Source organism: Drosophila sulfurigaster, chromosome 2L (assembly GCF_023558435.1).
Source record: "Drosophila sulfurigaster albostrigata strain 15112-1811.04 chromosome 2L, ASM2355843v2, whole genome shotgun sequence".
Lineage (NCBI taxonomy): Eukaryota > Metazoa > Arthropoda > Insecta > Diptera > Drosophilidae > Drosophila > Drosophila sulfurigaster.
In genome coordinates, this window is record NC_084881.1 from 8796051 (window position 1) to 9934399 (window position 1138349).

Genomic DNA, 1138349 nt, shown 5'->3' on the forward strand with positions numbered 1-1138349 from the left:
TTTGAAATCATTTTTTCTCTCTTGCTGCAACCGGAAAAGTTCTAAGGTTAAACAATATTTCTTAATTTACTTTTCGCACTCGGCGTTCAACACTTTTCCTCACATTACTAATTAGTTACCATAAAATTGTAGCCCCAAAACGAAAATCACATTTAATTATTTATCTCCTAAAAGTTTGTTGAACGAGCCAAAAAAAACAAAAATTAAATAAATTATGCAACAACTGTCATTAATAAAGTCGAGCGAAAAAAAATCCCACAATGAATGAAGGTCAGCATAAAGCAGCATAAATGCAACAAAAAAAAAAAAAAAACTAAAAAATCAACAGCAAAAGCAGCAACAAAATTAAAGTTGCATTTTGTGTTGAAATACCAGTTTTTGTATTTGGTGAGCTGCACTTGAAATAAAAACTCGAAAATAAGTGAAAAACGACGAAAAGTAAAAGCCAGATTGCATCAAAATATACCCTGCATTTAATTTGTCTTTGGCTTTACTATTCTTGATAAATTTATATTTTTATTTAATATAGTTTTAAATACATTTTATTCCATTCACAAATTCAATAATGTGTTTTATCGAATGTTTACAGGGTATACAATATGGCTTCCACTGCGGAGTTTATTTAGCTTTTGGCAAACGAATCGTAAAATGATTTAATCAATGCGCCAAGCCCCAAGCATAGTTCGACACCTTTTTTAAGTCTTCGATTCGAGTGACGCACTTTGTTGATGTTGTTTACAATTTTCCGCCAACTTTTCAATTGCATTATTCGAAACTAATATTGCGCATATTATTGTTCGGTATCTGGTATTTGTTCTCTTATGTCAAAAGCAATTGAAGTGCGTTTTTTTTTTGTGCAAAAGTTCATAGTAATATTTCTAGCTCAGGGAATTTTCATATTTTCCATACGCAGAGTAGTTGTTTTAGGGCGTGGCAGAGTCGCCCAAGTTTCGCTTGTAATTAATCGCTGTGTGTGCAGCAATTTATGAGATTTTCATGAAATTTTGATGCTGTTTGAGTTATGTGTGGGTTGCTCTGAAAATTTTTAGCTTTAGCATTGAAGTGCGTAAAAAAACGAAACACGTGTGTCTATAAATTTTCATTCAATTCATGCATGTGTGTGTGTGTGTGTGTATGTATAAAGTGGCTATATATCAATTACAGTCACAACAAATTGTGTGACAATTAAAAATTGGCATGCGTTCAGGTGTAAGCATTTGCATATGCCATGAGAGCGGCTTAGCTTAAGAGTCTAACAAACAATTTATTCATTTACTAACATTTCGTAGGATGGCATCTATAATTAAGAGATTTATCTAAAACAACAGCATTAAAAGTTTTGTGACTCAAAATAATTTTATTCAGTTGAAGTGAGCGATTAAAATACGTTCGTCTGAATGCATTTTTCAAATTTCGATTATTGCATTAATCTTGTAATTTATTTCATTTGATTAGGTTCATTTCTGGAAAAAAAAACTAAACACTAAATAAATACTATTATTAATGTAGTAAATGTAATGTTTGGTTATAGAGATAACCTTTGATTAGTTAAGATGTGGAATATTTGATAATAATAGTTAATAGTGTTATTTGGTACCGACAATAAAAACTATAGTTTTCATGATTCCTTAACATTTGATTGCAATCTGATAAAATTGTATCTTATGTATATACCTTAAGAGATATTTTTGCAAGGGCAAAAAACACCTTTGTTGCTGCTTTGACGATGATATATAGTATTTTGCACTATGTAGTATATTTTGAATGTAGTACTATATCAATACACCAAATATATAATTTGGTATATTTTTAATTTTTTGTGATATATTAATTTAGAATATTTTAAAATGAATTCCATACTGTTTTGTTTTTATTCACAATTGATAGCTGATATCTCAGCACACTCGACTGTAGCTTTCATACTTGTTATGACTGATGATCAACTTCTCATGTCTGCTGCTCTACTTCTGGCCACTGTTGATACCGATAGCTTAGTGCCTAACGACTTGCTAATGCCAACCGATATCTATCGACTAGCCTCCACCTCTATTACATAATTATTAAGTAGTGACTGTTTTTCTTTAGGTCATAATTCTATATCTATAAATAATGATATTAAATATTTATATTCAAATAGAAGTGTAATCGAATTTCAGTATTTAACAATTTATATTCTAGATGTTCACATTGTAAATTTAAGGTAAAATTTTAAGGTCATGGCTTCAAAATCACAGCAATCACACAATAATTATTCTTCTTGTTTTTGATTGGCATATTTAATAAGTCTCTGGCATTAGTTAAATGTAGTGCTAAAATAATAAACTCTCCGTAACCCAAAGTGACGCTTGCCATACACAAGTTTTGTGTATCTTTCTATCAAAAGCAAACACAATCCTTTCAGTTATTATTAGCACTCGGCAGATGGCAAACACTTTGCCGCAGCCGCCGCCAGACGGAGTCTGCCACAAAACCGGCAAAAGTGGCAAAAGTGGCAAAAGTGGCAAAAGTGGCAAAAGTAAAACAGAAAACAAAAAACAAAACCCACAGCAGACTCAATTCAGACATGTGTGTACGTATCTTAAATTTGTGTATGAGAATTTCTCCATCTTGTTTTCCTACCTTTTCCCTTGTTTCACACCCACTTATTAGTTCAGTGTAAATATTTGCATTTTAGCTTCGGTTCTTTTACAGTTGTTGTTTGAGTAAAAACTTAAAAAAAATGGATTGTTGCTAGGCATTGCTTTCAAATTTTATGGGAAAATCGAAAATTGGCAAAATTGCATAAATCTGGAAAGTGGTGCTAAAGAAAATTGGGCGAAATAATTCAGCAGCTTGTCGCCAATCTGTGAAAACTCTTTCAAAATCGCATTAAAGAACCTGAGCAAATATTGATTGTTTACAATCAAACAAAACGAGTAGCTAATAAATATACAACTACTGCTTGAATATTGTTTACAATTATAAGCACTACCACTAGATTATTTATGAATGAATACTCATAAATACTAAACAGATTCAAATCGATTCGTGCTGTGTTTCGCTTTGAGAGCAATTCACAATCATTTCGATTAGCGGGAACAATTGACATTATTCACTTTGGCTTCAGCAACGACAACAACATGGCCATCAAAGACAAACTATCCTGAAATATTTATTGTATGTTTTTATTGTTGTTGTTGTTGCTGTTGTTACGGCGAGGTCAGCGGCACATAAACATGTCATAAATCATCGGTGAAATGTGCGAGTTAAATGGAGGCGCGTGCTTCGGATTAAAGCCAAGTGACTGTGGAAAATCGAAGGGAAATGAAAGTGAGCAGGAAATGTGCTTTATTTATTGTGACATCTCTGAGATATCTATGGCTAGTTTTGGGCATCCCTTTGGAAATTACTTTTGCCATCGCTGGACTTCCCAACTCTGCATCTCATTCTACTTTTTGGCACTCATGACATGGCCAGTTTCTTTCATTCACTTTTTTTATTTTTGGGCAATTTAAAGAGCATTGCCAAAAATTCCAAAAGCTGTCAACAGTTTCATTAATTACATGCAGCAAGTGTTGAGAAATGGGCGTGGTAACTGTCAAATTTGTCATTCATCAGTTGCGCTTTGTGCTTGGCCCTCGATTCGTTCTGCCCTTTGTTTCTGACAGCTACATCATCACCAACAGCAGCAAGAGCAACAGCAGCAGCAACAAATCCACAAAGAATGGGCCACTAACTAGCTCACAGGGATGGAGGATGATAAACTTCAAAATTGTCAACGGCTTTTTATGTTAGAAGTGCAAACATTTGTATTTGGTTGCTTATGATAAAAGTTTAAAAGACAAGAGCTAGACAATGATATAATTTTTGTGAGAGCTGAATTTCGTATTTCCAAAATAGAAGAAACGTATTTCCCTTTTAATATTTATATATTTAATATTTAATTATTTTCAATATTTAATATTTTTCAACCTTAACAACACACCACATTTACATTCAATTCAAGATCAAAAATAAAAAAAGAAATCCACGTGTGATCAGCTCATAGAACCTTTAATAAAATTGTCGATATATGAATTGATATTTTTAGTTGTTTGAATAATGAAATTTAAACACCTCGCTTAACTGCCTCAACCAAATAGATACAGCAATGAATTGATTGTATTCTTTCACAATGATCTATAATTACTGTTTAAAAATGAATTCAACAAATACTATTTTTAATTAATTGTGAGTAGCTGTTAACTGTTAATGGCTCAAAACGAAGTGGCCCTTAAAGGCGAACGATAAATATTTTTCCCTTAGTTTAAATGCTACAAATTTGTAATTTGGGGGAAAAGTAAATTCCGCTCTTTTATTTTAGCAGCAGTTTTATTTTACTACCTGACTAAAATGCGGAAAATATGCCGCTAAATTGAATTAGCTATAGACGTTAAGTTGGAATGGTGTTAATAGGGAAAACTTAAGCTCCATACTGGTATATTTTCCACGAAAGCTTATTCTCAGCCCATATTCTTTTTTTGCTAGTATATTATATAAATAATTTGACTTCAATTTAGTATTGCATTGTGAAAAAAAAACATTTATTACCAAACTTATGACGCAACAAGTTTCTGAATTTAAATTTTGTTTATAGAGTTTCGCTGAAAATGAATGAATGAATATATGCCTCCAAATTAAAAACTTTGTTACAGTTAAGTGAAAAAACGGCTGGTAATCGGGATGTTAATAAAATTGCTAAGAATATTCATTCTTAGACTCGCTTTCGGCACCGTCATTTATACAATAGTTTTATTAGGTAGTCTTTCATAACTTGGTTAAGTAAACGTAGCATTTATTTACCTACTTAAAATGCACAGAGTAGCAAAGTTAATGCTGCAGTAAGTAACCGACTGCATTTATTGCGTATACGCAACTAATGACAGACATTTCAATCATTTCGTTGCGCCAACTGACAGACAGCATCAATCACAGATAAACTGAGAACTTTTGAAAAGTAAACTTTGAAACCTTAAACAAACTTCATGCGCGATAACAAAGTGAATCGACGCCAAAACGAAGCTGCAAAACCAACAAATTGCAAACACAATGAAATGCAACTGAAGCAGAAAGTGAATGTAAATCAAATGAAATAAAATAAAATACAGATACAAATACAAAGCAAAGACAACACACAAAAAGTGAGCGAACTAACGGCGGCGGCGACACAGCGGCAATCGTGCAAAGAAACAACAACAACGACAACCACAATAATAATACAACGGGCGGCTGCGGCAACAACAACAACGAGAGCAGAAAATCATGAGCGAGAAACGAATTGCGCACAAAACTGTCATCAAATGACAAATGCTTGACAGCATCAATCAGCAACTGCTGCAGCAGCGACAGCGACAGCAACGGCAACAGCAACAGCGGCAGAGACTGCGACTGCGACAGCGACAGCGAGTGTGACTGAGTGGAGAACAGAGACGATGGCAGCGCATTGCCGGCGCCGCCGCCAACTGCGCAGCGACGCCGGCAAAGCAGCAGCAACAGCAACAACAGCGATCGGGTTACAATTGCTGCTGCTCTCAGCATTGCTGTCCGTGCTCGCCACAGCAATGTCGACGTCGATGGCGACGTCGTTAAATGCGACGTCGTCCAGCACTCAGAATGCTGCTCACAATGAAACCAAAGAATATCGAAGCACGGCAAAGCAACAACTTAGCGAAATTAGTGTCAATATTGTGTCAAGCACGCCCACAGCCACGCCCATTGGCATAAGGGAGAACGTAATGCTGCCCTCATCGGATCCAGAGCGAGAGGCGCAAATTCTTTACGAGAAGTCACTGCAGGAGTATCACGGCGCTCAGCGTGCCATCGAGACAGTCACACTCTCAGCTGGCGACGGCGACGCCGACGTCGACAGCAACGTCAGCGGCAATGGCAGCAAGAGTTCAGCACAACGCAACCTGCACAGCGTCTGCGAGCTGTGGCTGCAGAAGCATTGCCATTGCACCGGCAGCTTGGAGAATCTCAAATTGAGCTGTCGCAGCATAGGAATTCTCGCTGTCCCAGTCAACTTACCCAGCGAGGTGTTGCAGCTGTGAGTACCCTTTGAATATTCATATTTACACTTCAAGTTTCCCCTCGCATTCATCGAGACTTGGTTTGCCCCTAGGGTAAAAATAAGTTAGTGAGCAACCTCATTTTAGTTCGGAATTTTTCATTTCCACGTGCATAATATTTGGCCTATATTCTAGTAAACATTTTAAAGCTTGGGGAAATTAACACAAGTAAGAAATCTATATATAATTAAAAACGTGTTTATTTCTATAAAATTACTTTTAAGAAGATTTAATCGCAACCAAAGTTGCTGGCAATAATTTTTAGTTGCTTGCAATAGCTTTTAATCTTTCATTAGTTAGGTAGCCAAATCATTAAACCGTAGTATTCATATCATATTCACTCTGAAGATTATAAAAAAACCTACATATGCTGGACGCATAGAACTGTAAAAGTTCTAAATATTAAAAGATATAAAATAAGCCTTAGATAAAAGAAATTAAAGTAAATAATGAATTTTGACTTTTAGCTAAAATTCGAATTAAACAATTAATGTAGTAATTTTTTCTATATTTACTTACACATTTTTCAAAAAGTGTAATAATATTACCAAGAAATTTTAACTGTGAAATAATAGAACTAATATGTTAATATAAACATGTTTTAGAGAAAGTATATTAACTAAGTAGCCATAATCCATAAATTTTAACAACGTTCGACAAAGATGATTTTTCGCTTTTTAAGGTAGTTCCTTTAGGCAAATATGTATAATGCATTTCTTATATATTTCATACTAAAGCAATATAATTATAGTAATCTGTTTAAATCCTATAACAGCAACAATTTATCCCAACTTATGTAGGGTAGATAGAAGTAACATATTTATATCATATCATCTCTATAGATTTTTAGATATATTTACCTATTTTGGATATTTACTATATTTAGGTCGTTACGTACGTAATAATGCTCCTTACCCTTTTTCTAAAAGATAAAAGAAATGTTGCAATAAAAGGGAGCTCAATGGAATTTATACTAAAAATATGACTTTTCACTTTTGGCTCAATGTAAGTTTAATTGCAACCAAATGAAATATGTTATGATTTATAAATTTTTTTATTAAATTTCATTAGTGGGTTAATAAATCCAACTCATAAATAAAATTACCATTGATTTAAAAAAAAAAATGAATTTTTAAAATAGGTTCTTACAAATGTATTATTAGACCTTTTATTCTTGACGATATTCATTAATTTATAGGACTGTTTTGAATTTTTGAGAGTGAGAAAGACAGATTCAAAATCAATCAATCTTGACAACTTTTGACTCATAAGGCAAATATGTGTAATGCATAAACAACTTACATAGATCTTTTATATATTATAATTAGAACAACATATTTAAATTGTGTTTTAATGAATATTACATTAGTACATACGTACATTAGCAAAACAAAACTTTGTTACCAATTATTAAATGAATTCTACCTTTTCCAAGTCAATGAATCTAATCATGATTTCTGACAGCTATTTACCCCTCACTTTGATTGAACTCAAGGAAACAATGTGGAACACATTCCCATGCGTTCATAATCATTCGCATCCATTGGCAATATTAAATGATTAAACGTTTGCATTATTAAGCGATTATCAGATGATAAAATTGAGCAGTTTGTTGCGTGAATTCCTCGTTTTTCCCCATTCGTATAATTACAAGTCAATTTCGCAGTGTTTCGAATCTGTTTTCGGTTCTGTTTTGGCATGCGGTTTAATCTAATTACACATACGCCACGTTGTGCGGAGTTTCACAATCGTCGTTCGCCGTCGCGTCGCTTGGAGTTTTCTTGTGTATGTAAGTCACGTTTTCTTGCCGCCGCAGACCTCTCAAAGGAGTTAGCCCCCATTTTGGTGGCCAAGCAGCGCCAAACTTGCCCATTGATTAATGGCCAAAGCGAGTTGGCCATAAATAAATAAAAAAAAATTATTTATTAATTAACGCATCGCCCAGAGACAAGTCATCAGCTATCAAACAGCTGCAAAATATGTGCTGCATTATTCAAAGTTTTCAATTCCAATTGTTTGGGCCGCGCTGTTCATCTTCATTTTTTTGCCATTTTCTTCGCTTTAGGGCAAGTTCAATATTTCTTTTTTTTTTGTATGTACGTTGATGCCATTTACGTTTTTGATTGATGGCTTACAGAAAAGTTTAGCCATGTTTGGCAACATTTAGGATTCATTTTGTATTCAAGAGTCTGTTGATATATTTTATTTCAGTTGTAAGAAGCTTATTGAAATTGATAGATGACATTGAGTGAGAGCCGATAAACTTATTAATTTTATTAAGCCTATTTTCCTCTTTATTATTTTCTTTGTGACAGTGACTTGGGCAACAATAACATCACCAGGCTGGAGGCCAATTCATTTTTCATGGTGCCACATTTAGAAGAGCTGTAAGTATGCGTTAATATTAAGAATAAGAATATAGACTTTGGTATCTTTATATTTCACAATAATATAAATTAAATGAAAATTAAACTGTTAGTATAAATAATATTTAAAACCTAAACTTGGCTATTATAAATCTTAATAGTTTTCCACCTCGAAGAGCTGACTCGAAGCTGTTAAATCCGTATAATTAATGAGCAGGGTTGTTATATTAAGCTTCTGCTATTTAGCTTCCCAGCTCTGGCCGAGTATTGTTTAAGCTACCCAATTCACGTAATGTTTTTACATGCCACAAAGCCTCATCCCCTTCCTTTTCCGTTTTTAATCTGTATACTAAGCATCTAGTGATTGTTGAAAACACACAAAGTTATGTGAAAAGCGAAACAAAAGCAAAACAAAGGCGACAACAACATGCAAAAAAACAGAAAAAAAGAAAGAAAAAAACTTTCATTGTTGCCTGTCATGAGCGCTGCGACTCATTATTCAATTTCACAGCAACCTCCCAGCCACACCCCTAACCCAAAAAAAAAAAAAACGAAAGCGAAAAAAATGAAATCACAGTGGTCAGTCAGCTGTAGCTGATGAGGATGGGAATGAGGATAGAGTCGGGGGGATAGTCAGGATTGCTGCAACGGCAACGGCAACAGCAGCAGTTGGGGTAATATAAATTACTTGATTACGTTGTATATTTCAGCGACTTTGCAGGATTAATTACTCAGGCTGTTATCCTTGCAATTTCCTGCACTTTAGCTTAGCGTCTAAAGACTTTCGACTTCGACTTCTTGCGCGCAACTGTTGACCAAGGGAAGGTTTTTATTTGCAGAACTTTGTCCGACAATAGCATCATTAATATGGATCCCTACACGTTTTATGGACTCGCCAAATTGAAACGTTTAAGTTTGCAAAACTGCGGCCTTAAATCGTTGGCTCCGCATTCATTTCAAGGACTCGGCCAGCTTGTCAGCCTGTGAGTATGCAACACAAGTCGAACTGCCAAACGTATCTGTAAGTGTGTGTGTATGTGTGTGTGTCTGTCTGTCTGTCTGTGTGTTTGTGTGTGCGTGAGTGTGTTTTAATGTTTGCTTTTAAGCGTATGAAACAGCGAAGGATGCGCCCGAAGTCGAAACAGACGCCTGCAGGATCAATTAGTACGCTTGCTGCCATTTAGTTTGTTGGCTTCACACACATCAACACCCAACACTCCCACACTCTCACACACACACCCACACACACACATATTCGCACACGCACCAGCACAAGCAAACTTAAGAGGACTTGCAAGCACTTGCCAGCAATTACACGCTATTTTGCTCATACTTTTCGCTTTCCCTTTTTCTCTTTTTTCTTTTACTCATTTCAAATTGCAAATCGTTTAAAAAAATATGAACAAAAAATACACACACACACACCCTTACTCACTCACACAACACTCGACCCCAATTGTAAAATGGGGGAAAACCCTGACGGAACTCAGTCAATTGAACGGCAACGCCTTGGTCAGTTTGGATGGCAATTGTTTGGGCAACCTGCTGAAACTGCGCTCCTTGCGCCTTGAGGGGAACCTCTTCTATCGCATTCCAACAAACGCTCTGGCCGGACTTAGAACACTCGAAGCACTGTGAGAGTTTTTTCCTTTTATCATTTCTATATTTCTAGCATTTTGCATGCTTAAAGAACTATTCCAAAATAATCCACAGACAAATTGGCAATGCTTTGTTATGAAAATTTATTGCCCTCTAATTATGCATATTACGTATTCTTCCATTTTGGTTGTTAACTATACAAATCCTTATTTGCTGCATAATTTTCCATGTGTAATTAGCAAATTTGACTTCAGTGTTGAAATGTGTATTTTATGTGCGGTTTGGTTACAAATGTTTTTGGGGTCTAATCGAAATGCATGCGCTTAATGAATCATGTGAAATGTATAATATTTAATGCAATGACAAGGGGTTGACAATTGCTTTAAATCGTATGGTGGAATTTAATTTAACCTGCATTTCATTTTCTGCTCAATTGAACAAATTTGTAATGTGAGAACTGCTGCGGAATGCAATTAATTATCATTAATATGATGTGTTGCTTTTCTCAACAGTTCTTTAGTATTTATTAACTGAGTAAACATTCATCGTTTTAAGTAAAATAAAAATTTAATTGCAATTTACTGATAACTGAAACCAAAAGTAATTCTAATTCTTTAAATAAAATTTCATTTTGTATAATATTTTCAGCATTTTTCACTCACTTTTATTCTAAGATAAATGTAACTTCCATTTTATTTTCTGAACAATTAAATTCAACTTTTTGTAACACTAAGAACTGCAGCGGAATACAATTAATTATTATTATCATAATGATGTGTTGCTTTCCTAATGAATTCTCTAGGATTTATTAACTGATAAAGCATAAATCATGTTATTCTTAATACATATCATATAATAATTTACGATTGATTGAAGTACTTCTTCTAATTCATTAAACTACATTTAACACTTGCCAATATTTTTAATACTTTTCACTCTCTCTAACATTATATTAAAGCTGGATTTTATTTTTTGCCCAATTGAATGAACTATTTTGTGACATGAAAATCGCTGCGAAATGCATTTAATTATAATTAATACAATATATTGGTTTTTTATGCGTTGTTTAATATTGATTAACTTAAAAGCAGTCATCAAATTAATATTAATTTAAATTATTAAATGAAGTAGCAAATACTTATAATAATTTTGAGCAATATTTTAAACAATCTTTATTTTCTCTATTCGAACATGAAAATAAGTATACGCACAGTTTACTATAAGCACTTGCTCAAGAATACTAACTATGACTTCCTAATAGTTTTGATATGATAATTCAACATTAATTTAATGCGCATGTTTTTAACGTACTTTGAACTCGTTCAACAAACTCATTTACAATTTTTATCCATAATTCAGGAATTTGTACTTTCTCATCTACTCTATAAAAAAAATAAAACGTATTACAGATCTAAAGATTTTGGCCATTAAATTGTGCAATTACTCATAATTTTTCTTCTCTCCACTTTCGTTCGTAATGCGACCTCATTAACAATTTCGGAACCAACAGCAATTTGGGCAGCAATTTGTTGACAATAATAAACGATGACGATTTTCCAAGGATGCCAAACTTGATCGTGCTGTAAGTGATAGTCCATCTATAAAGATGGACTCTGTTTAGTAGTTAATATTATGCGAAATTACTCTTACTTGTATTTTTTGTCTTTTTGTTTGCAGTTTACTGAAGCGAAATCAAATCATGAAAATCTCTGCGGGCGCTCTTAAGAATTTAACGGCTTTAAAAGTTCTGTAAGTAACTAAAGCAATAACAAATACTTTAAGAACTTCACACACTTGCCCATACACACATATATACACACATGACTTGACAGGACACGACAGGATGGTAGAGAGCAGGACAGACGACCCACGGCGCGACCTACAAAATGCAATTGATATCAAAGAGAAATTGAATTCAATGACTCTTGAATGCTCTAAGATGTGTTATTAAAACAAAACAAACCTATGGCATATACTAAGAGAAAAGGCTACTTATTTCCCTATTTTAAAAACGCAGAAATAATAAGGAATTGAAAGATCATTTTATCATTTGGCTTCACTGTTCCAATAATTACAAACAATTTGTTTGAAGTCAAAGTTTGCAAATTAAAATATTTAGAAATTTCAATTCGTATGAACATTATATTTGTTTGTTTTTCAAAACAAATATTTTGTTTTAAAAATAAGAATATCCATCCGCAAATCATCGTTATTTTATAGAGTATATATTGAATGTGCCGCTGCACCGCAAACTTCTTTTGAAACTTTTAATACTCGAATCTTCCTCAAGGGAGTAAACACAAGCAGAAGTTGAAGTGCAAGTGGAAATGGTGTTTATCCGTTTCTTTTCCATTCGTTTTTCTTTTTTCGGGGCATAGCTCGAATAAATTTCAATTTTGCAACAAAGCGGAGAAAACTTGTTGTATTTTTTTTTTTTTAACTTTACTTTGCGACAGCTTAAATTGTCGTCGTTGTGACGCCGCTGCTGACATCGCTGCCGCCGTCGCCGTCGCTGTCGCTGTTTACCGCAAATTTTTGGTTTTTGCGTTGCATACTTTGGGGGGTGCGCATAAAATTCGCTTAACTTCAGATGCAACGAGGGCTGTAGACGATGACAAATATGCAAATTTATGTTGTGGCTGACTGACGCGTTAGTCAAACTAAACAGACAAACCTCAAGATACCAGGGGATAAGCAAACGCATGCAACCTCTGAAGACGAAGTATGCATCAAGTGAAAGTGAAAAACTTTCGCCGTGCAACGCGTAAATCTGTGTTGAAAAGTATAAAGAAATTTACCGTATGCATTCGCTGAAGATTTATGAGTATCCACCGTCCTCCAATCTTCCCCCCCGCGCTAGTGTGGCGTGTCTGTTATGTGTTCTCCAAGTGAAAGTTAGGAAAGTTTTGTTTTATGCCAGGCACGCACATTGCTGAAAAGGGAAATGGACACGCTCAGGGATAGACAGCGTAAACATAAAATTCTTTTAAGGGTTTATATGGATATCAATTGATTAATTTCGATTATTGAAATTAAAGAATATTTATATATTTATTTAAAGGTATCGGAAGGGCTCACAAAAATATAATTGGTACGATTGAAAAAGTAGAGTTTTGAATGTTGTTATTAAATAAGTTCACTTCAAATAAACAAAATCTAATTTCAAATTAAATAATTTCGAAATTAATAAGTTTTACATAAAATGAATAAACCCAAAATCAACAAGTAAAAAGCTACAGTCGAGAGTTCTCGACTTTCAGATGCACACTATCCATTTTCATTACAAATATATTCTACAAATATACCAAAAAAAATATGTCAAAGGCTATATTTGGTATAGCAATCATATACCATAGTGTACGAAATATACCAACAATATAAAGTATATTAATATACTAAAAAATTAAATATCCCAAAGGCTATATTTGGTATAGAAATATTACCATATCATATTTAAAATATACCTATAGTACAAGATTTACCATTACATACAAAATATACCATATATACTAAACTCAAAATATATGTTACAATAGAGATCAAACTATACCAGAAATGGTATGTATTAACGTGTTTTTCTTTGTAAATGACTTTTAGGTAGAATTTAAATTAATTTTAACTCTATCGGAAACTAACGTTTTATTTTAATAAATGAACAAATAATAAAATAGATAGCAAACATGATAACTAAACATGTATAATACAAATTAATGAATAAATATGTTATTTAACTAAAATAACAAAATCATAATTTGGAAACTAGAAGGTACTGAATAAATTCAATAAGCACAAAAGCAAATACGATAAAACAAATGTAAGGTTATTATTAAAAGGAATTTAAAATAATCACCTAAGATATTCAGATTTAATAAGTTGACCACTTGACTGAAATGGCTTCGAACGTATTTTGCTTTTATCGAACACCCTCACGTATAATTGAAATCAATGCACTTTGTGGGAAACTAAACTTTATTTTCATACATAAATTTGCATGGCACACACAGTTGGTGTCCCAGAATCAGATCCAATCAGAATTCTGTACCCCGGCTACGTGCGAACACGTACGGACTGACCCTCGAAATAACCGCAATGTGAGACACATGCAAATACGCTCTTTGAGTTGTTCATGCAGTGCACAGAAGCGAAACCGAAGCGAGTATAAAAAATCGCAATATTTATAAGCGAATTTTGAAATGTGCTTCAATAATATATTGAATATATTTTTGTATATTTGTTTTCTTTGCAGGGAATTGGATGATAATTTGATAAGCAGCTTGCCAGAGGGACTCAGCAAATTGACACAACTGCAAGAGCTGTAAGTATTCATTGCACAGGTGTTGCTCAAAGATTAGCAGCACACAATGACCTCAACGAGGGGGTCGGGGTGGTGGCCAGGAGAAGTCAAGAGAAGGGGGAAGAAAATATCGTTTTCACTTTAGCTGGCAGCACAACATTTGCTACTTTGTCAGGCGGCAAACAAGCGGAAACCAAAAATCATAACGCATCATTACTTTGTGAATTTACGACGAACCCCGCGACGCTCTCTTTCTCTCTGCTAAGTCCCCCCCTTCCATCCGGTGTGATTGCAGTTGCCTTTGACTAGTTCCACATCCTGCAGCCATTGCAGTTGCAACTCTTTTTCTTCTACTTGCTTGGATACAGTTGCTTTGTCACTCACTTTGTGTCGTTAGCACAACAATGTCTCCGTGTGCAAGGATTAAAAAAGTTCACAATGTCTTGCGAGCTTGCTTTCTGATGTGGAATACGTTAGATCAATCGCAGTCTTTTCAATAAAGATTCAATTTCAAGTTCATAGTTTTGCTCAATTGAAAATTACATAGAAAAAATTCATAAAATCACTCGCAGTCTTCTTATTACAGAATCCACTTCAGTTTCATAGTTTTCCTGAATCAATTTCAATTTCATAGTTTTGCTGAATCAAATATAGAAAAGCCAAAAGCAACAAAATGTTATTTAATAACAATAATTTATAGTAGTAACACTATTCTTTAAATATTTGTTAAAATATCAAAATACATTTTTGATTTAATATTTAGAGTATAAAAAATTCGTTTGTTCGCCAGTAATATTTGAAATCTAAGTAGTCGTGGCTACATTTTGTTTTTGCCACGCACTTCCTGCGAGTGGCAGCTGCGGCAACTGGCGACTGTCATTGGAATCGTTGACATCGTTGCAAGTTTTTTGCCTTGCAACGTTTCTCAAATGTCTCCCCAAGGAAATTCAATTTCTGGTAAACAGGATAATTATGAGCATGTTAAATGTTGCGATAAAAGCCACGCTGCGTTGCACTCACCATCCAGCCGAGCCATTGCATATCCCATGATTGGGGAATTAAACTAGTAAATAAATTCGCTACTTTTGCTCTGCTGTTGTTGAGAAGAGACTTGCACTTTTTTTTCGTTGTGATGTGGTTTTTCCCGCTGCTAGAAAAACAAATTTAAAAGGATTAAAAACATTTTGTAATGCTCGCAGTTGGCAGTTTGTTGATTGCCAACAAAGTTAACTGTTTCTTCGAGGGCAACCAAAGGAAAATAAACAGACAGAGTCGAAGCAACAAATTAAACCGATAAATACAGAGATTTCGCAGAAGTTTGCACAAATTAAGCAAAATTAAAGACACCACTTAAATACATTGTTAATTGAGAGATTAAGATGGTTGCAACAATATCTTAAAATGAACTAATGTACGAGTATAGTAAAAGTTAAGTTTTTGTTACCTTAAAGAGTTCACTCTTGGCCCTTCAAACTTCTCCATTGCCTTGAGCATTTCCTGAATGTTGGCCAAGAAAAACCAAAAGACGATAACAAAATGTTAGCCCAAAAATATACACTGATTTTATGCGTGGCAGTTGTCACATGTCCTCGACTTGGTGCCTCGCCAACTTGACTCTCAAATGCAGCTGCCACGGAGTGGCACTTGAGAACAGAGTGTGCAACTTAGAAATATATGTTTATATGCCATAGATGTTTAGATATTAACCCTGATTGTACTACAGCTCCATGACCAGCAATCGCCTGCGCTGGATAAATGATACGGAACTACCCAGAAGCATGCAGATCCTGGACTTTAGAGCCAATCCTTTGTCCACCATCACCAACGGCGCCTTTCGTGGCATGACCAAGCTGAGAAAACTGTAAGTTGAATATATGAATTTGTATAATGTACTATAACGATTTCATCGAGCAGTATATTGTCCGATGTGCGCACCCTGAGAAACTTCCCGGAACTGGAGGCCTGTCATGCCTTGGAGATCCTCAAGTTGGACCGAGCTGGCATTCAGGATGTGCCAGCAAAACTGTGTCGTCAAACGCCAAGACTGAAGAGTTTGTAAGCATCAATTAAATTACCTATTTTTTATATTTTTCTTTTGTATGCATCTTTTTTGATTAACTTTTTTATTTTAATTATTCCTTATTGTTTAAGAAAGATTCTAAGCTTTAAATTGTTTTATAAATCATACAAACATCATTTAACTTAATTTTATACCAACTATAAAACTTAAATTTAAATTATAAAGCGTTAATTGGATAAATTTGTATTTTATTTTTGTATATCAATTTTAAAAAATTTAATTATTCAAATTTTTATATTAGATCAGTTTCAGTTTTACTGTCGCGTCTTTAGAGTTTACTTTAATAAATAAAATTAAACTAATATCTAATTAATTCATTTTTGAATTTCATTTAGAGAACTTAAAACCAATTCCTTGAAAAGCATCCCAAATTTAAATAGCTGCAGAGACTTAAGGCTGTTGTAAGTATGATTTCTATATAGTGTGGAACGACTTATTAATTTTTAATTTATATTTACTAGAGATTTATCGAGTAATCAAATCGAATCACTGCAAGGACGACCATTTTTCGGGCTGAAACAACTGCACGATCTGTTGCTTTCCTACAATCGCATCAAGTCCTTGCCACAGGATGCCTTTCAGGGCATTCCCAAGTTGCAATTGCTGTAAGGCCAACAAAATTTACTAAAACCATTATTAACTGCTTGCTTTATTTACCAGTGATCTGGAGGGCAATGAGATTGCCTTTATACATAAGGACGCCTTTGCAGTGTTTACAGCTCTGGAGGATCTCAACTTGGGCAACAACATCTTTCCACATCTGCCTGAGGCAGGCCTCAGTGCTCTGCTCCATCTGAAGACGTTCAACAATCCGAAACTACGTGAATTCCCACCGCCCGAAACTTTTCCGCGAATTCAGACATTGATTCTCTCCTATGCCTATCATTGCTGTGCCTTCCTCCCTTTGGTCGCCATGTCGGCGCAGCGCAAGACGTCCCAGGTGCAGGAGGCGGTGCTCTTTCCCTCCGATGCAGATTTCGATATGACTCTTTGGAACACCACCATGATGAACATCTGGCCACAAATGTGTGCGTATCCTATCAATCACATAGTACTTTTTAGAAGTTTTAAAGTTTATTTATTTAGCAAACTTTTTTAGAAATACATTAAAAGATCTTGATTTATAATTAGTCTAAGATATGTTCCGAAGGTATCGTGTCTATGTATTCTTGCAGAAGAATTGAAATTCTTTAAGAATAAATCCTAATGAACTATGAAATTTTAGATGTCAAGGAATTATTTGTTTGATTCAGATCTGAATAAAATAGGGAAGTTCGCTTTTAATCTAAAAGAATCTGTTTTAGTCAGAATAGTAAGGACACTTACAACACTGGTCCTAGATACTTCATTGTAGATGAGAGAATTTTGGAATAGACTTCGACACAAAAAATTATCCTGCAATGTTTCAGATACAGCTCTTAGATAACCATCTAGTGAGAAAACAATTATTATAATCTTGCAGTTTTGTAGTTAGTCTACTAGTAGCTCTCATTTTTTTTTATATTATAACACATTTTGCATTATAGACAAGTTCGTTATATAAATAATATTTCATACGTTACTAATGCGATCAGCATTCAGCAATTAAATAAAATAATAGCATGATTTATAAATGAAAAAAAATTACTCCAAGAACCTTCCTTCCTCATTGTCTCTAATACACTTCCGTATTTATTCATTTTTCATGCAGATAATCTGAGCAAGCAGCTGGGCGCCAGCTCACACGAGCTGTGGGATTCACCCAACTACATGACCAACTACAAGTTCAACGAAGATCTGCAACAACTGCCAACGGGCAGCCAGTCGCCCAGCAGTTACATGGAAGACTACTTTGAGAGTCATGACGTGAGTGCACCCGGCACAGGCTTTGGCTTTGGCACAGGTCTCTTCAGTGGCATCTCAGCGGATGATCTGCAGCCTGGATCGGTGCAGTGTCTGCCCATGCCTGGTCCCTTTTTTGCCTTGTGCCGATCTCTTCGATTGGTGGACACTGCGCTGTGGAGTTTGGGTTGTCTTCCTTCTCGCACTGCTTGGCAATGGCACGGTGGTCTTTGTGCTCGTCTGCTCGAGATCCAAGATGGATGTGCCGCGATTTCTGGTCTGCAATCTGGCTGCTGCTGACTTCTTTATGGGCATCTATTTGGGCATTCTGGCCATTGTCGATGCCGCCACCTTGGGTGAGTTTCGCATGTTCGCCATTCCCTGGCAGATGTCGCTGCTCTGCCAGCTGGCTGGCTTTCTGGCAGTACTCAGCTCCGAGCTGTCCGTCTACACGCTGGCAGTGATTACGCTGGAGCGCAACTATGCCATCACCCATGCGATACACTTGAACAAGCGCCTCTCGCTGCGTCAGGCGGGCTACATCATGAGTGTGGGCTGGATCTTTGCTCTGATGATGGCTTTGCTGCCACTCTTGGGTGTCTCCGACTATCGAAAGTTTGCCGTCTGCTTGCCCTTTGAGACGACAACGGGACCGGCGAGTTTAACATATGTGATTAGTCTGATGTTCATCAATGGCTGCGCCTTTCTTACACTCATGGGCTGTTACCTCAAGATGTATTGGGCCATTCGGGGCAGTCAGGCCTGGAACACGAATGACTCGAGGATTGCCAAGCGTATGGCTTTGCTGGTGTTCACGGACTTTCTCTGCTGGTCGCCTATTGCCTTCTTCTCGATTACAGCCATCTTTGGACTGCAGTTGATTTCGCTGGAGCAGGCCAAGATATTCACCGTGTTTGTTCTGCCGTTGAACAGCTGCTGCAATCCGTTTCTGTATGCCATCATGACCAAGCAGTTCAAGAAGGATTGCGTCACACTCTGCAAGCACTTCGAGGAGACACGCGTGGGTGGCACAACGGCAGCGCGTGCCGCACGTGGCAAGCGAGGCGTCGAGTTGCCGCCACCTCTGTTGCCAGCCGCAGCCGTTGCTCATCCGCCCGGTTGCCGCTGCCTGCGCATGCTGCCCAGCGAGATGCCCAATTGGCATAAGATGGAGCAGACACCAACGCTCTGGCAACGCCTCAAACGTCTCTGCTGCGGCCAGCGTAGCAGACGCAAGCAGCGCCGTCAGCCGCAGCAGCGACGTCAACGTGCCTACACCGCAGCGGCGGCGAATCCGTATCAATATCAATTCGCTGAGCTACGACAACAGCGCAAGAATCGCGCCAGCTCCATTTCCAGTGAGAACTTCTGCAGCTCACGCAGCTCCAGCTGGCGACATGGCGCCAACTCATCGACGCCAGCACCGCAGTCGAACTGCAGCATGCCGCTGAAGCTAATGGATCCCAGTCAGGGACATACGCACGGTCGGCGACGGCACTCGGCCTGGCTGATCACCAGAAAGACGTCCCAGGACTCCAATCTGTCCAGTTCGCGAAACGATTCCTCCGCCTCAGCCACAACGGCCAGCACCTCCACATTCCGCTTGTCGCGCTCCAGTGCCGGCAGCAGCACTCCCCTGCCCTCGATTATAGGTGAGAATAATATTTTTAATACGAGTACTCTACATATTAAGTTGTATATTCGATTAACCATGTCGTATGCGTAATTTTCTTCAAAATCCATTTTTTAATGACAAAGTTGTCTCATTAAATTTGAAACGAATGCAGACTATTATTAATTTATAATACGTAAAGGTTTCGTAATATTTAACCATAAAATATGCGATAACCCATGTTGTATGCGAAATATTTTTTAATGTAAATTTTTTTGCGACATTTCATAAAATGTATTCCTATTTTGACTTTTTTGACTAAGCAAGTCGTAAGCATAATTTCAATATAATTTGTATTACTTGAAATTTCAACGAAATTAAGTCTGTTAATTTGAAATTGCAGCAATATATATAAATAAACATTATGCTACAAAAACTGTTATTCGTTGCAAGCATAATAAATTAGAGAAGCAAGCGATTGTAATTCTTTTATCTTTAACTTTAAAAAACGGAAAGTTAAACTAATTAGCATTATTTTGTAATATTTAGTATTCAATAATCCGATTGTAAATTGAACTTTACAATTTGTATTCATTTTCTTAGGCACAAGTGATGTGAAGAACTAATTATTATATAAGAAGAATTCTGACATAGTTTAACATAATTATTCTTCTCGGTTATTTGAATTGTGTAAATTAATTTGTGTTTATTATTATTTGATTTTGTATTGGTTATCTGCAACCTGCTGACTTTATACAATATAATTTAGAATATACGCATATTTTTGTATTTTTCGAAGTCATTAATTTACAAGAAATAGTCATTGAATCAGAATATTTATTTATGTCCTTTCAGCTCACAATGGGAAGCAGCAACACGAAACACTGAACAAGCCGCGCTTGGTGCGCCAGGAAGCTGTGCAGGAGGAGGAGGATTCATCTCCTCCACGATTGGGTGTGAGATTTTTGCCCACAATTCCCTCTGCGGCAGATAGTTCGGTCATCATGGAAGACGGCGACTCGGCCAATGCCGCAGCTGGAGGAGCAGCATTTCTGGGCATGCCACTGCCTGGTGTCTCTAGTGGATTTCTGGTGACGCCACCAGCTCAGCTGCAGCCGGATAAGCCGCCACCAGCGCCTAATGATGCACCACCGTGACCAGACAATGGTCAAGGATTTTGGGGCAGCTGGTGGCGAAAAGGAAGGCAACCTGGAGCGGAAACCTTTCTTTAAATGGGGGATGTCAATGGGTAACAGAAAGCTCACTGTGTTCATAGATTGTATTCGTTTGGTTTGGGTAAAAAGAGAACCAGAAATATTTTGGGGACATAGTGTAATATCGAGAAAGGCCAAGACAAAGAGTTGCAAAATGCAGCTAAACAAATAAGAGTTAGTATTAAGTAGTCAATTGGTTGGATTCGAGTCGGAGAATGAGAATTCCATGTGAATCCAATTGTTGCTGTAATCTAAGAATGCGAAACAACCGAACAAATGATTTTCGGCAAAAGAGTATTACGAGTATGTACTACATAGTAAATGTATGTAACTTATTACTAGGTTAGATTATCTATAGTCTTATATATATACTCCATATATCTAGCATAGTTTAGCATAGTTTACATGTCTATATATTTCGATATACAAATGCAAATGCTAAGCATTTCTCGAGTTGCAGCTCGAAATAAATAGAAAAAGAAAATAGTTCTATATAAAGAAAAAGATTAAAACGAAACGATATGAAAGCAAGCCATACAAATTATTAAAGTTAATCTATTTACAGTAAATATGATTGATTTATTTTTAATATTAATAGTGGAGCAGTCGCATTACGATTGGTTGCTGAAGGCACGTACTATAGTTCAATTTTGAATGAAATAATATAAATTGAAATAGGTGAGTGATGAAGGTTATATGATTCAACTGATGTGACTGTGTTGTCCCTTATTAAGAACAATTATCGCTTTATTTCTCAATTATTTGGTTCGGTTATACCACTTCTTATATCCGCTACCCATATAATAAATTATTTTTACTAATTTACTGCAATCGAGCCTTAGATGATTTGGCTGGCAATCTGGTATACTTAATATATTTTGTACTATATCGCATATTTACAAATATAATTATATATGTTTTCAGCATTTTGTCCTATTTCCTATTTTCGGTATATTTTGAGAAATATTCATTCGTACTAAATATAATATATTTGGGTTCATTTCATATTATTGAACATCCTCAAATATCTCACATATCAGAACTTTGATACAAAAATTCATGACGATGGAGGGCTAAAAGGAAGTTGATCCTGGTAATAAATTATTTTATTTTCAAATAAATTATAAATTATGCTGGATAATACACTTTATTTTCATATATTTAAAGAATTTTTATGAAGTTAACTTTGTTTTTTTTCATATATTTTTCAGGTCAATAGCTTTGGAATGTTACAACTTAATAAATGTCTCAATTAATTTATTTTATTTTCATTGTCAAGAAAGTAGAAAGTATTTTACAATCACATCAGCTGTTTAGTTATTGTGTACTTATGTCTATGAAGCGTTTTAACATACAAGATATTTATTGCTTAAGGGCAATCTAGAGAGTTGCTCAATCTCCCAAACCGATCTCCTGGTTGTCGTTCGATTGCTCCTCGCTGGCTGCCAGACAAACACCATAGCTAGGATTCTCGATGAGATGCACACGATGCTTGTCGCTCTCCACTCGTCGCCGCTGTTGTACATGCCGCATCAATAGCAGTGGCAGCATCACAAGCACCACACACAGCAACACAGCACCGCCCAGCATTGTCCAGCAGGAGAGGCCAGCAGCTCCACCCGTGGACAGAGCACGATATGGACGCTGCTCACAGATGTCGGGAGCAACACAGACGCTACCGCTGTCGCACTCCTCGTCACAGACGGGAGCACATTCGTTGAGGCTGCCTGGGATGAGGCTGTAGCCAAAGAGGCAGCTGCACTCATTGGGACGCAGGCACTCGGCATTGATGCAACGCTCCTTGCACTGTGCGTTGCACAGATGAGGTTCACTTGAGTTGGTCACCACATAGCCAGCACTGCACTCGCATTGTCCTGGCGCCACACAGCGGCCGTTGACACAGGCGGGACGACAAGTTGGTGTGCAGAGGTAAGGATTCTTGGTATCCTCGTAGCCTGGCAAACACTCGCACTGATTGGGCTCCACACACTTGCCATATTGGCACGTGGAGGCGCAGTACGGTTCGCAGACGTTGTTAGAGAATTCACGCTTAGTATAGCCCTCGTAGCAGACACAACTACCGCCGGTATCGTAACCGACGCAGCGACTGTTGATGCACTTCTGGGGACAGTTGGGTTCACAGGCACCACTGGGCCAGCGCTTGGCGAAGCCGGGATTGCATTTGCAGATCTCGGGCGCAATACAATGGCCGCCGATGCCACAGCTCTCCGAGCAGATGGGCTCACAGACATAGGGATCGGTTGGACTAGGTCGATAGCCGGTAAAGCAGCGGCAACGATTCGGCGCCACGCAGCTGCCATGGACACACTTGCGACTGCAGCTGGCCGCGCAGTAGAACGACGTCAGAGCTTCGTAGCCCGCTAGACAAGAGCAGACGCCCGGACTGCTGCAGATGCCATTATAGCAGGACTTCGGGCACTGCGGCTCACATTCCCTCAGGCTGCCATTGATGGGCGCATAGCCCTCGTCGCACTGACAGAGGTCGGGCGCCGTGCAGCGTGCATTGTTGCCACACGCCGGATTGCAGACAGCTGTGCAACGATGTGGCGCCAGTTTAATGTATCCCGCATGGCATTCACAACGTCCGGGAGCATTACAGAAACCATTCTCGCATCCTAGGCGACAGCTCGGCACGCAGACGGAATGCGAACCATTGAGCGGCACATGTCCCTCGTGGCAGCGACAGAGATTGGGCGCCACACAGGTGCCATTGACGCAGCCAGGCTGGCAGTTGGGTTCACAGCCCTCGGAGATGCGACCATCCTTGTGGGAGTAGCCCAGATTGCAGGCACAGCGTTCAGGCTCCAGGCACAGGCCATTGCGACAGCCACTGCTGCAAACGGGATCACAGCTATAAGGTCGATCCAGTCGTGCCTCATAGCCTGGATGGCAACCACACTCATTCGGACCCACGCAGTCGCCATGCTCGCATTTTTCCTCACAGATGGGCAAGCACTTGGCCAGTGTCTCGTTGCGTTGATAGCCCACGTGGCATTCGCATTTGCCCGGTGCCACGCAGTGGCCATTGCTGCAATCCACGCTGCAGATGGGCTCACAGAAGGTCTGGCTATCGGGGCGGAATCGATAGCCTTCCAGGCACTCGCAGACATCCACCGAAGTGCAACGTCCATTGATGCAGGGCTCGCTGCACTGCGCCTCGCAGATACTCTGATTTCTATGGTTGTTGTAGCCATCGCCACAGTGGCAAACTCCCGGAGCAATGCATCTGCCGGACGTTCCGCAACCGGTGCACTTGGGTCGACACTGCTCACTGAAAAGATCAACGAAACAAGTTGGAGAAATAACTCGGCAAAATAGCACATTGTGTGCTTACTTACCTAGCGTCATCAATGCGTTCGTAGCCCTCACAGCAGACCAAATCTATGGACATGTAAGTCTGCAAAATCCAGAAAAATACTTATTAAAAGGTTTATTAAGTTTTCTTCATTTTTATTATTATTATTTTGAATTTTTATTGTAATGTTTATCAGCAGACTGTTCGTATTTGTCATTCAAATAAATATTTTTAATAATCTTTCTGAAAATACACATATGTAAGAGCGCTCCTAATAAAATCTTTTAAAATAAAAAACATTCATTCCAACATTGAAAGCAATGCAACTGCACTTGCAAAGTGCTCGTGGGTCAAGTTGAATCCACAACAATCTTGAAAGTCGCTCTTATTAGCAGCATTGCAGCACTGCTGATAAGTAATATATAATTGTTTTATTTGTTGTATCTTTATTCACATGCAAAGGCAAATTGAAAATAAATAACAAATAAACTGAAGTACAATATAATATGATTACTTTGCTCATTTAAAATAGATAATAGCCCGAAAAGGCATGGGAACATTACTAAACTTTCTATTCAAAACATTGTTTAAAATTTGGTTTTACACATTACAACCTTAAAAAATTGTTTATATATATTTTGCATTCAATGAAACTAATTTTAAAAGTAAACTTTAATCACAACAAGCGGTAGAAATTTAAAATGCTATCAACATAATAATAAATTATATTATATTATATAAATTATATTATATTTTATCGTAAAACAGAAAAAGTTCCGAATATCAATCTTAGCTCTAAATATAATGCTTATCTAAAGCTTTAAGAATAACATTAACTTATTTTTAAAATTGTTTCATTTTATGTTATTTTCACTGCAGTGCACTGTAAAAAGAATCGCACGAGACAAATTTCGCCATGGAATTACCCATATATTTAAAAAAAAATTTTAACATTTATATACATACAACTCAGGCCATGGTTTATAGATTCTGTAATTTTCCTGCTAAATTCAAATTAGATTTACAAATCTTTGTGTTGTGAAATATTTTGTTTTTTATATCCTCTTTTTATAATAAGATATAATATTGACAATAATTGTTACATATGACAAAACAAAAAACTAAATTAAAATAAATCAACATTTGTCTATCAAGTATATAGTATATATAGTATTCTGGTGATTTTAACCATAAAAAATTTATTTTGGTTTTCGTTGATTTATCTCATATTGCTTTAGCTATACACAAAAAACGTGTAAATGTAATAACTTATATCTTATTGTATCTCAAACAACTCTTAAAAAAATAATAAATGCTTTTGGTTTCTCATACGTCATTTAAATATTAAATTATTCCCAGCTCTCTTATATATTGGATCTTATACGCATTACTCTGTATATTTTATGAAAAATGCAAACGAAATTGGAAATTTTTATTTGTGTTGCATGTGTCACAGCAATTCAATTCATTATATAAACGTAAATACCTTTAATGACGTTCAAAAATAAATTTTGAAAATTGAGCTTATCAGCCGGCAATACATACCTCTTTGACGGGTCGCACAACCAAAGCTCCACAGTCGTGGGTGCAATTACTCATGCTCTGATATTTTCGCATAGTCAATAAGTTGATCCTTACTTTGGCAACACTTTGAATTTGGGTGAGGTTATCACTTGAGGAAGATTCACAGAATATCGATATAATCGACAGATTACTTACGGCACGCGTTCGACACAGGCATCGATTTGAAGCCAAAGCAGTCCCGAACTCGCTAAGCATATTAATATCACTCGCCACATGGCTAGGAACTCGGAGAACTCACACCACTCGATCGAAGACACAAATTACAAATGAACTGGCAAATGAGGTTCCGATTGGAGCACAAGGCAGAGAATAGGACGGACTTGAAAACATCTTATCAGCGTACAGTAGATACCGCATATAAGCAAGAATAAAAGCAGCATCAACATGTGTTTGTTGAACCCACCATGAAGCAAGACAAGACAACTTCTCCAACAAGCTGCTGATTATGATAAGTTGAGGTCCTTAACATTGAAAATGACATATGAGTTTTAAGATTTCGCTTATCAACCGGTGTCATATATATACATATGTATGTACGTAAAACAAGATTTTTCATCTAATATAAAATTGTCTTGTATTTTCATTTTTATATATACAAATGTCTATAGTCTTCTGTATAAGAAAAAAACCTTTATTTTTAATTATATTTTCAAATCTCTTTCATTAATTTAATTCCATTTAATTTCACAAAGAGTTTTAATTAGCTTTCATTTGTGATTCATAACATGACTACCCTTATTCAAAGCTTTAATCAAAGATTAACTCAATACGTGAATAAGTCCAGTATGTGAAGGAACTTATTGCGGTAGATGCCATGACGTATTTGGACTCTGGAAGTGCTTAAAAGGCTGCCGTAACGCTTGAAATAAATCAGTTTTATATCGGACTACGATAGAAAATTTTGCATGATGGCGCAGAGAAATCGTGTATTTCTCTTCCTTTTTCTGATCCAGCTCTACGTGAGTATCAGCAAGTGCGAGGAGAATAATTCGTGGTGTTTGCCCGATACGGCTATCGAAAACATTACGGAATCTGTGACTGTGGATCACGTTCAAATATTACCAAATGGAATAACAATTACGATTCAAGTGAAGGAAAAAAAATGAAGTTCAAAAGGTAACAATTATTGACAAATAACCGATATTGCTGTGGAATAACTAAAGAATCCTCCTATACAGGCTTTACAAAGGTATAATTCCACTAACTGTAGACCCAAGTGCTCTCCAATTTGTGTTGGGCATTCCACTTGTCAACGAATAACTCATATCAGTCCTCCACAATGTATATGTGACAAGGGCTACTCAGGCAATGGTTGTTTACCACAATGTGAAAAAAACAACTTGTGGCAAAAATACTGTGTGCAACAGTCCAGGAAATTGTGACTGCCTATTGGGATACGTGAGATCGACAGACAATACGACAAACTGCGTTCCTGTATGTCATAATCCGTGTGGAAAATTTCAAAGCTGCGTCGGACCGAACGTCTGTAATTGCACTACAGATTACAAGAAAGATTCACTGGGCCACTGTCATCCAATCTGTAGTAAGAGCTGTAATATTACAAATTTTGAAGTGTGCGTAAAACCAAACGATTGCCAATGTGTCGAGGGTTATGCTAGGGTAGAAAACAAGTGCCAACCTCAATGTCCTCAAAAATGTGGCCTTCATCAAAAATGTGTCAAACCAGAAGTCTGCCTATGCGAAACTAACTACAAATTCGACTATCTTGGAGTCTGTCAGCCAATTTGTTTGGAGGAATGCGGCAAGAACGAAGAGTGTATAAAACCTGGCAATTGCACTTGCAAAGTGGGCTATTGGAAAAATAATAAAACGGAAACGTGTGAGCCTTCCTGCTCGAAAGGCTGCCCAAAACACGGTACCTGTGATGAACCCGAAAAGTGTAAGTGTAATGATGGCTATCAGATGTCCATCTCCGGAAGCTGTGAACCCAAGTGCAATAGCTGTGGCAATTACACGTATTGTGAAGAACCTGAAAAATGTCTTTGCCTCGATGGTTACCATCGACCAACGCCAAGCAGTGATCACTGTGTGCCCACTTGCAAAAATGAGTGTGGACCCCATGCCGAATGCACCAGTCCAAACAACTGCGATTGCCATCCTGGTTACAAGAAGAACGCAACTGGTGAGTGTTTACCTATATGTGCGCCAGAGTGTGAGGAGTTCAGCTATTGCATTAGTCCTGGGACGTGCGCCTGCAAAGATGGTTATCGGGGCGAGGGCAATTATTGTACGCCAATTTGCAGCAACGAGTGTGGAGACAACAGCTACTGTGCCCAGCCAGAGAAATGCGAGTGTTTTCCCGGCTATAATGCCGATGATCAGGATAATCTCAACTGTTCCAGCCCGACTGCCATGTGGATACTCATATTCCTTGGCGTGGTTACAGTTATTGCTCTCATTTGGCTTATTTCATTCATTGTCTATGTTTTCACCAGACGTTGTAAAAAACCCAGCCAATCTAATGAAAAAGACATCGATGGCTCAGATATGCGAAATGTGAATTTGGGTCAAATCGACACCAGCCCCGAAGGCATTGACAACAGCTCCTATTTTTAAACTTGCATAGCATATGTACATATGTAAAATTCAGTACGTACTACAGTTCTCATTGACATCATTTCTATTATAGCAAAAGTATATGTATTGCGCTATACTTACTCTTTATTCACCGCAATGATTCACAAAAACATATATGAAATAAAAACCTCAACTAAATGTGGTGTATTGCAATTAGAAATCATAAATTATATTTATTTGTATTTTATTTTATTAAATTAATCACAGACTTAGCAATGGATTACACTGCTATAATTATTTTTAACAACTGCTGAAACTCTTTCCAAATGTTTATAATTATGTAACAAAACCCTAAGAACATAAAATTTTGCTCACAATAAAATCCACTTTAAAATTTTGGTATGCTATTTTTTACTTATATTTGTATGTTCAAATAAACAATACTATTTGGACAGTTTTTTTAATGTTGAAAAAATACAAACACACAAGTAAATAAATAGTTCACAAAAATAAATGATTCACCATGCGATCATTGGATTTTGTAATATATAATTTAAAAACAATCTCATCACCATTAGAAAGGGATTAATATTTGTTTTTGTTATTTTTATAGCCTCTATCTTAAAGGTTTTCAAACTTTAAGGCAATTGAAATTGTTTCTATCATAAATAACATACAATCCTATAACGTTTTTTTTTATTAACATCAAAAATCATACAGAAACCAAATATAATACTACAGAAATAATAAATTATCACGGAATAATTGATCAAAGGCAAAACAAATTTAATTCTAGAATATGTTCCAGTTGCATGATGTTATTCAGCCTTAAACTTTTAGTTTAATGAATAGTTTTATGACTAATCAGCAAGAGTAGTGACTCAAGTGCATTCCAATAAGCGGAGATTAGAATCCAGATCGATTGCTAATTTGTAAATTTCAAATATCGCAAGCAGCTTCGCGAGCTCTACTTTATCGTATATGTTTATGGTACATACATATGTAAATACTCCGTATGTGCATTTAGTATGTATACATACTATGTCTGGATTATGTGCGTAGCTATCTTTTCTGTTTATGTAATGTAACATACTTGCTATTATCTTAAATTGAATAGCACAATTGGAGTTTTTTGGTTGTTTTGTTTGGTTGTCTTCAAAATTTTCCATTCAGTTAATATTAAATTCTAGGCACATATGCATAAGATAAGAAAACCGACACTAAAATATATTACATAATATTAGTTTCTCGAGCATAATGCACTGATAAAGTGGTGAAATGCAGTCCAAGGTCGTTTTCCCTGGAAATCAAGTATATTAATATTAAAACTGTAAAAAACATAGAAAAAATAATTTTCATCTATCTTCTTCAAATTATATGATTTACTTTTCATATCGCATTTATTCGGAATAAAATAATATTATATTATTTTTAATATTTTACGCATCAAGAATTCGCTCTGGCATTCCTAAACAGAGTAAAGTCTTATCAAGTCGTTTTTAGCTAAAATCTTTCAACGAGAGAGCTGAGCGGATGTCTACTTACAGAAACAAAACTCGCTCAGACTCTATTCTTCAGTTTAGTTTAAAACGCGCTATAGAGCTGTTGAAATCTAGTGAAATGAAAAAAAATATACATTTCTGTATTAGCTTTCTTATTTTTTGCAATTATTTTGCAATAATAAATGCATATGGACATGTTTGCCTTAGACGAGACCAAGTAACATATATGGATGAAGAGCTTGCATATGAAAACGTGCCATACCGAGAAAAAACTTGGTATGGAGGTTATGTTACTAAATCCAGACTTCAATTTAAGTGGGTTCCAAAGGTAAATTTACAAACCGAATCTGAAACATATAAGAAAAGTTGAGTGTGAATGACTGTGAGATATCCGCTATCCATGTTAAATCAAAGCAAAATAGTGCGGTATTTATTTTAAAATATACCGAATTAATGGACTGCAAATGTGTCATAGAGTGTCAGATTGTCAGTTAAAGCGAATTATACCCAAAGTAGTGCGGTATTAATTTAAATATATACTTAATAAATATTCTGCAAAAACAATAAAAATATACCAATAAACTTGATATATTGATATAGTACAACATTCAAAATATAACAAGATGGCAAATAAATTAGATTGTCAGTCAAAGCAATTAAGACCCCTAGTAACCATGTAGGTGGTTTTCCTGATACAAATGTATTTTTTTTAATAACTTATAAAATTTTTATCTGATCGCAAAATTTCAGATATCATAAAGACTACTATGTAATGTAAATACAATGCATATGGGCTCTAAAAAATTTCAAAAAAGTTGTATCGCTATTTCTTATACTCTCTGAGATTTAGATGTTCATACAGACAGACAAACACACGAACATAGCTACATTGTCTCGGTAGTTGACACTGATCAAGAATATATATACGTTATTGTATCGAGATGCCTTCTGTTTATTACAGACCTGAAGCAAAAGTTATACCGTCTGGGTAGCGGGTATAATAATGTACAGAAATTTAAACAAAAGCTGATGCAATTCAAAACGGCAACTGTATTCCTGATAAACATCAATAGTCTATCTAACTTAGCCATGTCCGATGTCCGTCTGACTGTGTAAGATTTCAAAACTAAGAGTTACAAACACAAAATGCGAAGTTATTAACTCTATACTCTTAATGTACCCAGAATAAGATAAGCACAAGAAGGAATATTTGTAGAATAACGTAATAAATTGGGAATTATTAGAAGTTAAAAGATTATAAAAGCATTGGATACTACACTGCGTCAAATCGTCTCGTAGTCAAGCTGTAGAGACGTAAACTGAACGAGGAAGTTGTAACTTCCGGAATTGAAAACAAATAAGAAAGCTATAGTCGAGTGTACTCGACTCGTGAAATACCCGCTACCCATTTTGAATAAAAGCAATATAGTTTGCTGTATTATTCTTAAAATGTATCAAATGGTATATTTGGTATATCGATATAGTACCGCATTCAAAATATACCATAGACGGCACAATATAGTAGGCGTTTTTGTCCATACAAAAGTATTTCTTTAATAGCTTCGACAATTTTTATTTGATCACATTGTATATTGTATAATATATACCGCAGCTTTAGCTTTAAAATTACGAAATTTATTCGATTTTTTTGATTTGCGGGGCGGAAGGGGGCGTGGCAACAATTTGAAACAAACTTGACAAACAAATGCTGTCGAAACAAAGTTATAGGACAGACGAACAGACGGACATGGCTAGATCGTCTCGGCTGTTGATGCTGAACAAGAATATATATACTTTATGGGGTCGGAGATGCCTCTTTATACCTGTTACGTACATTTCCTGCCAGCACAAAGTTATAATACCCTATGGGTAGCGGGTATAATGAGTAATGCGCAATTGCTTCTGTTCATATCCGATATATTCATTTGCACACTTTTTCTTGCAGATCAAATATAAATTTCAAAACTATTATTACTGCTGTGAGGAATATGAAAACATTGAAGTAACGTGTCCCGAGAATAGTTTTTGCTCGACCATATTTGTCAAATGTATGTGCAATGTTGGCTATTCTGGAGATAACTGTACGTTGATCGATTGCGATAATTGCGGGGCGAACATGCACTGCTACTCGCCCAATAAGTGTAAATGCAACACAGGTTACCACAAGATCTATGACGACGATGTCGATTGTGTACCCGAATGCAACCCGCGATGTGGAGCTCATAGCGTCTGCTCCTCTCCCAACAATTGCGAGTGTGAAGTGGGCTACAAGGCGGTTGCGAACGGATACAACTCAACCGATTGTCGTCCAATCTGTGCTGAGGAATGTGGGCCACACAGCAGTTGCACTAGGCCTGGTAAATGTGAATGTGATGAGGGTTGGCATATGACGGATGGCAAATGCCAGCCAGTCTGCAGTTTGAGCTGCCAAGAGCACAGCATTTGTAAGGCTCCGGAATTCTGCGAATGTGTCGAAGGCTACCAGCAGAGGGAACCAGATGTCTGTGTCCCAAGCTGTCCCAAGGGATGCGCCGCCTTTGCTAGGTGTGTGTCGCCCAACCAATGTGAATGCTATGATGGCTATGAGATCACTGCAGAATCAGCGCAAGAGTGTGTGCCAAAGTGTATGCAAGGCTGTCCAAATGGTCGATGCATTGCACCTGAAAAGTGTGCCTGCAACTCTGGCTACCTAATGGGCCCCCAAAGCAGCTGCGAGCCCCAATGCAACCCTGCCTGCCAACACGGGATCTGCACCGGTCCCGACACCTGTGAGTGTGAAGCTGGCTATCGGTTCGCTGCGAACTCTCAACATATTTGTGAGCCGATCTGTGAGCCAAGATGCCAAAATGCCGCCTGCTTGGCACCCCAGATCTGCATCTGTGATATGCACTACGAAATGGACATGTCTGCACCTGGACACGTCTGCAAGCCGAGCTGCCAACTCGAGTGTGTGAATGGCACATGTGTGTCGCCAGATGTGTGCAACTGCTTGCCGGGATACACTGGTCCTACTGTCGAGGGTAACTCCTCCATTTGCCGACCTCACTGCAGCGGAGGTTGTGAAAACGGTGTCTGCACTGCACCCGACACTTGTGTGTGCTTTGCTGGCTACGAGAGCAGCTCGCAGGGATGTCAACGAGTCACGACTAGCAGAACTTTTACTACTTTCATCTCCACCACCACCAGTGATACGCCTCCCTCAGATACTACCGAAGATCTATCCGAATATTGCTCGAGCAGCTGCAAATGCTGGACTGAGCAATCAACTGAGAACGGTGTTAACACTTCGACCAAGTGCTTTAGCAAGTGCATGGATGACTTTGAGAAGGCATGCCTGCATCCCTCCAAGTGTCGCTGCAATAAGTCAACAGGACAGCTACACTGTGATGTCGATGGCTCCAGTGAACTGCGAACGTTTTTCTGTTCTGAGATTATACCAAGAGATGATTTGTCCACCAAGGAAGCTGCCTTAAACGCTTCGACGTCCGACTTAAGCGTTATCAACTGGCCGACAGTCCTAGTTTGGTGTGTTGCCATTACCGTCCTCTTGGCAATGATCTCGACTGTCGCCTATCTCTATCTTAGGCAAGAGGGCCAACAACCTGCACTTTACTCTGCCATTGAGAATGGGAGATTTGAGAATGTGCAGCAAGCAATTGATTAATTAAATATTATTATAAATAATAACAATAATATATATTTTATAACTGTTTTATTTACTGCAAGTTTAACACTAATAAATCATACGTTATCCTGTAAATGTTTTAGTCTCCTTAAACAGGCACACATATCGTCGAATGCTCGTGGTATGTGAAACCGGGATCGCAGATGCATCGATTGCGACTCACGCAGATTCCATTATTGCATTTTCTGGAGGATATATAACATTGAATTAATTATACATAATAATCGTCGTCTAATAAATTCATTTTGATGGTAATTAGATAAATTTAGAATGTCATCATTAGTAAAACTCTAAGACTACTGAGGATACACTCTTTCAATATTATTTGTAACAGAGGTGATAGATAACCCTAGAGCAATATCTAACAAACCTTTGGCAAGCAATTATAGAATTTTCGGATTAGATGACCTAGGCAAAACTAGATGTGAAAATATATGTCAGACATTTAAATTGGTAAAATTTTCTTCCTATTGCAGTTGTAATTCTTGTCAAAATACTGCGCTGTGCCGATTAGTATATGGCATAAATGATTGTTTGTGCTTAACGAATACTCACTGATAGCAATCGGTCTGACAGACGCCATCCTTGAGCGTGTAGCCCGCTCCGCAGTCGCAGATGTTGTTGTCCCGGCAAAGGCCTCCAATGCCACAGTCGGGATCACAGACGGGCTGGCAGCCATTATTGTCGGTCAGCTGATAGCCCTTCGCACAGCTGCAGGTCTCCGGCTCGGTGCAATTGTGGCGTCCGTTGTTGCTGCAGCCGCTGCTGCAGATGGGACGACAGAAGCGACGCGTTTCGTCCAACGTATAGCCCGGATCGCATTGGCAACTGCCGTCAAGGAAGCAACGACCATTCTGACAGCCCAACGGGCAGGCAAAGACACAGTCTCCATTATCATTCTTCACGAATCCCTCGAAGCAATCGCACTCGCCGGGCATACGACATACCCCGTTCAGGCAGCCACAAATCGGACGACAAACAGTAACGCCGAGATGCCGTATGGCAATGGTGCCGGTGCAACAGACCTCAATGTTGGCCAGCTTGTTGGCCATATCTGATGATATGATATTTGCCAACGGATACTTGTTCACCATATCGACCCTAAGCAGAGTAAAATATAAATATCACATCTAAAGTGTACGAATCGTACTTACGGCACCCAAATGCGGCACCTGTGATGCTCACGATCCGTGACTGACTCGTGAGCACGCACCAAGTACTCACGACTCAGCGGCTGCTGTTGGTCATTGTCCACTTGGTTGTAGTTTCCGCCTGGTCGCTGATAAGGCGTCTGTGGGGGCAGCTGCTGCCTATTGCCGTTGCCGCCACCTGAATAGTATCGAGATTCTTGTCCCGCTCCTCGCCGATTGTCATAACGCTGCTCGTACTCCGAGTAGCTGGTCACATTCAGAGCAATGCTGGCCAGGCACAGCATTATCATTAGCCACTGACAACGCAAATTCAGTGCGCACATTTCCACATACCAATCTCAACACAGTTGTTGCTCGCGAATCACTCGCTAAATTCAAACTAAATTCTTATGTTCCGCTGCTGTTCCACTGCCCTAATAATTCCAAAAGCCGCTTATCAGTTGTTTTCTGTTCCACATTCAAAGCATTTCGGAAATACTTACTATATACATATTATACAAATGCCTCGATCCTCTCAGCAAACAACCTTGCGAAAGCCGAGCAGTAGTTTCTTGAGTAAAGAGAGCGCAATTTACTTATTTATGTTAATAGTTAAAGTATTTATTTTTTATTTTGTTAATTGTTAATAATTTATCAAAATTATTGATAAGTAGTAGAGCTAGTACAATACATTACAATGATTATTTATTACTACGCAGAAATAAAATTAAAATTAATTCGAAGTGCACACTAAATTGCCTAATTTCTATTCAACTTTCAATGCAATGATTTTTATATGGAATTTGAGGAATATTACTACAAAATTATGGCAACATATTAACAATTTTATTTATTTATTTTTTTGTTATCATCCTGAATATACAACTTAGAGATGGAAAAGTATGCCGTTATTTAATATTTCTTCTCCTATAATATATAGTAATGTACATAAAATAAAATAAGAAACATATTTCGAAATTTTGATATCTTCAAACTGTTTCGTTTGATCGCATAGTTCTTCTCTTTATTTCCGTCTCTCTCTCTCTTCTCTCTCTCTCTCTCTCTCTCTCTCTCTCTCTGTCCATCTCTTATTCTGACACTCTTTTTTTCTTCTCCTTTCCTCACAGCCAGAATGTTGAAGTACTCTTAATTCGAGTGGTACGCAGCCTCTTGCTAATAATTCTTTAATTTAAAGCCCGTCCTCTTATCGCTGTTTTCCTCCCAGAGCACATTGGGCCGGATTGCCGATTTGGTGGCATAAAGTCCAAAATTTTATGGGAGAAAATCTTAAATTTAATTTTATATATTTAAACAAGATATTTAAACTAGATTGAAAGTATCAATAAATATTTTTTTTCAAAAATGCAGCCCTGCAATTTTTACAAATGTTTAAAATGAGGTGATTGAACACCTGATTTTTGTGACAAAATTGACGGTAAACTTTTGGTGACTTTGTGCGCTTGGCAAATCCAAACGAAAGAAAAATTATATATTTTGTAAAATGGATATTGAAGTTGGAGGTATGTAAATTAAGAATAATAAACACAGTTTGTGTGATAATTTGTTAAACGTTATATATGTATACTGTTTTGTGTTGTTCAAAGAAAACAAAAATCCAACAAAAGTATTCGTCTTGTGTAGACAAAAAAAAACTGTTCTGCGTATTTGTGCGGTGTGTAATTTATATTAATCATTCCCGACTTCGGCTGTCGACATTGTCAACTACAAAAAAGCGTGACAATCGCTCATCCTGTGAAAGCGATTGTTATTTGTGAGTTTAAAATAACATACTACAACTTAACAGGTCTAAATACTCAACGAAAAGTATAAGGCATTTAGTGTATAGCTGCTTGCCTTTAGATATCTTAAGCGCTAGGTAACAGTCAAGTTAATGTAATAGTTTAGAAATGAATATAGAACCACCTACGTTTAGATAAAATAAATTTCCTAGTAACAGGCACACATATTGTGGATTGCTCGTGGTATGTAAAGCCGGGATCGCAGATGCATCGATTGCGGCTCACGCAGATTCCATTATTGCATTTTCTGGAGGAAATATGAAATTGAATAAATTGTATATAATCGCTTACTAAAATTATTTTGATAGTAAAACTCTTAAACTATTAAAAATTGGCTTTGTCATTTAACTTTGGATAATATTTGTAACATAATAGCGGCGATGGATAAACCTAAAGTAATATCGGGAAAACATTTAGCAAGCATTTCAAGAATTTTGGGATTATTTGACCTAGGCAAAACTGTATTGGTAGACTCAAGCCGCGGCATAAATAAATACATTAGAAATAATATACTTTAGGGAACACTTTTATTTTTAACACATGGACACCATTTGAAAACAAGTAAAAAAGCTAGTGTACTCGACTTCCAAGTCGAGACACGACCCGCTACGCATTTTCAATAAAACTGTACTATACCCCAAAAAATACTAAAATATACAAATTAATATATCGATATACATATAGAGTAAAATATCATATAGAGTAAAATATATAGCGGACTGTCAGTCAAAGCATCTAAAGCCCTAGTAGGCTTTTTAGACCCGCTACCAATAGGGTATTATAAGTTTGTGTCGGCAGGAAATATATGTAACAGGTTGAAGGAGGCATCTGCGACCCTATAAAGTATATATATTCTTGATCAGCGCCCCCTGGCGACTCTCCGCAGGTACACACTGAAGCCTTTGGATGTAAACCACAGCCACTACAGTACTCGTCGGAGGGCCACAACCCCGCGAACTTTGTCCATCCTGGCACGAGTCGATCAGTCAGCGTAGCACAGCATCCCACTCCACGTGGTCAAATGCTCCTTTGAAGTCCACGAAGATTTCGAGTACATATCTTGCCGGCCTGGTGTCGACAGTACTCCTACAAATACAAATTGCCATCGGCTGACCATGATACCCTCATGCACCTTACCAATAACTGGTAGCAGACATATACCACGATAAGAGCCAGGATCGCTCCTGTCCTTATCGGGCCCCTTAAGCAGTGGCACAACGCGTGGGTGTTTCCACTTAGAAGGAAAATGTTCTTCGACTAAACAGCGGGAATACAACGCTCTAAGATGCTGAGGAATAGCACACCATACCTCCTTGCATATCACTCCAGTGATGCCGTCCATGATGCCGTTCGTACTCATCGAGTATAAGCCGATGCACATCTGGGAAGGCAATCGTGGCATGTTACGACTGGCTCGTACATTCAACCATAGGGACATCCGCAGGACAGTAGCAAGTCGCTGTCACGACGACGAGTATTCTGTAGCCGCCGCCTCAGTCTTCTGACCTCTCGGCGCTTCGTACGGTATTTGTCGGTATTCCACCAGACCACTTTCCGAACGACTCTCGGCTGCCTGCGTCTAGTGAACGCGTTGCAGACATCTGGTCGTCAATGGACATCTCCGTGTAGTTCTGCGGGAATTCCTCAAGCTTGCATACAAGCTCACCGCGGAACGACTGCCGACGGGCAATGAAGAAGTTTCAGGACAGAACAGGAGCATCGCTCTCGACACAGATCAGGTTGTGGTTACTGAGGTCCCACTCGTCCACTCTTCAGTCATATTTGGCCCACATAGACGTTGGATCCACTTAGTCAGCAGCTCACCATGTGGGTGGTTCAAGTCGCCACCAGCACGCTCGAGGGATTTACTGAACCACACTACGTTCGCATCCAAGCCAAAGAAAACCGGACTTCTACCAGCAAGTAGTACCACGGAATCTAAGTACGCAATGTACGGCTCCAACTCAGTGTTGGCAATATACGGAGCTCAGAAAGATTGAGTGAAATCTTCCAGTGACACTCACGCATACGCCAAAGTCCGTGATGACCAACTCAATCGGTATGCAGAAGGCATCCGGGTCCGCCAAAAAGATGGCAGCCTTCGAACGCCGATCAAAAAACACGCATCCCGGACGGAATGCCCGTAATGCGGTGGAATCTGTGGATAAACGGTTCCTGCACCAAAGCGAACATGTGGCGGGAGTCTCGCACCCAAACTATAAGTTTAATGGTAGCGGTTCGACCTTGACCACAATTAGCTTGATGAAGCTAAACATCTTTGCATTTAGCTCGCACCCTCGCTAAGGACGCACAATATATTGAGCATATCTCCGACAGCATATAATGCCACGGGGCTTGCACATTTCGACGCAACATGGCCGGTCTGCCCGCATTGACGGCATACTTCGCTTTTCAAGTGCCATCTTAGAGACTATAAGAGATAGAGATATAATGACAGTATTTGTTATATTGTCACGTATATCAAGTTTGTTTCAAATTGTTGCGTAATTTAAAAGCTAGAGTCTCGAATTTTGGTATATACAATAATAACTATAGTCTTTGTGATTCCTGGTTGCGATCAGCTAAAAATTGTCGAAGATATTAAGGAAATACTTTTGTATGGGCAAAAACGCCTACTTACTAGGGGCTTAGTTGCTTTGGCTGACAATCTGCTATATTTTGCAGTATTTGATATATTTGGAATGTGGTACTATATGGATTTGTCAAATATACCATTTGGTATATGTTTAGTAGTTTTTAAATATATTATTTTGGTACATTATCAGAAAAATACTGCATTATTTTGCTTTTATTCAAAATGGGTAGCGGATATCTGACAGTCGAGCACACTCGACTGCAGCTTTCTTACTTGTTTGCAATACAAAAGCATCTTTTAAAGAACTTCTACAATTTTTATCTGATTTTAGGGAGTCAAAAACTCCAGAGTATAAAAAAAAACTCTTATTATACGATTATTTTGATTCGAAGAAGTGGGCGTTGCCGAAAATTTTATCAGCGTGCAAAAGTTACAAATGTCATTGGAAAAAAAATAATAGCTTTATATCTTATAGTCTCTGAGATCTAAGTGTTCATACGGACAGATGGATACCCTCACAGATAAACAGACGGACACGGCTATACCGTCTAGGCTGTTTTTGTCGATCAAGAATATTGTGACAGCAATCGCATAATATTATTGCTGAACTGATAAGTGCTTACCTGCTTACACAAAAGAATCTTCTGATTCCTAAAAATCTATTAATTAAATCGAAATGGACTAATATATAGCAGGCGTTTAAATAAGGTAAATTGAATTTAGTTTTCTCCGTAGTGCACTTAATTGTAGTTGGAAGTATCGTTTTTTTGTGCGGATTAGTATATAACTTAAATGACTGTCTGTGCTTAGCGAATACTCACTGATAGCAACCGGCCTGACAGACGCCATCCTTGAGCGTGTAGCCCGCTCCGCAGTCACAGATGTTGTTGTCCCGGCAAAGGCCTCCAATGCCACAGTCGGGATCACAGACGGGCTGGCAGCCATTATTGTCGGTCAGCTGATAGCCCTTCGCACAGCTGCAAGTCTCCGGCTCGGTGCAATTGTGGCGTCCGTTGTTGCTGCAGCCGCTGCTGCAGATGGGACGACAGAAGCGACGCGTTTCATCCAACGTATAGCCCGGATCGCATTGGCAACTGCCGTCAAGGAAGCAACGACCATTCTGACAGCCCAACGGGCAGGCAAAGACACAGTCTCCATTGTCGTTCTTCACGAATCCCTCGAAGCAATCGCACTCGCCGGGCATGCGACAAACACCGTTCAGGCAGCCACAAATCGGACGACAAACAGTAACGCCGAGATGCCGTATGGCAATGGTGCCGGTGCAACAGACCTCAATGTTGGCCAGCTTGTTGGCCATATCTGATGATATTATATTTGCCAACGGATACTTGTTCACCATATCGACCCTAAGCAGAGTATAACATAAATATCACATCTAAAGTGTACGAATCGTACTTACGGCACCCAAATGCGGCACCTGTGATGCTCACGATCCGTGACTGACTCGTGAGCACGCACCAAGTACTCACGACTCAGCGGCTGCTGTTGGTCATTGTCCACTTGGTTGTAGTTTCCGCCTAGTCGCTGATAAGGCGTCTGTGGGGGCAGCTGCTGCCTATTGCCGTTGCCGCCACCTGAATAGTATCGAGATTCTTGTCCCGCTCCTCGCCGATTGTCATAACGCTGCTCGTACTCCGAGTAGCTGGTCACATTCAGAGCAATGCTGGCTAGGCACAGCATTATCATTAGCCACTGACAACGCAAGTTCAGTGAGCACATTTCCACATACCAATCTCAACACAGTTGTTGCTCGCGAATCACTCGCTAAATTGAAACTAAATTCTTATGTTCCGCCACTGTTCGACTGCCCTAATAATTCCAAAAGCCGCTTATCAGGTGTTTTCTGTTCCACAGTCAAAGCATTTCGGAAATACTTACTATATACATATGCCTCGATCCTCTCAGCAAACAACCTTGCGAAAGCCGAGTACAGAGAACGCAATTTGCTTATTTAATAGTGAAGGTATTTATTTTTTATTTTTGTTTGCGATATATTTTTATGTATATGTATATATATATATATATATATATATATATATATTACTACGCAGAAAATAAAACTAAAATTAATTCGAAGTGCACACTAAATTGCCTAATTTATACACAATCTTCAATGCAATGATTTTTATGAGAAGTTTAAAGAAGATTATTACAAAATTATGGCGACATTAAATATATGTTATCATTCTGCATATACAACTTAGAGATGGTAAAGTATGCCGTTATTTAATATTTCTTTATTTTGACAAAGCAGTATTCTAGCTTTTTTTTATTTCAAATGAAATTTTTAATACAAATCAATTTCTTTGCTTATTTATTTTTTTAAGTCATTTGTATCATTCGTAATTTAGAATTTTATATAAATTTCCAGATATATATTCAACTTTGATATTTTTAAACTGTTTCATTACATCTCATATGCAGTTCTATTCATAAGATGTGAGTCTTCTCCTATAATATATAGTAATGTACATAAAATAAAATAATAAACATATTTCGAAATTTGATGTCTTCAAACTTCTTCGCCTAGTTCTTCTCTTTATTTCCGTCTCTCTCTTTTTCACTCTGTCCATCTCTTATTCTATCACTATTTCGTATTCTTCTCCTCTCCTCACAGGCAGCATGTTCGAAGTACTCTTAATTCGAGTGGTACGCAGCCTCTCGCTAATAATGCTTTAATTAAAAGCCCGTCCTCTTATCGCTGTTTTCCTCCCAGAGCAGCGATTAGGCGCTGACCCGTTTCTCTAACTTGCCTGTCGCCGGAACAACAGTAAACAACTGCGAGTTGAACGTTGCAGAGCGGCAACGTTGCGTACGAGTTAAAACAGAAAAAGGAAAAAGTAGTATTAGAAATGGGAAAATTGCTACATAAGCTGGCCATACAGGTCAGTTTGATGTTGATGTTCATCTGCCTGATGCAAGCCTTGGACTTTCACGAGCAGCAGTTGCAGCAACAGACGCTGGACGAGCAGCTGCGCCTGCAACACCAGCAACAGATGCAGCAACAGCAGCGCGAGCAGCAGCTGCTACTGCGTCACGCCTCCACGACAACAACACGTAAACCCTATGTGATACCCCAAGGTCTGTCGCTGCCACAACGCGGAATAAATCCGCCGAAATGTTTCCGGGAAGTGCCGTAAGTCGAGACGCATGTGAAGACGAACGATAACTACTATAACATGGTGTCTATGGTTAGTGCTGTGTTCTTTCAGTACGACAAGGATGTGAAAATCGTTGGCAACAGCACCATCGATCGGTACTTCAATGTGATCGAGGTCTGCTGCAAGGGCTGGCGGCGTTACGAGTATGATTGGAGCAGATGTGTTCCGGATTGCGGCGATCGTTGCCAGGAGAATGGTTTTTGCTTGCCAGGCGGTCGCTGTCAGTGCTTCAATGACTTTGTGCTCAACTATCGCAACAATTGTGTGCCCACCTGTCCGCTAGGCTGTCCCCATGGCCAGTGCTTTTTGAATGGCACTTGCAGATGCGACAAGGGCTTCGAGCTGGACGGCTCGAAACGCTTCTGCCAGCCACAGTGCAACACCACTTGTGGCCACAACGAGATCTGCATGGAGCCCGGCAAATGTGTCTGTGCCGAGGGCTATGCCAGAGGATTGCGTGAATCCGATTCCCTGGGCTGCCAGCCCATGTGTATTCCCGACTGCGGTTATGGACATTGTGTAGCACCAAATCAATGCGAATGCTTTCCGAACTACAAAAAGCGTGAAAATCGCTCATCCTGTGAAAGCGATTGTTATTAGTGAGTTTAAAATAACATTCTATAACTAAACAGGTTTAAATACTCAATGAAAAGTATAAGGTATTTGGTGTAGAGCTGCTTGCCTTTAGATATATTAAGCGCTAGGCAACATTCAGGTTTAAAAATGAAAACAGAAGCAGCAACGTGTATATAACATAAATGCCCCAGTAACAAAGTGCTTTAAAAAGAATAGAAAGCTACAAAGATTTATGTACAAAATATTTTTCAAACCAATAGAAAATTGGTTTTGTTGACTGAGAACAGCAACTTATTTGTTTTGTGGCATTATGTGAAATAGATCAATTTAAATGTTTTAAAGAGGACCAAATCATCAGTATTAAAATATTAATTCGTAAAGAAAACGTCCGCCACTCAGACAGACTGACAAATATAATACAAAGACCATAACAACTTTGAATTTACTATTTATATTGCATTTTATGCTAGTTATATTTTATCTTACCAAGGATATTCTCTCATCCTTTTATTGAATATTGTTTTGTTTTAAGAGTAATTTCCGCATAGTTAACATAAAATGGAAAATCTTCAGTTCCAAAAAAAGTAATTTGTAAAAAAAACTTCAATCCCATAAAGAAACAGACAAATGGACTCACGTATATCAATATTTACAGCACATCAAAAATATTTGCTTATTAGTAATTTGTTAATTTGATTAAGTCATATATAATTTACCTTATTAACAACACACTACTGATATTAATTGTCTTCATCCTCTTCATTTAGTCGATGTGAGAATGGCTTCTGTGCAAATCGCACAACCTGTGTGTGTCAAAATGGCTATCGATACGATCAGAACACGACCAGCTGCCTGCCGGACTGTGGAGACGACTGTGAAAATGGGGTTTGCATTTCCCCGGGAAATTGTCGCTGCTTCAATGGCTATGTGAGGAATCGACAGCGTTGTGAGGCGGTCTGTGATCGTGGCTGCGGCTTCTATGGCCGATGCATTGCACCCAATGTGTGCGGTTGTGCCGTTGTTCCAGGCCCCTTCAGCAGCTACCAGAGATGCGAAAATGGCTATTGCAATGCCGAGGGACACTGTCGCTGTGTGGTGGGCAAGACTCGATTCATTGACATGTGCATGTCCCCGGATGCGGTTACCACATATGCTGCCATGAATCCGCCGCGGGTGAATGCCTCGTTGATGCACGAGTTCGATCTTCTGCTGGGCAGGCACTTTACACTGGGTGGCGTCGACATGTATCACTCTTCCATGTGGTGGGTGTAATGTGGAGCGATAAGCTATAAACTATAAATGTAAATCCAAATACGCATAATTAATATTTACGTTTTCGAAGTCAAGCATAAAAGAAAACGTTGTCTTGAAATTGAAATACAAACTAAAACAATATACAGCGCTTGTTATCAGCATCCCAACAGCATTGGCGTAGCTGAAAGGGCGACAGCTCGCAGTCAAGTGTAATCCCCTCTTGTGCGACACCACTGCCCAAAAATATACTCGTTATTATCTAGCCACGAGTCTACATCAGTTCAGTTTCTTCTCTATAAATGCTGCGTCTACAGCGACAACAGTTCAGTTTAAAACGCGAACGCGACAGTTTTACAGACAGACAGAGAAATGGTCGCGCCATATACATTAATCGGACTGCTGATCGGCTGTCTAGCATTGGAATTACCTTGGCAGACACATGGCCAATTCTGGAAGAACTCGCAGAATCAACATCAGAGCTGGGAGCGGGAGATGATTGCATTACGCGATTCGGGAATTTGCTACAAGACTCAAGTGTAGATACCGTCCAAAGAACTATACATCTACATCAAAGCATTCCTCTCAAGATCATAATTTTGCAGTGTTGAGACCTTAAATCCCGAGCTCAGACAACGACAAATCTCCTACTGCTGTGACGGTTATCGCAATCGGGGCACCTCGAAAATACTCAAATGCGAGCCCATCTGTGAGGAGGATTGCTCCAATGGTGTCTGTATTGCACCTGGAAACTGTGAGTGTGCTCCAGGATTTTATAGAGAGCTGGCTCGTTGCCGCATATATGGCGACTAACATTGACCGCGAATAGTAAACTATTTAAATATATATAATAAAATTAAAGTCTGCTATCGAACATTTATTTTTGTGTTGTTGGAATACAAACCCAGAACTATACTTAGCAAGTGTATTCTTGACTTTCGTGATACCACGAGAGCCGGCATTGCTCATTGCTTTTTATTCTTATTGAATAAAGTTTTCACAACAGTCTCCAACATTGAAATTTAAAAATTTTGATTTGGAGTATACAAAACAAAGGGCATAGAAAAAATTTCAAATTTTAATTCATAATAAATTATTCAAATGTATTTGACTAATGCGATCACGATTAGATATTGGACACAGCAGGTCGATAGAATTAAAACATTATGCGTAGTAACTGCAAATGAAAATTAAACTTAGATCAATTAACATTATGTAGTAATTCACTTCTTAAGCTACTGAGCAATTTTGATGTAGGTGATTAAACAGCTTGATAATTTTAACATAACCGCACAGTGGTTGGTTTTTGTAAAATCCATTGTGAAAATCAAATATTTTACTTACCGAACTCGACAAAACCTTTAATGCAGTTAAATTCGTTAAGCTAATTAAATGTTTAAGTTTTCACACAATCATTTAATCTATTTACGATAATTTCATAGTTAAACAATTCATTAATGTTTTGAAAAGTGAACAAAAATACCGAAAAGCTGCATGGTAGGCCTAAAAACATTTGTTCTTAAAACATAAAATTTTTTACTAAAGTTTTTATATAGGTACCGATTGGGTAGAATGGTATTATAACTTTATGTCTACAGGAAATGTGTGTAACCTCTTAAAATATATATTTTTTTTAAAATATACATATTTTTAGTGTTTCGCCAATCCTACTTCTGTACTCGAAATTAGAAAAAAATCGAAGAGCCATCCTAATTTTAAAGTTACATACATACAATAACACTTACAGTATTTATGATAAAAATATAAATCTCAGAAGCTATAATGTACTGCAATAAATGGCTGCTGCTGTCTGTCTTTGTTGTTTTGTTTGCGAGTCTGGTATATTTAACTCTAAACTAATTCAACTCTAACTCTAAACTAATGAATAAAACATAATATTATTGTTATTGCTACAAGTTTTTAAATAAGGTAAAGTAAAATCTATGCTTAATAAATTGATAATAATTGATAACTTTATTAAAATGCCCCCACACGATTAATTAATAGAGTCAAAATTTCAATAGGATGAATGAAATGATAAATAATGTTTATTTATTAATTAATATTCGCCGACATTTTTATTGCTGATTATTATTTTATTGAACGACTTAATATAATATAATGAATACAAAATGAGTAATATATTTAATATATCGAAAACAGTCATTACCTTCACTTCTCCCTCATGATATTATTTTTTATTTAGTATTAAAATTAACATCTTAATCAATCGCCAAGAAAGAATATCTCACAAATAAAATGGTAAATTATCGACATTTACTCACTCATCGAATTCTCGGAATAAAACATAAACAAAAAAGATTAAACTTTTGACAGGTTGAGTCCAGCTTGTCAGCATCGAAAATAAAGCTTATGAGCAAACGAGAGAGCGTAGGTTGTGCCCTCTGGGGCAATGAAAACAACAAACAATAATTCCAAAGAAACATCTGATGAGAGAGTAACCTTCGTTTTATTGATAGACATATTGCGAGGTGCTGATTAGAAGCTGAGCTCTGAGCTCTAGCTGGAAACTAGAGGCTGGAGCCGTTTTGCGACTGGTTTGAGCATTTAAATTATTGTTTTGAATCTGCTTTGCGTTTAGTTAAACTGCAGCAGCTGTGAAGTTCAGACGTGTGCAGTTCATCAATTTGAATTCGTTATTTATAACCTCTCTCCAAAGGCAACATCAGGCATGAGGTCATCGTGGCAGCTGTTCATCGCATTAGCGGTGCTATCAACACTTTGCAGCATCGCCCAAGCCCAGTACAAGACGGCAGGCATCAAGACCCGGCAACCTCCGCCACCGTCAGCCAATCTGCAGTACTTTGGCAACGCTACCGAGCAGCATCAATATACAAACTATGGCAGCTACAGTTCCGGTTATGTGCCTGCAGAGACGTATCAAGGCGGCAGCTTCAATCAGTACAACGGACACTATGTGCAGCCTGTGATCCCTGTAACTCCTGCACCACAAATTCTGGATGAGACGGCGCTGTTCATTAACAAAACTCGTTCGGCCATGGCCAGTGGCATCTGCTATAAGGAAGTTCCGTAAGTCAAGGGGAGGAGGAGGGCGGGGGAAACCCCATTGCATAAGCTTCGGTAATTATCTCAGTGTGTTTTGAGGCAATTGAAAATAAGCCAGTGACACATTGAACTAACGACCTCGACATCCTCAGTGGCTTGATAATGAAATGCGTCTTGAAATTCAATTCAATGTGCGATTACAATTAATATACAAGTATGAATGTGCTCTTGTATGTGTAATACACATTGTGTATGCATTTCAGTTTGAATGTGATATATTTTGGTGCGATTAATTTGACGCAGACTTAGAATCAGAATCAGACTCAGGCCTAGAGCAACAAGAAAACTGTTAATAATATGAAGCTGCAATGCACTACAATGAACTTATTTCCATTGAAGTGAACTCATATAAGTTTTTAAATTTATATCTTGAAATATTTTCTATTAACTCTCTCAAAATTAAATTTTTTTTGAAAATAAGTAGCGAATATCTCACAGACGCGCAGACTCGACTGTATTTATAACCGTTACCCCTTCTTGCCACGCCCGAACATCGGCAAAAATCGAATAACAAGAATAATTTTTAAGCCAATTCGAATATTGGTACATACTATAGTAAATATAGTATTTCTTATTCTTGAGATCGGATGATAATTGTAGAAGGTATTTAAGAAATACTTTTGTATGGTAAATAACGCTTACTGTAATAGGGTATTAGCTGATTTTGTTGACAATCTGGTATATTTTAATCTGTAAAGCTCACTTCGAATGGAGAACTACATCGATATACCAAATATGCTCTTTTGTATATTTGAGTATTTTTTGGTGCATTATTTGGTATATTCGTATAATAATAGCTCACTACTTTTGTTTATTGGGTAGGGGTTGTCTCACAGTCGAGCATACCCGACTGTATCTATCTTACTTCTTTTTTACTTGTTCTGTTTTAGCTTGGAGAATGTCAAATTTTGAATTTGTAACTTTTTTTTTTAGTAGTGTGTCTTCAGATCAAAAGGTTCATTTTCCACTCGTTTTCGATCACACGTAGTTATGGCAAATTATATATATATATAAGTCTTTCTTCATTTTTGTCGTTTTTTGATTTATTTCTAATTTTGTAGAACTGCCTCATTGCTGCATGGATCGCGGGACAACTACGTTGGCAATGGCACAACTCCCGACAAGAGCCGCATTCAAGTTTGCTGCGAGGGATACGAACGCAATCCGCACATCTATCGTCGCTGTGAGCCAGTTTGCGCTGACGATTGTCCCAACGGGATCTGCACGGCACCTAATACCTGTGTCTGCATACCGGGACACGTGAGGAACGTGGAGGGTAAATGCATCTCCACCTGTCCCCTGGGTTGTGGCAATGGCGTGTGCGATGAGCAGAATCAATGTCGCTGTCATGAGGGCTACACCTTAGATCCCGTTAGCCAGAAGTACTGTCTGCCCGAGTGCAAGCCAGGCTGTGCCCATGGCCATTGTGTGGCACCCAATAAATGCGACTGTCTGCCCGGCTATCGGCAAGCAGCCGATGGCAGTTGTGCTCCCGTCTGCGAACAGTGCGAGAACGGACAGTGCACGGCTCCAGGAGTCTGCAGCTGTAACACTGGCTACTTGAAGGTCGAGGGACGTTGCGAACCCATTTGCGAAAAGTAAGTTGATCAACTTAATATCCGATAATGCTGCTAATGAATGTCTTCAACAGACCCTGCCAAAATGGGCGTTGCACTGCGCCCAACACCTGTGAGTGCCAGCCAGGCAATGAATGGGATCACAAGAGTGGCCAGTGTGTGCCCCACTGTGATATTCCTTGCCTGAATGGTGTCTGCATTGGCCAAAACAAATGCGAGTGCAAACCTGGCTACATTCTCGACGAGCTACAGCGCAACATTTGCCAACCACACTGTCCACAAGGTTGCCCCAATGGCTTCTGCAGTGCGCCCAACTTCTGCATCTGCCAGCCGGGATTCATCAAGAGCGGCATCAAAGGACGTCAGAGCTGTCAGCGCGTTTAATATGCATTTTATTTATAATTGAAGTCGATCTGTGTCTATGTCTCATTCCCAAATCAAATTAAACAGACGTCCAATCAGTGCATTAAATTCGTATTTCAGTTCTTCACTTCGCTCTCGCCGCCGTTCCAAGCTACTTAGATGATGTTCAATGTGCTGTGGCTGCAGACAGCGACCAACGAAGTTGACTTGTCCAGTTGGACACTGGCAATGGCCATTGGCATCACAGCTGCCCAGCTGGCAGAGCTGATTATCAGGAACACAGCCACACACATTGGGTGCCAGGCATTTGCCATATTCGCCACAAGATCTAAAAGTAAAGCAGCTCATTAGTATCGATCCTAGGGAAATCTTTTGAAAATTTGTAGTTCACTTCCTGATTAAGAGAAAGGCACTAGAAATTGTTTGAAAGTTATTTGGAACTGAACTACCATTCAGTCTATCTTACCTTTAAAAGACATAATTAATTTGAAGTTGCAATGATGACTGTGGAGTGAATTTGAGGACTTAGCTTTTATACTAGCAATTCATATAGACTTTAGAAGTTTATTTAATAACCAATTCACTAAACTGACCACTGTGGTAGTATTGTTTTAGTTATTATTTCGAATTAATAGTGGTATTTCAAATGCAAGATTTTGGTCTCAAAAAAATTAACTATGATTTACTTTTAAAAGCTTCTTATATTATATACTGAAATCATTATTTTTAATCTAACTCATTTTGGGCATAAACCTTCAATACTTTGTGATGTGTGATTTTTTTGAGTCTCTCTAAAAATGTTGCAATAAAGTTACTTTTCGACTGATTTTACTGAAATCACTCTTTTTTAAATTAACTCTTTTTGGACATTAACTGTCAATTCTTTGTTGTACTTCTAGTTAGTACAACTTAAGCTTATATGTTAGTTCTTTAAGACTCACCGCTCGCACTTTGGTACACAGCTGCTGCCGCGCAGCTCGTAGCCCTCGAAGCAGCGACAGACACCAGGAGCCATGCACACTCCGTTGCCCCGGCCACAGTTGTCCTGGCACTCGGGCAAGCAGCTGGTGGTGTTGACATCATAGCGATAACCCTCTCGGCAATGGCACTTGTAGCGTGACTCGCAGAAACCATTCTCGCAATTGCTTTAAAATATTAATAGTAAGGTCAGAAGTTAGTTGTTTTTATAAATTCGAACTGGTTGCACTCACATGTAACACTCGGCCTCGCAGACATTGCGCTGAGGTCGCTTTATAAAACCTGGAAAGCATTCGCATTGATTGGGCGCCACACATTTGCCGTATCCACAGTCTGGGGCACAGATCGGTTGACAGCCCAATTGCGCAGTACGACGATAGCCAGTCAGACAATCGCATTGACCAGGAGCCACACATTCCTCATGTGTGCCACAGGCGGTGGGACACTCGGGACGGCAGAAGAGACGCGTCTCGGCATCGAGCACATAGCCCAGCTTGCAAACACAGGTGCCATTGAGATAGCATCGTCCATGCTGACAGGCGATGGGGCAGGTGTGAATGCATGCACCCTGATCATTTCGCACGAACTCTGCGAAGCACTCGCAATATCCGGGAGCACGGCAGAAGCCATTGTGACAGTTGTCTGGCGAGCTGTGGCTACAATCTGGCACACAGTGCTCCGAATACGGATCTGGGCGATAGCCATCACAGCAGACCTCAATGCGATGATAATAAATCGTAGAGCCATTGCCACGCACAGGTGAATTCTTCAGTGTCTGAAAGAAGATTGCACTAAGGCGTACGAAATTCTTTTGAACTCCGAAAAAGATTAAAACATTGTTACTTACGGCAGCTCACGCTGGCACAAATGCTGCTGCTGCTGGCGCTGTCGTATTTGACTGAGTGATTCGAACTCTCCCTGAACGTGTATATCCCCATAGAGCTCCGCTTCCGCTGCTGATCGCGATGTCGATGTCGCTGCCGTTACCTCTGCCAGAGCTAACGTCAACGTTAGCAGCGCTGTTGAAACGCTCCAATTACAACGCATTCTGTGTTGTTTCTTGAGCAACTCAAGATTACGGCTCTTGGAAGCGGAGCCCTTATCAGTATCACGCTTCACACACTGGCTCTCAGACTCTTCATCTCTTAAGTCTCTCGATTGGCAAAGCTCATATTATATATACATATAATATATTAAGTGTTCAGAGAAAAATGTCTCTTTCCCCTAAATGTCTGTGGAAGTTGTCGGTGACATCCAGCTTCACATTCATATTATTCAAAATATATTAATAATAAAATTATTGCATGAGCAAAAATTTGCAATGCGGGTGATTAACCACGATTCTGACCTGTCAAAAGCCAAACAAATTAAAAAGTTTATCCCAAATACGATGTAAGATTTATAGCGAGACCAATTGCTAATTTACCTCGGTATTGCTGAAGATTTTATTAAGCACAATGGAATTTCAAATGAAGTGCTTCGAACATATTGTTGTCATTGTTGACACTTCACATCTTGATCGAAATTTCAATTGCAAATTCAACTAAAATGTGGTAAAATCAGGAAAATACTAAGGATGCATTTAACATACAAAGAAGGCAATCTCCGCGAAGAAGATGTCATCGAATGCCTTAAAAATATATGTGATGCCATATGTGGATACAATCAGATATTCAGCCTTAAAATATTTAGGATTATTTTAAATAAATGTGTGTTATTTTACAAAATCTACACTTTGTATTTATATTATTTATAAGTTCGTTTAAAAACATTCATGAATTACATCAAATTGCAATACTTTGTGACTTTAACCAAAACCCTTAAGATTTCAATATATGTTCCCAACGCTTACGCATAATATAAAGTAAAGATCTTTTCACTGAATATTTTAAATTTCTAAAAATATCTCAATCAACCACATTTTCCACAAATTCACAATTACTTTAATTCAGTACACATAATCAAATTGATGATGCAGCACTGACAGCAAATGCACCTAAGAGTGAACAATATAGATATCAAGGTTATATTTAACCAAAATATATCTATATATAAAATTAAAACATGAGTAACAAATTGCAATGCGGGTCTCAAACCACCATTTTGGTATGCAAATGCCTTGCGTACCTAATTTGATGGCGAAGGGTGCAGGGATGAGCGACAGCAGTAAACAGGAATGAAAGAAATAGAAAGGGCACAATATGAATAACCATTCGACATTAGAACGTATCTCTTACGATGCAATCATTTGTGATTCCACCCAGTTTCCCATGATCCTGCAAAGCCAATTACCACCATCCTCATCTAAGCGGCGTATTGTTAGAAAAACAATTTCCACATTCATTATAAATTAAATACATAAACAAACGATAATACTGAGCTGAAAAGAAAACATTAACGAATTTATAATCCACAATAATGAGAAATGTTATAGCTAAATTATTTGAATTAAAATTGTAAACGTTAATGGAGAAATACTTTTGTGTGGCAAAAATTGCCGACTGAAATCGAATCTTAGCTGCTTTAGCTGACAATCTGGAATGTTTAGTACTATATGGTATATTTTGAATGTAGTACTATATCATTGTACTAAAAACAGCTTATTTAGTATTTTGTGATGTATAAATTTTGTATATTTGTTAGCGTGTAGTTCAGTTTGTTTAGTTCGTTTAGTTTTTTTAAGTCCTTTATGCTCACACATAAATATCTACATAACAGAATACAAGTAACATAAGAATTTATAATAACACTAAATATTTATTAACAATTTTACTTCTAACATAAATAAACATATATTTAATAAATACAGTAGAATCCGGTTATAAAGACTCCGCTTATAGTGTTCATCCGGTTATTGTGACGAAAACTCGATGTCTTGCTTGGTCCCCAAACAACTTATATGAAAGGACCTTCGTTTAGTACGTCTCCGCTTTTAACGACAAACCGCCTATACCGACGAAATTTTTCACAATTCAACCGGATATAGCGACGAAAAAAATACAACGAAATAATACCAACAATTTTAAGCATCAAACGACTCTGTTAGAAATTTATGCATAAAATAAACGTAAAGTCGTCGGTCTCTATAATCGGATTCAACTGTAAATTACATTACCCAAAACCGAGGGGCAAGAGAGTTCACATTTGCCACAAAATAACTTTTGCCTACTTTTAGGCAAAACATAAATTCAAGCGGCCTGCCTATCCAGTTTGCTAGAGCGACCATGTATGTACACATATATGACAATTTTGGTTTTATTAAATACATTGCATTTAAAACGTCAATATGATATGTAATTTTACTAATTATTGTCGGCCTCTGCATTATATTCAAAAGCTAAATTAAAATCATTTAATATTGTTTATTTTGTTTTCTGCATATTTCATATATCTATCATATCAAATGCAGCTAACGTTCAATTACTGATTACTAAGAACATATTAACATACTGCTTAGTGCATAAAACTATAATCTTCATTCCTATTCATTCCGTTTGTTCCTCGCGCCAGATTCATTCATCGAATGGGCAACTCAAGATGACAGCTCAAGTTAATGAAACTCCTTTTTTTCTTTTATTTTCTATATATGTATATAGTAGCAAATTGCGAAACCAGGTCATTCATTTGACTCGAGCGTATAATAACTACGTGAAAAATATTTAATCAAAATGTAATAAGCACATGACTTAAAGCAGATGCAGAATTTCTCTGCGGTTCCTAAGCCCCTATATAATTTCTAACTTAGGTGACTAGCATTTTTATGGTGTAAGATTCATATACCAGCACAATTGAAAACAACATAAATAGCGAAACCATTTGGTAATTCATCTCAGTATTGTGAAAGACTTTTTTCAAAGACCGGCGATTAAAAAACGAAAAAACGAAACATGAAAGTGAAATGGAACAAATCGGGACTCTTCTGTTTATTGATGTCATTTGTGGTCTTAACTATTGGAGCAGACGAGACTCCAAGTGCGGAAGAGAACCCAACAGAAATGGCGTGTGAGGAAACATGTGGTGGAAATCAGACCCAATTTGAGGACTGCTCATGTGGCTGTGAAAATGGATTTCACATAGATGAACAAGAATATTCTTGCGTAAAAGATATTTGTGATCCTTTATGTGAGGGCAAGGGAGTGGAATGTCGACGGAATGAATGCGTTTGTCAAGAAGGTTATTCTATTAAGGGTGGAGAGCCTGGAGCCCCTAACTGCGTTTTGAATACAACAACACAAACCGAACAAATGTTAGAAACAATACCTGCGTTGGAAACAATACCTACTCTCACTACTAATAGTACAAATGTAACATCACCAGCTACTCCCACAACTCAAAACCCAACGACAACAACTACAACATCAATGCCTACTATATCTACTACCACGACTACGAAGGCAACAAATGTAACATCACAAGCTACTCCCACAACTCAAAACCCAACGACAACAACTACAACATCAATGCCTACTATATCTACTACCACGACTACGAAGGCAACCTCACTTACCCCAACTAGTCAAGGCACGCCAACAATACATACCACAATCACCCAGGAGACGAATCTAACGATAAGTTATCACGTAACTTATCTCGAAGATACTTCCCAAACATTCCAATAATGAAATAAATTCAACTTAATTTATTAGTTTTGTTGGTTTAAAATAAATACAATAGATTAAACAAATCTCGCATATAATAATTATACATATTATCGATCAAACTCACCGATTCATTCTCAAAACCCGTATTTCTATAAATTGTTACGATATTAATCATTTATAAGAAACGTAATTCGTGTACATTGTACTATAGATCAGCGAATAAAAAAATAAATAAAATGAAGTGGTGCTAACCGGGATACTCTTGTTTATTGTTGTCATTTGTGGTCTTGACTATTGGAGCAGACGAGATTCCAACGATTCCAAACTGGTATCATGATCATGGGCACTTCTGCTTGGATTACTCTCGCCTGCCGCAAATCCCGCAAGGTTCAGCTGAGGCTGATGCTCCTGCGACACACTGCCACCATTCGTGATCACATGTATGACCTCGGGAGTTGGCACGCCAGCCGCTGCGGCTGTGTGTAAGTTCTCCAAGAGGGCATTGCTCGACTCGTGTAGAATGATCTTGGGCGTGTGTGAGGCTTCCTGAACGGGCTGCTTGATCAGTATCACCTCGGGCAGCGGACTAGGCGAGGCCTGGTCAAGGCCTCCCACCTCCTGCATGGTGCCAATGCGCTTGGCAATGCTATTGATATTGTGCGTAAGGTTCGCCATGGTCGAGTTGATAGTCTCCAGCACCACATGGCTGACATTCAAGGCACCCACCACATGATCCTGGATGGCACAGTCTCTCAGCACAGTCGCATGCCTTGCGGCATCCGATATATCCGATAATGCTGCTAATGCATGTCTTCAATAAACCCTGCCAAAGTGGGCGTTGCACTGCGCCCAACACCTGTGAGTGCCAGGCAGGCAATGAATGGGATCACAAGAGTGGCCAGTGTGTGCCCCACTGTGATATTCCTTGCCTGAATGGTGTCTGCATTGGCCAAAACAAATGCGAGTGCAAACCTGGCTACATTCTCGACGAGCTACAGCGCAACATTTGCCAACCACACTGTCCACAAGGTTGCCCCAATGGCTTCTGCAGTGCGCCCAACTTCTGCATCTGCCAGCCGGGATTCATCAAGAGCGGCATCAAAGGACGTCAGAGCTGTCAGCGCGTTTAATATGCATTTTATTTATAATTGAAGTCGATCTGTGTCTATGTCTCATTCCCAAATCAAATTAAACAGACGTCCAATCAGTGCATTAAATTCGTATTTCAGTTCTTCACTTCGCTCTCGCCGCCGTTCCAAGCTACTTAGATGATGTTCAATGTGCTGTGGCTGCAGACAGCGACCAACGAAGTTGACTTGTCCAGTTGGACACTGGCAATGGCCATTGGCATCACAGCTGCCCAGCTGGCAGAGCTGATTATCAGGAACACAGCCACACACATTGGGTGCCAGGCATTTGCCATATTCGCCACAAGATCTAAAAGTAAAGCAGCTCATTAGTATCGATCCTAGGGAAATCTTTTGAAAATTTGTAGTTCACTTCCTGATTAAGAGAAAGGCACTAGAAATTGTTTGAAAGTTTTTGGAACTGAACTACCATTCAGTCTATCTTACCTTTAAAAGACATAATTAAGTGAATTTGAGGACTTATTAGATTTTATACTAGCAATTCATAAAGACTTTAGAAGTTTATTTAATAACCAATTCACTAAACTGACCACTCTGCTAGTATTCTTTTAGTTATTATTTTGAATTAATAGTGGTATTCAAAATGCAAAATTTTGGTCTCAAAAATGCACTATCAGTTACTTTTAAAAGCTTCTTATATTATATACTGAAATCATTATTTTTAATCTAACTCATTTAGGGCATAAACTGTCAATACTTTGTGATGTGTGATTTTTTGTGTCTCTCAAAAATGTTGCAATAAAGTTACTTTTCAACTGATTTTTCTGAAATCACTCTTTTTAAATTAACTCTTTTGGACATTAACTGTCAATTCTTTGTTGTACTTCTAGTTAGTACAACTTAAGCTTATATGTTAGTTCTTTAAGACTCACCGCTCGCACTTTGGTACACAGCTGCTGCCGTGAAGCTCGTAGCCCTCGAAGCAGCGACAGACACCAGGAGCCATGCACACTCCGTTGCCCCGGCCACAGTTGTCCTGGCACTCGGGCAAGCAGCTGGTGGTGTTGACATCATAGCGATAACCCTCTCGGCAATGGCACTTGTAGCGTGACTCGCAGAAACCATTCTCGCAATTGCTTTAAAATATTAATAGTAAGGTCAGAAGTTAGTTGTTTTTATAAATTCGAACTGGTTGCACTCACATGTAACACTCGGCCTCGCAGACATTGCGCTGAGGTCGCTTTATAAAACCTGGAAAGCATTCGCATTGATTGGGCGCCACACATTTGCCGTATCCACAGTCTGGGGCACAGATCGGTTGACAGCCCAATTGCGCAGTACGACGATAGCCAGTCAGACAATCGCATTGACCAGGAGCCACACATTCCTCATGTGTGCCACAGGCGGTGGGACACTCGGGACGGCAGAAGAGACGCGTCTCGGCATCGAGCACATAGCCCAGCTTGCAAACACAGGTGCCATTGAGATAGCATCGTCCATGCTGACAGGCGATGGGGCAGGTGTGAATGCATGCACCCTGATCATTTCGCACGAACTCTGCGAAGCACTCGCAATATCCGGGAGCACGGCAGAAGCCATTGTGACAGTTGTCTGGCGAGCTGTGGCTACAATCTGGCACACAGTGCTCCGAATACGGATCTGGGCGATAGCCATCACAGCAGACCTCAATGCGATGATAATAAATCGTAGAGCCATTGCCACGCACAGGTGAATTCTTCAGTGTCTGAAAGAAGATTGCACTAAGGCGTACGAAATTCTTTTGAACTCCGAAAATGATTAAAACATTGTTACTTACGGCAGCTCACGCTGGCACAAATGCTGCTGCTGCTGGCGCTGTCGTATTTGACTGAGTGATTCGAACTCTCCCTGAACGTGTATATCCCCATAGAGCTCCGCTTCCGCTGCTGATCGCGATGTCGATGTCGCTGCCGTTACCTCTGCCAGAGCTAACGTCAACGTTAGCAGCGCTGTTGAAACGCTCCAATTACAACGCATTCTGTGTTGTTTCTTGAGCAACTCAAGATTACGGCTCTTGGAAGCGGAGCCCTTATCAGTATCACGCTTCACACACTGGCTCTCAGACTCTTCATCTCTTAAGTCTCTCGATTGGCAAAGCTCATATTATATATACATATAATATATTAAGTGTTCAGAGAAAAGTCTCTCTTTCCCTAAAATGTCTGTGGAAGTTGTCGGTGACATCCAGCTTCACATTCATATTATTCAAAATATATTAATAATAAAATTATTGCATGAGCAAAAATTTGCAATGCGGGTGATTAACCACGATTCTGACCTGTCAAAAGCCAAACAAATTAAAAAGTTTATCCCAAATACGATGTAAGATTTATAGCGAGACCAATTGCTAATTTACCTCGGTATTGCTTTTTATTTTTAATTTTATTAAACACAATGGAATTTCAAATGAAGTGCTTCGAACATATTGTTGTCATTGTTGACACTTCACATCTTGATCGAAATTTCAATTGCAAATTCAACTAAAATGTGGTAAAATCAGGAAAATACTAAGGATGCATTTAACATACAAAGAAGGCAATCTCCGCGAAGAAGATGTCATCGAATGCCTTAAAAATATATGTGATGCCATATGTGGATACAATCAGATATTCAGTCAGCTGGGCCAAAATCGGATGGACAATATCGATATCAAGGTTATATTTAGGTTATATCAAGGTTATATTTAACCAAAATATATCTATATATAAAAATTAGCTCATGACTTAAAACATGAGTAACAAATTGCAATGCGGGTCTCATTTTGGTATGCAAATGCCTTGCGTACCTAATTAGATGGCGAAGGGTGAAGGGATGAGCGACAGCAGTAAACAGGAATGAAAGAAATAGAAAGGGCACAATATGAATAACCATTCGACATTAGAACGTATCTCTTACGATGCAATCATTTGTGATTCCACCCAGTTTCCCATGATCCTGCAAAGCCAATTACAACCATCCTGATCTAAGCGGCGTATTGTTCCAAATTAGAAAAACAATTTCTACATTCATTATAAATTAAATACATAAACAAACGATAAGAAAAGAAAACATTAACGAATTTATAATCCACAATAATGAGAAATATTATAGCTAAAAATTATTTGAATTAAAGTTGTAAACGTTATTGGAGAAATACTTTTGTGTGGCAAAAATTGCCGACTGAAATCGAATCTTAGCTGCTTTAGCTGACAATCTGGAATGTTTAGTACTATATGGTATATTTTGAATGTAGTACTATATCATTGTACTAAAAACAGCTTATTTAGTATTTTGTGATGTATAAATTTTGTATATTTGTTAGCGTGTAGTTCAGTTTGTTTAGTTCGTTTAGTTTTTTTAAGTCCTTTATGCTCACACATAAATATCTACATAACAGAATACAAGTAACATAAGAATTTATAATAACACTAAATATTTATTAACAATTTTACTTCTAACATAAATAAACATATATTTAATAAATACAGTAGAATCCGGTTATAAAGACTCCGCTTATAGTGTTCATCCGGTTATTGTGACGAAAACTCGATGTCTTGCTTGGTCCCCAAACAAACTTATATGAAAGGACCTGCGTTGAGTACGTCTCCACTTTTAGCGACAAACCGCTTATACCGACGAAATTTTTCACAATTCAACCGGATATAGCGACGAAAAAAAAATACAACGAAATAATGCCAACAATTTTAAGCATCAAACGACTCTGTTAGAAATTTATGCATAAAATAAACGTAAAGTCGTCGGTCTCTTGAATGTCGCTATAATCGGATTCTACTGTAAATTACATTACCAAAACCGTGGGGCAAGCGAGTTCACATTTGCCACAAAATAACTTTTGCCTACTTTTAGGCAAAAAAAAAAATTCCAAGCGGCCTGCCTATCCAGTTTGCTAGAGCGACCATGTATGTACACATATATGACAATTTTGGTTTTATTAAATACATTGCATTTAAAACGTCAATATGATATGTAATTTTACTAATTATTGTCGGCCTCTGCATTATATTCAAAAGCTAAATTAAAATCATTTAATATTGTTTATTTTGTTTTCTGCATATTTCATATATCTATCATATCAAATGCAGCTAACGTTCAATTACTGATTACTAAGAACATATTAACATACTGCTTAGTGCATAAAACTATAATCTTCATTCCTATTCATTCCGTTTGTTCCTCGCGCCAGATTCATTCATCAAATGGGCAACTCAACAGCTCAAGTTAATGAAACTCCTTTTTTTCTTTTATTTTCTATATATGTATATAGTAGCAAATTGCGAAACCAGGTCATTCATTTGACTCGAGCGTATAATAACTACGTGAAAAATATTTAATCAAAATGTAATAAGCACATGACTTAAAGCAGATGCAGAATTTCTCTGCGGTTCCTAAGCCCCTATATAATTTCTAACTTAGGTGACTAGCATTTTTATGGTGTAAGATTCATATACCAGCACAATTGAAAACAACATAAATAGCGAAACCATTTGGTAATTCATCTCAGTATTGTGAAAGACTTTTCAAAGACCGGCGATTAAAACGAAAAACGAAACATGAAAGTGAAATGGAACAAATCGGGACTCTTCTGTTTATTGATGTCATTTGTGGTCTTAACTATTGGAGCAGACGAGACTCCAAGTGCGGAAGAGAACCCAACAGAAATGGCGTGTGAGGAAACATGTGGTGGAAATCAGACCCAATTTGAGGACTGCTCATGTGGCTGTGAAAATGGATTTCACATAGATGAACAAGAATATTCTTGCGTAAAAGATATTTGTGATCCTTTATGTGAGGGCAAGGGAGTGGAATGTCGACGGAATGAATGCGTTTGTCAAGAAGGTTATTCTATTAAGGGTGGGGAGCCTGGAGCCCTAACTGCGTTTTGAATACAACAACACAAACCGAACAAATGTTAGAAACAATACCTGCGTTGGAAACAATACCTACTCTCACTACTAATAGTACAAATGTAACATCACCAGCTACTCCCACAACTCAAAACCCAACGACAACAACTACAACATCAATGCCTACTATATCTACTACCACGACTACGAAGGCAACAAATGTAACATCACAAGCTACTCCCACAACTCAAAACCCAACGACAACAACTACAACATCAATGCCTACTATATCTACTACCACGACTACGAAGGCAACCTCACTTACCCCAACTAGTCAAGGCACGCCAACAATACATCAAAACAATACCACAATCACCCAGGAGACGAATCTTACGAAAAAGCATAAAACACAAAAATATGTAATGGGTGCATGGGAAATCACCGGAATTATCATACTTGTAGCTTGTCTGGTTGGAGCTATAGGATACGCGTGCTATAAGACTAGACATCGGGGATCTCTTAGAATCGCCACATCAACTGAATTATAAGTTATCATGTAACTTATCTCGAAGATACTTCCTAAACATTCGAATAATGAAATAAATTCAACTTAATTTATTGGTTTTGTTGGTTTAAAATAAATACAATAGATTAAACAAATCTCGCATATAATAATTATACATATTACCGATCAAACTCACCGATTCAGTCTCAAAACCCGTATTTCTATAAATTGTTACGATATTAATCATTTATAAGGAACGGAATTCGTGTACATTGTATTTATAAAGATTAAGATTCATATACCACCACAATTGTAAAGCTATATAAAGAGCGAGACCATTTGCCTATTCATCTCAGTACTGTGAAAGACTTTTTCAAAGATCAGCGAAAAAAAAAAACAAAAAAATGAAGTGGTGCTAACCGGGATACTCCTGTTTATTGTTGTCATTTGTGGTCTTGACTATTGGAGCAGACGAGATTCCAAGTGCATAACAGCAACTCATACAAATGAACTATTTGGAAACCTGTAGTGGAAATCCGACCCCATTTGAGGACTGCACATGTGACTGTGAAAATGGATTTCATAAAGATAAACAAGAAATTTATTGCGTAAAAAGTATTTGTGGTCCCTCATGAGATGAAGATGGTTTGATATGTGTAATGGGTGAATGTGTTTTTGATTAAAACTATTCTAATTATGGTATTCCTGGATGAACCAAACGATTTTAGCAATACCCGCTCATCCCACCGACAACACAACAACAACACCTGTTCCCACTACTAAGAACATAACAACAACAAGTACATAAGCACCACATATTTCCATAACTAACATAAAAGCACAGCAACAACACCTTTTACCACAAATATATCTATGTGATATAAAAATATATAGTACATTGAATCACTTTGAGTCGCCCCATCAAACACATAATTTATCTCGAAGATAGCTTCCTATACATTCAAATATTGAAATAAAAAATACTTCATTTATTAGCTTAGTTGGTTTAATAGAAATACAATAATTTGAAAAATATATTATATGTACATATTATCGATCAAACTTATGATCGACTCATTCTCACAGCCCGTATTTCTATAAATTGTTACTATATTAATCATTTATTTGAAACAAAACCCGTATGCATTGTATTTATAAAAGCTGAACTTGAAACAGCGGCGCGTAGTCGCCATCAAAACTCAAAAGCAGGCATAACATACAATTGTCAAAAATGGCATATGGGATTTTTTACTGCTTCACTGTACTCCTTGTACTAATCCTGAAGGCTAACGCCCAAGTTTTGATGGGTAACGATACAACTATTCCATCGGCGATAAGCACTCCGCATCACGACACAACATCAATACATAACTACTCTTCTGCAACAAAGTCAACCAAAACAACGACCATCAGTCCAATATTATCAACCTTTGAGCCAAGGCCAACCTCCAGACGTCATACAACAAAATTGAGCGGATGGGCAATCACAGAGATTGTAATTTTACTGGCGTGTTTTATTGGCTTCGGAATATTTATCTTTTGCCAAAACCGAAGACGAAGGAGGTTTCTAAGGACACCGTATATGGAAATCTGACGATATTGTACTATTCAAAGTTATCATAATTTTTGTCACAATTATTAGTATTTGATAAAGGTAAATATAGATAATTATTTAATATTGGTAATTCGTTTATTATTGGCAACTGATCATAAATTAAACTTATTTATATCTTACCCGAAAAAAGGAAAGTTCAATATACATAAGTTTACAGATTATTTTTCTCTCCTTATTATTCATACTGAGCCAAAACAAAATAAAACATTATTCTTGAAAAATGTAAATCAGCGGAAATGTATGTATCGGCTGCTGACGCTTAATCAATGATGGCAATTCATCACTCCTTTCTTAGACTATAGTATTTGACGAAATACTTTAATTAAATTGCTGCAAATTTATTTAACACCGGTTGTTCTCCAACTGCATGACTTAAGAAAATTTGAGTGGGAGTTTTGGCAAATTAAACCTTATATCACGATCAAAATTTTGGGTTCCAGCTCTTGCCATTTGAGTCAGCAAACAAAGATTTTCATATAGATGTATTATAAAATTAAACAAACGAATAAATGTTATTTTTGTTTATTGTACATGTACATATATATAATAATATAGTTTTCAAAAGGTATATATTATATGTATGGCGAATGTAATCCAAAACTACTTTTCAATTTAATGACAATTTTAAGAGATAATTGGAAAAGTATTAAAAAATTCCTTTGTGGCAATGACAAACTCACAAGTGGGCAATCTTTTGTGTTGTAATCTGGTTTGGTACCTGTAGAAACTTTGAATCTTGTGGTGGAATTATTAAGTGGGAAACATGAGAGTTTGGCGCATGTTGCTGTTGATGTTGTTGTGGATGGTGATTTGACTGCCGCTGCATCAATGGGGGCGGTAGATAGGCGGCTGCTATGGTGGAATGCTGGTAGCGTATTTGCGAGGTATGTGGTTGGTGAGGTTGGTGCTGCTGCTGCTGCTGATGATGGTAATGTTGATGTTGATGTGGGTGTTGATGTTGATGTTGCAGTTGCTGGAAGTGTTGCTGCTGCTGCTGCTGTTGCTGATGATATCGTATCTCGTCATAAAGATGCGAGTCGAGGCTGCCTTTGCGCGACTTTGGCGAGATTACCGAATAGAGTGACTCTTTCCTGGCATAGGCATATGGCGGTGTTCTAATTGATGAGTTATTACTAGGTGTATCATACAGTTCCGGTTGAGAAACTGCAAGAATTTCTTAAGAATTAGTTTGAATGATTATCTACGAGGCCAATACGATAAATAACTTGATAGTCTTAATAAGTTTATTATTCATTAAGAATTCTCAGATTAGTCATCGAATCGCCCTCGCAACAGCCGGGCGACACTTACATACCCTCATTCGGTAGAGTCTGGTTAATGGCATTTGCAGCTGGAGGTTTTGGCAGTGGTCCGTGAAATATTTTTCCCATAGCGCCAGACTCGCTAATCACAACTTCGGGATTGGTATTGTGGGGGTGAGTTGAAAGCGTGCCATTCGCATTATAGATGACAGCCTCCTTCTGGAGATGTTGTCGTCGATAGACATAAAGGAAGCCGAGCACAATGACAGTCATCAGCACAAGAAGTATGACGATCATTGTGCTCAGCAAACTGGTATCATGATCATGGGCACTTCTGCTTGGATTACTCTCGCCTGCCGCAAATCCCGCAAGGTTCAGCTGAGGCTGATGCTCCTGCGACACACTGCCACCATTCGTGATCACATGTATGACCTCGGGAGTTGGCACGCCAGCCGCTGCGGCTGTGTGTAAGTTCTCCAAGAGGGCATTGCTCGACTCGTGCAGAATGATCTTGGGCGTGTGTGAGGCTTCCTGAACGGGCTGCTTGATCAGTATCACCTCGGGCAGCGGACTAGGCGAGGCCTGGTCAAGGCCTCCCACCTCCTGCATGCTGCCAATGCGCTTGGCAATGCTATTGATATTGTGCGTAAGGTTCGCCATGGTCGAGTTGATGGTCTCCAGCACCACATGGCTGACATTCAAGGCACCCACCACATGATCCTGGCGTATGCACTCGCCAGTCTGAGGATGGCACAGTCTCTCAGCACATTCGCATGCCTTGCGGCACATGACGCCATGTGTGCCCGGCGGACAAGGCTGTTCACAGCTGAAAGTTCACTTTATTCAGTAAATGAATCAATCAAAAATTGAGCGCTTTACTCACAATTGCCCCGCCCAGCCAGCGATGCAATGACAGACGCCAGTTTTGTTGTCACAGACCGCATCGTTTCGACATTGGCACGGATTCTTACAGTCCAATCCCCAGCGATCGTGATCGCAGCCTGTAAAAATCATGAACTGGCAAATCAAATGAGACAATTGGCTGTAAGTGGCGGAGTACTCACGTTGAGTGCAGTGCTTGCCCGTGTAGCCTTCTTCGCAACTGCAGATATCGGGCATAAGGCAACTGCCACGCCCACAGCCCCCCCGACAAATGGGCTTGCAACTGGCTTGGCTGTCCGAGAGATTGCCCTCATAGCCTTGACAGCAAAAGCGAACAGTGCGCGTTTTGTTCAGTTTCTAAAATAAAACATAAATGAATGTGGAAGTGAGTAATATGCTAAGAGTGACAAGTATTTTGATAGAGAGAGAGAGAGAGTGAGAGAGAAAAAGGGAAAGGGAAAGAGAGAGAAAAAAAGATAAATACATAAAATAATGAGAACAGCAATGTCTGAAATTTCTTTGTGTTAAGCATAAAAGGGTATACCAGGGCTAAAAGATTCTGATGTGCGTCTTTGAAGAGACACCGTAGATTGAAAAGTATTCATAAAACTACTAATAAATAAAAAAAACATATTCAATTGTGTGCCACACCCACTTTCGCCCCTGCAAATCGATAAAAATCGAAAAAAAAACATAATTTTTAAGCCCTCAGTTGAAAATTAATGAAGCGTATGTTATTATAATATTTTATTTCATGGGCTTTATTCTCATTCAATAAATAATCAACATCTCCAAATGAAAACAGCGGACTTTCAAATAATGATTCATATAGTTTATGGAAAACATAATATCTGTAGAAGACTTGTGGTCATTATATTTATAGTATATATTTCTTATGAATTTTTGAATTCCACTACAGTGTTATCAATTCGAATTTCCTGTTGCAAGCTTCAAATTCATAAGCAACTTGAGAGCATATCTCAATATTGTTAGTTAAGTACAAGCAGTTTGTGGATTCGGACGTCGTAGACGACAAGAATTTTTAGAAATGAATATCAACAAAATTACGTGCAATATATTTTCGAGTGTAATTTACGGGGCTTTGATGCTGATGTTTACTTGCGTATCCTCCCAGCTGGTGGAAGTCATGATGATCGAGGCGACAACTCAAGCAAAATCATCTTATGAAACAGAAGAAACCACACAAGTCACCGATGTAACACAACTAACAACCGTTGCACCTCCTCCAGAGATGCATAGATGGGAGAACACTTTTCTAATCCTTGCGCTTTCTATACTTCCAGTTGGAGTCTTCATATATGTGATTTGTAAATTGATAAATAGTCGCGCTTATGATGTGCAATCAGCGTAACGTGTTTAATTTTGTATAATAATTGCACTTAATTCCAAAACAAATTATATTATAAAATTATGTCTCATAAAAAATTTAAAATTTAAACTTAAATAAAAGTGAAATTTGTTCAATATTTTGCATTCCGTTAAATAAATGTAAAACTCATTTTATGTACAATAACAAGTAAGAAAGCTACAATCGAGTGTACTCGACTGTGAGATACCCGCTACCCATTTTAAATAAAAGCAATAAATTTTGCGGTATTATTTTCAAAATATACCAAATGTATTTCATGTAGTACCGCATTCAAAATATACCTTAGACGGCACAATATACCAGATTGTCAGCCAAAGCAACTAAAACCCCTAGTAAGTAGGCGTTTTTGGCCATACAAAAGTATTTCTTTTTTTATCTGATCGCAACCAAATTCTTAGGAATCATAACTACTATAGTTATTATTGTATACACCAAAATCCGCAACTCTAGCTTTTAAATTACGCTTGTTATTCGATTTTTTTTTATTTGCGGGGGCGGAAGTGGGCGTGGCAAAATTTTGAAACAAACTTGATCTGCGTGCAAACATAACAAATGCTGTCGAAAAAAAATTATAGCTCTATCTCTTATAGTCTCTGTGATCCAGTGTTTCATACGGACGGACGGACAGACGGACATGGCTATATCGTCTCGGCTGTTGACGCTGATCAAGAATATATATACTTTATAGGGTCGGAGATACCTCCTTCTACCTGTTACATACATTTCCTGCCGGCACAAAGTTATAATACCCTTCTACCCTATGGGTAGCGGGTATAAAAAGAAAAGAATTGGTTTGTGCTTTTAAAAAATAAAATAATTGGGAAAGCTTCAGTCGATTGTGTTCGACTATGAAATACACGCTACCCATTTTTAATAAAACCATATTCTAAAGGTATACTAAAAAAATAATAAAATACACTAAACGCGTAAATAGTTTATACTACATATACCTTAGAGTTGGCTTTATTTCCCATACAAAAATTTTTCTTAAATAACTTAAATAACAAGAATTGTAAAAATTATAGCTGTTATTGTATGTATAAAAAATCGCAACTGTACTTGCAAAATTACGCTTGGTTTTCGATGGTGCGGAAGTGATCAGCGTGCAAACATAACAAGAGTTGTCGAAAAAAGTTATATCTCTATGTCTTATATTCTCTGAGATCTAGGTGTTAATACGGACAGTCGAACAGACAGAGAGAAATGTGTATTTTTTTTCCTGTTACGGGCTTTTCTAAGATTGCAAGATTGTAAGATTTGAACTGAAAATGTTTTTTACTTTTTGTTTTTAAACAATTTACAAGTACATAAATTTCATATTTTTTACCTTTTATTTAATATGCAACAATTAATTTGTTTTCTATTTTTGTTTGGCTTATCGGAATAGACAATATATGTACATATATTATAATTACGAATACTTTCGTCATTTGCGATTTATTATTTATTTAAATACTCCTAGAGGTATGCTAATAGTTGACTATTTAAATAGTGCGCCCGAAAGTATGCCATATATTTTTTATTATTATGACGTAGCATTCATATATTCATTGCGCAATAAAAATACGTTTAATGTTTTACTTATTTTTATTGCGGAGTGAATATATGAATGCTACGTCATAATAATTAAAAATATATGGCATACTTTTAAAATTGATACTAAATTTTCATGCTTGCACTTTATGCAGTTTGTGATGCGATGCTTCATATTTGAAAAAGATTTGTAAGTCGATGACAGTCTATGCTCATGCTTATGAGTTTTCAAACCATTATGAAATGTAATTAGTAAGCATCCTACCTATTAGCAATGCTAAAAGTATTTGCGGGAATGTGCGAAACATAAATTAAAGACAGTTGGCATTATTTTGCACATTTATTTCATTTGTAAAATTAACAAAATAATATAAAAAATTAATTAAACTGAATTAATTATTAAGAATAATAAACTCAACTTATTTTTCTAGATCAATATCATTCCTCAAATGAACTGAGTAAGGAGCTGTTCTGCTTCCGATGTCCACAATTCAAAATCAGCATTACGCTAATCGTAAGGAATGTCACTTTACAATCACAATTTTCATATTATTAAATTTTCTTCATATGCTATCATCTTAATCATCAATTTTGACATCAGAGCTGATGCGGAAAATCTAATAATCAACTGAGAGCACTCCGTTGATGCTACATACGAATATTCCCTTCCAAGCAATTCAATGTCAATTTACTGGCTCTCATTGAACTTTGTAACGCTGCTCAATTCTTGAGATTTACAAAAGTCAAAGCGCTGATTATAATAAAGCTGAGACCCACAGGGCGAGCCCACAGCCACAGTCATGCACTCACACAAAGACTCAGACATTCATAAATAGTCCACCCCTTGAGTTGCCAATTTAATTGAATAACTGAATGCGAACAGCTTCTCACAATCATTTGCAGTGTTCATACCAAAGCATTCCCGGCTTTCATTCACTACTCGTATAATCCCGCCCAACTTACGCATTGTTCTGTCAGATACTGATGAATTTGTATCCGTGGCCGTTGTTGTTGTGCCTCAGTCTGTGTTTGTCACAGCATAAATTAATAAGGCGGAAATTTTAATATAAACACAGATATTCGATTCGAATTTTTCATTTCTTTTTTTTCTTTGTACTGTTTTTCCTGCTATCGCTGTTTTGCATTCGGTGGAAGCATAATTAAGTGCAGCCTTTTGTCAAATGTTCACCATAAATATGACAAATACTTCATACTCAGTACTCGACTGGTAATTGAATATACGTTGAGCAATGGTTTACATCTACATAAGCGACTCAAATTACGACCACAACTCATATAGCTTCCAGCTCTCTTCTTCCTCGCCCTCTCTCCTTCTCGATCAGTCACCATCTCTCCTTCTCTCTCTTTCTATCTGTCAGTCAATCAATCATCTGATTTAGAAATTTATCTCTTAGGCGCCGGGGTAGGTTTTTTTTATGTAATTCACTTGATTTGAAAATCTTTTTTGGAAAATCTTTCGGCACTTTAAGCGACGCGTCGTTGCAAATTTGAAGACAGAAACTTGTTTTATTTTCCAACTCGTAAATGGCTTTTCGACACTGTATCATTTTGCTGTTGTTGTAATTTTCATGTTAATTAATTAAACGTAATTGGCAATTAGCAGAGGCATTTACTGTGCAAATATTTCGTTGCAAAAATCTAACACTAAAAACATGAATTTCTCACCACATATTTGGGACGCACCTAGAAAAACTGGGATAGTGTAATTTAGTTGGCAAAACAATTAGATTGTAAGTTATTTAATTTCCATTGCAGTGTCTGCTGCTCTACTTTGAAATCTAAATCAATTTAATTGCGTTGACTTTTGTTAGTTATATTTTTCAAGATTCCGTGACCACTCCAGGAAAAAACCCAATGATGAAATCTTAAATACTTAAATTATGAAATTAATGTTTATCAAGCTAAGCAGCCCCAAACACACGCACATGCACATGTCCACCATTTGCACAAATAATTAGAGCCGAAACTGTAAACTAAGCTAAAACTGGCTGCATCTTATGGCCACTTTGTGCCGCACGCTGCGGTGATGCAATCGAAAGTGTGTCAACAGCTTCGAATGCGACGACGACTGCAACTTCGACTTCGACTTCGACTTCAACTTGGGACTGCAACAACGACAGCAACTTCAACACTAACTGCCCCAAAACTCCTTGCTAGTGGAGCACTTAATTGTGCTGTTGGCCTGCCTGCGCATACATGCTGGATTTTCCGCTTTTCATTTGCACTTTCCGTCACTGACACCATGACATAATTATTATTTTTTTTAGTCTATCCAAATAAAAATATAAAAACCAGCCATACCTGATTAGGCACCACACAGTCAACCGGATTCGGACCATATTTGCTATTCACTTGTTTTTCTCGATTTTTCTCGCTTTTTTACTCACTTCAAAAGTGTTTACTCTCATCTTTGAGTTGACAGTATTTTCATACTATAAAAAATAGAGCAAGCATTTACTATAGCTTAATAATGGGGTTAGTGGGTGCCTAATATAGGGGTATAAAAATACGATTTATTTACCAGGAAAAGCCTCCATTCAGTATTATAAATCACACATTTGGCAGCGCTTTGAAAATGCAATATGCATATCGCGTATACGACGAGGGCGCCCAAAAGTTCATACAACTTTTGGCAGCCAAGGACGTTACCTGCCGCTTTATTTTCGTGGGTCAAAACCGGTCGCAATTATTGAAGTTTCAATGGTTTTTTCACACACACACACAAACACACAGCTGCGACTTCCGTTCTGTGTATTATGGAGTTTCCTCTCAGCGCGCTTGCGCAACTTTTTCATCATAAGTTTTGTTTCTTTTGGTTTGACAGAACCCATAAAATATACTTAAAATATGAGAAAAAAATAATCAAAGGCAGCCATCGAATGTTGCCAATTTAATGGAATAGCTCGACGATCGGCTTCCTGGTTGAGCAAATGAAATCAGGTTTGTGGGGCAAGTGGCCAAGACTTGGTAAATGGCCACTGCGAAGGTGTTGCCAGTAGTGAGGAGGATGACGCAATAGCTACCCGCTAAGGCAGAGCCGGTAGTTAAGCAGTTAAGCAGTGAAACACATGCTGCCAGCTTAGGTAGATTAACTATATAGTAATAGTAATAATACTCACCTGCATCCTCATCACCTCGCGCATTTCCGTCTTGAACGAGGAGCATCGCGGCGGTATATCCAAGCACCAGCTAGATGTACGAACTCGCACCGGCTGCACCTCCGGCACCTGAATCACCTCCTCATAGGGTTCCTCGCGTGTGCAAATATTGCCCGCAGCCTGTATCGATGGCAAGGCCATAGCTGTAGGGCCCATCTCCTTGAGATATGTGTTAACTCGCAAGCTGCTGTTCTGAGAGCAAATGCAGCTCAGTTGCCAGAGAAACAACAACAGTAAGATTTGCAACTGTTTCATATTTACAATAGTTTTATAATTTCAATGCTGGAGTCACTTAATCACTGGCTAGCAAGTTGCATTCATTTCACAAATATTTATTTTCAACTTAATTTATTTGTATTTGGATTTGTATACATATGTTACTTCACTTTCTTGAACTTTCGCTGACTTTCTAAGCTGCTCTGATTCTTTCCGCTCGACTTGCGTTGCGTGTGCGTTGATTGCGCGACTCTCATAAAGACTGTTTGATCCCGCAGCTCAGTCGCATGTTCCTTCTCCAAAAACTCAGTAAACAGTAAACAAACACACACACACACACACTCAGAAATTATAAAAAAAATAAGTTGTCATTGCAAATTGTCGACGGCGACGACACTTTTTTGTCGAGCTAATGAAGGCCGTCGTACGCTTGGCGGGTCTGAGGCGGCGACAGGGCGGAAGTACGCAATGCACAGTTAAATTCTACAATGAAAGTGAAATGCGAGACACACACGCACAAACTCTACACTACAGCTGCACTCAACTCTACACAACGATCGAGTTACGTTTACCCCCGCCCCATCACCCTGCCAGACAGACGATGATTGCATCTAATTGAAATGTTGATAATGTCCTTAACATGCTGATGCAGTTGTCGTTGCTGCGAGGTAAACGCGCTTTTGTTTTTTATACCCAGTAGTCAATGATTAGCAAGGTGTAATGTGTTTGTGCCCAAGCAGTTGTTTGATAAATCATCTTTTGACTTTGACATTAACAATAAAATTAAAATAACATTTTTTATGTAAAATTAGAGTATGACATTATTGTCAAATGTATAACTTATAGAGTTCGGGTATATTAAAGTCGGACACACTACCGTTCAACTTTCTTACTTATTTTTATGTTTAATCTCATTACTACGCTTTTCTGTTGCTGGCATAACTGTCATATTGAAGAAAGAAACGTGGGAGAAAGTTAAGCCTAAGTTAATCTAATTTTTTTGACATATGCGAATTAATGCGAAATTAAGAAATGAATCTACATTACTTTCGATTAAACTTGAAAAACTTTTAATTTTAAAATTATATTTTAAGAAATTTTGTTTCAAATTTGAGGCTTTTCATAAATCAGTCCATAACCAGATAATAGCAATAAAAAAAAAACAATTAAATTTAATTTAACGAAATATTTATTCGAAATATGACTACTTTATAAACTCATTTTTTTAATTATATATAAAGAATGAAATGGACTAATATTCTTGTATATTTATCTAACATAGAACTAACATGGAAGACCGGTTACTTCTAGTTACATTCAAAGTGATTTCTCTCCACTTTCAGGCTATTAATTAAGATGTAATTTCCTTATCCGGTGCTTAACAATCTGTCAAATTTAATGCTCACATAAATAGTATTTTAACTCCAAGTAAATATTGTCACGAAGTCAAATTATTTGAGGAATGGCTCATAATAATAATTATACCTTCTAAATTTGTATTTTACCTACTAAAATTAAACATTAGAGTATTAAATTGTTTATTATCTTTTTTTATTCATATTCCTTAACATTGAGTAAGAGTTTACTAAGCAATTGAGTTAAGTTGTACTAATGATAATAATGATATAATATATTTTACCATACACACACAATCAGACGCACAAATAATAAAGCTAGCTCGTAGATGGTAATCGACTTGTAAACAAAGTGCGAACTCTGCCATCAGACGGACAAAGAACTTGCTCTGCACTCACTTTACTAAAGTGTCTGATTTCTTAGACAAACTTTAGAACAATGACACTGAGTTGAACACTGTCTCTTTGCCCCTTGTATGCTGGTCTGCCCCCTCGGTCAAGTGAAGTTGTACCAAGCCCCATGACACAACGCGCTGAGCCGTTGATTATCTTGTTTACACTGAAGTTGCAGTTTGCAGTTGCAGCCCAAGTCGTTTTATGCTTTTTTTGCAATTTATTAAATCAAAAACGAAAAGCGAAACCAGTTGAGAGAAAACAAAAAGCAACAGCGAATGCAGTCGAAGCGGTTTGTTTATTATTTTTATTATTTGATTAAATTATGAACCAACAACAACAACAACAGCAACCACAGTCGAAATGTGCGTGCGACGCTGGTGTTCCAATGACCCGCATCAACGCAGTCCCATCTCTCCGCTCCCCAGCTGTTCACAATCCCCCTTTTGTCCAGGGAAACCCCAGCAAACAGGTTTTGCTTAGGGTGCCGCCAATTTGTTTTTTGTTTATGTGTGTGTTTAGTTTTTTTTTTATTGGATTTAGAATTGTTTTTGGCATTGATTCAAGTTCAACACGGCCAGAAATCAGCGATATGTGCAACTTGAATTTTAGCGGAAATTAATATATTACAACAAAAATAAGTGCATTTGACTGTTAAGCTTAGACTGATTAAAGTTAGACTGTTAGCAACCACAGTCCAATCGTGAGGATCAGCATTATAATACTGCCCTCTGATCTGCTCACTCCATTATAGTAGCCACCAAATATCTGCAGTCCGGCCGTTTCGATGCTACGCTTACAGTAATCGCCATCATAATTCCAGCCCACATATTCATTCGTTCGCAGCGATTCCAGGCGCAGCCATTCCTCCAAGGGTGCAAAGTACTCTCTCAGTGCACTTCCGTCCAAGCGGCCCTCGCCCAACGTCTCCTCCAACACCTCTTGCCAAGGCTGTGAAGCGCCCTTCGACATAAGGTTTCTGCAAAAAGAAATAATATATAATTGTATATGGATTTGATCTGCTTTAATCATACTTCTTAATTTAATTAATGATTGATTAGGTTTGATTTGTTTCCTATTTAATTATTATTTTTAAAGTGTCTTGGTTAGTTTTAATGCATTGCCTAAATTCAAATATTTTCTCCATTTGTTTGACTTTGAAATCAGTTAGCTTAGTTATTAATTATTTAATTGTAATTGTAAAATATAAGATTATATTGATTTTATTTAATTGCAATGTTAGTTTAAATTTAGTGTCTAAGCTGATTCAATTTTTACTTAGCAAAAGAGTAAGTTGTTTTTTTGCTACTTCTAATATTGGATTTTAAATTCTCTTTAAATAAGTTTATTAAATTAGTGGGGTTTTTAATTAATTAATTTTAGTTTTTGCTAGGATTGGTTTGGCTATATTTAATTAAAAATACAATATCTTATCCTAATAATTTCAATGAAAATAACATCAAATTATTTTAATTTTTTCTTTATTTGATTTCCAAACGAAAGATTTTATTTATAATTTTTAATCATGGATAAATTGATGAATTGACTTAATAATGAATGGATTGGTGTAATTTAATTACTAAGTTGCTTTTGTTATAATTTCTTTGTAATGACTTATTTTAATATCTTATTTACACGCCATATTTATATGTTATATTATATTTAACTGTTTTGATTAGTTTAAGATTATATTTTATTTTGCAACTGGTATATTGTTAATACCATATTTAAATAAGTTCACAACTTACTTGAGTATATTGCCTGCGGCTGGCTGCCGATAGATGTCGCATTTGTGCAATGGTTTTCTCGGATCGTTGGGCACATATTGACCAGCGGCAAGGCACATACGTCTATAAAGCTGAAATTGCAGCACCGTGGAGAAAAAGTATCTGCAAGATACAAACATGATATGGTATACGGTTAAAATGACATGACTTTTAGAATGGCAACGGTCACGCTTAATGATTATATGTATATATAATACATACATATATATATATATATGGCACAATGGTTGGGTAAAAATTGTCAATTGTTCTGGGTGAGAGTTGATCGACTGCAGCCAAGTACAAACTTGTTGGGCTCCACATAGTGGCTCAAGGTCGAGCCACAATTGCAACTAAACCGTAGCAACCATTGCAGTCAATATTAAAGTTGATTTTTGCATTTCGCAACCACGCAAAAGTCTGCTTTATTATCCGGTAATTGCAATTCGCTAAGCTCACTTTCATTTAATCACATTTGTAACCAAGGTATCCAATTACACTTCGACAAAATTCTTTGCTTTACCAAGTCTCAGTATTCAAACAATTAAATGAGACAGATAATAATAGATTATTAAGAAAAATAATAAGTTCCAATAACTTCACTATTTAATTCAGTTTCTTTTATCATTAGATTCATATTTTTGCTATATAAAAATAATTTAACATTTTCTTGAATAGATTTATTTACATTTTAACTGCGCTTTATGAGCATCTTTTGCAAAGCTGAACTTGAAGATAAAAATAAATTTCAGGGTCGTTGATGGTGGCGTTTTGTAGCCAGCTCCGAGATTTGATATTTTTATAAATTAATAAATTTGTCGAGTCACTTCTAAATTGATCGCTGATTATTATGCAATGTTTGGTACATTGTCAAAACAAGTTGACTATTGTGTGATCCAGAACAAGTTCAACTAATATATTTTGTTGACGATTTTGAAATTCAATCAGCTGATCGATTTTTGATAAGTTTATTGTCGCTTCAGTTAAACAATGAATGGTAAAATGCTGATGATCTTAAAGCCAGTTATTTTCAGAACTTAAAAGATTCTAATAATGTTGACATAACAAAAGTGCAAAATGGTAGTTTCTATGATTGTTCTACCAGGGGATTCACCTATTTAACTCGTTCTTGATTATAAGGTATACATTTTATATATTGTAACTAATTCCAAAATCCAAATTTTGTCAAAGCTGTATAATGACATAATGTAGGAAGAAACATATACTTTATACTAATGAATTTGAAATTCAATCAGCTTTTTCATTGTATTTTTACTAAGCAATGAATACTGATGATCTTAAAGACATAATTTTTTTAAATGTAACCGATTTGAATAATTCTTGCATAATAAAGGTTCAGGTAGGTAGCAAATATGGTTAACGTTCCAGGGGATTCACCATTTTCAACAGTTATTTTAAGAATTTGAACAAAAATGATAAATTTTATAATAAATGCCTATGCTTTAAAAGAACGCAGAATTTAGATTGAAATTAATAAGTTTATTTTATAGTTTAACAATGCAAAATAGAATATTGATAATCTCAAAGACATTGATCTCAAGAAAAATAAAAGATTTTATTAATGCCAAAATGTTGTTCATGGGGATTCACAATTTTAACCAGTTCTTGTAGACATTTTAAAGATAATACATTTTGTAATGTATACATATGTTTTAAAAAACCTACATTTTGTCAGAGCCGGTTCTTTTTGATAGTCCAGAAATAAACAGTTAATTGTTTGCAAATTGAAAATGATTTCAAAATGAAAGTATAATGAAACGGCACATTGATTAGGATAACATGTTATTGTGTGCTAACTTTTATTACTTGTTTACTTCATGAAATAATTTTGAACAAGAGCACGTTTGTTGTGCTTCTTAGGCAACAGGTTTGCGGTCTAAATCTTTTGATTGGAGATTTTAAAAAGAGAACTAATTGCTGTGCACGTGCAAATGGCAACAGTTTGGTCACAAAGATCTTTTATTTACCAAGTTACCCAATGAATGTCTTTGAGCTGCGCTCAACAGCACTGAACTGAGTCTGAACTGCAGCGAACCATTCATTAGCAGTGTGCAGTTTAACGACATTGCTCATACGCCCCGCGGCACCGAAGCACCGAAGCAGCTGAATAATTGGAGCCGTTTTGTGAATGGCTTTAGAGAATTAAAGATTTTTCAAATATTTCCCATTGCAGAACGCGACGCGAAACACATGTTTCATGTCCAAGCAGAAAACAGAAAACAGTTGAAAGAATTTTCGCAACACTTAATTTTAGCACAAAACAGCAAAAAAATTGGACTAATTGCCGGCAATGTTCGGCTGTGGATCGTTTGTGCCGATCGTTTTTACCAAGCCACCGAGCTGCCTGACTGACTGATTTACTGGACGTGAACTGGTTACCCCAGTCGGCCAGACCCAGCCATAGTCAGTCTTGTTTTTGATTGAATGATTGAGTGGCACCGGCAACAGTCGACACAACAACACAGACAGAGTCCAAGTTGCTCTGCCAACGATGCAGAAGCAACATCAGCAGCCACTGCAGCGGCATCAACAACAACAGCTGCCGTGTCTCCGTCGCCGTCGCCGTCGCCGTCGCCTAATCCCTGTTATTGGGTCATGTCTGAGACATAGTCTCAGTCACAATTTCAGTCTCGAATTCGGTCTCGATCGGAGAGTCTCTGGGAAAATGTGGCGACGATGTGGCAATTGCTGCCAAGTGCCAAAAACATAACACACCACACAATGTTACTCTTGCTCTTGCTGTAGTTGTTGCTATAGTTGTTGTAGATGATGTTAATGTTGCCGTTGTTGTTGTGGTTGTTGTTGCTGATGCTGATGCACTTAATGGCACTTTGGCACGTTGTTGCTGTTTCTCGACATGATCGAACATTGTGAAAAGTGTGCATTAAAAATATTTGCGTTTTTGTTTCTCTTTTTCTCTCTTGCAACATTCTCATTGGCAAATATTTCGGGAATGTGTGAAATACAAATATGAAACGATTTGATTGGGCGATAAATACGCAGAGTTATCGACGACAATCAATTTCTGCACAAAAAGTCAAGTAAAACGACCTCCAAGTGGAGATCAAGAAAAGAAGATAGAGGGAAAAACAAATTCAGAGTAAAATGACCTCCAATCAATGAAGCTCAATTAATTTTCTACTTTTCGAAAACTGCAATTATTTCTGTTCAAGAAATACTATTAAATTACCTTAAGGTTTTCCCCTGGATTTTTCACAATTTCATTACGAAATCAGAAATTATTACCAAAATTGACAAATGTCAAGGTCAAGTCATAAACTAGGCAAAAAAAAAAAACAACAACAAATTAAAATTTTCGCTTTGTCAAGCACAACAATGGGAAAAGCAACAAGTAACTACTACAACAACATCGCAGACAAAGACAAACGAAAAATCTTGTCAAAGCCAAAAAAAAAACAGAAACTTACATGACCAAAAATTATTGGCCCAGCATTTGACCATTTGAATTTTGTCAGACGCGTCTAGCGAAACGTTTGAATGCATTCACTGAATGTTTGGACAGTGATCAACGTTCGGTGGCTGCCTGCATTGGACATTGAACCACATTTGTGTCTCGCAGTGGACGGCCAAGTGACCACAGCAAGTGGTAGAGCAATCGAAATGACCTTAACGTGCTCACATTAACGTGACATTCACAACAACATACAGTGAACAAACATATTTGATCTGAATCTGATATACGACGAGTGGAGCTATACTCGTAAAATGCATAAACTGTAGTAACTAGCATCTGAACATTTATGAGACCATAAAAGTTAAAGGCACGATTTAAGCAGCTACTAGAAGTTGATGTCAACAGCTGAGAATTCGTTTATTGGAGAGTTTCAAATTTTAAATATATTTCTATATTCGATTTTAATTGTTAATATAAGAATTCTAATTAATAAACTAATTAATTTTCAAGATTGAAATTCTTTTCAAATGCAAGTTGAACTATTTATAGTTTATTATTAAATACAAGTAAGAAACAAATGAGTGGCACAACTAGTATTGCACTTTAAGAGAATTAGATCAAGTTCGATTTTGTATTTTTAGTTTACCTGCGATCTAAACGTATCTTGACTGCCTTCAGCGCAATACATAGCATAGCATGAGATCAGGTCGTTTGTTTGCTTGGCTTCGATTGAGGCGAATGACTAAGTTGCTTATTATTGATTTATGCGCACGGATCTTGGCACGGATCTCGCCAATAATAGAGAACTCTATGACGTTATGAGCTTGGCTCAAATTAAATGTTAATTAGCTGGCAAAACGGATCTAGCACAGTGACAATACATTAATTAATGACATAATTAGGAGCAGAACAAAGTGTTTTTTTGCTTAGTTGGCTGGCAATGATTTTGTGTCGCAGTTGTTGCCGAATCGGAATTCAAGCTCGAACTCGAGTGTAAAATCAAAAACGAAACACCGAAGCTGAAACTGAAAGTGCATTCAAGTTGTTGCATTGTGCAACGCACCGCATCGAACAACACCAACTATTTATGGCCAAAACAAAAACCGGCCCCAACTTCTTGTCTGTGACTGCATCCGCAATGTTTCTAAGCGGCTGCCAAACGGCGGCGGCCAACGCAAAACTAACTCAACTCAAAAAAGCCATCAAAACCAAAAAAAACTTACTATAAAACGATGTCTAAAGGAAGCTGTGCTCTATTTTTCCATTCAGTGACTATATTGCCGTTGTTGTTGTGGCTGCAGCTGGTTTTTTTTTTGTTTTGTTTTGCACGCCTATGGCGCTTAAATGATTTGCGGATGGCCACGAAAAAGCGCACAAATGGCCAACAGGGCGTATACTTAATACCTACCATATATACACATGGACTGGCCGATCGTTTTGCCTGCGCTGCAACGTTTTGGCATTTTGACATATCAAGTGAAAAACTTTACCGATTTCCGACAAGCGACCAGTTTCGTTTGTTTTTATTGTTGTTTTTGTTCGTTTTGAATGTGCATATATTAAAATAAAGAAAAAAATTAAAATAAATCGAAAAGGTGTTTTTTAATTAAGGCATGGAAAAGCCGTAAATAACAAAGGGCTAATTGACGGGTCCCTTCACTTCAGCCGTCTTGACTACATGTAAGGGCAACTTAGCGATGCTAAAAGGATTTCCTGTTCTATAGAAACAATTAAAGCTTGACTTAACACTTAATTCATTTAAATTCGATTCATGCATAAATATAAATTTGTGTGGCGCTAAAATACAGAAGCGATAAACTAAAAGCTTATTGAATAATCAAAATTCATCTTGGAAGATTTTTGACACGATAAAGATATAAATAAATACTTTTATTTACAAAGTTTATCCCTCTGAGTTATTTTTTTTCATAACAAAATGTGAAAATCAAAATCAATTTTCAAGTATTTTTATATTATTTCGAATATTTCGAAAATAATTGCAGTAATTATATCGGAAATCGAAAAAAATCATCGATTTTTAGTATATATGATTATAAATCATGTTTGATGATTCCTAAAAATTTAGATATCAGATAAAAATATTGTATGGGTAAAACGCCTACTTACTACGGGTATTAATTGCTTTGGCTGACAATCTGGAATATTTTGAGTTTAGTACTATATAAATATAGTATGGTATATTTTTAGTAGTTTACGTATATTTGGTATATTTTAAAATAAGTACCTCACTGTTTCACTTTTATGCAATATAGGTACCGGGTATCTCGCAGTCGAGTACCCTCGAAAAATCTTTCAATCAACTTTTTTTTGTAAAAATTAGCATTAGTTTCTTTGGGTTATTTAAATCGACATTTTTTCAAACGAAATTTATAATTTAAATCCTATTCGCTTATGAAAAATATTTTTAAACAAATCACGTTATATATTTTGCTCCTATTCGAAAATTTCTTATGTTTGTAGATTTTACATATTTAAAATTCGCAATGATGATTTAGGATCCACTTCTTTTTAGCCCAAGCAACTCAGCAGCTTTTTGTATACAACTAGTTGATTTTGTCAACTGATACACACTTTTTCCACACTTTACCAAATTCTCAGACTGTGTGGTAAGCTGCGTCGTCTGCTTGCAATCTTAAGCGATCTGCATACATAAATGTAGCCTATATACGATCCTCTATCTATGTTAGACCAACTGTAGTACAATTGTGTGAATATCGCATGACAAACTGAGGCAGCAAACAAAGACTGTGCGCCTCTTGCCAGCTGCCTATCTGTCTGGCAGTTTGTTTGGTTTGCTTGTCAGTCTTGTGGCTGTAATAATCCATAATTATATTAGCTAATTTGAGGCCTTCTTTTCGCATATTGAATTTCAAATAAAACCAATCGGTCTAAACAAGTGGTTGGGCCTTCCAAAAGACCCGCAAAACAAACATATAGCATACAAGCACACATACTAAATGAACAGACAATTGCTCATAAATCAGCAGGTAACAAATGCTCTTGTGCTGGTAAACCCAAGTGGTGGAGGGGCGGCAATGGGAAGGGGTTGGGGAGGGGACGGTTTACTCCATTGCAGTGCAGTTATTGTTGTCGTTATAATCAATGAATTACGTCGCATCGGCTGCATCGGTTGACCACAATTTATGGCGATGGCAAACATGAGAATCCGAAATGCGAAGCACAAAAAACTGCCAATGCAACTTGCAACTGCAGCAGCCACACGAGTGTGTGGCACCACCACGAAGAGCGGGGGGGACATAAGGGGAGTGGCTAGTAGTGGCTGTAACTAGCACTCGCCTCGGCTTTTATGTTGCAATCCGGAGCATGCAACAAAGCGCCCAAGTCGCATGCCAAGTCACAGCCAAGCAACCTCCACAACGAACCGCCTCCGCCTTCGTCTCCTTCTTCTTCTGCTTCTTCTTCTTCACCTCCAACTCCACTTGCACCTCGATCTCTGCCACAACCATCAGCAGCAGCAGCAGCAGCAGCTCCGCCTCCATCTCCTGCCAAGCAACAGCCCCAAACGCCAGCATCTCTCAATTGTAACTCGCATCTGTTGGGTTCGTTGTCTGACAGAATCGTAACGTTTGTCGCTGTTTTTGTTGTTTCTATTGCTGTTGCTGTTTGCCGCATTTGTTGTTGTTGCGGGCAGCTGCACTGGTTGCTTGACTTGGTTAACTTGGTTCCATCTGGTCGAACATAGAAAACGACACATTTTGCAAAAGTAAAAGTTGACCACTTTGTCCAGTTGTGCCTTAAAGTGGATGCTACCAACGGCCAACGGCCAACGGCCAACGGCCAACGGCGCAGCACTTCTTGCAACATGCAACAATAAACTGAACTCCATTTGCAGCAAACCAATCAAGAACCAGAACTTGCTTTAATCCTATTATTAGTTAAATGCCGCTCATAAATTTACAATTCAATTGATCCGAAATAAACACCTACCAAGACTAAGATATTTGTATCTACAAATTGCAATACAAAAAAACAGATTGTAAACACAAAAAATTGTCAAAATTATAAACGGTCATCAACGAGTCTCAACACTAATTATAAGCAATAAAATTTAATTTAAGACAACAAAAGAATTAAACGAGATCTAAAGCGGATTTAAATGCTAAAACACCTTCATAAAATGTTCCAATTAAATTAAACAGTATTAAACTACATATGTTGAAAAAGAATAATGATAATTCAGGCATCTCAGCAAATTTGTTTATTGAAACTTGTTAATTGTTTTTTTGAAATCCAATCAGTCGAAATCAAAATTGATTAAATTCAATCGATCCTCAGAGTTTTAAGAATACAAAATCATTTGAATTTGGAAAGTTGTTTAATGTACTAAAAGTGTGTGTGTGTGACAAACAAGGTTGTCTAAAAGTCCAAGTCCATTATAGAATCGTCTGAAAAACACACAATAGAAAATGCAAATCGATGTTTGCGGAATATTAAGTTAAAGTTGGGCGCCAATATTCCCAACAGGTTTCATTTTGCTCGTGTGTCGCCTCAAATAGATCACAATTTTGTTTTTCTTGCCAGCAATTGCCAAATCGCAGCCATCCATCTGATATGTAATCTGACTTGAGCGACCCATAAAGGCCTTTCACTTTTGCGGCAACTCTCACGCATTGCAAATACTTCGTACCCCACCGAATACACCGCCTGCCAGGGGTTGCCTCAACAGTCAACTCCAGTAGCTACTTATGTCTGTTTGATTTCCAGATTTGTTGCAACATTGTGATTTAAATTAGAAACACGATCTCTCCGCTATGCCTGCCACATGATTATGTGTTGCCTATGCAATCGCAATCGCAATTGCGGCAAACACAATGAAACGCAATTCAAAGCATCCAAAAAGTGCGTGAAGTGCGCAATAGGCTATTGGATTTCCCTATCGATAGATCCCAAGCAATATGCCGCTCTTATCGCATTTCCCACAGCTTTCGTTTCCAATTTTCCCGGTGAGGAAGTCGAAACCTATTTGCCAAACACTCGCAAAAATTCAGCAGTGGGTTTCAAATTAATAAAAAACTTAATTTATATTTTTTAAATCTTTCTGCAATATTTATTTCAACGAATTATTTAATTCAGCAATATTAACAAAAATTATAATTATAATTATCTTAATCATATTCTCTCAGTGTCGATGATAAAGTCATAATTAATAATTGAAAGCATTTCCACAACTGTCATCTGCGGTTTCGCAACCCACATTATGCAATGCGTGTTTTGCATATCGAAATCAGATGAGAAATGTGGGAAACAAACCAAGCTATGCAACAATATCACACACAAAAGAAGAGCATAAATTAATGCTTTCATTTGAATAATTGGCACATTCTAATTTATACTTTATTTTGATAATTATAGAAGTCTGGCACAATAAATCTGCCAGGGCATGAAAATAAATGTAATCGTATTCGAGACAATATGATTTTATGGAGGATTCTTTGGGTTTTGCCCGGTTGAGTGCTATTCGAAATCAGGTTTCCCAATGTCAAAAACCTGATAGAACCCCAATTAAAAACTGTTCACAATAATCTTATGACATTTCTTAAGATACGAGTATTCTTTCAAAATATAAAAAGGAGACAAACACACAAACAGAAAAAAAAGAAAGAAATAATAAATCTAATAAATAAGTTATTTTTCTGGAATTCCCCAAAGCACACATTGTTTCACTTACCGAAAGTAATTTATTGCAAACGAAAACATTTTTAATGACTCTTAAGTTGATCAATTTCGAAAAATCATGATATTCTTCTGCTCGCCTCACTACCACAATCAAAGCTCACCAGATCTTGCGCTGGTATTAGTGCAATGCATTTGTAGTGGTAAGCGCTTCCGCTGAAAACTTTCCGAGCCCACGCACACTCTCAAAGCTCACCAATACCAACGCAACTCTCGCGAGCTTTGCAGAGAGTCAGACAGAGTGAGAGCGAGAAAGAGAGAAAGAGAGGGAGAGGAGCAAAGCGTCTCTCGGCTTTTGCGACTTCGGCTGTGGTTGCCGCTGCGGCTGCGCTTTTGAAAGCTTTTACGACGACGCTCTATTAACTTGGCTAGCTGTGCTTGGCGGCGTTTTCAGTTTCGTTTTGACACAAAAACTCTTTGGGGGTATAAAAGTGCGCCACTGACCACAGACAGCATCCAGTCAAAGGTTTGGAATCGTGTGTGATTCTACAATCCTTAAACAGTTGATTTCAATATTATTTCTGAGTTGCTCGTAAGTGTTGGCAAATGTTTCAAGTCTTTCTCTATTTACAAGTTTCTGTGCAAAATTTTAAAGTTAAATGAAAAATAGTTTTGTGATATACGATCTAAAAAAAAAATAAATAATAAATATTGAATAATAAACGCAAAAATATATAGTTCAAATTGTGTGCACAGTTTTAAATGAAAAATATATATCAAACAGTTATTAACATGCAAACTATTTTTTTTATTTACAGCCTTGGCAAGTCCCAACACACTTCACAATGAAAGTTTTCGTAAGTAACAATAACAATTCCATTTGTTTTTTTTTTCTGAATCAATTATGTGTAAATATTTTCATTGAGAATCATAGAAAAAGAATTTCAGAATAACTGATTTAAATGTGAGAAATATTGAATTGTAATCAAATGAATATCCATTGAAGTCAGTTCCCACATAGATTAAATATGACATGCACAGACCTTCTAATCCATCATAATAATCATATGCACTATATTTCTACATATATTGCAAGTCTTCGGATCGGGTGCTTGACCGATCTACTCACTTCCTATATACGCTAATTGCATAATGTCTTTGCCGAAATACAAAAACAAAGAGTAAATGATAAACTTCAACTTGAACAAATCAAATCAATGGCTAATTGTCTTTGGCTCTCTATAAATGATGATCATTGCATTATGATTGCCATCCACGTTTAATAGCAATCAAACTAAGCCAACTAGCTAATCAATTAAATTGGCAACAACAAATATGATAGAAAAACTGCGGTGAATGCATCCACAACAGCAGCTGGTCATGCGTGACGTCTGCGGCGCACATTTTGTCATGTCTGGGGCAGTCACAGCTACAGCTGAAGCTTGGAACGCATTACGCATGCGGAGCACATATCAATTTCACTTGACCATTTGAAAGCGAAGTAAACAGTAAACAGTAAACCGACAATGTTATAGCCAAGTGGGCGGCATATCGCTGAAATAACTTTCTAATGCGATTACCTAATCAATTTACATGTGTAGTGACATAACTTGTAGGCCATTGCACTAGAACCAAACGCATTTCAGCCAATTGCAATTACCCATTTAACCTGAATGCATTGTCCGTCTAGATCTGCTTAGCCGCTCTGCTGGTGGCCTCAGCCTGCGCCAGCAAGACCGAGGAGGAGAAGGTCCCACTGGAGAAGAAGCTGGACAAGCGCGGTCTGCTTGATCTCGGCTATGGCTATGGCCATGCTGGTCTCGATGTTGGCCACATTGGTCACGGCTCCCTTGCCGGTGGTCTGACCGGCTACGGTCACTCTGCCCCCGCCGCCGTTGCTGTGGGACACAGCGGTCCTGCCATCGCCTATGGTCACAGCGCTCCCGCCGTTGCCGTCCAAGCTCACGCCGTGCCCGCCCCCTATGTGATCAGCAAGCAGGCTGATGTGCACAAGACCATCACCATCACCAAGGGCATCCCAGTGCCCGTGCATGTCGATCGCCCCTACCCCGTTGTGCATGAGAAGCGCGTGCCCGTTGAGGTTAAGGTGCCCGTGCCCCAGCCCTATGAGGTGATCAGGAAGGTCGCTGTCCCCGTCAAGGAATACGTCAAGGTGCCCGTCCCAGTGCCACAGCCCTACGAAGTCATCCGTCACGAGAAGGTGCCAATCCATGTGCCCGTCGACCGTCCAGTGCCCGTTGAGGTGCCCAAGCCATACCCCGTCCCCGTCGAGAAGCCCTACCCCGTCTACGTAGAGAAGGTGCAGAAGGTGCCCGTGCACATCCCCGTCGACCGTCCATACCCCGTCTACGTCAAGGTGCCCGTTGTCTCGCACTCCGTGGTGAAGCACGCACCTTCCGTTGCCGTCAGCAGCATCCCCGTCAGCCACTACCCCGTCAGCAGCATCGGTCATGACGCCACCGTCTACGCCGACCATGGTGGTTACCACAAGTAGAGCGGGAGCGAATTCAAATGGAGCAAACGGGATTCACAAGAAATGAGCCGAATCAAATTTAGCAACATTTTTTCAATTCTATCCAAAAAAAACAAAGAAAGATAAAAACGAAAACAAAAAAATGAAACTTCTCACACGGTCTCTGCGCTCCCCCCCTAAAAAAAACACACTTTCCAAGAAGTTATATTTAGTAGAACTTCCACCCTGCCACTCTGTTAGCTCTTAAGAAAACCCAAGGAAGAACAACAAAACCTTTTGTAAATTATTTCCAAGTAACCATCAAATGGGACATTGTTATGTTTGGAATTACACTTTAGGATAAAACGCGGCTAAATGTTTATAAAAGAATCTCAATTTTTATAATCATCTTAGCTGTTGCTGTTTATCAGTGATCGGTTTCGTCATACAATGAATGAAAAGCATAGAACAACAACAAATATGTAAAAATCTATTAAGAAATAAAATTGTAAAAAAAATAATTTCAACGTCTTACTTTATTCACGGTTAACAAGCAGCTCTACTCCGTAGAAAAAAAATCAATTAGCCAGAAAAGAGATAAAAAATAATATTTCAAAAAGCTACTAAGAATGGTTTTCTACATTAAGAGATTTGTAGTATCTTTGAATACTACCAACAGAAAATTAAATCATGCACCAGTCAAGCTTCAATATTGCTGTTGCTCGTTATGCCCTATTTCCTAGGAGAATCTTTTTTTAGCGAAAATAAATGTATAAGCCTTTTCCGATTTTTACATCATTTTATTTTGAATAAGATGCAGTATTTATTTATGTATCCAGTTACTTCCATAACAATAAAATATTTTTAGTTCAGCAGTTTTGGATAAAATATTAAACAAGTAAGATAGCAACGGTCGAGCGGGCTCGACTGTCAGATATCCGATACCCATTTTCAATAAAATCTTATTCTGAAAAATATACCAAATTTATACCGTACAAATACTAAAACACACCAAACTCTATATTTATAGTACTACATTTAAAAAAAACTAAATTTCGTTTGCTATTAGATTTTTTTCGATTTTCAAGGGCGAAAGTGGGCGTAGTAAAAAATTTAAAACAAACTTTATCTATACCAATATAACATCTGCTGTCGAAAAAAAATGATATCTCCATTTCGTATAGTCTCTGATATCTGTATAGGTCTTCATAGTACGGCTGCCATAACATCCCTGGATGTTGGCGTTGATTAAGAATATATATACTTCATGGAATCGGAGATACTTCCTTTTACCTGTGATATTTATGTATTTTCTGCAGACAAAGTTATATTACCCTTCAACACTATGGGTTTGGGACTCATAAATATCCATGAAGATGTAAAAATGAAGCCAAAAATATAACCAAGAATCTTATTTTTAATATTCATCAAATTTCAGTGAGAAACTGAGTGTCTCGATTATTAGAAAACAACAATTTAAAATTTAATATGTGATATGTTATTATTGGTTATTAAAAATCAAAAATCTTATTTTCATTTATATATAATGACACATTACTTAGCTTAAGATGGAGTTTGGCATTTATGTTGAAACTCTTAGATTAATGTAATATTAAAATCATTCAAAAATTTCTTATAACATTTATTTAAATTACCTTCTTGTCAAAGAGGAAAGAAAAGACCCCCACAATTATTTAATTTGATAAATAGTTCGGAGAAATAAACATCTAGGTTCTAAATTGCAGTCGGTAAAGACAACAAACAGATGACAATATGTGTGTAGATGCAAGTCTAAATACTATCTAGAGCATTTAATTTAATGACTTGGATGGCATTTGATTTGATTAAATTTTTAATGTACCTTAATTTATAGATCATAAATTGTGTTTTATATGTCGCAAAATTGCGAATTGAACTGCAGAAGCCGCTCTCCAATTCATAAAGCGGACAATCTAAAGTGAGCTGTGGATTGACCCAGTTTTCTGGTAGATTGCAGGAACTGCATGTCATTGGCATTGAGGGACAATAGCGAAACGATCCATAACTCATTACGCTGGCTGCAAAGTGTCCGTCCAAGTGCCATATAAATGACACAGGGCAACAGCTAAGATATCTTGAAATAAGATACGATTTATCTGACAGATGCACGTACAAGGCCACCAGCCAGACTTACAGACTTACAGACAGACAGATAGACAGATCCCGGCCTGTCAGATGCGCACATGTCAACTCTGTTTGCAACTGTGTTTACAAGAGGAGTTCAACTAAAGGTCAGTCTCTAAGCGCTCGTAAATAATTTAATAACAACAAATGCACAAAAACGAAACAAATTAAAACCAGAGCAACACGGACAATTGATATGTCACTTAAAGCATCTTGGGTTTTTTCTTTCCCAACTTGAAAATACCAAAATTTCAACTTTCAAAAAAAGCAACAAACAAACCAAACTGCAGCGCGCTGTGGCAAGTTCTAAGAGCGAAAGGCAAACATCACTTTTAATTGACCATAAAAACCACTAAAATAAAAATTGTTTTGTTTGCTGGTTTGATTTTGATGAATTGAATCGTTTAACATTTTAGGACTATTTTGCATTTTCCACTTGGTTTTTTGGGTTTTTCAAACAGCAATTAGAAGATGGAACATTAAGAGCACAAAAACATATTTCAAATAAAAAAAAAACAAAATAAAAACAAAACCAAAAACCGGTTCATTTGGACCGTTTTAATGGGCGGTATAAAAAAGCTTTTGTAAGCGCGTTGACCATATATCAAACATCTGCTATGGGTTGATTTGTTTTACGTTGGGATCTGTGGCGCATCTCATCTTGGGGCCAAAGCCCCCGCAAGTCACCTTTCAGTATGCTCAAGGACATTGCTGACGGAACTAAAACAACTTTCTAATAAAAAAGTCGTCTCGGATCTCTCTGATTTAATTTTCTTTTCGATACGTTACGATTCTGATTCTGATTCGGATTCTGATTCGGATTCTTGTTTTTCAGCTCAAAGAGCTGCAGAACATACATGATACAACAATCCACACTACAGCACACTACAGACTAGAGAACAGAACCAGTTACCAGGCGAAAGAATTACGAGTAATAATAATATCTACTCAAGGTCATCGGCTTTACAAGGCGCGCGCAAATAAAGAGGCGTGGCAAAGCTTGTGTGCAGTTTGTGTGTCTACAGCTTGTTTACCAATGCACTTTTCTATAAGTATTATTAATACATTTCAATTTTCGTTTGCCATCATTTGTTACAAATTGTGCAAACTGCAAATTGTTGCTGCAGGTTCCAAGTGTCTCGTAGGTGTTGCCACTTGAATTTTCTTGCAGCTTGTGCAACCGCTGGGCAATTATCAAGCGGATCTCTCAATGAAACTTAATCGCTCTAATGTCATTTTGTAGGGTTCAATTATAACAAATTAAATCGAGCACAAGAATGCTGCACGTAATTAAATACAATAATTATTAACAATTTGCTCAGCAGGCGAACTTTTAACGTAGACAAGAACATGAATGCCAAGTGCGGACTAAGTTAACAATATCTTAATTATATTGTTGAGAAAATAATCATTTATATTCTGATTTTTCAAGATAAAAACTATACATTTATAAATTATAAAAAGAGTATTCAAAGTGATTCCTTTCATATTATTAACAAACATGCAAATATTACTTTTGTTTTTAGTACTACTTTTCAAGTTATATTTCTAGTCATACTATTTTAAATTCAGAGAATTAAGGGTTCTCAAACTGATTTGTAATGATTTTAACTATAGCAGCAATTAGAAATACTTATAACTTCACAAGCAGAGTTCAATTTTTGTGGCATTTAATCGAGTCAACGACTTCAATTGCTCCATAAAAAATGCATAAAAAGAAACATGCAAAATAAAAAAAAAAAAAAAAAAAAAAAACGATATGAAAAGCAGTTTACAGTACAACTTGCTGGCCAATTCAAGCATTAAAGCCAAATGCAGGGCAGCCAAAGAATCCCAAAGACGACACACGTATGTTATGTTGTGCATGATGATGGACACAAGGAGGAAAGGGAGGAGGAGAGAGGTTAGTCAGGGATTTCCAGATTGCCACAGTTGCCGCTAGCTGCTTGGACGAGCACGACGGCGACGAATTGCTGCAAATGCTTTCGGAGGCTGATTTCGATATCATTTTGGTTGAGTTTTGGTTTCTGTATCGAGTCGTATGAGTCGAAACTGGTGCAACTTGTACTAAAGCTATGGCGTTTTAGCTGCCAACTGACGCGAATTCGATGCATTTTTTAGCCAAAAACGAAGCCAAACTCATTTCGCAATCAAACTACAACAACAGCAGCAGCAACAATAACAATAACAACAACAACACTCTTGCTTCAATTGGATGGACAACTTGGCGTCGGTGACGGAGTCGGCGGTGACCTCCAAAACTAGCTGTCTAGATCAGTTCATTGCTTGTATAGTCGCTCATTAGAGCAAAATGTGCAACGTCTCTCTGGGCTTTTTCTCAGACAGTCAACAACCACAACAACAACTACAACGACAACGACATGGACAAAATAAAATCAAAAAGATAAAACAGACCAAATACACAAAAAAAAACAAAAACAAAAATAAAAAAAAATAAAGCAAAAAACGAAATTGCGAAAAATTACATTTTGAGTTTTTCCATTTGCCGTCGACGTTGCCGTTGCTGTTGTCGTTGCCTTTGCCGTAGTCTCTGTCATTTTGAGGCAATTAATTAATTTCAACAAATATGCGTACACCCCCAACCTGCCCTCGTTTACCAAGCAAGATTTTATGGCAAAAATATTGTTTTAATTGCCCCTTTAGTTGCCGCAATTTGTTGCTTGTCTCTTCAGCATTTTGGGTGGCCTCATGCCGCAGTCATCGATGCAGAGAGAAATCGGACACAATGTACCATATGTTATACTCCTTGACTTAACCTAAGGGCTTGCCGATTTTCTTATTGATTTATGTCTGCATTAAGCGTTTCATTAAAGTATGTTATGATCGAAATTGAGCGAAGGAAACTTCGATTATGATAATTAACAAGTATATCATAATAATTGAGGCAGCAGCAAAATCAATTTTATTTCAGCTTCAATTCAGTTAGTCTTTAGGATAGCATTTAATACAAACAAAATTCAACAACATAATAATAAAAGTATAGCTCCATTATTTCTGAGTCATTTCAAAACGAAGTCAGTTGAATTTCTGAATCTTAATGCGTGACCTCTTGCTGGCTATAAAACCCTTGTCCTCCCACCGAAGTACGAGAGTATGCGAACTATCGGCTATGAAGCGTGGCACATCAGCATAAATATTTCTCATCGCATGCATTTAAATTGCAACAATTAAAGTAGCTACCGCATCGCATCACAGTGGGTTTTATTATGCAATTGGCCATTTGACCATTTGGCATGGCATTTTTCGCCGCAGTTTTGCACTGTCCGTATCCCGCCATGCAATATGAATTATAGCTCCAAATTGCAGCATTTTCTCACCGGGGTGTGTCTTGGGTGAAATCGAAACACACGAAGCACACACACATCTAGCTTGAAGGGGGCACATCGGAGAGCCTCAGATCCTTTCACCTGCTAAGCGAAACAAAAGACTTAGGCAACGAACTCGATTTACTTATTTGGCTTTTATTTGTATTATTTTATATTGAAAGTATTTTGCGACGCTCTCCAAATGCAGTAGCACTCCCTGAAAGTGTTCTCTATCAGAAAGCACTTAAATAATTGACTATTGTAGTGTTACGCCTTTTCAGGGCATAACCAAAAGCAATGCAACAACATCGAAAACAACGGCTAAAAAAACAGCGCATTTGTAGAGTAATTGAATGCGACATATCTCAAAAACATCTCTGGCAAATACAACATAAATAGCCAGGCGAATGGTTTGCAGCTTCCCAAATGCGGCAGGCATTTGACTGCTAACTGTTTACCGCTGCCTACCACCGATTTGCCGCCGCAGCCGCAGTCGCAACCACTGCCGCTGACTCTGCCGCAGTTGTTCCACTGCTAGCAGCTGTCCGCGTTGGCGAAGTCGCAAATGTTGCATAATTTCAGTTTTCTTCGACTTCGTCGTGGCTAAGTTGCATGTGTTGCTTCTGTTGTTGTTGTTGTTGTTGTTGTTGTTGCTGTTGTTATTGTTGTTGCTGTTGCTTGTGTGCTGCTGCTTTGGAAGTCACCCAGTTAGTGTGTCACTGTGGCATTTGAGTTAGGCCATTGAATAGTTGTTTTTGTTGTTGGCGCTGTTGTCGGTATTGTTATTGTCGCTATTGGGCCTTTGTGTGTCTGAAAATTTGGATATTAGTAATTTGATATTCCACATTGTCATGCATGTTGTTATTGTTATTGTACCTATTGTTGTTGTGGTTGTGAAAATCAAATAAAATGATTTCGTTAAATTATATATTTATTTGTCTTCAGCTGTAAATGGGTGTGGCACTCCGATTTTACAATTTTAAAACTTAAATGCATTGATTACAAATAGAATGCTGATTACTAAAATTACAAAATTACATTATCGAAATCTGCTGAAATCGAATAAGTTAAACTTTTTGCTAAAATGAGAACAGAATGAAATTATTTGTAGAATGAACAAATTTATCGAGGTTAAGCTCGAGCTCAACTAGTTAATTTTATTCAAATAAATATCTGATCTATAGAAAACGAAATTTGCGCAGATTTGAAATAAAGATTAGAAATTCGAGAATAGGATTGGTATAAAAAACCATTTAAAGAATACATCGCAGATTAATGACATAATAAGAATTTAAATTTCAATCAAGATACCATTCCAAAACATTTTTAAAAAAGGGAAGTTTAATAAAACCTAAGATATGATGTCTTAAAGTTGGCTACAAATTATGAAATTATAACTTTATATGTGCGCACAAGTAAGTACTTAAAATAGAGTGAGATTTAAGCAGATCTTCAAAATCAGCTCCTGAGTCGTTAAATACTACACAGATTCATTAAAGAAATCATTGATTTGATATTTTTATTTTAATTAGAATCGACTACTTGAATTAAGAGTTGAACTATAAATATTCATTTTTATTGGGTGTCTTGTCTATTAATGCCAAAAGTTTGATCAGCTTCTATTCGTTTTTATTTCTTTGTTGATTCGTGTAATTTTGAATGTGTTTATTGTGTTTCTTCAGTGACAAGAGTGTTGCACCATAAAGACAATAATTTAAATTCAAGTTACTGCAACTTTGGTGCTAATAATAAGAGCAGAGCAGATGTGGTTCCCACACACCTCATATATGTGTGTAACACAACATTCAACACAAACAACAGTCGAGCAAACGACATAATTCCCATAGCAAAGGTTTTGTTCGTTTCTAATTTTTGTTTTTCTCTCTTTTTGCATTTTTTATCCAATTTGGTATATTTTTTCGTGATCTTATTGTTTCATTTTTGCGCTAATTGCTGCGCAGTTTTCTCGACATGAAGTGGACAGCAAAAGCAAAGGCAACGACAGCAACTGAATGAAATGATTAATGCATTATTTTATATTGTCAAACACGAGTGAAGTACAACACGACATGAAAAAAAAGGATTATATTAAGAACTTAGCTAACAATGACAGATTTGACTAAGCTTTTAATAATTTAATTAAAGTTATTTAACGAAATAAAAAGTAAATATTTTAACCCAAAATAAATCACATTATTTATTCATATTCAATTCAACCCGTTTTCAATTAAACAGAAAAATCAATATATAACCCCAAATTATATTTATATAAATTTGGCTTATATTATTTATACACAAATTATACTTAATTCACTCTTAATTGTTTGGGCGTTATTAAATAATTCTGAATTCAAATATAATGTCAAGTTTGTTTGGCAAGCATTAAACCCGTCCGCAACAAATCCTCATTTATTTTGTTTCTTTTTATCAAAACTTGCTTCTCAGCAGACTCTGGGCAATTTGTGTGTTACTTGAAGTGCAAATGTGGGCGTTAGGTGGGCGTGTCAGCCAGTTCTTTGAATCATTTGCCGCCACACGAATGCCGCAGGCCGCTGTGTAGTATTCTGTCGAGCCTCAAGTCTGGTTCCGTGTGCACCTCGTGTAGGTGTAGTTGTTGCTTTTGCTTTGCAGTTGAAGCCTGGCATTGTGTTGCCTATTAGCAAGTTGGATATTTCAAGGTCTTCCAAGCCGTGCCCCTCGCCAATTGCATGGAAAATGTCAAATGGATAAAAATTGTATTTTTCTTATTTTGTGTGTATTTTTTTCCTAACTTCGGTTGTTTGTATTTAATGTACAAGCATTTTCCCAAAACATTAAATGAAAATTTAAGTGCGAAAAGTGTTACGGAGTAAACAAAGGTCAGCTACCGTTTATTGCGTTGGGTGTTGAGGTCAAAGCGTAATAATAATAACAGTAATAACGACAACAAATTGGGTTAACAGTGGCTCGAAGATCCGCAGCGTTAACAATGAAATCAAAATTTTTACTTTGCCTGACCTTTTCGTGCAATTATCAAAAATATCCAAGTTGATGGAAAAAATGTATAAAAATGTAAGAGAGTAGTTGTTGTTTTGTTTGGTTTTTATGTAAACAACTTTTTTCTGACCGTTTTCTTAAAAACTAAGTAAACGTGCACAGTTCAAAATGTGGCCAAATTAAATGTCGAAGGTTTTGCACGACTGTCTCGAAGCTCGAAGCTTGTGGCCCGGCGTTTCAATTGACAAATACTATCCGTACCTACCTCAACTAACCTCGACTGGCTCCAACCTAAGCACTAATTCAGCCAACAGAAGAAATCTTCCACCAGTCAGTCAGGCCACCACAAAATTTAGGCCAAATTGTGTCGCTTGAGTTGAATTGTCGACGTCTTTAATTTTGATAAATTTTACTGATTTCTTTCCACTGATTACCCAAATGACCCTGACGCAAGTAATACGAATATACAGGTAACTGCAAGTACTAACCTAAATGGTCAAATTAATCGTTCCCATTTTGTTAGTATTTTTAACTCTTTTTTTTATGAGTCGTATTAAGTGCAAAGTTTTGTATTTAATATAGTTTTTAACGAATTAATTAAATCACTAAGTAGAGTGAAATAAATATATTATACAAACATAAGAAAAATAAATATTTTATAGAATATTTTATACACTTGTTTTTTTTTAATTAATGCATAAAATATTCATTGCTCACAGTCATTCTATACTTAAACTTATCCAAAACTTCATGCTACTGTCATTAAAGTGCAATTAGTTGACTAGCAAAAAAAAATAAAAAAGTTGCTCTACTAAAAAGTAAAATTAATCACTTTTTCAACATAGCTCCACGATTGTGCATTTGAAACATGTTCGGCACTCAAAAATCAATTGCAAAGTTTAAAACATGCGACAAAAATGCAACAAATGAGGCATGAAAAGCAGGCAACAAAAAATCCTCAACGATTGACAAATGCGAAGCATCTTAAAGTGGAGCACATGCAATGAGAGATTGCTCATATCTTTCGACTACAGACCTACATATCCGAGACTATATTAAAAGCAATTTTTTTTTTTACCAATTTAACGCGATGAAAAAATTGGCAGACTCATCGATTAAATGGCAAATGACAAATGCTTAGCACAGAGCCAATAAATTGATGGGTTAAAAAAACGGACAGACTTGAAGTCGAAATCTGTTCAACATACTTAATGGCAACATTTATTATTTAGCAATACCTCTTAATCACCGACTGCGTAAAGTATATTTGTCTTAAAACGAAACTGAACACAAACCCTATATGAATGAATGCGAATCATTTCACAGAGTATCTGACAGTTGCATACACTCAAAAGTTGCTCAGCTTTTAATTGTTCTCCAATAAACAATAGCAACACCGAATTGGAATGTATTTTTCGGCAATAATTTATGGTCTCATGACACGTAAAACACGTAAAATCTTTTTAGTATAAGCAGAACCGCATTTTATACTTTTTAACAAATTTGTGCAATATTTGCAGAAGGTTATTTCTGTTTTTATATTTTTTCTAGATCAAAGCGATAAAAATGCATAAAATCAGAATTTAAGCTGTCCTCCCACTCAGCCAGCTATTATGAATAACATAAGTCTAATACATTACTTCAATGAAATATTGTCATACAGTTGTCTTGTGACTTTATTATGATGATAAAAATAAATACAGTAAAAAATAAATCAACATATTGCTACGAATTTTGATTCACACTCAAACTTCATTGGAATCCATTTGCAATTCCAATCGCTTTGTGAAATAAACAAAAAACAAAATCCAACAAACTTGTGGAAATGTTTGAATTGAAATGAAGCAAACAACCAAAATTTCTAAATAAAGAAATGCGACTATAATAAAAAAAAAACACGAAGCAAAAACAAATAAAGAAAAAAAGAAATCATGTTTTATGCTTCAAAATTTGTTTACTCGTCTTTAGAACTGGTTCACCTCAACACAGCCAGCAGACATTAGGTATTAATTATAAAGTTCCCTGGCAGGCGACAAGTTTTCAGTCTGAATATTCCAATCATACTTAACTCAGCTAATGGCCCGTTGATATTTTATGCAAATGCCGTGCTCTGCATTTAGACAGCGTCTGACTACATAATTGGACGTTCGCATAATCACACCAACGATATTAGAATATCCATAAATTTATCAAATTAAAGAATATGATAAATAAAAACAAATAGAGTGCAAAACAATATAGACCCGTTCTGGTTGTAGCTTTGAATATGAAATACCCTTACTTAAAATAAACTGGAAGCAATTAAATAGATTTTAACTGATTCCACAGAGTAAGAAAACAAGTTACCCTCTATCTATTTTTAATAAGAGCAAAACCGTGTGGTATAATTCTTAAAATATACCATATAAATATACCGCAAATATACTGATACATAACGAAGACAATATATGTTGTATATTAATATTGTTCTACGTTTAAAATATACCATATACTGTAAAATATACCAGATTATCAGCCAAAGAAACTAAGAACCGATTGCAGTAGGCGTTTATAATCTCTAAGCTCTAGGTGGTCATCTGATCAAGAATATATATTCTTTATGGAGTCGAATATGACTCCTTCTGCCTTTTACTTACATTTCCTGCCTTCTAATACACTTCTCACCTATGGGTGGCGGGTGTACAAATTATAACACCATCGAAGAGGCAATTAGGAGTAATCAATTAATGAGTAAAGCTAAATTTATTGATTGATGAATATTCAACATATTTTTAATTCCACGATTTATACTGGTATCATCCATATTATCAAACACAGCAATTCAAATGATCTGAATATATGGCACTATAATTTAATTTGAATTTGCATATGGATCTGAGGTTCCTACGATTGATTTTAAAAACAAGAACGTTACTTTGCACAGAATTTTAGTGTTTTCGTTTAAAATTCGCGCGTGTGCGAAATGAAAGTTAAGCAATAAGAAATATGTAAAAAAAGACAACATTTATAGTAGATATAATGAAACCCCCACACAAAAACATAAAATCCACATAAACTTGAACTTGAATTTAATGTTGGGCCTTAACCGCTACGTTTCCCTTCACTTTGCGTATTTATTATGCCATCTAGAGTTGTTGATTTTCTTCTTCTTCTCCATCTTCTTCTTGATCTTCTTCATGGTTTCAATGCTTTTTTTTGGGGTCATCAGCTTGATGCATCGTTCTTTCAATGCGTTTGACTTGGCCACAAAAGAGGCCTCACAATGCCCAGCCAAGACAAAAGCCTCATTTTTGATCTGTTTGATAATGTGGTTCAACTTTGCTACTCTACTCAAAATGAGCCACATAATGATAATGATAATGATGATGATCGACCTTCGCCTTCAACTGCACATTACAATGCACAGCGCTCTAATGGCGTCTAACGTCTTTAGTATTAATCACAATAATTTCGAGAAAAATGTCCGTAAATCTGAGGTTCAGTATGTTTCTGTTCCGTTTATTTCAAATCTTTCCATCTCTCTCCTTCATTGTGTTTTGGCCTCTCGGCACTCTTTGTTCACACGTTCCATTTATGTACATATATAGTATAGCCACTGACCGGTTAGTCTTATACTGCAAGTACCGACTTATGTATTTCCTATGCACATTAAAATGTCAAGTTGCACATTCAAACACACAAGCAAGCAAAAATTGAGGTACACAAAACATTTAATCATTGCACCTACAATTCGAAATTTGCTTCGCCAAAGCAAAATCTAAGATCAAAAGTTCAGTCACGAAACCAACCGAACCCAGCCGAACTCTGCACAGAACTCACAGACCAAGCGGCGCATGTTTTTCTCAAAACCAAAAAACAAAAACCAAATTAATTTTGGATTCTGCTAGTGCAACTTATTTCACTCAGTCCCAAAACATCAACATAAGCTATTATTCATTTAACACTAAAAATACTTTTTATTTTATTTATTTACATTATTTTTATACTTTCAAATAATAACACTTTTAATAATAAACAATCTATCACTTTTTCGCTGATTTAAAATACAATAATATATTATTTATATTTATTAAATTGCTATTTTTCTTTATGACTTTGAATGAGTTCCCACTTTTAATATTTTTTTTAACACATTTAAATTTTTCTCGATTTAGGTGGAATATTATGTTAATTTTTAAAAGTGTATTCAGCACCACTAATACTAATTTTAATATTAATAAAAGCAAATTATAGATTTACTTGGAATTAATATTAAAACTTATTTTTTTGATTATAAAAAATGTATTTTGGCTGTTAAATCGCTGAGAGTGTTTTTTGTATCTCATGCCCCCAGTTGACTACTAAGTACTTGGTACCATTAAAAGTTAGGAGACCTGCCAACTGATACGAATGCACACGCACACACTCGCACCCTCACATGTACTGTATATGGCAAGCAGCTCACACGTATTGCTCGTATACACACATAGTATCCGTGTGAGTTGCGCGATCAGTTCGCGTAGATGCCGAAAGCTCACACCGATTGCCTGCTCAGCATTTCCTTTTGGCATAGAGAGCGGGTGCGCTTAAAGAGCGAGAGCGCGCCTGTTTCGTAGAAGAAAGACAGAGAGGGAGAAGGAGAGAGAGCGAGCTTTTGGTCTGCGTTATGGACTAATGCGGCTGCGTGAATGATCTCGACATCGACGTCGACGGCCATTGCAGAAATCGCAAAGCAGCATCAAAGCTGTCGGCATCGGCATATAAAAGCTTGCAATGTCTGTGCAAAATTATTCAGTTAACAGTTGTGGGTTGGTTGAGACATACACACCCCGGCCAAAGTTGAGTTGAGTGCGCCTGTCTAGGAGTTATAACAAAAAAAAAGTGCAAAATGAAATCCATGGTATGTTGTGCTTAAGCGTACTAAATATCAATTCCCAATATAATAATATAACATCACAATCGCAACTGTTGAAAGTTCTTAAAGTGCTTGCATCAAAAATAAATAAAAACTTCTTAAAATGTAACGAAGATTAAAGTGCTGTCAACTGAAACTTTAATAATCATTTTGTGCTAGTAAATTGTGTTCCCAAAAGTTCTAGAATAAAGTTAATTTCTTTGTATAGGAAATTTAAAAACATAACCCGCGATATTATAAAGCGTACAAGCTAAAGATGTAAAATTTATACATTTCAAAAGAATTTGTATTTTCTTAAAGTTCTGAACTTAAAAAAAATTATTTTGTAAAGTTTAGAATTATACTTAACTAATCATGGTTGAAAAAGAGCACTCACACATATTTATTTATTAGACAATTTGAACAATCAAGTAATATTCAATTTCATTTACATACACTTCCTAAACAAAGTTGCAATTAACTGTGAGAAATTTGCAATGCGCATACGCAGCTTGGTATACAATTCGAGTTCTTGTACATCACGTATGCGCCACATTGCACACGATTTGCCATCAAATTGAACTTGGCGCACTGCCGAGCAATTGCTTGGCTTCACTTGATTCGATTCGACTAGGCTTGGCGTTGCTTTGCTTTGCATGGCTTGTCTTGTCTTGTCTTGTCTCGACTTGGCTTTGCATAGCATGCCAGTTCACTTTCAACATTGCATAATTGTCATATTCGTAATTATGGACACAGCAGACGGAAGTGCTGCCGGTGTTGTATAACCGACTAATACGGCTGTCTAACCCACTTTGGTAACATTTTCAATTGCAGCTTATTTTTGGCCTATTGGCTGTGTTCGTGTTGGCTGCCAACGCCAGCGAGGAGGCCAAGAAAGTTGAGGTTGCCGCTGAGAGCAGCGCGACAGCCGAGAAGAAGCAGGAGAAGCGCGGCATCGGCCATTTGGGCTACGGCTATGGTCCATCATCGATCGGTGGTGGTGCCATTCTGAGCACTGGACACGCTGCCATCGCTGCCCCAGTTGCTGTGGCACCCGCTGTCGCCCATCTGCCCACTCAGGTGCACACCAACACCGTGATCAAGACCGTCCAGGTGCCCTACCAGGTGGAGCGTCATGTGCCCTACCCAGTTGAGAAGACCGTCACCTACCCAGTTAAGGTGCCAGTGCCACAGCCCTACCCAGTCGAGAAGATCGTCCACTACCAGGTGAAGGAGATCGTCAAGGTGCCCGTCGAAGTGCCCCAGCCCTACCCAGTCGAGAAGGTCGTCAAGGTCCCAGTCAAGATCCCAGTCGATCGTCCATACACCGTCCATGTGCCCAAGCCATACCCCGTGCCCGTTGAGAAGCCAGTGCCCTACACCGTCGAGAAGCGTGTGATCCAGAAGGTCCCCATCCATGTGGATCGCCCAGTCCCCTATGAGGTGAAAGTGCCCGTTCCCGTGCACGTTGAGAGCCACGTGAAGCCCGCTGTTGCCATCACCCACACCGTTGCCGCCGCCCCAGCTGTCTACAGCCACGGCATCTCTGGTCATGGTATCTCCGGTCATGGCATCTCTGGCCCCGGTATCTCATACGGCAGCACTGGTCACGGTATCTCTGGCCATGGCATCTCCTCGTACGGCATCTCCAGCCACGGCGGTTACCTCCACAAAAAGTAGATCAATTTAACGCACACACACAATCGAGGGCCATCTACAATGAAATCGGGTGAAGGCGAGCACAACAACATCCTCTCGAAATTATCCACTTCAAAAAAAAACAAACGAAGCCAAACTGGAACACAACCCTAACCCGAATCCGCACCCTCAATGTACGACTTACAATTTAGTTTTTAGTTTGTGATACCAACCGAAATTCTAGGAGGAAGCAACAATCGAGCGACAATTCCGACAAGGGATTCCGTCTAGACGGAACCCTCTGGAAGCTTGCCAACAATCCCAAAATCGCATTCGTTTGTTATGCTTATGTGTATTATATCACTCGCCCTCTTATGTACAGTTCTTTCTAGACAGAAAAACAAAAATTAGTTGCTCCTTCGACTTTTTCATGTCAATTTCTATTCTATGAAATTTTTGTACATATTTAATAATGTAAATAAAAAGAAAATTAATGAAAAACTGTGATCTCTTCTTTCAAATGAATGCATTTAATTATATGCATATGCATTATTGGGGTCAATGATTACGAGATTAATACGAATGTAATTGTCAGAGAAGAAAAAAAAGAATAACTGGAAAATTTCACGCTAAGATCTTAATAAATCCTATTTTTTTGGTTTTTAAGTAAAACTTCTGCTTTACAAATGCTTTATCTGAGTTTGATTAATATGCATTTTAGATGAAAAAATGTTTTTTATAACTGATCAGATGTTTTTTCAACTCTTTTAATAATTGTAGAGGTATGAACTGGTACTAAAAATATCAACATAATATATTGTAAAATACTGATATATACTAAAGGCCACATTTGGTATACTGATATACTATTACCGTCAAAGTATATAGAGTTGAAATACATATATACAGATTATCATTCAAATCAGATAGAACCCGATTGTCGCAACCGTTTTTTTGGCATATAAAATTATTCCTTAAATTAATTTTACAATTTCCATCTGACCACAAACATTGCTGTCATAAAAATACAAGATACTACTTTTATCACAGCGTCCAATATATGTTTGATATTCAATTTTTTTCAACTTGCAGGGGTTGAAGTGGGATTTGCAAAAGTCTAAAACAAACTTGATCTGCGTGCATACATTTGCTGAAAGCACAAAGTTAGAATACTCTTTTACCATACGCATAGAGAGTATAATAAACATCAGCAGATCCAATTCTGTTACTGAAGTCAGACTTAAATATCTGAATATGATTATCAGGTCACACGATAGCAGCCGATTTTAGATTATTTACTTTTAAAATAAAAGCACTAACTACTTTTTTTAAATTGGTATAACTTTGCTTTTGCAAATCCAAGCTTTGGAAAGCTCTCGCTGAATCTTTCAAAAAAGCTCGTAATTGACAGCCCTCACATTTTAACAAAGCTTTTTGGTAAATTCACAAATACAGTGTTCCTAGATGTATGCAACAGATTTTTAATAAATGAATATCAAAATATAATAATATTAATTCGATAAGCCTAATACTATGCAACTTTACGTACAGATGTCAGCTGTGTATATTAATATATAATTTTTTAACAATTTCCACTCATCTGTAGAGCTTAGTTGGACTTATCAACTCACTTATACTCACAAGACTATCAAGTACCAAGAGAATGCTATTATTATATCCATTTCAGTTCAGTTTCAAGTCCATCCACGCGAGGAACGTGAAAATATTATTGGCACACCCGAAAATGTTTCGTTTTCTTATTGTGATATGGTTTATTCTTTTGCCTAGTGCACTATTGCAAACTGAAAATCCATACATATGTGAAGAAACTGTAACGGTTGAGTACACTGCCAGAGAACGTTTGCCAGTGGAGGCCTATGGATCATTTGCAGAAAGTTTTAGGAAATATGGTATTCAAGGTGCAATGCAAGATGTGGTCAGTAAGCATGATGAGTTAGATACAATTATTTTGGAATAAGAAATTTTTGTGTGTTAATATATAGTTGAAAACGAGGCTGGAGGTCCATAAAGTTTGCTGCCCGGGGTATGAGGACACAAATCCATTGAATCTAAGCTGCCAGGCGATTTCAACGACCACAACAGAGTCGTCTGACTTTTATGATGAAACAACTACAATTAATGAACTGTTCCAAAGTTTCACCAGAGAGCAAACAGGATTCGATCAATGGGTTTGTAGTGTACCAAAACCTTATCAGGCTTTAGAAGGCACTGATTGTCCGTGATCGAGCTTGGTAGGTTGCGTATTCTTGCTATGCTCGGTTCTAGCTCGTCGGATTGGTCGGGGTTCTTCCTCACTCGATCACTTGCGGCTACGCTAACACATGCAAATAGTTAATACGCAGACGGAATATACAAAAAGCTTTATAGGAATCAAAAAGAACAATAAAAAGAGTTTTCGCGCCGACACACGCTTTAGTGGAGTTTTCTTCTAAGAAATTACCTAGTAGAGGAATCTAGATGTTGAGTTCCTCATCTCTACCCTCCCGACCATGGTAACTTTCGATTTTTTTTTTATAAGTTACCCCTACTTTAAATTATATTTAAGTTTTCTATATATTCGACATCTTCCCTTCGTTTACTCGACAGACCATATTAAGCAAAATTAGCAAAACATTATTTCATTAATCACTTCATGTGAAATTTTAATTAATAAAGAATTCATGATACTCCGTTTGTTACATACATATGTGATATGATTACTAATATTTACAAAATTAATTCAAGTCTGAGACGTACTCGTGATAATTTCATTTGATTAACAATTAGGCACATTTATATAATCATTTGTGTCATTAAAGTTACCTTTTGTAACTTCTACTTGTTTAAGTTAACTTACTCAGATGTCGTTTTTCTTACGGTCGTGGTACCATGACGAAGATGAGTGACGATGATAATGTTGTGTTGATAATGATATAATACTATATGAGAAAATATACAGATAATTAATATAAATGTACCAAAATTAGAATTCTTTCATTTTTTTGTCGTATCCACGAGTATGCCTCAACAATTTTTCATTAGAATTATTAATTTTACGTTTACAAATTTAATACAAAATAACTAGAAGATACAGACAATGTAATTCGTGAAACTTCTCAGCAAATCATAGCAGCATGCAGAAAGATTGATACAATATAAATGAACTTATTGTTGTTGCATTGTGGATTGTGGTACTGTTGTTGTACTATGCACTACTCATCCAGTGTATTCTTGGTTTTCAGGCGTATGTGCCTGTATGTGCTCCACTAATATTCAAATCAAACTTGGCCGTGATCTCGGGTGTATGTCGGGGACGGTCAGAATCACAGTCTTTTGGTACTCCGTTGGGCAGCCAATCTGGTTGTGATCTCCGACCAAATTTGTGCACCCAATATATAGTTGTTCACTAGGGCCACACGGCGCTCTATAGTTGTAATAGAGGTTGAATGGACCATTAGTGGCCCACAGAGGCTACCATCCGCCAGTGCCGAGCTCGATGAGCCGAATTTCTGGGGATTCTATGCCTTTATTGGAGAGATATGGTTAGAAACTACACTGACAATTAATTCCACTTCATACCTGTATTAATTATGAAATTTATCACTGCACTGTTTATATATTTATTTATATATAGACGTCTATCCTCACATATATTCTCACTTGGGGTCGATCTGGTATTTTTCCACTGCCAGATTATATAATTCGCAGATTCACGTGGGATTATAAAATTCGGTGGCCGACAGACAATAAATACGTCAGCTTTGACTAATTGCTTTTTCTCTAATGCTAAGCTCGCTTCACTTTCGACTGTACTCCACTGCACCGCATGGTAAGCCGAGCTTTTGCAAGAGCTTTGCGAAGACAGTGATAAGCAAGTGCAGATAGTGAGATGACTAAGTTAGGGTGCGTCAATATTTAGAACAGCAAAAAAAGTTGGGAAATTTGGAACTTCTTTTATTACAATATATTTTTCGCTCACTACACACCCCCACCCCAGATAATGGCACAGGGTATACCCGAAGAGACATTATCGATATCGCCTTACTATTGTGATTTCTTAATTCTTATATCTTTTAAATGAAATGTACCAAGTTTTTTCCCATTTAGATCTGCTAACTCATAATAATAAGAACTACGTTTCTGGATTACTTTTGCCTGAATAAATAAAGGTGCCAACTTTGAACTAAATCTTTTTCCAGCATTACTTTGAGTGAAATTCCTGGCAAAAACTACGTCCCCAGTATTTAGTTGAACATTTCTGCTTCTTAAGTTGTACCTATTGGCATTCTCTTCATGAACTTGACTTATTTTATTTTTCGCGTCTTGTCGAGCCAATTGTAAAGCATCAGGTGACTGGATTGCAACGTCATCACATAAAAGATCCAAATTACGAAGCAAAGTATAATCTTTTCCATTTAAGATCATATTTTGACCGAAAGCTAAGAAATATGGTGAGTAACCAGTGCTTCGATGCATGGTTGCTCTTAGCGCTCCGCTAATGGCACTTAGATTTGCATCCCAATTAGTATGATCATTACCAATATAAGCACGAATGGCTGCTAAAACTGACCGATTCAATCGCTCGCTTGCGTTAGCCTGAGGCGAATAGATGGCTGTACAACGATGTGTTATACCAAACTTGGTTAGGAATGCTTCGAATAAACTAGACTTAAATTGTGACCCGTTATCTGTTAAGAGGACTTCTGGAACTCCAAATGTGTAAAATATATTATTCTCAAGATAACTACAAATTCTGGGAGCCGTAAACTTCTTAAGTGGAGAAAGAAAATGAAATTTGGTATGGTGGTCTACTAGGACTAACAATCCTATGTTTCCGGACTTTGTTCGGGGATATGGACCTAACAAATCAAGATATAATTTCTGGAATGGCCGGTCCGATGTCATAGGTTTCCCCATAGGCGGTCTTAGTACTACATTAGGAGCTTTTGTGCTGTGACACACATTACACTTTGATATATAATTCCGTATTTGGCTAACCATTCGTGGCCAAAATAGGTATCGTTTTAATTTCTCTACTGTTTTGCCATGCCACAATGTGCTGAGCCTGGTGCGTCATGAGCTTGATATAGAACTCCCTGAACAAGTCCTGCGGGAACCCATAATTTCCATACATGGTCGTTTTATACTCACTGCCTTTGTTAAAATCTGTTCGTTTATACACATATCCGTCTACAACTTTAAGGTCAGGTAGTTTGGTTTGATTCAGCTGGATTTTCTCGATCAAGTTCAAGTATTCAACAGATTTAAACTGATCTGCTTGTAAATTCACTATTGGATTAACGATATCGAATTCCTCTACAGATGGTTCATTGCGACGTGAAAGAGCGTCGGCAACCACGTTCTCAGAACCTCGTCTGTGTATAATGGAGAAAGAAAAAGCTTGTAACTTCATTGACCAACGAGCCAGTCTTCCGGATAAATCCTTCTGCCTCATCAGCCACTGCAAAGATGCATGGTCTGTGATTACAAGAAAATCTTGTCCCTCAATATAAGAACGAAACTTCTTTATTCCTTTCAAAACGGCAAGACACTCCAGTTCGGTTACGGAATAGTTACGCTGGGCTTTTGATAGTTTTTCGGACATGAATGCTATTGGTAGCTCGATCCCATCTCGTTCTTGTGCTAAAACACAACCAATTCCGTATGAACTAGCGTCACACAACAAAATAAACTTTTTTGAAAAATCAGGTGTTATTAATATTGGTGCTCCTGTTAGACAATTCTTGAGTGCAATAAAAGCTTTGTTGGCATCTTCATTCCAACTAATCGTTTTCTTCCCTTTCAACAACTCAGTCAGTGGAAAACTAATGGTGGCATAATTTTCGACAAATCGTCGATACCATCCAGTTAGACCCAAAATCGACGCAACTGTTTTATAGAGGATGGAATGGGAAAATCTGTGATAGAATTAATTTTATCTGGATCTGTCATTATCCTGCCTTGTCCTATGATAAACCCAAGATACTTAATTTCGCGCATACAAAATTTTGATTTACCCACATTGATAGTAAGATTAGCTTTACGTAAACATAACGCTATTTCTTGTAGTAGAATAAGATGCGAATCAAAATCATCCGATAAGATAAGTAAGTCATCTAGATATACAAAAACTCTAGTTCGGAGATGTGAAGGTATAACTTGATCCATAAGTCGACAAAGTGTTTGAGCTGCATTACACAACCCGAATGGCATCATTTTATATTGATAGAGGACGATTTGGAATGGTAAAGGCGGTGTATTGCCGTGAGGGCTCATCGAGTGGAATTTGCCAGTAAGCATGCTTCATATCCAATCCCGTAATAAAACTAGCTGGCGGCAATCTACTTAGTATGCCGTCTATATGTGGTAGTGGATAAGCATCTCGCCTTGTTACTTTATTTATCTCCCGCGAATCAAGACATAGTCTACACTTGTCTCCTTTCTTTACTAACACACAGTTACTGCTCCACGGACTGTTGGAGACTTCGATAACATCTAAAGCTAGCATGTTATCAACTTCTGCAAACATTAATTTTTCAATAGCTGGTGAGACCGGCCAATGCCGTTGCTTGATGGGCCTAGTTCCTTCTACCTCTATTGAGTGTTTAATTAGACTAGTGCGTCCCAGACCCTCTTTTGTAAATGACGGAAACATTTCAATCATGGCCTGAAGACGTTTTTCTTCTTCTACAGATAATTTATGAAATTTTGGTTGTTCATCTTGAGCATCAGACGACCCAACATCAAGTTCACATATCTCAGTTTGAGCTCTTATTTTATCAATCAATCCAAACTTCTTCCAGAAATCTATTCCCAGATAAACATTCTGTTTTAAATCAGGAATGATAAACAATTCCAAACTATCAGATTTCTCACGATATCTCACTTCAGTTATAAGTTTTCCAACCACATTACTTTTAGTTCCATTAGCCGTTAGAATGGCTCCTGAACACTTTTTAGATTTGTTATTTGCTAATAATTCTGCTGCTGCTGTTCCACCTGCGCAACTTATTGTCGCTCCGGAATCTAATAAAGCTAAATATGGTTTACCTTCAATGGTTACTTCAGAATAAAGTCGTTCATCCGAACTCAAAATAATGGATGAAATTATTTTCTTACGATTAGCTCGAATGGTTTTCCAATATAGTCTTAAACGTTTAGTTGACCGTTTAGGTTTATGATTAAGTTTAATAAAATCTAAACTTGCGAATATTCTTTCACGAAACTCTTTACAGAAGGTTTCCCAAGTGAAGTTGTCATGGTTACGATGGAACTTCCAATACCAGTCACTTGCTTTGCCATTAAACAATAAATGTAGATGATCACACAAAACTTTATAATCTCTATTAAGATTTTGATCTGTAAGAGATCGAACTCGATAGATAAATTCGTCCATATGTATACATTGTTTTGACCCGTCAAACTTAATTCTCCAATTTTGAATAATGTTCGATACCTTTTCTGGAGGTATACTAGAATAAGATTCAGATCTGGGTACGCTGTTTCTATCCTGATTTGTATTGACTGCTGGACTATTGTTTCTGACTTGACTAGGGTAAGAGTCTTGTTGGGGTGGTATACTGGACTGAACTGAAGATAAATGTTCATTAACTTCAAGTTTTTTGGATATAAAAGATGTTAATTCTTCCATCATTTGCGCTTGTTGAACTGCCATACTTGCTTGGATATAGTTAGCTATTTCTACTTGAGACATTGGCTCTACCAACCGTCTTGTGGATGATCTGGTGGTCATACCTGAATAAGTAGTAGTTGCTCGGCCTCTACCTCTATAATTCTTAGCTTTAGATTGCCTTTGCAAGCTATCATTAGCTACTTCAGATTCGTTTGCACTTGCTGGTAACGAAGCCGCTGCATTTAGTTCTACTGATAAGTTGTTATTTGAATAACTCAAAACATTGAGAGTACAATTTGTACTACAAGTTGGACAAGCCGTTTTTTCTCTTATGGCTTCACGAATACAATTTGCATGGAACTTATGGTTACAAGGAGTCTTAGCTACAAGTTCTGTATCTACTAAAACCTCATTGCAAATACCACAAAATGGGCTTTGATCTCGCAAAGTCGCTTGAATATTATCGGTGCTGCGTTCGAGTGGCATTTTGAATAAAAATTTATCAAAATCATATAAACATTAGGTCTGTCTTTCAACGTAATGGAATCTGTACGAATATAATTAACTAGGCGTAATTTGTTAAGAAGGAAATCCCCTTATTGTAACTAAAGGCTATTTTAAGTTTGTGATATAATTAATCATGATGGACATAATCTGATATAAACTGAATTATGTAATCCTTATCATGACGATCCTTTTTATTTAAATACATTACAGTCTTTCTTGAAATCTAAATCAGTAAGTTCACCACTAGATCTTCTTGGTCGTGCACCCCGAAGAACTAAGTGCCATCGTTGGATCCAAAGTGTGATTCTAGAGTACTACTATTGAAATATCATCCAAGAATATACTATCATGAATGAACGCAAAGCTTTATAATAGTGAAAGATTAAAGAATGTGCACCAGAAGTCTCTAGATCTGTTTTGGTCGATAAATTACTGAGTAGTAACTTACATCGCATATTCCTAAACCAGATTCTAAAACACTTCCATATGAACCTCAAAAATCCAGTCCTATTATAATTAAGCTATTTGAATTTTGGATGGAATAGATGAGTGAATGTGGGATATTTATGTTTTTCTTGCTCGGGTCCCACGCTTGGGCGCCAATTTTACTATGTGTAGTGTACCAAAACCTTATCAGGCTTTAGAAGGCACTGATTGTCCGTGATCGAGCTTGGTAGGTTGCGTATTCTTGCTATGCTCGGTTCTAGCTCGTCGGATTGGTCGGGGTTCTTCCTCACTCGATCACTTGCGGCTACGCTAACACATGCAAATAGTTAATACGCAGACGGAATATACAAAAAAAAAGAAAGCTTTATAGGAATCAAAAAGAACAATAAAAAGAGTTTTCGCGCCGACACACGCTTTAGTGGAGTTTTCTTCTAAGAAATTACCTAGTAGAGGAATCTAGATGTTGAGTTCCTCATCTCTACCCTCCCGACCATGGTAACTTTCGATTTTTTTTTTTTATAAGTTACCCCTACTTTAAATTATATTTAAGTTTTCTATATATTCGACATCTTCCCTTCGTTTACTCGACAGACCATATTAAGCAAAATTAGCAAAACATTATTTCATTAATCACTTCATGTGAAATTTTAATTAATAAAGAATTCATGATACTCCGTTTGTTACATACATATGTGATATGATTACTAATATTTACAAAATTAATTCAAGTCTGAGACGTACTCGTGATAATTTCATTTGATTAACAATTAGGCACATTTATATAATCATTTGTGTCATTAAAGTTACCTTTTGTAACTTCTACTTGTTTAAGTTAACTTACTCAGATGTCGTTTTTCTTACGGTCGTGGTACCATGACGAAGATGAGTGACGATGATAATGTTGTGTTGATAATGATATAATACTATATGAGAAAATATACAGATAATTAATATAAATGTACCAAAATTAGAATTCTTTCATTTTTTTGTCGTATCCACGAGTATGCCTCAACAATTTTTCATTAGAATTATTAATTTTACGTTTACAAATTTAATACAAAATAACTAGAAGATACAGACAATGTAATTCGTGAAACTTCTCAGCAAATCATAGCAGCATGCAGAAAGATTGATACAATATAAATGAACTTATTGTTGTTGCATTGTGGATTGTGGTACTGTTGTTGTACTATGCACTACTCATCCAGTGTATTCTTGGTTTTCAGGCGTATGTGCCTGTATGTGCTCCACTAATATTCAAATCAAACTTGGCCGTGATCTCGGGTGTATGTCGGGGACGGTCAGAATCACAGTCTTTTGGTACTCCGTTGGGCAGCCAATCTGGTTGTGATCTCCGACCAAATTTGTGCACCCAATATATAGTTGTTCACTAGGGCCACACGGCGCTCTATAGTTGTAATAGAGGTTGAATGGACCATTAGTGGCCCACAGAGGCTACCATCCGCCAGTGCCGAGCTCGATGAGCCGAATTTCTGGGGATTCTATGCCTTTATTGGAGAGATATGGTTAGAAACTACACTGACAATTAATTCCACTTCATACCTGTATTAATTATGAAATTTATCACTGCACTGTTTATATATTTATTTATATATAGACGTCTATCCTCACATATATTCTCACTTGGGGTCGATCTGGTATTTTTCCATTGCCAGATTATATAATTCGCAGATTCACGTGGGATTATAAAATTCGGTGGCCGACAGACAATAAATACGTCAGCTTTGACTAATTGCTTTTTCTCTAATGCTAAGCTCGCTTCACTTTCGACTGTACTCCACTGCACCGCATGGTAAGCCGAGCTTTTGCAAGAGCTTTGCGAAGACAGTGATAAGCAAGTGCAGATAGTGAGATGACTAAGTTAGGGTGCGTCAATATTTAGAACAGCAAAAAAAAAGTTGGGAAATTTGGAACTTCTTTTATTACAATATATTTTTCGCTCACTACAGGTTATAATATGTGGTGCTCTCTTAGTTGCCACTGCCTTCGTAGCTCTAACATTGTTGACTTGGCACTATATAAAACAAAAAAGGTTGCGCAGGGCTATGGAAGGAAACGACGTTGGCAATGAACTTGATGCACGCACTGCTTTATTTGCTGAGACATAGAATTTTGAGAACTATAAAATAAATTTAACAAATAAATTTTTACAAACTTTCCAGTAAATAATATATATTATATTTTGAATTCGGCGCAATTGAATAATTAGTATCATGCAAACTATGTAGTTTCATTACAAATGTAATTCATGCATGAATCATCGCTCATTGTTGATAGCAAGAGTATATTTTATAAATACACATATGTATACACACATATATATGCAAGATATCTTATGTTATATAGTACATTCTAGAAGGCAATGAAGCCGCACAGCTCCGTATTGGCAACTGAGAAATTTAGTTACTCGTACATTGAGTATGCATTATTGCAATCATCGTTGATTATTTAACGCTAAAAATGTCAAAGGTCTGGATATTCATTTCATTTAATCTATTAGTGAACTGCATAAATTGTGCAAAAGATCCTCATATGTGCGTCAAAGACGTCGAAGATGTTGTAAGAAATAAAATTTAATTAACATCGCTTTAATTTTAAATAATTTCTGACTGCAGACTAAAACACAATTAAAGTCCCAAGAGGAATGCTGCGAAGGGTATGTGGCATCCTCTATAGAGGGCGAGGGCTGCCAGCCTGTTCAATACCTGAATAGTGAAGAAGAGCTTGAAGAAGATGAAGGCTCAGTCGAGTCTATTTTCGATATATCTGCGACAATTGCTAATTGTGTTCCACTAAGCAAGTGTTCTCTTGCGTTGCTTTGTGTGCTTATTATGTTTAATTAAATTTGCATTTTCCATTCGGGAATTCCCAGAAGTGATTTATATTTGGCATTGTGTTTAATGAGACAAGTAATTAAAGAATTTGTAATCCCATTTGAGTTATAATTTTTTCGAACTAATATTTTTATACCCGCCAGCATTAAAAGCCGAGACTATCTAGCCATGTCCGTCTGTCCGTCTGTGTGTCCGTCCGTCTGTTCGTACGAACACATAGATCTTAGAAACTATAAGATATAGAGCTATAATTTTTTTCGACAGCATTTGTTATGTTTGTACGCACATCAATAAAACCGAAAATCAATAAAATCGAATAACAAGCGTAATTTTCAAGCTACAGCTGCGAATTTTGGTGTAAACAGTCCGGGTGTAATTTTAAAATATACCAAATTACCTTAATTTACTACAAATATACCGAAGAATATATTTGGTATATGTATGTACTAATACATGCAAGAAACTCTGACCTGTAGTAAGTAGGCGTCTTTACCTATACAAAAATATTTCGTAAATAACTTCTACTATAATATTATCTGATTGAAACCAAATTTTCAGAATATAGAATATTGTTATTATTATTATATACCAATTTTTGTCAATTTGCGGGGTCAGAGGTGCGCTTGACAAAAAATTTGAAACAATCTTGAAATGAAAACGAGTATTGCAAATTAAACGTATTCGCAATTATCGAATTGCACATACATATGGGTAATTGACGGAATTTGTCCCTTGCGAGACTTTTTACAGTGCACTGCAGTGAAAATAACAAACCGAAACAATTTTAAAAATAAGTGAATGGTTTTCTTAAAGCATTAGATAAGCACTATATTTAGAGCTAAGATTGATTTTAGGAACTTGTTCTGTTTTACGATAAAATATATGAATTCATTCATTTTTTTGGTTTTGCGAAGAAAGAAAATTCAAAAACCATTCTTAGCTCTAATTAAAGTACTTATCTAGAGCTAAAAAAAAACCTTTTTCTTATTTTTAAAATTGTTTCAGTTTATGTTATTTTCAATGTAAAGGGTCTCGCACGGGACAAATTCCGTCATGGAATTACCCATATGTTTTTAAATAGGGTTCACGCGATAATGCCCAATGGAATAACAACACGTAAGTACGCAGCCAAAAAGTTTAATCACCATTCGAAGGAATTTTAATATCATTATTATAGTAACTTTGACACTTTAAGAGAGCTATGAGATAATTGTTTTCTATAGAACTGATTATTTTTGTACGCAGATCAAGTTTGTTTTAGATTTTTACTATCAACATTATTGCATTTTCAACAGTGTAATGTCGCACATGGATGCTATCGCACTGTGCGTTATTATATATATACTATTTTGTGCATAATAGGCTCAAGATGCCGGACATATATATAGTATAATAGAAATCTGTAAAGCGAGTCTTCTTTTAGGCATAACCTAATCATTACATTCTGAAAGTGCTACAGTTCGGCTCTTCATTTCTAGTAAAAAGCAGAATACGTCAAATATATTTCGGATTTCGACTTCTAGTTGCCGGTGCCCTGCTTTTACTAATAAGAAACGACGTTGGCAATGAACTTGATGTACGCACTGCTTTATTTGCTGAGCCATAGAATTTTGAGAACGATAAAATAATTTTAACAAATAAATTTTTACAAACTTTCCAGGAAATAACGAACTCATATTTTGAATTCTGCGCCATTGAATATTAAGTATTAAGCAAACTATGTGGTTTTATTATAAATGTAATTCATAAATGAATCAGCGTTCATTGTTGATAGCAAGAATTTATTTTATAAATACACATATACACACATACATACATATATACTACAAATCTTAAGTTATATAGTACATTCTAGAAGGCAATGAAGCCGCACAGCTCCGTTGTGGAACTGAGAAATTTAGTTACATTGAGAATGCATTATTGCAATCATCGTTGATTATTTAACGCTAAAAATGTCAAAGGTCTGGATATTCATTTCATTTAATCTATTAGTGAACTGCATAAATTGTGCAAAAGATCCTCATATGTGCGTCAAAGACGTCGAAGATGTTGTAAGAAATAAAATTTAATTAACATCGCTTTAATTTTAAATAATTTCTGACTGCAGACTAAAACACAATTAAAGTCCCAAGAGGAATGCTGCGAAGGGTATGTGGCATCCTCTATAGAGGGCGAGGGCTGCCAGCCTGTTCAATACCTGAATAGTGAAGAAGAGCTTGAAGAAGATGAAGGTTCAGTCGAGCCTTTTTTTGATATATCTGCGACAATGACTAATTGTGTTCCACTAAGCAAGTGTTCTCTTGCGTTGCTTTCTGTGCTTATTATGTTTAATTAAATTGCACAATATTTTCCATTCGGGAATTCCCAGAAGTGATTTATATTTGGTGCTATGTTTAATGAGTATTATGATTATTGAGATAATTATAGAATTTGCAATCTCATTGGCGTTTTCTTTTTTTCTAAGTAATATTTGTTGTAAACTAATATTGTACTCTTACAACCAAGCTATTCAATCAATTAAAGTAAATTCCGTAGAAGTTCAACCATTTCAATTGCTTACATACTTATGTAAATATGTAATTTAAATAAATTCCAAGAAAATGAACACACTACTCAATACATGCTCTCTTTATTTTTCAATCTGTGCTCATTGCTATACTATGTATATGATAAGAGTAAATAATATAAGTATGTATGTGTATATGTACGAATTTCATGATAAGCATGAGATTTATAGTAAAGTGAGATTTTCAAACCATTCAAAATCGTCAGCGCAATAGTTCGGGTGTACATTTTCTGTAACGGAATATATAGAATACATTCCAGTGATGTGGCGCAAGGAATGTCAAATATATTTCGGATGTCTTCTACTAGTTGGAGGATGCTTTGCTCTTCCTAACCCACTAGCAGCCCCCACCGATATTGAGACTTCCGACGAAAATACAGCAATTAACGAAACTACGCCTTGTTTAGTCGAAAAAGATCCAAATTTGTGCACCAAGGAAGAGGATGTGGATTTGGATAGCTCAGAGAGTCTACAAAAACTAAGGGAAGCCTTTAAGGAATTTAATATAACATTGCCCAGTGAGCTTTCGGTTAGTATTAAAATGTTTTTACTATAAAAGAACAATACTAATTGCAATTTCTTATCAATAGGATGACGTAAGAACAAGAACATTTTGCTGTGCCGGCTATAAGAGACAAAGCAATCTTGAACTATGTCAACCTATCTGCTCTCCCAAATGCGGGAGAAACCGTTATTGCTCTAAGCCAAATGTATGTGAGTGCGCAACAGGATACGAAGAAGTTAATGGCACTTGTCGCAGACTCTGTGCTTCGAACTGCAGCGCAACTAGCAACTGTGCAGATGGAAAATATTGTGACTGCAAGGAGGGATTCCAGATGTTAGATGGAGATTGTTTGACCAGTGAGGAAATAGAGTTGACAATTGAAGATCCGAATCTATGTACGAAAACTATCGAAGTTGAGATAAATTGTAGTTTACCAACCACTTGGCTTTCAATGAAACAAGAGTTCGATGATCTAAATATTCCATTTCCCAATGACTTATATGTGAGTACAATTGAATTCAAAGATCAAGTCTGACTGATAAGTTATCGCCATTCAATATTTACAGATAATCAAGAAAACAGAAATACAGAAATTTTGTTGCGAGGGCTACGAGAAGCACGAAGGGAAACACTTGTGCCAACCTGTGTGTCCTGCAAACTGTGGTGAGCATAGTTTCTGTGGTGAATCAGGCTTGTGTGAATGTGAGCTCAACTATCAAGTGACATCGACTGGAAATTGTATCAAGAATCCTGTCGACTTCCTATCAAACGATCCGCATTTATGCAAAACGAATAAGACTGTGACCTATGTGGATCAGAGTAACTTAAACACTTTATTGACAACTCCAAAGGCAGCAAAGAATCTGGTAACTAATTAACAATTGTAAATCATTCGTAAACTTTATTATTCCATTTCAATTAGATCCGAAGCAAAGTAGAAACTCTGTTGAGATGCTGCCATGGCTACGAGCAAATCACAAATGGCGGTCTTTGCGAGCCAGTATACCACGAAAAGCAATGCATGGATGGCTATCAAAAGGATAAATATGGAAACTGTGAGCCAATTTGCACACCCACTTGCCCACAAGATAGCAGCTGTATCAGGCCAGAAGAGTGTCAGTGTAATGTTGGCTACTTTAACAGTACCAGCTTGGACAACGAATTCACGTGTGAGCCCATCTGCTTGGAGGATATTCCCGAGAATAGTGTCTGTGTGCGGCCCGAGCAATGGGAGTGTGACACTGGCTATATCAAGCTCCGCACGGCCGATAGGAAAGCTTTCCGCTGTTCTCCGCATTGTGAGGAAACTTGCCCCGAATTTTCCAAGTGCGTTTCCCCCGATATTTGCAAATGTCTTCCGGGATACTCTGAAACTAATGTAGAAGACACTAATAATACCAATAACTACCGAATAGTTTGTGCTCTTGAGAATGAAGTAAAAAATAATGTTGAAGTAGAAGATAGTACGGCAAGCCTTGACGAAGGCGAAGGCTCATATAGAGTTGGAAAATGATTTTAAAAATATTTTGCAGGCAAAAATAATAATACCACTAATTTCTTTTTTCTTTGTCTATTGCTGTTGCCCCTCCTCAAAATGAAAATGTTGTAACATAAAGGTTTTCTCATTTTTGCCATTTGCATTTCATTTTTTTTTTAAATTGATTAAAAATAAAATTTCTATGACATTGTTGCACTTTCTTCACTGTAAGAAATATAAACTGACTGATGGAAATGCTTCTATGTATGATGCAAGTGTCAACACAAAAGACGCATCATTCAAACATCCTTTTAGGTGTGAAAAAGTAAACAAACTTAGAAGAGAAGAAGAAGCGTATAAAAAGCGATAGAAACGAATTAACAGTAAACTGGAAAGTTCAACCTGACCATTTTATTTAACATTTCTCAAATGTAGAACCTTCCAGTTATATTATTCTGCTCTGCAAAAATGTGAAGTATTTTGGTAATACTATTGGCTTTTTGAGTGACGTAAGCTAGTCTCAAAGCTAGCTTAGCTAAAAGCAAACCGAAGTTTATTAATATACAAAATGTAATCCAAACGTAGAGAGGTAAACATACGAGTAGATAAAATAGAATACAATATTGCACATTGTCAACCAAAGTCACTAAGGCTGGACTGTCGTAGCCAATTATGTTTCAAATAATGCATACTCTCCTGAATCTATAGAAATGATCTGTGTTCGCCAATATTCGTGAAATAACACCAGTAGAAGACTTTTAAAATCGACCATAATTGAAATAAGCTTGAATATTGTTGTAATTAAAAAATTGGTGTTCGATATATTTGTTTAAAAGCAACGTATATGTAATGCCAAACATGCACATCGTATGTTCTATTCCAAAGATGAACTCTGTTAATGTAAGCTACTCTGTTATGTTAAGTCAATCAATATTAAAACGTTGCACAAACCATACGAAGTGGTAACAATAAACTCGAATAATTTGAATTTAATAATTAAAGCACAACAGCAAACCAAGCATTCAGTGAGTGGCCAAAGTTGAACGATTATCGTAAATGCAGGCTCAATCATTACTTTGCAAAAAAAAAACTGGAATAGCTTCTTGTCCTCACACATACTCGCATATCTGAACACAACTCGCACATAATATCTCATAATTAAGCTAAAAGCGAAACCAAAACATGCAAAAACTTTTAGCATTATGTAAGATTTAATGCAAGCGGAAAGCATTGAAAGTCAATGAGATCAACACCCAAATGCATCATCATTAATCGCAATGACAAATGGTATCAACAAATAAAAAATAAGACAAATTTTTAATAAAAGACAAACACACAAAAAGTGTTACAAGTTCGTTGCCAAAGTTTTTCGTTTCTGGCTGCTGCCAGAACCTGTTGAGCTGACCAACAGGCAAAGCATTGATCTTGTCCTTTACTTGCACACAATTTACGCAGAGTCCGTTTAATTTTTATTTTTTGTTTGTATGGATGGCATGTGGCAAGCGGCAAGCTGCAAACAGAGAATGGCACGACCCAAAAGTAAGAAATTAAAGAAAAATCCAAACAAGAGTCAAAGCTAAAGCAAAGTGAATGCAACAACTGCTTCGCAGAGACGCAATCAATTAGCGGCTGTGCGATGACGTCGACAACGTTGACGACGCGTCGTCGTCGAAGTTGAGGCAAACGTCGACGTCGACGTCGACGCTGAAGCTGACGCTAGCGTTGGCGCTAAAGCCGCTGCCACATGTGGCGGTTGCGTCATGGCGCCAAGCAGACCGTCTAGCGGTAATTGACTTGCAATTTCTTTTGCAGCAACTTTTCGGTTGCAAAGAAATTTGCCAAATATGTTGCAATAGTTGCCAATCCGACAAAGCAGCCGCAGAGAGTGAGGACTGGGATACTGAGCGTTGTGAAGTATGCGGCTAATTTATCAGCATTTATCATGAGGTAGTTTTCTTAACCATTAAAGTACAATGGGAATAGCTTTAACATTTCTTAAAAAGACACAGAGAATAAACAAAAGCCTTGAAAGAAAAAAATATAAAATATTTATAGAATTTAAAGGTTGAATTGATGTTTCAAATGTATTAATACATAAAAGATGACTTTCAAATGTGCAAATGTTTCCAAAAATTGCACAAGCTACAAAATAATACACAGTTACTGCTAATTATCAGAAGTCTTAAATATATTATATATATATAGTAACACACCAAGTTCGTCATTAAACATATGCAAGTTAAGTTCACCTCACTTAATCAACTTTATTTACGGACTTGCAAATTTATGATTTTAATTATAGTTTTTGGTTTTCTTCGGTGGCCTGATTTCCTATCATTTATTATAAAAAAAAAACTCGCAACTTCAGCTCGATGCCAATTTAAATGCATTTTTAATGTATTCATTTTTGCTTTCTTAATGCTCTTTTGCTTCACTTGTTGCACTAGCTTTTTGAGTCGCGAAGAGGAAGTAGGTAATCACTTTTTATCAATTTTATTTTGATTTAAGCTTATGAGAGAAAATCATAAATTTAATCGATGTCTTTTGGATGCATATTATTTATTCAATCAAGCAATTAACACACATTCAGCGGCATTTTGCAATTCTCCTCAATATTTCACGTTTTCTATAAATATAACTGTGCAAATCTTTTTTAACAAAAAGTTATTATTATTATTTTTTGTGACTTGAGCAATAACTTAATTATTTCATGTTTTATTTGTGCTTTTGGTTAATTTACAAACATTTTAGTGCTGCCTAATTACAGCTCGCTCTATATTTTTACCCCTATAGAGGGTAGTTTAAGTTATTTCAAAAACAAGTAAGAAAGCTACAGTCGAGTGTGCTCGACTACCATTTTGAGCAAAAGTACAACAGTGCGGCATTACTCTTAAAATATACCGAATTAATATACCCCCAAAATACTAAAATATACCAAAGACTACAATTGGTGTATTGATATAGTAAAACATTCAAAATATATAAATACACACATAGAGTACAAATATCAAATTGTTAGCAACGCTAGAAAAACCCGTAGAAAGTAAGCTGGTTATGTTTTTCATATAAGTTATTCAGTTCTTGTAAATAAACAACTCTTTTGGCACCTCTCGCTGCAAGTTAGTCGTACAATGAACGGCTTCTACGCCTCAGTGCGGCTAAAAGCGGCAACCAAAAAAAAAAAGAGAAACAATGCCGAAGACAAAGACTACCAAATAGATTTACAAAATGTACAACGAGAGTCGACTTCATAGCATAATGTTTATTCAATTTACGCAATTTACACCAAAAACAGCAACACTAACAGCAACAAAACTTTGGCTGGCATTTGATTGCCAACTGTCTTGGTATTGTTGTAATTATGAGTCAAGAAAAGGAAAAACCGTATAAAAAACTGTAACGATATTTGCTACGAGTAAATTATTAAAATGATTTGCCAGCAATGACCAAACAACAAATCACCAAGAAGTTGCTAAATATAGTACACTTAGTTTCTTCTAATTTTAGACGCAAATTACACGATGTGTAGTAAGTCAATAGGTCAAGCTGCACGTCCCCCTCTGCTCTGTTACCCGGAAAATCGACCCCTCAGCAGTTACAACTTGTGACCAGCTCTCGAGACTGGCGCGAGACTGGCACAGCTGCAGATCTCCTGAGGCGGAATTATTACTATGATAATAAATAGTTTTTTGACTGGTTTTTCTGGCTTGAGTTTGGGCGCAAAAATTTGCATAGATTTGCAGTTGGCTGTGACTACGGGATTAGGCCAATGACCAACGGCCAACGGCGAACAGCCAAACAGGTAAACAGTTAATTAGTTAAATAGATAACAACCAAAAGTTGACTTCCTTGTTTATCATCTGGGCCAGCCTTAAGAGATCTGTAAATAGATCACAACCACAACACACACAGATTAAGTGGACTTCATGCTCTGTTACTCAGCTACTCAGCTGATCAATCGCCACACAAACTTGGCTTAATCAATTGGGCGCAGCATTCAACGGCGCGTGACAATTTGGCCAAGTTAACCACAATCATCGCACAATGGCAGCGAGTGGGTCATAAAACCAAGACGACGCACCGCAAGAGTTCAAATGCTTTTGCCATTGACCTCTTTTTTCGTTAACCACCAGTTTTAGACCTTAGCTGAGAAGTGTTAAGACTAGAGATATCTATCTGTCTGTCTGTCTGGTCATTCAATTGCCGTGATTATCACTTTCAAATCACAAACAAATCAAATCAGTGACTTTTACATGCTTCAATGTCATGAAAAGGCTGCTGATTGAAAGGGCTGCGATTACGATTACGATTGCAGTTTACAATTTGTAACTTGTTTGCTCGCTCACTCAATTGTTCAGTCAGTTTTCCCATTAAACATTAATTAAGGGGCAAGCTTTACCTTATGTTGAGGTTTCGAAATTGATATTGCAGTTAAATTTTGGAAAAGGTAAAAAAAAAATATGTGAGAAGAAAAACAGAAAAACCAAATTATAAAGAAAATGTTTTATTTTAAAACAATAAACATTAATCCTATATATGACAATAATTAAATATAAATAAATAAATAAAGCTTAAACACTGCCACAAACTGATTATATCCACCCAAATTAAATGCACAGGGTCTCAGAAGAAATATCTGCAGAATATGGAAACTAAAAGTATGTATTTTTCTGTAATTTTCCGTGGGTAGAAACCTTCCAAAAACCACACAAAGTGCAACTAACTAAATAAGTAGAGAGAGACAATTACTTGGCCACATTTTGCAGTCACTTAGCCATGCTAACAACCGCAACAGCCAAGACAATCCACAAGAGCGACACAAGCGACAGGCAATGACCTTGACCAGAAATGCAATGAACCCTGTAGAGTTTTACCCTAAAAAGCAAAAGTATATATTTCTTCGATATATGTAAATCTTCATCGTACTCTTACACATGAAAAGAAAATAAACTTAAACGTTAATGTTAACGTCAAAGACGAAACTACCGAAACATAAACAGTTACAAGCCTGACTGAACAGAGGCCTTTATAAGTGGCACATAAAATGTCATAATTGTCAGTTTTCTGTTTTTTTTTGACTGACTTAAAGGCCTCGTCGGGCCCATTTGCGAGATCATCTGACATCAATGGGAACGAAGTGGAATGGAATGCGCATGTCGAATCACGTCCAAGTCACGTCTCACACAAAGTAAATTGTTACACAAATCATCAAAATGGCTAACAAAAAACTGATATAAAAAGCGGCAACACTTAAATGAAAATGCAAATGCAAATGCGAATTGAAGACGCCTCCAATGATGATTAATCGACACCTGCTTCATCTATGACACCTTTGTTGACGTCCCAAGCAAGTCTTGGAAATTGACCAAAAATATAAAACTACATTTAAAAATATGAAACAATTTATGTAAAGCTACGTTTATCGATACATAAATAAGACAAGGTCAGGTCGCTGAAAAGATGATAAAAATAAAAAAGCCTGACAATGCATTCAAATAAACAAAAGTTATAAAGTTATACTATGCGAGTGTGTGTAAATGTGTGTGTGCATATAATATGCGCAAGTTTTATAAATAATTCAAGGAAGTGTGTAATTGTAATGTTGGATTTAAGACAATGGCGCTTATAACTAAGCACTCGATGTCGGTCCGTCTATCAAAACAAACAGTCGATGGCGCCCCCGTGCAAACTTATGACATAATCAGCTGGAGCGTCTAACGGTGGCAGCCTCCAATAGCTCACCATCTCTCCCTCTCTCTCTCTCTGTTCGTATGTTTTGCGCTCTCTCTCTTTCTTTGGCATAGATTATATTGAACACAATGTGGTCAAGACATGCAAGCAATGCGAATGAAACTAAATCGAAAGTTGCATGCAACAGCACAGCAGAGCACAGCAGCAACATCAACAACAACAACTCGTAACAACCTCGCGTAGAGTCGTCTCACATACAGGTATGAGTGTGTCATGAGTGTGTATGAGTAAACCCACCAGACCCATTGACATAATAACGAGGAAGGTAACCAAAGTCTTCGTATTCGTCTTCTTCTTCTTCTTCGACAGCAACTGGGGCGTCAATTACACGACCCACAATATGAAATTGAAACGAGTTGCCGCTGCCCCAAACTTGTTGCCAGTGTCTTAGGTTATGGTTACTGACCGCACAACAAGCCCACACCATACATACACACTTACACACTTACCAACTCTATGACACAATACACAATCAAATGACCGAGTGACACACTCACTTGGTTGACAAACGTTTTCCCCATTTTTGGCCACTTGCTTTCCTGACTCGCGTATTGCGACTGCGACCAACTCAGGTAAGAGGGAGTTGGGCCTGGCCAAGTCCGACCAGGTCTGGTCTGGTCAAGTGAATGTGCACATGAATACAAAAGTAAAAGGACAGCATTACGAATTGGCCTTTTGTCAGTTGACAGATGACAGAGGACAGCTGACTGCAGGCAAAAATGTGCATAGGATTGGCCGAAAGTCGTGCTGTGAATACTGATAATAACTCTCGAAGAGAAATGCATTTCAGCTGAAAAACTAAAAAGCCAAAGCTTTGGTTTCTACAATTTTTCTAAGAATTGCATAATTTTTAAAAATGACAATTTAAGAGCATAAATTTTGTTAGTTATTGAAATGTATTTCAAAAATTTTAGTTTAGTTAGCTTTTAATGACAATGATTTGTAGAGATTTAAGAATCCTTTTATTGAGCTGTAACTTAGATTGTTAATAAAATATGTATTTTGGAAAATCTTCAAGAGTTTAGGAATTTTATATTTAAAAAAACTCGATTTTATGCCAAATACAGTTTAGAATTGGTATTTTAAGAGATGTGTTATATACAGCAACAAATGTTGTTAAAATAACGGAAGAAATTCCGTATTGAAATTAAACATTTTCCAATAAATTTAGTACAATTAATTAGCAGGCAATTAACATTTTCTCAAAGCCGAAACAGTGCTAAAGTTGAAGCCTCATGGCATCACATCTGGCACATTTAGGTATTATTCAATTACCCACACAAAAAACAAATGTGGTTTATTGCTATTGGGGATTGTTGTGGCTATAAGTCAATGCTCGTAAAAGACTTAAGAAACCACAGAAAAATAAAAATAACTGCAACAACAAACGGCAACGGCAGCTGGCAAGTGGCGGTAGTCGAATTAAACAGCAAAATGGCACGCATCCATAGAGCTGCCTTTCCCCCCTCGTCGCGACTCGTCGCGCAGCGTTCGGTTGTTGCAATTGCTGCATTTGGCGTCGCTTGCCACTTGGCTGCGTCGAGTTCGCGCCTCCGAAATTCAAGCAACCAACCGATCCAACCACCTAACCAGCCAACAAGCAAACGATCCAACCAAGTAACCAAAGTAACCATCCAACGAAAACCGACGCGACGACTCGAATGACGACAACAGCAACAACTTCGACCGCGACTGCGACTGCGACTTCGACTTCGACTATGACTACGACAACGAACCATTCACCATTCGCTTCATGTGTTTTGGGACTATTGCGATTATTATTATACTATAGCTTTTGTTGTTATCTTTGCCTTTGTTGTTGCTGTCGTTGTTGTGGAGCTCGGCTTTGGCATCGCTCGTCGGCACAATCATTTAGCCACCGGACTTAAGAGTATAAAAGTTCGGGCAGGCGCTGCAGTTGGCATCATTAAACCGTTAACCATCGAGCAGTGTAGAGTGGTACGGAACGTGTAGAGTTCAGTTCGATTCCCCTCAAAAAACATCTGTATATATTGTCGACGGGACACAGTTTCGACGGATTCCCTCAACTAACAAGTGCAGCGTCAAGGATATTACGCCAGCAACATGAAGTTGATGGTATGTATGATATAAAGGATCCCAGTGAAGTGAAGTGCCTTGAAGTGATCATTAAGAACTTTAAAAAAGAATCAGAGTATAACTCGCAAGTTGAAAAGTGCATGAATAAATAAACAATTTCGTAGTGCATCTGCACAATAATCTAAATATTAGCAACGAAAAAATAATTCCAAAATTTGAATCTTAAGCTGTTCGTCTTTTCTGTGAGATTAAAACTGATCGTCAAAAACTAAAACATATTCGGTTTTATTTATTAAAAATATTCGTTTCTTCAACCTTTCAGCGTACAGCGACAACGCTCGCTCTAGTGCTGTTGCTTGCAACAAGCTATGCACAGGCAGAGGAAGAGAAGAGTGCCGCTGTGGAAAAGAAAGAAGCTGAGCCTGTAGAGAAGAAGGCTGAGGAAGCTGCTAGTGAGGATACCACAAAATCGAAACGTGGACTACATCACTATGAGGATTACCATCATCATCATGTGCCACACTTCCCTATCCATGAGGAGAAGACTCTGACAGTCATTAAGAAGGTGCCAGTCCCAGTGCCCATCGAAAAGATTGTCCATGTGCCCGTTGAGAAACACGTCCATGTGCCCGTGAAAGTCAAGGTGCCCAAGCCCTATCCAGTGGTCAAGCACGTTCCCTATGAGGTTAAGGAGATCGTGAAGGTGCCTTATGAAGTTCCAGCGCCATATCCCGTCGAAAAGAAGATTCCTGTGCCAGTCCATGTGCCCTACGATCGTCCTGTGCCCGTCAAGGTATAGTCACCTCTACTCTAAGGTAAAAAGAAATCGTTCTAATTCTCCAAGATCTATCTTTACTTCAGGTTCATGTGCCCGCTCCTTACCCAGTCGAGAAGAAGGTTCATGTCCCAGTGAAGGTTCATGTTCCAGCTCCCTACCCAGTTGAGAAAATTGTCCACTACAAGGTTGAGAAGCACGTACATGTCGACAAGCCCTACCCCGTTGAAAAGGTCGTTCACTACCCCGTCAAGGTGCCCGTTGAGAAGCCTGTGCCCTACCACGTGGATAAGCCAGTGCCACACTATGTTGACAAGCCAGTGCCTGTGCCAGTGATCAAGAAGGTGCCAGTCCCAGTTCATGTGCCCTATGACCGTCCAGTGCCCGTCCATGTCGACAAACCAGTGCCTTATGAAGTGAAAATCCACGTTCCCCAACCTTACCCCGTGATCAAGGAAGTACCAGTCAAGGTTGAGAAACACGTTCCGTACCCCGTGAAAGTCCCAGTGGAGAAGCCCGTCCATGTCCACATTGAAAAGCACGTCCCAGAGTATCACGAGAAGCATGTGACCTACAAGGAGCCTGAGTTTGTGCACAAGCACATTGAGGAAGAGCATCATCATCATCATGAGCCCATCCATCACTCATCCCATTCATATTCGGCTCCCATTGAGGAACATCATGAACATGAGCATGAGGTGGAGCATGACTTTAACTATCATGATTATCATTCATATCACGGTTACTAAAATGGTGAAATGAATTTCTTTCTCTCACTTCTCTTTGCAGCATTGAAAAGCGTAAGCGTAGCGGTTATGAATGGATCAAAATCTAACTAAATTTCCATTTCCTTCACAAACATACTCTTAGAAACATTTCTAACATATTCCATATCATACCATATGCCTACCATTCCAATTCCACATTGCTATGTAGAACGTGATAACGATAGAGATTCAGATATCAATTTTAATAACGACTAACGTGACGACGAACTTAGTTTTTACTTTATACACTCAACGAACTCTCTTTTAACTTAGACTAAGCCATAAAAACAAAACCAGAAAGGATTCGAAAACATGAGAATGATACAAGGATGACGATTAACAAGATACCATAACACATTTGGGCCGCACAGCCCACATATAGAAACAAGACCTAGACCAACGTAATAACAACATTATCAACAATAACAACAACAACAACATGATAGGCAAAACACACATACACATGAGAAACCTCTAAAGGATCAATCTTGGATGTTGTGCTGTACGACCTAGACTCTGGGTGCAACTGACGTGGTTGCTGCTGCTGTTTTGTCCTCCAGCTGCGGCTTCTCCTCCTTCTGCTCTGGTCCACCGACTTGTGCACCCGTTTGACTGTTCGACTTGGTTCGATTTTATTTGATTTGAGATGATTTGCGTTGATTATGTTTCGATAGATGAAATGGTTGTAATATATTCAGATCTCATCGATGATCTGGATAGCGTGTGATATAAGACTTCTGTTAGTGTTTAAGTGTTTACTCGATAAGAACGAAGATGTAAGAAGATGGAAGGCAGTGCGGTTGAGCCTAGCCTAGCCTATTTAAGTCAGTTTGTACTCGTAAACGAACGTATTGTATTATTTGTAATATTGTTTGCTATTTAGTTTGTAACTCAACCATATCTATAGTGTTGCTTATTGTAAAAAGCAATTGAAACGGATTTATAAAAAGTACTTAGTTTACCAAATATTTTTGTCTCTGTAAAAAAAGAAAACACCCTCACAAGAAAATCAATAATGATAATGAAGCTGATGAATGTTATTGTAATATTAAAAACTGAAAACCAAGTGATCAAACATAAAACAACTTTTGATTTATTTCTTTCATCCTTGGGATTAGCCAAAAAATTTTAATAAAAAGCATTGCTCTGAATATGACAAACAAATGTTAAAATATAAAAACTAAAATATCAAATATTAGTGAAATCTATCCAATAAATTTCTGATATTGAACTTTGGAAATTTAATACAAGTCATAAGACATTATTTATAAATTAGAAGGCTTTGATGTTCGAGCACATATTCTGAAGGTTTTTTAAATATTTAAAAAATAAGCTAGAATTTTCAAATACATTGATGATAAATAATAAAAGCAACTTGGGAAAATACTCTACTCGGTCAATTGCATAATTAATCGTTTTATCATTTCATAATTAAATCAGAGGAAGTTTGGACTCGTTTCATTAATTCATTTAATAAAAGTCAGAAAACCTACCAGAGCATTTGATATGCTACCCATAAGGTAAAAGGTATTAAAACTTTGTGCCCCCAGGAAATATATGTCATAGGCAGGAGGATCTCCTACCCTTGAATACCTAGATCGCATAGACTATAAGAAAATATATAATTTTTTTTCGACAGTTTGCTTGAAATGTATGTCACACCCACTTCCGCCTCCGCAAATCGAATATAGTAGTATATCAATATACCAACCATATATGGCCTATGGCGCATTTTTGTAGTATATTAATTTGGTATGATTTATTAAAATGTCGCACTGTTTTGATTTTATTTTTGAGTAACGGGTATGTCACAGTCGACCACACTTGATTGTAGCTTTTTAGCTTATTTTTATTCGGTTTCCTTTCGACCGGTCCGGAAAATTTACAAAGTGAGATAAGCAGGATGTGGCAATTTTTCATGTAATTTAAAAAAAACTCAAAAGAAACTTTCTTTAGCGATAAATTAAATTAAAAAAACTTTAGTCGATATTCAATATTTTAGTCTCAATTTATATTGCAAGCTATTTTCTTGACTATTAGAGATAAAACTATAATTTTTAGACCTGAAGGGTCATATAACGTGGTACCTACTTGAAATTTCATCTCCGATCTTATGAGGTATATACATATATTCTTGATCACCATCAACAGATTAACCGTTTATCGGTCTATCTGTCTGCCTGTCCGTTTGTCAGTCTGACCGTATGAAACACCTCAGAAACATCTCAGAGATTATAAGAAATAAATATTGACAGCACTTGTTATTTTTTCTCGCATATCAAGTTTGTTTTATATTTTTTCTGACACCCTCTCAGGCCCTCTTAAATCGAAAACAAATCAAGTAGCAAAAGGTAGCTAGAATCACGATAACAACAGTAGTTTTGATTCCTGATTCTTGGTAACGATCAGATACAAATTGCAAAAGGTGGTTAGAAATAATTGTATAAACAATATTCACTATGGGCAAAAAGTGCCAAATTGCGGCATTTTTACCATTTTTGAAGATAGAAACATGAAACTTTGTACATATACCTAAAAAATAAAGATATCATTTTGGGTTTTTCCTTTTTCAATTGGACCACGCCTTCCTTCCCGCGCACCGTGAGGTTATAATTTTCGATTTTTTTTCTAAAAATTTGTTTTAAAATATTTTAATATAATATATTTAATAAAATTTAACTAAATTTATTAAATTAATTTATTTTTAGCAACTTCGTTCATTATTGTCTACACATGCCCATGTTAATGGAAGCTCAATATCAAAAATTGCTAAAATGCTAATTTTCACTTTAACCTTGGTCCTGCCCCAGTAAACGTCAAGCGTTTACGACCAGGCTTTTCGCTTAATAACATTGAGTTTTTCCGTAAATCGGGAAAAATTGTTAACCACTATTTGATTTTTAACAGATTAGTTAATAACATTCAGCTTAAAAAATTGCCTCGACCGGTCTAAACGCACAAGTTACACTCCACAGAAACACAGATACATTTGTTAGCAGGGACCTAAAAACATACCAACAAAACATGCACGATTGGACACATGTACTAAAAATTTAGTGCCAATAATTAATATTACATACCTTGACGATTAAATTCCATATTCAAGCTTTTTTGATTGATTAAATATTTGAAAATAAAACTGACAGAAAAAATCACAAATTTTCCCGCCAATTTTTTTTTTTTAAGGGGCCAGACCATAGTCTTTAAATATGGGCGAATAATAAATTGATAACGAAGTCTACAAATTTTTAAAAATATTTTTGAATATTTTTGAAGTATTCTAATTCGAAAAAGAAAGCCAATTTAATAATACGGAACACAAAAAAAATGTAAAAATGTCGCAATTGCGGACTTTTTGCCCATATTGCAATGACTGCAGCAATCAGGTCGTATCTACTTTGGTTCACAATCTATGGTATATTTTAAATGTGTGAAATGAATAATACTACAATCTTTTAATTTTACTAAAAAATGGGTAACAGGTATCTCACAGTCGAGCACACTCGACTTTCTTACTTATTTTTCGTTGAAAACTGGTGACCCTGAATTATTATGAGTGCTGCAAAGTTCATTGATCGGTCTGTTTGTTGCTTTTACAAATAAAGCAAGAAACTTTCAAAGAAGTTGGTTGTCTTTCACCAAATTGTGGAAAATATAAAATAATAAATTATTTCGCCGTGGCTGCCGGAATTGCATATTCTAAATTTCAAAACGAATTACTCATACGATCCCATGGATCGACAAGGTTTATTTTCACAATTCTTTGGTTCTTTGACTACCTTCTTAAAACTAACATGATTAACAAACAATTGTCGCTTAGTCTATTATATTCTGTTTAACTTTTGTTCAGTTCTAATTCGTCGATCTCTTATAAGATATCAGTAAAAACTTGGAAATGTATAAGATTTTCAGTGAAGTAAACACTAATACACGCAATTCTAAAAATTATAAATAAAATTATATCACGATTGGATAATTGATGCAGATGTTATTCAAGTAAGCTGTCTACGTAATGCGGTGGCAGCGGAAGCAGAAAAAGAAGCAGTATTAACTTCACAATTCGAATTTCGAAGCGTTTTGCAGCTTATTCGTTCGCGTGTTTAAATATGTATTTTGTGTGTATGTTTGTGCGAATACTTGTTAGGGTAGTCGAGAGTGCTCGACTTGTTATACGATAGCTAATGTTGTTATTGCTTTCGCTACTGTCACTTTTGCTGTTATTTCACTTGGTACATTCATTCACTGGTCTTTAGAGTATATAAGTTCGGGCAGACAATGTAGTTGGCATCATTAAACCGTTAACCATCGAACAGTGTAGAGTGGTACGGATCGTGTAGAGAGTTTACTTCGATTCCCTTCCAAAACAACTGCATCAACTATCGACGGACACAGTTTCGACGGATTTCCTTTAAAATTTCATTTGCTAAGGATATTGCACCAGCAACATGAAATTAATGGTAGGTATTAAGGATTCCAGTGAAGTGTAGTGCCTTGAAGTGATAACAAAGAACTTCACCCAAAACAAGTTCAAATGGGACTTTTAAAAGTGAAAAGATTTAAAGTTACGAATCATTATAAATTATGTACAAATCGAGTGTTTCGTTTTTCCAATATGAAATAAGTGATCCCCAATGTGAGGAATTCCACACAAGAAAGCAAACGTCGTAAATTTATTTTCTCTGAACTTTCAGCGTACAGCGACAACGCTCGCTCTAGTGCTGTTGCTTGCAACAAGCTATGCACAGGCAGAGGAAGAGAAGAGTGCCGCTGTGGAAAAGAAAGAAGCTGAGCCTGTAGAGAAGAAGGCTGAGTAGTGAGGATACCACAAAATCGAAACGTGGACTACATCACTATGAGGATTACCATCATCATCATGTGCCACACTTCCCCATCCATGAGGAGAAGACTCTGACAGTCATTAAGAAGGTGCCAGTTCCAGTGCCCGTTGAAAAAATTGTCCATGTGCCCGTTGAAAAACACGTCCATGTGCCCGTGAAAGTCAAGGTGCCCAAGCCCTATCCAGTGATCAAGCATGTTCCCTATGAGGTTAAGGAGATCGTGAAGGTGCCTTATGAAGTTCCAGCGCCATATCCCGTCGAAAAGAAGATTCCTGTGCCAGTTCATGTGCACTACGATCGCCCTGTGCCCGTCAAGGTAAAACATCTTTTCTAACGTACAAAAGAAATGATTCTAACTCTCCAGTCCATTAGGTTCATGTGCCCGCTCCATACCCCGTTGAAAAGAAGGTTCATGTCCCAGTGAAGGTTCATGTTCCAGCTCCCTACCCAGTTGAAAAGATTGTCCACTACAATGTAGAGAAGAAAGTGCATGTCGACAAACCCTACCCCGTCGAGAAGATCGTTCACTACGCTGTGAAGGTTCCAGTTGAGAAACCAGTTCCTTATCACGTGGATAAGCCAGTGCCACATTATGTTGACAAGCCAGTGCCCGTAGAGGTCATCAAAAAGGTTCCAGTTGCTGTTCACGTTCCATATGACCGTCCAGTGCCTGTCCATGTCGATAAGCCAGTGCCTTATGAGGTTAAAATTCACGTGCCCCAACCTTACCCCGTGATCAAGGAAGTACCAGTCAAGGTTGAGAAGAAAGTTCCGTACCCAGTGAAAATTCCAGTCGAAAAGCCAGTTCATGTTCCAATTGAGAAACACGTCCCAGAGTATCACGAGAAGCATGTGACCTACAAGGAACCCGAGTTTGTGCATAAGCACATCGAGGAGGAGGAGCATGATTCTCATTCTCATCATCATCATCATCATGAGCCCATCCATCACTCATCCCATTCATATGCGACTCCTATTGAGGAACATCATGAACATGAGCATGAGGTGGAGCATGACTACCACGATTATCATTCAGATCACGGTTACTAAAATGGTGAAATGAACTTCTTTCTCTCACTTCTCTTTGCAGCATTGAAAAGCGTAAGCGTAGCGGTTATGAATGGATCAAAATCTAACTAAATTTCCATTTCCTTCACAAACATACTCTTAGAAACATTTCTAACATATTCCATATCATACCATATGCCTACCATTCCAATTCCACATTGCTATGTAGAACGTGATAACGATAGAGATTCAGATATCAATTTTAATAACGACTAACGTGACGACGAACTTAGTTTTTACTTTATACACTCAACGAACTCTCTCTTAACTTAGACTAAGCCATAAAAACAAAACCAGAAAGGATTCGAAAACATGAGAATGAACAAGGATGACGATTAACTAGACTTTATGAACAAGATACCATAACACATTTGGGCCGCACAGCCCACATATAGAAACAAGACCTAGACCCACGTAATAACAACATTATGAACAATAACAACAACATGATAGGCAACACACACATACACATGAGAAACCTCTAAAGGATCAATCTTGGATGTTGTGCTGTTCGACCTAGACTCTGGGTGCAACTGACGTGGTTGCTGCTGCTGTTTTGTCCTCCAGCTGCGGCTTCTCCTCCTTCTGCTCTGGTCCACCGACTTGTGCACCCGTTTGACTGTTCGACTTGGTTCGATTTTATTTGATTTGAGATGATTTGCGTTGATTATGTTTCGATAGATGAAATGGTTGTAATATATTCAGATCTCAACGATGATCTGAATAGCGTGTGATATAAGACTTCTGTTAGTGTTTAAGTGTTTACTCGATAAGAACGAAGATGTAAGAAGATGGAAGGCAGTGCGGTTGAGCCTAGCCTAGCCTATTTAAGTCAGTTTGTACTCGTAAACGAACGTATTGTATTATTTGTAATATTGTTTGCTATTTAGTTTGTAACTCAACCATATCTATAGTGTTGCTTATTGTAAAAAAGCAATTGAAACGGATTTATAAAAAGTACTTAATTTATCGTATATTTGTCTATATACAATAAACAAAACACAAAACGAAAGTCAAAGGCGATTTGAAGCTAATAAATTTTAACAATAAAATCGAGTGATAAAAACAAAACAACAAATGAATGAATTATTTATTTATATAATAGTGGGCGGCAACTACTCAAGAAAGACATTAATATTGGCTATTGTCTTAATTTAAATTCATTAATATCAAATCCAACTGAATTTGTTACTAATACAGTTTCCAAAAAATTCAACTATGAATGTAGGTATTTTTATTTAATCTTTGGAATTTTCGAAATTTATGTTTAAGTTTTCTTATCTACAACAAATGAAAAAGAAAACATATTCACATGAAGTTTACTTTAGAGATTGACGTGTTTGTTGAGTTTCCCACCGCGTTTTTCTCTGTTTGACAGTGTTTATCCACAAGTGAAAACGTGCAACGTCATGCTAACTGAAATCAAGTCATTTGGCATTACCCATAAACGGCTTATCTAATTTTCAAATGAGGTAAACATTGCCTGGCATTCATAATTGCATATTCAAAAGTCTCTCGCCCACTGAGCGAGAGGCAGGCAACATGTTTATTACATTTGCCACACTATGATCATTTCGCTTTCCATGACACAACAACTGCAACATAAGAGGCAGCAACAACAAGAAGAACAAAAACAACAACAGCAACGACAACCCGCTGACGGCACTGGCGTCCATTTCCTAGCGTTTATTTTGTGGTCTGGCATTACTTTTTATTAGCACCGACGATTTGTGTGGTTCGTATGCTTGTCAATTACTACAATATACCCTGTAGTCAAGCATTGCATTAAAATGGTCATTATAAATTTGTGTAGTCACGGTGATTTTGGCATTAGTGAAATACAAAAGAATGCTCGTACTTTAAAGTTGTATGATTCCTTAATCTTTTTCTTTTCGTTAATTACGGAAATCATGTATATTATTTAAATTTGTAGAGTTCAATAAATCAAATATGTAAGCTAGAATTAAATAATGGTATTAATAACTATACATTCAGTTGTTTATTTAATTAAAGAGTTTTGACATGAAATAAAGCGTAACATTTACTTACAATATAAAATATCTAAAAATGTTCAGTGCAATCATCTGATATTCAGAAATTAAACCATTTTTGCCAATACGAATATACAAAATATTTGTGCAACTCTACAGAGTATTTAATAACCAAGTAATCGCTTTGTTGCAGCAAGCTCAGTAGTGCCTATGGCACTGTGAGCTGGGGAGTATAAAGATTAGGTTTCAATTTGCATTTCGGTTCCATTGAAGCGGTGCTGCAATTTTGGTACGAGCAGTAAGTGGGGCATAGATTTATCACGTTTTTCTTAGTCGGTTTGTAGGACATGTGCTCCTAACCGATATTTCAGACGAGGCGCATGCAAAACGTGTTGTGAAATGAAATGAAAAGTGTGCAGAGAGCTCAGCAGACTTGGACACCAATACAGTTCCCCAGTTTAGCTCTGAGCTCCGCTTTAACTGTACCAGTGACTGCGACTGCGACTGAGAGTACGACTGCGATTGTGGCTCTGGTCTTTATTACCATATCTAGGCTAACTCTCTTGGTGGCTTTTGTTTATGTAACTGTAGCATTTGCAGTTTATGGATTATGCAATAAATAATCAACACACTCACTAACAATAGGCCAGCGAGTGTTGTAATTTCCCCCCGCGAAAGAATGGACAGCCATAAAAGGCTAGCTAATGGTTTCATGTCTGGCTAATTAAAAGATTACAGCTCGCCCATATAAAAGGGGATTACAATTGAAGTTTTCATTTAGATTTTCCACCATCTTGTTTTCACTACACCTTGAAAGAACTCCAAACTAAGCGATGCAAATGCAAAACGCAATCTATTGGTAAAATCTTATGCAATTTGCCCCAGTGCGACTGTCATAACACTCAAAGCCCTGTCTTACATTTTAAATAGACGATAGACGTTTTGTGCCAACAAAATGAACAAAAAAAACTGCAGGCAACGAGCTGCGAATGAAATGAAAATAAGAAAAGAAAAAATAAATACAATACTCATAGTACCATAGAAAACATTGTTCCAACTGGTCAACGGCGGCATGGTCAGCGTTAATGGGCGAGTCGAGTCATTGACACCAACAGAAAACGATGGTGCCATTGCTCCAGTCGGCAACGCTTTGTGGTGACATAGATTTGCATTTGTATTCGCCGGAAAAATGTGTGTTTACATACCCTATAGCCACAGCAAATGGGTATGAAATATGTTAAACAATAATTTGTTAGAAAGAGAGTTTTGAGTTTAGACACGAACAGATCTTTTTTATATATTTGGGTACCCTATTTTTTAATAATTCAGTGTTCTCTCTTTTTGTAAGCAATTTAGCAATGACAATGTGTAGTGTAAGTAGTGTATTTCTTATTGTTTTTAATACAACTTGAATTTTTATAACGCACATTACTTAGTTGCTGCACATGTTTTTCCATTTAAGGACATCTTTCTTTAAGATATCCGCTAGTTGATCAAATCCACTTCTTGCCCTGCTACTCGCTCTCTTTCTGTCTCTCTCCAATTTAATGGGTCAGTTTTGCCAGATAGATAGCCTGCATGGGAGACAATTCGATATATGTATGACTTTTCGTAACAGTTTCTGTTTTGGCTTATTTAAATGATGTCAGAGCTGCGCCGAGTGAAACAGAGTCGAGAGTCGAACCAGTCCCCAGCCATGTGGAAAGTGAATGCGGGAAATATCTTGAACATGTAAGTTTTCTATTTCATTTTCTTTCGTTTCCAGCCAAACATGTGTGTGTCTTTTACCGTCCGTTCGTCTGTCCGTCCGTCCGTCCGTCTGTCTGTCTGACCGTCTGTCTTGTCTATTGGATTGGTCATTATGTGCAGTCAGTGGGCCAACTTTGTGGCCACATTGGCTTGCCGTCTCAGCAATTCGAATATTACGACGCGTAATCGACGCCAATTTAATAGAAAATACTAAAAATGAGTGTGTTTTTTTTTTTGTGTTTGCTATAAGTGTGTGTCTGAGTGTTTGAATTGTAATCGAAAGTAGCGAAATTAATAACATGCTTTATTTGTTTGCTTTTTAATTGCTGCATTTGCGTTATGTGGCAAATTAGATAAGTAAGCAACGATTCATGCGGTAATACATTTAATATGTAATCAAAACTCCTTTACATGTAATACGACTTTGAATTTAACAAGCATCAATTGTTCAAAGTCTCAACATACGCAAAATGTAAGTACAGATAAAATAAATGTACTGTAAAGTCTTGCAAATGCATTTAAGTACTCGTAGTAAATTTTAATCCTATACAACTACATATCATATAACAAAATACTACATCCTTTGAGAAAGCCTATTATATGTAGGGTATAACTTTAATAAGTTTAGAAAGTTTAATATGATCGAGGTCATGATTTCAATCCGCTAATTAATCATTAGCAGTTTGTTTCTTATAAAATACTTTTTACAAAATTCAGATTGTACAGAATTTGATAAACAGAATTATGTTGTATAAAAAATCTGTTTCAAATTTAATACTGAAAATGAAAAGCAGTCCATGATTTTAAAAACCACTTTAAAATAATTTATGGTAGGTAATTAATGATTGAATATTGAATAAGATATTTACGCAAAAAAGTTGTACTCACTTAACATATGGTATATTAGCGGGAATATGATACTTCGCACCCAAGTCAAAGTCCTGCTCGGAACGTAGAACAGGTGGCTTTATGCCAGCATATCTTTCACTGCAAATAAGAAGGGCTTTAATAAGTTGCGACAACATTGAAAATAAGTCTAAGTATTATCACCGTAAATTCCAATAGTGACAGTTCATAATTCGCTTGTTCACGTTGCCGCTGAAGATGTCGTACCGCCAGTTATCCAAGGTTAAGGCAAAGGGTAGAAATGCAATCTAAACATCCAATACACAATGAGTATTTAATTATTAAGACCTTCTAAAACTTGCCTTGTCAATGGCCATTGTGAACAAATAGTTAATATCGTAGCTGGACTCATCCAAAGAGCGTTGAAGCAGCCCTAAGGTCTGCAAATGCTTCGGTGTGGAAACTGAGAGACCAATCGCATCGCCCACCGCCTGATGGAAGGCGGGATTAGCGCCATTGCGAAAGATCTTGGGCAGATGGCGGTACTGCAGGAAGTACTGAATATGTGCCATCTCATGGTGCACACTGATCAGACTGCGCTGATTGATATCTGTGCAGATCTTGACGCGAAAATCGTGACGATTGCAAAAGTCCCAGGCCGAAGGTTCGCACAGAACACGCCTATCGAGTGGCTGTTCAAATACGGAATTTCTATAGAATTCCGGACCCACAGCGGACATATTGATCGAAGTAAAGAACTCCTCGGCCAGCTGGAACATCAGCAGCGGTGTGAAGCCCTGCTCCACCATGCGAGGCGTCACATCAATCAGCTTTCGACCCGGATAGGGTATTATAATGTCCAATACATTCGACCAGGACTGACCGTACATATTGCCCAATATATGCAAGGGAATCGGAGCAATGCGATTAATCCGATCAGGACCATAATAATCCCTCAGCTTGCGACGCACATACGAATGAAGTAGCTCATAAAGCGGACGAATCTGTTCCCAAACAATATCCATATCCTGTCGAAAGTTACCCGATTCATAGGCCAAATACCAGTACTCGCCTCCGTTGGTAACATCTGTGAATTATCTCGTATTATTTAAAGGCACTTCTCCAGTTGCCGCAAAGAGTAACTCACTGTTTACATAGGCCACCTCCTGCATCACATCGATCAGCTGTTCGTAGTTGTCGCGCATGCCACGCCCAGCTTTGCGGTGATACTCCACCCAAGTGTGCTGCAGCTCATCCCAATCTCTGCTCTTGGCCATAATGTCCTTCAAGTTGGGTATGTAATGCAAATCACACTGGAAAGGCTGTTGATACGCACAAATGCTGGCTCCATTATACAGGAAGAGCATTTCATTCAAAAGTCGATTGTACTGAAATTATAGTTTTTATTTATATTGATTTGTATTTTATTAGAACTAAAACATACTCTATCGAGAACATCTAGTGGCAGCGCATTGGGTCCCACTTCCGATTGCAGCATCAGTTGTCGATATAGTCGTCTATCGAATATGAGATCTTTGTTGATATGCTTCGACTGTTCAGCTGTTATGCGCTGATACTCCACATAACGTTGCTGGGCATTCAGCTATAATGAATTTAGTAAAAAATATAAAAATACATATAAAGAAAAAGTGTCGTTGAGATTACCATTAACGAATAAGCCGAATGATATTATCAAAAATATTACATTTGTTTGTTATTTTTACACTTAAAAAAAAAAAAAGAATGGGAAACATTTGTTTGAGTATTTGTGAATCACTTGTATGATCTATAGGATTTTCAATTTTCGCTTTCAATTTACAAAACTACAAAAAAATTAAAATATTGAAATAGCAGTTGTTAATTAATTTAAAAGAAGTAAGAAAGCTTTAGTCGAGTGTGCTTTACTGTGGCAAGTCCTATAGCGATCTATATTTCATAGGTTAAGTTTAGTTTACAACTAAAATAGGTATAAATTTAAAAACGAATGTTTTAGCCAGAAATTTATGAATGATTTTATAAAAATGTAATTCATGTCTAAATACAATTTTGTTTGAATTTACAAATATATTATATATACATAATTGGGTTTATTCGTCGCGAGTGTCATGAATCCAGTCCCAGAAACAATTGATTAAGGTTATCTAGACGATTGTATAGTCTAGAGAGTCCAGAGCTCAGAGTTAGTTCAAATAAAATATTGAACTAAAATGCTCCTCAATTTCTCAAGTATGTCGGTTGTGAACATTTTTGTAAATATTTTTTTGAAATATTTTATTTTGTTTATTTATAGTTCTTCCCGGACAAGCATCATTCAGTTGAATCGAACCCTAATCCGAATCAGCATCAATAGAACCCATAAATTGGTTTCTCATGGAGTCTTTTCGTAAAGAGTCGGGAAAAGACACTTATTTGCAGACAACGAGAAACGGTCAACAGTTATTTGCGAGCTCTGATTTTGATTCATTCTGAATAAAAATTGGTATGATGAAACAATTGTGTGAATAATACTAATTAAATTGAAGATTGATTTCAGAGCTATTCTTCGAGCTGTAATCTGTTGATCAGATGCTTACCAAGCCTGTGACGTCGCGCTTTTAATTCTAACGCAAGCCTCTTCAGAGCTCTGGGAGAATGGTCAGCTATCATGGTGACGTTTCGTGGGGGTCTTACAAGAGTTTTTATGTCGCGTATTAGCTGCCGTAAAATTTTAAGAACTCGAGTTGATAGACTTGTCATTGTCCTTTTTATGTATTGGCATGCATACAGAATTGCCAAAAAAACACTTCTCCATTACACCTTTTAAAGAGAAATTATAACTTTTGCAATTCTTTCGAAGCCGTCTATTATTTCCATAGTATTAGGGTTTTATTTTTAATAATTTGAACAACAAATAGACGATTGTTTATTTTATTTGAATTCATACAACAAATAATTTTATAAATATAATAATAATTTAATTTTATAAATATAATAATTTCTATGAATGTCTATGAATGTGTTTCTAGAATAAACAATCGTCTATATAACCTTACTAAGATTATGTTTGCAAAGGTATCTGAGTTATTTTACAATATTACTTAAACTTCATTTCGAGTTGTCATTGAATTTGATAGATCTAGGTGTCTTTATACCCGCTACCCATAGGGTAGAAGGGTATTATAACTTTGTGCCGTCAGGAAATGTATGTAACAGGTAGAAGGAACCATCTCCGACCCTATAAAGTATATATACATATTATTATCTCATATAACTTGTTTTTATTTTATGTCATAGCTTCGCTGAGATTGCTCATAGAAATTCTTAGAAATTCTTTCCATGACTGTCTCTTCTTTGAGTGTAATTGAATTATGAGTAACAACAAATTTAGCAATTAATTTTGAAATAATACTAGGTGGGCTGAAAAGTAACCTCCTTGACCACCTAAATGCGCTGCTATCGCAAAAATTATTGTCGTTCCTTATAGTCCATTCATATTTAGGTACCCATGTTGAAATTCAGAGCGATACAGCCCTTAGTTATGTTTTGACAGCTGATAATTTTTGATGTGTTTGACACCATGTTGACCATGGAAGAAAACGATTTTCGTTTCCTCATAAAACATTATTTTTTGAGAGGCAAAACAGCGACGGAAACTAAAGAAAAGTTGGATAAATACTATGCGGCTCATGCTCCTTCAGATTACACCGCGAAATATTGGTTACGAGATTTTCTTGGTGGCCGAACCTCCACTACCGATGAAGTCCGCAGTGGCAGGCCCTCCGAAGAGGTTACACAGGAAAATGTCAAAAAAAACATGAAATGGTATTGGCTGACCAGAAAATAAAAATCCGCGAGCTAGCAGAGGCCACAAGGATTAATAATGAGCGTACAGGACATATTTTGAGCGAGATTTTGCACATGAAAAAATTATCCTGCCGTTGGGTGCCGCGTTTGCTGAATCCAGACCAAAAATACGAAAGTGAGAACCATGGCTAAAATCAACGATTTAGGACTCCAAGTGCTTCCCCATTCACCTTATTCACCCGATTTGGCTCCTTCGGACTATTACCTCTTCCCAAACCTCAAAAAATGGCTCATCAATAAAAAATTCAGCTCGCGGGAGGAAATTATCGATGCTGCAGAGGAGTATTTACAGACCTTCCGGAGAATTGCTTTTCAGATGGGATCAAAAAGTTGGAAAATCGCTGGAATAAGTGTATCGACCTAAAAGGAGACTACATTGAATAAAAAAAAAGAAAAAATAAAAAACATTTTTTCATCTCCAAGGAGCTTACTTTTCAACCCATCTAGTATGTTGCAAATGGTAAATAATTAAAATAAACACATAAACAAATTGAATGCTGAAATTCAGGGGAATATATTCATATCGGTTGTCTACAATATAGCTGACTAATTTCGACAATAATTTATCGTTTCATTAATATCTTAAATTGAGTGTTAAAGGACTCTTTACCATCGTCTGTTTGAAGATTTTTGGGGAATCCTCTCCCTGATTGAAATATTTTCTCCATGGCCTCAGCAACGTCTTTTGCATTTTTAGACTTTATTGCTTCCCCCCCCATTCAAATTTTTTTGAGAATGTGTCTATCACTGTTAGCATGTAGTGATACCCATTGTTTGAGTGTGCATACTTCCCCATTTCAACCAAGTCAGCTTGCCATAATTCGTTTATTCCTTTGTTATGACTCTACGTCTAAGAAAATGCTTACGTGAAGGATGCTTAGAATACAGTGCAATGAGATTCAATGAAATTAAAGTCTCATTTAAGACTTAAACGCGACAAGCGTTTTTAATTTTTCTTTAAAAATAACCAAATTATCCTGAAGATTCACAACTTTACAAGACCTGGATACCGGCTGCAGCGTTGTATAAAAGCGTATATCGAACTTCTTGCGCCCTGCAAAATACTTCATAAAAGTCTAAATGTCTGAGAGTACAATAAGAGTACTTTGACATTGGCATGTCTGCCTGGGAACATCGTCAGGCAAACGACCTTCAGCAGCCAACTTTGTTGTGTGAGTGTTGTAAGTGTGTGCGTGTGTGTGTGTGTCTTACACGTTGTATCTATTTGCGATGTCAAGAAAATTGTCGAGTTGCACACGAATTAATCTGAGGCTGATGAGAATACACTCAACAGTGAGCACACAGTCATGTTTTTAAAAGATCGCGTGCCACTTCACCACAATCCCAACTCCAATTACGATTGCAATAACAATATTTCAAGGGTGTTTAGCCCGACTTTAACTTAATGTAACCCACTCACCGCTTCCGACTGGGTAAAATCGTTAACATTTGTCTCGAAATTCCATTGAGCCGCCACATTGGCGGTGCACTCCAGGGAGCCTTTTTGATCAGTTTCGACTAGAAGATTACGCAACTTTTCCAATTCCTGCTGATAGCGACGATCCTGTTGATAGCGCTGACGATCTGCGAACTGCTGATTCAGATTAAATCTATCCTGATTGGGCAAATAGGGATTCTCGAAACGATTGCGTTGATTCACATTCACAAATTCCACATTCGGATTGTTGTTGTAGTTGTACTGATCATTCACCCTTCCATCGATTCTATAATTATTATTATTCAGATTGTTGAAATCGTTGTAATTGCGATCAGTGCTCGATGTGGGACCATAGTTGTGATTCGCATATCGATTGGCATCCCCGCCACTAAATGGTGAGTCATTGACGCGATCACTGAAGTTCAAACGGGGCGTGGGATAGGCGTAACCCAAACGCATACGTTCGTCATAGGTCTGACCGTACTGCAAACGAGAAAGCGATCAGTAGTCAGTCATATATAGGACATATCTATATAAAACACACCCTAAAATCGTCCAGTCCATCATCACTATTACTGCTACTGCCTCCTCCGCCCCCATCATCCGCATAGGGCGGTCCATAGCGTTGGCTACGATCGCGATCAGCTCGCAGCTGAGCGGGCGTGGTTGCCACATTGGGCGTGTAGCCATTGTAGAAGATCTCCGGCTGTGGCGTTGGCAGCTGGAGTTGTGGATTGCCACAGACTAGAGCCAGCGTCCACATTGTGGAGCACATGAAAATGAGTCCATTCCACATGTTTTGCTAATCCAACAATTGAGATCTAGATAGTATATACTTAGCACTGTCAAGGTCGACTCGCACTGCTTATTAAATCTTTCACAAGCAATTAACAATTTTAATTACAGTTCGCTGCAACACGATTATATAATGCCAAGCTGAAAGTGCGGATCAGCTGTAGAATAAAAGACTTCACTTCACTAGAAAAGAATATTCACTTGATCTTCAAAATAAAGAATAATTGAAAGTGAATTTCATTAACATTTATCTTGCTGGCTTTTCTTTGTAACACTTTTCAACACTGTTAGAGCACTTGCTTTTAATACCGTTTGGGACTTTTCGGAGCCCACATACACCCACGTAACGTCACGGAACGCGTCTAAAACTCTACTGAGTTGAGTTTAAGAATTTTTATTTTCGAAATTACTTTGTGACTTTTTTTCGACTTGAAAATGAATTCAAATTTCAACAACGTCGCACTTGCAGTCGCGGTCTAAGTCACCGACGCAGTCGCAGTCGCAGTCGCCGTCAACGCAATGCCCGATGCTTCTATATGTTGTATGAGATAATCGCAATTAGCACTCGTTGCGCTGCCTCTGCTGACGTCGACGTCGAAGCTGGCGACACACTGTTGTCAACAAGCGAGAAATCAACCATAAGCTTGGGAACAACAATGGTGTCCATGTGTGAGTGTGAGTGTGTGTGCATGTAAATGTTTTGCATGCTTGCAATTATAAGGGAGGGTGAGGGCGCCATAGACAACAACAAGTACACGAATACGTCAACGAATACTCACACTCATACACGTACACAGTCATGTGTACTAATCAGTCAAAAAAAAAGGTTTCAACCGCATAATAATAGTGACTGTGAGAAAGTCACTGTAAACCACTCTTAACTGAGTGAATACTTTTGGATAATAGAAAAGATGAACTGCAAATGAATGCCGGCTCCAAGATCTGAAATGAGTTACAATATTCGTAGTGAACGAGCTGAGTGTAATGGACAGTAAATCGAAAACTAACAGAGTTCTTTATATTGTTATGGCAAATATGGAATAGCATAAATATATGTATATATATAAATTTTTTTTTGTGTTTTTTAGAAGTATAGTAACTATGCGGAAAATGCATGCTCATATGGATATATGTATATTCGTATATATTAATTAGTATTTGCTTAGTCTAAATACAGCATATGTAAATAAATACCACATATGCATATATGATTCATGTAATATACTAATTAGTATAACAAACAAAAGATAGATTGTACATGTGTAAAAAAGTAGATTTACATAACAATAAGATGTCTGCCATCATCATCAACAAATAACAGTTGCATCTACTGAACTACTGAATTTGTCACAAAATAATTAAGATGATCCAAACTTTTAATATCCTACGAAAGTAAGTACTTGATTTGATTAATTTGTTTTCCATAAAACTACAGCGAATAGCAAAGTGAAATTAAAAATAAGTTAAATATTACAGTCTTTTTGTAATTATAAAAGTATACACTTAAATAACTTTTCATTAGGACTTAGCATTAATTGAGTAAGTTTAAGCGAATCCAGCTAATTCGTGTCGTTAACATATTGAAGCAATTTCTCATCACCTTCGTGTGTGACTGTGACTGTGACCATATATAATATCGCACAATATCGTATAATGCTTCAATGAGTTTGCGAAACTAATTTTCCTAATGCGCCAGCGTTAAGCACTGTCGCGCAGTCGCTGTTAATGCTAGCGTCGACGTCAGCGTCGGCGTCGCAGTCACTGGCCGCATCGTTGCTGCTGCGCATGCGTTCCACTGCGATGCAAAGCACCCGCAACAGTTCCCCCACACCCTCACACTTGCCATAATGTCTGGTGGGGCTCTTGGAATGTTTGTTGTAGTCACTCTTGACCTAGCCGCATGTGAAAAATGCTTTGACTCATGCTCTGCTGAGATAGAGGAGAATTGAGGCGGGTTAATTGATGAATATGCAGGTAAGATTTGCTTGAAAGATAAGGAGAGTGCGAGTGAGATGGTGATAGATAGAACTGTCTCTGAGGTGCTAACTGGAGGAGTCATGACTCGCCAGTGAGTACTCGGTCTTGGCATACTGATTGATAGCTTGATTGTCGCATCGAGCATGCAAAATTAACCAGCTTAATTAAAAACGAGATTACTTGACTACAACATACTCAGCACACAGTTTTTGACATCATGTCATTCAAAAGATATAATAAATATCTACATAAACAATTTATTATAATATTAATAATTATATAAATACATTAAAGATTACTTATTTAATATATATATTTTTTAATTGTTTTAACTTTGTGCATAATACTTGCTTTAATATTTTTATATTATTTCAATATTTATTAAATTCAAATTTTTCAAAGTAATTATAATCTTATTGATGTATTAAATAATATTGCAATATTATTATGACCATAAACCATATAGATCAGTCAAGCATTATTTCCATCTGAACGAGTCCAGGGTATTGAAAAAGATGTGATTCAGCGTATAATTAGTTCGGAATTGAGATAGGGTTGTGTCTCGGAAATGAGCTCTGTCTTGGAAATGAGCTCATAAATAAGCGCTAGCTTTATGATGTGGTTGAAGTAATTCTATATAAACGTATTTATAGCTGCAACAATTCTACAAGTCGCATTACTTATTTTCTCTTATTTTTGTTGAGGAACTTGAAAGTCAAGGTCAAATACAAAGTACTTGGGATGGTGGTATACTAAATGCGAAGACAGTAAGTGACCAGAAGCCATTGCAAACCGTGGGAAAATCAATTTTCATAAGGTGTCTGTAACTAATTGAGCTGTGTCTATGAATGAATAATTTGAGTACCCGTTACGCCCCTACCTTGTACACCCAATTGGCATGGGGCAGTCAACAATAATTTACTTTAACTTTTTACTTTGTTCTAACAATTAGTTGTCGAGTGAAGCACCTCCGAGAATCAACAACAACAATGAATTGCATTTTAATTACAGCTTATATATTTTTATTTTTGTTTTAGATTCTTTCCGGTTGTTTTTCGTTTTGCATTTTGCACAACTTAATTGTCTTATTTCAAAGTGAACTACTAAAATATTTTTTGAGTCCTGATACTTACTAATTCAAATTCCATTTAACTAATCTAAATTCCATTATGGCATTAATTATGCAACACAGAAATAAGGCTTAAGAAGAAAACTGTATTACTGTTAAATAATAAAAACAGCAATTAGCATTTCTTATATGGTGATTTTAATTATAATTGTTTGAAATGCTCTTTTCAGTTATCATTGGGTTGAGATAAAAATAGTTCATAGAAATTAGCATTTGACAGTATTATTTATAACATACTGAAAGTTTACATTCTTCAATTTTTTCCAATTTTTGTAATAACTTTATCTTAAAATATACACTTTGTTATTTCGTTATACCAAACACTTTTTTGAAGCTTTTTTTATTGCAGAGTTTCGTTATTTTATAAATCATTAAATCAAAAATAATTATTTGTACGAACTTAATATATATGTATATGTTTTAAGCATTGATTTTGAGAATTGTGAATTGGTAAATAAAAAAAAATGTTTCTATAAAATTTATAAAAAGATAGGTTTAACTTACACTGCAAGAAATTTGAACTTCTAGGCCAATTTGATCCATCTTATTACTCTGGCTTATATTTTTTCAACTTGCCTTAGACAGCCATAAAGTGCTCGACTATGATTGCGTTGAGTGTGTTGGTATGACTATTAACCAATTTTGTTAAGTTATTGTATGAAATAATTGTGTCGCGCTCTTCAAAATGTTCAAGTAGAATCATTGTTCTGGTTACGTGTTTGAACATCGTATGCTGCGAATATGCTTTTATCTATTTTTTTATTATTTAGAATAATGATAACGTTATGGAATAAGAATTATAAGCTAGAGTTGCTTCATGTGGTTGACTATAGACTAAAAACAGATGGGCAAAAATCGTATCTTCTAAATTGAAATTCAATTGAAGTTGTACATAAATAATTGCATACTTTTCTGCTGAACTTCGTTAAGCGATTTTTGTAGCATACTTTCGGGCGAAACTAATTATAACTAAATCCAGCCAATCTCTACATTATTTTGACGATTCTGTTGTATCAGCCAATCGTGTAGAGGTTGAAAATATGTCAAAAGCCCATCCATGTTAATTTCTTTAGTACCTATAAGCTGTTGCAAAACTTTCTCGTAGTGCAACGATGAGCCCAGCGACATGGCATGAAATATACTTGGACCTAACTCACGCTGATCTGATAAATCGCAGAGATCCAATGGCGTGTGCACAGAACCCTCCACATACTGACCAGTCTTACTACAGAAGTGTTTGTAGAGTTGAAACTGCAGCACAGTGCTTAAGAATTGGCTGCGAATATGAAAGAAATTTTTAGAATATATCTGGTGTTATTTAAAAGATTGCTTACCTTGTGTACTGATCATCTACCTCCATGAGAAGCTTGGCGGGCACATCGAACTGTTCATTGCTGCGTCTACGTGGAGCTGTGGCTCCAGTGTACAACTCAGTCAGTCTCCAGTAGGCTTCATTATCGTCCGCCTTGATGTGTCCGCTCAGCACTTCTACTCTATAGCGATCCAGCACATAGAAAACGGGCAGCAGAAAGATAACCCTCAATCCCTGCAGATACAAACGATTCAGGCGAGCAGGAAGATCCAACCATTTCTTGTTGCGGAGCAAGCCAAGCTTACGCAGATATCGAGGAGAGGAGGCAGCAAGAGAGAAGCATTTTCCTAGAGCATCACGAAAGTTGGGAAAAGGTTCCTCCCGTAACAGCGTGGGTTGAGCTGCGGATGCTTGGTAATACTGTAGATCAGACTGTGCCTCAAACATGCTGAAGAAACGCTCCTCGTCATTAAGTGGACAGTAGCTAAAGTTGACACTGGACACGGTGTAGAATCTCCAAGCCTTATGCCAGCATTCATCCTCGTTGTGGGCAGCCACAGTCTGTGCATTAGACCATAGTGCACTGTTCAATATGAAGCATGTCAAATAAAACTGTAGGCGATTTATATTATAATTTACCTCTGCAATTGGGGCAACCCCAGTCCGTGAAAGTACTCTGCCACATTCCAAAATACACGCTGGGTTGTGCTCATGCCACGTCGATGCAATGCCTCTGTTATATTGGCGAGTCCCCACTCTGGAGATGGCATATCCTTAAACCAATCAGTCCGAGGACGTCTAAAAGCATTGCCCAAAAAGATCTCAGCTAGGTGCTGAGGATAAGGACGTCCTCTTGGCACAATCTGCTCGCCATGCATCTTTCTAAGCGCAGCACGCACATGAGCATGAAACTGTAGAAATAAAGGACGCAGTGTGGCCATCATGTCATTTAATAGCTTCATAACTTGGTCACCATTCATCTCCAGTTGTCGGAACCAAAAATCCTCGGCATGGACAAAACCATTGAGCTTAGCCGACTTCTTATACAACTCCATGAAGGTGACAAACTGATACCGCTTGGACAGACCTGCAGCTCGTCGCCATTCCAACCAATAGTACTCAATCTCCTCCAGATTCGTAGACTCCTGCACCAACTTCTGAACATCTGGTATAAGTCTTAATGAACAATTAGTTGTTTGTCTATAGGCGCACAGCTTAACTCTTTGAGAGCTGTTACTCAAGTTGGCTGCCAGAGCATAAAGCTGATTCACTTCTACGTCACCAAGTGCCTCGTAACCCACCTGAGGAATACGCTCCAGCTGACGTCGCTGCAGTGCATCTCCCACATGCAATCGCTTATACTTGGCCACTCGAGAGTGCTGACTCTTCACATAGCTGAGCAGCTTCTCATTGGCTAAACTTGCTTGGAGAAGTGCTGTGGAATCGCTCTTTCCACTTAGCTCGCTTTTCATCAGGGCCAAAATTTCCTCATCGTAATTAGCGCCAAGCTGCTGATTAATCTCTGACAGAAATATAGCCAAGTTGCTATCACTCATGGGATTGGCCAGCACTGAAGCCAACCCAAGCTAGAGAGAAAGAGGTTTTGTGTAAGAATCATGATTTTTGTTTACTCCAGAAACCGCCTATTTTATTGATTGTATAATATAACTTATCTGTTTAGCTATTCAATTAATAAGTTAAACCCGTCACATAATTATTGTAAATCTTTTTTCAATCTCTCAACCTTTTGACCTTTGAGATAGAGCTAACAATATTGGTAAGAAGCCGAGGCTATAAGACCATGTCTGTCTGTCCGTATGATCTCAAAGATTTTAAGAGCTAGAGCTAGAATTGTTTTTCGCCAACACGGCAGTTTGTTTCAAATATTTAGCACATCCACTTCCGCATATTATTTGCTATAATTTAAAAACAACACCACACTGTTTTGCTATTTAAAATAAATTTGCGGGTATCTCTCAGTCGAGCACACTCGACTGTAACTTTCTTGTTTTTCATTCATATATTGTCTTCAACTAATTACTGAATTTAACCGATTTGTTGCTTTACTTACAAAAATTATCAGAACTGTGAGCATTTCTCCACTCAGTTTGAGGATTTAAGATTCGCGACACGTAATAAAATTTGAAGCTAAGATAAAAACGTTGAAAGCATGCGAAGCTCTCGAAAGCAACTGAGAAACTGACAAAAAAAACCTAGCTTCAAGAAAGATACCAATAGAAAACTGAAAATGGAATTGGCAATTTGTAATTGTAATGTGTCCCACTTAATAAGAACAACGAGTTTTGATTGTAAAATGGCTTTTAATACACTTCAAAGCAAGGGAAGAAGCTATAATTCGTGAACCAACGAACTTCTAGGAAATTGTCATTTCCTAGTCATTTCCCATTACGACGACACGCATTCTGCGAATTTAAATAAAATCAAATGTTAGAGAATATTTAAAGGATTATATATGATTACTTACTGTCGGATGCGGTCCAGCCAATATGCACATTATTCTTGATGTTCTCGGCCTCGAGCCAGACGCGAAGAGGTTCAAAGAACTCGGCGATTGCCTTGCCGCTCATAATACGTTCACCATTGAAGGCCTCCAGTGCATCGGGCCAGGGCTTCGAAGCACCCAAAGAGAGCATACTCCTGTTGAGAGCAAGTTAATTAATTCAATTGCACTAAGTGAAATTTTGTCGTACTTACTGGAATGCGGCACCAGCTGCTGCACTGCCATAGATATCACAGTTGTCCAAGGGCAAATCGGGATTTGTGGCATCGTATTGACCAGCCTTGATGCAAGCGGACTTGTAGAATTGGAATTGGATGATGAATGAAACAAGATATCTATAAAATAGAAAAAGATATTAAGACCCACTACAAATACTCAAAATCTGTTTTACTTACCTCAAGTATTCTACATCAGCTGAAATGTGATATTTGGCTGGAGGATCAAAATCCTCCTCGGAACGCACAACTGGGGGTTCAATTCCGGAGTATTCCTCGCGCAGCTTCCAGAAGGCGCAGTTCCAGTTGGCTTTGTCCACCTCACCTCGGAACAACGACCAACGATACTTGTCTAGGGTGAAGGCGAAAGGCAAAAATACAATCTTATCTAGCGCAGTCAGGAATAGCTGATTGATACGGGCCTCCTCATCGAGCACAAAGTTCTTCAACAGTCCAATCTTTTCCAGATGCCTTGGTGTCGACACAGACAACGAAAGCACGTCACCAACAGCCTCATGGAAACCTGGATTGGCGCCAGCGCGATACACAAATGGCTGATGTTGATACTGAAGGTAGTATTGGATGTGACCCTGTTCGTGGTGCACGGTGAAAAATTGACTTTGAGTAACCGTAGTGCACTGCTTGATGCGAACATCGTCCGTAAGGTAAAAGTCCCAGGCGCTGGCATGGCAGATCAAATCCCGACCATCAGCGGGCTTCTCAATGATCGACTTATCCCAGAAAGGTCTTTAAGCAGAAATCATTTCATTATTTTAAACACCTGAGGTCATCGAGAGTCTCGAGCTTACTGTGGCAATTTGGTTAGGTTCATGGAGGTGAAGAAATCATCGGCCATTTGGAACATCTTAAGTGGAGTGTACCCTTGATTGATCATTTCGCTGGTTACATCCACGAGCGGCTTATCGGGGAAAGGTGTCACCAACGAAGCAATATTCGACCATTGTTGTGCCCACATATTGCCCAACAGATGCATGGGCAATGGACCCTTCTCAGAAACGACATCATCGCCGTAATGCTGCCTTAGGCGGTAGCGTACATAGCCATGGATTTGCTCATAGAGTGGACGAATCTCGGCGAAAATATCATCCAACTGTTTCTCGAAAGTATCATCCTCATATTCATCCAGCCAGAGTTCAGCACCAGAAGTGAAATCTAAGTAAAGGAGTTATCATTATGTACTAGTTTGAGAAGGAATATATGAACCCTGCCTATAACTATTTGGCGCATACTTTTGGAACTTTAATAAATATATTTTTTTATTTTAAGCTATATATTTTAAATTGAACCAAATAAAATTACATTTTTTTAATAATTCGATTAAGATAATAGCAAGTAAAAAAGCCACAGTCGAGCCCACTCCTCATTTTGAATAAAGGCAAAAAAGTGCTGTATTATTCCTTAAATGTACTTGACTGTTGACGCTGACCATACTTTATGGAGTCGGAGATGCGTCTTTCTGCCTATTACATGTATTATTATGAATCTTTTGACGACATTAGGAAGCGAACTTCCATATTCCTTCAGGTATATTACTACTAGTTTTATTGTGCACTTACTATTCAGTATGGCTGCCTTTGTATTCAACTCAACGTAACGCTCGAATTCGGAACGCACAGGTGTTCCAGCCTTATCGTAGAACTGCACCCAATAGTACTTTAGTTCTTCGGGGTCGCGGCTTGTCTGGATGACTTCCTCGATTTCGGGTTCAAGTGCCAAATCACATTTCGTGTTATCTTTGTAGTCACACACCTTGACTTTAGCATAGTTGGAGTCCATAGCTGAAATGGTCTCCAGGAACTCAGCATAATCGGCCTCAGTCAAAGCGGCATATCCGAGTTTGGAGAGCGATTTGAACTGACGCTTAATATCCTCAGATTGATAGGTGCGCCAACTGAACTTTTGTATATCGGAAGATACTTCCTTCATGAACTTTGCCAGCTCAGCGGAAAGCTCGTTCTTATTCTTATCGTTCTCATCGGTGATGTTGGAAGCATAGGCCCATGAAGCTTCTGTCACAACATTGGTGCGCTTTGCAATCTCCTTATTCAAATTTTCCAAATACTCCTTAGCTTGAATCTCCTCCTTGACTAGAGCTTGCGTAAGCTACAATTCAAAGAGATAGTTAGATGAAAACTTCCCTAAATTGTGGCATATAACATAACTTACCGCAAATGTTGCCACAAGGGCTAACAGTAAAAGTTTCATGCTTCCGAACAACTTTCAACTGGAAGAAAACATTTTTAATTTTGACAAGTTTAGAAATAGAAATAAAACTGGTGGCGCTGATATTTACTTCTATAGTGAAACAGTAAAGTACATCAGCACAAAATTCATTAAGATGACTCTGAGGTCAATTTTGACAGATCTCGATCTTGGGTATAATCATTATACAACTTGTTCTTATTTTCTTCGCCCATATGTAGATCAAAGTAGAGAAAGTAGGGAATTTGTCCAGTTTCACAATCAATTGAATGACATTATTAATATTTCGGACAAGCCGATAAGCAAGTACTACTTTAAGTAATTATAGTTCAAAGCTTGTGCCGATAAGCATTTTAACACTACATAAGTGAAGTGTAAGTATGTATATATTTTTTAAATTGGTTAAACATTTGTCGACATATTTCCAATAATGAGTTACAGATAAATCTGTGAGGTGCTATATTAATGATTTATGGATCATATAATTTAAGTACGTGCATAAAATTGGAAGCAAACACATCAAATTGAAAATCTGTCATTAATTTTTATACTTCGATTTTAAAACTTTTTTTTTATAAATGCTTTTACATAATGCTATTCATATTTATTCATAAGCTGTCGAATGGAAAGTTTTATAAGCTTTAAACGGCTCGATGAGATGGCAAATATTTGTTAATTGCTCGAAAGAGCAGGAAAAATCTTTAAAGTAGTTAATTAAAGTGTAATGCTAGTTGAGCACTTGACTAGCGACAACCCGGGACTCTATCAATATCGAAACACTAATCAGGACTATAAATAATTGCTGATAAGCGGGAAACTCCTGAAGAATCCGTTCACTATTTACTGATACTTTCATGGGGTAAAACGATAAGATTTCAATCAGATTATCGTTAAAAGTGAATTGAATCATATGAAGAACGATAAAAAGAATAAAAGGTTTTGCAGTAGTTACTTTAAATTTATAAACCGATTATCATGGCAATTGTGTTCAGTAAATTGAAACAAAAATATTAATTAATTAATTAGAAAATCGTGCTTATTTCCAAGTGCAACGACTCATTTCAAATTTTTATGACAGTAAAATTAAAACAAAAAACTAATATACATAATAACAAGTAAGAAAGTTACAGTCGAGTGTGCTCGACTGTGAGACACCCGCTACCCATTTTGAATAAAAGCAAAATATTGCGGTATTTTTATACCCGGGTAGAAGGGTATTATAACTTTGTGCCGGCAGGAAATGTATGTATGTAACAGGTAGAACGAGGCATCTCCGACTCTATAAAGTATATATATATATTGTTGATCAGCGTCAACAGCCGAGACGATCTAGCCATGTCCGTCTGTCCGTCCGTCCGTATGAAACACTGGATCTCAGAGACTATAAGATATAGAAGTATAATTTCGACTAAACACAAAAATACTAAAAATATACCAAATGGTATATTTGTTGTATCAATATAGTACCACATTAAAAATATACCATAGACGGCATAATATACCAGATTGTCGGCCAAAGCAACTAAAACCCCTTGTAAGTAGGCGTTTTTGCCCATGCAAAAGTATTTGTTTAATAACTTCCACAATTTTTGTATGATCGCAACCAAATTTTCAGGAATCACAGTTACCATAGTTATTATTGTACATACCAAAATTTGCAGCTCGCTTGTTATTCGATTTTTTTTTTATTTGCGGGGGCTGAAGTATGCGTGGCAAAAATTTGAAACAAACTTGATTTGCGTGCAAACATGACACATCTCTTATAGTCTCTGAGATCCAGTGTTTCATACGGACAGACGGACAGACACACAGACGGACCGACGGACATGAGTAGATCGTCTCGGCTGTTCACGCTGATCATGAATATATATACTTTATAGGGTCGGAGATGCCTCTTTCTACCTGTTACGTACATTTCCTGCCGGCACAAAGTTATAAAACCCTTCTACCCTATGGGTAGCGGGTATAAAAACAACAACATAAACATACCTAATTGATATGCGGCGACGATAGAGCCGCAAACGATCTTGAACGAACGGCGCGCAAAATAAAACTGAAACTGTTGTAAATTCGGTGCTCTCGGCCAGACGAATTGTTCGCGATACGACTGCCAATAAACTGAATGCAGTCGGCAGTCGTCAGTCGCCGAAAGTGCTGTTAGATAAAAATGAAAACCCTGGCGTCTACCTTAGACGAACCTTGGACGCACTCAAACCTAAACTACAAACCGAGCGAGTAATATTCGACAATTCATAAAATTGAAAGACGCAGGCTAACCAGCTGCTGTTGCCAATTTGTAATTGTAATGTATTCCACTTAATAAGAACAACGATTTATGATTGTTAAATGTCTTTTAATACTTCACACTACAAAATAAAGAAATAAGGCATACTTTATTGAACAACGAACTTCGGGGAAATTCGTTGGGACATTTCCCATTACGACGACACGCATTCTGTGAATTGAAAGAAAATTAGATGTTAGAGAATATCTAAAGGAATATATATAATATGATTACTTACTGTCGGATGCGGTCCAGCCAATATGCACATTATTCTTGATGTTCTCGGCCTCGAGCCAGACGCGAAGAGGTTCAAAGAACTCGGCGATTGCCTTGCCGCTCATAATACGCTCACCATTGAAGGCCTCCAGTGCATCGGGCCAGGGCTTCGAAGCACCCAAAGAGAGCATGCTCCTGTTGAGAGCAAGTTAATTAATTCAATTGCACCAAGTGAAATTTTGTCGTACTTACTGGAAAGCGGCACCAGCTGCTGCACTGCCGTAGATATCACAGTTGTCCAAGGGCAAATCGGGATTTGTGGCATCGTATTGACCAGCCTTGATGCAAGCGGACTTGTAGAATTGGAATTGGATGATGAATGAAACAAGATATCTATAAAATAGAAAAAGATGTTAAGATCCACTACAAATACTCAAAATCTGTTTTATAGTACTTACCTCAAGTATTCCACATCAGCTGAAATGTGATATTTGGCTGGAGGATCAAAGTCCTTCTCGGAACGCACAACTGGGGGTTCAATTCCGGAGTATTCATCGCGCAGCTTCCAGAAGGCGCAGTTCCAGTTGGCTTTGTCCACCTCACCTCGGAACAATGACCAACGATACTTGTCCAGGGTGAACGCGAAAGGCAAAAATACAATCTTATCGAGCGCGGTCCGGAACAGCTGATTGATACGGGCCTCCTCATCGAGCACAAAGTTCTTTAACAGTCCAATTTTCTCCAGATGCCTTGGTGTCGACACAGACAGCGAAAGCACGTCGCCAACAGCCTCATGGAAACCGGGATTGGCGCCAGCGCGATACACAAATGGCTGATGTTGATACTGAAGGTAGTATTGGATGTGACCCTGTTCGTGGTGCACGGTGAAAAGCTGACTTTGGGTAACCGTAGTGCACTGCTTGATGCGAACATCATCCGTAAGGTAAAAGTCCCAGGCGCTGGCATGGCAGATCAAATCACGACCATCAGCGGGCTTCTCAATGATCGACTTGTCCCAGAAAGGTCTATAAGCAGAAATCATTTCATTATTTTAAAAACCTGAGATCATCGAGAGTCTCGAGCTTACTGTGGCAATTTGGTTAGGTTCATTGAGGTGAAGAAATCATCGGCCATTTGGAACATCTTAAGTGGAGTGTACCCTTGATTGATCATTTCGCTGGTTACATCCACAAGCGGTTTATCGGGGAAAGGTGTCACCAACGAAGCAATATTCGCCCATTTTTGTGCCCACATATTGCCCAATAGATGCATAGGCAATGGACCCTTTTCAGACACGACATCATCACCGTAATGCTGCCTTAGGCGGTAGCGCACATAGCCATGGATTTGTTCATAGAGTGGACGAATCTCGGCGAAAATATCATCCAACTGTTTCTCGAAAGTATCATCCTCATATTCATCCAGCCAGAGTTCAGCACCAGAAGTGAAATCTAAGTAAAGGAGTTATCATTATGTACTAGTTTGAGAAGGAATATATGAACCCTGCCTATAACTATTTGGCGCATACTTTTGGAACTTTAATAAATATATTTTTTATTTTAAGCTATATATTTTAAATTGAACCAAATAAAATTACATTTTTTTAATAATTCGATTAAGATAATAGCAAGTAAAAAAGCCACAGTCGAGCCCACTCCTCATTTTGAATAAAGGCAAAAAGTGCTGTATTATTCCTTAAATATACTTGACTGTTGACGCTGACCATACTTTATGGAGTCGGAGATGCGTCTTTCTGCCTATTACATGTATTATTATGAATCTTTTGACGACATTAGGAAGCGAACTTCCATATTCCTTCAGGTATATTACTACTAGTTTTATTGTGCACTTACTATTCAGTATGGCTGCCTTTGTATTCAACTCAACGTAACGCTCGAATTCGGAACGCACAGGTGTTCCAGCCTTATCGTAGAACTGCACCCAATAGTACTTTAGTTCTTCGGGGTCGCGGCTTGTCTGGATGACTTCCTCGATTTCGGGTTCAAGTGCCAAATCACATTTCGTGTTATCTTTGTAGTCACACACCTTGACTTTAGCATAGTTGGAGTCCATAGCTGAAATGGTCTCCAGGAACTCAGCATAATCGGCCTCAGTCAAAGCGGCATATCCGAGTTTGGAGAGCGATTTGAACTGACGCTTAATATCCTCAGATTGATAGGTGCGCCAACTGAACTTTTGTATATCGGAAGATACTTCCTTCATGAACTTTGCCAGCTCAGCGGAAAGCTCGTTCTTATTCTTATCGTTCTCATCGGTGATGTTGGAAGCATAGGCCCATGAAGCTTCTGTCACAACATTGGTGCGCTTTGCAATCTCCTTATTCAAATTTTCCAAATACTCCTTAGCTTGAATCTCCTCCTTGACTAGAGCTTGCGTAAGCTACAATTCAAAGAGATAGTTAGATGAAAACTTCCCTAAATTGTGGCATATAACATAACTTACCGCAAATGTTGCCACAAGGGCTAACAGTAAAACCTTCATGCTTCCGAACAACTTTCAACTGAAAGTAATCATTTTTAACTTTTATCAGTTTAGAAATAGACATTAAACTGGTGACGCTGATATTTACTTCAATAGTGGAATATTAAAATATATCAGCACAAAAATCATTAAGATGACTCTGAGGTTAATTTTGACAGATCTCCATTTTGGGTATAATCATTATTCAACTTGTTCTAATTTCCTTCGCCCATATGTAGATCAAAGTAGAGAAATGCAATTTGACCAGTTGCATAATCAGTTGAATGACATTATTAATACTATTACGGACAAGCCGATAAGCAAGTACTACTTTAAGTAATTATAGTTTAAAACCTGTGCCGATAAGCATTTTTAGGTTATATAAGTGAAGTGCAAGTACATATTTTTTTAAATTGGTTAAACATTTGTCGATATATTTCCGATAATGAGTTACAGAGAAATCTGTGAGGTGCTAAATTAATGATTTATGGATCATCTTATACATAATGCTATACAGACTTATTCATGGGCTGTCGAATGGAAAGTTTTATAAGTTTTAATCTGCTCGATGAGATGGCAAATATTTGTTAATTGTTCGAAAGAGCAGGAGAAGTCTTTAAAATATTTAAGTATACTGTAATGTTAGTTTAGCACTTGACTAGCGACAACCCGGGATTATATCTATATCGAAACACATATCAGGATTGTAAACAATTGCTGATAAGCGGGAATAAACTACCGAAGAATTCGTTCACTATTTACTGATATTTCCATGGGGCAAAACGATAAGATTTCAATCGGATTATCGTTAAAAGTCAATTGAATCATATGAAGAACGATAAAAAAGAATAAATTTTTGAAGTAGTCACTTTAAATTTAGAAACCGATTGTCATGGCAATTGAGTGTACAGTATATTGAAACAAAAGCATTAATTAATTAATTACAAAATCGTGCTTATTTGTGAGTGCAACGTCTTATTTCAAGTTCTTATGACAATCAAATTAAAAGAAAAAACTAATATACAGAATAAAAACAAAAACATAAACGTACCTAATTGATATGCAGCAACGATAGAGCCGCAAACGATCTTGAACGAACAGCGCGCAAAATGAAACTGAAACTGTTGTAATTTCGGTGCCTTAATTTTATAGAAATGAGTAGCTCTCGGCCAGACGAATTGTTCGCGATGCCGACTGCCGATAAACTGAATGCAGTCGGCAGTCGTCAGTCGCCGAAAGTGCTGTTAGATAAAAATTAAAACCCTGCCGTCTACCTCAGACGAACCTTGGACGCACTCAAGTCGAACTCAATATTACAAAACACAAACCGAGCGAGTAATATTCGACCATTCATAAAATTGAAAGACGCAGGCTAACCAGCTGCTGTTGCACCTAGAACCGTTGGCAATTAGTAATTGTAATGTATTTCACATAATAAGAACAACAGTTTTGATTGTTAAATGTCTTTTAATACTTCACACTACAAAATAAAGAAATAAGGCATACTTTATTGAACAACGAACTTCGGGGAAATTGGTTGGGACATTTCCCATTACGACGACACGCATTCTGTGAATTGAAAGAAAATTAGATGTTAGAGAATATCTTAAGGAATATATATGATTACTTACTGTCGGATGCGGTCCAGCCAATATGCACATTATTCTTGATGTTCTCGGCCTCGAGCCAGACGCGAAGAGGTTCAAAGAACTCGGCGATTGCCTTGCCGCTCATAATACGTTCACCATTGAAGGCCTCCAGTGCATCGGGCCAGGGCTTCGAAGCACCCAAAGAGAGCATGCTCCTGTTGAGAGCATATTAATTAATTCAATTGCACCAAGTGAAATTTTGTAGTACTTACTGGAATGCGGCACCAGCTGCTGCACTGCCATAGATATCACAGTTGTCCAAGGGCAAATCGGGATTTGTGGCATCGTATTGACCAGCCTTGATGCAAGCGGACTTGTAGAATTGGAATTGGATGATGAATGAAACAAGATATCTATAAAATAGAAAAAGATGTTAAGATCCACTACAAATACTCAAAATCTGTTTTATAGTACTTACCTCAAGTATTCTACATCAGCTGAAATGTGATATTTGGCTGGAGGATCAAAGTCCTTCTCGGAACGCACAACTGGGGGTTCAATTCCGGAGTATTCCTCGCGCAGCTTCCAGAAGGCGCAGTTCCAGTTGGCTTTGTCCACCTCACCTCGGAACAACGACCAACGATACTTGTCTAGGGTGAAGGCGAAAGGCAAAAATACAATCTTATCGAGCGCAGTCAGGAATAGCTGATTGATACGGGCCTCCTCATCGAGCACAAAGTTCTTCAACAGTCCAATCTTCTCCAGATGCCTTGGTGTCGACACAGACAGCGAAAGCACATCGCCAACAGCCTCATGGAAACCGGGATTGGCGCCAGTGCGATACACAAATGGCTGATGTTGATACTGCAGGAAGTATTGAATGTGACCCTGTTCGTGGTGCACGGTGAAAAATTGACTTTGAGTAACCGTAGTACACTGCTTGATGCGCACATCGTCCGTAAGGTAGAAATCCCAGGCGCTGGCATGGCAGATCAGATCCCGACCATCAGCGGGCTTCTCAATGATCGACTTATCCCAGAAAGCTCTATAAACAGAAATCATTTTCTCACTATATTAAAGACCCGAATTTGTAAAGCATCTTAAGCTTACTGTGGCAACTTGGTTAGGTTCATTGAGGTGAAGAAATCATCGGCCATTTGGAACATCTTAAGTGGAGTGTACCCTTGATTGATCATTTCGCTGGTTACATCCACGAGCGGCTTATCGGGGAAAGGTGAGACCAACGAAGCAATATCCGACCATTGTTGTGCCCACATATTGCCCAACAGATGCATGGGCAATGGACCCTTCTCAGAAACGACATCATCACCGTAATGCTTCCTTAGGCGGTAGCGTACATAGCCATGGATTTGTTCATAGAGTGGACGAATCTCGGCGAAAATATCATCTAACTGTTTCTCGAAAGTATCATCCTCATATTCATCCAGCCAGAGTTCAGCACCGGATGTGAAATCTAAGTAAAGAAGTTATAAGGAATGGATATAACTATTTAGAGCATTCTTTAAAAACTACGATATGACTTAATTAAACTAAAAATGTAAAAGCTACGCAATTTCTTAAGACTTTATGAGGACTACCGAATGAAATATAATTATGCCCGCTAGTGTGGAAGGGTATTATAACGCTGTGACAGTATATATGTATATAAAGTATATATGTACATATATTCTCCATGAGCATCAACATTCGAGAAAATATAGCTATATCTGTTTGTCCGTATGAACACCTCCTATAAGAGATGGAGCTATAATTTTTAGACAGCATTAATTTTGCACGCAGATCAAGTTTGTTTAAAGTTTTTGCCACGCCCACAAGCGAATTTTGGTATAGACAATAATAACTATAGTATTTATGATTCCTGAGAAAATACCAAATTAATTTACCTCAAAAATACTTAAAAAAATATATTCGAAATACTATATTTGGTATATTGATATAGTACTAAATTCAACATAACATATACCATAAATTACAAAATATACCAGATTACCCTCTTGGTAAATAGGCGCTTTTGCCCATACAAAAGTATTTCTTGAATAACTTCTACACTTTCCAGTACTCTTACTATTCACAACTATTAGTATTGTATGTACCGCTTACGCTTGTCATTCGATTTTTGTCAATTTGCGGAAATGGGCTTTTTTAAATATTTGAAACAAACTTCGTCTGTGTGCAAAACTAACAATGATGTCGAATTATAGAATATAGCTGAGATCTGAGATCCAATGTTTCAGACGGACAAACATACAAACGGACATGCCTATATCGTTTCGGCTGTTGACGCTGATCAATACTGATATAACATATATAGTATGGGGTCGGAGATGCGTCTTTCTGACTATTACATACAGTCTTATAAGTCTTTCCACGACTTTAGGAAGCGAACTTTCATATTCCTTCAAGTTTATTGTGCACTTACTATTCAGTTTTGCTGCTTTTGTATTCAACTCAACGTAACGCTCGAATTCGGAACGCACGGATGTTCCAGCCTTATCGTAGAATTGCACCCAATAGTACTTCAGTTCTTCGGGGTCGCGACTTGTCTGGATGACTTCCTCGATTTCGGGTTCAAGTGCCAAATCACATTTCGTGTTATTTTTGTAGTCACACACTTTGACTTTAGCATAGTTGGATTCCATAGCGGAAATAGTCTCCAGGAACTGAGCGTAGTCGGCCTCGGACAACGCGGCATATCCGAGTTTGGAGAGCGATTTGAACTGACGCTTAATATCCTCAGATTGATAGGTCCGCCAACTGAACTTTTGTATATCGGAAGATACTTCCTTCATGAACTTCGCCAGCTCAGCGGATACCTCGTTCTTCTTCTTTTCGTTCTCATCGTTGATGTTGGAAGCATAGGCCCATGAAGCTTCTGTTTCCACATTGGTACGCTTTGCGAGCTCCTTATTCAAATTTTCTAAATACTCCTTGGCCTGAATCTCCTCTTTGACCAGAGCTTGCGTGAGCTACAAATCCCAGAGATAGTTAGACGAAAACTTTCCAAAATGATTGCAAATAACTTACCGCAAATGTAGCCACAAGGGCTAACAGTAAAACCTTCATGCTTCTGAACAACTTTCAACTGGAAGAAAACATTTTTAATTTTGATCAGTTTAGAAATAGAAATAAAACTGGTGACGTTGATCTTTAGTTCTATATTTAGAGTGAAAAATAAAAGTATCTCAGCACAAAATTGATTAAGATGACTCTGAGGTCAATTTCGACAGATCTCCATCTCGGGTATAATCATTATTCAACTTGTTCTTATTTGATTTGCCCATATGTAGGACAAAGTAAAGAAATGCAATTTGCCCAGTTGCACAATCAGTCTGATGTGCACATTTCCAGGTATTATTAATAAGTCGCAAGCCGATAAGCAAGTACTACTTGAAGTAATTATAGTTTAAAACTTGTGTCGATAAGTATTTTTATTTTATATAAGTGAGTACAAATATATGTTTTTTAAATTGTTTAGACAGAGAAATCTGTGAGGTGCTATATTAATGATTTATGGATCACATAATTCAAGTACGTACTTAAAATTGCAAACAAACACATGAAATTGAAAATGTGTAATTAATATTAATACCTTGATTCAAAGAAAATTCTTATGAGCTGTCGAATGGAAAGTTTTATAAGTTTTAATCAGCTCGACGAGAGGCCAAATATTTATTATTTGTTCGAGACACCAGGAGAAGTCTTTAAAATATTAAAGTATACTGTAATGTTAGTTTAGCACTTGACTAGCGACAACACGGGATTAAATGTATATCAAAACACATGTCAGGATCATAAACAATTGCCGATAAGCTGGAATAATCTACCGAAGAATTCGTTCACTATTTACTGATACTTTCATGGGGCAAGATGATAAGATTTAAATCTAATTATCATCGAAAGTGAATTCAATCATATGAGTAACGAACAATAGATTATATAGTATTGGATTAGTTACTTTAATTTTAGAAAACGATTGTCATGGCAATTAAGTGTTCAGTAAATTGAAATAAAAGCACAAATTAACAAGGCAGCGCGTAGCAAGCAATGACGATTTCGCATTAATTAATTAATTACAAAATCGTGCTTATTTGCGAGTGCAACGACTCACTTCAAGTTCTTATGACGATAAAATAACAAAAAAAAAAACAATAATATAAAAAATAAAAACAACAACATAAACGTACCTAATTGATACGCTGCAACGATAGAGCCGCAAACGATCTTGAACGAACCGCGCGCGAATTGAAACTGAAATTGTTGGAATCTTGGTGCGTGAGTTTTATAGCAGCCGAGTGGTTGACTGGCTCTCGGCCAGACGATATGGATCACCTATAACGAATTGATTGCGACGTGACTGCCGATGAACTGAATGTAGTCGGCAGTCGTCAGAGTGCGCCGAGAGTGCTGTCAGATAAAAATTAAAACCCGATCAATATTTATTGCCGATGCGCGCACCTAAGTGAAAAAGAACTCGCACAGCGCAGCTGCCGCCTACCTAAGACGCACCTGGGACGCACCTATACCTAAGCTGGGTTTATGCTCATTACTATGCCTGACACACTTCGATGATAAGTTGTGTGTTGGTCAAAAACGAAGAAAGGTGATAATTTTATATGAACATAATAAAAATATCTATATACATATGTATATGTACATAAATACATTCATACAACAAGAGTTCTGTCGCACCGTGCTGATTGCTATACCTGATGCCCATGCCTATAAAATAATTATATACAAATGTTGCAAATTTACGATTGAGTGATTCGTTCAACTCTATAAATTTATTGATAATATCTGTCATCTTTGTTCCATAGAAATATCATTATTTTTATTATTAAATCTGTAGAATAGTCAAATAACTAAAATTACAGTTGTACGTACATACATACATACATACAAATTTAAAAAGTAAAATAAATTTAGAAATAACATACATATAATATAATATAACATAAAAACACAGATACACACTTGTAATAACTCAATATTACAAAGCTACAAACCGAGCGAGAAATATTCGGCAATTCATCAATTTGAAAAACGCGCGCGTTCCAGCTGCCAATAAATATTAACCAGCACTGCTGTAACCTATCGATAACCGCCTATCGAACTAATAACCTTTTTAACACTGGCAGTGATTCACACATGTTTACGCGCTAGTTCGTTTTCTGCGTCAGTCACATCTAGAGCGCTTCATAATTAATAGGTAACGTAAGCAAATATGTATTAAATATTGAATTTACGTCTGTGATCGATTCGCGACGGAAGCATTCCGCAAGATCCCCAATCACATCAGCTGTGAACCAGTTCCGTTTGCAACGCATGGAAATCGCGGTCTGACCGTTCAATGTCACTTTGTTGTTAACAAAGAAGGGAAAAGCGTCGCAAAACGTGAAATATCTGCAGTCTTAAAACTATATAAAACTGATAAAGGTAATGCAAATCACGACTGTAAAACATCTATTTACGTACAATCAACAGTCGCGCGCAACACAAGCAACAACAATACCCGAGAAGTGCGTGAAAGTGCAAAAAAAAACAACAACACAAAAGTATGTGTATTTCGCCAGCAGTGTAAAAAGAGACTTGCATAGAAAATGCCAGAGCAGCGCAGAAGGCAGCAGCCAGTTTAATTGATTATTCAATACGCAATACATATGTATATATGTGTATGTGTATACAACATATGCGAGCATCTTTGTGTGTGTGTGTACAACAAACACGCGTTGTCAGCATTTTTGGCATCAAAAACAAGCTGCAAATTTCTGAGTAAATAAAATTCGTCAGCCCAAGAAAATACCAGCAACAATAAATAGATTGTAAAATAATAACAAAAACAAAAAACCCACTAGAAAAAAAAGAACTGTACTGAATCAGCTGGAAAGTTTTCGAGTTCGTTGCGTCTTTGTTATTGTTGTCAGTCAGTTGTAGTTGATATATTTCTTATTATTTTTTATTTTTTTGTAGTGTCTAACACTTCGACCATGGAGTCAACACTAAGTTCCGGCGGCTCAAACGCTTCCAGCGAGTGCGCCGTTGACACGGGCGGCGGCAGCATCGGCAGCAAAAGTCGCTGCCGCACTTTAGAAGCAACGCTCTGCAGCGTCGTCCATCACAATGGATCGCAATCGAGCAACGGGAACGCATCCTTAAGCCAGGAGGTTAAGGATCTCTATCGGTATAATGCAAAACACTTTCAATACTCTAATATGTTAGCTAATTCTGTTTTAATTTCTATAGCACCTTATACACCGTCTCCAAGCAGCTGGACGATGCCAAGCGAAATGTGCAGAACATTGGTCAACTGTTCCAGCACGACATCGAGGAGAAACGCGCCAATCTAGTGCAGCTATGCAAGCAGATCATATTCAAGGTAATAGTCGGGTAAACAAAGGGTATTGAACATACAGTACACTGTGAATAAGAGTGATGCACTTATCTGCAATGAGCAATTATAATATATTGTTTTTCAATTTGAAATATATAGTTTTGTTAGGCCCAAATTGAGAACTTACCTAAAAATCGTTCATGTAAAACAAAAAAATCGGAGGCATCAAAATTTGCAATACGGTATAATCTCGACAATTGCACCGAATTGTACTTTTTGCATACTTGCATAAATTCAAATTAAATCAGATCCAAAAAAATGTTTAATTTTTCCTTTCAAAGATGGGTGCAATTGTGATAATTATACTTTTAATCTATAATCCGAAATTGGCAATTAAAAAGGCTTTACAGCGAATAAACTCAATTTTGTCATTCAAATGCAATTGTAATTGTCTTTGATAAGGAGCTTACAAAAAAAACAGTATTCCATATGAAAACTGAGTTCATTAATCCGCATATTTTTAAACAAATCCATAGGATGAAAGGTACTAATTCAAAAATTTTAATGCAATTTGTTGCAAAATACTTTTTGTAGGCACTTTGATATTTATTCATAGATTTCAGCATTGTCACTGTTGCATATTATCAATTTATACTGTACTCTATTAATGCTTTATCATCTCGCTTAATACGATAAGATGAGATATACTTTCCCATGACGTCATAGAATCGTTATCTTATATTCTTGTCGTTTCTATTGTCTTATTTTTGACCTAGGGATACCATGGGGACAGTGCATGTTAGGCACATGTAGGACATACCCTAAACGCATAAAAGTACAATGTATATCGGTTGTCTGAAAAGTTATTTTATTGTGTGCCAAGTGTATTTGTGCTGTATGTACATATAACAATACTGTAAATGATCTCTTCTTTTTTAGGACTATCAATCGGTGGGCAAAAAAGGTGCGCGAGGTGATGTGGCGACGTGGATACTACGAGTTCATCGCTTTTGTGAAGAAGCATTCGCATAAGCAGGGCATGGATGAAGAGCAAATGCAGAAATTGGAACGCTTCTTATGCGCCGGCATCTTCAACTACAAACGACTTTCGGCCAAAATGGAGGAGATCTATGATTTGGATTTAAAGTATCTTATTGATTTCTCCATCATCAGCGAAGGCTACATTAGCGATTTTATTGGCGACTCTTCGGCTGTGGGCCAGGAGGTGGAGCCATCGGGAGCCGGAGCTGTCGATAAGAGTCTGGAGGCCGTGTCCTTTGCTTTGGACACCATACACTCATCGCTTCTTAGCTTGGGTGATTTGCATCGCTATTTTCTGGACTTTCGCATTGACAGCCAGCTGAGTTTGAGCATCAGCAAGGAGCAGGTGGCAAAGTATTATTTGGAAGCATTCAAACTGAATCCGGCCATTGGCATGGCTCAAAATCAGCTGGGAACCCTCTACTATGGCCAAAACTATGATTTGGACTCAACTTATCACTATCTGTACTCTTTGGTGTGCATTATTCCATTCGAGCTGAGTGAAAACAATTTGAACAAATTGTTTGCCAAGCACACCGAGTATCTGGAGCAAATGGATCCTGCTAAAGTGGATTTCAACATTGAGGATTTCTATGCACGTTTCTATTTGATTGTGGACATATTCTTCTTTGACAAGGAAGTGCCCGATTTCAATTCCCTGTGCCATTGCGTGCTCATCGATTTGCGCAAGATTCTCTGCGCCCAAATGCTGCGTGTGCCCGAATCAAGCATCTTTAAAATCATCTCCATACTATTCTTTTGCCTCTCCAAACTCAAGATGATTAATTCGCCCAAGGTCTATTCATTGCACGCCTTTCTGGTGGCCGCCTGCTCCGATCTTATGGATGCCTGCATTGTCAACATCGAGCAAATGATTTTGGCTCGTGCCGCAGACAATGAGAAATTCCAGACAGAGTACGAGCAGCGTTTCCAGGAATTCGATACAACAGTGCGCAAGTCACGCAATGAGTATAAGAACTGGCTGGCCGCTGTAGGCGAATGCGAACGAAAGGACAAAAAACTAATGGCCAGACCACATTCTGTCAAGGATTGCAGCACAGACTCACGCGATTCACAGCACTCGGCCGATGATGGCGGCGCCAAGACACAGGAAGCCACTGATACTGATAAACTTGGAGGCGGCGAACCCATCTCTACACGCTCTAGCGATGAAGCCAAGGAGAGCGATCTCAAGACACCGCTCTCCTGCAAAAGCAAGCGTCGCGGCATGCGTCTACGGCGTCGTCGTCGCAAGATTGCCCAATCGGATGATAGCTCGTGCTACGACAGCGAAAGCGACATGGACACTGATTTCTATAGCGATGAGGAGGACTACACCGATCTGAGCTCCAACTTCGATACTGATTTCAGTGACATTGATGTCGCCGAGCCCGATGAGGCGCCAATTGGTGAGTTAACTCTAATCTAGTTTCTTTGTTGATTTCTCTCTTATCAAATAATGTTTGTCTGAAGCAGACTATGCCAAGAAGGAACGTGCTGGACGCCAGCAAGCAGGTGCTGATAACTATTCAGATGGCGAGGATGTGGTAATTGAGGAGGTGCGACTTGTCTATCCAGATGAACTAGAACGTCGCCCTAACTCCCAAGAAATCGATTCTGAGGGATTGTTGCGGAGCTTCGAAGTGCTACAGTTGAATTTCAAGAGCGCCGAGGATCCTTTGGCTAATTTGGCAGCTGCAGCTGGCACGGCATCGCTGGCCCCAGATGCCGGCATTGATGGAGCTCAAGTACCACCGGTTACCATCTCGGAGCCGCCAAAGAAACTAGTGTATCGCAACAAGTACACCAAGATTAATCCCAACATCATTATCGATTGTCTGCACAATGAGCCCACCATTCGAGCGCTGAAGATGCTCTTCGACTGGCTCCGCATCAATCCAGAGATATTGATTGGTTGCTATCACTCGAATCCCGAATTTGTGCACAAGATCATGAAGTTGCTGAACTACTGCAACATTGATGTGTTCACACGCAAGGTTTACTTTGAACGCGATCTGCTGACCACCAGCAATGTGCGAGAGGCGCTCGTCGAGCTTTTCGATGTGCGCGCCAATGTCCCACTCACCGAGGACTTTGCTTTTAAGAACTTCGACATCTTCCAGAGCACTCAAATCACCCTTGACTGGGAGACTATCATAAGGGAGCGTGTAACGCCACAGGAAGAATCCATATTGCGCATCTTCAAGATGGTTGATTTCGGTTTCTTTATCTGCAAACAGAAGAAGTTTAACTATCGCTTCTGTGTCAAGACGCGTCGCTTCACCGAGAATCAGAAGAAGAAACGCGAAGAGAAGAAGGGCGGCTGCTCCCGACGTCGCGAACGTCGCACGGCTCCAAAAACCACACGCAAACGCAACGAGGGACGCACACGTCGGTACTCGGATCGCAAGAATGGCATCGTGCGCAAGAGCTACACCAGCAACGAGGAGAAGGACACCGTCGAGGAGTGCCGCAAGGTACCACGCAAGGGCTATCTACGCAATCGGAATGCGGAGAAGGCAGCTGCTGTGATTGCCAGTGCAACAGGCACATCGGTGGCTGGCGGCACCTCAGCTTCAGCCTCGACTACGACAAATAGCGTCATTGAGAAACTGAATCTGCAGTCGAGCAGCGGCGCCGATGAGGAACGCTCCGAGGCCATGTCCAAGAAATGTGAAATTATGGGCAAGCTCTGGCTGCAAAACGAGGTCGAAACCCTCGAGGAGGAACTACGTGACAGTCCCGCACACGTCGTGATGTCGCCGTTTGTTGTTGTAGACGCCAAGGCATTGACAGAATACAACGGTATTGTGAAGTCCCTAGTAAGGACCAAAAAGTGTATTGTTCTCATCCCCAATGCTGGTGAGTAATAAAATGAATGGTGTCTCATTTTTGCTAGTGACTAAATAAGAATTTTCTGTTTCTATTAGTGCTCAACGAGCTGGACGAGCTAAAGAAGCGCAGCGAGAATGTGCGTCACGTCATACGCTGGCTGGAGCAGGAGTTTAAGCATGGCAATCGCCATCTGCGCGCCCAGCGCGACAATGAGAGTCAGCCGCTATCGCTGCTCAAGATCTCACGCAAAATGGGTAAGAGTTGGCGGAGATAAAAGTTAAAACAGAGTAATTAATGTTCTTGAAATTCCCACAGATCGTGATGCATCAGTATTTTTAAAAATAGCACAGTTCTGCAATCATCTTGTAGCCAATCACGCCGATCCGCATGTGAGTGAGCTGCAAAAGAACGTGGTCACATATCTATCAGGAGATAATCTACATGAGAAGAACCGTCAGCAGCAGAACTTCAGTTACACCGGCATTCTCGACTCCATACCCGTTCGCTATGCCCAAATCCAAAGCTTCTATGCCAAGTTTAAGGCCAACAAAAAATGAGTGACGACCAGAAGCGGACGCTAGGTGGCAAATGCAAGGCAACTGCAGATGCAAATTATGCAAGGATGCAAGCGTGTGTTCTCTGTACAACCACAAAAAACGACATGGAGTTCCAAGTTAACGAAGTTTCTCTCAAGACGCGACCAGCGGGCAACGGCAACCAAATCAACCAACCAGCGATCGCTGAACCACCTCAAACAAAGTGGGTTGTTTGTCTGTTTGTTGTTTGTTTGACTGTTGTTGTGATAGAAGCAGCAGCAGTCGCAGCAGCAGTTGTTGTTGTGGTTGTGGATAATTTTCACCAACAATCAATTAAAAAAACAAAAAGCAATCATAAGCAGCATCAACAACAACAACATCAGAGAACAACATCATAATAACATCAAATCAGCAACAAATCGTACAACAAACTGAACAACCAACCCATCAATAGGGGTCCGTCTCATGCGGCAGCAGCATTGCGTGGAATTTGCTTGTGTTGTTATGTTAGAAAACAAAAATCAAAAATGAAAAAAAAATCGTTCACTTTTAACTCAAATGGCAACAACGATGACGACTCAGCTAACGTATAATGGAATCACGGTCAACAAACAGAAAAAAGAAAAAAATAATGAAAACGGAAAAAAACACACAAAAAAAAAAATACTACGGAAAATCAAATCAAAGAAGAAATTGTTCATGATACAACTTTATCAACTAACATAACCTCCAGAGCTTAGCAAAGAAAGGTTAACGAACAAATCCAAACAAGGAGCTCATGGAGAGAACGGAGATTATGTCTAATCTAGCTTTCCCTCCCGCACAGCCCCTCTTGCAGCGCATACATTTTAGCTTTCTTTGTAGAGCGCGCTTTCCTCAAACTAATAATTCTTTTTCCGGAGAATATTTTCAATTGGGAAAACTCGTAATTGCATGGAACGGTTCAATAGTTCTCCATTCGCCCTCATCGTGTTATTTTGTTCTATCTTAACTTTTGACGTCGGAGAATTCATTCGTTTTTGCCCAACTCTACACAATTCAAATCTATATAACACGTATATAACAATTTAATCTCTAAAAATTCATTGCAAAAACTTTGTCGGATAAATGTGTGTAATAAGTATTATCAACCAAGAAGCGATGTAATCAATTTTCTTACATCACATTTTACATTTTTTCAATTTTTCAGAAACTACATTGTAATACCATTCTGATTTATGAACTAATAAAAAAAAACACCCGGCAAACAAATTACGCGTCTTTTATTTACCAAGATAAATAACATGAGAATGCAAAGGATTTTTTCTAGCAGGCAATATTCTTTCAATTGCCCGAATTTAAAAAAAAGGAATAAAAAGTATCCCTGTTATTTGCAAAACTAAACGACTCTTCGAATATGCTTTGTCCAAGTCATATAACTTATCAAATTGAGTTGATTAAAAGTCAAGACCTGTCTGACGGAGTTAACACAAAATTAAACTTTTAAAATTTCTTCTAATTTCGATGTTTATAGAACTTTCGTCCTTTAAAATGTTCCTTGCCCACTCCTTAAAACAAACATTCGAAATTTTTTAGCTGCAATTGTCTTATATGTTCATAAGGCAAAATATTTCTAATATTTTAAAGGATATAACCAAGTTATTGCTTATGAAGGTATTAAATAAATACGCCCTCCTTTTAGTAAGTTTAAACAGTTTTTTTTTTAATTTTAATCAATTTTTATTTGTTGTTTTTTGGGGTGTTTTTGTTTGTGTTTTATATATTTGTGCCTGTTTGCTTTTAATCCAATTTAATTGATTTTTGTCACTTTCTGTTGTGTTTCGTGTTTCAAATGGTACAAATAGCGTACACAATAGGTATTTAGGGGTGTATACATATATGTATATATATAATTTGTTATGTATAGAGATTTTATAACTATATTGTATAATTGGTTTGAAATACTTTCAAGTGTTGCTACATAGTATATCATATATATTTTGTTTGCCAATTCTTTATAACTGTTCTGATCTAATGCGATCCTCAGACAACAAATGTTCAAAGAGAGTTAATTATTTTGTTTACATTCAGTTTTGTTTTCTTTCTGTTTTTGTATTTTGGAATTTTGATAGCAAAATTAAGTTAAGCGTGTTTTGACCGATTATCAAGCAATTTCAACTTTGTATATATATATTTATATATTCATATTGTTTATTTATAGTGTAATAAGTGGTTTTTGGCTTTAGTCTTAGTTTCACTATGTTTATACGTATATTGATCTCTTGCCTCAGTTGAGTAAATAATTATATCTACTCACATACAATATTTATATATAGACTGATGACAAATGAGACTGTTCAAACTGTAATAATTAAAAGGGGGTGCTTACATAATTACTTAAACTGTTGTTTTGCAAACGACATTAAAATAAAAACCTGCACACATTTAAAAACAATAATAAAAGTAATAATAGGTCGTAATAATACATAATACGAAAATAATAAATTAATAAAAAACTTGAGATTACAACAAGACTGTACAGATTGTGCTTATGCATAGATGCAACTAAAAATGTAGAAACTTATGTGAATTTCCATTCAACGCTGGCCAAATAATTTGCACATTTTCAATAAAAACTATTAACTAATCGACACTGACATCGACTATTCATCTTTTTCCTTATTTTTTTGCTTTTTTAAACATTTCTATACACAGAATGAATATTACCATTGCGAATTTAAACTAATTACAGACAACATATTAAACATTTGAAATCAATTGTACAATTAAATACACAATACAAATTCATACAGCTCTTTTCTTTGAAATTCAACTAATCTCTCCCCTTAGATGACACCCGATACAGATTTCTCATACGGTGTGCCCAGCGTATCCCGTCTCCTTGGCAGCGTACCGCTGGCCGTAAGTGGCGCCGATTCCGGACAACCCAAACCAACCAGTAATTCAACCAGTGCCGTCGTATCCTCCACATTGTATTGTGGAGCCGGAATGCCACCGTTTGCCGCAGCCGACGGCGCTGGAGTCGGCGCCGGAGCCGGAGTGCCAGCTGCCAGCGCAGCAGCCGCCTTCATCGACTTGGCCGTGGCCAACGATTGCGCTGCCCGTGCATATGCCAGACAGGTGCGTCCCTCATGGTCGGTGTGCTTAATGTTTGCACCGTTCTGCAATTGCAAATACAATTAGTGAAATGCGCTTTGAGAGCATTGTAAATATGAACTTACCCAGACGAGCAGCTGGGCAATGGCCAGATTGCCAATGGCACAAGCCAGCAAGAGAGGAGTACGCACATCCCGTGTGCTCACATTGGCATTGGTCACCTCCGACTGACAGTTGGCCAATATCGACACAATCGACTTGATGTCCGCTCGAATCACCGCTTCGATGAGCTGCTGTCCTGGCGAGGCTGCGTTCGCATGATTTCCACTGCCTAGAGGCGTGAGGAACTCCTTCGCCTCGTACTTGCTGCGTATCCAGCGCTCCTTCTCCTCGTGATTGGCCAGTGCAGTGGGCTTGACGCGCTGTCGCGTATTCGCTTCCCATACCGAGTTGGCCAAACTATTGCCAATCGCCAGCATGACGCTTAGATGCGGCGCACTAAATGGAGAAAGAAATATGTTACGCATTGTCCTTGTGAGAATATACAAACAACTTTTTACTTACGGCCAATCATCCAGACCCAGAGAGCGCACCTTGGAGATGTGCGAGCCGAGATTGCGATGTATGCCAGAGCACTCAATGCACATGAGCACGCCCAGATTCAAGCTGGCCCATTCGGGATCTGCAAAATAAGTTAAAACCAGAAATTAGTATTTCATGTCAAGTCCGATTAATGCTCCTTTTCACTTACTGGGTGCACCACAGTCCACGCAGTGTCCATTGCCGGGTACACGTTGTCTTATAGCCACCATAGCTGCCAGCTCGGTGCTGGTTGCCTGCTTCGTCTTGCTGCTTTCGATGCTCTGCAGACTCTTGAAGATCTCCTGCTCGACGGCAGCGACCCACTCATCGCGCTCCTCGGAATTGGCGGCCTCAAAGTGCCATTGCTTCGAGTCCAGCGAGACAATGTAGAACTCATAGCCATCATTGTCATCCGCCTCGTTCGCCTTGACACTGCTGCTCTTCATGCGACGATGTCGCTTCTTCACATTGGGAGTTTGCGCTTCCAATTTACTGTTGGCCGTTGGCGCCTCACCAGCTATGAACGTCTGTGAATTGGAATTGGACATGGCAATGCCCTCGTCACCGCTGGTCTGCTGTGAGCTATTCGATTTCAATGGCTCTGCGCCAGCGCCGGCGCCCAACAGCGACAACTTCTCGTTCAGCTTACGCTGATTATCCTTGGCCAGCGTGAGGCAACCGAATCCCTCGTTGAGTGTGCCCTGTGCCCGCTGACCGTTGGCCAACAGTGAACTGGTCAATGCGCTGTTAGTGATGATGGACTTGGAGCCTCGCGGCTTCTGGCCAGGCACCTTGACAGTCACATACTGTAATGGTATCTCCTTGCCGTGCACATCGTCCATATAGTCATGCAGTGAGGGATAATAGCTGAGTCTGCCATCAGCGCAGATCGTCACATACTTCTTCTTCCACTCCTTGTTGAGCGACTTGCTGGAACGCTTGTACAAATAGCCCTGCTTGATGGGTATGGAGCGTCCACTGCCCAGTTCGCTGCTCTTCGGCTCCTTGTCGTTCTTCTTCGACGAGCTGGGTATAAAGAGATTTGAGCGCCGTCGACTCTTACGGCTTGTCGTGGGCGTTGAAGTGGGCGTCGGCAACTCCTTGCCAGGTGGCGGCGCCAAGTCACGAGGATCGCGCAGTTGCACTTGCGAGCAATCGCCTTGCAGCGACAACTGTTGTTGCTGCTGCTGATGAAGCTGCTGCTGTTGCTGTTGTTGTTGCTGCTGTGGTGCTGCTGCAGCAGCTGGATTGTATTTGGTAATGTTGTTGTTCTCATTAGTGGCCATTGAGGCGCCCGACGACGACGCCGCCGACGCCGACTGCAGTGACCAGAGCTTCTGCTCCGCCTGTGCGAAATCTGCGCTCATCCGCAACGGCAACTGCTGCTGCGCCCGCTGTCCGTTCGTTGGCGCCTGGTACGAGGCCAGACCCAGGCGAGAACCTTGCGGCGTCGTTGGACGCGGCGGCTGCATAGCCGGCGGAAGCGGCAGACGCTGTGAGAGTATCTTCTGACAAGCTGTGAAGAGAATTAGGAATCATGTAAATGATGACCAATGATGCTTATCCCTTAGCTTTACTTACCATCCTGAAAGACGCGCTCCACATTCAGGCCGTAAGTGGCGCAGGTTTCGTAGTAGGAGCAACGCTTCAGATCGCTGGCCAATTTCCGAGCACGTGTGTCATCGATAACACGAGGATTGCGCTCACTGATGGCGTCTGTGGCGAGTAGAGAATGAAATGAGATTAGAAGAATTCAGATTACCTTAAGTACAAGAGACAAGCTCAATAAAAAAAGTAAATACGTCAGGAAATGCTTCATTTAAGTAAACAAAAAAATATTATCATTTAATGATCGGATAATGGACAATTAATTGTTGATTTTTAAAGTTGACTAAGAAAGAGAAGTATGAAAATTAATTTGAAAATAAATATAAAAATAAAAATGGAAAATTTTTACTTTAAAATTGTAATATAGAGAAGTCAATCCTTAACTTTTGCGGTTTTCTTAATAATAATAATTCTATTCGAATTAATCTTAAAATTTTGTTTTGGGTATTTTGCTGACGTATCTTAAGTTTTAAATTGTTTTTGGTTAAACTTACCCTGTGTGCCCACCAATATCATGGGTATGTCCTGTCCATTGCGAAAATGCGCCATTTTGGTATAATAATTGTAGACGGTGTTGAAGCTGCCTTCGTTCTCCAGGCTGAACACAAAGATTACCGCATCCACCCAGCCAGCGAACTGAAAGTAAGACAAACACAAAAAAACGAACTCAGTTAAATAAGCCAAAAGAACGAACACACACACACACAGAAAGAGAGAAGAATGAAACCAAAACAAAACAAAAGCGCCTTTAAAATGCACACGAAAATATGAGGAAAAAAGGATTAAATCGAAAACACAAAACTTTTGGCCGCGAGTCCTTGACTTTGTGAGTCGCCGTTGCAAGGCGACGCAGTCGAAGGACGACGCGACGTGAGGAGTAAACAAATTGCGGCGTCTGGCAGCGGGCAGCACAAAAGGCGGAAGCGCGCTTAACAATGGACATGCACAACAAGGATCTCTGGCCAAAGGCAGTGGCGGGCGACACAAGGCGAAGGATCAAGGAGCAGGAGCAGTAGCAAGGAGCTAGGAGGGGACAACAGCAGCACGTCTCGACACACACTTGAGAAAGTCGCTAATGAAGCACTTGAATCCTTTGGCAGGACCCGTTGCCGTGTGCTAAACTTTTAATGATTTTTGTACAACTCAAACGCACACATTCTCCACTCTAAAACACACACACTCACACACACTCACACACACACACACACATACAGACACATAGGCAATTGCAGGATAATGAACTTTTAGATGGCATGTAAACAGTGGCTTTTGTGTGTGTGTTTACTGCGCAGGATTCAGATGTCCTGGCAACAAACTATCGATTGAATTCGATTCAATTTGAAAGCCATTTTAATTATGCATTCAAATCCAAAACAACTCACTCGCAATATATTCAACTAATTCACAATAAATTATTTATATAGTTTTCGGTTATCCTTCGTCGAGTTCTGCAACAGGATTGTGCGATGCGATGCGAAGCACACGAAATAAATGCCGCCCGCCTGCTTTGCCAGTCGACAAACAACTGGCGCTTTTCTCAGTTGTCGTTATCCTGCCGTCGTTGTCCTGCGACGCGTCGCTGCTCACAGACACAGTGGGTGGTTCAACAGACGGCGGGCGGTGGGTGGTTGGGCTGTGTTTTGGGTGGTTGTCGTTGCCGCTTTTTTATGATTTGTTGTGAAAAAGTATGCAGAGGAAACAGGAAAGCAACGGCAAAAAAAAGTTGCAGCAAATGCAGCGCCAAACGGCGGCGACACGGGAAGCTCACAAACACAGTCACAATCACACACACACACACACTCAGTTACACTTGGAAGGAGACACATGCTTGACAACAATACATTTCAATTGCGGGGCGAAAGAGAAGCCAGCACAATGCTGTTCAGCCAAATAGAAACAAACAATGAAGCAACTTCAAACTGGGTTAAGAACCATTTCAAGTGTCTCCTCGAAAGCCTTAAAATCAATCTAAAAGGCTTTAGATACAGGTTGAAAATAGTTACGCCAGGATTATAGACTTAAACCTAAATTAATAAAGAAATTCTGAGCGAAAAAGACGCTGAAAATGAGAACAACTTCATAAGAATTCAGAAAAAAAAATATATTTTTTATAACAAAAGCGGACTATATTGAAAATTATTTCAATTACCAATGAAATATTGAGAAAAGATCGAAGTTTAAATGAGAAACTTCACGAAATATTAGATCACAAATGGAAATTTATTAACATAATTTAATTTTCAATCGAACTGCGAAATTGAATATTGTTCATGGTTTAAAAATTGTTATTTGTTTTTATACATTCAAATATTTTCATATATGTACTGTATTACTTTTTTTGTATTACTATTGAAATTTAAATTCCTATTTGAACGCTTCTAACAGCATGAACTGCACTGTTTAGTATGTGGCTCTATCCCCAAAAAATATGTAAGAAAAATTGTGCAGAATTGACAACTGTCGCTAGTCGCATGCAATATTGTCGTGCCGTATATGGTAATGATATCCTGTCTCAGCCAGAAAGCAAATAAAAACAAAAACATAACAAAATGCGACTGAGTGGCGTCGCCTTGCCATTGAGTGATTTCATCCAAAGTTGCGAGTTTGTTTTTTACTGTACTGTTCGTATTTTCTTGTACCCTGTAAGCGCATTTGACAAAGTCTAGTTTAAGATACCCTCATAATATTGAGTGCTTTCTATGATGAAAGATAACCTTATGAACTTCTCTACTCTTCAGGCTTGGAGGCTTTACTTGTGCCAAATTAACTACAGAGTATGTCAAAGTTTGGCATTTTAAGCCTCAAAATTCTTGAGCGGGTTTTTTTTCTTGCCGTCTGAGGGGGTGGCTGGCTTCACATGGGGTTGCTGGAAAACTGAGGGTTATTTTTGCAATGAAATATGGTTTATTGTGTTGCATAAAGACGTCGAATGACAGAAGTTAGCCAAGAAAGTGACATAAAATTAGTTAAATCGCGAGAGAAACGTTTTGCGGATGACAACTGTAACAAAAAGTGGGGAGAATCTCAGCCAGACGCGCAAACAGAGAGAGAGAGAGTTAGTTAGCGAGGGAGAAAGGGAGCAATCCACATAATCACCCCGCCACAGATTGACAAGCATTGTTATGCAATAACACAAGAAGCTGCCTGCATATCAAGGGCCCTTAAAACTGTTGTGGTGTGACTCTAAAACTGTTTGCGGACTGTGCTACTCAAACTGCAAAGTGCTCGAATATTCCGCTACAAAATTGGGTCAATCACATGCTTGACTTGCACAAATATTAACAACAATAATTAAAAAGGGAAAATTATCAAAAATTAGAATTTAAATAAAATACGCAAAAGGCTTTCGGCATTAGTCAACTGCTGAGCCAAGGGATGTATAGACTAGGTATTATGGCATATTATTATGGGATTTGCGAGGGTCGCGTCGCGTGTCAGCCACATTTTTTTTACTTTTTTTACATTGTTGTCGAGAAGAGCAACCCCTACCCCCCGCCCGAGTCTGTAATACACCCTAACCTATAAAGCGAACCGCAAATAAAAAAAAATGTAGAAGAGGAATGTGTAAAAAAGCGAAAGCAGCTTAAAAATTATAATCCACACTTTCACCCTTTTAAGCCATCGGTGCCGCCTGTCGCCGGGGGGCGAGAGGGATTCAGAGACTGTCAAATAAACAGGGTACATAGAAGTTTGTGCAAATATTGTGTCCGGATTGCGAATTCAAAGGAATCATTGCGCACATTCCATGCAACAAATGCGGAACAAAAGCTTCAAGCGCCGATCAATGAGTCAACAAATTGTTTGCCGTCGAAAAACGGTCCATAGAAATGCAAATAGCTCGAAGAAAACTTTGCTTTAATTGCACACGGGTTTAGTGTGCGAAGATTGCGAATGCAATAAACTAGGGGTTGCACAGGAGGGGGTGCGGTATGAGGGATAGATGAGCTGAACTTTAACCTATTGAGTGGCGAAATTGTATTGGCCAAGTTTGTCGCATCACATAATGTCATAACGGTAAACAGACCTTTGGCTAGACGATAAAAAAAAGTGTTGCAACAAAAGTTATTTGGCCCGAGGCCAGTTCATCCCCAGCCCCCCAGTTGTTGCCTTGCCAAAGGTCGAAGTTCGATTGAGTGACTCAGCCTGCAAAACCTGCTGTTGGAGCCCAGACGATTGAAGGGAGTGGAGTGGAGGGGAAATCCCCAGTAGCCGAGGCCAAAGGCAACAACATTGTGGCAAGTTTGAATGCGAAAACTGCCAGCACAGCAAAAATTTCGCCATCTAGAAAAAGTTAATAATTGGCAAAATGCGACAAATGGAAAGTTCTGCAGTGAATTGGCCAGAGTTGCCACAGTTACCAGACAAAGTAGCAGCAAAGTAAATAAGATATCAGTGGCTAAGAAAACACTTAGAGCATAAATCACTTAATTTTTATAACTAAACAAAGTCGAAACCTATTCCCTTATTTATTGCAGTGTACAAACAAAAAAATGAAAGGAAAAAAAACCTGCAGCTTAACAACCCTCAAAGTTCTCTTGGCATCCCCAACTGTTCTTTTTTTTTTTTGCTGCGCCCCCCTTGTGATCCCGTGTTGACCTCAATTCAAATATTTACAAGATGATAAGGGAAAATATATTTGTACACACAACAGGAAAAACTTTTTCCCACTACAAAGTGCTACCGTTGCCTCCAGCACCAGCTCCAGCTCCAATTCCTGCTACACCTCCATTCACAAACACGGGCAATACATCATTTTACCATTTCATGCATATTTGATGAATTAAGATTGGGGTAGAATGTTCACATAGCATTACATATGTACCATACATACTACACATGTCTGTCGCGAGTCTTACCTGCATTTCTGGAGCGCCGCCCTCGTCGCGTATCAGCAATAAATAGCTTTGACCATCGATAAAGACCTCCTTCTTGAAGCGTCCTCCCTCAGGCGACTCCTCTTGCATATAGGAACCGGTGAGATAACGATGCACCAGGGCCGATTTACCCGAATTCAGAGAGCCAACGATGCCCAGCCTCAAATCGGGCACCGAACGCGAAATTGTCCATTCCTGACTGTTCACAAAGGAATCTGTAATTGAGGTTGGGTAGAAGAAATCAAATCGTCATTAGTGAAAACAGTTTTCACAACTAGTTCGACACGTAATTAGCGAGATTCAAAACTCGTTTCATCTTCATGTCATCTTTGACCTAGAATAGTTGTGCCGGGCAAAAGTTTTTCGAGCCCTCCGCCATCCCAGGCACCCATCATTAGTGATTCTTCTTATGCAAATGTAGTTGAGAACCTACTACAGATATGATGTGTACGCCATATGTATAACATACATATATCATTAGTGTAGTCCTTGCCTCGCACTGCATTTTGATTGACAGCTTTGGAAGCTACTTTTCGGTTTTGAGTCTTGAGTTTTCGGCAATTGTTTTGCTTGTCTTCGGGGTATCTCTTGCTCTCGTCTTGAGGGTTGTGCAAAAACTTTGAAATTGCCAGTTGCTTGAACACTTTTCTGATTTAAATTAGCTTAGCTTATTGTTGAACCGAGTCGTTCAATCAAAACTAAGATCTACAGTCAGCTGTCTGCCGTCTGGCTTCTGATTACGAAGCATTCAAGGTCAGATTAAATTAGCGGCAACTGTTGCCAGGAAATTAAGCTGAGGCACCAGCACAGCTGTCGGTGTATTGGTGAGCTTTTGAGAAGCTGCACCCAATCGTCTTATTGGATGCAGAGCTTTCAGTCTGTATGTGATTTATCTGTGTGAAAGCTGTTCGCATCTTTTTTTCTTATTCTCACTCTCTTTTTTCCATCATTTTAATTTTTAGACAAATTTCCTACCAAATTTATTGCTCACTTCATGCCCAAAATGTGTAACTAAGTGTTAAACCCAAAATAAAAACACTATAAAAATGCCACTTTGTATGCTCGTAAATCTCGAGAGCAAAGTCCAAACCCAAGCCATTAGAATACGAGTGCCACGATCAATTTCAATTTCAGTGAAGGGCTCAACCCACCAAAGCCACCTCCCCTCTCCTCTTTGAAGATAGCCCAAGGCGTTGGGCAGTTTGTTGTTAGGTCGAAAGGAGTGACAATAGAAGGAGCTGTGATCCTTTTTTTTTTGACTGACCAGTTGTCGGTGCAAGTCGTGTGATGATTTACTAGGCAGCAAGGACACGTGAAAATTGCTCTATTATGAGTTGTTAAGAGTTGCCTGAGTAAACAGTGAAAGGGAGACTTGGACATGGATCGACATGGATATGGACAACGTCTCGAGGGTGACACTGAGAACTTGTTCCAGCTTGTTAATGGACTTCACAAGACAAGACATGCAGAGAGCGGGCTGAGTTGTACTTCGACTTGAGTTGCGACTCCTTGTATGGACAGTGAAGATTCGGTAACAAGTTGAACTGGTTTCAAGCGCTTCACTCGCCTTGACCATAGCACAAAATTACAAATTAAAACGAAATAAATATGCCTTTTGTTATATAATGCAATCCAGAAAAAAAGCATTGCAAATGCAGAGAATAGAAGGAAAATACTTTGTGAAACTGATATGCCTAAGGCAGTAGAAGAAGGCAGCAAAAAATTAGCGCGGTTTTGCAATTTGCATGGCCATAAAATGAAATGAAATCAAATCAAACATGGCCGGCAACTGGTTTCTGCAGATAGTAGAACCTAACCCCAAATTGTAACAAATTCTTCTTCAAAGCGAAATACTTGGCAATGCCGGTCGTCTAATTAATGAGTATCTCAGCCTCGCTCTAGGCGCTTAAAGTTACAAGCCGAAGACAAAACCGTCAGTTACAAATGCGTCTTTAAGTTTGACTAATGATGTCAAATGTCTGGAAGGGGGATCAACAAAAAAAAAAAAAAAAAAAGTTGATCGGCTTATGTGTAAAGTTCAAACCGCCAGCCAGTCAGCCGGAGGTGTAAAGATAAGATAACCCCCCAACCCTGGCTGTAACTCTCTGCCTCACTCTCCTCTCTTACTTCATTTATCTGTGTTCGTAACGATCGTAACTCAAACTCATGTCAAATGTCGCCATCGTTGTCACAATTCCCAAACTAATTACGTATGCAAACGAGCCTCGTTCTTCGACCCAAGACTGCTTTTGATTTTCCAAAAAAAAAAAAAAAATGGAAAACTTCTTTGCGCCTTCTCGATTTGGACTTGGTTTTGGAGAACAGGGAGAAAGTGCACTGAAGAAAGGGTTGTTGGCCCAGTTTGTTTTTGTTTGTTTGTTTACTGCTATTTACCATATATCCCATTTACGATTACAATTCCTATTCTTCGTTTTTCACTCTCTCAGGGATTTGCCTCTTGATGTGGGTTAAGCATTTTAATTAGCGCACAATGTGAACATTTTTATCTTTTCTACTTCATTTTCGACATCTTTTATGCCTTTCTTTCAAAATTCCATTGCAGCTATCATTGACCTTATGACCCGAGTTATCATCAAGTAGCTGGCTTAGTTTTATTGCTGGCAGCTGAAAATAACTCTATTTGATTACCATTGGAAGCGTGCCACGATTAAGGATCAGATACTATACGAAAAGGACCTGAAAAATGTCGTAAATTTTATAACCGTTTTGTGGTCAACGGTAGCCCAAAAACATGAACATTTTGTATCTGTCCAGTTGGCAGTTTTTACGATCGCCCACCACAAACACAGCTTGTGGCAGAACACAGTTAATTTTGAAGAGCTGTCAGGCTGTTGAAATGATCAGGTAAATGCAAAAGAATACTAAGTAGAGAGAGATAAACGAGGTATTTTAAAGTGTTTAGCGACATTCACCTTGACGAGCATTTAAAATGCAGCCTTGCAACGGGTTCCCTCTCTCATTAGTAAGCTGAATGCGAATGCATTTACGCTAATTAGAGAGACCACAGTGAATGCTGTGAATTCTATTGATATTTCCCATACACTATAGAAATATTCCATGCATGTTTTGATACTTTTGGCAAAATAATAGGTTTTTAATAAGCCATAACCATAAGCCATGGCAAATTTACTTTCGGTATGGAATTGTGAATTTCATATCCACATATAAATCATATGAGTAGTAGAGGTTGTATTTGCATGGACCAAGCCCACAAGAACCTATGATAATATTTAGGTAGGCTGACCGTGTCGACATCTCGGCACAGTGGACTGTCCGAATAGAACAATAAATCAGATGGGAACACACAATGATCTCTCTGAGTAGGGCCTGAGTCTGAGCCTGAGCCTCAGTCTTAGCATTTCTTTTGGATTTCTTTCATTTTCGGTGTTGGCGTTATTGTAGGATGCAGCACATCTGCTCCACAATCTGATTTACTTTCTTTGTGTGCTGCCACGAGAGTAAGAGAGTGAGAGAGAGAGAGAAAGAGATCACGGAAACTGGTGGCAAAAAGCAAGCAAAAACGGTAGTTGAAAGCAGATTTTTCATTCCCAAAATGTGAGACAAAGGCAAAGAAAATTAGCCAAAGCCCAAAAAAGGAGCAGAGGGCGATCACACAAACAAGATTAAGACGGGGCAAACACATGACGAGGAACAAAAAGAATCGAAGAGAAAGAGACCAAAAAAGGCAGAAAGGTAAATCAACAACTGCTCTGCAGAAGTAAATTCTTTAGTGTTAATAATAATAATAACCTATTTAATATAGTTCAGTGAATAACTCAATTTTTAGAGAGAGAATTTAACAATTTAATGATAGTCTAAGTAATCACATAGAACTGAAGTATACGAAATCATACCACTAACAAAAAAAAGAATATTACCATTCATATTCTTGGGAAAAGTGAACGAATTCGCAATTCTTGAAACCTTTTCGATAAGATACAAATGTATAATCATCTCGAAGTTACAGTATGAATTCTTTTACATTTAAAAGTGATAAGATTGTGTTATTTTACTAGGAAATTGTTGAACTCAAAATGAACATGGTAGAACATTTTTTTAGTTGATAATTGCTTTAGCAAAGCTGACATTATTTGGGTCGAAACATGAATACTTCAAGTAGTAATAATTTCAAATACATCAAAAATTATAAGAGCGAGAGAGTCAAGGAAAGGGTGTGGACTGCTCATCCAACTGTTGTCTATTGGAAAAGTTCTGCACGAATGAATGCGACACCTTCAAGGTTCGGTCACGCAACGTTCTCAGCGTGTTGCCAGATACAAAATGTATCTGACAGCTACGTCACGTGTCACGTGCAGGAATCCCATATGTATTGTACATATGAATATTAAATTCATCAAAGGGTAGAGTGGAAGGAATAGATACTTGCTATGACTTCATCCGTCAACTATTTTGCGTTGTATTTAAGAACTTCTGAACTGACACAGAAATGAACGCATCATTAGCAAAATAATACGAAGCATAAACAAACAAACATATGAATGAGTGAATGAACCATCGAGTAAGTGAGTGTAAGTGAATAGTTTCGAGTGGGGGGGCGTTAAACATGTGTTGAATTTTGATAAATTGAATTGAATATGCGGCGCGCCAAACCGCTCGCTTCCCAATTGCCTTTAATTCGTTGTCCAAACACAGCTGAAGGTTGTGAATGATGCCACATACCAAACGAACACACACACACACACACAGAGAAGCGTGTGGTTGTGTGCGTGTTAAGTGGCTCTACATCCTGATTTGAGAAAGATCAGCATAGACCACACCCCTTTGAACTGGCAGGGTCAATTGGAAAGGGTTAGTTCAGAAGATGCGAGATGCGCTCTCTCACTGCTCATTGGTCCAAGGAATAAAGATTTACGAGCTCAGGTACAAGTTTAGGCGATATCGCCACAACAATTTATGCATCGCAAACCTGAAGGTCTTGCACTCCATTTTTGGCAAACTGGAAATACTATAAAATGTGAACACATAAAAAAAAGCAGAAATTAGCTGCCCAATATGCGCATATGGCATTTGTTTCTGCTTCGCTTTTTTATCAGCCAACAACAGTCAATTCCAATTTGTGACTGTATGGCAACTCATTTATCATATAACAGATTTTGTAGAAAAAATAATAATAAAAAAGAATTGAATTGCGAAACACGACAAACGGAAACCAGAAAATAAATTAAACAAAAAAAGAAAGAAATAAACAACTTTAGTTATCAGCACTTAAGACACCTTCGGTGGGGAGTTTTCTTATCAATTTTCATATAAGCTACAACTTTTACTACGACTTCAACAACAGTCGCCCCATTCCCCACCATTCCCGTTGCTTGTCCCTCGCTCTGTCTCTATGCTCTCTCTCTCTTTTTTCATTTCAATTACGTGCAATTAGCAAATTGTTTCAGCACATGAAAAATGACACGCAAATGCGCCACAAAAGTATCTTGAACTGTCGAACAAGTCTATGAGAAGGAATGCATAAAGATAAATAAGAAAAACTAACGAGCTTGCTCGACTCTAACACACGCTGTGCTCAAATCGATTTGTTAAGTAATAAATTGAAGCTTGCACTCAAAATGTTGTAAATTTTCCATAATTGAAAGTTTATGTGCATTCGCAATAGGCTTTTTTAGGACTTTAGATATGTATTGTAACGTTGAAAGTAATAAAAAATCTATGATTCACTTAATTTAATCTAATCAAACGGTTGAGGAATCTTATCGGAGCTGCATTTCTTCATACGAAGCCAATGACCAGACCTTGCTCAATACCAAGGAAACACAAAAACGATTAAATGTCAAATTTATGACACAGATCAGTTTACAATGATCAAAAAAATACATTTTCTACCTATTTTTTTCTTGATATTTTTTGTGTTCTCTTCCACTTTCTCCCAAGCACAAATGATGATGGTAGAAGTGAGAAAAAAAAGGACACCGGGTAGAGAGATGAGGTGAGTCAATCAAACGATATGACAATGGTGGATAGAAAGCAAGTGAGCAGCACGAGAATAAAAAGTCAAAGCAGGCGTTTTACTTGGTGGTGGTGGTTGACGATGATTCTTCTTCTTCTTCATCATCGTTCCCAGTAGCATCTCCAGAAGTTGCAACTGCTGAACTCTATTAAATATGACATATTTATGAAGTGCCAGCTGTGTACAATGGAAAAACTGCAATGGGAAATGCACAGCAAAAATGGTAGGAAAAGTGCTGCGATTATTTCTTTCACTTCATCTTTTCTTCTTTTTGGCTGCCCAGCGAGAGTTGTGTATTTGATTTTTCTTGGGATTTTCACTGCACGCGTCCTATGCAGCTGCAGCCCGTGCCTCTAACTGTCGGAGGGAGTGTCGGTCTGTCTGTCCATAACTGTGATTCTATGCCTCTACACCTACCCTTACCCCTGCCCCTGGTCCTGAGATTGTGATTGCTTCTGGGCCCTGCCTCTAGCCAAATGGCAAACGTATTTATATTTCATATTTATGATCATAATCATCTTCATTTGATTGCTTGTGGTTATCCTCTGCTCACACATCGAATTCAGAATCAATGCCAGCTTAGCAACCACATTTTAAGGATCAAAACATTCGATTCTAATATTTGCTTAAATTATGATTTTTGATGATTTTGAAATATGAAATTGCATAACTTTTTCAATAATATAGTTTTTATATTTCTGATATTTCTTGATTTATTTTAATCATCCATTTTTAGCACTATTTATTTCTTGTTTACTTCTTGGAACTACAAAATGTTTATAACACTCAGCAGCTAAATTTCTGTTAACTTTTGCAATTGTCTTTGAGATGTCGTGACTGCTCCGAGTTCGCACAAAATGAAATAAATTCAAGCCAATTAATCGATTTTCACGGTCAGCAGCTAATTAAGCAGCGTCTTACACGTATTTCGTAAAGCAGCTGGATCAACTGACCAGCTGACTTTTCTTTCTGCTCGCTTTCTTAGCTCTGGCGAAGCGAAACAAATCTTTAAATTGCTTACTTTTACTTTCCGCATTTTGCCGCCAACCGCAGCGGGACTCTGCGAAACTCTATCGAGAAGCATTTGCTTGCTTGGTTGGTTGGTTGGTTGGTTGGTCAGTCAGTCAGTTTGTTCGCTTGACCTTTCTATAGAAATCGGAGCGCCTCTCTTGTGTGCAAAATTATGATGCCCATTGTTCCTGCACTCGTTCATTACATTCTTATTTATGGGCACGGTGCTGGGACCGGCGAGGTTTCGACTATACATAGATGCCCATAAACAAGATCGTGTGGCAGCTAGTTAGTTAGTTGGCCGAAAAGCTGAATAACCAAAAAAAAATAGATTGATTGTCAGTTATCCTCAGAGTGAATTAAATTAGCGGTAGTTACGTTATTTCCCCTCCTCGGTTGTCTTCAAGTTGTCTGCCAAAACGTCTGTCGTGTTGAAGAGTTGAATTTTTGAGGCTGTTTTTGTTGTTGGCCACAATCCCAATCGGGCCATGTCTCTGTCTTTTGCGGTTCAATGACTTTCAGCTCATTACACTGTTGCTGTTGTTGTTGTTGTGGTTGTTGTTGCTGGTTTAGCAGAGCTTACGTAGGCACCTACTACGACAGACAGTAAGTAACTGCTATCAGTCATACGCCAATGCATGTCTGCTGCCAAGCTATTGAATTACACTCTCCAACAAGCATGCGGATTGAACTTGAGAAGACGCTACAACTAAATACAGATTCTTGAGGCTTCTATTACCTAGCACAATGATAGCTATTGTCAGCGCTTGAATTCGAGACTTTTACTTAAATGTGGCTAATAACTTTGTGTCATAAACACGTCCAGGCCATAAAATAAAACAGGCTTAAAGATATTCGATAAATTCTTAAGGGATTTCTAAGTTCTCAACAAACCTTTTAAATTGTAATGTGCTATTTTGTATCTCTCGGATCTTTAGTGTATTAACAATACTTAATTAGCAAGCCCGCAGGATAGTGTAGATTTCACACACACACACACACACTGTCATAACTGCCCACCAAAGAGGAGAGCAACCGAAAATGCGAAACAACAACCGCAATAACCACTTGAACCGGTTATGTTGTAAGATTCATGTAAGTTCCCCAGAAGAGAATCACTTGAGTGTGACTGAACCTTAGCACACACACAGAGTCATATATGCACACATACCATACATATACAATCATGTATATGATGCCTAACTTAATGATCGACACTTGGGCTTTATGTTTAAGAACCTTGGATACTATTTTATTGGCTATAGTGTTTCAGGGCGTCGGACTGCAACGTCACATTAGAATTACAATGGACAGTTAAGAGCTGAATGGCATCGAACTTCCGCTTTTCGATTTCCCAAATAGGGGCAGAGACATATAGTGGAGAGAGTTGGAGTGAGAGGGAGTTTGGACTTTTGGGATTTGTCCAATGTTCAAAGCCCAAAACAATAGAGCTCGACCCAAAGGGCCAGAACCGAATATGGTCAACAAGTGTGCAACGCATTTACATTATTCACTATTCACTATTCACTATCAAACTATTCACTATTCAATGCTGATCGTTTCTTGCTTGCCGAATGCGAGCTTCAATAGGTAATACAATAAAAAAAACTGGCGGCTTATTTGGTAGGAAAATCCCCGCCAACTTCTGGCCATAGCTCTACAACTGGAACTGGAACGGGACTGCGATTGCCTTTGGGATGGATTCGATGAGGTGAGGGGCAGTTGGTAGTGCACTTGGTGGTGGATATTTTTTTGTCATGGACATCAAACAAGTGTCTCTCCATCGAGTTGGCAACGGAAGCGGCGCTTGAAACGTGTCGTTTGGTCAACTCATTTGCATATATAGTATATGTATATTTCTTTTCCTCCCTCCCCATTTCAGTTTCTCATTTTCTATGGCAATTTTTCATTAGAGTAAGGAAAATGCATTTAAATTTCATTTCCATTTGACAGGTTTTTCACGTCTTCCATTCAAATGATTTAATTGAAAATACGCAAAGTGTTTGAAAAACTGTCTAAATAAATTTAAATATTGAAGATGTACAACTGACTGACTGACGTGGGATAGAATGAGGGCTATTCGTATTTCGTATTCCTCTGATTGCTGGGAAAATTCAAGACGAAATTTTCTTACCCAAAATTTGTTTACTATTTTGGATTTCGTCACACTCGAAAGCGCAGCTTTGCATATTCCGAGGGTTAGCCGAGTGGGTGCTATCAAATGTTCGACTAATTGGTTTGAAAATTTGTTATGAATTGCCTGAAAAGCAACAGGAAGACGCATAGATCAACCGTTCTCTTGAGATCTGTTTCCTAGCTACGCTTCAGCGATCTTTCTTAGTTGACAGGCGGAAAATTCTCACGGTTTAAACTACAACCAGTTGGAAATTGAAATCTAGAATAGCGATTAAGATACTTTAACTATATTATAATAATCAAAATGAAGAATGCATTTTTATTAAACTTTTTGGAGCAGCTGAAAAGCAAAGTAACCAAATTTCAAGACAGTTCTCATATCATATATCATCAGTTTTGGCACCGTTAGACTTTCCAACAACCAGCCCCAATAATTATGACTTGCATCTTAACTAAACGACCTCAATGATAAAGACTTTAAAAATTGGTCAAGTACTTATTAAAATTATCATATCTGCCATTTATGAAAGATCACACAAAACTTCATTAATTATAGCAACGAAAGAGAAAAAGATAATTACAGGTCTAGATCGAAAGGTGCATTTACTTTCGGTTTTGAGAGGCGGCGCGTGCGATGAGCAAAGTAGAAAAAGAAGAATAATAAAAAGATAAAGATATGGGCAGAACAAAGAAAAACAGAAACATATTTAACACCATTTGGTAAACGCTGTCGCAATCGTTGGACATATTTGGAAGTGCGCCCAACTATAGAACCATATAAAGAAGCGTCACAGTCGCAGTCAGTCGTCCCGTCCCGTCTCGTCTTGTTTGTATCTTGGCCGTGAAGTCAATGATTAATGATGCTCGAGTTGAACTCGCTTCTGAAGTCGCGGCGCTCAATCGATCGATTGTTCTGTAAGCGTGCCTAATAGATGAACCTGGTCTAGAGGCCTCAACTTGATTCGTAAACGAATCTATAGTAATTTAGTCGCACTTTTGGCATGACTCAAGTCTGTGAGTTGAGCTGTGCCCAAACACAGTGCGCCGTAAAAGGCAACTACCACACTATGTTTTTCTTTGCTTATTTTTGTGATTTAGTGGGCGTTTTTGTTTAATTGGCGTGGGCTGATCATTAATTCAGCTTAGCAAGACTCTTTTCTACTCAAATTCTCAGTGAGATCACGAAAATTTGTAGAGTTTAATTAAGGGCACGCGTGAGTTTTAATATGAGGAAGTTTTGGTTCGCCAGAGGTCATTCTGTAGGCGATGAGAATATTGACGGACGGACGGACGGACGAACGGACAAGTGAAATTTATTTTGTTAAACTATGATTAAAGCAATTATAATGCAATTACAACTATAAAACATGTCTGAAAGTTCCGCAATTCCGTGGATTTCACTTTTCCACAAAATTTCACAGATTTCCTATAGTTTAGCGACCTCTTCTATAATTTATACACGCAATCCAAGTGAAACTTGTACAAGTACATGACCAGAGTTCAGCATTTATTGCCATGATCTCACACACGATCATGTAGACGCTGTTCATGTTGATAGTGATAATGATGGTGATGGTGATGGTGATGATGATGAGCAATACAGCGAGTCATCTGAATGATCCCATGATCTGCTTCTGCCACATACATACTATGTGTACCCAGTTTGTATATTATAATATGCATAAACAATTGCGTATTATTTTAATTATTTTACATTTGTTCGCTCAATTTTATTTGGCAACGTTCTACGAAATCTTCTTCTTGATAAATTATCTTCCTCTTTTCTTCTGTTCGCGCAAAATGTGCTAAGTAAATGCTTGTTTTTGTACTCGGTTTTCTGGTTTGCCAACTAAATGTTTTTCCAAAAAGCTGCGCAGAGTGCACAAGTAACAAAGACGAAAAAAAAAAACTAAATAAAATTTAAGCTTTAAAAGCAGCAACAACAAAGAAATAATTAAATAAACAAATGCAAAAAAAAAACATAAAAAAAAACTGTGTGGGGAGGTAATAAAGCAAGCAAGATTTAAATTTTCAAGGTACCGAATATTGAATACCCTTCTTCGCATTGCTTTAAGTAGCTAAATATTACTCATATCTACCCAATTTTTATAGATCTTCATTAACATATTAAGACTTAACTGGTCAACTGATTTTATTAAATTTAAAACAATAAATATCTCAATGCGTCACACATTCCGTGGTAATTTCATAACGCCCTTTGTGAGTGTAAGCGAATAAAATAAAAGCTTTATTTAAAGTGTTGCTACCTTTCAGTCATATCATCGTACGTAAATCTAAGATCCATTTCCATGTTAGAACGTCAGCGAAGCGTCAAGGTCTTTGAAAAGTCAACAAGCTGCAGGAAATTGGAGCACATTTCGTATATCGAGATACTGTGTGAAATCTTTGTTATACTCGTATACGTTTATATACTTGCCCGATATTTGCCTAGACAGATATAGACAGCACCTACTATACATTATCTGACAGCAGTCGCATACTGTCATGCTTATCAGTACAGTTTTGTGTCGCTCGACTGAATATGAATGCGGATTTTTTTTATTTAATTAACTATTTATGGAGCAGGCCAAGTGAATGAACGCTAATAAATGAAAAAAAATACTATTTGTTTATACGCGCCTATGTTATCATATCAAAGCGTCTTCGACCATTGCAAGAGGTGCAATCTCAGATCAAGAGCCGTACAACAATGGAATAGAATCTTATATACATATTGTTATATATGGAATATCTTAATGAGCTTGGCGAATGTCGTGAAATTCGCAATTTGCGATAGTGTATAAAGATTAATGGGGTCTGGGGAGGTCAGATTGAAAATAGATGGTGACATAAGAGCAAGAAATAGCCAATGAAAGGCTGAGAATATCGAACAGGTAAAGTGTTAAACCTGATGAAATTATTTAAGACAATTTCGAAAAAATTGTTATAGCTGTATAATGAAGAGGAATTACCGGATTCTCTCAATCTTGATTTCAGTTATACTTAAATTTTTGGCAAGCTAAAATGTATTATATTATGGCCGAGTATACTAAGAATTATTAAATAAAGTTTATTATAGTGCAATGCAGTTCTATTTATAATTTGTTCATGCGCAATCTTTTGCTTATTAATTCAATCTTTGACATCAGCTAGCAACGGTGTCGTTAAAGCTTGTTCCACGTCACTTTACAATCTATTTTTCCATATTTCATCATTCTCACCTAACACCAGTCAAGCCCTTTAATATAAGAAGGGTTCATCTCTATAGTATATCTTGTAGTTTTATACATTTTACTGTTTGTCTTTGACGTCATTAGCTGACATTGATTGTCGCGTAGTACCTGCAAAATATTTCAAGGTTTACGGCTATTGCCCGCATTGTGCGAGAATCGATAATTGCATGCTAAGTGCTACTGGAAGAAGCCAAAAAGTGAGTCAATGTTACACGGGTTGACAATCAGAGCAATTTCTACTGCACACTCATTTACAATAGTTGGTGAAGGGTATTTATTTTTGGTTCCTTTGTCAAATGAAAACTTTCGCCTTTTTCGGCCCTTTCACTTGATTTGCAATTCGACAAAAGCATGGCAAATTATCATTATCATTGTTATTGCGATTGGCTGATCAAAAAGCTCTTTTGACAAAATGTTGTCAAATCTCTGCCATTTGTTGGCCAAATTTTGACATAACAGCTCTCGGAACTGAGGAAGTGTCAGAGTGAAAGAAACTATGTCAAATTGCATTATAATTATCATTGTCTTTGGTTGCTGTTTCTCCCTTTTGTTTTTTTCGGGTTTTGTTGCCAAACTTTGGCATATGACACGCAAAGTGCCACTTTTTGATGGAGGTTTCCAAACAATATCTATAGACAATATATTTTTTGGGCAACTCTTTCGGTATTAATATAGTTTTTTGCGCAAGGTCATCAGCAGTTGATTTTACATTTTGGGCACAATTAAAAATTGCATAAATGAGCTTGAGACTTAATGAAGACAACTTTTTTAGTTGAGTTTGTTTAAGACCAAATTATAAAATAAGTAGTAAATGAAAACTATGTTAAGTGTCGATTTCAGGGCTACCAGCTCTTATGCGATGTAACCTAATGACATTAGAGGGGTCTTTCGAGTTATGAGTATTAAATTTTAAACGATCTTAAACGAAAAAGTTCACACTCTAGTGGAGTTAAAGGTGAAGCTTCGTTTTGAATTATGTAAAAGATAATAAAAGTTGTCAGGTGCATATAGATGCAATTACTTAAAACTTAAACACAATTGGGTCAGTTTATATATGGAGTATTCCTGTAGAGTTCAATAACGGAGCGGACTTAACAATAAAAGCTTAACTAGTGTGTGTTTTTTAGCTGTAATCCGTCTAGGCACGCATTAAGCTCAGCAGGTCGCATTTACATCGACACTGTACCTCACCTGATTTGCGTTTCTCGCGATCCGGCACCACTAAGCTTTTGGCGCGTTTTACTCTCAGAGAGCGGCGTCGAATGGAGCGCAGGAAAGCTTCTGGCATCCTCGAGAAGCGTTGTGGTGTCTCTGGAGCTTTGGTGCGCTCCGGCAGAAAGAAGTTTTTAACAGCTAGCATGGTGATGATGATGACGATAATCACTAACAAATCGCTTTGCGCCTTCTCTTTTTTTGCCTCCTTCCTGCACTTTAATGTGCTATTATTTTTGTTGTTATTGCACGTGTTGGCAATGAAAAACTGTTTGCAGCTCTAGCTGTTGCTATTTTTACTTTGTGTCTGTTTTTGTTTTGCAAGTGATTTTATTTTTGTGTAATCCTTTTCGTTGTTTGTTGTTCTTTTACTTGCTGCTATGCACTTATTTATTTATTTTGCTTTGCACTTATTGGCTTCCTCGGCAACATTCTTGCAACTTGTTTGGCTTTGTTTTGCATTTTAAAATTTTGTTTATGACTAATGTCGGTTTTATGTTGAATCCATTTGATTGTTGCTATTGTTTAGTCACTTTGCTTTGTATATCTGGCGAAGCCAAAATTTTATATGCACATGGTAAGTATTTTTATAGCTGACGACATTGGTGCGTGGCTTTGCCAATATATTATTTTATTGATGTCAATATTTTGATTGCCAAAAGAAAAAAAAACTTGAGTTAACCCGTCCAAAATTACGCGAAATGTACGCGATACGCTAAACCGAGAAGCGGCAAAAAATAAAACAGCGTCATACGTCTACACTGTACGCTGGTTGAAACCGAACTGTTGGGAAGTTTTAGCAGAGCACACATAAAAGCGGCAGCAACAGCTCTCTCTGCAAACTGTTGTCTGTTAATGCGGGCAGAAGGTAAATTTTACAGAGCTCTGTTAGCTCTTGCATTTCCAAGCGCTGTTAGCGATGTGAGAGCCGGCTTCTATTCTTTAACAGATGGCTGTAAACTGGAGCATGTTAGACACAGCTCGGATATCATGTAAACACAACAAACCAACTGGACAGCAGCTGTGTTAGTTCAGCACGTGCTGTTAACAGCTGCAAATGACCCAAAGGACAGGTAAGACCAATAATAAGAGCATAAGGAATGTTTTCTTGTTTTTATATACTCAAATATAATATTTTTTTATCTACTGCTTTAAGCTCGTAACTTTATATGGGAACTTCCGTCGCATTTATGGCGGAAGCGATGCCGAATTGCAACTGCTGATACTCTGAGTAGTCTGGGGATTTTTCTTAAAACGCAGTTATCCGAGGAATTTCAGACTGCGGCTGATTCATTGGAAGCCAATAATAAATTATACATTTTTATAAACTTTTTATCAACTGCACAAAAAAGTGACGGATGCGCCTATGCGGCTGATAAGCGCAACAACAGTCGCAACAGGCTGCTTAACATATCACTGTTAAAATTTCCCTTCTCACTTGTGGCTATTGAGAGCCAGAGAAGAGAGAGTGTAGCGAGAAGGAGTGGTGATGAGACTGCGTCAGTAAAGCATACGGAAATCAAAATGCAATAATAAACATTTGTTGCCGTTGCTGCGGTTGTTGTTTTTGTTGTAGAGAGGTAATAATCAACTGGCTGCTGTGATGATGATAATAATAATGATAATATGCCATGGATGTGGGGGAAACCGAACCCTGCTGCATGTCTGCAGCATTTGTGGTTGTCGTTGTTAGTCGGGGTTTCGGTTAGTGGGCCGCTTGGGAGCAACCTCAACTGCTGTTGCTGCTGTTGTTGTTTTTCTTTTTGTTTTTGCATTTTATTTGTGCAATGCAAAAATTCACTTCCTATAGAGACGAACAAATATGAACGGACACAGCCGCGAGTCGAACATGTGCCATTATATATTACTATGAACAACAATAATTTGTCGCTCGTTATTGTTGTTGTTGTTGTTGCTTCGGCTTGTTAACGAGATTTATGCAATGCTGAGATAATTTACGAAAGTCTATTGAGCAAAATATATGGCGGAAAAAGGCGTCAAATACCGCATTAATTGAAAATTGATTTTCAAAAGTTATGTGCAGCTTACGTAGGGCGACAGTTTCGGTATTGTATAAGCCCAAAGATAAATGTTAGAATTATATTACCGCGAGCCTATAGATAACCTTATCTTTACAGCTAAGATAATTATTCAGGAAATACTAGTTAGAAAAGATTCTTACATTTTAACGTAAAGTGAACTAATTTTGTTATAATGAGGTTGCAAATTTTGATTTTATCTAACCTTACTAAAAAATAGTTAGTAACACATTTGACTGCGTTATAATGGGTTGCTATATCAACAGAAAAATACATTTTAAGAAACATTTAATATAGCATCCTTTAAACAAATTTCAAATTTCTGCTTTATATGGTATACATAACTGCTATAAAAAAAGATTTCGCAACATAAATCTGTATATACTTTTTTAATAAACTTATGTATTTCAAGTTCAGCTGTTAATAAAACTTTCGTTTACTTTATAAGTTGTTATATCAAGGGATCTCACAATCGCTATCTATATAAATAGAGATTTTTTGTGGACAATAGGAATGACTTTATAAACTTATCGTAAAATGAGTTCTTATCACTTATCTAACATTAATGTGTAGAGCGACTCATTTGGGGTTTCATAATAAATGCAAATCTAGAGATGACTGTAAATTCAGTTGAGATTACAAAACGCGATAAACGCGCAAAATACTATGGAGAGCAATCGGATCGTATGCGACACGTGAACTGCATTATGTGCTCGATAATTTGATACGCTCGCCACACTTATCGAGGCCACACGACGCACCAGACGCGTCACGACCACGAACACGAGACGAGACGGAACGGAACGAGACGGAATGAGACGAGACGAGACCATCCCAAGCAGGGACACACTTTGCGACTTAATTAGACGACATCGTTTGAAGACAGAGAAGGAAGGAGTATGGGAGAGAGCGAAAGCGAAAGCGAGAGCGACTGAAGTCACACGCGAATTTGCAATGGAACTTGAAAATTGTCGCTAGTTGTCGTTTCATAGTTTTGATATTTCAGTGACGAGGGTGGTTGGATGGGTATCCCCCTTTTGGAAAATTAGTTGTGAAAAACAACAGCACTCGGGTGTGGCTACCGTTCATTTCGTTTTTATGGAATTTTAATGGAATTTCTAATCAACCTGCAGCAGACACAGCAGAAACACAGCAACTTTAAGGGAGCGCCGACACTTCCCGCTCCCGTCAAGACTTGCCCAGATTTGGCCAGACAAATGTTGCACATTGCGTTATAAATGAGATGACTTTGGGGTTGCAATGTGGGTGGTTGTTGTTTGCCACGCAACACCCATCCACCCACACACATAGCGGGGGCGGCGAGCGAGGGGAGCGAGGGGAGCATGTGCGACACTTTCCCTTTTTCAATTGAGCTACTACAAGCACTTCGCAGTCGCTGGTTTTTCCACAGAAATCATCGTGACCAAAATAAAAGAAACTTAAATGACGTTCATAAAAAAAATTGCTGTGCTTTTTAAGGGTTAAAAGCTCAAGTGCCGCTAGAACTAACAGTGATGCAGCCCACCCTCGTTTGTGGCTAATTACGTGAGCTACTTGACTTGAGGGTGCGCTCGATACTCGCTACTTGACTCTCCTACCCCCCACCCCTGGCAACTCCCCTAGCAATTTTAATTGCATGTCTATATGTGTGTGTGTGTATGTTTAACAAATTAGACTTCCCTTGAGCTTTGGTCACTTAATACTAGAAGGCGTTGCCTAACCACCAAAAGTTGTAACCACCACAAAAACCCACCCACCCATCGCATCCCTTCCCTTCCCGTCCCGTCCCTTGGTCACTTGATACTTTTGTATCAAATGCATGTCGTTTCCCCGCCCGCCTTTTGCATTTGTTCCCCTCGCACAATTTCCGCAACTGTTGCTCAAATATTTGCAAGCTTTATTAGTTCATCATTTGACTTTAACACTCTCAAATTTACTCGCTCACTCTCAGTCAATTTCTCTGTTTCTGGCAACCGCAATTTGTCATATTCTTTGCTGGGGGATGAACTCTATAACTTAACTGTAGGACAAGCAATTTTATTTGATTTAGTTGCCCAGTATGTAAGCGGAAATTGAAAACTTAGTAAGGTGTTTCCGAGCGGGCGGTGAAAACAATTGAAGAGTCCGAGTCAAGCGTACGCCTCATTTGTATTAACATCTAGCGGAGAAAGTTTTATGGGTCAGTCCGAACATTGCATAGAACACGGTGAATGAGTGTATTCAAATATTCATCACACATGTCTCTGCTGTGCTGTGCGGAAACACAGATGATTCATGAGTTGTTCCAAAATCGCACTTGATGATTATTCATGGTATTTATAATGGTGAGCGAACTGTAAACAGACTCTCTTCATTTAAACCCAGCGAATAATTTTGCATTGCGTATCTGGGTTTTCCGAGAAAAACTTGAAAACTGCTTGAACTGTCATTAAAATATAAATATGCAAAGACAATTTAATTTATCGCGCAGATTTGCGTAGAACGGAAAATAGTTCAACTGATGCCCCAGATACTTGTGTGAATATCAATTCAATCAATCAATGTCAAAATATGGATTTCCAATAAACAAAATTTGTATCTGTTAAATGTGAGTATGAGAATCTGAGTACTTACTTCTTAAGCCTAAAACTAGATATTTAAAGTAAATTCTTTAATTATTTACCAGCTGATTTCATGTTAGGATTTCCCTTTCAGTTTTCTCATTTTTCAAACAGAATTTTAAATCAGATCAGTTTCTGAATATGATTGCATCTTAAAACACTTATTACACATAATAAATATTTGCATATCAAATAAAACAGTCCATTTAATTTTTAGTTTTACATTCATAATTCCATGGCTTAAATAGAGCAGCAACATAATCGCATTCTTACGCAGATATGATGGCAACAACAACAGATTCCACTAGAAACCAATTTCGGGCTCATTCAATTCGATGCGATTCATGAGCTCAACCAACTAATTTCATATTCATAATTTTGTATAGTAATTTCCATAACATGGAGAGTCGAGTCATCATCGAGTCATCGGTGCCATATTCACCCCAATCGTCAATTACAAGCGCATTAGTTCTCACGCCCAAATGGGATTAAATCTTATGGGGCAACCCTTTCCTTTTCCTTTGGGTTTGCCATAATTAATAATTCATAATTCGCAAAAATCTAAAAACGGCGACGATGAAAATTGCAACTTCAATTTTCGATGGACCTAGCAAAATGCATAAAATATTACGTAGGACATTTATTCGCCAATTTGTTTTAATGAAGCGTAAAACGCTCCGAGAAACATGAACAACTTAAAATCCATGAAATTGGACAGCGTAAAGGGCGAAAGAGTTTGCAAAAAAAAAAAAGAATAAAAAGAAAGAATGTAAGGAGAAAGGCCAAAGACAAGACTGAGTCGATTTGCAGAATGTGCAACAATGAGAGTTGACATAATTATTAGAGGTAAGTCAAGGCAAAGGGGCGCGGAGATGGCGACAAGTCAAACCCCTCGACTCGTATGAACTTTGCGGAAAATGGTCGATGTTACTCTTGCTTAATAAACGCTTTGATATACTCTGTAACTAATGACCGAATGGGGTAGATATTGATATACATATATCACAGTAAATATCAAATAAAATGTTTAAATATTATAGATGAGGTATTACAATGAACTATACTTAAAAGTAATGATATTTTAGAATAGAAATTCTAAAATCAGCACATATTATATATATGTATATTAAAATTTACGAGGCACCTGCTAGTCCATCAATATCTTCCACACAATTATTACTCGCTTTATTTTCTGCATTTTGCACTTTAAACGCAAATTGAGTTGATTAATTGAAATGTGTAGACTCTGGGGATGCGTAGGAGCGACAGCGGGGAATTGGAGAGTTAGGATCTGGGCTCGGGGAGGGGAACACTGAGGACTGGAGAAGGGCCAATTGCGTGGCCAAAGGGCAAAATTGCAGACGGCAGAAAATCAATAATTTTAATGGGACCCCAGCCCGCATTTGCTCCCCACTCTTGTGCATACATTTATGTATGTATATGTGTTGATGTGTCTGCTTGTCAATGCAAATATGTTAAGTACCGAGTACGACAAACTCCCCAAAAATGTGGAGCACATCTTCCTCGCTCTCATTCTCCCTGTCTGTGACAGCTTCAACTTTGAGGGAGGTTGTTGGTGCCTCGAGCGTATTTGGTGCGGCAGTCAAATTGGATTTAATTTTCAAAAGAGGCTACAGTAAAAAGATAAAATGAAGTTGTCTCCGGGGAATGCGATGCTCAAATACCCTAACATAAATAATTGTGCATAAGAATGTGGAAAACACAAATTCAATTTGCACCTATAAAGGAAATCAAAAGGTATTTCTCAAGGCAAAAGAGTCCTCGAAATATTTTCAGATTTTTAAAAGTGTTTGTTTTACGAGTATGAACATCAACAATTTGTTTTATGAGAAAATTATAAAAAGTTAAATAAATTTGAGATTCTTCAAGTATCAAATATATATTTACATTTAATATTCAATTATAACCCACCCAAATAATTATATATGAAGCCCTAAGGCATCTTTCATATCAAATTGATGGAACTGAAAAATTAAAAGAGTACAAGTTGTGACGTTAAATACAATTTGCTTTTAGATGCAGCAGTCGACGATGAAAATCGCTGGCAAGTCAAAATATAAGAAAACGGAGGAAAACAAATTAAAGTAAAATTATGATGACGAGTATTTAAAATGAAACAATTAAATTATATATATTCTCGCTCGCAATTATTCGGATACGCAAAGCCAAGAGCACAGCTGACGCAAATTCTATCTATAAATTGCCCCCACAGGGTCAGTGGGTGAGAGCATGGGGGGGGGGGGTAGCAAGCGGGGTGAGGAAGATGATGGGGAGCCGAATTGCAGCTTGTTTTTCACTTGAATTTTTTTTGCTTATTTGTGTTTATTTATTTGTCTTATGCTCTTTGTGTTTTCCTCTCTCTTTCACTCTTTCTCGTTTTTAGTACTTAAATAACAGAGCACAATTGTGGCGTTACAAAATATTCTGGATTATTGCCGATAGATTTGTGGTCGATTCGAGTATCTCAATTGGAATTGTGAAATTATGCAATAAGCGATAGATGACATATCATATCGGGGGCTGCTATAATTAGATCGAAGCAATTGCCAGTGATAATCGAGTTAAGCCAATTGAATATTCTGTTTCCATTGAGCATCGATCTGCATTGATCAATTTGAATTGTATCAATCTAGTTCTAGTCGAAAAAACATCATTCAGGTCAACTCGTTTAGGTGCTGCCGTCATTCAGTCCCTTTCACTTTCACTACAAAATGTTGTAATTAATATTTCAACATTTTTTTCACTTTTTTTTTAGGGATGATTCCACAGATCATAGGCACGCTCGAGTAATTTTTCTTTAGCACGCAAGGTCAGAGTTCAAATTAGAAATAAGTAAGTAGAGGCAAAAAATAAAAAGAGAAAATGAAATACATGAAATATAAATGTTGCAATTTTTGCATTCTTTTCATCCCATTTTTAGCAAGGGGTGGAACTGAAAATCTTTCCAAATCTTTGCGATTCTTAGGGTTTCGCTTCTTTCCTTAAATGCCGTGCAAAATGTAATATTGATCAAAAGCGATTTTGACATTTTTTTTTGCGCAATTTTTTTAAGTCATTTTATGTGGTGTTGTGCCTTTGGTGTGACGGTTTTATGATCGCATTACCCAAGATTATCAGCATCAATTTCGCATACTCCTTATTCCCAGGGCATTTGATGCGCCTGTCATTTAATAATTTCGCAAGAATTTATGTAAGTGCAACTTTATGGCATGTAGCATAATTCGTTGTGCCAAATTGTATGAAGTGAATGGAACCAAAGAGTTGCCCACATCCATGAGTTAATGACGCAAAAGTGTGTGACTTATTGATACTCTAGACTTTACTAAACTAAAAATAGTATATTCAATATTCCAAAATTTAAAAGACAATCTTTATACTAAGTATAAGTGTATTTAAAACCCCAGAAGAATTGCTTCACAAATGTTTAGCAATATTTTGAGCTCATGTTTGAGTCAGCGTTTAATAATGATATCAGCCACAACTAAGCGATCAATTAAATGCGCAAATAATATATTTATACTTAGTCATTCGATGAGCAACGGTTGATGTAATCATGCTTACCTGCAATGAAATAAACAAAAAGAGAAGAGAAAGGAAAAGTTAGAGACACTCAAGGCAGGTGAAAAAGAATTAAAAGATCATGATTAAACAGAATTTTAAGATAAATTTAACCTACTTAAAATGTATTCCACATAATGCGGCATTATAAAGTGACTTTGTGTGATTAATTGCGCCTGCAGCTGAACACAAATGAATATCCAACAGTTTTAAACGAAAATCAAATATATCACGGAAAATATACCCCAACAAATTTGCCCATGTCGAGACCTAAATCAACACGAAAATTGCAAACAAATTGCAAGAAAATCGCAATATTTCATGTGAAAGTCGAACGAAACTGAAATTTTTGGCCTCAAGATCGAATGAAATTTGTTTGCCAAATCAATCAATTGGCCAAAAGAGAAGAAAGAAATGCGAGCAGGGTAAAAGTGGAAGCGAAAGAACCGTTCTCTGCCTGATCTTGCGGCATTTTTCAATGTCAAGTTACTCGGTTCGTGTGCGGATATTTGACATTAATCTTGCGACCAGTCCAAGGATTTCACGCAAGGCTAACGCATTAGATTGCGCAGAACCCCCTCGCCATCAGCTGATAAGGATATGCGATAGGGGCATAGAAATTATATCGAACAGTCTATTTTCTATTTTTGTAAAACTCACCCCCACTCTACGATGAAAATGCTACTGGAGAGGCATTTGCAGGACATGTGACGCGTGTCCTCGGCACATTCTAACCTGTAATTGTGGTTTTGCCATAGACAAATCGTTGGAAATTAACTAATTATATTAGCAGCAGCAGCAAACTGGCTTCAGTTGCTCTTCCCCACCACACAGGCATAATTAAAATAATTGAAATTGAAAAAAAGGACGACGGCCAACAAAAAAAAAGACAATTAAACAATCAAATTTATACGGCATTAAAAAACGCAGCAACAGCAACAACGACAACAATTCGCAGGACGAACTGTCAGTGCTAACCGAGGAGGACAATAGAGTTCTGGGTTCCAGATAAGCCAGTCAAACGGGTTGCCATTATGCTAACCCATTCAAGGATAACCCCCGCGCGAATTCGGTATTTAATACGCTATCCTATAAAGCGAGGTAGCTTCGCTATGTTGTTATATATAGTTGTGTAGATAGGTGTATAAATATATATAATAAAGATATAAATGTAAGGATTAAAATTGATTTATGTGATAGTTACAAATATATAGATAGATGTATACTTAGATATTCATTCCAATAATTCAATAGCATAAAGTGTCCTTCTATATACTCTCAAAACTAACTTACATGACAATATATACGTTTTAAAAAAAAAAAACAACCTTTGACAAATTTGGAGATATTGGTAAGTAAATATTAATGGCTGTACCCATAGAGAACATATTTGATATTATACATACATAAGTATATGGATTTCTGTAAAAATATGAAGATGACTTTAAATATAAGTCAAAATCTTTACAATAAAGAAGAAAAGTAGAATTGAGGAAACATGTCTATCAAGTTGTAGATATATCGATGTACGTTTTAATAGCTATGAAATCATATACAACTATATGTTATACACATCCTTTTAGAGTATACACTATTCGATTTTCTGTTTCAATGCATTCACTCAATTTGTGATTTGCTTGATGGACAGATATACAATGCATGTCCTGCAGCAGGACATAGTCGACGCGCGTCGCGACTCATTTCATTAGCAGTGCAAAGCAAATAATATGCAACTGACTGCAGGACTCGCCCGAGTTGCTCAAGTGTGCTCATTAGTTGGCCTGCAAGCTGAAAGGGGTAAGAGGTTAGGGGTTGGGGTAGCAATAGAGCTAGCTGGTGCCATATCAAAAAGGGGTTGGCCAACTGGCTGCTCAGCTTGTTCGTTAGAAATTACGAATGCAGCTCGCGTTCTTTTTTTTGGCCAGAGCATCGCCTCGGGATGTGCTGCCCCCGTCCACTTTCGCTTCCCCTAACTCTGTCCATCCATCTGATAATACAAAGCTCATATCTTGATGTTATGAAATTTTATGAAAAAAGAAAAACATTTAGCGGCCACACAACTCTAGTTGCTAAGCAGACAAAAAAAAAAGAACGAAATGCAGGGCAGCATCCGATGTCCAGGTTGAGGTCCTTCCTAAGAGGTCCGTTTTCCATTTAGCATTTCCCACTCCCCACTCTCGCTCTCTCTCGTACATGTTTGCATAAACGGCCCCTACTTCAAAGTGCTGCTGATGTTGTTGTTATGGGTGGTTCAACTGCTCGGTGGATGCTTCAGTGGGTTTTTGTTACACACTCGTATTTTTATTTGGGTTGGCCAGCTGCTGGATTAAAGCATCGCATCATTGTGATATGATGTGTGATGTGATGTGTCGGGGCAAGTGATGAAAAAAGTTGTTAGCTATCGCTATCATGGTTAGCTCATGTTTTGCTTATTACAGCTGCTGCTGACCATACACACTGCACCACATAACCTTTCCCTTTCCCATTCCCGTTTCCTTCCCCCGACTTCAGCCACGTGCTGATGGTGTAGTCAAATGGAAAGCCAACTAATTGTCTGAGTGCTCGGGACACTGCGAATGCTTGGTGTAGTTATAATAATAATGGCGAACCCTCAATGTGATAATACATATGCTAATGCCGGGATCATCTCGACATACTTTCAAAATATGCTCTACTTACATTTTATGCAGCTATAATATGGAATTCATGATGCACTTTATGAAACTTAAATGCTTAGAATTTAATCCGTGGGTAGAATCATAAGGTACAATACAAAGTGACGAATTGTATATGAGGATTATATTCTTATTGTTATTATTATTGTATTGTATTATTATTAGTATTATTATTATTAGATACGTGTGGTATTCTATACATTTAAAGCAACTTCTTGTCGATAATATATTCAGTTTAGACAATATTAAATTATAACGCTCCATCAAACAATCCTTAATTTAAAGGTTTAGATATATAAATAGATATATAAATTTTGTATATTTCAGAATTTTAGAGATATATTTATTTGATATATACTTTAAAATTAATACCGCTTTCATATTGTTTTGCTTGCATTACAATTATATAAAGAGTATTTCATAGCATAATTATTATGAAAGCATATGAAACTTAATTCGGAACATAAGTCATATTTAAAGGAATTCCTATATCTTTATATTAGATATTTCTTAAGATCCACTCATTCGTAATCCCCTTTAAAGAACAAATAAATAGAACTCAAGTCCCGCTCTTATTACGCATTCGTTATGCCCGCGATAGCGATTAAAATAATTTCTATATAGACGAAGCTGTCAAATGGCATATTGACAAATGACATTAGGCTTGATAGCCATTAAGTGCAGCCGCCGACACTCAACGGTCAGTTGAGACATCAATCAAACTAGGGTAGTATGAAATGCTATATAAAAAAGAGTTCCCCTCTCCCTTCTTACCATGTCGATCGTTGCACTGCGAAGGGTTCGCGTGAGCAACGAGACAAAAAAAAATATAAATAAAACGGAAAGCTTAAAAAGTCGAATGCAACGCGACAACAAGGAAGGATTTCAGCAGTTGACCGCTGGTCAAACGGTAGCAGGAAGCAAGTGAGAGGAGGGGGAGGGAGGAGAGCAGTCAGATCGCTGTTGCAACCCTAAAAGTGCATTAAGTGCACGGGCATTTAAACTGTCTGCGCCTGCGCGTCGCTAGATCGCCAAATCCTGCCGCAGGATACGCGAGCGGGTCAGCGTTATGTGGGGTGGTGGTCGAGGGAGGGGAAGGGGGAGGGGTGGTAGTTCATTAAAATGCGAGCGTTGTAATGAGCAAAATGCACTGTAATGAAATTAAAGTGAACACGCGACATGCGTCAGAGGCAGAAGCAGACAGACTGCCCGCTGGTTGCATGCAACATCCACCATCCCTGCAACAGCAGCAGCAACGTCAAGTGCCGCGCTATTTTGTTGCACCTTGACTTTTATTATTAATTTTGTTCCTCTTTTGCCTTTCTGCATTCATTTTTTTGCATAGCCCGCATAATTGGCAAATTTGCGCATTGAAGAAGTGTTCCAGTAAATGAAAGCGCACTCATTAGTTCGAGTTTGTTTAGCGAGCACAAAGCGCGATTCGTGCTATGCCAAAAGTATAACACAATGAAGAAAAAGTATGCGAAACTGCTCGACTAGTAGAGACCCTGTAAAAATACATTTTTAGAGTATTAAAAGCTACATTTATAGAACACCTTGAGTCTATGAATCGTAAAATATTTTAAAATTTATATTCTGAGTTGAAGTATCATGATTTTAATTGTTGAAATAAAACTATATAATAAATTTGTCATAGCCAGCTGTGCTAGATTCTGGGATTAAAACTTCAATATATTTTATGTTACCCAACATCAACATCAAAATCAGAAACAATATATTCGTTATTGGTGTATATAAACTGCATTAAATGATTTTTGAATTTTCGATCATTAATTCATTTTGCTCACCTAATTCAAATCTATAAATGGATCGGAATATGTCATAAAATGTTCAATTCACAATTTCCAAAACTTTGGAAGCTAAAGCTATTTCTATTTCTGAGTTAGGATACTCCACTCAGACAAACTTGTATCGGGATACTTAAATCATACTCTTATATACCCCACATAGTGCAATAGTTTTCCTTTTGTTTGTAATGTTTATGCATTACAGGGTGTGGAAACAGGATGCTACGTGCCTGCGGCGTAAGGATGTGGGCTTTAGCCTGTGGAATGTATGCAGAGCATATCAAAATTATGACAAGCTTAGAACAATCAAAGTGTCAAATAAATATGTCAAGTTTATGATGCACAGCGATTGCCACTAATCTGTCAACAAAGGTGAGAGCTCCGAAGCTGCTGCTTCTGCTGTTGCTTTGTCGCATATCCTGTTTCCTGTTTTGGTCATTACAACGCCAAGGGGTTGTTGCTACACCAGACAAACTCATTCACTGACTGAATGGCTGACTGGCTGACTGACTGACTTACTGACCGCTCGTCAGCCCCTGGGCCGGCTGTCATAATTAAAATATGACGCGTGTCCATGTCTCGTGCAAGCCAAGCCGAAACAATTGCACTCGGAGCAGCGGGTAGCTGGACGGACAGAGCGTGCTGCATGCCGCACGGTAGGCGGCAGCTTCGGTAGTTGCCACCATTCGACACGCAAAGCATTCCACACCAGGCCAAGTCTGGTGTGGCCAGCTGAATGGCCCTGGCGTCGTCCTTCTGCCAGGACATGTGCCGCAACTTAAGGGCCAAAACTTCAGCGTGTTAAATGTGCATGCATAGATGATCCTGTCCACAGATATATGCATGTGTTTGTATCCATTACATAGAGGCTAAAGCGGTCATTGTCCTGGCTAGAGCCAGGACGACTGCAGCTAATTGCTTGGCATTTGCCAATTATACAGTTCCTCCAAGGAAATTAACTCAAATCACGTGAATAGTGGAAGCAAAGAATGACTGGAAAATGCCTGAAAATGCTATCTATGAATGGCTTAGACTAATTTAGATATTCACAAAGGTCGTAATTGGATCAATTACAAGCATACCAACTGAAAAGTAGAACAATTTAAATATGAAAATGTCAGGCTATGATGGTATTTATTCCAATCCGTTTGCTATTGTTAGCACATGCTTTATGACGGTGTATAGTTTTTACGTTATGATTTGTTTATATTGAAGCCTAGAGAATATTTATAAATATTTTTAAAGTTTGCGCAGTCTGATCAACACAGACAGATTTTTAAAAAAAATTTTAACTTTCAAGATAAAAAAATATATATAAATAGGAATTAAGGAATAAAGTCAATAGAACAAATCTTTATACCTGAACAAAATTAGAATTAAAGTGAAAGATGACATGTAATACTCCGAAACTTTTAACATAATATTTGCGAGATATTATCTAAACTACTTGTCAAACTCGATTCAGCTTATAAGGCATATGGTAAGATGTATTTCCATTCTTCTCCACTGCCTATTTAACCCATCTTTTGTGTCAAATTATCTCCTTCGTTTGGCCACAGTTCATAAAAAGTTTAATTGCCATTTTCACGGATCATTTTATATGTCCTGATCAATAAGAGAACGAATCGTCTCAGTTATCAACGATTCAATGCAACAGCTGTGATGCGAATGGATAAATATCTTCAACATTTCATAGAAGAAATATTTAAGAAGAAGAAGAAGAAATATTTCGTGGCTGCTCGTAAACCTTATCCGCCCCAAATTGAGGGTGTGACTGAAAGGAAAAAGAAATAATAAAAACGAGAGAAGCCGATTCATTTAAGCTAATTTGTCTGACGTCGGGATGTGACAAGGATTGAGGGAGTTGAGAGGGAGCTGAAAGGCAGATGAGGAGCAGTTGCCATTGTCAGATGCATTCAATGGGACGACAGCTTTGCGAAAACAAACCGCCGACCCACTTTCTTATACAATGCTAGCCCATTGCATGGCAGGACATTCAGGACATTCAGGACATTGAGGACACACAGTAAATGTAACACTGCAGGCGCATCAATGTAGAGCAAAACTCATTTAGAGTAGCTGCTGTTGCTATTGCTGATGTTGACTGTCTGTCGCTGTTATCCTTTTAATGCAGAACGAAGCGAAGCCTATTTCAGGATAGCACAGGACATACATGAAATGATGCGCAAACAAGCAAGCAGCACATGCAATTTCTCATTTGACGTCGACGACAACATTTCATCAAAGTAGGTTGAATACAACATTTCCAAGGAACACAAAAGTTGTGTTGATAGATTGCCGTAGGCATTTTGGATGAGAAGGCGCGCACTCGCTACCAGGATTCAGGACTCGAGAGGCAATATCTGTATGTGCTTCTGTGTGTGTGTGTGTGTGTGTGTGTGTGTGTGTGTGTGTGTGTGTGTGTGTGTGTGTGTGTGCAGGTGTTGGCCTCATTGCCAAATCCTTTTAGCTCTGGCACAAACCAAAAACGTTGACAGCCAACTAATTACTTGCGAAAGCAGTGCTAAAGGGATTTCTGCACAACTCAAACGATGGCTCAACAATCGCCCAAAAAATGGCCACCACAGGACCGGAATTTCCAGCAAGTCAATGAATGACAGTTGACATGTTAGATGTTGTATAAGGTCCGGCAGGTAGTCGCCCAACGATAAATCCTGAACAACTGAACTGACATTCTGTCACTGTCAACCAACAAACGAAAAAGAAAATCAAAACCAAAAACAACACCGCTGAAAGAAGCGCAAAAGTGCCATCAGGTTGTGTGAGGATTACTGTGCCCAGAGGAGGACTAAAGCGGTTAGCAGTAGCATTGATGACGAAAGCTGTAATGATTAATCTTTAACCTTAATTTGTAAAACTAAATCTATACAGATTATTAATATTACTATTAACTTAGAATAACGTCAGAATTTCTGAATAAAAGTAAGCAATGATAAACTCTCTAACATTTAAAACTGTTTAAATAAAACTATCTCATGAATTATAACAATAAATATAAATATATTTATATATGTATATACCATTAAAATGTTTCTTATTTAAAATTTGTTTTTGATTTCCGCATGAAAGATTATCACATACATTTGTATTTTATGAATATTGTAAATACGATGCTGATAAACTCAGAGCTTGAAAGATTTCTTATTCAATAAATTTCTGTAATTGACTTATTTAGAATTCGAATGGAATCATATAATATTTTACGGTTTTCATCGACATGCTCAAACAAATGTTGCGTTTATAATTTCAATAACTCCTTTGCAGCATTGGGATCCTCTTTGCCAAAGCCAAAATCCTCTAATAACGGTTACAAACAAACTCGCAAACTATTCACACACACGCACACTCAGAATCCAATCCCAGCCAATCCAAAACTAAACAAAATGAAATCCTTTAAGGAGACCCCAAACAACAAGAATTTGGGAAATGCCAGGTTGACGAGAGGAAGGAAGTTGAAAACCAGAAATTGCAAGATATAGGCTACTTTCGTGTCGAAGAAAAAGACAAATACCGAACGAAAATAGTTAATCCTTTCACTGCATAAAATTGCAAAGGATGCCGAAAAGGATGCCTTTGGTCGGAACAAGCCTGCGAATTTGTCAAAGAGTTGTGCAAACATCGCAGCAAAGAGGAAAAAGAATACATAAAAAAAAAAACAGAGCAACAACAAATCGAATGCAATCAAAATTAAAGCGCTTTAGCTGTGACAACAGCCGGGGCAAAACAATCGGGAGTAGACGAGGGTGAGGGAGAGCAAGGACACAGGCAATCCTTAAAGGATTTTTTTTATTTTTCGCACAAAGGGCATAGCCCCTTGTGTCGGGTCCAATGTCCTTCCGACAATTTAAGCGAATTAAATCAAAAGTTTTGCTGAGACGCTATTGATTTAGGTTGCGCCTTGAGCTGCAGCGAATAAATCGAAGGAAGGAACGAGGAGCAAGGATGTAGAGCGTCTCCTGCTGCGTCTTCAGCGGGAAATAGAAAAAAGCGGAGCACGACGAAACACGCAAACAAAAACAAAAATACGACACTCGAAGCGTTTAACTTTGGCTTAAGTGTTTGCCAAGACGTGCCCCGGGAGGTGTCTTACCCCTTTGCCCCCTGCCCCCTGTCCCTTGCCCCGTTTTACCTGACAACATGCAACGTTGCATATCCTTGTGCTGGCTGCGGTAAAGCGGCCGCAGTTCCAAATATCCCTCCAAGTGTCATCGACACTTGTGCCGGCTGCTTAAGGGTTGCCCCAGCAACAGCGTCGGGATGTGGCAAGCATAGCGCGCTCTGTGTTGCAAGCACCAAATGTGTCGCTTAAGTGCTAATAATTGTGCCCTCGCACAGTTGGCGGTCGACCCAAAAGAATCCCGATTCCTTAACATTCAGGTTCTGGAACGTTGGAAAAACCTGGAGACCTGCCTGCGGGATATGCAAAGCGCTCGGAACTCGAGCATTTAGCATTTTAGCATTTTGGCCCCGGGCAAAGAGAGAAGGCAGAACCTGAAAATTTTGTGAACTCCACCCGTTAAATGTTTGACAACAGGCTCTATTGATCTTATTCAAGGGCGTCAACGAACTGATATTATGCCCCGAAGGCGTACGATTTACATGCTATGAAAAGGCGTCGCGAGTTTTCTTAATTTGAGGTTGCATTTACATAACTGCATAAACAGGTCAAAATATACGTAAAGGGTAAATAAACAATACTTGAAGATGACGCAAGGCATAAATCTTTAAATGAGAAAAAAGGAATTACCGAAACCAAACAAACAAAATCCGTGGACGGGATAAAATTAAGGAAACGGAATATTAAAATAATGCATATGATATAATAATCAGTTGAGTGTTAAGCTCTTTCAAAAAAATTCTCTTTGCAACAACTGTTTTATTTTCTGTACATCTTTCTTTATCTTGGAATTTATTTACAATTATTCTATTAGATTGATACCCCTATTTATAGTATTATATAATTATATTTAATTTTTCTTAAGTATGAAGAGAATGAATTCACTTGGAAAAAATATGAAGTTTTTTAAAACTAGTTGAGTCGTATATATCATTCCAATTTCTTAATTTTGTAAATATATGTACATCGATATTTTAACAGATAAATATATTTTTTTAACTTTTAGTAAACTTACAACTTTATCAATTTTTTAATTCATGAATTAGCGGCATTACATTTAAGGTAGAAATAGACCTCATCATTATTGATAGAAGCAATTTCATTATCAAAAAAATTTGATAAGATTTTCCATAATTTTGCTCTATTTTTCCCACAGTTTTTGAGCATAAGTTATGCGAGGACGTCAACAATCGAGCTAAGAACATCAAATTACCCTAAACTAACGCGCAGTAATGAGACTCGATGAATGATTAATGAAACAAATGTGATGTCAACTCTCAAAGTGTGAACTCAGTGCCAGCAAGTTCAATTCATTGACCAGAATTCTAGAGCGAATTAATGTTTGATCCAGGCAAAAAATATTGCGGTTATCCGCATACTGAGGACACTCCATTCATTAGTTGCCAAAAAAAAAGAGAGAGGAAGGAGAGAAAATCATCATTAGCTGCAGCTTCGTAGGGGCATGATTAATGACTTGTGGTATGTGTCCTGTGTGGCAAGGACATGCGGCAATGCATGTTGCTCTCAAGTGCAACAAGCATCAAGCCACTGAACCACTGAACCGTTACAGATAAATCATACGTGCATATGTGGTAGGCATCAGCTTTTCATCTTTCATCTTTTGCAACGATCGCAAAAACCGCAAATTGATTGAGTTTTGATGACGTCACAAAATGTCTTTTTTTTTATCTATGAAATTGTACAGTTTGAAGATGCATTTTTTTTTCATTATGATTTTTTTTTTTTTGTTCTTTATCAATGTGCTCTCATCTAAAAAATTACCTTCAAGTAATTTGTGTTGTCTCTTGGCATTGATCGCATTCAGTTTTTTTTTTCTTACAGTTTTCTATGATTTATTTCGAAAGTGCGTGGACAATTGTTGTCTTACCCTGCGACAGAAACAGATCGATTACTGTAGCCATTGTTATAGTTGTTGCGGTTGTCTTTTATGACACTGAAACAGAACCCTAATCGGATCTGATATGGGCGAGGCAATCATACAAAACTGCTTAAAGTTCAGTCAAGCGATAGCTCTAAGAAAAAACCTCAAGAACTAACCAGATTTCTTTAATCGAGGATATCTAATGAAGGGAAAACCTTGTCGCAAACCTCTTTAACTCTCCTAAAGATAAGATCTACAATAAGATCATGAAATTTAAATCTCTAAATACTTACTAAAATAAATCTCATCGACTTATGCGCAATTCATTCACTAACCTAAAAAAAGTAACCTTACTAAAGTAAATCTCTTCGATGTACTCGCAATTCTCTTTGAATCTATCAATACCCAAGATAATTAAAGCAATTAATATACAATCCGGCTGGGAATCAGTACTACTACATTACGAAACTCTAAGATGACAATCTTTTGTACATGGCATAAGATCAACAAACATGCTGAGGGAAATCCTGTGAAGATCCGCTTGACTCCTAAGTCCTGCAAGCCGAAAGCTAAACTCAATTTGAAGGAACTTTAATTACAGTAATTATTCAAGCGTAACAGACAGATTCTGTCGCCGACGGAGACGTTGACGATGACGGCGAGAGGATTACATCGACGAGGCTGGCTGGCGTGTTACAAATCCAGGATTTAACATATGTAGATCACCGTCAGGGGTACACAATTTTTTTCTGTCTATTTTTTCCTTCTTTTCTTCAGACAGCAACATGTTTTTTTTGTTTTTGCTTCATCTTAGGTGTGTGTGTCTTTGGCTTGCAGCTTGAGGAACCACAGGAACAATGCCGTAGCATAAAACAGCATCCTTATGAGATTAAAAATGCAAATCAGGCCGAAGGCAGCCGCAGGAAAATATGATGAGCCAAAAGGAAACATCGAATGACGTTGCAGTTGAGGAAAATTGTAATTGTTGTCAGTCAGTCAGTCACTTCTGCCTGCTTGCCTGCCTGCCTGCCGTTTGTTCTATCTGTCTGTTTGCCCAAAACATGACAGCTTCATGTACGATCAGGAGATGCAGCTGCGCTTGCTCCCTTCTCGACTTGGTCTGAAGTAGATCCTCAATTCTTGGCGGTTTCTCGCCTACCGCCAGCTCAACATTTTTATGCACTTTTGCATTGATTTCATTAGCATTTTCAATGAGGAATTTTCCCCTCTTTGTTTTTTTTGCCTTCTGCAGAATTTTGAGTTTTTTTTTTAGCAGCCGTTTGCATGATTTGACATAATTTTGATGAATTATTTTAGCTGGCTTTGGTTTTAGCTGGCGGTTTGTTGCCGCTGCCTCTGACAACCGTTAATAACTATATTCCGCTATGGTTGTAGCGAATAATATTAAATAACCACAATGGGAATTGATTTTAAATGTACAGTCGTTCGATATTTATTTGAAAGCGAAACCATAAATACACACATTTTACGTTTTAATATTTTACAAGCAATGAGCAAAAAGTGGGAATGTTAAAGATAAAAAATGTGCTAAACTTAAGTGAAAAATCTTCGATTCAAATCCATTAAACTTTCGGAGAACATTTTTTATTTATTATTAAACAATAGAAAAGATTTTCTGTAAAATTTTCAAGGTAAAAAGAAAATCATTTTTTTTTAAATTACAATTATTTCTGTTTGAAATTCGATAGTAAAAATTGATAGTGTTATGGTAAGCTATAAAAAAAATGGCAACCGTATGACAATGAAAAATCTACACCAGATAGTTCGAAGTATAAAAGATATTTTTAGCAATTTGCAGAGCCCAGTTGCGCTCCGTTAATCCCATAAATCCCCAAACAAATGGCACTAATTAAACATAAAATTAACAAAACATTGCCAACAATTCGACGACAATTGTTGATCCTGTTTCCCATTTCGATTCCGACCCGTAGACCGTCCAACCTTGAGGACGTCACAAGGTAACCCCTTAACCCAATACAGATGCCGGCTTAAACAATGGCGCCTAAAGGGTTAAAGGTGTAAACATTTGACAAAAGTGTCACATCAAATCGTAGCCCGATTTCTTAAGACATCTGTCCATGTGGTGTGGTGATCTGGGCCTTCCCGGTGGTGGCTGAAGGATAACCCGTACACACAATCGCACGGGATATGCAGAAATATGGAATATGTAGTATTGTCATGCTAATGGAAGCAACAAACATCGTGCAAGTGTGTATCTATAGCTCTGGTTTGACATCTGTCAAAAGTCTAATAAGTCATATACAATGTTTGTAAGAGCGCCCCCTGCATACCAAGGCAAGGATTAACGGAGCGATTGAACTGTAATTGTATAGACCGATTGATTGATTGATTGATGGGCCAACTCAGTATAGAATATGATACTGTATTAATGTGAAGCTTGTGCAGCTGCTTGAGTTAAAAAGCTAGACACCTACTCAGTGGCTGAAAGCTATTTTACTCGCACTTCAGTTCACTGGAATTTTGCAGAAAATTTCTCAATTAAAAGGCGCAACAGAGCAGCAAATTGATTGATACTCGCAGCCAGGAGGAGGCAATCAAATTCAATCAGCTGTCTATCAAAATCGCTGGGAAACGAAAACCAGACTCCGAAATGGGATAAGCCCAAGCTACAGATATTTTGCTTTAAAACGCAAGTGGCAGGAGACTCGGATTCCGATTCAAGACGAAGCGAAGCGAGCTCAAGTCGAAAAGTGTAATCCTGTCGCAACTTTTTCAACCCCCCGACCCAAATTTGAAATGCGCAATTTTCAGCTTGACTTGTCGCGTGAAACAAATTTCGGGCGCAAGGAGAAAGGTAAAAGGATACAGGAGACACATGTCAAACTTAATTGAAAAAAACACAAGGCGCCAACATCCTTGCTGCATCCTTTAGCTGGGCTGTTCATTTACAGGACGACGCACCTATTGGGAAAATTGCGCGGCTCAATTACAAAAGCAACAACAACAAGTAAGAAAGCTACAGTCGAGTGTGCTCGACTGTGAAATATCCGCTACCCATTTTGAATAAAAGCAATATATTGCGGTAATAATCTCAAAATATTAAAAATAAATATGCATGTATTTTCGATCGGAATTTGAACTCCAGCACCACCGACCGTGTGGTTAAAAAAAAAAAAGTTTGTACTTCGAGCGGGTTCGAACCCGGGCACCACAACATACGCGGCTTGCACTCTACCACCTGAGCTATCGCATTGCTTAAGAACCCTTAGGCTGATGTCAGATGATGCGCGCGAGAAGCGAAGCGAAGCGATGCGAGAAGCGATGAGCAAAGCGAGAAGATGTCAGAGTGAGAGCTTTGCGAGAAGCGAGTTACATTGTTATTTTGTAAGGTTTGAAAATAAACGGTAATTAAATCAAAGAATGCAAGAAAACAATCGTACGCTCTGAGAGAGTTGAAGCGATAAAGCAGGTTGCAAACTGCTCTCTCGCTTTGCTCTCGCTTTCTCGCTTGAACTCGCAACTCGCTTCGCTCTCACTCTGACATCTTTCGAGCGATTGCATATGAAAAAGGTTGCAATGGTTTATCGCTCGTTCTCGCCCAATATTATCGCATCGCTTCTCGCTCGCACTCTGACATCAGCCTTATGCATACAGATGCTAATATAGACGAGCATGTATATACGTATACGCATACATACAATACATACATAGCAGGCGGTTTTGCTCATACAAAATATTTCTTTAACAAAATCCACAATTTTTATTTATAATTGTTGTAAATACGATTAAAAAAAAACTTGTACCCCGAGCGGACTCGAACCCGAGTCCCCGACTACCACAGCAGTAATAAGCTTGCACTCTACCAATAGAGCTATCGCAGTGTCTCTTCCATACATATACAAATATAGAGGCGAGCATGTATATACGTATACGCATACATACAACACATACATAGAAAGCGTTTTTGCCCTCCATTTGCACTCCATTCATTAGTTGCCAAAAAAAAAGAGAGAGGAAGGAGAGAAAATCATCATTAGCTGCAGCTTCGTAGGGGCATGATTAATGACTTGTGGTATGTGTCCTGTGTGGCAAGGACATGCGGCAATGCATGTTGCTCTCAAGTGCAACAAGCATCAAGCCACTGAACCACTGAACCGTTACAGATAAATCATACGTGCATATGTGGTAGGCATCAGCTTTTCATCTTTCATCTTTTGCAACGATCGCAAAAACCGCAAATTGATTGAGTTTTGATGACGTCACAAAATGTCTTTTTTTTTATCTATGAAATTGTACAGTTTGAAGATGCATTTTTTTTTCATTATGATTTTTTTTTTTTTTTTCTTTATCAATGTGCTCTCATCTAAAAAATTACCTTCAAGTAATTTGTGTTGTCTCTTGGCATTGATCGCATTCAGTTTTTTTTTTTCTTACAGTTTTCTATGATTTATTTCGAAAGTGCGTGGACAATTGTTGTCTTACCCTGCGACAGAAACAGATCGATTACTGTAGCCATTGTTATAGTTGTTGCGGTTGTCTTTTATGACACTGAAACAGAACCCTAATCGGATCTGATATGGGCGAGGCAATCATACAAAACTGCTTAAAGTTCAGTCAAGCGATAGCTCTAAGAAAAAACCTCAAGAACTAACCAGATTTCTTTAATCGAGGATATCTAATGAAGGGGAAAACCTTGTCGCAAACCTCTTTAACTCTCCTAAAGATAAGATCTACAATAAGATCATGAAATTTAAATCTCTAAATACTTACTAAAATAAATCTCATCGACTTATGCGCAATTCATTCACTAACCTAAAAAGTAACCTTACTAAAGTAAATCTCTTCGATGTACTCGCAATTCTCTTTGAATCTATCAATACCCAAGATAATTAAAGCAATTAATATACAATCCGGCTGGGAATCAGTACTACTACATTACGAAACTCTAAGATGACAATCTTTTGTACATGGCATAAGATCAACAAACATGCTGAGGGAAATCCTGTGAAGATCCGCTTGACTCCTAAGTCCTGCAAGCCGAAAGCTAAACTCAATTTGAAGGAACTTTAATTACAGTAATTATTCAAGCGTAACAGACAGATTCTGTCGCCGACGGAGACGATGACGATGACGGCGAGAGGATTACATCGACGAGGCTGGCTGGCGTGTTACAAATCCAGGATTTAACATATGTAGATCACCGTCAGGGGTACACAATTTTTTTCTGTCTATTTTTTCCTTCTTTTCTTCAGACAGCAACATGTTTTTTTTGTTTTTGCTTCATCTTAGGTGTGTGTGTCTTTGGCTTGCAGCTTGAGGAACCACAGGAACAATGCCGTAGCATAAAACAGCATCCTTATGAGATTAAAATGCAAATCAGGCCGAAGGCAGCCGCAGGAAAATATGATGAGCCAAAAGGAAACATCGAATGACGTTGCAGTTGAGGAAAATTGTAATTGTTGTCAGTCAGTCAGTCACTTCTGCCTGCTTGCCTGCCTGCCTGCCGTTTGTTCTATCTGTCTGTTTGCCCAAAACATGACAGCTTCATGTACGATCAGGAGATGCAGCTGCGCTTGCTCCTTCTCGACTTGGTCTGAAGTAGATCCTCAATTCTTGGCGGTTTCTCGCCTACCGCCAGCTCAACATTTTATGCACTTTTGCATTGATTTCATTAGCATTTTCAATGAGGAATTTTCCCTCTTTGTTTTTTTTGCCTTCTGCAGAATTTTGAGTTTTTTAGCAGCCGTTTGCATGATTTGACATAATTTTGATGAATTATTTTAGCTGGCTTTGGTTTTAGCTGGCGGTTTGTTGCCGCTGCCTCTGACAACCGTTAATAACTATATTCCGCTATGGTTGTAGCGAATAATATTAAATAACCACAATGGGAATTGATTTTAAATGTACAGTCGTTCGATATTTATTTGAAAGCGAAACCATAAATACACACATTTTACGTTTTAATATTTTACAAGCAATGAGCAAAAAGTGGGAATGTTAAAGATAAAAAATGTGCTAAACTTAAGTGAAAAATCTTCGATTCAAATCCATTAAACTTTCGGAGAACATTTTTTATTTATTATTAAACAATAGAAAAGATTTTCTGTAAAAATTTTCAAGGTAAAAAGAAAATCATTTTTTTTTAAATTACAATTATTTCTGTTTGAAATTCGATAGTAAAATTGATAGTGTTATGGTAAGCTATAAAAAAAATGGCAACCGTATGACAATGAAAAATCTACACCAGATAGTTCGAAGTATAAAAGATATTTTTAGCAATTTGCAGAGCCCAGTTGCGCTCCGTTAATCCCATAAATCCCCAAACAAATGGCACTAATTAAACATAAAATTAACAAAACATTGCCAACAATTCGACGACAATTGTTGATCCCGTTTCCCATTTCGATTCCGACCCCGTAGACCGTCCAACCTTGAGGACGTCACAAGGTAACCCCTTAACCCAATACAGATGCCGGCTTAAACAATGGCGCCTAAAGGGTTAAAGGTGTAAACATTTGACAAAAGTGTCACATCAAATCGTAGCCCGATTTCTTAAGACATCTGTCCATGTGGTGTGGTGATCTGGGCCTTCCCGGTGGTGGCTGAAGGATAACCCGTACACACAATCGCACGGGATATGCAGAAATATGGAATATGTAGTATTGTCATGCTAATGGAAGCAACAAACATCGTGCAAGTGTGTATCTATAGCTCTGGTTTGACATCTGTCAAAAGTCTAATAAGTCATATACAATGTTTGTAAGAGCGCCCCCTGCATACCAAGGCAAGGATTAACGGAGCGATTGAACTGTAATTGTATAGACCGATTGATTGATTGATTGATGGGCCAACTCAGTATAGAATATGATACTGTATTAATGTGAAGCTTGTGCAGCTGCTTGAGTTAAAAAGCTAGACACCTACTCAGTGGCTGAAAGCTATTTTACTCGCACTTCAGTTCACTGGAATTTTGCAGAAAATTTCTCAATTAAAAGGCGCAACAGAGCAGCAAATTGATTGATACTCGCAGCCAGGGAGGAGGCAATCAAATTCAATCAGCTGTCTATCAAAATCGCTGGGAAACGAAAACCAGACTCCGAAATGGGATAAGCCCAAGCTACAGATATTTTGCTTTAAAACGCAAGTGGCAGGAGACTCGGATTCCGATTCAAGACGAAGCGAAGCGAGCTCAAGTCGAAAAGTGTAATCCTGTCGCAACTTTTCAACCCCCGACCCAAATTTGAAATGCGCAATTTTCAGCTTGACTTGTCGCGTGAAACAAATTTCGGGCGCAAGGAGAAAGGTAAAAGGATACAGGAGACACATGTCAAACTTAATTGAAAAAAACACAAGGCGCCAACATCCTTGCTGCATCCTTTAGCTGGGCTGTTCATTTACAGGACGACGCACCTATTGGGAAAATTGCGCGGCTCAATTACAAAAGCAACAACAACAAGTAAGAAAGCTACAGTCGAGTGTGCTCGACTGTGAAATATCCGCTACCCATTTTGAATAAAAGCAATATATTGCGGTAATAATCTCAAAATATTAAAAATAAATATGCATGTATTTTCGATCGGAATTTGAACTCCAGCACCACCGACCGTGTGGTTAAAAAAAAGTTTGTACTTCGAGCGGGTTCGAACCCGGGCACCACAACATACGCGGCTTGCACTCTACCACCTGAGCTATCGCATTGCTTAAGAACCCTTAGGCTGATGTCAGATGATGCGCGCGAGAAGCGAAGCGAAGCGATGCGAGAAGCGATGAGCAAAAAGCGAGAAGATGTCAGAGTGAGAGCTTTGCGAGAAGCGAGTTACATTGTTATTTTGTAAGGTTTGAAAATAAACGGTAATTAAATCAAAGAATGCAAGAAAACAATCGTACGCTCTGAGAGAGTTGAAGCGATAAAGCAGGTTGCAAACTGCTCTCTCGCTTTGCTCTCGCTTTCTCGCTTGAACTCGCAACTCGCTTCGCTCTCACTCTGACATCTTTCGAGCGATTGCATATGAAAAAGGTTGCAATGGTTTATCGCTCGTTCTCGCCCAATATTATCGCATCGCTTCTCGCTCGCACTCTGACATCAGCCTTATGCATACAGATGCTAATATAGACGAGCATGTATATACGTATACGCATACATACAATACATACATAGCAGGCGGTTTTGCTCATACAAAATATTTCTTTAACAAAATCCACAATTTTTATTTATAATTGTTGTAAATACGATTAAAAAAAAAAAATTGTACCCCGAGCGGACTCGAACCCGAGTCCCCCGACTACCACAGCAGTAATAAGCTTGCACTCTACCAATAGAGCTATCGCAGTGTCTCTTCCATACATATACAAATATAGAGGCGAGCATGTATATACGTATACGCATACATACAACACATACATAGAAAGCGTTTTTGCCCATACAAAACTATTTCTTTAATAACTTCTACAATTTTTATCTGATCGCAACCAAATTTTCAGGAATCATAAATGCTATAGTTATTATTGTATATACCAAAATTCGTAATTCTAGCTTTACAATTACGCTTGTTATTCGATTTTTTTGATTTGCGGGGCGGAAGTGGGCGTGGCAAAATTTGAAACAAACTTGATCTGCGTGCAAACATAACAAATGCTGTCGAAAAAAAATTATAGCTCTATCTCTTATAGTCTCTGAGATCTAGGTGTTCATACGGACAGACGGACAGACGGACAGACGGACAGACACACAGACGGACAGACGGACATGGCTAGATCGTCTCGGCTGTTGACACTGATCAAGAATATATATACTTTATAGGGTCGGAGATGCCTCCTTCTACCTGTTACATACATTTCCTGCCGGCACAAAGTTATAATACCCTTCTACCCTATGGGTAGCGGGTATAAAAACAAAAATTGTACAAAATAAAAAGAGCACAACGCGAATCCTTGGCGAGGTTGCCTGGACTCGCCTTTTCCTTCACCGTTGACTTGGCGCACACAATTGCCGTGAGGCCCAAAAAGGAGCTACTACGTTTCAAATTAAAACTCATTTAATGCGCAACAAGGGCAACAACTTTTTTACTGCGTTGGTAAAAATGCTTTAAATAAACACAGCACATCCAGAACTCAATTTCATCTCACATGTTCAACTTTTTGATTTATGTTTGTGCGCCATATTGTTAAGATCCTGCATCCTTTACTCCACTCCTTTCCCGTCTTCGTTCGCGTATCGCTAATGAATCGTAATTTTCTCTGTTTAACAATTGCTGCATTCAAGTGCCTCAGTCATAAATTTTAAATTATTCGCGAAAACCCTTTTTATGGCACTCTTAACCATATCGCATACAAGTAAGTACACAGGGATTTCAGTTTGCAGAATAATAAGGACCTCAAGTACACGAGCTGCATGCAAATATTTACGACTTTTTGTTTCGACAAACTGAAAGTTGTCGTCTAAAGTTTTCAATTAACATTGCCTCAGCCGAAGGAAAGTCAAAGGAAAAGCTCACGAAGGATGCTTGAAAGCACAACCGCAGGCAATTTCAACCTAATCCTTAGGTCGGTTGCAGCGAATTATAGCGATTAAAATGAACTAAAAGGGTTGTACAACTAAAGTTTTAAGAAGTTCCCTTGAATCGTCTTAAAAACGAAGCCAGAAGCTTCTTTACTTAACTGCCTTTAATTCTTACTGACGATGAATTAGAAAGTAGTGAAAGAAGTGTAAAATAAACCTTAATATAATTGGGAAACTAGAGCCAGTCTTAGACTGTAAGATTCAGCAAAACAGATTTGAAATCGCTTTGTAAATATTCTTGATTATTAAGGGTACACAAGTTTACCATTTTAAATATTACTAAATTACCCACACAATAACACTGTAATCAATACCTTAGTAAAACTAATGTTTTTGGTGTAAGTTGCCTCTGCCTTACCCTGGTTTTGCTAGATAAATTAAACTTTTGTGGAGTATACAAACATCCCTTGCAAGGATTTTAGCTTGAACAAACTTTTTAACTAGTGACATATGCAAACTACGCAACCGACCTAAACAATTTGTGGCCCAAACAAGAATCGAGGCTAATCAAACTAGGCCAACTAGCTGCCAGGGGTTCTGTAAGATGGGGAGCTAAACCGCAAGCCGTAAGAGCGAAAGTATTGACCGAGTTTGTAATGATTTGAGGGGTTTCGGAAAATTGCATCGTAAATGTCAACAAAATGGACATAAACAAAAAAAATAAATAAAAAGGAAAAGCGAAACTTTGCTGGCAATGTAATGGGAAATAGCAAAACGCTCAAGGCTCCCAAGTTGAATGGGCCGAGGCCGCAAGGACATGGAAATCTCAGCAGAAGGAAAACAATGCACAATGCACAAGAGACTGTTAGTCTGTTCGTTAGATCGTAAAACTTCGATGTTGGACAATGGCAACGCCGCAGGATGGCTCAGATGTTTGTGGCTGAGCACGTACTCATAAAAGGACATTTGGCTGAGTGTATGTGCGGTGTCCTGGCATTCTCTCTGTGCATTATGACAGCCTCAAGTCCGAGCCAAGGTGCAAGGTGTGTGCGCAATTGTATGTGTGTGCAAAAGGACTCATAAATTGCAAATGAAATGAGCCAAAACGAATTCGAATCGTACAGCAACAATTTTGTGAGAAGCCAACAATAAGAATAAGCGATTACAGCAACAGGATCAAGAGAATGCTCTTCGGCTGAGCTGCACGATTTGCACTAATTAACAACAAATAATGATATTATTATATCTTCTAGTTTAACAAATAACACAAAAAAGTTGTTGGATAGGACAGCAAAATGAAGAAAAAACATCTGCCACAGACACGGCTGGTCCGAGTCTGGTTTTTAACGGGTGACGCAAAATCCACAGTTGAGGCTAGAAAGTGTTGAGCCAAAGGACCACCCGTTGTACTCCTGCTGTGCCAGGACTCGTGCATTGGTTTGAACTCTCCAGCAGCAGGCCAGTCGACCAGAATGTCGGCCAATGAATTGAGATGTCCCGCTGGCGCTCACGGCGACACTTAAATCCGATTATGGATTCTATTTTCATTTCTTTTTTTTCTATAACCTTCCCCTTGCTTGCTAGGCTCGCTTTCATATGCACATATTATGACCGATAATTTATGGTAAAAGCGATTAGAACGATTCGAATAATGCAATAAATTGATAAGTTTTCAGCATTTTCCTGATGACACAATACCCCGAATATGTTTAGTTTACTTACTCATTGATTAGTGCTTATGATAATAGATTTGCAATCTTATCACGCTTACCTGCAAAATGCAAATGAAAAGGAATTTGAGTATTTGGAGTTAATTATAGTAAGTGGCAAACAATAGTGGCGGTAATCTATAAGTTAAGATTAGTTAAGTTTTCTGAGGAAACAATTTGTTAAGTAGCATTATGATTTAAATATATATAAGGCTGGGAAACTTGGGGAGATAATAATTAATGATAATGCCCCTTTCTTCATTCTTATCTGACAAGCTTTTAAAAGGCGGAAGTCTTGAATGAGACATTCAGAAATTTAATTGAGCTACGAGTTAAGCAAAAGCATAAAAAACACGTTGATTTTTCAAGTGTCTTAACTTTTAAAATGGATTGAAGATAATTGTGATGCGAATTTAAAGGACTCTTGGGAAATTAGTATAAAAACTAATATTTTCTACAACTGTTAAATATGCTCTGTTGCTATCAAGGAGCCGATAAAGAGAATATTCCCAATATGCCCCAGAATTTCTATCAAGCTTTCCCCAATAAGGAACACAGAAAGAATATATTGTACTGCAATGATTAAAAAAAAATCTAATACATTGAACTTATATGAATAGTTGAACAATTTATTGATAACAAACGAACACTAGATTAGACGTTGACAGCGCCCTTAACAGATAGGTTCAACGGGAATTATGCCCTTGACAAGGCCCAGAATGATAGCAGTTATCTCATACCAAGCAACATTGTCAAGCACAGCATTCATAGGAGGTACGATCAGTTGCTCCATTATCTCCGAAATCTCTGTGGGATTATCATTGATCAGCAACTCGAGGAAATCTTCGATAATTTTGTTGAACACCTTTGAAACAATTTGAGATTTGCCCAAGATGCCTGTGATGCGAGATGAAGCTTTACCGAGCTGCCAATCCACCTTCCAGCTTTTGATGTAAGTGCTATGCGTAATTGCAGCAGGACGGATGATAAAGCTGCCATTGGCACGAAGATCAGTCAATTCCACGTCGAACACACCATCACCCCACAAGGACATATCGGAGCCAAAGAGACGCGATAAAATATTCAGCTTATAGTTAGAGCTGCTTATTTGAATGCGAGGAAAAGTCATGTCGAACTTGATGGTGTGCCGAATATTACTCCACTGCAGTTGGAAGAACTCGAAACCATCTAGACCAACAATCGAGAGATCCGTAAAATTGCCCTGACAACTACAAGTCACAAAAAGAGATAAGTCAAATAAATATTGCACCCAATGATGCTGTTTCTCTTACCGCAGACTATCTGTGTTGATGTCAATGGGCTTGAAAGCCGCCTGAGCTGGAGCCAAGATCGGTATGCCACGATCTGGATAGCCACATTGCATCTGCAGGCGAAGGAACTCGGTTAGCTCACGCAGATCATCATCGAAGAGAGTGGCAGTGCCCAAGGAGGAGCAAAGCAATAAACTAAGGACCAACAACGAACTGCGCATGGTGATCAATAAACTAAGACTGTTGGAAACCCCATCGCACATTAGACCAGCCATAGAACGATTAGAAATTCAAGTGGCTGTTCAAATGATTAGATAGGATTAGCACAGGTGTTGTGCATTGATAGCACCGGTTATCGTTTAGCAAACAACTTATCTTAGCTGCCTGAAAGTAGACTAGACTTAGCAATGGACTAACAAGAGAAGAGGACAACAAGACATCAAGAGCAATAAATAGTTTCACAAACGAACCCGGAAAACAAAAGAGATTACTGCTTCGTTATGAACAAGAAAAACGAAGTATAAAATACTTGATATAATTCAAAATATGATATAAGAAGGGATTGTTTTGAAAACTGATAATGCTTATTTCAAACAATCATAAGAATATGTTAAGAATTGTCTTTAACTTCCCGTTTGTGAAAAATACTTTTGAAAAATTCTATTCATAAGACAATTGCAATTGTATATTGTCAAAAAGTAACTTTCAATTAGTTAAAAAAAAATTTGATTATGTTAGTAAACAAGTCATTTCAAGAAAAGACTATTGAGAAAATTCAATAAAATTCAAATGGGACACTAAAGGATATCCCAATAACAACAACCACTTGCTTAAAGTATCGTAAGATTTTCATCATGAAGATATGAAATTCTTAAAAATAAAATTCGTGATTTCTAGTGAAAAAACTCGTTGGACTTTATTAAGTAAATCATTGTTTGTACTTAAGCCCATGGATCAGCTGGTGCCACACAGTCTACGACAATTGGGTCATCCTCACTTTCGCCATCGCTGCTGGCCAAGATCAGATCAACCAATGTCCAGAAGTCCTTGCCCTTAAGCATCTTGTTGACGCGTGGCACAATCGTATCCTCAATAAGATCTGAGATGCTATCCTGATTGTTGTTGATCGCCGCAACCACAGTTTTCTCCAGCTGGCGATTGATGGCGCCATTGATCTTGCCATTGCCCATGAAACCGGTGATGTCCGACTCGACGGCATCCAATCCAATGGTTGTCTTCAGCGACGTAATCTTGGCCGAGCCCCACAGCACGGGCAGCTTGTACTTCAACACACCGCTAATACGCAAATTGATCAGATCGAAGAGCAAAGAGCCAGAGCCCTCATACTCGACAGAAAGACCCAGCTGACGCAGCGCATCGATCAGAGTATCAGTCTCGTACTTCTGGGCGGTGGTATCGATGTTGTTGAACAGGAAATCAAAGGTGATCTTTGATGTGATCACATTCAATTTGAACTTGCTGATCTTGAAGTCATCCAGACCCTCGATCTTAAGACGGAACACATGGTTGATGGTCTCAAAGATGCCCTTCTTCAGGTCCAAGTTCGCCTCATTGATTCTAAGTGGGGCCAATGGAGGAATACCCAAACCGGGCCAGCCGCAGACCATTTGCTTTTGCAGTTTGCGGATCATGCGACGTGCCTGCCACGACACAATAAACTGGGGAGCAACTGCGAAAGTAAAACCCTCATTTAATGCCAAGAACTGCAACTGTGAATTGCTTGAGCTCACCTTCAACCAGACCATCTTCGGGCTCAGCAAATAACTCAATGTCGCCATTCTCATCGGCAAATTGCAGCAGACGCTGCTCGATGGGATGGGATGGCTGCAAAGTGCCGGCGGCACACACGGCCACCAAAGCGGCCAAAACTACTAGAAAACGCATGTTGATTTGTTTATGGTAAACCTCAACCAGCTACTGAATGGCCAACCAATCGAGTAGCACCTTTTATAGGCGCACAATCAAGTGGCCTGCAAAGCGTGATAAGACTTGGGGGGTAGGCTAGATAATAAAATCGATTGGATGGTTGGAAAGGTCTAATTAAAAGTCAGATCGTTAAATCGCTACACCTGCTTTTGTTTTATTGACAATTCAGAATTGACAGTCGTCCCCATTGTCCCCTCACTGAATGGCCAACCAGGGGGCCGGTGTGGGAGTGCACTTCTTGGAGGAGTTGGTCAACATGCCCAGGAGATACCAGACCTTATGACCCTTGAGTTTTTCATTCACCAATGGGACAAAGATGCTCTCGATTTTAGCGCTAATCTGCTTTTGACGTCCATTCACAAAGGCAGGCACCTCGTACTCAATGATATCGTTAATCATTTCGTTGATCCTTCCATTGCCCAGAATGCCACCAATGTGCGAAGTGACGCCACCAAGGCCCACAACACACTCAAAGTTGTAGATCTTAATGCTGCCAAAGATGAAGGGCATCTTATATTTGAACTGACCCTGAATCGATAGGTTCTCCAACGAGAAGGAGAGTGGTCCAGTGCCCTCATAACGCACCGACAATCCCAACTCCTTGAGCAGATCAATCAAGGTGTCTGTGTTGAGCACATGCGCGCTGGCTTTCAGCTCCTTGAAGTTGAAGTGGTACTTAACCTTCTTGCTGAAGGTATAGCTGACCTTCATCTTCTTGATCTCCATGGTCTCCAAGCCATCGAAGCGGAAGCGCAAGAACTGCACCAAAGAACTACAGATAATAGAAATAGTTCTTGTAAATCGTGTAAGTGAGACACCTGCACTTATGTAACTCACTCGACAACAGATTGGGCCAGGTGGATGGAAAGATCGGCATTGGTGTAGGGAGCAAGTGGAGGAATGCCATATTCAGGAAAGCCGCAGGGCAGCTGTTCCATCAGATTCTTCACCGCCTTCTTAGCCTGCGAGTTCAATATCAAACCATGCTCATCGGGCTTCACAGCTAACCAAGTCGCAAAAGGGGATTAATGCTATCTGGGATTTATTGGGGGGGAAATTTAAACTTACGAGTGGTTTCGACCTTTTCAACGAAACGGTTCCACTGCTCCTCGGTGAGGAAGTGTACCTCGTAGGCAGCAGTATACGCCAAAAGGGCCACAAAAACATAGACGATAGCTTTCATTGTTACACGTTGAAGCTGATCTATGCAGTTGAAGTAAGCGGCTTTTATAGCCAAAATGACTAGTCGGACTAGACGCTGATAATTTCATTAATAATTTATATCATGCTCTCGAGTTGATTATTTGGAACGACGGTAATCGCCCCATCGTATTATATATAGGGCTATAGAGGTAGTGCAAAACACTTGGAGCACTTGTTTAGCAATCCATTAAGTGGCTTAATCTTTAACCAATTGCCCAATCCGCATGTCGCCATGATTTATTTTCAAATATATGATATGGAATGTCACTGCAATCATAGTCAAATTTAAAACCAAAAAAATTCTTCAACACATTTTACTGCGTCAAAACCACAAACAGGTGTTTCAAGATCCCCCACAGAGTTCACGCGATGGTCGCTTGGATCACGCGGTCCTTTGGCAGCAGTATTAATCTTGCCAGACATTATTATTTATTATTTTACGAACTCGCTCCTCAAGTATTATAAATAATGTAACGTGATCAAAACCTAATCATAGCTAACTCTTTTTAAGATTATTTAAAACCCTATTTTAAAAAAAAAAGTAAATATCATTTAATGAAGGGAAAACTAATTGCATCGAAGTTTGTATCTCTTTAAAAATATTCCCAAATTAGTATAATTTAATATTAGTGAGATTGAAGCTGCCTTTTTATCACAAGAGTTATAGTATATTCTTCCCTAGGTATAATTTATCCTAGGTTAATTTATTATTACCAAAGAAAGCCCATTTGATTTATTAGAGCAAAAGAGTGATTGACAAAATAAAATATTTTTCTTAAGTACATAATTTTAGCCTGAGATCGCAGCGCATTGTTGAGTCGATGCAATAAATAATCGAAAAATTTTATAAATACATTCACTTACAAGTGGGCAAAATATGATTATAAATCACACTCAAGTAGCATAGCTAATCCATCTTAAATTCTATAATTAAAAGCTATTTCTGGTCAAACAAAGATACTGTAAATCACAAAGGTAAATTTGACGATAACATTGGATTAAAGAATTCGCTAGTGATACCCCCCGCGGAAAGGCACGTCTTTATCGATTAAAAACTTTGTACCCAAAGAATGAGCTTCAATTGACATTGTCAACATCTAATGCATTGATTTTTATAACTCATGTGAAATCTCTTTAGTTTCCTTTTGCCGTATTTAATTATATATTTATTTTTCATACACACATGTACATATTTCACCTTTCTCAATATTTTTTTGGACAAAACTTGAATCAAGACAAGGTCTTAATTAAAAATTGATTTGACTTTCGCCATTCGAAATTGGCCATTTAAACGGATTCACCAGCGCTAGAGAGTCGAGATAAGACAGAAAACCCGTAGTCAATACCCGTAGTCAATAAAATTATCAAATGTGAAGCAAGTGTTCGGTTTCTTGTGGTTGTTGGTATTGTTCTTGGCTCGTTATCACATCGCACCTCAAGGGGTCTATAAAAGCCAGCTGGACGATTAGTATAAATACCGGTGGCACCTGTTTGGTTAATGAGACTTTTCAGTCAGTAGTCAAAGAACATGAAACGCTTTGTCGCTCTTCTGGCACTCGTTGCCATCGCAAATGCTGCCTCTGTGGGCGAACCCATTGGTAAGTGAATCGAGAGAGAAGAGAGGAAGAGTTTCAATCATGTATAGCCTAACACTTCCGCTCTTCTTGACCCCATTTAGATTCGGCGTCCATCTCCAGCACGGTTGTGGATCTTATCGAGGGCATTCGCGACCAGATGCCATGCGGCTTCCCTGGCCTTGGCATTCCGCCAATTGCCCCCCTTAGAATCGATCACAAGAACATCGATATCGATACTGAAGCTTTAAGAATGAAGGGTAGCATCGACCATTTCCGTCTCAATGGCCTCAACGATTTCGATATCGATGAGATGAAGATCAATGCCATCACCAGCAGGGTCACCTACAAGTTCAGCTTCCGTAACGTGAATGTCGACACCAAATACGACTTGGAGGTGTTGTTGAAGAAATTCGGTTTCACCATCAATCTCATTGGTGCCGGTCAAGCCAAATTCGCCATCAAGGATATGGTCATCTGGGGCACACTGAGATACTCCCTGGGCGTTCTCTCTGGCAAGTTGAAGCTTAGGTCTCTGGAGGTGCGCACCCATCTGGGTGAGGTCGATTCCGAGATCGAGGGCATCCTTGGCGATGGCGGCATCAACGAGAAGATGAACGAATATTTGGCCGAGATCGTTGAGACAACCATCAATGAGAACGAGGATCTGATCGCTGAGACCATTGAGTCTGTTGCTTTGCCCGTTGTTAACAATGTTTTGGATGAAGTCAGCATTGCTGATATCATCTCTGGCAGCGGTGGTGATGGCGAAGGCGGTGAGAAGGAGGTCTGCATTCCCCCAGAGTTGGAATGGTAAACAATGTGAAAGATCATTTTGATTAAAGTCATTTTAAACGAAAAATAAAACATGTATTTTTCACTTTATTGGAAACTCTTTTTGGGGACAACTTTTGGTGGTTGTACTGTAAGAGCTTTTTAAGCTTAAATAATTTGGGAATTTCTATTAAGGATTGAGCAGTTTATTTAGCCAAATAAGGCTAAATTAAGGATTTGCTTTCGACTATATGAAGTTGTTGGGATATTCGACCCTCTTAGCGATGTTCCACTGTTTGAGCTTTGGGAGCTTTAAAGCTTTGAAGCTTTGGTCCCCTGCTGTTTTTGCTGGTCCCTTGCAGGGTTGAATCTATAAACTTTCTGCTAATCTTAAGCAGTTATTATTTATCAGCTGATTGTCAATAATCGCATAAAGAAATATGTGACAACCGTGTATATATAATTTTTATAGTTCATCTGGGCTATATAAGAGCTATGGACTGGACTCCCAAGTGGGCAGTCTTGCTTAGTACTTCAAGGTAATACTATCAACAGCAAACACTAGAAATGAAGTTCCTGTCGCTACTCGTGATTATCGCAGCCCTTGCTGCTTGTCAAGGAGCTGAAGTGGCCGAAAGTCTGGATGGTAAGTGTATACACAATATTATATAGAAAACCCGGATGTAATTGCAAGTGCTTTTGCAGCTCAACAGCGTTCTGTAAGCAGCATTATTGTTGATACTCTGGAAGCCCTCAAAGTGAAAATGGAAGATGGCTGGCCAGAATATGGCATTCCTAGTCTTGCTCCTCTTGAGATTTCCCACAAGGACCTTAATTATGCGACTGGCGAGGTTTTCGCAAAAGGCGAATTTGATGATATTGTTGTAAGAGGACTCAACGAATTCGAAATTAAGTCCATGGAGTACAGTCTCCTGTTCAGTCGTATCAGGTACGAGTTTGTCTTTGCCAGCCTGAACGTCAGTACACAGTACAAGGCTGATGTCGGCGCTGGTTATCATTTGGCACGTGATGGTGGTGCATTTCTTGCCTTGGAGAATCTTAGGATCACCGGACAGGTCAGATACTCAACGGGTATTGTGGGAAGCAACAACAATTTCCGCATCAGGGACCTTCAGGTGAACATTTCTGTGGACAACGTGGTGTCGAACATAGAAAATCTTTCGAAATATCGCATCATGAATCGCAAACTTAACCAGATTGTTGAGGAGTTCATCGATCTGACAATCAATGAAAATACTGAACTGATCGCCGATTGGATTGATAGCACAGTGACGCCCATTTGCAATGAATTAATTGGAGATCGTTCACTCAGCGATCTGTTGGGTCTCATTACTGGAGGTGGCAGTAATTAGATTTTTACACCTGTGACATTAATAATAACTGCGAAATATTACTCTATTTTACCTGGCTATCACTCAAAAATACCACTTAGTGTGGCCATAAAACACATGTGCAGAAAGCAATCATAAAGTGGCTTAATCTAATCACTCAGATTAGCTTAAAGTTCGGGACTTTTAACACACTATTAGCGAAATATAATCGTTTATAGAACGTGACTGTAAACGCAAATAACTCATTGTATCAACTTTTAATTTATTAATATGACATTGTCGGGAAATGCAGTTTCATTCATAACTATAAACCCTAGGAACTAGGAACATATATAATATATACACTAAAAAATTATATCGTTACTCCTAAAAGTATGCACGACAATATGTTATTGTCTTACACGTACAAACTATTTGTTACAGCCCAAAAGTATGCAATGCTTTTTTAGAATGTCTATATACTGGCGAATGGTGGCGTATTTTAAATAGTTGGTCTACAACTAAAGCTTTTCATAAACTTTCTCAGTATAATAATAAAAAAATGAATTTAACTAAATAAGCACTTCATATTTATAATATTCTAATATGTCAAAGCAAACAGCAAACATCCCCTTTGAACAAACTGCATATATGTTGCATACTTTTGTGCAGCCTCAGATTTAGCTGCCAATAAGACTTCAATCCAATCAGAATATCATTTTGATAGAATCACATCTCCTTATCAGATAGGCCGAAACCCAGACAACCTAATGGTTGCGGTTGACCTCGACTTGACGCTGTCTGAGGGGTAGCATTTTAGAAACGTGCCAAAAATCATAATAATTAAACTAATAATTTGAGGCTGCGACGCAATTTCAACCACAATATCATGAGATCACTTTTTGAATATTAACATGAATGAAACTCAATGCGAGAAGAAATTGATAAGGTGTTTTATTTTTATTTTTTTGTATACGCTTTACCCTATATGAGGGGCATGCAGAAGGGTATTTTATTTAAAATATTATTTGCTGTCATATGATTTTAGATCTGTTCAGGAAAGTACGGGGTATTTTTCTGGCTGTTCAAAACACTTTCATGTTTGCTGAGTAAAAGCCTCATAGAGCTGATAAGCCTGCTGCAAACATTCGACAGTCATAAGATCAGATTCCTAGTGTCAAGTCAGTTTCAAATTATCAATCGATTGCTCAAGACGTACTTTACAAATTTCTGAAAAACAACATGTTGTTTAAATATTTTCCATTCATTTTACTCTGGGCTCAGGTGAGTTGCCGTCAAGAGCATCTCGACTATATTCGGAATTTAAGAAAAATATACATTTTCACAGTGCCTGTTGGCAGCGCCCACACGTGAAGCAGTTTCGGCAGCAGCACAACATCAGCTGGAGCAGGAGGCACAAGCTGAGACGCTTAATTTGTTGAATTCGCTATTCCGGGCACAAATCGCCTACTTTAGCGGCGTGCGAGCGAAGCTTGCACCAACTACAAAACGTGCCCGTGACATTGAGGTCTATGTGACGCGTTTGAATGAGGCGATTGCAGAGCCGGATCTTGACAAGAAGAATGCCATGTGGCTCAACATATTCGAGCAGGTAATTACTCGATCTCTACCAAACATATTTGGAGTTAGCACTATGTTAATATCTATATTTGTATCTCATTTACAGTTCAGTAAATCGCCGCTATTGCTCAACAAAGCGGAGGAAACGGGACTTAGCAATGCTGAGTATCAGGTGTTGCTGACTGATGCCAAGCTGCAGGAGATAACAAAAAGTTACATTCGTGATGTGTCCACCTATTTCTTTAAGATGGCCAGAATCAGCGGCAAAGTTGTCGAGAACGGCATCGATGATTACTTCGCACAAACCAATGTAAGACGACACCAATAAATTGTTTAAAATTTCATTCAAAATTATGTGTTCTAAGTGCTTAATGGAGCTGAGAACATATCGATAACAAGCCACACCGATAGAAAGTTCGATTAGCATTCAATGATTTTCAAACTGTAACCGAAATGAAAGCAAGCTAGCGATTATAACTTAATTTGTATAAACTATCAATTATCTCAATTATTTATCTCGCTTATGCTATTAACACCTCAATCTAAACAATACTCAAACTGTAGAAAATTTCGATTATATCATTAGCGTGTCGTTCAACGATATATTCATATATATGTAAGTATGGTTTACACTAGAAACTGCGGAAATGATGCTCTTCGGCCTCCCACACGTTTATCACAGTTTCCATTCATGGCAAACTGAGGGGGGGAGGGAGGGGAGAATGAGAAATAAACAGCAAACAAAAAAAATGACGATAAATTTCTATAGCTGTCAACTCTCACGATTTGTGAATCATCATCAAAAGCATTCAACAAATTCAATTTGGGCACATTTGTGACTTAATTGCGCACAAGGCAAATTCTTTTCAGTTTTTTTTTTGTTTCATTTCTTTTCGTTTATTGTAATTCCAATTTATCTTTTCTTTTATTTTTTTGTCGAGCTGGGTCAAAAATTTGCAATAACAAAGTTGTGCAATTTCTATAAAAATAGCTAAGCTAAGCAAAGTGCAAGGTATTTTTAATGCAATTTGTGTTAAAAATAAAATGGGCAAATAGTCAGAAAGGGGTGGGGATGGGGAGTCAGCTGGGGAGGGGCACCAGACGAGGGACACGCATGCCTAACTCGCTGTCTACGTCGATGCTGGTGCGGCTGCGACACACATGTTGTGTTGTTGTCGCCGGTCGCTGATATTTGAAATCAACGCATTTGCCCCCAAGCTCCTCCAGCTCACTCTGAGCTCGCAGTTGATGCCACATCGCATGCTGCGCATTCGAGCGTGTCGCCTCAACAATTGCCACTTCCGAATGCCCGACTCCACTCCAAAAAACACGAAAACCAAAAACAACTATGCGAATGACATCCACTGGAATCTCGGTTAATTTGTTTAAAATACATTTTATCAATATTATTGTACAATTAAAAAAGAGACACAAATAAAGTCAGTCATAAAGACAACAATTGGCGATAAGCAACAAACAGAGATTGCCAATAAAATTAACAACATTTTCAACAGACAGTCCCAACCAGCGAATATCAGCACCCCGAACTTAAAATGTTCTATATTAATATTTTATGAATTCCATTTAATAAAGCATCGGCTATAATATACTTTTTTACTAATTAAAGTCAATAATTATATTGCCAAGACCTCTTTTCAAAATTAAACGAATTAAGCACATGAAGCTTTAGATTCATAAAAACTAGAATTATTTCAATCATTCTATTAACAGTTTTAATTGTTATTATTTAATAAATAATGATAATTAGTTTTCAAACTCAAATTTACAAATACTATACAGTATATGTATGAGCCCATATTATACATAAATATAAGTGCTCGAGATATTTTGCAAATTCTGTAGAATTAAATACTTGAGGCACTTAGTCGATGAATATGATAATGAAATGCGAATTTTTTATTATTTGTATTTCTTCAATAAAGCTTTGCATTGTCGAACCGAATAATATACGTTTTTAATGAAAGCTAATAGCTAAGAAATTCCACACATTTATTTTCAATTTCAAGTAAACAAAATCGTCTTCAAATAAGTCAAGTTTCTTAAATAAAAATAATTACATAAACTTCAATACATTTGATAACTAGTGGAACTGCTGCGTAGGTTGACAAACCAATTTGTCAGTATTGCACACATTAATTATATACTTATAAGTAAACTAGCTATGAATATTTAATACTTTCAGGTTTTACAAATGTTTTATAAATCGTCCGATAGGTTTTTACCCTATTCGTGTTACCTTTCAATGTTTAGGGTAGAGTAAACACAGTCTATGGCGGCTAATTGCAAAAGTACTTATTTTGATGGGGGGCCACTGTGCCGTAGATAAGAGAGGAAATTTGTTTCTGGCTACCGCCTTGGGCATTGTTTTTATTTGTGTATAGTAGCTAGGCTCTTTGGTGGCTTTTACAATAAACTGAAAGACAAACAAATTTACAAATAGATTGTTGAGGTGTGTGTCGTCCATTAATCTATAATGATGCTATTCATATGCTGATATCATCTGCCATAATGTGAAACGATTTCTTTTGTCATTGTGTGCTGAAGGTCATAGAACTTAACTAATTCTATTTTTGTGACTTTCAAAGCATTTTTTTTTTTCATACCTAAAGGTAAGTTTGCCACAAAATGAAATGCGAAAATATTTGGATTTTATTACGGTAACTAACCGTAACTATCTAAAAAATGAGCTTAACTTATGAGATGTCTTATAATTATTTTGTGTTCCACATCAACCCTTTAAAAACAAAAAAAATCTAATATTTGGTTAAGTAACGTTTGCACCAGAATTTGAATTTCAAGTTGACCTGGGTAATATATATTTTATTTAGAATAGAATACTGAAATTCTAAGGTTAATGGAATCAATTCTTAGCAACCATTTCTTATGCAAATCGCCTAAGTATCGTTCAATTTTCAAGGCATTCCCCAGTTGCTTCATCATGTATGAATATGTTTATGTGTGTCTATGTGTCTGTGTATTTACTATTCTGCCATGCACAGTTATTTGACCCTATTGACCACGTAGCGCCAAAAACTTTTGATTATTAAAATGGCAATTGGAACACGAATTGCGTGAATCGATCCATCATCGTTTCTTTCCTTCGTTGCCATCGATTAGTTTCAATGCCAATAAGAAAGTCGCGTGCAAAACTAAAACGGTTTATATCATATTTATTGCTCTCATTCTTGTTATTGTTGTTGCTGTATCTGTTGCTTTGGGGTATCTGGTTTGTCGATAAGCACACAAAAATCATGTTGAACAACACGAACTACAACAACAAAAGGCAGACTGACAATTTTTGTTTACATTTTGGCGTTGTTGTAGTTGTTGTCGACAGATTTTCTAATAAACCATTTAGAACCGGTTTTTCTTTATTTCTTCTTTTTTTTTGTTTTTGTGAACGGTTTCGGCTTTTGGTTTTTTGCTTTTGCCTTGCTACCACGAAGAAGAGGAAGAAGCAGCGAGAGCATCAAATTTCATGCTGCACACATACATACACGCATGCCGTACACAAACATAAACGCACACAGCCGCAGAGACGAAAAGCTTGTTTTATACAAAATTGAAGCTCTTTCTTTTTAGGGACCAAGCAACAACTGCTAGCGAATAACGGCAAGAAACAAGAGGCAACACTTTCAATAGCCTTCTGCCTGGACAAGGGTTAGATTTTTGGTCATAGATTAGCATAAAGCACACACTCAAATTACTCATACACAAAAGGAAATCAGCGCACACATATACGTAGGTACACAAATGTAGGTAACAAAAGCAAACCACAATGCACAATAACAATAACAATGTGCGCACACACACACATTGTATGCACTTTTCGTTCGCACTCTCTCACTCTTGCTTTAACTCTTTGCTGTCTCTGTTTATGGCACACGCACACAAAAACACACTCGCACTCACCTTCAATGCAAACGACGTGATCGCGTATCTGTTGAGCAATCTGGGCGTCCGGCAGCGGCAGCAAATCGATTAAATCGTAAATAGCATAAATCGATGGATGGACGCTTTCAAAGCGCTGTATCTCCTGGCGTATGGCCAGCGAATTGCTTATCAGTGGCTGGGGCGGCTGCGCTACCAAAATCGAATTCCCAGTCGACGCAGCAGCAGCAGCGCCCGCAGTCGACGTCGACGTCAACTGAGCTTGGGTGATAGTGGGCGTATGATTCTGACGCTGCTGCTGCTGGTGCTGGGGAGGTGTCGGCGTTGCTGTCAACTGTAAATGCGACGGCAGATGATGGTGATGATGATTCTGAAGTTGATTTTGAAGTTGTTGTTGGTGTTGCAATTGCTGGAGATGGGACATCGACGCGTGCGGATGATAATTACTCATTTTAAGTGCGTTGGCGAGCACTCGAAACTTAGCTAACGTTTTTAATTAACTTAAATTGCTTGATTGCTTTTACTTTTGCTTTTGCTTTTGCTTAAGATGCCGATAGAGCCCAACAAAAAAAAACGTAAACTAAACGCGCACACACATACACATACACACACACTTGCACGTACACGCACTCGCAATGGCACAATTTTCTGTCAGACCGATGACACTGTGGAACAACATATTTGCCATAGAGCAATCATTATTAATAACAACAGTGACGAGTTTATGCAACGAATACTGTAAACTTTACACTTGTTCCACATATAAATCACGAATTTTAAATCGCATTCTTTTCGATGAATTCTTGTTTTTGTTGTCTTAAAGAGCGACGAGCAGCTCGGTACTTGAAGCAGTTTTATATTTACACCTGTGTCGGAGTGTGACCATAAGCTATATTTCTAAAATATACCATTTAACGCCAATGGCATATACCAAAAGTACAGAACACTCGATAATTGCATATGGTTACACTTCCATCGAGATTGCAAGCATTTCAAAAAAAGGTTGGTTATCTTACTGATCAGATTTCCATAAAAATAATTATTTTCAGATAAATTCGAGATCGAAAAACTAATAACGGTATTATGTTATGAATATGAAACTGTACTACCATTTTAAAAGCTCAAAAATTGCAAAACAGCACTTAACGTTCTTTTCAGAATTTACATACCGAAAAATGTATATTATACAAATTAAATATATATATATACCAAAATATAAATAAAAAATTATCCTCCACCTACTAGCCTTATTTTCAGTAAAATAAAATTTGTTTAAATCGTTTATTAAAAAGTAATTAATTATTTATTTTCAATGCTAACATTATAGTTTCGCCATGCACAAAATTTCACCACTAACAAAATCTACTCAAAATACCAATGTTGTTTAAAAGTATCGAGTACTTTGTGTTTGCCGCAGCGCATGTCGTAATAATAATAAATTAAAAGCAAATATCAATTAAAATATCATAACCATGGCACAAAGCAGGCTCGAAAAGATTGGTACCATCTTCACCAGGTGAGTTGAAGCCCTGAGCAATGCACCCCACCTACTACTTCCCTGCTTTCATAGAATTCAGGGTCTGTTGCGAGGAGGCGCAATGAAAGCGGAGGACAAACCCATTTGGTATGATGTCTATGCAGCATTTCCGCCCAAACTGGAGCCGCGTTATGACCGCCCAGCATCCAATTTGCCCATACGCAGAATTTTTTACGCAGAGGATGTAGTGCGAGCGTAAGTTAATCACTCTTTCCTGCTAATGTGCAACTAATCAAAATCCATTTTGCATATAGAAAACTTCATAAGCAAAACAGACCCAACGAAACAATTTCATTAACGGATCACAGGCGCAACACGCAATCTCAGCAGTTTGTGCAGCTCTACGAGAATCTAAGATCACAGGGTGCGCTGGATGAGCAACGTATCTATGAAACCACACTCGATTTGCTGGCCGAGCAACGACAACAACTGCGATCTGAAGAGAGAGCAGACGATAATTTGGGAACATTACCTAATGATGAGCTGGAGACCAACAAGAGCTCGTTGCTCAATGATTTCCAGCAAGCAGAGGAGCAGCAGACAACGACTCCAACTTCAACTCCCGGCAAAGCGAAAAAGGAAGGCGTAGGCATTAACATAGACAGTTTATTCAAAGATTAGACTTGTGATTTCTATGGTGAACTTAATATACATTTCTAATGTGCTGTTGTTAAACCGCCAATGCATCGTTTTGCGATTCGTGACTGAGTTGTGTCTGTAGATTGGAAAGTTTATTCTTCAGCACCTGGACACCCATTATGACAATATTTTCGGGTTTTAATGCTCCTGATGACTCCACATTGAAAAAGAACTTGTTGGCCTTTGCTTCCCAATTATATGGCGCTTCAAATTGATCATCCTCCAGTTCAGTGTGCTCGCTTTTGGGCCACTCATCGGGCTTGGGAAAGAGTGTATGACGCATAGAATTATCGGGATCGTATTCAAAGCAAACACCCGCTGTGGGATTCCACTTGGCATGCTCCTTGCCAAAGCCCTTTTTAGCATAAGCGCGCAGCTTAAGTTCTTGTCCCTTGCGCAGTTTTATAATGAGAATTTCGTCCGTACTCTCGCCGTACTCGTTGTCTTCCTCGCCTTGGTTACGTGACGTTACAGGCAGCACTTTGGCATTGCTGGACTTCAGATCGGCGGTGGTTACATGACGTGTTTGCTCCTCATTACATTTGACATCCAGAGTAAATTCCACACTGCACTCTGGGCAAAAGTCCAGGCAGATGCAATCACGAGTGTACTGCAACCGCTCGACCACATCATCGGATATGAGGGGAATGAGGCCAATGCGATGAGCGAGGAACTCGTCGGACAACACAGTTGAGTTGGCCTCAAGTTGTACCCAGTCGATGGCCAGTGTTGGTGTCTCGGCAATGAAAACGCGGCGCAAACTGTTCGCTACACTCAGTTCGGTATCCTCAAGCACAAACTTGACATTGTCGTCTGTCAGCTCGTTGATTTGCACAGACGGTTGATTTGCATACGGCATTTTTATTAGAAATTAACCAAAATAAACACAAAACAGCGCTAAAATGCTGTAAACCGGGTAGAGTTGATTTTCTCACAGCTATCGACTGCATGCAAACTTATCAGAAACTGAATTTCAGACGATTAATAGTGTTATGGATTTAAAGCGCCTTGCAACACTAAATTTCTTTAGTGTCTACTTTATCTGCGATTACATTATCTGCAGTAATCGATTTGCTCGCCATCGTTTCAAAAAGTCGATTAATATCGCTATAGGTTTGCTCTCGTATATTAACGCTTTGCAATACTGCAAAAGTGTCCAAAATGTTGCGAATTGTTTTTACGCGTTTTTATTGCAAAATTGCAGCTGAAAATATTATTAAATCATCAACGTCTATTAATCAAAAGCAACTAGATTTTACGAAACTAAATCATACCACAAAAGTGCCACAGTCGCCGGTTCCAACGGCATTTCCAGACACCAGCAACAACGAACTTGAAATCGACACTAAAACTATTCAACTGTTAGAGCGTTTGTCTTTAGTGGATCTGGACAGTGAACAGGCGCTGGTTACGCTCAAGAGCAGCATCCAATTTGCGGACAAGATTGCGCATATCAACACTCAAGGCGTGCGTCCTTTGTATACGGTGCTGGAGACGCAACAGTTGCAGTTACGCAACGACGAAGTGAGTGAAGGAAATTGCCGGGAACAGTTGCTAAAAATTGCCAAGGTGACAGACGAGGATTACTACGTGTCGCCGCCGGGCAACATACCGCTGGAACAATAGTAATGTCGACACGTCTCAGCCGCTGCCTCAAAGCTATGCAAACTGTTGGCTTCTGGCGCAGCACAGAGAATGGAAAGATTCCCAGTTTGGAACTGCTGCATCATGGTACTGTTTATGCCAATCAGCTGCAACACCATTGGCTAAGCATGCGGCAGCTGGCTGTTAACTTTGACCACATTGAACACACTACAGAAATGATTGATCAGTCACGTTTCTCCTTTACCCATTCCAAGCAATTTCGAGAACAGTTTCAACAACTTCGGCAATCGTATCCCAGCAAGGCTAAATGTCCCACACTGATAAAGCATCAAAAGAGCATGCCATATAATTCAAAATCAAATACAATCTTTCAGCATCAAAGCAACGTCACACAACTAATTACAGACTTCTTTGTGGAGCCGCATCGTGGCATAGAGCACTTTTACAATCTGCAGCGCGAGAGCAAAATCTGGTGGATGCGCTACTCCTCAAATCCCAGTCGTTATGCAATTGTGCCTTACGATTGTCATTCAGACCCAGAGCATTGTCAGGCCATTGATATTAAAGCTGGCTTCGGGGAAGCAGGCGAAGTGACTGTGGAACAGCTCAGTTTGGTGCCGCTGCCCGCTGGAAACGATTTCGAATTACCCGATGCACGCACTACCAAAATGCAGCTGCCAATGGTGATACGCTCTGTCATCGAACTGGAACCAGCCACCTGTGGTAAACTAATTTAATCTTTCTTTATGTATAATTTATAAAGGATTAGATTTTTGATTAGGAGTAATGGAATTACTATGGCATTTCTCAAACTCGATTTTCGTTAGTCAAACAGGAATATAATTCTTATTACCACGAATCGCAAACTGCAAATATTTATTATGGTTGCGATTCTCAACTAAACCTAAACTAAATGCGGCTTACGAAAAATTGATAATTCGGGATTTTTATAATTAGCCTTTTCAGTAAATAATAACGTTTTTTTTTTTAGAAAATTTATAATAAATTAAAAGTAATCATTACGTTTTAGTAAAAACAATGAAAATCGTTAATAACAATTGCAGGTTCTTTTTGAACAAGTCGTCTAAAGGATTAAATTTAAGTTACGGATTTATCTACATCATAATTAATATATTCATAATGCTTAAGTTTCAAAAAGACACTAACATACGTGATTTTAAGATGCCAGCAAAGGCTTAAAATACAGTTGTATCAATCCTTTACATTCCTTCCATTTGATGATTCTCCAAGATGAAGGCCTAAAAGATAGCTTCAGTTGTGGATGCTTGAAATACTGACGCATCAACTGTTCATTTTTGTAAGTGTTATAACAATTGAATATTACAGGCTGCAAACGATTGTTCAGTGTATTCTTCATTGCAGTCCGATCAAGTTCAAAAAAATTTTCGCATAGCTCCATACCCGATATATTTAGAATTTTTAGCGATGGGCATTTGGCAACAATTCGCCAAAGTTCCTTCTCACTAAGCCAGCTCTGAAAGTCTATGAAATCCAATCGCTCCAGCTGCTTTAAATTGTCAATCAGTTTACAAATTTTTTCAATGGAGAAATGAACTCTTGCCAGTGTCAAATGGCGCAAGTTGCTCGCCTTGCGCAGCCTGGAAATGTAATATACATTATTTATGTCACTAAGGGTCATCCTATAAACATCCTTGCCACGATTCTCCAGCAGCTCAACTGCAATGACTTCGTGGCGAGCATGATGATTAGTTAGGATAATCGAAAGTTTGTATAGCTTGGGCAACGCCTTGATTTGATCATAAATACCAGGCCAACGAAAATAATGATACAGGTGCAGTTTTTCCAGCATTTTACACTGTGTAAGCTCTTTAAAACTAACTTGGGTTTTATAGTCTGAGAACCAATTGATCAAGTTCAGTTCGCGCAACTGAGTCCATTTTGACAGTAGGCCACAGTGAAAATCACCATGAGGCGATACACAAAGTAGCCCAGGAAAGAGATTTGACATTATTTCTAAAGCTTCGTCAGCGTCATGTTTAGAACCATGCGATGGAACTAATAAGTATTTCAGTGTTCTCATACTGGGAAATGTGTAATTTTTCCATAGTTTTAGAAACTTCAGTGTAACCCATTGTAATTTCAATTCCTGCACGGTTTCACTAATGTTGGAGAGAAATATATCCAACATCTCCGGCATCTCCTCAAACCTCTCAATGTTATATTCATCCAATTCGAAGTAACGCTGATGCTCCCAGGAAAATATCACATTTGTATACAAGCGATTTGAATGGTTGTTAGAGGCCTCACAAAGCGCTATTTGATCGTTAAGCTTTAAATATTTTATTATAATTAACTGACAGTCACTATTGAGTTCGTCCAACATCGTGATATATTTAATTGTCTGTCGATTCCAAAAGTTTTGATTAAAATGAAAATGTTCTGTAAAGATTGTAGCTCACAAATAACTGTTCGCTCTTTGTTGTCTATTAATAAAACTCGCTTACTCAGCTCAACCCCTATACACCATTTAGGTAACCGTATATAGAGCCCAACTCTCAAAGATGAGTATCACAAAAATGTGCGATATTCGCGATTGTGAAAATGAGGGAGGTACAATCAAATGTGTTTGATATAACAATATAACATAACTTTCAAAATATACAATTTCATAAACCCGACAAACGAATTGTAGCTTCATCTCTTAGTCTCTGAGATCAGACAGGCGGACATGTCTATATCGACTCGGCTGTTGACGCTCATCAATATTTACATAAATATGTATTCTTCAGACTTTAATGTAGCACTTATTGAGTTTGTACTGTATATGGAATAATAATTAGTAGATGCTTTATATTTGCAGCCCTTTTATTGGACGGCTGCGACCATGGCAGAGAATCGCGTTCGCTTCTACTGAATCGAGTGCTGGCGCCTTATCAATGTGGCATTGTGGCAATGCAAAAGACTGAGAAATCCTCAACAGAGCTGCATGATCTTTGCGCTCACATGGTGGACGTTCTACAGAGTGCCCGACTACGTCTTCATTTTATTGACAATCAAGGCTACAGTTTGGCCAAGAATAAAGAACAAATGACACAACAGCTGGAACAATCCGATTGCCTAGGAGTCCCATATATGTTGCTGTTAGATGAGCGACATTCGCTTACCAATGGACTGATGCAATTGCGCAGCCGCGACACGCAGCTGGCAGAGATGATACACATTAGTGATTTACCAGACTATTTGTTAAATATATTTAGAAGCTTTTAAATTAATTAAATTCAAATTGTTGGCTACATAAAGTCACAGAGATATTGCCGCACATTGAAGCCAACGACTTTGCCAATGTAGAGTACAAACTCCAGTCCAACGGTACACTGTAACTTGGCGGAACCATCCATAATATTTTGCTCGCCAGAGACAAAGCTGAGCAGCTTCAAATGCACCAGCGTTGAAATCTGTGACAGCAGATTGCAAGTGAGACCCACTTTCTCATCGAGTATGGCATAGAAAATAGCCAATAGGCGATCAATGCTAAAGGATTTGGGTCCCAGGGTGGTGGACATCTTTTCGGCATTCTATGATGAGAAGAGAGAACTTATTGTGAGTTATATTATGAGCGTTTCTGGGTAATCATCATCTAAAACGATGATTATATATGATGCATAATATATTTGTAAGAAGAAACTTTTTTATAGTGTTATTTTGGTCGTTAAGTAATAATGATTAAAGCCAAAAATATATAAATAACAAGTAAGAAAGCTGCAGTCGAGTGCACTCGACTGTGAGATACCCGCTACCCATTTTGAATAAAAGAAATATATTTTGCGATAATTTTCTCAAAATATACCGAATATACTGCAAAAATACTAAAAATATACCAAATAGTATATTTGGTATATTGATATAGTACCGCATTCAAAATATACCATAGACGGCACAATATACCAGATTTGTCATCTAAAGCAACTAAGACCCTAGTAAGTAGGCGTGTTTGCCCATACAAAAGTATTTCTTTAATAACTTCGACAATTTTTATCTGATCGCAACCAAATTTTCAGGAATCATAACTACTATAGTTATTATTATATATACCAAAATTCGCAACTCTAGCTTTAAAATTACGCTTGTTATTCGATTTTTTTTTGATTTGCGGGGGCGGAAGAGGGCGTGGCAAAAATTTGAAACAAACTTGATCTGCGTGCAAACATAACAAATGCTGTCGAAAAAAAATTATAGCTCTATCTCTTATAGTCTCTGAGATCTAGGTGTTCATACGGACGGACGGACAGACACACAGACGGACAGACGGACATGGCTAGATCGTCTCGGCTGTTAACGCTGATCAAGAATATATATACTTTATAGGGTCGGAGATGGCTCCTTCTACCTGTTACATACATTTCCTGCCGGCACAAAGTTATAATACCCTTCTACCCTATGGGTAGCGGGTATAATAAAAAATGATAATGATTTGTGCCAAGTCTATTTTAAAATATTCATGTCCCCCTCTTTTAAGTAAAGAGAAGAGAATCATTTACCTTGGCTCTGGCGTTGACAGTCTGCATTCGCTTGCGCTGCTTGCCATGATGCTTTACAAAGAGTCGCTTATCCTGCTTGGCCGAGTTGTGACTGGCGAGAAAGGCGGCAATCAGTAGATATTTTCCATAGTAGGGCAGCTCTAATGACTGCGCTAACTTTCGTACACTTTGATCCTCCATGACGGTCTCACCCAGCAGCGGCTTCTCAATGCGCATATAGATCTGTGTGAGGGCCGCACGCAATGGACCAGCTATGTGTCGCCAGAGACGCGACACATCCGTGCACTCTACGCTCCCATCGAGAACCGGTTCCATGTAGATGCCAAAGCATTTGCGTGCCGTCAGACGTAATTCAGGCACATCACGGCAAGCCTTGTAGAAGACGCTAAGAAACAGATTCAGATAATTATTATAAAAATCTGGCGTCATGGCTGCCTCACAAATGTCCAGTCGCTGCTGCTGCTGTTGCTCCTGTGATTGTTGCTGTAGCAGTTGTTGACGCATTTGATCAAAGTCGGTGCTGAGAATGCGCAACGTTTCCGCCTTGTTATATTGACCCAAGTGAAGCGTGATAATCTCACTCAGTCCCGTCTTGTTGTAATACTTCTCAAAGGGCAGCTGGGAGAGCAGTAGCACACACACATTCAGACTGGTTAGCTGCTGTAGTCGCATCAACACGGGAAGCACATTCGCGTCCATGTCCCGCAATCGTTCCGCATTGTCGATGGCAATAAGAAAGCCATGCGTTCCTGCCGTGTGTAAACAACGCAATTGTTCCACAAATTCCAGCATATTGTCGGCCGGCGACTGTTGCACCGCCAACGAATCCAGAACATTCTCTATCATGATCTTGGTCGTATAACATTCTATGGCATTTAGCTGTGCAATGCGTACTTTTTGCTGCTTCTGGCATTGTTTCAGGAAGCTGTTGATTAATGTTGTTTTGCCTGTCCCACTGTGGCCGAAAACATAGATTACAGGTGGATAGGCCTCTTCACAGTCGCCAATAAGTTCGCCCAAAGTCGTTATAGCTGTTTCGCGACACGGAAATTGTGTCTCCAACGCTGCACAGATTTGCTCCATTTGTTTATGTTTGGCAACAAGAAAACTACTGTAGCAGCTGGAAGTATTGCGCGGCAAAATCAAGGGCTGCACTGTATATGTATAAGCATCAATCGAACAGGCCCGCTATCGATTATTAGAAGGGATACACGAAAAAAAACCTATCGAGCCGGTGTCTCTTAGTGACTTGCACAACACTGCTGGCTGACCCAAAGACGCGGTTTGCAGCTACACAACACAGGCTGGCTTCTCCACCAAAGGTGATTAATTTCTGCATTTTACATGTTTGCTGAAACGCTTGAAAAAATTCTGCGTGTTTTACTTTTTGTGAATTGACGCAGGTAAAGCGGAACAACGACGTTCAACTCTAGCTTAATCGTGTAGACGGCCCAGAGTCCGCGATTAAAACTAGCCAACATCAAACAAAACGACGCCTCCTCGAAAAAAACAACACAAAAACAACGCCCAATTGTTCAACGTGTGTGGTAAAAAGTTGTGCGGCATTTAGTTAATACCTTTTAACCCAATTTTGCGCTATGGCCGAAAAGTATACCTTTGGCACCTCGCTGGCTTCCATAACGTGCCACGCCTGGAACAAGGATCGCACGCGTGAGTAGCAAATGACCTCTTTTTTATTTGTTTGTTAATCGAGTGACTCATTTTTGGTTGACTCAGAAATCGCTTTATCACCGAATAACCATGAGATTCATATCTATCGTCGCGACGGCAGTAGCTGGAAACTGACTGATGTGCTGAATCAACACGACTTGCGTGTCATGGGCATCGATTGGGCCAAGAATACCAATCGCATCGTTAGTTGTGCCGCCGATCGCAATGCGTATGTTTGGACCCAAGGCGACGATGGCAAATGGAAACCAACGCTTGTCCTGTTGCGTATCAATCGCGCCGCCACCTGCGTTAAGTGGTCACCGGCTGAGAATAAGTTTGCCGTTGGCTCGGGCGCTCGCCTAATATCAGTCTGTTACTTTGAGTCCGAGAACGATTGGTGGGTCTCCAAGCACATTAAGAAGCCCATACGCTCCACGGTAACGTCGCTGGACTGGCATCCCAATAATGTGCTGCTCGTGGCTGGCTCCACGGACTATAAGGTGCGGGTGTTTTCTGCCTTCATCAAGGACATTGAGGAACCACCATCACCTACGCCGTGGGGGAATCGCAAGCCCCTGGGCCAGTTGATGGCCGAGTTTAGGAACTCGCTCACATCTGGCGGCGGTTGGATTAACAATGTGAGCTTTTCCAGCGATGGCAACAAAGTGTGCTGGGTGGGCCACGACAGCTGTGTGAGCATTGCCGACGCCACCAATGGCAACGCTGTTATACGCTGCCGCACCGGCTATTTGCCTTTCCTCTCCTGCGAATGGGTGTCGCCCACCTCAGTGGTCGTCGCCGGTTACAGTTGTGTTCCGCTGCTGTACAGTTTGACTTCGGACAATAAGCTGGTGTTGAGTGGCAAACTGGACAAGTCAGAGAAACGAGAGGCTAGCGGCATAACAGCTATGAGCATCTTTCAATCGATGGATCGCAATATGCGAACGGAGAATACGGACACTGTTGTGGATTCTATACATCAGAATGCCATTACGAGCATGAGACTGTATGCTGGTGAGAAGGACAGTGCTAGCAAGGTGTCCACATCAGGTGTCGATGGTCAGCTGGTTATTTGGAATGTGGAACAGGGCGGCATCAATGGCGGCATGAGAAATCTGCAAATTTAAATGTAACTTCTGTTGTGTGTCTCGCTTGTTGGATCCGCTTGTTGTGTCAGCCGGCAAATCCTTGTTATTTGTTTAAAACAAAACTTTGTGAGTTGCAGGCTTGGCAGGAGTGGGGGATGCACAGTATTTTTGCCAAATTGTTTTCGAAAATCGCTCTTAAACCAATTGTGTATCGCGTATGAAAGCTTTTTATATATATTAATTTTTTATTCAAATAACTAAGGAGATTATGTTCTATCTTCCCCCCATTTCATCACAAAAGTCTGTGTATGTGTTTTTAATATGTCTAATCAATTGCAACAAGTGAAACTATTTTATTTGATGAATCTGAATTCTATTTTTGGGGCTTGGTTTGGGGGACTAGTTTAAAAATCAGTTGATCGCTATTCAATGCGAGTACGAGCATCGATAACAATACTTGCTTCAAGTAATGATGAAATTAATTTGTACTTGTACTCACTTATCGATAATTATGGCTAGCTCGATAAATGTTTACTTTTTGCTGCGCGCTGAGTTTTGTGTGTAAATATTTTAAAATTATGACTGAAATTGCGGACTAACAATGCGTCTGTTACGCTGTTATGCTACCAAAGTTGGCCGCGACCATTATGCTAGCAGCACCACTAAAGTGTTTCGCAAATTGCCCAGCAAAAACAACAAACCAAAACCAAAGCCCAAACATGCGCAACAAGCTGATGAGGAATATGCCGAAAATCTAGTAAAAGTGCAGATGATATCGCAGAATTTACATAGACAAATCTTTCCCCAGGCCTCGCGACAATACAGCGATGTGCAGAAGGCAGCTGCCAATCTGTACAACGCGGAACTAAAGCGACACGGCATTGATGTAGCAAGCACATCGTGCATGCCGGATGTGCAGCTAAAGCTGCCGCAATTGCGCGGCCCGAACATTGAGCAGCATTTCCATGCTATTGCCAAGGAACAAGTGCAGCCCTACGAGGCGCTGCTGCATCCACTTGTGGCCTGCAATAAACTGCCCGCCAAACCCAAGCGTTGGGCCTTCTATGCCGGCTGGACAGCATACGATCCAACGGATGGGAGCGCGACTCCAGTGCAGGAACCGTTGGAGCACGGTCTCGTGTTCGATGTGGAAGTGTGTGTGCGTGAGGGCAGCACCCCAGTGCTGGCCACAGCTGTCAGCACCAAGCGATGGTATTGTTGGGTAAGTCCCAGACTAACGAAGCATCGACTAAATGTACCATCCATGGATCCCATCGATGTGGATCATAACAACGAACGACCGCATTACTGTTTAGACGAACTCATTTCCCTGGGTCGCGATGAGCCGTCTCTGATTGTGGGTCACAATGTCTCATACGATAGAGCGCGATTGCGGGAGCAGTATTTGATTGAGGATACGGGCACACGCTTTGTGGATACCATGTCGCTGCATATGTGCGTCAGCGGCGTCACTAGCTATCAGCGTGCCATGCTCAAATCGAAAAAGGAGCCGGCTGTAGAGGATCTCGAATGGTTGGAGCAGAGTTCGCTCAACAGTTTGGTAGATGTGCATCGTTTGTATTGCGGCGGCGACGAATTGTCCAAGGAACCGCGCAACATCTTTGTGGAGGGCACGCTGGATCAGGTGCGCCAGCACTTCCAGTCGTTGGTTAATTACTGCGCTGGTGACGTAGAGGCAACACATCGAGTGTTGCGCGTGCTTTATCCACTCTATGCTGAACGCTTTCCACATCCCGTTACTATGGCGGGCATGCTAGAAATGGGTTCCGCCTATCTGCCCGTAAACTCCAACTGGGAGCGCTATATCCGTGATGCACAGCTAACCTATGAGGATCTCAGTATTGAAGCGAAATATCATTTGGGTCGTCGAGCAGAAGAAGCTTGTGCCCTACTCCATGATGAGCAATATCGTGAGCATCTTTGGCTGTGGGATGAGGACTGGAGCGTACAGACGCTCAAACTAAAGCAGCCGCCCAAGCGTAAGCCATTACCTAGCGTGGAGTTGCAGCATCGTGATCTCAGCACAAAGCAACGGCAGCTGCAACAGAAGTTTCAACATCTCTACGATCAACGCGCCTTGTTGCCAGCGCGTCGTCCCTTGTTGCCCGGCTATCCGCAATGGTACCGCAAGTTATGCCGCAAGCCTCCCTCAGTTTACAGCGAGGATGAGCCGCTGGCTGACGAGGAGGAAGAGCTTTGGACGCCGGGTGCCAGTGAAATTAGTACTGGCATGCAGATTGCTCCTAAGTTATTGTCGCTTTGCTGGGAGGGCTATCCCCTGCACTACAAGCGGGAGCATGGCTGGGGATTTCTGGTACCATTTCGAAGTGATTCAATCTCCGCGCACACTAAACTGCCCATCGATCAGCTGCTTGAGCGCTGTGCCATCCCAGAATTTGCTCGGCAATTTGCTTCGGAGGAACACAGCGAGCTGGCCATGGATATGCTGCCCCAACAAATTGACGAGCAGCTGGGCAAGCGGCAGCACTACAAAAAAATTTCGCAACGTCAGCAACGACTTGAGGAAAACTACAAAGGTAAGTTGAGATTGAGGCACATCTTCAACTTTATAAAGTAAATACTATTCATTTTCAGGCTCCGGAGTCTGGTGTAACCAGGTGCTAGATGACATCTGCTTTTTCCTCAAGCTTCCCCACAAGAACGGACCGTCGTTTCGGGTGGGCAACCCGCTGTCTAAGGACTTTCTCAACAAGTTCTCGGAGCATACGTTGAGTAGTGGAGATCCCACTTGCCAGGGGGCGTCGCGGGTCATTGAGATTGCTCGCATGATGTCCTACTGGCGCAATAATCGTGATCGTATTCTTAATCAAATGGTTGTTTGGCTGCAGCCAGAGGAGCTGCCTACGGCACTGGCTTCGCATGCTCAGCGAATTGCCTATGGCGCCATTTGTCCGCAGGTTGTCGTGGCTGGCACCTTGACGCGTCGCGCTATGGAATCCACCTGGATGACAGCGTCCAATTCACGCGCCAATCGCATTGGCTCCGAGTTGCGTGCCATGGTTCAAGCCCCGCCAGGTTATAAGCTCGTCGGTGCAGACGTGGACTCTCAAGAGCTATGGATAGCCTCAGTGCTGGGTGACTCCTATGCGCATGGCGAGCATGGTGCCACGCCTTTGGGCTGGATGACCCTCAGCGGCAGCAAGGCCAATGGCAGCGACATGCATTCCATCACCGCCAAAGTGGTGGGTATCTCTCGTGATCAGGCTAAAGTGATAAACTATGCACGCATCTATGGAGCTGGACAACAATTTGCCGAGACTCTGCTGCAACAATTCAATCCCTCGCTAAGCGCCAGCGAAGCCAAGGCCAAGGCTATGAAGATGTTTGCGGCCACAAAGGGCAAACGTGTCTATCGGCTCCGAGAAGAGTTCCACGACGAACTGGATGACAGAGCGTATGTATTCATAACACCCAATATTATTCACAGATTAATCACTGTTATTGTTCTAACAGCTACAGCAGCTATGAGGCCAATCGCCTGGCAATGCAACGTCAACGTTCGATTGGCGAGGTGTTTCATCGTCCAAGCTGGCAGGGTGGCACGGAGAGTGCTATGTTCAATCGGCTGGAGGAGATTGCCACACGTAAGCAGCCCGAGACGCCGTTTCTCGGCTGCCGCTTGAGCCGTGCCTTGGAGTCGCAGGATCAGGAGCAACGATTTCTGCCCACTCGTGTCAATTGGGTGGTGCAAAGTGGCGCCGTTGACTTTCTGCACTTGATGTTGGTGAGCATGCGTTGGCTGCTCGGACCTCACGCGCGTTTCTGTTTGAGTTTTCACGATGAACTGCGCTATCTTGTCAAGGATGATGTAGCTCCGAAAGCCGCGCTGGCCATGCACATTACCAATTTGCTGACACGCTCCTTTTGTGCCTCTCGCATTGGACTCACCGATCTGCCCATGTCCGTTGCCTTTTTCTCGTCCGTCGAAGTGGACACCGTATTGCGCAAAGAGTGCACCATGGACTGCCAGACGCCCTCAAATCCACATGGCCTTAAAATTGGCTACGGCATTGCGCCCGGTCAGAGTCTTAGCATAAATGAGGCCATCGAGAAGGCAGGAGGTTCTGATGTCAGTCAATGGGAATGGCTCAAAGAAGAGTCAAATTAAACGAAGAACTGAGGAGTTTATTTGTTTGTTACGATTTGGTACAACTAATTTCTAAAATGTAAACATGTGGACCCAATAGATTGTGAAAGACTATAAGTTTTCAATATATATATTATATATAAGTATTTTAGTGCACTTTGTAGTGAAATAACTTGTATGCTGCTTACGAGTGTGATTAATTATCTTGCTTTCTCTTTTGTTGAAGTGTTTCAGTTGCAGTTGAAATAATTTGTTTTGAAATTTTTGAGGAAATGATTGCATTTTAAGTTTTTAAATATATTTCCTAACTTTAATGAATTTTGTTTTTATACTTTGTGACTCTATGAAATACTGAATATTGAAAAGTGCTATATTAATTTGGTAATTCATTTAATGTGAAAGAATAATAATAATAGCAGTGTATGACTATTGTCAACAAATATTCGCAATCGAAGTCTTTGAGGTGGTATGCAAAAAACTTAATAGACCCTCGAGGTTTTAAGTCTAAGTCCTTTTACAATTAAAGGAAGGAATATAATCTTCTTCCGACAAATATTCTGTGATGTTCCACTTAACAGAACGAACGAATTGCATAAAATATCCTGCTTCAAAAATAAAACAGCTGGTTAATTAATCTATACAATCTAAATATTTATTATTGTATCACCTTAAAATACTAATATTTGCATTACGATGTATTGTGATGATCGCGATAAGTTAATACCGGTTACAATTCCATTGTATGCTATGTACATAATATGCCTAAGAAGAATGTTCTTAATACATCAAAAAGTCGCCTTCGAACAGCGATGCAGCACTACAATTTTTGTCCCAGGGTTTCGATCTCGTTGAGGAAATAGAGCATATCGGATTCATCGAGGCAGGAGTTCTGCAGCACCAGGCGGAAGAAGTTGGGCAGCTTGCGCAGCGGCTGATATGTGATCATCATCGAACCCTTCTTAATCATCGCCTCCTTGATCTTGGGCGCCACCTTATGCAGCTTGTCGTAGAACTCCTGATTGCGTTCCATTTGCCTGAGACTGGGCGGCACATACCAAAACGTGATGTTGGTGCATTCCGGGTGATCGAGGACCAGCTCGAAACCAGGACGCTCACGCAGCTTTGCGGTAAAGAACTCGGCCATGCTAAAGACCTGCTCCACATGCGCCGTGAATCCTTCGCTGCCTTTGGCCTTCCACATGAACCAAAACTTGAAAACATCCGCACGACGACCACACTGAATGTGCTTGTCGCCCGTATCAAAGGAGGTGTCGTAGAACTTATCCTTCTGGAACAAGTACGCGGCATTTGTCGAGTGACATTGGCCGAGAATCTGTGCGTGACGCGTGAGGAAGGTGGAGCACTGCTGGGACGCCGATAGCAGCTTGTGGGGATTCCAAGTGACCGAATCAGCGCTAAGCAATAGAATTATTTAAAATTATTTTAAGTCTTGCAATCAGTTTATTCCCACTTCAACTTACAGTTCAATTCCGTTGAGCAACTGACGATACTTCTTTGACATGAGTGCACCACCGCCCCAAGCAGCGTCCACATGCATCCACATGTTGTGCTTTCGGCACAGCTCCGAGATGCCCACCAACTCATCAAAGGCGCCCAGCACTGTGGTGCCAGCTGTGGCCGATACCATCAGTGGCTGCCAGTTGTTCTCCAGACACAACTGAATCTGCGCCTCCAGATCGCTGAGTCGCATCTTGCCCAACTCATTGGTGGCTATCTTGCGCACATGCTCGCTGCCAAAGCCCATGAACATGGCTAGCTTCTCCACGGAGTAGTGCGCATCCTCTGAGGTGAAAATTATTAAGGGCTTCGCATTAAAGAGTCCGTTTTTCTATGAAATTAAAGAGAATGCAGCATAACAATTAAAGTGCTATCAATGAAAAAGAGTCGCTTAAGTTGATTAAAAAATAGTAAATTAATATGGAAGTAACCGAATAACTTAACGCTTACAACGCTTATAAATAATAATTGAAAAATTGAAATAATATACTATATAATAGAAGCAAACAAATATCAGCTCGTATGCATGTTTTTAGATCAAATAAGAATAAAAGAGCATTACGAATTAATCGTCAATGTAAACAAAAATCGTTTTAAAATTTGATGAAATCTAATGATTATTTGAGTTTGAAAACTTATAATAAAAAAATATAAAAATTAGGCTCAAATTGTCGTTCTCTGTACGATAAAATTCCCATTTAAGTACAAAGAATAAATAAGTTTAAAACGAATAATTATCTACAATGGCTGCTTAAGTCATAAAAGTATTATGAAACTTTCAAATAGAACGTATACGCCACGTAGTCAGCAAAAATAAACCATTTTAAAATATTGATGAAACTCTGAAAAACACATTAAGTATGTGTCAAGTATGACATTAAGTATTCGTCACAAAATACATGAGTTAATAAAAACTAATTATGAATTGAAACTGGTCATTATTGGTATTGCGTATACGCCATGTAGTGTCGCAAAAAAAAGTAAGCGTCACAATGAACTACCTTGGAATTGAAATTAGTTAATAATTAGTTATAAGAAACATGTTACTACTCGCACAAATGCGAATGAGAACAAGACTGTACTCTAACAAGTTGTCTGTTACGATATCCGAGTTCGCCTCTAGGTCGCTTGCATTGTGCTTCCGCTTTGTTTGGCTTCAAACAGCAAAAAACACACACATACACACACAGAGTGACAGACAGGCAGATAGACAAACTAGCGCACAGATATGAACCAAAGCAGCAGCGTCAAGTGGTTTGGCCTTCGCTCGGCATGGTGCTTACCTTGGACTCGGGCGCATATTTGTAGCGTGCACAGCTGATTGCATAACCGTTGGCTATCGAACCGCCTGGGCAGAAGATGCCATCGCCATGTCCGTTGTCCGGGAAGCCCACAATGCGTCGCATCTCGGCCAGCACCTGCTCTTCCATGAGTGTAAACACTGGCGCCACCTCGTATGTGTACACACTGGGATTGAGAGCATCCGTTAGCCATTGGCCAATGAGGGCATAGGGATCGACGCCCGAGTACAACTGATTGATGAAATATGGATGTCCTGTCTTCACCGAGAAGCGTATGGTTTCGCGAAGCAGCTTACGCAGCTTGTCCTGCGACTCTGGCTTGTCTCGCAGCTCGAAATCAAAGAGCTGACGCAGCTCGGTGGGCTCATGCCATTCCACCACCTTGGAGGAGCGATTGGTGCCCTGGAACACGGCCAGCTGTATAATCTCATCGACGCAGGCGCGTATGAAACCTTCGAATTCAGCTGCTGGATGACTGGCCACAAAACTGGACAAACCATTAGCACTGCAATTGTTATTGTTGTTGTTCTTGATGCTGATGTTATTATTATTATTATTATTATTATTGTTGCTGTTGCCGTTGGTGGTCAACATTTTGGCTGGTGTGTCGAACTCGACTGCGGCCGGTTGCATTGATGCTGCTGCTGCGCCATCGATCACAGCTGCATCACTCGATGACGACGTGCTTAGGGCCAATGTCTTGGTCACACTTGCCAAATCATCAACGTTCGCATTGTATGGCTTATATATAGACTTCTTGAAGTGATGGGTGGGAAATGTTTCACTGGCCAGCATTTTGTTGGCACCACTAAATCTTGTGGCTGATCTCTTGAACTGAATGCTAAAATGATCTTGAATGAATTTCCTCTCAGACTGCTTGCTGCTTCGCCTCTGTATAACTGTTGATCCTGGCAATATGTTGCACAATGTTTCTGAATCGGATTCTGATTCTGAAGTTCACAACCGAACTGAACAAATTGTTGTGGTTCTTGCCGCTTTTATAAAAGCTGCCGTTCTCTCTCTCTCTCTCACTCTCTGCCTCTGCCTCAAAGTAAACGCAATGCGACTTACATAAAGACAATGCCGACGCTCTCCCATGACGAGAGAATTAAGATCGCCAACCCGAGCGGTTCTCGGCAGTTTGTTTTTGTTTGGTTTGTTTGTTTGTTTTTTTTTATTATTATTTCAATCATATGGGAAAGTTAAGCGACACCTGCATCCCCATCCCATCTTAGCAGTATCATAATTATCGAGTGAGAGGCTCTTTGCAGGCTCAAGATTAATGCTAATGATCACCAGCTTTTTTATCTTAAGCTAAAGATAACTTCAAGTATGCATACTATATATTGTAAAAGGGGCGTGTTCTGTTGTTTACTTTCCAACCATATCAAATATCTGTAGAATTGTGATTTTTTCCTGTAAATGGCTAATTAAAATTAATTAGAAAATATTTATTTAATTGAGGGAAATAAACACATTCATAAATTAAAGAATTATTGTGAAATTCGTAGTGTATTTCATAGCAAGCCAATGCTTAAAGACAGCTACTTTACTCTCTAAAATGTGAACGTAATTTCATTTGTTCAACACGCGCTGCGACAGCGCGGGGAATTTCAGGTTGATTCACCAGCGATTATTTCGAATCAGTTTTGGTTGTGGGGATTGTTAAAGAAGATACATTTTTGTGATTGGGGGAATTCGCCAATTATATTTGTTATTTTGCCGACTGGCTAAATGATGTGCTCATGTAAGACCATTATGCAGTTGACCAATTTAATTTGCTAATTATGCGAGATGCTATTGCCTTCGAAGAGGTAAATTTGAATTGTTGTTGTTGTTGTGATTTCTCTCTCATTTGCAACAATCAGCAGCAGAAACAATTAAATGCAAATTCATTGAATAATTTCAGCAATTGCTGTGGGTGTTTCTTTTTCAATTTTTAATTTTGTTTGTCTCTTTTATTATTTTTTGAATGGCAGTTAATTGCACAACTGAAATGTGAAGACGGTAAACATCTGAAACTCTCGAGCTGTGAGCAAATCGTTGGCTTAGGTCGTGACTAGATGGTGTGAATTAAGAAGTTGGTCAAGACTATTGGAGAAATGCAATCAAGAAGCAATCAATTCTACTCAATTTAGTACTTAGCTAACCTTCAGCATTATATATACATATGTATGTATATGGTAGTCAACAACTTTCTCTGACTGTGCAACATGCAATAAATCAATGCGGAAGAATTTTATTCGTTATTTATAAGAATGCTATTGCTAGAAACAGATTTCATTTATGTAGTATCTGTTAAGATGCTGCACCCACAAGTTAAGGAACTGATCTTGGGCAATGGCCTTGACTGTCTGTCTGTCTGCATTTCAATTCAATTTCTCTATAAATAAAAGCGAAATTACATCCAAGAAATTATTTCTCGCTTACGTTAATTCTCTACATAATTATATTTATTATTCAGAATTCTTTTGAATGCGATTACTCAACAAATTTTCCATTAAACATACAATATCCTCGACGCGTGGTTGTCATGTTCAGTTGTTGCCAATTATATAATTTAGGTTATTCAACCTTCTACCTGTTGGAAAGGCTAAAAGAACAGCAGGTGCTTCACCAGAACTGCATTAAAAAAAATAATAAGTGCACAATAAAAATTGCAACATTTTATTTCTTTAGAAACGCACTTGCAACACCCTAACCACACCTTGCCTGATATTAATAAACTTCAATTTCCGTTAGGGTTTAATCATTAAAATATTTCATATATAAATTTGTGAAAATGAAATTTTTAATGAAAAATGTTTGTATATCTATTATAGCCACGTTACATATTCCGTTAGGAAATTGCAATACTCTCTCTAATGAATGAATGAAGATCAAAAGCAAAACCTGCCTTCGTTTGTTGCAAAAATAAATGTCTCAAAATGCACGAAAAACCAGTTCAAGCAGCAATCAACCAAAATTCAGGAAGCATTTGAGCGACGTCATCGACAACTCGGTTGGCTGTCTGTCTGAAAAGCGAAAGGAAACGAACGAAGCAACATAGTAAGTATAATTGCAATGCAGTACAACAATATAGAGACAACAATTAGCACAATCGCTATTAATGAGGCCTCTTTCGCTATGCCCCCCCAACTCCATATCGCCCTTCTGTGCTCTATGGAACTAGCAATACAACTTGGACGGTGGCTTTCCTATTTCCAACTAATTAACCATAAAGATTTATGTTAACAAATGTCTACGAATGCCTTTCAAAGTGCCTACTGCCAGGTGTTCCGGCCAGTTTGCGGTTAGCCACATTTGGTCAAGCTTTAGTTAGCTATTTATCTGGTTAATGGCACAGTTTTGTCTTAAATTTTTGATGGTTCGACAAGGTCGTTGGCCAACAGCTCAAAGAATATAATACCGCATGAAAATCGTATCAAATGGCAAAGACCACGAATCAAAACAAAACAAAATGATAAATAAAAAATAAATTCTGATAATCAAAGAGATCATTTAACCGTGGTAACTTTATTTCGAATGAAGGAAGCATGATAAAAAATTATAACAATCCTGTACAACTGCAATCTCAATTTGATATATAGTAAATCGGTGCGAATGTCTAACAATAGTGTTATACTTTATTGTTTTTACGCTCTACGATCATTACAATGTTCTTGATATTTACAATTGTTTATAATATAATTAATATAATAACATAAATTTGCATTTTGCTTTGAGTTTCGAATAATAAAAATCGGTCAGATTTAACTCGGTCCATATCTCATTTGAATACACACACAAACATATACACTTCTTATTTGTTTCATTTTGTATCTCTCGTTCAGTTATATCCTATGCTGCCGCCCCACGTTTCAACGTATCTTGGCATTGTTTTGTATTTTCCATTTTGTTTTTGTCCTATCACACATCGCCAGGCAATAAATATTATTCTTGGTTTGTACTTGGGTAAAGAAACATCGTACCTTTATCTGCAAAATGCAATTCAGTTAGAATTATTTACAATTGAATTTGAGAGATGCTGACTTACCTGGATTGTTGTAGAAGTTTGCGCTTAGACTAGGTTTTGGTGGAAGTTTGGGTGTGCCCTCGTGGCTCGTATTAATCGGAAAGAATTCCTTTGGGGACGAGCGTCTATTTGGGAGCTGTGATGGATGATGTTGAGTGTGTGGATGTGAATGCGTATGCGTATGATGCGTTTGGTGATGATGTTGTTGCTGTAGCTGTTGCGAATGGTGGTGATGATGATGATGTGTTTGTTGTTGTTGCTGCTGTGCAAAAATCACTGGCTGTTGCTGCTGCTGTTGTTGTTGCTGCTGTGATCTGAGACGCGCTTGATGCGGATAACTGCTCGACGTGCTGTTTTCAATTGTGCTGGGAATGTACGGGGACATGGGCGTCATTGGTGTCATCGGTGATGTGGTTGTGGAGGAGCTTAACGCCGGTGAGATCGACTGCGGTGGCTGCTGCTGTTGCAGTTGCTGCTCATCGCTAGCTATTCCAATGGATGCTATCGTTGACGCCGACGAATGCGAGGCATTGATTAGCGTTGAAGCTATGGCATTGGTTGAGCTCAATGCCGTTGCTGTGGCAGCAGCGGCTGTTGTTGCACCAACCCCCAGCGATGGTTGTTTTGCCGAATTGCGGCGTATCATAATACTGCTCGTGTTAGGCAGCAAAAGACTGCTGCTTTTACCCACAAACTCTCTTGGCTGACGTCCATAGCCCGCTGCCATGGAATGATTGAGTCGAGGCGGTATTGGCGGCGGACTCAGTTCGCCATCGCGTGGCGGAAGCTGCAAGGGATGAGCACAAAAAATAATTCCAATGCCAACTTGATTTACGCATCATACTTACAGTGGGTGCATCGGGAGCCTGTTGTTTTTGCGCCATGTCGGCGCAACTTTCGGTGCGCTCCTTGCGGCGCGGTGGTAGTGGTGGTGGAACTGCTCTATACTCTAGCGTGGCTGTTGGCACATTGACGTGCGGCGATATGGGCACCGCACCCGTCTGGCCCTGCTCGCTGTTATAATAGAAACCACCAAGCTGTGGACTTACATCGCCCAGGCCACCGCCAATGAGTGTCACAGTGCTGGCAATGCTGTGCGTGGGACTGTACTGCATCTGCATCTGCGGAGCACGTCCATGGAATGGTGAACGATTGCCTGCTGGTGGCGGTTGCGGAACTGCCTCGTGACGTGGACTTATCATCAATTTGGGAAGCGGCGATGGCGGCAGCACATCCGATACATCAGAGCTCACATAAAAATCGTTCACATTGCCCCAACTGCTGTTAGCAGCTGCTGTTGCTGCCGTTGCTAGTGGAAGCTGCTGCTCTGATAGTGCTGGACTAAAGTTATCCGTTGCCGCAATGTTATTGTTGTGCGTCCACACGTGCGCCGCTGGCTTTCGGGGCAAGTGCGGCGCCGGCGCCACCTCACCATTGTCTGTCGTCCGATGCAATGAAATGCCACTCCATGTGCTGCCGCCATTGCGCTCCGGTATGATGACGGGTGCAAACACAGAATACGCATGCGGGTTGTGTTGTGGACTTTGATCCCCGACACCTACGCTGGACGCTGCTGATGCTGTTGATGATGTTGACGCCGTTGGCTGTTCAACGTTGATCGGCGCATTGTTGGACAGCTTGTTGCTGTTGTTGTTCTGGTTGTGACGTCGCGGCTTTATGCCCGGCGATTTAAGCGGAATGTTCGGCCACTTACGGGGCTGAAAACAATACGAAAATGAATTTCAAATGACTAAATTGTTTGCAGATTATGGTAAAACTTACAAATTTGGGCACCGTCTTGCAGGAGCGCGGCTCAATGCGTAGACTCTCATTGTAGAGATAGTCGGACATTTCCTTGTCAGAACGTCCATTGAAGGGATCGAGTTGCTCAAAAAAGTGCCGTATGGTTGGCTCCTCGTTGAGGCAATATGGTTGATTCTGATACTGCTGTATCTCACCAATGATTTCCGAAACTTTTCGTCGTTTCGAGAAGTTTATCAACTCCGTATTGGTCAACAGATCTGGATTGCCCTCCTCCAGATGCAGTATATGTGTTAGGTAACGACCAAAGAATGGCACACAGGGCGGATTAATGGAACGCAAGCGTTCCTGGTATTTTTTTAAATGGTCTTCGCTCAGTTCTCGACACTCGTCCAGGAACTTGCGATGCCGCTCCGGCAGACCATTAAATGTGGCACGCAGCCGAAACACCGCTGCCGTGCCCATGGCTGCGACTATCGACAGGATGCCATTAAAATTGTTTAGCTCCAGCATCACCATCATCACCTCAATAGAGCGCTGCATGATGGCCAAGCGCTCATCAAAATTCTCTGCTTCCATGATGGACTTCTCAATCCAACGCGTCACATTTGTAGTGTGCTTCATGATCTTCAGCAGATTAGGACTTTTCAACTCTTTGTCCTTCTTGGTCCACGGCGAGCCGACCAGTTCCGATGGCTTCACATTCTTGTACATCTCGAACTCCAATAGTGTTAGCTGACGCGCCGCCTCAAGTGGATGCAATGTCAGTAGCGTAATCTCATCTTCTGGCACATTTAAATGAAACTCAATCGGCGGCGGATCATGACCGTAGGCATAGACAATCTTCTTATTGCTTTGTTTGTTCTGCAAATGGACAACGAAAACAATTGAGCAAATGTGTCTATTATTATATATTATATATAAGTTACCTTGCGATCAACAATTTTGCGCACGGAGTCGACCCATTTACGCATGGATTTGCTGTTGACATCGTTTAGGAAATGCAACAGTCTGTCCAGTAGTGTCGGATCCTTCTCAAAATCATAGAAATGATGGTCCACCCAGTGTCGCAATACGTTTAATACACGAAATTGCACCGGCTGTACAAACTCCTTGCGATATCGTTTCCAATCCTCGCGCTGCGAGTTCTTCAACATCTTGTCGCTATCCACTGTCGCCGCCGTTGTGGTGCCATCCTTGTCAAGATCATTGCCGCCACTGCTGCCAATCGAGGGCTGCTCTTGATACACCAAACTAGGCTCTGGTATCTCAAAGCGTTCGATTAGCAGCGTCAGCAGCTGCTGAGGGGAACAAAAGTAACGATATGTGGTAAGAAAAGTTCGCACAAATGTGGGGTCCGCATAGATGTGATAGGTGAGACGTTCAATTAATTTACAGAGCGTTGCACCCTTTATCATCGGCACCACACCACTGTCCCTATCCTCGAGCACAATATTCTCGGCACTGTCGGGGATAGCGAATTTATAAATTTCAGGACTGGGCATGCGCAACGGATGCTTTCGTTCAATGTCCTGCAGTATGCTGTCCAAAATCCGATCAAGCATTGATTTCGTATTCACCATAATTAGATCTGCCATAAAATTGTTTTTATCCTGTGCACTTTGCGCTGACAATACAATTGCTGGATGCATGCGTGTTGTGAGCTCAAAGCTGTGCTTCAGTTCCTCGGTATCCGCGCGATCACAAATCTCCACACGTCGCATAAAGAACTTCTCCTTCAGACGATACTCGTAGGCAGTGGCGCCCGCTGATGGCGTTTGTTTCTTGGTATTCGCTTTGCAAAGCACCATGAGACCATCGAAAAGAAACACCTTTCGTTCACTCCAAATGCGTTTGCCGGATCCGAGTTTACTCAACGAGTCCTCTGTGTTTGTATAAATGGTATGTGTTATTAGTAATTGTCTTTGCCAATCGGAAAACAGAACTTACCGCGTATGAACTCGTTGCAATTCAGACCAACATCCTTGTCGTCCCAATGTTCGACTTTCATCTGCAGCTCGCGTGTGCGTTCAATTGCCATTTGACGTCGCACACGTCCGCTAACTGGCACCGGCATGGGCAGATTGGCCATGACTTTCTCAAGATCGCGATGCAGCGGATGCAGTAGTCCCTGCACTTGGGCAAAACTCTCGATGTCGTCCTGTGATGTACTGAGATCCATGAGGTGTTTGATATAATCAAAATAGACAAATGCGTGGCAGATGGGCACCAGCAACAGCTTGGGCAAATAATACTTGACCGCCTCCCGGAAACCATGACCCGCTGACATAAGCGAAGGTGCCTTGAAGATTAAAATTATATACATTAAGGTTAGCTTCGTTTCAGATATTGATAGAAATTATACACTACTTACATTGGGATTAGCCAGGAGACTACTTAAAGCATCGCGTGCTGCTTGCGAGGTCACATCGTAGGCATACTTTTTGTACACATCGAACTCTTCGGCCTCAGCGAGCTCCTCAAAGCAGCTCGCGACACACGGCGCATTCTGTTCCTGCGACATCTCAATCACATCCTCGAGAGAGCCCAGCAGTGTCACCGTCACCTCGTAGATGTCCATAATATTTGAGAAGATCGGTTCGAGTTCCTTTGGGTCGCGTGCTATCTTCACCAGTTCCTCGCGAAACACACGAATAATCATGTGCAGATCTCGCTGATATTGCTTCTCATCGTTGATCAGCTCCTTCACCGTTTCCTCGTATGTAGCGCTTGCCCTTTGCGTCGGCAACGATAGTGGACTGGGCAGCATATTGCATTTCAGTTGCTCGCTGCTCTGGTCCAGCATGTCCAACATGTCGAGGACACGTTCGGCATTCATGACCACCTCCAGATCCTCTTTGACAATCTCACAGTGCGAGATATTGCACACATATTCGGCAGCCATCTTAAGTATATCGCTGGAGATACACTCAAGCACCGCCACCAAATAGGCCGAAACAGAGTTATCGATTTTATACTGTAGCACATCCTTTTGCAGGAGCGTATGCACCCGTTCCGTGGGTAGCAGAGATTTACGTTTCTTGGAATTTATCACCTCGTTGGCCTCCTTGAGGGCCCATTGCACGATAGGCACGGGAAAAGATTTGTTTACCTTTTCCTCCACATCTTGAACCGAATGTGGCAACGGTTTGGTGCATAATTTGGCCAGCAGGCGCACGCAGAGATTCTCCACATAGAGCAATGCATCTTCCTTGGCCGTGACGTTAGGATTCACTTGCTCCAGCACCTTGCGCAACGATGGAATGAACAGTCCTCGCCAGCGTGCAGCGTTTTCGATTTTTGTAAAGTCATAACCACCATCGGAGGAGCTCTGCATGGATGCGGCAGATGAAACGCCAACGCTAATCCCATGGCTGCCACCGCTGGAAAACATTTCTGCACTCCACACACACAGGCACACGCACACGCGCTACTCACATACACTCGCTCACACGCTCATGCACTCGGACAGTTACACGCACACACACTCTCTTGTTATTAGTCAACAGAAACTTCGTCGTCGTTGGGCAGCATTTTAAGCGGTGTGTTTATCCGTTTTTTGCCTATATTCTTACGCAGCGCACTTCTTAATTGCAATCGAAACAAACAAAAACAAACTTTGTTTTCACATGCTATACACACAATTTTTTCAATATATTTTCTCTGCAAATTCTGCTTACAACGACGTTAAGTTAGCTGCACAATTGCTTGTTAGTGCTGGTTAACGAACAAAAAGGCATATTCGATAATGATTTAATACCGATTCTCGATAACACATTTGAATATGTCCAAATTTAAATTTATAAACTTACATAAACAGATTCATAGAGTATTTATATGTTATATAATTGGTTACAAGTGTAATATTAAATATTATTCTTTATTTATGTGATTTGGCCAAACAATTTGCTCAATCCATTTGCGATAGTATGAAACTCTGGTGTGCAGAGTACGAGCACCTTCTTTGTCACAACTATTTCCCTTTATAATGATGCCCATGACCGAAAAAAGGCAATTCGTATGATTAGGATCAGAGCCAAAAGTTGGACCGCCAGAGTCGCCAGAACAAACATCTTTGCCAGTTTTACCATTTGGCCCTGTACAGAATTGAAGAGTTTCATTCAATACCGTGTAGGGCATAAACTTGCATTTAGTAATTTCGTGTGTCATTAAAGTTGTTTGCAACAATTCACTTGATTCCTTCCCTTCATTGGTTCTACCAAAACCAGCAGCCCTAAATTCTGTGATATCCTCTCTACTTGATGTGGGCAAGCAAGCTGGCCGAATTTTAAAAGTGCTAAAATCTGCTGGTCTTTCCATTTCCAATATAGCAATATCATTCAATGAATGATTGTAGTTAGGATGTTTTGTTATAATTTTTACATTAAATCGATTACTATCATTTATTTCTGTTTTATTATGGGCACCCAAGAGAACTGACATCTCTCTAGAAAATTAATATTAACTTTTATTATATTCTTAATTATTGTATTCTTAAAAGACTTACTTTATGGTTTTGTTGAAACCATCTACACAATGCGCTGCAGTCAAAATAAACTTTGTGTCAATCAACGCCCCACCGCATATCCATTCCCAACTCTTAGTTTGTTTTCCATTTGTTTTGTTTCTTGTTTGAAGTGAAGCGATAAACGGAATTGAGTGTGGATCTACTGGTTTGCCATCTGCGACCAATCCTGTCTCATTACACAAATCTTTCAGTTTTGAAAATTCTGTACATTCTGATGAAAAAAGAAAGAAAGCAATATTACATGATGACACAGTGCTCAACTATGAGGTGCACACCCCTTTATTAGAAAGTAGAAAAAAATAATTATACCTACTACCCATAGGAGAGAAGGGTATTTTAACTTTATGCCGAAATATATGTAAGTAACAGGCAGATATATTCTTAATCGGCGTGTTTAATATTGTTACCAAAAATTGGATTTGCAAGTTACAAACTTACTTCTTTCTGAGATTGTGGGTTGTCGAGGACTCGGGCAGCAATAGTAGTCTTCATTTGGCAAAGCACAAAGCTGTAAGCTGCTTTTATCTTTATAGTAGCGTATAACTTTAAGTGCATATTCACATTCAGTTACATATAAGCAATTACATTCAGTTTCAGCAGAATTACTTGACCAAACAATTATGCTAAAATTCATTATAATTAATATTGTAATTACATACACAATTTTGCAAAAGCTCATTTTAATTAGATTAGGATTATTGATGTTATTATAAATTGTATTTAAATTTTTTTTCTTGCTTTGATTAAAATGGTCGAGTTATTGAAGGAACAAACTATCTTAATCAACCGAACTAGCACGAATGAGAGTTACTGAATTCAATTTTTGATCAGTTGTCGTGAAATAATTATGGGCGTTTCATATAGAGTATTATCAGGCCTTTCTTGCACTTGCCTATTCGGCATTTAGGCACTCGGCTTGTACACACTTGTGTCTTGCCGGTGGTTGTTCTTCGTGCAACCGATCATTTTTGCACTAATGACGAAATGGCTTCTGTTCAAATTCTGAAAAACACCCAAGTGTCTTGCTCAGACACCCAAGTGTTTTGCTCAGACACTCGAGTATTTGAACAAATACTCGCCATGGAATTACCCATATGTAACATTACTATTACCTTCTATCCGTATGAAACTCTTGATATGAGAGACTATAAAAGATAAAACATATATATTTTTTTTTATATCCAACCCGCTAATCGACAAAAAATCAATTAGCAAACGTTATTTTGAACCTAGAGAGCTGATCCAAAAACAACTATAGTATTTGTGACTCCTTAAAATTTGCTAGCGATCAGAAGAACATTTTAGAAGAATTGACAAAATACTTTCGTTTGACAAAAAACGCCTACTGCAATTGGATCTTAGCTTCGGCTGACAATCTGGTACATATATTTTGTACTCTTTGTTATATTTGGAATATAGTACAATATCCACATGCCAAATATAGCCTTCAGTATATGTTAGTATTTAGCGGTATATTTTTATAAAAGGGTTTTATTGAAAATGTTTATATATTGCGCCACTTAATTTATATTTATAACATATATATATTTATTAATATGATATTTCAAACCAATGTACAGTTATGAATTCTTCTCATTGGGCCATACAATACTCTCAATCCATTCGCGATAATACCAAACTCTAGTATGAAACGTATGAGGATCATCGACATTGCAGAAATTCCCTTCGGAAACGATTCCCATTACCGCATAAAGGCAATCATTGCGACCAGGATATTCTATGAATATTGGACCACCAGAGTCACCAGGACAAACATCGCCACCAGTTCTTCCGTTCGGCGCTGCGCAGAATTGAAGAGTTTCATTTAACTGGGTATCTTCCGTAAGACGGCAGTTTTCAATTGGCTTTGTCATTAAAGTTGTCTGCAATAATGCACTTGGGAAATCGCGCCCATTGGTTGTACCAAAACCAGCAGCCCTAAATTCTTTAATTTCCTTTCCACTTGATGTAGGCAAGCAAGCAGGTCGAATTCTAGGCGTTCTAATGTCTGCAGCACTTCCCAGTTCCAGAAGAGCAATGTCACCAAATGGACTATTGAAATAATCCTCGTGTATTTTGATTGTTACATTAAATCGTCCATAATCGTTCCTTTCTGTTGTTTCGGTTATATTATGAGCTCCTAAGAGGACAGTAATTTCTCTGCAAGATATTACGATTAATACTATTTTAGGAAAACAAATCGTACTTACGTTGTTGCTGTATCGATATTTTCAAAGCAATGCGCTGCAGTCAAAACAAACTTCGGATCAATCAATGTCCCACCGCATTTCCATTCCCAAGGAGATTTTTCATCAGATTTGTCTCTCATTTGAATTGAGGCGATAAATGATATTTCATTCGGCTCTACAGGTTTTCCTCTGTTGATCAAATGATGCTCCTTACAAAAGTTTTCAATTTGCGAAAATTCTTTGCATTCTGATGGAAAAACGATAGTAATAAACACAGATTACTTAACCTTTTTTTTAACTACTACCAATTAATCAATAACGCAATTAGTTCTTAAGCTTTAATTACAAAATATTTTAAATTGTTGTGTTTGGGTTTTAAAAAATACCTCATTTTTTTTCTAAATGTTGGCTCCAAAAATTTGTGCTTTTTGAGACGTGTTTAACCTAAATGGTGTAAACAAGTAAGAAAGCTACAGTCGAGTGTACTCGACTGTGATATACTAAAAAAAAATGGCAAATTATATATTTGGTATAATTATGTCGATTGATATTGATTCAAGATATACCATAAAATGCAAAATATACCAGATTGTATGCCAAATCAACTAACACCTCTAGAAAGTAGGCGTTTTTGTCCATAAAAAAGTATTTCTTTAATAACTTCGGCAATTTCTATCTTCCAAATTTTCAGGAATCACCTTTCATACCTTTCTATCCTATGGGTAGCGTGTATAAAAATACCGACTTATTTCGGAGATTGCTAATTTTTTTTATTGTTTCGAGCAGCAATAGTAGACTCCCATTCAAGTCTACGCTGGCACATCGCATGACTTTATTTTCGTATGATCTCTAGATACATACTATATACGAGTACATACATATGTATCTAAGTAAAGCATCACATTGGTATGCAGTGATATTCAGATTCATTAGAAATGGTTGAGTCAATAATTATAATTGTATATATGTACATATAAATTTAGTCACATACACGTAATGGGATATCATTTTGAAAATGCCTAAATCCAACATCCGATCTCTTCTAGTTGGTTTGATAATACCTGGGCTTTAACAATATTGGTTTTAATTTTAATTGTATTACTTTTTGTATTTTTGTTACCAAAATTGGATTCGCAAGTTACAAACATACTTCTTTCTGAAATTGTGGTTTTTATAGGACTCGGGCAGCAATAGAAGTCTGCACTTGGCAAAGCGCAAGGCTGTAAGATCCTTAGATCTTTGTAGAAGTATTTAGCTTTAGATACATAATCACATTCACTTTCATGTATGCAATTACATGAAGTTTCACTTAAGCAAACAACAGTTTTGCTAAAAATACTTGAGTCAATAATTAGAATTATTATAATGGTATATGTAAATTTTCGATATTCCATTTTGTTTAGAGTATTGATACTATAAAGGATGTAATTTTTCTTAAAATGATAAGCGATCAACTTTTTTCTTTAACTAACGACTTAATAACACCAACTGGCGTTACAAATGCAGTGACTATCATTTTATAGAATCTCTCGGGCGTGTCTATGCAATCGGGTTGTATGAGGGCTTTCTCAGGAATAGTAGATGAGAATTAAAATTTAAGATTGATTTCTCAAGCATCACATTCGCTGAGCTATTTAGCCCCCCTAATAATTGGCCATTTGAAAATCTGGAAAAATTGGCCCTGAGGAATGTGTTTGTGCATTTTAAAGTTTTTGCCTCTGCATAAAAAACATGGATGTTATTGAACGCAATTAAAAAATTATAATTTCAGTAGTTACACCGGCTGTTTCTGGAACAGCCCTCGCGTGTTTTTTTTAATTTATTATTTATTAAGTTGTTGTTGCAATAAATATGAGCAACTAAAGTTATCTTTCCAGTAAGGTGCCCCGTTGCTTTTTCTGGGGGGGCTGAGCAATATCCGGTTTAAAATTAGCACCTAGATCTGACAGCTTGCCCCCTTTGCGCTGAAGCTGTTTCTCAATAATTCGAGCATTATTCGCGTAACTGTCAGCAATTTCTCGCTAAAAAAAAAACAATTGTATAATAAGTTAACAACATTTTCATCTGGGCAAAGTTCCACTTACCGCCTCAATTTCGTCTTCTTCCTCATCTATAGTGGACACAGTAACAGAACTAAACTTGCCCATATTTTTTGTATGACGGGTCACCATAACCTTCTTGCCGCTGGCATCCACTATGCCCGAATCATCGACATTTGCAGTCGCTGTCGCGCTTGCCCCTCCACTTGGAGCAACAACTGTAGTTGTTGTGGGGTTACTCTTTGTTTCAGCAGCCAGAAGCTGGGCCAAGGGATGTTCGCCTTTATTGCGCACAAGTGCATTGCTCATTACGAAAGTAATTTGGGAGTCATTGTTATGTCGGTAGTATAATGGTAGATTGCAGCTACGACACTGTAAAACACATAGGCAATATTGTAAAGAATATATACATATTTTTTTTTAAATTTTAAAACCCACTTTATAGCGATATTGTTTCTCAATTCCTTTCTCTTTGCGACGAATATAAATTATTTGCGGTGCTGGGTTGAATGTCAATTTGTTGGCGTGGTCATTGGTATCAATAACTCGCGCATTATCCACTTCGCGCAAAGGCAATTGAGTAATAGCGCAATCTAAATAAAAAATAAATTTATTAATAAAATATTTGTATTGGCATTTTAATATTGAGACGTACCCAATATTAATGACATTTTACCACATAAACAGTAGTAAATGTTTAGCGGTTTTTCCTCATTATATTCCTCTTGATCTTTTGTGTCAGAACAAACAATACTTCGTGAGACTACTTTCGGCATGCCTTTTTTTGTTAAAGTTACAGAATTGTTTTGTATTTTGCAACTACAATTGTTTTTTTTTAATATTGTGTTCAGACCAGATGGGTTGTTGTGTTATCGATTCATCGAAAGTCACCATGCAACACAGGGTGTCTGTTTGTGCCATACTAATCAAAACAGGCATGACTTATATTAAATTGTGTATTATATATAATATTTATGAATAAGAAAAATTTCTATATAATTTATATAAATATATATTTTTTATAACAATGGGATGGTATATTTTCGGCTACACAGTCTGGCACCGATTTGAGATCGGTTTTAATCGATTCTTTGTTAAGTTATTTACGAACTCACTTCCATCTCTATTGTTTCTAATGTGCTCTCAAGTTGACAACAAACCAACTGTGCAACAGATTGCACAATTATGTTACAACAAATTCCGCGAATTACCAAAAACCGGCAAACCCACAAATGGACAATGGACAGTATTATCAGGAGTAGTGCAGTACAATAGACGAACACAAACCAGTAAAGTAGTGTCTCTGGCAACGGGGTAACTATTTAAATTTGTTGCTATACTCGTAAAGTTGATATATTTTATAGAATTCTGAATTAAAAAATATATAGAACCAAATGCATTGGCCGCACTAAACTTTGTGCCAGTGGATTCATATTAAATGACTCCCATGCCGAAGTACTCGCCAGACGTGCGTTTCTCCGGTATTTATACTACGAATTACTGAAAGCCGCCAAGCAACATAGACAACCACAGGATAAGGTCGACGAAACAATATTCAGCTGGAAGTCAGATTCAGTTTATTTTATGCTCGACAAGGAACTAGAGTTTCATTTTCTAAGCACACAAACGCCTTGCGGGGATGCGTGCATAGTAGATGAATCTATGGAATCATTACCAAAACGACAACGACTTGACGTTGATAACAGGGATAATGACTCTGAAACTGGAATGCCATTGTGTGACAGCAATTCAGTTTTTACGGGCGCAAAACTGATAAATCAGGACGTAAAGACCGGTGATGATTGCATGCTTCAAACACCGGCGGCTTTACGCACCAAGCCAGGTCGTGGTGAACGTACGCTGTCCATGTCCTGCAGCGATAAGTTATCCCGCTGGAATGTGATCGGTATTCAAGGAGCGCTGCTTGATATGCTGATTGACAAGCCCATCTACTTCAGTAGTTACAATTTTAGCTGTAGCTACGCACATATTGACAGCCTAAAACGAGCCATTTACCAACGATGGCGTGGTAAAAACTGTCCTCAAAGGTGCTGCCCTCCTCAAGAGCCACTGATTCGAGTTGATGCGACGCAAAAATTCGAGTACGCACAACGAGCAGATTGGCAGCCATCACCGAGTGGTTTGATTTGGTCTCAAATGCCAGAATTATTGCGGTAAGCTGTATTAACTTCACAACTTTTTACCGAAGGTGTATTACAACAGTACTAATTTCTTTAGGCCTTTTGAAATTGCGGTCAATGGCAAACGCCAAGGCGTTACTAAGAAGCAGTTGTCCACTCCACAAGCCGCATGTGCAGTTAGTAAATATAAGTTACTCCACGGATTTCTAGATATTCTGCACTGCTGCAGCGAGTTGCGTGAAAAGTTGCAGCTGCAATTGGCTGATCTGGACAGTTTGTCATATGCAAAGTGTAAAAAAATGGCTGTAGATTATCAATTGGCATGGTCACAATTGAAATCTGAGTACTTCCAACAATGGACCCAAAAGCCGAACGATCTGCAAGAATTTACTAAGCACGCAGCGTGAAAATGTTGTCCTTCCCCCAATAGACAACAAATTTCTGATGAAGTATATTTGAGTTTGATTCAAAGTACGCCATCGCAGACGCTCAATGTAATCCATCCATCTAGTGAAGTTAGAGTAAGCGAATCAAAATGCAAGCTCGTTAAGTTTACCCTTAAATGGACTATACGATCTGGAGTTCGCCTCGATAGACTCACTTCGCGTATGCACACCTAATCTAAGAGCACACAAAACTAAATTAAATAAACTTATATTTTGTTATAAACGTTCAATCTTCTGCTTTACTATTCTGTTCTTATGATCCTATGAGTTAATGGTAGGCACTGCTAGCAAAACCAAAATTGATATTTTCCATACAGCCTAGTCAAAAATCTTGAGATCTATTAGATATATAGTATATTCAAATTCTGCAGTCTGATGCCCGAGTACATCATATTGATTAACCTACCCAGCGATAATTATTAAGAACGTGGCTCAATCGCAAGAAAAGAGAAGATTCAATAATAAAACTAAAGTATAAAAAAATGTATTTATGTTCTCCAAATTTATATATGAAATCAACGTACAGTTTCCGATTATTTGAGGTTTCTATATTTTTATATTTAGCGTGTTCGTATGGAATGGATGATTAAGTAAAAAGAAATAATAAATATTACTGGCACTCTGATAGGTGATGTCATTAACACTGTGGCATTAGGATCGAGCATTACTCTATTTGAACTCCAAGTGAAATGTATCGCTATAAACTTGTTACGGTGTTGCTTCTTCAAATCATGTTGCCATTGGCACTGGTTGAAAGTAAGTTTTTCTAATGTTCACAAACCTTTACTTAGATTGATTTTGTTTAAATTTTCCATAGGCTCTAATTTTAGCACTAGAGTAGAGTACAAGGAAGTCAATACAGTGCCAAGTACTTTGCATAAAAACCTGGAGCCTTTCAAATTAATCGGACGCAATTCTTATTACATAGCAAAAGATAAAGTAAATTGGTTTCAAGCTGCACAGAAATGTCGCAATCTAAGCAGCAACCTTATTAACTTAGCAAATGACGAAGAACGTCTGTTCATAAGTTTGTATCTCAATGAGACTGAGAAGTATTGGTTGGATCTTAATAACCTCGGCCAGGAGGATTATATTTCGATTAGCACGGGATCGCATCCTGTTTATGTCAAATGGATCGATAATGCCATGAAAGTGGATGACGAAAGAAAGTGCGTGGCATTAGTAAGTGATTCTCAAGAGAATGGGTTTGTTATGAAAAACGTGGAGTGCTTAGAAAAGAGTCGATTCATATGCCAACTAAAGTCTCCTCGCACCATTTCCATTTTGGTTTGGTGATAAGTTGTGTAAATTAATGAATAATGCAAACATATATAATTCCTTTGATTGTATACTGATCACATGTGAATTTATGGCCTTCATTAAAAATTGTATGTTTTTACTGTATTCTTTCTATTTGTTTTATCTGACAGCAATTCGAGTGTCTACTTAATTTGATTTTTAACAGTTTAAATTAGGAATTCCTGATCACGAGCTATATCGCCATGCTGATTCAAACTATGGTTACTTAATATGTCAGTGATGACTGTTCCATATGTTTAATTATATATTTTTATTAGTAACACCAGCCTTAATCAATATTTAAAGCAATTCAAAACAATATATAAATGTTTAGTATAGTAAGACTGTTTATGACAAAAAAAGTTCATCCTATAAAGAAAATTAAAGAAAATAAATCAAGATTTTAATAATAATTTTGCAGAGTTGAAAATAACGAAGGACAAACATTATATTGTCATAATATTTAAAATGACGTCACAAATAAAATTTTAAGCAAGGGTATTCATTCCATATTTCCAACAAAAACATATTAGAAAGTGTAATTAAAATGGTTTTAAAATTGTTGAATAATATTTGTAGTACTTTTCCTTATGATTGCTAAATGGGAATAAAATAAAAAACTCTTTTATAAATCTTATATCTGTGGATTTTAATAAGTTTGGTAAAATTAATTCTTTTTCTATATAAATTATATGTATATACATATTCTTTGAATCTTTTTCTGTCATTTAGTTCTATTCATACTTTTATGTATGTATGTATCTGTCTTATTTATTTTTAGAAGTTCTGTTTTCTTTTTTATTCATTTCATTACTTGCTTATAAGACCAACAAAGTGTATAATATTAACAAATTAAAAAATTTCTTAAAATCTCAAATTGAAACACTTGGCCAGCATAGTTGATTCCTGAGATTCGAATTTTTTGAACCACCCGAAAGTATGCAGTTAAAATTGGTGCTATTAAGTATGCAATTTCAATACAATTGGAAATAGTTCAAGAACCTTCGAAGAGGAGTGATTAGGTGCTCCTCTATGTTCAATCAATATAGATAGCATATAAAAATAATTTGGGTATTTCTGGCTATTGTTGTTGACTTCAGAAGTGAGAGAGAGAGAGAGAGAGAGAGAGTTTAGACAGTCTGCTGCAAATATTAATATAACGAAAACAGAAGCAGTACGTCTGAGATAGGTCAAAGATAACAAGATAGTTGCGATTAGCTCTATCTGCAAATTCGCCCATCTCGTAATCAGTTGAAAGAAAAAATAAAATAAATAAATACTGTTTTTCATATGCAACATCTAAACGTAATATATTTATTTTGTAATACCGTAAAGTGTAATACACATTAATCTAATTGTCATTATTTAGCAAATGTTTAACAAACAAACGTACAGATACAAGATACATGTTACACATACAATTATACAAGCAGATACTTAATAAAGAGGTACAAGTGTTTGTTATAAAGTAATAAGAACTAAAACGAGACTAACAATTTGGATCATCGGCATCGAGTGCCTCCCATCCATCTATATAAGGTGCACGCTGTGATATACTAAGCATACGACTTGAATCCAATCACTTTTGACCATCCGTTCTATCCAAGAAATCCATTGCTCCATCCTCAGTGTCCACCAATTTCACGAAGCTCGCGTTTGCCTAGCGGCAGAGGAGGGCGGAAATTGTTGATCACCTTGCCGTTGAACTCGTTGCAAGGACACTCCTCCTTGACGTCATAGGCATTGAGATTGCGCATGGCATTCAATTGATCGTCCGACACCTGAATGGGTGTCTTGAACACAATCCAGATGACGCACTCAGAGCATGGGGGCGTCGTCAAGGAGCCCTCATAAGTCCAGTAGGTGTGGACATCGGGCAGCAGCTTGCCAGGATCACAGCCCTGGGGCAGGGTGACCCGATCACCCTTGTGCAGCACAAACTGCAGCAGGCTGGTCACAGTGTCCAGCTCAGCATGATGATCACCCGGCTGCAGGAACACGCCCAATACAGCGAGACCATCGGGAGCGGCGGCTGCTTCTCCGAAAGACTTATACTTGGTGGTATTCCAGTGAACCAGATGCAGTTCGCCGGCATAGGAGACACCATCGACTGTGTGCTCCGACCCCTTGGAGTCCTGGCAGCCCCAGTGGCAATGGAACTGTTCCAGCTTAAAGATCTGATCGCCCAATGGTCCACCAGTCAATTCCGAATTGGCACCATTCACATCCACGCGCCAGCAATAGCCTGCAATCGATATAATCATTGGGAATAAGCCAAATGCTGTGCATGGAATTATCTAGTACTATTTACCGGGATTGACCAGACTCTTGGTGTCTTCTGGTACATACTTCCACTTGAGGGGAGCGACCTTGAGGTCGCTACCCTTGGTGGCGGTGGAGGGTGTTATATCCACCGGCGATTGACGATGACCGGATGCCTGTGGATAGTCTTTGGCCCAGTGTGCGGGTCCTGGAATTAAGCAAAGTTCGTAAACTATTATTAGCCAGCAATTTAACTAAATGTCATTTCATTTTGGAGCAAATCAATTGACTAACTTCTATTGAAGGCTACAATCTGTAATTACTAATCACCTTTTCACTCAAGTGTTTTATCATTTGGACTTTATTAATAACAACCGATTTGTCATTAAACAAAGCAAAGTAAATAAAACAAACCACAATTTTCCTGATTATTTACTCAATTTATGGTGGTGACATGAAAGTGAAGTCATGGAAGATAAATCACATTATATATTATATATAAATTCTTTAGGTTACAAATGAGTAACTTTGGATGCGGGATGTGTAAAAAGTTGACTCACAAAATTACGAGTTTCGCCTAGATCTAGGTGTTCAAACGGACAGACAGACATGGCTATATCGTCTCGGTCTGATCAATTTATGGTTTCCGAGATGCCTTCTTCTGCCTGGAGGCACAAAGTTATAATACCCATCTACCCTATGGATAGCAGATATAAAAATTACTCCAAGCTCATTCGTAATATGATTTTGGATTTGTATCTGATCCCTATCAATACAAAAAATACTTAAACTTGCATTTATTTAACTCAATAGTTGGGTGACTGTTTTAATCTATTTCAAGGATTAGCTAATCAGTTTTAATTTAATTAATGTTTAGGCCATAATCTCGATATTTGGTATGTGGTTTCTTTTTTATATTTTGAATAATAATGAAATTTAAACATAAATTTATATAGCCCTTTATATTCTTCTCCTAAAAATGTTACTTATAGTATGACCTTAATATTGCGTTAACAATTTCAGCCAAAAACTAATTTGAGTAAAATAAAAATGTATATTTATTTTCAATAATTATTGGTATTTTAAGAGAAAGGTTTACGAAAAACACAAAAAAATATATAATTGACTGAGGGTAATAAAATATATTACAATTAGTTAGTGGATTTTACGAGCCTCGCAATCGTTTGCTTGCATAAACTTGTTCTTAAGTCTATAGGCATAAAGATAGTCGGGGATTGTAAAAGTGTTTTAATGCCGTTGCAAATATTGCATAAATAACTTTTACTTGTAAAAGCGACAATAGAGGCATTTTATCTAGTCAACCAGCTGCGCAAGCAATCGCTTGATCTTATTTGCGCTGTTTGCTGCATTTGCTTTTTGTTGTTGTTTAATTATTGTTGTCGTGTGGAGCTGCAACAGCTACAACCGCAAGAACAAATAGAAACAAATGTTGACTGCGGGCGTATCGCGTCACGTGCCGATCTACAGAATCACACATAAGTTATTGGGGCGGGGGAGGAGGAAGGTGGAAGGTGGAAGGCGAGTCATGTGATAGGATCGTCGCACTGACGCACACACGAGATAAACCGCAAAAGAAGCCACCAAGCCAACCCACATACCGTGGGGTTAAAAGGGGGTTATGAGTTGCGGCCAACGAAAAGGAAAAAGTATCTTTCGAATGTTAAGGTTGCACCTGCCTTATCTATCTATCTATCTATCTACCTAGCTTGAAATACATTTTGATCTTTGACACATGATAAATCATTAGAGCCCAAGCTATGGTCTTAAGGTGTCTTTGCACATTTAATGTCTGCGATTTTAAATCCCAGCGAAATTGATAAATCAAATAAATAGTCATGTGCATTGCATTTTTCTTATCAATATCGATTTCTTTGCTCTCTTTGCTCTTCCTCTTCCTCATTGGTTATGTAATTAAGTGAAAGACTGTCAATTCGGCTAAAGAATTATAGGAGAGTTGTGCAGGCAATTTGAGCATGTGACACACAAATTGATAGCGTCAATAAATACAAACTGTCTTTCGTTTTATATGCGTGCATATATCAAGTATACGCCACGATCGAGAATCCGCACAATCCTTTCTGTAATTTAGCGAGTTTGTGCAAATTTCCGCCCAGTAATAAAGCTGATGATTTATAACAATATTTTGCCAGCTTACGAAGTTAATGAAGCTGTCATTTTCTCCACTGCTTTGTTGGTTCTTCATTTACTCATTTTTATCATATTTATCTACTCTGCCTTTTTCGCTCGAGTTTTTTTTTTCTTTTTTGACTGCAGCCACAGACAAATATTTTGCCAAGTTTGTTGTTGACGTTTACTGGTGATTCTAAAGATCCAGCGTCAACGTTCGCTCAACAGATAAAAAGATTGTTAAATAAATACAGCCGGATGAAATTCTAGCATTCTAACTGCCAGCAATTAAATACTCTATTGGGAATATATAGAATAGTAAAGAAATTTAAGTTTAAATTATATTAATCTAAAGCTAAAACTGCAATGGAAACATATTCTTAAAAAGAGAGACTTACAAAGTCGTTGAATGTATTACCGAGTGGAAATACCCGCCTATTGTAGTGAATACAATTATAATAATTGTCAACTGAACTTGGACACTTGTGCAAAGCAGCTGGAGGAAATTCACGTGCCAGAAATTTACGATTGTAATAAAAACCAAAAATCATAGGAAGCATATGGGAGAAATGTAGGAAGCTCTAATGGATTAGCACATAAATATTATATTTGCACTAAGCACATATAAATAGTAGAACTGTCGTTAATATTTAAACATATTGCGACAATACACGCTTCATAAACAATTGCAACATTTAGCACTTCAATTAGAGCAAAAAAGCTGCAATTAACGACTGATCAGTTGCGATAAAATCGAAATGGTTTTTAAATTGAATTACTGCAAATAACAAAATAACCCGCTCTTAATATGGCATTCGAAATACACACCATATATGTATGCATAGAATAGTATATAGAGTAAACAGTGGAACAGCCGAGACAGACAACAGCTTGTTAAATCGGAAAACTTGTTTTGTTTTGCGTTTATTTTTCCAGACACCAGGAAATAAGCGAGTGCTAGCTTTGGAAATTTCATTAGAATTTATGCAAGATTCCTCTTTCATGCACTCTCGTTTCCATTCCGCAAAACATCAACAAACGGAAAGCCAACGACGGAAATATACCCTATAAATGAGTATATAAAACGAGATTTTAAAATGCGCTAACTTTATCGTTTATGGTCTGTATCTGCGATCAGCCAGACAAAGTTTATGATGTCGCACAACTTTTGATGGCATTTCACGACGTTTAAATGAGCTGAGGGTATACGGTGCGTATAAGTATTACAGCTCATGTGTCATCCATTAAGATTTGTGAATAAAATATTCGAGCTATTAAACAAACAAAACTGGGCAGACAAATTATTACGATGCATCTCCAAGCTCTCCATTAGCATTTACGAATTTACGATTCGATGAGCGAGCCTTGCATGATAATAACTAATAGATATACTAATATATAAGAATTTTATATAAGTGTCATCATGAGTTTTTTGCGTGCCTCTCATGTGCCAATCGCATCACATCGCATCGGATCGGATCGGGTCGGGGCGTAAGGAAATGCATGCTAATTGGGCCTTCAGATGAATGAGCAACTCGAACAATGAACTGAGACGAAAATGGAATATTCAAGTTGGGACACTAGTATTCTCACTCGAAATGATACCTCCTACTATAGTATAACTGGTATTGCATAAGCAACCCTCTTGCATAATGCCAGCGACAGACACTGGGAAGCCCCAACACTGCCAGCTTAAGCTGGTAGACAACGTTTATCGAACACTTCATGGCCAGTACAATTTCGACGTAACCCTTTTGACCAATTTGTTTATGGCTAATTATTTGTTTGCATGTGAAAATTGTCGGTCATAAACCGGACGAGGAGGCCCAGGAATAGAATTGCCATAAATACTATTGTAAATAAATAAAACTTTTGCGAATAATTCTATTGTAAATTCGATCAAATTGTCACGTACGAAGCACACAATTTGTGGTGTGGCTGCTTGGAATGCCAATCTGCAGGCGAAAATTTTCCAAATCATAAATTTGATTGTTTTTCTCATTTTCAAGCAAGTTTGCTTATAAATTAAATGTATATTTTTATCGCACCGCGCCAGGCAAGAAATTATATAAAAATATTATGAAAATAACATTTTCTCACACCTCCGGAGAGATCTTTGATCAGCTATCAGCTATCGAGAAAGGAAGATTGGGCATAGTATATTATATACAACATATATCTTGAACGCGTCAATAAGTTTATCAACGATTTGAATAATCTTTTGTAATGCTGAAAAGGGAATCACTCTGTAGAAATATGACTATCTAATTCATACATGGCATTAAGAAGTGAGTGTGGAATATAATGAGATAAAAAATAATGATTCAGATTTCTATATGAATTTGTACATTTTTAAGAGCTGGTGTGCAAAGTCTGTGAATCACAAGAGAAAGGAAATTTTAAGTAAAAGATAAGGCAGTTGGCAAAGAGAACAATCAGTTAATTAAAGTATACATCTAAGGTATTTTTAAATAAAATATAAATACACCCAGTTTTTAGTCATAATGATTAGAAATATATCAAACATCGCACAATTCCCCTGTGACTTCTTTGTAGATAAGCAAAAAGACAGGGGTAAAGTATGCTTTATAGGTAGTAAGTTAGTAATAATAGAATACAATTTATAGGACTTTGTATTATCAGCGGATGAAAGTAACGCGTCTTTAATGAAATTTGATTGATTTACAAAATATAAACACGCGAGTTTTAATCTGAAATTCTAGTATAAGCGTGTCTGCAGGTTTGACAGGGGCAGAGGTGTGTGTCTGTGTGTGTGAATTGAAATGCTTTGATTAGAAAGATCACATAATCTTGATGTGTGTCTAGTATAATAAACAATATAGTATATACTGCTACCTATATATGAGTTTATACTATATACGAGTATACATATAGAAATACTCAATTTAGGAACACTTATGCTTAATGTAAAAAACACTCAAGCGTTGAGTGGGCCATAAATATGAATGTGTTATACTTGGTATGGAGTACTGTCTTCTGATAACAGTGGAAGCAAAATAGATTGAGGAGAGCGGCGAGGGGAAGCGCCCGCATTGGAAAGTTTCCGTCGCAGACAAATCAAATCAATCAACGCAATCAGCTCCATTTAAACAAATCAAAACGAATTGCCAAAAATGTGAAGTCGATTTCGTAGATGCAAACATTTCTTTTATGATCGAGCTCACATATCATTTTATTGAACGATAAGTGAAGTAAAATGAATATATCATGTGACGTTAAATGAGTCCAGGGATGGGCAGAGACACAAAGGCAGGGTTTTTTGTAAGTTGTTTTTTTTTTTGTTTTGTTTGCAGCAGAACATTTGACAGGCTGTGAGCCATGACAATAATACAGTATTTGACTTTGGAACCGGTCTTTAATGCGTCCTTAAGAACCGAACATGCACTTGACCAGCGTCGCATAAGTAAATGAACTGCCTTCAAAAGCCACCATATATCAAAGGTTTGTGTGAGAGAGAGAGAGAGAGAGAGGGAAGGCGAAATGAAAACGAAAACGCGAAACGAAGTCAACGATATTAATGCGAAATAAACACTAAAGGCAGACAAAAGAATTGAGAGTATTAACGAATGGTCGATACACTAGTTAAGAAACTATTAGAATTTAGATTGGAAAAAATTCTCTTTTTAAAGAGCTTATTAATGTTGGGAATTTGAAGGTTGCAATTGTGTTCTTTCAATGCAAATTTGCTAATAATTACGAATAAAAATGTTGAATACGCTAATTAATAGCCTTTTAATTGGCTTAAATATATTTATGATGCAATAACATGAAAATATTTATTTTATGTGCTTTCATATTTTTTTTGCTAATATATGAAGAACAGGCCAATGTACTAACTATAATATTTTAAATAAGATTAAATTGGATTTGCTTTAAAAAAGACTTTTTATGAGAGTTGTTAATATCTACTCGGAATAAATTTGTATACTACAAAATTTGCCAATAAATGCGTAATAACCCGTGCCAGAAGTGTAGCGTTAAAGAGAACTCGGAACTGGTTTCAATGCGATCGGTTTTTGTCTGGCTCTCTTTGGGACTGGTTTAATGGGAAGCACCCGCAACAACTAGCGTCTAGTGGAGATCACGAGACACAGCTCGTGCTAAGCGGCGACTGCTGGAACACAACTCTGCTCTCTTCACCTCTCCAGAGACAGAGCCAGCCCCAGAGTCAGAGCTATACGATTTAATTATGGCTGTCGCATATTTATGAACACCCAACGAACGTGCCGATGTCTCTATATAAAACTCTTGACTGTCGTTGGTGTATTACATATACGATTATGTTTGTGGTTGTGTGTTGGGTGTTTGGGTGTGCGAGTTTTGTGGAGTGGCGATTCGATGATGCATATAATTGAACGCGCCAAGCGTCATTTGCGAGCAAACTGTGCTTGATTCAATTAACTGCGAATGTTCCCACTGAGAACATGAAGCTGGGAACTGGGAGCTGAGAACTGAGAACTGGGAGTTGAAGCTGCGACCCGGTATTAACCAGTGTGAACCCAACAAAAACAAATTACGAAAACAAAAATAAGGAACCAAAATTTGCCACAGCTGAGTAATCAATGATATGGCAATTACTTAAAATTTAGTCACTCCACTACCTCTCTCTGCCTTTCAGTGGGGAAGATAATGACTCGGCTGACTTAAGCAATTGTTTCATTTTTTTTACACGTTTCTCAACTGAGAAATAAAAAAAGTTACTCGCCTGCTCGCATATATAGTATATCTTATCGTTTTGCAAAAATTCATTAGAAACCTTGCTCTCTGTCTGCGGCCATAAATGCCGATGACGTATTTGATTCATCAAACAAACAAACAAGCACAATGCAAGTGCTGCCTGTTATCTATTAGATAACATGTGTATTCAATCAAGACTCGCCTCAATTGACCAGCAAACATTACATAGCACAACATTGCAGCATTACAGCATTGCAGCATTTGTATGCAACAAGCTGCACGTACTTGCAGATCACAGCACCCTTCAGCACTGATCGAACCTGTCCCAATCTGGCTTGACAAAAAAAAACTTTCCCAAAACACGCACGCTGCGCTTGCGTGAATTCGTTTCTTGTTTGTAAACAAAAACTTTTTTGGGTTAAGCACAAAACAAAACCGAAGATTGTATGCACTACTACGCATATGTTTTTAGAGAATTTGTTTTTAACTCATGGTTGAATGCGATCATTGAACTTGATTTCAAATAGCGAAATAGCTAATGAAATTCCGATTTGTATTTCACAAATGTATTTACTTTATTTGATCACTAACACTATTTCCTAAGTCAGCTACTTACCATTCTCTTCGGTGTAACCCCAGTGGTGGCTCATCTTAAGAATTGATCTTTGGTTGTCTATTTAACGTAAGACTTTTGCTGTTGCACTCGCGGTTTCTGGCACGCGTTTGAGTTTCGTGTAGAACGTTACGGCTCGTTTTATACAGAACCCGGGAAACTTGGTTGCTTGTTACCTTTCACGTTTATGGGGAAAATGGGAATGGGAGCGCGTCTGCTTAGTTAGTCCGCTGGCCGTAGACTGCTCGACTCGAGGTAGCGTCGCTGACTTCGAAGCCGTTGCGCCAACTGAAAAGTAATAAACACAAAAAAAAAACACGCACCTAAACCGTCAGAGAGGCAAGAGAGCGCAAAGAGCGAGCGGGAGAAAGAGAGAAAGACGAAAGAGAGCGCGTCAATTGGAAGCGACAACAACAAACAAGAACGACGACGACAACAACAACAAATAATAAGCGCGATGAGTGAGCAGCGGCAACAAAATGAACTTAAACTACAGTTGAACCTCGTTGAGAGCAGCGTTTTGTATGGTGAGGGGGTATTTGGGGGGTCGCTCGGCTTTGAGTAGTGGCCGAGTGTTAAAAATACTGTTGACAGTTCAATAGCTCACCCCACCATGGCTGGCTACACCTCCCCTCAATGCTCAACGCACAAAACAGCGCGTTAATTGCCCTGTGCACTGTGGCGCAATACATTGCGTATACGCAATGTCTACAATATACGAAAATTAGAACGCCCTGCGATCGATAACAGTTATCGGTACTGTCAACAGTTAACAGTTCATTGTTAACAGTCACTGATAATTGCAATTGTAAATTGCATTATATTTTCCCTTTGGGCCTCACTGTGCTAAACAAATTGTCTAAGCACGACGTATAATTTATTGTTGAACTTTAGTGCATTGTTTTTTGCTATTTGTGTTGTTGTTATTCTTGCGCGATCACACACACAAGCAGACGTTGTAAGAGAACAAGCGAGAGATGACAAGTTAATCTCGGACTGGAAATAGGAAGAGGGCTTAACCACACAATTGGCATGGGGATGATGTTTTTGCTGAAAACAGGCCGCAAAGGTGCGAGGGAAATAGGGGATCACAAAATGCTGCTGTGCCTCAATTTTCATCAACGATGCTGACAACGTTTATTGCATTAGACCGATCCGCACACGTTGTTGCCGTAGACAGTTTAGCGAGTTAAACCAAATTTGCCGCTAATTGAAATTTTGTATAATTTTCACTGGCTTTGTTTCTGGGCTTTTTGTTTTGTTTTTTTGCTCATATGATAAATCTCTATATAAATACATAGCGTCGTGTGACTGCCATAATAGGATTGTATAAGGGACCCGTTCCATGACCGCACCACACTGCGTATGCGCAATTAATTTAAGCGTGCGAAATTACATTTCCCAATTGTTTGCTTTAGACTCAATTCTATAGACTTATTTTTTCAATTAAGAACAGCGACAATTTTTTTTTATTTGCACTTTGCGCACTTTTATCTCTAGTTTCGAACTCACGTGAGCAGGCCGTCGCCAACTTCATTACATTTCCGTAATTGCGATGCCGTGATTCAAAATTGCATTGGGCGGAGGGGTTAACGTATTTTCGACATTCTGACATTTGTTCGCACTTTCTGAAAAAAAAAACTGAAGGTCAGTCAGTTGCATTTAAATGGAATTTAATTTCATTAGATTCTTATCTCAATTTATGGCATTTAAGTGAGGAAACGCTCTCCAGACAGTTCCTGGCAGAGATCGGGTCATGAACTCTCTCATGGACGCATTATTCGTTAACTAATCACTTGCGCTGATAACGAAAAATAAATAAACCAGCATCTGACTCTGTGTGTTTGGATCTAAAAGCCTGCACTACTGTGTTTATTTGTTTCTCATTTGTTTTGTCTCGTTGTTTTCTTTTTAGATAAACACGCGTGCCTAGCGACTGTTTTTGGCTTAACATCCGACACGGTTAGGCTTTACAAATTATGATATGAATTATCTTTTATGTCGAATAACCCAGAGAACCTCAACAACGAGCATATATAGTAAAATAATCCTACTTTGAAAGAGGTTAATAAATTGTCAGGCAATGGCTAAAAACATATCTTATCTCAACTCTGAACAACTAACCTAAAAGTTGTTGAGGACTTTCGCATGACTATTACTCATTGTTGCTCATTTTACAAAATCATATTAAAGATTATTTTTAGATTATCTGAATTTTAATTATTTTATCAGTTAAGCTTGTCTGTAGAAAAACAAAATTAAAATATTCCTCAAGGAAAAAATATTTTGGTTGAGTCAAAAGGCAAAAAAAAACTAATGCGAATAACATCTGATACACGCATATCTTTTTAACAGATACTAAAAAAGCAGAGAGAAATAAAAATGTTATAATTTAAACTGTTATTAATCAGGATAAAATATGATCTGCAAAACTTCTCAAGTCTTGAAATTTAAATGATTTTTTAGTTCATCCCTTGCGATATTCTGATGTGCTGCAGTAAATTTCTGGTTTTTTTCTTAAATTGATCATGCAGAAAAAAACCGTTCGCTGGCAATTAGCACATCACGAAACCTCATGATTTCAATGGCCACAAGGCGTTAAAGAGTGAGAGCCTGATTAAGTTCCAATGAAATTGACATATTAACAAGATTTATTAGCACAAGACTCAAAATTTGAAATTCACACATTCCCTCGCTTCCCCTACTACTTTCGACTAATAAGTAACACAACACGTCATTCATTCATTCCTATCTATTTTTGCGGTTAGTTAGCAAGCAACAGAGCAACTTTGAAAGAAGAAAGGAATAACAAACATATTGATGGATGTTATGAGAAGACTTTTAACAAACACGTTCAAGGTCCAACACACAAGCATCTCAACACCAAGAATTTTATGTGTATAATGCGAAGTATATGAAACCATTCCTCGCTGCAAATCGTACGTTCCAAGATCCATTAAAATAGACATCATGCGGAATACTTATGAGCAGACATTTGCAGAGGCGAATTAAATGCTTTTTATTAGATTTTATAAATAAATTTCGGGCTATTGGGCTGGACTGGACTCTGCTCTGCTTCTTTAATTAAATTCATTCAAAATTGGCAACAGCCCTCATCGACTATATAGTCGTACGATTATTCAGCCACCACAACCCCAACCACAACCGCCTGCTCCTAGACTCCTCTTGATTCGCGTACGTATACTTAATATAAGCGTACGAGTGAATTTCTTTATTTATTTATTATAATACATGCGACGCACACATCTTGAGCATCATAAAAAAAGATATAAATTAGCGCCCAAAGATCAGCAAAACACACTTAAAACATATGATATTCACTCGACGTAAGTGATTGACTATTTAATACCCTCCACAATGGCTGCGAATGCTACAAGTATAAATAAAGATGTTGTAATGACACTGATCTACAGGCAAATGTCCTACAACTATAGTTACGAAATATTAAATCAGGTATTTGTACTTTAAATAAATACTTACTGAAATAAATTCATAAATTCTACTACAATTAAATGAGTTTCGTGTTTCCACCCTTCTCTATACATTATAGTATAAATGTTATTAAAATCCAATATTAAATCCTTTTATTGAGACCGTATTTCTATGTGTCATTTTCAATTTATTTTTATTTTGATTTTTATTTGTTCTTTAGTGTTCTTTTTATTTATAACGAACAAGATTGAATGAGCAATCAAACGAAACTACATTAATTAATAGACTTACTATATTTTACGAATATTCGTTGTAGGCCTTTGAGTCATATTAGAGAAATGTTTCAATAAATATAAGAAAACAAAGTTGCAAGTCTTATTGTTGTAATAGATATATTTGAAATATATAATTTGATTTAAATTAAAACTAGCAATATACAGGCTAAAGATTAGCATAGGTTTATTATTATTTATACTACACAATAATAGATAGATAATAATAGATTTAGTAGTGAATAATCAAATAAATGGTTACACCAATAATTTTCATTTTTATTATTTTCTTTTGCCAAATTCAGAACGAAAAACCGAAAAAAATATAGATCATACAGGTGACACTCACACTCACAAATACTCACATATTAAAGCCTTTCACGCGTACGCACACACACACACACACACATTTAGTGTGGGTGCAACGATGCGTGCGTGTGCGTAAACATTATATAAAACAACAACACTTTGTTTAACCTATAAACATTACAATTGCATATGTATGTATATGTATATATAAATATATAATAAAAATATAAACTCTGCTTTCGGAGGCCAATGGGAAAAGCAAGATAACAATAAAGCCAAGATATATACTATATGCATGTACATCGGAGTATATATACGTAACTAAAACGGTGCTAATTGGAGATGTACGTGTGTGGGAACGGGGGCAGATGATCGATCGTAACGGTAACATTAACGTTAACGGAGGCGGGGTCATCAAACGGGGCGTGACTGGTAAGTGGAGCGCCTTGACTATTTCATATTCACACTGACGTTCATTATATTGAATACTGGACCGATGCGCATAAACACGCGTCTAAGGACACTTCTCAGTTCGGGCTTCAGGTCAAAGCACATCATGTCGCAGAGCAGGCTGTAATAGTTCGAGACATGTGTGGCAAACTGCAAGCGATGATAGATTATTAGTCTTTAAAAGTCATCAAATCATTTAATTAGTACTCACCCGGTCGTCAGACATCTTCAACAACCGCGTCAAGATAAGTAACAGTAGCGATGTCCAGGCATCGCGATGCGCCTCGCTCTGCAGACTCAGATAATAGCCCAGCGCCTCTTTGCATACCTGCACCAACTCCTGCTCGATGCCCGGCCAGTCACTGCGACGATTCTCGTCGCCGTACATTTTGAAAAAGATGCGCAGCACACAGGCCAACGATGCGGTCTCCTGCTTGAGCAGATTGGGTTTTACCGAACCCTTGAAGCCGGCACGCCACAGTAGATTGCGCTGATCCTGATCGGCGTTGAAGCGTTTAGCAAAACGATGCGATTGCATCAGACACTCAGCGAGTGTGAACAGTTGTCGAGTGCGCAAATATCCATACATGCCCTGCTCCTCACGCTGGCAATCCAGCTGCAATTGCTGCGATTGCGTCGAACCACCACGACTACCACTGAGATCGGCTGCAGCCTGAGCCAATGTCTCGGCATCCTCCTTGCGCGATGTCGCTGGGAAGAACACAATGTTGTCCATCGTCTGTATCAGCTCCAACTGCACCACACATTTGATGTGCAACGCCTCAAAGTGATTGTGTGCCAGTGCCATAACTGGAGGCTCCTGTGCACTGTTATTGGAATGTGGAGTGGTTGAGGCGCGTCGAGGCTGCTGTTGCTGCTGAAGCTGTTCGTTGCCCTTTGTGGGACGCCAGTGGAGCAGCTCCTTGGGCAGCGTTGCATTGAAAATGTCCAATATGCACTGACATGTTTTGTCCCAGGTGACCTCATTGAACTTGAAGCCATTCGAAATGACCAGATTCTCAAGGCAATTGGTGCCGGAGCGTGCGAGTTGTTCATTGTTCTGCTGGACACACCAGTGCAGCTGAGCGAACAGCTCCTCGAGCAGCAAATGACCAAGCACATCAAAGTATTGCGTGAACACATCAATGATGGCATACAGTGCATGATTGCAAGTCGTAGTCATCCATTCAGATTTCTCGGTCACATGCTCAGGCAGCTTCATGTTGTCAAAGATGCGGAAAATCACATTGAACAGATCCTTCCACCAGTTGGGCTTAAAGCTATCGCCGTGCGTCTTAACAATCTCAAACAACACAGTGAGACCGCGCGTGCGCACATCCAGCTTGCAGCGATTGACCACGCAGGAGAGAGAGAAGAGCATTGGGAACCAGCCGCGAACCCAAACACGATCCTCCTCGGCCACAGAAGCATCGTTCTCCATGCCCGCATGCTCGGCAAACAATTGCGGAGCATCGTGAACACATTGGGCGCAATTGCGCACAAGTCGTATAGCCTCCATGCTAGTGTCCGGAAAGCGGGCATTGCACGCAAACTCCGACAGACACTTAACGGCATCCTGAAAAGAGTCTACCATGACGGCAAACTGTCGCCGATAGAGATCGCCAATGATTTTGCCGGTTGTCTGGAACGCCAACTCAACAATTGGCTCCTCGTGGTCACCAGCAGCCAGATGGAAGATGGAAAAAATGTTCTTCCAACCGGAACGAATGTTGTGCGCCTGTAATAAAGATTTCCACATATATCTATGGCTTGCCAAGAGAGATTCTTATCTTACCTGGGAGTTGACCATCTGAGCAATGCAACGCACCACCATGTCGCGTATTGCCGGCGAGTTATTCTTCTTCATGATGTGCTCAAAGGGACGCAAGAAATCCTTTTGAAAACGAAAGTTGCTGAATTCACCCTTCTCCATAAACTTCATCGAAAGCTGACGCAATGAATCCAGCGCAAAGAATGCAATCTCCTCGTTGCTATTACAGCCAACCGTATTAAAATGCTCGCCAAGCACTTGCCAGATGCGGGACCATTGCAATCGAATACGCTCCATGTTGTAGTAACTAATCTCGACGATCTTCTGCAGAGAGAACATACGTGGTTGGGTCTGCTGGAGCTCATCCACTGATACTTGGCATAATGCCTTTACAAAGTCCACAATGGCATCGCCATCGAGACGCATGGAGCCGGTAAAGATGCGATCCACGGCCACCACAACGCTCTGGCTGCTTGTCTCGCCAATGTGCTCCTTGACGCTGGGATTAAGTGTATCCTTGAGCGTGGTCTGTGCTCCTGATAGAAACTGCGGCCGCACTCCAGTGCCAATCAACTGTGCCAGCTCCAATTGGCTGATGCATTTGACAATGTCCAGCCAGCTGCTGCCCAAGTAATTGCCATCCGTATGGGCGACCATAATCAGCGTCTTGATGGTGTCAATGTTCTTGGCCTTCATCTCATTGATGGGCGAGTTGGCGTTCAATAAGGTGAAACGCGCCAAAGCCTGCACGTAAGCATCTCGCTCCAGCGACATGTGAAAGATGCAGGCGATGCGTATGGCGCAACGTATGCCGTCCAAGCAAAGCGTTGCAATCTCTGGATCGTCGCAGTCTTGAAGACCTACAGAGAAGGCAGCCAGAAACGGTGTCCATGCCATTTTGAACATGGGTCGTACATGTTCCAAGTGCTTAGCTGATGTGAATGGCGATTTGACATGTGAAACCGACTGCATTAGATTGGTGGCCGTCAGCGAGATCACCTCCATTTCCATATTCCAAAGCAGCTTGCGTCGCTTCTCCGTTATGAAGGGCTGTTTGCCAACTGGCTTTGGTGCCATTAGCATTGTAGTATTGTTCTTCATTTTGATTTCATGCTCGGCGATTTCATCATAAATGGATGATAAGTATTCCTCGGGCAGATCGTCCTTGCTATCGCCAATGCCGCGATTCATTTTGATGTATTGCTCCTTGGTCATTTTATGCTTTACCTGCGGCGAATGCAGATCCGTTGTCAACATAATGATGCTAAAGGCGAGCACATAAACAGTATCAGCCATTTGGAATAACTGATTCTGTGGATTACATTCGCAGTATCTGCTCGCAAATTTCTCCATTAGCCGATCAATCTTTTGCGCCTCGCCGGGCAATCGAAATTCCTCGAGCAGAATGCGCAATGCGGCCACCACCTCCAGTTGCCGAAAGTCAAAGGCATCAATGTAGGCGCACATTACCTCCTTTGAGTGATCATCGTTCTCGCCCAGATAGTTGCCAATGACGGTTTTGTCGAGGCGCTCATCTTCATGCAGCCAACGCGCGATATCTTGACAAGTGCTGCCCAGCAGCTGTTTCTCCTGCAAAAATTGCACACCCTTCTGTGGCTTGCGATTGAACAGCTCAATGCCCGTTTCCATCACCTCTTTGCGCATCTTGCGTTCTTCGAGTGCCTCGGGTAAATCCAACAGCTCTTGATTCTTGGCGCTACCATAAGAGTTGAGGCTGTGACTCGAGCCACCGTGAGTTGAGCGCAGGCTCGAATTATGCGCAGATAGCGAGTCCACATTGTCAGTGACCTGCGAGTCCTGTGTCGGTGACTGCAGGGCTTGCACCTGAAAAATAATTGCATCGATTATGGCTCGGTTCTTTTTGCAAAACTACAATATTACATACTTGCAAAGCAGGCGCTGGCATATTGGGATTCACGTACAGATCCTTGCTCCATTCGACCATACACTTTAATATGGAGACGAGACATTCCAAGCCACGTATACGCATTGATTTCTCCTGCATAGGATTGGCACCGAGTTCCAGTGCTTGTCGTCCCTGGGCAATTTTGGATAAATCATTGACCAGCCGCTCGAATAAGTTAGCAGCAGAAAAATCGCAATCGTAATTCACATAAATGTCCACCACAGACTGGGCATCGGCGCAAATGCGTGTCAGAGCCTGTATGACCATCCATTTGTGCTCGAATGAACTAGAGCTGGCCTCCAGAATATTAAGAAAGATTTCCTTGAAGAAGACCTCAATCTGGCGCTTCAGATGAACCTTAAAGTTTGACAGGAGTGCCACAAATATAGAAAGCGACAACTCAAAAACTTCGGCCACCAGACTAACGCCATTGTTGGACAGTGCCACACATAGGTATTGCTTGATGGCCATGATGAACATCTCGTTGGAACGGAAGACAGGCCCAGCATTCTGCAGTATAAGCAGCAATAGATGCAGTGACAACACTTTCGATCGCAGCTCATGCGACTTAGGATCCGGCTGACCTTCGGGCAACGGCTTCATGGATAGCTTGCACAAGGCGCGGAACACCAAGAAGGCGTCTTTTTGCAGGATGTGTGTAAATTTAGCCGTTACTATGGCATCATTCTCGCTATGGAGCTCCACGCTGTCGTGATCCGAATGCGAGGAATCCACCGAGCCATTGCCATTCACAGTGGGCTCCACCTCGGCTAGTTCCTCAGCCGTACTCTGCTCTTTCATGGCCTCATTGAAAGCAGCTGTAATATAAGGAATAATTTAAGATTTCAATTCAAAAATCGATATTGCAAAACCTAACTGCGCTAATAAAATTAAATTTTAAGCATATCGATATTTTTGCATTACATTCTTATCGCAATGAAGCGTAATCGATTAGTCACCTGTTATTATCTCAGCCAGTAGCTCAGAGGCAATTGCTTCATCACTGTCCGCTCCTTCGGTCGTCACTGCCGGCATATCCTCCGTGTTGTCCGGACTGTTGATGCCACCATTTAATGCCGCCACCGTTGTGGGAGTTGGTGTTGCTGCCACCTCGTATACTTGATTCTCCATGCGCGCAAAGATCACATTCAACATTTGGGTGAGCGTCGCTCGTGCTGTCGTTTGATTCACCAGATTACGGCTAGACAAATATATGTCATAGCAGGTGCGCACTGCCTGCAGCAGGGTAAACTCATGGATTTCAACATGCTGTGACGTCACGACCGTAAGCAGTGCCTTGATGATCTGCAGTTGAACTCCCTCGTCCGTCTGGGGGCCATTGAAGCAGCCATAGATGGTAATAACAATGCGATCGATCAGCAAATGTCCTGGATTCGCCGAGTCTTGAATGGCACCCGTCAAATGTCCATAAGCAATGAGTTTCTGCAGGCAATCCAAAGCGGTGACCACAATGCGCGGTGAGCGACTCTTACAGGCGAGTTCGAAGGGTAGAAAATAGGTTTCTGCATTGATGATGCTCGCAGCATCATTTTTGGGCAACGGTAGCGCTGCGCAGGGCAGCTCATTGCCCTCGGCGATTTGGCCGGCTTGGATGAGCTCTGCTTTGATCTGTTCAAGCGCTGTGTCGCAGGACTTTTTCAGCTGCGAGTGATGTGAACGCCGTATGTCCTTATCGGCAAGGATTTTTTCTAAAGCACGCACAATAAACATTTCCTTAGTTTTCGTGGAGTTACTTTGCATATTGTATGCAACTCCAAGGTCGTTCTATACTTTTGTTTTGTTGTTGCTGTTCTCGTTGATGTCTTCCTCTTTTACTAATTACAGTCTTGGTGAAGTGGTGAGACGGCGACGGCGTTTGTGGATAGCGATTGTCAATGGTGTGATGGTCACTTTCGCGCTGCTGCAAAACGACGACAACGGAACCACAACAAACAGGGCGTGTGTTTTGTTGCTGTATGTTGGGTTGTGTTGCTTAGCTCGATTGCTACACTGGTCGGCACCCACTGTGTGTTATTTGATTGTTATATGTTTTTGCATATTGCAATTGTTTAAATTTTCCACATCAAATATGCTTAAAAAAATACAATGCGTGAAAAAACGTCATCAGTGCTGAACAACATTGCCAGACTGTTTGGACATCGATAATCGATTGCGATTGGAATGATGCAGTCGATAATATACTTAATTCATTTATCAAACTATCTACAGCTATACATCAACTCATTGGTTATTAGTCAAAAAAATTAGTTTCAAAACTTTCGAATCGCGATTATTATTTGTAGCTGCATGACTATACAATTACCCAGGGCTACAACACAGCTACAACCAGGGCGTACTGCATGCCTGATAAGAACCCGCAACTTACAGTTTGATGTATATTGAACAATTTAATTCCAAAATTGAAAATCTCTCAATTATCGTTATGTATTTTTTTTATTTGTAATACTATTTAGATCATGTTAAAATAAAAATTGCCTATATTTATAAAAACATATATTCACTATAATTTCCATTCTTCTTGAGTGCAATCCGACATAAGCAACACATTATTCATGTGCTCGCTCATTAATTTTTTATGTTGTGCCAGCACTTCAGCGCCAGAGGCTGTAAAAAAGACGGGCCGGTGGAATCGCTGATGCAGGAATATGCAGATATTTCTTGGATAGACTGTGCAGAAATGGATGGAATTGGGCAAGATCCTTCCACAAGAGCAATGGTTCTGTTTGCAAACTGCTGATATTCGCACAGAAATAGCTGGAGATCTCATCCTGATTCTCTTGCTCACCAATCATGGTGATTTGCTTATGCTTTTCCTGTGAAAATGCTCTATAAGCAGACCAAATATCATAGCCATCCGTTGTGGTTTCATCATCCGAATCGTCAGCCGTTGTTTCAACTTTCTCTTCATACAGATTGTACAAATGTGTCATATATTTAGCCATCAATGACGCACTCTGAAACGGCATATTTCGAAAACGTGGATCTAGTAAACTTGACATGGCCAACATCATATTTTTCTCCAATCCGTCAAAACACTCTTCCAACTGCTTGATCACAAACAATCGCATTTCATATGCGATTTGATGTTGTTGTTGATTAACATTCTCCGGCTGCTTCAGTTCGTTAAGAATTGTGTATAATATGGGCAGAGCGTTACTAGCACAGGGATACGAAGATATACTCGAACCACACACCTGTCGCACAGCACTGGCCAATGGGCCCAACACACTTAGCAACTCCAAAGCCAGCTCGATTTCATCATTATTCAAGGCAGGTGTCGTTGCATCAATTGTCGACAATTCGGAATTCGGATTCTGTAATTTGTGCGATGTATGCGTAGTATGACGCACATACAGTTCAAGCATCTCGTAGCTGCTTATAGCACGCCCATTAACATCCAGCTTTACATGTGTCGTCGTTAAGCTGTTACTCAATTGGTGGGCAACACGGCGACGCACCTTATCGCATAGTTCACTGAACTCTTGGCGTTGTACCACAGATTCCAGAATCGTTTCCAGTAACTGCGCAAAGCAAGGCACATGCCGTTGACTGCCCAGCAATGTGGCAACTGCATTTTCCAGCATTCGGTTGCTCCGACTGACGATGCACATAATTTTTGACTTGTTGATCTCAAAACGCTGACAAATGCGTTCCAAGCGCTCCACAATACTGCTGGTATTGTACTGCATGGGCAGTGCTTGTACTGAAAGTGTCCGCGACCTCCGATGTACTCCCTCATGGTAATGTGCAGCTACCTCCAGATAAGATAGCTCTGCAGTGCTGTTGGCTTGATTGATGTTGCAGCTTAGCGAAAGTGTTTGCATGTTACCCAATTGCTGTCGCATTTGTGTCGTATGCAGCTCTGCTTTCTGCGCGATGCGTGTGCCCAGTTGCTTAATGCTAGGCAGCTGGAAAGATGGGCAGAGCACTTGGGTGAAGCGCTTGAAACCCTCGCCTTTAATGATATCTAATGGCTGTTTATCGCGGCACACAAAGTAGGCGAGGTTATCATGGTAAACGCTACTGTACACACTTTGACAGTCGCTGTAAAGAAAGTAATTGCTTAGCTCAGTTTACAACTTAGCATGATTGATAAGTGCTTACTTTATATCGTCCAACTCTGGCAAAAAAGTCTTCATGTTGCTCATGCTGTTGATCGCTTTGATACTGCGCCTCTTTTGGCTCAAATTCAATTATGTCTGCCGCACTTACAGTCTCGGCTGCTGATTCTGTTTCTGCTGTGGTCCAATTGGCATATGTTTCTTCATTCACAACGCTCTCCACCGCAGCGTGTGCTTCGGCATCCACAAACTCAATCATGTTCACATCCATGTCGCCCACTGGGTCAGAATTATGTTCACGCTTTGGCTCGGACTTAACCTTAATGGATGCATATTTTAATATCTTTTTGCCCCGTGTTTTAAGGGGCATTGAGTCCCTTTTCAACATTCCCCCGCACTACAATCGACTGGTGATCATTAACATCTCTGCAATTAAAAACGCAACGTTTAGTAGAATCTAATGCGGCCGATAGACGCGAGATTATGGCCTTGGGGTCTTACATGGTAGGATGGGTTTTCATGTGCTTCATCAGGTTGGAGGTGTTTCCACTGGTTTTGATAATCTTTTCGCATAGGAGGCATTGTGCTGTCTGAAGATCCAATTTATCGTAATATTTCCAAATTTTGCTACGCGCCATTTATGTTGTTTATTTATGCGTCTACGTGCAGTGTGGCCGCAAGCTGCATTACAAAATATACCAAGAAGTACCATTGCTATTAATGAATATATAATTTTTTTTTGTCAATGTGGCCATAAGTAGATTAAATATTTCACTTCAGTCAGTGTGCTACATTTTCTTGCAAAATACAAATAAGCCAATTCCATGAGTAGAAAAATATACAAAATATTCCCAGTTATTTTGGTTTTGTGACAATAAGAAGTAGGCGAAAGTAATTGGCTTACAAAAACTGGTACCTGCATTGGTAAATGGTGGAAATGTAATAACAGAGCATGAGACATAATTTTATGATGTGTTATCAGTAACCTGCGGCCATCTTAAGGTAACTACAATACAATGTATGTAAGTTGTGAAAATACAAATCTCTTACTGACATTTATAATTTTATTCGTACTTGTCATGTATATATGTACATATATATGTGTGTTATTACGCGCCAATGAGAAGTTATCGATTGTAAAATCGATGTTTCGATGTTTTCAATACTTAAGCAATCGATGTTTCTCTTGTCACTATCGAAGCTTATCAAAACTTTCTCGTACAAACTACATACATAGTGTACGAAATAAAATAATGGTTTGCAAAATTTAACAAATGAAAATTTTCACCATAGAAATTATTATCCCCATGGGTCGGGTGGTAACTTAAAACTCAAAAAAAAAGAAATTATTATCGCCAAAGTCAGAATTTTTTTTGGCAAGTCCTCATGGCTTTCTTCAATCAAGAATAAACACTTACATTATTTATTGATTGTTACCGTTTTCAATATCCCTTTAGAGAAAAGTAGAAATGTCTGTAATAACTTCTCTTCACACCGTCAACCAACTTGTATTGTATAAGTAATAATTCAAATATGTAATTAAAATATAAATTAAACATCTGAAGCCATTAGTAGATAATCTGGTAAACAATAATTTTTAAAATATTTAAGCACTGAAGTCTTCATCTACTTCGAATGTATTTAATACTGTCAAACAAAAATATGCTTTGCTTACGTGTTCATACTTTTAAATGACTTCACATGAGACCAAAATAAGATTACCTGGAAGTTTTAAGCTTTATCGGTATCTATTGCCCTTGCTATGTTTAAATTGAACATACATACATACATATGTATATATGTATTTATATAAATACGTTTCAGGGAACAATGATACATAAATGATAAATAACGACTTTCTCGTATATGTTAAATATATTGTATGAAATATATGATTTAATGCAAAAATGTATATGTATATGCAAAAGGACTCACAAATCCTTACAAATAATGTTAATTAGAATTAGAATACTTGCGGGCAGAATCAAACGTACTCCACTATCGACTCTGCCCGCTGGGATGATTTTTGTTTTTCGAATTTCAAAAATATGTCTTCCAGTGTGCACTCATTCACAGAGTAATACTCAACAAGTTCACTTAATTCATCAGCTTGATAGTCTTTCATTATTTTAAATACATTCGACCATATTATTTGCTCATTGGTTTTCACAAAATATGTTAATGTTCCCGCATGACTTTCACGTAAATCCAAGTTCTCGAAATGGTTCTTTAAAGTGTTGGTTATCTTTAAAGTGTTGGTCTCCGTTTCAGTATCAATTTTCATTTTCAGTTTAATGGTAAATCCACTTAACCTTTTTAGGGCGCAAATATTGTTGACACATTTGAATTTGCCATCAGCCATAATAGCCAAACGATTGCAGAGCTCCTCGCATTCATCCATACTGAAAGAAACATGATTTTAACTGTACTTAACATCACAAGACATGCACTCACCTGTGCGATGTGAGCACCACAGTTCTATCCTTGTCCTGGAAATCTTTGATACATTGCCACAAAAAGCGTCGTGATATGGGATCGACCCCCGTTGTTGGCTCATCCAAGAGAACTAATGATGGAGCACCGATCATGGCCATAGCTGCCAGAAGTTTACGCTTCGTGCCTCCCGAATAATTGCGCACCTGGACATGCTGATATTTCTGCAGGTTCATTTTTTGCAACCAGAATTGCACATTAGAATCCACTCCAGACATATCATTCTTATTTGTACTCAGACCACGCAACAATGCCATATAATGCAGACACTGCTGCGCAGTCATGAATTTGTTCAGTGCGTCGTACTGCGGACAGTAGCCAAATTGTTGACGATAAGTCACCTCATTCTGTTTTATATCAATGCCATCTATCTGTATCTGACCCTTGTCGATTACCGAATTTGCGGTAATCATTTGAAACGTGCTTGTTTTGCCCGCACCATTCACACCGAGCAGACCAAAGCATTCCCCTCGCTCAACAACAAATCCAAGACCATTGACAGCCGGTTTTCCAGCATAACTCTTACGCAGATCGTTGACAATCAGTGGATATTCTTGCACCGTCCTTTGTCCTTCATTTAACAGCTGCTTGGCGCGCTTCTCCTCTCGCACGCAGTCATCAAGGCAATCCATTGCCAATTGGGGATCAATGCTAGTCACAGTGCCACTTTTCGGCGGTTTTGTACATGATTGACACTGTAAGAAATCCCATATCCGCTGGCAATGATACATATTCTCTAGAATAATCACAAAGAAAGACATGACGGCGGTGCATACAAAAAGCGCATATACAAAAAATATGCCGGTGGGTTCCATAACTGCCTTCGAGGAATGGCTTCTCCGTGATATAAAATTCTCATTTATGATTCGCAATTGATGATTCAAATTGAAGTCGGGAAGGAAACGTAAGAAACCAATTTCTGTGGCGTGCTGTTTCATTGCTTGTAAATTTCCGGATGTGATCAGCGGTGCAATTTCTGAAAGCATATAAAAAATAATAAACTCCAGATACGGGCTTGGCAGACGTTCGAGTACTCACGAGAGATGATAAGCATAAGCAGTAGATATGTTGATATGGTTGATATGGATTTGAAGCTATTGCCTAAAGCATATAAAATGGGTAGATAGCTGCAGCCGTAGAAGAATATGCTAAGTACTATACTCTGAAGATCTTCGGTCTTGTAGAGCTCTGCGGGCATTATCAACTGCTGTATTAGAAACAATGCCACACAGAGTGTGCCATGCATGATAACGTCAAAGGCAAATGTGGAGAACCAAAAATTATAACGCGACATAGCTTGCAACTGCCGGAAGCCATTAGCATTCTCTCGGAAGGGCAAGGAAATGTAGTAAAACATGCTGAAGAACATTGCAGCTGATACAACGACAGCGTAGTACTCCAGTCGCCCCGAACTGACGTCGGCAATAAAGCGCCTAATGGGCACGTACACCGTCTGTATATATATGTCTTTTCGGGAACTAGACACCTGCAGTATGCACGTGTTCACCATATTGATAAGCATGACGGTGCTGTGGTATCGATTTGTAGCGTACAATATCGTTAAGCTGGCTCTGTCCCCGGTATCTTCTATGGCAACTAACCCAATTGTATCTTCCAGAAATGCAGGTAAATTCTCTTGTTGCAACTGCAAGAGTTCATCATTAATGGCTTCTGACGATGATGCACCATCCAGATTGCTACGCAGCGTTAAAGTTTTCGCATTGAGACCATTCTGTTCTATAAACTGGCGTAGGCGCTGCTCCATTGCGTCGTGATGACCCGTCGGATTGTAGATGTAAACACTGCCCGCGCGCATCTGTTTCAGATTTAAAGGCAATACGTCATCATTAGTGACTATGGACATCGCGTGCATTTGTAGAATGACTCCACAGACGAGCAGCAATGGTAGGCTTAACTGTAAAAAAAAAACCAAATTTAATATTTCAATCGTTAGACTGACCCTTTTTCGTGTTTTTAAATTACTCGGCTGCTAGTGGAATTTGTAAGTTAAAAGGTTTACAAGTGGTCATTACATTTTTCAAAAAGCCGAATAAAAATAATGCCTGTTACATACAATATAGGGGTGAATAATGAATCATGGGTAGATGCATATACATGCACTTGTTATTTATCAACAAAAAGGGGTGCTTATCACAAGTACAGTTGTGCATACTAACCATACAACTAGCATATCGCCATTCGTTGAATAAAAAGGTAAATTTTTTGTAGAAAACCGCGGACCACAACTGTCTCCAATTGGGTTGATTGTGTACCAGGCGTTTATATGGCACGGTTAGCAGTGGTCCATCATTACGTATTCCAATATCTGGGGTATCCACTTGATCTGTTTCGCCAGCACAACTAAAATTCATATGCATTTTAAATAATCGAATAATTGTAATAAATGAGATTTGTGGAAATTGTAACCTACTTCAGAAATACAGTTTCCAATGTGGTATCCGTAATCGAGATTGTTTCGATGCCCAACATAACTCTATTCGATTCCAAACAGTGTAACATTTCATGGAATTTCGATTGATAATCATATGGCAGACATATGTTAACCGTAGGCTTTACAACGCTCTAATAAGTTGGAAAATTATTAAGAATTGATGACTTAATTTTGTTATTCATTAAATAAGTAACCTGCACACAAGCATTGGGTATGAAACGTCTGATTATTTCCAATGTTTCATTTTCCTGGAATTTCGTTTCGTGGGCTTCTAGCTTCAAGCGATATCCGCTGCCTAGTCTGCGTTTCAATTGCAATGGCGTACCGTTTGCCTGTAGTTTTCCATTGGCTAGAATACAGATGGTATCGCCCAGTACTTCTGCCTCTTCCATGTAATGTGTAGTCACCAATATAGCCTTCTCTTTGCGCAATGTGAGCAATATATCCCACAGTTCGCGACGTGATTCAATGTCTAGACCAGAAGATGGTTCGTCTAGAATTACAATTCTGCAAATAGAAACAAAAATATTTTGGAATTTTCAATTGCACATAGGAAAACAACATCAATTTACTTTGTATGGCCTGCGATCGCAATACCAAGCGATAGACGCCTTTTCATGCCGCCCGACAGATGTTCACCATACTGGTCTGCCTTCTCGGTCAGTTTAAGTTTTTCTAACTTAATTTTGGCCCACTCTCGGGCCTCGGAACGCTTGGCACCGCGGAGCTGGGCAAAAAACTCGAGATGTTGCTGGCATGTCATATAGCTCATAAAGACACTGTGTTGCGGACAAAAGCCAATTAGATGACGATACGAAGACACATCTCGTTCGCTGCAAACAACAATTTTACCCGAATCTTTTGGCACAAGTCCTGTAAACAGATTGAAGATTACGTTTAAGCAAATAAGGAAACATTTATTATCATCTTACCCATTATCATGTTCATCATGGTCGTCTTACCGGCACCATTATGCCCCAACAATACGGTGATCTCTTTGTTATTGATTGTCATATTTAAATGGTCTGCAATTTGAGTTTCGCGTTTGCTTGTCTGGAATCTTTTGCAGAGATCACTGATGATGATAGCTTGAGTGCCACGTGGTGATGTCGTATATTCATTTCGCTGCCTTTTCTTGTAAGTATCGGGCTATGAATAAACAAAATATTAGCTTTCATTTGCGAATTTTTAAAAATGTGCGCCACTTACATTTAAGAAAAAGAACAATGGGCGTTTAAGGCCGCCAGGACCAGGAAAAACACAAACAAGGTAGTTGTAAAGCACTGCATAAAGAATTGTCTGGAATATCAGAACAATATACACAGAAAAAAGACGACTCGAATCGTCTTTGATAACATGAAATAGATCAGCGCCGGTGAAGTGGCGATCTGTAAGTTATAAAAGTAAATTTTAGAAAGTCTTTAAAACTGCTTTGTAGTATCTACTTACGTTTGTTACTGAAGGTCTGAAAGATATCAAGACCTTCCAGGAATGAGTTGGTACAGAACAAATAGAATGCCAGCTTAGTTAACCAGCTACGGACAAAGCTAAACACATACGGAATGATGAGCAACATTAATCCACCAATTTTGGCGTAAAACACTGTAAAACCAATATATGAAATATATGCTTCAATTTTTTCTATCATTGACATAACTTACCAGAGTGAAAGCAAACGGATATTAGATATGCATACGACATGTTGGCAATAATATACAACAAATACAGAATAAATATATAAGGAAAACTGACCAGGCCCAAGGCCGCGTATTTCCACGACAATATCATAGTTGCCGCAAGGAATATACAGTAGTAGAAAAAGCGCATAAGGAAAAAGGTCAGGCCATTCAAAAAGCTCATGGGAGTGACAAGATTGAGAAATTCTTTGAGACCATTCTGTTTTTCCTCGACAAAGGGCACAACAAATGTGCTGAGCAATAAGACACTAAACAATATGCTCATCAGTGTGCCGCAGTTGTTGAGACGATAGCTATCCGAATTGCTAACCTCCAGATTAGCCATTGCTCCCAGCCGCACATCATAATTTGTAGTCATTCCACGATTCTCCACATACAGTTGATCAATTGCTAACTGCAGCGTAAGGAAACCAGATCGTATATATTCATCACTATCTGCAAGACAAAGAAAGATATTATAAACAAAAAACAAAGGAAATTATATAAATGAGTACCTTTCTGGTGATTGATTTCATCGTCATTAACGAATCGTTTCTTTGGCGAAGTTCGCATTTGATTCGAACTCAAGCTGTATTTAAAGGGTCCTTCTGTCGCTGTGTCGGGAACTTCTTTGAAATCAATAGAGAAGCATCTAGCTCTACAATCCTCCTCCATGTCCGCTTGCATCTCTGAGCTGCTGTTGTATCCTTTAAAACCTGCAATGCATTTAAAAAATATAGAATTAATTTTTATAAATTTAATTTAATCTTATACGTACTTGCTGCCTGTATTGAGAACCGTGCTCCCAATTCCTCAATTATCAATCTCTCATTATCATTGTTGGGCGCATAATATATCCAGTCATAATTTCCTTGGGGAAAGTAGTCCATCAGGTCATGCTAAAAATAAAGTAAACAAAACAAAATTTTGTTACCAATTGTGCCGAATACAATACACTAATGAGATTAACAAAAGATTGGCATATTAATGAGCTTCAATCAGTTGTACACATGTACATATGTACATATGTATGTACAAAGTCAAACAAACAATAATAAGTAAATATATGTATGCTGATAAAGTATTCGTAGATAATGCAACAGCTTAGTGCATTAGACTTACAAAGTTTTTTTGTTTCGTAGTTTTCCATTCGTAATTGAACTGGACTGTTTGTCCAGTGCAAATATGCGAAAATTACAAGAATCCATCCCAATAGAACGATAAACAATGATATTTTATTATATGACAAATACAGCCAGTTCTTGCGCCAGAACACATAAAATAACGGACTGCAACTACAAGCCATTTTGTTTTAAATTGTTAATTAAGTACATCACTCATTTTTCAGACATAACAAGGCGTAACCTGCTGTAGATATTTTTATACACTGCAGACAATGAACTTATCGAAAGAAATCGAATAGTTACTATATATATCGAATAGTTACTATACGTTGTAAATGTCAAATGAGGATGCGCAACTAGCACCCTCATTTGACATTTTCAACGACTATAATAGAGGGTTATACTTGAAGAATTTAAAACCCGGCTTCAAGTAATTATTAGTTGTAGTAAGTAGCGATTTTTTGAAAATTAAGTTTAATTTCTATTTATTTTTCTCAATTGCACATTTATTAATTATTCGATAAATATCGATTTCAAACTGCCGTTTTTTTCCGGCAAATTTCACTGAACTGGTTCAAAACAAACCTTACTGTTAACAAATTATTACGTATTATTTATTTATTAGTAGATGAGTAGATATAATTTTTTTGTGCACTCTATTTTCATTATTATGTTTTCATTAACTTTCAAGAAGATGGTTAAAAAAAGAAACAGGATGGATGATGGAAAAAATTATATAAATCATATAGAAATAAGAAACAATATTTGTGTTACTAGAAAAAGTCTACCGCTAATTAGACAATGAGAGCGAAAAGAAATAAAAATGCCGTTGTTGCATTGAAAATCCAAATTTATTTTTGATAAGAGAAGCTTTGAACATTCAATATACAAACATACATACATATGTACATCATTATTAATGTTGAATATGAATTTGACTTAAATCCGTGTGTACCGTCATACATATGTATGTATGTTTGTCTTATGGAACTATTCGATTAATAATATCGATTTATTTAGCAAGCAATTTTGGTACATTCTGTTGTGAAATATAGTATATTCCTAAATTAAAATTGCGGTCACGCTCGCTCCAAAATAGAAAATAAACAAAAATGAGCAATAAATCAACATTATTTCCTATAAACCTCGATAAACTGTCCGCCAAAGAACGTCACAACTATATTCTTAGTCATTTTGTGCTGCCCACAGCAGCTGAAACTGAATCACGTAAACACAAGCGAGATATTGACGTTATACGGGAGAACCATCGATTTCTCTGGAATGAAGAGGATGAAGACATTGACACATTAACCTGGGAGCAGCGACTGGCATTACGCTATTATCGTAAGCTCTTCAAAGAATACTGCATTGCGGACCTCACACGCTACAAGGAGAATAAAATTGCCTTGCGTTGGCGCACCGAACAGGAAGTTGTCACAGGTTTGGGACAATTCCAATGCGGCAGTCGACATTGTGGAGAGCGCGAAGGTTTGCGCAGCTGGGAAGTTAACTTCAAATACCTTGAAAATGGGGCTCCTCAAAATGCATTAGTGAAGGTAAAAAAACGAACATATATAATTATAATAATTAGGGAATGTAATGAAGTTGAGTACTTTTTGGGAGCCACTTTTTCTGTTTTAAAAATTCAATTAATGTCTTACATACATAGGTACGTCTGTGTCCAATACATACGGAGCAACTAAACTATCGTACAAAGAAAAAAGAACACAAACGCCAACGACGACGGGAGAGGGAAGAACGTAGAGCCGAAAGAAAGCACAAAAAGCGAAAGTTAAATGAAGATGATGTGTCGAGCGAAGAACTGGAAGAGCAACAAACGCAACCCTCAGAAGATGCCTCAAATGATGACGAGCCAACTGTAACCTCGAAAAACAGCGACGAAGTTGCAGATGATCAAATCTGGAGTAAGCAACTGGATATGAGCAAAGAGCAGCCATCGCGAGAACAGGAATTCGAGCGTTATCTAGAAGATTTGCTGATGTAAATGAAAGAGCAGGCTTTGGTTTTGGAAAGAAGAACTGTTGTAAACACAATAGCACTTTTATATATTTATTATTTGGAGCTTTTGCTCTTCTCTAAACTATGGCTGAAGGATGGCCCATCACTTCAGACCAATCCCGCATTGACCTTTCCTTGTCTTGTACATAATAAGTATAGATACATACAAACATTTACATTTATACAATACACAAAAGTTTAAAGTTAAATACCAACACCAAAAAAAGTAGAGTTAAACTGGACATTGTAAGGCTGTGTGACGTTTGTTGTTTTAGAAACAGTTACGAATACGATTGGACTCTCGCTAGTTAAAAACTAAATGTGTAGCATCATTTATTGACTTTTTTTAGTTCGTTGCTGTGTTGTGCTATAGTAATTCCTTCTCATCCTTTTATTGTTGGGCCTGCGGCAAAAGTTCTGCAAAAGCCTTTGGCGGTTTGAAGCCACTCACTTCGGTGAAGACCAGCTCTTTCCACTTTTCCACTGGCAGCTCGTTCTCCTCGAAACTTTGATCGTACAACGTCGATGTGGCCTCATCGCTGGGATCATGCCATTTCTCCATATACGGATGAGCCAGTGCCTGCTCAGCCGTAATACGTTTCTCTGCATCCAATTCCAGCATTTTCTCCAGCAAATCAATGGCCAGTGGATTGGCACCACGGAACACATCACGGAAACTGCGGCGCGGCATCACCGGCAATGAACGAATGTAGGTGCGAGCGCTCTCTGAGGATATCTTGTTCATAAACTCATCGTTGGGTGTTCCCAGCACCTCCATGATCAGGTTGAGCTGATGTATGTGATCGGTGCCTGGAAAAAGAGTACGTCCAGTCAACAGCTCAGCCATAATACAGCCCACCGACCAAATGTCCACTGTCTGATTGTAGTGCATCCAGTTAAGCATGATTTCGGGTGCCCGATACCAACGCGTAGCCACATAACCCGTCATTTCACTCTCAGCTGGACGTGCCAGACCGAAATCTAGGATGCGCAGCTCACAATCCTCGTTCACAGCCAGATTGGAAGGCTTCAGATCACGATGGATAACACCAGCGCTGTGTATATACTTGAGACCTCGCAGGATCTGATAGACCAGGAATTGCACATGCTCATCGGAGAGTTTTTGCGTGCGTATAATGTTATTAAGATCGGCATCCATCAGATGCGTCACCATATAGACCTGCTGAAACTGTTCCAATGAATCAGCTGGCTGACCAGGGTGGAATACATCTAGCAGACCAATCACATTCTCGTGATCCATATGCTTCAGTAGGCGTAGCTCGCGATAGGTGCGTTTGGCGTGCACTGCAGATTGAAAGGGGCGGGCTAACTTCTTAATCGCCACCTTTGTGCTGGTGCCTCGCACTAGTGCTTTGCACACCTGACCATAAGCACCTTGTCCCACTGGCTGCAGGTTCTGGTATGTTTCGGGTATTTCCCATTCAGTGCGGTTTATGTCAAGCTTGTAGAACTTCGGCATTTTTCGTTGTTCTTGTTGCTGTGATTATCTTGGATCGCACTGAATTTTGGATTATATTTTTCTTTATTTCACGAAGGAATGCTTCTTCTTTTAGTGATGTAAAAAGCATCGATCAAAAATATTCTATTCATCGATGGCCAACAATCGATTTTCGTATATATTCTATGTATCGACATTAGTCGATATTTGGAGGTAACAGCTGGTTGGCGCGAGCTTTCGCTACAGTTTGTAAACTTTGCATCGCCCACTGTATCAGCTGGAGGGAGAACAGCTTTTCAGTCAGTTTCAATCGGTCGTTTGTTAACGCTACAGCATAAGCGCGGTCTACGCTTCTTTGTGTCTTGGCGTTTTTTGCACGAGTTTTTTCCTTACGTATTTATTCATTGACAAAAACTCAAGCTGCGCTTCGTATGTGTGTGTGAGTGCGCGCGTTGGTGAGGCCGCCTTTGTGTGTGTATTTGCAGCTCAGGCTCTGTGTTGATTTGTGTGCAGAATACATTTTTTGCAAATATTCATATGTATATAAAGAATAAATGGAAAATAAGTGAATAACCCAAATACATATATACAATTTTTCTTAATACAAACTTGCCTAGCATCTTACGTTAAAAGTGCAAAAGTTTTCAATTTATATTTACCTAAAACGTTACGTAGAAAGAAAAGTTGTGATCGATAACCGTCAAAGGAATAGAACGAACGAACTTCAAAAACCGTTGCTTAAAGAAGAAAATGGCCACGACTGCGGCTGCCGTGGCAGCGACAAGTGTTGTTGTATTAGATCGTGGCAATAATACGACATGCACAATCAACTTGCATGGTAAGTGATCATTGATCTGTGTGCGTGTGTGTCAAAAAAAAAAAAATAATTAATCATAATTAAGTGAGAAACACAATAAAATTTTGGCAGTAAATTCATATCTTCAGTTTGGGAGCTTTTTGAAAAGTTGTTGGCGTTATTTTTAGCGCATGATTAGCAATGTTTTTGTTTCTGCTTTTTTTGTTTTATTTTGCCAACTAAATTGGTTAAGCGTTTTATGGACTTTCGTTTTATAAGATAGAGCTTCACAGCGCCCCACAACTTGATTGAGCTTCGTTCGCTGACGTTCGACAATTTTGCGCGCGACCTCTAGAGGTTATCATGAGTACTACGAAAGCCAAACAACCTTGTTAACCTTGTTAATATGCGTTTGTTTTGTGGCAGTATCATTGTTGTGTTCTGAAATCAGTAAATAGTCCGGTTAAGTGGCCACGTAACCAGTCAGCAGCCAGTATCTTATCAGTGCTGTCCCAATGATCTCTTTTGGGATATAAGCAACTAGCCAAATCGCCTCTGAGAGATCGTCAGTCAAGTCTTTGCGGCTCCTACTCAACCAACTACTACGACACATTTCGATTAGGCGTTATATACTTGCATGTGTATGTCTGATCGCATGTATGTGTGTGTTTCGTATGTTTTATGTACAGAGCGCACTTTCAACAATTACGACTCGTTCGGTTCGTTCGCTGCCCACGTTGCGTTTGAGCAACAGTCAGAGACACATTTGCCACCACAAAAAAACAACAACAACAACAACAACAAAAATAATACAACAAAAAGAGACACCAGGCAAATTCAATCGCGACTCCGACAAGTTTTCGAGTGCGCTTTGCCTTAGTACAACGCAACTTTACCCACCTTTTTGATTTCCTCTATTTTATCTGTCTTTCTTTGTTTTGCTTAATATTCAAAACTCAAAATTTTTGCTAGGCAAAAACTTTAAATTGTAAACCAGGCTTGGGCCAAAACAGGCCTCGTCTAACGCCCACAACAAACCAAACCGTGTGTGTTGCACCCACCCAATAGTCAATGGCTACAGAGCTCTAACTGTACTGGAGCTGAAGCTGGAGATTGCGCTAAAGCTGGAATACTCAAACGTCTTGTGTGTTTCAGTTTCCCGTCAGTCAGCCAGTTTACTTACAGCCAAGACTCTCTACACTTATATTTATGTGGGTTAGAAGCGAATACATACATACATATGTATGTGTCTAATTTGAATCCATGTGTTTACTAAGTGCGTCATTGGTTCAAACTTTATCGCTGATTTGCATTTGAATCATTCACTTGCTTAATCTATATAACAGAATTGTTCAATGTAATGCTAAAGTCAATGTTTAACTAACAGCTAATTATCTGAAAGCGTTATAAATATTTAAGCTGATATTAAAATAAACACTAAACACTAATAACACTAAAACAACTTTTTGCGATCTTTAGAACTTGAAATTTATTGACTCCAAGGTTAGTCGAACTTCTGCTTTAGGCATGCATCATCAAAAAACCAAAACCTTGCATTCTAAAGTGAAATACAGAGAATGAATGAATGAATTATGCGCTTAAAGCAGAAATCGAAAACTTAAAAAAAAAAAAACAAAGCAAAAAAGAAAAAATTATAAAATAAAAACTACGAAAATTAAGAAAATGTGGAATGAAATTAAACACATTTAAAAAAACTATTCTTAATTAGTATTTTCTTAAATAAAGTGAATATATGTATTTTGAATAAAATAAGTTTCATAAATTATGCAATCAAATACATTTATTTTTTAATATACGAAAATGCGGTATAATAAAATCAATGATACCGATAAAATATGCGAAAACCAAGGATAAAATTTCGTTATTTATATTAAAATACTTATTTTCAATAATATAGTTAATTCAGTTAATTTAAAATACTAAAGTTAATAAAATGAATTTTATATAAAAAATTTAATGAAATATCTTTTTAACAGGTGCGACAGTTGTGTCCTGGCGTGTGAATAATCAGGAACAGTTGTTTGTGAGGTAAGCGAATTAAGGCACTTTTAAATATAACGCATACGCCACAGTGACGCGCGCTCTTTAAGCTCAAAGCGCAGCGTCCACAACAGTTTGAAGCGCTTGTTGAAGCTAAAGCTGCAGCGAAGCAACCAACTTACGCAAGTCCACGGTAACTAACGGCATGCAACCTAAAAAGTGTTTTGCTAAAACTTTTCAACGGACTCGCACAAATACGAGAGCTGGCCACAAAGGATGCCTTGCCAAGAGGGTAATAGGGGAGGGCAATGGTGGGTAGGTGAGTGTAGGCAACTAGCCAGTCTTTGCCATTCTGTTTGGCGGCAAAATGTTTTTGTATGATGCGCCAACAAAAACACGACAGCATCAGCAACAACAACAACGTGAAACCAACGAACCGCACCAAGAGACCCAGCACAAAAAAAGCAACGAGAGAGCAAAGGAAAGAGCGAGAGAGTTTGGAGAGAGAGCTTGCTGCATATGCACTATCAAACAGGCAGGCAGGCAGGCTGATAGGGAGCGTGAGAGTGAGACGAGCGGTCGTACAATGGACAGTGGACTGGGCAACTTGTGTTTCTCCCATTGAGGGCCGTTGTTTTCACTGTTTTGCTGCCTACGTCGTCCTCCTATACAACAGCAACAACACGCACTCACACACACTAACAACAACAGCAACAACAACAATCCAAACAATGTGCTGGTTTTTATGAATGGAGTTTTTGGCGCGGCATCTAGATCGATAAATCCCGACTACGACTACATGATGTTCCATGTACCGAATACGTTGTGCGAACAGTGGTGTAGATTTTATATGTGGCCGGCAAACAACAGTTGGGCCACAGTTGGTGCTGAACGTGTCTTGGCATTGACAATGCCTTTTTTTGTTTAGTTTTTTCTTAAAGACAAATACTATTGTTCTATTTAATACCCTGTATCTAAGGAGTTAGATTAAATTGAGGTTTGCAATATTTACAAATTTTTTTCGAATATTTTAAACATATTAGTTTAAGTGGTTTTTAAGAACATTCGACTACACATAATTTAGTTAATACACAATTACTGGATTTATAAAAGACTAATTTAGTATTCTGCTGAGAAAGAAATGTGGAATATTCAATTATTGCAGGTATTTAAAAGTGTATTTGTTGTAAATATTAAATATTGTCCAAAACATGCTTGTGATAAATATCTTTAAAATGAATACCTTAGAGAACGTTGTAAAATTCTCATTGGGAATGCATCTTACAAATTATATATTGTTATATTGTATTATTACAGAGTTCAGTTTAGAATAATATACATATATTTCTGATTTTACAGAGTATTGTACAGTCTAGCAATTAAGTTATGCCTTTTTTCTTACTAATTTTCCTTGCTTTGCGACGAGTTTTTCTCAACTTTTCGTCTGTTTGTCCGAATGTTCGTTGCCTGCTTTTCCTTGTAGCTGTCGTTATTGTTGTCGTTGTTGTTGTTGCTGCGCCCAGTTGGCAATTGCCGTCTCATTGGCATTTGGAAACCCGGCAACAGCGACGAGGAACTTTGAAATGTTGCACAAAAACCGCCCGTGAGTTGAGTTTTGCGGCAAAAACCAGGAGCACTTTTTGTGTGTGCGGTGCGGCTTGTGGAGCCAAAGGAACTCCAACGTGTGCCAACAACTGTGACCAGACTTCAAGCTAGGCAGCAACCAAAACCGAAACAGCGACAGCAGCAGAAATTGAAATTGAATTTCAAACAGAAGCACCAACAGAAACAGAAACAGTTGCAGAAGTTAAAAACGGATTGCTAATGCTTAAAGAGCTGCCACAATAAAAGCCACTTGGATGAATTCCACACAAACTGAACGGAGCTGTCCAAAATGTCATGTGACCAAGTGATCTGATCCGATGTTGCATGTGCAACATCTTGACCAAGCACTGCAACCTGACAATATTAATGACACAATTGCCCAGCCCAGCCCAGACACACAAAAGGGAGATGGCCAGGTCAGAGCAGGAGCCACTTGATGGATGCGTCGGCAAATTAGCGCACACACAAGACATAAGTATAAAAAAAACACACACAATAAAAAACATCATGGAAAGAGGACAACCTAAAGACGAAACTGACGAATCATCGAGCAAAAAGTGGGCAATTGCCAGACACTTTTTTGTGCCTTGCACCGAGAACCGAGAGTTCTTTCGTTCCTTCAAAAATATCTGAATGTCTGCTTGAGTTTTTCTGGCCAGGCTTGCAAAATATTTAGTCAGCTCAAAAGCTTTGCCTGCCAGTTGTCAGTTTCTTAGAGAGAGGGTCTCCACAACCAACAATGTCCAAGACAATCCCCAATCCCTGGCAAAGCCCAATCTGCGACAGACCCTTTCCTCTTTTTCCAAATATTAATCGAGTATTTCGCTCTTTGCAGCAAACTGGCATCGTTTGATGGCAAGAAGGCGATACGCGGTGGCATACCCTTTGTCTTTCGTAAGTTTCTTATTGCTGCCTTTTCATACTCGAGTCCAAACAGTAGCTCATCTTTCCATACATCTAGCTCAATTTGGCGCTTGGTCATTTGGCCCCCAACATGGATTTGCGAGAATCACACGATGGCATTTGGATCGGGCCCCAGAGCGTCTTCACAATGGCGATGTCGAGGCGATATTTTCACTAATGGATAACGAGTTTACACGCTCCATATGGAACTATCAGTAGGACCACAAAAGTCGATAGTATTTCTAGTAATAATCTAATATTGAAATTGTTTAAATTCCTATAGATTCCGTATTACTTATCGCCTGATTCTGCGCGAGAAGGAGCTGCACTTTCACATTGGCGTCTACAATCCCAGCAAAGATCTAAGTTTTACCTTCAATATGCTACTGCACACCTATCTGAAGGTGCCCGATGTTCGTCGATGCCAGATAACAGGACTGCAGGGCTGTCACTTCATTGACAAAACCCGTGAGGGCGCCTTATATCAGGTAAAGTTGTACAGTTGTAAATAGTATGTTTGTTTAGATTTGCAATAATTATTTTTTAATCAGGAGGGCCGCGAGGTGGTTACGGTCAACGAGTGGACAGACCGCATCTATCAGCACACACCACAGGAGCATGTGATTACCAATGTGGTTTCTGGGCGCAAGATGAGGCTGCACAAATACAATTTTCCTGATACGGGTAAGTTATATAAGTTAGTAATTAATACTCTTCATAGAGAATGAATTTTGAATTTAAATTTAATTCATGAATTTAATTTCGAAATCGTTTCTGAATTAAAAATTAAGAAGTGTGATTTACACCTACATATGTATAATTATATAATTTATTTTTAAAATTTTGCTGAAAAGGAAGGGGCACTTATTATGCTTCAAAATGAAAATATATTCAATTCTAAATAGGCTTGATATTAAATTATTATTAATTGGTTGCCTTATTAAGCGGTGTTAAATACACATTTTTAATATCTGCTAAAAATTTCCTAACATAATTAGTGTTGATGCTTAAATATCTCATCAAATTATACAAATATTCGTTATGCAGTAATTTGGAATCCCTGGATCGATCGCTCGAGGGAAATGAGCGACTTTGGTGATGATGAATTCCCAAACATGCTGTGCGTGGAAGCTGGCAATGTCAGTGCCCCGGTTATATTATTGCCTGGCACTGCATTTGAGGCCAGCCAGATACTTCAGGTATTTATTACATAATTACTTTAAGTTTTAAAGTTTTAAGTGCAAATTAAATCAAACCAACAACCAGCTGGCAAAGTGCCCATACTATAAGCCACCAAAAGATCGTTTAGTGAATATTAATCAGAATACCGTTGGCGAGTCGTATCACTCGACTTCACATACGACTGGATCATTTATTGATATCGTTTCCGAAGTGCAACGCCGACAAATGCCATTTGATTAAGAACTTCAATATCAAATCTGTCAAAATGCTGTGATTAAATTGTAAATTTTTTGAATGCATAGATTATCATCGAGGGAAATGTGAGTCGTAAAACAAAAAGGAATCGCTAGCGTTTAAGGAATCGGAACCCACTGAGGTAAACCGATTCAAGCACTTGAAACTGAAGTCCCCGACAGAAAGAGAAAGATAAAGGAGATGGATATGAAGTCAGATCAGCAGCAATTTAAACAGATTTGTTTTGGATTTAGTTATTAATATGTAAATTTTAAGTAACAATCATTCCGACTAGCAATATTGAATGAGCCCAAAAGTTGTAAACCTATGTACCACTAGTAACTCTTATGTTAAATAAATGCTCACATTAAATGGGTTCGTGTCGTGTCCAAACAAAACAAAATACAAATGAAAACATTAAAGATAATTCGCCCTCTCAATACGTACATATGTAAATGTGCATTCACTTACTTAAATAAATGATTAGATATTATATCTAGGCTTCAGATTATATGTCAATGTGTATACGATTTGATCTATTTAGATATTTTACAAGTTAGTCTAAAGCGTTTCTGTGTAAAATACTACAAAACAAAACTCAAATAAATGAATTAACTTTTACTTTGTCATAGTTTTAGTTAACTAATTGCAATAGCAAATACAATCACAAACAAATACAATCTTTATGGGTTTCTAGACACCTCGCCTATCTTCGCGACGGATCCAAAATGGGGCAAATGTATCCATAATCATTAGCATACCGTAACTGACATTCGACATGATCTTCTGCTTATCGGATTCTTGGCGTTTCTATGAGAATAATTATTTCAAAATAATATCAAGTCGATTAAACTGAATGCTGCTTACTTGATAATAGCTATTCCAAAATCCAGAGGAAACTACTTCAATAAATAATAATGCAAATACAAAGGAAACCAGCACAAATATAATGCGCATTGTGATGTCTTGCAGTGCTGAGCTTGGGTGTGTCTAGCTGATTTAAACAAAGCTGAGCTTGAAACCATCTGTTCAGATATTAATTCCATACACTGCTAAGCAACTGCTGACGAGCTGTTATCAACATTTTTTTTTGTAAGTTTCGCTCGCTCTCGCATTCGCAGTCGGACGTGTTTTTTTTCTTCCCTCTTAAATTTGTGATTTTTCATTAAATTTCATATTTATTTACAATTATTATAACATTAATTTTACTCTCTCACTTGTATTTAACTACTGATCGTTAAATCGCTGTGTGCTTTCGTGTATTTAGTAAATTATTATCATTTTTCTAAAAATATAACAACAAATTGTGTGGTCAAACTTTGCTTTGCTTTGTTAGCAAAACAATTCTGTTTTCGTTGCCGCTGCACTTTGTTTTTGTATTTTTGTTTACTTTCGCGCTCTTCTTTTTTCACTTGCTTTTCTTTGCGCTCAACGCTGTTACAATAGTTAACTCTCCCTCTCTTGGTGTTGTTGTTGGCTATCATCTATCTTGCGTCGCGCTCGACCCGCGCTTTACTCTCAGTGCTTGTGCTTTGTGCTCTCAACGCTCTTTAGAATAGTAACTCTCCCTCTCTTGGTGTTGTAGTTGCCTACCTATCTTGCGTCTCGCTCGACCTGTGCATACTCTCTGTGTTTTGTGCTCTTCGTAAGTACAGATCATATTAGTTTGCAAATAATTTACCTATTTTGATTTATTTCTTTTTTTTTTTAATTGGTTTAATAATCTTTGTTTTAGCAACATGTTGGTCTGCTATAACAAGAAATGCCGGGTGCCAGTTGGTGCCAAAATGGGTTTTGTTTGTTGCTGGTTATGCGACAACGTTGCACATGAAAAATGTGCTGGCTTTAACGGCCGTATTGTTGATTTGATTTCGGCCAAGTCTGGTTTGAGATGGACTTGTGAACATTGTAGGGACTCTGAACGCGATATTGCTGGGTTTATACGGCAGACGCGAACTGGTTTTAAAGATATATTGGCGGGCTTTAAAAACTCTCCGATAGCTTTTCTGCTTTGGATTCTGGGTTTAAGAGTATGAAGCTCTTGACCGAGTCTCCGAAGCGTAAAAGGCCAATACGCGTCTGTCGATTACCCCAATCGAGCTTTCTGTCCCAGTTGATGTTCCAAGCTTATCTGTACCACCTGCTGGGGAATTAATGTCGTTTAGTTCTCCGTCCCCTCAACCTTCGGTAGCTCTGGATGTTCCAGATCATGACATTACGTCATTAAGATTGGAGTCGCCGGCTCCGGCTTCGATTTTGTTGCCGACTGAGATGGAGACGGTTGAAGAAATTCAACCATCACCATCCTCTGTTGAGATCGTTAGTGCTGTAACGATACAAGAATCGCCTCCAGCTCCTACCTCTGTTGTCCGCAATACATTAGTTGCAGTGCCGCCTCTTAAGCAGATTTTCGTTTCAAGGCTTTCCCCTGATACGACATCTGATGATGTTCGGGCTTATATTAAGTCCAAATCCCAAGCCAGGGTTAAAGTAGATAAATTTAATTTCTCGTATGAACGGGAGATTTCATCTTTTAAAATAAGTGTTCCCGCTGAACAATTTAGCATGATGTGCAGTAAAGAGTTTTGGCCGGAACACCTATTAGTTAAAGAATTTGTTGCGAAAAGAAAAATCGGTCTCCGGTTTCTCTTCCTGGTAGTGGCAAGAATTTGATTGCAAAGCCTTCTTCTATGTCTGTCAGTTCAAAAAACTAACATCCTCTTTACTTCTTGGCTATCAGAATGTAAGAGGTATTTGTAGTAAACTTACTGACCTATATTTAAATAGTGTATCTTTCCCTTTCAATGTCATTGCCTTTACTGAAACGTGGTCAAAAAATGACATCCTTGATACGGAAATCTTTTCTAGTAGATTTTCCGTATACAGACGTGACCGCAAGGTACGTCGCGGTGGTGGGGTTTTAATCGCAGTAGATGCTCAATTAAATTCAGAATTGATTGATCACACTTCTGACATTGAGCTAGTGGCTGTTAGATTATCCTTTGGTAGTTTAAACATTTTTATTTCTTGCTCATATATCCCTCCTGCTTCAGATGATGCTTTATATTTAGCTCATTTTTCTATTATTAATGACATTTCTAATATGCTTTCTGATCGGGATCACTTTATTGTCCTTGGTGATTTTAATATAGCTGGGGTGTCATGGCTTTCAGCCGAGAATATAAATGGACTTTCCCCCTCTGTATCCCATGTTTTTATTGATAGTCTCTTCGGGGTATCATTGTCTCAGATTAATGATATTCCAAATTGCTTAAACAGGTCTCTAGATCTTATTTTTGTTTTAGACCCAGATTCATGTTCTCTATCGAGAATATCTCCTATATCTTCCCTGAAGACCCTTACCATCCCACTTTAGAAATTACGTTGGAGTTCCCATTTATTGCGTCAGAATCGAGTGTACGTTGTGGTGAGCTTTCTCGTTGTTTTCGGAAAACCGATTTTGAGAAACTTTCTCTGCTTATATCTCGAACTGACTGGTCCCAACTTTCTTTGTTTACAAACTTGGATATAGCGGTGGAATTTTTTATTCTACTTTAAACTCGCTATTTGATGCTTGTGCTCCATCAAGTATTCCACATTTGTCTGATAAACCCTTATGGTTTACCAAGAAATTATCGAATTTAAAAAATCGTAAGTCGAGACTTTACAAAAATTCAAAGGAACTGGCTCTTCCTTTGATTTTCTGCGTTATTCTGTTGCACAAGCTGCTTTTCGCACTCATAACAATGAGTGTTATAATAATTATTTGAGTAGGTGCAGAATAAGATTTCAGCGTGATCCAAAGCGATTTTACGACTTCGTTAACTCGAAGCGTAGATCCGCGTCATCACCAGCATTTATGTCTTTGGAAAATATGACAGTATCTAATGGTCATGATGTTGCCGATTTATTTGCGGACTTTTTCCAAACGACATATTCTGTCCCAAGTTCTCAGAATTCCTTTTCTTATCCTTATCAGTTAAATTCATCTAATTGTATTTTTGGTCCTTTAATTACTGAAAACTCTATTTTAACGGAACTATTGGCTATAAAACCTGTTTTTCGGCTGGTCGGATGGAGTACCTAGTTGTGTGCTAAGGTATTGTGCTGGTAGTATCTGTAAACCGCTTTTTAAATTGTTTGAATTATCCGTTAACTCATGTTCTTTTCCTAAAATCTGGAAAAATCATACATTATACCTATCCTAAAAAAGGGAGCAAATCTAAAGTTCAAAATTATCGCGGTATATCTAAATTGTCTGCGATTCCGAAAGCATTTGAAAAATTATAACTTCTCAACTGCAACATCTGTGTAAATCTATAATTTCACCTTACCAACATGGGTTTGTGAAGTCTAGATCCACTTCTACTAACTTATTGGAGTTCTCTTCTATTGTAATTAAAGGATTCGAGAATAAAATGCAAACGGATGTCATTTATACCGATTTTAGTAAAGCTTTTGACTCTGTTAATCATCACCTTTTACTGTATAAGCTTAATGTTTTAGGGTTTCCTCATAGCCTAATTGAGTGGATATCCTCATACCTTTCCAACAGAATTCAGAATGTTTATTTTAATGGTTTTGTATCTAAATGTGTTCAAGTCACTTCTGGTGTGCCCCAGGGCAGTCATTTGGGTCCTCTATTGTTCACTTTGTTCATAAATGATCTTCCTTCTGTTATTGAGCATTCCGTGTACTTATGTACGCCGATGACGTTAAGCTTTGCCTGACATTTAATGATAGTCTTGCGAGCTCACTGTTACAATGTGACCTTAATCGTCTAGAATCTTGGTGCAGAGTAAATATGTTACATCTGAACTGCAATAAGTGTAAGTTTATGACCTTTTGTAGGGGTTCTTCCCAGTTAAATAACTATATGTTATATGATACTCCTCTTGAGCGAATTGAAGGTGTGAATGACTTAGGGTTCTGCTTGATGCAAAACTAAAATTCGATAAACATATTCTGTCTGCTGTAAATAGGGCCATGGGTGTTTTGGGATTTATAAAACGCTGGTCGAAAGAGTTCAATGATCCCTACATCACTAAGACTTTATACGTCTCACTGGTTCGTCCTATCCTTGAGTACGGATCTCTTGTCTGGAATCCCCAGTACGGGGTTTATCAAGATAGGATTGAATCGGTGCAGAAACAATTTTATTATTTGCTCTTCGTAGTTTAAATTGGAATCCTAATATTAGATTACCACCGTATCGAAGTAGACTTTTATTACTAAACCTTCCTTCTCTTTCTGACCGTAGAACTATGCAAGGTGCTGTTTTTATACAGAGACTAATTAATGGTGAAATAGACTCTTTGGAGCTGTTAAGTCAAATTAGTTTTGCAGTTCCTGTCAGGATCACTAGGAATTTTCTTCCTCTTGTCATTTCACGTAGATCTACTAACTTTGCTTGCCATAATCCCTTCCGTATTCTGTGTGTGAACTATAATAATCTCAATAACGTAGTTTGCTCTAGTAAATCTATTCCTTTGCTTAAAACCTTATTATTAGCTTATTTATCGAGTATTTAATTGTTATTTATTCTATTATACACTTATTCTAACATATTTTTAATCTAAATTAATTAGCTGTCCAGCGTCTTTTAATATTTATTCGCGGTTTTCGTTTAATGCATGCTGTTTACAAATTTATTTTGTTTTGTCCGCGCGTCAACAAGCCCGTGCTTGGTATCGCTGGGCCACTTGATGGTACTGCCGTTAGTACGTCAACGTCCAAATAAATAAATAAATAATGCTGATAAAATCAGGCTAACATTAATCGAAACAATGTTAATTTTACTTTAATCACTTATTTGCCATTTATACTTAGCTTATTTTATTAGATTTCTCGTATTTATGTTTTAGCTTATAGATTAGGATTTTTACATACATATATAAATTAGGCATTTCTAGAATGTATCCTAACGCAATGCACTCGAGACATGAGTGATCCCCAAGGAAATGAAATACTATTGTAGCGTAGTAATTGAGTGTTTTGTTGGGAAAAGCACAGCAGACGGATAAAAGGAAAATTTTAGCACGATTTTGTTGATCGGAAAGTAGAAGGAGGAGCTGAAGGTAGAACAGAATATTACACATGGCCTTTGGCTGATTTTTTTTGGGGCTTGGTACATTTGCTTTTATAATGCTAGGCTGTCATATATAAATATTTATAATATAGGCAATAAGTATTACGATCAAATGATATATTGCGGGGATAGTTTGGCGTGCAGCGTTTTGTAAATAAGAAGCTTCTCTAATCGATCTTCACAGCACCATAGATTTTCAGTATGAAAACGTAAGCAGCAAAGAAGCCAATAGATCCAGTCAATAGCCAGAACGTAAGCACCATTAGACCTGTAATTGGTTTTTTAAATATTAGCAATTGAATCAATGCCAAATAGTAATGAGGACCCACCTGTATAACCCAAGTAGAGCAATGTGGGTATAAATTCTGTAATCTCCAGTTTGGTAAAGAAGTAAAATATGCTATAGAAAAGCACATAAACAGCTGAGCCGCCCGATACGATAAAGCTGCGCCACCACCAACGATAGTCCTACAAAGATCAAGAGTAAGTTGTACACACATTGACATGCATGAGGACAATTCCATTTTACCTCTCCACACAGTTGAAAGTATGTCATGACAATTGAGATTTGCGCGCAGCTGACTACAAGAATGCAAAAGACCAAAAACAAAAATCCAAATAGATAATAGAATTGATTCTGCCAAATGGCCGTAAAGACAAAGAAAAGCTCGATAAAAACCGCTCCAAATGGTAAAATGCCAGCCATTAGAGTGCTATAAAAATGAAAGAATAAAAGTTTCATTATTGATTCAACTGTAAAGAATAAAACAAACTTACCTCAATGCGGCATTCATGTACCATTGTTGAGCGGGCACCTGTCGTGGAATCATGTTGGTGCGCACGGGATGCTGATACGGCTGTTTGCGATAGCCCAGATAGAAGCCAAGGTAAACAAGTGGCACTGAAATGCCAAACCAAAGCAACAACAGCGAGATCATTGTAGTAAAGGGAACAGCACCACTTGATGACTTGTCCCAAATGAAAAAGTTTAGAAAGAAGCCAGTGCTAAAATAAGATTCGACATAAATCAAATTATTTAAATAAATTTGAAATATAACTTACCCAAAAACAATACCCGGGTACAAAGTAGCTGTAAGAAAGGCCGCACGCTTCCACTCGCGTCCCTTCATCGTCTTGTAGAGTCGTGCAGCATAGTAGCCAGCAATAGTGCCCATAAACACATACATGAAGATGCCAGAGGTCATCAGAGCGCCACGTGACGAAGGCGACAGCATGCCCAGCATGGCAAAGAAGATGGTTATCATGGCCATGAAGAAGATTTGAATGCCGCTGCCAATGATGGCCGAGAAAAGTCTTGTGTTCTTGGGCGGACGGAATACATCACCATGCACCAATTTCCAGCCGGTCTCTTCAAGCGTATCTTCGATGTTGTCGTCTGTGTTGTAGCGAGCAATGTCGCGACGCAGCGTACGAATCATGATCATGGTCAGTATGCCAGACAGGAAGAAGACGACGACCAGCGAATTGATGATGCTAAACCAATGGATCTGTACGTCACGCATGCCCAGGTAGATGTCCCAGCGTGAGGCCCAGCTCACTTTGGACTCCTTCCACACCACAGAGTAGGTGAAATACAGTTTGGTTTCGCCCGAGGGATTTACAAGCTGTGGTCGCGGATTATCCGGAAAATTGCAAGTGTCATCCTCAAATTTGAGCTCCTTGTGATTGACAGAGCCTGTGACAACTTCAAAGCCAACCACACGATACTTATCCTTAGTGTACATGTGATAGGACAGAATAAACTTCAAATGATTGTTGATATAAATATTGTCACCATCTACTTGGCCTAATCGATAGCCATGCTCATAAGTAATATCATTGGGATTGTTGGCGCTCACAATCCGTGTTGCCACCGGCAGATTATCGACCAGTAGATGGACATAGTATTCATGTTGTATGCGTTCCGCTACCGTCGCCGAATCCTCTTTGGTCCAAGTGATAGGCAAATCTTTTTGATTGCACAGCAGTTTGCAGTTAATATTCTCTGCCATTTGCACCTCGTAGGGTGTGTTAACAATTCGATCGCCACGCAGCACTTCACCGAGATTCTCCGACTTAAAGATAAGTGTGCCATTCTTGGGGTAACAAAACCGTAGCGAATAATACTGATATGGCAGCTGTGTGCGGCTGCTCGTCATTTTTACCGCCTTCACATCGATTTTTTGGCCTCGCACAAATTCTACGGGTGCCACGCCGGGCACATAGAAGCAATCGACAATGATGACGCTGCTGCCGAACAGCGCCAGCACTAGCAACAGCAGCCTAGGCGCCCACTACAAAAAAGAAGCAAACAAACAAGAAAGAACATAAACAAACAATACACATAAAGAAAGCCACATCAAGAACGAAGAATGTCAATTGATTGCGTGTCTCTTTGCATACGCTTCGCTCAGTCAGCCGCGGTTTCCATCAATGTATTTTAATAATTGAGCGAACTTGTCTCCATGTCGCATTGCAGCGATAACTTCAAACTTACCAGCATAGTTGGATGCGGGGCTGTGTCTTAAATGATATGCACTAAATGTATATAATAAACTAAAAATTTGCCAATTACAAAACTAGCTAATATTCTTTTACGCTTGTTCTCCTTTAAAGGTGGAGATATACCGATTACACTATCGATGCATCTCAACTTTCGAAACAATATTAAACATCGATATTTTCATAAGTCAAATATCGATGTAAATATTTGTGTTTGTATAAGTTATTCAAACATTTGTCATGCACATGGGCATCAATGAAGCAACTTTACGTAACTGCGCACAAATCCCAAAATATCCGTTTTAAAGCCGGATATACAAAAATACATTGGTTTCATCGGGCTATCATAGTAAAAGAGGAAAAACATCGATGGGTCTATCGATGATTTGCTTGAGTATACTTCAAACTGTACAGTTTTATTTTTCGGACACTCGATACAACGATAGTTTAGCAATAGAATATTCCACATAATTTTAAATGATTACTCAAACACTATTTTTAAAAATATGTCATTTATAAATACGGGTGCAGGTATGTATCACTACATTAGGTCATATGATTTTAACTTTGTGCACCAATTTATTTTATTTTCTTAATATGCATTTAACGGACAATTTTTGAATGTAAATATGGCAGAGATTTCACAAAAATATGAATGCTTACTCTGAATCGGCTGATACGACAATTATGCTCTTTTGTTAACATTGCATACAATAATAATACTAAAAATAATAAAAGAAGAAAGCAATTCTATTATTTCTGAATTTAAGACCGTATGACAATATAATAATGTTTAAGTTAATTCAAAAATACTCTTAGGGCTTAGGGTCAAATTCAAGGTACTCCTCGTGCTATTCCTCGTTCGATTTAATCAAAATTCTCAGCGATAAACTGCTATCATCAGTTCCAGAAATCCAGCTGTTCCAAAAGCCGTAATCAATCAGCTCAAGCTTTTTGTTTTTAACTAATATTTCCGGCTTCTGAAAAATGCATGAAAACATGAGATAAAGAAATAGGATTTAAATGGAATTGAATTGCAAAAGACACAAAATTGAAACGAGTCTATTAAAAATTACACATAAATATTGGTTTTAAGTAAACGAAAGTCAACTTTTCAAAATTCGCGCGTACAGCGCCATTATATTGTTTTTAAAGCTTTTAGTATAATTTGGGAAAAGAAATATTATTTTTAGTGTATGGCACATGCGGCCACACTGATGCACAGTTTGGCGAGTCTGCAAGAAGCAAAAGAAATATGTGTTGTCTCAAATAGTGTTTAATTACTGCAAATCTCATTAACTTTAGCTTATTTTTGTTTCTGTTTATTAAAAAAGCAACACAAACAATTTTCTAATTTGCTATACGCGTTGGGGAGTGACGTACACATTCAATTCTTAACATTTTGCACACAGTTTGTTGATGTTGTTGTTGTTCCACTTGTTTTGAGAATTGTGCAAGGACGTTGTTGGTGGGACGCTGTCGTGCTTGTCCTCGAATGCGAAGAAGGCGCAACAATTAGAACGCGCAACAAGGCGGGTGAGTGCGTGTCTATCTCTGTGTGTGTACGAGTGTATGGGAAAATCAATAATAGTCAAAAAACTGCATACAAAGCAGCGTCACTTGTACGTGTGCGTAACTTTGTAACTTCGTGTGTGTATGTGTGTGTGAATGCTAATGTCTGTGTGTGTCTGCTGTACGGAAGTATGTGTGTGGGTGTAGGTGTTTAGTACTAATAAACTTTCTTTTTCTACAACAGACAACAATAGAGAGAAATACCAAAAATACCAAAACGTAGCAATCGTAATATGGACAATGCAGCAACAACAACAGCCGCAGCAGCAGTCGAAGCTGCCGCCGATGATAATGACAGCGACAATGATGTAGTCACCGATTTTCTAAACTCGAATTGCAACAGCAACGGCGACGTGTCAGCTAAAGTAGTCAATGGAGCTAGTGCAATCATTACCAATGGCAAAATTCTAGGCTCGACACCGCGCGCTACAGTTGAAAGCCAAAACTACTGTATACCTGTTATAAACGCGCCTCCTCCGACGTCTGTTGTGCCCGGCAACAACAATAACAACAGTAGCAACATTAATAGTATTAGCAACAGCAACAACAACAATATGAACATGATACCCACCATTAATGTTACGCCTCATAGTCCCGCCTCGGCATCCAAATACAATAATATCTTCGAGGATACACTCAGTCAACTGCAAAACATTCGTGAGACGGTGCAACAAATGAAGAACTCGACCAGTCAACAGCATCATGATGGTTTGGCAAACAGCTATGGCCTTCTTAGTGCTGCCATCTTAAGCGCCTCGTTGCCGGATCTCAGCAACGCGGGCAATGGCAGTGGCAACGTGGGTGTCATGTGGTCAGCGGCACCGCAGCAGTGTCTTCTGCTGCACACGGATCGTCGCAAGTCCTGGACAGCTGTGGATGATGCCAGCGCCACAGGCGGCGATTGCACTAACAAGAGCGTCAGTCTCTCGAGCCTGGACAGCGAGGAACAGGAAACCATACGAGTCACCGAGCAGCGTCGTCGTTCAGCACGCAACAGCACTGGCGGTAAGTAGAAGCTTGAAGTTTAGGTTGCTAGCTAATGGCAAGAGTTGGACCAGGGCACAGTGGGTTCCATTTGCTGCCAGATATGTGTATATTTGAAAAAGATAATATCTTGCGAACACCAAAAAAAGAGAGGACCACCGGAGCACATTCGGTAATCTCTCAATTTCTTCGAAAAAAGGTTTGTCGAGCAATTGGGATCGCCTCTAACAACAGATTCAGTGAAGTTGTATAGATATAGTATGTATATAGACTACAGTTCTTCTCTGATTCCTTATTGCAAATCGTTGTGGGTTCGGTTTATGGCGACTGTAAAATCACAGCTAATTAACAGTATACAACAAACACGGCGGGTGTCTTTTAACTTGACATTGCAAATGCAACTAAAGTGTAGGGGGAGAAAACGGAGAGTGATGATGATGAGATCAGTTGAGACTGTTTATTGAATAAGCTGGTTCTGGTCTTTGGTTGTATACAACTTTGAAACGAAAAGTGGTTCTGCCCACGCTGCTGCTTAAAAATGCAAACAATGCAGCGAATTTGAAAACAAATGGGGTTTACTTGTTGATGCAAGAGACAATTTGACGATGATAGAAGATTCTAGAAGAAGAACGCTTTAATTTTAGTTTTTTTATAGTTTAGTTTTGTTGTTGGTTTCGCACCAAAATTGTAAGGTATATTTCAGACCAAATAAACTAAAACTTAACTTGTGGTTAAATTGAATTTAAAAAAAATATGCCAAACAAAAAAAATCCCTTAAATTATTTCAACCATTTCAAAATTATAATAGTTTATTTTTATTATAATATTTTAGTGTATCATATAGATCGAATAGTTTTGAATAGTAAAAATAAATAATGATACATGTTAAGTTTGGAAAATTAAAAGCTTACACAAAGTGGTTTAATAAGATGATTAAAATTGTGTTGACTCCATTAATATAATATTTACTTGATTACAATAGCAAATAGGTAATCATGTTAAAAATTTATTAAATTTCTTCGGACGAAAAATTATTGTTACGTCCATTTTTATATTAATTCGGTTTTTTTTTTTAATGATTTTTTACGGTTTTTAGATAATGATCGACAAAAACCATATCATATGTATGTAAGAATAATTATAGAAGCATAGACAAAACAATTACCTTATAAAAATAAAATAATTTTAGTGGCGAATAGATAAAAGCAAAGTCTGGTGATCATAATTAAAGAGAACCTTTTTGTTTATTTTTTTTTTTTAATATCAACTATAAACGGTCAAAATAGTAAATTGTGTATGTTTATAAACAAAAGGTACTTTCCAGCGACCTCTCCGATATAATCTACACATTTTGTGTTTATGTAAAGAAATGTTAAAATAAACACACAAGAGATTCCATTGTGCCAACATGCCGCATCAATTTGAGGCAATTGTGAGTAGGGGATACGTGCCGAAGTTAGTTTCGATTACGATAAGAAATTCCACAAGAGCCCCGGTTCCGTGTATTTGTGTTATCAGTGAGTCGATGGCATTGGCAAGTCCAAGAGGCAACTCACCGTCTAATGCAATAGTTAGTTAACAAGTGTCTAACGCTCTTTATTTTCGCTTGCAGGCATTTCGACGCATTCACTCAACGAGGCAGAGTTGGCACGAGACTTCGAGCGGATTGCAGCCAAGAGGAGTCTGGCCACAGAGATCATCAGTCGGATACCGTTGCAAAAGAGCATCTCGACATCGTCGATCATCGCCAAGGAGGACATCAAGGCGCTTGCTCGACATCTCACGGATAGCGAGGATGAGAATCAGAGTCTGTTGCGTTCGCATGCCAAAATCGAGGTCTACGATCACGTAGAGAAGCGTCCCAAGCGCGGTTCCCTCTTCTTTCGTAAAAAGAAACCCAAGGCCAAGACGAAGTCTCTGGTGGGCGGTGTGCAGCTAAACGCCTGTGACATGGACGCCCATCTCGAGAGTAGCGGCAAGTTGCATGGCAAGAAGTTGTCGGCAGCGGGTCAAGACTATTGCGATGGCTCCGAGGCGCTACAGTTGCAGCTTCAGCACCTGAGCCATCAGCAGGAGGAGCAACAGCCACTGATACGGGCCGCCGAACTGCAGTTCCTCAATGAGCCACCGATTGAGGCTCAAGATTTGGGCGCAGATCCAGCGTTGGGCATCGTGCTGCTGGAGCCCGATTCCTGGACACCGAATGTGCCCAAGGAGCAGCTGAAAACACTGAAGGAGTTGCAAATCAAGCGACAGGAACACATCTATGAGTTCATCATGACCGAGAAACATCACTGCCAGACGCTCATCGTAATGCGTAAGGTGTTCGTGGAGAGTCTGGAGCGTCATTTTCCCGCTCTCAACATACACAGCATGTTTCCCCGCTTGCAGCAGCTGACGGAACTGCACACCTGCTTTCTGCGCCAGCTGCGACAGAAGCAGCGCGAGAATCTCGTTGTGGACAGCATTGCGGACATTCTGCTCGAGTTCTTTTCGCAGGAGCAGGCGCAATGTTTGCGTCTTGCCTACGGCGAATTTTGTGCGAATCATCGCAGCGCGCTGGAACAGTTTAAGCAGTGTTTGGCCGAGCCAAGCTTTGCGGAGTGGTATAAGCACTGTCTGCAGAATCCGTTGCTCAAGAAAAAGGGCATTCCAGAGTGCATACTCTTTGTGACACAGCGTCTCACCAAATATCCGCTGCTCATCGAACCACTGCTGAAGAGCGCACGCGACAATAAACTAGAGACGGACAAGCTGCAACATGCTTTAAACTTGGTCAAGTCGCTGCTGGTTGATGTCGATGCCTGTGTGGCGGAAAAGGAGTTGCGCGAGCGTCAGCTGGAGATTTATGCGCGAGTCGATGCCAAATCCTTTGCGATCTACAAAAATAAACCTTTTCGCAAAACAGAACTGGGCGTGGAGTCGCGTCGACGTCTGAAATTCGATGGACTCGCCACGCTTATGCAGGGACGTGCCAAAACGCAGCTGGTGCTTGTCGTCGTGCTCACCGATTGCTTGTGCTTCCTTAGCGAGAATTCGGCGCACAACAAGTACGCCTTCTTTACGCCCGAGCACAAGGCGGGTGTCGTGCCGCTGCAGAAGTTGTTGATACGCGAGAAAGCGGGCACCGAATCCCGTGGCATTTATATCATCAGCTCCAATCCTGATTTTCCCGAGATGTACGAACTGAAGGTGCAAACGCCCAAGGACAAACAGACCTGGATACAAACCATACGCCAGGCGGTGCTCGATTGCCCGGCCACCGATATTATTGAGGCGGAGGCTTTGACGGCCGAGGAGAAGCTGCGCATTGGTGTCAATAAGCGAGAGACGATCGAGAAGATGCGACAGAAGGACATCGAGCAGGCGCTGCTGCTCGAGGAGAAACTTATGCTGCAGTTCAATCTGCTGAAGCAACAGCAACCGTTTAGCGGCGACATCAACACCAACAATGCCAACGGCAATGCAGCCAATTTTCTGGCCGCCTTCGGCTCGTACAAGGAGCTGGTGAGCACCGACTGTGACACTGCCGAGCTGTGGCGACGTGTGCTCAACACAGTGCAGGACATTAGCCAGCTGGCGGCGAGCATTTACAGCGCCTCCACAGGGCTGCCCGTCTCCCGCACCGTCAGCAGCGTGGGCGAGAAACAGAGCGTGCTCTATGCGTCGCCCACGCTGCCGAAGCGTGCGGAAACCTTTGCTGGTTTCGATGAGAAGCGCGGCAAACTGGGAGGACGCGAGACGGCGGCCAGCAAGCTGAATACGTTGCAGGTGTTGACGCCACGACTGCAGGAGCTGGAGGAGAAGCGTGAACTTAAGACGCCTGCAACAGAGAGAGAGCGAGAGCCGCCACAAGCGCAACCGCAGCAGCTGCAGCTGCATGCGAGCACGCTGCCAGCGAACAGCAAAGAGCACAACTATGCAGTGTTGCAGGTGTCGCACCATCTACACACGCTGCTTTGCATCATCTCGCAGCAGATGACCTGCATCCAGAGTCTACAGCTGCAGTTGGCGCTGTATCGTGAGAGTCCGCGCAACAGCAGCGGTGGCGGTGGCAGCGGCTCAACGGGCTATACACACAAGGACCAGCTGGAGGAGCTGCGTAATTTGCAGGACAAGCTGCAGGAGGAGAAGACCGCCTGGTTGCGTCAAAAGCAACAGCAGCTCGACGAGTTGACCGAAATGAAGGCTCAGCAGTTGCAGCTGCAGCAGCAAATCAAGGCCGAGCAGGAGGATGTGCGCCAGCAGCGTGAGCAGCTCTATCGCAAAATGGAGCTGCTCTCCAGCCAGGGATTGCTGCTCTCGCCAAGCACACCGCTGCCCACTCTGGCGCCGGCCATGGCTCCCGTCGCTGTGCCCGAGGATGCCTACGAGCTGGACACGCCAACTGGTGGCGCCGCAACACCCACAACAACAACGACAGCAGCCGCCGCTTCAACGATTGATCGACGCAAGGAAAAATGGCTGAGTGGCAGCTCCAATTGCAAGACGCCGCCCGTGCATTTGCTGAGCGCCAACAATGCGCCTAAAGCGAATTCAACGCTGGTCAAACAGAAGCTGCCCATGAAGCTATCGTCGCTGTCCTCTGGTGCACGTGTCGACAAATCCGCCAGCTTCAACAACAGCTCCAACAACGGAGCTTCACCTGCCACCGCAGGTAGTGCGGGCGTTCAACAAATGTTTCCCCTTAAGCTGGCCGATAAGCAGCGACAGACAACCGTGGTGACCCCTACGCCGCAACATGCACGCACAGGCAGCTCGCCGGCTATCATCCAGCAATCGACAACCACACCTTCCACCACGGGCAGCACGCCTAGCGTTGCACGTGCCGAGTCGCAAGCGCATTACTCAACCTATGCTTCCGCTCAGCAGCGTCAAAACCAGACGCCCACTAGCAGTCGAGTGCAACAATCGACAGGAGCGACAGGAGGAGTTCGTAGTGGGCAGGCGCCACGGGCCAAACCCGAGGAGGAGGAGATCTACTTCTGACGCAAGTTCACGCCAGAGGTTGAAATCTAAACTCAAAAAAAGAAAACAAATAACATTCCAATGCAGCTCAATAATGCAGCACGATTTGCCTGAAAGTTCCCTCTATAAGTTTAAAGTTAATTTTTTATCGTCTTACGCGATAATTTTTACTAATTTACGTACTGACTTATTTTTTATTTATTGACTATGCTTATCAGCATAAAGCATGTGTAGTATCTATGGCAGGTTTAAACAACATAGCTTTAAAACCAACTGGAATTTTGAGCAACAGATTAACAAACAACTAATGACTAAATAATAGACAAGCTATAGTGAGTGTGCTCGACTGTGAGATACCCGATACCCTAATCTGGACAATATCTTAAACGTGTAACAGAAAAAAGAAAGTCTGATCAACAGAATTTACGACAGAATAATAATTTTCATATTAATTTTCTGATCATATTTAAACGGAACGCATTTAAATTATCGCATACTATACATTTTAATAAGATGATAAACGTTATCATTACATGAAATTCGTTTTCTCCGTGTCTAGCGATATTCCGAAAAATACTTTATCTACCTCTGACCTATTAGAGTATTATTATCTAATTGGACAGTTTTAGGTCTAATAGTCTCTGAGATTTAAGTATTATTGTAAATGGACAGACGGAAAGACAGTCAATCATATCGACACTTTGGCTACCGGGTATAAAAATACCATAAAAAGGTATTTAAGAGTAATAAATGCTTATTTATTGTGCTTAACTAAACTAAAGACTTAACAATGTAACAACATAGTATTTAATGCAGTAATCTTTCGCTAAGTTACGCAGCTCTTTTGGCATAATTCGAAATTCAGATTTGTTGAGGGCAACTAGGCAAATTGTGCTGCAATCCCAAGGCATCTCAAAGCGTGCAGTCAAAGTTTGAGTGCTCGTCCATAAACTTAAGTAATTCCAAGTCTGTGTTTATCAATACTGTATGTGTATGTATGTTATGTACTTAAAACAACGTTCCATTTTTCATCTCAAGTATCTCAAAGATGTGTGTTCGCCTTCCATAAGCTAAAACGACGACGATAACGACAACGACTTACATATGTAACTGAGTTTTGTTAGTGTGTTCGCAAATGCATTTCCCTTTTTCGCGTTTAAAACTTCAAAATAGACAAAACAAGTATGTAATAATCACATGCGTAGCTTAAATGTTCTTAACGTAAATCTTAACTATTTATTCACTCGATGTATTTATTAATTAAATATCTTTAACGTGGAAGCTTTTTCCTAAATAACATTTCATGATTTTAAACAAACTTCCAAAACTGAAACGACTATGTGTGTATGAGTGTAAAACGAAACAAAAGAAAAACAAAGGCATATTTATATGTTATATATATAAAATCGAAACGTATACATAATATTAGATAAGATAATGTACTGTATGGCAGTTTAAAGGACATGGATTTTCTTCTTTTTTATTTCCTGTTCAAAAGCATTACGAACATGTCCTTTGAAATCCGTTACGCCTAATGGCAGTTTATTTTATCTTTAACAACGCACCCATGCATTATTGTATTATTTTTTATACATAAACATAAAACATGGGTCGCACTTTACGATATCGTATATACAGTATATACAAAATGTGTACCTTATTTTACATATCTTTTTTTCGCGCTACAAATGCTTGTAACCCAAACCCTGGAAGGATTGGACTATATAACCAACTGATATCTGTTGCTCGCTCCAATAAATGTTTAAATTATATTTACTGAAGTCTGCTCTTTCCGTTTTTCATTCAGCAGTCGAAATCGTTCTTACGTGGACACTTGTTCCTTGTATGTCCCTCCTCTCGACACAATCCACAGCGACGTCCTTGTCGATTGCCATTTGTTGTAGCTGGTGCTGCTCTTGCGCCTGTTGTTGCCGACGAGCGACCTTGTTGCTGATTGCCTGCAAAAGATAGAAAGGGTTTAATGCATTTTCTAGGCCTATCACATGGTTAAATGCTTACCCTGATTCTCATCAGTGTCGGCCCACTGGAAGAAGCCACAGCTTTTTTCTCGATTGGCACAGGAATAAAAAGGTCGTCCTTTATTTGGCGTTTCCTTGCGCACAATAAGACTGATGGCAGGTTTGCCGCAATTGCATTGAACATTGTTGGAGTTAGCTGCTGGTCGTTTGGGACTTTGCGTAATGGTCACTGTGCTGCTGGAATTGGAACGCATTTTGGTCCCGCCAAAGCTAGAAGTTATATTCGAGTTGTTGCCACGACTTGTAGCGGCGGATTTTGTGGCGTTGTTACGGTTGGGTTGTGAATTGTTCCAGCTAGAAGTATTGTTTTTGCTGCTGCCCCATGAGTTGGTTTCGGTAGCGTTATTACTGCCCCAATTTGCATTAGAGCTCCCCCCTTTTTGATTTGCTGCTCCGCCTGTGCCCCAACTAGAGGCGTTATGGCTATAATCCTGTGATGTTCTTGATGTCGGTACTGCAGCTCCAGCGCTGCCCCAGGATATAGTTTCGTTCGAAGCGCTGCCTCGACGATTTGCAGCACCGTTTGATCCCCACATCTCAGAATCCTCTGATCCTCTAGACCTTTGCTGCGCAGCTCGACCTGTGCCCCATCCTGACGAGCTATTACCACTGCCCCACGCATCAGAATCTTGCGAAGTTCCCCAGGAATTGTTATTGCGATTTGCTGCTCCAGCCGTTCCCCATGTATCTTTGTCTTGGGAATCTCGTGTTCTTGCTTGTGCTGCTGCTCCACTGTTAGCCACTCGTGTAGGATTATCGCCTGATGTAGCGGGCGGCTGCTCATCAGCCCACTGGAAGAACTTGCACTGTTGTTGCTTGGGACATTTGTAAAACTGTCGTCCTTGATTGGGACCAGCAGAACGTGTCGTGAGCTGAAGCGCTGGCTGATGACAGCCACTGCAAAGAACCGCGCTAGGAGCAACTGCGTCTGGCATTGAAGCATCGCTGAGCCGCACGCGTTTGGGCGCTGGCTGTGCCTCAGCGGCAGCACGCGCTTGTCTGCCCCACACCATTGGCACCTCGTCGGCCTCGTATTTTTTTTTCATCCATTGAGTTAAGCTGTCGTCTAAGTTCTGCGGCTCGCCTGCTGGTGGGGGTGAGGGAGGTGGTTGCGGATTGCTGCCACCTGCGTTAACCAGCGCCTCGAAGTCAGCATCATCATCGGCTGCAAAGGCGGCGGCAATATCGTCGTCCAGCTCAGCTGCTGGCAGCGGATTCGTTTCGACAACTGAAGCGGCCGCAAGCATCTGCTCTTCGAAACCATCGTTGCTGTCAAAGAAGCCATCCAGACTGGCAGTTCTTGAGCTAGCGGCTCCCGTGAAGTAGCTTCTGATACCACCAGTTCCAGTTGTAGCTTCAGTTTTGCTATTTCGCTTCATTCTGCTGGCCGTGACTCCACCTGCAGCTTTCTTTGTGGTTTTGCTTGCAGTGTTGCCTTTTGACTTTGAGGCCTTTGAAGCGCCGTCGCCACCAGCACCTCCACCAGCCGTGCCCCAGCCACTGACAGTCGCTCCACCACCTGCTCTAGAGCCACCGCCACCTGGTCCAGGACCTGGTCCACTACCAGCGCCGTTCGTCTGAGCCACAATGCGTCCCACCCGCTTCACCTGATCCAGATTGATGTTGAAGGTGCTGCGAAACAACTCGTCACACCGAAGGCAATTCTTGTACCAGCCACTGGGTGCATTAAACAGTCCGCGATAGTAGGGCGTGTTGAAGCGGAATTTGAGCATGTGATAACCCTCACCACATTGAGCACAGCACTCGTCTAGCACTTGGTAATCCTTGCACTCCTCGGGTAGCCACACTACGTTCTTGCAGTCGGGGAAATTGAGGCATCCAATAAAGAAGCTGCCCGGATTCTTTTTGGGCTTCAGTGCCAATGGCGCCATATCACATTTGGGGCACTGGAACAACTCGCGTATCATGCTGCCGTTTGCTTCGGGTGCACTGTCATTTGCGGGCGTGGCCACGGGAGTTTCATTCAAGCGTTGCGATATCTTCGCATCCATGGCGGTAATTTTGTCGGTGATCTGCTGATAGGCCTGCTTATACTTGGCCACTTGTTCGCGCAGCACCTGCTTGGGATCCTTTTCACCCAAACAAATCCGTTTCAAGTCCGCCTCGAATTCAGCACGCAGCTGCGGTTTGGCCAGAGCCAGCTCCATGGCATCATAGCCCTCATACAAGCCCATGCCAATGACACCGGGAATGAGGGCGCCCTTGTCTACGACGCCAATGTATCCGCGTTCCTTGATAGTGTTTATGTGCTCAGCATGCGTGGCATCGGTGCCAATGCCATGCTTCTCCATCAACGCTATCAGATCGGCTTCGGTGAGCAAAGGTGGTGCTGTTGTGGCGCCCTCATGCAGCATAATCTCGGTGGGTTCAAAGCGCTGACCCTGTTTATAGTCGTGAATCTGCTTAGCACTCCACTTGTCATACACATAGACATCCAAGTAGTTGCGCTCGTGAATAACCAAGCCGTTGGCACTGAACTTCTCGCCCGCAATGTCAATATTGACAATGGTCTCCGAACCAACGGCATCTTTGCTGACACAGGCGAGAAAGTGTCGCACAACCAGTTCATAGACACGAGCCTCGTTGCCCTGCAGATCTATAAGGCATATAATAATAAATGAGATAATTTAATATAAAGTGTGCACAACTCACTTGTCACCATCTTTGTGGGATGTATCGGAGGATGCGCCTGATCCGATTTGTTACCATTGCGCGGATTTGGACCCCATTCCAGCACGCGACGCGCAAACGCGCCCCAAGCTTCGTGCTCCGTCTGCTGCTCGACAAGTGGTGCTAGCGCAAATTCCTTGGAGAACTGATTCGTCTCGGTACGTGGATAGCTTATTAAGCCTTTGCTGTACAGCTTTTCAGCTATCGTCATTGTTTCCTTAGCCGAGAGTTTTAGTTTACGCGATCCCAGTTTTTCCATTTCCACCGTATCCAGGGGTGTGGGTCGCCACTTGTGCTTGGGTTTTACGGTGACGCTCTCAACGGTGGCACGCGGCTCCGGCTCCGCCAGGCACAGCAGCAGATAGTTCTCACACGCCTCCTTATCAAACAGTCGATTGCGAGCCCAATTGAACTCCACGGTCAGCTCTTCGATGGTGTGCAGCACTGCGGTGAAATTAACATTAAAAACAATTAAGAACGCCATCTAAATATCAAGTAGCTACCTCTTATCTTCCAGAAAGCCTCTGATACGAACGCTTCGATCTCCTTGTAGCGCTCGGCCACAAAGCCTAGCGTGGGTATCTGACAGCTGCCATAGGATATGAGCTTGTCGGCTATCTTCTCGGGAAACAAACGTTGCAAACGCAGCGTCTGAAACCGTGTGATGGCTGCTCCAGTGCGTAGATCCAGTTCGGTACGCACATCGACAGCATCGCTCTGCCTTTTGTCCGGCTCGCCAAGTTGCTGCAACGCACGTCGAACTGCGGGTGTCGTAATCTCTGAGAAACTGGCACGGTAGATGGTCAAATTGGGCTTGATGGCGCGACAAACTTCGATGATCTCGTAGCCAATATTTTCGCCCTCGCGATCGCAATCCGTCCAAATGATCAAGCCTTGGCAGCCGCGTATTTCACGTTCCAGCGTCCTCTTAATGCCCTGATAGTCCTCGCCGACGGTTTTGCGAATTGGGGCATCGAAGAGCGAACGTGGATCAACGTTGCGCCAGTTGCGATATGAGACGAGAAACTCCAGCTGCATCAAATGACCCGAGACGGAAGTCATAACCATTTTGGCATTGCGACCCCGCACTTGAGCTTCGAAGTCATAAATTTTGTTGTACACCGAGTAGCCTTCACGCTGCAATAAAGATTAGTTAATGATAAGCCGGATATGACCACAAATACAACTTGTTGCTTACTCGATGTGCAGCTCCATTGGATAAAAGGCCAGCGATGGTTTTGGCTGCATCGTTCTTTTCGGCCACATTGAGAAATTTCATTTCTTTATTCCTGATAGTTTTAGTGCTGTGAAAGTAACGCGAACACTTTGTATACCGCAAACATTTTAAGAGACTAAACATTAATGAATTGGTCAACAATCGATGGAATTATGATTTATTCCCGCCACAAGCAACATATTCGTTGGAGATGGCAAAACCATGAAAGTAGCTTATCAAACGATTGAAAAAGTTTATCGATTGGTTGGAAAATCTACATCGACAAAGTAATCGATATAGTCAAATAGAGTTTATCGTCGCAATCTAATTTAAAAAAAGAAGTAAACAAGGACCGATTACCAGCTGTTAGCCGTCTGATCTTTGTACTTTAATTGATTTCTTCAAAGCTCGATCGAAATTGCTGAATTTACTATATCAACATGGCCTCAGCAATGAAGTATTATTACGATCTGCTGTCTCCGCCTTCGCGTGCGCTTTGGATTGCACTAAAATTGGCCAAAACCCCATTCGAAGATTGCCCCGTGGCATTGCGCAAGCAGGAACAGCTATCCGAGGAGTACAAGAGCATTAATCGCTTCCAAAAAGTGCCTGCATTGGTCGACGGCAGCTTCCATTTGTCCGAAAGTGTTGCTATGGTTCGCTATTTGGCCGATACGAAGCAACTCACGGAACAACTGTATCCAAAGTCCATTCAAGATCGAGCCCGCATGGATGAGTATCTGGAATGGCAACACATTAACTTGAGATTACCTTGCAATCTGTATTTTCGGGATGGATGGTTATTTCCCATCAATGGCATTACACCAAAGCCAAAGCCAGAAGAGCTTGAGAGCTATATCACTAATGTTAACAATAGTTTGGAATTACTTGAACATTTCTGGTTGGACCAAAACTTCTTGATTGGCTCGCATCTGACGGTGGCGGATTTGTTCAGCTCCTCTGATATTGAGCAACTCAAGCTTTGCCAGTACACGGTGGATGAGCAGAAGTTTCCCAAAGTGGCAAAATGGTTGGATCGTGTACGTGACGCTTCCCAGCCTTATCATGATAAAGCATATGCATTCCTTCAAAGAAAATCCAAGGCGACTGCTCAGTCCAAGCTATAAGCTGCAACTCAACCTCCGAATGGCTGCCTAAATGTTAACATTCTATTATGTTATAAATACTATAGCTTGTCATCTTCTCGCACCTAGAATTGAATATATTCAATATAATGTCAATTTAAACGATTTGACATTAATACGAGCTTTGAAAATGATTCGCTTGGAAGTCAAAATAATATTATGTCGATGCAATATAACACTGTCAAAATTTTGTGTTCAATATAATTTTAAAAAATTAAAATTTTTTGTTTTTGTATATTAGCGAAATAATAATGAAGCAAGGGAACGAGTTCCGATTAATCTCAAACTCAGCTCGAATTTCAGTTTATACGAGTTTGAAACCTGTTTCACTTAGATCTGATATAATAGTATTGTTATCTTACCATATTTATATCTGCATCTAAAATTATATACATGTATTTATATATGACTCTTGAAAGAGTAAGCAAAGGAACGTTTTAGTATTATGTACTTTGCTTTCCACAATATTGATTTAACAACCGGACCCTGGGGGATCAAGTTCTGATAACGTAATTGTTATCACATCAATCTTATCGCCAGAAATGCGGCAATGTGCCACTAGATTTGTTTTCACTTTCCACATTGCAAATAAAACAATTTTGTATTTTATGTGAAATTAAAAGCAAATACGAAACTATTTACTTTATTTTTTATACTCTCTATATAACTTGCTCTTGTATTCACGTTGCTATGTTTTTTGTTTGTTTTTACTTTGATTTGTTTTGTTTTACCATTTTTTTGTTTAGTAATTTTTTGTTTGTTTTTCGTTTTTTGTTTTCTTTTTGTTTTGTTTGTTTGTTTAACTGAACATAAAGGATAGCAGGGGAAAAAATTGTAAATACAAAGAAGTACCTAATATAAGATGCTTAATCAATGCATTAGCTGCATTTTTAACACACGCATAATTGTGTAGCTGTTGTTGGTGTTGATTTTGATCCAGATTCCTCTCTCATGTTCTCTTCTGTTGGTGTTGCTTATTGTTGCTCCTGTAATTATTTATGGACTATAAATGGGCGCTTAGTCTAAACCCTAAATCCATTCGTTTATCGAATGCGATATACAATTGTATAAGCATATACAATACATACAAATATATAACTTATATTCGGTAAATATTAGTAATAGTAAGAGCGTTTAATTTAAGACCATTACGGTTGAATTTCCTTTAGGATTAGCAGTAGAACTGCACACAAACAGTTGCAAATCTCCATTCTTTTTTTTGAGGGGCATGCTGTTTTTTGCCTTTTTGTTTACAATGTTAGCGCTTGTTTTTTGTGTTTTGTTTGTTTTGTGGATGCGTTGTATACAATTAACAATGTTACTTTTGTTTTGCATACGCGCAGTTTTAGATATAGAATAACAACAAATAGAAATACAATAATGCTTTGCCTTTGCCTAACGATTATGAGCCACATCGAGCTTGCCACCCCGCACTAGGAGGAGCGCGGCGGGGCGTTGCATCAACGGCGCCAGGAACGATCTTCAGACTCCTCGTCCTCCTCTTCATCCTCCAGACGAAGCTCTGGCAGTGTATCGCTTCCCAACAGCGACTCACTTTCGCTTACCGACTGCATCAATTGCTTCGGATTGTCACCAGAAGCATTCGAAAGAGGTGAAATAATAGAGCTGGCCAACTTATCCGCCGGTGCGCCCATTGGTACAGCTGCTGGCTTCGTCACTACAGGTGCCCAGGATATCTATTTACAGACATCAAAGTGTTATTAGTAATTCAAACTAATCTCACGAGCCTTTTCTTACCTGCAGACGCTTGTCTTTATAGATTTTGCCACGGAGCACAGCTTGTTCCGCATTGATGCGTGTGGCATATGAGAGTATCAATTGTGGAATTTCACGGTCAACATCGTGCTTAGATATCTCGCCGAAATGCTGCAATCATTTTATATGATTATTTAATTATAAGTTGTATATACATACTTAGTTAGTTACTTATATATGTATGATATTGCAAACATGTGTTTATTCTTAGAGTTTGCGGTAGTATTTTTTGTATTAATTTTGTTATTTTTGCAACACTTGTATGTTGTGTATTGCATATTTACCTTAAAGTGACCCAGCACAAAATCGGCCTCTTCAGCGGCAAAACCGGTAACGACAATTGCTTTGGGCCGTCGATCTACGCGGGTGGATCCTTCGGGGAAAGTGGCACGCTTTCGTGCACCTCCTCCGGCTGGTTTTGTGCCACCGCCGCCGGCGGTACCAAGAGGTCCGCCTCCTGTGCCGGAGAGCGTGCGCTGCAGCTCCTCAAAAGCCGCTTCTGTATGGCAGTTGTATCATTACCCTCCTGCTGCTGAGCAATCAGCTCCAGTTCCATGTCGAGCAGCTCCTTCTTCTGTTGCTCTTTGGTTTTCTCTTAACGGCCTGCGGTTGCAGTTGTTGCTGCTGCTGTTGTTGTTGCTGTTGAATTTGCGCCTGCAACTGATCCTGATCGGCATGCACATCCTTGCGCAACTTGTCAATGGTCGCCTGTAGCACTTTGATCGTCTCCAGCGTCGGTGCACGTTGCACATCCTGCAGATCCATGCGTTCGACTAGTTCCAGTGCTGTTTTCATTTGTTTCACATAGCTCTGCAGCAACTCCTGCTTCCGCTTACGCAGTCCATTGGCTAGCTGATGCATCGCCTTCTGCTGCTCCTCCTGTTTCTTCCGTATACTCGCTGCATTTGCTGCAGGTGTCAGTCCACGTGCAGCAGCACCATTCGCTGCCGCGTTGCCCGCTGCCGCTGCGCTCGTATTGAGCTTTAACCGCATCGAAGCTGGCGCTGCTGTGCTGGCCAAAGCTTGATCGGAGGATGTGGGCGTAATGCCTGCTGCGTTGTTGTTCGTGCTGCCTGCCTCGCCAAGAGGCGTGGTCAGATTGCCATTATTACTGATCTTGGCGCTATCTGCATTCGGCGTTGGCACTGCGGGCACATTATGCAAATGATATTGACTCTTGCGATTCACATTCAAATTGCCCGCCTCGTTGTTGTTGGCGTTGCTGTTGCCAACGCCGCCAACGCCACCGCTGCTGTTGTTGTCGTTGTGCCAGAAGACTTTGATGAAACGATTGTTGAGCACCGCCTCGGTGCTGCGATAGGCAACATTCGCTTCCGCATGCGTGGAGAAGGTCACAATAGCTGCCTCGGGATCTCCCTCATATGACACTTGTATGTTAACGATTTTGCCAAACTTGGCGAAATGGTTGTTCAGATGGGCAATAGTATTCAGGCCACGCGGCACCTTGCGGAGTTCTAGCGAGCTGTTGTGCTGCTGCATATTAGGATTGACGCGGGGTCCTAGACGGCTGTTGATGGGCACTTTGCGCATTTTACTGGGCACATCGGCAATGGCCACGCTATCCTCCAGCTCGAAGCGGCGTTTGCCCATCTCGGCAGGAATGCCCCCAGCAATGCCGCCGGCACCACCATCCATCACCGGAATGGGAATAAGTTGACGTTGCAGAGGTGTTGTGACCGCTGTGGGATTGAAGGGAAATGGCATCATTGGCGGCGGTGCAGGCACCGGCGGAACCTGGCCGGGTTGGCGTGAATAATCCGCTGGATTAGGCACACCCAGCGGTGCACAGGCGCGCACATTGCCACTGAACGGATTGATACTGCTCTGACCCGGTTGAGGTGGTCCAGGCAACGGTGGTTGGCTGCCAGCTCCGGCGCCTGCTACGCCCGGCACGCCAGCTGGACCGCCTCGTGCCCAAATCTCTGGGGCATCGGGATTGTACTCGCGCATAGACATCATCAGTGCCGAATTGTTAATACCCTCAAAGACAACAGGGTTTATGCCATGGTCCCAAGGACAAGTCTCGCCCCGCACACAATAGCCCTTCTCGTCGAAGTCACGACAACGTTGACGCACTGGCGCCACAGAATGCACCACTGGCGGCGGCACTGGAACTGCAGCGCCCGCTGCAGAAGCTGAGGAACCGGCAATGGGTTCCACATTGTTGCCACGACGCGTGTTGCGTGATTCCGGGGAATTGGAGCGACTGCGCGGCGAGTGTCGTCCCTTGTTGCCTCCAAAGCGTTGACCGCGTTCATCCATGTTGCTATTGCTGTTGTTACTGTTGCCAATGCGACGTCTGTCAAAGCTGCTGTTGTTGCTATTGTTGTTGTTATTGTTGTTGTTGCGTCTATGTCGCTGATCACTAGCACCACCTGGTGGCGATTTGTTGCGAAACTGTCGCTGACTCTTTTCGCGCTCATTAACACGACGATCCCGTGAACGCGAGCGCCTAAACGAGCGATCATTGGATCGAGAGCGGGAACGTGAACGGGACCGCAAGGAAGCGCGACGGCGGCGACTATCACGCGGCTGATTCTCCTTGTCTGCGGGATAGGCACCACCAGCAGGATTGCTGCCACCGGAACTACGCATAGGCGGGCTAGCGCTGCGCACAAAGCCGCCAGCTACCGCACCGCTGCTGCTGCTGCCGCTGTGGTGATGATGATGCGTGATCTGCTGTTGTTGATGGCTGCTATAAGAGTCTTTGGTTTTGTGCTGCCAAGCAAAGTTAAGTTTATTAATATAATTGTCTGAGAAAGAGAGATAAGAAAAGACTTACATCGAAGGCTGGTTTGGTGTTGTGTGTCCCTGTTGTGCTTTGTGGTGCATCTGTGGCAGTCGCTGAGACACTGTTACCTGGCATCGAAGACTGTGATTCGGACGCGGGCTCTCTACTGCTTTCGTTATTCTGTTGCTGCTGATTGCCATCGGGCTTTATCACATTATCTTTTGGCGGGGGTGGGGGCGGTGATGAAGCTGCAGCCAATACAGCCTCAAGATCAGCAATACCATCCAGGTCATGCTCCAATTCCAGTTCGGCAACACTAGAAGACGCCGCGGCCATGGATGCTGGCATTGGTGCGGGATTCGTTAGATACTCCTCGCTAGCAATGGCATCAAACAGGCGATCAACGAAACGTGTCGTTTCCTCAGAGAGAAACACATCCAATTGCTCGATCATGATGCGTTTGAGATCTTTATCCGATTTATCTTTTTTTCAGCAACGCAATCACGTAACGCGCCAAAGCCGAGGAGTCAGCATCGCAGCTGAATTAAATAAATATAAGAAAATTAAATTTAATTTAATTCAAAGTCGAATTCAAATATCGATAGTCCCATTTCGTAACTTGCGTTTGTATCGCAACTTTAGTTATCGATAATCTCGATTAATACTTACAGCGGCTCGAGCACAACGCTCAGCCAATCCTTGAGCTTATCCGAGTTCTCTAATATCATTTTATTGAATAGCCGCAAATGTTGTTGCTGATCTGCCTTTGCGTTGATCTGCGTTCTTCTTCCCTTTCTCAGAGCTGTTGCTGCTGCTGTTGTTGTTATGTGTAGGGGGGCCAAAAATATACTTATTTTTAATATGACCTCTGCTGCTGCTTGCGCCGTCTCTGTCTAACCACCACTGGGCGGGGGGTTTGTTTCGAGTTTACTGCTTTTATGATATATGTACAATATTAGCTAGAATGCCTGCAAATAAACACAAGAACAACACAATAAATTGATTAGCACTGGGATTTTTTTTTGGGCCATGAAGGTACTGTTTCTTCTTATATTATAGCTCCCTTATCATACGCACTTTATTAAAGGAAGGGCACAACTGCTGTAAATATTTTCTATCAAATTGCTTACAATTTATGTATTACTCAATTCGGTCTGATATCTGCAAAATATTGATGTAATTTTAGCAATTTGACAGCAGCTGGCTTAAACAAACATACACACACAAACGTACTTCGTTAGCGTGACAGCCCTCGCTTGTTGTATATTATTCCAATAAGAAAGTTTCTCGATTTTGCTACCCGATACTTTTGCTTGCGTACGAATGGCTACACAACACACACACGCACATGCACTCATACTCTCATACACAGAAACGCACACATGCAAAGCGTACACCCAAATTTTTGCGCTCAAATTTCGCCTACTTATCGTAGTTTGTTTTAGTTGTTAATACAGTTTTCACATACCTTATGCACTAAATTTAACTTATGCAATAGTCTTTTACAATAAATTACAGTTTAATATAGTTATTTTTGTATTTTTCACTGCACTATATGCTGCGCGCAAGGTTGCTTGCTAGACGAGTTGGCTGCATATCGCACACATACACTGTCTTGATAGCACACAATTATCGATATCGTTAGCGACGCTGCGTACTCGACAAAAGTAGTGCCACCTCTAATATAAACACGCGCCCAGTTGTCGTGCTTAGATTGAGTTTTTGTTTAATTTCGTTTGCTCTTGAAATACTTTGGATAATGTGTAGTATTGGCGAAGATGACTTTGGTGACGAGGGTGCCACGCATGCAATGCCAACTGGTTCAACAGCAACGGGCACTGTCCTCGGCTCTGGTATTTGCAACAAGTGTGGCGTTAATTCCAATGAACTCTACAAATTAAACTTTCGTGCTGCCGAATGTCAGGATTGTTTCCTGAATTATGCCAGGCACAAGTTCCGTGCTGCTTTGGGCGCTGCTAAGTTGCTACCGCGTAATGCCGAAGTGTTGCTTCATATCGATGGCAGCGCTGAGTCTTTGGTGTTGCTAGATATGCTGCACTTTGCTCAAACTCAAAACACGTTTAAGCGACTGCATTGCAATGCCCAAGTGATCTATGTGGACATCAACGATCCGGCATGCGACCCGCTGCCATCGCTACTCGCTCTTCAGATTCGCTATGCACCTTTTCAATTTTATATTGTACAACTTGGAGCTGATCCAAGTAGCGTGCGGCTGCTTCATGATTACATTGTAACCTCGGAGATTGCTGCCCCCAAGCAGCTGCGCAGTTTGACGGCTCATCAGGATTATGAGCAGCAGCAGCGCAAAGCACTCATTGGCGCTGTGGCCGCTCAATTGCAATGCTCACATATATTTGAGCCAAGTATAAGCACAACGCTTGCCGCTCAACTGTTGACTTCAGTGGCTCTGGGTCGCGGCGGCAGTGTGGCTTTGGATGTTGCGCTACTGGACGACCGTCTGCCAGATGGAGTCAAGCTACTACGACCTCTCAAGGATCTCAACGAACAGGAAGTGCAATTCTATATGCATGCCAAGCTTTTGGAACCTTTCGGAAGCGGCATTCAAGAGTCATCATCATATGCCAGTCTGCAGAATCTAACTAGAGCATTTGTAGACAATCTGCAGCAGAACTATGCATCTACAGTATCCACCGTGTTTCGCACTGGTGATAAAATGGCCATCAACCAACAGACAAAAGATGAAACCCTCTCCACATGCAAACTATGCAAATCCGTTCTAGATTCGGGACTTTCGGATACGTTGCTGGCTATTGAATACTCACGGGCTGTTTCCGAGATGGGCGCGGCACTGCAGCTTAAGAATAATGTAGAGGAATTAGAGCAGAGTGCCGCAATGCGCTTGAAATCAAGCGACGAATTGTGCCACGCTTGTCGAAATATAAAAGCAGAGCTAAATAGTGATAGTTTACTGACTTTGTTTTGACAAATCTATGTACATATGTATATTATAGACCATATGTATATATATACTATAGATGTAATTTATATCGCAAACAGTCTATGTAAGCTTGACCTTCGGTTAACATGAAATCTTATTGTCTTTTTAATGCTCGAACCCGATTTAGAAAATTGACAACAGTAAAGAACCACATTAAAAAAAAAAAACAAATTTGATAACTAAATTTGAAAATCATAAACAATTATGTCTTTGTGAAATTTGAACAGTTCAATTACATTTATTGTATTAGCATAACTGCTAACTGAAGTTTGTTATCAAAAAATGAGGCTTTAATTTATTTCTTTATTGAAATATTACTGCACGGCTTGAATGCTCAATGCTGCCTATAATTTATACACAGCACTGCTCCTATAATGTGATCTGGTTTTTCCAAGTATACGTCTATTTTTTGATGTATGTGTAAAGGTTATGAGCACAAAAAAAAAAAACATCAGGAATTAAACCACAATGTTATACATAACGGAATTAATAGTAATTTTAGGATAACTACCTAAATGTTTACTGCCCCGTTACGCTGAATATTTACACACAAACTTTTGTGAATTACTGCCTTAATGACTGAACTGTAAAATGCATCTTAAATGGTTAGAGCTAAAAGTGGTGAAGAGTGTAAAAAGTTTTACAATTTAGCTAGCTGAGTGTTGACCAGAGCTTGAATTGGCAAATGCTCATCAACTGGTTGTATATTGCATGCCAAATCGACTCGATGAAAATCGTAAATGATATAACGATGATAGTGCTTTGCACGTCGATTAACTTCCTTAATGGAATCCGGTAATATGATTGACTCCGTATAATTTTGCGGCTGGTCCAGGTAAAGCTCATCGCCGGGCAAAACGCCAAACAAACATCCATCACAGCGGTAATAAATTGGTTGAAACAGCGTTGAACCACGACTGCTCCGTTGACTAGCAAATTGTAGCAGCTGCTTCCAATTCTGCATGTTCATGAGTCTTGCTGTCTCATAGAGCAGCATAAATGGCAGCCAAATGATGGATTCTTGTGACTGTCGCCAGCAGTCGCCTGGATGCAGCCAATGAACCGATGCCACTTCAGTGGGTTCGGGTAGCAGTGGTACATTGCTCGACTCCAAGGCTGCAAAATAATATACCAAATCGTATTTCCTCGTTGCCGAGGCGGGAGTACGCCAAACAGACCATTCGCTTAAGGCCCAGAGATCAGGTATGACGTCTAAGTAACGGCACAGTTGCAAAAACTGTTTTGCATCTTGATGAACGCGGTGTTGCCACAGCTCACGGTCAAATGGCTGTAGCAGAACATGAGCTGCATGGGTAGTGTTCGTCAAATTCTTTACAGAACATCGGGGCTGGCAGAGAAGAATACCAACTTCCTCGAAAGCTTCACGCAGGGCAGTGAGACGCAAAGAGATGTCGCGCGTAAAATTTCGACCTTGAGTCATGAGCTCTGGTCTCTCAGAGGTTTGGGAACTATGTAGCAACTCCAGTTGGAAGTCTTGGACGCCAGAGCTGTGTAGATAATCCAACCAATCGTTGGATTCATCTGCCTCGAGGTCAAAGACGCCGCCAGGAAAGACGCAGTGATTGAGGGCAAAAGATGTGCGTTCCGTGCGCTTTATTAACAAAACCTGTTGAGTATAAATCAGATATGTAATTTTGTTTTGTTTTTGTTGTACTTTTTATTTCTTACGCTATAATCATATTGTTCGCTGTCTGGAAATGTCTGTTTGCCAGCTAGGATTAAACTAGCCGATGGCCTATAATCCTTGATGCTTGTCATATTGTCAACTAAACTTGTCTCATCTGGTCTTTGAATCCATTTCAAACAACATTTTTTTTCACCTTTGCACCCGCAAAATATCGTGAGTTCAAAACAGCTGCTCAATTTGAACTGATAACATTTGGCTTTGCAATCGATAGCTTGTGTCAGCGTGATCGATAAGCTTGTGTGACCTATCGATGTTAGTTGCTGTTTTTGTTATCTAAAGAGACGATGGCAAAACAAGTCACAACCAAATTACGTCAATCCGCAAGTTTGATACTCCTGGCAAAGGACAAAAACGCTGTTCCGTCTACTCCCACTTACGACTACAATGTTTGTGTATATTGATTAAATGTGTAAGATGTTGGATAAATATTTGTCTCCATTGCAGGCGCTGCTGCTCCAGAGGCAATCAAAGTCCAGTTTTATGCCGGATTCATCCGTTTTTCCTGGTGGCGTTTGTGAAGCAACCGATGCTTCACCAGCTTGGTTAAAACATTTTGAGCGCCATGATGTTGGCGCTGCTAAATTGAAAGAGTTCTGTCAGACGACACAAATTGATGCCTTGAACCCGAATGATCAGACTCTAAATACGTAAGTTGATTAGTACTTATTTAAATGATTGACAATACCCGATTTTTAAAGGGTTGATATTGCAACTTTGTAAGAAAAGGAAATGAATGGCACTGGAAAAAGTAATTATCGCATCTAAACTATTCATATATACTTATGTAGACTCAAAACTCGGGATAGTTTAGCCGAGTCGGTCTGACTGTTTTGTTAAAGGTAAAGGTAATTTGTTGCCATTATTATCCTTATATCCTACCAGAACAATTTAGTTTTTTAATTTAACAGCTCTGTTATTTAGCATTTGACGCTCTTTTACTTAATAGTCTCATCAGGCTTACATTACAGTTTTAGGTGCACTGAACATGGTAGCAGATTCCAATCATTCAACCTCCTCAAATTATATTTTATATTATAAATTAACCTTATTTCCCACTTAATAAGGGAACATATAATTTGAAATCTTTATACATAAACAAATTTTTTTGTTTTAACAAATTTCCAAATTTAAATAGGGAAAATATTTGAAATAATTATATTTTGTATCTATCTTTATTTTAACCATTACAAAGTAAATAAATAGTTTTTTCTTTACAGAGTCCTGTCGCTGCGCTTAACTGCCCTGCGAGAGACCTTTGAGGAAATGGGCATCTTATTGTGTCGAGATAGCAAAACTTGGACCAATACAGACGGATATGCGAGCTTCAATGAGCAGTTTGATCGTAAGCATTGGCAACATGCGGTGCATAATGATCCCAGCAAGTTTCTAACGCTTTGCGAAGAGCTTGACGTATTACCCGATGTATGGTCACTGCATGAATGGTGTGCTTGGCGCACACCATCGACATTCAAGGCGCGCTTTCAAACCGCCTTCTATCTGACTGCGCTCAAAGAGCAGCCAAATGTATTAAGTGAGGTCAATGAAGTTAAATACTATTATGTAAGTATAAAAATTGAGAATTGAGCAAAATTTTTCAAATGAGCTAATTAATGTTGATAATTGCATTCTTATCTTCTACACATGCGCTGCAATGCGCTATTAAAATTTTTTTTACGTACAACACTGGCATAACTTTTTGCTGTGCTGATAAATGATTAAAAATAAACAGCTGATGTACGTTTAGCTTAAACCTTTCTTTTTGATCTTATAATATTTTTTTGTTAGGTTCATAAGATATGCATATAAAAAATATTATTTTATGTATAAATATGCAATGATTTAAAGCAAATTCATACAAATTATGCAATTGTATATTAATGTTGGTGCAAATTATCGACTTTTTCCTATACTAAGCCACTATTATTAATTTTATTTGCTTTTGTTGTAGTGGCATTCGCCCTTGGACTATCTGCAGAGCGCATTAAGAAAGGAGATTTGGCTGCCACCACCACAATTCTATGAGCTATCGCGATTCCTCAACTTTAAATCGCTGGAGCAGCTGCGTCAGTTTGCCCAGAAGCGCGAAGTGAAAGGATGTGTGCTCATACATCCTGTGATGTACAAGTGCACCGATGGTATGGTGCATTTGCTGCCTGGTGACGATAAGTATCCCGAGAATCCTGATGTCACCTCGGAAAAGATCGAAACCGGACTGTCCACTGCAGCTTTTCGAGCGCTAGCCAAAAATCTGCATCGCTCAGAGCATAAAAATCAACACGAGTCGCAACTGTTGATAAACTTTGATCCATCAGATGGACAGGTTAATCCCATAGATCCTCACACGCTATAAATGTGATATTGAATGACTCGAGGGATGTTCGAAACAACCACTTTTATTAATATGTAAATACAAACTTTACATGATATATTATTGTGAGGCTAAACATGAAAGTGCATTTATTAGTTTAAAAATCAAAACGTAATTGTTGTTAGATTAAATAAATGAAATTTTGTTGTAGATGAAATAGAGGCGACTACTTCTGATCCTTGCCGTACCACAGCTGGTATAGATAGGAAGCTTCCTCAGCATTAGAGTTGGAATAATCGCTGCCATATTCGGAGTTCGATGATGAAGATGAAGATGACTTGGATGGTTCCTTGCGGCTATAAGCACAAAGATAGGAATACTAAAAATACTGCAATGTGGAAGAAAAATTTGAAACATACCCATACTCGGGAGCGTATCTGGGCTCAGCGTAGGAGTCTTCGTGTTGCTTGGGCTCAGCATAGGAGTCTTCGTGTTGCTTGGGCTCACCATAGGAGTCTTCGTATTGCTTGGGCTCATGGTAGGGTTCCGGGGCTGGATGACGCTGACACTTCTTGCATTCCTCCAGGCCACGTTCGATGTTTTTCTGAGTGCTCAGCAACACGCCCAGTTTATTGTCAATCTGCCAGGTGGTGGAGCCCACCTGATGCACTGTTTCACTAATGGCGGACAATTGCAGCTGCTGCGAGACATTCAACGAGCGTACTCCCTGCTCAAGGAGCTGAACCTTATTTGCTGTAATGCCAGTCAAAGCGGCAAGCTCATCCAAGTATCCGATCTTATTCTCAATGTGCTTCTGTGAATTCTCCAATTTCTTGGCTGCTTGGTTCAAGTTCACCAACTCCTTGAGCACCGACTGCTTAAGTACACTATCCAGTCCATCAAGATGATCATGCACAGACTTGGCCACATTATTCAGATCAGCTTCGTATTTGTTTTGATTGGCATCCACCTGGATCAACACCTGTTTGATCTCCTGTTGCGTCCTACTGAGTCCAAGGATGGCGCGATCTGTGCGATCCTCAGCTGATTTAATGTTGTTCGTCAAATTTTTGACGCCCTGTGCCGTCGACTTGAAATTGTCTGCGGTGAGCTTCTCCAGCTTCTTCAGGTCATCCTCGATGTGCTCAATTTCGGACAGATCTCTGGCAATGGCCTTCAACTTGTTTTCAATGCCCTTTTGGGTGTTGCTAATGGTGTGCGTATTCCTGTCCAAGATGTCTAGTTTCTTGCTGTTGTCTTCCAAAATACGAATGATTTTGGGATCGCTGACACCCTTTTCAGGAGCCTTAGTTGTCCTTGGCGGTAGGATCTGAGGGAGATTGAATATTCAATTTATTAACATGTTATTTATTATCCAGGATTTAATGAGCTGAACCTCAATGAGCTCCTCCTCCTGAGCAAAGGCTGCACCAGCGCTAAGGCAGATGATGAGTACGAATAGTTGGGTTTTCATGGTTGGACTGTGACTGTGATTCCAGAACTGTCTTTTGGTGTCATGGGTTACAGTTTAAATAGTCAAAACGATCGTCGCATGGCACGTGTCAGGTCGACTTTAGGCTAATCAGTGCACCCAAGTGGCTTGTGGCCAAGTGGTCTATAAATATACTTTATACTCCATTTGATGATAGTTAGAAGAACGGTTTCTGACCCAGTTTAATTCGTCATTATCACATGTGCGCCAAGCTATCAAATCTTGTGGTTGATGATGTAGTATCATCATTTAAGACCCAATCTCAATTTGACCTTTTGTCTTATCTAATTAAAGTGGTTCAACGACATTTTGGACTGAGCTTGAAACGTGCAAATATTTTTTGAGTCACGTCTGAGCATTCTTAGATGATAAAGCTATAAATAGTGTTCGTAGTTTCGTAGCGCCTCTTTTTGGTCAAAGCAATCGTGCAAAATTATGAAAATTTCGAAATTTCTGACTGAAATCCAAAAAAACAAAAATGTCTAAGCTTAATGAAAATTCTCAAGTCAACTACGTCAGCTTCGTTAGTTGTTGGTTTCCGACTTCAATAGAATTGTTCATTCAAAAATTTTTGATTTTATATATTTGTTTAGAGTTATTAAAAAATTTATTGAAAAGACTCAAAGAATATTCCCAATATTGGAAAATTTTTCAGTTATAAACCTGTTAATTTTGACTTTCATTGTATTTATTTATTTATTTACATGTCAATTATTTTACAAAATAATATAATAACTAAAAGAAGGGAGTGCTAGCAACTAAGGCCATCGACTAAACTTTCATTCAATAATTCAATAATGTATATACAATATTCAATATACAAGTATATTGCATTTACATATACAAGTATTTCTTTAAAAACTTCGACAATTTTTATCTGATCGCAACCAAATTTTCAGAAATCACAAAGACTATAGTTATTATTTTATATACACTAGCTTGGAAAGTACGCTTGTTATTCGAGTTTTGTCAATTTTTAGGGGCGAAAGTGGGCGTAATAAAAATTTGAAACTAACTTGATCTGCCTGCAAAAATAACAAGTGATGTCGAAAAATATGTATAGCTCTATCTCTCATAGTCTCTGAGATCTAGGTGTTCATACGGACAGACAGACAGATCGTCTCGGCTGTTAACGCTGATCAAGAATATATGTACTTTATAGGGTCAGATATGCCTCCTTATGCCTGTTACATACATTTCCTGCCGGCACAAACTATGAAAGGGTTAAAAACACGTATGAATCCGACAAAATTATAATGAGATTCCATGAAATCAGCATAGTTCCACGGTCATGTGGTTACTTCATGCTAACCTACATGCATTGTAGAAAAATATACATAAGTTGTTCTTATGTGTTTATTAATTGTAAAAATATTAAATATTATGTTTATTAACTAATTTCCAATTTTGATCCACTTTCGAACTGCAGTTTAAAGCGCTTACCGACACATTTTATTAAAAAGATTATACATAATAGATACCTTTTTTTCCCTTCCAATATAATATTGCTATTTATTTTTATTTTATTTATTGCTCTAACCAATTACTTAAGACTTTATTGCTTTAATATTACAATAAAATGAAATGCTTAGAATAGATTGTTTTTTCCACCATTGCAATCGCATTTCTTGAGTTCTATTTTTTATTAACTAAGCTCTGTTACAATTTGCCTTCATTTCATATTTCATATACTTAGTAAGTTTGACATTAGCCTTAATTGTTCACAAATTCCGAAAGTGAAGTGAAGGATTTGTAAATATTTGACTTTTTGACTCTATTTGTTGAAATAGAATTTGAATTACTTAGCCAGATAATTTCCATTGATACAAGTTTGTTTCTAGATATTTTACACTTTGTTAAATATTTATTTAATGATGGAAAATTTGGCTAAAAAGGGAAATATAAATTAGTTTTAGAAGAGAATTCAAATTGACTTCATTTGCCCTGAAGTGAAGGAGCTTTAATAGCTGTCTGCTTGGGCGTCAACGCTATACCAGGATATGGCTTGGCCGGGCTTGGAACCCTTTTGCTGATATTCTTGGCGGGAATGGGATTGTGGTGGTGGGGCTTCATAGCTAGCTGCTGGCGCATAGTGACTTGGATTGGGTGACTGTTGCTGAGCACAAGGTTTGGAGTTGGGTGCTGGTCGTTTACGTCCTGCTCCAGATTGCTTAGGCTTGGGAGATGGTGCTGGGGCTGCGGCGTAGCTTTCCCAGGGCAGCGGTTGTTGCCAGGACACTGCATGACCAGGTTCGGGCTTAGCTGGACTGGCTCCATAATTTCTATTGGCAGGTTTTGGTTTCGACTGAGGAGCATTTGCATAAGCACTCGCATAAAAGGAGCTGGAACCTGATAACAGAATAGAAGGCTTAGTTGTGTTAAATAAATGTAAGTGTTCAGAACGTACTTTGCTGACTCGGCTCCTTTATGCTCCAGGCCTGCACTAGATCCACCTGCTTGCCAGCTTGGTTTCTAGCATGCACCTTGGTTGTCTGAGGCTCATAGGACTCATCATAAGAAACGGGTATATCGGGAATGCTAAAGGGTGGTGGCGAGTGCTTTTGGCATGCTTCCAAGTCCAATTCAATGCGTTTCTGGGATATAATCAGTTCACGCAAAGCGCTCTCAATGTGCCACGAGCTGAGTGGCTTCAATTGCTTCACAGCCGAGGACAGTGCAATGAGTCCTGTGTGCTGGGTGCGATTCAGGCTGCGCAGTTGCTCGCCCAGAGTGTTGAGCTTGCTGTTCGTATCGTCGCTGACGTCCTTTATGCGTTCGAGACCCTTCAGTTCTACCTCAACGTTGATCTGCGACGTTTCCAGACTATCGAAGGAGCATTGCAGTCCATTGAGCTGCGGCAGCACAGCGCGTGTAATCAGTTTCGTCAGCTCCAAGATGTTGTTGTCAATGCGGCGAGCATTGAGCAGCACGTGCTTCTGGTAGGCTTCCATCTTCTGCTCTAAACTGACGATTTGTTGCTTAGTCGACAACTGCAATTGCGCTAGTCCAAAGAGATCCTTGGACAAACGTTCGGTATAGCCTTCTGCCTTGTGTGTTATATTGTGCAAAGCCTCCAACACTACAATAGATTGTACATCCAGAAACTCGTTGAGCTTGGCCAAGAGAACGTCCACATTTTTGATGGCAACTATCCAGACTTGTTGTTTTTCAATGTCCTCTTTAATACGTTTATTAGTGGCATCGACGTGGCTCATTAGCACCTGAGTGTCGGCCAAATGCTTGTTATTCTCCGTTAGAAGCTCCTCAATTTGATGCACGTCGCTTGCACCAATGCTGCCGGCGCAGAAAATGCATGCCAACGAGATGATTGTTGCAAATAGTTTCATGTTACTATTGTTGCTTTGGAAGATGTAAGTTGAATTGTTGTAAATTTGCATTTACTGCCCCTTTAAATACTTGCATCGTACCGTTCCGGTCGCTTCTTTGGCACGTGGTTGTACGCTTCTCAACCTATCTGCTAAAACCATTTTTTTTGTTTATGTTGCTCAAAGCTTCGTTATTAATTTGGTTGTTTTTGTGTTTTGGTTTTTATCGTAGTATTCGCTGCTTTTGCCATTTGCCGTTGTGCACGACTTTGAAACGGCGGCAGTGTTGATAAACGCATGTGTTCAGCTTAGGAACAACAAGTACCGATAAAGTGTGTACCGATAGCCGATTAGTTGTTTTAATTTTTTTGCTGTCAGCTGTAATCAACCATTCAGCTGTTTAAGGCAGTCACAGGTACACAGGGTGGAAAACTATTGTTCTAGAAAGAACACATATTGTGCATAAATAAATGCAAGACTATATGTGCGTGAATTTTCGAGTGACGACATTTAAAGAGACTTAATTTACATCTTATAAATAAGCAAAACGCACAAAACGAAACGAAACTCCAGCGAAACGTGTCCAAAGTTCGTTAATCAACAGTGTGGGAAGCAGTAAAAGAAAGTAATCTACAAATATGGACACGCAAAACACAATTGAGACTGATGCAACAGTCGAGGAATCTTCATCATTTCTGGCAGCGGCATTTCGCGAAATCTTCTACAGTCCCATGAACCTTGCTCTGCTTTCCATCATCGTCTTCTTGGTCTATAAAATAGTGCGTGATCGCACAGAAGGTCCCGGGGCTCGCGACTTGTCTCAGCAACAGGCGGAACCAGAATTACCAAAGTTGAGACGTGACTTTACGATCAAGGAGCTGCGACCCTATGATGGCAATCAACCGGATGGTCGCGTCTTGGTTGCTGTGAATGGTAATGTCTATGACGTCACAAAGGGAAAACGTTTCTATGGTCCTGGCGGACCATATGCTACATTCGCCGGACGCGATGCATCGCGTAATTTAGCCACATTCAGTGTGGTGGCCAATGAGAAGGATGAGTACGATGATCTGAGTGATCTGGGCGCCATGGAAATGGATTCAGTGCGTGATTGGGATATGCAGTTCAAGGAAAAATACGATTATGTGGGCAAGTTGCTGCGTAACGGTGAGCAGCCTACTGACTATGATAACGAGAACGATGATGATGATGATGTGCCGCCCGTCGCTGCTGATGACAAGAAAAAAAGATTAGAGTGGTGGAAAGCATAGCTGTTGTAACGATGATTGGGCACAAAGCCGACTTGAAATCGGTATATCGAACACAGCTTTGCAATCAACATAGTTGCATTCCCCACCACATCCTCCAACAATACACCACACACTGATAACACACCACAGCCTTCCTCTTCTCACCATACACATAATTATACACACGAAATGGAACAGGCAACCTGTAAAAACATTTAGCAATTTAACGGAAAACTAAACTAAGATTTATACATGTACTAAAGACCAAAAACTATTGTTGGTATGAAAATCTAATTTGTGCACCATTTAAAAAAAAGAAACCTAATCAAAATTGTATACATAAAAAGAGTACTTCTTTTCCACAGGCATGATTATTATTATTGTTAGCCCGAAGGTTTAAATACACGTACATGTATATGAATATGGTGTTGATTACAAAATAAATATATATTTGGGAAGTATGTGTGCAATTTGAATTATTTGTTGTTGCTATTAAGTGTAAGCAAATGTGTCAAGTTCACCTCTGGTTAGCTATTATCATTTCGTAATCGCATTGAATAATAATCGTAAAGTTATCGATAAGCTATCGGATTTGGCTTTATGGCCCACACAACGCAATTGTTTAACTGCTGCAGTTGGCAAATGTTTATTTCTGATTTTGTTGCTGCTTAAATAAGAAATATATTTAAAAATACAATATGGCATCTGTTACAAAATATCGCACATCGGCGAGTCTCATTTTGGTTGCGCCGCCATCAACGGCATCAGGTAGCAACGATTATAATGTAAGTAGAATCAACAGGTGAAACTGACAACAAATCTGATCTTTGATCTCTTCAACAGCTGCTTATGCTGAAACGTAGCGATGCCACGGCCATAGTACAAAATCAGTGCGTTTTCCCTGGCGGCATGTTGGACATCGTTGGCGATGAAAGCGTTGCTTGGCTGGAATACTTCGATCAATTTGGTGTCCCAGAAGTTGCACTGCGTCGTTTGGTGCTAATCAGTGATCATCGACCTGGATTGTTGGCGCCCCAGGGCAACGGTTGCTATGATCGTTTCTTTAAACGTACAAAAATTTGGGCACGGTCAGTTCAAGGTACAAACCACGTATCGTACAGATAGCGTCTAATCATTATGCTACTTGCATTAGAGAGATAATACTACGTTTAACTGCACTGCGTGAATGCTTCGAGGAAGTTGGAATTCTTTTGTGTCGGACACGAGAGCAACTGGCGCATCTTAATGATGATCATCTGTTGGCGCAGTTCCAGCAAAACTTTGATCGGGACGCGTGGCAACGACGTGTTCATAACAAACCCAGCGAATTTCTTGATCTGTGTCGGGAATTAAAAGTGGTTCCAGATTTGTGGGCACTACAGGAGTGGTCTGCTTGGGCTAGTCCAGCTATTATCAAAAAAGGGCAAGTTGTTATACCACAATGCTAAGTTAATAAGCACTGTCATACAGCACTTCATGTTTCTGTTACCTAAACCGTTTTATCACAATGCTAAATTTACAAATTGAGTACAATTTTTGGTGATAAAAAAATAATGGCAGAACAAAATTGGTTTTGTCTAAAATATTATTCATAATAATTTTCTTATCTTTCTTAAATTTTCAGTGGAACTTTTTTTCTTATTATGAGCCTTGAACTTTCTATTTTGCAGCCATGAGACGGCTTTCTTTATGGCTTTTGTGAATACTCAACCTAGTCTACATGTGGAACCCTCTGAAGTCAAAGATTGCCTGGTAAAAATATGAACTTTCAGTATTGCACGATTTAGTCTAAATTTAAATTTTAATTTAGTGGAACACACCCAAGGAACTGTTAACTCTATATCACCATGGAGAGCTGTGGTTTTTGCCACCACAAATCTATGAACTGTCGCGTCTGCTGGGCATTGAAGATTATAAGAAACTTCACGCGTTCGCTGTTCAGCGTAGTAAGCTGGGAGCTACTTTGTTTTTACCTGTCGTTTATAGTTGCAGCGATAGCATGGTTTATGCGCTGCCAGGTGAGTTATATGCTCGTTTTAAAGATTAATTACTGATATTATTACTTTTTTGCAGGTGACGAGTTTTATGTGCCTGAGCCGCATTTGGTCAGCGATGTAATTAGTTTTCCAGGGACAGCTTCTGATCTTAGATCCCGTTCCAAGCGTATACATCGTTATGAGTATAAAAACCAGACGGCTATGGAACTGTATTTAAATTTCGAAGCCCCAAATGGACATTTGGCTCCCCAGAAGTTTTCTTTCGAGTTGCATAAGCTTTAAACGGCTGTAGTGCATTTAAAAAAAAAACTGTTTTTTAGTATTTTTTATTTTCAAGAAATATTGTTATTGATGATTAAAAAGTTAGAACGTTTAAGACTTAAAACTCACAAGCGTGATATTTAAAATGCTTACTTTAACTCAATACGTGTTCATTAGAATTATCTCTAAAACCAAGATAAAAATATTTATTAAATCAAGAATAGTGTTAATTTACCTCAGTAGCATAACATTTTTAATTGTATAATACTAATCATATTGTAATAGGGTCTATTGCATTCCTTTTTAGTCAAATGTTTTAAGTTAATTAAAAATGTCTGTTGCAATATAATATGAAATATAAAAAAGGTTAAAGCAGCTGAAATGTTTTCTAGAATTGTAAATTTTAAATGTATTGACCATGATTAGATATATAATTCGATGTCTTAGCAAAATTTTTGAAATGTTGCTAAAAATGTCGCTGGCAATACAATTTTGTACGAATTATTTCTATTTATCCCTCGACTTCGGTCCATCCATTATTTAAGCTTCATTGCGAGGTCGGTCATTGGCGTCCAATGCGAATGCGACCGCTGCTTAGCATAGATAAGAAAGTCTTAATGTGACCCATAAACGGCGAGTGCTTTAAATTATTCCCTGAAATGATTTTAAGCGGATTTGTGTGTTTCGCGCGTCGCTCATCAAATCAAAGAATTTGATAAGCTTTTAATTAAAAGAAAAATGTAGTTTAAGTGAGAATCATAAGTTAGCTTCAAACCAGAAACTGCCGAAAGGATGAGTTCCTCAAAGTCCACTTCAACACGCTGTTGTCTGCTGCACATCAAAAGCGCAAAAAGCAAGCCTATGCATATTCAGATTAAGATTGGAGTGGGATACAGCTGAAGGGCAACTGCTGAGTGGAGTGTACTGCGTGAAACCGCAAATCAGACCGAGCACATAATTTCATCCCATTAAGAATGCATTTAAATCACTTTGCGGTCCCCAACCCACCACCCACCGTCCAAGGCAATGCTGCCGCCACCTGCCGTGTGACTTTGTGCGCTTTACTGACGGCAATCCGCCGCTTCTTGCCTTGTTCCTTTCCATGCTAAACCCAGTCGGAATTGATCTGCTGATAACAAACTTTACACTCTACTGTATTTTCAACAAATAGGTACCAGTAGTAAATATCAAAACTTCAATTTTATCTTTATTAAATTAATTTTTACTTTCAAATCTTTATTTCATTACTTCAATTTTAAAAATACTTTTAGTTGAACATAATACAGATTTAATAATATAATATGAGGACATAACTTATCAGTGACTTTTCATAGGACACATACGCTACGATGTCCAATAGTCGACGCGCTGTCCTCCTCATGTCATGGCATGAAATACAATTGGGTTTGCTTGCTTGCTGTTTCTCTACTTCCCCTTGCCATTCGTTTAAAAATCAAAATTTCAGCGAGCTTCCCCCACAGTGCTTGGTGTGCGTGCTTGGGTAACTGTTTGTTGTGCATTGTGTCGGCGTCCAACCCTCCCAAGCAGATGCAGGCAAAGATGAAAATGTCCGGTGTTGGGGGGTGTTGTCTGTGTCGGTAACAATTACTTCGTTTAATTTAACCTTTTGTGGCTTTTCCGGCGTTTATTGTTCCTTGAGCTCTTCTGAGATCTGCTCATTTAATATCGATTAATTATTATGTTCCCAGCCAACAACAGCAAGAAGTAATCATTATCAAGCAATTATCGTTGGGGCACACTATTCTGATTAGGTGGCAATGCCACCTGTAAGTGGACGTAAATCTGGTCATAAATTAGAAAATAAATTAAAATATGCGACAAACGTCGTGCTGCAGCCAAGCAAGGCAAATGAGTTATGAGCACCTCTAGTTGAAGTTGGTAGCTTCTAAAGCCGCTTAAAATGTAATAATAAGACGCACGCCTCGCTTGGCAAATTTATTTTGGGGGGAGGGGCGACAGGTTGGGGCAACCATCTTGATTTATGTATGCAAGCATCGCAGGTACCTTGAAAGACAAGGAGACTTAAGACAACCCAACTGCCTTAGCTTCCCCCAGCCCCACGTTGTAATTGAATTTTGAGCTCATTTTCATTTCCGTTTTCAACATAATGCTGATTTACGTAGTCCACTGATAAATGTGGAGCAGTGGAATTGGCTTATTAATTGCCTCTGTTAAGGACAGTATGAGTAGTAGATCTTGCCAAACTATAATGCACAGCACGTATTTTTTCCTTTCTGGTCAAAGCAAAGCCCAATTATAGCGATTATTGTAATAGGTAGTTGCTGCAAGTGACATGAATACCAAATATACTGTTACTGTTACTTCTTCAGTTCATAATAACCGATGTGACATCGAGTTCGATGTTCGAAGTAATTGGCAACGCGGTGGACATTGACAGCCATTAAAAAAAAACCTCGCCACAGAGGACTTCCCACGGGTATAACTAAACACACTTGTAACTTGTACAAGCAACGAAACGCTTCTACCTCACACACATCACACTCCCAGTTGGAGATTTATTTTTATTGTGTGCATTGTTTGCACTCGACTTGAACATGGGCCATAGCTCCCACTGTTTTGCGGGTGACTAAATGAGTATTACCGCAATAAATCGCCGCAATTCATTTAAGGGCAGCAGCAACCCTTAAATCAGCAGCCAAGCAGCTGCAAACTGTTGATGAACCCACCGCACATACAACTCCCACCCATCAACACCCATCTCCCTAAAGTCGACAGACCGTGAACCTGTTACGGCATTTTCAACTCTCATGTCAAATTGCCACTGGGGACCGCAAAGAGCAAGGACTAGCTAAAGACTAGTGTACATCCAGCTAGCGACCCAATTGCCGCCAGCTTGTACATGGCTGTCGAACAAATTGCATCAATTGACTTGCGTGTTCAACATAATGGCAAATTGTGGGTGGTGCCGACAGTTAGACTAATGTGCTACACGATTTTCTAATGATTTCTTTATTTTGTCGCATGTACTTACATTTCTTCTTTACGACAAGCAGGTGTCGACTTATCGCATTGTACAAGAGCGATAGATATCCATACTTTTGCAATTTTATTTAAAATAGGTTGGCAGCGCGTTAATTGATGGCCGCCATTTTTTTTTTCCATCTATTCAAGTGGTGAGTGCTAGCAAAACAATAGACAGCGAAATTACTTAAAAATAAAGGTGCAAATAGTTTACAGCAAGCAAACATAATGTAATGGAAGATTGTGCATGAACACACATACGTGAGTTGATTCCCATTCATGTTATTTGCAATTGCCGCCATATTTACACCTACATGTATACAGATAAAGTTAAACTGAAAATTCTCTATGCATGCACTTATGTATGTATGTATATGTGAATATGTGCATTTCGCAAAGAAGACTTCGTAAGGAATGAGATGAAAGCAAAGAGGGCGTTACATTTCTGTTAAATATGAATTATGCGCTTGCTCCACTCTAATACAAGTACTTGTTGTTGTTATTTCTCGCTCCTCTTTGCGGTAATTTCTATTACGCTCTTTATGCGTACGTCTCTTTAGCTTCACACCTAAACAGCATCAGCTCCAGCATCAGCATCAGCAGCCGTGGCCGCCATTATTGCTTTTTGCACTGTTGTTGTTGTTCTCGTAGTTGTTGTTGGGATTCGTCTGGTGTCGCTCGTTGCCCCTACTACGGAGCACTTGTAATTCATTTTCCAGTCTCGGACCTGCGCAAAAGCAATGCTGGGAAATATTTTTTACTGTTGGCCACATTGGGGTAGGTGGTGTCTGCTGGTCTCCTCCTACCCCGCCCCTTTTCCCTTTTCCATCGCACCTCATCCCTCTCTGTAGCCGTCTACTGGCATTATGTTGTCACGGATTTCAATTGCATTCCATGGAAAGGCGACACACACACATACTTCTACAATTGTATATGCCATGTACATTTGTTTCTCATGTGCAAAATTGCAATTTTGTTAGCGGCGTCGTCGTCGTCGTCGTCACTTTTAGCATTTTTCCCTTGTCTGTGCAAAAATTGTGACCTTGTAACTTGGTTTTAATTGCGATTGTGAATGCAGTTTGTTATATTTTTCGTGGCGCTTGAAAAAAGAATAACAATAACAATAGCATATTTATCAATCAAATGATAGCAACTTTCTTCCAATAAACTTGGCCAATAGAATGTTTTGGACATAGAAGATACATATTGCATTGTGACCCTTCTCAAAATCCCTTCAATTTGCCCTGCATAATGCGTAGCATGTGCGTCTCAAATTTCACCACGAGCAAAAACAGTTGAAAGTGGGGGGCATCATTTAAGAAACCATAAATTTGACGGCAATAACGGATAAAGTATGTTTATTTCGATATTAGGCTAAGCAGCAAAACGGGAAACTCTCGTAAAAAAGGGCTACAAAAATACATTGTTGAGGAGGGAAGCAACTTTGCGACTTCAAAACTCTTTAACACTTGATTTCACTTTTTGACTATGTCATCTTGGGCGTCCAGGGAGAAGGGGATGGTTTGTGTGTGGCATATGAATATGAATTGTAATAGATTTAGATTGGGATCACAAGCACAAAAAACGGGCAAAACTTTTGACAGTGAAAGGAGTCAGTCGCACCGGAAAATCTTTTAAAATTGATACAGAAAAAAGATAGCTTTGTCAATGTTTTGCTAAAGCTGCTTAAGAAACATTCAAAGAAAATTGCAAAAATATTTCAAAAAGAATTATTATGCTCAAGCGGGAAATTAATTTCTTTTTATAATGAGAAAAATTCTTTTAAGCTAAATGAACTCGTCAATTGCAAAGCAAAACTCTTCAAGTGGTCAACAAAGTTGATGGAATTCGAGACTATCAAAATGTCTTTACGCTTTAAAAACGTTTTTCTTTCCATCAAAATGCAGGAAAAAAGTTTAAAGGCAGATTGAGCGTATCAAATTTGACACTCAGAAAGACCAAAAAAATGTATATTAAACTATGATATCCACTTAGACATACCCTTTAATTCCAATAAAATTGTAAATCTTATTTATTCTTTAATTTTTGTTGTTAATAATTAAACTTTTTCTAAATGTTGCTTTAATTTTTCATTTTAAATACTATCTGGAATTTAAGAACCCACAAACTATTAGCAATATTGAAAAATTTAATCATTTCTTATTCATATTTCAACCTATACCGGCATTTAATGTTTGCTATAGGGTATACCAAATATATACATATAAAAAAAAAGATCCAGGGGAAAGACGTTGATTTTTTACTGCTCAGTCGCTTGATATAAATTATATGGCACTTGCCACGTGTCGCTGATTGTACAACAACAGAAAAGTGTGAAAAATGCCGGCATGGGCCTCAAGGACTCTATAATATGGCCAACACGCCCATCGCCCAGCATTTTGTCTGCCAGTTGATGCATGAAATATTTTTTTTTCTTCCTGCATGCTTCCGAGGAAAATTTAATTCGTGCGGAAATTCAGTCAATTTAAAAGACGCTCCACACATACACACTCATATGAGTCCTTACATCCTTGATACACGACACAAGGACGAGAACGAGAACGAGGGCGACGCCTTTGGCACGCCCACTTTGCTGGCAGGGTTCATTGTATCCGATTTGTAGCCGAACTGCTTAATCCGTTTTATTGTGGTAATAAAACTACAATACAAATTGTTTGAATGAGATTGAACAACATTTGAATTGAGCACGAAATGATGCTGCATGTGACATGGTTTGCTTCGTAGATTCCTTAACAATTTCTTGCCGTTCTCTGACTTGTTTTTGTTATTGTCGATATTTATAGATTTTTGTTTCCTGGTATTCCCAAATAGCTGGTTAGTTAAAGACCAGATTTTTTTGGCTTTTTTGTGGTTGTTTCGTACGTAAAATGACTTGAGTCTGTTTCTATCGCGGGAGTTGAAAGTAGATTACAGATTACACGGGATTTTACTACATTGAAAGCTCATAAGGATGCTTTTGAAGAGACTTTAATGTTCATATGTGTTTTTTCTAACCGATTTATAAAAGGTGAATTTCGGAACTGTTTTAAAATTCTATTATTTATTTTTTCATTTGTGCTATTTTAATCTCCTCTTCAATTTGAAGGCAATGATTATTTCCTTGCTTCTTTTAAAAAATATCCGATTGACTGAGTATAATAGTTGTGGACTATCAGAGGCCTGTGCATGTTTTTTAGTAATCTTGCTGAATTTATAACTCTTACATATTCGATTTAGTAGCTTGAGTTTTCATTTTTACAGTTTGTTGACTTTCAAAAAGTAAACTCATAAAATTGTTGTATTAATTACATTTTGCAATGCTGTGGAAAAAGTCTATTAAATTTTTGCTAATAAAATAACCTCCGATAAGAAGCAAAAAAAGAAAGCAAGCAAGGAAACAAGGTCAAAAGGATTCACGACACACAAAAGGCGAAACACCAGCTTGGCAATTTGCTTGACCGGTTGAATCTCTGTGGTTTCTGGTAGCTGCTAACTGGTAACTGGTCTGGTGTATAATCTACATGTTTATGGCTATTTGCGTTTTGACCTCCGCTAAGTCAAGATAAGCCATAATTTGATTAAGTCTCCCCCCTTGCAGGAAGTGGGAATGTGTTAAGTGAATAAAAATATGTAAAGCATAATTCAAACAAGGACCACAATGCATACGTACATTTTGCCGCCCCTCAAAAAAGGCTTATGAACATTCCCATAAAACGGAATGTGTGCGCATCATAAACGGGTTGTGACGCCTCCTCTTCCCCTCCCTTTCCTTCTCTTCATAGTCCTGCGCTGCCGTGATCCCGTGGTCAGCTTGACCAAGCGTGTGTGTGTGTGTGTGTGCGGCCTTGTTTAACCAGCGATTATGGAAATTGTGATACCGGGGGGATGCCCCAAAGATTTGTACTACCAGATAGACCAAATGACACGTAGCCCTGAGCTGAAGCTGGAGGTGGAGCTGGTCCGAAACCCGCATAAAGTGGGCGACACCATCTAAAAAATATTTGTTCACACATGTGGGCTGAATGGATGGATGGATGAAGAATGCCAGTGCCACATGGCCCTGACTTTTATGTTGACTAACCACCGGACGATGGTCGCTGCAGTCACGTGTGCTGTCTTTTATTTGTAGCATTTTTTTTGTTTCTTTTGCTTTCTGCCACTTGCCACACATAAATTGCATTTGCTGTGGGGCAAGCGGGGTGGCAGGGATGAAAGGGAATCTTCTGGTCAGTGCGAGGCAACGCTTTGTGTTATTTTAAGTAAATCAGGTTTCGAGATATCAACGTCAAATTGGCAGACAAGTCGAAACTTCAGCGAATGAACATAAAAATAATCATAAACGTTTATCACATCGAACCGAGCATAACAAAAGAGACTCGCAAGTAGTCCAGCGTTTGATGAAAAGGATAACGTGCATTCGCAGCTCGCCAACCGGAACGTGACATTCGTAGACTGGATATTTCCTTTGTGGGTCAGAATGGAACCTGGCGGAAGAAATGCGAAAACAGCCAAAGAATTATCATGGGAAAATTGAAGTGAAGACAGATTGCTTGAAGCAGGAAGTAAAATACTGTAATCTAATAAGCAGGGATATGTATAAGGATATCATTGAAGAGGGTAACTGAAAAACGAAGATAGAAGCACGCTTCAAGCTGTTTGATATGCTGTTCAATATAGCAAGTAAAAGAATGCATATTAAGTGAAAATGTGAGATGTAGCCTACTTCTTAGGATAAAAACAGTATAATTCATACATAGATAAATATATATTTCTATAATTACCATACAAAGACATCCAAAAAAATATGTACTTGGTAAGTTCTTAATTAGAGTAAAATAAGACTCTAAATCTTCCCCAACTCAAGTAGTAACCCCTTTTGGGAGGCTCAACCCATGAGCGAAGTTGCAAATTGCACTTAAGTGTAGTTAAACGGGCAATTTCCGGTTGCAGGTTGGGCGTGAATCTGGACACATTGTTGATGGAACAATGAACACTTAATAAAGCAATGCAAATGATTTCACCTATTCACACATGGCATTCAAAACTCAACTTGCCGAGTCAAGTTAACCACACATGAAAGACTCTTGGTTTGGTTTCTGGCTCGCAATTAAATGTTGGCCAACTCATCTGATGTTCCATCCCTCGCCAGTTTAATGGTGCCCCTGGCGCTGGTTGTGTTTACATCAAATGAGGGTCATTAAGTTGCCCAGTTGTCGACAGTGTGTTTACCAGTTTATCGATGAGAATTGGTCTTCTTCTCCTCCTTCTATCCCCCTGTCTTGTTATGTGTGCTAATCTCTTAATGCGTTTAGCGCACATTTCTATTTGCTTAATGAATTGTTACCGAATACATTCATTTCCATTCTTGTTCCCGTATTCGCATTCACATTCGCATTCACATTCATTGATTCATTTACCCAGCTCATTGCTGGGTCATTTGTCGGCGTTTGTCTTTTGACTCGCCCGTGTAGGGCGACAAAAGGCAGTATAGTATAGTACATACATAGTTGTAGCCTGATTTCGAAAAAGGGCCAATGGTCAGCCCAATTAGACTGATTGGGGCATGGTCAGTGCCAACTAGGGAAGAAGAAGATGTTAGACAAAAACATTTCTTAACTATTTGTGTTTGAGTTTTATTGAAAAATGAAACGTAAAGAGAAGTATTTTTTTTCGAAATGAGTTCGTTTTATTCTGAGTCCTATGAATTGAATATCAAGTTCAGAAGTAAATTCAAGACAGTCTAATCGTGGATCGTATCCTTCACACTGGTCTATTAAAGAGCATTAGGGTTTCCGAGTTAGGTCCCTAGGTACCAGCCCACCTCTTAAAAATTCCTTCAAAGGAAAACATAATGAAAATGTATAATTTAATAAATACAATATTTAGTATACACATTGTAGAAGATGTAATAGAAATAATTTGATATATAAAAAAATATTGTGCAGACCGGCTGTATCGGATTTGCATGACAATCTGGAATATTTTGTGCTCTATTGTATATACCAAATATAAACTTTTGTATGTTTTAGTATTTTTTCAATATAATTGGGTACATTTTAAGAATAATATCACAATGTTTTGCCGCTATTAAAAATGGTTAGTGGGTATCTCTCAGTCGAGCACACTCGACTGAAGCTTTGTTACTTATTTTTTTAGAGTGCTGGTTGCTATGTATGACCTTCAGCTTTATTCCTTTACAACCATCTCACTTAAGATATATTTTTCTTTTTTTTTGCATTTGCTATAAAGAGAATTTGACTAAAACTCTAAGGAATTGTCTGCTTGACAGTATTTGCTCCATATATATTAAGTGAATTAGAGATTTAATTTAGGAATACTTATAATATCTTAAATATTTGTTTAAACTGTTCGATAAACTTTTGAATTATACAAAATTCTACACCACTAAAGGGTTCAATTGTACTACAAAAACATAGAAATTCATCGAAGATATATTTTAGCGGGGCACTCTTCACAATACACTTACTTTACTTACTTAATATTCTCCAGCTCCATTTCCATTCGAGCATTACGCTCCAATGAACAACAGTCCAAGAAAACAGACCAATTATCCAGCCACACATATGACATGTATCCAGCGTATCCTCATGCTGTGTATCTGTATCTTTGTATCTTTTAACTGCAGCCGCAACATATCTATAAACAATAATTTTATTGCCACGAGGATGGGGTGATGTGAGCGATATGCAGCCATTGGTTACGGCATAAATTACAATCAAAATGAATTGATATGCGTGTTAATAAAGGCAGCTACCGAGGGGGGAGGAAGCGGGTGTACAGCAGACAGACAACTCTCGACACGGCGCTGAGGCAGACAGGAAGTCTGGAAGTTTGGCAGCAGCCACTACGAAATGGAGGCATTTCGATTTTACGCTTTTATGATTTCTCGATTTTTGGCCAGGCAGAAACAAAGAAGGAGATGCGCAAAAACAAAGAGTGAGCGAGATAAAGAGCGAGAGGGATGGAATGCTCTTAATTAATAAGCTCGGCAAGTTGTGTGTTTGTATGCTAAATATTTGCCAGGCATAAATTAAGAGTCCCTGTGCTCCACACACACACACACACACACACACACGCACACACGCACACACACAGTGGCAGGTACAGTTGCGACAGCAGTTCGATAAACATGCAGATTGAAATGTTGATGATTGTATAATTGGACATGATGCAAGGTGAGGTGAGGCCAGGCATTTACCATGTAATTCAATATTAATTAAATCATCAAATTGCATTTGTGCGAGCACAATAAATAAATTAAGCGACGGAAAAGACGCTACCACTTAATGCTGATCTCTGCAATCGATTTTCGATATCCGTTCTCAACGTAAGGCGAAGGGTATATGCAGTTGCAATAAGTTTTTAAATGCTTATTAAGATCTAACATTTGTATACGATTTATAAGTCAAACACTTTATGGTAAAACCGCTTCAGTAAAATCCAACATAGATTAATGCATTTCAATATTTGTTCTTTATTTTAATAGTACTGAAAAGTCTTTAACGATTAGTTTAAAATCTAAAGTTGTAATAGTAATGTAATAAATTTTATTTGAGTTGTTTTCTTTTTGAAAGTTTTGCATTAAATTCAACTTTATTTCTATGACATTTTAACTGATGTTAAAACAGGTGCAGTCATATTACAATCGTGTACTCTTTTGTTTTAATTTGGTTTCTTCTTCAACTTTTTTTTGACTCTGCCTACCTTTTAATTTATTGCGAATTCAGCGCTAAAAACAATTTGCGCAAACTGTTTTGTTGTTGTTGCTCGCTCGGTCTGATAACATTATGCTGTCGAAATTGAAATGCAATTTATTATAAACATTTTTCAAAATACCAAAAAAAGGGCAACAAAATCGGAGAAGAATAACGCAAAAAAATGTGGATTAATTGTAACCTCATTAAGTGCATAATTCGTCGTCACTACGGCGCGTGCATTTCCCCGTAGGTGTTCATAGCTGAAGAACGCCCAGAATATAAACCCAACTCGAGTGCTAAATTGCAATCGCAATCAGTTTTTCGCTTTTTATTTTTTTAATTCGTTTTTTTTTTGTTAGTTTTTTTCTGTTTTCCGCCCGCGGTTCATTGACCGACACAGACGACCCCAGAGTGCTGACACGAGCACTTCGCAACGGGCCAATGCAGCCCCCCTTTGGTTGCCCCTTTGCCGCCCAACGTGTTGCAATCGGTTTGCATCGCGTCTTTCTTCTAATCAGCACAAATCAACAGGTCTCTTCTAAATCCCTCGAGACAGACGTCTACACAGATCCAAACTACATATGTTTGTTACGTGCTCACGTTCGATGATTATTTATATAGTTGTTCCTTATGTTCCGATTTCAGTTGAATTCTAATTGTTTATAGATGAACGTGCTACATGCTCTACTACTTATTGTTTATGTTCCCACGCTGGTGGGAACATTTTTAGGGTGACAATTGATGAGCTTGTCATAACTAGAACATAATACTCATTCATAATAAATATTAGGATGATTTATTTGTAATATTATTCTAAAGGAATCTAATTTCAACACTATCAATTTCCATTGCTGGCACACTTGAGTAATTATTAAATTATGACATTTAAACTATTTTCGATGGTAGAATACTTGTTTTTTTTTTTTTAAGTAGTAATAGAATGTAATAGAAATACTTTAATGAAATAATAAAAATACTTTAAATGAATAAAAAAGTTTATTAATTTAAATATCGGTAAGAATTACATTAATTTACATAGAAACTATATTTATTACTACGATTAAGAATGATTAATTAACTTATTTTGTTCTTAAGACACTTCTAATAAAGGAAACATTATAATATATAATTGCATATTATACTTAGACTCCATTTACAACTTGGAATTTAATAATTGATCGCACTACTTGTATTTCCTTCAAATTCTTGTCCTCTTCGCAGTAAGCTTGCCTGTCTGACATGAAACTGAAACACCTCAGACATACCATAAGTATTATCTTCGTGTTTCTTAAAGAATTTTACGTATATCCCAGCTTGTTTGTTATCAGTTGTTTTTCTTCGAAAACTTTCGTTAATCTCTCAAACATTTTCAAATGCATTCTTCTTGTATTTTCCGCGAATGTTGCAACGCAAAACTCTTACCTATCTAAAGCTTATATACTTATATATAATATATATATAGCGGTATATATAAGTGTGCTCATTACTCATCTGCTTTTAGTGTTGCATTTGTTTTTGGTGGTCTTTTTATATAAGCCCCAAAACAGCGACAGAAAACTGCCGAGTTAGCGGAAAGTGGAAACCCAAAACAGAAAAAAAAGAGTATCAACATGAGATTCATATATACCATAAGAATAATAAGTATGCAGCCGTCGTCGTATATAAGTATGAAGAATTGTAAAGCGAAAAAGCAAACAATAATATGGATGCACCTGCTACAACTACCTGGTTGTTGGCTTCGAGTTCGGGTACGGGGTGCTGCACAACCTTCTGCAGAAGGTTGACCCAAAACCGCTACTTAAAGTGAGCCAAAGCAGCGCGAAACCTTTTTTATGGCCAAAATCAAATTCAAGCAATTTGCAATCGCAATTGGTGAACTGAAGAAGGGGAAGTAGAAGAATGGGTAATGCTAAGGGCAATCCTCATATGCTACATGCTACGTACAGCCAATGAACCGTATACGACCCCCAAAAAGTAGACTATGAAAAAAAAGAAAAGCCGAAATGTGATTTAATTTATTATTACAAACGTTAAAAGGAGTCGATGGCGGAGTCGAAGTCGACGACTTACTCGATTTACGGCAGCGCATCAATAGTAGCGTCCCAAGCAAGGGGACTGGCAAATGAGTTCCATTTATATCATTGGTCATTACGGAAATTATGCGAGCACTCTTCCCTTCCCTTCCATGCCCGCCTGGACTGAACTGAGCTGGCGACTCAACTGACCCGTCCACAAACGAAAGAAAGCACGGAAGCGGTATAAAGCGATAAAGATACATGGCAAACGGATGCGGATATGTATGAGAATCGCCTCGAGAAAGGACAAATGCACTGCCAGCCTTGGCACACACGTTAGTCCAGTCCAGTTGAGTTCAGTCCAGTTCATTGGACTTGGGTTTGGGGCAGCAGGCAGCGGGCAGCAGAGGGAACGATAGTCGTAAAAAACAGCACAGCGGCCCATCAATAAAAATGCAAGACAATGACACACTGAATTGGGGGCGCAAAAATACTAAACAAAAAAACGAAGAGAATCGAACAAGATAGAAAGCGTGTCAGGCATGGGCATGAGCAAAATGGGCACAAGTGGGTTTATTTTGAATGGTTTTATGGTTCGCTCCGTTTGCCGGTTGTTCGAACAAGATGCCAGTGGGAGATAGATGTCGATATGGTAGTGACTAGATTATCATACTTTTTGTCTCGTATTGGCGATTTAAAGTTGAGATTGCAACTGTTATAAGACTGTTATTGAAGTGTTATACAAATGTTATGAAATAGATGTGCAACTGTTATAAAGTGTTATACAAGTGTTATGAAAGTGCTGTACAAGTGTTATGAAAGTGATGTGCATCTGTTATAAAGTGTTATACAACTGTTATACAAGTACTAAAAACGCGCAATTTTCGTATAATTATGACTAAGCTTTTTGAAAAAGATTAAATTTGTTTTTCTATTACTCGATTGATTAGCATTATTTATGTGTAATCAAGAGGTTTACCTTTAAATTATTATTTTTATTTAAACGTAGAAAAAGTGTTACCCGATTCTAAACACTAATAATATTCTAACACGCTGTTCAGATTAAGTGTTTGATATGGTTTTTACTTTCATACGACCTAATAATACCTAAAAAATCAAGCAATCTTTACCTTATAACATATAAAGCAAAGTTTTTAATATTTATTTATATCTACTGCACGTGCTGCAAGTAAAACGTGTGAATTGCGAAAACAACTCGGACTCAAACAGCATAATTAAAGTAACAAGTGTATTACAAGCGCTAAACAAGTGTTGCATAAGAAGATTGTGAACATCAAAGTAACAGCTATCACTTACCAACTGTTATACGAGGCAATAAATTGCCAAGGACGCGCGCAACTTTGAGTTATGGAAGTTTTTCTAAGCAATCCAATCCACATCTTCATCCCATCACATACGTCCAATGATTGATAAGCGATGGGAAAAGTTTTTGGCACTTGTCTTTTGGCGCGATAAATTTCGTTTTTTCGCCTTTTCATGCTGCCAAAATGAGATTTACGAGCATATTTTGCACAAAACTTTTACGCAGGACATAGAACAAGGACAAGGCAAACTAATGAGCTAATGAGCTTTTGAAGCGCCATCGACTGGGTTAGCTTCATTAGCCTAATGAGTGCCCAGACTTGGATAGTTGGCGTGACAAGGCAAATGAGTGGCAACGATTTACGGTTTAAGGTTAAAGTTAAATAAGTAAAAGAGAGAAAAACCCCCAACACGCGATCCGATGCGATGCGATGCGATGCGGAACTGGTCCGTAGCACTTTGACAATGTCGCAGCTACGTGTGCGGCATGCAAACAAACAAACAACAGCCGACAAGACAACTGACAGGAAGCCCCCCAATCATGCGATTACATGTGTGAACTATCGATTGAATTAAGACAAAAACGCAGTGAGAAGTGGTTTAGTAGTAGCATGGTGGTAGGTGGAGTGTGGCAGCCACTTAAGCGCGTCCACTTGAGGCATAAAAAAAAAGCGAAGAACTCTGGGACGCAACAACCCCAGATGCCGAAGCTCATCAAACTCATCGATGACGACGTCAACACGTCGCACTGCAGGCATAAAAACAGTACGCAGCATAATCAAGCTGTGTGTGTGTGTGTGTGTGTGTAATAAACGTTGACAACTTACCCGGTCACCAGCCCCTCACACCCTTCGCCGTGGCACTGATTATGCCCCCGCCATGTGCCTCGAACTGGACCCCGAGCTCTTGCCAATTGTCATTGCCACTTTTTGCCGTGTCTATAAATTCCATTTATTCCCTCGTCTTCTTTCCTTTCCTTTATTTTTTTGTATCTTTTTTGACGAGCTGCGTGCCGCCCCTGGAGCAACCACTTGAGCCACTCTTCAGCCCCGCCCTCCACTCTTTAGCCCACGGCCAGGGTCTGGCTAAGCGACGTTTTGCATCAGAATTCAATAATTATTGTTTAATATGCACTTGAACCGAGCCAAAAAAAAAAAGTAAATGTCGCAGATCTCAAGTTGGATCTGCTTCCATTTGGGGTCAGAACAAATTGAAGGGAAAGTATAAGATGAGCAGCGACTTATTGTGGGAGGATTACTTCAAAATTACACAAATCTTAAAATAATTAGCAAATAGTTCAGTCCAGACATATAAGCCATAACTTAAATGATGTAGTAAAAGGCATAGTTGGGAATTTGTATTAAATTATTGATAAATAAGAATCGCTATTAACAATATTTTCTGAAAAACACACAAAGTATTTTACTTTGGAAAATCTATAGAAACGCTTATATAAATTTATGACATATGTATATAGAGATCAGAAACAATGTATCAAACAATGTATCTAGCTTAGCAAAATCTATAGAAAATAATATTTTGTAAAATCCAAATTTTTTATGCTTATTCTGCACGATTCTTATCGAAAGTATTTAATTTGAAATTTTGACTTAATGCCCAAATTAGAGATATTCTTCAAAGTTGTATCGGTTCCATTGAAGGCATTAAACTTACTTGTTTGTTGTTGTTATTTTTTTATGAGACTTCTGGATCGTTGCATGCGCCGCTTTCATGTCAAAAAAAAATCTGAAAAAAATTGTAACTTGACACTTCCTGCTGGCCAACGAAGGGAGCGACAAGCAAAATAAATAATAAAAGAAAAGAAATCAAATTAAAATGGCCACTTGATGGTCAATCATTTTATAGCGCGATATACTCGAATATGCATACAAGCAAATAGATGATATATGTATGTATGTATGTACATCAAATTCGACAAAAAGTACTTGCGCAACTCCATCGCGATTTCGTTCATTCTCCGGTCTGCGTTCTCCATTTTTCACTACCCATTCTCCTATCCCCGTTCTCAATTACATAAAGCCGAGCCGATTGCCCATGGCGTTGGCATTCGCTGGAAGGCAGGAAATCCACATAACGCTTATAAACAATAACAAAAACAAAATTGATTATAGTTTGTTTGTTGAAGTCGAAGTTTTAAATACCCTAAGAAAAATTACCAAATATTGAAGATTAATAGCAATTAGATTCTCATTTTAATGCTTTAATTAGTACTAAGTTAATGTTATTAATGTAAAGGATAACTATCCGTACAATAGTTTTTCTCCAGATTCTCTTTTTATATATCTCTTAGTCCCACTTTCTATTCAGGATGTCAAATTAGTGATACTTTCTCTGGAAGAGTGAAAAGTACCGCCACCAAAGTCGAGTAGCGAACCGGATAATCATAACGAGCCCTAAGAGGATTTGGTCAGATCTAAACAAAATAAACAACTTAATATTTCGGTACATTAAAAACCGAATTGTGCCGTATAAAGAAGCCGAAAGGGGAACTTTACTGAAATCTACAGCGATGTCCACTTCACCGAATTACGCCCCCGATTGGGAGCTCTTTTTTAAACAGAGGTTCTCCAGTGACTTCTGTAGATGGCTGTAATCCAGTCTTTTCAGATCTTGCGGTCCCCTAAGCATTGGCAAGTGGCACAGTCGTTCTCTCGATTTGTTTGTTGACACAATTTTGGACCCTTCCACTTGGACTTGCGGTCGTCTGCGGGATGCTGTTCAGATGCCATTGTATTTGTTTACTTTGAATGTATCGAGTTCTGCAACTGTTGCTGGTGGTCGGCTTCAACAATGCCGACAGACCACACAATATAAATTTCGTAGAATTCAGAAGTTCTTATCAATCCCAAGAAACGATATAGAGCTTTGGAGAGCAAGCATATGCAGGTGAATTCAATGCTCTCGTTTGGTATTATATTTATGAGCTAGAAAAGCAAACTTAAAAATCTTAAGAGTTCTACAATGCTTCAATAGTACATTGTATTTTTTTTTAATTTTTTTTTTTTTTTTTTTTTTAAAATGTTTGGCAAATGAATATAATCAAAATTGTCATTAATGTGTTATAAAGTTTTCGAAGAATTAGGATTCAGATTTGTATTTTCCTTGCAGAAAGATGCTCAACATGGCCATGGCCATTTTGATTGAAATAATACCAGTCATTGTAAAAATTAAAAAAAAGATAATAATTTTAAATATCACTGTCAGCTCATGAATAAGATTAACTTTATGACTTGATTCTAATCAATACTTCTTCTGGCACACATTTTTTATTTGTTTTAATTTGTAATATCTAATAAAAGTTGAGAAATTTATTTCCAAAAACTGAAAATCAAATTTCTAAAAATATCGTATTAAGAAACACAGTTTGTTGTATTTTATTTTATAGTTGTTTTGCATTTATTACTAGTTTCATTATGCACACTTAAGAACTATTCACAATTTTTCGTATCGTATTCTTTAAACTTTAATTGTAAAGACAGACAGCGAATGGTTTAGCTTATAATTTATACAATTTATTTTGTATTTACAAATAATTTGATTTATTTCGTCGTTGATCTCATTGAGTTTATAGGACTTTGATTTATTGTAGTTTTGTTAGTTGCAGTTTCAAGTGTCAAGTGTTAGCGTGTGTTGTGTTTAAAACATAATACAACCTTTGTTTTATGGATTAGGATGTGTGGAAACCAAATGAAAGCGAAACATGCTATACAGATTTATTTTTGTAGAACCTCAGACTACATAGACATAGTATATATATATACTCTATATAGTCGTATTGGGTTTATACTATATAAGTATGTTTTGTTTGTTTAATGATATCTCTCGCTTAATACTAGGGAAACTAAAGCTAGAACTAATCAACAAATAAGCGTGTGTTACTAACTCGTAATTTGTAATACAATGTTGTGATCGATCGAATGTCCGATCCGACAGTTCAATCGATCGATTTATCATTAATCAGTAGCTGAAACTAAACAAATACAAATAAATTCTAATGCTTGTCATACATTATTTTAATCAATAAAATTGCCCTATGTGTGGTTCGGGGTGTGCGATCTATGTGTATATATGAAATGATGATGATTATTCAGCCAAAGTTTCGATTCGAATCGTATCGCATCGAATCGATTCGATAACTTAACAAGAACTTACAAAATTAGTTGAAAATTTATTGTCACAAATCGAAAGTGAAATATATGTAGTTTTTTTTTTATCATGAATTTCATGTTTCTTCATTTAAATGCTCGAAAATACCTTTAGCAGTTTTAGAGCAACTGAAGTAAGCCGCAAAGCAAATCGAAATATCGGAAAAAGATTGAAGATGTTAGTATAGATTTAGGTCAGAATATCTTATTAAATAAATTAGAAGTTGAATTTAAATGATGAAGAAATTAAATTAAAATGAATTTGAGAGAAAGATTGAAGTAGTTTTAGATGGACTCTTGAAAATAGTTAAGAAGGGATTGTTGAAGAGATCATAAAAAGCTTTTAGAGACACTTTTAGAATAAGACGGAATAGATTCTAAAATTAGATTAATTGTGAAGGATTTTTCGAAACAAATGAGAATAATGTAAAGAAGATAAGTCGAGAGAATAAACCTTGCATAGTTTTGAAATTGGAAGATTCTTCAAATGGTAGATTTGCTTTGGAAATCACTTCAGTCACGCTTCACTTAATGTGTAGTTTACTTAATTGACCACCTGCTGAGGTGGCCACTGCGGATGAGGATGCCCATGTGGATGCGAATGTGTGTGTGTATGCGAGGCACGATGCTGCTGCTGCTGCTGTGGCTGCGACTGCAACTGATGCGAGTTCGTTGAGGTGGAAGCTGATGAGGCCGCCGCCAGTTGGCGTCATAGATAGAACTCGGGTGAACTCTGGCTGTCCGCACCGGCGGCTCCCCGTTCGCTGTTGCTGCAGACGCTGCATCAGTGTGTCGCGCTCCTGGCAGACGCGCGAATACTCCAGCTTGAGTCGATGCAGATCCTGATTGAGCTGGCGATTGGCCTTCTCCAGTTCGTGTCGCTGATGTAGTCTCTTGGAGCGACAGTTCTGGGCATAGCCGCGATTCTTGAGCGTGCGACGTTTCTGCTTCAGACGCACAACCTCCTCACGTGGACAGCCATGAAGGCGTTTATTAAGTTCCCGCACCGTCAGTGTAGTCAGCATGTCATCGTTGATGCAATCCTCAAGCGTCGCATTGCTGTATGCGCCGGAGCACGTGCGTGGCGAGTTGTTTGAGCTGCGTGTGGAGCTGGCCGAGAGCGGACGACACGGCTGCAGTATGGAGCGCACACAGCCGCGTGAATTGGAGCCACTGCTGGCGCCGCTACTGCTGCCCGCCGATGGCATATGTGGTCCGCATTGGCTGATCGTGGGGCAGAGTGAACCGCCGGGTCCGAGCACGGTCACGGGACCCGGACTGCCCGCATATGAGTTGGTGGAATTCGAGTGCATGTTAATGGGCAGCGCGTGCTCCAGACTGTGGAAATGATGATGCGAGGGATGCTGTGCCTGCCCCATTAGCCGACCCGGTCCATGATGATGGTGACTCTGCATCAGCGGATGGCCATGATGATGGTGTGCAGCCGCCGCTGCCGCATGCATCGCATATTCCCGCTGACGTTCCCATTCCTCGGCCTCTTCCTGCGAACCGGGACAGGCCAGTGGACGCAGATCCAGAGGCTGTTGATCGGCGCGCATCGCATTGGGCAGCCATCTCATTTCCTGACACAGACCCACAGCAGCCACATTCGCGGTGGCATTACTGGGACCGGCATGGTAGTGATGCGCATACGCCTGACTGGGACAACTGCTGCTGCCCGTTGGTGAACCGACCACGGGCGGCGTCTCAGGCGGTGTGCTGGGTACGCCGCCAGGCACAGCGGAGGCTGAGGCGGATGCAGAGGCGGATGCGGCTGCCGCTGCAGCAGCCACAGCCGCCGCTGCTGCCGACGAGGAGGAGGAGGAAGTGTTCACGAGCACGGCTTGTCCGCCCATCGGTCCGCCCACGTAGCCCTCGGGCGGCGGACTTAGCGGCTGCAGACGCCGCTCGTCCATCTGCCACTGTTGGCCCGAAAAAGAGCGTAGCTTAATGTGTGATTCGGCCGCCAGTTGGACGACGTCCCCGGCGGCTGCTTCCGGCACAGCAATTGGCAGTGGCATTGCGAGTGGCATCGGTTCCGACTCATCATCCGCTGGCGGCTCTGCGCCGTGCACTGTCGTCCATTTGACCGGCTGTGGTGGACTGTGATCTTCGCGCTTCACATGTCCAATGGCGGCCACGGAGACGGGCGTTAGTGTGGTCACTGAGTTACCGGCGACACCAACTCCCAAATGATCCAAATTAAATTCCTGCACATATGTGTCTGCAATGGTGGGATCTTCCATTTTCATTGGATCGCCGGTTCACATGCAACTCAATTCTCAAGTGTCGTTTTGTGGGGGTGATTCGATTTTGTTAGGGGTAGTTTTGCCAGTGATCAGTAATCGCGGAGAGGGCGGGGGAGGCGACTCACTAAACAACACTTTACACTAAAGCAATGATCAATATTCGATTGCAGTTTTGGTCACACTTTAATTAAATGGTCACACTGCACTTGGGCTTAATAATTATTCTAGCGCTAAATTCGTTAGCACTTTCTCTCAAACTATTTTAAATTATTCCAATGTGTTTTTTAAATTTTTTATAAATTGTGTTTTTGAATTAAATATATTTTCTCTGTTGAATTTGGCGCGCCCGCGTCGCTTTTGCCGCTCGCTGCGTCCAGTTTCAAAGAGTTAACGGTGGCGACTGAGTCTGAGTCTGGCCGAATGGATGACTGAAGGGTGGCCCTGGCGGCAGAATGGCCGCGACGCGCGCATCGCATCAATTTTATTCACACACATACTCAGAGGTTGAAAAGTGTGTGTATGTGTGTATATGCAAAGAGCAACAGCAGCAGCTCCACCATACAAACACTTTTGCAGCTCGCACGCCATTCGCTGTTGAGCTCCTGCTGGAATTGCAAAAGCTTGACTCTTGAGCATTTCACCCAAACACTCAGAGCAGCAGCAACAACAACCATTCGCTGAGAGCATTGGGCACCCTTTTCACTGTTGTTGTTGCCGCTCTCGTTCAAATCAAATGAGAAAGCTTTCATCTGCTGCACAGTGTCACGCAGACCGATAGAATTTTTGGCAATTCAAGTTATGCAGACTTTGTTGCATGTTAGAGCGGCTGTTTAAGATGTGTTAAGTTCGTATTGCAAATATGACAATTTCAATAGAAACTGTTTCCCGCTTATGATTGTAGTGTAATGAATCCACTGTGCAGGAACTTATGAGAGTGAGCGCATTGAAAGCTTCTCTTTGCGCTTGCTCTCCCAGTAGCTTCGGTTATGTTTGTTCGTGTTCTATCCCAATGCTGCCGACTTCGCTGTCGCTGTAGCTGGCTATGCTTTCGTTGTTGTTGCTGTCATCGTTGTCGTCGTTTGCTTTACTTTCGGTGGTGGTTGTTGTTCTTGCTGTTCTTGAAGTAGGCGTTTTGAATTGCCATGGAGCGCATAAAAAATGGCACATATATTCACACACACAGACACAAGCGCTAGCATAGCGCGTCAGAGTACCACACAGACAAGCGCACCTTATGCTGTCACGGCTCCGCCCACTTGCTGCTGACCATGGAGTGTTGTATGAGTGTCGAATGTGTATGTGTGTGTGTGTGCGTTGCGCATATTTATGAGAAACTACCACAGAAATTCCTACATAGTCCACATTTCCAGTTTGGTCGCAAACGTTTGGTTGGCGCTTGCATTGGAAGTTTAGCATGCGATGGGAGCGCTTGTTATACTGAGCATCCTGTGGGGCATCCATTGTTCCAGTTTCCAGTGCATAAGTCAATGGGGAGATACTTTAGTGCTGATAAGTCGCTCGATTTGTTTTGCTTCTCGCTATATACTATGTGTGTATAGAACTTCACACATACACACATACACGTATGCATATAAATGCTTATGTATTTGTGTGTTTGCTTTAGCTTGGCTTGTGTAAAGGATTTCGTAGTGGACTGCACAGGTGCATTGGGTTGCTGCTGAGCCAGCAATAAAACCGTTGGTCCCTCCCATCGAGTTGGACTTGGTCGGTGTTGGGTATTGGACATGGGACATGGGCGTTGAGAGTTCTCTTGTTTTTATTTTAATTTGATATTTTTTCTGTGCAAATGTTTTGGCTGCCAAAACCAAACAGATTTCGTTAGATTCTGTTATGTAATATTGTTGTGAGATATATGCGTTGAGGGGGAGAGTATGTGTGTTTTATTGCCCCAACTTTTGTGCAACAAGTTTTTTTTTATTAGAAGCTCGGACGTAGGCCATGGGGAGCCACCAAATGTGGGCTACATATCGAACACAAAAAAAAAGCAACATAAAGAAAGCCTAATTTATTCAACTTTAAGTTCTGACGAAACTTAGTCGATTTAATAAAATCGTTTTCGTTTTACAACTCTTCCTGGAATAAACATTGTTTTTCAATTAATCACCAACTAAATAGACATTCGATAATTTTTAAGATTTTTCGCACTATTAAAATATTTGTGAAACATAACATTTGAAAAAAACAACTTTAACACTAATCAATTTGATGAAAACAAATTTAAATAAGTTCTATAGTACTCATCAAAAATATTGAGTCAATTAATTTCATAAATTTCTTTTCAAACCGTTTCTTTAAGTCTTATATAAAATTGAAGTTTTTCAATTCAAACTCAAGTTTATATTTTGCCCATTTTAAAGGGTTTTATATCTCATAACAAATATTAAACCACATTTAATAGAAAATACTTTATAAAAAATATATTTCAAATTCTAAATAATAAAAAGTTATATCGAGAAATATTAAAAGGTATTTTCGAATTTGACAGATTAATACTTTTGTTTTGCTTGTTTTATGATGTCACTTTAATTGGTGCTCCAATTTGATGAAATAATAGCCGATTGTCCATTGGCTTTTAGTCAACTATTCTAAGCCACAAAAAGTGACCACAAAATCTATTTAAGTCTGCTGTTTCTCCTCTTAGTTTTACCCTTAGAGAGCTATTCTCCGCATCCCCCCTGCACACAGCAACTGTTGTATCAATGTAAGAGGGGTAAACAATGTGGCATATACCGCCAGCAGAAAACATAAAACAAAATCAAATCAACTGCCGCCTCGCCCAGTTCTTGTGCCGTTCCACACCCCACTGGGATGCATAGATCCTTGGGCTAGGATTGCTGTGCCATTGAAGCTTGTCAAAATTAAATTGAACACAATCGAATTATTCTCCAGTGCATGCTCCATTTGGCTTTTTGTTTTGTTCCTTAATACTCTGTGCTGAATGGCGTAAAAGGTTGCGTCAATTCGTAGCAAAATTATTTATTTTATAATTCTGAATCTTAGATATTTTCTATATAAATTGTGGAAATACATATTATTTAAACATAGTTTACTTAAAGTTGAGCATATCAAATTATGTTATTATAGGGTATATTCTCGTTGTTCTTACATCATATAGATTTGTTTCTACTTTTTTTTGCTCATTTCGATGGCCCCATTTGGAAATGACTAGAGACTGCGGTCGGACAACTGTGATTTAACCAACGAGGTTTCCATTTGGCTGGATGAGAGTCAACAGAGACGTTGAGTCGAGCGAAGCGAAGCACTTTGGCATATTAAAAAGGGTTAAAGGTGTGCAAATATTTACCAGCGGCCAATTAATAAATTGTAATAATCAACGCAATCGACAGGAGAAAGGGAATCAAGCTGGGCCACTCATAAAGCAGGTGGCGGAACGACACGTGTTGTGAGAGACACAGCAGAGAAAACTCCGCGACGTTCTATTTACATTTTGCCCTCATGCCTAAAAGTATGCAGCGGTTTTCTCATTTACAACTAAATCGCAACTCAAGAGCCACGCTTCGACTTTTGTTTGTTGACTTGTCGTGGATTTTGTTAGTCTTATACAAATCTGTGAGTGTATTTTGCATTGTACTATATGTTAAGTTCCGCATTATTAAGAGTTAACTCATTCTCTTATTTCTAGTTTATTAAATAAAGCTGTAAAACTGTGGCATTTACCCCATAGTCAATGTATCCAGTCAAATATTTGCATGACGAGTCCTTTTCAATTGCATTTCAATTGATTCCCGCATATTACGGTGAATGTTTATTACGCCGGATTAGGCAGCATTAAAAGCGCATAGTTGTTGTCCTCGCATGTCGCCGACTTCAATCTGCCATGTGATCTGATTGATTGTCAGCCAGTCAACCAGCATCCTTTGCACACCCCACGCAATCGTGTTCTCTGTACAGCCTTCACTACGACTTCTTCTTCTTTGCTCTGTATCAGCGCTCCTTGTCTCCTGGAGTGCACTTTAAACATGAAGTATATCGTGTTTTATCACAAATAATTTCTGGTAAATCAACAGAAAATCGATGCCAACGTTGACATCCTCTCTAAAATTTACATTGTCCTCCCCCCGCCCCGCCACGCCCTGTTCGTTGCGAGTGCAGTCAGCGGGTTGTCGCCTGTGTGTTAGGCAATGAAATTGTGCACTCAACGGGCGGGTTTAATGACATGTGAGGAATGCTCCAAGTCGCGTCGTAGGGAATCGATATTGGCGGACGACAGTTCGATTTATAAACTTCACCATTGTGATACGTAAGCTATTGGATACTGTTATAATTTATTAACTGTTATACAGTTCAGGTTTTTTGCATGTGAGTACTGTAATACTCCGTCCGTTGATAAAACTATTATACAAAAGTGTCATTAATGTAGATTGTCACTGTCATTCATATAGAAAATTTTAATCACTTCTACTCATATCGATATACATATATCGACATACTTTAGAATACTCTTTTACCATATTCCATATTAGATGACAAGTGGAAATATGTAGCGAAATGACTGATACTCGATGATATTTTGCAGAGACCGATTTTCAATCAATACTTAACAATTTGTTCATAAGATCATGATTGATTTCTTCTGAACAGTATTCTTGTTGTTATTCGCTTCGACTTTTATTAAACTGTTACACATTATTAGTAGTATTCTGTTAAACAATCGAATCATTTACTGTAAATAATTCAATAAACAATTGATTGTTCCCATAAACATTGACTGTGGCCACTCGAGATTGTCTCATTTTACAGCGTTTATAGCTCAATCCCATCTTAATCCGCAATGATTTCTTCGGCACGCACAAGAGTGCCCATATCCAAAGAACAAGTCAACTATAGATATATATATTTTGCAACCATTTATCAAACATGGGTCGCGACCCCCATAACGATGTGGCCATGGTCCTTGTGCCATTGCCTGGCCGGTGTCTGTGGTAACCAGAGCCATAACGAGCCACCATTTATACAGTTTACACCTTCGCCTCCGGACAGAAGAAGATGCTCGGCTCCGGCCAACTGCGGGCAACTGTGAACGACGCCAACGGAAGTCAACACATTGACAGCAAATATTTCAATTATTTTAGCCGGGACTTTATTTATGGGAAATATTTGCAGTGATTCTGGGGTTCTATTGACCCCCCCAACTGGCTGACGTTGTATTGTTTACAAATCGCTGCCCATTATTTATTGTCCTGCTTGTTGTGGCTTTGCTGCCAATGAGTGAATGATAAACTGCGTCCACAGATAACTAGCGACATTGGCTGATGTATGCTCAGCAGACACAAAGAATGAGAAACAGCTAAAGGAAAAGAGGTCTGAGAGAGAGAGAGAGAGAGAGATGGAGGGTTGGACAGTGGTTATAGAGCTCATTAGGAAACAATTACAAAAGCTGGCACGCTCTCAGTTTAGGGTTGCCGTCAAACGTCACCCTTCTCTGTAAGTATGTTTGTGTTCGGTGAAAGGTCAGGTACGGCATGTCAAATGTCGAGAGTTGACTGACGGATGACATCAGGGAGACGCCCACAAATGTGGCCCTTCTGTAATATAGTTAATTTTTAGTGGGGTGTGAAATAATGGTGGGGGGGAAATCTACGCAAAATATTACTATACGGCTAAGAGCAAAACGTATTGCTTATTATTTTGATGTGAGGATATTTTTCTTTAATTTGACAAAAAATAAAAAGGCTTCTCAAGATTATCAATTCTATATATGAAAGAAAAACTATAATTTAACCAATAAATGTTATTACAGCAATTATAAAAAATTTAAAACATGTTCAACAAAACAAGAAGAATGTGTTAAAAAAATGTCTGAATTGAATTATAAGTAAGTAAAAATATTCAATTGACCTAAGCAATTGAAAATAAAAGATTTTCTGCAACTATAAATTATTTATTAAATCGTGAAATTACATTTTTTTTTTAAATCAGCAATTATTTTAATCCATTCTATTATGAAAGTACAATATTAATTATCACAAGTTTGTCGCCATTTCTTCACTTTTCTATTTTATATAAATGAATGCAGTCCATCCATATCTGATATATATTTTGCCACACAAGAACACTATTTACAAAGCAGTCATAACTCGGCGTCTTATACGACATAAAGTGCGACATATGTTGAGGAGAATAGAGTACTCTTTGGGCAACTTGGACACCCCTTGCCCATGCACAGAGGCACAAATAAATTTGGTTCGCAAGCAATAAATTATAGACAGTTCAGCCTTTGGCTCACACACGTGTTACCCAAACTGAACTAATAATGGGACAGTGGCCGTGTCTCCCCAAAAATGTAGGCTATACTCTACATTCATATGTATATGTTGGCTGCCATTCGATTTTTGTTTTTTTTTTTTTGCTGGGTGTGTGATGGTGCTACTGTCCCCATAAATATTTGCGCAATAAATTTTTTAATCTTGTCGCTTTAATCGCACAAATGACGCTGCCTTTTATACGCTCGCATCGACATCGAGATTATGTCCGGGGCTCGAACAGGGACCCCTTGGCACCCAAAATCAATTTCACTATCGTTTGACCAAAGGCCTGGTAGGGGAGGGAGTGGAAAGAGGAACGTTTTTTTATTGTTTGTTTGTGAGACGGCAGCAGAAGCAGCAGCAGCAGCTTCCTGTGCCAAAAGAATTCAATAAAAAATATCAAACATATTCGTAACGGTCAACAGCAACGAGATGAAGCGAGACAGACTTAGTTTGAGTGAGAGGGAGTGGTAGATATATTTATGATCTGGAAGCAGCCGGGCTGCATTTAATGCGTTGTCCAACACTCAATTACCATAACGGCAAATCACAGCTATTGTCCGTCCTGCTCTAGCACCAACAAGCACTTTGCATATAAAACACATAAAACGAACATGTCGAAGATGTCCTCGCCTTGAATCCTTGACCGGAACAAATTTCCATGTGGACTCGTTTCCTCATTTGATTTGTTTCCTCTCTCCCTTGTCGTTGTCATTTTGGCTTTGTCTGACTCACAAATGTGTAACACATAAAATTTTATAACAGACCTAACCTCAAAATGCTTATTGCCTAACCTCAAATTGTTTGCTCCAACCTCAAATTGGCATTGGCGTTTGGATTAGTATTTTAGCATTATGATTAACACAGACGATTGACTCAGAAACATTTAGACTGATAAACTATGAAAATACTTTCAAAAGTGAAAATTTCTTATAGATTAAACTTATTATTTGTTAAAAGTGTAAGTCTGCAGATATATGTATATGAGTTACCGGATACAAAGAAATATTGTACCTAAATGAATATAAAGAACTTAATGAAAATTAAAATTATATGCCTTATTAATTGACATTTCCCAGTTTAAGTAGAAAATAGAAGTAGAGAGAACACCATAAGAGAGAAGACACAACTTATTCGAAAATAAATCCCAGCTGTTCCATATCCTTTTGAACTGAATTGCCTGCACAGTCATGCTGCAGCATGTCCAACCACAAGGTATAGGAATAATCCTCATGCATGCCTCCATATCTAAAGAAAACAAATGTAATGGTATTCCATTTGAAGTACATATCAACTTACCTCTTCGGTAAATTCTCGGGATTAATATGTTTGTGCAAGGAACTCATATCACTGCCATGTACAAAAAGACGTTCCCGCATGCCGGCATTGAGAAAAGGTTTGAAAATCTTAAATGCGGCATTGAACAGCCAGTTCTGATTAACGATATGCAGGGCTGAAGTTCGAATGGGCATGGAAGTCTGCAAAGGGAAGACTATATTAAAGAAATCTAGAGATGCAATTAAAGATCACACATACCACCAGTAGAGCAATCATTTTTTTGAGCCACACTCGGACTCAGATGCAGCAGATGCTCCAGGCCCAAATCCTTTAGATCGAAGATGCCAACACCTCCCATAATCTGAGAGATTGGCTCCAATGATCCAAGTTCTTGTAGCACGATGGTTGCACGGAAGATATCATCAACAGTAACACGATTTGGTCGCCAGAGTCCAAAGCGATAGATGAGTATACGATGTTGATCGCGATATGGCGTCACTGTCAATATATCCTCATCGCCGAGATGCCGAAGATCAAAGGGACGAACCTTCTCATAGAACTTTTTGTTCTCCTCTCGGAACTTATAATAGCTGCACAGCTGTCAATGTACATTGTGCAAATTATAATCGCCAATTAACATTTTCACCTTCTATGCAATCTCACCAATTTGTAGCTGTTATCAATTTTCCAGTAGCGGGCCCGTAAAAAACTTCTCTAGGTACTTATCATCATTGCGATGTGGTTGGCACTGATTTTGATCTAGAGACAATAAAATCCATTTACTTATATAGTATGTCTTTATAAGCGTGCTGAACTTACCTAAGATATAATTACGGAATTCAGCAATGGTTTCCTTTTTGGTCTTTGGGCATTCTCCTTGTTTTTCCGATATTATACGTATATAATCGGGTATTTCCTCCTCAGTGATATTCAATTTGTGCTCAATTGCCGGCATTTTGTGACTTTGGCTTAATGCGGTTGTGGCCTTTTGGTAAAATAAAGTAAATTCTACAGTTAGAAAGTTTGTTACGCAAGTTTAGCTAGCAACAATGTTGTTAGATTATTATAATTATTTACTTATTTATTTTATTATATTAAATCTAGAATTTGATACTACATTTAATAGAGAAGAGAGTACTGGCTGCTGGGGTCTTCGACTCGAAAAAATTATCTGTACTTACTATTATAATATTTACAAATAATTGATGATAATGCTGGCCTCATTAATCTTGGAAGAATATATTAGTTTTGTTATGTGAGTGATTCAGAGAAGCGCACTTTAAGATCGTATTAATATATCAATGCTTTGTCTTGTGTTTATTTCGCAATCTAATTAGCGAAATTGATGACTAAAGTGTTTCAGTGTTTCATGCTAAGTGTACCAGTTAACTTTACTTAACTAAATAATATTCAGTTTTGAGCGAAAGAACTTGGAATCTAAATTTTGAATAAACTTTATTAAAACAACATTTTAGTGTCCGATTGACATTCGCATAAAAAGTATGAAAGTCTGCTAGGATTATAAATTGTTGAAATACTATTTTGTTCTGGGAGATTATGATTAAATCAGAGTACAAATCACGTGCTCATCTCTAATCATCCTTTGCAACATTGTTCTTAATGGCAACTCTCACTTGTTGCAGACACACGAGAATGTTGCGTGTTTCTTTTGTACAACAGTTGACAAATGTGAAGTGATTTTCACACAGTTTGTTGCAGCAATTAACTGCACGTTATCACAGATATATACAGATATAGCTAACCTCACGTGTCACACAGACATTCTCACAGATTTATTACTGGGTTCAACTTGAACTGCTGCCCGGGTATAATAAAAAAAATACACTTGACATTGACGAACAAACATCAATTGGATTGAGTATACAATTAAAATGGGAAGATGCTTTACCATATTATTTTATTTAAAATTTTTGAAGTGTGTTCTCCAACCCACGATTTGCTGCCTTCGACTTCAAGTTTGAAACTGAACAAACAACATCGGAATCAGGCCAAATGCTTTCAATCCCATGCAATTTGTTGTGACACATTTACGAACAAATACACTGTCACATTCAACTAAATGTGTATATTATAAAAATGATAATCAAAACGTTGGTAATTGCGATATGTCCCAAGCAAGTGACATACATACAGACGAGTACAAGTTCGAGCAGTCGGAGTAAAAGCGATTATCACAACAACCCAGTCCAATCCTCTGGCTGTTCTGAACTCAACTGAACCAAATGGTTTCTGATAAGGGCATTCTCTTGCTCGTAGTACTCACAATATACCCATCATTCTAATCTCTGTGGTGATGCTTTGTGTTTCCCTGATCGGGTTCGAGCACGTACCGAAAATTCGTGCTAATTGCCTCAGCTCACAACTAACAAGTTGACAATAAAATTAGCAAAAATCCAAGTAATTGTACAATTCAAAGTGCAATGGGATATAAACTTGTGCAAATATTTATCTTTTTCTACCTGGAGTATTGTACAAATGCATCTTGTCAATATGTCAGATACTTCTCGAAGAACGACATGCAAACATCATTGCTTTTCGCCCTTAACTTGTCAGACAATTATTTGTTTAATATTAGACGCTTTAACCAATATTTTTAGTGGCTATCCGTCTCTACTTTGTAACGTGACACACCCAGCTTATTACTTGTAAATTCCCGTGGAATTACAAAGTTCCAAATTCCATGTCACTGGCACAAATGGCAAATATTGATGGGTGGGTCTTACTTGAGATAATTGCTGGGCATTGCAGGGAACTCGAATGCAATTCGGAGTGTAGTTCAAGTGTTAATGAACTATTACTTAAGTACTCAAATGCTGAATACTAATTGCTCTTGCACTTTACTTAATTGCAGCACTCCGTCTGATTCACAATGAAAAGCGAGTATTTTCCTTTTTAGATTATTAATTCCGATTTAATTGGCATAACAAGAAGTAAATTCCAACGCAGCATCAATTAGTTACACTTGAGACATTTAAATAGATCGTATTTCTACTTGGGACATTAACTACTACGTATGCGCATTTAATAAGAAAAAAGTTGTTTATTGTTGATTATTTATTTACCTAAAGTTATTACTTGAATACTTGAAAGTACTTATTGTCGTAATTTAAAACCAACAGCTGCAAAAAGCCGCATCGCCCGTCACACAAGTTCGCACTAAGACTGAGCCCAAGATCGCATAGAACAAAACTTTAAATGCCCCCACATCAAAACCGTATAACACTTCAAACAACGCTCACAGAAGCAAAACTTGTATCCAAGTCGAGTGACAAGCATCAAGCTCATATTTTAGCAGAATGAAATGCTGCACTCACCACCTCAAAGAATAAATGCTCTTTCCTTGGTTATTCTAATCATTGAGAAGGTAACTTTAACTACAAATTTGCTTTGAATAAAATGACAAATGGTCTTAAAGCAATTTTCGACAGGTGCCAAACTTGACTACATTTGTATGAATAAAAAAAAATTTACCAAATCTTATTAACAAGAAAACATTTAAAAAAAATTATAAGATGTTAGGAAGATTTAGAATAGGTCAGATAAATTTCTATAAATGCTTCGTAAGAACATTTATATTACCGTAAAATTTAAATAATAACAGAATTACACATAAGATAAGTTTGACATTGCGCTAATATTGGAAATCTCACTTTAAAACTATTTTATGTACAAGGAATGTGAAAAGACATTTGTAGGGTATGTTGCTATTCGAATTTGTACGAAAATGTCATCAAGAGTGAAAACGAATGGAGTTGCGAAGAAGCGTTTCAAAATGGAGTACTGATCTTTTTGCACACATACATACAATTAAGCATGTATGTTCATATGTTCATTAATTGAGAGGCTAAGGCAAGTTCAAGTTGCTTCCGTGACGTCACATGGCGATAAGTAGTTATACGCAATGGGTAACTGACCTAAACAATTTCATTACTTGCAAATTTTCAGAACTGCTGATGGCGCTTTTTATACTCTCTGATTATTTCAATTCGGAGCATTCTCTGTTTACAACTAAAACAAGTTTTAGCTGATCGCTCATAAATGTGTATGAGTGTGTTCACACTGTAAAGTGCAACAAACCCCATATAACCGTTGGTCAAGGTCAGGTGACCGGCTTGGGAACAGAACTTGTTTAGCTGGCCATTCTGTTCCTTTAATTTAAGTTAAATTACCTTTCTACCTTGTATATCTAATTATCAACACCTATCTCAGCAATGTTTCTAATCCCTGTGAAATAAAAATATCAAGAAATGCATTTTTCCCTGTTCCTCTTTTCACATATTCAAAATAAGGACCATTTTATCATCATGTCAATAACAATCATTAAAAAAAAAGTTAAACCAAAAAAAATTTAATTTGGAAGCACGACTGTTATAATTTAAATTTAAGTGTTGCCACACAGTTCAAAAAATGATAATTCGTCATGTCGAGTTATTTAGTATTTTTACTTCCTCGGCGTCATCGGAAATGCTATGTGATTTCAAATGCCTTATCGATATTTTTTGAATTTAAATCTTCTGTTTCAAAGCGTGCGTCAAGATAGCTCCGCAACTTTAGCGTCACATATCGATAAAAAATATCGGCTAAAAACTTTTATTTTCGTCTTTTTACGTGGTATTTAAACTAAAATTAAAAAGTTTGAATGCAAAACAATAGAAAATTAAATTATCTTTCTATTAAATCCATGTTCGTCAAATTTCATGCAGTATTTATGCACTAAAATCGTGATTGAAAAATTGGGATAGCAACATTTTTGCAAATATCTCGGCTTTGACGAGTTGTCGGCCAAATCGGCTTATAACAAGTTATAGAGTATTGTTTTATAAATATACCCTCAAAATTCATAATTTTAAAACTTTTCGTTTTGAGATATTTGAGAAAAAGTACGATAACCTCAGCTCCAGCCCCATACAAAATGAGCACAAAAAATCAATGCTACCGATTAATGACCGTAACTTTTTTTTGACTTTCTTGTCGGCCATAGCGCACATTATACTTTCGTAGATACAACTATAAGGAAGATATATAGCAATTTTGGTTTGCAATCAATTTTCTGCTTTTGAGAAAATTGACCTTTTCTAACCCGCAAAACAAGTTCATTTCGCAGGTGCATCAAATCACTGGAACCAGCGTGGAACCAGTCAGTGTTAAATAACACCATTTGGACTTTGGCGGGACTTCAAATACTTGCAGAAAATAACTAAATGAAACAAATATTACTATAATTTAAAATTACATTTAAATACTCTATTTATATATATATTACTTTGTTATAATTAATAAATATACGCAATTAAATATTCTTATTTAAATCGTAATTTTGCAGTTTACTTGATCACTGTTAGCGGCAAAACTTTATGTTAACGCTATCATCAAATTATTCTTAATATTTGCAGAACTTATAGGCCATGTCGCGCTATTTCATTCTATTCGAATCAAATAGATAAATATTTTTGCTTTTGTTTTATTCAAATCGGTTAAGCCGTTTTCGAGAAAATTCAATTTTGTGATTATTGCGAAAATTACAAATAAATTTCAATTTGGCATGGCAACGCTTAACATCTGCGAAACTAGTAAAAAGTTAGCGTCGAATTTTTTGTTTTGCAGATTTTTCAACATTTTGACTATGTACATAATTGGTCAATACTTTAAAAAATAGATAATTAACATATGTATCATTTCCCAATATATACTACATAGCAAATTATCATAGTTTCGAAAAATTCAAAATAACATCTACATTTTTCGATTATACGCTCTCCTAGACTTTGTCTGAGAAGGCGCGCATTGTTATAATATAAACATAAAAATTCGAATGCTTTGAATACTTTGACTACTTTAGGTATTGCGCAAAAATTCAAAAATGTGTACTATTCTACTAAAATGCGATTTTCTCGAAAAGGAAAATCACGATTTGAATAAAACAAATTGCAAAGCATTCGAATTTTTTATGTTTATATTATAACAATGCGCGCCTTCTCAGACAAAGTCTAGGAGAGCGTATAATCGAAAAATGTAGATGTTATTTTGAATTTTCTCGAAACTATGATAATTTGCTATGTAGTATATATTGGGAAATGATACATATGTTAATTATCTATTTTTTAAAGTATTGACCAATTATGTACATAGTCAAAATGTTGAAAAATCTGCAAAACAAAAATTCGACGCTAACTTTTACTAGCTTCGCAGATGTTAAGCGTTGCCATGCCAAATTGAAATTTATTTGTAATTTTCGCAATAATCACAAAATTGAATTTTCTCGAAAACGGCTTAACCGATTTGAATAAAACAAAAGCAAAATATTTATCTATTTGATTCGAATAGAATGAAATAGCGCGACATGGCCTATAAGTTCTGCAAATATTAAGAATAATTTGATGATAGCGTTAACATAAAGTTTTGCCGCTAACAGTGATCAAGTAAACTGCAAAATTACGATTTAAATAAGAATATTTAATTGCGTATATTTATTAATTATAACAAAGTAATATATATATAAATAGAGTATTTAAATGTAATTTTAAATTATAGTAATATTTGTTTCATTTAGTTATTTTCTGCAAGTATTTGAAGTCCCGCCAAAGTCCAAATGGTGTTATTTAACACTGACTGGTTCCACGCTGGTTCCAGTGATTTGATGCACCTGCGAAATGAACTTGTTTTTGCGGGTTAGAAAAGGTCAATTTTCTCAAAAGCAGAAAATTGGATTGCAACCAAAATTGCTATATATCTTCCTTATAGTTGTATCTACGAAAGTATAATGTGCGCTATGGCCGACAAGAAAGTCAAAAAAAAGTTACGGTCATTAATCGGTAGCATTGATTTTTTGTGCTCATTTTGTATGGGGCTGGAGCTGAGGTTATCGTACTTTTTCTCAAATATCTCAAAAACGAAAAGTTTTAAAATTATGAATTTTGAGGGTATATTTATAAAACAATACTCTATAACTTGTTATAAGCCGATTTGGCCGACAACTCGTCAAAGCCGAGATATTTGCAAAAATGTTGCTATCCCAATTTTTCAATCACGATTTTAGTGCATAAATACTGCATGAAATTTGACGAACATGGATTTAATAGAAAGATAATTTATTTTTCTATTGTTTTGCATTCAAACTTTTTAATTTTAGTTTAAATACTACGTAAAAGACGAAAATAAAAGTTTTTTAGCCGATATTTTTTATCGATATGTGACGCTAAAGTTGCGGAGCTATCTTGACGCACATTGTTTCAAATCATCTCTTAACGTCCATTGGTATTCTTATATGTTTTTTCGTATTTTTTCAAAGTATTAATTTTAATAGAAATCAATAAAATCAGGATTTCGTCCATTTTATTTTGAAATATCCTAGAATAACAATGTGATAATACGTTAATAATACAATAATAATACGTTAACGTAGATAAGATTGATCATAATATTGAAATATCGATAATTGTCACATAAAATTTATTGAAATGAAAATGTAGTCAGATGATAAGTATCGATGTTTATATATTTTCATCAATCGTATCGTTAACGTATTGCTTAGAAATAAAATACGGAAAAATAAAGCTAGTTAAAAAAAAAAACAAATAAGTCTGAATTTGTTGAAAATAACAATTTTTCCAATAATAAGTGATTTTATGATATTATATAGCTACAGGCAATCATCGATGTTTTTTCCATAAAAAGCGTTGCTTGCAACAATTGAGAGTACATGAGCTTATCGATATTGCAATCGATGTTGATTAAGGTACGCTTCATTCGGGTGGCATCTTTTCAAGTAGTTAGTCGTATTATTCCTTAATACAGTAGTATTAATCCTTAATACAACTAATTGCTGCGAGTGTATTTTAGCATTAAGTTTTACCCAACAATATCTACCATCATTGTCATCAAAGTGTGGTTTTAAAAACTCATACCACGCGTACGTACCACAATACAAAACGAAGTGCGGCGTCGTTTATTGTGTGTGCAATTTTTGCTGTGGCGGCCGCGCGGTTCTTTATCCATTGAACAAACGAGCAAATTCTTACAACTAAATAAAAAGGTGAGCGAATTATTTAATCTATTTGTTAAAACAACAACTTAGCAGAACAGTTGAACACTTAGATGTTAAGAGATTTAGTGTTTGTGGCAAAAAAAGTGTGAATTTGGCCAGCGGCATCGCATTTGCAAATTAAAAATGGCGCTGCCTATGTAGATAGAATTTCTGTGCGTGAGTTGTGTATACGAAATTCCCTTACTCAAGACAAAAAACAAACAATCAAGCCACAAAACCATCTATTAATTAATATAATATGCATGTATACACAATTTTCTTTCGAGGCATTTCGGTATATTTGTTAAATGGGTTCGTTGCGAAAGCCGGCATAAAAACTATTAAAAAGAGAATGGGCAAGAAAGTTGAAGGTACATGTGTACCCGACCACGAACATAGCTGTGGTGCTGTCGTTTAATCGCCTTTGTTACATAATTTCAGAAAAGATTTGTTAAAATATATCGTTTTTTATTTTTGCTGTGGCTTTTTTTGTTGCCCTCGATGGAAGATAGATGCATTAGCAGCCGGCTCAACAGTACAGCGAACACTTAAGACAGGGTTGTTTAACACATGCGTTGCGCGCGCTCTTTTTTCATTGGCTTTAAATACACTTCTCGCTCTTACAAAACGCATTTGCAGCGCGTAACTGTCTGCAGTCGTTCAAATGTGTTATTCTGAATGCAAACACAAAATACTCAACGACTGGATTTGGATGACTTCTGTTGTGCAGAAAATACTCTAAAACGACAACTTTATAGAACGCTTAAATAAATAAAAATAAAACTGAAATATTTTAGTCTACTATACTTTCTATAATACCAAAGAAAATTAGATTTCTATTGATATCAATTTGAATTCTTGAAGCAAATTTTTGGGTAATTATTAATACTGTGGATCTTACCAAGCACTTCTCAAAAGATGACAGAACAACAGATTTAATGTTAAAAAATAAATGAAAATTGACATTAAAAAGAGAACATTTAGGTTCTTTCAAGGTATATGAAAAAATTACTTTAAAAAGAGAAGACAGCATTGAAAAATGAGTACAGTAAAAAATATATTAAAAAATAAATTCTCTGGAGCACTGTACTAATCTAATGGTGAAATTGCTTGTTTCGTAATTCGATTAAGAGAAGCGTTGGCTCGTTTATGATTAATTCGTAAATAAAAGCACAGCAATAACAATAGCACCAACAGCAACTAGAAGAAGAACGTTTAGTGGGTACAGTTATGCAAAGTTATTCTTAACAGTTTTTCAATAAGTTCATAATTCTATGTTATGGTTGTTTTTTTAGCACGTTCACACAAACAATAATAAACTCAAGATGCAGAACGGAAACAAAGCCATGTCCATCGAGCAGATGTACCAGAAGAAATCGCAACTGGAGCACATCCTGTTGCGTCCCGACTCGTACATTGGCTCCGTTGAGTTCACAAAGGAATTGATGTGGGTCTACGAGGTAGAGGGTAATCGCATGGTGCAGCGTGAGATTTCATTTGTGCCCGGTCTGTATAAGATATTTGATGAGATCTTGGTAAATGCGGCCGACAACAAACAGCGCGACAAATCAATGAATACCATTAAAGTGGATATCGATCCCGAAAAAAATCTGGTGTCTATATGGAACAATGGCCAAGGTATACCGGTTACCATGCACAAGGAACAGAAGATGTATGTGCCAACGATGATCTTTGGACATTTGTTGACGTCGTCCAACTACAATGATGATGAGAAAAAGGTTACGGGTGGTCGCAATGGCTACGGAGCGAAACTATGCAACATCTTCTCACAGAGCTTCACTTTGGAAACAGCGACTAAGCAGTACAAGAAAAGCTTTAAGCAAACCTGGGGCGATAACATGGGCAAGGCGTCTGATCCAATTGTACGTAAAATATTTATATTGTCTGATAACCGCGTCTAATTATAATTCTATTGAAAATTGTAGATTAAGGACTTTAATGGCACGGATTTCACCAGGATTACATTCAGTCCAGATTTAGCCAAGTTTAAAATGGAGAAACTGGACGAAGATATTGTGGCATTGATGTCGCGACGCGCCTATGATGTGGCTGCCTCAACAAAAGGCGTTTCTGTCTATTTGAATGGCACGAAAGTGGGTGTGAAGAATTTCAAAGATTACATTGATTTGTTTGTGAAGAATAGTGAAGACGACTCCCAACAACCAGTAAAAGTGATTTACGAGAATGCCGGCGAACGCTGGGAAGTTGCTTGTTGTCCCTCTGACCGTGGATTTCAACAAGTCTCGTTCGTAAACTCCATAGCAACGACTAAAGGCGGTCGGCATGTTGATCACGTAGCGGACAGTGTTATCAAGCAGTTGATTGAGGTGCTGAAAAAGAAAAACAAGAATGGCATCAACATAAAACCGTTTCAAGTTCGCAATCATCTATGGATATTTGTCAATTGTTTGATTGAGAATCCCACATTCGATTCACAGACAAAGGAGAACATGACACTTCAGGCCAAAAGTTTTGGCTCCAAGTGCACCCTGTCTGAGAAGTTCATTGGCAATTTAGCCAAGGCGGGCATTGTTGAAAGTGTGCTCGCGTGGGCAAAGTTTAAGGCACAGAATGACATTGCCAAAACCGGTGGTAAAAAGTCAACTAAAATCAAGGGAATTCCCAAGTTGGAAGATGCCAACGAGGCGGGCACAAAGAATTCGTTGAATTGTACTCTTATCCTCACCGAGGGAGACTCAGCCAAATCTTTAGCTGTCTCTGGCCTAGGTGTTATTGGTCGCAACTATTATGGCGTCTTTCCACTGCGCGGTAAATTGTTAAACGTGCGCGAAGCATCATTCAAACAGCTAACCGAGAACGCTGAGATCAACAACCTCTGCAAAATTATTGGATTGCAGTATAAAAAGAAGTATTTAACCATGGATGATTTAAAGACACTGCGCTATGGTAAAGTAATGATCATGACTGATCAGGATCAGGATGGTTCTCACATTAAAGGATTGCTTATCAATTTTATACACACAAACTGGCCCGAACTATTACGTTTGCCCTTCCTGGAAGAGTTTATTACACCTATTGTGAAGGCAACCAAAAAGAACGAAGAGATTTCATTCTATTCGCTGCCTGAATTTGAGGAATGGAAAATGGATACACCCAATCATCATACGTACAATATCAAGTACTATAAGGGTCTCGGTACTTCGACATCCAAGGAGGCCAAAGAATATTTTCAGGTATATGGATTTATAGTGTTATTACTCTCAATTTGTATTCATATTCTGTTTCTATTCTTGCAGGATATGGAACGTCATCGTATATTGTTCAAGTACGATGGTGCAGTCGATGATGATAGCATTATGATGGCATTTGCCAAGAAACATGTTGATTTGCGTAAGACCTGGCTAACCAATCACATGGACGAAGTAAAGCGTCGCAAGCAGCTGGGTTTGCCCGAGCGTTACTTGTACACCAAAGGTACCAAGCATATCAGTTATGCAGATTTTGTCAATTTGGAACTTGTGCTCTTCTCGAATGCTGACAACGAACGCTCAATACCAAGTATGGTAGATGGCTTAAAGCCTGGTCAGCGGAAGGTCATGTTTACGTGTTTTAAGCGTAACGACAAGCGTGAAGTTAAGGTTGCCCAGCTGTCGGGTTCCGTTGCCGAAATGTCATCGTATCATCATGGTGAAGTCTCGCTGCAGATGACCATTGTGAATTTGGCGCAGAACTATGTGGGATCGAACAACATTAATTTGTTGGAGCCACGCGGTCAATTCGGTACTCGTCTCACCGGTGGAAAAGATTGTGCAAGCGCTCGTTACATTTTCACGATAATGTCGCCACTAACACGTCTTATTTTCCATCCATTGGATGATCCATTAATGCAGTATCAGGTCGACGATGGTCAAAAAATTGAGCCGACATGGTATATACCTATTATACCCATGGTATTAGTCAACGGCGCTGAAGGTATTGGTACCGGTTGGTCAACTAAAATAGCCAATTACAACCCTCGCGAAATTATTGAGAATTTACGTCGCATGATCAACGGCGAACCGCAAACAACAATGATTCCGTGGTACAAGAACTTCAAGGGCACAATGGAATCTGTTGGGGATAACCGTTTCTGTCATTCGGGCAATATTCAGATACTTCCAGACAATCGCATCGAAATCACTGAATTGCCTGTTGGCGTCTGGACGCAAACGTATAAGGAGAATGTGCTAGAACCATTGTCCAACGGCACTGAAAAAGTTAAGGCGGTGATTTCCGATTATCGCGAATATCATACCGATACAACAGTGCGATTTGTCATCAGTTTCAATGCTGGTGAATTTGAGCGGCTTAGGGCTGAGGAAGGTGGTTTCCATCGGGTGTTTAAATTATGCTCATCCATATCCCTGAACCAGATGCATGCATTCGATGAAAACAATTGCCTGCGTCGCTTCCCCTCACCTAGGGAGATTATGGAGGAATTTTTCAAACTCCGCTTGGAGTATTATAATCGTCGTAAAGATTATCTTGTTGGTCAGCTCACAGCTCAATCCGATCGTCTTAGCGATCAAGCGCGCTTCATTTTGGAGAAATGTGAGAAGAAGCTAGTAGTGGAAAATAAGCAGCGTAAGGCCATGATTGATGAGCTAATTAAGCGTGGCTATCGTCCAGATCCAGTTAAGGAATGGCAGCGGCGCGTTAAAATGGAAGACGAAGCGGAACCGGAAGATGATGGGGACGAAGAGGAGCAGGCATTATCGTCGTCTTCTAAAGCCAAGGTTAAGAAAGAAGTGGATCCTGATAAGGCATTCCAGAAGCTGACAGAGGTCAAGAAGTTCGATTATTTACTGGGCATGTCTATGTGGATGCTGACGGAGGAGCGTAAAAATGAATTACTTAAACAGCGTGATAACAAACTGGAAGAGCTCGATAATTTGATAAAGAAAACGCCGCAAATGCTCTGGATGACTGATCTCGATATGCTGCATCAAAAGCTGGATGAAGTGGAAGAAAAGGAGCGACTTGAAGAACAAGGTATTAATTTGAAACAATCCAAGGCGATCAAGGGCCAAAAGGCTGTTGCTGGTAGAGGCAAGGCAAAGGGCAAGGCTGCTGCTGGCAACGAAGACATCTTCCCCGATCCCATCGGCGAAAAGGTGGCATTTAAGGTTACTGATGATCTGCTTAAAAAGTGGCAGCCTCCGAAGGAACGCGTACCCCGAGTGAAAGCTGAAAAGAAATCAGCCGGCGACGAGGTCGATGATTTCGATGCGCTTGTCGAGGGCGGCGTTGCAAAGACATCACCCAAAGCAAAGAAGGCGGCTGTCAAGAAGGAACCGGGCGAGAAGAAGCCACGTCAAAAGAAGGAGAACGGCGATGGTCTCAAACAGGGAAAACTCGACTTTACCAAGTCTAAGGTAAGTTGTAACTATTTATAACATTGATTACGAATACAAAATATAAAATTATTTATTTTCTATTAATAGCCCAAGAAAAGGCAAATTCATTGGATGATGATGATGATGAAGAGGAAGATTTTGAGAGCATAACGGTGGCACCTCGTGAGGATCGTCCTGGTCGCCGTGCTGCAAGCAAAAAGATTGATTACTCTTTCATTGATGATGATGATGAGGCTGCTAATGATAACAGCAAGGCTGGAAAAGACGATGATGACTTTGAGTCTGACGACTCACCCATCAAGCGTCCAAAGAAACGTCAGCGTGATGACGACAGCGGCAGCAGTGGTGGAAAGAAAAGGCAATTCAGAAGAAATATCGTGCTGTTGAAAGCGATGAAAGCGATGATGCCGAATTTGTGGACGATGATGATTCGGATTTTGAAGGATAAACTATTATTTCTTCGTCTCATTATTTTGTCGTGGTCTATGTTCAAGTTGATGTACTATGGTATATTATTTCAAATATCTTTATAAAAGCAAAAAGAAAACAAGCTGTGTTAAGCACAGGAAAGCTTTTACTTGATAGATTAAGTAAAAAGATTTCTAATATACCCTTTGCGTAAGACCGAATAAATATGTATCTAGTTAACACCACACATAAACCGATCCACCATATTCACATACACTTTTATATGTATAACCAAAAAGAAAAATAATTTTTTTAAATGTCACAATTGTCCATCCCCCACGTCGAAAGTTTTAACACATATTTTAATTACTCATATTTGTATAACAACTTCGCAACATTCTTTAATTGTAGTTTTAAGAAAGAAGCGATAATCCACCAATAACACGATACTATACATATTATACAATCCGAATATAATGTTTTATTAACGTAGTTAGTAGTCCCCATGCTACTTTTTTCATGTAAATAAATTTATTTTACGTTATTTTGTGGATGTACCGGGGCTTTATTGTATTTACTTACTAGGACAGGCAGGAAAAAGTTACTTCGTCTCAGAAAACTATTCAAACAAATAAATATACACTTATTCGAATAAAATCGTATAATTTTACATTCATTTTATTTGGAGTATTTTGTTTTTGACATACTTTCGGATATTCTATATTATTTTTATTTATATATATATATTTAAAAAAAGTAGTTTTTACTTAATATTTGCAGCTGCTTTTAAAACAAACTAACTAAATGTCAAGATTTACGTACTACTTTTTATTATATATATATATTATATTTGTTAAATGGGTTCGTTGCGAAAGCCGGCATAAAAACTATTAAAAAGAGAATGGGCAAGAAAGTTGAAGGTACATGTGTACCCGACCACGAACATAGCTGTGGTGCTGTCGTTTAATCGCCTTTGTTACATAATTTCAGAAAAGATTTGTTAAAATATATCGTTTTTATTTTGCTGTGGCTTTTTGTTGCCCTCGATGGAAGATAGATGCATTAGCAGCCGGCTCAACAGTACAGCGAACACTTAAGACAGGGTTGTTTAACACATGCGTTGCGCGCGCTCTTTTTTCATTGGCTTTAAATACACTTCTCGCTCTTACAAAACGCATTTGCAGCGCGTAACTGTCTGCAGTCGTTCAAATGTGTTATTCTGAATGCAAACACAAAATACTCAACGACTGGATTTGGATGACTTCTGTTGTGCAGAAAATACTCTAAAACGACAACTTTATAGAACGCTTAAATAAATAAAAAATAAAACTGAAATATTTTAGTCTACTATACTTTCTATAATACCAAAGAAAATTAGATTTCTATTGATATCAATTTGAATTCTTGAAGCAAATTTTTGGGTAATTATTAATACTGTGGATCTTACCAAGCACTTCTCAAAAGATGACAGAACAACAGATTTAATGTTAAAAATAAATGAAAATTGACATTAAAAGAGAACATTTAGGTTCTTTCAAGGTATATGAAAAATTACTTTAAAAAGAGAAGACAGCATTGAAAAATGAGTACAGTAAAAAATATATTAAAAAAATAAATTCTCTGGAGCACTGTACTAATCTAATGGTGAAATTGCTTGTTTCGTAATTCGATTAAGAGAAGCGTTGGCTCGTTTATGATTAATCGCAGTTTGCCGTTTGTCTTTCTATTCGTAAATAAAAGCACAGCAATAACAATAGCACCAACAGCAACTAGAAGAAGAACGGGGTGGGTACAGTTATGCAAAGTTATTCTTAACAGTTTTTCAATAAGTTCATAATTCTATGTTATGGTTGTTTTTTTAGCACGTTCACACAAACAATAATAAACTCAAGATGCAGAACGGAAACAAAGCCATGTCCATCGAGCAGATGTACCAGAAGAAATCGCAACTGGAGCACATCCTGTTGCGTCCCGACTCGTACATTGGCTCCGTTGAGTTCACAAAGGAATTGATGTGGGTCTACGAGGTAGAGGGTAATCGCATGGTGCAGCGTGAGATTTCATTTGTGCCCGGTCTGTATAAGATATTTGATGAGATCTTGGTAAATGCGGCCGACAACAAACAGCGCGACAAATCAATGAATACCATTAAAGTGGATATCGATCCCGAAAAAAATCTGGTGTCTATATGGAACAATGGCCAAGGTATACCGGTTACCATGCACAAGGAACAGAAGATGTATGTGCCAACGATGATCTTTGGACATTTGTTGACGTCGTCCAACTACAATGATGATGAGAAAAAGGTTACGGGTGGTCGCAATGGCTACGGAGCGAAACTATGCAACATCTTCTCACAGAGCTTCACTTTGGAAACAGCGACTAAGCAGTACAAGAAAAGCTTTAAGCAAACCTGGGGCGATAACATGGGCAAGGCGTCTGATCCAATTGTACGTAAAATATTTATATTGTCTGATAACCGCGTCTAATTATAATTCTATTGAAAATTGTAGATTAAGGACTTTAATGGCACGGATTTCACCAGGATTACATTCAGTCCAGATTTAGCCAAGTTTAAAATGGAGAAACTGGACGAAGATATTGTGGCATTGATGTCGCGACGCGCCTATGATGTGGCTGCCTCAACAAAAGGCGTTTCTGTCTATTTGAATGGCACGAAAGTGGGTGTGAAGAATTTCAAAGATTACATTGATTTGTTTGTGAAGAATAGTGAAGACGACTCCCAACAACCAGTAAAAGTGATTTACGAGAATGCCGGTGAACGCTGGGAAGTTGCTTGTTGTCCCTCTGACCGTGGATTTCAACAAGTCTCGTTCGTAAACTCCATAGCAACGACTAAAGGCGGTCGGCATGTTGATCACGTAGCGGACAGTGTTATCAAGCAGTTGATTGAGGTGCTGAAAAAGAAAAACAAGAATGGCATCAACATAAAACCGTTTCAAGTTCGCAATCATCTATGGATATTTGTCAATTGTTTGATTGAGAATCCCACATTCGATTCACAGACAAAGGAGAACATGACACTTCAGGCCAAAGTTTTGGCTCCAAGTGCAGGGTGCACTTGGAGCCAAAACTTTAGGAACTTGAAATTCCCAAGTTAGATGCCAACGAGGCGGGCACAAAGAATTCGTTGAATTGTACTCTTATCCTCACCGAGGAGACTCGGCCAAATCTTTAGCTGTCTCTGGCCTAGGTGTTATTGGTCGCAACTATTATGGTGTCTTTCCACTGCGCGGTAAATTGTTAAACGTGCGCGAAGCATCATTCAAACAGCTAACCGAGAACGCTGAGATCAACAACCTCTGCAAAATTATTGGATTGCAGTATAAAAAGAAGTATTTAACCATGGATGATTTAAAGACACTGCGCTATGGTAAAGTAATGATCATGACTGATCAGGATCAGGATGGTTCTCACATTAAAGGATTGCTTATCAATTTTATACACACAAACTGGCCCGAACTATTACGTTTGCCCTTCCTGGAAGAGTTTATTACACCTATTGTGAAGGCAACCAAAAGAACGAAGAGATTTCATTCTATTCGCTGCCTGAATTTGAGGAATGGAAAATGGATACACCCAATCATCATACGTACAATATCAAGTACTATAAGGGTCTCGGTACTTCGACATCCAAGGAGGCCAAAGAATATTTTCAGGTATATGGATTTATAGTGTTATTACTCTCCAATTTGTATTCATATTCTGTTTCTATTCTTGCAGGATATGGAACGTCATCGTATATTGTTCAAGTACGATGGTGCAGTCGATGATGATAGCATTATGATGGCATTTGCCAAGAAACATGTTGATTTGCGTAAGACCTGGCTAACCAATCACATGGACGAAGTAAAGCGTCGCAAGCAGCTGGGTTTGCCCGAGCGTTACTTGTACACCAAAGGTACCAAGCATATCAGTTATGCAGATTTTGTCAATTTGGAACTTGTGCTCTTCTCGAATGCTGACAACGAACGCTCAATACCAAGTATGGTAGATGGCTTAAAGCCTGGTCAGCGGAAGGTCATGTTTACGTGTTTTAAGCGTAACGACAAGCGTGAAGTTAAGGTTGCCCAGCTGTCGGGTTCCGTTGCCGAAATGTCATCGTATCATCATGGTGAAGTCTCGCTGCAGATGACCATTGTGAATTTGGCGCAGAACTATGTGGGATCGAACAACATTAATTTGTTGGAGCCACGCGGTCAATTCGGTACTCGTCTCACCGGTGGAAAAGATTGTGCAAGCTCTCGTTACATTTTCACGATAATGTCGCCACTAACACGTCTAATTTTCCATCCTTTGGATGATCCATTAATGCAGTATCAGGTCGACGATGGCCAAAAATTGAGCCGACATGGTATATACCTATTATACCCATGGTATTAGTCAACGGCGCTGAAGGTATTGGTACCGGTTGGTCAACTAAAATAGCCAATTACAACCCTCGCGAAATTATTGAGAATTTACGTCGCATGATCAACGGCGAACCGCAAACAACAATGATTCCGTGGTACAAGAACTTCAAGGGCACAATGGAATCTGTTGGGGATAACCGTTTCTGTCATTCGGGCAATATTCAGATACTTCCAGACAATCGCATCGAAATCACTGAATTGCCTGTTGGCGTCTGAACGCAAACGTATAAGGAGAATGTGCTAGAAGCATTGTCCAACGGCACTGAAAAAGTTAAGGTGGTGATTTCCGATTATCGCGAATATCATACCGATACAACAGTGCGATTTGTCATCAGTTTCAATGCTGGTGAATTTGAGCGGCTTAGGGCTGAGGAAGGTGGTTTCCATCGGGTGTTTAAATTATGCTCATCCATATCCCTGAACCAGATGCATGCATTCGATGAAAACAATTGCCTGCGTCGCTTCCCCTCACCTAGGGAGATTATGGAGGAATTTTTCAAACTCCGCTTGGAGTATTATAATCGTCGTAAAGATTATCTTGTTGGTCAGCTCACAGCTCAATCCGATCGTCTTAGCGATCAAGCGCGCTTCATTTTGGAGAAATGTGAGAAGAAGCTAGTAGTGGAAAATAAGCAGCGTAAGGCCATGATTGATGAGCTAATTAAGCGTGGCTATCGTCCAGATCCAGTTAAGGAATGGCAGCGGCGCATTAAAATGGAAGACGAAGCGGAACCGGAAGATGATGGGGACGAAGAGGAGCAGGCATTATCGTCGTCTTCTAAAGCCAAGGTTAAGAAAGAAGTGGATCCTGATAAGGCATTCCAGAAGCTGACAGAGGTCAAGAAGTTCGATTATTTACTGGGCATGTCTATGTGGATGCTGACGGAGGAGCGTAAAAATGAATTACTTAAACAGCGTGATAACAAACTGGAAGAGCTCGATAATTTGATAAAGAAAACGCCGCAAATGCTCTGGATGACTGATCTCGATATGCTGCATCAAAAGCTGGATGAAGTGGAAGAAAAGGAGCGACTTGAAGAACAAGGTATTAATTTGAAACAATCCAAGGCGATCAAGGGCCAAAAGGCTGTTGCTGGTAGAGGCAAGGCAAAGGGCAAGGCTGCTGCTGGCAACGAAGACATCTTCCCCGATCCCATCGGCGAAAAGGTGGCATTTAAGGTTACTGATGATCTGCTTAAAAAGTGGCAGCCTCCGAAGGAACGCGTACCCCGAGTGAAAGCTGAAAAGAAATCAGCCGGCGACGAGGTCGATGATTTCGATGCGCTTGTCGAGGGCGGCGTTGCAAAGACATCACCCAAAGCAAAGAAGGCGGCTGTCAAGAAGGAACCGGGCGAGAAGAAGCCACGTCAAAAGAAGGAGAACGGCGATGGTCTCAAACAGGGAAAACTCGACTTTACCAAGTCTAAGGTAAGTTGTAACTATTTATAACATTGATTACGAATACAAAATATAAAATTATTTATTTTCTATTAATAGCCCAAGAAAAGGCAAATTCATTGGATGATGATGATGATGAAGAGGAAGATTTTGAGAGCATAACGGTGGCACCTCGTGAGGATCGTCCTGGTCGCCGTGCAGCAAGCAAAAAGATTGATTACTCTTTCATTGATGATGATGATGAGGCTGCTAATGATAACAGCAAGGCTGGAAAGGACGATGATGACTTTGAGTCTGACGACTCACCCATCAAGCGTCCAAAGAAATGTCAGCGTGATGACGACAGCGGCAGCAGTGGTGGAAAGAAAAAGGCAATTCAGAAGAAATATCGTGCTGTTGAAAGCGATGAAAGCGATGATGCCGAATTTGTGGACGATGATGATTCGGATTTTGAAGGATAAACTATTATTTCTTCGTCTCATTATTTTGTCGTGGTCTATGTTCAAGTTGATGTACTATGGTATATTATTTCAAATATCTTTATAAAAGCAAAAAGAAAACAAGCTGTGTTGTTAAGCACAGGAAAGCTTTTACTTGATAGATTAAGTAAAAAGATTTCTAATATACCCTTTGCGTAAGACCGAATAAATATGTATCTAGTTAACACCACACATAAACCGATCCACCATATTCACATACACTTTTATATGTATAACCAAAAAGAAAAATAATTTTTTTAAATGTCACAATTGTCCATCCCCCACGTCGAAAGTTTTAACACATATTTTAATTACTCATATTTGTTTAACAACTTCGCAACATTCTTTAATTGTAGTTTTAAGAAAGAAGCGATAATCCACCAATAACACGATACTATACATATTATACAATCCGAATATAATGTTTTATTAACGTAGTTAGTAGTCCCCATGCTACTTTTTTCATGTAAATAAATTTATTTTACGTTATTTTGTGGATGTACCGGGGCTTTATTGTATTTACTTACTAGGACAGGCAGGAAAAAGTTACTTCGTCTCAGAAAACTATTCAAACAAATAAATATACACTTATTCGAATAAAATCGTATAATTTTACATTCATTTTATTTGGAGTATTTTGTTTTTTTTGACATACTTTCGGATATTCTATATTATTTTTATTTATATATATATATTTAAAAAAAAAAGTAGTTTTTTACTTAATATTTGCAGCTGCTTTTAAAACAAACTAACTAAATGTCAAGATTTACGTACTACTTTTTATTATATATATATATTATATTTGTTAAATGGGTTCGTTGCGAAAGCCGGCATAAAACTATTAAAAAGAGAATGGGCAAGAAAGTTGAAGGTACATGTGTACCCGACCACGAACATAGCTGTGGTGCTGTCGTTTAATCGCCTTTGTTACATAATTTCAGAAAAGATTTGTTAAAATATATCGTTTTTTATTTTTGCTGTGGCTTTTTTTGTTGCCCTCGATGGAAGATAGATGCATTAGCAGCCGGCTCAACAGTACAGCGAACACTTAAGACAGGGTTGTTTAACACATGCGTTGCGCGCGCTCTTTTCATTGGCTTTAAATACACTTCTCGCTCTTACAAAACGCATTTGCAGCGCGTAACTGTCTGCAGTCGTTCAAATGTGTTATTCTGAATGCAAACACAAAATACTCAACGACTGGATTTGGATGACTTCTGTTGTGCAGAAAATACTCTAAAACGACAACTTTATAGAACGCTTAAATAAATAAAAAATAAAACTGAAATATTTTAGTCTACTATACTTTCTATAATACCAAAGAAAATTAGATTTCTATTGATATCAATTTGAATTCTTGAAGCAAATTTTTGGGTAATTATTAATACTGTGGATCTTACCAAGCACTTCTCAAAAGATGACAGAACAACAGATTTAATGTTAAAAAATAAATGAAAATTGACATTAAAAAGAGAACATTTAGGTTCTTTCAAGGTATATGAAAAAATTACTTTAAAAAGAGAAGACAGCATTGAAAAATGAGTACAGTAAAAAATATATTAAAAAAATAAATTCTCTGGAGCACTGTACTAATCTAATGGTGAAATTGCTTGTTTCGTAATTCGATTAAGAGAAGCGTTGGCTCGTTTATGATTAATCGCAGTTTGCCGTTTGTCTTTCTATTCGTAAATAAAAGCACAGCAATAACAATAGCACCAACAGCAACTAGAAGAAGAACGGGGTGGGTACAGTTATGCAAAGTTATTCTTAACAGTTTTTCAATAAGTTCATAATTCTATGTTATGGTTGTTTTTTTAGCACGTTCACACAAACAATAATAAACTCAAGATGCAGAACGGAAACAAAGCCATGTCCATCGAGCAGATGTACCAGAAGAAATCGCAACTGGAGCACATCCTGTTGCGTCCCGACTCGTACATTGGCTCCGTTGAGTTCACAAAGGAATTGATGTGGGTCTACGAGGTAGAGGGTAATCGCATGGTGCAGCGTGAGATTTCATTTGTGCCCGGTCTGTATAAGATATTTGATGAGATCTTGGTAAATGCGGCCGACAACAAACAGCGCGACAAATCAATGAATACCATTAAAGTGGATATCGATCCCGAAAAAAATCTGGTGTCTATATGGAACAATGGCCAAGGTATACCGGTTACCATGCACAAGGAACAGAAGATGTATGTGCCAACGATGATCTTTGGACATTTGTTGACGTCGTCCAACTACAATGATGATGAGAAAAAGGTTACGGGTGGTCGCAATGGCTACGGAGCGAAACTATGCAACATCTTCTCACAGAGCTTCACTTTGGAAACAGCGACTAAGCAGTACAAGAAAAGCTTTAAGCAAACCTGGGGCGATAACATGGGCAAGGCGTCTGATCCAATTGTACGTAAAATATTTATATTGTCTGATAACCGCGTCTAATTATAATTCTATTGAAAATTGTAGATTAAGGACTTTAATGGCACGGATTTCACCAGGATTACATTCAGTCCAGATTTAGCCAAGTTTAAAATGGAGAAACTGGACGAAGATATTGTGGCATTGATGTCGCGACGCGCCTATGATGTGGCTGCCTCAACAAAAGGCGTTTCTGTCTATTTGAATGGCACGAAAGTGGGTGTGAAGAATTTCAAAGATTACATTGATTTGTTTGTGAAGAATAGTGAAGACGACTCCCAACAACCAGTAAAAGTGATTTACGAGAATGCCGGTGAACGCTGGGAAGTTGCTTGTTGTCCCTCTGACCGTGGATTTCAACAAGTCTCGTTCGTAAACTCCATAGCAACGACTAAAGGCGGTCGGCATGTTGATCACGTAGCGGACAGTGTTATCAAGCAGTTGATTGAGGTGCTGAAAAAGAAAACAAGAATGGCATCAACATAAAACCGTTTCAAGTTCGCAATCATCTATGGATATTTGTCAATTGTTTGATTGAGAATCCCACATTCGATTCACAGACAAAGGAGAACATGACACTTCAGGCCAAAAGTTTTGGCTCCAAGTGCAGGGTGCACTTGGAGCCAAAACTTTGGAACTTGAAATTCCCAAGTTAGATGCCAACGAGGCGGGCACAAAGAATTCGTTGAATTGTACTCTTATCCTCACCGAGGGAGACTCGGCCAAATCTTTAGCTGTCTCTGGCCTAGGTGTTATTGGTCGCAACTATTATGGCGTCTTTCCACTGCGCGGTAAATTGTTAAACGTGCGCGAAGCATCATTCAAACAGCTAACCGAGAACGCTGAGATCAACAACCTCTGCAAAATTATTGGATTGCAGTATAAAAGAAGTATTTAACCATGGATGATTTAAAGACACTGCGCTATGGTAAAGTAATGATCATGACTGATCAGGATCAGGATGGTTCTCACATTAAAGGATTGCTTATCAATTTTATACACACAAACTGGCCCGAACTATTACGTTTGCCCTTCCTGGAAGAGTTTATTACACCTATTGTGAAGGCAACCAAAAAGAACGAAGAGATTTCATTCTATTCGCTGCCTGAATTTGAGGAATGGAAAATGGATACACCCAATCATCATACGTACAATATCAAGTACTATAAGGGTCTCGGTACTTCGACATCCAAGGAGGCCAAAGAATATTTTCAGGTATATGGATTTATAGTGTTATTACTCTCAATTTGTATTCATATTCTGTTTCTATTCTTGCAGGATATGGAACGTCATCGTATATTGTTCAAGTACGATGGTGCAGTCGATGATGATAGCATTATGATGGCATTTGCCAAGAAACATGTTGATTTGCGTAAGACCTGGCTAACCAATCACATGGACGAAGTAAAGCGTCGCAAGCAGCTGGGTTTGCCCGAGCGTTATTTGTACACCAAAGGTACCAAGCATATCAGTTATGCAGATTTTGTCAATTTGGAACTTGTGCTCTTCTCGAATGCTGACAACGAACGCTCAATACCAAGTATGGTAGATGGCTTAAAGCCTGGTCAGCGGAAGGTCATGTTTACGTGTTTTAAGCGTAACGACAAGCGTGAAGTTAAGGTTGCCCAGCTGTCGGGTTCCGTTGCCGAAATGTCATCGTATCATCATGGTGAAGTCTCGCTGCAGATGACCATTGTGAATTTGGCGCAGAACTATGTGGGATCGAACAACATTAATTTGTTGGAGCCACGCGGTCAATTCGGTACTCGTCTCACCGGTGGAAAAGATTGTGCAAGCTCTCGTTACATTTTCACGATAATGTCGCCACTAACACGTCTAATTTTCCATCCTTTGGATGATCCATTAATGCAGTATCAGGTCGACGATGGCCAAAAATTGAGCCGACATGGTATATACCTATTATACCCATGGTATTAGTCAACGGCGCTGAAGGTATTGGTACCGGTTGGTCAACTAAAATAGCCAATTACAACCCTCGCGAAATTATTGAGAATTTACGTCGCATGATCAACGGCGAACCGCAAACAACAATGATTCCGTGGTACAAGAACTTCAAGGGCACAATGGAATCTGTTGGGGATAACCGTTTCTGTCATTCGGGCAATATTCAGATACTTCCAGACAATCGCATCGAAATCACTGAATTGCCTGTTGGCGTCTGAACGCAAACGTATAGAGAGAATGTGCTAGAAGCATTGTCCAACGGCACTGAAAAAGTTAAGGTGGTGATTTCCGATTATCGCGAATATCATACCGATACAACAGTGCGATTTGTCATCAGTTTCAATGCTGGTGAATTTGAGCGGCTTAGGGCTGAGGAAGGTGGTTTCCATCGGGTGTTTAAATTATGCTCATCCATATCCCTGAACCAGATGCATGCATTCGATGAAAACAATTGCCTGCGTCGCTTCCCCTCACCTAGGGAGATTATGGAGGAATTTTTCAAACTCCGCTTGGAGTATTATAATCGTCGTAAAGATTATCTTGTTGGTCAGCTCACAGCTCAATCCGATCGTCTTAGCGATCAAGCGCGCTTCATTTTGGAGAAATGTGAGAAGAAGCTAGTAGTGGAAAATAAGCAGCGTAAGGCCATGATTGATGAGCTAATTAAGCGTGGCTATCGTCCAGATCCAGTTAAGGAATGGCAGCGGCGCATTAAAATGGAAGACGAAGCGGAACCGGAAGATGATGGGGACGAAGAGGAGCAGGCATTATCGTCGTCTTCTAAAGCCAAGGTTAAGAAAGAAGTGGATCCTGATAAGGCATTCCAGAAGCTGACAGAGGTCAAGAAGTTCGATTATTTACTGGGCATGTCTATGTGGATGCTGACGGAGGAGCGTAAAAATGAATTACTTAAACAGCGTGATAACAAACTGGAAGAGCTCGATAATTTGATAAAGAAAACGCCGCAAATGCTCTGGATGACTGATCTCGATATGCTGCATCAAAAGCTGGATGAAGTGGAAGAAAAGGAGCGACTTGAAGAACAAGGTATTAATTTGAAACAATCCAAGGCGATCAAGGGCCAAAAGGCTGTTGCTGGTAGAGGCAAGGCAAAGGGCAAGGCTGTTGCTGGCAACGAAGACATCTTCCCGATCCCATCGGCGAAAAGGTGGCATTTAAGGTTACTGATGATCTGCTTAAAAGTGGCAGCCTCCGAAGGAACGCGTACCCCGAGTGAAAGCTGAAAAGAAATCAGCCGGCGACGAGGTCGATGATTTCGATGCGCTTGTCGAGGGCGGCGTTGCAAAGACATCACCCAAAGCAAAGAAGGCGGCTGTCAAGAAGGAACCGGGCGAGAAGAAGCCACGTCAAAAGAAGGAGAACGGCGATGGTCTCAAACAGGGAAAACTCGACTTTACCAAGTCTAAGGTAAGTTGTAACTATTTATAAAATTTATTACGAATACAAAATATAAAATTATTTATTTTCTATTAATAGCCCAAGAAAAGGCAAATTCATTGGATGATGATGATCCAAAACTTTTGGCCTGAAGTGTCATGTTCTCCTTTGTCTGTGAATCGAATGTGGGATTCTCAATCAAACAATTGACAAATATCCATAGATGATTGCGAACTTGAACGGTTTTATGTTGATGCCATTCTTGTTTTTCTTTTTCAGCACCTCAATCAACTGCTTGATAACACTGTCCGCTACGTGATCAACATGCCGACCGCCTTTAGTCGTTGCTATGGAGTTTACGAACGAGACTTGTTGAAATCCACGGTCAGAGGGACAACAAGCAACTTCCCAGCGTTCACCGGCATTCTCGTAAATCACTTTTACTGGTTGTTGGGAGTCGTCTTCACTATTCTTCACAAACAAATCAATGTAATCTTTGAAATTCTTCACACCCACTTTCGTGCCATTCAAATAGACAGAAACGCCTTTTGTTGAGGCAGCCACATCATAGGCGCGTCGCGACATCAATGCCACAATATCTTCGTCCAGTTTCTCCATTTTAAACTTGGCTAAATCTGGACTGAATGTAATCCTGGTGAAATCCGTGCCATTAAAGTCCTTAATCTACAATTTTCAATAGAATTATAATTAGACGCGGTTATCAGACAATATAAATATTTTACGTACAATTGGATCAGACGCCTTGCCCATGTTATCGCCCCAGGTTTGCTTAAAGCTTTTCTTGTACTGCTTAGTCGCTGTTTCCAAAGTGAAGCTCTGTGAGAAGATGTTGCATAGTTTCGCTCCGTAGCCATTGCGACCACCCGTAACCTTTTCTCATCATCATTGTAGTTGGACGACGTCAACAAATGTCCAAAGATCATCGTTGGCACATACATCTTCTGTTCCTTGTGCATGGTAACCGGTATACCTTGGCCATTGTTCCATATAGACACCAGATTTTTTTCGGGATCGATATCCACTTTAATGGTATTCATTGATTTGTCGCGCTGTTTGTTGTCGGCCGCATTTACCAAGATCTCATCAAATATCTTATACAGACCGGGCACAAATGAAATCTCACGCTGCACCATGCGATTACCCTCTACCTCGTAGACCCACATCAATTCCTTTGTGAACTCAACGGAGCCAATGTACGAGTCGGGACGCAACAGGATGTGCTCCAGTTGCGATTTCTTCTGGTACATCTGCTCGATGGACATGGCTTTGTTTCCGTTCTGCATCTTGAGTTTATTATTGTTTGTGTGAACGTGCTAAAAAAAAACAACCATAACATAGAATTATGAACTTATTGAAAAACTGTTAAGAATAACTTTGCATAACTGTACCCACTAAACGTTCTTCTTCTAGTTGCTGTTGGTGCTATTGTTATTGCTGTGCTTTTATTTACGAATTAATCATAAACGAGCCAACGCTTCTCTTAATCGAAAATACTCTAAAACGACAACTTTATAGAACGCTTAAATAAATAAAAATAAAACTGAAATATTTTAGTCTACTATACTTTCTATAATACCAAAGAAAATTAGATTTCTATTGATATCAATTTGAATTCTTGAAGCAAATTTTTGGGTAATTATGAATACTGTGGATCTTACCAAGCACTTCTCAAAAGATGACAGAACAACAGATTTAATGTTAAAAATAAATGAAAATTGACATTAAAAAGAGAACATTTAGGTTCTTTCAAGGTATATGAAAAAATTACTTTAAAAAGAGAAGACAGCATTGAAAAATGAGTACAGTAAAAATATATTAAAAAATAAATTCTCTGGAGCACTGTACTAATCTAATGGCGGAATTGCTTTGTTCGTAATTCGATTAAGAGAAGCGTTGGCTCGTTTATGATTAATTCGTAAATAAAAGCACAGCAATAACAATAGCACCAACAGCAACTAGAAGAAGAACGGGGTGGGTACAGTTATGCAAAGTTATTCTTAACAGTTTTTCAATAAGTTCATAATTCTATGTTATGGTTGTTTTATACCCGCTACCCATAGGGTAGAAGGGTATTATAACTTTGCGCCGGCAGGAAATGTATGTAACAGGTAGAAGGAGGCATCTCCGACCCTATAAAGTATATATATTCTTGATCAGCGTCAACAGCCGAGACGATATAGCCATGTCCGTCTGTCCGTCTGTCCGTCTGTCCGTATGAACACCTAGATCTCAGAGACTATAAGAGATAGAGCTATAATTTTTTCGACAGCATTTGTTATGTTTGCACGCAGATCAACTTTGTTTCAAATTTTTGCCACGCCCACTTCCGCCCCGCAAATCAAAAAATCGAATAACAAGCGTAATTTTAAAGCTAGAGTTACGAATTTTGGAATATACAGTAATAACTATAGTAGTTATGATCCCTGAAAATTTGGTTGCGATCAGAAAAAATTGTGGAAGTTATTAAAGAAATACTTTTGTATGGGCAAAAACGCCTTCTATGTATGTGTTTTATGTATGCGTATACGTATATACATGCTCGCCTCTATATTTGTATCTGTATGCAAAGAGGCATTGCGATAGCTCTATTGGTAGAGTGCAAGCATATTACTGTTGCGGTAGTCGGGGGACTCGGGTACGAGCCCGCTCGGGGTACAACATTTTTTTATCGTATTTACAACAATTATAAATAAAAATTGTGGATTTTATTAAAGAAATATTTTGTATGAGCAAAACCGCCTGCTATGTATGTATGCGTATACGTATATATGTACATGCTCGTCTATATTAGCATCTGTATGCATCTGAGCAATGCGATAGCTCAGGTGGTAGAGTGCAAGACTCGCATGTTGAGGTGCCCGGGTTCGAACCCGCTCGAAGTACAAACTTTTTTTTTAATCGATCGAAAATACATGCATATTTATTTTTAATATTTTGAGATTATTACCGTAATATTTTGCTTTTATTCAAAATGGGTAGCGGGTATTTCACAGTCGAGCACACTCGACTGTAGCTTTCTTACTTGTTTTTTAGCACGTTCACACAAACAATAATAAACTCAAGATGCAGAACGGAAACAAAGCCATGTCCATCGAGCAGATGTACCAGAAGAAATCGCAACTGGAGCACATCCTGTTGCGTCCCGACTCGTACATTGGCTCCGTTGAGTTCACAAAGGAATTGATGTGGGTCTACGAGGTAGAGGGTAATCGCATGGTGCAGCGTGAGATTTCATTTGTGCCCGGTCTGTATAAGATATTTGATGAGATCTTGGTAAATGCGGCCGACAACAAACAGCGCGACAAATCAATGAATACCATTAAAGTGGATATCGATCCCGAAAAAATCTTGTGTCTATATGGAACAATGGCCAAGGTATACCGGTTACCATGCACAAGGAACAGAAGATGTATGTGCCAGCGATGATCTTTGGACATTTGTTGACGTCGTCCAACTACAATGATGATGAGAAAAAGGTTACGGGTGGTCGCAATGGCTACGGAGCGAAACTATGCAACATCTTCTCACAGAGCTTCACTTTGGAAACAGCGACTAAGCAGTACAAGAAAAGCTTTAAGCAAACCTGGGGCGATAACATGGGCAAGGCGTCTGATCCAATTGTACGTAAAATATTTATATTGTCTGATAACCGCGTCTAATTATAATTCTATTGAAAATTGTAGATTAAGGACTTTAATGGCACGGATTTCACCAGGATTACATTCAGTCCAGATTTAGCCAAGTTTAAAATGGAGAAACTGGACGAAGATATTGTGGCATTGATGTCGCGACGCGCCTATGATGTGGCTGCCTCAACAAAAGGCGTTTCTGTCTATTTGAATGGCACGAAAGTGGGTGTGAAGAATTTCAAAGATTACATTGATTTGTTTGTGAAGAATAGTGAAGACGACTCCCAACAACCAGTAAAAGTGATTTACGAGAATGCCGGTGAACGCTGGGAAGTTGCTTGTTGTCCCTCTGACCGTGGATTTCAACAAGTCTCGTTCGTAAACTCCATAGCAACGACTAAAGGCGGTCGGCATGTTGATCACGTAGCGGACAGTGTTATCAAGCAGTTGATTGAGGTGCTGAAAAGAAAAACAAGAATGGCATCAACATAAAACCGTTCAAGTTCGCAATCATCTATGGATATTTGTCAATTGTTTGATTGAGAATCCCACATTCGATTCACAGACAAAGGAGAACATGACACTTCAGGCCAAAAGTTTTGGCTCCAAGTGCACCCTGTCTGAGAAGTTCATTGGCAATTTAGCCAAGGCGGGCATTGTTGAAAGTGTGCTCGCGTGGGCAAAGTTTAAGGCACAGAATGACATTGCCAAAACCGGTGGTAAAAGTCAACTAAAATCAAGGGAATTCCCAAGTTGGAAGATGCCAACGAGGCGGGCACAAAGAATTCGTTGAATTGTACTCTTATCCTCACCGAGGAGACTCAGCCAAATCTTTAGCTGTCTCTGGCCTAGGTGTTATTGGTCGCAACTATTATGGCGTCTTTCCACTGCGCGGTAAATTGTTAAACGTGCGCGAAGCATCATTCAAACAGCTAACCGAGAACGCTGAGATCAACAACCTCTGCAAAATTATTGGATTGCAGTATAAAAAAGTATTTAACCATGGATGATTTAAAGACACTGCGCTATGGTAAAGTAATGATCATGACTGATCAGGATCAGGATGGTTCTCACATTAAAGGATTGCTTATCAATTTTATACACACAAACTGGCCCGAACTATTACGTTTGCCCTTCCTGGAAGAGTTTATTACACCTATTGTGAAGGCAACCAAAAAGAACGAAGAGATTTCATTCTATTCGCTGCCTGAATTTGAGGAATGGAAAATGGATACACCCAATCATCATACGTACAATATCAAGTACTATAAGGGTCTCGGTACTTCGACATCCAAGGAGGCCAAAGAATATTTTCAGGTATATGGATTTATAGTGTTATTACTCTCAATTTGTATTCATATTCTGTTTCTATTCTTGCAGGATATGGAACGTCATCGTATATTGTTCAAGTACGATGGTGCAGTCGATGATGATAGCATTATGATGGCATTTGCCAAGAAACATGTTGATTTGCGTAAGACCTGGCTAACCAATCACATGGACGAAGTAAAGCGTCGCAAGCAGCTGGGTTTGCCCGAGCGTTATTTGTACACCAAAGGTACCAAGCATATCAGTTATGCAGATTTTGTCAATTTGGAACTTGTGCTCTTCTCGAATGCTGACAACGAACGCTCAATACCAAGTATGGTAGATGGCTTAAAGCCTGGTCAGCGGAAGGTCATGTTTACGTGTTTTAAGCGTAACGACAAGCGTGAAGTTAAGGTTGCCCAGCTGTCGGGTTCCGTTGCCGAAATGTCATCGTATCATCATGGTGAAGTCTCGCTGCAGATGACCATTGTGAATTTGGCGCAGAACTATGTGGGATCGAACAACATTAATTTGTTGGAGCCACGCGGTTAATTCGGTACTCGTCTCACCGGTGGAAAAGATTGTGCAAGCTCTCGTTACATTTTCACGATAATGTCGCCACTAACACGTCTAATTTTCCATCCTTTGGATGATCCATTAATGCAGTATCAGGTCGACGATGGCCAAAAATTGAGCCGACATGGTATATACCTATTATACCCATGGTATTAGTCAACGGCGCTGAAGGTATTGGTACCGGTTGGTCAACTAAAATAGCCAATTACAACCCTCGCGAAATTATTGAGAATTTACGTCGCATGATCAACGGCGAACCGCAAACAACAATGATTCCGTGGTACAAGAACTTCAAGGGCACAATGGAATCTGTTGGGGATAACCGTTTCTGTCATTCGGGCAATATTCAGATACTTCCAGACAATCGCATCGAAATTACTGAATTGCCTGTTGGCGTCTGGACGCAAACGTATAAGGAGAATGTGCTAGAACCATTGTCCAACGGCACTGAAAAAGTTAAGGCGGTGATTTCCGATTATCGCGAATATCATACCGATACAACAGTGCGATTTGTCATCAGTTTCAATGCTGGTGAATTTGAGCGGCTTAGGGCTGAGGAAGGTGGTTTCCATCGGGTGTTTAAATTATGCTCATCCATATCCCTGAACCAGATGCATGCATTCGATGAAAACAATTGCCTGCGTCGCTTCCCCTCACCTAGGGAGATTATGGAGGAATTTTTCAAACTCCGCTTGGAGTATTATAATCGTCGTAAAGATTATCTTGTTGGTCAGCTCACAGCTCAATCCGATCGTCTTAGCGATCAAGCGCGCTTCATTTTGGAGAAATGTGAGAAGAAGCTAGTAGTGGAAAATAAGCAGCGTAAGGCCATGATTGATGAGCTAATTAAGCGTGGCTATCGTCCAGATCCAGTTAAGGAATGGCAGCGGCGCATTAAAATGGAAGACGAAGCGGAACCGGAAGATGATGGGGACGAAGAGGAGCAGGCATTATCGTCGTCTTCTAAAGCCAAGGTTAAGAAAGAAGTGGATCCTGATAAGGCATTCCAGAAGCTGACAGAGGTCAAGAAGTTCGATTATTTACTGGGCATGTCTATGTGGATGCTGACGGAGGAGCGTAAAAATGAATTACTTAAACAGCGTGATAACAAACTGGAAGAGCTCGATAATTTGATAAAGAAAACGCCGCAAATGCTCTGGATGACTGATCTCGATATGCTGCATCAAAAGCTGGATGAAGTGGAAGAAAAGGAGCGACTTGAAGAACAAGGTATTAATTTGAAACAATCCAAGGCGATCAAGGGCCAAAAGGCTGTTGCTGGTAGAGGCAAGGCAAAGGGCAAGGCTGCTGCTGGCAACGAAGACATCTTCCCCGATCCCATCGGCGAAAAGGTGGCATTTAAGGTTACTGATGATCTGCTTAAAAAGTGGCAGCCTCCGAAGGAACGCGTACCCCGAGTGAAAGCTGAAAAGAAATCAGCCGGCGACGAGGTCGATGATTTCGATGCGCTTGTCGAGGGCGGCGTTGCAAAGACATCACCCAAAGCAAAGAAGGCGGCTGTCAAGAAGGAACCGGGCGAGAAGAAGCCACGTCAAAAGAAGGAGAACGGCGATGGTCTCAAACAGGGAAAACTCGACTTTACCAAGTCTAAGGTAAGTTGTAACTATTTATAACATTGATTACGAATACAAAATATAAAATTATTTATTTTCTATTAATAGCCTAAAAAGAAGGCAAATTCATTGGATGATGATGATGATGAAGAGGAAGATTTTGAGAGCATAACGGTGGCACCTCGTGAGGATCGTCCTGGTCGCCGTGCAGCAAGCAAAAAGATTGATTACTCTTTCATTGATGATGATGATGAGGCTGCTAATGATAACAGCAAGGCTGGAAAAGACGATGATGACTTTGAGTCTGACGACTCACCCATCAAGCGTCCAAAGAAACGTCAGCGTGATGACGACAGCGGCAGCAGTGGTGGAAAGAAAAAGGCAATTCAGAAGAAATATCGTGCTGTTGAAAGCGATGAAAGCGATGATGCCGAATTTGTGGACGATGATGATTCGGATTTTGAAGGATAAACTATTATTTCTTCGTCTCATTATTTTGTCGTGGTCTATGTTCAAGTTGATCTATGTACTATGGTATATTATTTCAAATATCTTTATAAAAGCAAAAAGAAAACAAGCTGTTGTTAAGCACAGGAAAGCCCTTTACTTGATAGATTAAGTAAAAAGATTTCTAATATACCCTTTGCGTAAGACCGAATAAATATGTATCTAGTTAACACCACACATAAACCGATCCACCATATTCACATACACTTTTATATGTATAACCAAAAAGAAAAATAATTTTTTTAAATGTCACAATTGTCCATCCCCCACGTCGAAAGTTTTAACACATATTTTAATTACTCATATTTGTTTAACAACTTCGCAACATTCTTTAATTGTAGTTTTAACAAAGAAGCGATAATCCACCAATAACACGATACTATACATATTATACAATCCGAATATAATGTTTTATTAACGTAGTTAGTAGTCCCCATGCTACTTTTTTCATGTAAATAAATTTATTTTACGTTATTTTGTGGATGTACCGGGGCTTTATTGTATTTACTTACTAGGACAGGCAGGAAAAAGTTACTTCGTCTCAGAAAACTATTCAAACAAATAAATATACACTTATTCGAATAAAATCGTATAATTTTACATTCATTTTATTTGGAGTATTTTGTTTTTTTTGACATACTTTCGGATATTCTATATTATTTTTATTTATATATATATATTTAAAAAAAAAAGTAGTTTTTTACTTAATATTTGCAGCTGCTTTTAAAACAAACTAACTAAATGTCAAGATTTACGTACTACTTTTTTAAACATAATTTATTTACATCTCAATTTTTCGTTTATTAGTGAAAATTTCTCACAATTCTTTTCTTTATTATCCCTTGAAATTTCATAAAAATTCTTTGCTTAAGGCAAACCACCCAAATCTTAAGATTTAAAAAATTATTTATAATTTTTATGCAAAATTTATTTAGTAGGACAACAATATCCTAAATACGAATTGTCAACATGACGTTAGGAATCTAGTTACACATCAAGTTTTTCAAGAAATAGTTTAAATGTATTTTTAATATTATCATTGGCAAACTGTTGTTTTTCCAGAGCTTCGCGCAAAGCATAGCGACAGCTTTTAACATCATAGTCTGTTTTGAAGTGCTCCTCACTTTGCAGCAAGCCAAGCTGCTTTAGAACATAATCCAATACTCGAGTTTCCTGATTCGTTTGGATGGCATAATCAAAAGTGGCCTGATACAGTGAAATGGCCAGATCCAGTGCAGGTTTTGAGGTCTTCGACAGATGTGCGCACTTCAGTGTCGTGAAGACCAGTAGCAACAAATGATCATCGCCGTTGAATTGCTGTAACATGATAAAATATAAGTTAATGTTGGCAAAAAATTCATGGGACTCATACTATCAACTTACATTAATTATATTATTCAGCGAGAGCAGTTTATCAGCTTCCAGAGAATTGAACTGCTGCAGAGAACAGGGTGTTTGGCTCAAGCAGAACTCAGCTGGTGTGCAGCTAGTATTGGCGGCAATAGTGTTCCCATTATTGCCAAAAGCAAATGTATTATTGCCGGTTCCGACGGTGTCATTAAATAGCTAGAATATGTAATACATTGCTTAACATGCCATATTCAAAAGTGAATTTTGTTATCAAAATTACCTTTGGAGGAAAGTTATTTGTGGTCACGTATGCTGTCTCTTCAGCGGAATTCTCTTTGCCATATTCCTCCTCATCCTCCTCTTCGTCGACCTCTTCGGTAGTATCATTTGGATCATATTCGTCCTCCTCATTTTCATCATAATCATCGTCCGCGTACTCAGCGGTATCATTGTCATCGTCCTGTTCATCGTCTTGGCCACTCTCGTCGCCCTCCTCCGCCGACGCATCCTCTTCGAAGGGCATCAACGCATTAGGATTCAAGCTGTGCGCCATTTGCGCAATGATTTGTGCACAGCCCTCGCGACCAAATGTATTTCCATCCAAGTTTAATTTCTTTAGATTTGGCTTGTTCTGTATGGCGGTTATAATCATGAGACCAGCATCGTCATTGATCTCATTGTAACTTAAATCGAGCACTTCCAAATTAACATGATTCCTTTCCAAGGCCTCGGCAAACATATAGGCGCCATCGGTTTTCAACAGGCAATCGCCAAAATTGATCTCACGCAAGCTGCCAAATGTAAAAAAGGGGATTATTCGAATTATATAAATCTATTTCATTGCTACTCACAGTGGCGTATGCTCAAAGACCTCGGCAATCTTGGCAGAGCCCTTGGCGGTCACCGTATTGTCGTTCATGTTGAGCAATCGCAAGTGTGGATTCATTTTGAAGCCCTCGGCCAACGCACTGATGCCTACATGGTAGATGGAATTCTGTGGCATGCTAATCTCCTCCAGTGTTTGTAATGTCTTCAGCGTTAATGACAGCGCTTTGGCGCCCACATTCTCCAATCGATTGCGCCCGGCCACAAAAATGCGCAGCTGCAATGGCGACCCCGCTGCCTTGGCATTCTCGTAGAGATCAATCAATGCTGTAGCTAGCATTCTGCCACCCTCAGGTCCCAGGCCACAGTTGTTTAGGTACAGCTCCTGTAGCGAATATAAGACTGGTGAGCGCAAAAATTCCTCCAATCCCCGCATTCCATTGGGTCCAAGTGCATTATCGCTCAAATCAAGCACTGTCAACTTCGCGCCGGCGGCAATCAGACCAGCTCCCAGATGCTGCAGTGCCAAAGGGATTTCGGATTTGAGACGGCGTGTGAAGAGATTCTTCCATAAGGCTTTGCGAAATTCCGGATGCCGCTTGAGGGCCTCGCCAATGGCTTCGGCGGCCTCAACTCCGAGTGTGTTGCCATCCAAGTTGAGGAAGTGCACCGGCGTCTTTGAGTTTAGCTCATCAACCACCGCCTTGACTGCAAATTTAAACAAAACTTTCAGTACTATCAATATAGATTACAGGAAAAATTGCTTACCATCTACGGCTGTGTCCCAGCTTTCCGCTTTATCTTGGAACGAGATGCCTTGCTCGACACTTTCTTTAGCCGCCATGCTGGCAAAGTTAAAGTTAGCCATTGCCATAATTAGCAAATCGAATTGTTTGAAATTATAATTTAGTTCAAGTTAAGCACTGTACTTTTTTCGCAAGTCTCTGTGCAAATTTCGTTTAACCTCGCAAGCAAGCACAAAAAGAGCGCTAGAAGTTTGACAACCGTTGCGGCAGCGGCTTCGGTTTGTTTGTAGCAGCTGCAATTTTGACAGCTGCTTGTGTTTGTTGCTCTCGCTGAGAAATTAGCGTCGTCTCGTTCTAGCTTTTTTGTGCAATGTGCAAAACTGTTTGTATAGTTGCGCCACTTTACAACACTGTTTAACACAGCTGTTTGCTGTCAATTAGTTATCTGCTGCCTACCAACAACAACGCGACGCAGTTAATAAATTGAATTTTTAAACAAATAAATACTGGCATTTATCGCTGACTGCAAAATACATACAGCATTGACTTCTATTCAGTATTAAAACAATCCAACGTGTTCGCAGTGCTGTAAAAATGTTTGATACACATCAATGAACTTACTAGTTTAAGGAAACTGTGCCATGTTTAAGGGAACATTAACTGGTGGTGTTGGCGGCTCCTGGATCGCTGCTATATTCGATGAGATAGCATTAGAAGGCTTGGATGGCTGCACACTACCATGTAAGTGCACAAAGCAGTAGCCCACAATGATTTTCTTTATCATTTACCCTGTTATAGGGCTATGGACGTTGCTCTCCATACGCTTGGAATGTGGACCACAGCTCTCAGAAAAATTGCAGCAACAGATTTGGACGCTGCTGCTGCGATCTATCGACAAAGTTTCGTTCTATCAATTGAAGGAGGAGCGCCCTTTGCTGCCACCATATCGACGCAGTGATGACATGGACACTGAGATCAATAACCCATTGGTGCCAAAAACATGTCCCATTGTCCGTTTGCCCTATGGACCTATCAAGGATGGCCCTATCATGGGCAACTGTTTCGACTACAGAACACGTCAACGTGTAGACGTTAAGGAGCTGCAAGGCATGACAGCTAGCGAAGCCACTCAGCACTGGCATCAAACATTGGTTGTTGTGGCCAGTCAGGAGCTGCGTTCAATGGCACTCCAGCCGAGCAATGCGGTGATGCCCAAGTCGCTGCCCATTCAGCAGTACGTGTTCCTGGAGAATGTGGGTCGCTCGCGGTACAATGGGGAGACCACGGGAGGTCCCTGGTCTGCGATGTATCACTTCAAGGACTCCAGCTTTATATTCTACATGAAGTAAGTTGCGGTCTCGCATCACAATAATAGTAAGAACTCCCTCAGGACCCTTTTTTTATTACAACAATATAATTTATTTACATTAAAAATTTAGGGACAAGAAGCTTACAGATTTATATTAGATTACTTAATTAGGAAAACATTAAAAGTCGAATAATAATCAGTGCCATGTTATTTGCATAATATTAATAATGTTTACGCTCTTTGATAGTAATACATATTTTTAATTCCCACCCCAACAGGAACAGGTTGCGCACACTACGTTTGGTAACTTCCCAACCTTATGTGGAGCGACTTCCGACCCGTACAATTTGTTCAAGCTTGGTAATGCTGCCACGCTTTCAAAAGATATACAAGACTCATATGCAGCGTGTGCTTGAGAAGCTCTACATGGTCATTAAGGTGCGTCCAGAACGTTACATTCCCATCGCGGAAATACCAGATGTTCTCGATGAACTCACTTCAGGGCAGACCAAGAAGCTGTTGATTTCGCATGGCCTGCGTAGAGTCTATGAGTCGACACAGGTGATGCAGCCCAGCAAACAGACGGGCAAGATGCGCAAGGTGACGGTGTTGCGACTGCGCAATCCTGATCTCAAATTCGATGAGATCATGCAACACGATAGCAATGACGGCAAAGAGGACAAATCTACAGCGGAGTTTCTCAATCAAAGTCGCGCCTATGTGGATATGCCGTTGGAGCTGGAATGTCTGCGTGCCGTCGCACGCTCGGGTACGCGGGGCATGAGCACAATCGAGGTGGCCCAGTATGTGGCAGCCAATATACATGCGGTGCGCGGTTGCCTTAAGTACTTGCAGCGTGTCGAAGAGATCAAGAGCTTTACGGAGTCGGAGGGCAAGACACGTATCACACGGTTTGTGGCCGGTACAGAGGCGGCTGCTGATATGGCTCAAAAGCAGAAGCAAATCGCTGCACAGTCACAGATGTTGCAGTGTCAGGAGGAACCTGTAAGTAGCCCAATGAAAACTAATTTAACTATATCATTGCTATTTTAAAAAGCTTTAATCTGAAGTAGGTTCTTAAGTATATGATAATAGCTGGATTCATAAAAAAGTAGTATAAATACAAAATTGGTAAAGAAATTTAAAGTGGCTTAATTAGTGTAGAAAATTTTTATGTTTCAAATAATAATATATTCTATAAACAATTCGGTTATTTAGATAATAAGCTTGCATTGCATTATAAAACACATATTGACTTTTAATACTTTTGCAGACCGTGCCATCACACGTTGACATTGTGCTGAACGACCTGCCCGAAATAACGGCCAATATGCGGCATTTCACATTCCCGCCAGCGGTGAAATCGGAGAAGCAATCGCAACGTCTACTCGATCGCAAGATACTCATTGTACGGCAGGTGAACGAGCGGAGTATTGTGCACTTCACCGATCTGATCAAGGTGCTCAATGAGATGGACTACTATGTGAACAGCCAGGAGTCTATCTGCCGCAAAACATTGTTTCGTATGTTGCACAAGATGCAAACGGCGGGCATCATTAATGCCTACGAGCTGACGCTGAAGTATGAGCAGCGATTGCGCATCTATCGCTTGGTGACGCATCCCAAAATAGACATGGAACACGACCTGATGCGGCGCGAAGTGTTGCGGCTTAAGAGCAATTTCCATTTGATTAGCGAGGAGCAGCTGCGGCGACCCTCTCAGCTGAACAGCATGAAGAAGAACAAGGACATTTTACCACGCAAAAAGCTGTCAACGAGTGCCAAGGGTATACCGAAGCCAACCTCACCCAAGCTGCTGCTTGCCTGCATCCTGCACGAGTTCTTCTTCTATCTTGTCTACGAGCAGCAGCGTGATCAGAAACCGCTGCCCATGAGCGCTGAGTTGCTGCAGCATTGGCAGAACACGGAGCCATCGCTGCAGACGCGACAATACCTGGAGGAGTGGCAGACCAATGAGTCGCATGTGTTGCCCTACACGGATGAGATTAGCTGGCGCACGTTCCTGCAACCGTTGCCCAGCTATGAGGACAAACCGCCAGGTTGGTTCTACTTTATGGATGCCTTGGAACGCATGCCATTGTCACTAATGCAGCGCATGTTTCGCGTGGAGCGCGATGGCACGGAACAGCTGCGTCCACATCTGCTTCATCAGGTACGGCAGCACTATCAGTTGCGCCAACTGAATCTGCAGCTCTTGATACCACGTCTGCGTCAGCAGCAGATCTACATTGGTACTTTGAGACTGCTTAATAACATGGGGCTGATTCAGGTTAGCGAACGACAGCAGGGACGTGATCCGCTGCAGCGTTGGGTCTACTTGAATCAACGTAGCTGTCTGCTGGACACCACCACGAGCAGCGGTCACAATTACAATCGCATCAGCGCAGGACGCAAGTACGAGGAACTTCAATTTGAGTTTGCGACGCGGGAACATGTCACCGACTATTGGGCTAAGCTGCAGCATGTCTGCATCTACACCAAGCTGGGATTTATGAAACATCGGGAACCATCGAAAGGCAAGAAGGCCAGAGTGCGTCTGCCGCAGCTGACCTTTGTGCGCAAAGTGGACTTTGATGAGGCGGAAGCGTTGGACAATGGCAGTGTGCCGGGTGATCGTCAGGGTGCCGCTGGTCTTAGCTCATTGCTGTTTGCGCATCAGTTTCGCCATTGGTCGTGGGTGAAACGCACCATTGCTACCACGAAAAGATCAATTCTGCCAAACGCTGTGGGCAAGACGGTGAATGTAATGCCGGTGCGCAAGCGGATGAATCGGTTGCGTTTGAAGCCAGTGGAAAAGTTGCGCAGAGCACGCGGTGTGAACGCCTGCGCGAGACGTAAGTCTGGGCCACGAGATGACGTCGATCGCGATGCCTTGCGTAACATGCGCACATTGCGCGTCACCTGGACAGCGGCCGAGGATCGTCTGCTGAAGATGGGACGTGCTGTCTACTTGTTCATTGATGCGCCGCTGCCAGCTTTGGCGCTCTGCAATGTGGGCACCGTTTGTCGGGATGTGATACGTCAGTACTTGGGCATCTGCAACAAGACGACGCAGGCGTGTGTGCGTCGCCTGCAGTTCCTCATCCGCCAGAAACGTGATCAACCTGATGTGCCCAATTGGATTTACGCCATACAAACACAGCCCAAAATATGTGCCATATACAATGAGAACTTCCTTGCGGAAATAAAGCGCGAGTATCCTGTGCGCAGTGAGCAGAACGAGGCGCTGCTCGTTCACTTTGTGCTCATTCTGAGCATGCTGCATCGCATGGTCAGCAGCGCGGTAAGTCACAAGACGTTATTCTTAAGTTTCTTTTGCAATTTATAAAGTTTATTATATTTTACTTCCATATGGTCATATTACCTATTATTTTATTAACATTTCTTCTGTACTAAATTTCCATTTCTTTCCATTACCAATTAATATACTGTCAGGACACCGTGCGGCGTCAGTTCACACTGCCCGACTACATGGAGGATTATCAGCAGCAGTTCAGGGAGTGTGGGCCCTTAAATGCGGATGCGGATCAAGTGCTGTTTGCGAATCCCACCACTGAAACCGAGCTGCAAGTTAACATCGCTCTTGGCGTGTTGCACAGCATACTGTGCAGTGCCAAGGACAAGACGCTATTCAATCTGCAGGCCTTCGAGATCTACAAGAACTTCTCGGAGGATGTGCTCAGCGCCGCCTTTAATAAAGCGCGTATGGACTCGCTGCTGGTGGCTATGAAGCGTCGGAACATTCATCCAGTGAGTCGTCAGGTGACGGGACCATCGCATCTGCTCAGCGCCAAGTACAAGAGTCGTCTGTTCTGTCAAAAACTGGGTCATCTACTCTACGACACATACCATAGGTTTGAGAAGCAATTGCAGGAACAACGCGCAGAGAATAAATTGCAATTGTCGTCACCCAACTTTGCCCAGCTGTTGTTGATGGGCGAGTGGATGGCCAAGGACCGTCTACAGTTGAGCCTGCAGCTGCCTGCGAATATACTCACCGTGGACACCTGGAGCATGTCGCAGCCGGGCAGCTCCTCGACGGATCGCATACTCGATCACTACAGCAGTATCTTTGACAACGCACCTCAAACTGAATATTCCAAGCGGCTGGAGAGCGAGTGCAGTGCACGGCAAGCGGCGCGTGTTCGCTTCCATCCGGCGAATCTCACGTATCGTCTGCAGTGCGGCGTATACAATCAATTGTCGAAGCTGCCGTTGCGGGCCATGCACTTCTTTTGCGCCTTGGACTCGATTGGGCAGTCGGTGAACATCAGCTGTGCTCGGCTGGAGCAGGGCGAGTGTCCCTTTGCCACATGCATCATGCGCAGCGGCAACTACTTGAATGCCGTGGAGCGCATCTCGTATGAGCATCGTCCCTTACTCAAGCAACTGATTGCCGATGCTTTACCGCCTGCTACATCTCAGCTGCAATTGCCACTGGATGGCTCCAGCTCTGTGGCGGGCAGCACCACGCTCACCGTGTCCGCAACCAATTGGCTGTCGCTGGTGCAGCAACTGGAAACGTATTGGCGCCAGCAACAGCATCAGCAGGAATGCAAGGATGTGGGTAAGGCGCTTGCCGAACGCACCCTCCACAAACTGACGGACTGGCGTAGCCTTTGCACTGGACTGCTAGAGTTTGAGGCGGGTAAGGAAGAAGTAGAGCGCACTCAGGATTATGAGCCATCGCTTAACAAGGAGGAGCGTGCAAGGGCGCAGGATGTGTTTGTGGTGCATCTGCCCACCATTCAGCTTCATATGGAGAAGAATGATCAGCAGCAGCAGGCCAAGGAAGCGCAGCTGCATAAGTCGCTGCTCGAGAAGGTGATCAAGTAAGTGGAAGTGAACGATACCAACATTATTTTTCTATTTTCAAGCCGCAACACTTGTCTTATTCTTGCCGTCACTTGATTGCAGCTCTTCGTTTTGGCGCTATACGGAGAACAGCTTTGAGACGCTGCTGCCTCAGCTGCAGGCCAAGGATTACGATGCCAATGCCATTCAGCACATTAAGGAAATTCTCGAATACATTGAGCAACATCCACTGGGCGTGGTGGGTTTGGAGCTGCGTCGCATTTTCCCATTCAACAAACTGCTGCTGGAGATGCTGCATCAGCTGGAGGCGCACGATCTCATCAAGCGCGTGGGCATCGCTAGTCACATGTATGTGCACAAGTTGCACATGCGTCACTGGGTGGTGCACACATTCCACATTACACGATTGGAGCGAGAACGCATTCAACCGCAGGTGGCTGCCGTGTCAGCAATGCCGCAAGTGGCGTTCGCCAAGAAGCGGAAGGCTTCTGCTGGGGAACAGGATACGGAGCAGCCCACCAGCAGTAAACAGGCGAAGCTAACGTTGGAGCCACTGCCAGTGAGTAGTGAGGACTCGAGTGATTACGAGTTGCCCAGTCGAAGCTCGAAACGCATCAGAGCGAATATCAACAAGCAACAGTCTCCATCGACAGCACAGCCAGCCACAGATGAATTTGCTCGAGAAGTGATTGTGATGCGTCCGCAGCCCTGGATACGTGCGAATGCTTCACTGAATCGTCGTGTGCTTGATCGCTGGCTGGGCGCCTTGCTGAGCGAGTGTATCAGTCGAACCGGCTGCACGGTGTACAGTCTGTTTCTGCGTTTCCCGCATCTCCAGCCCGTGGATATTATGCTGCTGATGGAGCTGTTGTGCCATCTGGATTGCATACATCTCATGGAGTTGGAGACACCAACGGTTCACATTGAATCTTCTTACGATGACGACTTAAAGGAGGAGCAGGTCAGCGAGCTGTACGACCCTAGCTGCACCTATGTGACAGCTCATTGCAATGCCATTGGCAGTCTCACCAGATTCATTGGCACAAAAAAGTATTCCAATGAGTTTATCTAAGTGGTTAACTAAACTAAGATAACCAAATTTTTGGGAATAATGTGAAATTATGTTAAGACTAAATTGGTTCGCGTTTTCCATAAGCATTGATTTGAATACTTGCTGTGGTTTGTGCCTTAATGAAGCTGTGTTCTGGAGCCAATTTTAATTTATGATTTTAAATAATTAAGTGGTGACAATCTAAAAAAACAATTCTTAACCTTTACAATAAAGGACGCGATAAGCGCCATGCACAATGTATTAATAAATCATTGCAGCTTTTAATAGTTACCAAATGTAGTTTTTGTTTTTATCTCTCAAATAAAGGACGGTATATCTAAGTAGCTCCTAATTCAGAGGCTGAGTATTCTCATTTTAAGAGGCGGAAATCTGGAATGCTTAAACAATTATCATCCTAATGCATATGAAAGTGGGAATCTTTTGCACTCAATGGACATTCCAATGTAAACACAAAATATTAATTGGAAATTAATGGTATTTGAACAGAATTCAACTTCATAGTGACATACAGCACCATTTTTATACCCGCTACCCATAGGGTGGAAGGGTATTATAACTTTGTGCCGGCAGGAAATGTATGTAACAAGTAGAAAGAGGCATCTCCGACCCTATAAAGTATATATATTCTTGATCAGCGTCAACAGCCGAGACGATATAGCCATGTCCGTCTGTGTGTCTGTCCGTATGAACACCTAGATCTCAGAGACTATAAGAGATAGAGCTATAATTTTTTTTTTCGACAGCATTTGTTATGTTTGCACGCAGATCAAGTTTGTTTCAAATTTTTGCCACGCCCACTTCCGCCCCCGTAAATCAAAAAAAACGGATAACAAGCGAAAATTTAAAGCTAGAGTTGCGAATTTTGGTATATACTATAATTACTATAGTAGTTATGAAAATTTGGTTGCGATCAGATAAAAATTGTGGAAGTTGTTAAAGAAATACTTTTGTATGGGCAACAACGCCTACTTACTAGGGGTCTGAGTTGCTTTGGCCGACAATCTGGTACATTGTGCCGTCTATGGTATATTTTGAATGGCGTGCTGTATCGATATACCAAACATACCATTTGGTATATTTTTAGTATTTTCGGTATATTTTGAAAATAATACCGCAATATTTTGCCCTTATTAAAAATGGGTAGCGGGTATCTCACAGTCGAGCACACTCGACTGTAACTTTCTTACTTGTTTCAAATGTCGCAATTACTTTGACTACAATCTTCAAATCCTTAGTATTTACACTAATTGAATCAAATGGCACAAATATTAATAAAGCGGATAAATATTGGCGTATTAAAGGAATTAAGTAAGGTGTAATTAAATTACAGCTATCAATTAGTTTTCTTTTTCACTATGTTCTTTATACACCAACAATTAAAAAACAAAATCAAACTTTTTTTTCGCGCTACAAACTTTCATTTGTAACTCTTTTTTTTTTTAATTAGTTTGTCACTATGATTTTTGTTGTTTCTTAAATGATGTTTGTTGTTGTAAAACCGTAGCACTTCACTTTGCTCTCCGTCGCAACAACCGGTAAAACTAACAGACTGCTTGATGTTGTTGCTGCTGCTGTTGTTGTTGTGGTGGTTGTTGTTTACCGCTTTCCACCGACGCGAGGCGCAGACTTCTGCGTCACCTTGGTGGCCTTCTGCTTGGGCGCGGACTTCTTGGCGGGAGCGGGGGCAGCAGCCTTCTTGGCGGCCTTAACGGCGCGCTTCTGTTCCTTTGCCACCTTGATGGCCTGATCGCGCTGTGCCTTGCGCACCTCGGGCTTCATGTTACGCTTGGCCATGATTTCCGCCAGCGAGGCACCAACAATGGCGCGCTGGAATTTCTGTGTGCGACGGGTGCGCTTCTTGGAGGCCTCCTCCTCGATACCCTTACGGTGCTTACGACGGTACAGCACAGTCCAGGTGACCTTACGGGGATTACGCTTCATCAGATAGGAGCGCTCGCACTTCTTGTCCAGGAAGGTGAAGGTCTAAAAGCCAAAAAGAGCGCATTTTAAAAGCCATTGACGCTTGTTATATGCTTTGTTTACATTACCTTGCCATCAACTTTGACCATGGTCTTGCCATGGCCCGGGTAAATTTTGTACCCACTGAATGCACACAAACCGATTCTGCAATTAAAACGTATTGTTTGAGCATACACATAGGAAATAACATGTTGTAACACCACGGGGCAATATTAATTGTTGCTTTTAAACAGTTACGCTTGCCTTTGCCCAGTGATGTTGGCATTATTTATAAATTAATCCAATTTTTACGTACTTCATCTTGCTGGTCAAAAGTGAAAAGAAACGGAAGTGGACGCGATATTTGACAGGCGCTGTCACTTTCGAACAGCTGATTAGTGTTTATAATTATGGTGGCAACCCTTTTGTATTTGTAGTGTTCTTAATCGTCTAATAACATTATTTAAAAAACTGTAGTTCGTTGAGTACATTACATTTTTTTAATAATTTTCTTGAAAATTAAATTAAAATGAATTACAATTTTATTGTTTTTTTTTTTTTTAGCAACATCCACAATATATATAGCAATCAAAAATAAATATTTAAATACTGCAGCACAAAAAAAAAACAAGTTGTAATAAGATACTGAAAAATATCTAAAATGCTGAGCTCAAAGTACTTCCATTGAAAAATCTAAATTTTTTAACTGAAAATTGATTAGTGAGCACTTTAATGGCGAAAACGCTGTTTGCAAGAGACCGTACGGATTCTTGGAAAAAGGCGAAAATAACAAGCTTTTAAAATAACACCTTTTTACTTACACGCCGTAAAAATATACCAAAATACCAAGTGAAGTATAACGAGGTGACTGTCCCTGTATTTTGGGTATATGTACATATATTCTATTTCCAATGAACAAAACCAGTTGATTGACTATATTAAAGATTATAAACAACTAATTTATTGAAAAGCTATTGCTTTAATTTACGATTACACAATGAATGAGAATGGGATGGGTGTCAGCCATCAAACCTCATATAATCCAAATCATCCTCATAATAGCCCAATGGATCCTCCTCTTGTGTGGGGATTATATAACCAATACAAGAATATCGATCCATGTGCACACTTGTAAAATCATCCAGTTCTTTCCGTTGCGCCTCAGTTAAGCTGCTCAGGTCGTCATATTTGAAAGGATCCTCCGCGGGCGGCAGATTAAGCAATAAACGCGTATTTTCGCGACCTGCCATATGATGATGAACTCCATTAGGACCATAAAAATGTTTGGCATAAGACACATCATAAATCTTATTGTTAACAGCAAATAAAATACGTTCGCCTTCCACAGTGCCATTATATTTTAGCAGCTCCCTCAGCGTAAAATCTTTGAAATGCAAAGACGGCGAGAAGCGATGTGCCAAAATTTGTGCATCTATATATTCAATATCAGGTTCAGCGATCGCAAGCCGATTCCCTGTTGCACCTTGACTTTGTCGACCTGATGTCTTCATTTTGTAATAGACCAATGCGGAGACACAGAGCAAAGTTAGTTGCGATGGAGCCTCTTTGATGGCGTTGTATAGTCTATGGTACCATGGTATTTTTTCCTGGTTGCCATTTGCGTCGTTCCTTTCCGACATCTTGTGAACCAGTTTTTTTATGTTTGATTCCCCGTTAAATTCACGGGTCGTTATATTTTCAGTGATCGTGTGTGCTGTTTACTTAAAAATCAATTTTATTTTCCAGGTTATTACTCCATAGCTTTTGCAGCCTGCTATAGTAATATTTATTTTTTTTTGTTATATTCTTCAAATAACGGCATTCTCTTCTTGTACGAATATGGTCGCAATAAAATTTGATAAGTGACCGCCAATTGGATTTTGAAATATACTGTAATTAAATACGGTCCTCTTAATTACGGTATTTTTTCATACCGGGTTATTCGCCGTAAAAATGAATTCATTTTGAAATACATTATTATTATTTTATGTGGTAATAGTAAAAAAAAGTGAGAAAATGTATCAAATTTCAAGCAATATTTTAGAAACAATTGTTATGCTTGTGTTGAAATTAAAAGGTCCAGGGCTGCAGAGCATTAAGCCAGCTGTTGCTGCTAGACGCCATTTTGCAACACTGCTGAATTTGTGACGCGCAATTAGCAGCTCTCAATTTCGCCGCATTCCATTGCAACCAAGCGCGCAGTACTATAAACAATTTCGAAAGCAGATAGCTGTTATTATATATTATGTTAAAGAACAATGTAAAATAGCAGAAAAGAGTGCAACAATTGGATTTGTTTAAAAAATGATTATTAGAACTGGGAGATAATGGAAAATGGTTAGTAGTAATTAATTGATTTCAAAGATGCAACGTTGCGAAGTGGTTATGACCACTTTAAAACGCTAAATGAAAGCGAATTAGTGTGGTTTAATATTATATTGCTGTTTGTAGATATCCTTGCTGACGTGGAACTACAGGAATTTTTGGCGTTGGAGCGCAAGCAGTTGGAGCAAGAGCGTCAGCGTCTTAATGCAGTCAACAATCAGTCGAGAAGCAACAACTTCAACAATGCACAATCGACTTGTCCAGCGGCCTTGTTACTGCAAAAGGATAACTTTGTAGCAGTGCAATGTCAGCGCATGGCCAATGGGTGCAATGAACCCAGCTCAGCAACAGCGACGTCTCCTGCCTTGGCAACGCAAAACCAAAACTACGTCGAACTACAGCTGCAACTGGATGAGCTGAAGGACGACAACAAGGACGAGAACGAAAACGGGAAACAGGAGGCCACCAGCATAACGCTGCTTAAGTCAGCCAAGGAATTTGTGAATCAGCGCGAACTGCTTGTTGGCAGTGCGCGACAATACAAATCACCAAATGCGTCGTCGTTGCATCGCCAGTTGGAAAGCGAGCGACCCCAAAGCGAGAATCGTTTGCCAATTGGGCGGCACAAAAAAGGCGGTAAGTCGAGAAAGGGGACTGGGGGCCGCTTGCCAATTTGGTGTTCACGCTTGATTGGCGTAACGCCAAAGAATAACACAAAAAACTAAAAAAATGTTCGCATTTATTCCATAACTGTGAGAAATTCTTTACGGCTCGTTGAACCACTTGAAGCTTTGAGAGCAGCTGCCAAATCTTTGACGTTTAGTTGTCTGCAGTTTTCCAAAAGTGTTTGTTCATAGTCACTTCGTCAGTCAGTGAGTTGGTGAGTTTTCCACCCACTTTCACTTTCCACATTTCGCTTTCATCAACTTCGTAATTGTTAATTATTAATTGCATGATGTCAATAATAATTGCAACTGAGCAGCCACAACATTTGTGCCCCACTTATGCGGCATAACAAATATGACTCTCTAACATGACAATGGGCTGCAGCTGTTGCAAGTTGCCACCTGGTCTAAGACAAACTATTAAATGTTGTGACACCCGCTATATTTACGATAGAAGGGTATTTTAATTTAAGGGCAAGCATAAGAGGGAGTAAAGTGTATATATTCCTGCTCAGAAGACGAGTCTGTATCGAAGATTATAAGAGCTAGAACTACCAAATATACAAATACAACATCTCCATTATCCAGCATTCAACATAAATGGTTATAAACGGTATTAGTAAAAGTTTTAGATAAGTCCTGAAGAAATCATAGCGCAACATTTCTAATTTATATATTTCATCAGGTATCTCAACGTCGAGCATTCTGAACTGTAACTTTGCTACTTGCTTTTCAATAATTAAGTAATTCATTTGCGCATTCTAAAGTTTTAAGCGCATTTTGCGCCCCATATTCGTTAGGCTACATGAAACTTTAATGACCTTTTTCTACTGTTGTTCTATTGCTATTGTTGCTGTCAACGCTTTTGTTGTATCTGCTTCTATATATAACGTATACTATAGGCTAGCAGTAGTGTTGGTATTGTGTTATTTCGTGCTCCAGTTACTATTTCGACTCTCTATTTACGTCCATTCGCTTAATGAATTTGCCTGCGCTGCTCAGTTGTAATTTGAAGCTCGTTTCGTTTCGTTTGTTGCGTTACTTTTGTTCGCCTGAACTTGAAATTCGTTGAACAAATAAACCCTACAAAAGACGTACTTAACCATTATACTACACAATATAAATTAATTGCATATGTGAAGGTGAGCTGGGCGTGTTCTAACAAATTGTCACTAATTTAAATGCACAAAGAGGAACAAATAAATTATAGCAAATTTAATTGCTTTAATTATAACTACGTGCTCACGTTTGTCGTTTAAATGCAAATTTCACAGTGACCAATGTATGCAAAATGCCGGTGATGAAGGGAAAATGAAAATGCAAGAAATCGTTGATGGAAAATGCAAGCAAACAAAACGTCGAAAGTTTACACATGACAAGAAAAATTTGCACGACTGTAGGAAATATATTCTAGAGCTGTATGCCCTATAACAACTGGAAGTTTATTAACTAGTTTTTCAAATTAAATTCAGTTATATTTTGTTTTTTATTATGTTGTTGCAATAATAATGAAAGATATGCAAACAAAATCAATAGAATTGTCTATTTAGTTGTATATATTTTATTGCGTTGCCTTTGTGTTCTCAGACTATTAAATAGTGAACGCAGTTATAACATTCCTTGGGATTGGGAATTTGCTCTTTAGTTTACCAAATCTCAAGCGGAAATAACAGAATAGAACAATATCTATAAATTTCTGTAATAAATATTTTTATTCTGCTTTAATAAATATTTGTAATGTTTTGGTTAGTTTGGCACTATAAAAAAGTAAATTATATTTGATTATATTATACATATTATAATTTTTGCAAATTATACCTTCTATTAAAGCTAGGAAATTTCATTAAAGTTAAAATATTTATAATAAGTATAAGGTAAAAAAAAGTTTTTGGTTCAAAGAGTAAAGATATTTCACGTATATAAGAATCACTAAGAACTTTTAGGAAGAGTAAAAATAAACCTCATATGGTAAAACCTTATTTTCTCGAAATATTTGTACAAACTATTTTTTGTCGACTTTAAAGTTTTTTCCTCGCCAACTTGTTTGTATTTTTTTTTTAGCGGTTCTTTTTATATATTTTTTTTATGGGATGGAGCATGGAAACCGAAAGCCGTTGGTCATGCAATTTCCGTCCACAAAGTGCATTGTGCCATTTGGGTTCGTTGACGAGGTTTTGCACGGGATGCGGGGGTCATTTGCCTGGTCATTTCCGCAACCGCTTGGTTACTTAATAGCTAATGACAATTTTGTATGTGGATGATTGATGAGGTGACCAAGGCTCATCGATAGTTATAGTTTTATAGACCATCGAAGCCCTTAATTCACAAGAGGCCAAGGGAAGCGACCTGAGCAAGGTCATATAAATTATTATGTATATCATGCCCTCTAATTAATTTGTCAGCTATTTACTACTTACAAACGAATCGGTAGTATTGAGATTATTATTAGTATTATTTCGATTTAGATTTCATGTCGCTTAGGTCAGCATTTGGTCGTCATTGGTTAATGAACCGTTAAGAGTAATTTGAAAAGCGTGACACTAAAAGCTTTCGGTGCTTAAAAGGGGTTGGAGAGCAAAGAGAGATACGCTGCGATATGTCCTATAGTGCTTTAAATTCCATTCAATGGCCTTGAACTTAAAGCTAGCATAATTGTACCTACCTAATGATATTCCAACACCTTCCCCTGCTTCCCCCAGTCGCTTGTTGTGCTTTCCACTCGTTGCGCTTTTACACGCATTTTCATTAGCTTTCGCACTTTTCGCGCTTGGCATCGGCAAAACGAGTTTTACCCACTTAGTTAACCTAATTCGAGCGGAACACGCAAGAGGAGACGCTAATGAATGGACGTAGTAAAACTTTGATAATGTCCAGACAATGGACAAGTAATAAGCCAAAGTGTGGATAAAAATTAACTAAGCTTAGCATTAAGCTCAAATGGGTTAACGGTTGACTATATACACTTCAAAAGCTTTTAGCAACACTGCAAACTTTTAGTGCAACTGTAAGTAGAATACTACTCATATATGTATTTAAAATTGCTGAGAGGTTGTAGCTTGATTGACTGATTGTCAATCAACGCAAAGCTCAGCCCACAAAGAAAACTTATAACCTTTAAAAAAATGGCCATGTTGAGTTTGTACTTGTGTTCGATTTTCATCAAACTTTTACTTAAGTCAATATGTAGTCGATAATTACTATATTTGCTACGGCTTTCTTATGGACTTTCAAGTGTAAATTATAAACAAGATAGCAAACATAAATATATTAACTTTTAAAATTTGGTATGATTCGAATGATAATAAAACAGCATTGTTAAAAACTGTATTGTAATTTGCTTAAATAAATAAATTTTGGTATAATTGAAGAAAAAACTATTTTTGAGTTCAATAAACCTATGAAAACTACTTAGAGATTTGCTATTCTTTGTGAACTGATTAGAGATTGTGTTTTTATAATTGAAGTAATATTAATACTTCTTCAAGATCATATTTAAAGGTGTTGGTCTGTAAATCTTTTCTCGGAAATTGAGACATATTTTGTGGTGTTGTTTATTTAGTCAAGATGCCCGTCGAAGATTTTCACATTATTATACAAACCTTATCTTTTTATTTTGCTAATTTTATACATTTTGGTCAATAAAATCGTGATCTGTTCGATTGTACTTACCAACGTCTACTATATATAGTATGTCTTAGATCAACGTACCCTTAATACACAGTAGGACACCGCAATCGAACCCAGTCCTAAGATGCGTGAACTATTTATTTTCTCTCTTTAGCGTTTAACACGCCTTTCTTTGTTCTTCTTGTTCTTGTTTTTTGTTTTTGTTTCGTTGATAGTTTCCTTGACCCGAATAACAAAGTGCGAGTATATGCAAATTATTTGTGGACTATTTGTTGACGGAATGGAATGGCTGACTAATAACACTCACTTTGCTGTCGATTTGAGACTTTTAACTCAAAATTGGCATTAATTATTGCATGTCTTTAACTAAATTGCACCAACTTGAAGCTGTCAAGTGATGAAATTGTTAAAATGTACTTTAATAAAGCCGCACATCACGGCTAACGAGACGCGATAGGACGAGTCGAGTCGAGTGAAATATATGCAGCTAATAAATTGAAGCACCTTTTTGGGGTGCTAGAACTCATGCTAGAAGAGAAGCCTTGCCTTGTGTTGCCTTGCCCTGGGTTCGAGCAGGTCGTAACAGCTGAGCCTTGTTGATAAACTGCCATGGCGAGCGTCTTTGCCTGGTGTTGATGACGTAGTTGTTGCTGCCCCTCCGTACTGCTCATAATGTGAATTGTATATGTATATAAATATACCCTGCATTTTAAAATGAGAGGTATATATAGCACATATGCTTCAAAGTATTGATTTCGATAAATTGAAATAGTGTTCTTTATCGTAGTTCAATCGTAGTTGATTGATTTAGAGACAATATGAAATGTTATATGTTTTTCTTCTTTCCTAAAAACCTAATATCATGGAGATTGTTAGAAAATATACTTGTAGGTTACCAAAGTTAGTTACTGTATCTTTGAAGTTCGTGCTCTTATAAGCATTCTTAAATATATATGTAATTCATAACAAAAGGTATAAAACGTAGTAAAAATCTATTTAAAATTTGTTCTGAAAACTTCACTTACTTTATGAGTTTCAATGGAATGTGAATTTAAGAAATACTTTGCGGATTTTAATATTAGTTCCATTTTGGTTGAAGTTGCAAATGAATCTTAAGGAAGTCTACATTGCCTTCCCAGGATATCTTGGAGTTCATTCACAGTCAATGTGTTCAGTTTCTCACCTGTGTGTTTTTTTATTTCTCTATAATTTTTGATGCCATCGCAGCACGCGATTTGCAACGTCGACGTCAAAGTCGCGCCGGCATAAAAATTATGTGGCAAAAGTGGCAGTAGGCAATGTGGAGCCTTCGCTGTAGCAGCTAGAGCTCCAGCTCCAGTCCGTTGCCATTTGAACACTTGAACGCCATCGTCTGACCCCAAAAACAAAGAAACGTTGTTAGACCCATAATTTCCCCTGTCCGAGCGCAAGGGTCGCCTCGCAATTAGAAGAAGAAGTGGCCAAGAGAAGCGAGAAGCAAGCGAGCGAGCGAGCAACCACCTTAGCAAAATGTACACGAGCTTCCTGCTGGTGGTTAGTGTCGCCAAATCCTGCGTGACACACACAAATACAAATACAAATCCACAAATACAAATAAGAGCAAAGCATAGACCGATATTAAGTATACGAGAGTTTTTCTTCTCTTTCATTCACTCTCAACAGGATGATATGGAGCAATGGGTTACGGACACATTTTACTCGTATTTTCCCGGCTTTAACAATGAAAATCAGAAACGGCAAAATTATTTGCGTGAGCGACAGCGCGAGAATCAGCAGAACTTTCTCAAGCACCAGGTAAGCAGCAGTCGCAGTCATAATCCGTGGCGTCAACTTCGGTTATGGTAATCAGTGTGAAATTTATGACCTGTGGACGACTATGTTAATGATTTGTTGTGCGTTCTACAACTGTGTTTCTATAGATGCTACATCCGCCGGCGCCGAAACAGCGACGTCAGGTGAAGCTGTCGCAGCCAGAGGAGTTGCAAACGTCGCGTTCGAATCATTCCACAAGCACGAGCTCGACGTCCAACAGCAGAACGGATAAGACTGACCTAGAATTAATTGTAAATAGTAATCCCAATTACGTGCCGCCCAAGAAACGGCCAGGCACCACACGACAGCAGCTTCTGCAAGATCTGGGTCACGTGGAGCTCTCCAACATTGTCACTGGCGATGGCATCTTGGAGCGCAATATGCGCAGTGCCGAATTGGAAACGGCGCGCAAAAGGGACTATCAACGGGATCTGATGCAACAGATTGAGGAGAAGCGTCGCTCCATTGAGATTCTGCGCGAAAAGGAGCGCAGACAGGAGGAGGCTTTGACCAGGTGAGCTACACATTGAAATGAATGAATTTCAAAATTCGTTGAATATCACTTTGTTTTATTTAAAAGGCGCTTGGAGGCTCAACTGAAGACAATTCACTTACAGGAGCAGCTGGAGAAGCAGCGACAACGTGCCGAAAAGGTGAGTTGAGTATTGATATTTTATTATAAAAAAGATATAGATCAGCACAGATAAAATTGCGAAGAATTGTATTAGACATCACATCTGCGCATATACTTAAAGTACTTTGAATCCGTTACACCAACCATTATTTTGGGACGAAATAGGTTAGAGGTTTACAATTCCGATAAAATGTTGTACTTTGCTTTAAATTGATTTATTTAAATAATTTTTATAAAATTGTATATATGGTACAGCCATTGTTTTGTATTATTTTCATTTATTATTTGATTATTATTATTTATTTTAGGCAATACATTAATAAAATCTATTCTTTTGAATTAATAACTAAATTGTACAGTTTACAATATATTTACTTAACAAGTGGCTTCAGGTTGAGTTTTTATTTGGTTGGTGAATATCTCGAAGTAGTTCATTCAATTGAATTTTCCTTAGTTCAGTGTGGCTCTACTTTATTTGGCTTGCTTGTATTAGTTTTGCATTAGGGTCGCGAAATTAGCACAACATACTTAGAGGGCGGAAGTTGCGCGACAATTAATTACAAATTGAACAAATCAAAAGCTAGCTATAAATGAGAAAGGGCAACATAATTAGTAATGAAATTAGCGAGCAGAGCAATTTAATTATTTATTTTTGAGCACCTCACATATTGTTTACATATTAAAAAGAATATATAACAAGAATATAATAAATAGAATAATCAGATATTATTTATTTAAAATAAATAATTAATTTTATTATTCTAATTCTTATATTTACCTATTATATTTATTAGACTTATTTGTCTATTTAACCTATAAAAATGTATAACTTTTCTAACGTTTGTATTCAATAGGCTCGCAAGGACTCAGATCACAATCGCTTGATGCGGGAGCAGCTGCTGGCCAAGCTGGAGGAGGATGCACAGCTGTTGCACGCCAAGGAACACAACGACTTGGCTGGACCTGTCAGGAATGGGAATGCAAAGGCCGACAACAAGGATATCAATGGCAATGCCAACAAAAGCAATACGACAAACACCAACAAGGTGTACAAATACTTTAGCAATTCGGCGCGACACGAGTATCGTCGAGGTGAACCATTGCCTGCGGGGGTGGAGCTTGACTTTGAGTTGCCGGAAATGTCGAAAATCGAACGCGAGTGCTTCCATTTGTGCGAAAAGATCTGTCCGCTCTGCGATGAGCCGTTGAAGAGCTATGAAAGCTGTTGTCTGCGCTGTCAGCGCAAGTTGGCGCTGAAAATGAAACAGCGACAGCCCAGCGATGATACAGGTGGACAGCAGAGTGACGAGACGACCGAAGCTGCCGATGCTGTGGATCACGATTGCCAGAATAGCTATGCGCTCGTTTGTCTCAAGTGCGAACGTCTTTATGCGTTGTGTAGTCAATGTCTGGTGAAGAGTGATGTGTGTCGAGCCTGCCAACGGGAGCGCAATGTTTGCATGAATTGTCGCCGAAATCTGTGCTCCTTTTGGCTGGAGGAGATCGCGTGTGGCCGGGACACTGAGCGCACACATGTCAACGAAGTGAATGAAGAAAAACAGCAGAAATCAGATGATGCGTTTCGTGTGCTGGAACTTAATTATGCTGTGCCATCCCCAACAGCGGAAACGAGTGCCGCGAATCCCACTGAGGCAGACTCGCCTCCCTATTCCTTCAACATTTCACCGAATTCAGTGTTCCACGCGGATTACAAGCCCACGCCGGTGAAGCCGCTGTTGATCGATCAACTGCCCGTTGCCACAAGCAGTGCGAACAACAGCTTCGAGCTGGATAGCGCCGATGAGCAGGCGATGGAACGAGTGCGCCGGCAAACAGATAAGCGTCTATCACGTTACCTCAAAAACTACGGCGATCTGGCTTCCAAGCATCAACAAGATGTGCGTAGCAATAGCGAATCACGGCACCGGGGCACACAGACAATGCCCCAAAGCTTAGGCAGGCGGGATGTGGTGCTGCTCGAGCCACCGACGCATAATTTATCGATGCCACTGTTGCGTGAAATGCCCAAGATGACGCGTAAGGAGACGGGTGCATTGCCTGCCGAGAGCACTCAACGAAAGATGGATAATCTCAAGAAGCGCTGGGAGGTACGCAATTACGATATTCGTAATTGATAACTTATCTAATCAGTTCAATTTGTTGCAGGTGCCTGCGGTGCAAAAGTTTACCGTGTCCTCTACATCTCCTAAGATACTCACCCAGGTGGGTGCCATACGTAAGCAACTGCAGGCAGCGCGATTCTTTGACGATGCCCAGGACGAGGTGGATGGCGATGACGACTACTGACCCTCAGACCGAAGGCTAACAACAATTTTTCAACTCTTGAACAAATTGTGTCTGTTTAGTTTTACAGTCTTACCAGTTTTTATTTGTTTTGTTCGTTCTCTTTGCACAATTCGATTTCACCTTTTCGCAATTATTATGGACTTTCATTTAATCCGTTTCGATTTATATAAAATTCTAACCATCCCTGAGATATTGATAATGTAATTAATGAGATACCATGTGCTTCTGCTGTTTCATGCAGCGTCAAATTGTATATTTAAGGCAAAAAGTTTGTTAATGTTTTTACAAATATATATAAATCAAACTCTTAAGCTTATCGGATGAAAAGCGTTCTTATTTTTTTCTTACGACTCGGAAAATATTTCATGAATTCTATTAGATTTATATTATTTTTTAATTTGTATACCCGCTACGTACATACATATGTATCAGGAAGAAGGACGCACTCTGGCCCACTAAGTTATATACATATATTCTTGATCAGTGTTAACAGCCGAGACGAAATATAGTAGCCATGTCCGTCTGTCCGTATGAACACTTAGATCTCAGAGATTATAAGATATAGAGCTATACATATTTTTCGACACCACTCGGATCAAATTAGTTTTCAAATTTGGCCCGCAAAAATGTATAATTTCTGGATTTCATTTCGGAAATCATTCCGAGAATTTGGTATTGATCTGATAAAAATTGTATAAGTTATTTTAGAAATACTTTTATATGGCAAATTGCACCTACTGCCATCCAGTCTTAGCTGCTTTGGCTGCCAAGAATGTAGAATGTGGTACTACATCGATATTCCAAATGTAACCTTTAATAATTTTTAGCATTGTTTGGCATATTTTCAGTATATTTGTAGAATATAGTTTTATTAAAAATAGGTAGCGGATATTTTACTGTCTAGCACAATTGTCTGTAGCTGCCTTTCTTGTTAATATTAAGATAGTATATATGTATGTCATTTTTCGGTTTTTATGATCATTTCAAATAGACAGCACTGAAGATTATTATATTATACTTTCAAATGAAAAAAAATATTTTTGGAGTCTTTAGAAAAACATCTAGCTCAATTAAGTGTGTTACCTCAGTCAAGTTTGATGAAACAGCAAAACCATTGAAGCAATTCAAGGTGGAATCAACCATGAAATACCCATAAAGAAAGTGATTCGAATAATCCAAAATTGCAAAACAGCATTAATTTTTAGGTAATAAATTCGTTTTTTATTCAATTGATTTAGTGCTGATCGTGTTGTCAGTTTACCACTGCAGAGGGCGGGGTGCGTAGACGGGAGCGTAGTGGGAGTAGGCGCCAGCGGAGCCATAGCTAGGTGCTGGAGCACTGCATGGAACTGGCGTCAAGTTGGGCTGGCAGCTGAACAAGTAGTTCTTGGGGCAGGGTGGCGCCGGGATGGCAACGGGTGCTGGTGCGGCATAGGAGGGAGCTGCGGGTGCAGGTGCGGCATACGCTGAGGCAGCGGCGGCGGCAGCGGGCTGGCCATATCCACCACCTCCATAGGAGGAGCCTAGCATCTTGTCATCTTTATCGGTAGCGGCAGCGTTGACGGAGACGGCCAACAGGCAAACGGCGATGAGCACAAACACTTTCATGTTGATTCTTGAGCTAAACTTGGCTTGAAGTGAACTACAATGTTGACTACGACAATTCATCGGCCTTATATACCCAAAGAGCCAGCAGTCTAATAAAACTGCCGTGTTAAGCATTGACCAAGTTTTGAGCCAATTCAACAAGCTCAGCAATTTTTTTTTTCAAGCTTTGCGACATAAAAACTATTGGATTTTTTTTATATTGTATATTTTTTATTTGTTTCCGCTGTCATTTTTAAAGTTTTTTTTTTTAGAGATTATTATGCCAGTTTACATTAATATTTAAAGAATTTTTATTTAAATTCTGTAATTAATTCATGTAATTATCTATAAATATGTAAGCTTGAATATTCAAACCATTTTTATATATTCATAGTTATACTTGTATGTATATACATATTTACATATGTATATAGGAAGTTCTCTGGCGAAAAGGTTGCATGCGACATTATTTAAATTAAAAAAACATATACCCAAACATTCTTTAATTTAAAAAAAAGATTTATTTTATAGCTTCTTATTAGAACTTTTATTAGAGTTAAAAATAATCTTGGAATTATTTTTCTATTTTAAGATAATTGCAAAAATGAACAAATTCGTACAAAAAATATTCGAATTTATATAGTTTATCGTAAAACAGAAAAAGTTTAAAAAATCAATCTTAGATCTAAATGAAGTGCCAACCCAGAGCTGTACGATTAACCTTTACTCTTTTTTATTGATTCAGTTTAAGTTTTTTTTTTTAATGAAAATATTGTTGCACGCGACATTTTTCGCTCGGGATTTACCCATATTAAAATTAAATGTTTTTCAAACTCATTAAGTTAACAAGCTCTGCTTATGATTATAGCGATATATCGCTAACTAATTAAATTAAAAAAAAACATTATGTTAAAAATATCTACTTGACGTCTATAAAACTAACAACTAAATTTTTGAAGTAATTTGCATTTCATTAAATTACAAAAGAGAATGTTTTGGGTTTAAAATTGAAGTTGCATGAATATGTTATTATGTCAGGCTTAGGCTTTTAAGTTTATCAATAGAAAATTATTTGAAAAAGTGCTCTCTAATTTGGAATACCGAACGATGCCCCTCCTGCAACATTGCTGCCGTGTGTGGCCAAGATCAGTTATATTGCAACGCTGTTGCCACACGTTGCCCACTCAAAATTTAAAGAGTATCGATGATGCGTTGGTGAAGGGAAAGTTATTTCAGACGGAGGCGATACTCAAGCATGCTACAACTTTGTATAAACCCGACGAGATGATGTTGTGCTTCAATGGTGGCAAGGATTGCACCGTGCTGTTGGACGTGCTGACCAGACAATGCAAGGATGCGACGCCATTGCGTGCGATATGCGTCAATTCCCACCACCCTGCAGCGTTATTCCGTCAAGCTGCAACGATACAACGGTCCCCTCAAGCTCGCCGTCGAACAAGCGCTGGCCGAGCAGCCGCAGGTGCGTGCCATGTTTCTGGGCTGCCGACGCACCGATCCTGGCTGTGCTGAGCTCACACCGATGATGCCCTGCGACAATGGCTGGCCATCGCTAATGCGCATCTTTCCTCTGCTAGACTGGAGCTATCACGACGTTTGGAACTATCTCCGCAGTCGTCAGCTGCCTTATTGTTCGCTCTATGATCAGGGCTACACATCGTTAGGGGAACGCAGCAGCACTCGGATGAATCCCAGCTTGTTAGCCTATGATGAGCAGCTGGGTAAATTGATTTATCGGCCGGCGTATGAGCTCAAGGATGACAAACTGGAGCGTGCCAATCGCGAAGATACTCAACTAGTTAATCGCACTCGCCAGCATCATCAAAATCCCTAAAGCAAAGCATCCTTGCATACAAAAAAGTCAAATAGAAATCATGTCAAGTGCAAGTGTATTTTGTTGTTGTGCTTTTGACCTTTTTGTGTTTCAGTCAGTCAGATTTGGCTTGAAGTTGCAGCCAAATTGCCAATTTCTTGCAATTGGAGCAGCAAGTGTCAAATAAGTGTGCCACACGCACACTCACATACACATATACACTTGCATTCACTCACACATACTCTTGCCACAGCTTATCAGCTAAATTGGCCCGACAGTATACGAGTATTCGTATGCTAGCAATTTTCGAAGAGTGCAAGCTGAATATAAGAGCTGAGAGCGCACTTGCAGACCGTTTGTTGAACCCATATTTTGTGGTACATTTTAAATGTACCGTTTCCAAAATAAGTTTACTTAAAAATAAGAAATAGTTTCTTGCACTGTGAATATATGCACACATGAAAAAAAATTATATATATTTATCAAGTATATGGTAGATATGAAATACAAATACATTTTACTTGCTTATGAAATGTGCTTACAAATTTCTAGTTTGCGAATTTAAAATTGTTTTCAATGTGAAATTGTTATATAGAATGTTAAATTTAAAAAACATAGTTTAAACTGCGGCATAAATATATATTTTTTCATTCTTTTATAGATAATTGTTGTATAAATAATGATGACAGATTTTTGATTTTGGAGTTGTGCGACTCTGCAAAATATGTTAATGAAATTTACAAAATTATTTTAAGCCCTTGATAAAGTACACAAAGTTCTTGACCATTGAGGCTTCAGTGCCATTTTGCCCCTTATTGTGTGGGGGCGTGGTATTTGCTGGCAACTCGCCCACCAGCAACAGTGGTCGATTGCCATTCGATTTCAATAGCTGCTTGACTTCCAATTTATTTTCCTCCCCATCGATTTCATCGTCAATGTTACGCTTAATCTTCGATTCGTCGTGATCTTCGCTAGCCAACAATTGGCCGTAGACCTTGAGTAGATTGTGCTCCTCGGATCTCTCTAAAAAGTTGAGCAACTCTTGTATGGTCTTATCATGTTTATGCGCCAGCTGTGCATCGAAGGGCGGTGATTTCCTTGTTGCAAATTGGGCGCGGTAGCCGAATTTGTTGTTGTTGTTGGTGGGTGTTAAACTGACGCGATACCAACGCTGATCCTCAGGATCGTGGCCGAGTAAGGCGTATTCAAATTGTGGCGCGGCCGTGGTAACTGTCTGCTCTGGATGCTTGCCACCCAAGCGATCTGTTGTTGGCACCAGGCTGCTGTTGTAGGCACTGGAGTTGGTTGCTTGCGGTGGCTTATGTCTAATACATAGAATGAGAATGCATGCTGTCATTTTGTGAATTCGAAAGTGACTTTAACTTACCCTAGTTGATTATAGCGAGGCACTTCCATGGGCAAGGCGCCAGCAGAGACTTGCATCAGACAATGGATGCAGATGGAGATGACGAGAGGGATGCTGAGATTTTGCTGCTTCCACATATTTGCAAGTTGCACTACGCTGACTGTTGCCCATTTGTGACTTTGTCTGTCGTTTTTATAGCTCCATAATAGACGCCACACAATCGCAACTTTTTCTGTTGTTGTTGTTGTTGGTATTGAATTGCATCAGCTGCTGGCCTCGAATGCGACGTTGTAAATCAGCATGTAAATGAAGCTTCGACTATAACAGAACTTTTGATTCTACAGCGGAACTTCTAAGATATCGCAGAACTCTTCCTCAGCCGCATAATAATAGAGAGTCACGTCTGAATTGTTGAGCGATATAATTTGAAGCCAGCTCGAAATAGAATGAGATTTGATAAAAAACCCCGAATATAACAAAAAGAGTTATTAAATTACATTGTTATAAAAATATATTGCAGTATTGGACAAACTTATCGATGATGCATTTCTATAGGGTTGTGAGCTCAGCCAGTACATTTGACTGATAGATTGTTTTTAAGTCTAGGTATTTTATTATTCTTGTTATTTAATAAATGTTTGTTATTAATGTAGAAATAAAATTTTGCGTGCTTAAATTAATATTTGTGAGATTTTATTGGTATTATTGTTTTTCAATACGAAAAATATACCATATAGTGAAAAATATACCAGATTGTCAGCCAAAACAACTAAGACCCCAAGTAAGTATGCGTTTTTTCCCATACAAAAGTATTATATTATTTCTTTAATAACATCGTCAGTATTTGTCTGATCGCAACCAAATTTTTAGAAATCTTAAACTCTATAGCTATTATTGTATGTACCAAAAACCGTTCTAGCTTCAAAATTATGCTTGGTTTTCGACTTTATCGATATGCGGAGCGTGGTAACAATCTGAAACAAACTTGATCTGCCCACAAACATAACAAGTGCTGTCGACAATATTATATCGCTATCTCTTATAGTTTCTGAGATACAGGTGATCAAGAATATATATAGAGATATCTGAGATGCGTTCTTCTGCCTGTTACATACATTTCCTGGAGGCTTAAAGGCTTTATAATACTAATCTACCCTATGGGTAGCGGCTTTTACTGTGTTGAATAGAAATATTAATAAATCATAATGAAATATTTGCTTGTCATAGACAGAAATACTCAATTTAGTTGGAAATGTCTTACACTTGGCTAGTTTTTGATTTGGTTGAATTGCAACTTATTGGCAAAAGCCGTTGGCAATTGTTTGCTTAAGGAAATGCCACTTACCAACGGCCACTTCCGGTCAGCAATTCAAAAGTGGTCAGCGAGTGGATTGTTGTTGTCTCTCTCTCTTTCAGACTCCTTGTCTGCTGATAGCATTGCCAACATCAATGATAAATTATTATCAGTGAAATTGGCGACCTTTCTAATGGCATTGTGTGCGTGTGTGGGTGTGTTTGGGTGGAGGGAGTGCCCCATAATTGCCTGTTAATCAGCAAGAATACTTTCACTTTAACAGGCAAGCCACTCTGCGCGTGCTCTCTCTCTCTCTCTCTCGCCTTCGCTCTTTTTGACTTGCTCGCTCTCGGTTTGTTGTGGCTCTCGGTTAGCTCTCAGCAGCTGTCGCTGTCGCTCAGCTGTTGTGGGCGACATTGCCATTTGCCTGTTGTGTGCAAGCGTTGGCAATTTGCGCGCGCATTGCCCAACACTGAACTACACTGACACACGCACTCCGCGCGTTACACATACGCAACGTTGACCGTAGAGTAGCACCATCACCAGCACCAGCAGAAGTAGAAGCAGAAGCAGCAAAGCTCTTCTGTCTCTGCCTATGTCTCGACTCAGTTCGGTTGGCTGTTGGCTCGGGCCGAGTTTTTGCAAATTCAGTAGACAATCTTTCCTCATTTCGTTAACACACACAGACACGCAACAGCACAACAAACTGGCTTCAATTTCAAGCAACAAACTGTAACTCTAATAAAACCAAATTCCACAATAATAAGAATTATAATAATATCAAACATAAAATAAAAGCCAACATATTAATAATAGAATCAATTGCAAATCTAAATTAATTAAATTAAAATTAAGAATTATTCAAATTAATTGAATTAATTTGGTAGTGTTTAATGAGCTTACTGTGTGCATCTTTGTCTATCGGTCGTGAAATTAACAAACAAATAAAAATTCGAAAACGTATTGAACTAATTATTAACCATACAAATATCTGTTGTCCATGCAAAATGTTTCCTGCCGTGCGCGTCTTGTTGTTGTGCTTCTTCTTGCTCTGACTGTAGCTTCTAACGAAAGTACGTAAAAAAATGTATCTCTTATCAGCAAAGTTATGCGTAGCGTCTCGAATAAGCAGATAGAATGCTTTTAGTAAACAGCCAATTGAAGTGTTGCCCCATTGCATGTCTCGGCCCAGTTATGTTTTGCATCTTGGAATGGGCTTAGAGCCCCAAGCACCTCGTGTTTATATAGTTATTAGAGCCTCTGAATCCTCCATAAACAGACTGACAACGGAAATAATGATATTATAATTGTTGTGTACCATGTTCAATAACATGGGATGTCGAGTGAGAAACATGTCAATACAAACCCCAAACAATATATTAAATATTTTTCAACCATAAATCATACAGTAAACCTTTGCGTTTTATTTTTACATTGCAATATTTTTGTTTAATTCTATTTTGTAAGATATAAATAATTGTTTTGTTTGATTTAAAGCATAGCAAGATATTGTTTGCTTGATATCAGAGTTTAAAATACTTTACACACCCAAAAGTATGCTAAGTGTTAATTAGAAATCTGGAGAAGTTTCACTAGTCAAATTTCTGTTACAGCTGTAATATAATATTCGGCAAACAAAAGTGTATTTAAAGACTAAAGTAGTTTTTGCTTGCATCGTTTGTTTGTTGGTTATTTTTTTTGTGGTTTGTGGTTTTTCTTTGGTTTAATTCACATGCTATTTTTAATTAAATTAAATGTTCAGCTCATGTCCGGGCCAGGAATTTACGAATTTACGTTGCCTGCGTGTTCAAGTAGCGTGTAAAGTAATTTAGCAGGGCCAACAAAAGTTTCGTGGCTGTTTAATTTTTAGCGCAAAATAAATAAACAATCGCAAATGGCAAGAAGAGAAGAAAACGCCAAAAAGTCCTTCAAAATGAGCCAAGTTGATTTTCACTTGAGTTAGTTAAGCAGAAAAATAAGAAAAATAAAATGGAAACTTTGACTATGCCATTACTTTCGCTTTTTGCTGCCTCAGTTGCTTTGTTGTCGTTATTGTTGTTGCTGTTGTCTAAGTCAAGTGTAAAGGCAGAGCGTATATTCCACATAAGTATGTGTGAGTATATGCTTGTGCGTATGTACTCCGTCTATAGAATGTGTGTATGTGTGTGTGTGTGTGTGTGTCTGACACTCAGGTGTGTCTACTACACGTGCGCTTGACTGTGTGAGTGTGTGTGAGTTCGCCTGTCCTTCAACAATTTTGCAATTGTAAAACTTATGGAGGGTATATTATGTGTTCTTTCTTTCTTCTCAACTTAAGCATATAATCGGTTTTTATAGATGATCCAGTTTTCTCCACATATACAATAATGGACTTTAAATACGCTTAAACTGTAATCTAATATGCTGTGCCTTTTTGTACAAAATCTTCTTTGAATGTGTGGACAAGTCTCATTATCTTTGGCATCGTTGATTTTTATCATATTTATCATTCTCTAGAGTCGAATATTTCATTGAGAATTATCTTCTTGATTGATGTTGCATCGCGGAATAAATAGTTTTTTTGTTCCACTTCATGACGACTATTAAGTTGAAATCGCTTTTATTATATTAACCTCTTAAATTTCTATAGCCTTATCAAACTTCACTTTCATTTTTTTTTGCTATTTGATTTTCTTTTATTTTTGCTGGAAACCATTTATTTTACTTAAGCCCAATGCGAGAGAACATGTGGGTGGCCCATGTGTGAGTGTGTGTGTGTGTGGGTGTGAATGGGGGTGTGTATTGGTATGCGTGTGAGAGCGCCTTTTCTATAAGGTGAGCAGGCTGAGCCATAAAAACAGTGGTCCTCCTTTCTCTGGAGTCGTAAATTGTTCTTGTTGGTGCTGGCCGACTCGTTGTAATGAATATAAAACTGGTTTTTAACTGCCTGTATTTTTTTTTATGCATTGTGTTTGAGGGCAAACAAATATATACACATCGATACCCTTGTGTTGTAGATTTTACATTTTGTGCATTTCCTGGACTGGTGGACTTGGCCTAGACTTGAGCTTTAAGTGTTAGCCAAGCTTTTTGCACAACATGTATTGTGTTTCAACAAGAAACTTGTTGAGGCATTGACCAGGCAAACACTTCTGGCAACGAAAACAATGCACGGAATAAAGAAATGAAGAAATATTTAAGCTTTTTGGCATGCCATAAACAAGTATACAATTTTTAAGCACTTTCTTTGAGACCTGCAATGCTCAAAAAACATTTCGACATTTCACTTACAATTTCTTGCTCCAATTCCAGTTGGCAACTTTTCGTTTTTCCTTTTCTTTATTCTTTATTCTTTTTTTTTTTCGGTGTGTATGTGTGTGTGTGTGTCTGTGTGTGTGAATTTTTTTTTGCAAATTTTGCCATAGACTCACAAGCAACCAGTGTTTCCTGTGAGATAAGCAGCTTGCTGATGGGGCTGGTAGAATGGTGCAGCAGGCAACGCAGCTGCACGAGCTTGCGAAGCTTGTGGCGCTACCAAGGCAGTGAGGCAGTGTGGCAGTGTGGCAGTCAGGCTGGAGGTTGCTTTGGCTTCTAGCTTGGCCTGGCGGCACGTACGAAGCTAGATGATAATTTCGTTGAATATATACAAAGCAGTCTCGAATATATAACACACTTTCGTGATGGGGGGCGGAAGGCGTGCCATTGAGAGGGGAGTTGTACTGGCCTCGGTAGTGTTAAGTGTTGAGCTGCTATGCAAAATAGATTATAGCTTCGACTTTTGCAAGCCAAACTGAATTGCATTTCTTATAAGCACTGCACTAAGAAATACTGCAAATTTGCCAACTAAGCCAAGGCATTCTTCAGCTCTTTTTCAATGTATTCTCGATGGACAATCATGATGGAAGTTATCTATTCTTTTTTAGAGGGTGTTGTTAACTTGGCACAAAATGTAAATGATTTGTCTTTAACTTATTGATCGTGACGATAAGCGGTTTCTAACATATGCTATTCAATATTTTAATGTATTCTGATTCAGTTTATCAAAAGTTGGTTTATTCAACAGCTTTGACGACTTGCAAATTGTTGATATTATCATGTGTTTTCAAAACATAAAAATGATTTATTAATTCTAAATATAAGACTAAATATACATAAGTAATAGACGATGGTTGTTCCTTTGCGAATAATTGTATTTATCTGTAGTATTTATTGACTTTTGTAGTGCCAATTAGCTGTCAATTAGACAAACGAATTGATTGATGAACGCCAAGCTGAAGGAGTGCTCGAAGCTGTTCGTTTTCTGATTAGCACGATTAAGTTTGGTTTGGCCCTTTAATGGGACCTGGTCAATGCTAATGCGAGTGTTTATATTTATTTCAAAGTCGTCATCTTCATCATCGAGTATGTGGGTGTGAGCCACAGCCAAATCCATATGTGTGGCCTGGCCAACGCCTGACTGTCTCAGCAGAAACAAAAAACAGAAAGACGAAAACAAAAAACAAAAATTTCTAAGTAAATTCCTTGAAATCGGTTGAAACAAGGCGCCGCGTGCGTCTTGCCAACTTTTCAAAAGTTCAAGTTAAGTGCAGTAGCAGCAGCAACAACAACAATAACAACAACAACAACAACGACAACACAAATCTCAATAACAATAACAACAGCAAGAACAACATCAACAACTATGACTACACACTTTACTGCCAAGAGAGTTTTGTTGTTATAAACAAGCCCGAAAGCGAAGTCAACTCTCCCAACTGTCGCTCTTTGGATACGCTGCGCGCGCATTTGAACAAAGAGCCGAGTACAGGATACACGACACACTCTTCCCACAGGAGCTGAGACGCAGCTGCTCCACATCTGTCCTTAGTATATAAAACGCTGGCGAACGCGTCGCATGCCACAGGCAACAGCAACAGCGGCGGCAGTGGCAGTGGCAGTGGCAGTGGCAGTCGCAAAAGCAGCTGAAGCGAGAACTCGCAGCGCCAAATAGAAATATGCGACGACTGTAGTGAGAAGTGAAAGTTTTCAAGGTGGCCCGTTTCATGTGGCGTATGTGTAATATTCTCAACAGTTCTTTACGACTTTGAACGATTTTCAACTTTAATCAACTGCCATACACAAACTCTCTGATTGCTATATTACGCATTTCGGGCTTCATTTTCTGTAGGCTATTACAACTTTTATTGCTGCCTAATAAACATCAAAAGCATAATGAAAGTCTACGTTTTACTTTTAGAGACGATCCAGTGGCTAGATTCTAATAAAAAATGTTTTCAAACATACAAATTTTGGTCAACAATTTCCATTGAAAGTGTTGTCTTATAATTGCATAGAAGTGATATAAGAAGTTCGTGTCAATTGCTTTTCTCGATTCTTATAATTATTGTTATTCCTTTGTCTTTTTCGAGATGAGCCAGTGACTAATTTCCAACATAAAATGTTTTTAAACCTTCAAACTTGAGTCCGAAACAAACAAATATTTAGATCCCATAGCGCTTTTTACAGATAAGCTAATGACTAAAACAAAAATATTTGTAAACCTATAGATATATCCGAAAGTTGTATAATAGAAAATGTACAAATAAATGCTATTTAAAAAATCAACGAATGTCGACGAAAAGTATTTATAATGATATTTTTATAATTATATTTGTTATCTTTTGTTTATCGCATTGTATTCGGTTTTTGTTTCTGATCTTATCTAAAGCCAACTCAGGTGCTACTATTTCACATTATAAAGAATTTTTTTAACGGTTTTGTGTATTGTTTATAATCATGAAATCAAAGAAAAAACCTAGATGGCTTAGAAAGTTTATTGCCATAAAAGTCTAAAATTATGTTTAAACAATACTATGGTATTCATTAGCTTAAAAAATTTGTATGTTATTTGATACTCAATAATACATAAATGATATAAAGCTGTTATTAGTTTTTAAGTATAGCAATATCGCTTGGGGGTTTATAAGTTTTTAGTTTAGTTTGAATATACATAGTCTACATAAATATCGTGAAGAGATACATAAGAAATCATTGAGTTATTAGAAAATGAAATTTTTTGACGAGTTTTTTTAATGCTTTCAGAGCATCGTTTTATGTGAATTGTATGCAAATGATGCACATTGCAAGGCTAAAATGAAACAAAAAAACTGAAACTAAAAGCCGACACTGAAACTAGAACTATAACTTTGGAAGCCATTAAACCAACGACTTTGATAACAAACTTAAATAACTGCTAACGGCAATTGTGAAATTGTGGAAAGTGCAATCAAATAATTTTCTGCTGACATACAATAAACGTAGCGCCAAAGGTCAGTCAAGGAAAATGTGCATTAAAAATTGCGCCCACATTCAATTCGGGTGCAGCGACAGCAGCAGCAACAACAACAACAACGACAACAATAGTAACAACACAACAACAACAACACTTTAAACAACAACGACAACGTAAGCAAAGAGTCAGAAGAGAACGTTAGCCGGTTAGAATACCAATTCCAATTGCAATTGCCCAGAAAGTCAGCCAAAGGCGGCAAGTTATCGAGCTTAAAAATATTCATGTGTTGTTGCTATTTTATCATCATTATCATGTTGATCTAAACAAACAAATGAATGTAGTGAATCGAGTAACTAAATAATGTTTTAATACAACGTAAAACACTCGCTGACAACTGTAACACGCATCAGCAGGTAAATTCGATTTAATTGGTGTATTTTATGTACATAAATGATGTTGTTAATGTAAAGTAATAGGCTGAGTAAAAACAGCAATGTTGGATATCAGTATGTATAACAAACGTTTAATAATTCGATCATAATTGGTTTACGTATGAAGAAGGTTTCACTTTTCTATTTGTATTTTTATATTTATTTATAATTACATAAATTCTTTTGTAAATACAAATAAGGGATAAAATACTGAAATAAATATAATTTATTGATATAAATTTAACATTTTGGTAAACCTATTTTAGGTTACTGCATTACTGCAGGATATATTTTAACCGTGAACTGACATTGTTTACTCTCTTTTATTATTAGTCTGTTGGTATATTTAGTCTTTATTGAATGTGACATTTAGCTTTATTGAAATTAGTGTTAAATTGATTTATGCCACAATATGTTAACGTACTAACAATAACAACCACAACAACAACCACACAAAGCCACACAAAGAGAAGAGACATACAATATTACGCATACGCAACATTGTACTGTGCGTCTTGTTTGTTTGCCTGCTGATTACTCATACGACGCGTGGCACAGTTTAATGAAAATTGATTTTACAGCGTGACAAACAAAGCACAAAACATTACGCACACACTCACAGCCGCACTCCCACACCCTGAACACCTATGTATGCATACATACTCATACATACATACATATGTGTAGTAATTCATTGTTGTTGTCGTTCTCATTGCTGCTTTTCAATTCACATTGCTGACCTACATTTCCAATTTTTTGTTGCTATTGTTATTGTTCTTGTTGACGGTTGAGTGGGTGGACTGTGTTTTTTATCCTGTCGTCCAAGCGGTTTGAAAAAATTATGACACTTGGCTATAAATATTGTTGGCTTGCAAATGTGCTGTTTACCAGCAAATTAATTAGTCCAGAAGCCCGCAAAATTTACACCTGTCCAACCCAATCCTTGCAAGATTTTCTATTTATATTTCAATGGTATTTATGGCATTTGTCAAATGTCCTGTATGACAGAAATATTTCAATTATATTATTTGAAATGGTTATTTTTAAATTTTTTTAAATAGTGAAATACCTTTTAAATTTATATTAAAGAAATTTTTTTTTCAATTTATAAATTGTGAAAGATACATATCCCGTGTATCTGCCAGTCAAAAGAATATTTTTTCCACTGGTTTTTTAATGCCCATAACATCAATATTTTCATAGCGAGCCATCTGTGCAATGCAATAGCCGAGCTTATGCGTGTGAAGGATTTGTAAATGCAGAATTCGGTCCTCAAATACATTTATTTTTATATTATCGCACTTTATGGCCGCAGTAAATATATGCATTTTGAGAAAAGCCTTGTATAGGTTTTATCTTGAGTTTTAAAGCTCTTGCACATGCCTAATCTACATTCAAGATTTATATGCATATTTATATGTCGTGCAGATGGGGCTATTTATGTAAATCCAATTCAATCCATCGTAGTATGCAACCAAATCCGAAACGGGACTCGTCATAAATTTATTAAATATGTGAAAAAACGTGCATTAAAAGTAAAAAAATAAATAAAACACTCATATACACAAAAATCGATGGTAGATGGTCAATGGGCGTGTGTAAACACGCAAAATATAAGAGATATTCAGATACTCTAACTATTGATCTGAAAGTTTTAAGCTAACTTTTACTTCTGTAGATTAATGTTTACAATAATATTACTAAAGTGTTTGTTTCACAAGATTAAGTATTGTTAGCATTAATAATAATCTACAAATAATCAAAAATCTAAGTGCATCAATTTATTTTGTTATTTAATGTATTTTTCACTCTATGTTACAATTATTTCTCTTAATTACAATTATTTTTTAATGTTTCCAAAAATTCAATTTGTACTTCTTATGTCATCAAAGAATTTCACCTGTCTTTTTTGAATTGGCAAATTTAATAATAATTAAGTACATTATTTAAGTGATTATTCAAGTTTATTCTATATGGACACGGACCACTGTGCACGCGACTTTCAGGTTATACACAGACAGAGCATTCGGCTGAATATCATTTTAGCGTTGTATGCATAGATAAACCCTTTATTACCTTTTCGATGGCCACACAAAACACTCAGCTAAATATATTTGTTTGTTGTTGCTGTCATTGTTGTCAGAGTTGTTGTAAAACAAATCGGTTTGATGTTGATTTTGTGTTAGCAGCGCTTACGCATGCATTTACAATAAATTATATGGAATTGTCACTAATGTTGTGGCAAGGACAACAGAGAGTTTTGCCCCCATTGAGAATTATGTTAAGGTGCAGAGGTTATATTTAAGGGATTGCAATAAGGTTAAGAGATATAATTAAATAAATATTCACATATCTTTTATCAATATCTTCTATTTCTAGCCACGACGAAGTCGGCCATAAAATATAATTTTAATTATCCAACTCTGCTTATATGTGTATTAGTGGTAAATTACTTCAGTGTCTATCTTAATATCGTGTATAAATGTCTACGTGTGTGCTTTAAAATCAGATTTAACCTATTTTAATAGAAAAATATGCCATAAAGCAAAATCAAATTCGAGTTCGAGTGGTCAGTGTATATAAAGTGTGAAAGTGTGCTTTAATAACGATGGCACATTCAATATAAGCACCATGCTCTCTTTAATTTAACATGCAAACTAAACCAACAACTCTAATCGGCAGCCTCATCATAAAGGAGACATTCTCAATGTGAGTATATTAGACAATGATATCTTGTTGTAGTTAATTGTGGAAACTTTCAAACATTTTTCTCAAATTTTTATTGAAATCTTTCCCGTGTACATAGTATAAAAAAAAATGTAATATATTCCTAGCGTAATTTAAGTCCTGTAGAGGATATTTATCACGTATGCTTCATTGTTTAGCTAGTTGAATATAGCCATAAAATCTTTGTAATATTTATAGCAAATCTTTCCACCTTAGCGTCTAGATTCGCATTAAACCATCAAAAGGATTTTTGAAATTTTTAAAATTGCCATAGGTCAGATGCGGCATATTTATCATGTTTATGAAGCCATTCTGCAAAAATATTTACCAAATATCAATATTTAATGCCACGCAAATTGTCAAAATGTTAACATGCGAACATTTCTAAGGTAAAACAAACAAAAAGTTACCAACTCAAATCATAGACAGTCAACAGCTCTCTCTCCCATGTGTGCGCCTGTGTCTGTCCGTGTGTGTGTGTGGGTGTGTGGGTGTGTGGTGTGGGTGTGTGGGTGTGTGTTTTGTGTGTTTGTGTGTGTTCAACCGGCTAGTCATGCGTTTAGCCTGCCACTGTGTGATGTGGTACTTGTGTGTCCTTTTCAGGCTGCGGCCCTTGTCAATAGCACAGAAAATTTTAAACATGTCGAGTAATTGTTTTATGGCACTCATAGGACACACAAAACAAATCAAAGCCAAGGCCCAGGACTAAAATCCTGCTCATATAAACATTATTTTTAAGATTTACGACCACTTTGCTGCAGATGAAGCTGTTGCTATTTGCACGAACACATTAAATTGTGAAAAATTATCTTTTTCGATTTAAAAACATCGATGGTGTTAAAAATGTTAAATATACATAAGTATTGAAGTCAAATATTTCGAAATGTTTTTCTTATAGCGTAAGCTTATAGTAATAATACTACATACTTATGATAGGAGTATGAGGTTTGACTTGAAAGAGTTTTCTCTAAATTTGTTATGATACTTTATTGGTGTACTGTTTCAACTACTTAATAAATTTAAACAAAACTTAAATAAGTAAGAACGGTACAGTCAAATGTGCTTGACTGTGATATATCTATCCACTTTGAATAAAAGCAAAATAGTGGGGTATTGATTAATATTAATATACCACAAAAATACTAAAAATATATCAAGGACTATTTTAGGTATGTTGATACAGTACTACATTAAAAGTATACCATAAGTGCAAAACATATTAGATCGTCAGCCAATGCAACTGAGATCCGTAGTAAGTAGTCGTTTTTGGCATACACAAGTATTTATTAAATAACTTAAAAAATGTTTATCAGAAAGGATTCTGTCAATTGTAAATAAAATCGATTGCCAAAGACTAGTAGAATTAAATTTTAAATGAAGTCGGTTATTGAGTCGAGGACAAAGTTGACAACATAACGCAGAAGGCAACAGCTAAATGCCAACCAGCACCAATGACATTTACTGATATGTACATCCACAGCCACATCCAGTCAACTGACGGCCACTCTCATCTGTATTACGAAAGCAGAGATACCAACAAGTCGCGACTCGCGACTCGGAATCGCGTTTCGAGGCGTCGTTCAAGGTCTGTCTTTGCGCAATGCGTTAATTAAGTAATTTTGGCCAGCCCAGCTGTGGTCTGGTCACGCTCACCTTTCTCAAACATACCTCAAACGGTTTGAATGCTATGGCAAAAAAATCGATTTGCGGCGCGTTTCGTGACTTCTTCAAAGAATCATTAAAAAAGAAGTATAAATACACAGTGAAAATCGATGCCATTTTCAACTCAGTTGAAATCTCAATTTAAAAAAATAACGAATTTATATAGTGCATTCCCTAAGCTAATGTCCTTTGAAGATTTTCTTTGAAAAACAATATAATTTCTGATTAATATATATTTTTTAATTGTATTATTGCCTTTAATAAAGCGCTAGGCAATTTTATATTTCGTTTGCGATTTATGTTTATCATGCACTTTCTTTCTTATCCATCCTTTTTCTCACCCTTATAAGACGGATCGTATGGTTGAACCTCTGCTGTACCCCAGATTGCAAATATTATAGCAGATATTACCATAATTATTAGGCCTATCCAGAATACAATACGCCACTCACTCATTGTTGCCTGTAGAAGAAAATATGTTTATAATTGTTTTATTTTTATTGCATCTAATGCTACTATGTTTTATATTTTGCATATGTATTGAGATACAGAATATTATATACATGTGTATATACATATATCGTTTTCAATAGCCTTAAAAATCTCATAAATTGAGCAGATTTCAAAATTACTTACATTAGGCGTTAAAAAACCGACAAGAGTAGGCGATAGTATGCCAGCTAAAGAGCCAAGTCCATTTGAGATGGCTGTAAGTGTGCCCGAAAAGCTTGGTGACATATCCATGGGTGTCAACTTTTGTCCAGCGTAATAGAGACCCATTACAAACATCGACATGGTAAAGAGTGCTATTACCAGAAATTTATCGCATCCTGCATACGACGCTGCCACCATCAAAGCTCCAGGTCCAAGGGCAGCTAATATAAGCTAAATTATTAGATATTTACTCTTTTGATGCAGTTACTCACCCAAAAAAGTGAGCAATTTACGAATATTGCTTATAGACATTAGACCTTTGCGAATTATAAAATCTGTCACAAATCCAGTGATATTCGAAGAAATGAACATAGCAAGAAAAGGAAGGGCCGTCACAAATCCATTAGATCGTATCGAAAACCGAATTACATCACTGATGTACTTGGGCAAACACGTGATCATTACATAGTAACCCCAGTCATGGCCAATTTGGCTTATTATCAAGGCCACTAATGGTTTACTCAGCAACAACTTCTTCCAGGGTATTGGTAATTTACCTTTGGTACGATCACCCATTGTTTCAATGAGAAAGCTAAGCTCTTTGGGCTTCATACAAGGATGCTCGTCTGGTCGGCTGGTACACAATAACAGCTAGAAGAGAATTTAGATAAAATTCGGATGTTTCCAACAACATAGAAATACTTACAAAAACTATGCACCAAACAATCGACAAGCCACCAAAAACAATTAACGTAACCGACCAGTGGAAATAATGAAGCATGACGCCAGAGCAAGAGTTGCTTACGACAGTACCTAAAATAACACCACTGTATGTGAAGGCGCCCAAGGAACCTCGTTCCCTGGCTGGCACCCAAGCGGAAAGTAGTGCTGTTACCGCAGGGAACATGGTTCCTTGGGCAGCTCCCATGATTACACGATCGACTATTAGACCCCATTCCTCGAAATAAATAATTGCCAATGGACAAAGCATTGTACATAGTGCGGAGATCAACATGCATATGAGCAGCACCCATTTGGCTCCAAATTTGTCCGATAAGATACCACCGGGCATATGGGTGATAATGTAACCTATATAGAAGCAGCTAAGAATAATGCCCTGCATCTGTTCACTCCAACGATATTCGCCTCTATGCTAAGTACGTAGTCTAGTATTTATCATATATATAAGAATTAATTGAAAATGCCACTTACATCAGAGGGAGTCGTGGATACATCATCATCTGCAGGGCATACATCCTCTTTATCCTCGTCGTCTGAGGTTCTGTTTATGGGTACTACTAGCTGGGTGATAACATGAGAAAGCGAGACACGGTGTGTATAGGCGAACAGGAGTGCAAGGAACGACATTATCCCGACGATAATGCGTTGAGGTACACAACAAGCTGTTATATACATATATATATATATATAGGACACAAATTACTTTATATTTTTAGGTTTCCACTAACCATGACTGCATGCTTGACCCCATTTTGGCCGTTTATCCTCCATGTATTAAGAACACTGGGAATTTTGTTGATTTTTTTTTTTTTTAAGAGATATAATTTTTCTTTGAGAAGTTTCAAGTGAACGACATATTACTGATGGGGATTCCAGATCACAATTATGAAATTGTTAAACGGTAGAGCTGCAAAAACATCGATAGACCATTGATGTTTTCAAACATCAAAATTTGTAGATTAAAGCAAGAGTATTATAACTTTTCACGCAAAAACTATAAGAAATCGAGATATATATATTCGGCAATTAGTTGTCAACAGTCAAGATCGATATAGCCATACCCACCTGTTTGTCAGCAGTCCGTATTAAAGTCATAACAAAGGCCTCAAAACTATAAGAAATCGAGATATTTTTTTTCGGCAGCACTTGTTGTTTTTCGCGTCCGCAAATCGAAAAGAATATAACATAGCAAGCGTAATATTAGAGTCATGATTTTTGCCATATATAAATATATATAACTTTTACGTTAGAATTGATACAAATTTCTGTTACTTTTAGAAATAAATATATATGGTAAAACACTGTTTTAGTAATGATTTTTATTTAAGTTAATTATTTAATTTTATTTTTTCGGCATATTTTCAGAACAATACTGCTTTTAGTGAAAATAGTAAGCGGGTACCTTATACGACACTGTAGTTTTCTTAAAATTAATAAAAATATCCTCATGAATCTTCATGAAACATTTATATTGATATTGAAGAATCTGCATATGTTATTATCTGAAAGAGAATACGATTGTTAAACTCCAACTAGATTGAGGCAATTAAGGAAGTACAACTGAACGAAAACTGTAAAAAGAATAAAATAAAATCAATAAACTTCAGTTAACATTGTGAAATGCTTACACGTGCGTACAACATCTTTAATATTCCAATATTCTATATTCTAATGAGTTTCCATGTAGCACAAATTCAAGCGTTTAACATAAGTGATCGTAAACAAAGTAATAAATAATGGTCCCTTTGGAGAGATTTATAAAAATAAAGAAATATTTATAAGCACAATAGGGCAAAAAAATATTGGGAAACAAATTCAAACAAGCCAAAGACATGCTGACACTTTTTATGGCTTATTGCTTGTTAGAGAAGCATGTGTATAAAAAATGGGCCATCTAATTGGCTAGCCTGCATATTTTACGATGCTAATGGCCTGTTGCTCCATCTCTTCGTCTGACAGCCTGAATGTTCCTCAAGGACAGTCTGACGTTGACAGGATGTGATTAAAATCCCTTATTTCGTCAATTGCCATTTGATAAATCAACTGTTTCTTTTTTTAGCCGTGCTCACAGATACTCTGTAAGTTAATATATAGACTGAAAACTATTTCCGGACAAAAGTAACAAAGTAGAACAAAACAATTATTGTAACTACTTTATTCTATATTCATACATCATAAATTTATCCTTTTTTTCTTTTCTCCTGTATATGCTGGATCGTAAGGCTGAACCTCTGCTGTGCCTATGATCGCAAATACAATGGCAGATATGATAAAGATCACGAAACCCAACCAAAATACAACACGCCACTCATTCATTGTGGCCTGTTAAAAAGATACTTTAGTTTAAACACACTTGTTGATTGAGCATCAGCTTACGTTTGGCGTCAAATACCCGACTACTGGAGGTGAGGCTAAACCTGCAAGAGAGCCAAGTCCATTGCAAATCGCCATTAGGGTGCCTGCATAGCTTGGTGACATATCCATGGGTGTCAACTTTTGTCCAGAGTAATAAAAACCCATTAGAAACATTGCAAAAGTAAACAAACCTATTACTAGAATCTTATTGCATCCTGCATATGAAGCCAAGACGGTGAATGCACCTGGTCCAAAGGCAGCTGGAAGAAATAATATTAGAAGATGAATAAGATGGAATATTCAATAGTGGCAACTTACATATAAAAGTATATAATTTACGTTCATTGGTTATAGACATTTTTCCCGACTTAATTATATAATCTGCAAGTAAACCAGCAAGATTCGTACAAACGAACATAGCAAGAAAAGGAAGGGCCGTCACAAATCCATTCGATCGAATCGAAAACCGAATAACATTAGCAATGTACTTGGGGAGACACGTGATCATTACATAGTAGCCCCAGTCATGGCCGATTTGACTTATTACCAAGGCCAGTAAAGGCACACTGAGTAACAATTCTTTCCACGGTAGCGGCGACTTTCCCTGGCTACGTTCACCCAATGCTTCAGTCAGATAGCTAAGCTCTTCAGGCTTAATGCACGGATGTTGGTCCGGTCGGCTGGTACATAAAAAAAACTTAGATTGGGATAGATTAGAAACGAGTTCATAGATTCGCAAATAGGAATACATACAAATATTATAAACCACACAGGTCCCGTTAAACCAAAAACCACAAAGGTAACTGACCAATGGAAGTAGTGAAGCATGAGCCCAGAACTTAGGTTACTAACGACCGTACCTATAGTAACTCCACTGAAGGCAAAGGCACACAATCTGCCACGCTCATGGGATGGTACCCAGGAGGAGAGCAAGGCCGTGAGCCCTGGAAACAGAGGTCCTTGTGCTAGTCCCGTAAACACACGCATTACTATTAGTCCCCATTCCTCACCCACATGTATTGCCAATGGCAAACACATTGTACACAGACCAGAAAGCAGCAAGCATGCACTCAGCACCCATTTGGCACCATATTTGTCAGCCAAGACTCCGCCTGGCAGTTGCGAGATAAGATAACCCAAATAGAAGCTGCCCAGAATGTAGCCCTGCATCTGTTCACTCCAGTCGTAATCGCCTTTATTCTGCATACTGCGTAGTATCAATCGAATAGCTTATATTAAATGCTACTTACTAGAGGGGTCTCTGTCGAGGTGTCTTCATCTACTGGGCATACATCTTCCTTATCCACGTCATCGTTTGTCCGATTAATGGGTACTACCAATTTGGTGATAACATGAGAAATTGAAACACGATGAGTGTAGGCACAAATTATTGCCAAAAAACTCATTATAGCAACAACAACGCGTTGGGGTAAAAGACATCCTATAGATACAAAAACATTATACATAAACAATATACATATAAAAACCATCTGAACTAATTTGTCACATACCACGACTACATCCTTTTCCCCATTCTGGTCTATTATCCATATTAAATAAAAATACTTACAATTTTATTAACTTAAAATTTTTTTTTATTTTTTGTCCTTTATGTAGTTTTTAAATGTAAAATAAAGGTAATGCATATTTTTTTATTGACAGTTAATCAATAGGAATCTAGGTATAGCAACACATAATTCATTAAACTAGAGATCTAAATTGGTAATTTATGAAAATTCGTCTGAGAGGCTTAGGTAAAATTAATGCGGTGTCCTTTTTCTTTTGTAGGCGAATTGTAGATGATTTTGATTGATTTTTATCTTTTCTTCTTACCCTTGTCAAGTTGTTTATTCCTTCACATCTAACTTGTCTTATCTTCTTACCCTTGTCAACTTCTATATTCATTTAAATCTAACTAGATGCAACGTCCCCACTCACCTGAACTAATTAGACTAATCGCAAATCCCTAGCTCAATATTTTAAGATTTGAAACCTTACAACAAATGTTCATAATATAATGCCAACTAAAATTTAGCTGTGATTCGAATTACGTCCTGAATCGTCTATTCAAATTATGCCACAAATGAGTGATTTGGAGATGAGATTCCATATGCTTCCTTTATTATAATTATATTTAGTATTATACTGAACACTATTATATATATTTATTAGAGCCTGTTGGCATATCCATTATTTGAAGTTCACCTGCAAATGTGTTTGGCTTTAATTAAAATTGTATTGGCTGCTTTAGAAAAGGGAACGAGAGCTGTGTTGATAGGTGACGTGTGGCCTTTTCCAACTATTCGCAACTGTCGCTTGTCGTCATAAATCAGCCAAGTGGAATGCTTGCATAATTTGTTAGGGCCGTCTCAGGAGCTGCTGCTAAAAGCAATTTGCTGTAAAAGTAAATACCAAATCGTATTTCATGTCCTACTCGACAGCCGGCAGGCAACACCACACTATACATACATAGTACATTCGTGCATACATTTAAATAAATATACATACAAATTTAGATACACATACACATATACATATCTCAATCAAATTGCGTTGTTTGTAAGGAGATTGTTTTTTATTTATCTTTTTGATTTTCGACAGCAATTTAGGCAACTGCTGTACTCTGGTATATCCTGATAAATCCACGCTGATTGTACTAGGGGGTTCCTGGTATACATACTGCAGAAGAAGTCTCAGGATGGACTCCAAATTGAAACTCAATTTTATTTAAAACGAATTCAAGTACTGAACATATCTAGTTGTTGGTTTGCGGCCGGAAACGGAAGTGTGCACATTGCGAAATGGCGCAAGTCAAAGTCGCCAAGATGTTGCAGAATAGCTTGGTCCGACTTAAATAACTTCCACTACTTGCTGTAGCTGGCGTATTCTTTGGGGAGTTGGCAACGTTCGGCTTTAGACTTTTGCTCTGGCCACTTAAATACCTGAAAAAGTTTTTCGCGCTTCCGCCGGATATTACTGCACATGCAGCAAACATGCCAACTGAACTGCAAGTTGGTGGGCGTGTGGGCTTCGTATGAAATCTTCTGAAATGCACAACCAGTCAAGGAAATGCCAAAGGAAATTCATTTTCTTTTGAGACACGCAAAAAGAAAAGTGACAATGTGCGAGTTTGAAAGGAAAATTCCAGTTACTGAGCCCTTTCAGTTGTACACCAAAATGTTGCACAAGTGTTCGACAGTCGCTGAGCTGTGCAAACAGTAAGCAAAACTGCAATAGCAACAGCAGCGGAAACAACAACAGCTCGTTAAAATTACAAATAGAAGGCAAGTGGCAGAAAAGTGCGCTCAAGGACACGCTTAGGGCCGTCTAAAGGTGCGACTGGGGGTTTGTTATCCATGCTGCCCCTTCAACCTTCCACGTTCTGAGTTTGTATTTGAGCGACAGAGAACTGCAAGTGAAATTCAGTGCGTTTTGCTTATCGCCGCATCAAAATTTCCTTGAAACTACTTCAATTTCAAAGCGCGGTGCATCTTGGTTGATGTGTCCTAAGCAGCGCACTGCTCAAGTACAAAAATGACGAGAAATAGTACAAAAAGACTTATTAGAAATATAAACATTGCTGCTAGAAGTACGAGGATCAACTTATTTGATATTGTTGGCCCTGTTGGAAGACTGGTCAGAATAGGTGCTTAGGGTAAACAATTGAACTCTTTTCAGTGCGTACCCTGATTCCTGTCGTGCGTCCCTTCAATGGCCTCCATTTACACCTACAACGCGTTAAATTTTCAAATTAATTTAATTTTGACATACGATAGAAAAACAAAAATAAAATTTGACGTTATTATACCCGATTCCTGTACCTTGGAAGGGTATTACAAATTTGTACTGGCAGGAAATATATGTAACATAACATCTCTAACTCCATTAAGTATATATATTCTTGATCAGGCGATAGGCGAGACGATATAGTCACGTCCGACCATTTGTCTGTCGGGTTCAGAGACTATAATATATTGAGCTATAATTTGTTACTTTTCCACGACCATAAAGTTTATTCAAGATTTTTTCCACGTCTACTTCCGTTTCGCAATTTGAAACAAAATCAAATAGAAAGCGTAGTTTTGAAACTAGAGCCACAAACAATAATAAGAACAGAATTCATGATTCCTGAAAATTTGGTGTGATCACATAAAAATTGTCAAAGTTATTTAAGAATTAATTTAACATAGCAAAAACCGGCTGCTGATGTTTGTAAGCAATCAAGCACACTCAACTGTAGTTTTCTAACTTGATTTAGTTATACTTTATTGCAGTATTGAGCTGATCAATACTAATAAACGTTTGGGAGGCATCTCCGACCCCAGATATATTCTTGATCAGCGTCAACACTCTAGACGATATAGCTATGTTCGTCCGTCTGTCTGTTTAGAATGTGATTTAAACAGTTTTAGGTTTTAAGCGTAAGGATTACTTTTAAATATTTAAATGTAAATATTCTTATTTTAAATTATTTAAAATCTTTGCACAAATGTATTATTTATGATAGTATGCTAAAGAGAGAGAAACAAAAGTAGACCAGATTAAAAAAATTTTCAAACATATCTATTTGAAATCGATGTCGCATATTACATTATGTCGGGGTGTCAAACTATCAACAATTACAGTCGTCTTCGTTTTCGTGTCTTTTGTCGCTGAACCATAAAAGCGACTGTCACGAGCTGAGTTGAATCGGTAACTTTTGCTGACCGCTGGGTTCAAAACTTCGAGTTTTGAAATGATCCGAAAAGACTCTGGGTATCCAATCGCAGCGCTCCGCTTTTCTTGACTTTATTAATGCTGTTGAAAGTGAATTCACTTAGTTTTAAGAGATGATGTCTCTATGTATAGTGGTTAGTGGTAATAGTATCTCGATATACCAAATATAGTCTTCGGTAAATTTTAAGAATAATATCCGTGATTTTTTGCAGTTTTTTTTGGAGATCGAGACAAACTAAACGTCTGTGCTACATTTCAAGTTTCACTTTTTAAAATTACCCTCAAATACAAATATCAAATATCCGAATGAGTTTATTATTATTATTTTAAGGCATTCTTATAAAATATAATTCTTATTAAATCCTATGAATGCTTTTACTTTTATTTGATTTATACATATTCAAAATAATATTAATATAGCAGGCATTGCAATTTGTAACTTTGCTACCTTTTGAAAATGGTGCTCGCATTGAAATTTCAAAAGTAAATTACAATGCAAAACCATTTCCCTTGGCAATAATTTGAATTAATCTCGTCTCCGCACGCTTGTTGTACTCTATTAGTGAACTAATTAACAACTCGCTATCCTTGATCGGAACAGACAGAGAAACGAGAAAGTGGAGCGGTCAGTCGCCAGTGATTTGTGCTGACAAATTATGCACATTTATTTTCACATTCTCGTAAAAGCTAAAAGACCCCAGACTAGGGACCCATTGGCCGCGGTTCGAGTACAGTGTCGCCAGAAGAGCACATAATAAACTTGTAATGCGTGACAGGATGTGCATATGTATGAACTGTGTGTGTGTGTTTATGTGTGTGTATAACCATAGTGAACTGAACCAAAAGCCATAAGTGGTTATGCCTCATTTAGCAGTCGATGCATCTTTTATATCGCATCGCAGTATTCGGCTTGACTTTTAGGGTTCTGTTTAATCCACATTGATTGGAATTTATGTGAGTGCATTTTTATTTAAATTTAATTGATATTTTTTGTCTCGTTTATATGCATAGTCGTATGTGCTTGTAATATAGTATCAATAATTACAATCTCAGTGCTTTTGGACTATTATTTATATTTACGACTTGGGAGCTCTGTCTTTGAGCAGCGCTTTACTATGACAGCTATATTTTATTATTATTTTGGCAAGTATGGAATTTTTTTTTATTTATTTTTTTTTGCAACTATCTACAAACAACAAGAATAAAACGAAAGTGGTGTTATTGATAAAATATGCCTAATTAATTATTTACAAAATCTTAACATATGTATATCAAAATATATATTTGGTATATCAATACGCAATTCCGCTCTTAACTGCAAGTAAAACAGGCTTTGCTGCGTGCAATCAAAAGTCTCGAATATCGCAGAGCACACGCACAATGTTGATGCATGTTGTTGTTACTGCTGCTGTTGCTACTGTTGATGCGGCAGATATGACATGCATTATGGCGATATAACAAATATGACCCAGCTGAAGGGGTGCCAGAGGCATGTGGCATGCGCCATGGGGCGCCACTCGAATGACATAATCGAGCGCTGCAGTTTCCGCCTGCTTCACAGAGAGAGTTGGGTGCTGTGGCAGCTTCCTGCTGCTTCCTGTTATGAGACGACGATGTCATGACACTGCGCCCAGTTGCTATTATATAACCTAGAATATTTTTTACATACACAACCACACACAAACTGTTATATACCTATGTACATTGGTTTGTAGGAATGTATGAGCTTCTTCTCTTGCCCTATCTGATAGCTTTTGCAGCTCTCTGTAAAGATCTTAATTAGGCTAGCGAGCGTGTGAGCGGGCGGATAGCATAAAAAAGGAGAAAAACAACTGGTTAAAAAATACTAATGACTACAAAATACTCTGCAGTTTTTCATATCCAACTTTAAATCTAATTGAAACAAAGGCATCTTTCATAATAATAAGTTTTGTTTTTGAGTTGTTCTTCTAGATATTTGAATAATGAACTTCTAAGAACTTCTAAATATGACTCTAATGTTTTGAATAAATATGTATAGTGCTCTTGATATTGATAGAACCAGCAATAATTAATGATTCGATAGTGCTTGATTAGTGATGCCGAGTTACAACTCTCAAATTTAAGTATGGTGGCGCTTTCCCTTTATCTTTTTTTTTGAATGAGAAGGGCATGCCAAAAATCTGTAAAGTTTTCTTTGTCGCAGTTAATTGCAGTTGAAGTTACTGCTAATGCGGGTTGATGCTGATGCCATTACTTGTGCTTCTGCTTTTGCTGCTTGAGCCAACGATGCTGCTGCTGTTGATATAATGATAATTATGACGATTAATCAGACTGTGGCGTTGATTAGCTTACGCCCGCCAACTTTTTCTATGGACGCGCGAAAGTTGCCCGGAAATGATGGAAATCTTTTTCGTATTTTCCTTATATATTTTTATTATATATTGGCGTCAAGTTTGGGTTAAGTACTTAACGGACTTAATGAAAAAGCTGATAAGTAGTTGTGAAATAATGTTAAGATTATTGATAACATATTTTTTTTTATATGAATTGGAAATATTTTAAACGAGTTCAAAAACTCTTATAACGTATCAGCATTTCAGCAAGTGTCAGTGGCTTTCCGCTCTAAGTGGCCCTAAATAAAAGCTTTCGCCATTCAGGTTCTCTCTATTACTATTGTATTAATAAGAATAAATAAGTGTGGAGAAGCTCACATAGATTTTAAATAACTTACATCCCCTCAAAGCAACTCCGACCAATTTCCCAACATCCATGAAACTTGGAACATGCAACATCGAAATGAAAAATCGACTGATCGTATGAATCGATAAAGTGATTAATCAAATGGCTTATATAGTAAAGTCGAGCGCATTTAACTTCGTGTTCAGAGTTTTTTTTAACTGTATACACAACTTGTGGGGTTGCAATTTAATTAACAGATGAAGCTTATCCATCCCAATAAAGATTTCCCGATGGGATCACCAAAGCCTTTGCGTTAATCTATATCTATGCCAATGACATTGAATTGTATTCCAACCAAAACTATTAAGTACTGAACATACGGAAGATTTTACATATCTTAACGATCTCTCTTCTTTTATTCATTGATTTTTAGATTAATAGTCATTGTCTATCAATTGTGTATATCTTTAGAAAGCATTGGTTTAGGTTTTCTAAACTTCGTTTTGTTGAGCTTATCAATTTGATCGCCATCATCTGAGATCAGCTATAAACTCAGATCTGCTCAATGCTGAATCATCTGAGTTTTCGTCTCGTTTGCGAACTTATATCTTTTGTTTGTTTTCTCATAGTACCAAGCTCACACTCAAGTGTAATTGGAATAATCATTAGCTGTGCACTAGCATTAAATAAATATTTACTTTGTATTCGCTTGGCTCATTAGTTTTGCCCCGCAGTCTTCTCAACTAACATTAGAAACTACGTTTCGGATTTTCTTAATTTCTCCATTGCGCATAAGGCGTCATTTATCTGGGGGTGAATCCTTAAAATGAATATTTTTCAGTTCGCTGAATCGAATGATGCGACTGGCGCTGAACTAAACTGCAAACTTGCAGTATTCCCATTTGCAGCACCTTTTTACGTCTCATTAATTTCCACAAGCGTAAAGTGTAACAATTGCAACAACAACCACAACATTAGATGCTATAGCTATGCGAGTGAGTGTGTATGTGTGCGTGGGTTCTTATAATTTATTGTATGTTTGCTTTACACTCGAGTGCTAGCGATATGGAGGTCTGGGCATTTGACGACTTGCTTTTGTTGCACTTATGCGGCATTTGCATATTTCGTGCCCCGAACTCTTGCCGCGCTTGCCGCCTGGATAAATGCAGCCAGCCAGCCCGCAAGCCAGCGAATGCAACAATTTCTCCTTTGCAACTTTGCTGCTTATGCAAATAAAAAATGGGCAAAAGATGACTGAAAGGTACACAGATACGCATATGTGTTAGTGCGCATCTGTATCTTTGAGCAGATATTTTGCATACGTACTCGTACTCGCATGTGTGCATGAGAGAGTTTGTGTGCTTTGGTCTTGGCCGAGCTTGCATAATTTATTCGCTGCAGTTGTTTTGGCCAACAGGCAAAATGTTCTTGCCTCCAGGAGGCCGCACAGTGGAATGCGTACGACAATCTCCGCTTCGATAAAAAGATAAAAGAACCAACTTTAATGTCTATTGTTATAGATTTTAATTTTATACTTGATGAAATCGCTTTGTCTGCACAGTTGGCGTCTTGTGCTTGATATTATTATTATTGCATTTGCTTGCTGCTTACCCAATTTGAAGGAGTACTCGTAAGTTTATCTCGTACATTCAATATGATGGCCGTGTCAGCAGTTTGCATAGTTTGTAGTTATTTAAAATTGGCCCCTGGAAAAGTTCTAGTGCTTCAGTTTGTCAGTTCTTCATTCAGGCCAACAGCCCTCGCCCCATTCACATTCGCAATCCCTCAATGCGCCACAGGTACGATGCGAGTGCGAGTACTTTGTAGATACATTCTGTATAGAGAGTGTATACTATATAAAGATACAAGCTGTGCCTCAGCTTTTCGTGAAACTTTGCTGTAGGGCAACTCGTTTTTTCCCAAACATTTTTAAATACCCAGTGAAATGGTAAATGCAGATATGATGAATTGATATTAATTCAATTCATTCGACTAATAAAAATCAGAAGATTTAGTACAGTTACAACAAACTGAAATAAATATAATTTATTAATGATTTCATCACATTTTATTCCCTTTGTTGAGTATCTATCGTTTCTCACGTTTATAATTTCGCCGATGTATTCGGTTAATAAATATCACAAGATTTAGAACAGTTCCAATTTAAATACAACTAATTGACAACTAACTCATAAAAAGTAAAAGGTATTAGTGAGTTTTTCACATTTTATTCTCTTTAGTGAGTATCTATCGTCTTTCACTTTTATAATTTCACCGAAAACTTTTTCGTATTTCACTTTTTACGCTGTTTTCTGTCGAATTTGTTGTTGCTGGTTCTTTATTTTGGCGCTGTCGCAGTTGCTTCATGCGCCGTTGCATCTGAACACTTGCGATGTCGACTGCATCTGCATCTAAAGTTGACAGCAGCAGCAGCATCTGTTTAATTTCTATGCTGCTGGGCTGGATCAAGTGAATTCCCATTGGGGACGCAGACGTGCGTTGATTTTCCCCATTTTTTTATATACCCTATATTAATGTGTAAAAGTGCTCTGCAATTGCAACCAAAATTTTAATTTTTTATAAGAATTATTTTTAATGTCACAACTAGAAACAAATCGCCTTCGATTTTCCAATGAAGGGTAACTTTAAGTCAAGCATTAACTTGTGCATACACATTTGGCTTTTCATACGAACTTCTATCACAGTGTGTGTGTGTGTATGTGTGTGTGAGGGTGTCCTTGGCGTGTGCATCGGCAACTGCGAGTCACGCCCATGCCCAAGCACCCACACGCCTCGTCGCAGCATTTTTCGCCTCTTCTGCGGTCTGTGCACAACAGACCAACACCAACAACAACAAAAGCGTTAGGGACAGGGACAACAAAAAGGAAAAAACTCGTCTACTTAGCTAGCTTTGAACTGCAGTTGAGCGTTAAATTTAATGGCGTTGGTTTGGTCTGAATTAAAAATAAACCGCTCAGGTTAAAAATATTCATTTGTTGCTGTTGCTTTTGGTGCCAAAGTCAAAGAAAAAGTGTTGAGTAACGCAAAGCATTGCACAGCAGTCATCATTAAAATTGCTGAAAGCCCTCAAACCGTTCAATTACTCGGAGCGATTTGCAAATCATCGAAGTCTTGAACCTTTAAGTACCAAATAGAAATTTACCAAAAACCTTAATCGAATCTTAAGCGTCGCTTGTAATATTTGTAATATATTGCGGTTGTAGCCAAAGCTTCTTTTCGATGCCATGTTTAATATTATATTATGTGCACTTGATAAATTTCTCACTCAGCTGGCATTTGATATTTGGCGAACTGTCGAAGAGCAAAGTCATGCTAAATGTAGCGTACAAATTGCCAAATGCAATTTTTCTTACAAAACACATGAAATAACAGGCCTGAGGGGACATAAGGAAGACCAACTCGACCATGGAAGTGGGTGGGGAGGGGGGAAGAGAAATTACTCATGTGGTTGGCCGCAAGAAATGTTGACAACACTTTCTGCTGTTGCACACAATGGGAGCAACAACAAACTGGAACAGCAATCGGATGCTGACAAAGATGATGCGAAGATGAAACAACAAAAAGACACAATCATACACACACTGATACACACTGACACACATTTGTGTAAGTTGTTGTGTCAGTGCAGTAGAGCAACACCTAGCATACAAAGCGATGGAGGCGGCGACGCCTTCAAGACCATGAAAGACAAAAACAGAAAACAAAATCCGGACATGCTACAGTTGCCATTTATTATGGCATTTTGACAATTTGGTCAGAGCAGCAGTCTAAGCAGAAGCAGAAGAACCAGCTGCAGTAAACACAGTGCAACTACGCGGCGTATACTTAACATTTGTGCAGCAACCAACTAACAAATTGCCATTTGCTGCGCTGTGGTCCACCATGCGAGCACTATGAAGAATGTTGTTGCCTGACAAATTGAACACTTTCTCAGCAAGTTGCAAGACGCTAGACAAAATGATTGATTCGAGTGTAAGGCATACACGAATATTAGAAAGAGAATAAAAAGGCAAAGAGGCCAGTTAATAACAAGGTGCATCAATTGGACAGTCGTTGGACACTAAAAAAATTGCAGCTCGCCTTTATGTAATTTGTAAACTAAATTGATTTTTATGGGTATCAAATTTCCGATCAAGGCAATATTATTGGGTTTAATATGTTTCTAATAAATAGTTCTAATCTGTGAGCAACTTAAATGATTGCAGTTTATTCATCTTTGATGTTTCGGTTCGTTGTTACTAATGACCATGATTTAATCTGGCCTTTTAGCTCATTGCTCGAGTCATAATTACAAAACTAGTTTTATTTTTACGCAAATAACAAATAAACAATAATCATTATTTTATATAATAAAATCTAATAAAATAATAATACCATTATTTAGAATTGGAATTATTGTCATTATTAGAGTCTAAACAAGATTTGAAAATATTTCTCAAATTAAAATTATCAATATAATACTTTTAATTATTAAAATGCAGCTTGAAGCTATTTTAATTTTTTTTTTTTATTTGTGGAAGAAGTCAAATAGTTGTAATTGTTATACTGTGAAAATTGTATAAATGCTCTTGCTCAGTAAATCGTATTGCTTGTCAAAAGTTTTCTCTAAGAAAAACTTTCAGTTCTCTTGCATCAAAGCAAGCGTGTGTGTCGAGTGGCCTAAATGGCAATTCGTGTGGTGCACAGCTCCATCTATGCCCACATTAGACAACTAACAAATTCCTTCTGCTATACTGACTATACGCAACGTTTGCACATTTCATTGATAGTGAGCTGTGAATAGAATTCGAGGAGCAGCTAACAAAACACAAAAGTTTATTGATTTGAGACCAAAAGTTGATCTCGTTGCTCAATGCTGGTAGATTTAATTTGATTTTTCAAATGCCAAGCACAGCCACACACACACATACATAAATGCATGTGTGAGTTACACACACACAGATAAAAATTGCACTCAGCCAAAAATGTTTGGCACAGAAAGAATGAAAATGCATTTCATTTGTGGTCTCAGCAGCAGTAGCAGCAACAGTAGCATTGTCCTGGTTGTAGTTGCTTTTGTTGTTGTAGCGGTTGTTATTTCTATTTGTCTATGCTGCAATGTTGTTATTGTTGTTGCTGTTGTTGTTGCCTTGCTGCTTATTTATCCAAAGAGCTTAGATGCTGTCGGTGCTTTGTGTATATTTTGATTTAATTTGCAGACTGCACTTCAAATGCTCAAAATGCATTTCGTTTTCCATCGTTTCATTCCGCATACAATTTGCCAAATGTCAAGGGGGAGTTCTGATGGGTGGAAGGAGGGATTTGAATGGATTTGGATCTGTTGGTCTAAGCTGCCATAACAATTGCGATAGCTGACAGTTGCCAGCTGCCGGTTGCCTTCTGTTGCCATCATCCCAGTTTGCCACGTGCCGCAGGACCAAGGGACTGACATAAATTAGCTAAGCGGTTGAGCTATGTATGCGTCTGTCTCTTGGTGTCTGTGTTGTATATGTGTGTGTTGTCTCTGTCTGTGTCTCTGGCTGCGTCTGTGTGTGTGCTTGGCAATTTAGTGTTGACATTTATGTGAAATGCCCTTTTAAGTGGTCCAAGTCCAAGCTGATTGATGTGGCTTTCAAGCACCGTCAACCTCTCTGCCATTTGCATAACGAAATCTGTGCGGCACAGTCAAGCGAATGGAGTCAGAAGCTCATTATTATTTACGAGGGTTGTTCATTAAGTACTCTTAATCATTTACCCCATCCCCTTGTCACAAACAGACGAAACTGTGTCAGATACAACTGAACGTGTCATACATTTGAAAATTAATTACACTTCCTTTAGTTTTGCAATTTTACATGAAATGCTGGGTGTCATCAAAGTCAAGTGAGTCTCTCAGTGGCCACTATGATGCCGGTCGAGTGTGAAACTCTATCAAGCACATGTATTAATACTTAACGTCTGCACCTGCAACGTGCACCACATCGCGTATGCATAATGTCCATGAACATTGTGTAATTGGGCGTAAAATTGTGTTCGATTCCTGAAAAGGTCAGGCTTATATGGACGAGCTTCTCGCGGGACTTACATACGAGATCCTTTTAATTGTCGTTGAAAAGTTTTTTGACTGGTGTGGGTGTAAAAGTGTATGTGTGTGTGTGTGTGTGTGTGTGGGTTTGTGGTGCGAGGCTGCGCGTCGCTTGTCCAAAACTGTTAATTGAGTTGCAGCCGTCAAAGCAAAAATGAATTATGAAAAACTTGTTCGAGGCGGGGGCTCAACTTTTTTACGTGGCTGGCACCACAATTTCCTAAAGTTTGCAAGGTCTGGTCTGGGTTCTGGGCCTTCAGCCCTTACACCATGGGGAATTTAACCACTTTTTGTGACCAAAATTAATTGCTCAAAAGAGGAAACCAAATATCTAGAGTTGGCTTTTTGATATTAGTTTATGCAACCATTAAATATTAGATTTTAAATGGTAGGCGTTGCACTATTCATTGTAGTTTACGATGGGCGTGGATCGTCTAAGTCTTAAATAAAACATAAAAAATAAATAAATTTAGCACCTGTGTCTTAGTCGTCATTCACTTGCGTGATAAAGTTGTTTACATTTTTTATATCCACGATTCTACTCATTCTCAAAAATATCTTATCACTAAAATGCTATTCTAAATTATGCCAGAAGTGAACCAGAATCTTACTTTTATTTTACTGTCTTTACAACTTTTGACAGATGAATTTAAAAAAGCATATCAAAGTAATTCTGTAATTTTCAATAAGCCACGTTTAAATAAAAAATTAGAAAAAGTCTAGAAAATATCGTATTGTTTAATGAGATTTTTTTTATTGCCCTTTTAGACTATCATTTCACCATTTTTGAGCATTCGCAACAAAGTTGCACTATTATTATATAATTTTTCACTTTTGTCATGTTAAAACTGGGATAAATTATTTTGGTCTTGCAACAGCTGTGTTTGTCAGCCAGCTATTGAGATGTCTTGTACGCTACTTTGAAGATTAATCTTTTGTTAATTTTGTGACTTTATGGGAACGAATTTGTCCTCTAAGAGTAGTAAAATTCCCCATAGTACGTTGGCTTTTGAGTTTTCGTTTAGGCCTGGCAGGTAGGACAACCTTGGCGGACAAGCTGGGCTCATGACGATGGCAATGCTTGATTGACTTGGCATTATGGGGCAACTTATTTTTGATCATGCGTCCATGTGGGACGACTCTCAGTTGAGGTTGAAGCTACGCGGATACATAAGTTATTGGCCGGAGCGTGGGTCTGTACGCAGCTGTCACAGTTTAACGGTTAGACGGATTGACGGCTGGAAATGTTGTGCGTTTACTTGTGAGAGGGGTGTGTCTTTGAGCTAAATATTGTGGTCGTCTCATTGATTATACTTGGGTATGCATTAAGGCATTATTCCCAGACGTCCATCCATTATTGATATGCGTATGCATAAACAATTCTTTAAGTCGCATTCTGGCCACTTAGCTGTTGTGAAGGTACTTAAAAAATGTTGAAATATTTATTAGATACAAATATCCATAAATACCTCACAACATGTAGATTTATTGTTAACAGGCAAATAAATTATTGAAATATCAATTGAAAATTGTGCGAGGACTGTAAGTGCACGTGATTTTTAAATCGATTTTAAAGAATTTTGTGAGTGAAGTGTAATTTCGGGTGTGAAGCCAGAAAAGTTGAAAGATATGTTAATCGATATTTAAATTTTTAAATAGTTTTAATACAATTACAAGTAATTATTGATAGTAATGTGTAATGTTCTTAGCTTCCAACATAATGGCAAAAGTTGATAGTTCCTCTTTGATACCTAATGATAGTGATCGATACTTGAAGTTCACTTTGATTTGTCATTTCAAATATTTAACGCCCCTACTTGGTGAAAAGAAATCTTATCGCGGTTTGCTGACTATCAGCAATTTGCGGTTCTTTAAAGTAGGCAACAAATTTTATTGTTTTATGCATTTCGCTAGTTTTGTTTTTAGCTTCTGACTCATGTACTCTCAGTGAGTTCATTGATAAGGTAAAAGAACCCCAATCCCAAAAACTAATACGAGAAAGTGAGTAAAAGACTGTATTGTCCCCTTGACAAACGGTTTAGAATGAAGAGCGGCAATCATAAATGAACGCAGACAATCAGCTGTGAACCCCTCGCAAGTTGCAAATAAATCAATATGGTTTTTATTATTATTGATAAGCCACTAGAGATGATATAATACCGCGCAATTTTGAAGCTAATTCTGACCAAGGTGATTGACTACAAAGATTAAAATTTAAATTATGACGTTAGAAATCAGCTCGTGATGGACTATATATAATATATTTAATACTATTAGAAACACAAAAATAAGTTAGTAACACACTTAACAGGGGTTACAAAATTGTTGCTAATTGGATGTTTTAACATTTTAAGCAGCAACTATTAAAAGCAAAATATTCAATTATTTCCTGGCCATTGCTTTTTGAGATTTATTTCACTCTTTTGTATATATTTTTCATTTTCATAGTTGTTAAAACAAATAATTTGACATTGATGACATTCCTGTGACATTTTGATCACAAATTTAATAGTATTTTTAATGTCTGTCCAATTTTTAACGGATTCAAAACACATTTTTTCTTTTAGATGTATCTAATTTAAAAGTTTTGAACGCGTTTTGCACACGCGTTGAACTCGCGATGTTGTTGATTGAACGTAGGCACCTGTTGTTTGTTTCCATTTTTATCAGTCTTTTGCTCGTGTCGCAAATATAAGTGTATTCGTTGTGACTGGTATGTGTCGATATCGATATCAATGAAGAGCAGACTCTTTTCCTGATAAGACGATGATAAAGAAATATACTCGCAGTAATGGCAATTCGTTGTGGCAAAAGTCGAAAATCCAGTCACACTTGAGGCGTTGCCCTAGCCGCTTTCGTTTTCCTCAGTCGTCGCCAATTGTCGCGCGCATAAAGTGAATAACTAATGAATTAAATGTGTATAATTTGTGAGTGTGAGTGCGAGCACGAGCAAACATGTTCTCTTATCAAATTCTGCTCGTCATTATGACCACACTTGTGGCCACAGACAGAGCTCAGATCGTTCCACTCTCGAGCTACTGTCACGACGTGGACGATGCATGCACCTGTGAACCGCAATCGAATCTTGTTCGCGTCCATTGTCCATATGAGTACGCGATGATTATGGAAGTATCGAACGATGGTGTCAATATCGCAATGAGTTACTATTCCAACAACAGTGTTACTTGGTTGCCGCGTTTCGATATCGATCAGGTGTCTCTATTCGAGTTTGATGCCTATAACTATTGGTCCGAGACATTCTTTCGCGATTTACTCAGTTCTCTGGGCGTGCAGGAAGTGCTCAGTGTGCAGTTTCGAGATCGCAGTATGGAAACCGAAGTTAATCGCCAGGATAAATATGATAGCTTCGATGAGTTTTTGGCTGCCAACATTACCAACACTTGGTACTTTAGTCCGGTGCCTGCCTTGGAGTATTTCAAATTCGAAAGCACGCAACAGGTGCTACCAGTGTCAATATTTCAAGCTTTCAACAATCTGACAACCCTCGAGCTCCGTTTGGCTGTGCGCGATTTGCCGACGGGTCTTTTCTCCTCGATTTCGCATAGCTTGCAAACGTTGTCGATTGTGAATCCGCATATGTTTCACTTTCGACCCGAAATGCTTTGGGAGTTGCAGCAGCTGCGCAATCTCAGTTTGATGTTATCACCAACACCTGCGAATAAATCCGATCAACTGAGAAATCACATATTCACCTCAATGCTGAAGCTGGAGGAGCTCCGACTCTCGCGAGCCAACAATCATGTGGATGCCCAGATGTTTAGGGGCAGCTACAGATTGCGATTCATACATATCAATAAGAACAATCAGCTGACGGAACTGCCCAGCGAACTCTTTGTGGATCAGGGTAATCTTACGTTCCTGGATCTTTCCTGCAACTCATTGTCCAAGCTGCCTGTGGATCTATTCGAAAGCCAGGGCAAACTCAAGTTTCTAGATCTGTCCTCCAACAGACTGGCCAGCCTATCAAGGTGGGTGGTAATCTGCAGATTAACAGATGGCTCAAATCATTGCCCGATAGCTGATAGCCGCAAATAAATAAGTTTAGGCCAAATAATAAATCACAACTTGGTGGTTTGTCTACCGCGCACTTTTCAAAGTTTCAACATATATTTTTGTTTTTTATTACTTATCACTTTTCGCTTATCGACGGCGCCTTGTTTAGATTGCGACTCTCAAATATCGAATGGCAGCTGAAAAGTTGAAAATAAATATTGATTTCTTGATGCTAAGATGGGTGCTTCGTGTGCAGAATACGTGAATCAATCAACTGCAAGTAGATGTATCTCGAGGTTATTTCTGTTGTTAGACATCTAAATATAGCATATCTTCTTTATTTTTGTCCTACTCGTATGATAACTTATATCAATACTTATTATTTTTATATTAACTGTGTCGACAGTCTATTGTATCTATATTATGATGGATATTTAAAGAATAGCCTCACAATCAATCATATCACAATAAAGTAAATCCATTAACCAATAAACTTATTTAATAACTGTCCAATCAAATATCTGATCAATTAATAGAGACATTAATATTTGGTTTTAGAAACAAATTGTATTTGTTAAACCTTATTATAGATCAATTTATTGGGATATTTAAATAAAATATTGTTTTCAAAAAAACCTAGCTACAATCACACATATAACATAATATAATGGTATAATATTTTTCTTATACTTAATAGAAAAAGTAAATTAGAAATACATTTATAGCGAAATTCAATTTTATTTAGAGAAAAATTTAAAAAAAAAAACCAAGCTATATTTATATTTTTTTCCTTAGCTTATTGAATACCACATTTTAGATACACTTTATATAAAACCAATTTAATATTTCTTCTGAGTAAAGAAATGAAATCTTAGCAATTTACAAAAATTTATTATTTAAAAGATAAAGTGTATATAATTACAATTTATATACCGTATATCATAACCGTAATGAGAGATTAGCAATTCCAAAATAAATTTGCATTTTAGCTTGGTGATATAAATGGAAAAATATATAATACGTATGTTGTTCATTGTATAGGCATTTTGTAGATAAAGTTCTGGTTATTCTCTATTTAGAACCCCGTTGAGCATCACAGAATTCAAATAATGTTAGCTTAATACAATTTATGTTAATAATCAACGATCGTTCCACAGCGAATTGTTCGGACCTCTGAAGTCGCTTAAGAAACTGGCGATCAATCAAAACTCGTTGACGGCGCTGGATCCAACGACCTTTGCTGAAGTGAGGAGCCTCAACTTCATCGATATGCGGGGCACACAGTTCTATGGCGTCAAGCTGGACATGCCCTTTGAGGCACTGGTGTGCACTAACGATGACATCTGTCAGTACAAGTCGGATCACTGGGAGTGCGATCCCCACTGCATCTGCTGGGTGCAGCACCGATCGTTGGAGCTGATTATGGACTGTCGTGGTGCAGCTTTGGGTAGCTTGCCGCCTTTGCCGCATACCAGATTGGTTACCACGGTGCTCAAGTTGAAGAACAACAGCATCAGCGAACTGCCTGAATCTGGTGAAGTGATTGGATATGCCAATGTCAGTCAGTTGAATCTGTCGGACAATGAGCTAAGCAGCTTGGATGCATTGCGACAACTGCCCGCCAATCTCACGCAACTGGATGTGCGTCGGAATTTAATCAGCGTCTTGGATCAGACTTTTATAGAATATATGCTACAAGAGAATAATACTATGAACATGTTTTTGGCTGGCAATCCTTTGATCTGCGATTGCAATGCGTTGCCTCTGCTGGGATTTGTTCGAGCTCAGCCACAGCGCGTTTCAGACATTGGGGAAATCTACTGTCCCGGTTTTCCGGATAGACCCTTTCAACAACTGGAGGTTTGGGAATTGTGTCCCTCGTATGTGCTGCTCATCGGGTGTATACTCGGTGGCCTCGTCATTGTGGCATGCCTGATCAGCGTGTTCTATTTGATTTATCAGCAGGAGCTGAAGATTTGGCTCTACAATCACAATTGCTGTCTGTGGTGGGTGTCCGAGGAGGAGCTGGACAAGGACAAGACCTACGATGCCTTCATTTCCTATTCACACAAGGATGAGCAGATCATTGGCGAGCTGTTGCCCAAACTGGAGAATGGTCTCCACGCCTTTCGTGTCTGTCTCCATGGACGCGATTGGCTTGTGGGCGATTGCATTCCCGAGCAGATTGTGCGTACCGTCAATGACTCGAAGCGGGTGATCATTGTGCTCTCACAGCATTTTATCGACTCGGTTTGGGCTCGCATGGAGTTCCGCATTGCGTACCAGGCGACGCTGCAGGATAAGCGCAAGCGCATCATCATTATCCTGTACAAGGAGCTGCAGCACTTTGATGGCATCGACAGTGAGCTGCGTGCCTATCTCAAGCTCAACACCTATCTCAAGTGGGGTGATCCACTGTTCTGGAACAAGTTGCACTATGCCATGCCCCACAATCGGCGAGTGCTCAAGGGGCAGAAGAAGCATGCGGGTCCTCTCATCTGATTTCGATTATAGACGTAGTTTCTAGGTTAACCATAATGGGGTGCGGGGGTTTTATGTGGACTTGAATTGATATTGTTTCGATTTTAAAATATGGTTCACGTCATTCTTTATGATTAACTAATCTTAACTTTATTTATGATAAGGAATAAGTAAGAGATTTTTTCTATAAATGCCTTTAAGTTAATATACACGATGTTTTCATTTTTAATATTAGCTCTAGCTAAATTCTAAGATATACAAATAAAACTACATACCATTTGTGGTTAGTGCAATATTGTAATTTACGCTTACCAAAGTTATTAAGTATTGTTTACCTACCTCAATTCACTTGGCTTCTACTTCACTCAAATTTAATAAAACGTAAATCAAAACGACAACAGAACGTGTCCCCTTTTCAGCTTAGCCCAGATCCATTTTTCTTTCCCTTAGTCCATGTACGGTTTCTCCCTGGAAAATTATGATATTGTTTTCGAGAAATTTTAATTAAAACCTAACGCTGGACATATTTTGCAGCAATAAATTGTGCGTTGGGGTGTCGAGATAGAGCATTGTGTGTTGGAATATTACCAAGAAGATTTTGTCATATATTTTATATTTAATTGCACGTCATTTAGCAACTGACATCAGCTCCGGGAGGGACTGTAAATAATAAAACTTATTCTACTTGTTTATGAAAGAACGGAAAATGCATTTTATGAAATAGCAACAGGTCTCACTGAATGGAATAATTTCTATTGAGCAGCCTAGCACTTCATCCGATTGCGCTGTCATTCGGTTTGTCATTTTGTCGCTAGCATTACAATAGCTTCCGTTCAATAAACTAACTTAAATATTTATTTAGTCGACAGCGCTCCAAAATGGGCCTAGCGCCAACGTCAGACTCTAATTATCCACTTCAGTAATTGTGGCGGCCTTCAATGTTTGGACCCCCAGTCAGCCACTGAGCACAGCCCATGGCAAATGGCAGCCAATTTCGAGTGAAAAAAATATAAAAAAAAAGATGAAGAAAAAAACGTTTGGCCAAGTTTTACGCTGTCAGCCCTTTTGGCCACAATTGCTTGGCCTTTTGAACATCAGCTATAAGTATGCGTATGTGTGTGTGTGTGTGTTTCTGTGTGTTTAAGTGGGTCTTGAAGATTCATTGCCCGCCCGCCGGCATCGCCAACGCCAAAGCTTTGTGGGCGTTTCAAAGTGTCATAAAGCAAATGGCATTGAAGCGAAGACAACCCAGCAATTTCATACTTGAATTTGCGAGTTCCGTATATACTTGCGGAGCTGAAATTTATATCAATTTCGTTTCAAATTCATAACAAAAATGAGTAATTTTGCAATGTTTTCATTATTGATAAGAAATTGAAAAATTATTTATATTTTCAATTAAATATTTTAAAAATATATATAATATTAATAAATGGTCCCTTAATTATTTTATTTTAAAAATTTTCCAGCATTATGTATCTTTGTTGTAAGTCGTCTAGAACCCATAATACTATACTTTAAAACGCAAAGCTAAATTCAAATTGGTTGTTCTTTATTCAAGACTACCCCAACGGAATGCGGATGTTAACATAATAGCATAACATACATAAGAGTGCTTACAGAGCCCTGATAATTCAATAATTTTGCGAAAATAATATTCAAACTTACATTATTCAAACAATCATACACTTAAAAGAATATAAATTGAATTGCATTATTTTTGAAATAAAATTTAAAAATATAATTATTGGTTTTATTTTTTTTATTTATTTATAGAGTACATAGTACTCTCTTATGAATATAGCCAGTTAAAAATTTGTTTTTAATTTTTTATCAAGCTCTGAAAGATACTTTTTAAAGAATATAAAATGCATTAAATTAATGTGGAAGTGTAATTAAATTGATTGCATACTTTAATCAATATTCACAGAATATTATCCCTATGAAGTGACCCAACTGAACTTTATCGTAATTAACGTGTATATAAGCTGTAATTATATAGATGCTTGCAGTTAAATGAAGCATGGCGGAATGAAACGTGGCAACTAATGGAAATTGATTGCAGGGCTCACACTTTGCAGCTGCCGCACACAATAATTTCAGCTCATTTTTCATAAGCTCGATTTTTGCAAACCGTTCGCTGCGATGCCGTTGCCGATGCCATCGCAACCCATTTCATTCATTCTTTCTCCAGACATCTCAGCATCTCGTAGTTATCACAAACATCTGTTTGCAGCTGCTCTTCATTTATCATAACTTTCAAAAGCAACTACTCGTATAAAAAAATCTGCTTGTAACTGCTCTCAAGCCTCAAGCTCACGCCGTAAACTTATGCGGCTGTTGCCGTTGCTGCTGTTGCTGCTGTACGTGACCTAGCTGGTCATATACTATTTGCGAGCAGTGTAGCACTGATGCTGCTGCCCAAACAGTTGCCAATAAACTAACGGACCTCAACTAACCATGTAGACTGGAGAACTTCAATGCATGGCACACAAGGGGTTAAAGGCCTTCATTATACCTAAATGTGTGTGAGTGTAAGTGTGTGTAAGAGTGTCTGTATGTATATATTTGTGAATAGAATGTGGTCGGTTGGGTGGTTTATCGGGATCGAAATGTGTGCGCTTTCTAAAGCCCAAGCATTTGTTACTGCCGAGAGCATTACATAAAATGGAATCGACAGCAAGTCATTTGAGCCATAAAACTAGCAGGACACAAATCACAATAAACGAGCTCGTGTATGTGTAAGAATACGAGTATATTCAATATTATTTGATATTATTCGATATTATTTGCTGAGCACTGCAATTGTGTGCATGTTGCCGATGCAGTTGCATATTATTACATTTGATTCCATTGCCAGCTCTCAGTTCCATTCATTTCATAAGCCCTTTCTGTGGCTGCCATTGGCAGAAAAAAGAAAATTCAAATTCAACAGTTATGTCGAGTTATGAAAGTGTGCTTCTAATTCAAGTGGGTTACTTCATAAACTTTAAGTTACTTTAAATGGATCAAACAGCATTTGTGCTGTAATTTTACCCCATGTTTAATGAACTATGCTAATCGAGAGAAAAAGTTTTTGACGTTTGACAAAACTCTTACAGACTTTAATGTTCAAGGAAATTGTCAATTCAAACAGGCTGTTTTTTGTGGCTTCCCGAAATTTCTTTTTGCAGCTGTTCCCATTGCAGCCCATGGCGAAATCATTTGCAGCTCGCTATTATTGGCAACTTTCTATCAACTAACCACAATCATGTATACGCACTGTTGACATATATCGTATCAGCAGAACGCGCAAACGAAGTGTCAACACAATTTACAAACAAGCACACTACAATTCGTGTTATAAATGTCTCCCGATCTGGAATAAAGTTATTCCTTTCCTTAAAAAATTACATTTTTCAACACAATTTACAAACAAGCACTCATCAATTCGTGTTATAAATATCTGCCGCTTTGGAATAAAATAATTATTTTCCTTAACTAATTACCTTCCTGTGTTAAACATGCAATTATCTCTATTATTTTCACTGCCATTTGATCTACTTTGTCAACCTTCAAATCGCGAAACCTTGATATTGAAATTTCGCAGAATTTAATTAACGTACAAGGTCAAATCAGGTGCAAAGAGTTATTTTATAATTACTCAATAAATTGAGAAATGGAGGGTTGCAACTCGCAATTATTTTGAAGTCGCCCATTTGGTAAAAGTTAGTTAGTTGGCAAGCTGTGGCATTTGGCAAAACTCGTTGCTAATTGCTGGCAAGCTAGCCAGCTTGGCTCTAATTAAACAATTTGGCTAGTTGCCTGAGTTACCTCAGTTCTCTGTTACGCTCTTCCCACATTGAAGAAATGAGCGACAGTTCTTGGGTGACTGATAAGATGAGTTGCCCTCATCTAGAAAAACACACCAGATTCGGCAAAATACTTGATAACAAATTCCAAGTTCTAACGTTTCAATTTCATATTTTAATTGGTGCTTGGCAAGTGCAAACGTCAGAGATGATTATAAAATTAAATAGAATTTTTGTATTAATTTGTGTCTTCATTAAAACGAGTGAACAATGGAAAGAAAGTGAGGCTTCATGTTCGGTTATTAAAGAATATGATAAACAATGTGGTTATTATTGTTACACTATTTTGAAACCTCTTCTACAATATACATCATCGATGACATTAAAGGAACAAAAGAACAATGAACTTGAAAGTAAAGTACACGAACTTGAATTGACTATAAAACATTTCGAAGAAATCATTAAAAATAAAGAAATCCAACTGACAACCCAGATTGAATTAGCTAAAGTATATAAAGAAAAGAATATAATTAATGAAGAGTTAATAAGGGAAAAGAATAAACAAATATCAGATTTAAAAATACAAATATCACAAAACCATAATAGAGAAAATTTAGAAGTCAATAATAATTCGAAAAAAATAATAGAAGAATTCGTGAGCCCATTACAGTCAAATCGAATGCAAAATCAAGAACTTAATTTACCAATAAAGCAAACAGAAATTGGAAATCACGATGATTCTGAAAATATATTTGTAAAATATGTGGACGTAAATTGTATAGGCAAAACAACGGATGCTTATATGGTTAGATTACCAGGAGTTGAGAAATTTGTATTACCTTGTGATTCCAAAATCGTCGGATCCGGCTGGACAGTTATTCAACGGCGTCAAGATGGAACTGAAAATTTTAATCGCAATTGGACAGACTATCAAAAGGGTTTTGGAAATATTAGAACTGAATTTTTCATTGGACTTGAGAAACTATATCTCATAACGAATGCCCAGCCACATTATTTGTATATTTATCTTGAGGACTTTAATAACGATATACGATATGCAACATATCAAAATTTTGCTATTGATAATGAACACGAATCCTATGCCCTCAAAACACTTGGAGAATATTCAGGAAATGCTGAGAATGCATTGTTGACTCACAAGAACAAGAAATTCTCGACACCCGATCATTGTGTTGACAATGCGTTCAATTGTGCTGAGAATTACAATTCTGGTTGGTGGTTCAATGATGACTGCTATCTATGGTAATCAATTTGCATTGCTAGTCCATAAAAGAAATTTATAATATTGCTAATTTTCAGTAATCTCAATGCACCATATGTTAGAGGGAATGAACAGAACTCAAATGGCATCGAATGGAGAACTTGGCATTTCAGGCCGCTCAAGTTCGTTCAAATGATGATTAAGCCGAAAACTATTAAATAATATATCACAATGGTTTATATTAAAATATATTCATAAGGTCAGGAAGTTTATGCAAAAACTTAGTTCAATCATTGTGCTAATTTAAGGCCGGTAAATAATTTCCAAACCGTTTTATTTGGGTACTGAGGAAGTGGTTCATGCGATTATTTAAAACATTTGTTAATTATGCATTCAGGCAAATTATATTCATTGCTGCTGAAATTAAATCTGCATTCATAAATATATTAATATCATTTATATTATGTGTGTTTATATTATTTAAATACAATTAATACACAAACCATTTAATTTAATAAAAAATATCTGATAGGGAATTCCATTGTGATATTCCTAGTTCTCGAATTGTGCTAGTCACTGCTTTTAAATGGTCGAAATGCGGAATACTTTGTTTTGATTACGTACAATTCAGCACATGGCAACTATTTATATATTAGGATCTCACCCCTCCTCGCTTTAGTCCGACATCAACACAGTGCTGACCTCTGTCCAGTGGCGCTGTTGATAAATGAACCTTTTTGTGGCGGGGAGCAGGGCTTAGAAGAAGCTTGACCACAATGTGGAGTAAATCAAATTTTGAAATGACTGTTGACGGATGCAGTTGCGCGTTCGTAAATCGCCGTCAGCTGTCATGTGGCATAAGGCCATGCATTTGTCTTGCAGCCAAATTGTAAATGTCGTCTAAGTGGCAGTTCACTTCAGCCACTGTCCACAATACAAAAAAAAAATCAATCGGAATTCCCGCCAAGCAATCTCCCCAACCATTCTCTCTTTCTCTGCAAGTGCCAGCGACATGCTGGGCATTAATCAAAAACCCATTTCGAGGGGCCAAGGACGAACAACTAGTACTAGTGCCGAAGTGCCTACAGCTGTAGGCTTAGGTGATTAGTTGTGCGTTAACCCCGCTGCGGTTCAGTTCAGTTTGGTTCGGTTTGGTGCGGTACGGTAAGGTTCGGTTCGGTACGGTTCAGTTTTGTTTCCGTGTGGCTCAGTCCGATTTGGTTTGGCTTGGTTTTGGTTCGTTTCCCTTCGTCTGCTGCTGCTGCCGCTGCTGCATTCGTGCGTTGCATTGAATTATTCATTATTCATTTCACTTTCCGCTGTGTTTTTTTCGGCGAGTTCAGTGGAAACGCCTTTTTTGGCGCACTTGCAGATAAATTTACAGTGGGAATTTATGTGGGCAACTGTCGTTGGCATGTGGTGGCAGCAACACTCGGGCAATTAATACCGCTCGACAGCCTGTCGATGTGTATGTGTGTGCGAGTGTGCGAGAGTGTGTGGCATTTATCTTTAGTGGCAGACGAAAATTGCTGCACTTGCGTCACTTGGCTCAACACGACACCAAGTGATTGACGCTACGAAAAAGCAATTTATTAAAGCTCGCCCAGAAATACTTCTATATTCATTATTGAATGTTACCCACGCATTATGAGCCTCTCGTCCTTCCCCCTCCCCAAACCAGCCAACAATCAAACCAAACCTCTAATTGAACCTGCACCAAGACACAAAAGGAACCAACAAACTTCCAAGGAAAGTCAGTTCCTAAATCGAGTGGTTGAACGATAGCAGTTTCAACAGCAGCAAAAGCAAAAGCAACCGCAGCAAAAGCAGAAGCCACTTGTTTAACGCTTGAGTGCAAATTGGATTAGCCTACAAAAGGGAGGAAGTTGTGCAACAACAACCATGATTGAGAGGATGCTTAAACTCAATGCACGCGATCTTCTGGTATGTCCCTATAAAGTCTTTAAGTGCAAGTCAATTTATTCCACGGATTCCAGAATTTGTCATTGTAAATTACATGAGCAATTGTGTTTTCCCATTTGTAATGATTGTTGAAACAATTTGTGTCTTGTTTAGCACATTGTTATACAGATGAGACTTCAACTGTTTGTAATTTAAGCTCTTTTTTGCAAAATCCATTTATAAATTTTAATTTTCAAATGTTAAAAAAGTTAAGTGTCTATCGGTGAGCAATTTTCTTTTTCTCGAAAATAATAATAAGTAAAATTATCCATACGTTTCAATTAAAGTCAAATGGTTTTTATTTATACAAGAACTGCGTGATGTGTGAGATAAATTTGGAATTGATCTATCAAAAGTAGTGCAGAAAGTCGTTGGCTGTGCAATTGAGATACACTACTTAGGTATATTATGTAAAAAGTATATTTTCATTTATCAGCTATCAAACTATGATAAAAACCGATGAAATTGAATGAGATTACAAAAATATAATTAACAAAACATTACTGATTGTAAAGCGAGATACACCGTACTATACATATGTGAACAGTATGTATTAAAAATTGTCAGTAACTTTCTTAAAAAAAACTATGAGATTAAGCGGAAATTGAACAAAAACAGTTAACATAACATTCCTGTGTGTAGACTAAAAATAGTAGTATGAATTCTTTGTTAGGATTCGAGACGATTGAAATTCTTTAATTCAATTTGGGTTTGGCACGACCACGACCCAATTTCTTGGCACGCAGCTTGGACATGTGCGACATGACCAAATAACTGCCCGGAAGAGCGAGCAGCAGGAGATAGACTTTCAGAAAGAGCACCATGTCAAAGGTTGAGTTCCATTTGTTGGGCATATCGACGCAGAAGCGTTTCGTCTCCTCAATATAGGGTATGCTGCGCAGCAGAATCACACCTTCACATACAATGCCCATGGGATAGAGTGGTATCCAAATGGTATAGCGCAGCCATGTCAGCAGAGCACTATCTCGCTTCAGCAGTTGGCTAACATAGTATGGATACCTACGAGATAAAAAAAAAACAGCTAATTACACTGGTATGAGAAGCAAAATATTTCACTTACCGCACCAGCTCAACCAGTGACCATATGATGAACACATAACACACCACGGGCTTGTCATGCATGCGTGGCTCCATTTCAATCATTAGGAAGAGCACAAAATTGCGTCCAGAGATTTGAAAGAACGGTACCAACGGGCTGCCCTTTGAGTAGCCAAAGATAGGATGCATTACCTCCATGTATTGCATCAATTGCACGAATTTAAACGATGTGCCCACGTACTCATAGGTGTGCTTTATGCTGGCGGTGCCATCGCGCAAATACAGCACTCCCATGATAATAAGAATGTGCAGATAACCAACAAACATGGCCAGATTGTAGATGACCAAGTAAACCTTTTTGGCATTCTCTAAAACACATAAAAGACAATTGAATTGAGATGTTGATGATATGGAGAACGTCTTGCTTACCCCGCACATAGCCAATTTCCTGCTTTTGCAGATTGTTATACTCCTCCACATAATCTTCGCGCACATCTCGCGGTGGATCATTCAATTCCCCATCATCCTCAGAGACCCATCGATCAAAGTCAATGCGCAGCCAGTGCGGTTTCTGTGGTGTCGCCACTAGACGTACCCACCAAGCCGGCTCCACTTTGCGTATCAAAAGCTCAATTTTGTGGTCAGTCACTGTGAAGGTTGCCGTCTCATCGTCGATGAACTCGTAGAAGCGCAGCTGGAACTTGTACGCATTCCGGCCGCGGGCTCCATGGCCATTGGCACTAAATGAGAGCGTTGTTGGTGTGAAGTCTGCAATAACGCCCTGAAACAAATGCCGGGGCAAGCGAATATTGATTTTTCCTTCAAGTGAACTACTGCCTGCTACTTACCTTGGCATCTTTTAGATCCACTTTGAGAAGTAATGTGTGCTTCGTTTGTGACCAGTAAACGAAGGGACTTAATTCAGTTGGGTCCATGGCACTTGCATTGGACATCGGAGACATCTTTGCTGTCTTTAACTGCCGTGAAGTCTGGTTGAGATAACTATGTAGCAATGTACGAGATTCACGCTCTTATCGGCATCGAAAACATACTACTTTATTTACAATATATCACAACTGTCAATACGCAACTCTTAACTTAAAAATTAATTAACTTCAGTTCGTCACCCTTAAAATCGGAAACTGTGGAATAAGGGTCGCGAATAGAGATGCTGAAGTATTAATGCGAAATATGTGAATCGATGTGTTTAAGGTATCGATTTCTTGTTGTAAACATCGATATTTTCTGCAGCCAAATAATAATTTTACTATTCTATTATGAATAAATTAATAAAAAAATTGTTTATTTAAACCAATATAATAAGTAAGCTCTCTTTTGAAACCAAAAACTCCCTATAATTAAAATATTTGTGGTACTCTTGGTGAAATGACGCAACCCTAACGATAACATTTCACATATCGATAAAATGGCATTGTGTGCCTCGTTACGGTAGCTCGTTGCTATGAGACGCAACTAACTCATGTAGTAAGCTAAATGCTTTATAAAAGCGCGCGCAAATTCAAAAATTCGATTTTTTTTTAGAAAACAGAATTTTTATATGGTGAAACAAATAATAAAACAATTTAAAATATCATACTAAATTTAAAGCATTTATAGTTGACGTTAAGAATAACTAACCATGTTCCGCATGTTATTGCCCATGTAATATTATGAAATATTTATTTCTGAGGTTGCTTGAATGTGTGTGTGAGTGTGTGGCTTGGGGTCATTTTGATTTATGAGCCGCCAGCACAAAAGTCGGAAGCCGCCAGACAAAATGACTGAACAGCTGAGGGTCTTGTTGTTGAGTGGGAGAATGGGTTTGAATTTTATGACTGGCTTGGGTTGTGTTTTGTTTTTGCTTCTGATATCCTTCCGTTGTGTACTTCCTTCCTAGAGCGTTGCTAAAACAAAGAGCGACAACTTGTCAAAAAATGTTTTTGGAGATTGGTTTTTTATGCGAAAACAATGGAGCATACGAATTATCAGGCTTAAAGTTTTAAGAGAACTATGTATTTGTGTCGTCTAGCTAATCTCTCTATGCGAATATTTTTCTACTTTTGCAGCTAACAAATCCACACACGAATTTACATATACTATTACTAATTTTGCACAACCAACACTTCTGGCACCACAGCAAAATGTTGCGTTTTCTAAAGAATCGTTAGACACGGCCCAGATTAAGTTGCGCCTACCTACCGCACCATCGCTCAGTCTATCTACCAATCTCTACCTACAATATACCATATACCATATATATATAGATATATTATAAATATATTGTATATATATGTGTGCGTATGTGTGTGCTTACTGTAATGACGTCATGCTTTTGGTGTAGCTCACAGAACGTTTAACATGTCATAGAAAAGGTAAGTGGCTTGATTTATTTTATAAATTCAAATTTATTTAATTTAAGTCAAAACATCGATGCAAAGTTCTCAATGGTATCCCCAAATGAATTTAGTATTTGTATAAATACAAATGTACCAGCTAAATGGTCAACATGATTTAAATTAAAGATATTCAATTTAATAGTTATCGCATCGTTTATATCGCGCCAAATACTGGAACAGAGTAAATCGATAATGCAACAATCGAGAATTGACACAGAACTGATAATGTGTTCAGCCAATTTGCTATTGCATTATTCAAAGCGTAATTTTGTCAGCACAAAATTGAGCAGAAACACCGTTGGGCAAGTGACCCCATAAATTTGTAAATACTATACGTGTTAGCGTATATTATAAATGTGTTTGAGTGTGTTACCAGATGTTGCAGTGTGTTTCAAAAAGTAATAATCATTTAACCCTCAACCTGAAGCAGTAGCTGTATAATACGTATACGCAATGTGCTTCACACTCTTTTCTTGCTATTATTGTGGCCAATCATAGTAAATGACGTATATGGTTTGCTACGCTAAAGCAAATATAACATTCAACTATTCACTTCGATGTGGAGCTAAATGAAAGCTCTTCTATTTCCGCTTCGCCTTCTGTTTTCCGCTTTACGATTTCACCACTGTTGTTGTTGTTGTTGTTGCTGGCAGCTGGCAGCGGTTAAGGTCAAGTAAACAAGTTGGTTAAGTGACAGTGCTGAGCCTGATGAAGGCGGAGGGAGCTCTGCATTGTGTAGGACTGCTCACTCTGAATTACTGTCTGTCTGTGTATCTGAGTGTCTGAGTGCCTGCGTGTTCACATGAGTCAAATTATAATTGCCGGCATGAGCATAGTAGATAAATAAAATGACTGATACACTGCAACAATTAGGGATGCATTAACATTATCGCAACAAATGTCTTATGACGATAAGAATTGGTCAGTAAAAAAACGAAAGATTGCTGATTAACTCTATATTTAAATATTATACAATAGTGAAATTAACCATGAACTATCTTGATTCCTCAATAATCAATGAATAGTTGCAATATATAATATTTTTCAATTAAGTAATTGTGCGCTTTAAAATTAATAGATTAAATGCAGATTTTATTACAAAAATAAATATCGTTGGTTCAATGGTTCAATAGTAAATCTTTTTTTAGCATACCTTATTTTGGAATAACTTATAACACAATTGATAACTTAGCTGTAATAGAAAATTTCTTAAAACAGTCTTCTCTCATATATTTCCTTCAATTTTTGGGTGACACTAAACCACTGTGCAAAAATAGATTTCAACTGACAGTCAGAATTCAGTGGCAGAATGTTTTGCACGCGTAAATAGTTTCTATTTCTAAAAAGAGATAGAATTATATGCCAGCATACTCGACTATAATCCCAATTTAAAAATAACATTCGCAAATAAAACACTTCCAAAATAATGTGTATAAATAATATAAAATTTAGTCGAGTTCATTTGGTTTAAAAATAAAGTATTTCCGTTTAATAGTTTCACTTCTTATATAGGGTATCTGAAAGTTTGTAATTTAAGTTTTTCTCGCCGGCTTTTTACAATGTTCCAAGTTGTGTTTTTTTTCATTTCGTAATTTTATTTTAACAACAAATATTATATTTGCGCCATGTTTTCAGCCTTGTCTTTGCCGCTGTAAATGTGTGTTTGTATACGCCACTGTGTGTGTGTGTATGTGTGTGTACTTTTGTGAGTGTATTGTGTGTGTTTTTGTTGTGTTCATTTTATTAAATGTGTTGTGCACGTGTTGGTAAACTAAAGCGGACACACGACTGTCGCCATCACACACACACACACACACAGACACATGCTGATATACGCATACACACACAAACAGAGACACAGCTGGCAGACAGTCGCGTCGGACATTAATATTAACGTTAAAAAAATAACAACAACAACACGTCCATCAAACATGCAGCGTTTAGTAAGCAAACAAAAAGAGAGAAATATACACAGCAAGACAAAGTGAGCAAGAGATAGAGAGCAAAAGCGAAATCGAAAGCGAAAGCGAGACTAAAACAGAAAAAGAGAGAGAGAAAGAGAGAGAGAGAAGGAAGGCATTTGAGCGCGAGGACACGCTGCGGGTTAGTGCTATGCGCGAGAGCGAGATGCGAGACTTAGACATTTCCTTTTTGGCTTTTCCGGTGCGTTTCGCTGTCGCTCACATTTTCGTTTTGCTTGTTTTGTCCGACGCGACGCTTTTCAGTTTGCGGCGAGCGTTTTGTTCGATCAAAACGAAGTCGACCACGCGGCGGCTGCTTTGATTTTTGTGTGGCATTAACCACACACACGACTTTCGTCGGCCAAGCCAAACGTGTCTCGTCCTTTTTGGGGGTCAGCAGTTTTCATTTTCAGTGCTCGCCGTGTTCGTGTCGTCGGTTGTGTGAGTTCAAGAAGTTGCAAGCATGGCTCTGGTGGCGCATCGCATGATGCTGCCGGCGCGCCATCGTCGCACCCAACAGCAGGTGGCGCGCAATAAAGTTGGTGTCCTGCTTGTGCCTAGTCTGGCGGATTACTACAACAAGGATGGCGATCAACTGCAGCAGCAACCACAACAGCAACTGCAGCTGCAACTGCAACAGCAGGTGACGCCGGCTACGTCGCAGCTGGAGCTGCAGGCCGCCGAAGGCAAAGTAAGTGCAACAAGTTGCAGCAAACTCAAAATTTCACACGCGTTGCATGCCAAAACAATTCGCTTTTGCCGTCTTTTTTTGCCATTTGGCCAACACTTTACCACGTGGCTGAAATAGTTAGAATTTCCCTATCAGCTCTCTCTATCTTCTCATCGCTAAAGTGTTCACCTCCCACTTTCTATTATTTGTCTAGTCTCCTCTTCATTTCGTTTCGTTTTCGTCCTTTAATTTTTTTTTTTTTTTTGCTTTGCTGGCGCCAAGTTTATGCGGCTCATTGTGCTCAGACATGCTTAGGTTGTTGTTTTTGCTCTATTCCTTTGGTTTTTATTGTTGTTATTGTTGTCGTTGCTGCTGGTCAGGGTTTCCCTCAGCGGGTGGTTTTCTTCATCTTCAACTTTGTTGTCTAGAAAAAGCACCAGTAAAAGCTGCTGGATTCTTATTTTTGCCCCAGTCAGTATTAAGGGATTAGCAGTATCTTATAACTAATACAATTTCCACATTCTTGAATTTTATTTACTGTTATTCATAAAATTTTTCACCCAAAGAAGCTGTAGAAAAAATTTAATATTACAATTTTGCACTTTAATGCTGCTCCAAAAAGTATGCTATGAATTTGTATGCAAGCGTATTTGAAGAATTTCGTTGTGCTTGAAATTTGAATAGAGTATTTTTTTTTAATCTAAGCACTCTTTATATCACTTACTAAATAATGAATATATATGACGCATAGAAATTTAAAATATGTAATGATAATGATTGAAATTCATATTCATATATCAAATGCCAGATCAGTATTCGATTTTTCTGTTATTCTAAAATTATCTTCCACGTTTAAGAGTTATAAATTCAATTGTAGCAATAGAGAATGATTTTTTATAAAACTAGTTTTATCAATGGATTTCGCATTTTCTATTTCTTATTGGAAAAGTTTCGAATATTTGAGTTCAATTAAGTTCTATTTCTGTCACTAAACAAAAAAGACTCGTTATCGAAATGTCATTGTATTTGGAATCCTCAATTCTGTGGAGCTAAAGTGTTTGATTGACGGAGTAAATAATTGATTTACAATGTTTCGTGATTTACTTTCGATTATTCTTATGGCCATTTGATGTGTCGCTTCGTTGTATACAAACTCGAATAAAGTTTATTACACCTACGCCACACAAAATACTTATAACGGAAACCAAAACTCTCGCCTCCACCCAATAAATGGAATTTTTAATGTTAATGTTTGGCTGCGTAATTGAATAGGTGTCGCCTTTTGTTTTGGCTTCAACAGCGTCAGCGTCGGTCAACCAACTCTCTCTCTCTCTCTCTCTCTCTCTCTCTCTCTCTCTCTCTCTCACTGATGAGGGAAAACAATGAAAAGTAAACAAATTGTTTATTTAATGGAAAGGGAAACTTATACAAACTGTTTGACAGACTGATACCAACTACAGCAATCAATAAGATTGAAGTCACAACCTTGGCAAGCCACTCGCACTATATATAGCTCAAGATTCTTTATATAGCTCTATCATATTACTGGATTAATCACTGGGGTGGAATGCGTTGACATTTGTTTGTTTGGACGAAACTCGCTTCAAGACGAGTGACAATAATGATATAAGTATTAAGCCATTACCATTTCATCGGGCTAATTAAGATAATTGTCGTGGTAATTAGTTATTAGAAGAAATATTTCAGGTGATTAATTTGATACAAGTCCATGCTCGAAAGTTCAATACGATTAGGAAAAATATACATAAGATGTTTGACAGTATGACAATTATAATTCATAGTAATTATTAATACTGAACTGATAAATATCATAGTTATCATACTTATTAAATTTTAACTTTTACTCACAAATTAGTTCACAGTAAAAATAAATTGAAGATTTTTAATCTACACATTAACACGATATAGTAAGCTTAGTTAATTAAATTTTGCATTTTATTTTTATATTGATTGAATTTTAAAACTATTAAAATTAATAATTATTTAAATATTTTGAAATTTAAGTTTAAGCTTATATTTCATTTTTTCTTCTTGCAATTTCTTTAAAAAAATAAATATTATAATTGTTTTATGATTTTTGTAATTTAGTATATATTTAGCAGTCAGAAATTATTTTAAAATTAAAATGTTTCCTGCTTCCTTTTAGTCTCACAATCAGAACCAGAATTTGATTTAGCTCTAATTTTTATAGGTTTTTAAAACTAAGAACTAAATTCTTTGAATATGGTGTGGAATGTAGATTTGTTCGATAATAAGTCATTACTGACCTACTGTCTTCGAACCTACCACAACACACAAGAAAGTGGTGTAACTCTAATGCAATAAGTGTTTCTGGGAGTTAGCGAGGACAGCAACCAGCATGAACTTCAGGAATCTGAGGAAACATGCGGAGAATGTAAAGCGCCGGAGCTTTAGGTGGTATGAAAAGCTCTCCAAAAGCACACAGGTTCTGTGTCCAATTAGCCCTTAAGCCTTTAATGAACTGGCTGCGATTTATGCGGCGCCTTTGACCTAGCCATTCAATGGGTTCTGAGCCAAATTGTTCGCTTACTTCACACTTCGTACTCGCAATAATTCGTTATTGAAAATTGACACAAATTGAAATGAACGGGGCAAGTTGAGAGGCGAGTGAAATGAGTCGACTTGTTGATGTGGGAAGTAAGACTGGGCTTCTGTCTGTGCAAATTGTTTATAAAAACTGAAATTGACTCGGAAGCCGATAGGAAATACACAAGTATCAAATTATTTGCTGGTGTTAGCATCACTTATTCCCTTGAATTGCGACAACTGTATTTGGGGCTACAATGGAATTGGAAGAAATACGTTCAGTTCAGTGTGAAGCGATAACTGAGCTCACCAAGACAAGCTGGCCCATATCTGGTACTGCCTCGAACCCGCCGCCTTCGAGGAGGTGCGCAGCAATTACAGTCCCAGAAATAGTTCAATGGAACAGGATCGAAAAAAGGAAGAGATGGTGGTTACCGAGATCATCACTCAAGCAGCAGTGGATCATGAAAAGCAGAAGAAACAATGGTTTTATGAGGCCAAGGAGATGCCCAGCATCAGCTCTTCTGAAAATAAAAATAAATACAGCTAGCATCGAAATATAAGAGTAATAAAAATTATCATCTTGGTATAAATTTCTATGTTTTAATTCCGCTGGGTTGTTCTGAAGTAAAAATTGTAAGTAGGAACCTAAACTTATTTATTATACCCAAAAAAAACATTTTTAACACCTTACCCAGAAGAATGTAATCTAATTTAAACTATGCATACAACATGCAAACTTACCAAACTGTCCCCGAAGACTACTTGAAAATGAGAAGATATTTTATGTAGATTAGCTAAAGATGATTACAAATCCGTATAAATATTGTAGTTAAGTTCTTGTAAGCATCTTTTAGTCGCATGGCCAATTGTCATAATTTATGCAACTCGAGTCTCGGTCTCGGTCTCAGTCTCAGTCTCGAGCCAGCCAGCGATTTGTCCCTTTCTGAAACTTTAATTAAGTTGAACTTATCTTTGCGTTACACATGAGACCCAAAGCATTTCGTTTGCGGTTCACCCATTGTCGCTCTCGCTCGTTCTCTTGCATTGTATACTCTCCTACTTTCCTGTTCGCCTGCTCTCACACTTTCGCTCTCTTTCGCAGTGCCACGCACACGACAGAAAATGCGCTCAAATATGCAAATGAATGTGGCACTGACACGTCAAATGCGGCTTTACACCCACGTTCGCACACACACACACACACACAGACAAACATAAGCGCACACACACCTAACACGAGCACACACTCATAAACAATCATACACTCTTTTACACATTCGCACACACCTTAGGGAACATGCATTTTGGTCATGTTTACAATGTCAGCTAGGATAACATGCAAGCACATGAGTTGCTCTCATTGCAGTCGAAAGCTTTTGAGAGGCGGCCTTAGCAATGTCAGCAAATTGGGGCAAAGCAATGAAAGCATAGAAACAGCTGTTTGCCTGCCAGCGAACGAGAGATAGAGCACAACACTGAGAGGAAGAGTGAGAGAGCAAGGGTATTTCGAGAGAGGACAAACAGTATACGAACACAACAGCAACGCCCACACACAGCTGACTGAGAGAGTGCGAACGAAGCTTTTAACGAGCACGTTCAGCACGTTCAGTAGTTACCTGACTCAACTTCGTGTGACTGTGACTATGGGCATGTAAACAAAGCGCGCGCTCTGCTGCTTCTGCTGCCTGCTGCAATGCAGAGCAGAGTCATGAGAGGCCGAGTGACTGACTGAACAACCGAGCGAGCGACCCACTTCGTGCCAATGCCTTTCAATTTCGTTCAACCTGAGTTACTACGGTGCGTCGTCGGCTTCGCTTTCAATTTCGTGTTCGTTATTCGTTGCTGGCCGTTGGACGGCTCAGTCGTGTTTTTTGTTGTGGTACATCGCGCGTGTCTCGCTGTCGTCGTCCTCGCCGTCGTCGCCGCGGCAGCACCAGCAGCAGCAGCAGCACAAGCAGCAGCAGCAGCTGGGCTACCAAGCACAAGGAGCGTTGGTCCGTCTTTTCGCCTGCAGTTTGCACGCCGCGTCGCGTTGCCGTTAGACTACGAACAACAACAACTACTACCATGAGAAAAATAAAAAATATATATACATATATAGATTAAAAGGGAAAACAAAAACAAACACAACAAATTTCTACACTTTTTTCTACTCGCAAAAAAAAAGCAAAGTTGTTCAATTCAGTGCAATTCAAAGTGCAATTCGCAATGTAAATTCGCAATTGAGTTTTATGCCTTAGAAATAGTTTTGTGTAAATCAAATCGCCTTACAACAAATCTTGTTAATAATTAAAACCAGACAAAAGGCTGCCGATGCGAGTCCTCTGCATAATAAATAATAATGCTTCAATTACAATGCAAATGTACGAGTAATGTCTTATTAATTATTACTACAACAACAGTCAACAATAACAACAACAACCACTAAAAAACTTGCAACGACAATAACAAATCATTGCAAACTATATATCTTCCCACAAAGTGTCGTCCATTCGGCCTATTATCCTTGTGTCCTGGCAAATGGCGATGCATGACTGACAACTGTCAATTTGCACAATTTGCAGAACAACAACAGCAGCGACAATAAAGTCAATCAAAATCAATACAAACTCCAAATAAAATAAAAATAAAATCACTTAATAACGATTGTTGTGTGTCCATTTTATTTCGAAATTCAAATTACACGGAAATTTATATGCCTTTACGATTTCTGAAATTGAAATCATAAATCAATGAAAACCCATAATTAATCACTACAATAAATGAATTTAAATTGAAAAATATATAAATTAAAATATAATAAAAATATTATTATATACAAATACTATAAATCCAAGTTTGTATAACATAACTTTAAAAAAAATAACAAAAATAATGCAAGCACCATTTAATTAAAAATATACAAATTAAAAAGGACAAAGAATATTGAGAGTTAAGGAAAACAAAATTCGATTGATAATTTTTCTTTAAATTTCATTTAAATTAAATTTTAAACTGAAATTAGATTTGAGACTTTAAATGATCCTCGCTGTTTTTTTTATTATACTGAAAGTTTTTCATTATTATTTGTTAAGCTTTTAATTTTCATTAAATTCGGTAAATATTTTAATATAAAAATATTTTATTTTTCCAAACTTTTTATGAACATAAAAGTCAATTTTTTGTAAATTCATAAATGATTTTTTAACATTTGAAGACAAGCTAAAACTATTAACATTAAATTATAATTATCTCACTTCAAACAGAATATTACAAAAATATAAACTTAGCACGCTTATAAATATTCTCGTTACCAAAGCAGAGATTGTCAAATTGAAAAGTTTGCCGAATAAGCGCAAACAACTACAAAAAAGCTGTCTCGTATAAAGGGTATGTGTGGATGTGTGTGTGTGTGTGAGTAGATTCACATGTGGGGATGGTTGCCACATGTCAACAACAACAAAAACCACAACACACATCAAACAGCGAATAGCAGCCAACAACAAAAACAACATTAAAAAAAAAAAAAAAAACAAAACAAAAAACAACAAGTGCAACAAGACAGCGTGAAAAATGATAATGACAGCCGCAACTGTGGCAGCCACAGCCAATGTGAAAAGTGATTATATTTACTTATACATATATGTATATGTTATGAGGGGTTGGGAGGCGGAGGCGGGGGCGTTGTGACTGGAAAATAAGTTAATTACCCACACAAAGAGCGACGTTGATATGCAGATAAAATCGTGCATCGATTTTACGATATTTACTCAGTCCACCTCCTTTGGCATTGCGAACTGTTTAAATGAGAATTTGCCTTCTTCTTCTGTGTGTATTAATTGCAAATTATAACAAGCTGTAACCGAACACCGCTAGTTACCACACCGCACATACACTGCGTATACGTAATGCGACATTAATTTGTTACCACAAACCGAGCGAGCGAGCTAGCAAGCAAGAGGTCTGCCCCATTTACAACCAATTACGCTAATATCTGCCACTTAATTAGAGGACCCACCTTCTCAGGCTCAACAGTAAAAGGCGTTCTTCCATATATTATATAGTCGAGAAGAAAAAGAAGAAGGGAAAAATGCAAATGTAAATGCGAATGCGAATGAAAAATGAAATATATTTCTTTTGGCCATATCTCAGTTTCTGTTAGTTGAGACAACTTTGTTCAGGTGTTGTTTGTCAGCACATGTTTTCCACCTCCTGCTGTGGTGTGATGTCTGTTTTTGAAGTGCTGAGCATGGCTTCAGGTCTTGAGTGGATGACTGAGTGGGTGAATGGATGGCTGGCTGGTTGGCTGGTTGGCTGGTGGTTCTGCTGACACCGCCTTGACTTACCTTTGGCCTTTTTGGCAGCGTGGCAACCTTAAAGCACGTGTAGCTGCAGTTTCAAGCACTGCACAAATTTCATAATATATATTATAATAATTTTACTGAGTGCTGAGTTACAAGAGATCCTTGAAATGAAATATGCAGAGTCCTTTGTAGAATGCAAAATACAAACAAAAAAATTGAAAAACTTTTTCATGTGTAATTCTGAAGTTTTTATTTGTTAAAAAAAAACTTTACAAACAGCTCATGGCGATGACTTTAAATGGCATTTAAATTTAAGTAAATCTGTAGTTTAATATATATTCAGTACTTTTTCACTTATTCTCGAGTTCGGCGTATTTTAAAATTTCAACTATAAACATACTATAAAAAGTTTCTAAATTTTTCGGTTCAATTCTTAAATTTGTTGAATTTAAACTATCTCTTCTTAAGTTTTGCTTTTATCATTATCGTAAATGTTTCACTCGCTCTTGTTGCAACCACAAGCTTTTAAAACTCACTCAACTAAATTTTGCGAATTCTTAAAACTTTTAAAATTATCCTAACAAGTTTTGAAGACATTGAAAAAGTGCGTTTATTCAGTCAAGCTCAACTGAAATTCAACGTTGAGGCTTATCCGCAATGGATTTCCCCAATTACGCCCAAAAGTGTAACAGAATTCAATAGAATATTTATGCTGAGCGAGAGAAATTCATTAGGGACACATGTATGTGACCTTGAAGCCCACGCCTTTTGGGAATTTTGTTGGCGTGCCTCTTCGGTCAGTCGACCTACAAGAATTCCGTTTTCTTCTCTTCCTTCGTTGTTCGTTTCTCCATTTCGTGCATGCGAACCATATTTCAAAATTCAATTTTAGCCACATGGTCGAGCAGCCAAAATAGTGCAAAGTAGTCAACAATAACAATAACAGCAGCAACCACAGCCACGCACAGGAATCAAACGCATGTGTGTGTGTGTGTGTCATGCCTAAGGCATAAGCGTTTGCGTTAGCTTTGGCGTGGGCTGTGTGCAAGCACTCATAGAAAGGAACGCAGGCTGCGTCGGCGAACGTGGTCATAATTCAAACGATGCGCCAACTAACTACTTAATGTTATTAGATATGTCTTTGCTGGGCGTTGCCACGCCCCTCGCACCCTATTCGCTATTGTTGTAGGCGCGAGTCTTCGTCGTCGACAACAACAACAACAACAAAAAAGGCAGAAAACTTGCACGGATTTTTTCCCGAGTTCTATGTTACATACGCATCCTGTCGACGGCTGTGGGCAAGTGTGTGTGTGTTTGTGTGTGTGTTTGTGTTATTCTTGTCTGTTTCAGTTAAGTTTATGCTGATGTTGTTGATTACAGATGCTGGTCGACATCTTTTTTTTTCTCAGTTTGCCTACTTTTTTGCCTGCTCTATACCCTACAATATAAATCATATGCAAGAAAGGGACTGTGTAAAAAGGAATTTTATACTTTTAAAACATTTTTCATATTTATAAAGCTTCTACTAAGTAGAGGATATCTGCTAGTCGCATTTTTTGTTCACTTTCTACCTCTGGTGTGTACGCCCAACATTCTATCGTTGACATTTTGTTTTCAACGTTCGCTCTCGAGGTCTGCTGCTTTCATTTTTTCTATTTTATTTTTGCCTGTGCCTGAGCCTGAGCCTGGTCCTGGCCAGAAGAAGTGGAAGAAGAAGCTGAAGGCTGTCTGAGCTGCAGGTGCTGCATTTAAAATGAAATATGGCAGACATTTTTGCGGTTGAGATAAATGCGGCGCAGTTTGTTTGCGCTTTGCGTTCCTCTTTGCTGACTTACTTATTAGATTTAGCCATTTCCTCTTTGCCTTCACATTTCTTACTCATAGCTATTTATTCTATCGGTTTGACAGTTCTATTTTTGCTTACCATACCGTAATAATTATGTCTTGTACCCAATAGGAATTATTTTTCGAAATATATTTGTTTTTCAATTTAAAACATAAATTCATTAGAAAGTTACAATCGAATGTAAGTTGGCCGCTACCCAATTTAAATGAAAGCAAAGCAGTGCAGTATTAAGTTAAAAATATATTTAATTGACATACCGAAAAATATGAAATATAAACGAAAGGATATATTTGGTATGTTGATATAGTACAGCATGTAAATTGTACCATAGAATGCAAAATATACCAGACTTTTCATATACAAACGTATTCAGCTTGTATTATGTGTATATTATGATTATTATATATATATTAAGATTATTATCTTCATCTTACAATAAATTTAATTAAAAGTCTAAGACAATTTTTTGGATAAATTACGAAATATTTGTTTATACCTCTTGCAATTCCTACTTGAAAAGAAAGAAAATATAAATTGAAAATTAGTAAATATATAAAAAAAAGTTAAAAAAATTGTTTAAAGTTTAAATGATTTATAATACTTAGTTAAGTGATACTTCAGAAATAATATTAAAACTGTAAACTTTGTTAGTTGCATAAAAGCAGAGTGTGTGAGAGAGAGAGAGAGAGAGGAGAGAAATGCAGCACTAAATGAAAAGTACTGAACCGTCTTCAAGTCTCCATTTCTTCCTCCCTCTCCTTCTGCCTCTTATGTATGGAAGCAATTAGCTTAAATCACAAGCAGAAGCAGCCAATCAGGCAATGTGCAGCACTTAAAAACTTTGCACAACTCGAGATGCAATGGAGCTCTGTCCCAGAATGGGCGCAGTGGAGTGTTAAGATCCTTGCAACGGGGTCATAAAAATCTATGCGCCGTAACAGTTTGCAGAGACTCTCTGAGTGGCTCTCGATGTGCTATAACAACCGCTTCAATGATTATTTTGCATATGGTCTTTAGGAATTGAAATGTATAAATTTCAAGCAGCTCGTTAAAGTTTTTTGTAGCTAGCACATTTATCAGGTTTTAGGCCAGTTGTTTGTTGAGATTTTAATCTCAGCTCGGATTAGGTGGTCGAAAGCAAAAAGATTATTTGTATTTGGCAAATTTACGCTTATCGGGGGCGCAAATGTTTTTTAATGAATCAGCTCATACTCGTACAGCTCAGACAGACAAGAGCAGGCCAGAAGTGAGCTGACTGCTCAGCTCACTCTTTTAGCCATCAGTCGTCGCGTCTCCCCAGCCTGAGGTTGTTTATGGCCTTAGCTTGTGTGGATAGATATGAAGATAGGCCTGTCATTTATTAGCTTGAATTTGCATTTAAGCCCACAAAAGCCGTGCCAAGGGGTTGAGCAAATGTTGCCTAAGACAACAGCCTTTAAAACACGCTGTCACTGGCTAGTTCACGATACAGCCAATAAAGCAGAGTTATCCTCTGGCAGTACAGACAGCACTCTGTGCTTGTGTAATTAAAACAGTAAAGCCTCGCACTGAAGAACCTTTACCAAAATACCAAGAAAGGGAGAGAGAACTGCAACGTTTTACATTATGTTTTGCAGTCAACATTTCCACTCGCTCTAGAGTCTCGTCTTTACTTGTGAAGCACACTTGCAAACCCTCGAAAAATACGTCTCATGGTTTCTGTTCAAAATGCCAACAAGCCATAATGACTAAGCACCTAATTTACAGAGCGTAGGCTCTCAGCTTCTTCTGCTAAGCATCGCTTCAGTCAATATACAGCCCAAAAATGCGAAAGTCTCCCTTCTCCCCGCTTTTCAGAGGTCTTTAGCAAGTCGCTTTCCGTTTGCTTTAACTTTTAAGTGTTGCTTTGTTTTCATTGCTCTGCGCAATCTACGACAGTGCCCCTCGCCCCTCAGTCCCTCAGTCCCTCTCTGAGGTTCCACCTGCAGCCCCCAAGTCAAGGCGCTGACTCTAGCCTACTTATGAGCGCAGTCTACACACACAAACACACTCTCAAAGCTGTTGACACTGCTTCTCTGTGTTGTTGTTGTGTGCCAGGAAGCAAACACTCTACGCCTACTTGGAGGCTTTTCTAGATACCCTACACAAGTAAACAATGCCAAAGGGCATACACAAATTATGTAAGTCGCCAAATCGAACACGAATCTAAGACAAATATTTTGAAAAGCTAACAAATTTAAAGTTTACGAAGCATATTTAAATTCAATACAGTTTTTTTAGGTAGTTAGATTATAAGTCCAGGGTTCACTTTAGTCGGTGCTGAGTCCCTTTCCCTATGCCGGAGGCTGCAACGCTGCTACAGCGCCTCAAGCTCAAGTGTGTGTCGTGCCCTCCAACGCTGCCAGGGTCATTTCATTTGTTCATTTGCATTTTCAAGACTTTTGTCTTTCGCATTCTGCATTCTGCACTTTGCATTTCACATTCTGCATTGTGCTTTATACTTTTGAGCGTTGTCTGCATTTAAAATGAGTAAATTCGGTTATAAAAATAATTAAAAAAGCAACGTTGAGCGTGACGCAAATGTAAAATGCAAATTGAAATCGTTTGTGGCAAGCTCAAAACGACGTCGCTGTTTCTAACACCAAAAATGAATTGACATCTTCTGCTACCATGTTGTTGGGCAGTATCAACTAATTGGGTTATGTTCTCCCCAGATACACGTGCCGCATGTGGCATGTTGCATGTGCTGTACTTAGCATCGCCATCGCCAATGACGTTGATGGCTCTCAAAGTGCACTTCATTTGCACTCACTTGACGTACACAAAGACAAAGTCACTTATAGATTCAAATCAGATTGCAGCTGCAGCAACATTTTGGAGGTCAAAATTGATGTTCGATATATTCGGTCTAATCATTCGACTAGCTGTCTGTCTAATTTTAGAAACAAGTAACAAAGCTACAGTCGAGTGTGCTCGGCTGTGAAATACCCGTTACCCATTCTGAATAAAAGCTTAATGGTGCGGTATTTTTCTTAAAATATTCCTTATTCATATTCCGGAAAAAATATTAAGGTATACCACAGCATATATTTGGTATATTGATATACTACTAAAGAGTATTAAACATACCAGATTGTTAGCCAAGGCAGCTAAGACTCTATTGCTGTAGGCATTATTTGGCATACAAAAGTATTTCTTGACCTTAACTGCTAAGTGTTTTATCTAACCACAAGCAAATTTTCAGGAATCATAATCATTGTAGTTATTATAATATGTATTGAAAATGAAGCATTAAAAGACTTGTTATTTGATATTTTTTGCTCTCTCTCTCTCTCTCTTAAGAGTCTCTCAGATTTAGGTGTTAGAAAAACTACTAATAGCTCATATTTTTATTTGAATGTCAATATTTGTTCTAAAATAGTGTGTGATTTTAAAGTTAAGCAAATTATATTAATTGATTCGTGTTTTAAATAGTTAACCTGACCCAATTCAGATTTCTGTGAACATGTCTAAATATCAAATGTACAACTACATTTAAATATAAAGTACACATCACAGAAGCTTTATTCGTTGACTGGGATAAAGGGGAAAGCGGGGAGCGGGGAGCAGATCGGTCAACATGACATTTTCATGTTGAATGTACAACAAAACGTCAACAAGATAGCATTTTCCATTTTACATTCAACATTTGCATAACGCGTTGCTTTTCCGATTTTCACCTGGCTGCCTTGCTGACTTTGACTGGCAGCAACATTGTCAATAGAGACGGAGGAGGGAGCAGACACCGAAAAAAGCGAGGAGGAAGAGGAGGCGGAAGGACACGCTGTGTTGTAGTAGGATAGATAACAATGACAATGACGAGGTTTTCAGGTTCAGGTTGTTGCTACTTATTTGTTTGCCATTCGATTTAGTATTTACATAGCAATCTATTTGTTTACATATTTTATTATTTATTGGTCGCTCTGCCAGTCACATTGTGGCATTATCATGTAGCATGCCACTCTGGGGCTGAACTGGGATTTCAAAAGCAAACAGCTAGCTGGTGAATGTGATTTGGATTCCCATTACGTTTCTGATGCCGATTTAGTTTCTGTTGATTCAACAAGTGCTGCGACTGGTCTGAGTATTAATTACTAAGCATATTTCAAATGCCAATTATGAGTGTGTGGGATACTCGTAAAAGGGTCAAGGGTGTGGCTGGATGACGAGGGTTGAATCTGGAAAATCAATCATACGCCAAGTGTGTCAATATGTCAAGCATTTCATGCTGACCTGACCCAGGCATTGTTTGTGTTTGTGTGTGCGCCTTTTGTTTTGTTGCGGCCAAAAAAGGTTATGCATAATATTTTTCTTTTTCTGATTTTCTGATTTTATACTGCCGTCGCCGTCGCCGTCGTCGTCGCCTTCTCCTGCCTTCGAGCAATGCTGTCTAAACAGAACTAACCTCATTTTTTATTGGTCAACAAAGGAGGCTCCGGCAAAACTGACCTCAATACACAAAGCAAAATAAATTGCAAAATGTGTTCTCAATGCAAAAAGGATGCAAAATAAATTCTCCGAGACACCCTTTGACGCCACCCACACACATACACACACAAACCCAAACGCAAACAACAAGGAAAACCGGTCAGAGAAAAAAAGGAAAACAATGTGAAACAGAACTAAGGTTGGCTCGCAGAGTCAACTGCGAGTTTCAAGTGGAAAGTCGAGTGCAATTTTTCCAACTGCTGCACAGATAAACACACACTGTTCTTCTTTATGGGCAATGGACAACAATTTGTAAAAGCCATTCCATAATAATTCTTTTCCATTTGCATAGCCATTATAATAATCGATTAAGTTGCAAATGGAGCGCAGATTAAGGGATACTTATTTAGCGAAACGAAGGTAGATTAAGCTTATACTCGTACCGCAAACTTAAAAAGTATTACTTAAGCATTATAGGCTTACTTAGCACTTGAATGAATTTGCAGGCAGGAAGATGCAAATCACAGCAAGTTTCAAGACTTTATTTGTCACGTTCCGAACACCCGCAACTTTGCATTCAGCTTCAATCCTTGCCCGCAAAAGTAGGCAACACTTTTTTGGTCAGCACTTGGGAAACTGTTGCTGATTGTCGTCAGACTACGCGATGAGAACTACAACTGTATTTCACTTGCAAATGGCGACGGGCAACTGGGCCCCAACCGAGCCCAAATGTAGCCATTAAGGCAGCACATAAAAGGCAATAAACACAGTCGCTTCACGGTGTAGTTTATGCCATTTATGCCCAGAGAACGATCGCCCTTAGCTGCGCTTTAAACTGCTCCCCTTAAGGCAGCCAACCGTCAGGCTTGGGAGGCTTGTCCAATGGCTTTTTGCTCAATGGCTCCTGCTGCTATATTGTGGTGTTGTTATTTATGTTCATCGTCGCTGTTGCCGTTGCCGTTGCTAGCTTTATGTTGTGCTGCCTGTCTGAGCCTGAGCCTGAACCGGACTGCATGACTGCCTGTTGCCGAGCATAGGTGCTTTGTCTTAATCCAAGGCTCATTCTACGCAACATTGCACTCTACCTTGCTCCTCTTTCACTGCGGGGGCCATAACGGCTTCAATTAAGCAGAAATGATAGCAAATGATATAATGTATATGCGTTCGATGCCATAACTTACGCTTGACTATAAAGCAATCAATATTACGTATACGTAATCCAGCTCGGGCAAAAATGTTTTCATTTATGTTAAAGCTTTTGCAACTTGGGTTTTATGTTATGTTAGTAAGTTAGTTTATACTTTACATACAAATATTAAAAGCAATAATCAATAAATTTTTATAACAAATTCAAATTGAACTGAAATACTAACCAGTTTTCTTTCTAATTATTTATTCATTTTTGTATGTGTGTATTTAGATTATTTATTTTTTTTTTTTTGTATTTATTATTTGTTTTTTTAATTATCTATTTTTTTTTAGTAATTTATTTTCTAACTATATTTGCATGAGCAATTTTAAAGCTTTAGTCGATTTTCGGTCAACGATAAAAAAACAAAAATATAAAAATTATAGAAGTTATTTAGGAAATACTTTTCTAAGTCAAATAATGTCTACTTACTACGGGTCTAAGTCTGACAATCCTGTATATTTTTTACTATGTGGTATATCTTGAATGCAGTACTATATGAATATAAAAAATGACACATATTCTTCGGTATACCTTAGTTTTTTTGTGGTATATAAGATACTAAATTCTAAGAATAATAACGCACTCTTTGGCTATTATTCAAAATGGTTATTTGTTATCTCACTGTAGCCTTCTTACTTGTTCACTTTAGTCCCAATCCCAACGTTTCAGGTATAACTCTTTGAATTTCTAAGGAAAGGTACAACAAAGCATTGATTCCTAAAAACATTTCGTAATTGGAGCTACATACTTTTATTACAAATAATAAGTAACGCAATATCATTAAAGTTAATTAAAATGTTTAAATATAGAATGTGTCTTGTACGCAAAATTTTAGTAAAATTAAAATGAAACGCTTGCTAGAAATGTGTAACAAATTATTAGTTGCCATGTTTCAAGGAAACCACTCAATGTCAGTGGCAACACTCAATTCGCCGCTTTTGAAGTGCCAAAAAACGGTCCTTGCATGCCACTCAGTGAAAGAGTCAGTCAGTCATTCCGTCATTCAATCAGTAAGTTGGGCAGAAAGTCAGTTAGTTAGTTAGTCAGTCAGCTGTTTGGCTAACACTTTAATTAAAAATGTGCCTAAATTTGATATCAACTCAAAACCTTTGAATGACAGCCACTATTCCCCTATCCAACCCTTCCACCAAATTCCCTTCGCTTGCCAACAAACAGCGCCCTTGCCAACAGCGTACTGTCTGCTTCAAGTGTTGGCGAACGAACAGAAGAAAAAAAACAACGCAAACGGAAACGGAAGTAGACAGGCAAAGAGCTGAAATAGGAACAGACAGCGTGAAGAAAGAGGTAGGAAGAAGGGGCGGTGCAGATAGCGGCTTATTAGGGCTGCAGCAACAATGGGAACAACAACTGTAACAAGCAAGTTGCGTTTTGCCATTTGCCCCACTTACATAAGAAATCAAACGGCTTGTTGCCAAAAATACCAGAAACGGGGCGACGAAAGCGGAGCAGACCAGCCTCAAATAGTTGCTATCAAATTGATATGTTTTCTTGCACATGTAGCGCGTGCCACAAAAAAAAAAATGAAAGAGAATGGTTGAGTAATAAATGGAAATGATATAATATAATAGAATAAGAGGAGAAAAAAAATGTTAAACGTTACGATAATCAATAATATTTCCGGCTCTGACTGGTTATAAGCATTCCCTACATACTTCTCCATAAAAGGACGTTGTCTTTTCCATATGCCTGTCAGCCATTCAATTCCCCCCCCGAGTCCTTGGTCCTGCACATTTATATGTGAGAGAGAAAGAGAGAGCGAGAGCGTGTGTGTTTGTGTTTGTGTGTCAATTTTATTGACAAATTTGCATGGCGATGGCTCTGAAATTGTTTGTAGTAAATTGTACAAAATTTGGCGCCCTCGAGTGCTGTCAATAAGTGCTCAATAACATATCCACTACCACTACTACACAGGATTGTATGTACTCTTGACTATATATTGTAGTATGGTGTGTGCGTGTGTAGGCAGCAAAAATATTGAAAAATAGACAGTCGCAACATAATAATGATGATAATATCAGCGCAGGTAAAGTCAATAACCTGTAGATTGCATATTCAGTGTGCAGATATTATTCAATCATTCCATGCACAGAACTGCCTGAGTATCAAAAGGTGAAATTGATTTTAATAATAAGTTGTGGTTCACTTTTATTCTAAATGTGCCCTTTTGAAGTCTTGAGATTAACGACTCCCGAACAAAAATGTTTTATATTGCATTTTCCCTATAAAATATGTATAAAAAAAAAAATACAAATTGTAAATAACTGAAATTACAGTATAATGCATATTAAAGACAAGAGCATTTATTTTAAATTAATGAAGACCTCTCGACTAATGAATATGTTCAATATTCTCTACTTTGATCATAGTAAATTTGTGAGCTAGAAAATTGCACATAATGTTTCTTCAATTAATAATTTCTTATTGTACAATTTTTTAATTTAAATTAACATGAAGTTATTTACTCGAGAGAAGCGTTTATTTTCCATTAAAAAAAGGTCTCTACATTACCCATATAATATCTTGCAATGGAAAATGATTGCATCTTTTAATTTACTGTTTGATATATTCGAATTAATGATTCATTTATTCTCTTGCTTAATATGATACAAATTAAATAATATTTATATATTCGCGAGCATTTATTATTGTTTGCATTCGCAAACATACCCAAAAAAAAACAAGAGTATCAACTGCAACTGGCAGGGCAAACAAACTTTAGTTAATTCACGCTAAATTAGCCTACAAAGAGTAACTTTGAAAGGCCCTCAAAGGCAGCAGCAGCTACTCGTGTGTGCAACGTTCAACGCAAACGTGGCGTAGGCCAAAAAAAAAAAAAAAAAAAAAAAGCTGGCTGGCAACAAATAAAACGATGGCCAAACTGCCACAAAAGTCAACTTAAAATAAATTTAAATTTTAATTTCAATCTCAACAAGCGGTGCACACACAAAAGCCAAATGCGGCGAGAGTGAGCAGAGCGACGGCGGCGGCATTGAAAGCTGCTGCTGCTGCTGCTGCGTAGACAACTTTACGTGCCACAGCTGCCACTACACTAAGAGACTGTGTGTATATGTGTCTGTGTGTGTGTGTGCGGTCTGACGGCAGCCATTGGCAGGTCCCTGGCAGGGTGCCGCCTGTTCGCATGTCTCCCTCACTCTATGTATGGATGTGTGTGTGCATTGCACACACGGGCAAACTGACGCATGAATGACTTAATCGCACGTGTTCTGCAATGCGAAATCTCGTTTTTTAAAATCTACGACCATTTGTTTTCAAATTTGTTGACAAACTTCTCCATGATCAATGCTTATGCTTTGTTTCAATTTGCATATTTCTATTTAACGCGAACAAATAACGGGAAACTTTATCCAAATGATTCTTGGAATGCTCTCGCTTGTTGACGTATGTGTTTTTGTTGTCGCGGAAGGAGAGAAGAAAGCCGAGGAGGTGGTGACTTTTGTGTGGTTGTGTGGCTGTTAGATATTCATGCGCCATGAATGAATAAAGCGAATCGCTTGTGCTGCTGCCGCCTGCTGCCTGCTGTTTGCTACCTTTTGCCTGCTGCTCCTTTGGCAGCTCACATGACGTATACGCCGCGTTGTCTGACTCTGACTGGCAGACGCTTGATATAATGTCTCCTGTGGCCAGTCGGCTTGCTCGATTTGCGTAACTATGCACAAGTTGACTCATGCCTTCCTCTGTAAGTGTGTGTATTTGTGCTTACCCTCCTCTCCCGTTCACTCTTCCCCCTCACTGGCTCTCAATGCGTGTGGGTGTGTTGTGTTTGCCGCAAAACAATTGTGGGGACTTTTTTAACTATAATGGCACACGCCTGACCAACAACCAACAACAGCCAACAGCATCAGACTGTAATTAGCTAACTTGCATAATTTAGGGCCGTGTTTTTCGGTTACTCAGTGTTTGTTGCCCGCATTTTACACCGACGCTCTGAATGTAAGCCAACGCCTTTTGTTGTACCACAAATTGCTATTTGTTTGCAATACTCATTGTATTGATTTTTACCCAGCTTACGACTGTTGCGAATGCGCCATTTCAGAGCATTAATTGCTGTCATCTAAATTCATATTACCTGGCTCTCAGCCATTTCGTTAGCCATATTAATTTGTGGTCAACACGCAAAATATACTTCACCAATTGTAAAAATTCCTTCATTAACCTTCTGGCGTTAGATATCCAATTTAATATTCGCACAATCGCTAGTGTTTGTTTTTACTTTTCGTTGAATTTTAAATTGCATTCAAAGGTAGATTAAAGCTTTTACCATTTTATAAAAACCGATATACCATAAATACTAAAATACACCAAAAGTCAAGCTTATTTAAAATATCGATGTAGTACTACATTCAAAATATACCATAAATACGAAATATACGTTGTTGTCATATATTTTGAGTAAATGCTCTATTTTTTTAGTTTTTATTTTACGCGTAATAAGTTGCATTTTAAATATCTCTCAAAAGAAGATGGAAAATAGTCGATACATACTATATACAAATATACAAAAAATACTGAAATATACCAAAAGTGACATATTTCAAGTGACAATGTATCTAAAATATACCGTAAAATACTAAACATATGCCAGATTCTCAACTAATGAATACAACTACAGTATTAAACATACCAAAAAAAAATTCCCTGATAACTTCTAAGTTTATTCTAATTGTTTTAGTATTTTGAGAACTTATTTGCATTTTAAATAAAACTCAAAGGAATCATAAAGCTAATAACGTTCAAAAGATATACTGCATAAATATACCGAAATATATATGTATACTAATATCTATATTTAATGATAAATAAACCATTGACTACAAAATTCAATAGGTTCTTAAGCTGCAGCTAGTTATTGTGACATATATCTTAAATAATTTCGAAGCTTTTGTCTCATCGCTTTTATCTTTCGCGTAATTGCTTGCACTTTAAGGAGGATTAATGCTAATACCGTGTAATGAATTGGGGAATTAATATTTTAGCAATACTCGTATTGCAAAACAATTATGTGCTTATCTTTAATTAGGTTTTTGCATTAGGAGTAAAATTAAATTTGAACTTTACGACCCGAATGCTTCTACAAATATTTGGCTGTACACGTGCTCAGGCATATACAGCTAATTGTATTATTGCAATCATTAGTTAAACGAACTAGCAACACGTCAGCAGCACCCGGCCAGGGCATTTGGCATTTGGGCCAACTACTAACTATCTGGGCTATATGCTCCAACTATGGAGCGACGACTGCGGGCGCCCTGTGCTTTGGCTGGGGCGTTGCCGGGGCCAGAGTTTTAATTAGCCTTGAGTGCGTGTGCCGGGCCAAAAGGCATCAACAAATTGTTATATAAACACACGCCCAACAACAAAGTGTTTTAAGGGCCTAAACATTGTCGCCACTTGCGAGTATTGTACACAAAGAGCAAAGCAAAAAAAAAGAACAATACCAAACCGAGTTGGGACAAAGCGAAGCGGCTGAGGAAGTGAAATTTAGGTAAGAAGGGATCGCCATTGGCTTAAAAGGATATGTTAGCGCTTATTATGACCCTGAATGTTTGTTGAATGTGTTGTTCGGCTTTGGCACGACGAACCGAACCCAAAACCCAAAGCCGAAGCTAAGCGAACCTCAACCTCGCAGAGGCCACCACGGCAAATGTTAAGGTTACAACACAACCCACCAACACAAAAAAAAAAAAAACACAACAAAAAAAGAAGTGAACCATTTTTAATTTGCGTGTTTACGACAAAATTGCATGTGCCAACATTAAAACAAACAAAAGCCCCAAACTGAAAAGTTGCAAAAGAAGTTGCAAAGAAAGCAAACCGAATCCGAATGGAACCATATGCAATCAGCGGCAAAATAAATAAATAACACATAACATGGTTATTGTTATTGTCGAACAGGAACATGAATATATGATACGAGAGTATCCCACATCGATTCGTGTAATACTCCTGCCCCATTGGCGCATCGTTAACTTGGTTATTATGGCTGGTCTTCTTTTTTTTGCAACAAAACTTTAAGCCATTTTGCCATTGCCAGTTTATGCCAGCGAAATGTGTGGTCGAAAAGATGAAAATTCATGGCCTGCTCTTTTCGCTTATTCTTTTTTTTTGTTTTTTTGCAATATGTTGGCAGTTTGAGGGTTTGAAACTTTTGTCAGACAACTCGAAGGATTCAAAGTGAAAGTCAAAATGAAAAGTTTGCGCATTTTGATTGTTTGACGGCGTTTTTTTCTTTCGAATGGTGGGCGTGGCAACGCGTGAAGATTGTTTTCAATGGTTCTTTTCTTTCTTCTTTACTTTACGTTCAGCAAATCATCCATAACGAGTTGCGAAATTGATTAATGATGGATGAGTTGGGAATTGAGTGCAATTGAAAGAGGGAGTAGAAAAAAAATAAAATGATTTCTTGACTCAAAATGAATGCTTTGATTACACTTATCACTCGGACAGGCTTCAACAAGACTTTGAATAATTTTCTAGGCATTAAATTCAATCTTCTTCAAGGTTTTTTTCATTAAACATCTGACTATTTGATATATTAAATATTGCGAGTGATATTATTGGAAATTTTGTTGGGTATTTTCATTAATGTTTAAATTTCTCTACAACTGAAAATATATTATAAATAAAGTTTTTCAAGGTGTCTTATTATACATACTATTACTTAGATAATTAACCATTGATATTTTTTAAAAATATATATTGCATACTTTTTGGGGCTTGCCAGCGAGAACTTTGCAACATCGGTGTTTGTTTTAATGCTTTTCTATTAATTAATCTGTATTATTCAACACTCTTTAATCAACACTTTACAGCCTAGTTAATAAATTGTAACATTCAATATATGTGTCTACCATATAGTTCATTATAATTTTAAGTACTGTTACTACATGATCGTCGTGTTCCTTGCAGCAAATCCGTCTTTATGTATAAGTTTAGATAAACAATGAAAATGTTAAGCTGTCAAAGTGCAACAATGCAGCAAAATAGTGCAACAATTTAATTATAAATTAGAGAACAAAGCAAAATTGTAAAATGTAGTCCAGCTGATCCAATCCGATCTGACAAGGATAAAGCGTGTGAGAGCGTATGTATATCAACTGGCCAAAAATTGTGCATCTGAATGTTAGCAAAATAGAGTAATTAAAAAAAAAAAACAAAAAACACAAAAACAAATTACGATAAAGTTATTTAATGGCAACGGGCTTTAGGACGCTTCCATGTTAAACTGAACTTATGAGCCACAGCAGAGTCAAAGGAACAAAAGATAGAAACAAACCACAAACAAAAGAAGAAGAAATAATTAAAATAATCCATTCAATTGCTTACATGTATAACGGTAGTGAGTGTGTGCATGTGTGTGTGTTTTGGCTATAGGCGCTTTTTGTACTCTAGTGGACACTAGTTAGACACAATTACAAAACAAATATATACATATACATATAGTTTATATAAATGCATATAAATATGCGAATTAAATTTAAATTTTATAAATAATCCAGGCAGCTTTTAGAAAAAAAAACACAAACAACCGAAATAGTAAATGTATTAGTTAATTTATTTTGTTATGTAACCCGAAGTGAAGTACAGAGCTCTAAGCAGAAGCAAGAAAGATAAAAAACAAAATATATACAGACAATACGCCCGAAATAAATAGAAAATATGCAATTCGATTGTGAGACAGAGCATATTTTTGAAATGTTTATAAGCAGAGAGTCAAAGTATTTGTAAAAACCCAAAAGAAATAAAAACAAATTTTTAAATAATAGACATCAAAGCGATAACAAATTTTTTGACATATATATACATACATATATATAGATATCTATATATTTTGATAAACAAACGAAAACGAAAACGAAACAAAGACAAGAAGTTAAGTGAACATAATGCACAAAATGTATTTATTTGTATACCCTAGCCCAAGTTAAATGAGGTTTTAATTTAGTTAGTTCAAATTTAAAAAATAACAACACATTTTTTACTTTCGATGGTTTCACGAGATTCATTTCAACGATTTTGTATGTCACTCGGTTGATGCTTAAGCAAGTAATCCAAAGTACAATCATTTTTGTCAAACAGACACCCCAAAACAAAACAAAACAAAGGAAAACAAAGGAAAACAAAGGAAAACAAAACCAAACCAAACCAAACCAAACAAAACCAAATAGAGCAGCACAGAAGAAAACAAATAAACACACAGATGGAAAACTATCGGAAAGGCATCAAGGATAGCAGAACAACATTTTAAAGGTTAAGCACATTTACAGGGACAACAGACAGACAACAAAAACAACAAGTAAACAAACAAAACTTTTGCTAAGAATTTTTAAATTTATTTTACACACGCTTTATATGAGCAACTGAAGAGAGAGTTTTTGCTTAAAGTGAGATTTCAAAAGCGCAAAATTGGCATTAGAATCGAGACAATTGAGATTAGAATTGCTTAGACAGAAATTCAAAACAACATTCCTACAAACTGATGAGTGAATTGAAAATTGTAAGAAGCGAAGAAGAGAAGAAGAAGTTATAATAGAAAGTGTTAAGTGCAGTCATTAAATTATCGAAACCAAATGTTAATTAAGTGCAAATTCGTAGTCTGTAACTAGAGCTACACCTAAGCAGAAGCCGAAGCAGAAGCAGCAAAATGTATGCAGCTGCTGGTGGCGCCTCGTTGGCATCGCGCCAAGCGCGTCAACGCCAGCGCCAGCAGAAGAAGAACCAACAACTACAAGCGAAACTACATCCACCGAAAGCGGCGGGCGCCGGTGCGGGTCTCGGGGCAGCTGATCATGGCGGCGCCTCGACGCCAACGCGCAGCCAGTCGCGGCAGTTTCATCAGCTGCCCACCAACTACTTGCGGGCCCCGCAGCCGCAAGGACGCAAGCTGAGTGCCACCTACACGCAATCGCGCTCGCTGCTGCCGATCGAGGAGGCCGGCGACACGCAGTCCGTGCTGCAGTTGCGCATGCACTCGCACACACATGGCCCGCACGCCCACGGACATGGACACGCCCACATGGGCGGACATGGGCACAGCCATCTGCATCACAGTCATCTGCATGGTGGCGGCGCCGTCGCGGGTCCACCTCAGACGCCCTATCAACAGTTTGCCTCGTCACACGGACGCGTCTCACCGAAGCTTGTGCATCGTCACAGCGGCAGCAGCAGCAGCGCTGGCTTCCACCCGGCTGCCACATCGCAGCTGCACAAGTCGGCGACGGCAACGCTGCCGCTGGTGTCACAGATGGAGCCGACGCCGCCAACGACACCCGCGTTGCCATCGGCTGCGGTCGGCGTTAAAACGACAGCGATGTCGTTGGAAGCAGGCGCCACGCCAGAACCAGAGTCAACACTGGGCATGGGCATGGGCATGGCCATGGCCAGCACATCCGCAGCAGCGGCGGCGGCGGCTGCCGAGGCCGTAGCCGAAGCCGAAGCCGCTGACCTGCAGCTGGCCGGCGCCGCAGCCATGTTTGCAGCCCACCATGATGCGATCATTGTAACGCCGGCCACGCCCATGGCCTCGCCGGGTCACGTGGCTGCCATCAAGCTGCGTCGCGGCGATCACGACCAGGACCACGACGACGATGTGCTGCACGATGCCGCCGAACGTCAGCCGCTCACCGCCGCCACCGATGCCTACGACGAGGACGAGGCCATGCAACCGCCAGCCGGACCCCTGGAGCGCAAGTGCAGCGTCTATCGCATGCGACGCAGCGATGCCTTCGAGCAGGGCGACTCTGGGGGCGGCGGCGGCGTCACCGGCGGCCTCAAGCGTCAGCTGCGCGAGCTGCAGTTCCAGCAGACGCAGTACGAGCCCCTGGTAAGCGATGAGCCGCAGTTGCTCTTCAAGGGACTGGGCAATGGACGCAAGTGGCAGCTCTGCGCCTACTGCGAGGAAGGTATCTGCGTCTGTGAGCACATCGAGGTAAATCGGAGCAATTCCTAATGCCCAACTACTGCGTTTATTTCTCTGTAGTATTCTATGTGTATCTTTACGTATGTGTGTGTGATTGTGTGCGTGTGTGTGTTCAACTTCTCTTGCATGTCATACTAAGTGTCTGTTGTATGCGATTGCAAGTGCCCCAAAAAGTATGCAATTCTTTTGACAAATTTATTCGTATTGTGTTTTCTTATATATTTTATTATTTAAACTGGGTTACTAATACGTATTTGATAGCTAACAAGAGAAAAAACAATAATTACAATTTAACAGCTTAAAAATTAAACAATGTTATGATATGAAGAGTACATAATTCACCTTTTTAAGCATTATAAGGGAAGAAAAAGAAAATTTATTTTATCACAATTCTTTTTCTTAAAAGAAAAAGCGATCATAAATATTCATCTTCCTAAACATTTCTTTGATATAAATTTGCATTTATTCTACCTCCAAAGAAATTCAATTTCTTAAACTTATATATTTAATTCAATCCATCTTTATAGTTAAACAAAATTGCATATTAGACACATTTATTAAAACATAAATTAATTATAAATTCACTTTCTACATTTCGAACAAAATTTATTTGATGAATCCTTTGAATTCTACTTTATATAAACATTTTGGTCTGGTTGCGATTGATTTGGGAATTGTGTAAAACGTTGCTCATATTTGTTGCTTTGTTCTTCGGTGTCTTTGAGGTTATCTATAACTAATGCGATTCTAGGAAATTTAAAATTTTAAAAATAAAAGAAAACCCATATTGACAACACCTCTTTTGTCTCTGCATTGTGCATTTAAATACAAAATACAAAATATTCTTGTGTACGTTGGCTCCACATTATCAAGAATAACTTCTAACCTGATTTATAGTTTTGAAAAATATTTTGTCGTTTGTTCGAGCTGCTTTAATGGACACTTGCTGTGTCATATCTTTCTCGCTTAGCTAACTTGACTAACCTCATTCTGTTGCGATGCCATAACTGCCAAAAACGAGAGCAAAAGCAAATCGGATGCGCATAATGTACCAATGTATCGGTCTGATAATGCGACGCCCCGCAAAAAAAACACACATTTGGCAAGCTGAGAGACGCCCACACCTCGGTGCCGCCCAATTTTTAAACGTGGCGCCACGCTTGCCAAATGTTGTGTAAAAGGCAAAAGTCAGCCTCAGAAAGTATGTCATAAAAGTGCAACATTCAATAGCTTAGAAGGTGGAAACGGAAGTGGAAAGTGAAGGCGGCTGGCGTGTGACGATGGGGAAAACTCGCTTTAAGTTTCATTCAGCTTCACTTAACGAGCGACAGCAACAAATTAAAAAACTTAACGCTGTGCAATTATTTGACTTGCATAAGCAGCAGAAATAGCAGCAACAACAACAACAACTGCACTACAACTGCACAACACAAAAAGATAGAAAATTGCTAAAAATTAAACAAAAGAAAATCTCTGTAGCGAATCAACAAAAATTAGTTGCAAAAAAGCAAACAGCAAAAGCAAATGGCGGCTAAAATTTATTATATTCTGCACACGCCCGCACTTCATCTCCCACTTTCGCTCACTTAGTGAATCTCTAGTGCGACATCCTTCTCTCTTGCACTTCCACTTCCACCGCCGAGTAGCCACTCAAGTCTCTAAAAGAGACATAGCTATAAATATATATATATAGTGATCGAGGGCAGCTCGTCAAGTTTATATCAGGTTTAATATAATATATATTTTTATTTACTTGACACATCTAACTTACGTTCAATATTTAAGAAAAGAAATCCTAGTTTTAGAGAGCTTAGAGTGTTAGTCAAAGAATTTTCGACTATTGCCAACTCCAATATTAACAACAATTTTTAAAATTTTTCGATTTAATCAATGTTAATTATCTGTTAAATTGATTTAAAGATAGAATTTAGAAATAAATTTAAGATGCATCAGCCAAATTCAGTAACTTTTAAAACTACCCTCTCTCTGATATATATGCTGCATAGTTTTCTACAAAAACAACAGCTAGTAAATTAGCTGGAAAATAGTGGAAAAAGTGTGCGGCGAAATGGCGGACGCCAAAAACGTGAAAAAAAAATATAGCGAATAGAAAACAACAGCAACAGCAGAAAAGCACAACAAAAAGAACGTTATGAAAATGCCAAAAGGTAAAAAGGCAAAAGGTATAAAGATATGGATTTATGTATGTGTGCTATAAGTAGTTCGTTACGTCGTATGTGTGTGTGGGTGAGCTGAGCTGTGGCATGAACTGAGATGGAGTGTTGTCCACCATGAATAAGCACCTGAGCAAGATGACGACATTGAGATTGTCGACTGCATTAGCATTAAATGTCGCAACACGAAGTGGCTGATATGTTCACTATGGTGAATTTATTTCAACTTTATGCGTTTAAGTGGTTTTTAGACTTGCAGCTCGCAAAATTTGTTGGATTGATGATTGATCTGTATTCAATATTTTATATATGTAGGTTATTCCGTTTGTTTGATTAATAGGTAAATGTTTTTAATATGTGGAAAAATGTTTTTGTCATCGTTGGCACGTCGAAGCAATCAAAATAATCTCTCTCTCACGATCGTTACTCGTGTCCCGTATAATCGATAGGATAGATTTTGCAATCGATAAATTCCTCACGCGTCGTTGCCAGATCCATTCCCACATAATAAACAGCTGACCAATTTATTGCTGTACTCATTATATTTGACTAAAATTTATCCCGAAGCTGAAACTAAAATATACTCTTGATTCGTTGCCATTGTTTAATATATTTTCATTGAAAATAAGCATAATTGAAACAAGTGGTAAAGCAGTAAAGATTTCGTTTAAATAATTACGAGCTTTGCCAGTAACTCTTTATAAAGTCGTGCTTCAATTTAATTGTTATGTCATTCACTTTTCTGCGCTGCAATTTTATCTCTTTATATTATATGAAATATAATTATTGAAATTTATTAATTGATAGGCACTTCAATTACTGGTTGACAGAATTGCCTTAATTGTAATTTTTCTCGGTTGACTTTTATCAGAGCACTGATTGAAAATCTTTTGTTATAAATTTCAGAGCAATCAGCTGCAATTTGCTGGCCATGAGATAATATCTTTGCCTGGTCACAGCAACGAATCGAGTAAATCAAATTGTTAACGCTTAAGTGCACTGCCCGATTTAGACATACATACATATATGTATATATATATATTTTTTTTTTGCGCTCACCCTTTTGGCAGAAATTGTCATCGAGCAGCAATTTAATTTTCAATTACGCGATGGCTGCCAAAAAATGCGACTGTTGTCGATGTTGGCCATTCCAAAATTGCAGTCTCAATAATTACTCAAACTGTCGCCTGTGGCATACTAGCATCCTTTTTCCCATCTCTTTCTCCTCCTGCTGGCAGCCTGTCGTCCCTTTCATTGGTTGGCTGTGCATGCTGCTGACCAAGGCTCACAGGAGACTCGTTTGGTTCGCTTCGCTTCGCTTTTTTCGTGTTTCTGTTGTTGTTGTTGTTGTCGTAATTGTTTGTCAGGCTTGTCGTTTACTCTTTACTGTTGTTGTCGTAATTGTATGTGACACACTGAAGTCCCAGTTACCCCATTTGCCATCTTTTTCAGTCGTTCAATTCATACCCTATTCAATGACAAGTCACAATTAAGTGACAATCAGCTTGGGCTTGGCCAAGCAGTGAGCGACAGTTGACTTTGTTTTGCGTTCTTTTTTACAGCATGCTGAGAAATTGAATTTCAGTTGCATAATTCATTGACTCACATAAACACACACACACACACACACACACTCGGTCACAAGCTTTGTGGCAACTGAGACAAGATAAACGCATATCGTTTATTATAAAGCCACATTTAAATTCATTTTCGATTTTGGCTCGCTGCGTTCACCCTCTCTCGCATCCTTATTGGGCAAACATTTATCTCCAGTGTTTGTCCATTTTATATACATACATGTGTGCTACATATGTGTGAGTGTGTGTGTGTGTGTGTGTGTGCTTGGCGTTGTCGCTGTCATTGACAATAAAAAGCATTTAAAAGGACACAAATTATAACGTCCCCACAGAACTCAATTGCAGTTGACATTTTTATGGGCTAAACTTTGAGATGCGAATCGAACAAAATGAATCCAACAAAAATGTTGCTTAATCGCTCGTATTGCTTATTGACTGTAGCAAAGATTGTTTTATCTTGTAGTTTATTAAGTCTGGATTGCGAGTGTACTTTGTTTGCGATAACATTCTATAAACAATTTTAATTAACTGGACAATAATCAAATGCTTGTTCAAGTCACCTCAAATGGCTCAATAACTTCTGCACAATTAACTTTGCTTCGCGGTGGCAAATATAGCTTTTACGGTTGAATAAACAACATTCAATACACAGACACACACATCGATATCCACACACAACACACAGAGACAGGTTGTAAGATATACGATTGCTTTCGACAATCAAATAACATGGCTTTCAACGAGGACAGTTGCCATTTCTCACGGCATGTGGCATATGCAAATTTTTCGAGGCGATTCACTGGCTTTAATTACCTGTAGACAAGGCAGTCATAACACTCTCCTCCCTTACCCCCATCACCCATCCCTTGCCTCACCTGTAACGACCTTTTTGCCCAGCGATAGTAACCCCAATTGACATGTGAACAAGCCAACGGGCGTTGTGCCAAAATTGGCAATACCAAGATGTATGCGAATACAACTGAATACTAAGTGCCGAATGAACTCAGTGCTGCTGAGTACTACTAAAAGCTGAGTGCTGAGTGCTGAATGTTGAATGTTGACTACTGAAGTGCTTAATACAAGAACGCTGAATGCTTGTACTTGTAATTCGCATTAATTAGCAAAAGGGCAGCAACTTTGTCAACTTTGTTTTAGCCACACAACTCGTAATGTGGGCGTGGCTCTCAGTTGTACATACATATATGTAACGTCTTCTGGTTAGTGGCCATTACGATACTAAGTTGAGGTGGTTTTGAATATGGAAAGTTTTCCATATGCAAACACAACCTTTGAGCTTGTGTTATTGATTCCCTCAGTCTTGGGTCGCAATCCGACTGCAACGGCATTTAAATGTGAAAGTTGACTTTGGCTGTTGGCCATCATAAAAAATACAAGATATGTCTATGACTGCAGACCCACTGCATAATGCTTAAGATAAGGCAAAACTTGAACACAATTTTAAAGTAGAATCACAAAAAACGTGGAACCCCTGTTAAGAAGTAGAAAGTATATAATAGTATGTGAACAATATGATGCAGACATTTTTGCACATTTGATAAATGACTAAAACTATGTGTATAATGTGCGTTTCACAAATGCTTAAACTACGTTTCAAAGAACTATTGCGGAACACGATAAACTGATATATATTTTATTAAACTGACTTTCTGGTAGTCAAAAAGAATTTTCTTAATTCGCAATCGAACTAACTTCATGTCATAAAACATTATATAATAAGGAATGAATTATCGTACTAAAGAACTAAATTAGGAATAATGAAACTGATCGTTGTATGTATAATGCCAATAAGCATCTGAACTAATTTCCGAGTTCATCTATTTATGTACTCCAACCTTTTGTATTTGATAGAGAATTACTTTTACGTGTGCACTTATTACGCTGTCAATTTCGATTTGCATAAATTGAAAAAGTTATCGCTCGCATTTAATGTCAGTCACTGGACTGCGGTCAAGAGCCAAGAGCACAACTCGCTTCGAATTGCAAATGACAATTTCGTGTTAATGAAATTTATAAAGTATATGTAATATATTGCTATTTAGAGGAGCATCCATGCAGTATTGTGTCTGGCATGCAGACATTGGCAAAATCTGGACACAAATTAATTTCCATAGCATACTTTCGAGCGCTTATGTTGTCAGCGTGACATTGTTGCTGTTGTGATGGCAACAACAGCAACAGCAACAGCAACATGTGTACGCTGCACATGCAACATGCAGCACAACGCATATAACCAGTGCCAAAACATTGTAACAGTATGTGTGTGTTTAATTGCAAAAATGTAGCAATCTTTTAGGCGTCGCTTTTGTTATGTCAGCTGCTGCTATGCTATATATCTATATGTGCTTGTGTGTGAGGGTCTCTGTGCGCCATGTTATTGTCTATTAACGGCCCTGACTGCAATGTTCCTTTGTGTGTGTGTGTGAGCTAGTGAGAGTGTGTGTGGTTTTTTCATGAATCTGTATTTCATTAAAATTTCATCTGCATCGTTCAACGAGTGACTTTTTCCGCTTTGCGCTGTTGAATTATTGAAATTTTTGGGTTCGCAGTTGCCAGTTTTACTCAGTCGCCACGCTCTGCTTGCAACTTGCCACCAGCTCTAAATCTCAAAAAAAAAAGAGAAACAAAAAAAAAAACACAAGAAGAAATGTACAACAAAAACAAAAAGTCAGGCAGCCTCGGCTGCTGTTGCAGCATTTGCATATGAATTCCAACAGCTGCATCAGTTCTCTGTAACTTTTGTGATTTTGAGGGCCGCGAAATGGTCTCTGACACATTCATACTACACACACGCATACATACATGCATGTACACATAATACATACACACATGCATCTCGTATTCACATGAATGTGCTGGATAGCAGCAAGTCTTGACTGGCATTTGAATTATGGCTTAGCAGTGCTGTAACATGGCTTATACGAGAAGTCTACTATGCCATAAATATTTGCTATGTTTGCATTACTCACAAGACTTTTGCCAGAGATTTGCAAACGGTCTGGAAAACTTTGCACTCGACTTGACTTTGAGCCCCAGCAACATGCAATGAAAGCCCCCCCCCAAATGTGGAGAAGGGAACACAAATGCGAATTCTCGTAGTCTGCAAATTGATTCAAGTCAAATATAAAATTAATATCAACGGCTTGGAATCTTGCTAAATAAATGAGCAATTTCCTACATACTTGGAATATATATGAGAATGTGTACAAAATGCATTTCACATATTTCTACTTATGCATATTTATCTGCCCCCCAAAGTGGTTCTAAGGCAGAGATTGCAAATGAGGTGGTGAAGGTTGTGGTTTTCATTTGCGATTAAATCCACAAAGCGAAAAGCACTTAGCAAAAGTAAAATCAATGTAAGCTGCATGATAAAATGAGCATAAATATAAATGAAAAGCACTTGAATAATATTCTATTCAACGATATTATTTTAGTATGCGCAAAATCAACTTTCAAAAATAATACAAACTTGATAAATGAAATGAAATATTCATAACATAATTCCTATGAATAATTAACATGATTCACATCAATCAAATAAACGATAAACAAATTTGCATAAAGTTTGTAAAATTTAAATGCTAAACTCACATTACATTACAAGATAATTTATCAAAATATTCACTTGTTATATTGAACTGATTTGAAATTGAATTTATACATCGATAATTACTCAGATTTGCGAAGTAAAATGGACACAACAATCAGTGAATCGTTATTTAATACCTATTATTAAAAATAACATACAATTTTCCCTCAAATAGCATGTTTTAAAAGGCCACACGTTACTATTTATGAATAATAATACAACCAAACATCTATAGATAAAAAAAAAAATATAAGAAAAAGCAAAAAAAAAAACAACTGCAACATATGTGATATGAACTAAAAAAAAAAATTATTTAAAAATATATATTCTAAATCAACATGACAGCAGATGGCAGCAAATGGAGAGCGAATCAAAGCAAATGCAAACAATCTGTAGTTAACCTTTGGAGCTGCAGTAAAAGCTTTAAATATATTTTCTACTTGAATAGAAACTGTTAACAATAATAATACAAATTAAAGTTAAAATTCAAACGCACCAAATGTGATCGAACGTAAAAACGTATTGAACGAAAACTAAAACAAAATTCAATTGAACAATAAATTCAAAATAACAACATTGCCTTCTTTCATTTACATGCAAAACGTAAATCGAAATCGTAGCTTAAAATTACACTAACTAAGCGAAAAGTAACAAAACTGACAACTAAAATTGTTAATCGATAGGATTTGATTACCAAAAAACATAATAATAATAACAATAGTGACAATTTTTCTACGTACGCATTAGCTGTAGTTTAGTTAGGCAATGCATAGACAAAGTCGGGTAATCAATTACGGTAACGTGATAGTGCGCTTACGTTAACGTTACGCCAAAGCGGGCAGCAGGCAACACAAAGAAATCAATAAATGTTTATAGCTTTCAATGCCAAAATACAAACGAAAATGAAATCACCAACGAATACGATGCTGCGTGACGTTAACGCGACGTAGCAAACGCAGCACTAGCGTTACGTTACGTTACGCTGCGCTACGTAGCGGAGGCCAATCAATAGACGCAAAGAACAAATTCTGCATTACAATCAATTCTCTCACGCCATTGCCATAAAACCAGTCGAGTATAACGTTACGTAAAGTGAACGCGAAACGAAAACAATTACGTCGTCAACGTGTTCAACGAGCAGCCGAAACGTCATTTCAGATAACGTAGCAAGCAGCCAACGGAGTCTCTCATCGCGGGATACGTAACAGCAGCAGCAGCAGTAGCAGCAGCAACAACAACAACAACAACCACAACAACAACGACGTAACGGAGCTAGCGAGCAGAGCCGACCACTGGCGATCAACGCAGCCCATCCTCAGCCCGCCACTCAGCTGCGCCAGGGCTTAACCACTGACGCAGCTACTTCGAATTCAACAAACCCCGAATAAGCACAACAGAGAAAAGAACAACAACAACAACAACAAAAAACACCAACAACCAACCACAGCAATAACAATAACAGCACAACAAACACTTAGAAGAGAAACAAATAAGAAGAAGAAAACAAAACAAATAAGGAAATTTTCTTAAAATACTCTTTGCTTCTATATATATATATATATTTCTATAATCCTCCTCCTTGTGCCTAATCGAACGTGCGCTCATTATACGTATTCTTTCATTCGAACGTTGCGTTAACGTAGCTGTGAGCATTACGTGACAATTTGTTACGCAATTGGATGCAGCCACATGCAAATCGATTGACCTAACTTGAATTCTTAACGTGACATTTAGTTTTGACGTAATTAAGCTCCTAAAAACGTAACCTGTATCATCCCATTGATTTCGTACTGAACACTTAACTCTAACTTTAACTATACCAACAACCAGAAACAAAACAAAACAAAACAAAATAAAAACAAATACTAAACTTAAACAAAAGAAAAACAGAACAAAAGAAAACTTAACAGACGCTGTTTATATTTTGTATGAGACGTTAAACGTTTGACCGTCGACAATCGACAGTTGACAGTTGACCATTGACAGCTTGACTGCTTGACAGCTTGACCTTTTGACCGTTTAAACAAAAAAGCAAAACAACAACAAACAAGATGCAGGCCGCATTGATGCTAAGATCGAAATCTCGGGTGGCGAGAAGAAGAAAGCTACGAAAATTAGGTGGAAGACTTGAGTTGCCTAGTAATGTAGCAACTAAAGAAATAGCTCCATTTCCTCGTTATCCACCTGAGTCATGGGTAATAATATAAAATACCAAAAACCAAATACCAACAAATTATAATTAATTTATACCACATTCTCTCTAAATAATAGAAAGGCAAAGTACCCACAAAAAAAAAAAAAAAACGATTAAATTGCTTTCTATCTCTTAACTACTCGATAACATAAAAAAATAAGAAAAGAAAGAAAAAGAAACCACAACGAGCGCAATCTCTTTTAAAAAGCCGTCAAATGAAAATCATCAGCTAAAATGAAACTCTAATGTCCAGTTCCCTGATCCAATTAAACTATATATACCTTAAACTGAATACGAATTAAATCCCAGTATCTCAACTATCCCTTTCGAGCTATCTCTCTCTCTGCCTCTCTCTCTATCTCTCTCGCTCTATGTCTATGTCTCAACTGTCTCTCATTATCAACTTCTGTCTCTCTCATTATATCTCTCTTTATCTCTCTATCTCTCTATCTCTGTCTCTGTCTCCGTCTCTGAGTCCAAGACACACTCCATTATGATTTTGTCGATCCCAAGAAATAACTCCACAGAGCATTTGATTTAATATTAGTAGTGTGCCTAGAGGTTAAGCACAAGTTATACGCTAGGTTTTACATGCTAGTATTCAAGTTTTATTCAAATCTTTTACATATATACTCTAACATCTATATAGATCTATATATATATATATATTCTTGATCCTGATATTAAACTTGAACGTGCAGTTAACTTTAGCGTACGCCCAAATCTGTTTGGCATTGAAACGACTCCCCTCTAGATCTTTTTAACCGCTTTGGAACGTACCTAACTCTTTGCTCTCTTAACTTAGTAGTGATAATAATAAAATAATATTCGATATATGGAACTTTAGATACAATATATACTTATATTTCAAGTTTTGAGCGCTCTGCCAGCCAACTACTTAATGCGCTGTACAATTAGCTTAAAAACCACCTATTTTCCAACTCTACAAGTACTTAATATTTAACAAATAAATACAATTTATATCTCTAGCGCTTTTGCTCTACTTCTAAGACACACCTACCCACCCGTTACTCTGTCCCCAAACGGCTTTCTCTATCTCTATCTCTATCTCTATCTCTCTGTCTCTTTCTTTCCAAACTAACTACTATAACTCTATAAATATTCTAACCTACAACTCTCTATACGTAAATCTATATCTGTCTCTGTCTATCTCACCCCACCTACCACCAGCCACTTCACACCTAGCTTTAAATGTAGTTGTACTACCCAAAATACCGCCCGCACTGACAACCTAGCCCCCACTGCCCACTGCCCACTGCCCACCTCACCCTTAGCAAAGATCAAGCAAACACTTTCGCCTACCTTGCACTTGCTTCTAAACCCTCTTTAATCTTAAACTCAACGTACAACGTGTGTAGCTCTTCACACCACAAAACAATTAAGACAAATTAGTGCGCTCTTTCTCTCTCTCTCGCTCTCCTCTCTGTCTAACAAACACACACGTTGCACTATTAACTAGACCAAGTAGTAATCAAGAAATATCAAGCAAAACGCTTCCTAAATAAGTATATTTCACATAAAACTCTAAACAAACCTTAATCAAATAGTAAAAAAACGAGCTATGAAATATCAAATACAAATTACCTACATAACAAATATAAAGCACATCAATCAATTTGCGATACACTCACACCAACACATACACAACATACTCTCTCTCTATCTCTCTCTCACTCTCTCTTTCACTCACTTTTACGTTGTAGTCACCAGATTTTATTTTCGTACTTGTTGCATAGATCGAAGACTATTTAATAGATCCATGTTTCAAGTTTTTAAAGCTTACACATTTAGTACATTAGCTAATCGCTCTCTTTCTCCCATACTCACATATTCTGTATCTTACCATCTCTATCTCTCACTATATCTCTCTCTCTCTCTGTGTATTTCGCGCTGTCACTTTCGCTTGCTGACACTTACGAATACGTAACGTCAACATGACAACACATTAAATAAAAACGTGCAATTCTTTTCACGTATCTTTTACGTTTTTCAATCTTACACACTTGCGTCTCGATGTCGTTGCGATAATACGTAAACCAATTACCACATTACGTTTACGTAACTCTTTTTTGTAACTAGAAAAATACATACGTAACAACGCCACCGGCGCCACAGCCGGAGCCGCCGCCGCCACCGCCGGAAGTAAGTGACAATAAAAGAGAAAAACTCAAAAAGAAAATTCCCATTTCCCATTCACAACTCAACTCAAAAAAAAAAAAAAAAAAAAAAAAGATATCGAACAAAACACATGCAACTGAATAATCTTTTTTGCCGTTTTTGAACGTTCATCACGTATACAGTTTTTTTGTGTATGTGTAACGTAATAAACACTATGCAACAACGTTGTGCCGTTTACGTTGTCGTCTTGCAGTTGGTTGTAATTTGAAAGTACAATGAAAATGCCTGTAAATAAATTCATTGCTTTTGCCTACAACTCTATTTATCTACTCTCATTTCTCTATCTGTATTTTGTAATTGTAACTGAAACTGCTTTTTTTTTGTTTAGTGTATATTTTCTTTTAATTTTCCGCTACGCATTTGCATATAAAATATTTAAAATACTTTGTTGGTGTGCATTTGGTGTGTTGTTCTTCCTTTTCGCCATTTTCATTATGCCATGGCCAATAAAATATTTTAAATATTTTATAAACTGCAAAGCAAGGACGTAGCTGATGAGTGCAAAAAACTCCCGCCTTTTAAAGCAAACAAAAGAAAGGCGAAGAAAAAAGAAACAAAAAAAAAAAAACGAAATTGCATTGAATATTTACAAGCATTTTCATTGCTTTGATTTGAACGACCTATGTACATATATTCATATGTACTTGGAGTAGTACCTCTGCCCCTCCTGATGCCGTATAAGTAAAGAGCAAGCGACTGTACTGCAAGAGCTGCCAACCTAACTTAAATCACACATGCAAACTAGCAACCTCAGACTGCCAACTCATGCCATTAACATATTTAAATCTACACACATACACACACATGTATTGTATTTATTTAAATAGTATTCTATTAAATGAATGCGCGCACACAAAATATTTTAACTTTTTGTTGTCAACATTTTAGGGAATACACCAATTAATTCAAAAGAAATGTGAAAACATCTTTAGTGTACAATTCTGCGAATAATAATAATATATTTTTGGGTTTATTTGCAAACTATAAATATTTTATATAAAATGCATTCAAAATAACCTCTGCAAGGATCTCTTGTGCACTATTGGGAATTTCATTTGAAATTGAATTTGCAATAAACCATAAAAATTGCTGTGCCAAACTTCTCTGAAACCGCTCGTGTTAGATATTTCATCATAAATTAACGCTTTAATTTGCAAATGCAAATGTTGCGGATTTTAATGAACATGGCACCGGGCCAACGATTAGCATAAATCAATTTAGCTCCTCAACAAGTTGAAAGCCACAAAGTGAGCACTATTGAGAGAATATTTTGCGTGTGCGGTTTAAAATAGTATTTAATGATGTTTTATTTGATAATTTAGATAAATATTTAATTTCGCTCATCTTAAAGCTTTACTTTGATTTGTAGTCATGAAATGAAAACTAAACTACATACAATACAAATCAACAAATATCAACAAATAAACCAAAAGAAAGTATGCAACATTAACTAACAACCAGAACAAACCACCAACAACAAAATACACAAAAACACACAAAACAAGCAAAACAACAAAATAAGCATTTAAATCTAATAATTATGAAAAATGGTATCAAGTTTTCCCAAAAAGATTCTGTAAAGCTTACTTGCCTCTCATTCCCGTTTTCGATCTAGGAGCTCAACTTGATTCAATTGCGAAATTTGTTCCACAAAGCCAAACATAGAAAACAAAAAAAAAAAAACAATACGCTCAGCTAACGGTAAACATAAGTAAACATAATTTGAATGTTTTACAAAAAGTATAAAAATATAATTTTCGTCTTGACAATTCAACTGACGATTGCCAAAGCGAAACCACTTTTGCCACAAATTTAAATGCAAATTTTTATTTGGGCTCAATCAATAAATATTATTTATTCTTTTGTGGAACATTCACATGTTGAAGCAAGCGCTAAAAACTAAAAAAAAAAAATCTTAAAATTAAAATGCAATATCAAAAAGAGAACAAGGAAAATTACTAAAAGAAAAAACCGCAACGTGTACGCATAGCATAAGGTAAAAAAAAAAATATGGGGTTGCTGGGGTCTTTCATTGTTTTTGCTTGGGTTCTCGTAAGTCTTTAAAAACAAATTTACCCACTTGCAGCACTCTGGGTAAGTCGGAGCTGGCGTATTACCAACAAAACATAATAACTACATATTACAATACGTTATACTAAATAATGTGTTTCAGTAGATTAGCAAGCCTTTGAGTTTAGCTTTGCCGGCCCATCCATATGTACAAATATCTTATCTGATCCTTGCTGAAATCAAAAAAAAAAAAATAAAAATAAATTCAGATTTCATCGTAAACAAATTTTTTATTATTTCGCATTATAAATAAAATTCTTAAAACGTAATTTAAGAACATTTCGATTGAGTTTCGCCCTTACTCGTGTCCAGATGCCAAAAGTGAATTTGAGCACCCTTTTTGGGATCGTACCAAACATTTTGCTGCATACATTTCGAGTCGCTGAGAACCTAAGAACCTACTTGACTGATAATGCATCACATCCACATACTATTTAATGAATATTTATTATAAGTTTATTTGTTGAACACTTCAAACTTGCAAAAAAGAACTGCTTTCGTTTTCTGTCGGTCATCTTCAGCTTTTCTTTTCCACAAACACAGACACCCACTTAAACAAAAGAAATTACTTATCGTTTCTTCTATTTTTTCTCCCTACTATACTTTTTTCCCTCTCTTTCTCTCTCCCTGTTTCTTTCTCTTTACCTCGACTATTCGAAGCACGCACTGAAAATTTAAAAGAAAATAAGTACACACACTGACACACACACACACACAAACACACCTAACACTTTACTGTTAATTTTTTTCTCAACGCAGGTACGCGACATTAAATTACAATTTATCATGCGCTCTTTTCTCGCTCTCTCTCTCTCTCTTTCTCTCTGACACACCCAACCAAATAACGCCTTAAAGTATGCAACGCACTTGCCAAAAAACAATATCTGAAATATTAGGTACAGTCAAAAATTTAATGTTTCTCAGCATTTAATAAACTATTGGTGTCTAAACGTCTAATCGCAATGCTCTCTCTCTCTCTCTCTTTCTATCTCTCTTAAATATATATTATATTGTATATCTCTCTCACTCACTGTATCTCTCTCTCTCTCTCTCTTTGTGCTGTGGCCCATGCTCTGTGTGACTAAGAACATAGTAGCGTGCTAGGTTTAGTAAATATAGCTTCTAGCTTATATGAGTATGGCTGTCTGTCTCTGTGCGTCTGTGTGTGTATGTGAGTGTGTGCGCGAGTGTGCGAGTGTGTGCGTCAACTATCTGTATCTGTGTATGTATGTGTGCGGCATATCGAAAGTATCGTTAGGCCAGCAACTATCGTATAATTTTCTAAACAAAAACCAAAAACAAATATTGCCTCTTGCATGTTTGCATTGCCTTGCGCTCATTTTTAAAATTAAGCTAACTATTGTTGTTGCTCTCGCTCTCTCTCTCTCTCTCTCTCTCTCTCTCTCACTTTTCTTACTATTTCTATTGTTCTCTCGTTTGCTCTTTTTGGTGTTTGTGCGTTGCTCGCATGCGCTTAATTATGAAAAAATATTTCATTTTCTTGTACATTTTTTTTGTTAAATTTTCGATTCTTTGTTTGTTTTTCGTTCGACAAGTGGGCCAGAAAATAATTGCATGGCATCTATCCATAACGTGGGGCTGCCAACCCGCTAAAAACTAACGAGCAGCTAATGATTTACAATACACTCTGTGTGCACTCTTTAATCTAACAACAAAAATGCTTTCCTTAGTTTTACGTTTGGTTTTTGGCAACGTTTTCTTGAAATATTATAGGGTATACAACTTAAAACGTCACAGTCTTTATAGCAGGACTAACTTAAATATTGAGAGATCATTTACCCAGTCTATAGTACAAGGCCAGGCCCAGCCATTTTGCTCTAGTCTTCCATCAGAAACATCCGACATAATGATTACCATGAAATCTCCAAGTTTTCGCTGTAATTCTTCTCACTCGCGCCTGTAAATATTCGTGTCTAAACATTGTGGTAAGATCTTAACAATCTACGTAAATAATTGCCATGTTCATGTAAGTAATAAGCTTTTCAAATATGTATACATCATTTCTGTTGAAATCCTGAAATCTTTAAGACATTTAACTTTAACAAGGCCTCTTTTTGTCAACGAAAAGTTTTGTACAAGTTGCAGCCCATTTCCTTTGCCAAGCAAATGCTGCAACTGCACTCGACTGCAATCAAATGGAAACGAAATAAAACCCGATTTCCCCCAGTCCTTCTTTTAGCGACGTCTCTACAACACTCTGCTCCCCATTGTTTTTTTTTTTTTTTGCCTGTGCTCGGCATCTCTCGAGTTGAGAGTTGAGTTGAATTTTAGTGCTTGGCGCAGCACTTTTAAAAATTTGATTGCGAGCAAATTATGTAGCATATTTCTGTCTGCTCCTCCTCCTTCTCTTCTGTTGCCGCTCTCTTATTTATGTGAAATTGAGTGCAAGACAGATCGATGGAGCAAAAGTGGCTTGTGTATAGTCATGGTTGGAATTCTCTTTAATCAAGCCGCGACACGCGTTCAATTAGCAGCATATTTCGACATCGTTTGGCGTCACCAGATGGTAGACGGCAGACGGCAGTCGACAGTCGTTTGACATTTTCATTTTCAAAAGAAAAAGGAAAAACAAAAGAATGCGAAAAAGAAAAAGGAAAAGCAAAACTAAAACGACGTTTACATTTCATGGCCGGAAGTACAGCAAAAGAAGAAAAACTAAAAGAAACGCTCACTTCCGCTGCAGCACACTGTGCGTCCACCCTGAAACAGAAAACTCAACCACCAACACTCTCACACACACACACACACAGACAGTTTTACAAAAAAACACATACATACATGCTTATATACACTGACTGCCACATTAAGCCACAAAACGACTTTAATTTGCGGTGCCCGTGGGTTAGATCCTGCCCCGGCCTCAAATACCCCGTTCCACATGTCTAAACTTTGAGCCGTTGGTCCAATTCCGATTCCGATTTCATTATACAATCTGCGCCTTGTGCCTTCCTGGCTCTGAAACTAAATTTGTGCCCTCTTCTCCTTCGCCTATTGACAAGGTATCTTAACTTTTGTATGCTCAGACGCAAATAAAGTTTCGATTAAATCACACCACACTTCGAAATCAATTTTTTGATGAACTGCAACTTTGCTTGGCAAACACAAATATTGATTTCAATTTAACTAGTTTCCAAATTGAATGACTTTCTAAAAATATAAATGTGGATAATACTTGATAAATTATTATAGAAGACGGTCAACATTTATAATATATTTATCTATTTCACTAGATCTGTTTAAAGGGAAATCTATCAGTCGAACATGCTCGACTACAACAACTTTAGTTGTTTGCCTCTAAATTGGTTTTTTGGACTCGTCGCTGCAACTTTTCTTTTTGGTCGACATTTCCTTTTTTTTCCTGTTGAATTCGTTACTCTAAGCATAGCCTTGAAAGTTTTCTCTTTTGCTCACCCGTTTTCTCTGTCTCTTCCTGCGTGTAAAAACTGTATGTGTCTCATGTGTTGAATGTGTTTTATGCATTTAACGCGCACCAAACTGCATTTCAATTGAATTTCATTCGATCGACTATCCGACTAAGTGAGAAGATACAAATCCATTAGCTATGTATATCAGGATAGCAAAATAGAGCTTTAAGCACTTTAGAATCGATTTTATCAAATGTATTCATATATTTAACTTAACAATTAACAAGTAAGAAAGTCGAGTGTGCTCGGTTGTGAGATTACCACTATCCAATTTAAATAACAGCAAAACAGTGCAGTATTACTCTTAAAATATACCAAATAAATATACCACAAAATACTGACAACATACTGAATGCTATATTTGCTATATTAATATAGTATGACATTCAAAATAAACGAATGAGTATACCAGATTGTCTGTCGAAATAGTTAAGACCCGATTGCTTTTTTAGCCATACTCGTACAAAAAAATTTCTTAAACAATGCCCCCTTTCCTCAGCTACTCGGTATTTTTAATTTTTACCCATTTTGGCGTTTTCACACAAAAAAAAAACAAATGAAAAAAGGACAAGGGTAAATTTTTTAGTGTGACAGCTCAGATGCAAAACACTTGAGCAGAATGTAATGAAAATTTAACGACAAGATTTTCAAAAGGTGAGAGATCAAAATGATCGAAAAATTAAAACATAGCTTCGCACATGTTTTTATTATCAACTGAAAAGTACATCGAAAAAGTGATATTTTTACATTTGTGTACGATATTTTCACATAGCTCACAAACATAGAAAAACCGATTTTTTCTATATTTGAGATAAATTGAAAATAAAAAGCCCAGAAAAAACCGAGTTTTTGATGCTATGAGAATATTGCACAGCTTCTACAATTTAGATCTAATCCAAATGTTCAGGAACCATAAATAATGTAGTTAATTATAGCTCTATCTCTTATATTCTCTGTGATTCTGAGTTTTATACGGACAAACATACTGTTGACGATGATCAAGAATATATATAATTTATAAGGTCGGAGATGTCTTCTTCAACCTCTTACATCCATTTCCTGCTGGCACAAAGTTATAATACCCTTCTACCTACCCATAGAGTATAAAACCTCTATCACTTTATGTTAAGTTAATTTTGCTCGCAGTGAAAATATTTGCTCTTTAAAGTCACAATTGGTGTATTTTTGTTTGAGAACAAGCATTAAACACGCTAGACTGGACCACATTGCGGTTGTCTTTGAAGTGGCCAATGGCAATATTGACCCTAATGAACTGCTGGAGAACAGGTTGAATAGGGTCTGAGCTTAGAGTCCTGGGTCTATTTAATGCTGATTTGTGTAGCAAATTTACTGCAAAGCCTCTTTCGTATGCCCTCATCCTTGCCCCTGGCCATGGACCAGATATGGGCTCCATAAGTAGAACCATGCACCGCATGAGCTGTGAACACCTTGAGGCTTTTTTGCTTCAGGGCTGCGACAGCAAAACAAAGGAAACATCAACACCCGGCAAGGCTCTTGCCAGAAACTAAGAGACTGTTGGCCGTTGAGGATGTTGGATGCTAGTTGAGGAATACGGGTTGGAGGGGGGGGCCAACACGTTCAGTGTCATTTAGTGAAATTGCCTGTAATGTCTCTATAGCTGTCCCTGAGTAGCATAGTGTCGTCTCTTTCGGTTTCTCCTTCTCGTTTGCACTGTTCCCATCCAGTTGACTGCATTGTCTAAGCATTAGGTTTTTCTTTTTTTATGCGACTCTCTCTGTGTGTGTGTCAGTCGCAGCTGTGGCTGCTGCAGCTGCATTTTTCATTAGCCTGCGCACATTTTTTTCCTTCAGGTCTCCAGCTCGAGCTCGAGCTCGAGACTTTGGGACTTGGCTGGCAGCCCACCTGTGTGCCTCTGGCTGTGCCACAGTATTTGATTGTTGATTTTCAAGTGCATTTTGCACTTGATTCAGCTCAGCTCTTTCCATTTCAGCTCAACTAAACTCAAGTCGTTGCTTGCCGAGCTGCTTACACTCACAATCACATACGTCCAGTGGCAGTTAGTAGCTGTCGACAAGGACGTGGACTGAACGTAAACGTGGAGATGGATGTGAACGTGCAATTGTAATGTTATGGTTACTGTTTGTGTGAATCGAACTTGGAGGAAATGGAAAGCTCTTAAATCGAAGTCAATGTAAAATTGAACGAAGATTGAGCTAGAACCAATTGATAGTTCATTCTCCAACTAAAGTCACTTTAATGAAATTAAAGCATAACTCAAACGAAACTAGTTGACACATGTTTCCATTTGTCTATGCATTCAATCAGTGAATTGAACTTCCGGCTACAGTTGCGATTGTCAGCTCAGCTCCATTTCCAACCCGAAATGAATTATTTATGTCCCTCGCTGATCTATAATTAGGCATACCTCGAGTCCCATGTCAGCCAAGTACTTACAACAAGTTAACAGCAAACAAAGCCCAAAAGGCAAACAACAATCACAAAACAATCTTCAACAATCAATAGAGCCACAATAAATTACAGTCGTTAATGTGTGGTACACTTCCTGCGCCTTTGTCACGTCGCGACGTATAGTTGCAGCTACATGTTAATTTTCGGCGCCACAACAATTTATTATTATGAAAGAAATCAATGGCGGCAATCTGTGTGGCCAGAAAATCCCAAACCAGCAGCTAATTATCGTTATTAAAAGCTGCACTGCAATTAACTTGTATTTCCCCAACAACATTTGTACACACGAAGTATATAATCACTCATTTTATAAATACAATTTCATATAAATTATAAGAGAATTGTCATTTGCCAAATCAATTTCATTTTTTACAAGAAAGGTTTAAAGTGGGGTTAAATAACTTTTTCTAATCATCTGGCTTACCAGAAATGAACTTATCACAATTTTGTATGTTAAGGTAGCCTGTGTGACCATATTTTTTAGTTGTCGTAGTACTTCGATTTGCCATAAAACGTCAAATTTTGTAGCTCAGTTTTTGGGGCAGCTGCCATTTGCTTCCGTGAGTGCTGTTCATTAGCGTTTTGTCACCCTCGTACAACATGAAAAAGAATGCAAAAAGTAGAGAAAATGTTTGAGGTTTTGGCTGTAATTTCGACAACTTTTTTTTTTCGGTGCTCGACGTTGCGTGTGCTTAAAAACGTTGAGTGTAATACTAAGGAAGGGGAAGAATGAAGGAAATAGCTAGCTAGCTGACTTTATGGTATGCGGGTAGTATGTTTAAAAATAGCTAATCCATTGTGATATGGATTCAGCGATTAGTTTGGGAAGCCATTGTCAAAAGGTGAAAGTTTAATGAACACCTGGCGTGATCGACTTGAAAATAAAGTATGCAAAAAAAACAACAAAAAACAAAGCGAACATGAACAAATTTCTACTGAAATAGAATGCAAATTTTAAATGAATTGCCATTTGCCACGTGTCGCTGTCACAGTTCGGCCCACAATATTGCAATAATAATAATAATAATTATATTTGTGGTCTCACAATTGGCAAATTATATTCCAGTTAGCTATAATTTTCGCATTTCACATTTGGTGGGCCGGGCAGGCCAAACAAACCAAGAGCCCGAATAAACACACCTGCCACGTCGTCAACTGCGAACTTGACAACAACATTTTGTTTACAACCAACCACCTCAGCCCCCTCTCCATGCAGCTCAGCACAAGCTGCGTGAATGCGTGTAAGTTACTACAACTGTGGTCTGCTGTGGCGCCTCCGTCATTCGTCAATCAGCGTCGCAAATTGTTGATTACACCTACTACAAGAACAGCCAGCAGCAACAACAAGAACAAGAACAAGTCAAGGGCAACATACAACACAGTTACAGTTATGTGGAGCACTCACTGCCGATCGATAAGCCTCCTCCATGTGGCTGCGATTTCGCACACGAAAAGCAAACGAAACCAGAAACAGAAACAGAAACAGCACCAAAAACTCCGTCGAGCGTGCGAGCGACCTGACGACGCTTTCACATACTCGCTTTATATGATATACTACTTGTATAGCATATACGTGCAGATATATACATATATATAGAAATAGTAACAACACTTAGATATCTATATATCTGATGGCTCTGTATATAGGCCACTCTGTGCATCTGTATGTCTGCATGTCTGTGTGGATGTGTCATTTTATTTGCCTTATTACTAACACGCAGCATATTTAGTAGCTGGCTTAGCGGCAGTCCCCTGTTAATATGGTATCGTATCGTATAGTCTAGTAAGGTCTACGGCTCTGAGGTTTAGCGTCCCCGTATCGCGAGTCGCGACAGCCCATTAGAATGTCTAAATGTGGGTCTGTCTATGCCTGTGAGTGAATGAGGAGTGTGGAGTGGGTGTGTGTGTGTGTGTTTGTTTGCTTGTGTGTCCAAGTTGAAATGGCATTGACTTTTGTTTATCTGATTTGCGGAAAGTTTACTTTAAAAAGCAAATAAATAAATAAAACATATGTACGAGTATATGTATACAGTGGTTAAATCAACCTAATTATTCTTATGTTTTTCTTAAATTATTTTACAAATATTATCTATTTTATTTATTTAAATAAACATTAAAAAATAACAATTTTAATCAAATATAACTTAAATAAATATTAAAATTTAGTTTATATTTGATACCTTTTTTTAATATATTAATAAAGGTTGAGAGCGTTTTCTGGCAAATATTTCAGGGACTTAGTCTATAATTTGAATATTATTGCATGACTGATCTACGATGATTGATACATATTTTTACTACATACATATATCTTGCTATGAAAGCTTTCGCAAGCTTGGCGCTGAGGCATGAGAATATTATTTAAAGTTAGCATATGGAGTTTGGAATACCCTACAATTTCTTGAATGCAGTTCAAGTTGTGTCTTGCAGTGTGTTGACCTTTCTCTTTCAATTAATATTTATTTTTTATGTTTTCTTTCTCGATGTGTTGACGTTTCCACTCTTCTCTCTTCCCTTCAACCTTTTTCCATTTACTTGATGTGTTTTTTCATATATTATGTTTTCATAACCTAACTGTTAACTGTTTACTCTCCTACTTAACTCAATGTGTGTTTATGCCTTTTACTAACAAAACAAAAAAAATGAAAAAAAAATGAAAAATCGAAAATATATACTTAAATCGTTGTACAAGTTATTGGCTGTCAAGTATTTTTAATATTGTTGTTGTAATTGATGGAAATCATTGAAAGTGTAACCCAAAACCACAAACAACTTTATGAAATTGAATATTGAATTGAGAATTGCAAAATTGAAATTAAAAGTTGATTGCTTTTGCATTAGTCGTTTACTCTCTTGTGAAATGAGTTGTACTTTTGTTTTGTTACTTTTTCTTTTTGTTGTATGCTTTTACCAAATATATATTTATACTAATAGTCGAAAAAAATCAAAAGTAAATAAGAAAAACAAAAAGAAAAACCACCGAGCGATGCTCTCACACAGCCAAACTAATCACAGTAACTGTATATATTTTCTATGCATTTGCCCCACCACCACAACCACCGACCACCGACCACCAACCACCGATTAACGACTAACGACACCACCCACCACCCACCGCCACCAACAACACAACACCATCCGGCCACACCATCACGCTATCTATGTGTGGGCGTGCGTGCGTGTGTGTGCGCGTGTGTTTGTGTGTGTGCGTGCGTGCGTGCGCGTGTTGTAATCGTCGATGTCGATGTCGCTGTCGCTATCGTCGTCGTCGCCGTCGTCATCGATACCACTATGGATATCGATATCGATATCGATGTCGCATTCGCCTTTTGATGTTCGTGACCATACGTTGTCCGCATATCGATCAAATCTAACCAATCGATACTGTGATCCCACAGTGCGCTCAGGGACGCGCCGCTTGGCTGGAGCGCGGCCGCCGCTGCAGCGTACAGGAGCAGCAACAGCAACAGGCCACCTGCCATCGACGCTGGGTGAAGCGTAACCGAGTAAGTTCATCACGTAGAGCCTCTCACATAGCGCTGTGTAAATACCGTACCATCTGCATCTGCATCTGCATCTGCCTATGCATCCGCAACAACAACAACAACAACAACTACAACAAAAAAAACCAACCTACAACAATAATAACCCAACTACCACAACTATCAAAAAACAACAAATTACCAACCAATTTACTACAAATCAAGGAAATCAGTTTCCTTTTATTAATTGTCGCACATTTAATTCCTTCAACTGCATCATTTATTCGTATGTCCTCTTTCTTTACGATCACACCTCGCTATAAGCAATATGTTCAGCGCATTCGATTCTAGGTGGCGCAGGAATTTATATTTATAGAAGCCATATATACTCGTACCTACCATTATTATTATTATTATTATTGTTATTGATACTCTACAATCCAAATGCCAAACATTTTTAAGTTCATTTTAACTGCGATTTTCATGCCCTTCTTACCCATATTAAACTATAATTACAATTCTTTTCCATTTTCCATTCCGAGTGTTAGCCCCTCTTTAGAATGCAAAGATAACTGAGATAATATCAGACTGTAGCCAGGACTTGTATTATATACGAAATTCACATTTTTCACATCCTCAGTTATCTCAATTAACTTGCATAAGTTGGGGAAATAATGCTCTGATCATTTTCATTTGTACTCTCATAGTAATAGATTTCTCTCTCACTTGACAGATACAAGATGCCTCTTTGGGTGGCTCCTCGGACGATGAGGATTTCCTGGGCGTTCTACGAGGACCCAGCACATTTGCGAACGCCTTTCTCTATGTGGGACTTGGCACAGTGGCGCTGGGTCTGGTCATTGCATTTGTCGGCACCGGCGAGAAGGGTTTTAAAACAGTGGAGCTAAGACTTATAGGGCCCTCTCTCATAGGCAATAATACAATTGTTATCTCTTGCTGCATTGCTACCAACATATTACATGTGTTTTCCCTTACAGGACTGGGCCTGATCTGTTGCATTTTACGCATCCTCTTCTGCATCTGTCCATCACACTGCATCTCATCCAGCAAGAAGACGCGCAAGAAAAATGGTAACAAGATCGATGCGGATCACACAACTTCTCTGCTTCGCAATGAGAGCAAACGCGTCTCCATTGCTCGCGGACCTGCAGTGCAGGTAAGTTAAGATCCTGACGAATAATAGTGTATAGCCTTCAATTTCAAATAATGTACAGTAAAATTTAGAAATTTAAATGCAATTACAAATAATTGCATAAAATTTGTTGTTCATCAAAAACTTCATCGCATTGCGCATAACTGCTCATTCATTATTGTGATCTGCGTGAAAAGATGAAAATAAAGTTTTAGTTAAACATAATGTATGTTAGCTATTAAATCTCGTCACTTGTGCGCTTAACAAAAGTATACAATGATTTAGTTTAAGGGATTTCTTTCAGTAAAGCATACTATAGCTTTGAAGTTGAGCTATTTATCAGCTAAACTAAAAATACCAAGAGATAGTTCAATGAAAATGTACCAAAGAATATTAAATATACCAGATTGTCGACGAATTGTTTTAAGTCATATTTAAGTATTAGAATACAATTATCGACATTCTACTGTACTACTGTAGATGACTTATCATTTCATAAAATTTGGTTCCAAACAGATTACAAATTGTAGAAGCTTTTTAAGAAATATGGTAAAAAAAATCCTACTAACTACGGGTCTTAGTTGCTTTGGCTGGCAATGCTTTATATTTTGAATTCGATGGTATATTTTAAATGTAGTTCTATGAGATTATACCAAATATATCGCTTGGTATATTAGTATTTTTGTGGTAAATTAATTTTGTATAATTTATGAGAAATACCACACTGTTTTGCATTTACTCAAAATCGGTAGAGTGTATCCAACAGTCGAGCACACTCGACTGTAGATTTCTTACTTGTTAAATAATAAACAAATTATTTTTTTCAGCCGAAATATCCGATTGCGCATAAGCGCAGCCAGAGCAAGATGCTTAATGAGGGAATGGAGGCACTGCGACAAATTGCCACCACATCGCTGTTCATGCAAAACGAGCAGAAGACAGCGATCAATCGAGTTGTGCCCATCATCAATGAGCCAGAGAGCATGGATCACATGGGTGGTTAGTTTATTTAAACAGCAATCATTTGAAATGTACATATGTGTATTTATAATGTGAACTAATTACAGCTGATGCGCCGCTAGAGATGAAGAAACTGCAGACCGCTCTGAACATGTGCGAGATGAGCGATGAGGAGCAGGAGATTGTGCAGCAGCAACAGCTGCAGCTAGCCAAACGTACAGCAACAACAACAACTGCCGTTACGAGTAGTACCACCAAAGCAACAGCACCAACAGAATCAACAGCAGCAGCAACGGCAACCAAAGCCACAACAACCCTGAGCACAGTAGATGAAAAACCCAATAGCAAATTGGTGCGCCAACGTGTTGCACTGCAGCAACAGAGACAACTGCAGCAGCAACAACGACAGCAACAACAGCAACATCAACAGTTGCAGGAGCAACCGGAGCAGTCGCAGTCGTTGTCCTCCTCCTCCACCGTCAGAGATTCGCTGGATGGCATTGTGGTCGTCGAGGAAACTTCCCTAATGGACACAGAGATTGTGCCACCAACGACGACATCAACTGCAACATCAACGTCGACATCGACGGCGCCGATGTCGATGCCGATGGCATTGCCAAGCAGCTGCAGCACCGGCGCGATACCAAGACTCAAAAGCAATACGGCAGCGTTCAGCACGCCAGCGCAACGTCCGGGCATCTCAACGGGTGCCACGCCCAAGACGACCACAACGCCCACCACCAACAACAACACACGTCTGACCAGCTCACAATCACATCCCACAAGCTACGATCTGCCGCCGGCGCAGCCGCACACCTACTCAGCCGCGGCGACGGTGCGTGGTCCGCTTGGCATGACGTTGACCGGCTCGAGTTCCGTCTATGCGATGCCAGCCAGCCGCTTGAGTGGATTGACGGCAACTTCGAGTGCGTCGCCAACGTCGCTCAGCACAACGACAACGATCAGTTTGCTGCCGCTGCCCGCGCCGCCGACGTCATCGATAGCGGGCACTGCCATGGCAAGCATACCCGGCCAGGTGCTGGAGCCAACGGGCATTGCAACCACAAGTCTGAGCATATTGCAGCCGTTAACAGCAGCCAAGGCAGCGACGGGGGCAACGGGGATGACCGGGATGACGTCGGCAATGACAATGCAGCGGCCAGCAACGGCCTCATCGGCGTCTACGTCGGCGTCCCTTTTTGGCATGGAGCACAAATCACAGCCGTCATCCGCAAGCGCAACAATGGGAGGGCGTGGCAGCTCCCTGCTGCCACCGCCACAGCCATCGGCTAGCAAATTCGAGCCGGAGCTGGTGCTCAGTCCAGCAAAGCTTGGCCAATAAATGATGATGCGACAGTTAGTTACGATTTTAGTTAGGATTTCATGCAGCCACAATCTAGGTACCATTGTGTGTGTGAGCGAGTGTGCTCGAATGTTTGTGTGTGCGTAAGTGAGAGTGTGAGTGTGAGACTGAGTGAGTATGAATGTGTGCGTGCATGTGTACTATAACACTCTCTTTTGAATGTGCCACAAGATCAAGCAACAATTACTATAAACAAGAAGAATCAAGAAACAAACAAACAAAAAACACTCCGTTAAAAGCCCAATAGTCGTGTTCTCAATTCCCAAATCCCCAAAATTATGCAAACCTAAAAAAAAATTTGCAATTATTTGTTCTCATTTTCAACATTTGAGAGAAGAACAAAGTATTATAATAGAATCTAAATTGGTGAATTCAGAACATGACTGACATTACAATATACTGTTGAACCTTACAATGAGCTTTCAGTGTCTATTAATTCCCTAGGGCTTGCTCCTTTTAATGTATGTAACATATATTCTATCATTTTGAGAAACTTCTTGAACTGTTAGTATCGACTTGTATGTATTTTTTCTTTCTGAATCAGAATTCTCTTTATTTTCCAACTCTGTGGCAATTACATAATTGGCCAGGTGCTCAGCAAAAAAAATAAATAATGAAAAGAAAATTGCCAACCCGCGCTTTCTAAAGCTATCCCTATATTAGTCAGGGTATTATAAAGTTTGTATACCAACATATCGTTAAATAAATATACAACAGATAATAGAGTACTTATAATAACAAGAAATTTTTGAAAAAAGCGAAGGAAAGCCATCGTGTCGTCCAGTTGGTTCCCATCAACTAAGAGCTAAATTTCAATAAGGAATTCCGTGTGGGCATTATAAAAACTTAAAGCATCGAATAATACAAAAGTAATTGAATTGAAAACAAAAGCATGCAATATAACAATTAGATATGTATCCCCAAAATTGAGTGTCCATGTAGTTGAATGTAACAAATTAAATAACAACTACACTGGCCCAAAAGTAACAAATAAGTAGAGTGAACAGAAGCATCCCTAAAACACAGACAGTTTCCAAATGAGTCTTAAAACGTTGAAAGAGCTCTCAACCAAAAAACAAAAGAAAAAACAAAAAAATAAAAATAATTTATAACAACAAATTATTAAAGTATAAGAAATATGATTCAATTTCGTTCAACTTAAACACACATTTTTCATTTTCTCAAAGTTCTTTTCACTTTTTAAGGCACTTTTTAAAAGCTACTGCAAAAATTCAAATTCGAACAATAATGGCTGGCTCTTTCAACTAGCGCATCGAAGAAATTATAAAAAAAAAAATAATTAAATCGAAAATGATAGCAAATAAAACCAAATCAAGTGATTCAAGAGAATAAAGCTACATAACATTTGGGCAAATAATAAAAACTACTTAATTGAAAATAAAATGTATAACAAGCAAAACTATGCAACTAATAGTAAACTATGATTATAAAGATGAAATATGAATTAGTATGTATGTCAGTAAATGTATGTGCAGAATAAAACCGAAATACATAAAGAAAAATCATTGGAATCTTTTCTTTCGTCTAATAAACATAAAAAAGACATTAGTCAAGTATTATTTAAAAAACCAGTGTTTATATTGTGTTATAGAATATTTCATTAGACTGTCAAATTTGGGATAGTCTTAATGATTTGTCTGCCTTTCAATAGATACAAGTGTACTATGTTGTCAAATGAAAATTTTACAAAACTTTGCATACTTTTAGGATTTTAGGCTTATGAATTCAAACATATTGACAATATGTCGAACTATTATATGTTATAGATAGATTTTTACCTGTGTGGGGCTCTTCCCTAAAGCGGTATTCCATAGTACCTTTGTATAGATGTGACCGCACGCAAAATTTACCAAAATATTTAATTTGGTATATTTCCAATAGTATTTAGCACTGCGTTGATTTTAGTATTTCACAAAATAATTTGATAAATATTTTTTCGCAAGCTTTGACTGTGTTTCTCTCAATCTCAAGAATTGTTTCCGAAAGATACAAATCCATAAAATGAGTAAAGTGATTTTAAAATTTTCGCGCTTAGCTAAATTAACCGTCAAACAGTGCTTAGCTTTTGCGCACAGCCAACTTCACGTGAGTAAAATTTTTGCGCGCAGCCAACTTAACTATTATTTTGAAAGCTTACCTGGTCACCCTAATTTTGAAAACTTGAAGGGCTAACGTATTTTAGGAATATAAGAAAAACAACTTTAGCAGTTTCATAACCATATTCATTTATTTCATTTGTATTTGTTGAAAGTTTTGTGTTGCCAAAAGGTCTGTTTTCATTTACATTATCTATTTTTTTCACTATAACGTAAAATATAAATTTGTATGATAGATTTGATTGGGTTTAAGTTTCGCTACGGTTTGAAACGGTTTCAGTCAAGCTGCTAAAAAGGGACTTCTTGATTTGAGAATTACAATATATGCATGCAGTATGTACGTTATGTGTGTATGTATATTATAAAAAGATCTACTACAACAATAATATCAGTATCAGTTTGTGTGTACCCATTACCAAACAATTCTTTTAATTATTTTGCGTTATCATCGATTTTAATCAATTCAGTCTTGCCGTGGTTAAGCACCTGGCATCATAATCCTCATCATTATCATAATCATCATAGTTATCATCTTCAGTTCAAAAGTTTACTCATTGTGAATACCTAAACTTTGGGTTCGGAATCGCATCCTCCAAAAGTGCTCGAAGAGGTTATTAGTACATGAATGTACAAATCATTGCATATCTTGAACTATGTATTTATTTTTACTTGTATATTTGAGAATATATATCAATTTGTTTGCTTGTTAATAGAATTCTTTTCATCATTTTTGTTTGTGGGCATTTGACATTAAAGTTCTACTAATGTTTGAATTGTTGAATTCTAAATTGATTAATTGCCATTTCTAGGGATTAACATAGACACCAAAAAACATGAGTAATAAATATGTACGATTCGTGTATTTTGAGTGTATTATGTGTAGTATTTGTTATAAATCTATTATTAGTTGCTCGTTCATTTTATGTATTTAGAAATGTTTGTATTGCTTAGGGGACTGGATCTCTTAACTCAACTCAATTTATCTCAATTCAACACAATTCACCTCTCATCTTAACTGCTTCGAAAGGCCTACGGGCGGCATTTAGGGCGCTAGTTTAGAATATTCTAAACTAAGCATACAATTTGTAATCATTCGTTTTCATTATCATTTTCTTCGTCTTAGTTTCGGTATTGTTTTATTCTGCCTTTCCTTTTAAAAATCCCTGAAAATTGCTTAGCGCTGCTTATGACTTTCGAAAATTGTTTAGCTAATGTTTAAATCTTTGATGACATTTAATATGTATTGTATTTTTCACATTAAAGCAAAGTTGTTGATTCATTTTTTAAATGCTCTATGCGCATAGTTAATAAATAATGTATAGTATGTATATTTATATATATATATATCTCGTATATCGTATATATTGTGCTCTAAAAGCAAATTTCAAAACTGCATTCCTTTTTCGTTTTTGTTTTTTTTTTGTGTTTAACTACGTTATATATAATTATAATTTATAAATGTATCATTTGTTTGTTGGTTTGTTAGACATTTAATTATCACACCAATTTATATGCTGGCGGGTAGTTGCTTATATAGATACAAATCTTATGTTTATCAACTTTATCCACAATGTATCACCCTTGCGCTACAGTGAAGCCTGACTTACGTGTCTACAAAACATTCAAATGCAAAGGTAACCGCTACAAAGTATAAGTACTCTTAGTACATTTACACACACCACACCCATTGTTATTATTATTATTGTTATTAAGATAAATTTTTCTTTTAGAGCTGCTGCACATCATAGACTCTTTCTCTCTCTCTAACGAATTTGCGTTTCTCCCTCTTTAATCTTGTAACTTTCTTAGCTACTATCACTTTTCACTACGAATTGTCGTGTAAACGCATCCAAATTGCATTTATCAGAACATGCAAAAGGTTTTACAACTAGTATCATAGCTTTTTTGTGAGTATTGCTTTAGTTTTTACAGGGTTCCATTTGTTAATCTATTTATCTTGAATATTTACGTCTGAATACTAATCATGCTTCAACTTGATTGTAGCTGCATTTGTCTATAAGTATAAAAAATTAATAATTCAATATAAAATAACATTACCTTAAGAAAGCTGTAAAATTAAGACAAAAAGAAATAAAACAAATTCAATTGCATTTGTAAATCAAAAGTTTTGCTTGTACTCATATTGGGTAAGTGTTGTAACAATCGTAAATGATAAATAAAGGGAATAGACAATATTATAAAATCTCAGCTATACAGATCCATTTACATAAATCTAATCACTGCTTCATTATGTTGATAAGTTTTTCGCAAAACATAAATTCATTGCTAATTGTTTATTCAAAGTACTCGAGAATCGAAAATTATTTAAATTACTTTTGGCTTTGCCAAAAAAGGTCACACAGTTTGGCATGTCGCTTTGGTAGGAAATTAATAGACCTCCAGAGGATCATTTATATTCCAAACTGACGCGAATATTTAGATCTGATACAGGAAATTTACAAAAAAAAAAACAAATGCAAGAGAAAGCACACGCATAGAAATCTCTCAACTGAGGACTAGAACATATTCATTATAGTAATGCATTCGGGACTGCTTAACAAGTTATTAATATGGCTCAATGTTGTGACTTAGAGAAAACAAAAGAAAACTCGCACTGGAAACGGACAGACAGATTGAAGTACGAAATTTTAAGGCCATGCCAGACCGTTTTTGTTTTTGTAAAAAAAAAAAATATATGTATATATATTGTATATAGTATACAGTATTAAACAGAGCGACAAATACGAGAGATCGTGTAAAAGTGGACCACAATTGTTAGTCCATAGATTTCAAGCTATTTTACATTATGTCATAGATTCTAATAGATATAAGTATGTTTATGTCTTATGATCTAGATATACATGTGTGTATTACTATATATATTTTTGTATATATATATATATATATATCTACCGTTTAAGATTTGATTTGACTTGTTGTTGATTGCCTACAAGCTAGTAATACCTTAGGTTTGCGCTAAGATTTCTAAACTTCATATTTAGAGATAGAGATGTATTATCATATTATATGTCTAGGTAAATATGTATATGTAAGTTATTATGTATACAATTGTATAATATTGCAAATATTTCAAATATTCAGTTTCACGAATTATATGCGAATATATAAATATAAGTGTGTGTGGTATGTTTGTGTGTGGTGTGTGCTAAGCCTATATACAATACAAATTGCTTGTCTTCACTTTGTTATCATTTAATATTACAATTTGAGTTGTCATTTTTTTGAGAGGGAGCTTGCTTATAGAGCGTTGTTATATAGAGTAGAGGGAATTTCGAGTCGCCCTAACGATCGTGCTTTCCATGTACAATGTTTGTTTTGTTTTCTTCATGTGTTACAACTACAAACTATTAAATTAGTATATGTTTCGGTTTTTCAATTTAAATACAACCCAAATACAAAATTTGCATCTTCACTTTCATATAGTAATATCGAATACAAGTAATTGAAATTAATTGTTGGGTGCGGAATTTTCACTTGGTACAACTGTTTTTAAATCATTTTTATATTGTAAAAGTTAATTCTATCCGTATTGAAGTTTTCAGTGCTTAACTCATTCTACGTTTGGTTTTTCTTGCTTTTCATAAGAGAGATTTAAGTTTTATATAGAAATGTTAGTTAGTTTCAATTTTGTTCGCGTTTTACCTTACAAGGTTAGGGATGATTAAAAGTAAAATACATGTAGATATAGAAGCATGTTTGCATCTGCATCGGTTTCTTTCGGTTCTATTACGGTTTCTGTCAGTTTGTGTATCATTTATTTTCTATTCGCATTGTCGTTCACATTCAGAATAGACCCTTGGCGCCGGCTAATCGATGTCGACGCCGAAATCACATAAATCATCATTTGAGCGTATTGTATATGTTATCCTCGCCAGCCAGTTCCACTGTAGTCACATGCTGAGCTCCCGCAGTCGCATGACGCTCGCCAAGCGGTTCCTCGCCAAGATAAACCGTGTGGTAGCTAATGGCGCTTGTGGCGGGCGTGCAGTTGATTTCCACGCGACTAACGGACTGTGGTCCATTCGGCTGATACTTCAGCGAGGCATAGTCACCATCATCATCATCATCGTCCACATTGTCGTCTCCCTCGTCGTGTTGTGGCAGCTGCGTTAGCTGCGTAACGCCCGAGAAAGTGTCGCATGTGTGTGAGGCGCAAATCTCCGCATATATATTCTCCTTGGTGTAGTCGACAGCAATGGGTGCGACAGTTGCTTGAGGTGCTGCCGAAGCGGGGACACTGCCCAGGCTGGACAGCACCAGAGAATCGCGTACATTCGAGTAGGGCAAATCATCCTCCACCAGAGAGGTGGGCGACAGCAATGCAGCTGGTGACAAGGCTACCAAACCACCCAGTAATGAGACGCCACCAGCAGCACGTCGTCCAGTGATGGGCTCCTTGGCCAGCTGCTGCTGTTCGGCCTTAAATTGCGCCAGACTGCGACGTTCACGTTCCGTTTCATGCAGCTGCATCTTCTGCGGCAGCGAAAAGTGTCGCAACTGATGCAGGCTGCTCGACGATTTGCTGTATTGTCGGGTCTTTACATGGAACTCATTGTACAGCTTTTCGGTGATGAATGATTGGGGCGGTGGCGTTTGATTCTCCACATCCTCCAGCTCGGTGCCCGCCTCACTAATTGCATCCGCATTGCCAGCCGCATTGTGTGCCGAAAGAAGATCGGGACGCTGCTGTCGCTGTCCATTCAAAAGCTCAATATCCTGCAGCGACATGGACTTTTGCAGCAGCGTGTCCAACGACTTGGGCATAGAGCTGTGGTCAATGCTGGTGGTTAACGTTGTCGTCTCCGTCTCGCTGTGTAGCGACTGTGTGTCCGCTTGGACTGTGGCATTGGATGTCTCATTGTTGACATTGCCAAAACGCTCCTGCAACAACTTGGACATGTCCGTATAACGCTCCATGCTCATGCGCTTCGCCTGCACATCCATTTGCAGTTCCGCAACAGAAGACTTATCCTCCTGCTGTTGTTGCTGCTGCTGATGTTGTTGTTGCTTGCGAAACCACTTCTTTTTGGTGGATTGAAATACCTTCATGCGCTCGGTGATGCGATTTGTGCCCTGCGTTGAGGTTTCATTGCTGCTGTTGAGCGTTGCCGCTGCGGCTGCAGCAGCTGCTGCCGCCTCTTTGGCTTCGAGTTGCTCCAGATCCGTTTTGCTAAGAAATATGATCGAGTCCTCCTTCTCGTGGGCCGACGTATTCGTTATTGCCGCCATACTGCTCTTCTCGCGCCGCAACAGTTTCGGCAAATGCAACGGCTTGAGGATCTTGAGACCTTCACGGGTTTTACTGCCGGATCGTTCGCTGCGTTGCAGCAACTCAACCTCCACCAGTTTTAGAAACTGATCACAATTGAATTGACAAAACTTGAGCAAACTCTGCACATATCCATTGGCCAGCATACGCTGATCTGATACGAATCCTAGCAGACACTTTACCAACTGCATATCACTGCTCCAATACAATTTGCGCAATTGCAACGGCGGCTGTGCGGCCGATGGTGGCGTTGAGCTGTGAGCATACTGTTCGTCAATGGGACAGCCAATGACCACATCCTCCTTGCTCACATGACTGATGCATAGCTGCTCGGGTATCTCGGTGCCGGCGGGTCCCGAAATGTAGCGCAACATCAGTGGCAACTGTTTGGCCGCCGAGACAAGAGCACCTAAGCGATGTACACACTCTGGATTCAGTTTGCGTTGCGTGTCACCCAGTTTCTGCAGCAGCTGCGGTATGCCCGGCTCAATCTCATAGAACTTGCCCTTGGTGGAGAGTGGCACATACAGCACTTGTCGCTGTTCGTTCAACAGCTGAGCGTAGCGACCCTTCTCCTTGTCGCGTCCCATGTAACCGCCGCCGCTTGCCAAGTGCGGCTTGCAATTGCTGAGACTATTCGATTGACTGTGACTGTGGCCATTCTGACCATGCTCCTGCTTGCCATCCTCGAAGACGGCCAACAGCCGGAATACCTGTCCGCCTCGTGCCGTTGTCTTCACGTACTGTGGTCGATTCTTGGTGGGCAGGCAGCCCTCATGACTGGGACTATTGCTGGCTGCACTGGGTGATGATTCGCTAAACGCCGGCATGTTGTCCACCGAAGCGAACTTGTAGACACGCTCTCGCACCAGTTGCATGAGCGAGCCGTATTGTGTGGCCGTTGGCAGCCCCTTCTCGTTCAGCAGTGAGAAATAACCTGAAGACAAAGACGGAGGAAATCAGTTTGACTCGTGTTGCCATGTCAACAGTTGCCTCAGCAGCAGCAACAACAACTAATTGCATAATATTTGTTTATTGCATTGGTTCGGTTTGCGCCTCGTGGCTTCAAGTGGCTGTGAAAAGTCGCATGGAGCCAACAATGGGTTCAGACAAATCCAACACAAAAAACGCAACTAATGTACTTGCATAATATTCGAGATGAGCAATTGTTGTGATTATTCTACTGTAACACTGTCTGTCTGTCTGCTTGTTTGCCCCCCACCCTCCATGTTCCATTGTCCCAATGCCTTTCTCTCGTGTCAGTCAGTCAGCTAGCTAGTCTGTCACTCTGTCACGCACATTAGCAAACCAAAGCGAAACTCATATCTTCTATACTCCGGCCCTCAACTCTGGTGGGGAGGCCCACTTAAATGCTTGAATAGCTCAGTAAACACCAAAATTAGCCAACTGTTTGAGCCATGTCATGAATAAGTCATGAGAATGCAGCAAGTTAAATACTTCAATTACGTAATCGCTTTAAATCCTATTACTAGATAGTCAATAAAAGCAATTTACAATACTAATAAGCTCAATACAAATGTCATTTTAAAGCAAACGCAAAAAAACCTAATTACAATTGGAATTAAACAATAATAGAGACCACATTAAGTTTGTGGATCATTAAAGAAAAGTTTTTGAATTTTTAAATCATTTGTTTAATTATGCACAAGTCTATTTACATATCAAAATAAATTGTATAAGAGGTTAAATTAAGGCCATTTCAAGTTTTACACGAAATATTTAAATGACATCATTTTCTTTTCAGAGTTCTATATTCTATATTAGAAAATAATTAATTTAATCTGTTTAAATTGAGTTCACATTATTTAAATATCACAATGTACTATCTTGGTTTATTTTTCTACATTTGAAACAAATGAACTTCACTTTTAATTAAGTAAAGAGTATCTAAAAGTTAATAAGCCTATTTTCTATAATTATCTTGGTCCATAGTACAATGTCGCAGAAGTTTTGACAGCTACTTAATAAATTACATTACTCCTTTGGCTTTTTCTCATTAGCTTTAAGCTTGCTATTACTTTGCCAACTCTATACTAAATTACATTCTGATTCATCAGATGAATCATTTAGTTACATGAAACTCTAGTCGTTGCACACTTCCTCAAGTCGTCCAAATATTTTAATATTCCATTCATTGACTCATGCTCAACTTGCTGCTGTTGCTGTTGTTGACACTGTTTGAATTTCAATTGATCTACTCACCTGGAAACTCCTGCGGTATGAGAACAGTTTTCTTGCGCTGCGACGCCTGCAACTTGGCATTGTATCCATGATAGATATCGCGCTGTCGCACCAGCCTATATAGCAGAAAGACTTCATCACTGAACCCAAGAGTGTTGATGCTGCTATTGTGGAGTTGCTGCTGTTGATGATTTCCACTGCTGCCGCTGGACGATGATGTGGTGCCAGTGTTGGCATCGTTGCTGTTGCCATTGCTGGTGCTGTGCGACGCCTTAAGGCCCCCCGAGGAGCTGCTTGATGCGGCCGTCGACGAGCCGTGCGACGAACTCGATTGGAGCGTCTCGTTTGAGTTCTTACTGGGATACAAAAAGCGTGCAACGCGTGGCAACGGATACCGCTCAAGGAATACATCAGCGGGCAGGGGTTCCTAATGACATAAACAGATACAGTTGAAGGGCAACACCTAAGTCAACGAGCTTTTTATACTCACCTCTCTTCTGCCGCTGCCTTTGGAGGTCTTGCTGTCGCCGGTGGAGTAATCGCCGCTGCCATTGAGTCCGCCACAGAAACCCGTGTAGCCGCCATGGCCATTGCTGGCTGTGAGGCCACCACCAGTTGCAGAAGTGACGACATCGCCACCGCCACCGCCACCACCGCCCAAGCCATAGCTACCATTGGCGCTATTGCGCTGGCGTCGCGCCAGACGCTGCTTCAGCTCGATCTCGTTGCGGCGCGCCAGACGCGCGTTCTCAAAGTCGGCGACAGAGAACATGTTGGAGCTGGTGTCGTGGGAGTTAAAGCGACGCAACTTGGGCTTGCGCGCCTCAACAGCAGCCGTGGCAGCAGCCATCGCCAATGGCCCGTGATGTGCACCAGGTGGGGCACCTGCAACAACAATGACAAAGCGCAGGTAGGCAAAGCCCACAGCACAAGTGCATTAGTGAGGCAATTAGCTCATGTACACACACAAAAGTACTGCATATACATCAAACTTATATGTATTATATATGTATGTCTGTCTGTATATGGATGGATATATACAATAATTGTTGCCCTCTGTCTGCACTGGGGCAAATCCCACACAAACTGACACACAAACACGCACGCACACACTGACAGAGAAATGCACAGTAAACGCGAAAAGCAAACAGTTGATTTTTCAAACTGTTGCTAAGCGCAGCCAATTTTGCAGCCCAAACGAAGGCACAGTGGTTGAATGCACTGCGGAATGCAAACAAATTAAATTGGCAACTACGAATGCATGTACACTTTATTTTATTTCATTTGAGTATCGATATTATTTTAGTTTGATTCTTTTAACTATCGAGTAGTTTTTGTTGTTCTCTAATAAATGTTTATATATGTATATATATTAAATAAAATTTATAATAACCTCAACTTTATAATTATTGCGTAACATACGTTTTCATTGGAGCTATCAAATTAGTTTTATAATTTCTGTAAATTATTGGAAATATTGCAAAGATATATGAAATTGGTTTTTGAATTTCATATTTAATACTTTTTTCTGCTCATTACAATAATAAATTATCACATAAGTATCGTATTTTTTTTTAAGACTTTTATTGAAATTGTCTGAATTGTTTTTTTCAATACCGTCTTTTTACTAAAAATATCGTTATCGCTTGACAACCGTTTTGTGCAACAATTGATCGATCAAAATACTTTATTCTTCAAATTATAACCTTGTTTTTTGTTTTCTAATAAACTATAAATTAAAATATCGCTATTTTGTAGTTTTTATTTAATAAACTTCCATTTTTTTAATAGCGGGAAACAGTAGTTTTATATCTACATGAATGCCAATAATTAATACGCACCGAACACTGTTGTTTAACAACAAGAAAACAAACGTAATAAATGAATATACTATAAAATTTCGCTTGGTTCTTAATGGATTTGTAGACAACTTGATAACGTTTTATGGAAATATTTACTATTAAACAAAAGAGATTAATGTTTGTTATGATCGTTTTCGGTGACTACATTTAATGTCAATCTCTTCCGTTATTTGATCAATCATATAAGAATGTTATCTTTAAACATGAATGATAAATACTCTTGGCAAAATTGCAATTTAAGTTGTGCACAACAACTTTAAACATTTTTGTATTGCGTTCAACTTCCTATATACACATATCAAGCTAAATACAATAAACAGATTATAGTGAATAGTATTGTTAATGCTTTATTATTATTGAATATCGTATCGTGTTTAGCTTTTGTAAACAGAACAAAGTCCCTTCCATTCATTGTTTTTAAATAAGTGTGAACGAACTTTCTACGAAACCTGATATGCCACTCTATGAGATTGTTCATAAGTATTCGTGAGTGCGTGTGTGTGCGAATATGTGTGAAATAAAAAGTACGTGACTTTCATGTTCCCAATAAATATTGAATACATTTGAATTATTTGATTTAAATTTTAACACAAAATATGATGATAAAAAAATTGTATGTATCTGTCCATTTATTTGTGCATTCACCTAAAATAATCGAAAGTCTAAAAATGTTTTGCCAAGATCTAATTAAATTTACATACACACGTTACTGTTTATTAGCCACTGGATAATTGATGGCTTATTTAACTCAAAAACAAATAAAAAAAAGCAAAATAGGATAGGTTTTTGAACAGTGCAAAAACATTTAACAAAAGTACTTCATTTAAATACAATTAGTGATTGTAAGTAAATTAAATGTAATGTATCAATAACTCAATTTTAGGCTAAGTTAACAGTGGGCACTCAACTGATTAAATATTTTCTGAACTTTACATTTATTTTAATAAGCTTAGTATTATTTTTTAATTCACTATCACTTCATTTTACACAACGGGAAATCATGAATTGAGGCAGGTTTCCCAGTAGCAGCTAATGCTATATACATAGCTTGCATTAAGATGTGTTTACTGTACTATTATTGTAGTATTATTGCTGTGTCAAGTAAAAATATATTTCCTTTATTTTTCGTTTATATCATGTATTTCCTCAGGTGAGCACTTGACTTTAATGTTCTATTAATAGTTTATTACCGAGTCAAGAACGCCTGCAACTGTTAAACACACGCAAACAAACACAATATTATATATGATTTCATAAGCTTCAAACTCCTCAACGCAATTAAAGTTTAATATCTCTCGATTTTGATTGCTTATTGTTCGATTGCTGCCCATTGTCTGTAGTGTTGTAGTTGTAGTTGGTTTATGGGTCGCTTGAGCTATTACTCACTTTAATTGCGCACATTTGGCTTAATTTTTTTGTATACTTAATAAATACATACGAATACGAATACGAGAGTACAACTGCAAGAAGCAGAAGCGTCACGGCGACAGCGCGTCGCAAAATCACAGTGATATTATTATTGTACAATACAAGAGAAATAAAAAAAAGCAGCAGAAAAAAGTAAACGTTTTGAAATTTTGCTTATCTTTTGTGAAATATCAATTGCAACAACACCACAGCACCAGCAACAAACATCAACATCGAAAGCAAAAGCAACAACTGTGTAGAAGCTTTTGGGTGGGTTGGAGGAGCATGAGAGATGGCGTTGTCGTCACGTTTCTGCGAAATTACGCGAAGCGAACGACGCGCGCGCTATTCAACAGAAAGAGAGGCAATGCAAACGAAAGCAACAACAACAAGAGCAACCACCATATGCAAGTAATGAGCAGAATCAAACAAATCTACAACCGTAAAACGTAAAACTCTCTCTCGCTCTCTTCCATATCTCGCCATTGCTCGCGCGTGCCTTGCCTTGCATTATATACGCACACACAAGCATGCATTTGCTTACACACGTATGTAAATCTTTTGAATGTTCTCCATTCCCCCTTTGCATCACTTACCATTACAGGCTGCAGCGCTGTTGCCGGGCGCTATTTGCGCAGCAGCTGCCACACCCCCTGCTCCAATCACAGCTACCGCTGCTGTCGACGCTCCAGTACTGCCAATTGCTCCCGCTGCTGTGGGTGGCTGCGCTGCACTCGCCGCTGCAGCTGCCATGTGAGGACTGCTCTTCACCAACCAATTGGCCAGATGACGTTGACGCTCAAACTCGATGTTAGTGCGTTGCATTTTTTTTTCAACTAGGCAAATATTCAAATTGCGTTTTATTGTATTTTTATTTTGTTATTGTTGTTGCGTTCACCGACGACTGCGTCGACAGCGGCGACGCGTTGCCGTCGTCGTTATTAACTACCGTGCGCCTTAAGCGTCTCGCGTTGTCAACTGTCAAAAGCTTACTAACGCAGAGCGTAACGTAACCAAAGTACAGATCGCCAACCACGGCGCTCCCAGACGACGACGCTTCGTGATTGTCGCTGCTGCGGCTGCTGCTGTAAAGAGCCATTGAGAGCAAAACAAAATATACAAAATGAGAGAAAAGTTTATATAAGTGAGCGCGCAAATATATAACAACAACAACAACAACAATGTGCAAATGTGCACAACCAAAGTGAATAAAAGATGTTGAGAGTAGAATGGAGTGTAGTGAGAGTACGTGAGAGAGAGCGCAACTGAACGAGTGAACGAGTTGATTGTGAGCAGTGTTGCCAGGTATTGAGCTCGCAAATAGGCTAGATTTTGGGTAAAAATAGGCTAGAATAGGCTAAAATTCAGAAAAATATGCTGAAAAATAAGATATATATTAAAATCAATATTATCTACCAAATTAAAGTATTTTTCATGTTTTATTATAATAAACACGTTAACAAACTTTCAATATCGCCGTTCTCTCCGTCATTCAAATATTTGTTTTTTAATTTGGGCAAGATACTTTTGTGGCAACGAGTAGGTATGACAGCATTCATTGTGTCTTCGTAACCCATATCTGTTACAATATATTATTATTAAAATATAAATAAGTTTGACACAATTTAAAAACTATATAACTATATTTCGATGATCAATATCCATCAATAAGTCTTCTATGAAGTGCACTGCCAACACATTGTTTATAATCTGCGTGCACTTCGTCCGTCGCTGTATTTGTGCGGCTGCAATGCACGCTTTAAATTGTTTCACACACAATTTCGACAAGTGGTCCACAGGTGATATTGCCGTGTGCTCAGCCACATACAAACATAGTGTAGCTTCCTGCTCCTCTGTCTTCCAGCATTTGGAAGGAAAACTTAGTTTTGTGTTTGACCAATTGCGCCCATTGTCGAAATATGTTTTTGGACACCGCATGTTGCCGTATGTCGTATACCTTAGCTGCTACTGAGCATTTACAATAGCAACAAAATGCCTTGGCTGGATCAGCTGGCATTTTCCGGTGCTAGTCCTTAAACTCACTGTTTTCCAACCAAGCATCGCGAAATAATTGTTTGTAAATGGCTTTCGGCATTTTGGCACGTACGCTTCGATTCACTTTTATTCCACAATTAATTATTAGAGATCACAAAACAATGAACACCAAAAATAAAATTTTCCTTGGTCACAAATACATTAAAAAAATATGCTAAATTTTTTTAAAATAGGCTAGATTTATGGCTATAGGCTATTTACAAATTTTATAGGCTAGATCATTTATAAATAGGCTAGATCTAGCCTGAAATAGGCTAAACTGGCAACACTGATTGTGAGTGCTTGCATATGTGCGTGTGTGTGTTCGTGTGTGTTGTGCATAAATTAAAATTGGCCTGCGTAACTCTGGCAACAATGACGACGTTATCACCCAGCTGCGATTGAAATGCTCTCGTCTCGTGCCGTGCCTCGTTCGCTGCTGTTGCTGCTTCGCTGACTTGTTCAATGTCGCTCCGCACCTTAATTGTTAACGCCCCCCACCACCAACCCGCTCGGGCGAGCCAAAACGTCTGGCAGCGCAACGACCGAGCGTCATCTTCAAACGATTTGCGACAATGTGCGCGACAGCGACGTCGGCATCGCCAACAACAATGGTGCGGGCGTGACTGTGTCAGGCCTGACGTATAGCTACACTAATATACGCTAAATATGTGCATGTGTGTAAAAGCAAAATATGTATATATGTATGTATACATTCATATGTATGTACGTTTATATATTATTGCTATTGCTTGCTTTTTGTTTTTATGTTCTTTCCTAGAAAGGGTCTCATTATTTTGTCATAATTTTGGCAAAACAGCGCAACGGCAAAAAGCCAAAAAGAAAACATTGATACATATGTACATATATATGTATGTATGTATGTATATACAATGTATGTAAGTACATATGTATGAGTGTATGTACCAACAATGTAGTACATACTATACATGTGTACATTTGTAAGTGTGTTTGTACTTGTTCCGCATGACGTGGTGAATTAAGTGATCTGTCGACTTTGTATGGCATACGTCGTATTCCACTGCCACTGTTGCCAAGCAAATTCTCTTTTTTTATTAGAGCAATTAAATTGGATTGTATCACTAAAAGTACTAGACTACTAAAATTGTTGGTATTATCGAATAGTATGATATGTACGATACATACGTACATACATACATACATATGTATGTACATACGAACATATTTATCTATCTGTGTATTTTAAGCTGCGATGATACTTAAGAACTTTACGACAATTTTGTTGTCGCCATTTTCGCGGCGAAAACATGTCAATTGGCGGCGAAGAGCAGCGAACAAATATGCAAAGCAAATTGCCGAAATACAAATTGAAACACAATTTTGCTACTGTTCGCACAACACGCGATTTATATTTTCCATTTTCGTTCTGTTTGACGTACATACATACGTTTCATTTACGTGCACCTACCACATACATACATATGTAGATATGTACATAAGTATGTATATGTATATGAACAAATGTAAATGCATACAGACATACACATGTATGTATGTATGTATGTATGTATAGGCATAAGAAAACAGCTGTTAATGATCAATATATGTACATACATATGTATAGTGGATGCATATTTTGTTGGCATTGCTCTCGCTTTCCTTAGCATTACAAGTACATACATACATATGTACTATGCATATTGCCTTTTCGCTTTCTCACACACATTATCGGAGAGTTTCATTATTCAAAACAGAGTTGCCACAATACTTTAATAGAACATCTGTTTTCTAACGAATTAATATTGCAATGCGTTTTTTTAATTCTATTTAAAGGTATTTAACAAAACAAAAAAAATAACGACTGTCGACTGTTGTTTACTTAATGATATCACCATTAGTATTTCATCACGAATTTTGTGAGTTTGCGAGTGCATTGCTGACCCAATGAATCATATGTATGTATTTGAATGAATTACAGTTTAGAGACAGACAGCCTTGAGAAAGTGTATAAGAAATTCGATCTTTTATTTCGTTTAGATAACGAAGTACACATAAAATTAAATGTTGTTTTTGTTCGCTGCTATCCGGAAATCAATTTACGTGATAGAAATTAACGGGTATCGCCATTCGCATTGACACTCTTCATCATCATCTACATTTGCATGCATTTTAGGGGTATAGCTTTATTTATACGCAACAATATTCAAACTTTGTTGCCATGCGAGTATGTTTGAACGCGAACAAGTTTGGTTTGTGAGTTAAGGGTATTTCATCTTCGGCGCGTCAGGTTTAACTATTTTTTTACTATGTGATACGAACACGCACGCAAATTTGCAATTAATTTGTACACATATTAAAAAGATGTTTGTGCCATAGACCGCACTGTGTTTAATGGATCTAAATCAGTCGAGTGAACACGCACACTAAAGTACATAAACACGTAGTACTACATACTAATATTTACAACAACTATATGTACAATTCCATATGTTTTAACTACTATGCACACACAATGTGCTTAGCTGCATTGATTTACGGTTGCGTTGAAATGTTAAGGTTTTACGCGCTTTAAGCTTGCAGCCCCATAAGCCTGCGATCTTTCAAGTGAGAGCATTTGAGCTTCGGCTCACTTCGCCCACTTTATGCGCTCCACCTTCTATGGTAGTTTTAATTTTTTTTTTTTTTGAGTACGCTTTGTCAACTGCTTCGGTTGAGCTAATGAGCATCGGCAATTCCCGAACGCCTCAGGTGTTTCCCCCGGCGTATGACGCATGGAGCGCGGCTTTACGGGGTTGAGTTCGCTGTGGTGTCGCTGGTGTGTTGAGTTCGCTGTTCTATTGCCATTGTCTATGCTTTTTATTTTTTGCCGTAGTTTTGCTAAATTATTTCCATGCGTAGCTGCGCGGCCCTGTTGCCCTGTCGAGCTGTAGAGCTGTCGGCCTGTCCGACTGTCAGCTGTCGCCGCTCTTTTTTGATGAATCACAGGCCTGGCCAAACAGCTCTAAAAATACTTGGGTACACATAGAAAATGCAAAATTCATGGCCGTCGGCCCGTGGAATGCGGTGAAGGCGGCTTCGCATTTACTACAACATCATCTACAACTGGGCAAATAAGCTAGCTAGCGAATGCAAGAGAGAGCGACAGAGAAAAAAGAGTGTGGGAGCAGAGCGGCGGCGACAAAGCAAGATGTGATAAGTTCAAGCGCCGCTTGGGTTACGCAAATATTTGAAATCTGTTGCCAGGCGACGCAACGCCACCGTTGCGGTCTGTGACTCAGTAAAGCATCGCATCGCTTCTACTGAAACAGTTAGTGGTCAGCCAAGCGGTCTCAACGTCAGGTGGCAGCTGAAAGCTTGCTAGCTGGGAACTACCAGCTAAACATCTTGGCAAGCGACATAGTTTTTGGCCATTTTGCCAATTGGCTGCTCGGGTCAAGACCTCTGCCAAGGAATCTGCACAAAACTACAATGGGCAGCATTAGCTTCCATCTGATTATATTTAAAAATTTACCAAATGAAGTTCAATGTACTCACTTACAATGAACCCTCACCATGATAGACTTAAAACATTATTGATCGACAAAAGAATCAAAACAAATATTTCTCATGCAATAATGTTCACGGAATCAATAATGAAACTAATATACGCACGTTACAGAAATATAATTTCGTATAACCTCATCAACAGATTTTACTTTCGCTCAGGGTAGCATTCAGTGAAACCCAATAATAATAAATTTCAGTTAAAGAGATCTGATTAACTTTCCACAGCTATTCAACGAAGGTATTAGTGAAATAATAATCACTCCAAAACTAATAACAATAAAAAAATGGCTGTTAGCAACACTATAATTAACCAAGAAAGGTTTCAGTAAAAATAGTTCTGAATCGAAAATAGTCTTTAGCGTATAAAAATGTATCGCAGATGTATTAAGTTTCTTATATGTAGATAACAAATTGTGTAACTCATTGAGTTCACTTTATATCAGTTAATCATAATTCCAAATCAATATTATTTACAGTATAAAAAATAAAATGAAGGTATTTTATTTGTTATAATTTGCACAACTCTTTTCACAATTTTTGCTTAGCTCCATATATATAATAGAGCTTATAAAGTTATAAACCAAGTTAAGCGTCCGAATGTCATCAATAACCATTTAAAATTATAGTTTGACACATTGTTCAAATGAAAGTAGTCGTCTTCTTTGCGTTAATTAGCAATAAAACTAAAATTAATTTGAATATATGATTATAAATCATGTCTATAAAGACGAGTGTGCAAATTAAACATATCAATGCGAGGTGCATTTAACAAGTTTGTAAATAAGTAAAGCAAGAACTAACGTTACCAAATTTATGTATCAAAATTTTTTCTAATGTTATTATAATTGCGTTACCATATTTCTAATTTTAAACAAACTGAAACTTTTTTCATTTGCATTTATATTTATGTACCTACATATAGTTATATACATATAAATTTTAGGTGCTGTAGTTGCTGTCTATTTATTAAATTTCTGAATATGGAGAATGCTTTTAGAATTGGGATCGCCTAACAATAAACAATAAAAATAGTTTTCAAGAAATCCTTCTTTAAAATTTGAATTTCAATACAAATAAAGTAATCCAAAGACAACAAAAGTCATTTAAGATTCATTATAACTACACAATTGGTACAGTTATTTAATAACTTAATCGTTGCGAGTAATTTATAATCTAATGTGTATTGGAACAGTGTGACATATGGACGGACAGCCAGTTTTGTTGTAGATGCGAGGTAAGAATGGCCTAGACAAAAGCTTCTTAAGACGTGGCTTAAATGGGCTCGTCTGCGGCTGTCTGTGCATTGCCCTAACCATTTCATTTCCCCAGTCGAACCCCTTGGCCCCTTCTCTTGCTGGGATTGCCCCCGTGAGGTCCCATGTTATTGCATTCATGTGCAACTAATCGACGTATGCAGGTTTATTGGTTTCGGCTTCGACTGAAGAGCCGGTGTTGAGTTTGGAGAGTGGAAAAGCGATGGGTGGGTTGGGGAGATGTGGTGCGGTGGCAATTACGTCGCTTTTGCATTTCGCATTTGATGATGTGGTCAGCCAGGCAGCCAGCCAACCAGCCAACCAACCAACCAGCCGACCAACCAGGCAGGCAGCCAGGCAGCTTGGCAATGCGGTTGAAAATGCGCCGTTAGAGCAGGAGGGCAGGGCGAGAACAGCATGTGGTCACCTGGCAAGCAACAGACGTACATGCATAGAGAATATATGTATATATGTTTATGCGATCTGGAATGGGTTTAGAGGATATGGGGAAGGCAAGTCAGTACTTGTGACTGTATATGCAATATGAACGTAACTTTGCATGTTTATGTACCTAAACGCATTAAACGATGGACAATTATTTATTTAACAAGCGCAAAGAGGAAACAAGAGAAGAGATGTAGAGAAAGGGAGAGAGCGATTTATACCAGCGAGAGAGAGAGAGAGAGAGAAAAGAAATGACAAGCGAACGGATGATGATGAATGATGGATGATAATGGGGGCGAGCTATGAACTACGAAAAGGAAATGCGAATTGCGAAATGAACTTCAAGTGGGATTCTTCATTTGATGCGGCAGATGATGAATGTTTAGACTTTAGATTATTAATCAAGCTTGCGTTATGTAATAATTTTCTATAATTGTTCACGAAATACAACGACCACTGCACTTGAAAATAACAATGAGTACTATAAGAGCTTATAACATATCTACTATACATATGTACACATGGTGCCATGCCATACACATGCTAATAATGACCTTTGTAAGTGACAGACAAATAATTATAATTATTACAGAATAATTAATTCATTTGTACATTTGTGATGAGGAATTATTTAAGAAAACTCTAATAAGTGGATTGCAAATAGATAAATAAAATGTTGAATTAATTTGCAGTTTATAGTATGATAGGATTCATTAAATATGATATATGTATATACATTTTTACGAAGAACATATATTTATTGAATATCTATATGTAAATCTAAGTGATTTTCTTGGATAGACACCAAAAAAAAACAAGTCAGAAAGCTGCAGTCCAGTGTACTCGACTGTGAGATACCCGCTACCCATTTTGAATAAAAGCAAAATATTGCGGTATTTTTTCAAAATATACCAAAAAATGCTACAAAAATACTAAAAATATACCGAATATTATATTTGGTATATCGATGTAGTGCCACATTCAAAATATACCATAGCACAATGTACCAGATTGTAGGCCAAAGCAACTCAGACCCCTAGTAAGTAGGCGTTTTTGCCCATACAAAAGTATTTCTTTAATAACTTTCACAATTTTTATCTGATCGCAACCAATTTCAGGAATCATAGATATTGATATTGTATACACCAAAATTCTCTAGCTTTAAAATTACGGTTGTTATTCGATTTTTGGTGATGCTGTCGAAAAAAATGTATAGCTCTATCTCTTATAGTCTCTGAGATCTAGGTGTTCATATGGATAGACGGACATAGATAGATCGTCTCGATTGTTGAAGCCGATCGCGTATATATATACTTTATAGGGTCGGAGATGCCTCCTTCTACCTGTTACTTGCATATATTTCCTGCCGGCACAAAGTTATAAAGAAGGATGTCTACGCTACTCATCAAAGGACAAAACATCATTAACATAGCAAATAAAACATGAATACAAGTAAAGATAATTTCTAAACAATAAAAAAGTAGGTAAAAAGTAATAAAATATACCAATGGCTATATTTGGTATATTGAAGAAGTACAACATTCCAAAAATATATCATAGAAGTCAAAATATACCAGATTGTCAGTCAAAGCAACTATTGTAGTAGGAGTAAGTTGCCATACAAAAGTTTTTCTTTAATAACTTCTACAATTCTTATCCGATCACAACCAATTGCCAGGAACCATAAATACTATACGTATTATTGTAAGTACCAAACTTCCGCTCTATCTAAGTGTTGTTCAACAAAAATTATATCTCTATCTCTTATAGTCTCTGAGTTCTAGGTGTTTATACAGACGAACGAACAGACAGACAGACGGACATGGCTATATCGTCTCGGCTGTTGACGCTAATCAAGAATATACAAATGTACATATATGTATATACATATGTATTACTTTATGGGGCGGAGGCATCTCCGCTCTCTCTCTCTCTCTCTATGGGTAGCGGGTATAAACACGCCCATAATTATTCCACAACAATTGAACAAAAATTGAATTCAGTAACTCTCAGTCGTGCTAGTTCGGTTGATTAAGATAGTTTGTTCCATCAATAGCTCGACCACTTTAATCAAAGGAAGAACAATTTTTAAAAACAATTTATAATTACATCAATAATCCTAATCTAATTAAAATGAGCTTTTGCAGAATTGTGTATGCAATTACAATATTAATTATAATGAATTTTAGCATAATTGTTTGGTCAAGTAATTCTGATGAAACTAAATGTAATTGCTTACATCTCTATGAATGTGAAGAAGCACTTAGAGTTATACGCTTCGAAAAAAATCAAAGCCGCTTACGGCCTTGCGCTTTGCCAGATGAAGACTACTATTGTTGCCCGAGTCGTCGACAAGACACAATCTCAGAAACAAGTAAGTTTGTAACTTGCAAATCCAATTTTTGGCAACAATATTAAACACGCCGATTAAGAATATATCTGCCTGTTACTTACATACATATATTTTCGGCATAAAGTTAAAATACCCTTCTCTCCTATGGGAAGTGGGTATAACTATTTTTTTTTCTACTTTCTAATAAAGGGCTGTGCATCTCATAGTCGAGCACTGTGTCATTATGTAATATTGCTTTCTTTATTTTCAGAATGTACAGAATTTACAAAACTGAAAGATTTGTGTAAAGAGACAGGAATGGTCGCAAATGGCAAAAAAGTAGAGCCACACTCAATTCCGTTTATCGCTTCACTTCAAAGAAGAAAGAAATCGGATCTTAGTTGGGAATGGATATGCGGTGGGGCGTTGATTGACACAAAGTTTATTTTGACTGCAGCGCATTGTGTAGATGGTTTCGACAAAAACATAAAGTAAGTCTTTTAAGAATACAATAATTAAGAATATAATAAAAGTTAATATTAATTTTCTAGCGAGATGTCAGTTCTCTTGGGTGCCCATAATAAAACAGAAATAAATAATACTACTCGATTTAATGTAAAAAATATAACAATACATCCTAACTACACAAATGTAACAAGAACATTGAATGATATTGCTATATTGGAAATGGAAGGATCAGCAGATTTTAGCACGTTTAAAATTCGACCAGCTTGCTTGCCCACATCAAGTAGAGAGGATATCAAAGAATTTCGGAGTGCTGGTTTTGGTAGGACCAAAGAAGGGAAGGAATCAAGTGAATTGTTGCAAACAACTTTAACGACACGCGATATTAAAAAATGCCAGTTTACGACCTACACGAATTTGAATGAAACTCTTAATTTCTGTACAGGGCCAAAAAATGGTAAAACTGGCGGAGATGTTTGTCGTGGCGACTCTGGCGGTCCAATTTTTACCTTTGATCCTAATCATTCGAATTGCCTTTTTGCGGTCATGGGCGTCATTTCAAAGGGAAATAGTTGTGGCGCTAATGGTTCTAGTACTCTTCACACCAGAGTTTCATACTATCGCGAATGGATTGAGCAAATTGTTTGGCCAAATGACATAGTAAACAATAATATTTAATTAAACACTTGTAACCAATTATATAACATATAAATACTCTATGAATCTATAAATTTGGATATATTCAAATGTGTTATCGAGAATCGGTATTAAATCGTTATCGTTATGCCTTTTTGTTTATTAGCCAGCACTAACAAACAATTGTTAAGCTAACTTAGCAGAATTTGCGGAGAAAATATATTGAAAAAAATTGTGTGTTTACCATGTGAAAACAAAGTTTTGTTTTTGTTTCTTTCGATTGCAATTAAAAAGTGCGCTTGGTAATAATACAGGCAAAATCGGATAAACATACAAAGGATGTGCTGCAGTATAAAATCGATAACTCTGTTTCGGCATATTTGATGGCTGTGCGTGTATCTCCAGCGATATACTTAAGATGGCTGCCGAATATGTGTGTAATATCTCGCACTGTGAGATTGTCAAAGAGGATATGGAGGTGGTCATGAGACCCGAACGTGTCCTCGACATGTTTGACATTCTAGACCAGAGCAGCGAGCAAGTGAAATGCAATATGCTGCCCAGTCCATTATCGTTGCTGGCGCAAACAAAAGTATTTCTTTACTAACTTCCACAATTTTTATCTGATCGGCAACCAAAATCAAAATCCGCAGCTCTAGCTTTAAAATTACGGTTGTTATTCGATTTTTGTTGATTTGCGGGGGCGGAAGTGGGCGTGTCAAAAATTTAAAACAAACTTGATCTGCGTGCAAACATAAAAAATGCTGTCGAAAAAAATTATAGCTCTATCTCTTATAGTCTCTGAGATCCAGTGTTTCATACGGACAGACGGACATGGCTAGATCGTCTCGGCTGTTGATGCTGATTAAGAATATATTATATATACTTTATATGGTCGGAGATGCCTCCTTCCACTAGTTATAATACCCTTCTACCCTATGGGTAGCGGGAATAAAAACAGCACCGGTCATAGATTTCATAGACTTTAAAAATATTTCCCGATATTTATTTGATATATTTAAAGATTCCGTTGATTATAACCCAAAATAACAGAATCTCTTCGAACTATAGATTTCATTGCTCTACTCGGAAGATATATATTCTTAAATTATCCCCTACATTTGACTAATTCTATAAAATTCTTCATATTTAAAACTGTTTAATGCGAAATTGATAAAAACAAAATGGATGCTTTGTTTCAGCAATTTACAAGTCAAATGTAAAGTAAAGAATTGCACTTTAATGGAGCTAAAGGGGCGTGTGTTAATTCTTTATGGCACGCCTCTAGAAAAGTTGCAGCCTGGTTAAGTAAACTTTTTTGGTAGCTGGCCGGCAACTGAAGCAGTCGGAGTTTGGTTTCCGAATGGGAATGGCAATGGACATGGGTTAAGGGAGTTGATTTTCGGGGTATTTTTTTTTTTTTGGAGTTTAGGGATTTCTGGGGAGGGATTAGGGGCGTAAAAACATGAAACGTGGCTGTCTGTGGCGCCGGCAGCTGCTCGCTGCTATCTGCAGCTGCGATTTATTAACAGTTAGCTGCCGTTGTTATTTTAGTTGTACTTATTGTAGTTGTTACTCCTGCTGCTGTTGCTGCCGCTGTTGTTATTGTTGTTGTTGCATTTCGCAGCTAGCCGAAAATTTATGGCCTGCAGCCACATGATGAATGATTCTGATAATAATATTTTGTTATTGCTTTTTGCCTCGGTATGGGTTTTTTCTGTTTTCCTTTTCTTTTCGGCGTTTTTTTTTTTTGTGTTTCGTTACTGCTGCTGCAGCAACTTTTAGCTGCGTTTTGTTGCCAATTTTTTTTTTGTTTCCTTCTTTTTTTTTGGGAAGTCACCATGGAGCCATGGCTCAAGACCTTGTCCACAACTCTAGGGAGAGTTGGAGTAAGAAGAGGAATGGGAAGGGGGTTGGAAGAAGGGAGAAGAAGCTGCAGAGTTACTGCAAGTTGCCTCATGCTGTTAACCTAAAACATTTGGCGGACTAAAGAAAGCATAAACCAAAGTAATAAACTAAAGGTTGCCATAAGAAATTTGACAGTAAATTCTAAGGGTGCAAGTGAAAACATTCTCCATAAATGTACATACATATTTATAGATCCAGCAATAGGGAAACATATTTTTTTTATTTCCACTGCGTATAAATCAACATCAAAATGCATCCATAGGACAGCTGTTCAATTATTTTGGGGTTCAAAAGAAGGTTGAATAAAAAAATCTTGCACATAATAGTAAAATATTGTAAATTGTATTTGGCTATTTTCAGGTAATTGCTACGCAAAAGAGAAATCCAAATACAAATTAAACACCCCATACATTGATTACTTTAACCTTTTTGTTTTCGGTTTTCTCTTAAATGTATCCCAATGTATCGTCAACAACTACATTCATAGAAATTCAATTTTAAGTCTTGACACTAATTGCAGTGCAAATATTATGTATAAAATTCTATATTTATACAACGTTTTTATACCCGATATTATAACTTTGTTCTGGCAGGAAATATATGTAAGAGACAAAAGGTGGCGGCTCCGACTCTATGAAGTATATATATTCTTGATCAGGGTCAACAGCACAGACGATATAGCCAAATTTATATTTAAGAAAAACTTTTGTATGGTGAAAACGCCCTTTTACTAGGGGTTGGTATATTTAATTTTTGCGGTATATTTATTTGGTATATTTGAAAATTAATACCGCAATAACTTGCTTTTATTCAATTTGGGTATCTAATCTTTATCTCACAGTCTAGCACATTGGACTGTGACTTTCTTAATTGTTGGGTTATAAAATGTGTAATGAAAAGTAATTAACAAATTTGGTTTTTAAATATTAAATTATTGGTTTTATATCATAAATAAGGATGTTAGCATAATCAATAAAGGATGAAAAGGATGTTGTTTCGTTAAAATTATAAAGTTTATTTAAATATAATAATTTACACAGGTTCGTAGGTTAACTTCTGCTCATTTCTGTTGGATTTTTTTTTTTGTGATAGCACATTAATTCAATTTGAAACCATTACTTTCATTTAATAATTTTTGCTCACATTGTGTAACAGTGCATTTAGACGTAATGGATATTTTGTATATTTAAATATACGCATGTATAAGTATTTAAATTATGAATAATATATTACATTTACAATATATTACATATATTATTTACAATGCATCGCGAGGGAATGCACATAAAATGATGCTTGAAATTGTGAATTTTTGTATGAAGATTATAGTATATTATTATGTATTGTAGCAGTTTAATATTTTTAGGCAAACCAAAACTATGTTATTTGATAGAATTCCAACATACCCTGTATAAGATTAGTGTGCAATAAACACAAGAATTTTTACAAATATTCTGACCATAATAAATACGATCTCTGACTCACAAGGTAACTGGGAATTAATTTATTTATCTAACACTATTCCGATTGATTGTAAGAGAGATTGAAAGAGTTTCATAGTAGAGTATCTATTAGTGTGACACATTATTCATTTGTTTATAAGAATTCTGTGCGGGTTTATAAACTGCAAAAGTTTTCCATTTCTCATTTGGAATTCTGTGACGTTCCGAATATTTGTTTATTGTGATCCACGAGACTACCACAAAATCTAATTTCACAGCGAGAAACCATAAAACAAATAAAACCAGATGCCATAACTAATCCAACTCCAAAGAGGGAGCCGACTGGAGAAGGGAGAGAGGAGGAGACTTTAACACGTTAAAGCAGCGCAATGCAAACAACAATTTTTTGACAAATTTATGATGATGGAATTTTAAGTGATTTTTAACGAGCGAGGGTGGGATAAAAGTCTGTGAAACATATATATATATATATATACTATATATGTAGAATAAATATACAGTATATAGATGCAAAGATTAGATCGCTTTGGAAGCATCTGCAATGCAACAACATCTACATCTACATTTACAACTACAATTACCGCTGGTTGTTGCTGTTGTCTAATAAAAGCCAAATTGCTTTGCTTAAATAAACAAGCTACAAGCTGTTGGCAAAGGGTTGCAGTCAGGTGCAGCTGCCGCTTCTGTGCTGATAGAGGGGGTGGAATAGGGAGGCAGACGGGCAGAAGGACCACTCAAAAGAGCAGCGAACATTTATGAATTTATGTTTACAGCCAACACCCATTTACACACACACCCGTAAAAATTGAACAAAAGGCCCATTTAGCCCGCTGTTGCCAAATTGCCATCCTCAATAGCTAGCCCACCCTCTCTCTCTGTCTCCCTGTCTCCCTCAGCCCCCGTCTTTATTCCCATGCAACGTCAACGCCAAGCGCCACCTGTGCGTCCAACTGTAAAATTTATTGATTCGAGCAAATAGGTTCGGTTCCGTTGTATGTAGTATCCACGAGAGCGTCGACTCCAATAGCCAACAACAACTGTGAATAACTAGCTATAATTAGAGAGCTCCCAAGCCGATGTGGCACACAGCTTAGCTCTAAATTAGCATACACAAATCTGCTATACCCTGCATCAGATTCAATACATAGTGCATAACATAATAAATATAATATTGCATACAATCCATATTTTTATTTATTGCTAAAGAAAAAAATCTCTATACATATGTTATTTTAAATAGTAAATAAATTTCATTAATTCAAATCAAAATTTTTTATCGTTCTCAGGAAGTATTCTGTTATAATTTTTGAATATGTGCAATTTGGGATATTTCTGATATGAAGTTAAATTTAATAAATAATTTTGGTTTTCAGTAAAAAATACTAGTGTACGGTGTCATCCTTTCATAAAGGTTCCAGGTAGTAATTAAATAATTACATATAACACATTCAGGGAATTTTTCCAAATTAATAATACGGATACTATTAATGGTTTGCTAATGCTTGCAGAATCGAGGTTTTAGAAATGAATTAATTTAATGTCCAATTACACAACAAATCCATCATTGCATCTTAGAACTGAACATTTGTTAGAGCGTTTGAAGTTTTAATAATCATAGCCAAGTTTTTATTAATTGAATATACATTTACTATAAAAATGGAATATCATTTTTTTATATTGAAGTACATATATATAAGATAAATGAACAATATTCAACAAAATCTTCCAAACCCCTTCAAATTTCCATTGAATTCAATAAACCCGATTGTTGTAGGGTATCGAATGTGGTAAGTACTTTTATTTCTCAATCTCAACAACGCACACACTCTCAGTGCGACTTCTTGCATGTACCTGATTGACATGCATTCTCATTGAATTATTAATTACGTAATGTGAAACCAATCAGCTGCAATTTGCATATGCAATGAGCCTCACACGCGCATGCATCTACTCGTAAGGCTAATTATGCCCATATCCCATATCTAATATCACATATCCCACACGACCCCATCCATTATTTCACCTGCTATTCTTGGGTTAGACCCGGTGTCAAATCATCAATGAAAATTGCTCAAATTTGCATTGGATATTTGAGCTAATGCGATGTGGGCGAAGCAATTGATTGAGGTGGCATTATATTATACATAATGCCAGACATTAAATGTATCAACCAAAGGTGTTAAGCAAAAACGAAGGGTGAACACTACAAAGAACTACAATATATAGAATCGATGCATAATATTTGTTAGTTATTTTCAATATACAATTTTCAATAACTCTCGTGGTTTGTGTGATGGAAATTCGCACACAATTTGTGATTGAAAGTGTTTTTAGCTATCCACAAAGACTACATACTATGTCTACATGCACAGCTCCGAACCCCATTCCAGAACCAATCCCAATTGCCATCGCAATGCCAATCCTTGTTGTATACACACAAACATAATATGGACCACAGTAGCTGTACTCTAACTCTAACCCGAACCTCGTTGGGTTCTCTTTGGTCTCAGTAGGTGTGATGTTTGAACTACACTCGACTGGCGTTACTTTACTTTACTTTACTTTCCTTTACTTTGCTGATGCTTGCTTTCTCTATTTTACGGCCACTGTTTTTTGCTTCACTTGGCTGCAGCCATAAAGCACAGCACATCAGAGCACGGCCGTGGCTCATCCCTGACTGTGTTGACTGTGGTGTCCGGGTTACGGGCGAGAAGACGCAGTGCAGCACTTGGCGTAAAATAGACGGGAGCACAAAGCACTAACGCCAACGCAAGCGCCAACACCAACACCAACACCAACGTCATCGTCATTGCCATCGCCATCGCCATCACCGACGCTAACGCCCCAACGTTGGTGTTATTAACATTTCTGTTGACATCCTTTGGGTTCCGTTTTCCTTCTTTTTTTTAGAGAGTTTCCATTTATTTTTCCCTCTTTTTTTGCACTTTTTCATATGTACTTAGACGCTTTCTTGACTCAATCTTTCATATACGAAACATTTTCATTTTGCTGCATGCATTAAGGAGTACAGTGGTGTCAAAGCAAATATATTTGCTTCAACTTATTCAAAATTTGTTTATGATCCAATTTTTGAAATCATCACTTCAAGAAATGTATGTGTTTAATTAATGAATAGAATGAGCAGTGGAGAGTTTATTGACCACAGTAGAAGAAATTTTCTACAGCAGACTTGATGATAACAGCTTTACAATTTCATCGACATTAAGAGATGTTGAGTTTCTAAAATTCACACAAAAATTTAGCTTTATTTATTCTTTTTTTTTACCCGCTACCTTTAGAGTAGAAGGATATTATAACTTTGTGTCTGTAGGAAATGTATGTGACAGGCAGAAGAAGGCATAAAGTATATATATTCTTAATCACTATCAACAGCTAAGACAAAATAGCCATGGCCTATAAGAGATTGAGATACACATATTTATAAATCGAACAATAAGCTAATTTTGAAGCAAAAGTCACGAATTTCGGTATAGACAATAATAACTATATTATGGAGTCCTGAACTTGATTGTGAGTATTTTAAGAAGTACCTCTGTATGGCAAATTATGCCTACTGCAATCGGGTCTGTTTCGGCTGACAATTTGGTATTTGGTATATTTGGGATCTAGTACTTTAGAGATATATAATATATATGTTAGTCGTTTGCCGTATATTATTTGGTATATTTTAAAATTTTAAGAATAATACGGTACTGTTTTGCTTATATTCAAAATGGGAAGCTGACATCTTATTGTCGAGCTCACTCGACTTTAGCTTATCTACTTGTTTATAATTAGATTTTATATAATATATTTTTATGTAATTTTATTTATAATAATGCAGCGTCACGTTTGTTCAATAATTGGATTATTGGAATTGTGTCATTGTTTGAGATTATCATTTATAAATCGATTAGCTGGGTAAAATCATGCGCCATAAATTGCGCCACAAATAAAACAATTTCGTGTTTGACTGGCAAATTTTTCGGGAACCTAACTCAAAACATTTAGACGTTGCAAACTAGAATTACAGAATGGATCTGCTACGGCACTGTTGTGCTTTTTTGCTCATCATCAGCTCTGTTTACTCTGAGTATTTGATTCGTGTTAATCGTTTTGATTTTCGAACGGAGGACCACGAGCTAATCACCTCGGAGGGTTCCTTTGTTGAGCAAGTTGGCAATCGGAGCTATCTCTATGGCCACTTAATATTTAGTCGACCATTTGATGATATTCAGTTATTGACTACTATGGATATCCAACGTCAAAAAAATCAACGTATGCGTCTTTTCGAAAAGAAAATGGATGTCTGCTCTTTTTTTGGCAACCATTATCGCAGCAAGTTTGTTCGACAGCTTCACCACAATTACATGTCATTTATAAATGAGAAACCAAAGTGTCCCCCTAAGAGCGGTGAGTATTCCATGAGTAGCTTCCTCTGATTTTAACCCATTTTTTCGTTCTATCTTAGAACTTTAATTATTCGCTATATGGAGCATATGTGGATGACAGTTATCTACCAGAATTCATACCTGAATGTCGTTTCTTCATGAAGTTAGAGTTTAGTCACAAGACCAAACGCATTGCGAATATGATTTTCAATGGAGAATTAGGTCCTGTGCATAACAAAGCTACAGCTGCTAAAAAGAAGGATTAAGCTTAAGACAATGAGACCTTTTAAAATGCGGAAAATGTACTTTTATTTTTAATTTAATTGTCTTGACTTGTCAACTAAAAGTAAAAACATTTTTATAATTTATCAGATTTTACAAAAAATACAAATTTGAATTTCTTATTGTGAATTTCATATTAGTGATTTATTTATTTATTTAACTTCATAATATAATACGATAGTAATATCTACATATTCCATCTCATCTTGAACTAGGAATATATAGTTCTTAAATAAAGCGACATTTCGGCAACAAAGTTTTCGTACCAAAGGTAATTACTATATTTTGTTGAATAAAAATAATTATGTCATTGTAGTTAATTATTGATATTTCTAAACAATATGTACTATATATATTTGATATTTTTAGAAACAATTGTAAAATATGCCATTAATTCCATTTATACGGAAACAAATTCTTAATTGGAAAAATATACATGCAAAATCTATATTTGATTATTCAATAATCATTGAATATCCATTTCAATCAGATAGTTTTACTGCTAAATTTAACTCATTAGTAGAAGTCATTAACTTTTGTTATTAGCTAAAGCACTAAAGTTTCAATGGTATAAGAATTTTCAAAGCTCATCTATCGGCATGTCAGGTTGGTTCTGGTTGTGCACTTTTTTAGGATTAGTCGCCCTGGATGTGGATGGAAAATCCGATGTACGCAATTATTGGGTTATTATCGAAAAAATTACTCTTAAACGCATAGCGAAGGAATACGTTAATGATATAAACTGTGTGTTGACACAAAGACACAATAACAGCGTCGTCGATTGTAATTTAATTCTTCAACGAAATGTTAAAAATATAAAAATGGAGGTTTATTTAGATATGATGAGACCAAACACTCAGAATCTTCGTCTCTTCAATACCCAGCTAGAGGTATGTGAATTTTGGACATTAGCACACAAGAATCCTTTGCTAAATATATTGACAAGCACTTTTACTCGGGTAATAGATTCCAATATAAAGTGCCCGTTAAAAGCGGTAAGATATTTGTAAAATAGATAAATAGAAATATATTAAATGAAAGACCAACTTTTTTTACTTCAGCACTTTAACTATTCATTTAGTAACTGGCAACTGAAGGAAGGAGATTTGCCAAGTTATTTGCCCGACTGTCAATTAAGGTCCATAAGCAAATTCTTTACGAATAATCAATTAGTTTTAATCTCAAATGTTTTGGCAAAAGTTGTACGTAAAAAATAAAGTTTTAATTTATAATACTAAATTACTTTAATAAAAAATGATAACTAAATAATGATAATGAAAAGTTTAACATTTTCTATTGAGTCAATTTAATAACTTTGTTATTTTTTGCATACTTGACCCGCAGCCTTGGCTACGCATCATAGAATAGTAAAGAGGATATGTATGTTAGTTTCTTGGATTATATCGGAAAGTTCTCGTTGTACACACTCTTTGGATTTCTATCGTTTACCATATTGAAAATATGTATAATGATTCATGTTAATATTTATTTCATTTTTACTTTACAGTAATTTTCTTCGAAAGCCGTTAATTTATTAATATTTTGATAAGTGAACTTGTATTCTCAATTAACAATATTTGATTGTTAAAAGAGTATACCCAGTATTTAGTTGTAATTATTAGCATCATATATCGATTTTGAATTGGAAAAGAAGAATAAGTATCCTAATTTGCCATAAACTTCGAAATAATTACTGTTATTCAATTTCAATCATTCGAAATAGTATCTAATTTGTATGACATGCGTTTTGTTGTGAAATTTGATTTTAGTAAATTTGAAATTTCATCAGTTAGTCATCAGAAGCTCATTAAGCTTATTTAGAGCTCTGTTGTCGCCATGACTAGATTATTATTCTTTTGTCTTTGGCTGTGTATTCCCTTGGGAATCGCAGGAAAGATAAAATAACGTAATTTTCGATTTGTTATCGACAAATTTGAGTTCAAGTCAACTAATAAGGAATTATTTAAAGACTCCAATTGCATAGTATCGCAGTTGCAAAATCGTAGTTTTCTAGACTGTCATTTTATGCTTTTACGTACTGTTGAGAATTTCGATTTGGAAACACAACTGGATATGTTAAGGCGAAACCATCAGTTGATGCATCTATATAAAGTACGCATGGATGCCTGTCAATTTTTGTCAACTGTGCACAAGAATCCATTGGTAAACATATTGGCCAAAAGACTCATGAAAGTTTCAAATGTCAACTTTAAATGCCCATTGAAATCGGCAAGTCACTTGAGTAATTGGATTTTGATTTTTGTAATAAGATTAATCTCTCAATTTTCAGCACTTTAATTATTCAGTTCACCACTGGCATATGGACGAAAGTGATTTTCCAAGTTATATACCTGAGTGTCAACTTAAAGGTAATACCAAGTTTTTTACCAACAATAAGATGGCTCTGATCATGAATTTCTTGGGTAGTATCGTTCACAACAAGTAATTGTAATAAACTAATTAATAGAAAGTTAATGTACCTTATATATGTATGTTGTTTCTCACACTAATTGCATTCAAAAATATTGTTTTGATTGAACTTTAATAAATGTGGCACTCGTAAAAATTAGATTAGTTTTATAATAAGTATACGGTTGTGAGCTTTATTGCATTTTTAATGACTTTTTCATGAATTATGTCACAATTCAATTCAACTTCGGTACTTATCATGAACGGTTCGGTTTATCTTTCACTCTTGTTACTTATAGTTGTCGTGCACTCTGAACGCAACTTCCAAATGTATTTAGAAAATGTAACATTTCAAAACTCTGATCAAAACGTATTTGAAAATGTATTCGGTGAACTTGTTCAACTCAAAAATCGCACTTATATCAGCGGCGGCTTCACATTGCGACGAATTGTGTCAAAGTTCGCCATAAAAGCTTCTATTGATTTGATTAAAGCTCATAATCAAAAGTTACGCCTTTTCAATGTAGATGTAGACGGATGCAGCATTCTGAATAAGGGAACTAGAAATTCATTGTACGACATAATATTAAAGACATTCAGAAGGCATTCAGCTAATGTATTGAGATGTCCATTTTATCCGGTGAGTAAGGGTATCAAGATTTTGCGTATTATAATTGTTTCCTTTTTGTTTTGAATAGAAAATCAACTATACGGTTCAAGGAATGTATTTAGATGAGAATGATTTTTCGATTTATGTGCCTGAGTGTAAATTTCAAGGAGTTTGGGATTTTCTTTCGAACAAAAAAGTGATTATTCGCCTCTTATTCAATGGAGGAGTTAAACGCAATTAACACAAAGTATTTTAGTCAAGTTACAACCAATATAAATAATTAAAAAAAATGAAAATATTAATAAAATTTTATTTTTTCTGCATTGAAAAAGCACCAGTTTCTTAAATCGTAAAAGAATTTTGTTCTTAAAACAGAACACTTTAAGACAAAATTGAGTCGATGGCCTTAGTATCTAGCGCTTCCTTCTTTTAGTTATTATATTATTTTGTATAATAATTAACATGTAAATAAATAATAAGACCAAATTATTAAAACTAAAAAACAAAAATACCAAACGTTAAAACATATACAAATTCTAATACAGTTTTTTCATAAATAATATAAATAAATTAATATTAATAATAATTAATATTCGTATCATTTTATTTGAGGTATTAAAAGTATAAGATTTTATTTTTTTTTTATCAGTGTGGAAATGTTTACAATAGATTTCCCTAGAATATCAAGACTTTTTGTTTTAAAGAGTGTGAAAATTGTATTTTATATTTAATATTTCTATATAGTGTCAAACAGTGTATAATTAGTAACCATTCAAAAGTGCATCATTAGATTTCGAACATATTGGTTCATCAAAAACTCATTATACATTATTATCTATCAATAGATTTACCATTTGTAGCGAGTATTTTAAGGTATTTCAATAACGAACTATGGCTAGATGGTTCAGGTGGTGTCTTTGCTTGTGTATCGCATTTTCGGTGCATACAAAAAAAAAGAGAAACGAGACTTTTAATTCGATTACGAAGACTTTATTTATAAGCATTCGGCCCCGGATTACATTGATGTTTTTAGTTGCCAATTATCGACAATAAGTAATCGCAGCTGTCTCAATTGCAATATGATATTACGACGAAACATTGAGAAGATTATATTAGATGCCAGTTTTGAAATGTTGAAGCCAAATAATCAAACTATGCGTTTGTTTCATATTAACATGGATGGTTGCCAATTTTTCGCGAGCATTCATAAAACACGACTTCTTCGAATGTTCGCAAAGAGTCTTGCGAGTACAATTCATGGAAGCTTGAAGTGTCCTATAATATCGGTAAGTCAGACAACAGTTCTTTCTATGAAAATATGTCACTTCTGTTTTACCTATTCAATTGCAGCAATTTAATTATTCGATTACAAATTGGCATTTGAGCGAAAGTGATTTTCCAAATTATGTGCCCGAGTCTCGATTATTGTTTTATACTACGTTTTATATTAATTCCAAAGTCGCTTTAAAAACAAAAAGTGTTTTCAGTGTAGTGTATAAATAAAAAGCTTTATGAAGTTAACAAAATAATATTGCTTTTTTACTCCGTATGGAGAAATTGCAATGAGCAAAGGTCAAAATTTTTTCAATATTTGGATGTACTTATCGATCAATAATTTCATCCATACAATTTAATATCAAATAATGGATTATAATATGCACATTATAATTTTCTATAAACATACAACCATTAGAGGTTGACTATTGGCCATGACAAGTTTTATTTATCTGTGGCTCCTAATTCCTATTGCGAGCGTTAGCTCGGAGGAGAGTTTAAAATTTATGATCGAGAAATTTGTTTTGAAAATCAATAATCCAGCGGTGATTGATGAATTCAACGGACATATAACTCGAATGAATAATCGCAGCCTTGTCCATGGTGTGTTAAGGCTTTCTCGCCTTGTTAATCAATTTAAAGCACAATGGATTATGGATCTCGTCAAGTTGAATAATCAAACTGTGCGACTTTTTAATGCTCGATTCGATGGTTGTAAGTTCCTGGAAGGCACTCACAAGAGTCTATTGCTTAATGTATTTTTAAAAACGGTTAAGAGTCACCTCTCATCGAATATTTTCTGCCCTATAAAGCCGGTGAGTGCTATATAAAAATATCTATTCAATGTAAATTTAATTTGTTACCTTCTTCAGAACTACAATTATACGCTTAAAAACTGGATTTTCGAATTAAAATCATTTCCCAATTATGTGCCCGAATGCAAGTTTAAGGGAATATTCGAAATTTCGACGGACAACAAAAAAGCAGCTAGCGGAAAATATTATGGTCAGATAACGCGCGATTAAAATACACATAATTGAGGCATTATTTAGAATTTCAATAACTAATAAATAATCATATTCAATTGTATGTATTTATGATATCTGCATAAATATCGCAATTTCGAAGAATAATTTATTTGAAATATGATTTCCAATTTCGAGCAATTTAGTTGAAGTTCAGGTCTCTTCATGGCTGTTTGGTATCGGTTGTTATTTTTACTTATCATCGTTTCGTCAGAGAAACGACGATTTCATTTAATATTCGATGTAGTCGACATTAAATCTTGGGCACCTGATCTCATAGATGAGATCAACTCAACGCTGGTTCAAATAAATAATCGCAGCATTATTAATGCTTATTTGATATTAAAAAGAAATGTTGATAAACTTGATGTGAATACAGTATTGGACTTCTGGAACGTCAATAATGAAAGGCGAAGGCTGTACAATCTAACAATGGATGCTTGTCGATTTTTAACAATGATTCATAAAAATAATCTATTCGCTATATTCTCTAAGAGCTTTAAAAAACATACGGATGGATCATTAAAATGCCCCTTGAGAGCTGTGAGTATTTGGAATTGATCATCAGTTTACTAAGACTTCTTATTTATTACTCTAGCATCATAATTACACTCTTAAAAACTGGTATTTGGACGAAGAGGATTTTCCCAACTTTGCTCCTGAAGGAAGTTTTCTGACTATGACAGAATATATAATGCATAAGAAAAAGATTTTGCGTATAGTGACGCGTGGAAGAATTGTGTACTAAGACTTTGTACTTTCAATAACAATATCAATTAAAATGTTTAATTTGCATTCCATTTGAGTTTTGGCTTAACAATGCTGTGAGAATTTAGGAGATAAAGGTTATTAGTTCCGCTTGACTTTTGTTTTAATCAATTCCGTTTATCTATCATTAACAATGACTGAATTCTTTTATCGGAATGAATATACTCCAAAATATTACTTTAGTTAGGAATTCGAACTATACGTGGTTGGTCATAAAATCTTTAATAAAATGCATTTAATTATTGAAAAATAGATGATTGACATCATCTTAGCTTTAAATATTTTGCAGCCTCAATAAAAAGATTAATTATCGCCTAATTTGAAGGATTAGTTTGTGGCATATGTTAAAAATGGTTTCCAGAATTATGACAATTATTTCTATAGCTGTGATGTTCAATATCTTTTTGATATCGCCAGCAAGGAAGGTAAGTTAAATGCAAATGAATTATTATTACACACCAATTAACCAATTAAACATTTATGTCTTACTAGCGACAACTTACTACAGAGTTTTCTAAATTCGAGTGTGTAAATCAATGGCCTGAAATATTACAAATCAAATGTCATATTAACAGGACATCGAGAAATATCTCTGCATTATATGGAGAATTCAAATTCTGGGAAGATGTAAATAATATAAAGGGAAACTACCTTGTGGGTGTTGAATACAATAAGAATTTTATCAACTATACTGCAGTTGAGTTGGACTATTGCGCTGCCTTGCATACTGCATACAGTCAAACCTTGCTTCAAGTAGTTGCTGTCGGACTGCGGAGTGTGTCTAATTTTCCACAAAATTGTCCATTCAAGAAGGTAGGAAAAAAAAAACGTGTTCAATATAGTTTGTGGAGAGTTTTCAATGACCATCGTCTTTGCAGAATAAAACTTATTTTGTGAATGGCTTTACAATGGACCCTAAAATAGTTCCTGTTTATATGCCTAATTTATCATTTATAACGAATGCGACTATTTTCTACAATAGACGAGCAGTTTTCTACGTGACTTGTTTTGGTCGAATAGTGAAAAAGTGAGGAATTTATCGGTTTAAAAAGAAAACTTATATTTGAGGTTCACTGTGCACAAGTAAAAGTAATTTAACAGATGGTTACTGCAAATTTCTAGCAGTAGAGCTTAATGTAATTATTAAATGTACTTTAGAAATTGTAATGTAATTTACCTTTGAAATTAAAATACTAAATTCACTTTTGAATATCTCTATCCTTAATAGTTTTTGTGTACGTATTCGGACGAAAAACAGGAAAACATAGAATTAGTATTTTTAATCTTAAAATTGATTTGCGAAAACCTTAATTGGCGAGATATTTCGTTTCGTGGCGTTTGGAATAGTTTTGAAAGCATGTTCGTCTCTTCTAGGCATATGAAAATTTATGATCGGCCATATGAGATTCATACCAGCCATACATACGTACATATGTATGTAGGTAATATTTTGAACTATTATTTGAGTATCAATTGAATAAAGTAAAATTTAAACTTATGTTCTCTGTTTGATAGGTTGTAAGTATATTAAATCTTGGAGGCCGTAATCGAATTGGCGAATATTGATTAAAAGTTGTATGGGCAATATATATGTATTTCTTATATAATAGTATATACAGAATATATTCTGCTATCCACTTTTGTGAACCATTACATGTAATGAAGCTATTAAAAACTACATTTTAGTTTTTAAAGTATTGATTTCGCTATTCAATATAAAAATCAATATAGAGCCTATACTAGATATAAACCAATGCCATTATTACTATTAAACTTATTAGGTAAATTACAAAATAGTTTATTATCAGAGCTTAAGATGCAAGTTTCAACTTGTTTTGCAGTTTCTGCAAACGACTTCTAAAAGTCGTTTAAGTGTAATTTGTAAACAAAAAGCTTCATAAAATTAACAAATAATATTATTTTTTCCTCTGTATGGTAAAAAAATAGTAAAAATTTGGATGTACTTATCGATCAATAATTTCATCCATAAAATTTAATATCAAATAATGGATTATAATATGCAGATTGTCATTTTCTATAAACACACAACCATTAGAGGTTGACTATTGGCCATGACAAGTTTTATTTATCTGTGGCTCCTACTTCCTATTGCGAGCGTTAGCTCGGAGGAGAGTTTAAAATTTATGATCGAGAAATTTGTTTTGAAAATCAATAATCCAGCGGTGATTGATGAATTCAACGGACATGTAACTCGAATGAATAATCGCAGCCTTGTCCATGGTGTGTTAAGGTTTTCTCGCCTTGTTAATCAATTTAAAGCACAATGGATTATGGATCTCGTCAAGTTGAATAATCAAACTGTGCGACTTTTTAAATCTCGATTCGATGGTTGTAAGTTCCTGGAAGGCACTCACAAGTATTGTATGTATTTTAAAACGGTTAAGAGTCACCTCTCATCAGATATTTTCTGTGCTATAAAGCCGGTGAGTGCTATATAAAAATATCTATTCAATGTAAATTTCATTTGTTGCCTTCTTCAAAACTACAATTATACGCTTAAAAATTGAATATTCGAATTAAAATGATTTCCCAATTATGTGCCCGAGTGCAAATTTAAGGGAATATTCGAAATTTCAATGGACAACAAAAAAGCAGCTAGCGGAAAATATTATGGTCAGATAACGCGCGATTGAAATACACATAATTGAGGCATTATTTAGAAATTCAATAACTAATATCTATAAATAATCATATTCAATTGTATGTATTTATGATATATACATAAATGAAGCAATTTAAAAGAATTTATTTGAAATATGATTTCCAATTTCAGGTAATGTAGTTGAAGTTCAGGTCTCTTCATGGCAGTTTGGTATCGGTTGCTGTTTTTCCTTATCATCGTTTCGTCAGAGAAACGACGATTTCATTTAATATTAGATGTAGTCGACATTAAATATTGGTCACCTGATCTCATAGATGAGATCAGCTCAACACTAGTTCAAATAAACAATCGCAGCGTAATTAATGCTTATTTTATATTAAAAAGAAATGTTGATAAAATTGATGTGAATACAGTATTGGACTTCTGGAAAGTCAATAATGAAAGGCGAAGGCTGTACAATCTAACAATGGATGCTTGCCCATTCTTAACGATGATTTATAAAAATAATCTATTCGCTATATTCTCTAAGAGCTTTAAAAAACATACGGATGGATCATTTAAATGCCCCTTGAGAGCTGTGAGTATTTGGAATTGATCATCAGTTTACTAAGACTTCTTATTTATTACTCTAGCATCATAATTACACTCTTAAAAACTGGTATTTGGACGAAGAGGATTTTCCCAACTTTGTACCCGAAGGAAGTTTTCTGACTATAACAGAATGTATAATATATAAGAAAAAGGTTTTTCGTGTAGTGACGCGTGGAAGAATTGTGTACTAAGACTTTGTACATTTAATAATAATATTAATTAAAATGTTTAATTTGCATTCCATTAGAGTTTTTGGCTTAACAATGATTACTGCAAAATATTACTTTAGTTAGGAATTCATCAGATTTCGAAGTGTGTCTAATTTTTCCCATAACTGTCCTTTCAAAAAGGTAAGAAAACAAATTTAATTTATTGAGTATGTTATATTTAAATTTTCGCATTTTCCTTTGCAGAATTTGCAGATATTTTGTGAATGGTTTTACAATGGACCCGAAAAAAATTCCTTTTTATATGCCTAATTTATCATTTATAACAAATGCAACTATTTTCTTCAATAAGCGAGTAGTTTTGATTTCGAAATTGTACTGTAATTTTTTATTAAACTTAAATTACTACCGTTCATTTTAAACGCACTTTTAAATTACTCATTTAGAAATGCTGAATTTGTGGTAGGACATGCAAACCCAAAATACATAGTAGAAGAATTGTTAAATTTAATGATCGGTTATAAGAGTTTTAATATTATATTATTATTATTTTGCTATTTGCTTTTTGATGAATACCATTGAAAGAGTTGATATATTTAGATCCTCTCTCTAAACGGTTGCCAATTTTCTTAAATAGTTAATTATTGAGCATTTGATATTCATTAAGAACTAAGTATGGACAACATATGTATTATATTATATATAGAGATCAGAAACAATGTATCAGAAATATAATATAAATATAATATGTATAATATGTACATACATATTCATATATGTATAATAATAGTTCATTGAATGAATGAAACATTATTAAGACATTTATCGCTAAATTCCTCAGAATATTTTATTACAAGCTACAATCGACACGCTACAAATTAATACCAATACTTTTCATATAATATACAAAATACATCAGATTGTCAACCACAGCAACTAAGACCCGAAAGCAGACGCCGTTGTTTACCATATAAAATTATTATATACTTTACCCATACGGTAGAGGGGCATTATAGGTTTCTGTCTGCAGGAATGTATGTATGTAACCGAGAGAAGAAGACATCTCCGACACCAAAAAGTATATGTACTCGTATATATTATTGATCAGCATCAACAGTCGAAACGATATATGTAGTAGGTCTGTCCGAAGATCTGTCTGTCCGTGTGTCCGTATGAAACACTGGATATAAGAGATAAGGATATAATTTCAACAGCACTTGTTACTTTTGCATGTACAAGTATGTTTCAAATATTTGTCAGGCCCCAAAAAAAAATAGAAGAACAATAGTTGAAGCTAGAGCCCAGATTATTGGTATTTACTATAATAACTACAGTGCATATAAATTGAAAATTTGGTTGAGAACAGATACGATTTTTGTAAGAATAATAAATTATACCTACACAAAGTTAAAATACTCTTTTACCCTATAGGTAGCGGGTATGAAGAGAACTCCATTTAAAAATGAGTTTTTAAGCTTTTAATTTCGCTATTCAAATTAAAAATCGTTTTGACTACCTATACTATTTATAAATTAATGCCTGATCTGTTTAATTTCGTGTTTGTTATCAATTGGTGTTTTAAATGACAAAATAATAGTATTCGTTAATCTGCATTAAAAAAATATCTTTATTATGCTTAAATAACAAAATAGTTTATTAAAGGCGCTTAATATGTACGTTGCAACTTTGTTTGTTTTGCCGCTTCTGCTTCTCTACAGCTCTATTTCGTTTACTCAGGGATTAAACGTAAGTTCTGTTTAATATAATGAATCTTTGAATTGAAATCTGTATAAAATACAATCAATTGTTAATTATTAATCGTTCTATTTATTGATAGCGTAAAGTAATAGCAGAATTTGTAAAGATAGAGGCTGAAAATCTTCTTCCAGAGTTGGTTAACATTCAGTACCAAATAAATCAAAAATCGAATAAGTCTGCTGTCTATTGTAACTTCACAGTTACCGAAGACGTCAAACAATTAACTGGTACTTTCAGTATAAGTATGAAATACACTGACAAGTTCATTAATTATATCACTATTGACATTGACTACTGTGACGCAATGCAAAGCCCACATACCCAATATGTAATACAGATGATAGCTAAAGAGATACGTTCCGTTTCTAATTACCCTCTGGAATGCCCGATAAAAAAGGTAGTGTTTTTAATTATTATTCATATAAAATTTTATAAAAGTGTTTTCATATTTGCAGAATATAATGTATTACATAAATGGGTTCACAATCAACACGAACCTCATACCAAGCTATTTTCCACCGTTAACATTTGCGGCAAATGCAACATATATTTACAATAACCGTCTTATTCTAAAGGTTAATGTTGTAGGCAAGATTCGGAGAAAGTAAGATAATAGAATTAAATTCCCTTTCAACAAACTATAGAATTAAAACCACGTTTGGTGTCAAAATTATGCGAATCATTCAAAACAATTATCACATAATGCAAATAAATATGGGAACTACATATTAGATGTTCATACATAGATAATGTTGTAAACTCTTCAATTCATAAAATTTGCTTGAGAACTCCTACTATAAAAAAGTAGCTATACTATTCTAAATTATATTGAAAAGTCTCTAAAACAAAAAATAATAAATATGAATATACGTGGATAGATAAAATGACTTACGTATTAGCAATTATAAAATTTTGCATAATATAGACTACAAGTTCCAATACAATGCATCATTTAAAGTTTGGTAAGCCGGGTGACAGATAAGGCCGAACTGTACCGAATATAATATTCACTGAGGCCAATGGGGACTGTAGTGTTTGAAAAATTAAAGCAATTTTACAATTCCAAAATTAACGTCCGGGATGGCGAATGAAATATGTGAAAAACGTAGGAAAGAAATTATGCGACCATATGATACTTCTGATTAAACTTCAATGATCAAATATCTCTGAAGAAGCCGATGATAAATAAGAATAACCAAGGATTTCATAATTCAGCTTCTGAAGAGAACTACAAATTTAAAATTAATCAAATGTGTTTGACGATAACCCATTACGCAGCTCCAATAGGTAACACTAATAGTAAAATACAGTGGTAAAAGAATCATGATTCGCCCTGCTGAACAAAAAAGAGCAAAATAACTGTGCTTAAGATTTGACAAAGATTAAGCCTCGAAGCAAAAATCGAACATCAGCGCAGTTACCAGATTTTTGATAATCTAATGTTTCAGCTATAGAAATATTAATGGGTTTGGAAATTAACTTTTAAAATTATTTGTTGATAATTGTAAAATTGTCTTAATATAGATTGCTGTTGAACTAAAAAGTACTTTATTACTATTATACTAACGATTATTATGTGTTTTGAATCAGTTTGTTGCGGAATTTAAACATGAACACACAAATCGCGGTTGTTTGCATATTTAATTGTATTTTAGTTACACAGGGAGCGAAGGTATGTTACAGTCTTATTGATAACTACAAACAGCAGTTAAATGATTTAACTATTTTTGGAAAAAGTATTTATACCATAACTACATACTAATATAAGCTCTTTTTGTCAGAACAAGAGATTTCTGTTGGAGTTTACTAAGATGAATATTGATAATAAGTCTCCAGAACTTATGGATTTTACCTATAAGATAAATCGGACTTCAAATAACATTTCTGCGATATACGCCGATTTCAAGTTCTCTGAAGATGTGCTTAAATTAACAGGGACTTTTAGTTTGGGACTAAAATATACTGAAAAGTATATTAACTATATCACTCTTGACTTAGACTACTGTAAGGGATTGCAGTTTCTGTATAAAGAAGACTTTGTCATGAAGGGTATTGTTCATGGAATACGCGCTATTTCCAATTATCCCTTGGACTGCCCATTATTAAAAGTAAGTTTATTAGCAACTATTTATATTTATAATACCAATTTTTTTTTTCTAGAATGAACTATATTATTTCAATGGCTTTACGTTTAATACAAAAGTGGTACCAAGGTATTTTCCTGAAATATCTTTTGCGTTACATACCAAATTTAATGCCAATCTACGTCCTCTAATGGAAGTTCAAATTTTTGGAGAGCTTAAGAAAAGGTAAATAAAAAAGGTATAGAAATTTTTCTCTAGTGACGGTAGAGAACCGAAGTCAAGACATAACTGAAGAAACTGATCTCACTGATCTCACTGGCATAATGGCTTTTGTGAACCATTTTGTATTTCTGTGCAGCATTCTTTGATGCTTAGCACATAAATAAAGTTACCACCATTAAAATAAAGCACCAAATAAATGTTATGCATACAGTGAAGTTCTTATGTCCTATAACTTTTAAGCTACAACAAATTAATAAAAAAGATCTGAGTTCATCTGCAGTCTGTAATCGTCTTAATAATACCACATTTGCATGCGTAGAAAGAATCTAAAATATATCTCTTGTGGGTATAAAAATAACAAGGGAAAATTTTGCAGTATCTCTTATTGTGTCTGAGATATATATGTTACATATGTTATGTGGTCATTAGAAAAAGCACCTAAAATAACTATATTATTAGCAAATATAAATTGCAACTTAATAGAGATTACTGTTCAACAAAAAAAGTACCTAATTACTCTAAAAATAATTGAGTTTTGTTAAATCAAATAACAGTTTGTCGCAGACTTTAAACATGAACCCTCAAATCGCGGTGTTTTTCATATTTAATTTGTGTCTGGTTGCGCAAGGAGCAAAGGTATGCAAACATTTGATTATCATTTTTATTTTATCGAGTATTTTGCCCCTAATAAAAATAAATTATTTTTGGCAGCGCAAAATATTACAGCTGCAATTTACAAAGATGAGTATTGATAATAAGAATACAGAGCTTTTCGAATATAACTATATTATTAATCGGACTTCAAATAACATTTCTGTTATATATTCAAATATGAAGTTCTCTGAAGATGTGCATAAATTAACAGGGACTTTTAGTTTGGGACTAAAATATACTGACAAGTATATTAACTATATCACTCTTGATTTAGACTACTGTAAGGCATTGCAGTTGCTATACAAAGACTTGCTCATGAAGGCTATTGCTGATGGAGTACGCGCTATTTCCAATTATCCCTTGGACTGCCCATTATTAAAAGTAAGTTTAAAAGCAACTCTTTGTATTTCATAACGATAATTTTCGTTTTTTTTCTTAGAATAAATTGTATTATTTCAATGGCTTTACATTTAATACAAAAGTATTCCCAAGTTATTTTCCCGAAATATCATTTGCACTACATTGTAAATTCAATGCCAATTTTCGTCCTTTAAGTGAAGTTAAAATTTATGGTGATCTGAAGAAGAATTAAATTAAAAACTCATAATATTGGAGTTTAATATTTTATAAAATAGCTACAACATGTATGCATATCGACAAGAGAATATAACAAATGTGTAGAGACAAAATATTAATGATTTCTAAGGACTTAAAACAAATAAATTGAATAAATTGCACTAGTAAATATCTTCCACGTGAAAGACCTTAGAAATTTTTAAAAGAACAAATGATATATCTGTTTGACTTAGCGCTCTTTATATAGTTCATGAAAAAATACTTTCCAATTATTTGCGTGCGCAGAGGTAGTCGTGGAGAAAATCTGAGATCTGATTGCAATAATAAAAAATAATGCTAGAAAAAACTGTAGATATATTCGGTAAAGCTTCCTGTTACATATATGTATTTCCTGCCGACCCAAACTTATAATTCAACAGTTTAACAGTTATACAATACAGAAATTTTTATATTTTTGTAGAAAGATGTGATTGACTGAATAACCAACCATCACTGATTTTTGAATTACTATTCTTGTCGCTTGAGGGTAATAAATGAGTTTGGAAAAAGCTCGTGGAATTACTAAATTATTAATAATGTTAAATTGTAGCTTAATATAGATAAAAAAAAGTACTTTATTAGAGGAAAGATAATTATATTTTTTAAATCAAATTTCAGTTTGTTACGAACTTTAAGCATGAAAACACAAATCGCGGTGATTTTCATATATAATTTGTTTCTGGTTACGCAGGGAGCGAAGGTACGTCAAAATTTGATCACACGTGGATCACATTTTTATCTTATGAGAGCAATTATTCCACGATTGATTTATCTTTGCCAGCGAAAAATATTACGATTGGAATTTACTAAGATGAATGTTGTTAATATGAATCCAGAGCTTTTGGAATACAGCTATATTATAAATAGGACTTCAAGCAATACATCTGCTATATACGCAGATGTAAAATTTTCTGAAGATGTGCTTAATTTTACAGGGACTTTTAGTTTGAGACTTAAATATACTGAGAAGTATATAAATTACATCACTATTGATTTGGACTACTGTAAGGCATTGCAGTTGCTATACAAAGATTTTGTTACGAAGATAGTTGTTGATGGATTACGCGCTATTTCCAACTATCCATTGGACTGCCCCTTAATAAAGGTATGTCTATTATTAATTATTTGTATTTATTATAACTATTTTTTGCAGAATAAACTATATTACTTCAATGGCTTTACATTTAATACAAAACAATTACCAAGTTATTTTCCCGAAACATCGTTTGCGTTAAACGCCAAACTCAATGCCAATCTACGCCCTCTTAGTGAAGTTACCATTTATGGTGAATTAAGGAAAAAGTAAATAAAAGGGAAATTAATAAAATAGACTATTCTACAATATCCATATTCACGTTAATATTTTATATTTCAACAAACAAAACAAAATTTGCATTAATCCTATGAAATTGAAAAAAACTATCTAATGTTAATAAATTCTACTCCAAATATAATTTATTTTTTATTTTCTACGTAAAGTATTTGACCTTGAGTATTCTTAATACTATATGTTATGTAGTAAGTACATATCTGATCGATTGAGTGCTATTTAAATTGTCAAAAGTATATTAAACGAATTTTTCTGACTTTTACTGTGCTATATGTATATATATTACTATATATTATTAACGATATAACTACTTAAATTTAAAAGAGTTGCGGAGAATTTAAAGTGAGTTATGAGTGATAAATAAAAACAGATTATTTATGAAAACAACAAACAAAATGTAAGCTGGCAATTAAGTAAGGGCCAAACTAATCGGATTAGATTAAATCCAATTATACAGAAAACTGTTCCGCTAGATTAGAATTTGTTATCTATATATTGATTGGGCTATGACTGAACTCTTTATTTAAAATGATTATTTTTATTCCAAAAAGTTACTTTAATATTTAACAGTAGTGATTAATTTGAACTTTACGTATGTAGTTATAAACTGTTAAATGAAGTTGAAAAAGACCCAAACGTTAAAATAACAAAAAGTTCTAAAATGCTTTTAAATATTGCAAGCACAAACCTATTAAAAATAGATTTACATCAGCACGAAGTACTTTATTAGATCAAAGTATAATTATTATATAGTAATAGGCGATCAGTTTATGACATACATTAAACATGGTTGCTCGAATTGTGTTCGTTTTTTTGATAGCTACGTTATTAAATATATTTTTAATTTCTCAGGGAATAAAGGTAAGTTTCCTGTAAGTTTTAATATAAAGTCGGGGAATAAAAAAATAATTTAAATTGAGAAAATTATCATACATTTCTCTACAGATAAAAACAATTATAGAGTTTACCAAATTTGATTGTGTGAATCAGTGGCCTGAAATATTACAAATTCAATGTCATATCAACCGTACATCGAAAAATATTTCCGCAATATATGCAGATGCCATATTTTCTGAAGAAATAAGAAACATGGATGGACGTTACATTGTGGGTGTCGAATATAATCAAAAGGTTTTAAACTATTTGTCAATAGATGTCGACTATTGCGCTGCTTTGCATATGGCTTACAGTCAAAACTGGCTTCAATTAGTTGTTGTAGGACTGCGAAGTGTAGCAAACTTTCCATTTAACTGTCCTTTAAAGAAGGTACCAAAAATATATAATAATGCAATTTGTAAACAGTTTTAATGCCTTTGTCATTTTTCTTTGCAGAACTACTCATATTTTGTAAATGGATTTACAATGGATATGAAAAAAGTGCCTGCCTATATGCCTGAAATATCATTTATAACAAATGCGACGTTTTTCTACAACAAGCGATCATTTTTCTACGCGACTTGTATGGGTCGGGTGTACAGAAAGTAAGTTCTCAATCGGATATACATACATATATGATATATGCAAACGCTGCACTTAATGTTGCTGCAGAATATCGCACTTTAGTTAATCAGTTTTTAAGTGAAAATTTCCCAAGGATATTATATTTTTTCTTTACCAATAAAACTTTCCCGTTGTTTATTTTAAATCCTACTTTAAATCACCTGGATGATTACAAATCGATATGACTTACTAAGAAAGTGATTCCCTTTTCCTTAAAAATCGATATGACTTACTAAGAAAGTGATTCCCTTTTCCCTTGAGACAACATTTATACCATGATTAAGTTATCTCTGCACCGAAAAATATTACGATTCCAAATTACCAAGATGAATGTTGATAATAAGAAACCAGGGCTTTTGGAATATAGATATATTATAAATCGGACTTCAAGCAATGCATCTGCTGTATATGCAGATGTAAAGTTATCTGAAGATGTACTTAAATTTACAGGAACTTTTAGTTTGAGACTTAAATATACTGACAACCATATTAATTACATTACTCTTGATTTTAGAGGCTATACAAAGATGTTGTTACGAGGATTGTTGTTGATAGACTAATTTCATTGAACTGTCCATTAATAAAGAATTGTTTATTATTAATTATTTGTATTTATTATAACTAATTTTTCAGAATAAACTATATTACTTCAATGGCTTTACATTTAATACAAAACTATTACCAAGTTATTTTCCCGAAATATCGTTTGTTTAAAACGCCGAACTCAATGTCAATCTACGCCCTCTTAGTGAAGTTAATATTTATAGTGAATTAAGGAAGAAAAAAATATGAGAGAACATTAATAAAATGAACTAATCTACGAAACAACTACAATATTCATATTCACGTTAAAATTTAATAGATTTATATCAACAAACAAAACAAAATTTGAATTACTCCTATAAAATTGAAGAAACTATATAATTTTAATAAATTCTACTCCAAATATAATTTATTTTTTATTTTCTACGTAAAGCATTTGAACTTGAGTATTCTTAATACTATATGTAGTAAGTACATATCTGTTCGATTGGGTGCTATTTAAATTGTCAATAATTATGTTATTAAACAAATTTTTCTGACTTTTACTATACTATATGTGATATATATTACTGTCAATAACGATATACCTACTTAAATTTAAAAGAGTTGCGGAGAATTTAAAGTGAGTTATGAGTGATAAATAAAAACAGATTATTTATGAAAATAACAAACAAAATGTAAGCTGGCAATTGAGTAAGGGCCAAACTATTCGGATTAGGCTTAATCCAATTCTAGGTTTTCTGTAGAATATAATTAGAATTTGTTCCGCTAGATTTTGTTTTGTTATCTATATATTTATTGAGCAATAACTTAACTCTTTATTTATGATTAATGATTAATGATTATTTTTATTCCAAAAAGTTACTTTAATATTTAACAATAGTGATTAATTTGAACTTTACGTATGTAGTTATAAACTGTTAAATGAAGTTGAAAAAGACCCAAACGTTAAAATAACAAAAAGTTCTAAAATGCTTTTAAACAAACCTATTAAAAAAAGATTTATATTTGCATGAAGTACTTTATTAGATCAAAGTACAATTATTATATAGTAATAGGCGATCAGTTTATGACATACATTAAACATGGTTGCTCGAATTGTGTCCGTTTTTTTGATAGCTACGTTATTCAAAATTTTTTTAATTTCTCAGGGAATAAAGGTAAGTTTCCTGTAAGTTTGAATATAAAGTCGGGGAATAAAAAAATAATTTAAATTGACCAAATTACCATACATTTATCAACAGATAAAAAGATCTATAGAGTTTACCAAATTGGAATGTGTGAATCAATGGCCTGAAATATTACAAATTCAATGTCATATCAACCGGACATCGAAAAATATTTCCGCAATATATGGAGATCTTATATTTTCTGAAGAAATAACAAACATGAAGGGACACTACATTGTGGGTGTCGAATATAATAAAAAATTTGTCAACTATTTGTCATTAGATATGGACTATTGCGCTGCCTTGAATATGGTTTACAGTCAAAACTTGATTCAATTACTTCTTGTGGGACTGCGAAGTGTGTCAAACTTTCCAATAAACTGCCCTTTAAAGAAGGTTCCAAAAATCGAAAAGAATACAATTTGTAAACAGTTTTAATAATTTTCGCATTTTTCTTTGCAGAACTACACATATTTTATAAATGGATTTACAATGGATACGAAAATAGTGCCTGTCTATATGCCTGAAATAACTTTTATAACAAATGCGACGTTTTTCTACAATAAACGAGCAGTGTTATACGTGACTTCTATTGGTCGGGTGACCAAAAAGTGAAGGCTCAATCGGATATACATATATAATATATATTAATTTAACGCAAAAGCGGCAGTAATGTTGCTGCAGAATGTCGCACTTTCGTTGATAATTTTTTAAGTGAGAATTTCAAAAGCAAATTATATTTCTTCTTTACCACTACATATTTTTCCATTGTTTATTTTAAATCCAAATTTAAATCACCTGAAAGATTTTAAATCGATTTGACTTCATACGAAAGCTATTCAATTGTTTTGGGTAGCACACTTTTAAAGCACACTTTTCAGCCCATTTAAACATGAGAATATCGCATTTATATTCCTTTTGCAACACTGCACTTCGAAGCTCGAAGGGGCGAACAAGTTTGTATGATTTATAGAGGCATTGCATGTTTGCATTATTTTACGCTACTTTCTGTTGACATTTCAAACCGTTTACTTCGGCTCTTATAAAGGGCATGCTAGCATCGTTGTTAACACTTTTAATAGTCTCGCTGGGAGTTGTGTGATTTTTGCATACTGAATGTGTGTAATTGCTTCGCTGGTAATGGTTCAATACCAGTTCCTATCGCTTGCCGAGAAAAATGTTATTTTTTCGGAATAAAACAGTAACAAATTTAAAAAGAAAACATATTTTTATTCATTTTATTAGAATATAAATATATATATATAATAAAAATAAATAAAAATACATGTTAGGTTACCCTTTAAGTAATAAAAGTTTTGGAAAAATATGTTAAACTTTATTTTAGTATTTTTTAACGGAAGAACTTTTGGAAAGTTGATATTTTTGATGTTAAGATTGAATTATCATATGTAGCCATTTATATAGATCCCCGGTCTGGCGAAGAGTATTGTATATTCGGTTTAATTTATATATTACTTGGTTTTTTTGTTTGCTGCTGTTGTAAAAAAAACTTGATTACAGGTGCGCTAATTTAGTTGCACGCGAAAACACGCGCGTAATCAAAAACGGTTGCTGAAGTGGTGGATCCCCCCATTGCATATTCCCTCGCTCTCTCCGTCCACCAAACAGAGCAACGTGGTGCCACCGTGTTGCAAGCTGTGTAACCCTCAACCCGTACGTTGATGGTTTAAATTGGAGTTCATGGCATGCCATGTCGGCGGTTGTTCGCCCCTGGGCGCACAACAATTTAATTTATACACACACACACACACAAATATAAGAGTTTAGTTGTGTGCAAGTGTGCAACTGTGTGTAAAAGTGTGCGTGTGAGTGAGTGAGTATTTATTTTATATGCAATGGCAGCGCGCAAAAATGTATGCAATAAATTTTTAATTTAAATCAAGCCATCACCCACTCCCCATAAGTTATTAACATATGAGTGCAGCGCACTCACTCACCTGTCTCTACTGCTTTAGGAGACTCTTCGTGCGTCTATTCCGACTGGTTGACTCCGAGCATGGCAATGCTGTTCGGCGGATTCGAGTGTCGGCACAACTGCAAGTGACAATAAACATAAAACAAGAAACTTGTATATAAAGTCATATGTATTCTTTAAATGGAGATAGCTATGACATATGAGTTGAGCTCACAAAGTCTTTGATTATAGAAATAAGTTTGCAATTGTAAATTTTTATTATCATCTGTTTTTTTTTTTTGATTGTCCTATTTGTTTTTTACTATTATTTCTAAACAATTTAAAAAATCAATTGGTATACTTCTTATACTATGTTTTCCTTTTATCTTATACTAAATTCAAATCAAATTTAATTTGAATAATAATTATATATTGTGGAAGTATGTTTCTATTCAAAATAAGGAAGAAAGCTCGACTGTGAGATTCCAGCTACTCATTTTTAATAAAAACCATAGTCGAAAAAATACCATATTAATATACTGAAAACATACAAAAATATATCGAAACCCATATTTGGTATATCGATATGGTACTGCCTTTACAATATACTACGGAGTGCAAAATAAACCAGATTGTCAGCCAGAGCAAGAAAAAGTAATTTAGACAATTTTTATCTGATCGCAACCAAATATTCAGAAGTCATTAATACAGTAGGGCTCGAAGATGCCTCCTTCTGCCTGTTACATACATTTACTGCAGGCACAAAGTTACCCTATGGGAAGCGGATATAAAATTTATATATGTATATATGAGCAATTGACATTGAATCTAGTAATTAAATGTTTAAATTAAAATAATGCACATTATACCGTAAACAAATTTCCATATATATAAACAGGCAAATTGATGTGAATGAAGTCATCATCTTAATCAAGATCGCGGTTTCACTTAATATGAAGGGTGTATTGCTGATGTCATCGAATTGTAAGTAAACATAAGCAAAATAAAATAATCAGTTTTATATTAAAATACATTAGCTAAGATTATGACTAACATTCTTTGCAAAAGAGAGAATTAATAAATATTTAATAAAAACCTCACTTCACAATCAAACCAAAACCCTTTTAATATAAATAAAACTAAAAACATTTAAGATCTTTACTTATATACATATGTATTAATAATAAGGCGACCAAAGAAAACTTATATTTTGCAAGTAAGCGATACAAATGAGTCGTTCTATATTATTTTATGGCGTTATGCGCATCCAAACGAGCCTCTTGACAGAGCTGATCGACAAGTTTCATGGACTGCTCCATTTCTTGACGTAGCTTAGCGAGGCTGATTTGCATGCGAGCCATTCGTACATCGCCTGCCCTTATCTTTAATTCCTGGGTTGAGGTGAAATCCATAATTTGTCGCTGGCCGTTTGTGCGTAAGCGATTGACGATTGCGTTCTGAGAATTGGAATTGGGTATTTTGTTGCGATAAGATATTCTGTCATTATTCTCTGGCATTTTACTTCTCCTTTGAAGGCTTTTAATTGTTTATATAGTATTAACTGAAAATTTGGTTAACCGAGGTTTGGCTCAATGAATGCTTTGTAAAATGTTTCATATCGTTTCAGAAATGTTTGCTTTGCTTATGACACAATCAAAAGCGACTGCTTCGTCTGAGTGAATCGAGTGCAAAGGAGTGGAAAGTAAGAACATTGAGCGAATGCCAAGCAAGTTGAGTGTGGGTGCATGTGTGCACTGAAGCAAGCCACTGAGCTTTAATTACAATTAACCGCAAATGATGTACCGACTGCGGTGACGCAAACGGCATTGGCTTGCGGTCAAGTCTCATGCCAGAGCAATAAATGAAAATGAAAATGTAATAGTCATCGACTCACGTATACGCTATGATAAATGGAACGCAATAAATCAAAAAATCATTACTATCTCTATGATTTTGAAATTTTAAATACTAATTGATAATATAATTGAATAGAAAGCTAGCACATTTAGCATTTGAGTTCAGCAAAGAAGCATTTCGAATGGAAGTTTCTTTCTTTTTCATATAATAGAGTATTTATAAGTCAAGTACAACTTGTTTTTGAAAACGTGATTCGTTCAGCAAATGATCGTTATACGGTCTAATTGAGGCTTATCAATTCATGCCGACATTAAACAAATCATACACAAAGTTCAAAGATCATTTGCGTATATATTAGGTAATTTCAAAGCTTAAAAGATCTTTGGTTAGAAATTTAAGACGTCAAAGTTTATTATGTGTCGCAAACACTTCGGTGAGCAACTGAAAAGTTTATTAAAAAAAAACGAGTAAAAACATGAATCATTTTTTTGATAATAAACTAGTACTCATTGATATGCTAACAATGTTTTTCTTTTGACCAATAATTAAATTAAGTTTTTGAAGACCTCGCACTTTTTCCTAGTTTTGTTTCATTCTTAAGAATTGCCAAATTATAATTATTGATTAAAAACAATTTCAATGTAAACGTCTTTCAAACATCGCGAAATAATTGCATAATAAACACAAAAATTTAACCAGAATGTTTACAAAAATTGCATAATTCTTTCATTAATAAATAACGAGCATAATTCAATCAATCTTAACTCCATTGTGAGCCTACAAAACGGGGTAGTTGGCTTTCAACAAAGAGTATCTGCACAACATGAACATATTAAAAATATATATGTATAAGTGACGCAAGGTGCAGAAGGCAAATGAAAGGTGAAGAGAAGAGAGTAGAAAAGGGGGAGTCAGGCCTGAATGGGTCAGTTTTGTTGGTTGCTAAATTCGAGGCGCGTCGACTTGACTCGGGCATGCAATTAATTAAAAATACATGCAATGTGAAGTGCCTCAGACGTTTTGATCCCTTGGCCAACTGCAACTAACCCCACATCCTGTTTCCCACAGGACACAGCCTGCTGCCTGCTGCGTGACGTTGGCATTTCGAAGTATACACCGAGAAAAATATACGAATATGCGATGTGGCTACAATTTGACCGCACCACAGGGAAGGGAAAGGAAACGATGGGACCAAAGCAGACAAGGGCTTCAGGCCACGTATATTACGAGTACTCTCAAGCACCGCTAAATGCATTAACCAACCTCTTGGTACTCGTTCCAATCTCTCTCTCTCTCTCGCTGTAACTGTGCGTGCAAGTGGTCAACATACGCGGCTCCTGGCGCAGCTCCTGTTAGCTCCCAGTGCTGCCCGAGGTCCTCATGGTTACGGGCGTTCATTTGTAAACAACGTTGTCGTAGAAAACAAATAGCATAACGAGTACAAGTACAGTAACAACATCCAACATCCAACAGCATCAACGCAAGGACATCAAATAAAGTTAAGCAAACAAGAGCATTAAGTGCATGCTTGTTGTTCTTGCTCCAGCATCCGTTCGAAGGATGCTACAACAACAACTTCATTAGGATGGACCACGTCTTTGACTTTGCTGCTGTTATTGATTTTCTTTTTTTTTTTTTGTAGGTCTGCTCATATTTCCATTAGCCGTATACGCTGGACCAAAAATTATACTCTACCCTGGCAAGAAAAACAAAAACATTAAAAGGGATACCGAAGTTAAACTTCATGGTTTTAAAAGTATGCGCCTTACATTTAGCAAACACTTAGTTAAGCATACGAGTATCATGTTTATTCGAAATATTTTGTAAAGTTCATAAAGTAATCAAGAATAGTTGTTGACGCTTTTTTTATACATTTTATTCTCAGATGCATAATGGATAATAGAGAACCGTGCAAACTTAAATTTGAAATACACTTCCTTCCAGTTATCTATTTTTTTTTTCTATTTTTTCGCTATTTGCACCTGATGTTTTTTTCCTTTGTCTTGCGGACACGCCGTGCAGAGTGTCAAATGCCATTAAATGTCAACTAACAGCAGGAAAGGAGCAAGCGACGGCGCCCAAGTGGCCATCTAGGCAGTCAAAGCCGAGGTAGAGGTAGCTAGTAGCTACTGATTGCCAGGTAACTCTCAATGGACGGGAGCTGAAGTGCAAAGAGCAGCAGGAATTGAGGGAATAGCGGATATTTCACTTACCTTTTACCTTGTCTATAGACAAGTGGCAAACGCTCTGACAATGTTTTGACGACTCTGGCAGGTGTAAGCGATTCTGACATGAACACACAGACAGAGAGTAACATAAACACACACACACACACACACACACACATACATGTAAGTATAAGAAATTAGACGGAATGTGTCATGGGTGTGGCAGAAAGTCAACACGAGAAAATACATATATCTTATCTAAATATACTCGTACTAGCTGTTCAAATATTATGAGTCGATGGCACACAAGAAACTACTTACGATGACTAAACTAGGAAAACCCTGAATGTGGCACATATAAAAACACAAGGCTATAGCTATATACGATATTTCAATATGCATGCATTTACATTCCGTTAATGAATGTATTAACCGGAGTTTCAGAACTTATCAACTTTTGCCAAAGCTGTGGTTAAATTCGTAATCGTAACGTATACGTAATTTATTTGATATTGTATGTAAACACCTAATAAATATGGTCAATACTTTCATGAATTAATTTTAATTATACCTGATATCTATCATATAGAGTAGCACAGGCAGAAGAAGACATCGCTAACCATTTAAACTATACATATTTTTGCTGAGATTATATCTTACACCTTAATATCATAGACTTTAACAAGTCTAAGTCCTAAGTCCTTAACAACATTTGTTATTGTTGCAAGCAAATAAAAATTTATTTTAGATTCGGGACTTACAAAAGAATTGCAGTCCTTATATTTCCTGATTTGCTTGTGATTAGAATAATCTTAGACGTTTTCAAGAAATAATTTTAAATATAGCATTTGGTATATTTCAGTATTTTTTTGTATATTTATTTAGTGTAGTCTAGTCATAATACCGCTCATTTACTTGTTTTATTATCAATTTAATTATTAAATTTTGCTGTCAATTAGGTTTTCAAACTCTAAATAAATGATAAATTGTATAATTCTCTCGCAATTTTTTTTTATTTTTTAATTTTTAAGCTAAATTCTAATTGAATTTCTTATATATATGCACTAAATCGTTCCTCATAATCAGTTGTGCCATTGCGTTGCCAAATTGAGGCAATAATAATAATGATAATCATGATAAAATTTTCGAAATCGTCGCATGACTTAATTGAATGCATGCTGGGCGCACTCGACTTGCTAAACTTTGGAGCAATCGCATGAGGCAGATACCAAACTTGCAGCAGGCGATGATAAACGAGCGAGTCGAGTAATAGGAAACAAACAAGCATTAAGCCAAGTATATATGTAAGTGAACATAAATATATCTAAACAAATAATATTTATGGGTCCGCTTCTCGGAATCTCTCGGCACAAGAGGCGGAGGCCGTCACCAAGAATTTTTTGCAAACGCTTAGCCGCCTCTGCAGGGCCAGTTAAGGGTCGAGCAAGCCAGTTATATTTATGTTCTTCGCTAAGCATAATCAGCAACACCTTATAAATTAAAGGCGTAACTGTGGCTTAAGTAGTTTTAGTGTGCAATAAGGTCAGCATTTTGGATAAACTATTGTACGCATAGATACATACATATACATATATGTTTTAATTTCATCCCAACTAACAACTGTGGATGAAAATGTAATACTTAATCATTCTCTGAACAGATTTTCAAAATACAGTTTAATTCTAATCGCAAGCCAAAGTTAATAATAATTATTTATTTGAATAAATAAATTGACAAGACATTCAAATAGCTATACACACACTGTAGATATACACACTGTACATATATTAAACTAAGCGAAACTAAAAACATAACAAGTAAATACTATAAGTTTTAACGAATTACACTTGAAATTCAAATATCCCCAAAGTAGCCATTGGAACTTTCTATTTCAATTGTTTTCACAAACACTTTGCTTATTGTTATTGCCTTTTTGGCAATTAAAAAAATCATTCTAAAACATTTAAATCGATAGAAGTGAAGTTTATTATCAATATAATACTATAAAAACGTATCAGAATATAAGATATTGTAGAAATAATGGAGCCTTCATTTCAAAACTGTAAGAATTCCCAGCAGAATGGAAATGTGTCTATTCTGCAACTCGCACAACGTTCGCAACATAGTACCATAAATATTATAGTCCACAAAAGTGTGCAGCTGCTGCTGTAGGGTATGCAACAAATGTGCAATTTAAATGTAAAATTTAAAACAGAATCGCTGGGGTGTGGGGCATGGTCTGGGGAACAGACTGGGGAGGAGGCTTCGGGCTGAGTTGTTTTGCTTCAGCACCTTCAGACACACAAACAGCAATCAACTGGCAGACGAATCAGGCGCAGGCGTTGGCTGCCTGTTGGGCCCAGTGCCCTGTGCAGGGCAGACGATGGTAATGGCGATGCCTGGCAACAGCATCCTCGTTGCACAAACACACTTGCCACACACACACACACACACTTGATGTACTATGTGCGACAAAATCAATAAATTGTGTTTGTTGGTTTTTTGTCCTCATCGTCGACGTCGTTGTCGTTGTTGTTGGGTAGCTGTCCTGAAGGGAGATTTTAGCCAATGGGCAACAAATATAAATCTTCGGCTCACTTAAGCCCTTTAAATATTATTATCAATGGCCAAAGCAAAAGATACACATAACAAAAAACAACATCAGCAGCGGAAACAACAACACACAGCTGCAGCCATTTGACCAGACCAGTAGATGCCTCTGTTTGTGGCAGGTGTCAGAATGTGTTAAAACCGAAATGGAAATGCCCTTGAGCATGGCTACAAGAAATTCAATGATTTAGTTATGTTTCTACTGGACCAATGAATAATTACAAGTGCATTTGGTTTTCCTTGTTTTTTACAACTCAATTTAAGTTCAAATTTGTAACGAAAAATTTTACAAAAATGTGTCAACTTGAAATACATAAATAAAATAAAGTTATTGCTTAAAGGCAGATAAAAGCGAAGCCCCAAAAAGTATGCTACACAAATGTTGCGAATTTTTAATTCATGTTTGGATGTTTGGAAAATCACGAAAATATAAGACTAGAAAAACATGTTGAAATTAACAAAAATTAATTTGCCTTCTCGAATAAATACACATCAATTTGGAATGTCAAAACGTTTTACTTTAAAGTTGATGCCCAAAATGCAGTTATGCAAAATAATATTAGTTCAGCAGACCGTTATAATTGTCGTATTAGAGTGAAGCCGGTAGATAGCTCGAACAACGGAGTGGTCAAGTGGTCAAGTGGTTAAGTGGTCGAGTGCTTGGTTGGTTGCCCATTGGCCAGTTGCAATTTTGATGTTGAGTTTGAGTTTGAGAAGCGTGCAGACGGTTTCGGGAAATTGCTTAATTTAGCGCACAAAATTATCCACTAGGCGAATGGAACTGACTTAGGGTTAAACTCAGACGACAGACGACAGGCAACAATTTCAAATTATCAAATGACAGAAATGAAAATACGAAAGATACAACAGCAAACATATACACACAAACAATACTCGACAACACTGAAGCTCGACTTCGATTTTTACCATCACTTTCATACTTGCATTGAGCACACACACACACGCACATAAATACGAAAATTGCGGGCAACTATATAGCCAACGGACTCTTCAGCGACATTAACCATCATTAATCCAACTAGACGAAATGCCAGTGACAGAGATGCCGGAGAATAGCAGCGACAGCGCAGCTGCTGTGGTGGTCGACATTGAGGGCAATGACTGTAAATCGAATGCAAATGCCAAGAACATTGGCTGGAACATCAAGAAGCCAGAGCAGCCGAGCAACTTGAGTCCACCCAAGTTTTTGGCAGATGTTCAAGAGAGTCACAAACACATCACCGATCGATTTGTTGAGCTGCTTAGTCTCTTCGAGAATTACTCAAGGATCATGTCGAACGAACAGATGCCTTACAAACCACAGTCCAAGCTCAAGCGAACACAATCTGAAAAGTTTACAAAGGAGCACACGCAACTAGAGCGTAAGAGAGAGATCCAAAAAAACACAATAGTGTTGTACTAACCAGAATTTGTCTGATACACAGGTAATAGCAGCGAGCTTTTGCGCGCCACTGTGAGTCTCAATCGCATGCAGCTTTCAAATAGCACACTGCTGGCGACACCCTGTAAAGTGACCCGGGAATCGGCTTGCCAGACTTCCTGTCATGAGGTCAGTCATAGCAAGGACGACAAGAGGCAATTGCTAATGGCATTGGAAAAATCTGGGAAAATAATGCAAGAGAGGCGGAATGAGAATCTTATGACGAGTGCCCCTTATCAACATACCCTACACATTGAGGTTGAATCGGTTAGTTCGGCAACGGCGCTGGAACGTGCCCCATTGCGGCAGCGAATGTGGCAAGTTGCGGTCGAGGCCTGGCGATCTTTGGTTGCGTGTTTTGCTATGATGGGCGAGAATTTCACCTATGTGCTCTTCGTAGTGTTGTGTCTGTGGTGTCTATATCTGATCATATCCCATTACTATAGCTTCTTGGGCTCAAGTTTATCACCCCGAAGCGATGCAACGAGCACTTTAACTCGCGTACGGGGGCAGCCAATATGAATTCATGTCTGATATATTCTAATGTATTAAAAACTATATTAGATTGCCTAAATGAGATTTATCGAAACATACTGGGGGTACAACAACACATAATGGCGAGACTGCAGTATAATGCCGAAGCAAAATCTGTCAACATATAGCAAAAGCGATCGGATAATGGCGGTCGACTTTGTATATTAGGCGTCTGGACAGACACCCCATCAATGAAGATCGTCTGGCGATTCATCTCACAGGGTGCTCTCTCAAGTGACAGGGCACGATCATTAGTTGCTGCAGATGGTGACAAACGTTTTCGGAAACGCGGTTGCTCAGTTTGACAGGCAATATCCGACACATTCTTAGTCCAACTATCACTTCTTAAGTAAATCTCCAATTCATCTCCAGAGCTATCTGTGAGTTTAAGAGGAGTATAATTACGAAAATCAGTTTTATTTTCAAACTTAAAATTCACCTTCAGCCAATGTAGGCAGCAACCATTTGTGCCATTGACATCGCTGTTCACCTTGACGATCGCTCTGAGGATGAATTTGACCAAGAGTTGGAATCAATGTATTGCTAGTTTTGACAGTGCATTCAATATCAACATCAATGTCTTCATCATTTGTGTGGCACGGCGCAATGCCTAAGATATCATAGAGCTTTTGGCAAGGTCCTTGATTGATGGGATCTTTGCTCGACAGCCTTTTTTCGATAGCCTCGTGCACTAAATCGGCTATTAGGCTGTTTATTACGATGGCAGACTGCGTCTCCCTGAATGCCATATGGCGAGAAATTTAGAATTTGTTCACAAATATGTGATAAGATGTAAAAAAAACATATTTTTTGAATGATATGTGAACGTCATACTTTATCGCATAAAAATGATTTTCAATTCAGGCCTGAAAAATTGACATCCAAAATTAACAATGGATAATGACAACTTTAAACCGCCAGACGATGGGAAGCAGCAGCCAGAACAGAGTTCAAGTGTTGAGAACGTGCTTCAATTGTTGGATGGTCAAGTGGGCGAAACGGAAACCGATCTGCCCATCGACCTGGCGCCCAGTCTCAACAGTCTGCAGAACGCATTGGAGCATCTGAACTTTAGTGAGGCCAAGGCTTTGGTTGAGGAAATGATCGAGAGTTTACTGCCAGACCCTGGGCCCCTCAACGAAGGCAGCTCCTCAACATTGACATCTGTGGCAAAGCCAACCATAGGCTATGACGATGAGCGACTGCATCGCATTCTACATCTTCTCGAACGCTACACACGCAATCTGGAGGTAATTGAGGAGTTATTGGTGAAAGCCAGAGATAAAGCGGACACATCTCTGCAGCAAACACAAAACAATGAGCTGGCAACTCAGACAATGCCACTACTTCATACCAGAAGATGCGACACCATCCGTCCTCAGAGTGGTCGACGGATTCAACAGCAACCCGTGCCCCAGCCGCAATCACAGCATTCGGAAATAGTCCCGCCCTGTGAGCGTAGACAACACATTATCACGATCAGTGGCACCAACTCCTCCCCCTTCGCAGCACGTCCACTGCCTCGCACATTCATGGGACGAATCTGTCGCACTTTGGGCGAGTTTGCCGGAGCTTTCTGTCTGTGCTTGCAGGTCAACAGGGATTGCATATTTTGTCTCGGCTTCTTCATTGCGTTTGTGATCAGTGCCAGTTTCTTGACTGCTTTCTTTTATCGCACCATCAACCTGACAACGTCGCCCATCCGAGTGCCAATTGATGCCACTCCAATGTCTTCGTCGGCCAGAGATACGGTCTCACTGCGTTCAAATGGTGGCTACTACTACATCTATAACAGCAATCGACAGCATTTTGTATAAGATTGGGAATAATCTTCAAATAATAATAAAATCGTGTAAATAAATGGTAATTTAATGTGCTCTATTATTATTGCTAAAACTGTACTTGAAATATGTTGAATCTTATGCCAGTTGATATTAATTTTATTGGCTGATTATTTTTGGTATATTTTAAATGTGTTCGGATATTGATATATGGAATATACCATTCGGTATATTTTAGTTTTTTTTTTTTAAATTCTATATTAACCTTTACTGATTACATTATTTTTATTTAACAGGGTTTTTATAATTAGGAAACCAAATTCTATTAATTAACTATATTTAATGAAATTTCGTTGAGCGACCTATTCTATCATTCTCATACAAAACCGTTAGATGTTCATAATTATAATGTACAATAGTCACATTGAAAATATAACATTCCAATAGTAATATCCGTCTACAATACTTAAACTTAACTGAATTGGGATAAAAAAAACGCAGGCAATTCATTTGCCTTACCTAACGACTTTTCATTCCCATTTAAATCCGATAGGTGAGGTACAGATGTACATAATTATTATTTACATACAATAACTACATGGAAATTGTTTTTATAAATGGTGTTGATATAAAACAAAATTATCTCTTATACTATTTGGTTAATTAATAGATGTGTAACCGGCATAAATATTATAAAACGATTAGGGACTATATTGATTCAACATTTTGCCAATGAAGTAACTTTGGTTATATTTGAAAAAATACTATTCAGTTTTTTATAAGCACTAAACATGAACACTACAATTTTGTTTGTTTTGAAATTGGTTCTACTTTTCTCTTGTACTTTTATCACTCAAGGAGCAAAGGTAATTAATTACAGACATTTTACTTCTACTATATAGTTTAATCTTAAATGTATGTGTTTTTTTAACAGAGAAAAACAGTGGTTTATTTTGACAAATTTAAAATTGAAAACCACAACAAAGAGCTACTGAAGATAGACTATCAAATTAATTGCACTTCTGACAATGTATCAACCATCTATGCAAACATCGAGATTGCTGAAGATTTGGAATATTTCAATGGCACCTTTAATTTGAGTATTCGAAATGGTGGCAAATATATTAGCTTTGGTAATCAGGACATTGACTGCAATGGAATGGGTATGATTTACAATCATTATTTAATCCAGATGATAGCCGTTAGTTTACGATCCTATTCCAATATTCCTCTAAGCTGTCCTTACAAAAAGGTTGCACTCTAAATTATTATATTTACATATACATATGTTATTTACAAATTTTTGCATTTTCAGAACAAACTTTATTATATAAATGGCTTTAAAATCGTAACGGATATAGTACCAAGTTATTTTCCCGAAGTATCATTTACCACAGATGCGAAAATTTACTTCAATCAGCGTCTTAGTCTTCGCATAGGAACGGAAGGTCACTTAAGCCGAAAGTAATGTAAATAATACTATTATATTCTAAAAATGTTGCATGTCATGTCAAAATAAATGTTTCACAATTTAATGTGTTTTCCAATTTAATACAAATTAAATATTTTTAATGCTTAAATAAGATAAATCGTTTTAGTTCTGCTTGATAGGTCTGAATTCATTTACAAAAACGTTTATTCGACTTGCGAATACTTTACAATGACCAGATTTTATTATTCATATGACAGCGCATAACATTTATCATACCACAACAAACTATAGATTAATCTAACGCATGTATTATTAATTACTATTTACTTTTACAATGTTCAATGTTTTCAAAATAGCTATACACATTTGTTATACTACAATAAATTTGATCAGGAACCCGATCATAATATGCTCTCTATGCTTGGGTTACTCCAGACATATTAGAAATCAATTAATGCTCTCATTCATTAGGGCCATATTAAACTGAAGCTATTAATTTTATACATGGCGTCATTAGTTTTGAATTAGCAGTAAACATGTGCACTACAATTTTGTCTGTTATTACAATATTTATTTTATTCTCTTGTACACTGATCGCACAAGGGGCAAAGGTAAATACATAGAGATAATTTATATAATTACGAATGCTTGTTTAGTAATTTTATTTCTCGTCAACAGCGATATGCGGTGATTGATTTTACAAAGTTGGATATAAACAAGTAAAGAAAGCTACAGTCGAGTGTACTCGACTGTGAGATACCCACTACCCATTTTAAATAAAAACAATATATTTTGCGATATTTTTCACAAAATATACCAAATATACTACAAAAATACTGAAAATATACCAAATGGTATATGTGGTATATCGGTGTAGTACCGCATTCAAAGTATACCTTAGACGGCACAATATACCAGATTGTCAGCCAAAGCAACTAAGACCACTTGTAAGTAGGCGTTTTTGCCCATACAAAAGTATTTCTTTAATAACTTCCAAAATTTTTATCTGATCGCAACCAAATTCTCAGGAATCATAACTACTATAGTTATTATTGTATATACCAAATTTCGGAACTCTAGCTTTAAAATTACGCTTGTTATTCGTTTTTGATTTGCGGGGGCGGAAGTGGGCGTGGCAAAATTTGAAACAAACTTGATCTGCGTGCAAACATAACAAATGCTGTCGAAAAAATTATAGCTCTATCTCTTATAGTCTCTGAGATCTAGGTGTTCATACGGACGGACGGACAGACGGACAGACACACAGACGGACAGACGGACAGACGGACATGGCTATATCGTCTCGGCTGTTGACGCTGATTAAGAATATATATACTTTATAGGGTCGGAGATGCCTCCTTCTAGCTGTTACATACATTTCCTGCCGGCACAAAGTTATAATACCCTTCTACCCTATGGGTAGCGGGTATAAATACTGAAAATATACCAAATGGTATATGTGGTATATCGGTGTAGTACCGCATTCAAAGTATACCTTAGACGGCACAATATACCAGATTGTCAGCCAAAGCAACTAAGACCCCTTGTAAGTAGGCGTTTTGCCCATACAAAAGTATTTCTTTAATAACTTCCAAAATTTTTATCTGATCGCAACCAAATTCTCAGGAATCATAACTACTATAGTTATTATTGTATATACCAAATTTGTGTGGCACGGCGCAATGTCCAAGATATCATAGAGCTTTTGGCAAGGTCCTTGATTGATGGGATCTTTGTTCGACAGCCTTTTTTCGATAGCCTCGTGCACTAAATCGGCTATTAGGCTGTTTATTACGATGGCAGACTGCGTCTCCCTGAATGCCATATGGCGAGAAATTTAGAATTTGTTCACAAATATGTGATAAGATGTAAAAAAAACATATTTTTTGAATGATATGTGAACGTCATACTTTATCGCATAAAAATGATTTTCAATTCAGGCCTGAAAAATTGACATCCAAAATTAACAATGGATAATGACAACTTTAAACCGCCAGACGATGGGAAGCAGCAGCCAGAACAGAGTTCAAGTGTTGAGAACGTGCTTCAATTGTTGGATGGTCAAGTGGGCGAAACGGAAACCGATCTGCCCATCGACCTGGCGCCCAGTCTCAACAGTCTGCAGAACGCATTGGAGCATCTGAACTTTAGTGAGGCCAAGGCTTTGGTTGAGGAAATGATCGAGAGTTTACTGCCAGACCCTGGGCCCCTCAACGAAGGCAGCTCCTCAACATTGACATCTGTGGCAAAGCCAACCATAGGCTATGACGATGAGCGACTGCATCGCATTCTACATCTTCTCGAACGCTACACACGCAATCTGGAGGTAATTGAGGAGTTATTGGTGAAAGCCAGAGATAAAGCGGACACATCTCTGCAGCAAACACAAAACAATGAGCTGGCAACTCAGACAATGCCACTACTTCATACCAGAAGATGCGACACCATCCGTCCTCAGAGTGGTCGACGGATTCAACAGCAACCCGTGCCCCAGCCGCAATCACAGCATTCGGAAATAGTCCCGCCCTGTGAGCGTAGACAACACATTATCACGATCAGTGGCACCAACTCCTCCCCCTTCGCAGCACGTCCACTGCCTCGCACATTCATGGGACGAATCTGTCGCACTTTGGGCGAGTTTGCCGGAGCTTTCTGTCTGTGCTTGCAGGTCAACAGGGATTGCATATTTTGTCTCGGCTTCTTCATTGCGTTTGTGATCAGTGCCAGTTTCTTGACTGCTTTCTTTTATCGCACCATCAACCTGACAACGTCGCCCATCCGAGTGCCAATTGATGCCACTCCAATGTCTTCGTCGGCCAGAGATACGGTCTCACTGCGTTCAAATGGTGGCTACTACTACATCTATAACAGCAATCGACAGCATTTTGTATAAGATTGGGAATAATCTTCAAATAATAATAAAATCGTGTAAATAAATGGTAATTTAATGTGCTCTATTATTATTGCTAAAACTGTACTTGAAATATGTTGAATCTTATGCCAGTTGATATTAATTTTATTGGCTGATTATTTTTGGTATATTTTAAATGTGTTCGGATATTGATATATGGAATATACCATTCGGTATATTTTAGTTTTTGTTTTTAAATTCTATATTAACCTTTACGGATTACATTATTTTTATTTAACAGGGTTTTTATAATTAGGAAACCAAATTCTATTAATTAACTATATTTAATGAAATTTCGTTGAGCGACCTATTCTATCATTCTCATACAAAACCGTTAGATGTTCATAATTATAATGTACAATAGTCACATTGAAAATATAACATTCCAATAGTAATATCCGTCTACAATACTTAAACTTAACTGAATAGAGATAAAAAAATTTACAGGCAATTCATTTGCCTTACCTAAAGACTTTTCATTCCCATTTAAATCCGATAGGTGAGGTACAGATGTACATAATTATTATTTACATACAATAACTACATGGAAATTGTTTTTATAAATGGTGTTGATATAAAACAAAATTATCTCTTATACTATTTGGTTAATTAATAGATGTGTAACCGGCATAAATATTATAAAACGATTAGGGACTATATTGATTCAACATTTTGCCAATGAAGTAACTTTGGTTATATTTGAAAAAATACTATTCAGTTTTTTATAAGCACTAAACATGAACACTACAATTTTGTTTGTTTTGAAATTGGTTCTACTTTTCTCTTGTACTTTTATCACTCAAGGAGCAAAGGTAATTAATTACAGACATTTTACTTCTACTATATAGTTTAATCTTAAATGTATGTGTTTTTTTAACAGAGAAAAACAGTGGTTTATTTTGACAAATTTAAAATTGAAAACCACAACAAAGAGCTACTGAAGATAGACTATCAAATTAATTGCACTTCTGACAATGTATCAACCATCTATGCAAACATCGAGATTGCTGAAGATTTGGAATATTTCAATGGCACCTTTAATTTGAGTATTCGAAATGGTGGCAAATATATTAGCTTTGGTAATCAGGACATTGACTGCAATGGAATGGGTATGATTTACAATCATTATTTAATCAGATGATAGCCGTTAGTTTACGATCCTATTCCAATATTCCTCTAAGCTGTCCTTACAAAAAGGTTGCACTCTAAATTATTATATTTACATATACATATGTTATTTACAAATTTTTGCATTTTCAGAACAAACTTTATTATATAAATGGCTTTAAAATCGTAACGGATATAGTACCAAGTTATTTTCCCGAAGTATCATTTACCACAGATGCGAAAATTTACTTCAATCAGCGTCTTAGTCTTCGCATATGAACGGAAGGTCACTTAAGCCGAAAGTAATGTAAATAATACTATTATATTCTAAAAATGTTGCATGTCATGTCAAAATAAATGTTTCACAATTTAATGTGTTTTCCAATTTAATACAAATTAAATATTTTTAATGCTTAAATAAGATAAATCGTTTTAGTTCTGCTTGATAGGTCTGAATTCATTTACAAAAACGTTTATTCGACTTGCGAATACTTTACAATGACCAGATTTTATTATTCATATGACAGCGCATAACATTTATCATACCACAACAAACTATAGATTAATCTAACGCATGTATTATTAATTACTATTTACTTTTACAATGTTCAATGTTTTCAAAATAGCTATACACATTTGTTATACTACAATAAATTTGATCAGGAACCCGATCATAATATGCTCTCTATGCTTGGGTTACTCCAGACATATTAGAAATCAATTAATGCTCTCATTCATTAGGGCCATATTAAACTGAAGCTATTAATTTTATACATGGCGTCATTAGTTTTGAATTAGCAGTAAACATGTGCACTACAATTTTGTCTGTTATTACAATATTTATTTTATTCTCTTGTACACTGATCGCACAAGGGGCAAAGGTAAATACATAGAGATAATTTATATAATTACGAATGCTTGTTTAGTAATTTTATTTCTCGTCAACAGCGATATGCGGTGATTGATTTTACAAAGTTGGATATAAACAAGTAAGAAAGCTACAGTCGAGTGTACTCGACTGTGAGATACCCGCTACCCATTTTAAATAAAAACAATATATTTTGCGATATTTTTCACAAAATATACCAAATATACTACAAAAATACTGAAAATATACCAAATGGTATATGTGGTATATCGGTGTAGTACCGCATTCAAAGTATACCTTAGACGGCACAATATACCAGATTGTCAGCCAAAGCAACTAAGACCACTTGTAAGTAGGCGTTTTTGCCCATACAAAAGTATTTCTTTAATAACTTCCAAAATTTTTATCTGATCGCAACCAAATTCTCAGGAATCATAACTACTATAGTTATTATTGTATATACCAAATTTCGGAACTCTAGCTTTAAAATTACGCTTGTTATTCGTTTTTGATTTGCGGGGGCGGAAGTGGGCGTGGCAAAAATTTGAAACAAACTTGATCTGCGTGCAAACATAACAAATGCTGTCGAAAAAATTATAGCTCTATCTCTTATAGTCTCTGAGATCTAGGTGTTCATACGGACGGACGGACAGACGGACAGACACACAGACGGACAGACGGACAGACGGACATGGCTATATCGTCTCGGCTGTTGACGCTGATTAAGAATATATATACTTTATAGGGTCGGAGATGCCTCCTTCTAGCTGTTACATACATTTCCTGCCGGCACAAAGTTATAATACCCTTCTACCCTATGGGTAGCGGGTATAAATACTGAAAATATACCAAATGGTATATGTGGTATATCGGTGTAGTACCGCATTCAAAGTATACCTTAGACGGCACAATATACCAGATTGTCAGCCAAAGCAACTAAGACCCCTTGTAAGTAGGCGTTTTGCCCATACAAAAGTATTTCTTTAATAACTTCCAAAATTTTTATCTGATCGCAACCAAATTCTCAGGAATCATAACTACTATAGTTATTATTGTATATACCAAATTTCGGAACTCTAGCTTTAAAATTACGCTTGTTATTCGTTTTTTGATTTGCGGGGCGGAAGTGGGCGTGGCAAAATTTGAAACAAACTTGATCTGCGTGCAAACATAACAAATGCTGTCGAAAAAATTATAGCTCTATCTCTTATAGTCTCTGAGATCTAGGTGTTCATACGGACGGACGGACAGACGGACAGACGGACAGACACACAGACGGACAGACGGACAGACGGACATGGCTATATCGTCTCGGCTGTTGACGCTGATCAAGAATATATATACTTTATAGGGTCGGAGATGCCTCCTTCTAGCTGTTACATACATTTCCTGCCGGCACAAAGTTATAATACCCTTCTACCCTATGGGTAGCGGGTATAAAAATAACAATGAAAAGCTGCTCCAAATCGATTATAAGTTAAACTTTACATCTCAAAACCTTTCAACTGTATACGTTAAATTTCAACTTTCTAAAGATGTTGAATACTTTGATGGTATCTTCAATTTAGGTCTTCAGCACGGCGGAAGAACTTTTAATTTCACAAATTTGAAATTTAACTGCAACGGAATGAGTGTGATCTATAACCACTATATGCTTCAACTGATAGCCGATAATATACGATCATTTTCCAATTTTCCATTGACATGCCCTTATATAAAGGTTTTATTTTTGCAGCATATAAATCCGCTTTTAATCAATAATCTATATTTTCAGAATAAACTTTATTATGTAAATGGCTATTCCATTATGACGAGTGTAATACCAAGTTATATACCCGAAGGAACATTTACAACTTATGCAACTGTCTCGTACAATCAACATCAAATTGTTCGCATAAAATCGGAGGGTGGAATGCGCCGAGTTTGATATATTTCTTAGCATATGTATATCGATATGTATCACGAATACATTAATTTAGTGCACATTTTTTTAAATTGTTTTAATTAAATTGTTCATCACCTGTTCTTGGTGTATTTCATATAAGCAGAGATATTAAACCTTTTTATGAATCTAACAGTAAATTAAAGAGATGAAAGCTCATATAATGGATCTTATCTAAAAACTATTCGATTTGACAGTTGACTGTTATACATACTTTTAATTACTAATAATTATATAATTCCATACAGAGTATTAAAAACCGATTAAAACCAACATATAAAGCATTTCATTACACCATAGTCAATTAATGTGATTCAAATTGATCACAGTTTTAAGCTAGCACTAAACATGAGCACTAGAATTATATTTGTTTCGACATTAACTCTGTTATTTTTCTGCACGTTATTCATACAAGGAGCTAAGGTAAATATATTTTAAATACAATTTGTGTATTCACTACAATTGTAAATCATTTTAGAAGAAAAAAACGGTCATCGATTTCAATGTTTTTGAAATTGAGAATTTTTATAAAGAGTTAATACATATCAACTATGACTTAAAGTATAACCCACAAAACATCTCGACGCTCAATGTTAATTTTACACTCAACGAAGATATAAACAACTTAAACGGAGTCTTCAATATAAAAATTCGGTATGGCGGGAGACATATGAACTTCACTGGTGTAGAATTTGATTGTAATGGATTGGGTATGCTTTATAATCATTATTTACTCAAGACGTTAGTTAATAATTTGCGTTCCACTTCTAATTTCCCAATCTGTTGCCCTTTCAAAAAGGTAAAATTAATATGAACAAATTAGTATCGTTTAATATATACTTCTTTCTTATATTTAGAATAAACTTTATTATTTAGATGGTTTTAAAATTATAACAACTCTGGTACCAAGTTATTTTCCGGACGTACCCTTCGACTCATATGCAAACATTTCGTACAATCAGCGCTTAGTAGTCATCATTAAAACAGGAGGACAACTACGTCGCAAATATTTATTATGAGTTATTAATATTTATGTCAAAAATAAAATACAAAATACATTTATTTGTGTATATATAATTCTGTTATAAAAGTGCTTAAGTCCTTAATTATTTATAACACACAAATTTATATTCTTACAATATTGTTCAAAATTAAAAAGGTTAATATTCGAACAAAATTATCTGGCTTTCGTACCTATCCAGAATTTAACGAGAAAAGAACTGAGAAACCTTTACAAATGAAATTTAGCAGAAAGCTATACAAGATAATAATCTTGTTTACTGCTGAACATATTTTCAATTAACTTTAATTATATTATTCAAAACAAAAGTATTAAAAATCGTTTAATTTCAACATTTTATGCACTTTATTAAACAAAAGTCAATTAATGTGATTCAGATAGAACTCAGTTTTGAGCTAGCAGTAAACATGAACACTACAATTATATTTGTTTACACATTGACTCTTTTATTCTGGTGTACATTATTCACACAAGGAGCAAAGGTAAATGTATTTTAAATACATATTTTTTTTACAAATATTGGTAAAGTTTTGTTGCAGAAAAAAAGTGTGATTGATTTCAATGTTTTTGAAATCGAGAATTTGCAAAAGGATTTGTTACACATCAACTATAACTTAAAATATACACCCCAAAACATTTCAACTCTCAATGTTAATTTTACGCTTAACGAAGAAGTCAAAAACTTATATGGAGACATCAATATAAGACTACTATTTGGCGGAACATATGTGAACTTTACTGATGTAGAGTTTGACTGTAAAGGATTGGGTGTGAATTACAATCATTATTTCATGAAAATGTTATTTTCTAGTATGCGCTCCACTTCAAATTTCCCGCTTAGTTGCCCTCTTCTAAAGGTAACTTAAAATTGAAAACTTGATTCATACATATAAACTTAATTTTATATTTTCAGAATAAACTTTATTATTTAGATGGCTTCAAAATCATAACAGATATAATACCAAGTTATATTCCTGAATTACCGTTTGAGTCATATGCAAAAGTTTCCAATAATCAACGCATAATAGCTGTTATAAAAACAGGAGGTCAACTACATCGAAAATATGTATTATGAGATGTGAATAACTACATACTTTTAAAATAATTCTGTTATGAATGTGCCTAACGATTTATTATACACAAATTTACATTCAAACAATATTGTTAATTAAAAATTGTAAAAATTGTCTTTAATATAAATATTATTCAATAAATCTGTCAAAAAGTTGTTATTTAATTTAGCAAGAAAAGATTTGAGAGAAGTTCACACTTAAAATTTAGCAAAAATCTATAAAAGACCATAAATATTGATCAACATATTTCGAATACCCAATAATAATTATGTTATTCAAACACAAAAATTAAAAATAGATTAAGTTCAAAATGTTATGCACTTTATTACACAAAATTTATTTAATGTGATCTAGATAGATTTCAGTCTTGAGCTAGCAGTAAACATGAACACTACAATTATATTTGTTTACACATTGACTCTTTTATTCTGGTGTACATTATTCACACAAGGAGCAAAGGTAAATGTATTTTAAATACATTTTTTTTATGATTACCTAAAAATATTGAAAATATTTTGTTGTAGAAAAAAAGTGTGATTGATTTCAATGTTTTTGAAATCGAGAATTTTCAAAAGGATTTGTTACACATCAACTATAACTTAAAATATACACCTCAAAACATTTCAACTCTCAATGTTAATTTTACGCTTAACGAAGAAGTCAAAAACTTATATGGAGACATCAATATAAGAATACTATTTGGCGGAACATATGTGAACTTTACTAATGCAGAGTTTGACTGTAAAGGATTGGGTATGATTTACAATCATTATTTGATCAAGATGTTTGTTTCTAGTTTGCGCTCCACTTCAAATTTCCCACTCGGTTGCCCTCTTTTAAAGGTAACTTAAAATTGAAAACTTGATTCATACATATAAATTTAATTTTATATTTTTAGAATAAACTTTATTATTTAGATGGCTTCAAAATCGTAACAGATTTAATACCAAGTTATATTCCTGAATTACCATTTGAGTCATATGCAAAAGTTTCCTATAATCAACGCATAATAGCTATTATAAAAACCGGAGGTCAACTACATCGAAAATATGTATTATGAGTTGTGAATAACTATATACTTTTATTTGTGTATATTTCTGTTATTAAGTATGAAGTGCCTAATGATTTATAATACACAAATTTACATTCAAACAATATTGTTAATTAAAAATTATAGATGACTTGTCTTTCATATATCTATTATTTAATAAATCTGTCGAAAAGTTGTTATATCAATTAGATAGATTTCGTATCAAACCCGAATTTAGCAAGAAAAGATCTAAGAGAAGTTTACACTTAATATTGAGCAATAATCTATACAAGACCATAAATAGTGATCAACATATTTTGAAAACCCAATAATAATTATGTTATTCAAACACAAAAATTAAAAATAGATTAAGTTCAAAATGTTATGCACTTTATTACACAAAATTTATTTAATGTGATCTAGATAGATTTCAGTCTTGAGCTAGCAGTAAACATGAACACTACAATTATTTTTGTTTACACATTGACTCTTTTATTCTGGTGTACATTATTCACACAAGGAGCAAAGGTAAATGTATTTTAAATACATATATGTTTTTTACAAATACTGGTAAAATTTTGTTGTAGAAAAAAAGTGTGATTGATTTCAATGTTTTTGAAATCGAGAATTTTCAAAAGGATTTGTTACACATCAACTATAACTTAAAATATACACCCCAAAACATTTCAACTCTCAATGTTAATTTTACGCTTAACGAAGAAGTCAAAAACTTGTATGGAGACATCAATATAAGAATACTATTTGGCGGAACATATGTGAACTTTACTGATGCAGAGTTTGACTGTAAAGGATTGGGTGTGATTTACAATCATTATTTAATGAAAATGTTATTTTCTAGTATGCGCTCCACTTCAAATTTCCCGCTCAATTGCCCTCTTCTAAAGGTAACTTAAAATTGAAAACTTGATTCATACATATAAACTTCATTTTACATTTTTAGAATAAACATTATTATGTAGATGGCTTCAAAATCGTAACAGAGTTAATACCAAGTTATCTTCCTGAATTACCTTTTGAGTCATATACAAAAATTTCCCATAATCAACGCATAATACTTGTTATAAAAAACCGGAGGTCGTTTTCGCCGAAAATATGTATTGTGAATGGACTTCACTCGACTGTAGCTTTTTTACTTGATTTTCCATAAGTTCTTATGACAAAATGATTTAAGTTAACGTTTGAATGAAATTGTTTATTAAAGTTATCCAATTTTACTTGTATGAAATAATTTTACAAGAAAAAAGCTGACTAATAATTATAAATAAACTTTTGAAACACTTTATTAGTCTCATTTAAATTGATCACAGTTTTGGGATAAACTTTATTTCATCAATCGATTTAATATTGTAACAAACTTAATACCAAGCTAATCCAAAGCTTTAGGAATAACCTTCACTTATTTTTAAAACGGTTTTAGTTTGTCTTTTTTTGTCACTGTAAAGATGGACGCACGCGACATTTACCACAGAATTACCCATATCTTATCTTTCTTACTCAAATGCAATAACCATATATGTATATATTTCTGTCATTCAAGTACTAAGAAAACAAATTATAAATATTATTAAAAAGAGATTTCTATGATGACGAATGTGATTCCAAGTTATTTACTCGAATGGTATGGTTTATTTCATTTTATAAATTATAAATTCTCAAGATCTTGTCGTTAATATATCTGTAATTTGTCTTTGGGTTGTTTTCCATGATTTGAAGTTACGTTTGAATAAAATAATTTACCCAGAAATAAAATCATATATGCAATTTAGAAAAAATTTCCACATGATGATAAACAGTTGAATACTAAACATGTTTTTAATTACCAATAATTATGTTATTCCATGCTAAATTTGAACCATTAAAACTCGATTGCAGCCAACATTTGAAGCACTTTATTAGTCCTATTCAAATTGATCACAGTTTTGAGCTGGAAGTGAACATGACTAATAAACTTTTACTTGTTTTGATATTAGTTCCCTTCATCTGTATATTATTTACGCATGGTGCAAAGGTAATTATTTTTAAAATTCTTTTCTTTTTTCTTAAATTTTTTTTTCGTTTTTAACTAAAATCGCACATTTGTTTAACAGAGAGCAATGATGATCGATTTCAATGTTTTTGAAATTGAGAATTTCTATAAAGAGTTAGTTCAGATTACCTATAACTTAAATTACACGGAGCAAAACATTTCAACGCTTAATGCAAACTTCGTGTTCAACGAAGATGTAAAAAGCATAAATGGAGCTTTCAGTTTAAGAATTCTACGTGCAGGAAAATATACAAACTTTACTGGAATTGAGTTTGATTGTGAAGGATTGGGTATGATTTACAATCATTATATACTCAATATTGTATTTGCTGGTTTAAGATCGTCTTCTAATTTGCCTCTTAGGTGCCCTCTCAAAAAGGTAATTTTAATTTGAAAAAAATTTGGTTCAGCAAATATAAAGGCCATTTTATATTTTCAGAATAAACTTTACTACCTTAATGGATTCAAAATCGTAACAAATTTAATACCAAGCTATCTTCCTGAACTATCCTTTGAAACATATGCAACCGTTTCTCATACTCAGCATTTAATGATGGGCATCAAAACCGCAGGTAAACTTCGCCGAAAGTAGATTTTATTATATTATTAATCCATTTATAATCCCAATATGTTTTTTTTGTCCTTGTCATTCGAAAATTAAAGAAATAAATATTTAATATTTTATTTTGACTTCAGAATTCTTCGACATTACGTACAAAAATATACATAAATACAATTGGTTATTTGTTGTTTGAACAAGTTTAAGGACAATTTGAATAATTTTGCATTTTAAGGTTACACCTTTTTTACCACTGTAACAGACTTCGATACTACATCCATTCCGCTCTCAAAAAGGTAAATTTAATTTGAACAAATTTATTATTAACATGGATTCATTCATGGATTTCGAAAGTACCTTTTAACTCAAATGCAAACCAGCGCATTGTAGGTGTCATAAAAATGCACTGTTGTCATTAAATTAGGGAGTGACATTTCCATATTAGTGTCTGAAGTATGATATAGATAAATGCATTGACAAATAAAAATACTAAAAATTAATAATGTTATTGATACAAAGTTTACCAGAAAAAAAAGGGAACTATCATTCCGTCAAGCATATGTCATTAATATATATTTTATTTTTTTTTTAACTTCAATGAATTATGAATTATTTTACCTTCGAACACAATTAAACAACATTCATGCTTAAAAAAATCGAACAAAAAAAGTACAGACAAACCTTAATAAATGAAATCTTGAAATAATCTATGCAATCTGAAAAAAATAACATATTTGTAATTACCAATATTTATATAATTTGAAACAATGTTATAACAATTAAAAAGCGATTGTACCAACATTCAAAGTTCTTTATTAGTCTGATCACAGTTTTAAGTTGGCACTAAACATGAACACTAGAATTAAACTGGCTCTGTTGTTTTGCTTTATATTATTCGTACAAGGAGCAAAGGTGAATATACTTTGAATAATGTTTTTATAAAGATCCTTTTGTTCATTGGATACTTAAATCATAAATCTTTTCAACAGCAAAAAATGATGATTGATTTCAATCTATTTGAAGTACAGAATTTTTATAAAGAGTTAGTGCAGATCAACTATAACTTAAGCTATACGGCGCAAAACATTTCAACTCTTAATGCGAACCTAATATTCAACAAAAATTTACAAAACATAAATGGTGCCTTCAATTTAAATGTTCAATATGGAGGAAAACTTGTGAACCTTACTACTGTTGAGTTTGATTGTGAAGGAATGGCAATGATTCACAATTATTATTTTCTCAATATTATAGCTGCTGGTTTACGTTCCTTTTCCAATTTTCCTCTTAAGTGTCCTTTCATAAAGGTAAGTTGAATTTATTCAAATATTTTATTTATATTATTATTTATATTTTTTCAGAATAAAATTTATTATGTTTATGGATACAAAATCGTATCAAATTTAATACCAAGTTATGTTCCTGAATTATCCTTTGAAACATATGCAACGGTTTTCCATAATCAGCACTTGATGATAGGCATTAAGACTGGAGGTAAAGTTCGCCGAAAATAGATAATATTGTATTATGAATCAATTAATAATTTCAGTATGTTTATTATATTATTGTCATTAAAAATGTAATTATGTAATTATTTAATTCTTCAGTAGTCACACTAAGATAAAAAATTCAATTCTGGTATCAAATTATCATGATTATGCTTTTTTCTGTGCAGAAATATTGGCATTATGTATTATTATATAAATACGATTAGAAATTTTTGAATGGATCAAGTTAAAGAACAATTTGAATACTTTTGCATTTTACGGTGAACCAATGGTACGTTTGTTACCACTGTAAGAGACTTTGAAGCTTATGCTACTAATTTAAGAAAGAAAAATTTAATTAGAACAAATTTTTATAATTTACTTTTATATTCACAGAGTAAACTTATTAATTTAATTCGAACAAATTTTTAAAATTTACTTTTATATTCATTGTGGTTGTCAGAGTAAACTTAATGATTTAGATAGCTTCAAAATTGTAATCATATATATTTTCGAAAAGTATCCTTTATAATCATCGCATTGTGGTTGTCAGAAACATGAATTACTATATTCGCAATGATCAGATCAGATAGAAATTGTGGAAGTTATTAAAGAAATATTTTTGAATGGGCAAAAACACCTACTTCCTATACTAGGGGTATTAGTGGCTTTGTGCTGTCTATGGTATATTTTGAATGTGGTACCAAATATAAAATTTGGTATAATTTTAGTGTTTTTAGTATTTTTGGTATATTTTGAGAAAAATATCGCAATATTTTGGTTTTATTCAAAATGAGTAGCGAGTATCTCACAGTCGAACACCCTCGACTGAAACTTTCTTGTTATATTTGCTTCACGAAATAAAAATTTTAAAAATTAATAATGTTATTAATGTGAGATTTCTGTGAAGAAAAATGTGATACCAAATTTTCAACATGGAAAAATAACATTATTAAGAAAACTTATAGTTATATCTATCATATAGTTTGTATCTCTCAAGATATTTTTATTATTTGGTTAACCTTTTAATAAAATTCGACAGCTTTCATACTGAAATAAATTGAACCGAAAATCAGTGGATAAACCTTATTAATGGAGCACTAGCAATCTGTATAAGTTGATAAATAGAAGGTTTACAAATATATTTTTAATTACCACTGATTATATAAATGCAAACTGAGCTATTAAAAATAGCTTGTATCCAGCATGTGAAGCACTTTATTAAGCCATAGTCAATTAGTCTGATCCGAAATGATCAGAGTTGTAAGCTTATAGTAAACATGAATACTAAAATTGTAGTTGTTTCGGCATTGACTCCGTTGTTTTGTTGTTTATTATTCATAGAAGGAGCAAAGGTAAATAAGTATATTTTAAATAAGTTTGCTTTACTATAACTTCATTAATTTATCTCTTTAGCAGAAGAAGGCTGTGATTGATTTCAATGTTTTTGAAATTGAGAATTTCTATAAAGAGTTAGTTCAGATCACCTATAACTTAAATTACACGGAGCAAAACATTTCAACTCTTAATGCGAACTTACTGCTGAACGAAGATGTAAAAAGCATGAATGGAGCTTTCAATTTAAGAATTCTACATGCAGGAAAATATAGAAATTTTACTGGAATTGAGTTTGATTGTGAAGTATTGGGTATGATTTACAATCATTATATACTCAATATTTTATTTGCTGGTATACGATCGTCTTCTAATTTGCCTTTGAGGTGCCCTTTCATAAAGGTAACTTGATTTGTGCTAACTTTGCTACAATTAATACAGAATGTATTTTATATTTTCAGAATAAACTTTATTACCTTAGTGGATTCAAAATCGTGACCAATTTAATACCAAGTTATTTTCCTGGAGTATCCTTTGAAACATATGCAACCATTTCCTATAATCAGCGCATGCTGATAGGCATTACGACTAGGGGTAAACTTCGCCGAATATAGATATTATTATATTGTTAATCAATTAATAATGTAAATTTATGTATTGGCGAAGTTTTATTTAAAAATAAAAAGAAAGAGAATGTAGGAAAATATTTTATTCTTTAGCATTCATACAGAGAGAAAAAATTAAAATTTGACATTATATCATCATGAATCTAATATTTTATCTTGATTTTAACACGTTTTTGTCTGTGCATTACTATTGGCATTATTTGTTATTATTCAAATACAATTGGTAGTTTTTTCTTGTTTGTTCAAGTTTGTCGACAATTTGAATACTTTTGCATTTTACTGTGGACAAATGTCACGTTTGTTACGGCTGCGAAGGACTCAGAAGCCTGTGATACTCCATTGTCCATTGCCCATCGTAAGTTGTGAGTTTTTTTCTGAATTTTGTTTTTTTCTTTGTGTTAGGCGTCGCATTTAACTTCAACTGACAATGGGTCACAAAACGGAGACCATTCCACCGCGCCACCTCGTGGGCAACCGAAATTGGCCACAAAACGTTCGTCGCCTGCTGTGTAAGCACAGGGAGAGGCCGAGAAACTTTTTGGCAAGATGCCAGCACAAAGGAATTATTGTTAATATAGGCTGCACGGACAGAGCAAAATCTAGAGCTGTACTGAACCAAGCTGAACAGTTCAGAACAGAACAGAACAGAACAGAACTGAGCTGAACTGGCCTGGCAACCAGTCTGACCGACCCCTCGGCTTTGAATGTAATTTATTTATGCGAAATATGCCAAACAGTTTGAAAATTCAACACTTCGCACATAAAACATGAACAACTATCAATCCGAAGTTAGCATACACTATGATACATATTAAAAAGAAAATAAATAAATATTCACTATGAATCATATTTAAAGACAAGTTTAATTCATTTATTTGTTATGATTAGAAATTATATAATCTCTATATAATTATAAAAAAGTAGAATTAATCGATACTAATTTAAAGAGATTATTTTTGTGATATATATTTTTCACAAACCAAATTGTGAGAATTTTATTATGTTAATTTGTTATATTATTATTTTAATTTTTATAAGATTGCTATTGAACTGTTTTGTTATAATGAAAAATCATAACAAAACAGTTAAACATCAATTTTATAAAAAATCATGAATGTTTATCTTTACTTCGTATAATATTCTGCGAGCATTCAAACTTTATGTGAAATATAATAGACTTTTGAGCCTTTAAATAGTACACAAACGACATGTGATATATTGTATTGAGTTCTTCGTCTTTGGGGTGATGGCCAAAACGGATAAGCTGTTTAGACAGCAAATTTTGCAAAATTGATTTCTTATTTATTTATTATTGATATTTTGTATCTTTCTTCCTCTTTTCTTTCTATAGATTTATTTTGGTAGAATTGCACTTTGCAGGAACAATTAAAGCTCAAGGAAAAATGGAAAAGAAACTGTCAAACAATTTGGACAATGCTTTCAAGTTTGTGTGCGAATGGTCGGCAGTTGACTGCTGAGAATGGAGGGTGCATTGGATAGTGGATAGAGGATCGAGAGATGGGGCAATTTTTTGGGTTGATATTTGGGTTTGTTTGGAGGGTGCCTCGGCGATGTTTGACTACAATGGGTGAGCAGAGCGACGCGCGTTTCCGCTGGCAGGAAATTGAATTGCACGAGCACGCGAAATTACATCATTTTGGAACCACGGTAAACAATTTCCCGTTCACCTGGCAGTGTCGTTTTTTCACAGATTGCGGCGACGACGACGACGACGGTGGGTGCAGTGCAGGAAGGTGCAAAAATAAAATTTGACAAGCGAAATGTTGTTGCTAGGTTGCTACCTTGTTAACGGCAATTTTGTGCGAAAAAATATCAATTTCACTTTTTTTTTTCATTTTTTGTTTGCGATTTGAAAAAATACAAATACAAATACCTCTTTTGCCATATCGTGCGGGTATCATCTACATATCGTATGCTCCCCACATACTGTGTAGCTATGACTCGAAAAGCAAAATGGCGGCGGGCAAACAACAGCAAAAAAAAAATAATGATAACAGAGAAAATAAAAAATAAAAATAAAAACAGCAACAACTGGCAATCAAAATGTCTGCAAACTCGAACCAGAGAATGACAGACAGCATATGGAGGGATAGACATAACATACATACGTACTTTTATGCTAGAGGGTGACTTGAAAGGTTTTCTATTATTTTTTCAAAATCTTCGATCACTTTGCGAATAATAAACTCTTTATTACATAAACTCAATGTTTGTTAATAATATTGAGTGTAAGCAAACGCAAAATTTTCTTAAAAATATCTAATATCGGCTCTACTTTTTGAAATAAGTATATTTTGTTTAAGAATTTAGTTTTGGGTAATATAAACTAATTTCTAATGAAATAGAATAATAACAGAATATATGTTTAATTTGAAAAAGAACGCATTAAATTCGAGATTTAAATATTGGCATTGAAATGTGAAATATACACATAACATATATATATAAATAATAATCAAATTGAATTGTGATGCAAGCGACTTAATTGGGTTACAGCTGAGTAATTTTGAAGTGCCCCTCGTATAAGTTCGCACATATGCTGTTGCAAACTAAAACGAAACTCAGTCAATGTGCCACTCCCACTTGGCAGCCCTTCCACAACTACATCTGCTGTTGTCGCTGCTTCTTCGTCTTGCAATGCGTCGACATGGCAACGCTGTCAGTTTGAAAGGATTATTGCCACTTGCCGCTTGCGGCGAACGTTCTTAAATGTAACACGTTTGAAACAAGTTTAGATACGTGAGCGCTGCTCGTATCTTTTTGGTTTAGGTTCGAGTTTGCGTTTGCGTTTGAGTTCGAGTCACAGAGTCACAGAGTCAGAGAGTCGGAGTTTGAGTTTGAGTCGCTTCTTTGGCTATGTAAAAAGTCATCAACGGCCCAGTCGGCCAGTCAGCCAGTCTCAGCCCAGTCAGATAGCCCGAGATAGCCAGCCAGCCAGCCAGCCATCCAGGCTAGGCAAAAGCGAAATGGCTGCGACTGGTTTGACGGGCTTTCTGAATGGGCCCGCGGTCTCTGGCTACAATTTGCCCTCACTTCAATTTGAACTCTCTGTGGCAAAGAGCCCCAGCCAAATAGTCGTAAAAATTCGCGATAATAAAAAACCAAAAACAACGACAACAACAGCCAAATAACAAAACTGCACAACTTTTAAGATGCTCTACGTAAAATAACCAGCGAAAAAAGCATTTAAAGTTTCGCGTTTGCTTTGGGAGTCATTGGACAACCAAAAAGATTGATTGAAGACCCCAAACTCATTCATCACGCAAAAACCCGCCATGACAATCAAACATGAACACAATTCCAATTACAAAACTTTAAACATTTTCGCACTTCTCTCGAGACGACGACGACGACGACGACGACGTCGACGGTGAAACGAACGAAACGAATAATGGAAATAAGATATGAGTATGCGTCCTTAAAACTGACATAACACATGGTTATTATGGATTTGAAGTAGGCTCTGTCTGTCATTATAGAGGGTTTTATTGTTATGGCGTTTAATACCAGACTAGACTGGTAATTACATAAATATAACAATTTTATGCCCCATAAACTGCAAGTTCGTTTTATGTTATAGAGCTTCAAGGGTTTATCTTAATTGGACGACAGATGCTTTAACACGGGCTGCAGGTATCTGAAAAGGGTATTTGAAGGGTGCGAATATGAAATCATATGATTTTTCAATCAAATTCGCCAACATTGATATTTTATGGAATGCCTTTACTTTACAAGAGAAGAATACTTTATTAACCAATTTATAACACCTTAGGGTCTAATTATAGCATAGAGTGAAAAGAGTTTCGATAAAAGTTTGGACTAAAGAAACTTCGTTTAATTTTCCACTATAAATGAAAGTCAGACTAATTTTTTAATTTCATAATTGCATTAAAGAACAGACAGCGTTAGACAAAATTAATAAATTATAGTTCTGTTAATATTCTAGCAATTAAATTTGAAATTTTTAAAGTAATTTTAATGAAAATGCAAATTATATGTATTATTCTAGATTGCTTAGTTTGATTTAGTCATTTATTCTTGAAATAAAATAAAAAAAATTAAATTTACTCTTCACTTAAAAATTTAAAATAAATCTTTTTTAAGTTTACCTCTTTAGTCGTTTATATAGTAATAATTGTAAAATAAAAATCATATATCAAAAGAAAATGGTTCTAATTTCGGTTATCTAATGAAAAATTTAATGTAGCGAACTCCCCAAAGAACCGGACGAGTTTTATTTATTCTTTTAGAAAAAATCCGTAGATTTTACTTCCGTCTATTTCATATCCTCTTAATCAGTGTTTTTTTTTTGGGCCTACTTTGTGCGTATTTAAGCTACCCGTCATTGGTAATCTAATCTTATAGGGTATGTGGACTTAAGCGAAATTTTGATAAGCTGATCTAAAACTGACCATTTGTAGCTTTTCACAAGTATTTTGAACTTTAAGTTACGACTCACCTTTATAAGTTGGTTTGGTTGCCTCTAATGATGTCGCTTCCGCTGCCGATGACGTTGCCGCTCTGCCTCAGTTGTTGGTGTTGTGTACAAGTGTATGTCAAGCTGCTGGTGCATAAATGCTGCTAAACGGCGATGCTGATGAAATTGAGTTCGATGATGATGTTGCGATGCATCCTGGCGTCCATTTTGTACACAGAGGACATACAGCAGCTGGTGGCACAACAGAAAATCACATGTTTGTTGTTTGTTATTGTTGCAGTTACTGTTTTGTTTGCTTCTTGATTTTATTTTGTTACTTGAATTTTATCTAACGGGTTTTGATTCAACACTTTGTCTGCATGGTTAATTGGTAACTTGTGTTAAATATTGTTGTATATTGATTTACTGACCGTTTTTCGATTTTTGTTTTTGTTTTTTTTTTTGCGAACGAAGAGCGGTCTACGGGGGCTACGAAGGTGTGCGGTCTATCTGTCGAGGGTTATAAATCAAGTTTTCTTAATGCTTTTCGAAAGGCCCACGCATAAAGGCAAAACGGCAAAATAGTAGTTGAGAAATGAAACAAATAGAAAACACACAAATTAAAGTGTAATAAAAAAAGTAGTTTAACCACTTTATTGTTGTGTTTTTTGGTGGTTTATTTTTTGTGTGTCTCTCTGCTTCTTCTACGCGCTGTTTTTTATTATTTTTTTTTTGACAATGTGCCACAAAAGCGACGAAACAGCTGAAAAACAGCAACAGACGCTGGCGAACCTTTTGAAAGCCGGTTTCAAACCGAAAAAAACGTAGTAGGAAAAAGAGCCGAAACAAGTTGCAAAAAGAAAAAAAAAAGCGAATTTAAAAAAGCAGTCAACGTCTAGTTGCAAGTGATGTCGACGCGTCGACAGCAGCAGCAGCTGATTGGCGAAGCGCGCTTCTAGAACTTGAGCAAAGGACCTGCAGCCGGGCTCTAAAAGCCTCAGCGATATGTCAACTTATGTAAAGCTTCAATTTGAACAACACAGCAGCGCAGTTAGCAGAGCAGTAGCTGGAACAGCAGCCGCAGTAACAGCAGCAGCAGCGGCAGCGGTGGCTGCAGAAATGAAATAACAACAACAACGGCTACGACTACAACTACAACAATAAAGCAATGTTTTCCGGCATGTATTAACTGCGAATGCTTGTGACTCAGTGCGAGCGAGATGGCAGCAATGCAATTTACAGGCCAAATTCGAAGTAACAGCCTATGGCATCTATCTATGTGTGTGTGTGTGCAGGAGTGCGTGTGCTTGCAAATGTATTTGTATTTGAATGCGTGTGTGTGCGCGCTGTTGGCGTCTGCGCTTTTATCGCACAGCTGAGAACGTTGGAAATGTTTGCTGCTGCTGCTGCCCCCACGCGCTGTTGCTAGGGGCCCGACTGCAAAAGCTCAGCTGTTTTCTGGCATTACAGCAGCAGCAACGGCAGTAGCTACATTGATCTACCTGCCTGGAATTTAATTCCAAATTTGATTATATTGATTAAAGAAGAAGAAAGCTACATTACAAAATCAAATGCATGTTAAATAAACAGGTTCACAGCAGCCGCACTAGTGCACAGTGTGGCAAACGTGACGTATAACAAAGTGTGTTTCACTGTGCAGCTGTGTGTGTTTAAGGACTGCAAAAGACCTTGCAAAGGATGCGCACACACACACACAGTAAATATAAAAAATTTATGCGGTTCCCCTTTCCACGAACTGCTGTTGCTGCTCGCAGCTATTGCAGTTACTTTTTCAAAAGTTCTCTCTTGCTCTCTGGATTTTGCTGATTACTGGCGTGCGCTCTTTCTTGCTCTCTCGCCTGCTCTCTTACTTCCCCACATACCACACTGCATGTGTGTGTGAGTGTGCAAACCTGTTTTATTGTTTAAGAATTTTCGCCGCCCGCCTGCCACACAGCCAGAACACAACAGCAGAACACTTGCCACCAAAACGTTACGTTTCACAACTTTTTTTGTGTTTATATTTTTTTATTTTTTTTGTTTTTGTATTTTGTCTCTTCTTCTGATTTTAAGGTTGCTGCTACTGTTTGGGCTGCTGGGCCGCTGATATACCTATTGTTGTTGCTGGCGGTGTCGATGTTGTTGTTGGTGTATAACTGAACGACACGCGACTCTACACCTACACACATTCGCACGTACACTCACACACTCAGGCACACGCACACGCATACACGCGCGCTCGAACACTCACACAAAACAGAATGGAAATGACAGAGGCCGGCGGTCTCCACGTCCGCGCGCGACGATGAGAAAAAACGAACTGAACACTGAATTCGTTGTTGGCCGTTTGAAGCTGTTTGGCATTGGCAACATGTTGGGGTCAATTTTCACCAAATCTACACAAATTCTATGCAAGCGGTTGCACGTACGTTCGTACGCATGTATAACAATCTGGATTGCATTTTCCTTGCTGTTTGAGTAACTTTAAGAACAGACCTCTTGTCGCCTTGCAAGTAAAATTATTAATGATCGCATTATGCGCATGTGCGTGCTTTTGTTTTTCCTAAATTTCATTTTTCCAATGTATCCATATTGTTTATTATATACACTCATTTAATAATAAATTCTATTATTTATTGCAAGGCGCAATATGCGAAAAATTGACAAACTAAAAAGCGGGAACATGATGAGCTTATTTTTAAAAGGTGTGTGTCCTCACTGATGCGGTTTGTGTCACCGCTGCCAAGCTCGACGAACTGTTAACTTTACATTATGTTAACTCCCCGAAAGCTTCGTTAAGTGAGCAAAATTTGAAGTGTAACTGCAAATAAGGTTTGTTGTGCATATATGCAATACAATCGATAGCTCATTGACCACAAATAAAATATATCGCTTTCAGTAAAATTTGAAATTTTAATTGGCGGGATTTGGAAACATAGTTGTAAATTATGAACAATCAAGTGCAAAGTATGTGAGAATTTTCCATTTAATTTACATGAGCATAAACATAAGACACAAAAAACATTTCATATATAATTAATAGCTAATTAAGACGAAAATATGATTAAAGCTAATTAAGATAAGATAAAAAGGCGAATAAACATAAAGCACTTGTTAACAATTGCTTAGGGTTAGGTATTTGCATAAATTTAAATATATATGTACGTGTATTTATATATATATTTATTCATAAATATTATAATTTATATACAAAGGACAACAAGGAGTCCATGTTAACAGTTTGTTTGTTGCATATAATAAGTACGAGCTATTGCTAGAGTTAATCATAATCGTAAATTCAAATACAAGCTCCAATTTGTAGGGATTTAAGTACATTTATAATATTGATATTACTTTCAAGATATATTATACTTATTTATTGGGGATTTTGCCATTTGCTCAGCTTGGCATTAAATTTTGCATATCTATAGGATTGATTTTCTAATATTTTGATTGCACTATTACAACAGAATGGAACAATTGATGCACAGCAACAGAGCTTCAACTATATATTTTAATATCCTGAATTCTAGTTGCTATTGCTTTTGGATAGTGTTTCGAGCGAACTGTTTGAAACATATGTACAATATGAATAACTTCAAAGAAATGTGAAATAATTATGTTAGTTTCACTGCTGACAACGAAAAAAGAATTTTAACTACATAGAATAGGTATGTGAATGATTAAATTAAAAGACATTACTCTTTTCGGAAGAAACTAATACCTTACAATCTTATCGTTACAAAATTTACAAAATAGCTTATTTACGCGAAAATTTCGAAAATTAAATTTCGTTATGTTTTATCCGAAGCAAAATTCAAGATGAAACTCTGTTGCATACACATTGCGCCACTGCTATATTATAGAATTAGTAAGTGAATAAATAATTCAACATATTGTGCAAAAAGGTACTTCGAAGGGGTTTTTTCTTTTTGGTCATTCCTGCGACTCCGCCGCTTTTGACTTTACGTCGACAGCCGCATCTTGGCCAACGCTGATGTATTGCGTTGCATGACTGTTCGCATACGATCTCTCAGATATTCACAGATCGACGTATAGTTCTCATGGTGTGCCAACTCCATGGCCGTTAAACCATCCTGATTCTTCAACATCACATCACTGCCGGCGGCAACCAACTGTTTACACACGGTCATATGCCCGAACATGGCAGCCGCATGGAGCGCCGACTCGCCGTTGGGTAGGATGCCCAAATTGGGCCGATATTTGAGTAGCACAGTTAGAACCGAGGCGTGACCCTTGTGGGCGGCTTTGAAGAGTGGCGTGGCACCATCACAGCGCACAGTGTCCACATTGGCGCCGTTTTGCAGCAGCACTTTGCAGATATGATCGTGCCCCATTTGGGCGGCTATCCATAGCGGTGTGGCACCATCGATGCGTTTAATATCCATCGATGCATGCGCCAGGATCAACAGAGACAACACCGTACGATGTCCATTCTGGGCCGCAATAAATGCCGCCGAAGCGCGATCCTAAAAACAAAATTGAATATGTACTAATACTAAAATAAATTTGTATTGATGTCAAAACTAACCTTCATGCAGGCATTCACATCGGCGCCACAGTCCAACAGCTCTCTGATAATCTTCACATGTCCGCCTTGAGCGGCCACAAAAAGGGGCGTGCCGCCGTCCAACGATGGCGTGTCCACTTTGGCGCGTGCCTTCAGCAAAATGCGCACCACATCCAAGTGCCCGCCCTGTGCGGCAAAGAAGAGCGCCGTGGTGCCTGTGGATCGTCGCGAGTTCAGCTCCGCGCCCTGTTCCAGCAGCTCCAATACACAATGGATGTGTCCGCCCGCCGCAGCCAGAATAAGTGGTGTGGTGCCGTCCTGCAAGTGGAAATAAGATTGTTGTTTAATTGCTTGATTCACTCAATCGAATGCTCTTTACGAGCTGTCAGCTTTGCTAAGCCCTCTGTTCGCAATAATGAGACAAGCATCATTTGATAGCAAAAACCACATTTGTCCCAAATTATATGATGTGTATAGCAATTAAAGGGAACTGTATTTAATCGAGTAGCCAGTAGCCACCATGGTAGCAATACTGTTATTTTAATGAAATGTTAATTTACTTAATACTAATATTTTGATATCAACCATTTTGAAACTCTATCAACAAATAACAAGAACTTATTTAAATCGAATGAATTCATCTCGTATTGTCTTAGTTGCTTTGGCTGACAATCTGGTATATGTTGGATTTTATGGTGTATTTTCAGTGTATTAGTATATCAAATATAGCTTTGGTTATCTTTAAGTATTTTTTTGGTATACTAATTTGGTATATCTTAATGATTACACCGAACTGCCTTGATTTTATTAAAATTGAGAAACGAATATCTTAGAGTCGAACTATTACATTTGCTATATTGATTAAATAGCTTCACAGCTCTTTAGATTATCTCTCTACTGAAATCTTCATTTAAACTGGTTATAGAATTAGTTTACTAACATAACAAAACTATTAATATATATAAATGAGATTATACAAATTAATTTTTGACGAGCTAAGGCAATTCGTACTCTTAATATTGTATTGTATTTTACTGACAGATCGAATGTTCTAGTTATAGTTACCCAGTCATATCTATTTAAAGGGATATACGATTAACGTTTATTTTCGGTACTTGTTAGTATGATAACTTGGCATCACTAAATTATATGCTACACAGCAATAGAGCTACAACTATATGTATATATATTTAAATATGCTGAATTTTAATTGCTATTGCTCTTGAATTGTGTGTTCGTTAAATAATTTCGATTTTAGTTAGAATGTGTGTGTTAATGATTAAATTTTACATTTTTTACCATACATTTATTCTCGTTACTAGTTAGAAACTTAACATTACTACGTTAACTAATGAATGTTAAAGAAAATGCTATTTATTTTTACTTTCCTTTGTGATTTAATTCTAACATTTTCATACAAAAAAACTTGTTAAAGTCAAACTGATTTATATAAAACAAAAACTGTCTATGAACAGTTTAACTTTTGACTTAATGTTAAAATATTTTCCTTTTTAAGTCTCTTTAAAATTAAAAATTCTTAAAACTTCAAAAATTGTTACAAAAATTAACAACTTAAATATTTTATGGTCGAATTGACCGAGTTGTTATGATATTCGTTGAATAAAAGCGTCACGCGATTTCTGTTATTACATAAAAATTGTTTAAACAATTCGCCGAATTGCACAATGTTTACCAACAAAAAAGAAAAAATGAAGCACTCAAAGCAGAAAGCGAAAAGTAGTGTTTAAAGGCAAGTTAACACTTTGTTTACAAAAGTACGCACCAATTGGCAAAGAAGCCGAAATGTGCAGCACAAACGAATGAGTAAAGTAAAATTAAATGAAAATTAAATTTCACTTGAAGCGCAGCGAAGCACGAGCTGCTCCAATGGACAATCTGGACGCAAGTATATACTATATTACAGCTGCATACATACATATATATTACCCGATTCGACTCGACTCGGCTCGAATCGCCTCTTAGCTATGCATTCAAGCCAAGTGCTGTTGTTTGGGGCCAGTGTGCCAGCTGTTGGCTAAAACTACACACAAGGGCACAAAGCGGGCCAATCGACCAGCCCCGCAAACTCAACGCTGCAGCTACGTGACTGAGCTTCCCCCTCCCCACCCAAGGGGAAAGAAAGCATTTACCACCTCAGATACAACTACTGCAACGGATCGAGATTTGTATATTTCGCTCTTGATTTTCGCTTAGCGACATGCATGCAAATCAACACGAAACTAAATGAAACAACTTAACTGCGGAGACCGGTGAAAACTAATCGCATTCGCATTCGCAATTGCAATTGTAATTGCAATTACAGTTGAGATTGAAATTGAAATCATGGGATGCTCAATTAAACAATTAAAGCTACTCGCATTTAGCTGGTTATTATTCGTAGATAACATAATTGATAGTACATTTAAATGATTTGAAACGCATTGAGAATAGCACTGAAAGTATTTAAGTGTTTAAGCTAGCTCAAATTCTAATTGGTTTTAGCTGAATTAATGTTAATTTAATTAATCTTAGCTGAAAAAAATTTCTCAAGAATTCTAATTTAAAATTCAACTAACAAGATATAAACAAAAATTTAATCAAAATATTCTAACATAAATAACAACAAATTCAGTTTAACCTAGTTCTGAACTATTTACAAGTAATGAGCATTTTAAAAAAATTTTTATTTCTCGGAAATACTTTAAATTTTATTAAAAGCTATTTTTCTTAGATTGCATTTCCCACTCTTCTAAACATAGAATTAAACTAAAAAAAAAATGGTATCTTCAAAAATATAAAAATTCGCTGTATTATTGCTGCATGTATTATTAGCTGACTTATTGCTCTACATTTAATCTGCAAATAAATAGATATTCCCGGGAAACTTAAACTTATCTTTGCTTTGATCAATGAAACATAATTGTAAGTTTTTAAATATAAAGTGACCAAAAACATTTGCGCAATTCTTTTCTGATAATAGATTTTTACACAACTTATCTTAAAAAAACCAATCAATTAATTTGGGTATTCGGATTAAATTTGAGTCTAAGCTTTTATTGAAGTCGTATTAAAAACAATATGAATATTAATTGAATAATGCAGTTGACTATAAATCTTTAAAATAACATTAACTGCAAAATTCAAAAAATAAATATTCAATCAAACTTTAACTTATATTTTGTTATATAGCTTTTTTTATTAAAAAATGCCAACTACAATGATTATGATTATTTTACGATTATATTTTAAATAAAGGCAAAAATACATTTCTTGCACTTTGGTTGCCAAGTTTGCAATAACTTTCTATCCAATTATATATTTTATTTTTATAACCCAGCTAACAAAGCCGTCTCAAAATGCAATAAACTCTGTGTAAATGTCATTTGAAATATTACTCACCTCATCCTTACAGTCCACATGCACTTTCCCAGTATCCAGCACTCGACGCAGCTCAACGACATCTCCACGTAGCGCCGCCAGATGCAACATCACATCCGAGGGTGTTTCTTTCTGTAAAAAGAAATAGAAAACAAATCACTTTCTTGTACTAGGGTTTTTTTTTAAACAAACAAATCAATTAACAAGTTGAACTTTGGCAGCTGTCAAAAGGAGCACAGCCACTTGAGTAATAGCTTCTGTTTGCGTGTGGAAGTCTGAGGTGTGGCAAACACCCACAACAAAACACACACACAACCCACATAGTCAGTCCATGGAGCAGCTGTCTGGCTGCTTTGGGGCGCCACTCTTGAGTAACACTTATGTAGGAAATTAGTTTTACTCGCTCCCCACAGCAAATTATAAATTACAGTAATTAAGCCTCATAGGCGGAGGGGAAAATGCTGGAAAAACACACACACACACACACACACACACACACGCTGACATACTGGAAAAGCACTTGCAGCTTGTCTGAGCAGCGGATGTGGATGCATTTTTACAATGCTTTTGACATTGCATGCGACTATTAACCCTTAAGAGGACTCTGCACTTGAACTGTGAGAATGCAATTAATACATACATATAATCATCATCAAATTTGGAACTACAAATATTATTCATTTTTAAGGTTAAATATTTTATTTTGATAGCCTGCGATTCTGTAATAATATTTGTATCTACAAAGTTTTGCTATAGCAAAAATGTTATCGAGTTTGTTATTTTAAGAGCAGATATCAGCTATATATGAAAATATTCTTATGAAGATTGTATGAATAAGTTGTTTGTCCTATATGATTTATTGTGACAATATAATGTTTATGATTCCTAAGAATTTGATTGCGATCGGATAACAATAGAAGTTATTTAAGAAAAACTTTTGTAAGGCACATTACGAATACTGCAATCGTGGTTTAGCTACTTTGGCTGGAAATCTATTATATTTTAACCAATATAGTATATATTATATTAACCAATAATGTAATAATTCAAAGATATACCAAATATGATAGTATAATTTAGTATTTTTTGGTATATTATTTAGTACATTTTAAGTATAAGACCGTTTATTCAAGATGGGTAACGCGTATTTCACAGTCAAGTACACTCGACTGTAGCTTTTGATGCTTGAGTCTCTTTCTTAAGTATAATGCACTCCTTATTTATACGTTTTAGAATACAACTTAATCATTCTTTTGTATATTGATCTATTTTAACTACATACTATTATGTTTTAACTCATATGTATTAATGAAATATATTATACAAGCTAATTATATACATTATTTGAAGATATTTTTCTGATTATATATTTATATTTATACATTAATGCGTCAACTTAAATTATTTATTCCTTGAAATATATCTAATTTCTCTGCACATATGTATATTTATTAACTATACTAAGTGTGGTGAAATTTACCCAGCCAAGGCTATTAAGTGTTAAGGAAGAGCTAAATGCGATGATGACGATGGGACTAAAGTCAGAGTTTAACAATTGCGCTTAGAGGAAATGGTCGTACAATAAATATTTGAACTACTTGAAAAGAGACATTGGAACAGGAAAAGTGTCAACTGTGAGTTAATGAAGCGCATTGACTCAAACGAGGGGGCACCTGTTGAAAGACCGCTGCAGGCAACAGCAACACCAACCACAAGCGAAGCAAGAAGAGGTGAAGCAAACAGTGTGGCAACAATGCGAATGCTGAAATAATGATGATGATGCTGCCATCGTGATGATGATGATCATTATAATATTTATAGACAAACTGAAATGTCAGATGCTGGCTGCTGGTTGCTGGCTGTTGGCTGCAGTAGTAGCAGGTGAGTAGCACTTTTAAAGCTTCAGACGAGCATTAGACACGACTCTTGCCATATCTTGCTTGCCACATGCTTGTGCCACACACTTGAGTGGCAAGTGTGGCAAACAAAAGCAACAGTCTTTGTCTGTCTCTCGAGTGGCTGTTGTTGCAACAATTGTATCAATAATTAAGTGACCTTCTCAAGAGTCTCCGCCACTCGAAGTGTATCTAATGCCACCTTATCATGCCAACTTAAAGCAAAAGCGTCTCCGAAGTGGCAAAAGAGAAAGAGAAGCGATAAACAAGCTAAAAGCAGGCTAAGTAATGGCTTCTTCAATATTTGTTTGCTTAGTCAAATGAATTGCTTAGACGAGCATCCAGCTGATGCATGAGAAGTTTACTCTTCTTAGTGCTTTTGTTAGTCTTGTCAGACTATGAACTCATAAACATATATTGTGCGGGTAATTTAAGTGGGTGTGCCATACGAGATAAATAATGAGTTGACTCTAACTATAAAGTCTGAGGAATACTTGGGTCTAATATGCTAGCTAATACCTGAGAATCAAGTTAAAAGTAAGATATTGATACTTTGCAGAGTTTATTGCATAATTTTATCACTCTTTAGTTGTTGGTTTAGTTGTGATATGTTGTCAAACATGTAATAGAGTTATATTCTAAAAAGTGATTTATTTTTATAGTACTAGGTTTCTATTAATAGTACTAGTAATCTGAATGATTTTTGTAATATCGGTTAAGGTTTCATTCCTTTAATAATGGCTTCTCTTATTTAGGTCAACTTAAGTAATACGATTTAAACAGTGTTTCATCGCACAATTCTATTGTCTTTAATAATATGGTAGCTAATACCGGGGAATCAAGTCAGAAGTAACATATTGAGACTTTGCAGACTTTATTGCATGATATTAAAAGTTTATGTTTAGATTTAATGTTTACAATAATGCTAAGATGTCAGTTATTGGAATTTTTATATTCCTAATAGTGATTTCTTTTAATATTACTGGTATAGTATATTAAACGATTTTCTAATATCGTTAGATTGTGTGTTTACTTAAAGCGTATTCGGTTAAGCTTTCATGCCTTTAATGCGTTTCATTTAACTGCAACGTCTCTTTGATTGCATCTCTTGAATTCTGTTTTATCTTATTTTTGTTATCTTAGCAACATCACTCGATGTGATGCGATTAAAACGGTGTGTCACTATTGCCTTTGTGCTTTATCTAAGATTTGCTTTTCATAACATTCTATTCTTAACACAATTTGCTACAGTTCGTAATATTTTTTGTTAGCAAACTATACTTTAAAATTATGAATACATTTTAAATAAAAAACAAATTTTCTCTTTCAACGAATTTTTCTTTTTGTGATTTAGATTTTTAGGGAAGAATTCTTTCAATTATGTTTTATTAATAAAGTTATTCTTTCTTTTATTGAAATACACATCAATAAATAAAATAATTCTAAAGTAAGTTAGATTTAGTAATTTGGCTTTTAGAGAAGGAAAAATGATAAGTTTCCTTCATTTTAAAAATTACTCTGGAATTGTCTTTATAGAAATATTTAGAAATGTTAAATTCGATAGTTATAATTTAATAAAATTCTTGATTATTAAATTTATAAAAATTTGCATGAATCGTGCTTTAGACTTAACAAAAGAATAATATAAAGTTGTTTACCATTTAGTTTTTTTAAATAATCGAAATGTAATTTCAATAGTTTCTATAATGATTAAAGAATTTTCTACTTTCCTAGAAGCTAAACTCTTGCATAATTCCAAAAGAAGTTTGTGTCTAGACGAGCTGCCAAAGTGGGTGATTCGAAGCAAGTTTGTGCCGAGTTTTACATTTGAAATGGGTCAAACTCACCTTAAGTGACATGTTTTTATATTCCTTCAGCTCTCCCTCGCAGTCCCGCTAGTTGTGCTGTGTTGTCTGTGTCTGGTTCCTTGTCTGGCGGCAGTTGCAGTTGCACCTGCTTAAAAGCCCGTTACCATTGACCGATATTCAAAGTGTAACGCAGCCTCAGCAACTGCGGCAACTTCTAGTAATAGTAATGGCACGACGGCAACAACAATAGTAAGCACAGTAATAGTAACAGTATATACTGCAACAACAACGTAGAGAAGTAGCAGATGGCAGATGGCAACTGTGGCACCAATCAAATCAAAGCAACAGCAAGCCAGAGATCATCATTGAGGAACCAACGAACCAACGAAGCGACGAACTGGCAAGCAAGAAGCAAACGACCAGTTCCAAAGTATCCGAGTCCAGGCGCTGCAAATAAAAAAAAGAGCAAAGCCAAGTCAAGCCAAGTCACGGGGTACATCAAAATTAAGTTGCAAGTTGCACAGACTGTTGCGAATTGTGAATTGCTAGTTGCAAGTTGCAAGTTGCCAGCTGAGAGTTTGGGTCGACAGGTTTCCTAAGCGACTCCACGCTTAGAATGCAAAAGCGAAACAAAAAAAAAAAGTGGAAAAGAAAAAGTTACAATCCAATTGCCAATTGCTTTGGGCCAGCAACAAGAGCGCAATTTTATGCATTTGCAAAAAGGATTAAATTATAGAAGCTTGCAAGTAATTATAGAAAGAACCAAAGCTCAACAAAGTATTAAGTTCTAGGAACTGAAAACTACTTAGAAGCTAGTTAAAGTTCGAAGAATTTGAAAAGCTTTTAATTAAAGCATTGTTGTAAGTTACTCAAAATTAAAGCGATCCCAATTAGAGTGCTCCAAAACTGATTTTATACTTTTAAGGTTACAACCGAATAAGTTTTAAGGAAATTTTAAGAGTTAAACTGTATTATTAGATAACGTATTTTATGATTATTATCAGTTTATCATACTCAATGAGAATTAACTCAGGCGAGCTTGCACTCAAATTAATTACTATAGTGGCATCAATTATTAAGAACTATTAAAGATTATTTAAAAATTATGAGATATTCCTAAATAAAATAAATTACATTTAATTATTAAAATAAATTTAGAAAAACATTTAAAGAACTGATAATTGATAAGACTTAAATGTAATAATTAAGTAGTTTACTCTAATGCGGCATAAACGAATGAAAACTTTTAATATAAATCAAATAATTGCTAAGGGATTAAAGTGGCTTTTAAAAGAAGTGATATATTTAGTTCTGTATTTCCTATACATTTTTCCCAGTTTGTGCATTAGGATAATTAATCAACATATATTCCTATCTTTACTTTCTGGACTCTGAGGCAAACCTCTTCAATTATATTTTGTTTGATGTGCACTTTAGTTTATAGTTACTGTCCATTAAGTTGCAAATTGTTTGCAGATACTTCAATATTTCTATATTCATTTAAATGTTTGCATTATATTTTTTCTACTGTTGTATTTTGTCTACCTCGTAATATGCTTAACTATCCCTAATGCAACTTTCGTTATTACCGTGCAATTTTTTTGATTTGCAGGCTAATCAATAATTTTCCATAAATGTTTAATTTTATAATTCGCTGCATTGACGTCGTTGAACCTCACAGCAATTGACAGTTGGCGGTGGGAGATATGATAGGTGGGCGGTGGGCGGAGTTAACTATAGGGTCTCAAAAGAGGCAATAGAGGAGTGAACGTTGCATTGCTTTTACTTTATGTTTGTTGTTTTTTTAATTGCATTTCATGCTGCCACCTTTTGCTTGTTTTTTTTTTACTATACTTTTTACATTTTGTATCATCATCATCATCATCACCATCATCATTATAGCCACGACCATCAGCCGCCTTTCAACTTTTGACCTAGAAAGTGTTTTACTTAAAGTTTTCTTCATGTGCTTGCGACGTCATCAGCCACAGCCACAGCAGCAGCATATGATGAGGAGGGCACGCATTTTGGTGCTGACATCACAGTTTTCCGGCATTTCTTCGATTTTCTGTTTTCGTTTCTGTTTCTGTTTCTATTTTTTTCTCTATTTTAAAGCTCTCTCTCACAGAGGTTGTGTGCCCATCTTAATTACTCTATACTTTGTTTCCATTTTAATTAAAAATGGTTTCTATTTCCAGTTGACGGTTATTCCCCTCGCTAAAAAAACCCGTTGCTTTCATTCATTCATTAAATTCCAATTGGAAATGTAATCTGTAAGTTGGGGGTGGGGGGAAGGCCTTGAATTAACCGAGGTTCTAGGTCGCTCTAGCTGTTGTACTGCGAGTAGTCTAAAGATAAGTGCCTATCAGATAGTAGCAGAGCTGTTTCATTTTGATAAATGCTGATACTTTACAATATGCTATCGGATAGTTAACAGTCTTCTTTAGCACGGTAATCATTTGTTTTTTTATTTTAGTTTTCATTGCCGGAGTCGATAACATCAACAAAAATAATAGTAAAAATGGTCATTAAACTAACTCTCAAGGCGCATCTTCTGGTAAATAACTGGCTTTATAAATAATGAACTGAATATACCATAAACTTACAAATAAAGAAAGGATTTTACTATTCGCAAAAAATACCTAAGTGATTTTATTATAATCATATAGAAAGTTACACAATTTAATGTCAGAATAATAAAAAAAAAAACTTCAGTATAATGCACATCACTTTAAAGTTTTGCTCACAACAATGCAGCTTCCTTTTATTGCAGTTGCTATTGTTATTGTTTATTTTATTTAAAAATAGATGCTCACTAAATAAATATGATCTCATTTCGCAGCTCGCGTATAAATTTACATTTTTTAGTTTTACATTATGCAAAAAATGACACACTCGCAGTCAACAGTCGCACATACGCGTTAAAGGTCAAGAGGCTGGGCGACCGGCCCGTTATGAGCTCTACTCAAGAAGAGCTACAATAACAACAATTACTGCAACAACAACAACAACAACAACAACGTACCCAAGCAAATACAAAACACGCCGCAAAGTAATTGAGAGAGCAAGCAACGTGGAAGCACCGCACACGACAAAAGTTGAAATGCGACTGAACTGCTAAAGCAAAAAGTTGCCCAGCTGAACCTGCTTTGACTATATTTATATATTTTAGCCGATATGGATGTGCTTAGTCTATAACGAAAATTACGTAGAATAAATATTCATTTTATGATGCTAAGCCAAATATGATGTATTCGCCACTAAAAATATAATTATTTTAAAATAAACGTTAAAAATACTGTTACTGTTGAAAACTTTTGTCCACTGTTAAATACATTTACTGTTATCAAAGAATACACTGATCTAATAAGAAAAACGTTCCACTGTTACTTAACTGTTATTTCTTACTGTTAAGTTGTATACGTGCTGTTATGCACTGATCTAGTATTGGATTTTTTTATTTAAATTTATTTGCAGTTCGAGTTTGTTAAATTAATTTGCTTCGCGCTCTACATATGCGTAAAAATTGAGTTTTATTTTAAATAAACACATATGTTTTCCTCTTCATTGACCACTTTCAGCGCTGCGCTTAGTAACGGTACAAATATTGAAAATAACTTTTGCACACTGGCCCCTTGAACTGTAAATATGAAAGGCAAAACCAGACGCGTTAATCCACAATGAAAACAAACTCACAAGCCCTGCTCACCACCCACACTCACACACCCACACACACTTAAAAATACACACACAAAGTTGGCGAAGCTACAAAAAAAGTCCTGCGGCTTCCATTGACGGAAAATCGGCGTTGACACCGGATCAAGGACACCGACAACGACACAGCCTCTGTCCAAAATCAATACTCACGCACAGTAAGACTTCTGCGTCCGTTCACGAATAATTGTTGTTCGCACAGTTAATGTTCACTGTTTAACTATTTCGATTGAATATAAACAATTTATATATATAGATTGTACGAATTTATAGCTACCGACCGACTTTTCAGTAGGCACTAAGGCCGAGAAAGCAAGCTCCGGCGCCAATTTTAATGCGAAGCAAGCACTACTCTTTCTAACTGGTACCGATTCGATAGCAAATCGATTTAAATCGATTACTTTTGGCAAGGCATACGGGCTTTATATTCGATATGCGTAAGTTAAAAAAAACAACGGTCAGTCTAAAAAAAAAATTATTTTCCCATTGGACAAATATACCAACATATTTTAGTTGACATTTTTTAACACAATGCAAAGAGAGAGAATTTAAACTCAAGTTAGAGCACTATTTTTTTTTTAAAACTTTATGAATTTAATAGTTACAATTACACCAAAAAGCTTTTCAATCATTATTGGTCACACTTCATTAAATTTTCAAAACTAAGTAAATAATAATGATTTAGAACAAAGTTAAATGAGATAGCTGATTGTAATTGAACATGATATAGATAATTGTTTAAATTAATTAAGTTTTTCTTTCTGAGTATTCTGCATGTACTTCGATAACCTCTATAAATTTAAGATGAATACCCCTACAAATAGTAAAATACAGTGCAATATTTTTTGTGTTATCGATATTATTTGTGCAACCCTACAGCGCAGCCAACTTCACTCTTTCTCTTTTCAGCCTCCATTTGTCGAGTGTTGGTCGCAAATTTGTAAATTATTACAAAATGTAAGTAAAATTGACATTGCACTAGTTAAAATGCGCACAAAACACGTATTAAATGTTCCCCTATACATTTCAGCATAATGGAGAACGACGCCGGTGAGAACGTTGATTTGTACGTGCCCCGTAAATGGTATGTGATAGAACACGTGTTCAGCGCACTGTTCGCTGCTGCATTTAATTTAAAAAAATTAAAGAATAAATGATGCTAATCAATTAAATGTATAATTTGCACACAGCTCGGCATCGAACAGAATCATCCACGCCAAGGACCACGCTTCTGTGCAACTGAGCATTGTTGTTGTGGATCCCGAGACCGGTCGCCAAACCGATGGCACCAAAACTTACGCCATTTGCGGTGAAATCCGTCGCATGGGCGAGTCCGATGATTGCATTGTGCGTCTGGCCAAGAAGGATGGTCTCATTACCAAGTAAGTTTACTTATCCTTCCTCTTCAAATGAACTGGTATTCAATGCATGTCTTTCTTGTTGTTTTGCAGGAACTTCTAAATAGAATGTAAACAAGAATTGGTAATAAAGTGAATTCCTTTTGTATGTAACGTTAAATACGTGAACTGTGTGTTTATTTTTAAACTAATGGATTGAATAAAATGGCACAAACTGGAATGTTAAATCAAATATTGTAAATCTCTGATATTTGGCGCTACATATTCAATTCAGTAAACAAATGTTTGGCGCACAACTAGTTCAAAGTACCTTATATTTGGGATTAAGATAACTACCTTAAATTGTTATACTCCCAATTCTGAATCACTTTCAGGTTAAACAAATTGTTCCTTGCTTGAATATCTTACTTTAACTGCATTGAAAGTTGTTGATACTGAGAGAAGCTGATTAAGTACCAATTTAAACATAGAGCTTTCAAATAAAGAGAAGTAGATACTTAATTGTATTGAACAATTCCAATAGAATGTAGAATATGACTTAAAAAAGCTAAATTTTCAAGTAGAATTCGAAATTCTTATCAATTGTTTGAAATTCATTTGATAACATCTTGCAAACATTTATTTGTATAATTTGGGCATTCGTACAACTTTATTTAAATAGGTTTTGTAAAATTGAAAATATTACAGCAAATTTGGCAATAGTCAAAAATCAGCATTTAAGTTTTAATATTATAAAAAACTTTATTTAGCATTCTTCTAAAAATAAAATCCATATTTTTTAAATTATTGAATTTCTAAATCTCTACTCTTATTTTATCTCTCTTTTAAGTTAAAAGTTTTAACTGATTCATCTTTGATACTAAATATATAATATGTAGCAAGATAAATTTAAATAGCATTTTATTACATCAGAATAATGTTTAGGTTGCGAATGCAATAGTGAGTTACTGCCAGTCAACAATACTATTTCAAGAAAGAAATTAAATTTGCCAGATTTTATTTTTGACCTGGAAATATTTGAAACCTTTCGGCATTTTGATGGAGACCGTGGCGGTTTCTCAATTTTTATTTTAGCATTAATATAACAATTAGATTGTCTAGTTCTATATTATTGAATTGCCTTTAATATGAGTTGTGAACCCTCTCATTTATTAAAATTTTTTATATTTATATATATAAATATCAGATTATCATATTAAAATTATCCAACCTTCGTAAAAAAAAGAACCTATGTAGGCGGCAATTTATAGGAGTCATAAGAATACATCATTGTTTAATAAATAATGTAATGTTTAAAATCTTTGCAACTTTTGCCGGAACACTTAAATTATTCTCTGCTGTTACACAGCATACTAGCCTGTGTTTATGGGCATATTGCATCTGTAAGTGTGACCCTAGCGTGAACATTTTCAGTGTTGGAAAGTAGCATAAAGTAAGAACGACGCACGTGTTTGACCAAACGTTTCAATTTTAACTCTGCCCCTCAGTGAAGCACACCAGCCGAGAGGTTGCATTTAAATTTAATAAAAAACAAAGCTAAATTCAACCAATAAAACGCCAAAATGGTAAGTTAAATAAACGTTTATTGGTCTTGTACTATTTTATTAATAAAAGCCTTGCATTCTCCATAGACCGAGGAAGTGAACCCGAAAGCATTCCCATTGGCCGATGCCCAGTTGACGGCTAAAATCATGAACCTGCTGCAGCAGGCTCTTAACTATAACCAGCTCCGCAAGGGCGCCAACGAAGCAACCAAGACGTTGAATCGCGGTCTGGCCGATATTGTTGTGCTTGCTGGCGATACGGAACCTATTGAAATCTTGCTGCATTTGCCGTTGTTGTGTGAGGACAAGAACGTGCCATATGTATTTGTGCGCTCAAAGCAGGCATTGGGACGTGCATGTGGCGTTTCCCGGCCAATTGTAGCATGCTCGGTGACCACCAATGAGGGCAGTCAGCTTAAGTCGCAAATTACATCCATTCAGCAGGAAATTGAAAGGCTGTTAGTTTAAGTAAAAAGAGTACAAATACATTTGTAAATTGTAAACATAATTAAACCGTGTATTTTTATAATACATATTCCAAAACACATGGTTTTTCATTCATTAAATTTAAAAATACTAAATGTCCGATAACCGATAACACATCGTGCACGCTTCAACCTGCGCTCGCTTTGGAACACTAACAATCAGCTGTTTTAACATGCCAAAAACGTTCGCGGTGTGAAATTTGGCAAAATTTTCATAGGGGATTTGAAAGAAAAACCTGCGGAAAACGCCACAAGAAACAACACAAAAATGCCGAATCATTTGCATGACAATCGAAAACATTTAACTCAATGCAAGTGACAAAAAGCATTCAAAAGCAAACGACACAAAGTACGCTACGCCAACTACAACAACAATAAAAGCAAACATCGTCTGGCAACGGACAACGGAGGCACCTCAACGTTAATAGTAACTGTTATAGCAGTAGCAATATGAAATTGTTGGGCAAATACGTAGACAAGGGTATGCAGGGGTAAGTACTATAATATCTATATAGTGTCGTCTCAATAATGAATTACTTTTAATCCCAAAAGTAATGTGACCCTCATGCCCGAGGAATCGGAGGACATGTGGCATGCCTACAACTTGATTGCCGAGGGTGACAGCGTACGCAGCACCACCATACGCAAGGTGCAGAATGAAACGGCCACCGGCTCCTCAACCAGCAGCCGCGTACGTACAACACTCACCATTGCTGTGGAGAGCATTGACTTCGATACACAGGCCTGCGTGCTGCGCCTCAAGGGGCGTAACATTGAGGAGAATCCCTACGTCAAGATGGGCGCCTATCATACGCTGGATCTCGAGCTGAATCGCAAATTCGAGTTGCGCAAACCTGAATGGGATACAATTGCGCTGGAACGCATTGAAATGGCCTGCGATCCCACACAATCGGCGGATGTGGCTGCTGTGGTGATGCAGGAGGGTCTGGCGCACGTGTGCCTCATTACGGCCAGCATGACACTGGTGCGCAGTAAAATTGAGGTTTCCATACCGCGGAAACGCAAGGGCAATGTACAGCAACATGAGAAGGGATTGGCCAAGTTTTATGAGCAAGTCATGCAGAGCATTTTGCGGCATGTGAATTTCGATGTGGTGAAGTGTGTGCTGATTGCATCGCCGGGCTTTGTGCGCGATCAGTTCTACGATTACATGTTCCAACAGGCTGTCAAACTGGACTATAAACTGCTGCTCGACAATAAAAGCCGATTCATGCTGGTTCATGCATCCTCCGGCTTTAAGCACTCACTGAAAGGTTTGTCTATCAATCAAAGATACTTTAATTTTATATTAATAAAAATTTGCAACTTTGCAGAGGTGCTACAAGATCCCGCTGTTATTGCCAAAATGTCCGATACGAAAGCTGCGGGCGAGGTTAAAGCATTGGAGCAATTTTATATGATGCTGCAATGTGAACCAGCCAAGGCATTCTATGGCAAGAAACATGTGCTGCGTGCTGCCGAGGCTCAATCTATAGAAACTTTGCTCATCTCCGACAATCTATTCAGGTGAGTGTGAAAAATTGGGAGTCAAAAATCACAATACCGCAAAGTTTACATATGTACATATGTAGATGACTCATAAATCATATTTAAATATGAGCTCAATTATTATTTTATATAAATAACTAACTTGTTCGCATTGAAAAATCAATTTGTTAATCACTGCATAATAATGCATTTACAAGATCACCTTTCATCTTAGATTAAAAATACTTAAATCCTTTTTAATAATAGCTCAGTTTTCTTTAGGTTTTTTAGAATTTACATTTTTGTTTTATAAACTCAATTTCTTTATCACAAGTAAATTATAAATTTGTCGAAGATGTAACTAATCTAAAAACTCTTTAAATACTTGTCGAGTTATTGATTTCATATCTTATCTTAACAATTTCAACTTTTTCACTTCTATGAAATCATTTTGTCAGTACAAGACAATAAATATTTGAGAATGCGACAAATGTTCATAGGTATAACGAATCTTAAATTATTTTCAAAAAGAAGCTTTAATATATGTAATCTAAAATATCCCTAAAATAGTCATTCTGACTTTTACTCAACAATTTTTCATTATAAACTCAGTTTTTTTGATATTCACGCAATAATTAGTTACAAGACTACAAGTTCGCATATTGAAAACCTTAATTATTTATATATTAGTAAATTAAGTTTTTCCTTTTTTTCGCTCTTTAAAAACTGAAACATTTCCGTATTGTAAAATCAGTTTCTTTATCGATTCAATGTGTGTCGATCGTAAGAGATTACAGTTTACTTACATACACACACATAGTAAATGATACTCAGAGTAGCCTTATCAAGTGTATTCGTTCTACATGTTCATGTTGCAATACAATAAATTTCAAGTTTAATCAAGCAGAAAGAACAAGAGCATGATCCGTTGACAAGCCCACAACGCCAAACCTTCAACTTTAACAAATTGCCAGCTTATTTTTGTTTTATTGTTAACCATACAGAGCATCTGTTGATGCGCTTCATTTTGAGAGGGTCGCCAAGTGATGTACTTTATATTCGATGTTAAGAACCGATTTTGCAGCGATAATGAACTTACAGTTGATATCAAGTTTTTCGAACGATTCGTAGCTCATACATTTTATAAAATGACGAAAGCACTCTCATCATATTTCTAAATACTATTTATTTATATTTGATATTTTCTGCTATTCAAAATAATATCCATATTATATTCAATAAGTATAACTGTGCACATGTTCAGCATTTATATTGATCTATACAATTTCAAGAAATCTTCTCGTCTTGATTTGCGATTTCTGGTTTTAAAACTACAATAGACATTTAAAGAAATGACTGCTAAGAATACTTCTGTTATCTATTTATTAGCTTCAAGATTTATAATCACTTGCCATTTTAACAAGTTTATTTTAAATGTGATGGTAGAAAATTAAAATCAATTGATAAGGTAATTTTTAAAGTATTTTTTTTTATTGTTTTAAATTGTTTAGACTTGAGATCAATATGATATTCTTATAAGTATCTTCCTTTTCACTACTCCTTATATATCTTTAGTAGGGATTTTAGTATTAATGTAAATATTTTCTTACTCCAACGCTGAATTACATTTATTGTGTAGCGCATCCATAGCTTGACTTTCGTTAATTTTTCAAATGATCTCAAGCGCTTTCGGATCTTCCGTCTGCCGTAGTTTATGTCGCAAATTTAGCCATTTAAAGAAAGCACGTTCAGAACGCTAATTTAATGTGCCCCCCATGACGTGCTCATGATCAAGGTTGCCCCCACTGGCGGCGACTCGAATGGCTGCCATTTTTGGTCAGCTTTGTCGTTTTGTTTTGCGTCTGTTTTGTTTATTTGATTCTGAATCTAAATCAGAATCGGAGTCCCAAGCTGAAACTGAATAAGTGCCTTTATCGCATAGCCCGTTTACATTTTTAATGAGCCGTTGAAATTCCATTTGTTTCTGTTTTGTTTGTGTGTTTTCTCTCGTTTTTATTGTTTTTTTATGCAAACTGCGTGGCATGCAATTAAATTAAGTGTTATTACTCTTGATTTACTTAGAATTAATGCTTAAAAGTCTACGCAAAATGTTTTATTCTGTTTAAAATTTAGCACGTTTAATCAGTCCCGTCATTTTTGTAGTTCAGTTGCTGAGCAGAAGCTTCTTCTCAGGAGCCTTCTCCGGCCTCTGACAATCAAAAACTATTTAAATCGCAAGTCACCAAGGTTGCCTTCATCGTTGCTGTTGCTGTTGCTGTTGTTGCTGTTCGTGCTGGCGATGTTGCTTGTGCTTTATCTCGACAGTTTTGATTGCTGTTGATTGTTTCGCAATTAATAAAGAAAAAACCAACAAAAGAAAAAGAGCATACAAATTATATTTTTGACTTGATGAAATTGATTTGTTTTACCTACCGTCTGTGATTGCTGTTGCGGTTGTTGTGGTTGTTGCTGCGCTGTTGTTGCACGTTCCATTGATTCTTGTGTCTCTTCTGCTGTGCCACAACATCATCCAAGTCTCTGTCACAATTCTCAACTCTGCTTCGCTGTTCACTCAACAGCAGACGCTTGTAATAATCATCCAGCGTCTCACGCAACGGCAGCAGGCGGTTGGGACTGGAAGTATGGCTGGAACTGAAACTGTGGCTATAACTGGTAGGCGGTGGTGGGCGGCACTTTCTGTGTAGCTTATCATCGTTCCACTGCGGATAGCCCAGCTCGGAGATTGTGTAGTCTGGCTGCTTGGTTAGCATCTCGATACGTTCAGCGATCACTGTTTGTCTAGGAACTAAAGTGAATAAGACAGTTAAAGAATGCTCGACATAATAATCGCAGAGTATAACATTTGCCTCATTATATTTTAACTTCCTTTGTGAATATCATTTCTTATCTCTCTACTTAATTACTGCGCTCTTTTAGAAGTTCTTCTAATGTCAATGTTCAAACCAAATTAAAATTCCCATTAACAGCTGAAGTTATTTAGAAAATCAACAATAGACATAAACATAACATAAATAAACACTTGAGATTTCAAATAAACATTTATGAAGATCAGATAAATTTAATTCTCAAAACTTATTTATTTACTTCTTTTTTATTGTCAAAATAATTTCACTAAAATTGCATTTCAAATTTATTGTTGAGAAGTGGTTTAGTGACATGAATATAATATGACGAATATCAATGCATAGCCTATAACTAATAGCTATGGTAAATCACATAGATAGATAAAGCTGACTAATTTTCACATCTCTCGTTCAAAATGATCGTCTATTTAATTAACAGGTAGTCGTTTAATTTGGCAAATATAATGTAGCTGTTGTTTACATGAATAACACGTAAACAGTCTGAAGTTTTTAATAGTCTTTAAGTACTCAAGTACTTTCGGAGTTGCTACTCTATTAAACAGAGGGAGAGAGAGAAAAAGAGAGAAAATAAAGCCGTAAGACAGTTGCTAGGTGTTCTAGTTTCCAGTCTTTGTGTATTGTGTTTTTTGCTTCTTTCACACGCGTATTAAGTACGAGTAATTCAAGCTTTGTTCAATACACAATTCCCGCAGTCCCTCAACTGTATTCAGAGTCGAATGTCAGCCTGATTAGTAGCGGCGTCTGAGAACTTTGTTTACACTACGTTATTTAAGTTTAAGTCTTAAGCTTTAAGACGTGATTTTTGATTTACACTGGCCAAAGAACGCATGTAAATTTTAAATATATCTGTATCTTTTATTATTTGTGTTTTGTATATAGAATTAGATTATTCAGCTGTGACATTTCTTTGTTTTGCGCTGCTAAAACGCAAAACGCGTGCTAATTATTATTATACCGCTCAGCTGTGGGCGTGAAAACAACTACAACATGAACAACAACATTAATTAGGAATTTCAATCTATTAAATCGCACCGTTTATGGTTTGCCCTGGAGGCAAGTTTCTAGCGGTCAAGTCTTGCACCCATTTTGATTGAAAATTACTTGTTTTTTCTGCTAACTTGTGTTCCACATGGGAGACACACTTTGTGTTGTGCTCTGTAATATGATCCACATTTGTCGAGTTGTGGCAAAAGTCTTTGACTGCTTCTTGAATATTTTTAATGCCACCTCCCGTCTATTTCTGCCTCTGCCTCTGCCTCTTTCCTCCCTCGCGATGCCTATTTCTTTTCTTTATTGCGCTGCGCTCTTTCAATGGATTTATTTTTCTTCGATTTATCTGTCCAACCAGTTTTTCTAGTCTTTTGTTTTAGGGCGTTGCAGACCACGTCTTATGACTTGCAACGCGCCCCTATTTGCAGTTTGCAGCTGCGGCTGCTTGTTGTTTTCTTTTTGTCTTTTCGTTTTTATTAATATTGCTGCCTGTTTGCATTTGAGTTTGTGTGTGTAAATATTGACTTGAAAACAATGTTGTATATTTCTTTAAAATTATTTTGGGCACGTGTTCATTGCGAAAGTTTCGAGGTTTTTTTTTTGGAGTTGTGTAAGAAACGACAGGGCTCCGATTTTAGGTTGCACAAAACGTATATACATTCCCCTCTTATCTGTCAATTGATTTGCTTAGTTTTGGAGCCAATTTCCAAGTGCTGAAACTGTATCATTATCGAATCGTGTTCTATTTATATGCCAGCATTGGAATGCTCGATTGATCGTGGAGTTTGTTGCATGATTCATGCACTTTCAGATCATAGGAGAAATCTTAATTCCTTTGAAATATTCACTACTTCTGTATATTTAGCAAAAAGTGTATTTCGTGTTCGACATTATTTAATCAACTGTTTCCAAAGTCACTTTGAATTTGGGTTGAGTAGAGATGTTGACGTTATTGTGGCCCACAAAAGAAACCAGCGATTGTTCAAGTTTTGCATTAGATGACAGTTAACTACTTGAGTTTTACCTTTAAAAGTCACAAGAAATTAACAAAAAGACAGACAGACCGTCTTTGATTAAAAACTCGTATTGTGATGCCCCCAAAAATGTATTTTATTTGTTTATATATGTGAGACGCAGTTGCTTTCATTAAAATACGTTTGGTTGGCAAATCTGAACCAGTTTATATTGTTTTTTTGAATTCCTCTCAAAGAGATGCAAAATTTCACAAGATTTTCATGGCTCAATTTGCAAGTTAAATGAGACGGAGAACGTATCTTGAGGCCAGCAGCGAGTGTGACCTCCTCCCCTTTGCCCCTGCCCCATTCCACCTCCACTCGATGCCGCTTGGCTCATGGCTCTTTTCACCTACGTTCCGTTAATTCCATTATAACAATTGATTTCATTGTGCAATCATTGTCACGCAACAACAGTAACAACGCATTCAATGTATGCATGACAATTCAACGACAGCTCTTGCGGTTAACGGATGAGTGTAAAGATACACAGGTATCTCACAGATACACAGATACAATTGCAACCAGAGCTGCTGCGATTGCTGCTGCTTTTAATGTTGATCTTGTCTCTTCTCTGTTTTGTTGCCTGTTGCATTGCCCAGCTCTGACTCAAAGCCACAAAATTCCAAAGACGTCAGCGGTATTCACTATTCACTCGAATGCTGTTCCAAAACTTGATTTCTTTCTTTCCTTCTCTTAGTTTTTTCCCCCCATTTGCACTTGACATGGCCAACAACAACTTTCACTTGGCTTTTTTGCACGCACCTTTTGCTTTCTTTATGTATTTTATTTGTGCACTGTTTATTTGGGCGGTTGTAGAAGGGGGTCTTTGGGTTTCTTAGCACCAATTTCTTTCTCGACACGATGTCTGACGGCGCTTCGCTTCTCGCTTGCCGTATTCTACGCTCGTTTCCGATGTGTTCCGCGCCGCAAGAAAGCCGCTTTACAACTGATTCTACACGAATAGGCAGCGCTGCAGTCTTTGCGGCTCTCGCACGCTCTCTTCTGATACCCTGTACATTGTAGACAAGCTGGTTGCTTTCTCATGTGCATGAGATTGGAGAATCTACTTGAGTGTGATTTTTTTAGCTTTGTAAAACTCATAATTATATTATTAACAAAGTAAATAATGCATTACAAATTCGTTTTTTTTTAGTAATTGGCATTTAATTTTATTGTTTCAAGACTTTTCAAGATAAATAGCATTCAAACAGTTCAGCATATTATTTTGTAAGAATAGGACTGGATAAAATAGTTTAAGAAAAACTGGCGTATAAAATATAATTGATTTATTTTTGTCAACACTTTAGTGCAATGTGACTTTTATGATACTTCAAATTAATGTTATGAGTCCAGGGTAATGTACAAACGGACAAACTTACAGTTGTTTGCCGTATGCTACTACACGTGCTGTGGAACGCATTCAGCTGTATCCACGAATGGCGTCCACAAGCGATAAAGCGATCGATAGCGCAACTGGTCACACTTAACCATTCGTTAAGCTCTTCGACGCTCTTATGTGACCAGAGAGTAAAAGAGAAGTCAAGAAAAAGAGAGATGGAGAGAGAGCCACTCTGTCTGCTTTTTTTGTACCATCAATAAAATGATAATTGAAATTTTACCTGCGCTTGTATTTTTTGCGGCTTGCTGTTTATTTTTTTGCATACATTTTTCTCGCCAGGTATTTTTTTTAATCTTTGAAGCATTAACATTTTTAAGGTTTTTGAACCTGTAATTAAAAGTGCCGGCGTTTTAGTCGCCGTTTAGTCATTTATAGCGTAATATACTCGTACTTTCTGAGGGCTCTGCTGACTTCATACTTGCATTTTCATCACCATTACCTCAACAAGTTATTAAACGTAACCTTTGTCGCTTTTTGGTCTGCTCCCATAAATTCCCGCTAAGCTTCACACCTTCATGCATTATGTATGTACATAGCAGATAGGTTCCACTCATCACGTGCCATGATTAAGCGCTTTGGTATTTGTATCGAGTATAAAGTATCGTTTTTGATGTGCAATATCACGTACATTGAATCGTAATAGATATTAATTGATTCGCATATAGTATATGCATAATGCGCTCTCAGGGCTTTTGAGCTCCGCTGCTGCTGCTGCATTTTCTCATTGAAAACGTTTGAAGGTAAATAGCTTTAACTGATCTTAACATTTAATAGGGCTTACTAACCATCCACTTTGTGCATACTTCGTAAGTTTTTATTACCTTAATTTTAGCAAAAGAATTCGCCATAGCATTTAAGTAATTTCATTTTATTTACGGGGCTGCATTTAGTATAAACTATATTCCCGAATTACATTCATTAAATCTTGTCTTTTTACGGTAAAAAAAGATTGCCAGCCCTTCCAAATTTAATTATTTGCCATGTAAGTTTATATTTGATTATCGTAGATGACATATTTATTTAGAGCTGATCTACATTTTATATTACTATAATTTCCATGGTAGTCTAGATGGACAGATAAACAGAATTTCGTAACGATCTTGAATCTATTATAAGAATGCCGACTATAATATATATTTTATTAGAAATACTCATTTTTATTTTAACTTGAATAATATTTTGTCAATGATTAAGCTCATTTAACACGTATTTCGTAAGTTCTATTCCAGTTCAGTTGACTTTATCATTGAAGGGTTTCAAATAATATTTATTTATATTTATATTTATTTATTATTTGTATTCCATTTTTTTTTCAACATGTAAAAATTTGTTTCCCATGCATTTACTCGATATAAGAAAACAATTTTTCATCACACTCTTCTTGTTGTTTTGCAGATGCCAAGATGTAAATCTCAGGAAAGAATATGTTAACTTGGTGGAATCAGTGCGCGATGCAGGCGGTGAGGTCAAGATATTCTCCAGCATGCATATATCGGGAGAACGTAAGTATTATAGGAATATACCTACATATACATGTATGAAATTGTAAAATCAAATGTGTGTGAGATAAAAGGGTTGTCTGGCTTGAAGAGTATTTGTTTGTCTGCCAAAGAATCTTATCTTGCATCATATAGTATGTTCTACTATTAAGAAAATATGCAATTTTCTATGCTTGTTGTTGATTTGTGTACGAGATTATGCGAGTGTGTGTGTGTGCTTAGGCCTCCCCCTCTCTAATAACCTCGTTAAGAATTCTATTTTTAAATGGCTCGCATTGCACACACTACACATACATACACACACACACTCACACGCACTTTCGAGACACATGTAAAGGAATCTCCTGCAATGCATTCATTCTACATGTGTTGTGCATCTTCACAAAACCATTGAAAATCATCGTGTGTAGAGGACACTTTCAATTTTCAAATTAATTTCACTTGACGTTAATTAAAAATGCATTTTACATGTTCTCGTAAGTATTTGCTTTTTAAATAGATGTAAAATGCGCTTTCTTTCGCCGGCTGCTTGGCAAATGACTCACGTGTCGCATTTTATTTGGCTTTATTTTGTTCTTATCAATTGTCTGCGACTTGGCAACGCATTTTGCCAATTTTTTCACGTAAATGGGTCGCTTCGTTTTAAAAATAGAATCCAATACTTTGTAATTACATGTTCAGCAGCTACACAGCGAACAGAGAAATAACCCAGTGAAGAATATTGCTTAAAAATAAATCAAGCTTGTTATTTACATTTTTTAAATATTTAAAAAGCAATTATTTTATATCTGTTGCAAGCTTAAGACACATGGTCATATGATAACGTAAGGTCTTTTAAGTATTAATTTCATTTTAAATGTGCTTTATAAGTGTAGATTAAATTCTTGGCTTAAAAGCATGTTATCTATTTTGATAGGCAGTCTTTTAACGTAAATTAAGTGAGACAAGTCTATCAAATTATAGCGTATTTTTTATTCGTACTGACTCTTATTTGCACATCTGTGTATGCTGGATATAATGAAATTTGCATATATCGTAGCTGTCTTTCAACACCACTTGAACATTTCTACATTATTTTACGCCTTATCGCTGCTGCGCTTCCTTCTCAAGTACTTTTGTTTTTTGTTTTTCTTTATTTTCCACGCTATAATCAGCTCTAAATTACTTGTATAAACATTGTAGAACGAGTTGTAAACAAAACGAGCACTTGATTTAAATTGTGTGCAGATAACCGGACAATTTCAATGAGCAGACCGAACAAGAAGGAAAGAACAGAATAAAACAAAAACTGAATCGAACTGAACCTATACTAAAGTCAATCGCATTGAGCAATTCACAAAGTTCACACGGAATGCATGTTATACTTTTTGTTGTATTTTAAATAAATTACAATATTCTAGTTTTTAATTGCTTGTACCATTAGCATATTGTAATGTACCCCCAAGTTGAATGTTAAGTTCAAAACTGACTCAGATTGTTAAAGTTAGAACCGGTGAGCCTTGAGTTGCACAGTTGTTAACTCCTACGCCCAGTGCAAAAAAAAACGTAATATGTAAAACTTGTTCTTTTCCATTGCATATTGCTAGCCTTGATTGGCAAAACTGTGGGAATACCGCTCTTAGGCCCAGTTTTTGATCGGATTTAATCTAAATGACCGGATGTCTAAATTGTTCTATTATTTGGGTTATTTTGAACCAGTCAAAGTTGGTTTAGTTCCCAGCTAGTTAATAAAGTTCAAGATTATGTCAAAGAACGGAAAAAATAATATAAAACTAGATGTTAAGAATTCTAAAAAGAATGGAGAGTTTATATGTATAGTTTAATAATTAAATGTTCTAAACAAGCTTGATAGCTACAAGAAAATAATTAAATATTATTTAATCTCTTCTCTTTTATTACAGAACTCGCTCAACTGACTGGTATTGCAGCTCTTCTGCGTTTTCCGATGCCCGAGCTGGAGGACAGCGATGATGATGACGATGAGGATGGTGCGGCGGGCGGCGACAACAGCGATAGCGATTAAGAACCTACTCCTAAACAAAAACAAAACCCCAATATGTAGAAACCTTAGCATTTTGTAAAAAAGATTAACGAAATATTTGACTTAGGAACAAAAGCGTCGAACTGGAGACTCTTATGAAACAGAGTTACAAAAAAAAAAAAAAAAAAAAAAACAAGATATATACATAAAATCATTTATATATATACACACACATACGTAGAGTAATAGGTACTATGACAGACTTGGACTGTGTCAGGGCATATACAATAACCGACTACTATATACAAATATCTAGGTTTATTTAATGAGACATGAAAGGCGGCATGCGTTAGTTCAAATTATGAGGAGAACAAAATGAAAGAAAGTGAAATAGAGATCAACTAAGTCGTTAACATATACATACATATGTAATAAATATAAACAATTGCTTTAGCTATAAAAAACAGTTAGCCCTCCCTTAAGAAGCAACCAACTAATGCGAAACTATTCTAATAACAGTCGGTGTTCAGTGATTGCAATTTACACATACAGTTTTTTAACATTATTATTCTCTTTTTTTTGACCACATACTTATAACAATTGTTACTTTTTGACTGCGCTCTTTTTGTTAATACTTTATATTTTGTGCTTTATAAGATTTCATTGTGTTCATTCACAAACTATAAACATTGATTATTACAAGATTCTGATTGTTCGAAATTTGATTCTAAGCTTTACAAATAAATTGAAATAATTGTGCAACATAATTTTGTTTGAAATGTTTGTTTTTATTTTTTGTTAGATAAAAGTTAAGCCTAAGGATCAAGACACAGCTAATGGAATACCGCAAAGGCAGATTCGTTTATTTGCCACCCAGTTTGGATGCAGCTGCTGCCGCAGCGGCTGCCGCTTTACGCGCCTCCCGCTTCGCCGTCTTCTTGGCCTCCTTGTCATTGGCATCGATAGTGCGTCGCTTTTTGCGCAACAGCCATTCCTCCTTCTCCTGGGTTTGTTGCTTGCGGATCAGATGACGGAACAGATTGCGATGGCGTGGTTTCACCATGCGAGCCTTCAGACGATGCTCATCCACCTCAGCCTTGCGCTCTTGCCGTTTATTTACCTTGTGCACTTTGCCAGATTGCACAGACATCTTTTGCTTCTACAGAAAGAAATTGCAACAAATTTGTTAGTAAATGTGTTTAACTTTAATTTACGATGACGCACCTCTTCTTTCAATCGTCGAGTCTTCTCATCGACTTCCTCTTCTTCATCGTCCTCTTCGCTTGCTTCTTCAGCGTCGCTCAATTCATCCTCTTCATCCTCGTTAACACCATCTACTCCACCATACTTCTTGTACTCTGCTGTTTCTTCCTGATAGGCACGCTGCAGCTGTTCATCGAGCAGCTCCTGGTCAACACCTTCTTCCTCTGGCTCTTCTCCGTCATCAGATTCATCATCGCTTTGAACTGAAAAAAAAATGCATTTGATTAACCTATTAAAAGGATTACCAATTGTATGTGCTTACCGTGCGTTTCGATCAACGAGGGATCGTGCAGTGCCTTTTCCTCAGGAGGAATATAAGTATCGCGCTTGGCATCGACAAATGGCGATAAATGTGCCGGCAACTGTTCTCCCAGGAAGTACTGATTAGTGGGCAGCAATTGGCGACGATTGACACAGTCGAAGAGCCACTGAGGCTGAATGTAATCTCTTGAGATGTACTGAGTGCTCAGGCTGGGTCTGTCGACAATCTGATGCGTAATTGTTTCATCGCTTTCGTCAAAAGTGGCACCCGAAAAGATCGATGAATCCCACGAAACTTTGCCACCAAACGAGCGGATGATGATGACCAATGGTTCTCGTGGCACCTCGCGATTAATAAAGAATTTCAGGCCCTTGAAAAGAGTGCGCAAACGCGACACTTCCTGGGCTTCCTGTTTCATTTTAATGATGCGCTTAGAGTCGCCATCTTGCTCTAGCAGATCCATATCAATATCCGGCTCCTCCTCATCTTCCTGCAATTTGTCGGTGCGCAACAGCTCAAAGTTCAGTGCGGCAATGCGATCGGAGACAAAGCTGGATTCATCTTTCAAGGTCTCCTCGCTATCCTGCAACACACTGCTGGGAAATTGTGGTGGGTATGCCAAGTTGAGGCCATGGAACAAACGGAAATTGGTGAAGCCCATCATGATGGTATAGAACTCTACAAAAATGGACATGACTTTGAAGTCAACCTCTTGACGCGACTGAGGCTTGAATGGATAGTAGTGTGGTACAATCCAGGTGACCTTCTGTCCCTTAATCTCGGCTTGGAAGTAATAACCCTTAATGGATATAAAGACCTTGCGCAGTGACTTTGAGGCGATGATATAGTGCAAGAATTCGATGGTCAATCGACGGCACAAGCTTGACTGTTCACGAGGAATCAAATGCAGCGATGGAAATGTGCTGAACAGAAACAGCAGCGTTAGACAATCATCCAAATCCTTGAGAGCATCAATGAAGGTCGGATAGCGTTCCTTAACAATATGATCCAGTTTTAGCTCGGGGAACATGGCCAGACGACGATTCAGATTGCGGAAATCTTTGATTGCACGATCGCGTCCTGTTTTCCGGGCAAAAATCTACAAAAGCAAAATTATTTATATTGTCGACATTTCATATGAGCGTTTTGTTTATTTACCTTGTAGTCACGCAGCGTCCACACGATGGACTCGTGCAGTAGAAAGCGTATGTCCTTGGCATGGTACAAAATTTTGATCTCTGATGAACCCTTCTGTGCACGACGTCTGTGCTTTGGCTCGCGGGGATAAACTCCCTTCAAGATGCACAGGCGGCGAAAGTCATTCAGCGAAAGCTGTAGTTTCCGCAACGCAGCACGACGGCTGATATATTGTGTGGCTTCGCCAGCTTCGTACTTCAAATGAAAATATATTCTGGGTTAATGATTGCTTAAGTACATAATGTAGCCGATATGCCGTCACTTGGAAAGTGTATTGAAAATAACCTCACAGTCAACGGCAACAACTGCGTTGTTAATAATTTCATTTATTTTATTGCTTACCTTCTTCGGACGTCTCATATTGTCTGTCGATTAGTATAAAATCTTCGAGTGGACTAAATCAATAGCTTTTCACAGCTGAGCTGGCTGTAAATATATTTTTTTTATACAAAAAACACGCGCCGAACCAAAACACACGTTTTTGTGTTGTTGGTCGCGTGGGAAGGGAATAGTGTGACCAACGTGCGATATTAGGTAAAGGTAGGTTAACATCGATGGCATTATCGATGTTTTTGAAATTCCCTTAACCATCGATATTTTTGCAACAATGTCTAAAATATAAATTAAATTATATTTAAATGTGTTTTTTCATATGAGGTCTAATTTTATGTAATCTGTTATACCAAAAATAAAAAAATTCTATTAGTGGCAAAAGGTATGTTGGCAAACTTGTGCATATATCGATGTTTCTCCCTTCACAATTTAAAATAAACTCATCGCAATTTGAAATGACAGTGCTACCCATCTACCTACGTGTAATAGCGCGTAATTCCAAATTCAAACAGTAGTTAATTGCCTTTGGATAACTCATTTTATTGAATCTGTTTTATTGTTTTTATAGGTAGGTATTGTATTGAGAAAATAACATACAGTCTAAGTTTGTTGTATTATATAATATTCGTTATATATTAGTTAGTTTGAACATTAACTTTATATTTTTTTGTTTGCAATATGCTGACTGCAATTTTGTTTTGACAATTTTTTTTTGTTGTTGTTAAATAACAAAGGTTTATATTAAACTTGCCATTTTGTTTCGTTTTCATTTTTCGTTTGCTGCGGCTCTGCTACAACTCGGCGATGTAACGGTATTAATAATGCTCGTTATTTGACGCCCTCATCAATGTTTGTGAAATTGTGTGTTAGATTATGTGTTTAGTGTGTGTTTGTTATTGTTAATTGTGTGTGTTGTTTGTTAAGCGTTGTTGTTTATGATTCAAATGTATCTGAGTGTGATTTGTTGTATATTTCACCTAAATAACTAGTTAACATTGTATCTATGTTATAGCTTCGATTTTTTTTTTTTTGATTTACATAAGTGTCGTTCCGTTTGCGCCCCTCTCTTCATTTCGTATATTTTCGCCATATTTGATTCAATTATTCGTATATTGTGTGCCAGCTCTACGTACATCGTACATATGTACATACATATTCGAAATTGACTATTTATTTGATTTGCTTCTAGATTTTTTGGTTATTTTGGATTTCATGTAATGGTTTGTGGATGCGCAGGATGGGGGATCTGAGGGTAAATTGAGTGTGTGTACTTTTTGTTGTATAAAATCTAAATGTTTCCCATTAAATATAATATGTACTTCTATAAAGTAAATAACATTCTGTATTATAGCATTGCTGTATTATATGCAACTGTTGTAAAGTAAAGCTGAAATTGATAATTTCAGCAAGTTTAGGGATTCCCGGTTTATTAATCCATCATATTGCATCACTTCGTTTGACTGGTTGACAGGATCGTCTTCGTCGGTCCTGTTCTTTAAGGCTTACAATATACAAATACAAATATACGGAATTTATCGAACTTAAAACAATAAACAGAATAAAACATATACTGTATAACTGAGACTATTATTATTGTTGTTATTATTATTATTATTATTAACTGTCAGATTCGTTTCATTGACAGTTGATTTTTTTATGATCTTTTCATATTATTTGTATAAATTATTTTGTACAATCTTATGTGCTAAAAGCGTATCAGTTATTAAAATTAATTCTCTTTTGTTATAATACTCTCTTGTTCACTATTCAAATTATGTATGTATGTACTAATTACATGCTCATTTAAAAAATTAATCATACATCATATAATTGTGTGTAAGTGTAAATGTAAATGTAAAGTAAAACTTGCACAACAATTAAACTCAACAACACAAAATCACTGGTGGGTAAGGAATTGTTGTATTACACACGACGGTTATGTTTTGTTTATATTATTTGTGTTAAGTTTACGTTAAATTTATCTTTTTGCTTCTTCTCGCTTGCCAACGATACCAAATTGGTTTTGCCTGCCTATTAAAAATAATAAACGCATTGTTCTTGCTCTTGTTATATACTTACAAATTTGAAAACGCTATAAAAACTTTAAATTAGTCTACCAATATGTTAACTATTACTTTTTTACTGGATACTTTTTGACTTAATCGGTTCGTTTGTCGCTATCGCCTATCGTTATCGTTGTTTGTAGCTTACAAAAACAACACAAAGTAAAGATCATCGAGCGCTTGCAGACGAAAACTGACAGCTTTGCGATTGATCGTTGCAGACGAAAGCTGACAGCTAAGCAACTTGCAATTGCTAGTCTAGCTGCGGTTATTATTGTTACTTGTTTTTAGTTTTGCTTGTATTTATTAATTATACAACGGACGCAACTTGAAACGTTAATATATGCACACACTAATATATATATGTATTAGTATGTTTTCGAATATAAGTTGTGTATATATTGCGGTATATATGTATATTTAAAAAACATAATAATTAAAAAAATTAATCAAGATTTTTCTTCGTTTGCAACTATAGGCAATATCTGTGGGTATATACATAATATATATGCGTTTATATAAAAATCAATATATTTTATTTATTTATCATATATCTTGTATTTATCTATGGTAATTAAAGCTGAAATCAATGATTATGTGTGCTGATTCGTTACAGACGATTGTGTAGTTCAAGTTCGAGTTGTGGGTGAATGATTTGTTTGCTATATCCCAACTCATCTGTATCTCCGGGGTAGATTTATCAGTTATGAAAGTAACTACCCTGTGGTCTGTGCATATATGTATGTATATATGAATGTTTATTTGTGTATGTGTTTGCTAATTTCATATAACAGTAATAGAAAGTTGGAATTTGGTTGCCAATTGGTTGCGTTATTCAATTGAAAAAGGAATAATTTATTTGGTTTATACTTACGGCTCATTTGGCTGTAACTTAAAAAATTTGGTCTAGAATAAAATTAGCAGACACAAGAATTGTACGCGTGTTTGTTGTTGTTTTTTGTTTTTCAGTTTTCTTTAATTTCAAACAATGATTTTTATTTTGTAAGTTAAATATTTCATAAAGTATATACTGTATTTATTAATTTTTAATTTTATTATTATTATTATTAATCTTGTTCTGTTACGCTTCTTTCGTTTGTTATGAACAATTTTTTCTAATTTTTCAACAATTTTTTTTTTATTTTCCTTTGATATATTTTTGGTTTTACGCAATTATTCAACTTGTTAAAAATCTTTAACCATAACAATTTCTCATATATATATTTATTTTATATATATATATATATATATTATATATATATATATTTACGTTTTATTGTATATATATATATAATCTTATATAATTTGTTTTAAAACGAGACTTCTACGACCACTTGACGGGTGTGTGAATGTGTGCGTTTTATTTATTGAGTTAGGATCTGGGAATTTGATGAAGATGAAGAGATGAACGATGATATAGTAGATCGATCGATGCTAACTACTCTGAATTGATTGCTGCTTATTGTTTTCTATGTACGAGTAAGTTTTTTAGTATATTCATTCATCTTTTGATTAGAGTTCGATTTGTTGTCGTTAGTTAGTAGATAGTACTGTAAATGTTAACAGACGCTTACATTTGTACTGCGCTCTATTGGGATTGAATTGAGAGAAGTGCCTCGAAACGAACGTCTATCCATCATATCAACATTCCATGCAGTAGTTGATTAACAATTTCTCATAAATTTCGTACGTTTGTTGATTTTGTCTATCCTTATTATTTTGGAATATAGTACTGTTAGTTCTACGTTAGGTTTTGTACTTTTTCGTACTTCATAGAAAAAAGTGGGCGCGATATGTTTTAGGTGACTGTGTGTTCGAGTGTACGAGTATGTGTTTGTATTGAATGAATAGTATGTGCTGAGTGTCATGTTTAAATATGTAAATATTTAGTATGTACGAATTATATAATGTTTATATATTTGTTGTGTATATATATATAAGTATGTACTCGTTAATTTGGAAGATTATTGTTTAGTTTTAACCATATACAGCTTGAGTTTGCTTTGTTAGTACTGGAAGTTATCGCTCTTCAAATCCGGCGACACGCTTTGTTCTCGATCCCATTGATCAATGTGAGCGTGTGAGCGTCCGAGTTGGAAAAATTGCAGTGTATGACTTCTATGGGTCAGTTGTTGAGACTCTTCTGGGCACGGATGACACGAAAAGAGCGAGGACAAGACTGAGCAGATAGATTTGTAGAGAGAGGGAGAGAGAGCGAGTGAGTGAACACACAAGAGAGCAGAACTATAGAGAGAAATGAGCGATCAGAAGGTAGAAGATCGAAAGAGAACTATAGTAAGACTTAAGATGAAATCAGAATAGAATTAAGAAAAATATTTGTGTTTGAAATTGCAACAAATAATATACAATAGTCGACAATAACAAAGAATTGGAAAGATCTTATATACGCCGTAGTAGTTTAATTGAAATGTGAGCAAGAACGAAATTGTAAAATCTCAGATTAGTTAAATTTGACCAGGATTAACCGGCTGCGCTCTCTGTGTCCATTTTCAGCCCCTTCTCGTTATGGGGCGTATTCCCATTTTGGCCATACAAGTTGGAAATGCTAGTTTTACGAGTACTTGTATGTTAGAGTGTGGTCTGGTGCCATGTAGTACTATAGTAGAATTTCTAGAGCATTTTTGCTAAGCACGGTAGTTAGCGTGACGTGCCTAATGTATGCCTCGTGGTATTATTATACAATGTCCTTATTTTTCTGTTTTTATTTTATTTGTTATTCATATTTTATGTTTTTTTGTTTCTTAGTATTTGGTGTTCTCTGTTCATTTCTGCACTGTATATGTTATACACTCGTATGTATGTCCGACCGTATAATTATAATTAATTTGTGCAATACTATGCACTGCACCACCCATGGGGTGTAAGAGCAGACATTTCAATACCGTTCTCTTTGAATATGAAGGTATTTTCACACACACATATATATATGTGCATATATATAGTTTATATATATATATACGTCTAAGTATATCCGATGGCTTTCTCGACTTGGGAGCAAACTCTCTCTTTTGCTTTTGACGTTTTTTTTTGCAAAGTTGCCTTCGTCTTGCTTCTCGCTTGTTGGCCATTCTTTAATATACATTGTCTCATATATGTACATATGTAATTAGCCATACACATATATATATATATATATATATATATATATATATGTATATATATGTAGATATATATAATTATGTTGTATATATGTATAAGGTTATGTCACTGCCACTAGTTCTCATTTTAATGTTATCGCCCTCGACTTGTTGTAAAAAATTATTGCTTTCTGTTCTGTATGTGTTTGTGTGTGTATCTGTGTGTCTTTAGTGTTGGTTTGTATGTGTATGTGTGTGTGTTATTATTTATTTCTTTTATGTTGTTGTTGTTGTGTCCTCAACTTCGATTTGCGAGCCATATGCAAACGGTTTTGGGGTTATCTTTAGATATATTGCCTACTTAAGTTATAGTTGCATGTATATATATGCTTATATACATATATAATTTACTTTGTTGTTGTTATTTATATATAAAATATATATATATGTATATATATGTTTATGTTTATATGTATTGTATATAAGTATGTATATATGGTATGCGTTTTATGTTAAATTTTGTCCTTTGCTTGCGGCCACTTTTACGAGTTGACAACTTACGATATTCGATTTACGATTTACGGTTTACGGTTAAAGGTGTTAGTTTGTTTTAGTTTAGTTTAGAAAAATGTTACGTACTTCTAAATAAAGAGAGCAAGTTTTGTTTCTTGTTTAAATATCATTTCGTTTTCGTTTCTTTTTGTTTGGTTTTGTTGCTTTAAATGTTTGCATATATATATAAATATGTTTATATACTCATATATAATATATTTATATATATAAATATACTTTTTGTTTTTTAGTTTTGGGGAGGTTTTATTAAGCAAAAAGTATATGAAATCATTATTATTTGGTTTTCATTCGAATCTTTATGAAGTCTATCATAAATATTGTTTAAATTTAAAGTTAAATTTAATAATTACTGCACCTTTTACACGCCAACAAGAATCATAAGTGATAATCGTAATAATAATAATCATAATAAGTAAGTTGTAGAGGTTCGATCGAGCGTCATGTTTAAAATTATTTATGGCAAATGCTTAGCAAAATGTTATAAAGTATTTCTAGATTTGCTTTTGTTTTTAGGTTTTTTTGTTTTAAATGTTATAATGTTTTACCTTATAAGTTATAAGTATTTCTTTTTGTTTTCGCTTTTCGAGTATAGTTGTAGCATATTTGAAAGTTATCATTTTGCCGTTTAATAAATACGCAAATTATCACTTAATCAATATAGGTCAATATAAGTAAGTATATATATGCCATGTAAGTGTGCGTGTGGTATATAAGTATATATAGTATATAGGTTCTTTTGTAAGTAGTAAAACTAGACTGATTTAGGCTCTGGCGTAAAGCTTTTTGGGTGTTTCGCTACAACAATTCAGTAGAGCAGGCGAAATCAAAAGAGTTGCAGTCCGACAAGTGTTAGTTCCACATCATTTGACTCTAGATGAAGTCAACAATTATTATTAGATCTCTTTGATTGATGAAGTGATTCACTTCTTGATACAATACATAGAATGTTTAGCAATTTTTGTGGAGATATTCAAAAGCACATTAGCGCATTTCGATTACAATTCGTAAAATAGCTTGCATTAGAAGATCCCAAATTTGGATAAGGTTTTCTAACACTTGTTCTGCTTGATTTTCTTGTTTCATAACGTATATGAGATGCTTGTGCCATGATAGACTTAGTTGTATAGAAGTACTCGTAATTTTTTCAAAAATAATAAATAACCCAAACTTTTAAGTAAAGTAATTGATTGGGAAGCCATTTTGGTTTTTTTTTTTTTTTCATTTCCATTTTGTTTGGTTTTGTCTAATTAGTAAGTAAGTAATCAATGAATAAGATAGTAAGGTTCATAGTTTGAGTAGAGAGATAGAGAGAGTTTGTGTTTGATTTTTGAATTTTTTTTCGTTTTGTTTTTAAATAGTATTTGGTTTTGGTTTTGCTTTTGCTTAAAAAGCTGCTGCTAAACATTTAAAGTAAATGTCTCTTTCTTTTTTTTTTTCGTAATTTTTGTTGAAAAAGGAAAAAACGCTGCATGTATAGCACTAACTAACTCGTTTCTTGTTTGCTTTTGTTGTTATTAACTTTTCTTGGTTTTGTTTTGGATTTCGTTTAGTGTTTTTTGGTTTTTTTTTGTTGTGTTGTATTTGTGATTTATGCATTTTGTTTAACAATTCGATTAGTTAGCTTAGTCCATTTGTTAATTCATTGGTATTTGCTTTTTTTGTTTTTTTTTGTTTTGGTTTGTTGTTCGTAATTAATTCATTAATTTGTTTTGTATATAAATTTAGCTAATTGGTTATTGCACGGATCCCTCGGCAATATGTGTATTATGATCTTTGTCTTTATGCTGGACGCTTTAAACGGGGCATGTGATCAAATCATATTCGAACATCAGCGATACAGCAACAAAGACAAAGTACAACAGAAACATGGTAAAGCCCAGACCCTTGTTCATGCGCCAACGGAAGCAGGCAATTGACAGCACCACAAATACGAGCATCATAAACAAAATGGTAATGGAACAGACCATGCCCACCGAGTTCACTTCAACGGGTGCGTCGTAGATAATCCCATATAGCAGCCACGGTATCGGCAAGCTGCATTCAATCAAACACAACAAACAGTTAGTCATACGGTCAGTCATAGTTGATCAGATGGATCGATCACACATCATCGAATCAAACGAATCTCAACTTACCCCACAGTCACATCGAAGATGTTGCTGCCCACCGAACTGGACACGGCCATATCGCCAAAGCCTTTGCGTGCCACAATCACTGAGGTTATCAAATCCGGTATGGATGTTCCTGCTGCCAGGAAGGTTAGACCCATTACCTATGAAGAGATTGAATTTGAGTTGTACAATTTAATTAAATTTCCAGCAATCCAAACAGTGGAGGAAAATCGTAATGAGCTATTGCCTTCGAGACAACGTTAATCAATTCATTTTAAAGTTTATATTCTATAAGCTCGTAATTATATTAGTGAAGTTGCTAGTACAACTCCAAAGAGCGTTCTAGTCATTGTACGTTATAGTCTATGAGCACAAATTCCAATTCGATTGGTTCTCTGACATTTAAATCTTTTAATAATGTTTAAATACTGAAGAAATCTGCGATTAAGCCAAGAAAAAAGTACAGCTTATTAGCTCGTCAAAATTGACTAACAAAATTGGAAAAGAGAGAAGAATCGTTTTGAATTTTTCCTCACTTAAACCATTGAGTACTAAATCTAACATAACATAATTGTAATGTCACCAAAATTGTAGTAATTTCTTAGAGTAAATTAGACAGTCAGTTAGACAGGATAGATTGGAGCTACTCAAAGTTATAAATGCTTAAGTATGAACATTTGAAATTCAGCAATTTAAAAATAAAGTGGATGTAAAAATATTGAGCTTATAACACGAACCATCTATTGAATTGTGGTCAGCTCCAAGGCTGAGATTACTTCATGAGGACTTCGCGAGTATAATGTGCATTTATTGACCTACCTCGGGTGGAATGCGCGCTGTATCACCAGCGACATTGGCCCACCAGACCATCAGATAGGAGAAGGCAGCTATCCACACAATGGACCCTATAAAGGTGACCGGAAAGAAGCGTTTGCCGCGCGGTGTTCGCGTATCGGGCAATGTCAGCCACATTGGGACCAGAAGTGGTGCGACCAGGACGTAGGTGAGACGCTTACGGGCCGTATCCGGCCAGGCCATGCTGAGGGGCTCCGGTTCGTCCTCGATTTCGGGCGCCTTACGGTTTGTGAATGAGCATAGTATATGTATACGTATATATATTTGTTATATAAGGTTAAAGTCAGAAAATTGTGCAGTGCTTTAATTGTGTTTGAAGTTATTTGTTTATACAATAAATGTTGTCTTAAGCTTAAGAATATATATATATCGTTTGTTAGGTAGTATTATATATAGAAAATTTATATATATATTTATATATATAGTAGTATATGTGAAATGAATGAATAGTATGAATGCTGTATGGTATGGTATTTTGGCTATGTATACACATGATCAATGAGCTTGTCATATATATCATTTCAAGAGTTTAACTTGATTTCGAAGCAGTGTTCGAACTGACCGAGCGACAGAGATAGAAAGAGAGAAATAGACAGAGAGGGAGAGAGACACACAGAGAGAGAGAGAGTGAAAGGCAGACAGAAAGAGAGACGCACTCACAGACAGGCGCTAAGAACTTTGCTTAGTTGCCAGAGTTTGACACTAATTAAGTACGGAAGTAAGTACGCCCTTGAGCATAGTATATAGCATATACGAGTACGATTAGCAGATGGTGCGAAAAGTTAGGTGTGGCCAGAGTAGAGTTTTGTGAGTGCTGTACGAGAGTAGTGTTGGACAATATAGTAGTATGGAAACATACATATAGTATAAGATATGCACTTACTTTCTAGTTAATTGAATAAATACGAGTACTGAGGGTGCTAACGTGCAGAGAGATTTCAGATTTCAGATATCAGCATCTTTGGCTTAGGCATGCTTATAATTATAAAATTTTTTTTTTGGTGCATGTGCTAGAACACAGACACAGGCTACACACACACACATACACACACTATGGATGCGCATGAGCACAGCCCGAACTAAAGGCGATTACCAAAGAAAAAGTTGAACGAAAATTGAAAGGAAAGTATAGTATTAAGGTAGTTAAATACTTAGATGATTTCAAAATCTAATACGCTACATTTATTTATACGATTAAGCGGCAATAAAGCAATGTGAGTGAGTTTACTCTTACAATTTGCAAAAAGCAAAAAACTAAAATCAGTATTATTAATTCTTAAATGTTTTCATCTTAATTATCAATATTCTTTGCTTGTGGCGTCTGCGGTTTTTTTTAACGCTCCTGTGCAGCGATTGCTCATTTGACCCCAGCTCACGGCGTGACGTCAATCGAAATTTATCGAATATTAAATTACGTATTTTTCAGATTACCTGATGAGTCATGTCTGTGGAACTAGGGTAATTCATGATGGTCTATTCTATGACTAGGCGCAGCATTATGATTGCATTTTAGGTGTGCTACTAGATTTGCAAAAAAATTACCTGCCTTTATTAATAATTGTGGTCAGATTTTATTTACGATATCCGAAAAAGTTATGCAGAGTAGAAATTTCTTTAAAGGTTAAAAAAAGTTTTACAATTGAATTCCGATACTTAAATTAGTATATTTTTCTATAAATCTACTATATACACTATAATTAGTCAATTTCGTTTGACGTAGTTAAGTTGTTATCGTCCATATACATATTTTGTGTGGAATAATAAGTTAAAATTATTCACATACATATATGTGGTTTACGATCTGCAGTATAGAAGCTCCTCTTAAGAAGATTTTCAAATATTACACAATAGAATTTATAAGTTAATATTCCATTGGTTACATTTAGAAGTTTACGGTATTCAAAAAAGTACATTTCCTTATTAGTGATGATAATTTTTTATTTGTTCTATTTTATTCGCAATAATTAGCCAATTTTGTTTATAATTGTGATTAAGAATGTTTGTGCCTTTACGATATTCCTAATATGTTGACCTGCGTGGTTCAATTAGTTAAAATTTTTCACATATTTACTCAGAGTGTGAACCTTTTAATGGTCAATAAGTGATTTTCAATCGTTGCACAAACAAATTTAATAGTTAATATTCCATTGGCTTACGATACTCAAACTTGCATAAATCGTTTTAATTTAGCAATTAAGAAATGTCTTTTCATTTGGTAATAACTATTTCCAGGCAATAATAGTCAACTACTATGCAACTCAGCTAATATTGACCAAGTTTGCTTAATCAATTATTACAACACACCACACCGTTTACGATATTTGGACCGGTTGCTTCACTGACATTGCATTGCCTCCCCATCAAATTATCGTCACGGATATAAATAATTACAAAATTCAAATGAATTTTATGCAAATTCGCAATGACGATTGCCTCATCTAACAGGCATTTTGCATGCCAGAACCTATGCCATTCCCATTGTCAGCCTTGGCATTCCACTGCACAGGAGCGTCTTTACACATAGCAAAGATATATTATATTATACATACAATATGCATATACTTATATTGTTATTTTTGTTAACGATATTTTGAATTAAAATTATAATAATAAAATTTGTATGCAATATAAAGAGAAGAGAGAGAGAGTAAGAGAGAAAGAGAGAGAGAGCAATAAAAATTGTTTATGAAACTAACTTTGATGCTAAATTTGCGTGTCTGAATTTTGACCCTCTGCTCAATCCAGCTAGGACGTCGACCACTTAACGATGGCTTTTGATATAAAATTGAATTTAAGTTAAGATTGGTTTTTGTAAGAAAAATTAAGTATTTATTGTACGAGTACATATTTATTTTTTTGCCTTTGACTTAAGTTCTTATTTTCAGATATTGAAATAAAAGTTCATTAATAAACCAAACTGTTAGACAGAGTTATAGAGAGAGAGAGAGAGAGATAGAGAGGTAGAGCTGGGAGATAGAGAGCTTTTGTAATGTGTAGAAGAAGTGTGGGGAGTTTCTTGTTCGGGTTATTACATAACAAACACATAGAATGGGATTTGAACACAATTACAATTTTTTTTTGTTGTGTAGGACATTCGAATGTTACAGAGACAGAAAAAGAGCAAGAGAGGAGATTTTTTTTATTTTTTGGTGTATTTTTTTTGTAGATTTTGTATGACTCAGATCCAACTCGGAAATACGTTTGGTTCAGTGGCAATTGTGAGTCGAATTCAAAACAAATATTGAATGGCCATTGAATAGTCTGCGAATAGTCTTTGAATTTTGTTTGTTTGCTTTGTCATCTTTTTCACAAATCAAATCAAAAGAAAATCATAAAACAAACACTGATACAAAAAATAGATCTTCGGAGTGCCGAAGAGGCAATACTCTTGTAGCTAGTATATATATTTTTTTTTAATGTGAATACATATTTGTAGACGTCGGAAATATACATTTTTTTTAATCTACAAGAGTAAATTAACTAAAAAACTTAACGCACAATGTTTCTGGCTATGCATATATAATGTATCTTTAAGCAAAATCGTCAACAATAACAGGTTACGATGCGATGTCTCGAACGGCACATTGACAGACTAGCGACATGGTATGAGGTGTAGTGTGTGTTTAATGGGTGTGGTGGGTGTGTTTGGCGATTGCACAGCGTATTGTAAGTATTGCATCTGGCTTGGCGCGTGGCAGCTAAATTGCAATGAGTGCTGCTGAATAAGTGAATAACTCAATGATTTCATCGAACAGTCGTGTAAACAGTTGAATGAAAATGACAATAACACAAAATGAAATATGAAACTAAAATCGATCGATTGTATGATATTTATATAGTATTTGATATTATTAAGCGCGTTTATTTATCATTCTTTAAACACTAGTCAGTGATTAAAGTTCAAGATACAAAGCAAATGAGTTCCAAATGGTTTCAGTTTCAGTTTCTCTTTTTGTTTTTGTTTTTCTATGAATATACGATAATTGTAAATCGTAAATTCTAAGCGAACTTGATAATTCCGAATTAGCTCTTTAGAAATATTTTGCAGGGGGGTTGGGGCTTAACATTGAAACACACACACGCACACATACAGAGAGACAGACAGAGAAAGAGAGAGAGAGAGAGAAGAAGAAGAAGACATAGAAAGAGATAGAGTGATATATGGATGGTGGGCATGGTGGGCGAATAGAAAGTATCACAGTTAAGGATATAAGTAAACATACACAACAAAGGATCGTGATTGAGAGTTGTGGGGTGAGTGTCAGTGGAATGTGTGTTGTGGGGTGGAAAGTTTTATGGAAAATTATTTTCATATAAATTCATTTGATTATAGTTGAAAGAAAACACAAAACAAAATTTGATAAAAGTCACACATAAACGTTGCATAAACACACAGACCGCATATTTTTGGTTTTGGTTTTGATTTGGTTTGCAACAGTCTACATACTAGGATTAGAAGATCCGCCAATACAACAAAGGGAAGTGTAAAAAAATACACAAAAAGAACAAACAGTTATTTGTCGGGTAACATTGAAAACATACGTTTATAAAGTGGTTCATACGAGTGGTTCAGATTCAGTCCAAACGCATCAATCAGTTAACCAATCTATCAATCAATTTAGCAATGTAGAGTTAACATGCCAACAGCTAAAATCAATTTCAAAATTATCTAAAACAATTTCGTTGAACGCGCTTGAACCTTTTCTTCTAAAATTTTGACATAAAAACGATAAAGTTGGTTGGGGTGGGGATAAAAAGAAAAACATACTGATAATTTACTGGTAATTTCACATTTTATGATATTATACAATTTGAATCGTTAAACCGACATTATCGCAATTGAATGATTTTGTTTCAAGTGTCAAAATTTGTCTGAATCTGGCATGGGGAGCGACGTACTTAGAGAGTATAAGACATTCGACAATACGATATTCGATTTACGATATTCATCTGCGATTTTGTTGTATGAAGAATGCAGCGCATTGTGTGTGACGGAGCTCAATTCGTTTAAAAGTTAGAGAAAGAAACCCATATAATGATAAGGAAACCATTTAATGAAATTAAAATTCGAAAAACCATTTGTAGATAAATCATGCCTATAAAATCATGAGCATCATCATTATCATTAGCATATTTCAAATTGAATCATAGCGTAAATAAATAGATGTATTTCAATAGTCACAAGAGCAGAACTTACCGAGTCAAGTGTGGTATCGATATTGCCATTGGGACGATCGGCCAACGTTGTTTCCTTGAGATTGATCTTGACGTGATTGGCCGCTGAGGTGGTGGCGCCACCTCGTTGCGGCTTTGTGGCATCCAGCAGCACTTTAAGCGAGGCGATTGCATGCAGCTGCGTTGCCTTCTCGTCCACTTTGCCTGGAACATCATCTTTGTCATTGTAATTGTGTGTTGGGTTTTTGAGGGGGGTGTTCGATAAAAATGCAGTGTATTCATTTCAGACACACACACACAGTGTGTTTGTTATATGTGCGAGTGTGTTGTGCGTGTGTGTGGTACATAAGTGTGGTGTGGTGGTGTTAATCAGAGTTGTTGTAGTTGTAGTAGAGTAGTAGGCGGTGTTGTTGTTGTAGTAGTTATTGTAGTTGTTTGTTGTTGATGTTGTTGTTGTTGTTGTTGTTAATATATTTGGTTTGATTGCAGACAACGAATTGAGTTTTCAACGCAAAATCCAAGTGTTTTTTATATTTTTTGAAAAATTAAATCGAATAAAAGAAAGAAGAAAGAAAGAATAAAATTGCATCGATTAAAAATGAGAAGAAAACGAATTAACCCAGTTAAATATATATATTTTTTTTTCTTTTTTTTTTGGCTTTTGTTAATTAATATATTTTTGTATTTTTTTTTGTTTTTTTTTTTTTTTTTTGGTTTTTATACAAGCAAATTATAGCAGCTAAATGCCCATTGGGTTAGTTAGACGAGTATATTGAAAATATTTTATACAAAATGTTGATGTCAGTTGCGAAATAGCATTTTGGAGATTTGGAGGTAAGTAGTTGTTGTAACAGTAATAGTAATAGTAATAGTATAAGTAATAGCTAGAAGGTTAGAAACTAAACTAAAGTTTGAGGCATAGACTAGAGCGGAGAGCAATGAGAGTAGTACGAATAGACAGATAACGGCACAGACAAGAACTGAAGCATAGTTGGGGGCGCACATGAGTGTGTTGATTGAGTTGATTTCGAGGGGTTTTGATTTTGGTTTTGGTTTTGGATGGACTGCGAGAGGGGGGCATTACTAAACTACAGCTAAGACTATGTAAATATAACTAGTCTAATACACTACTAATATTTACCGTGTTGAGAGTCTCATGGTTAATTGGTCTAACTTGTTTTTAATTTTTTTTTTTCATTGTTTCTTTTTTTTTCGTTTTTTTTTTTGAGTGTGACAGCGAACTTGTGTTTTGCACTAGCTGGGAATTGGGAGCTGATTCCAATCGGTTCAATTAATTTCGAAATTTCAGTTAAATGCGAATGCAAGTTTTTGTTTGAGTTTTGTTTTTGTGGGAAACGGACGGGTTGTTATTATAATTGTTTGTCTTTACTTTTTGTGGTTGTTGTTGCTGTAGTCATTGGATTTGTTTTTGTTCTGATTGTTGTTGTTGTTGTTGTTATCAATGTGGCATGAAGTGATACGTTCTTGGGTCTCAACTGACAGCTATTTGTAGACCCCAAATATGGCACTAGCATTTTGTATATACATATACATATGTGTTCATATTGTCAGTATAGGTTGGTATACAGAAACTTAGATTTAGGCTTAACTTACACTTAATTATAGTACAGTTACAATACTTAATTTTGTTCATTTGGTCTAATACATGCTCATTGGCCGAACTAAGCAAAAAGCATGTCAATTCTGCCACAAAAATTATGCATTGATGAATAATTGAAAATAGATTCAGATAAATGATTCACACGAACATTTGTAATTGCTGAGTCTTAATTTCTTAATTTTAAATTAATCATCTGAATGTATTTCAATGTTTGAATGTATAATACATCGAAATAAATTTGCAGTTGCATATGCTAGAAAACACATTTGAAAACATATGTAAACATTGTAAGTACAATGAACATTCCAATGATAACTCTAAGTACATGTATTTATAAACGATTAGACCTATGCAAAAAAAAAACAAAAACAAAAACAAAAGTAAGAAATGAAAAATAAGTAAATACAACCCGCTCGACTAGTCAACGTCAAGTTGATACATGCAAGCACCTCGCTAATAACTTGTAGCTATTAAGTACAATTGAGTATCTGGGTATCTTAGTATCTGGTACTGCTCTACGAGGCCCAGGCCAATTTTGAGCAGCATTTTTGTAAAGCCAATTGTACTAGTTGCTAAGTAATTACAATTAACACATACAACATTACATTAAACATATTTATATTTATATATATATAGAGATAGATATGTGGATATATACATATTCAATATAAATTATTTTGTTATTGTCACGCGTCAAAAGTTGACGCTGCAAAAAACACGCAAACAACAAACTCTTCGAGCGAAGCAAATGGAATGAAAGCAACGAAAACAATCTTAAAGATACATACATACATACACACACACACATACTAAATACTTGTTGTAGTATGTAGGTACGATATGTAAGTAGATTCACTCATAACTAAACGAGTGTATTCGTTAATTCATATTCATTAATGCCACTAAGCTGCGCACAACATTCTAGGAATGTCTATGGAATACAAGATAGATGTATAGTATGTATCTATTGTTTTTATTGATATATAACGCATATGTATATTGTATATAAATGTAACTCCAAACTGACATTGAACAACATAAAATATTTTCGTTACTTGGTTTTCATTTTTCATGTTTTTTTTTCTTTGTTTTTTTTTTTTTTTGTTAATCTTTTTTGTTTAACGCAAAATTAAATTAAGTAGAAAATGACTAAGCCAAACAAAATATATTAAAAATTAAATTGCTTTTTAATGAGGCAACAGTAGCAGCTAAATGGAAAAAATTGGCAATGAAGCTGAAATTATAATGTGGGAAACTTGAATTGAAGCCATCGACAAATCATAATATTTAAATTTGATTTCCTAAGAATTTGCGAATAATACCAAACTCATAACAAATAAACATTACAAATAGATGCCCCGGATTCACTCATTAGAAGATTATATACAAATAGAAGAAAATATGTATCTTACATATATACTTTTTCGAACGAGGAAGTTGGAGAATTTATGTACATCCTGAATGATAGGAGTAAAATTAAAGATTGACCAATACTGAGGTATAAATCTGCTACTCGTTTATCTTTGAATTACATTTGATGTTATAATCGTATAATTTCCCATTTGTAACTGAATACTTAATGAGAGAAAATACCCAACAATTTATATGTTCTCTTAGAGTAAAACTTGGATAACAGAATAAGCTATGAGGTTCTTAAATAACTCAATGTAAATTTTCAGCAAAGTTTTAGACTTGATCACAAATCAAAGACTATTTCAGCTTTGCTCACAGGTCGAAATACAATGCACTTTGCAAAAGAAAATTAAAAGAATTCTAACACTTTGCACTCGTAAACCTTGGTGAACGCCCCAATGTCGGTCTTGGCCCTGGCTGGTTTCATTTGGTTTTTTCTTTTTTTTTTTTTTGTTACAGTTTCAATTTGTCTTGGTCTGTAGGCCATTGCCGTGGCAACAACGCTACTTGTCAGCCCCATACATATTTACGAGCCATACCCCTAGCCACCATATCCATACCTAATCATACCCAGTCAGCCAGCCAGCTAGCTATGTGCCTAATACATAATAAATCAATGCGAGCACGTCCGGTGCTCTAATAGAAAGTCGAACCAGCCGGGCCAGTGTATTGTATACGTGCCCCGAAATGTCAGTGCATGTTTTGGGGCAACAGGGGTAAAGAGAGAGAGAGGGAGTGAAAGAGTCGCGTTCATACTAGAGCAAGGACTAAAATTGGAGTGTGGGATTTTGGGAAGCGAGTTAAGCGCAAGGCGCTAGACATGGACGACGCACAGTCTGGTTCGGTCTGGTCGCGTTGGTCGTGGTAATTAGATAAGTGGCCTCAAGGTCAGCGCATTAAAAAAAAGGGCCAAGTAAATAAACAAACAAACAAACAAACAGAAGAAGGAATGAAGTTAAATGAAGAAGAAGTAGGAGAAATGCGGCAGGAGGCAGGAACGAACAAAGCAACCAACAAATGAAAATATACAGTAAAGAGTAGAGTAAAGAGTAAGTAAGTAACTTTCTTGCTAGCAAGTCAAACATCCAATTAGGAAGAAACACAGAATATACACAGAACAGACTTTTTTAAAAACTGAACACAAATTATTATTAGTTTTTTTTTCGTATTTTTTTTTTTTATTTTTTTTTAGAGTTAGGTATGGAGTATATAGTAAGTAGTTGGTATTATGTTTATTGCTTTTGTTTTTCGAATGTAAGCGTTTGGGAATTGGCATGGGATTTTGTAGTTTTTGGTTATTGGTTGTGGGCCTTGGATTGTGGTGATGGGGGTATTAACGGTTTGGAGGTTTGGAGAACAGGTGGGAGGTTGGGATCGTGGGATTTCTTTTGAAGTTGGTCTCATTTTTATATTTTCTTTAACTTGACTTGACTTGACTTGTGCAAAACACACTGTGACAAACTCAACGAACTTACCATCGTGTAGTGGATCTATCGTGTGTATCATTAGCTGTAATAGGCCATGACGGAATTTTGCACCGGTCTGTGTACTACCAGCAGTCCCACCACTGCTATTACCTGTAGCGCCCGCATTGCTTGTACCGGCCGGACCCGAACGGGTCTCGCTGGCCGCTCGTGATGTTACCGAACCGCCCGGCTGGGTGGCCATTGATGTTTCCGATGAGTTGGCAGCATTACCCTGAAGTGAAGGAAGAACGGATGGACGGGTGGTACGGTTACGGTTACGGTTACGGTTACGTTTACGGTTACATTTACGTTAACGGTTATGTTCAGAGTTAAGAGGTTTTTGTTTCATTTTTTTTTCAGTTATTAATTGAATTTTTGAGAAGAGTGTATGATTTTTTGTTGTTGTTGGATAGTGTATTTTTTTTTATTGTTTTTGATGGTAAGCATTTTGTTGAGAAAAAGGTGAAAAGAAGAAGAAGAAAAGTTTATTATTGCAATTTGTAAAAATTTACAGTTTCGTGTTGAGCATTGATGTTGTCGTTGTTGTTGCTGTAATGTTGTATGTATTGTTGTAGTTTGTTGTTGTTGATTCAGCTTTTGTATCGCTTAAAGTCTAATCGAATTATTAAGTGCAATTAATTTGTAGCCAATATTCCGTAAAGATAAGACAAAAACTAAAAACTTGAAAATTAAGTGAAAAGAAAATTGTTAAAGTAAATTCAACCACAATATTCATAATACAGACAGTTAAACAAATACTAAACGGACCACATAACTTGCATAACTGCTGATCTATTAACTTGGCCTTGATAACTCTCAAGTTTCAAAAAGATCGTACGTCTTGAACTTAATGCTGTGACCATATATGACCATAATACAAAAAAGTTGGGAATTGGTTTTGGTTTACTGTTTTTGGTTGTTTTTTTTTTCGATTAAAGGTGCAACAAATCAAACAATATTTCAACAGTGAGACTCTTCATATGTACAGCTGGGATTGGTGCATACAATTGGATTTATCGGGTGTAAAGATCAGGCACAGACCACAGTTGATTGTGTGGCTTCGCTTTGGAATTGCATTTATTCCATTGCATTGGCCTCTGAGAAACTCAGGAGATTTTTGTTGTGGTTTTCAGTTAACATAAAACAAAAACAAATACTATAAAAAAATTAATACATTTTCAAATAAATTATAGTACACTTTAAGCTTATTGTTTTTTTTTTTTAACAATTTTCATATTTTTTCTTATTTAAATTTTGTTTGTTTGCAACTGTTTTTTTAAGTATACATACAAGCTTCAGTTTTTCAATGACTTGGTTTAGTTAAGAAAAAAAATATACATATATATACTTTTTTTGTATGTCAAAGCGCAGTGGGAAGTTTTGTTGTATTTCATTTTGCCTTCACTATAATCATAAAATGTAAACACATAAAACATAAAAAGTTATGTTCGAAAATTATACATTTGCAATATATATAAATATATATATGAAGACATCAGTTATTACAGAAACAATTGAAACAAACTTAAAGCTTAGACTTATGACTGGCCAAAAGGAAAGCTCTAGAAGTGCGAAAGAAAACAAAAAATCGAACCATCTAATTACGATATACGTTAATATGGTATGTGATAAATGACTAAGTGATAATTAGTTAAGATATAGTAGATGCATGTCAAGTACACAAATATGCCAACTTATAGAATACATAGAAAAAAGCGATTATAGTATAGAAAGATTGTTACGAGACCTACTACGATATACGATATTCGAATGTGTTATGTGATAAATACTTAAGTAGATAGTATGAATACGCTTTGAGAACTCGTCAATCCAGATCCCATTCATAAAAATGCGGAGCTGAAACTGGATTTGGAATTGGAACTGGGGCATGTGTAGGGCGATTCAAGATCGAACGAAACTAGCAATGAAACTAACTAACAAATAACTAACCTGAGGCCAATTAGCGTGTGGCTCGTGCCCAGGTGAACTACCTCATGGTTCATTATAATGCTAATTAATTGGCAAGTCATGTTGTTTTGCCAGTTTGATAGACTACACTCATTCACGTTTCAATATAACTCAGTCGTTGAATGACGTAAAACCCTAGAGGATCTATGAAATAGGTGTATAAAAATAGTTGAGCTGCGATTGAGTGAAAGACATCGAATGAGAGAGAATAGAAATTGTATTGCGTAAATAGATGAAATTGATCAGAGATTTTCCTTTTAATATGTCTTTTTCTCTATGGGTTTTGTGATCTTTTTTTTTTGGTCGAAACAGATGTGAAATCATGCTAAAAGCATTTTATAATAAACGGCAGTTACTTCAGCTGCTTAAATCGCATAATAAATTATTTAAACACGCGTGAATCACTTTTGCACAATTTCAAAAACTCAGCGCAGGTTCGAAAATTTCGCCCAGGCAAACAAAAAAAAACCGAACTCAAACCCGAACTCAAAGCAGACAAAGACGACGTCAACCACGAAGCTGAAATCGAAATCGAAGGCGAAGGCGAATCACAATAAAACACTTGACCAAATGATCTAAGAAATGTAAATTGCAAAATATATATGCTTACAGTGAACCTGAGTGACTGTGTGCGACGACTCTCTCGGTCTCGATAGTTCGATATTTGTTTTGTAACTCAAAGCACGGCTCAATTTGTCACTCAACCAGTTTGGTCATTGAATGCAATCCGAGCCACCTGTCTCACTGAAGGGGCAGACCCCAAACCAGTTCCAAGAATTAATGCAGATATTCCTGGGATTTCAGATTGACGTCGACTTTGTTTACGTTCACGTTCATATATACTTGTTGACGATATAACTATTCAAAGCTGATAATGATAAAGCCAAGCGCCTCAAGCTGCCCCCTAGCTAAACTGACGGACGAACCGACTGAGAGACAGACCGATTACTCGAAGTCACTTTGACTCAGTCTTTGTTTCTCTTTCTGTCTCTGTTTGTGTCTCTATCTGTGCTTGAGACTCAGTTGTATTTTGAGCTGGTGTGTGAGCTGGCTGCATTGATCGTTGATTTGTCGATGGCTGCGCTGTGCTTTTATTATATAGCAGTGTTATGCGCTCTGTGCACATCATTTAGTAACGAATCTTGAACCCAAACACAACGAATAATCGCGCGCGCACGCGTCGTTCAAAGCAATCTCAAGCAAACGGGAACAACACAAGCGACAATGTTTCAGAAAAGGATTATCGAACTGTTTACATTGCTCTTTTATTGGATGGTTATCACGCCAGCGATCTATCAATATTGCAAAACACAAAATTGGATACTCTGGGATTTAAATAAACCATTTCAATCATTTTCGGATCATGCAACATTCGCATTGTGTTTACTCGCTGGTTACGTGACCTTTTATCGCATTGTCATCTTCATCTACATGAAGCTGAAAGTCTGCGATGTCAAAATGTGGCATAAACTGAAGAAAACCCAGGAGGATCCCGAGTCACAGCTTAGCGATAAATCACACTATCAAGCCGTATCCACGGAAAATCTGGATACCGTCGATGGCCACAAAGCGGACAAAATGATGCCCAAAGTGATACGCACCATTAGCCATCCGCTGTTGATCGAAAGTGATCTGGCTCGCATACACATCAAACATGAGACACGTCCATTGCGCAGTGCGACTTTGCCACGCGAACAGCAACAACGACTGGGACAAAATCAAATCTCTAGTCCAACGCCTAGTCTACGCTCAGCACCACCTGTGCCAGCAACTTCGCCCCGCACTCCGGGCATGGCTCGTAAGTTAAGCCATGGTGTCATCATGTCCCCAGACGTCTTAATGGGCACAACAACACATCATTCACATCATTCACACCTGCGGCAAGGGGTCAAGACGTGATTAGTGAAAAAGAGAGAGCGAGAGCGTTTGATCGAAGTGAATCAGCATTCAAGTATTAGCATTAGCACCACACCAAAGAATCACAAGCGATGGACAAGTTCTGTCTGCAAATTATAGGCAATTCTTAAATGAATTTTTCAATTATTTCATCATTGCAGCACTTGCAGTGTTTCAAATTAAACGACATTTTATTTATATATTCGAGTTGTAGGCAATTTTCAAATTAATTTTTTAATTATTCGATCAGCATTTCTCATTGAAGTATTTGCAATGTTTCAAAATATTCCAAGTGGGATACTTTTTCAAACGATTTAAGAATTTCGAAAATTAAGATTATTTCGAATGTTTTAAATGTTTTTTTTTGTAAAATGGTAACACTTCTTGTAACAGGGAGAAACCATTCAGTAAGTTATAATATTTAAGTAGCGAATACCTACACTTAATTATTTGTGTAATTGTAATCTAAATATAAGGGATCTGCTTAACTGCAAATATATTATGTATTATATTTATAAATTATATTATACAATAAAACGAATCAATGTCCAAAATGTAAAAATTTCTTTCAACATTTTCTTCTCTCAAAAAAGTTATAGAACAGAATATATTGATTTTGTTTATTGTCTACAAAGACATAAATAAATATAAAGGTAAAGCTAAAGATAAATTAACTAGTATTTATTTACAATTGTATTTCATTAATGGTTATGAAATACAATTATAAATAAATATTTTCAATTACGATGCTTCTCATTACTACGGGTCTTAGTTGGTTTGGTATATTTTGAACTCGATGGTATATTTTGAATGCGGCACAATATCATTATATATTTTTAGTATCTTACAACTCAATACACAGGTATTAAAGAAGAATGTAGTTTTTAATTTCATTCATAATTTTTTATTGGTCTCGGATATAAAAACGATAGTGGAAGTGAGTAATATTCAAAAATAAATAGGTTGTTCGGTAATCACCACAACTATTTTATTAAAAGACTGCAAACTTTAAGTTGTATAGCCTGTGAAGTATAGGTATGAAGAAATTCTTATATTATTTCATTAGTTACTAATCGGCTGTTTAGAGAAACAAGTGTTTTATTTTCCGTCAAATATGTTTGGCGAACAAATTGTTGAAGTCTGTACAATACTTTGGTATTGGGGGATCTTTATTCCAACCTTGATGGCTAAGATCACATGGGAATTCGAGAAATACGACATCAATACGAATTCCCTTTTACCTTCCGCATTGTCCAAATAAAGTCATTAGACTTACGTTTATGGAGCAAATTACGCAGAGCTAAGTATGAGTTAGATTATCAACTGGAGGAAAAACAAGTAAGAAAGCTACAGTCGAGTGTGCTCGACTGTGAGATACCCGCTACCCATTTTGAATAAAAGAAATATACTTTGCGGTATTTTTCTCAAAATATACCGAATATACCACAACAATACTAAAAATATACCAAATTGTATATTTGGTATATCGATACAGCACACCATTCAAAATATACCATAGACGGCACAATGTACCAGATTGTCGGCCAAAGCAACTAAGAGCCCTAGTAAGAAGGCGTTGCCCATACAAAAGTATTTCTTTAATAATTTCTACAATTTTTATCTGATCGCAATCAAATTTTCAGGAATCATAACCACTACAGTAGTTATTGTAAATACCAAATTACGCAACTCTAGCTTTTAAATTAGGCTTGTTATTTGATTTTTTTGATTTGCGGGGGCGGAAGTGGGCGTGGCAAAAATTGGAAACAAACTTGATCTGCGTGCAAACATAACAAATGCTGTCGAACAAAAATTATAGTTCTATCTCTTATAGTCTCTGAGATCTAGGTGTTCATATGGACGGACGGACAGACGGACATGGTTATATCGTCTCGGCTGTTGACGCTGATCAAGAATATATATACTTTATAGGGTCGGAGATGCCTCCTTCTACCTGTTACATACATTTCCAGTCGGCACAAAGTTATAATACCCTTCTACCCTATGGGTAGCGGGTGTAAATGGGGGCATTTCGCAACATCTGCGTATGGCGATAAGATGGCTTCTGCGTAAAACTATATATAGTATGAATCTAGATACGTGACCTGCGTAGGCAGATTAAAAAAAGAAAAGATTGCATATCATCTTTTACTACTTTTTCTTTCATATACCCACGATTCTTTGATCAAGTTTCCTTAATTCGTCATAAAGGTACATGTTAAACAAAAGGATACAAATACTTCGACATAAGCAAATGGGAAGAGCCGCATCCTTTAAATAGTTGTGAGGAATTTTTCCAAGATTGTCTTTTCAAACATTCTGAATGGAACATAGATGAAAGTTGTTTTTCTGTATAAGATGCGAGTATACAACAAACTGAAAAGCTTTTCACGAATAACGCACGATGTTCATAAGTTATCGCTGTAATGTCTGTATAAGAGATGTACAATTTTTCTATATATGCTTGAGGATTCTACACAATTATTCGCAAATGTCGATTTATACAGTTCCCCAGGAAAATTTAAATTATGTAATTAAATCTACAAATAGTCACATGGAGGGTAGTTATTTATTATTTATCATATTGTTCTATATAAAGAGTAAATGGAAAAGCATAGCACATTAGAAAAAATTCTCAATTATAAAATTAACAAATTTTGAGAAAAATGTTGACTAAAATACAACTCTGCTGTATATTTATATTTATAAATCTAATTTAATAAATATATGTATATATATTTTTTAAAGTGGTACAGGCTCACTGTCAGAACAATCAACGCTCAATGTCCGACTCTCAACCGAGAGTGAATTTGCGGAAATGTTGGCTAGTTATTTTTAAATTATATTGTGGTTTATGTGTGGAATTATGAATAATAGAAGAACGTAGCCTTTACTGTATGGCGATGCATGTTTATTTTTTAAATTATAACTAGTTGTATTTGTGAGTTACAGCGAAGTTCACGCATTCGGATCGTCTAACAATGATACGAAAAATTATTGTGGAAATATTCACATTTATCTTATACTGGATTTTAATTGCACCCCTTGTAGTTAGCATTTGCGCAACAAAAGGTTGGGTTACCTGGGATGATGATGAACGTATGGAATCTATAAAAGGTATTTCTGCACTGGTTCTCGGACTGGTGGCGGGCTATGTGGTAGTCTATCTGATTGTTGTAGTCGTGTATCTAAAGATAAACATCTGTACGATGAAAGAATGGCATAATCACGAAGCAAATAATATCGAAATGCTGAATGCCGAAAAGAGTTACTATGGAAGAGAAGAAGATGTGGATGAGGACGAGATCGATGGCCCACGAACATTACGCCGATCTCAAAAAATGCGGCATCCCCCCTATCAATATCGGCGACCAATAGAAGGAGTTCATCCACCAACTCAAAAACCAATAAATCAGAAACAAAATAAAATGCAATATGCACCACCCCCACCATATACAGCGCCAGAGGATCAGTCTGATGATTGAGAAAGCAGAAATACTACCCATTTTGAATAAAAGAAATATACTTTGCGGTATTTTTCTCAAAATATACCGAATATACCACAACAATACTAAAAATATACCAAATTGTATATTTGGTATATCGATACAGCACACCATTCAAAATATACCATAGACGGCACAATGTACCAGATTGTCGGCCAAAGCAACTAAGAGCCCTAGTAAGAAGGCGTTGCCCATACAAAAGTATTTCTTTAATAATTTCTACAATTTTTATCTGATCGCAATCAAATTTTCAGGAATCATAACCACTACAGTAGTTATTGTAAATACCAAATTACGCAACTCTAGCTTTTAAATTAGGCTTGTTATTTGATTTTTTTGATTTGCGGGGGCGGAAGTGGGCGTGGCAAAAATTGGAAACAAACTTGATCTGCGTGCAAACATAACAAATGCTGTCGAACAAAAATTATAGTTCTATCTCTTATAGTCTCTGAGATCTAGGTGTTCATATGGACGGACGGACAGACGGACATGGTTATATCGTCTCGGCTGTTGACGCTGATCAAGAATATATATACTTTATAGGGTCGGAGATGCCTCCTTCTACCTGTTACATACATTTCCAGTCGGCACAAAGTTATAATACCCTTCTACCCTATGGGTAGCGGGTGTAAATGGGGGCATTTCGCAACATCTGCGTATGGCGATAAGATGGCTTCTGCGTATGGCGATAAGATGGCTTCTGCGTAAAACTATATATAATATGAATCTAGATACGTGACCTGCGTAGGCAGATTAAAAAAAGAAAAGATTGCATATCATCTTTTACTACTTTTTCTTTCATATACCCACGATTCTTTGATCAAGTTGACTTAATTCGTCATAAAGGTACATGTTAAACAAAAGGATACAAATACTTCGACATAAGCAAATGGGAAGAGCCGCATCCTTTAAATAGTTGTGAGGAATTTTTCCAAGATTGTCTTTTCAAACATTCTGAATGGAACATAGATGAAAGTTGTTTTTCTGTATAAGATGCGAGTATACAACAAACTGAAAAGCTTTTCACGAATAACGCACGATGTTCATAAGTTATCGCTGTAATGTCTGTATAAGAGATGTACAATTTTTCTATATATGCTTGAGGATTCTTCACAATTATTCGCAAATGTCGATTTATACAGTTCCCCAGGAAAATTTAAATTATGTAATTAAATCTACAAATAGTCACATGGGGGGTAGTTATTTATTATTTATCATATTGTTCTATATAAAGAGTAAATGGAAAAGCATAGCACATTAGAAAAAATTCTCAATTATAAAATTAACAAATTTTGAGAAAAATGTTGACTAAAATACAACTCTGCTGTATATTTATATTTATAAATCTAATTTAATAAATATATATATATTTTGTAAAGTGGTACAGGCTCACTGTCAGAACAATCAACGCTCAATATCCGACTCTCAACCGAGAGTGAATTTGCGGAAATGTTGGCTAGTTATTTTTAAATTATATTGTGGTTTATGTGTGGAATTATGAATAATAGAAGAACGTAGCCTTTACTGTATGGCGATGCATGTTTATTTTTTAAATTATAACTAGTTGTATTTGTGAGTTACAGCGAAGTTCACGCAGTCGGATCGTCTAACAATGATTCGAAAAATTATTGTGGAAATATTCACATTTATCTTATACTGGATTTTAATTGCACCCCTTGTAGTTAGCATTTGCGCAACAAAAGGTTGGGTTACCTGGGATGATGATGAACGTATGGAATCTATAAAAGGTATTTCTGCACTGGTTCTCGGACTGGTGGCGGGCTATGTGGTAGTCTATCTGATTGTTGTAGTCGTGTATCTAAAGATAAACATCTGTACGATGAAAGAATGGCATAATCACGAAGCAAATAATATCGAAATGCTGAATGCCGAAAAGAGTTATTATGGAAGAGAAGAAGATGTGGATGAGGACGAGATCGATGGCCCACGAACATTACGCCGAGCTCAAAATATGCGGCATCCCCCCTATCAATATCGGCGACCAATAGAAGGAGTTCATCCACCAACTCAAAAACCAATAAATCAGAAACAAAATAAAATGCAATATGCCCCACCCCCACCATATACAGCGCCAGAGGATCAGTCTGATGATTGAGAAAGCAGAAATACGAAGCAAACAAAATATTCTAATAACGAATTATATAAATATTCAACTTTTATAAATATTTAATAAAGGTTCTGCTGAACAAGCGTATTATTATTATTATTTCATACAGTTTACTGATTTTACCATATATGACCATATATTATAAAGAAATAACTCTGTTTAACTTAGGTGAACTCATTTATCAAGAATATATATAGGGTCATGGGAGTGAGTATTAATCATTAATAAATAGGTTGATTAATAATCACCATCACTAATTATATCGAAAGACCGCAAGCTTTAAGTAATATAGGCTGTAAAATGTACATATAAAGAAATTACTTTATTATTTTATTAGTTCGAAAAGTGCTGTTAAGAGAGACGTGTGTTTTATTTTCCGTCAAATATGTTTGGCGAACAAATTGTTGAAGTGTGTACAATACTTGGGTATTGGGGGATCTTTGTTCCAATATTTATCTCTTACAAGGAATGGGAAATCGGGGAAAATCCAATGGACACCTTGTTTAAGGAATCCGATAAGCCCTTATATCTAATAGGAGGCTATCTGGTTACCTTCCGCATTGTTCTATATACATTCTTCCAAATGAAATCATTAGACTTACGTTTATGGAGCAGTTTACAAAGAACTAAGTATGAGTTGGATTATCAACTGGAGGAAACAAAATCGTACTACCAAAATCTCGACTGTGTAGATGGACATTCTTATGTGGAAAGTATTCCCCATAAGAAGGCACCCGCCCCTCTCGGACCACCCTCATCACCTCCTCTTGGAATTTCAACAATAATTGTGGAGCACGAAGCGGAAATATACGCGTGTCCGGAGTAACAAACTATATTATTTAAATTAAGCTTATTTTCCAATAATAATGCTGTAATATGTTATGTGAAAACCAATAAACTCCAATAACTAGAGGTTTTTTACATTGCTTTATAGGGGAGAAGGGTATTATAACTTTCTGCCTACATTCAGCATATACATATCATACTTTCATTTATATTCTTGATCAGCTTCAACAGACATGAGGATAATGCCATGTCCGTCTGTCTGTTTGCCTGTCCGTCTTTTAGTGTCTATGACTTGTTATTGCTGAATTTCTTTTAGATTATTCTCATGCCCATTTAATTCCAAGGAAATTAGAAACTCTTTCAACGACCAAAATCGGCAGCAGTTGTCGGGTTTGGATTGCCTTAGTTTCTACTTATATATTTTGTGTTCTATATATGAAGAATGGTATACAAATTTTAAATGATTATTAATATTCCTTTATTTATTTAGGATTTAAAAGTATTGGATTTTTTAACTGTAAAACTATTCTATAAAATTCAACATATAAATTGTTTTTTTTTTGTTCGCTTTTTAAAAATACAATAAAAGTACATAACGCCAAAGGATTAATGTATAGTTATCAACAATCAAGACAATTATTTTTTAGTAACGCAGCCGGGATATCCATGAACGTTTCTCCAGTTTATCCGAAATATTCATATTTGCCTCAACAGCTTTCTTAATTACATCTTTTGAGTACTTTTTCTTTACTGCACGCACGATTTTTTTATCTAGTTTCCTCAATTCGCCGTGTAAGTATAGGGTAATTCGATTAAGAGTTATAAATACTATGACACTAAGAACACCAAACGCGAAAATAGCTGGAAAAGTCGCATTTATTGCCCCTATGTCAAATTTAACCCAATTCAGTTTTTGGCACTCTTCATAAGCATATGGTACTAGCTTTAGCCAATATATAATTACGAGAAATACTTCCAAAAGTCTTTCTTCAAACATCCTGAATAGAACACAGAGGAATGTTGTTTCTCTGATTAAGGTATAGAACGAACTGAAAAGTTTTTAGCTTATAAAGCACGATTATTAAAAGCGAAAAACCACAGCTTATTCAGCTTCTGATTTATAATTTATAAGGAAATTCTTAAATAAAGTCGCCACAATAAATGTATAAACTTGTATATATTCTTGAGGTTTCATTACAGTTAATTTCTACAATTTTTCAGTAAAATTTAAATTATGTTAGAATTTCAAAATTCTCAGATATTAAATATTGAAAAATTTAAATGGGTCTATTTATTATTTATCGACTCGAAGTTGAATCATGAGTGACATCATCACGAAACAAATAATATCGAAATGCTGATTGCCAAAAAGATTACTATGGAAGAGAAGAAGCTGTGAAGGAGGACGAGATTGACGGCCCACAAACATATATGCGGCATCCCTGATATCAATATCGGCGAGTAATAGAAAAAGTTTATCCACCAACTCAAAAACCAAAATACGATCCTAAAAATAAATCCCACGCACACAGAGTAGCGTTGTAGTTATTTTAAATACCCACAAATACACTTGAAAATGTCAAGTGTTCATGTCTTTCAGAAAGTATACAAAAAAGGGCCTGCAAATTAGGGAGGTCCGTAAGACTTAAGAATGTTCGCTTTATAGGGCATAAGATTTAAAGAATAAAACATGATTTACTTTAAAAAATTTACCCGGTATAGTTGAAATATTTGTATACGCCGTCCTCTCATAAACGGAATTAACCCTGGTCGTTGATTCAATGCAAAAAGTATCTGTTAGTTGAATATAATTGGAAAGTTTTCGTTTCTCCAATATTTTTGCAATGATTGTCACACTTTTAAATATTGAAAATATCTATAGCTGGATATTGTCAACATTTGATCTCCATTTTGTGTAATTTACTTTGCGAAATTTTACTTAAATGGTAAGTTGAGTATTTCATAAATCAAGTCATACTGTGCGGATAAAAAAAATCAAGCATTTAAATATGGAGGCACTACGACACATGCGTGAGCGTGAACGAGAGAGAATATCAGCGCTCCATAATCAAGTTCAGATCAAATTCAAGTTCAAGCTGTGTGCACAGTTTGATTGGCTGCATGCAAAGTTGTATTTGTATGTGTTGTCGCTGCTGTATGTGTGTTTCTTAGTGTGTGTATGTGGGTGAGTATTTATATGTAGAGTATATATGAGTTAATAAGTCATTAGACGCATAACAAATGAGAAGGTGTTTTAGTAAATAAACAAACGCTAAGCACTAAGAACTGAATCTTTAGCTAGAGTTAAGATTGCTTAGCGCATGAATTATAAATGTAAGTTTGTCAAATGTAAATAATAAATTAAAGAGTTTGTTGAAAACAATAGATAGATTGAACGATAGGTGAGACTAACCAGTTGACAGTTGGCAGTTGAAATTCACGATTAAACGTCCGATGGGAAAGTTGCGAAACATCGGAACACAAAAATAAAAAACCCCATTACATTAAGTCATATTGATGAGTCATTCGTATGTATGTAGAGCATGATCTAACGTGTCGAAATCAGGTATTAAATTGAATTATCTTTCACCTTTTTGTGTCACCTGTAATAGTCCGCGTAACCTTGACAGATTTCGGAAATATTTCATAAAAGCATCACTATGGACTGGTTTTAAGTGAAAAAAGATTGAGTTAAGACTCAAACTCAGGTGAAATTCAAGCTGCGCAATTATTGTCATCTCATCATCATCATCATTATAGTAATGATGATCGTCATCAGCATCTTATATTCAATGCCAAAGTCGCATTTCATGTTAGTCATGCAAGTTTCATGTCCGATTGCAACCGCACGTGTTGCTTGCCCTTAGTCATAGTAACTAGCACAGCTGTTAACTGGTTAGTGTCAGGTTGTTGGAAAAATGCATTTGAAAAGTATTACTAGACCAAAGTAAGAAGAAGCATACTTAATAAAAAAATGAGAATCAAACGAAATTATTTCCTGGCAAAGGATTTGAATTTTCGTTTCTTTTTTTCATATTAATTTTTGCTTTTTTTTTTGCAGACAATTTGCAAATTTTACTTTCGCTTAAACGACTTTTGCAATTCGTTTTTATACATTTCTTTAGCATTTTTTTTTTTTTTGATTTTTAAGAATTGGAATTTGTTTGCAAAAAAACTTCCCAACTACTTACTGCTGGCATAAGTTGATCTGTACTTCTGACGCGAGTCACCTTGTTTTTGGTAATCATCTTCTTGACGCAATGCTCCACCTGTACGTTCCACTTCATGAAGGTCACATAGGCAATATAGATGGTGAACAGGATAAGTGCCTCCCACCAGAATATGCGATTGTCGCGAAAAAAGTAGATCAACACCAGCAAACTGATGCTGTAGAATGAGCAATCGCGGAATAATGGCCACCATGTCAGCGATAATACAGTTCTTGAGAATAGCGCACACATCCCAATCACGAAGAGTATGTTAAAGACGGCCGATCCAACAATCGTACCAATGCCAACATCATCGAACGACACGAAAACGCCAATGACACTCGTGAAGAGCTCCGGGGCACTGCCACCCGCAGCCATAAACGTTGCGCCGGCAACATCGTCAGTGATGCCGAGCTTTTCAATGATTACGTCAAGGGAAGGCACGAAGAATTCATCGCAGACAATTGCCAGCGCCACAAACATGTATATAACACCGATGATGTGCAGGATGACAGCGCCGTTCTCGAGCTGTTCTTTCGTGAATAGATCTTTTGGAAATAATGGCGTTTTCGTGGTGTTTGAATTGTCGGTTGTAGTTTCTGGAATGAGCAGAGAACATATTCGAAAAGATATTGGTTAGTTCAAGATTGCATTCAGCTAATTTGTCATTTTTAAGAGACATTGTGTAAAAGAGACAAGGATCTTTGGTTGGAGAAATACTATGAAACTAAACATCTTAGAGATACAAAAAATTAATTAATCATGTTTCAAATTGTCAAGTAACTTAATTTTTTTCTTTAATAACTTAATTCCTATTTGTTTTGTTGAAAATAGTTTAATATTTTACTCTTTCTGTTGAGACCAATTCTATACTTATATATAATGGATAGTCATAAGTTTTTCTTCATCTTCTTCCTTGACTATCCTCAACACAATAATTTAATGAAAAGAATAGCAAGAATTATTTTGAAATCAATTTAATAGGTTACTTTTTGTTAAGAATTTAAAGCTTTAATTTGTGGTATTACTTTATATTGACAGAGGCTTTAGTTAAATCTCCTATCCTTAGCTTAATAATTTAGTAAAACAATAGGACCTATAACAAAAGAATTTTTGATTGTGGTTCTTTTCAATTCTTTATTATTATTATGTGGCCATTACAACCCTTTATCGGGTCTCAGCCTGAAGCGCGATGTGCCTCCACGCGGCTCTGTCCTGAGCGCGCCTTCGCCAGTTGGTAACACCAAGTGTGGACAGGGTATCCATCACCTGGTCCTGCCAACGCGTTCGGGGTCGTCCTCTCCTTCGTGTCCCAACAATCATCGCATCAAACACCTTACGAGCCGGAGCATCTTCATCCATACGGGCAACGTGGCCCAGCCAGCGAAGTCTTTGAGATTTCACTCGACTGGCCACGTCAACATCGCCGTATAGCTCATACAGCTCGTGGTTGTATCGGATGCGATAAACATCGTCCACGCAGATTGGACCAAAGATTTTGCGAAGAATTTTCCTCTCGAACACTCCAAGAGCAGCTGCATCTGACTGCGTCACAGTCCAGCACTCCGCACCATATAAGAGTACTGGAAGAATGAGCGTCTTGTAGAGTGTGGTTTTGTGCGTCGAGAGAGCTCTACTATTAAACTGCCTACTGAGCCCAAAGTAACACCTGTTGGCAAGTGTTATTCTCCGCTTAATCTCCAGACTGACATCATTTGTGCTTGTTATAGCAGTGCCTAGGTAAATAAACTCCTTGACGGACCCAAAGCTATAGTTTTCTGCAGTCAGCTGAGAATCAAGACGCCGCGATTCTCTGCTAGAGCACACCATAAACTTTGTTTTTTCCATGTTAACTGCTAGTCCTACTTTTGCTGATTCCTTTTCAATAGCCCCGAAGGCTCCTGTGACATCACGCTTGGTGCGGCCAATGATATCAATATCATCAGCGTAACCAAGGAGCTGGACACATCTGTTGGTTAATATCGTGCCCGTCCGATGTACACCAGCCTTTCTTATAATACTCTCCATTAAAATATTGAAGAGTATACAAGACAGCGAGTCACCTTGTCTGAGGCCACACTTGGTAGTAAAGGTTTCGGATTGGCCACATCCTACCTTGACAGAGCTGATGGTGTTGCTCAATGTCATTCTGCAAAGTCTAGTCAGCTTTGCTGGTATACCAAGCTCAGACATGGCGGCATATAGGCGATCTCGCCGGGGGCTATCAAATGCAGCTTTGTAGTCGACGAAGAGATGGTACGTGTCGATCTGGTTTTCGTAAGACTTCTCCAGGATTTGGCGCAAGGTGAAAATCTGGTCAACAGTGGACTTGCCAGGCCTGAACCCACACTGATAAGGTCAATCAGTGCTTCAGCATGGGGTTTCAGTCTTTCACACAATACGCTCGTTAGGACCTTGTACGCAACTGGAAGAAGACTAATTCCGCGGTAGTTGGTGCGCACCGTGGCATCACCCTTCTTCAGGATGGGACAGATCATGCTGAGATTCCAATCTTCGGGCATGCTCTCCGTGAGCCATATCTTGCTGATTAGTTGGTGCATGCTCCCTACCAACATATCACCAGCTGCCTTAAACAGTTCTGCCGGCAGGCCGTCAGCACCTGCAGACTTGTTGTTCTTAAGCCGTTGGATTGCATCCTTGACTTCGATATGACTCGGGATTGGCACTTCAATATCAGTGCCATAGATTGGGGTTCGTGGATCATAATCTTCAGAGTCTGTGCTTGAGCCAGATAACAGACTCGAAAAATGATCCCTCCATAACCTCAGCACGACCTCTGCTTCTGTGACAAGGTTTCCATCATCGTCCCTGCACGCCACTGCACCAGACTTAAATCCTTGGGTCAGACGCTTGACCCTCTGGTAGAAGTTACGTGCTTCATTTCTGCATCCGCTGCTCTCTATGCTCTCACACTCTCGCCTTTCCTGCTCTTTCTTCTTGCGTCTGAAAAGGCGTTTTTCGTATCTTCTTCTCAACCTGTAGACGTCCACAATAGCTCGTGTCGCCCCAGCCTGCAGTGTTCTTCTGTAGGCGGCGTCCTTTGCAGCTGTTGCGTCACGACACTCCTGATCGTACCATGGATTCCTTGTTATAGGACGCTGGAATCCAAGCACCTCTTCTGCCGAAGCTCGCAGGGAGTGAGATATGAGCGCCCACATATCGCTTATGTCTTGAGGTATTGAAGGTGCTCGGCTTAATAGCCCCGAGACGTGAGTGGAGAATGCATTCTTCGCCTGTTGTGATTGCAGCTTTCCGATGTCCAGCCTTCTTAACGCACTTCGACGTGCAATCTTCGCCACACATAGCCGTGTGCGAATCTTAGCTGCAACAAGATAATGGTCGGAGTCGATGTTGGGACCCCGACAGGATCGTACGTCGAGTATGTTAGATGCGTGCCTTGCATCGATCACAACATGATCGATCTGATTTCTGGTCAGTCGATCGGGAGAGAGCCAAGATGCCTTATGGATGTCCAAATGACGGAATCCGGTACTACGAACTACCATATTATGCGCAGCTGCAAAGCCTATTAATCTGAGACCATTGCTCGAGGTGGTCTCATGTAGACTAAATCGCCCGACGGTGGCACCAAAGATGTCTTCTCGTCCTACCTTGGCATTAAAATCCCCGAGGAGAATTTTAATGTCATGGGAAGGACAGCGGCCATAAGCTCGGTCGAGCTCCGCATAAAAGCGTCCTTGGTGGCATCGTCCTTTTCCTCCGTTGGGGCATGTGCGCATATCAGGCTGATGTTAAAGAATTTGGCAGTAATTCGGATCGTTGCAATTCTCTCGTTTATTGGCCGAAAGTGAGAGACTCGGCGCCGCAGCCTGGCACCTACAACGAAACCACAACCAAATTCATGCCGTTCTGGATGGCAGCTGTAGTAAATGTCACAGTTCTTCCTCTTTATGCAGCCTTGTCCTATCCATCGCATCTCCTGGATAGCAGTGATGTCAGCCCTACATTTGTTGAGGGTATCTGCTAGTTGTTGAGCAGCACCAGGTCTGTACAAAGTTCGTACGTTCCAAGTGCATACTCTCAAATCATTGTCCTTTTTACGTTTGCTATGGTCGTCAACGTTAGATCGGTTCCTTTCCGAGGCTTCTCTTGCTTCCTTCACTGGAATTGTGTTTTGCATGGGTGGATTCCAAGTCCTACGCCAAAACCTAGTTTGTAGAGTTAGGACTCTCGTCGCGCGCTTTAGTTTGCCACTCAACGGTTGTCGAGCGACAATCCAGGGAGAACCACGTGGAGGTAGTGCGTCGGCTTGAAGAAAGCAGTGACAGGAATCATGCTGGCATTCACCAAGTTGAATGCAATCAGACACTTTGACCTGTATGCTTCCCCCCATTCTCCCCAATTTCAATTCTTTACTATCCTCAATTTTTTTTGTGACATATCTATTGTTGACAATATTTTAGGAGATGTGGATAAACTTTATTGTGTAGCCCAATAAATAATTACAAATATTTCAAAATGCTTTCTAGATGTTAGATAAATACTCGTAATCGTAATCGAAACGTGGCAAATAGTAGTTAGCATTAAATGAGGAAGCCTGACCTTTAGAGCGATAAACGCTCCCAAGACACTTGGAGTCGGCACTTTTGAGTGCCGTAAATACTATAGTTATTACTAAACACTTGTATTAAAACTCATACTCGACTCATACTCATAGTTAACTCTCCAATTACACATCCTCAATTAAATAGCTCGACCTTTTGCTGGCTGCGATGATAAAGAGGGGGAAAAATAAAACGCTCGCAAATCGCTGGCAAAACGCGTGGCGCAGGCGGCACCTTTTGTGCGATTTGCCACATAGCAATTAACCGTAAATTATGCAGCACATTTTGCAACAATTAACAGATTGCAACTGCAACTGCGAAACTGCAACAGCAACTCCAATTGGCAAATGTAAATGTTTATCATTAATTTGTGCTCTTTTTTTTTGTTGCTGTTGTCTTCGTTGTATGAGCAATCATTTTGGCGCGTGTGCCGAACAAATAATCATCGCGTTTTTAATCGCCAGCAGCACAATCGCCAACTCTCCACTTGACTCTGTGGCTGTGACTGATTCATGTCATTAGTCTGTCTAAGCTGTTGTCATTCGTATTGTTTGTTGATTTATCATAAAAAAATGCGAAAATACATGAGTACTGAGTGTGCAGCAAATCTCTGCGGCCTCCCTAAGAAATTCTTATCACTAAAGCAATTTTAGCTGTGCGTATTCATACTTTGCACCGAGTCTATAATTAAATGAACTCATTTTCTTTTGTTGACTCACTTTCTGTCGCTGGGCCTTGGTCAACCCAGAACATTACTCTGAATTCTATGAAAACCGGTTTTAAACTTTGGAAAACAACAAAAAAAAGTCACAACTCATTCACCCAATTTGCATTGCGATAACGGGGCCCTACACACCCGCACAACAATGTCTCCTGCCATTAGTTGCAGATGAATGAAATACCCTGGAATAGTAATTTACAAATTTCCAAGCATATTTAAATTACTTACTTTACTTGTTTAGAGGGCTATTAACTCTTTTTAGATCTTGTAAATTCTCTACTTATTTTTTAACTATAACCACATAAAAAATCGAACAAAAATGAAAATATATCCTGTATAAATGTATTCGAGCAAAGTCAGAATGAATCACAAGTATGATACATATATTAATTTTATCCATTAGTAAATTCAATATAAAAATAGTATTAATACAAATAATTCTTGAAAATTGTTTCGTAATATTCGCAATGCAGTAAAATGAATAACAAGGTTTACTTTTAGAATTTTATATTTTATTTACGCTGAAATCTATACAAATAACGCTTAACTAAGCACACCAAAATAAAATCCACATTCGAATGTAATAAATAGAAATAAAGATTTACGAAACAGGTTTACGCAAAATTTGTGAATCAAGCAACTCTATAAGATATTCTCAATTCTCATTCTTATTCTCGCGCTCTCTCTCTCTCTCTCTTATTCTCAATTTGCATGCAGTTAACGGGCTTCTACACACCCACACAATTGCTGAACCTGCCTTTCGAAAACTGCAGGCTGTCCCCCCTCGGTATACACCCTCCCTACATGCAACCTAAAAACTGAGGTTTTTCAGAACTCAACACGGGAACGTGCGCTATAAATCAATGTTACAAATGAATCACTTGCCAAATGCTTAATGAATGACGATTGCTGCACTTGGTATAGATACCCTGTAATACTTAAGTATTTACTTATTTAAACACTCACACAGACGATTAGTCATTTGAAGCTATTTTCAAAACTCCTCCTTGCAATGAATATCACTATTCAACATCCTATAATATGCATAATGCATTAGTAATCATAATACAATGTGTAATAGCAGATATTATGCATAAATAATTTGACAACTTTCAAAACTGAGCAATTTTATGGAATACCCTACAATGGAAGTCAATTAAAAGTTTTGTGTTTATTTTATTTAAATATTGAGCTTCAAATACTGCGATTCTAAGATTTGTTAATTCATCAACGACATTATTGACATAAGTTTGCGCAATCTTTCTCAGTTAGTAATGTAATTTATTTGCAGAGTATTTTGTAGTCTAGCAACGATTTGTAGTCAAAACGTTACTTGTTTTTTATTTACTTACAGGTAAGATAATTTGTATTTTGTTTGGATGTGGGCGTTCATTGAATAAGCTACAGTTAACACGGAGGTAACGCTTTGAATATCAAACCAGATCATCGAGAAATTGCGCTCATTAGAAATATGAATAAATAAATGACTAAGTGCAAAGCTGAGCTAGTCAAACTGACGGAAGACTTAACACCCGATAGGGAAGCAATCGACAGATATGGAAGCTTAAGATCTTAGACAAACAACTTCTAGATGCAAATTCTAGATATTCAAATAATAAATATTGAAGTCATTACGTAGAGGGAAGCCAGGTATGATCATTAAATAAATAGAATGTAGTCTCAAGAAATGTTAATTAAACGAGTTGTTGCTATCAGAAGCGATAGTAACTTTTATGTCGAAAATAATGAAAGATATAAAAGTTGTTTATATAATCATTTATATAGGATTCTTCCAGAATTGTTGAAGCTATTTAAAGATCGAGTATTTATTTGTATAGAGTATTTATCATGACAGTTTGGCATTTATATATTGTCAGCAAACCAGATGTTATCTCAGATATTTTAGTATCATACATAAAGCAATCACGTCATAATACAAATTAGAAATTTTGTTAAATGTTAAACAATTGCTGTTATCGTCGTTAGTTGTTAATTCAAATTTGATAACGCGTAATGGAAAGTAGCATCAACACGAAACATTATTTGATTAGGTGTTTATGAGATAACAAGAATAATATAAACAAATATGTAGACCGAAAAGTGGAAAATCCGAATTGGGAGAAGTTGAGCCAGAATTGTTCTCTAGTTTTTTAAAGCCGCATTTCAACCTTTTAAAAACAAAAATTATAAAGTTATTAAAAACATAATAGGATATGGCAATCGCAATGTATATTATGGATCTTATGGTATATTTTGAATACAGTACTGTATCGATATATGAAATAAAGCTTATTATAGCAAGAATTCTGTACTGTTTTGTTTTTATTAAAAATGGGTAGCTAGTATCTCACAGTCGAGCACACTCAGCTGGAGGTTTTTTTTCAATAGAGCAATGACTAGTTGAATATGCTGATTGTTTTGAGTTTTGTTGTTAATTTGTTTGTTTGCTGTTGTTGTTGTTGTTGTTTAGGTAACATTTTGTGGCAGGCCCAAATGTGGGCGCGTGTCGTGTCGTCTGCCTGGCTGTGGCTGTGGTTAGAGTTAATACTTAGAGGCCGACTCACGGTCGAAACCAGTTTCAATTGCCAAAGTGCCAAATGCCACAACAATTTGACTAACTGCTTGCACTCGAGGCAAGCGCGTCCGCTCAGCAAGCTTCTAGAGCAAGAACACACATACATTGGTGAGAGACACACCTACATAACCATAAACTGGCAATCTCAGACGTGATATGCGTCATACTCAAAGTCAAAGTGTGGAGAACAAAGCCGCAGAAGAGTCGCTTTTGCATTCGCATTCGCAATCAGTTGCAAATTGAAACTCAATTCGTTCAGATGGCAGCAGCAACAGTCGCCAGCAACCGCAGCATGGAGCAAACGTACATCAGTCGGGTCACCATTCAACTGAAGCTGCCTCCACGCATCTACGAATGGCGCACTCTGGTCGCTGGCGCTGGCAAAGAGGCAAATGAAGCGCCTGTCGAATGCATTAGACGCAACGGAAGCACATCAGCAGCACCACCAACACCAGCACGACCAGCAATAAAAACATCAAGAACACCATCCCCAATAAAAGTGCCAAAAAATACGTCTATGTACACGCCCCCACTCATCTATGGCGATGAGGCAAAACATAAGAATCTCCTCCATACGCTGAGGAACTTCTATGATGTCGAGCGCTTCTATAGCGACTGCAATCGCGTGACTAAGTGAGATGAAGTCAACAGCGGAACTGTAGCATAGTATATATACATACATACTCGTATATATAGAAATTATACATACTGTATACATAATACAAACATGCGGATATACTCTAAATATTAACCCATTATGTGCCTGCAATATCGCCAAGTTTGGCTCTGTTATAAGTTAAATACAACTTGTGTGTATAACATAATTGTTATAAATGATACAAAATAAATTTCCAATCTGATGAATTTACTATATATTTGTGGTTTTATTTGAGTAAATTTTGCGATATTTACGCAGTTGTTTATACAAATTTAAAAGATATAATGTACATAAAAACTGTATTGTATTTCTAGCTAAAATACATTTATATTTGTTAAATGCATATATGAGAGTTGTTATTGGTAGTTGTTTGTATAAATTGAGTAAACATAATATACATATATAATAATATTGAAAAATTTCATACGAAAATATTTGTAGTATGTTGAATTCAGGTTATGCGAAGTACTTTCTGAGAAATTTTAAAATGTCAGATTGCGATCTTTGTTTTTTGATTTAACACAATTTGCATAACAACGAGTTTTAACTGATTTTGTGGTGTTGACATTGTGTGATAATCGTATCATTCTATTTGCTTATTAAAGAGACAATAAAATAATTTAGAAATATTCTAAATTTGAAAGCTATTCCAAACATTGCTTTATCGGTAATACAAATTTTTCATTCGCCCATTGAAAGATTGTAAATATAAAATTAATGTTTATGACAGCTATAAAAAAACACTTAGACACTTTCGCTATCTAAAGTTTATTGTCTTTGTTTTTATCTGTTCATAGCTAGCTTTATCAATTAGTAGCATCATTCTTGATATCTTGAGTCATATTTGATTTATTTTTAACAATTCGACAAGATGTGCAGCGTAACGGGTTAAATTTTAGCGTAATTAAACGCAGCTCGATAAGAATATCAAAAGTAAGCGAAAATAAAAGCAAAAAACTGTTAACTCGTTCGTGTTTTTTTGTGTTGGCTTTAGCTGCTTTGCTTTTCGGATTTTTGTGCGACGTCATCAATGTGCATAAATCACGGCTGAACAAACGCACAAAATTACACGGACCGAGCACGTCGTTCGCCACGGCCGGAAGTTCATTATGGAGGCTACCTCGCCCTACAAAGCGGAAGCTAAAGCCGTAAGTCTGTGTGTGTGTGTGTATGTACTATGCTATATCCTAATAGAGAGCGAGAGAGTGAGTGAGTGGTGAGTGGTGAGTGTGTGTGTATGTCGATAGTGGTCGCATGGTTTCACGCTTTGAAGCAGCTGCTAATTTATCAGAGAGACAGCGCGCTTTGGCACGGCACAAGTTTCAAGGTAGCTCGCGAATCGATTAGCGGCCACCCAAAAACAAAAAAAAAATTCGGAAAAAAAAGAAATGTCGAATCCAGAGCGAGAGTTGAATGTGAATGCGAACGGAATGGAAACGAAATGGGTACGATGAGCGAAATGAAACGAATTGGAATGAAAGACGATAGCATGAACGAAATCGTACGAAACGTGCATTGCACATGCAAATTGACAGCTTGATGGGCTTTTGGGAGAAGGGGAATGAATTGAGGTATGGCAATTGGATCGACAGCGGCATAGACATCGCCATAGCCATCGACAGCGGCATAGACATCGCCATAGCCATCGACATCGACATCGACATCGGCATCGTCCCTGGCCCGCTAGGGTTGTCAAGTGGCTGTTGAATCAATGCAGCAAAATGTAACAATGTGAGTGTATCTGTATCTATGTGTGTGTATGTATGAGGCCACTTAAAGATTGCCACATAAACTTTATGAGCTTCAGTTACGAGCAGCTGTCGATGAGTTTGATGAAGGTTCATTGCAGCCAAAAACCCCCTTAACTTATTGTCAAAGTTTTGCGCTCCTATTCCCACTCACACACACACTTATCCAATGTGGCTAATCAACCTCATGGAATGCTCCTCTGGGATGCTCATTGCAACCATTCGGCCATAAATAGTTTGGGGGCAGCGTCCCAAAAATGTTATGGTACTTAACTGATGGGATTGCCCGTCGTCCAAGTGTCTCCAAAGTGCTGAACACAATTTTCGTTCAAGTTTCCAACGGCATCAATATTTAACTTTACTATGTCCTCTAAAATGGGTTTTTCCTAATGCATAACCCGCCGTCCACCCCCACAACAAAACTTGTTAGTTCATGAAAATAGAATATTCATTTAACAACCGGCACTTTGCGCACATATATGTATGTATATTGCCCTGTAAAAACCTTTTGGAAATACCAGCAAGTGTACAGTAAAGACAAAAAGAATATTATGCATTAATTAAAGAGCACGTGATTTCCTGGTTTCAGAATAATTACAATATTCCATTGAACAATGACTCACTTGAAAATGTTTAAATTGAAATTATATAAAAGATAAAATAATAAATACTTCGTACTTTTTTAATTGCCATCAATGAAATAAAATCAATTCATGGTCGCAATCAGAATAATTTAAACGAGAGTTGATTATAGAATGTACGATAACTCTATGAAATTTATTTAGTTTTTTTACTCTCCACCTATAGAAGGGTATTATAACCTTGTGCCGCACCTTCGACCCCATAAACTATATATATTCTTGATTAGCCTGTCCGTCTGTCCGAATGAACACCTAAGACACAGAGAGAGACACACCATAAGAGATAGAGATATAATTTTTTGGGACAGCACTTTTTATATTAGCGCGCAGATCAAGTTTGTTTGCAAATCGTGCAAATCGATAAAAAGCGAATAACAAGCTTCATTGTTAGTCGAAGTTTTTTTTATAGTTATCAATCCTACAAATTTGGTTGCGATCACATAAGAATTGTATAAATTATCAAAAAAATAGTAGTAATTTACTTGGTTTGGCTAGCAATCTGGTATATTTTGTACTCTTAAATATATTTTGAATACTATATCATTATACCTTCCGTGATTTTGCAGTATATTAATTTTATTTTAATAACAATTCCGCACAGAATTGCTCCCATTCAAATCGGGAAGCGGGTATCTCATAGTCGAGTACACAAGACTGTAGCTTTCTTATTTGTTTTTGAGTGTTATTTCAACATTTTCATTGGAAATGTATTCATAATTCGCAGAAATTACATTGTGAATTGAAAATGGAGATTTAACTCACTACGAAATTCGAGTAATTCATGCAAAATGCACGCGAAATAAATTGAAGCAGTTCAGAGTGTGTGTAACTGTGATGCGACATAGCTCATTATTTATGCATAAAATGCAATTTACTGAAATAAACGCAACAAATTAAACTGTCAACTGTTGATGTTTTATAAATGAAATAGTTATTATTTATTGCATGGAATTAATTAAATGGCTTTGCATTTCAGATAACCAGTTTTAGAATGAATCACAGGTGCATTGAACTCCCTGCCACCATCGGGAGATAGAATGACTGATTCCATGAATCAACCCCAAACGTATCATATTAGCTGTTTTGTTTTATTACCAAGGGGTTTTTGCATTGACTGATTACAAAGAACTCTGTAGTCGTCTTTTTTGAGCCACACAGAATCACCCGATGAGTTGAAAGGCTTTGCTTTAACGGCCGCTGAATCACAAGAGTCAAATGCAATTTAATGGCAAATTAATATACCTACACTCCGGGGCAGTCAGGCAGTCGGGCACGGCACCCTGACACGGTCACACTGGCAATTAGTGGCCACACACAAAAGAAAGAAAGAAAAAACAGAATGAAAAAAAAAAAACTGGGGAATGTCAATAATTAAAAGTCGGCCAAATGTTGTCATTTGTGCTCCGAGCCGCAAAAGCGACTTCCTGCCACCCACAAAACTTTATGCCACAAGCTCAGACATACACACACACACACAGGCAGACGTACATACACACACACACACACAGAGGCAGAGAGTTGTTTTTACCGTGGCGTGGCATGGCTTTTAGCATGCAAGTCACACGTCCTTGCTAGCCTTTTGCCATTGTTGTTGGCATTTTGATTTATCGATTTAAATTTTGTGCTCCGACTGTTGGCTTTTCCTCTCGCTTTTCCACATTACCAGCTCAATCATTATTATTTTGTGTACGAGTGTGTGTCGGTGTGTGTGTTTGTGTGTGTTTGCTGTGCTGCTTCTTCCACTTTTTACATGCCTTTTAAATACTTGTACTTAGTTTGTTGTTGCTTTTGACCGCCTGCCGTTTGGGTCGAGGTCTTTTTGGGTTTTGGGTTTGAGTTGCTGCCTCTGCTGCTGCTTCTTCTTCGTTTTTCGCCACCCACGACAAACGTCGTTAACAGTCACGTTAGCGTGCGCCACACACAAACATTCACACAGAGACGGAGAGAGAGTGTGAGAGAGACACAAACAGGCATACACTCAAGCGTACGCACATAAGTGTGCTTGCTATACTATACTGCCATATAAAAACATTTCAGAACGTGCGCCTGTGTATATGTGTTTGTGTGTGTGTGTGTGTTTGTTGTTTTTATAGCAGCTCGCGCGCAATTTGGGTCGATGGTAAAATAGAAAAGCCAAAAGCAAGGCGAAAGCACAAACACACACACTACATTTCCAACAAAGGTCGTTTCGAGCAGACCAATGCACATTTATTTCTACTATATGTATATACAAACATATATATGGTATTGTAGTACTACTCACACACATACACACACTCGAAACTATATGTGCGACATATATACAGATATATATGCAGCGACATGTGCTCTTCTCCCCCGCTTCTCCTTCTCTTTTGGCGAGTTATGTTCGCGTTTTGTTTAGTCCTTTTTGAACATTTCTGCTGCTGCTTTTGCAGTTGCAGCTGCTCTGGTTCTGACTGAGTTCTGGGCTCTGCTCTGGTTTCATGTTAATTGCTCATAGCGTCGCTTGTTCCGGCAATCTGCGTTAATTTTAAAGCTTGATTTACAGACTACAACTAGTCATGGCTGTTGTTGTTGCTGTTGCTGTTGCTTTGCGGTTGCAGCTCAACTGCAATTTGCGCCCTAAAGCACACAACAGAATTTTTCTTTTTAGCTGCTGCCTCGTCGTCATCATTGTTGTTGTTGCTGCTGTTGTGCCCTGTCCCTGCATGAGGTCAGAATGGAGCATATGCACAAAAGGCAACTTTGGGCACACATACATACATACATACTATATTTACTTGGTCAGCAAGGCGGAGAGGATAAACATTTGCATGCCATTAGTTTTATTTTATAGTTTAATTAAACTATGAAAATGCAATTACGCCATGACTAGCATGCAAATTGAGTATAGTAACATTTCGCCTGCATTACCAATCGACTGGAAAAGTAATATTGGCAATTTCATTCAGCCTAGGGTCTCACGTGATAATTAAATTGATACAGATACTTTAATTGAGTGTGCAATATGCTTGGCAATTCAGTTAGAATAATTTATATTACATGACATATTAATGGCTATACTAATTATCGTATATTCAAATTTATTAAATACACCAAAAACAAATTTAATTTGATACTTTAAAGCTAATTATTATTGTACAATTACTGATTTTGATTTCAAGCAAATTGTTTTCAAGATTCGTATACTTAGTAAAATGTCCTTAGTTTGAACTTGTTTCAAATTCATTAATATTCATAATAATGAAATATATTAATTAACCATAATTAGTAGTTTTACTTTTGCAACAATGCTGATTTTAGGCATCGAAAAATAAAATATATTTTATAGAAGTAAACTTTCCCCTTTTAGCATCTCAAAAAATCGGATATTTAAATAGGTAAATATTGAAAATGTTTAGACTTGCTAGAAAAGAATATTTTTTATATTCATACGAATTGTTTAATAATATTAATAACTTGAGTAGTTGCACTTCAGGGTCTCTTTAGGTCTCGATATAATAAAATTTTATTTTCTAGCTTTTCGCAATTTAAATCGATTATTGAAATAATAAAATACGAAAAATTCTATTTATGACCCATTCCAATCAATATTGAAGTGGAATTTTTGTGCTTCAGTCTAGCCAAACAATGAAAATTTCAGCTATTCACAATATCTCTAACAAATATAATCCAGTATACCATAAAAATATTATCTCGCATTGCAAAAAAAGGTGTTTAATATTAGACTAACATATTGTTGCTGTCTTTTTGTTAACTTTCTCTTTTCTGTTTTTATATTTTATGCAATGAAAACACTTGTGAAAATGAAAACAGAGTGCTTAAAAAGTCGTGTAAACTCTTGGCGATGCCATTTAACTGCTGCTTGTTTTCTTTGCTTTTTTTTTGTTGTCAGCCACTTTGGCGCGTGTGTGTGCAGCAGACAGATAGAAAGGGAACACAGACAGCAGCAGAGCGGGAGAGGGGCATGGGAGTGAGGGAGGACTGCTAGGGAGACAGCTCAGTTGAGTCATTAAAATGAGAAATGGCTCCGGGGTCCGCACGCCTAGGCAAACACACACACACATACACACACACACACACACACACACACACACACACAGAGTGTGGGACCACGTTTGGGGTTTTAATTGTTGTTGGCCAAAATATATGAATGGGTGTGAGTGTGTGCATAACATACCACGAGCTCAAAGGTGAAAAAGGTTTCCCAACTTGACTTTGCCGAATGAAGAAAGTGCAGAATGCAGTTCACCGAATATATAGTATAGTATAGTGTCGGCACATATGTGTATGCTGGCAGCTGTTTAACTGCCATCAATTAATTGTGCTTGCAGGTATTACGTATACGTAATTTATGAGCATATTTATGGCATTACGTATACGCCATGCTCAAAATGTGTACTAATTCAAGGTGACTGCGGTGTCCATGGGAATACTTTATAGCATTTATAACATTACATCAAATCGAGAGAGTGAGACATACATATGTAACAACATTTCACAATTACTAATAAATCTTTATGAATTACTTGCACTAATTTCATTTAGTTCGAGTACCAAATAAAGATGGCTTTAATTACTCCAATGGAGGTTGAATAAAATCATACAATAAAATATTTCGACACCTCAATTTCCTTTTGCAATTATAGCAAATATCCTATGCATTGCATACTTTTAGGCTCATTGTAAATAAATCACTATTAATGTTGCTCCTAAAAGTATGCAATAGAATTTTTCACATGTTCGCAATTATCACACATACGCCTCATTAAACTATTCCATTATTTTTATTCATAATTCGTTTGTAATAAGTAAAATGAATAAATTTTGAATGTTTGCCTTGCCATTTCATTGGCTAAGTTATTACGCATACGCCACGTGGAACACGTGTGAGTGGCGTATGGAAGTCAAATTGAATTTGCGTTGAGTTGAGTTCAGAAGAAGAGTAGATGCCTTCAGCTCTCTTGTACATTTGCCTGTCACATAAATCACTTATACAACATCCTACAGATATTCAACATCTCGTGCCTAACCTCGTTGCCTTATTTAAATACAAATGCCATTAGTCATAGCTCAGCCCAAAAAGGACGAAATCACGCAGAAGCACAGTGCTATGCGTTTCCTAGTGGGTGTGTGTGTCGCCTTGTTCTCAACACAATTTGAAGCTGGGAAAAATTTGCACTTACCATTGATACCATGCTGATTGGCCACATTATCCTCATCGCTGCTACCGTCGCTGTTCGCGGCATTGAGTTGGGCGCCTTCTTCCTCCTCCTCGCCAAACATTTGTTCGTCGTAGAGCAATTCGCCCTCATCCTCGTTCGATGTTTGCGATGATTTCACTTGATAAGTAGGCGGTACACCGGCCACGCCTCCCATATTATTAACCGTCACATCGTTATTGTGAGCCGGCTGATGTTGTTGTTGTTGGTGTTGTTGCTTGTGCTGTGTGGCGGTTTTGGGCTTATGGCCCTGGACACTGCCCAGCAGGGGGAAGCAGAAGGCAGCAGAGCAGCAGCAACACGAGTGTGCAATTAAATGCCTGGCCACGCCCACCAATTGCCTTCGCGGCTTGATGTTTGCTTGCAGTTGTTGGTGTTGTTGTTGTTGCTGCGGTTGTTTGTTCTTGCTTTTTTGCTTGCAGCTGTAGTTGCTGCTGTTCTTGTGGTTGTTATTGGAGTTGTTGTTGTATTTAATGTTAATAATACTAAGCGTTTTAAAATATTTACACAATCGACAATGTACGCGCACATTATTGATAACAAAAGCTTTGTTGCATGGTGTTTGTTTGTTGCTTGTTTCTGTTTTGCTTGTTGTTGTTGTTGTGGTGTATAAGCAACATTTGCATCTGCTGCTGGCACTAATTGGCAACATTTGGGCACGTTTCGTAGTCGTCCGCGTCGCCTGCGACTATTGAAATCTATCGTTGTTGTTGCTGTTGCTGTTGCATTGTTGTTGTTGTTGTTGTTGTTGTTGTTGGCTGCATGTCTTCCGGCTGGAAACATGTTGCTAAAGCGAATGTTGCTAATGCTTATGCTGCTATTGCAGCTGCTCTTGCTGCTGTTGTTGCTATAGCTATAGCTATGAGCTTTAGCTGTTTGTTGTTGCACTTGCTGTTGCTGTTGCCGCAGTTGTTGTTGTTGCTGCAGATAATTCTGCTGTCGCTGCTGTTGTTGTTGTTGTTGTTGTTGCTCTAATTGCTGTCGTTGCTGCCATTGTTGTTTGCTGCATGTTGTTTGCTGCAACATTGGACCCCTTTAAATGTTGTTGTTGTTGTTGTTTCTTATTATTTTGTTGTATTTATGTTTTTTTGTTTTCTTGTTTGTTGCTGCTATTGCAAAACCGTTTGTTGTCGTTGTTTGTGTTTTGTTTTTTTAATATTTGCTTTTTGCTTATTTGCTGAAACTTTTTGACTCCGACAGCGCCGTTTTAAAGTTCTCCTCGTCGTCTCGCCTTATCTCTTTCGCTTTCCGTCTCCTGCGTCGCGCTCCTCTCTATCGCTCGCTCTAGCTATTTGCTGCTATGCTTTTGCATTTGCACAACTTTTGCTCATTGTTGTTGTTGCAATATCACACAAATTTATATATACTATTATACATAAATAACAATTAACACAACACCACACTAAACAGGCAACGTTGTGTTGCAGTTGCAGTTGCAGTTGCAGTTAAAGTTGCTGCCGTTGTCGTTGAGGTTGAAGTTGAGGTTTGTCGCAGCATTTCCTCGAAATTTGCTAACAACTATTGGCCAGGCCATGTGAAGAGATATTCGCTTTTTTCTGCTTTTTTTTTGGCAACGCAAAACGTCTGTGTATTGGTGTGCGTGAGTGTATGTATTTTGTGCGCGCTAGTGTGTGTGTGAGTGTGTGTGTGTTTGGAAAAATTCCCTGAGTTTTGCCAGTGTAGAGTGTCGAGCGCGGAAGCAGCACACACTGTACACTACAGCACTACGACGAGGACGTGGAGCGGTAGCAGCCAGGACGCCAGGACGACTGGACGACAGGACTCGCAGGACAGCACTGCTGACGTTGTTGTGGCCGTCTGCTGCAGCAGGCCCCACTGGAAGGCAGCGACAGCACGATGAGAGTCGCAGCAGTCTCAGTCGCCTCAGTCTCAGCCTCAGCCGCAGCAGCGGGAGCAGCTTTCTGCTCGGTCCCCAGCTGGAAGGCAGTCAGATCCAGTTTTATGGCAGCACTCGAGAGAGAGACAGAGAGAGACTGAGAGACTGAGAGCGAGTGTGTGTGAGAGTATTTCCTTTTGTATTATTATTTTTGGTATCGTGCTTGTTTGTTTGCTTCCTATTATTATTGCTGCTGCTGCGCGTGCGCTACATTTGTTTACATTTTCGTATTTTCGTATCGCATCGAAGCTATCCACGACAAGTTGTTCAATCTGTCAAAAGAGAAATAGACAAGAAAAGGAAATGTAAATTCAAAGCTCAGTTAGCATGCAAAGTGAAAGAGTTATGTTAAACACTTTAACAGTTTGCTGTTATCTTTTAACAGCGTTTCGATCAGTCTTCGCACTCACTCACACCACAACGTTCACGCTCTCAGGCAAGCCTACACAAAAAAAATATAACACACACGCTCCCGTTCTCTCACTCTCTTTGGCTCTCTCTCTGCATTGTTATTTCCATGCTTACGCTCTGCTGCTTATCTCAATGTTCTTATCGCTGCTCACGTTTTCTGTTATTGCTTTCGTTTTCTGCTGCGTGTGCTGCCGCCGCTGCCGTCGTTGCTTCTGCTGCTGCTGCTGCTGATGTTGTGTTTGTTGTTTTAGCTTACGCTTACAATTTTTACTTTCATTTAGTTTAGTAGGTAACACACTCGTTCCTCTACACCCACTTTCATTCCATGCTCTCTTTCTCTTTCTCTCATTTTTTATGTAGCTGCTTGTGGCTGTCTATGGCTGTCTCTGGGCTCTATGTGCGGTTACGTTCATTGTTATGCTTTGAGTAGCTGCCGCTAATGTCCTGCTCCCCGCCCACTCTTCCATTTCATGGACTCTTTGTATGTGCCTCTTCTAGTTCGTGTATGCGTGTATGTGTGTGTGTCTCTGTGTGTTTGGGTTTGTGTTTGTGTTTGTGTGCGTATGAGCTTCGCACTTTTTGCTGCTACCTTTTTTTGTGGTTCCTTTTTTGCTAGTATTTTTAGTCATAGGCTAAACTTAAGCCACGAATATCGAGAGTAGCTAGGCATTATTATTAATTATGGTATTTGATTCTCTTGAGGTGCGTGAAATTCTGCTGCCAAATTGCGTAACATTTTTTGGGCTTCTTCAATTTTAGCCTTTACATAATTGCACATTAAATTGATTAAAACTCAGAAACGTCACTTAAAACCCTTTTAATATATCAGCAAACTTTAAGGAATTAACATGGCGTTTATTAATTGAGAAAGCTTAATATTTTCTGTTCTTCTTATACAATTAAGCGTCCAAATTATTTCGCTTATCATTTAATAAGTAAATAAATTCCGTTTCGAAGACTAAGATGATATAGTTTATAGAGTTTACTTTAATCTTTACTATTAAAAATGAATAATAATTTCAGGTTAAAAGAAACATCACAAATAATTACGACTTTATTTTCGATGCCAAAACAAGAAAATTGTATAATATCATTATGAACTCAAGTGAAGAGATTTGTCCTTAATATTTTCCATTCATCATATTTCTTTTATATAAATAAATGCTTTTAATATTGCTATTTGACTAACTTACATTTTTTATTATCATTTTTTAGGTATATTTTTATAAATTTATATTGTATAAATATAAATTACTTTATTGAGCTATTTATTTGCTATCTTTCTTTATCAGTTTTAATTGTCTATCTCAAAGTCGGTACTAAACTAGCTCCTAAAAGTATGCTTTACAAATGCAGTTTGCTATGTTTCAGTGTCCAATTTGCTTACGATTGTTTTTACAGTATTTTGTTAATCATTATATCATTTGCTCGCTGGCCACGCATAGAGCGAGCGCACTTTAAGAGGGGCGGTGCCAACAAAAAAAAAAACGGTGACTACCAATTTTTGGCTGCCTGTTAAATTTGCTGTCTTGGCCAGAACCAGAGCCGGAGCCAGAGCCAAAAGCAGCAGCAGCAGCAGCAGCAGCAATAACAACAAGAAGACCGAAAAACTTTTGCACAGTGCAAAACGTAGAAAAAACGAAAGCAACGTTTTGACCTCTTTATGAAAGGCCTGAAGGCACGAGAATTCACGCACACACACGCAGAATAAGCAGAAACACACTCACACACAAACTCTTGCACACAGTCACAGTCAGAGTCCCTCACATACACACACACACACACACACACACAGAGACACTCATGTATACATTTGTTACAATGGCATTAACATTTCTGCACTCGCACACAAACATACACAGCCACTCACACACACACACACACACACACACACACACACACACACTCACACACACTCACTTGCGCACACACACACAGACGAGAGCTGTGTCATTTTTATTGCTTGATTATATAAAAATTGGGTTTGTATTCAATTTTCTAGAGCACTTTTCAATTAGATTTTGCATTCGTTTCTTTACTGTTTCGTTTTCTTAATTCGTTTTGGTTTTTCCCATTTTGTGGTTTTATTACACTGCCGATTTGTTGGACGTCTTGTGGGTTTTTAAAGTGCAATCAATTTACCAACACCTCAGTCACAGTCACAGTCACAGTTACGATTAAAAGTTTCTGCACACACACACACACACATATACACCCTCACATTTATTTATATATATATGTATGTAGATTTGGTTGTGTGACACAACGCACCGTCCGCTTTTTGGTCCTGCGAGGATGTTGTCAGCGCAGCGCACGAAAACGTTTTGGGTCCTGCCTCGACTTGTCGTCGAGTCCTCGAGTCTGGGGCCACATGCCACGAAGCCAAATGGAAGCCGACGCCGAAACAGAAACAGAAACCGAAGCCGAATCGAAACGACGCGACACAAGAGCCATAAAAACGATGACTTTCCAGTTCTGGAGCTGAGTTATTTCAACAAACTGGTCACATTACACACTCTCACTCTCTCTCTCACTGTCTCTCTCTCTCGTACTTTCTCTGTGGCTGCTGCGCCATGTTGTTATAATTTATATTTAATTAATTTATTATTCTTTCATTGGGCAACCCGAATATTTTTGGCACCAGCAAAGCCACAGCAAACATTTGCTCTCACTCTCTTATACGAAAACGCTCTCCTAGTTTTTGCTCTCTTCCAGTTTATAGCAAACTTTTGCAGCGCAGCTGAGAGCGTCGAGCGTAGAGCTCGTCAGACTGTCAGCACAGGTAGAGTTTGCTGCCAAACAAATATCAGGCTAAAAAACCCACACACACAGAGAACAAAAAAAGCGTACTATATATGGTATATATAGAAGCGAAAACACTTACAAACAGTCACACACACCCACACATACACACACACACACACACATTCGCAATACACACGCACATTCTCGCACAATTGTATTTTGATTATGCCCGGTTCGGTACGCCGCATAGCTTAGATATTTCTACGCACAACAATGCCACGTCGTCGTCGTCGTCGTCGTCGCCTTCGTCGCCGTCGTCATCGTTGTTGTCATGGACCCGTCCTCAATCCCAGATCCAAACACCTCCCTCCCCCTCCCTTCGGTACCCAGCAGCCTCATTGATAGCCCCAGTTCGCCATATCAAATATTTATAGAATTAAGAAAAGGAGAGGAATGCCACCTAAACACTTAATACAACGAATTATCCATACTCTGGTGACGGCAAGCCTTGGCATTTACCTAAATCAAAACTATTAATATATCTTAATCAATACAACTAAAAGATGCCATACATATTGGAAGCTGTTCAGCTGTTAATAATGGCCAAATTAAAAGCGGCTCATGTTATAAAATCTTCGCTTGATTGAAATTAATGCGATATACTATCATCTATCTAAATTTTAGCACATAAATGTGAAATAAACTCAATTTATTCATCGATTTAGTTTGCTCTATGAGCATAAATTTGCTTTATAAATTATGACAAATTCTTTCTTTAAAATATAATTATTTAAATAGATTAATACCAGAGTTAAATTGTCTTGAAAGTTCACTTATATTTAAAGGCACAATTTATTGGTTTTCTTAGCAAAAATCTATATTAAAAATGGTTTCATTTTAAATATATTTGGATATACTATAAAATATAGCACATTGCCTTATATACTTGGAACAAACTCAATTTATTCATTGATAAAAATTCTTCATTATGCAAACATTTGATTTACAAAGAATGAGAACAATTTTTTGTTTAATATTTTGATTTGATTCGCACTATTGTTTATAGACATATTTTGTTAAATTTGTTAAAGAAAACCTTTTTTTAAGTCTTATTTTAAATATAATTTGCTATGCTATCAGACTGCAAAATAAATCGGATAATTTATTCTTAAATCTCTTATTTACGATACACTTATCACATCACATTCTCACATTGCCATCCCACAACATCGCTTTACAGAGTATGGACGAAGAGAAAAAATAAAAATAAAGGAGCAGCAAAGCGGGGCAAAGTTTTGCACGTTTGTCATAGAAGTGAGCTCTAATAGGCGTTTAGATCATTTATTTTATGCACAGTCTCATAATAAAAACGCCAAAATATATCATTTGTAATTATAATTTGTGGGCAGGCCCAAAACAAAATTGGAAGTTGGCAACAGCAACAGCAACAGCAACTGAAGCTGAAGCTGAAGCGTTGAATGTGGAGAGAGAACTGCGAGATAAAAAGGTGGCAGATTGAAGTGAGGAGATAAGACAAGAAGACAACATGTGGTCTGCACTTGTCAGGGACTCAAACTAAATGATAAAGATATATATTTATATAAAAGGGACCCCAACCAGACAGCCAAACAAATGGCCCAAGTCAACTGCGGCCAAACAAAAGAGTTATATAACAATAGCTGGACATAGACATAAGACGTAATAACTAAACTATGGGCCAAGTCAGCTCTACTGCAAGATGCCCTACAGCCCATTACTGTGCTTTTAACCTAACATTAGTACAACAAAAACGTAGAAATAAAAAAAAACACAAACGAGGCAAACAAAAGCTGATTGTTTGCGCTTTTCTTTCTACTAAGCTACTTAAAGCTTAATTTGCCTGAAATGTAATTGTGACATCTGCTGCTCTTTTTGAATCCGGCATAATAAAATTAACAAGTTAAGTTAATTAGAATAAAGTCGCTTTAAACAGTAGTAAAGTGCTTGCTTTGGCTTTCGTCTTTAAAAAACAATAATATTTAATAACGTGTGACTTTAAGATCAACTGAGATTATTCGAAAGAATAATTATGTAATTTAATAAAAAGAATATATTTATATAATAGATTTTACAAAAAATAAATGTTGAACGTTTTAAAATGTTTTAAAATAAAATTGATAATTTTTTATCTAAATTAAAGTATTTTAAAATGCTAAATTAAAGTATTTTAAAATGCCTAAAAACATATACTAAATTATATTTTTATTTTGAGTAAAAATGAATCTTAACTAACGTTTTAATGAGAGCTAAGAATGATTTTGGAATAATTTATCTGTTTAAAGATTATAGCTATAAGAATTACATTAACTTATTTTTAAAATTCTTCAGTTTTTGTTTTTCCCCCCTGTCGATAAATTCCGCAAGGGAATTAAAATTATATATATGAATTCAATTCTAATCTAACAACAATGATAAAATACAGAGAATGTATATTTAAGGAATAGTATTGAAACGTAATGGACAACTAAAATTTTGAAAAGTATAATTTGTTAACATTCATCTAAATTCAGGTATTTTCCATTAGTAAATAGCTTACTCAAATTGAATCTAATAAAACCAGACTGAAGGTCTTAGTCGGTCTGGCTCATCGCATTGCAATAAGGAATTGTATTCGTTATTCAATAATAAAACTGATAAATTAACCGAAATAAATTGCAAGAGATTGCGACAAAACAAAAAAACAAAACCAAAACCTTTTAATAACAATAAAAATCAATTCATATAGAATTTGATTAATTGTAAAACAATAATGAAAAATTGGCTTTTTAATGCGCCAGCCAAGATAGATAATAGATAAGTTGACTAGCGATGCACACATACTTGGTATGCATATAAATATAAATATCCATCATTAGAAGCGTATTAATCTACATTAATTTGAGACATGCGAGGCAGCGATCTGCAATCATTAGTAGAGGGTATACAAACGGGATTGAAGTCCTTTGCTGCTGCAAAGGATATGCGGGCTGCTGGTTTGTCTGGATGCTTAATAAAGCATATAATATGATTATTAATCAAATGTGGCGTATTGACTTTTCATCTGTTCGAGGTCGGAGTTTTGGAAAAAGTGTACACAGACTGGGATGGCAAGCTTCTGAAATCATAAATCAGTTACTCAGAGGAAGAAAAAACAAAAACCGAAAGTTTTGCACTCTGACTGTGGCTGTGGATTGCTGACTGCGAGTGTGACTGGTTTTTATGGCACTTTGTTTGGATTGTAATACGCTTGACAGCTCAATGCTGTTTAATAGCATTGGGCAACAAACTAGCTGAGAAAATTTTAATGAATGACGTCGTCATCATCAAGGACATTCTGCCGTTTGCCTTATGCCTGCCCATCCGCCGAGCCACCGAGCTACCGAACCACCGAACCACCGAAAACCCAAACCCAAGGTCGCACAACAGTTTCGTGGCTCGAGCTTGGCGGCAGCGGGTGGTGCACAATTTCAATGAACTTTGATAAATCGCTCTGGATGCGGGGCCGCATTTACACAGAGCCTGTGACGGATACGAGGGCCAGCTTAATACACACACACACACACACACACACACACACACACATGGACAAAGGAAAAGAGAAACAGAAAGAGAGAGAGAACGAACTCAACATGGTTGGTTGAACTTCCTATTTTGGTTTAACCAACAACCAAACCAAGCCAAAGTTCTGCTCGCTCCCCGCCAGTCTGATAAAAATGCTAAATCTTATTTTTAGATCTGCGATTGTTACTTGCCATTGCTGTTGCCTTTGCCCTTCTCCTTGCCTTGGCTTTGGTTTGGCTTTGGCTTTCACTTTGACTCGGCTTCCGCTTTGGCCACAATTTGTGCCGTGATTATGCGAAATGCTTCTTATATTTCACTAATTTCCCTGAGCTTACCTCGATTATATTTAGATACATATCTATAATTTGTAGCCAGCATCGATTGAATCAATCCCAAAATACATCTACTTCTTTTAATTGCAATCAAAGACGAGTTTAATGCGTAAAGTTATTTTCAGCTACTGGTCTCAGCTATTTCTGTTACGTTTAGTTTCCACTTTCATTCATTATTCCCAAAATTGTAAATTAAATTTAATTAATCAGTTTTTAGACATTCAGTTAGTTTTGAGTATATTTAATAACCATATTTGGTATATTTGGTATAACAATACATTTGAAATATACTATAAAGGTCAACAATTACATAACAATAACATCTACGATTGCTTTTTAATTACTTTGCAAAGATGAATCGAAATATATATTCGCTGGAAATAAAATATTATTATTGAATTTAATTCTGAATACATTTCAACTTTTGCAGAATAGTTATTGTTATCTCTTTAAACTCGACATTAAATTTAAATTGAAATTCATTCAATTTCTAACTAACTTTTAGTACATTTTTTTTAGGCCATTAAGAAGGCATAAGTTATAAATTTATTGGAGGTTGTCCTAATCATTTTAAATTTAATTTCTTTCATTCATAATAAACTTTGAGTGTAAACTAAACGTACAGAAAGAAAAATAAGACAAAAGTTGGATTCGGAATTTAATTTAGAATTGGCATAAATATGTCATGACTATTCTGAATTGAAAGGAAAAAGAAAAGTAGAATAAATGTGATGGCTGGCAAAGTATTATTATGTGGCAAGCAATAGAAACCGTTTGTAATACCCTGAAATGGGCATAGTAATGCTCATGCCCATTCTTATTATAATTGCGGTTGCCTAAGTTATTCCATCTACTTTTTCAGATAAAGCCAACGACGTCCTTTCCGTTCAATTTGCATATCTTTTGCTTGCGCTTGTAAACAATTCACTTGAAGCCAAAGGACAGTTTATCGGCAGAGTTAACCGCAGCGACGGCTTATCAACTTTATAACACAGCCCTAAACACATACCAACACACACACGCACACAATTTGAGTGACTAAGTGCGTGTGTGTGTGTGTGTGAGTGTGCCCATAATTATCAGACACTTGAGCCACATACTTAAATCCTTGCCTTTGAACAAACAATTCCAGAAAATTATACACAGCGTGTAGCTCTTTCATTTGCTCCACCTCTGGCTCCCCGTCTTCTTACCTCCCTCTCGTCCCTGCTTCTCTCACAATTAGCCAGTGTCTGGGCAGGTTTAATGCATTTTACTTGAATACATTGCGCATACGCCTCGTTGTGCGCACGCAATGAGCGCCTGCATAAAAAAACTTTCGCACGTTTCACCAAAGCCAAAACTAAATCTATAGAACAGAACACCAAGCAGCGAAAGCAAAGTGTGCCGAAATGAGAGAGGAACACAAATGAAAGAGAGAGGCTAATATGTGTAGAGCAGCAGCAGCAGCAGCAACCGCGTTTACTAGCCACTTAAAACGCAACTCCCTTGAGATATACCGAACTCACACTCGTAAGCGAAATACCCAAGCAAAAGGCTAAAAACACAAACACAACGGGGCATAAAAAAGCTGTATAAAATGTTGCAATCAGTTAATTTAAGTGCAGGCCCAAACAGCGAGCACTGAGCAGCAGCAGCAACAACAACGAAACAGCGTAACAAACCAACATACGACTGAATCTATATCCTGTAAATGCCAAGCCTGCTAAAGCCTCTCACACACGATGCAAACAATTTGCAGCAAGTTGGAAATTATTTGCAATTTGTTCTTGTTTAGCAAGTTCTTTATACGTGCAAATTTAATTGCAGCATTCAACTTACTGCAAATTTTTTATATCGTATTAACCTATGTAGCATAAGGTCTTGAAGACTTTGTAAACGTATACGTAATAAAAGATGAAGATGAATAATTGATTAACAAATTTCAAAAGTATGATTTTTTCTCATTTCTTCTAAAATATGTTGGAAATAGACATAAAACTTACATTTAAGTTTAGAATTTGAAATCCAAATTTGCGTATACGTAATTTATTGCGTACTTTATGAAATTTGTAGACATGTAGATATTTTACTTCTTTTCATTTTTCTGAACTTCTTTTAAACTTACAATAGGAATCAAAATAATCATAAAACATACTATGTATTAGATACATAATATCATACCACCAACATTACGTATACGTAATTTTTTAAAAAGCATACTATGTTTTCTTGTTTTTTTAAGCATTTTTAATTTATTTAATCTGTTTTAATTTTTATTATTCACCTACTATTTATTTTGAAACCATTAAAATGAATGTCAATTTAGAATTTAAAATGAAACTTTTTAAAGGCACCTTGCGTATACGTAATTTTTAAATTGATATTTTATTAATTATATTTGATTTTTTTTAACTTCTATGGAATTTAAGAAAGGAATTAGAAGGGCAAACAGATCAAATAAGCATTTATCTTTAAAGCAAAGCTCTAACATTAAGTATACGTATTTTCATAAACTAAATATTTAATTTTGTTCTTGCTGTTTAAGCAGTTTTATTTAATCTGCTTTAATTTTTATTATTTTTACTATTTATTTTGCAGCAATTAAAATGAATGTGAATTTAGAATTTTATATGGAACTTGCGTATACGTAATTTTTAGAAATAAACTTCATTTGTTGAGTATTACGTATACGTAATTTTCTTTTAAGTATATGGTAAATCTGACTGCAACCAAAGCATATGTTCATTTAAAAATTGGTCTGCTAACAGAACATATTACGTATACGTACTTTTATACTTGCATCTTTAAATAATTTTTGTTGTAATTTGAAAGCATTTTTTAATGGAAGTTTTATTAAGGTATTAACTCAGTATTTTAAATTTAAGAGAATAATGCGTACTACGCATACTAACATTACGTATACGTAATTTTGAAAATCAGCTTTTAAACTTATCTCACATTTTTTAATAATTTTGATTTATTGTAGTTCTACTTGGATGGAAAAACCTATAATTTCAAGCATTGCTAACTTATCGTAATAATATTACTGCGTGCGAATAAAATACATTAAATTGAACTTTAAATATTCTGAGAGCTAATTTTCAATTTGGCTCTTTAAGAACTCTTTAGAACTCCTTTCGTGCATATGCTTGTTAACAGGGTATAGAAACAGTAGCAAGGGCAGCCACGAGAAGGCAAAAAAATGGAAATTTCAATGTGCATACGTATATGTATATGTATATGTGTGTAAGTAAGCGTGTGTGTGTGTGCTTGTGTGTGTATATAAACAAACACGCAGCAGGGCAAAAGAAATCTAGGGGCTGCCAAACCGAAGCAAAGGGGCGTGCAAAGGCACTGCTGATGGCAGAGGGGGAGGCGGAGGCAGAGGCGGTGGCTGAGGAGGGGTGGAAAGGCGGCTAGGTTACTGACTAAAACTTGGGCAGGTTTTACCAGTTTGCCTGCGGGCAGACCAAGCGCAACTAAACGCACACACACAAACAAACAAACACGCATACACTGAGAGAGAGAGAGAGAGGCAGAGAGACAGAGAAATACACATACGCACACACACACACACACGCAGAGGGCACAAGTGGCTACTAATGCAAATAATTTACAAGTAGCAAATGTGGGCGGTGGGCGTGTAACGTGACAGCAGCAGGAGCAGAAGCAGAAGCAGCAGCGACAGACGTCGAGGCGAAATGTCGTCAACAACAACAACAACAACAGCAACAACAGCAACAGCAGCAACAAAAGAAAACAAAAATAAAACGAAACGAAACGAAACGCAAGCAAGAATAGAGAAACGAAGAAGCAGCAAAGAGAGAACAGAGAAGAAGAAAACGAAAACGAAAAAAAAAAATATACAAGTAAAAGGACATTATGCGTCTTTTCACATTTGAGAAAAAGGACAAATTTGTAAGGACAAGTGTAAGTGAAGGAAGCATCAGCCCCCCTCCTTCCACCCTCTGCACTTGCCCTCCCACAATCAACTATATGTACTCTCTAAATGTGTGTGTGTGTGTGTGCCTGAAAATGTTTCACAGGGCGACCGCCTTTTTGATGATGTCGAGTGAAAATCAATGCGCTTAATTTGTGGAAAATAAAACGAAAACAAAAGAAAGCACAAAAAAAACGAGAGAACTATAAAAGAAAATTAAAGTTGAATGTGTTACGAATTTGGGGCATGAACTTGAGCAGAAAAATAGACGAGCTACTTTAATTTCCAAGCCTCTGAAATGAAATTAGCCAAAGTGTTGAATACTCTGCTTTTTTTTTATTCACATTTCGATTAATTAACTTTGCTCGCATTTTGTGTTTAAGCCAAATCCAGTTAGTGCTAAAGCGATTATTAAAGAGCAACTGTCAGTCGAGTTTCTCAAGTAACAACAGAAAAAAACAAAACACATTCAGTTTACGGCTTTTGTTACAGCTGGCGGAGTTTGCTTTACAATATTAACAAAGACATCTGTTCCGAATTTCTCTTTAGCATAAATTTCGTTTCACTTAACAAAGCATACGCTTTACGCTGATGTTAAAGTCTTTGCAGGGAATTGAACAACGCGAAAGATTTGCAATAAAAATAGACTTGGCTTAGCTGAGAATTGAATACGATAGTGCAACTGAGAACAGACTTGATTTCCACCGATTTTTATTGCTCTCGAATGGCAAGTCAAGCGCTTCATTTCGCTTAGTATTTTTATAGATCTCAAAAAATTTGTCAAAATGTTGCCGTAGTTTGCCCAAGTCGAAGGTAAGAAAAAACGTAAAAAAAAAAAAAAAAAAATAAAACACAAATGCAAATAAAAGTAGAGATGAGTTCGAGAGAAGAAACGTTGAAATTGAAAATGAAAATGTAGGGAAATTCTTTAACTTTGGCTGACTGACTTTTCACAATTTTTTGTGTTTATTTTTTCTCTCTTTTTTTTTGCGGCGACGTTGTCGGCGGCGGCGGCGTTGGCGCGTGGAGGTAATTGAAGTGACGTTTATGAATGTCATCCGTCAAGCACTCAAGGACATTTACATACAAACACACACACACTAGAGCACACACACACACACACATAGAGAGACGCAGGGACACATGCGTGGGGCGTTTGGTTGCTTGACAGATGCGCGTTACACAGATTTTTTTTGTATACTACACCAATACACACACACACGCATACAATACGGCGACACACATACGCTATACAAACGCACACATACACATACACATGCATAAGCTTAAGTCACATGGCGCATACGACGCGTTGTCCGTCTATATATGGAGGATGTTAGCTGCTGTAATTGTGTGTGTACGAGAGCATGCGAATGTGTGTGTGTGTGTGTGTGTGTGTGTTTGTGAGTTTGTTTATGTGTGTGCGAAACAATTTAAAAATAAATACAAGAAACTAGCGCAGAGCTTGGCGGTCGAATGTGCGAGGCGAGGAGGCTAAAGAGGCGAGGGGGCGGCATTTGCTAACCGCGAGGGCAGAATGACAGATTGAAAGGGACTCGAGAGAGACTCTAAAAGCAGAGAATGTTTAGTGCAGTCCACATTCTCTATTCTATCCCTCTCTCTCTCTCTCTCTCTCTCTCACTCTCAGTCTATTTCTCTCACTCCTCTCGTTTACCGCACTCCATATGAATTCTTTTTTTGACAGTTTTGTTTGTTTGTTTGCTATGAGAAATTGGACACGTTGTCGGGTCTCATCGGTTCATATGTCATTGTCTGGTTACTATTGGATCGTTTTTCATCATCTTAATGATTTGCGTTTTTCCAGCTATTTTTCATTCACCAGCTGTTTATTTTTTTATTATTTTATTTTACCTTTTCAATAGTTCGTTGAGTGACAGCCTCAAAACTCAAACTATTTCATAGCTATTTTGTTGTACTATGTATGTTGAAGGCATTGTAACATTTTTCATTCTCAACAATAAATAAATAATTAGTTATCAAAACTCTAGATACTTTTTGGGTTGAGAAAACTTACATTATATATTAATTGCGATTTATCGATTTTGATGTTTATTTGTAATTACTAGTCACATCTATTTTATTTTGATAATCGCTCATTAAATATAATTGCTGAACATTTTATTTAAATGAATTTAATATTAATTGACTGTAATTATGTATAAATATTTTTTTACTAAATTTTTAGTAGTGTTGAAATTATTCTATTTTTTAAGAAAAACGAAATACATTTAATAGTAATAGTATATCGATATATTTTTTGTATACTTGCGGTATATTTAGATTTTTTAAAATATTTATTTTGTAAGTATAATATCGCAATGTTTGTTTATATTGAAGCGGGTTTCTCACTTATTTTTAAACTAATCTATCTTATCTTATTGAGCCACCCTCGCAGTTGAGTTTCATCTTCTTCTTTGGATGCGTTGCATGCATATGTAACATAGATGCCACAGTGGCAACCCACTTGGCTTGTCTACTAATTAAAATGCATGCAATAACCTGAAGCCTTTGTTGCCACATTGTTGTTGCCGAGGTTGTTGGTGCCATCGTTGTTGTTGCTGCTGTTGTTGTTGTTGTTGTTGTTATTGTTGTTGCTCGTATGCGTAGAAGGACGCACAGCGTTGACAATTTGCACAAAGTGCTTAGACTTGGACTTAGGTAGGAGGATGCTTTAAGGGTCATATATAGGCTGCAGAGGGGGAAATGGAAAGCCTGGAGCAATTCTTTTAAGGCGATTTGTTTTTGTATTTTGTATTTGCTTTTCTTTTTTTTTCTTTTGCTACAGTTGCTTTCGGGCCTCGAGCCAAACTATTGATAGCTTTTGTATGCAACATTTTTAATTGTCTATCAACGCGTCTATTTTAAGCACAAAAGCTGTAAAAATGTCCTTGCGCTAAGCTCAGCTGCCGCAGGATCACAATGTGCAACATTCTGTGTGCCAAATGCATTTTTCATGAAGCCAATTTAAGGCCCTAAATGCAGCAACTGTTGCTGCCAGCCAGTTGTTTGCCTTCTCATTGTTGCTGTTGCTATTGCTGTTGCTGCTGCTGTAGCTGCTTCTCCACGTGTTGCAACAAAAATTAATGCAAATTTGCATAATAAATAAACACAATAAAGTGCAACGCGCAACAGCGGCAACAACGGCGACGGCAACAAATTTTGCGTGACTAACACGAAGTGCTGCGCATTGCAGGCTCATTTACAGATACCCTGCAATTGCATGCACTGCGGGAAGATTGTTTCAGTGCACTTTTACTTCAAACTACGTACTGGATTACTGCAATGTTTAAGTTGGCAATACTAAATTCTTAAATTCTAATAGTTCGATTTATTTAATATAGTATAGATTGTTTGTTTAATATACTTTGTAGTGTAAAAAATGCGATTACAATTGCCAACAACATGGACTTAACACAACAAACTAAACACAAACATCCTTAGACGTTATATAAATTGTATAATTGAGGAATACAAATGCAAAACTAATTTAGTAAGACAAGTGTAAATCAAACAGTTATATTTCTGATATTTTTGGTAACTTTCGGTATTTAATATATACACCTAATTGTATATTTATATTTTGATATACAGCCTAAATCGCTTACATATATTCGATAACAACGACATAACTTTGAACTATTTCTACAAAAAAAAAAAGTTTTCTAGTTAGTTTAAATTATCTGCTTAACAAAAGAAACTAAACACAAACATCCTTAGAGAATGGTGCAAATATTAATTAAACACATTTCATAGAGTTATCTACCAATTTACGACTTGAGCAGTATTCTTCTACACTTAAGATAATAAATACTGAAGTATTTTACTATATAGCTACATAATTTTGATACTACACTTTTGATTGCAAATATTTCTGTCAAATGGTTATTCCTGGACAGCCTGTGAAACTTCTGATATTATCTTACATCACTTACTCCTTCATATTTTAAATGATTACATTTATAATTCATAACAAATTAAACACAATTGTATAAAATATATACAACGAATATTTAACAAACAATACAAATTAATGCATTTGCTTTGCAATCATTTCCCTGACAAACTTTAAACTCTACAGTGTATTTTCACAGTCAACCTAGAGTCGGCGTTCACTTGGCGTTCTCACTTGTTGTTGATACTATTATGGTTGTTTACTTAAATTATACAGCAGACTATAGCAAAGCGATTTAGGAAATTGGAGAGCTCTCTATGGGGTTATGAGTAGATTAGATTTGATGGGCAAAGGGCATGTCTAAAGGGTTTTCCTAGCAAATCTAATTTATGTGATTTGTATCTAATAAGTTATATTGAAGCTTTTGGGTAAAAACAAAGAATCTTAAAATTAGTGAATTATTAAATAAGTAATGCAATAAATTAGCAAAGTTTTGTTTTCATATGTTATGTGTAGCTACAACATTATTTAAGTAAATAAAATAATTAATAGCAGTTACAAAATAATGGAGAAGCCGAAAAAAAATCGGTTGTCGCCTTTCGGGATGCTGAACTTGCTATAAATAAAAATTGTAATTTTAAAAATATATTAAAATGATTTTGTAACTTTTTTAATACATTTAGCAAAACTTGTTTATTCGCTTTCAATAGTAATTGTTAGGTATACGAGAGTTTTCGATATTGTGCACAATTACGTTTACGTAGAGTCTTTACAGTTCGTTTGTAGCTCCAACTCCATTTCAATAATGTCTTCATTACAGTCGTAACACTTACGGGTTATTACTTTAACGACATTAGGGGGGCAATTGGATGCCCAAATCCAAATGCAATGCGCATAAATTACGCAAATAACCTTGAAAATGCTACGCAAAAATTACAAACTAAAATGTTGGCCGCAGCTTGTCGAAAACAAATTAAGAAAGAGAGGTGACATAGAAAGACAGAGACAGAGAGAGAGAGCGCGATTGAGAGTGTGTGTAACAACTTTACGAAAAACAGCTGAAACCGGTTCGATTGAACTTGACCCGTTAGCTCTGCGTCCCCTTTTCTTTTTTGGCGCATATTCGCAGTATTTTCCCCCTCCCTTCTCTTAGTATTCGCCGTTGTCGCGTGCAATAATGCGGCATTAAGTAATTGTTTACAAAACATATTCTTGACAGCTACCGAAGACGAAGACGAAGAAGAAGACTGAGCAGAAGTGAAAGAATAATAATAACAACAACAGCTGTTGCTTCCGTCATACGACAAAAGCTTTCGCACACGATCGTTGCGCCGGCAAAAAAGCTTTTTACGCGAGCATTGAGAGCTTTCGCTCAGTTGGCAGACCTGCTGTTGCGAGTCTAAGCTAGTTTTAGTTTGGAAATTAACGCACCGACACCACACGCGGATCGACAAGATCTATAAATACTTATAAATTGTACGAACGAGCGGCGTAAAAATTGTTTTGATTTTTTTGTTGAGAGTCGAGTAGTGAGTGAACAACAACAACATTTCATTCAACTTTTCGCAAAACGGTAAACGTCACCAGTGAAAACTAAAAATTAATATTGAAACCAGTATTACATGAAATAAGCGAACAACGGCAATTTGTCAATCGATCGGGTGATTGATCCATTGACATAAGCTTACCTCATTTGCTATATGAGCACTATGACACTCGACAAAAGTCGTGGGAAAGATCCGATCAAATGCTAATTTGCCAATTGATAGAACAATTGAAAGTTGGTTCAGTTTTATTATTAATATTTTGAAACAAAACCTTATTCGCAACTCTTTGTGTTTACAAACTTTCCATATGCGGCAGTTCAAGTTCAAATTACTTGATCACGATTGACGTAAAGTGAAATCTTTGCATGGTTAATTGAGTTATGTTTTGTATGCGAAAATTAAATTGTTTAAAACTGAGCAGAGGTTTCAATTTAATCAAAATGATTGAAAACATTTATAAATTTGTTTTTTTCATTTTATGAAATAAGCCAATAAGTTCATTATTTATTTTGTCTGAACCTATGTACTCATAGCACTCTCATTTCTCAAAAGTAATTAAATATTTAAGACTTTGTCTTCTAAGCTTGTTTAGGGTTCATGTGTCGTATACTTAATGGAAGCGCACATTTTATTGCATTTTATTTTTGTTTTCTTTTTTATTTTTTAACGTTAGCAGTTTTCTAGAGATCATTAAACTTTGCTTGAGTGTGCTACTGAGATTAATCTGATTCAACACCTCCGCAAAACAAATTTCAACTTATATTTTGATAAGCATTTGACCTATTAAAAAAAACAATCACAATCAAAATCAATCAGAATATAAAACAAAACTTAATAGACCCTTTTGAATTTCAATGACTTAAATTATTTTAAATTTCATATTAATTTCTCATCTTAATATTTCTGAAACTTGTTTGATTTATTTATTTAGTTTAAATTTTTAACAAATTCATATTTTTGAAAGTCAAATTTAAATTTAAATGTTTTTCTGTTAATACGTTAAAATTAGATCACAAATTAAATATATTGAACCACAGTTAGCAATAGCTCATTATATTATTGATGTAACAATATTTAATTAGAGCAATACTAATACTTAAACAATTTTTTTTTGTTTTTGCAGTTAATTGAAATCTAAGATTGACGTCACAAGATTCTAATCAGTTTGGGGCAATTATAATAGTCATATGAGTGCAAATTTCCTGAAGTTAATCGTCAGCAAAGAAGCACACACACACACACACAAACTCAAGCTCAAGAAAGCCTCACAACGAGTGCCCTTGAGTGATGGCATAATTAGAATTATAATTCTTAGACATAATCGGCAGCTCAAGTCCCTCAATTAAATTCAAGCCAAGGAAACTGAATCTGGGCACAACTAATTACGCATAATTTATATGTGACAACAACAGTGACAAGCAAATCAAAGTAACTGAATATAAACGTAAATACGATTATATATAGATGTACACGTATATATAGCATAATAAAGATCAGTGGAAGCGCTGATTAACGGGCATATAGTCAATATATAACATATACGTTTAACAATTGTAACGAGCAAAAAAAAGAGGAAAAGAAAAACTTATCAGCGTATGCAACATTAAAGTAATTGTGAAAAACGTAAGTGAAATCATAGCAATCAAACAAAAAAAAATAATAAAAACATTACAATCAAAATGAGAAACATAAAAAAAAAGAGTTACAACTTTTATTAACTAAACGGATTTTATATATATGTTATGTGCTTTTCCCGTTGATTTTAGTGTTCGAAAAAGTTAACGGAGCAGGCCGTGTGGCACCGGCCACAGAGCTTACAACATTCCGCTGCAAGCCTTATAAAGTGGGTCAGTCTTTGGATAACTGCCACAACAGCCGCACACTCGAACTGCACAAGAAATATCAAAAGTTACGATTACCAAATATGTGCACAATATTGTTAATGCAACGTCCAACAGCAGCAACCGGCAGCAGCAGCATCGGCAACGGTGGCAACAACATGTTGTGGCTGTTGTTATTGCTGTTGCTGCTATTGAGCGGACACATCGAGCCGGTGGATGGCCACAAAGTGACGGTAAGTTGTTGGCCAATTCCAATTCCAACCCGAACTCCAAGAGTCTAACATTGCAAATTTACTAGACTCGTTGGGCTCATTGGGTAATTCCCATGTTCAAAATTTGCCAGCATTGCGTATACTTGATGTTGCTGTTCAAGGACTGCTTAGAGATTGTATATATGGAAATCATTTTCAAAGTTTATTGCAAATTTAATACATACGCCTAAGTAACAGAGCAATCAATAGATGAGAAAGGCAGGCTAAATAAATTATGAATTTCCAAGAGTTATGAGAAATACGAAATTATTTCAAATCATTTTCTAAATGTATTTCAAATAAATGGAAGAAATCTATATAAAACCATAAAGAGAATTAGAATGTGCTCATGAAAAGTGAGGTACAGAAAATAAACAGAAGATGTCAGTTTGTAACTTATAAATTGAAACTATAAATAATTATATAATCAGGGCAGTCATGATATTATATAATAACTATAATCTAAATTAGAATCTATCACATCAACTCTGTCAAGGCTGTCGTGATGTTATATAATAGCTAAAAATCTAATTTAAGATTTTATCACACTTTCACACTTCTTTCATTGAGAAATCAACAATCATTCAATCTTCGTTGCCAAGTGTGTGCATAAACATCCGATTCGGACAAAGGATCTAATCATTATCAATGTGTCAGACAGTCTGCAAACAATAAAATCCACCTTTTCCGATTAGATATCGGTCACTTACTTACTCATTCTAATTGTGGACTTTAGTACAGGTGGGTGGATGAAAAAATAAAAAAAAAGCCCTAAAAGCAAAACTTTCATTGCGGTTTGAACAACTTTTTATAGCAATCATAAAGTGCTCAACTTTTTTCTGTTTTTTTTTATAGATGCACTTGTCGTTTGACAAATGACAAAGAGCTCAATGAAAGGTTTGAAACAAAGCAACTGTAAAATACGTTTTGATTAAAGATAATATATGAATTGCATTGAATGAGTTGAGTGTGACAAAAGTTTCTAATCTATTACTACTAATGATAGAATTGGAATAATTGAACATGCAATCAGCAAGAAGATAAGTAATAGACTGGCTCGTCATTCAATTATAATTACGCATTATTATGCAAGCATTATTATGCTGATCGACAGTGACGTGCCCTATAAACTTGGAAGTTATCTTAGTTACACAGAAATCATATTCATTTAATGGAGAAACTATACCTTAGGAATGTTTAAAGATTAACTTATATATCATATGTACAAATGTTAAAACGATGATTAATTATTCTAAACGATTTTATGCCTTTGGAAATGAAGACTATGACTTAGAATATTCTAGGGTACATATTTTGTTTTGGAAATCCAGAAAGTATAGATAGGTTTCGTTAAGATACACTACAAAAATTAAAGATGTGCTGAATAAATTGATTAACGGTAAATACAAGACACTCTATACGATGTTGTATATATATAAATAGTTTAAAAATCACTCTCTCCTATAAATTAGAAATGAGGAAATACATGCGTTCAACTGCTGATTTTAACTGCTGTTTTATCAAATTGATAGCAAGCACATGATATGTGAACGCAGCAGGGAAAATACCGGAAATTTAGATATACTTATCAATTTAACTAATTCATGTTTGCCATAGCGGTAAAAGTGACATAATAACCTATGATATGCCCAACCCTTGCTGATAAGGTAGTGCCAATTTTTGGCAGGCGAAAGCTCTAGAAGCACGCGCAAGCTAATTAAAAAAAAAACAATAACAAATAACAACAAATTAAAAAAAAGAATAATAAAGCATTTATTATGTAGAACTATGCTCCATAATAAAATGCTTCCGCAGACACGCCCGATTAGCAGAAATGTGATTATAAAATCAAGACATGTATGAAAATAACATATACTATATAGTAAGTTGTCCAAATCACAATAAACATTTCTATGTATATACGGCGATATATATTTACGTTCGTATTTATATAGTTCTTGTGGGGGCCACGTATGCATACGCATGTATGTGTGTGTGTGTATTTGTTCCACAGCAGCCCGATCACCCGATCATCAGGCAACGACAACAACTACAGCTGGTCACGCCAAATACGAAGAGAGTGCGAGAATCGAGCATTGTCTGATAAGAAAGAAGTTGAGAACGCAAAAACTGCTTGTCATTATCGCAATATAATAATAACTACTCGTCGCTCAATTGCTCGGAGCATAACCTCCTACCGCCCTCCCCTGATTCAAAAGCTTTGCCTGCCACGCCCCGCAAACGCCTCATGAATGGCACACGACGCATTGTGGGCTGATTTCAAAGTTTGTCCGATGACGCGTTGTGTGCGCTTGGACTTTGGCATCGTCGAGACGCGTCGTCGTCGCGATCTCGTTTGTTGTTATTGTCGCTGCTGGGTGGCTGATGCGTTCGGGTTTCTTCGTTTAGTTTCTTCGTTAAGCTTTCGGCTGCCTCTCTTTGTTTCAACAATGTGTGGGTGTGAGAGAGATAGACACTGCCCACACGCAATCGGCACGAAAATTGTTGTTTTCTTTATTGTTCTTATTTATTTTGCGAAAACCTTTCAAAGCCTTCTTCTAATCGCAATGTAGAAGTGAAAATATCTTTATATTGCATCTATAAAGCAGTAAACACTTGAACTTTGCTTATTTTGTATTTTTCTATCAAATCATCAAGCATGACACGTTGGGCAATTAATGAAGAATACATGTGTAATTACTTTGAAGGAGCTATTTCATTATCTACTTATTGAAATAATAGGTTAGGCCATGAGAATTCGCTAAGCAAAAGTATGCTTTAGTATGAGGTACTTTCAAGGTCATTGTTCTTAATCCATAATTATTTAAGTTTAGCATTTTGTGAAGTATTATGGATTAAATATGTATATACAAATTTGTTACATGCGGCATGAAAAATATATAATATTATTTATTTATAGAGTTGTTATATATTATTATTTTCTTTCAATATTATATTTCTTAAAACATTCTTAAAACATTGAAACGTTTCAAAAGTATCGCTACCTGGCACAATTAAAATACATAAATATATTAAAATATTGGTATTTTTACTTATAATTTCCCTTTATTATATATTAAAATATGAAAAAAATTTGAATAACTTATTAATTAACTATTTACCAGTCATATTACTAAAACCATTAAATTTTCATGCAGGCCAGCCTCATTACGAACCACAATTATCCAGTGGAGGAGCACACCGTACACACTCCGGATCATTATATACTCACCATCTATCGCATACCCACCTCACCGAAACTTGTGCCTCACAATGATACGGCACAGAAGCCAGTTGTCTTTCTGCAGCATGGCATCCTTTGTGCCTCGGATGATTGGATCATCAATGGGCCAGAGACATCGTTGGCCTATATGTTCGCCGATGCTGGATACGATGTTTGGCTGGGCAATGCTCGAGGTAATACGTATTCCCGTCAGCACAAGCACATACACCCGGATACTACGGATTTCTGGAAATTCAGTTGGCATGAGATCGGTGTATATGATCTGGCTGCCATGCTGGACTATGCGCTGGACGTGAGCAACACAAGTTCGCTGCATTTCGTAGCCCATTCTCAGGGCACAACCACTTACTTTGTGCTAATGTCTTCGCTGCCATGGTACAATGAAAAGGTGCGATCAGTGCACTTGTTGGCTCCCATTGCCTATATGCGAAATCATTCCTTCATACTGTCCAAGCTGGGAGGCATCTTTCTGGGCTCGCCGTCGTTCATCAGCTGGGTCCTGGGCAACATGGAACTGCTGCCCATTACCAGCATACAGAAGTTATTGTGTGAGCACGTGTGTTCCGAGGGTTCCATGCTGAAGTTTCTGTGTTCTGGTCTTTTGGATTTCATTGGTGGTTGGGGCACCAGGCATCTGAACCATGTAAGTTAACTTCAACTGCAAGCTATGCATAAATAATAATGTTAATAAATCTTTAGACTCTTCTCACTGATGTCTGCGAAACTCATCCTGCGGGAGCTTCAACCACCCAAATCATTCACTATATGCAACTTTACACCTCGGGAGATTTTCGGCAATACGATCATGGCAAGGAACAGAATGAGATCATCTATCAGCAGTCGACGCCGCCCTCGTACAATGTGAAGAACATCAACAGTTGTGTTAACATGTACTATAGCGATAATGATTATATGTCCGCGGTGGAGGATGTGGAGTATTTGGCAACGTTATTGCCCTGCGCTGAGCTCTATCGTATACCGTATAAAGACTGGAATCATTATGACTTCTTGTGGTCTGTCAATGTGAAAGAGGTGATAAATGATAGAATAATAGATAAAATGCTTAGTTATGATATTGAACACGCAACGGGCATGAGTTTCTAAATACGTATATTAGTGATAAACAGCACTGACATCCCAAAAATCAAATGAAGCAAGACAGAACAAACGTAAAAGCCTAGTAAAACCCCAAAAGAAAAGTGGCAGCAGTCTTAATGTAAATAATTGTATATAATATGGTTAGCAATGAGCGTGTGCGTGATATATTTGTTAATATTTAGCTTATAAGCTGCAAAAGGTTTGTGAAATGCTTGTTAAAAAAAATTAAAATAGCTTTAATTACTCTGTACAATAAAACATATATATTTTGTTACCTGAAATGCGCATTTAAAATTACCGCCTTCAGAAAAACGATAAGTATCGATAGCTTACGTCAAAACTACTCAATTGAGGTAACATGAATCTGTTTAGGTGAACAGTGCAAAGCAATGTTAAATATCATTACAAATGCACGCAGATGTAAAAAAATAATGTTGTTACGTTTCTACTATAATAATAAATTGCAAAATCCCTAATATAATATTTGCTAAAGAATATTTATTTAATACACACCTTATTCAATTTAATTTGCTGACATTTGCAGCCGTGTCACGCTATGTAAAGGTATTTCAGTGCAGTAACAGGTACGTGACAATAGCTCATCTCTAATGTGTATTCTCTAAGTGTAGAACGCAAGTAGTTAAATTTTTTCACAGTGCTGCTGCTGCACAACAACAAATACGCAAAATACTTGCGCCTAATTTTTAAATTTTTTGCGGCTAATAAGTAAAGCAAAGTACACATATGTAACAGCAAAAAAGAAATTATATTACAACAAAAATGGGTATGTAATAGGAGAAGAAAATACTATTGTATTTATGTGTAAGCCGCAGAACTACAGTGTAGCCTCTCACCCCCTTCCTCGTCAACACATTGACAATCAACAGAACCAGGGCCAGACGCCATTGCAGCCAGGGCTGCGACAACAAGCCAAAAAGAAAACAAACAAAACAAGATTAGTGTTTTGAATACAATTTGAATGAAGTTTTGCTGACGTTCTACATAACTTATGCATATTTAACAGCTGCCCAAACGATTGGCCAGAAAATGCTGGTGGAAATTACTACAGACGGCGTTCCCAAGTTGCATTGTCCTGTCTGCAACAAGGCGCTCGTCTCGCTGGCCGGTTATGTGAAGCATGTGAAAAAACATGAGCCGCCGGGAGGATTTCAGTGTCGTCACTGCGATGCCCACTATTGCCATGAGAATGAACTGAAGGAGCATGTGAAGAGCACACATGGAGCATTAAGCTGCCGCCTCTGCTTGGGCGATGAAGTGCTGTTTAACAGCAAGGCGGAGTTGGATGCACATGTCGAGGAAGCGCATCAAGATCGCAAGTGTAATGTGTGTGTGGTCACTGCCGACAAGCCTTTTAAGTGTGAGGTAGAATACCGATTCAACTATTCACATTTATGAATATTTTTTAATATCTTTACTATATTTGCAGATTTGTGGCAAAAGCTTTTCGGATCGTGAGAGCTGCCTATCGCATCATTCCGAGCACATTAACGATTTGCCCGTCGAGTGCAAGTCGTGTGCACAACGTTTCTCTTGCCAATCCAGTTTGACCAAGCATCAACGAAAGCATCCCGACTCATGTGGTCGCCGTCAACGCAGTATGTTCACTTTCAGTAGCCAAGTAACAGCTCGTTCAGACTAATACCTTGTTCTTTTATAGCTTCCGCTCCAGGTGAGTCACCTAATGAGGTCAAAAAGAAACGCGGCAGGCCAAGAAAATGCAGCCAACCAGCAGTTGCTAGAGCAGTCAAAACCGCAGTAGCTTCTTCGGGAGATAGCGACGATGATGTGCCGCTAGCTACGCGACTGAAAGTGCAGACGCCGATGTTGAAACAGGAGCCCATTAGCAGCCAGGAGCTGAGCGATTCCGCAGAAGAATATCCCGACTTTGAACCCAACAATAGCGATGATGACGCTGATGCTATGCAATTTAAGCTGCCCACGCCAGCGATGGTCAAAGTAGAGGCCATTGATCCGGACTTTGAGTACCAGGATGCCAGTAACTATGTCAAGGAGGAAAGCAGCGCTCACGATATCTATAGCAATGAGAAAGACAAGCTGCTAGATGTGCTGCTTAGCCCCGATGAGAGTCTTAAGCCATTTGAGAGTCTCAAGGTAGAGCATTCGACAGGAATACTGGATGAGATTGCTGCAGTGCCTCTAGGTAAGCACAATGGTGCCGAGCACCTGGAGGAGGATGCGCTGGCGCTGTGGGAAACTGGAGCAGGCAGCTCCGACGATGATAAACAACGAGAATCGCGCACAAAATCAAATGGCAAACGTAAATATCGCAAACGTGGCACAGAAACATCGCCGTCGCCAGACCAATCCTCGGCACCAAGGCGCGTGTCCAAGATCTCCAAGAAGGAGCTGAAAGAACGCTTGAAGATGCTGAATAAAATGGAGAAGACCTGGCAGTGTCCGCATTGCGTGAAAATCTATCACATACGCAAGCCATATGAAAAACATTTACGTGACGATCACAAGCTGAACGAGCAGGACATCAAGGACATATTCAAGGATGTGGGCGGACATGCGGAACTTGAAGAAGAAGTTTTCAAATGTAAAATATGCAGCAAAATCTATTTGGTGGAAAAGCGACTGGAGACCCATATGAAAGTCCATGGCAACGATGGCAGCTTAACATTCAAGTGTCCCTGCTATTGCAATCTGTTCTTCGCCAGCAAGGAACTGGCCACCCAGCATGCCCATCAGCAGCACAAGGAGTTGCTATACTGCGAGAAATGTGACAAGTACATGACGGGCCACGATAGTCTCAAGAACCACGAGAAGAATTATCATGCCAAGAAGGAGCCACGTAATTTGCCGCGTAATCTCATCTGCGACAAATGTGGGAAGAAGTTCACGGGTCGAACTTCGCTCTCGGATCACGTGCGCTCCGATTGCGGCCGTGTGCCGCTCTATGAGTGCACCAGCTGCGGCAAGCGGTTGTCTACGGCTGGCATACTGAAGACGCACATGCTGCTGCATCAATCGGAGACGCCGTATCAGTGCGACAAGTGCGGCAAGACGTTCAAAGTGAAGGCGCAGTACAAGTCGCATCTGAAAACGCGGCACACCGACTACAAGCCCTATAAGTGCCATGTGAGTTCCTTTATTTTTTTTTGCAAAAACTACTTATTTTCTTACTTATTTTAAGAATTCATTATAGTTTTTAATCTTATTTAATAATTTATTTGAGATTTTTATTTTTATTTATATATCCTTTATTTAATATAAAAACTCCACGAACTTAAGTACAAAACTTAATTTTTTTAGTTATTGACTAAAATGTTTTCTTTGTTTGTCGAATCGTTGCAGCTCTGTCCTAAAGAATATCCATATCGCGAGAGTCTGCTGACACACATGACTGTTCACACGGGCATCAAGCGCTTCCTATGCAACAATTGCGGCAAACGCTTCACTTGCATCTCCAATCTACAGGCGCATCGCAAGGTGCACGCTGACACCTGTGGCCAATTGCCGCTTAATGCCAAGGCCACGGAATACATGGGTGTGCAGCGAGGCAAACTGCTAATGGGTGCCAAACCGGAGGCGGGCATGGAATATGAGGAGACAAAGACGCTGATTGCGCAGGATGTTATTGATCGCGATTTACCGATGGCGCAGGAATTGAATTTTCCATCCGATGGCATTGCGCCACTGGCCACAGTGCCGCTCAACTATGATTCGTCGCATCTGGTGCCGCACATTGTGCTGCAGACGATGCAGGCGGAGGCACGTAATAAGCATTAGTATAGGATCTTAGCTTATAAAAACATATTTAACGAATAAAGACGCTTTTTGTATATTTACGTAATCTATGTATTGTCTTATGCTATATATATATATGTTAAGTAATTAGTTTAATCTAAAGTAAGGTTGCTGAAAGCGTCCAATGGGCATACGTCCTTTGCTGCGTAATCGACGCACAGCTTCGCGTATGAATTTTGGCTGCAGTGCGCCAGATTCTCCTTGCGCTTCCATCACATCCAGAGCTATATGAATTGAAGTTGTAATTATACTTTATGCAGGTTGTTTCCCTGGTATAACGTTGTGCTTACCCTCCTCCACCACTTCGCCCACGAATACCTTGGCAATGCCAGACATGGCTATGACCACATTTTGGGAGACTGAGCAACCTGTTATAGTCTGCATTAGTCGCTTAACAGCGGCTTTTGGGAACGCGGATCGACGATACATTTCATAGCGGTCTAGTTGCTCCTCTGTGAAGTTGGACACCAGAACTCTGCAGCGTACAGAAACGAGTTAAATAAGAATCTTCTAAGAGTCTACGTGAAACTTACTGCATCCTCTCACGTTCTTCCTCTTCGAGCTCTTTTTTAGTCTTCAGCTTCTTTTGCGAGGGCTCTCCAGAGTCGCCATCGGCATCTACGAAGTGTTTGCTTTCCTTGGCATCAGTGTCTCCGTCATTGCCGGTGCCCTCACCACCGGTATCTGATGTTTCACTGTCTTTCCTGCTTTCAGTGGTCGTGTTAAAGAACTTTAAATCCCCATCATCATTATCACTTAGGGAATTTTGAGTTGGAAACAAAATTTCATCCATATCGTTAAAAGTAAACACCTACGAGATTATCGATCCACCGCCACCTTTTTGTTTCGAATTATCGATAACATCCATTGTTTGGCAGCATCAATGGCTTTTGAAGTATCACGATAATTACATATGATACATCTTAACAAATTTGTTAAAAATAATTAAACCGAAACAATTTGTTATCAAATGTTGTGCATGAAATATAAAAATATTTTTCGTTAAGGAGAAAACAATTTTCAACATAATTATATATTATTATTTATTAATAAGCTGGACTATTCTTGGTTTTACAACACTTGGGCACCTAATATCTATCGATAAGCACGATGTTGATACAATTACAATAGTTGCATTATAATAGAATTGTTCATTTGAGACAATAACATATGCTGGCAAATGGTGATTTTCATTTTATTATCAATCAGATAAGCATATAAAATAAAGTAAAGTTCAAAATTGTGCGTGTTCTAAATAAACGATATAACTTATCGGTAACGTGCTAAAATATATCTTGTGTGCGTTTCTTCTCATCACTAACCTCGTGCTTTAACTTCATCACTCATTGCTTTTGTAGCCGCAAGTTACTTTTTGCAATTTTACACAAAAAGCATTGATATTATGTCCGCCGTGGAGACACCAAAAGTTGAGGACGTTGTGTCCGAAGTGGCTGCAACAGCTGCCGGCGAAGATGGCAAAAAACAGAAGAAGCCAAAGCCGAACAACAAGAAACTACGGCAAGGTGAGTGACCTGAAATTCCAAATGCACTTTTGCACACATGCAGATGTACATACATATGTATATATATATATAAATATGAGCACATACTTGTGTGTTTGTATGTATATTCATATTTCACATGCGCAATTCTTTCCCTACTTACATATTTGCAATAATTCAGAGGCTGCTGCTAAAAAGATAGCCGAGGGGGGTGAGCCAGAGACGACCACAAATGGCGATGCTGAGAAAAAGGCGCCAACAGGAGCCGGTCAGCCGGCCAAGAAGAAGAACAAGGGCAAGAAATCAGGAGGTGGTCAAACAAATCCTCCAACCATTCCCATTTCCGAGCTCTTCCCCAATAACATCTATCCAGAGGGTCAGATTATGGAGCATCCTACCCCAAAGGATATGCCCGACGATCGCACTGCCAAGGACCGCTTCACTTCGGAGGAGAAACGTGCCCTCGATCGTGTGAATAACGACATATACCAGGAGCTGCGGCAGGCAGCCGAGGCACATCGTCAGACACGTCAGTATATGCAAAACTACATTAAGCCAGGCATGACCATGATACAAATCTGTGAGGAGCTGGAAAACACGGCACGTCGCCTAATTGGTGAGAATGGACTGGATGCTGGCTTAGCCTTTCCCACCGGATGCTCGCTCAATCATTGCGCTGCCCATTACACGCCCAATGCTGGTGATACTACTGTGCTGCAGTACGATGATGTGTGCAAAATTGATTTTGGCACACACATCAAGGGACGCATCATTGACTGTGCGTTCACGCTGACGTTCAACAATAAGTACGACAAGTTGCTGCAGGCTGTCAAGGAGGCCACTAACACTGGCATCAAGGAGGCCGGCATTGATGTGCGCCTATGCGACATTGGCTCTGCCATTCAAGAGGTGATGGAATCATATGAAATCGAACTCGATGGCAAAACCTATCCTATCAAGGCCATACGTAATTTAAACGGACATTCGATTAGCCCGTACCGTAAGCAATGCGATTAACCAATAGAGTAAATTTGATATTTTAATTTGATTGGTATCTTGCAGGTATTCATGCTGGCAAAACGGTGCCAATTGTTAAGGGCGGTGAATCCACACGCATGGAGGAGGATGAGTTCTATGCCATCGAGACATTCGGCTCGACGGGTCGCGGAATGGTCCACGATGACATGGACTGCTCGCATTACATGAAGAACTTTGATTTGCCATTTGTGCCATTGCGTCTGCAGTCTTCCAAGCAATTGTTGGGCACGATCAACAAGCACTTCGGCACCTTAGCCTTCTGCAAACGTTGGCTGGATCGCGCTGGCGCCACCAAATATCAAATGGCATTGAAGGATCTATGCGACAAGGGTATTGTCGAGGCCTATCCACCATTGTGCGACACTAAGGGCTGTTACACGGCTCAATATGAGCACACCATTATGCTGCGGCCCACTTGCAAGGAGGTCGTGTCTCGTGGCGATGATTATTAGGTTGAGGATGAGAAGGACAAGTTTTGGCATTAGAATACACAACAAACACAAACATACATAACTGCAGTTTATTTTATATAAGTTCGATACGATTTGTTGAATTTGTGTAAGCAATTGAAGCGATTTCAATATATACTGTGTCTTGTGCTAAGCATTCACATAAATCTATTATTCTACATATGTTGTATTATTCACGGCTTACGCACTGATCGTGCAGCTGCATGTGGCTGCAACTCATTCCAGTGAAATGTGTAAACGTTTGCGTCTGTTTTAGCTCCCTTTATTTTATTGGTGCACGCTCGATAGTAGTACACAAACCATTTGCCCGTCAGATAGTAAAGTATTTCAATATAGCTGATAATGCTAAAGCCATACATCAACGATAGAATTCCACCAAAACGATCTGCAATAGAATGAATAATGAAAAACATTGTATATGCAATTTAATTTATGTATCTCAGTTAATTCTGACTCAATACTGGGATCGGTAAATGCGAAATATGTTGTTAAGCGAACTTCTGTAATTCTTGTCCGATACTCTACGGAAGACCCAAACAATATATTAAAAAAAATTCTACGTTCGTAATTGTTTATAATATTGTTTATGATAGTCATTATTACTGATAGGGAAATTACAAGAGAACTGTCTAAACTCGACATGAAAGCGGATAATTTATTATTGTCTACTTTTATTGAACAATTATTCAGTTCGTTACATTGCAATCGTGTAAAACAGGGAAGTCCCAAAAATGATAATAAATTTGACATTGCAGTTAATGCAAAGCACAAAAAATAAAGGTTTTACATAAAAAAGTACAAAGCGCTAGAACGTTTAAAGTGTGCAATTAAATTGTGTAAAATTAAAAAAACAAGCATTTGGCTATTAGAATGTTAAATGAGCTGTCACTAGTTCTACAAATTTGTTAATTGTTTAACCAATCCCAGCTAAATGAAAAGAAGAATATATGATATGTAAGTTAAGACAGACTCAACTGAGTAGAACTACCCAATCGCCAACCATATCCATTTCAGTTGCCTGAGCAAAGCGCAGTCTGAAGAATAACTTGATAATGGACAAAGGTCGATCGTTGGTCAAGCCCTTGCTGCAAATATGAATATGCATTTATTGTATGCAATCAGCATGTGGAATGTTGACTTACAGCAAACCATGGAAATAGCCAGATGAATTATAGGTACGACGCAGTGGGGCCACATTACTCACAATCTCAAAGTCGACTCCATTGCAGGTGGGCAAACAATGCTTACACTGATCAATGCCCGTCTCAACTTCCTCATTATCCTGATGAACATATGGGAATTCCGTGTAGCTGAACCAAACGCGCTTCCACTTCATCAGACATGGCAAATCGAGCAGTGTGCAGTAGGTGATATTCATGGCACTGCCTGCCAATGGCGAGGAGACGCAACCACAATGCTGCAACATGCTGTCGATTCGACAGCGCAACAGGCACTCGTCCATTGAATAGTAGGATCTTCAAAGTATAAACTTATGTTATACGGATCTGACCGTGATTTCGTGATTTCTCTCTTACTGATTCAATATCCTCTTGCCCTCCTCGGAAAAATAGCAGCGTCGCGTTTCAGGTGTAACACCTCGCACTGCAGCGCTGCTGTCGAAGAATTTGGGTTGTATGGGAATTTCCACTATGGTTTCATGGTCGACAAGAATTGCGCCATTTGTGTTGGACTGAATTGTCGCATAATCATCCTTGGGAAATAGTTGCAGCTATGATAAAAAAAAATTCACCGTAAAAAGGACTACGCTAAATAGTATACATAATTAAATGCATTTGTCTACATTTACCTCAGTAAAGATTTTTATAATTATTTGCATCAATAAATATTCTCACATCAATTTTTTCGAGAAATTATTGTAAAAATCAAATTTTACATGAGCGATGTTTAACCCATATATAATAGGCAAGTATGCAAGTAATTGCTTGAAAGTTGTTAGTATATTTATGAACAAAATGTTTTTTTATTCTCATGCCTTTAGGTCAATTCCAGCAATACAACATCTAGTATAAATTATTGTTATTAATATTTTTTCAGTGAAACCCAGATCTATTAAGTACGCAGAAGCAGATCTAAGAGTATAACTTGCCAGTTTTAATCATAGATTAAAAAACAATCACTGATTTTCATTTAAAATTCTTCATTGTAAAGAGTTACATTGAGTCCGGAGTTAAGGAAACAGTGGCTACGGCTGAAATACCTCGTGCCTAAACGATCTTTTACCTTATATCGGCACAGCTACGGACCTCCACTGATCTATGCTCCGCCCCTCGTAGGGGCAGTCGGTTCTACATAAACCAAAACCGAATGATCTACAATTTCCTACAAACAAGAATTGTAGTTCTCAAATTTATATAAAAAATCTCTAATGTTTGTTCAAATAGTGTAAAACTAAAAAATGCTATATATGATAATATAATATATAATTAAAACGATTAATCCATTATGAATGAAATCATGATTAAAATCGAAACCAATAAGAAAAATTATATAGTTTTTAATAATTGTTTTTATAAGTTGGAACAGAAATCGAAGTAAATTTCATTTAATCAAATTTCTTACCCGAAATGCTGTATTACTAAAATATGTCATTGTGTAATCATCTTTCGTTGTGTCCTGCAGCACAAATTGTATGCCATTTAAAATGGAATTCGACTCGAACATAACATGTGGCAATGCATATAATTCAGCATCCTCCAGAGCACGCTTCCATCTGCATAAAGAAATATGTGCATTCCATTAGCTTAGACTTTAGTTGAGCTTTGGACATGTACTTTTCTAAATTTCTTACTCACGGATATTGCGAATCACTTGGTCGACGATAGTTAAATATGCAGCACACACCCGACGAAGTGGTTCGCTTGATAAATAGCTGACTTGTGTTCACTGGCGCGCCATAGATTATCCCACGCAGCACCAAGTCACCGCAGTCGGGCGATAACTCCCTGAGTATATCATGTACCGAGTAGTCTCTCCCATTGTGGTAGCTGCTGAGCAGTCGATGAAGTTGACCTAATTCGTCGACGTCTAACTGCGACTCCTCGTGGGCATGCAGGTAAAAGTTGGCCAACAGAAGCAGTCGTCGCGCCAAGACGTCTAACTGCGGGGATTCTATCGGGGAGTAGAAGGAGGAGTTGCCACTCGGTTGCGGATTGTGTGTTGACTGGTGTAGATAGCTGTCGATTAGATTTGACATTAGCATGCAAGTTGAGCGTGAATTCAAATAGAGTTGGCCACATAATAGTCACATATAAATAGCTTCTGCTTTTTTAAATAATTTAAGTTTTAATACCTAAAATTGTCTTTGTTATTTTGCGAAATATAAATGATTAATTTTCATTAATCAAAATAACAAAACTGCAATTTGTAATCATTTTTATATTTACGATTGCATGATTTATAGTCAATATTTGTGCTGATAAGACAAAATTCTTACTTCGCCTTACCAGCTTATTTAAAGCCCAAGAGATTGACAAACTGCAAGGACAATAAATAAGATGCCTTTGACTGACTTATCGCCCCACAATCAAGCAGACACGAAGAATCTAGCGACAACAAATGCCCGCCTATATAAGACCACAACACACCTTCGGCAAACTCATAACGACGACAACCATGTCGCTGAACAAGTCTCTAATACTCGCTCTCTTTGGCCTGCTGGCCACGCTTGCTGTTGGCCAGGCGGAACGTGTCCGCTATGACAACTATCGCCTCTACAAGGCCAATGCAGCTAACGAGGCTCAACTCGCCGTCCTGAAGGATCTGGAGGGTTCCACCGACTCCATCCTCTTCCTAGATGGTGTGCACATTGTGGGCACCGATGTTCAGATGGTTGTCGCTCCCCACAAGGTGCCTGATCTATTGGACCTGATGGGCAAGGCTGAGATTAAGTACGAGCTGCAATCGAAGGATTTCCAGAAGTCAATGGATGAGGTCGACGAGAAGGTTGCCATCAAGGGTCGCGCTAGCACCGACTACAACTGGGTGCAGTACTATGAACTGGATGACACCTACACCTGGATGCAATCCCTGGCCAAGAAGTACCCCAATGCTGTAACCCTGATTGAGGGTGGCAAGACCTACCAGGGTCGTTCGATTCTGGGTCTGAAAATCTCCAAGAGCGGGGCCGAAAAGCCCGGCATCTTCCTGGAGGCTGGCATTCATGCTCGCGAATGGATCGCTCCCGCAGCTGCCACCTACATCATCAACCAATTGCTGACCTCTGAGGTGGATTCCGTCAAGAACTTGGCCGAGAACTACAATTGGTATGTCATTCCTCATGCCAATCCCGATGGGTTCGTTTACACCCACACCAACGATCGCCTGTGGCGCAAGACTCGCACTCCCTATGGCAGCTGCTATGGTGCTGATCCTAACCGCAACTGGGGCTTCCACTGGAACGAGGTGGGCGCCAGCAGCAGTGCCTGCTCCGATACCTACGCTGGACCCAAAGCCTTCTCTGAGATCGAAACCCAGTCACTGTCCGAATACATTGCCTCGATAAAGGACAAGATTCAGCTGTACATCTCGCTCCACGCCTACTCGCAGTATCTGCTGTATCCTTATGGCCATACCAAGTCTTTGCCCGACAACGTCAAGGACTTCCAGCAAGTGTTCAATGCCGCAGTGAGCGCAGTGTCCAAGCGTTACAACACCAAGTACACTGGTGGCAATATCTATGATGCCATCTACCCCGCAGCTGGTGCCAGCGTTGATTGGGCTTATGGCACTCAGGGTGTTCGCATGTCTTTCTGCTATGAGCTGCGTCCCTCTTCCACCTCTTATGCAACTGGTTTCAGGTTGCCCGCTGCCCAGATTATTCCTGCCAGCGAGGAGTTGTTGGACTCGATTGTGGCCATGGTTAGTGAGGTCAAGACTCTGGGATACTTCGATTAAAAAGAACTACGAAATAAACGACTTACATTTTGGCAGCATAAGTTTGCATTTGTCGTTTGCTGATCATGTTTGAGCTGCAGATGGCGACGGCAGGAAAGGGACTGTTTGCCACATGCACCTGATTGGGGGACATATGGATTTCAGTGGGTTGCACGATGTACTCGAGTGTCAGGTTGACGATAACGATGTGGGTCGAGACTACAATCACAGCCAGAAACGTTAGCCAGAGAGCTCTGTCAATAGACTTTGTAATGGTCTCACAAATGGGGGAAATCGCAGTCATACTCACTTGGCATAGCGCACTGAGGTCTCAAAGAGAAAGGGCTGCAGTCCGCTGATATAACTATTGCGTAGAAAATCTCTAAAGAGTCGACGGCTCTCGGACTCCCCTTCAGCTAATTGAACCATCTTGTTATAAAGAATTCTCGATACAGTCTGAAAGACATTTTTATCATCTTTGGCATTTAGTATGGCTCATCAATCAGCTGGCATGTCACGGTGTGTCAAGAGCTGTCAAGTCAATGAATGATTGATTAATGCGCCTAAATTCTCATTGCAGGTTAATTGGAAGTGAAGAAGAGTTAATGTTGGAGTATTACTTTCTACTTTCCTAAAAAATAACAGACTATTAAAAAACAAATAATATTCATAAATTGCTTGGGACTCATAGAACCAAATATATGTGCTCCATACAATGCAATAAATATTAAAATTTAATGCTCTTAACAAAAACCAATCCAAAAACATTTCTCGCATACACACTTGCAAACGGCTAATGGTGCGATCAATCAATAGAGTATAGTGCATAAGTTCATTTTATTTTTAAATTTTTCATTTTGTTTCACCCCTAGTTAGAGAAGCTAGAAAAACATCGAAATAGAATTCTTGTTCATCGCCTTCTGACATAGACAATTTGGCAAATGTGATGTCCACGTTACTATTGGTATATCCGGATTCTTTTGCTGCATTTATAATATTAGATGCTTTAATCTGGAAAGCCGTATAATATTGAGAGGTGAGTTTAGATAGATCGGATAGAATTTTGGAGTAGGCACCATTCGAATATTCATTTAATTTTATATTATCTTCCTCTACTGACTCATTAGGTATAAGACTGCTTAGGGGCTTATGATAATCGTCATCGATAGTAACATTCCAAGATTTTAACTGAACAGCATATGCATGCCACTTTGGAAGATACTCTTCAGGTATAATTTTATTCGCCTCAATTGCTTCAATTATTTTAATGAAAGATTGTACTTCGGCTTTGTTGACGAGGATTTTAGTCTCGACAGCAGCTTCTTTCAAATCATGTTGGAGGCTGGAGGCTAGATCAGATCTTCCGATGCTCTGTAAATGCTTTCGTTATTTAAAAAACGCAAACCCACTGTTTATTATTATTTACCAGAACACACACCAGGATGGCGAGAATCGCTGTATAAGCAATGCGCATCTTCAAAAAATATTGCAATCGTACTAACGTTTCAAATGCATATTTATCAGCTTATATAGCAGGCACCGACTGATCCCGCGATCGCGATCCGAAAATGTAGAATAGTTGAGTGCTTAGATTTCTGAGAAAAACATACATACATATATATTTATACATATATTTTAATATTTGTATACATATATGGTATGTTATATACATTAAATATAAAAATTTCCAGTTTTATTTTACTTTCCACTTATATATTATACCCGCTACCCATAGGGTAGAAGGGTATTATAACTTTGTGCCGACAGTTGATGTATCTAACAGGTATAAGGAGGCATATCCATCCCTATAAAGTATATATATTCTTGATCAGCGTCAACAGCCGAGACGATCTCGCCATGTCCGTCTGTCTGTCTGTCCGTCCGTCCGTATAAACACCTAGAGCTCAGAGACTATAAGAGATAGAGCTATAATTTTTTTTCCGACTACATTTGTTATGTTTGCACGCAGATCAAATTTGTTTCAAATTTTGCCATGCCCCTTCCGCCCCGCAAATCAAAAAAATCGAATAACAAGCGTAATTTTAAAGCTAGAGCTGCGAATTTTGGTGTATATATAAAAATTGTGGAAGGTATTAAAGAAATACTTTTGAATGGGCATAAACACCTACTTACTAGGGGTCTTAGTTGCTTTGGCCGACAATCTGGTATATTGTGCCGTCTATGGTATATTTTGAATGTGATACTATATCGATATACCAAATATACCGTTTGGTAAATTTTTAGTATTTCTGTAGTATTTTCGGTATATTTTGAAAATATACCGCAATATTTTGCTTTTATTCAAAATGGGTAGCGGGTATCTCACAGTCGAGCACACTCGACTGTAGCTTTCTAACTTGTTTTAGACTATGATCGTGGCGAATTTGGCGAGCAAACTTGTTCTAAAAATAGCGTTGTCAACTTTGCTCTCTCTAAGAAGCAGACTGATAGAAGTATGATTTCGGTCATGAATATTCTTGTGCTGTATTATTAATTATTGCTCCCATTACGTTATAACTTTTTTGAAATGAAAATTTTAGTGTTGATGCTTGCAATATTTAATTTTATTTTTTAAATATTTTTTTTTATTTCAGTCTCAACTAGATAAGAGATTAAAATATTAAAATAATAGTCTTGTTCTTTGCCCTCAGACTCAGCAAATGCTTGCGAAATTTAATTTAATTAATTAATTTAATTTCAATTTATCAAATTTTAACTAAATAAACGAGTAAAATATCCAAATAGATTTCCCGTTGTTGCCTTCTGACTTAACAATAACTCAACAACTAAATTTGGTGTACAGGATTTTATTGGTATAACCGGCTTTTTATACCCGTAACCCATAGGGTAGAAGGGTATTATAACTTTGTGCCGACAGGAGAGGCATGTAACAGGTAGAAGGACGCATAAAAAATCGAATAACAAGTAGTTATGATTCCTGAAAATTTGGTTGCGATCAGATAAAAATTGTCGAAGTTATTAAAGAAATACTTTTGTATAGGTAAAAACACCTACTTACTAGGGGTCTTAGTTGCTTTGACTGACAATCTGACCGTCTATGGTATATTTTGAATGCGGTACTATATCGATATACCAAATATACCATTTGGTATATTTTTAATATTTTTGCAGTATATTCGGTATATTTTGAGAAAAATACCGCAAAATATTTTTCTTTTATTCAACATGGGTAGCGGGTATCTCACAGTCGAGTACACTCGACTGTAAATTTCTTACTTGTTTTATATAATTTCGATACGATTTGTTGAATTTGTATAAGCAATTGCAGCGATTTCAATACATACTGTGTCTTGTGCTAAGCATTCACATAAATCTATTGCTCTACATATATTGTATTCACGGCTTACGCACGGATCCTGCAGCTGCATGTGGCTGCAACTCATTCCAGTGAAATGTGTAAACGTTTGCATCTGTTTTAGCTCCCTTTATTTTATTGCTGCACGCTCGATAGTAGTATACAAACCATTTGCCCGTCAGATAGTAAAGTATTTCAATATAGCTGATAATGCTAAAGTCATTCATCAACGATAGAATGCCACCAAAACGATCTGAAATAGAATGAATAATGAAAGACATTGTATATGCAATTTAATTTATGTAACTCGGTTAATTGTGACTCAATACTGGGATTGGTAAATGCGAAATATGTTGTTAAGCGAACTTCTGTAATACTTGTCTGCTACTCATGGGAAGACCCAAACAATAAGTTGAAAAAATCTACGTATGTAATATGTTAAATTGTGGTGCATAACTAAACTTATTAGTTTTAGCACCCTTCTTTTTATTGCTGCACGCTCGATAGTACTACGCAAACCATTTGCCCGTCAGATAGTGAAGAATTTCAATATATGTAGCTGATAATGCTAAAGTCATACATCAACGATAGAATGCCACCAAAACGATCTGCAACAAAATGAATAATGTGCATATGCAATTTAGTTTATGTAACTCATAGCTAATTCAATAATGGGATCGGCATATGCGAAATATGTTGTTAAGCGAACTTTGGTAAAACTTGTCAACGGAAGACCCAAACAACAAATTAAAAAATTCTACTTTTGTAATTTGTAAAATAGTAGTGCATAACTAAACTTATTAATTTGTAGAAAGAAATTTAAGAAAATTGTTTAAGATAGTCGTTATTACTGATTGGGAAATTACAAGAGAACTGAATCAACCCGACATGAAAGCGACTAATTTATTATGTCTACTTTTATTGAACAATTATTCAGTTCGTTACATTGCAATCGTGAAAAACAGAGAAGTCCCAAAAATGATAATAAATTTGGCATTGCAGTTTGTAATGAAAAGCATAAAAAGTAAAGGTTTTATCATACATAAAAAAGTACAAACATCTAAAACTTTTAAGGTATGCAATTATATAAGTTAAATTAAAACAAGCGTTTGGCTATTAGAATGTAAAATGAGCTGTCAATAGTTCTACAAATTTGTTAATTGTTTAACCAATCCCAGCTAAATGAAAATAATATATGATATGTAAGACAGACTCAACTGAGTAGAACTACCCAATCGCCAACCATATTCATTTCAGTTGCCTGAGCAAAGCGCAGTCTGAAGAATAACTTGATAATGGACAAAGGTCGATCGTTGGTCAAGCCCTTGCTGCAAATATGAATATGCATTTATTGTATGGAATCAGCATGTGGAATGTTGACTTACAGCAAACCATGGAAATAGCCAGATGAATTGTAGGTACGACGCAGTGGGGCCACATTACTCACAATCTCAAAGTCGACTCCATTGCAGGTGGGCAAACAATGCTTACACTGATCAATGCCCGTCTCAATTTCCTCATTATCCTGATGCACATATGGGAATTCCGTGTAGCTGAACCAAACGCGCTTCCACTTCATCAGCGGGGAGACGCAATTACAATGCTGCAACATGCTGTCGATTCGACAGCGCAACAGGCACTCGTCCATTGAATAGTAGGATCTTCAAAGTATAAACTTATGTTATACGGATCTGACCGTGATTTCGTGATTTCTCTCTTACTGATTCAATATCCTCTTGCCCTCCTCGGAAAAATAGCAGCGTCGCGTTTCAGGTGTAACACCTCGCACTGCAGCGCTGCTGTCGAAGAATTTGGGTTGTATGGGAATTTCCACTATGGTTTCATGGTCGAATTGCGCCATTTGTGTTGGACTGAATTGTCGCTTTTATCATTCGAAAAAAGTGTACCGTAAAAAAAGAGTACTACGCTAAATAGAAATTCATTTATCCTGCTACACTGACTTTAGAAAAATAATAATATTTTTGTTAATTATTTAAATTTTCTTAAATACTTTGAGTCATATATGTATATATGTATAATATACAATATATTTGTGTACCTATGTTAACAACGCGTTACACTGCTTCAGAGTTAGGGCAGCTAATTTCGATCTAACGCTCTATTTAAAAATGTTGTTTTCCATTAAAAAATAATCAGCGTTATCCTGGCTACGTCTGAAATACCTCGTGCCTAAACGATCTTTTACCTCCATAATGTGCGATTTCTGAGACGAAGATACATTATACCGACAAATACGAACCTACACTGGTGTACGCCCCTCGTAGGGGGCAGCCGGACCTACCTAAACCTAAAGCTAAAGAGCTACAATTTCCTACAAACAAGAATTGTAGTACTCAAATTTTGGTTCAAATAAGCCAAATAATTACTAGCGTAATGAATTGCTAGTGTTTGTTCTAATAGTTTAATTAGCAACACTGAAAAATGCTATATATGATATAATAGATAAATAAAACAATTAATCCAGAAACATGAATAAAATCATGATTAAAATCGAAATAAATAAGAAAAATAATTTAATTTTTAATAATTATTTTTCTAAGTTGGAGCAGAAATCTAAATAAATTCATTTAAACATTTCATTTCTTACCCGAAACGCTGTATTACTAACATATGTCATTGTGTAATCATCTCTCGTTGTGCACAAATTATATGCAGGACATACTATATCGTGCACCGAGTAGTCGCTCCCATTGTGGTAGCTGCTGAGCAGTCGACGAAGTTAACCTAATTCGTCGACGTCAAACTGCGACTCATCGTGGGCATGCAGGCAAAAGTTGGCCAACAGAAGCAGTCGCCGCGCCAAGATGACTAACTTCGGTGATTCTATCGGGGAGTCGAAGGATGAGTTGCCACTAGGTTGTCCTGATAAGAGAAATTTCTTACTTCGCCTTACCAGCTTACTTAGCCCAAGAGATTGACAAACTGCAAGGAAAAAGATGCATTTGACAAACTTATCGCCCCACAATCAAGCAGACACGAAGAATCTAGCGACAACAAATGCCCGCCTATATAAGACCACAACACACCTTCGGCAAACTCATAACGACGACAACCATGTCGCTGCACAAGTCTCTGATATTCGCTCTCTTTGGCCTGCTGGCCACGCTTGCTGTTGGCCAGGCGGAACGTGTCCGCTACGACAACTATCGCCTCTACAAGGCCAATGCAGCGAACGAGGCTCAACTCGCCGTGCTAAAGGATCTGGAGGGTTCCACCGACTCCATCCTCTTCCTAGATGGTGTTCACATTGTGGGCACCGATGTTCAGATGGTTGTCGCTCCCCACAAGGTGCCCGATCTATTGGACCTGATGGGCAAGGCTGAGATTAAATACGAGCTGCAATCGAAGGATTTCCAGAAGTCTATGGATGAGGTCGACGAGAAGGTTGCCATCAAGGGTCGCGCTAGCACCGACTACAACTGGGTGCAGTACTATGAACTGGATGACACCTACTCCTGGATGCAATCCCTGGCCAAGAAGTACCCCAATGCTGTAACCCTGATTGAGGGTGGCAAGACCTACCAGGGTCGTTCGATTTTGGGTCTGAAAATCTCCAAGAGCGGCGCCGAAAAGCCCGGCATCTTCCTGGAGGCTGGCATTCATGCTCGCGAATGGATCGCTCCTGCAGCTGCCACCTACATCATCAACCAATTGCTGACCTCTGAGGTGGATTCCGTCAAGAACTTGGCCGAGAACTACAATTGGTATGTCATTCCCCATGCCAATCCCGATGGGTTCGTGTACTCCCACACCTACGATCGCCTGTGGCGCAAGACTCGCACTCCTTATGGCAGATGCTATGGCGCTGATCCTAACCGCAACTGGGACTTCCATTGGAATGAGGTGGACCCCAGCAACGATGCCTGCTCTGAAACCTATGCTGGTCCCGAGGCCTTCTCTGAGATTGAGACTTATTCGCTGTCGCAATACATTGCCTCGATAAAGGACAAGATTCAGCTGTACATCTCGCTCCACTCTTACGCGCAGTATCTGCTGTATCCTTATGGCCACACCAATGAGCTGCCCGACAACGTCAAGGACTTCCAGCAAGTGTTCAATGCCGCTGTGAGCGCAGTGTCCAAGCGTTACAACACCAAGTACACTGGTGGCAATATCTATGATGCCATCTACCCCGCAGCTGGTGCCAGCGTTGATTGGGCTTATGGCACTCAGGGTGTGCGCATGTCTTTCTGCTATGAGCTGCGTCCTAAGAGGTGGAATATTCAAACTGGCTTCATATTGCCCGCTGCGCAAATTATTCCTGCCAGCGAGGAGTTGTTGGACTCGATTGTGGCCATGGTTAGTGAGGTCAAGACTCTGGGATACTTCGATTAAAAAGAACTACGAAATAAACGACTTACATTTTGGCAGCATAAGTTTGCATTTGTCGTTTGCTGACCATGTTTGAGCTGCAGATGGCGACGGCAGGAAAGGGACTGTTTGCCACATGCACCTGATTGGGGGACATATGGATTTCAGTGGGTTGCACAATGTACTCGAGTGTCAGGTTGACGATAACGATGTGGGTCGAGACTACTATCACAGCCAGAAACGTTAGCCAGAGAGCTCTGTCAATAGACTTTGTAATGGTCTCACAAATGGGGGAAATCGCAGTCATACTCACTTGGCATAGCGCACTGAGGTGTCGAAGAGAAAGGGCTGTAGTCCGCTGATATAACTATTGCGTAGAAAATCTCTAAAGAGTAGACGGCTCTCGGACTCTACTTCAGCTAATGGAACCATCTTGTTATAAGCAGTTCTCGATGCAGTCTGAAAGACATTTTTATCTTCTTTGGCATTTAGTATGGCTCATCAAAGCTGTCACGACAATGAATGATTGATTAATACGCCTAAATTTTCATGCAGCCTAATTGGAAGTGAAGATGAATTAATGTTGGAGTATACATACAATTATTGAATTATATGTTTTATTAGATTTATTACTTTCTACTTTCCCAAAAAATAACATACTATTAAAAAACAAATAATATTCATAAGTTGTTTGGGACTCATAGCACCAAATATATGTTCTCCATACAATGGGTTAAATATTGGAATTTAATGCTCTTAACAAAAACCAATCCAAAAACATTTCTTGCATACACACTTTCAAACGGCTAATGGTGCGATCAATTAATATCAATCATTTTATTTTAAAATTTTTCATTTTGTTTCACCCCTAGTTAGAGAAAATAGTAAAATATCGAAATAGGATTGTTGTTGATCGCCTTCTGACGTAGACAATTTTTCAAATATGTCGTCCACGTTGCTGTTGGAATATCCGGATTCTTTTGCTGCATTTATAATATTAGATGCTTTAATCTGGAAAGCCGTATAATATTGAGCGGTGAGTTTACGTAGATCGGATACAATTTTGGAGTAGGTACCATTGGAATATTCATCTAATTTTCTATACTCTTCTGGTCCTGGCTCTGGCATAAGACTGCGTTGGGGCTTAGTATAATCTTTATCGATGGTAACATTCCAAGATTTTAACTGAACAGCATATGCATGCCACTTTGGAAGGTCTTCTTCAGGTAAAATCTTATTCGCCTCTATTACTTCAATTAATTTAATAATAGATTGTACTTCGGCTTTGTTGACGAGGATTTTAGTATCGACAGCAGCTTCTTTCAAATCATGTTCGAGGCTGGAGGCTGGAGCAGAACTTCCGATGCTCTGTAAATGCTTTCGTTATTTAAAAACGCAAACCCACTGTTTATAATTATTTACCAGAACACACACGAGGATGGCGAAAATCGCTGTATAAGCAATGCGCATCTTCAAAAAATATTTAAATCGTACTAACGTTTCAAATGCATATTTATCAGCTTATATAGCAGGCACCGTCTGATCACGCAATCGCGATCCGAAAATGTAGAATAGTTGAGTGCTTAGATTTGGGAGAAACATATTTATACATATATATTAATAATTATATACATATATATTATATACATTAAATATAAAAACTTCCAGTTTTATTTCACTTTCCTTTATTTTGCAAGCAAACTTGTACTAAAAATAGTGTTGTCAACTTTGCTCTCTCTAAGAAGCAGACTGATAGAAGTATGATTTCGGTCATGAATATTCTTGTGCTGTATTATTAATTATTGCTCCAATTATGTTATAACTTTTTTTTAAATGAAAAGATTAGCATTGGTGCTTGCAGTATTTATTTATTTTTTTTTTAAATATTTTAATTTTTTACAATCTCAACTAGATAAGAGAATAAAATATTAAGATAGATCAGATTTGCCCTCTGACTCAGCAAAATTGGTGAATTTGGTATTTAGGATTTAATTGGCATATCCTGCCTGTTTTACTACATTTGTAATATCAGAGGCCCTATTCTTAAAAGAGGCATAATATTAAGAGCTGAGTTTATGATCATCGGATATAAGTTTGGAGAAGGCACCATTCGAGTATTCATTTAATTTGTCCTTATCAATTTCTTCTTTTGGCGATCGAGGCGCGAAACTGATTTTCAGGCTAATTAGAAGTGAAAAAGAATTAATGTTGGAGTATACATAAAATTGTTGAATATATGAGTTTTTAAGATTTACCCTTAATTAGACGAGATAGTAAAATATCGAAATAGATTTGTCGTCGATCGCCTTCTGCTACAGCAAAATCAGCAAAAATGCTATCCAGGATTATATTGGTATATCCGGATTCTTTTGCTGCATTTATAATATTAGATGCTTTAATCTGGAAAGCTGTATAATATTGAGCGGTGAGTTTACGTAGATCGGATACAATTTTGGAGTGGGCACCATTGGAATATTCATCTAATTTTCTATACTCTTCTGGTCCTGGCACTGGCAGAAGACTGCGTTGGGGTTTATTATAATCGTCATCGATAGTAACATTCCAAGATTTTAACTGAACAGCATATGCATGCCACTTTGGAAGATCCTCTTCAGGTAAAATCTTATTCGCCTCAATTACTTCAATTAATTTAATGAGAGATTGTACGTCGGCTTTGTTGACGAGGATTTTAGTCTCGACAGCAGCTTCTTTCAAATCATGTTCGAGGCTGGAGGCTGGAGCAGTACTTCCGATGGTCTGTAAATGCTTTCGTTATTTAAAAACGCAAACCCACTGTTTATTATTATTTACCAGGACACACGCCAGGAAGGCGAAAATCGCTGTATAAGCAATGCACATCTTCAAAAAATATTTAAATCGTACTAACGTTTCAAAAGCATATTTATCAGCTTATATAGCAGGCACCGACTGATCGCAATCCGAAAATGTAGAATAGTTGAGTGCTTAGATTTGGGAGAAACATATTTATACATATATATTAAAATTTATATGCATATATATTATATACATTTAATAAAAAAAACTACAGTTTTATTTCACTTTCCTTTAGTTTAGACTAAGATCGTGGCGAAATTTGCAAACAAACTTGTTGTATTAAAAATAGTGTTGTCAACTTCGCAAAGCAAAAAACTGATAGAAGTACATATAAGTTTGGAGAAGGCACCATTCGAGTATTCATTTAATTTGTCCTTATCAATTTCTCGTTTTGGCGATCGAGGCGCGAGACTGATATGTTGCAACCTATAATCGTCTGCGATGGTCACATTCCAGATTTAGTTTAAGGTTTGCTTCAGCTAATTCAATAATATATTGTACGTCGGCACACCAGGAGAGCGCAAAACGCATCTTAACAAAATATTTAAATCGTACTAACATTTAGATAGCATATGTATAATATTATATGGGAAGCACAGATTTTGAATCGACTGATATTTAGACACCTACCTCATGTAATATAAAATATATGTTTTATACATTATTATTATTATTTACATGTTAATTATTATACCAAATAATATAATAACTAAAAGAAGGGAGTGCTAGCTAATAAGGCCATCGACTTATGTTTTATAAATTCAAAATACAAACTACTAAATTCTAGTTTTAAATTAGTTTTCTGTTCGCAGTTCATTGTGACAGTGGCAAAACTTGCAAACAAACTTTGCGTACTAAATATAGTGTATCAACCTTGCTATCACTAGAAGTATGATTCAGCTTAATTTATTCTAGTGTTTTATTAATAATAAATGCTCCCATTCCCAGTTTATGGTTTAATGCTTGCAGAATTTAATTTCATTTTTCAAAATTTCATTTTATCAAAATCTCAACTAAATAAACGAGTAAAATATCAAAATAGTTTTCCCGTCGTTTGTCTTTTGACTCAACAAATTGGGTAAATTTGGTGTACATATATATTTAAAATAATACATATGTTTGTTTTGAGTGTTTATATACATAAACATTAAATCTACTTAGTTCCAGTTTTATTTCAGTTTCTTTGCGAACAAACGTTGTGTACTAAGAGAAGTATTGTCAATTTTGCTATCTCTAAGAAACAAACTAATAGAAGCTTAATTTACTCGTGCGCTATATGTATTATTAATAAAACATTTTTTAGAAGTAGTATGATCAGTTAAAAACGCTTGCAGAATTTAATTTTATTTTTTTAGTTTCAAAATTTTTAATTTTCAACATTAACTAGATAAGAGAGTAAATCGTCGAAACAGAATTCCCGACGGTCTCCTTTTGATTTAGAAAAGTGCCTAAATTTGGTGTCCACGATCTCATTAAAATAACCTGCTTTTTTTTAGCAACATTTATAATATCGGACGCCCTTATCTTAAAATCTATATAATATTGGTCAAAGCTTTCAAGAGCCTTGGAAGATAATTTGGAGAAGGCACCATTCGTATATTCATTAAATTTCTCATAATCAAATTTTAAACATGACGTGGTAATGTGTCGTGGTTTATTATAATCCATTGAGTTAGTAGCATTCCAAGATTTTAACTGAGCAGCATATACATGCCACTTTTCAATCTCCTCTTTAGGTAATACCCTACTCGCCTCAATTGCTTCAGCGAATTCAATGTTAGATCGTAAGTAGGCTCTATTTATGAGAATTTAAATCTCAATAGCACCGTGTTTGAAATCATTTTTAAGGTTGCTGGACAGGGCAGCACTTCCGATGCTCTGTAGATATATGTATGTACATAGTATTTAAATTAATACACACACCCAATCCTTTACAATCATTCACAAAGACACACACCATGAGAGCAAGAATCGCTGTGTACGCAACACTCATATTCTGAAAATATTTAAATCGTACTGATATTTCAAGTACGAATTTATCAGCTTATATACAGAAATATTTTGTATACATTATTTTATTATATACAAACATACATTAAATCTACAAAATTCCAGTTCTATTTCATTATTCATATTTTTTTTGCAAACATTAAATCTACTAAAATATTGACAGCTTTCTAAGAAACGGATTTAGCATAATTTACTCGTATGCTATAATAATAATTAATGGTCTTGTGGCTTTAGAACGTTTTTGAGAAGAAATATAGTATGGCCAGCTTAAAGTCCCATATCGTCAGAACACCCGCTCCTTTACAATTATTCACAAGGACACACATCAGGAGAGCGAGAATCGCTGTATACACAATAGGCACCTTCAGAAAATATTTAAGCCGTACTAACATTCCAAGTGCATATTTATGAGTTTATATGGTTTGCGCCGATGTCTAATAGTCTAATATATATATATATATACTACAATCGGAAAAAAAAAAATGTTGTACTATGAGAAGTGTCAACTTTGCTATCTCTAAAAACGAACTAACGGAAGAATGATTTAGGCTAATAAATAAGTTTAGCACGTCTTTGGAAAAAGATTAATAAAATTAGTTAAAAATACAAAACTTTATTATCGTATCGCGTATCGCAACTCAAATTAATTTTTATTTTCTGAAGTTTAATTTAGATTCAAACCATTTAGATAAGAGAGAAGAACATTAAAATTGGATTCTAGTGCGTAGTGGTTTCTTGAATAACGAAAAGCATTTAATTTGTTATTTAGGATTTCATTGGTATAGCCTGCATTTTTTGCGTCATTTATAATATTAGTTGCCCTAATTTTAAAAGACGTATATTGTTGATCACTACGTTCAAGCATATCCGACTCAAACTTTGAGTATCCACCATTCAAATATGTATTTATAGTGCTTGAAAGTTGGGGCACTGGGATATGAGACACAATCCTTCTTAGCGGTATAAGATAATCCTCCTCGATTGTGACATTCCAAGATCTTAACTCGGAAGCATATCCGTGCCACTTTTCAATGTCCTCTTCAGGTGCAATTTTATTTGACTCAACTGCTTCAGCTATTTCAAGAAAAAATTGTATGTCGACCTTATTGATAAGGATTTTAGCTTCTATGGCAGCTTCTTTCAAATTATTTTCAAGGTTGTTGCCTAGAGCAACACTTCCGATGCTCTGTAAAGATTGTCGTTATGTTAATACATGGACCCACTCTCTTATAATTATGCACAACAATACACACCAGTAGAGCAAGAATCACTGTATACGCATTAGGCATCTTCAAAAAATATTTAAATCGTACTAACATTTCACGTGCGAATTTGTCAGCTTATATAGCAAGCAACGAAGTTAAATCGACGGATCACGCAATCGCAATCCAAAAAAGTCGAGAAATTGAGTGTCTATGCTTATATACAGAATACACATACATATGTGTGTATATATATAAATATATATATATATATAGAGAGAGAGATAGCAGTTTTGAGTATATGCTCCTTATGCTAATAGTAGTGTTGTCAAAATTGCTATCTCTAAAGAAAGGTCTGATAGATGTATTATGTATGATTTAGTTTAATTTACTCGTGTGCTATATTAATAAGCAATGCTCCCATTAATTTAACCTTTCTGAGAAATTGTTAGTGTGATTAGTTCAAAATTTAATGCTTGTAGAATTTAATTATAATTACATAATTATATCTTATAGGGTAATATAACTTTGTGCAAACAGAAAATGTATTAAAGTAACAGATCAAAAGAGACATCTCCGATGATATTTCAAGTACGAATTTATCAGCTTATATACAGAAATATTTTGTATAAATTATTTTATAATAAATTTATTATATACATACATACATTAAATCTACAAAATTCCAGTTCTATTTCAGTTTATTCATGTTTTTTTTGCAAACAAACTTTGCCTACTAAGAGAAGTATTGACAATATTGCTTACTCTAAGAAACGGATTTAGCATAATTTACTCGTATGCTATAATAATAATTAATGGTCTTGAGACTTTAGAACTTTTTTGAGAATTATAGTATGGCCACCTTAAAGTCCCATATCGTTAGAACACCCGCTCCTTTACAATTATTCACAAGGACACACATCAGGAGAGCGAGAATCGCTGTATACACAAAAGGTACCTTCAGAAAATATTTAAGTCGTACTAACATTCCAAGTGCATATTTATGAGTTTATATGGAATGCGCCGATGTCTAATAGTCTAATATATATACAATACATATACTAGTATGTATACAATTATGCAGACCTAGACACTAATTAGTCTATTCAACATCGGCGCTTTTTATATAAGCACATATGTATGTATATTTATTTATATATTATTTATTATTTTATTATATGTATTATATATATACATTCAATCTACAATCTGCAAAAACAATTTTTGTACTATGAGAAGTGTCAACTTTGCTATCTCTAAAAACGAACTAACGGAAGCATGATTTAGGTTAATAAATAAATTTAGCACGTCTTTGGAAAAAGATTAATAAAATTAGTTAAAAATATAAAACTTTATTAGGCGTATCGCAACTCAAATTTTTTTTTATTTTCTGAAGTTTAATTTAGATTCAAATCATTTAGATAAGAGAGAAGAACATTAAAATTGGATTCTAGTTGGTTGTCGTTTTTTGAATAACGAAAATCATTAAATTTGTTATTTAGGATTTCATTGGTATAGCCTGCCTTTTTTGCGTCATTTATAATATCAGTTGCCTTAATTTTAAAAGACGTATATTGTTCATCATTACGTTTTATCATGTCGGAATCAAATTTTGACAATTCACCATCCAAATATGCATTTAATTTGCTTCTAAGTTGGGTCAATGGGATATGAGACACAATCCTTCTTAGCGGTAAAAGATAATCCTCCTCGATTGTGACATTCCAAGATTTTAACTCGGAAGCATATCCGCGCCAATTTTCAATCTCCTCTTCAGGTGCAATTTTATTTGACACAATTGCTTCAGCTATTTCAAGATAAACTTGTAAGTCGCCCTTATTGATAAGAATTTTAGTTTCTATGGCAGCTTCTTTCAAATTATTTTCAAGGTTGTTGCCTAGAGCAACACTTCCGATGCTCTGTAAAGATTGTCGTTAAGTTAATACATGGATCCACTCCTTTATAATTATCCACAAGAATACACACCAGGAGAGCAAGAATCACTGTATACGCATTACGCATCTTCAAAAAATATTTAAATCGTACTAACATTTCAAGTGCGAATTTGTCAGCTTATATAGCAAGCAACGAAGTTAAATCGACGGATCACGCAATCGTAATCCAAAAAAGTCGAGAAATTGAGTGTCTATGCTTATATACAGAATACACATACATATGTGTATATATATATATATATATACATATATAGAGAGAGAGAGAGATAGCAGTCTTGAGTATATGCTCCTTATGCTAATAGTAGTGTTGTCAAAATTGTTATCTCTAAAGAAAGGTCTGATTATGATTATGTATGATTTAGTTTAATTTACTCGTGCGCTATATTAATAAGCAATGCTCCCATTAATTTAACCTTTCTGAGAAATTGTTAGCGTGATCAGTTCAAAATTTAATGCTTGTAGAATTTAATTATAATTACATAATTATATCTTATAGGGTAATATAACTTTGTGTAAACTGAAAATGTATTAAAGTAACAGATCAAAAGAGACATCTCCGATGATCTGTCATGTTTTGTACACTAAAGTGTAATTTGAATATAGTATATATCAAATACCATTTGTATAGCAATATTTTGTTGGTATATTTATTAGAATATATAAAGAAAAATACCGCATAGTCATCTTACTTGTTTAGTTTTATTTTGCGAGAAAATTCTAAACAAAATAATGTTTTCCAACAGAAATTGATTAATTATTCGATCAAAATTGTTTAAGCATTTTGCAATGAAAAATAAAGTCTTCTTATTATGTTTTTGATTCTATTAGAAAATCATTTCTAGATTGTATTACGTGAAAATCCCCTTTTAATGCGACTGGCCTTTGGAAACGTATATTTGGTTTCTTGATTGCCAGTCATTCATTTATAAACTGATAGACGGCCATGATTAAGCCCATTTGTTTTACAACTAGCGTAAACGAAACTTTTTTCTTCAAACATTTACAAAAACATTGTACGTTTCCAATGGAATTTTGACGCGCGCCCAACAAATATATACTATTTTTTCCCCTTGATTTATGCCGAGAGAATCGTGGCATTGATAAGTTTGGGACGCAGATAATTTTTTTTTCTCTGTTTTATTCATTTTTTATTTATGCTTTCAAAAGGTGACAATGTAAGCCCAAAGGTTATAAATAAAATTTGGCCAACTGTCTTATCGCCGCTTATCAGATACGTAATGCCCAAAACCCCGACCATCTATATAAGTCAAACAAATGCTCACAAAGATGTTATACCAACGACAGCCATGTCGCTGAACAAGTCTCTGCTATTCGCTCTCTTCGGCCTGTTGGCCACTCTTGCTGTTGGCCAGGCGGAACGTGTCCGCTATGACAACTATCGTCTCTACAAGGCCAATGCCGCGAACGAGGCTCAACTTGCCGTGCTGAAGGATCTGGAGGGTTCCTCCGACTCCATCCTCTTCCTAGATGGTGTGCACATTGTGGGTAAAGATGTTCAAATGGTTGTCGCTCCCCACAAGGTGCCCGATTTATTGGATCTGTTGGGCAGGGCTGAGATTAAATACGAGCTGCAATCGAAGGATTTCCAGAAGTCTATGGATGAGGTCGACGAGAAGGTTGCCATCAAGGGACGCGTTGGCATGACGGGACGCGCCGACGACCAATACAACTGGGAACAGTACTATGAACTAGAGGATACCTATACCTGGATGATACAGCTGGCCTCGAAATATCCCCATGTTGTCACACTGATCGAGGGTGGCAAGAGCTATCAGCGCCGTTCTATTCTGGGTGTTAAGATCTCCAAGAGTCTGTCTGACAAGCCCGGCATCTTCCTGGAGGCTGGCATTCATGCTCGCGAATGGATTTCTCCCGCTGCTGCCACCTTCATCATCAACCAGCTGCTGACCTCTGAGGTGGACTCCATCAAGGAGTTGGCTGACAACTACAACTGGTATGTCATTCCCCATGCCAATCCCGATGGCTATGTGTACACTCACACCACGAATCGCTTGTGGCGCAAAACTCGCACTCCCTATGGCAGCTGCTATGGCGCTGATCCTAACCGCAACTGGGGCTTCCATTGGAACGAGGTGGGCGCCAGCGATAGTCCCTGCTCTGACACCTATGCCGGTCCCGAGGCCTTCTCTGAGATCGAGACTTATTCGCTGTCGCAATACATTGCCTCGATAAAAGACAAGATTCAGCTGTACATCTCGCTCCACTCTTACTCGCAGTATCTGCTGTATCCTTATGGCCACACTAATGAGCTGCCCGATAATGTCAAGGACTTCGAACAAGTGTTTGATGCTGCTATCGCGGCTGTCTCGCAGCGCTACAGCACCAAGTACACTGGTGGCAACATCTATGATGCCATCTACCCCGCAGCTGGTGCCAGCACTGATTGGGCTTATGGTACTCAGGATGTGCGTATGGCTTTCTGCTATGAGCTGCGTCCGTCCTCCAACTCCATCCTTACTGGCTTCAGACTGCCCGCTGAACAGATTATTCCCGCCAGCGAGGAGTTGCTGGACTCCATTGTCGCCATGGCTGCCGAGGTCAAGGCTTTGGGCTATTTCGATAAATAAACGACTTCAATTGTTGTCTACATATAAAACTGAATATTATTTATGATGAATTAGTCTTAATTACTTTAACTGCTCTCGGATATTCAAAATAGAATGTGGAAACATGTCATTGCACAATAATAGTTTTATGACATGGGTTTTACGTTATTGTTTGAATCATTTGTAATTATCAACTTTCGCATTTCGTAGGAATTTTGTGTAGAGCAATAAAAACCATGTGATTGATACTAAGTTAAAAATACATTTAACAGACCCAATAGATAGATGCTGTTTCAACATTTATTTGCGATCACGATCTACATTCTGCCCACACTTCTAATCAAGTATACGCATAGTACGTTTCAATATCTGTAGTCAGAAACTCGTTATAAATACAATTTGCTGGAGTATAATAAATTTAATAAAAGAAATTTACAGTAGATTAACTACGAGCACGTGTCTTGATTGTTGGGCAAAACCATTTTGTGCATTGCGAAATTTCCCATTATTGATTATAGTAAGGCATTCACATAATCTGCAATGAACTGTATTGATCGAGATTATTTTCAATTTAGTCTCTATCACGGTTGATGTAATTGAAAATAGGACGAAATGTAAGGAAATAAACAAATTCGAAGGCAGTGACAATGCTGAAGCCAAGAATAAGACCCAACAGGCCGCCAAATGAAGCTGAGAATGAAGAATAAAAAAGATACAAATTTTAATAAATCTCTATTAAATTTAAAAGATAGGGAACTTACCTAGTGCCGATAGCCAGTTCTGAAATATTTCCATGCGGTATCGAGTGGACATCAAGTCGCTGAAGAACACATGAACCAAAATGCTATCTGTTTGACTGGAGCTATAAATCAGAAAATAATTTAATATATAACAATTCAAAAAATTTGAAAAACAAGTAAGAAAGTTACAGTCGAGTGTGCTCGACTGTGAGATACCCACCGTTTTGAATTTGAATAGTGTGGGTATACATTTTAAAATATATCTAAATTAATATAGCGAAGATACAAAAGATTTTCCTAAATTACTTCTACATTTTTAATCTGATCTCAACCAATTTTTTAGCAACCATAAAGACTATACTTATTATTGCATGCACTAAAACTCTAGCTTACCCTTGATATTCGATTTTCGGGTGCGGAAGTGAGAAAAAATTTGAAACCAACTTGATCTGCTTACAAAAATAACAAGTACTCTCGAAAAAAATATATCTCCATCTCTTATAGTTTCTGAGATCGAGGTGTTCACACAGACGAACAGACAGACGGATATAACTCCTTCTACTTGTTACATTTCCAGCAGGCACAAAGTTATAATACCCTTCTAGCCTTTGGGTAGTGGGTATAATGAACACCATGAAATATAATGAAATGCAAAAAAAAAGAGACTTGCCTGCTACTTCTTCTGCTGGAGTAATTAACCTCTAATCGGCCCATGGTGCTCTCGGAGACATACAAATTGGACTCACAATCAGGGAGACAATCACAGGGAAAACTGGTTGTACGACGTACTCTGGAGAGCGACGCGCCCAGATTCGCCAAGGCACGAGAGTAGAGACCTTCAGTGCGAGAAATTCCAAATAATAAAACGCAATCAAATTTAATAATTCTCGCTTACGTTTGCTCTCAATAATGCAGTTTAAATGAAGAACTCCGCACACCTTGAAGGTGCCATTGTTGGCCACATAGGCGGGCAGACAGCCGCAGATCTCTAGAGTCATTCGCATTCTGCACTCGAACATGCAGTTGATGAAAGAGTATCGTCTGAGTCCATCCAGCTTACGCTCGTTGCCAAAGAGGCAGTTCCTCCACTTCAAGTCCATGCGCTGTATATCCCTTGTAGCATATGTCGATTCTGGATTGATGCGCACGAAACTTTCTCGCGTGGAGGTTACCACTTTGGATTCTGCGTTCTCATCGGGAAAATTATGCGAATTGTGGATGAGCAGGCGAAAGCCGAAGCCGCTAAAGAATGTGCCATAATAATCGGCGACCATGGGATCGAGGAGCACGGAAAGTCCAGTCGGATAGCCACACCCTGTCACCCGATACGGACGCTTGGGCACCTGGTAAGCAATCTTTCTGTAATTCACACAAATGATTAATTATTAATTATGAATAATTCGAGTCTATAAATAGCTCACATTCTTATGTTTGTTAATTGGAGTACTTATAAGTATAATGGCAGTTTTATTTTTGTGTATTGTGTGTATTTTTAATTAAGCTGATTTATCTGCGTAAATGTGTGAGAAATAAATTCGTAGATATCTGTGACGCTGTGACGCTGTTTTAATTGGTTGGGTATATATGAATGAAGTTTATTTTCGTAAATATTTTGTTTGACGTCATAAAGATTTTGAGTATAAAAAACGACATAAAAAAAGGGTAAAATCAAAACTTTAACATTTTATGAAAAATAGACAACAAAGTTATCAATCTTCTGTTTATCTTAAGTTTCTTTGCATGCTAAATTTGTGTAAGTCAAGTCATATCACTAAGTTTTAGTATTTAATAGTACAATGGAATGAATAAGTTGGAGTTTAGAAGACTGTTTAACTCAATACAAATTTTGGAATTTTATTAAAGAACGGCTTACAAATGAACTTTACAAAAACTAACAAGTAAGAAGTCGAGCACACTAGACTGCGAGATACCATTTTGAATAAAAGCTAAATATTAGGGTACATTACATTTTCATCTACTCACGTTGGAAAATTATTGGTCAATGCAGCAAAGTAGTTGAAGCTGCAGCAAGTGCCCTCCAGTGTCATAATGCGTTGAAAGAGACTCTCGCAGCGTGTGTTGATTTCCCTTCCAGATGCATCGAGAGATCATCTCCAGGCAGTCGGGTGAGAGTTGTTTGCTCAGCTCCGTGAGAGTAATATTATTCATGTTTAAAATATTATCGTAGATATGTAGGGAATCGTTGCTAATGGTGTTGCCCACTGGGAGTAGCGTTAGGTTAAAAAGTTGCTGCAAATGCTCATTTGTGACGTTGGGTGGCAGTTGCCTGAAGAGAAGTGAAGTTATTGAAAATCATTTTATTTTTTGTATACCCTCTACTTACATATTTCGCATCAAGTTTAAAGCTTTGGTCTTCGAAATCTTGTTGAAATTGCAAATCGTTACAGCCGGAAAGGGAATATTCCAGGTGGGGAAATGCGAACTCTCGATGACAGTCACCGTTGGCGTCTCACGATTCGCATACAGTGAAACTAATACCAGAGATATGGAGGCGATAATGGCAGACAAGACAACAAACAACCAAAAGAAACGTTCATTCCTGCTGATATCCTGGCGAGTAATGTAGCTGAAGCCATGCAACGATGTGGTCTGACAATAATTGCGCAGACTTTCCGTGAACCAATTCCAAATAAGTCGCAGCCGATAATATTTCCAACGTCGGCGACTGTGACCATGACTGAGTACTGAGAAGGTAGCGGTGCTATTGCTGTTCCTGTGCCCTTCCAAAGACTTAGACATATGCTGTTGCGATTGCACCACGCGTAGATCAAAGATGCGCCGCTTCTTAAACGCCATCTCATGCGCTTTTCACTGCCAACTGATTTGTCTTTGCTCAGGAATTTGGGCCAGTTAGTGAGCTCGACCTAATTACCATTAGCCGCCTGTTCGATTTGACGACGACGACGCCGCAGTCTATAACGTACTCTCTGTCGGAGCAGCCAGTTGCAAGTGGGTCGCACACACACGAAGAACACCAGCTCGAAGACGGACACGAAACTGCAGCCCATAAACAACCCCGTGATGCCGCCGAAGGTGCCTGTTCCCGTTGTTAAATGACATACACTTAATTAATATAGGTCTAATAGCTCGTTAGTCTTAGCAGAACAGTCCAAATCCTTGATAATGTACAAACAAATATTTCTTTGCTGAATTGGTCAATAATATCAAGAGTTACATGGTGAGAAGACCTTTTTTTTTTGTAAAAATTTAACACTTAATTTGAGTGGGAGAGTTAAAAAATTTGATTCAAAGCATTGATCATAAATATCGTAGTGGGGTACAGCTAGTAAGTGTTTCGTTTAAATCATTTCTAATACAAATACATAATCTATGCATGTATTTTTGCAAATAATTAAATGTTTTTTTTGCAAATAAAAAAAAACTTAGACAAGCATTCTTGTCAAGAAATAGTAATAAAGCTGTCTTAACTAAATTTCGTTTCAGTTTTAAAATTAAAAAAAAATGGTTAAAATAATAAATAAATTAAATTGAAATTAGCTTTAATCTAATCCTATAGTGTCTTCTAGAAATTCATATTATTTTCTATTTTGCCTATTTTAAGTTCGTTTTATAGCAGTTATCACAGTACTTGCCTATGAAGGTCAACCAGTTCTCATAGACATCCAAGCGCAATTGCTCTGCGCTCAACGACTCAAAGTAAATGTGCACAACTAGCTCATCGGAGGCATTAAAGTTCTGACTGTGCGAGCGGAATAATTAATATGATAATTATTGTATGGACGGCCAATAATAGATATTCACTTACAAGAAGGCATCATTATTGACATTAGTCATAGATTGTCTGGCATCCAAGTTGGTCACATCGCTGTGTACGTCATATCGATAAAACTGGCATGGAGGTAAGCAGTTGCAATGCGACTGAAGTTTATCCCAGCTGAAATCTATAATAAACATTTACTCATTAAAAAGAGTATGTCAAGAGAAAAATGTTTTTAACACTATAAAACAATTCTCGACATCAAAAATATAAAAAGTTGCTGGACATTTTACGTTTGCAAAACATAATTTCATTTGTTTTTAATATACACAAAAATTTCCAGGGCATTTATATACGGTATTTTAGATAACTTTTCGCACCAATATAAATCACTCTTTCTTTTCTCTTGTATTTTATTTACCACTAAAATTGGCTTTCATTTCAACTCATGCATTGAATCCATGTATGTATTTTTGTTTTAAATTAACTCTGTCCAACTATGGCTACCCATTTTCAATAAAAGAGAAACAGTGCACTATTATTCTAAAGATATACTAAATTATTATACTGAAAAATAATAAAATAAGTCAATGGATATATTGGGTATATCGATACAATGTTTAAATACCCTTCTATCCCATAGGCACCGGATATAAAAATTCTCATGCATATTTTTCGTTGGCAAATATTTCCTGAATGAGTCGTATTACTCAAAAATTACTCAATTGGTTACTAAGAGCTTTGAACATTTGTACAATAAATTCTAATCTTCGATTTTGAGCTAGTGTATAAAATATACATGTATGAAAGGAAAGGCTTAGTTCTTACCTTGATCCTGGAAGCACTTGTACTGCCCGACTGGACATTGGGACCAATACCACCTGCTGGGCATATGGGGAGGCACACAGCCGCACTTCTCAAAGATTCTCGCACTTCTACATTCAGCTACACAATTGTCCTGACTGTAGATGGAGAATTGAAACATCTTTCGTTCATTGGGCAAATAACAAAGTCGCTGTTTGATTGGCAGACTGGCTATATAAGAAGATGCATGCGTTTCATAAGGTTTAAGCATCAAATGAGACTCGGTTGCTTTTGGTAAAAAGACCCGTTGTGTGGTTGCATCAACTGTGGTGCCGGCCTCGTGTATGAATAAATGGAAGCCAGCTGTGACAGCCGAAGAGCTGCCGTAATCTTCGAGTTTTGTGGCCAGACGTATAGTTAATCCTTTTGCTGATTGGCACGACGTAAGCGAGCACTTTGGCTGTCCCATAAAGCTGCAACAACGTCCTTCACTGTAGCTCCACGTGGTGGCAAACAGATCTTTGCAGCTTTGCGATTCACCCTGCCACAAGCAAGTCAATAGTTGAGTTTCACAGAGTTGTGGCGACAGTTGCTCCAAAACTTCCGACCAAGTAAAGTTTAACCAGCTCAAAGTATTGATCATTGACTCGTTAACTTGACCTAAATTGCGTTTAGGTAACCACGGTAATTGCTGCAACAATTTGCTTGCCACATCCCACTCCCTAGCCTTGCTAAAGAGACTTCGCTTAGAGATACGATTCGAGTAGCAAATAGTGAGAGCTGGAAAGGGAATTGAACGTTCACCACTTGGTTGCATTATGCTCTCTATGTAGCGTATCGTTGGCGTCTCTGCACTCCTGCCATACGACATGATCAACACGAGCAGCGAGAGGACCACGGCAATGCAGATGAAGATCCACCAGAGCACACGCTGCCACGTCTTCGCGCCCACAAATAAATGGAATCCATGTATGCTGGACATTTCGCAATATATCTCGAAGCCAGTCTTGGGTTTGCATAGTCCATCATCGTTACGCTCTCGCAGAAAATTCAGGAACCTGGGCAACGGAACTTGCTCTAGTTTTTTTCGACAATTTTGAGCGAGTCTCTCGAAACCATCGCACGAACTTGAGACGTTTGTAGATCTTGAAAAACTGGCTTTGGGGTTTTATAGGTTTTTCGAAACATTGTAGCGCCGTTGACTTGTGAGGTTGCTTGGGTCTCAAATACTCCTCAAAGTTGATTAGATAAATGGGTTGCTCTAGCTCTTCATTTGACATTGGAAATAGCTGTCGGTCGAAATGATACTAATTTCATATTTATACTATTTCAATTTTAAATAACTTCTTAAATATAATAAAATATAATATATAAATTTGTTATAATAGCAAATATTAGCAACAGAAATGAGTAATTACTTAAAAAAAAAAACACAGAAATGAAATATTAAAAGCTAGATGACATAATGTCATAACAGTTGTTAACTCTTTGATATTCGCCGCGAATAAAATAACCATTAATTTATAAATTAAATATATTCTTTAATATTTATTACGCTTTTAAAAATACTTGAGTTACACGATTAAACGCCTTTCGATTCTTGAAGTATTCTATTCTGTAAGTGCCAATTGGGAATGCTTTATATGCAAAAGTCGCTGCGATATTGCCAGGCCCCCAAAAAATCAATTATCCACGCGCCAATCAATATTAAGTATACGACGGTACGCCTTTTAGGTGTTAAAATTATCTGTAATAAATTCGAAAGTACTTGCTCGACGTTTGATTGCATATTGCCTCCACACGCAATCAGAAGAGTGCATCTATTGTTAGCTTCACACCTGAAATATAGCAAACAAAAAACAGAAGAAATAACAATTAGCCATTTGTTTATGAGAAGGTGGGAAGTCCGGGCTAGCCAACGATAAGCATGGTAAATATCTATTATGATATAATTGTTTACAGTCACATTTCCTATTCTTAATTGTTGCTGATATTACATTGAAATTCTACATTGTTTTTATTTAACTAATGAGTTCACGGTTGCTGCACAATGCACACACACCCATTCCTCGAACAAAGCCACAATAGATGACTATCAATATTTAACTACATAGGTAATACTTTTATTTAAATACTATTTCTAGCACAACAATTATGCACTTTCTAATTATGGATACATATTTACATAATCTTTGCACAGAAACGAGTATAAATATAAATTCTCCATTTATATGACAACTTAAAAATTCTAATTTGAAAATAAAGTTTTTTTTGTGAAAATACGACAATAGCAACATTTAATGAAAAAAAATAATTGAAATATTTATGTTTAATATACCCGCTACCTATAGGGAAGAAGGTTATCGTAACTTTGGGCCTACAGGAATTGTATGTAACAGGCGGAGGGAGGCATCTTTGACCCCATAAAGTATATATATTCTAAAGATATGATATGGCCATATCCGTTTATGAACACCTGGATTTCAGAGACTATAAGAACTAGAAATATAATTTGGTTTTTGTAAGCACTTTTTATATTTGCACGCAGATCAACTTTGTTTCCGCCCCCGATTTTCAGAATATATGATTTTTGGCACATACAATAATAACTATTATTTTTAAAATCAGATAAAAATTGTAGAGGTTTATTACGAAACTCGTTGGTGTGGAGAAAATGCCTACTTACTACAGGTCTCAGCTGCTTTGATTGACCATCTAGTATATTTGGTTCTGTATAATATATTTTTAATGTAGTACTATAACAATATACCAAAACAACATTCTGTATTTCAATGTTTTATACAAAAATTTAAATATTTATGTTTAATTTATATATATATTAAGTTGTGTAAAATGTATAACCTCCCACCTCTTAACATTTGGACTGTGTTGTGATAGCTCTGTCAGTCAGTTCTTATGCAATATTTTCATTCAGTTCGTATCGTCACAACCGCTGATCATCGAAGCTGCTATATTGTCTTTTCCTCCTCTTTGCTATGTGTCTCTACCTATATTGAATACATAAGTATATATGTATATTGTATGTATGCCGAGTGCCCAAATAGATACATCAAAGTCACGCGCAAATGGGGCGTTAAAATTGGATATGAATTTCATCAGGTGACTCGTTAACGATCTTGTCAATCACTGAGATATATTTACATATAGTAGAAATCACTATAAACCAAACTCTGAGTTATTGTAGTCAATGCTGTAAAAGAAAGAAAGCAAATGTAGACAAAGACAGTGCTATCAAGACTGAGTAAGACAGAATGAGGAAGTGGAGTCATGCATGAATATGAGAGCGTATATAAAATTGAGAGAAATCCGGAAGTGGAAGAAAATGCGGAAGAAATGCATTTTATTAGTTTTACTTATTTTGCATATACAGATGTAATGAATTATTAAACAATCAAATGTAAAACGTTATTCAAAAATTCAATATATTCAAAAAATATAATAAGTTGTACGTTTGATGTAAAAAACCTTTAATGCTAATAATTTATCTATAAATGATATTTTTATACAAAAATGAACTCATCGACTTAGTTTAATGAATGATAATTGAAAATTAGATCATGCTTCTCATTATTTATTCTTCAATTTGATTTTAAAAGAACTGCTGCATACTTTTAAGCGCAACATAAAAAGTCATTGGCTCGTGTAAGCAAATATTTGAATGGATAATATTTACAGAAGACTCTGCTTTCGACTTGGGCAAATATTTGGCTTCTATGAAAATCTGAATGCCATAAATTTTCGCCGAATTGACGTTCGCATGGCTTTAATTAATTATATTTTTGGTTTTTTCATTTCTTTTGAGTATATTATGGCTTGGCACACGGCGCAAGGTTGCCCAAATATGTACACGGTTTGTATCTCTAATGATATTTTAATAAGTATTCCGTGAACATTTCATTCATTTAGCAGCCACGTGCCCGACAACGCTTGTCTGGCTGGTATACCGACAAACAAATATATGATATATATACGTATACTATATACATTACAAAATTATGTGTCCGTTCCGATGTCGTGTGTCGATAAGCCCCGTTCGACAGCCGACAATCGACAATCGATCTGAGCTGGTTTGTACTGGAAACTCCAACTGCAATGCAATTGTATGCACATTGTAATCCTATTGAGTGCCCCAAAAATATAACTTCAAGGGAGACCCTAAAATAAGTATAACGGTAAACATAATACCTTATTGCGTCACTTGAACGGTAAAAACCTGCATCGGACTGCAAGCTGACCGACTGACGTGTCGCGTGAGCTATTTTTGGAACTGCGCCTTGTAAAATTAAACTTTTGATAAGCCGACGACTCAGTTTCAGATTGCGCTGTCTCTCCCCATCTCTCTCGTTTGATCTCTCCATCTTTCTCTTTTTTTTTTTGTGTCTGCTCATCGCCCCCCCGCAGCGTATTTTTGTTTGTATTATCAGACGTTGATTTATATAGACGTATCATCATAATACGAAACTGGGGCGAGGCTAATCTTTTCGTGTAATTGACGCAAATTGAACATGATTCGATTTTGCGAACTTCTGTTGTTGTTGATTTAAAAACGTATCGTCCATCTATCATTCGACTTAAGTCGACTCGACTCTGGGCAACGCCATTTGAACCTGAACCCACCACCGAACATAATACCCACTGAGTCAGCATTATCCAGGTTCTGGAAGAACGTGCTCTATTGTATTTACATTTAACCCAATCGTGTCATTCGCTTGTTGCTGAAGGTCGTAAATCTTTTTTGTGATTTCCGATTTGAGTTCAATAAATCGTCTGATGAATATTATATTTGCTGAACTGGACAGTTTTACAGATGCCACGCGCTGCTTTCGAACATGCGATAGATCAATTCAGGTTTGCGATAATTCCTTAGAAAAATATACTGATTAACAATTAATGATTGACGACACTATCTTAAAAAGAGTTATACTGAAATTAGTATGACCAAAATACATATATCATTATTATATTTAAAATAAATTGTTTTCTTTAACTTTGAGATTTAAGTTTTTCTTATGTGAGTTGTTTTGGAATTTCTTTTTTTTTTATGCTCAATTAAGTTAAAACATTTAAATGGCAATGTGCGAAATTTCAAGGAAAATTTGAAATTGTGCATATATTTTTTTAAGTAATCAGAAAGCCTTTCATATTTTGATTATTGCACAGAGGTGTGCTTTTAATTGTTTGCATTAAATGTTAATAACAATTTTCTCAAGGTCTGCTTTGAATTCTTTCACAATTGAATCTCACGCAATAACATTAAAATTCTTTGTTTATCGAAAATACTTGTAATAGGTAAATACTGGAAAAATTTCAGCCTTGCGGCCACTTGCTCGAAATAAATAAAAATATTTCGTAGGATGACAAATGATCGATTAAATTTCTTCGCGCTTGATTCAGCTATTTTCATGAGATAAACCATAAAGCGCAAATAAGATTGGCAGCCTTCTCTTCTCGGTTCTAATGTAAACAAATAAAAAGTACTTTTTAATCTCGTGATTTAATTGTTGCCAAATGATTCTAAAAGCAAGAACTAGACCAGATTGAGATTATTTACAAATTGTGAGTGATTGGTGCAATCGCAAATGTTGTTTTCCCATCGTGTTATTTTGTTTGGTATCGTAGGTTCTTAGCTCGTTTGATTTAGATCAACGTTTGAAATGTTTACTCATATAGTATAAACGTAAATAATACGATTTTGTTGTTTTAAAAATGTATTTATATTATCTTTTTTTCTTTCGTTTTTTGTGTGTATTTTTACGATTATTTTTTGCACATTTCGCCGTGTTGTTTTTATTTAACTTTTCTGCTCTGGCATTAAATTTGAGCATTTTATTTGGGCGTGACCTTAGATTAGCACATCGGCACTCAGTGTACATATGCATATATATATCTCTAGGTACGTCTATAGCGTGACTTTTTTTTGTATAATTTTTTTCTTGAGCATTTCTTATCAATGCGGCTCGCGCCATTCACATTCACATGTTACCAAGCTATTTTTAACATTTGACAATCAAACAATTATATGAATATCATTTGGATTGTGCTGAGGGTAGCAATTCAAATTAGCAGGTTGATAGCCTCAAAGCAGGAAAAAAACAAGTGTATTCATAGTAATTTCCCTATCAGTGGTGCTTGTTACCAGGGGTAGGACGTACAGATAGACTTCAATATAACATATATATTATATATTTATGGTCTTAATGGCAATGTTTTGGAATTTTCGCCACAATATTCCATTCATTGAATTTTTACAAGTCTCTGACGCAGTTGGTCAGATTATTTGTTAAAATTCTCTGTACACATAGCATAAAGAGTTGAATTTCTAATCACGCTGCTTAATTTATTAAACATTATCTGCATGGTTGAGTACCGCGTATTATTAAGTGAAATACATTCAAGTGGTCATAAGCAATCGCTGCTCTCACATTTTAATGGCCATATTGTTATCAATGACGTTAATCATCAGCCCATATAAGACCGTTTCCTCGAAAATTGTCAACAATCTTTTAACGGGGAATTTAGTTATGATGACGCAGCGAAACCTCTCCAATCCTAAAGCGCCAAATATTTTTTTTGGAGAAGCTTTTGGATTTACGTAGTTGCGGTTGGAAATGCGTATGTCTCGACCAAACGTCAATCCCGTTTTCCGTTTCGCAGTCAGGTGACACATATATTCATTTAAGGCATCTCAACATTTGATTATGGAATTATACAAAAGCCTTATATAGCCGGCCACTTGACGCATTAATTAGTGCTCTAAGCGATCAGGTCTAATGCTTTGAATTTCTTGGGTAAATATTCTAATTAAATGCAACGATTATGTTAAGTTTTAGATAAGTGCAAGCAGTAAATTATTATCTATAAAAATTTCATGATTTTATTTAAAAATAATAATGCTATTTGCGTAGTCGGAAATAAAATAGATAATTTGTGGCATTTATATTAGGATTAATGAAATACCAAGAATTAAATGGAATGGAATTGAAATAAATTAATTGAATCTCAATTATATATATTATTATTATATACATATGTATATATTTGATGCAAAGTGCATCGCAAACTGATTCTGCCACTCAGCATGAGTTGTTATTATTTATTAAACAAATTGTTACTCGTCACAGTCGATCGCAATAATAAAAATGTATTCGTTAATGTACAAATATGGGAAGAATGTTGAAAATATTTGGTATTATCTCGCAGAAAATATGCTCGAATTTTATTTCAATTCATGTTTGCTTCCCGAAGATCAAACTAACGGTATGGCGCCGGCTGCTCACCAACCAAAAAAAACGAAAAAAGAAAAAAATTAAAATCAAAAACGTGTACTCAAATATTCTCTATCCAAACATATTTGTATATCGAGTTAACGATCGTCTATACGCACTCACGCATACATAGACACAAGACACCCACACGCTAGTGGGAGAGCTTGAAGCTCGCAGAACAAAGCAAACATGTTAATGAGGCAAACTTATTGTTATTGGTATTGTTGGAGCTTAATACTATGACGTCAGTAAAGTCATTGAATTATAAATTAATAACGAGCGCCATGTTCGAAATTATATCAAACATTTTGTTCTGTTGTGCGTATTAACAACACATTAAAAACATGAACAAATAGTTCTGCTAAGCCAACTAAATATGTTTTTTATCAGAGCGGAAGACCGAACGCGCGACGGAGTCAACGAAGCGTCGCTACCTGAGCGAACTATTAAGTTACAGTTATAACGAACGACCATCTTACTGCCTCCATCCCCTCCCTCTACCCACTCCGTCTTAGTCCAGAAGATAATCGCGATGCGCGCTGAATTTGCTGTTGTTGTTGTACTTGTTGTTGTTGTTGTTATTGTCTGAGTCCAACTGCGAGTCGGAGTCGGAGTCCGATTTCGATTGCGATTGCAGGCCCGTGAGCTACGATAAAGTCGCGAGATTAAAAAAGTCAAGTGACACGCAAATGCGTCAATCGAAAGCGCAAAAATACAACAAAAAAGTAACATTAAAATTATAAAAATCAAGCAAGAAACGCTTAGTATTTAACAGATCGAAAACTTAATACACTTTAATTTGCATCGTTTAAAAGCCTTTTATAGAATTTTAGAAAAATACAAAAAAAAATATGTACATTTCAATTAAGAGCACTTAAATCAACATAAACATCATTAAAATACAGAATACAACACTAGAGCATATATAACAAAATGGTTAAAATAATTATTATTAATTATCAGAATATATCAATGAACTTAGTATTATTAATTTAAGAGGCGTGAAAACGGGCTACAATACTTATATTAAGTATACGCAATGTTGTTGTCTGTTTTGACGTCACTTAATTGTAAACGCCCTAATTAATTATCTGGAAATTTCCCTGTGTTATAATTTGAATTAATCAAAATGTTTGTTGCCTATAACTTTCCCTGAATTCTCTTTATATTTAAAATTGTTATACACAATGAAATTTTTAAGGTATTCTTTTTTTTCAGGGTATATAAAAGCAAACGTCAAACGAGATTGGTGTTGACGGTAGCATAAATCTGGGAGCTTCAGCTTGAGATTGAGCTGGATTGCTGGAATCTCAGTCTCTTTGTCTTTGCCATTGTCTGACGATGGCCATTGAGAAGCGCAGAAAGCCACTCGACTCCACTCCACGCGTCACTCGAAGCTCTGCCTCCATTTCCACCATCCACCATCCGCTCTCCGTTCTCTGTTCTGGCCGCGATTCTCTTCCAGTGGCTGCTGCTGCTGCTGATGATGATCATGACAAAGAAATGTCAGTAATCGTTGATGTTCCGTTTGTTTGTTCCAACGAATTCCCCCCCCCCATTCGTTTTGTTTCTCCCAGTAAAAATTACGTTTGACGTCAGTCGTTTGAGGCTTGGGCTTGGGCTTTTCTCATCGTGGACTTCCACAAAGTGTGATGCTTATTCTAAAGAGAAAGAGATAGACATAGAGAGAGAGAGAGAGAGAGGGAGGGAGGGCAACAAAGAGAGCGTTACAGCTCGTTGTACTGTAAATGCTATTCAATCAAGAGATCTGAGACATCGATAGATGTGGCTAAATTGGAATGCAGCCCCCCAACAATGCACTTAACGTTCCAATGTAATGCTCGACGTACGCCAGGCGAGTATTATGAATGAATTTGATTCAAGCTTGACGATGAATAGCTGCACATATCACTTTAAATTCATTTTTCAACAGAAACTCACATTCTATTGTTATATATCGGAACTAATTCCGAATTCCTTTTGTACCACTTCAAGAACATGGAGCGGCAACGTCTCTAATGCTATCAAGTTCAATTACCCATAGCGGTAAAAAATAATTTGATGATGTTTTTAGTCACAACTTGAATAACATCTCAGCTTATTGTTCATTTAAAACGGGCAATTCCAGGAACAGCTGGCAAAATACGTATATTTAAATCGGTAGTACTAAATAGAAAGCATTCCAGTATTCATCGCTCTCTGACATTAAAAGTAACTTATATTTCTAGTCAATTTAGTTCCGTTAACTTTAGCTAGCGACAAATTATGACATTTAGTATTTGGGTCTTTGAACTTGACATTCTTTTAGAAAGTTTCGTAATCAAAATCTATCAAGGGCTTTTAACATTTTCAAAAAGACAAACATTTTTTAGACTTGAAGTAAGCGGTGAAGTGAAGTAAAAAGTGAATATTATTTCTTGGGTGTATTGTAAATTCATTGCATTAACTGCGCAGCGTGTTTTGGAGTTATTTTGCCTATTAGTTGTCAGTAGTGGAAAATTGGGACAGCTTCCGCTGGACTTGTATAGAATTTCCATACATGTTGATGTTGTGCATTCAGATTGTTTATTAGAATTGCACAGCTTCTATTATTTGAATGAACGTATTCCCAATTGCCCAATACAATACATATACATACATTTACACTTAGCTCCGGTCACGTGCAAATGTAAGATCTGTTATTATCTGCTGTTTCTGTTGTTACTCATTCCATCGTTGCCACGTTGCAGCGCTGTGTTGTTCTGTGCTGTGCTGGCAAAAGTTCAATGCATTCGCAGAGGGTTCTTGAGTGTGGGCCGTAGACTTGCAAAAATTTGCATTGCCATTGGCTTCGCCTCGCATAACAATGGGAGGTGTTTGACGTATGTGGTTGCCATGTGGAGCAATTCGAACATATAACATGCAACAGCGACTCGACTGGCAAATGGCAAAAGGCAAAAGAAGTCAAAGTAGACACTCAACTTGGGGGTTTGTATGTCACTCAACATTGGCTGGAAGACTCAACTGCGACTGTGACTGCGGCTGCGGCTGCGTCTGACGCACGTCGCGGCCCCGTCCCATAAATATTCGTATTTTGCACTCTCCCTTGCGATGGCCATGAACCGCGTTGGCCTGGTGCGGGTGGCAGGGAGGTGGGACGCTTTGGCAGCAAGGAGGCAGGCATAAGACAAAGACAGACAGCGAGAGAGAAAGAAAGAGAGAGGGAGACAGAGCAGCACATAGAGCTCAAGAAACTGGCGCAGATCTTATCGATGTTTGCATAATCCCCATTCCCTACCAAAAAGCTGCGCAGATATATTTCGTATTTTTGCAATGCAGATCAGACCATGCCATCCCAAGCCATACCCCGGGTATGTCCCGAGTTCAACAATTTGGATAAACAACTTCGCAGACAGTTCATTGTCTGAGTCTGACCTTAGATGGCGCCATGTGATCGTCGGGATGACGGTCTATCTTCTATTCTAAACAACAATCCCATCTTATCTAATTGCGACGCAGTTGCGAGTTACGCAATCAAAATATTCCAGGTAAATACATTTTGGAAAATGATGCGATACGTTTAATGCATTAAATCCTCAAGCAAATAAAATAGAAATTAAAAAAAAACTTATGAACTGAACGCATAACTTCCATCCAATGATTGAATAACGCGCTGCAAATAAACTTTATATATTATAGATTTATAAGAGAGCACAAACAAAAGAACTTATAACTACATATGTATGTAGATCACAGCATTAAATAACCAGATGCTATTGGAGGATCAGTTTGAATCAATCGACGAAAAGCTTTTTTAAACAGAATACTAAGCTGAAAACAGAAGTGATAATACTATTCATTGATAATAACTTGACTACCATACTATGATGGTATATAATTTATGTGCATATTTTCTAAGTTTCAATAGTTGATTGAATCATTCGATTTTCTTGTGGATGACCCAATAGTTTCAGTCAGATTCTAGATAATTAGCCATAATTTTGACAATTTATTTATAAATAATTCTACATATATTTGATAAATATTTTTATGGGGTAACATTTCTGGTTTCTGTTGTTGCCCCGCCTTTCTTATATAAACGTGTTAGGAGAGGCTCTCAATAATGGATCGTTTGAGATAATCCCCATTCCTTTTGGGGAAAACTGCGGCAAGATTCTCGTCCAGCTCATCTTTTGGTTTCGACTCCTCTGCATTTTATATGCTATTTCTCTCTATTCTTCGCTCTCAACACATTGTTAGGAGTCAATATTTTTTAATTTCTATGCATTTAACTTTGATGCCTCTCTCTCTCTCTCTTCATATTGATGAATGCTATCCTCGCTCTGTGTTTGCGAACTGCGCCCTCTCACCCACACACTGTTGTTCTCTCTCATTCACACCTTCCCCCCTCTAAGTGAGCTGAATACTCCATTTCGTGGCGCTCTCGGAACGATCGCGTAAACATTTCGTTCGGCTGCTCAAACCGAATCGTTCGGGTTGTTCGGGTTGCTCGTCGTGTGCTTCGTTGTTTCGCTCCAGCACAAAACTGACAGGCATGTGGCCAAACCAGATAGTCGTCACACAGAGCAGCACGCGAAAGCAACGCTTAAACGTCTCCAAAACTAATACAGAATATTAACGTGTATGCTTCGCGTTTATTGTGCCAAAACCAAAAAAGAAGAAGAATCAAATATAATTGCAGTCGAGACAACTGTAAAGCAAATGTGTAGTTGTGAGCAGTGCAATAAAGTTAAAGCAAAAGCAATAAGAAGAATGCGCTTAGTGTAAAGAAAGCGCAACGGGACTAGGAAATACTACATTAAAAGAAAATGCAAATTTGTTGAGCATAAAGCAACAACAGGCAACACAATAAAAGTATCATATATATACGAGTTACTAAAACAGCCCCCGCGTCGATCGCCAAACGAACTCGCTGTTAACCAAGTGCGATAACTAGAACTAAAAGCTAAATGACTATGACTTCAACAGTGCTGCAGCGTCCAGTAACGACAGCAACAACAACAGCGACAATTGTAGATAAACAGCAAACAGCAAAAGCAACAAAAGCAGCAACAACAAGAAGTCGCAACACAATGGCCTGGTCTCATGAGAAATTGCGTTTCTCATGCATCGATAACATTGGCCTGAAGCAGCTGTGGAAACTGATTGCATTGGACACAGCTCCCAATGGGACAGCTTCCCCCACTAGCAACAACCACAGCCACAACAACATCAACATCAACAACAACAATAAGTCTGGCAATGTGGAGCAGCCTAAAGACAGCAACAGCAACAATATTAACAATGAGGTAAGTTAAACTGTGGCCGAAAAGAAAGCTATTGCAAGGGAGTCAAACAAAAAGCGACGACTGTGACGTCAATGACAGAGACAGACTGAGAGTAAGAGAGATATAGAGAGTAGCAGCCACATCCGTGTAGAAAGCAAAACATAGTAGAGAAAGTGACCCAAGCTTGCCTTCGTCACCTCCTCCCCAGTAACTCGGCAGTTCGCTGGCTTTTATCTGCATTATTTTTATCATTAAGTACGCTCGCATTATTATTGTTTGTTGAAACAACTGTTGGAATATTCTGAATGGCCCAAGCTATGTGGCGAGTAAACAAAGCCGCTGCCTCTGGAATTCCAGTAACCCACGTAACGTCAATTTGCATACGCGTTGATGCCTGGCGCTAATTAAGACAAAAGCAGTTGAAGCTGGCAACAGCCTCCCTTGAGCGAGATACTGCACATAGTATGGTACATGCATATATAATATACAATAGTATATTTATATGTAGAGGGAGACAGCGATAGAGCGAGAGAGCCGCATAGAGCGTGCCCATTCAGGCTGACAACAAATCAATTCATTTTATTGAAAACAATTGAAAGGCTTTTATCATCATCATTTTGCATCATCAATTTGACTGCCATGTTTTTGCATTATAAAGATTGCTGTCTATAAAGTCCTTTTAAGCACTTATGACAGCTGCCAGTTTATTAACCTTTTTGACTGTGTGGCCTTAAAGACCAAGTTCATTTGCCCAAAAGGCTCAGCAGCTATTAACAGCAATCAAAGAAGATCATTATTTATTTTGTTTAATTTATGAATTGTAGTCTTCAGCATATCGTTATTATACCTTGCAAATTTTCTGAACTTTTTTTGACAGCTCTTTTGCCGGTTTCTCTCAGTGTACGATCACTTAAAAATGTTTAACTGTCAAGTGCAGCAGCCCACGCTGTCATCAGCTGCTAGACTCGCGGCTTTATCAGTCCCAGCCATAGCCATAGCCATAGCATTTATTTCATTTAGATTTCAGCTTTATTTTGAATTTCGTATTATTTTTTTGTTTTTTGGTTTTTTTTTTCGTGTTCGACATGGATCAAGGCACTTGATAAGTGCGCTTAGCATTTGTGTGTTGCGAAGGCTGTCTGTATGCTAAAAAGTGGAGTAAAGTTCATGGCACTGCTAAATACCCTGCATCCATTCTGGTTAAACAAAAAAAAATTCCCTTCTTTTTTAATTATATTCACTAAACCACAACGCGTCATAGTGCAAGTCCGACTTGACGCAGTTTCTTTTGTCGGAAATGTTTTAATGATTCACGCTATTCGTTTGCGACTCACAATTTTAAGCTACAAGGAAAAGAAATTAATCATACAGATTTCGAATATTTGACTTTAATTGGTCGCTATTAGTAATCAGCAAATTGGATTCCCATGTGTCGCGCTTGGTCTCACAATAAATAATACTGTTCATAACGGCTTTATGGTATCGCCATCTCGGATTCATTAGATATAGGATTGCCACGAGCTTGAACCCAAAGCCCCTAACGAAACGCGTTGACCCTGCCTTCGTCTTTTTTCGCGCTGCTTCAGATATCGTAACTACGATGCGTTAACTTGGCGTTATGTTTTATAACCCATAACTGGTTTTTGTTTTGGTATATATATACAAATATATATCTATATATCCCTCTGCACCACGTTTCCCCCTCTTTCCCCTTTAGATGCCCCAATGCATTGACGTCAATGCAAATAAAGCGACTTGTGACTTTATTTTTTTTTTACCGCCCGTCTCTGTGCAGACAACAGACACTCTGTCATCCCATTCGGGCCTGAACGAGGGCTGGCAACCACCTTCGATCCTGTTTTCCAATGTCAGGGTTGTGTTCTACAAAAAATACAGATGAACACGAATCTAGAATAAAGCGGTGACTGAGTCACCTACACCTACAGGGCCGCAGTTGCCAGAAACTAGTTTTCACTGGGATCAAGTCAAGTGCGTTCGATGCCACCGATCCACCCCATACCCCTATGCCTCCCTACATCCTCATGAGGGCACTCTGTGGTATTATAAAGGTAAAGATAAAACAAAACAAAAAAACTAGCTGGCTGAAAGTTTCAATTTGACAAATTCGGCAAGTTGATTTTGTTTAATTAACAGCTCAAACGCTTTGACGTCACGCGCATAAATTTGCAGCAAAAAAGAAACATTTTTTCGTATCTTTATTCTTTTGTTAGTGCTGTTGATCTTTTTTTTATTATTTACTCATTTTTTTTTTTGGTTTCTTTGAGTTAACACGTTCAGCCCCGGGGGCAATACAGAATTTTTAAGTAGTCATAAATAAACACTACTAAACTGTTAAGTTAGTTAAACAGCGCGCAAAGCTAAAAATAAACGACGCGACTTAAAACGCGCCTGAAACGCGTGAGAAACGCGTGAGAAACGCGTGAGAAACGCATGAGAAACGCGCTCAAGTTGCGCTTGCTCAGTGATGCGGATGATAAATAACACAATATGCTGTAATTTCTATTTGCGATATTACATTGTTATCAAATGCGACTGAGAAATGTCACATCAAGTAATTGTTGCGGCCTGTCTGTCATTCAAAATTAATACATTTTCTGCTTGTTTTTGTTCTCTTCTTTCTCTCTGATGAGCTGTCAAAAGGCACAATGAGGTTTCCAAACCACAAAAACAAACAGAATGGAAAAATAAGTAATGAAATAATTACATAAAAAAGTCAAGTAAAAATGAAATAATATTGTTGCAAGTGTAATTATATCAATGGCTGTTCTACACAGAAAAAGCTTTCGACATTTGCCTTTGTTGTGTTTAGCACTTCGTTTAAGGCCTTGTGCTAATTGTGGCCTTAAAATACGTACTAAGACCCCAATAACCATTACAGTCTACGTGCTAAAATGCACAAACTTCGGCGTAGTCTCCCATTAATGTGTTATACATATATTTCTGTAATTGCATTTTATATAATCTCATTGGGGTTCGAGTCAATGAAAAACGGAATCGATATGATCTATGTGACGTCTGTTCTGTAATTAAACGTTGTCAACTTCTAACTGCCTTTTCTAACTACTCTATAGTGTCTCTATATGTATGTCTGTGCTGTGCATGCCGATTTGTAAAGGTCAGTGCTGACGACACGACTTTTGGCGTTGTACTAATAATAGAAAAATAGAAATAGAGTTTTTAGCACTCGCATGCTGTTTTGCTAATCGAACAACTTCGACTTAAAAATCAGTTTTTTGATTGACACACAATGGTCAGTCAGATTGATTAGCATTTAATTGCTTAATTAGTTGATTAAACGTTTATGTTTTATTAAGGCTATCAAATTAGTTCGTTTAGAATTAGAAACACGTTTATGTGTCGATTTACTTAATGAGTTTTTTTTCGAATTTGAAAATATTTACTTGCCTTAAACACTAATGAACTTTATTTATCGGATTGAGGCTTATGGTTAACCACTGTGCACATAGAAACCTTGGCCTAACCAATTACTATCTAAAGCCGAAACGCAACGATAGGCGTTATCTTTATAGAGTACGAATATTCTCATATCTTAATGCCGCATTCATTTAGTACTCAAACATTTACCCACTCGACAGTCATAAAAGCGAAATGAAATATGACAGCTGTGTTTTGGTCACACTGTGATTACAGTGGGTCGCAAAAGGGGCGAAGCGTGATGAATTTGTGCCACATATGCAAATGTCAGTTCAACTTACGTAAAGCCAAGCCAAAGCAGGACGGAGCGAAATAAATTAAAAACACAACACAACAAACAAACAAAAACAAACTTGTGCCAAAGTTGATCCGAGAAAAGACGCAGCGCTATCGCATGTTGCGATAAGAGATAAAAACAAGGCATAGCGCGCAGAGAGATAACCGATAAGTGATGTGAGATAAGACTAGAGGCCAAAGCCCAGCAGCCTACGTGACTATAAAATTGTGATCTCTTCATTAACAATTACAGCACAGCAGAGAGCAGCACAGTTAGTTTTGAATCGATTAATTAAAAAAAGATTTCCCATTCCCAGTTCAAGACTCGAGTTTCGAGTTTAATTTCCGAGTTTTAGATTCGCCATTTGTCATAGCCAAGCAGCTTATAAACATATAACTCAATTTAAGCTTCAATAATAACAACAACAACAACAACAGCAGCACCAAAACAACTACAACAACAACGGTAACAACGACGACAACAACAAGATAATAAATACAAACAACTTTGCATACTAAGTGGCTCATTAGGGGGCACGTTGAAGAACCACACACGTCGATTGGGGGTATGATGAGTATGGGCTGAGGATTTTGAATTGAAATTGGAATTGGAATCGGAATTGGAATTGGAATTGCTATTGCTATTCGAAAGGTGGGATTGTCACTGGTTTGGGCCCATAAAACAATGAGCCGTTTTATACGCCAAATGCGATTTGAAGGCAGCGCGTAAACAAAATAGATTTTTTTGCACTTTGCTGTTGCATTCTGATTGTATAATTAACGAGCTTCGCTTTATTGCCGCTGCTGACTCACAAAGTTTCACACTTTTTTTTTGTGTTTTGTTTTTGCTACTAATTAAAATGTAGACGAATTTCCATTTCACACCCTGGACGAGAGTGTTTATTGATCAGTTTACTCAACAAACAACTCAGACACAGTATTTTTAGTATTTAAAGTAAAGAGGAGTACAGGGTATATCGCAGTTGAGCAGACTTCAGTTGTTGACACTCTTTAGTGCCTAGTTGTTAATTTGCGTGTTAAATTAAAGCCGTGCACTGACGTCAAACTCTTCCCAACTCTGCTCTAATTCACAGCGCCTAACCATACCCTACGATAACTGCGATAACTTGGCCGACTATTTGAGCCTACAGAGAGCCGATCTGGCTCAAATGCAGGAGCCATCGTCAACGCCAACGAATCAACAGCGCATGTCACTGCTCAAGTTCTTGGCCATTGTAAGTACTTAATATCTGAGCTGAGTCTTCCATAACTCTTCAGTTCTCAGTCTTTAATGTTTAGTCTTCTGCCTTTCCCTTCGATCATCATTTCAATTGATGTGATATTTATGATCTTTACGATGATCAAGCAGTATTAACTTGGCTTAAACGCTTCCTGCTTGTAACCTCAGACAATAAGCGAGCGATTGCCAATGTTGCTTGCATTAATTTCACATTACAATCGTGGCGTGGGGCGTGGCGCAGCAAAGGGGGGCGGCAGTGAAGTGCGGGTAAATTGCATATTAAAATTTTTGTTTGATTATTTATAATCTTGAGCAGACGGCAATAACTTTAATAATTCAACGCTTCATCGCACGCTATATAGAAAATAAGAAATTTGTCTGTTTCTCTTTCTCGCATTCTCTCTCACTCTTTCTCTTAATTCTCTTTGTTTGCCTGCCGCTCTGTGAAACCAGTTTGATCAGATCCGCCTCTTGGGAGGTCTTGTCTCTAGGCTCTGTCGCTGGGGCGTGATATCGCCGCAAGTGTGAAAATGCCTTTATCAGTTCGGTGTTTGCACCCTTGCGATATACAATGTATGTAAATACATATGTACATATGTACATATATAGTATATGGAATTTTATGTAGTCATTCGTATAGGCAAATGAACTTGAGCTATGGCTTTGAAATTGAATTTCATTAATTGTGGAATAATTGGCAGCATGTGACTATAATAATAATAATAACCAATGAAGCTCATTGCCAAGTTCAACTTGATCGAAAGACTCTGCTTAAAACTGTGATTAAATTGAATATTAACTAGATTTAGTCTAATAAGGGGTTCTAGGGATTCCCGACAGCATGCAAATTATATATTATTTAGTCCAGCACTCGACACTATTTTCATAATTAATGAGATCTCTTATTACATTGTACACTTTTTCGACGCGATATTGTATTAATTCTTGCTGTTAATACACGGAAGCAGAAATGTCGAATCAATTCTTTAGGCAGTCAAATCTTTGAACTCCCCATCGATTCACAGTTCACTAACGATCCTCTTTTATCTTTTTAATTGCAGAATGCTTTGGAACTGAGCGCCCCAGCCACGCCCTTGCTTTTGCAACAACAGACACAATCGAAGCCACCCGGCTGGATGCAGCTCTCCGGTCATCCCGAAAGGTAAGCATCCACTAAACTCTCATCTCAGCCCTATGAAATCGTTGCTAATATCTGTTTCTTCCTTTCAATTGCAGCATTGTGCCCACATCGACAGGCATTGTGCGGAAACGGATCGTTGGCGTGGAGGACAGTGAGGTGCTTGCCTATCAATGGATCTCGCAGGAGCCAAAGACCTCACAGATAGTGCCCGCTTATTTGGGATTGCGTGAGATGCAGTCACAGCATTACATCGAGCTGCAGGATCTATTGGCTGGCTTCAAAGATCCCTGTGTAATGGACATTAAGCTCGGCAGTCGCACATTTCTGGAATCTGAGGTCAGCAACAAAACCATGCGCCCCGATCTCTATCAAAAGATGATCGCCGTCGATGCCAGTGCCCCAACGCAGGCAGAGCACGAGGCGCAGGCCATCACAAAGCTGCGTTACATGCTCTTCCGCGAATCCTTGTCGTCGTCGCACTCGAAGGGCTTTCGCATTGAGGCGCTGCGTCTGCGTGGTCGTGCTCCTGTCAAGGATTTGAAGACGTGTCGCACCGGTGAACAGATCTCGCAAACCATTGAACAGTTCCTTGTGGCACGCAGGTCCGTGCAAAAGGAGCTGATCAAGCGGCTCAAGCACATGCGTTTGGTCATCGAGCAGTCTGCCTTCTTCAATCGCCACGAGATCGTTGGCTCCAGCATCTTCATTGTCTATGACGATCATCGTGTTGGCGCCTGGCTGATTGACTTTGCCAAGTCGCGCCAACTGCCGGCGCAGTTGAGCGTCAATCATCGTAGCCCTTGGACTCCCGGCAATCGGGAAGAAGGTCTGCTGCGTGGCATGGATGAACTGATTCGTTCCTTCGAGGAGGTTTACGCTCGCAGCAGCAGCCATCGTGGTTGCCTCAAGATTTAAATAGGTTGCCATCTGCATCTGCCCAGTTATCTGGCATTTTAAGACTGATTTGCACAATTTATTTATGTTCGGATCTGGATTCGAATGATTAATCGCCCCATTGCATCACCAGAAAAACCTACACATCCCGCCAGGCTTTGACTATTTTCCATATTGGAAGCGTCCATCTAAGCGCTGGATTTTTGCACTTTTAGAGAATATACACACATACACACACACACACATACATTTATTTAATAAGAACGATTAGTATTGATAAACACCAAGCAGCATTTGTTTGATTGAAAACAGGTTTAATTTCCTTCATTTACTCTAAGTATTGCTATTTTGAAAATATGAAATACAACAAATGGAAATATGAATGAAAAAAGCATTAAGAATTTACCCACTGTGAATTTTCGTACACAAGAAATAAAATCTCAAGAGAATAAGATGGAAAATATTCCAATGATAATAATGAAGCTTCAATGTGTTTTTTATTATTATTTATTTTTATTTAATTACAGCTTTCAATTAAACTTGGGAATGTTCTACATGGGAAAAATCTTAAGAAAGTATACATAACACCCGCATGTATCGTTACTGATGTGTGTTCTATTGAATTGTTATTATCAACTTTATTATCAGATCTTAAGAAGTCAGGCTCTTATAGTGCTTCATATTTAAGTTTCTACAAATCGTAGTTAGATATTTCTTTTTATTTTGTTTATATCAACTTAATTTAAGCTAATGTTTCAATTACAAATTGAGTTGTTTTGAATAAATCCATTTAATCTTGAACCATCTCTACAACCTCATATAACAGCAACTTTTCAATGAATTAGACTGGAATATTTTTTTTAATGATCTTATATATAATTAGAGTAAAGTAAATACTAGCTTGTAGGATTACAAGGTACACAAGAAATGATCTGCATCGATGCTTGAGTAAATGTGTCCCTCCGATATCATAAAGTCCAAAATGTTGCTAAAAACAGAGAGAAATAAACACAGATTAGCAACTGCTCGCATTATTGAACTTATTGCACTTACTTCATTTCGGATGCGCTGATGTGGGAGAACTTTGAATTGAGTTCACTGCGATGAATTCCCTCATCGGATACCTTGCTCTTGATCGCCTGGAACACAGCCAGCTGCTTACTATCCAGGCCAGCAACAATGGCATTTCCCTGGCTGGAACTAAAGCCAGATGCCGACATATTGGCGTTGTTGCCGCTGCTGGCGATAGAGTCGCCCTTGGCATGGTACTCCTCGGCCTTGTAACGGGAATGCAGCGCCTCCAGCACATGGGTGCAAATCTCATTGGGGTCCAAGACGTTGAGCAGCTTAAAGACCATCAACACTCTTTGACCCGCCTGCGAGCGCACAGAGCCATAGATTTTCACATAGTTGTTGATCATTACATCGGGCGCATTGATGGCATCGCCCTCCTCCAGCCAATAATGAGCATCGATACGACCACTGTGATCTTCCAGAGAGTACGTGATCTTTGTGGAGGAAGTCTCAATGTTGCGAACAATTCCAACAGCACAGACGAGTGCGTAGTTCACGTCGAACATCTTAAAATTGCCCTCGGGTGAGTCGAGAATTTGCTTGATCAAAAGCGAAATGATGCCCTGTAGACAAATATATAGTAGTAACATTTCAATTAATAATTAAACATATTAAACAAACCTCTCCGGATGCCTCTTTTGTGGCGCCGGCTGTTGCCGTTTGTGTGGCATTGAAATCACCAACTGGAAAGGCAGAAAAGTCACATTATTCAAGCTAAACTAATCGCAAAAGCTTTCAACTTACAGGAATCGTTCATTTTATTTTTTAAAGTTGACGCGTTTTACTCATCAACAAAAAATTGGCAAAGCAAACTAAATTCTGCAAGACGCATAAAGTGCAATTTGCGCCAAAACTGAGATGAGGTCTCAATTACATTTCACAATATACCAAAAATATACATTCCTGCATATTTACAAGGGCACACTTAAAACTGGGCTATCGATAGTTTTCGAGAATATACGATTCGAATTAACCAAAAAATTAATCTACTTCCAGGAATTCTTCATTGTGAAATAGTTTTGGTAATTTATGGCAGTGCAATTTTTCTTGAGACATGAAATGCATTTTGTGCCAAATCTGATAACTATGCAACGATGATTCCAATAATTTTTACATGAAAGTGCTGCCAACTTGTTTGGAAATTCCTAAACAGCTGAGCTGAGTGCGCGTATTTTGGCCAAATAGAATTATTAGTAGTAGTGTGTTTTATTAATTATTTGATAATAGTGCAATTATGAATACACTGCGTCCATGTGGCTGCAAAGGCGTGCGTACCTGTCTGACTTGTGAGAAGGACTTTGCGATCGCCAAGCCCACGTGGCAACAACAATTCCAGCAACTGGAGGCTTTTTCCTACTGCGTGCAATGCAAACTTCTTTACTCCGGTTGGGATATCGAAGCTATCCAAGCTTCGCATCCAGAGCACGACCAGACAAGAGGTCTGCCACTGCCTGGTGTATTCGTGCAAGAGATGTTTCTTTCCAGCGAAGAAGGTGCACAACTGATGCGGGACTTGGATGCATTGCCTTGGGCAATTTCACAAAGTGGACGACGCAAGCAAAACTTTGGACCCAAGACAAACTTTAAAAAGCGTCGACTGCAGCTGGGCGCCTTTGAGGGTTTTCCTGCCAGCACACGCTATGTGCAGGAACGTTTCAAGTCGCATCCACTGCTAGAGAATTTCCAATCCATTGAGCAGTGTTCGCTGGAATACGAGCCAAGCAAAGGCGCTAGCATTGATCCGCATGTGGACGATTGCTGGATTTGGGGTGAACGTGTGGTCACAGTCAACTGTCTGGGAGATGCGGTGCTCACTTTGAATCTTTATGAGGAACAGCAGGCAGGCAAATACAATCTAAAGGTGCTGGAAGAATACGAGGAGCAGTTGCTGGAGCCTCTACTGACGGCGGAGCAACTGGCGGAATACAAAGGCAAGGTGTTGCGCATTCCCATGCCCAAGTAAGTTGAAATGTTGTTCTGTAAAACTTCCTAATTATATTGTTGCCGGCTGACTCGCAGCCTTTCACTGATTGTACTTTATGGACCTGCGAGATATCAATTTGAGCACGCTGTGCTCAGGGAAGATGTCCAGGAGCGTCGCGTTTGCATCGCATACAGAGAGTTTACGCCCATGTACATCGAAGGCAAACACAAGGATCAAGGCGAGCCGGTGACACAACAATCCCAGCATTTCTGGCCAATAAAATCGAATTAATTAAATTTAGCAAATTTTTATTCATCATTATTTAACGGGATTCGTCGTTGGGGAGCTGGTCGATAGTCCAATAGCGCCACCTGAGCAGGCAATTGAACACCATGCATACGCTTGAGATGAGCACGCAGATTGCTGCTGGTGCTGAAGCTGTTCAAGCACACAACACATTGATGACTGTTCGCATGCTTGTCCCGGATGTGGGCATTGAGATCCTTGACTTTGGCAAACGCTGTTGTGCAATATTTGCAGACATGCGATCGTCGCACATGCGTTTTGAGAAACTGCTGCGAGGCGTAAGCCAAAGGACAGTATTTGCACTTGTAGATGGCCTGGCTGCTCCCGCTGGGTTCGCTGTTCAGCCAGCGATTCGTTTCGTTGTATTCGTCGAGATTGTCGTGTTTTAGCTCGACGGCCGCGTAGTCTAACGTCCGTAGTTCGAAGCTGGGAAAACGCATTCGACTCTGACATTGACTTTGATCGATTTCGGCTTGTTCCTGCTCATCAAGTTCAGTTGCGGGCAGAAATTCGGATACTATGAGCGAATCTTCGTTGGCCAAACGCTGCGAGGGACGCGGCGGCTCATCCAGGATTTGTGGCGTGGAGAGTTCCTCCTCCAGTGTTTGCTCCTCCTCTTGATACTCTAGCTCCGCCTCCTCCTCCTCTTCAAGTAGCTGCTCCCGCTGCTCGCTTAACTCAAGCTGTGCCTCGTTGTAGAGTTGACGCAGCTGTCGATTAGCAATCGCCAGTTTGCTGAAGTAGGCGTAATGCACCAGACATTCCTCGAGGCAGGCATTGCATATCATAGGCAGCTCCGACGTTAAGTCTAGGGTCATGTCATGCTACCAAAGATTGTGTTTCACTATCAACGCTCTATGGAAATTATGGGTAAGCTTTTATTAACATACAAACATGGCCTGCATTATTTCGCATATTGTGTGCTCCTCTTCGATATCAGTATCGTTTATCTGTCCTGCTGTGACTACCTTGTGGTCCGTGATGTCAACATCTGCGTTGTCCACGAAACAAATGCGACACAATTTACGTAAATCAATGTTCATTGTTTTGATTGAATTTTGTTATAAAATTCGGCTACTCAATTGTTGTTGCATTTGAAAATAACTCAACAGCTGTTATTAGAGATGGAAGACATCGATGGCACAGCCATTTTAATCGAAAACCAGGGCAGAATAAATATTTGGTATAAAAATACTAAAATACATTTATGAAGAAAACCCCGCTTCTCGTAATTTTTTTTTTTCATTTCGCGTTGCAAAATGCTGTTATATCAAGGCGGAGTTTTGCGTTTAATTTGAAATTCAAACCATTTTATTCTCTTTTCAAAATAAATTTTATTCAGTTTTTGTGTTCTGTTTTTCGCAATCATTTCTCTCGGTTTTAAAGTTAATTTATTATTTAAATCATTTAATTCCATTTCAGCTTACAATTAATTATTATCGTCAATGTGACGAAACTTATTTGTCTGTCAATAATTCTTATCGACAACAGACTTTTTGCTAATTTGGTTTTTTTTTCTTTTTGTCTTTTTTTTTACATGCATAAATTGGGTTTCATTTTTGTCAATTTGAAGTTTACACAATTTGCGGTAACGGTTTATTAATTATGCAAATAGATATTTAAATTGAATTGGTAGTTCTTTTAGTTTTTTTGTCTTTTTTTTTTTTGGTTTGTCTGGGATAGGCGTTGGGATTTATTTTAACGGTTTTTTTGGATTTTGTATTTTTGGTTGGTGAGTTTTAGTGCTTAACATTTGCAGTTTTTACCCTACTTTGTTTTGGTTTTTATTTAAATGCTAATATTAAATATATATCTTTTAAAATGTGAACCGATCATTCTTGTTTAGCATCTATTGAGATTTTAGTTCTTGTTTATCTGCATGAGCATGCAAAAACAACAAAAATTATTTAAAATTAATAAATAAAACGGAAGTCGCTGTTTGAATTGTTGAGTTGCTCTTTATTGAATAAGACGAATCTGTGAGTGTATGTCATGTTTGTGTGGGTGTGTGTGTAGAGTTTTTTGTGTACTTGTGTGCCAACCTTTATTAATTAGCATTAGCATTTAGTTTAAACTCTGATCTGAAGAATTAGTTAATTTATTTTAGTTTTGCAAAAGTATTTTTCATTTATCTTTTCCAAATGATGAAATGTCAATTTTCTCTACCCTTTTTCCATCTTCATCTTTACGTTTATTTTCAATTTTCATTCTTCTTCCGTTTATTAAACGTTTATTACTTTTTGCTGTAATATTAAATTCGTTTTTTTAGTTGCCCTCTCCTAATGTAGGACGCTTATTTTATAGTTGTTTTTTGGGGGTTTTCTCATTTTTCATCATTTTTTATAATTGCCTATTTAATGCTATAGTATTATAATACATACATGTAGACTTCATTCTTTTAAAGAGTGTAGAAAATGGTTTTGCTTCATTTAAAATAGCTTCTTTTTATCAAAAAGACATTCATACACATACATATATAAGTACTAGTACATAGTAGATCTAATTATGCGTCTAGTTGCTTGAAGATTAGCACTAAATTAGATTATAATATAAAAAAAAATAATAATATTAATATAATTAAAATTATTTAATAGGCCTAACGCATCAGATTCCAATTGAATTTCATTTGCTAATTGCGCGAATTGCAAATCAATGAAAGGAAACACAAAACACTTTTTTTTGTTTGTTTTTAAATAGTAGTTCTCTATAAACAACCTTAGGGGGACAGACACAGTTATCGGTAGGATTACGCATATTGGGCGTAAGTAAATATTACATTATATCAAATGCAAATAATACGTAATACATATACAAAATGAGTGCCCTGTAGCTGTAGTCGTATAACTTTCAGATCTTTAGTTGTTTTTTTCCCACAAACGTGAGGATTGATTTAGCACTCATATGGATATTGTTGGGACTATCGCAGGATATTGGATTACTGTAAGTGCAGTTTACGATGTGAATCTTTGTAATTAAGAATAGCTTTTAAGTAACATTTTGTCTGGTAATTACCATCAAATGAGATGTGAGCACAATTCTGTTAGAAATTTACAGAGGCAACGAGATACAGAGACAGGGATATAGACAGTTAAATAGATTGCCAGAGTGGGAAGTGGGATTGAAAGTGAGAGAGTGAAATATAGAGAGGACTAACTTATTAGTACAAGAGTATAGATCGTTGGATAGAGCGAGTACGTGCGAGTTATACGGCAGTGTTTACGAGTACATCGTGAAATATTCATTATGTAATCGTTTCAACGAGGAGGTAGGTTTTTTATTTTATTTGTTTCATTTTCATTTGCTTTTTCTTTCGTTTTGTTTGGCTTTGTGTAGAAAACATGTACATTAAAAGGTTTCATAGGTGGGTTTTTTGAAAAGTTTTACAATCTGGGAGCTTTTATTTTGGTTTTCATTTCGTTTCATTTTTGTTCGTTTTTGACCGTAAATATCACTGTTTCGCTTCAGAGAGATATTAATAAAATTGAAAGCGTGAAAGCTCATACTCGGAAGAGGAACTTTAACAGAAATTTCAATTCAAAATGAAATTATATAGTAATAGAATTTTACGAAATTTCCAACAAAATTGTGTTGTCATTCTTGTTTGTTTGTCTGTGTGTTAGTCTGTTTGGTTATTAGGTTGGGTTGGGTTTTATATTGGGTCTTCATTTGCTGCTTTTGCTAAGTGTGTTTAGTTGTTGCCTGTTTCCGTTTTATTAAAAATATATGTATTTATATATTGTATGTATACGAGTATATGCTGGTGATATATGTGTCATAAAATATATATACACCTGTTTGTTTTGTTTTATTTCTTGTAATTTCCTTACTTATTTTCTGCCTTTCATATTGCTAGTTTTTCATTTTGACTAATTTGTTTTTGTTGTTTATTTGGTGACTATAACGTTTGGTTGTCTTTTTTGTTGGTATTTGGTTTTAGTATTCTCTCAATTTGCTACAATATTTCAACAATAAATTTTCTAAAAACAGCTTGTTCAATGAACATATTCTCAAAGTTTTTCTTTTGTTTTTGTATTTCATTTTGTTTGTATGCGCGTTTTAAAAATTAATTATATGTTACTATATAATATATATATATATTTTAATGTATATATATAGATCTATATATATAATCATATTCATTATTATGTGTCAGTTTGTTACCATTTATGCCCACCAATGTGCTATTCTATGCACACAACTGTTACGCACGCTCAACCAAAAATTTAATATGGAATTTGTATTCAAAAAATTATAGAAAAAATTTAAGAGATCTGATTTCAGCAGAAACTATTGTAAAATTCTAAACTATTTCTGGATAGCTTTGAAAAATCAATAGAAGAAACTTATTTAGTTTATCAGAAGCAAAATGTGTTACTTTTGGTCCACGTGATGTAAACACAAGTTGTAAATGAATATTCTACGATGTAATTCATAAATAATCAGTAATTAATTAATAATCAAAAAAGGTTGCTTAAGTAAAGTCCGTTGCTGAATTTCTTACATTCTCCTACGAATAAAATGGTTGCTGTCCCTTGTTTTGGTTTTGCTTTTGTTTCTTGTTCTTGATATTTCTTGTTCTTTGCATTTGTCAATTAAGTGCTTGAGTGTGCGTGTGTGTGTGTGTGTGTGTGCGTGTGTGAGTGGGGTTGTGTATATATAGGTGTGTCATTGTGTGAGTTTTAAATACATATCTAATGTCTCATAGGAACAATCTCTCTTATATACATACATATAATGTATTCTCCTCTTAGCGTATGTGTTTCTTACATAAATTATAACAACTCAGCATAATTAACTTATAACTTCGACGCACACACACGTAGTATATGTATGTGTGTGTGCATAATTGCAATATCCTTTTTGTCCTTTTGAATCGTTTCCATTTTTATATAGATGTGTTTCCATATGTGTGTCACTGTGTGTTTGTATTTTTGCTTCTTTGCTATTTGTATGCAAATGTTTTTTTGTTGTTGTTGTGGTTTTAGTGTTTTCCTTGCGTTTTTGTGTTTTGCTCTTTATTTGGTAATTTATATTCTTTAACTTACTAAACATTACGCAATTTGCATTTTCTTTATTTCTTCGGTTTTGTTGTACGGCAGTAATTTTTGCTTTGTTTTATTTTGTTCATAAAATATTTATCATAGTGTCATTTTGCATCTTTTTGTATTCTATATTTCATATGCGAAATTTGTTTCAGTTTTTCCTTTCATTTTCCTTTTTTGTTTACTTGCTTTGACTTAAAAATGTAATTAACAATTTGTTTGTTTTTTTATCTTTTGCTTTGTATCGAAGCAGCTTCGCTAGTTTTTTTTTTTTTTGAAAAGAACTTAACTTAACTTCTCCTCATATACAATAACTGTATATATATATATAGTACGATGTAGGTGTGTGACTATTTGTGTGTACATATATATGTGTAGCTTAAGTGTCTAAATTGAGCGGCCTTATTGCACGATTATGTGCGGAGCTGAGAGCAGCACAGTTACCGTTGCAATAATCGTAAAGAGCGTAAAAACAATTAAACAAAATCTGTAAAATAGAAGAAAATAGCACGGCATGAATTACAGTTCTTTAATACTAATACGCAAACACACACAAAATGGCCACCATGTTTGCTTATAAGTGCCACGTGTTGTGCACCTATTGTGTGTATGTTTTTGCTTTGGTATGCGTGCGGGTGTTCCACGCTTCGCAAACAACCGGATGTTGTGTGCCAATTTGATTGTTGCCTTAATTATTTGATTTGTGGGAATTTCATGAAGCTCCCTTCCGCGTACCTATTTGCAGGCACTGTATTAGTTATTGACTAGATATAGGTTTTGCTTTATGTGAATAGCTTCTTAGGTTTCCATTAAATGAGGCAGATTTGATAAATAATTGCTTCTATTTCAAATAAATAAATTGTGTTCACTTAAAACGGTATTTTCTGGAACGTAAAAGTCGAGTGTACTCGACTGTGTGTTAAAAGCATGTCGGAATAGTATTTTCGATAAAATATACCGAACTAATATACCGAACATATACTGAAGTATTCCGAAATACTAAAACATTCTATAAAATACGAAGTTTACCAAGTTGTCAACCAATAAAACAAAGATTTGGTAAAATATACCAAAAAATGTTTAAATATAAACCGAAATACAAAAACCTTTTTACAACATTCCAAATATAACAGATTATTAACCAAGGAAACTAAGATTCAATAAAATATACAAATATGAATATACATAAAAAGTACTGAAAAGACCGTTATACAAGATCAAACAACAACATTAAAAATATACCAGATTATCAACCATAGAAATTCAGATTTGAATTGAAAGCATCGACCGTTTTTGTCATTTTATCTTCTTATAACTAAAGGTCTACGTTTTAAAAGTATAACCTTTAGGCAATGTATCGATGACATTCCTAATCTGAGTAAACATTTAATTATAATTTACCTATCCACAACCATTGCAGCGAATTTCCAATCGCTTATCAATTCCGCTTCGTCGTCAGCTTTGCGCATGCGCGCCGTTATAAATTGCAATTCTTTAAGAATTAAGTGTAAATCTTTGTGATTGCAGCCTATTGCAGTGTGATGCTCCTCCACCGTTGTGGGTCGACCAAAGCTACTGTAGAGATCAAATTGAGCATTTAATATAATGTGGAGCATCATTGAAAAAATAAGATACTTACGCCGACGAACCGATGGCGGTCTGTGAGCCTGATATTGTATGACGAAAATCATCATCGATATCGAGCACATTGGCTAGTAAGGATTTGGAAGAACGTTCCTTCAATTCCAGCTCTTTCATGCGATTGCTTAATAATATTGATTTGCGCGTGATCTTGCGACCAGGCCGACCCATGCGCAGTATCCAGGGCAGCCATTGTAGGAAAACGGATTTGATCTAACAAAGCAGAAGCGATATCAGTATGTTGTTTTGTTGTGTTGGGTATTCTCAATCAATCAATTACTTACCCACGGTGGCATCTCGTGGATATCCGCTGTACGATGATGATAGTTGAGCACCACAACCGTTAGCACCACAGACGATGCAACCATGAACATGATGCAGTTGAAATATGTACCTAAATTTCGTGTCGTGTTTTTGTGTATGGATCGATAACAAGCAAAACAGAAAGTTTTATAGGATTAGTGGACTGTTCAATGGGTCTCAACTTTTTGCGCAACACTAAGAACAAAAGATTTTGAAATAATAATTTACAATAAAACAGCATTTACATTACGTTAGTTAGTATTTTTTTTCTTTTCTTTTCATAATAAGTAGTAGAGTTTGAGAATTAGAGTGGATCAAGTTTACTGTGTCAATTTTTGTGGCATACAAATGCTGTGATTTATCGGATGCAAGACTACACGATTTAGCTACTACTCAAATTACGGGGTATGGAGACATGCATTACATTTTTTTTGCTTTGATTTCACGTTTACATCATGCTTTAACATGCAGTTTAGACTCTCCTCTATTTTACGATTAATTCATGCATTATGTGTGCATCAACTAAGTTAAATAACTAAGAAAATGAGGAGCATTAAAAGTCAGTCATATAGTCGGTATTCAAAGACTTTGCTGTTTAAAAACTCGTTTTTTTTATTGATTATTAACTGGCGACTGTCCAAATAGTTTTGACTAGAATAAATGTGCTTCTTGCCTGGAGTGTCTTGAAATGATTTCAGTGCAAGCAATGTTTAAATTTGTTAAAGATGTCAATAAAAGTATGTTATTAAGTTGAATTATTATACAAATCGCATGTTCGTTATTTGCGCCAAAAAGTATGCTATATGTACGTGCATCGGGCAATTATTTAGTCACAGAAAAGGTTTCCTTGTCTATTTCCAACAAACTACTTGACTGTCTTCTAATCTCGTAAAATATTATGAATAAAAAGAACATAATATTCATGCATTAAAAAAATTGAAGCCATTTTTTGATTGTTATTGTTTTTTCTGTATTTTCTGTACAAGTTGAACAATTAGAAAATGTTTGGAGTTAATGAATTCATTTGCTCGAATGAACAAATTTGTAGTTTATTATTATATTTGTTTATGTGAATTAAATGTTTAGTCTTTGTTGCGGTATATTTAGTGAATATTTAATGATTTTTTTTATGTAAAAATTGCAATTATTGATTTAAGGCGTTTTACGGCTTACGATTTACAACAATTTTTCATTATTTAGTCAGCTTTTGATACTTGGATATGAGGAATTTCAAAACGTGTCTTTGTTCGATATATACAAAATGTTTGTATACAATTTTACTTAACGCATTCTTAGCTTGCATATTGCATACGAATTTGTACTTATTTAAGCGATTATTTAGAGAGGGTTGTTATGGAACTAAGTAAGTTAAGCAAAGCACCCTCCGTAGCATATTTATGGATTTGTTATCTAGTGTTAGTGTCGAAGATACTACGAGAGTTTAAGATTTTCCCTTGCAGAGTATTTTACTTCAATTAATATTTTACTTATATTACTTAAAAATAAAAGTTGTCAAAAATGTTGATTTATTTCATTATGAAAATAATAAAATGTATTATGTTATTGTCGGACAATGTTTTTTGTAAGTAAATTTAGCGAGATCCTTAAAATACGAGTCATCTATCTCTTAATTATTCAATAATATTTATAAATTTTGTCTGCAAGAGGATTTTACCTTCGACAATCCGAAGAGATTCACTTTATTTTTGTTAGTCATTGCTTTCACTGTAGATGCTGAAGTTTTCTTGTTCTGTTCAGCATTCTACCTTAAGATTAAAAAAGAGGTTCAGCCAAACTCTAAAGAAGCATTTGTTACGATTGTTGGGGAGTTTTTTTTTTTAGGTATATCTACGGCAGCCATAGGAAAGTTTTTGCATTTGTTATGTTATCCTTTGGAGTTGTACTTCATGCTCTCGATATTGTTCGATTTGTTCAGATTTACCTACTTTAAACGCACTGCAGAGAAGCCTGCAGTCGCACTAATTATTTAATTTTGTACAAGATATATATTTCATATAATTTCGATTTTAATCAGCTGATTTTTTTATTTGGAAACTTTTCGTTTGCTACATTCGTTTTTTTTTTTAGCAGCTAAAAGAGAAAAAGTTATTGGTTTTTATAGCTCTAGGAAATTCTGGATTTGTTGTTATTGTTTTTTAATTGGAAAATTATAAAAATTATAATTATTTAAGAACGTGATTGTACTAGTACCTAGCAGCGGTACGGCTTCGCTCGTCTTTGTTATGACATTACCGACCAATAAAGAGAAAACTGTTTGCGACAGTAGAATTGTAACACCTGCAAATATTTGGTTCGAAAAATTTGTTGATTCAGTCAAAAAACAAAAGCAATTGATATGAAAAAAAGGACCATTCTTTTGTTGTTAGGATAAACGTTAGGTTATCTGCCAAAAATATGTGTAGTTAGTTGGAGATAAGTAATAGAATTGAAGATACCATGTAGAGTAAAATAAGGACAGAAAGATAGATAGATAGTCTGCTGACACGGGCTGTAATAGAAAAGTACTTTCAATAGGGATTTATTACGATATTTACAACTCGTGTCCAGCTAGATATTGTTGGTCTTTTGCTAAATGATATTTTTTGGCTGAACCTTTTTTTGTTCAATTTTTGTTTGGTTTTTTTTTGCGCGCTGTGCTTTACTTGAGGGTGCTTGTGCTCAAGTATATATTACGTATTTACATAGATACAATTTAAACGTTTTTATTTATGCGGTTTATTGGTATTATATAACATTTTGTAATGACAGTGCAATTTGATTGATGGGTTCAACGAGTATCAATCCAAAATGAATGGCAAGCGAATGCAAAGATACAAATTTCTGACCCATTTTTGCACAGTTAAAAAAAAAATACAAATGAAAATAATAAATCAAACTATACGAAATGATATTTTTATATTTTGATATGAAACGTTTTATGTTTTTTTTTTTTTTAAATTTATTCTGCGGTTTAGAAGTTTATTCGAATATCGATCAAAAAGGTTCTTGAGCAAAAAATATCATTCCGAGAAATGGGTCAAAAAGTGTAAATAGTATTTATAAGTAGCTTAATGACTGCGTGATAGAATTAGAACAAATAATTATCAAGTATTAATGGATAGGTGCTAATTTGGAAATATATAGCGTGTGGTGGGTTGGTGGCGTGAAATTTTTGGAGGTGGTCATGACTTTTTTAAAATTGATTATTTTTTTTTTAATTTGTGTGTACGAACTTTAAGATACTTTTTTGTGGCAAGGTGGAACTTTGGGTGTATATATTTATATATATGCATATATATATGATATATTTTTATATTTTTTTGGGTGATTCTATGCGTATGCAGTTAACGTTTCTAAACAATGTGAGGCATGGGTGAATGAGAGTGAGAGAAACAAAATAAATCAAGTACAAATCAAAGCTATTAGCAAAAATAGTTAAATAATACCATAAGAATAAAACTTCTTTCTTTCTTTCATCTTCATCGATCGGCGACGTGAGCGGCGATGATATATATATATATCTCTTATCGGCATTTAATTCAAATGTTATTTCACAAGTATTTTCCCAAACTCACTTGTATTGAAATCTGTCTCATAAGTATCTTTTGTAATTACATTTTCATTTTGTTTTGAAAGAGTTACATAATTGCGAAGTGAAAATAAGTACAATTAGTTTGTACTGCATTAAATATATATAATATGTATATAGAATATAAGTTTATAATAGAAGTTCAATATGTTTTTGAATAATTACAAATTGAAGTTTTCAGGTTGTGTGCTTTTTCGTCAAATGCAATAGAGCAAGTAAAGAAACATATTTTTTTAATTTTAACATTTTGCATAAAGTGTATACATTTTAAAATAAATGTATTTTTATGAAATTCTACATATAATTTGAAGAAACTTGGTAATCGGTTGAGGAATATCATATGACTATTTTAATAGTTTCAAAATTCAAATTCGGAGAGTGTTTTTGATCAAACGAATTGATCGGAATACAGTTCCGAATTGCAAAATTGGAAAATGTTGGAAAAAAACGTATTGAAAAGTTGAAAGGAATTGGGTTTCTTGAAATTCATATTCAGAGGTTAAGTATATTTGAGTAGAATATTACTAAAATTTATGGATCTATTGCACCGATTAAAGCAGCACAAAATTTTGCGGAAATATTGGAGTAATTGTATTGAAGTGAATTGATTGTATCATTGGCGTGGCTCTTAGATTAGTGCTGGGTAGTTTCTACATAGTATATAGAATATATATGCATATAATAGTTGTATAAGTCAGCCACGTACCAATGACAAGTGAAGAAATTGTAGAGAAAGTTTTGAGTTTTTAAGAGTTATAGATTAGAAGTGTTGTAAGTAGATAACGATAGCATTTAAAAGATTTCTTGTACGGGTTTTGCGTTGCTTGATTTGGTATATTGTGATGGGTGGGGATGCAGTGCCGTAGCACTGAGCTTTGGTATGTCTACCGAAGATATTGACTTTTTAAAAAGCGAACGAAAAGAGAGAGAGAGAGAGAGAGAGAGAGAGATGTGACGTTGATAGAGTGTTTGTAAAACAGAGATAGCAACATAATAATATGATCAACTAAGAAACGGCGTCATTATATATATAAATATTATTTGAAGTTCAATTTTCGAACAAGATAGAGATATAGATAGAGCGAGAGATAGAGAGAGAGAGAGCGTTAGTTGAGTTGGTTTAGTAATTAATTTAAAACTTGTTGTAATTAGTAAACATATTACGAAGTACACAAATAACATTTAACAACTTTTGGCACTTAGCATTTTGTATTTGTTGACTTTGTTTTAGTTAGACTAATACTTTATTTATGTTGTAAGATTTGTTGTTTGGTTTTTGGTTTTAATTAAGGATTATATATGCGAACAATTTAGCAATGTGTGTGAGTAATCATAATTGATATATATATATAACAACAATAACAATAATATTTATGAATATATATAGATATATATATATAGTATGTATGTACGTATATATAAATCATATTAAGTAATTTGTTAATTAACGTTTTGATTTTTGTTTTGTTTTTGTTTTTTTTTTTGACAAATTTGAATATATATTTGCATTTGTATGTTTTTTAAATGCAATCGCTACCTAACAAGGGGATTGCATCAGATACTTGGGGCAATGTCTCAGCTACAAGGTTGAGAAACACTGTGAGCGATAGAAGAATTGTAACTCCTGAAACAAAAGAATTTCGTTTGATAAAATACAATATAAATAATGACAAGAAAACGAAATTATAAAACGTATGTTGGTGTTGTTTCTTGTGACATAAAAACACAAAACTTTAAAAAAGACATATCAAGGGCATTTCACAAGTTTTGTGTGTGGTTATTGTTGTGGTTGTTGTTTAGTTAGTTGTGTTCGAGTTGTTCTGAGTTCGTTTGATTTGTTTTGTTTTGCTTTTTTCTCTTTTAATGCGCCGCCATGATGGGTGTGTTTTTGTGTTGTTGGTGTGGCTTTGGTATTTTCTTTTCTATGGTTTTCAATTTTTAGTATATATTTAGTATATACTTTTAATGATGATTACGTTTGATTTCAATCTCGGATCTCGAATGATGTGTGCTTGAAAAGTGATGAGTAATATGATTTTTGTATGCTTTGAAGTCACGAACATGAAACTAAAAAACCGGGCATTTGCGAAATGGGGAAAGCTGGGCAAGGGGTCTCAACTTAAGCGTTTGTAAAGTGAGGGTATTTGTTTGGGGATACATTTAGTATACAATGTATAATATATATAATAACGCCAAATAGCTTTCTTAAAGTTGAACATACATATGGCAGTTGAATGTTGTGAAAATCTTCGACTACGTTTTTTAACTAAACTTTATACTAGATTTATACTGTTTTTATCATGTTTGTAATAATTAAAGATTTACATATATTAATATTAATTTTAATATTATTTCATTCTTCTAATAATGGTCAGATTTATTTTGTTGATGTCACAGTTAAGCTGAACTTTTAATTAGTCCCGTGTTATCAGCTTACATCTTTAGAGCGACACTGAAAATTTAGATCTATAATTACAGTTACTTTAGAAGTTTGAACTTCTTAACCCTTGACATTACGGGAGTCATTAACTAACGAACTCTGACCAAGCACTAAACATTTTGGCCCAAATTTTCACAACATTCCAACAAATGAATGTTTTCATTTCGTATTTTTTTAGTTGGCTCAACTTTTTAAAAGCTTAATGGTGGTAAGTAAGGTGCACAATCTTCCAACTTTTACCCATTAGTTTGCACTGTGAAGAAGGCCACCGAAAGTGGCGAGTTGCGATGGCATGTGGCAAGTGGCAAGTTGCAAGTTTCTGGCATTAGATGAGAATATTTTGTAAATTGAAGTGAAGTCTGCGTGCTGTCACTACTTTTCTGCACTTTTCGCTTCTTTTTTGTTTTATTCTTAAAATTTGTTATCGAGGCAATGAGTTTAGCGCTACGTGTCGTCAATTTGCCACTCTGCCATGCGGCCCATTTAATTTGCTACGTGCCACCCGGGTTAAATGTGGGGCCAGTGGACATTTGGTAAGGAATTTGATGCACAGTGCATGCAAATGATTTTAACGCTCATCGGTGGGTCGTTGTTGGAAGAGATCGGAAGTTGGGTCGGATATAATATGACATAATATGAACGCATGATGAGCGATACGATATTATGTGGAGTTGCAAGTCTACCATCAGGTCAAATGGATCTGCATAAATGCAAGTTCAAATCTTATTTGGTTTTTTTTTTTTTTGTTTTTTGTTTTTTTGGTTTTAGCGTTTCGCTTAGTTTAGTTGAGTTTCGTTTAGCGGGAAGTTGTGGGGGGTTTTGCTTATGCTCGGTGGGATTTCTTTCATTTAAAATTTGGGATTTTACAGGTGCGTAAATATGAGAATTTTAGAGATTTCATTGACTATTTTTTGTGTATATATATTTTGAGCAAGAAAATATATTTATTTGAGGTTGATTTGGGTGTGATTTGTGAGTTGTGAGTGTTCGGTTTGGGTTTCTTGTGTGACTGGGTGCAGGTTTGAGAGAGTTCTTTTAGAAAAAACGAGATAGATACCGATTTGGAAAGTTATATAGACAGGGTGAGATAGACATAGAAAGAGATAGAGTTAGAGAAAGAGAGAGAGCGAGAGAAGCGAAAGAGAGTGATAGTGGCATGGCTAAGACTGAGAACTTTTGGCCTTTTGGCCAGTTTGGTTTGTTTGTGGCATGCGCTATTCAGTTTTTCATTGTCGTGTGTTGTTTCGTTGAGAGTTCTTAGACTTTGTGGTTCATGTTCTTGGTTTTTCTTGTTAAATTTGTTGTGCGTGTGCAGTATGCGTGTGTCTGAGTCTGCTGTGTGTACTTACGTCAGTTCAAGTGTAATTTATTTACAGTGTTTCGTTGTTTTTTGTTTTATTATTTTTCAAATTTGTCCATTGCTTATAAGTAATTCAACTTTAAAATATGTTATACCTACCAAATCTACAAAGCATTTAGCTTCTGTATTATATTTATGAATAATTCTTAGCCTAAATGCTATATAAACATGAACATACTATATACATGTCTGTATGATTGTATGTTTTTTATATGTTTTGGTTATTGTTAATGGTTGCCTATCATTCGATTTTTCCTCTCTACCTTACCAAGTATCAAAATGACATTTGGCTGCGTTTCATTTTCGTTTTCGTTTTCATTTTGATTGCATTTGTTTTTATTATATTTTTGCCTTGAATACAAACCTTTACCATATACTGACATTGATGTGAATATACGAGTATATATATAGTATGTTGCATAGCAATGTTGTTGTTTTAGTAATTGTTATTCGTGGTTCTTTTATGCATACAAAATCATAAAAATAACACTATTTTTTACATATTGCCATTGACAGTGTCTAACTGGCCACATTTATCAAATTATCTATGTTAGAGTTGATGGACTTTGCCAACAGGCACAATGCGAGTGATATGTTCTGTTTTCAAATATCATTTTTGGTATTCATATTGCTGGTGTTGAAAATATGCACATTGATTTTAATTTTAATATGTTAAAACTTTTGTAAAGTTGTAAATAGTTTTGTATAAAACTGATAAAAATATTATAATTATAGTAAAGGAAAGAAAAGCATTCATTTCGATTTCATGTGTCTGTATTGATTTGATTGGTCCATAAGCATTTTTTCTTTAAGTGCGCATATTTTCATGACCATTGCTGTAAATGCTCGAAAAATCATATTGAAATTTGATGTTATATTTGTTTTGGTTTCTTCATGTGTTTTCTGACTAGTTGGCTTAGTTGTAGCCCAATTTGTTGTAGCGTTTGAGAATTGGTAGCGAAAAAAGGTTGTTCGTTGGATTTGTTTATAGTTTTTGGCTATATACAATTTAGCTATTTTTGTTTAAAGAATACATTTAACAAGTATATAAATATAAAGATTAGATGTCTTTAATTGCGTTTGCTCTACGTTGAAATGCGATTTAAATGCTGCTATGCTTTTAATTAGTAGATGATACTATTGTTCAGGCAATTAATGCGACCTCTCCTAACATGATTATGATATACTACTCTATAGATAGAGAAGCTTATTTACACAATGTTCGTTTTGGCTTTAGTTTATTTTAATATGTTTTTTTTAGGATTTTTTTGTTAAAGAAATTAATTAGTCAGGCTAAGAACAGAAGAATGAAATAAATGATATAAGTATATGAAAACAAATATCATCTAGTGGCAAACACGTAGAGAAAACAAACGAATCGACAGAAACAACAACTGATAAACTAAGCTTTTTAAATGGGATTGGAGTAGGGGACAGCTTAACATACGCTTTTCAAACAGCAAGTATGGAAATGAATATGGAAATGATAACGAAAACTTTTCATTTGCGATTCGAATATCGATTATGAATTTGTGTGTAACGTCTGATTGAGGTTTGCGATTCGTGACTCGTGAGTAGTGATTCGTGAGTGTGAGTGTGTGTTTCGTGTGGTCAAATACCAATTATTGTCAGAGCTCTTGATGCGCGACTACTTGGAACAGCTGAATTGGGTAGTTAATGATCAAAAAAGTAGCAGAAGTAGCAGTATTAGAAGGAGTAATAAATATTCTATATATTTTAAAGTAGTCAGCTAACTAAATGATCAGTAATTAAGAAGTTGAAAGAAAAATTGCTCCGGCTGGTTTTTCGGTACGTTACATTTATTAGACAGTGACAGTGATAGTAACAGAGACAGAGACAGATAGAGACATAGAGAGAAATAGGTAGTTAGATAGTTTGTGAAAGAGATATTTTTCGGAGGTGTTTCTTCGGGTATTGCTTGTGTTTGGTATAATAATATGGAGCTATCATTGCAAAGGTCTATCCAAAAGTTCCGGCAGGAAGAGAAGTAGAGTAGTAGCTGGCTGAAACTGAAATATGTATTGATTTTGTGGCACACAGTTAAAGTCCAGAAGTTAGAATATACATATCTATTAGCAAACATACGTATAGAATTAAGATAAGTATGTGGCATATTTTCATTCTCCATACGATTGACGCAGTGTACTTGTATGCGTGTGCGTTTGTGTATGTCTGTATGTGTGTTTACGTCTGTCTCTGTGTGTGTGTGTGTGAGTGTGTGTGTCTGGGGTATAAGATCTAAATAATTGGTATTTTGTGGTTTCGAATATCTTGTTAGTTTTGTATTTTGTTTTGTTGGTTAGCTTTCATTGCACTACTGTAGTAAAACTAATGACAACTAAAAACAGCATTAAACACAGCACATTTGTTAATTTCGTTTTTTTTTCGTACTGCCTCTTTCATTTTTCATTTTTTTGGTTTTTTTTTTTTTGAGGTTAGGTTAACTTTTTTTTTTTGTAATTTTGTTAAATAAATAGCGTGTGTGTGTACCTATAAGAGGAACAGCATCCGACGTTGTCGGCATAGACTCGGCAACAAGGTTTAGAAATACTGTTAATGAGAGTAGTATAGTTACGCCTGGAACAAGAGATACAATAAATACTTATATAAAAGGAATTTAAAAACAAACGCCAAAGCAAAATCGACTGAAAATATTAAAGACAAAAAGTAACAAATGTTATTAAATAAATTTCATTTGGTTTATATTTTACGCATTTTAGTTTTAAATACTTTTTGTTTTTGTTTTGGTTTTTTTTTAAGGGATTTAAAAGTTTTGTAGTTGCTCTAAAGCTTTTAGTTAGCATGTTGAGAGTTTTGCCCTTTGCATCAACTAAATGGAATAGAATATTCGATTTGAGAAATAAAGTTTCAGAGGGCAACACTCCTGTTTATTATTTTTACTTTTACGTTGTTTTATTTATACTGAATAATAAAACATGCACTTTTTAGTCTAACTAATTTTAGGAGCAGCGTATACTTTAATTTTTAGATGTAATTAAGTTTTTTTTTAAATATATATGTATATATATTAATAATCCAGCTAAGCCTCATTTCGCTACCGCTGCTTTACCTGAACAAAAACCTTACGAAAACCCTAACCAAAACACTTTTTTATTGTCACATTTACCACACGCTGAAAAAAGCTTATAAGATAAAGTATAATATAAATATCATAATAACTGGTCATAAAGGGGGTCAATCAGTGTCGGAGAGTTGAAGTTGTTTCTTGATTTCTATTGTACTAAGCAATACTTACCCAGCGTTAGTTTTTCGCCCGAGTCGGGTGGCAATGTGAAGCCCAGGAGGGCCATCGATGAGATTAGCACGCATGGCACAATTAAATTGAAAAAATAATATAAAGTACGTCGGCGAATTTGTATAGTAAAGGTGATATCGACATATGGTTCTGGGCAGCACTGGTAGACTATGGTATTCTTCTTTCCGGGCATGGCTGGACGATAAAATTGACGATTAGTAATATTCGAAATAATTGTGTTGCATGACACTGATACATTGATACACACAATTGTACACAAATCTTATTGAGATTCGTATACAATAAATACTTATAGTAATATATACATTTATTTGCTATTTACACTACGAATCAAAAGTTCAAATAAAATCAGAAAGAGAACGCCAGCAAATAAAATGGTACTATGAAGCATTTTTGCCTAAAATTGTACTACAATGTAATTTATATATACAAAACAATAAGCAAAATAATGATATATTTATATTTTAAATATGCATGTATTTAGAAGATTGAAGACATTTACACATGACAACGAAACACAGTGATATAAGCATTAGGTTTATGATGATTTTTACTAACCAAGCAAGTACCACTCGCCATTTGTTATGAAATCGGAAAGATCCCCTCCATCTTCGGAATTCAAAACCAAATCCAACTGATTTTTTCAACGATTTTTATTGTAATTTTTTTTTTTTTTACCACAGTATTTTCAAAAAAAATTTGTTTTGAGAGAAACGAATTTTTTTGTTTGTTTTTAATTTTTTTCAATGGTTGGTCATTGTTTTGAGTTTGAGTTTTTATTGTTTTTGGAGAAAAAGAAATTTAACATTTTTAGTTTTATTTTATAATAAATTTGAGACTTCACTTAAAGCCACGTTGAAACAACATTTATGTACAAAGAGAGCATGTGTTCAAGGTGTACGAGACAGAGCGAGCAAAGTAGAGAGCTTTAATTATAATAATTTGTTTTTTTTTTTATCTTAAGTTTACTTAGTTTGAAATTGCGTTTTGAGTGCAAAGAAACGTGAATATAATATTAAATGGTTGGTATTGAAAACTTATTTTTGTTTCACTTCCATTAAGAGTCTTTACGTACGTCCAAACATATTTCATAGTTTTGATTCATTGTTTTGGGCGTGGTTTTTGGTCTGCTAACATGCAAAATAGTTGAAACTGAAATTTCATTTCAAAAATTTCAAGGGTCTCACACATGATTCCATTTCTATATAAGGCTCAAATTGTGTGATTTCCAGTGCTGAGAACTACTTCAAGGAGTAGTTGAAAATACAATTGCACTGGCAATACACAAAGGGCAACTTCTATGTATTCACTCAAGTATAACTGTAAACACCTAGGTGTTGTCATAAAATATTCAAAATTAGTTTTGAAAATTTTATCCAACACTAAACCGTTAATAGTTTTTTTTTTTAGTGTTTTGTTTTTTCATTAAACACTTTTGATACTTTTGGTTTTGTAATTCGCAAAAACGCAAAGAATTGTTCGACGTGAAGGATATAAAAAAAACTGGAATACAGATTTGGATAGATATAGATGGAAGTAGAGAGATAGACAGAGAGTGAGATTACAAAGAGTGAGAGAGAGAGCAAGAGAGATAGCGATAGTTTGGAAAAGCATAAAGGAAAGTAGTAAGAGTTTTACGACTCTTTGAATAACTCAATATTCGTCGAACCTCAAGTTGTTTTACACCTATTTCATACTGTCGCATCCTAGAATATCCTGCAAAAGTCAACTCCCTTTATTTTCTTCCTGCCTATTGGTGTTGTGCATGTGCACGTGTGCGTGTATTAGTTGGTTGTGTTTTTTCTTGTTTATGAGTGTTAAAGCGTGATAGTGACCTCTGTGAACGGTGTAGCCAGTCAATACTGTACCGGTGTACGGTGTTAGCTCTTTTTTTGATTTGTGGCGTGTACTGTTACTTGTACTGTACTTGTACTGTAATGTGTACTAAACACTTTACCTGATTTCCATCGTAAGTCCAACTACCGAATTTCATTTCGCAATGTTGGTCATCAAATGGGAACCACGTGATGTCTATCTTGCATGTGCTCTTGAAGATACCAGGGGGCACGTACAGACAACTGCCGTTATGTTTGACCACAATGTTGGTGTGATACGTGCCATCGAATCCCTCATCCGCGCTAAATTATTGTACAATTGTTTATATATTATTCTATTTTCATTGTCATATTCATTTTCTTATTTTTTGTTATATAGTTTTTGATTTTATTTGTGATAGGTTCTTTTTTTGTTGCAGTTATTATTTATAATTGTTGTTTTGTTTCATGTGATTTGCGCTTTGATTTCTTTTTCATTTTGGCTAGTTATAAAGAATATATATTTTTGTTTTTGGATAGAGCTGGGGGCCAGGAGAGTTGTGATTTGTTTTGTGTGTTCAATTAAAGGAACAGCTCTAGGGATATCTATACTAGGTGGATGTGGTCAAATCAGTGTTGTTGTGTTTTTTTTGCTCTTATACTAAGTATAACATATCAGATATAACATTTAAATACCTAATTCTACTTATATTACGATATTCGATACAGTCTACTATTATTGGCTCTTAATGAGATCTCTTACATGAAACGAACAGAATAATAAAAATAAAAATGTTAAGAAATTAAAATTGTTTATTTATTTTCATTTAATTTATATTAATCTATTTAAGTGTTAGTTATTAATTCTTACCCTATTCCATAAAATTGCAATTGCTATTTTGAAGTGCAAAAATTATCTTTGAGTTGCAGATATAATAAATTATTCTAGTGCGAAATTCGTATCCACAGAAGTTTGGTGATAATTCTAACTGTCCAATTAGTTCTATGTTGCAAATAAAATCACTTGGAGACAATATTTGCATCTGCAGAATGGTATTCATTTATTCCACTGGCATTGTGCAGAATATTAACCATAGTTAGCCGCATCATTTGATGAAACAAATGACAATTTTGTTGTCAGCACTTTTTGGGCTGCGTAAATGACATCTGTTAGATACAATATCTGCATCTAACTACATGGTAAATCTCCCTGTGCATATGCAAATGAGTCTCAGACAAATTTGTATGCTGAAAGCCAGTCGCAAGTGGCCCAAATCAGTATAGTACCATATATATGTACGTAATCTGTACAGAAAGTGAGCACTAAGGACTCAGAGCAGCGAGTGAGAGTGGCATTGAAATGTATATCTGTCGGAATTGCTTTCTCTTGCATTGAAATAAAATGCAATTACTTTTATTTTTGGTTGAGAGGCGTACTCAAAAAACTGTTGCACAAACATTTTATACGCAATTTGCATAGATATTTTGAGTTACGAGCTGTTTGCTATCATTTTGTGTTCAACAAAATGTGTGAGTGCGTGTGATAGAGACTAAAGAGAGAGATACAGATACGCACTTTAAATCATGGCGTTTGTGATTTTGTGGTCAAAGTGTGCATTTAATTGGTCGTCATACCACCTGTGTGCAGTTTGGTTGCTGTGTGGGTGTGTGTGTGGCAAGAGGTATGAGGTAAGTGGCATGCGCCATGTGGCAGTAACCGTAGCTTACATGCTATTGTTGTGGCATTTAAGTGGAATTTGTGCCCTGATTAGCGGCCGGTTGTAATGATGGGCTAAGCACGGACAAGACCCATGTGCCACAGGTGCCACAGAAGCTGCTGTTGCGCGTTAAGGCTTGAGAGATTGTGGTCGGCAGCAGTAAGAGACGTGCCAATGTGCCAACAACAACAATACAATTTCCACTAATTGGATTAATAGCTCAGAGCATATCCCAAATATGTGCGTGCTTTTGAATAGCCACAAAGTTAATATGTTTAAAAACTTGTAAATAAATCTCTAAAGGAAATAGAAATTTTAATTTCGTAATAAATATTAATTAATCTCATTCCTGTTCCTGGTAATTGTTCATTTTGATTTTTCTTCATTTCAAATGAAACTTTTATTATTTTGTAAATAATAGAATAACTCTGGCTGAACTAATAAGCTGATTGTCTGCGTAACTACGCAGTTATCAGTTATTCAATGCCTTCATCGCACTCATCTTTTATAAGTAGGACTTTCACTGGCTGACCAATCTCATTTCACATTTAAATTCGGACGTACATTTTAATATTTGAAAGCACAAGATTTGGCAGCGTTTGCCACGGCCTTGGCAGCTCTTGTACTAAAACAAGACCAGGACTTGGTTTGGCTTGGCTTGGCTTGGCTTGGCTCAAACAAATAAATAAAATCATTGCCAGGCATTATTAAAATTGATGTTGGTCTGTTTCAGACTTCACCAAGTACACGAGCAAATGCGCCCGAATTTGGTCGACGGTTCGCTTGGCTAAGCCACAACCGCTGTCAATCTCATTTGGGTATGCCTCTTGGTCCTTCGAAGGCGGCTTTTCGACTTACTTATAAACTTGCACATGCTTTGTAATCTGTTTACGCCAGATACCAGATAACATTGCAATTAATGTAAAAGCTTTTCACTTTCCAAATTTACGTTATTTATTTATACCCTTGCATATCCTACAAATGTTATTTTTGGCACGAAATTTCGTTGGCATTAAATCGCGTGAACACAACTGGAACTCAAGAAACTTTTGTAGAAAATAGTTTCATTGACAAAACTCATTGATATATTGTAATTGGAAGAGCATTCAAGATTTGTGAAGCGTCGTCAGCTTTTGCTGCCTTGTTGATATTGGCATTAGTCGCCTTTAATCTAGGCGGCCCGTAAAAAGTATCTCAATTAAACATCTTTTGGGTGGAGACTTAGTATGGCGAACATTGAAATCAGCATAAACAAATTACGAAAATTGAAGCCGGGCAGATTGATTGCAGAAGGCGTTGATGGGTTTCGCATAGCTGGGCACAAGGCCAAAGTCAAAGCGAATACATGCTCAATTGGGAGCACTGTATGCGTGTGTGTGTGTGTGTGTGTGTATATATATAATATAGAAGCTGTGAATGTAACTGTATTTGTATCTATAAGCCTTGTCGTCTTGCTATTGATCTAAATGATGGCTACACATTAGCAGCACTGACGACGCATACAAATTAGGCTAGCAGGGTCCACAAATGTTGGCCAACTCAGGCTGTGACGGTGGTTGTGACCATGGCCAAGACGAAAAGAAAAGAAAAGAAAAGCAGAGAAGAATTAATAAATTAAACGAAATGAAAGTCAGTCGCTCAGCTGTTGTTCCACACAACGCAATCTCCCTCAAATCTGAAACGCAAGACGTGCATTGCCTAACGATGTCCATCAGAATCGAGCCAGAACTGTGGCATTGTAAATTTACCACGATTAAGTCTTAATGAGTCGATGAAAGCATTTGGCGAAATTGGTGTGAAATTATTGGCTGGAACAGTCGTGGCATTGATTATTGCCTCGACTACCTCGACCCTGGCTACGCAATGCGCAAGTTCATTAGTAAATAAAGTTGACAGCCAAAAGGTTTTCGGTGTAGGAAGACACACGCAGTGTGCGTGTACATGCCACGCCCATTGCTCATGGGCCACGGACTGCGGCCCCAAAAGTCCATCTAGTTTCAGTTTCATCCCACCCATACAGTGATTTCCCCAGACTCAATCCAAATGACTACATAGCTAATCAATATGAATTTTATTCCTCTCAGTGCCACTTCTCTCATCCGGAACCTGTGTAGTCCGCTTTCATTGCCATTCCGTAATCAACACCGGATGCTGCGTGCCAGGCAAATTAAACCTGAGCCTACGCCTCGAATGTTCATGGCTTTCAAGCCTTTTGTTCTTAATCCCAACCCTAATCGAGGGCCAAATGTGCTCTTTTAGTCACAGCTCGTAAATCTGCCGTCAATCAGTCGCAAAAATGTGACTATGTTAAGTAAGCTCCACTGCAGTTTCAACATCAGCATAACTTGCAATTAGTTGAAGCAGAAAAAGCTAAAGCAAATGAAAAAAAGACTACTTGACTCTCTGCCAGGTGCATTTTAGCTAAAATGTGTGCACCTGCCATATTTGTCTTCATTTGTGTCCCAGCCAGCCAGTTTTATGTTGAGCTTAACGCGCTTTTTAGGTGCCTCACAGAAATGCTTTGAGTGTGTTCGAGTCGCAGCCAGGGGATTTGTGGCATTTAAGTAGTTTTTAGTCGCCAGTTGGATAATTTCTTCTTTATTTTTTTTATTACACTAGCAAGAAATTTTGACATTTAAGTTATGGCTTAAAATGTTTCAGTTCATTTTGTTATGGCACTCGCTTTTTGCCACTGAATAGTAAAAAATTTTAGCACGTAGCTTAAAAGTATGCTATGCTTTTTTACTGCCATCAGTGAAGTTAATACAAGAAATTGTGAAAGGCTTTTAAAATATACTTTGTATATAAGTTGAGAATATTCTCAACTTTTTGCTTAAGAGAGCAACAAAAGAGCACGACGTAGTTGTAGTTGTGCTTATAATTGAAACTCTCAACTCTTATTCTGCAGCATGTCTGATATCTGCAATATATTGATTTCTTGTATGAAAAGTTATTTTATGTTTGCACAACAGAAGTCGAAATACGTTTTACTCGTACCTATCTGCTTGAATACAGTTGAAATTCAAAGAGTACTCTATTATTTATCGTATTTAATTTTGAATAGAAAATGCCTGTTGATTTAACAGAAGACAACATCAAAGTGATAAATGAGAACTTTGTGTGCAAAACCCACAATTGTGCGGCTAAACTTGTTCTGGGCCTTTGATGGGAAATTGTGCACACTTGAGATACTTCATTAGGTTTATACTCCATTGTGTGTGCGAGTGTTTGTGTTTGATTTGCAACTATCAGTAAATGTAAGTCTAAATAAATAAGCTGAGCTGACATGCAACTAAGCTGAGCTTAAAACAAAACTTAAACTAACTTACAGTTCGCTTAATGGGATGACAAATGATTTGGTATGCTTTTGTTGTCAATCGAGACTTAAAGTAAAGACTTACATATTAAAATGAGTATTGCTATGGTATTGAAATTACAACAGAATTGTTATAACTGGACATCGACTAACATGGAAGGCATGAAAATATTTATATTTATAGACACAGTGAAACATAGCTAAGTAAAACGGAAAATAGCACACACAATCGACATTGATAACAATTGATTACTTGGGTGAATGGTAAACACTCCAGCGCACACATACACGCACACACTCGCTCGCACTCATACATTAACTTGCTCACATACACATTCAATAACTTGTTTGCTAACACTGAATAACATTTATAAGCTTACCGCCAGTAAATGGGAATGAGTATGATATGAAATTGTAATTATGTGGGTATTTCAATTGCTTTCTGCCAATTATCAAGCAATCATTGTTATTATTATTATACTCAGTGCATAGAAAAATGACACTAAAAACTATACAGGTCTGGCGTTTTATGGCAAAGAATTTCACAATTTAAATTAATGGTTGTATATATATATTTTTTAATTATTAGATTTTTCAGATATATTAATAGTTGACTTCTAAATTGTCTAAGGGATATTCGAGATTCGAGCATTTGTTCTATTTTCTATTTTCTTTTTTTTTTCATAAGGTGAAAATGGTTTGCTTGTCTTATGGGGCGTATGATGAATGAGCAGCGTTATTAGCGCTGAAGCGGCGTAGTTATTGTTTTTTTTTTTATACTCATATATTAACTAGACACTCAGACACATACACAGAAAGACTTTCACACATAGATATACGAATAGACAGATAGCATATAGTGAGGTATACACATAGTATGTTAGTACGAATCGAGGAGTTCGTTTGTATGTTGGAACATGGAGTAAGTGAAGAAAGCAAATGGAAATAAAGTTTCGGGCCAAAAATTTGTACTTATTGTTGAGTGATTGATACGTGAATTAGGCAAAAGTTTGTCTGCATTTGGAGCGTGATTCGAATATAAGCATTTAGCACAAAATTCATTGATGAGCTGTCCAAAATAAAAGAAGAAGTTGAAATAAGAGAAATACAAGTAACAGATGGAGCAACCATACCAGCAAACTGCGGCAGCAAAAACAGCTAAGAGTTTAGCTGCAAAAAGGCTAAGCATTTGATGATAATTGAGCACGTTTTGCAACTCAATTATTCAGTTTGTAGATGTTATGCTCTGGAAAGATGTCGAACCCAACTTGAGGGAAACGAGAAAATGACAAGATTGAGCAAAAGATGGTATTCGATTTAGACTTTGCTTACATCGTTAGGGGATATAAATAGCTTTAAAACATTAACCTAGAGACCAAACTATTTAGTTAATAGCTAATTCAATATCGGACAATGAAAATTAAATAAATTACGAAGATAATTTCGCTAGATACATTTCAAAATGTATTTAATAATTTTTATTGGAAAGCACATTAAATTCCCGGTTAACCGAGAACAAGAGGGTTTAACTTTAGTACAATCATTTTTTTAAAAGCTTATTTTCAATTCTGAAAAACATGATTTCTATTTACGCAATTGATATACATGACTTGTGCTATATTTTACTTATTGTAGTAAATAACGAATGAGTTGATAGCGTTGACATTTAGAGCTTTTGGGTTGTGTTTAGTCTAACTAATATGATGAAAAATATAATTCACATATCACTTACATAAATATGTATAAAAAAAAGTTTTAAAAATATTTTTTTAAAATGTCGTTAATACATTTAATTAATTTTGTGGTGTATGTGTGTGTATGTATATGTGATGTGTGGGATGTGGGTTAGCAATTAACAAAATGTTTTGGGATATTAGTTTTTAGAGGTGCCAACAAAGTCGAGATTTTGTTTTCGCTTTGTTGCGGCACGTTTGGGTATTAGGTTTAACTTTTTTTTTTGTTTTTTGGTTTTGAATTTTTCATTGGTATTATTTATATATGAGTTTTATTTAATTGTTGTTTAGTACGAGGGATTTGATTTCTCATGCACAATACTTGAAAATCTATTTTGCCTTCATATTTTTTTTTTCAATTTTTTTTTTTTTGCAAGCTACAACAAATAGGAGAATTACATTGTTGTTGTAAATTTGATTGATGGCTAAATAAATTCAAGTACTGAACGTCTAACCAGAAATATTACACCAGCATATTGTTGAACAATCTCTTATGTTGGTTATTGTCTTTTGTTCGGAAATAGTAAGTACAAAAAGAGCAAACAATATTCTACATATGCATTGACTATACAGACCACATGAGTTAGATATACTATATGTAAGTACTAGTTGTTATAGTTTTATATAGGTAGTACGATCTGTTCAGGTATGATGAATCTATCGATATATATTTATAGTAAAATGATTCTTAACTTTTCGTATGGCTTTTTCAGTTTTGTTTTTTTTTTTTTCAAATTGTTTCGAACAAACTACTTGCATAATATTCTGGTTAAACAAAGTGTTTAAGTTCATGGAGTTTAGACTGAGATATTATTTAGGCTTTTTAATTGAGCTGTGTTTAGCTGCTTGGCTGTTAAGCTGTTATTAGTTTATATTAGATATTACGGTTTATATGTACGTTCGGTTAGCATTACGAATCCAATTACAATGTGAGGCCCACATCAACGGCAAGCTGACAATGTACAGTCCCACTAGAACACCACTGCGTGTAAACTACTCTTATTTGAAGTAAACAACATATGTATGTATGTTTTTTTTTTTTTTTTGGGTTTTTAGACATATTTAGGTTGAAGATTTTTGTTTTTCTATTTGGGTTAATTTTTTTTAGTCGTTTGTTCAACATAAACATTGAAAGCAAATCAAAAATTTGGGTAACATTGAAATACAAATACAAAGAACTAACTAAAACAAAAACATAGTCGATATGTTTAAGTTTCAGCTTTGCTTCTTTTTTATAATATAGTAGACACACAAACAATAGCGAGTGGATTATGATACGCTTATAATATGTCATATATATGTAAAAAGTTGATACAGTAGCTTAACTTGTTTTGGGTATTTGCTTTTGCAAATCGAATGGGAAATGATAACGAAACTTGAAACATATTCAGCTAAAGTTACAAATTATATTTTAACTGCATTTTTATTCTGGAGCAATGGAGATATTATTCAAATTTTATTGGTTTATTTCAAATTCCGATTTTTTAAGCTCCTGTACTCCATTAAAAACATTTTAAAACAAAACAAAATAAAATTTGAGCTGAGCAATCAATGGACTATACATTACAAATAAAACTAGCTAAGAAACGCAAGAAGCGTTTCGTTTAATAAACTAAAGTGCACTAACCAACTACGTAATCGATATAATATATTATAATAGTACATAGCTCGAAACTGAAAATTTTAACGCTAGAACGGAAATATTTTATAAGATAGGTTACATGACTCAACTATTATATTCTGGCTTGATAATCATAAATGTATTAATATATGTAATGCTGATTTACAACTGCAAACTTACCATCGATTATCGATATATTATATATATAGAATATGTGGTTTTTATTAGGGACTTTATACCTATATAGCAGAGGTGATGATATATGACTGCTATAAGTTCTGGCTACGTAGCGCACTATCAACATTATTTTTGTCACATCAAATTATCGATTTTCGGTCGGTTTATCGCTTATTCGTTATTTGGTTAGTCAGTTGTAGTTTAGCCAGAACCTCCTGGGCTGGGCTGAATTGGATAATTGGGGCACTTACCTATTGTACATGAGCACATCGGGCTTCCACAGTTTGTTGGGCGTGATGCGTAGATCCTTGACGCCGCCATATTCTGTTTCATTCCAGCGCAGATTGTAGTCGTTCCATTCCTATATCACACATCAAACATGTTTTAGTAACCACATAAAATGTTAACAGTTTACATTCTAGTACAACAGAATATGACTATATAAAAGAAATCATAAAGCGACGTGATATGACAAGAAAGTGTTTTTGTTGGAAAAAGAAATGGGAGAAACTAAGTTCGACTATGCATGCGACGTTTACGATATAATATTATGCTGAGCACATGCACAAACATGCAATGAAACTATGTTAACACTATGTTAAGTCTCTGTTAAGTTGAATGGCACGCTGTTGCGCTTAAATCTAACAAACATTCGCATTACACAACAAGTTGACAATAAATTGAAGTTAAGTTCTTGCATTTGCCTCCGCACACTCGTGCACACACACACACACATACAGACAGCGAGCACATGACAAGTTTTATCAACATTTCGTTTGCCGTTTTGCCATTGTGAAGCGAGGGCGAGTGCGAGTGCGAGACCGCGACTGCCTGATCCTGTCCTGTCCCATCCTGACTTGTGTCTCTCTATCTGTGCCCCAGGACTGCTGCACACAGTCATAGTGAGGACTAGTTCCTAGGCTCAGTGGCAGTGCTTTGTGTCATTTTGCGGTTGTCGGTCTGCTTGTTGTTCTCGTTATTGTTGTTGTTGCTGCCACACACAACTTGCAACTCGCGCTTTGCGTTTTGCGGCGTGGCCTACAAGTGGTTCTTGTCATAAAAGCGGCAAAGTTTTCCACTAGTTTTCCTCTACTTTTCCTATAGTTGCTCTTCTTAGTTATTACATTTGTTGTTGCTGCTTTTGCTTCTTCTGTTACTGCTGCTTCTGCTTCTGCGTCGCTCGTCGGTTGTTGCTTTATAATTTACACACATTTGTGGCATTTTTAGAGCAAGCAATTGTCTCTCGCTGCCTTTATGTAACAGATCCCTTTTTAAATCACAAAAAATTTAATTACATGCCATGGCATTGCATTAAATTATACATATCACTGGCTTTGCTTTAAAAACTTTCTACTTTAGGGCTGTTATTGTGGTGTGGTTTTATGACAGCTGTAAAAACAGATGACGGTACACACAGAACACACACAACACAGAACGTCGAAATATGTATGACCGACCAGGTTCTGCTCCCTTTCTCCCATGCATTTTTGTGGCCGGGCCATGGACCATGCCGAGCATTTCATGTCATTCGCAATGCGGCAATTAGTTTTTCCGAGTAGTTTTACGTTCCCAATTCTAGCTGGGATTTTATTGCAGGCCATTGTGTGTTTGCACTAACTGATTTTAAACTGAAAATATTCTTGAAAATTATTTTCATCTGAATTAAGACTTCTGACTTCTCTTTTATTGTTGAGATTTATGTGTTGTTAAATTTCCATAGCGTTAATGAGTGTTGTTCATTTATTCATTTTAGTATTTAAATTTTTTTTTAAATTTTGTCAAGAAATATATTTCCTATAATTCTGGGGTTTCTACTGAGAGTTCACCATGTTTCATTTTAAAAGTAAACATATTGATATGCTTTTTCAAAGCGTAAAATATTTTAATATATTGTTAGTAGCGTATTTACTAAATGCAAGTCTTGCTAAATTGCTATAGAATTTATGAGTTTTGTTCATTTATGTATTTAATCACTTAAGTTTTTTTTTCCATTTTCTAAGATTGGATTTTAATTGACTTTATATGTTAACAATTAAATTTTCCTTTTCCAAGCAGTTTATATATTAAAATTGTTTATGTAATAATCTTGTATACTTTGTATATCTTCAACAAATTTGCTTAAGTTTTTTTAAAAACCATATTTTTTGAGTTTTTTTTTACTTAAGCATTTCTACTATCCATTTTATAAGCTGTTTATACATTTTAATTTATTTTTATTATATTTTCAAAAACCTTACCTTTATTAATCTACTGAATATCATTAAAAGGGTATTTACTTCAAACTGTTTCTGTTAAATTTACATTACTTCCTTATAGTTTCTGTGTGTAAATACTAAATTCAAGTTCAAGAGGCAGCAGAAGTGTTTGTTTTGTAAGATGTCAGATTTGCTGATGGAACCATCAAAGCGAATGCCTTTCAACTCCTTATCGAAAATGTGTGCGAACACATTTGGCAGGTAGTGTAATCATAGTATCCATTATACTCGTCTGTCCTTCACTTGCGATATTTAAATTACAATTGCTGCTCGAGTCGTGAATTGACAAACATTTTGAGTACATTTCAGGCTGTCAGTTTATAAATGACGCATCAAGCCATCAATCAAATTGGCAATCGGATGCTTAAAACAACACAAAATGTTGTTCGAATCACATTTTGGGGTTTTGCAATTGCCAAATCGAAAATTACAAATTATGTACATACATACATATGTACGTCAATGCCGCAGGCAACATTCGGCGAGCATGCAACATATGCGATTGGTTTCTATACAATCATCACTACAGGCGTATTATGGGTTAACCCTGGCGTTAAGAGAGAGAAGGGTGATAGGACCAGAGCCCGGGTGAGTCCGATCGAATCGATGTGTTAAATAAATAATTTAATTAATTTCGCAAATTGACGGGGACTTGACGAGTGCTGAACAAGCCCAATGCCAAATATAAGTACCGTAATTCCATGAAAAAATCATGTAAAATATCCTTCTCCCTTTCAACACATCCGTTCAATAATGTGCATATTTACAACGGCTTATAGCACAATTTTTTCTGAATACCCTAAGTGAAGGCATACAAAATTTGTTGTTTAGCATGCATCTCTCTCCATTTTTCTGACTTATTATCTACATAAAGTCTATAAGGGTATTATAACAATTTGGTATATTTTATACTCTATGGTGAACTTGAAATGTAGTCCTATATCAATATACCAATTACAGCCTCAAATATATCTCAGTATTTTTTTGAGTATATTAATTTGATATATTTTAATAAAAATACCATACTGTTTTCCTGCTATTCAAAGTGGTTAGCAGGTAACTCAGAGTCGAGCACACTCGACTGTAGCTTTCTTACTTGTTTTTTTAATATTATACAAAGTTAAATATGTTAATATGAAAGTATTTTTATTTGTTGATAAAACTTGTCGCTGTGCAATTAGCTAATCGAAATTATAGTGTGCAAAACAGTTTCATTTTGCAATCAATCAACAGTAAGAACATGAAATCTTCATCAATATTTATGATACTCTTAAATGCGCAAATACAAAAATGCATATTTATGTATGCTCAACTAACACAGAAAAAATCATATCATAAAACACATAAGTCATGCGAGATAGTATATAGAGAGAGTGATATAATGGAATTGTCTGGGCTTATCGCACGATGCAATTTAAATTATTGTTTAAATCATGCAGAATTGGTGTTTGATTGTTGCATTGTTCAACTGTTGTTTGTTTGTTGCTGCTGTTTAGAGTTTTGGTTTTGGGTTTTCTTGTCTGGCATTGTTTATGTGTTGACTTTTAGTTGCTCTTAATAAATGCGAAAAAAGGTCGGTAAACGAAATGAATATCGTACTAAGTATTCCCCAGTTAAAAGCTAAAACTCAAATCGAATAAAGAAAACTATTGGAAAAGCGTTTGCTACGGAAAAATTGAAGTATATAAAACTAATAATAGAAGAGAATTGTTGAAAGGAAATCAAACTGCATTATGCTTTAGCTAGATAAGTAGTTAAAAATGTATTTGTTGTAGTTGTTATCGTTTTAATTGTTGTTGGATAATATGTGTATAATGTAGAGAATTTAATAAAGCGCATTGATTTAAATATATATTTGGATTTAACTCAATTGTATTTAAAGTGTGATGTTTAAATAATTTATCACACACGTCATAAGCCACGCAATCAAACTAATGAGTTGTCTCTTTATTCAGAGAAGACAAAGAGAAGTCGAGAGAGAAAGACAGAGTGAGAATTTTAGAATGAGAGAAAGAGGGAGAAAGAGAGAGAGTGAGTATGGAATACTTTACAATACACATGTATATAGAAATTCGGGAGGAATGTTTGAATCTCTCGAATGAATGCATTTCACAATCAATTTTGAATTATCAAAGGAATTTTCCTTATGATTGGGATAGTTGTAGAAGACATTGAATGGCACTTCGAACAACTCTTAGTATAGATATGGCCCAAGTGTGTGTGTATAAATTACGAGCAGGCAAAACACATTTATTTAGCTATACGAGGCGGCAAAACTAACTACGAACTAGGAGAGACTTAATTGATGATGGTAAGCCGCTGGCATAGCTAATAAATGGTTTCTTAAACTATTTATGATATGATATTTTAAAGCACATATGAATTATTTAATATATATATATATGTATATATTTAAGGTTTTATGTTTAGATGACTTTTCAGTTTAAGTTGAAACTTACCAACGAAAGCCAAAGATTCGTTATAAGTAGTTGATTTTTCTCGTCCTACAAACGCATTTTATAAAATTTGTTTTACATAATCACAAAAACAAAATAATTGAAAATAAATAAAACAAAAACAAATAAAAAAATGGAAACAAAGCAATAAAGAAATATTTAAGGTAATTAAAGTGAAAAGTAAAAAAGAGCAGAGCATGATAATAGAAAGTTTTTATATATATTTGTTTTATGATTTTACAAGAGATTTTTTTTTTGAGTGTACTTTTTCTGTTATATTTATAAAGTTTGTATTTATGGCGTTTTTAAAGCCTTCAACTTCGAACGATTTAGCTTTAATGTATGGAGCTTGGCTTTTATATTGTTAAGAATAGACGAGGTGATATTTAATATGTCGATATTAATATTATGCTTTTCTTTGTATATACATATATAGAAATTGTAATTAGCTTGTCGCAGACACAAAGTCCTAATCAAATAGCGCAAAGGGCGAAACGGAAATGCTATCAAAACTTTTGTTAGCGCACACACAAAGCTGGCCAAGGACATGCTTAGCTGGAGAGACAGTGTCCTTTTTGATAGTATGTTCAATGTGCCAATTTGCTTAGCATTTTATCCGATGTGGGCATGTCTGTGCAATAAAAAACTTTTGAACTAGGTATCAAAACCCATTTATCTTTATACAAATTTTAATTAAAGATATTTCATGCTGGCCTATTGTCAGTCACACAGATAGATGGACTAAGAGGCAGACAAAGAGACGGACAGACAGTCAGACAGTCTGTCAGTCATAGAGTCATCTGTGTGATAGATATTTAATGTGTGTGCTTCTTTCTTCTGGTTCAAGGTGGTTCCGGCAATTGTCGTTTGTAATGCAGATGAAGTTACCTCATGCCAGATTTACAGATTCCATCGACTTGCCTCACATCTGCATATGAAAGCCAAAATGTTGAGGTGACTTTGTCATTAATAACTTGCCAGTGTAAACAAAAACAGGCACGAAAACAAAAACAGACACAGACCCAGAAGCTGAGGCTGTTGCTGATGCGAGAAAATCGTTGTCGAGCCCAAAACAACTTGGCCCAGTTAGTGTCTGACAGCAGCTGCAGTAACGACTTGAGCCATTAAAAGATACATGAGGGGTAACTGGGTAACGCTTTTCGCCCCCGCACCGTAATGATATGCACAAGAGGAAACGAGAAGCAGACGGTGTTGGGAAGAGTGGAGAGAGGGGTAGGAGGTATTCCCTACTCAGTTTTGAGCCACTTAACGTTTTGGGTAAGCCAATATGTGGCAACTTCCTTTCGACATCAAATGCCATAACGTCTATATATGTGCATGTGATATGTGATATTTGCTGTTGACACCTTATAAAAATGGCGGTTTTGTGCAAATTTCATGTTTATGACAGGCTGTTTGCTAAGCGCACTTCCGCCTGGCGTACTCTGCATTCCCCTTTTCAAGTGAGAGACACACAGCAAAGAGAGAGAGAGAGAGAGCAGAACGTTCAGTTTCGGAGTTGGGAATAAAGCTGGGGCACGTCTTGCTACGTTTTTGGAAATGTCGACAACGTCAACACCAACGCATACTAATGACATTTTTGCCTGATTCTTTTTGCTGTGGCACATACACTTTTTGAATGTGGGCATTATCATTTGATAAGCTAATGCGTCATTTTATTATACGATCTTCAGTACAATATTGGTTTACTGAATATTAAGAATACGGGATACATTCATTCAATACACTCACATTTTTATCATAATGCCAGCAAGTGTATCCAGACTTCGGCTCACTTTTTTAGCGAGACACTTGAAAAAGTTGAAGGCATCATTTGCAACAAATGACATTTGCATTAAATGCTCTCATTTTGCAGCCATGTCGTTTAATCGCATAATATTTATAAGCTTACGTATATACTTGTTAGTATATACTGTATTATACAAGTATATACCTAATAATATAGTATGTGAAAGCATAGTGAAAGTTGTTGCGGAGCCAGAGAATCATCGAGCACGTTGTCATTGCCATTGCCATTGCCTGCATAAGCTTATAGATTTATTTTGCATTAACGTGCCAAATTGTTTTTAAATGAGTTTCTAATGAGCCAACAATTGCCGTTGTTGTCCTTTTGTCCCAGTGTTATCCTTGATTTTGCCCCTCTTCCCCCACCTCCCACCAAGATCACAGTCAAAACATATAGACGGCGACTTTTATGATAAATGTTCCAGGCAACTTGCTCTAAATGGGGTTTACTCTCTCATGCATATGTCTCGACTGTTGTCAAGGACAAAGTTTTTTAGCTCCGGCATATGTGTCCTCCTGTTGTTTGCAACCACCAACCTCGATCTGTGTCCTCGCCCTTTTGTTAATGTCGAGACAAATAAGTGTGTGATAAGTACACGCAATTTGGTTCGACGACAAAATGTTCAGCTATAAATTTGAAATTAAGTGTACAGCTTAATGTAATGACTACAGAATTTATTCATTCATTAATTGAATATTGCAGCTATTTAAAACATACATGTGCTTAATATTAGCTGAACGTACATTTAGTAAGTCTGTTAAGATTGAAATCAATTCCAATTCAAGTGAATAAAACGCATATTAAACTGGCTGTCGATTCATTCCATTCCCTTGAACTATTTTGGCTCTAAGCTTAAGCCTAACGAGCTGTTATTAGCACTTCAAGCACCTTTTCGAGTAGCTGTTGCACTTCAGGGGTCTTTCAATTGCATTGTAAGCATTCACACTGAACCCTTTAGACATTTCCTTTCGACACATTTCTATGGCCAGTCATTTGGCTGGGCTTTTGTGTGGTTGTGTCGATGAGATGTTTGCCTTGTTTTTGGGTGGTTGCAACCTGAAGATGTCATTACTACGATGTGCGACACCACAGACTAACTTTGTGGTGTTAGCCGAAAAATGCTAATGACTTTATTTCTTAACTTTTGATGCTGCCACAGTGTGCATTTTAATGTCACGTACCGCCTCCTGAATGCCTGGTAATTTTGTGAATGGCATTTGGCATCTGCCTGGTGTCTGGGTGCATTCTCAGCAAACTCTGACTGACATGCCGGGGCCATCAATGCTAAAAGGACCATCACCATCAGCATCAGCATCATTGTCATCACCATCAACATGTGCAAAAACCAAAAATGAATTTCGAACCAAAAAACCTTGGTAACTGGTGAGCATGTTACCACACCATGGACACTTGTAATGCTTGTTGGCTCTAGTTTTTGCACAGGTAAAATTTAACATATGCGTTGAACTAGTCAAATTAGTAGCAATAAAGGCGAATAGAAATATAAAGAGCTGGTTTAAAGCTGAACAGTGATGGACAAAACTTATTATTGCAGAAATTCATTTTGTATAAAATCACATTTCAATGTCTGGTTAAGTATTTATTCTGTGCTCAAGAACTTTTTATACCCTTCTACCCTATGGGTATTATAACATTGAGGCATTAAGTACATATACATATATACTATTCCTGAAAAGCCGATACGATAAAGCCATGTCCGTCTGTCTTCACCAAGCTCTCAGAGACTATAAGAGATAGAGTTATAGTTTTGGTTGACAATCTGGTATATTTTGATCTATATAGTATATTTCGAATGTCGTACTTTATCGATATACCAAATATCACCTTCACTTTATGGTAGTATTTTTGCGGATGTCTCACAGTCTCACAACTTAATTATTTGTTATATATATATGTACATATATAGGTTTCTCTCTTTGCCATTTTCTTAGTAATTGCGAAGGTGTAGGTCGACAGTGAAAATTATGGCTGCTCGTTTTTGATGTATGGCAATGGCAACTATTTATCAGAGGAGCATGTGTGCCAGCTATTAATTATTAGTAAACTAATTAGCGTAATTGACAACATGGCCGGGGAAAGTTGTAAATGTCATGGCTAAAATTCATAAAGCTGCAGTCGATGGGTTGCATAATTTATGTGGTTCGCAAATCAACAAACTCTGCGGTTTTGTCAGTCTATCTATCAATTGCGAAACGTTGCATAAATCAAATTGTTGATTATCTAAATGAAAATATTCTTGAAATGCACCAAGTCATAAATAATCAATTAGAATGTTTTAATTAACATTACACCAATGCGATTCGACATACATTAAAGCCAGTGTGTTCGGTCCGGTTTTGTAGTTTTGTTATTGATTTATTGATGTTTAGAAATGTGTATAAATTATTAATATATTTAAATATACAATTAGAACAGCTATGGTTTTTATTTTTGTTTATTTAAATGCCTATTTATTTAAACAACATGCATGCCTCTAATGTTGTTATTGCTCTTTGTTTGGATTTGTGTTTTTTTTTAGTTTCAGATTTATGATATCCCTGCAGATGTTCTGTTTTTGACTTATCTGCAAGGGCATTAAATATTCGGCTTGCCGAAGTGAGCTGTTCTTATTGATTTTGCTTTCATGTTTATTGGCATTTAGTTCAACTGTTGAAAACGTTTTATGACATGTACCCAGCACTAATTAAAGTTATTTAAACATAATCTGTAATAGATACTCGTGTAATTAGTTGAGGTAATCACACATCAAATGCACACTCTCTCACACACACACTCATCGACTCACACACACTTCAAAAGAAGGGGGTTGCGGTTAAACATGAAAATGAAAAGTCGTCTAGAGAAACTCACGAGGTAAAATGAACATCGAGTTAAGAATAATATTTATGTTAATTAGTTTTAATTAAATGCATATTAATGTTTGCTTTAATTTGTGTCTAATGCGCTTAACACCAGTTGTTTGTTATTGTTCACTGGACTTTCAGGACTTTACGATGCGATACGATACGATACAAATTTATGCGACAATCTTTCCATGTGCTGATATAAACTGATTGACTTTAAATATTTGCTTGAAAAATAATTGAAACTAATATTATAAAATTTCACGATGTTTTTGTTTGGAACAATCATGTTTAGCGTGTTTTTGTCACAGATTCACAACAATTTAAGCGCATTCCGTTTCTTGTTTTTATCGAGCTGTCATTTAAATTAATTAGATTTTTAATGTGTAAATTTAATATGTGTCACAAAACGTGTGGTAAAAAATGCGTACGCAAAACATTTATGAAAATTATAAAATACATATATACATACATACATACTATATATATGTAATTGTTATGTATTTATATATGTAAACTGCTATAAATCACACACAGACAACGACAAAACGCCTAGACACGCTGCTAAAAATTTGCTTTTTATAAAAAAATCACTTTTTGTGCTTGTTTAAAATGTGTGTTTAAAAGTTTTTTGTTTTGATATTTTTTGGTTTTATGCTTCATTTTACAACAATTAGTTAGATTTCAGTTTTGGCAACATTTCACATTGTTTTTGCTGTCATAAATCTGGCGTGGCAAAAGCGCTATTAATTATATTGAAAAGGGTTTTTTGATCAATGCCCCCAGCTTCAGGTGCGCCACAAACAAAGCGTTCAATTTGTTGCTCTACATTAATTTTATTTATGTGCTTCGCTTATACCCTGTGCACAGACGATGCCATTAAACTTGAGGTGATAGAAGCGCTTAAAAGCAGAAGTGCTTAATAAAATTATTTAGATTTGTTTAATAGCTGGGTATTTGCTAGTCTGGCAGTGCTATTTTAGCTCTGTTGATTTATTTGTTTATGCTTATGCCGGGCAATTTATGCCAATTTAGCAATAACGCATCCCTTGCCCATACGTCAGACAGTTACAACGAGCTAGAAGCCCTTGTTCTGGTTCAGGTCAAATGGAAATGTATAAATCATAAAACTTTTGGGATTCTGAAAGATAGGGATAACGCACTAACGTCATGGTAACGCTGGCTTTTCACTTATATGGGATTATTCTCAGTTTTTAAAATTGTATTTGCTTATTTAATTCAACTTTGTTTATTAATAAAGTGATTTCCGTTTGCAGAGATTTTATAGTAACAAAAAATTGGTGTTTCACAGCAAAAATAAATTGTAATTTTTATGTAAATATTATTTTTCACACACATATCGAGACAACACATATTGGATAAAGGAGCTCCCAGTAAAATAAGAAATGAAAGAAATGCTTGTGGTTATTGGAATCTAAAGTTAGTTGTTAGTCGCTCTTGAGTTGAGGCAAAAGTTCAACACATAAATGAAAGCAAATTGCTAAATTGTTCAAAAAAGGAAAGCAAGTAATGGTAAATGATAATCCCTATCAGTTAATAAAAATGACAGACAAACAGGTGCTAGACATTTTGACAGCTGGTACATGTCACTTACCAAATTTAACCACGCATTTGTGGTCAGAATCTGATTCTTTTCGTCCTATAAGAAACGCAAGAACTCGTAAATTTAATCGGTTATATCGATTTTGATCTTTTGCAACGGTTTAATATTTCATTTATAATTCGAGTGCCCTTAGAGTGTTCCAACAATTTCGTTAACAATTTTAAAAACTGCTTTAACGATTAAGTGTAGTTTTCCTAGTATTATCCAATTTTTAATACCAACTGATTTTTGACTTTTATCGAACTTACTTTTAGTACGATTTTTGACATTGGTTTTTTATTAAAATACTTGTCACTAGCAGTCTTATAGTATAAATTAAAAATGAATTTACTATATTCCAATTTAAATATAAATAACCAGAAAAATTCTTTGATGACATCTACTTTTTTATATAGCCAGAAATTGCTTTTTATAATGCAAAAAAAAAATAAACAAAAATTTCAAATACATTCGTAAATGCTTTGTGGTTCTTGCTTTTGATATGTGAATGCGATTACTAAAAAAAAGAAGAAGAATCAAACGCATTTTTGAAATGGAAAACCCTGGAAAATGTAAACAGTTGATGCTGCTATAGAAATTTAACCACGGGTACATGTCACTTACCAAGGCTAACCACAAATTTGCGGTCATAAAACTGAATCTTTTTGACCTATACTACAGAATACATACGTAACATATATTTCTATGGGGAGAAATTGCCGCGATGGGAGAGACAAACTCCGCATAACTTTCTCATTAATTTGTGATTATAATTTTGTTTTAGTTGATTATATTTGTGTAGCAGATGCTCCACCAATTTCGATTGTCTTTTTTCTTTTCCCTCTTCAATGTCAGAACTTACCACATCGATGATTTGCTGCAGCGTCAGTCCAAATTTAACCTCCAGTGGCTCCGATTCGTTCGCAACGGGTCGCTCCAGTGTGTTGTATGTGGAGAGCAGGTGATTCAGTAAGCGCTTTTCGTGTGGTCCCTGACAGCTTTCTGCAATGACAGCCAGAACGTGTGTGAACCCAATTAGTTGTGGCTTCAAACTTAGCACAAACCAACAAAAAAAATACGACAAATTTTGATTTATATTTGCGGCGCATTTGCCCCAAAAATGCAACTTGTAAGTGAGCCGCAGTAATTGACAGCTCATTAGAAAGCTATTAAAAATCTTTTGGTTCGCCGCCACGTTGCCGCATTTTGGCAGTCGAGTTAATTGCCTGTGTCATTTCCATCATACGGGGCGAATGCGCAATGTGTGAAGCCAACATAAATGAATTGCTTTCCATCCATCACTGTATGCGTTACACTTTCAAAATAAATCATATTTCGCTTTTGATTGCATTTTGCACACCGAAAATTGCCAATTATTATTTGTTTTTACTTATGTGTGAAAATATACTATTATAAAGAAAAATAATTTATTTTTTTCAACATATAAAATAAAATTTGCTTCAGCTGAAAGAATTTGAGTAGTGAAAAATCTTCACAAAGTTTTCGAATCGAGTTTCGATTAATATATTTCAGCGTGAGCAAAAAGACATTGCGCATACGCCGCATGGTCGCAACATTGCCGCACTTTGTTGCAGCACTTGAAAGCAGCTGCTGCCCACTGAAATGCAATGCACATCACACTAGTAATTAACAATTTACTGGCACAATATACACACAGACACACTCGAGCACTAACATATGCACAGGGACAAAACCGGTGGGGGTTTGGGTTTGTCAGCAATTTTCGTGCCATTTGCAGCAAGGTTAAAAAACTCATAAATTTTTAAGGAGAAGAAGAGAAAAGAACGCAAAAGCTGAGAGCATTTCGTACTCGTAAAAACACTCAGCATAAAAGGTGCAAAAATGGAAATCACAGTGCCAAATGTCAAAAAGTGTTGCAAAACAAAAGAACTGAAGGGCAGTAGAAGGCAGCGGGGCAATGCCAAAAAGAAATAGTAAAAGAAGTTAAATAGTTTTAAATCATGCAAAAGGGTGACCCATGAGACACACATACACACATGACAGGGCCTGTGTGAGGGCGTGAAAGTGTGTGGGTGTGTGTGTGTGTGTGTGTGTCTGCGACCAAATGTCAACTGGAAATGCAAGGACAACTGCAGCTAGAGAAGTTTGCACAACATTCGCTCAAGGGCAAATTGATCAAAGCACACGGAACGTAACTAGGTCAGCTCACTCAAGACTACGCAATTCAAATAAGTTAAGAATATAGAGTATATGTATATGCACATATATACAATATTATTAGTGTCATTTACTAAGTGCTGTTCGACTCCAAATCGAGAGTCCTTCACATACTACGCCTGCATATTAATGGCTCATATAATAAACAGGAATCCGTTTACAGTCACCTTGACAAGTTTGGTTCGTCGGTGGTCGGTGGTCGACGGTCGTTGGTGACTGTTGGTCAGTTCCAAGTGGTTGGCTCAGAGCCATGTCAAATTCATGGCCTGTGTCCTGGCTTGCATAATTTACAGTTAATGCCAACATGAATTCGATTGCACAGCCTGACAGCTCCCTAATGCATTTATGAATGAGCTGCTCGACCAACATATTCACCCAAAGCCCCCACACACCTCTCGTCCTCCCCTCAGTCAACGGCGCTGTTCTAGCCTAGCATGTCCTGGCCTGTCCTGGCCTGGCTCCTGGTCAATATTTACTCTCGAGTCCGCCGCTCGTGGTTGTCCTTAGTCCCTTTGTTATACCTCCATTTTATGGTTCTATTTTACTTGACAACTTTGCCGTGAGCTAAGTAGCTTGTGGGACACGCTGCTCTGCTGTTGCTGCTGCTGCTGCTGCCCGTCATTTCGCCTAATTGCGTGCAAATAGTTTTCGCAATTGAGTTGTCAATTTCCGACGTGTGCCAGGTAAATGTGTGCTCTCCTATTCCATCCTATCCTATCCCATGTTATGCTATGCTATATAGTACTATCCTATCTTTTTTCTCACCTCAGCTCACCTCAACTCGTAAATTCTCAACGATTTCCTCCTCGTTATTTTTTTTTTTGCTCACCTCAAATATTTGACATAGCCGTTTTACGGTCTGTTATAAAACACTGTCCACTGCTTTTTAGTGGTTACTTGAATGCTAGTGGTTGTCAAACTGAAGTGCGGTACCGAGTTCTTAATGGCGCATAATAGCTCTCGTTGCAATTCACTTGATAACTCATAACTAAACAGTTGAGTGATCATGGTGTTTGTGTGCTTATATCATATGAAATTTGAAAAGGCCTTTGGATTAACTAAATCAGGTGTGATTCAAAGTTCTATCAAGAAAAAAAAAAAACAACTTTTACAATTAAAAAAAACAACTAATTTTCATTGCAAGATATTTTAATACATCAAGCTCATTTTGAGTTTTTCATATAGTCACGTTTTTCATGTTTTTATTAGTTAGTTTTCTCATAAGGAACATTTAAAAAAGGAGTATGTCAATGTAATCCGCTCGTGGCATGTGTTTTTGAGATGAGTTTTAATTTTTATTTATTTATTTATTTTCATGAAATACCGGTTCTATAGTAATCACTTTTTCTTTTGAAATGTAAGTTTCTAAAAGCGCAATGGCTTTTAAAGGACAATTAAAATTATTTTTCAGTTTTCTTTCTAGGAAAAGTGTTTATCGCAGAAAATTAGTTTTTGCTTTTGGTGTCATTTGAAGATAATTTCAGTTGGCAATTAAAGAAACGTCCGCCACGCCTCTCTTTGATCCGCCCCGCCCATGTCACACACAAGTGTTGATAATGCACTCGTTGAGAAAGTAAGAGGAGAAAAGACAGAGTGACAGAGGCTGGGATAAAGAGAGGACAGTTTGTATTGCGTGTATTTCTCGGCTTAATGATATGCAAATAGAAGCACAACAAACGCGACTCAAACAACAACAATGACAATAAGATGCTGTTAATTGTCTGCTAGCCTTTATTGTTGTTGTTGTCGTTACTGTTGCTATTAACATTTAATTAAACGCCTTTTGCTGTCAAAAGCACGACATGCGCTGCTTAGTCGTCGTAATTACGCATCATTTTCACTTTTCTAAACGAATTTTTCACGAAAATTTCTCCATTACTCTATCTCGCGTGCACAGTGCTATTGCCGTCTCTTTCGCACCAGGACTCTCAGCATTATTGTTTAATTGCAATTAGCGCGAAGCAGGCAGCTGACAAAATGATTATTACGAGCTTGTGTGTATGTTTAGTCTATGCATTATGCAAAGGCCATGCCACGCCTCATAACAACACCTTTGCACATATACACACACACACATACATACATAGCGATACATACTTACACCTACACACATTGCAATTAAGTTGCAAATGCCTAGCGCCCATTGTCCTTGTTGCTGTTTTGTTGCTGCTGTCGAAGAGCGTGTTGAAAATATCTCCTTGAAGTGTGTGCCGCCACTTGAGTGCTTCCCCCCCCCCGTTACCCTACGTCTCCTACGCCCCCCTTTCCCGATGTACTGCCGTCCTCTTGAGCTGCTTCCCTCGTTTTGCTGCTTGAGCTCTAAGTGCTTCCCGCTTGGAGAGTGTGTTAGATTATTTTTACGTGTGTTTTTCTCTTTCTTCTACATTATTTTAGCATGCCAAAGTAGTTAGTTTAATAAATTGCATTTCATACTTAGGTGTGTGAGTATCTTGGGGAATATAGAATAAGAAAAATTAATAGCTAGTTATAACTTTGAAAGTTTGCATCCCACATTGAACTGATTTCTGCATTTGAAATTCTTAAATAAAGTTCGCATTCTGCTTAAACACTTTTTTGCCGCTTTCAAGCATTCATAATGCCAGCAAAGTTTTATGTATATTTCAACAACGGTTATGGCTGAAAATTGTTATGCAAGTTTAATTAAATATGAATTCGCTACTTTCATAGGCAGATTTTGGTGGTAACAATTTGTACGATAAACGAAAATGTAGATAAGAGCGATTTATGTTCACATAGCGTGAACTAAAAGAAAACTTAACACATAACATGTGTTATGTTAACAGAGAATTTTTCAAGCTCATATTATAGATCAAATTTTATATATCTTAAGAATTTAAATAAATTATTATTAGTATTCTTTACGAATCAATTTTGTTTTTTCTTAACGCAGTTATGAACCAGATCAAGTTAGTAAATGAGTCTGGCATTCGAGTATCGCCAACGGAATGAATTTAATTTACTATTCTAACCAAATGTCGTTTGCATAATACAAGATCCCATCGCATATTGTCAGGTCAGGTCTCATTATGCTGACCCTGGTCATAAGTAGAGACCACTTAAGAGCCATAAACAATCAACACCCAACTGTACAAATTTCATTATTAGTTGAAGTACACAAAAAGAATTCTCGACATGTACGCGTAATATGCCAACTTCTATGCCCATTTTCATTTCCATTTCCATTTCCATTTGAATACTCGATTCTCATTTTGGGTAACCATTTAGTGCAAAGAGTTTTATGTGTTTTTCAATTTGGTTTTCTTCTTGGCAAAAATTGAAGATGAGTTGAGACTGCGTCTTATACGCAATCCTCTTTCATATTAAATGCATATCGTAATGCGAATGTGTAAATTTTGTGTTAGCCGTGGCAGCAAAAAAGGCCGCGTACGTTGAATAACAGCAACAACTCGAGACAAGCGGCGAGCGGTAAAAAGAGGGGAAACTGTGAAAGTCACAGAGCCTAGCGTTGAAGAGGGCGCTTTTGGGGGCGGTCATGAGTTTGTGTCACGTTCGCGACTTCATTTGAAATTCATGCATAATAAGCAGCCAAGTACACACACACACACACATAAATATATATATATATGCAGAGATAGCTATACACTTACACACTCGCCCACGCAGGCAACCAAAAGTGTGTGCATCAGGCGAAGCCGCCCGGTTGCTCTTCGGGGTCGCTTGACTGTTGGCTGCATAAACAAGCACCCAATGCCGGAGCTAATTTTATTAAAAAAAGGCAACGCTAAAGCTACAGCAGCCCCTTCTTCACATGGCCACACACTGTACTCCCAGTTGTGAATCAAAATTGACAAATTCAATGCCCTAAATGCCATTAAGATTCAACGATTAACTAAATAGCACAGTTTGTGCGTATCTTTAAATCAGCAAAAGTAACTGCAATGCATTTAAGATTGCTGCAAGCACCTGTTGAATTGCTTATTGGCTTTAATCTGTTTGTATTTAGTTATTAACTTACTTTAAATTTATAACTATAAAAATAATAAATTGTGAATATATTTAAATTCATCTTAACTCTTAAATATAAGAAAAATATATTGGCTTGTGATGTATTTTATTTCTATGTTAGTTCTTTAATGTATTCCCCTGATATTTTTCGAGCAGTGTAGTGAATACTGTGGCATGGACTGTCGACTGATGGAGTGGCCTGCTGTTGTCGGCGAACTGGCAGCACATAAAAATGCAGCTCTGGAGCATAAACAAACAGATTGTGCTTTCGCTCCTATGCCACTATTGCCCCCAGCACGTCCACGCACGCAGCGGGCGCAGGCACATGGCAAATGAGACTACATAGGACTGGGGATAGACCCAGGAGTAGTTTGCCAGGGACTAGCGAAATTTATGCGGCATGAAGTTAGGCGAAGCGCTAAACATACAGCAGAGACTTTTGTTGCCTCTTCCTCTCATCTGTGTTTTTCCTTTTTTTTTTCTTTTTTTTATATGCAACGCATTCATGAGCGCATTTTTTATGCGTTTATTTTAATTAGATACATAAATTTAGACGGCATCGTTTAGGCAAATCATTGAGACACTCTAAGAGAATGCAACACTTTTTATGGCCTGCTTTTGCATCAACGAATTCTATTCCTCTATTCTTAACGTACAAACTGGCTGTCAAGTAAATCCTACAACTTTAATACTGACTTATTTTTCCACTGTGTTAAGATTTCGAGTCAGAAGCGAACAAATGTGAATGTATTGTCTTTATTTTTATAGTAGTTTATAAGTATGTTTTTATTTCCTTTGAAGTTAAGTAAATTATACCATTCGGTATTTCTTTTAAGTATTTGGTATTTGGTGTTATTGAAAATGTGTATCTCATAGTCGTGCAGTTTGTTAAGTTTAGCATTTATTTCAAAGCTTGTCAACTTCTTTTAGATAAGTCGCAGATTAATTTAACTCATTGCTGCGCAATGGAAATGAATACTTTAATTACATGCAGTATTTTTTCAAACAAGCGCTTTTATTACGATTTTTTCAATCCCTATTTAATACTGAAGCCATTTGCTAACATAGAGTTAATTAATTTTACGAAGCTGTTTCTTTTGAGGCTGTGCTTTAAGTTCTTCTCTTGCTACACCTCTGATTATCTCTGTATTCTTTTGGAAATTGTTTTTGCTCTGCCTTTTCCTTCTTTCCTTCTTTCACTCTTTGCTCTCATTATTTTTTTGCAACTATCTCCGCAATCATCGTACTTTGCGTTTGCTTTAGCGGCATGCGTTGTACTTACTTTCCCATCTCATCTACCTGCGGCAACCGCTTTCATATTTGGTCCCTCGTCACGGCTTTGCCTTAGAGCTGGCAAAGCTTTTTTTTTTGTTCTCGTTCGGTTTTTGTTTTCAATTTCGAGAGGTTTTAAAGCGTAAATCTTTGTCCTATATAAACATGCGGACGCACGTGCACTTTAAAATTAATCGCACGATTTATGACGCTCAATCTAACCGCTAATTTATAAGGCTTAAAAACCAGCCATAGCCTGACAACTAGCTAGGCGTCGCCTTGGTCTATAGACAAGCCCTCTTCTCCCCTTCCCTTTCCTGTCTCCATACCACCCCGCATAATTTCCACGTCTGTCCTTTCAACAGTTGCGCCTTTGGCGCAAAACGCTTTACGCATTTCAAATGTGTTGTGGCTTACACACGTTTGCTTTTGAAGTGTTTTCCAGTGTGTGTGCGAATGAGATAGCCTATGCACTATACACCCCACACATATACATATATATTTCGATATTTGTACATATACATACATATGTAGGCGCGTCGATATACATATATATTTCGATATTTGTACATATACATACATATGTATTTGAATTGTGTGCGTGCATAGATTTTACTCGCGGTTTTTGCGTTTTTTGGCTCAACACTCGCAAATTCAATTTCCATCACCGATGCCAACGATTATTTTGCGCTGCGCTTCAACCGCAAAAATTTAATATTGCCAATGTCGCTTAAAGCACGTTCAACGCACAGAAAATCTGCGCAAACAATTATATATGATCAACAAAATACTTGTATAGATTGAATCGTATGTATGTCAAGTGTAATAAATAAATTCATTTTTAAATGTTAATGTTAAGTAAAAAATACTCAAAGAAACTAAAAACATGTCAATTTTTTAGAAATATCGGTTAGTTAAAAATGTTTTAAGATCGATTAGACTTTTTAAGTTAAAAAAAAAATATATGTATTTATTTATATTTATATGTATATTATTTATATGTCTATTTGAATTGTTATTAAAAGGAAACATTTTAAGCTTTTACATTTTCAAATCTAGTAAATATGTATATATAGACATATCTGATTTGTTATACCATTAATTATGGGTACAAGTATAATTTATACTCATAGCAATTTATTTTTTGTAATTTTTTTTTTAAATATCGAAAACACTTTTAAAAATCTAAGAATTATTGGGACTACATTTATAATATCAAACTAATCTATAAATATGTATGGTATGAATTGGGATTAATTTGTGCATTTATCAAATGTGGCAAGAGTCATAATTTTTGTTAACGACAATGATAAGCATTAGCAGGAGGTGCTGTGGGCTCATTATCATTAAACACTTGGCGCAAAATACAATACTTTCATTTGTGCCACGCCCATTTATTCATGAGTCTGTGCAGAAGAGTTGGCGGAGCCACTGAAGCATGGCAGCCATATAAATTTCGGCATAGTTTTATGGCGCACCAAAAAACTTGTGCCAAAGTCTCAGAACCTAAAGAGGAAATGCCACCCACCTACTTATCTGTGTATGCTCGAGTGTGTGTGTGTGTGTCCCAGCAGTACCTATGTATTGGTAACAAAATTAAATGTGCGCTAAGTAACGAGTATTGTATGTGTGTATGTGTGGGAGTCTCTGTCTCTGTCTGTGTATTCCCTCGACGTGGGCTGCGCATTTACTGGGACAAATTAAAAGCACTTGTGATTTTATTTTATGATATGATTTCTATGCGAGTCTCTTGAAAAATTATGCATATGTTAGAAGTCAACGGGCAGGTCTATAAATCGTTGTGCAAAGCTCCAAGCACCAAGCTCCACTCGTAAGTGGATTGTGCACATACACACAGAGAAACTTGCCGGCGAACTGGCGGGCGGAATGCGAACAATGTTGCAAATTGCTTTTGGCAGCAGAGCACTAAGAACTTTGCCGACAACTTGAGGGCGGCGTAATGCTCTCAGGGCTGGCCCTCAAATATTGCAGTGCTAACTAATAGATTGTTTAATTTATTGACGTAACAGGAAATTGAAGACATACATTCAATATTTTAGTTTTGTGAGGTCCGCACATAAATCGCACTTAACGTTGACCAGCGAAATTGATATTTTCGCTTTGGCGACTAATGAAAATGTCTTTCAATCTTCGATTTGAACAGCTGCGAATAACCCTTTGAGCAAATGTGGTAATCAGAGCTTGCATGGGATTGTTGTGAACTGATTTCAACTGGCCATTAAGTCAAATTGCTATGCCTTTTGCACGTCCAACTGCAGTGGCCAGACCCTCACCGAATCCCCCCTCAACCCCAAGCCAGACACTTAGCAACTCATTAACGTTTGTGCCTAGGCATTTTGGAGTCTGAAGTGAACGAAACCAAAACGTACGCCTATTGATAGCAAAGCTGAAGGGAAACTAAAGCGAGAGAGAAAAAGGAAGAGAGAGGTGGTTTGGTGGCGGTGGTGGGGATCTGTAGAGATTATAATCTGGTACAAATGAGGAAATCCCAGAAAACCGACAGATTAAATTTGTATTCCACTTGTGCAAACGGATGTGGGCATGTGTGGAAAGTAAGTTGGCTTCCGTTGGAGCCCGGCTCGGGTGTTTATATCTGTGTCTCTTTATATACGAGTGTGTGTGTGTGCGTGTGTGTGCGCCCATGCGTTGGTCATAAAGTTTGCCACATGTGAAAAACAAAAGTCGCAGTCGAGGCATAGATACTACCCAAAGAGCATTTCATTATTTATGAAAAGGCAACGCAAATTATACACACACACACACACACACACTCATACATACATACTCTAATAACGGTGAATAGGAGTGTGTGGAGGGGGGGAAGGGTGTTTCCTGAGTAATTTAGGGAAAATGGCTGCCGCACAGTGGCTTCTTCGCTGTGGCAGTTAGTTACCCCCAAAGAAAGAGATAGAGCTAAAGCTGGCAAATGTAATTTTGTGTAAAAATTTTCATGAATGAAATCGTTTTTGTCGTCGCACACACACAGAGCGAAGGCTCATACACACACACACACACACATACGCAGGCGCCTGTTAACAATTGTGTAGCATATTTTTGGTGGTCACTCGAGCATGCCACATGTTGCCAGTTAGTTTCGCCCCGTTCTCGTTCTCGTTCCCAAACTCAATCCAAGTCCCAATCCAAGTTCCAGTCCCAGCCAGTCGAGCAGGCTTAAAAGGCTGGATTAAATGAATGCTCAGTAAATTCTCATTTTCTCTGCAGACTCCTCTTGCTCTCTTCTCAATGTGTGCATGTGTGTGTGTTTGCACTTAAGCACTTGAAATTAATTTGACATTTTTATTTACTGAAAAGGCGCACAAATTGTGCACATAACTTTGCCAATGCCTTTAAGCCCACGATACTCGGGACTTGGCCATATTGCAGCTGTCTGTAAGCGTTACCTTTAATGCGATTGCTTTTGCTTTCGCTCTTGCTGCTGCCTCTAATGTCTGACAGCTTAGCGTTCATAGATCATATTTCTATGCAACGTGCGTTGCCACATTTGTTCAATTGGCCAACTCTTACGTATTGGTCAAATTACTCGTACTCGACTCGAACTCGATTCGACTTCATGTGCGGTTTTGCGGCAAAGTTGCAGCTTGATTAATGACAGTTGCAATACGATTTCAATTGCTTACGTATCGTCAAGAGAAAAAGTGTGCAAGAGAACGAGAAAGAGAGATAGATATGTATGCAGCAGTCGAGAAGGACACGAGTTTAAATGCATTGTTCTCTGTGGTTCTTTTCAATTTGTCAGACTACAAACCAGAACTGTCGCACATTCTTCACAGTTTATATTCCATTTGCCATAGCATTTATCAATCTCAATCTCAACGCCGGCGACAGATTCAAGTTGCGAATGCAATCATTAGTATGATTTGCTACACATGATTAATTAATGCATCTTATGGCTTCTTGCTATTTAATCATTTTTAGATATTGAATATTGAACTCAATCATCTCTTACATATTTTCTTAGTATTCGTCAATTAAATATTGACTCCTTGTTGAATCATATTTATTACTAATAAATTATTATTTTTTTGTTTTTAAAGAAAAATTGTATCATGAAATTTATTTTTAAATGGATTAGTGAATACTTTGTATTATTTTAAATTTCTAGTCCTTATAAACTCCTGATTTGCTTGAAATCGATATACCAAATAAAACAATCAGTATATCCACATTCATTTGGTATATTATATACCATTAATTTTTGCATACTCTATCAAATAGTCAAATACAAAATTATAAAATTTCAAAATTAGCAAACTGCAAAACTTTAAAGTACTTTCCGGTAATTTAAGTGTTCGACGTAAACAGCCTGTTTTATAGTCATCCGTATAAGTAGTTCACACCTTGCCACGCCCTGGGCCCTATGAACGTTGCATGACCCAGTTGCAGTGTTGAAACTGTCGCAACAAACTTGTCTTAAATTATTTGCAGGCATTTGCCGAAAAAGCCGGACGGCAACGGCAGTTGCATAAATTCTATAAATTATATTATGCTACAGAAGTGTTGCACCATATTGCAGGTGGGCGGTGGCAACTAGCAACTGGAAAGTGGCAAGTGGCAAGTAGCAGGCATGCAACGTAAACAAATGCGACAAAGTTTTGTTGGGTTTTTATTTGAGTTGCTCATAAATTGTAAACTGATTTGAAGGCGGCGTCCTCTCAAAAGGTTTGTTGCCTCTTTTAATATTTATGGAAACAAAGGCGTGTCACAAACACCTCTTCACTCCACACACACGCACACACCTTACCCTATGTGTGTGTGTGTGAGTGTGTCATTCATTTATGCATGTTGTGTACACATTTGATAGCTGTCAACACACGAGACGTGGCGGGCTGCTTAAGTGCCCTTCATCATATTTTATGTTGCATGCAGCATGCTGAGGCTGAAACTGAAGCTGAGGCCGACAGAGAAGCAGAGAATTTTACGAGCTTTAGAAGACCAATTCTCAGCCTCGGCAGTGGCATTAACCTGACACATACACGAGTACCCGTATGAGTGCCCATATGAGTACTCGTTAACTCGTCAACTTGAACTCTGAACTCGGTCTCGCCGTCACCGTCGCCGTCCACATCGAGTTCGGCTCTTTTATTTCACAGGAAATTAACAAGGAGTAAAAATCGGCAATAAGCCTGAGCACAGACAATATCCTTCCTTCGTCTCCTCTTCACTGTACACTCTTCACTCTGCACTGCTTTTCTGTCTCGCTCCCATTCAACATCCTGTCCGAAATGGCTGGCAACAATGCTACAAGCCGTTTACGTCACCAATAAATGTTCAAATAAGCAAAGTTATTTACAGTTGGCAGCAGTTGCCTGACAGCCAACCAAAAAGCGAGTGGGAATTGTGCGCGGGATGAGCGGAGAGGTCAAAGCAGGCCACACAATTGTAGCTCATAAAGCAGCTGAAATGATGCTAGGCAGGCAGCAGGCAGCAAGAGGCGAGGACACGCCTATATAGGTTCTCTTTCGGTCGTGTTAAGCCTTTTACTGCGTAGCCTGTCCGAATTTATTGTAAATGAGTAGCCCGAAAATGCCATGAAAATTGCCAAATTGCCTGAGCGGGTTGACCCAAGAGTTGCAAATAAAAAAACTAAAAAGTGTTCAGTTTCGTGATAACTTCTAATCAAATTTCTTCAATTGCAGCAAACAAAATGTACGCAGTAATAAATAACTTTCATTTTTATTTGGTTAGCTATAAATATCTACAAAATGCAGCGCTTACTTCAATGCGGTAAACTCCGATTATTTGATTTAATTAAATCAACAGCAGCTACTAAAAAATATTGCCCAACAAAACGCAAGTGAAGACAACTAAACATCAAAGAAACAAAATCAGAGCAAACTACAATGATTCATTGATTTCATTGGCTGTCAATAATATATGATTTAATGACAAATTACATTTATTGACAACTTAAATCTATTAAGAATCGAATATATATTCTTAGCACAGCTAGTGAATATATTTGATAGATTTTATGTCATTCCAACATTTAATCTCACTTAAATAATATATATTATATATAATTATAAATTTATGTACATAAAATATATATAAATTTTTAATTCTAAAAATGTTTAATTTTAAGATACATTATTTAAATCTTTTTCGTTGAATTATATACTATATTCCAACACATATATTGTCAAAATAGCATATCGGTATACTGATAACAGGTTAGATCGATTGCGTATGAGAGGAGTCAAATATACAAACGTGCTTTGAGCACTAAACGTTTTATGATAATAATAATACACCTAAATAAAGACACTCGGAATTTATGTTGACATATTGAATATTTAAGCAACTCTTTGATTGCGTCTCGCAGCAACCTTAAATTGTTCGCGTAATTCGTGTTTTTGACGATGCCCAGCAATTACAGCCAAATGAGTTCGAAAATAAATTAACATTAATTGTTGTTGTTTTGGGCTATTTGCTTTAAAGTTGGGCCCACATTTAATTGCTCAAACAGGCGGTATACGAGTTTACGAATATACACGTAGGCCTCTTGCTCCGCCTCCATTTCCAACTGGGGGCCTATAGAAGCTAAAACAAAAAAAAAAAAAACGAAAATCAACGACAACGTCGCGGCTGGTTGAATGTCGTTGTAACGCTCTGGCGACACATTGGCTAAACGTGAGGCGAATGCAAGGACTATGGAACAGGAGTCGAATCTTCGAAACAAAGGCAAAAAGACAGAGTCAGCGACATAGTCATAGCCCAGAGGCAGAGTCAAAATCTGAGTTGAAGTCAGTTGCTTGGAGCTGCACTTAAGTATGTATTTCACTTACGGCTTTTATGGCAATTGGCGTGAAAATTGTAAACTGCATTGTAGCTGTGTGTCTCTATCTCTATCTATATATATATGTTCTATATATAGAAATGTGTGTGAAGATGTGTTGCATGCTGCTTGCCTCTGCTTGTTCTGTTTTGCCAGTTGACTAAATTGAGTTTCAATTGCCGGCACATGGCCGCACGTGGGGAATAGTCGATTGTCGTTGCTGTTGCCATTTGCTGTTGCTATTGCTGCTGCTGTTGATACTTTTTTTTGTCGCCTGTTGGGCTTGTGGCACATTGTTTATGCATGTGGTGCTGCATTGGGGCCTCCCAGCAGCTGTCTAAATAATTGAACTACAAGCTTGTTGCAGGCAATTCAATTGCCTTGCCACTTCGCTCACAAATCAACTTTGGCTTCATATTGCATTTAATTAATTGATATACAACTGATTGGCGTTTGATAAGCCTTTCATAAAACTTTCCTTCCTTCTACACCCTTGGGCCTCATAATCCCTTTAGCATTTGCCACAAAATGTTGCACTCAAATATGCATAACTTTCCAATAATTAAATGTCATACACTGCGTATACGCAATTCAAAGAAAATTTGGCACACTTTATGCACTAGGGAGAAAGGGAAAACTATTGACAACTCATCATAACATAAAGCAGAGTTTGTAATACCTATTACATTAATGTCAAATCAATTGATTTGCAATGTGTTGACAGCAACAAATACAATGCTGCATTAGAAGTAATACCCACGGGGCCCAATTATTAAATATCCTTTCGAGCATTTTATTAGAGGTATTTAGGGGATTATTTATTCATCTGTACTGCGCAAATCTGTAATGCAACTATTGTCAATGGATTAATGCGTTTGATGCCTTGAATATCATGGAAATTAAATGGGAGTTTATATTATGCATCCAAATGCAGATAAACGCAAATCTTCTTGAAATAATAATACTAGAATTTTAGTTTCATCAAATGCTTTGATCTGTATCGGGATTTCATATTTGCATTGCCATGTTTTAACCGTATACGTAATATTTTTAAATTTGAATTCGTTCATCTTGGATTCAAAGATATAAACAAATATTTTAATTGTTTTTCATAAATTTTTCCTGGAGCCACTTTTTGTTCTCTTTATTTGGTAATTTTTGATGAAGATGATAAAGCTTAATAATTGAATTTCATTAGACCTAAAAAAAATGAATATCAATTGGAAAAATGAATTTGTGTAGCTCTGAAACAGTTTATGCTTCGAAAATTACGTCTTGAAAAGTTGGAGAACCTTATTTTACGATAGTAAAGAAAAATATTAGCTATTAAATTTTATATTTATGTGAAAAGGAACAGAATTTAATAAAGATTTATAGGTGATAGTCTAAATAAAGAAGCGATTTTATTAAATTAGAATTTTCATCTTGAACCTAATATTCAATTTCGTAACTTTAGCTCAAGTGTTTGTATCTGTTTCCAAGTCTCAAATTTATCACAGCATGGCTTTGAAAATGTTTCTGCTAAGAATGTATTTTTATCTTGCTTTTCTCTTTTGTTCTATATTTTTATTTGTTGCTGCTTTGTGTTAATTAAATTTAGTGGCTATGCCATTTATGAGTTTTTCTCCCCCACATTTGCTGTCATAGAGCGCTGGCACATACATCAAGCAAATTGCTGAAACAAAATGATTAACTCTCTGCGTACTTGCCACATGAGTCCAGTCTGAGCCGTTGCTTATGTTTAGAGTCCAGTCTTACTATTTGGATTTATCAAAGGGGGAGAGAGTGAAAGAGCGGGAGGCAATTCGAGTGAAAGCTGCTAAAGCAACGGAATCAGCAACAGCCACGCAACTTTTTGCTGTCATTTTGAGTAAATTTTTCATTTGAATACCACTTAGTGAGCGTGGGGTATGACAATGCAGATGGAAAACTACATAAATTAAATATGCAGATTGCGATGCAAATAATTAAAGGGTAACTATTAGTTGAGCTCTACTTGCCGAGAATATATTTCTATTTATTATTATTTCGTATTGTGCAGTTTGGTCGAGCAAGTTGAGTGGTTGTCTGGTTGGCAGTTTAGCTCTTGACTGGTTGGTTGACTGCTTTGGTCATTCTTTCAGTTCAGTTCAGTTCAGTTCAGTTTAGTCAGTTATTCAGTTATTCATTCAGCTGCCGCGGGCAGCATTCTGCTGAGTGCTGCTGGGAGACAGAGATTAATGAGCAGTGCCACATTTAGTTGATTTTGACAACTGCTCCGCGCTGACTATGAGTATTATTGCTATGAAAGCTGCGCATTGAGCTGTACATTTTGTGGGTAAAATTTAATTGCCGCCAACGCAACCAACACCAGCAGCAAGTTGCCTCCATCATCACGCCCACATCTGTTTTTATACCCGCTACCCATAGGGTAGAAGGGTATTATAACTTTGTGCCGGCAGGAAATGTATGTAACAGGTAGAAGGAGGCATCTCCGACCCTATAAAGTATATATATTCTTGATCAGCGTCAACAGCCGAGACGATATAGCCATGTCCGTCTGTCCGTCTGTCCGTCCGTCCGTCTGTCCGTCTGTCCGTCTGTCCGTATGAACACCTAGATCTCAGACACTATAAGAGATAGAGCTATAATTTTTTTTCGACAGCATTTGTTATGTTTGCACGCAGATCAAGTTTGTTTCAAATTGTTGCCACGCCCACTTCCGCCCCTGCAAATCAAAAAAATCGAATAACAAGCGTAATTTTAAAGCTAGAGTTACGAATTTTGGTATATACAGTAATAGCTATAGTAGTTATGATCCCTGAAAATTTGGTTGCGATCAGAAAAAAATTGTGGAAGTAATTAAAGAAATACTTTTGTATGGGCAAAAACGCCTACTTACTATGGGTCTGAGTTGCTTTGGCAGACAATCTGGTATATTGTGCCGTCTATGGTATATTTTGAATGCGGTACTATATCGATATACCACATATACCATTTGGTATATTTTTTTTAGTATTTTTGCAGTATATTTGGTATATTTTGAGAATAATACCGCAAAATATATTGCTTTTATTCAAAATGGGTAGCGGGTATCTCACAGTCGAGTACACTCGACTGTAGCTTTCTTACTTGTTTGCATTGGATCCATTGGCCATTTCAAACCCGGCTAACTTCTCGCCCGCCTCATTATGTAAGCAAAATTTCGTTTTGCGACTGTTGCTGCGGTTCATTAAACTTTTGAGTTTCATTTGTCATTCCGCCGGACGACTGCGACTGCGACAGCGACAGAGGCTGGAAGGGGGCGCGGTAAAATGCAGAAGAACGCGATGGGTTAGAGGGAGACGTAGCTGACGCATTGTTTTAATTCTCGTATAACAATTGAAATGTATTTGTCAGATAAACTTTTGTTTTTAGCTGCAGCCCCAAGGGAAATACATCGGACCTGCTTCCCCAGACTTTTCCTCCCTTCGTCCTTCGTGTTTCGTGCTTCGTCTCCTTGATTTATTTTCCAAGTGCTTAAAGCGTATCAGAATTTGTCAAACTGTCACTAAAGCCACTTTAATTAGCCGCAGCTGCTCAGTGTAAACTCCTGTTCACAAATTGTATTCGAGGTGATCTATTCACAGAGTTTATGCTTAATGCCAGCGGCGTTAATGAGGCTTTGAGTCGAAGATAAAATGAAAATCTTTACAGTTTAAGCTAATTAATCACCAAAAAAGCGAATGTTAATTAGAAAATGAGAAATAAAAAATTCCATAAACAAGTATTTATGGTAAAGATAATGAAGGAAAGATAAATATGAAATTAATTTTGGGCACATAATATTTTAATTATAAATCGATAGCTGACAGCATATAAATACAGGTCTAATTTGAATTATAAAAGTACATGACAAATCCTAATGGTATAAAATTCCTTTTAATAGAATCTGTATAATGTAGTATCTTAAGTTACAAAATTATCTCTAAGATATACATACATATAAGGTTCAATTTTGTATCTCATTGTAACATAATAAATGTATGTATTAAGACATAATATATATAAAACTAATTAAGAAATACAAGAAAACAATATAATATTTTAAATAGAAATCGAACAACAAAAGTACATATGTTAGCAAGTAAGTCATTATCATATAAATAAATTAAACGAAGACTGTCAGAATAAAATGTTTTTTATGCTGTTAAGATTAAGAACTACAGTATTTATAATTCCTGTAAATTTGATTAGGATCTTATTTAAATTTAAGTTATTTAAAAAGCTGTTCTATATAGGAAAATGCGTCTGATATGCGTCTTGGTTGCTTTAGCTTAAAATCTGGTACATTTTGTACTCTATGGAATATTTTAAAAGCAATTCTATATATAGCCATGGGTATTTGTTATATTCACAGTTCAGCGCACTCGACTGTAGCTTTCTTACTAGTTTTTATTTTGGCTTATTAATTAGTTGAACCAGTACAGCAATAAAGTACCATAACAACACATTTTAGGGAAAACTTATTTATTCCAAACCTCAAACTCATATCATGAGAACGTAATCGCTAAGATAAAATTCCAATGTATGATTTTTGTATCTATGCTCAGTTTTGTGTGTAAATAACTTCAAATTTGTTAGGGTTTAATTACTATTCTTAAATACTTTGCGCGTTTGCTTTGCACTCGCAGGCGTTCTAATCTTTTTTTTGCACACTCGAGTTTTACCCCAGCCATTTTATTTTAAGTAGCTCTCTCATCGGCTATCTTCGCGGCACTCAGCACTTAACCTGCCTCTTCGCCAAGTCTTGCCAGTTTACCAGCTACTCGTCTCATTACCATGGCCATAGAAATGTATAATGGCCGATTGAGATGGGGATGGGGATGGGTATAAGGATGAGGTTGCGAGTGAGAATGAAAATGGGATTGCTAATGGTAGCGGTAATTACTAGTAGTGTGATAGTTTGCCTTGAATTACAATACATATATAGCGAAAATAAATATAAATATTTATTATATTTAAGAGAGAATGTGAAAGAGCTGAAATGCGTGTGTATATATCTCAATTAATTTAATTGCAATTCGTTCGATTTTTCTCGCAGTTGTCGACCTTTGCAACACACACTCACACACACTTTTGTGCATTTTAATTAAAGTTTATTACGTGGCACCACTCGGTGGGGCACCACATTCAGTTGCCGTATGCTTCAAGTGGGCAAAGAGGTGGCTGAAAGTATTGTGTCGGAAATGCAAACGTATCCCTTATTCTGATCCTTGGCAGGCTCCGCCGAGCTGCGGCGTGACGAAGAGCAAAAGCGAAAAGCCGACCAAGTTTAACTTTTGTTAATGAAAATAATGCAATTTCAACAACAAGAACAACAAGAGAATGGCAACCCCAACGAATGCAGCTCATGTGTGAACGTGTTTGCGGTTTGCCATGACTGACTGCAATGCGAGCTGTCGCGAGAGGCGAGAGTAAAAGGAGAATGTGCCCCGGAATAAAAGGGGTAGAAGGAAGCCTTGCTGCAGTGTGTCAGCCAAAAACTTTTGGTTCACTTTTCTCTCTTCATCTGTCCCCTCTTGAGTGCCTCCGGTCTATCTCGGGGTTTGCTTAATGCAATTAAGCGAAGCGGAAGTAATTCTCTCAGCTGCCTGTTTGACTGACTGACTGACTGCTTGCCTGGCTGACTGCTTGAATGGATGGATATGTCTGCTGAATGCTTGCTGCAACTAACTTGCAACAACAGCTCGTTCATACATTCAGCTTCAGCCTTAGCTTCCTGTGCCAACTGCTAATGAATCGTAGCACTTGGCGCGACGCGTTACCCGGAGCCGACAATGGCCAACAGCAAAACAAAGGAAACAAGTCGGAAAACTTGTCAGATGTTATTTGCGAATCAACTGCGCAATACCCTATACATTATAAGACTTTAAACCTTTAATAACGATCCAGTTTTTTTCATTTAATTGAAACTATTTATTAAAATGGATTTCATTCTGATCATTAAAATTTTATATATTTGTAAAAAAAAAAAAACAAATTTAAATAAGGCACATCATTATACTTATTAAACTTATCGTTTAATCAATTAAAATTATTGTTTTGTTAGTTTTTGCTTTTACTTATAATCTAACTTGCCTTACTAAGCAATTTTTATAAGGGAATCAATCACTCTCATATTTAAGAGAATAGATTTATTGACAGAATAAAGCAAATGTCCACAATTTAAAGTATTCATGATGAATTCTGTAAAAGCCATAAAATAATCTACCGATTTCAAATACCCCTTTATAATAGATGAAATAAATTAAGTTAAATAATCAAAACTTTTTGTTTAATTCTTCTCTCCCACCTAAAAATTTAATTAAGCACAAGAAACTGTATATATCGATTCAAGTTCAACAATGATTTATTTATTCAAGCTGTCTCTGTAATTTTCTTTAACATTTTTTATTGCGGGAGCGATAGTAGTGACCAATGTTCCCATCGATCTGAATAAATGGACCTTTGGATCACCTTTAGATTAAGGGGTATTGAAAAAGTTTTGCCTTTTGTGGCCATGCATTTTTTATTTAACTCCGGCCAAGTTTTAATTTCTTTTTCTTGCGCTTGGCATTGTTTCCGCCTCTTGGCAGTGGTGTGGCTGGAATGAGGTTGCAACATGTACAGCAAGTTGCACCTTGGATTGTGATTGAGGCAACGAGTACGACAACGGCAGTTGGCCACTTGCCTCAAGTTGTTGTAGCGGTTTCGTTGCCATTTCCTTTTGTTTTGCTTGGCTTTGCGGTGCATGTTAAAGTGGCTTCAACAGCAGTAGCATATTGCAACTTCCATTGCCACTTCTTTGGTCTCTGCTTTTCTTATGTCAGTAGGAAAGAGAGACAGGGAGAGGGAAGTGGTTGCAGCTGCGAATTTGATTACTCAGTAAAAGCAATAAGAGCGACTGCCATAATTATTGTCACACGACTGCCTTTGGCCTTTGGCCTTTCTTCATACATAGGCACATGTGGCAGCACACAGATTGCACTTTGTTGCATGTGCAAAAAGTTGCAGTCCAAACATGTGAGGAAAACTGCAAACAAACAACTAGAACAGCAGCAGCGGCAGCGGCTGACAAGTGAAGCGTCAACTCAGAAAAGCCAACACCACAAACTCTAGCCATATGTTAGCCAAGTTTATGCCACTTTGTTAGAGCCCAACACACATACATACATACATAACACGGCAACTGCAAACGAGATGCAGTTTGTTGCAAGTTGCAACCACTTCGACTTTCTTTGCTTATCGCTGCTCAAGTTGAACTGACATCCAGGTACAACTGAGCAGGGTGTGAAGTGCCCCACTCGAGTCGATGCAAGAAGAGTTGTTGCTTGCCACCGCAATCGATGGCTACGTAAGCTGAAAGCTTAACAAGCCAAGCTAAACAGATAAGCAGCATGTAGCAGCATGAGTTCAACAACACCACTGCAGTGAAGTGCTCCATCTAAACAAACGTGCTAAAATCAAGAATTCACGCATTTGTTTCCTGTTATGTGTGCCAAGCTGAAAGTAACGAAAGCTGTCTAAAAAAAATATATTAAATAAAATCATAAAAAATGCATCAAATAGTTTAAAAGAAAAGTGTTTACATTGTTCTACATGTATCGATGGCATTTTCTATATTTATGCAGAAATTAATTATGTTTAAAGCATAAAATTTTGCACACATTAAACCATTACGATACTGTAATTAATTCCAGAAAATTTGTTATCCGCCGTATAATAAAGTTATTCAATTGTATTTAATTTCTGTTCTTAACTGTTGTGAGTTATATTTTATGTGCCTTGATTTAATTCGCTTAATTAAAGGTTCACTCTGAACATTAGATAAGCAATGCGTTAAAAAATTAATTGAATACAATTTAGCTAATTCTTGTATATTAACATTATCGTTGTTATTAGTAAATTGAAATGAATGCGTAATGAGCAAGAGCTGCTTCGCTCCAACTATATATTTTATCTAACTTGATAACTTCGGCAGAAAAACAAAATATTCGCATAAAGCCAGTAAAATAACAAAATCAATTCTCTTGTAAAAATGTGTTACCTCAATCTGCTAAAAGGATATAATTTAGTTAATTTAATTTCAATGTGTGTCACACAAATATGATTTACTATCAATTATGTTATATTATTCTCACGTAATTAACAGAAAGCTGTTAAAATAAGCAGAGAATGAGCACCAACGAATTAACAGAAAACTATTATTCTTCAAGTATTAACAGAGAAATGAGAAAATTTCATATAAGCTTTCGAAATTCATAAGCAATTGATATTAGACATTATGCTCTTAGCCTATTATTTGAAGCAGTTTTATGAATATTTTATAATGTTATTACGCAAGCAGTAATATGAGCCATTTGTGATCGAGTTAAATAAAATAACGCAACGCACGCTGAAAGTGAATTACGTTTCTAAGACGAAGTCTCTCGCGGGCTTGTGCATATCCTTTGCATAGTTAATCTAGCACATGCCTTCACTATACTATATTATATACATATATCCTGTGGCTTACACACACCATGCAACAGCAGCTGTAGCTGTAGCTGTCAGACGCGATTTTAAGCGGCTTCGCCATTTGCGTGAAGCTTTCACCTTTCAGTTATTGCCTCATAATTTAAATGGGCAAACCGAGCAATAATCCTTAATTGCTCATTTTACTTGAGCATATTTTCTTGATGCCTAGCACGCTTAGATCCGCGACTGTGGCAGGGGAGGCGCGGCAAAAGCTTTTGGCTTTAACTTTTTACCTTTAGCTTTACCTTTACCTTTTCATTTAAAATGCCCAGCGCAAACAAAGTTAACAACGAGGCGACTCAGCGAGGGGTCAGGAGGCAGAAGGCAGGTGTGAAACTTTGCGAGCGCCTGTCTATATGCCACGTTTTCCATTATGCATGTACTCTACACACAGACGCACACTAACTCAATCTCTTACACACACATGTACACACAACACAATTTTAGGCCTTTCAGCGACGACCGCGTGTGTATTTACTTTGGGAACGCCAACAACTCAGAGTTGGGGCAGCGCCACAAAGACGACGCCAACGTCGACGACGGATGTGCACTTGCAATTTACGTGCAACGTGGCGTATGCAAAATATTTGCATTGATAAACAGCTCACAGCACAGCACTTGCCAAAGCAGCGACTATGTGTGTGTGTGTGTGTCTAGTGATGTATGAGAGTGTATGAGTGCCGAGTGCCTTCTATGTGTGAATGAGTGTGTGAGTGCGAGTCCTATGGACGTTGTACAGTGGCCACTTAACACAAAACAAATTTGCATATTTGAAAAGAAGCCATTTTAAACCATGTCAATTGAATAAATTGTGTTGATATCATTTAAAAAAGATTTAAAGCCTTTTACTGACAAATCCTTACGCATTTTAAAAGCTTTTTAATCTCATTTATGAAGCAAAAATAACTATTGAAAGAAAAGCTGAGGTTAAATTAAAAAGATTGGGAAATTGTTGATTGTTAAAAAATAAATGCAATATGATGAATGGAATAATTGATGAATATTAATAATTATGAATGCATAAAAATATTAGATTGGGAAAACATTTTTAGTCAACAATTATGTAGAGTATTAACCCCTTTCAATAAAAAACTAATTCTATTTCTACAAATATTTCAAAAGCATATATTTCATTTATTAGAAAATACTGTTATTATTTATGGTTAGCTATAATTAAAATTAATACTAACGCTATTGGTAAAGCAATGGCAGCGAAGGCCTTTGGCTTATGTTATTATTGTTACTTGACTTAAATGTGAACTATACTTTAAATTTAGAACTACATTTAAAAAATAAATTTAATTTTTATGAAAAAAGTTGCAAAATAGTTTCAATTTAGAACTTTCATTGTAAAAACCATATTTAATTTGTTAGAAAATAGTTGCAAAAATAACGAATTGGAATTTTCTTTAATATATAATTTTTCCATATTATAAAATTCACAGAAAGAAATTGCACAGTTATCCTCAGTTGATTTAAATATCATCAAGGATATGAAAGCTGCACTTTGTGAATCATTTGCCAAATATTGTCAAGTTCCTTGAGTTCGAGGACATTAAAGTTTAGTTCAAGTAATGAAAACAAGCCACGCGTGAAAGAGTTCACCATAAAACCCAAGCGCAACCAATGTGCAACGTCACAAGCACACATACATACACACACACATCTGCGTGTTGCACTTAAAGTTTTTCATTTAAAGTTTTGAAAGGTAGCTGGGGCCGGAAGAGAAGAGTGAGGATGAGGACTCGGGTGACGTTGAGGATGGTTCCTGCCAACGCCTCCTTTTCGCACATCTATGCAAAAGGCTTATCGATTGTCAGAGAGCGAGCGAAGAAAGAGATGGCTATAACCAAGAGCAAAAGGAAGAGGAAGAACCAATAGAGCGGGCAGCTCTATGCAAAGGAATTTTTATTATATACTACACTATATAATATATTTTTCAATGGCAGTTGCCATTGAACCAAATGCTGCTGAAGTGCCCTTTGCGGCTATCGACAGTTCCGCAAAGGTTAGGGGCGTTGCATTTATTGATTATTATTAACCGCAAAAAGCACCCTTCGTATCATCAACACCATCGCTCTCTCACCTTTTCTACCTTGTCCTCAATCCATTCGCAAGTTGTGGAACTTTTTTAGTTTTTTCTTGTTTTTTGCTAATAAAACACATACAACCTTCACAGCTCTGGACCGCAATTACAACACACCGTGTGCTTTAATTGCACAATTGACTGCGATAAGTGCGCAAAGCAGACAATGAGATATTGATATATTGACACAATGTGCGATATTGAGTCACGCAGCAATTGCAGTTCACAAGTCAAACAAATGCTCTGCGCTCACATACTGCTGCCCATTTTTATTGCGCCTTTAAAGCGCGACTTCGTGCTTCATTGAACATCGCAAACAACAACAAACAAGAAAGAAAAAGAAAACGAAGAAGAAGAGAACAAATGCAACAAGAGCAATAAATATGACAACAACAGCATCTGATAGGATGATGGAGAGGCATGCAGGCATCTTCATGAATGAGTGCATCATGAACGGCATGAAAATATAGTACATACTTGCATTCTCCTATAAGCTGAAACTCAATGTGCTCCTGACAAGAATAGACTAGGTTTTGGCTGCCCAAGTTGCTTTGTTTCGTCTAATAGACACGCCGAATAAGGAGGTAATAAAGCAGATAATGGATAACATAGAGAGACAGAGGGAGACAAAGTTTGAAGCCGCTTCATTTTTATTGTGATTGTAAAAAATTTGCAGGTCCGTAACTATGTTACTATTAAAGAAGACATCGTCAGGAGGCATAGAAATTCACTTGAGTTGCAGAGTGCTTTATGTTATTTAGTATTTAGTATGTAGTATTTAGAATTTAGTATTCAGTATTTAGTATTTAAATATAAAAGATTAACAATTTTTAAGAAGTACAAAATTTAAAACAAATTAAATTCAGAACAGTTGCCAATAAATTTATTCATTCAAATATTAAGATAGATTTAAATTGAAATGTTTATTTAACCTTTTTTATTGCAAAAATATATTAAAAAAATAAATATTGAGCTTGTTTTTTTTGATGTAAGTTGCCTTTGGTATTGATTTCTGCATTAGAAAATGTAAACATATTTTTTTGTTTTGTAGTAAAAGGAAAACCGCACTGATAAGATAAAATTGCATTTCAATGTTTCCGTAATTGAAATTGATTTTCATTTCCAATTTTACGTAAAAAAAGAAACTATGTGCTACTGTGGAATGTCAGTTATTGCATATTTGTATAACATTTAAATAATTTGAAAGTCAATATATTTGAAATTGATAAATATCTTACGATTCTCAGCTATTTGTGATTTCTACGAATTTTCCTCTCATTTCTTTTCAATAAAATTTCATTTGCTTTTGGCTTGTCAGCAGTTCTGACAGCTTCTTGGCTGATGTTTGCACTGCTTGTAAATGCCGAATGCATGAGATGCATCACAAACACACACATACAAGCCAATTCGTGTGTGTCTGGCATGTGTGCGGTTTGTGGCAGAGTCGAGTTGCATTCAATAACACAAAATTCGTGAGGAAAATAACATTAAGCGAGCGACTGGATACAGTTACAAAACTGGTGTAAAGCTGAGCCGGAGACACGACACAGGGCGATTGGTTTTTGCAATTGTTGATTTTAGTTCGCTGTTGTCAGTTATTGCTGTTGTTGTTGTTGCTGCTGTCCATTGTTGTCAGTCTGGCTCTGTCGTTACATGTAGCTAGGGAAAACAATTTAATGATGTTGTAGCAGACGCATTCATGAGTCTGCTGTCGATGCTCGTTGCCTCCTCTCAGTGTTCTCTTCTGTTGTGTGTTCTGTTGTAACTGCGTGTTGTGTGCAACTGTTGAGCCGACAGCTTGCAACTCATAGCTGCCTCATTTGACAATGGAAAAGAAGTTGGCAGCAAGAGAGAGGGAGAGAAAATAAGTGTAACATAAGTTGCCTATTGGCAGCTGCATTTTATTTACTTATCTTTGCTTTTGTTCTGCACATTTTTGTCGGCGGCAGCCTTAATTAAACGTAATTAAAAAGTTCGCTTCACACGCATTTGTTAACGCTCCGCAAAAAGCCACTTCCTTAGTCTCATTCCACTCACTGCCAAGTCAGCAAGAGCTTCATCCTGTGCTCGCCTAATGGCTCGAAAGTTGTCCAGTGGCACCGCAAAGAACCTTTTACTTTTTTATGACTTGGCCCATGCACAACCCCTTTATGGTCACTACTGAGCACATTTTTGCGCATAATTAGACAAAGTTGGCTTTGGCCAAAAGTTTTATGGCCGCAAATGCGAACGGAGGAGGAACTTCGTCTTCGACTAGTTCTCGAGCACACTTCACGTCTTTAATATTCATCGCATAAAAATCACAAGAAAAAACTTTCACATTGATTCAAAAGAACTTTACGTTTGTCAAGTTTAATTGTCGTCATTTCCGTCACTCCATCTATTTCAATCTCCATCTGTACCTTAAGTTTAATCTGCATATGCATTTGCTTCTCATACGCACATGCTTCTCAGACTATTACAATATAATTTTATTTTTATCTACTACTTCTCATCTGCATTTATATGCTATCATTATCTGTAATTCTTCTACGAAGCCAGCAAGTTTGAACGAAATTTTCCCACACGTGCCATATATATAAAGCGCATAAAAAGAAATATTCATAATAATTATTTTTATTGCCAGTTTTGGCACATGAGTCACATAAGCTGACTGAATCGTTCGCCGCCCACAAGCATGACGAAATAAAAGAATCGCATCTTTTGCAGCTGCTTTCAATCAGCTTATTTTATCACAAGAATTTCTACCCAGAAAGCTCTCGACGGATTCCCTCCAACTCGCTTTATTTCATTTTATTCAGGTCATCTTTCTTTCTTTTTTAGTTGATTGAGCATTAGAAATTGATCTGTACGTTTATTGCCTTGTTTGCCTTTGGCCTGTGTTAGTTTTCTTTTTTTACGGCTCGAGTCAAAAACTTGGACACTGGACACACACCTGAGCCGAATCGAATCGAGTAGAGAGCTGAGAGCAGAAAGCTCTGGCTGTGTGGCCTGTGTTGTCCACTGTTTATTGCTTTCATATTTCTCGCTTTATTATGGCTCGTAAATATTTTGATGTGTCGACGGTTCAAGTGATTTTCAGGTCACATCTTAAAGCGACTCTCGCTCACGCTTCTCTGTTTGGTTGGTTGGTTGGATGGGCTGTCTGCCTCTGGCATTCACTTAGCATCAACGTGGCCTTAGTGTCAACATAATTTCGCCCGGCCGTTAATTGATGGCCATAATGCATACAATGTGGCAGCTCTACCTCTCTCATCCCTTTGGCATTTCAAGCTGACAATGATTTTAATGCCTGCTGGCAACGCATGTTGTGCCAAAATTCAACCAGGCATAGACACATTGCTGTCATTTTTAACACTTTTCGGCAACTTTTTTGTCTTCCTCTAATTTTCTATGCGGCTGTGTGCGAGTGTCTTCAATTACTAGAATCTGGTAGGCAGAGCTTAAAGATATGTGTGTGTGTGTCTGTGGTATGTGTTGCATGCAACATGCCGCAAATGTCTTAAGTGCCTCCAGGGCGCTGTCGACGTCGACACTTTGATGGCACTCGGCAGCCAAGGGCTACAAGGGTTACACACACTCGCTCGCTCGCTTGCTCGCTTTCTCCTATGAATTTTCACGCTGCATATTTGCAGGCACTGGCGCACGTGTTGAGGTTTTGTGTCGGCACTTGGCGCGTGTTTTTCACTTGAAGGTCATTTCCATTTTCAGTTTCAAGAAAACGACTGCGCGCCGTTTAAAGCCCCATTTTGACAGCGACAATCCCAAGTTGTTTATAAGTAAGTTAAATTAAAACAAGCGACGGCCTATGCAAAGCCGTTGAAAGCAAATGGTCCAGCCAAAGCGCAAAAAGCAGAGCCAAAACGTAGCGCACAAAAAAATAAAAAGAAACTCACACACACACAGACAGCAAGAGGGAGAGAGAGAGAGAGAGAGAGAGAGAGAGAGAGAGAGCAAAAAAGGACACAGTAGAAATGGAAAAAATGACGGTTGAAAATGTGTCAAGGTCTTTTGGGCGCGCGCGGATTTGAATCTCGCAAGAGCACAGCGCGGATGAGAAAAGAGTATCGCAGGGGGGAGGCTGCTCTTATCCTAGGGGTTAAGTCCGCGAGGAGTTTTCACCCAACGAAACTGAAGTCGCTTCAAGTGGACGTTGGCCCTCGTAAAAACAGACATTAAATGAGATACTGTTGCGCTAAGTCCGTGAATTGCAATGCGACGCAGCCGCTATTAATTTAATTCCAAGTTTAGCTGCCAAAACGAAATTAAACTGAGCGAAATGCTTTGGCAAAATGCTGTTGATGCTGGCCTGCCCTTAACGAGTTCAAAGAGCAAAGCTGCTTTTGAATGCCAACAGGCTATAGAAGGCCAGAAGGCCAACAGGCAGCAGAAGCAGCAGCAGCAGTGCTGCTTGATTGAAGTAGATGGCAAGCAAGGACGACGACGACTCAACAAGCTGCATTCAAACTGGCCAATCGGCCAGCTATTGAGTTAACCACTTGGCCAACACGTTGTATGAGTAACATTTACTATGTATGTATATTATACATTTATCTGTGCATGCAGATCTTCTCAATGTTAGCTAACGACTGCCGCTAAGGATTCACTTTTCAGTCATTCGCGTTCAATTCCGCATTCACGCCCGACCACTATGACGTATGAGCAATGTGCATTCATCTACAGATTGCTTATACGCCACGTTGCCACGTTGATTGTGCTTCGAGTGATTTATTCTGTACAATCACTGGAAATGTTTCGCACAGTTTACCACATTCATTATCTAGTCCAATGCAGCAGCACAGTCCATGAAATGCAGGACATTTTGGGCAAAGGCGAGACGAGTCCTGTTTTATTGGTTATCAGAATGACAGTGCTATCTGAGCTCCACTCCGTCATTAGATAATTCAAATTTTCAAACCTGTATGCCTGTTGTGCATGGCGTATACGTAACATGCATTACTCATACGCCACGTTGACTGCGCAACGACGAACTTGTGCAACTAGAATGATGCCAGTTCTTTGGAGGCGCATAAATTTATCAGCCACTCTGCTGCTGATGCTGGTCACTTGATGCAATAATAAGACAACTTTACTGTGTGTGCTCTGTTGCTTGCAACTGTAGCCTACAGCAGGGCGCACTCACATGATTTATGTTCATGTGCGCGTGTGCGAATGTGTGCGTGTGTGTGTGTGTACAATAAAATGTCTTGTCAACATTTCATAACTCACTTTGTATGCCTGCGAGTTGGTTTGTCTGCTCGCCCAGCCGACGCGTCTTCCTGTTTGTGCATGGCCAACACAATAGCCGACGCCCCAGACACCTCTTTTAGCGTCCGCCTGCTGTGTGAGTGTACGAGTGTGTGTGTGTGCAAGTGTGTGTGAATAGCGGCAAACAGACACGCACGAGTGTCTGTTTGCCAGCCTCTTCTCTGTCTCTGTGTATGTCTCATTTGTAACTGTAAATGTACAACGTGTAGTAATAAAACATTTTTCATATAGTTCCGCATCGTAGTAATACCTCTGACACCTTCTGCCAACGTCTCTCTCTCTCTCTCTCTCTCTCTGATTTCCTGTAGCAGCAGATGATGATGACTTTGTAATGATAAACACCCAGTCAGACTCTCAGAAGTCAGTCATGAGAGTCATGTGTTAATCAAATGCCGCAGCAAAGCAGAAGCACTTTAAGTTCCACACCGACATGGTCATGTTACAGAAATTATGGCTTTCAAACATGCGATCATTGAATTGATTAAATTTGAATGAAATGATTAATCAATGCCACTGACGAATGACAACATTCGAATCGAATTTAATTATATGGCTTTTGGTTTGGTTTCAAATATTTTCAAATCGATTGTTGACATAATTTATCACACCTTCTAAGCAAATTTGTATAGTAAAATGTATATTATTTATAATTTGCATTAACATTGAAAGGTATTCTAGCAAATCAAATGTATCTAATTTTAAATTTGTATATACAAGGTATTCTAGTTTTGCAATTAGATGTGATTTTCTTAACTATATCTTTCATTTTTGCTTTAAATTGTGTGTATTTCTTAAAATTGGAAAAAAAATTAGCAAACTATTGACAAAAATATTCATCTAAATTTAATGAATAATTGAATAAAATTATAATTTCTGAATTCAGTTGTTGCTTTAATTTGTCGTCATTTAAATCTTCTTCTCTCATACATTACGTTTTAGAAGTGCATAATTAAAATGAATATGACCTAAACGTCTTAATCGATTCGTAGACATTAATATTTATTTGACTGTTTGACAGACGCCTTCAGCTAGCCTCAGTGTTGAGAATGTTAATGGCAATAATTGAATTGAGGTTTTAATGTTTCGGCATAAGCAATAATAAGAGGCTAACCAAATTTGTGCACTTTAAAGCTCATATTCGAAATATGATTAGCAGACAAACAAGCATATATAATTATACAATACATATAGATGTATATATTTATATACATATATTTGTCGACTTCTTTACGAAATTAAATTAACCACGAGATAAAATGTTTCGCTTTTGGATGTCTTTCAAATTATTTCAGGCAATTTGCGAGTAAGTCAATTAAATTTTAACACCGCCAGGTGAGTGCTTTTGACTTTTCCGGTTGCCTTTCAAGAACTTTTTTGTTGCCGCTTTGTTTTTTTGCTTTTTCCTGTCTCGTTTCTATTTTGTTGTTGCTGCTCTTCAAGTGCTTGACTGCATGTATTTTTGCTAGCAAAGCGCCATTAAATGGCAATTTTTTACGTTTATCTTAAATGACATTTATGTTTCCCAATGGTTACATTTTATATCAAAACTGAAATTGTCGCCGCTCTGCGTGACTTTGCTTTGGGTTCAAAGTTTGGACTCTCACACTGTACCCACCGACTGGCAAAGTGAATTTTTAATGACATTTTGATAAGTGTCGGGGCGTTTTGTCTTCCTCCATGTTGGTAATACTTATAAACAGTCGAGCGAGGAACACAAAATGCTGATTAAATGCGACATTTTTGTTGAAAAATGACTTTTCTATGTGAGCCCAAATGAAAGCCCTGCCCCTTTGATTTCGTGTATCATTTCTAATTCGTGTAAACATGAAAGTAAGAAAATAAAAAACTTGGCTAACTCTTTTCTCTTTCTTTGCTTGTCGTGACTTGGGTGGGGGCTATCAAAGTTGCAAAACTCGAAGATTTATTGGCTTGTTTTGTCAATTTTTTTAACATAAATTCTTAATACAAATATCATAGCGTGGCATTTTAAATAACTTTATCAAATTCTTTGCAATAATTTAAATAAAATTGCCCATAAATAATTGCGGTGTTTTCGAAATGAAATAAAATGGGTTTAAAACGAGAAATGGTTGGGTCATTTTTCATTTTTACTACGTTTTGCCATGAATTTAAATGTACATATATTCAAATATATTTCAAACATACAATACATGTATGTTTGTATGTGTGGAATGCACATTTGTAACCTAAGGCTATTTGGTCAACAACGCCACTCAACGACTGCAAACAATGTCAAAAATGCAAGCAATCAACTCCAGCCCCCCAAAAACTACACCCATGTCCATCGATCATAGCGGTTTCTGACCTGAGAGACACAGAAGAGCGTGTTGAAGGAGGGGCAGCCAAACGCACTTGATGTCGGCACAAAAATATCATTCAATTGTCAGCACTATAAATGTGCGATCATAAATCATGTAGACACATGGCCACGCGCACAAATAACTAAAAATAATACAAAACAATAAAAAGAAAAACAACAATGTGAAAAACAACTCAGAGCGCCTTGACAATGCTGTCCCAAAAGGATACCCTCTTAAAGGCTTAAAAGCATATGAAAATTCAATTATAGAATTGAAATTTAGGGATGAATATTTGATGAGAGTTAAAATTCTGCGGAATTCGAATTGAATAGTATATGTATTTCACAGAATTATTTAGTTTCATTTATTATTTTAAAGAAATTAAATATTTTAATTTTGTAGTCGAGTCTCCTACATCTTTTATTTATATTAAATATATATTTTTTTTAACAAATTAAATTTTTCATATCATTAAATTATCTTAAAATCAAAGAGTCCTTATTTGCAAGCCCTCCTGTAATCGGTTCTGTTGAATATTAGCTGTTAACAGTGTTCTGTTAAGCAATTACATACCTTCCTAACTGTCCTGGGTAATTGTGTGCTGTTAAATACAAGTCTACTAATCAGCTATGCTGAGAGCAGTGCATCAATTATGTTAAGCTAACAGCATGCTGTTAAGCGATTACTTTGTTAACATGACTGGTTAATTATGTGCTTAGTTGGCGCACATTCTTGCAGTTAAGACACTTGGCATTTTGCTAATGTGAAGCGTACACGTTTCCAATGTCACGCATTTACAGGGTGTAGAATGGAAACAAAAACAACAAGGGAGAAAGGTGCGCGTGCCATCAAGGACAATGCGTTAAAGGCAAAAGGGCTAAGGCCACAAGCAGCCTCACTTCTCAGAAGACGAACACATTCACATTCACTTCCATACACATACACACAAATACCAGTACCCCAGTGTGGTGAGTTAATAATTTATATATTTATGCCGCTGAAGCGTAAAACGAAGTTGAAAAACCAAAGCCAAAAACCAACAAAAGCGTAATACAATAAAAAGCACACATAATAAAAGGGCAGCCAAGTGGGAGAGAGGCACCGGAAAGAGGAAGAGAGCAGAGCAACATCCATATATACATATACGAGTATGGGTTTCTTAAGCAAATGGCGCCAGAAATCGAATTGTGTTGTGTTATTTTCGTTTTTTGTCGAGCACAACACTCGCAGTATAAAATGTTTGAGCATATTCTCTTAAAGCACTTTTTCTCTGCGACCTTCCCGAACTTCATTTTGCGGTTGCACTAACGTTTTTTTTTTTTTTTTTGCTATTGTGCTGAAGGGGCTTGAAGTTGTTCTAGTTCTCGGGAGCTTGTGCAATGCATAATTAATATTGACACACTGTGGAATGCAACGCCAAGGCTAATTTTTGTGTAGGCACATGCATTTGCCACATAAATCAGCTCGAAGGCCTCGACACTGGCCTGCCACTGTGCAACACAAGTAGGGGAAAGGAGGGGAGGCGGCTATGGCATGGCTAAGTAACATAGCTGCTTTTGTTTTTTAAGCAACTTTCTAATTGCCACTTTAGCACAGACATGTATCTCGAGTGTGTGTGTGTGAGTGTGCCACACACATATGTATACGAGTGTATGAGTGTATGTGTGTGTCTAAATGTTCATTCATTAAAACAAACTGCCGGCAGGCGAAGGAGCAGCACGAGCAGCGTTCTCGCTTCTAACGACAACAATGAAAACAAACGGCATGGCAACAAAAACACACATACATACTTAGAGAGGAGATACCGACACATTCGCTCCTATAAACACATACACATATATACTCTCTCCCTCACACACACACACACAAACATAAAACTTGCAGGATTGCAAAACGCTCGTCATGTGCTGCGGCCATGAAGACAGCTGTAAGCACGCTACTCCCAAAAACGAAGGTTTAGGAATTTGTTAGGGTTTCTAAATATTAAATGAATCAGTCGAGTTGGTTCATCTGAGAATGAGTTCTAAAGTAATTAACCTCTACAATTAATGACGAAGATTGTTGTTTATCTAGCTTAATGGCAGACAAACATCTTAAGAAAAACTTGGAATATAAAAACAACTTTGCAATAAATGAATTGAAATTATTAGTATTATATAAATATGATAAATTGATTAAATTGATTACATTAAATAATTATTTACCTTCCTTTATTTTAAGTATTTCTTTGCCAGTAAGTGTGTAAAATACTTTGGATTGAAGTATTATAAATGTAATAAAAAATTGATACCTCAAAATTGTTTATGCTCCAAATAAATTAGTATAAGATATAAATATTTTTCTAATATGGCTTATACAATTTTAATACTGTATAATTTGGACTTTTAATATTAAACTAAAAAAAAATTATATTTAAAAAAAATGTCTGAATTCAAGAAATTTCAAATTTCAAATTAACATTCGATTTGATTAACAAGATTTAATTTAATCATTCAACATTGACATTCTATTTAAAGATTTTTTTATTATTAAAAAATTATAGTAAACTCCTTTCCATTTTAAGAATGTAATAATATTGCATTTAAACTAAAGTGCATATTTTTAGTTGCAATTATACATTTTAAATCAAAAAGTTTAATATTTTCCACGAATTTCGAAACATTTTACTTTACTCGTATTTTATTATTTTTTGTTGGTCGCCATTTATCTTTCGGTGACAGTCGATTAAATTAAAAAATAATTGTTAACTGCAATAAGATATTAATTATACAATAAGTATTGTGTAATTGAGGTTGCACATTGCACTCGATTGTTTTCCGCACATAACACAAATTGACCAAATGAATTATGGCTTCAATAATGATCGTCGAAATGTCTTCATTATGCGCCTGAACAATTATATTTTTGCAGTGTAATTACTTGAATAACTTCTTTAATTACCAGCAGTAATTAAATAGTAATGCTGTCATTACTGAGCTGCTTCTGCTGCTTTTACTTTTTTGCTGACAAACTCTTTGGCATCGGACACGTGCCCGGCGTGAGAGCAGAGCAGAGGGCTTTACAGTTACACTCTCCAACAGGCTCTCATGCGTTGCAAGTGTTTCGAGCGGAAATGGCATCAGAGCAGTTCAGAGCAGAGCCAAGACCCCCATCAACATATCCGCCCCTCCGCCCCCGCAGCACGTTGCTGTTCCGGTAGCCTTTTGGGTTGTTGAAGCAGTGAAAGTGTTGCACACACTTAAAAATTTCTCAAGTATACCTAACGGACATCATTTCACATAAGCAGCACACACACAGATAGAGAGGGAGAAAGATAGAGATAAGAGAGCGAGATGAGCACAGAGAGAATCCGCATGTTGTATGCTCATATTCATTGTTTGTCTGCGGAGCGAGGAGGTGGAGGAGAGAGGGAAGCGAGCCGACGTCCTTCCTGTGCAATGGCCGCTGGCTACAGCTACAGCTGTAACTAAATAGCCCGTTGCTGCTGAGCTCATTGTTGTTGTTTGTCTTTTCTTCGGCTTTCATTTCGTTGTTTGTTGCACAGCACAAAAGTTGCGCGTGAAAATTTTATTAATATATATCTCTCGTTCGTTTTTTTTTGTTGTTTGCTTTGTTGCTTGTCTTTTTGTTGTGTTTTATTTATATTTTGAAAAAGGCTTCAAACGAGTTGCCAACCATTTGCAAGGGCAGCTCTCTCGCCACTTTAGCTTTGGCTTTGCCTGTGCCCAGCAACATTTCGCTGAGTGGTTCTAGGGTGGCTCTGGAGGGTCTGTAGGGGGGTGGTGTGGGGCGGCACTTTCACTCTTACGCAAAAGTTCAAGGACTTTTTAGCATTTATAAAGCAATTAAAATTTAAATGAACAGTTTTTTGGCTGGCGCCAACTCGCCAAAATGTTTTCCGCTCACAATTTGTGACATGCAAGTCATAAAATATTTATGAATTATTTACTGTTAAATAATTGTTGGCATTTTGTAGCATTGGACGGAGGAGCAGGACATCCTCCGCCCACCAACCACTTTGGCCCTTGGCCCACAACAAAAACTCAGCTCGAATTACATTTAGTTGGCACTTTTTGTTGCCCTTTGTGAGCTGAGCTCAGCGAGGCAATTAGCTTAATTTCGAGTGCTTGCCACGTGCCGTTTTTAACTGCTGCCAAACAATCGTTTAATAAATTATCTAACTTCACACGACTTCCAACTATAAAATGCAACTGTTGTAATAGTTTTTTTTTTATTTTTAAAAAGTGTTATTATTATTTCAAGCTCTTTACAATGCATGGTTTTAAAGAATTTTAGGAAAAATGTTAATCGCTCTTGAAATGTGAAAACTATTTTAACTATGAAACTTTATCAATAACTGTTTTATAATTATTTTAAAATCTGTTGATAATTGTATTAATCTGGAAATATTTCGAGAAAGTATATTAAGTTTTGATTATGACAAAATTTCACAATTATTTATTTTATTATAATATAATATTATAAATAATATTGATTTTATTGTTCTGCCTATATAAAATGCCTGAAAATATTAGCGATGTTGCAATAGCATAAATATTTTGTGCACAAGGTTGTGGCTTAATTATTAAACCGCAGCGCAGTGTTCCTCTGGGCCCCAAAAAGTATGCTATAGTATTTTGCATAAGCCACAGTAGCATTTGCATAGGGCAGAGAGAGAGTTACTGCGATAAAAAGCCATTGGCTTAGTTCATATTTAGATATAATTTATATTGACTAAGTGTATTGGCTCCGCTTGGCCCCAAATGGCAGCCATGAGTGTTTTTGTGTGTGTGTGTGTGTGTGTGGGAATTTTCATTAAAAAAGATTTTTGCATCGCTTTTGTTTTTAGCGCATTTCAATTATGATGAGGGTCAGTTTTAAAAGTTTTTTACAACATGCAGCCTCGCTTCGACTGTTCAAGGGGCATTAACTTTACTGCCGCTGCTGGGGGCCACATAAATTACACTTCGTCGTTGTGTAAATGTGCGCGAGGCATGCAACACAGAGCAACAGAAGCCATCCATGCAGCCATCCAGTCCAGTCGCTCCACTTGCTGTGCAACATGCGAGCATTTCGCTTAAATTGAAAATAAATATGGCCAGCCATAGCCTGGGAAAATGTCAATACAAACTGCACAGCATTTATAATTTCCGCTCTATCATCTCTCTCTTTCTCTCTCTCTCATTCTCTTCATCTCTCGCTCACCACGGTGAATTGAAAGTCACAAAAGGCGATGAACAAAGCATTTTATATGAAATTTCGACAGAAACTGTTTAGAGAAATAAAGAGCACATCAACGATTGATTGCTTTTCATAATTCTCTATCATATTTCCAGTGGTCGAATTGACTTCACTGCCCGTCAGACTGTTATACGCTTAAAGTGTTATACACTTAGCAGCGAGCTTACTCAAGCGCTTTAATTTCTTGCTTATGGTCAGAGTGACTTCGCTGGATGTTATAGTGTTATACGCTTAAAGTGGTATACGAGTAAGTGTTCTAATTACCAAAGTGCTTTAAGTTTCTCCGCTTATTGTAGTTAATTTTTGTGCTGATTGCATGGCTATGTAAATGAAATGTAAATTAACATGGCCTCGACACAGACAAAATTTCAATTACAAATTTAGCAATTTGTCAGCAAAACTGTCTCTAATAATTAAATTTTATTGTCACAATTACTAAAGCAATTACTTTCGCCAAGCTCAATTGCTTAGCGCCCCGTCTCTAGCTCTATCTCACTCGCTCTTTCTCTTGGTCTCGCCCCCCATCCTGTTTCATAAAGCACATAAAATGTGCTTTTATATATTTTAAAGCTACATTTCTGTTAGTCTTCTGCAACCCTGGAGCTCAATGGGCGTAGTAACTACAAGAGAAGCAGCAACAACAATAACAACATCAACAACAACTACATTAACATTAGGAACAACGACAGCAGCGACAACAAGAGCGACAACAACAACAACAACGAACCGCTTGTCGGCATTTAGACTTAATTTAAATGCAAGAGAAAAACAAAACAACAAAAAGCAACTGCAAAAAAAGTAACAACAACACAAAACAAAAGCCGCTTCAGCATCCCGTAAAACGCAACGCCAAACGTAACGTAGCGCAACGTAACGGCTGTGGAAGGCAAAAAGTATAATTTATGTGTATTTTGTTGTGTGTTTTTGCTGCTGTTGTTGTTGTTACTGCTGCTGCTGTTGTTGTTCTTGTTCTTGTACATACTTTGGCACAAATGCTCATTTCATCGTTTAACTTGGCAAGGGCACAAAGCTACATGCTACAATTGAATTTGAGTTAGCCGGGGTAAGCATACACCACACCCACACATACACATACACACACACTCACCTCAACGCACACACGCACACACACTCAGCAGGCTGCTTAACCCAATTCGCTGTCACTGTCGCTGCCTTCGTCGCCGACGCCGACGCGTCTCAGGCATCGGCAGCCACAGTAAATGTTGAAGTTGACGTTGCAGTCGGCGTCACTGTCTACTTTGTCGTTGCTAAAGCTGTTATTCTTGTAGTTGTTGTTGTTACATTTTTTTGTACTTTTCGTTGTTGTCGACAGCGCAGCAGGCGTTGGAGGTAGAGAGAAAGAGAGCGCGATAGAGTGTTGAGTTTTGGCCGAATGCGTGCGAGTGGCAGCTTTTCACTTTTGCTTAGACATTTGCGGCGAAATGATTTTGAAAATTTTGTTTTTTGCCAAAATGCGAGAGTTGCCACAAAAATTTAGTGTGGTTTAATTAAAAAAATATATATTTAAATATATTGCACAAAACTCTAGTTAACATGCAGCTGAAACAAGCAGTGCAATAAATAAATGCCGTCTCGCTCCAGCAATGTTAACAGGCATGTTAACAGATGTGCAATTATGTTAATGGGTTGTTCAGACATGTTCGACTCCTGTTATGGCACTCTGGGGCAAGAGAAGCTCATACATATTTCTCTACTTTATGTGTGTGTGTGTGTATTAATATGTAAATTAAAGAAATTGCTAATTGCATTGAGCATGTACAACTGATTGTTATTACCGAATTTGTTGGAAGTTCCATTCATTTCATGATATTAATTTACTCTGTTTTTCATTTTATTTTTGTTTTGCTTTTCTACCTTATTTATTAGGCGACCCTTTTTGTGAGCAATGCCAAAACAGCTGAAAACAATTCCGTGAGTTTCATTCGTTAGAATTAGCATCTTTTTTTTTTGAGTTTGCTCCCATTATTTGCTGTCTCATTCAGGCCTGTCATTCGCTCAACAACTTCCACACCCGCTGTCATCTGCAATATCATCATAGTCGACGTCCTCATCGTCATCGTCGTCGTTGTTGGCATCGTCATCATCGCCGTCGTCCTCGTCCTCGTCCTCGTCCTCGTCCTCGTGCAAAGAATGCTTCTCAACTCATCACCCAAAAACCATGGAAAAACTCTCGCCTAAGCTAACAATTGAAGTGCGCCTGTTGTGGATGTTGCTCTTGTTTCACGAGTTTTCTTAAATGAAATCAAAGTTTTAGCTATGATTAACTTTCCCCTGCCTGGCTTGTCTCTGGCCGTGGAAACTATGTCAAGTTTAAAACGGATTCAGAGAGTGAGGAAGACTGAGAGCGAAAGAGAGAGCCAAGGGAATGGCATGGCTCGTTGCCCGATAGTTTTGCAATGTAATTTTCTTTATGATTTTCCATGGCAAAACTCGTGCGTGCGTAAAATTGAACAGTCGCCCATTCCTTTTTTTTTTGCCAACCAGAATGATTACCCGCTGCTCTCTACTCTCAATTTTTATGAGTTTTTCTTTTAGTTTAAAACGCAAAACGAGCGAGCCAGCGGCAACTTTAAGCTCGTCTCGTCTTGTTGCAAAAGTAGAGGAAGAGCATCGAAAGGAAGCAACTGATAGGAGTTACTTTTCAGCACAGCCTTTGTCACACAGTTCCTCATGGCCTCAACAGTTCCGTTTGCCTTGTCCTTTTGTCTGCCTCTTTCTCTCTGTGTTGGCTATAAGGGAATGTGCTCCATTGTAAATCTGGACTACAGGATATGAGTGTATGTATGGTATCTGTGTGTGCGAGGATCTCTCTCCTCTTGATAATCAACTAAAAGCCAAATAATCAAAAAGTCAACACAATACTCAACCATCAGGGGACTGTTGACTTTCTGTTAACGAAGTTTTCATGCCCTTGCATTAAATATGATTAATTATTCAGTTTCCCAATAGCAGAACTCAATTGACATTTCACTCCACGTTGGCGGCAACCTTATAATTAACATTCTAATTGATATGGGTATTTTTTTTTTCTTTTCAAAATATTTCACAATTTACAAAAAGTTAGTAAACAAATTTAAATTTTTGTTGCAAGCAAAAATGCGACAGAAATTTCATTGCAGTTATCAACTTAAGTGGCAGACTTTTCGGCGGTGTGGCAACTCTTTAACAAAAAAAGTAACGGTAAAGGATGTTGTCATTTTGAAGGCGTTGGCCGTAAAAATCAATGAACGCTTGGGCCAAAATAGTTGGCAGCTGGCTAAGAAAAGCTTGAAAATGAGTTGAAGGGTTTTAAAGGCTTTTCTTCGCTTTTTTCCCCTCGTTCTTTTTTTTTTGTTGGGTATTTCTGTACTTTGGCCTATGCGACCTTCTTGGCCCTTTTCGAAAGGAGGCAAGCTGTGTGTAGTAAACTTATATACAAAAAAATATATCAAAACACAACAAGAGGTAGCTGAGTTTGCTGGCCAGTAAGAGAGAGGGGCTGCGGAGGAGGGAGGGAAGCCTTGCACACAACATGTTGCCTACTTTTTGACATTTTCAACATGTGTCCAATGCCTGGCATCACAAGTGTGTAAGTGTGTATGTGTGTGTGTGTGTGTTTTTTGTCGCTTTTCAGCGTTGACGTTTGCGTTGATTTTTGACAGCTGCCTAGGCGGGCACAACACCAAACGTCAAACACACTCACACACACACACACAGACAGTCTCTGCTCTGAAAACAATAACAAAAACTTGTTACCAAAGTTTGAGCCAGATTGCCTTGCCACCGCTTCCCTCGTCTACCTCCTAGCCACGCCCTCCGCCTTCTTGCTCAGTCTCTGTTATTGTTAGACTTTTGTGCGTTATGTGCACATATACTTTTTTTTACTCATATCTCTAAGGTTTATGTCAAGGTTTTTTATTACTTTGATATGTTGTTCATCTTTTGCCTCCTCTCTATCTTTTCTTTTCTTTTATTTTATTTTATTTCATTTTGTACTTGGTACTTGTAGAGCTTTATACTTGCGAAAAAGATTCCTTTGCTCCTCCCCCGATCATTTCCCATTTTATGCCATACACGAATTGCAGTTTAAAGTTGACAGCAGAGCAGCCGGATGTGCGTACTTACCTGTAAATAAGCAGAGGTAAAAGAGGAAAAAAAAGCTGATTAAATATGAGCACAGTACAGACAAGTCAGAGAGATGGTCTCTCTATTGGTTTTGTGGCATGCGTGTGTGTGTGTGTGTGTGGAGAGGATGATACACTTAACATTTATTGAGCAATATCAAACTCGGAATTGCGCTCGCCTCGCTTCCTTTCAAATAAATGGCAAATGTTCTATTATCGTAGAGCGGTGATAGCCCTAAGCCCAGTTAAGACCTCTAAATTCCAATGAATGCTTTGTATATCTCTCAGTCTGCTCAAGCGACAATTGGATCAATAATATTGAGTGATTGCCAGAATGTTTTTCTTATATGCATCACACTTATTCAAATTTTTAAAATAGAAATATATTGGAATTTTTGAACGTGTTTGTTATATAATTTACTAATGTATTCTTTTTGAGCTTAATTAGTTTAAGTTATCAGCAACAATGATGTTGACGCTGATCATGAATATAGAAATTTTATGGAGATGCCTCCTTTTGCCTGTTACAAACATTTGCTGCCTCTAAAATTTACAATTTAAATAATACGACATGCTGAATTATTTTGAACTATTTGATGTGTCGACTTATTTCACTTCTTGTATTTGTATTTTCGAATTGTCCTCATAAAAACCAACTAAAGTCATCTCGAATGTGGCCATTTTAAGTCGTCTTCGTTTTCTATGCATCTTACAATCCATTTTGTCAGAGTCAAGAGTTCTGTCAACGCTTGGCGTAAGTGTGAAAATATAATAGAAAACCATTACATCAAACTTTATGGCTGTCATAAGATTTTATTTGTACACCATACAGCAATGCCCTTAAATCTATACATTGCTAATATTTGTCCTTCGGTTTAACTACTTTCTTTATCTCGCAAAATATTCTGATCAGCAATTAAGCATTCAAGTTCCATAAACATTTTCAACTAAATGCAAATAGTAATTGGCAATTTATATCTATAGTGCTGAGTACCAAAAAAGCAAATACGCATTTTATCTAACAAATTAAATGCAGTCCAAAAATACAGTTGGGATTGTTCCATTTAAAAGTTTTCATATTACTCAACAGATTACAAAATTACACATAATTTTCTTTATTTGATTTAGAATTGTTTTTGGCAGAACTGCCAAAGTAAGAAGACTTGAATTTAATTTGCATATTGCATCGACAATTGAAATCAATTAGGTAAGTAGCTATCTTAGTTCTAGTTGAGTTTATATTAAATTTTGATCAATCGAAGCGTAACTCGAACCCACAGAACGTCGAATGCAAATAGACCAAAATATGTCATTCAAATTGCAATTGCTTTTTGTTTGCTCAATCAACAGCAGCAACAAAATACAAACTACAATCAACAAACTCTACTTAGCAGGTGATATATTGAAACGTTGTGAGACTGGATGAGTTTTCTCTCCACTAGCGAGCTTAGCCTTTAGAAAATGTAAAAGCATTTAACGCATACAATATTGAATAAGCGCAGCAGTAAAAACAATCTGCAAGAACTACAAGTTGGGTATGATTGACTACCAGAACACTGCGTTAATATTGAATTACTTCTCATTTTTATTGAGCATTAAGGCATTATTATATTAAACAAAAAAACTGAATTTGTCCAGTTCCAACTGCCCATAAACCAGAAGAACAGTTAAACAAACGAAACGGAAAAAAATAATATGAAAAATAATTTACATCATTATGAGAAGCATGTTTTGTTAAAGATAGTATAAATACCAAAATTGGCATTGAAATTGATTCATTTAATTTTAAGAGTTTTATTTAAAAAGAAAATAAATAACTAAATAAAATAGTAGACATAACAAAATTAAAATCATATATAAAAATATAGGAGCGATTTCATTATAAATATTATTATTTCATTATAAATTATTGAATTTTAAAATTTTCTGTTTATATTTTGATCTTCTATAAATATATTAAATTCAATTGATTATTATGAGCTTATTTTAATAATTTATTATAATAAATAAATATATTAAAAATACTTCTGCAGCATTCTACGAAGACTTTTAAATAAGAAGTATATAATCATTATGCACATCCCTCCACTGTACATTCAATCGACCCTAAGTCCCATCTAAGCTGCAGAGTATGCAGCAGTAAGTGCAGTATATCAACGCCACAATACAACAAGTCAAATATTGATTCACATGACACGACACACACGCAGTCAGGCAGCTGGGCGACATTGCACTAGGGGGGTTGGGGTAGGATTCGGGTTGTTCTTTGCTATTTGTATGAACGACACACAAAAAACCAATGAAAAAAGAAAAACCCCAACAATCGAGGGAAGGGGAAGGGGAAAATGCTCGTAAAAAAGAGGAAAAACTTTCTCAAAAGCAGCACGCGCCAAACAAAACAAACAATTTGGTAGATGCGACGAACGCAAAACTTGACAAAAGCAATTGCAATTGCATCAGTTGGTTGATGGCAAGAGGAGGGGTGGGAGGAGGAGACATGGAGTGGAAGTGCGATGTGGGCGAGTCTGTTGTGGCACCACAACAAAAGTTGTTGACAATGGCAAACACGTTAACCGAAAACTTTTGGCACGAAGATAAACGCAAATAAATTTTTGGCAACTTGCAATGTTTTTAGGGGCCTCACTGCAATTCTCTCTCGCTTCTCCCTCTCTCCCCCTCTCTCGCTCTCTTGGTGCTTCCCTCAAAGTGCTGCATTGGACAAAAGCAAGCAAGCAAGCGGGCAAACCCGCATGTCAAACAGTGCCTGCTAGTGGTAAACACCCGCATCTAAATGACATAAATATGTATATACTTGTGTATGACACAAGGCTCGACCACAGCTTTGTCCCTAAACGATTTTCACGGGCCGCCCCCACAAACAAATCGGACCTCGATCGCTTGGGTGGATTTTGTGGTACGACAGAACCACAAATTGACATGCATTGAGCGTTTCATCTACGTTCCATTTTATTGTGTGCATTCCAAGCCATTTGCCCATCCTAAAAAGCAGCAGCAGCTGAAAACATGGCAATGTATCTGGCAAGTTGTGCCGAGATTTGCAGACGCATGACACTCATAAGTAAAATACCACCAGCAATCGAGTGTATACGATTCTCTTAGCTTAAGGAAGCGCACAAGAAGACAAACGGATGGCACACAATACACCACAACAACTGACCAGCACATAAATCGCTGTGCGGCTGCTGTCTTGACAACAAGCCGCTTGGCCAAAAGGCAGTCTTTAGTTTCCTTTTTTTGTGTAGCAAAGCTGCTACAGCATCAGCTTCGAGAGCAGCTAGATTTTTGGTTGAGCAGTCGAAATACACACTACAAGCAACCACAGCAGCATCAACAACAATATATAACAGAAGCAGTGCGCTGCCAACGAGGGCAGTTCAAGAAAAATGTCGAACAAAATCTGTGTATGCTGCACCAAGAGTTTTTTATGCACATATGAAGCTATCAGTCTGGGCAGTGACTAAGTCATTAAAAAACCAATTATTGTTGCTTATGTTTAAGAGTTCAAAATTCATTTGAATTTTAATAAAGAGTATGTGCATAGATTCGCAAATGGAACTAACAAACCTATGTTAAACATCGATCAAAATGATGTTGAACAAAGTTTGACTGAACAATCTGAATAGTCGAATTTTTTAAAGTAGCATTTGGAAGAGCCAACAAATGATATAAGACTCTTAGTTGAGAATTAAATTAAAGAAAATAAATCTTATGCAGAATAACTGTTTATTCGGCTTAAAGACTAATCTCTCTAACAAGTATGCAAAATATTGATTTTGCATTTAAATAAAATTTATTTGTATAGCATAATAAGGCAATTTCAAATGAAGTTTTATCTCTCTAATGTTAATCTAATAAGCGAATTAAATTGAATTGTTCAATGCTGCAACTAATACTAAATTTGATATGGCAAAAAAAATATAATTTTTATACTTAATCAAATATAAATTAAATATATATAAATATGCAAATTGTTGCAAATTGAAAATTTGATTTGCAATATGTTCAAATTCCCATCGAACTTTGTATCCAACCCCGTTGTGTGTGTGTGTTGCCCACGCTTGAAATGTCCAGTTCCATATTGGCTTGTTATTGACAGCATTGTTGTTCATGTGCTGTATTTTTCTTCTCTATTTTTTTTGTATTTTTTTGCTTTGCAGTTTAAGAAACGAGCAAAGCTGTCGAGCATTCGAACAGTTAGTCACCCAGTCACAAAGGACACGGACAACGAAAGATGGCAAGAAAAAAAAAACGAACAGCAAGCATAAGAAAGAAGCAAGGGAATCGCAAAGGCTGACGGAGCAATAGCTAAATTGTTGTCTAGTACTATAAGCCAAGTTCGTAGGATATATTAAAGGACATTAGGCTCGTTTTTGGCCCTTAACTGCTGGCAGCCAATAAGCAATTTTTGGTCATTTTTATTGGCACACCACAGTGGCGTATACGTAATGTGTGCAGGAAATGAAAAATGTAATTAAAAAAGTTTCCTTTCGTTTCGTTTTGTCTTCGTTTCGTTTCGGCTTTACTCTTAACGTTGGCCAAGTCTTTTGTGGTAATAAATGTGGGAAGCGAAGGGCAAACCAAGTGAACAATTTGCGGCGCCTTTTAAATGTGTGCCATGTGACATGCAACATGCCACATGCCACTGGGTTTCAGTGGGCCAGCTTTCAATCTTTTTTAGTTTTATGTATGGCACAAGCGCGCGCACACAGACACACACACATACACACACACAGATACACTCACGTGTGCATGTAAAAAGTGCTCATTAAAACATATCAACAAGCTTTATAGACGACGTCGTCACCGTCACCGTCGTCGTTGCTGTCCCACCGACAGCACTTAAATTCATTCATAAACTACGTGACAAAACGAACGGAAATGTAGAAGCGGAAATTGCCAACAAACACATGTGCAAACCTATACACACACTCACACTTACACACACACATATGTGCATAGACATAGCAGCATCAGCATCGCTTTGCCAGACAGTCAGTCAGTCAGTTATTCAGTCATTCAGTCTGCCTTTCAGTCACTCAGTTCTTCCGCCAGCCAGCCTGACGGTTCAACGTGCGCGAAATATTTTCGCACTCGCCGCCTTCGCCTGGTATTTACAATCAATTTTTAAAATGCCTGCATTCACCGCAAACCGCACCAAAAATACCCTAGAATGCAGCCAGAATTTAATGGCCTATTTTCTAGTCTGATTCCTGAAAATAATTGACTTCTATTTCAAATCTGTGATATAAATTTCAATTCCAAAAAAAAAAGTTAATCTCAATTAAAAGTAGTAATAAACATTCACATATGACTGTTAAAATAACTGCATACGCAAATACAAAAAAAAGGAAAAAAAAATATTGAAATTAATCAAAGTTATGTTAAAGTTATGTGTTTCTTTCTGTAATACTTCCATACTGGCTTAAACTATTCGAAATAAATAGCAAGCACATGTATAGAAACATTTTCTATATGATAAATTGTTTACTAATTGTTACATTAAATCAAACTTTCACCTAAAACTCATAAATTCTATTAGTTTTATACTATTTAAAGTAAATGTTAAGCATCATATTTATATTAAATGAATAAGAAACCTAATTATAGTATACTATATGACAAATTATTTTTATCACTGCTATTTTTAAGTTCCAAAAATAAGTGATTTATAAATATACTCTCAAAATGCTGTAATCATTACAGGATAATCTCAAGCCTCGCCGGCCCGACACCTTCTGCTACTCGGCTTTTTTATAGCCCAACCCGTCGAGTATCTACTTGAGTGTAGCAAAAACGTCGAATTGCTGCGCCGAGCCCCAAACTGGAGGGGGAGGTGAAAAAGGGGAGAGCCGCACACGCTGCATTCGCCCCTGCTCTTCACCGCTTGCCTTGTCAATTGGCGCACCAACAAGCATATTACATTTGCAATATTTCCCTCACTCGCAAGTCATCAAGTAGACTGTGGCGGGGTTGAAGGGGGAAGGCGGTAAAGACACGTAGGCTGCGGGTAAAATGGAAGCAGTGTCAGTAGAGGCGCCGTGAAATCTCATAATATTGATAGTGCGCTTTTGGCAAGGATGTAAAAAATCAAGCGTATTTTTTGATTGCAGCCATTTGACCCCTACATATGAGTGGGCGGTCGAGAAGTGCTGAAGTGAGGAACCGAGGCGAACCGAGGAGGATGCGATAGGTAACGGTTGCATATGAAGGCATAATTCTGTACATTTTTATTTGTATTTTATATATGGTATATTGGAATTTCGTACATGACAAACAATTGAGTATACGTTTTTGGTATCGTCTCTCTTTGCTGTGTGCCAGCTACAACAACAACAAATTGATGCAGGTCAGCAACAACAATTACACTACCACAAACACTGACAACAACAATAAAATCCCGCAATGAGTGTACGAGTGTTTCCGGCAGGCAATCCTTCTTCCTCTATACATTCCTTTCTCCTTTTTTTTGGGAGGGAGGGAGCAGGGAACGCGAAAGCTTATTGCTTGGTTCAATCAGAATTGTATTGTCTTGTTTGGGGGTTGCTGCTGTGTATTGTTTGTCGGGTTGGCAATCTGATTGCTTGCTGGATGTGACTACCTTTATTACAGGCATCCAGGATGAGGGCAAGACGAAATGAACTGGATGTCAATGAGCCATGAAGTTCATTTTAATTGAAAGTATTCGAAAATATGCTGCAATGATTTATTTATATTGACTCGACACACATTTGATTCCATACGCTTCAACAAAATTGATTGGATAGCGATCTAAAGAAGAAAAATGCTTAATTTATGAAAAAGTGAATTTAACAATCTGTATTTTTATATATAATTCATTTATTTGATTTGAAATTTCAAATTCAATATTTATTCTCTCTTTGCACTTTAACAATCCCCCACTTTCGCTTTGCTGGATTTGTTAAAGTATTTTCAGAATTAAGTTACTTATTATCTGACAGGTTAAGCAACAATGTTTGCTGTCAATGTTCTGGCTGAAGGCCAACAGAGAGGGAGAAGCGAGACGAATGCAAAGCTGGCAGGAGCGAAAAGCGACTCGACAAAGTATTCAACTCAACGAGCTACCACTTGCTAGTTGACCTAATTTAACCTTGACCCATTTCCACGCTCATGAAAGCGCAACATTGTGTGAGCTTTCTTTTCAATGGTTAAACGTGAGCGCAATGCCAACTCAGTCAAATAGTTAATTAAATAAATATACAATTTTATTAAATTCTATTAATGTGGAAAATGTTGACTTTATTTCGAAAAGGTTTGCTGCTTCCACAGACATCTTTTAGATAATTTATATGAAAATTCACAATATTTTATTTTTATAATTTTATTTTTTAGTGATTTGCTCGATTTTATATTTTACTTGTCTTAGCCTGCAGACCTCATCTGATTGCCATGAGCAATTAAATTCTTTACAATTATATTCTTACAATAAAATTCAGAACATAAATGTTAATATCTTTCACATTTTAAATTATTTATTTCTCCTTACCTAAATATTTTGGTCTACGATTACGCACTTATTGTATTTCATTCAACTTATTAAAGTTTGTTTAATTCAAAATAGTATTATACTAGTCCTTTAGTCAGCTTTACTCTTTTTGCTCTATGATGAATGAAGTTGCAATCATTCAAATAAATATTAATATAAAATGATACTTTCAGGAAACTATTTCCGGTATTCTAGATGAAATATCTTAAAACGATTTTTCGTGTCAGATTACATGAATTTCTTTATTTTTATGGCATTTGTTGAGCTTGCAATGAATTTATTCAGTATAAATTTTCGTCGAACTTTGGCTATTTCGTTGGTGAGCATCGTTATTAGTATTTGCATAGTTTATGGCTTAACCTTTTGGTACTGCTGCTGCCAGCTCAACTTAACTCAATTGAAACTGAACACAGCTCGGCTGCTATAGAAATTCGCATTACAATTCCATTATTTGTTACCTGTGCTGAAATTACGTATACGCAACGTAGCACAGCGACAGCCCTGGGGGACATACGAATTCGAATTCGAATTGAGAATTGAGAATTCCAGGGCCGCTCTTGGGTCCCACTGAGAATGTGAGTGCGAGTGTATGTGTGTGTATGTGTGTGTGTGTATGCGGTCCATAAATGTCAAAGTCAATGCAGTTAGCAAAGCATCTCGGGGCAGCTCGAGCTGTTGAGTCAAGGTCTGCGAGGTTGGGTGTTCCATAAAATATACAGCAATACGAGGCAGACGATTTCAGATGCGTGTTAAATAATTTCACCTCACTCTCTCGCTTTCTCTCTTCCTCAATTTTTTTGTTGCCGTTGTCGTTGTTGTTGAATAATTGAAACGATAAATTTTACACACAATAAAGCGCTAGGAATTCAATAAAGTTTACAATTTGCACGGGCCGAGCGACACGTTGTATGACGGGAGGGCGGGGCGCAATTCAATGACATGTAACTTGTATAACTTGTTGCTGCCTCGCACACACACACCGACACACACACACATACTGCATGCATAAACATTATTTTATGCGCACACAACACAACAATAAAATCACGCATGAATTTCATGTGTATACAACGAGAACACACACAGAGCCCCAGAGTGAATCGCCCCACAGTGCCACTTGCATCAACAACTAAAAGCTAGCTGAGTTTATGTATGAGAATGTGTGTGTGTGTGTGTGGGGCAGCTGTGGCACAAAGAAACGTGCGACGCTTTGGATAAAAAAGGTCGTCGAACAAAAAACCTCAACACGAGTAAAACAAAATGTAATTACAACAAGGACTTTTGAAAGCGTGCGGCGAGTTGGGCGAGAGACTGTAGCAACTGTAGCAACAATGCAATTGTTGTGCTACCTGAAAATGCAACAATGTTGCATGCAGCAGGCACTGAAAGTGAAGGTTAGCTACCAAAAAAGCGTTGTTGCCATGTGCACTACATGTGTATGTGTGTATGTATGTATATGCATGTATGTAGTGTGGCAGGTTGCCAGCCACAAGCTCGGCGCTACACTTGAGCTTTATTGCATACATTAAGGGGCCAAGGTGCGGCACAGAGCAACTCACACGCACTCGCCAGCACACACACACACACACACTCAGAACTATATAACCCATTCGGAACTGCACCGGGGGGAGTGAGTGTGGGCGAGTGCGTGTGTTTCTATTTTGTTAATGGACATTGTCGTTTTGTAACGCAGCTTGTTTGCTCTCAGCACAGCTCAGAGGGAGAGAAAGAGATATATATATATATATATATAGAGAGAGAGAGGGAGAGAGTGGAGGCTGGACAGTTTGAGTGGTTACACTAGACGCGTGGAGTGAGTGAAGCATCATAAATAATGCCACAAAGCCTGCTTGATGAGGTAAGTATATGTATATAGTACAATATATTGCCCATACATATTCCGGAACAGTTGATGAATGACCACAAGATATGAACATTTGTTGCATCCAAATATTCAATTTATTTTGTAAATTGCACATGCGATAAATACCAAAATATCGCAATTACTTTAGCGTAGTTCCTTCCATATCATTTTGCATAAATTTGATATCGCAATTTATACAACATTTGCCATTTTATTCAATTTACAATTTCTGTTGTTTTTCCATTAAAAAAATCACCATCATACGCTGATTTTTATTTACGTTTCCATTCATTTTTTTCATCAATTTTTTTTTTCAAAAGAGTATGTTGAAAATCCCATTGTTCACATTTTATTTAATTTATCTCAGTCACACAATAATGTTTAAAGGTGCAAACAATGCTGAGCTTCTTGAAATTCATTGATAAATAATATATTTTTAAATGATTAAAAATGGAAATATAAAAAAAGGTTGTATACTAAAATTCTTTAACTATTATCTTCATTAATTTATGACTTACAACTTTTAACCTAAACGGCTTAAAAATGAAAATATGCAGATGAAATGTAATATCTCTTACAATGAAGCCTTACCTATTGGATGAATATAACTATATTATTACTTCAAAATAAATAGTTAATGAAAAAACGGAAATGATGAGGATGATCTCTCATTGCTTGTCGTAACTATTTCCCAGTATTATTTTCTCTTCATACGTTTTTATCATATGAATTGTTTCTTTCTAAAGTTCTTATGTGACATCACTATCAAAGTTATTCTCCTACTACAATCGGGTCTTAGTTGGTATATTCGTATATTTTGAAAGTAGTCTCACAATCGAATACACTCGACTGTAGCTTTCTTACTTGTTTTTTTTTTTCAATTTAATTAATACTTATGTTTTTATTATCATTGCTTCTTTACACTTCAAATTTCTTCGTTTCCATTAACACTTGATTCAGGCCACTCCAAATCATTTATTTAGCAAATATATATTCATTTCAGAATTCAAGTTGCTAGTTTAATTTGATTTAATGCTGCCTATTATACTCATATATGCTGCCTCTCATGTGGCACTCAAGAGGCTAAAACCTACAACATTTTCTACTCATCATTGTTTGGCACTTAGTCAGACTGCGACGACAGCGGCGACGGCGGAGACGGCAACGGCGCCGGCATAGTTATGCCGATTAGATGAAGAGACCTGCTGCTGGCTACCCGCAATCTGACATTTGCCACAGCGACACCATGCCACAGAGCCACCTTGCACCTCGCACCTTGCACCTTGCCACCGCATGCGTCTCGGTCATGTGCTCTGTGCTCCTCATATGGCTAACGAGCAGCTGATATGACAAACGCCATTTGGCTTTTAGTTAGTAGGACACACACACACACACATAGATACAGAGACACGTTAGGCCAGGTGCATGCCACACCGACCCTGCGAAACCTTTCGAGCCTTGCCTGGCGACAGCATCCTTGACATGCTTGCGGAGCGCCGTGACAATTGTGCCTCAGTTTCGGGGTTTTAGATGATGGACTTGTCTGCCACACTATGCGGCAGTGTGGCAACGTGCCAACGTGGCAAGCGTTGCATGTGCGGCATATTTCTTAATTAAAACGTTGCCGTTTTGGCTCAATTAAAGCAGCTACTGCAGATGCAACTGCAGCTGGTAACATGGTAACGCACTTTGCAGCTCTTTGCAAAGTGCTTGCCGTGTTGACAGGAAATAATGGATTCGAATCTCAGTCGAATGTTGCACACACAAATATACTCACACACATACACACACACACACACACACACACACATAGACACGCAGCCAGACACAAAATGTTGCATGTTGAATGTTGGTCAGGCGGCCGCACGCAGCAGACATAAAGCGCATAAAAAATTCAACTGTCTGTCAATTATGAGCTCAACACAAGCAGAGAGAAATGCTCACGCATACAAGCGCACATAAATCCTTACACATTTACATTATGTCTGTGTATATAAGCTCTTGTATGTATGGAGAAAAATCTATTGAATGAACCCACGCAGCATTCGAAGCTTTGAGTGAAAGAGACCCACATCGTCCCGTCCCGTCCCTTCGCTCCCTCCAACAGTTCGTCTGCTCAAATCGCTCTTTTGCTTTCTCTCGCTCGCTCTCGCTCTCTCTCGGGCTGGAATTGAGCGTAAAAATGGGCCAGCAAAACGGGAATAAACATGCGCATCCCAGAGTATCCTTGAAAAGCGTTGTGAACCGCCTGGATGCGTTGCTCGTTCCAGAGTTTCTTGTAATACAATTTGTGTGTGTATGTATTTACGAGTGTGTTAGTGTGTGTAAAAGTAACTCAATGCCAGTCGCACACTTTGTGTGACCGTGTGGCAAAGTCAGTCATTGGGTCGGTCGGCCGGCTCGCCTCGACACACCTGACCGACTAAAAAAACCTGATATCTGCCCTCGTCCCCTGAACATTCCGGCCCTGGTTCGCACAAATCCAAAAACCCGCCACGCTGTTAATGTCACCATGGAGACAGAAGCTCCGGCTGTAGCTGTAGCTGTAGCTGTAGCTGTGTGTTGCCTGGGCGCCTTCGCGTAGGCTATGCAAATCGCCGCACAACAAAAAACACAAAGGTATAAACTCGCGCTGTGCCTCACCAAAATTTGCATGTTTCGTTTTGCTTTTGCTTTTCTCGTTTTTGGGGCTTGTAAGTCAATTGGGTTGGCGCTGTCTACACACACACACACACACACACACACACGCACTCTCTAACAGAGTGAGCGGGAGGGCGAGCGAGAGTATTTATACACATTCATTTAGGCTGACGCTGGCATTGCATACATTAAGGCGCCATGGCGCCGCGGGGCTGCCAAGAGCCGTTGGGCTCTGTTTGTAATTCGCTTTGTAGTCGCCTTGGGCGCAATTATTTCTTTCAGTTCGCTGCTTTTTTTTTTTTTTTTATTTTCTTTTTTCACCTCTGTAGGCAACTCTTCTTTTTAAACGCTTTTAGTGTAGCACATTGAGTGGCTGGCAAACAGTTGAGTATTGTATAGATTTTAATTTCTTGTTTAATTTATTCTTCTTCAAAATGCAGTCGACCCATTGTGAATCATTTAAAATGCTATTATTTAGTTTTTCTCTCGATTAGCAAAAGAAAATGTTAAAACGCCTTGTTGATTAGCATCGCTTTACAGTGGGCACTTAACAGCGCCTACCTAACAGTGGGTACTTAACTGTGAGCTGTTAAATTGCACAGACGTTCAACAACTTGTTGTTGATTGATTTAGGTGGCTGTTAACTTAACGGAAATTATAATAATTTTAAATGCGCCAAATTGAGAAATAAATATATTATGTAAAATAGTGTAACAAAACTAAGAGAAACATTTTGTAACCTATATTTTCCTTCCCAGAAAACAGAAAATTTTAATTACTTAGCACTTTGAATTTGTTGAGATCAGGATTTAAAGACAATTGTAGTTATTTATATAAAAATTATATTTAAATAATAATTTTTTAATAAATATATAGTGCGTATATTCATTTATAATTTAAGCGTTTTTATGTTAACAGTTTTATGCATTTTATTAATGTTAACGTAATGTTAATATATCATTCATTGCTGTATAACTAACGTAACAGATACAAGGATATCATTTTAATGAACCTTTTCAGATCAATGCTGTATACTTAACATATCAGATAAGTACAAGTAAAAAAACAACTCAACAGCTGTTGTTTATGTCAACCAAACAAAGGCCGCCATAAAATGCCACAAGAAGTAATAAATAATTTATTAAAACAATTTTGCCGATTTTATTATTCATTTTATTTTGCACATACTACTTTAAAATGCCCGGGCTTTCGTTTTTGTTGCAGGCCATTGTTTAGTCGGTTATGCCGGGAGAACACGAATACGAACACAAACTCGAAATTGGTAGCGTGGCATCCCATTGTCGAGTACTGTCGTTTATAGGTCTTTTACTTGTTTTCTTTTTATGACATTTTTAAGTAAGTCGCAAGGCGCTCGCAAGTTTTTTGTTGTTCTTGGTGCTTCGTTTTTTTGTAATTGAATGCGTTAAATTACAGCAAATTTATGCCTATCAAGTTTGGCTTTCTGTTGTGTTTTCGTCGTTGTCTGAGAGGCCCACGAGTGCCGTTTACGGTTATTTAGGCGAGAGAGAGGACAAGATAGAGTGGGATTGGCCATATAAAAAATGCTTATTTGCAAAGTTTAGTGACGGCAATGCTGACTCATTCGACGCCCTACAGGTGCCGTTGGCACTACCCACCGCACCCACCGCACCCGTCACACAACACCCACTGCCCCATCAAAAAGACAGACGACGGCTTGGTGCTTGGTGCTTGGTGACTGGAGCAAGGTTACGACTAACTCTAAATCCAATTCAAGAAGCTGCCGCTGAAGCAAAGTTCAGCTGGCGCCACGGAAGTGCAGAGCGCGTAACTAAAACTTGTTTTTCGTACAGTGCAGCTTGCTTAACGACTGACTGCTGAGGGTGGCTTCAGGCGGATGCTTCTGCCCGCTGGCGGCCTTGAAAGTTGTACTTGGAGGCTGAGCAACTTGATGGCGTCGCCAAGCGGAAGCCGATATCCTCGCTGCCGCCATTCTCTCTCCCTGCCGCCTCTCCCACCGACATGGATTATCCGCTTTACCTGCAGGCGTCAGTGGCTGCTCCCAATAGGGAGTAAACTTTGGCAGCAGTGGCATCCAAAGCAAATACGAGTAGTACAACAAAACATGCAGCACAGTCGCCAAATACGATAAGCTAGGTTTCTTTTTTTTATATTGTGGTTTTAAGTTCTAAGCCAAATTGCTGTTTGGGACAAATCAATCGTAAAATTGTTTGCTTCCACAGCAATTCATAGAAAAAAATCAACTAGCAAAGCGTATGATTGCATCAAACAAATACAAATTAAATGTGATTTCGGAAAGAAATAAATTGTTTATTTTTGATAACATTCGATTTGAAATATGTTTATTGTAAATGGAAAATAACAAAATGTTGTAACCATTATTTTTTATTCCCATATTTCATTTATATTAGTTTACATTCATTTAGTGCCCTTTTTCCAAATATGACTTTTATCATATGAAATTATCAAAATAATATAATTTATTTCTTCAATATATTGTGCACAGTGATTCCCTTTGCAAACCTTCAGAAATTCGATTTAAAATGTAATTATTTTGTTATCTGCATCTTTTTTGATATTCAAAGAAATTTGTTTTTATTTCATCTTAAACCCAATTTAGTTGTGAAGCTTATTGAGCAGTAAAGCCAGGAAGGATGCTGCAAATATGCCAATTCTCTTTGGTGTTACATGCTGCATAACAGTAAATAGTAGTTAAAGGCTGTACGGTATGGTATGGTATGTAAATTAAAGCTCAAAATATGTTGAGGACATTTTAAATGGGCTCTGTCATTTGGTGCTGCCACGGCAAATCCAATAGAAATTTATGTGATTTAAATTTTTGCAGAATGAATAAAATGCCTTAAAAACAAAATATATGACCAGCAATATTGTAGCCTGAGCGAGAGCCGTGTTTTTTTGGGATGGCAAAAGCTTCAAGGTGCGCAGAGCCGCTCGAATTGCCATGAAATTTATGCGTTTACCAACTGGCAGCAACAACAAGTTGACAACATTCGGCTGAATCTCTGAAATATTGTATTTTCCCCTTCCGCCAGCTGCTTCCTCTGTCGCTTGCCATTCTCATTCCCCTGGCTTTTCTTTCGCTTACAGTTCCCTGCGCTTTCTGCTCTACGCTTTTGGCAATTTTCAACTGCTGATTTTCCAATCAGTGCGCACTTTGTTACAGCTACGCGAAGCTTATTGAAAATATTTGTCCTGGCCACGAAGTCGAATAAGAATGCGAATGAGAATTCGAATGCGACTGCTACTGCCACTGCCACTGCGATTGCGATGGCGATGGCAAATGTGAATGTGAATGCGAATACGACGCCATCTTCATTAGTCCTTGTCTTTGTCTGACAATCTCTCTCTGTGTGCGGTAGGCAAAGTGAAGAAGTCAAAGCAGTCGAAATGAGCTGGAGAGTCAGAGATGTTGGCATAGCGGAGACCATCAAAGATTTCCCCAGTTAGCTCCCACAGCGATGCTTAAGTTATAACAACAACAACATTACCGAGAACGAAGTCGTAATAAACAATAAGAGCCTTGAAGAGCGGCACAGGACAGACAGTTATGGAGCATTTTGAGTGGCAGCTGTTTGAGCTGTTTCCACTGGACAGCAGCAGAGTCTGCATTAGACACTAACTTGTTGAAAGTCTTGTGGCATTATTTATTTTAATGCAGCGTCAAATGTTGTTAACATTTTACCAAAATCATTTCAATGCATTTTGAAAAAGCTTCAACTCGTCAAGTTTACTGCACTATAAAATGTCAGTAAAACGTTTACAAAAATACCAAAGAAAATAAAACACAACGGAGTACTTTGACGCTGATGTAGTAAAAAAGCTTAAATTTAAATACAAAGTGTTTTGGACAAAAATTTAATTAATGCACTTTTTGCCAAAAACTATTAAATTAAAGAAAATAAACTATTAAAATAAGAATTGACATAATAAAATTAGAATCAAGTTGAAGACTAAATATAATAGTTACTTAGTTACAAATAAATTCAATTTAAATATTTTATTATAGTAAATAAATAATTTAAAGTAAAAAAATGCGCAAACTTCATAGACAACAGAAAGAAGGCAGAAGCGAACAACTATCTAGGTAATTGTTGCTTCAAATGAGGTTAACAGTCATGCAAAGAGCGGCATGTGTTGAGCTAAATATTGATGTTGATACAACTAATGCTTCGCACTAAAGTGGAAACAATGGATGTGGAGCACGACGAGGTATTGAGAGAATTGCGAATTGAGAATCGTGCCTCGTTACTTGTTATTTTTGACAACAGTGGATATAACACATGAGACTTCAGTTGTGCCGCTTCGAAGCGCCAACATCTCGCTCATCCCTAAAAATAAAAAAAAAGCCAAACCCAACTCAACGAGCCAGAAAAAACAACTTCTCGACTGAATGCAAGTCAGGAAAAAAAAACTTGCAAAAAAAATACCCAAACGAACTCAAACGCAAAAGCATTTGAGTGTGTGCGTGTTTGTGTGTAAGTGTGAGTGGTATGTAAGTGTGTGTGTGTGTGTGTGTGCGCCTCTTGCACACTAGGGAACAGCTGTAGATTTGAAGTAGGCCCTCCTGGGGCTCACTCTGACAATTGTACGAGTAATATTTTCTTTTTTCTTATACCCTGCAACCAACAGGGCGTATACAATATATTCAATGGCGCTTTAAACATGGTAGAATAAAATGTGTTAGGGTATCTATTAGTGGCATACTCAGAGTGAATTGAAGCAAAGTGAGACTTGAATATTTGTCTCATTGCCGCGTATTATTTTTTTCTACTTTGGCAATTGCAGAACGCTCTCGCGAGCAAACTTCGTTGAGCAAACTAAAAAATATGACCAAGTTTGGCTCTGGGCGATCTCCTCAGTTGCATGGTGATGGCGATGGCGACAATGTGAATTTATAGCTGGCTGCGTGGGAATTTACCCATGTAACACCGCTAGACGCACACACACATACATACAATAGACAGTTTATACCATGTATGTGTAAGCACATAAGTTTTCTATATAGAACTCGTATTCTCCTATGTATCATGTGTGGCTTTTACATTTTGCACTACGTTTTCTATTTGTCTGTTTGGCCTGCTTAAAGTGCCGTGAAAATGCTGCAAAGGAAAATTGAAAAATCCGTTGTGGAATTGAATAATGTGTCGGTGGCACAAGGAGCTAAAAACAGTTGCAGTTGCAAGTTTCCTTCTCCCTTTCTCTCTCTCTCTCTCTCTCTCTCTATCTTTTTGTCTTTATCTCCCTTCGCCATCGCCATTTGTGTGGCATGTTAGTAATGTGACAAGAAGATTTATGCATAGTCCACAGAGTTGTGCATTTCAAATTGATAGTGGCACACAAGGATTTTGTGCAACAGTCTCTTACGATGTACACGAAAAAGACAAACCAAAATAAATTGTTTTTGCATTGTTATTTATGCAGTTGAAGAGCCAAACATTTGTTACCCGATTTGGCTTTCGTAATTTAATCAGAATACATTAATTGTTAACATGTGAACTGATTTTTTTAGAACAATACGAATGTGAAATAAATGACTACAATTTCTTTTGTATGATTCATTTATATTCCTAAATATTACAAGTGATTTTATAAACAATTTAGTTGATTAGTATATGAAATTAAGGTATATAAAAGCTTACAAAATTAAATATAATCAAATCAATAGATTAAAATTAAATTAAAATTAAAAAATCATAATAAAATGAAATAATAATAATTTAAAGATTATATCAATCATATGATTTTAAAAATTTCTCGAACGCACTTTGACAAAATTGAAGAAATCCATTTAACTTTTTAGTTGACTTTATAACAGGCAGATTTATAAAATTGGCAATTTCTAACTTGTGACCATTGGATTCGACATGAATAAGGCATGAAACTTGCATTTAAAATTCAATTTTCATTTCATTAATTAACTAATGTTTACAATTATTTAATTAAGGTGGCTGAAACGTTTGCTTGGCTTTTCATTAAACGCACTCACATACCCAACGAGTGCGGACAGACAATTGTAAAAGGTAAAAGTGTGATAAAAAGGCAAGAATAGGAGCAAGAGCAGAAAAGGGTTGGAGAAGTGGATGGGGGAGGGCAAAGCACTCACCTTTAATTATCACAAGGAAGATCAACACGACAAACAGCGTGCACGACGACGACGAGTCCATGTCCTTGGTTTTGTTGTTTGCGTTGTTTTTAGGTTGAATTGCTGTTCGGAATGTCCCTGCCCCCGTTGCCGTTGCTGGTTGCTAGTTGCTGGTTGCTATTGCTGTTGTGTGTTGCAACAATGTGGTTGGTGGTCGCCCTGGTTTAAGTGGCCTGCGTCGTGGCACGTTGCTGCGATTAACACTGGAGTCAAAAGACAAACGCGTCGAGTGGGTCAAAGTTCAGCGTGGCACAACTGCAATTTCGTTTGCTGCCTCTCTTGTTGTTGCAAGATGTCACTGCGCACAGCTTAACCAACTTATTTAGAATATTTTGTCGTTTGTTTTACTTTGAATACGATTTTCCCTATTCTCTGTTCTGTTCTTTTCGCTTCTGTTTTACCCCCAGTTTTTCTCTCTGTGAATTTACGCAACAATTTTTCAACTCGCTGCAATTTATGCGTCTAATTGCTGGCAATTTCTTTAATCTGAACAAACATTTGCCAGCGGAATTTCTTTATTTCTTTATATTTTTTTTTATATTTTATTTGCTTGCTTTTGAGATTTTTTGGCTACTGCGGTTTGTTTGCACTACTTCTATTTTATTTAACTTGAGGTTATGGCTGTTGCAAATTTAATTTCCGGCTTTCTGGTCACGCATTTTCAGCTGGCTCTCTTTATCAGAGTTTTAGTTTGTTTGCTTTTTGCAATATTTTCGGTTTTTATTTTATTTATTTTTTTTTGACTTTACATAATTCGCACTCGAATACTACTTTAAAGAGAGCTTGAGAAACCGTAAGTAGCAGTTGTTGTTGTTGTTGTTGTTGTTGATTAATCTTATATATTTTTATGTAGATTTGCTTGTTCAGTTAAGTATCGTTGTTTCGTTCTGTTGTGAAATGTTGCCTGCAAATAGAAGAAGAAAATTATTTTAGAACAAGTAAGAAATCGGTATTAAATTCTATACATTCCATATTATATCTATGTACATATTGTATACCAAATTAATTTACCGAAAAATACTGAAACATGCCAGAGATTATATTTGGTATATAGATATACCATCGAGTACAAAATATGCCATATTGTCAACCACAGCAGCTAATCGCAGTCGCTATCTCATCGCAACAAAATGTTCAGGAATCGTGAAGACATATATTATAAAATATTTATATAAAATCGTCCACTTTAATCGCAATGGTCAATTATTCGTTCTCGTTGTATAACAAAATAATAATTTATTTCTAATTCTAGTTCGTTTGCACATGGAGCATAAAGTACTGTCAGTTTTCTAAGCTCTTTGAAAATTAGTATTTAAGTTTTTGCTCTCCAAAAAAGAAGTAATTTCCGACGTAGCATTTCTTTCAACAGTATCTCATTAGCTAATCCTCTTTCGCTCTTGCGTTCTGTCCACAAAGTTTTCTCTGTTGCCTTTTGAAGTTTATGTTTCTGGCCACAACTTAGCGAGCTGCGGTTGCCTCAGAAGCCCCAAAAGCAAATGCCAAATGCTGTTTGAGTCGCAATAGAAGACAGTCAAAAAACAGCAACAAAAATAAAATAAAAACGACGCTCTTTTGAGCCACTTCGAATACCGAAAACCACAACATAAAAAAAAAACAAAAAGTTAGCCAGACTTAATGTTTAATTAAAAAGGCTACACTGTTTAACCCTACTTTAGGCTTTGACCTCATTTCTGCACAAACGCGTCTGCTTTGTCACCTAACTCCCAGGGGGCATTCAGCTTGGCCCCTCTCCCCCATACGCTTACAATCCTGAGGCGTTCACATTGATTAGTTTTTGTTTTCGGTCAACAAACTTGAGTAAATTAAAACAATGAATTTGCGTAAAAGCGCGAGAAAATAAAATAACAACAACAAAAACAGAAACAGAAAAAAAAAACAAAAATATGTATAGCAAAAAAAGGCAACAAAAAATGTGCGCCTGGCACAAATTAAAAATCCATAAAAAATGCTGGCCTGTGGAAGGGCGGGGCCAAAGAACGCGTTACCGTTATAGGGGCGGGCCATGGGTCGAGGGACGAGGGTCGCCGCCTTCCGTGCGTGCCCCCTGCCCAACTGAGTGAGAAATGCAGTAATTGAAATACATGCGGCGAGAGGCTGCGTGTAACGTTGCCTCTGTGTTCGCAGTTAGCAATAAGCAAAAAAAAAAGAACAACAAAAAATATCAAAGCATGCTTTCAGGCGTCGCCCATCCATGCCAGCCCACAATAATTTACACGTGCACAGGGCACCCAGCTCAGCATACACACAATCACAGTGAGTATTATGGATTAGTTACGATGCCTCTAATGTACTTTGCTGGAAACAAGCGAGAAGATATTTTCGCCCCTATTCGGCACGATTTTAGGTGACTGAATACAACGTACACCTCCGTTGAGCTAAGATCAAGTTAAATGAAAACATTCAAACTTAATAGAAAAATAGATTTAGATATAAAATTAGTTATTGACATTATTTTAATTTTTAAACTGCCAACTTATTGTTAAAATTTGTTGAATTTTAATAATTTATGTTAAGCTTATTTCATATTTTAAGGCAATTAAGGTGGCATCAGAATTTAAGTATTAACATGAACTTTATAATATTTCTAGAAAACATTATAATTTATATTTAATATATATTACAAATCATTATGTATTATTTATTAATTATTTTGTTTTATTATAGTTGTTATTATTTTATTATTTCCAATCAGGAAACTTATGACTCATTATAAAGAAAATTAATTATGTTTGAACTAATTTGAATATATTGTAGAATTCCATCATGTTATGTTTTTAATGTTGTTGTGGTGGCGCAGATAGTTTCCAGAGTTTCCCTTTCCCGTAAATAAATAAAAACACTCGCGTTTTATATTTCATACTTATATTTAAACTTTTGGGTTATTGGACAAAAGAAACGCACAGAGTTGGATTATTGGAGGTTATATTTTCGAAACATATTTGAATACTTTTACAAAATTCTAATCAATAAGAAGCCGCATTCTCCAAATCATACAACAAAAGTAAAGCGACAGTGAATGACCTAAACAATGAACTCAACTTTAGTTTTATGCAATTATTTAATAACAATATTTTTATTTATTTAAGCCCAAAGGCTTCGAAAATATACTTTCCTTTACCAAGTATATTTTTGGTTTCTCAAAATTATTATTATTAAACATACACGATAAGCTTAAAGGCGAAAATATTAAAATTGAGTCTAGCAATTTGAAGCTATAGCTTAGACTGTGGCGTCTTTGCATGCTGTGCCATTATGTCTATTATTCTCAGTTTCATTCTTTTCGGTTTTATTTTGTCTACGACCGCATCAGCTGTTCATGTAATTAGGGGTTTTATGAGTTATGTGGCAAATGGCGAGTCAGGCGAATGCTAATGGTAACGTGCAACGACGTCGACGACGACGACGACGACAAAAGTGAAGCCAAATGAAACGAAATGAGTGGAAAGTTTAAATTGCAGAAACTCGCAGGGATATATTCAGTGGGTTTCGCTAGGAGAGTTCATTTTTTTGTTTTGCAGCTAGCTTTGCCCTTGTCGCGGTTAATTAATTTCAAGTTTAGTTTTTCGCTTTTTGTGTTGCTGTTGTTGTTGGTATTTGTGGCAAGAGGCAGGCAGGTGGAAAGTTTTAAAGTCAATTTAATGGTTCGCCAATGCCTCAGTTGTACACAATGAGCCTTGAAATTGAAGGCGCACTCTAGGCCCTGAGAACTCTTGTGACCACAACCCATTTTGGCCAACAAAAGTTGCAGCCGCTTAGACGCGACAACAACGATAATAATCGTATGGGGGCTAAAGTTGAAGGCGTTTATGCCCCAGATGACAGACTTTGCACCTCGAGAGCTACATTTTTCACACATTACAGTTTCAGAGTTTCACTGTTTTTCCCAGTTTCCTGGTTTCCTGGTTTCGACTCCATTACCTTCACTTGTTTGCATAACTCGACCCAGACTGGGGATAAGCTTTGAGGCGACCACTTTGTCACCTGAAAAGCTCTGTTCATAATTGAACCCTTTGGCATACACGGCACACAATGCGCTCAGCAAATTTGTTTAAATTTATGCTTTATCAAGGAGGCAGGCAACAATTCGGCAACCAAAAGCGCTCTTTTTTGGCGCTCTGTTTACTTTTTTGTTGCACTTGCACTTGCAGCTGCTGCGCTTTTCTTTGAAGGTTGTTGGTGAAAAATGAGTTTGCGCCAGATAATCTGCTTCAATTTCAAGAGGTAAATATTGGCATGCTGCTTGATAAATAAACTATTGTAAGTTACAAGTTCAGAAAATGGGTTTATTTTTTGATGTCAGATAAGGAACGAAAGCCTCACCATAAAATTACCAATTTTACCTATAAGAATGCTTTTCTCTTGACAATATCTAAATATAACTAATATAGAATAAGCTACGAGTTGATTTTAATTTAGTTTAGCTTATATTTTAACTTCAAATAATTAATATGAAAGCTGTGCTAATCCATGCAAATTACCATATTTTATAATACGTTCATTAAGAATTAATTTTGGATTGTAATTTTAATGTAAATTCACTTATTATTGTGCCTTACAACAACTTTCATATTGATATGGGTGCGGTTTTGCAATGAGCTGCAGAATTATTCTTCAGCCCTGTATACCGAGGAAGCCTTAAACATCGATGACAAAACAGTTCATATAAACATGCATCGACGGCTTGTAGTTCACTAGTTTTCAGAGGATTAGCGAGCAGTAGCATTAACAGCAGTAATTAACTAATTATCAAACGTCGATGTACTTTGATTTAAAACATGTAAACTGAAAAAAAAAACAGACCAGTTCCTAAAATCAAAACCATTTGTCTTCAATATTGTGTTCTTAAAACATATTATAAAAGCTAAGAACATTAGAAAAATGTTCCCACGGATTAATAACAACTTGACTCTTATATAAAATGTCCTTGAAATAAGTGAACTCTAACTTTAAGATCTTCATGTTCTTGGAACAATTTTGTAAACCAAAATTTCGTTGTACTAAGGCAAAAGTCTGTACTTTAGGTTTTTTTTAGTGTACAATATTTGGTTTCTTTTAATTAGAAGCTACACTTTCCAAATTCATTAAAAAAAGAATAGCCACATGCTTCAATATAATATGTTACTTAACCAATATTCCTTAATTGATTGTTTACTTTTGAAATTTTCTAAATACATAATATTAATTTGGGGGCAAAACATTTGAGACTCGCTTGTATTTATCAAGCGCACATATAAAATAATCGACCATAAAGAGAGCTAATCAAGAAAATGCTCCACATTTAAACTGCAATGCAGCTAAATTTACGTACTTTCAAATATTTATAGTAAATTTTCGCTGGCCGAAAACAAAAAACTCAAAAAAGAAAATAACTGAGCGGAAAACAGTTTTTACCATATTCATTTGAAAGGCACTCTTGCTGGCCTTTGGCATCAATGCCAGCAGCTAGAAAAGCAACCAGCGGCACTAACATGCCGATAAACACTCTACATACACATACATTCGCATACAACCACACACACACGCTAACACACACTCATGTAGAGAGACCGCATGCAATTATTGCCATGCGTCGAGCATCGAGAGTCAAGTCATTTTGGAAAATAGTGCTGCATACTTTTGTGCGCGCGCTTTCAAGTGCGGTTATTGGTGTTCTCTCTCTTAAAATACTGCATGCTAACAGAAAGCAGGAAGGGGGGTAGAATAGTGGTAGTGCAGCTGGCTTTTGTTATCTCAAAGCCAAAACAACAAGTGCTTTGTAATTACAACAGCGACAGCAAAGCACTGACTGACAACTGCAGCAGACGGCAAACAAATTACGCACAAGAGACGTATTGAAAATACTTTGGCATTAAAGCGCTAAAGCGACACACGTATTGTTTCATTTCAAGTTTTATTTGATTTCAAAAAATTGCCTCTTATTTTGTCAGTTGTTTGACAGAATTGCACCACGGTGCCACAATGACTGACATTGCAATGCTTTTGTATGTCGAATCACTACGCCCACCGCCCATCACATACTTAACTGGGTCAGTGAATGACAGTCAATGATGATGATGATGGCATGAATACTGTTTGTGCCTCTCTGTGTGTGTGATGAGAGAGCGATGAGTGTCTGACATTATAAACAATTTGCAGTCATTGCCGCTCACGCTGCTGCAGTTTAATTAAACTGGCGACCAAAAGAAGCATTTATATTCAACTATAATCTATTTGGGGAGCTCGCTGGCATAGCTGCAGCTTCTCATCTTTTCGTTGGCGCTGCCTTTTGTTTTACTTGCTGCCGTGGAAATACAAGTGTCATATACAGAGAAATACACAAGTTAATTTCATGTTGCTAGCGACTGGCTGGCGCAAAGGAAATGGCACTGCAAACAAAGCCAAAGACAATGGCAGGCTGGAAACGCGCGTCTGTAGCTCGAGGATACGAGCTCACACACACACACACACTAGAATGCATAAATACTTATACACATACACATACAGAGAACAGGCAACACAGGGCAGCACAGGGACAAGAGTCACTCAGACAGAAATTAAATTGAAAATGTGCTACGTGCAACAGCAACGGCAGCGGCAAGCTAAAAGGAAATAAAGCACAAGCAATGACTATAAAAAAATGTGCAACAACAAGTGGCCGGGCAGGCGGGGCAGGACACGGCAGCAACAACAACAACGTCTACGGAAGCCAGCCGGTTGCAACCGGCAGCTCAACTGTGTTATTATACAAATGCAGGCAGCTCCCTTATAAGTTGGAAATTGTCTCAGATTTGGCAAAAAAGGCAAAACAGTCAGCATTTAATTCTGGACGACGAAGCTTTCATTCTCTTTCGAACGTATTCAGAAGAAAAGTATTGGATCGAAACTGATGGCAATTTAAAAATGAAAAATAAATAAAAAAAAATAAATGAAAAATAAACAAAATAAAGCAAATCAAAATAATATAGAATAAAAAAAATAAATTAAAATAATTTAATAAAAATAAAGGAAAATTCACTATTGGGTTAAGCGAAATATTATAAAACTTTACTGACAATTTTGTCCTAAATAATCTTTCATTCAAAAAATTAAAAATTTATTTTTATTACTTTATTTTGTCAAAGAAAGAAATACTTGAAATAAAAAGTAACTTAAATTTCTTTATTTCTAAAAAATGTTTCATTCAAAAAAATTAAATATATATATTTATTTGTTTCTTTTTTTTTGCTTTGGAGTAAGAAATACTTAAAATAAAATATAACAGTTCTTTTATTTCTAAATAACCTTTCATTCAAATATTAAAAATATATTGTTATTACTTTCTTAATTATATATATTTCAGTACTATACTAACCCAATTTTTCTTAATGAACTTGATCACTTAGCTTTAACAACTCTTATTACTGAAAATGGTTTTGATTTCGAACATAGTTTGTTATAGTAAAGTTTTAACAATTTATAATAAATGTCATTCAGTTATTAAAGTTTATTGCTTGTGCCAGCAAGTTGAAATTAATTTCATCAATTTTTAAAATGGATACCTTAAAATGGTCTAAGTAACTTTGAATGAAAACTTCAGGTCGTAAGAAGAATTTGTTTGGTTGATGAGCAAAGTATTAACTTTTGCGGTGGCCTGAAGTGATTTCCCTTGTGAACGAATGGCCAAGTCTAATCACATAGCCATTATACGCAGTGGCATTGGCTATAAAACAGCAAAAGCAAAGGGAGCAGCAACAGCAGCTGGTCAGCTCTTAAAGGGACCCAGACAAACAATGGGTTGGGAGCCACAGCAAAGGAAAGGAAACGCTCGACATTATTTAGGTTTAATCAGCAAAGGAGATTTGCATTGGAGCATCAGTCTCCCTGTCTGCCTGCAAAGTGAAGTAAACCAACTGGAATTGAAAGATAGACCCAGAGACAGGCTCAGACATGGAGAAATGGTTAACTAAACACATAAACATTTACACACATACAAACATATAGAGATCTACACAGATACACACACACACACACAGACATTCAGGAAGAACATCAAACAAATGGCAATCTCCTTGTTTGGAGCGGTTCGGTTTCGGTTTCACTTCGCTCGGTTGAGCCAAGAGCACAAAGGCAAAAACTATTATAAACTGTTGACAACTGGGGAAATGAACTTTTCATTCAAAATGACAAACGTCCGACAAGCTGGCCAGTCTCAACACAGCCAGAAGATTTAAATAACCAGAACTGCTAAACTGTTGTTTTATTTTACCTAACAGTTTTTTTTTTCAATTAAATGCGTTTAAATAGGAATTCAAAAAGAAACAAATAAAATGCAAATAAATTTTATGAATTGTTGAGCCTTGTAATAAGATTTAACGGGAATTAACTACAAATTGCTTATTGCAAATACTCAATTTGAAATCATTTTTATAAAAAAATATTTGTTCAATTCATTAAAAATGAACTTTAAATATTTATCGAAAAAATGCTGTATAAAAGCTCATGAGAATGTTAAATTGCTACTCTAAAGTCTAAATTTATTTTTATCGCATTGCAATGAGAACAAAGTGAGCGCGAATTAATGTGATCCGATGACTTTACAATTGCAGCTTAGTGCACTCTCTGACTTGAATTCCAAAAAATACCCACTGAAAAAGCAAAATGTCAATTAAATAAAAACTTGGATATAATATTGACTATTTTGATAACACTCCCAGTATGTTTACTAATTACATAGGTTACGGGAAAATAAAGAAGAACAAATGAATAGAGTTCTTTAAATAGTTTGAAATTTTTCTACCCGTTTTGTTAATTCGATTGCTTACAGGGTATAAAGTGGAAATAGCTACAAATGACAGGCATAGTTTTTTGCTTGGCAGTGAATTAAAAGCAAATTAAGCGAATCTCGCTGAACGAAGCAGAAACTGCATTTGAATCTCTCGCGTTGAAGGCGTCGCAAAAAAAAAAATACAGAACATGTCGGAACGCGTTCTCCCTTAATCCATTACGATAAATTGCAACAAATCTGCCAGCACTTGTGTGAGCGTTAGTGAGTACTTGTTAATGTGTGTGTCTATGTTTGAATGTAGAAAAAGTAGACAGTCTAAATGCAGAGAAAATAAAAAACGAAAGCCGAAACTTCAGCCGTCAACCCAATCTCCGTTTCACTGCTCAATTTTTTTTCTATTTTGGATTTTTCTTTTTTGCGTTTATTTCACTTTTTTCTCTAGTTGTTCTTTTTTGGTTGTTGTGCTGCTAACGAAAATTGCTTTCGGTGATTTTTATTGGATTTTCGTATGTACCTAATATGAAATTCATAACAGACAAAACTGCAACTCTGACTACGAATCCAACCGAATACGATTGCAACTGCAGTGAGTGCGGGGAAGAAGAGACGCAGTGGAAAACTGCCACTGCATCTCTGGTTAGCCTTCTGCCACAGTTTGCATCTGCTTTAACGCAATTTTATACGTTTGCCAAGCTGCCTGGTTGATGATGCTGAGCTCAACGCTTTTTTGATTGGTGGTCGTCGACGTCGTCGTCGCCATCGTCGGTCGCGGTGTCACTCTGACAACTTGTTTGTCATACTACACTACTTAAAAACCAACTGGGTATTAGCAATATATTAACAAATATGCCCAAAGTACATTCAAAATAAAGCAAGCTTTTAGTGTAAGCTCCATTCTAATGAATCGTCTTTGCATTTACTTGACGCATGTCAATTTATTTCTGGCCCTCCATTTCGACATTTAATAATTTAAAGTACGTAATTCATTTGATGATTTGACATCACATTAATCGCTTTTGATGCGTAATATTTCAAAGTTGATGTACCATAAACTTACACATAAATCAACTATAAACTAAATTTTACTATCAACTGCTGGAAAAGATCAACATTCGTAACTATATTTTACTCCTTTTTAAATGCAAAGAGTATACAAATGCTGTTATCGCTCAACCATAATTGAGTGCGTGGTTTTTCGTGTTCGCTTTTTTTCTGTGGCTGCTGATTTGAAATGAAAGTTGACTGTACCGAAAATTGTGTGAAAATTTAATTTGAAAATTTTGTTAATTTGCAAAATTTGTTGGATTTGCTGAAAATTCGCATGTGGCAGCTGTTGGATTTTTTTTTGTTTGTTTTTCTTTTCTGTTCAGTTGTTCAGTGGCACTTACCCAGCAAATGCGTTGAGTGACGTTGTAGCTGCAGTTGTTGTTTTGGTTGTGGTTGTTCTTCTTCTTGTTGCTGTGGTTGTTGTTGTTGTTTCTGTTGTTGTTGCAGTTGGGTGTGTTGCTTCTCTTGTTGCAGTGTTAATTTGCCTAGTGGTCGTTGTTGTTGCTGTGGCTGCAGCTGCAAGCAAGCGGCGGCCTTTTCGTTTTGGCAATGGAACAAACACAACAAAAATATTGTTGATGAATGTTCCATAATTAATTAAAAATGAATAATTTTTATCGCTTTGTTTTTTAGTTAGCTTGTTTTTATTTTTGTTTTGCTTCGCTTCCTTTTTGTTTAAGTTTATTTTTCTCTGTTTAAACTCGTTTTATTTGCGTAATTTATAAATAGCATTTAATAATGAGCATTTAAATTATATATTTTTTATTGCCATTTGTTGTGTGTGCTGGTGTTTTTGTTGTTGTTTTGTTGTTGTTGTTGTTGTTGAATGATTAAATGGCAGTTGCAATTGATGATTGGGCGCTTGATTGGCTGCTTGGTTGGCTGATTGATTGGATCGATTTGGTATTTTTTTGATTTTGGATTGGGGCGAAATTGAGTTTGCATTTTTGTTTATTAGCGTTGTTTAGTGTTGTATAGATGCAGATACAAATACATGTACAGAGATAAAGATATAAAGATACAGATGCAATTTAAGCTGGCAATTCGTATTTATCATATTCTGGGTTTTTTTTTTGTTTAGATTTTATTTTTCGATTTTGTTTTTACTTTTAACTACATTTGTTTTAATAATTATGAACACTTTGTTATTGTATGGATTTTAAAGATTTCTTTTGTCTTTATTTTTCTTTTATTGTTGCATTTCATATGTATTTAAATATTTGCATGTCGATTTTACTTATTTATTATGTGCCGAACGATTCGTTTTTTATAAAATATCCTTATTTAAATTGTTCGCATAATTGCATTTTAGCTATATGTGGCATTAAAAAGAGAGAAAAAGAGATTAAAAGAGAAAGAGAAAATTGTATGAGTATTTTGTAAATAATTCAACAAACTTTTAATTACAAAATGGAATGCAATCATTGTGAAAACGAAAGTAGTAATACGTGTTAAAAATTCATGACAAAGAGAAGAACTTAATGTTGGCGATTGTCGCATAAATAGGAGTTTAATGCAGTGAATGTCAATATTTCTCAATACAGATAATTTTAATGGACAAATGTTTATTTGCAGTTGCTCAGAAAGTGCGTGGAAAGTCGTAAACAAGTTGCGTTAATAAATGAACATAAATTGTAATAATATAAATGTGTTAATAAGGAAATGACTTGACATGCTCCATGTGGAATAATTAATTAGCTTATTGATTATTTAATTAATAATAATTATCGAATTGTGTTGCAGTTGCAGATGACCAAGAGTATGCCATCTCCAAATAATATTAAATAAAATTGGAGTATAATTTAATGAATAATACATGATTTTAAAGGTATAATTTTAAACAAGTAAGAAAGGTTTAGTTAAGTGTTCTCGACTGTGAGATACCCGCTACACATTATATATTAAATTAATATACCATAATTCATATGCGATATACTATATTTGGTATATTGATGTACTATTATACTGTCAGTGATAGCAACGAATACCCTTGCCGATTTTGCACACACAAAACTATTTCTTAAATAACTTATACAGTTATAATATCCTTCTACTATATGGATAGAGAGTATAAATACGATACTACATAAGTCACTTTTAATGATAGTTGTTTTCAAAGCTCTGACATGGAATCAATTGAAGCCAAAAGTCAGGTAAACTGATTATATTTGTTACCTTCGACATCATAACAGGTAAAACAGATTTTTCTGTCAGAGTTTTGCTGTTGCACAAAGGAGCTGGACACACATAATGTTCTAGCTGTCCACACAATGAAAATAAATTTGTTTACCAGTTGCATTGTCTGTAAGGAATCTCAATGCAAAGCCATTACCTCATGACAATCAATTGTCGTACAGTTGATACAATGGAATAGTATTTAATAGTTTGTGAACACTTGACTGGAACAGATCCGATGACTTCATATCGAGTATGAAATGATAATCTAAGTAAGAAAACATTTCTGAACTTTATCTATTTAAAAAACGATTAGCATTTTATGTTGCTCTAGTAAATCAATGCGTATTCGCCTTAACACAACTTTTATCATATCAAATCCAAGTTCAGCAAAAAGAGCAAAAAAAAGAAAGGAAAATATCTTGAAGCATTTACAATTGCGACACTCACAAACTGTCACAGCCCATAAAATTCAATTCAATACAAAAAGCAATTTGCCTTGTCACGCCCAAGCTCATGCCCATCACGTGCCACGATTTACTGACAAAGTTTCGAGGGTCGACACTCAAAAACTGTAACGAAAGCAACTAAACATTAGTTTAATGTGCCCCCGTCCCCCGCCACAGCACAGAGGCCATTGATAACTATGAGTACTCAGTGTTTGGATAGCTGAGCACAAAGTTGAACAAAAGTCACTTTAAGCAGCAGCTATTGAAATTTCCGTTATGAGAACCATCAAAAAAAAAAAATCAAGAAAAGGATAACAAAAACACTAAATGAGATGAGGCTGAGTGGCGGACGAGATTATACCCTTGTATATGAAAAATAAATTTAAATATCTATGTTATTGGTAAATATTCATTTACTTTAGAGATACCTAATGAGTTTAACGATCCTGATAAAAGAGAAAACTGAGGTTAGGAAAAAGAGAAAATATACATGGAAAGGTCAATTAGATAATTAATTGGAAACAAATTAAAAGGAAAGATCTAGTAAAATATATTTAAAAAAAAATCGATGGTATTAATGAAAGGTAAAATCTTTATCGATAGTATACTCAAAACATTTTTATATACAAAAATTTTGATAGCCTCTTATAAAATATGAAAGCAATTTAACAAGACGTGAGTAATAAAAACAATATTCCATTGTACTGAAAAAAGCAACAGATAAACCGAAAAGTAAAATCCGATAGTAATAATCGATAGTAACTTTACAACACCCATCGCATTTAATGCATTCTCAATTGTTCAACGTGCTAACGATAACTATCGAAATTGAAATGAACGATTGCAATGTGATGCCGACGATGAAATGAATTCTATCGCTTTAACAGCTACCCGAGGGTCAGGTTTCAGATTTCACTATTGTTGTCTCCTTTAGCATGCACACAATACTTAATATACCCTCTCTAAATACCCTTTTGGGGGCATAAAAATGACAAAAAGAGTTGAGCTACTGACCAAAAAAATAGAAGAAAATAAAGGAGAAGAAAAATCAGAAAGGAGTAAAGAAAAAAAAGGAAATCACTCGGCTGGTTGGACATTGTCAGTGTTTGTTATTGTTGTTGGCTGAGAGAGAGAGCGTTGTTATTTATGAGAATTTCATTGTCTTGTCTTCTGGCTGCCCTTTTTATTTCCGTCTTTGCCTTTGGCTTATGCAGTTCACATAAAGAGTAGAGAGGCTTTTGTACTATGCGTGGTGTTATCAAACGTTTTCCGCGCTGTTACGCCTAGCGATACCCTGCAATAATCGATTTCTCAAAATAGGGGGTATTCAAACTATATGTAGATGAATGATTTTGATAGCCATCTTATCAAATATTAAGCGATAAATAGCTGAAAACCGAAACTCAAGAGCTCTCTCTCTCTCTCTCTCTCGCATCTCATGTTATCACTTGTGTTGTTAATATAGACAGCTAGAAGTGCTTGTGATTGTGTGTGTGTTTGCGTCTGGCTGTCTGTTATCAGTTCAGAGAACTCAGCGTCCATTGATGGAAAATTTGAGCACATTTTTTGCGGAGCCGAGTGCAATGCGTTGTTTTTGGTTTTTGTTGTCAGCTTGAGTGAGTGGAAAAATAATGTCGAGCGCTTGGAAGGCGCAGGACGGCTCAAAACGAACGAACTGTTTACACTTGGAAGCGAAGGATAACGACAACGACGACGACGACGAGGACGAGGACGAGAACGAAACCCTGAGACTGCCAATTGTTGCAAACGCCAGCCAGCCAGTCAGGATAACAGACAAGTTCTGTGTACCTTTTTTTTTTCATTTTCATTTTCATTCTTGTTTTTTTCTTTGTTGCAGTCGTTGTGCGGGGGGAGTCCAAAAGCTTTTGGCGACACATACAAAATATTTATGTATAAGAAAATTGCGATTGGTAAATTTTGTTTAAAAGATTGTTGCAGGAATGCCGCATGCTTAGAGAAATAATACATATTTAATTAACCCTTGACTGGCAATTGTCATAAATCTGCGCACAAAAGCAGAAATTGTCCCATAAGTGTTTTATGGCTGGCGCATGATATCGAAATATGAGCACAACTTTCTACATGCCACATGCTGTCGTTGCCATGGCTATGTGCTCCAATTCCCACACGCAAACACACACACACACACACGCATACTGACAACAAAAGATTTGCAAAAAATATTTGCAACTTGTTTGCTTTCGCTTTTGGCTTTGGCTTCAGCTCCAGCTTCGGCTTTGACTGCTGATTAGAAAGGCTTTTGATCTCCTCACTGATGAAAATCTGTTAACCAAGCGTGCAACACTTTGCGGTAAGTGCAGCAACAACCCTAATCAAACATAATGAGCAATTAAAAACTTTTTCTACACAATTTCAATCGTACCACCTAACGATGCCCCTCGATTCGATGCCTTGCCTCGCCTATTTTCCTGCCTGCCACATTGCGTGGTCATAAAAAAAAAAAAAACAACCAACAAGAACAACAAGCAGCACATTGTGGGGTACGTGTCCTGTGGCACGAATCGTGCATCAACAACAGATCGACCAGAGCACCAATGATGGATGTAAGCAGGCTCCAGCCTCCAACGACTGATGTTTGCCACATGTTGAAGCAACAACTGTGGAAGCTGTCACTACCACAGCCACTGCTGCTGTTGCCGCTGTTGCTATTTGCCACTGCCACTGCCGTTGTTGCCACTGCTGCGGCTGCTACTTGACATTTGCCTGGTTCAAAGTTGATTGCAAAAAAGAACAGTTTTTAGCAATTGATTTTCCAAGTTTTACCCAACGCATAAGGGAGTGTTTCTGCTTTGTAAATTAGATTAAATTTCGTTCAATTTATTACCTACTTAAGTTAATAAAATTTTCGTTTTATTCGGGTAATACAACTCTAAATAAATTAATAATTTTTTGAAAGTTATGATGTCTTGATGTAGGCTTATAAATTAAATGCTAAGCCTGTGAAGGGCCAAGGCAGCCAGCCCTAATAAATGTAATATGATTTAAGCTTTGTAAAAATAAATAAATAAAATGCTAAGCATTTTAATGTTTGCAAAATAAATTTATTCAAAAATCTATAAAAACAGAAAAATATTAAATGAAATAAAAATAAATGAAGAAATACAAATTTTTTTCTAAATATGTTTTTATAAATTTAACATATATTTGATTCAGGAAATCATTATATTTTTTACAATCAGAGAATGATAAATTACAAATATTTGTATTTAATTACCTACTACAGTAAATTTTAATCTGAGTTGCTAATAAAGTACATTATTGGTATTACAAATTTATTAAACAAATTATGTGATTATTAATAATACTCAGTAAGGAGAATTCAAATTAATGTTGGCAAAATATTATAAATTTTCTCGAACAACAAATTCTTTGTTTCTCCTATAGTTTTCTAAATTATAATTGAAGTTACAATTCCAACTGCTATTATTAAATATTATAAAACGATTACGTTTTGAGTCCTCAAATTATTTGCACAAACTTTGACTGTCTGCCAATCCTTGAACAACATTTCTCGTATAAACAACAAAATACTTGAAAACTCATCATTGATTGGAGAACAATAAAGCGTCTCATCTGCTTTGATTGTAAATAAAATTCAACAACTATAAACTTCAGTTGAGCCAGTAAAACAGTTTTGTGCAAGCAAACTCCTCTTTGAAGTTGCAACAGGCAGCGTAACAAAGCAATCCTTTTGTGGTTAAACCAAAAAAGAAGAACTTCTTTTGAAAGAGCATACAAATTGCAGTCTTTTGCTGAAACACTAGTTTTTCTTGAGCTGCCTTGCTTACTACATCAACTCTCTCTCTTTCTCTCGTCTTGTGTGTGTCTGCCATATCCCAAGAGACTTGAGTTACATTTATGTAGCTGCTATGAGACTTTGATAGAGCCAAAGGTAACAACTAACTGTCTGTCTAGCTGTCTGACACTGAGTCTCTCCGTTTGTCTCTGTCGCTGTCTCTGCCTACCTCTGCTATCAAATCTGAAGCTCATCCGTTCTTGCACCCCCTTCCCTCGCGTCTTTTTGCGGGCAACCAAAAATGTAGTAAATCGCCAAGTTACGTTTAGTGCAACAAAGTCGCGTTTTTCGTATGATGAACATAAACTTGAGGAGAGCACCGCGATGGAAGGAGAACTAAACCAAGCAAGCGAGAAAAGGTTGAAACAGTTGTTGGCAAAAAAGGAAAAAACAAAAAAAGCGCCAGCTCAACAAAAATTCGATGCTGGCGACGAGGCAAAGTTGTTAAAATCAAATAGAGACGAAACACAGGACGAGCAATAAAAGTGCGTAAGGAAAAATAGAAAATGGCAAAAGCAACCAAAAATAAGAAAAAAGAAAAAGAAAAACCAAAGCAAAAGCAGAAGCAAAAAGGAAAAGATGCTGTTGAGCAAAAGAAGGAACGATGACGATGTCGAAATTAATACGAAAAATCACATTAAAACTTCCACAGAGCAACGAGAAACGAGAATGTTTGTGTGCTCTGAGGTGAAGAGAGGGGTGAGCAAAGCAAAGAGAGAGAGAGGGGTGAGAAGAAGGGGGAGGGAGTCAGTCAGGCCGCCAGCGAGTTGAGCGTTTGCTGGAGCGCAAGGTTTGAGGCGAAGCTTTTTGGCTGGGTTAAAGACGAAACATATTGTGCGTAGACGCAAGAAAAAGGACGAACAGGACGCACACCCATACACCAATACACCGATACACTCGCACACACACTCACACACACACACACACACACACACAGATACGCAGTGGCTCAGTCAGTTGCACAGACAACGTGTTTATGTTTAAGTGTTTTGGATACACAGAACGCGCGGCAATATGAGGGCGGCTTTTGCAAGGTTTGGGGCACAATTCTCTCTCCCAAATCCACGCACACAGAGACACGCACACTTACGCATGCACAGTCGAATGCTCTATATATACATATATATATATATAAAGTGGAGCAATTTAGACGACTTCATGTGTATTGGTGTTTTGTGCTTTCAATTTGTGTTTTAGCATTTAGCTACGTTAGATACACATACATACACACGGAGAGAAACACACATACACATACATAAAAGTTTTTATGATGTCTACACTGTCGCTTATCAGCCAGGCAGGACGCGACAACAACAACAACAACAGCAAGGACAACAACAATGGGAGACCCGAAACAGTGAGCAATGTTGGTAATAACTTCGGACCGGACTGATTTTAATGAAGATAGGTTAAGCAGAATGACAACTGGGGCAGGTCTACAGACTGCTCTTAACCGTACGTGTGTATGAGTGTGTGTTTGTGCATATGTGTGTGTGCGTGTGTTTATTATTTGTTCAGTAGCAGGTGAAACGCTCCTGGCTGTTATTCTTCTTATTTGCGTTGTTGTTGCTGCTGCTGCTGCTGCTGAACCCAACTGAACTGGACACTGATAGATGACAGTGACAAGGAGTAGTTGAAGAAGATGAGAAGAACATGGCAAATGGTAAATGGTAAATGGAAGATGGAAGATTGAAAGTAAAGGAAAAACCTTAATGGAAACTGCACACAGCTGCAATCTGCTAAAACAATCAATTGCCAATACACGAGATTACACTTTCTGCCATAATCAATAAAACAAAAATAAAAGAATCCATCTAAAAATAACGCAAGCATTTACATTTCTTTTTGCTGCACCACTTCACTTTATTCCCAAATTATTTATCAAATTCAATTTGTGCACTTTATTCAATTAAACATCTACATTTTGTTTGTCCAAGTCGAATTTAGTAAATTGCTCTCAATTTGGCAAGGCCTGAAAACCTTTTCATTTTTCCTATTTTTTTGCCACTACAGCTCATTTTTAGGAGAACAACAATTGGCAAATTGTTAACCTTAACGACCTTTGCTTGTGCCATGAAAGAAAATACGTTGCGGACAAGAGGAGGAAATATGAACCGAAGCGTTTGAAGGCGTTTCGCAAAAGTCGCCATTGCAAAAAAAAACAACTGTTTAAAGCTTAGATTCGCATAGGAAAATTCTAAAATTAATTACCTTGTAGCTTAATAATTTTCATTTCATATTATTTTCTTTTTAATTTATATCTTTCTTATTATTTTAGTACACATTTTGGACAACCTAACACATAAAAAATGATAAAGTCACAGTTACGAAGAAAAACTTTATACATAATTAATATTAAAAAAAAGTAAAATCAGAAAAAAGAAACAAATTAGGAAATAGCCGAGCAAAATGCAAAATATTTTTTAAATACAAGACTATTCGACACAAATTTCTTAATTGAACTAAATTATAAATTTTTCAAAGAGTTGTCAAAAATATTTAAATAAAATAACATTATAATAGAAGCAGATTAAAAAGACAATAAATTAAAAAAAAAGGTAAATGAAATAACAAAATCGAAAATACAAAATTGAGTATTGAAAAGACAAAACCAATTTTTTTTAATTTTTAATTTTAATATTTTTAAACATTTTCAACATACAAATGTAATGAAAAGAGAAGAAGACAATGCGAGCAATTTTTTTTTATTTAATTTAACTTTAATAATGTAAACGATTTTGTATTTATGATATCATTTATGTATTCATGATTGCTGATCGGATAAAAATCGTCAAAGTTAATTAAAAAATTCTTTTGTATAGGAAAAAACGCCAACTGCAATTGGGTTTGAGTTCCTTTGACTGACATATTTTGCACATATGTGAATGTAATACAATATCCATATACCAAATATAGCCTTCTTTATATTTCAGTATTTCTTCGGTGTATTAATTTGAATTTATTCAAAGAAGCAGAAGAAATTGAAAATAGGTATCTCACAGTCGAGCACACTCGCATGTAGCTTTCTCATTGCTTAATCAAAGAGTTGTCGAAAATGTAGCAAATATTTATTATATACGCTGGAGAGAAATAAATTGAAAACGTTTTGACAACATTTTATTTTTGGTTTCCATCAAACATTTTAATTAAAATTCAATTAAGTTTCGTTCGAGTTTGATTAGAATTTTTATTAGGCCTTCGAAAATTGCTAGTCACTTTAAGAATGCAACTTTTAATTGCAAATCATTGTCAATTATTTGGCTGACTATTTTCGTAAAAAAGTTAAAATTTAGCAGCTACATACGATACGGCGGATAAACCAATTAAATGACAATAACAATTGCCAAAGCAACGAAAACTGTCGACTGTAATGTGAACTCGGGGCAAGGCGACGCGACGGTGTCGTCAAGGAAAAATGATTGATGGAAAAGGAATCTGCGGGTGTGCACAACTAGGACACTGAAATACAACACTAACGAATATGTAGAAAGCTTATAGTATACTCGAACACCCACACACACATAGATGTTCATCTTCTCGACCACGCCTTAGTCAGTCAGTCGGTTGTTAGTTTGGCGCAAAAGTTTTCTTAAACATTTTCATTTTTGTATACTTTTTTTTCGGCACCAAATTGAATGATAAGAGCTGTGTGTGAGTGTGTGTGTGTGTGAAGGCGGATGATTGGGGGGTGTGGTCAGCATAAAAGTTTTTCCACATGCGACTCACAACTGATTGATAGCAGTGCAAAAGTTAATTGCATGTGGACCCCAAAACCAACAACAGCAAAAAAACCCCAACTCAACCCAACCCATCCACTTCGATGCGATAGCAGGCAACTTGAAATTGCCCCCAAACCTCAACGAGGACAGAGGCAGTCAACGCAGAGAGTAGCTAGAGTAACATTTTGTTGGCCCTTCAAAAATTTTGTGGCCCAGAGCAGAAACCACAAAAGTGCAATTTATGTGCGAACATTGAAATCTCGACACAATGAAATTGCAATTTAAAGTTGTGTATAATTAAATTTTAATTATCGCAGCAGCAGGCGGAACACAGCAAAACAGCAAAAAAGAGAAAAGAAATGAACGAATTAAATGAGAACGACGCGACTCAGACGTACCCTGTGGACAAATATTTGAGAGTATTTCTATTGAAATATTATTTGAAATACAAACACAATTTACGCAAGACATTAAATAGAAAACGTTTTAATTCGCCTGCCAATCAAGCTCAATAATATTTGCATAAATAGACAATAAACAATAATAATACATGGGGCAACTTGCCAGACGGAAATATTGCGCATACGACGTGGGAACAGCAGGACGTCCTCGGCACTTAGCCAACAAAATACCACTAACAGCAGCTTGACTCTGCAATAATTCGTTAACTGACAAGCGCAACAGTTATGAGCAAAATATTTGACATGAAAATTTTAACTATTTCAAACTGTTCCCATGAATTTCAACTATTCAATATAATATTTAACCGACTACTTTAGGAATCCCAATAACGAAAAGTATTTAAAGTTCCTAATTGTTTTACGATTCTTTTGCACTGCGAATTTAAATTAAAAGTATAATTTTCACATTTTAAAATTCATCTATTTAACAGAATCTTTATCATCATTTATATGAATACTAAATAAAACTTTTTTTTTCATATTTTTAAATTAGCGAATAAAACTTGTGTGAACTCAGCTACTGAATGGCACCAAAAAATTATTCAAAAATATCACAATTCACATATAAAATCTTATTTAAACTCACAATGCACAATGCACTTACGCAAAATTATGGCAAAAGAAAGTTACTCAATTAAAATTGATAACCAACTGAAACTAGCAACACAATATTAACTTTTTGGAAATGTTCAGCAACATTTGATTCAATTAATTTCGATTTTGTTGGAGCAAAGAAAAATATTTTGGCTTAAAAGCTTGAATGCAAAATAACTCAATTTAAAAGATTTTAACAACACAGACCAATAATAATTTGTTCTCAAAGTGCTTTCCTCGGCATTCGATTTAACGAGAAGCGCAACAATTTTGCACGAAAATCAAGCAGAAAAAAATCATAGCATACTTTTAAGCTGTTGCACCAAAGCCAAAAATGGGGGAAAAACCGCAATTTGGCAAACTGCAGCTTTGGTGCATCAACAACAAATTGTATGGGAATGGGGGAATGTGTGTGCAGTTAAGTTGTGGTAATATTTTTTTTGCATGTTGTTTACCTTCAAAATTTTTGATTAAGAATACATTTTAATTGGTTGGTTTAATGCACGTGCAAAGTTGTTTAAATTTATTTGGGGAAGCAATTAAAAACTGCTGTTGCTGGTTGTTGCGCTTGATGTAGTTGTTGTTATTGTGAACACACTTGAGATTAAGTTTGGCCACACACACACATACACTCGTTTACACAGACACACGCACGCACTGATAGAGAGAAACGCATACACACATTCACGCATACACTTACACACACACACGAGCGCGCGCGGGAGACGCCAAAAAGGCAATAGAGAAGTTTATTGTTGTGTTTCTTTTCGTATTTTTTTTTCTTTTTTTTTTTTTGGTTGTATTGCGAGGGGGCAGCTGTTGTCGTCGGTACGAGAGAGGGGAGCACGAGGCACTCACGTATTTCTTGATATTGTTGCAAGCTCTGCGAGATGTTTTATTTTTGTGGGATTGTTGTAAAATTTATTATTGCATATTTCGTAGTTAATTATAATTGAAATTTTTGGAACATTCTTTGTGCACAAACTGTTGGGCACTGTTTGGAGACGTTTCACAGAGAGACGAGCGCCTAGAACAAACGCGGCAGCTTGCGGAAAAAGTGCGTCCTATCTGGTTGTACCCTAACGACTTAATGCGCTCAACACAGCTTTTCACACGACCATGGACCAGAGTAGCAGCAGAGTCAGGAAAAACCAAGCAGTCACAATCTACACACAGCGCACAGAACTCGCAAAGCTGCTGCTTCTGCTGCTGCTGCTGCTGCTGCTTCCAACACACGAAGATGGATCCCACAATCAGACTATGTTAAACGAAAACAAAAACAAAACTCACTCGGCATCTCGTGCTCGTTGTCTCTCTCTATCGTTCGCTCGCCTACGCATGCGACTCATCTCTTCTCTCTCGCTGGATGCTGGATGGCTCAACGTTGAGTGAAAGCTTCGGCTCATTGGAATGTTTACAGTTGAGCTGAGTTAACAGCGTGGGTGGCTTTTGTTACTGCTGCTGTTGCTGTTGCTGCTGCTTTGGACGCTGCTTTGACTGCTGTTTTGGCTACTGCCTGCCAATGCTTCTGTCGTTGTTGTTGTCGCTGTCGCAGTCGCAGTCGCTGCCTCGGCTGTTGGTCAATGTCTCTATACCTGCGAAAAATAATGGATATTCTGAGTGAATGTATTTGTATATGTGTATGTGTATGTGAAGCTTGCTGCTCGGCAAACTTTTATTAATGAGCGACAAGTGTGCCCAGGCTGCTGCAGCCACGCTCAACATGTGCGCACCAAGCACACTCCCTTCTCCTCTCTTCGCAGCTATCCGCTGCCCTCTTACGCTCTTCATGCGCTTGAAAGAAAAAGTGTTGTGCCAAATATGACAACGGAACCCGTGTTGAATGCCTCGCTTGTTAATGACTCTCTAATATTTTAGAGCTAACCAGCAGCTGCCTCGATTGATAAAATGCTAAAATCACAAAAAAAAAACCCACTCTTTACAGAAATGAGCAACAATGGGGTAACGCACAGTGGTCTCAACACTATGAAAATATGAACAGTTATAGACATTTATTTAAAAAAAATCTTGGTTTATATTATTTGTTATACGAATAAAAATAAAACACTTTTTTTTTTTTAATTTTAAGTATTTTAATTAATATATTATATATATTTTATTGGTTACCAATAAGTTTTTTATTTGAAATATTTGTTTGATTTTAGTTCATTTTTGCTATCTAGTGTGACAATACATTTCAAGGACAACGCGCTAAAATTGCTGGCACTCAAATATTTGAGGTTTTCTTTTAATAGAGCAACTTGCAATGAATTAAAATGTAATATATTGTATACATAATGGATATGCAATGTAATTTTAGACTTATTTTCAATTATTTTCTTCACTAGTTTATTAATTATTATTTATTAAAAGGAAATAGGAAAGGATATTTTTTTTTTTATTATACATAAGATATATAATAATACAAAATGAATATACTTTACCAATTATTTTTTGAATAGAGAAAGCTTAAATATAACAAATTTGATATATTTTGTTTCTCATATAAATACTCAAATCTTTATTTAATCCAATAATAAATATAATGGTCAAATAAAAAGTTGAAGTATAGCATGAAATTCAAAAATAATGCCATGAAATACTCAGTACGTCCCACTGTGCACACAAACAAAAAGCACTTGATTTAATTGTTGTTGTTGTAGTGACCGCATTTGTGGATTTCTTTTGCAGCTTATAGACATGAATTATGAAAACCAATAAAATTAAGTGCATTATTGTCGAATTACTGCCAGAGTTTGTTGTTTTATTATTCTCGTTATTATTAATATTATTATGTATTGGGACAACATTGCGAGCATAAAACGCAATGCATACTGCAGGGTATACGAGTCGTATACTTTATATTTTTGTGACGTAGCCTCCAAGGCAATTAATAATGTGTTGTGGGTCAAATCACAGCTAAATGCATATGCGACTAATTCTAATTGCAATTAATCATGTCCGAGTGAGTAAAATAAGTTAAATTTAAACCTTTTCCAATTGAACAAAACGCTCGCGTTTATATTGATCGAAATAGCTGTCGACAAACGTCAAACGTCCTTGATACTTCAGATGCATTATAGTCTTCACCAGCGGCGGATGCTCGTTGCCTAACTCCAGCCAAAGTTTGCCTCCTGGTCGCAAGTGGCGACAGGCCAATTCAAAGACTAGACGTGCCACACGCAGACCGTCCGAGCCCCCATCCAAGGCATTAAGATTCTCATATCTAAAATGAATTCTTTAATAGATTTAATCATAAATGGATAATTTACGGAACTTACACGACCACCTCAGGATGCAGATATTGAAACTCGTCTGTCTTTACATAGGGTGGATTAGATATAATCAAGTCATACTGTTTGTCCTTGAGCTCCTCCGGCATATATTTATCCTCTTCCATGGTGTGGTTATGCACCTTAAAGCGCTGGTGAAGTCCCAGCAGTTTGGCATTCTCCCAAGCCAATGCTGTGGCCGCTTTGCTGCGCTCAATGGCTGTGGCATCCACCTGTGGCAGAGCATGCAACATCGACAAGGACATGGCACCTGAACCGCAGCCCACTTCGAGCATATCCACATGCTTCACGTTCTTGTAGTTTTCAATAACCAAGCGAACGAATTCTTCAGTCTCAGGGCGAGGTATAAAAACAGTTGGCGCTGTTTTTAAGGTGATGTCCATGAAGTCCCATTCGCCAATAATGTGCTGCAGAGGCATGCGAGCACAACGTGCCTCACAAAACCGCTCAAAATCCGCCAATTGTTCGGCATTAAATTTGAGTTGAGCAAAATCATCGGGCACCGTGTTCTATGAAAATCGATGTGGATGAATGAATTTATCATAACTGTGGATCATACTTACAAACTTGCGTTGCAGCACATGTGATACAATGCATTTTAGATTAAACTCAGTGTCCCGGACGCCGGCTTCCTTTAGTTTATGCTCCCAACCATTTAATGCCTTGTTGACCTCAATCAATGAGCCGCCGCCACTTGACGTTATCGATGTTGTTGCTGCGCTGCTGCTAAGCGAACGCGCCGTACTGCGCGCTACCATTAGCAGTGGTCTTTTCAGATATTTAAACATTGTTTAATTCAGCTTATTACCTAACTCTTATATTGATTAAAAATTTTGTACTTGAGTGGCAAGCCACAACACACGAAACAGCTGACAATTATCGACTGACCACCACCAATTATCGATGGGAGGTGTGCGGCCGTGGAAATGTAATCGAAACTTGATACATTCATTGAATTACAATCAATTTATCGAAAACCGTAGGTGAAAGTAATCGAAATTCGAAAACCAACAAAATTCATAGAATACAAGAAATTTCGTCCAAACTGGTTTGGCAAATGTAATTTTAAAAGAAATAAAGAAAAAGTCAAATTTTAAATAATAGATACATAGAGTTATAAGGTTGCATTTAAAATTGTAATTAATATATTTTCGGATCATAGTAAATCTAGAAATAGTTTAACAAAATAAAAATTAAAAAAATAATATTGCACTCGGGTTAAAATATATTGCACTTAAGCATCCGGATCATCCACCTTGGGAGCCAAATAATATCGAATATATCCATAGTCCTCAATGGGATACTCCACCAAAAGTGGCACATCGGCCGCCATGCCAATCTTCACCTTCTCCGACAGCGGCGTTGCCCGCGTAAAAGTTGATAAATAACGTCCGGCAAATGATAGCGTAACTGGCTCCTCGACAGTGAGATCAACATCCCCCTTGGACGTCTGCGATAATTTAATATTTGCCGAACCCATTTCGCCGCTGGCCGAGAATTTGATGCCATCCTTAGAGCAGGCTATGACTACGGATTCGCTGAAGCTGGTCATATCCCGGCAGATGCGGGCAAATTCAATTGCGGGCATGATGACAACACAAGAGTAATCCGTTTCTGGAATGCCGAGATGTTCTTGATCCAAGTTCAAGAGGCGCAGTTCGTAATCAGCAGTGCGTTCTTTCCCAGCTGACTCAAAGCTCAGCTGCACTTTATCCGCTTTGTCTGGGGCACTGATAGTGACAGCATCGTCGCCGCTGGCGCATTTTAAAACCTTCGATAGAGATTTAAGATCCAGACCCAAGGAGACATTGCGATCACACCGATACTTCTCAAAGCAATCATTTTGTAGCAACAGTGATACGAGCGAAACATGTGAGTTATCCATGGCTTGCAACTAAAAGATACATATATTGTTTACATTTGAGATAATTGTTCTTTAAGATACTTTCTAGCTTACTTGAATCCCAGAGTCGCTGCAGTCCAATGTGCTCTGACTGAGAATCTCCCGAAGTGCATCGACAATCTTTTTTTAGCAGCGTTGTGTTGCCTAGACGTGCCTCAAACATTATTCCGACTTTACTGGGAACTAAGCAACAAACGTAGTTTACAGTATTTCACAATGTATGTCAAAACTCAGAAAATAACTTAGCATGCTGAACAACTACGAAATGCCCTGTAAACAACTGAGGCTAGTTTATTGAAGCCCGTTTACGAAGTATATTAAATGGCATGGAGCTGGCTGCGTAAAAAATCAATTTTAAGCCATTATATTCACCAGATCGAGTAAACTTTATAATAAAATTAATATAAGTATAAATAAAACAGTCGATCATCCTCTTTGCTGTTTTGAAATACATATCGGTAGTGTGACCACAGGGTGTTAATCAAAATATACTGTGCTGCATTAATTAAATACTAATTGCAAAAGGAGGAAAATTGTTACAAATTAAATTAATTAATTTAATTTAAATTTTGCTTTATTTTGCTAAACATACAAATCTTATATTTTAGGCCTCAATGAATTTATTAAATATTAATATAACTTAATATACCTCTAGATTGTTTTTATGAATTAATGCTTACATTTTTTGTCATAAATATTGAGGTTCATAAATGTACCGAAGTAACTGAAATTTAACAGTGTACCCAGAAAATGTACCATGCTAGCTATGCTGTTAATGCATTGCATCTGGCGATGTTAAAGCGAGCTGCTGCTATTGATTTCGTATGCTATCGATATTAGTACCGCAGCAAACAGCTGTTACAGAAGATAATCACAGAATTGTTTTTGTTGGCGTTTTCCAATTTTCTTCATTTGTAACTAAATTAATCACATGAATACAAATGCCTGCCGCAACAAATGAAACATAGTGAAAATGCTTAAATAGCAACAGCAATTGCACTAAACTCTGCAATAATGGCAACTGATGAACAGGAACAGCAAACTGATGAAATTGCGACTCCAACAAACGTCGAGCAACAAATTGACGATTGGCGTTTATGGTGTCGACTTTGTGCTAAGAATGATGTGGAGGGTAACATTAATGTGTTCCTCAAGAGTGAGCAGACAGCGCCTGGCGACATGGCGTTGGCCACAGCAATTGGCAAATACTTTTGGGTTAATGTGAGTTTGTATTGAACATGAATTAAAAGATAGCTAATTTGGGATGCTTTGCAGATCACACGGAACGAGGAACTGCCGGAGATGATTTGCAGCGAGTGCTTGTCGCTGGTCACTTCGCTGGTAAACTTCTCGGAACGCATAACGCGCGTGCAAAAGCTTTATTGCATACTGCAGAGCACGGCCAAGGAATCCATTAATCTGCTGGAGTTGCGCGCCAAGTTTGGTTTGCTAGAGGATCAGGAGCAGGAAGAGCAGACCGAAACGTTGACTGAGGTGCACTATGTGGAAGAGAAGCCCAAGCTCAATGAGCTGGAGGAGGCGACGTTAGAGTTGGAAAATCCGCTCACGCCGTGCAGAGGAAACGTGGATAAATTGGAGCTAAATGATGGGGAGCTGGAGCAGGAGGAGGAAGGCAGAGATGCTGCAGAGGATGCAGTAGAGGAAGAAGAGCCGGCAGAGGAATATGAAGAAGCCAGCACTGAGATGCTGTTGAATCTATGTGAGGCATTTAGTAACGCGGATAGCGACGAAAGCAGCTCAAGCGTCAAGCAGCAGCCTGGCAAACTCAAAGATGCCCCCAAAACACATCAGTGCAGCGAGTGCACACGCAGCTACGCCTTGCCACAAACCTTGCAGCGACACATGCGGCAAGAGCACGCTAAGAGCGAGCGGGAAACGAAGCTGCTGCCTTGCGAACAATGCGACAAGATGTTTCGCTCGCATTATCAGCTCCAGCGGCACATGCAACAGCATCTGCCGATGCCCAAGCGGAAGCTCTATCCCTGCCCCAGTTGTGGCAAGAAGTTCACCACGAATGCGTCGGCACAATCACATGCCCAGTACATGCATCAAGAGGAGCGTCCGCGCCCAGTGATCTGTGAACAATGCGGCATTGCGGTGCATTCGTTGAATGCCCTCAAGGAGCATCTGCTCAGCCATACGGACTATGCGCCCTATGAGTGCGAGGTGTGCAAAAAGTGCTTCAAGAGCGTCAGTCGATTGAAGCATCACAAGGAGACACATGATCCGCATAAGTACATTTGTCCCGAGTGCGGCATGCAACTGAATTCGCGTCCCACGTTGAATCGCCATCGTCTCGTGCACACGGATCAAATGCAGCACAAGTGTGATTATTGTGGGCGAGAATTCAAACGTGCCAAGGCCCTGAAGAATCATCTCATCCTGCACACTGGTCTCAAGCCGTACTCTTGTGACTTTTGTGATCGCACATTTGCCAATGGCTCCAATTGTCGCACGCACAAGAAGAAGGCGCACCCTGAGGAGTTGGCCGCCCAGGAGGCAGCTGGAGGTGGCAAGAGCTACAACCGCAACATACCCAAGCTGGAGGCACTGAAGGCATTGTAAGTGTGGCATGAATACTGTGGAACAATTTATTTATATATTTTGTTTTGTTTCTTGTCTGTTTGTATTTCTATTTACGTAGAAACTATATATAGTTTCTAATTGTTTCTATTTTCATTACTCAGATCGAACTTACCATTTTTTTTTATTTTGGTTCTCATCACAATCTAGAGATAAAAGTATTCTGATTAGCTAAACCGTTTAATTATAGTTTTAACTAATATAATTTAAAGTTTTATACGTTTCCACCCATTGGGTTTTAGGCAGACAAAATGCAGTTGAAATTTATATTATAAAATTATTCTTTTTTATTTTGTGGCATGCGTAAATACATATTGAGAAAAAATTTATATAATGAGTTAAGTAACTCTTCTAAAAAAAGGTAGTAAAAAAAAACAAAAATACACTTTCACATACATATTTTAAAAATGACTAAAACATTACCTTTAAAAAATATAAAATATTTAAAACTGTTTAGTAAATATCTAGAATATTTTTGATATTTCGATTCCTCGATTCCTCACGAAGTTTGAAGATTAGCGTAAACATAAATAAAACTTTAAATTATAAAAATTATCGAAGTGAATAGTGATCTTAATAAAAGCCTTATATTCGGCACGAGTTCATTTAAAAAATGTAAAATTAATGTTAAGCAAGATAACTTTAAATTCATCTTTTAAAAAAACGTTTAGAACAAAACATTATTTTTAATTTTTAGAAAACTTTGTAGGGCATTAAAATTAAGTTCTTTTATAAATTTATAATGCATGTAAAATGTCCTAATTATTAATTAATTTTTATATTTCTTTTCCAGCACCAAGAACAAGGACAACTTGTCGCCGGTGGCCACGAAACAGAGCGGCTGCTTTGCCTTTGGCAAGAAGCCCAAGATGCAGCAGCAGTTGCTCAAAACCGAAGCTGCCACAGTGCTGCAACCCGTCCAAACTGCGGCAGCTGCAGCAGCAGCAGTTGCAACCGTCATAAACACGATACCCACCATCGAGAACATTTACAATCACATTATGAAGCAGACACCCGATATGCCGACCCAGGAGCAACAACAACAGCAGCAATTGGTGTTGTCGAGTGATGGCAGCGCCACCATAATGAGTGTCCAAGAGGACCAACAGGAGCTGGCGGAGCATTCAAATGCCGCCACTCAAATGTTTTCTTACTAGCAACAAAGGTTTTCTTAGATAAAATAATTTTTTTGTTCTTATTTGACATTTTATTTTACGGCATTTGAACACACAAATCTATTAGAGCTGGTGTGAAAAGTCTTTAGTCCCAATTAGACACGAACTTCTAATAAGATGTAAGTAATATATAATTGCACTCCAATCGGTTATGTAAAAATAACCGCTTATTGGATACTCGTGCATTTCTACTTGATGTGAGTGCTTGCCTATACGATTTTGAAGGCGCGCAATTTGAATGTGTCACTCCAATTGGAGTTCAGGGACTGCGCATGTTTTGACAAGGCAACCCCCCGTTATCCGTTTTATGCTTGCTTTTCTTACTTTTCTTATTGGGGGTAGCGCCAAGTGGCCAATATATCCTTTCTGAAGGAATTTAGTTCAGTTGACAGCGTGTGCGCTTCCTCGTGTCTGCTCCAAATGGGAATTTGTTGTAAATTCACTTACGAAAAACAACTAAAAGAAAAATTGTATAGATTTTTTTGTGGCATAGTATGCTAAACTATGCGAATTTTGTGTTAATGGTGCGAAAATGCATTAATTAAAGTGTGTACAAAAATAAAACTTTCAAAAAACCCCAATTTTACTTTTGTGTTTCGAGCAGAAAATCAAAAAAGCCCAACAAAAAAAATCGATTTCTCACCAATGACAACAAAGTGGATTAAATACCGCAACTGAAACGCATGCAGCACAATTAAAAAACAGTGTCTATGCTGAGAGCACTCAGCTCTAAGCCCTAAAAGAAAAGTTATAAACAAATCCCCTAAAATCGCTTAAACAAATGCACAGAAAAGATCAAACATCATAAAAAGAGAGCAGCAAGTCGCAGCAAAAAGCCGCACACATTGTAAGTAAATGTTAAATGGTCAACACGATACTACGTCTAAATTAAATAATAAAATAAAAGCGTGTGTAAGCTAAATAGCTAAGAAGTAGTTGTAGGAGTTCATTTTGTTTAAACAATTTTGCAGCAGCTGCTTTTGTTTGCCAGCCCTGGTATGAGTGTGAATGGTGCGCTAACAGTGCCATTTTGAGTCAGTAACAGTGCCATATTGAGTTTATGCTGCTGTTAAACGTTTAACATAAACCCACAAAAAAAAATACCCCAAAAACAAAACGCAACAACAACGCGTCGGGTTCGCGGTGCAAAATAAATGGAAAAGTGCGAATTGCAACGAAATTTGCGTGAAATTTTCAAACAATAAACGGTCAGTGTTAATTAAAGAAGTCTGTATGGTTATTAAACGTTTGTGGTTGTTGTTTTTATCGTAAACAGCGAGGTGCCGCTGCCCGCTGCCGCAGTCGGCGTTTTTCACTTGTTTTTACGCACGTACGCGTAAGATATGCGCGTGTGTATGTGTGTTGATACGAGTATGTGTAGTTGTAGTAGTGCATACTATGTGAGTATATCAAAGAAAATCGATGCGCTAGTAAGATTTTGGGTATTAAATGTGCATTTAAACAATTAAATTGTGTTGGCATGCAGAGCAAACGCCAGTGCTGCCAGCAAAGATTAACATGTGTGGCCAGTTAACATAGTTGTCTTTATTGTCTGTCGTTGTTGTTGGTCACTGTTGCTGTTATGATTGTTGTTACTCTTATGATTGTTGTTGTTGCTGTTGTTGTTCAACGAACGGGTCCAGACGTAAGGCGTAGGCGGGCCTGAAACGCAGCCAGTTTATCTCTTACAACAACAACACAGCTCAGCTATAACTACAACGAAAACTACAACTACAACTTCAACGACAACCATAACAACAACAAGAAACCAGCGCGCGCCAGTCGAAAGTTGAAGCAACAGTGCATTCTAATTGGACTCAGTTTCGCCCCCTTTCGCTTTCCTGCTCCCTCTCCCATGCGCCAAAACGAATAACCACAATAACCGAAAACTGCAGCAGGCAGAAAACTAAGAAAACAGGGCTGCAAACAAAAGTTTTGTGACTTAGCACGACTTACCATCTGCACTATATGCGTGTAGTTGGTATTGGTGTGTGCGTTTGTGTGCGTTTGTGTTAGTATTTGTGGAAGCCGCGAACCGCATTATCCTTTTGGCTTGACCTAAATTACAGTAAGTTATTTTTATTTTTCATTTTTTTCTACTACAATTTCTCTGGCTGCGTCTTTTGTCTGAACTTTATTGAAGCTGCAACAGCACCTCTGCCTCCCTCCTCCAGCCCTGGTATGCTCTTTTTGTTCTGTTGTTATCATTTAATGTGCGGCCAGTTAATTGTCCCCCTCCACTTACCACGGCCCCCGCGCTTGAAAATAACTTTTCTGAGCTGTCGCCTTCAACTATTTTATCAGCTGAAAGTTCTTCTTTTTCTTGTTGTTTTTCATTCATTCTTTTCGAAATTGTTTGCTACTCTCATTTTTGAAATTAAAATTCTTGGCCCATCTTAACCTTCATCTAGTCTCCCGCTCTCTTTCACACCCTTGCTCTCTATCTCTCTCTCTCTTTCGCTCCTTGACTCATTAGTTGGCAATTATGAGACTGTAAAAGTAAGAATTTCCTTATTGAAATTGCTTCGTACACAGTCCTCAGGAATCAATAGGATTTCCTAGAGTTTTGCTCATTTTCCCCATTTCCTCTTTGTTGCTCCTACTTAAAATGACTTTTCATTTTCGGCAGCCAAACTGAGTGATTTTCCGGGATAGAATCAAGTTGCTTATGGAGGGCACTTTAATTAGTTGCTAGGCAATTTTTCAAAGATTTATTTTGAATTGTTAAACTGTTGCCTCGACTCGGAATACTCACAAGGGTTGCTACTACTTCTTGACTAGGGTCAGCGTTTCTCTCCTCATTATTATTTGCTCGGGGGTGTTGCGTGTTTCGCTCTATCTCCACCCCGCCCCGCCCAAGAGTTGTCGCCTTTTATCTAAACTGTCAAATTAATTGGTCATAAATAATGAAATTAATGTATAGTTCAATTCACTGGGTTTCTTTCGCTCAATAACTAAACATTTTGTGGGAGGGCAAGTTGGAGTATTGGGTTTTTATTTCAATCAAGATCAAGGTTATTTATTTCTTTAATATAAGCTTATATATACTTTGTACAAAAATTATAAAAATAATACGCTAGTATTAAATAGTTTGGAATTTAGGAAAGTAAACATTTTGTTAGTTTTTTTTATTTCAATTCTTTAAACTATTTAGTGTTCAGCGTTTTAAAATCATATAATGGATTGTACCCAAAATCAGTAAATATAATATGTTTTTGCTCACGCACTCAACGCATGAACTCGCATTTAAATGATTAGGTGATAGGAAGAAACAAATTTAATTGCAAATTTCATAGCTTTAAATTCTAGACAAACTATGTCTATCAATCCGTCGTGATAAGCGACTCATTTACTTAGCAAAGTATATTAAGCTCGAAAGTTTTGAATGGGATAACTAACTCGACTATGAACAAAAGTATTCAATCTAATTTTGGCAAGTTACACTTTTAAAGATAGACTTATTTTCACTTATTCAGACTGACTTTTTCATATATTAGTAATAGCTATAATGATTACAGATATACACTTTTATGAAACTCGTGCTTTTAATTTCTTAATCTAAACAGAATGTTTCAAATCAAAGAGAGTTCCGATCAATAAATTATAATTTAAAGTAATTTATTTTATCTATATCAACTTTAATTAGATATATACAAAAAAATGTTTCATTATTATTCAAAAGTAAAGACTTTCTTAAAACATTAATATATATATTTTTTGTTTTTACCGTTGCTTTAATATGGTTAAACTAAATTCTTTAAGATTTTCATACTGTCTTGGTGCCAGCGAAGAGCGTTGAACTTTGTACTACATGTGTTTTGTGTCTTGTGTTTTGTTTGCTCTCAAGTCGCATCCAAAACGTTGTTGGTTGTCATCTTTATCATCACTATCAAGCGCATCCATAACTTGAAACTCGCTATCTTTGTGCTTATCTCATTGGGTAACCTCGATTGCTTGTATTCTTATCGCTAATGTTGCCAGGCTTCCTTTCCACTACCCATCCATAATCCAAGACAGCTTTAATTGTGGTAGTCACTGTGCCTATGACTAACTTTATTTTGTTTAATTAAAGAAAAAAAAAGAAACATTTGTGATACCCACGCTGCGTCACTGCAACAGAGTCTCTTTTAACTTGGCCCATAGTCAATTTGTTATCAATGTGTTTCAATCGTTTTGGCTTAGTTTGGCTTTTAGCAGCGCCCACGACTAAGCCTAAATATAAGCCACTTGACATACGCATACTTAAGAAACATCATATTGATAAGCTTTGGCCAACTTTTGGCAGGCTTTTGCTTTGCTTTGGCCTGTCTCTTTGCGACTTATTTGTTGTTTGTTGTTGTACTTCGTATTTGTTTGTGTTGGTTATGGTTTCTTGCAACATTCACATAGTTTGGTCAATAGAATGCGGTTTATATTGCAGCAACGTTTAAGTACAAAAGAATATTGTATGCTTCAGTGTGTACGTATTTCCTTTGTTAGAAGATGCATGTTTTACTTTAATATTCTTTAAGTGACATTTTAAAGTCACTTTTTTACAAATTTAATTTAAATATTTTTAAATAATTCAGCATTTTTCTTAATTTACTCTATATTTGTGGTATATTAATTCGGTTGAGTTCTGCATTTATTATGGCAATAAAAGCTGCCATAAACCTTAATAAGCCATGAGCTTTCCAAAGCTTTGTACGAATTTGTCGTATTTTGCTTATTTAGGTCGAAAAGCTTCAACTTCAGTCTGTGCTACTTTAATCCTTAGCATATTGTAGAATATGACAGTGGTTTACTTATAATTTGTTATACTAAGAATAACTATTTGTATTGTATAAGACTAACATTTTTAATCATCTTATTTAAATATATTATTACATATGAATATATCATTTATAGACACTTGTAACTAGGCAGTATAACAGTTTTGAATTTATTTCTTATACAATAGTTCCTTCTTAAATGTGTTTAAGTGTTATACGGATGCTCTTATACATTGTGGATAAGGGTGTACTCTAGCTTTATAGATTTATTAGTTATAAATGAAATTTTGTTAATATCCATATCAATAATTTTCTATATATTAATTCGAATTTATTATTTTTTTACATTTATAATTGCTCATTTATTATATATTTCTGTTAATAGTAGCACTAATTAATTCTTCTATTTCGTTGGTTTGTAGCAAACTTTCTTTTTACCTTCTTAATTGGTTCAAGTCTTTAATATTTTAGACGTTGCCAATTTCCCACATACTATAATTTGCCATTTTGTTTTGCAACCAATTTTGGAGACTTTTCCCCTTAAAGAACACATCCCTTAAAGGGAAATATTTGCACTCGTACTGAAAATATACCCCAAGTGTTGTAGAAGGAATTTATTCCACCCCTTCGTGGTTTCCGTTGATTAGTGACTCGTGTAGCCCCCTCCCCTCCAGAATGAATTGTGAGTGGAAACACAAACTAATGAGTTAAATGTGTCTTCGGAATGCTGCCTGCCTGCCATCCGCCGGAAGCCAAAGTCCGCCCTTGCGCTTGTCTTCTAAAAAATGGCACGCATATAAATTGCACGTTATTATCCTTGGAAGTGCAACAAACGGACGCATCCCTTGACGACCACATTTTTTCGCAACCGAAAACGCAAAGCGAAAGCAAAAAACAACAAAACTGAATCAACACCAACAACAACAGAATACAGAGAAAAATTAAAAAATAGAGAGAAAAATTGTAGTAAAATTGCAAATAGAGAAAAACCAAAGCTTTTACTTTAATTAAATGCGTGCGTGTTCTGGCAAGTCCCAATTTAGAAATTCTCTGCTGTTTTTTCTTCATTGTTGTATCAGAATTTGTAGTTGTTGTTGCTGTTGCAGTTTCTGATTAACGGCGGCTGCTTTGACTTAACCGTTAGCTACTTTTCTTCCGCCCCTTCCATATTCCGCATATTCTGTACTGAAAAGCCCCCAAAATACTTTGCATAGCATACTTTTATGCTGATTGAGTGGGGCTTATCTGCAGTGCTCGGGCTGCTCGCAAAGCCCTGGCAGTTATAACATAACTCATATGATCCCCGTTATGTCAATTGTAAGCAAATCAGCGCCGTGGCCCATAAAAACCGCAGCCGAAGACAAATGTTATTATTAAAATGGCCTCCACATATAAAAAACAATGGTCGAAACGCGTTATGCGAGGGTTGCCATCAACATTGTCATGTAATACAAAACTTACTTTATGATGAAGTATTACTTGTAATTATAAAAATTAGTGTAAACTTCATAATGATATGTCTTTCATTACTTTTACAAAGGCTAAATCATATAAAGTAATAATTCATGGTTGTAATACTTATTTAAATTATTCTCGTCTTTTTAATGGTGTTTTATGTAGCAAGCCAATAACTATTAAAGTATGTACATTATAAATAACTTTTAAGGGAGTTTTATACAAATTTAGATTCTCATTATTGTGATAATTTTTCTCAAATTTCGTCAAAACATTAAAAAAATTTCTTGTTGCTCTAGAGTTCTTTGCGCTTTCATGTTTTTATAAAATAGTGCGCTTTATATTTAGATACTATTATTCTTCTTTAAAGCAAACTCTTTTTTAGGAAAAATATATATATTATATAAATATATTTAAAATATATAATATATAAAACTTGTATTTCCTATATTTGATGATTTCTACATTTTCAATTGTATTTTAAAATTGCTGTAACAGCAAACTGATTTAAATTATGAGCAACCCACGCGAGTTGATGCCCTGCACATCCTTTAAGCAATAAAATATCAAGCTAAAAGCCCTTCAAAATGACAGTGAGTTGTTGTTGTTGTTGTTGTTGTTGTTGCTGCTGCTGCTTTTGTGGCTGCTGCTATTGCTGCTGCTGCTGCTGTAGCTGTTGTCATTGCTGTTGTTACTGCTGTTGCTGTAAGCGGCTGCTATAAATTTGAAGTATTAAAACAGATATCGAATGGATTATTTTTAATATATGACCATGCATACAGTGCCAGCGTCAGCTTCAGCTCCAGCTCCGGCTCCATCTCCATCGCTTGGCCCCAAAAAACTGCAGCCTGGCAGATTGCGGGCGTAGAGCCGCCTGCCAAGGCGAAACGCAATTAGCCCCATGCTGCAAGTGCCCCACACCCACACCTCCTCCCCATTGCCACCTTCTCCTTCCTCCTCTCTTGGTCTCGGTACTAGGCAAGTGGCGCTACAAATTGCCATCAGTTCAGCATTCACATACACATTCACATTCACATCCTCAACCGCATCCGCATCCACATCCGCATCCACATTGGCACTGCCATTGCCAAGTTGATGCCGGCAACAACGCAGCTGGCATTTTCCGCTGCGTAATCCTTTTATTAATCCCCTTGGCTTGAGCTAAGATCCTTTACACTGCTGTTGGCACTTTTGCAAATCATGAAAAAGAAACCAGAAATTACACAAAAAAAAAAACACCACGCAACAACTACCTAAGAAAACGATAGTTGACATAGCTTGGCTAACGCATATCCTATACACTTCAAGTGTCTCAAGAAATTGTTTTATTTAAAGTAGTTGACAAACTTAACTTTGCCAAACTTAACGCTTCGATGCACTTAATTAGTTTACATTTTGTTGCTTGAAATGTGTCTCTTAAAAGCTATTCATGATCTTTTTGCTTTGATAACTTTTTCGACTGTCACCAGTTTATTCTCAAGAAAATTCTTTTGTACTTGAAGTCCTAAGTAACATTGAATGCCAACTCGAAGAAATTACAAATAAAAATACAAATATTTAAGATTTTGGTAATAAGCTGTAACTTTGTATAATTATATAGTTCTTATAAATAAAAGAAAATTGGTTGGGTAGGAAATTTTCTGTTTTTCAAATATTCATCACTGATAAATGAACTTTTTGCCTCAATCCTTATTAAAAATAAACCAAAATTAAAAAAGAACAACTCAAATTAGAATGAAATTTTATATAGAATCAAATACGGAAATTTATAAGACTGAGAGAGCGTTTATTAGTTGGGATTTTGTTCAATTCCAACAGAAAATTACAATCATAATTTCGACATCTTTACATATTCTTATTACCCTGAAAATTGTTTATTTAATATTAATTAAATAACAAGAATTAGTAATAAAGAATTATCAAAATTTACTATTCTTAGTACTCAGTAACTTAGTTTCTTATAGTAATAAAAATGAATGAATAAGGAAATATTTTAAATTCAAAAATATTTCCTTATTCCTTTTCTTGATCAGTCCTTCAGCTTGAACCTTTACTTTAAGATGCCTATTTATCTCTGCTGCTAAGTACAGGGTATCAAAAAAAAAGCCAACATAAAATTAAGATAAATATGTGGCTTCGCAACATACGCAAAATGCTTCACTACCTCCCTCTCCTCTCTCATCTGCCGCTGTCCCAGCTGTTGGCTGCCTGTCGACTGACTGACTGTAGAGTGCCGCTTGCCGCCTGACGTCGGTTAGTTCACAATTTGTAGCGAATGCTTAGCGAAGATTAAAAATTAATTGCCCTGGGATTGAGGATAGGGACCAGTAGAGGCAAAAAGACAGAGCAGAACAGAACACGCAAGTAAGGTGGGTGGTAAAAAAAAAAAACCTGTAACTTGGCATATTTATGTTGTGTTGCGCGTAATTTGTGTTGATTATTTTTGTTGGCGCCACAGCTGCGCAACGAAACACACACACAGCGAAGAGTGCGTATTTCTAGCCGTATGGTTTTTTAATAAAGCAAATTAATCAGCCTGCCTTGCCGCTAAGTCGAGAGCCCATCGTAGTCACCTTACAACAAACACACACACAGAGATAAACCCCTTTTGACCCAGCTCTCTCTCTCTCTCTCAGAGCAGCTTGCCGTGACCCTCTCCAGCGTTTGCTTCAACGCTTTGTGCAAGTTTTGAAGAGCGCGCAGCATTAAAAATTCAAAATGCACTTAACGAAGCATAGCGCGTAAACCGATAGCCAGGATAGTAGAGAAGCACAAGGAGCAGCTGTAGCAGCATGTTTACCAGGACACGAAACATGGACACGAAAGAGACCACGAACGAATATCCCTTGCATACACACCTCCATACCTCCAATCCAGACACCCAACTCCACTCCATTCCACTCTACACTTTCTCTTCTGCTCGTTGTCGCCCTCCTCTTGGCCAGTAACTGAAACCCTTTCGAGCGCTACACAACCAAGGGCATTGCGGATACTGTGAGTCACTTTGGCAGATTACGGTAAACCGCTGAAAGGCAACTTTGATGAAACTCTATTAGTATCAATGGAGTAAAGCTCCCCACTCAGTTATGGATAGATAACAACATGAATGTCGGACCAATTTCACATTAAATTGACTTAACAAAGCGCAAAAATTGAAAACTTCAACAGCACAAAAAAACAAAAAAAAACTTTAGTTTTTGCTGCATGTTAATTACAGTTACTTAAGACATCTGTGGAAACTATAGCTAATTATAATTATGAGTTATTGACAGCAATTAATTAGCGACACATTTTAATGCGCTAATTAACATGGTCTTTTCTTTATCTGCAACTTTTGAAAGTTTCTAAAAACGAGTTGAGTTCGCAAATTAAGCTGCAGTCTAATTCAATAATAATTACATGATTAATGGCAATTTGTATGGTGAATATTTCGATTAATCAACAGACAAGTGTCACCCTTAATTGATATATTTAGCAAGGGCATTTGCTAAGTCAATGCAAGCCGCACTTATCATCATTTTCTCATTTCTTATTTGCTGCATGGTTTTACTACATTTACTTTTTTATTTTTTTTTAAGGTTTGTACCCAAAAACTCGGGAGAAAAAAAAAATATTGTAAAATCTCTTTGAGTTGGCGGCACTTTATCAACATTAGCGCAACTTGTTTCGCATTTTGCTTGCTGCTTTCTTGTTGTTGTTGTTGTCGTCGTTGCCACTGCTGATGTTGTTGTTGTTGTTGTTTTTTTGTATGTTATTTTAGCCTTTTTCACGCACCACGCGACGGGGTTGAAAAGTTAATTCAATTAGCTTGACTCTGCCACTTAAGCTGGCTTTTAATAATAAGCAGACAGTTAAGTATTTTGCCTGGCAACAGGCAACAGCAGACCGCCCTTAAAACAGGGAGGGACACACGCTATACACCTACTACTTTCTCCGGGTGAAAGCAGTTTTGATATAATTTTCACAATATTGTAATTTTTCATACCCATTTAGAGTGCGCCAGTAAAGTTGTCAAGCACGTTGAATACATCAAATGTGCAGATTCCTTTTTTTTCCTGATATAAATTTGAAATATATACCGGGTCATTTCCGGTGTTCGAGTAGCTTTCGTTAATCCCTGGCTGTGAACCTTTGCTCATAAAAATAAAAAAAAACATCAAGTGGATTTTGCATTTTAATTAAAATGTCAGAGCATATTGTGAGATGGTTTACAGCGCATCTGTTAGTCGAGTTGTGTCTACGCTTTACCCACGAAAATTAAGAACTAAACAGCTCAAAACTTTGGCAATTAAGCAATGAAGTGTTAAAAGCCATGGCCATTGCTAAACAGAGGAGGAAAGGAGGGGAGAGAAGGCGAAGAAAGGGGTGTAAGTGGCGCATAAATCATGAGGCCCAAAATGTTGGCAAGTGTGTTAAATGTCAATAAAACGAATGCTGACCCAAAAACTTCACGCTGTTTAAATGTCAGAGTCCACACAGCGTATGCGTAATAAATGACATATTACGCTACGCCTAAAGGGAGCGTGTGTGTGTGTGTGTGTGTGTGCTTTTGGGGGTGTGTGTGAGTGTGTGTATAGCTGTTGTTTGCCTTGTGCAATTGCACATAAATCAAACAAAACAACTCAATTGAAATGCTAGACGCAGTAATTTCATAATTATATTGTCATACGCGGGCAACAAAGCTACGGGTGTTCCTCTGTGCTCTTCTTCTTCTGTCCTTCTTCCTCCACCCCTCCCTCGGCGACTTCTCTTGATGATCATCGTGAAAGCGTTGCATACTTTTTGGGGCGCGCGCTTTGAGACTTTGGGCGCATTTCCATTGCTTAATGAGTAAATCGTAAACTAATTGCAAGATAATTAATTTTAATTATTTGTGTATTTTACTCGCTACACGTCCCCCCCTTTCTCCCTTTCTCCCTTTCTCATCTCTCCCATTGTCTCTTATTCTCACACCCATTCCCATTCGCATTCGCATCGCATCCCCCCTTTCTGCATGATATAATCAGCTGGACACACGGACCATTAAAAGCACATTAGCTTGTTAAACGCTGGAATTGTTGTTGATGGCGGCGGCAAAACTCAACTCAAACTCCACCTAGCCCAGAAACATCAACAACATCAGCAGCAGCTACAACATTAACAATAGCGGCAACAACACCAACAACAATAATAAACATTAGAACAACACACGTGGAACTTCTGTTTGTTGTCTTTAGTTGTTCATACATCATTATCATTAAAGCGTTAAATTGTTTTGTTGTTTTTCCTACTCGCTCCTGTTGCTGTTGTTGTGCAAAGATGAGGGCATTGCGTATCACTTGGGGGTAGGGGTGAGGGGGAGGGGTTATCGCTGTGTTTTGTATGGGGTATCGTATCGTGAAGGCAGCAGGCACTGTTTAAATGATTTCAACATTAGGGTTTTGCACAATTCACTTTGGACTGAGTCTCATAATAGAGTGTCAAGGGATTTTACAAAGCTGATGAACATTTGTTGCCACATTCCTTGGGTTATTACCAAAATTGTTCGAGTACTCCAAACGTATACGTAATGACAGCCAGGATCAACTTGATTAGCTGAGCGTAGTTTGTGAGCATTAAAAAATCATTTCATGGTACTTATCTGCTGCAAATGTTTACGCTTCTAACTAGCTGAAATGTTCTCATTTTTTATATTCATCTAATGGGTGTGTACAGATAAAATTAGTAATGTCAGTTTGTTTGTTTTTAGAAAACTTTGCTTTTACTATACTACATTTTTTTAAATGAACTGGCAGAATATGTTTCCCACTTATTCCTCATTAAAAACGTCATTGAAGTTGCCCTGAAGTGAGAATTGTTGCTAGAGACTTTATGTGTAGCTTAAAATTTAAGTTTTTTATTTTTTCTATTATTTTATGAGATGTTGTATCAGTACAAACATTCAAAACTATCATAAGAAATTTGATATATATATTTTTGTATTTAAAAACAGTTTTACAATTTTTTTTTAGCTGTGCATTTTTAGCTGTGCATTTCTTTATTTGTGATTGAAAAATATTGAGAGTTGAAAATACATTTGATACTTTTATTCTTTATGTATTTTCTGTTCACTTCAATTTCATTCTAATTTCTTATTGAACTCAAAGTCTGCTCCCTTTACCGGGCAACTCAAGTGCCTTGCGAACGAAAGTGGAACCCAAGTTCCGTGTTAATATTTCGAAAAATTGCTCGAAGAAGAGTTTTGGAATGCTTAGCTGGCAGTTAATTCTGTTTCATTCGAGGCGAAGGTAACAAATTAGCCACGAGATGCGAAACTTTCTGGTTACATATGCAATTTTTCTTGTCATTCGTTTTTGCAGATGTTTTCAGAACTTTCGACATATACATAAACACACACATGCACGCATCAACACACACACACACAGACAAGCATGTCTCTAAGTTTACATCTACATCTACATATATTGTATACTTTGTACATGTCAGCATTAAATATTCATGATACAGTCAGATAGAGTGGGATTGGGAGTGAATGTGCGAGGGAGTGGTAATGGTGAGCGGAAGGGAGGCGAATCGAAGGCAAGGTAAGGGAGGGGAGGGGGGAACGGTTAACTGAGAGATGCAGACATGAATGTTACATCTTCATACGCAGCGCAAAAGTATGCTACGTTTTTATGCCTTGCCCCTTCGTCAGTATTAGTTTATTTGCCGTTACACGCTCAGTTTGCAAGCGATGATGAGAATGAAGAGAGCAGCAAATGAGAACGAAGGCGATGCAAAGGTGAGCAGCGGGGGGAAACGGCTGCCATTTGGCGCTGCCATTAATGTAGCCGCTAAGTGGCAATGTCATGCTAGGCTAGGCCCAACTCTGCCGAAGGGGGGAGGTAGGGAGGTGGAGGCGATGCGGACCAACCGCAACCAACAAAAAGCCAACGGAAGATTTCCGGCTAAAAGGGTGCGTGCCTTGGCTAAGCTCAGCTGTGGTATGATATGGAACCGGGAGAGGGAGAGGGATGCGGGGCAAGCATATTGAGGGTCTGTTTGGATCGTCCAAGGCGGTTACGCCTTTGCATATTTCATAAGCAATTACTAAGCGGCTTTTAGGCGTTGGCATTGCGTTGAGTATATTTCAAAAAACACAAACAAACACATAAGAAAAATTGGCGCAGTTGACAACACACAACACGCCCCGCAAAGTAGGCAACGCATTTCTATAATACACACACACACACACACAGACTCACTCACACGCACTGCACTTGAGCACAACAATGCCAAATGGCTGGGCATATAATTTATGATTACATTTTATGACTACACTCGTTGCCTCTGTCTTTGGCTTTGTTTCTTTTTTAAGTCATTGCTTCCTATTATTTTGTTATTAAATTACACGCAATTGCCTTTGGCCCTGCCTGTGTGTGTGCGTGTCAAGTGTGCGTCTCTGTATGTGTGTGTGTGTGTGCGGATGATTTTTATGACTTTGGCAAAGTTCAAAGCGACTGCCTACCGTCTCTCCTTATATCCAAGCTTCCCTTATTACCCCGCCCAGCACACATTGCCATTAAAAGTTGATTTCATTTTATTAAATTTGCGCGGTTTTGTGCCCTTCTGATTTTTGATTAATTTTCTCGTATATACTTGTATGTTTTTCCAATGAATTTAAGAAGTCACAGGTATTGCATGACTGGCGAAAACGTTGGATTTGCAATTAGCTGTCTTATAAAACCAAATTTAGTTTGGAGTATATTTTTAGTCCAGCTGGCCGTAAAGTAGATTTGGTGCCTGAAGGAAATGTATGAAACAGGCAGAAGAAGGCATCTGCGACCTCTTAATATATATACATATATGTCTTATTGATCAGCGTCAACAGCCAAGTCGGTATGCCGATATCCCTCTGTCTGTATATGTTATGAACTCTTAGATCTCAATGATTATAAGAAAAATAAATAACGAGCGTAATTTTATTTAATTTTTTAGTTCACACAATACTAGCAAAAGTATTTACGATTTATTCCTCATTGCGATCGGATAAAAATGATAGAAGTTATGGAAAAGATACTTTTTTATGGCTCAAAACGTTTGCCGCCATTTTTTTTATCTTTATGTATTTTTTTAATATATGGTATATTTTAATTGCAGTACTATATCAATAGACCACATATAGGCTTTCAGTATATTTGTGGTACATAAATGTGGTTTATTTAATGAATATTAACGTTTTATTTTTCACCAAAATGGGTAGCCGAGTACATTCGATTGTAGATTTCTTACTTGTTATTAATAAAAATGTTGAAAAAACAATATTGAATTTATGCATTTTGGTTACATTTATTATTTAAAAATTTATAAATTTGTTGTAGATAACACACAGAATAAATATATAAATATTACCAAACAAAAATAAAAATATTTTAAAAAATACGGAAAAATTAATATAAATAAAAAGTAACATTTAGTTACATATTTTATTTTTCATATAATATGTATTTTTGTTGATACATTTTGTTGAATAAAACATTTGATTTTAAAATCTCAGACTATCATTTAAAATTTAAAACAATTTTCCAAGCCCATTTCTTAAATACAATATTTAATTTATCATCGTAAAATGTCATTAAAAAATGGGGTGTTGAAAACTTAATACTAGTATGCGTAAAAGTTAATACAATTTGTTTGTTAAAGAGCAGCACGTTTCATGCATTCCAGCTCGATTTGATGATGGCATTCAATTTGATTCCATTCAGTAGTTTTTGGGGACGAGCATGCTCAGTCGATTATCTTGTATCTTGTATCTAAACAAAGGCCGACAATTATCTTAATGCCAGGTGCAAGAAATTAATGTGCTGTAAGCACATTTCAGCACAATACTCAGTATAACTAACGAATGCGATGAGTGCGATGCGAATGGAAATGGGAGTGAAGATGGAGATGGGGCCTGAAGGTAGATGACGATGTCGCACTTAATCTGCGATAAAGACGGCCCGTCCTTTCGGTCCATTCTAGGCAAAAAAGGTATCTGCAGACAAATCGCTGTCTGCTGCATAGTAAGGGGGAAGAGAGTGAGAAAGAGAGCGAGAGTTCGGAGTGGAGTCGAGTGGTGGACATTATAAGAACTCGTTGTGGTCCCTTTTTTCGTTGTTGTTGTTGCCTTAGCTGGGTGTCATCTATTTGTATTTTTATGTGCTTAATGTCAACGAAATAATTGAGTAACTCTGTGGTGTATGTGTGTGTGTGTGAGAGACAGAAAGGGAAAGGCAAAAGGTAGCCAAGTGCAGCCATTGTACAAGAGGCGGGTGGAAGTTTTTCGGCATGGACAGTTGGACTGCTGACAGCTTGACTGAAATGGAAAGTTAATGTTTCAACCGTAACACAGCCTTGGGCGGAGAATGGAGAACGGAGAACGGAAAACGGAGAATGAAGATGTCATGAGGTGAAAATCGTATCTCTATTTTGATGCTTAGCGCATTTTCATGTTATCATGTGCCACGTTGAAAGTGCTAAAAGCAGATGCTTGAAATGCTTTTGACTTTTGAAGGAACACAGAAAATGTTTAGCAGTGTTAAAAAATTTAGATGGCTTTTGCAGATTTCTGCATTTAAGAGAGAAATTGATTTTATGAAAGTGCTCTAAAAGTCGGTAATAATATTGTAGAAAAGTATATTCGATTTAAAAGTTTGCTTTACAAAAAGTTTAAAATTAGGCCGCTATTGTTATTAGTTTGGAATATTTTAATATCAATATTGGCTATATTTCTGTTAATATTAATTTGAAAAGCTTCTTAGAACATTCAACGATTTAATATTTTCTCTGTTTATCGTTTTAATCTGCATAACTTCAAAACCATTTCTCTTCAAAAGCGATCCTACAAATCATATGAATCTTTTGCTTATAGCTGTTCAAAACTACTATATATAATGTTTACTTGTTGGGAATGAGAATACACCCAACTATATTTGGTTAATCGGATTTGGGGAGGGTAAAAATTCATATAGCTACTGCTTTGCTTTGGTTTTTATGGGCAAACTCTTTAGGCTGCTTTTAGGCTTTATGTCTTTTCAATGCATTGGAAAAGAACAAAAACAGCAACGAGCAAATTTTATGTGCACAACAGCAGTCCACCTGTTTGGCATACGAAACTAGTCGAAACGTTATTCTCAGTTTACTTCGCATCGTTGCGTTGCGTTGCGTTTCATTTCGTGTATATACATTTCTTTCGGTTTTTTTTCACAGATATTATATTTTCGGTTGGCATGGTGCGTGGGAAAACCAATTTCCTCAGCGTAGCACTTACCGCTTTCTGTATATTTTTTTTTCGTAATATGACCATTTTATGGCACACGCATGTGGTGTATGTCTCGCTCCCTCAGGGTGTATAGGTGTGTGCATAGGTGTATGGGTGTATGGGTGTGTGTGTGTGCGTGTAGGTGCTAAAGCTAAACACGTACTAGCATAGCCCAAAGGTAGTTCCATCTAGCTCTGGGTACAGCACCACCTGCTTTACTTTTTTTAATGAAACAATCTCAGCAAATATGATATTTTGTATGCAAACATGCAAAATATTGCCTGCGCCTCAACTTGGTCCTCGGCCTCCTCTCACTCCTCGTTTCCTCGTAAAACGAAATAAGCGAAGCGGCCCCCATGCTGTGTGCCCCACTCTGTGGTGCGTTGCCTCGCGGCCTGCTGCAGAGGCTGTTGATGTTGCTGTTGCTGTTGCCGTTGTGTATCTTGTGTGGTTCGGTGGCTGCGTCTTACGTCAAAAGACAAACAAACAAATATTTGCGCTGACAATAAGTTGAGCGAAGCGCAAACGAAAGGAACCAACCAAAAAAAAAAAATAAAGGAAAAAAACACATCGTGAATTAAATACAATGCGTGCGTGTTCCAGTAAACAATATCGCCGCAGTATAACATATACTGTTGACTGAAGTCTTGTGTGAACTGATATTAATCAGAAAATTACTTTTTCCTCGCTTCGGTTTTAATAAAACAATTGCCAACAAACAAAAAGTGGGAACTCTATGAAATGAAGTGGAAAAGGCCGCAATTATTCTTTATCGAAGACTTACAATATCAAATTCAATTTTTCCACTCGATATTTAAATGATTATTGTTTTCAGAATCGATAGCAAAACACAGACAGTTCTATTTTCATTTCGCCATCAATTTTCATAACATTTTAGAAATTCTTAGTATTTGATGTTGGCGGAAATCTCTTCGGAGAACAGCCTAGAGAGAGGCGTCATGGTTGCCTGCCTCGTTGGTTGCTTACTTTTTCAATACATCATACGCATTTTGAGAGGCGCTTTTTATGAAAATTTTATGTTTTTAGTTGGCAAACGCAAATTGTCAGCTGCATTTGAAATGAGCTCGCATTGAGCAGATTGCGCTAAGAACCCTTTGATAAGTAAATATACAAATTTCTTCTTTTTAACTTCGCTGAGGACGCGTGTCCTTATCAGCACTTGAATGTACAGACATATCTATGTATGGTATGTTGTGAGCATGTGTGAGTGTGCTGTATTAAATATGTATTGTATATCAATAATTCGTACAGAGTAATGGATGGGATGGCTTTCATTCGTACAGAGTAAAGTTTCTGATTGCGGTCAACTTGGTGGCCGCCAGTGCGATCTCTGTCTACGAATGATTGCAAGTTGACACACAGCCTCCTCGTGGCACCTCCTGGGTAGCTATCTTAGCATCCGCTAGATAGCGAGCTAATGTGTGCAGCGAGTCATCCGGACGGTAAATGGTTGAGCGCAGGGTTTGGAACCCGCCTCGGAAAAAAGAAGCCCAAGGAAAACCAAAGCGAAAGCCTCGGAAAGGATCCCCCCTTATGTTGACGACCACCGCAAAATGAAAAGGACTACGATTTAAGGATATGCACCTGGAATGTCCGAACCCTTAATTGGGAAGGTGCCTCTATCCAACTGGCGGATGCCCTCGAGAAATTAAAGGCTGACATTACCGCCATCCAGGAAATGAGATGGACAGGACAAGGTTGTTCCAAGCGAGCAAACTGTGATATTTATTACAGCTGCCATGCGGAGAGGCGCGAATTTGGATGCGGATTTGTAGTAAGCCGGAGACTTCGCCACCACGTCTCCAATTTCACCCCAGTGAGTGAACGGCTGGCTACAATCCGCGTCAAAGCTAGATTTTTTAATCTTAGCATAATTTGCGCGCACGCCCCGACGGAGGAGAAGGATGATGCTGCTAAGGATGCATTCTACGCGAGACTCGAGGACACATACGACCGCTGCCCAAACCACGACGTGAAGATCATCCTCGGGGACTTCAACGCAAAGGTTGGGCGCGAACGCATCTTTGACCGCACCGTCGGTAAATTCAGCCTCCACGAGACCACCTCGAACAACGGTTTCAGGCTGATTGACTTCGCCGCGGCGCGAAACATGGTAGTGAGTAGCACCAGATTTCGGCACCTCGACATCCACAAGGCCACATGGCTGTCCCCTGATCAGAAAACGCGCAACCAGATTGATCATGTTGTGATAGACGGAAGGCATGCCTCAAGCGTGATGGACGTGCGTACGTTCCGTGGAGTCAACATAGACTCGGACCACTATCTTGTCGCAGCCAAGATACGCATGCGGCTAAGCCGAGCGAAAAACGTACGCCCCATCACGCAACGAAAGCTTGACGTCACTAGGCTGCGATCACAACGGACAGCAACAGCCTACTCCACTCACCTCTCGGAACTGCTCCACCAACCAACCCCTCTTCCTGTTGACGCCGGCGGACTCTGGGCGCACATATCCCACTCCATGCGAGCTGCCGCTGAAACAGCCATTGGGTTCAAGCGCCCACCCACACGGAACCAATGGTATGACGAGGAGTGTCGCGTCGCAGCTGCGGCAAAAACGCCGCCTACATAAGAACGCTGCAGTCTGGCGCAACGCGAGCTACGTGTGAACGTTACAGGGAGAAAAGGAAGGAAGAGAGGCGGCTTTTAGACGGAAAAAACGGGAGAAAGAAAAGCGAGAGTGCGAGGAACTCGAGGTGTTGCAGGACAGAAATGATGCTCGAAAATTTTACCAACAAGTCAACCGTCTGACACATGGTTTCAAGACCGGAGCATCTAACTGTCGAGATGAAAACGGGATTCTGGTTACAGATACGCAGTGCACGCTGAGGTTATGGAGGGCGCATTTTTCCAAGCTGCTAGCAGGCGATGACGGCACCAATCCCGCCATTGGAGGAAGCAACCCGATACCACCAATCAACGACAATGTGGATATACCACTACCTAGCGATGACGAGGTCCGAGTTGCTATTATGCGACTCAAAACAACAAAGCAGCCGGTGCTGATGGACTGCCTGCAGAGTTGTTTAAGGCCGGCGGCGAAGAGCTGATAACGTGCATGCATCAGCTCTTCTGCAGAATATGGCTAGAGGAAAGCATGCCCAACGATTGGAATCTCAGCGTCCTTTGTCCTGTGCTGAAGAAAGGCGACCCGACGATATGCACTAACTACCGGGGAATTAGCCTGATTGCCATCTCATATAAGGTCCTATCGAGCGTAATATGTGAACGACTGAAGCCGTATACCAGCACACTGATCGGACCTTATCAGTGCGGCTTCAGACCTGGCAAATCCACCATAGACCAGATCTTCACATTGCGCCAAATCCTGGAGAAAACCCACGAAAATGGAATTGACACACATCATCTCTTTGTCGATTACAAAGCTGCATTCGATAGTCCGACACGAGAACGCCTATATGCCACCATGTCTGAGTTCGGTATTCCTGCAAAGCTGATACGTCTTTGCAGGATGACATTGAGCAGCACCATCAGCTCTGTCAAGGTAGGAACGAACCTCTCCGAACCTTTCAATACCGTTCGAGGTTTCAGACAAGGCGACCCCCTGTCGTGCAACCTCTTCAACTTTGTGATGGAAGGGGTCTTGCGGAAAGCCGGTGTGCATCGAGCTGGCACTATTTTTTATAAAAGTGTCCAGCTCCTTGCTTACGCGGATGATATTGACATCATTGGCCGCAGCAAGCGTGATGTCACTGCTGCATTTTCCGCTATCGAAAAGAGTCAGCAAAAGTGGGTTTGGCGGTAAACGAGGGCAAGACGAAGTATATGCTGTCGACAAGCAGGGAGGCGCGGCGACTAGACTCCCAGGTGGTAGCAGACAACTATATGTTCGAAGTGGTCAAGGAGTTCACATACCTTGGCACTGCCATCAACACCAAAAATGACGTCAGCCTGGAGATCAAGCGAAGAATCACACTTGCCAATAGGTGCTACTTTGGTCTGAGTAGGCAAATGTGCAATAGAGACCTCTCGCCGAACAAAATTAGCACTCTACAAGACACTCATACTACCCGTGCTCTTATATGGCGCAGAAGCATGGGTAGTGTCAATGACAGATGCAGCAGCGCTTGGAGTGTTCGAGAGGAAAATTCTTCGCAAGATCTTCGGTCCCGTTCGGATTGGGGACGACTTTCGCATTCGGATGAACCACGAGCTGTACGAGTTGTACGACGACGTGGACGTGGTCCGGCGCATCACGATACAACGTCTGCGCTGGCTCGGACACGTTGTGCGTATGGATGAAGAATCTCCAGCTCAGAAGGTATTCGAAGCGAGAGTCGACTACGGGCGACGACGAAGGGGACGACCAAATCTTCGTTGGAAGGACCAAGTAGAGCAGGACCTTAATCTGCTGGGAATTTCCAATTGGAGGAGGCGCGCGAAGAGCAGAGGCGCCTGGAGGGAGACGCTGAGGTCGGCCAAAACCCGAAATGGGTTGTAGTGCCACCTAATAAAATAATAATAATATCAATAATTCAATATTTATTTTCACTTTCTGTCATTTTTTCACATTTTCTGCTCAGTCGTAAGTCGTAACAAGGAAATTTAATCTTTTCATTTTTGTTCTTTTTTGTTGTCGTCATTTCTCCACCTGCTGTCAATTTTTTTTTTGCTGTTTTTGTTGCTGGCGAATTTCGCTTCCCTTTTTGACGAGCCCTGAAACCCAATTAGTTGACGACCACGTCGACGAAGACGGCGGCGACGATATTGACGTTGAAATTTGACATCCCGGCAGCGAAAACCAATTGAAAATTGGACTCCAAATTGTATTTTATAACAAACGAAATGGGAGCATCAATATTTTTTCTTATTCTTTTTCTTTCATTCTCTCCCAATTCATTTTTGGCGTCTACTTCCACTTCCACTTCCACCTGCATTTTAAGGGCGAGTGGTCTTAAGTTCTTCGTGCCGGACAATTGATAATCAAATCACAAGTAAATACGGGTGTATACATGTAATGTCCTCGGGCAGCCTGAGGTCCCGTGTTGGCAGGACAACGTGTGAAATTGTAGAGTATGAAACTTTAGGCACGCAACTCGCTGCTTAATGATGTGTTTGTTAACCTCACTTAGTTGTAGTTGTTCAATAAAGGGGGAGGAGAGAAAACATAGATATTTGTACAACAAGATGAGAGATATTAAAATGTAAAAGATATCCTAGAGAGATAAATCCTTGCTTGTAACTCGTAATATCTTTTCGGTTGCCGTTGGTAATTTTCATACTTAAACAGAACAAGGCTGCAACTTTTGCTGTCTGTCTTTTAAAAATGTTAGCAACATTCTCTTGCACAACTAAACTTTTTTTTTTATTAAGACTACGAATGTTTCTCTGTTTTTGAATGTAACACGCTCTTTTTTTTTGGCACAAACATTTTATTTAAATAGTTACAATTAAATCTTGGTTTTTAGTACACAAGTTTCTAGTTGTAGGGCATAGAAAATGCAATTGTATCTGTGTGTTTTCATTAAACCAACTCATTTCCTTAGCAACTTTGTATCTTGTATCTGTATCCTCTAAACTATTGCCATAGTCACTAATTACAATTGCACGCTGTCCATTCGGTTCCTTCACTTCTCTCCAGTTGCCGTTGCTGTTTCTGTTCCTTTCCTTTCGCACTCAACATGGACGTGAACGTCTTGTAGCCTCCAAGGAGTGTCGACAGTAGAGAATACCGAACTGACCAGTCCAGTCCAGTCCAGTCCAATCGAGTCCAGTGCAGAGCACAGCATACAGTTTCGTTTGAGTTCCGTTCAGTGTTGGGCAACTAAGCTGTCAACAAATTAACTGTAACGCTCTCTGAGCTTGGCCAACATGCTTGGCCATGTTTTGTTGCCTAGTTTCTGGCGTCGCTGGGCCGTGCACATGTGTCGTAAATTGCATGCCCCAAAGGAGCTGCTAAAGCGCCGCCAGCAGCTGCTTCCACTCCACATATATTGAACAATTAGCTAGATGGCTAAGACCCCAAGCTCATGCCTAAACCTCAGTTTCCAGTTCCTAGTTCCAAGCTTCGACCACCCAACCTCCATCAACAAAAGATGCTCTTTGGATGATTTAAATTTGTTGCGTTTTTTTTTTTAGTTTTTTTTTTGTGTTGTGTTTTGTTCTTTATTGCTTCAAGCGGGTATTTGGATTTTATCATAGTTTTCGCAAAGTCCCTCTCAAAGCAAAGCTCTTCAGTTTCAGACTCAATCTAATCTGCTGACATCAACATATTTTTCCATCTTGCCTTTATCTGCCTTCCATTTCATAAAGTGGTCTGCTTCGAATTTTCAACAGGCAAGCATGTTTCACTTTTTGCCGTGCACTTTCTTTGAAAGTTGACTTTGAATTTCTCTGTTTGACATGGGCTCAGCACAAGTAAATCATCACTTAGTTTGATGATTTTCCGTTCAATGTGCAAGTTGCTATATACAATGAACATTTACTTATAGCCTTTCTTTCTACAACTACTTTGATGACACTTGCCAGGGTTTTCGAATTATTTATATGAAAATATTTTAATTTTATTTGTAAGAAAAGCTTAATTGATAACTTTCTCAATATGTGTTTTTATACCCAATGCTAGGGTAGAAGGGTATTATAACTTTGTTTGCAGGAAATGTATGGTATATTTCAAATCGATATACCAAATAAAGCCTTTGGTATACTTAAGCATATTTGCAATATATTTTAAATGTAGTACAAAAACGAAATACCAAGCATGATTTTGCTGTGGTATATTTCAAGAATATGGTTAAATGATGATGGGTAGCGGGTATCTCACAGTTGAGCACACTCGACTTTAACTTTTTTATTTTGAATATAATGAACTTCTTCTTTTCATGACAAGTTCTTTAGTTGATATAAGCTTAGAATAAACTTTGCTATATACCATACTAATATTATGATTTCTGTATGACTAAATTAATGATCTCTCATTTAGTTCATCTTTCTAGCTGCTAAAAACCGACATCAGATTATTTGACTTTTATTGATGCGAGAAGATAATTCAGTTATTATTATTTGTTATGAATTTTCCAATAATATATTTATTGTGTTTCAATATAGGTCTTGCTACAGATATACTGAATATATAGTATTTTTTTTGCCATTGAATTTGAATTGAATGTAATATCAAGGGTATTTAATCTCTTGCAATCCTGTTCGCATTCTGTATGTTCTTATTCTTTTTTTTTTTTGTTTGTGTCATGAGGGATGATAAGAAGCTTTGTATGTTGAGGGGGGAGAAGTGTGTGTGGGGGGGAAGATGGTGTTCGGTATAAACGATATACATTTTGTATAAATAACGGCGCTACGTGCGGTAATGATGGCGACACGTGACAAGCCAGCGAAAAGAAGGTAGACAAAAGGCGCTGAAATGAGATATTTTTCGGTGAATATTTATTATGGCGGCGCCAGGGCAGGTGTATAAATTTGCATGAGCTACTGCGATATTCCGCATGTGTGTGTGTGTGTGAGGAAACAGTTCACAAAGCACTGCATAAACAAATAAACAAACAAAACATAAATTTTTGCACACAAGAATATATGAGTAGGTGGGCAACACAAGCCGGATAGCCTCTGCTCTCTCTCTCTCTCTCTCTCTCTCCCTCACACACTCAGTCTGTCTCACTCTCTTCTTCTGAGATGTGGCATGACTGAGGGGGCAAGCTCCTTATGCGGTGCACGTTCCTTCGCCTTTGCCATGCCACCAGTTTCCGTTTCCATTCTGCGCTCCTGCTGTGCGCCTTTGCCAGGTCTTGACATTGGCTCTGATAACAATAATAATAATAAGAAGGTATAATAACAATCATTTTGTGCCCATAAATGCCGCTGCATGTCTCGACCTGACCCGTCTTTCAGCCCCTTTCCCCCTTTATCCCAAAAGCCTCCCTCTAAGAAGTAACTCGATTCTGTTTTTTTTTATTGACTGACTGGCAGTTTCAATGGAAAATTGGTTTATTTATAGCAATATTTTTATATTTATTGTTGCAGTACATAAGAATTCTTTTTTTTTTAAGAATAAATAATATATATTTGAAGTGGCCGTGCTGCTCGCTTCGAGAGAGATTTCCAGGTCGACAACTGTAAAAGAAATACAAAAAAAGGACATGAGAAACTTATTGTTAACATAGAGTATAAGTATAAGTAATAGCCGACTTAAAACTAATAAAAAAACTTTGCTTATTTATGCATCTTTTTAGCTGATCGATTTGTGAAGACGAAAACAAAACGAGAGCGAAATTATGGAGGAATTTAATAACGTGAGTAACGCTTTCTTTTCTGTTATGGTTGACTGAATACTTAAGAGCTCGTAATAATAACCATATATTTTCTCTATATAAAGATATGCAGTTTTTATAACACTCATAACAATATAAAATGAAAAAGTAAACGTAATAACTTTATGAACAAAAGTTCAGTATATTGACTGACAAACAAAAATGGTTGATAACATTTTTTTGTTCAGCTTAAAGTGATGAGATTAGTTAGGACATCCGTCAGCAACATGGTATATTTTTATGACCCTGTTATGTTGCATGATTGGGAATTGAACTTTATTCTATATATATATTTTTGTAAATCAATGTTTGAAAATTAAAAGTCTATGCTGAATTTATTTTCTAATTATTCAATTAGCTGTTGTGAGTTTTACATTAGACTGGAATTAGACTGGAATAAACAAAATGAAGCAGTATTAAAATGATTCACATAGTATATTCAGTATATACTGTGAGTTTTACATTAGAGTTGAACAAACAAAAAGAAGCAGTATTAAAATGTTTCGCATATATTGACTATATACTAAATGACCTGCCATCAAGCTAGCTGTTTGGCAGCAGCATTTTGCACTAATTGAGTGCAAATGGATTAAACGAAAACGAATAAAATCCCATGAAAAGCAAAGTTGACATTTCATTTATAATTGCCGGACATTTTAAGCGTTCGACTGTTTGAGGTGTTTGATAAATACGAGCAGAGCAGAGCAGAGCATAGAGAGCTCTGTTGGCTATCCCATTATAAATCTAATTATTGCTTAATTAAATTTAATTTGAATATTTTAGCAATTTCGAGACAGTTTCTAGCTTAGCTTATCCCCAGTGAAATGGATAAGACAAATGATCTGAGTAAGGAAAATGATTTAAGGACATTTGCATATCCACTTGGCCACTCGGTCTTATTGCTTGCGTCTTTAGGCCAAACACACACGCACACGCACACATACAGATGCAGAGACACACTTTCTGTGGCTTTGCTCATTTGTCAAGTGCTGTCAAATCTTTTGGCCACATACGTAGTATGACACATCCAACAGAAGCTTTTCTCGTAACTGAGAATCTATGATTTGGCCATTAGTCGTTCCGTTGAATGTTTGTTACGTGCCAATGCAAAATTGAGGCAGCTTTTCAAGTGTCTAGACGACGACTCGGACAATTCCAATGCAAACAGTCAATTGATGAGTGCTCTGGCGTTGGCCAAAGGGAAGTGAAGGGGGGGGAAAAGAGTTGCAAAGGGGGGGACGACAACACGTAATTACTGTAAGCGTATCGAATGGGGCTTTTATTTTTCGGCCAGCGCCTTTCCATTTGCCAGCCATAAAGCAATCTGCTGCTGTTCATAAAGTAATCTCATCTATGTGTGTGTGTGTGTGAGTGTGAGTGTGAGAGTTATATGCGGGTAGATGCTCAGAGACCCCTTCTTTCCCCTCTCCATTCGGACAGCATTGCATATGCTTTTGTCCAATCCTTTGCAGTTGTAACTTTTCAGTGGGGCCGAAAAGGATATCGGTTGGCACAAAGGCAACAAATTAAACTGTTCTATTTGCAAATGAATTGTGCGTGTCTGCCCTGCGTAATTTCGTAATTTCGCAGAAAACTTTCAGCTTGCCACACACACACATTGCTTGCTGCTTGCCCCACGGCATGTGTTGTTGTAAAACCCAGCCAATATCTAGGCAAATAGCGAATGCTGCAACACACACGTTTCAATGCTTCACATAAAATAAGTAGCTCACATATAAAAGGAAGCGAAATGAAAGAAAAGGATTCTACTGTCTTTTGTATCAGCTGCATGTGTGTGTGAGTGTCTCTTTGTTTGTGTGTGTCTGTGTGTGTGTGTGTGTGTTGCAAACTTTTGTGAGGGCTTTCTTGCTCCTTGCTTGTTTTTTTTGTTTCTTGGGGCGTTTCATACGCTCAATTGCTGTTGGTTAGCCAGCACCGGCTGCGTGTTCTGGTCGACAGTCAATTGAAAATGAAATTGCTAAAACTTGCCAGCAAACTCTCTAAAAATGAGTGTGCGAGTGTGTGTGTGTGCGAGTGTGTACCGGCATTTCTGTTCAAAGCAAACGTGCGGACAAGCATGCATAATGAGCGGCAGCCCAGCAATGGAACCGAATCAAATTGGTAAGCAGCAACAGCAGCTACTCGACTGAAGCTGAAGCTGAGGCTGCTCTGTGCTGTGCTCTGTGTTTGCATGCGGGCCAAGAGAGTTACCTCAGAAAATTAATACTAACAGACGCATAAAAGTATGCAATATCAAATGCTTAAAGCTACGTGCCAAACTTTTATGACCAGCAGCAACAAGAAGGGTGTTTTGCTCTTTAATGATCGTTAAGTTGCAGCTGCAAGCTGCAAGGGACTCACTCTGCTTCCCCTTGCCCCTTTTATCATTGGCACGTTCGTTGTTGTCGAATTCTGTTATTCTTTTTTTTATAGATTTGTTTGTTGTTTTTACTTTTTTTTTTTGAGTGCATTTGCTTGTTGCGTTGACTACGCAGTTTACAGATTTTTACGATTTAACTCTCGTGTTGTTGCACATGTGCGAAGCGAAAGTTTTCATTATTGTCACAAAGTGACAGATTGTTCAGAGCAAACATCGACAGAAAAACAAAAGGATAAAGGATCATCTGCATGGCAGTTTCGGTGGGGGGTGAGTGAGGGGTGCTAAAGGGTCCTGAGTGCGCTGTGTAGTTAAAATGGATTAAGCACCATAAAAAGCAAACATAATGCGGCTATATAACGGAAACAACAAGAGCTTTTTACGACAACTTTTGGACTAACTATACAAGCATAAGAAATCATTACCATTTTATGAATACTACTTACGACTTCTTCTTCTTCTTCTTCTTCTGATGCACAGATAGGGTTAGAACTTGGGTTTGTACTTTAAGATTTGTTTGCGTGAAAGGTGCGGTTCTATTCAAAAAGGGGAGTGCTAAAATACTTTTATGTCTAGCCAACAACGAACAAACTGAGTTTCTTTAGTGTGCAAATAAATTGACGTTTATATACAATAAACTGACTTTAAAGTGCACAAATATGATTTCACTAAACGATTTAAAATACCTATTGTGCAGTTTGCCAAATTATTATTATATTTCAGAAACAAATAATAAAAAAAACAAATGGTAATAATGACGAAGTTTCAAGCATTTTTGAATTTAGTATAAAGTACTACAAAATGTATCTTAATAGTTTAATTTATTACCCAATTTTGTAGTTATTTTAATTTAAATTTATTGAAGCATAAAGGAATTTGCGGAAGCATTTTGATTGAACATTGTCAGCAATATGCATCAATTAAGTTTTTAAATTCAAGTATAAACAGAAAAACTTACCCAATCTTATTCGCCAGAGAACTTTAAAAAGTTGTTACACATTTGCCATATTTTATCTTCGTGTTTTTCAGTCTTTTAATTTCAGCTTCATTAGTTTCGTTCACCTGAAAAAGAAAAATAAAAAATAAATTATTCATGAATTCAATTAAACACATTTAAATTCGTTAAAGAATTTTAATATTTTTCAATCAACAATTTATAGCTAAGAATTTAAATAAATCGCAATTTTGACCAATTTCCACATTCAACAATAATTGCATTTCTTAATTTTGGGAGCAAATTTAGAGTTTTCCAATTCATTCTAAATTCATTTTTATTATTTCTTTAGTTTTTGCTTTTTTTGATGGTCTGCCGCAAATTTCTCAAATATTTGTGGCAAATATTTTGCATAGAATGTGTGTCAAAGCTAATTCTGTTTGACTTTTCATTTGGGTGATTTGGTTTGGTCATTTGATATTTGCATTTGCATTTTTTGAGCCAAATATGCCAATGTGACGTCGTTTTTGCATTCTCATCAAATTTCAAAATGATGCGCAATGTTTGTCCATTTTCAATATTTTTTTTTTTTGCATTTGTTTTTATGGATTTTTCATTGGACAAATGAAATGGAAAATTCATTTGCATGCTTCAATTTTGGCAAACATTAAACCCAGTCCTGAATAACTAATACGTCGAAATGTGAGAAGAGCTTGTTTCCAGTTTTTTTGAATTCCTGCTTTTAGCAAAATTCAATTAATTGAGTGTTTCGGAGTTGAAAAGAATTGACGATTTTCTTTGTTCTGAAACTCACTTTGCGATACGGACTACAGGGTATGACACAGTCACGCACACTTTCACTCAACATAATAGGCAATTTCATATGGATTTCAGTCAGCGCGATAAATTGCAATAAAAATTGCGCCACTCAATCACTCGTAGTAAAAATTCTCATTTTATATATAAATTTGACAAATTAATCAGTTTGATTTCGGCCCACGCACTTTAATTGACCTTATGAAGGAGCTCGCAACATTTGACGGCCCTAACGATCATCACACTCACACTCACATGCACGCACGCACACACACTCAGACACTTGAGACACTCCCACACAACAACTAAAATCGCACATAAAAATTTATCACCCCAGCCAGCCAGCCAACAACTGTGGCACAAAACACAATAACAAGGACAAGGACAAGGACTCTGGCGCCTAATTCAAACATTCGAATTTACGTTAAAACCTCATAAAAATGCGCGCGCCAAAAAAAGAACGAAAAACAAAAAAAAACAAAAATACAGAAACAAATAAGACGAACAGAAGCGTTATGAAGTTCATTTCTTCGTTGTTGTTTTCAGGATGGGGAGAAACTGGATATTTATACTCACATGAACTGTGCAAAAGGACTCGCTATCGAAATGGCAGACGGCAGCATGCTGTGGCGCCACCGCTTTTGCTGTTGCTCCTTTCACAGTTGCTTACGTATTATTTTCTTCTTTTTTTTTTGTTTTTCCCACGGTGGTATTGTCGTTTACATATCGTCCTGCTGCTGCTGCTGTAAGGATCTGTGTCCAAGTCCGTGTCCTGGGCGCTTGCCACGTTTGCCGTCTAAACGATTTACGACACTTTTGCCAACTGCTTTGCCGCACACATTTGCAATATTGTTTCGACTAACTGTGTGAGTTTGCTTGCTGGGTGTGTGCGTGAGTGTCTGTGTGTTATTAGCATTAAACAAAACCAACACAAGCACAGTCAGTCACAAACACACACACACACACAGACACACACGCAAACAGAGTGAGCGAGTGTTACAAAAACTTGACAAAAACAGCAACGAATGCCGCACACGTTCGTTTTTATTATGTTAAATGTCTCCTGGGGCCAACCAGGACCAGGAAACAAGCGGGACGAGACTGAGGAGAAGGAAGATGGCCAGTTGAAGTCCCAGTACCGCAACGGTAACTTGTGCCGTCTGCTTTGACTTTATTCCTCTTGTTTTGCTGTCTTTCTTTTTTTTTTTTTTTTGTGTTTGTTTGTTTGTTGCCACTGCTAGTTCACGTTGTTGTTGTTGCAAATGTTCAACTGTCACTGCGTCTGTCACATTTCACATTCATTCAACTTCAGTTACAAGCTCAAGCTCTCCGAGTCTCGCCACAAATGTAAACTATTTTATGCTCGCGCCAAAAAGTATGCAACACAATTTGCCAAACAGCAGCTTCACTTGGATTTTATTTTTACACCTGCCGCTTTTAGCACACAGCACGCCGCTCCAGTCGAGACTGACGCTGCGTTTGCCCTCAGCCTATGCGAATTGTCAGCTTCGGCAATTTCACCCACGCCCGAATGTCAAGCCGAACGTCGCAAAGCTTCGTGTGTGCACGAACATTTGGCAAGGCAGTTCGTGTTGAGTTGTATTTAGGTTCGGCAAAGTTGAGTTTCTTTGAGTCGTATTACCTTTTGAGCTTTACGCTCTCTTTAAGCTGCGATGAGCAGTGAGTCGGTTTGAACAACTCGAGTAAACTTGGAGTGCAAATGGTTTAGAGTTGCTCTTGAGCAATTGTTTCTATGCTCAGTTTGCATTGAGTAGCTAACTTTGAGATGAGCCTTGTTTCTGACTTTTATTTACTCTTTGCGCTCTTTAGCTAAATTGCATCTAACTTGGAGTTGTTTAAGCAGTCTGAGTAATAATTATAACTCAGTAGGTTCTTGAGTTGCATTTTGAGCTTATTTATCCAGGCAAGTGTTAAATATTGTATTTCAATATAATGCATTACAGTTGAACAAATTTTTAATATTTTTATATTTTACATGATTAAGAAATACAATTTTCAGCAGACTAAAATTAAAATCTCTCTTTTGAGTTACTTTGTTTTTAACACAACAGTGTTGAGCTTTCAACTTTTGAGTGTTTTAAGCAAACACAAATGCATTCTCTTTGGTCTTCTGCTGCAGTGCTGCAGTGAGTGTCCTTTTTCACTCATACTCACTTAAAATGCGCTCTTTTGAGTGTGCCCTCAATTTCTCTGCTTGCATTTGCACTCGCTCGCTCTTTTAAGTTGACTTTGAGTGAGTTCAGCAGGCGAAGCTCTGAGCGGAACTCGTTCGTCGTTGCCACCACGAAACTCACCACAGCGTCAGCCGAACGACACGAGCGACGTTTTGCGCTCGTCGTGGCTCGGCAAGCAAGCACACATCCACACACAAACACAAAGACACACGCGGACTGTGCTCGCTGCACAGGCGGCTACTGAGCCTTGGCCAATCGTAAAAGTTTTGTACGTATTTAGTACAATTTCGGGATTTGGCAGGATGTAACGAGCCTGTAAGAAACTCAGCGCGCTGTGTGTGATAAGCAAAACGTAAAACAACAACAACCCCCAAATTTACGACAACAACATAAAAATTGCAAAAAAAAAATTTCAATAATTTTTAAAAAAATTAATACAAAAATACTAATAAAAGAGTGTTTGAATCGAGGCAAAAAAAAAAGGTGTCAGTTGATATCAAGTTCATTATTACAACCGACAATCGTATTCGGCTTGCCTCGGTTATATAGTTCGTTACAACGCCGTTCGCCGTTGCCGTCCCCCCTCATTGCGCCTCCCCGCCCCGCCACTCAAGAAATTCATGCCGCGCATCGTTGTGTTTACCGCGTGCCGGCTAAACGGGTTCTTATTTCGCTTTTAACGTTTTTCATTTCTAAAATAAACTAATTCAACACCAGATACCGATTAAAGGTTCCGCAATCGATACGTTAAATTGGTAAAAAAAAAAAATGCATTCCTTTACATAGAACAGATCTCTCTCTCTGACACGATTCCACTTGCATCGTGTATGTGTATGTGTGTCTGTGTGTGTGTGTGTGTGTGAGGTATATACAAGGAGTAAATAGAAGCTATTGTAGTTGGAAATGAAATGGAGTGGAAAATGTGAATGAAATGTAAATAAGAAAGGATATAGGCTGGGCAAAAGGGCAAAAAAAAAAAATAAATGCAGCAATGCCTTGACTACACGGCAATGATAAAGGATGAAGGATATGAAATGTGTAAAGTAATTAAAACGAGTCGAGGTGCCAGGGAAGGCAACACCAGCAAAAGGCAGTAGAAATGTTAATAAAGGACGAAATGCAAATGAAAATGAATTGAAGAAATGTTCAAACTGTTTTCACAAGAAATAGAAAAGAAGAGTGTAAACGATATAACTGAAATACGAATATGAAAGGAATTACAACTAGTCATGGCAAATAGGCAAATAGGTTTAAAGGAATATGAAAAGTGGACAACTGTTTTAAACCTCCTCAGCTTGCGCTTTCCGCTTAATTTGCTTATGCAATTCCAAGCATAACCTTCGACAAAACTGTGACAAAAACAAAAAAAAAAAAGAAATAATAGAAGCAGCAAAATCTGTTAAAAAAAAAAGTAGCTCAACAAACGAAACGATTTTCGCAGCAATTGGCAGAAAGAGTGACCCAGAGGGAAAAGGGTAAGAGGGGCGAGGGGAGGAAGGTTAACCCAAAAAAATCTCAGCGATTCTCGTTGTTGTTGTTGTTCTTGTGTCCCATGTCTGGAGTCCCATGTCCTGTGCTCTGTGTTCTATGTCCTGTGTCCTGTGTCATTGTCCTGCCGCTAGTCTTGGGTAATAGTGTCGTTTCCTTTATTTGAGCCCGCATTGACTTTTATGTTACCTTCTTCTTCCCTTTGTTGCTGATGTTGTTGCGTTCGACGCACACACAATTGAAAATTCAATTGATTTACAAAATGAAGTCCTTGCAGCATGTGTGTATGAGTTTGGTTTGCTTTTCTCTTTTATTTTTTATCTATTTTCATTTTCATTTTTACGAGCGGAACAACAATTTTTGAGCTGCTTTCGGGTTTTCGGCTTAAAGCGTGCCGTTAACGGTTCTGGCCGTTTTGTAGTTCTTCTTTTCAATTCGAAGGGTCAGCGAAAGAGATAGCTACATATTGAGAGAGAGAGATAGGGAGTCAGCATTCGACGCCCCAAATTTCCTGCTTTTGTTTTGTGCGGCGAAACTAGCGTCACGTTTGTGGCAACTGCGACTGATGGCCACACAGCGCTTGCTACCAAGATGTCTCTACTGTGTGTGTGTTTGTGTGTTTGTGTGTGTGAGTGTTTGTTAGAACGATGCGGCCTAAATCGTTTTAGGAGCAGTGATTCTCATTTTCTGCTTTTTTTTTGTTGTCTTTGTTTTTGGTTTTTGGGGCAAAGGCGTTGAAATGTTTGCCATGGACATTGGCTTCAAGTTTATGGAAGACAACGACGACGAAGAAGTGCGAAGGATGCGCGATAGATTGACACACTTTTGCCTTTCACATTTCGAATCTCGGATTTACAGCAAAAGCTGTAAATGAGACTAACTTGGAGGCTAAAACCGTTCAATTCGCTTGACGAATCGACCAACTATAGATATCGCTGGCAGGCCCCAAATTGCAGTGTCATTAACACTTTACGATTCTGCATCGCATTGTTTTGGCTTTGTGGCTTTAAACCGTTCAATTGAATGCCAGATAAATACCCATAAATAAATGCAAAGCCTATGCCAATTATAAATCAAATTACAACTTAGATAAATGTGTTTTTTGCTGCTGTCGCTTTATTAAAACGAAACTAGGCGTAATTGCATTAATTTTACATGCTATGCAAAATAGTTGGCTTCTCATATTGCAGCTAATTGAGTTCTATTTAATTGCCAACTATTCTGAAAAACGAAACCAGAATAACAAAAATCTCCCAAGCTTGGTTATCGTTTAGATAGAAAAGTTATTTTTATTTTATTGTTTGCAATAACTTTAAAACTATTTTACATGTCGCATAAAATGGTTGCCATATTGCAGTTAATTGAGTTGCATTTAATTACAAGTTGTTTCGTTTAGAAACCAAAAATGTTTTCATTACTTTGTTTGCAATAAATCTAGAACGAAACAGAATACTTTTAATGTTGTTTAAGTTAGAGTTGTATTAAATTAAATTTGGATTACAGCTAATTAATCTGAATTAAGTTGAAATGAGCTTTTACTAAACGGTTTAAGCGTAGTTTTCGTAGGCAACAAGCGTTTTGTTTAGCATGCCAAGCATATTTACAGTTTTCAATAAATAGTGAATAAATCCTGACGCCCTGAAGTATGCAACAGAAACGTTGTAAGCTTATTTTGTACTCTAATCCGATTTGAGTTGCCTTCATGAATCGCAAACTGACTCCCTTAAGCACTTGGATTTGTAAAGAAAGTCGATTGAACGTGGCGAGGGGAGGCACAACAGTTAGTTGCCACATTAAAACTGTAAATGCTCGCGCTTTGTTCCCATTTTCCTTTCTCTGGTTCAGTTTTTTTTTTCTTGCTTTGCTGTTACTTTGTTGCTAGCTGGTTTTATTGTGGCATCCTTTTAGTGTCCCGTGGCCAACTGTGCTTGGGCTGTCGCTTTTTGGAGGAGCATTGATTGCTTTGCCATGGAGATAATTTGCAGTTAAGCTAAAGAAAAGCTGCTCAGCAATGCACAATGTACAACTCGCACATTGTTACTGAGTTTTCCATAGTTTCGCAGTCAACTATGGCATAGCTGTAGATGTAGCTGTAGCTGTAGCTGTACAGCCCAGGCAGGTGTTGTGCTGTTGACGGAAACTTTTGTGAGTGCATTACAATTCATTTAGTTGCTTTAAAAACTTGAAATCCACAGGACATGCTCATTTCTTCATTCTATCACTCGCACCCAACGTTGTTGTCGCTCCCACAGACTCGCTCAAGTATTTTGTTTAAGCAACTTTCCTCGTTTCGGTGTCAAGTGCTTTTATTGGACGCAAAAAAAAAACTAACCAAAAAAAAAAGAAATGTATAGCATAAAAGAAAATAAGGGAAAAGGAAAATATAATGTGTAAAGAAAAAACGTTGCAGCTACTGAGACGACAGCTGGGGCGAAAAAAGGGAGAAAAAAATAGAAAATAAGAGAGCAGCTACTGCTTCAATTGCTACTCCAACTTCCATCTTGAAAACACTCACTCCATAAAAGCTGTCGCCTGCTTTGACTATTTTCCCAGCATTGTGTGTACTTTTATGAAAAGCTGTTGCTTTTCCTACACACCGCCATCATCTCCCTCTCTTCTCCCCTCGCTCGCCCATGTGCGTGTCTATCAAAGTGGAATTTAAATAAAGTTGTGTGGTTAGCACGCAGAATTTTTTGCTTCGGCCTTTTAAAGACGAACAACTTTAACTCATAACACGCATACGCCATGTATGACAAACCAAAGTTCTTGCTGCTGCATCAAGTTTACACATTGATGACATTTCTCCGTTTTTGTTGTTTTTATTGATAGCCAAGCAAGCAGTTCCTTTTATCAGATGTCATTAGCTTAATTGACAAAAAGTCAGCAAGTTTTCTCTTGCAACTTTATAAATGTCAAACGAGTAAATAAACGAAGAAGAACACACAAACACACACACATAAATATGCTAAAGATATGTCAACTGCAGATTGTATCTTGTTGTAGTTTGTTTGCTCTCTTATTAATAAATAATAATTCCGAGTACAAAATGCTAAATTACCAGCAATAAAAATGATTGCCAGACGCAGCGCCATCTGTTGTCGAGTAGGCATATTGCTGACTTCACAATTCCAACTCTTTTGACTGACTTTATTTGATTAATTTTTGCCCTCTACTACTACTACTACTACTATTGGCTTGTTTAGCCGAGTTTGAAAGTTTTCTCTTTCGCTTTTAGTTAAGTTGCATATTGAATTCATCTCATCTTTTTTTGCTGTTGCTGTTACTATTCATTCAGTCAGTAACTAGACATTTATTCGACATTCACAACTTGCTGAACTGAAATCAACGCAATACGTGAAAAACTTTTGTGAAGACTTCAATTTGTTTAATTAAACTACGAAAAAGTTATTAGAAATATTGGATTACCGTAGAGAGAAGCACAATTTTATCGATTCGATTAGGCATGCCAAAAAAAGCTTCTAAAGCAATTAAGTGCGGTTCGTTCAAAAGGGCATTTGGTCAACTCTCAGTTAAATTTGGAAAATTGGTGGTCAATTGAGTGCAACCTTGAATATTACAATATTAATATTTGTTGGTTTGACGCTTTGACAGCATATGCTATAGAATGTTGAGTAGGTATTTTCGGTTTCTAAATTTATTTGGTGAGCTTTTGATATTTCAAATACATTATAAGAGTGTATTTATTTTCCATATTCAATTTGACGTTCGATATTTTTATTTGTTTGGAATATAGAATGTATTTATTTATTTTGTCTTAAATTGTTCACACAATTATATTAATTTTTCAAAAAGATAAGACTTTAGAGCAATCAAAAACCGGTATTGTTTTCAAAATATACCGAAAATGCTACAAAATACTAAGAGTATACCAAATGGTATATTTGATATATCAAAATATACCATAGACGGCAACAATATACCAGATTGTCAGCCAAAGCAACTAAGACTAAGTAGTCGTTTTTGCCCATACAAAAGTATTTCTTTAATAACTTCCACAATTTGTATCTTATCGCAACCAAATTTTCAGGAATCACAACTACTGTTGTTATTATTGTATATGCGAAAATTCGGCAGCAAATGAATGTAACAGGTAGACCCTATCAAGTATATATATTCTTCATCAGCATCAACAGCGGAGACAATCTAGCCATGTCTGTCTGTCTGTCTGTCCGTCTGTCCGTATGAAACACTGGATCTCAAAGACTATAAAAGATAGAGCTATAATTTTTTTTCGGCAGCATTTGTTATGTTTGTACGCAGATTTTTTAAATAGTTAAACCATTAAAATTAAAATATTTATCTTTTATACATATTCCTTCTTTGGATAAATGTCACATGACTTTCATTTCGGTAGATATATTCAGGAAATAGACGCTTCACTAAAGTCAATATTTCGGAGCTATTGATTGTTGTTTGATTTCCTTAATTTCCTTCTAAAGCGAACTTGTTAATACAATATCCTTTTGTGCTGTGAATAGTAAGCTGATCCGTTTTCCAGCTTTCAATCATCGCATAGTCATGTTAATTAACTGGCGACGTGTAAATCTTAAGAACTAATCTTGATCTGCTGGCAAATGGTATATGTTGATAGTCCCATTGAGTACCTGCATGTGATTGCAACACAATAAAGTATGTATGTGTGTGTGTGTGGTTGCATATGCAGCTGTGTAAGTGATGAGGCCTTGCAACGTTTCGAATGCTTATCTGCGCTCGATAATGACAGGCCGTGTGGCATAAAACCCATTAAATCACTGACGAGTCGACGGGCAGCACTTCAAGTTTGGGGGCGTGGGTGAAGGAGGGAGAAGGCGCTGCCCAACCCTTTAGCACATTGTAGGCGTCGGATCGGAGGCACGCCCCCATCCGTCCCCCGCGCTAGCTGTTGTTGTTGACGTTTGCAATTGGTGTTGAAAACTTCAGTGGAAATTGGGTAATACGCTCAACGATGACGACGATGACGATGACGACGACTGCAGTCAGCATTAAGTGTGCTCGCTTCGCCATCTCCATCTCGCTCTGGCACACTGGCGGTACCTTGCTGTCAGTAACAAAGAAAATTTTAATTTTTGTAGAATGGGCAGCCCTGGTTTTGGGGTCTCTGCTCGCTTGCTCGTTCGTTGGCTCGTTTGTTGGTTCGTGCTCTGCCTGTGCTTACAGCAAAAGTGCGATGGCAAAAAAAATCCAATTATTTTAAAACTTTTGACAACTGCAACAACAACTCGTGCTGCAGCAGCAACAAGAGAACAACAACAAGAAGCGCTAGCAACAATGCAAGGCTATGAAAACAATAAGAAAGGCAACAACAGAGCGAAAACGAGAGAGAGAGAGAGAGAGAGGGAGTGAGAGAAAAAACGAGTTGGCAGCCATTATAACTTCACTTGAAAAGTTTAATTGATTTTTACAAGTGCATATAGAGCATAAAGCTTACTCTATACTATATATGTATATACATATATACAATATGGACTTTTATGCTAGCGTACGTGTATGTGTGTGTTTGTAAGTGGGCTGAGCCACGCCCACCTGCGGCTATGGCCTGTTTTTTTAGTCCAGGCTGCAGCTTGTTATTGCGCCTCCCTCTCCCTCTCCCTTTAACTCTCCATCGCTAGTTCAACGGGGTTTGGGGAAGAAATCAAAAGTAACCAAACTCATGCTATGGCGCAGTGACTTTTTATTTACCTTTTGGCAGTGCTGCCAACCTGTCTGTCTAATGGACTGCACACCCGGCTCGAGGTTAGAAGTTCAAACGACTCTCGAGTTTAAGGTATTTTTAGTTCATTTTAATTGCCAAGCCAGCAGATGTTGAAATTTTTGTTGTTGCCGTTGGCTCAAGTACCGAGAAGTGCAGCTAATGATAGGCTGTTGTCCTTTTTATACCCGCTACCCATAGGGTAGAAGGGTATTATAACTTTGTGCCGGCAGGAAATGTATGTAACAGGTAGAAGGAGGCATCTCCGACCCTATAAAGTATATATATTCTTGATCAGCGTCAACAGCCGAGTCGATATAGCCATGTCCGTCTGTCCGTCTGTCCGTCTGTCCGTCTGTCCGTCTGTGTGTCTGTCCGTCTGTCCGTCTGTCCGTCCGTCCGTATGAAACACTGGATCTCAGAGACTATAAGAGATAGAGCTATAATTTTTCGACAGCATTTGTTATGTTTGCACGCAGATCAAGTTTGTTTCAAATTTTTGCCACGCCCACTTCCGCCCCCGCAAATCAAAAAAATCGAATAACAAGCGTAATTTTAAAGCTAGAGTCACGAATTTTGGTATATGCAATAATTACTGTAATAATTATGATTCCTGAAAATTTGGTTGCGATCAGATAAAATTGTGGAAGTTATTAAAGAAATACTTTCGTATGGGCAAAAACTCCTACTTACTAGGGGTCTGAGTTGCTTTGGCCGACAATCTGGTACATTGTGCCGTCTATGGTATATTTTGAATGCGGTACTATATCGATATACCACATATACCATTTGGTATATTTTTAGTATTTTTAGTATTTTCGGTATATTTTGAAAATGATACCGCAATATTTTGCCTTTATTTAAAATGGGTAGTGGTATCTCACAGTCGAGCACACTCGACTGTAACTTTCTTACTTGTTTTCTACCGCCTCTTTCCCTCTTTCCTGCTGTGCCTCTAGGCATGCAATAAACTAGTTTTTTTTACTGTGATTAACTAAATTGAGAGTGCAGCTATTGCAAATTGCTCTTTCAACCTTTTAGTGCATACTTCATTATGCAGACTTAAAGCTTAACTTTCCAGAGACTTTCAATTAGTTTGAAACTTGTTATGATTGTGGAAAATAAATTTGTTCAATATTGAACAAATATTTAGTTACCTTAAATAGCATTTGCAGTTAGCTAACGGCAATTGTTGCGACAGAACGAAATATGATAAATTACCAAAATATTCTGCCTATGAAAATGAAATAAAATTATCTTTATTTATAGTAGAAGGATAAAGTTTCAGCTATGCAATGATATATTGGTGATGAGTATAGTTTGTGGCATTAGCTTGTTTATTGCAACAGCTCGTTTCGCTGTCTTTCGACTTTCATCAACTACTTAAGCGTAACTACTGAACGCATTATTAACTTTCTTATGGCTGATATCAAAATTAGTTCCAACAGTTGTTTCCATTCTAGTTGTTTGTTGCTCGTGCACAAAAGGTGCTTAAATGTTGTCTGTTTATTTTTGCAAATAAAATATCTGATGGTTTCTCGTTTTACAGCTTTCGGGTTCAGCTTAACAAGTCAAAGAGATTTGCCAGCAATCACACACACACATTCACATTCATTCAGTGAAATGACTTCAAGGGAGAAAGAGAGAGAGAGAGAGAGATCTGCTTTTGCTTTTGTGTCCTTTTACCATGTGAAAGGATGTCAGTGTTAAGCCATAGGAACGACATATCTCTCAACCTTTGACCGTTTCTTTGTTTTTTTTTTTGCAGGCGGCAACAAAACCGAGAAAACAAAAATATAAAGTAAAATAAATCAATATTACTCAACAAAAAGAAGAATATAAAACTGCATATCTCTATATATATATATGAATATTGTTTAAGAGTTCTCTTCATTAAGTATTTAGTTCAACTTTAAGCAGGTAAAATTTGGTCGTATAGTAACAACAGCTTCCCTCCACATGACAACAATGAAAACGACGACAACGATGATCCTGAACAACTTTAATCTTAACTGGAATTGCAACAACTAATAATCTACAAACATAATGCCAATATCGTCAACAACAACAATGTATAAACAACGCCAACAACAACAAATACGTCAACAATCCAAACAACAACAACAACAACATCGATGGGCGTGACAATGAAATCAAATGCTGTTTTATAATGCCAATAATATTATGATGATGATGACATCGCATTTACTAACACATCTTGTAATATCCGATGATTTTCGGCTTGCGAAAATGTATTTAACAAACGATTGAATGATTAAATTATCACTCACGAACGATCATTGCAACTAAATGCTAACAAAACAAACTAACTAAATATAAACAACTAAAAACAAAACAAAATACACACAAATACACGATCCACACAAAACTCTCTCTGCTATAACACCCGCAACAAAACTCTCGCTGCTACGACACACTGCTACACTATCTGTCTCATTCGTTCACACAACACATTACATTACACTCTTATATTTGCTCCCTTTATGCATAATTAGCGCGAGCAACGTCGCGTTGACGAGAGAAACTTCTGAGAGAGCGCGCGTGCCAAAGAGTGCAAGTGCGAGAGAGTGAGCGAGCATCAGCCAAGAGAGTAAGTCTGATCAGCTCGACTCAAGAAGCAAACACAAAAACAAAAAGCAGAGAGAAAGAGCAAACAAGTGCTATACTAGAACATAGCATTCGAACTTGTAGTTGTTGTTGCTGTTATCGACTTTTTATCATCATCAACTAACTGCTGCTGCCTGCCCAACAGCAACCCCGACCCCCACACACTAACCACACTCTGCCTCTCAGTCTATCTCTCGTAAAGCATCGCATACATAAATAATGGGTATGCAGATGGCAGGCACTTTCGTTGCAGCCACCTTCCTTGTAGCGTTGCTTATCTGGACTCCCGCGCCGGTTGATGCAGTCCGTGAGTACAAAAAAAATCATCAAACTAATTACTACACACTACCTCTATACCTAGATACATACTCTATATATCAAGTACTTTTCTACAGAATAAATATGCATAGATTTAAGCGAGTCGAATCTCAAGTTAAGTGCAATTAGGTTATATTTAAGTTAAGCGACACTTCAGTTACTTTCTCTTAAGTTGCAACATAGCAAATTCAATCAGCAGATTTAAGCCAAGTTAATTGTAGGATACACGTTAATACAGTTTGATTACGAATTCCCAAGCGGGAAAACAATGCAAATTTTGTTGGCAGCTGTAGAAATCCTAATGAGAACGTCGTTGCTTAGTTTGGGGGCCAGAAATGGACATGAACAGGATATGCGCTGTCTGGGGATAGTTGCTAAAAATTAACTAGGATGTGTGTGATAATTGAAAAGGGAATTAGTAACAGTAATTGTGCAGTGCTTAATAGACGAAAATGTGGGACTTTTATTAGACGATAAGTTATATCCTACTCATCAGACAGTTAGAAATTGGGTATTAATTGAGATTATTTTGAATTAATAGTCATTTGTAGTAAAAGTGTTAGTCAAAGTTTGATATATTGCCAGGAACAATATCTAAGCTAAGTACTATTGCATAATTAACATACAAGTTGTATTCATATAATTCTATGCTTTCATTTTCTCTGCCCCAAATTGTATGCTATGTTTTTTTTTTATTTGAAATAATTACTATTTCAGAACACGTATACGTAATATCACTTTTACTGCATTTTAAGAACCAAATATTATATGCTTATAAATATTGATACCTTCTTAATTGCAATATATTTTTAATAAACCAATTTCGTTCATTATTTAATGCTACAGTTAAAAACCTCAATATGCTGGCTGCACTTTCGACAAAATGTCGAGTGGAAATTCGAGAAAGATTGTTGCATTGTAAATTACCTTTTCATCAATTAATGCGAAACTCAATCGCTGACAATTAATTCACAATTGAAACAGCTTTATCCCTCATTCAAATGGCTTTGGATATGCTACGTTCGACTTTTTTGCTCAATCAACTGAAAGTTGTAAATTTCAAATTACTTTTGCAAAAGTTCCGTCCCCGCCCTCCCGCTTACCGCTCTTACCACTTACTTTTCGTGAGAGTGAAACCACTTTTGTAGCCATATTTCATCAGTCAGCGAATGGTATTTTGGGTTAGGGGAAAGGGAAAGATAGAGATAGAGATAGACATTGCGAGATGGGGATAAAGCTAGTGGAAATGTGGTGGAACGGAACGGAAGGGGAGGGGAGAGAGAAAATAGTGCTAGTCTAGTTTTAGGGCAGCTTATGGCTTAGCGAGCTGAAACTTTTGCTATATGTTAATTATGGCGCTGCATTTATTTGAGGCTTAATATAGCTTGTCGTATTCATATAGTTTGTTCTCGGTTCTCGGTTCTCGGTTTGCCAGTTGGCAGTTCCTGTTTTTAGGTTTAGCGATTTTGGCTGCAAGGAGAGTTGTGCTACCTACTTTTCGTTCGATGTTGCCGCTTTTGCTGTCGCTGTCGCTGTCTAAGCGAAAACTTTTCAAATTATCGTAGCATCAACTTTTTTGTCCGCCCTTTCTCTCACTCACTGATGAGAATTATTGCGGCGGGCTGCGGCGACTGGAGACTGGATCGAGCCTGCCCAGGAGTTTGCGGCAAATTAATTAAAACTTGTTGCAAAAAACCACGCAGCGAGCAAAAAAAAAAATAAATACCAAAATGAGTTTGTGATATTTGCGTGGCGCCACGCACTATTTTCCTCTACATACACAGGTGCAAGGATGATGCGGTAGCTTTGCTGGGTGTCCTCCAAACAATACACAATTGTCCCCAACTACTTTTCATTCGAGCGTTGTATCATAATTTTAACAAACGACAAATTAGCCGGCAAATGTTTCCGACTGTGCGACAAGGGAGGAGATGGAGGTGGAGGTGGAGGAATTGATAGAACTTGGCATAGGGTGGGTCAAAAAAAACCATTTACATGCAACAGCAAACAGTTTTGCATATGTTTTAGAATTCCCTCAAACTCTGTCTCTGACTCTGACTCTTCTGCGCTTCCACAAATGTTGTTGTCTAACGGTTTGTCGCTCTGTCAACGCCTATGGCGTTGCAACAAGAGCGGCCTCGACTGTGCCACAGGGACAGAGACTACTAGGCAGTGAAGTGCTAGTGCAACTGCTATGTGGCATATACATACTGTGTGTGTGGAGTGATGGGGAAGTTTTGCTGAAAAGCCGCAGCCCGCAACGAGTTGTACAAACATTTCACGCGGCAAAGTGCCGCATAAATTTCAATTTAATGGTTTATACGATTCCGCACACACACACACACACTCATGCATTCGTAGTTACAACACTCACACAGCAGGCAGAACAAAAACAAAAAAAAAATAGAAAGAGGTGCGACAAAACTGTGCAAAAAACTTCGCTCTCGTCCAACAGGATGTACAATGGTGAATGTCTGTCTCTTGTTGGCGTTGTTGCATTTTGTGCTTTTTGTTTTCATTCTCCGCTCCTCCCTCGTTGTGTTTTTGCTCGTTTTTTGCACTATCCTGTCGCTTGTTTATTAGCCCAATGCAATGAAGCAGCCGTGTGAAAGGTGCGCCCAAATACACAACTGCTCTTAGGGCCTCGCAAAATATGAGCAACCTGCTACTTGACATCATTTTCATGTACCTCCTGCAATTTAACACTTCTAAAATGCCGAAAAACTAACACCGATTTCTATCTATGAAAACGAGTCTTTATTTTCGAATTTTTTTTTGTATATGTTAGTGTATGGCAATCAAAATGCTAACTATCAACTATCAAAGCTTTGGGAAAAGTTAATCCACATATGACGTGGCAACTTTTCAGGGTTGTGCAAAGGGAATCTAATACTTCCAATTTGATACTCAGCTATTTTAACCCCTCTTGAGCTCTTGGGCAAAAGAATGTCTAAAATGAAAAACTCTTGAGATGATAAAAGCTTTTGCTAGACTTTGAAGGACGGTGACTTTTGTCGAAAATTAAGCGTTTCTCCACGATTTGAGCTCTGAAACTTAATTAAAGTTAGTTAATTTGAGTAAGCTCAACTTTGCTTCAAATATTTGCGTTGTTTTCCTTTATTTTCTCGCTTTTGTAGTTTTTCCTGGGACTCTCGAGCTTACACTTTAAAAGAACTTTTCACGTCAATGTACACATCATAAAAAAGTACGTCGAAATTTGCTTATGATGAGATGACGATGATGATGACAGACACTTTGACTTGTCAAAAGTTTGGTAAAGTCTATTATTTAATTCAAGCATCTCTTCTAATTTTGATTGCGAAATGCAAAAAAAATTTCGCTAATAATTTTATATTATAGTCGTGTCTTTAAATTGCGAGTGCGAAGAACGTCTTATGTAATTAGCCGAAAAGATGGAAGTATTTATGCGTTTCGCTCGTTTCGTTTGCTTTGCTGTCATTTTCAATTGTCGGCGATGGCGACAGATAAATGTTGATTTATATGACCCTGGCCCCGGGACCGACCCCGGCTACGGTCCCGACTTCTCGAGAGGGTCTTGGACATTAATGTGTTGACATTTGGGACCTCTCTTGAAAGAGCAAAAAAATAAGGAATGAAAGAAACTAACAGCATTTCACTGTAACCATCAGACACATATACAGTCGAGCGTTGTAATGAAAAGTAATAATATTAAATTAACAGAAACTCTCAGGAATTGTTGCCGCTTTGGCTCGCAGTCACTCAGTCCGGTGTTGTGGCATGGGTAAATGGGAAATGGGCCCGGGAAATGATACTGGGCCTGTTTTTCCACTATTTCTCGCTAGGCCAAGGCAGTAACATCTTATTTATGGTCTCGTTTCTCGTAAAAATTTGTTATTTAGATTTATGGCGCTTTGCTCTTTGTTGTTGCCACATTTATTTATCTGCTTTTCTTCGCAGTTTGTGTTGTTGTTGGTTTGTGTATTTTTTTTTGTTTTTGTTGCTTGTTCTTACCGAAGCCAGTGAAATTTTAGAGCCACTTTACTTGGTCACTTTGCGAGAACAACAAGAACAAGAGCAAACCGCATTCAGAAAAACAGAAAAAAAAACAGCAAGTGTGATAAATGCCAAAACATTATTATTGTTGGCAGTTAAGAGCGTGTACGAGCACTTCTTATGTGTATGCTATATGGCCGTGTTTGTGTTGATCTAATGATATGCGGCATTAATAAAAACGCATTCGCATTTGCGTTTCTCATTTGCTTTACTTCGTCTTTCCATCGTACTTAAAAGTGGCATTGGGGAAAAGCTCGCCACGTGCCTTGCTAGATACTCATTTTTTGCTAATCTAATGGAGAGATCTAAAATCACAATTTATCTAAATTTTTTTATAGACTAATCAGTCTAGCCTTATAATTGTTTCTACTCGATTTCATTTTCGTTTTAAAACATGATCATAGGATATCATCATGAAGGACTTACTTTTAATACTAATAAAATTTAACATTTAAGGAAGGTACTACAAAGTACCCATTTTCAATAAACGTAATTTCATTCTTTAAATATAACCTTAATATACTAAAATATTACAAAGGTATTTCATTTTACTATTACTTTCAAAATTTACCAGATTGTAAAGTAAAGTAACTAGACCCGACTTCCCATTTTCAATAAAAGCTTAAAAGTGTTCTTCTTAAAATATACCGAAAATATATAGAAGGTGTTTCGATATACTATTACCTTCAAAATATACCAGATTGTCTATTAAATATTGCCATATAAAGCTTAGAGTTGTTTAGTAAACTTTGATATTAAATAAATGTATTGCCTACCAAGAAATAATTTATCCGATTTTCATTTCTTTCTAATATTAATCAAATTTACATTATCGTAATGATGTTTCGTTTCCTATTCGCCTAGAATTTCTTTCATATTTACAGAGTATTCCAAATCACTTTAAATTCTAATAAAAAATGTTTAAAAAAGCCAGACCATTCATAAATCATATATATTTGAATGCCATTTCGTTCCGACTTGCAACTTAATATGATTTGCAACCATAAAGATGTGAACAAAGACATCAAGCATACTAAATGAAATGCAAAATTGAATAATGGTGTTTCATTTCCTGCTTCATTTTTATATTTGATATTTTCTCTTGTATGATTTTTTTATCACTTAAAGATTTGAAAAATCTACGAGTCGTTGAAAGAGATTTCAGTTTGAAACACAATGACATTATGCAAATCTTGGCTACTTCACTTTTTTAAGTGCCACAAATTGTGGCACAGCATTGCTCCGGATGCTGTTGTTGCACACATTTTTATGCCACTTGCTGCCAGTTTAATTAGAAAAAATGTTAATTTAATGCTTCGGTGGTTCGCTTGGTTTCTGTTGAATTGAGTTTCCTGACCAACTTGATGTCTCTTTGCCTCTAGCTGTGTGTATGTGTGTGTGTGTGTGTGTGTGTGTATGCCACTTTTGTCTATTTGTTTGTTTCCACCTAACCAAGCTGGTGAGCATAAAGTGTGCCATGCACACACACACACACACACAGATGGAGACCGGGAGCGATGCCATGTGCTGACCCACGCCATATGTCCGTGTCATATTTTGCTTGCAGCGAACAAATTTCGACAATACCCGAAAAAAATGAACAAGCGCCGAGTTATGATGTCAATACTATATGCGCGGATGTCATACCCTATATATAAAAAATATATTTAAGGCATTTTTGACAAGAAAGATAATTGTTTTTGAATTATTTGAAGTCTATTTTTTAGTATAATCATACAGAGTAGAGTAGAGAACTATATTAAAGTTGTTGCCAGATATCTACATACATATGTAGACAGCGATGCTCTTCTCTAAAGTTAAGATAATAGTTTTGTGTTATTACTTAACTGTATATAAAAGTAATAATAATAATTTTATATAGAAGTCTTAGAGTACATTTGAGCTCTCAAATGTTTTTTCTCAGTTAATGGCAGCAATTTACAAACGGAGTTCGTTACCAAAAAATTCTGAAGCAATTCAGAAATAGTTAAACATTTTTAGATAAATTAAAATGATTTCACTGTAGGAAGTGGACTTTCTTTCTACTATCTAAATTTTAATTCGAAGAACAGTTACTACAATTGTTCTGTGCGTAATAATGTTGTGCAACTTAGGACCCTCAGAAGTATAATCTAGTTGCAATCTTTTCGCTGTAAGGCCATAAAAATACCCTGTAGCTTATATTTAAAGTGCTCCAAGTGCGCTATGAATGCGGTATAAAAATATATATATACATATTTGACGGAAATAGGTGAAACGTGCTTTCAAGCCGTCTGCACAATGACGGAATAAATGAATACCACGTGAGCATTTAAAAGCACCAGCTATACAAAGTCCGAAATCCAATGTTTTTTTTGTTGCACTTTATATAAAATGAAAATTTTAGTGAACTCTTTTGAAAAACTACGCTTAAATTTGTAGCTAAGCTTTAACTACAATTTTGTCTTGACTTGGCTGAAAAGTTGCATGTGAGGAGGGTATATCATAAAAGGAAAAAAAAAAACAAGAATAAAACGGAGTTGTGGTGAAATGGGTCATATTTGGTGACCTTAGACCTTTGGCACATCAAACATTTTCCGCATGCCCTTTTCAACTGCAGGTTAGAGAGTGCGGCCCGGGAAATCCTCGCGCGCAGTTTTCATTTAAAACTACTGAAAACTTGCTGCCAATGTATGTGTGCGAGTGTCCGTGTTCATGTGTGCGCTAAATGATTCATGAGTCACATGAGTTGCGTGTGTGTGTGTGTGTGTGGTGTTTGTAGAGAAGTGAGTTTTTGCCGTGAGCAAAAAGTGCTTAACTCGTAATTTTTGAACGTTACGTGCAAATAAGGCCACTGAGGCCGCGCTGGCCGCCGTTTAGCGATGAACTCTTGCAACAACTCGTAGCAACAAATTTGTGAGTGCATTTTATTGTAGTAGTTTGTAGTCGCAATCGTTGTTGTTGTTGTGCACATGAATATTGCAGCTGATGAGCAACAGAAGGTTTCACCCACCAAGCTCCTTCACAAGAACAGCAGCAGCCTCTGGCTTCTGCTCTAGCAAAGGGTCAAAACTTTTAATTAATGTTTATGGCTGCACTGCGGCGGCTCGGAAGCTCTTTAAGTACAATTTATTTATTATTTTTTGTTAGGATCCAAGCTCTCCAGCTCCATCCAGCTAGCCAGCTAAGACGGCCCCAAAATGGGCCAACAAGACGCTCGGCAGCCTAAAAGCAGACAACACAACGCGGCGCATTTTTTAATTAATTTGTTTGGTGCCGCCATCTTCTACCCTTTAACCACGAATTTTGTGGGTTGTTATTGTTTTTTATTTTGTTTTCGTTTTTTTCTGCTCTGGCTGTTGTTGTTGTTGTTGCTATATTTTGGGTTTGGGGTTTACATTAATCAATTAAGGTGCGCTAGCAGCTATAAGTACATGAAATTTTAATTGCATTCCTTCACCGTCGCCCCAGACATTACACACACTTTTCTTCTTCGGCTGGTTTATGTTAGTAGACGGTGTGCGTGACAATAAAGTTCATTTATTTCACTTTGACAACGGTTCAGTTCAGGGTTACGCCACAAGGTCCTTTTGCGGGGGTACTTTCGAAATTATTATGGATTTTATTTTCGTTTAATAACTAGCCTTTTGTGCGTCTAATTTGATATACTTAAAGCTTTAAGGGCTTGCGTATTTTATTTCATTTTTCTTTTTTTGTTATTTTATTTTCTTATGAACGCATTTTGCTGAAGCGCTGCTAATTGAATTAAAGCATCAAAATTTTATTTTGCGCACTTTATTAGCAGTTTGTTTATTGTTTTTTTTTATCATATTGATACAATCCACTCTTGCAAACCAAAAATATCTAACTACACCATGTTACTTTGACGATTATTGTCAGTAAATATCTGTTCTAACTATCAACAGATTTGATAACAATAGAATACAATAATTGATTACGTGAGTGGCATACAATAAATATTCCTGTATGGATGATATCTTGCTGACTTCGTGTATTGAATTCGTTTATCTTTAACTAAAGGATTAAGCTATTGGCAGTTCACAGCTTTTCATGTTAATTCATATTTCGAATATTTCTTTTTTAACTCTTTCATTAAAAGCTATACAAATTTAGTTTTATCTTTAACAACTTCGAGAAGAACTCTAGATTATGTCTACTTTTGATAAGAAGATATTACAAACGACAAGTTCAGATAATAATTATTGTAATACTTGCATTTAATCTTTCACTTTGCACAGTTTATTATTAAATTCTGAAAATGCACTAAGTTTCGAGTAATACTCCAAACAATTACTAATAAGCTCTGTGCATATATTAAGAATGGTAATTCTAATTTCCTAACAATTACTACTTAATCTTTGTTTATATACATATTACGACCGATCACTTCAATTTATTGACTTTATCTTAATAAATTAATTTTATCCTCCACTGTTCATAATTAATTTAATCTTTAAATGCTTAAATTAGTGTAGAATTCAAATAGATACATGTATATTTAAACAACTTTCGAAAGAATTCAAATAGATCTATAAAAAAATCAGAACTAGTTTTCCTACTAAAATGTTTTTGGCTTCTCCAAAGCATGTGAATTTCATTTCCGTTACTCATATGTATACGAGTGTGTATGTGTGTGTGTGTGTGTGTGTGTATGTGTGTGTGTGTTGTGTATGGTTGTATGGTAAACTCTCGTATAAGTAGATGAAATATTCATACCCAAAAATTTCATCACCCATCGTTGATTATCCCGAGCTCCCTCCCCGCCGCCGTCTCGCTCGCTCTCTCACTCTTTCACTCGCTTTCGCGCTCTGTTCTGTTTTACTCTGGGGTTTTTGCCATGCAGGATGCGTGTGTGTTCATTTTTTTTTCGACTGTTTCTTTGAGCACGCAGGGGAATAATTACAAAATTTATGAGCACGGCAATGGGCGTGGCCTCATAATTGTCAATTGATGGGGAGAGGTCGCAGCGGGTGCCTCATAAAACTGAAGTAGTTGCCAGTCATTGTTGTTGTTGCTGTTTCTGCTCTTTTTGTGCTTTTGTTGCCGCCATCGTCTGTTTGGTTGTTTTGACTGTTGTTTCTGTTGCTTTTGCTTTTGCTGTTGCTGTTGCTTTTTCCGTTTGCATGTCGTGTGCACACGCCAAGGGGTTAAGGTTCGAGGTACGGCACGTGCTGCGACTGCTTGAGGCACCTCGATTTCTCTGGCCAGCAAAAGCAAATCGGGCATCGGGTTTTAATATAATGCGCATTTTAATGTCATTATTTTTGTGTTTTTACCTCCGGCTTTAAGTTGCCGCCACAGCAACAACAGCATAAAAAGCAAAAGTGCAAAAGACGTCAACAAAGCGGGCAATGCAAATTGCGGGCACAACAAAAAAAAGCAGTAACATGAAACAGGTGGCAAGTAGGAAAAATGGGAAAAAACTGGGAGCGAGGTGAAGTGAAAGAGAGGCGGAGACGGAGACGGGGACGGAGAACAACAAGTAGAGAAAGCGAGAAACGCTATTCGCAAAGTGAGCTATTTTTGTATGCCACACAAAACACAAGAGGAGAAGCAACAACTACAATAAGAGTCTGATTCCCCTTGCCATACACACTTTCTGCCTGGTTCCACTTCCCCTCTTCCCCGCTTCCCCTCTCCACCCCTCTTCAGCACTCTGGCAGTCAGACAAAGCGACGGCATTGTCGCTTTTGTGTTGCATAGTTGACATTGTTGGATTTCCACAAAGGTGTAGACCAAGCAAGCAACGTGAGGCAACAGGCAGCACTTGAAGAGCTCTGCTGCATGTGGCACAATAATGGGATCGAGAGATGGTAGGCGACACAGAGACACAGAGAGAGGGAGACAGTAGAAGGAGGAAGGTCACATATACAGAAAGATATCAGCACGTTTGATTTGGTTTTTGCCTTGTATTTGCTTTAGTCGCAGAGTCAAAGCGTGTGTCTCTCGATGTATTGGTGTGTTTCAGGTGCAACAATAACGTCGTTGGACACTTGCGACTGTTCATCTTCACACCTCATTGGTCGCCAGCTGGTGCGACTTGCCACTTGCCACTTGCAAAGCACCAAGCAAACTTTGTTTTTACCTCCTTTACGGTGTTCTTCTCGTTCTCCTCGTTCTCCTCCCTTCTCTGCTCTGCCTCAACTATCTATCTAACTATATCTCTTTGTTGGCATATTTGCTTTGGCTCTCCAGTCGAAGTTCGACTGAGTTGACAGCTGCCGCAGTCAACTGTTTAAACTTTAAACCCCATGCTTAGTTTATTTATTCGCATTTATTCAATTTATTTCAAGAAAATTTCAAATCTTTGACAATTTGCCAGAGATACAAAAAAAAAAGGATGTCACTTTTTGTGAGATAAGCGTCGAGTTGCATTTTCTTGTCTTTTCTTTTTTACTGATGGCGCAGAAGTTCACATTAAATTTCAACTCTTATAAGAGCAATATTTCTTTTATGTTTACTGTGTTTTGGGTAGTTACATCTTTGACAGTTTACAATATTAATATTTTAAATAGTAGAATCTACTAATAAATAATATTCGTTTTATATGAATGTATTTCGCTTTTTCTCATACGACTTTGTTTCCTAGCATTTTTTGAATAATTGAAAACTTCCATTAGATTGCAGCAACAATATAAAATAATAATAAACTGACAGAGGCAACTTTTGCTCTTTATATTGTTCATTTAAAGCGGCGATTTTTTTGTGCAACTTTCTCTATCTCTTTCTCGTATTTTTTGCTGTGTTGCGCATCGTTCTCCAACACTTTGCTGCCAAGCACACAAATTGAGGACAAGTTTATTTTTTTGTCAGCTCGTTTTCGCAGACATGTGACCAGCACTTAAAGCACACGTCGCATCCCAAGACCGCGCTTGCCACCATTTCCCTCGCCTCCATCCTCCGATCCTTGCGCTGCCATCCTTGGTTTGCATTTTGTGTTTGACGCTCTAACTAAGTACTTGACTGGACGGCTTGGCGGGTGAAGAGCGGGGAAAGAGGAGAGAGAAGAGAGGAAAGTAGACTGCACCCATGGATGCAAACTTTCCAATTGTTAAAACTTTGCACTTGAGCGATTTTTGTGTAGCATATTTTTTGGCATATTTGCGCGCTCGCATGTACCAAGCACTTTGCAAAGAAAACTTTTCAATGTGGTAAACACACACACACACACATACACACACACATACACGCATGCATCAGAGACTGTGATGCACATACATTGCCGCAGACACAACTATTAAAAGCCAGCAGCAGCCGAAAGAAAAATGCATAAATAATGTAGGCAAGGCGAAGCAAAGCTGCTGGCACCAAAAAAAAGTGAATACAACCAAAACAACACGAAATATGAGTTGGCCGCAGTTTCGAATAACGAATTATTAATGCTCTGACAAATGAGTTTCAACAGAGAATGAATGTTGTTTATTTGAAAACTTTACTGCTTTTGCTCTGTGTATTGTGGTCAAATAGAAAACCCACAACAGACATTTAAAATACATTTGCTCGGCTTTGTCTGGTTAAACATAAATTTTATAACATGAGAACTATTTTCAGATTTCCTTTTCCTTCATTAAACATTTACATGTCTAGCAACATTTGAATTCGAGCCAAGAAAAGTATATAAAATTCTTTATAATATTTTAGAACGAATTAAATATTTCTTATATTTGAATTTTTAATTCAATCCAAAAATAAAGGTAAATAAAGTAAACGGATGTTAAACATAACATATGAATTTTACGTAACATTTCTGTTACTGAACTTTATAGTTATAGTTTCATGTTCGCCAAAGTGAAGGCTGTAAATAAAGTTAACATCTGTTAACTCAACATTTTCGTTACAACATTAAACTGTAAAATGTTTCGCAAAGATTTTAAAATGACTAGCCATTAATTATAGTAAAAAAATAAAATGTTAATTCTATTTTGTTGTTAATATTTTTAAAATAATAATATTTTTAAATGTTATTAATGCTATTTTGTTGTTAATATTTTTAAAGTCATAACATTTTATTTGCAAGAATTTTACCATTTCATCTTTAAGTAAAACTCACATAAATTCTTCAAAATATGCATAAGAATACAAAGATTATCTGTTTGCTACATTTGCTCCACTTATGCACATAGTTGATATTCCCCATGCAAAGACTTATACACTTTAAAAAAAAAGGACACCGCCTGTGTCAAGTTGACAGTTTTTCTTTTTAGCTGGCGCAAGTTCTTTTCCACACATTATGAAAAACTTTCTTCTAGCGCGCACTGATAAACGTTCCCGTTGTCTCCTCAACTTGCTGCCGCTTCCTTCACCTAGTTCGCTTTCTGAATGCGTAGGTCTCTCTCTCTGTGTGTGTGTGTGTGTGTGTGTGTGTGCATCTAAGTCAACACAAACAAGCTGAGGAGCAGCGAGTACATTAGGCAAATGCCTGGGATATGCTAGGAGTTTTCCTGGGCGACAACTTTTAGAGTGTGGGTGGCACATGGTTTGCTGGGTTTTTGGCTTTGTTGGGCCGTATTTTTTTTTGCTTTTTTGTAGTTGTTTTTGGTCTTGTTGCTGGTCCGTCGTTGTTGGGTCGGTCGCCTTGCGTGTTCGCAGCGCATTTTGAGTTACCTTTTGCCAAGTTGTTCGCTGTCATGTTACGGCAATTTTACGCCCTCGCCATTTCAGGGGCAACCCTGTTGACGAGCAGGCGACTACAATGTTGAAATGTCAAAGCAATTCAAGCAGTACGAGGCGAGATGGAGACGGAGACGGAGGAAGAATTTTCCTTCTTTTCCACCATTTTCTATTATGCAGCGAATCGTGCGTGCGCCTTGGCTTATGCAGCACTTTAATGCACTGTTCCCATGGTGAGCCTACGGTGGTCGTGTGCTGATGATGATGGTGGACATTGCAGTTGCCTGTTAAGCCACAAAAACACGCGTCGTCCAATTGCAGGCCGACGCACATCATCTATCTCTCTCTGTCTCTGTCTCTCTCTCTCTCTGTCCCTCTTTTTGGCCATTTTTGCGAGCTGCATTTGCAGAAATTGATGCTACAGTTTTCGGTTTGCAGTTTCGCTGCCGTTGCTTTTGCTGTTGCTTTTGCCTAAGCAAATTTTGCCCATTTTTGAACTGAACTCCACTCACTGGCATAGTCCACGCGTCACTCATCCAGTGTGCGCCTATGTAAATATATGGCAGCTGCAAAACTGAAGCTGAAGCTATAGCTGGAGCTGGAGCAAAAAAGAAAAAAAAGAAACCTCTGAAAACTAGCAAACCTGAAAACCTGCAAAACTAGAAAACCATTTGCCATTGAGTGCATTAATTTGAAATTATGCCGAGCTACGCAAATATCGCATAGACCATGGCAACTTTTTCAAGTGACTCTCCCCCCCCATCCCACACTCTAGGGGGGCTTTGGGGTTTTGGCTTCCAGCTGGCATCGCATCGGGTTTGGACTTGGGGTTAAGTTTTGTTTGGGTTGCTTTAAGCATTTAATAATGCGGGCATTTCAAGAGCCTCTCATTGCGAGTCGAGTCGAGTTGAGTTGCGTTGCGTTGAGTTGAGGCAATTGTTGTTGCTCAGCTCAGTGTGTGTGTGTGTTTGTGTTTGTGTGCATTCCATGTGCTGATAGTTTACGAATTTTAAATGAGACTATCAACTAGATTTCAAGCTAATTAAATACAAAACATTCACTCTGCTATAGATAGCTCTATTCACATTCAATGTTGTATATAGGATTAGATTAATGCAGTAAAGTAAAGTTTCACAGAATTGGTTTGAATCACTGCGACGCACATATTTAATATTTAATTAAAATATTAACCTCTTTCTTGGGAATTTTTGCTTAACTGATGGTTTTGGTTTTATTATTTATTTACAAGTCTAGGAATTAACCCTAATCCTGTGTGACACGCGCAAGTATCGATTTGCATATGATTTGCACTCAAACCAATCATCAAAAATGCCCAAGTCAACACACAAATTGATCTAAGCTATTAAATGACTTATTTTCGGTAATTAAGCAAACACGCCCATTATCACATTGTTCGGCCATTAATAACCCTAATCAGGCCAAAGGGGCCGGGATAACAAAAAAAATAAACGGGAGATGAGAGAAAAACGACATTCAATTAAAAACTTAAATGCCGTTGTTGCTAGCCAAGTGTCAATAGCAAAAGTGGTGCCTAAGCAAGTTGACTAATTACAAGGCTTGTCAGTACGCGAAAGAGACACGAGTCTGTCGAAGCGACTGAGATGGATAGATGGAGAAACAATGCAAGTCAATTAGAGCCTCTGTCAATGACAGACAAACACGTGCAAGGAGTAGCATATAAAAGAAATATAGATGAAAAGTGCAGAAAATACAGAGAGAGCAGGAAAAAAAATATAAATGTATGTAGTTAAAGGCTTTAATCGTCAGTTCATTTCAAAAATTAACAAACTTACTGAGCGAGATGACAGCAGAGAGTAGTCAAATACAAAAGCAGCAAAGATGCGAGCGAGATGGAGAGATGGAAGGCAAAGCAAAACAGTTACAACTGTCAGCCAAAGGAGCCAAGTTAAGTAAAACGGACTTAAAGTTTTAACAAGCTCGCCCAAGTGTCTGTCGAGGAGCAGCACTGTCAGCACCAAGACAAGTGGATGGCATAGCGGGGACGTAGAGGGGAGGAGGGCAGAAAGAGAGTCGCCTGGAGGCGCGGCTGCGAGGCGCTAAGCCCCTTATGGATCCCAAGTAAGAGGGAGGGAGGGAGAGCTGCTACGGTGTGTTGCTTCTTGCTATTTACTTATTTTGTTTGCATTTACTTAAATCGGATGAAAGGATTTGCTGCTTAGTGCGCGACTTTGTTTTTCCCTTTTCTCTTTCTCTCCTTCTCTCTCGCCCCTACCTCCCTCCCACTCACTCTTTCCTTTTCGCTCACTTGAAGCTATATTGCCTGCTGGCAACAATTTTAAATGAACTTTCCCGTGCAAAACTGCAAAGCATTTCAATTGAGTGTGTGTCACAAAATGTTGTTAGCACAATTTTTTCACTCATGGTTTTCATGGATTTATGGTCATTTGGTCTCTATGCGGCCCCAATGTGTGTGTAACAGATACAGCCATAGATACGGATATATATGATACTCTCTCTCTCTCTCTCTGTCTATAACAACCAACCCCTCATCAGCTGTCACCAAGCAACATTGACTGCCTTGGGAAAGTGGCGAGCGAGAAAAAAAAAAAGGGGATCGCTCAGCCGCTTATAATAATGACAAAGGCACAAATCACTGGCAACAGCAATGGCAACGGCAAACTGAAGTTGTGCTTATTTGTAAAATCCTTTTTATGTAAATAAATTTCAGCAAGTCCATTTTCAACATATTTATGCGCCATTTTACACACCAGGACCAGGAAAAAAAAAACCTACGAACCCAATTCAGTCGACCGTCTGTAGACATTTCGCATCGTTTTCTTATTTTCTTTCTCTTTTTTTGTATTTGATTTTTTTTTTTTGCTTTAAATCCCATTAAGAGAATCTTTACCCAAATAAGAAAAATGAGCTTTCAGCGCATTAGAAAAGAAAATAATCAGCCCAAAAACCAACAACCAACAAACAAGCAACCGACCAAACACCAACAACACCAACAACAACAACAGCAACAACAACCACAATGGCAAACGACAATAGCAAAAGTGTAAGGTAAATTTACTGTTGACATTTCATTTTGTTCATGGAATTTGTCTGACGGTTTATTTCTTTCTCTCTACTCTTCTCTTGTTCTCCTCTTCACTTCGCTCCACTAGTGTTTTTTTTTTTTCTGTGTGTTATTTTATTTTCTAAACTTTGTCCGCTGCTTGTTTGGCACCCGTTTTCTCTTGTTCCAACGGAAATGCTCAAGTGTTGTTTGGGTCAATGACGAAAAATGGTTCAACTACAAATGGCGTAGCCCAAAGTGTCCTGAACCTTATATAGTGTCAACGGAAATTATTGTCAACGCTCCTTGATAAACTTCAACGAGTAACGGGTGCTCTAAATGCCTTAAATACATTCGCTTTTACATTCAATATTTCAGGCCTAAAATAAGCACACATATTTCATTGCTTATCATTCTAAAAATGGTTCGAGTTTCAAAAGATATTCTGAACCTAAAGATTATTATGGAAAATTATTGAAACGATGCAGGAGATTAACGATATTTGGAAGTGAAAAGGTATAGAATTTAAGTTTATTAAGAACATTAACTTTTAAAGCTTATTGTAATGATATAAATTTTCGGAGCTTAAGGAGGTTCTATGATAGGATTCACATATTTACTTATAATTTACTGTTAATTTCTTATCACTGATTCAACAAAGTAATTATTTATCTTAGAAAAGATTGATTTATTATTATCACCCATCAAAGGAAATTTATTGCTTCTTGATTTCTAAGTTTAAGTGTCAATAATAAGCTGGAAAGAAGTATTAATAAAATAATCTTTTTCTGTGATATACTTCTCGAAATAATGGGAATATAGTCTTAACTATAAGTTTACCCCGCCATTGCTATTGATTATTTAATGTTGTATTATTATGCCGCCCTTAAAATTAATAAAAAACACTTAACTTGGGGTGATAATCAACTTTCTATTAGCATTGTTTAAAGTGTTTGAAACTTGAAGAGCTTTTTAAAAGCATTTGCCGCTTCGCTTTGAAGCATAATTGAGAGAGTGAGCGAGTTGCCAACGGCAATTCGTTTGACCTTTTGACAGACAGCGCAAGTTTTCTAGGTTACATCATAGAGAAAACTGTTCTCTTATCAGTCGGAAATGGAAATTAATATTTAATATGCGCACATTTTTATTATTTTATGTCCTGTTTTTTTTTTCTGCACCCGGTCCCAAGCGGGCGGATGCTTGAGCTTTGAAATGTTAGACGCTGCTTAAGCCTCATTAATAAATAATGAAGGGCATATTACGAAGCCAAAAGCCAGAAGCCAAAAACAACACTAGCATCGAGTCACGACGTTGGGTGAAATTAAAGGGAACGGAGCGAAACGAAACCCCCAAATGTAATCGAAACGAAACGAAATGGAATGAACTGAAATTTTTGAGCGAACGAGCGACTTTTGCCGCTGACATGCGCTCAATTTTTCAATAATTTCGCTAGCTGCAGTTTTGTTGTTTTTGCGTGTGGTTCAATAAACGGGATGAGGCGGGGGAAGGGAAGATCAGGGAGCATACCGGACGGCATTGATAAGCCAAAGAAACTTTTGCCAGTCCGCAGAAATCCCTGTAGACAGAGTCGGGTAGAGAGTGAGAGGGAAAGAGAGAGAGCGAAATACAAATTTGTTGTTTTCTTTTCTTATTTTTTTTTTTTGTGTTTGTGTGTGCTCTGTGGACAAGTGGGAACTGGGTTTTAGTCTGGTCGCAGCTTAAACGCAGACAAGCAAAACTTTTTGGCCGCAAAAGTTTTAACTGGTTTGGTCGTCATACTTGTTGCCCCGCCACCCAACTCAGTGTGTGTGTGATTGTATTGGTGTGTGTGAACAAGCTTTGCAAGCAGCTGCTAAGACAAACATAAATTATATGCCATTGTCCAATGGAGCGCGTCCGGGACCACAAAGTTGCCTCTAATGATGCCACATTCAGACGTCTATGGGGCCAAGCGGCATAAATTAGCCAAAAGTACACACACACACACACACACGCACACACACAATGCAAAAGGACAGTCATACACACATACATACGTACATATTGAGGCAGGCTGCCGCTAGGTGGCGCTCCAGTTCAGCTCAAATTAAATGTTAATTTCATGCCATCATAATCACCAACGTCGCACAACCAACACACACATGACCTCATTAAGGCCAACCGCTGGCCAACAACAGCAACAACAAGAACAGTAACAATAGCAGCAACAAGAACAATCAGAAATAAGTTGAATTTGGTTAAGATTAGAAAGTGCACGACTTAAATATACCCAAGGCGATTAAAGGACACTTTAGCATTAATAATGTGCAAAACGATATAATGAGTTATGCTATAAATAAAGCTCAGTATGCAGCATGAATCTCTTATTTAGGTTTAATTTTAGAAGACCTATGGAGGAGAAAAATTGTGAAATTACAAAAAAAAAAATTATAAGTAAAAGCAAATCGAATTTTCATAAGTATTTATTTACAATCTGTGCATAGAAAATAAGCCATAAAACAATTTGCAAGTAATAATAAAAATAAAATATTCTGCCAGAAGTTAAAATAATAAAATGCTTTAATATATCCATTTAAACATTTAAAATACAACTCAAAAATGTGGAACAAATATGAAATTAAATTGTAAGGGAAGAAAAGGATTAAATTAAATATTATTATATTCAAATCGGAGTTGAAAATAAGAATTAGAGTAGCTTTTTTTCTATATGAATGCAAAATGTGACAAAAATGATTTTGTAGAAAACAAATCGAAGGCGATTTTAAAAATATTTTCTTTCATAAATGACTAGATCAGCTTTCAGTTGTGAATCTTATGCTTCAAGTCGAGCAGTGCCTGCGCTTTAATACCGCGCTCAGGTATAACGAACATCACGAACAATGCCGTGGCCATATAATAAAAGGCAACAAGGACGGACCACACATAGAGCAAACTCTCTCTGTCTCTCTCTATTTCATTCGCTGGCCAGTTGGCGGTGTGTTGATGAAGGGCGTTGGGTGGTGAGGAGGGGGAAGGGGGGAAGGACCGAGGACTGGGCGTCGTCTATGCCGCGCTCGCCACGCTTTGCAAATAAACTGTAAAAATGTTTACCGACAATTTTCTACACAATTTTACGCCACGACAACAGGACAAAGGACGATGAGGGGAACAGGACTAGGAATTTTAGCAAATTAGGGTGCGCATGAGGTCATATTAATGTGGTTAATTACAATAATTAGAAATTTAATTAAGGTGTGTGTGTGTGAGTAAGTGAGTGAGTGTGTTTGTGTGCTTGTTTGTCTGCATTAACTGTGTGTGTGTGTAAGTGTGTGTGGCAGTCTAGTAAAAATCGAATTTACATGTTAAAAAGCTGTTAAAGAAATGCTATGCCATAAATACAAAACAATATAATTTGTATTTTAGGGGTTCGGTCTTCCGCAAATAAAACTAAAGCCGGAAAAATAGTCGGTAATACTCCCCATATGAAGTGGCCAAAAAGCAAAGCAGTTAGACAGTCAGTTAAACTTGGGCAATGCGACAAACACTAACTGAGTTGTTGCGGTTAATGGGTTGTAGGTTTCATTTTTGTTCTTTTTATTTCTTTCACTGTATAGGAAAGCCTGAAAGGAATTAGAACTATGCAAATGGAATTCTTTGGTTAACACAAGCACAGCAAATGAGTGAAGGGGGGAGACGGGGAAAACCAGCTAATGATGATAAATTTTCATATAGCTGCAGGGGCATTTACTCTACACTCTCAAAGGGTTGAGTTAATAGAGCTTATGAAAATGGTTCGAGTTCGGAGCACATTTGCACTATGTAAATTTGCGTTTGTATGTTATGTTGGAAAAGTGTGAATTTGGTATTTGGTGAATATTCAAAATAAATCAAATAATATAAACACGGCTTTAACTAATAAATAATTTGAACAGAACCGAGAGATGGAGAGAAAAGCTTAGGCCATGAACTATGCTAATTATACCCGCTACCCATAGGGTAGAAGGGTATTATAACTTTGTGCCGACAGGAAATGTATGTAACATGTAGAAGGAGACATCTCCGACCCTATAAAGTATATATATTCTTGATCAGCGTCAACAGCCGAGACGATCTAGCCATGTCCGTCTGTCCGTCTGTGTGTCTGTCCGTCTGTCCGTCCGTCCGTATGAACACCTATATATATTTCTTTTATTCAAAATGGGTAGCGGGTATCTCACAGTCGAGTACACTCGACTGTAGCTTTCTTACTTGTTTTAAAACTCGATTAGCCTCTTTAGAGCACATTTGAAATAATCACTGAAATGTGTGTTTGGAATTTACTATTTATTATTTGATAACACACAGCTAATTTTGTTAAATTGCCGAGCTGATTTCACTTGATTGGGCTTAAAGCTTTTTGTAACTATTTTATAAATCGTTTAAAGTCTTTTCAAAGACTACAGGCTAATGCTCGGCACTGTTTATCGGCTGCTCATTCGATTAGTCCTGGTTTCACGAATATTGAGTCCGTAGTTAAATAAACAAACACTGGTATATTATCTCTGTGTATGTTCAGCGTTAATCCCGACTCCTGCTGAAATACCTTGAATCTATCTAAACTGTCTTCATGTCGTTTCAAGGCTGCACCCTTTGATGCTGCTGACCTCTATTGGTCTATGCTCTGCCCTTCTACTCTAATAACATTGATAAATTATTAGAAACATAAATTTAATATTATATTTCTATTTATATCCCTATTTTGCAACTCTGCTATTAATAATACACAAAGTACCTGGCTACAAATTGAATTATAAATAATCTCTTCAATTTCTTATAGGTAATTTGAGTAGCCCTCAATTGACTTTCTAGTTTATTATATCGTAAGTTGATTTTGCAATTGTTTGCAACCGACAAGCGAAGGCATCTATCACACACATGCTTATTATAGATCCCTAACAACCTCTAGTGTAAATATCATTCATAAATTGACTTGGCAGTTCAGAAAACAAAGCACAAACACACATTCACACACACACACACACACTCACACACATGGCAATTACATTCAAATAGAACTCACATTTCATAGACCCCGACTCCCAACTCCAATCCATGGCTCAATTATAGCCTGGAATCGGTTCGGAATAGTCGTATATCATATACGAGCAGCGGAGTCCCCTTCAATTATTTCTTTAACATTTGGCACACACCAATTACTGTAACCGGGTAACACACACACACGCCGCATGTGTGTCAGTGTGTGTGTGTGTGAACCATTTTATTGCCTGTTATACGGAAATGAACAGAGCGCGCCAGAAACATGCGTTTAATTAGAGTTTTTTACATGTCATTGATTTGCCACAAAAACCCACACACACACACACACACATATACACAGAGAGAAATAAACAAAATATATTATGCCGAACTGGTGGCGCCCCCAGCAAAAAGCAGCCTAAAGCCGTGGCATGCCACGCATAGCTGAAATTTTTATGTGCAATTTGATTTGTGTGCCGCACTTTTTTTTGCTTTTGTTTTTTTGTATTGTTGTTTTAGTTTATTATGTAATGAATATTTTCGAAGGCATTTGCGAGTCGTCTTGCACCCATTTTGAGTGGAAGGCAAGGAAAGGGGAGGGAATGGGAGGAGGCGTGGCGCATAGCTGAGAGCATAGAACTTGGGATGTACATAGATTTAATTTGCGTATGAAAAATTCCTTTGGTTCGTTCTCATTCTCATTCTTCTGCTCTCTTTCGCTCTCGCTCTGTCTCTTTCTCTATCTGTGCATCTCGGTTGTGGCACAGCGCAAAACAATTCCCCAAACGAGTTCGAGGATGGGGGCAAGTTGAGCTGAGTTCTTGGCTCCATTTGTGCTGTTCGTTTTGCTTTTCTGTGCAGTTGTTTAGAGGATATGCATAAGAATGCCTTGCATTTCCGTTTCAGTTGCTGTTGTTGTTGTTGTTGCTGTGATTTCCTATTTGCTGCAGCTCCTTTTGGCCGATGTGTCTGTATATCTGTGTGTGTGTGTGAGTGTTGCAAGTGGCATTGCGCTGCAAGTTGATTTTATGCTTTGAGCAAAGTTTCGTTGCATATTTTAAGGCTGTTATGCCCCAACTACCATGCAACTCGGCAACGACTACGTAAAACAATCAACTGCGATTTGTTGTAGAGCAATTGCGAAATTATGCAGCGCACCACAGCAACACCAACAGCCAACCACCCAAGCAGCCAACCAACCAGTCAAGTCAAGCAACCAACCATCGTAGTTCCCAAGCATAGCATATTTCTATCGTGCACGCCAGGCGTTTGTCAGAGACCAACAAACAGACTTACAGACCAAGAGATGGAGAGACGGATAGACAAACACTTGGGCATTTGAAATAATTTGATGTTTTTCATATTTATTAAATTCGCCCCAGACAAACAAAGGCTGGAGCAGTGGCAACGACTCTGACTAAGGCAATAGACAAAGTGCCGGCAAATCAATTACACCTACCACTCAACACCACAAACGGTGCAACATTGGGTGTGGGGCAAGCAGCCAGAGGTGTGTGTGTATGTGTGTGTGTGTTTTTCTTGCTGTTATTGCGCCGAGTTGAGTTCGTTGTCCGTTTTGTGCTTGCTTTAGATTTAGTTGAGGGCCACCTGACCAGAGCCTTGCATGTTGTGATTAGTATCTTTAATTAGAGTGCCACGGCAGAAGTTGAATTGATGACGGCTCGAAGTCAGCGGCTTGTTTGTAGCCCATCATCAGGTAATTGCCTGGCAGGAAATGCATATTCTTTGCCCCATACAAATGGCTTTCAGGGGTTTCGGCTTTTCGCTTTGCACGCGCGCCACTCCTCTAAAAGTAGGCAAAACTTTTGCTCGATTTGTTAAGCCCTTGTACCAGATTCCCCCCCTTCCCCCTCCGCATCCCCCACCTGCAGACCCTGCGTCAACAGCAGCACCATCATCATAATCAGGCATCAGCTGCTCCACTTGTTTAGGGTCACATCAACAGCCAACATGTCAACCTCAAAAACCGCAAAGTTGGCAAACAACTTTCGAGCGTAAGAAAAAGGAAAATTCGGCCTCAGCTTCGATTGAAAATCAACACACACACACACACACATATACATATGTGCACACACACACACACACGCATACACGTACATGTTTATTTGGCGTTGTGAAATTTAATAAAAGGCGCACAGTGGGCTGCAACTGATTGAGAAATGCCAACTTGACATGGGTTTGAAATGCCACTCTAGGATTGGGTGGTGACTCAGCTGGCAGTCCGGGGGCGGGACGAGACTATGCGACTGAATTTTTGTCATCAAATTGATATTTTTGCTTAGCTTTGTGTTTGTTTTCCAATTGATTTTCATTCCATGTTTTTTGCTTGAGCGTCAAACTCTGTGGCAAGTTCTGTGTGCATCAACAAACAAACAAGCAAACATGGGCACAAACTATGAAACTAAATTCAATTTTTGTTGGATGGCCGAGTAATTGTTATTACTTTGGCTTGTGTAATTGAAGTTTGTAGTATGTGCTCTCCACTTTATAGAGTATTCCGGGACATCACTCAAACTGAAAATGTTGAGAGCCAGATTTGTTTACAATTGTTACAATTGAACTGCACTTGCAATTTGATTTCTTTTATGCTCTCTAGCAAAATATGCCATGTAATTTTTGACAAATGCAACTCGTCAACTTGCTGAAAGGTTTCACAATTCTTTGAATTGCAATTCCGATCAGATATTTGTACTCTTTACTAAAGTAAAGGGGACTGTAAATTGGTTAAACATAATTATGAATGCGATCGAAGTCAAGTGACACAAAAGTTTATTCACTTAAATACAATTTGCAACCAACCAATGTGCAACATTTGGTGGCAATATCCCCCACTTTAAGGGTAGACTTCAGCTCAAGTGTCGTTTTCAATTTTCGCTGTTGATAAGCATAAAAATCACTGAGTTTTGGCTTTAAATTTTTATGTAAACAACGCAACTACCCCTCACCCCCGCCTCCCGCTTTACACGCACACACACACACACACACAAGTACAAACACTCACACACACACAAAGAAACGGAATATACAGTGCCACTCACGCAGTCACTTCAATGTCAAGCATCAGCAGAGCCTGGAAAACAGCTAAGCTCATCAGCATATCAATGGCTGGTTCTGATTTTCTTTTTTCCTTCCTTTGCTCTCTCACTCGCACACTCTCTTGGTCTCTCGCTCGCTCTCTGTTGATTTTAATTACAAAGGCGTCTGTTGTGGCTCTTGTTAGCTGCTGGATGTTGTTGTTGTTGCTGCTGTTTGTTATTGCGGCGTTTCTAATTTTCCGCTAGACAAATTTTATATGACTGAATTATGATATGAACCGTGGCCCTGGCCCCGGTCCGAAATCTGCGTCCAACAACCTGGTTTCAAACGTTTCATAATTTAAAACTTTAAACGTTTTCAACTTTTCCATCTATTTTTCTGGCTTCTGAGCTCGTTTTTTTGTTTTGCCCCCATCGTTGTGTGTTGTTAATTTTGTTTTTTAATTAAGCGAACGCCAGCGCATTTAAAGCTGACAGCAGAAATCAAAGTTTTCTTGCTGGCGTCTAAAATTATGCTAAGCATATGCCGAGCACACAAGGCGGCGAGATTTTTGGGGGCGAGCGAGGATGATGCTTGGTAATGACAAGGACCTTCAGCTTGGCTTAAGAATTGCCTGCTCAGCCAGGCAAAAAGGACAACAAGCTTTATTAATGTTTTATGTGTATTGTGTGCCGCATACTAAGCAGCCCACTACGTGCGGTGCGATGGCGATGGAAATGTCTATGGAGCTACTCCCCAGCCTGACAATGTCCTGACAATGTCAATTGAAAAATGTTTGGCCAGCTGCCCAGCTAGATGGGGGAAGTGTGATGGAGTTTGCCAGCCAGTGAGTCAGTCAATAAGTGAGGCTAAATAAAACTAATTAGTTCCAATGAGCAAACACAATGAGCACCTGGGACGAAGTGCAGTGCGACGACGAGACCGAGACAAGCATTTTTAATTAAATGGCGGACTGCGTCGGAGCCTGTGAGTGTGAGTTGTGTGTGGTGTGGTGGTGTGGTGGTGTGGTGGGGGGCAATAAAACAAAGACAGCCTAAAAGTATGCAATGAAGACAATAAAACAGAGGCAGCCCAAAAGTATGCAATGAAAAGACTGCAATTAAAATTCAAATAACATTGCAAGTCGCAAAACAACTTGAAAAGTGCCAGACAATTTCAAGAAAAACCGCCAAAATCCGCCTTCTTCCCCTCCACTCACACCAGCACACGTGTCATGAATCACACACACGCACAGACACACAAATACACAGACAGTCACCGGCGCACATAGTAAATGTAATAAAGCTTTGGTTGGCATCCATTTCAAAACTCGCATGTAGCAGCATACTTTTCTCCACTCGGCACTCGGCGCATATTGCGTTTTGTGTGGGTGACAGCAGCAGGAGGAGGGGCAGGGGAAGTGGAAGGCTGTGCTTTTGCGGTGTTGTGGCTGCCCCCGCTTGAAATACTGCCAGCGTCTGGCAAACATCATCATATTCATTATTATGACAGTTGTTGTCACAATTAAAACAATAACAAAAACAAAAGTCGTAAGTTTACATGGTAATTAAATATTTTAATATGCCCCTGCGACGCGTTTGCTTGCCTCTTGCTCGCTATCTATGTGTGTGTGTTTGTGTGGCAGCGTGTGTATTTCTCATTTTGGGTTTTTTGGTTTTGGTGTCTCTGCGGTGAGACTGTGTTGAGACCAAAGCCAGCTGGCAGCCGGAGACAGCACTGAGGCGCCACCACTGAAAAGCTCCTACTCTGCTCTGATGCTGAAGCTGCTGTTGGTGGTCGTAATGGTGGCAACAGTGGTTGCAAATTGCCAGCCAGCCAGCCTGGCAGCCAGCAGCTTGTGATGACTCTCTTTCTCTCATCGCTCTTTGCTGCCTCCTTCCTGCATCAGTCTTTACCTCCTGCACTTTGCCGAAATTATTGTCATTGTGTAGCACTTGCCCCGTTAAATTCATTCTCTTTTATTTTTCTTTTCTTTTTCGTCTCTTCCCTGTACACTGTAAAGAATTTTACGAGAGTTGCCCAACTCACAATATGAACTTGGCACAATATGCTTTGCGATTTTTCAGCTAGAAAGTTTTGCAAAGACTTTTTTGCATTGCAATTTCCATTTTTATTTGCGTCGACAGAAATTTGTTACAAAAAAGCGTGCATAGCAAATGGCAATGATTCCGGAAATTCGGCATACAAAATAGATTTAATAATATATGCCATTAATGCATAAATGAACAATTCGCAAGAAAGTAAATAGCGAAAAAGAAATTCTTAAAAATGAGACATTTTTTAAAGTGCAAAGGGCATTACAAAGTTTAAACGTTAATTACAATATTAATAAATTACCAAACATTTAAAAGATTCCATTTAAATAACAAAACTTCAAAATATAAGAAGACCCAATTAAAAATACAAAATAATTTTTGCATTGCTTTCATTTACCCATTAATATGCTGAGGGTAATTTAATGTTACTTTGTATTCTTGCAGTGCAGTTTTAATTTTCTAATTATCAAAGTCGTATGTGTGTGTGTGGGTGTGGGTGTGGTATTCCCATTTCTTTTTCCTGCACACACACGCACACTCATACTCAACACACACAGACGCTTGAGTTGTGGGCTTAGCACGGCATCTTGTGAGTAATTTTCATCTATTCAACTGTTGCTCAAGTTTTACAGCTCTTTCTCCATATGTTATGTGTCTGTGTGTGTGTGTGTGTTGGCAAGTTATGCGAGGCGTTTAATTACAACTTTATTTTAATATTTTGTGCCATGTGCCATGTTGCCGCTGTCAGCATTTGTCAACTTCATTTTGCGCAATCTACTGCGTGCCGCCTGACAAACCCCCCGCGAAGTGCTCCTCAACTGCCGCTCAACTGGCATTAATTAATTCAATTCAGCGCTGTCATTTCCGCAATGCCATCGTCGTCGTCGTTTTAATCTGATTTGAGCACGCACTTAGGCATTATTGAATTTAAACTTAAATATATATATATGTTATATATATATGGATGGTCGTATATATAAGTATATTGCTTATTTCGGTTAAGTAAGACAATTCATTCAATTTGTGGCCACTAAATCAACCATAATAATAACCACAACAAATGGACCAAACCCAGCCAGAAAAAAACCAAACAAAATAAATATAAAAAAAAATACACAAAAAAGAAATGGAAAAGCGTAGAAACCAAACGATGATGATGGGCAGAGGGTGGGGTGGGTAGGAAAGCCAAAGCAGCTAAACGAAAAGCAAGCCGCAAATTCAACGCCCAATTTGTGCCGCACTGCTGCTTCCGTTGTCAATAACAATTTACGGCAAAAAGGACTCGGCAGAAAACACAAGACGATGACGATGGCCAGGACAATAATCGAAAACAGCAGCCGGTCAGTAGAAAATATATTTCCTTTTTTCTAATATTAATAATCCTGGCGTACGCAACGCAACGAGCAACGCCATCGTATCTCGATATCATCCACACAGAGCTAGTGAGAGAGAGAGAGGGAAGTGGGGACAGGGGACAGGGGAAGTCGTCTCTTGGCCAGACCAACAAATGAGCTTCGACAGGCGTGGAGTAGGCGCTCCTAATATGTCACTGTTGGTGCCAATAACAATAATAAGCAGCAAAACAAAGCCTAAAAGCTGGCAACCATAAATTCTGAGCTGCTGCTTTGTTGCAAAAAAGGGGGCCGATCGGGATGGGGAAGGGGGAGGGGGAAGGGGACGACAGTACAGAGCCGCAAAGCTGCCAAAGACGTTGACAATGTCAGTATGGCATTGGGAACTGTAGTACGAGAACGAGGCACAGAGACGACGACCCTTGCCAATTTCAGCTGCAAAATTTATGAAAAGTTCAATTTATTATGCGACATAATTTTTGCACATAGTTGCTGTAGATAATACCCTATATAACACATGAATCGAAGCAGAAGTTTTATTGATTCAATTTGAAAAGTATTTCATTAATTTTCATGCACATTAAAGCAGCAAAAAAGTATTAAAATGCAATTATATTTTGTGTACAAATAAAATACAAAACATAAATATATTTTAAAACATACAAAAATAAACATTGTACATTATTTAATTATTAACTCATCGATCTTTTTATTGCCAAAGTTGCGCTTTCCAATTTTAATTGTTGAATACCAAATGGTGTTAAAGCATCTCCTGTAGAATGCATTGCCTACAGGGCATACAAAAATCGATTACAGAGTCGGTCGAGAGTCGTCGGCAACATTATTTTATATTTTATTTAAAAACTTTATAAATTTTACTTGAGAATTACTCACACATGAAAAACGTTGGCATATCAATTTTTATGCCATACGCACATGTATTATTTTAGCATTTACATATGCGGGCATCCGTCTCTCCTTCTACTACTTGAGTATGTGGGTGTATAAGACTGTGTGTGTGTGTGTGTTGGTAACATATGCCATAAATTGCCTGAAGTGGCCTCTCAACTTCGTTTGCTGCTTCTTGCCGCAGCCCTCAGTTCTCAGCTCTCAGTTCAACTCACACACAAATGCTTTAGCCTTATTGAAATTTTTACTTTTCTTTTGACTTTTCGTCTTTCTCTCGTATATATTTTTTTACTCCTGTTTTGGTTGTTTATATGCGGGCCAGACAATAACCCACTCAGTATGGCATCAATTTAACATCAATCTATCGATATGCGCACACAAATACAGACACAGACAAGCAAGCGCACACATATATCTTTTACACCGTTGCGCAAAGTTGATTTGCATACGAATAATTCTGGTATTATTTTCCTTTTGCTCTACTTGCTCTCTCTCGTTGCTTTCAAAACATTAGCTGCGAGTCCTGAATTTTACTTGACTTTTACCTCTGCTCAAAGTGCAGCTGGTAAACAAAAAAAGAAAACTGGGATCCAATTTTTTTTTTTTTTTTTGTTTTTAGTTCAATTTTGCAGCTTTTTTTGCTTGAATTCTTAGGGTTATAGTTGGTTGAAGGATTTGTGGTAAATTGAATATTTTATCTTTGATTGATTTGAAATGAGTTGCGAAATGTGATTTGAGTGCACACTAAGCATTTTAGTATTTGCGCAACTTTTTGGAATGCCTCATAATATTTAACACTTTTGAATAACAATAGAATTTCGAGCGATACTTTAATCAAAACATTAAACAGTAAGCTACAAAGCTTAAATAGCTATTAACTTAACTGAGAGCGGCTTTTACTTGTATTATGCATTAATAAAGAAGCAATCAAATATTAGCGATGTATGACTCGAAACTAATCGCAACTCAAATGAAATATCATTGCGTACAATGCGAATACTGACAGCAATCACTGTAGCCAGGTTACGTGTGCTATCTTTGGTTCATTTATTCTGTCTTCTCACGATAACAACGCCTGCCTCCAACTTTCCCCCCACTTCTATGCTATCTGGCCAGAGAATGATAACGCGCCTTTGGCTATAATTGCTTTGCCTTTTGATATGCTGAATCATGTAAAATAATTTCCTTATTGGCCAAAAAAGCCGGTCGCGGCCGCATCGTAACTTTTTGACAAAATGCCAGGCTCGGCTTTCCGAGATTTTGTTCCCCCCAAAAACTCCATCACAATGACTATATGTTTTCGTTTCTTCATTTTTTTTGCTAGTCTTTTTTGTATTTTTTCATTATCTGTGCGGAGCGTAAATCTGGCTTAAGGGTTTGAGATTATACTGTGGTTTTAATTAATGAAGCTGCACTATGACAACAAAGCTTAACTAATTAATTTATTGCCGACAACAACAAAATACCTAAGCTGCCATGAAAATAGCTTAAAAAATCTTCTCGCGTAGCATAAAAAAATTTGAAAGCATTTCAATTACTCTTTTGACTGTTGCTAATTCAGCGGAAAATGCGTAAAATAAAAAGAGCAAATATAAGAAACATACAAATCTTGTTGGAGAATATTTAGTGAGAAATTCACTTTATGCACAATTTCCTTTTTCTCTAGAATTCTATCGAAATAATAATACAATTTTATTGATGATAAACATTATGGACTAATGTAATTCAGATATACTGACATGAACTGAAATACACGAGAATTCATATATTAATTTATCAAAATATTATTATAATATTTGATAGAAATATATTATACAATAAATTAATACTTAACTTGACATTTCACTCGAATTTTGTTACAATATTTGATTGACAAGTATAAAGAAGTGAAACCAGAAATATTTTTATTTTCTTACTAAAGGCTCCCTTTAGCTACTGCAATAATTACGAGTCAGCTAAGCAGTTAAATAAGAGATAGTCGACGGGGACTTGATGATACTTATTCAGCATTTCTCTCATATCTGCGTTGCTATCAGCTGGTTTTTGGCTCTTATAACTTTACTTACCGCATAACTTGCACTTTCACCAGCTATGCTCGCTCACTATCTTGCTGAGCTTTCAATTGCTTTTTGGTGTCCATTCTGATGTCTCCCTCCGTCCGTCCGTCCGTCCGTCCGTTGAATGGGACAAAGTCCCAGTGGCGTCCGACGTTGCGTATACGTAACAATGCGCGCACATGACCCCTTTTGGTTGACCTCACTTATCTTACTTAGTGGTTTTATTGCGCTCGCTTGCTGCGCTACAACTTGGTAACAAAAACATTTATAGACAGTACCACCCCCCTTTTCCTCTCCCTCTCCTCTACTGTTTCTGTTGCTGCCACTCAATGATCTCCCAACCCACTGTAGATATTTATGTGGCCAGCTGTTGGCATTAGTGGAACTGGCTTTTAAGGCGGCAAAATGTTGTGTGCCCCGCATGGCAATAATGTGGGCAATGTTACAGTCCCCCCTGCCACCCGTCTCCCGCCTCCTCTGGGTGCCCCTTTTTGTTGCCACTTTTGTTGTTGGTTAAAGGCATTAGGTTTCAGGCCACAAAAGCTTAGGCTTTCGTCTCCCCAGTCTGTCTAACTGTCTTGCTTCTGCCGAGCAAGAGTTTTTGCGGCTGGCCAACGCTCTCTGCCATTGTCAGTATGCGTTCAAATGTCTGTAACTGTATGTGTGTGTGTGGGAGTATGTGTGTGTGTATGTGGGCAATAAACTTGTCACTTGTTATTATCGTCTTAATCGTCTCGCTCGCTCAATGCCGTTTGCTTTAATGTTCACTTTTTTTTTGGGAGTGAGTCGCAACAGCTTTTATGTACTGCATATGGTTCGCTCCACCCTCTCAATCTGCTGTCGGAGCCCCTCTTATAATTGCTGTCATTGCAACAGTTGTCTCGAAAATTGATGGAAACTGTTTTCTTTTTTTGTCTGTATTCTTGTGAAAGCACTTGGCTGTTGGACAACCTGCGGCGTTGACTCTCAACTCGCATTTCCATAAGCCCCACAAAAAATTAAAAAAAAAGAAAACAGAAGTTCAGGCTCAGTAGACTGGTACATTTATCAAACTGCAAATGTACCTAAATATTTCTACAACAATCAAGAGAGGGAAAAGGGACGGAGCTCCAAGTTCTGGGCCATAATGTTCTTGTTTAAAAGTAATGCGTGCCCCGTGCCACGTGACAAAGTTGTGCAAAATGCCTTGCGACGAGCCGACGACCTTTATAATCTGGTCGCGCCACGACGCATGCTGCATAATAATAAAGAGGCAAAGTCAAAGCTCTAGACTGCCACAGAAACAGCGACAACAACAGCAACAACATCAGCAACAACAGCGACAGCGATTTGAGAAACAATAAAACAAAGAGCAGACCCGTAGGCCGTAGACTGGAGCCAAAGTCAAAGGCAATGGCAAAGGCAAAAGGCAAAGAGGCATTGCATACTTAACGGCTGATGTAGCTGTCGTCTAAGCATTTTAGCTCTTTTCTAGATATGCAGACACATGGTCAGGCCAGGGCACAACAGAGCAGTGGAGGGAGGGAACAGGGGCAAGGGTATGCGCTGATATAAGGCTGTCTGTTAGTTTTCATTGGATTCACAGACGATCCCTTAACTTAACTTGTGCTCGAGATTTGCCAAAATCTCACTCATGACGATTTATTTGTTTTCCGACAACGATACGAAATTTCGCTGTAACAATTTCTTATTGTTTCTGCTCTGCATGTCACTTTTGTGCACGGCACGTTGATGGCATTTGCAATACTCTGTGAATGGAATTACAAAAGAAATATTTATGAAAGAATAGCCTTGGTATTATAAATGCTTAATTTACATATATGCATTTAATCTCTTCTCAAAAAGGATTGTTATTTCGAATTAATATTTGTTTCGACACATTTCAAAAATGCGAGATAAAATTTTTATTTATCTCATTTAGGCAAACTTAAACAATGTTCAACCAAAATTATTAAATGAAATGCAATTTAAAAATAAAGATACGCTCCCAGTAAAATCACTTGATAAAAGTATATTGATGAAGAATATATTAAGAATAAAATTGGATTATGAAATCTGCAGATAAATGCAGGTGCTCAATATAGACTCAACTTATGCGTACCATTTGTTTTTGGATTAAAGAAATCTCAGAAAAAACAAACAAGATGGTAAATCATTAACTCGACAAATTTAAAATAGTTTTACATACAAGAATCTTATCGTACATAATTCCAAGTAAACTTTATGCCGTCTCTTTATGCGATCAGCACAATTCAACACTGTCCAACTACGTAAAATATGTCAAATACGCTCTCGAGTTTTCCCAGATCAAAGGCTTTGTGTGCGCTGCTTCGCTTTCACTTAGCTCCACTAAAATTTGTTGTGCATTTATTCGAGCAGAAAAGTTGCAGTGAAATTGAGTTTTCTTTTGATTTTCAGTTTTGTGCACAACTTGTGTCTATTCTTTCACATATATTGTTAATGCTTAGCTTTAAGCATGACCATTGAGCATTTCTTTCTAGCTTTTCAGACATTTTTTTGCTTTGCTGCAAAGTTCTTCTTTTCGTATTATTTTTTTTTTTGTAGTTTTGTGATAATGTTTCCTCCATTGAGAGCGAGAGAGCGAGAGTGTATTCAGCCTTAAGCTGAGTGTTGCCACTCTGTAAGTAATTTCAGCTATTTATCAAGCTATGACAATGCGGATTTGAAGGCAGCTGAAATGCCAACAGACAGCGAACGAAGTAAACATACACATACAAACACACGCTGAAATCTGGGCAACTTCACTTATTGTTGCTGCCACATGCTATATAGAGAGCGCACTTAAAAGCGCCCCCCACAGTTGCCACATGCCACAGGCCGGCTTAGCGTACCGCCCACCCCGTACCAAGAGCTGCTTTCTTCTAGCCTTGTTGTTAGCTGTTGACTGTTGCCAGTCTTCTTGCATTGTTTTTGCTGCTGGCGCGACTTAAGTGTTGCCTGTTTACCTTTGTGCACATTTAGCTGGCAGTTGCTATTGCGTTTGCTGTTGTCGTTGTTGTTGTTGCTGCCAATGGCATTGCCTCGCCCAAGTGCTAGACAAGTTTTTCTTTTCGCCATTAGCTACGGACAAAACCGAAAGCGGCCGAGAGGACAGCAAAGTGAGCAACTGCCCAAAGCTTTTTGCCAGCTTATAAATAACACAAATTAAACAAAACAAAACCGAGGCAAAAACGAAACTTTGATGTGAGCACCAAGAAAAAAAAAAGAAAAGTTTCTGGGTTCATCATGATCATTATATATATATCTCTAGATATATCTCTAGATATAATATATATATGGAGTTGGAGTATAAACTCAATATAATTTCTGTCAAAAGTTGAAACTAATAAAAGCCAAAAGGACATGACGTTCAGCCCACACACACACTCTTAATGCCTAATGCTAATAATAATAAAAGTTTTCAAACTGTAGGCAAAGTTTCGGAATTGTCTCACAGTCAAGGCAAGGCAAGGCGGAGGAGGGAGGGATTACTGCATCAAGTTGACAGTAGCCTGGACTATTGTCCTGTTAGTCCCTGGTACACGCATCAAATACATATCATAAATATTATGACAAGCTCAATAAAATATCAAAGCCTGCTTACAGGCGCCTTTACGTGCGTAAAAGACGAAGACAAAGGCAAGGCATTACATCTAGGGGAACAGGCGGAAGGAGGGTATTGTCAATTTGGCAAGTGTCTGCACAGTTTATGAAATTGCCAGGTTGTCTACAAGATTTCGTCGTTGTACACAGGCAATCATAAATTGTCTAGGCCTAGTCCACAAAAGGGGGCAAGGTGGACTTGCAAAAACAGCAGCTAGACAAAGAGACAGCGAGTGGAGGGCGGGGGGTGGGGAGAAGGTGAGGAGAGTGGCACGTGTGTTGCGTCTCATAAAGTTTGCGGCATTTTAAGCCGTAGCCCAGCTTACGCCGTAATCCTGCATAGAGAAATAATGAATGTGGGCCCCATGTGCCTGTCGTAGTCTTCTTGTATCTGTAAAAAACAGATAGACGAATAGATAGATAGATAGATAGATGCCCCCAAAAATACAAAGATACAAGCTAGGTGTGTGTGTGTGTGCGAGAGTAAATCCCCATTTAATAGAACAGGCGTGAGACTAAAATTTTTGCGAAAAATATGATGCGGCTTATAAAATGCTGGCAACCGACCGCAAACTCAAATAGTTTTAGACCCGAATCGACCCACCGCACAGGCAACCGCACAGACAAGTCAACTTTTCAGTCCTTAAGGCAACTTGAACTACTACAGCACTTTCCCTGTCTCTCTCTTTCTCGCTCTATCTGTCTCATTCTATAGCACTCTCTCTTGGTCTGCACTTGCTGACATTTTTTGGCCGCACTTTACATTATGCCAGCAGCAAAAACTAATTATATTAAAATGTCATGTAAAATTTTCGTGTGTTGGCAACGGTCAGTAATAGTTGTCAGTGTGTCACATTCTCTTGCCTCCTCTCTCTCTCTCTCTCTCTCTCTCTCTCTCTCTCTCTCTCTCTCTTCTATCCCCTGTCTTTGTTTTTGTCTCTGTGTGTTTCTGCATTTTTGGGCCATTTAACGCTGACTTTGCCAAGTCATTTTCGGGCTAGCCAAAGCAATTTTTTGGTCGCCAAGCTCAAGACTCGAGCGAACAGTAGTTTTTGGAAAATTTTCAGCACAAAATTATGTTGTGGAACTGTGGAAAATTTACATTTACATTTTTACATTTGGGTCAATAGAATTTTTAAGCAAATTTTCTAGTTTATTAAAATGCATAAGTTATGTGTTAACATTGAGATAGTATCTTGCAAGTTGATAGTGACAGCATAAAGTAATAAAGTTGTGCTCAACTAGCAGCACTTTCTTCAAGAAGTTACGCAGGATGTTTATTTGTTTAATGAAAAGTGTGTTATTTTATATATTTGAAATCTAAAGCAACTTTACTTAAATTGCAAATTGCATAAAAATCAATTGACATAACTTAAAACTATAAAAGACCATAAATAAAATTGAGACTAATTGATATAAATCAAATAAATTTATTTCAATCTTCGATAGCAATAATTTGGCATAACTTGATTTCAATGGCTAAACTTTTAGAAATTTACTAGAAATAAAGCTAAGGCTGAGTTCCATCAAAATTGAATTTTAAAAGCGAAATTCAATTTAAGATATCCGGGTTTAACTGTCAGCTTATGTTTTGCAGATTCTCTAAGAAGTCGGCATAACTAATGATAATTTTTTAATCCCCCCCATATAATGGCGAACCTTCTTCAGCCACAACCCTCGGCCGCAAACAACGACTCGACTCGGCTGCGGGGATGTTGCTGTTGGGCTAGGCTTATTGACTTGCAGATTGTGGCCGGGTTAAATTGACATTTGTTATGGCCGACAGTTGACAGCTGATTGAGAGATCTTTGTAAAATGGAACGAAACTGGCATTTTGCTTGGCTAATGGTTTACCTTTTTATCGGTTCATTTAGCCTGATGCCAAATGTGAAGGGTCACTGGGCACACCAGAGCACACGAAGCGCAGCTGCAGCATCAGCGAGGGACAAGGGAATCGCTTCACCTATAGTCTTCTCTATATATGTGTGCTTAGATTGAAGTAATATGCTGATTTTCGGTAGAAACAATGCTTCGGGGGTGTTGGGTACTGGGTACAGGGCTGCTGCCCCGTGTCACACGACATCATCCCCTCTGACCAACTGGTCACACTTTTAATTTTGATTAATGATGGGCACACGGCCCACATCATTTATATGCCTGACTGCGCAGCGAAACCTGTCGCTTGATAGGCCCGAAAAACTTTATCCAGCATCCACGAATGGCGTCTATCGATTTCATCATTTGATGAATTGTTTAATGGGATTTTGTTGACACTTCTCCTGCTTGACGTTGCCTCCTCTCGCCTTCACACTGTGCTTTTGAGCGTTGGGGCAAAATCAAAGCTGCGACTTAAGCGAGTGAAGCCTGCGAAAGCTTCGCTTTGCCTGCTGTTTATTGTACAATTTAATTAAAATTTAACATTGCATACTTTGCAGGGCTGTTGCGTTTGCCATACGATATAATCAGTGCCTTTTGTTCGAGGCGAGAGCGATGCTTTTCACTACTTAGCACAGCTCTCAGTTCTTCGTTCTCAACTTGCGTAAACTTTATTTTTATTACTCTTTCAAGTAACATTAAAATTTAGTTGCATACAGCAGAGCACCAACGTCTGGCATTGGCCATAAAAACTACTGAAATTGGATACCGATCGACTGCCGCAATACCCTGTAAATGCTGTCAAAGTAATTTGGTCATTATGCGAGTCTGTCTGTCATAGCCAATTGAGCGTGTACGACAAATTATAGGGTATGTGAATGCTGCAGTTTATATTTTATTTGCAGTGCAGTGTGTCCAGGCACCAAAATCGAGTCAGGCGGCGGCGTTCTGTTTCTTAGACTCAGCAGATTTAGCAATTCTATGCCAAAGTTGCTGCATTAAAAATACACAACGCCCCAACCGGTATCGGTGGAGGGGGAGAAAGAAAGAGCTCTCGGCTCCGACGCGTTCAACAGAGTTGCAATTTTCTGTAAGAACTGTATAACTGTTCGAAGAATGGCGATAGGGATGGGGATAGGGCGTGGGGACGGGGAACGAGGAGGGCGGTCAAAATGGTGAAGTGTTGGGTAGCAAAATGCAATGAATCGTTAAATTTAGCATCGTATTTCAATGCAATTCAGTAAAACGAAATGCTGCTGATGCTGACAGGTGAATTGCTGCTGTCAGTCAACAGGACGACAGTACGTGCGAGATAAGGATTACGGGAAGGGAGAGAGGGAGGCACAGAGGGCAGGAAGTGCTCTCACTGAGTGAAGGACTTTTTCGCTTGCATTTGGCTCATCTTTTGCAAAAGCTACTGATAGTTTTGCCGAAATGATTTGTCCTCAGCACAAACACACACACACACACACAAATACTCACACATTGCCAACAGCTTAGTATTAGAGTCCAAAAACCTGCCCCGCGGGGCCTCTTCAGCCTCTTCCTCGCGTTCTCAAGTTGCCAGCTTAAGCTCTTTCCTATTACATCAGAGAGTCTAACCCTAAAAATGTTGGCAAATTTTCCACAACTTCCGCCCGCACTTGGCACTTATTAAAAAGTCGTACAGATGAAATAGAAAAACGTTGCCCGCGGGGCAACAAGCAGCGGTGAAAGCGAGGAAGTTGGGGCATAAGGAAAAGCAGTGTGGCCCGGGGGCTTAAAAGTAGCGTCATAAATTGCCAGGCCTAAAACATTTCCAGGCCTAACTTTCTCAACTAGGGTTAGAGCCATAAAAAACAGCTGCATACTTTACAGCGCATAGCATATGCTGATTTTATATGCCCTGCTTTCTCCTTTCTCTTTCTCCTTCCCTTACTAACTGCCTCTTTTCTTACCTTACCCGATTCTGCTTGGTGGGGTATGGGGTCAATTTTTATGAGCATTTTGGCATATTGGAAACAAGGCCAAAAGTTATAGCTATAATTTTACAATGTTCTAAAAACAGAGGCGTCATTCCAGAAAGGGGTTAACAAGCAGCGAGAGTTTTCGGTGAAGGGTCAGCGAAAGTTTCGACAACATAGTGCTGGGGTGTTCGCTCTTTTTTGTGGATATTAAGTGGTAGCTAGTTAGCAAAAATGTCAGAAGAGAATTCTGGCCATGCATGTAAAATTGTAGTACTTTTATATCTAGTTATTTGCACACCTTAACTTTATTTCTAATGATTAAACTACGCCACTGTGCGGCAAAACGTTTCGTGAATATTTTTTAACAAAATCAATTCAATTTTATGTATAAATATATATTTTTTTGTGCACCATATTCATTTTGCTATAGTAAAAATGTTAGTATTAATTTCCATATAAATTGCCAGGCTCTCACTCGCTCTGCCTGGGTCTCTGTGTGTGCATATAATCGTATTGCTCTATTCAAGGGATGGAGATAGGGTATGGTTGTGTGTCTGAGTGTTAGTGTGTGGGTGTGTGTGTGTGTGTGTGTATCTATAACTGCACATTTCAAACGTTGAAATCAATTTGCACATATCAACAACGAAATTGTTTGCTCGCTCTATGGAGCCCAGCCACACAGCCCCTCCAGCTCCTCCTAAATCCCCAGCCAGCGAAACGTGCGAAATGAAAAATCAGCAAAAAGCTGCACGCAAGGCAAAAAGTTGGTTGCAGTTTAACTGTACACACACCCACACACACACAGACACACCGACATCCATCCATTGATATGGAGACCAGACCCTATATCAAATCAAAGCAAACCTGGCGTTTGCTACTAGTAACATACATACTTCCTACTATCTACGGCATCTACAAATTTCATTTGGTATTCCTTTAATCTTTGTAACAGGCATCTCCCAGACCTCCTCCTTCTCCTCTTCTCTGCAGTGCTCGCTGAGCACAAACATAATTAAATTTATTTAAATTTTTGTGCTCTAGCACTGCGAGCAAATGTTAGAAATCCAACAAATAAACAGAAATCCCAGTTTTATGGCTGTAATGATACGATTTTTATGACTCGTCACGCAAGTGTCTGACTGTCTCTTCTCTCTGTCTGTCCGTCTGTCTGACGCGACTCTGCAATCAAATTGTTTAAGCAAACATAAAACTTTACAAATGCGCCAAGAAAAAACGAAAACGAGAAGGAAAAAAAAAAAAGATGAAGAAATCGCTGTAAATTTGCTTTGCCATCTTGTGGTGTGCTTGGTGGAATTGTAGGACTCAGTGTTAGCTGATGCTGTGTAGCTCATTACAGCCACAAACCAATATGCTTATTGCCGACTGCCTGAGCTATAAAAACTGTTAACGTAAGCGTAAAATGCTTTCAAGTGCTTTGCAAATCCAGCGAAATCGTCGCGAACAGCCACGGCAAAATCATCTTCATCTTCATCTACCATTGGGCGTTTTATAATGAGCAGCACAACACATAGTAACAGTATGGCGGATGTACTTTAAAATTGTTTGAATAAATCGCAATGTTTTTAACATTCTTTCTCTTACCTTAAAGCAAAAAGCTCGACGTCGACTGGCGGAAATGCATTTCCTTCATAAATTGTCAATCATTGCATAAGCAAACATTTCACTTTTCAAAGATATTCCCAGCTTTTGATGCTGGTTTTGCTGCTGCTGCTGCTGCTTTTGATATTGTTTTCAGTTAATTTCGTGACCAGAGTTGCATTTGCAAGTGTCAAATTTGAAATATTCTGCTGAAATTGAGGTAGACACCGAGTGACAAGTGAAATTGGCTGGCTCGGTCAACTTTTGTTCAGTTGGCTCTACTTGAAAGCCACACACACACACACAGACAAACAAACACATCGAGTACATACATATATTTTTGCTATTTTCTTTTCATTTTTGTTGTTGTGGCTGCTGCTTGTTTGCTGTTTGTGTATTTTCCACATGCTTGCCGTACTCTCAAAAACTCTCTTTCGCTCTGGTCAAACAACTTGTCGAGGCAAAAGTTGAACGCAAAACTTGCCAAATGATACCAAAAAGTATTCGGTAACAACAACAACACCAAGAACATCAGCAGCCAACTTAAGCAACAACAATGACAACGCATTAGCAACCAAATGGTCTGCATGTTTTGGATGTGAACGCCTTGAAGCAAACTTTAAATTATTTACAATACTCCTTACTTACAATGTCCTCAGATTTCTGACCTAGGCAACAAATGCAACAAACACAATCTGTCTCTTATTCGCTCTCTCTCTCTCTGAACAAATCTCGCTGTTTCTTTCTATCCAGCGTATTCGTCTGGAATATTCCTGCGGCTCTAGCCTTTGATGGTTTGCTTGTTTGCTTTGCAAATTCGATATCCCACTTGGTATCGGTTTAGACAGTGCACAAAAATGCTAAAAAGTTGTAATGCTTAATATTTCATATTAAAAATCCATAAAAGTCCACAATAACAAGAGTCAGCTACTGACCTTTACAAGTTAATAGTTTGCTTTAAAGTAAATTTGTGGAAAAATGCAGTTTCTTCCATACTGCGTATTGAAAGTTTATTTCAAATTCTGAACTTTTATTATTTAATTACAATACTATATTTTTTATTATTATTATTTAATTTAGATTTTTTTTCTACAATAAATTCTTATAATTTCTAAAAAAAAGTCTAACAATTACTACTATAGAAAGTAAAATTTAAATGTAACTAAGGTATATACGAAATTTAGTTAATTATCAGCAATATATGTATTTAAATGTTTATTGATATTTATTTATATTTATAATGTTAAAGTATTTTAAATCATCAAGTGTAATATGAGTCTTAAGTTTAAATTAAATTAAGTTATATGTTAAATTATATAATACATTTACTCATTAAGTCTTAGCTGTAAGGTAATAACTGAAAAATAAATCGATAAAACAAAAAAAAAATGATAAACGCGTTAAATCGGAAAAAATCGCGTTGATGCGTTCGTTGTAAAAATGATTAACCCGTTGCCGACCATTTACAGATGCAAATTTTTCGGATTTTCCGTATATACAATATCTGACACGTAAGTTTGCTGCTTGAGAAAAAGAGCAGCGAAATCAAACAAAAGAAACCAAAAGAAAATCGCAAAGTCAATGCGAATTGAAATGAAAATGAAAATTTAACATTTAAATTGAATAAAATGCATAAATCGAATTGATATGTTGGGTAAACTACTTTACACACTGCTCTCCGGTTTGCTGTCTCCTGCTCGCCAACGTGGCAGGGCAGGACGAAAAGAGCGACAGCAGAGACAGGACAATTGATGATGGTGATGGTGATGGCGATGGCGATTGGAGTATGGTGGAGAGAAGAGAGGGCCTCGAGGCGTGGTGGAAAGACATGACAATATTTTGCTGCGTTTTCTCTACGTATGTATCTCCGTGCTGTGTGTTGTGTGTAGTGTGTGCAGCACGTACGTGCGACGCCGCTGCCTTTGTGTGTGACACAAACAACATGCAACGTTGTATTGACAGCATATTGTGACAAATATGTAAAAAAAGAAAAGGGAAACGAAACGAAACGAAAAGAAAATAACGCTCAAAACACACACACACAACGCTCTCTCAGTAAGGCGAAATAAATCGAATGCGCTGCAACAGCAGAAAAAAGGCTTTAAAAATTGTTGCCAGCAGTTTTAACAGTTCGTGCTTGTTGCTGTGGCAACAATTACGCAAAGTCTGCCTAAATCCCGTTTGTTCGTCCGTTCGGCAATGCGTTGACTCGCCAAAAAGTGTTGCCTACTCTACGGCGCGTGAATTAATGCCCGCCCCTTGCGAGGGCTGCCTGCCAAATTGTTGCCTACTTTTCAGCGGCTACGAAAATCCATAGCTCACTTTGCCAACGTGTTAACTGCAGCACAAGAGTGGCAGCCTACTTTTCACTTCGCCAAATCTATTGCCCACTTGTCCCACTCTTGTTAGTTAGTGCTCTGCCCTCCCTCTCTCTCTCTCTATCTACCTCGTTATCGCTATCGCAATCGGTGTCTGGTTCGTCGTCGGTATTTGCAATTGCCAAGCAATTTACTAACTCTTAAATGCTGTTCTTTTGCACACTTTCACAGATCCACCGGAGATCATCAGGAAGCCGCAAAATCAGGGCGTGCGTGTCGGAGGCGTGGCCAGCTTCTATTGTGCGGCACGCGGTGATCCACCTCCATCGATTGTTTGGCGCAAAAATGGCAAAAAAGTTTCAGGTAAGCGTATCGTAATCGAATATCGTATGTCTAATCGTAAGGTCATGACCCTCACACTGACGCAAACTCGTATGTATAACAGGCACTCAATCGCGCTACACGGTGCTGGAGCAACCGGGCGGCATTTCCATACTGAGAATCGAGCCCGTTCGGGCGGGACGCGATGATGCGCCATACGAGTGCGTGGCTGAGAACGGCGTGGGCGACGCCGTATCCGCAGATGCAACTTTAACCATCTATGAAGGTAAGTGGCAAGCCATCCAGCATCCAACCAACCATCCATCCAGCGAACCATTCATTGAGGCAGCCAGGCAGGCAGCGCTCTCCTGTCAGCCATCCAACCATCCAGTGATCCAGCCAGCCATGGCATATATAACATAGCAAATGCAGGCGCCTTAATAGAAGCCGCAGTCACAGCTCTGGGGGCTGCGACGCATGAGAGTGGCATGAGGGGTATGGCAAAGTTTTAGCGTAATGTAAGCAAAGTTCATACATTGATTTTGAATTAAAATTGGGTAAAGAACTTTACATGCCTTGGCGTAATAGCAGACACCTCCCCTCAGCACTCTGCACTCTGCATTTAGCTACTGCTGCTGCTGCTTCACTTACCCAAGGGGTAGCTGCAAAGTTGTTTGCCAGCTTGTTTGTGTGGCTTAAATTACTTGCCAAAATTTACTTTTGCTTATTTACAACTGTGCAAAGGATAAAGTTTTGCCTAAGCCTAATCAAGTCTATGCAGAGAGGGGGAATGGGAACTCTCTCTCTCTCTCTCTGCTCACTTACTGGCCCTGCCAATTGAACTAATTTGCTTAAACTGAGAGAGCGAAAACCAAGGCAAGCCAAAAAAGCAAAGGCAAGTCCATCCTCAGCCCGGCCCGACCGTCCCAAAAAGTATTTATAATTTTTGCACTAAATTATAAACAGCTAAAAGTTCGTTTTTGGCTTTTTGCCTTTTGCAAATCAATAACAAACATTCTGGGTGACTCCATCTGTTAAACGAGGGATGCGATGCACAGCGGGATTTTTTGGGGGTGAAGAGTCAAGAGTTTTATAACTTTTGGCAGCTTGAACAATTTTAATGAGCTTAAAGCAGCCTTAAACTAATTAAGTGTGCAGCAAACTTGTTCGAATTAATCGCTTGCTAAATCAACAACAAAAAAAAAAAACAATACTGCCTCGGAAAAAAAAACAGTTTTCAAAGTTATAATTATATTGATTGAATATAGTGGTATTCTGAATGATGAACATGGTTGCACTTTATATTCATAATTTGTTGTTCGGCACGACTAAACAAAATTTATGGACCTGGCAAACCACAGAAGCAACTTTAATTTAATTACACGTAAATTCATTTATTGTTCATTGAGTGAAGTTAAACAGAGTTTTGTGGTTATAAAGAGCTTGAAGTGAGCTCAGCAAATGTATGATTTGCAGCTAAGTAAATTTAATGTAGCTACAGACAACTACTATTATTTTATTTTATGCTCGCAATTAGGTTTAGTAAATAATAATTCCCAAATTGAATGACAGCTTGAAAATGTCAATTTGTTTTATGATTTGCATAATTTATTTGTATTGTTTTATTGAAGTACAATTCAAGAAGTCTCTTATCCAACATGAACTCGAATATTGTGTAATATGCAGCAAAGTGAATGAAGTAGAGCGAACATTTATAATAAAGTTGCATTCATAACTTGAATGTCGCCGCAGAGTGAGCTTTTAAAGTGGCCGGCGCTTCGTTGTCACCATTTTTTTCACTGCCAAGAAGTTAATAATACAACCGAACATAATTTAACTTGACTTGATAAAAGAACTTGAACTCTTGGTATAAAAAAATTGTATAGTATTAGGAAATTTGAATTTCTATTGCAATATAATTGAACTTTTCTTTCGCTCAGATATTAAATAGCTACAAAAATTTGTAACAGAATTGAAATATATTTGATTTCTGCAGCCTTTTTGGCCACTTTCGCCTGGCAGCCATTTTGTAAACGGAAAATAATTATCGCTGAAGGTAAAATGGTAAAAAAATTTATGCACATGAGGCGTATGAGTAATGTGCTGTACTTTGCCCGTTAGACTGCAACTTATAATTTACTACTGTCTACAGGCTGTTTTGTAGCTTGTTTGTTGTTCTTTGTTGCCGTTGCTGCTGCTGCTGGTGCTGTTAATGTTGTTGTTACTGTTACTGTTGTTGTAGTTGTTGTTGTCGTCGTTCGTCGTTGGTTGCTGTTGTTTATGGGAGGCGACGACGCGGCGACGCCGCGTATGACCGCAAAATGTGTGAAAATTGCACGGCCAGGTGGAAAAACATATTTTTGTTGATACACTCAACTCTGTGTGTGTATATGGCATACACAGACAAACACAAACACACACACACTCACCCTCGCCATATGCATTTTTAGTTGTTAATTATGCCAGTTGATTATGCTTTGTGCGCCCTGGCGCCAGGTAATTGGTGTGCATTTGATTTGTGGCCGCTTGTAACGCTCCTTGATAGAGCTCCCTGCCCATATAGCCAGCTCCTAGTCACAAGCCGAGGGGAAGTAATTAGTGTAGTTTAGCAGGGACTACAAGCCAACTGAAGGTAAAAGTTGCCATTAAATCCAGAGACCGTTTGTCATGACCGAATCGACCCGAAAATCTAGCTGCAACATTTTTGATGGCCCTTGTGTAATACTTGTGTAAATATTTTCTGAAACTATACGCGCTTTAATTCTGTGTTCAGTTTGTAAATCTTGTTGCCAACATTTATCCAGTTCTTTTCGTTTACTGCCGCAAATTAATCACACGGAAGTTTTTCTTCATTCACTTTCCTTATTTTTTTTCTCCTCATTTCCATGGGATGCCCGCATTTAGCTCCGTGTATATCCATCATCTATATGTATGTATATATCATCTCATATAACTCACCTGCAGCTGCACAAACGCCAGGAGCCTTAACTATTAATTGCTTTATGGAGCAGTTGCAAAAAAGGCTGCGGCTTCTGTTGTGATATTTACATCATCTTTATACTCTAACTGAGGGTAGTCTGAACATGTGTCGCAGGTGGTTGAATGATTGAATTTTCTTTAAAAATTGATGTTCACTCAAAGATTTTTGAGAGCAATTCAGAAGAAATTGAGGAACAACCAGAACTCTTTTCTATTGACAATGTTAATTTAAACTTTAAGCTTCGTAAATGAATGAACAGCGTTTTTAGATAATTTGAAACAGTTTCCTTAATATAACTGCATTTTCAATTTGTATTTAATTATTTAAATAGTTCAATAATAGTGAAGGCTTACAATCAGAAACTCATTAACTATTTAGAGTGCTGAAACTAATCATCACTTATTGCAAATGGATAAACACAAGTTATGGTGTATTATCATTCTTTAATATTAAAATTCATAAATTCTAAAGTTGTTTATTGTCAAAATTAAGCAAGTAAATAAATTATTTCGTTTATATCGCAGTAACGAAGTTGATGGCAAGTCTTAGGAAACGTTCAAGGTTTTCTCTTTTACAGAGTATTCGAAGATCGTCTTGTCATAGACCAATCCTTGCTTACGTTCATTTTTTGCGCTCGCCTGTTGGCTTAAAGTTTTTGGTGTGATAAATCTCAATGTAAAAATTTGCAAGCGTGCACACACACAAGCACACGCACACTCACACATGTGGAAAAGAGAGAGAGACAGAGGATACACCTACACACATTGGCGCGTGTTAAAATAAACGCGCCAATGCCAATAAAGGCGGACTGACACGCCCAGTGTGGCCCCCACATGGTGCTGAGGCTGAGGCAAGCTGCCAGAGTTGCCACCAGCTACACGCCAAGCACGTTTGAGCTTCACGTGGAAGCATTTTTAATCAAAATTCCCAACAGGCTAAAGTAGCGCGAGATCAAAAACACTTGCAGCGAGATGTGCAGCGAGTGTGTGTGTGTGGGAGTGTGTAGTGTGCGTGTGTGGACAGGTGTGCTTGTAGGTGTATCCAGCTGCGCTGTTGTTGCGGCTGCTGCTGCTGCTCTTATTACAACAAACAGCCACAAAGCCGCCATTGCCACCTCCTGCACACACACACACACTCACAGTCTACTTTCAAACACACACGCACACAGCACAACACCGCTGTTGACGGAGTCAGAGTTTGTCGGATAGATTGCAGCAGCTGCAAATAACGTGACTCTGTCTCAGCAGCCAGCAATAGCTCCCTGCATGTGTAGCGGTAGTGTCAGAGGGCGGAACGGCAGAAGGCGTGGCATCGCAACGCAGCGTAGTAAATCCTTTTGGCTTGCAGTTTTATGCAGTGGCAACCACCACACAATACAAAAAAAAGAAGCAAAACGAAAACAAACAGCGTACAGAAGATGAAGCACAACAAAACCCAAAAACCAACGACGTCGACGCCACTTGCAAATTTTTTGACATATTTGTTGTTCTTGTTCTGCTCGCTATTCTCCCTGTTGCTGTTTTATGCAAATATCGAAATAAAGATTAGTTCGTACCCTTCCCACCGCACTTCGCACTTTTATCTAACACCGCTGCAGTTATATATTTCTTTTGGGGGCGTGCCGCAGCGCCCCCTCTTTTCTCTCTTTCTGAGGTGTTCTATGCGTGGAGTTTAGTGTGTTTTGTATTTATGCGAAAAACGTTTAACTAACTGGCGGCGTTAGACGCTGCGATTTAGTGCTAATGTGGAACAACCAGCATCCTTTCGCCTTTCATTCCCTCATCCCTTCTCTCTCCCCCCCAGTCTGTCTCTGTCTGCCATGCCCTACAGCTTGCCTAGCACAAAATTTACTGTTTACAATTTGTTGGCTGATTGCTGGCGCTTTGCTAAATTTATTGCATGCGATATTTATATCTCTTCCCCTCTCGCTCGCTCTCTTCTGACACACACACACACACACACACACACACACACATACGCAGTCTTTTATTTCGCTACGTATTTATTATAATGTGCTGCATTATTATTTTCGTATTACGCATAAACTACAACAACGACAACGACAAAAACAATGAAGTACTGCAAGTTAGGTTATCTTCCCTGCTCTCTCTCTCTCTCTCTTTCTCTCTCTATATTTAAACGTTAGAGCAGCAGACTGACTTGATGGTATTTTTGAAATTTTAATTAAGTGCACAAGAAAATGGCGTGGAAAATTCACAGTTTTTGTGTGTTAGAAAACAAACGAAAATCGTAAAACACTTCGCCGGCTACAGTTAAGCTCACAGATTGGGTTTTTGCCTTCTTCTTGCCTGCTTGCTTATTTGGGGTCCTATACCTAAATAAATAAATTTATTTAAGCGGATGCACAGTGGTGAGATCAAAGTTTTGTTCATACAATCTAGTTACTTTTACGATGTCTGGAAAATTATTTCAATTTGTTGAAGTTAACCTGCTGCCTTCCTTATTTTTTCTAATTTAATATTACAAATGTACTTTATAGTATATTATATGATTGAAAGCTTCAAGTCCTTAGTTTTATATATCTCTTAATTTAAGTACTTATTTACCCTGTTATTATTTATTAAAACATTGCAATAACCGAATTCTCCATAAGTGCGCTCATATAATATTTAAACTTTTTACTCTCTTGCACAACTCAAAAAATGTTCATAAATTATGTTTTATTAAGATGCTTCTCAGTTAAAATAGTTTGTTGAGTATTCGATGTAATAGTTTATCAATATACCAAATATAACTTCCGATAAATTAATTTGTTTTAATGTAACTATCGGTATATTTCACTATTTTTTCATATCTAAATTCTGGTTAAATTTTGATAATGTTAGTGGTTCTTGAATGGATAGCTGTTAAATGTTCAAATATTTTTTATATTCCATTTTATTTCTAAAACTTAGACTTAACTTAAGCAGAAACTGTTAATGTTTAATTTAAACACAACGTTGTCATATCAGCGACCGCAGAGTCGAGACAGTTTGGATTAAAACATAATGATAAATGGGTGCGACGAAGAAGTTTTGTGAAATATTATCAAATAATGCATATCTTGGGAGCAGCTTTTGTGTCTTAAGGCGACTGGTTGTGCTTCAACTAAATCGTTCATTGTCAATTTTGCTCAATGCCAGAGAGTCAAGTCGAGTCTAGACATTCTTCATGCCACAATAGCGCTGTCTTTATACTCTATAAATTGGGAGAATATCGTGAGCCATGGCCAAAAGACAAAAACGCAAACAATTTGCTTTGAAATTTGCTTGCCACAAGTTGCCACACCTACGCTAAGCTCACAGCACATCCACTTACTACCGCCCCCCTTCCCCACGCCCGCAAAACCGACCACGCTAACAAGAGCAACAAAAGCTGGCCAAAGCGTTGGCACAAATAAATTTCATTAATTGCCAGCCAAAAAACGACGTCGCACAGAGATTCATTAATCTCACTTTATAGTAATAAGCGGCTTTCGTGGTTACGGTTAGGTTTTTGGGGCTGCCCCAACAGCTTGCCTCATTGGGTGGCATTTGGTGTGGAGCTGGCTTAAACAGGGGCTGCTGCTGGGGTGCTGCTGTTGGGCTTACCTACCGCTCGGACCATTAGTTGGGCTTGATTAAAAAGCCGCCTGGACACTGTTTATGGCTCCAACTCCGCCCACTTGGCACCCCCCTCCATCTCTCATCTGTGTTGTAGCTCGTGGTCTGCCCCATTTCTATCTGCACTTGTTGCAAAGTCAAACGGCAAGTCTGAGCAAAAACTTTATCCTTGGCATTTGCAGCGACCACCCGTTGTTGCGACAGAGGCAACTTCCCGCGTCCTCGTCCCCGTCCCCGCCCTCGCCCTTGCCATCGCTATCGAGTAAAGCGGGCACGAACAAACATTGACAATACACTGGGCGCGTTTAACTGGCCAACAGGATGGCCAAAAGAGCCAAAGCATGGTCAGAACAGCCGACCGAACAGCCACTTGGCGCCGTTTGGTTTGCTGCCTTCATCTTCGCCGTCGCCGTCGTCGTCGCTGTTGCCGCTTTGCCGTTTGCGGCTGCCTAAAAAGTCATATTAATAATGAAAATTGTACTGTAGCGAAAAGTTTAAATGGGAAATTTTGCAGGCAAGTACGCTGCTGGTTGCCCTGCAGCAATGCAGTGGCACCAAGCTGTGCTCAGCATCCCATACACACAATAAAGTCGCCCAACGTACGATGCGTGTATGTGTGTGTGTGTGTGTGTGAACATGAAAGTTATTGGGCTTAGAGCGCTTTGCGCTTAATATATATGAGATATAACATGGGAGTGGGGAAAAGGACATAGGAATAGTATGCTCCAGAACTTAAACTAAAGCTGCAACATGAAGTACAACAAAGTTATGCTAATAATAAATGTGTGTGTATGAGTGACCAACATTATGATAACGACGAGGAATTTGTTTGGAATTTGTTGCATTTTCCATTCCATGCCCAATTAAAGCCGACAACAATGAAAAAAGTCTTCACAAAATTCTCTTAGTTTGTGGTCGGATATTAAGAGAAATCTAATGCAAATTGAGTTCAAATTGATTTATTTGTACTACAAAAATACATAAGAAATCCACAAATTCACCACAGAAACTTAATCTAAATTGAATTTAAGTTTATTTTATACGAAGCCAAAGAGCAATTGCTACAAAACTTTTCACAACAAAATCAATTTCATAATAGAAAAAGCAGTTGCAAATTTGCCACCTTTTGTGAAATTATGTCAAACTAAAGTAGCACTTTCCTCAAGTAATATATCAGTAAGTTTAGTGTGTGAAAAGCGCATTTGTTTTCCCTTTACACGATATACGAGGGTATGGAACATTTAATGCCCATTTAAATTGCATATGATTTGTGCCAGCTAGAAGTTCAAGTGCCTGACGAAATTGCTAAAGGAAATATATACTACTTACTTGCTACCACATACATTTCTGTCTGTATATGTAGCCTAAAATGATACGAGTGTAGCAATAACTAAGCTCTGACTTGCTGGCATGTCTGCTTGACTGCGGCCAAGACAGCCAAATGGAGACGGAGGGGAAGTGGGATGAGGATAGGGATGGGGAATCCCCTATTCGCGTGTGTAACCACACGTAACTATCAAAGCGACTTCGTCGCCAGCCAAGCAACGTCTTAAATTGAGTAACATCGTCGTGCAGCCATAGAAATATAATGCAACAGTAACTCTGGCAGCAACTGGGAAACTTGCCCAGAAAATTGTTACAAACTAAATTGAAAAATTGATAGTAAAAAAAAAGAGAAAAAGGCGAAGCAGAAGATGAAGAAGCTGAAACTCAACTAAGAAAAAAAGTGTATAGCATATACTCGTTGAAACGAATGCCCTAATCAAAAGTGCAGAATAGGCTAAAGTTGGTTGAGGATTAAAAATGAAAATTGATGCGTATTAAAATGGAAATTGGATATCAGCCATAACAACGAGAGAGAAAAAGTAGATTGAGCACTTAAATCTTAAACATGGAATATTGATACAGGCAACGTTACAAAAAAATTCTTGCATAAAAGTTTCTTGAAAGATTGTTGTTGCGCATGATTGAAAAGCCATTTCGATGGCGAATTATAATACAATATTGATATAAACTACTTTGAAAATTTCTCATCGAGTGCTCAATTTTTTAAAAGCTTCCGTAAATAATAATAATAATGAGAAAACATATATTTTTTTGAAAGCATATAAGCATTTTGTTGTTTAAAAATAAATGATACATTAAAATGACGCACAATCCTGTACAAAATTGTTTAAACTTCTGTAGTTATCTTTCACTTTTTCTATAAAAATTTTCTTCATTTTTATTGTTTATTTTTACGAATTCTTAAGAGAGCGAGAGCATTTCATATTCACCTTTTCGTGGCACAATTACTCGTATGACAGCTGCCTGGCCATCAATAGACACTCTATATAACATTCCCTTGTTGCCCACTCCCTCAATTCTCTAGCTCTAGCTAGCTAGCTCTTTCTTTCTTGCTTGGTTGACTGCCCTCCTCAGTTGCCTCTTCCGGTTGCCTGACAAGCAAGTGCAAGTTTTTCGGTATTAAAGTTTCATCTGTAATGACGTTAAATAAAATTGGAAGCGACTTCAAAAAATTGAACTTTTATTGGCTCTTCGAAAAAGTGAAATTGCATTTTTTTCTTGTTTTTGCTTGCCACTAGACACGTATATAGCAAGGTTTTTCCAAGAGAATAGCATGTTTTACATTTCCCACATGCAATATTTTATACCTCCTCTGCCCCATTTCATCATTTTGTGGCCCCCCCCTTGAATAGAGTTCATCATCATAACAGCAAACGATGCGCTTGGAATGCAGCCCTAACTCACATGAGAAACGTTTTTGACGCATTGCAGTGAATGGATTTGATGTCTATGCCCTAAAATTTAGATAGAACGAACGAACGAACGAACGAGAAAGATAAAGAGGGAGAGAGAAGGACAGCGAAATAGACGCAGAGTATAACATTTGCTGCTAAATAGTTGAGCATTACGAATTAGACATGATATGGACCAAGGGTCTTAACAATAAATTGAAACAATTTATGGCTTAAGCCCAAGGCCTCTAGCACTATATGAGACTTTATGGCTAGACAGCCTAATGTGTCCGTAGATTCATGTGAATGTCAACCAGCAAACGCTCCTTTTGCGTTTAAATGAAATGAATATGCGCCAGAAATAAACTAGTCTTAAGTCTACCCAAGTCAGAAGAATGCCTAATAATTGTCTACATAATTCCCATAATTTGTAATAGTCTCTTTAATGAGCAAACTAATGTACTTAAGCGACTGCTTATTAGTATTCACAACATGAAAATGAAGCAATTAATTATATAATTCATTTTTGTAAGGCTAAACTGCAGTTTTTGCTATAATTGTATGCAGTGAAAACATTTCCCGACTGGTTACAACTTTGATATCAATAATAATATTTTGAAAAACATTTTAATTAACAGGCCTTTTAAAATATTTACTTAACATTTGAGTGGCACAATATTTTACCATTGCGATTTAATTTTCATAAAATAAATTGTTTATCGAAATGTTTTACCTCTTCGTTTTTGATATTTTAGCAGCTCGTTTTGTTTGTTTGTTTGTTTTTTCTGCAATGTGATCGTCAACAATTTCCAATGGCTGATTAATTAAAATTTGCATTTCATATTCATCCACATATTCGCCTACCGACTCATGAATTATGCATAGCCTTCAATTTCATCAAATTCCCAGCCAAAAAGAGTAGGAGAGAGTATTCACTTAAGGCTATTAGCAGCCACTTTCCAAGAAATGAATTGCGAAATGAATACAGTATGCCCAAGTGAGCTGGAGTTTTATAATACGTTGATCTAATGCCTTCCATACTTATTATAATCATAGCTTAGTCGCAACGCTTAACTATGCGATGTCGCAGCTTGCTCTCTCACTCTCTGGAGGGGTCTTTAGTGCTTGGGGAACCAGAGAATAGAGGCTGCTGCTTATGAGCTGAAGCTCGTCTCATTGTGCACACAATGCCAGCTCAAGCAAAAACATAAACACACTCAGACACAGACCAAACATTCATGGATACATTCGAGAAGAGAGAGAGAGAGAGAAATGTTTTTGGACAAATTCTTAAAGCATACTTTTGTGGGCGCAGCCTTTTGTTTGCCTGCCTGCATTTTGTGCTGTGGCGTTGGCTTTGACTTTGGCTCAGGGCTCTTTGTTTTGCATTGCCAAGTGGCCTTTGTTGTTGCAGCTGGAGCACAAACCAACATGAGCAGGGCAGAAGCACAGCAACTTATAAATAATAAATACATATATCCATTGCACTTGACTTTAAAATGAAGATGATAAATGAAAATATTTCTTGCAAAATGCCTACAACTTAATCAAAAAATATATATACTATATACTCTACTATATGTAATATGTATATATATATGTATATAAATTATCATGTACGTTGGCGACACTGCTCACGTGTTTGCTGCCTCGCAGCCAAATTAGATTGACTGATGGATGTGGGTTTTGGGGCACACTCACACACACACACTCTCGAATACTTGTAGCCTGCCCTGCCTCACCTCAGCTGAGCTGGAGCTGGAGCTGAGCTCATGCACTTGACATGCCAGCAGCACTTGGCCTGACATACGATGCCACTTGAGAGATATGTCTTTGTTTCCCTTTTACATTTTGTTTGCTTATTTGTTTATTTGTTTGTCGTGTTTGCCTTTTGATATCTCAACTTGGCGTGCGGCTTAGCGACAGCCCTCGCATGGTAAATCGACGCAATTCACCAGCTTAACAAGGCTGCGAGGAGTTGGAGTTAGAATTGGTGGAAAGGAGAAAGGTGGCCAGGGGGAAGGGAAAGGGCTCTAACACATCTCTCGTCACATGATATGTCGAGCATTGTGGTTGTTTATTTATTTATTTTTTTCATTACATGTGTAACAAAGTTTTGCATTTGCTTTGAGCTTGTCGCACACATTAAAAAGCCAAACAAACAAAAAAACAACAAAAATAAGCAAAAAGGCGTGGCAATTTTTATTTGTTTGTCTCCTCGGTTGCTTTTTTTTATACAAAGTTTTCACTTATCTGTCATGAGTATGTTGTTCGTCTGCCGCCTTGCCTGTTTTTGGGGTGTGGCTTGCCTTGGGTTATACGGGGTCATCCTTGTCAAACAGTTGACATGTGGCATAAATCGCGCACAGAAATTGAAAGGCGTTTCCTATGGCGCACGGCTCATGCGAGTAAAACAATGAAAAATTGTTGAAAATATTTCCAGATTGTTTGATTGCTGTTATCAGCGCTCAGCACGTGATTTACATTGCCTGCACGCGCCAAAAGTGTATGAAAAAAGCCCAATATTTCTTTAAAGAATTACCTAATTAAACTGATAAATGGTTCGAATATATAATACGCCAAAAATGAAAAATATTTATATTTTATACATTTATGTTTTATATATAAATAAAAATTTCTTCTACTGAGAAGAGAGTACATTATTGCTGTACATAACTTTCTATAGCAATCAAAAAGTAATGAATATTGATCTAATAACACTAAAATTGAAAAAAATGTTTGCTTAAAATAAAAAATTAACCTCAAAATATTTCTGTACTTAAAAGATTTCGAGGAGTCAAAAATATGTGTTATATAAGCTAATTAAATTGAAAACTGTGTATTTTCAATGAAAACTTAAAATATTGAAGCAATTTTAGTTGCAATCTAAGTTGAGGTTTAAATAAAACAAAGATTTCGGCTCTTCTCGAGTTGCACATATTACAAGAACTTCACCTATTCCGTAGATAAGTGTCAAGCTACAATCCAATCTTAAGTTACAGAATCTTTAAAAGTTTCCCCTACTTTTCTGACTTTCCCCATAGACTTTCCACCCCTCGCTTGCAATGCGCCCAAAAAATTCCCTTTGCAACTTTCGCTTCTTAGATAAAAAATAATGCATTTATCTTGCCATGAACTTGCCAAAAAATGAGCTCAACCAAAAGGGAGAGAGAGCGAAAGCAGTAAAAGCATGACAATAAGATGGAAGAAATGTTATCAGTGAAAGTAAAAATTTGCTGCGCTTAATGCCAAAACAAATGTCAGAATTATACAAGAACCGAGCTCAGCAAATTTGAGCTGATATTTTCGATGCGTTTGCACAGATTACACAAAGTGTTAAATGAGCTGCAAAAAAGGTATACGCGCGTTGACCAACACTGGACAACAGCGGCAGCGGCAGTCATAAAGAAAGGGCAGTGTAGAAATGTCAGTTATTTTTGTTGTTGCTCTTATCATATATGAAATATCACATAAACTAACGCAAAATGTCAAACTTGCAGTTCAGGCACAAATGTCAAAAGGGTTGACAGCACAGCAGGGGCTACAAAGTGTTATGGCGACATTGCGAAGGGAGGGAAGGAGGTGTGTTTTGTTGTTGTTAAGGCGTGTCCTTTGTGGGTTGGGCCCTTGCATGATTTACGATGTTCTATCAAAATGGCGACGCATAAAAGTATGCGATACTTTTTAAATGCAATGCACAAAGCGAAACGGCGGCTGTTAAAAGTTAATCAGTTGTTTCTGTTGTTATTGTGCTGCGCCAGATGAAAAATGGCTCAAACACTTGCCTGACATTTCATTAAAAAACGAATACCAAAAAAGGGACAGACAAAAAAGGGAGTCAGAGAAGGAGAAGGAGAGAGAGAACAGCTAGATAGAACGAGAGAGCACTTACACAGTCAATTGCGCAAATCTCAGACGCAGCTGAAGATGCAAAATGGTTTCTCGGGGAAAAGCAGAGTTTCGCTATTTTTTGGCTGCTCTGCCTTCATATCCTGCAGCTCGATTATAATTTAATCTAGTGTGGTATGTGTGACAAACTCACGATGCATGCGACGTGACACAGCCGCCATTTTTCACAGCATTCCACTCTGCATATGGCACGGGCAAAAAGCTACAGAGGATGACTGATGGTGGAGAGAGCGGAGAGGAGAGCGAACGAGCGGGTAGGCCAGAAGGACCTGCAATGTGGCATGTGGCGAAATAGAAGTGTCTGTCATTTTTATAAATAACATTCTCAGTGTATGTGTGTGTGTGTGTGTGTTTGTGTACAAGTTGGCAGTGTGTCATTGCCACTAGAATCTAAAAACAAATGACAAAAATGTCAACAATTTTGTGCTCTGCATTGTCATAACGACGACAAGGAACGATCCTTGGAGTGCTTTTTGTTGTGTTTGAACACACACAACCACGTATACATCAGTGTGTATTTGTGTAAATGGATATGTATGTTTACGCTGTGCACTTATAAATACCAATAAATATTTGCGATTTCCAACAGCAACAAAAACGACAATAACGCACACAATTAAAGTAATTGCGTAACTCGCCATGGAATTTTAGCTATTCACAATGTCGTTGCTTCGGCGTTGTTCTAGTTTGTCATTAGGTCCGCAATTAAGCCATTTATGCCAAGGCAGCACAAAAATGTTAAGCACTTCTCCGGTGCCCTTCCTTCCTTCCTTCCATCTTGTCCTCAACTTGAATTTCAACCATCCATTCAACCCTGGACGCTAATTAAAGCTGCTTAAAGCCAAAAACTTTAACTTGAACTAATAATGATGATGATGATGATAGCTCCGTAAGAGGTTTATGTTTTCGGTCAAGTCAGCAATGTTTTCGTTGCAAGAACATTCCTCAGTCTCTCAGCTTGCTACTTGCCACAGCTAATGAGTATTATTCATGAACGAGGCAAATCAGAAAAGTTATGCATTGCATTTCTTGAAGCAGTTAGCTTAACGTTTTATATATTCTTTTTTTATGCCTGCAAAATTCCGCATTCTTTTTACAATTCTTGCAATTGTTGAACCACACTTCTCATACTTTTACGTTTAATTTTAATGGCATTAAATGCTGTGACCGAAAAAAAAGGGAAAACAAATTCAAATAGAAAATTTTGCTTGCGCTCATATATTAAATCTGCCGCCGCTTTACGGTATTAATTTAAATTACATTAAAAAAACATATGAATTTAATATTAACTTGTTAAGCTTGATTATTAATAATTTCAACTGGCTCTTGTGCACTTAATAAATATTAAACATTGTTGAGAAAAAATGTTAAAATTAATTAATTATTAATATCTCAATGTATCACAGTAAGCGTGATTAAGCAAATTTATTTTCGCTTAAAGAAATTTAATAATTATCTGCATATGAATATTTCATCAGACCGGGTGAAACTTCAATGTTCTTTACCATGGAATGTAACTTGAATTTCGCTATTGTTAAAGTTTTGGATAAAAGTTAAGTTACTTTTAAACTTAATGGAATTTAATAATGATCATCAAATAAATATTCCAACTGCAACATGAAACTGCCGGCCGTCGTATACGCAATTTACTTTGATTTTTGATTGTTGGTTAAGATGCATTTGATTTTCAAGAAATTAAATAATTATCTGCAAATAAATATTGCACCTACTGCGTGAACATGTGGTATACGCAATTTAAGATATATTTTACTGTTGTGATATTCTCGCTAAATTGTATACTGTTTTGTCAAGAAAGTTGCATTTGAACGAAAATAAATTTTGTTATTTTCATCTGACTGTGAATTCAGGACCTCATGCATGAAACTTTGCCACGAGCACATACGCAATTTAAGTTGAACTCGCTATTGTCATATTTTTGGATAAAGTGCACATTCTTTTCTGTCAAGTATTTGTGAGTTAAGAAATTAAACAATTACCTGTATGTACATAAATTCTATTGCACCTACTGCGTGAAACTTTACCACAAGTCGTATACCCAATTGATGTTGAATTTTTCGGCTGTTATATTTTGGATAAATTGTAAACTCATTTAGATTTGATTCGTCAGTTGAGTTGCGTTTGAACTTACAAAAATTTAATAAATATCTGCATATGAATAGTGCATCTGCTGCATGCAACTTTTCCACGAGTCGTATACGCAATTTAAGTTGAATTTTGCTGCTGTGATTTTTGGTCGTATATTTGACAGTTAAGTTGCATTTGAACTGTTTTGCAGCACTTACCGAGCAGCTGCAAATGCCGGTAGTGGAAGCAGCGTTTAACATTTAACTTTGGCAAGCGCAATTTGAGTGCTCTACATTATCATACTTTTCAGATTATACTTGCAACTTATGCCAAAGCGTTTTGCCCGGGCAACTGAGCAACAACAACAACAAAAACAACAGCAACAACAAGTCGAGTAGCAAATGGAACAAAACGCCGGCCGCTTAAAAACCTTCCGCTCATTATAAAACGCAGCAATGGAGCACATCAACCTCATCTGGCGCTGTTGGTGCCGTGTTAGCTGCTCTCCTGCTGGTCTCGCTGCTTCTGCTTCTGCTGTTATTGCTGTCGTGGCATGCCTCACGGTTGCCAGTGGTGCAACAGCAGCAGGCAGCACACCATGCAACATTTGCCACACGTTGTGCTTTTCATATTTTTGTACAATGAACGCCGCTAGCCTTGAGCCAACTCTGCAGCAGCTTATGTGTCCTGCTACTCCTTCTCCTCCTTCTCGTCCGCCTGCTCCACCAAAAAAAACCCCAGGCGAACCTGCTGCATGTATAGCTGCCGCCAACACCGCTGGTGTCCCTCACCAAAGTTGCAGCCTCAACCTCAACCCAGTGTCGCCCATCTTTTGCTTACAATTAACCTCAAAAATGAGTTTCCATTAAAAATGCCCCAGAGTCATCGATGTGTCCTATGTGCATATGCAAGTGTAAGCATGCGAGTGTGTTTGTGTTGCACATACTCTGCTCTGCTTTGCTGCCGGGCTCTAGCCATGCCCCATGTCTGCGGCAACTTTACGACAACGCCACGTGACGTATGTTGAGCTGTCAGTTGTGTTTAATGTGCTACGCGTTGCATAGTCTATTTTTTGCTGTTGTTGCACTTGTCCTTTTTCTTGCTTGCTCCCCTTTTTTTTCTGCACTTGCGGCTTATACCCTGCACTTGCTCCCTTGAACTGCTGTTGCTGTTGCTGCTGCTGCTGCTGCTGCTGCAAGAAGAAAAAACCAAAGCAACATTATCGGAATTGTTGTGAGGTCTCAAAGTGCACAGCAGTGCGCATTAGATCAACTACCAAGGATAAGATGAGATGAGCTGGCTTCTTGTTGATGTCGTCACGAGTAGAAAACAATATAAATAAACTGAAGCTGTAAGCACGAAAAGTTAAGGAGTGTTGACTAGCTCTTCCTGTAGATTTATTGAAGCAGATTTCCAACAAACACACAAAAAAGGCATCAAGTTATTCTCTTCAGTTTCACAAACTTTAATCAGATGTTCGAACGGGAATTGATTGAAAATTTTAGAAACAATCAAAAGTGCAAGACAACTTTACACAGTTCTTAACAAAGTCTAAAATATTTCAATATAAATATATTTTTCGAATTTAACAAAGTCTTGCAATTTCAATAAAAATGTATTTTATTCTTTGATATTGCTGAAGCATGGATAATCGAAAATCCAATCTATAGATCAATTACTGTAAAACTTCTTTAATATAAAAGCAAGTATTCCACCCAAATCCGAGTCAAGTTATATTCACTTCCTAATAACTTCAAGACAAGAAAGACTCACACAAAAAAAGTGCGAAATTCTCAACGTCAACTTCCAGAACTTCTGTTGATGGCAAAGCAAAAAAAAAAAGAAAACAAATAAATCGTAGAGAACTCTTAACGAATCTCATGAATCGAGTGCTCACACACTTCATTTAAGCCAAGTTTGCTTTCATACGTTCGTGTATTCTCTGTCCTTGCCATGGATGAATAGTCATGGCCTTTCGTCATGTTCTCGTTTATCTTGCGTTTCTTTTAGTAATTTGATGTGTCCGATGCACGCTGCATGCGGCATGCGGCATGCTGCATGTGTGCTTGCTTCTTTGTTGGTCTTCGTGTGTGTCTGACAGCAGATTATAAATTCCTCGACCTTCGTCAGCAAAAAATTTAAATTTATATTTTTTTTTTGTTGCCGTGGCAAAACAATTAGACGCTCGATCAGACTAATTGCTGCTGCATTAATCTATTGATTCAGCCCTCACACGAAGCACAGCACACATCACACATCACCCGCAGACATACACATTGCAGACAAACACACACATTCACACACTCACACTCTCTCGCAGTGCACGTTCTTTGGCTTGGGGACGAAGTCTTGACCATTTTAAATTGAATTTTAAATTAATAAACGTTGCGGTTGCATCAAGAATTACAAATTTATACGCGTCGTGCATGGCTTCGTCTTTGTTGCTTTGTTTCTTCTTATTCTTATTGCTATCGTTGTAGTTTGCCCATTTTGTTGTTGCTATTGCTGTTGTTGTTGGCAACGTCGCGTTGTTCCCGTTAGTTCCTGTTGTGCACTCCTGGCATTGTGTTCAAATCTATGCACATTTTTTTTTGCCGTCTGCTTACAAACTCTAGCTCCCAGCCGCTTCTTCTCCATTTACTGCCATGTTGTCGTTTTAAATATTCTGTAAACTTATGTTAGAAATAGGGAGCATTTTGTTTACAACAATAGATCAGAAAGATATTAGTGCAGCTACAAAAGGTCAACAGAATTTCTTATATAATTTACTAAAGTGCATGGAGAGGCAAATTTAAGTAATAAATATTTATATTTTTAGTATATAATAGGTTAAAGTAAAACACTTTAAAATTTTCCAGCGTATTTAAAAGCCTGCTATACCCAACTGCGAACGCAATGATGTTCACTTTATTCTTTTGTTGCATATAAATCTTGGTTTAGCCGCCTGCGCTTTCTTTGCCCCTTTGCCACATTGCCGCAGCCTTTGCATCGCTTGCTCTTCGCTATTCTTGTTTATTTTTTTTATTATTGCTTTCTTCATTTTTGCTTGTTTTCTCTCGCTTTTTTATTTATTTTTTTTATTATTTTTTTTTTTGAATGTTTTGCTTTTGTGGTTTTAATTCTATTTTCAGTATAAATTGTTTCGCTACACTAACATTTTACGGAACGAACGGCGTTTTACAGTTGACTGCTGTACGTCCTGTGTGGCATGCAACTAATTACATTTGCATATCTATAGTAAAGTGAAAAAGCGGGCGAATGCAGATAGAGTAATGCCCAGTTGCCCAAAATGAACAGCAAAACTTGTATTTCTTTGTTGTCGCCGACAAACATCAAAGTCTGCAGCTATCATCAGTCACTTTGCGGTTACAATCAGTATAATTATAAACTTGTTCGAGCATTGTTTACGCATTCGTTTTATGTCTATAAGCACCAACTTCAGTTAGAACAACTTTGACGATGGATCCAAGACGGGCAATTAAATATGCACTTGGCATCTTGCTCTACATCAGCTGCAGTCATTTCTCCATTCATTCTTCTTTGTCCCTACTTGCCACTCCCACACGCACGAATGCTTTCCGTTGAGCAGAGCGTTGAGCATTTTGTTAATTAGTCTATAATTAATAAAGTGAAAAAAAAATTGCCTGCAAAAAGAAAAACTCTGGCGCAACTGCACGCTTTGATTGCTTAGCATTTGTTGTGCTAAGAATTTATGCTGTTGTCACATTGCCTCTTCTTTTTGTACTTCTGCTGCAGTCGTTAATGCTTCCTCTTTCTGGTCTTATAACAACAAGTTATCCTTTTATTTTTAAATTAGCTTGTGCCACTTGACAACGCCAACAACCAACAGCTTTCAGTTAATAGGAAATTAACGCTTGCGCTCATAAGTATGCAACAATTTTTCAACTGAACCTAAAGTGAAACAAGGTCCTTGCAAGGGAATTCTAGAAAGCAAGAAACTATTTGTGATTCACAACACAGAATTTAAATGACTGATGTACATACACGAAAATATATAGAGTCCGAAGCTTTAAGTTTATTATTGACTTTATAAAGACATCATTGAAAATATTTACCTGCATTAATGTGAACTCATCAAATGCCGTTTTTATTGCACGTGCTGAGAGCCTGATTTTTCATTTATATGTAGATAATTAAACGAGACATTTAAGTTCACATTTGTCTTATTAAAATGGCGATTTTTCGCTTCTCAAACATACGTTCAGAAATTGGTCGTAGCCTCAATTAAAGCTCACCTCTGAGATAAATAATTGAACTCATTAAATCCGTTCATATTGAACACGTAACTAGTGCAATGGACGAACTTCTGATTGAACTTTTACCGAATGTGAATGAAACATTAAAATCTGATCGATAACTGTCCTATATGGTGTTGAGCTTTTTTCTTTTTGGCTACGAAATGGCGTCAGTTACTGTTTGTATCTGTCACAGACGAGTAAATTAATCAAATGAACTACCTCTACATGTAATTAACAAAGCCCCAAACAAATATATACATAGTATAAGTAACATACGAACGGCGCGACTATGTAGATAGCTGAAAACAAAAAATATACAACAAATAAAATCGGTTTGAGTTGGATATTTCACGTTATGTGCAACAAAATGGGGCACAAAAATTAATAAAGCTAAAAGCATGCGACCAATAATGTTTATAAATTTAATTATGTAAATGTTTGGCTATAAAAAAGCCCGAAGAGGGAAAGCGAATGTGGAGAAGGACGCGGAGACGAGGCGAATGAGGAAGTCTGCCAACGAGCTGAACATCGAATAAGCAAAAAAAAAATTTAATAGATGTCAAGCACAAATTGAAATGCGAATGCCAAAATAACAGAGAAAAGTTAAATATAAATATGGCAAAAATGTTGATATGTATTAAAAAAAAGTAGTGTGAGCAGAAGAGAAATAGTAGCAGAACGAGACAGAGAAGCAGTGAGAAAGAAGGAGGAGAAAACGGAGGCTATATAGATCACAACTGTTGAACCCATCCAAAAAGCTGAATCGTATATGAAATTAATTAAATTTTTTCGACTGTCAGTGTGCGCGCGTTGTACATTAAATGTCCCTGCTTTATGGCTGGTACCTTTAAAAGCGAGACAGACTACAAGGGCGAGAGCAACAACGATAGAGAGCGAGAGAGAGCCAGAGAGATAGGGAATGAGAAAGTACGGGTAACATGGCGTATACGTATGTATGTATGGATATGTGCATTTCCGTTTGGTTATTAGTTTTTCTGCGGCATTTCCGGAATTTTTTATACGCGCCTGTGTGCATGCAAGTGTGTGTGCGGTTTTATGGACGTGAGTGTGTGTGTGTGGAAATCAAGGCACTGTTGTTGCTGCTGTTGTCATGTTACTGTCTTAATTTAACTTGCAACGGTTAATTAAAACAACAATAAAGCCACGAGAACTGAAAAGGCCAAAGAGCACGAGTATGCGAGTAATGTAGGTAAATACTTTTTGCAATATAGCGCGTGAAAGAGCTTATGGACAATACTTTTTATATTAATAGTGCTCATATTACTTATCATTGAATAAGTTAAGTCATAAAAATAAAGCCGCTACAAAGTATTAATATGAAATAATTTACAATCAAATATAAATATATAAAAACACACACAAATTGAATACACAAGTTGCGATCTGCGAATTAAATTTCTAAAACACATTATTTCATCAAAAAATTAAGCTAGCGCCAGCAACGTTGAACCATAATCATTAACTGTGATTAAATTGAAGTAATTATAATTTAAAAATTATGCAGCGTAATGATGAATGAAGCTGGCAAAATAATGGACCTGTGTCTGGGTTATTTAACAATATTTAATAATTATGAAGCACACGTTATGAAATGTGCGCTGTCCGGAGTGTCCAGAGTTGCCAACATGTGTCGAAATCGTGCCGGTAGATTACATGTTTACGATGCGAACTGTCCAAACAGCAAGAGCAACAACATTTTATGAGCATATTTCCAATAAATAATATATTTACACACTCATTCACAGAGATAGCCAAAAATGAGGAAAGCGAGGCGTCACTCAATTATAACGCGGAAAAAGGGGACACGACACTGGGTGATTGCAAATAGGAAATGGTTCAGGTAGCTTTACGTAAATGCAATTATGCAACTTTATGCAAGTCTATTTTAATGTTTAACATGTCATTTACATATGAAAGATTTAATGGCCACGCATTGAATTGAAATTGCAATGCCAACAATGATGGCCACATCAATAGTAAGTCGTAAATAGGAAAAGGGGACGAGAGAAAATATGGCAACAGGACGAACGTAACAAAGAGCCAATTAAAAGGCTAACAATGTGCGCGCATGGCCCAAAGTTTTTTAATTATAACTTTAAATTCAAAAACATTTAAGCCGAATGCGAATGCAAAACGCATAAAAACTCCTGCTTGTTGCCCATAAAAGTATGCTATAAAGAGTGTGTACCTTACCAACACACACACACAGACACAGATATACACAGACAGTTACATATGTATGTATGACCATAACAACATCTGGCAGTTGCAATTGTAACTTGTGCCATACCCTAGACTCTTTTATAAGTGGAGCAGGTGGCAATGATTCCCTAGTTAAGTAAGTTTATTAGTCCTATATTGAACTCAAGGTAGTGTAGGGTATCTGTGAGTTGAACACCTTTTGGTACACAGCTGGTTCACTTAATGGCCGGCACTGTTAATTGCGTGCCATAAATCTGTGTACAGCAGTCCTCAACGCCATCGTCAACCTCAAACCCGCAACGAATCTTTTTTTCCGGCACTATTTTCCTCCATTTCCATATCCATACGCAGCCGTATAGTATAGTAGTAGTCAGTCGTATATATTTTATAACTCTGGCACTGCTCTCCCTTAACATCTGAGTTGGAATAGCCTTGGCAAAAAGACAGCAATAACAGCAGCACAAAATAACAAACGAACAGACGAATGGCCAGACAAAGTAACATGTTACATGTAATTAATTTCAAATTATTTATACATGAACGCGTGTGGCCAGTAAAACGTACCTAACAAATAATAACAACAAAAACAACAGCAACTATCGTACCAAAAAACATCAACAAAAACCACATACACACGAAAAAAAAACATACACAAACTTTAACACAGCTTGCGGCAGTCTTCACACTAACCGAGGTGCTCAACTGAAGAGCAAAGCGATGGTTCAAAAAGCACAATCCAACACAGCGCACTTAATAAACAAAAAAAATGAATGCAGCAACACTCTTTTATGATGAGTAATAGTATAATAGTAGTCATTTAGTGTATAGAAATTCAACAATCTGCCTACTGAAACGTTCCCTATTGGCAACTTTTTAACGCATATGTTGCGCATACGTAATATCATTTCATTCATTTGATTATTTTGCAATACCCATGTACTCTAACTTTCTTTGCTTTCGTTTCAAAGGAAGTAATACTTCATCTTCTGTACTTGAATAGGCATTTTAAAGCATTTATTTTGCTTTGAAATGTTTTACCTTTCCTTTTTCTTAGTTTCCCCCTCTCTATAGAGACTTTACAGCATTCTTCTTATGAATATTTTTCTTCCTCCGCTTTCAGTTTCGCTTACTTTTTGAGTGCTTTTTGTCTCCGTCTCTTCTGTCTATGCTCTCTCTCTCTCTGTCAATTTAAATTTAATCCGGCCCTTTATTATTTGTAATCCCTAGTTCCTCTCTCTCTTTCTTACGTTCTTACTGTCCCACTCTGTTTCGCGCTATTTAATGCATTGCTTTCATCGCAAAATCAAAAAAGCAAGAATGCTATTTACTCACCTGCTTGCTACATTCATTTTTAGCTCTGATTGTAACACGATTCTAACCGCAGCTAATATGTTTTCCTCTCCCTCCTCCGTTTATCGTTTTGCCGCTGCCATTTCCCCTATTTTCTTTTGGGTAAAATCAACATTCCCGCGCGCAGGGCATAAAATGGTATTCGACGGGGTCGTAAAGTCGCCTCTCTGCCTTTGACTTTGGTATGCTTTGGTTCGGTTAGGTTTGGTTTGCTTTGGTTTGGCTTCGTCGTGTCTTCGACACTCATAACCCTGTGACGTGAAGGCCACAAAGTATTTATTTGTTAACTGGTTTAATGACGCCAGTGTCGACGCAGCTGCCACGCCTCCTTCGCGCTTGGGGCCTCGTAAAATGCGTGCCACGCACTTTAAGCCACAAATGCAATTGCTCTCATTCCCTTTCACTCTGTATGTGTGTGTGTGTGTGTGTGTGTGTGTTTGTTCTGGTTGTGTGTGTAAATCATAGCATTTTGGCTTTAAGCGTTAAACTGCGCAGCATTAACTGCCAGCCAGCCAGCCTGCCCAGCAGGAGGTACCTGTGTTTGCCTCCCCTGTTCACCGGTAGGGACAGTAGTCGCAATCACAGGGGGACTGGAGACAGTTAAGGAGGAACACTAAAGGGGGACGAAGGAGCGGGAGAGGGAGGAGAGAAACGGGGCATCCGACGCAGCAGCTGCGTTTCAATAAGCACATAATTGAATTCTGATCATAAATTTGCATTATGGCCGTAACGCGGGTTTCTGGCGGCTTCACTTTGCTTTGCTTTGCTTTTGCTTTCGGTTTTTGGCCAACAGCCCAACAATATATAATTTTTCGGTTTTCGTTTTTTTTTTTTTTTTTTGTATTTTGTTGTCGGTTGCGTTGGCAGCAGCAGCACGTGGCTTATGGCATAATTTTACCCAAAACGCACATTTCGCATTGGGTTTCAGGCAACGGGGAGAGATACTCATAAAAACGTGCTGCATGTAAATAGCCAACACAAAAAAAAAACGAAGCCGCGCAGCTGGATGGATGCCAACAGTTGTGGGAGTCACTAAGGGGAGGAGAGAGAGACAGAGAAAGAGTATTGAGTGAGGGTTGAGACTGAACAGAGTTTCGAGGGTGTTCGCATAAAATGCAACGATTTATGGTTGGACCACACAAATTAGAACCTCGATACTGGTCAGTTGTGGCCCCCGAAATGTGTTGTAACTCTCTCCCTCTAGCTTAAACTTTAAAAACTAGAAACAAAAGTAAGCGAAAGCGTTTAGTAAAATTCATTGGAAATTCCTCTATGTGAAATATTCATGGAATATTTGTTAAATACAAAACACTTTCTAATAATCTACTTAAAACATTTAAAACATTTGAAAATAAAAAGTCCTTCTGCATTAATTGGGAATCTATTAATTATTTTAAGAATTAATTAATAATTATAATGCATATAAACGTTATTTTTATTCAAAACAAGCAAGTTAGAATTTCCTTAAATCAGATCTTTGACAATTGCGCTAAAATATATTCTAGACAACATAGCAAATCTTCCTTTCACTTTCTACATTCAATGCAGTTGCAGATGCAATCGAACAAGAAATTGACAGTTCCGTAAAGCAGTTGGTGTTGCTTAATCATTATTTAAATAGAAAACAAATTTTAAATAGTCTCGGTGAAAATGTATTTAAATGTAAAACAAGTTGGGGCAATTCGTTTACCTGATTTTACTATATAGATACTGTAGATAGCTGCAGAAGAGAAACTGCTTGCAGTTTCAAGTTTTCGTTTATATAATTGAAATTGTTTGCTTTGTAAATGTGTGTATTCAATGTGATGATTCAATCGATTCACTTGATATTCAAATATGCAGATGCCTTCGGCAGCTACTCCCAGGCATTATTTGTACATCTGTTTTATTCCCAAAACACGCACACACACACGCATAGAAAGCAAAAGAGATAGAGATGGAGACTGAAAGAGAAAATTTTATATTTGTGTTTTCATTTACAAACTCATTGACTCATTGCCAAGCTGAAGCCAGGTAAAGCATGTTTCAAATATTTTATTGCCATATTTATCTAATTGCTCATCAATTTCTTGACTTGAGGCTCAAGTAAAACAACAACATCAACTTAGAGAAAGAGAGATGGATACATATTTCATGAGGGAGTCAACGAAACCATTTGGGGGCGTGTCTACATTTCGCATTGATTGTTTTCAATACCGCACAACAAATGTGCCTGTCAAAAATTAATCACTTGCACTTAGTAGCAAAACACCCACAGCACACACCCATATATAGTAAGCGCACACACACACACACACACGATGATGAGAGCCAGACACAGACAATGGCACAAAGACAATAGCTGCTACACGCATTTATAATTGAATTTGGCTTTTGTTATTGCTGATGTTGTTGTTGCTGTTGCTGTTGTTGTTGTTGTTGTTTTGACGCTGTCTGTCCAAGTTGGCAGGTCGACAATCGATGGCCAATGCGCCTGGCAGCAGGCAACTGGCAACTGGCAGCCGCCTGAAAGCACGCAATTTATTTTCATTTCTCTAATAGACTTATTTAGGCACATACACACACAGGCTCTTACAACAAGAATGAGACAGAAAGAACGAGCGAGAGACAAAACATGACTGCCAATATGCGTGTGTGTTTCGTGATAAATTATTTGTAATTTATTAATTTATTTATTAATTTTGCCTTCTGTTTTGCTTGTGTCTGTCTGCCTTCTCTCTTCGTGCGTTCTCTTTCACTTTCTTGCCGTCTTCTTCACACGCTTATTTGGGCATATTTGAACTCTTGTCACGATACGCCCCAGACCATAAGCTGACTCTAAAGCCAATAACTACTTAAAGTCTCGCTCGGTTCACACATTGAATTTTGTGTTATTTATTGTATTGACTAAATTGTATACGTTTTAGCTAACCGAAGCTCTTTAATAGCGCACAGTTTCTGTCGATGCTAAATAAATAAAAACATCATCACTAAAATTGATAAATGTGAAAATTTGTCAACACTTTTTCATAGCAATTGTTGGTCAATTGTGGTGCTTTTGATATAAACAAAGCTTTTTTTTTGGCAACAGAAGAACAATATTAGAACTTTAATAAAATACAGCATACTTATTAGCGCACGCGTTTGTGCTATATATTAAGCATACGTACGTGTTTTATATGAAATATACTTAATGTTGTTGGTCAATTGTGATCTATTTTATGTAAACTAAGATATTACAACTCATCTCATAATTTATTTTTTATTTATTTGCAAAAGTTTTAACAAAATATATTAAGTATACGTTTTTCACATGAAAAATATTCAATTTCTATATAAAGCATTTAAGAACCAAGTTGATATTCTTACCTTTCTGTCTGCTCATTTAACTTTCTGGTTTATTGTATTTATTCCACATTTTGTTTGTTGTTTTTTTTTTTTTGTTTGTTGGGCCTCATTAACAAGGTCAGCAACAATGCGAAGGTGTTTATGTCTCTCGCTGTCTAAACTTGTCTTTTGTTTCATTTATATGGCATGGCTGAAGGCGTTTAATGGCTACGTCGCATGCGAGACGCAAAAGTTGTCGGCTCTTGTGTTGACAATACAAATGGATTTCCAATGATTTATTATTGCATTAGAACGCATTAGAACGCTGTCCGGCAAGCTGTCGAAGCAGTTACCAACACGAGGCGAGGAGGAAACAAGATTGCTTGCCAGCTAGCATTTGTGGAACGCGTCTCTTACACAGTGAACAGTGTTGTATATAGTCGTATATATTTGTGCCCAGGCATTTGTTTCTGGGCCGAGCTCAGTGTGCAGTCAGTGGAAATGCATAAAAATGAGTCATAAGTTTAAAAATTTATAAAATGCGCCAGCGCATAACTGCCAACAGCAGCAGCAGATCCCCAGTAGTAACTTTCGGTACCAAGGAGGAGGCGGATAGTGGAGTGGGCGTGGCTGGCGTATGCCATTTACAACATTTCTTGCTACATTTTGCTGGCAGTCAGCAGGCAGCATTATCAAATGTCTACGACAAGAAAAATTAAATTAAATTGTAGTGAGTCGCTGGCAGAGACACAGAGAGACAGAAGCAGAGACAGAATGAGAGAAAAAGACACAGTTGAAATGCAGACGAAAGAATGAGATGAAGAGTGAGCGTGCTATATGTTAAAATAGTCTTCGACAGGCCATGGTCTGGACAGCGAAATTGAAACTCCAGCATCTCTAAGACGACCATCTTCCGGGCCGCCTCCGTAATGCAAACTTAATAAGATGTACGCTATCCGCTGCTGCATGTTCCCCCCTCCAAGTATTCAGTCACTCCATCTTCATATCTATGTATCTCCATAGCATGCCAGCCTGAATGTCTAGCTGGCTGGCTGACTGGCTGTGCATGTCGTGTGTCAGTGGATACACATGCAACTATCACGACTGCACTGACAGTTGGACAAACAGACAAGCCATCTACTTCTACACACAGATCCAGTTCGTCAGTTTGTCCGTCAGTTTATCTGTCGCCGTATCTTTGCTTGACTATCGTTGTCCGGCGGACAGCTCGAACAGTCAGCAATTTGTTGGCCCCAACCGAGTTGTTGCCATATAACTGTAATCAGCAAACATTTTATGTTTCAAACTGTACTGCATTTTGTATTAGCACTGAATGTGGTTCTGTATCTGCATTCGTAACTCTCTGTATCTCTCTCTGGCCTGTGGTTCACCAAACGTGCTGCCAGTTACCAGCAACCAGTAACCAGCTATAACATGAATCTTGTCTAGTGTTAGCATTTAACAGATTAGAATACATCAAAATCTGACGTTTAGTATGCTTACCGAATTTGCGCAAGCATCCAAAATTAATTACTCAAATTTAAAGTATACAGCATTAATAAATACTATTTGTAAATACCAATTTCAAACAACAAATTGAGCAGCAGCAATCGTACATAATTATTTCGTATTTTAAAGGAATGACTTCGATAGTAAACATTGTACTTCAATCAGGTAAATCAAATTGTGCACAACAATGTTGTGCAGTTCTTCAACATTTAATTAAATTTTCTAATATAATAAATTAAATATCGCATCCAATGAGTAAACAACTTCTGCAAGATATCACTCTCCACTCTCGGCATCATAGTTGTTTGCCTCTTGCAGCTCATCTCAAGATTCCTTTGTTGAAGTCATCTTTTGTACGTAGCTTCATCTATCCTCAGTTGTATAAGGAATCGACCATCATTCTATCTATTAGCCGGTATCATTACTGAATACTTTGGAATCACTTCGAGAGTCACTTGAGCTGGAATCAATTGTTGTTTGCCTGTCTGAGTACTGAGAACGTTGCACGTTGTATGTTATACACAATGAGAGAACTGTTAAGAGCGACAGCAATTAGGCAAACGTTGGCCCTTCATTAGGCTGACCAATGGACTGCTTGAATGTCACTTCTAGGCAAACGACAATCACATACATATACACACATGTGACACACATACACACACACACACATACACTCATACTGTGGCAGGTTGTGGCATTCATATTATGTATACGTATGGACTTTGTTGTACGCCACATCCTTTTTGCCAACAGGAAGTGTTGACTGGCCACAAATTTGCCGGCGTCTTGTGGCTGAAACTTTGTTATATCTCAATGCTGCTTCTTTCTCTTTTTGCCTACATTCTTTACTCCTCATTCTTCTCCTGTCTTTTTTCTTCTTTTTTTTTGTGTGTGAGTGCCGCTGGCACTTGCGGCTTTATTGTTGGTATTGTCTAACATCTTCAGCAAGTTGCCATTTTCCGGCTGCTGCCACTAAAAAACGGTTATTTACTCTGCTTGTAGTTGCCGTAGGCGCAGTTTCCTTGGCTTGTCGCACACTTCTTATCCTTATTTTCCCCCTCAGGCTGCTTGGTTTCCCAGTATGTGTATGTGTGTGTGCCTACTTAACACAATAAACACTCAATTTTCAAGCATGTTTTGTTTGGGATTTGGCTCAGCAAGCAGCAACGGCGAGCTCTTCTGCTGCTGGTTTGAAACTTTGCTAAGCAGCCGCACACAATTGTTTACATTAGGCCCAAGGATATGGGTATATATACTCAGCGCAGGGGGAGAAAGGGAATTCAAGAAACACTACGACAGACGAGGCCTATAATAAATACATTTAACGTTTCGACAATTGTTGACTGCTGGTGTTTTGATTTGTTTTCAATTGCTTGCTTCAAAAGTTTTCTGCATAATTTCGAAAACTTGACACCAAGTTTAACCAGCAAATGAATAAGACAATTCTCACTAGCCTGCCACAAGTTGCACGAGAACCAGCTTAAAATAAATGATGTGAGTTGAATGTTTGCTACCAAAGGAAAGCTCCGATATCAACAAGTTTGACTAGTTTCCTAATTATAAGCAGAGAAACTTTAACTGTTGGAGTATTTTAAATAATAGTACAAGTGGATTTACTCAAAATAAAAAAAAAATAAAATTCATTTATTCTCTAAAAGGACTTAAAGTTAAGATTCAAATAATAATGAACTGACTATTAAATCCGATTTATTAAAATGCAATGCAATTGCTGTTGTTATTTTTATCAATTTGCATTTGCAATTCACAAAATTGGAAATTGAAGTAGCATTAGTTTATGCTCTTATAACAAACAATTCGTTATTTTTGTTGCTCGCTACTTAAGTTTCATAGAAATTACAATCCATACTTCAGTCATCTCAGCTGTTTTAATAATTTAGCAATAACAACAAGTTAATGCAAATGCCGATGCAGCAAGAAGAAAGCTAATGCTAATGCGCTCTGTGTAGCTGACTGCTGGAAAAATGGCATTTTGACGAACTGGACGCGAATTGTAGCAAGTAGCAAAGTGGCAAGTAGCAAGTGGTAAGTGGCAAGTAGCAAGGGGTCGATTCTGGGTCTGACCAACCGCCCGCAACAACGGCAGCGGCAACACGACGAACAACACAACAAAATGTGTGGAAGAAGCAAAGAAAAGGGCGCCTCTTATCAATCTTAAAAATGCATGAATAATTAAAATATGCAAATTTGCCTGTGGCCAGTTCCTGGGTGTCCTTAAAGGCAGCCGAAAGACTCGGAAGAAAGCGACAGAAAGAGAGAGAGACTCTGAGAAAGCGACTGCAAAGTCGCAAAGTCTCTTAAAGAGGACTTCATGTTGTTGGCTGCCTTTCGCTTTCGGCGTCTGTGTAATGTTTGCTATGCCAACACATACACAAAAAGTTCCCCCCACTTCCTCCTCCTCCACCTCTTGGTGCCTTCAGCGCTGGTCGTGGTGTGTAAACAGCATATTTATCAGAGGGAAAACTGAGAGAAAAACGCCGCGTGAAAATGCGCCTTTGAAAGTGACTCAATAATGCAAACACCTGGCACCTCAGTGTGTATGAGCTTTATAGCTGCCACCACTCTTTATCCTTGTTGTTAATGTGAATGTGTGTGTGTGAGAGGTGTGTGTGTGTGTGTGGGGGTCAGTGGCATCTAAAAGCAGACAACATGCAAATAAAGCGCTTTATGTGCCGTTGCTTTTGTGCCGTCTAATGATGTTTATCGCACTCAAGACATTGCCAGTCTATTGAGAACTCCTCTGCGTGTGTGTGTGTGTGTGTGTGTGTGTGTGTGTGTGTGTGTGTGTGTGTGTGTCAAGGGAGTTGTCAGTGCGTGTGTGTGCGTTGTGAGATGTACTCTTGAAAGCAATACAAAAACTGTGGACAGGTGCTCGACTTTACTTTTGCCTTTATTAGCTAATTCATTAAAAAAGCTGTCGCTAAAAATTCTACTCAACTCAACTTAACGAACTGCGTTCCGTACCTGGATTTTGCTTCAACATTGTTTGCACATTTTCCAACACTTTTGCTGTAGCAGCAGCAGCATCCACCCGAACCGCCAGGACCACCAACTAGCAGAAGCTTAATTGAAATGCATGAAAAGCCACATGAATTTGGCAGTCAACGACAGCAGAGCAGCAGACGCAGCAGCAGAAGCATCTCCCAGTTGCTGCTTGGCTTTATAATAAATGCATACTCACACACTCACACACACACACACACACACACAGACACACACACACTGAGATACACCCAGTGGCATGCAGACACGCACTGACGCGTTGCATTGGTCAGCGATGCGTTCACACTCCGGTCGTCTGCCGACCCATTCAACACCTCTCTCTCTCTCTCTTATTCACTTACACTCACTCTTTCTCTCTAGTAACGCTGTAAATGAAGTGTTCGCCAGTTTGGCATGCTGCGAGTTTAGCACACTGTCCTCTGCTTTTAGAATTTTTCATTGCATTTTCAAATTGGCAACGCATAGGCAACACCAACAACGACAACAACTACAACAATTTGCCCACTGGGAGCCACTAAAAACAAAAACTACAACAATGGCAACGGCAACGGCAACGACAACGACAACAAACATCAACATCAAAATCAACAACTTTTAGTCTTTAACTGAAATGTCGTTAAACTAGCATGTGGTGTCTGTCCTGTCGATGCAGCTACAGCTGCAGCTGGTTTACTGCAAGTTGCTGCACCCGTCACTTACCACTCGCCACTTGCCATTGTCCAGCAAAAGCTGCATATTTCTGGTTTAGAACAATGACAAATATTTGCCACCGGATTATGCTTTAAATATGCTCTTTGCAAGTGCTGCGCAAAAGGTTCTTTAAGTGCGATACCAAAACTCTCACAAATTTAAACAAAAACTTTTGAATGCAAAACAAAAAAATGGAAAATAACTTTTACTAAAACCCTCTAGAGTTACATAGAATAATTAATTAGCCGCTAACTTTACGATAAAAACTAAACAAACTTTCAACTAGACTGTTGCCTCGCATTCACCAAGTGTTGCACAAAGCGGATCTATGTGTATTCCACACAGATTATGATGCGGTAGCGGCTGCACATGTAATTTATTATTTGGGTATTTAAAGTGAAATTAATCTATTTCAAGTATTTTTTCAGTTCTCAAAATGCCGTTAGCTTGAAATTCGTTTAAAAATTATAGCATACCTTAGGGCGTTTTATATTGTAAAGAATATAAAATTCCCAACAAGTTCTGGCAGCTGTTTATTGAAGCCCCATAGATTGAAGCATCAAAAGCATACTTACCTGGCGTAGAGGTTAACCGTGATCACGAAGGCGGTCCCTCCGGAGTGAGACTTGGCCATTGCACCGCGGTCAAGTTGACCTCCGCGAGTATTCCTCATGTGAATAAGTCGTGCGCGGAATTTTTGGTAGTCGGGAATGGCGTTCGCGCCGTCCCGGACTTAATAATACATTGAAAAAATAATAATGTTATTGAGAAAAAATTCTACAAATATTTATCCAATGTCTGTAAATTTGAATTGTATATTTCTGATGTATGAAGTGAAAACTCCAAATCACAGTCATAATTGTGAAACCTTATCCCTCAACCAGAGGAAAAAATAAGCTATAAAGGAATTCATATTGTTTCAGTAATTCCAATAAACTGGCATAATATAACTTCACAGTTTTATATTGGTTTACGCATCAACAAGAAATAAATTGTTAATATTCTTTGACTGTGGAAAAATCTGTAACTCCAGCCTGCAGAGAGCGAGTTACGTTTTACTCTTGTTTGCACTGAGCTTTGTATTTGGTGTGCTGTTTATTTGCCTGCCTGCTGCATCTCTGTCTATCTGTTCGTCTGGCGTTTTGTCATATTCTCTTTTATGCCAACAAGCTGGGAAAAACAGCAGCCACACACAACACACAAAGAGACGTTGTACATAAATACACTCGCTAAGCAAGCAGAATATACTTTTGTGCATTTGTTTAATAAAAAAGTTTTATTTGTTAATTTTTGGCACAGTTTTCAGTTGGTTTCGTTGCCGTTGAAGAAGTGACGCTGCAATAATAAATAAAGCACCCAAAAACCAAGTAGGCAGCAGCAGAGGGAGCGGCAAGGGGAGGTAGCTTGGGGATAGATGCAGACGAAAAATGGCTGAAAATGCCAGTAGACTGAAAGGATAAAAAGGACGTTGAGAGGCGGCAATGGCGGCAGCGTCAAATGTCAACATCAATGTTGTTGTTCTTCTTGTTTTGCATTTATGCATATGTGTGCACATACATATAGTAGCTACGTTGATGTGTGCATGTGTGAGAGCATTATAATGCATACATATGCAGTTGCGTTTTTTTGTCTCTCTGTTAAAAATTTTAATTTCACGCTGAAAAACACAAACAAAGGCACAACAAACCAACTGATAGTAAGACAGGCGACAGATTGTGGGGTGCAAAAGCGGATTGAGAAGGGCAAGCGACAGCTATGGCTGCTGTGCAGAGACATTTGGGATGAGGAACACGACGAGGAATGCTGCTAACTTCTGGGCCGTTTATGGTGCGACGGTACTAGTTGTGGCCGCTGTTAAATATTTTAGCGAAATACACAAGTCAAAAAAATGTAAAAAAGAATATACTAGAGGACTTTTAAATGCTCTTTAGTCTTATTAAAAATTGAGATTTGCTTAAAATATTTACTATATATTAGGTAAATGTTTGCAGAGAATATTTTACATAGAATATATGCAATAACATATAGTTCTTTGGTTGCAGCTGCTTTAAATAGAATGTAAAGGATATTTATAAAGGATTCAACAGTATGCATACTGATATTGCAATGTTAAACCAACTGATTACTGCTTTCATAAATTCAATTGGAATTCAAATTAACGTATGCATGATTATTGAATATCCCTTTGAATAGCTTTTGATTTGCTTTTTATATTTACTAAACTTGTTTTTCGATATCGAGTCCAATCTCTGTTCGACTTCATAAAATGAGTTGATTATTAAGCTGCATTCATCTGAAATTGAATATAGTATATAAGTAGCGTATTATCTCTATGCATTTATGCAAAGCAAACGGCATTAAATAGCGAAAATACCGCTGTTGAAGAAGGTACGCGAGTGAGAATGAGCTGAACAGTGAAGAGAAAGGAAGAGAGGTTAACGTGGGAGCGCCAACAGCATCCGGCAGATGTGCAATGGCAGCTGCCGGAGCTGCAATTGGAGTCGGAGTGGAGAACGTAGGATGGAGGATGAAAGAGTAGGTGGGAAAAAAGAAGGGAATTTGCCTGCTGGATTTAATTGGAAAATGTAAATGAGCTTTGTTCATTTGAAAGATGCAGTTGAGAGCAGCCGCCACTTGGTTGCAAGTTGCGGATTTGCTTTAAACCCGCCAAACACACACACACATAGCCACAACCACACACAATAACAATGCGACTGCAACAGCGAATGCGAATGCCAAGCCCTTAAAGTGTACCACAAAAGAAAATTGTCACAAGGAAAAATGCTGACCCCGCACACGTTCACTTGCATACATACATGAATGTCTATATATAAGTGTACGTGTATGTGTGGGTAGTGCACGCCATTGTTTGACTTACAAAATGGCGTAGAAAGCGGCAACAAAGGCAACTGTGCAGCGTTTTAAAAAAACGGCAACTTCCGTTTATAAAAGCGTCATGTAAAACAATACTTTATGCGAGTGCGAGAGTGTGAGAGTGTGTGTGCGGGTGTGGGTGTATGCGTGTATGAAAGTGTGAGTATGTATATATATATTTGTGGCATATTGTTTTCCAAAACTTCCCCCGCGCGTCCGCCATCTTCAATTCACAATCGTTGCTTTCATATTTTATATTCCGCACCCCCTTAAAAACTTTTAACATGCCACATACATATTTTTCTTGCTGTTGTTTTTCGCTTTCTATGCAACATATAATAATTTTGAGATCCATTGTTGTTGTTATTGCTCAGGCGTTTTTTAAACATTTTTGCGACTTTTCTTTATGCATTTGCAGGCGATAAAACACCCGCAGGATTTCCGGTTATAACCCAGGGTCCAGGGACACGCGTCATCGAAGTGGGTCACACGGTCCAAATGCAATGCAAAGCCATCGGCAATCCCACACCGACAATCTACTGGATCAAGAATCAGACAAAGGTGGACATGAGCAATCCCAGATATGTCATAAATAACGGTAAGTCAACACTTTGATAATAATAAAGTAGATGATAATGCGACGACGCTCGAAGATACCAATATTGAAAAGACAAAAGCGAGAAAAATCTCCATCAATATTTTAAACTCCAACTATCCCAGCTGTCGCAGTAAAAGATTTTCGTTTTATATTCTGCACATTCTATCCGTGCTCAGGTCTAAGTAATAACAGTTTATAAAAAGTTAGCTTGACAGTTATGAATCCAAAGGCAACTTCTTCAGCTCTATTGCTACACTTTAAAGTTATTGTTCTTCCCCCATGTATTCGTCTTTGCCTACTCTATCTCATCCCTCAAATAAATCAATGTTCATTTTATACACTTCTTTGATGTTTATCATTGCTCATATGCGCATAGTGTATCCTTATCATTCAACTTCCCAAAGCCTTATCCTGTTGCCCAGGGAGTTTCCCAAAATAGAGCTTCACTGCTGAGAAACGACTTCATTTATTAAAATTCTAGTCTTTGACGCACTACCTTTCTCTTCTTTTTTTTGGTATTTTTCTTCATCACTTTTTCCATTTCTTTGTTTTTTAGTATTTTGCGCTTACGCTCATTTGAATTTCTTAGGAGTTTACTTATGCTTCGCCGCATTTTGTGTCACAAGTTTTTCGGCGCTTAGTTAACGTTTGACTTTTGCCAGCTGCTGCTGCTCCGTCGCTGTCCCTTCTGCCCTTTTTCGTTGTCCTTTTCCCCTGCCCTGTTCACATTCCTTGCGGGGAAGGAGGGAACATCTGCGAGGCCTGACAAATGGCAAAGTTGGTCCTCGAAAATGGCGATTGCCTTGCACACCTTTTTAGTTCCTGGACAGCTGCGGCTGCTGCTGCTGCTTCTACTGCTTCTACTTTGGCTGCCGCTGCTGCGTCTGTTTTATGAGCCAGCTAGTTGAGATCTTATTAGGTAGAAACTTTACAAATGTCAACAGAATGTCGCCAGGTCCTTTAATCAAGCGCTTCTCTTCGGGAACACAACTCGCTGCCCTGTTCTGTTCTTCTTTGTCGAAATGGGGCGGGTTAGACTTGGGTTTCAGCTTGGGTTTTTTGGATGGCCAACTCTAATTACGGAAAATATGCTCGATGATGATGATGGCGAGGCAATGGCGACGACAACGGCGACAGCGATGACGATGTCGTTAACGCTGATATGAGGCACATCAAACGTCGCCGTTTGGAAAACTAACAAAAGCCGTCAACAAGCGAATCGAAGTGAGACGTCGCGACGCTGCGACGGTCGGTCATTAGAAGCACAAATATTGACATTAATATTGACATTAATATGCATTAAAAGAGTCCTTTTAAAATGACATCAATGGCCGCGTTGACAACACCAAAACCGACAGACCAAGCGACAGCAACAGCCGCGATAACAATGATTATATTTGCGTTGTCCACAGGGGAGTTTTGTGTGTGTGGAATGGGAAGGAGCACAGTTGGATATCCAGTTGGGTGACTAGTAGGGAAGTGAAGGGAAAGGGAAAGGGAGGGGACGTCAGTTACACTAACATGTTTCAATTGCAAGTGGCAATGACAGCAACAGGGAGAAGCAGCCGCCGATCAAAGCCAGGCCAGAACAATGCCTGCCTACTACTGACATGGCCATGTTACATTGGTCCGGCCACAGCCGGAAGCCAGGTCCCGGATAGAGGTCCGGTCTCCTGGTCAGCCGACGCTTTAACAATTCGAAACGTGTTGAGAATAGTAAAAATTGCAAAAGAGCTCGAACCAAATGCTAATGAAATGGCTCGTTCGCTTAATGACAACCTGCTAAACAATTGACTGCTTGCAAATAAAAGTTGTACTAGCTGCCAAACATCGCATACCCTGCAGCACTTTGTTAACTTCGACTTGCCAATTAACAGCACTAAACAAACGAAAACTTAGGAGTTGTAAATAACTTAAATGCAAGAACTAAAGTAACAAACATAAAACTAACAAACGGCACCTTTCGTATTGTTAATTAAATTTAGAAAATCTTTCAAATATTTGAACTGGAAAAATCTTTTAGAAGCAATAATATCTTACAAGATTGGTACCAACAGTAGTATATTAGAAATGTTTACATTTCAGATTAGTATTATTAAAAAGCATAAAAATCGGATTAATTTTATATTTTAATGCTTTCTCCATTGGGGACTTCCCAGGGTCTTCTTCTATTCAGATTCAATGCATAATATAATTCGAGCTAGTTTAATAGATTTTAGTATAAAAGTAATTTTCACTTTCGTTGCCCATTTTGGCAATCTTAAAAATCTTTTTGCATTTAATTATCATGTGGGGAATTAAAAGCCTTAACTACCAACTTTGTTAGTTTCAATCAATGTATTTGAAGCACCGCAATTCTCAGATGCCTAAGTAACTCTAGCCACCCCTGATATTTGCGATCCAATAACCATTGGCAGTCGCAATTACCTTGCCAAGAACTAACCACTTTGTTTTAGTGGTTGTAGCGCATTACAAATTAAAAACTGTTGCAAAAATTTCCCCAAGGTAAAATCATTTTTTATGGTATATGTGCCTGCCTGCCTGCCTGATGTTCTGTTGTGTACAACGACGTCCAAGCGACGAAGCGACCGACAGACGCGACTACTACAATATCCGTCCTGACCTATTCATATTCCAGCTGAAACAAATTCTTTTTTTCTTTCCACTCTCTCTCACTTTTATTTCTCCCCTGCTCTCGTCTCTATCTCTATCTGGTCAAAGCTGGCAGGGCAGGTCGACTAATTTAGCGTAACACGAACAAAAGTGGCCGTGGACTTTGCGGGTTAAATTAGTTTTACGTGGGCCCAAGCAACTTTCTAGAGAGTTTTTGTTTAAGAGCAGCACAGGAGGACGGAGAATGGAGGATGAGGTATTGTAGAGGTGCCAGCAGACGTGGCAGACAGTAGACGCCGCCATCTTTGGCACGTTAAACGAAACGTAAAAATATTTCCGCCAGCTAAATATCCTTTTAGGTGCCCTAAACGTCTCTAAGCGGTTCCTTCTGCTCCGGCTCCGGCTTCGGCTCCGGCATTAGCTCTGGCTACGGTTTAGGCTGCGGCCGCAGGTCCGGCTTCCATCTGCTTGCTTTCGTTTGCTGTGTTGTCTTAAAGTAGGTTTTAAATTTATGAAAATGAAATAAATTTGCGCTCGAGGCGCGGACGGGTTGCTACAGTTCTATTCTATTCTATTTTATTCTGTGTTCTGCTCTGTTCTATTTCGGATTCGGTTTTATGGTTTCTGGTACTGTTCCTGGGCCTGCATAGTAATGATATATATAAATTTCATAATAAGTTATGCAAGTCATGTGCCGTTTTATTCAATTAGCACTTTATGGTCCTTTATTTTGCAAAGTCCTCTTCCTCATCCCCACCGTCCGTTCGTCCTCAGGCGAAACAGACCAACCAAAAAGGCAGCTTGGGGCGCGTTGATTTTTCGGTTATACGGCCGTCGCGTGCTAATTAAGGCCCTCGGGAGGGGTACGTGAGTTATCAAAATGAAAAGTAACTCGGCATAGTCGCTCTTCACATAGCTCGTTGTCATCTCCTATTGCTGCTGTTGCTTCTTCATACTCGCTCTTTGTACTCGCTTCATAATTAAATTAGAACTTTATTATTTTAATAAAATGCCTAGGGTTCCATTTTGCCTTTTCTCTCCGTCTCCCCGTCTGCCCGCCTGCTGGCTGCCTTGTCTCTGTCATACTTATTCTAGTTGCATTTATTGTGCGCCCCTCGGTCACGCCCCATTTGCTTTAGGACTTATTAATATGATTATTATGGACCCTCCTTGTGAAGCGTCTTATTAGATTGTCCCCCAGTGCGATGTTCTGTATAGTCCTTGTAAAAAAGGCTTATTATTCAGTATTATTGATTTCACGGGTAATTTATAATGCTGCTAGACTGAGTGAAAATTTTGAAATAGGCTTATTAACCCAAAAAAGAAATTAAGGATTTAGTCGAAATTAGATCAGTCAGTTCAGTTCGCCAATTGAATGAAGCCTTTATTTCTATTAGGTTTATTAGTTCAGGCATGGTTAATGTCAATGCATAAATCAAAAAATCTACATAAAATTTATCGATAAAGGCAAAAAAACCAGAACACAATCAATAAATTGTAATGTCATTAGTGTTCGAATAAACCAATAAAACAGAATAGCTTGATTTCATTTACTTAGCTTTGTCGATTCCTATTGAATAGTTGTTTAGTTTTATGCACATTGGCATGAAATTGAATTAAAGCAAACTGAGCGCCTACAAAGCGCCATCAGATGAGCCGACGATTCCCGTTGTGATACTATGTTTAATGGTCCTCTAAAAGGGTATAAAGGTGTTCGTTGTAATGTGAATATCTGCATTCGGCATTTATTTTTTATTTTTGTTCTTATTTCTCTCTACTCGCCAGCAAATGACAACGGTCGCACTTCAGTGCGCAAATACGTTTATAAATATTTTATTTAAAATTACTTCGGGGCATTGCCGCATTGCCGTTGATAGTTAATTTTGTCCTCAGCGAGGCATAGGCTGATGAACCAAAGAGTCAGAGAGAGACGAAGAGAACGAACCCGAGCGAACGTCCGTGCGACAGACCGACAATAATATTGAGGATAATACCTTTATTTTTATTCGCTTTCCCGCCAAATAGTCCCAGAGGGTATTGTTCAATAAAAAAAAAAGAAAATAAAAATAATAAAGAAAAAACGAGAGCGAAATGTATACAAGAACCTGCATTGGCTTGTACTGACCATGTTCTTCGCTCTTTTTTAGAAGGGTTCAATGCGTCTGGGGAAATTACTTTATAACTGGGCTGGGGCAAGAGAGAAAATGAAAGGCAAAAAAAAAAAGAAAACGAAACGCAAAAGGTATGGCAAATATTTTCAAATACCATAATTTGGCTTTTAAGCAAAAGAGGCTTATCAGAAATTGGTTTTTGCCTGGCCAATTGTCTTAATGGCCAGCACATGGAATGGGCAATGAGCTTACGCAGAACTTGCACAAGTGTCACACACCCTCCCTCTTCAGCAATTCCCATCCTACCCACTAAGAAGTTTTGTTAAGAATTGCCAAGGGTTGTCCGTAGACTGACCCAGCAATTGAATCCTTAGACGCCAAATATCATCTGGCAGCTGACAAGTTCAAGAGGTTCGCTAAGCCAATAATTTCATACATATAGTGCGAATATGATAGTCGTGGGAGAAGAATCAGAATAAGCTAAAAAGTTCCCAATTAATCTCGGTTGATTGGAAATCTATTTAACAGAAGTGGAAATAGTTCAATAAAGATTAATTTGACCTATTAATCATTTATAAAATTGATGAAGCATGATATACAAATAACGTTAAATAGATGACTGTAATTATAATTATAATTTCAGTTATTCATTAAGTGACTACAATCATTACTTACGTAACATACATTAGAACTAAGAATATGCGAGAAATCGATATTCTTATTACTTAAAATTAAATATCATTTTTCTTACATCTGTTGATTATCAACATGTACAACAGATTTGGAAACAATTCAATAAAGAATAATAAAGTTTAGCAATTAATATAATTATAATAGGGTATAGAATATGTGAGATTAAAAAATGGTTATTTTAACATCGAAATTCTAATCATTTAAATTGAAATATTATGTTATACACGTTTGCTGAAATTACATTACTCGTAAGCTGCAAGTAGACAGATTGTAAGTCCTTACTAGCTGAATATGCAGTTAAATTTTTACTGTTTCGTGTCGTCAGCACATAAAGTCACGTTAATCTTTATGTTTGTCCATTCTCATAAACGAACACACTTTTTGCCGCAGTCTCCGTGCTGAGCGTCTTTTGTTTTCCCTTATTTCACTTGTACGTCTTCCTTTTTTGACATTTTTATGTGCTCTTGTTAAACTTAAACTACGCTAGGTGCAGCTTCTTTAAAAAGTCCCCTGCCTCCTCTCCCACAAGAAGAGGCAACAGCGAAATAACTAGACGACTATAACTTTAATTGCTGTGCCCATCATTACAATCGCCTCCGCCTTCGTACCGGCCCCCGTTCCCCGTTTCGTGACCATGTTTCAGTTCCAGTTTCAGATCCGCCTGCTTTGGAGGAGGGTCTCTCGCAATTATTTACTTGAGCTGTAAAACTGTAGTTAAGGCAAGTCAACTTGAAAGCATTTGAGAAAGTTTAATGCTTAAATTATGAGCCACCCTTACCCCCGTCAGCAACCTATACTTTGGCATCCCTTAACCCCAGCTTGTCGCGTCGTCGAAAGAGTTGACAGTCACTTTTGTTGAAAATGAGACAGTAATTGCCCAAAATGTGCATGACTCGAACATTGAGTTGGAGTTGGCTACGGCAATGGAGAAATGTAGACGGGACAGGCACTTGGGAATGACTCCCGGTGCTGGGTCAGTCAGTTAAGTTTTTTCCAACCATTATTCGGGAGCTAGAGGGGCGGCAAGGTTGATAAGTCGTCCGTTGGTGCATTATCAAAATTGAAACTTTTCACTTTTATGAGGGGGGGTTGAGAGTGGTTGCCCCCATAAATGTCACATTGTTGCCAAAAGACGTTGAGGACTACTTAAATTAAAGCATAATTTAATTAATAATCCCATTTGGCCACGCAGCCAAGCACTGAGCACACGCCTTAGCGGCTCTGGGATTCAGCCAGGCGACAACTTATTCGCCTCCTATCTCCGCCCCTTTCCCTCGCTCTATCTCTCTTTCACTGCCTCTTCTTTCGCCCCTCTGGCAATGTGTGTGTTTGTGTGTGCGGTAACGGAAGTTACAAAATATGAAAATGACTGCGCAAGCGGAAGTGCAGTTGTGGCATGCCACATGTGTGCCATGTACATAGAGAGTGGAAAGTTGAGGGGCGGACACTCGCAGTTTTGTGTCTGCTCGCGTATTGGGAGCACCATTGTCTCGCGCCTGTTGTTAACGGCAACTGTGGCACAAAAGACGACAACGCGTTGCCAACACGCTTGCCCTTTTGTCCGCTATTCCCCCCGTCTGCTTGTTAGCCAGGCCTCGTTGTTGCTGTGATTGACTTTGGCTAAATAGTCCATGTGGCCATAAAAAGCTTCCCAAACAATCCTGCAGCAGTCGCTGCCCAGCGATGCGTGGCTGCTACATAAAGACGGCGCGCATTTCGGATTGAATTTGCTTGTGGATGCGAAGGAGTGGTTCCATTTCTATGCTTCCGGAATGCAAGCCATTACCATGTTTGGGATTCTAATTTGCATAAAAGCGGTTCAGCTCAAGGTATGCCATTCGTATTCAGTATGTGCGAAGCGGTATGTAAAGGAATTCTAAGAAGTTTCCTAGCTGCATCTTAGTTAATCCCACTGAGAACTTTGTGACTATAACATAAACGCGTTTTGCTCAGAGCTTTAGCAAAGTTTTTACGGCTGAAGCTAAGCAATGAATTAAGAACTTGCAATTTATATTTCTTAATAATTATTTCATTTTTCATTTCCTTCTTATTTTATTTATTTATTATATAAATGATACATAAATTTATATTATTTAGAGCCATTCTATTGAGCATATTTAAACTAAGTAAGCAGATTTTTCCATATAAGTATTAAAAGCAAAACTGTATTATTTTAAATTAAAACAAAACCAGTCCAATTTTCATTTGGGCTCAAAACTCAGGTTCGGTCGACCTAAAACCCGTTTTATTTAAAAGCCAATTTTCAGTCTTAGCACTACGTTTGCCAGTTATTTTCTTTATTTTTATGAGGCTTGAAAGAATTTTTAATTTTCATAAGAGTTACACCCGCACTCACACAGCCACACACACACACACGCGCAGCTAGCGAAAAGGCCAGAGGAGACGACACCCAGCTGCATGCAACAGAGCTTAATTTTTATTGCTACAGTCAAAACCCACACACAAAGTGCTGAAGCTGCCCCTAAAAAACCCTTGCAGGCGTCTACTTACCTCATTCCTTCTCGCCTTCTCCCGTGTGTCTGTGTGTATGTGTGTGGCTTATGTTAATGTTTTGCCAGCTTGCCAACAATTTTAATGAAAGTTGCTTGCCATAAATTTTAATCAAGTTCTCCTTTTGCCGTTTTGTGGATTTTTACCTTGAAACCAAATGCCAAGTGGGTGTATTCATATACGTTTGTACTTACAAACAGAGATGTCCTCGACAACGACGACGACAGCGATGAGAGTGCTATTCAAATATTTCGATTATTTAAAATGCACTGGCATTAAATGGTTGTTTGAATGGTTCAACGGTTTCTAAACAACAACAATAATCGTTTGCTGTGTCGTTTGCGAAGCGCAACAAGCGTAATAAATGTGCAGCCAAACACGCCAAAAAGTATGCAATAAATTTCACAACAATCAACTTTGATGCATGTAGGTGAACGGAACAGCCAACAACAAACAGTAGCCAACAGCAACAACGACAAGTACATATAAAAAATAAATAAAATGTGCAAATAGAAATAAAAAAGTAAATGAAAATGAAAATGAAACGTTGCACAGTAAAAACCGCGCCGCAATCATCTAGCAGCATGCATCATTTTTAGTTGTTCTCTTTTCTATATTATTTTATTTGCTCCAACATTTTACCCTCTCTGTACCCGTTGCTTTGCCATTTCGGTGGTACTCTCAGCCGGCAAAACAACAGAAGCACCACACATATAATAAACACGAGTGGAGTATGATACTTTGGAACATTTAACACGGCTCGACATTTCTACAATTCATATACATCTACTTCCCGTGGGAGGTGGAGATGGGGCAACAATACGAGTCATTAAAATGATTCACTCAACTGTAGTCTGTGTATGTGGGTGGGTGTGTGTTGTTGTCTCATATTATTGCAGTTCTTTTCGCTGTGGTTCATTTTCGCTACACATTTTATTCGTCTGTGGAGAGGCAGCGAAGCAGAGCAGAAAACATTTTCATTAATTGGCCAACATCAAATCCAGCTACACATTCTCATATGTTGCCCAAAAAACTACCGCAATGAATACTTTATTCACATTAGCTGCAGCAACTTTTCACTTATTCGCATTCACTTACTCACCGCAGTTATGTTTCCCTAGATTGCAAACTACAAACAAACAAAAACATGCGGATATTTATGAGGAAATTCAATTTCATTTGTTAACATCGCCCAACCACAAAAGTGATTATTTTATAATTAAAATGTGTATTTACCAGTAACACCGTAATGCATATAAGTTCAAAAATATGTTAGGGGAAATTTATAAAATGCATTTAATACCTTACCGTATTGACATTTAAAATTAAATTCCACACAACAATTCCACAAGATATTTCAAGTTTATTGAATATATATACATATATGTATATAATATTTGTTGAAAGTCAAACTACCTCAATTGCTTTGAGGCACATGAAGCGAAATATCCGCTTCAAAGTTTCAATAATTTCCATAAAAATTAAAAGCAATAAATACGTTCAACAAACTGAAATCGAATCTCAATTCAATATGTATGCATAAACGACGCGACAATTTTTATCGCCCAAATATGCGATCTATAAATAATGAAGCGATTTAAATCTGAAAATATTTCATATGAAATGGTGCAAATGAATAGTTGTCATATATCATTCATATTTGATACCGAAAGTATTTTTATTGACTCGCAAATATTCACCATAAACAAGTGTGAGTCAGGAATAAAAAAAAAAAATAGAGAAAAAATAAAAATTGAGGCAGCTGATTAATTGGGGCCTATTTGAGCGTAAATTGAATAATCAACGTTAGATCATTAATTCAACACGAACTGAAAATAAAATGCTGCATATATTAGGGCAATTTATTGATTAGAAATTTGAAATATAATGCCAGCAAATGGCCAACATAATAACATTGTTAAGCGGCAAAATTTGTAATTAATAATGGATGCGAATTGTGTACTAAACTCTACCCTGCACACGAACAATTGGACGCGAAGGGTATATTAAAATTGACAGCCACAGATTTAGGTCGAATTAACGGACAACAATGACATAATGTGAGACATCACATTTTCAATTTAGCAGTCTTTAAATGAAAATATAAATAAAATAGCTCGCAAAAGTTTTATGGAAATTGAGCGCACAATGTTTATTTTCCCAAGAATACTGCAATATTAAAATATTCTGATTATTCTGCTGGTTTTATGGCATCTGCCTACAGTATTTTAAAAATATATCTTCGCTTAAATTTAATAACTAATTGGTGCTGGGAAACAATCACGAAATTCATCCCACATTGAGTCATAAGTTTATGGGTCGACACTGTTGATTTAAAAGCGACAATTTATATGCGTTTTCGCCAGAGCATTATGGATTGTCTTATAGTCTCATATAGCGCAATGTTATGACAGCTGAATTAGTCTCGTAGTACATATTTCATTGTTTATTGGTCATATAAATATAATGCGAGGGCTTCAACGGTTTATGACACTTTATATGCGCATGTGTGCGTGCGCCAGTGAGTGTGTGTGTGTCTTTGGGTGCTCACATTAGCTTAATATGCCGGAAAAGTGCGCTCGATATTTAATAGACCCAAAGCAGATTGCCAATGCGTGCCAAAAGAACAACACTGTCATAACTTTTATACGGCCTTTAAAATCATATAAAAATTGTGTTAATTTTCATGTGTTGCTCCTTTTTTCCTTCTTCGCCGCCATGTCGCTGCACCAGACAGCAGTGCACATAAAAAGAAGGTAAATTCTGGCCATTTTATGAGCCAATGAGTATAATGTGGGTTTCGACCATTAAAACCCAGCTACAAAAAGCAAGCAACAGGCGGACACCGTCCGGAGACAAGACCCAAACACACTTTGACTTTCAAATTTATTGATAAATCTAAGATCTTAAGACTACTTACATATGCCACGTCCAACAAGAAAGAGTTCATAAAAAACGCTAAACGCTGATTGAAGATTTTTGCCATAAAGTAGTTCCTTAAAAGCACTGATTAGTTAAAACAATGGATTAGCAGCGTAAGCTAAATTTAATTTATTTATTTTTTTCTTTTATATTTATAAACATTAAACATGAACATGATTTGTCGCCTCCACTTTTATTGAATCTTAATGATTAGCATTGGGTAAATTGAATTAATTCAAAATATTAATTTCATAGCTTTTCATACATATACTATATTTCCATATTTACTGCTAAAAGCACTACGTTAGTTCACGCATTATATCCTATCTATTGACGAATAATTATTTAATAATTTAAATAAATGTTTGAAACTTCATAATATTCTTATAACAATGCACTCATAGTCATGTATTTTTGTTTTAAAACACATATATGTATTGTCTGTAATTATACATATGTGCCCAATGCGCCGATTGCGTTTAATTCCTGATTTTATTAACCTGCTTGAATACCGTTTTGAGCTGTAAATTTGTTAATCCTACTTGCATAACATCGAAAACTTTGTATTAAAAATATATTTCGAATATATCAATGCGCTAAATGTATTTCGCGATTTTCCATATATTTCGTAATTTGATAACGCCTGTTAAATGCCATAATTGCTTGCGATTTGTAGCTTGAATTTATTGAGTATTGTACACCATGAAAAGATTCCTTTTGTAACTAGTCTCCATTTATGTCATAGTAAACCCTTTCTTAGCCATGAATACTTATGAATTCTCCATAATATATAGAATCTAATATACCCAATGCGCTGAATGCAGATACAAAGTGACAATGCGTAAAATTTCTCGTAGAATATGTGGTTCGGTTCGCATAATAAGCAACATCCAAATATGATTAAAAATTCCAATATTAAATAAATCCAACATAAACACCATCACAAAGCATTATTCCAAATCATTAAAAAGTTTCTGAATTCGAATTCGTCAGCCGTTATATAAAATATTTCCAAAATATCTGCCTTAGTTGATAATTCCAAATTTCCAAAATTACACAAAAAAATTATTATTCATAATCAATATATCTTCAATTGCTCCGTATATTGCTCCTTTAAATATTTCTAATCAATGCGAAGGATGTCTGTCATGTGACTGCGTCCAATATATTTCCCAGAGCCATATTTTCTGAGTACCAAACAACCGCAATATGCTTCCAGGAGCTGGAAATACTCGTTGATAGTCCGCTTATTCCATAGATTGGGAATGCTAAATAATTCCAATTATCTGCCGTACTTGGTAATTTTTCAAATTTGAAAATTGAAGTACACGAAATAAAAGAAGAAGATCCAAGTTATCATTATTCATAATCATTATTTCTTGAATTGCTCCGTATATTGCTTCTTTAAATATTTCTAATCAATGCGAAGGATGTATGTCATGTGACTGCGTCCAATATATTTCCCAGAGCCATATTCTTAGTACCAAGCAACCAGGAGTTGGAAATACTCGTTGATAGTCTGCTTATTGTATAGATTGGGAATGCTAAATAATTCCAATTTTCTGCCGTACTTGGTAATTTTTCCATTTCGGAAATTTAAGTACACGAAATAAAAGAAGAATCAAATTATCATTATTCATAATAATTATTTCTTGAATTGCTCCGTATATTGCTTCTTTAAATATTTCTGAACAACGCGGAGGATGTCCGTCATGTGACTGCGTTCAATATATTTCCCAGAGCCATATTCCGAGTACCAAACAACCGCAATATGCTTCCAGGAGTTGGAAATACTCGTTGATAGTCCGCTTAAATTAGGAATGCTAAATAATAAATCTCTCCTGCGTAAAAATACCGCAAATTCAACGTTTCGGGCTCATTCGGCGCATTGGGTACATTGAGTAAATGGAACCCATTCGCTGAATGTATTCACAAATCCATATGTCCCGAATTCGCCGAATGTGCCCAAGAACGCCGAGTGTACAGATCGGAAAATATCTTTTTTGAAAGCAAAATTTTGAATTTCTCAAAAATGTTATATAATTTTCCAAATTTATATTTATTATTTCAACACTACGTCTACAACTAAACTAACAAAAAGTGCTTACTCTCTAAAAAGAACATGTTGAAATGAAAAGATCATGTTGAAATTAAAAACTACGCCTCCTTGATTCGAAGCACATTAATGACAACCACACTCCTTTGCCACCGCCTTTTGGTACTTGGTTAAATCGATAATATCGTCATTCAGATATCTCAGTATGGTTATCGCACCCAGCTCAGTGGGCACACAGCATGGCTTGGGTAGATGCGGTTGCTTCAGATGCATCAGGGTTTGCACAATCGCATGATTCGTGGCGTTCATTTTGGTGCCCAAAGGAAAATTGCAGCCACCTCCGCAGAAATACGCCTCGAACTTCTTGGGTGCTATGACCCAGTTGTGCATTTGCAGTTCCCTGAAGTCGACAGTAAAATTAAGACGCTCGCATTGCTGCGGCGGCTTGTAGAGATCGGGCATCGGTGGCGGACCCTGCGGATGTGCATGTGGATGCGAATGGTGTCCACTTGGCAGAGTTGCCTTGCGCTTGTTCAGCTCTCTCTTGAAGCGCAGCTTTTGTACCTTGACCAACAGCTCGGGACCATTGAAGTAGCCGACAATAAAGGGCTCCAGGCTGGACCGTGCTGTTGCCTGTTGGGGTGGCACTAGACCAGAGACCAAAGCACCTAAGTGCTCCCCATCCAGAGCTGACACAGAGATGCGTAGCTCATGGCGATGCAACTGCTGGAAGTTCTGCAGCAACCAAGTGTGCAGTGTCTGCGTTAGATTAAACTCCAGCCAGCCCTTGTAATTGCTTGTGGTATTCACCGAGTGCAGTATGCGATAGACAGGCTCGTCGTCATTCATTTCCTGATGACTGTAGATTCTCCTGTAAATGGACACAGTAAAGTCCTGTCGTTGCATGCCCAGTGCGGAGGGCTGCTTATAGATACGTAGCATGGCTTGAACCAACTGCAGATCCCTGGGCACATCGTTTGTATTGAAGCTAATATGCAGATCCATTACATTGCTCGGCACTTTGGGTTGCAGCTTGAGGCGACTTGAAAACGTCAAGATACTATTGCAGCTGGCAATCTCCTGTCGATCCGCATTTGTGACCAGTATGTCATCGTCCACAGAGCGCTTGTGCCGCTGATGCAGCACCTCCAGTGGCTCCTGTTCCTCGTTAATCTCATTGTACACTTCCAGCAAAAACTTTGAGGCCGAGTTATGCAATTTCGGTGCCTCCATGCGTCTGGTTCTGTCACCCAGGTCCAGTAATTCAACCATCTCCAGTTGCTCATTGTGCACTCGAGGTGCAGGCAGAGCTGATTCCATGTGTGTGTTGACTGTCATGTAGGTGGTGCCTTGAACGCACAAGAAACTTGATAAAAGCAGTGACAGGAACATGCTGATGCTTGCTAGCTGCTGAACAATAAGTGACTGACTTGACTTCCGCCGGCATCTGTGTTTTATATATGCGAGAGTTGACAGGTAGAGTACTAACATATGCCTTTTCTTGCCATAAAAACAATGTGGCCTACCTAAAGGGTTGAGAAACGATTTAAGAAACGTCTAACGGATTAACCCAGCCATATGTAAAGTCAACCTATTGTAGATTACCTAACTGAAAATATACCTATTCTGAGAAGATACTTAAAGTGCATCTCTTTTTTTGTCTCTCTATTTTAGGTTCAGTTTAATATGAATTTATGATGAGAAAATTCTACAATTTGAATTACAGTTTCCAGCAAATTCGTTTAAGTCTGAACTTTCAACAGAATACTCGTTGTATTTAAATTAGTTTCTTATTTTAAGTATATTTTTATTCAAACACTTTTGCTCTGGATTTATTTAAAAATCTGGAGCATAGATATCGCATTATTCACAAAGTGTTATGCAATAATACACACTACAGCAATACAGTTGATGATCAAGATTAACAAGACAATTGAATTGAAAATAAATTGCAGTCTTTGCTTGCATCAGCTGTAAAAGTGATTTGCAATATGTTGAAATAAGTCAACTAACAATAAATTTAGAAATTGAATTTTACAAGAAAATTAAATCGTTTCTCACACTATTTTCTTGTTCGTTTCTTTCAGGCATTCTGCAAATCAACAACAGCCGGGAAGAAGATCAAGGCAAATACGAGTGTGTTGCAGAGAATTCGATTGGCACCGAGCACTCGAAGGCTACCAACTTGTATGTGAAAGTACGTCGTGTTCCGCCAACTTTCTCCCGTCCACCAGAGACCAACAATGAGGTAATGCTAGGATCAAATCTAAATCTCTCCTGCATTGCTGTTGGCTCACCCATGCCGGCTGTCAGATGGATGAAGGGTAAATAGTGCAATATAAAGCCACATATAAGCCATTATACTAACGTTAACTCCCACGCAGGTGCACATGATCTGACGCCAGAGAACGATATACCCATTGGAAGGAATGTGCTGCAGCTGACAAACATACAGGAAAGTGCGAATTTTACCTGCATAGCTGCCTCTTCCTTGGGTCAAATAGAATCCGTGTCTGTTGTCAAAGTGCAATGTAAGTAATGCCATAAAATAAAAGAAATATTAATATTAATAATAATAATATTAAACGCTTTTTTTTGCAGCTCTGCCTACGGCTCCGACTGATGTGCGCATCTCTGAGGTGACGGCGACTTCGGTGCGCCTGGAATGGTCCTACAAAGGTCCCGAAGATCTGCAGTACTATGTCATCCAATACAAGCCGAAGAATGCGAATCAGGCCTTCAGCGAGATTAGCGGCATCATAACCATGTTCTATGTGGTGCGTGCTCTCAGTCCCTATACGGAATACGAGTTCTATGTGATTGCCGTTAACAATATTGGACGTGGTCCGCCCTCGACTCCTGCGACCTGTACCACCGGTGAGACAAGTGAGTACCTCCAATCCACATACAATCCATTCCCAGCTAAAACCCACACTAACTGTTCTCTACATATATTTCTCTTTCCACATGCTGCTCGTTGCTTGGAAAAATAAGGATATTTTCCAAGAATTTTTGTGTGCAATTTGATTTTATTTTTTATTTTGTTCATGGATTTCTTTTGCGATTTTTATGTAAAGTACGCTACTAACCCTTTCTTGCAATGTTTATCTCCCTCTCCTTCTCTCGCTCTCTCTTGTTTTGCTGCTTAGGTGATTTTTCAATTGGTGGCACAAGTAAGTATCCTTAGCGTGCTGCAAGTACGCGAAGCCTTTTGCTTTTGCTTTGGCGGCTAACAAAATTTGATGGCCAAAACAATTTCAATAACAATTCTTGAGCAGCATTCACATAACATTATGGCAATCCCGTGCTCAGTTTTCCTTTTCTATCTAAAAACCTTATGCCACTTGGCTGAGAAAACAGCTTTTCTCTGCCATCGAATCAAAGGTAAATGCAATGTTTAAAAACCGTTGCATACGCAGCTGCGTCGCTTAGCTATACAGCTGATGTATGCGTGTGTGTATGTGAGGGTAAACAGGCACCCACCACTAGAGCCCGCCCCCTGATGCCACACAATGTGGCAAGCAGCGCATAAAGTTTGCATTGTTATGCGTTCGTATGAATGCGCATCAATGTCCTCGTATGGTTACGACTATCTCTCTTGCTCCCTCTCTTTCTATCTCTCTCTCTCTCTCTCTCTCTCTTTCTTCCTTATTGAAGTCGGCTTGTGCGTATGCCTCCGTCTGTCTGTATGTCTGTCCGCGTATAAGCAACGCTGTTTTAGCAATGGCAACAGCACTTACTGCGTCCTGCTGCTGCCTTTTGAAGTGCGTTTCGTTTCGTCCTTTTTTATTCTCTGTAGCTTGTCGTATAAAAGTTGAAAACTTTTATTGCCGCAATTATGCTTATCGCTTGCCCAATATCGTTTCGAAATATTATTTCGATAGCAATTGCCACACACAAAAAGAAACTAGCAACTATATCGTGCAACAGCAGCTGCAACAGCAGCAGCAACAACAACTGCAACTACAACTACAGCATTTGATATTGGTGTGGATAATGACACGTGTCGCCTTTGGGTTTGATTTGGTTTCAGCTTAGGTAGCAGCTGACAAAGACCTATTTATGGCTTTTACCGAGACCGAGATGCAGCCAAAGCGATTGCCATAAACACCAGACAGTTTAATGAGACGCCAGTGTTGAATAACGGCCGCAGCTGTCAAGTACGTTACGCACCTGAACCATAACTTAAATAGCACATATAGACAATGGCGTTCACAGAGCGAATACCGATTATACGAACGGCCCTAAATTATCTCGAAAATAAATAAGTAATTGATGAGGTGTATTTTAAAGAGGTCTATTAAAAACATTTTGATTTTATTGCAGAGAGGCTTAACAAGATTTATTTCTTCTAGAAAGTTCATATTCAATGTGACATTTTTTGTATGATTTATCTAAATTAACTCGAATCTCACAAATCGTTAAAGCTTTGTTTTACATAACTTAAAATAATAAGAAATTTTAATGAAAAGCTTTTATTTTTTAGTAAACTCGTCTCGTTTAATATAGTAGTAGTTAAAGTTAACATTTGTCTAAAATATTGAACAATATTTGAATATACTTCCTTTGAAATAAGTTTATTTTAAAATAGTTACTTCAAATTTTTGCCCCAAATTATTTAAGTTTAAAAATGTATTCTGTTTAAGTCTGTAGCACTGCAAAGTTTGCGCATATGAATATGAATTTCAATGGCTTATTAATGCTATCTAGATTCAAAGACAGCAAACGCTGCAAAAACGAAAACAAATTCGATTCGTGATCCGTTTGGGAAAATCACATAATGCGAATTAAACATGGTTATGCATGCTTGGGTACAAAGTTGACCTGCGTCTTATCTAGATTCCATCTGTAAACATCCCAACACTTGTTTCCAGCTGCATTTGCGTGTTTCGATATATCCTCGGCAATGTCTGAGGTTAAGCTGTAGATACTTGGCTTGGCTTGGCTTGGCTTGGTTGAAGTTGCTGCTATCTTGTATTCCAATTTGGGTGTAATACGTGTAATAGGGCCTAATACGTTTAACTTTAATGCGCAGCCATACACGCATACAGTTGCACCAAAACATACACACATACACACACACACACACACATTGGTACTTACAAGTGTGTTGGCAACTCTTTAACAGCTCCTTTCGGCATGTAATAGGTCAAAGGGCGTCCTGGCGCATGTGTGTGTATATTTGTATTGCATGTGTGTGTTAGTGTGTGTGTCTCGGAGGCTGCTAAGAATTTAGTGCTATAAGCTGTAGGCGTGAGGCTGGCATGCAAGGGATACATATTAATGGAGCGTATCCGTATGTAATGTATATGCTCTTAAATGCAGCTTACGTGACGTTGCCACACGACGCACCCAGCCAAGGAGCTGCCAGGATAACTGGCAGACAGTTAGGCAGACGCAAGGGTTGCGGGGGGCGGTGGCGTTGGCAAGGGGGGAAGTCATGGCATCCTGGCCAGACAGTTGCTGCTGCTGCTTCAGCTGCCTGGCAAAGCTATTGCAATTTTTGGAGTGCCCATGTGCTGCATGCAAATCTTAGCCCAGAGCCGGCAAATGGCAATGCCAGTTCGGTTCCATCCGGCAATGGGTTCGTGCCACACATACACACACACACGCACATACAGAAACACACACACACGCACATACAGAAACAGAAACACACACACACACACATGCACAGACTATTACAGAGTTGTGTAACAGATGAGATGCTTGCCATATAAATTGTGGGTAAAACGCTGCAGTGGCACATGTAGATATTGCAGTAAAATTGTGAGAATTGGAATTTATTGATTGGCCATTAACCAATTGGGGTGCACAAGAAAAGGAAGTGGACGCCTGCCTCTCTATTCCCCGCATCACCAGCTCGCTTATGGCAAACGCATTGCATTTGGTAACTGAACTCAACCGAACTGACTCGAAACTCGTGACGCTTGTCAGCAATTGAGGCGATCAAATGCTGTTCTCACTAATTAGCAGTGGTTGCCCCTGCTCCTGCCCCAGCCCCTGCACTAATCTGCTCTCTTTTCCATTCCTCTCTCCTGCACAAGCTGCTGGCCAACAAATTCACGCCTCGCAAATGCATTCCAAACATGTGCGAATGCGGTTAAGGCATCAGCTCGACTGCCAAAATGCCCTGGCAGACAATTTGTGCCAGCTTTTTACATAAAAATGTCTTTAATTCTAATCAATTTAAATTTAAATTTAACTTAGAAGCACGTTAAGAAATATGTCAAATCAAGTTCAAGTTAATTACATGTAGAACATAGCAAATCGCAGCCTTAAATAGTGGATATAAATATTGTAATTTTTCAAATCAATTTCAATTCAAAATCCACTCGTAACTTCCAACTCCTTGCATGTCTAAATTTGAGGTAGCTCATAAAGTTAAACAGACAAGCATTTGACATTTGTCTGTGAACTCGCTAATATGCCATTTCACACTTGATGTGAAGGGTGTGAGAATTAGATGCCTATTGCATATTTCTAGCCCTGTTAGTATAATGTGCAGCTAGACAGGCAGACAGTTGAGTTGGGCTGATTTTAAGTTCGTTTTCGCATTGTTTTCCTAAACAACAAAATGCAGTTAATGTGTGTGTTGTGCTCTGCTCTATTCCGTTTTGTTTTGTTCTGTTCTGTTTTGTGCATGCGAATGGCGCAGCACACATTATAAATGCAAAATTCGCACTATAATGCGTCGGACTTGGCGTGGCAGCAGCAACAGCAGGAAAAATGTTTACAATGACGGGGATGGACATGAGAATTGAACAAAAGTTCAGTGCCAGTTTCCAGGAATTGTGATGGATGATTGTTTGCATTTGAAAACATTTGTGCGGCGGCCCTAATACCGTTGGTTTATATCCCCCGAACTTCCCCCAATCTAACTTGCCTCATCGCTCTCCTGTCCGGTTTCTGTCGCTGCATTTGATTTAAAACCCTGACTATTGCCAAAATGCCGAAATTCATTTAACGAAATTGCATATGCATGACTGACACCAAGGAAAATGGGTGGAAAAGTGATTAAAATGGGGGGGGGGACGATAAAGCTTACGACGAGTCCGTGTTTAAAGTGCATTTGATTGTGAATGATCGAAAACTATTGTGAGTTATTTCACGTACAACATCACAGCCAGAAACTAAATTACTTCACCGACACACATTCACACAGCCATGCAATTATGGCAATTGATTGATCCAACTAATTAAAATCAACAGCAAAATTAGGAAAAATTAACGCATATTGTATGACGTTTAAATTCTACTCGTAATAGATAATTATAGTGAATTGAATTGATGTCAACTTTATATTCGTTTAATTAAGTACGAAAGCAAATGCAGAAAACCGTTTACTAAACCAAGTGCTTTAGCATTTCTATTTTATCCACTTGGAACTAAGTCGATTTGCAGCATGCAATGTCATCGCTTTCCGTAAATGTTTCTGGCTTTCTGCACAACTGAGTGCAGAGTTGTTGTGCAGAGAGGCCAAGATGTCCCATTATCAAATTATTAAACCAAATATTCATGCGTTCTTAAACAAGCATTAACACAGCTGTCCTTTGTTGCAAAACAGACAGAGAAATTGCTTGGCAATCCTCATTTTATGTTGACAATGCCAAAATGCTCATCGTACTCCCAGCTATGTATCTCTACCTCAATCTCTGACTCTATATCTCTATCTCTTTCGGTCTTTCAGAAATGGAAAGTGCACCACGTAATGTGCAAGTGCGCCCGTTGAGCTCATCCACGATGATTATTACTTGGGAGCCACCAGAGACGCCCAATGGACAAGTGACCGTAAGTACCTGGCATCAAGTACGCATATTAAACAACAACCCGAACACAGATTCCAACAACGACAACATGAACAAACGACTCCCGAACCCGACTCCGACCCCGACCTCGATCCTGACTGCAAGTTTTGAGACCTAGACTCTCTCTCTCTGTCTCTTTGACTTGGGGCCATGCCCGGGGCTCGACACTTTGTCACATGGCGAGGCCAAATGACGTTAGCCATGTTTGTCAGCTCGAGACGAGTCGAGAGCCAGAGAAGGCAAAGAGCAAAACGTTTAAATGCAAATGTGCGAATGAAATCAAAGCCACACAGTCAGTCAGGCCAGTCCACTAGCCTCCCCCTCTATACGCTCGACTGCCGTTTTCATTCTTCAGGATGAACTGACTGCCCAGCAGCCTGCTGCAGGTCCTAGCTTCTGAAGCACATTGATCGAGCAAAGTGCTAGGCCGCAATTGTTGTGGTCTCTATTGTTGTGCGTCGTCGTGTGCTTCAAATGTTGCCGGCTTGCAAACTGTCCTCACCACAAAATGCCAAAATTATAAAGTTCGCAAATCTGAGACCACAAAACCATATTTCATTTTTGGTTATCAGTTTCCCCATTTCAAACAGTTTATGGCCAAACGATTTTGTTCCATCGACGCACAACAGCTGCAACTGCATTTAAATTTGTTTTTGCATCGAAAGATTGCGGTTACGAAAAATCCTTTGTGATAAAGTTAATGATATGATGTTGCTCATGCAAAATTAAGCTAGACCGCAAATTTTGAATAGCTTAAGCTTTGCTTAAGTACTTAACTGAACTTTATTCAATAATCGTTGATTATCGACAGTTCATTTTGTGTTTTTTTTTATTTAAAGCGTTTTCAATGCTTTTTGACTATACTGAGTCAAAGTATATTCTTGCTTAACATTTATTTGTTTTAAGGTTTCAAAAAAACATAACTTTTTTATGTGAACTGAAATTTGTACTCAACATTTAACAGTATTTTTTAACCATAATTGAATAGATATTTTGTGACTACATTTAAATTATATTTATAATTTATAATGCAAATATAAAAAGTTTTATTTTACATATTGATTCTTATTTTATGGGTATTTTTGTAGAACTTTCATTGCTTTTGTCTGCATTTAATCCGTCAAAGTCTCTTTTGACTTTTTGCTTACAACTATTTCAACAAATTACAGTCGAATGTGTTCGACTGAAAGATACCTGCTACCCATTTGTAAAAACCATATTCTACAAATATACCGAATATGCACCTCAAAACAATAAAATATACCGATATTCACATTTTAAATATGTCGTAAAATAAACTATGATATATGTCGAAGATGACTCCTTCTGCCTGCTACATACATTTCCTGAAGTGAATCGGTAGCTCGTATAAAAAGTTATCGAGAGCGCATAACTTTTTTTGTGAGTGGAATTTTACATTAAATTTGGACTCCATAACCATTGTCAGTGAATAATTTTGTGACTGAATTTCCAATATTTAAATAAGTTTACTTATGCATTTAAGAAGTTGTAATACTTATTTGGTTTCTGTCATTTATCAGGGCTATAAGGTGTACTACACGACCAATTCAAATCAGCCGGAGGCCTCTTGGAATGCCCGAATGATTGACAATAGCGAACTCACTACCATATCGGAGCTGACACCCCATGCCATATACACGGTTCGCATACAAGCTTACACCTCAATGGGAGCCGGTCCAATGTCCACGCCGGTTCAGGTGAAGACACAGCAAGGTGAGTGACATTGCACCTAAAATTGATTGCCCAATCAAACCCAATTACTTGTCACACAAACAAACACGCTCACACCGACACCTACACACACACGTACACTCGGTTGTTAGCTCAGAATGTTAGACGTTGAATGTTAAATGTGAATTGTGAAATGCATTTGCTGGGAGCGCACTAAGACATGGACAATTTAATTGATCGGAGATTATACCACTTATTTAATTATAATCCTAAATGACAAGCGAATCGTGTGTACAGTCAATCAAGAATACTGTTCTGTTAATCATCTTTAACTATCTACAAGAGTTATCACATTATCCAGCCAAGCTTACAATACTCAAAATAATTAATTCCAATATTCGTTTTCGTCAACTTTAACTTTAACGATTTTAAGCGAACTAATTGTATTATTTTTCAAAGTGCGTAACATAGTTGCATATTTTAATTTAAAGCTTTACTTCAACTTTGCTTGCAAATTGTTAATTTATTGTAATTTTTAGTAGCTGGCAACATTCTCTCATGTGGCCTTAAAGCCACAAGAAATTCTTTAAGCAAGTTGCAATGTTTTTGTAAAAGACTAAACAAGCTTCACGCATAGTTTTCCCTTAGATGAAAGACATTTATTCCATTTACTTACGAATTTCAACGCACTTATAACTCTGACTGTGTATGTGTGTATATTGTGTACGTATGTGTGTTTGCTTGCATCTGTGCGTGTGCATGCAGCAAATATTCATTAAGTTTGACTGCTGAAGCAATTGCATTTGCCATACTTTGATATGCAGCTTTGTGACCAAGCCAGAGCAAGAATGCTGATCGGGTTAAGGGAAAGGACTTTGGGGTGATTGTTTGTATATACATGCATATGTGTGTGTGTATCTGTGTGTGCTCGTTTTGGGGATTGGAGATTGGGTGGCAAGGTTTGCTACGATGTGGCCACCAGTTTATGGTCTGACTTTAAATTTGTTGCATTTGCCGTATTTGTTGCACTTGTAGCGGTTGCCTAATGCGCTTAGCTTTATTTGTGCCAACCCCTGGTCAGCGCTGTTTGAATGCCTCAATGGCACCGACTTACTGACTGACTGAGTGACCGACCGGCAGGGGTCCTTTGTGTAGCACAGGATTACTAAGATTTGCATTGGAAATTGCAGCTACAAAACTATTCAAATTTCAAGTGCAAATATTAAATTAAAAACTGTATTTCAGAAAGGAATTTCAGTTAAAGCTTTTATCAGATTATAGAGGGGATATTTTTTTCTCTGCGCAAAAATTAAAACGAAAACAAATTGTAAATATTTATCAATAGTTGAATAAATTGATTTTTAATAAAGTTCTGACGAATGTTACGAAAATATTACCGAATGCTATAAATCAATTACATTTAATCTTAGTATATTTTGAAGTATTTTGTGAGGTTGAATTTTCAAAAAGTCAAAAATATTTTCATGACAATGTTTTAAAAGAAAGTAAAAGGTTGACGAGTTTTGCAAAGTACTTTATCATCATCAAATTGAGAGCAAGGCAAATGCATATGTGATGACGGTTGAGATACATGAAATGCATTTAAGGGCATAAAAACAATAATTATTTCTCTTGAGGGTATATAAATCATTTAAAAACAAACTATTTGCTTTTGATAGACCAAGGCAATGTGGTCAAAATGCGGACAGAACTCTCGTTATGGAGATGCAAACACATTTATTATATTCACAACCAATTCCATGAGCAGCAAGTACATACATTTGTTTTCAAGTGCGTGAGTGTACGATGTTTGTGTGTGTGTGTATGTGTGTGTGTGCGTATGTGAAACATCATATCAGAATTGGCATATATAAATAAATGCCACATTGATTTGTTTGTATTTTATTTAATTTCCGTAATTTCCGTTTCATTATTACCAAACCAACCAAAACCGAAACCAAATATGTGCGCACGTGCTATATACACGGATGCTCCCTGGGTATATCACACACTCATTCCTGATTCCACCTGAACCACCTCTCCGTGCACCCTCTATGCGTATGTGTACGCTGAAATACAGGTGTGCCATCACAACCGAGCAATTTCCGGGCCACTGATATCGGCGAGACCGCAGTCACATTGCAATGGTCCAAGCCGACGCATTCCAGCGAGAATATTGTCCATTATGAGCTCTATTGGAATGACACATACGCCAATCAGGATCATCACAAGTGAGTTAACAATTCACCTAATTCAATATAACGAAATACGCAAATATAATTAACTTATGTACACACATTCGCATACGCATTTTGCAGGCGTATTTCCAACTCGGAGTCCTATACGCTTGATGGTTTGTATCCTGATACCCTGTACTACATTTGGCTGGCAGCTCGTTCGCAGCGCGGCGAGGGCGCAACCACGCCCCCAATACCAGTACGCACCAAGCAATATGGTAAGTGATTAGCCTCTTGTCTTTATGCTAAGTTAAGTTCCCAAAAAAAAAACAAAACAACTCAATTAAGCTGTAGCAATCGTACGAGTTTCTATAGTTTAAGTACAACAACAACTAAAAACCGATCAAAACAAAAACAGATATTTAATTTTCCAATACTTATATAAATATACCATTATTATATATAATTACATATAAACTATATACATATATATCTATATATATATCCCATATACCTTTTGAAATGTAGTTGATTATTCAGTTGAAAACCCGTTATATAAAGTTCTGTGTGTGCGAGTTTTGAGTGTGTGTGTGTGTGTGTGTATTGTGTGTTATGGCCCTCACAAGGAGACAGGTAAAACTTCGTTTGTACTGTATGTGTGATTGAGTGAAAGCGAAAGGTGTGAAATGAATTGCACTCTTTAAATCACTTATAATACTTTATATATACTATATCCTATTCAATAATGTATATGTGATTGTTCTGGTTTCTTGCAAGTTCTATGTTTATCATATGTATAATTAGTTCGATATATATTACACTATATTATACACATCTATCTAGGCTATACTTAAAAATATACATGTACAATTTACACACAGTTAGTTAAGTCAATACCCTACATCTACATACAACAGCTTAGCTTAGGTATACTATCGCAAAAAAGTCTCTAATATACAAAACCAAACTAGAAACACGCCTCAAATTTTATCGCAGAATCAACAGATTACAGAATATTTTTATTTAACTAAAATAAATAAAGAAATTCTGAATAAAAAAAACTGCAATCTGTTGATGGAACAACACGATCTAAAATCGAAACTCTGAAAACATCACCACATAACAGTTACAAATACAACTCTACTCTTACAATAACAACATGAGAGAAAACAACAGAGAAATATTCAACATTAAATTACTTTTTGAATGCTTTATTTGTGCACGAAATTGTTTGTGAAATTGTTAAGCAACTTGCACCCAAAATATGTAGTTTTATTTGCATTAGCAATTTATGTTTCGAGTGTTAAATTATGCAAATGATGATGCATAGTATTAGTAAGGTGATTGCAATTCAACTATTTCTAAGCATGTGTCAAAATTGTGAATACAAACTCCAAACTGCAAACTGCAATGGCAAGTGCAATTGCAACCGAAACCACAAAACCAAAATTCGTAGACAATACTCGTAGCCTGTCTGAGTTTCTGTGCAGATCTGTGTCTGTGTTTAGTAATTGATTTTGAAACGCGAAGAGAAATGTGAAATGTGAAATGGAAATGGTAGAGGAAATGAAAATAGATGTGGATGTGGAAGTGGAAGTATCTATGCATTGTTGCATCCATCACTTTTGGTTTTCATATTTGCACGTTTTGCATATTCGCATGATTTTGCGCATAATTAAAATACTAAGTGGTTCTAGTGGTTCTAGTGGTTCTCGTGGTGCCTGGCTTAACGATTGTTTTGCGGCTTCGTTTTCAGAGCAATGAGAAATGAATGTGTTTAGCATTTGTATTAAATTGACTTGTTCCTTAACTTTCAGTTTTGCAATAAATTATTTCAACTGTTTCGATAGCAATTTTCATGTTTCATGTTTCGTGTTTTGTTTTCCATTTATCTAAACTAATTGGTATTCTAGTTAGAATATATTACGAGCATCGTGCATCTACATTTACTTTGACACATATTTGTATCTTAACTAGACAAATGTTTTTATGTATAGTTTACTTAAATTCTAAAACCACATGGTTTATGCAAATTAAATGTTTATAAAACTCATATGCCATGTGTGTATTTATATTATTGTCTATCTGTAAGTCTATGTACTGAGTGTGAGTGTGTGCGAGATCCTTTAAATTAAGTTATCGCATAAACTATTGCTATAATATATTATATTTATATGCATGCTTGATAAACGATTTGTGTTTTAGTAAATAAAATATATTTGTATTTCATTGCCAATCTTTCGTAGCATTTAGTGTAAAATCTAGCCAATACTGTAAATACAATTTTCAGCTGAAAATCGTTACCAAAAAATATGCACAATTATTTCAAGAGAAGCTTTTAATGAGACATTCGAAGATCTCGCAATGCAAAAGCAACTACAACATTATTTGCATAAACCATTGGATTTAATTATGTCTTGAGAATATATTTTTAAGTTCCATTTTGATTATTTAAAATATCAACTTATATACTTATGCCTAACCATTATGTCATTTATTAAATATTTTGTTTTGTGCTTTCTTTCGTTACATGTTTTTCGTTTTACAAACATTTCTTTTGGGTTTTAACGCTAATCGCTGAACGCTATGATTATATAAAAACTCCACAACTAAATAACCTTACATAATCTCAACCTAATTTTGGCTATACAAAACCAAAATCATCTCAACAAAACCTAAACCAAAAAAAAAAACAACCACACAATACGTACCGTTCCCATCTATTATGTAATTAGTACCAGGTGCTCCGCCACGCAATATCACGGCGATTGCGAACAGCTCGACAACGATCTCGCTTAGCTGGCTGCCACCACCAGCGGAGCGCTCCAATGGGCGCATCATATACTATAAGGTGCTGTTCGTGGAGGTGGGTCGCGAGGACGACGAGGCGTCCACTCTCACTCTGAACATGACCCAAATAGTGCTCGATGAGTTAAAGCGCTGGACCGAGTACAAGATCTGGGTACTCGCCGGCACCTCGGTGGGCGATGGTCCACGCTCCCATCCGATTATAATTCGCACTCAAGAGGATGGTATGTATGCCAATGACAATCTTACGTATGCGTAAGTCTTAACTTAAATCGTATTTCTTTTGTTTCCATTATCATTTATAATTCACCTTTACCATTTATATTCATACGTTATTATAAATTATAATTATCCAATTCTAAGTTTATTTCAAACGTTATTTAACAAATTCGTTTAGTTTACACCAAATCTTATCAACTTATAACTCATACTAATCAAAGAAATTTTTGTACAATTTTTGAATTTTGATAACGAGCACCGAACGCAGGAGCTGCCGCAACGAATAATGGAGCGTTTTCTCTCCTTTGTTTTTGTTTTGTTTGAAATTACACAATTGACTTTTGTTCTGTGTATGTGTGTTTACATCAACCAGTAAATACCATATACCCTATTTTATAACATACGTACATAAGTATTTTTCAATGCTGCACACATCCGACTTTTTGAATGCAGCAGTATTTATTCCAACCCCCTTATATTTTGTAGACTTTTAAGTTCTTCGAAATACAACCCATTATATTTTCACGAATAATCGCAAAAGTTTCTGTTAGTTTTATCATTGCTGGACTTTCTGTTTTTTTTAAGCTTTCTTATAAACTACCCTCTTCTCTTATTGGATTTTTAAAAGTCATTAAAAACTTTGGAAAAACTGAAGTTCTGATCCAAACCCCTTACATTAATATCTCATCAAAAATTCAATACCTTAAGTTGTGTTCTTATCATTTTGCTTTTGGTTTATAATGTTTAAGCTCATTAATTTTTTATTTCAATCAAAAACAAAAAAAAAAAAAAAAAAAATTTTTAATTGGTAATATAAAATTGCATATTTTTTGGCGCAATTTTTGACTACTTTTTTGCACTTGTATCTCTATAAAAAAACAAAAATCCAAGTCAACTTTTTAGCACAACTCCTATATTGTGTTTTTGTTATTTAATCGACTCTCAATCGTCTTGATGAAAGATAACTGCATTAACCGAATTGGAAATATACTATAAATATATAATAAATTATATTTTTTGATATAATGCATTCAACTTTTTGTGGTAATTTGTATAGCACCCAAATATAAAAAAAAGCCATGAGCTCTGTGTTTTTGTAAGCGCACCAGATATACTATTATTACAACTACTATTACTTCTACTATTACTACTACTACTATTTCTAATACTATACATACACAACTATCCACTGCAAATATTATCTACCAAAATTATATGATTTTTAGGAATTTAGTTAGTTGATTGTTGGTGCTTATTTTCCCTATTTTGTTTTTGTTTATCATTGTGTGTACCCGCTAAAGGACCACATTAAATATAAAATTGATTTATTTACATAATTAAATTTATGCAATTATAAATGTAAACAAAACACCTCACGGTCCTAAAATGGTCGTTGTTGCCCCATCCCCAATCCCCACGACCCAATTTCCCCAAATCCTCCTGCTATTCCACACTTTTGTTGTTGTGTACCTTTGGCAAATATTGCAACGCATTTCTTTGCATTTATTTATATATTTTATATTTGCATACGCTTGCAGAGAGAGAGCACTGCGCTATACATACTATATATAGTATATCTAACAGTGCGTGTCACGTCTATGATAGAATTATTTTCGATGATAGTTTAATATGTAGCTGAATGCAAATTTAGCAAGTTATTTTCATATATTGTCGTGTTTGTACAAGTGAAATGTAGCATTACGATATCGCTTAGCTGCTATAAAAACTATATTTCCAATATAAGTTTTTGTATGGAATAAAGTTTGATTGCTCTACACAGCTCGATGAAAATTATCAAAAGAGTTTTATACGAAATTTAAATTTAACTTTCCAATTAAAATTAAAGAGCCTTTGGTAAAAAGAATTGTAATCATTATCGACCACCTTTCAATGAGCTTTTTAAATAAATTGTGCTATCGGAAGAAAAAATACACTTAAGCAAATATACAATTTTTTTTTGTCATGCATATATAACTACATATATCTCTCTGCAAGGGTATTAACGCTGCGGTAACCCGTAGTTTGATCTTTTTTATTTGATTTCTGATTCATACACAAATATATATATATATATATACACACACATACGTATATAGCCACATGTATGCATACATATTTAATAACATTTTGCAGCCGCTCGGTGTAATCTTTTTGAGCCTCTTCTCCCTGTCAACTTTGTGTTTTGTTTTTTGGCACCCATTTTGCACTTTGGCGCCTATATTGCACCCTCTCGGACCCATCAACCTTGATGATTTTGCTGTTGTTGTTGTTGTGTTTTTGTATTTATTTATTATTTTATTTTATTGCTATGCAAATACGCGTGCAATACACAGCAGCAACATAGAGAAAATCCTTAAATTGATTTTCGCACAAAAATTATTTGATTTTTGCATTTAATTTGCATTCTGTTGACACATTTGATTAAGTTTTATTTGCCACCCGCCATCACCTGCATGTTTGCACAGTTAACACATTTGCATCTGGTTCACAATTTTTTTTTTTTACACTCACCTGGATATCTTTTGTGTTTACTGCCATGGTTACTGACATGGCGCCCCTCTGAGTTGATCCCGCTATTTGTGAAACCAATTTTATTATTTCTCTACTCAATTGTCGCAGTGTTTTTATAAATATAGAAAAATGTGCTAATTTGGAATAGATAGAGTCAATCAGAAATTGGCAGATAATTAAACAGCCATTAAAAGGATACGTCAACATTTTTAATAATAATAAATATAAGTGCGTGCCTGGCATAAATTATGAACACGTTTTGTACTACTTAAAAAAACATTTTATTAAAATTAATTAACTCCGGTCAAAGCTTTAACTCTTACCAAAGAAACATTTTTTATAAAATCAGTTAATATTTAAAAGTGCAGAAAATATAAAAACAGTTAATATTTGAAATTACGGATAATGGACACAATTCAGTCGTTAAATTGGGTAGAAATTTAAAAATATTATCAATTCACATAAGAAATAGAATGAGCACATTTTTTATATTCCTATTATTTTTATAATATTCAATCCGTTTATCATATTTCACAACATAAAACACAACTGCTTGTTAGCTGTTGACTTGCTTGTTCGATGAACTTTTTACCTTTAATTCTTTCTTAAGTATGTTGTTTTTCCTCTTTTGTGTTTGAAAAATGGTCGACACGATGAAATGTGTTGGCTCACTCACTTAATTTAATTTGTTGAACGTAAGCACTGTAAATGAAATGTACTTAGTTAATGGTTAAGCACCTAGTAGTACGTCAACTAAGTTAAGCTATAAGCACACTTCACTTACTCACTTTGATTCTGTACTTTAAGTAAGCACTACAAAAGCACCGCAAAGCACTGGCAACTGGCGGCACCTCTGCACAATTGCCAAATATACATAGAGTGTCAGCTAGGCTACTTTATTAATATAATATATTTCTTTTCACTTATTCTGAAGAGAATTGTATGGTTTGAGCAATGCACATAATCAAAAAGAGCACTTCAAGTTGTCTAGTCAGCACAGTATTTTCACAACTCTCTCTCTGCTCGCTGCTCATCTGTGTCGTCTACTGCTACTACTCTACTATATTTTAATTGTACTCAATTTAGCACAATCAACGAGTGTGTATGTATTTGTATGGAAGAGTGTGTGTGTGGAAGTAACTATGTAGAATTGCATTGATAACCCTGCGGCATTGAGAAGGAACTGCATAGTTGGCAGTTAAAGGGTCATCCTGAAAGTATGCTACAATATTTTGTACTTATTTCTTTCCTTCGCCATCTTTAATTTTTATTTTTATTTCGTTGATATTGCGCTTGTTAGCTGGGCTTGGCTTTCAATGCGATATACGAAAGGCAAAATACAAAATGTGAAATGCAAATAGCACCTGTCTAAAGCTGGGCACTTGCTTTCATTTTTCTGCTGTTTTTTATTCCCAGCTCTGGCTGCAAATTCGTAAAGCAGCTTCCCTTTTGTGTGTTGCAAACACACACGCAAGCCCAACAGAGCAGCACAAGTAACCAAAAAAAAATAAATAAAATACACAGAAAAAGAAGCAAATCCTACCCAAAAGAACTCGACTAGCAGATACGCCCTGGAGATTATGGATTCTTTTTGAACATTTTATCGACAGATTAAAAAGAATTCTATTGGTAAAAAGATTTAATTCTATCCATATTTTCAGAATTTTCAAATTTTTAACAAATTATGGAAAATTCTTCTAAATAAATATATTATTCTAACTAAATATGAAATATTACTGTCAACATACGGAAATGCAATAGTTCTATAAATAATAAATACATACAATAAAACAATTACCAACAATTTGTACTAAACGTTTTTTAAACTTTTTTATAACAAATATTATAACCTTCCATAAACTCTAACAAAATTTTATGGATGCTTAAATTTTATAAATAAAAAAATCCTATTTTATTTATTTTTGAATCTAAAAAAAAAACATTTACATAAAATCTGAACAGTGTGAACGAACTTATATGCCTTTCATTATTAGGATTAAAAGGTATTCAAATGAGCACCTCGAGCATTCGTAGCTTAGCTTACGATGCGCTCGTTGCCCCATTCTTTCTATTCAGCACAACACAAAAAGGAAAAGAAAAAAATATATTTACAGAAAAAAATAGAAAACACCTTCTAACGGTAGCATTTTAATTATTTTATATACTTTTCGTTTGAGAGTATGTGTTCGAGCGTGCGTGTGTGTGTGGAGAGTATGTGAATGCATACGAAATGACAAGATCTAGACAAAGCTGCAGTTGACATGCAATCCGTCCCGTAGGCGAAACTGCCCCTGCCGCGTGCCTCTTGCCCCACTGTGCACAGTGTTATGGCAAACACTAATGAAGCATAATTTAACATGTGCGCGACGAGCTGCATTCGGATAATTTGAATTATATATTTATTTAAAAAAATTTAATGACCTCAACAGACAAGAGTCATACATTTGGAGCAGCTCATGAAATAAACAAATAAATTAAGTTACAAAATTTAAGATTAAATTTTAGATATTATACGAAAGTTAGATGTAAGTTTTAAGGTAATATTAACTCATTTTAAGCCTTACAAAATACCACAACGTATGTTTAATTGAAGAGGAAAACAATTCTAAAGGAATTTACAAATGCAACACTTTTTTGTCGAGTATCAAAGCGGGTGTGCCAACAAATATGTAAATTTTGTATTATATAACTATAGTTTCTTACTTTCAACTCCTATCATTTATTATTTTCATCCCGTAATAATGCACCTATCTATTTTTGGAACTGTATAATGTATACTGTAAACTAAAGAGCTATATCTTATATCTTTTTTCATATATACTAAAAAAAAAAAAAACAAACCAAACACAAATATATCTTTGCTTGGCCACTCGCACCTTGCACTACTTGCTCTGTTTCGTGCACCTTTTTTTGAATGCAAACTCGAAATGGAAAAACAAATTTTGAAACTTTTTTGATGTGAATACAAAATTATTGCGAAATTTGATTTTTGAACGCAACATTTAATGGATGGTGGTTAATTATTAAAAATATACAAAATCATTTTAAATCTATTTAGAGAAAAAGAGTGAGTATTTTATATGGTTTGAATATAATGTTTAAGAATGCCCTATATAGCAACCTATATATATTATCTAATTACTATATATATATTTATACAAAACATATATAAATATATTTATATCATACTATTTTTGTACTGGTCCGGAATTGCAGACCAATCACTAAATCTCCAATCAAATCTCTTTTTTTTTAATGTTTTTTCTATTTTAACCAAAAAATATTTTTGACGCCCAAAAAAGTCAGCGAGGATTTTTGTAATAAGGCTCATGACTTTCTAATCATATCTTTATTTCTCTTTTTGGAAATAAACTAAGTACATAACTACATCAATGTTTTTACATTTTGCACACCAAAAAAAAAAGTATAAAATGTTTTTTGAATGCTTACATGTTTGTTTTTTGCCCAAAAGAATTGATATTAAAGAATTGGGGAGACCAGAGAAACTGGTTCACACAATTCGTTTTTGTGTACAAACTTTTTGAAACTATTCTATAAGTATTACTTTCCATAGCAAGCAAGGTATAAAATGCACTTCCCAATTCACTTTTGTGCACCTACTGAGCAACCATTTACTTCTTTTATATACCTACCTAACTATCTTACTACCAACCTACTACTATACAACTTTATAGTATATATATATATATAAATATTAGTTTTTAAGCAGCACTTTCCGCAATTTTACACATTTATTTGAATTATTAATTTTAATTATTGTAAGTGTTATGTGGTGACTTTGACTTGGAGCCAAAAAATTTCGTTCTGGTTTTGTATATGTCTACTAGGGTCAAAGGCAACCTTAGTAATCTTAGTGTTAACTGTGTCTAGTTCCATTTTCATATGTCTCTTAGTCTAAGATACTCAGAATAAGGATAGATCCAAAACAAATCCCTCTACATATATATGATAATATAAGTTAGCTCTAACTAAGCGTATGTATTTGATAGTTCTTTTTAAATCTTTGCACCTTCTATAAGCCCAAGGTTAATGTATTGTTTCTTCGTCGATCGTCTGTAGTGCCTGGAGATCCACAAGATGTTAAGGCGACTCCTCTGAATTCTACCTCGATACATGTTAGCTGGAAGCCCCCATTGGAAAAGGATCGTAATGGTATCATTCGTGGCTATCACATTCACGTACAAGAGATGCGCGATGAGGTAATTTTGAAAAATGAAATAATCTTAGAAAAACTTGAAATACTAGATATACAGAGATATATTATTGATTTTTCAACAATTGATTTTAGACAAATATTTTCATTTTTCCTAAGAATAAGGGTCTTCAAATCTTGTAAAAAATTTACTGATCTCATATATAGCCCAAAAAAACAAACGACCCAGAAATTTACAATTCTTCCCTTTAAAAAAACTAAGATAGGGCTTTTTGAGATCATGAGTATTTCTTTATATCATTATGATAAATCGCAATTTATTTTTAACTCTAGGGCAAGGGCTTCCTTAACGAGCCCTTCAAGTTCGATGTGGTCGACATGCTGGAGTACAGTGCGACAGGGTTGCAACCCGATACAAAGTATTCAATACAGGTGGCAGCTCTAACTCGCAAGGGTGACGGTGATCGCAGCCAGGCCGTGATTGTCAAAACACCTGGCGGTGTACCAGTACGTCCCACGGTAAGTCTCAAGATTATGGAACGCGACCCCATTGTGTCCATTGAGCTGGAATGGGAGCGACCAGCACAAACGTATGGTGAATTACGTGGCTATCGACTACGCTGGGGCGTCAAGGATCAACCGTTAAAAGAGGAGATGCTATCCGGCCCACAGATGACCAAGAAGCGTTTCAATGATCTTGAGCGTGGTGTCGAGTACGAGTTCCGTGTGGCGGGCAGCAATCACATTGGAATTGGCCAGGAGACAGTCAAGATATTTCAGACACCCGAGGGAACACCAGCTGGACCACCCTCAAACATAACCGTACGCTTCCAAACACCCGACGTCGTCTGTGTCACCTGGGATCCTCCAACTCGGGATAATCGCAATGGCTTAATCACACGCTATGATGTGCAGTTCCACAAGAAAATCGATCACGGCCTGGGCTCTGAGCGCAACATGACGCTGCGCAAGGCAGTCTTCACTAACCTAGAGGAGAACACCGAGTATATCTTCCGGGTTCGCGCCTATACCAAGCAGGGAGCCGGTCCCTTTAGCGAGAAAATCATTGTTGAAACTGAACGCGACATGGGACGTGCTCCAATGTCTGTTCAAGCGGTAGCCACTTCTGAGCAGACAGCGGAAATCTGGTGGGAACCTGTGCCCAGTCGAGGCAAACTCTTGGGCTATAAGATCTTTTACACTATGACCGCAGTGGAGGATCTGGATGATTGGCAAACCAAAACAGTAGGTCTAACGGAATCCGCTGATCTAGTGAACCTCGAAAAGTTTGCCCAATATGCTTTGGCCATTGCGGCGCGATTCAAGAACGGTCTGGGACGGCTCAGCGAAAAGGTTACGGTGCGCATCAAGCCCGAAGATGTGCCTCTCAATCTGCGTGCTCATGATGTAAGCACACACTCGATGACACTCTCTTGGTCGCCGCCCATTCGCCTCAATCCGGTCAACTACAAGATTAGCTTCGATGCCATGAAGGTGTTTGTGGATTCGCAGGGTTTCTCCCAAACGCAGACAGTGCAGAAGCGTGAAATCATTCTCAAGCACTTTGTCAAGACGCACACAATCAACGAACTGAGTCCTTTCACCACCTATAATGTGAATGTGAGCGCCATTCCCTCAGACTATTCATACAGACCGCCCACAAAGATTACGGTAACCACCCAAATGGCAGCACCACAGCCCATGGTCAAGCCGGATTTCTATGGTGTGGTTAATAGCGAGGAAATTCTTGTAATCTTGCCACAAGCCTCAGAGGAGTATGGCCCAATCTCACACTATTATCTGGTTGTGGTGCCGGAGGATAAGTCCAATCTGCACAAGAATCCCGATCAGTTTCTTACTGATGATCTGCTGCCAGGTCGCAACAAACCCGAACGTCCCAATGCTCCCTACATTGCCGCCAAGTTTCCACAACGCTCCATACCATTCACATTCCATTTGGGCTCTGGCGATGACTATCATAACTTTACCAATCGCAGGCTGGAGCGTGAGAAACGCTATCGCATCTTTGTGCGTGCTGTTGTAGATACACCTCAGAAGCATTTGTACACCTCAAGTCCGTTCTCCGAGTTCCTATCGCTGGACATGCGTGAAGCACCGCCCGGCGAACGTCCACATCGCCCCGATCCGAACTGGCCATCGGAACCAGAGGTTTCCGTGAATCGCAACAAGGACGAACCTGAAATACTGTGGGTTGTGCTACCCCTAATAGCCGCCTTCGTTGTCTCCACCACGCTGATTGTACTCTATGTGGTGAAGCGTCGTCGTCAGCCCTGCAAAACACCTGATCAGGCAGCGGTGACGCGACCTTTGATGGCTGCTGACTTGGGAGCAGGACCCACACCAAGTGATCCCGTGGACATGCGCAGACTGAACTTCCAAACACCCGGCATGATCTCACATCCGCCCATACCCATCTCGGAGTTCGCCAATCACATTGAGCGACTCAAGTCCAATGACAATCAGAAATTCTCTCAGGAATACGAGAGCATCGAGCCCGGCCAGCAGTTCACCTGGGACAACTCGAACTATGAGCACAACAAGTCGAAGAATCGCTATGCCAACGTTACTGCCTACGATCACTCGCGCGTCCAGTTGCCGGCACAGGAGAATGTCCTTGGCTCGGACTACATCAATGCCAACTATTGTGATGGCTATCGCAAGCACAATGCTTATGTGGCCACCCAGGGACCGCTGCAGGAGACCTTTGCAGACTTCTGGCGCATGTGCTGGGAACTGAAGACTGCGACCATTGTGATGATGACTCGCTTGGAGGAGCGCACTCGCATCAAATGCGATCAGTATTGGCCATCGCGTGGCACCGAGACCTATGGCCAGATCTTTGTGACCATCACAGAGACCCAGGAGCTGGCCACCTATAGCATACGCACATTCCAGCTATGCCGTCAGGGCTTCAACGATCGACGAGAGATCAAACAGCTGCAATTTACTGCCTGGCCAGACCATGGTGTGCCAGATCATCCGGCTCCGTTCCTTCAGTTCCTGCGTCGCTGTCGCGCTCTCACTCCACCCGAGTCTGGTCCCGTTGTGGTTCACTGCTCAGCGGGTGTGGGTCGCACTGGTTGCTACATCGTCATCGATTCGATGCTGGAGCGCATGAAGCACGAGAAGATTATTGACATCTATGGCCATGTGACATGTTTGCGTGCCCAACGCAACTACATGGTCCAAACGGAGGATCAGTACATCTTCATACATGATGCCATCTTGGAGGCCATCATCTGTGGCCTCACCGAAGTCGCTGCACGCAATCTACACACCCATTTGCAAAAACTGCTGACCACCGAACCGGGCGAGAGCATTTCGGGCATGGAAGTGGAGTTCAAGAAATTGTCCAATGTCAAGATGGACTCTTCCAAATTTGTTACTGCCAATTTGGCCTGCAACAAGCACAAGAATCGTTTGGTTCACATTCTGCCCTACGAGTCGAGTCGTGTTTACCTCACACCCATACACGGTATCGAGGGAAGTGACTATGTGAATGCCAGTTTCATTGATGGCTATCGCTATCGCTCGGCCTACATTGCTGCTCAGGGACCCGTTCAGGATACCGCCGAGGACTTTTGGCGCATGCTCTGGGAGCACAATTCCACCATTGTCGTCATGTTGACCAAACTCAAGGAGATGGGCAGAGTAAGTGCATTTCACTATTAATTGACTTCTGACTAATGCATTTCGTTGCGTTGCAGGAAAAGTGTTTCCAATACTGGCCCCATGAACGCTCCGTTCGCTATCAGTATTATGTTGTGGACCCCATTGCCGAGTACAATATGCCCCAATACAAGCTGCGAGAGTTCAAGGTGAGTGTGCAATATTAATTAGATTGGATATTCAATTAACTACACAATTGATTATTGATTTCTGACTTAGTAGTCAAGGTAGGTTCTTTTACAAGCACAACAGAAAAGTTGCCGATAGAACTTACATTGACTATCGATAGTATTTAATTATTATTTCTGTAAAGCGCGAGTATAGCTAAATAGTAAAACGAGAAAAGAATAAACCTTAACAAATCTTTTGTATTTTAAAAAGTCTTTCAAATTCCCATTCAAACCCTCACATTGTCGCTTCGTTTAAGAGCTATCATAATAAATGTCTATTCGTATAATTCTCTATTACATATAAATATGAATGAAAAGCAAGAAACTTCAGTAAAGTCATTTTGTATATTCCTTGCATAATGCTAAAGTCGAGTGACCTAATTGAAGGCTTTTAAAATGATTAAAGTGTTGTTAACAACTTTACTCTAGTCAGAAAGTATATTGAATGTCTAAAGTTTCGTTTTTCATAAAGTTGTAGTCATGCAAGAAATAGACACAGATGCGCCCGCTGCATTTGAGTTTTGCTGTCACGCTTGTCGTGAGGCATAACTTCAGTTTGCCGTCGACTTCAATCAATCAACATTCCCCCTTGGCTAAACACATACTAGGTAGAACTTTTAAAGTCGAGTGAGCTCGACACTGAAATGCTCTTTACTTATGTCTGCTACTTAAGAGTTTCCTTATACTCAAATGTATTGCTACATCTCATTTACTTCAAGGTAACCGATGCCCGTGATGGTTCCTCACGCACGGTGCGCCAATTCCAGTTCATCGATTGGCCCGAACAGGGCGTGCCCAAGTCAGGCGAGGGCTTCATCGATTTCATTGGTCAGGTGCACAAGACGAAGGAACAATTTGGCCAAGATGGCCCCATTACTGTGCACTGTTCGGCTGGTGTTGGGCGCACTGGGGTCTTCATCACGCTGAGCATTGTGCTGGAGCGCATGCAATACGAGGGTGTGCTGGATGTGTTCCAAACAGTGCGAATTCTACGCTCTCAGCGCCCCGCCATGGTCCAGACCGAAGTAAGAGAAAATACCCTAATAATATATAATATAAACTTACTAATATTTCTCTTCGCGCTTTACAGGATCAGTATCATTTCTGCTATCGCGCGGCTTTGGAGTACTTGGGATCATTCGACAACTACGCAAACTGAAATGCAATTGGAGCTGCAGTTGTAGTTGGATTTTAAATTATGAAATCCAACTGGCTACAGAGCAAAAACGTTGAAAACTTTAAGTTATGTTAAGTGTTGCATGTTCGTTTGCAAACTGTACGCATAATACGCATTTACGATATACATAGAATACACGGATACCTTAACTTTAAAGTATTATAGCCAGATACTGCCCACACATACATATTACTTAACAACATGCATGCACACTCGAATATGTGTGTTTATTACTATATATACGATTTTTGTATTTTATCCGAGTCTTTGTTTATCTTATCTTAACTATCATCCGTCTTTATTTCTTAATTGCCTCCTCGGTCTTAACTTTTGCTTTTGTTTTTTGGAAATAATTGTGAACTCAAGAAGACTGTTACACGTTTAATTATCAGTAATTTACCTATGCCATATACATAAATACATATGCAAACAAACACATGTGTGTGTGTGTGTATGTGTGTGTATGTATAAATATATGTGCATACAGTTTTTGCTCTAACTAATCAAAGTAGTCAATCAACTTGTTGTTGTTGCGTGGCCCGATCAGCCCGCACTGGTAACCTATACATATTTTAACTAAGGACTTGGTAGCTATTAGACGTACCGCCTAAATGAATCTCGAAACAAAGTAGCTCGAATAGAATGAGAAAATGAGAATGTAGGAGACGGGAAAGTGTATCCAATTTATCAGACACATTTCGTACATGTGCCGTATGGTAGATTAATGTGTATGCAATCAATCAATCAAATATATGTTAATGTGTTTTTTTATACCAATTGAAAATTCCGCTTAGGTTCTATGATTATCAGACCTGTTCTGCATTACATTTTTGCGTCAATTTAATCAAATTCGCTGACAACTGAAATGCAATTAATACGGCGATTGATACTTGATTAGAAAGTGCAATCCTGAACAGAAGTCCGCATATTTATCTAATGCAAAACATGTAAACCGTGCAATTAGTCAAAAAGTCTTGCGTAGTGCATATCTTAAGGCAGCTATTTTTAATTAGTTACTAGTTTAAGTTAACAGTTATCGATTAGTTTTAATTATTCCAGGACATAGATTGATATAGAATTATATTCGTGTGTATTAAGAGAGCTGTCCAAATTCGCAAAAAGCTCTCCCCTTTTTATCGCTTTATCCTTCCAACATTTGGAGATTACATTCACACTTTTATATCCATCCAATTTGAGATTATTGGGAACATTACTTAAATCCAAGCTTTGATTCTTCGAAGTTTTTGATTTGTACTTCGCAATCGATCTCATAGGAATTAACAATATCTACTTTGAGGAATAATTCATATTTCGTAAAATACGCTGTAGTTATGTTCATGTGAAATCGAGGTGATCGTACAATTCGAAATATTTTTGTTTGATTTAAGCATGATATGTTTAGATTCCTGTATATACCAGAACCACTGCAGCTAATTAGGATCTTACAGCTAGAAAATTATGGTACCTAAAGTGTATGAAAAAGGCAGCATAGATTATAATACCCAAGCAGATAGACGGATCAAGCGACAAGTAATAACATAACTGTAGATATGTATTGTAGAACATATAATATATGCGTATATACTATTACAAAACATTTATACTTATTATTGTCTAAGAAAAGTATAATAATGTACATAAAGAAAGGATATATTGAATGATCGAATTCGAATTCCGATCGCAAACATATTTATAAAAGACGTTAGCAAAGCGATAACTAAATTATTAGCCCAAAAGAAAAACACATGTTAAACAACAATAGTAATAATCCATACATTATAAAACTAATGATTAGTTATACATAGTCACATACATATAATTCAAATTGTTAGCGAGTTGCCCAGAAAGTGAATTGGCCATAGGAAAATTGACAAGTTTGGCGTTTTGCCGTTGGCCCAGAATGGGGCGTATTTGGAATGAATAATAATGAAATTATAGCGATAAACCGATACCGATAGCAACATTAGATGTCTAGAATAATCAACGTTGCAAGCATATATAAGTACATATTTAGCATAGCATACTAAATCAATATAAATATATATACATTAATAATTGCATATGTAAAATATACAAATTATTGTATATTACATCAATTTGTCGGCTTGTCGAATTTTGTTAATATATATAAAAATTGTTTAATATTACATATATATTTTAACAATTAGTCAGATATTAAAAATTTTAATGCTAAATGCAGAACCCTAAAAATAATTATAATAATCAAGCTGCATATTGAGCGAGCGTATTTCATATGTATTTAATTAAGTAAGGAAAATATTACGTTAAACATTACCATACGACTATATGTATCAGATATATATACATATATATATAATTTTGACGAACCGAAAAAACCAATGAACATCAATAATAAAAGGCGAAATAAATTACACAATATACAAAAAACACAATGCAATAGAATGCTTTTTGCTGAGTCGCAACAAAAAGAACTTTATTTTAGTCTTCATGAAACAGCAAAAGCTATTTATTGTAGTTTTATTTCCTTCGAAACGATACTTATTTTCTTTTTGTAGCTAGTCCTCAAATCTTTAGTTTAATCCATACATAATATTATATTATATATTATATTATAATGCCAATCGATAGTCCTGTTTGTTGTGATTACAGAAATGTGCATCATTAGATCCTTAAGGATTTGGCAGAGCTATGGCTAAAAAACGAATGTGATTTTTCGAAAACAAGCTATATCCCGGTCATATCCTTGCGCATTTTCAAAGGACATATATTGCCAGGATCGCAAGGACGAACTCTATCGATCGGCATCAAAAAAGTATGGGGTCATGTAAGGATCCAACACTTGTAATTTTTCAGTCCGGGGGGCCGAAGAAAGTCGCCCGAAATCGAAAATTCCAGGATATCTAGAGAACCGCAAGGACGATTGGGATGAAATTTGGCAGGATAATAGTCCTTGCCAAGAAACTTCGATCGACACTAGTCCGGCAAGGATCGGACAGGATATGGCCGAGATATAAGCTATTTTCTCTGAACAAAAAAAGTCCTTGTAACTTTGTTGCTTACAGGACATTCGTCCTTTTTGGTATGTCAATCGGTTTGTATTTAAAAGAGCTATCCTTCTGCCAAAGGACATCCCGATCGTCTTTCAAATAGCCGAGATACGGCGGATTTTCTGATATTTTGCCAATTTTTCTACACCTACCCCTTGAAAAAATTTCAATAATTTCGTCATTCAAATTATTAAGAAATACAAGAAGAAATTTAACAGCACTATCAGGTAATGTATGAGCTAATGAAGTACTCTAATATCATGAATTTAAACACAAACTTACTTCACGCAAAGTTAATTTAAATTTAACGTTTTGAATCGAGTCTAAATTTTCAGTGTATACTTTTAGGGACAGCAATTTAAGCTACAATGACAAATTTTCGCACATTTATTTTTTGTTTTTCTTTTTCATTAATACGAACATTAAAACAATCTGAGTTTGTTTATTTTACTTTTATTTATTGAAAAATGAAACAATGTATCTAGGATTTCTTTTCACAATATGCTTTATACAAAATGGAACAACTTCAAGATGGTTGACAATCATAAAAAAAATAATTATAACTAACTAACAACATTGGCTGATACATCTGGTTCCATGTCAACATGGTTCCTTTCAGACAGAATATTTATAGGGTCCTCGCTGCGTAAATAACCATTGTGTTCTGGGTGGGACTCAAAGAAAACTTCACCTCTTATGACTCGAACTCGCGGTCCGTGTGCACGCGCCGTGAACTTCACCTTGCCACAAGTGTCCGGCCGTAGACGACGATGTGCACGCAATCCACTAACCACAACAAAGTTCTTGTCACAACCGTAGCACTTGTAGCGCTTCATGCCAATGTGACGCGACAGATGTGAGATGAGCGTCTCACGATGTGTGAACGCCAGCGCACAAATCTGGGCGACAAAATGATAAAATGTATTAAAATACTGAAGATGTCGGTTAGGTGGTGTCGAGGGTATCTTTATCTTTACCTTGCACTTGAAAGGCTTCTCGCCCGTATGTCTGCGTTGGTGTACACGCACTTGGCCAGGTGTGCGAAAGCGTTTGTCGCAGTAATTACATTTGTGGGGCAGCTCTCCCGTGTGTATCATCTTATGAATGCGTAAAGCACCCACTGTGGTAAAGCACTTTGAGCAATCCTCACACTGATACTGTGCAGGCCGAAATACAGATGTATTTCGCTTTGGTTGACTACCTCCTGAAGCAGGTGACAATGGAGTTGCTGGTGCTGTTGTGGACGCTGTATCAGCTGGAATTGGCGCTAGTTTGTAAGTTTCATCTGTTACAACTTTCTCATCACTTGTAGTAGCTTCAGCAACATGAGTTAATGGAGACGGCTCTGCTTTCTTTGGCAGATTGGAAATTTCTGCAATCGAAACTGAGAGAGTGACAGGAAATATTTCTGAAATAAATCCATTTTTGGACTTAATGTCATTAAAGTAAGCTAACACTCACTCTTGCTGGCCTTGACCTGGACAATCATATCGTCCATGATCGACTGCTGAACATTGTGAGTAAACGACAAGTGTTTACAAAATGCCGAATACAGTTCATAGCAGCGGGCGCAATATGGACACTGCCAGTGAAAACGATATGTGGGATGTGCAATACGCATCTCTCGCACTGTTGCACTGCTGTTCTTTGTCAGTGGTAAACTAAGCACCTCCTCTGGTTGGTTCGTTGGCTGCGGCGTCATGCAGCTAAAGTGCTTTGGGACATGAAGCACACTGCCTGGCAGTGGACAGGTCTGTTCTATATTCCGTATTTGATTCTTAATGTCTTCAATAATTTTCTGAGATTCAGGCGTTGATTCAAACGAACTAAGATCACTGAAATACGCATTGCGATTAGTGGAAGACACTGGTGGAGTAGGTGGCAACGAGGGGATCTTGTTCCCCCCTTCAGAGAAGGTACTACTGTTGTGCGTCGTGTTTGAAATCTTAACTATTTTCGTATTCGCCGGTAATTTGAAGAGCATGCAATTGTTGGGTAGCACTTTTAATATGTTGGACGCAACAGTTGAAATGCCATTTGGTGCTTGTTGATTATTTCTGGCCGGTTTTAGAATATTAGGCCGTTTGGCCGCGGGCTCAGATATTTGGTTAAATTTATCAACTGAAAATAAATTTTCAATTAAACAAAAGTTAAATATTTTTGTAGTTTACTTACATTTTGTGTTTGAAGACGAATGAGCTGTCTCAACTTTCACATCCGCTTTCTTTATCGCCGGCAAACGCAATTTACTGCGAAGTTTTTCCATTAAACTAGTTTTTCCACTTGACCAGCTGACATCCTGACCGGCTTTTAACTGCTCCACTTGGTCATCCTTTGGTTCCGTTTTAATGATATCTTTGACTTTTGAAAACTGCTCTTCTGCCGCATTAAGTGGCTCCTCTTTAATCTGCACATTACAAAGCTCCGACGGCACTGCATTATTTAGTTTGTTAACTAACACCAGCTCCCCAATATTATCTTGCCTGTCCGCATAGACGATGCGACCACATGCTCCTTTGCTGCATTGACGATGAACCTGCAACTCCTCGAATGACGCATAATGATAGCGACAAATGGCACAAACAAAGCGCCGCTCATAGCAGTGTGTGGCCATATGACTTGACAAGCTGACGGCCGTACAAAACTTCGTCTCACATAACTGTAAAATATCAAATATTAATTAGGAAGTATAATTTGGGCACACTTGGTTTGTAAAGTTCTCGCTCACTCCCATGGAGTACATACCCTGCAGCTGAATTGGGAAGTGAACCCGACCGGATGTTGGCGATATTCATGCTCCAACATTTCTTCCAGCGTATTACACCAAAAGTCACATCCATTTCTGCAGAAATGTCGATTCAGTTGATGGTTGATGTGATGCGAACCCAATGCTAAATGATTTTTGCATATAAACGTGCATATTTTGCATTCGCATTCCCTAAAAATTTGATCTTCATTCGATTTGCAAGCTGGCGTCATAAATAACTGTAAAATAAAGCAGTATCTTCTTACTCGCTCTTGCACGCATATATTTCAATGCATTTGTGTTTTAGGTTAGGTTCTATGTTCTCTTACCGTCTGCTGCTCATCGATCGCGACTAGACTGGCAATGAACTTGAGTTCGTCCTCGGACTTGTAGTCGTGAACTGGCACGGTTATCATATTGGGCCGCTCTTCAATAATCTCTAATAGCCCGCCACCTGAAAAATTACAGTTTGTATTAAATACAAAGCTAACGGTATAGTGCGTAATAAAATTGAGCTCAACACATTTACAAAAAGCACATTCACATGCGGGCACTCACAAAACACATATGTACGCAGACTTACGGTGTATGTATAAAAGCAGGCATGCAAAATGCCATCATTAATATTTACCTTGCGGCAATTTCAGCGGGGGCGGCTCTTCATCATTAAACTCCAATTTTATTTTTGTATCATCAATATCAATTTCCTCCTTGACAATCACAGTTTCCTCCGGCATTTCAAGCGCTTATTGCGTGCCACAAAAAAAGTGCGCAAAATAAATTACCGCTGCGATCAGTAAAAGTTATCGACTGCTGTTTTAGACCTATCGAATAATAACCCGTCATGCACTGCCGATACATCGGTAAGCTTAGCAAATTAAATTGTCTATCGAGAGATTTGAAATTAGTTTTTGATATTATTAACTACAAAGTCTACAGTTACAAAGCTACATCATTATTTAAACATAAAATTTCGCTTGTTTTAAATCAAATAATACTTTTTTTGCAATACTGGACCCAATAGAATGTTATGCCTTACGGTAGTCTGTTATTAAGTGGCAGCTGGCGGCTAGAAAATTCTGTTATGTTATTCAAAGGGGTTGCTCTCAAACTGAACTGTTAATTACCAGCTGTAAATTTCAATTGGTATTTTTTTTTCTTATTTTTCAATAATAAAAAAGAAATTGAATACGAAATTTATTTATAAGTTCATTTCAATTACTAAAAGATTTTATACAGTGTCGAAGAACTAAAAATCATTATATCAATCAACAACAGTTTTCTGTTAATAACATTAGAAAAAAATGTAAAAACTGACCCTTTATATGTATGTGTGCAATTAACAGGAACATAGGCGTGTGAAAGAGAACAACAACACGAGTGGCAGACCAAAATAAATAAAAGCCAAATCAAGGCGCACAAATAAATATTTGATGCTTAAAACGCTAAAAAATAAAAAAATATACAATATGAGCAACAGCGAAGACTCTCAGCAGTATTTAAACGATATACTAGTCAAAGACGAGGACGAGGCGTCGGGTGGTAAGTAAAAAACTGCACGAATAATCGTAGTCTGAAAAAGTATTTTTCACATACGACGTCGCACAGATGAATCGGACAGACAGGATGGACATGGCAGCATGTTGCGGGAACAGGACCGATTTCTGCCCATCTGTAACATCATAAAAATCATGAAAGTGCCCGTGCCACAGAACGGTAAGATTGCCAAAGATGCCAGAGAATGCATACAGGAGTGTGTGTCCGAGTTCATATCCTTCATCAGCAGCGAGGCAATCGAGCGTAGCGTGGCTGAGAACCGCAAAACGGTTAACGGGGATGATTTGCTGGTTGCCTTCAGCAACTTGGGGTTCGACAACTATGTGGAGCCACTTTCCATATACTTGCAAAAATACCGCGAGGTGAGGCAAGCAGCTGGATTAACATCTCTATTGTTTAATGACCCTTTTTTTTATTTGCACAGTCAAATAAATCGGATCGCAATTTATTTCTGGAGAACAGCTACACAAGTGAGGACATTTCCGACAAGCAGTAGCAGAATATGATGGGGTAATTTAGTAATTTAAATGGGAAGGTCTTTTTTCTAATTTTATAGTTTTTTGTTTAGTCAAAAATCAAGGTAATAGCATAATAGTTATTTTCTCATTTTATATTTTTTTGTATGTATATTTTATAAAACACCAAGTACTTTGTATCGTATTGTATATTCTACAGGTTTACATATTTCTATATGCTCAATGATATTACATAGTACGATGAATATGTAATTTGTGTGATTATCAAGTAATCATAATGAAATCAAATAAATACATGTCAAATCAAATCCTTCACAGAATTAATGTAGTAACGAATAACTTATATAAAAGGAAAGCTGTCTAAGGAACATTTTCTCTGTACTGTGTGATGTTTCTGATGTGTGATGTCAGTTTAAACTTTAAACGTAGAAGATATGGCCAGTTCTCTTCTAATCTAACTCCTATATTCTGTAGTGTCTTCACTTGCCATTTTAAAACGCATTAAAAATCACTGGATTACATTAATTAGTATTAGATTAACTACTATGCATAATAGTAGCACACTATAAACAGTAGACGACTGATAATTTAACTTATTTGTGTAATTGTCTCATCTCGGTCTAAACAACTAGGCTAAAATGATGTGGGTTATACACATGGGGTTCTGATTAACACATAAGTATATATTTATGATGACACGCTATTCCAAATGCTTTCCTTCCAGCCTGACTAATCTCCTCCTGTATTCCTAGTATTATTATTGAATTTTGTGTTTTTTGTTACAGCATCAGATCGTCGCTATCCAGCGGTTCATCCTTAATGCGCAGCATCTTACTGTCATCTGTTATGGCATAATCGTTTAGGAATATATTGCTATCGTTGTGCCGCAAATGCAACGTTGGCGCAGCCTCCGGTTGCAGTTGCCCTGGCTGAGTAAAGCAGTAGCTTTCAAAGTGCTTGCTGCATATCTGTCGTGAGTTGTCCCATTTGGCAATGGGTTCGATTTTGAGATTATAGCACCACTTGGCACGCAGATTGCGATTCTCTGGGAAGTCGAGGAGTGGCAACTGCAATTGCTCAATGCCGCAAACAATGCAATTGGGTGTCTTGGCGGGCAGATGTAGCACACAAATGTGCTTGCCACGATAGCGTTGAATGTCTGAGAGATTCAGTGCATGACACCACTGATGCAGCAGCATGGGATCTGTAAAAGAATAAAGATTTGACATTAGTTTGAGGTTTTAGCTGGCAATTTGCTTATAGCTTACCACTAGGAAACTTGTGCAGCTTGGCATCCTTGCCTTTCGCTTGACAATCGAGCATACAGCAGCGTGGTTCAACAGCAGGCAGCAACGCAGCGGAACTCTCTCCACTCCTTGGACCCAGATTGAGCGTCGGAACTGCGTTGTACATGAGACGCCGCACTCCAATCAGCTGCGGATCAAAGTGCCGACTGCAAATGAGCTTCGTATTGCGCTGCGCTTCGGTGAAACGCATGCCAGTCGCCTGCTCCCACTTACGTATGGAACTGGTGTTGTTGGGCAGCCGAAACAGCTTGATGCCATCGCCTCGCGGACTGCGACAATAGGGCAGCGAGCACACTTTGATCTTCCAAGGCGGCAGTTGCCCCGGCGGCAAGGGATCGAGACGTGAGCGACGCTCGCGTTTTACCAGCGGTTCATTGGCCATCTGCTGGGCCAAATCATCATCGTAATCGTCATCCTCGTAGCCATCCTCCAACGGCATATCCTCACAATCGCTGCCTACTTCCAGTTGCTGGCGACTCTGCTCATTCGTATAGATCTCCAGCGGCACATTATCGCCCAGCTCCAAAGTAGGCACTGCCCACGAACAGAGCTTGCGCAGCCGTATGCAGCTGGGCTCGAAGTGTACGCTACAGATCATCGTCTTCCAGGGCCGTCGCTCGTCGTACTTGATGCGCAGATTGTGCATCCAGCGCTGCTGCTGCTGGCGAGAGCGTGGAAACTTGTAAATGTGCACACCGTGCTGCGAACGCTGACGCTGGCAATGCACCAGCGAACACTTGTCGTAGCCCGACTTGACCGGATTGTAGCTGGTCACTGATTGCTCCTCAGCCTCCTGCTTGATGCTAGGCAAGCGCAGCTCCTCCCAGTTGCTCGATCTGACGTGCGCCTGCTCCATCTCCTCGTGCAATTGCATTTCGGGCACCAAATAGCTCAGCTCCGCTTCCTCCTCCTCCTGAAAGTCCTGCTCCAGTTTGATGGGGAATTGTTGTTCGCCACTGCTGTTCTTCTGCTTGTCCAGCCGCAAGTTAATGGCCTCAAAGTCGCTGTCGAAAAGCTCCCGCGGCGCACGCGGTCCCAGCTTCAAGGTGGGCACGCTGCCGTGTAACAGTCGCATGTTCAACAGGCAAATGGGCTCAAAGTGGGCGCTGCAGATGCGATAACGCCAACGATATTCGGGATCAAAGGGCACCTGCGTATTGTGTTGCCACTTGGCGCACATGTCCACATCATGTGGAAATTTGTGTAGCGTCAAGTTCTCGCTAGTCAAATGATTTGGGCAACCATCGACCTGACAGAATTTGCTCGACTTGCGCGGCGGCGCCGGCTCCGGCAGCCGAAGACTAATATCGCTGTCCTTTATGGGCCTGGACAGCTGTTTCTCCTCGCTGAGCTGCAGCTGTTCCGGTTCCGGGAGCGGCAGAGTGGTGCCAAACTCATTGTCATAGATCTTGGGCGGTCGTCGCGGCCCCAAACTAAGCGTTGGCATAGCACCGCGTTTGATGCGAGCACCATGGAAACATTCCTCGGTAAAGTGATAGCTACAGATGCGAAAACGCCACGAGTAATTCAGATCCACTTCCACCTGGGTGTTGTGCTTCCACTTCTCCATGGCATCCAGCGAGGTGGGAAACTTGTGCAGCTTAATGTTACCATTCACATCGTTCACAGTCACATCGCAGCCCTGTACGCTGCAATGACGCGCGGTGTACTTGAATCCATTGCTGCCCAAGTGACCACTTGAAGCCGCTCCTGCTCCATATCCGTGCATCAGATGCTGCTGCTGTTCGGCATAGCTCAGATTCGCCTCGTTGTCCATTTGCTCATACGTGGTGCACTTTTCCACGTGACCCACCTCGAGCAGCACCTCAAGCGCCAGCGGTTGCTGTGAGTTGTCATCAGCATTATCCGGCTGCAGTTCTTCCTCTTGCTGCTCTTGATACTCGAGACGTTCCTCTTCATCCTCGTCCCTTTCAATGTGCTCCATCTTCACAATTGGCTCCAGTAAGTTGCATAGCTCCTCTGGATGCTGCTGCTCCTCTGGTTGCGGTTGCAGCTGCTCTACCGCCAGCAGCTCGTTCATGCGCTGCCACTCCTGCTCGCTGGGATTGGGATAAATGGGTGCTTCTTCCGCATCGCGCGGCGGTAGCTCCAGCGTCGGCATAGTCCACGGTTTCAAGCGTCGCGTGCTGTCCATAAAACAGCAGGGCTCAAAGTGTTTGCTGCATATCTTGTACATGTAACGCTGCTGCTCATAGAACACCAGCTGCATGTTGTGCAGCCACATCTCAAGCACATCGCGACGCTGTGGCAATCCATAAAGTATGCCACCATCGCGTGGCTTTAGCGTACGGCAGCCGGGCACCGCGCAGCTGATGACTCGCAATCGCACACTGTTCCGACTGTCCTCGTAGTTGGCATCCAACTGCTGCTCGGGCGTGTGTTCCTCTGCAAAGTGTTCGACGCTGTGATCGTAGAGCAGCACCAAGTGCAGCGGGCACAACTTCAAAAGCTTCTCTTCCGACTTTTCCAGACCCATGTACTCCAACCACTTGAGACGCAGTGCCTCCGATTGTGGCAGATCGTAGCTAATCCTTAGGTAACTCTTTTGCAGCTCCACACATTGCGGATAGCAGCAGTCATAACTGGAGCCACTTCGATTACAGAACTTTTTAGCCTTAACGGCAGCAGCATCTGTGCTACGATGAATGTTCCCGTTGTCCTCGTGACCCAGCTGCAGCGTGGGCATGGCACCCAGCTGTGGACGTCCGTTGCTCTCCAGGCAGCTATCATCAAAGTGTGCGCCGCAGATCCTCAGGCGCATCAGCTGTTCGCGACTTATGTTTTCGAGGCGTATGTTCTGTAGCCACTTCTCGGCGAGCGACCGCAGCTTGGGGAAGGCAAACAGCTGCACATCCTCCTCCTCATCCTTGGCCAGACCGCAGTTGGGCACACAGCAGACATTGTCTACAGCAGCCGCAGCATCCGTTGCATCCCATTCCGCTGGATTGGGCATCAATTCAATGGGCTCCTCGTGGCCCAGGTGGAGAGTAGGACGTGCGCCGGGTCGTAGCAGTTTTTGCTGATTGATGCACTGCGTTTCGAAGTGGCGATCGCAGACGTGATGCTCCCCACTGCCCATGGTTGCCGCATCCAAACGCAGATTGTGACACCAGCTAAGCAGTTGAGCACTGCGCTTGGGCATCTTGTAGAAGCGTTGACGCGGTCCATCCTCGTCTTTCACACAGCCAGCAACGATGCAGTGCACATCGTTTAGGCATCGACTCAGTTCCAGCGTGGGCACAGCATCCTCCTTCAACTCGCCCGACTCCCGGTCAAAGCAGTGTGGTGCAAAGTGCAGTTGGCAGACCTAAAAGCAGAATTTAAATGATTATCGAATAAATTAAATTGTTTATTTTTAAAGTAGATAATTGAAAATGAAATTTAAGTTTATAAACTAAAATTGAAAACGAAAATGTGCAACAGGTTTGATATTCACTAAACTGTTTTGATGACTAAGATCTTTGATTTATATTTTAGAGCTTACATTATTTTGAATTTAACTTTTATATAAATTTGAATATATTATTATTCCTAAAAAACGGTCTAGTCTATCTGTGACTGTGATCTTTTATTTGACTAAACAGAAGCAAATAAGACAAGGTGCTCTAGCACCGATCTTTTATTTTGTTTTTAAAGAATTTCAAATTTTTAATTTAACGTAAAGTTAATGCATATTTTTTTTAGTCGACTAACTTCAATTGAAATTGAAATCTACAGTTGAGGTTAAATTAACAATTTTGTAAAAATAAATAAATCAATTCGTAAAGAATCTATAACCGATAATCTCACCTGGAAGCCATCGCTGCTGGCCTGCATGGAACGATGCTTGCAGTTAGTCGCCCACTTGCGAATGGTGGGTCGATCCGTGGGATAAGCGTAGAGACGCAATTCCTCGCTACGCGGCTGGAAGCAGCTCAAGACGGAGCAATAGTTTTCCCAGATGTACTGCAACGTCTGCTTGTTCTCCTGGCTGTCGGCAATGTTGCCATTGTGCCTGGCATTCGGTATGACGTGGCCGTCGTGGCCCAGCTTCAATGTGGGCACCGCCCAGCTGCGCAGCTGCTTCTTGCAGATGGCCTCCTCCTCGAAATGATCCTGACAAATGAACAGCTGCTGGGTATCCACCAAACGCGGCTGTTGCTGCGTATTCACCAGCCACTTGAGCAGCGCCGTTTCAGCGGTGGGAAAGCGAAAGAGTCGCGTCTGCGACGTAGCCTGTTGCAAGCAGCTGGGGATGCAGCAGAAGCGCAGCTTGCCACGCGGACTGGGACTTGCACTGGCACTGGGACTGCCACTGAAAGCCAGCTCCGTCTTGATGCGCAGCGGCAACTCAACGGGCACCGACGCTGTCAAAGCAACGGGCACCGACGCTGTCAAAGCAACCGGCACCGACGATGTCATGGCAATGGGCACAGGAGGCGGCGCTGGAGCTGACGTAAATTGCCCATCCAACTTCGGGTTTCGATAGATATTCGCATCGTTGTGGTTCAAGTGCAGAGTTGGCACCGCCCACAGCTTGGGACGCACAGGGCCCAAGCAGCGAGACTCAAAGTGCAGCATGCAGATGCGATAGACATAGTGACGCGTTGCATCGTAGTTGATCTTGGTATTGTGCACCCACTTGGAGCACATGCCGGCACACATGGGAAGCTTGGTCAGCCTGATGTTGTCCGTGTACTTCGAGTAGCAGCCGGGCACAGCGCAGCGCAACTTCATGGCCATCGTGGAGCCTGCAATGAGATCATAAGTCTCCTGCAGTTGACGGAGCACCGAGCCTGGCAACTCCGCGGGCAGCGGCACCTGCTCGAAAAGTTGCATGAAGTGCATGACACAGAGCTTGCCATCACTGGCTTGTTGGGGCAGCGGCAGCTCTAGCCACTGCAGCCAAGCTTGCTGGACCAGACGATGCTCGGGCAGATCGTAACAGCGATAGAGATTGAGGCGAGCACACGGACAACTGGCCACCAAGCAGGCACTTGACGTGGAGGCTGCCGCGATGTTGCCACGATTGCGATAGATGTGCGTGTCATCGTGTCCCAGTCGCAGTGTGGGCACCGCATCCTCCACATGGTCTAGCAGCTCCGGCTCAAAGTGTTCGCTGCAGAGACGCGCCTGACTGCTGTCCAGCATTGGAGGAAGCTTGAGATTGTGCAGCCACTTGCGAAGCTGAATGCGATTGCTGGGCAGCCGCTGCAATTGCACGCCATGCACCTCTGGCTGCTTGCCACAGCTGGGCAGGCAACAGCGTCGCTTAGTCATCATCGTTGTGGGTTTCTGATCCAGCTGCCGCTGCTTCTGATGCTGATCCGGCGGTTCCGTTGGATGCTTCCGTTTGCGGCAATGTTTCAGGCTCCAAAGCCGAAAAACCGAATGCTGCGGTTGTGCATCGTAGATGCTCAATGCCTGACCATTGCAACTGTAGCTGAGGGGCGTTGCGTGACCCAGATTCAAGGTGGGCACAGCATGCTGCTTCAGCTTGCGTGTGCCCAGCATCTCGGACTCAAAGTGTTCGATGCACACGCGTCCCACACAATCGTCAAGCGATAGCTGTAGATTGGCGCTCCATTTGAGCAGCTGTTGCCGATCCTTTGGAAAGCCAAAGGTGCTCAGCTGATGGCTGGCCGTGCGCTCCTTGCGACAGTGTTTCAGGCAGCAGATGGGCGTCACATTGTTCACGGCTTTTTCGCGCCGCGGCGGCAGCACTAAAGGCGGCAGTCGCTTCACAGGCGGTGTGTCTGGTAGGAGCAGCTCATCATCGTCGCCCGGCTCATCCTCATCTTCATCTTCGTCATCGTCGTCATTGACTTCGTCCTCATCCTCGGCGCTGTGCTGCTCAGCAAACGTCTCGACCAGCTCTAGAGGATCAAAGTAGCCATGATCTGCCTGCTCCTCGTCGTTGTCGTGCTGCTGCTCGTGGTCCACATCATCAGCTTGTTCCTCTTCCGGATCGAGTCTCTCCTGCTTCACTTTGACCAGCGATTCCATGCTGGTCTCCTGATCGCCACCCTCCTCCGCTTCTTGCTGCAGCCCCGCCTTGATAGCCTCATTGTCAAAGACAACGCCTTCGTTGTGGCCCAACTTCAACGTGGGCACTGCGCCCGTCTTCAGCTTCAGCTTGCCACGCACCATGGGCTCGAAGTGATCCGCACAAATGCGTCCACGACACTGATCCGGCGTTAATCGCAGATTAACGCGCCACTTTCTCGAGCAGATCTTCGCTACGCGGATAGCGATAAGTACGCAGATCGTTGTCAATGCTGCGACGCTTGCGACAATGAGCCAGCGCACAGGTGGGCGTAAAGAAGCCCGGTATATTCTTTGGATTCTCATAGATGGGCAATTCCTGATGACCAAGCTGCTGTGTGGGCATGGCCCAACTCCTTAGCTGCTTGCCATCGATGCAACGACGATTGAAATGTGCACTGCAGACTCGTGTGCTACGATCCACTTCATCGGGCTGCAGACGAAGATTATGACGCCACTTGCTCTGTTGCTGCTTGCCATTGGGGAAGGGAAACAGGCGAGCGCCATGCTCCAAGCGACTGCGTCCACAGTCTGGCACACAGCACTTGTAATCCGCCAGAGAACGCTTTATCTTTACCTGCACAAAAAAGAGTGTAATTATTATCAATGATTCTGCCGTAAAATTGTTCACTCACCTGTGCGATATTTGTGTCTTTTGCCTCCAACATATTCAAGTCAGGCTTAATGTCCTCGTCCACCTCCGAGTTGTCCTCCTGCTTGATGCTCATGCCCAACGAAGAATTCACTCGACGCTGACGTCCAAAGAGATTGCTTTGCAGCTCCTCGGGATTTACTTGGAACAGATCCATCGTCTCCTCGTGTCCCAACTCGAGCGTGGGTATCGAGCCAATGTTAAGCCGCGTCTTCCCTATGCAAATGTCCTCAAAGTGTGCATTGCAAATCTTGTAGCGTTCGCGCTCCTTGAAATTGAGATGCTCCAGTCGCAAATTGTGTCGCCAGCGCTGAAACATGTTCGGATCCTTGGGAAAGCTATTCATCTGCACCTCATCGAACTTGCGCGTCTTGCCGCACGTCGGTACGCAGCACTTGAACACGGGATCCACATAGCGTTCTTCGGGCTTGGGATTGTCGATCAGCTCGATCTGCTCATCGTCATGACCCAGATGCAGTGTGGGTATCGCCCATTTGTACAGATGCTTGGGTCCGATGCAGTCCAGCTCAAAGTGCTTGTTGCAGATGCGCACACCAATGCAATCCACGGGATTCATCTTGAGATTGTTACACCACTTCCACAGCAGATCTTCGTCGTCGGTGGGGAAGCGGAAGAGTCGCACATCGGGCTGCTCCTTGGACGCCTCACAGCCCTCAACAGTGCAGTGTTCCTCAACAAACGATTGCGCTTCATTCGGATAGATATCGTCGTCATCGTGACCCAACTCGAGCGTTGGAATGGCTCCCGCACTCAATCGCTTGCCATTGAAGGAGTGCGTCTCAAAGTGAATGGAGCACATACGATACTGTTGCCGCATGGCGCCTCTGGGTCGCATGCGTATGTTGTGCATCCATTTGCGCAGCTGCGTAGGATTGTGTGGCAGCCGGAAGAGCTGCACGCCCTGGCCACGTTGCCGGCGACAACTCTCCACAATGCAGACGCGTTGCAGGCACAACTTGTTGGCCTTGAGCTTTGCGGGATTCTGATAGATCTTGTAGCCAGGTGGTGAGTTCAGATCAAGCGTGGGCACAGCCAGCGGTACCGGACATTTCTTGCTGAGCACGTGCGGCTCAAAGTGCGCCGAGCAGAGGCGTCGTTGGGCGCTGCCCACCAGCGGCACTTGCAGATTGTGCGCCCACTTGGCCAGCGTGGAGCGGTTGAGCTTAGGAAAACGATACAGCTGCACATTATGCAGTGCACGCACCTTGCGGCAATGTGGCAAACAACAGCGTGGCACCCAGGTCGGTTTCACGCCACCCGCCTCGTGATTAGCGGCACGTTTGGTTTTGAGATGCGTACGTCGCTTGTAGAGCATTTGGTGCTCGGGATTCTCGTAGAGATTCTCAATGTTTGTCGCCAGATTAAGCGTGGGTATCGCCCAGGGACGCATCCGCTTCCCAATGCAGTGCGCCTCAAAGTGCAGATTGCAGATCCTCAAGCTGGATAACTTCGCCGCGTCCAGCTGCAGATTGTGTGACCATTTGGCCAGCACTTGCGACTCTTCAGGCGGGCGATAGAGTTTGATGTCATCAACACTGGGATTACGCTTGCATGTATCCACACAGCACTCGCCCTGCTCCTCGCCATTGTTGGGTGCACTGGGTCGAGCGTAGAACTCGGCCACCTGCTCTGCTGTGGGCAGCGGATAAGCGATGTTCTCGTGGCCGAGTATCAACGTTGGCACTGCCCACTTCTCCAGCCGCTTGTTGCGCAGACAGCGATCCTCGAAGTGCACCTCGCAGATGGCATCGTTGAAGAGCTTAGTGCCATCCGGCACCGGACGCTGCAGGTTCGCACACCACTTGGTCAGCAACGCCACATTACTGGGGAAGCGATGCAGATTAGCATGATCACGATCGCGATTACGCTTGCAGACAGCCACACAACAGGTTTCCCTTATGTTCAGCTTCTTGATCACATCCGGATTGCGATGAATGTCCTCGTCGTCGTGGCCCAATTGCAACGTGGGCACAGCAAACGGTCGCATGCAACCGCCAATGCAATAGGGTTCAAAGTGCAGGCTACAGATGCGCATTCCCTTGTGCATCTTATCCTCGGGTATCTTCAGATTGTGACACCATTTGCGCATCTGCTCGGGTCTCCTCGGTATCGTGTGGAATGTGATGTTCTCATTATTGTGCCGCTTGCTCTCGCAGCTGGGCACACAGCACACGTCCATGCTGTCGCTCACATTCAGGCCGGACGAAGAGCCTCCTGAGTTGCCCATGCCCATGTACGATCCACCCATGTCTCCAGCATCCACGTAGTGCGATGAGCTGGCTGAAGAAGATGTTGAGGCTGCCGAGTGACGTTGATATTTGTGATGCTGTTGTTGTTGCTGCTGGTGTTGCTGCAACTGATGCTGCTGCAGTTGCTGCTGATGGTGGTTGGTGGGCGTGGATGGCGTCGGTGGTGGCCACAGCTCATTCTCATAGATGTTGAACGTGTCGTTGTGCCCCAAATGCAGCGTGGGAACGGCACCTGCAAGAAAGATATTGTATAAGAATTGATTGTTCAATTACAGTAGAAATTATATTATTTTTAAGGACCTTAATTAATATTTTGATTGCCTGGGAAAGATTCACTTTCGATACTTCAAAAAATTTCTATTTCCATATACGCGAATTCAATTTAATTCAATTAGTATACTTTGTCGTACATTTTTCAAAGAGTTTCAAAATCTTAAATTTCATATTTAAATCAAGAAAACTCGGGTTTATCAATTTATAAAATTGTATAACATTTTTTTGGTTATTTTTTTCTGAAGTTAAAAAAATTCTCTCAATACAAGACTTTAAAGCAACCTTCAATCAAATATTTTACATATGGTCTTCTCTTACCCGGCGAGAGTTTGCGTAGTCCCAAAGCCTCTTTGATGAAGTGAGCGCTGCATATTTTGTGATTCTTGCCGCGATAGACGGAAGGATCGAGTCGTAGATTATAGCACCAGCGTCGAAGCAGCACCTCATCGCGCGGAAAGCGATAAAGCGACATATTAAAGTCGGACGAGCGACTGCGACGACAAAAGTTAAGGCAGCAACGCTTCTCCTCCACATACAGATTCTTGGGATTGTCATGGATCTTGCCGTACTGAGCGCCCAAGTGTAAGGTGGGCACTGCCCACGGTTTCAGCCGGAACTTTCCAATGCAACGCTCCTCAAAGTGGCGACTGCAAAAGTGACGCGGCTCCTTGGCCTGGACGGGCAGACGGGCATTCTGGCACCATTTGATCAGACTCTTGATATCCTTGGGAAAATTGTAGAACTTGAGATTGCTCTCGCCCCGCTGGCTGGTGCAGTTGGGCATGCTGCAGCGTGCCACCTCGCCGGTGGTAAATGTGTTGGTCAGCTCGCGATTCTGATACAGATTGGCAACATCGTCGTGGCCCAGATTGAATGTGGGCACCGCCCAATAGCACAATGAATACCGATTAATGCAACGCTTCGGAAAGTGCATGCTGCAAATGCGAAAGCTCGCATAGCTCGATGCCGGAATGTGAAACATCTTGAGATTATGCAGCCACTGATGCAGATACTTTTCGTCTTTGGGGAACGTGAAGAACTGCAGCGTTGGGCTGGTGCTCTTGCGCACTCCACACAAAGGCACACAGCAGAGGGCATCCTCTGAGTCGTCCAGCGTGGAAGAGTGCGCCTGCGGACCTCCAATGGCACCACCAGAGCCGCCGCCACCACCGCCTCCGGCTGCCGCATGAATCGAGTTGTCGCTGCCATAGGCATTGTTGTAGCTACTATTATCGTGTAGACTGTAACCAGATTCACTCGTTGAATTGCTGTAGCTTCGCTCCAGCTTCACACTCGCCTCGTTCTTCAGCGTGGAGGCAAACAATGCGGCACTATCGGCATTGGCTTGACGCTGTTGCAACAACGAATTGAGCGCTGCTGTTGCCGGCAATGCGTTTGCTGATGATGTATTAGTTTTGTGTTGCGGCGAAGGCACTGCAAGAAAGGAACACAATTAATTGAAAAGGAACCTATGAATTTAGAATTCTATCAGGTACCCAAATAGATAGACACTCTTTTGTTGTATAGTAACTAATATTCTAATTAGGTTGTCCTATAGCCATAGTTAGGTAACAACAATGCAATTAAAGTATATTAAGAAAAAATTCTTAAACAATTTAAATTGTTTCATAAATGTATCAAATTAAACCAAGCTATTAAAGAGGCAAATACACTTCCAATTATTGATAAATTAGGTTAAGAGAAATAATTTTAAGAATGCTTTCTCTATTATTATATAGGAAAGTACTTCAATTTGAATTTTATTAAAGTATTACAAAAAATCTATTCAGATTAGACAGCACTTTATCTAAGTTAGCATAAAATTTTAATTAAGATAACCGAGTTTGTATACAAAAAAGAAAATAGTACATATATCAAATCCTGATAAGGAAAAAAGGCCAAGGCTATTGAACTTGATCATGGAATTTGAAGCCTTTATCTTCTATGAGCCAAAGTATTTTACTTTATCGGCAGCAATTTGAATATCTCCCTAACCAAATCCGAACTAATCTACCATAACTCTGATAAGGGCAGTATTCCTTGTATTTCATCGACTTACTTTCAATGGTGCCCATGTGACAATCCTGAAGTTTGTAGTTTGCCTGCTGCTGATGCTGTTGATGTGAATGTTGCTGCTGTGGTTGTTGCTGATGAACTGCCGATTGAGCGGGTGCGTAGTACTTGCCACAGAAGTACGGCGCCGCTAAACGATGCTCGTGCAACTCCATAGCAGTTTGATACCACAGGCGACAAATGGGACAATCGTAACGCTGCTGGAATTTGTGCTGCGGCAAATGACCATAGAGTTGTTCCCGCGTGGCAAACGTCATGGAGCACATCTGCAAAATCAAATTACAACGATTAATAAATGAGAATACAAAACATTCTTTGTAATACTTACGTTGCACACAAAGTTTTCATATTCGTGCTGCATGTACTCATGCGATTCGCATTCGGCAATTGTATCAAAGTACTTGCCACAGTATTTGTGGCAAAAGAACTTGTCCACTCTGTGCAGATGCTTGTGTTTCTGCAGCTCATCGCTGGTCATGAAGGACATGGTGCAGAGGTTGCACTTGAAGTCATACTCCTGTATGTTGCAACTGCTCTCGGCCACATGTCGCAAGTAGATCGATCTTTTAAAGAACACCTCCTTGCAACGCTGGCATATGGGAAGACTTTCCGATGAGCGATCCGTCTGCAGCTTGCGCCGCGGATAGCTAAGCGGGTTCTAAAAAATAACAAATATTAGTAATCTAGTTATTTACAAAAATTGTATTTACAACTTACGGGAACTTTTTGACTGCCATAACCCTCGTCCTTGATGTTTAATTCCACCTTCGGGCTCAGCATATCGTCGCCGAATTCGGGATATTTACTAAAATTAACAAATGGCGTATTATCATCGATATAGTTTGATTTGTAGGCATGTTCGTCAATGGGTTCCGCTGTTGAAAAACAAAACAAACAATTATATCCATTATTATTATTATTATATTATGAATTTAAATTTCTATGCCATAAAATTGATCTCAACTCTTTATTGAACTTTGTTCACATTTGGGTGATTGTGCACTTTACTTAAAATTAATTTTAAATATAGAAATCTATTTTCGGTTTCTTATCGACACAAATCTTGTGAGCAAAAATTTTACGTGTAGTGAAAAAATAATCGCTAATGCATAATGAATAAACTTTAGACTCGCACAAATATTGATTGAAATAAGAGATTATCTTCGTTTATTTGTTTTTTGTACTTTTTTTAAAGAATGGCATGAAGAACTAATAAAAAAAGATTAAAGTGAAAATACAAATTCTATACCATATTTTCATTGCGCACAGCAAACAGAATAAAATGAAGATGAAGAAAATATGGCGAACACAAAAAAAAAAAAGAAAAACTACAGAAGATGCGCATTAATAAATTACAATTTAATAGAATGAATGATACTGCAAGACTAACCAACCACAAATATTTCCAGAACTTCAGATATTATTTATTTCACTTTTTTCTGTTGCCATGGTTTTTACACTTATACATATGAGAGGAGTATAAGAAATATTTGTGTCGAGTTCTTCTCTCGGGGCAACACACAACTGCTGTGATAAGCAAGCATACAGAGATAACAGCAAGCAAGAGTGTATATGAAATTTCTAATTTTCTCTCAGCATAATCAAATCAAATACAAAAAAAAGAAAGAAAAACGAAAGATATATGTATATAAGATTGATTGTTTTATTTTATTAAATAAGTGGATAGTCTATTGCATTATATCATCATTTTGCTACGTTGGATATTAGTTGCCCCGCCCTTTGTAATTCTATTCTATACTTATACATAGTTTATAATCTGTTGGGAAACGAACTCGTTACATAAGAATCAAGACTTCAAAGTTTCACACAAACACACTCGCATACTGAAGCAATCAAAATTCCATCAATAGAAAGGAAATGTGTGTATATAAACATTAGGGTTATAGCCGGTAATATAACGAAGCATCTATCTATAGTAAGTATAAAATGCACATAAATGTTTGTTATACCTACATTATATATATATAATAGATACACATAGAACTTGACGACGAAACGCACTTGGAAACAGACCTACAGATACAGAGAAACCCGAAAAACAACCGAACGAACTAATCGCAAGAGCCTCACCGTAACTCAACACAATTCAATTCAGCACATTTCAGAAGCGCTACAAAACGTTAAACGTTTTATTGATTCGGCGACGCCAAAAACGGAGCCTGAAATTACTACGGCTACTTACGCTATATAGAAGGAAAATTTGGCCTCGCAATATTCCCAGTCTCAGTCTCAGTCTCTTATACAGAATTTCACTGACACTCTCTGTCAGTTATTGTTTGCTGTGTATGCGTGTGCTTGTGTAAGCGAGTGTGTGTCTCTGTACCACAAATGCATATTACACTGTTTGTGTTTTGCATTTACATCCGTTTATGCGTGTGAGTTGGCTTTGTATGCATATGTTAGAGTCGGCGAAAAGTGTGTGTGCGTGTGCGCTATCGATATTCGTAAAGCTCTCGATACTTACATTTTATTATCATTTCACCGCTGGCATCGAGACTGTGACGATGATTGGCGGGAGCTGGCGGCGGTGCCATAGGATTTTGGAAATGGTGTTGTTGTTGCTGGTGATGTTGTTGTTGTTGATGATGCTGCTGTTGTTGTTGTGGCTGTCGTTGTCTATCATCGGGCAACTCCAATGGCTCGCTCTTGATATAAGGATAAGAGCTATGCATTGAACCATGCGGCAGATAAGAAGAGCGTTGATTGAGCAGATGATGTTGTTGTTGCTGATGCTGCTGGTGTTGTTGTTGTTGCTGCTGCTGTTGTTGTTGTTGTTGTTGGTACTGCAGCAGCTGGTTGTGCGCATAGGCAACAGTATTGGCCTCAAGGTTATATCCCACCCCACCACCAGCTGCTGCTGCTGCCCCATAATACGTTGCCTGCGTGCCACTTGCAACAACTCCAGAGCCGTATGCATTCATAATGCTGTTGTTGTTGTTATTGTTGTTGCTGTTGGCTTTGCAGGGCTCCGCAAAGGCTGCGGCGGCCTGCGAATGGTGGGGAGGGTAGGAAGCAACATGTGAGTACCAATTGTGTTGCTGCTGTATTTGTTTATGTTGTAGCTGTTGTTGTTGTTGGTGGTGATGTTGTTGCTGCTGATGGTGGTGATGTTGCTGTTGTAATTGTTGCTGCTGTTGCTGGTAGTAGTGATGATGATGCGGGGGGGGATTGTTGTGTTGTGACATTACGAGCGAGATAAATAATTGTATTTGTTTTTTGGCAAATTGTTACACCGTTTAATTTTTACTGCTGCTTGGTGGCGTATTGTTTTTTTTCTTTTTCTCTCTCGCTCAACCCGTCTCGCCCTGTCTTTTTCATTTGGCGTCGTCTTTTATATACCAGTTTTTCACTGTTCTCTGCCCCTCTTTTAAGATTGATGCATATGTGTATGTGTATGTATCGAAATGTCATTTATATTCGAAATTACGAATTAAATGCCATAAAGACGCCGTTCGTAATTCAATCGCATACATTTTAAGAAGTTAGCATTTGAGCACACATTATTCATTGAGCACCAATTGGAATTTATTTCACTGGGCGCGAGCTTTGTTGAAATTTTCAACATTTTTCTTTCGTTTCGTGTTTTTAGCGCGACGCGACACAACAACAACTGCGTGTGTGTTGTGTATGCTTGTATATGTGTGAGACTTATGGGTTGCCTAGTGATGAGCAGCGTGACCGCAAGCTCAATTTTAAAATATACTATCTTGTTGCGAAAACAAACGGAATATATACCAACTGCTACAATTACAGCGCGGTTGAAGGCTCAACCTTTTAAGTTGTTTTTTAAATTGCTTTGTTTTTTTTTTTATTAAAAACAAACAAAACGACAACCGAGGCAATTAGTAATGAAGGAATTTGGAATAAAATACTATAATCTACCATAACAAAGTTTGTCGCACAAGTGATGAGCTTTCGAGAGTTTTGGCGGTGGCATGCGATGTATCTATGATGTTATCGATTAAAATGGCCATCACATCGTTACTGTGAAGCGGTCTCTGTGATTTTTAAATTTAAATAGCGAATTAATTTTAAACAATGTTTCAACTTTTATTATGAAATTTTTGGACCAATCACTCCTACACGTTGTTGCAATTTCTCTTTGATTTGATATTCGTCTGCAACAAATTGCTGTGCTGCCACATCATCAAGCGTTTCACGCAATTGCCTTTTTTACTTGAGTGATTCTTGCCGAGTTTTTAGCAGATATAGGAAGAATATGATAGAATTTCAGTACTTTGTTTGGACGCACTTCCTCTGGACATTCAGCTAGACCACTTTGTAGATCCTTAATGCTTGGTTTTAGCCTTGTCAATATGTCTTTTGCACCCTCTTTGTCCATTTTGTTGAGTAACAAAACGCAAGGTTTCTCCAACAGCGTCGGATCGTAAAGCTCAAGCTCTTTGTTCAATGCATAGATGTTGGTTAAGCAATCACGATGTGGATGCCGTGGACTCAGTTGGAAGCCAAAAATGTCCACCATAAAGAGTAGCAATCGTGTGCGTTCAATGTGCTTGAGGAACTTGTGACCCATGCCGAAATTAGCGTGTGCGCCCTCAATCAGTCCAGGCAAATCAGCAACGCTAATGGACCGATGATCACTGTATTCAATTGTGCCGATCTGTGGACGAATTGTGGTAACTGCAAAGAGAAGAACCAATCGATTATAAACTGTCAAATTCAAATTTAAATTTAATGTATCGATTGCTGTCGATTGTAACCAGAATTCGGTAGACTGGCTACATTCTACATTCCATGTTCACATAAATAAAATAGCAAAATAAAAATGATGAATGAAATTGATTATCTAAAAAGTGTATAAACTCACAGGGATACGCGGCAATCTTTGGCTTTGCATTGGAAATGGCTTTCAGAAGCGTACTTTTACCAGCATTGGGAAATCCAACCAAACCCACATCGGCAATCAACTTTAGATCCAAATTCACTGTGCGATGATCACCAGGTCGACCGATGAAGTTGTTCCCAGTGCAACCGCCGGTGCCACCTCCTGCTACAATGCATGTGGCGTCTGCTTCATTCAAATCAGCCAACAGTTGCTGCTGTTCATCGTACACCTGAACTCCCACTGGCACCTCGATACGCTGATCGCCACCGCGTCTTCCAAATATAGCCAATTTGCTGCTGTCCTCGCCACTAGAGGCGACCACACGCTTCTCCTTCAAGCCCTGAGCCATTTTGCGCAGCGTTAAGCCCTCCTTGGCTACGAAATAGACTGCGCCGCCTTGACCACCAACTCCTCCGTAGCGCGGCAAACCATTGCCGCCATGTCCGCCGCGTACTGTGAGTCGCAATGTGTCCAGAAAGTTGGAGCGAAAGTGTGCACGCGCGGGCTATAAGATTGCTTATTAAATAAAAATATTTTACACCATAATTGTACCCTTACCGATTTTGTGGATTTTAATAAAACATTAAATAGTTGCACCATCGCGAACAGCTGATCGGGTTATGAACAACATATACTGATTACAGAGACCGTTAACATTAGGCGCTGTTAACAGGCGTGCAAAGGTAAACAAACATACTTAATCAGTTAATTTCTAGAACTCTGATTAAAACAATCATTACTTATCATGCGTACAAAATAAATAATCACAATATTATGAACAAAAAAAGATATTGTGTAATACAATCGTGTAATTCATGCAATGTTTACATTGGTTTGCTTTGTGTCGCCGAAACAGCTGTTGGGAATTCGATAACATTACGATACATCGATTATTTTGCACCTAAGCACGTGCGATTTGTTTGTGCTAAATTCAGTTGTTTTTAGTACACACAGCGAGATGGAGCCGGGAATTTGTTATATCAAGCCAGAGTTAGTGTTAACAGCTAATTTTTAAACAATATATATTAACTATTTAATATATGCAGGTATTTAATAGGAGAGACAAATGGAAGCCAGCAAAGCGGTGCCAATGAGGGCGAGTCAAACAAACGTAAGCACGAGGATGATGCCGATACGCAAAACGAAGCCGGCAGCAAACGCGGCGGCAAAAAGGAACGCAAACGTGGCCAAAATAAGGTGCGCAATTTGTTAACAATGCATAGCTCTAAAGCTTACCATTTTGATTCACTCTAGAACCGCCCTGTGTTCAAGGACGAGCGCTTCTCACATCTCTGCCACTCATTGATCGAAGGACCCGGCGGAGCACCTTGTGCCTTGCAAAACTGTCGCTATGTGCACGATTTGGACGCGTATCTGGCAGCCAAAGGCGAGGAGTTGGGTAGCGAGTGTTATGTGTATGCCACGAAGGGACATTGTAATCGTGGCGTCACCTGCCGTTTTGCTAAATCGCACACGGATGCGGAGGGCAGAAACATAAAGGCGCCACACTACAACGAACAGACGCCGCCAACCACGTGCAATGGTATTAGCGCAGGTAAATAGCTATAGTTGCTGTAATTTAGTACTGTAATTAATTTGTTATGCTTACAGAGCTGCAGGTTCGGTTACGTAAGCACGATTATGATTTTGCAAGGAGCAAGGAAGTGATTAAGCTAGCGGAGAAGCTGCGCGATGAGCGAAAGCAAGCAGAGCAAGAAAAGAAACAAGAAGCCACTCTTAAAGCAGAGCAGTCAGCAACGGAAACAACGCAGGAAGCGAAACAAGAAGTTCCTGTAGATATAGAACAAGAAGTGAAGCAGGATCAGCCCACGAAGCTTATTGGTAGCGCCATTGATGATTCTACAAGTGGACGTGATGCGCCTCGCAAACCTGTTATTGATTTTCGTGAAAAGCTGGTACTGTCGCCACTAACCACAGTTGGCAATTTGCCATTTCGCCGCATCTGCAAGGAGTTTGGCGCAGACATCACGTGTGGCGAAATGGCCTGTGCAGTGCCGCTGCTCAAGGGTCTGGGGCAGGAGTGGGCGTTGACCAAGCGCCATGAGAGCGAGGACATCTTTGGCGTGCAGCTGTGCGGCAACAATCCCAATGTAATCACACAGGCCGCGCAGGTGTTGCATGAAACCGCACGTGTGGACTACATTGATCTGAACATTGGATGTCCCATTGATCTGATCTATCAGCAGGGTGGCGGCAGCGCATTGATGCGACGCACCAACATTCTGGAGTTGACGGTGCGCAGCTGTGCCGCCTTGTCCAATAACTTACCGTTCACGGTCAAGATGCGAACTGGCATCTATGCAGACAAGAGTGTGGCACATGAGCTGCTGCCGCTTGTGGAGGAATGGGGTGCTTCGGCGGTCACATTGCATGGACGTTCTCGTGAACAGCGTTATACCAAGTCCGCGAACTGGGATTACATTGAGCAGTGTGCAGCGAAAGCGAAGGAGATGCCTGTGATTGGCAATGGCGATATACTTAGTTATCAGGATTATGTGGAACGCAGACAGCAGGCGCCGCATGTTAGCTCTGTGATGATTGGACGTGGTGCACTGATCAAGCCTTGGATATTCCAGGAGATCAAGGAGCAAAAGTTCTGGTCACCCACATCATCCCAACGCTTTGAGCTGCTGCGCCGCTATTGCAACTATGGACTCGAGCATTGGGGCTCGGATACCAAGGGAGTGGAGAGCACGCGTCGCTTTCTCCTCGAGTGGCAGTCGTTCCTCTATCGCTACATACCCGAGGATCTACAGCAATCGCCGCCGCAAAAAGATCAATGCCCGGCCACAAAAGTATCGTGGACGCGATGAAATGGAGACTTTGATGAGTTCTAACAATGCCGCCGATTGGGTGAAACTCAGTGAAATGCTGCTGGGAACTGTTCCACAAGGGTTTAGCTTTGTGCCCAAGCACAAGGCGAACGCCTTTTAAGGGAGCTGAGATTGTTAAGTTTTAGAAAAGTTCTATACGTAGATTATAAAATATTTTTACATCCCAGCCGCAAATCAGGAATTGGGAGCATAAAGTTAAGACTAAAGTGTTAAATTTTACTTAATTGAGGTCACACTACACATATTGTTTTTTGTAAATAAAGAACAGAGCACATAATAAATGTTCCTTCACGGGAAAAAACAAAAAATATATTAAAAGTTTGTTATAAATTTTATTTAAGTTTACTGCCACAGAAATTTATTATTTTTGTATGCTTCTGAATTCATTGTGTTATGATTTACTGTCTCAATTATTATTTTATTTTGTTAATGTATCATTTTGATGAATAAAAAAATATTTGAAACCAACACCCTATAAATATGTAAGCTTCGAGATCTTAGGCATTTATTATTTAACTCAAGTTTTTAGGTATGGACGCGGTGCTATCCAGTGGGTGGCATTATTAGCCTAACACTTTGCATTTATTGTCAATCACTTCGACATAATGAAAAATACAACCTACAGCTATTTAACTGGAGTTTGCTCTAAGATTTACCATAAAAAAGTTGCAAGTTACTAAAAAGTGTAGCCTGCTTTTAGGCATTCAAAAAAATATCTGAATTAGAGCGAATATCAGTGCAGGCCCTGAGCAAAGCGTCTTCCCAGGAATTGAATTCAAACAAATTTACATAAAAAAACATTTATTAAGAATTTATTAAATTACAAATCACTTCATATAGCTGAGCGCCTCCTCGACATCGCCCTTGGATCCGAGCACAATGGGACTGCGTTCGTGAATCTTCTGCGGCACAATGTCGAGTATGCTGATCTTTCCATTGCTGGCCAGACCGCCGGCGAGGATCATGAGGTAAGCCATGGGATTGCACTCGTACAACAGACGCAATTTGCCATTGGGCGCTGCCTTGGTGGCTGGGTAGATGAAGATGCCGCCGTATTTGATTGTACGATGCACATCGGCCACCATGGAGCCGACATAACGGGCTCCGTAGGGTTTTCCCTTGGTGGGATCCTTCTTGGCAGCAATGTAATTGAAAACGCCAGCATCCCAGTCGCTGGCATAGCCCTCGTTGATGGAATAGATCTTGCCCTTCTCGGGCACACGCATATTGGGATCAGTTAGGATGAATTCACCAATGGCCGGATCGTAGGTGAAACCATTGACGCTAGTTCCCAGACCCAAGACAATGGCTGTGGCGGAACCGTAGAGTGCATAGCCAGCGGCCACCAGCTGATTGCCTGGCTGCAGAGCATCCTGTACAGTGGGCGCACCTTCGCTCTTCTTGCGATAGATGGCAAAGATGGAGCCAATGGACACCAGACAGTCAATGTTGGACGAACCATCCAAGGGATCGAAGCAAACAATATATTTGCCCTGTGCCAAACAAAAAGTCAAGCAAAAGGATTAAATTATTCAATAATTTGAAAAGGATTCAATTACTCACCTGACACTGTGTTTCCACCTCAATAACGTTCTCGTTCTCCTCGGACACCAACAGGCAAGTGGTGTACGAAGATCTCAGCATGTTGATGAACAGCTCATTGGACAGCACATCCAATTTCTTCACCTCCTCGCCCTGCACATTCACATCCCCAGCAATGCCATGGAGCTTGGCAATGCCCGCCTTGCGCACCGCCGACGCCGTCGCCTTGATTGCGGTCTGTATGGAATTGAGCAGCTGGGTCAGATCTCCAGTGGCTTCCTTGAACTTGCGCTGCTCATGCAACACGAAACGCGTCAGCGTCATCGCGTTCGAATCGAAGGCGGGTCCTTGTTGAGACATTTTGGCTGATGAAATACAATCAAGCAATAAATCACAGTTTCTGTGCAATTTTGGAAAATTTCTTAATTTTGCTTAAAGTAAAGCAAAACTTGCATCGTAATTTAGTTACAGCCATAACGATAAACAAAGGAATAAAATCAAATTAATTTGTACAAATAAAATTTTCATTAGGTAAAACCTAACAAATTTATTTCAAACAAATTAAACAACAAATAATTCAATGCTATAATTATACACCGTAAAAAACTTTTGTTGCATACTATAAAACATTGATATTTTTAAATAAGTTTTTCGTATTTTAATTATTTTTAACACTTAAATTTGAAGTGATAAAAATGCAAAAGTTCGGCATTACTAGTGTTTTATATTAATTGTAGCAATCAAAATATTTGTGATAAGATAAGAATATATTATATTGTTTATCAATGATTTGACATAAGAAATCAATGTCAAATGAAAAGTCTTCTACATAAATATCTACAACAAAATAAATATATAAATATATGTATTACGAGTATTTAAATGCATTAACTTTTATATAACGAAATTTTGTTAGTGAGAAGTTAAAATTCATTTATAAGCAAATCATTAAAATTCATTTTGCTTTGACTTGGAATCTTTATTTTAAACGAAATATATTTTTCGATGCATTTTATGTCTTGTATATACAAAATGATTAGATAATCACTAGTTCAGTTTGTTAATTAGCAAAATCAAATTATGCAAGACAATAATTTGTTCGATTAGAGCTACAAAGATTACACAAATTAAATGTAATACTCTAGGTTTTAGTGGATTGATTACAAACACATTGCAGAATCTGTGCTGATTAAAAAGGAGGTAAAGTGGGTGCAATAACAATTAGGTTAGTCAACTGATTAAACTGAAAACAGGGATTGATTTTGAAGTGGATTTAAGTGGATTGGCAGAGTTAGAGGAGTGCAAATTGATCATCAGGCAGAGGCGTGACAAAAGGGCGTTGAACAGAGAGCGGGAAGAGGAGGAGTGTGAATCTTAAACAATTTTCACTTACAATCACCGTTTTTGGCCGCCATTGTTGGGGATACTTATGTATAAATAGTATGTATGTATATTATGCGGTTCCTCTGTGGGCTTCCTTGAAAAACAACAACAAATTAAAAGGCCAGCCTTCCAGAAAGAGCATGAAGGTCAAACGTGCCACAAAGGCAGAGACACTTCGTCGACCCATGAACACTTATTATTATCAAAAACTTGTCAGCTCTGTGTGTGAGTGTGTTTGACTAGTGTGGTTTTTGGTTGTTTTGGTTATGGGCTAGCTGATAACCTGTTTATATACATACATACAATCGCAATCGCTTATATAGCGAAAATATCAGAGTAGCAGATAGAAACCGGAACAAGCGAAAAGATTTTCATTTATTTCTATTTGACTTTTTTTTTGCCAATTTCTAAGAGCGATGACACGTGCCCCCTTTTTATTTTTGGAAACGCCACATGATTTGATTTGGCTGTAGTATATGTATCTATAAGTAGCTATATCTAAAATGTATCTTTTAGATCTTGGCCAAGTAGTTTCGCTTTTAACATTGCTTTGACCCCGCCCGTTTGCCGGTCAAAAACATTTGTTGAGCTTCGCTCTTTTACCAAACACACAAAGAACCAATAATAACAATAACAATAAGTGAAAGTTAACTTACAGCAAGAGAGCACGATAAACGAACCGATCAAAACAGAATAGAGAACAGACACCAACTAAAAGCACCGCAGTCGACGGCTGTACTGAAGAGACTGAGCGACGTTGACTTTCAGCTGGCAATGGGAACGACGACGGCGATTGAGGCAGCAACAGCAACAACCGCGGCGGCGACGACGACGACGACGACGGCGAAAACAACGTCACAACTTTTGTGCCAGACGGGAATAAAAATACAAGAAACTGTAAACAACTAAGCCAATGCTAGACTAACATATACCCTATACTGCAAGTTATATTCACAGATGACAGCTTAATTTAATATAATAAGAATAAAATAAGAATAAAATTCTGAATTTTCTAAGTTATTGATCTTATACTATTTATGTAAAATTAAAATAAACAATAAAAATATAAGGATGTTAATGTTAAAGCTGAAACATATTTTTAATATAATCAGAGCGAATTCTTTTCTACAATTTTAATCACAAACACCAAAGTGTAACTAAATATGATAAGTATTAACTAATAGATGCACTAAATATAATACGAAATACAAAATTAACCTTTAGAGTGTGCTCTCGGTTGAGTTTTAAAACTTTTGCATGCTTAAATTAACAACATATTGTTTCTATTTGCTAGTCATGACATAGTATAACATAAAATTTTGAAAAGTTCATTCTTTTAAAACGCAGTTATACCCCATTTCTGTCATAATCTAGGATATTACTCAACAGATAACATGTAAATGCACGCGTAGCAAAACCGAATGAGGGGAGAAACACCCAAAGAGAGAGAACAACAAAAATGTGAAGTAAAGAGGGAACTTTGAATAGGGAGCGTTAGCATTATCGGAGCGAGACATGCCCCCAGCTTAATAATATACTGATTGAGCTAATGAGTGGAGTTCACTTGCCCCATGACGAGGGCGTGAATTGAGGCACTCTTGAAATAATGAGTAGACCACAAGAGATAGAAATATAAATACATAGACAAATATGTGTTAAATATATAAGAATTCGCTTTGTGTTTGATTAAGTGTTTTTACACTTGTTGTTTATAAGTATGCATGCTCGTGTGCAACTGTTATCAGTGAAATAACACTAGAAATAACCTTTCGGACTTTGTACAGGGTGCCCTTCTATATAAATGAATTGATTGAAATTATAAAATTTCTCTCGTTTTTCGTTTTGAACCCACTGATGATGATCACCCTGTATCGCAAACCTCTTTAACTACTAATCAGCCTTTCAGCTGTTTGATAAGTATGGAGGCTCGACTATTGTTTTGACATCAATTCACATTTCTAATTTCCTAAAGTAATATGTGCGTAATTGGAAGAAATTTTTTTAAAATCAAAGTGTTAACTAATCTTTTTCTGTTTTAACCTTCCATTTTGTCATTGATGCGACCTCAAAAAAAAGAGATTATTTTTATTTGATTTGCTCTTGATTTTTATTTCGTAAATTATAAAATGATTAAAAATAATAATTATTGTTAGTAGAGAATATACAGCCATTAGATACTCCGTATTACTTTACGGAATATTTTTGAATTGATTGAGAATTATTCAACAATAATATATCATACTTATTCATATGTACATATACATATATGGAAAGGGGAAATAAATAAAATATATAAGTGAGAAAAAATATTAATTTTCTAATTATGTTTTCTATGCAGTCAAATTTGTGTCGAAATAAAACCTATTTTTTGTTAATATAAAGTAATATATTTTTTTAATAAAAATTAAACTTACTTACCTTAACAACAAGCATATGGAAATTTAAAAGTGCCTTGTGTGGGTAGAAGACATTCCGGAAATAGTAGCAGCATCCACAATTCAGAATCGATTGGAAGCATGCAACAACCACTTTGTGTTGGGACTTGCAACAAAGTGTTTCACTAAATGGCTCGCTAATAACCCGCAATTATTTTGCCATTGTTAAGGGGCACTTCATGACTTCACCCTCGTTCTGCCTCTGCCTCGCAATCGCAGCATGCGCACATCACGGGCATGGGCGAGGGCGTGAGTGTGGGCGTGGTGCTACCACTTCAACCCTAACGAAAGAGTCGCAGTTTAACCTGATTATAGGCAACTTTTTGTTGGTCCTCAATTGGATTTGATTGCCCATCGGACGCGCCCACACGAACTCAATGAGAAGGGAAAATGGAAAATTTTGAAGAATCGTTCACTTTTCTCATGACTTTTTATTTGAAAAGCATTAATACTAAGCTGGCTAACACATCAAGACATATGTATCTATAGAGACGGTTAGATAGCGATAGAGTGAGAGAACGTAAAAGCGAGAAATGGAAGTACTCGAATACTAAATTTTAAATATTTTAATAGTTAATATAGCTTAATTATTTAACTGTGACTAGAATGGCTCTCAATCATGATCTAATTACGATCAATATTTACAGTTTGATTATGATAATGCTAAGAACAGACTCTTTGAATAGTAGAAAATACGCCTTAATATTTATGTAATAAATAAGAAATGATTATAAAGGAGTTAATTAACTGAATGTAATCTTAATTAAACTGTAATAAATATGTTGCATACATTATCAAATTATATGAAAACTTCATTAAAACTTCATTGACCTTTCCTAAATATCATCTTATTTTATATGTAATGAATATTTTACATACATATTAAAAACACTTTATTAATAAATCTTTCAACTATTCTTTAAATCTGGCAAACATTTCGGCCACTAAATATTTTAAATATTTTGATTCTGATTTAGCTGTTTTTATATTATTTTGTAGTAATAGATAAATTATAAATATAATTAATTTTAAAAATAAATAAATTAAAAGCCATAAACAAAACTTTGTGTCGCATAAATAGTTTTTACGCTGGTTAACAAAATAGATCGATTTGAAATTTTTGAACTCAATAATTTAAAATTTCCCCAATTATGTATATCTTGCTGTATCTTAGACTTATCTCTACTACTTAGAGGTCTGTACTCGGTCTAATTTATGGGAAATCGCGAACACGTTGTGACCTATGTCAGTTGGTATAGCTTTGTGTCTCCGACTATGTCCACATCGCTGGAATTGTCATCATCCTCGCTGTCCGCCTCCAGGTCCGAATAGTCATCCGTGGAGTAGCCATGTTGCAGGAAGCACATTTGTAGCTGCTGCTGTTGAGCGGTGGAAGTGGCTTGAGGGCCACCAGAAGGCAGCTTGGCCTGCTTGGAATCTGTAGAAGCAGCGCCATTGGAAGCATCATTTTGCTGCTTGCCGCTTTGGTCTGTGCGTGAGAAGTCAACGGGTTCTTAAGAAAAGCGAAATGAAAGACAAATGCAAATTTTAGGGGGGGTTGGGTATAAAATTTGAGACAATTTTACAACTAATTTGATTTGGTACAAACTTTAACAAAAACTTTCGTCAGGCAAAATGGCAACTAAAAGCCCCAAAAAGGCTTTTTAGGCTAATTGAGACAAAAGCATGAAAGTTCGACAAAAGAAATTTGTCTTGTCTTGGCCATTTACTTACCATTGGCATTGTCGCGTCGTCGCAGCTGCTTCTTGTGCTTCATGCGGCGATTCTGGAACCACGTCTTGACCTGTGTCTCACTCAATCCCAGCGCTGTTGCCAGCTCCACGCGTTCCGGCGTCGACAGATAACGTTGCGCCTCGAAGCGCTTCTCCAGACCCGACAGCTGTGGGTCACTGAACACTGTGCGCGCCTTGCGCCGTCGGCAATGTCGCAGTGCATTCACGCCCATCCCGAGACCCAGAGCCAGCTCGGGCACACAGCCCGGCGCCCCAAAGAAGGGCGCTCCTCCGAAGAGACTGGCTGCAAAAGTTGCCGCCACATTAATTGCATTATATACGAAAGTAGTTTTCTGGCATAATTGTCATTGGCACCCAAATAAAAACTTTTGGTGTCGTTAATGGCCATTGACATGCAGCCACAGTTCCCGACACTTACCTTGGGATAGAAAATAGGGATCCACTGACTTGTACGTGCCCGACGATGGCGAAAGATAGCCCAGCGTCATCTGCAGGAACCCATGATCACTGTACCCCGCATTGGGATACAGTACTCCATTTGGTCCACTTCCTGCAGGTGCTGGTGGAGGAGGCGGCGGTGGTGGAGGAGGTGCTCCAGGACCTGACGTCATTTGTTGTAATGTCGATTCGGCATTTGGTCCAGCATTTGGATGACCATAATGTGAGGCTGCAGCGCGTTGCTGTTGGGCACTGTCATTCGGAGTGGTGAAATTTAGAGATAAACATTCATTTTTCTATCTTTTATTATAATGTTTTCTCAGTTCAATGTAACTAAGAACTAACTTTTAAAATTTTCTTAAATTCAGTTGGTCTTTTTCTTTAATGAACTACAATTTCTTTTTGCAACAACTAATATCCAATAACGATCTTGGACCCATATTGAAATTATTTTACTATTTACATTCTTAATTTAAATGTAAGTAATCATAAAAACTATAATAATAGTATAACTAGAATAACTATTAAAAACTCGAACAGTTCTTCACAACAAATTTAAACATAGCTTACTATTTTTGAGCAATAAAACTTAGGCTTAAGCTTGTCATATTGAATTTCCTTTTTTCAACGATTAGTCGCCAAACTATTTGCAATAATTATTATCTTATTTCAAATTTTTTGCCTACTATGATTATGATTATATTTTTAAAAAAAAAAAAACAAGACTATCATTTGAACAACTATTAAACTCTAAAATGTGTTAAATCTGTTAATATCTGACCATCAAATTAATAATTCTGAAATGCAGACAGACTTCACAAGTTCTGATAGCGGAATAATAATTTGATTGGTTTAAATAATCACTACTTTATTTAATTTATAATGCGGCGAAAACATTTAAAAATAATATTAGGAATATTGCAGAAACTTGATTAAAAATTTAAATTCCAATCAAAGTCAAATTTAAGTCAAAATTTGTTTAGCTTCTATATTTTTAATTGAATGTTCTTTTTAAAACTGTTGTACTATACTACATTCATTTAGTTTAGAATTTTTATATAATATTTTATTTATTTATTTATTTAATTTTTGAATATTAATGTTAAATTCTGTAGAATATAGCTGAAGACCATTTCAGCTAACCAAACATTGGAAATAAGTACGTCGGATAATACAAAAAAAATCTTATTTTGCAATTTACATCAAAAATAAGTATTTAAAAGTGGAAAAAAATAATTTGGCATACATGAAAAGGACACATTATTGCATTTGTAGTTCTTTACATTAGAACTAATTTGTTGATAAAATGAGTAACAAAAATAAATTTTCAAAAAGTATGCCACTTTTTTTTGTGTTATCGAAAAAAAAACGTATACGCACCGTTGGCTGTGCATGGACTTGACATAATCCTCGCTGGCATAAGCCGACGCTGAATGGCCGGGACTGATCACTGGTCGATTAGATGCCGTCGCTGTTGTGGCACTTGTATATCTGGCATTATTATCATATGCACTGGCACTCGAAATGGCGATGGAATTATTGATATTGGTATTTGGATTTGAATTTGGATTAGAGCTGGCACTGCTTCTGGCACTTTTCACATTATATTTGTTGCACTTTTGATTGCTGTTGTTGTTATGGTTATTGTTGCTATTGCTATTGTTGTTGTTGTTGTTGGTGGTGGCACTATTTAAATTTTGAAATAATATATGCTCAATCGAAAATGGCGTTTTTGTGGTTAACATTGTGGTCGTTGTGGCGGGGCTTTTACTATTGGCAACATTTGCCGCTGCGGCCGCCGCTGCCACCGCTGCTGCTGCCGCCGCTGAAGCCGTCGCAGCTAAAGTTGGGCTGGAGCTGGATCGGGCGTTGCAACTGCCGTTGGTCTCATTAAGCGTTGACATGTCTCCCGCTCTGATGTTTTACGTTGTGTATGTGTCCTGGTATTGCCGCCGCGCTTATGTTGTTTACTCGTTGACGGTCGCGTTGAGTTTGCGGCAATCACCGCACATCAACCAGAAAATCGCTCTAAACGAGCAGAGCGGCAAGCTGCTGTTGAAAGGGGCAACATCTCTGCCCTGCCACACTTGCAACACACACAGGACACTCACAACTCACCCCCCAAGAGTTGCCAATGCAGTTGCGGTGCTGTTACTGCTGCTGCTGCTTTTGCTGTTGTCGCTTAGAGGCGCCCAAAAAGCCAGCATGTATGTGTATGTGTGTGTGTGTGTGTGTGTGTTTGCGTAAACACACCCCCATTTGCATGTGTAGCATATGGTTGTCTCCCTCGCACAAAGCAAGCAAACTCTATCCCTCGCAAAAAGCAACTCAAACGACAATGCAATTTAGCCATTTGCACCGCTTGATTTCTGGCCATAATGCTGGCATTTTATCTATTTATCAGATACACACACATACTACTACACAACTATATATGTGCATTCATTTAAATGTATACATATGTATATGTATATTCATATGTGTATATGCGAATATTTAGACTTTTTTTAACTGGGTTAGCTTTGCTTAATTGGTCCATGTTAACCGCAAATACATAAATTGCCAAAGCATTGCAGCCGTTGTGGTTGTCTCTGCTGCTTTCGCTGCCTCTGTTGCTGCCGCTGTCGCCGTCGCTGCTGCTGTCGACTGCGACGCTTTGCAGTCGCCATTTTGCCCATAATTAACGTGTCATGGCCGCCATTGTGTTGTTGCCTTGATGTGCATGCATTAAATTCATTAAATGCCACAATTATTATAATTAATTTATTGATTGATGGCGCTGTTGCCAGACCTGCTACTTTGCTGTCTGTTGTCGTTGCGCTGTCTGGCTTACGCGTCGTATGCGTAATATTGCCCATTATCTCAGTCGCACAGTCGCTATTCACATGCTTTGCACAACTGTACCTCATCAGCAACTTGTGCCTAATTAGTACTCCCCTCTGTACTGTGCTCCATCTCTACCTCCCATTTCTTCTATCTCTCTTTATTGTTGCCTCTACGCCTAAGCTGAGGCAATTAGGCACAAAATACTTGTCAGTAATTCAATCATTCGGCATAGCCATGCACAGCCCATCCAAAATAAAAGTCCACCCAAAACGACGCCTCACCAAAAAGGAGGTGTGTCCTTGTGCCATTTCGCAACAGCCAATCAGCGACCATTGCGCTTTGGGGTTGCCAGAACAAACAACGGTTTGTCCTTGTCCTACGCGCAGCATCGTTCTAAGGGGTGGCATGAGTTGTGTGTGTGTGTGTGAGTGTGTGGGAAAAACAATAACGATGACAACGAGTCATCTTTATGTGTGGGTGTGTGCGTGTGTATGCATTGGATGCGACCAAAAAGCAAGACAAATTTGCTCGTTTTATTAATAAAATAAGTCACGCAAAGTAAGTCGAACATCATTATTAGGTTAAAGCCCTAAAGCGGGCGCATTAGGTATATATATTCGCATGTCCTTTACGCTGGTGTGTGTGTGTGTGTGTGTTTATGGAGGCCACTCTATGGTAAGGCGCATCTCCTTAGACAATTACACTGACATAAATGACTGCTAGAATTTGATGATAGTTATTAGATGGAAGGTTTTAATAAGAAATTTTATTATAAAAATAAATAAACTTATCATTAAAATATAAATACAGTTGTTTTTGTATTATAAATTCTTTTCTAAAACTTAAAGCGAATACATTTAAAATATAATTTTTTTCTTATTTTAACATTTAACTCGTGAGATCCAATATGAATGACATAACGTAGTTACTCAGGTAGGAATTAATTATAAATTAAAAAGGAAACACTTGAACAGCAGATGTTTGAAAATTGACACTAATAATAAGTAACCAAAATAAATAAATAAATAAAAATACGAAAAGTATGTTTAACTTTTTTATCTCTCCATAATTTGTTATTATCAGTTTGAAATTTCTGACATCATCCAATAAAATGAATCAATAAGCATGTAATTTGAATTATTAAAGTAATTTTAATAATGTTCATTATTAATTAGTATTATATATTATTAAGTATTTATATATTATATATTTATAAGGGGAATTTCATTATTCAATTTTACCAAATGTAATTTAAATATTAATCCAAATTTCCCTCAGTGTGCTGGTGACATGCAATTAAGTCGCTTTGGCTAAAATCTCTGGCATTCTGGGATTATTTTAAGGTACAGGTAACTTGTGCATTCGGTCTACCAGCCGAGCAAAGGGACAAAGGGGCATAGCGAGTCATCGTGAGTTGTCAACGTAACTGACACAAGCTGCTTGTTGGGGGCACTTAAAGAGCGCCCCGGAACTGACATCTTCAGGTTCCATTGTTTTCCATTTGACATGAACGTGCGGAAGAGCGAATGTGTTAAATATATTTAAAGACCACTTCAATATCTTTCTTCTTCTTTCTTATATTAATATTGATTTTCTAAGTTTGTGAAGTCTAGTCTATTTTTTTTTGTGAATTTAATTCTTAGCTTCGCCGCTGCTTTTGCTGTCGCTGTCTGAGCACGTGCCTGTCAAACGTGCTAAGCCTAATTTTTATAATGATAAAAATGCAGCGTCGTATTGCAATGCGCAATTTGCGGTTAACTTGGGACGGGTGCCTCTTCATCTACCTCATCCACTTTCATTTCCATGGGCTTCTGTCTGTCTTAAGGCAATTACAACATTTTGTGTCAGTTTGCATGGCAAATCCTTTTGTGATGCGAGAGCGTCGCATTGTACTCAGCCTTGTTGATGTGTTTTTTTTTAGTAAAATTCTCTGAAATCAAAGCTGAAGTGTGTCAAAGATCAGGTTACAGTTTTGCTGTAAATGCCAGCGTCGGCTTCTCAGATGCCTCGAATGCAGCATCCGCGTTCGAGTTTGATTCTCGGTAAATTAACTTCTGAAACGAGCAACGTAAACTTTACTCAGCTAGGGGTACTTTGTTTATCCGAGAGAAGGGTCTTATAGTAAGTGGAAACATCCTTCCCGCTAGGTCAAAGGCAGCACTTCCTTTAATTGGAAAACCAAAGGGTGTTCAGGGTATCAAGAGGTTAAAGATAATAGTTCCTTATCGAATGCATTTGCAGGAATAGGAAATAAAAACGATCTTAAAATTGGTAATATCGTACAGTAAATAGTTAGTGTCAAATTCAGTTAAGTTGTGTTGGATTAGTAGTTTTAGATTTTCTTTTTATGATCAAAGACAAATAACACGATTTTAAATTACTTGTCAACATTAGATTTAAGTTATATTAAGATATCCATTAAATTTTATAACAAATTGAAAAATTTGAAATTTAATTGAGAATAAGTAAACGAATTTTTTTAAAATATCTGCATGCAGAAACTTACAAAGGTTTCTTGATTGATATTAAATTGTATCTTTTAAATGCAGATGTGTCATATTATACTTTTTATAAATACTTAAAATAAGAAATATTGAATTTTCAAGCTTAATTAATTTTTATAATCCTTTTTCTTGTCATGGCAATGATTCATTCGTTTTAAGCCAAAGATGATTTTAATTTTAAAATTAGTTTTAAAATATTTTAAGCATAAATATGTAATGTTCTAATACTGATTGCTTTCGTATATTATAAAGAAAAGTTGGCTCATACCGTATATATATTTAAGTTTTCTATCATGATCATTTTGTGCTCAAAGGGAAAACAAAATCGTAATCACCATATAAAATCACTCTTGAGTTTCATCTGTATAATTACATTACGAAAATCAACAATTTGCTGTCAGCTTAATTGTAGGTTCTGTATTATTAACCCGCTGCAGAGTTCAAAACTGAAGTCAATTAATAGCTGGGTGAGAGCAACCATTTGTCCGCCCTCTCGCAGGACTCAAAAGTTTTTAGCACGTTCCGAGGCACTTTTCAGTTTGAGCAAGAGCAAGGGAAATGCTTATTAAAAGCCTCTTGTTGTTATCCTAGGCATAGTAACCTTTTGCATTCTCCTGCCCCAAAACAATTAGAGCACTAACAAATGCAATTACCAGTTTGCCAGCATTTCCCCTCGTCTACCCCGGTCATCCATGGCTTTGCAACAAACTCAACACAATTGCTCTCATTGGCAACAATTGAGCCGAGTGCCGAGAGTCGACAACCAAAGCATTGAGCATATCCTGCAAACAACAACAAACAGCAAGAAAAAAATGAAGTTTCCCAAACGCGTGCCACATATTAAATTACATCGAAATATGTGCACACGATGATTTCATGATTTCAATGAGGGGGCAGTTTGTAATTTGCTGGCATTTTCAATGATTTTATCAGTTCCCAAGCCAAGCCCAGTCGCAATCCCTTAAAACCAACCATTTGACATTTTGTTATTTTGATATACTATTTGTTTGATTCGTCAGCCTAGTCTGTTATTTGATTTAATTTGCAGCTAGTAATTGTTATAAAATTTGATTTACCGAATGCATTACTGATAATTCTATGGAATTCGGGGCGGGACAAGTACATGCTCGGTATTTTAGTGAATCCTGGATTACCGATACTGAAAGTATAGTGTATTTAAATAATAAATCGATCGAAGCGTAGAGTTTAAACTGAGTTTCAACATCAAATAAAAAATAAAATGATAAGAAACTGTTTTTGATTATAAATCTAAAGATTTCTATCCATGCTAAATTTCATTCCTTTAAAAGACATATGTACATTTCAATATGTAAAAAGAATTCGATGACAAAATAAACAGATGAGCCCCTAAAGAAGGTAACCATTTTCCACCAGGTAGGCTCAGAGTATTTTTTATACTTGTGTGCTCTTCTAATTCTTAAGTAGTTTTGGCTTACGATGCATGCAGTTATTGGTATTGTCCGTATTGCAGTTATCGCTTCTCGGCCTTATGGCTAAGATCAAAGTGTAGTATCTGTTCTTATCAGCTTAACATCTGATAGTTTCTCCATTGGAGAACAACAAATGTTAAACTGATTTTTGGAATCAGACGGAGTGCTAGGAGCTTGCTCCACCTCTGTCATGGGTTGGCCCGGTATTGCAGTACCGCCGGGATTCGGCCCAACTAATTGATAAATCTAACAAAAGAACGCGTTCTATATCTCCTCCTTCTCGACTGCAGACTTGCTGTGAGGGAAAAAAGCACATCACGTGAGAAATTTAATTTGATTAAATTGCCACAGAAACACTCTGCGGGGGCAGTTTTCAATGAGGACAATGTCGACCTTATCGCCTTACAATCACTTGCAACGACGTCGGCAGTAGTTAGGTAGAACAGGCTACTTAACGGTGCCAGTGGAAGGACACAATACGCAACTCAGATCTGACTACCAGGTAGAGTTGAGGCGAGGTTGTCGTGACTCCTGAGTTTTTGCATATGGATGGATATGCGGGTAGTTCTTTCAATGCAATAAAAATTATGTGCTCTCTCATATAAGTGTGAAAAGGTTTACATCCTGCAGCGCAGCTCATTCCCAATTGCCACTCTTCCTTTTTGTCCTCTGTGTTTGGGTTGATTGACGTTGATAGAGCACGTGTTCGCAATTATTGAGAATAAACATGAAACGCTTCAGCTTCTTAATCAGATGACTTCTTGTTGGATTTAACAAATACGTTGTATTCAAACACAATATTCGAATTTTGCGACACTACATTATTAGTAAATAAAATAATATATTGAATCAAATTTTCCAGAATCGGGATACAAAATAAAACGAAATTAAGCAATTAACGTTTATGAAATTGGACTTGTGACAAATGGTTAGTCCGTTTATTTTATAAATTATCAATATGTTTATCAGGACTGTTCGAAATTTTTTGTTGCCAACTTTATGGCGTAATTTCAACAACATTTGACGTATAATTCCCAAACAGTTTTGGCATCATCTCGGGAACAATGCCCATGAATGGATCATTTCGCACACTCTGGCTTCTCTTCAGTTGTCGAATAAATCTTTCGCCTTTTACTAAAGATTTCCGTGGAGAGGAGCACTCTAATGAGTCTAAAATAATTTTTTTGAGTGCCTGGCGATGATTGTTGCTGGGCCGCTTAGTAATATATAGTATTTAATGGATTTTAGCACATATTTATGTCGGGTCCGCATAATTTAAGTAGAAAGCACTGCAATATTCTTCGGCAAGTGGCTATGGAGCCGTACTAATTATGAATACATTGATTATATTGAAAAAATTGTGTTATCGATGGTAATATAATCTTTTTTTAACCAAGTACATCTGCTTCTATGATGAAAGTGTTTACACCAAAACTGCATCACGCGAACAGCTGTTTAGGGGTGAAATAATAAATTAAAATTCTTAAAGAAAATCACCAAGACAAGACGTTCAATTTCACAAGAATGCTGACGTTAAAGAACGACTTACATAATATGACACAAAGCGGAAATAAGTAGAGTCCAAAATATATACAAATTTATTAAAATGTTAGTTTTCGGATGATTGGTTTTCCTTTGGCATTATTTTTTTCTTCCATACTGGGTTTGTTTAACTTTACAATCCTTTATGGCTTTTTGAATTATGCGCTTTTGGTTTAAACACTTGCGTCATAGAATAGCAATATTGAAACCGATGCACCCGGTCTTAATAGGGTTTAAATCGTATGAAAATAAAACTATCGTCTACATAATCACTGGACATCTTGATCATCTATGTAAATCTCAGAGACTATAAGAGATAGAATTATAACTTTTTAGACTTTGGCCATGCTGATGTCCTCGCAATTTCGAATAGCATGTGTAATTTTCTAGCTAGATTCACGATTGGTTCATACAATCATAATTGCAGTCTCTATGATTCCAGAAAATATAGTTGGTATCAGATAAAAATGGAAGAAGTTATAAAAGAATTTATTTTATAATGCAAAACAAAATTAAAGGGTAGTTATAATCTGTAATAACAATTATATAATAATAATAACTATAGTATTTATAATTCCTGAAAATTTTCTTGCGATCAGATACAAATGGCCGAAGTTATTAAAGAAATAATTTTGTTTGGGCAAAAACCCCTACTTACTAGGGTTCTTAGTTGCTTTGGTTGACAATCTGGTATATTATGTCGTCCATGGTATATTTCAAATGGGTTATATCGATATACCGAATATACCACGTGTCATATTTTTAATATTTTCGGTATATTTTTAGAATAATATCGCAAAATGAGTAGCGTGTGTCTTACAGTCGAGCACACTCGACTGTAGCTTTCTTAAAAAAATTACTTACCATGTCGCACGCGACAAACTTTGAAAATTTTTTATAATTGAGCAGTGCTTATATACTATATAACCAAATTTTATTTTATTAATATGTGTTTGGACACAATTTTGCCTGCTTACTGGACAAATACTTTAGATGAACTCATAACAAATGTTCTTTTTCATTGTCGCAGGCGACAGAACTAGAAACTGATGAGCTGATAAGAAATTTACCGTTATTAGCTATTGAACAGTTTCTTTTATATATTATTTATATTCTTTGGATATTACACTAGATATTAAGCTGCCAGTATAAATCCACACAGACTCTCTTTAAGGAAATGAATCAAAACAAAACTTGCAGTATAAATGTTCAAAACAGAACTTTTGCTCATCTTCGAGTTTGTATTGAAATATTTCAAAATGTGTTATGAGTAAATATAAAATACGCTTATATTATATTATTATATAATAGTTAAATTTAATAAGAAAATTAAAAATAATTAAAACCGAAACTTTATTAAACGATTCAATTTTACTATGTGAACTACGTAAATATATTACAATTGCAATCAATGAAATGTATAAAATTATAAGTCCTGTTCAAATGATTCGATTTTGTTGAACACAACAAGAAGTCATCTCATTGATCCATGACGAGGAGTTGAAGCTTTTCATGTTTATTCTCAATAATTGGCGACACGTGCCCTATCAGCGTGAATCAACCCAAGCACCGAAGCAAACAGCGAAGGACGAGGATGAGTATGGCAATAAAATTGGGAATGAGGTGCGCTGCAGGATATAAACCTTTTCACACTTATATGAGAGAGAAAATCATTTTTATTTCATATCCCGCATATCCATCCATATGCAAAAACTCAGGAGTCACGACAACCTCGCCTCAACTCAGATCTGAGTGCTTATTCTGTCCTTCCACTGGCACCGTTAAGTAGCCTGTTCTACCTAACTACTGCCGACGTCGTTGCAAGTGATTGTAAGGCGATAAGGTCGACATTGTCCTCATTGAAAACTGCCCCGCAGAGTGTTTCTGTGGCAATTTAATCAAATTAAATTTCTCACGTGATGTGCTTTTTTTCCCTCACAGCAAGTTTGCAGACGAGAAGGAGGAGATATAGAACGCGTTCTTTAATTTGTTAGATTTATCAATTAGTTGGGCCGAATCCCGGCGGTACTGCAATACCGGGCCAACCCGTGACAGAGGTGGAGCAAGCTCCTAGCACTCCGTCTGATTCCAAAAATCAGTTTAACATTTGTTGTTCTCCAATGGAGAAACTATCAGATGTTAAGCTGATAAGAACAGATACTACACTTTGATCTTAGCCATAAGGCCGAGAAGCGATAACTTTAATAAGGTCTACTCTCATCACATCATTTACAGTGTGCTAGAACCAGTTGGGAATTTTTGTACGCAGGATTCGAAATGTCATGGTACCGCATTTTGCTTACCTCCAACAGATTAATTATGTAATTTTATAACACTCTATAGTTAAGAATTTCAAAATATTGATTCCGCAATATTAATACCAAAATAAATCATTACAGTTTTTGATTTTGTGCGTGGTTTTATACATATAATTTGCAGATTTTTAATGAAGAATTCTCGGGGATGTTTAAAATATATACAGATGTTGTTTATACTGTACAGTAGTTACCTTGAAAATCCAGTCTTTAAATATTTGTATACCTAGGCAAACATAAACTTTGCACTCTCTTAGTTGTTATACCCGCTACCCATAGGGTAGAAGGGTATTATAACTTTGTGCCGGCAGGAAATGTATGTAACAGGTAGAAGGAGGCATCTCCGACCCTATAAAGTATATATATTCTTGATCAGCGTCAACAACCGAGACGATATAGCCATGTTCGTCTGTCCGTATGAAACACTGGATCTCAGAGACTATAAGAGATAGAGCTATAATTTTCGACAGCATTTGTTATGTTTGCACGCAGATCAAGTTTTGTTTCAAATTTTTACTAGTCACGCCCACTTCCGCCCCGCAAATCAAAAAATCGAATACCAAGCCTATTTTTGTATATACAATAATTACTATAGTAGTTATGATTTCTGAAAATTTGGTTGCGATCAGATAAAAATTGTGGAAGTTATTTTATTATAAAGAAATACTTTTGTATGGGCAAAAACGCCTACTTACTAGGGGTCTGAGTTGCTTTGGCCGACAAACTGGTACATTGTGCCGTCTATGGTATAATTTGAATGGAGTACTATATAAAAAAATAAAATTTGGTATATTGGAAAATTGAAAGCATGGCATAAAGATGAGACACACAATTTAAGACTGGAGCGCAAAGAGATCTTATACACATTGGCGAAGTCAATTATGGTCCGCAAGATTGCTGACAAAGAGTTTCTTGAATGGGCAAAAGTATTGGTCAATGATCCCGATGTCAGGCAACTTGCTGAACATGCTTTAGACCAACGGCGTGTGGAGTTTTCTTTAAGTCCTTATATGTTCCTACGATTCTATTCTATATATCTATCAAAAACAAACACTGATAAAAGAAATATGTTTAATACTTGGACAAACGGCGAGTTCGAGAATATCTTTAACGCTTATCATAACAGGCTAGAGGCTTCTGTGAAAGAATTTGAGGACCTAATGAATAAGTCAGTAAAAAATCTAAGCAATCAAACAAAAGATTATTACCGCAGATCCATTGTAAAAGCTAATACTCTTACTGGCAAATTCAGACTCTTCCGTAAATTAAAACGATTTTGAAAAAATAATAAATGTTAATTTTAATCGGTCTATACAAAAATGTCGAAATATATGGTGTGATCTAATTTTATTTTAACATTTTGTACTGAATCGCTTAATACGGATTTCATTAATAAAATATTCCTTAATCAACTTATTATGTTGCTTAATTCTTCAATATTGGCCAGTGCTGCCAACCTTTGACCAGCAAAAAAAGCTGTTTATGATGGGAAGAATGGAGAAAAAAGCTTAAACAAATTATAAAAATCCAATAAAAAGCTAAAAACAAATGTATCAAAAAAGAGAAAAAATGTAAAAAAAAAAATTTTTTAAGGTAATATCAATATCTTCTTAGTTTGCCTCATTTGCGTATGACATATTAGTGCCTATCATGTACAGTTATTTTAGAGGCACTTCATAGTCGACGCTGCATTTTTCGATCTTTCACAATCCGTATCTGTATATTAAAGTAAAAATTACTACAGTATATCTTTTACTTGAAATAAACATTTTACCTTATGCTTAGAATGCTGTTAGTCGTGCTGAGGCCTAAAGAATTCACTATTAAGCCAGAAACCGCGGCATTTTTGTTTATATTCTTTCGGCATTTCACAACTTGCGCACTTTTTATATAGGGATGGAAACCAGTGGTGTCATTTTTTTCTGAGCAAAAAAAGCTGGATCAACGAAAAAAAAAAGCTGAAAAAAGCGGAATACCAGAGAAAAAAAGTTAAGAAAAAAACTGATTTTTATAAGGCAATGTACTGTATGTTTTTCACTAATAAACCCTCAGTTCCACTTAACATAACATATATGGGTAATTCTCTAACGGATATCATTACAAAAAAAACAATAATGTACAAAAATTAAGCGCTATGCTGAGCAACAAATAGGCACAGCGCTACCTCCTGCTCAATTGTTTTCGAAGGCGTTTTAGCAAAATTTATTTTATTTTTTTGCACAAAGCCCTCCATAGCACTGGTGTGTTTTTTTGTTGCAGCATGTGCACGCAAGTCGCTTAATTTTGCAGTTATGCTGCACGTGCAATAGCTGCAAAACACCCGCGTGAGGTCTGTAGGATCCTTCCTCATCCACTCCTTAAATTCTGTGCTCTGCAGCCAGACATCTCTCACTTTTTGTTTATATGATTCCTTTGGCATCGTTAACTTGATATGCCGCATCCGAATTTCACAACATTAGTGATGCAATAAGCTTTAATTTAGGGGTGAACTTTTGAGGGAAGTTACTCGATATAAGTAAATATCGATATTTTATCGAGAGAAATACATTTTTAACATTTCAGCCGTTAAATTCAATTTAAACATCTCTAAAATTTGAATAAAAGTAAACTAAAAAAAAAGCTGCGTAAATTTGCTCAAAAAGCCAGAATTCCCGCTGCCCGCTGTTTTTATATTTTTCCCGCAATCACGCTTCAAAAACCCAGATCTGACGGGAAAAAGCGGAAATGACACCACTGATGGAAACACTAAGCGAATGATGATGACGAAAAACAATGACTATCGCAAAGCTGCCATTTTTCATATTTTGTTAGCAACAAAAAAAAAGTCGGGAAAAAGTCAACTGAATTTCTAAAAAAGTCAGAACTCCCACTTTTCTCGCAATTAGCCTTCAGTTTTGACGGGAAAAAATCCAAATTGATATTGAGCTACATTTCTGATTCACAAAAAATAATAATGTATTAAATAAAATGTAACCATTTACTTCCCTATTTAACCAAATCTTTCTTAGTTGTAATTAGAATGAGATTGGATATTGCAACCTTCAACAAGTTCAATTTATTAATTAGTTGGGCCGAATCCCGGCGGTACTGCAATACCGGGCCAACCCGTGACAGAGGTGGAGCAAGCTCCTAGCACTCCGTCTGATTCCAAAAATCAGTTTAACATTTGTTGTTCTCCAATGGAGAAACTATCAGATGTTAAGCTGATAAGAACAGATACTACACTTTGATCTTAGCCATAAGGCCGAGAAGCGATAACATTAACGTGGTCTACCCTCATCACATCATTTACAGTGTGCTAGAACCAGTTGGGAATTTTTGTACGCAGGATTCGAAATGTCATGGTACCGCATTTTTCTTACCTCCAACAGATTAATTATGTAATTTTATAACACTCTATAGTTAAGAATTTCAAAATGTTGATTCCGACATATTAATACCAAAATAAATCATTACAGTTTTTGATTTTGTGCGTGGTTTTATACATATAATTTGCAGATTTTTAATGAAGAATTCTCGGGGATGTTTAAAATATATACAGATGTTGTTTATACTGTACAGTAGTTACCTTGAAAATCCAGTCTTTAAATAATTATATACCTAGGCAAACATAAACTTTGCACTCTCTTAGTTGTTATACCCGCTACCCATAGGGTAGAAGGGTATTATAACATTGTGCCAGCAGGAAATGTATGTAACAGGTAGAAGGAGGCATCTACGACCCTATAAAGTATATATATTCTTCATCAGTATCAACAGCCGAGACGATCTAGCCATGTACGTCTGTCCGTATGAAACACTCGATCTCAGAGACCATAAGAGCATTTGTTATGTTTGCACGCAGATCAAGTTTGTTTCAAATTTTGCCACGCCCACTTCAGCCCCCGCAAATGATTTGCAAAAATTGATGCTTCGAAATAAAGGAAACATTATTTGGCCAAAATATGATATATCCTATATTGTCCGTGTATCCGTCTGTCAATATTTTTTGGGTATACAAAAGCAAAATAGATGAATTATAAATTTGCAATTACTCTAACTATTAATGTTTGATGATATTCAGGAAATTTCAGGTTTAGTATGAAATACACAAAAATATGGAAATAACAATACTCCAATTTAGATATGTGTACTTAAACATGACAATGCATTATTAATTGGCCCGGCAATAATCATCGCCAGGCAACCCTAAAAAATTATCTAGACTCATTAGAGTGCTCCTTTCCACGGAAATCTTTAGTAAAAGGCGAAAGATTTATTCGACATATGAGAAGAAGCCAGAGTGAATTTAACAACTCAACCACAAGGGTAAGCCAGTAAGCAAACTTGAACTACTTGGAAATCATAACCGAAGGATTTCATGAATTCGTTCCTTAAGGTAGGCTACATTTAATTTGAAGAATTTCTTTACTATGTAGAGTCTACGTCCTTAATGAGTATGAGGTTTGGCCTGAATGAGTTTACCCTAAAGTGTGTTGTGGTATTTTATGGCTTTACTGGTTCAACTAAAAAAAAATCTAGTGACTGCTGAAGAAATACCACCGCAGGATCTCCTAACTTCGCATGTCAACAATAAACCTAATTTTAAAGATGAATTTTCGTTGAAGTCATATAACATATACCATGTACTTAAGAACTTGCAATTTTTTGGGCAATATTAAGCTTACTAAAAGTTGTTTTTAATGTCATTAATTCAATTTAAATACAGTCTATACTCGCACGTAAAGCAGGTTTAATCTTAACAATTCGTCTGAGTTGTAAACCAAGCTAAATTTGTAATCAATATATATATTTTTTTTTTTTTGATCACAGTCTGACAAGTAAAACTGGTTTAAAACTCTCACCATCACTCTGCTCAATAATATTAGCTAAGTTTAATGATCTTTGGCCGGTATTCTTTAGAAATGGTGATTCATATTTGTATGCATATTTAAATACAGCATGTGGCAAGACTTCAAAAAAGTATAAATCGGACCGGTTCATTGGATATCACTCCAGTTTATAAATTTTGCCACGAAATGCGTCTCTTACTTGTCACCAGTTTTGTTATTGTTCTTTATACTCTTTGTTGTGAAAATTGCTTTCTAAATGCATATAACATCGAATCACCACCGTTAACCGATGGTGATAAGGAGATAATTGGAAAATTGAAAGCATGGTATAACGATGAGACACACCATTTAAGACTAGAGCGCAATGAGACCTTATACACATTGGCGAAGTCAATTATGGTCCACAAGATTGCTGACAATAAGTTTCTTGAATGGGCAAAAGTATTGGTCAATGAGTTTGATCCCGATGTCAGGCAACTTGCTGAACATGCTTTAGACCAACGTCGTGTGGAGTCTTTTAAAAGTGCATATATATTCAAACGATTCTATTCTATATATCTATCAAAAACAAACACTGAAAAAAGATATATGTTCAATACATGGACAAACGGCGAGTTCGAGAATATCTTTAACGCTTATCATAACAGGCTAGAGGCTTCTGTGAAAGAATTTGAGGACCTAATGAATAAGTCAGTAAAAAATCTAAGCAATCAAACAAAATATTATTACCGCAGATCAATTGTAAAAGCTAATACTCCAGATAAGAAAAAGTCCCTTAAAGGCAAAGTCAGACTCTTCCGTAAATTAGTAGACGATTTTAAATAAATAATAAATGTAAATTTTAATCGGTCTATACAAAAATGTCGAAATATATGGTGTGATCTAATTTTATTTTAACACTTTGTAATTTATCGCTTAATACGGATTTGATTAATAAAATATTCCCTAATCAACCAATAATGTTGCTTAATTATGCAATACGTTTCTGATACACAAAAAATAATTGTGTATTAAAATGTAACCGAAAATCCACCTTACCTTGAAAATCCACTCTTTTTTTAAATATTATACCTAGGCAAACATAAACTTTACACTCTCTTAGTTGTTTTCATGGTTGTTTTCTTAACGTTAGATACCCTTTTATTATTACTCTCTTAGTTTTACTCTCATTCCCATTATCAATTTTTTTTTTGCGTTAAACCATTGTTTGTGGTAGTAGCACGAAAAGTGGAGAGCGAAAATCAGTCGCAAAAAAAACATACGGAATCTAAATATTCTACAATACTTTGAAAAACTTGGCTGTTAAATTGTCTTAACGGTGAAGAGTGAAATAAACATTATACAAATATAAAGAGTTAAGAAATTTTGACGAACTCATTTGCATATGTAAGTAATTGTATCTCAGACGAATGTGAATGCTGCAAGATATTTAAATAATTTAGGCCATTTCTTTTAATAAATTAAAATTTGGTGAAAAATGTAATCTAAGTGTGATATACATACGTCATTAATGTGAAAACGGAGATACTCCAAACGTATAAAACGGAATGATACCTGAAATTATGTCATATTGTCCGTGTTCCCGTCTGTCTGTCAATATTTTTTAGGTATACAAAAGCAAAATAGATGAATTATAAATTTGAAATTACTCTAACTATTAATGATATTCAGGAAATTTCAGGTTTAGCATAAGTATGAAATACACAAAAATATGGAAATAACAATACTCCAATTTATATATGTGTACTTAAATATGGCAATGCATTAATAATTGGCCCGGCAATGATCATCGCCAGGCACCCCTAAAAAATTATCTAGACTCATTAGAGTGCTCCTTTCCACGGAAATCTTTAGTAAAAGGCGAAAGATTTATTCGACATATGAGAAGAAGCCAGAGTGAATTTAACAACTCAACCACAAGGGTAAGCCAGTAAGCAAACTTGAACTACTTGGAAATCATAACCGAAGGATTTCATGAATTCGTTCCTTAAGGTAGGCTACATTTAATTTGAAGAATTTCTTTACTATGTAGAGTCTACGTCCTTAATGAGTATGAGGTTTGGCCTGAATGAGTTTACCCTAAAGTGTGTTGTGGTATTTTATGGCTTTACTGGTTCAACTAAAAAAAAAAAATCTAGTGACTGCTGAAGAAATACCACCGCAGGATCTCCTAACTTCGCATGTCAACAATAAACCTAATTTTAAAGATGAATTTTCGTTGAAGTCATATAACATATACCATGTACTTAAGAACTTGCAATTTTTTGGGCAATATTAAGCTTACTAAAAGTTGTTTTTAATGTCATTAATTCAATTTAAATACAGTCTATACTCGCACGTAAAGCAGGTTTAATCTTAACAATTCGTCTGAGTTGTAAACCAAGCTAAATTTGTAATCAATATATATATTTTTTTTTTTTTGATCACAGTCTGACAAGTAAAACTGGTTTAAAACTCTCACCATCACTCTGCTCAATAATATTAGCTAAGTTTAATGATCTTTGGCCGGTATTCTTTAGAAATGGTGATTCATATTTGTATGCATATTTAAATACAGCATGTGGCAAGACTTCAAAAAAGTATAAATCGGACCGGTTCATTGGATATCACTCCAGTTTATAAATTTTGCCACGAGATGCGTCTCTTACTTGTCACCAGTTTTGTTATTGTTCTTTATACTCTCTGTTGTGAAAATTGCTTTCTAAATGCATATAACATCGAATCACCACCGTTAACCGATGGTGATAAGGAGATAATTGGAAAATTGAAAGCATGGTATAACGATGAGACACACCATTTAAGACAGGAGCGCAATGAGATCTTATACACATTGGCGAAGTCATTTATGGTCCGCGAGACTGCTGACAAAAATATTCTTGAATGGTCAAAAGTATTGGTCAATGAGTTTGATTCCGATGTCAAGCAATTTGCTTTTTACTCGTTAAGAAATGCTGTTATATTCCAACGCTTCTATTCTATATATCTATCAAAGACAATCACTGAAGATAGAAATATGTTAAATACTTGGACAAACGGCGAGTTCGAGAATATCTTTAACACTTATCATAACAGGTTCGAGGCTTCTGTGAAAGCATTTGAGGACCTTATGAATAAGTCAGTAAAAATCTAAGCAATCAAACAATAGATTATTACCGCGACTCAATTGTAAAAGCTAATACGTCAGATAAGAAAAAGTCCCTTAAAGGCAAATTCAGACTCTACAATAAATTAGTGAACGATTTTGAATAAATAATAAATGTTAATTTTAATCGGTCTGTACAAAATGTCGAAATATATGGTGTGATCTAATTTTATTTTTACATTTTTACTGTATCGCTTAATACGGATTTCATTAATAAAATATTCCATAATCAACTTATTATGTTGCTTAATTATTCAATATTGAGTTACATTTCTGATTCACGAAAAATAATTGTATATTAAAATGTAACTATTTATTTCTCTATTTGTTAACGATTTAACCAAATCTTTCTTAGTTGTAATTAGAATGAGATTGGATATTGCAACCTTCATTAAGTTCAATTTATTAATTAGTTGGGCCGAATCCCGGCGGTACTGCAATACCGGGCCAACCCGTGACAGAGGTGGAGCAAGCTCCTAGCACTCCGTCTGATTCCAAAAATCAGTTTAACATTTGTTGTTCTCCAATGGAGAAACTATCAGATGTTAAGCTGATAAGAACAGATACTACACTTTGATCTTAGCCATAAGGCCGAGAAGCGATAACTTTAATATCGACAATACCAATAACTGCATGCATCGTAAGCCAAAACTACTTGAGAATTAGAAGAGCACACAAGTATAAAATATACTCTGAGCCTACCTGGTTGAAAATGGTTGCCTTCTTTAGGGGCCTCATCTGTTTATTCTGTCATCAAATTCTTTTTACATATTGAAATGTATGTCTTTTAAAGGAATGCAATTTAGCATGGATTGATCTTTGATCTTAGCCAAAAGGCCGAGAAGCGATAACTTAAAGTGGTATAGCTTAATTACGTCATTTACAGTGCGCTAAAACAAGTAAGATAGTAATGATTTTATAAAAGGCACTCTTAACATTTACACAATCTAAATTAGTCGTACCACCTAACATACTTAATTTGTTTTCACTGTTTTTTTTTCATAAATAACATAAATATACTTATTGTATAATTATGTACTTATATTATAAATACTTAAATAAATAAATGTTGACACTTCGACTTCGGTTCAGAATCCTTTGTAGAATACGCAGTATTTTCTTTGATAATCAAATGTTCTGCAAGAAGAAATTATTGTGCAGCCATCTAAATGTTGTGACGTTCATTGAATAAAATATATTTTAAATTAAATTCAATTAAAATATTGCGTCAAAAGTTTATGTGTCGATCTTCTTTATGACAGCTGCAACATAAACAAGTTGCTTAAGCTATATGTTACTTATGGTCAACCCTCTTTTTTTGTAAATTTTGGCAATGTAAACAGGTTTTTGTAGCTCTCTATTCTTTCTATTACCCTGCTTTAAAATATACTCGATTTTAGAGCTAAATGCTTACGACATTAATGTGAAAGCTGGAAGATACGAAAAACATATAAAACCGAACGATTCATTGATGGTTATTTCAGTCGTTTAAAAATTTTGTTACAAGATGCGTCTTATGCTTGTCGCCAGTTTTCTTATTGTGCTATACACATTTTGTTGGGAAAATTCTTTTGCGAATGATGAAGATGTAAAAAAATATGAGGATATCTCAATCAGTGACGAAGATGATGCCGATCCCTTACCATTTACTGAAGAAGATAAGAAAATTATTCGAAAATTGCAAGCTTGGGACACCAAATCGTTGCGTGAATTACATTTCAATAGAGAAATTACATTATTCAGAATCGCTAAATCAATTGTGGACCATAAGACTGC

At 37.6% G+C, this 1138349-nt stretch overlaps 134 protein-coding genes, 11 long non-coding RNA genes, 8 other non-coding genes and 4 pseudogenes across 214 annotated transcripts in view; 75 read left to right on the forward strand and 82 right to left on the reverse strand.

The window, feature by feature from the left end:
* The window catches only part of LOC133835126 (cell death abnormality protein 1), a 138893-nt gene extending 129649 nt beyond the window's left edge, over window positions 1-9244 (reverse strand). The window contains exon 1 of the mRNA XM_062265016.1: window positions 9235-9244. The gene's annotated coding sequence lies outside the window, so the exon portion shown is untranslated. The remainder of the gene's footprint in view (window positions 1-9234) is intronic.
* LOC133835112 (leucine-rich repeat-containing G-protein coupled receptor 5) lies at window positions 4920-21655 on the forward strand. Its single transcript, XM_062265001.1, is given in 15 exon segments — window positions 4920-6064; window positions 8402-8473; window positions 9292-9435; window positions 9943-10086; window positions 11562-11633; window positions 11729-11800; window positions 14298-14366; window positions 16069-16206; window positions 16260-16400; window positions 16761-16826; window positions 16887-17030; window positions 17086-17453; window positions 18116-18375; window positions 18377-19898; window positions 20714-21655. Coding segments are annotated over 15 exon segments (4128 nt in total). The 5' UTR covers window positions 4920-5450; the 3' UTR covers window positions 21016-21655.
* Window positions 21656-22314: 659 nt separating this feature from the next.
* Window positions 22315-26241, reverse strand: LOC133835115 (multiple epidermal growth factor-like domains protein 10). 2 transcript variants are annotated; one of them, XM_062265004.1, is made up of 4 exons: window positions 26108-26241; window positions 25934-26036; window positions 24432-24490; window positions 22315-24364 (listed from the first exon to the last, which is right to left on the reverse strand). In XM_062265004.1, the coding sequence occupies exons 1-4, from the start codon at window positions 26185-26187 to the stop codon at window positions 22465-22467; spliced, it is 2142 nt and encodes a 713-aa protein (XP_062120988.1). In that variant the 5' UTR covers window positions 26188-26241; the 3' UTR covers window positions 22315-22464. The 2 variants fall into 2 exon arrangements, with proteins under 2 accessions (XP_062120988.1, XP_062120989.1); XM_062265005.1 differs by lacking the exon at window positions 25934-26036.
* Window positions 26242-27114: 873 nt separating this feature from the next.
* On the forward strand, window positions 27115-33723 carry LOC133847715 (uncharacterized). The gene is made up of 3 exons (XM_062282907.1): window positions 27115-28546; window positions 30089-30340; window positions 31958-33723. The coding sequence occupies exons 1-3, from the start codon at window positions 27281-27283 to the stop codon at window positions 33674-33676; spliced, it is 3237 nt and encodes a 1078-aa protein (XP_062138891.1). The 5' UTR covers window positions 27115-27280; the 3' UTR covers window positions 33677-33723.
* Window positions 33724-33767: 44 nt separating this feature from the next.
* LOC133835129 (epidermal growth factor-like protein) lies at window positions 33768-35237 on the reverse strand. The gene is made up of 3 exons (XM_062265019.1): window positions 34852-35237; window positions 34253-34798; window positions 33768-33882 (listed from the first exon to the last, which is right to left on the reverse strand). The coding sequence occupies exons 1-3, from the start codon at window positions 35169-35171 to the stop codon at window positions 33786-33788; spliced, it is 963 nt and encodes a 320-aa protein (XP_062121003.1). The 5' UTR covers window positions 35172-35237; the 3' UTR covers window positions 33768-33785.
* A 1379-nt stretch (window positions 35238-36616) lies between these two features.
* LOC133835127 (epidermal growth factor-like protein) lies at window positions 36617-41007 on the reverse strand. Of its 2 annotated transcripts, none has more exons than XM_062265017.1 (3): window positions 40643-41007; window positions 40044-40589; window positions 36617-36873 (listed from the first exon to the last, which is right to left on the reverse strand). In XM_062265017.1, the coding sequence occupies exons 1-3, from the start codon at window positions 40960-40962 to the stop codon at window positions 36729-36731; spliced, it is 1011 nt and encodes a 336-aa protein (XP_062121001.1). In that variant the 5' UTR covers window positions 40963-41007; the 3' UTR covers window positions 36617-36728. The 2 variants fall into 2 exon arrangements, with proteins under 2 accessions (XP_062121001.1, XP_062121002.1); XM_062265018.1 differs by lacking the exon at window positions 36617-36873 and adding an exon at window positions 38974-39057.
* A 923-nt stretch (window positions 41008-41930) lies between these two features.
* On the forward strand, window positions 41931-44375 carry LOC133835122 (tenascin). Its single transcript, XM_062265012.1, has 3 exons — window positions 41931-42379; window positions 42440-43003; window positions 43748-44375. Exons 1-3 carry the CDS (start codon window positions 42096-42098, stop codon window positions 44250-44252), a joined length of 1353 nt encoding a protein of 450 aa, XP_062120996.1. The 5' UTR covers window positions 41931-42095; the 3' UTR covers window positions 44253-44375.
* LOC133835138 (uncharacterized) lies at window positions 43748-45803 on the reverse strand. The gene is made up of 2 exons (XR_009893518.1): window positions 45572-45803; window positions 43748-44266 (listed from the first exon to the last, which is right to left on the reverse strand). It is a non-coding gene; the product is annotated as an uncharacterized LOC133835138 (long non-coding RNA).
* LOC133835136 (cell death abnormality protein 1) lies at window positions 44542-45111 on the forward strand. Its single transcript, XM_062265027.1, has 2 exons — window positions 44542-44770; window positions 44837-45111. The coding sequence occupies exons 1-2, from the start codon at window positions 44604-44606 to the stop codon at window positions 45042-45044; spliced, it is 375 nt and encodes a 124-aa protein (XP_062121011.1). The 5' UTR covers window positions 44542-44603; the 3' UTR covers window positions 45045-45111.
* A 1025-nt stretch (window positions 45804-46828) lies between the features above and the next one.
* On the forward strand, window positions 46829-49366 carry LOC133835125 (epidermal growth factor-like protein). The gene is made up of 3 exons (XM_062265015.1): window positions 46829-47282; window positions 48380-48916; window positions 48970-49366. The coding sequence occupies exons 1-3, from the start codon at window positions 46924-46926 to the stop codon at window positions 49277-49279; spliced, it is 1206 nt and encodes a 401-aa protein (XP_062120999.1). The 5' UTR covers window positions 46829-46923; the 3' UTR covers window positions 49280-49366.
* On the reverse strand, window positions 49045-51291 carry LOC133835123 (epidermal growth factor-like protein). The gene is made up of 4 exons (XM_062265013.1): window positions 51084-51291; window positions 50470-51027; window positions 50200-50403; window positions 49045-49586 (listed from the first exon to the last, which is right to left on the reverse strand). The coding sequence occupies exons 1-4, from the start codon at window positions 51281-51283 to the stop codon at window positions 49322-49324; spliced, it is 1227 nt and encodes a 408-aa protein (XP_062120997.1). The 5' UTR covers window positions 51284-51291; the 3' UTR covers window positions 49045-49321.
* A 4340-nt stretch (window positions 51292-55631) lies between these two features.
* LOC133847722 (epidermal growth factor-like protein) lies at window positions 55632-56054 on the forward strand. Its single transcript, XM_062282917.1, has one exon. It carries the CDS (start codon window positions 55632-55634, stop codon window positions 55965-55967), a length of 336 nt encoding a protein of 111 aa, XP_062138901.1. The 3' UTR covers window positions 55968-56054.
* Window positions 55733-57949, reverse strand: LOC133835124 (epidermal growth factor-like protein). The gene is made up of 4 exons (XM_062265014.1): window positions 57742-57949; window positions 57128-57685; window positions 56858-57061; window positions 55733-56274 (listed from the first exon to the last, which is right to left on the reverse strand). The coding sequence occupies exons 1-4, from the start codon at window positions 57939-57941 to the stop codon at window positions 56010-56012; spliced, it is 1227 nt and encodes a 408-aa protein (XP_062120998.1). The 5' UTR covers window positions 57942-57949; the 3' UTR covers window positions 55733-56009.
* A 5562-nt stretch (window positions 57950-63511) lies between these two features.
* Window positions 63512-71657, reverse strand: LOC133835120 (uncharacterized). 2 transcript variants are annotated; one of them, XM_062265008.1, is made up of 5 exons: window positions 71136-71657; window positions 65255-65429; window positions 65074-65191; window positions 64244-65016; window positions 63512-64092 (listed from the first exon to the last, which is right to left on the reverse strand). In XM_062265008.1, exons 1-5 carry the CDS (start codon window positions 71427-71429, stop codon window positions 63605-63607), a joined length of 1848 nt encoding a protein of 615 aa, XP_062120992.1. In that variant the 5' UTR covers window positions 71430-71657; the 3' UTR covers window positions 63512-63604. The 2 variants fall into 2 exon arrangements, with proteins under 2 accessions (XP_062120992.1, XP_062120993.1); XM_062265009.1 differs by having other exon boundaries at window positions 63930-64092; window positions 64240-65016; window positions 71136-71656.
* LOC133835137 (uncharacterized) lies at window positions 68610-70464 on the reverse strand. Of its 2 annotated transcripts, none has more exons than XR_009893517.1 (3): window positions 70318-70464; window positions 69936-70250; window positions 68610-69888 (listed from the first exon to the last, which is right to left on the reverse strand). It is a non-coding gene; the product is annotated as an uncharacterized LOC133835137 (long non-coding RNA). The 2 variants fall into 2 exon arrangements; XR_009893516.1 differs by having other exon boundaries at window positions 68626-69888; window positions 69942-70250.
* A 1975-nt stretch (window positions 71658-73632) lies between the features above and the next one.
* Window positions 73633-143729, reverse strand: LOC133835113 (angiotensin-converting enzyme). The gene is made up of 9 exons (XM_062265002.1): window positions 143103-143729; window positions 142541-143041; window positions 138722-138880; window positions 138425-138665; window positions 137640-138364; window positions 137482-137585; window positions 137320-137418; window positions 74887-75027; window positions 73633-74117 (listed from the first exon to the last, which is right to left on the reverse strand). The coding sequence occupies exons 1-9, from the start codon at window positions 143352-143354 to the stop codon at window positions 73814-73816; spliced, it is 2526 nt and encodes an 841-aa protein (XP_062120986.1). The 5' UTR covers window positions 143355-143729; the 3' UTR covers window positions 73633-73813.
* On the forward strand, window positions 84449-86989 carry LOC133835131 (E3 ubiquitin-protein ligase RNF12-B). Its single transcript, XM_062265021.1, has 3 exons — window positions 84449-84587; window positions 84814-84852; window positions 85686-86989. Exons 2-3 carry the CDS (start codon window positions 84841-84843, stop codon window positions 86508-86510), a joined length of 837 nt encoding a protein of 278 aa, XP_062121005.1. The 5' UTR covers window positions 84449-84587; window positions 84814-84840; the 3' UTR covers window positions 86511-86989.
* Window positions 99699-101945, forward strand: LOC133835130 (chorion protein S38). Its single transcript, XM_062265020.1, has 2 exons — window positions 99699-99812; window positions 100641-101945. The coding sequence occupies exons 1-2, from the start codon at window positions 99801-99803 to the stop codon at window positions 101484-101486; spliced, it is 858 nt and encodes a 285-aa protein (XP_062121004.1). The 5' UTR covers window positions 99699-99800; the 3' UTR covers window positions 101487-101945.
* On the forward strand, window positions 103131-112598 carry LOC133835134 (uncharacterized). The gene is made up of 3 exons (XM_062265025.1): window positions 103131-103380; window positions 103448-103633; window positions 112002-112598. Exons 1-3 carry the CDS (start codon window positions 103189-103191, stop codon window positions 112158-112160), a joined length of 537 nt encoding a protein of 178 aa, XP_062121009.1. The 5' UTR covers window positions 103131-103188; the 3' UTR covers window positions 112161-112598.
* Window positions 115652-117479, forward strand: LOC133835121 (von Willebrand factor D and EGF domain-containing protein-like). Its single transcript, XM_062265010.1, has 4 exons — window positions 115652-115981; window positions 116043-116459; window positions 116524-116823; window positions 116880-117479. Exons 1-4 carry the CDS (start codon window positions 115715-115717, stop codon window positions 117468-117470), a joined length of 1575 nt encoding a protein of 524 aa, XP_062120994.1. The 5' UTR covers window positions 115652-115714; the 3' UTR covers window positions 117471-117479.
* Window positions 125009-133057, forward strand: LOC133850782 (titin). Its single transcript, XM_062286974.1, is given in 6 exon segments — window positions 125009-125282; window positions 125566-126036; window positions 126105-126764; window positions 131477-131595; window positions 131597-131939; window positions 131996-133057. Coding segments are annotated over 6 exon segments (2283 nt in total). The 5' UTR covers window positions 125009-125270; the 3' UTR covers window positions 132674-133057.
* A 3311-nt stretch (window positions 143730-147040) lies between the features above and the next one.
* LOC133848557 (angiotensin-converting enzyme) lies at window positions 147041-149958 on the reverse strand. Its single transcript, XM_062284182.1, has 4 exons — window positions 149843-149958; window positions 148411-149357; window positions 147794-148354; window positions 147041-147735 (listed from the first exon to the last, which is right to left on the reverse strand). The coding sequence occupies exons 1-4, from the start codon at window positions 149864-149866 to the stop codon at window positions 147429-147431; spliced, it is 1839 nt and encodes a 612-aa protein (XP_062140166.1). The 5' UTR covers window positions 149867-149958; the 3' UTR covers window positions 147041-147428.
* Window positions 149959-150072: 114 nt separating this feature from the next.
* Window positions 150073-152751, reverse strand: LOC133848538 (angiotensin-converting enzyme-like). The gene is made up of 7 exons (XM_062284159.1): window positions 152695-152751; window positions 152085-152631; window positions 151317-151680; window positions 150688-151254; window positions 150487-150627; window positions 150257-150429; window positions 150073-150194 (listed from the first exon to the last, which is right to left on the reverse strand). The coding sequence occupies exons 1-7, from the start codon at window positions 152731-152733 to the stop codon at window positions 150178-150180; spliced, it is 1848 nt and encodes a 615-aa protein (XP_062140143.1). The 5' UTR covers window positions 152734-152751; the 3' UTR covers window positions 150073-150177.
* Window positions 152752-155046: 2295 nt separating this feature from the next.
* LOC133848548 (angiotensin-converting enzyme-like) lies at window positions 155047-158879 on the reverse strand. The gene is made up of 8 exons (XM_062284170.1): window positions 158763-158879; window positions 157694-157751; window positions 157084-157630; window positions 156318-156681; window positions 155689-156255; window positions 155483-155623; window positions 155253-155425; window positions 155047-155185 (listed from the first exon to the last, which is right to left on the reverse strand). Exons 2-8 carry the CDS (start codon window positions 157730-157732, stop codon window positions 155169-155171), a joined length of 1848 nt encoding a protein of 615 aa, XP_062140154.1. The 5' UTR covers window positions 157733-157751; window positions 158763-158879; the 3' UTR covers window positions 155047-155168.
* A 279-nt stretch (window positions 158880-159158) lies between these two features.
* On the reverse strand, window positions 159159-163643 carry LOC133848527 (angiotensin-converting enzyme). Its single transcript, XM_062284148.1, has 8 exons — window positions 163506-163643; window positions 162346-162403; window positions 161741-162287; window positions 160411-160774; window positions 159779-160345; window positions 159573-159713; window positions 159343-159515; window positions 159159-159280 (listed from the first exon to the last, which is right to left on the reverse strand). Exons 2-8 carry the CDS (start codon window positions 162382-162384, stop codon window positions 159264-159266), a joined length of 1848 nt encoding a protein of 615 aa, XP_062140132.1. The 5' UTR covers window positions 162385-162403; window positions 163506-163643; the 3' UTR covers window positions 159159-159263.
* A 1214-nt stretch (window positions 163644-164857) lies between these two features.
* LOC133848592 (nonsense-mediated mRNA decay factor SMG5) lies at window positions 164858-170475 on the forward strand. The gene is given in 8 exon segments (XM_062284226.1): window positions 164858-164876; window positions 165292-165502; window positions 165565-165697; window positions 166592-166609; window positions 166611-168102; window positions 168167-169555; window positions 169624-169782; window positions 169844-170475. Coding segments are annotated over 8 exon segments (3645 nt in total). The 5' UTR covers window positions 164858-164875; the 3' UTR covers window positions 170086-170475.
* Window positions 170476-172658: 2183 nt separating this feature from the next.
* Window positions 172659-238160, reverse strand: LOC133848609 (centaurin-gamma-1A). Of its 2 annotated transcripts, none has more exons than XM_062284248.1 (8): window positions 237337-238160; window positions 180207-180439; window positions 175845-175986; window positions 175324-175458; window positions 173912-175258; window positions 173725-173842; window positions 173286-173658; window positions 172659-173225 (listed from the first exon to the last, which is right to left on the reverse strand). In XM_062284248.1, the coding sequence occupies exons 1-8, from the start codon at window positions 237764-237766 to the stop codon at window positions 172890-172892; spliced, it is 3114 nt and encodes a 1037-aa protein (XP_062140232.1). In that variant the 5' UTR covers window positions 237767-238160; the 3' UTR covers window positions 172659-172889. The 2 variants fall into 2 exon arrangements, with proteins under 2 accessions (XP_062140232.1, XP_062140239.1); XM_062284255.1 differs by lacking the exon at window positions 237337-238160 and adding an exon at window positions 193791-194568.
* Window positions 224325-225241, reverse strand: LOC133842159 (uncharacterized). Its single transcript, XM_062275147.1, has 2 exons — window positions 225015-225241; window positions 224325-224951 (listed from the first exon to the last, which is right to left on the reverse strand). The coding sequence occupies exons 1-2, from the start codon at window positions 225212-225214 to the stop codon at window positions 224396-224398; spliced, it is 756 nt and encodes a 251-aa protein (XP_062131131.1). The 5' UTR covers window positions 225215-225241; the 3' UTR covers window positions 224325-224395.
* Window positions 225884-226937, reverse strand: LOC133848727 (uncharacterized). The gene is made up of 2 exons (XM_062284392.1): window positions 226745-226937; window positions 225884-226683 (listed from the first exon to the last, which is right to left on the reverse strand). The coding sequence occupies exons 1-2, from the start codon at window positions 226896-226898 to the stop codon at window positions 225935-225937; spliced, it is 903 nt and encodes a 300-aa protein (XP_062140376.1). The 5' UTR covers window positions 226899-226937; the 3' UTR covers window positions 225884-225934.
* Window positions 227070-228148, reverse strand: LOC133848736 (uncharacterized). The gene is made up of 3 exons (XM_062284406.1): window positions 228009-228148; window positions 227778-227943; window positions 227070-227712 (listed from the first exon to the last, which is right to left on the reverse strand). Exons 1-3 carry the CDS (start codon window positions 228121-228123, stop codon window positions 227136-227138), a joined length of 858 nt encoding a protein of 285 aa, XP_062140390.1. The 5' UTR covers window positions 228124-228148; the 3' UTR covers window positions 227070-227135.
* Window positions 229610-230602, forward strand: LOC133844108 (uncharacterized). Its single transcript, XM_062277946.1, has 2 exons — window positions 229610-229741; window positions 229822-230602. The coding sequence occupies exons 1-2, from the start codon at window positions 229672-229674 to the stop codon at window positions 230532-230534; spliced, it is 783 nt and encodes a 260-aa protein (XP_062133930.1). The 5' UTR covers window positions 229610-229671; the 3' UTR covers window positions 230535-230602.
* LOC133844114 (uncharacterized) lies at window positions 230994-231910 on the forward strand. Its single transcript, XM_062277960.1, has 2 exons — window positions 230994-231137; window positions 231197-231910. The coding sequence occupies exons 1-2, from the start codon at window positions 231059-231061 to the stop codon at window positions 231862-231864; spliced, it is 747 nt and encodes a 248-aa protein (XP_062133944.1). The 5' UTR covers window positions 230994-231058; the 3' UTR covers window positions 231865-231910.
* LOC133844120 (uncharacterized) lies at window positions 232968-233898 on the forward strand. Its single transcript, XM_062277973.1, has 3 exons — window positions 232968-233106; window positions 233171-233434; window positions 233510-233898. The coding sequence occupies exons 1-3, from the start codon at window positions 233065-233067 to the stop codon at window positions 233729-233731; spliced, it is 528 nt and encodes a 175-aa protein (XP_062133957.1). The 5' UTR covers window positions 232968-233064; the 3' UTR covers window positions 233732-233898.
* Window positions 238161-238669: 509 nt separating the features above from the next.
* LOC133848753 (small ribosomal subunit protein mS23) lies at window positions 238670-239645 on the forward strand. Its single transcript, XM_062284444.1, has 3 exons — window positions 238670-238831; window positions 238886-239047; window positions 239107-239645. The coding sequence occupies exons 1-3, from the start codon at window positions 238788-238790 to the stop codon at window positions 239471-239473; spliced, it is 573 nt and encodes a 190-aa protein (XP_062140428.1). The 5' UTR covers window positions 238670-238787; the 3' UTR covers window positions 239474-239645.
* On the reverse strand, window positions 239439-240464 carry LOC133848741 (DNA-directed RNA polymerase II subunit RPB3). Its single transcript, XM_062284419.1, has one exon. The coding sequence runs from the start codon at window positions 240348-240350 to the stop codon at window positions 239523-239525; it is 828 nt and encodes a 275-aa protein (XP_062140403.1). The 5' UTR covers window positions 240351-240464; the 3' UTR covers window positions 239439-239522.
* Window positions 240465-240592: 128 nt separating this feature from the next.
* Window positions 240593-241117, forward strand: LOC133848772 (glutamyl-tRNA(Gln) amidotransferase subunit C, mitochondrial). The gene has a single exon (XM_062284469.1). It carries the CDS (start codon window positions 240653-240655, stop codon window positions 241115-241117), a length of 465 nt encoding a protein of 154 aa, XP_062140453.1. The 5' UTR covers window positions 240593-240652.
* Window positions 241118-241119: 2 nt separating this feature from the next.
* LOC133848694 (DNA polymerase subunit gamma-2, mitochondrial) lies at window positions 241120-244385 on the forward strand. 3 transcript variants are annotated; one of them, XM_062284354.1, is made up of 2 exons: window positions 241120-241819; window positions 243939-244385. In XM_062284354.1, the coding sequence occupies exons 1-2, from the start codon at window positions 241120-241122 to the stop codon at window positions 244343-244345; spliced, it is 1107 nt and encodes a 368-aa protein (XP_062140338.1). In that variant the 3' UTR covers window positions 244346-244385. The 3 variants fall into 3 exon arrangements, with proteins under 3 accessions (XP_062140338.1, XP_062140346.1, XP_062140353.1); XM_062284362.1 differs by having other exon boundaries at window positions 243922-244056; XM_062284369.1 differs by lacking the exon at window positions 243939-244385 and adding an exon at window positions 241878-241964.
* Window positions 244306-246782, reverse strand: LOC133848669 (origin recognition complex subunit 5). 2 transcript variants are annotated; one of them, XM_062284327.1, is made up of 2 exons: window positions 245617-246782; window positions 244306-244653 (listed from the first exon to the last, which is right to left on the reverse strand). In XM_062284327.1, the coding sequence occupies exons 1-2, from the start codon at window positions 246697-246699 to the stop codon at window positions 244369-244371; spliced, it is 1368 nt and encodes a 455-aa protein (XP_062140311.1). In that variant the 5' UTR covers window positions 246700-246782; the 3' UTR covers window positions 244306-244368. The 2 variants fall into 2 exon arrangements, with proteins under 2 accessions (XP_062140311.1, XP_062140319.1); XM_062284335.1 differs by lacking the exon at window positions 244306-244653 and having other exon boundaries at window positions 245820-246001; window positions 246057-246734.
* A 362-nt stretch (window positions 246783-247144) lies between these two features.
* Window positions 247145-248736, forward strand: LOC133848687 (actin-related protein 2/3 complex subunit 1A-B). Its single transcript, XM_062284344.1, has 2 exons — window positions 247145-247287; window positions 247354-248736. Exons 1-2 carry the CDS (start codon window positions 247215-247217, stop codon window positions 248412-248414), a joined length of 1134 nt encoding a protein of 377 aa, XP_062140328.1. The 5' UTR covers window positions 247145-247214; the 3' UTR covers window positions 248415-248736.
* Window positions 248737-248836: 100 nt separating this feature from the next.
* LOC133848601 (DNA polymerase subunit gamma-1, mitochondrial) lies at window positions 248837-252650 on the forward strand. Its single transcript, XM_062284237.1, has 3 exons — window positions 248837-250933; window positions 250992-251811; window positions 251871-252650. The coding sequence occupies exons 1-3, from the start codon at window positions 248977-248979 to the stop codon at window positions 252523-252525; spliced, it is 3432 nt and encodes a 1143-aa protein (XP_062140221.1). The 5' UTR covers window positions 248837-248976; the 3' UTR covers window positions 252526-252650.
* A 484-nt stretch (window positions 252651-253134) lies between these two features.
* On the reverse strand, window positions 253135-256306 carry LOC133848660 (cysteine sulfinic acid decarboxylase). The gene is made up of 3 exons (XM_062284316.1): window positions 255306-256306; window positions 253986-254353; window positions 253135-253919 (listed from the first exon to the last, which is right to left on the reverse strand). The coding sequence occupies exons 1-3, from the start codon at window positions 256116-256118 to the stop codon at window positions 253322-253324; spliced, it is 1779 nt and encodes a 592-aa protein (XP_062140300.1). The 5' UTR covers window positions 256119-256306; the 3' UTR covers window positions 253135-253321.
* A 564-nt stretch (window positions 256307-256870) lies between these two features.
* LOC133848780 (uncharacterized) lies at window positions 256871-258912 on the forward strand. Its single transcript, XR_009895297.1, has 3 exons — window positions 256871-257137; window positions 258146-258371; window positions 258496-258912. It is a non-coding gene; the product is annotated as an uncharacterized LOC133848780 (long non-coding RNA).
* A 15-nt stretch (window positions 258913-258927) lies between these two features.
* Window positions 258928-264822, reverse strand: LOC133848574 (protein son of sevenless). Its single transcript, XM_062284202.1, has 7 exons — window positions 263474-264822; window positions 263050-263401; window positions 262029-262984; window positions 261121-261963; window positions 260187-261056; window positions 259360-260125; window positions 258928-259300 (listed from the first exon to the last, which is right to left on the reverse strand). The coding sequence occupies exons 1-7, from the start codon at window positions 264491-264493 to the stop codon at window positions 259257-259259; spliced, it is 4851 nt and encodes a 1616-aa protein (XP_062140186.1). The 5' UTR covers window positions 264494-264822; the 3' UTR covers window positions 258928-259256.
* Window positions 264823-264833: 11 nt separating this feature from the next.
* On the forward strand, window positions 264834-442086 carry LOC133848626 (uncharacterized). 4 transcript variants are annotated; one of them, XM_062284290.1, is made up of 8 exons: window positions 432465-432737; window positions 432852-433347; window positions 434301-434304; window positions 438680-438811; window positions 438937-439343; window positions 439410-439482; window positions 440318-441571; window positions 441630-442086. In XM_062284290.1, the coding sequence occupies exons 1-8, from the start codon at window positions 432728-432730 to the stop codon at window positions 441768-441770; spliced, it is 2517 nt and encodes an 838-aa protein (XP_062140274.1). In that variant the 5' UTR covers window positions 432465-432727; the 3' UTR covers window positions 441771-442086. The 4 variants fall into 4 exon arrangements, with proteins under 4 accessions (XP_062140266.1, XP_062140274.1, XP_062140258.1 ...); XM_062284282.1 differs by lacking the exons at window positions 432465-432737; window positions 432852-433347; window positions 434301-434304 and adding an exon at window positions 264834-264837 and having other exon boundaries at window positions 438679-438811; XM_062284274.1 differs by lacking the exons at window positions 432465-432737; window positions 432852-433347; window positions 434301-434304 and adding an exon at window positions 434387-434532.
* On the reverse strand, window positions 264918-266435 carry LOC133848720 (chymase-like). The gene is made up of 3 exons (XM_062284380.1): window positions 266066-266435; window positions 265607-265838; window positions 264918-265546 (listed from the first exon to the last, which is right to left on the reverse strand). Exons 1-3 carry the CDS (start codon window positions 266304-266306, stop codon window positions 264973-264975), a joined length of 1047 nt encoding a protein of 348 aa, XP_062140364.1. The 5' UTR covers window positions 266307-266435; the 3' UTR covers window positions 264918-264972.
* LOC133839210 (serine protease persephone-like) lies at window positions 267161-269501 on the reverse strand. Its single transcript, XM_062270617.1, has 3 exons — window positions 268967-269501; window positions 267838-268063; window positions 267161-267787 (listed from the first exon to the last, which is right to left on the reverse strand). Exons 1-3 carry the CDS (start codon window positions 269208-269210, stop codon window positions 267208-267210), a joined length of 1050 nt encoding a protein of 349 aa, XP_062126601.1. The 5' UTR covers window positions 269211-269501; the 3' UTR covers window positions 267161-267207.
* LOC133839220 (STING ER exit protein) lies at window positions 269582-270727 on the reverse strand. Its single transcript, XM_062270630.1, has 4 exons — window positions 270511-270727; window positions 270294-270448; window positions 269901-270227; window positions 269582-269837 (listed from the first exon to the last, which is right to left on the reverse strand). The coding sequence occupies exons 1-4, from the start codon at window positions 270629-270631 to the stop codon at window positions 269682-269684; spliced, it is 759 nt and encodes a 252-aa protein (XP_062126614.1). The 5' UTR covers window positions 270632-270727; the 3' UTR covers window positions 269582-269681.
* LOC133839204 (tRNA-specific adenosine deaminase 1) lies at window positions 270965-272516 on the forward strand. Its single transcript, XM_062270604.1, has 3 exons — window positions 270965-271169; window positions 271244-272029; window positions 272094-272516. The coding sequence occupies exons 1-3, from the start codon at window positions 270991-270993 to the stop codon at window positions 272401-272403; spliced, it is 1275 nt and encodes a 424-aa protein (XP_062126588.1). The 5' UTR covers window positions 270965-270990; the 3' UTR covers window positions 272404-272516.
* LOC133839228 (C-type lectin 37Db-like) lies at window positions 273050-273801 on the forward strand. Its single transcript, XM_062270642.1, has 2 exons — window positions 273050-273198; window positions 273260-273801. Exons 1-2 carry the CDS (start codon window positions 273132-273134, stop codon window positions 273736-273738), a joined length of 546 nt encoding a protein of 181 aa, XP_062126626.1. The 5' UTR covers window positions 273050-273131; the 3' UTR covers window positions 273739-273801.
* LOC133839237 (carbonic anhydrase) lies at window positions 275020-283711 on the reverse strand. The gene is made up of 3 exons (XM_062270648.1): window positions 283466-283711; window positions 276053-276211; window positions 275020-275986 (listed from the first exon to the last, which is right to left on the reverse strand). Exons 1-3 carry the CDS (start codon window positions 283497-283499, stop codon window positions 275367-275369), a joined length of 813 nt encoding a protein of 270 aa, XP_062126632.1. The 5' UTR covers window positions 283500-283711; the 3' UTR covers window positions 275020-275366.
* LOC133850888 (brefeldin A-inhibited guanine nucleotide-exchange protein 1) lies at window positions 287446-293803 on the reverse strand. Its single transcript, XM_062287136.1, has 5 exons — window positions 292604-293803; window positions 291624-292462; window positions 289742-291562; window positions 288158-289684; window positions 287446-288096 (listed from the first exon to the last, which is right to left on the reverse strand). Exons 1-5 carry the CDS (start codon window positions 293403-293405, stop codon window positions 287947-287949), a joined length of 5139 nt encoding a protein of 1712 aa, XP_062143120.1. The 5' UTR covers window positions 293406-293803; the 3' UTR covers window positions 287446-287946.
* On the reverse strand, window positions 294080-295913 carry LOC133850889 (E3 SUMO-protein ligase ZBED1). Its single transcript, XM_062287137.1, is given in 3 exon segments — window positions 294080-294276; window positions 294278-295709; window positions 295770-295913. Coding segments are annotated over 3 exon segments (1587 nt in total). The 5' UTR covers window positions 295814-295913; the 3' UTR covers window positions 294080-294165.
* Window positions 296009-296503, reverse strand: LOC133850890 (uncharacterized). The gene is made up of 2 exons (XM_062287138.1): window positions 296228-296503; window positions 296009-296152 (listed from the first exon to the last, which is right to left on the reverse strand). The coding sequence occupies exons 1-2, from the start codon at window positions 296362-296364 to the stop codon at window positions 296086-296088; spliced, it is 204 nt and encodes a 67-aa protein (XP_062143122.1). The 5' UTR covers window positions 296365-296503; the 3' UTR covers window positions 296009-296085.
* LOC133850892 (retinal-specific phospholipid-transporting ATPase ABCA4) lies at window positions 297583-303738 on the reverse strand. Its single transcript, XM_062287140.1, has 14 exons — window positions 303470-303738; window positions 303126-303246; window positions 302863-303063; window positions 302333-302803; window positions 302121-302273; window positions 301881-302059; window positions 301604-301820; window positions 301244-301544; window positions 300866-301178; window positions 300651-300802; window positions 300397-300580; window positions 299258-300134; window positions 298181-299195; window positions 297583-298128 (listed from the first exon to the last, which is right to left on the reverse strand). Exons 2-14 carry the CDS (start codon window positions 303235-303237, stop codon window positions 297711-297713), a joined length of 4593 nt encoding a protein of 1530 aa, XP_062143124.1. The 5' UTR covers window positions 303238-303246; window positions 303470-303738; the 3' UTR covers window positions 297583-297710.
* LOC133837647 (protein FRA10AC1 homolog) lies at window positions 304496-305904 on the forward strand. Of its 2 annotated transcripts, none has more exons than XM_062268496.1 (2): window positions 304496-305027; window positions 305126-305260. In XM_062268496.1, exons 1-2 carry the CDS (start codon window positions 304584-304586, stop codon window positions 305138-305140), a joined length of 459 nt encoding a protein of 152 aa, XP_062124480.1. In that variant the 5' UTR covers window positions 304496-304583; the 3' UTR covers window positions 305141-305260. The 2 variants fall into 2 exon arrangements, with proteins under 2 accessions (XP_062124480.1, XP_062124472.1); XM_062268488.1 differs by having other exon boundaries at window positions 304502-305027; window positions 305141-305904.
* LOC133837620 (mitogen-activated protein kinase p38b) lies at window positions 305491-307083 on the reverse strand. Its single transcript, XM_062268451.1, has one exon. The coding sequence runs from the start codon at window positions 306968-306970 to the stop codon at window positions 305882-305884; it is 1089 nt and encodes a 362-aa protein (XP_062124435.1). The 5' UTR covers window positions 306971-307083; the 3' UTR covers window positions 305491-305881.
* Window positions 307263-314042, forward strand: LOC133837630 (uncharacterized). 3 transcript variants are annotated; one of them, XM_062268462.1, is made up of 8 exons: window positions 307263-307787; window positions 309743-309794; window positions 312187-312245; window positions 312313-312469; window positions 312538-312742; window positions 312806-312938; window positions 313302-313453; window positions 313521-314042. In XM_062268462.1, exons 1-8 carry the CDS (start codon window positions 307700-307702, stop codon window positions 313674-313676), a joined length of 1002 nt encoding a protein of 333 aa, XP_062124446.1. In that variant the 5' UTR covers window positions 307263-307699; the 3' UTR covers window positions 313677-314042. The 3 variants fall into 3 exon arrangements, with proteins under 3 accessions (XP_062124446.1, XP_062124456.1, XP_062124462.1); XM_062268472.1 differs by having other exon boundaries at window positions 307265-307787; window positions 313739-314042; XM_062268478.1 differs by lacking the exons at window positions 307263-307787; window positions 309743-309794 and adding an exon at window positions 310040-310065.
* LOC133837662 (uncharacterized) lies at window positions 313302-314764 on the reverse strand. The gene is made up of 2 exons (XR_009893846.1): window positions 314538-314764; window positions 313302-314480 (listed from the first exon to the last, which is right to left on the reverse strand). It is a non-coding gene; the product is annotated as an uncharacterized LOC133837662 (long non-coding RNA).
* Window positions 319454-322414, reverse strand: LOC133842012 (transmembrane 9 superfamily member 4). The gene is made up of 6 exons (XM_062274904.1): window positions 322256-322414; window positions 320821-322052; window positions 320536-320763; window positions 320288-320471; window positions 320088-320226; window positions 319454-320026 (listed from the first exon to the last, which is right to left on the reverse strand). Exons 1-6 carry the CDS (start codon window positions 322259-322261, stop codon window positions 319926-319928), a joined length of 1890 nt encoding a protein of 629 aa, XP_062130888.1. The 5' UTR covers window positions 322262-322414; the 3' UTR covers window positions 319454-319925.
* On the forward strand, window positions 323471-330178 carry LOC133850061 (rho guanine nucleotide exchange factor 18). The gene is made up of 3 exons (XM_062286024.1): window positions 323471-323796; window positions 324017-324837; window positions 326429-330178. The coding sequence occupies exons 2-3, from the start codon at window positions 324066-324068 to the stop codon at window positions 329803-329805; spliced, it is 4149 nt and encodes a 1382-aa protein (XP_062142008.1). The 5' UTR covers window positions 323471-323796; window positions 324017-324065; the 3' UTR covers window positions 329806-330178.
* Window positions 331389-335962, reverse strand: LOC133850062 (DNA topoisomerase 3-alpha). Its single transcript, XM_062286025.1, has 5 exons — window positions 335713-335962; window positions 335018-335651; window positions 334497-334958; window positions 331804-334440; window positions 331389-331742 (listed from the first exon to the last, which is right to left on the reverse strand). Exons 1-5 carry the CDS (start codon window positions 335872-335874, stop codon window positions 331588-331590), a joined length of 4050 nt encoding a protein of 1349 aa, XP_062142009.1. The 5' UTR covers window positions 335875-335962; the 3' UTR covers window positions 331389-331587.
* Window positions 336040-337095, forward strand: LOC133850069 (glutathione S-transferase theta-3-like). Its single transcript, XM_062286032.1, has one exon. The coding sequence runs from the start codon at window positions 336171-336173 to the stop codon at window positions 336855-336857; it is 687 nt and encodes a 228-aa protein (XP_062142016.1). The 5' UTR covers window positions 336040-336170; the 3' UTR covers window positions 336858-337095.
* LOC133850063 (zinc finger protein swm) lies at window positions 337513-343004 on the reverse strand. The gene is given in 9 exon segments (XM_062286026.1): window positions 337513-338572; window positions 338634-338762; window positions 338936-339139; window positions 339142-339246; window positions 339249-341390; window positions 341455-341892; window positions 341894-341942; window positions 342073-342371; window positions 342872-343004. Coding segments are annotated over 8 exon segments (3363 nt in total). The 5' UTR covers window positions 342132-342371; window positions 342872-343004; the 3' UTR covers window positions 337513-338335.
* On the forward strand, window positions 343064-344566 carry LOC133850064 (cytoplasmic tRNA 2-thiolation protein 2). Its single transcript, XM_062286027.1, has one exon. It carries the CDS (start codon window positions 343163-343165, stop codon window positions 344366-344368), a length of 1206 nt encoding a protein of 401 aa, XP_062142011.1. The 5' UTR covers window positions 343064-343162; the 3' UTR covers window positions 344369-344566.
* LOC133850066 (acyl-coenzyme A diphosphatase NUDT19) lies at window positions 344874-346279 on the reverse strand. Its single transcript, XM_062286030.1, has 2 exons — window positions 346073-346279; window positions 344874-346010 (listed from the first exon to the last, which is right to left on the reverse strand). The coding sequence occupies exons 1-2, from the start codon at window positions 346160-346162 to the stop codon at window positions 345024-345026; spliced, it is 1077 nt and encodes a 358-aa protein (XP_062142014.1). The 5' UTR covers window positions 346163-346279; the 3' UTR covers window positions 344874-345023.
* On the forward strand, window positions 346340-348441 carry LOC133850068 (acyl-coenzyme A diphosphatase NUDT19). Its single transcript, XM_062286031.1, has 4 exons — window positions 346340-346477; window positions 346536-346738; window positions 347309-347651; window positions 348040-348441. The coding sequence occupies exons 1-4, from the start codon at window positions 346376-346378 to the stop codon at window positions 348439-348441; spliced, it is 1050 nt and encodes a 349-aa protein (XP_062142015.1). The 5' UTR covers window positions 346340-346375.
* Window positions 348469-349956, reverse strand: LOC133850065 (uncharacterized). Of its 2 annotated transcripts, XM_062286029.1 has the most exons (4): window positions 349796-349956; window positions 348879-349729; window positions 348819-348848; window positions 348469-348755 (listed from the first exon to the last, which is right to left on the reverse strand). In XM_062286029.1, the coding sequence occupies exons 1-4, from the start codon at window positions 349871-349873 to the stop codon at window positions 348626-348628; spliced, it is 1089 nt and encodes a 362-aa protein (XP_062142013.1). In that variant the 5' UTR covers window positions 349874-349956; the 3' UTR covers window positions 348469-348625. The 2 variants fall into 2 exon arrangements, with proteins under 2 accessions (XP_062142013.1, XP_062142012.1); XM_062286028.1 differs by having other exon boundaries at window positions 348819-349729.
* LOC133839247 (uncharacterized) lies at window positions 351490-353489 on the reverse strand. Its single transcript, XM_062270658.1, has 2 exons — window positions 352299-353489; window positions 351490-352240 (listed from the first exon to the last, which is right to left on the reverse strand). Exons 1-2 carry the CDS (start codon window positions 353287-353289, stop codon window positions 351852-351854), a joined length of 1380 nt encoding a protein of 459 aa, XP_062126642.1. The 5' UTR covers window positions 353290-353489; the 3' UTR covers window positions 351490-351851.
* On the forward strand, window positions 353632-354928 carry LOC133839266 (membrane-associated progesterone receptor component 1-like). Its single transcript, XM_062270690.1, has one exon. It carries the CDS (start codon window positions 353856-353858, stop codon window positions 354486-354488), a length of 633 nt encoding a protein of 210 aa, XP_062126674.1. The 5' UTR covers window positions 353632-353855; the 3' UTR covers window positions 354489-354928.
* LOC133839258 (acyl-coenzyme A diphosphatase NUDT19) lies at window positions 355069-357075 on the forward strand. Of its 2 annotated transcripts, none has more exons than XM_062270677.1 (6): window positions 355069-355252; window positions 355311-355555; window positions 355621-355897; window positions 356145-356219; window positions 356278-356485; window positions 356541-357075. In XM_062270677.1, the coding sequence occupies exons 1-6, from the start codon at window positions 355166-355168 to the stop codon at window positions 356744-356746; spliced, it is 1098 nt and encodes a 365-aa protein (XP_062126661.1). In that variant the 5' UTR covers window positions 355069-355165; the 3' UTR covers window positions 356747-357075. The 2 variants fall into 2 exon arrangements, with proteins under 2 accessions (XP_062126661.1, XP_062126652.1); XM_062270668.1 differs by having other exon boundaries at window positions 355621-355890; window positions 356138-356219.
* Window positions 362909-364085, forward strand: LOC133850171 (uncharacterized). Its single transcript, XR_009895591.1, has 2 exons — window positions 362909-363210; window positions 363327-364085. It is a non-coding gene; the product is annotated as an uncharacterized LOC133850171 (long non-coding RNA).
* LOC133842675 (atrophin-1) lies at window positions 374156-377644 on the reverse strand. Its single transcript, XM_062275878.1, has one exon. The coding sequence runs from the start codon at window positions 377200-377202 to the stop codon at window positions 375475-375477; it is 1728 nt and encodes a 575-aa protein (XP_062131862.1). The 5' UTR covers window positions 377203-377644; the 3' UTR covers window positions 374156-375474.
* On the reverse strand, window positions 383571-386545 carry LOC133844183 (alpha-tocopherol transfer protein). Its single transcript, XM_062278081.1, is given in 8 exon segments — window positions 383571-384734; window positions 384786-384964; window positions 385023-385043; window positions 385045-385362; window positions 385428-385472; window positions 385474-385523; window positions 385584-385749; window positions 386528-386545. Coding segments are annotated over 7 exon segments (867 nt in total). The 5' UTR covers window positions 385720-385749; window positions 386528-386545; the 3' UTR covers window positions 383571-384616.
* LOC133837139 (DNA topoisomerase 2-like) lies at window positions 392514-399138 on the forward strand. 3 transcript variants are annotated; one of them, XM_062267829.1, is made up of 5 exons: window positions 392514-392817; window positions 394104-394691; window positions 394755-396023; window positions 396087-398208; window positions 398280-399138. In XM_062267829.1, the coding sequence occupies exons 2-5, from the start codon at window positions 394134-394136 to the stop codon at window positions 398717-398719; spliced, it is 4389 nt and encodes a 1462-aa protein (XP_062123813.1). In that variant the 5' UTR covers window positions 392514-392817; window positions 394104-394133; the 3' UTR covers window positions 398720-399138. The 3 variants fall into 3 exon arrangements, with proteins under 3 accessions (XP_062123813.1, XP_062123797.1, XP_062123805.1); XM_062267813.1 differs by having other exon boundaries at window positions 396087-399138; XM_062267821.1 differs by lacking the exon at window positions 392514-392817 and adding an exon at window positions 393983-394030 and having other exon boundaries at window positions 396087-399138.
* On the forward strand, window positions 400454-405530 carry LOC133840231 (DNA topoisomerase 2-like; annotated as a pseudogene).
* On the forward strand, window positions 406720-410754 carry LOC133841647 (DNA topoisomerase 2-like; annotated as a pseudogene).
* LOC133847730 (DNA topoisomerase 2-like) lies at window positions 410771-412166 on the reverse strand (annotated as a pseudogene).
* Window positions 413740-418786, forward strand: LOC133848583 (DNA topoisomerase 2-like; annotated as a pseudogene).
* On the reverse strand, window positions 419192-421501 carry LOC133848655 (ran GTPase-activating protein). Its single transcript, XM_062284302.1, has 5 exons — window positions 421247-421501; window positions 420505-421186; window positions 419934-420444; window positions 419687-419869; window positions 419192-419620 (listed from the first exon to the last, which is right to left on the reverse strand). The coding sequence occupies exons 1-5, from the start codon at window positions 421350-421352 to the stop codon at window positions 419291-419293; spliced, it is 1812 nt and encodes a 603-aa protein (XP_062140286.1). The 5' UTR covers window positions 421353-421501; the 3' UTR covers window positions 419192-419290.
* Window positions 421694-428689, forward strand: LOC133848566 (general transcription factor 3C polypeptide 1). The gene is made up of 6 exons (XM_062284191.1): window positions 421694-421965; window positions 422023-422569; window positions 422812-423538; window positions 423807-425837; window positions 425990-427386; window positions 427472-428689. The coding sequence occupies exons 1-6, from the start codon at window positions 421866-421868 to the stop codon at window positions 428439-428441; spliced, it is 5772 nt and encodes a 1923-aa protein (XP_062140175.1). The 5' UTR covers window positions 421694-421865; the 3' UTR covers window positions 428442-428689.
* LOC133848763 (large ribosomal subunit protein eL24) lies at window positions 429902-430801 on the reverse strand. Its single transcript, XM_062284455.1, has 3 exons — window positions 430717-430801; window positions 430490-430565; window positions 429902-430424 (listed from the first exon to the last, which is right to left on the reverse strand). The coding sequence occupies exons 1-3, from the start codon at window positions 430719-430721 to the stop codon at window positions 430038-430040; spliced, it is 468 nt and encodes a 155-aa protein (XP_062140439.1). The 5' UTR covers window positions 430722-430801; the 3' UTR covers window positions 429902-430037.
* LOC133848749 (membrane-associated progesterone receptor component 1) lies at window positions 431330-432237 on the reverse strand. The gene has a single exon (XM_062284431.1). It carries the CDS (start codon window positions 432038-432040, stop codon window positions 431420-431422), a length of 621 nt encoding a protein of 206 aa, XP_062140415.1. The 5' UTR covers window positions 432041-432237; the 3' UTR covers window positions 431330-431419.
* An 871-nt stretch (window positions 442087-442957) lies between the features above and the next one.
* On the reverse strand, window positions 442958-443426 carry LOC133841262 (vitelline membrane protein Vm34Ca). The gene has a single exon (XM_062273635.1). It carries the CDS (start codon window positions 443376-443378, stop codon window positions 443028-443030), a length of 351 nt encoding a protein of 116 aa, XP_062129619.1. The 5' UTR covers window positions 443379-443426; the 3' UTR covers window positions 442958-443027.
* Window positions 443427-444362: 936 nt separating this feature from the next.
* Window positions 444363-445267, forward strand: LOC133850337 (FAD synthase). The gene is given in 2 exon segments (XM_062286397.1): window positions 444363-444754; window positions 444756-445267. Coding segments are annotated over 2 exon segments (744 nt in total). The 5' UTR covers window positions 444363-444464; the 3' UTR covers window positions 445210-445267.
* Window positions 445268-445815: 548 nt separating this feature from the next.
* LOC133842908 (uncharacterized) lies at window positions 445816-447077 on the reverse strand. The gene is made up of 2 exons (XM_062276206.1): window positions 446576-447077; window positions 445816-446513 (listed from the first exon to the last, which is right to left on the reverse strand). Exons 1-2 carry the CDS (start codon window positions 446689-446691, stop codon window positions 445934-445936), a joined length of 696 nt encoding a protein of 231 aa, XP_062132190.1. The 5' UTR covers window positions 446692-447077; the 3' UTR covers window positions 445816-445933.
* A 1447-nt stretch (window positions 447078-448524) lies between these two features.
* On the forward strand, window positions 448525-548015 carry LOC133850667 (mucin-5AC). Of its 6 annotated transcripts, XM_062286810.1 has the most exons (10): window positions 448525-448921; window positions 453909-454511; window positions 456909-457238; window positions 492726-493031; window positions 516876-519991; window positions 543102-543209; window positions 543919-544117; window positions 544184-544362; window positions 545166-545337; window positions 545406-548015. In XM_062286810.1, exons 5-10 carry the CDS (start codon window positions 518708-518710, stop codon window positions 546638-546640), a joined length of 3177 nt encoding a protein of 1058 aa, XP_062142794.1. In that variant the 5' UTR covers window positions 448525-448921; window positions 453909-454511; window positions 456909-457238; window positions 492726-493031; window positions 516876-518707; the 3' UTR covers window positions 546641-548015. The 6 variants fall into 6 exon arrangements, with proteins under 6 accessions (XP_062142794.1, XP_062142795.1, XP_062142796.1 ...); XM_062286811.1 differs by lacking the exon at window positions 453909-454511; XM_062286812.1 differs by lacking the exons at window positions 448525-448921; window positions 453909-454511; window positions 456909-457238; window positions 492726-493031; window positions 516876-519991 and adding exons at window positions 500099-500620; window positions 527519-529538; window positions 531638-531700.
* LOC133850203 (putative inorganic phosphate cotransporter) lies at window positions 459135-461194 on the reverse strand. 2 transcript variants are annotated; one of them, XM_062286235.1, is made up of 6 exons: window positions 461042-461194; window positions 460785-460975; window positions 460279-460725; window positions 459845-460223; window positions 459555-459793; window positions 459136-459380 (listed from the first exon to the last, which is right to left on the reverse strand). In XM_062286235.1, exons 1-6 carry the CDS (start codon window positions 461082-461084, stop codon window positions 459240-459242), a joined length of 1440 nt encoding a protein of 479 aa, XP_062142219.1. In that variant the 5' UTR covers window positions 461085-461194; the 3' UTR covers window positions 459136-459239. The 2 variants fall into 2 exon arrangements, with proteins under 2 accessions (XP_062142220.1, XP_062142219.1); XM_062286236.1 differs by lacking the exon at window positions 461042-461194 and having other exon boundaries at window positions 459135-459380; window positions 460279-460720; window positions 460785-460968.
* LOC133845036 (uncharacterized) lies at window positions 461757-462431 on the forward strand. The gene is made up of 3 exons (XR_009894680.1): window positions 461757-461943; window positions 462001-462311; window positions 462373-462431. It is a non-coding gene; the product is annotated as an uncharacterized LOC133845036 (long non-coding RNA).
* LOC133845043 (putative inorganic phosphate cotransporter) lies at window positions 462458-464324 on the reverse strand. Of its 2 annotated transcripts, XM_062279382.1 has the most exons (6): window positions 464180-464320; window positions 463919-464109; window positions 463422-463868; window positions 462987-463365; window positions 462690-462928; window positions 462458-462635 (listed from the first exon to the last, which is right to left on the reverse strand). In XM_062279382.1, the coding sequence occupies exons 1-6, from the start codon at window positions 464217-464219 to the stop codon at window positions 462486-462488; spliced, it is 1446 nt and encodes a 481-aa protein (XP_062135366.1). In that variant the 5' UTR covers window positions 464220-464320; the 3' UTR covers window positions 462458-462485. The 2 variants fall into 2 exon arrangements, with proteins under 2 accessions (XP_062135366.1, XP_062135374.1); XM_062279390.1 differs by lacking the exon at window positions 463422-463868 and having other exon boundaries at window positions 464180-464324.
* On the forward strand, window positions 467801-468497 carry LOC133850310 (uncharacterized). Its single transcript, XR_009895620.1, has 2 exons — window positions 467801-468338; window positions 468396-468497. It is a non-coding gene; the product is annotated as an uncharacterized LOC133850310 (long non-coding RNA).
* On the forward strand, window positions 478803-482964 carry LOC133850668 (protein toll). Its single transcript, XM_062286817.1, has 2 exons — window positions 478803-480119; window positions 481302-482964. Exons 1-2 carry the CDS (start codon window positions 479086-479088, stop codon window positions 482644-482646), a joined length of 2379 nt encoding a protein of 792 aa, XP_062142801.1. The 5' UTR covers window positions 478803-479085; the 3' UTR covers window positions 482647-482964.
* On the forward strand, window positions 486583-487962 carry LOC133847078 (angiopoietin-related protein 7-like). Its single transcript, XM_062281857.1, has 2 exons — window positions 486583-487679; window positions 487737-487962. Exons 1-2 carry the CDS (start codon window positions 486625-486627, stop codon window positions 487858-487860), a joined length of 1179 nt encoding a protein of 392 aa, XP_062137841.1. The 5' UTR covers window positions 486583-486624; the 3' UTR covers window positions 487861-487962.
* LOC133847028 (very-long-chain (3R)-3-hydroxyacyl-CoA dehydratase 3) lies at window positions 489876-491839 on the reverse strand. The gene is made up of 4 exons (XM_062281775.1): window positions 491508-491839; window positions 491089-491440; window positions 490682-491027; window positions 489876-490620 (listed from the first exon to the last, which is right to left on the reverse strand). Exons 1-4 carry the CDS (start codon window positions 491619-491621, stop codon window positions 490296-490298), a joined length of 1137 nt encoding a protein of 378 aa, XP_062137759.1. The 5' UTR covers window positions 491622-491839; the 3' UTR covers window positions 489876-490295.
* LOC133850761 (uncharacterized) lies at window positions 495161-495970 on the forward strand. Its single transcript, XM_062286948.1, has one exon. The coding sequence runs from the start codon at window positions 495480-495482 to the stop codon at window positions 495822-495824; it is 345 nt and encodes a 114-aa protein (XP_062142932.1). The 5' UTR covers window positions 495161-495479; the 3' UTR covers window positions 495825-495970.
* Window positions 548016-549909: 1894 nt separating the features above from the next.
* On the reverse strand, window positions 549910-634094 carry LOC133850666 (uncharacterized). Its single transcript, XM_062286809.1, has 7 exons — window positions 633913-634094; window positions 631843-632310; window positions 599577-599673; window positions 560136-560624; window positions 556761-557155; window positions 556292-556697; window positions 549910-555005 (listed from the first exon to the last, which is right to left on the reverse strand). The coding sequence occupies exons 4-7, from the start codon at window positions 560362-560364 to the stop codon at window positions 552640-552642; spliced, it is 3396 nt and encodes a 1131-aa protein (XP_062142793.1). The 5' UTR covers window positions 560365-560624; window positions 599577-599673; window positions 631843-632310; window positions 633913-634094; the 3' UTR covers window positions 549910-552639.
* Window positions 569406-570313, forward strand: LOC133845511 (melanization protease 1-like). Its single transcript, XM_062279986.1, has 2 exons — window positions 569406-569621; window positions 569682-570313. The coding sequence occupies exons 1-2, from the start codon at window positions 569449-569451 to the stop codon at window positions 570271-570273; spliced, it is 765 nt and encodes a 254-aa protein (XP_062135970.1). The 5' UTR covers window positions 569406-569448; the 3' UTR covers window positions 570274-570313.
* On the forward strand, window positions 583760-584342 carry LOC133847740 (uncharacterized). Its single transcript, XM_062282937.1, has 2 exons — window positions 583760-584137; window positions 584193-584342. Exons 1-2 carry the CDS (start codon window positions 583760-583762, stop codon window positions 584340-584342), a joined length of 528 nt encoding a protein of 175 aa, XP_062138921.1.
* Window positions 587185-587767, forward strand: LOC133847747 (uncharacterized). Its single transcript, XM_062282946.1, has 2 exons — window positions 587185-587562; window positions 587618-587767. Exons 1-2 carry the CDS (start codon window positions 587185-587187, stop codon window positions 587765-587767), a joined length of 528 nt encoding a protein of 175 aa, XP_062138930.1.
* On the forward strand, window positions 606993-608183 carry LOC133843337 (uncharacterized). The gene is made up of 2 exons (XM_062276847.1): window positions 606993-607550; window positions 607614-608183. The coding sequence occupies exons 1-2, from the start codon at window positions 607217-607219 to the stop codon at window positions 608129-608131; spliced, it is 852 nt and encodes a 283-aa protein (XP_062132831.1). The 5' UTR covers window positions 606993-607216; the 3' UTR covers window positions 608132-608183.
* LOC133843347 (uncharacterized) lies at window positions 608148-608892 on the reverse strand. The gene is made up of 2 exons (XM_062276858.1): window positions 608583-608892; window positions 608148-608521 (listed from the first exon to the last, which is right to left on the reverse strand). Exons 1-2 carry the CDS (start codon window positions 608890-608892, stop codon window positions 608190-608192), a joined length of 642 nt encoding a protein of 213 aa, XP_062132842.1. The 3' UTR covers window positions 608148-608189.
* On the forward strand, window positions 609037-610010 carry LOC133843327 (uncharacterized). Its single transcript, XM_062276836.1, has one exon. It carries the CDS (start codon window positions 609037-609039, stop codon window positions 609958-609960), a length of 924 nt encoding a protein of 307 aa, XP_062132820.1. The 3' UTR covers window positions 609961-610010.
* Window positions 610646-611427, forward strand: LOC133835372 (uncharacterized). The gene is made up of 3 exons (XM_062265396.1): window positions 610646-610790; window positions 610859-611176; window positions 611240-611427. Exons 1-3 carry the CDS (start codon window positions 610716-610718, stop codon window positions 611390-611392), a joined length of 546 nt encoding a protein of 181 aa, XP_062121380.1. The 5' UTR covers window positions 610646-610715; the 3' UTR covers window positions 611393-611427.
* LOC133847754 (uncharacterized) lies at window positions 613326-614249 on the forward strand. The gene has a single exon (XM_062282958.1). It carries the CDS (start codon window positions 613326-613328, stop codon window positions 614247-614249), a length of 924 nt encoding a protein of 307 aa, XP_062138942.1.
* A 1600-nt stretch (window positions 634095-635694) lies between the features above and the next one.
* Window positions 635695-647454, reverse strand: LOC133844526 (ankyrin repeat domain-containing protein 29). Its single transcript, XM_062278573.1, has 5 exons — window positions 647280-647454; window positions 643452-643859; window positions 639731-639841; window positions 636353-636649; window positions 635695-636290 (listed from the first exon to the last, which is right to left on the reverse strand). The coding sequence occupies exons 2-5, from the start codon at window positions 643461-643463 to the stop codon at window positions 635766-635768; spliced, it is 945 nt and encodes a 314-aa protein (XP_062134557.1). The 5' UTR covers window positions 643464-643859; window positions 647280-647454; the 3' UTR covers window positions 635695-635765.
* Window positions 647455-647946: 492 nt separating this feature from the next.
* Window positions 647947-648716, forward strand: LOC133850260 (small ribosomal subunit protein eS21). The gene is made up of 4 exons (XM_062286307.1): window positions 647947-648083; window positions 648157-648210; window positions 648317-648508; window positions 648578-648716. The coding sequence occupies exons 2-4, from the start codon at window positions 648161-648163 to the stop codon at window positions 648585-648587; spliced, it is 252 nt and encodes an 83-aa protein (XP_062142291.1). The 5' UTR covers window positions 647947-648083; window positions 648157-648160; the 3' UTR covers window positions 648588-648716.
* Window positions 648717-649889: 1173 nt separating this feature from the next.
* LOC133850428 (NHP2-like protein 1 homolog) lies at window positions 649890-650571 on the forward strand. The gene is made up of 2 exons (XM_062286538.1): window positions 649890-650049; window positions 650116-650571. Exons 1-2 carry the CDS (start codon window positions 650047-650049, stop codon window positions 650494-650496), a joined length of 384 nt encoding a protein of 127 aa, XP_062142522.1. The 5' UTR covers window positions 649890-650046; the 3' UTR covers window positions 650497-650571.
* Window positions 650572-650671: 100 nt separating this feature from the next.
* On the forward strand, window positions 650672-661967 carry LOC133850413 (protein pelota). Its single transcript, XM_062286514.1, has 5 exons — window positions 650672-651004; window positions 651066-651787; window positions 651848-652040; window positions 659687-659793; window positions 661692-661967. Exons 1-5 carry the CDS (start codon window positions 650964-650966, stop codon window positions 661811-661813), a joined length of 1185 nt encoding a protein of 394 aa, XP_062142498.1. The 5' UTR covers window positions 650672-650963; the 3' UTR covers window positions 661814-661967.
* On the reverse strand, window positions 652874-653181 carry LOC133850439 (uncharacterized). The gene is made up of 2 exons (XR_009895627.1): window positions 653101-653181; window positions 652874-653052 (listed from the first exon to the last, which is right to left on the reverse strand). It is a non-coding gene; the product is annotated as an uncharacterized LOC133850439 (long non-coding RNA).
* Window positions 653965-657841, reverse strand: LOC133850419 (uncharacterized). Its single transcript, XM_062286526.1, has 3 exons — window positions 657655-657841; window positions 654435-654807; window positions 653965-654335 (listed from the first exon to the last, which is right to left on the reverse strand). Exons 2-3 carry the CDS (start codon window positions 654770-654772, stop codon window positions 654218-654220), a joined length of 456 nt encoding a protein of 151 aa, XP_062142510.1. The 5' UTR covers window positions 654773-654807; window positions 657655-657841; the 3' UTR covers window positions 653965-654217.
* A 571-nt stretch (window positions 661968-662538) lies between the features above and the next one.
* Window positions 662539-665008, reverse strand: LOC133850406 (pescadillo homolog). Its single transcript, XM_062286500.1, has 5 exons — window positions 664836-665008; window positions 664455-664688; window positions 663297-664395; window positions 662996-663237; window positions 662539-662930 (listed from the first exon to the last, which is right to left on the reverse strand). The coding sequence occupies exons 1-5, from the start codon at window positions 664851-664853 to the stop codon at window positions 662634-662636; spliced, it is 1890 nt and encodes a 629-aa protein (XP_062142484.1). The 5' UTR covers window positions 664854-665008; the 3' UTR covers window positions 662539-662633.
* A 6517-nt stretch (window positions 665009-671525) lies between these two features.
* On the reverse strand, window positions 671526-717485 carry LOC133835200 (sodium/potassium/calcium exchanger Nckx30C). 8 transcript variants are annotated; one of them, XM_062265117.1, is made up of 9 exons: window positions 717407-717485; window positions 712792-714996; window positions 696716-697293; window positions 683211-683433; window positions 678724-678917; window positions 676223-676297; window positions 673491-673745; window positions 672696-672832; window positions 671526-672594 (listed from the first exon to the last, which is right to left on the reverse strand). In XM_062265117.1, exons 2-9 carry the CDS (start codon window positions 713477-713479, stop codon window positions 672354-672356), a joined length of 2391 nt encoding a protein of 796 aa, XP_062121101.1. In that variant the 5' UTR covers window positions 713480-714996; window positions 717407-717485; the 3' UTR covers window positions 671526-672353. The 8 variants fall into 8 exon arrangements, with proteins under 8 accessions (XP_062121101.1, XP_062121107.1, XP_062121104.1 ...); XM_062265123.1 differs by having other exon boundaries at window positions 678724-678905; window positions 683313-683433; window positions 696677-697293; XM_062265120.1 differs by having other exon boundaries at window positions 683313-683433; window positions 696677-697293.
* Window positions 686242-687623, forward strand: LOC133835201 (uncharacterized). Its single transcript, XM_062265124.1, has one exon. The coding sequence runs from the start codon at window positions 686394-686396 to the stop codon at window positions 687066-687068; it is 675 nt and encodes a 224-aa protein (XP_062121108.1). The 5' UTR covers window positions 686242-686393; the 3' UTR covers window positions 687069-687623.
* LOC133835203 (uncharacterized) lies at window positions 695746-696830 on the forward strand. The gene is made up of 2 exons (XR_009893525.1): window positions 695746-695819; window positions 696637-696830. It is a non-coding gene; the product is annotated as an uncharacterized LOC133835203 (long non-coding RNA).
* On the forward strand, window positions 704794-705444 carry LOC133835202 (uncharacterized). Its single transcript, XM_062265125.1, has one exon. The coding sequence runs from the start codon at window positions 704836-704838 to the stop codon at window positions 705211-705213; it is 378 nt and encodes a 125-aa protein (XP_062121109.1). The 5' UTR covers window positions 704794-704835; the 3' UTR covers window positions 705214-705444.
* Window positions 717486-731025: 13540 nt separating the features above from the next.
* On the forward strand, window positions 731026-737888 carry LOC133834938 (lipase 3). The gene is made up of 5 exons (XM_062264724.1): window positions 731026-731199; window positions 732297-732796; window positions 732940-733247; window positions 736424-737152; window positions 737209-737888. The coding sequence occupies exons 3-5, from the start codon at window positions 733098-733100 to the stop codon at window positions 737611-737613; spliced, it is 1284 nt and encodes a 427-aa protein (XP_062120708.1). The 5' UTR covers window positions 731026-731199; window positions 732297-732796; window positions 732940-733097; the 3' UTR covers window positions 737614-737888.
* A 343-nt stretch (window positions 737889-738231) lies between these two features.
* LOC133834934 (zinc finger protein 658) lies at window positions 738232-741381 on the forward strand. 2 transcript variants are annotated; one of them, XM_062264718.1, is made up of 5 exons: window positions 738232-738391; window positions 738632-738990; window positions 739055-739223; window positions 739286-740730; window positions 740947-741381. In XM_062264718.1, the coding sequence occupies exons 1-5, from the start codon at window positions 738388-738390 to the stop codon at window positions 741379-741381; spliced, it is 2412 nt and encodes an 803-aa protein (XP_062120702.1). In that variant the 5' UTR covers window positions 738232-738387. The 2 variants fall into 2 exon arrangements, with proteins under 2 accessions (XP_062120702.1, XP_062120703.1); XM_062264719.1 differs by having other exon boundaries at window positions 738235-738391; window positions 738495-738990.
* A 27-nt stretch (window positions 741382-741408) lies between these two features.
* LOC133834939 (transcription initiation factor TFIID subunit 11) lies at window positions 741409-742347 on the reverse strand. Of its 2 annotated transcripts, XM_062264725.1 has the most exons (4): window positions 742215-742347; window positions 741933-742154; window positions 741690-741874; window positions 741409-741623 (listed from the first exon to the last, which is right to left on the reverse strand). In XM_062264725.1, exons 1-4 carry the CDS (start codon window positions 742265-742267, stop codon window positions 741487-741489), a joined length of 597 nt encoding a protein of 198 aa, XP_062120709.1. In that variant the 5' UTR covers window positions 742268-742347; the 3' UTR covers window positions 741409-741486. The 2 variants fall into 2 exon arrangements, with proteins under 2 accessions (XP_062120709.1, XP_062120710.1); XM_062264726.1 differs by lacking the exon at window positions 742215-742347 and having other exon boundaries at window positions 741933-742208.
* A 302-nt stretch (window positions 742348-742649) lies between these two features.
* On the forward strand, window positions 742650-744567 carry LOC133834935 (methionine aminopeptidase 2). The gene is made up of 3 exons (XM_062264721.1): window positions 742650-742922; window positions 743083-743901; window positions 743964-744567. The coding sequence occupies exons 1-3, from the start codon at window positions 742802-742804 to the stop codon at window positions 744389-744391; spliced, it is 1368 nt and encodes a 455-aa protein (XP_062120705.1). The 5' UTR covers window positions 742650-742801; the 3' UTR covers window positions 744392-744567.
* Window positions 744568-744582: 15 nt separating this feature from the next.
* On the reverse strand, window positions 744583-749986 carry LOC133834945 (sodium channel protein Nach). The gene is made up of 8 exons (XM_062264735.1): window positions 749613-749986; window positions 749350-749556; window positions 747223-747603; window positions 746990-747140; window positions 745945-746138; window positions 745552-745884; window positions 745385-745494; window positions 744583-744794 (listed from the first exon to the last, which is right to left on the reverse strand). Exons 1-8 carry the CDS (start codon window positions 749729-749731, stop codon window positions 744583-744585), a joined length of 1707 nt encoding a protein of 568 aa, XP_062120719.1. The 5' UTR covers window positions 749732-749986.
* LOC133834936 (zinc carboxypeptidase A 1-like) lies at window positions 748022-749364 on the forward strand. Its single transcript, XM_062264722.1, has one exon. It carries the CDS (start codon window positions 748043-748045, stop codon window positions 749321-749323), a length of 1281 nt encoding a protein of 426 aa, XP_062120706.1. The 5' UTR covers window positions 748022-748042; the 3' UTR covers window positions 749324-749364.
* Window positions 749987-750154: 168 nt separating the features above from the next.
* LOC133834942 (uncharacterized) lies at window positions 750155-750810 on the reverse strand. Its single transcript, XM_062264731.1, has 2 exons — window positions 750729-750810; window positions 750155-750673 (listed from the first exon to the last, which is right to left on the reverse strand). Exons 1-2 carry the CDS (start codon window positions 750774-750776, stop codon window positions 750155-750157), a joined length of 567 nt encoding a protein of 188 aa, XP_062120715.1. The 5' UTR covers window positions 750777-750810.
* Window positions 750811-753831: 3021 nt separating this feature from the next.
* On the reverse strand, window positions 753832-754479 carry LOC133847759 (pickpocket protein 11-like). Its single transcript, XM_062282972.1, has 3 exons — window positions 754340-754479; window positions 754004-754279; window positions 753832-753946 (listed from the first exon to the last, which is right to left on the reverse strand). The coding sequence occupies exons 1-3, from the start codon at window positions 754477-754479 to the stop codon at window positions 753832-753834; spliced, it is 531 nt and encodes a 176-aa protein (XP_062138956.1).
* Window positions 754480-755666: 1187 nt separating this feature from the next.
* On the forward strand, window positions 755667-757015 carry LOC133834937 (zinc carboxypeptidase A 1-like). The gene has a single exon (XM_062264723.1). The coding sequence runs from the start codon at window positions 755694-755696 to the stop codon at window positions 756972-756974; it is 1281 nt and encodes a 426-aa protein (XP_062120707.1). The 5' UTR covers window positions 755667-755693; the 3' UTR covers window positions 756975-757015.
* Window positions 757016-757754: 739 nt separating this feature from the next.
* On the reverse strand, window positions 757755-758521 carry LOC133834943 (uncharacterized). Its single transcript, XM_062264733.1, has 2 exons — window positions 758373-758521; window positions 757755-758318 (listed from the first exon to the last, which is right to left on the reverse strand). Exons 1-2 carry the CDS (start codon window positions 758418-758420, stop codon window positions 757803-757805), a joined length of 564 nt encoding a protein of 187 aa, XP_062120717.1. The 5' UTR covers window positions 758421-758521; the 3' UTR covers window positions 757755-757802.
* Window positions 758522-758944: 423 nt separating this feature from the next.
* LOC133834940 (uncharacterized) lies at window positions 758945-765034 on the reverse strand. 4 transcript variants are annotated; one of them, XM_062264727.1, is made up of 3 exons: window positions 764972-765034; window positions 759206-759707; window positions 758945-759131 (listed from the first exon to the last, which is right to left on the reverse strand). In XM_062264727.1, exons 1-3 carry the CDS (start codon window positions 765017-765019, stop codon window positions 759127-759129), a joined length of 555 nt encoding a protein of 184 aa, XP_062120711.1. In that variant the 5' UTR covers window positions 765020-765034; the 3' UTR covers window positions 758945-759126. The 4 variants fall into 4 exon arrangements, with proteins under 4 accessions (XP_062120711.1, XP_062120713.1, XP_062120712.1 ...); XM_062264729.1 differs by lacking the exon at window positions 764972-765034 and adding an exon at window positions 759762-759843; XM_062264728.1 differs by lacking the exon at window positions 764972-765034 and adding an exon at window positions 762110-762136 and having other exon boundaries at window positions 758946-759131.
* On the reverse strand, window positions 762410-763102 carry LOC133834944 (uncharacterized). Its single transcript, XM_062264734.1, has 2 exons — window positions 763049-763102; window positions 762410-762981 (listed from the first exon to the last, which is right to left on the reverse strand). Exons 1-2 carry the CDS (start codon window positions 763082-763084, stop codon window positions 762460-762462), a joined length of 558 nt encoding a protein of 185 aa, XP_062120718.1. The 5' UTR covers window positions 763085-763102; the 3' UTR covers window positions 762410-762459.
* A 1203-nt stretch (window positions 765035-766237) lies between the features above and the next one.
* On the forward strand, window positions 766238-767607 carry LOC133849705 (zinc carboxypeptidase A 1-like). The gene has a single exon (XM_062285812.1). It carries the CDS (start codon window positions 766260-766262, stop codon window positions 767559-767561), a length of 1302 nt encoding a protein of 433 aa, XP_062141796.1. The 5' UTR covers window positions 766238-766259; the 3' UTR covers window positions 767562-767607.
* LOC133849699 (pickpocket protein 11) lies at window positions 767605-771414 on the reverse strand. The gene is given in 7 exon segments (XM_062285810.1): window positions 767605-768230; window positions 768302-768402; window positions 768951-769116; window positions 769176-769639; window positions 770264-770364; window positions 770366-770567; window positions 770625-771414. Coding segments are annotated over 7 exon segments (1626 nt in total). The 5' UTR covers window positions 771098-771414; the 3' UTR covers window positions 767605-768111.
* Window positions 771415-771784: 370 nt separating this feature from the next.
* On the reverse strand, window positions 771785-773805 carry LOC133850862 (pickpocket protein 11). The gene is made up of 3 exons (XM_062287104.1): window positions 772848-773805; window positions 772068-772203; window positions 771785-772001 (listed from the first exon to the last, which is right to left on the reverse strand). The coding sequence occupies exons 1-3, from the start codon at window positions 773803-773805 to the stop codon at window positions 771854-771856; spliced, it is 1242 nt and encodes a 413-aa protein (XP_062143088.1). The 3' UTR covers window positions 771785-771853.
* Window positions 773806-784653: 10848 nt separating this feature from the next.
* On the forward strand, window positions 784654-792872 carry LOC133850801 (inositol-trisphosphate 3-kinase homolog). 2 transcript variants are annotated; one of them, XM_062287007.1, is made up of 4 exons: window positions 784654-785397; window positions 790203-790343; window positions 791410-791510; window positions 791585-792872. In XM_062287007.1, exons 1-4 carry the CDS (start codon window positions 785059-785061, stop codon window positions 792402-792404), a joined length of 1401 nt encoding a protein of 466 aa, XP_062142991.1. In that variant the 5' UTR covers window positions 784654-785058; the 3' UTR covers window positions 792405-792872. The 2 variants fall into 2 exon arrangements, with proteins under 2 accessions (XP_062142991.1, XP_062142992.1); XM_062287008.1 differs by lacking the exon at window positions 790203-790343.
* A 124-nt stretch (window positions 792873-792996) lies between these two features.
* Window positions 792997-794353, reverse strand: LOC133850804 (replication protein A 32 kDa subunit). Its single transcript, XM_062287012.1, has 4 exons — window positions 794202-794353; window positions 794079-794140; window positions 793437-794020; window positions 792997-793371 (listed from the first exon to the last, which is right to left on the reverse strand). The coding sequence occupies exons 1-4, from the start codon at window positions 794212-794214 to the stop codon at window positions 793293-793295; spliced, it is 738 nt and encodes a 245-aa protein (XP_062142996.1). The 5' UTR covers window positions 794215-794353; the 3' UTR covers window positions 792997-793292.
* A 106-nt stretch (window positions 794354-794459) lies between these two features.
* On the forward strand, window positions 794460-795677 carry LOC133850803 (alpha-ketoglutarate-dependent dioxygenase alkB homolog 4). Its single transcript, XM_062287011.1, has 2 exons — window positions 794460-795416; window positions 795477-795677. Exons 1-2 carry the CDS (start codon window positions 794692-794694, stop codon window positions 795670-795672), a joined length of 921 nt encoding a protein of 306 aa, XP_062142995.1. The 5' UTR covers window positions 794460-794691; the 3' UTR covers window positions 795673-795677.
* Window positions 795673-796810, reverse strand: LOC133850802 (zinc finger protein 236). Its single transcript, XM_062287009.1, has 2 exons — window positions 796578-796810; window positions 795673-796511 (listed from the first exon to the last, which is right to left on the reverse strand). Exons 1-2 carry the CDS (start codon window positions 796728-796730, stop codon window positions 795690-795692), a joined length of 975 nt encoding a protein of 324 aa, XP_062142993.1. The 5' UTR covers window positions 796731-796810; the 3' UTR covers window positions 795673-795689.
* A 232-nt stretch (window positions 796811-797042) lies between these two features.
* Window positions 797043-905867, reverse strand: LOC133850799 (neuronal acetylcholine receptor subunit alpha-7). Of its 13 annotated transcripts, XM_062287006.1 has the most exons (14): window positions 904901-905867; window positions 894710-895652; window positions 835587-835726; window positions 834737-834781; window positions 823991-824100; window positions 815318-815498; window positions 813919-813994; window positions 813340-813534; window positions 812574-812660; window positions 807800-807886; window positions 802655-802764; window positions 802369-802583; window positions 802131-802304; window positions 797043-801216 (listed from the first exon to the last, which is right to left on the reverse strand). In XM_062287006.1, exons 2-14 carry the CDS (start codon window positions 894768-894770, stop codon window positions 801132-801134), a joined length of 1566 nt encoding a protein of 521 aa, XP_062142990.1. In that variant the 5' UTR covers window positions 894771-895652; window positions 904901-905867; the 3' UTR covers window positions 797043-801131. The 13 variants fall into 13 exon arrangements, 12 of the variants coding, with proteins under 12 accessions (XP_062142990.1, XP_062142980.1, XP_062142978.1 ...); XM_062286996.1 differs by lacking the exons at window positions 812574-812660; window positions 834737-834781 and adding an exon at window positions 828454-828498; XM_062286994.1 differs by lacking the exons at window positions 807800-807886; window positions 834737-834781 and adding an exon at window positions 828454-828498.
* A 12671-nt stretch (window positions 905868-918538) lies between these two features.
* Window positions 918539-919978, reverse strand: LOC133843103 (MTRF1L release factor glutamine methyltransferase). Its single transcript, XM_062276507.1, has 3 exons — window positions 919652-919978; window positions 919077-919597; window positions 918539-919021 (listed from the first exon to the last, which is right to left on the reverse strand). Exons 1-3 carry the CDS (start codon window positions 919874-919876, stop codon window positions 918781-918783), a joined length of 987 nt encoding a protein of 328 aa, XP_062132491.1. The 5' UTR covers window positions 919877-919978; the 3' UTR covers window positions 918539-918780.
* Window positions 919979-920200: 222 nt separating this feature from the next.
* On the reverse strand, window positions 920201-921364 carry LOC133843111 (proliferating cell nuclear antigen 2). The gene is given in 3 exon segments (XM_062276520.1): window positions 920201-920982; window positions 921046-921117; window positions 921119-921364. Coding segments are annotated over 3 exon segments (768 nt in total). The 5' UTR covers window positions 921155-921364; the 3' UTR covers window positions 920201-920322.
* Window positions 921365-921772: 408 nt separating this feature from the next.
* On the forward strand, window positions 921773-924882 carry LOC133846198 (zinc finger protein weckle). Its single transcript, XM_062281010.1, has 3 exons — window positions 921773-922212; window positions 922267-923573; window positions 924389-924882. Exons 1-3 carry the CDS (start codon window positions 922006-922008, stop codon window positions 924750-924752), a joined length of 1878 nt encoding a protein of 625 aa, XP_062136994.1. The 5' UTR covers window positions 921773-922005; the 3' UTR covers window positions 924753-924882.
* A 37-nt stretch (window positions 924883-924919) lies between these two features.
* LOC133846137 (tyrosine-protein phosphatase Lar) lies at window positions 924920-1084668 on the forward strand. Of its 8 annotated transcripts, none has more exons than XM_062280918.1 (21): window positions 924920-925617; window positions 949484-949543; window positions 965598-966016; window positions 1006614-1006655; window positions 1007694-1007825; window positions 1007908-1008069; window positions 1042748-1042927; window positions 1057921-1058157; window positions 1058218-1058364; window positions 1058435-1058710; window positions 1058983-1059006; window positions 1063524-1063624; window positions 1065183-1065375; window positions 1067414-1067564; window positions 1067652-1067788; window positions 1070246-1070542; window positions 1077129-1077268; window positions 1077556-1080894; window positions 1080951-1081061; window positions 1081802-1082107; window positions 1082173-1084668. In XM_062280918.1, the coding sequence occupies exons 3-21, from the start codon at window positions 965929-965931 to the stop codon at window positions 1082239-1082241; spliced, it is 6132 nt and encodes a 2043-aa protein (XP_062136902.1). In that variant the 5' UTR covers window positions 924920-925617; window positions 949484-949543; window positions 965598-965928; the 3' UTR covers window positions 1082242-1084668. The 8 variants fall into 8 exon arrangements, with proteins under 8 accessions (XP_062136902.1, XP_062136910.1, XP_062136894.1 ...); XM_062280926.1 differs by lacking the exon at window positions 924920-925617 and adding an exon at window positions 925874-925978; XM_062280910.1 differs by lacking the exon at window positions 924920-925617 and adding an exon at window positions 925882-926170.
* Window positions 942937-944329, forward strand: LOC133847767 (craniofacial development protein 2-like). Its single transcript, XM_062282985.1, has 2 exons — window positions 942937-943818; window positions 943898-944329. The coding sequence occupies exons 1-2, from the start codon at window positions 942937-942939 to the stop codon at window positions 944327-944329; spliced, it is 1314 nt and encodes a 437-aa protein (XP_062138969.1).
* On the reverse strand, window positions 949285-955148 carry LOC133846231 (uncharacterized). The gene is made up of 3 exons (XR_009894846.1): window positions 954265-955148; window positions 952897-953000; window positions 949285-949364 (listed from the first exon to the last, which is right to left on the reverse strand). It is a non-coding gene; the product is annotated as an uncharacterized LOC133846231 (long non-coding RNA).
* LOC133835391 (U1 spliceosomal RNA) lies at window positions 1040023-1040187 on the forward strand. Its single transcript, XR_009893549.1, has one exon. It is a non-coding gene; the product is annotated as a U1 spliceosomal RNA (small nuclear RNA).
* On the reverse strand, window positions 1055787-1057338 carry LOC133846205 (protein screw). Its single transcript, XM_062281025.1, has one exon. It carries the CDS (start codon window positions 1057322-1057324, stop codon window positions 1055960-1055962), a length of 1365 nt encoding a protein of 454 aa, XP_062137009.1. The 5' UTR covers window positions 1057325-1057338; the 3' UTR covers window positions 1055787-1055959.
* Window positions 1084669-1085731: 1063 nt separating the features above from the next.
* Window positions 1085732-1088856, reverse strand: LOC133846175 (uncharacterized). 3 transcript variants are annotated; one of them, XM_062280981.1, is made up of 7 exons: window positions 1088666-1088856; window positions 1088364-1088488; window positions 1088034-1088273; window positions 1087464-1087947; window positions 1086750-1087409; window positions 1086266-1086696; window positions 1085732-1086187 (listed from the first exon to the last, which is right to left on the reverse strand). In XM_062280981.1, exons 1-7 carry the CDS (start codon window positions 1088769-1088771, stop codon window positions 1085852-1085854), a joined length of 2382 nt encoding a protein of 793 aa, XP_062136965.1. In that variant the 5' UTR covers window positions 1088772-1088856; the 3' UTR covers window positions 1085732-1085851. The 3 variants fall into 3 exon arrangements, with proteins under 3 accessions (XP_062136965.1, XP_062136983.1, XP_062136975.1); XM_062280999.1 differs by having other exon boundaries at window positions 1086266-1086660; window positions 1088666-1088854; XM_062280991.1 differs by having other exon boundaries at window positions 1086266-1086672; window positions 1088666-1088854.
* A 522-nt stretch (window positions 1088857-1089378) lies between these two features.
* LOC133850316 (nuclear transcription factor Y subunit beta) lies at window positions 1089379-1090417 on the forward strand. Its single transcript, XM_062286372.1, has 3 exons — window positions 1089379-1089576; window positions 1089643-1089953; window positions 1090016-1090417. The coding sequence occupies exons 1-3, from the start codon at window positions 1089468-1089470 to the stop codon at window positions 1090085-1090087; spliced, it is 492 nt and encodes a 163-aa protein (XP_062142356.1). The 5' UTR covers window positions 1089379-1089467; the 3' UTR covers window positions 1090088-1090417.
* A 155-nt stretch (window positions 1090418-1090572) lies between these two features.
* LOC133850313 (uncharacterized) lies at window positions 1090573-1106354 on the reverse strand. Its single transcript, XM_062286368.1, is given in 10 exon segments — window positions 1090573-1091271; window positions 1091336-1094702; window positions 1095185-1097596; window positions 1097598-1097996; window positions 1098055-1100573; window positions 1100933-1102048; window positions 1102674-1102953; window positions 1103016-1103345; window positions 1103405-1103562; window positions 1105173-1106354. Coding segments are annotated over 10 exon segments (11727 nt in total). The 5' UTR covers window positions 1105894-1106354; the 3' UTR covers window positions 1090573-1090846.
* Window positions 1106355-1106755: 401 nt separating this feature from the next.
* LOC133850315 (GTP-binding protein 10 homolog) lies at window positions 1106756-1108217 on the reverse strand. The gene is made up of 3 exons (XM_062286370.1): window positions 1108113-1108217; window positions 1107537-1108059; window positions 1106756-1107349 (listed from the first exon to the last, which is right to left on the reverse strand). The coding sequence occupies exons 1-3, from the start codon at window positions 1108152-1108154 to the stop codon at window positions 1106865-1106867; spliced, it is 1050 nt and encodes a 349-aa protein (XP_062142354.1). The 5' UTR covers window positions 1108155-1108217; the 3' UTR covers window positions 1106756-1106864.
* A 208-nt stretch (window positions 1108218-1108425) lies between these two features.
* On the forward strand, window positions 1108426-1110704 carry LOC133850314 (tRNA-dihydrouridine(47) synthase [NAD(P)(+)]-like). Its single transcript, XM_062286369.1, is given in 5 exon segments — window positions 1108426-1108544; window positions 1108601-1108751; window positions 1108809-1109109; window positions 1109166-1110346; window positions 1110348-1110704. Coding segments are annotated over 5 exon segments (1827 nt in total). The 5' UTR covers window positions 1108426-1108512; the 3' UTR covers window positions 1110510-1110704.
* A 497-nt stretch (window positions 1110705-1111201) lies between these two features.
* Window positions 1111202-1114143, reverse strand: LOC133850317 (fructose-1,6-bisphosphatase 1). 3 transcript variants are annotated; one of them, XM_062286373.1, is made up of 4 exons: window positions 1113991-1114130; window positions 1113345-1113428; window positions 1111973-1112316; window positions 1111202-1111902 (listed from the first exon to the last, which is right to left on the reverse strand). In XM_062286373.1, the coding sequence occupies exons 2-4, from the start codon at window positions 1113364-1113366 to the stop codon at window positions 1111237-1111239; spliced, it is 1032 nt and encodes a 343-aa protein (XP_062142357.1). In that variant the 5' UTR covers window positions 1113367-1113428; window positions 1113991-1114130; the 3' UTR covers window positions 1111202-1111236. The 3 variants fall into 3 exon arrangements, with proteins under 3 accessions (XP_062142357.1, XP_062142358.1, XP_062142359.1); XM_062286374.1 differs by having other exon boundaries at window positions 1113345-1113424; window positions 1113991-1114076; XM_062286375.1 differs by lacking the exon at window positions 1113345-1113428 and having other exon boundaries at window positions 1113991-1114143.
* Window positions 1114144-1116905: 2762 nt separating this feature from the next.
* On the reverse strand, window positions 1116906-1119959 carry LOC133850824 (brain-specific homeobox protein). Its single transcript, XM_062287051.1, has 4 exons — window positions 1119342-1119959; window positions 1117942-1118213; window positions 1117504-1117806; window positions 1116906-1117282 (listed from the first exon to the last, which is right to left on the reverse strand). The coding sequence occupies exons 1-4, from the start codon at window positions 1119863-1119865 to the stop codon at window positions 1117011-1117013; spliced, it is 1371 nt and encodes a 456-aa protein (XP_062143035.1). The 5' UTR covers window positions 1119866-1119959; the 3' UTR covers window positions 1116906-1117010.
* A 4826-nt stretch (window positions 1119960-1124785) lies between these two features.
* LOC133835395 (U2 spliceosomal RNA) lies at window positions 1124786-1124980 on the forward strand. The gene has a single exon (XR_009893552.1). It is a non-coding gene; the product is annotated as a U2 spliceosomal RNA (small nuclear RNA).
* An 850-nt stretch (window positions 1124981-1125830) lies between these two features.
* On the forward strand, window positions 1125831-1125954 carry LOC133835404 (U5 spliceosomal RNA). The gene has a single exon (XR_009893561.1). It is a non-coding gene; the product is annotated as a U5 spliceosomal RNA (small nuclear RNA).
* Window positions 1125955-1128286: 2332 nt separating this feature from the next.
* On the reverse strand, window positions 1128287-1128481 carry LOC133835403 (U2 spliceosomal RNA). The gene has a single exon (XR_009893560.1). It is a non-coding gene; the product is annotated as a U2 spliceosomal RNA (small nuclear RNA).
* Window positions 1128482-1131660: 3179 nt separating this feature from the next.
* LOC133835415 (U2 spliceosomal RNA) lies at window positions 1131661-1131855 on the reverse strand. The gene has a single exon (XR_009893571.1). It is a non-coding gene; the product is annotated as a U2 spliceosomal RNA (small nuclear RNA).
* Window positions 1131856-1132696: 841 nt separating this feature from the next.
* LOC133850226 (uncharacterized) lies at window positions 1132697-1134151 on the forward strand. Its single transcript, XR_009895607.1, has 2 exons — window positions 1132697-1133164; window positions 1133234-1134151. It is a non-coding gene; the product is annotated as an uncharacterized LOC133850226 (long non-coding RNA).
* LOC133835406 (U5 spliceosomal RNA) lies at window positions 1132774-1132885 on the reverse strand. Its single transcript, XR_009893563.1, has one exon. It is a non-coding gene; the product is annotated as a U5 spliceosomal RNA (small nuclear RNA).
* A 1054-nt stretch (window positions 1134152-1135205) lies between the features above and the next one.
* On the reverse strand, window positions 1135206-1135331 carry LOC133835407 (U5 spliceosomal RNA). The gene has a single exon (XR_009893564.1). It is a non-coding gene; the product is annotated as a U5 spliceosomal RNA (small nuclear RNA).
* A 1650-nt stretch (window positions 1135332-1136981) lies between these two features.
* LOC133835420 (U2 spliceosomal RNA) lies at window positions 1136982-1137176 on the reverse strand. The gene has a single exon (XR_009893576.1). It is a non-coding gene; the product is annotated as a U2 spliceosomal RNA (small nuclear RNA).
* Window positions 1137177-1138349: the final 1173 nt, after the last annotated feature.

Excerpts from the sequence above, each read along its gene's own strand:
- LOC133835115 (XM_062265004.1), bottom strand. The coding sequence starts at position 26,187 with ATGTGGCGAGTGATATTAATATGCTTAGCGAGTTCGGGACTGCTTTGG. Across the intron at positions 26,037-26,107 it reads GCCTGTGTCGAACGCGTGCC|TGTTGCCAAAGTAAGGATCA; the intron begins GTAAGTAATCTG and ends CCAAATTCAAAG. Across the intron at positions 24,491-25,933 it reads TTGTGCGACCCGTCAAAGAG|ACTTACATGTCCATAGATTT; the intron begins GTATGTATTGCC and ends TGGATTTTGCAG.
- LOC133847715 (XM_062282907.1), top strand. The coding sequence starts at position 27,281 with ATGGTTGTTTACCACAATGTGAAAAAAACAACTTGTGGCAAAAATACT. Across the intron at positions 28,547-30,088 it reads TTGACAACAGCTCCTATTTT|TTTAGTTTAAAACGCGCTAT; the intron begins TAAACTTGCATA and ends TCTATTCTTCAG. Across the intron at positions 30,341-31,957 it reads AATTTAAGTGGGTTCCAAAG|ATCAAATATAAATTTCAAAA; the intron begins GTAAATTTACAA and ends TTTTTCTTGCAG.
- LOC133835129 (XM_062265019.1), bottom strand. The coding sequence starts at position 35,171 with ATGTGCGCACTGAATTTGCGTTGTCAGTGGCTAATGATAATGCTGTGC. Across the intron at positions 34,799-34,851 it reads AGGTGCCGCATTTGGGTGCC|GGTCGATATGGTGAACAAGT; the intron begins GTAAGTACGATT and ends TACTCTGCTTAG. Across the intron at positions 33,883-34,252 it reads TGTCAGACCGATTGCTATCA|AAAATGCAATAATGGAATCT; the intron begins GTGAGTATTCGT and ends TATATCCTCCAG.
- LOC133835127 (XM_062265017.1), bottom strand. The coding sequence starts at position 40,962 with ATGTGCTCACTGAACTTGCGTTGTCAGTGGCTAATGATAATGCTGTGC. Across the intron at positions 40,590-40,642 it reads AGGTGCCGCATTTGGGTGCC|GGTCGATATGGTGAACAAGT; the intron begins GTAAGTACGATT and ends TACTCTGCTTAG. Across the intron at positions 36,874-40,043 it reads TGTCAGGCCGGTTGCTATCA|AAAATGCAATAATGGAATCT; the intron begins GTGAGTATTCGC and ends TATTTCCTCCAG.
- LOC133835122 (XM_062265012.1), top strand. The coding sequence starts at position 42,096 with ATGGGAAAATTGCTACATAAGCTGGCCATACAGGTCAGTTTGATGTTG. Across the intron at positions 42,380-42,439 it reads AAATGTTTCCGGGAAGTGCC|TGCTGTGTTCTTTCAGTACG; the intron begins GTAAGTCGAGAC and ends GTCTATGGTTAG. Across the intron at positions 43,004-43,747 it reads TGTGAAAGCGATTGTTATTA|TCGATGTGAGAATGGCTTCT; the intron begins GTGAGTTTAAAA and ends CTCTTCATTTAG.
- LOC133835136 (XM_062265027.1), top strand. The coding sequence starts at position 44,604 with ATGGTCGCGCCATATACATTAATCGGACTGCTGATCGGCTGTCTAGCA. Across the intron at positions 44,771-44,836 it reads ATTTGCTACAAGACTCAAGT|TGTTGAGACCTTAAATCCCG; the intron begins GTAGATACCGTC and ends ATAATTTTGCAG.
- LOC133835125 (XM_062265015.1), top strand. The coding sequence starts at position 46,924 with ATGAGGTCATCGTGGCAGCTGTTCATCGCATTAGCGGTGCTATCAACA. Across the intron at positions 47,283-48,379 it reads ATCTGCTATAAGGAAGTTCC|AACTGCCTCATTGCTGCATG; the intron begins GTAAGTCAAGGG and ends CTAATTTTGTAG. Across the intron at positions 48,917-48,969 it reads TGCGAACCCATTTGCGAAAA|ACCCTGCCAAAATGGGCGTT; the intron begins GTAAGTTGATCA and ends TGTCTTCAACAG.
- LOC133835123 (XM_062265013.1), bottom strand. The coding sequence starts at position 51,283 with ATGCGTTGTAATTGGAGCGTTTCAACAGCGCTGCTAACGTTGACGTTA. Across the intron at positions 51,028-51,083 it reads TTGTGCCAGCGTGAGCTGCC|TGCAATCTTCTTTCAGACAC; the intron begins GTAAGTAACAAT and ends CGTACGCCTTAG. Across the intron at positions 50,404-50,469 it reads TGCGAGGCCGAGTGTTACAT|CAATTGCGAGAATGGTTTCT; the intron begins GTGAGTGCAACC and ends AATATTTTAAAG.
- LOC133847722 (XM_062282917.1), top strand. The coding sequence starts at position 55,632 with ATGCTGCTAATGCATGTCTTCAATAAACCCTGCCAAAGTGGGCGTTGC.
- LOC133835124 (XM_062265014.1), bottom strand. The coding sequence starts at position 57,941 with ATGCGTTGTAATTGGAGCGTTTCAACAGCGCTGCTAACGTTGACGTTA. Across the intron at positions 57,686-57,741 it reads TTGTGCCAGCGTGAGCTGCC|TGCAATCTTCTTTCAGACAC; the intron begins GTAAGTAACAAT and ends CGTACGCCTTAG. Across the intron at positions 56,275-56,857 it reads TGTGTACCAAAGTGCGAGCG|ATCTTGTGGCGAATATGGCA; the intron begins GTGAGTCTTAAA and ends CTTTACTTTTAG.
- LOC133835120 (XM_062265008.1), bottom strand. The coding sequence starts at position 71,429 with ATGAAACAGTTGCAAATCTTACTGTTGTTGTTTCTCTGGCAACTGAGC. Across the intron at positions 65,430-71,135 it reads GCGAGGTGATGAGGATGCAG|AAACTGAACAAAACGCGCAC; the intron begins GTGAGTATTATT and ends GTTTTATTTTAG. Across the intron at positions 64,093-64,243 it reads CCAGACTCTACCGAATGAGG|TTTCTCAACCGGAACTGTAT; the intron begins GTATGTAAGTGT and ends AAATTCTTGCAG.
- LOC133835134 (XM_062265025.1), top strand. The coding sequence starts at position 103,189 with ATGTTTCGTTTTCTTATTGTGATATGGTTTATTCTTTTGCCTAGTGCA. Across the intron at positions 103,381-103,447 it reads AAGGTGCAATGCAAGATGTG|TTGAAAACGAGGCTGGAGGT; the intron begins GTCAGTAAGCAT and ends GTTAATATATAG. Across the intron at positions 103,634-112,001 it reads AAACAGGATTCGATCAATGG|GTTATAATATGTGGTGCTCT; the intron begins GTTTGTAGTGTA and ends CGCTCACTACAG.
- LOC133835121 (XM_062265010.1), top strand. The coding sequence starts at position 115,715 with ATGTGGCGCAAGGAATGTCAAATATATTTCGGATGTCTTCTACTAGTT. Across the intron at positions 115,982-116,042 it reads CATTGCCCAGTGAGCTTTCG|GATGACGTAAGAACAAGAAC; the intron begins GTTAGTATTAAA and ends TCTTATCAATAG. Across the intron at positions 116,824-116,879 it reads CAAAGGCAGCAAAGAATCTG|ATCCGAAGCAAAGTAGAAAC; the intron begins GTAACTAATTAA and ends CATTTCAATTAG.
- LOC133835113 (XM_062265002.1), bottom strand. The coding sequence starts at position 143,354 with ATGTGGAATGGACTCATTTTCATGTGCTCCACAATGTGGACGCTGGCT. Across the intron at positions 138,666-138,721 it reads CACTAGATGTTCTCGATAGA|TACAATCGACTTTTGAATGA; the intron begins GTATGTTTTAGT and ends CTATAATTTCAG. Across the intron at positions 137,586-137,639 it reads TCACAATGGCCATTGACAAG|ATTGCATTTCTACCCTTTGC; the intron begins GCAAGTTTTAGA and ends TTGGATGTTTAG.
- LOC133848557 (XM_062284182.1), bottom strand. The coding sequence starts at position 149,866 with ATGCTCACAGTTCTGATAATTTTT. Across the intron at positions 149,358-149,842 it reads TCACAGTTCTGATAATTTTT|CTTGGGTTGGCTTCAGTGCT; the intron begins GTAAGTAAAGCA and ends CTTTCTCTCTAG. Across the intron at positions 147,736-147,793 it reads GTAGATGATCAGTACACAAG|CCAATTCTTAAGCACTGTGC; the intron begins GTAAGCAATCTT and ends TCATATTCGCAG.
- LOC133848538 (XM_062284159.1), bottom strand. The coding sequence starts at position 152,733 with ATGAAACTTTTACTGTTAGCCCTTGTGGCAACATTTGCG. Across the intron at positions 151,681-152,084 it reads AAAGGCAGCCATACTGAATA|ATTTCACTTCTGGTGCTGAA; the intron begins GTAAGTGCACAA and ends TCCTTTACTTAG. Across the intron at positions 150,430-150,486 it reads GCAGCTGGTGCCGCATTCCA|GAGTATGCTCTCTTTGGGTG; the intron begins GTAAGTACGACA and ends TGCTCTCAACAG.
- LOC133848548 (XM_062284170.1), bottom strand. The coding sequence starts at position 157,732 with ATGAAGGTTTTACTGTTAGCCCTTGTGGCAACATTTGCG. Across the intron at positions 157,631-157,693 it reads CCCTTGTGGCAACATTTGCG|CTTACGCAAGCTCTAGTCAA; the intron begins GTAAGTTATGTT and ends TTTGAATTGTAG. Across the intron at positions 156,682-157,083 it reads AAAGGCAGCCATACTGAATA|ATTTCACTTCTGGTGCTGAA; the intron begins GTAAGTGCACAA and ends TCCTTTACTTAG.
- LOC133848527 (XM_062284148.1), bottom strand. The coding sequence starts at position 162,384 with ATGAAGGTTTTACTGTTAGCCCTTGTGGCTACATTTGCG. Across the intron at positions 160,775-161,740 it reads AAAAGCAGCAAAACTGAATA|ATTTCACATCCGGTGCTGAA; the intron begins GTAAGTGCACAA and ends TTCTTTACTTAG. Across the intron at positions 160,346-160,410 it reads AACCTAACCAAGTTGCCACA|AGCTTTCTGGGATAAGTCGA; the intron begins GTAAGCTTAAGA and ends TTCTGTTTATAG.
- LOC133842159 (XM_062275147.1), bottom strand. The coding sequence starts at position 225,214 with ATGCGCAGTTCGTTGTTGGTCCTTAGTTTATTGCTTTGCTCCTCCTTG. Across the intron at positions 224,952-225,014 it reads ATCAACACAGATAGTCTGCG|TTGTCAGGGCAATTTTACGG; the intron begins GTAAGAGAAACA and ends TGTGACTTGTAG.
- LOC133848727 (XM_062284392.1), bottom strand. The coding sequence starts at position 226,898 with ATGCGTTTTCTAGTAGTTTTGGCCGCTTTGGTGGCCGTGTGTGCCGCC. Across the intron at positions 226,684-226,744 it reads CGAAGATGGTCTGGTTGAAG|TTGCTCCCCAGTTTATTGTG; the intron begins GTGAGCTCAAGC and ends TTACTTTCGCAG.
- LOC133848736 (XM_062284406.1), bottom strand. The coding sequence starts at position 228,123 with ATGAAAGCTATCGTCTATGTTTTTGTGGCCCTTTTGGCGTATACTGCT. Across the intron at positions 227,944-228,008 it reads TGAAAAGGTCGAAACCACTC|CTGTGAAGCCCGATGAGCAT; the intron begins GTAAGTTTAAAT and ends CGACTTGGTTAG. Across the intron at positions 227,713-227,777 it reads CTGGCCCAATCTGTTGTCGA|TTCTTTGGTGCAGTTCTTGC; the intron begins GTGAGTTACATA and ends TATTATCTGTAG.
- LOC133844108 (XM_062277946.1), top strand. The coding sequence starts at position 229,672 with ATGAAACGCTTTGTCGCTCTTCTGGCACTCGTTGCCATCGCAAATGCT. Across the intron at positions 229,742-229,821 it reads CTCTGTGGGCGAACCCATTG|ATTCGGCGTCCATCTCCAGC; the intron begins GTAAGTGAATCG and ends GACCCCATTTAG.
- LOC133844114 (XM_062277960.1), top strand. The coding sequence starts at position 231,059 with ATGAAGTTCCTGTCGCTACTCGTGATTATCGCAGCCCTTGCTGCTTGT. Across the intron at positions 231,138-231,196 it reads AGTGGCCGAAAGTCTGGATG|CTCAACAGCGTTCTGTAAGC; the intron begins GTAAGTGTATAC and ends GTGCTTTTGCAG.
- LOC133844120 (XM_062277973.1), top strand. The coding sequence starts at position 233,065 with ATGTTGTTTAAATATTTTCCATTCATTTTACTCTGGGCTCAG. Across the intron at positions 233,107-233,170 it reads TCATTTTACTCTGGGCTCAG|TGCCTGTTGGCAGCGCCCAC; the intron begins GTGAGTTGCCGT and ends ACATTTTCACAG. Across the intron at positions 233,435-233,509 it reads GGCTCAACATATTCGAGCAG|TTCAGTAAATCGCCGCTATT; the intron begins GTAATTACTCGA and ends TCTCATTTACAG.
- LOC133848609 (XM_062284248.1), bottom strand. The coding sequence starts at position 237,766 with ATGAGTAATTATCATCCGCACGCGTCGATGTCCCATCTCCAGCAATTG. Across the intron at positions 180,440-237,336 it reads TCACGTCGTTTGCATTGAAG|ATTCCTTTGTGAACAGTCAG; the intron begins GTGAGTGCGAGT and ends CCTCAATTACAG. Across the intron at positions 175,459-175,844 it reads GATATTGGTGGGCACACAGG|ACGCCATCAGTGAGCGCAAT; the intron begins GTAAGTTTAACC and ends TACTCGCCACAG.
- LOC133848753 (XM_062284444.1), top strand. The coding sequence starts at position 238,788 with ATGGCACAAAGCAGGCTCGAAAAGATTGGTACCATCTTCACCAG. Across the intron at positions 238,832-238,885 it reads ATTGGTACCATCTTCACCAG|AATTCAGGGTCTGTTGCGAG; the intron begins GTGAGTTGAAGC and ends CTGCTTTCATAG. Across the intron at positions 239,048-239,106 it reads GCAGAGGATGTAGTGCGAGC|AAAACTTCATAAGCAAAACA; the intron begins GTAAGTTAATCA and ends TTTTGCATATAG.
- LOC133848741 (XM_062284419.1), bottom strand. The coding sequence starts at position 240,350 with ATGCCGTATGCAAATCAACCGTCTGTGCAAATCAACGAGCTGACAGAC.
- LOC133848772 (XM_062284469.1), top strand. The coding sequence starts at position 240,653 with ATGTTGCGAATTGTTTTTACGCGTTTTTATTGCAAAATTGCAGCTGAA.
- LOC133848694 (XM_062284354.1), top strand. The coding sequence starts at position 241,120 with ATGTCGACACGTCTCAGCCGCTGCCTCAAAGCTATGCAAACTGTTGGC. Across the intron at positions 241,820-243,938 it reads ACTGGAACCAGCCACCTGTG|CCCTTTTATTGGACGGCTGC; the intron begins GTAAACTAATTT and ends TTATATTTGCAG.
- LOC133848669 (XM_062284327.1), bottom strand. The coding sequence starts at position 246,699 with ATGGAGCAAATCTGTGCAGCGTTGGAGACACAATTTCCGTGTCGCGAA. Across the intron at positions 244,654-245,616 it reads CTGTCAACGCCAGAGCCAAG|AATGCCGAAAAGATGTCCAC; the intron begins GTAAATGATTCT and ends TTCTCATCATAG.
- LOC133848687 (XM_062284344.1), top strand. The coding sequence starts at position 247,215 with ATGGCCGAAAAGTATACCTTTGGCACCTCGCTGGCTTCCATAACGTGC. Across the intron at positions 247,288-247,353 it reads CTGGAACAAGGATCGCACGC|AAATCGCTTTATCACCGAAT; the intron begins GTGAGTAGCAAA and ends TGGTTGACTCAG.
- LOC133848601 (XM_062284237.1), top strand. The coding sequence starts at position 248,977 with ATGCGTCTGTTACGCTGTTATGCTACCAAAGTTGGCCGCGACCATTAT. Across the intron at positions 250,934-250,991 it reads ACTTGAGGAAAACTACAAAG|GCTCCGGAGTCTGGTGTAAC; the intron begins GTAAGTTGAGAT and ends ATTCATTTTCAG. Across the intron at positions 251,812-251,870 it reads GACGAACTGGATGACAGAGC|CTACAGCAGCTATGAGGCCA; the intron begins GTATGTATTCAT and ends TTGTTCTAACAG.
- LOC133848660 (XM_062284316.1), bottom strand. The coding sequence starts at position 256,118 with ATGCTGGCCAGTGAAACATTTCCCACCCATCACTTCAAGAAGTCTATA. Across the intron at positions 254,354-255,305 it reads AATATGCGCCCGAGTCCAAG|AAAAACGGACTCTTTAATGC; the intron begins GTAAGCACCATG and ends TTAATTTCATAG. Across the intron at positions 253,920-253,985 it reads TTGCTCAACGGAATTGAACT|CGCTGATTCGGTCACTTGGA; the intron begins GTAAGTTGAAGT and ends TCTATTGCTTAG.
- LOC133848574 (XM_062284202.1), bottom strand. The coding sequence starts at position 264,493 with ATGTTTTCCAGCGGTGGCAGCCATGGGATTAGCGTTGGCGTTTCATCT. Across the intron at positions 261,964-262,028 it reads GCAAAATTGTTGATCGCAAG|AACAAACAAAGCAATAAGAA; the intron begins GTAACTTATATA and ends GTCCATTTGCAG. Across the intron at positions 260,126-260,186 it reads AGGCTCCCGATGCACCCACT|CTTCCGCCACGCGATGGCGA; the intron begins GTAAGTATGATG and ends CATCCCTTGCAG.
- LOC133848720 (XM_062284380.1), bottom strand. The coding sequence starts at position 266,306 with ATGAGCTTTTGCAAAATTGTGTATGTAATTACAATATTAATTATAATG. Across the intron at positions 265,839-266,065 it reads ACCCACAATCTCAGAAAGAA|AATGTACAGAATTTTCAAAA; the intron begins GTAAGTTTGTAA and ends TTTTTTCATCAG. Across the intron at positions 265,547-265,606 it reads GGTTTCAACAAAACCATAAA|AGAGATGTCAGTTCTCTTGG; the intron begins GTAAGTCTTTTA and ends TTAATTTTCTAG.
- LOC133839210 (XM_062270617.1), bottom strand. The coding sequence starts at position 269,210 with ATGGAATATCGAAAATTTACATATACCATTATAATAATTCTAATTATT. Across the intron at positions 268,064-268,966 it reads AACCACAATTTCAGAAAGAA|AATGCAAAGAATTTTCGCAA; the intron begins GTATGTTTGTAA and ends TTTTTCCATCAG. Across the intron at positions 267,788-267,837 it reads AATATCGATACAGCAACAAC|AGAAATTACTGTCCTCTTAG; the intron begins GTAAGTACGATT and ends AATATCTTGCAG.
- LOC133839220 (XM_062270630.1), bottom strand. The coding sequence starts at position 270,631 with ATGCCGAAAGTAGTCTCACGAAGTATTGTTTGTTCTGACACAAAAGAT. Across the intron at positions 270,449-270,510 it reads TAAAATGTCATTAATATTGG|ATTGCGCTATTACTCAATTG; the intron begins GTACGTCTCAAT and ends TTTTTTATTTAG. Across the intron at positions 269,838-269,900 it reads AAGAAGACGAAATTGAGGCG|CGAGAAATTGCTGACAGTTA; the intron begins GTAAGTGGAACT and ends TTTTTTTTTTAG.
- LOC133839204 (XM_062270604.1), top strand. The coding sequence starts at position 270,991 with ATGTGCTCTCAAGTTGACAACAAACCAACTGTGCAACAGATTGCACAA. Across the intron at positions 271,170-271,243 it reads GTAGTGTCTCTGGCAACGGG|AACCAAATGCATTGGCCGCA; the intron begins GTAACTATTTAA and ends AAAAATATATAG. Across the intron at positions 272,030-272,093 it reads CAAATGCCAGAATTATTGCG|GCCTTTTGAAATTGCGGTCA; the intron begins GTAAGCTGTATT and ends TAATTTCTTTAG.
- LOC133839228 (XM_062270642.1), top strand. The coding sequence starts at position 273,132 with ATGTATCGCTATAAACTTGTTACGGTGTTGCTTCTTCAAATCATGTTG. Across the intron at positions 273,199-273,259 it reads GCCATTGGCACTGGTTGAAA|GCTCTAATTTTAGCACTAGA; the intron begins GTAAGTTTTTCT and ends AATTTTCCATAG.
- LOC133839237 (XM_062270648.1), bottom strand. The coding sequence starts at position 283,499 with ATGAGCCACCACTGGGGTTACACCGAAGAGAATG. Across the intron at positions 276,212-283,465 it reads GGGTTACACCGAAGAGAATG|GACCCGCACACTGGGCCAAA; the intron begins GTAAGTAGCTGA and ends GCTTAATTCCAG. Across the intron at positions 275,987-276,052 it reads CAAGAGTCTGGTCAATCCCG|GCTATTGCTGGCGCGTGGAT; the intron begins GTAAATAGTACT and ends TATCGATTGCAG.
- LOC133850888 (XM_062287136.1), bottom strand. The coding sequence starts at position 293,405 with ATGCAAAGTAACTCCACGAAAACTAAGGAAATGTTTATTGTGCGTGCT. Across the intron at positions 291,563-291,623 it reads TGCCAGCGCCTGCTTTGCAA|GTGCAAGCCCTGCAGTCACC; the intron begins GTATGTAATATT and ends ATTATTTTTCAG. Across the intron at positions 289,685-289,741 it reads CTCAGATGGTCAACTCCCAG|GCGCACAACATTCGTTCCGG; the intron begins GTAAGATAAGAA and ends TCTTTATTACAG.
- LOC133850890 (XM_062287138.1), bottom strand. The coding sequence starts at position 296,364 with ATGGCGCGTAGCAAAATTTGGAAATATTACGATAAATTGGATCTTCAG. Across the intron at positions 296,153-296,227 it reads ATGAAAACCCATCCTACCAT|AGATGTTAATGATCACCAGT; the intron begins GTAAGACCCCAA and ends TTTTAATTGCAG.
- LOC133850892 (XM_062287140.1), bottom strand. The coding sequence starts at position 303,237 with ATGGACTACTTTCCCCAAGGAAATTATGACTGGATATATTATGCGCCC. Across the intron at positions 300,803-300,865 it reads TACCCAATGCTTGTGTGCAG|AGCGTTGTAAAGCCTACGGT; the intron begins GTTACTTATTTA and ends CCAACTTATTAG. Across the intron at positions 299,196-299,257 it reads GCTTATGCTTATCATCTCTC|AAATTGCACCGCTGATCACA; the intron begins GTGAGTACTCGA and ends ATATGCTTTCAG.
- LOC133837647 (XM_062268488.1), top strand. The coding sequence starts at position 304,584 with ATGAGCAATAAATCAACATTATTTCCTATAAACCTCGATAAACTGTCC. Across the intron at positions 305,028-305,140 it reads CTCAAAATGCATTAGTGAAG|GTACGTCTGTGTCCAATACA; the intron begins GTAAAAAAACGA and ends TTACATACATAG.
- LOC133837620 (XM_062268451.1), bottom strand. The coding sequence starts at position 306,970 with ATGCCGAAGTTCTACAAGCTTGACATAAACCGCACTGAATGGGAAATA.
- LOC133837630 (XM_062268462.1), top strand. The coding sequence starts at position 307,700 with ATGGCCACGACTGCGGCTGCCGTGGCAGCGACAAGTGTTGTTGTATTA. Across the intron at positions 307,788-309,742 it reads ATGCACAATCAACTTGCATG|GTGCGACAGTTGTGTCCTGG; the intron begins GTAAGTGATCAT and ends TCTTTTTAACAG. Across the intron at positions 309,795-312,186 it reads CAGGAACAGTTGTTTGTGAG|CAAACTGGCATCGTTTGATG; the intron begins GTAAGCGAATTA and ends CGCTCTTTGCAG.
- LOC133842012 (XM_062274904.1), bottom strand. Across the intron at positions 320,764-320,820 it reads TACCCGGGTATTGTTTTTGG|CACTGGCTTCTTTCTAAACT; the intron begins GTAAGTTATATT and ends ATCTTATTTTAG. Across the intron at positions 320,472-320,535 it reads TACATGAATGCCGCATTGAG|CACTCTAATGGCTGGCATTT; the intron begins GTAAGTTTGTTT and ends TCATTTTTATAG.
- LOC133850061 (XM_062286024.1), top strand. The coding sequence starts at position 324,066 with ATGGACAATGCAGCAACAACAACAGCCGCAGCAGCAGTCGAAGCTGCC. Across the intron at positions 324,838-326,428 it reads AGCACGCAACAGCACTGGCG|GCATTTCGACGCATTCACTC; the intron begins GTAAGTAGAAGC and ends TTTCGCTTGCAG.
- LOC133850062 (XM_062286025.1), bottom strand. The coding sequence starts at position 335,874 with ATGTTTAGTCTCTTAAAATGTTTGCGGTATACAAAGTGTTCGCGTTAC. Across the intron at positions 334,959-335,017 it reads GGCTTTCTGGAAGATAAGAG|TGCTGCACACCATCGAAGAG; the intron begins GTAGCTACTTGA and ends ATTTCACCGCAG. Across the intron at positions 334,441-334,496 it reads TCCCACAAAGATGGTGACAA|ATCTGCAGGGCAACGAGGCT; the intron begins GTGAGTTGTGCA and ends TATGCCTTATAG.
- LOC133850069 (XM_062286032.1), top strand. The coding sequence starts at position 336,171 with ATGGCCTCAGCAATGAAGTATTATTACGATCTGCTGTCTCCGCCTTCG.
- LOC133850064 (XM_062286027.1), top strand. The coding sequence starts at position 343,163 with ATGTGTAGTATTGGCGAAGATGACTTTGGTGACGAGGGTGCCACGCAT.
- LOC133850066 (XM_062286030.1), bottom strand. The coding sequence starts at position 346,162 with ATGACAAGCATCAAGGATTATAGGCCATCGGCTAGTTTAATCCTAGCT. Across the intron at positions 346,011-346,072 it reads GCGAACAATATGATTATAGC|GTTTTGTTAATAAAGCGCAC; the intron begins GTAAGAAATAAA and ends TATACTCAACAG.
- LOC133850068 (XM_062286031.1), top strand. The coding sequence starts at position 346,376 with ATGGCAAAACAAGTCACAACCAAATTACGTCAATCCGCAAGTTTGATA. Across the intron at positions 346,478-346,535 it reads CTCCCACTTACGACTACAAT|GCGCTGCTGCTCCAGAGGCA; the intron begins GTTTGTGTATAT and ends TCTCCATTGCAG. Across the intron at positions 346,739-347,308 it reads AATGATCAGACTCTAAATAC|AGTCCTGTCGCTGCGCTTAA; the intron begins GTAAGTTGATTA and ends TTTTCTTTACAG.
- LOC133850065 (XM_062286028.1), bottom strand. The coding sequence starts at position 349,873 with ATGAAAACCCAACTATTCGTACTCATCATCTGCCTTAGCGCTGGTGCA. Across the intron at positions 349,730-349,795 it reads AGGAGGAGGAGCTCATTGAG|ATCCTACCGCCAAGGACAAC; the intron begins GTTCAGCTCATT and ends AATCTCCCTCAG. Across the intron at positions 348,756-348,818 it reads AGATACGCTCCCGAGTATGG|CCGCAAGGAACCATCCAAGT; the intron begins GTATGTTTCAAA and ends TTGTGCTTATAG.
- LOC133839247 (XM_062270658.1), bottom strand. The coding sequence starts at position 353,289 with ATGCAAATTTACAACAATTCAACTTACATCTTCCAAAGCAACAATAGT. Across the intron at positions 352,241-352,298 it reads AAAGGAGCCGAGTCAGCAAA|GTTCCAGCTCCTTTTATGCG; the intron begins GTACGTTCTGAA and ends TTCTGTTATCAG.
- LOC133839266 (XM_062270690.1), top strand. The coding sequence starts at position 353,856 with ATGGACACGCAAAACACAATTGAGACTGATGCAACAGTCGAGGAATCT.
- LOC133839258 (XM_062270677.1), top strand. The coding sequence starts at position 355,166 with ATGGCATCTGTTACAAAATATCGCACATCGGCGAGTCTCATTTTGGTT. Across the intron at positions 355,556-355,620 it reads CGTACAAAAATTTGGGCACG|AGAGATAATACTACGTTTAA; the intron begins GTCAGTTCAAGG and ends TACTTGCATTAG. Across the intron at positions 355,898-356,144 it reads TTATCAAAAAAGGGCAAGTT|ACGGCTTTCTTTATGGCTTT; the intron begins GTTATACCACAA and ends TGCAGCCATGAG.
- LOC133842675 (XM_062275878.1), bottom strand. The coding sequence starts at position 377,202 with ATGAAAATGGAAGATCCCACCATTGCAGACACATATGTGCAGGAATTT.
- LOC133837139 (XM_062267829.1), top strand. The coding sequence starts at position 394,134 with ATGCAGAACGGAAACAAAGCCATGTCCATCGAGCAGATGTACCAGAAG. Across the intron at positions 394,692-394,754 it reads GCAAGGCGTCTGATCCAATT|ATTAAGGACTTTAATGGCAC; the intron begins GTACGTAAAATA and ends TGAAAATTGTAG. Across the intron at positions 398,209-398,279 it reads CTTTACCAAGTCTAAGGTAA|AAAAGGCAAATTCATTGGAT; the intron begins GTTGTAACTATT and ends TAATAGCCCAAG.
- LOC133848655 (XM_062284302.1), bottom strand. The coding sequence starts at position 421,352 with ATGGCAATGGCTAACTTTAACTTTGCCAGCATGGCGGCTAAAGAAAGT. Across the intron at positions 421,187-421,246 it reads CTGGGACACAGCCGTAGATG|TCAAGGCGGTGGTTGATGAG; the intron begins GTAAGCAATTTT and ends TTAAATTTGCAG. Across the intron at positions 420,445-420,504 it reads GTCTTTGAGCATACGCCACT|CTTGCGTGAGATCAATTTTG; the intron begins GTGAGTAGCAAT and ends TACATTTGGCAG.
- LOC133848566 (XM_062284191.1), top strand. The coding sequence starts at position 421,866 with ATGTTTAAGGGAACATTAACTGGTGGTGTTGGCGGCTCCTGGATCGCT. Across the intron at positions 423,539-423,806 it reads TGCAGTGTCAGGAGGAACCT|ACCGTGCCATCACACGTTGA; the intron begins GTAAGTAGCCCA and ends ATACTTTTGCAG. Across the intron at positions 425,838-425,989 it reads ATCGCATGGTCAGCAGCGCG|GACACCGTGCGGCGTCAGTT; the intron begins GTAAGTCACAAG and ends ATATACTGTCAG.
- LOC133848763 (XM_062284455.1), bottom strand. Across the intron at positions 430,425-430,489 it reads TGGTCAAAGTTGATGGCAAG|ACCTTCACCTTCCTGGACAA; the intron begins GTAATGTAAACA and ends TTTGGCTTTTAG.
- LOC133848749 (XM_062284431.1), bottom strand. The coding sequence starts at position 432,040 with ATGTCGGAAAGGAACGACGCAAATGGCAACCAGGAAAAAATACCATGG.
- LOC133848626 (XM_062284290.1), top strand. Across the intron at positions 439,344-439,409 it reads CAGGAGGAGGCTTTGACCAG|GCGCTTGGAGGCTCAACTGA; the intron begins GTGAGCTACACA and ends TTTATTTAAAAG. Across the intron at positions 439,483-440,317 it reads AGCGACAACGTGCCGAAAAG|GCTCGCAAGGACTCAGATCA; the intron begins GTGAGTTGAGTA and ends TGTATTCAATAG.
- LOC133841262 (XM_062273635.1), bottom strand. The coding sequence starts at position 443,378 with ATGAAAGTGTTTGTGCTCATCGCCGTTTGCCTGTTGGCCGTCTCCGTC.
- LOC133842908 (XM_062276206.1), bottom strand. The coding sequence starts at position 446,691 with ATGTGGAAGCAGCAAAATCTCAGCATCCCTCTCGTCATCTCCATCTGC. Across the intron at positions 446,514-446,575 it reads CCTCGCTATAATCAACTAGG|ACATAAGCCACCGCAAGCAA; the intron begins GTAAGTTAAAGT and ends TCTATGTATTAG.
- LOC133850203 (XM_062286235.1), bottom strand. The coding sequence starts at position 461,084 with ATGGAGGATAAACGGCCAAAATGGGGTCAAGCATGCAGTCATG. Across the intron at positions 460,976-461,041 it reads GGGTCAAGCATGCAGTCATG|CTTGTTGTGTACCTCAACGC; the intron begins GTTAGTGGAAAC and ends TGTATATAACAG. Across the intron at positions 459,381-459,554 it reads TCGGTTTTTTAACGCCTAAT|GCAACAATGAGTGAGTGGCG; the intron begins GTAAGTAATTTT and ends TTTCTTCTACAG.
- LOC133845043 (XM_062279382.1), bottom strand. The coding sequence starts at position 464,219 with ATGGATAATAGACCAGAATGGGGAAAAGGATGTAGTCGTG. Across the intron at positions 463,366-463,421 it reads CTGTGTGGTTTATAATATTT|TTTTTTTTATGTACCAGCCG; the intron begins GTATGTATTCCT and ends TCCCAATCTAAG. Across the intron at positions 462,636-462,689 it reads TCGGGTATTTGACGCCAAAC|GCCACAATGAATGAGTGGCG; the intron begins GTAAGCTGATGC and ends TCTTTTTAACAG.
- LOC133850668 (XM_062286817.1), top strand. The coding sequence starts at position 479,086 with ATGTTCTCTTATCAAATTCTGCTCGTCATTATGACCACACTTGTGGCC. Across the intron at positions 480,120-481,301 it reads AGACTGGCCAGCCTATCAAG|CGAATTGTTCGGACCTCTGA; the intron begins GTGGGTGGTAAT and ends ATCGTTCCACAG.
- LOC133847078 (XM_062281857.1), top strand. The coding sequence starts at position 486,625 with ATGATTATAAAATTAAATAGAATTTTTGTATTAATTTGTGTCTTCATT. Across the intron at positions 487,680-487,736 it reads AATGATGACTGCTATCTATG|TAATCTCAATGCACCATATG; the intron begins GTAATCAATTTG and ends GCTAATTTTCAG.
- LOC133847028 (XM_062281775.1), bottom strand. The coding sequence starts at position 491,621 with ATGTCTCCGATGTCCAATGCAAGTGCCATGGACCCAACTGAATTAAGT. Across the intron at positions 491,441-491,507 it reads TGGATCTAAAAGATGCCAAG|GGCGTTATTGCAGACTTCAC; the intron begins GTAAGTAGCAGG and ends CATTTGTTTCAG. Across the intron at positions 490,621-490,681 it reads TCACTGGTTGAGCTGGTGCG|GTATCCATACTATGTTAGCC; the intron begins GTAAGTGAAATA and ends TTTATCTCGTAG.
- LOC133850761 (XM_062286948.1), top strand. The coding sequence starts at position 495,480 with ATGGCTCTGGTGGCGCATCGCATGATGCTGCCGGCGCGCCATCGTCGC.
- LOC133850667 (XM_062286810.1), top strand. The coding sequence starts at position 518,708 with ATGTATGCAGCTGCTGGTGGCGCCTCGTTGGCATCGCGCCAAGCGCGT. Across the intron at positions 543,210-543,918 it reads GCTGGGTGAAGCGTAACCGA|ATACAAGATGCCTCTTTGGG; the intron begins GTAAGTTCATCA and ends CTCACTTGACAG. Across the intron at positions 544,363-545,165 it reads CTCGCGGACCTGCAGTGCAG|CCGAAATATCCGATTGCGCA; the intron begins GTAAGTTAAGAT and ends TATTTTTTTCAG.
- LOC133850666 (XM_062286809.1), bottom strand. The coding sequence starts at position 560,364 with ATGCAACGCACTAACATCGAGTTTGAGCGTCAACGTCATCTGGCCAAT. Across the intron at positions 557,156-560,135 it reads CAGCGCTGCAGCCTGTAATG|GTGCCCCACCTGGTGCACAT; the intron begins GTAAGTGATGCA and ends TTGTTGTTGCAG. Across the intron at positions 556,698-556,760 it reads AAGGCAGCGGCAGAAGAGAG|GAACCCCTGCCCGCTGATGT; the intron begins GTGAGTATAAAA and ends TTATGTCATTAG.
- LOC133845511 (XM_062279986.1), top strand. The coding sequence starts at position 569,449 with ATGGTCGCAAATGGCAAAAAAGTAGAGCCACACTCAATTCCGTTTATC. Across the intron at positions 569,622-569,681 it reads GGTTTCGACAAAAACATAAA|CGAGATGTCAGTTCTCTTGG; the intron begins GTAAGTCTTTTA and ends TTAATTTTCTAG.
- LOC133847740 (XM_062282937.1), top strand. The coding sequence starts at position 583,760 with ATGGCTGTTTGGTATCGGTTGTTATTTTTACTTATCATCGTTTCGTCA. Across the intron at positions 584,138-584,192 it reads TAAAATGCCCCTTGAGAGCT|CATCATAATTACACTCTTAA; the intron begins GTGAGTATTTGG and ends TTATTACTCTAG.
- LOC133847747 (XM_062282946.1), top strand. The coding sequence starts at position 587,185 with ATGGCAGTTTGGTATCGGTTGCTGTTTTTCCTTATCATCGTTTCGTCA. Across the intron at positions 587,563-587,617 it reads TTAAATGCCCCTTGAGAGCT|CATCATAATTACACTCTTAA; the intron begins GTGAGTATTTGG and ends TTATTACTCTAG.
- LOC133843337 (XM_062276847.1), top strand. The coding sequence starts at position 607,217 with ATGCCAGTGACAGAGATGCCGGAGAATAGCAGCGACAGCGCAGCTGCT. Across the intron at positions 607,551-607,613 it reads GGAGCACACGCAACTAGAGC|GTAATAGCAGCGAGCTTTTG; the intron begins GTAAGAGAGAGA and ends TCTGATACACAG.
- LOC133843347 (XM_062276858.1), bottom strand. The coding sequence starts at position 608,892 with ATGGCATTCAGGGAGACGCAGTCTGCCATCGTAATAAACAGCCTAATA. Across the intron at positions 608,522-608,582 it reads GCTGCCTACATTGGCTGAAG|ATAGCTCTGGAGATGAATTG; the intron begins GTGAATTTTAAG and ends TTAAACTCACAG.
- LOC133843327 (XM_062276836.1), top strand. The coding sequence starts at position 609,037 with ATGGATAATGACAACTTTAAACCGCCAGACGATGGGAAGCAGCAGCCA.
- LOC133835372 (XM_062265396.1), top strand. The coding sequence starts at position 610,716 with ATGAACACTACAATTTTGTTTGTTTTGAAATTGGTTCTACTTTTCTCT. Across the intron at positions 610,791-610,858 it reads TTATCACTCAAGGAGCAAAG|AGAAAAACAGTGGTTTATTT; the intron begins GTAATTAATTAC and ends TTTTTTTAACAG. Across the intron at positions 611,177-611,239 it reads TAAGCTGTCCTTACAAAAAG|AACAAACTTTATTATATAAA; the intron begins GTTGCACTCTAA and ends TTGCATTTTCAG.
- LOC133847754 (XM_062282958.1), top strand. The coding sequence starts at position 613,326 with ATGGATAATGACAACTTTAAACCGCCAGACGATGGGAAGCAGCAGCCA.
- LOC133844526 (XM_062278573.1), bottom strand. Across the intron at positions 636,650-639,730 it reads ATGTGGACTGTAAGGATGAG|GACGGCACCACACCACTTAT; the intron begins GTGAGTAATATT and ends TTCCACTTGCAG. Across the intron at positions 636,291-636,352 it reads ATGTGAATGCCTGCATGAAG|GATCGCGCTTCGGCGGCATT; the intron begins GTTAGTTTTGAC and ends TTTTGTTTTTAG.
- LOC133850260 (XM_062286307.1), top strand. The coding sequence starts at position 648,161 with ATGGAGAACGACGCCGGTGAGAACGTTGATTTGTACGTGCCCCGTAAA. Across the intron at positions 648,211-648,316 it reads TTGTACGTGCCCCGTAAATG|CTCGGCATCGAACAGAATCA; the intron begins GTATGTGATAGA and ends ATTTGCACACAG.
- LOC133850413 (XM_062286514.1), top strand. The coding sequence starts at position 650,964 with ATGAAATTGTTGGGCAAATACGTAGACAAGGGTATGCAGGG. Across the intron at positions 651,005-651,065 it reads GTAGACAAGGGTATGCAGGG|TAATGTGACCCTCATGCCCG; the intron begins GTAAGTACTATA and ends TAATCCCAAAAG. Across the intron at positions 651,788-651,847 it reads CTTTAAGCACTCACTGAAAG|AGGTGCTACAAGATCCCGCT; the intron begins GTTTGTCTATCA and ends GCAACTTTGCAG.
- LOC133850419 (XM_062286526.1), bottom strand. The coding sequence starts at position 654,772 with ATGCTAACCAAGCAGCCAGACTACACAATCTCCGAGCTGGGCTATCCG. Across the intron at positions 654,336-654,434 it reads CGCAACAGCAATCACAGACG|CAATCAAAACTGTCGAGATA; the intron begins GTAGGTAAAACA and ends AACAATCAACAG.
- LOC133850406 (XM_062286500.1), bottom strand. Across the intron at positions 664,396-664,454 it reads GGACGCTGCGTGACTACAAG|ATTTTTGCCCGGAAAACAGG; the intron begins GTAAATAAACAA and ends TTGCTTTTGTAG. Across the intron at positions 663,238-663,296 it reads CTCGTTGATCGAAACGCACG|TTCAAAGCGATGATGAATCT; the intron begins GTAAGCACATAC and ends TTTTTTTTTCAG.
- LOC133835201 (XM_062265124.1), top strand. The coding sequence starts at position 686,394 with ATGTTTCAGAAAAGGATTATCGAACTGTTTACATTGCTCTTTTATTGG.
- LOC133835202 (XM_062265125.1), top strand. The coding sequence starts at position 704,836 with ATGGCAGCAGCAACAGTCGCCAGCAACCGCAGCATGGAGCAAACGTAC.
- LOC133835200 (XM_062265115.1), bottom strand. The coding sequence starts at position 713,479 with ATGTTGCCAATTAGTGCCAGCAGCAGATGCAAATGTTGCTTATACACC. Across the intron at positions 672,833-673,490 it reads CAGCGCGCATTCCACCCGAG|GTAATGGGTCTAACCTTCCT; the intron begins GTAGGTCAATAA and ends ATCTCTTCATAG. Across the intron at positions 672,595-672,695 it reads ATCTTCGATGTGACTGTGGG|CTTGCCGATACCGTGGCTGC; the intron begins GTAAGTTGAGAT and ends GATTGAATGCAG.
- LOC133834938 (XM_062264724.1), top strand. The coding sequence starts at position 733,098 with ATGTGCACAATATTGTTAATGCAACGTCCAACAGCAGCAACCGGCAGC. Across the intron at positions 733,248-736,423 it reads TGGATGGCCACAAAGTGACG|GCCAGCCTCATTACGAACCA; the intron begins GTAAGTTGTTGG and ends ATTTTCATGCAG. Across the intron at positions 737,153-737,208 it reads GCACCAGGCATCTGAACCAT|ACTCTTCTCACTGATGTCTG; the intron begins GTAAGTTAACTT and ends ATAAATCTTTAG.
- LOC133834934 (XM_062264718.1), top strand. Across the intron at positions 738,991-739,054 it reads ACAAGCCTTTTAAGTGTGAG|ATTTGTGGCAAAAGCTTTTC; the intron begins GTAGAATACCGA and ends CTATATTTGCAG. Across the intron at positions 739,224-739,285 it reads ATGTGGTCGCCGTCAACGCA|CTTCCGCTCCAGGTGAGTCA; the intron begins GTATGTTCACTT and ends GTTCTTTTATAG.
- LOC133834939 (XM_062264725.1), bottom strand. The coding sequence starts at position 742,267 with ATGGATGTTATCGATAATTCGAAACAAAAAGGTGGCGGTGGATCGATA. Across the intron at positions 742,155-742,214 it reads GGCGGTGGATCGATAATCTC|TGATAATGATGATGGGGATT; the intron begins GTAGGTGTTTAC and ends AAATTCCCTAAG. Across the intron at positions 741,875-741,932 it reads GAAGAACGTGAGAGGATGCA|AGTTCTGGTGTCCAACTTCA; the intron begins GTAAGTTTCACG and ends TGTACGCTGCAG.
- LOC133834935 (XM_062264721.1), top strand. The coding sequence starts at position 742,802 with ATGTCCGCCGTGGAGACACCAAAAGTTGAGGACGTTGTGTCCGAAGTG. Across the intron at positions 742,923-743,082 it reads CAACAAGAAACTACGGCAAG|AGGCTGCTGCTAAAAAGATA; the intron begins GTGAGTGACCTG and ends GCAATAATTCAG. Across the intron at positions 743,902-743,963 it reads ACATTCGATTAGCCCGTACC|GTATTCATGCTGGCAAAACG; the intron begins GTAAGCAATGCG and ends GGTATCTTGCAG.
- LOC133834936 (XM_062264722.1), top strand. The coding sequence starts at position 748,043 with ATGTCGCTGAACAAGTCTCTAATACTCGCTCTCTTTGGCCTGCTGGCC.
- LOC133834945 (XM_062264735.1), bottom strand. The coding sequence starts at position 749,731 with ATGGTTCAATTAGCTGAAGGGGAGTCCGAGAGCCGTCGACTCTTTAGA. Across the intron at positions 747,604-749,349 it reads CAAACTTATGCTGCCAAAAT|CTATCTACACCAGTCAACAC; the intron begins GTAAGTCGTTTA and ends TCTAATCGACAG. Across the intron at positions 744,795-745,384 it reads CGATTGGGTAGTTCTACTCA|ATCGTTTTGGTGGAATTCTA; the intron begins GTTGAGTCTGTC and ends ATTCTATTGCAG.
- LOC133834942 (XM_062264731.1), bottom strand. The coding sequence starts at position 750,776 with ATGCGCATTGCTTATACAGCGATTCTCGCCATCCTGGTGTGTGTTCTG. Across the intron at positions 750,674-750,728 it reads CCATCCTGGTGTGTGTTCTG|AGCATCGGAAGATCTGATCT; the intron begins GTAAATAATAAT and ends AAGCATTTACAG.
- LOC133847759 (XM_062282972.1), bottom strand. The coding sequence starts at position 754,479 with ATGGCGCAATTCGACCATGAAACCATAGTGGAAATTCCCATACAACCC. Across the intron at positions 754,280-754,339 it reads GGCAAGAGGATATTGAATCA|ATCCTACTATTCAATGGACG; the intron begins GTAAGAGAGAAA and ends TATACTTTGAAG. Across the intron at positions 753,947-754,003 it reads GGCTATTTCCATGGTTTGCT|CAAGGGCTTGACCAACGATC; the intron begins GTAAGTCAACAT and ends TCATATTTGCAG.
- LOC133834937 (XM_062264723.1), top strand. The coding sequence starts at position 755,694 with ATGTCGCTGCACAAGTCTCTGATATTCGCTCTCTTTGGCCTGCTGGCC.
- LOC133834943 (XM_062264733.1), bottom strand. The coding sequence starts at position 758,420 with ATGCGCATTGCTTATACAGCGATTTTCGCCATCCTCGTGTGTGTTCTG. Across the intron at positions 758,319-758,372 it reads CCATCCTCGTGTGTGTTCTG|AGCATCGGAAGTTCTGCTCC; the intron begins GTAAATAATTAT and ends AAGCATTTACAG.
- LOC133834944 (XM_062264734.1), bottom strand. The coding sequence starts at position 763,084 with ATGCCTAATGCGTATACAGTGATTCTTGCTCTACTG. Across the intron at positions 762,982-763,048 it reads CAGTGATTCTTGCTCTACTG|AGCATCGGAAGTGTTGCTCT; the intron begins GTGTGTATTGTT and ends CAATCTTTACAG.
- LOC133834940 (XM_062264727.1), bottom strand. The coding sequence starts at position 765,019 with ATGCGTAATGCGTATACAGTGATTCTTGCTCTCCTGGTGTGTATTCTT. Across the intron at positions 759,708-764,971 it reads CTCTCCTGGTGTGTATTCTT|ACCATCGGAAGTACTGCTCC; the intron begins GTGGATAATTAT and ends AAGCATTTACAG.
- LOC133849705 (XM_062285812.1), top strand. The coding sequence starts at position 766,260 with ATGTCGCTGAACAAGTCTCTGCTATTCGCTCTCTTCGGCCTGTTGGCC.
- LOC133850862 (XM_062287104.1), bottom strand. The coding sequence starts at position 773,805 with ATGTCCAGCATACATGGATTCCATTTATTTGTGGGCGCGAAGACGTGG. Across the intron at positions 772,204-772,847 it reads CAAGTGCTTCCAGGATCAAG|ATTTCAGCTGGGATAAACTT; the intron begins GTAAGAACTAAG and ends TGTTTATTATAG. Across the intron at positions 772,002-772,067 it reads GTCAATAATGATGCCTTCTT|TCAGAACTTTAATGCCTCCG; the intron begins GTAAGTGAATAT and ends CCGCTCGCACAG.
- LOC133850801 (XM_062287007.1), top strand. The coding sequence starts at position 785,059 with ATGACTATGACTTCAACAGTGCTGCAGCGTCCAGTAACGACAGCAACA. Across the intron at positions 790,344-791,409 it reads TGCTCAAGTTCTTGGCCATT|AATGCTTTGGAACTGAGCGC; the intron begins GTAAGTACTTAA and ends TTTTAATTGCAG. Across the intron at positions 791,511-791,584 it reads CTCTCCGGTCATCCCGAAAG|CATTGTGCCCACATCGACAG; the intron begins GTAAGCATCCAC and ends TTTCAATTGCAG.
- LOC133850804 (XM_062287012.1), bottom strand. Across the intron at positions 794,021-794,078 it reads CAAAAGAGGCATCCGGAGAG|GGCATCATTTCGCTTTTGAT; the intron begins GTTTGTTTAATA and ends ATTTGTCTACAG. Across the intron at positions 793,372-793,436 it reads ATCAGCGCATCCGAAATGAA|CAACATTTTGGACTTTATGA; the intron begins GTAAGTGCAATA and ends CTCTGTTTTTAG.
- LOC133850803 (XM_062287011.1), top strand. The coding sequence starts at position 794,692 with ATGAATACACTGCGTCCATGTGGCTGCAAAGGCGTGCGTACCTGTCTG. Across the intron at positions 795,417-795,476 it reads TTGCGCATTCCCATGCCCAA|CCTTTCACTGATTGTACTTT; the intron begins GTAAGTTGAAAT and ends GCTGACTCGCAG.
- LOC133850802 (XM_062287009.1), bottom strand. The coding sequence starts at position 796,730 with ATGAACATTGATTTACGTAAATTGTGTCGCATTTGTTTCGTGGACAAC. Across the intron at positions 796,512-796,577 it reads AAATAATGCAGGCCATGTTT|CATGACATGACCCTAGACTT; the intron begins GTATGTTAATAA and ends AATCTTTGGTAG.
- LOC133850799 (XM_062287006.1), bottom strand. The coding sequence starts at position 894,770 with ATGGACTCGTCGTCGTCGTGCACGCTGTTTGTCGTGTTGATCTTCCTT. Across the intron at positions 824,101-834,736 it reads CAAATGCGTGGTTAAATTTG|GAATGGAACGACTACAATCT; the intron begins GTAAGTGACATG and ends TGTGTGATATAG. Across the intron at positions 815,499-823,990 it reads GATGTGCTCATGTACAATAG|CGCGGATGAGGGATTCGATG; the intron begins GTAAGTGCCCCA and ends ACAATAATTTAG.
- LOC133843103 (XM_062276507.1), bottom strand. The coding sequence starts at position 919,876 with ATGTTTAAATATCTGAAAAGACCACTGCTAATGGTAGCGCGCAGTACG. Across the intron at positions 919,598-919,651 it reads ATGTGCTGCAACGCAAGTTT|AACACGGTGCCCGATGATTT; the intron begins GTAAGTATGATC and ends CGATTTTCATAG. Across the intron at positions 919,022-919,076 it reads CTGCATCCTGAGGTGGTCGT|ATATGAGAATCTTAATGCCT; the intron begins GTAAGTTCCGTA and ends AATTCATTTTAG.
- LOC133846198 (XM_062281010.1), top strand. The coding sequence starts at position 922,006 with ATGGCAACTGATGAACAGGAACAGCAAACTGATGAAATTGCGACTCCA. Across the intron at positions 922,213-922,266 it reads GCAAATACTTTTGGGTTAAT|ATCACACGGAACGAGGAACT; the intron begins GTGAGTTTGTAT and ends GATGCTTTGCAG. Across the intron at positions 923,574-924,388 it reads CTGGAGGCACTGAAGGCATT|CACCAAGAACAAGGACAACT; the intron begins GTAAGTGTGGCA and ends TTTCTTTTCCAG.
- LOC133847767 (XM_062282985.1), top strand. The coding sequence starts at position 942,937 with ATGAGATGGACAGGACAAGGTTGTTCCAAGCGAGCAAACTGTGATATT. Across the intron at positions 943,819-943,897 it reads GGTATGACGAGGAGTGTCGC|GGAGAAAAGGAAGGAAGAGA; the intron begins GTCGCAGCTGCG and ends TGAACGTTACAG.
- LOC133846137 (XM_062280918.1), top strand. The coding sequence starts at position 965,929 with ATGGGTATGCAGATGGCAGGCACTTTCGTTGCAGCCACCTTCCTTGTA. Across the intron at positions 1,063,625-1,065,182 it reads CGCCCAATGGACAAGTGACC|GGCTATAAGGTGTACTACAC; the intron begins GTAAGTACCTGG and ends GTCATTTATCAG. Across the intron at positions 1,081,062-1,081,801 it reads ACAAGCTGCGAGAGTTCAAG|GTAACCGATGCCCGTGATGG; the intron begins GTGAGTGTGCAA and ends ATTTACTTCAAG.
- LOC133846205 (XM_062281025.1), bottom strand. The coding sequence starts at position 1,057,324 with ATGTTAGTACTCTACCTGTCAACTCTCGCATATATAAAACACAGATGC.
- LOC133846175 (XM_062280981.1), bottom strand. The coding sequence starts at position 1,088,771 with ATGCCGGAGGAAACTGTGATTGTCAAGGAGGAAATTGATATTGATGAT. Across the intron at positions 1,087,948-1,088,033 it reads CTTCCCAATTCAGCTGCAGG|TTATGTGAGACGAAGTTTTG; the intron begins GTATGTACTCCA and ends GATATTTTACAG. Across the intron at positions 1,087,410-1,087,463 it reads TTCGTCTTCAAACACAAAAT|TTGATAAATTTAACCAAATA; the intron begins GTAAGTAAACTA and ends ATTTATTTTCAG.
- LOC133850316 (XM_062286372.1), top strand. The coding sequence starts at position 1,089,468 with ATGCTTAAAACGCTAAAAAATAAAAAAATATACAATATGAGCAACAGC. Across the intron at positions 1,089,577-1,089,642 it reads CGAGGACGAGGCGTCGGGTG|ATGAATCGGACAGACAGGAT; the intron begins GTAAGTAAAAAA and ends GACGTCGCACAG. Across the intron at positions 1,089,954-1,090,015 it reads ACTTGCAAAAATACCGCGAG|TCAAATAAATCGGATCGCAA; the intron begins GTGAGGCAAGCA and ends TTATTTGCACAG.
- LOC133850315 (XM_062286370.1), bottom strand. The coding sequence starts at position 1,108,154 with ATGGTGCAACTATTTAATGTTTTATTAAAATCCACAAAATCG. Across the intron at positions 1,108,060-1,108,112 it reads TATTAAAATCCACAAAATCG|CCCGCGCGTGCACACTTTCG; the intron begins GTAAGGGTACAA and ends GCAATCTTATAG. Across the intron at positions 1,107,350-1,107,536 it reads AAAGATTGCCGCGTATCCCT|TTACCACAATTCGTCCACAG; the intron begins GTGAGTTTATAC and ends TTCTCTTTGCAG.
- LOC133850317 (XM_062286373.1), bottom strand. The coding sequence starts at position 1,113,366 with ATGGCGGCCAAAAACGGTGATT. Across the intron at positions 1,112,317-1,113,344 it reads GGCGGCCAAAAACGGTGATT|CCAAAATGTCTCAACAAGGA; the intron begins GTAAGTGAAAAT and ends GTATTTCATCAG. Across the intron at positions 1,111,903-1,111,972 it reads AGGTGGAAACACAGTGTCAG|GGCAAATATATTGTTTGCTT; the intron begins GTGAGTAATTGA and ends TGTTTGGCACAG.
- LOC133850824 (XM_062287051.1), bottom strand. The coding sequence starts at position 1,119,865 with ATGTCAACGCTTAATGAGACCAACGGCAGTTGCAACGCCCGATCCAGC. Across the intron at positions 1,117,807-1,117,941 it reads TCCCTATTTTCTATCCCAAG|CCAGTCTCTTCGGAGGAGCG; the intron begins GTAAGTGTCGGG and ends CAACTTTTGCAG. Across the intron at positions 1,117,283-1,117,503 it reads ACGACGCGACAATGCCAATG|AACCCGTTGACTTCTCACGC; the intron begins GTAAGTAAATGG and ends GCTTTTCTTAAG.